This window comes from Tenrec ecaudatus, chromosome 2 (genome assembly GCF_050624435.1).
Source record: "Tenrec ecaudatus isolate mTenEca1 chromosome 2, mTenEca1.hap1, whole genome shotgun sequence".
In the NCBI taxonomy this organism is placed as follows: Eukaryota; Metazoa; Chordata; class Mammalia; order Afrosoricida; family Tenrecidae; genus Tenrec; species Tenrec ecaudatus.
Genome location: NC_134531.1, coordinates 44573610 through 45727042, shown reverse-complemented (window position 1 = coordinate 45727042; position 1153433 = coordinate 44573610). Strand labels below are relative to the sequence as shown.

Sequence of the window (1153433 nt, the reverse complement as noted above, 5' to 3'; positions counted from 1 at the left end):
TGAAACATGTAAAATACAATCATGACCCGTCTTTAAGTGACCTCTGGCTTGCTTCACGATGACATACCCAATTCTACTTTGCTATGTCTATTACTTGAGATACCCAAGTGCAAAACTGTCCCCATGGCACAAGATCACCCAACCATAGTTAATTATTGTTTGTCCCAGTCCTACCACAGAAATAGCATCTAATCACGAACTGGTCTCTGCTAGAAGTGAGTGGTGTCTACCTATAATTATTAAACATTTTGATAAGAAATTCTCCAGAGGACTCCTAACCCACAGGAAATGCAGAACAGAATTTTAAATTCATATGGAATCCAGGCTTCCTGCATCCATAGAGGATGGGTGAGCCCCCAGAATTAAAACCTCCAAATACTATTTAACCTTAATCCAAGAACAGCACCTGATGACACCAAAGTCAATTAGCATAACACAGCTCCAAAGACAGTATGCTATAACCTACACTGGTGATTAGCCACTGGGGCCTTAAAAGTTCATAAACAGCCATCTAAGGTTTCCCCCATCCAATAGACTAATGGATCACACAAACATCAGTTTTGAAAACCCTGAGCCCGGAAGAACTAGATGGTGTCCAACTACCACAAGATCTAAAGAAAGGATTACTTTAGAACTTTCTGGATCTCTGGTGGCATAATAGTTATGCATTGAGTTGTTTATTGTAAGATCAGCAGTTCGAAGCTACCAGCTACTCCTTGAGAGAAAGATGAGACTTTCTACTTCCATAAGGATGGACAGTTTCAGAAAACCACTAGGGCAATTCTAGCATGTTCTGTAGAGTCTTCATGAGTCAGAATTGATTCCATGTCAGCGAGTTTGATTTTTTAAGAAGGTCCTTGATTAAGTGGGAGAAAAATGTGGGGACAAATTCAAAATTCTAAAAGAGACCAGGTTACTTTGAGATAGAGACTGATGGAGCTCCAAGACTATGGCCCTTAGTCACTCTTCAGGCCTGGGACTGAACTCATCCCCATATTAGAATAATCAACCACCTGTTATTTAAAAAGGTATCCTTGACCCAAGGAGAAACTACAGAGGGTTAGGAAAGAAGGGGGAGTGGAAATAGAGAATTGGAGGATGTGGGACAAGAGATAGTACATGGAGGGATTACTGTGGATGAGCTGAAACACAATGCAGATGGGTTATTGAGTGCAAACTTGATGATCTGTTCTGTAAACATTTACCTAAGTCACAATGAAAAGAAAAATAAAATTTAATATCTCCTGAATTCATGTTTAAAATGTACAATACTACTACTACTACTAAAATCTAAAACCCCAATTTTAACAATTAAATACATAATTATTGAAAAAGGAAAGAAAGGAAAAACCCAAACTCATGAAATCAAGTTTATACAGACTCACAGCAACTCTATGGAACAGGGTAAAACTGCTCCTGCGAGTGTCCAAGAGCAGAACCTTTCTCCCAGGGAGCAGCGGGTGGTTTTGACCTTCAGGCCTTGTGGTTAGCAGGCAAATGGATAACCACTGCCACTAGGACTCCTAAAACATACAATGCACTGGCTCAACTTATAGAGAATTTCCTCCGTGAGCATTGTGCTCTTCCAAAACATTGTCTCTTATCCATATGGCATCCAACTGGCAATAGCAAGTTAAAAAGTTAGATTGGAAGCTAGCGGGGTGCAGGCTTGTGTCAATGGGGAGAGAATTTAGGAAAGTAGGGTGCAAGTGGGTGCACAACTGGAAGAGTGTGAACCGAGTCACTGAATTGTGTGTGTTGAATTTGTTGAATTAGTGTATGTTTTGCTGTGTGTATTTGCACAACAGCAAAAGAAATTAAATTTAGAAAAATAAATAACATGTTTTCATTTTCCTTAGAACGTCCTCAAAATACTTTAGTAGAAATTGAAAACCTTACCAAGGGTATTTACCTTTTCCACTTGTAGAGAGAACACCCCCAAGGCTGCAGAAAGGATTCAGTTCTGTCAATAGCGTGCTTTTAGCCCAGCGAAAGTTATATTGGGAATGTAGTCTACAGAACTGTTAGCTGATAAATTTGTCATTTTATGTCACTAAATGTATGGTAATTTGTTATAGCAACAACGGAAAAGTAGGCACAAATCACATTATATCATCTTGAACGATGCTAAATAATAGTGTCAGTTCGAGGGTGGAGAAAGATATAGTTACATGGCTAAAACAAAGAAGACAGCCATCTCTCAGCAACAAGTTAAATCAGAAGTCTCCTCTACTCAATTATCTAGAGTTAAATTAAATTTATAACTTAGATTTATTGATCACATTACCAATAATAAGTCCAATGCTTCATATTTTACTTTTCTGGCTTGCTTCATTTCTGTTCATTTATTATTTTCTTGAAGTAGTGTTTTCAATGCCTCAAACAAAAGCTCTTTACATATATTTTAAAATAACTTTTGTTGACACCTTCAATGTGTTCTTATTTGAAATACATAATCCCACTAAAATATTGTCCCCTTCTGTTAGATTTTCTAGCATGACTCCCATGCATCTTAAGATGTACATCAGCTATGCATACTTGAGGAAAAAGCACGGAGGCCACATCTTACTTCTTTCTGGCTACGCAAGTCAGAAGGAAAGTCACCATCATCATGAGATGGACAAGGCCAATTCCTCTGAGATTGAAGTCAAACTACAGAGTCCAATGAATCTAAGGTCAGCAGATCAGATGGCAGGTACTGATGACTCCCAGGATTGTAATGATATATGGCAGCCCTTCAAGTCCAAAGAACAAGAGATTTTTGACACATGATCCGGATCTAGAAAAAAGCAAAGAAACTTTCTCACAGTGTCCAGAAACGTTGGAAGCGAATCACATCCACACAGCAATAGGCTCAGGAATAAGAATGGTAGTTTGGATGGTGCAGTACTGACAGTGTTTTGTTTTGCTGTGCACAGGGTTATGAAGGCTTTCAACTGACTTCATGGCAATGGCACCTGAAAACAGCATGCAGAATATTTACACAGTGAGAAATTTCATTTGACACTCAACCATTTCTAAAGACAGCATGTGAGCAAGAATCCATGGTACTGAAGGAAGATGTTCAGGCTTCACTGAAATAATTAGCCAAAAATAACGATCCAACTGATGGAATACTACTTAAAATATTTTTTCAAGCTGATGAAGCACAAGAACTCATTTGTTTATGCCAGGTGAATTGGAAGAGAGCTACTTGTCCAAGTGACTGGAAGAGATCCATATTTGGTGCCCTTTCCAAGAAAGGTGACCTAGTTTGAGAAAACTCTAACTATAGACTCATCTCATTATTTCACATGCAAGTAAAATTTTGCTGAAGATTATCCAACAATGCTTGCTGCAGTGCATTGACAGGAAGCTGCCAGAGTTTCAGGCCAGATTTAAAAGAGGACATGGAACAAAGGATATCATTGCTGATGTCAGATGGCTCTTGATGTAAAGCAGAGTAGACCAGTAATATATTTACTTGTGTTTTATTGAATATGAGAAAGTGTTTGACTATGTGGATCATAAGAAACTAGACATAAATATTGCCTTGAGAAGAATAGGAATTTTAAAACACTCCTTTGTGCTCATGTGGAACCTGTACATGGGTCAAGATGCAGTTATGGAAAGAGAATAAGGGGATATTGCACGGTTTAGAATAATGAAAGGTGTATTCCAGGGTTGAAGGGTGCTGTATCCTCTCACCATACTATTCAACCTGAAGGATGGGCAAATAATCAGAAGAGCTGGATCATGTGAAGAAGAAGGAGGTGTCAGGACTACCTGTGATACTCATATGACACATCTGTACTTGCTGAAAGTAAGGAGCATGTGACGCATTTGTTGATGAAGATCAAGGAGTGCAGCCTTCAGTATCGATTGACGCTCAATGTAAAGAAAACCCAAAACCTCTCAACTGGACCAACGGCTGACATCATGACAAGCAGAGAAAAAAGAAGTTTTAAAGAATTTCATCTTGCTTAGATCCACAATCAATGCTCATGGAAGCAGCAGTCAAGAGATCAGCCAGTGTATTTAATTAGGTAACTGCAGCACAAGACTTCCCGAGGTGCTAAAAAGCATACCGTTGCTTTAGGAACAATGTGCACCTGACCCAACTCATTTCAATTGATCCATAGAAATGTGAAAAATGCACTCATAGGCATGTGAAAACTGCACATTGACTCAGGAAGATGGAAGCAGAATGGGTGCATTTGAATTGTGGTGTGGCGAAGAACCTTGAAGGCACCATGGGCTGCCAGAAGAACCAACAAAATCCCACTCACTGCCATGGAGGGGATGCCAACTCTTAGTGACCAGGTTGGACAGAGTAGAATTACCCCTGTATATTTTGAAGACCAAAACTCTTCAGGAGAATACAACACCTCAGCTTTCTTCTGCCGAGTAGCTGTCGGTTTCAAACCCCGGACTTTGTGGTTCTCAGTTCAATGTGGACACACTCTGGCACCAGCGTCTCTGATGGACACCGAAAGAACAAGCGAAAACACGTGCCTTTGAGGAAGTACAGCGAGAGCCCTTCTTAGTAGCAAGGACAGTGAGACTCCTTGAAGAAGGGCATGAGGCTCGGCCAAGCAGAGGGACAGTGAACAAGAAGAAGCACAATGCGTTCAAATAAAAGAGTAATTGTGAGCATGGGCATGGCCGGGCAGTGATTCACGACGAGCCAGAACTGGCGGGAAGGCACCTACCAACAATAGCATTTATAGGTAATTCAGACATTTAGCCAAACCATTATCCCGGTGTTCTTTTCAAATTCCTTAAGAAGTTTCTCAGAGTCCTTAAAATGACCATGGACTGACCAAGGATGTATTATAGAACCTGCCTCATCGAGTATTTGATTTTTAACAATTTTGCTATCTGTTTTTATCTCTCACAGGTTAAAAATAAAATAACAAAAAAGGAAAATATTATAAGTTTGGAAGATTTGAACACCCTCATTGCTATAGGAGTTAGTCAACTTCAACAAGAAGAGACATGGGTTCTAAAATATGATTACATTACTTTTAAAGTTTGATAGTGGAGTTCATTGTGTTAGACTAAGCACTCTAGAAAAGCAAAACCAATGATCTCTCTCTCTCTCCCTAGAGTGAGAAAGCACAAAAGAGAAACTTATATCAAGAGCATGATTTGTACAGTAGTAGATATGTGTTAAACAGTCTGATTTGAAGTCTGTGAGTTAGATATTATATTGAAGGTGTCTCCTGACTTCAGTACTTTCAGTGATTGATGAACCCAGGATCGGCAAGAATATCACATGATATAGAAGCAGATAAATCCAAGGTCAGTTGATAAGTTGATAATTTCTAACTGGACAGGCAAATAAATCATACACCAGTGGTCAGATGGCAGGGCATTTATGGCCCCTAGGATTAGCAGGTAATATGGCAAACCATTAGTTCTAGTCCAAAGAACAGAAACTAGGATGCAAGCTCCAGATACAGGAATCAGACCCATCAGAAATCAAGACAGCTTTCCACGGTGTCCATTTGTATAGGAAGTAGACCACACACTCAGGGAAACTTCTTTTCCAATTGCATCATGGTTGTAACCTAAGTATGGGGATTGCAGTCCACACTAATCGTTTTACAGCTTGGCTGTCCATTCCACCATGGAATGGACTCCTTTATATTAGGCCACGCCATGTCTCAACTGTCAAACTCCTGAGAATCTTGACTCAATGAAATTGATACAAAACCTACCTATAACACTCATCAAAAATCATCTAGACAATATGAATATATAAAGAATTCATTCAATTTAAAGAGGCAGAAATGAGATGGTTTTGGTAATGATTCATTTACTATTACAAAAGCTTCATAAGGGCAAGGGCAATTTCTCTGTTGTAACACATGGTTGGAGCACAGCAGGCTTATTCAGAATTTATATCTATTTAAAAATTAAAATTAAACATTACCTCTTCAAGCTATAAACCTAGTTACCTAAAAACATTATTTATATGTGAAACAAATGTAGGACACTGAATCTTTAATTATATTTCCAAAAAGAGTAATTCATTTTCAAAATGTCAGTACTGTAATTTCTTCATTTTCTCTTTAATTTAATGAGTGCACACAGTCCAAATACACACAACATTAAATTCTGAAGTCTTCCTTCTATAAAGTACCATAACCATCTTATGCTCTTCCTATTAGCAAATATAATTCTTTGCTTCTGCTTCATCTTTGCTAACGACTATTAAATTCAAGCAAAGTTTAATTTTATTCAATTCATTATTGTTTAGTAGATGTTGCCCTAAAAAAAGCAGGTGTTGCTTTTTAAGGTGTTGCTTTTATAAGGTAAACATGTTATAATTAGAATAATTTGCATCTTGCAGATGAAATGCAGCCACACATTCAATGATCCAGAAGTGCTCCGTGAACATTAAAGTAAAAATGTGCAGTGTTCTTAATTACTCCCTCATGAAATTAAACTTGGCAGGAATAGGATCTGAGACTGTGCCAATTTTGTTCCCAGAGTTTACAATCAAAAGAGCAGGCTATATCAGAAATGAAGGAAGCAATATTGTCAACGAACAGGGCCAGTGCCAGGCATTTGCCAGACATTGGCGAGAAGAAAGGGAACTGACATTTAATAATCAATACTGTAACTGCTCTCACAGCTACTTTCTCTAATACAAATCCCAGGTTCCTATCTGCAAAATGTAACAAGTAATAGTAATTTCTTGAGTTGATGTGAAGGTTAAATAAGACCCTTCACTTAACATGTGAGCTCTACGGGCCAATACTGATGCATAGTGACCCTGTGCATTACAAAATGAAACACTGCCTGTTCTTCTACCTTCTTCATAATTGTTGTTATATTTTAGCCCATTGTTGCAGCCACTGTACAAATCCAGCTCCTCGAGGGTCTTCCTGTTTTACACAGACCCTCCACTTCACCAAGCATGATTTTCTTCTCCAGGGACTAGTCTCTGCTGATGACATGTCCAAGTTATGTGAGAAAAGTCTCACCATCCTCTCTTTAAAGGAGCATCTAGCTGTGTGTCTTCCAAGCAGACTTGTTTATTCTTTTGGCAATCCAGGGTACTTTTAATATTGTTTGATAGCACCACAATTTAAATATATTTATTCTTCTCTAGTTTTCCTTATTCAATTTCCAACTTTCACATGTCTATGAGGGGATTGAACATACCATGAGTTGGGTCAGGATCACCTTAGTCCTCAAAGTAACTTTCCTGCTTTAAAACTCTGTAAAGGGGTCTTGTGCAGCAGATTTGCCCAATGCAATATATCCTTTGATTTCTTTCTTTCTTTTATTATTAAAAGACCATTTATTGGGGGCTCTTATGACTCTTACACCAAGCTATATATCAATTGTTTCAAGCATATCTGCACTTCAGTCGCCATCATTCTTTTCTAGACATCTACTTTCTATTGAGCCCTCCCTTGGTATCAGCTCCTCTCCCCTCTCCACCCCCCATGACCCCTTGAAAAATTATAAATTGTTATTTTCATATCTTACACTGATTGCTATCTCCCTTCCCCAATGATTTCTGTGGTTTGTCCCCCTGGAGGAGTGTGTGTGCTTTTGTGTTGATCATTGTGATCTGCACCCCCTTCCTCCCCTCCCTTCCCATCTTCCCCCTGCTCTTCGGATATTGCTACTCCCATTCCTGTTCCTAGATTCTAGATTTTGTGTGTCATGAGCTCTTATCTCTTATATGTACCAGTGTACCTGCTCTGTCCTAGTCTGAAGTGAGAGGCAGCACTGGGGTCATGATAGTGGAAGGTGAGGGAACCTCAGGAACCATAGGAATAGTGTGTGTTTCATCAGGGCTATACTGCAAAGCTTGAGTAACAGTCTGAGTTGGTGGAATAAACTCCAAATGCACTACGGGCTGATATTTTCACCTGCTTGTGAATTTTCCAGGCATCCAGATTGAGGTTTGTCATCACCTGACATTTCACCTTTTTTGAGATGAGAAAACCACTCCTACACTTTAGTTTTTCCCATTGTGCTGCCCTTGTAAGCTGTGTTCAGCATAACAACAGTTTTTGTGGCATTTTTGCTGAGCAGAAAACAAAATTCCACAGCTACATGCTGTTCTCTTAAATTGGCCATCACAAAAAATGAAGTTTGAATGAAACTGCTTTTGTAAAAAATTCACTGTGACCAGGGAGAACCTTCCTAGGTGATGCCACGGGGTTCAGTAACTCAGAGTGAGTTGCTTGATACTGGCTTAGGGGAAAATGTGTACAAGAAAGCTCCACCCTGCCTAGTGCAATTCCAGGGTTTGGGGGTACCCCTTGTATGTACAACATATGTAAGACAAGGACTAATCATCCTTACTTTCAAGGAGCACTCTGACCATACTTCTTCCAAGACTAATTTGTTTTCCTTTTGGCAGTCCATGGTATGTTCAATATTCTTCTCCAGTACAGCATTTCAAATGCATCCATTCTTCTTAAGTCTTCCTTACTAAATATCCAGCATGCATATGAATGTGTATCATTGAAAACACCATGGCTTGGGTCATGCCCAACTTAGTCTTCAAAGTAACCTTTTTTGAAATGAGAAAAACCACTCTAAATACTTGAGGTAGTTAGTTTATTGTGCCAACCTGGCCGATAAACACATGTGGGGTTAATTGAAGGGTGGAGGGATAAATGGCTTGGTGTGCTTTGCCTTTCTAGTTCTCTGGTCTCTTGCTTTCTGATGGTTGGACCAGGGTGCAGTTTCTTTAGCCAGTTCCCTGCTTCAGCTGGCAAGGCTTACTTCCTGCAAGACGTCTATGAGGAGAAGCCACATGGACCTACCCTGATGCAGCCCTGGGTGCTGGAGCACCTGTGTGGAGAACCCTGCCAGCACTGAGATGCTTACACGTTCACTGATTCAGCTTTCCTCCTGCAGTCAGTGTCATTGTGTGTAATTTTTTGAGATGCAGGAGGACTTTGTGAATTGGTGTCAGACATAAGGGTTAGTGTTAGGCTTCTGGGCTTGGGCAACACTGGGTTGGGATGTTTTCTTGATATGCACTTAACCTTTATTTAAACTCTCTCTTATATATGAGTTTCTGTGGATTTGTTTCTCTAAAGTGCCCAGACTAACACAATACTCCAAAAAATTCTTGTGCAGCAGGTTTACCTAATGCAATGTGTTTTTGTTTTTTGTATCTCTTGACTGCTGCTTCTATGAGCATTGATTTTGGAACCAAGCATGGCTTAATATGGATCACTTCAATATTTTCTCCATTGTCATGATGCTACCTATTGGTCTAGTTGTGAGGATTTGGGTCTTCTTTACATTGAGTTAAAATCCCTACTGAAAGTTGAAGTCCTAATCTTCATCAGCTAGTGTCTCACATTCTCTTCACTTTCAGCAAGCAAGATTGGGTCACCTGCATATCACAGGTGGCTAAGAAGCATTCTTCCAATCTTGATGCTGTGTATTTCTTCACATAATCCAGCTTCTCTGATAATGTTTTCAGCACTCAGTTTGAATAAGCATGATGAGAGGATACAACCCTGATCCACACCTTTCCTGCTTTTCAACAATGAAGTATGCCCTTATTCTGTTCATACAGCTGGCACTTGACCCATGTACAAGTTCCACTGGAGTGCCCTGAAGGGTTCGGGAATGCCATTCTGCACAGGATTGTCCATAGTTTGTTGTGATCCAAACAGTCAAGTGCCTGGGCATAATCAATAAAGCCCAAGTAAATGTCTGGTATTCTCGGATTTTAGCCCAGATCCACTTAGCCTCAGAAATGATATCCCTTGTTCTAACAGTGTGCAACAAAAAAGGCCTGCTTTGGGGCAGACGGGAGACTGGTTTTGCCACCACGACAATGCACGTGCTTATGTAGCCATCTCAGTGTGCCTGTTTTGGGCAAAAAAGAGCATGCCTCTCTTGCCTCCTACACCTTACTCACCTGACCTCATTCCGTGAGACTTCTTTGTGTTTCCACAGATGAAGAGGGCCATGAAAGGACAGTGATTTGACGACCTAGAAGAGGTGAAGAAATAAACCAATGCAGTTGCGGTCAGCTCTCTGAGTCCAAACAGATGAGTTTGAAAAATGTGTCCAAGAATGGAATCACAGATTCGACAAACTCATTAAGTATAATGGAGAGTACTTTAAAGGTGGTTTTGAAAAAAAATTTTTTTAATAAAAAAAGGTTTGAAAGAAATTCGCTTCTTGTGTGGGACAGCCCTGTGTATTATCAGGAAGAGGTCACTGGCTGGAGAAGACATCGTGAGAAGCGGCAGTGAAAAAGAGGGAGGCCCTCAATGGGATGGATTGACCCAGGGGCTGCATCAATGCGCTCAGCTAGGACAACAAATGCGAGGGTGGCGCAGGACATGGCAATATTTAGCTCTTCTGTGCATAAGGTCCCTGTGGGGGCGGCGGTGGGGAGGACTTACCATGGATGGAACATCATCAATGGAGACAACATGGATTTTTATGCCTTTTATTTTCTTTTAAAAAACAATTTCCAGCTTTCCTAGATTCAGACCCCAAACATGACAAGGTCTGACATTTAGTTGATGTTTTTAGCTGTTTATGCTCAGTTTGAGTCTTGCCCCATAAGCAAATGAAGGTCATGTAGGCTTCACTCTCACAGACTTCACCGCCATCCACATCATCTTGATCCCTTCTATGTGGAGACAGCTGCTTTTCCCCAGTCCCATTTTGAGTGGCTTCTGACCCAAGGGGCTCACCCTCTGGCACGGTCTCTGACAATGGTTGGCTTCTTGTCAAGAGGTTTTTAATATCCTACAATGCTTGATTATTTCCATAAGGCTTTCAATGGCTAATTCCTCAGAAATGGATAGCCTACTCATTCTTAATTGTCTGTTCTCAGTCTGGAAGTTATGCTGAAACATGTTCACTGCGGTGACCCTGCCAGCATTTGAAATACCGGTGACATAGCTCTCAGCATCACACCACCACATCAGCCACTACAAGAAGACAAGCTGACAGAAAATGATCTTTTTATAGGTGATAATTTTGTAAGGTCTATACAAACTCTTCAGATCATTTCATTTATTAACACATTGGCTTATTTCTAAGTTATTACCAGGTAATGTGTGTGAGAAAAATACTTAATATGTTACTATCCTGGCCAAGTTATGTAAATACCTAGCTGTAATAAAACTTTGGCAAGAAGGAATATCACCCTAAAATTTTGAGTATGTTTAGGTTCCAGCAAATATTAAAAAAAAATCAAGAATACTTTTGAGCAAATTTAGTATATGCAAATTAAGCTGACATTAAAGCTGGTTTCTGCAAATTTATGATATTAAAGCTGGTTTCTACAAAACATATTGTAGAAAAATTACATACAGAAAAATTACAATTGGCCTACATTTCAAATCTACTTGGTTGGTAATAAAATTATGTAAAGACAATTTCATTGCCACATATTTTTCATGGAAAAACATTCACAAGAGCAATTCAGCTACTCCATGTTCTTAGTACCATCAGAAAAACACTTGACACTAAATCCAATTGTATTTGTACCTGTCACCTGTGCTTTATAATAATTTCATGCACCATTTGTAGAATACCTATAAACGAGGCAAAGAATAATAAATACCAGTTTGATTTAGAGTTTGCATTCAAGGGCACAGAATAAAGAATAACTGAATTTGAACAATGGTCAGAAATCTTTAGAATACTAATCCAAAGGCTGGTAATCAAAAACCCAATTTGTGTTGCTTTGGAAGAAAGTTCAGGAGATCTGGCTTCCAGAAGGTCTCCAAAAACAACAACAAAACAAGTTCACTGCCTTCAAGTTGATGTGAACTTGGAGTGAGTCTGTGTGATATGGTAGAACTCCCCCTGTGAGTTTCTCAGACTGTAACTCTGTATAGGACTAGGAAGCCATGTCTGTCTCCTGGAGTGGCTAGAGGTTTCAGAGTGTTGATCTTGTGCCTCACAGACCAATGAGTAAACGCTGTGCCCCAGGGCCCTTTCCAAAGGTCGCAGCCACTGTAAACCCGATAGAATGTGTCTCTACAGTGATGTACCTGGAGGCACAATTAGTTGGAATTGACTTGAGGGAAATACTTTTTTTTGGTGGAATATTAGATGTCATAATTGATCTAATTTGGTCGTATACAGAATAAGATCATTTTTATTTTCTCACACCAAAATTTTATCAAATCCATGGGCTTTTCCTAGCTGTTGATGGTTTTAGAACGATTTCTAGTTTTAAAAACAGATGGCTGCCAGTTTTGTCCTCTTCCCAATGCATTATCTTCAAAACTTAATAATTTGCCACAACCGAAAAACAGCTATTTTCTGAATTATTTGATCATATATCCTTTGTTAGATATTCCCCAGGTACAACATTCTATTTTGCATTCAAATAAACAGTTTCAGAAAGGATATTTACTTAGCATTCGAAATTAAGTGGTGAGGCAATGGTGTAGTCACATGTGAACGCCCCCAGGTTCCATATGGAGGAAGAGACACTAGTTTCCTACCAGGCCAGTGCAGATTGCCACAGGCGGAGGTCAGACCTGTCTCCACCCTCCAACCGGACACAATCATCCCTTCCACAGCTTCTCTGTGGGTTCAATTATCTGTTGCATTTGACCCAGAGAACTCACAGGCAATACTCACAATGATGGAGGTGCTATTAGGGAATTAACAGGTTGGCCCAAATCAGGATAAGAAAACCTTTGGTCCCTGTTCTTTTTTTGCCCCAGCACTTCTCAGTCATGTCGGCAGGCATCTTTCCTTGGTTCTCAATCTCTCGGTGGTGAGGCCCAGACAGATGTTATAAAGCTTTGTTTACGGGGACACCTACCTACTCTTCAAGACTGACTCCAGCGCAGACACTCAGCTTTATCTGTTCTGTGGACCAGGAAGCCCAGCGCTCTGTCTTATGGTCTCAGCTCTGCTCCTCTGCTCTTTCTCGTGGCCTTGGTCTTTGACTTCCACTGCCTCCACCATTTCAGGCAGGAATCTCATGAGCTCTTTCGTTGTGATTCTTACTTCTTCATGGTCGTGAGATTCCTCTTCCTGGTTCTGAAGTGCTTTCTTATTCCCAGCAGAATGGCTGTGATAGCCTGTCCTGGCAGCAATCACTTAGAACTGGATCCTCTCTGTCTTCCTGCACCTGTTCGAATCCAGCTCCATCGGAAACATGCCGTTTGGTGGGAAAGCAACAACTCTGGCTGGAAGAGCACTAGTAACTAATTCATTGACGTGTACCGCCCAAATGTCAGATAACCATCTGGACAGATTGTCTTGTGGAGTTTAATATAGCTTTATCACTTTACTTTTTACTCTTATACGCTCAAAATTTAAAGGAGACCTTTTTTGTAACATGGTTTAGGGAAGTTATTCTTGACTAAGTTATAGATTTGAATGTATTCCCCATATCCTTAATTCCAGTACACATTCTTGCTTTGATAAACAGAGGCAATTCCTTTTACGTAGTGCAATGATGAGCAAGGCATCTTTCTTCCCAATGTGTTACATTTATCTTAATTCACGTTGAGAATGATGGGGAAGAGAGCTTGGCCTGATAGCATCTTTCAGTTTCTCTCACAAGTGTCTGTCTTTTAAAGGAAAGCGAAAGCTCAGCCCAAGTAGTTCGTGTCTCCCCCCGCCCCCAAACACACGCACACACAACTTTCTCCTGCAGTTTTGGTGGCAGGGAGATTCTCTAAGTAGCTCTCAGTGTACGAACGGGTCAGTGTTGTGCTGCCATTCTGCAACACCAGGAAGGGGTGCGGTGGTAGCGACCGCCCAACTGAAAATAAACCGTTCAGTGCTCCTTGGATTTGGTTTATTTATTTTTAATCCCTTTAACTTCTAAGGACTCATTAAAACCACAGAATGAATAAAACAACAATTTTCAACTCAATGCTAAGATGAAGGAGAAAGAACTTGTAATTCTGTATCATTGAGTGTAACACCAAGAGAGTAAGAGAGGGAAATACCATTGTTAAAGTGAAAGGTAAAAAAGGATAACCTATAATAATTTCCTGACAACAATGGAATTTTTATATCACCATGAGAGTGTATGAAATTCCTGTCTGAAATGGCAGAGGCAGAAGAGACCACAGCAGAATGCAGTACAGGCACTGTGAGGTAGCGTGGCTGACAGGCACAATGAGGCAGATGCTAAAGCAGCACATGACCAAGTAACAGAGAGATAAGCATGTCTGAGAAGAGGTGCTATGGACAAGATGACTATATCATTAACATGTAGCAGCCTGATAGCTTCCCAAATAAACCCACAATCAAAAATATTGTCTGTCGAGTTCCGTGTAACCCTTGCAACAAGTCATGGAATCCAGCAGGGAAGGTGAGTGCCATGGAGGACAGTGGTGTCAGAACAGGATCAAAAGTATGGAGGGTGGAGGCAACTAGTTCCAAATTATCCTCACCGACATTTTACTTTCATGTGATTTTAAGAATACTGTTCAGTAATTTTCAAATTCTGTTTGCTAGCCTTTCTTAGAAATGGGCACAAAAACGTATCTCTTCCCAAGGTTTCGCTAGGCAGCTGCTTTCCAAATTTCTTAGCATAGTTGCGTAAGTGCCTCTGGTACTGCAGAGAACATTTCCATTGGCCTTCTACCAATTTCCAGAGCCTGTTTTTCACCAAAGCCTTCAATGCCACCTGCTCCCCTTCCTTTAGGACCTTTGCTTCTTCAACTAATGCTATATTCTGAAATGATTGAATGTTAATCAATTATTTTGGGTACAGTGATTCTGTCCCCCCCAATCCCTTGTGATGCTTCATTTTCATTCAATATTGTGTACACATAATCCTTCACTATTTTAACTCAAGCTTTGACTTTCTCTGTAGTTCTTTTGTGCGGAAGTGAAACTTCTTAATACGGCTCTTCTAACTCTGTCTCTGTAACTTCCCCCAAATTATTGGACTGGTCTAAACAAACTTATTTGCAAGACCAACATCTCATGCATAGGGAATATCTGTTTTCAACAACACACTCCAGACGGAATGCACAGAAATCTAATTGATGAGAATATTAAGGGTACCATGGAGTTACCCATAATTGCGAGTACTGACTATCAGTTCTGTGCGATCATTGCATTAGATTATTGAACCAGGCAGAGAACAGAGTGCTGTGGGAGGAATGGTTAGTGTCAGAAGGGGGTAAAAGAAGTTGGGAGGGTGGGGGCATGCTTGACCTGTGCCTTATGGAGGTCAGCTTTGGCTTTTGGTGGATGGGATTCGCCTTCTCCCCCGTGTACCTAGAGGAGCACAGATATGGCCTTTGGGCTGCTTCCACGTCTTTCAACTTGAGAAATGGTGAATATGTGCTTCCTTTCTGGATTTCTCCCTGGAAGCCTTTCATATTTCAATACTTTATGTTCTTGAGCTGCATTTTGAAAATTGCTGCTCGGCTCTTTTGCTTCATCATTTAATGTATTTGCTTTAGCTTCTCTGTGTTCTAGAGCAAGCTTCAGCTTTTTTCTACATCTATGTTCACCTATTCCTTCTTTTCAAGAACCCTTTGCTTTCTATATGATGTTCTTGATGTTGTCTAATAATTCAATGACCTTGTGTCATTAGTATTCAATGCATAAAATCTATTCTCGAAATGGTCGCTAAATTTAGATGGGATAAACTCAAGTTCAAATTTAGCTTGTGGGAACTTGCTTCCATTTTCTTTAGCATACAGATTGAATAAATATTTGTGATTTAACCCCAACCCACATCTTTTCTAATTTTAATCCGTAAAATATTCCCTTGTTCTGTTCACTCAACTGTCTCTTGATCCATGTACAAGTTCCACAGTAACACAAGGAAGGGCTGTGGAACTCCCATTCTTCTCAAGACTATCCATAGTTTGTTTTTAATCCTCACAGTTGAATGCCTTTACATAGTCTTTCTCATATTCACTGCATTCAGCAAAAATCTATCTGCCGTCAGCAATGATATCCTTTATTCCACGTCCTTTTCTGGATCCAGCCTGAACTGCGGACATCTCCCCATCCATGTACTACTGCAACCTTTGTTGAAAGATCTCTAGTCAAGTTTTACTTGTATGTGATATTAATGATAGTGTTCTATAAGTTGAGCATTCAGTTGGGTTACCTTTCTTTGGAATGGGTACAAATATGGATCAGTCATTCGGTGAAGTAGCTGTATTCCAAATTTCCGTGCATAGATCAATGAGTGCTTCCAGTGCTTCATCAGTTTTTGAGGAAACACTTCCATTGGTATTCTGTCAATTTCTGGAGCTGTGTTACTGGTTAATCCTTTCAGTGAAGCTTTGGCTTCCTTCAGTACCATTGGTTCTTGCTCATACGAAACCTCCTGAAATGATGGAATGTTGACTTTTGGCACAGGGACTCTGGGTTCTTTCCATCTTCTTTTGTTGCTTCCTGCGTCACTCAATATTTTTCCCACAGAATCTTCCAATATTACAACTCGAGGCTGGAACTTTTTCTTTTTTTTAAAATCTTTTTATTGGGGCTCATAAGGCTCTTATCACAATCTGTACATACATCAATTGAGCAAAGCACCCTTATACATTCGTTGCACTCGTCACTCTCATAATTCACCTTCCACTTGGGTTCCTGGAATCAGCTCGGTTTCCCTGGAACTTTTTCTTTAGTTATTTCAGTTTAATGGATTCTGAGTGTGTTAGGCCTTTTTGGTTTTACAATCTAGGTCTTGAGCATAGGAACACATTTCAGTATAGTGTTTTGCTTGGTCTTCACAAGCTGCTCTTTGACAATTTCTGTTCAGCAACTATATTTCATCATTCCTTTTATTTCAGTCTCTTCTGACATCCACTTTGATCCTTTATTTCTCTCTTGTAAATGACGTCCTGCTTTCTTCGTGAATTATGTTCTTGATGTCCATCTACAGCCCATCAGGTCTTTTGTCATGACTGTTCAACGCAACAAATATTTCTTCAGATGTTCTCTAAATTCCAGTGGCATTTACTCCAGGTTGTATTTTGGCTCTTCTGACATTGTTTTAATTTTATTCAACTTCAATCTGAACTTAAATATGAGTAATTGATGATATGATCCAGTCAGCCCCAGACCTTGTTCTAGCTGCTGCTATGTTGTTGGGGAAGGTCATCACACTGGTAGAGTAGAAAAACAGGAGGGTAAAAAAGACAATGCTTGGCAAGATTGACACAGGAACTGCAACCAAGGGCTGAAACATAAGAACAATTGTAAGGATGTCTCAGGACCTGACAGTGTTTCAGTTTGTTTTACAGAGGATAGGGTTGCTATGAGTTGAAGCCAACTTGATGGCACCTAAGAGCAACAATAATTATTTCTTCTAGCAGATGTAGTCAATTTGATTCCTGGAGAAAAATCTCTGGCTGGAGAAGGACCACATATACAGTCACTTTTGGGTTGTTGAAGAAATGCATTTTCTATGAAGAAGTCATAGAACAACCCGATCAAGTAACCTCTAGATATTAGTCCTTCCTTTGTTGACACCAGATGATGTAACTACCACACCCTGCTTATATTTGAGATAATAGTGACCTAGCTTCCAGCATCACAGCAACACAGAAGCCAACCCAGTACGACAAACTGACAGACATGTTCCCTTTGTTCCTATCAAATCCCAATCACCCGTGATTACAAGTGCACCCCATCTGTATGTTTGATTAATTTCAGACTTAATTTGGTCAAGTTCTTCAGTTTTATCATCATAGGAATTAGTGGCTGGTCAGGAATGTGAAGGAAATCCATCATTCTAATGGACCAAAAATGAGCCTATGTATTTTCAAATCATTTATGCAAAGGTCTTAATTTTTAAAAGAACTTAAATAAATATATTCTCCAGTGAAAAAAATTGTGAAACCGTCACAATTTTAAGGTTAATCTGGAGCCTAGTATTTTAAAATAAATAAACCCATTGTTCCAAGTTGATTCCAACTCAGCGACACCATGGGCCAGAGAAAAATTGCACACACAATTTTCAAGGGTGTAAGTCTTTACAGCAGCATATTGTCACATCCTTCTCTCAGGGAGCAGTTGGTGGGTTTGAACTATTGGCCTTTTAGGGAGCATCCATGTACATTGACAACTGTGCTCCCACTTATTAGGATATACCCAAAGTGATTACATTTATGCTACATTGGAAATTGTAACTAGTGTGCGTCAGACTGGGACTTTCCTGTCACCACTCACCTGGAAGTTCATTGAAATGTGGTGGCTTTGGTGTTGCTATTATCCGGGAAGCATGGTCATTAGTATTTCAAACACTGGTGTTCTTTACTCTAGGCCAGCCAGGCATTCCAAGATCCTTATTTTTAATGGTGGAAACTTTGTAGATGCTAGCCCCTGCCCTTCCTATCATGGAACCTACGTCCCCTTTCTTCCTATCCTTGGACCAAGGTATGGACCAAGCCTTATGACAAATGAAGGAAAGATTGCAATTATCAAGTGTTTCTTTTTACATGGGTCCTCAATCAATGTTCGTGAAAGCAGCAGACAGGAAATCAAACAATATATCTTATAGTGCAAATCTGCTACAAAAGACTTTGTTAACATATTTAAAAAGAACAAAGATATTACTTTGAGCACTAAGGTGTTCTGGACCCAAGTCAATGTATTTTCAACTGCCTCATATGCCCCAATTAATGAAGCCATGGAAGCAGCCGTCAAGAGACCAAAAGACGAGGTGCACTGGATAAATCTGCTGCAGAAGACCTCTTTAGAGTGTTGAAAAGCACGAATTGAAAAGAATTAGATGTGCTGAAAAGAACTAGATGTGCCTGATCCAAGCCATGGTATTTTCAGTTGCGTCATAGGCATGTGGAAGTTGGACCTTGAATAAGAAAGACTGAAGACTAATCAATGGGTGGTGCTGGAGAAGAATATTGGAAGTACTGTGGATTAGTGAAAGGGCAAACAAATCTGGTTTTGGAAGAAGTATAGCTAGAATGATCATTGGAGGTGAGGATGGTGAGACTTTGTTTCAATGACTTTGGGCCTGTGTGGGGAAAGACTGGTTCTTGGAAAATACACCAGACTTACTCAAGTGGAGGCTCCGAGCAAAAGCAAAAGCCCCTCAATAAGTTTGACACATTGGCAGCAAAAATAGGGTCAAATGGCAGTGTTTTGTTGTATTGTACACAGGATAGCTATTAGTTGGAACCAATCTGATGGCACCTAAGAACAAAAACAAAACAAAAGCTAGAAAAAAGAGCAAAAACAACCCGAATTGAATTGTGTTTTCTAAAATATGTGCTATTGATCCTGTGGCTATATTCCTATTTGGCTATTAGTTGTTTTATTACGTTAATGAGATAAGATTAATGTTGGGTGTGTGTTGAATCAATCTTTTACAAAATGTAAACTGAGCAGATTAGGGAAGATACAGGGATGGAGTGAAAGAGATAGCAAGCCACTAATTGCCTGGAAGCAGAAAGTCAATAGAAGGTCCTTCTTCCAGAGCCCATAATGTGAGAATACCACCCTCTACAGCCAGCACACTGAATTTGGATTTTCAGCTTCTAAAACTGTAAGAATGTAAATTCCTGTGTGCTGAAGACATTTATTTGTGGTATTTCTGTTATAGCTAGACTAAATAGCTAAGATAGAATTTGCTTATAAGAAATAGGATTGGTGCTTTAATAAATACTTAAAATGTGGACATTATTTTAGAATGCATGCGGGCAGGAAAAGGTTAGGTGTTTCCTAGTGAAAACCTAGAGTGCTTTGAAGAAACTGTTGGTAGAATTATGGATGGCAAAGCGATTCTGGTGCCAGTAACAGAATGTTGTTAGAAATGTAGATATTAAGTATGCTTCTGATGAAACCTAAAAAGATGACTATATGATTGGACAACGAAGAGATGGTGATTCTTTTAATGCACTGGCAAAGAGGTTACCTGCATTACATTCAAATGTTTGGTGGAAGATAGGACTGTCAGTGCCGAACTGGCACATCTGGTTCGAAAGTATTCTGAGCAAGATCTTAAAGCACTGCATGGTTTCTTCTGGGTGCTTCTAACAGAAGAAACCATAGAAACAGGTCGGCTTATAAACGAAGTGCCCCAAATAAAAACATAACTTAAAAGATGTAGAAATTCTGTGTACAAACTATGGACAGGTGCCCTAGAATATTCACCAAGAATATGTCTACACAACATTTTGTTTAAAAGATTAAAACTATGACTAATGGATCTAACCAGCTTCAATAGCAGAACACTCAGCTGCTTAAACTGAGGGGGACTGACAGTCAGGGGATGGAAAGAACACTGTCTTCCACTTAGAATTCTACAGGCAAGAAGCAGGCCAAAATGGTGTCCATGTGTACACGATATACATGTCCTCCGAAAAAGGAAAGGAACATCTGCATAGCAGTTTGGAGACCAGCAGACCATAGGAAAGAACATGGGGCAATGTCTCCTCGGCTTCACAGGGTAGGGTCATGTCTTAGATTTCAAAGAGTAGGATCTTGGCTAACTTCATTCTAGAGCTTGTGACTGCTGTTAAGAGGTGCCAGGAGGATGGATCTACTGAGGGATTGGGACTGCCATGCTCAGGCGGCAGAAGAATGGTACTTGCCAGGACTGAGGAGGTACTGCCATAGTCGTACATAGACTTGAATAATAGGGCCACCCAGCGCTGAAGAAGTAGATTTGCCATCCCAGGAAACTGGAAGGCACAGCTGAAACCCAGGGCTGTGGGGCCTCCAATCAGAACCCAAAGAGTGTGGTAAGCTCCGAATGAGGACGAATCTACTGCCTAGATGGTCTCAGGAAACTGTTAATTTCATGTCTTGAATTCTACTAGACAAATGTCAGCTGGATTTCACACTTACTTGGTGCCAGTTATTCCTTCTTTCCCTCCAATTTCTACCATTTGTCATGGAAATATCTACCTGGTGCATGTTCCGCCATTGTACTTTGGAGAGAGATAAGTTGCAGCGCCTCTATATTTAATTTAGATAATTTGGAAGAGAAATCTTTGGAGTTGATTTAAGATTTTTTTAAGATGATGAGATGGGGTGAATGTGTGTTGCATGTGGCAAGGATATATATCTCCGTATACCAAAGGGCGGAATGTGATACACTAAGTTATGTTTCCCCTAAATACGTGTAAATGCCCAATCACTATGTTTGTGGTGATAATTCCATTTGTAAATGGGTTGGTTTGGTATTTTGGGTATGAGTGATGTAATATGGGTATTTTCATTACAATCTTTATTGCTCTCAACAAATGACTGAGTGGGTCTGTGTAAGTGAATGGATAGCTTGCCTATTGTGGTAGTTGGATGATTATGTTTAGGTAGATACTCCTGGCTGGGGAGGTGTGTGTGTGTGTGTGGGGTCAAATCTATCAATCAAGGGGTAGCTTGATGACACCTCCTAAGGGTGTGGCCTTCATACGAAGGTGCAGGACTCTGGGACCAGCCTCTATCTCTCTGCCATGTTGCTTTCCTCCTAACTGGGACCTCAGTAGGAGTCTGGGTCTGCCTCCAGGGGTAGCTCCATATGGGCCACCCAACCCTGAGTCCTGTTGGTGTCCTGCCATGCTTCCACGAATCTTGAATCCATGAGACTGTGCCATCCAGTCTATGATCTCCCTGTTCCTGCTTAGCCCTTCTGCAGCATGGGCTCCATGAGTCTGAAGAGAGCCCGGCTAGCATTGGATCTATGGATTGGACTAGAGTGCCTTCTTGATATGAAGCTGTTTCTTAATATAAAGTTCCTTTGTGTACATAGATGACTGACTCTGGCTTGTTGCTCTCGACAACCAGGTCTAATACATCTATAATATAAATAAGTTGAATGACAAGGTTTTGGGGGTGAAACTATCTAAAGAAGATGCATGGGCCATAGCGAGAGGACTGGTCAGGTTTGCTACCCAGGCAGGCTTAAAGAGAGCCATCCCAGAGACAGAAAGGAAAACCTCATGACTGTCAAGAAAGTATAGTCAGAGCTAGAGCATGTCTTTGGACTTGAGATTCTTGCAGTGCAAACCTTCTAGATCAGTGGTTCTCAACCTGTGGGTTGTGACCCCTTTGGGGGGTCAAAAGATCCTTTCGCAGGGGTCACCAGATTCATAACAGTAGCACAATTACTGTTATGAGTAGCAATGAAAATAATTTTATCTTTCGGGGGGGAGGGGTCACCACAACATGAGGAACATATTAAAGGGTCGCTGCATTGGGAAGGTTAAGAACCACTAATCTAGACCAGGGAGAAGAACAGCAAGTGAGAGAGAAAGACACTATAAATCACAGATGCAAGAAACAGTGAGATGCAATGACAAAGATATGGCAACAACAGAGGCAGCAGAATTAGGAGACTGGCAGAAGAAGGTGCAGAGGGCTTCCTTACCCACGGGGCAAGAGTGTCTTTGGGCAAGAGTCTTGCTGGTGGAGTACAATGCCTGTAAGTATTTGATGTATCTAAAATTAACACTCAGTGAGTGGACGAGTTTAACACCTAAAACAAGAGGCTTTCTGGAGGAGAAGGGTGCCTCCAGGAACTTACTGGAAAAGTTAAAAAGCTTTGTAACACTTTCTTGATCAGGGAAGAAGTCAAAAGACTGTGGGGCCAAAAGGCCGAGGGCCACAGAGAGGCCTGCCTGTGGGTGTGAACGAGAAGATGTCTTGATTATGTTCTGACTTATTTCAGATCCTGAATTGTAACCTGTTACTCCCTCAGAAACCTCATAATCACATGTATTGTCTATGAGTTTTGTGTGACTGCTGCAATGAATGAACTGATTTAGCAGAGGAATAGAGAGAGTTGAAGGAGGAAGGGGTTTGTCAGAATTGGTAGGAAGGTTAGAGGATGAAGGCATATCTGATTTCCACTTTATAGGAATCAACTTTGGGGTCATGCCAATGTGATTCTCAGCCTCCCTCATGAAGTCAGAAGAAACCAGACATCTCCATCACACCATTTTTATAGGGTATGAGATAGGCTTACCGTCAGGTGGCTTGAGTTGAGTTAATCATCGCTTACATAATATAAAATGAGGGAAGACAGAGTGATGGAGGAAGAGAGATGACAAGCCACGAGAAAATTTCCCAGGAGCAGAAGCTAAGAAAACAACTGACAGGAAAGAAGCCTCTCCCTGGACTCCATACCCTGAATTGAGTTGGCTAGCCTCTGAAAATATTAGAAAATAAATTTCTATTATAGTAGCACTGGGTAACTACCACCTTAAACATTTTCATCGAAAATCATAACAAACCTAATGAATAAATATGTGCCACCAAATGAAGATGCTTCAAATAATATTTTCTCTAGAGATCAAATTAAAATAATCAAGTGAAGGCAAAAAAATCAGTTAATTTAGTGGTAATGTCAATTAACCACACTGTCTTGCTGAAGAAAAGATTAATCAAGGGAAGGTGTAGAAGGCATACTTGTTAAAAGAAATATTTTTCAAAAAAATCATCGTGAATAAGGGGAGTACATGATGGGGACCCAATGCCTTGCAGAGGGGTAGTAGGGAGGAGATGAGTCACTCAGGGTTTAGTGTAGCAATAATGAAACTCAAAACCTTCCTCTAGTTCTTAAACACTTCCTCCCCCCAACTATCAAGATCCCAATTCTACCTTGCAAACCTGGTTAGACCAGAGGATGAACAGTGGTACAGATGGGATCTGGAAACACAGGGAATCTAGGACAGAAAAACCCCTCAGGACCAATAGTGAGAATGGTGATACCGGGAGGAAAAGGGGTATAGAAAAGGGGAGCTGATCACGAGGATCTACATATAACCTCCTCTCTGGGGCATGGGCAACAGAAAAATGGGTGAAGGGAGATGCCGGGCAGTGTAAGATAAGAAAAAATAATAATTTATAAATTATTAAAGGTTCATGAGGGAGGGGGGAGCGGGGAGGGGGGAAGGAGGAGGGAAAAACGGAAAATGAGCTGATTCCAGGAACCCAAGCGGAAGGCAAATTTTGAGAATGATGAGGGCAACGGATGTATAAGTGTGCTTTATACAATTGATGTATATATGGATTGTGATAAGAGTTGTATGAGCCCCAATAAAATTATTTTTAAAAAAGAAATATTTTCCCTCTAGCACATCGGATTTAAAAATATATAACCTAATGTACTATATTGAGTGAGGAGGTGCATGCATCACACTGGCAAGTGTCTCTGTGGCTATGAGTCAGAACCAAGTCCACAGTCGCTGACAACAACCACAACCCCTTGTCTATCACTTTGTCATGCTGTGGTGACTGGTGGGTTGCTGGAAGTGGTGTCACCAGCAATTTTAATGTCAGCAGGCTCACCCCAAGAGAATAGGTGTCAGTAGAGCGCCCAGACTGAAAAAAGACCATGAAAAAGGAATGAGAATGCTTCTGAAAATCTTATAGACAGAATCAATTAAAACTCAATGTATCCAAGGGCTCAAGTAGAAAGAAAATGTTTTGAGAATGATGATTGTAACAAATGTACAAGTGTGCTTGACATGATGGATGTATGTACGTTTGTGATAAGAGTTGTGCAAGGCTTCAGTAAAATGATTAAAAAGACAACAACACTCAGTGTAAAGAAAACCCAAATCCTTACAACGGGGCCAATAAGTAACATCAGGATAAATGGAGAAAGAATTGAGGTTGCTAAGGATCGTCTTGCTTGGATCCACAATCAATGCTCATGGAAATAGCAGTCAGATATCAAAGAATGCGATGCATTGGGTAAATCTACTGCACAAAAGCCCCTAAGATGTTGAAAAGCAAGGCGGTTACTTTGAGGACTAAGGTCAGCTGACATAGTCACAGTATTCTCAATTGCCTCATATGCACATGAGAAGTTGGACATTGAACAAGGAAGACTGAGGAAGAATTGATTCATCTGAATTGCGGTGCTGGGGAAAATCTTGAAAGCACACCGGCTGCCAAAGAACAAACAGATCTCTCTTGAAAGAAGTACATGCAGAAGGCTCTTTAGGGACAAGAATGAGGAGGCTTCATCTCATGTATTTTGCACATGTTGTCAGGAGAGACCAGTCCACGGAGAAGGGCATCATGCTTGGTACAATGGAGGGAAGCACAAAAGAGGTAGACCTTCAATAAGATGGATTGACCCTCTGACTGCAACAATGAGCTGAACCATAAGGACAATTGTGAGAAGGTCACAGCACCTGGCAGTGCTCAGTTATGTTGCCCAGGGGATCAGTGAGTTACAACTGACTCATTGGCACCCAGAACAACAACAATGAATTTGAGTTGAACATACATAAGAATTCTATTTAAGTAAAGCAGTAATGCAACCTTAAAGAAAATAATTATTTGGTTTTATTGTTTCAGTAAACTGATAATTTTTATAACCTTAAATATAGTAACTATTTCTTACCATTGTAAGTCCTAATGCTTATCATATTTGGGCCAACATTCTAAATCTTGAGGAGAATTATTTATTTATTTTAAAAATTATTTTATTGGGGGTTCTTACAACTCTTAAAACATATGCATCAATTGTGTTAAGCATATTTGTACATATGTTGTCGTCATCATTTCCAAGACATTTTCTACTCGAGCCCTCGGTATAAGCTCATCTTTTCCCTCTCTCCTTCCCCTACCCTCCCACCATCATGAATCCTTGCTCAATTATATATTGTTATTATTATTTCATATCTTACATTTCCCATTGTCTCCCTTCACCCACATTTCTGTTATTCATCACTTTCGAGGGAGGGGGGAGTCTACATAGCCAACCTTATGATGGGTTCCCCCTTTCTCCCTTTCCCCTCCTTTACCCTCATGACATCATTATTCCCACTACTGTTCCTGAGAGGTTTATCTTTCCGGAAGTCCATGTGTCAAAAGATCCTATCTGTACCAATGTGTGTTTTCCAATAGCCAGATTTGTAAGGTAGAACTGGATCATGGTAGTAGGTAGGTAGGAAGCATTCAGGAACTAGAGGAATGATGTGTGCTTCATCGGTCCTACACTGCACCTTGATTGAATCATCCCTTCCTTATAACCCTTCTGTGGAGGGATACCCAGGTGTCTACAGATGGGCTTTGGGTCTCCACTCCAGCCCACATCATTTGCATCAATATAATTGGGTCTTTTTGGAGCTTTTGGTACAAGATACTTGATCCTGTTGACACCTCATGATCACACAGACTGGTAGACTTCTTCCATGTGGGCATATTTGCTTCCCTGATAGGTGGCTGCTTGTTTAACTTCAAGACTTTAAGACCCCAGACATGATATCTTTTGATAGCCAGGCACTATCTGCTCTCTTCACCACATTTGCCTATGCACTCATTTTGTTTTGCACTCTTATAGGGAAGGTGAGTATCAACTAGTGTCAGGTTATCAGAACAAGAATATGTTAAGGGAGGCCTTGAGTAGAGGCCAGAAGTCTGTCTGCTATCTTAATACTTAACATATGTACACTGGCCTCTGCCCCTTTCATTATAAATGAATATATTTACATATACACATGCCTATTGCTATACCTCTATAAATAGCTTTTGCCTCTTTTTTCTTTTTGAGAATTATTAAGGTGATTACAATAAAAAGCAGAATTGGTAATTACATATAAAATGAACTATCATCTTTATAATTTACTGTCACTTATGGTAATTTATAATAGATATTAGCATTACTTTTGTTCTTTTGTTCTTTGTAAATAATCAATTTATCTTGAAATGACCAGCGAGCCCCTATCCGACCTCTGGGCCCTGCACAAAAGGGAAGGAGACTCTAACTCCATTATCTGCCCAAAGATGATTCCTGTGGGGGAGAGGTTAAACATGCCTTCACCATCCATCCTTCTTTATCCTATCCTAACATCAGCATTCTTCCCACTGCATTCTACTTCTTTGCTGGTTTCACTAATTCATTGCAATGCCACAGGCAGAACTCACAGACAGTACTCCTGGCTTGGGGGCAGTTAATAGGTTACCATATCAGGATCAGAAAACATTAGGGATACAGTCCTTTTGCCCATAGTGATGCCTCTTCTCATGCATACTGACAAACATGATCTCAATCTTGTAACCATGTGTTCTCTTGACCCAGTTCCTACACAGTCAAGTGTTACAAAGCCTCTTTACCGCTAATAAATGCCAACTGAGTACCTACTCTGCAAGCCAATTTCCTCCCCAGGCTCACTCAGCTTTCCTCGTTCTGTGAGCTGTCAGGCCTCTCCTATCAGTGCCGTGTCCTTTGATGCCTTCTCTACTTCAGGCAGGGATCTTGCACGTGCTCCACTTGTGGCTCTACTTTATTTTAAAATTTTGTTTGTGGAAAATTCCATGATCCTTTAATTCCAAAAATTATCTTTTAATTACCTTCCATATTAGCATAAACATAAAATACCTAAAAATGTATCAAAGTATACCCATTCAGTATGTGTTCATTTTAAGTTTTAATAAAACAGAGTTTGAAATCAGAAGGCAAGAAAAGGAGCGGGCGGTATAGAGAAATAACTAATTAATGAAAGTCATAGATTGTGGTATTTTCCCACCTTCTGTATGTAAGCTGAGGAACCAGTCTAGAGGAGGGATATCTTTCTTTTATTTTTTAATGATCATCTTATTGGGGGTTCTTACAGATATTATAACAATCCATAAATCAGTTACATCAAGTGAACTGTACAGATGCTGTCATAATTTTCAAAACATTTTCTTTCTATTTGAGGCCCTTGATATCAGCTCCTCTTTAATCCTTCCCTCCCCTACCACCTTGTGAACCCTTAATAATTGTATAATAATTTCTTTTCATAGCTTACACTGGCGGATGTATCCCTTCACCCATAGTTCTGTTACTCCTCCCACTTGAGGGGGTTTATACATCTATCATGGATATTAGCTCCCCCATCCCCTTTCTCCCTTCCCATCCCCTCATGGAATCATTACTCCCATTACTTCTTCTGAGGAGTTTACCTATCCTGGATTCAGTGTGTCAAAAGCTCTTACCTGTACCAATGTCCATACACTGGTCTATCAGGATTTGTGAGGTCAAACTGGGGTCATTATAGTGAGGAAGCATTGAAGACCGAGAGGCATGCTGTGTGTTTCATTAGTGCTACACCGCACTATGACAATGGCTATGAGAACCACACCAAGCAATTCCATGTCCCTACAACCGTTAACTCGAATAAAACTATGAAAAGTTCTGGGAAATGCTATGTAATAAGCATTTGAACAAAACTTGCTGTAGTAGGGTTGATTCCAATCACATGGCCACAATTATATTTCAAAATTGGCTTTATGCAATTACTTTTCTTTTGTCTTACATAGATATCTCAATTTTCTAAACTACACAGATTACATCTTGGCAAAGCACAGGATACTGAGATGAAAGTGTTTTAAGAGAAATTCATTTGGATAGATTCCTAAAATATTCTAAATGATTCACGGGCGACAGTGTAACGGTGGTTAGATTATGGTAACTTTTTTTTCACTTTCTGAAAATGACTGTAATATTTAACTCATATAAAATGAAACCATAAATTAGAATCTAGAAGGCAGTGAAAGAAAGCAAATCTGTCAAAATACATTAAAATGTGTTAAAGATATAAGGCGATGTGTCTGGTTCAACTCAATTTAGATCTTTAAAATCTTCCTTTATTTTACAAAGAAAAAGGACCTTGAATTTAAAAAACTAAACAGAATGATAAAAGAGAACAAATAAGTTGTCCTTAATTTAGCCAGACTCTGTGCTTTCAGTTATTCTTATCATCCATCCATGTCCTGTATCCAAATGATATAACATTTTAATATGAAGAAATTTACTGTGAGAGGAAACTAAATTGAAGAGACCTAATAAATAAATGCTTTATTAGAGTATGATAATTAGCAACGATAAGAGCAATACATAACACAAATTATGAGACTAAAGTATTTTTTCCCTATAGATTGTTAAAAAAAATGTTTTTAAGGGCATATCAGTACCATTCCCTTCTTAATGTAAGCTTGGGCATCAGCCCAGGTGCTGTTGCTAATGCAGTAAGCGCTTCACCAGGCTTGCTACAGAAAGAAATACGTCAGTCAAGGAGCTCAAGGGGGGTGATGCATTCCTAGCGAAAGCACTAAGAAGCCATTAGAGGCTTTTATAGAAATCTTTGGGGCCACTTCCACAGGGGAGCAATGACGTCACCGAATTTCTCTGGAAAACTAGTTCCAAATGAAAGGTATGCATTTGCAATTTAAGAAATTTAACGAACATGCCAATTAACCACATTTCCTGATTTCCTGTTTAAGAAAAGATTACTAGATTTCAAGGTGAAGGTGGAAGAAATATCGGTTCAAGTACTTCCTTCTGCATACATTCTTTCTGATTCGTGTGTGTGAATATATGTGTGTGTGTGTGTGTGAATATGTGTGTGTGTGTGTGAATATGTGTGTGTGAATATATGTGTGTGTGAATATGTGTGTGTATGAATATATGTGTGTGTGTGAATATATGTGTGTGTGTGTGTGAATATATGTATGTGTGTGTGTGAATATGTGTGTGTGTGCCAGTACTTTATACATCACAGATGCGTCTTTTCCTACTATCCACTCCCACTCGTGGTGATCCTATAGGACAGGGTAGAATGTCCCCTGGGAGTTTTCAGGAATATAACTCTTTTACTGAAGCAGAAAGGCCGTCTTTCCCCTGAGGAGTGGCTGGTGGTTTTTAATTGCGGACTGTTGAGTTAGCAGCGTAATGTACAATGCATAACCCACTGCACCACCAGGGCTCTATTCACACACAAACACACGTGTATGTGCACATATGCATATATGTGCAATCAAGAGAGCAGATAGCACATTGCATTGAGTAAATCTGCTACCCAGAACCCCTTTAAAGTATTGAGAAAGAAGGATATTACATTGAGGACTAAGCTACAAATGATTCAAGCCATGGCATTTTCAATTGTCCCATATGTGTATAAAAGTTGAACATTGAAGAGACTGAGAAGAATCAGCGCATTTCGATTACAGCGCTGGAGAAGAATCTTGAAAGTACATGGATTGTCAAAAGAACGAACCAATCTATCTTGGAAGAAGCATAGCCAGCATGCTCCTTAGAGGCAAGGATGGTGAGACTTCTGACATCTTCTGGACATGTCGTCAGTAGAGACCAGTTGCTGGAAAAGACATGCTTGGTAAAGTAGAGGGGCAGCAACAAAAGGAAGACAGATTGACACCGTGGCTGCAAAATGAGCTCAAACAAGAACAAGGGCTAGGACGGTGCAGGATCGAGCGGTGCTTCATTCTGTTGTACACGGTGTCTCTGTGCGTCTGCGCTGGCTTGGTGGCACCTAACAGTAACAACAACAACAACAACAACAAATGGACTTGGGTGCTACAAATGATTTATCTTTGGTTATATACAGAACTTTTGGTGGCAAAAATCTCCCCAGTGGCACTTCAAAAGAAAGACTGGGTGATCAACTTCCCCAAGATACTGTCTATGAAAACTACATTTGAAAAACAATTCTGGTTCCTCCCCTCCAACATCATGATCCCAACTCTGCCTTGCAAACCTGGTTAGACCAGAGGATGCACAGTGGTGCAGTTGGGATCTGGAAACACAGGAAATCTAGGACAGATGAACCCCTCAGGACCAACGGTGAGAGTGGCAGTATCTGGAGGGAAGGGGGCATAGAAAGGGGGAACTGATATCAGGGAGCTACATATAACTTCCTCTCTGGTGGATGGGCAACAGCAAAGTGGGTGAAGGGAGATGCCGGGCAGTGTTAGATAAGATAAAATAATAATTTATAAATTATTAAGGGTTCATGAGGGAAGGGGAACAGGGAGGGAGGGGGAGGGAAAAATGGAAAATGAGGAGCTGATTCCAGGAACCCAAGCGGAAGGCGAATTTTGAGAATGATGAGAGCAATGAATGTATAAGTGTGCATTACACAGTTGATGTATATATGTACGGATTGTAATAAGATTGGTATGAGCCCCAATAAAATGATTTAAAAATCATTTAAAAAATAAAAACAATTCTACTTCAGTAGCAAAGAGTTGTCAACCCAATAAGAGCTAACAACAAAAACATCACCAACATGTGTTTCACATTATTGTAAGTAGCAGCTGTTGAACCGTTCCTATTCAACGTTGACCTGGTGTACAACAAGGAAGCCCTGCCCAGCCAGACCTTTGCTGTCCTCATCACTGCCTGAGGCTACTGTTGCAGCGACTGTGCCAACCCATGCAGTTGGGGGTATGTCTCTATATTAAGATAATTTATCAAGCGATACATATATTGTATCTTCAAGATCAAAAACCTAAAACAGTTAGATGTCTGCTGCCTGAAACAGGAGGAACAAAAGCAGTGAAGCCATCAGAATGGTGATTGTTGCTTAGAATAGTGGTTCTCAACATGTGGGTCACGACCCCTTTGAGGGGTTGAACAGTCCTTTCACAGGGGTCACCCAATTAATAACAGTAGCAAAATTACAGCTAGAAAGTAGCAATGAAAATAATTTGATGGCTGGTGGGTCACCACAACAGGAGGAACTGTATTAAGGGTCGCAGCCTTCGGAAGGTTGAGACCCACTCGCCTAGAAAATCCATGCGTAGCTGAGGCTTCAGGACCTACACAGAGAGAAAAGCCAGGTTTCCACGGTTCACAGCCAGTGAGAAATCATTATTTGGAAGTATCACTGAAACCAGGCGATAGAACGTATTACAAATGCCAAAAGGAAATAGTTCATTAGCAATCAACAAGAACGCAACAATTAAAATGTGTGTGTGTGCTGAACTAGGACTTTGCAATGTATAAAGTTAAACATGGACAGAATTACAGGGGAAAGTCACAAACCTACAATTTTCCTGCAATAGCTTACCAATCAAGGGAATGATAGATTAAACAGGAAAAGGTAGGGTTTTTTGAAATAGCCAGAGCTGATTTATATTTTAGCCATTGATAGTTGAGAAAACTATTCACTCAGCAGGAGCCCTGGTGGCAAAGTAGCTAAAGCTCCTTGCTGTTAACCAAAAGGTGTGCAGTACAAACCCACCACCTGCTCCGTGGAGAAGCACGGGGTCGTCTGCCTCTGTAAAGATTGACAGCCTTGGCAATCATGTGCAGAAGCAGTGGGTTTTAAAAAAATATTTTTCACCCAATAAATAGAAAATATATAAAGTAAGTCTATATAGTGGACCTTTATAAAAAGATCATAAGTTTGAATAAAGTTTTGAAAAAAATTCACAAGAATATCACGCAGTTCATAGCTTTCAAATAGTTTCCCAAATAAAAGACAATAAAAGTACACTCTGACAAGGATAGTAGAACAAAACAAAACAAACAAGACAAATAATTTTGGAGACTGCTATAGGTAAAATCTATAAAGATAAAAAGCAAAGAGACATTTCATATTCTTACCTGTTAGGATGTTATTAAATCAATATTTGATGAAAATGTATAGTCTTATATCCACTAATTAAAAAACAGAATGAATGGAGAATCCATAGCTTAAATGTTCATCTCAAGGAACTAGAACTTCGTTGAATGAAAAGACAGTTAACTAGAACCGACTCAACGGTCCCCAGCATCAACAGCGCGGTGAATGGACACTGGACCAGAGACCCCTTTACATGCAAGGAAGCTGAAGACTAGTTCAGAGATGAAACACTAGTTGGGACAGTGGGAACATGCCAACAGCAGCCCTTGGGAACCTGGGACATTGAAACGGGTGCATAAATTAGGTTGGATTAGAAGAATCTTGAAGGGAACTAGGCATTTGTAATTGTCACTAGAAATGGTAAAGTCCTTTGTTACTGCTGAAGGTCGATGATTCAAATCGATCCAGAGGTATCTTAAAAGACAGGCCTGGTCATCTGCTTCTGGAGCTCAGGACCTTGCCCCTCTCTGGAGCAGTTCTACTTTGCACACGTGCGTTGTCACTATCACATTTATGGACACTGACAACAACAATATTGCACCGATCCTAAAATAATCCACAAGAATTGTTCTCATAAAATCACAAATTAAATTTCTGTTGATGGCGTCACTCTGATTTCCACCATTAGGTGTATATCGACTATTTTTTACTCTGAAAAATTGTGTATCACACAATACCTCTTGCTATTATTTTGCATCATTGTGTCTATTCTGACAGATGGTTACTCACAGTGACTCACATAGGACAAAGTAGAGCTGTACCATATGATTTCTTAGGTCATCAGGTTTTTTCTCTGAGTGGTTGGCATCAAACTATTCTATGAGCCAACAGCAGAACACTACAGCCTGGCATCGGCAGGGCTTCTAGAATATCCACCCACAAGGATCAATACTCAGGCGGTGGTTTGGTCACATTTGTGACTAAACCCTCAACGGAAAAGGATTATTTTTAATCACCACCAAACAATTTTTATATGTTGTTTGTTAGGTGCAGTTGAGTCAGTCCTGACTCCTAGTGACCCGATGAAGGACAGAATACAATGCCACCCTGTCCAGTGCCATCCTCATCACTGTATCTTTGAGACGCTGTTGGTGCCAAGTTTAATACAGCTTTATTCTTAAGACATTGAATTTTCCACACATGCTATAGGACTGATAAAGTGCAGGGTGGACTTGATGGATTTTCCCTAGGCAGATTCTATACTGAACTACTGAGAATGCCCAGAAATGTAGTATCGCATTACAACTACTGGCCAGTGCACTGCATATTTGGGCTCTTCAAATTGTTATGGTGCAACAATGCGGTTTCTAGTCTCGTCATTTGGATCAACCAACCTCTCTAATGGTAAGTCCAGAGGAGGTAGCACCCGATGGAGGAGCTCCCCCACCCAGGATCCTCCAGACATCCCTCCCAGGAGGCCTCCAGCATGCTGGCCAAGCCTCATTAGGAGGGATTGTCAGACTTTCTCCAGCTCTTTCTGCTGATGCTCAAACTTCTCTTCTTCCGCAGTCTGATTCTTATCAAGCCAGTTGATTATTTCATTATTCTTATAAAAAAACTTCTTTTCTGTTATCATTGGTTTTGCCTTGCAGCTTTTCGTCTTCAATTGTTGTTTTGGGTGAAATGTGTAAGATCCAAGTGAATTCTTAAAGGACACCTTATCTCGTCTCTTCGCATCCTCAGCTTTGTATTTCTCAGCTTCCCGGACCATCTGTTGAATATCTTCTTTACACAAATGGCCCTTGTTCTGTTTTTCAGGACTCCTATCCACAGCAGAAACATTGAGAGTGTCTTTAGCATCAAAAGGAAAAGTGACTTCAACCTGAGGGAGACTACAAGGTGCCGGAGGTATGCCAGTGAGCTGCCACTTTCCAAGTGGGTTATAACCCTAGCTTACCATCCTAGGCCATGGCATGTTTGCCTTCAGAAACCTGAATGTTGTCACCAGGCTGGATGTCACAGAGGATTGTGAAGGCCTGTATGTCAGCTTGGTAGAAACGACATCAATGTGCTTGATAAGAACAGTTGTGACCCCACCAGCAGCAAGTAGAGTGACATCCAAAAGCAGCAAGTCTTGCACATTTTCAGATTTGTCTACAGGAAGATGGCTGCCTGGACACTTGTATCACAAGAAACAACCTCACTAGGGTTGATGCTCTTGTTCCATTCCTCTCCATTGAATGAATCCTGAAGATGTGTTGGAATCTTGGGAATCCTAGTTGGATGATCCAGAGTTCTATGGTTAAACATCCAACCCCTAAACCCATCACTAATTTATTTCAACATATAGACACTTTCTTTTTTGAGGAACTGGGAATCTTTACAGGACCAGGCAGTCTCATCTTAATTTTTCTCAGAGTGATGGGTGGGTTCAAACCACTAACCTTGCTATTAATAGTCCAACACAGACACTCTGCTTGTCTTCCTGCTGACAAATCAAATGGAGCTTCTCTGACGGATCTGAGGGAGCCCCATGGAGACCCACACCAGCACTGAGGCCACGTGGAGACCCACACCAGCACTGAGGCCACATGGTGACCCACACCAGCACTGAGGCCACATGGAGACCCACACCAGCACTGAGACCACATGGAGACCCACACCAGCACTGAGATGCTTCCACTGCCGCTGCATCCACAAGACTTTGCACCCACTGGCCTGTGATCTTCCTGCATTTGGTGACATTGCAGGTGTTGTATAAGTCTGAAGAGGAAATTATAGACTGGTATTGGGCATATGGGCTACTATTAGACTGATGGACTTGATCTGGACTGGGCTGGGATGTTTTCTCAATATTCAATTGCTCTTATATAGAAAGCTTTCTTATACACACACACACAAAAAAATAGTCCAACGCTTACCTGACAACATCACCTGTTCTTCTTATGAGTAAACATGTTATTGTTAGCTGCCGCTAACAGAACAACAGAACAAAACACTTTCCACTCTGATACCATCTTCACAATTGTTCCTGGGCTTGAGCCCATTGTGGGAACCACTGTGTTCATCCATCTTGTTGAGGACCTTCCTCTATTTGGCTGCTCCTCCATGTTACCAAGCATTAGGTCTTTCTCCAGGGACTGATCTCTCCTGACACCATGTCCAAAGTATGTCACACCGTTCTTGCCTCTAAGAAGCACTCTGGCTGTACTTCTTCTTCCAGGATTGGTTTGTTTATTCTGGCAGTCCATTGTACTCCCAAGATTCTTCCCCAGCGCTACCATGCAAGTGCATTGATTCTTCTTAGGTCTTCTTTATTCGGTGCCCACTTTCACTGCATTTGAGGAAATTGAAAATACCATGGCTTGAATCAATCACACCATAATCCTCAAAGTAACACTCATGCTTTTTAATGCTTTTAAGCAGTAGTTCTCAATTTTCCTAATGCCGTGGCTCTTTAATACAGTTCCTCACGTTGTGGTGACCCCCAACCATAAAATTATTTTAGTTGCTACTTCATAACTGTAATTTTGCTACTGAAATCAATAGAGTAAATCTAATGATGTGAAAGGGTCATGTGATCCCCAAAGGGGTCACAACCCACAGGTTGAGAACTGCTGCTTTAAAGCAATCTTGGGTAGCTGACTTACCCAGTGCAATGTGTCTTTTGTTCTCTTGACTGCTCCTTCGATGAACACTGATTGTGGATACAAGCAAGACATAATCCTTGACACCTTCGATATTTTCTGCATTTACCATGATTCTATTTATTGACTGAATTGTGAAGTTTTTGGTCTTGTTTACATTGAGTTGTAATCCATACTGAAACCTACAAATTTTTATTTCATCAGCAGTGCTTCAAGTCCTCCTCAGTTTCAGTAAGCAAGCTATGTCATCGGCATATCTCAGTTTGTTAAGAAGCCTTCCTCCAATCATGATGTCAAATTCTTCTCCATGTAGTCCAGCTTCTCTAATTGTTTCCTCTGTATACAAACTGAATAAGTATAGTGAGAGGGTATAATGCTAACACATACCTTTCCTGATTTTAAACCAAGCAGTATGTCCTTGCCCTACTCACACACGTGGCTCTGGATCCAGGTACAGCTTTCACATAAGCACAATGAAGCACTCTGGAATTCCTATTGCTCTCCAGGTTATGCCTAGCTTGTTATGAACCACAAAGGCGAGTGCCTTGGCATATTCAATAAAGCACATCTTTCTGGCATTATCTGCTTCCATCCAAGATCCATCTGACATCAATGATATCCCTTAGTCCACATCCTCTTCTAAATCTGACCTGCACTTCTGGCAGCTCCCTGTCAATGTACTGCTACAACATTTGTTGGATGATCTTCAGCAAAATTGACTTGTATGTGATAACAATAACACTTCTATATTTTGAACATTCTGTTGGGTCATATTTCTTGGGGATGGGTACAGATATGGATCTTTCCAGCGACTTGGCCAAGGCACTGTCTTCCAAACTTCCAGACATAGAGGAGTGAGTGACTCCAGTGCTCCATCAGCTTGTTGAAGCACTTCAGTTTGTATTTCTGTCAACTCCTGGAGTCTTGTTTTGGCTAAGTTTTCCAGTGTAGCTTGAACTTCTTTCTTCAGTACCATTGGTTCTTGCTCATATGCTACCTTCAGGAATTCTGGGATGTCCACTAGCCCTTTTTGGTATAGTCACTCCATATATTCTTTGCATTTCTGATGCTTCTTGAATCATTCAATATTTTGCCCCTAGAATCCTTCAGTATTGTAACTCAAGGCTTGAATATTTTCTGTAGTTCTTTCAGTTTATGATATGCTAAGTGTGGGTAAAGATAGCTGTGTTATTCATCTTCTATTAACATTCCATTGCATGGATCTATCACAGTTAACCTATGTTCTGGAAATTCCCAGCTTCCAAAATGAAAATACGCATAAATTCCTAATTGGTCATTAATAAATTATTGTTCAGTTGGAAAATGCATGAATGATTCTGACTTAGCCTTACTTTAGTAGAAGAAAAAGCTGAGAAGCCTTTTCAATGAATTAAAAGTGAAGGTGGTTATGGTCAAGAATTTGTTATGAGTAGAAGATTTTCTAATTGCTTCAAAGTGAGAGCAGATTTACAAAGCAGTAAAGCAAGGCATCAAAGATAGAAATGCCCCACTGAAAGACGGTGACACTGAACTAAAAGATGACAGTCAACCATATAGTTTTGTATGTGTGCAGCCTACCACAATCCTGCCAATAATCCCACCTTATACATCACGCTACTGAACAGGCTCACCGGTCTCTTCTGATTCTCCCTTTTCAGGAACTCTATTGGGAAAATTTTCCTTTCTAATTACCCTGACAAATCTCCTAAATAGTAAAATTCCCTGTCCTAGTTTTGCTTTGTTGGTCATGATAGAACTGATTTGAAACTCTATAAAGGCCCGACTGTGTTGTATGGTGACTTGTGTGCTGCTGTGATGTTGGAAACGATGTCATTAGTATTTCAAGTGCCAGCAGGCTCACCCAAAGTGAAGTTTCAGCAAAGCTTCCAGACAACAAAGAAGGTGTCAGAGGAAGAAACTACTGCAAACCTTATGCATAGGTGTGGAACATTGTCAGATACTTAAAGTCTAATGAATAGAAGCATTGGAGGGCATTGGAATATGACTGAGGAGGAGCTGTTCTCGCCGAGTAGAGTTGACCACGGTGACATGAATGGAGGAAAGCCTGTGGGAGTGGAGACTTCAGGATCTTCATTTGTTGCTGGGACATACAACTGCAAATATCTGCTAAGAACTGGAACTTGGAATGTGTGAAATATGAATCTAAGATACTTGGAAGTCATTAAATATGAAATAGAATAATATTCTTGATATTAATGAGTAGAAAGGGACTGGAATTGGATATTTTTAGTAAGAACATAATATGATTTACTATGCTGGAAATTTCAAAATCAAGAGGAATGGTATGGCATTCATTGTCAAAAAAGGATATTGCAAAATCAATCTTGCTGTACAATGCCTATAATAGGCTTATATCTCTCCATCTTCATGAAAATTTAAACAATACAACTATTATTCAAATTTATGCACCAACCACAAAAGCACGAGATAAAGAAACTGAACAATTCTACCAAAGTCTTTAGTCTGATATTGATTAAACATGCAATCAAGATGCATTGATAATTATTGGTAATTGAAATGCAAATGTTGGGAACAAAAAGAAGGAGCTGTAGTTGGAAAATAGCGTCTTGGTGTCAGAAATGAAAATGGAGATCACAAGAGAGGATTTTGCAAGACCAAAGACGTGTTCATAGCTAATACCTGTTTTCAACAACACAAACAACAATTATACACACGTACTTCACATACGGAGCACACAGAAACCAAATTGAATACATCTGTGGGAAGAGATGAAGGAGAAGCTCAATAGCAGTAGCTGAAACTAAACTGGAACTAACTGTGGAACAGACCATAAATTGCTCCTATGTAAGTTCAGGTTTAAAATGAAGAAAATTAAAACAAATCCATGAAAGCCAATATACAACCTTGAGTCTATCTCACCTGATGAAAAAAATCATTTTATTTGGAGCTCTCCCAACAGTTCATAGTTCAATCATATCAAGCAGGATTGTACAACTGCTATCACATCAGTTTCAAAACATTTTCTTTCTTCTTGAACTCTTTGATATCAGCTCCCCTTTATCCCTTCCCTTCCCTTCCACACCTTACCCCCCAGGAACTCTTATTTATTATTTTTTCCCTATAGTAGTTTCCCCCCCATATATTTCACAATCCAATATATTCATTCATATCACATATCACCCCGAGTGGGGTGATACAATGATAAATGCTAACATTTCCCTGAATTTTGAGAACATATTAAGAACAGTTCTGATGCACTGAGCATGAATGATAGAAGACTTTATGAGCTGTGGGAAGACATAAAGAACATTATTTACGAAAAGAGCAAAATGGCATTATAAAGACAATAAAGAAAGAAAAAAGATCAAAGCAGATATCAGAAGAGACTCTGAAATTTGCTATTTATCATAGAGCAACTAAAGTAAATGGAAGAAATGACGAAGGGCTGAATAGAAAATTTCTAAGGGCAGTTTAAGAAAACAAAGTCAAATATAATGAAATATACAAATACTTACAGTTAGACAGGGAATCCAGGATGGATAACCCCTTCAGGACCAGCACTGAGAGTAGCAATACTGGGAGAGTGGAGGGAGGGTAGGGTGCAAAGGGGGAACCAATTACAAGGATCTACATATAACCTCCTTCCTGGGGGATGGACAACAGAAAAGTGGGTAAGGGAGACGTTGGACAGTGTAAGATATGACATAATAATTTATAAATTACCAAGGGTTCATGAGGAAGGGGGGAGCGGCGAGGCAGGGGGGAAAATGGGCTGATGCCAGGGGCTTAAGTGGAAAGCAAATGTTTTGAGAATGATGAGAGCAACAAATATACAAATGTGCTTTACACAATTGATGTATGTATGGATTGTGATAAGAGTTGTATGAGCCCCCAATATAATGATTGAAAATAAATAAATAAAATAAAAGCACCAGCTGCTTCGAGAGAAAAACAAACAAAAACATCTAGAGTTAGAATACCAGAAAGGAAGAACATGCACTTACTCGTCTCTCCCAAGAAATTCGGAGGACAGCTACCTGGCTAAATGACTGGAAAGATCCATATTTATCCCCATTCCAAAGAAAGGCAACCCAACCAAATTCTAAAATTATAGAGCAATACCAGTGGTGTCACACTGAAGTAAATATTGCTCCATATCATCCAACAAGGTGTCAGCAGCAGCGCATCGACAGGGCTGCTATAGTTCAGAACCAACTAGATGGCATATAACAACCACATCGAGGGCCCAAAGGGGCTGTAACCAGGAACTTTCTTGCATCTTCTAGGTTGACCCGTCCCATGGGTCATTAACAGCGTGGGTACCTGAAAGAGGGACTGGGAATGAAGACGGGCAAGAGACGTGGAGAATGGAGACAAGAGAGGAATCTGATCAAGTCTCATTTATTGAGCTGCGAGCAGAGGCTTAAATAGCCAGCAAAGGGCGGGCACCATTACGTCATATGGAAATAAGGTATAGCTGGGGTAGCCAATAGTCACGCACCTGCTAAATGGTGGGTGATTGTGCTCAAACAGGTCCGCATGATAATGAGGCATACCGGGCGCCTGGCGGAAGTGCCGCCAGGTGTGTGTTGTCCAATGAGTGTAGCGGCTGCTAGCAAGTGAGCACCAATCCTAACAAAGGCCAAGTAACTAATGACCGCAGGGGAAACAAGGGCAGGAAGACCATTTGGCACAATTTATATGACAGAAAACCGACAGTAAATAGATGAAGGTTGTATAGGGCTTTTGATCCAGGGCTGAGGGACATGAAGTTCCCTACACTAAGTGGGGGTCATATCCTGATTTCTTTTGTTACAAAACGTGGTGTAATTCTCTATCAATTATCAAGAAAGCGATGTTGATTTTGTGACTTGCTAAAATTGGGGCAGCTAATGAATAGAAAAATTTTAAAAACCTAGTTGTGCATGTTTTACATGTGTTTAGTATTTATTGATAATTAAGACTATATTTGTAGCATTTTATTATTTTTACCTCCTAAATTAGATTTTTAAAATTGGGAGTTTATATATACATATATATATATATATATATATAATTCCAGAGTTCAATCACATCAAGCAGAATTTGCTACCACATTTGTTTCCCAAAATTATTTTCCTTCCTGAACTCCTTCACATCTCTCCATTTTACGCCCCTCCCCCACCTCTGCGTTGTATGCCGCACCCCGCCACCCTCCAAGCCATCATTCTACTTGCGGTCCCTATAGGTTCATCAGTCCGTGATTTCATATAGTGAAAAACAGAAAAACATATAACACAAATTCAAGAGGGTGACCCCCAGTGACATAACACATCTGAGATAGACCCAAATATAAACAAACAAAAAATAAAACAAAAGTACAGAAAATGTTGAAAACCACTTTAGGTCCAGCATGCATCAGAGGGAGTGTCAACAGCCAAGGTTTTAACCGTGCAAGTCAGTGTATCCCTTTGATCTTCTGTACGCATCTCTTCAATGCACAGTTTGCAACAGCTCGCCTTCAATCGCCCTGTTTCGGAGAGAGGAGGAGCTCTGGAGGCTTCTTTCCTTTGTCGTTCCCGCTGACCGTGTCTTGGGCTCCCACTGTCCTCCATCGCCTTCTGCAAACCAGAGTCTCAGAACGTAGCTCTGATCCTATTCCCTCCGTCAACTTTGGATGATATGATTTCCAACCGTTTGGTGACTGATGATGTGTGCTTCTTCCATGTGGACTTAATTGATATCTCACTTAGATGGCTGCTTATTTGTAGAATACTGTATTTTAAAACCAAATCAGAGAAGACATTTGTGGGAGGTGGAACAGTATCAGAGTAAAAATGGTTTGCTTAGTTATAATTAGTTATTCCTTACAGTGTTTTCTTTGTTACCTGGAATTGTAGCTAATATATAAAAGGACTTTATAAGTTTTTATAGAATTTGTGAACACTTTGGCAAGACAAATTTAGAAATATTAATAATTTATATTGTGGGAATTCAATTTAAAGTAACTGCTAATTTATAGTTTCACAATGTTGTATTAACATGTATAAAATATGTGTAAAGTTTGTACTACCATTTTTGCTGCAACCTTATTACTAGCAACCAAGAAGACCATTTATTATTCATAGACAGGTATAATAAGTTATAAAATGTAATCAATCCAGGTTGGATCTATAATACCCCTCCCAAGGGGGACGAATAACAGAAATGTCGGTGATGGAAGACAAAGGACAGTGTAAGATATGAAATAAGAATGATAATATATAATTGATCAAGGGTTCACAAAGGTGGGGAAAGAAGAGGTAAAAAGAGGAGCTGATACCAAGGGCTCAAGTAGAAAGAAAATATTTTGGAAATGTTGATGGCAACGTATGTACAAGTGTGCTTAATACAACTGAATGATGGATTATTATAAGATCCCCCTAATACAAGTATTTTAAAAATGTTACCAATGAATTATCCACATGTGAGAAAACATCTGAAATGAGGTGTTCATGCCTTTCTGAAGGCAGATAGAGAACGGTGTTTGCTAAATAGGTAGATAATAGTTTGAGAGAGTCAATTGCTAATGTTTCAAGCATGTCGCACATTTGTGGTTATAGTGCTTCAAGCTTGAAATCAGCCATGGTATAGGGTTTACGCCATGGAAATCATTAAAGAGTATACACCAGTTCGTTTTCCCTCCTACATGGGCTATGGTTACTGAATGTCTATCATTACATGATTGCTTCTACCTTCCTACCTTCCTGTTTATATTCCCATCAGCAATCTAAGTGCTCATCATTGTTATTGTGGTGGGGAATGGTGGTTCAGTGGTAGAGCGCTTGCCTTCAATGAGGAAAACCTGGGTTCAATTCTTGGCAAATGTATCTCATGAGCAACAATCACGCGGATGTCAGTGGAGCTTGTTATGTGCTGAGAAGTTTTCAGGGCAGCTTCTGCACTAAGATGGGCTCGGAAGAAAAAATCTGGTGATCTACTCTCCAATTTTAGCAACTGATTATGGGGATAGCACAGGACTGGCAACTTCCTTCCGTTGTGTATTGATTGGCTCTCTATAAATAGGGGCTGACTAAATAGCAGTTAACAACAGCATCCCTGCAATTGCTGCTCATTTATCTTTTTAAGGCAGCCAGGATATTTTGATACCCTTCAGCTTTCCCTATAATTTTTTGTGTGCAGTGGGACAGTGTAGATCCCAAGAACCGAGTCAAGAAGAAAAGGAGCAAGAGGACTTGCCGTGGAGCAGAAAGTCCCAACACGAAAGTGGTATTCATTGAATGAAGGCAGTGTTCTGCCAAGGGAAGCGATGAACCAATTAGGCCCACCTCTAAATTGAATTCTATTGCCAAATCATAAAACTACAGACCAGAGAAGTTATAATACGGTGCGAAATCTACCTCAATGCTTACTCCAGTCTGGTTCATACCAGTGAAATGGATTCATCCAATCTAGCCCATTTATTTTCATGATTCTGTAATAAGGTTATTTTTATTCTTTTTCTTCAAACTATTTCCTCTAGATGAGCCATACACTATTTTACCTAATTTCTTTCCCCTTTGCCTAGAGTACCTGATCTCTTTTTCCCCATAGACGCTGAGTTCTGTCTTTGCAGCTACGTGTGTACTTCTCTACAATGAAAGATAACCCTACATTGATATTAGTTTGTTGTACTGTGGAAGCCTGTGTGTTGCTCTTATTCTGAAAGCTATGTCACTGGTATTTCAACTGCCAACAGGGTCACCCCAAGAGAACAAGTTTCAGTGAACCTTTCAGATTAAAAACAAACTATGAAGAAGAAATTGGATATTCACTGTGGGGGAAGTAGCACCTGAAAATCTAATATTGAAGGCCAAATGAATGGAAGCAGCTCATTGCTGGAGATAGTGTCTCAGTTTGCAAGGCACTCAAAAAGTTCCAGAGGGGAAGCTTCTTTTTCCAAGTAGAGTTGACATAAAAGGAGAAAACATGTGGGAGTAGAAACTTCAGGATCTCAGGCTCAACTCAAGGTGAAAAGAAACAACTGAAAATGTCTACTATATTTGGAACTTGGAATGTATGAAGTATCAATCTAGGAAAATAGGAAGCACTCAAAAATGAAAGGAAATACAAAGATCAATATCTTAGGGATTAGTGAGCTGAAATGAACAGGAATAGCCTTTTTGAGTTGGAAAAGCATATGGTTTACTAGGTCAGGAAGGACACAATCAAGAGAAATGGCAACTTGTGAATACATTTGGGTTATGCCAGATGGGAGACAAAGAAATCAAATTGGCTACACCTGTGGGAAGTGGTCATGCAGAAGCTCAATATCAGCAGCTAAAACCTGGTCAGGAGCTGACTGGAAATCAGACCCAACACTGATGTCAGCTTGCTGTACTGTGGTAGCTCATATGTAAGTTAAGGTTGAAGCTGAAGAAATTAAACCGAGTCCATGAGAGCCAAATACGACATTGAGTATATCCCATATGACTGTTGAGACCTCTCAAGAACAGATTTGCTGCAATGAATACTAATGACAGAACATCACGCATGAAGCGAGCACAAGGTCATTATAAAGACGGGAAAGAAAAAAAGATCAAAGTGAATGTCAGAAGAGATTCTGAAACTTGCCTTTAATCGTAGAATAGCTAAACCACATTGAAGAAATAATCAAGGCTAACAGCTGGATAGAAAATTTTATAGGGCAGTTTGGGAAGACAAAAGTAAAAATGAAATGTGTATGAATATTGTGATGAGTTGTACGAGTCCTCAATAAAATGATTTTTAAAAAGAGAAATGCGTAAAGACCTAGAGTTAGAAAGCCAAAAAGGAAGAACTCACTAAGTCATCTTCTTTTTTGTTTTTGTCTTTTTGTTTTTCCAAACCACCTGCTCCCTTGGAAGAAAGACAAGGTTTTCGATTCTGTAAAGAGTTGCAGTCTTGCAAACCCACCAGAGGCAGTTCTGACCTGCCCTGCAGGGTCTCTATGAGTCAGTTGATTTGGTAGGAATGAGTTTGGTTTTATTTTGGATTTTTTTTTACTGTACACTTTATTTTTTAATCATTTTATTAGGGGCTTATACAACTCTTATCACAATCCGTACATACATCAATTGTGCAAAGCACATTTGTACATTCATTGCCCTCATCATTCTCAAAACATTTGCTCTCCACTTAAGCCCCTGGAATCAGCTCCTCATATTTTCTCCTGCCTTCCTGCTCCCCCTTCCCTCATGAACCCTTGGTAATTTATAAATTATTATTTTGTCATATCTTGCCCTGTCCGACGTTTCCCTTCACCCACTTTTCTGTTGTCATCCTCCTGGGAGGAGGTCACATGTTGATCCTTGTAATTGGTTCCCCCTTTCCAACCCTCCCTCCACCCTTCCAGTATCGCCCCTCACACCACTGGTCCTGAAGGGATCATCTGCCCTGGATTCCCTGTGTTTCCAGTTCCTATTTGTACCAGTGTACATCCTCTTGTCTAGCCAGATTTGTAAGGTAGAATTGGATCATGATAGCGGGGGAGGAGGAAGCATTTAGGAACTAGAGGAAAGTTGTATGTTTCATTGTTGTTACATTGCACCCTGACTGGCTCATCTCCTTCCCGAGACCCTTCTGTAAGGGGATGTTCAGTGGCCTAAAAAATGGGCTTTGGATCTCCACTCCACACTCCCCACATCATTCACTATGATAAGATTTTTTGTTCTGATGATGCCTGATACCTGATCCCTTTGACACCTCGTGATCACACAGGCTGGTGTGCTTCTTCCATGTGGGCTTTGTTGCTTCTGAGCTAGATGGTTACTTGTTTACCTTCAAGCCTTTAAGACCCCAGGCACTATATCTTTTGATAGCCGATCACCATCAGCTTTCTTCATCACATTTGCTTGTTCCACACTAAGTCTTATCTTTAACTAAAAGAACTGCAGAAAAAAATTAAAGACTCCAGTTGCAATATTTTAAATAATTCTATGGTCAAAATATTGAATTTTGCAGAAACCATCAAAAGAAGATACAAAGAATGTACAGAGTCACTATGTCAGAAATAGCTAGTTAGCATCCCACCATATCAGGAAATTGCATATATGTGAGAGCCAATGGTACTGAAAGAAGTTCAAATTGCACTGGAAGAATTAGCCAAACAAAGGTTCCAGGAATTGATGGAACACTCATTGAAATGTTTCAACAAGCTGGTCAAGTACTGCAAACACTCACTCCTCTACGCCAAGAAATTTGGAAAACGGATCTTTGGGCAACAGACTGGAAGGATCCAGTCTTATTGTACTTATTACCAAAAAAATGACCCTACAGAATGCTCAAATTATAGAACAGTATCATTGATATCATATGCAAATAAAATTTTACTCAAGATTATCCAACAAGGTTTCAGCAGTACATTGACAAGAAGCTGCCAGAGGTTCAGGCCAAATGCAGAAGAAGACATGGCTCTTAGTTAAAAGCAGAGAATACCAGAAAGATATTTACTTGTGTTTTAACAACTCTGAAAAGGCATTTGAGGTTGTGGATCATTTCTAACGATGGAGAGCCTCTATAAGAATGGGAATTCCAGAGTGCTTCATTGTGCTCATGGTGAACCTGTACATGGATCAAGAGACAGTCGTGCAAACAGAACAGGACATACCGCATTGCTTAAAATCAAGAAAGGTGTGCATGGGGTTGCATCTTCTTACTGTGCGTATTCAATCTGTATCCTGAGCAAATAATCAGAGACGCTAGCTTACATGAAGAAGAAGGAGGCATCAAGAGTGACCATGTTGTTAGGAGACGGATTCCTGGAGCAGGACATCAAGCTTGGTCAGGCGGGCGGGGGGTGGGGAACGGCGAAAGTGAGGAAGCCCTTCAAAGCTTCCTCACATATGGGCACAGTGGCTGCAACAATGGCCTCAAACAGACCATAATTGTGAGCATGGCTCAGGACCAGATGGCATTTCCTTCTGTCGTATGTCAGAGCCAACCTGATCGCACCTAACAACAACATCGAGGGGCATTATTTTTATATTCTCTTTACTACTTTTGTCTCTAATCTTCCTATTGTGTCTGCTCCATCTTATTCACGGTAGTTTCTTTCAGCTAATATACATGGGCTTTGGTTCTTGGCTATATTATAAAATGTTACATAGACTCCGGTTAACATTTTACAGGCCGGCAGATTATAAGCTTTGGGAAAATCCCCTTAAGGAGGAAATCTCGGGCTATCTGGAAAGCAGAAGAACAGCTTCAAATCCAAGTAGATCAAGTGTTCTCCAAACTAGAGTGTGTGAACAGATGGAACAGAGGGAAGAGGGAATGGAGTCAAACGCAGAGTCTGGCAACTCCTGCTGACTGCTACTAGCAGCCTCGGTGGCTCTCCCACCAGGAGCAGATGCCAATTCTGGCTCTGCCTGTCACCACTGATCAGTGGCAAGCCCCTTCAGAACCTTCCCACCCCTGCGTGCATGCATTGTAGGTACCCGGTGTCCTAAAAGAACCACCTTCTGTACTCAAGCTCAACCCCCCCTCCCAGGTTAGTTCCTACCCTCAATCCTTTGGTGGTCCTGCATGGAGAATGGACCACAGTAGCTGCTTGGCTTAGGGAAGCCTACTTCCTGTTCAGTGCATAGATACTGCTCCCCTCCTCTACATGCTGCCTCCAGTCCTGTACGGCCAATGCCTGCAGGGCTGCCAGCACATGCTTCTCTCAGGCAGCACTTCAACCAAAACCCAACCCAGCCTGTGACTCCTAGCCGTGAAAAGCCTTGTCCTCAGATGGAATGCACAGGAAAGTGGATTGATGCAGATGTAGTTACATTTACATTTTACATCTTATCATTTGTTTCCCTTTTTGACCAGTCTTAATTTTCTGGTCTATGATATTTTCTGCTTTCTGAGGGAGTTGAAGTTTTTCTGTTTGTTGCAATTCGAAGGCTTTTTCTTTGTATACGTTTCTTTGCATGAACTCAAGGATGGGTAAATCAGTAGAGACAGTAGCTAGAGTCTCTCAGGGCTCCAGCAGGGGAGGTTGGGAGTGGGCTGCCAGGGTGGGGGTGGGGATAGGAAGCTAATAACAATGAGTACAAGAATGAAAAAGCGATTCTAATGTTGTTTGAGGTGATGGTAGCAGAACTCTTTAACATATTTAAATAATTACACTGCATGAAATGTGTATTATATGCTAATAAAACTGTTAAAATAGATCAGATGAAGATGCATAACCCAGGCAAAAAGCTGCAAAGGGAATAAAAAAGCAATCAGTCACGATAAGGAAGAAAGCAGTATCTAGATCTAGATGATGAGGAGAAGGCTGTCACTACAGAGACGCACACAGGGAACCTGGAGTTCACTTGAGTTGTGCATTTACCTTCATCCAAATATTCCGTACATCACCTTTCAAGCCTACCACACACCCCCTGACCACCACTTATGTCGTTGTCATCACGATCATTGATTTTCCTTTTAGAGTCAGCTATGTCCAGTCAGCAAAGCATCTGGTCATGGCTTGGAGGCGAGTGATAGCTGTCTTTGAGTAGACGCTGACTCACTGCAACAGCATACGAAGCCAGGACGCAGTCCGGGGTCATGCCTACAATTGTCCTTTGAGCTCATTGCTGAAGCCACTCTTGCTAAGTCCTCTTCTTTTTCACTGATTCTCCACTTAATCAAGCATGATGTCCTTCTCCAGGGACTGATCGTTCCTGATAATGTGTCCAAAGTACATGAGATGACTGAGTCTCATCATCTTTCACAAGAGCATTCTGACTGTCCTTCCTCTGAGATCGATCTGTTTGTTCTTCTTGGAGTCCATTGTACTGTGAATACTTTTCATTAGCACCATCATTTGCTGAAGGTAGTTGTATAAATTAATGCCAGACCGCAACAATGGTGATACATCACATTTCTATTTCATTTCACAAGCATTTGTGTTCCATTTACTATGCAACAGACCGCGGGGTACCAAGACTCCATGATTGCTCCCAAGTGTGTCACTGTCATGTGCAGTGTGAGTGCACTGGAAGCACTCGCTTGTCTATGCCACGACTGTTAGGTGACAGGCACTTGGCCAACCGACTGGAAGAGATCTGTCTTTGTACCGATTCCCAAGAACGGTGACCCAATAGAATGTTCAATTATAGAACAATGTTATTGATACTACATGTATGTAACATTTTACTGAAGATCATCCAACCATGGTTGCAGGTGTCCAGGGAGCTGCCAGAGGTCCAGGCCACATTCAGAAGAGGATGGGAGATCGTTGCTGATGTCAAAGAGGCCTTGACAGACAGCAGGTGACACAGAAAGGTGTTCACTTTGGCAGAGCCTTGCTCTGTAGTCCACAGGATCCTAACAACAACAACAACAAACAACAAGAATGTGAGAAAGGCATATGTAGACATCAAAACAGAGAGTCACAGATCAGGACATAGATCATGTACAAGGAACAGAAGTAATACACAGAAAGAAGACCTCACTGAAGAGATTGCACCCCAGCAAGGTTTTGAAAGATAAATATGGTCTTGGCATATGAACTAGGAAGGAAAAAAACTATCTCAGGCACAGTGAAGAAATCTATTGTGTTGATGGACAACGTAATGTAAATGATGGAACGCTATACTTTAGAGAAGAAGATTATGCAAATATTGGTTCACATATCCAGATCCACTAGACATTGGTGTGTCTGACTTGTCATACACTGGTTCTATTCAATTGCTCATAAAGAAGAACTATATTTAAAAACTGAAAGAGAACTTGAATATATGAGATGCAGAGCAAATTAGATAGCAGAATATAAACATAAATATAGAGTTTGATAGTGTATGTCATTTAAAGTCAAGTGAGAAATAAGTTAACCTGGATGGCTGCTTATTTTTTTACCAATACAAACACATGCTGCATGCCACGGGCCCCACTCTTTTATACACATTTTATATGTGATGTGTAGTTTTGAGAATGAGCTCTGGTCTTAACACCTGTCTTGGTTTCTGAGCATCATTGTAGCAAACATTCAATAAATGGGTGGCTTCAAAAAGAAGAAACATTTTTCTTACAGCTTGGTGGTTTGAAACTGCTGACCTTGCAGTTAGTAGCCCAGTGAGTAAGCACTATGCAACTGGTACACCCTAAGGAAGGAATAAACATGCTCCCCAAGGAAGGACTCGACATGCTCCCTAAGGAAGGAATAGACATGACTGCAAGGTCAGCAGTTTCAAACCACCAACTGCTCCATGGGAGAAAGAGAGGGCATTCTACTGCTCCTATAAGGATTTTCAGTCACAGATAACCCCCTCAGGACCAATAATGAGAGTAGTGATGCCAGGAGGGTAAAGGAAAGGTGGGAGGAGAAAGGGTGAACCGATCACAATGATCTACATATAACCCCACCCTGGAGGACGGATAACAGAAAAGTGGGTGAAAGGAGACATCAGTCAGTGTAAGACATGAAGTAATAATAATGATTTATAAATTATCAAGGCTTCATGAAAGAGGGAGGTGTGGGGAGGGAGGGGAAAATGAGGAGCTGATACCAAGGGCTCAAGGAGAATTAAAATGTTTTGAAAATGCTGATGCCAACAAATGTACAAACGTATTTGACACAATGGAGGGATGTATGGATTATGATAAAAGTTGTACAAACCCCCAATATAATGATTAAAAAAAGATTTTTTTAGTGGCAGAAACTCACAGGAACAGCCCTCCTCTGTCCTATACGTTCTCTATGAGTTCGAATAGACTCAGTGGCAGTGAGAGATTCTTTCCGTAGAGGTAATTTTGGCATTCCTCAATTCCTTGCCTTAAGAGGGATTTTATATACTGTTTGTCTTTCGACTTTCTGCTTATAGTATTAGTTCACTACTGATTGATATATAATCTTTATCTTACCAAATATATTTAATAAATATTTTCGCTTTTACAGATCAATCACAAGTATCATCAGCACTTTTTCCCCAGCACTGCAGTTAACATTTATTCATTAACGCAATTATTCATTCTTCAGGTACATTGCTTGCAATCATTTCATTTTATATTTACAATAAGAAAATGCATCAAAGAAAACAAAAGTTTGGTGTAACCACACTTAAAGCATTTCAACAGGATATCAGTATTTTGGGGGAAATTACCAGGCTTGCAAAAAGTGAAAAAAAAGATGATTATCATATGCATAACAAATAGGCAACGTGCTGATGACAGCACCACCTGGGCAATTTTAAATTTAGCTTGTAATGAATGGGAAGTGAAGTTCTTTTTCACGTATGTATATTCTTCTTTAAGAAATATAAAACATAAATATAGTAAATCAAATATGAAGCCCAAATAGAGTATTATTCCTGAGATATGTTAAGGAAAGAGAAACATAAAATTTGTGCATGGTTCTGTAGGTAGAATAGGTGATTGATAGATGACTAATTTGTGCATAAAAAATTAAAAATAAAAGAGAAACCAGGTTAAGTTTTAACATAGACTTATGCATATGATAATGCCACATTAGTGGTGGGAAACTTATAAAGATGAGATAAAAAAGACTGAAGCTGTCAAGGATTTCATCTTGCTTGGAGCCACAATCAATGCAGCAGTGAAGAGCTCGAAGGACTCGTTCATGTGGTAAATCTGCTGCACAAGGAGCTGTTCAAAGTGTTGCAAAACAAAGTTGCTACTTTGAGGACTGAGATGCTCCTGACCCAAGGCCTGGTATTTTCAAATACCCCACATGCATGTAAAAGTTGGATATTGAATAAGGAAAGCTGAAGAAGAATCCATGTATTTTAATTGTGGTGCTGATAATGAATATTGAAAGTACCATTGACTGCCAAAAGAACAAACCTGCCTGGGAAGAAGCAATGCCATAATGCTCCTTAAAGGCAAAGATGGCAAGATTTCATTTTGTTCTTCGGATGTGTTGCAGGAAAGACTATTCCCGATGAAGGCTATCACGCTGGGAAAAGCTGAGGGACAAAAAGGAAGACCTGAATATTTTTTCATTGAGGGTAACCATCTTGCATTTTTGTTACACTGTGTTCATCTGGGTAGACTAGAGAAACAAATCCATGGACACTCACATGTGTATAGATGAGAGTTTTATATAAAAAGTAAGTGTACATTAAGAAAGCATCCCAGTCCAGTCCAAGCCCATAAGTCCGATATTAGCCATATGTCTGATACCAATCTATAAAGTTCTCTTCAGACTCATGAAACACATGCAATGATGCCAAATGCAGGACTATCACAGGCCAGTGGGTAGAAAGTCTTTGGATCCAGTGGTGTTGTAAGCATCTCAGCACTGGCAGGAGTCTTTATGTGGCTTTTCCAGGTTCAGAGGTCTGGTTGCATCAGGGTAGGTTCATGTGGCTTCTCCAGCTCAGGGCACTGGTGTAGTTCCATGTGTCTTGTCAGCCACGATGTATTCCAAGGAGTGAGCAGGGAGAGTGAGGTGTCTCCCACCTCCAAGGAGGAAATACCAGATTTCCCAGAATTCTCAGAAGAAGGGCATGCCCACATAGAGGCCTCATTGACTATGACCCCATTGCCAGACTAGACTCCAGCCCTTCACTCTTAATCCTCTCAAGTCCCGAATTGACAGCAGATTATGTAACTACCACAGACACATTTCTCAGTTTTCATTATATGAATCCCAGGACTGGTGCACCTATTGAGACAGCAAGTAGAATAAGGATTTCTGAGGGGTACACTGGGGGTGGGGGAGTGGGGTGGATGGAAGGGTGTAAAGGGAAACTATATCAAGGAGTTCAAGAAGGAAGAAAGAGTTTTGAAACTGGTTGTAGTAGCAAGTTTATAATACTGCCTGATGAGATTGAACTATAGAATGATGTACTATTTCAATTAGCTCTCAATAAAATGGTTTTGGAAAAAACAAACAAGTTGGACTGACACAATGGCTGCATCTATGGCCTCAGACATAGGGACAATTGTGAGGACGGACAGGGCCAGGCAGTGTTTCATTAGGTTCTACAGAGGATCACTATGAGTCAGAACCACTGATGGTGTCTAACAAGAACATGTTACATGTTGTTTGTAGTTGCATTGTTTATAATTCTTTGGACAGTAAACAAGACAGATACTTCAAGGCTGAACTAAATTTTATTATAAACTGCTTGATTTAATCTCGAAAATTGGCAAAAAATAAAAATCATATTTCTTTTCCTCTTCACTCTCTCTCAGAAGTTGAAATAACATACTTTCAGAAAAAAATTCTTCATTTCTTTATTCTGCGGGAAAATGTAATGATTAACATTTGAAACAGTTTTATTTTGAAGTATCTTGATTTTATTTTAAAGTTCCTGTAATATATTTTCACATGCTTTTATCCTCCATAGAAAATTGAGAACATTTGTAATCATAGAAGGGTTCTTACCTCCATGCTTCTTCATTGTATCGTTCTTCCTTACATCCAACTATCTGTTTTGCCCTTAACTGTTGTCCTTTCAGATCTATTTCTTCCCTAAGACAGTTGTAAATTAAAGTTCATCAAGCACATTCCCTCATAAATCCACCTGACATTGGCTGCTGATACTCTCCATTATTTTAGATGTTGTATTATTAATTTAGATAAACTCTTAGTTTGTATTCAGATGGGTGTATCTACGGTGTTTGTTCCTCAGTATTCAGTGTGCTTGAATAAACAACTACCAAATTCTCCTTACTTTCACTTAAAAAATACATGTCAAACTCTTGAAAAGTAGAAATTATACCTCCTATTTACTTTGTGTTTTCTTTCTCAATCCTTGAATATTCATCTAAGAAACAAAGGAAGAATATTTTATTTGGCTCTAAGTTTTTATAGACCTGGAGGAAGTTAGCAACAAAGCAATCAGACAAACACAAGCAATAAAACCCTAACCAGAGAACTGGTCAGTAGAAACCGTGTAAAAATGGATTTTCTTCTGTGACTCTTGTTTAAGAGTCCCTTGTTTCTGTGGATTTGCTCTAGCTGTCTGCAAGGGCAAAGTTCATGCTATTTGCTGAGGCCGTTTCTTTTCCTAGGAGAACATGCTCTGATTGTGTTCCAAACCAGAAAGGAAATAGAGGAGAACAAATGAGTTTAATTAAAATTTTGTTTCCAGTTTATACCTTAAAAATTAGCAGAAGCTTGATGATGAATTTTTACTTTGATCCCCCTGCCTCCTTCCTGCCTCAGAATAGCTTTCTATTTAAGTCCTTTCTAGCTGAGGACTTATTTTCCAATTTCATCTGCATTTACTAAAAGGAAAAAGAAGTTCTCTATATAAACATTGTCTGCAGGGGTTTGTGAGATGCACTTAGCAGTGTTTTATCATGAGAAAAGAAAGACGTGAAAGAAAAGAGAGGTGATTGGAACATAGTAAGAGATAGTCTTTTGTATTTTGCAATTGTTTGAATTTATTATTTTCCCAAAAGATGACAGTAATTTGTCAGTAGGGACTACTTGTGAAAGCTGCTTTCCTTTGAAATGCGGGGGCATCACAGGATTAGTTTGGATGATAATGAAACCGAACATTTTATTTACCTTTTAACCCAAACCAAGCTCACACCATTTAGTTGTGACCCACTCATAGAGACCCAGTAGGAGAAGGTAGAACTGCCCTGTGAGTTTGTGAGACTGTAACTCTCTTTTTTAAAAAAAAAAATCATTTTATTGGCGACTCTTACAGCTCTTATCACAATCCACACATACATCAGTTGGGTAAAGCACATTTGTACATTCATTGCCCTCATCATTCTCAAAACATTTGCTCTCCACTTAAGCCCCTGGCATCAGCTCCTCATTTTCCCCCTCCTTCTCAGCTCCCCCCCTCCCTCATGAACCCTTGATAATTTATAAATTATTTTTTTCATATCTTACACTGCCCGATGTCTCCCTTCACCCACTTTTCTGTTGTCCATTCCCCAGGGCGGAGATCACATGTAGATCTCTGTAATTGGTTCCCCCTTGCTACGCCACCTTCCCTCCACCCTCCAGGTATCGCCACTCTCACCACTGGTCCTGAAGGGATCATCCCTCTTAGATTCCTTGTGTTTCCAGTTCCTATCTGTACCAGTGCTCATCCTCTGGTCTAGCCAGATTTGTAAGATAGAATTGGGATCATGACAGTGGGGCTGGGATGGAGGGAGGAAGCATTTAGGAACTAGAGGAAAGTTGGATCTTTTATTGTTGCTACACTGCACCCTGACTGACTCATCTCCTCCCCGAGACCCTCTGTGAGTAGATGTCCAGTTGCCTACAGATGGGCTTTGGGACCCCACTCCGCAGTCCCCCTCATTCAAAATGATATGATGTTTTGTTCTTTGATGCTTGATACCTCATCCCTTTGATACCTCGTAATCACACAAGCTGGTGTGCTTCTTCCATATGGGCTTTGTTTCTTCTGAGCTAGATGGCCGCTTGTTTACCTTCAAGCCTTTAAGACTCCAGACGCTATATCTTTTGATAGCCGGCACCATCAGCTTTCTTCGCCACATTTGGTTATGCACCTATTTGAGACAGTAACTCTTTACAGGAGTAGAAAGCCCTGTCTTTCTCCTGTGGTTTCCAACTGCTGACCTAAGGTCTAGCAACCCAACATGTAACAACTCTGCCATGTTAAACACATAACAACTCAGCTTTAAACTAAAGCTTAATTTAAATAAAAAATGTATAGAAGGCAGTTTTCAAACTTTTAAGGCAGACTCCTCTTATCTCCATGCCTATATGTTGCTTACGACATATATTTGAATATATTCCAGATCTTAAAATTCCCATCTTTTTAAAGAGTAATATGAGAACTTACAGACTGGGAATCACTGTTTAGCAATGTAATATCTGATACAGGTCTAATTTCTCAAATTTATAGAGAACTTTGACAATTCAAAGAAAAGGAAAAAAATAAGTAGCAAAAGATATGAATAGACACTCACTAAATAAGACATTTATGTTTTTAACAAACACATGAAATGATACTTGAGACAATTAGCCATTAAACATGCCAGCAGAAGCTACAACTTCATCCCTTGCAGTAACTACAATGACAATAAATAAATAGAAAACATCAAATATTGGCAAGAATGTCGGAGTTGGCACTCTTATACACTGTTAGTAGTGTTGTTGCTTGGTGGCATCAAGTCAGTTCCAACTCTGAGGGACCCTGTGTACACCAGAACTAAACTCTGCCATGTCCTGCACCATCCTCACAATTGTAGTTATTTTTGAGGCCATTGCTGCAGTCATGGTGTCAGTCTATCTTGGTGAAGGCCTTCCTCTTCTTCATTGCCTCTGTACTTTACCACCCGTTGTCTGTCAGTCTGTCATAATATGGTGGCTTCGGTGTTGCTGTGATGCTAGAAGTTATGTCACTGGTATTTCACATGTCAACAGGGTCACCCAAAGTGAACAGGTTTCAGCACAGTTTCCAGTCTAAGATTAGACAATAAAGAGCAGATTTGAATTGTGGGGCTGGGGAAGAATACTGAAAGCACGATGGACAAACTGATCTGTCTTGGAAGAAGCTTGACCCGAGTGCTCCTCCCAGGCAAGCTTAACAAGATTTTGTCTCACATACTTTGGATATCTTATCAGGAGAGACCAGTCCCTGGAGAAAGACATAATGGTAAAAAAAATTGGGGTGGGAGGGGCAGTGAAAAAGAGGAAGACCCTCAAGGAAATGGATTGACTTCATGGCTGCAATGATGGACTCAACCATGGAAATAATTGTGAGGAAGGAGCTGGACCAGTGTGTCCTTGTGTTGTGCGTAAGGTCTCTATGGGTCAGAAGAAGTCTGTGGCATCTAACAACAACAAAAACAACAACAATGACTTCTATCTGAAACTGAGCAAACTCACAAATACATTGACAATTTTGAGTGATTTGAATGTAAAAGTTGAAATGAAGAAGAAGGAACTCTGGTAGTCACCTAATCTGGTGTCAATTTAAGGATTAAGAGTCTGGGGGTAGAGTCTAGGCTGTCAGTCTGGAGATAGCTAATGAGATTTCTATGGGCATGACCTTCTCCTGAGAATTCTGGGAAATCTGGTATTTCCTCCTTGGAGGCTGAAGAAACCTCTCACTCTCTACTACTCCCTGGGAGGCATTGCAGAAGACAAGCAACATGGACACAACCAGTCCTTGAAAGCCAGAGAAGCCATAGAGAGACCCCTGCCAGCGCTGAGATGTTTCCAGTGACACTGGATCCAAAGACTTTCTACCCACTGGCCTGTGATCCTTTGCATTCAGCATCTTTGCATGTGTGTCATGAGTCTGAAGGGACTTTATAGATTGATATATGAAATATGGGCTAATATTGGATGTATGGACTTGTTCTGAACTGGGCTGGGATGTTTTATCAATGTTTAATTGCTCTTGTACTTAAACTCTTATACACATATGTGTGTCCATGGATTTGTTTCTCTAGTCTACCCAGGGTAACACAGAACTGTATTTGGAAAATTTGGACTTGGTATTAGAAATAAAGCTAGAGTTAGCATGATAGAATTTTGGAAGACCAACAACTCGTTCATAGCAAAAGCCTCTTTTCAACACCACATGGACTTCTCCACATGGAATACACAGAAATCAAATGTACCCCATCTGGGAGAAGAGACAATGGATAAGCTCAATCTCAGCAGCTTGAACAGACTGTCAATTGCTCATATGTAAGTTCATGTTAAAGCTTAAGAAAAGTCAAACAAGTCCACAAAAAGCCAAAGGACAACCCTGAGTCTTTCTTATTTGAATTTTGAGACCATCACAAGAACATATTTGATGCACTGAACACTAATGGCAGAAGACCTGATGAGCTGTGGTTGAACATCAAGAACGTCATTCATGAAGAAAGTAAAAGGTCATTAAAAAGTCAGAAAGGAACAGATATAAGGGAATGTCATAAGAGACTCTTAATTGTAGAGTAGCTAAATAAAATGGAAGAAATGAGATAAAAGAATTGAATAGAAAATTTCAAAGGGCAGCTGAGAAGACAAAGTAAAACATCATAATGAAATCTGCTAAGATCTAGAGTTTGAAAAGCAAAAAGGAAGAACCTCCTCAGCATATCTTAAACTAAAAGAACTCAATGAAAAAAATCAAGCCTTGAATTGCAATATTGAAAGAAAACAATTGGATGATGCAGGAAGTATCAAAAGAGATTGAAAGACTATACAGAGCCACTGTACCAATAAGAACCAGTCAATATTCCACCATTTCAGAAAATAGCATTTGAGCCAGAACAATGGTACCAAAGGAAGAAGTTAAACATGCAATGAAAGCATTAGCCAAAAATAAGACTCCAGGTTTTTGCACTTATTAATATCTCTGAATGTCTATCTAGATAGGATAGGAGGGATAAACAATTCAGAGACAATAAGAATGGGGCCGATGGTTCTGGGGGCCCTTGGGAGAAGGGAAGGTGGGAGAAAGGAAGTGTGGGGGGAAATTAACCCAGGGACAAGGGAACAACAAGTGAACTAAAATCAATGGAGAGACGCGTGTAGGATGCCTAATGGGGCTTAATCAAGGGCAATGTAGCAGCGAGGAATTATTAAATCTGAATGAAGGCCAAACATGATGGTGGGACAGAGAAAAGGAAAAGGAAATAGAGGAAATAAGCAGGAGCAAAGGACATTTATAGAGGTCTAAATACAAACATGTACACATGTAAATATATATATAATGAGAGGGTAATAGATCTATGTACTTATATGTATATGTTAAGAATTAAAGTTGCAGATGGACATTGGACCTTGACTCAAGTACTCCCTCAATTCAAGAACACTTTGTTCTAATAATCCAGTATTCTGTGATGCTCACCTTCCTTACACGATTGCTGAAGACAAAATGGGTACATAAGCAAATGTGGTAAAGGCAGCAGATGGTACCCAGCTATCAAAATATATAGGATCTGGGATCTTAAAGGCTTGAGGATAAACAAGTGGCCATCTAGCTGAGAAACAACAGACCCACATGGAAGAAGCACAGCAACCTGTGTGATCCTGAGGTGTCAATGGCATCAGGTATCAAGCATCAAAGACCCAGCAAAATATCATATCAATGTGAGTGAAGGAGAGCGCCGAGTGGAGACCCAAAACCCATCTGCAGATAATTGGACATCCCTTCACAGACGGGTCACAAGGAAGAGACAAACCAATCAGGGTGCAGTATAGCACTAATGAAACACACACTTTCCCCTAGTTTGTTATTGCTTTCTTCCTCCTACTATCATGATCTCAATTCTACCTTACAAATTGGATTAGATCAGAACATGCACACTGCTACAGATAAGAGCCCTCACACAGGAAATCCAGCATAGATAAACCCTCCAGGGCCAACCATGAGAATAGAGATACCAGGAGGATAAGGGTAGGTGGGGGATTAAAAGGGGATCAATCACAAGGCTCAACATATAACCCCTTCCCAGGGGGATGAACAACAGAAAATTGGGTGAAGGACAACAGAGGACTATATAACATATGAAAATGATAATCTAGAACTTTGAAAAAACAAACAAAAAGACGCCAGGAATTTATGTTATACCAAATGAAAAGTTTCAACAAGCTGATAAAGCACTAGAAGCACTTACTCATTTCTACCAGGAAATCCAGAAGAGAGCTACGTGGCCAACTGACAGGAAGAAATTCATATTTGTACCCATTCTAAAGAAAGGTGACTCAACAGAATGCTCATATTGTAAAACAATATCATTAATATTATATGCAAGTAAAATTTTGCCGAAGATCATCCAACAATGGTTGTTGCAGTACATTGACAGGGAGATTCTAGAGAGACAGGCCAGATTCAGAAGAGGACGTGGGATAAGGGATATCATTGCTGATGTCAGGTGGATCTCAATTAAAAGCAGAGAACACCCAGAAGATGTTTACTTATATTGTATTGATTATGCCAATAGGCACTTGACTGTGTGGATCATAACAAACTATTGATAGCATTGAGATGAATGGGAATTCCATAAAATTTTTTGTTCTTATGAAGCACTTGTACACGGATCAAAAGGCAATAGTGTAAATGGAACAAGGACTACTGAATGTTTTAAAATCAGGAAAAGTATGCAACAAGGTTATATCCTTTCGTCATACTTATTCCATCTGTATGCTGAGTAAATAATCAAAGAACCAGGGTTTTGTGAAGAAAAATGTGGCATCAGGATTAGAAGAAGACTTCTTAACAACATGTGATATGCTGGTAATTCAACCTTCCTTACTTAAAATGAGGAGTCATTGAAACACTTGCTGATGAAGATAAAGGATTGTAGCCTTCAATATTGACTACCACTCAATGAAAAGAAGATCAAACTCTTCATGACTGGACCAGCAGGTAACATCCTGATAAATGGAGAAGAGTTTGAAGTTGTCAAGGATTTTGTTTTTCTTAGATCCACAATCAATGCTGCTGGAAGAGATATGGCCAGAGTGCTTCTTAGAAGAAAGGATGGTGAGACTTCTTACATACTTTGGACAGGTTATCAAGTGAGACCAGTCCCTGGAGAAGGAAATCATGTTTGGTAAAGTCGAGGGGCAGTGAAGGAGAGGAAAGCCCTCGAGGTGAGGGGTTGACATTATGAGATTAACGGGCTATATATAGCAGAGGGACAACCGTGAGGCTGGTGCAGGGCTAGGCAGTGTTTTGCTCTGTTGTGCCTAAGGTTGTTTGGGTAGGAACCGACTCGATGGCACCTACCAATAATCTAACAATTGAGCTCCTCCATTGCCTCTCCCCACAGTTGTAGTCAATTAGATTTCTGTGTATCTCATCTAAAGAATTCGACATGGATAGTCATGTTTGTTTTGTTTCCAAAAAAGGCATTTGCAACAAGTCATAGGCTTTTCAAAACTCTACCATGTGCTCTCCAGCTTTGCTTCTATCACTAAGGCCATATTTTACAACTACTATTCCTTCCAATTATTTTTTTGCATCCAACTTTTGCATTCTAGATTCCAATAATTATCAATGCATCTTGATTATGGGTGTGATCAATTTCAGATGGAGGATATTGGTACAGTTCTTCAATTTGTGCATCACTAGTTTTTTCTATTGATGTCATTAGGGTCAATTCTATTTTGAGTGCTCTTCCTCAGTCATATTGTGAGTGCCTTCAGATCTGAGGCGCTCATCTTCTGGCACACCATTCTGACAATATTCTGATGCTATCCACTAGGTTAGCTAATTCTTCAGAAGTGCAAAGCCCGATTCTTCTTTTGCAGTTTGTTTTTAATCTAAAAGTTATGCTGATCCCTCTCCAGTTTGGGTGACTCTACTGGTATTTGAAATATCAATGACATAACTCCCACAGCAACATGCTAGTCCTCACAGTATGACAATGACAGGCAAGCAGTGGAGCACTGATGGCCTGCCTTAAAAGCTGTAAATAGAAATCTCATACAATGCAGTCATACAACTTTTATGTACATATATTACAGAAATAAAGGCAGTGAGACAAATAGGCAAATGAACCACCCTTGTTCACTGCAGTAATATTCACAGTAGCAAAAAGATGGATTAGTGTCCACCAATAAATTAATGGGTAGGCAATACTGTGGTATTGAACCTTAAAATACACGAACCTTAAAATCTACAGGCCGATGCATGCCTGGCAGCATCACCAGGGTTTCTATGTCTCTAGCTTTGTCGATTTCCTTGAATCTTTACAAAGCCTAAGTTAATAGAAAACACCATTGGTGCCTACATGGCTTCCCAGGTTTCATTCATCTAATGCATACCATAAACCACTTCCAGATCTTCGAAAATACTGCTTTGCAGTTGAACTCCTTACTCAATAATTCATGAGATTTACCACTGTCACTTCAGTGACTAATGTGGTATAATAATGAAAGACACTGCACTCAGTCAGACGGTAGCTCCAACACAATATCATACATTTTCCTTTATAAAAATCAATAATGTCTACTTCACAGTTTTATTAAAAGATATAAAATAGATAATATGTGCTGAATTTTTTATACATTTTGAAAAATCATACAAATGCTGCTCTTGCTGTTAGGTGCCATCAATTCACTTCTGACCCATAGCATCCCTATGCACTGCAGAAGGACACACTGCTCAGTCCTGCCCCATCCTCTCAATTGTTCCTATGCCTGAGCCCGTTGTTGCAGCAGCTGTGTCAGTCCATCTTGTTGAGAACCCTGCAAAATAAGTTTCAAGGCCTATAAATCGATGATCACACACCTGTTGTGGTAGTTAGTTTATTGTGCCAACCTGGCTGATAAACACATGCAGGGTTAATTGAAGAGCAGGGGGATAAATGGCTCGGTGAGCCTCGCCTTTCGAGTTCTCGGGTCTCTTGCTTTGTGATGGTCGGACCACGGTGCAGCTGCCTTAGCCAGTTCCCTGCTTCAGCTGCAAGGCTTACTTCCTGCAAGACATCCCCAAGAAGAAGCTGCATGGACCTACCCTACTGCAGCCCTGGGTTCTGAAGAAGCTGTTGTGGAGTCCCCTGCTCAGCGCTGAGATGCTTACATGTTCACTGATTGGGCTTTCCTCCTGCAGTCAGCGTCATTGCGTGTATTTGGTGAGATGAAGGAGGACTTTGTGGATTTGGGCAGCACTGGGTTGGGATGTTTTCTTGATGTGCACTTAACCTTTATATAAAACTCTCTCTTATACATGAATTTCTGTGGATTTGTTTCTCAAATGCACCCAGGCGAATACACCCATCTGAACATATTTTCTAGTATTCTCATGGACATACTCTGTTTCAATGAAACTAAGCTTTCTATCCTAATATGTTATGCTCATTCCATACTTTCATTACTTCAGTTCATCCTGTGTTTTTTCACTTCACCCTTTTCAATCTTATCCAAATGCCAAGCTATAATCTCTCTCTCTCTCTCTCTCTCTCTCTCTCTCTCTCTCTCTCACACACACACACACACACACACACACACACACACACACACACACACACAATACCTGACTGACAGTGTCAAGTCATACATCATGGATGTGATCATACACTTATGCGTAAGGATAGGGGTGGAACCCAACCTATTAATCAAGTCTCCATGGGTGTGGCCTTTCATAAAAGAAAGAGAGGCTGAACAGGGTCAAATTCTCTTTGGCCCCTTTGCTTTCTTCTGGAGCTGAATCTTGCGTCAGGTTTCTTGATCTCCTGTTCTGTTGCCTGCCTGCCAATCACAGGAGCCATCAGGGAATTACTTAACAGTGAATTCTTTCAGCCAAATTTTGATTCATATTACCTCTGCATGGGTAATACCCTCTTGTTCGCACCCTCATTCCCCTACCTCAGCATCAGCTGTCTTCTTTGTCATCTGCTTCCTATTCATTTCCTTCCAAGAGTTAAGAGAAACCTGATTTGAGCTTGACTGGACTTACCTAATTCTACAACTGTGTAAGCCATTTCTTTATATAAATATGTTTCTATATACGATACAGAGAGGCATCACTGATTTTGCTTCTCTAGAAAACCCAATCTAGCACAATGGATTATATTTATACTCAAGTTACCAAACCATTAAAGGTATGAGGTCCCTTGTTCTTGTTGTTAGGTCCTGTCAATTCAGTTCCAACCCACAGCAACCCTAGGCCCAATAGAATGAGACACTGTCAAGTCATGTGCCATCTTCACAATTATTGTTACACTTGACCCATTGTTTCAGCCCCTGTGTCAGTCTGTCTCATAGAGAGTCTTCCCATTTCGTGTTGGCCTTCTACTTTACCAAGCTTGATGTCTCCCGACAACATGTTCAAAGTACATGAGACGAAGTCTTGCTGTCCTTGCCTGTAAGGAGCATTCTGGCTGGAATTCTTCCCAAACAGATTTGCTTGTTCTTTTGGCAGTCCATTTTACTTTTAATATTCTTCACCGGCACCATAATTCAAATGCATTGATTCTTGTTCTATCTTCCTTATTCAATGTTTAAGTTTCACATGAATGTGAGACAATTGAAAGCATCATGGCTTGGGTCAAATGCACCTTTGTCCTCAAAGTAATACCCTTGCTTTTCAATACTTTGAAGAGGTCTTGTGCGGAAAATCTGCCCAATACATTACATTATTTGATCTGCTGACTCCTGCTTCCATGAGCATAGACCCAAGCAAAGCAAAATCCTTGACAACGTAAATATTTTCTCTGCTTATCATGTTGTGACACTTTGGTCCGTTGGCAAGGGTTTTGGTTTTCTTTACACTGAGTCATAATTCATGTGAAGGCTGCAAAGTCTGACCTTTATCAGCAAGTGGTTCAAATCCTTTTCACTTTCAGTAAGCAAGGTGTGTCATCTGCATATATCAGGTTGCTAATAGGCCTTCTTCCAGTCCTGATGCCACATTCTTCTTCATGTAATCCAGTTTCTTTGATGATTTACTCAGCATATCGATTGCATAAGTAACATGAGAAGATACAACTGTCACGTACACCTTTCCTGATTTTAAACCATGTAGTATTCCCTTTTTCTATTTGCACAATTGCCTCTTGATTCAAGTACAGGATCCAAACGAGCACAATGTAGTGTTCTGGGATTCCCATTATATCCTCAGTTTGTTTCAGTCTATACAGTCAAATGCTTTAGTACAGTCAAAACATCTTTCTGGTAATCTCTGCTTTCAGCCAGGATCCATCTAACATCAACAATGGTATCCCTTGTCCACAATCTCTTGTAAATTCAATCTGAAGCTCTGGCAGCTCACTTAGATGGCTACTTGTTTGGCAACAACATTTAAGACCCAAGGTGCTAGTCTATGTGATAGCCAAGCACCATCTAATTTCTTCACCACACTTTGCTATAGCACCCATATCTTCTGTGTTTCCTTCATGATGGTGGATATTGAGCCATGTTGTAAGAACTAATTGTTCTTAGATTGGGGCAAAGATTAAATGCAAGATAAAAATACATTCCAGATTCTATGCTATTTTTAATCTGCCTCTGTCTCATCTTAGAGACACCCTTCTTAATTTGTGGCAGAGAACCTTATCAATAATCTCCTGGGAGCATAAGGACCTACTGTTTATGGTACAATTGATTAGCCCAGGGTATTAATTTTTAAAAACACTATAGAGGGAGATTGAACCAAGTGTAAGCCAACTACAAATCACAATACATGAATTATTCACTTGTACAGACTAAATCCTTATGTGACTGGACACTGTTTTTACAAACAATGGGAGTTGGTGGTCAGGCAAAAGTTAAAATAATATTTATTGACAATATCAGGCACAGTCTACCTGAATAATACACATTTTAATACTGTGGGGGAAGACATTGAAATAACAAGTAAATATTAGCTCACCTTCCAACAAAAAAAGAATCAACTTCTTGCCTTATTTTTCCATATTCTTATTTTTTCCATTGTTTTTTTCTGTTTTCCAGTTAATTTATTTCTGCTATAATCTTTATGTATTATTTTCTCCTGTTGTTAGAAGATTAATCTTGTTGTTCTTTCTCTAATTATGGAAGATATTATATTAAGATATTAATTTAGGATTTCTCCTTGCTTTTTCTTGTGAGCATGTATTGCTATAAATGGCTTTTGCCATAGATTTTCTTATATTCTGTTTTCGCTCTCAGTGTCCCCTAGCTTTTGTTGTATTCTGTTTCAATGAATTTTATAATGACATCCCTTATTTGATCTACTGCCCATTTATTTGCTAGAGGTCTGTGGTTCAGCTTCCATGCATTTGATTTTTTTGGTCCTAGTTCTTTTTTTTTTAACATTTTATTAGGGGCTCATACAACTCTTATCACAATCCATACATATACATACATCAATTGTATACAGCACATCTGTTTTATTGATTTCTAGTTTTATAACATTGTGGTCTGTGAAAATGAACATAGGATATCAATGTTTTCGAATTTCTGTAGACTTGTTTTGTGGCCAGACATGTGGTCTATTCTAGAGAATGTGCCCTCTGAATTGGAGAAGAATATATACTGTGTTGGGTGGAATGCTCTGTATATGTCTAGGAGGTTGAGCTGGTTGGTCATGTCTATTTTTTTTTAACACAACTGACTTCTTTATTTTGCTGCTACTGTTCAGATTTAATGTCAGAATAATTAAATCTGACTTTACAATTTTATCATGTAAACCTAATATCTCCTAACTTTCCTTTAAAGGAAAATTATTTTTGTGCTGATGAAGAATATTTTCCAATGTATTAAATTTGTAGCATTGTTCAGTTCTGTCCACATTTCTTTCATGTTGCAAGTGCTCAACCAAATGATCATCAGCTTTGTGTATCTCGATGGAAACCATGTTGTGCGAGTTCTCCAACATCACACCCTGACATAGCATCTTCTGAGCAGGGTTCAGGAGCAGCCATTCCTCCCAGGTGAACTTTACAGCCACGTCGCTGAGTGTCAGTGATTCCCGAGTGTTGGTCATTTTCTTTGGTCCTTTGGGTTCTCTCAGCTTCTTGAATAGTTATTTTCGCCACCTTTATGATTCTGGGGGAAAATCTCTTCCAAGATCTCTTGTACTGTTTTCTCTGTAGATTTGGGGGGCTTCTTTTTTGTTCTGGGATCCCGATGAGACAAAGATTGGTCCTCGTGATGGTGTCCCACACCATTCCTAGGTTGTCTTCATATTTCTTTGCTTTTTGCTACTTATTGCTCTCTTTGGTTGTGATTGGGATCATTGGCTTTAGGCCAACTAATTTGGTTATCCTTTTTTCCCTTCTATTATTCAGGTATTTTATTATGCTGTATAAATATATTAGCTTATTGTGTCTCCTCTAGAGATTTACTTGGTGTATGGTTTCTTGTTTTTATTCTTTCCTTCATTTATTGAAGGTACCCAAACAGCATTTTCTCTATCCTATTTCTGATAATTTAAGCCCCCCCCCCCCTTTTTTTTCCCTCAGAGTAATCCATTGGGCTCCATTAGTTTCTGGTTGCTTGTGTGTGAGTTTTTCTTTTCCATGTTTAGTGCGACATATGGCTGCTCCTGCTGCATTATAGTACAACTATTCGTCTTCTGGGTTGTGTGGGAGTATTTGGATCTTCATCGTGGGACTAGAGTGTGACACTTGATGAGAAGATAGAGACAAGGGAACAGGGTATCGGCCATGCCAAACTGGGATCCTCAGCCTGGAGACACACCTGGCCACAGGATGCTAGGATCTTTCTAGGTGGTGGGAGCCCTGGTAAGTGCGTTCTGTCCCTTTGATCATGGACAAAGTTCCTCTTCATTTTATTTTTGATGACTTCTAATTTTTCTATATTTATATATAATACATTTTAAGTTCCAAATTTTAATGGACATTTTCAGTTGTCTCATCTCATTTTGAGTTGTGCATCATCAGCAAATTAAAGTCTCCAGAGCTTCTTCCATTCATGTCATTATGGCTAACTTGAATTGAAGAAGACAGCTCTTCCTAAGTCCTATGTTAAATGCCTTCCAGTTATAGGAGGATCATCTCCAAACACTCAATTGGATAATGTTCTGTTGCTCTATATGAGGTTCTCAGTATCTGACAATGCTCAACTGGTTTCATGAGGTTTTCAGGGGTTAATTTCATCTGAAGTGGGCAGCTAATTTCTTCTTTGTAGTATGTTCTTAGCCTGGAACATTTGCTGAAATCTATTCGCCTTGTGTGATCCTTTCAACATTATAGAAACATGCAAGTCACCATAGCACAATAGACTGACAGAGACGTGGTGAAGCCCTCCATTAGGAATTTCCAAAATACTTTCCACAACAATGAGCACGCAGTAAATAGATATGAATGAGTTCTTCCCCTTTCCTCTGATTGATCATAATTTTATTAGTTAAATTGAAAAGAAATCCAAAAATAAAAATTAAAACAAATCTAAGCTTATTGCCATCAAGTCAATTCTGACTTACAGTGACCCACATAGTTTTTAGCAGACTGTGAATCTTTACAGAAGCAGCCAGCTTCATCTTTATTTCAATAAGTGACCATTGATGGGTGTGAACCACCGGTTGTTCAGGTAATAGCCCAATGCTTAAATCATAGTGTCACTATTGTTTTAAATTTACACCTGCTGTAGTGGGGTCTTTAGAATGTTGCTTATCAAAGTCATTTGCTCATGCCTGTACAAAATCAGTCACCTTTCAAAGTTAGAGGTTTGTGTCTACTCATATGAACCTTGGAGGAAAGGCCTGGTGATCTACTTAAAAAATATCAGGCGGTGCAAACCCCATGGAACATTGTTCTAATCAGAAGCACACGGGGTAATCCTGAGTCAGAACTCCCTAAATGGCAACTAATTTACTAGGATATTTCATAGCACAGAATCTCCTTAAAAATAGACAACACCTATTAGGTTTACACATAAAGCTTTTTATGCACACATAAATAAACCAATATTGTCAACTATTAAAATACTGAATGTTTATTACAAAACCAACTCTGTAGCTAAAAAAAATGGTTTTGAAATGGAAAACTTTAGAAGTTCCTCCTTGCTTGTCTTTTGTATCAATGTGCATGTTTTGTACTGTGAATATTTACCTATAAAGAAAAAGTAAAGATTTTTCCTACTTCGGTAAAACATATTAAAAATGTAAATGAGAGAAAAATGCTGTTAAAGTACATAGAGAAGAGTATAGTATGTTTCAAAAATTAAAATAATCATTTGCAAAAGATCAGGAAGTAAAATATAAATCTGGTGGTTGGTTTCTTGAGGTCTACTATTTTCTGTTGGCTGGTTTATATATATATATATATTTTAGAATGTAGATTAATTTTTAAAATTCTGCTAATTTTCACATCTTAACTATCTATATACTTCACCTTCCTGATCGCTCTACTTTTAGACATCTTTGTCTATTTTCCAACTGCATGGAATTAGTGTATTTGGGCTTATGTTTAGGAGCCCTGGTGTCATAGTGGGTTGGAGGTTCAGTTCTACCACAAGGTTTGAGGTTCAGGTCTGCTATCCACTCCACAAGAGAAAGATGAGGCCCTCCGTATCTGTGTTTTGTGATTTGGAAATGTAGATGGAAAATGATATTCTGTATGAGTACTGGCATTTGTATTTTAATACAAATTAATTGACCTGAGGGGGATTAGACTAGCTATCCCGCATCAAGCTGGGTTCGAACTGAGGCGTGCGGATGATAGGAAAAGAAAGAGCTATGTACAAAGCATGGGGTCCGGAGGACTCCAATCTGATGGACTGGAGTCTTGAGTGTATTTGAAGCTTGGTTTATATACTTTTCTTACACAAGGGAATTGGTTACAAAACAAACATCAAAGAACTTAAACATTCCTAAACTCTTATCTATGCAAATGTTACTTAACTAGTCACAGTTTCTTAACTTTAGAATAACAAAAGCACTAGGTTCAAGGACAATCACATGGATATGCAAGATTCAAGAGAGCCTCAAAGAGATCTTAAATAGCTCAGTTATCCCTCAATGCTTTTAGCAGCAAAGTCACAAACAACAGTCATTTTGCAATGTGTTTGTCTGCAGAGACACAGAGGCGCAGGGGACTAAATAGTCACCCATTAATAAACATCTTGATCAGCTGGATGCTTCCTACATTGACCAAAGCCTTGCATCTAGGAAGATCATAGTGTGATACAGTTTTATTCATTTAGAACAGAAATATTGGTTCCCTTTAGGATAGGGTGGAGTGGATCTTTCCTTAAGCATCTGCTTCTTTTCCAGGAGACCAACTGTTCTGGGGGTTTCCTATATCAGGAGTCCTGGTGAAGTTACACATTGAACAGCTAGCTGAAAGGTCAGCAGTTAGAAACCAGCAGTTGCTCTGATGGAGAAAGATTGGGTTTTCTGCTCCAATAAAGAGTTACAGTCTTCTGTTGGACAGTGTAAGAGATGACAAAATAAAATACTTTATAAATTATCAAGGATACACGAGGGAGGGGGAATGGGAGGGAGGGGAAAAATGAGGAGCTGATACCAAGGACTCAAGTAGAACACAAATGTTTTGAGAATGATGATGGCCACAAATGTACAAATGCGCTTGACACACAATGGATATATGTATGGATTGTATGGATAAGAGTTGTACGCACCCAAAATAAAATGATTTTTAAAAAAGAGTTACAGTCTTGGAAGTCTACAGCAGCTGTCCTATGTGATAGGGTTGCTATGGGTTGCTATGGGTTGCTATGGGTTGGTGACAGCACATTGCCTTAGGGGCAGGACAGAACCATACACTGAACTGCCCATGCTCCACAAGAGAAATTCCTTTTACACCTCTCTTCCTTCTCTTCTACTAACACACCCAAACCAGACACATTGCCATCCAGTCAATGCAGACTCAAAGAATATCTATAGGGCAGGGGAGCACTGTACCCCGAGTGTTTCTAGACTATGACTCTTTTAAAAAATCTTTTTATTGTGGGCTCATCCAACTCTTATCACAGCCCATACAAACATCCATTGTATCAAGCACATTTGTACATTTGTTGCCACCATCATTCTCAAAACATTTGCTTTCTACTTGAGCCCTTGGTATCAGCTCCTAATTTTTCTCTCCCTTTCTTAACAAACCCTTGATAATTTATAAATTATTATTTTGTCATTTCTTATACTGTCTGACATCTCCCTTCACCCACTGTTCTTTTGTCTGTCCCTTATGTAGATATGTAGATCCTTGGAATTGATTCCCCCTTTCCACCTGGACCTCTCCCAACTCCCAGTATTGCCACTGTCAGCACTGGTGCTGAAGGGATCACCTGCCCTGGATTCCCTGTGTTTGCAGTTCCTATCTGTACCAGTGTACATCCTCTGGTCCAGCCAGATTTGTAAGGTAGAATTGGGATAATGATAGTGGATGGGGAGGAAGCATTTAGGAACTAGAGGAAAGTTGTGTGTTTCATCGTTGCTACACTGCACCTGACCGGCTAACCTCCTCCCCGCAACCCTTCTGTAAGGGGATGTCTAGTTGCCTACAGATGGGTCTGGGGTCCCCAATTTGCACCCCCCCTCATTCACAATGATTTAATTTTTTTGATCTTTGATGCCTAATACCTGATCACACGATACCTCATGGTCACACAGGCTGGTGTGTTTCATCCATGTGAGATTTGTTGCTTCTGAGCTCGATGGCCACTTGTTTACATTCAAGCCTTTTGATAGCTGGCCTCCATCATTTTTCTTCACTACATTTGCTTATGCACCTGCTTTGTCTTCAGAGATTGTGTTGGGAAGGTGAGCATCATGGAATGCCAGTTTAATTGAACAAAGTATTTTTGCATTGAGGGAGTACTTGAGTGGAAGCCAATGTCTATCTGCTCCCTTAATACTAAACCTACAAATATATGCACATAAATCTATTTCCCTATCATTATATATAAATATATTTATATATGTACATGTCTTTATTTAGACGTGTATAAATGCCCTTTGCCTCCTAGTTCTTTTTTCTATTTCTTTTTACTTTCCTCTTGCCCCACCATCATGCTCAGTCTTCACTTGGGTTTCAGTAATTCTTCTTGGAATTACATTACCCTTGGCCAGGCCTCCTATACAATCCTCACCACCGATTTGTTGTTCTCTTGTTCCTGGGTTTGTTAACATCACTTCCCCTCCCCCCCCACTTTCTCCTCTCCCATGTCTCCCCAGGACCATTGGTCCAGTTGTTTTCTCCTCCAGATTGTTCATCCAGCCTACCTGCAGAGATAATAACATGTACAAAAACAAGACAGAGCAAAATAAAGCAACAAAGGAAATGAAACAGCAACAACAACAAAAAACCAACAGGGTAGGGGGAGTTAGTTCAAGGACTGTTTGTAGGCCTTTAGGAGTGTTTTCCAGTCATGTTTGATGGGGTGACATTCCCTGGTCCCAAAGTCTATTTTTGGTATTCCCTGGGAATCATTGCTCTGATCCCCTTGCTGTTCTGTTGCTCTCCCTTAGTGTTTTGCCTCTGTGTGGTGGGTGCAATTCCCACACTGTGTCTCCAGTGTTGTCCCCTGTAGGGCTGTGGGTCAGTGAGGGACGTCATGTCTCATAGTGGGGATGGCCATATGGTCTTCTCTGTGGATTGGCTGTTCAGAGCAGGGATATCATCCTGAAGCCTTCATGGCCAGAATGTAGTCCACTCTCTCTTCCTCCCCCTTCATTTGCTCCAATGTGCTATGATCAGACATGTCCCTCTCCCTGAGCTTCAGCTTCAGTGCCATCCTCTGAAATAAATTCTTTTTTGGGGGGAGGGGCAGGTTAGAGTATGACTCTTTATGGAAGTAGAAAGCACTGTCTTTCTCCCTTGTACCACACACCTGTGCAATTTCCAGTTCTATTTTGCCTCCTAATTATTTTGAATAAAGTTAGTTTCTATGTCATATCCTGCCTGCTAAGCCAATTTCTCGAACAAAGCCATGTTTACATTAAAATGTTAACATTACCTTAAAGTTCCTGTATATTTCGCTATCCTTTATAGATAAAAGGAGCCCTGGTGGTGTAGTGGTTACACGTTGCACTGTTACTCCTAAGGTTGGAAGTTCAAACCACCAGCAGCTTCACGGGAGAAAGCCTGGGCTTTCTCCTCCTATAAAGAATTGCAGTCTTGGAAACCTTCACTGTCACTGCGACCCTGACCCATAGGGCCCCTATGAGATGGCATTGACTCGATGGCTGTGAGTTTATTTGGTTTTTTGTTCACCGTTGTATCTTGTTTTATTAAAGCAGGATCTTTTTTCATTATTTTATCTCTAGTATTTACACAGCACTTTCCTTATAAGCCCAAACCCACTGCCATTTTGTAGATTACAATTTATAAAGATCCTGTCAGACACAGTAACATTTTTCCTCTGAGTTTCTTTGGCCACAGAGTGGCTGGTGGTTTTGAGCTGTAACCAGGACTTCTTGCTTTCCTTACAATAAGCACTTAACAGACAGTTTGTGTAAATTAATTCATATACTTCCTTTAACTTTATTATTTTAATTAGATCTGCCCATTTGTACTCTCCCTGCTTACATAATCTTACTGTTTGTTTGTTGTCCTTCTTTGCTTAACTCCTCCACTTAATGGAATTAAAGTAAATTAAGTGTATCAAATAAGCTTTACTGTGTAATAGAAACTTAACACAGTTATATTAGCTTACATTGATTATGCAAATTGGACTTGTAATTTAAAGAAAGTTGTTATAAATTGGTACCAAAACAGATGGAAGGTTGAACTTCCAATAAGAGCAGATTAAATATCAGATTTGTGCACATTTCTGGATGGTTCCTGTTATCCAGCATCTCTCCTCTCAAGTAAGTATGCAGCCTCTCTGTTCTAATCTTTGCCAGGAGACGGTGATAGCGGTGTGAGTTGGTTTGGACTTACAGCGACCCTCTGCACAACAGAACAAAACACTTGAAGATCATGACTACAGTTTCTACAAAATGTTGCTGTCAAATTTTCTGGCACCAGAAGGACATGCCTTAGTTATTTCACTAGCCCAGGAAGGAAAGGTAATAAAATTGTCTTTATGGAAAGCATTTTTCCCCTCCAAGCTCGAAGAAGAAATACTTAATGGATGTTTTAAGAAGCATAAAATAAATGTTATCAGTCAAACAGTATAGACTTGTTAAAACAAGAGCTATTTCCATCTCATATATTTATTGCCTTAACTTGATCAAGTAATATATGGATAAATTAAGTGGTTTAATATCATATTTTAAATACTTGATCTACTCGCTAAATCTTACAATTTATTACAAAGTAGAGTTCATCTTCAATTCTTCTTTAAAACTCCATTTCATGGTTTATAAATGTAAGATGCAAAGTCTTACAGATAACTCAATTAATTTCATACACTTTAATATAGCCCTCTGTATGATCTATACACCCACTTTACTGTCAGTTTGGTATATGTGGTGGCTTGCACGCTGCCGTGATGCTGGAAAGTGTGTCGCTGGTATTTCAAATGCCAGCAGGGTCACCCACGGTGAACAAGTTTGAGTTTCTAGACTAAGAACACACCTGGCTGCCCACTTCAGAGGAAGCAGAGGCTGAAAACCTTAAGCACAGCTTCAAAACACTGTCAGATACTCAGGACCTCATGAATGGAAGCAGAGCATTGTTGGAGACAATGCAGGAGGAAGGGCTCCTCAGATCAGAAGGCACTCACAATGGAGCTGCTTTATTGGAGTGGGGTCAACCATGGTGGCGTAAGTGGAATAAAGTCTATAGGACTGGAATATTCAGGATCTTCATGAGTTGACAAGATATAACTCAAGCTAAGAAGAACTATCTGCAAAAACCTGTTAATGATTGGAACTTGGAATGTATGAAATCTGAGTCTAGAAAACTGGAAGTCCTCCTAAATGAAATGGAATGCATAAAGATCAACGCCCTAAGTTTTACTGGCTGTGCCGAAATAGTTGACTGTGTGGGTCATAAACTATGGATAACCTGGTGTTGAATGACAATTTCAGAACGCTTCATTGTGCTCTGTGGAACTTCTGCACGGATCAAGAAGCCATTGTGTGAACAGAGGGCATAATTATTCAATCTGTGTGATGAGCAAATCACCCGAGAAGCTGTTTTATAAGAACAAAAACACAGCATCAGGTTTGGAGGAAGCCTTATTTAACAACCTGTAATATTCACATGACACAACCTTGCTTGCTGAAGTGAGCAGGACTTGAAGGACTTGCTGATGAAGGTCAAGGATGGCAACATTCACTATAGAGTACAACTGAATGTGAAGAAGACCCACATCCTTGCAACTAGACCAATTGGTCACATCATGATAAGTGGAGAAAAGGTTGAAGCTGTCAAAGACTTCATCTTACTTGGGTCTACAATCAATCTTCATGAAAGCAGCTGTCCAGAGATCAAAAGACACATTGCGTTAGGTAAATCCGCTGCACATGACTTCTTTAAAGTTTTGAAAAGCAAGAATGTCACTTTGAGGACGAAGGTGTGCCTGACTCAAGGCATGACACTTTAATCGCCCAATATGCACGAGCCTGTTTGCCATTAAATAAGAAGACCAAAGCAGATGATGAGACTCAGTCTTGCATACTTTGGACATGTTATCAAGAGAGATTAGTTGCTGGGGAAGGCCATTATACCAGGTAAAGTAGTAGTCCTTGTTAGGTGTCTCCGAGGCGATTGTGGACAGCAGAATGAAACACTTCAGAGTCCAGCACCATCCTCAAAATTCTTCCTGTGATCGAGCCCATTGTTGCAGCCACAGTGTCCGTCTACCCCGATGAGGGCCTCCTCCCTCTCACGGACCCTCCACTTTACCACGCATGATGTTCCGCAGGGCTTGCTCTCTCATAGCAACATGTCCTGAGTATGTAATAGGCAGTCTTCCCATTTTGTCTCTAAGGAGATCTTTGGCTGTATTTCTTCCTTGACAGATTTGTTTATTCTCTTAGTAGTCGTGTTCTATTCAATGTTGTTTTCCTGCATGACCGTTCACGTGCATTGGCCAAGTAGAGAGGGAGTGAAAAAGACACAGTGGCCGCAACAGTGGGCGGACGCATGGGAGCGTTTGTGAGGATGGAGCAGGACCAGGCAGTGTTTTGTCCAGTTGGGCATTGGGCCACAATGGATCAGAACCAACTTGACGGCACCTAACAACAGAAACAACATCTAATATAAAATATCTATTTGTTGTAGCTATATGGCACAAGAGAGTATGATCAGTTCTTTTTAAAAATATGTAAACAAGTACTAATATACACATTTTTTACCTTTTTAAAATTGTTAAATTAATCTTTTATCGGGGGCTCTTACAAATCTTACAACAATCCATCATTCAATAGTATTAAGCACACTTATGTACATGTTGCCATCAACATTTCCAAAACATTTTCTTTCTACTTGAACATTTTTTAAGATGTCAGCAAGCCAACTTTATTTTACAGACAATGAGGACACCATTTAAGTTTTTAAATATCTTGTTTTCTTCTTCAAGCTTTTCTGTGCATTATAGAAAGCCGACAATCAAAGAGAAAACAGCAAAGAGCACAAAAGGCATCCAGAGTCATTTTCCCGATTTGATAGCTACAGCTCGATACGCCTTTCTACATCCTGCATAAGCAACCAAGCACCCAATTTTACGTGGTGGAGGTCACACAGTATGTATGCATGCAATTTTTCGCTCATCATGAGTATTTGCCAATTCAAAATCCCCAAGCCGTGGGTTTGTCGACAAGCAAAAATACAGCATGCTGACTCAGGCAGGAAAAGAAACAAACAAATCCTCTCACGTAGGGGCAGGGAGAGGCAGGGAAATAATTCAGAAAAGAGTGAAATGGAGACAGACCTCTAGATAAGGATATTGGGAGAGTTACAATTAAAATACTGCATTCCTTTCATGCTTAATTTACATGGCTACATGAAGTATAGTGGTTCTAAGACAATGATCAGATTTATAACCATTAAAATGGGACTGAGGTATTTCCACTGAATTTGGTGGATTCCTATAGTTCAGTCAAGAGATGCACCCATCCAACAATGGTTCTCACCAAAATGCAAATATGGGCACACCGACAGCCACCCCTGCCCTTGCTCTTCCGGCTACCCTTCCAGTCGCGATGCTTACAGCTCAGAGGCGGTTTAATAGCTCCACATCCAAGACCCTTTTCTAAATGATAACAGAAACATAATTGCAAATTGATTAACTCACTAGCACTGCTTTATTAAACATTGTCACTTCCAGACATCTAAAATGCTTACATGCCCTAAAGAGTAGACACTGTCCAGAATAAACACATGCATCTTATTAAAATGCACATACAGAGTGTTAGTAAATATTTTGCTCTGGTGTGCATAACTGACTAGTATACATGTTTACAGGAAATATCGTAAGAATGATGTGGCTTTTCTTGAGTCACTCTAAATTGTAAAAAATTAAAAACAAAAACAAAGCAAAAAACCCAACACAATTAGAAACACCTTGGACATCAATCTGTCTAAAGCTTATTTATTCTCACACAATCTTTATTTTTATTTATTCCTCGAGTTATTTTGTCTTCATTCTATCTCCTACGACTCTCAAGCCTCACTAGAAGTTACTGGCCTACTCATGAATGGTTATGAACGGGTGGTGAAAATTTTGGATTCAATTGTCTAGATTTAAAAGTCTGGTTAGGCAGACATAGAGCAAATTTTTAAAATGTAGTTTTAGCAACATTTTCTCAGAAGCAGTATCTTTCATCCATGATTTATTTGCTAAGATTTTTTTTTAATCTTGAGTTCTATGCTTTGTTTTTAACTAATACCTCCGATTTATTTATACACGTGCTCACATGTCCCAGGTGGTGTGAAGGGCTTGTGCTCGCCGTCTCACATCCAGGTTGGTGGTTGAAACCCACTGCAGTCCTATGCAAGTCAAACCCCAGATGCACTCCTAGGAGAGCAGCAAAGAAACCCTATGAGGAAATTCTGCTCGGGAACACTTGAGGGCGCCACGAACCAGAATCCACTCAATGGCCACAGGAAGAATTCTGTTCTGAAGGCAACCAAAATCTACTCTAAGAATCCCAGTTAGTTTATGGTAGAGAGTCTTAGGGATCTCTCCCTGGTGCGTAAAGATCTTCCGTTAATCATGTCTTTGATTAGCCACTGGTACTAATTTTTTAAAGCACTATTGAGAGAGGGATATTGGGCCAAGGTAGGCTAACTCCATCTCCCAATGCCTGAATGATTCCCTTGTACAGAGTCAGCCTTTTCGTGGATGGGTGCTATGGACACATACAGTGGGAGTGGATTGTCAGGGAACTATAGAAGGTTGGAATGATAAACCTGCCTCGGACGGTTAAAACCTTGTCAGTTGACCCCCCCCCCCTCCCGCGAAGCATGTTAAGCCTGATCTGGTTTTCAACATTTTCTATATTTTTTGTTTGTTCATATTGGGGCTTATCTCAGATGTGTTTTGTCATTGAGGCTGACCCTCTTAATCTGTGTTATCTGTTTGTTTTTCAGTGTGTGAAACCCAGGATTGATGACCATATAGGAAAAGCAAGTAGAATAAAGGTTTCTGAGAGGTACTGAGGTGGTGGTGGGGGGGTGTGGGGGGCGTGTTGTAAAAGTCAGTTTGCTGTCAAGGAGCTCAAGAAGGAAAAGAAAGTTTTGAAATTGATTGTGGCAGCAATTATACAATACTGTTTGGCTGAATTATGGAATGATGTGCTCTCTGTATTGACTCCAAATAAAATAGTTTTGAAAAATAATCGCAGTTAGGTCATTGCTCTTATTTAGATTTCTGATATTAGCAAAAAGGGGCATATGAAGGGGGATGTTTGATTGTTGTTTACATGAATTGACGATTTCTCTTTTCACCGTAAAGCAGTCAAAATCATGTTTAACTTCAGAGTGAGTATAAGTATTTTGGGAAAGGGGATGTGCTAAGAGGAAGGAAAAAGGGCAGTGGTTTATCATAGCAACAAGTTGATTCCAGTAATTGCATCATTTCTTATTCTTTAATTAAACTTCTAGTACATTATGGATACAATCTATCATTCTATCTTAGGAACATTGTTCTTTTTTGGGGGGGGTGCTTGCATTTCAGAAGGCAAAGAAGCTCAAATGTAGAAGTGGCTTGTAATGTTCACAAGACAAGGGTAAGGTCAGGTCAAGGTAAAGAAGGGTTCTTGTTTTGATAGAAGAAAGGACAATAGTAGAACTTCTCTTAATAAAATTTGTGGAGCTGAAGAAAAAATAGTTTTTGCAAAACCATCCTCAAATGGTTCCTTAATACATTTATGAAGAACTATCGCAAATTGTTTGGGATCATACATATTGAACTTAAAAGCAGAAACTATTTGGCTTACTAGTACCAGGTCAACAAAGTGGCTGGAATTTCACGCACACAAAAATCAATGCAATCCTATTTGAAATTACCACTAGAGGGCAGAAAAGGGAGAGGAAAGAAATAAATATGTAATAATAGCCAGTGGGATTCTAGAATCAGAATTTGCTTTAGGTGCTGGAATCTCTGAAAACACCATAATAGTAACAGTAGTCAATGTTTATAAAGTACCTTCTAGGTGTTAGTTAGTTATAATTTTATACATATAAACTCATGAATTTCACAAATACATGAGAGCCAAAGTACAACTTACCTGCGTGTCACCTGGTGGGAAAAATACTGAAGGATATAGGAAGCTTACAAAGAAGATGGAAGGAATACTCAGAGTCATTGTACCAAAAATAATTGGCTAATGTTCAGCAAGATCAGGAGATCTAATACAATCAAGATACAACAGTACTAAAGGAAAAAGACCGAGCTACATTAAAGGGTCCAGGAATTTGCATCACACCAATTGCGATGTTTCAGCAAACTGATGCAACCCTGGGAGAGCTCACTGGTTTACATAAAAACCAAAACAAATATAAAAACAAACAAACAAACACAAAACAACTGGGAACAGAGTTAAGTGATAAGTGATCTGGTAGATGCGCATACTTGTGACTCTCTCCCCCCAAAAAAAGATGATCCAAAAATGCAACAATATTATTAATATCACAGGCAAGAACATTTTTGCTGATAATAATTCAAAATCAATTGTAGCAGTAGAAGGAGCTTCCAGGAATTTCAGCTAAATTGAGAAAAGGATGTGGTAGAAGGATTTATCATTTTTGATGTCAGATGGTTCTTGGCTGAAAGCAGAGACTATCAGGATGTTTGCCTGTGTTTCATGGACTTTGCAATGACATTTGACTCGGTAGATCATAACAAATTGTGGATTACATCGCAAAGAATGGGAATTCCCAAATACTTAATTGTGCTCAGGCAGAACCAGGACATAGACCAAGAGGCAGTTGTTCAAATAGACCAAGAGGACACAGTGTAGTTTAAAATCAGTGAAGGGGTTTTTCAGGGTTATATCCTTTCACTGGGCTTATTCTGTTTTCCATATTTATTACTGTACACTCAGCAAAAATTCTGAAAGCTGGTCTATATGAATAAGTTGACGTCAGGATTGTAGGAAGATTTATTAATAGCCTGTGATATGCAGATGCCAAAGCCTTGTTCACTGACAGGGAAGGACTTGAAGAATTTACTGATGACGATCAAAGATTTCAGTACGGATGGCATCTCAACATAAATAAAGCAAAGCCCCTCACATGTGGACCAACATCATGATAAATAAAGAAAATACAAAAGTGTCAGTCCATGCAGGCGCCTCTGTCGTAGCTGCCGCCATCTCCATCGCCAACGCTTCAGGAGAAAAAGCGAAAGTTGCAGGGAAACCCCAGAGTGAAATCCACTATCCTGCAGGCTGGTCTGCTCACCCCCTCTTTGCTTCTTCCCCAACCTCTGCTTTGCTGGCCCCGCCCATCTCCCCAGGTGCAGCACCAGATGGCAGGAGCTGGAGGAGCGGATGGTAGTCAGTGATTTCCCCCTCAGGTGGAAGGAGCGGAAGATGAGGATGTAGCAGAAGCCGATAAAATCCCAGGACCCAAGTGGAAGGCGAATTTTGAGAATGATGAGGGCAATGAATGTATAAGGGTGCTTTACTCAATTGATATATATATATGGATTGTGGTAAGAGTTGTATGAGCCCCAATGAAATGATTTATAAAAAATTTACTGTAGAATTTATTCATTCTGGAGAATTACTAGCAACAGGAGATAAAGGTGGTAGAGCCGTCATCTTTGAACAAAAACAGAACACAATCTCTTCTCACGGCAGAGGAGAATATAATGCTTACAGCACCTCCCAAAGCCATGATACCGGGTGATGTCCCTCTATCCATCACTGAGGGATAGGGAAAGTGGTCACTACGCAGAGTGCAGGGGAGAGATGAGGACAGACGATCAAAGGGATACGGCTGACTTGAACAGTTAAAACCTTGTCAGTGGATCCCCCCTCTGATGCACGCTGGACCGGATCTAGTTTTCAACTTATTCTGTACTCTTGTTTGTTCACATGAGGGTTTATTTCAGAGATGTTATATCATTGGGGTCCCCTCTTGAAGCTGTGTTATATGGTTGTCTGTTTTTGCTATATGAAACCCAGGATAGATGAACATATAGAAACTGCAAGTAGAATAAGGTTCCTGGGAGGTACTGTGTTTGGGGGTGGGGAGTGGGGGTGGTAAAAGGCAGCTCCTGTCAGTGAGCTCAAGAAGGAAAAGAATGCTTTGAAACTGATTGTGGGAGCAATTGTACAATAACAGCTGAACTTCACTATGGAATGATATGATATATGTATTAATTTCCAATTAAAAATATTTTTAACCAAAGAAAAAAAGGTTAGAAATAGAAGAAAAATCAACAAAATTTGGTGGTCGCCCTTAAAAAATGCTGCTCAGATTTTTGCTTAAATTTTTAAATTAAAATATCATTTTATTGGAGGCTCTTCCAGCCCTTATAACAATCCATACATCAATTATATCAAGCATATTTGTATAGATGTTGCCATCATTATTTTCTAAACATTTGCTTTCTATTTGAGCCCTTGGTATCAGCGCCTCTTATTTCCTTCTCCCTCCTTCTCACCCTCATGACCCTTGATAAATTATGAATTATTACTTTCATATCTTACACTGACCGCTGTCCGTTCTCCCATGGTTTCTGTTGCTCATTACCCTGGGGGTGGTGAGAGGTGGTTAGGTGTCAATCACTGTGATGGGTTGCCCCTTCCTCCTCTCCTCTCCCCATCTTCCCCCAACCCTCCTGGTAGCCACACTCTCATTCCCATTCCTGGGTTCCATGCGTTGTGAGCTCTTATCTCTTATCTGTACCTGTGTACATGCTCCAGTTTAGCCTGCAGTGAAAGGCAGGGCTGGGGTCATGATAGTGGGGGGTGGGGGAACAGGGGTGTGTGAGGAAGCCTCAAGGAACCAGATGGATATTGTGTGTTTTATCAGTGCCATACTGTGCCTTGGTTGGCTTTTCTCTTCCTTGTGATCCTTCTGTGAGGGATGTTCCATTGTCTGCAGGTGGGTTTTGGGTCTCTGCTTTGTTCACAACAATATGGTCTTTGCTTGTTTGTCTGTTTTTTGCTGCTCAGTTTTTATTGTCTACCAATGATGAAACAATAAAATTATGGAAAATCAATGAATGGGACAAAAGAGCTGAAGTGTATAACTGGAAAGAGGGAAATGATAGCTACAGAAACCCTGCTGCCATCACTACACTAGGAGTACGGGTCTTTAGACTCGTGGATCTAATGGTTAAGGCCAGTACACAAAGAATAACTGCCAATGCTCATATATATCACATCAACTCTAGTTCTATTAATAGTGGTTATGATACATATTTATCTGCAGATGATTTTCAGGTTAATCTTTGGCACCTGGAAATTAAAAATAGGAATTCGAATATTGTGGACACTAAGCCTGCCAATATGGAAGAGCTCACCAAGGTGGTAACAGCAGCTGGCAGCTGAGTTCCATCCACATGACTGTGACACACTTGTACACAGCAGCAGAAAGGGAACTATTCGGTGTGTGACACAAGGGCAGCAGCCTCTGTGACAGGCATTCTACACTATTTGAAAACTGAAGATCCCAGTGGCAGGTCATTTTTTCTGAAATCATCTCTTCAATTTCTGATGTAAACTCCAGCCACCATGGGTGATGTATGATGACTAGAGACTATTTGCCAGTCAAAATCTGGGACTTACACATGGAAAACAGGCCCATGGAACCATGTCAGGTGCATGATGACCTCAGAAGTAAACTTTATTCACTGCGTGAAAACCGCTGCATTCATGATCAATGTGGATGTTATTGGAATGGACCTGACAGTGTCTTCATGACTGGATTGTACGAACTTCAGAATGTTTGATGGCAATGCAAAGAGAAGCATAATCGTAGAAGCATTATGGGAAAACAATGAACCTCACAGATCTCTGAAGACCCACAAAGTCTGTGCAAGCAGCAAGCAGAAGAAAGACGAAATATGTGTTGACCGCCTAAACTTCAACAAGAAAATACTTCATACAGCCTGGCGCCCCAAGGAAAATATTGTTGCTGCCGCCACAACAACCTGCATATATTTCAAGGCAACGTGGATTAGGGTTAGGCTTCCTAACTAAGCTGACTTCCTGCTTCAGTGGGATGGTTAATCTAGCATTTGCATCTATAGAAGAGAGAAGTCCATTGGTGACACCCTTCCAGTGTTTAACAAGGTGCTATTTGACAACCCATTGTATAGGTGCATGGAGAATGCTCTGGTGATCCCTCCCTCTGTCATCATCCATGTCTTGTAGCCATTTCAGTAAGGTGTGCATAATTCAAGCCATGGATTTTTCAATAACCCATATGCATTTGAAAACTGAGCAATGAATAGGGAAGCCTAGTGGGAGTAGCTGCATTAGTATGATGTTGTTGAAGACTATCGAATGTACCAGGGGCTGCCAGGAGAGCAAACCAATCAAAGAAGACAACATCCTAGAAACCCTATAGGCCAGAAAAAAATTGCTCCATGGGGTTTTCAAGGCTATAAATCTTTACAGAAGCAAACAATTTTATCTCTTGCCTGTGGAGTAACTGGTGGATTTGAACCACTGATCTTCCGATTAGCAGCCCAAAGCTTAATCCACTGCACCATGAGGGATCGTTTAATCTTAGCAAGAGTGGTGACACTTTGTCTCATGTACTTTGGATGTATTCTCAATAAGAGACGACCAGTCATTGGAGAAGACGTTATATTTGGTAAGTACTGCATCAGTTAATAAAATAGGAAGATCCTTCGGGAGATGGATTGATACAGTGGCTTTAATAATATGCTAAAAGGATGGAGCAGGACCGGGAACTGTGCTGTTCAGTTGTACATGGGATCGTGATGAGTCAGAAACAAATTGATGGCACTGAGAACTGGTTCAGAACAACTGCCTGAGGTAGGTACCAACTGTTGATGAAAAAAACAAGACTCATCGATCAACACAAGGCTCTTTAGCAAGGGCGGTGCCGTGAATCACTAGCTGTAGCTCTTCTAGTCTTCGTAGCTACCATCAAGTGACTAGGGGAGACCATGTGAATAAGGTGTTTGGGAACCTAATGAGCAAGCTGGTCAGCTGTGCCATCCTACTATGTTTAAAATGAGGCATAGAGGAAGCAACCGTGGGGGTAATCTCACTACAAGAAAGAAGAGCCAGGAGAGGAAAATATCTTTGGGGTGAATAACACTTGTTTGCTGAATCTCATCAATGCAGGAGTCAGAGACAGCAGGTGGTGGAGAGAAGGGGAGCAGAGTCAGCAGGACCAGGAGTTGAGTTCCTTCAGACAGGAGGCTTGCTAGCGAAGTGGGAAGCGTCCACTTTGGAGGAGTCAGGTGTGATAGCCTGCGGAGTTAGAGCACAGGACTTTGACTGAGGCTGGTGGTTTGGTGGAGTGTATTGATTCAGTTATTTGGACCTTTCCAGCGCTGGCAGGATGTTGAGAACATTTCCCCAACAGGACATGTGGCTGAGAGAGCAAGGATGACAGAGACCCTTGTGCAGGACTGAGAAGAAGTGCTCCTGACCAGAAGAACTGTGCTGTGAGCATTTCTGAGCCTGGATGGCCAGCTGCTGACGTCCCTAAGAAACCCCATGATTGTGAGTGTTGTCCGTGATTTCTGTGTGGCCACTGCAATGGATTAGCAAACTCAGCCGAGAGGCAGCAAGTGCCATGGGGGCAACCGTTAGCATGAGACTTGGTAAAATAGGTTGGGGGCTAGGGGCACACGTGAACTTCATTCTCTGCTGTTGAGCTTAACTCTGAACTTCTTTGGGGCCGACTCCACACTGTCCATACAGAGAGCAATGGTAGGATGGGTCTCAAACCCAGGTGACTTCAATCCCAGGCTGTGCTCTTTCTTTCCCCAGGACAATCTTTTGGGTATAAATTGTGTGTACTTTATTTCGAAGAACACTGTGTTCAATTGTTCCCTGAATTGGAAACAAGAAATTTCTTCTAGCATGATTTATTGATAAATATTCTAATCTAATTCTACTACATTACCTGAGAAGCTAGGGATTTTCTGGTTGGTTTCACATACATCTTGTGGTAAGCAAATCTGAAAACTTGTTGTTGCTGTTTGACCTTGCAAACTATTGTGTTTTCTAGAAAATCTGAACTAAATAAGCAGGACCTGCACTGGTACCATTCCTGACAGTGTAAGAGGAAGGCCGAACCAAGAGCAGGAGAGTAAATGTGTTAGCTAAGCAAAGAGTTAAGCAAAACGTCAGGGCACTTTTTGGAATACTTCTGTCAAGACCGCATGATACAAGGTGCAGGAAGATAGGGCCCACAGCTTGTTCTCCAGCCATTTGGAGATGGAGGACCAGCACAGTTAAAACAAGAAGGGTTGCAGTAGCTGGTGCCCTGGGTGACTGCACAGGCAAATACTTGGGAGATGACAAAAAGTGCCAGGGATTTAAAAGAAAGGCAACAAGCCAACTAGTCAACAGGATTACTGGACCAGACAGAACAAGGATTTGAAATCTCCATGGTTCATATTTTGAAGGAGCTGCCATCTTATTCCCAGTCAAAACCGAAGCAGGAACTTAACAATTGTATCTAGAATGTTGTAGTTACATAATAGCATGTCAACTGAGAGATACATAAAGGCATAGGGGTGGGTGGAGTTTAGCCTGTGGGTGTGACCTTCTCATATGGAGGATCCTGGGAATCTCCCCTCTCTCTCCCTTCACTTTCCTGCTGGCTGACCCTGGTTGCTGCCAGATCACTGGAGATGTGTCTACCGCCATTGTATCCAAAAGACTTTGCACCCACCAGCCTGTGATATTCCTGCATTCTGCATCGTTGCAGGTGACTGTGAGCGTCTGAAGAAGGATTTATGGACTAGTGTCAGACGTGTGGACTTGAATTGATCTGGACTGGGATGTTTTCTCAATATAACTACTTCTTGATATAAAGCTCTTTCTTACATATATATGAGTGTCACTGGATTTGTTTTGTTAGTCAACCCAGCCTAACACAAATGTATATGGAAAAAAATCAAATCCATTAGTACTTTAGTGATTCTATTTTAAAAAGAGCAAGAAAGTGAAAGACACATTCTAAAAGACGTAAGACACAGTGCAAAGTCATACTAATAATGAATTCATCACAAACAGAAAGACAGACTGAAAAACCTAGTGGCAATTTCAGGAATGCCCACATAGACATGTGCATTTGATATAGGATAAACTTGAACTATAGGTGAGTGGGGAAAAGCTGGTTTACTTAGTGAATAGCATTAGGAAACTGATCTAAAAAATAAGTTGGAGTCAGACCTCACATCCTGGATAGAGTTAAACTGGCTGCATAAAACATCAACGAAAAGTCAAATTACAAACACAAAAACAAGCTCAGGAGAAGCATTTGCTGCCTTGAGGTAATGAAATGTTATATTTAATAAGCCTATAGGAGGACAGCCCATACAGTAGAGTGGGGGTTGTGTATAAAGGAATCATTTAATTACATTAAAATTGATTATTTCTTTTCATTAAAATATCAGAGATAAAATTCCAAAATGATTGAGAAAATTACAATCTATAAGACAAACTAGAGCGTGCCAGTTAGAACATGCAAGAAAAGAGCCAAGAATAACAGGCAGCTTCCACACAGGGAAACCTGAATGGCAAATATAACTCTAGAAAGTTGTTTAGTTCCATTAATAAGTTAATAGTGGATTATGACATTACCCATTTATTGATCGAAATGTAGGAAATTGGGTCTTGGTAACACCAAAAACCAAACTCACTGCCAATGAGCCGCAGTCCATTCATGGAGCCCAGGGTAGAACTGCCCTCGTGCGTTTCTGAGACTGCAGCCCTTCACAGGAGCCAAAGTCTCCTTTTCCTCCCAAATATTTTAAAGCAGCAGAAATCAAATCTAAATCATGTAGCCATATGGGACAGCAAACCAACCACATATCACAGAATTCAAACTACGTACATTCTATACTGCAGTGATTGCGCTTCTGGGACTTCCCAGAGACCCTCCTGAACAAATCCCCAGGGGACATGAATGAAGATGTATGTGGATTATTACATTGTTTTGAAAGCAGGAAATGTTACAAGATTTCTTTTCTTAAACAAGGAGAATGAATAATTTTTTTAAAAAGATGATGATAGTGTACTATGTATACTGGCTGATATATATAACATTAAGTTGCACGTATTTGAAGAGCATTGATAGATTTTAAAATATTATCGAGGAAAAGGGAAGAAATAGTGAGAATATAGGATGCAATCGTTTGTTAAATCCAGAACAGTGGTATCCCCCAAATAAAATGACATTTGCAGGGAAATAGATATATTTAAGAACACCAGATACCCAGAAAGTGTTTACATAATGAGATGTGAAAGGTCATGAGGGTAAAAAATCAGTGATAAAAATCAAAAGTAAGTATAAAAGAGCTTCCAAAAGTGCATAGAAAATTAAACTATAAGATAACGGAATTTTTCACAAAATTCTGTAGCTCCCTTGTAAAAGCAGAAGGAGAATTTTTACACTGACAATACTTCTCAATTAGTTGAGAAATATTAACTAACTCTGTATCTAAGTTAAAAAGAAAAAAAGGAAAAGATAAATGTTTGAAAAGAAAAATAATAGAGATTTCTAAGAGAGTTTATTTTTATATCAAATGCTTAATTAACATTGCTATGCTTATAAAGTTGAACAAGAAAACTAGTAAAAACCATCTTATTTTTATTTTAAGAGTTTTCTTATCTGGTTTTAACCATAAAAACAAACTGGCCCAAACTGCAAAAATCTGCCAGAAACTGCTCTATGTCCATGTAAATGTGTTTTATCCTGCTAAAAAAGAATAGTTGTGAAATCATTAGCTCCCATTTGATATCTCAAAAACTTCAAAGCTGCATGCAGGTGGGTGGAAGGCCAAATTATTAAGAGCCAGGCCCGAAGTAAACTGTTATCAGTTGATCTCAGCACAGGCGGAAAATAGGGTTCAATCAATCTTGTTAAAATCAGCCAATGGTGGGTCTTGTATGTAGTCTCCTCCCCTTTCCTTTTCAAGCCCCATTCTTGGAGCCATTTGCTTTTTCTGAAATCAAAACGACTATATAGAATAACTGCTCAGAATAAGCCTTCCGTTCAAATCCCAGTGATTTTCCACTATTTTTAACAAGAATACGGGAATCCGAGTGGTGCAGTGGGAGACAGACAAGCTTCCTCCTTCTGTGAAGAGTTACCGTCCTGGACACCGACAGGGGCGGTTCTACCGTGTCCTCTAGGTCGCTGTGAGTTACAATCTACTTGAGGGCAAGGAGTTTTGCGAGGGGCTCAGTGACTGAGCTCAGTGGCTGCAGGGAAAGGTTGGCGGCAGGATTCACCAACGCCTCTGCGGGAGAGAAGAACTGTCTTCTGCCGCTGCCAAGACTGCTGGATGGATCAGCTCCTCTGGATGCTGAAGGATCTCCGGAGTCACAATAGACTCGGCGACATGAAGCCAAATTAAAATGCAAAGCGTAGTGCAAAGTTATTCTGAAAACCAGTCACAGTTAAGGAAATATTTTGAATATGAGATGGCCTCATATTTTTATAATAAGAAATAGTAACTTGCATTTGGTATTGGGCATGTTAGCCCGATAAGGGTTCCTGCCCTGGTACAGGGCAGCAAACGCACCAACTCCAAGTTAGAAAAAGAGCCTGCCAGCACGTGCTTCCCCTGCGGCCAGAACACAAGCGTTCAGGTACTTTCCCACTGGATCTTACATTTTCAAGGCATCACGTACTATTGTAGATACTTTCCATTATTCAAGTTGCAAGATATAAACGTCGACCCCTAGCATCCGATGAAATGATAAGACTACCATTTCTGATGCCTAAGCAATCTTCTTTCATGTCTCAATGATCCTGTAGGCAGAGTTCTCCAGACGGCAGAATCATCCAGATGGTCGCACACTATCTGTCTCTGAGCTATACGAAACTTATAAAAATTCCACAGAGGGTGGGGTGAGTGAGAAATAGGTGCAGCGCAGTGTATGTTAGTCTAACAACAAACACAGAACACGTTAAGTTGAGGCTGCATGACAGCACTGAGAGATGACAGGAGGACAGTGCAGCCAGGGCGATGATAAGAAGTCAAAGAGTTTGGAAGATATCATGGAACTAGCCTTTTCTGTGCCTATACTTAAGGAACTGGTGGCGCTACTGGGTCATGTGTTGGGTCGCTAACTGCAAGGTCTGTAGTTTGAAACCACTAGCTGTTTCATGAGAGAAAAAGAAAGCTTTCTTTTACTCACTAAGGATTCACAGCCTGAGAAACCCCAAGGGGTTACTTCTAACCTTGTCCTATGAGTCACCATTGACTCGATGGCAGTGAGCTTGTTTTGGTTTGATTTGGTGCCTGTATTTATATCTGACTGGCAGAACCTGGGAAGAGGAAATCGAGGGTTAAACAGGAAAGCAACTAATGCAGAAAATAAATAGTGGGGAAGCATTTCAGAATCTTAGAACTCTAGAGTGTTGTATGACATTTTCACTATACCTGTGAATAACTGCTAGACACAGGCTACCTGTGATACAAACACGGGAGATATATATTACATCTACAAAAGATCATGATTTAAAAAATCCATTATCTAGTCATTTACTTTTTTCCATAAGAATTTTGAAGTCCCCTTGTATGTGAAACGAATGCCTGATACCTGCAGGCTAACCCACAGGCATTCCTAAGTGATCTTTACTTTGAATTTTTGGTCCTGTTATCTATGAAATAGAATTCACTGCATTCAAATGAATGGTGACTACTAAGCCACTGAAAGTAGACCGGAAACGAAATCACATTTTGGTTTGTTATCTCACGAGCACGAAGAGACATCACCACCAAAGGAAATGGAAACTTATTTACCTTACATCTAGTTCTTAGAATTCAATGAACATTGTCAAGCTGCCACAGAAGCATGAACTATTTTTAGCCATTGTGATCTTTTCATGACTTTATTAAATGGTAAATTTTTCAACTTTTAGAGATTTTCTGAATATTTTAAAGAGACAAATTATATTTGAAAACTTCCCCATTAACTTTTGATTTTTGCTTTCTTCATACTGAAATAGCTTATGTTTATGAAGAGATGGCATATATTCTGTGATTAAAAAAAATGATAGCTACTTACCTGGTCCATTTGGTAGGTAAGTAGTTCACTGTATTTTTAAGTATGCTAGCAGTTTTGCTGTTTAAAGCATTCATTTAATGATGTCAAACTAAATACGTATTTAGCACATGTGGAGAAACTATAAGAAAATATTAATAGTTACTTCCCCTGGGTTATGTGTAACTATTGTTTCTTAATTATTCTTTCCAAATGTATCCAATATTGCTAAAATAAATATGGATTTGAACTAGAAAGTAATATCATTCATTTTTGAGTAGTTTTTTTTATTAGAAAATTGCTCCAGTTGACTTGTTGTCCAACTACCTGATAGTATCAGGGTAGCCAGCCCCTAACAAATCATCACAGGTCCAGTGGGCACAATTGTACAGCAATAATAAGTAAAGATTATAATAAAGCCATAGAGAATAAGATAGAAGAAAGAGATTGAAATAATGGAGTCAGACACATTTCAGGTAGCATGCTCACCTCAGCCCTGCTTGGTGGTCCACATGGAGATGGAAGACAAGAGGGCAGGAGAGAGCACAGGAGAGAGAGTGCTTTGTTGTTAACCAAGGTTTATATATCTTTGAGGGTGTGCATGCCTCCTAATATAGGTAAAGACATATGTCACAGGAAGGGGTTGTACAATAAGCAATACAAGCAATAAGAGGGGGATATTCAGTAGGCATAAGTATAACAGGAAGGGGATGAGCTAGGGGTGTGCACATGATTGGAAGGGGTGCAACTAGAGGTATACATGTGACAAGAAGGGCGGACCCTAGATTGATGATGGTGTCCTAACCTGGGTCACCCTTGAGTGGGCTTGACCTCCCTGGGCTCTCCTACAGGGAAAACATTTACTACTATCCTGATCAGAAGGGAGTGGGTCCTACTTGTTGTTGGATAAACAGTAGTATCTGCTTGCTCTGGATGGCTGATAACCCTTAGGGAGAATAAACCCTGACCTACTTCTGTTGACCTCCCCTCCAAGTGTATGGTTATTTACCACATGCAGCAAACAGCTAGGTTTGGCATATATTTGGGGGAGACAACCTGGGAGAAATCTGTCTGTTTCCCACATGATAGATCATTTTTGGATCACTGTACGCACACTTTGATATATATACGGAATATTGGGAAATTTTAAAACTTACATTATACACCACACACACAATGGTTGATATTTCTGTAAAACTGAAAGCTAGAGGGGCTTTAATTGAAACAAAAATCTATGACATTTTAACTGCAAGCCTCAGTAGTAAGCCAAAAAATACCTATTGCCTCTTCCACATGAGAACATAACATCAAGATTGTTATCACACTTTCCTTTTTAGCCTTCTGTATTTTTAGGCTAAAAGTTTGACCAGAACTCCTTGAAGGGTCATCGTGTATACTTTCAGACCACATTTTATTTGCTTCAATGCTCTCTTCAAATGCAACACTCAGAGCTGAATATCAATACTGTTTACTAAAGATAGTACAATTATTAAGCATGAGAAAACAGTTGGCATCTTTTAAAAAAATAGCCTGGTATGCCTGCAGGATGTTATTACTATTTGGCTTTATGTCAACTTGGCTTAGCAGATCTACGTTTTCCACATTTCCCTTTGCTGTATGGTAGAGTGTACCACAAGGGAGCTTCTTGAGAGATTTGGAGGATGGAAAGGAAGCAACAATTCTTTTGTAGTTTGAACATTTTGTTCATCTGCAGACTCACCTTCATGGGGTGAAGTAGCAGCTGGGTTTCCAATTGTTCTATCTTGCCTTGGCTCTGCGTTCAGATGCTTTTACTCCTTGGCCAGGTATGTGTGTGTACATTAGTAGATAATGAATGTATGAATATCATTAGTGAATTAATTATCCACATATATAGATGAAAAACTTACTGCCGCCAAGTTGGTTCTGACTCATAGTAATCCTATAGATAAAAAAGGAATGTGCATTTGGGTTTCGAAGACTCTACGTCATTCTGAGAGTATAAAGCTTCATCTTTCTCCTGCAGAGTGGCTGGTGAGTTAAAACCTGAGAGCTTGTGATCAGCAGCTGTGTTAGGCTGGGCTGAGTAGAGAAACAAATCTAGGGACACTCATATGCGTATAAGAGAGAGCTTTATATAAAGAGAAACTAAATATTGAGAAAACATCCCATCCCAGGCCAGATCAAGTCCATAAGTCTGATATTAGCCCACATGTCAGATACTAGTCCATAAGTCCCTCTTCACACTCATGTAACACATGCAATGGTGCTTATTACAGGAGAATCACAAGCCAGGGGGTGGAAAGCTTGGTGGAGCCAATGCTGGTGGAAGCATCTCAGCGCTGGCTCCTTCAGCTCTCTGACTGTCTCCTCCACAGGAAGATGAAGCAGAGAGAGAGTGTGGCCCACCTCTCAGGGAGAGAAAGAGAGAGAGACAGAGAGAGAGAGAGAGAAATTTCCCAGGATCCTCATGAGAAGGCCATGCCCACAAGGAGGCATCATGTGGCTGTGACCGGATTGAGAGGCTAGCCTCCACCCCAGACATACTTATCAAGTTGACCTTTAATGATGTAGCCACCACAGCAGCTAGGGGTGTAGCCAACTACCCTATGAGGCTTGCTGTCATGTAGACCTTGGCTAACAGCAGAGGATGCCAAAAGATGTTTGCTTATGTTTTAGGCATTAGGAAAAGGCATTCAACTGTGTGGATCACAATAAACTTTTGATACCATTGAAAGGAATGTGAATTACAAAACCCTTAACTAGGCTCATGTGGGAGCTGTACATAGATCAAGAGGCAACCATTCAAACTGGACTAGGGACTACTTCGTGGTTTAACATCATGGTTTAAATGCATTAGGTATGCATCTGTGTTAGTCCAGGTAGACTAGAGAGACAAATTTATAGAGACTCATATGTCTCTAAGAAAGAGGCTTATATACAAGAGCAATTGAATATTGAGAAAACATCCCAGCTCAGATCAAGTCCATAGGTCTGTAATTAGCCCCTATGTCCGATATCAATCCATAAAGTCCTCTTCAGACTCACGAAACACATGCAATGGTGCTGAACGCAGGAAGATCACAGGCCAGTGGGTTGGAAGTATTGTGGATTCAGTAGTGTTGTAAGCATCTCAGCACTGGCAGGGGTCTCCACATGGTTCCTTCAGCTCTGAAACTCTGACTGACTCTGGGTAGCTTCCTGTGGCTTTTCCAGCCTTATCAGTACAGTGTCTCCAAGGGAGTGAGCAGAGAAGAGAGTGTCTCCTGCCTCCAAGGAGGAAATATAGGAGTTCCCAGAATCCTCAGGAGAAGACCATGCCCACACAGAGGCCTTATTGGCTATATCCTGATTGAAAGGCTTCACCCCTTTATTCTTTTTTAAATGATATTTTATATATCTCTTTATTTTTAGATAAATACTTTTATTGGCGTCTCTTACAGCTCTTAAGCCAATCCATACATTCATCCATTGTGTCAAGCACATCTGTGCATATGTTGCCATCATAATTTTTAAAGCATTTTCTTTCTACTTGAGTCCTTGATATCAGCTCCTCATTTCTCCCCTCCCTCTTCCACCTTTCCTCCCTCATAAACCCTTGATAAATTATAAATTATTATTTTTATATCTTACATCATCCACGGTTTCCCTTCACCCACTTTTCTGTTGTTCGTCCCCCTGGATGGGGGTTATATATCTATTCTTGTAATTGAACCCCTCTTTCTCCCTCTACCTTCCCCTTATCCTCCTGGTATCTCTATTCTCATTATTGGTCCTGAGGGGTTTATCTATCCTGCATTACCTGTGTTGCAGGCTCTTATCTGTAGCAGTGTACATGTTCTGATCTAGTCATATGTAAAAGGTAGAATTGAGGTCATGATAGTGGAGGGGAGGAAGCATTAAAGAACAAGAGGAAAGTTGTACATTTCACCGGTGTTGTACTGCACCTTGACTGGCTCATCTCTTCCCCGTGACCCTACTGTAAGAGGACATTCAATTGTCTACAGATGGGCTTTGGGTCTCTACTCCATATCCCTCACCCTACCGCCCCCATTCATATAATGGTATAATTTTGTTCTGGATCCTAGTTGCCTGGTACCCGATCCCATCGGCACCTCATGATCACACAGGCTGGTGTGCTTCTTCCATTTGTGCTTCTTACTTCTCAGTTAGATGACTGCTTGTTTATCTCCAAGAATTTCAGACCCCAGATGCTATATCTTTTGATAGCCAGGCACCATCAGCTCCTTCACTCTTAATCTTCAATTTGACACCAGATAATGTAACTACCACAGCATCACCAAACTTATTCAAATTATATGCTGAACAAATAACCAGAAAAGCTGGACTATATGAAGAAGAACAAACCACCAAGACTGGAGAAAGGCTTATTAAGAACCTTTGATGTGCAGGTGACACGACCTTGCTTGCTGAACATGCAACGGCCTGAAGATCAAAGATTGAAGTCTTTAGGATGGATTGCAATTCAATGTAAAGAAATCCATACTCCTAACAACTGGACCAGAAGGTAAAGAAATAAAGAACATAGAAATGACTGAAGTTGTCAAGGATTTCATCTTTCTTGGATCCATAATCAATGCTAATGGGAGCAGCCATCACGAGATCAGAGGATACATTACATTGAATAAATTTGCAGCATACAACACCTTTAAAGTGCTGAAGAACAGTGTCATTTTGAGGACTACAGAGCTCCTGACCCAAATCATAGTGTTTTCAATTGCATCATATACACGTGAAAGCTGGATATTTAATAAGAGAGGCCAAAGAGGAATTAATTCATTTGTATTACCATGCTGGTGAAGGATATTGAAAGGCAATAGAGCGACAAACAAATGAACAAATCTGTCTTGGAAGAGGAACACCGAGAGACAAGAATTTTGAAACTTCATCTAATATACTTTTAACGTGTTATCAATAGAGACCTATTTCTGGAAAAAGACATCATGTCTGGTAAAGAAGAAGGGTAGTGAAAAATGAAAGATGCTCAGTGAGATGGATTGGCACAGGGGCTGCAACAATGGGCTGCGACACAGCAACAATTGCAAGACTAGGCAGTGTTTTGTTCTGCTGTACATGGGTTCATTATGAATCAGAACGGACTCTATGGCACCTAACAGCACCATATGTGGAAGATTTTATATATAATCATTATATCTCACTTTACACATACGTAAGTTTTGAGAATTCCTTAATCTCTTTTAACTCATATATATTCAAGAAAATGATTAAAAATTATTAAGGTGCTTTGACACCTAAAATTCTCCATCCTTCTTTATATATGAGTGATGGCATGCTCACTTCTAAGATGTCAGATGCTGTAATAAGTGAGAGAAGATAAGGATGGAGTCCATAAAAATGGCTTAATAAGAGTTGATGTATTTTTTGCATCAGTACCTGCCCCAATCTTTCCCCTCTGTTGTTAGATGTTAACAAGCTAGTTCCAACTCATAGTAACCTTATGTACAATTGAATGGAACACTGTCCAATCCTGTGTGAGTATCACAAATGTTATGTTTGAATTCACTGTTGCAGTCAGTCCATCTTTTCAAGGGTGTCCTATTTTTTCCTGACCCTCTACCTAGCCAAGCATGATGTCCTTTTCCAGTGACTGATCTCTTCTGATAACATGTCCAAAACACAAGTAATGAATTCTTGCTATGCTTGCTTACAATGAGCATTATTGTTGTATTTTTTCCAAAATAGCTATTGAGAAAAATCTATAAATTATACATATCTATAATCTAGTTTATTCTTCTGGGGGTATCTTCAACAATCTTAGCCAGTACCATAATTCACTGACAAATTTTTCCTCTACCTATCCAATTTTTTAAAAAGCAATTTATTTTAATAGTTTTATTGGAACACACATCTTATAATTATACATCATAAATACAATATACATAAATATACAATATAATTTCACTATCATATTAAGATCTGTGCAATCATCACCACAATCAGCTGAAGAGCATTGTCTTCTTGTCCTCCTTGTTGTTAGCTCCCCATTTCTCCCAGGCCTCCCCTTTCCGCCCTTAGACAATTATCAATCCAGTTACTGTCTTTAAAGATCTACTTTAAATCCTGGACTTCATATACAGAAAATCATACAAAGAAGAGGAAGCAAACAAGGAAGTGAACAAACAATGACATCAACAAAACAACTCATAACAATGACGAGATCAAACAGAAAGGCCTCAATCAAAAAAAAAAAAAAAGCAGAGAATAATAAACACAGACAAGTTTAAAAAGGGTCAGAAGAGACATCAAACGGTATGGTATTACATTGTAAGCCATGTCGATCTGCCTTAAGCAACTTCACAATGCTCTCTGTCTGACAGCAATGCCATCCTTAGCCCTTGGTTTTGGTAAGAGAGGATTCATCCGAGGCTCCATCCCTGTGGGGACCATGAAAATGAATTTTGGTGCTCCTCTGTCACCATCCTTAGATCACTCAGGCTGACTTGCTTTTTCCACTTGGACTTAGTTGACACATCACTTATATGGCTGCTTGTTTTAAAACAAGCCTTTATGATCCCATACACTATCCTTTCTGATAGCTGTCCAGTTTTTTTGCATGAACATGCTGACAGAATATCTAGCAATTATACTTCACCTTGAGGTAACCCCAAGCATGTAAATCATGTGCTAGGTTGATGGTATAAAAAGAGATTTCTCTCATTCTCTCTGTCAACAGACAGGCAAAATTCCTACCTAGTATTAGATTGAACATATTCTAGGAGCTCACAAATATCATCTATGAGAAAGTGATGTTTCCATCTACTTGCCCTGCTGACTATAGATCAGGTTTCGCCTTATATTGTTATTGCTGTTACGTGCCGTCAAGTCGGTGCCAATCATAGTGATCCTATGTACAACAGAAGAAAACACCACCTTGCCCTGTGCTATTCTTATGATGGTTGTTAGGTCTGAGCCTATAGTTGCAGCCATTGTGTCAATCCATTTTGTCAAATGTCTTCCTCTCTTGCCATGCCCCACTTTACCTAGTTTTTTACAGTCCTTTGCCAGGTCTCTCTAGATAATATGTCCAAAGTATGTGAGATGAAGTTCCTCTGTTTGATCTGAGGAGCATTCTCACTGTACTTCTTCCAAGGCAGATTTGTTTGTTCTTTGGCTAGTCTAACGTACGTTCAATATTATTCAACTGCACAATAATTCAAATGTATCTATTCTTCTTCAGTTTTCCTTATTCAAGGTCCAAGTATCATAAGCATATGAGGCAAGAGGAAATAGCATGGCTTTGATCAAGCACATCTTAGTCCTCAAATTAGCATCCTTACTTTTCAACACTTTTAAGTAGTCTTGTACAGCAGTTTTGCCCAATGTGACACATCATTTGATGGCTTCACTGCCGCTTCCATGAAGATGGATCACCACCACAAGGGAGATGAAGTCTTTGCCAATTTCAGTCCCTTCTCTGTTTATCATAAGCCCTTTCCACTTTCAACCAGCAAAGTTGTGTCATCTGCGTACTGCAGAGTGTTAATCGGCCTTCCTCCAAACCTGATACCACATTCTCCTTCATATAATCCAGTCTCTCTGATTATTTGCTCAGCATAGAGATTGAATAGGAAAGGATATCACTCTAGAGCACACCATTCCTGATTTAAACATGCAGTATTCCTTTGTTCTTTTTGCACAACTGCCTCTTGATTCATGTACAAGTTTAGAAGAGCACAATGAAGTAGTCTAGAATTCCATTATTCTCAAAGGTACCCATAGTTTGTTATGACCCACACAGTCTTTGCACAATCTCTAAAACACAAGTAAATGTCTTGTATTCTCTGCCTTCAGCCAAGAGATAGCTGGCATCAGCAATGACATTCCTTCTTCCACATCCTTTTATGAATTTGCCCTGAGCTGCTGGCAGCTTCCTCTCAATGTACTTCTGCGACCATTGTTCAATGATCCTCAGCAAAATGTTATTTGCATATGATATTAACAATAGCATAAAACAAAACAAAATACCTCAACCCTAACTGTCATCAAGTCAATGTTGACTCATAACGACCCTGTAGGACAGGGCGGGACTGCTCCTGTGAGTTTCTTAGAGTGTAACTCTATGGGAGTAGAAAGCCTAGTCTTTTTCCCATGGAGCAGCTTTTGGTTTCAAACTGCTGACCTTGCAGTTAGCAGCCCAATGCATAACCACTACAACACCTGGGCTCCATGACATTAATGGCACTGCTCTATAATTTGTGCATTCTATTGGGTTACCTGGTTTGCAATGGACACAGATATGAATCTCTTCCAATCAGTTAGCCAACTGTGAAAGACGGCTATCTTTCACATTCCTGATTTAGAGGAATGAGTGCTCTTAGTGCTACATTAGCTGTTGGAAATATTTTAATTGGCATACCATCAATTATTGGAGCCGTGTGTGGGGCTAATACATTCAGTGCATCTTGGATCGTCCTTCAGTAGCATTGGACCTTTTGATTCTCCATTTCATTCTTGTACTCATTATTATTGGCTTTCTACATCCCCCCAACCTCTTCCTGCCATTACTCTAAAAAAGGTAGTAATCCTGTTTCTGTCTGTGTGGACTGGCCTAACCTGAATTTCATATTAAGAAAAAAACAAATCTTATAAAAAAGACCTCAAGAACAACAACAAAATAAAACAGAGAAAAATATAATTGAAAATAAGCAGAAAACAAAAACTCAAACAAATTTCAAAGAGGTCAAAAGGGGAAACAAATGATAAGTTGTTAAATTGTAACTTAACTACATCTGTATTAATCCACTTTGTGATACATTCTGTTTGATAGCAAGGCTGTTCATATCCTGGTCAATAAATACCATTAGTTTTTAATCATCTGCTACATATTGAAATGGTTTAATATCGACTAATTCTTTTTGGGTATAGTGACTGGGTATATTCTTTTCTTCTTTGGATGCTTCTGATTTCATCTGTGGGAAGAGATAACAGAGACACTCAATATCAGGAGTGAAAGCCAGGCTAGGGGCTGATTGTTCATATGTAAATTTGGGGTGAAGGTGAAGAAAATTAATACATGTCCCCCCAAGAGCCATAATATGACCTTGAGTCTATCCCACCTGAATTTGGAGACCATCGCAAGAACAGAGTTAAATTCATTGAACACTAACGACAAACGGCCTAATGGCATCAAGAACATCCTCTATAAAGAAAGCTAAATGTCATTAAAAATCCAGGAAATAACGACAAGATCAAAGTGGATGTCAGAAGAGAGACTCTGAAACTTGCTCTTAAACAAATAGTAGCTAAGGCAAATGGAGGAAATGATGAAGTACAAGGATTGAAGAGAATATTTGAAAGGGCACTTGAGAAGACGAAGCGTTACAGTGAAATATGCAAAGACCTAGAGTTAGGAAACCAAACACTGAAAGAATTGAAGAAAAAAAAATCCCGGCTTGAGGTGCCACATTGAGAGGGCAACTTTGTGGGCACCATGCTGAATGGTGAAAGAAGCATATAAAGGTTATGCCTGACAGGCAATTTAACCAGCTTGCACAGTGTGTTCCTTCTAATTTCTAAAGTTCCCTATCACTCATTGTTCTCCTTCTTTCTTTGAACGCAAGCGAAGTCCAGGGCTACCCGCTGCATTTTTATCACATGGCAAACAGATTGCTTTGTTTTTATAAAACAAATTAAAAATATATTGCCAGCAAGCTGATTCTGACTCCTGGTGAGCCGACATGCTGCAGGGTAGAACTGAACTCTAGCGTTTTCTGGGTTGTAATCTTTAGGGAAGCAGATTGCCAGGCCTTTCTTCCTTGGCGCTCCTGGGTGGCTTAACTGCAACCTTCTGATGAACAGCAATCGTTTATGCCACCCAGGGTTCTGTGTGACAGCACCCTTCTTTTTAGCATTCCTCTACCTTAAATCTTCATTCCCTAATCACCGAGTTTTACAGTATTTCTCCTTTGGGAATCATAAGACTTACTGGTTGGGTGTTAAAAAATATACCTTTCATTTATTTATTTAACATTTTTATTGGCACTTCATCCACATATTATACAACTCAAAAGTTTAATAATATCAAGAAGAGTTGTCCAGTCTTCACTGCAATCAATTCTAGAACATTTTTTATTAATGTGTGCACTTTGTTTCAGACATCAGGCATGCTTTGACATCTAAGAAATGAATAATTCTCATAGTGAGGGGCTATTTTAAAATGGTGTTACTGTCAAAACCACTTCCTGGCCTTTAAAAAAAATTTTTTTTCCATCAGTTTTATTGGCATTTCATTCACATATCAACCAATTCAGCAGTTCAGTCACACCAAGAAGAGTTGTACAATCATCCCCACAGTCAGTTTGTGGTCATCTTCTGGCCTTTTCCTTTAAAGGCAGACGTCTTTCTGTCACGTATTTGCAGAATTGTGCAGAGGAATTTAGTCTTCCAGTTGCTGATTTAACGGTTTTGAAGGGGCTCTTCAGCAGGTGGTGTGTCAGTTGTAGTTAACATTACTGCACTTTCAAGTAATCTGCAACTGGTTTCCTGCGTCTGATGGAAGCCTTTTAACTGAGAGACCAGGGCCTCTCCCCACCCTTCCTGCAGACCATGGGGAAGCGTTCCACCCTTTATCTCACACACAGCACATGCTTCCTCACCTGTTTTGTATCAAAGGGCTTTCATGAAACCCAAGATAATTATTTAGACTGGAGAATGCTGTTTTCCAAAGTGTGCCTGGAAGTTTACAAGCTGCGTAAATAAAAACGTCAGACTAGAGGGTGATGATAAACAAGAAAACAAATAAATACCTAACCACTGCTTAAAAGTTTCAACAAAAAGTATCTCATTGGATCCCATAACAATCTTGTCATGGGTGAGTTTCAAGGTTCTTCACCCCACCCTAACCCTTTCTTTACACGATAGGCTGATCGCATGGAGATGGTGAAACCATTACATCATTGATCAATTGTGTCATGACGGTGGCATTTAAGGTTTGTTGTCAACTTGGCTGGGCCTGACTTGCAGTAGTTTGGGATCTGAATTATCTTTCAGGATTAGATCTTCTTGGGGGTATGACTTGCTTCCAAAGGAAGTACACATGGCAGATTGGTCCAAAGGCGACATCTGGCTCATATCTAGCATCCAGTTCTTCGGACAGAAGCCAGTGCCCTGCTGTATTGCCTTGGAGTTGACAGCAATTCACCATCCTACGTGGCAGCTGTGGACTCATTCACATCTGCAGCCACAAGCCTGCCTCTAACCTCCTGATCTTGGGTTCATCAGCCCGTGTAGCAACGTGTGTGAAGAGAGGCCTGTAGCTTGACATCTGCCATGAGCTTGGAATGTGCCCTACTCAAACTATATGAGCTTTTTCTTTGATATAAACCTATCCATCAAATATTATCTATCTAGATAGATCCATACCCATATCTATATCTAAATCTTTAGAGTACTTCTAAAGCTATGTGAGCTGTTTATTAGGTATAAACCTCTCTTCCTTTATAGATATTTATATCTATAGCCTTATGTTTCTATAATTTATATTTCTATGAAGATATATTTATATCTACATCTATATGTTAGGAGGTTTATATAAAAGAAACAGCTTACATAGTTTCAGAGGAGGATAAGTTAAATAGATAGAGAGAGACTTACATATAAGCTTTATTTGTTTGGATTCTCTAGAGACCTAGTCTAAGATACCACATGACTTTATACAGAAGTGTTAAGAGCTCATGCTCAGGGAACAACCTTCTAGGTTCAAATCCTATCTCTACTACTTACGACTTATGAGATTTACATTAAGCTATAACTTACAGTATGCTTAGCTTTTATAAGCCATATTTTCTCTACTTGTAGACTAAGAATAATGTAAGCTGTGAAGGTTAAATGTGTTCATTAAGTTATATTTTATATGCAGATGAAATGAAATTTTATATAGCTATGTGTAATTGCCATTCTCTTCCTTCCATCCTTTCAGGGCCTTTCGTGAGTCCACTGCACTGTCCTCTGCACCTTGAGTGGTGGCTGGCACGTGGCTGATGCTCTATGATCACTTGCTGAATAAATGAGTAAACCACTCCTCAAACTCTGGACCACCCTCAGCCCAAACATATGACCCCTAATTAAGGTCCTCCCCTTAATTTACACACTTACTGTAAAGATTCTGATATCATCACTCATTTTTAAAATCATCTTATTAGGGGATCATACAATTCTTATCACAATCTAAACACAATTGTGTAAAGCACATTTGTACACTCATTGCCCTCATCATTCTCAAAACATTTGCTCTCCACCGAATGCCCTGGCATCAGCTCCTCATTTTTCCTCTCCCTCCCTGCTCCCCCTCCCTCATGAACCCCTGATAATTTATAAATTATTAGTCTGTCATATCCTGCATTGTGCGACGTCTCCCTTCACCCACTTTTCTGTTGTCTGTCCCCCAGGGAGGAGGTAATATGTAGATCCTTGTAATTGGTTCCCCCTTTCCAACCTACCCTCCCTCAACCCTCCCAGCATCACCATCCACACTGATCACCACTCATTTTATGGTTAAAAAAACAACAACCCCAAAACACCATGTTTGTTTCTGCCCTATCCTTATTAACTCTAGTCCGTGGAAAAGAAGCATGCCTTCTCATGGGCAGGTCTTCTGGTCAGAGGGTTCTCCTATTGTAGTAGTTGTCCTCCCACATGAGTATAATTTTCTTTTTACCTCTTCCTCCTTTTACTTCTTATCAAGTCTGATTATTTTTTTATTTTACATGAATTAGAATAATGCTAAAAAAGCAAATACAAATATCACAAGTTAAAAGATACACCACGGCTGGAACAAAGGAAAAATAACTATTTTTAGTACATTTCCCCCAAACATTTTTATTGGCATACAATGTACATATCATACAGTTGACTATTTCAATTGTTCAATCATATCTAGGGGAATTGTACAGTCAGTACCACATCTATCTTCGAGCATACCCCCACCCCCATGGTTAAATCACCTTTAAAATGAGTTGTGTAATCACCACCACTTCTAGTGCTCACCCACCCCCCCACCCCTTCATTATTTACTCCTGAAATTCCCTTTCCCTCACTCAGCCATCTCCAACCACTGCAAGTCCTATAATACCTTGTACCAGTTATTATCCTTATACCTCCACTCCTCTTGTGCTTCACATCTGGGAAAACCCAAGAGAAGACAAAGAAAAATTGCACTAAGGCGGTAAGGAAAAGATCATAATAGAACAAACACAAAAATACAAATAATGCATGAGAGGGAGAAGACCCCCCTCAACATTCAAGAAGCCAGGAAAGAAATTTCTGTCCTGCAACATCTAAGTAATGCTTGCACCCGGAACACATCCCGTACTTTTAAGGATATTTTTTTTTTCAGTTTCTGAACAAATAAGGAGCCCTGGTGTCATAGAGGGTTAAATATTGGTCTACTAGCTGTAAGATCAGAAGTTCAAACCCACCAGTCACTCCATGGGAGAAAGGTCAGGCTATTTGAGCCCACAAAGATGTAGTTTCCAGAGCTCAATGGGGAAACTCTACTGAGTCTTATAGGGTCTCTGTGACTCAGTTGGTTGTTTTGTGTTATTTTTGTCTGAATAAAGTGTCCCACATTTTCAATTTGCATTGCACCCTGCACACTTTGAGACAGCTTGCTCAGTATTATTGAGGCATACAGGTCAATGACACTGCCTAGTCCTGTAGTAGGTACTATTCTTTGACTATGTTTTTCCTGATTCCTCCACATAGCAAACCTGGACAGTCTTCTCTATCACCTTGTTGAGGCCAGCTTCATCCATACTCACAACATGGTCTTCATCTTCCCCACACCCATGCTGTTTACTTATTTTTCTGACAGAGGGCACAGCATTTTCAAAATGTCCTAAAGTATTGCCAAGAACATAGCTCTGTTTCCCAGGCAAAGGCATCTTTCCAAGCCACAAACAGATTGTGAGAATGGAATTCATCTTCTCAGAAAACTAGATGCTGAAGTCCTGTAGCACTTTTTCCTGGAACCCATGATCGGAATGAACTTGCTGGTTACTTTTCTAACTGTCTTTGTGCCTATCAATGACTTTGCTGATGGTGATCTCTATTTATTCTGACTGATTGAGGAGCTCGTTATGGAAACCATTACCTGAGACCTATGGAGACTGGGGGGATTAGACCAGCTATCCCACATCAAGCTGGGTCCGAAATGAGGCGTGCGGATGAAAGGAAAAGAAAGACACACAAAGAATGGGATTGGGAGGACTTCCATCTGATGGACTGAAGTACTGAGTATATTCAAAGCTTTGTTTTTATACTCTTATTACATAAGGGAATGGTTACAGAATAAACATCAAATAATTTGCTTTAAAAACATTCTGAACCTCTTATCTATGCAGGTGTTACTTAACTAGGCACACTTTCTAAACACTTGAATAATAACAGCACTATATTCTAAGATAAACACAAGGACATGCAAGGTTCAAAAGAATCTTAAAGAGGTCTTAAAGAACTGAGTTACTTTGTATTGCTTTTAGCTGCTAGGTAAACAGAGGCACAGGGGACTAATTAGTCACCCACCAAGAAACACCTTTACCAGCAGACCTCCTACAGGAGACTAGCTGAGAAAGCCTAGAAACTGCAATGGACTTCATTTTAGGCCTTGATTTTGTAAGAATAGGAAAATTAAAACAAATCTATGAGAGCCAAATATGACTTTGAGTATCTCCCAGCTGAATTTTGAGACCATTTCAAGAACAGATTTGAAGCATTGCACACTAATGATAGAAGACCTAATGACATCAAGGACATCCTACATCAGATAAACCCCTCAGGCACAGTAGTAGGAGTAGCAATATCCTGAAGTTAGGGGGAGAGTCAGGGATGGGTAAGGGAGAGAAAGTGGGACCCCGTCACTAGATTAGATATAGAGCCCTGCCCCCCAAAGGGGACAAATAAAATAAAATGGGTGAAGGGAGGCAACAGAGTGTCAAATATGAAATAATAACAATATATAATGGATCAAGGATTCACAAGAATGGGGGGGGGGAAAGTGAGGCGCTTATACCAGGACTCAAGTAGAAAATGTTTTTGAAATGATGATGGCAACATATGTATAAATATGCTTGATACAATTGATGTATGGAATGTTGTAAGAGCCCATAATAAAATGATTTTTAAAAGGGAGAACATCCTACATGAAGAAAGCAAAACATTATAAAAAATGCAGGAAAGAAAAAAATGATCAAGCTGATGGTGCCCGGCTATCAAAAGATACAGTGTTTGGGGTCTTAAAGGCTTGAAGATAAACAAGAGGCCATTACAATGTTCTACCTATAAACCCTTCCAAGAAGGAAGTGAGTGAAGGGAGACATTGGTCGGTGTAAGAATGAAAAAAAAATTAATAAACTATCAGGGGTTCATGTGGGAGGGAGGGTGTGGAAGAGAGGGGATAAATGAGGATCTGCCACTCAAGTACTCCCTCAATGCAAGAACACTTGTTCTATTAAACTGGCATTCCATGATGCTCATCTTCCCAACATGAACGCTGAAGATAAAGTGGGTGCATAAGCAAATGTGGTAAAGAAAGCTGATGGTGCCCAGCTATCAAAAGATAGAGTGTCTGGGGTCTTAAAGTCTTAAAGATAAACAAGTGGCCATCTAGCTGAGAAGCAACAAATCCCACCAGGAAGAAGCACACCAGCGTTTGTGATCATGAAATTCGATGGGATAAGGTATCAGGCATCAAAGAACAAAATAATCACATCATTATGAATGAGGGGGGAGTGCAGAGTGGGGACCCAAATCCCATCTGTAGGCAACTGGACATCCCCTTACAGAGGGTTGTGGGGAGGAGACAAGCCAGTCAGGGTGCAGTGTAGCAACGATGAAACATTCAACTATCCTCTAGTTCTTTAATGCTTCCGCCACCTCCCATTATCATGATCCCAATTCTACCTTACAAATCTGAATAGACCAGAGGATGTATAATGATCCAGATAGGAACTGGAAACAGGGAATCCAGGACAGATGAACCCCTCAGGACCAGTGGTGGGAGTGGTGATACTGGGAGGGTGGGGGGGAAAGTGAGGTAGAAAGGGGAAGCGATTATAAGGATCTACATATAACCTCCTCCTTGGGGGATGGACAACAGAACAGTGGGTGAAGGGAGACATTGGACAGTGTAAGACATGACCAAATAATAATATTTTATAAATTATCAAGGGTTCGTAGGGGGCAGGGAGAAAAAATGAGGAGCTAGGGCTCAAGCAGAAAGCAAATGTTTTGAGAATGATGATGGCAACAAATGTACAAATGTGTTTGACACCATGTATGTATGGATGGATTGTGATAAGAGTTTTACGAGCCCCCAATAAAATGATTTTTTTAAATTGAGGAGCTGATACCAAGGGTTCAGGTAGAGGGGAAGTGCTTTGAACGTGATGATGGCAACGAATGTACAAATGTGGTTGGCACAATGGATAGATGTATGGTTAATGATGAGAGTTGTACAAGCCCCCAATAAAATGTTCTTTTTAAAAGTATAATCAAAAGCAACAATATTAAAGAATAATGAGATTAAAAACAAAAGAAAATGATGATGGCACTCTGTACAAATGCGCTTGGTATAATTAATGTACTAATTGTTATAAGAGGTGTAAGAACACCCAATAAAATGAATTATTAAAAAATTTTTAAATTATCAAAAGAGATTTCAGAAGAGACGCTGAAACTTCTCTTAATCATAGAGCAGTGAAAGCAAATGGAAGACATGATAAAGTCAAAGAGCTGAATAGAAATTTTCAAAGGGCAGCTTGAGAAGACAAAACCAAATATAATGAAAGGTGCAAAGACCTAGAATTAGAAAACCGAAAGGGGAAAACATGTTCAGCTTATCTGAAATGGAAGTAACTCAAGAAAAACCCAGGCCTTGTGCTGAAATGCTGAACGATCTCCCAGCAACTTAGTCGGTGACGCAGGAAACATCAAAGGAAGATGGAAAGAAGACACAGAGTCTCTGTAGCAGAAAGAACTCATCGCCATGCCACCCTTTCAGGAAGTAGCATGAGAGAAAGAACCGACGATGCTGAAGGAAGAAGTTCAAATGGACTGAAATCATTAGGCAACCAGTCTCCAGGAACTGGGGGTATCAACTGAAATGTTTCAACAAGCTGATGAAGCCTTGGAATGCCCTGTTTGGGAAAGTAGAGGGACAGGGAGAAAGAGGAAGGTCGTCAAGGAGATCGCTTGACACCGTGGCTTCCACAATGAGCTCAAGCATCGGCCAGCTGTGAGGATGGTGCCGAGCCCGTGCTTCTCTCGAAGGTGCATAAGGTCGCTCTGGGTCAGAAGCGACTCCGCGGCAAATCCAAGCGGCATGGAGGGGCGGTGCGAAAGAGGAGTACGCACAAGGAGAGCCACCGACACCGTTAAGAACAACTGCTGCGCAGGCGGGCCCGGGAGGCGGCTCCTGCTGCTGTGAGCTGGAACGGACTCGATGGCATCAACAACAACAACAACAACAACAACAACAACAACAACCCGAATCCCAGTAGCCCTGGAGGTGCAATGATTCCGTGCTCGTCTCAGGACAGACCTGGGGGGTTGAAATCAGCAGCAGCTCTAAATTCATCAAGTGCACTCAAACGTCACACTTGTTCACATGGTTTCTTGATCTTTCCTACAGATTTATTGGTACCTGTCTTGGGAATCTCGTGCTGCCAAAATAAAAGACCACAAATGGATAGCTGGATGGCTTTAATCTACAGAAATGTTATTTTCTCACAGTTTATGAGGCTCAGACACACTGCCACCCAATTTGCCTCCTGGTGCCACGAGGGGCCAGGGCCGACCAGCTTGTGTGGATTTCGGCGGCCGGCACTCCGAGGTCAGACTCCAGGGAAAGGCTTCCAACCATCAGTTCTCGTGGAAGGTCTTCGCGACTCCAGTTTCTGCCTTTCCTTCCTTCCAGGCCGCCGGGTGTCTCGGCAGTGGTTTTACCACCTGCCTCTGCCTTTCTTCTTCCTTGTTTAGCCTCCTCCCCCCGTTATTATTTTATTTTATTTATTTTTAAGGGTAGAATTATTTTATTGTCATTTATAATCAGATGTTAGCTGGGTATATAGTCTTCATACTTGATTCTTCTTTCTTGTAAATACAAAAAGGTTTACACAGCTGATGGCTGCTTACATTTTCAGGAAGCATAATTAACTTAATTCGTTAATGGTAGCTTCAAGTTTTTCCTTATTAGCACCAGAAAATTCACCCACCTTTTGTCCCTTTTTATAAAACTGAAATGTTGGCATGCGTTTGACTTCACACTCTGAAGCAACATCCTGGCAGTCATCCACATCAACTTCAAGGAAGACCACATTGCCATACTTTTCACTGAGGGAATGATAGAAAGGCTTGATCATTTTGCAAGGCCCGCACCACGTGGCGGAGAAGTCCACCACTACAAGCTTCTCTCCAGCACTCTTCAGAGCGCTCTGAAAATCTTCCTTGCTATCGATCTGCTTCACCATTTTGACCGTTGGGCTTGGACGAGCAACCGGGGCAACAAGAAGAACGGAACACGACAGTGAACCAAGCTTGGACCGCCCCCCCCCCCCCGTTATTATTTTAAATGAGGCCATTTATTAACCCGGAATGATTAGTTCTAATGTTTTGATTCGGGTTCTGGAGGAGACCCCAGAGCCGCCCAGAAGCGCAGCATCATGCTGTGGAAGTGCTTTCGGACGCCTTTCCTATTGTCAGGGTCTCACGCCTACCGTTTGGAGTAGGTCTGTCCTGAGTAAATCCCTGGTGCCGTGCTGGCTTTTATGAGGGCTGCCAGCAGTGACTTCTTCGTTAGTCCCCACGCAGGTGTCTGCTGCTCTCGCACGTGCCTCTCCAGATGGCAAACAACTGCTCTTCAGAAATGCTGCCGGTCTGCCGTCCCGGCCAGCTTGTGTGGAGAACTAATTCTCCCCGCAGAGGGCAGGGCTGGTCAGCTTGACAATGTCTACGCATTCAGAGACTTGCAGGCTCCCAGGGGTTTGAGGAAAGCTGCCAGAGCTGAGAGGGCTGCTTGCGGCTTCGTGCCTTGTGCTGTGACTCCAGGCATGTCACCACATAGCAACCAGCTGAAACGCTGAAACTCTTTTCCATATTTTAAAAGAGATTAACTCAAATTAAACCGCCCCACAAATTCTGTCGCATTAGCAATAGCAAAGGCAACACCTTTCCAAATGGGTTTATAATCACAGGCATAGAGGCCAGGATTTATAGCATTTTGGGAGGAGCGGGGGACAAAGACTGTACAAATGGCTAGGAGGCCACGTCTGACCTCCAGGGCTTTGGTAGGAGAACCCATCTCCACACCAGCCCAAGGCCAATCGTTACAAAGACAGACGCATCTCTACTGTCCATCCCTTTTCACCCTATTTTGACACCCACTGTTTCTCTCACGATACCATACTTTTTCTGCTGAGTTTGATCATTCTTTGCCATGGCTACACAGAGCTCACAGACAGCAATCACAATTATGGGGTTTCCTAGGGGAGTTTACTGTTTACTGCAAGCAAGTATCAGTAAACAGTAAGGGTCTGATCATTACTTAGTCTGTCCGTCTGCAGCAGCACCTCTCGTTAGCCAGCAGCCAAGTGGCTCTCTCTGGTCCTCTGCCTCTCAGCCATGCGGCCTCTGCCCTTGGCCGCTGCCTCCGTGGGGCAAGACGTCTGCCGGCTGCTCTGCCTGGTCATCTCATAGTCTCCATGCTGTTGTGCTATGATGCTATCATGGGTCTCCATTTCACTGGTCTTGAAAAACCTTAGGTTTTTATCTTCACATAGTTGAATATAATATTTAGGACATATTCATATTTTTATCATGTAAGAACTTTTGCCTTTGTTAAATGTATACGAAATAACATTGCAATCTATTTCTGTGAATTAAACCAAAAAAGTACTAACTCCTGTGAATTACCTTATAACTGGCTATTTTACTTAATTATATCACTCATTCATATGCTTTTTCTATTGATTGTTCAGAATCTTATATGTGGGAAATATTATACATTTGAAAATAGTGCTGATTTTGTTTTTCCCTGTGTGTCACTCAAACAGCATTCTCACTCTTTAATAGAGGCTCTAATATTCTTTACAATGGCGACATAGAACTCACACTGTTCATGATTCAAGGCTTTATGAAGGAAGTTCGCGGGTAGGAATACAAGTGAGACCTGCTTGGACATTCATATGCGGCCACGACAGTGTTATGGACCCACAGTCACACAGGTGCCTACCTAGGACATGGAAACAAATGGAACTATTGAAAAATCAAGACTGATAGCTGATCAATTCATCCCAGTTGCAGGTGGAACTACAGAAGCAGGGACGGGACTATTGCAGATTAGGTAAATTGACTAGTTTGGTCTAGGGCCTTCCAACCACGCTGGCTGGGGTATGATGGTAATCATGGGGCCCTAGTGCTCCAACTTCCATCCAGGGCACGCCAAGGCAAATTCCCGAGGGTACAACTTTCCACATTGGTGATCGATGGTCACAAAGAATTCAATGGAGGCTCAACAGTGTGGAGATTCAGAATGGATTTAAGGGTTCCATTGTAAATCATAGCCTTCCAGAAGCCTAGTTGTCAGAATTTAAGCTCTTACATAAGAGTAAGCAAAGTTGGCCATGGTGGATTTCCTGACATTTCTGTATTCTTCAATTAGTGGAACATTTCCAAATTACAATAATGGTATTTAGATGTTGGAGAGAAAAACAAAATTACAAAAATGATCTCATGCACACAATAACATCTTGAATACTTTGAGAGTATGGGGTTGTTTTCTTTTACTTTAATTTAAATTCTAACAGTATTCTAGCATTAAATATAATTCTTGTTTTTGATAGTGAGACCTGTAATTATTCCAAAGATTTTTTTCCCTCTACTATTAGCTTACTAAGAGGTTTTCCTTTTGTTATTTTTAATAAAATGTGAATTTAAAATTTTCTCAAAGAATTAATATTTATTTTCCCTTTAGTATAAAATAGTGAATTTTATGAATAAATTTCCAAATGGTGAATTATTCTTTTATTTCAAAGTGTATCCAATTCAACTTGTGGTTTGTTATACCAAGAATATGTTTGCTTTACCTTCTCTCTCTTTATTCTTCTCTTATTGTTGTTGTTTTTAAATCTATTGCTATTTCCTTTCCCTCCTACCCCTTATCTTTCAGTAGGCTCCAAATATACTTTAAAAAAATCTTTTAAGTCATTGCTTAATATAAAACTTTTAAAATTATAAATAAATCATTTTATTGGGGGCTCTTAGATCTCATAGCAATCTATACATCAATTGTATCCAGCACAGTTGTACCTATATTGCCATTGTTATTTTAAAAATATTTTCTTTCTGTTTGAGCACTTGGTATCAGCTCCTCTTTTTTCCCCTCCCTCCCAAATCCTCCCACCCTCATGGACCCCTGATAAATTATAAATTATTATTTTCATATCTTACACCATCCACTTTCTCCCTTCACCCATGCTATGGTTGTTCATTCCCCAGGGGGGTGTGTGGCAAACACAATTTTTAACATCTGGTAAAGTTGGCAATTTCAATTATTTCCTTGGAAATGCCCCCTGCCTTTACCTCATTTTCTTCTATCTGAACAGGTTTACTCTATACTTGAAGCACAAATATCACTCTAAAATTTTATTTTTCGGTCATCGTATTCCTTCTGCCCTCTCCCAGCTTGGACTCATTGTTCACGGGCCTCCGTCTTCTTGCTCCATTCATTGTCTTGTCATGCTGGAGTCATCCACCAGGTTCAGCTCAAGGGACAGCGCCTTTAATGGCATGCCACGACAATCCTCAGCAATTCCAGTGCTCTTCTCAGCCTCAGACTCATTTGCTGGGAGCTTGCTTCAAAGTCACCCTGAAGATTCCTATCCCTCTTAATTTATGCACTCTCCTGGTAGAGGGAGGACTCTCTCCAGTACTGAGAAAAAATACGTATGGGAGATAAAATTGTTGAGACAATTCATATGTCAGTGTGTTTTCACTCTATGCTCCTATTTCATTGATGTTTTTACTGAGCCTAGCATTCTAAATGAGAAACTTTCCTCTCAGAATTCTGGAGGCTGAAGCCATTCTTGTTACTGAATGGCTCCACATTCCTCCCGTCTTCTATGGAATCAAAGAATTTATAGTTGTTAACAGTGTTCTGAAATTTCACAGTAATTTTCCTCCACTTGGCTGGGAATTTTAGTTGGCAATTTTTCCCTTTGGCTTCCATACATTTTAAAATTATTTCATTGATGATAACCACCTTCCATTTATCTCTCCGCCCTTCAATTAACCCCATATGTGTTTATCGGCCAGGTTGGCACAATAAACTACCTCACTCAGCAACCCTATTGGGCATGGTGAACTGCCTCTGTGGCCTTCTAAGACTGTTGCTCTTTAGAAAGCTTAATTTTTTCTTCTGCAGAGCAGCTGGTGGTTTCTGAAATGCTGACCTTGTGGCTAGCAGTCCAAAGAATAAGTAATTAACGATAATCCCAGTCCCTTTAGGCAGGGGGTGTTCAATAATCTTTACTTGTTTTTTCATTTAAGCATGTAGGAATTCAAAGCTGATTTTGATCACTATCGTGAAAGTGGAACATGGAAGAAGGAGAACAGTGGAGGAAGAGATGCATTTGAATTGTGTTGCGCGAGAGGAATATTAAAAGCACATGGACGGTGAAAGGACAAACAGCTTTGTATTGGAAGCAGTAATGCTAGCGTATTCCTTAGGAGCCAGGTCTTGCCATCCTTGAATGCTGCTCCGTGAAGGAATACTCCAGCTTTACTCTAGACCAGTGGTCCTCGACCTTCCTCATGCCGCAAACCTTAATACAGTTCCTCATGCTGCGGTGATCCTCTAACCATAAAATTATTCTCGTTGCTATTCATAACTGTAATTTTGCTACTGTTATGAATTGGGCAACCCCTGCGAAAGGGTCATTAGACTCCCAATGGTGTCGTGGCCCACAGGTTGAGAACCACTGCTATAGACCTATTATAAGGAGAGACCATTGCCTGGAGAAGGACATCATGTTTAGTAAAGTAGAAGGTCAATGGATTGATACTGTGACTGCAACAATGGGCTCAGGCATAGGAACAATTGAGAGGGTGGAGCAGTGTTTTATTCTGTTGTGCTTTATTCTGTCGCTATGGGCTGGAGTCAACACGATGGCACCTAATGACAACAGCATTTCTATGGGACTTTTGGAGTTTGCATTTCACATGAAGGTTATCTTAAGTGATTTGCCTTTTGAGGCCCGTAGACTAGTCATACTCCTGAATATATTCTTCCAGTCTTCTTTAGTAAAGATTTCTCAACATTCAACATTCAGTATAAATATGGACACCTGATATCCCTATATTCAGATAAGTAGGCATGGACTCATCTTCATGAGTTTGGAACCAACCCAATCAGGCACAGAGCCCTGCACTTGGGTCCCTGCTTGGTTTATCTGCTGTTGCCATCTTGAAAATAATTTTTGAATAAGGGATCCTCACTTTCATTTTGCATTGGACTCCACAATTATAGTCAATCCTGGGTTCCCATACCCTTTACTCTAGATTTAAATGGGTAGTGATGCAGGCTGTACTCTCTCCAGGAGTCCTGGTGGCTCAATGGCTTAAGTGTTGGGCTGCTTGCCTTGAGGTTTGCAGCTGCTCTGTAGGGGGCAGATGAGGCTTTCTACTCAAGTAAATAGTTACAGTCTCAGAAACCCAGAGGACAGCTCTACCCTGTCCCACAGTGTCACCATGAGTCAGAATTGACTCGATGGCTGTGATTTTGTGTTTTTGGAGTTTTCTGATCATCAGCATGTAATTCCTAATTGATCTTCAAACAATTCTCCCTAACTGAACATTGCTTTCTGTCCTCCTTTCTTCTTTCTGGAAAGATGCTGTATCATAAACTAGCTTCCCATAGACTCCAAGGAACCGGTCTGCTGGTATAGTGGCTCATGCATCGGGCTGCTTTGCCACAGAGTCAGCATTTCAAACCCACCAGCTACTCGAGAGAGAAAAGATATCGTTTTCTCCTCTGGAAAGACTTAAAGCCTCAAACTCCTGGGGTAGTTGGCTTATGCTCCATACGGTCATTGTGAGTCAACATTAACTCAGTGGCCGTGCGTTGTTAGTGATGAGCACCAAGCTCCCAATATGCTGCCAGCTGCCTCTTCTCTCATTCTGTACAGAGCTGGCACTAACCGTCTATCTGCAGGCTGGAAAGGCATCACCTCTTCCTGCCACCATGAAGATTGCTCTCAAACTTCCGTGGGTAGAGTTTTTCTCCGTGATGGTGCTTTGAAATGAATTATGTCACCCTCCCCCAAAATGGGTTGAGGAGAGGCACTGCTGTGGACAAATAACTATTGTCCTTAATATTTTCTGATCCTGGCTTGTGGCAAACTGTTAATTTCTTTAATAAATCCCCATAACTGTGAACGTTGTCTGTGAGTTCTGTGTGGCTATCACAAAGAATTCTCAAACTCAGGAGAGAGGGAGAGCACCATGGGAGGGATGGTGCCTGTCAGAACAGGGTCAAGGAGAATTGGGTAGAAACCTGTCTGACCTTTACCTGATGGCAGTTGGCCTTGGGCTGATAAATAATTCGATTCTCCTTCTCCTTGATGTAGCCAGAACTTGTCAGATAGGACTAACACCCCATTTTCTCCGTATGAACCCTATGTTGGAATACAGTTTACTGGATTGTGTTTAACAGGCCATGTCAGTGCATGCTTGGTGTGTTTTCCACCTACTCATTTACGAAACTGATCTGTCTTGGAAAAAGTATAGCCAGAGTGCTCCTTAGAGGCAAGGAAGGCACGACTTTCTCTTGTATCCATTGGGCATGTTGTCAGGAGAGACCAGTCCTTGGAGAAGGACATCATGCTTGGTAGAGGGCAGCACAAAAGGGGCAGGCCCTCAAGAATAGGGACTGACACAGTGGCTGCAACAATGGCGCAAGCAGGGGAACCACAGTGAGGGTGAACCAGGACCAGGCAGCATTTCGTTCTGTTGTGCAAAAGGTTGCTATGGGTTGGAATTGATCCATGGCATGAATGTAACAACAACAACAGTTGAGATTAAAAAGAGCAGATTGGGGACAGAGAAGAAGCACTAAAGGAGAATGATTACCCCCAAGTTACCAGGAGTGTCAAAAAAAGATGAGACAAGGATTTTCCTCCAGAGTGAACCCAGGCAGGCTTCCCTTACGCTTGGCACCCTGGTTTCCAGCATCCTGAACTAAAAGAGCCATGGGCCATAAAGGTTGTACCGTTTCTGTATTTCTGTTAGAGTAACACTAAGAATCTGAGAGAGATGGTAAACATACATGTGCACCCCTGGTCCTGACATGTTACAGCAGCCTGGCCCTGGCTCTGGCGTCGTCTCTCTGCGTGATACGGGCCATCTGACCCTTTCTTCCTGGTGATCATCTACTGCATATGTTTACCATTCAGCAAGACCTAAATGCATGCATTTAGCATGGAACTATCTTAAGCAGGGGATTGTGGAGAGGAAGGGCGGAAAAATTTTAAGGTATATAATTTCTAGTAATTAAAATTTATAACACATTCATATAGATGGTTTTATTGGTTGAAATACTGACATTTCACTTTGATGTCTTCAGCACTGCCAGCTATGTATCCTTTCCCTATTGCATAGGAAAGGAAGTTGGATCTGAAGTGGTGAAGTGATTGTTCCAGAGTTCACACACAGAGTGCTGAGCCTCAAATCTGTGGTCCCAAATATCTTTGTTTCCAGTGTAAATTTGCAAGTCTGTTTCATTCACAGGCAGACAAAGCTTTCTGTATTTCGTTTTACGTCTCTACTTTAGCTCAATTTCTTCCTCAAGGGAAGCTAATCCTTCCTCCAGGGCCGCTCACAGCAAGACTTCAGTGTCTTCACTACATTACCTTCGCAAGCACTCATTGTCCAGGGGAAGACAAGGCTGCTTTGTAACAGGCCCCAGCCTAGAGTTCAAGTTTTTATTTATTTAATACCACTCCTTTAAAAAATGTATAAACCACCTCACAGAGTCTTAAAACTGAAATAGGAACTATCTTCTCTGTAATAATGGAACACACAAAAAATAGAGGGTATCATTAAAAATGACCAATTTGCTGGACAGGAATTAAAAAGATTTTACTTTTAGACTTATTTTTGTTAAAATTGAGCACCTGGGGTCTTTGTTTTTTAGTTTAGTTCTCCCCAACCCTCTAAGCCTTTCCTAATCTTTGTAAATAGTTCTTATTAAACTTTTGTTAGCTATTCCATTTTACAGCCTCGATATGCAAATACAGTTCTGTCTATAATTCTGATTGCTCAAATGGTTGTATTAAATGACTCTAAAGAGGCAGCATGTTTGAAAGAAGACAAATGTTCTTAGTGTAAAAGCTAGCTTGAGCAGCATTATTTATCTAGGTTAGAAAGTAACTTTATTTATTGGAAATGATCAATTGATTTGCTTGGGTAGAATGCAAAATATGCTAAATGAAAACTAGAAGAAGCAAACAGGTTTAGAATCCACAATGTAAAATTCGTGCACAATTCAATCTCCGAGAACTCGAATGAATGACTTTTTAGTTTAGTGTATTGCTAGGACTATACGGGCTTAGCTATTAATTCTATGCTTCCATGAGCCTCTTGAAGCCCCCTTATAACAACAGCTGGCTCTAACTCATACAATAAATCACTCATGTAAAATAAAGAAACTTGCATCTCTCTGGTAGAAAATGCTGGTTATTAAACAATATAAAATAAGTTTGTAAATGCATCAAAGATTCAAATATAAAAAGTAAAGGCAAAATAAAATACTAAAAGAAATGGGATACTTTTTTTCCCTTGAAATAATGAGGGCTTTTCTGGTTATTACAAAAACAGAGGCCATTTTTATGAATGATTAATATCATGATAGAACAAATAATTTTGATGATAAATTAGACCACAAGACAAAAATGCAGAGTGGAAAATTAATATAAAAAATTAAACAGGAAATTGAAAAATGATCTAAATAGTTACCGGTAGTTCATCAATTAGGAAATATGTACATGCCAGTACATTTGTCATGTGCTTGGTTCAAGAACAGCACAGAGACCAGACCTGACCTCCTCTGGCTATACAAGGGAGAATCCAGCGCCATACCAGCCCAAAGCAGAGGTCAGACTCTCTTGACCCCCAGCCTTCGCTAACCTTTATCATCACTGGCAGTTCTTCTCACAACACTCTACTTTTCTGCTGGGTCCCCTAACGCATTGAAAGGTCCATAAAGAATTCAGAATTACGGGGGCTGTTTAGGGAAGTTAACAGATGACCACGAAGCAGGATAAGACAGTAGTAAGGATGCCGGCATTGCTCCACAGCAGCACATCTCCCCAGGCAGCACCCAGGTTGCTCTCTCTGTTCTTCAGCCTCTTAGTCATGTGGTCTTTCTGCCTCTGCCTCTGTGAACCAGGAAGCCCACCTGCCTGTCCACCTCACTGCCTCACAATCTTAGGTCTCAGAGGTGTGCCCCTTGGTTCTGCCTCAGTATGGCTCCTTTGTTCTGTCCATCCCTTGGCTTCCAGTGCCTTGGGTCTCAAACTCCCTTCCTTTAAACAGGTATTTCGAATGTACTTCAATCGTAGTGCTTCTTCCTTGATGGTCCCTGGATTCACTGATCCTGCATCTGACACACTCTCTTATACACAGAGAAGTGGCATGCAAAAGTGACCAGTCCCTCTATTAATGTGTCAACACCCTATTTGCAGGCCACCATCCAATCATTTGGTGGGAATTACAGAGACATGGGAAAAAAATCATATTAAGAAATTTCACTTCCTTCAGGAACTAGAGGAACAATGCGAGGTGTTGTGTGTGTGTGTGTGTGTGTGTGTGTGTGTGTGTGTGATATATGGCACCCTGGTTGAATTACCCCTTCCTCATAACCCTTCTGTGAGGAGATGTTCAAGCCCATCTACAGATGGGCTTTGGGTCTCCACTCCAATTCCCTTCTTTCACATCGATAAAATATTTTGTTTTGGTTCTTTTGATATCTGATACCTCCTCCTGTCAATAACTCATGATCACACAGGCTGGTGTATGTACTTCTTCCATGTGGGTTTATTTGCTTCCCTGTTAGATGGATGCGTGTTTAACTTCAAGTCTTTAAGACCCCAGATGCCACATCTTTTGATAGCCAGGTACCATCAGTTTTCTTCACCCCATTTGCATATGCACTCATTTTGTCTTTAGCTATCGTTTTGGCAAGGTGAGTATCAATGAGTCCCAGGTTAACAGAACAAAGTGTTCTTGTGTTAAGGGAGGCTTTGAGTAGAGGCCCAAAGTCCATGAATATATGTACATTGGCCTCTATCCCTTTCAATATAAATTAAGATATTTACATCTATACATACATACAGCTGTGTCTCTATATGTAGCTTTAGTCGCCTACTTCTTTCCTCTATTTCCTTTTATTTTCCTCCTGTCCAGCTATCATGTTCACCCTCCATTTGGCTTTCAGCAATTCCTCTTGGATACATTACAGTTGATCAAACCCCACTAGGTATTATACCCCTCATGAGGGTAGGCAGATGGTGGGGGCAGGGGATAACGTTAGGCAGTTTGCTAGTCTGGGTTGACTAGCAAAACAAATTCATAGACACGCATATGTTTGTAAGAACTTTATATACAAGAGCAGTTGAATACGGAGAAAACATCCTAGCCCAGTCCAGATCAAGTCCATAGGTCTAATATTAGTCCATACGTCTGATACTAATCTACAAAGTCCTATTCAGACACATCAAACACATGCAATGACGCTGAATGCAAGAAGATCACAGGCCAGTGGCTGGGAAGTCTTGTGGATCCAGTGGCGATGTAAGCATCTCAGCACTGGCAGGGATCCTCACGTGGCTACTCCGGCTCCAGAGTTCTAGCATAGCTCTGTGTGTCTTGCCAACGGAGATGTCTCACAGAGAGTGAGTATGTATCTCGCCTCCAGTGAGCTATTTATCTCCTTAGTGCCTCCAAATGAGGTCATCAAGCTGTGGCCTGATTGACAGGCTAAACCCCACCCCTTTACTCTTTATTCTCAAATTGACAAAAGATTATGTAACCGCCACAGGCAGTTTGTTTAATCTATTTAAGTTTCAGTTTCCTCACATGTAAAAATCAGATTGTAATAGTTCTGAATAACATAAGATGATTTGGCGATTAAACGAGGTAATGTCAAAGTATTTAGCATAGTACTTGTAACATATTAAGAACTTAATAAAGAACTAAACTAGCAAAGCATGAAACTAGCATTCAAAACCCAATGCAAACACATTCCTCAATATCATTTGAAACAGGAACACATGCAATTCAAAAAGTAGAATATAGTCACAACTAATTAATAAAAACCAATATAGATTTTATTTGAGTATATATAATTTAAGATTTTCCCCAAATTATATTTCTATCACTCAATAAATGTTTATTCAGATGTTGCAAGCACATCAACCTATCCTTTAGATAATTCAGGTACATGTTATTGTTGTGTTGTTAGGCGTCTTAGCATCAACTCTGACCCATAGTGACCCTATACACAATACAAGGAAACCCTGCACAGTCCAGGGCCATCCTCACAATTGTTCCTATGCCTGAGCCCATTGATGCAGCCACTGTGTCCATCCATCTCACCAAAGGTCTTCCTCTTCTTCATGGCCCCTCAACTTTACCAAATATCATGTCCTTCTCCAGGGACTGGTCTCTCCTGACAATATGCCCAAAGTATGTAAGGCACAGTCTTGCCATCCTTGCCTCTAAGGAGCACTCTGACCTTCTTCTTCCAGTATGGATCTATCTGTCCTTTCTGCAGTCCATGGTACTTTCAATATTCTTCTCCAGCACCATAATTCAAATGCATCTATTATCTACAGTCTTCCTTATTCAATGTCCAACTTTTACATGCATATGATGCAATGGAGAATACCAAGATTTTGGTCAGGTGCACCTTAATTATCAAAGTAACATCCTTGCTCATCAATGCTCTAGAGGTCTTGAGTAGCAGAAGATTTACCTAATGCAATGTCTTTTGATCTCTTGACTACTGCTTCCATGAGCATTGATGGTGAATCCAAAAAAGACAATATCTTTGATCATTTCATTCTCCCTCCCCATTGGTCATGATGTTACCTATTGGTCCATGTGTGAGAATTTTTGTTTTCTTTACATTGAGTTATAATCCACACTGAAGGCTACAATCCTTGATCTTCATCAGCAAATGCTTCATATCCTTATCGATTGGTTGTTAAGAAGCTGTCCTCCGATCCTGATGCTGTACTCTTCATATAATCCATGAAGCTCGCTGATGATTTGCTCGGCATATAGACTGAGCATGTATGGTGAAAGGATCCCACCCTGACACACACCTTTCCTGATTTTTAGACCAGGCAGTATTCCCTTGTTTTGTTCGTACAGCTGTCTCTTGATCCATGTACAAATTCCCAATGAGTATAATAAAGTGTTCCAAAAGTCCCATGCTTCTCAAAGGTATCTACAGCTTATTAGTGCCCACACAGGCAAATGCCATTGCACAGTCAATGAAGCACTCACAAGCATCTTTCTGGTATTCTGTTTTCAGCCAAGATCCATCTGACATCAACAATAACATCCCTTGTTCCACATCCTCTTCTGAATCTGATCTGAACTTTGGGCAGTTCCCTGCCAGTGTGCTGCTCTAACCGTTGTTGATGATCTTAAGTAAAAATTTACTTGTGTGCAATATCAATGATATTGTTCTAGAGTTTGAGCATTCTGTTAATTCACAGGTACAATACTTGAACTTATTGCACCTGTAGATGAACAATCATATGGAAAGGAAGATTCTGATTCTTTGCAGAGTTTTGTTCAATTAAACAAGATTTATTTTCCTGACAAAAATATCATGAATCTTCATGTACTAAATCATTTTGTGTAAATCTACTTAAGTGTCACTTTGAAAAGATGTAGACCATCTTCACAAGAAGAATGGGCTTTTTGAGGGTGTGATCAGTTTAATTGAAATTAACATTTTTCTCATACACAAAAAAATAAAGAATAAAATGTTTAAAAATCTGTTTCTTTAGAATAAAATTCTGAATTTGATTTTAAGATATTGTAAATAATTATATAATTGTAGAGACGGAAATAAATTAGGAGGTTAGAAGCATCAGCACAAAGATCATTACAAACTTTTCACAATTATTTCTATTTAAACCAATGTGTTTTTTTTATTAAAACAAACCAATAAAAATAAGGTTTGTATTTTTACTGATCATGAAAATTGAAGACAATTAGGAATTTAGATAAATTGAAAAGGACATTTAGGCAATCTGCTCACTAGACTTCATCAATACTGTAATAAAGTAAAAGCTAACTATACCTTTTGCTATATTATTATGTGCTTTTTTGATAATCGAAATAAATGCTAAATTTCCCAACACTTAATTTTTATGTTCATTTTTTTCAATTTGTCACAATAAGGTTATTCTTTTAAAAATATGTACAAATGTGAGATACCTGTGGTTGTTCCTTCATCATTCATTCAATCTACATCTGTTTCCTGATGTCCTAATATGCTACTCACTGGGGTGGGGAGAGGCAGAGACATAGACGCAGAATGCAGGAAAAGACTAATAGATTTATGCAGATTATACAAAACCAAGAAATATGATGTAACAGAGCGATAAGAGGGTGCACACCCATGGGATATGGAGGATCCTTCGGGATAGCACATTTGAGTAGTCTTGAATGCCAGATTTTGTGAGAAGGGGAGGGAATCTGGAAAGGAGTTTAGCCTGGGGTAAACTGAAGACACTGGAGAGAGATTAGTGCCCGGGAGGAATGCAATATTCAGAAAATGCAAATGTGAGTCTGAAGAGGTCTGATGTGGAAAGGATCAACTAAATAAGCAAAAAAAAAAACCCCCAAAAACCCAACAACCCCACATTGTCATTGAGTCCATTCTGACTCATAGTGACCCTGCAGGGCAGCCTATAACCGCCCTTGTGGGTTTTCAAGGCTGTAACTCTTTCACATCAAGGTCTCTGCTACCAAGTGGATTCTGGCTCATGGCAACCCTGTAGGACAGGGCAGACCTTTCCCTATGGCTTCCCAAGACTGGAATTTTGCCAGAGTAGGAAACCTGACCTTTGTTCCAGAGAGAAGTTGGTGGTTTTGACCTGCTTGGACTTGTGGTTTGAAATGGAATGCGTAACCACATACCACACTGAGATCTGTGTTGTTGGAGGGAGATGGCTTAGCAGGGTGGAAAACGGGTGGATAGCAGAGGCTGTTGTAGGAAAATCAAGAACCACATGAGGATCTAGTCACTAGACCTGTGGGTGACTACCCCTTTGGGGGTCGAACGACCCTTTTATAGGGGTCACCCGATCCACACAGTACCAAAATGACAGTTATGAAGTGTCAATGAAACTAATTTTATGGTTGCGGGGTCACGGCATTAGGAAGGTTGAGAACCACTGGAACCGCATGAATTAATGAGCAGGGATTCATGACCAACTAACTCACTGTCCTTGAGTCAATTTTAACTCACAGTGACCTTCCAGGACAGAGCCGAGCTGTCCTTATGGGTTTCGGAGACGATAACTCTTTACTGGAGTAGAAAGCCTGATCGTTCTTCTCCGGAATGGATGGTGTTTTCAAACAGCCAACTTTACAGTTAGCAGCCCAGAGGGTAACCCACTACCCATGAACCATTCCGTTCTTGTCCAATAAAAAGCGCTCTTCCATGGGATTGATGCCCACTTATAACCCGGGTAGAACTGCTCATCTGAATTTACAAGACTAACTCTTTCCGGAGTAGAAAGCACTGCCATTCGCCTGCAGAACAGCTGGTAACTTCAAACTGCCGACTTAATGCCCAGCGGCACACCTTGTAACCACTACGCCACCAGGGCTCCTTCTTGGCCAACAGGGACTGGTTGGTTGATAAAGGAGAGGAAAGCTTACCATGAATTTCCAGTTTTGATGTGTGTACCAGGACAGTGTTTGGTTGTTGTGTAGAGGGTAACTATGAGTCGGAGCTGACTCGAGGCACCAAACAACACCACCCACGTGATGGAGCAAACCCAGAGGGAGGATTTACAGTTAAGGACAAACTGAATGTGAACGTGTCTGGGGATTTTATGATATCACTAAATCTACTTATTATGCTGAAAGATTCTGTTAGCCCAAAAGATTAATCGAGGTCCCCAAGGTGTTTCATATGTAAACTTGAAGTGGGTTTCCCACTTAAGCTTTTCTGCTTGTGTAGTATTTGCAGGCAATTTACAATTGGCCACTGAGAGTTAATCCATTTATCAAATCCATGAGCGTCAGTAATGGAAATATCCAATTTAAAATGAACAGTAATAAAGTGATTTTCCAAAAGTCTCCCGCTGAGACTCTGAAAACCCAAATTCAACTTTCGCTTTCTAGACATGTTGCTGCTTAAACGTATTGAAGTACACTGTCTTTGCTAATAACGTAAGTAGCAAGCGATGTGTTTTACAGATTCAACTTACTAGGAAAATATTTCAGTTTCTTTTACCTAGGGGCAGCAATATTTCTTACTTGAAAACAATTGTAACCTAAAGAGTTAGTGGTGCCCAAGCAGTAGGATGCACACTTCCAATGAGTGCAACTTGTTGTTGGTTTGGTACACTGATACGTGCACCTTTTGAGAAGGAACTTAGTAAGATTGCTGATCTCAAACATTTTTTCACAGAATTCAAATAGTTGAGAGAAATAAAGCTAACTGATGGGTTGTCTGCCATCATAGAGATGCTGCCCCAGGATAATTTTTATTAAATTAATGATGAGGAGGAATTAGGCCAAAATAACATATGCCATATGGATTTGAGGCCAAAAATAGCATGGAATATGCTATCATGTAAAGGATGTATTCAACAAATAGTACATGTTCAACAAAACAGGCCTCTTTAGGTAACATTCTTTCCAGCCAAATACTGCTGTGATAAAATATTGAGCGGCTTGTCCCTGACTACCTTATGCTTGTTGGGGACTGAATCTTTCTCTTTTTAAGATTTGTGAACATTAGTTAAGATGTCCTATAATTCTCCCAACCAGAATTTAATTTTAATTCTTACATGCCATATATTACATAACTCTTTTTAAAGCCAATCCTTTTCAAGTCATTGAACTTCTATTTGCTAATTTTTAATCCTCTGACCATGAAAAATCACTGGCTCGCTGCCATCAACCCATGTTTCACCTTCCTTTCCTCTGACCGTGTTCTGAACCCAGAGGGACTGTAAGCAGTGGGGCCTTGGCTCCACTGCATCCTCTTCCTCCCCGAAATCTAACATCCTGTGATGACTTCCATATTTTATCCTAGCCATCGAACATTTTTTATGTCGGTTCAGATTTCATTTAAGTTATTTAATAAAGTAGTGGCAATGATGAATCATACCATTTTCCTCTAGTTCTTGAATGCTTCCTACCCCCCAACTATCATGATCCCAATTCTACCTTACAAATCCGGCTGGACCTGAGGATGTACACTGGCACAGATAGGAACTGGAAATACAGGGAATCCAGGACAGATGAATCCCTCAGTACCAGTGGTGAGAGTGCTGATACCAGAAGGATGGAGGGAAAATGAGGGAGAAAGGGGGAACATATTATAAAGTCTACATATAACCTCCTCCCTGGGGGATGGGCAGCAGATAAGTGGGTGAAGGGAGATGTCAGATGGTGTGAGATATGACAAAATAATAATAATTCATAAATTATCACGGGTTCACGGGGAAGGGGGGAGCAGGGAGGGAGGGAAAAAATGAGGAGCTGATACCAAGGGCTCAGGTAGAAAGCAAATGTTTTGAGAATGATGATGGCAACATATGCACAAATGTGCTTGACACACTTAATGTATGGATTGTGATAAGAGTTGTATGAGCCCCTAATAACATGATAAAATACTTTATAAATATGATAAGTAAAACATAAATAAATAATATAGATAGAATACCTTATGAATATAAAATACTTTATAAAATATTACATACGTAATGCAACCTATCAGATTTTTAAGATGGAATCTTAAGCATTCATACACACACACACACCATTTAGAGCTACTTTTGTGTTAAAGAATCAGCATATAAACAATTGAATGAAGCATCTGGAAGCGCCCTGGTGGCTAGTGGTTATGCATTGGGCTGCTGACCACAGCTCCATGGGAGAACGATGAGCCCTTCTACCTCTATACAGAAAGAAATAGTCTTAGCAACCTACATGGGCCACTCTCCCCTGAGCGATAAAGTCACTGAGTCAGAAGCAACCCGAAGGCTGGGAGAATAATGCCCATTTAGATATTATGAGGCCATCGAATTGGTTTTCACAAACAGACAAAAATATACCTGAAAATATGCGGGGTAAGTGAAGTCAGCAAGGAAAAACGTGACCTTGAACACTGAATTCATGGTATCATCAATTGGGACCCACAGGGGCAGCACTGCACCAGTATTGTCTTTTGATTATTTGGCCTGCACTCTAAAACAGCAACACCAGGCATACCCTAAGCAGAAAGTCCTGGTGTTGTGCATTAAGTTTGGCTTCTAATGAAAACAAATAGTTCAAGTTCACCATCTCTTCTGTGTAAGCAAGACGTGGCAACCTGCTGCTGTAAAGATGGAAAACCTTGGGAATTCTATGGAGCGTTTCTACTTTGTCTTTAAAAAAATCATTTTATTGGGGCTCACACAACTCTCATCACAATCCACACACACATCAATTGTGTAAAGCACACTTACACATTCGTTGCCCCCCATCATTCTCAAAACTCTTGCTTTCCGCTTGGGCTCCTGGAATCAACTCCTCATTTTCCTCTTCCCCCCTCCCTCCCCGCTTCACCCTCCCTCATGAACACTTGATAATTTATAAATTATTATTTTTATCATATCTTACACTGCCAGTCATCTCCCTTCACCCACTTTTCTGTTGCCCACCCCCCAGGAAGGAGGTTATAGGTAGATCCTTGTAATCAGTTTCCCCTTTCTACCCCATCTTCCCTTCCGGATTAAAAAAATAGTTTTATTGTCATATCATTCAGGTAGCATAGAATTCAATAGTTTAGTCACACCAAGGAGGGTTGTACAATTATCATCCCAATCAATTTTAAAATATTTTCTTCAGTCTTATACTCACTGTTATTAGCTCCTCATTTCCACCCAACCTCCCTGCCATACCCCCCCCCCCAAAAAAAACCATTAATCCAGTTATCATCTCTATCGATTTACCTTTCTTGGATTTCATAGATAGAAAAATTATCACAAAACAACAACAACAATAACAAGTAAAGCAGATAAGAAACACAATGGAAAAGAAACAGAAAATATTCAAAACTAGAACAAATTTAAAATAATGCATAAGGCAGATCAAATGATCAAGTACTGCATTTTAGCCTAACTGCATCTGCGACAGTCCACTTTCCGATGCATCTGCAGGACCACAGACTACTCCCATCCCTGGTCCATGCACAGGGGGATTCACCAGAGGTTTAATCCATGGATATTTCTCCACTTTCTTCTTCTTCTTTTTAAAAATAAAACAGAAACAATTTCTCAGTGGATCAAAAGGGAGGTTTGTTTTACAGGGTCACTATGCATCAGAAATGACTCAATGGCAATGGATTCAGATTTAGTTTATATGCTAAGAAGTCTGTAATATGTGGTTTTAAAAAGACAAACCGCTCTGCAGTGTGAATACCTCAGAAACGCCTTAGACTAGTACAGCAAGCATCAGAGAAATAGCCATGAGTGGACCAAAGATAAGACACTTTGCTTTTGCGTTAATGGTGTTTTCAGCCAACTATTTTAATTCTTTGCCTTAATCTAATGCTTATGGATGAAGAGCTTGATTTCCTTTCCCTTCAGAGGGTGGGGGTGGGGTTTTACTGTAACCGTCATTAGCAAAGTCAGAAAGCATTCATTTCCTAGTTGAGACTACTTTTCAATATCACAGACGCATGAACTTTACATAGAAATTATTACAAATACTTAGATATAGTAAGCATAATTACAGGGGAAAAATATCAAAAGGCAAATGGCAAAGGCTTTCTCTTGAATGAAGTCTTTGGTTAAAACTCAGTCTTGAAGGACATTTGCTCCGTGGACTATGAACAGATTTTGCTGGCGTCTGTTTTGTGTGTCCCCTGAAGACCAGAATGACATGATCTATGATTGCAGAATGAAAATCTTGTCTTTGGTTTTGACATAGATATATTATTGAGAGGCTATTGCTGAGCATATTAAACTTTTCATCCTTTCAAAATAAAAAGCTGGATGTATCTTAGATAGTGTGTAAACACATCTGAAATACAAGCTATATAAATCCCCATGACACTTTTGTTGGCAGGAGCAGAATGTATTTCATATAATTTAGAAGACCAACAAGGAACATCTTTTCTTTCCTGCTTTGGGTTTTTAAATTTAAACAGCTTTATTGATATAGCATTAACATATCATCTTATTCAATGGTTTAAATATTGAGTTTTAAAATCATCACCACATCAATTAAAGAACATTTGATTCATTCTTGTGTGCATTATAATTAACTCCTAATTTTCCTCTAATCTCTCCTGTCATAACCCCGAAAACTATTAATCCAGTTATTATCTTTATAGATTCACTGATCTTGGATTTCATGTAAAGAAAAACATACCCAAAATTTCCCCCCAAATAATAATAAAACAAAACTCAGAAAATATCAAAAACTAGAACAAATTTGGAATGAGTCCAAAGGGGAAAAAAGGATAAGGTGTTAGACTTTAGCCTAACTCCGTCTGCATTGATCCACTTTCCAGTGCAGTCTTAGGCAGGGCTACGAGCATCCCTGTCCAATGGTCAGAGGGATCCACTGAAGGCCTAAACTATGTGGTGACCTACAAATGGGGTTTTGGCTTTTACTCTCATCCAGGTTTACTCTCAAACCAGGTGCTCAGAATTTAAGCTCTAATACAGTTCCTTCTTCTGGTCTTGGATTTGATTATTTATAATCTTTGGATCACGCAGCCTGATGTGCTTCTTCTGTGTGGTCTTAGCTGACACCTAGATGGCTGATTGTTTTAAGCTAAGCATATAAGACCCTAGAAGTTATTGTTTTCTGATAGCTGGACACCATCAGATTTCTTCCTGATACTTTGCTACAGCACCCGTATCTTCAGAGATTACTTCATGAGGACAAGTATGGAGTGGGACCACATCAATAGAACTACTTGTTTTTAGATTAGAGCTTCAATTAAGTGTGCACTCAAAATCCATTTATATGTCTATGCTTTATTTATGTCCTTGATTTACTTTAAAGATATTATCATTTTATTGGAGAATATTAAACATCACACCCTTGGGGCATAAGGTAATTCTATAGATACTATCATCAATTTAGCCAATGCTTTGGAATTTAAAATACTGCCAAGAAAAGGAAAGTACATATGGATAGGACAGCATTTAGCCTGAAATACATGAACTGTTGTCTTGTAAGGAATAAACAAGGAGGGCTGGAGATAGGACAAAGCATTTAATAATGCTCATTAAACTAAAGTAGAATTATGGATTAAGACATGTCATAAAAACAGAGTATGAAAATAGAAAATATACACTAGCCTTTTTTTATGCTAGTCTTAAGGGAGACTTAAGACTGCTGCAGGATCCCCTTCTCATTTGCAATAAGGTGCTGAGTGTTGCCTGATAACTCCTTCTGTTTGGGGGTGAGAGTTGGGCGTGGGTGGGCCAAGGTCAGGGAAGTGTGGGAGAGAAGAGCTTTCTTGGATGTCAGAGGGGTGGCTGCAGCTGCCAAAGGTTGGAAATAAAACTTTTAGAAGATTATAAAATATTGAGAAAGAAAACTGTCTTAAGAGCTGTAAAAGAAACTAGTTCACAGTGAGATTATATATATATTTATAAATCGTATATATGAGATTATATAGATATACATACATATAACAATACATTTATAAAAACAGTAAATTTTAGTTATAAAATTAACAAAAGAATTGGATTAAAGTATAGATACCTTCATCACACTTTTCTGTAGCACCCATATCTTTAGTCATCACTGCAGGAAGGTAAACATCAAGCAGGATCATGCTAATTGTTCTTAGATTGGGGCCAGAATTAAGTGAAATCCCCAAATCCATTTACATCTCAAAGATGAATTTAATTATCAGGTTAACTGTATAGACATCATTATTATTTTATTATAGAGCACATTATCAATCATCCTCTCCTAGGAGATAAGGTAATTCTATTGATAGTGTCATTAATTTAGCTCATGACACAGAATTTAATATACTATTGAGAAGAGGAAATCATATGGCCAGTTATGAACTACAATGCATGAATTGTTAACTTGTACAGAAGAAAAAAATTAAGTGATTGGACACAATTTACACAAACAATGGGGTTGGTGATAGGGCAACACTTTTAATAATAGAACAGCAAAACCATACCAACCAGATTAATACATGTCATAATGAGACATGGAGGGCATTCAATCCATAAGTATATGGTACTTTGGGGCCCCAGGTATCAGAAGGAATAGCATCAGGGGTCTTAAAGGCTTGTCTCCAAATAAGCAGCCATCTGTGTGATCCAAGGGTTGTAAATAATCAAATCTAAATCCAAAGGATAGAATAGTATCCGAGCTTAAATTGTGAGAACCTGGTTTTCAGAAGGCTATGCATGAGAGTGGAAATTCAAAAGCCACTTAGGGAATCACAGAGGGATTAAGCCTCCGGTGAACTCCCTGTGACCATAGTTGAAGGCTGTGAACAGCCTTGTTGTCTGATAGAGAGTTGTAAAATCAGTGTAACAGGCATAGCTAGGTCAAAATGTAGTATCTTGCCATTTCATCTCCCTTTTGACTACCTTAAAGTTTTTTCAGATTTTATATATATATATAAATTGATGGAGAAATGCACGTGGGTTTGGTGTATTTCTGGTGAGACCCTGCGACAGTAGCCCGGGCATGTGAATAGTTGGGCTATCATGCAGTAGAGTGGATTGTCGTGGGTACAGTAAGGTTAAAATTTACCATCTTATCATTTGATCTCCCTATGATCCTTTCTAAATTTGTTCCAGTTTTGATTATTGTCAGCTTTCTTTTTTCAGCAGGAGGCAGCAGAGCAGGTGGATTTAGCAGTAAAGTCAGGAGACACTGGGAACAGCCCCTGCCCTGCACAAGCTGGCCTACACTACAGAAAGGGCAAAAGCAGTGCAAACCTTGCTTTCTTTTCTATTGAGGTTTTCATCTGTTTTGCTTTGTCATTGTTATGTTTGGGGGCTGTTCTTGTTTGAGCGCTTCTCTGACTATGAAATCCAGGTTAAGTCAATCTATAGAAGCAGTGACTGGATTAATGTTTCCATGAAGGCGTAGCAGGGGAAGTTGAGGGGAAACGGGGAGTACAAGAATGCAGAAAATGTTCAAAAATTAATTGTGGTAATGATTGCACAACTCTTCCTGATGTGATTGAACTATTAAATTGTAGGCTATGTGAGTTATATGCCAATAAAACCGTTAGAAATACAAGTAACATATATTTTCAATTTTACCTTCTGTATAATTTGGAAATAATTGAATTGTTTCTGTGCCTGGGCATTGTTTTTTACAGCACTACTACTCTTATCTGATTTCATGTACAGACAAAAATGTCACAAACATTTAAAAGAAAAAAAGAATTAGATAATCCTATTGCCCAAAATAAATTCCATATATTAGTTTATGTCACTTATCATATTTAAATGTAAAAAGGCAATGGATGCAGGATTAGCTTTTCCTTAAAATCTTCCTTTAAGGTCTGTCATGAAGTTCAATGTTGTCTGTAGAAGGATAATATCTATAGGTGTTGAAGGAAGTACAGTTAATACAACTATTATTCAATGTATGCAGCAATTGCTAAACAGACTGATGAGGAAATTGCAGAATTCTATCAACTTCTTCCATCTGAAATTGATCACTCTTGTCATCAATATACATCAATAATTATTGACAAGTGGGATGCAAAAGATAGGAACAAAAGAAATCATCGTTGGAAAATAAGACCTTGGCAATAGAAACAGATTGGAGATGGCAAGATACTTTGCAAGACTAATGACACCTTCACGGTGAATTCCTTTTTCCAATAACATAAACGGCAACTATGCACTTGGCCCTTAAGTGATGGACTACACAGGAAGCAAGTTGACTCCATCTGTGGGAGTCTTGTAGCACAGTGGGCTGTAGATTGGGTTGCTAACTGTAAGCTCTGTGCTTGAAATCCTCGAGCTACAATGTGTGGGAGAAAGAGTAGGGCCTTCCGTTTCTGTAATAAACCTCAGACACCCACAAGGGCAATTCTACCCTCTCCCTAAGGGTCCCTGTGAGTGAGGATGAACTCACTGACCTCTGTGAACTGAAGAGCAGATGAGTTAGACAGTGGCACCAAGAACATCACACTCAAAGAAAGGAAAGGTCATCAAAAAGATAGGAAAGAAATAAAAGACTAAAGATGATGTTAGAGGAGACACCGACTCTTGCTCTTGAACACAGAGCAGCTGAAGTTGACGAGAGAAATGATGAGGTAAAATAGCTGAATGGAAGATTTCAACGTGCAGCTCTAGAAGACCCGTAAAGTATTAGATGGGAATGTGCAAAGACCCGGAGTTAGAAAGCCAGGAAGAAAGAACACAGTCAGCATTTTTCAAGCTAAATGAACTGAAGAAAAAATTGAAAACTTGAATTGAAATATTGATGGGTTTTATAGGCAAAATAGAATGATGCAGGAAACATCAAACATGATGGAAAGGAATGCATATTTATGGTATCAAGATTTGGTCAATGTTCAACCATCTCAAGAGCTAGCTTAGCATATGATCAGGAGCCTATGATATTGAAAGAAGAAATCCATCTATAATTATGGCATCAGATGAAAAAGTAAGGTTCCAGGAATTGAAGTAATATCAGTTGCAATTTTTTTGGTCAAATTAATAGTGTTGGGAACACTCACTGGCTTATGCCACAACATTTTAAAAACTACTACCTGATGAAATGAGTGGAAGAGTTCCATATGTGTCCATTTCAGCGAATTTATTGGACACCCTTATTAATATCACATGCAAGAAAGTTACTTCTGGAGAAAATTCAAAACTAGTTGTATCCGTTCATCAACAGATTGCTGCAACAAACTCAAGCTGGATTTAAAAAGGGATATGGAATGAAGGCAACCATTGCTGACATTGGATGGATCTTGGCAAAAGTAGGAATATTCTAGGAAGATTTTTATTTATGTTTTACTGGCTATGCAAAGGCATTCGACCATGTGAATCCTAACAAACTGTGGCTGTAACATTTAGAAGATTGGGCATTCCAGAGCATTTCACTGAGCTCATGTACATAGACCACGAGGGTTGTTTAAAGAGAAGTAGAGGACATCGCATGGTGTAAAGTCAGGAAAAATGTGCTTCGGAGTTGTATCCTTTCACCACACTCATTCATTCTGCATGCGGAGGAAATAAGCTGAGACAATGCACTATGCAAACAAGAACTGGGCATCAGGATTGGCAGATGCAACTGACACAAGTTTGCTTGCTGGAAGTGGGGAGATCTCGAGGCACTTGAAGATAGAAGACTGCAGTCTTCTCCATGGATCACAGCTCAGTGTAAAGAGAGGGAAAAGAAAAACCCAACTAGGTAAATATATAAACAGCATGATAAATGCATAAAAGACTTATGTTTGCAATTTTATCTAACATGGCCCTATAATCAATGCTCAAGAAAACAACTGTTAAGAAATACAATGAGTTATTGCATCCATTGGAAAACCTTCTTTAAAGTATTAAAGAGCAAACATTTCACTTTGAGGAGTAAGGTATGCCTGACTCAAGTCATGGGCAATGGGGACTACTTGTATGGTCTTTTTTCTTTCTTCATTTTTGGGTTGGTGTTTACCTATACAAGATAGGCAGGATAGGTAATCCTACAAAGACAGCGACAGGACCTATGGTTCATCAGGGGAATGGGGAAGAGCTGGTGGGGGAAGGTGAGTGGTAAGCTAATAAGCATGGGGACAGGGGAATAGTAAGGGTTCAAAAATTGAAAACAAGGAGGGTGCAGCTCTTTAGGTTGTTTGATAAATTGAATTGTATCTGAGAGGTATTACTGAGAGGTGAATGATGGATAAACATGGTAGTAGGGTAGAAGGAATGGAAAAAGAAAAAGGAAATAAGAAATTAAAAAATATATCGATGGATATATATATATATATTTAAACATACATATATATATATATAGTCATATGAAGGGGTACAAAAAAATGGAACAAACTTTGGTCTTCATAGTACCCATTTTTCCCTCTAGGTGAACACTGAGCAACTTGCTTGGAGTTAGTGCACCCAGTGCTGTCGCTTGAGAAAGTTCTCTCAGGTCACAGTGAATTTTTTCATAAAAGCAGTTTCAGTCAAACCTCAGTTTTGGTGATGGCCCATTTAAGACTACAGCATACATCTGTGAAATTTTGTTTCCTGCCTGGGAAAAATGCTGCAGAAACCGTTGTAATGTTGAATGCAACTTACAAGGACAGCACTATGGGAAAAACTCAAGTGTATGAGTGGTTTTCTCATTTCAAAAAAGGTGAAATGTCAATTGATGACAAACTTCGTTCTGGACATCCGTCAACTTCCTGAATGGACGAAAATGTCCACTCGTGCATTTGGAGCCCACCTGGTCAAACTTCCTATTTAGAGGTTCTGAAAAGACAGCATAACAGCATGTGACAAAAATGGCCTGATTCGTGGCATATGGGGATTGGTTTTCCCACCAGGACAATGCACCTGTGCATACAGCCATCTCAGGGTACCAATTTTTGGCAAATTCCAGCATGCCTCTCTTGACCCACACACCTTCCTCACCTAACTGTGACTTCTTTTTACAGCCATGAAAGGACAGTGATTTTATAAAGTAGAAAAGGTGAAGAAAAAAAATGAGGGAGGTATTGTTTGAAAAGTGTTTTCGAGAATGGAATCACAGATTTGACAAATATATTAAGTATAATGGAGAGTACTTTGAAGGTGATAAGGTTGTTTTGTAAAATAATTTAAATTGAAAAAATCAATTTTGGGGGGGGTACCCCAATACATATGCAATTATATAAACATAGGTATGTTTGTTTATATATGTATATATATGTAAATACAACAAGAAAGCAGATGGATTTTGGACTTCTACTTAAATCTTACCTATGTACAAGAGCAGTTTGTTCTAAAAAGGTGGCATTGTATGGTACTCACCTTCCCGATACTATTGCTGAAGACAAAAATGGCTGCATAAGCAAATGTGGTGAGAAAAGTTGATGGTGCCTGGCTATTAAATGATATAGTATCTGGGGTATACAAGGGCTATAGTTAAACAAGTGGCCATCTAGCAGGGAAGCAACAAGCCCTCTTGGACTAAGCACACCAAACTGTGTGATCATGAGTTGTTGATGGGAATAGATATCAGACATTCAAAATCAAGCAACAAAATTGATGTGAAGGAGCCTGGATGTAGTGGAGACCCCAAACCCACCTGTAAGATAATTGGAATGCCCCTCTCAGAAGGGTCACAGGAAGGGATAAATCCAGGGTACAGTATGGAACTGATGAAACACACACTATCCTCTAGTTCTTTAATATTTCCTCCCCTTACTATTATAGTTTTTATCTGTTTGACCTCATTAATCATGTTAGACTTGTGTATGCTCGTTTGTATAATTAAGATTGTTCAACACATGACAGCCGAGATCGATAACCATTCAGAAACAGTAAGAGGAGTAATGATTCCCTGAGGGTGCAGGAAGAGGGGCTAGGGGAGAAGGAGGAGCTGCTAGCACTTACGACTGAATAACGCCACTGGAGGAAAATGAACAGCAGAATTGTATGTGAATAGACATATTGGATGATGTAAGCTATAGCCAAATCAATCACAAGGGTTCCAGGGGGAGAGGGAGGAGAAAAAGGGGATCTGATGTCAAGGAGTTCAAGAAGAAAGAAAATTTTTGAAACTGATAGTGGAAACAATTGTATAATACTGCTTGATGTGATTGAACTATGAAATGTTGTAGCTATAAGATCTCCCAATAAAATGTTTTGTTTTTAAAAGTTGGACAAGGAATAAGGAAGACCACAGAAGAAACAGAACATTTGAATTATGGTGCTGGTGAAGAACACTGAAAGTCCCATTGCCTGCTACAGGAGACTGATGGTGGGATGGCTGAGGAAGTGGAAGGCCCAAGGTTGGCAGTTCAAACATACCATCTGCTCCGCACAGGAGAATGATGATGAGGCTATTGCTCCGATAACGATTCATAGTTTCAGAAACTCTAAGGAACAGTTCTATGTTCTAGGGTCTAATTGGAATTCACTCAATGATAGGTTGTTGTTTTTTAATGTACTGCCAGAAGAACAATAACATCAGTTTTTTTTAAAAAGTACAGTTGGACTTCTTAGAAATGAATATGGCTAAACTTCATCTGAAGTACTCCGGAAATGTCTGTGTTAGTTACCCAATTTCATGTCAACTTGAAGATATATAATAGTGTAAGGGTGGAGTGTAGTCTGTCAATCAGTTTACACCCTGATGATGTCTCCTTGTGGGTCTGGCTTTCTCATACAGAGGACCCTGGGGACCTCCCCACCCCCATCCCCCAAACACACCCGTCAGCCTTCACCTTCCTGCTGGTGTGCCACTCTGAGACCTGCCAAAGCCCTATGCTGCTTCCACTGCCACTGGGCCCACCAGACTTGGCACCCACCGGCCTGTCATCTCTCTGCATTCTGCATCATTGCATGTGACTGTGTGATTGTGGAGAGGGACTTATAGACTAGTAGTGTACTTAGGAATTTGAGTTGGATTGATCTGGTATGCTTATAATTACTTCTTGATAAAAAGCTCTTTCTTACCCATATATGTGTGTCGCTGGACTTTTTTCTCTAGTCAACCCGGCCTAACCCACTGTTTAATATCTAGAGGGACCAGTTATGGGAACAAGACATGCTGACTGGTGAAATCGAGGGTCAGTGAGAAGAGGAAACTCCTCGGTGCGATACATTGTGGTTTTCACAATGGGATCAAACATGGTGATAGCGGTGAGGATGCACCATATTTTATTCTGTTCTACACAGAGCTGCTAGAAGTTGGAATTGACTTGCTGGCATTTAGAAACAATAACCAACGTGTTTTACTTGTAGTGTTGATGTTATTATTATTTAATTATATTGGAAAATGTTCCACATTGATGTTGACAAAGACACTGATTACTACAGGCAGAGAAGAATTTTATCTCCCTTGGTATCGAGAGGAAAAAATGCCTGACAGCCATCTCTTATAAAGATTACAGCCTGTAAAACCCAGTTCTAAAAGTCACATGAGGTCACTATGTTTCAAAATCGCTTAGATGGCACCAAATAATATAACCTTATATCTTTACAGCAGTAAACAGCCTCATTTTTCTCCTCTGCTGGGCATGAATCGTTGAACGTTTGGTCAGCTCAGTGCATAACCCACCGTACCACACAAACTCCTCAACTTCCCCATAATTGTCCTCCATGTCTGTGAGTTCTTTCTGTGCAGCCATTGCGACAAATTACCTAAGAAGTAGAGTGTTACGGGGAGGAATGATTGGTATCAAATGGTGTAAAAAGGAATGGAGAATGGAGACGTGTCTGACATCTGTCTGTGGCAGTCTGCCTGGGGTTGCTGTGGAGATGGATTCTCCTCCCTTGTGTAGCCAGAGGACGTCAGGTGTGGTCTCTGCCATGTTCTCACCTGCTTTATATGAAATGCACAAAAATATCAATTTCAATAACATTTACAAGTATCATGATGACAACTGTTTACCTGATTCCTGCTCTTAACACTCACATCTCCGCTCCCTGATAGGAATAACAAGGAATTCCAGCTCTCATTTGTGTTGGTGCCGTTGTTGAGGTGTCTTGTTTCCCAGGTTTCTTTTGTCTGCTTTAATCTTGTGTTATTTTCTAATTCCCAACCCTTGGCTCTATTACTCAGACTTCACTGCCAATCCTGGGCTCCATGCTCAGTTTTCGGCCTTGGAAGAATACAGAACTTCAAGCTTAAGCCAAACCCAATGACCTCTGTGTTAATTCGATTCTCAGCCCTCCTCAGGCTCAACTTCAAACAAAACTTGCTGTAAGAGAACTAGTGTTACAAGTTGTGTTCCATCCCCACCTCCAGCATCCCCTCAACAGAGAAAAAGGGGAGGAGGACTGAAAAACTCTAGGCGATAAGGCTAGCTAGTGATTTTCATCATGACTGAAAACTAACGTCTCCTCTAGATATTTTAATGAATACGGATGTCCAGATCTTATCACCAAAGGTTCTTATCCAATTGATTCAGTAAAGTCTGAAAGCTGTACTTTTAAGAAGCTTCCGAAGTGATCAAAAACATAGCCAGGGTTAACAATTGTTACTTGGAACAAACCAATATGTTCTTTTGGTAACTGAACACCTTCTGTGTATAAAGGTCTGAAGTAAGCATTTTTACATAAATAATAGCAAGTAATACAATATCCTTACGCTGTGAGTACTGTTACTAAAACCAATTTTTTTTCAGAGAAGAAAACTGAAGCACATGGAGGTAAAAGTAATAAAAGGTGGAGATTGATTCTTTTTTATTTTTATTTTTTATAAATCGTTTTTATTGAGGGCTCTTACAACTCTTAAAACAATCCATATATCAATTGTATTAAGCATATTCGTGCATATGTTGCTCTCATTTTCAAAACATTTTGTTTCTACTTGAGCCCTTGCTATCATCTCCTCTTGGGGTGGTGTTTATACATTGATCATTGCTATTGGTTTCCTCTTTCTTCCCCTTCTCTCCCCACCTTCAGCCCCCCCCCGCAACCCCCCACCCCGGTTTCACTATGCCCACTACTATTTCTGAGATTCTGTGTTGAGATCTCTTATCTGTCCTGGATTCCTTGTATTGAGAGCTCTTCTCTGTACCGGTGTGCATGCTCTGGTCTAGCCAGATTTTCAGGTAGAACTGGGATCATGCTAGCCGGGGCAGAAAGCATTTAGGACGAGAGCAGTGTTGTGCGTTTTGATGGTGCTGCAATGCACCCTGGCTGGCTTGTCCCCTCCTAGTGACCCGGCTGTGAGGGGATGTTCTATGGTCTACAGAAGGGCTTTGGGTCTCCATTCGCAGCCCCCCCTCATTCACATTGACATGACTTTTTGTTCTGGGTCTTTGATGCCTGATACCTGATCCTATCGACAGCTCGTGATCGCACAGGCTGGTGTGCTTCTTCCATGTGGACTTTATTGCTTCTCAGCTAGATGGCCGCTTGTTCACCTTCAGGACTTTAAGATCCCAGATGCCATGTCTTTTGATAGCTGGGCACCATCAGCTTTCTTCACCACATTTGCTTATGTACCCATTTTGTCTTCAGTGATCTATTGGGAAGGTGAGCAACACAGGATGCCAGGTTATTAAAGTGTCCTTGCATTGAGGGAGTGCTGAGTAAAGGCCCAACGCCCGTCTGTGACCTGGATACTTAACATATAAATATACATACATAGACCTATATCCCTATTGTTATATATTAATATATTTACATATCTACCTGCCTATAGTTATACCCCTATAAATGTCTTTTGCCTCCTAGTTCTTCACTCTATCTTCTTTAACTTCCCTCCTGTCCCACTGTCATGTTTGACCTTCATTCGGCTATTAGTAATTCCTCTAGGCCACATTACACATCAAACCTCACTGAGCCTGTAAATCTTTATGAGAGTAGATAGATTTATCTTTCTCCCACAGAATGGAGAATGTTTATTGGACCAACACCTTGTGGTTAGCGGTCCAACACTTACTCATAGAAACAATGTGGCTAAGTGTTCAGCAAGACAAGTTCACTGAGATTTTCACTCCCACTAGGCGGAAGACTGGATTGGTCTTCCTCTGAAAGTTACATTACATTGAGCTTTGTTTCATTACCGTATGCTCCATTGGCCACAGACAATTTACTATTCATTTGAATGTTGGCAATGAATTGTTTTCTTTCAATAATAAATCTCTCTGGTCAACTAAAAATGAATTGTGCCTTCCTTTCAAACAATTTAAATAAATTGCTAAATTTAATAAACAAAGGAAGAGTGGAACAGCTTATAAAACATTGGAGCAATTTGGGATGTGTAATATAAGACATGAAAATATGAGGTGACAATTCCCATTTATTATTTTATCAATATATACTAAAGAATAAAATAATAGAAATATAAATTGTCCTAGGAATTTTGTATGTGCAATAAAAATGTCTAGTTTAGTATTTTTACCTGTATATTTTGATTACTACTATACCATGTCCAATTTAAAGGAAAGCAACCTTGACATTTATATGTGAAGACAACAATAGAATCCCACACATAACTACTCACTGATTATTTGTGTGGTTATTTTCCTCATGAAATCCAGGGATTAGGTGATAATTGTTAGGGAAAGATTTTGTAGATGGGGGTGACAATTATGTACCCTTGGATGTTCCTCTAACCTCACCCTTCATCACAGTAATCGCATTCTCTCAGCTTCTTTTCGTTAGAGATATCAACATGCTTCTGCTATTTCAGATGATCCTGTTACTAACAGTAAACCTAGTTCTGAAATGGCCTCTTAGTATCTGTATGTCTGAGTTACAGAGGAGCTCCACCATGGAATATTCTTTCTTGCTTTATCACATGGCCAATGTACATATCTTCCAGTGGAACTGTCTATATCTTCCAGTGGTGAATTTTCTGGTTTAGTATATACAAATCTCTCATTTCTTCTACCATAAGCCATTAAAAGTTAATGCATTTTTCCATATTTCCTTTTTAAAATTTTATTAATTTTAAATCATTTTTGGGTGCTCGTGCAGCTCTTATCACAATCCGTCCATCCATCCATTGTGTTAAACACATTTCTACATTTGTTTGCCATCATTGTTCTCAAAACATTTTCTTTCTACTTGAGCCCTTGGTATCAGCTCAGCTCTTCATTTTTTCCTCTCCCTCCCCTACCTTTCCTCCAAAACCCTTCATAATTATTAACTTTTTTCCTCATGTCTTACACTGTCTGATGTCTCCCTTCACCCACTTTTCTGTTGTCTGTCCCACAAGGAAGGGGTTATATGTAGATCATTGGGATCGGTTCCCCTTTCTCCCCTACTTTCTCCTTATCTTCCTGGTATCTTTATCTCATTATTGGTCCTGAGGGATTTATCTGTCCTCGATTCCCTGTGCTTCTAACTCTGATCTGTACAAGTGTACATCCTCGGGTCTAGCCTAATTTGTAAGATAGAATTGGGATCATGATACTGCGGGGGTGGGGCAGGGGTTAGGTGAGTGGGGAAGGAAGCATTAAAGAACTAGAGGAAAGTTGTATATTTCATCTTTGCTACACTGCACCGACTGGATCATCTCCTCCTTGCGACCCTTCTGTAAGGGGATGTCCAGTTGCCTACAGATGGGCTTTGGGTCTCCACTTCACACGCCCCTTCATTCATAATGATATAATTGTTTTGTTCTTTGATGCCTCATACCTGATCCTGTCGACACCTTGTGATCGCACAGGCTGGTGTGCTTCTTCCATGTGGGCTTTGTTGCTTCTCAGCCTGATGGCCGCTTGTTTATCTTCAAGCCTTTGAGACCCCAGACTATATCTTTTCATAGGTGGGCACCATCAGCTTTCTTCACCACATTTGCTTATGCACCTATTTGTCTTCAGTGATCATGTCAGGAAGGTGAGTATCATGGAATGCCAGGTTAATAGAACAAAGTGTTCTTGCATTGAGGGGAGTACTTGAGTGTGAGGCTCAATGTCCAACTGCTGCCTTAATACTAAACCTATAGATATATACACACAGATCTATTTCTAGATAGACCTTCAGAGATAATAATGTGCACAAAAACAAGACAGGACAAAATGAAACAATGAAAGGAAGCAAAACTAATGACAAAAAAAGAGAGAAAAACCTGTAAATATTTCAATATCTGTTTATCTACTTTTAGGAGTCTTTTCTGGTTGAGTGTGATGGTGTGCCTGCCACTCCCTGGCCCCAAAGTCTATTTTTGGTGTTCCCTGGAGACTTGGTAGCTCTGTTCCCTTCTTTTCTGTTGCACACCCTTAGTGTTTCACCTCAGTGTGCTGGGGTCAGATCAGGTGCAATTCCCGCACTGTGTCTCCAGTGTTGTCCCCTGTAGTGCTATGGGTCAGTGTGGGATGTGATGTCTTGTTGAGGGGACAGCCCTGTGGTCCTTTCTGTGCTCTGGATGCTCTGAGTTGGAATATTGTCCTCAGGGTTTGGTGGACCAGGATGTGCTCCACTCTCTCTTCCTCTCCCTTCATTTGCTTCTGTGTGCGCTGATCAGGCATGTCCCTCTCCCTGAGCTGTAACTTCAGTGCTGTCCTCTGAAGTGAATTCTTCTGTAGGGTAGAGGGGGGTTAGGGGGAGGGCTGTCCATGTAGTTGGGATTGGGGCTGGCCCCTCAGACCTCTCTATTAGTCCCCTGCACCATGCCACTAGGATTTTTTCCCCATATTTCTAAGAACTGTCTAGCCAGGTTGGCAAGGAGTGGATGGAGGAAGTTAGTTTATTGTGTCAACCTAGCCGATAAACACATGTGGGGTTAACTGAAGAGCAGAGGGATAAATGGCTTGGCAAACTTCTTTCTAGTTCTCGGGTCTCTTGCTTTCTGATGGTCAGACCAGGGTGCAGCTGCCTTAGCCAGTTGCCTGCTTTAGCTGGCAAGGCTCACTTCCTGCAAGACATTCCCAAGGAGAAGCCACATGGACCTACCCCGATGCAGCCCTGGTTTCTGGAGCAGCCATGTGGAGACCCCTGCTAGCGCTGAGATGTTACACATTCACTGGTTTGACTTTCCTCCTACAGTCGGCATCATTGCGTTTGTTTTGTGAGATGGAGGACTCTTTGTGGATTGGTGTTGTAGAGATGGGTTAATGGGTTAATATTGGACTTGTGGGCTTGGGCAGCACTGGGTTGGGATGTTTTCTTGATGTACACTTAACCTTGATGGAAAACTCTTTCTTATACATGAGTTTCTGTGGATTTGTTTCTCTAAAGTACTTAGACTAATACACATGTATTTGTGTGTGTGTGTGTGTGTGTGTGTGTGTGTGTGTGTGTGTGTGTGTAGGGGGGGCACTTCAGAATTTTGTATTGATGTTTTAACAGAACTCCAGAGGTATATTTAAATTCTCTGTCTCAAATCTGTATCTTCACTCAACTTCTATGGCTCCTTACAAAGTTAGAAAATGACCTAGAAATGATAGAAATTACCTAGCACGCAAACACACACCACCTCAAAAATCCTCTTGTAAACACTTGGTAACAAATAATAAACTACAGAAAACAATGAAACAACCACCCCATTCTCAGTCCACTTGTTTTTGCTCTTGTCTATTTTAACAATCTCCGGGCATTTGGAATACTGGGTCATCTTTCTCCTATAGAGATTTCAAGGAGAAAAAGATCAGCATTTTAGACTTTTGTGGTGTTAACCTTGTAATTTTTCCCCAGCAGTGTCTGTGAAAGGAACCAGATTTATCTTGGCACAGAACTAAAAGCATCAAGTTAATGAATGTTACATTAGGAAAATTCATAGAGCACTAGCTATCGTTGGTAATTTATGCTGTTTTAAATATATATATTAGGATTTTAACCAGAATATAACTTGTAACTTTTATTTTCTTTTGTGGCAAATAGAATATTCCAGTGTGCAAGTAGAGATGAAAAAAAATCTAAAACAGAAAACCACTTTAGACAAGTCAGAAGATATCGAACCAATCCACTCCCACTCCCACCCACGTGGTTCATTTTAGAGTACATGTTTTACTTCAAAAGGTTCGTTGCCAGGTTATTTGCAAGTCATATCGGTGTCTTAAACTATTTACATATAATACACTTAGAGATTTCTGAGTTATTACATCTCCCAGACTTTGAGCCGATGTTTTGGTTTCCATGACAATGGCTCCTGGGCTTGGGTTTTTTGTCGTTAGGTGTCATCTTGGCGACCTCTGTACAACAGGAGGAAACACCATCCAGTCCTGTGCCCCCCTCACAATCCTTCCTGTGTGTGAGCCCCTTGCTACAGGCCTGGGCCAGTCCATCTCTCTCAAAGCCTTTCTGTGTTACCAACCGTGAGCTCCTTCTTCTTCTGGGATCATGCTGTGAATATATGAGAAAATCTGTTTGTTCTTTTAGCACGCTATGGTTTATTCAATACTCTTCCACAATATCAGAACTCAAATGCTAGTATTGTATTGCAGTTTTGCTTATTCATTGTCAGCTTTCTCATGGATATGAGTTGATGGAAGACACTATAGCTTGGGTCAGGGGCACTTAGTTCTCAGAGAGACATCTTGCTTTTTAACAATTTAAGGAGCTCTTTTACAACAGATTTGCCCAATGGTCTGCCTTGTTTAATTTCTTGAATGCTGTTTCCAAGATTACTGATTGGGAGCCCAAGTAAAACAAAATCCTTAGCAACTTGAAACTTTTCTACTTTAATTTTCTAAACAAATGTAATTGTCATGGTTGGAATATTTCAAGAAGTGAATTTTGTTTGTAGTGTTAGGTATCTTAGCATAGGGACTGGGGCATCCATTACACATGCTCAGATATTCAAACTTCTGGCCAGGACGGGGTGGCACATCTAGGTGGGCATGACACCTGGATTGGCTCATCTAAGCCAGGTGAATTTGATTCAGTCAATGGGGTCGACCAGTATTGTCGACCACACCTCCCAACGGGGTCCCTGCAAAGGCCAGAAGTTTTGCTTTGGTGCTCTGTTTCTCAGCAGCTGCTGCACAATGTAGCACAGCCGGCCTGCGGTCCAGCCAGGCTGCCGTCCCACAATTGTGCCTCAGACTCAGTCTGGCTTGTGTTGCATTTACTGTAGAACCTGAACCTGCTCCTATTCTCTATAAACCCACTTGGATCACAACCCAGGCTTTCGTGTGAATTCTTTCTCACTCAAAGCCAAGGAGCGAGGTATCATCTGAGATCTCACAGTAGAAGTTAGGGTGGTGGGTATGGAATGTAGAAATAGAAGAAATTCTATTATTGTTTTTAAGGTGTCATCCAATTGGCTCCAACCCATAACGACCTTATACACGAGTCAAAGCACCATCCAATCCTGAGTCATGCTCACAAGTGGAAGCCGCTGTGTCAGTCCATTTCATTGAGGGCTTTCCTCTCTTTGGCTGTTCCTCTGCTTTATCAAACACATTCTCCTCCAGGACCTGGTCTCTCCTGACAACACGTGTATAGTCTCAAAGATGAAGTCTAGCCATCCTTACCTCTAAAGAGCACCTTGGCCTACTTCTATTATCAATCCTCTAATATTAACTTTGTAAAGAAGTATCTTGAAGTATTATTTATGAAATAAACATCTTTTATTTTTGTTTCTTTTAAATGCTATGTATAAGGGCACAAATGCTTAGAGTTATCTGATTCGGGATAAAAAAAAGAGACTGGGTTTTACAAGCCTATTCTTTGCTTCTCACCTCCCAGGAGACCGCGAAGTGATGGCTGCCTACTGGTTGCATGCTGGACTGCCGACTTCAAGGACGGATGTTTGGAACCACCAGTTGCTCCGCTGGATCAAGTGGAGGCTTTCTAACTAAAGTACAGAGTTAACGAAACAGAACCCCAAAGAGGCAGGTCTGCCCTGCTCCACAGGGCTGCTGTGAGTGGAAATCAACTCAATAGCAGTGAGTATGTGTACCACGTTAATTTATGGCAATTATTCTTCCCAAGTTCTATCCTTCGATGGCATTTATGAAAAGTGACATAATTTTAAAGAAATAAAATTATTAGAGCCAATTCATAAAAACATAAGCAAGGAAGTAGAGAAAGGGAGATTATGAGAAAGGAACAAAGATATATTATGGTAAAGAGAAAAGGGAAAAATGTGAGGTTAAAAGCCACTTTCATATTGATTTTGTTGATCTCCTGATATTCATGTTCATACATTTCTTAATCAAGATATACAAATAAGTATCTATAATCCCTTAGGGTGTTGTTCTAGCTTCAAATTAGCATAAGATAGGTGACAGAACAAAGTTTAAATCTGTGGTCCTCACACTTTTTTGTAAATAAGGAAATGTGTGTGGATGAAATGGAATGCTTCATAATCAGATGGCAAATGAGAATTTACAATCACAGCACTAATGAGCAATGAAAATTTAATAAGAAACCATTAAGATGGCCCTGATGAAGAAGGCAAGAGAGATGAGTACATGGATGTCGCTTGACCCCGTTAGGAGATTCTCATGAATAACCCCTAATTGTAGGCACTCTAGTCAGCAGGACATAGGGAGCTGACCTCCCCTTCTTAGCAATCCTTTGAGATGTATCTTTGAGTGTATATTCCTACACTCCACACTCCCTTTGGCACCATTAGGCTGAGAGGCAGTAAAGATCTTGTGATTAATATGTGTCCATATTGATGACCTTGCTTGAGACTCACCCTCATGAAGAGAACATTGAAGATACAGGTGTTAGAGCAAAGTATGCTGAATAAACTAAATGGTACCTGGATATCAGAAAGATTAGTGTCTGAGGTCTGAAAGGCTTGTCTTAAAATAAGCAGTCATCTAAGCGAGGCATCAATCAACTAAGTCCACATGGAAGAAGCACACCAGCCTGTGTGATCCAAGGACTGTAAATAAACCCAAATCCAAAACACTCAGTTTGCACAAGACTACGAATGACAGTGGAATCCCAAAATCCATTTGCAGGGTCACACATAGAGTAAGCCTTTGGTGAATCCCCTAGGACCATGTTTGAGTATCTGAATGGCCTTGTTATTGGATAAAGAGCATTGTAAAAATTGTGGTAGTTAGGTTAAAATGTATTATCTTATCATTTGAGCTCCATTTTGACCCATTTAAAAGTTGTTTCAGTTTAAACTCACAGGGGCATTTCTACCGTCTTACAAAGTTGTTACGAGTCAGCATTGACTTGATGGCAGTGAGTTCAGCTTACCAAAAAAAAAAAGAAAATGGAGTGGGAGGAAGGGAAATCCATGAAGACTGGGTCTCTAGTGAATCCCTTGTGACCACGAAGCACGGATGTGAAGAGCCTTGCTATGATGCAGAGTGCACTGGAAAGTGGATTATGGCAGGTGTTAAGTTGAAATTTAACACCATATCATTTGCTCTCCCTTTTGACTGATCTTAAAGTTGTTCCAGTTTTTAATATTTTCTGTTTTTTTTCATTGAGATTTGTCTTGATTTTATTTTGTTATTTATTTTAATGTTTTTCAGTATGTGACGTCCAGGATAGATAAATCTATAGAAACAGCAATTGGATTAATGGTTTCTTAGGGAATGTTGGGGGGGAGAAGGGTTAATAATGATTATAAAACAGAAGAAAATGTCCCCAAATTGATTCTGGTAATGATTGCCATAACTCTTATTGCTATGATTGCACTGTTGAATCATACATTTTGTTGATTATGTGCCCATAAAATTGCTAAAAATCTTATGAGTCCTTGTTGAAAGTGTTTGGAGCTAGTACAAAGTGGCAATGAAATTGGATTTGGATCCAGGAAATATCTGCTTTAGAATTACAGCTTGGGCCTCTCTACCTTTGAGGACTTGGGTAGGTCTTATTCATCCCACTGTGTTCAGAACACAATGTGTGAGAAGCCTGGGATGTAGTACTACAGCACCACATTCAGACTTGTGCTCAGACAAGGGACCCTTCTCTTCATTAAGCTTTCTTCAGATCTACAATGTCATGGTCTCTTCACATAGCTGTTGTCAGCAAATCAATAGGTTGGATTTTCTTTGTGTGAAGTAATGATTTCTACATGAAGCAGAGAACCAGTATGACCTAAAAAAAAAATAAAGGACATTCTAAGTTCATGAACACAATGTAGGATCATGTGGCTATGTATAAATACCAGAGAAAGAGGTAGCACCTCTAAATTGAGTCCCTTACGATTCCCCAGTCCATCTGAAAAAGGAGGTAAAATAACTAGAAATGATGAATAATGCGAGATAAATTCACAGAAGACGATGTTCAGGAGAAAAATACTAAAGCAGCAGATTTCATATAGCCGGATGCAATGCATAAATAGGAGTAAAATTCTTCTATTATAATTTTTTAATCATATGTATATATGAAGCAACACCTCAGTGAAACTGCAAAACCAAGTCTGCTGCCTTAATTAGGTATTCAACTTCTTGGGGGGGTATATCAAATGAGATTATGTTTGTATAAACATGACAATTTAATTGTAAATTAGAACAGTTTGCCTCAGGGTGCCAAATTACCCATAAGAAAGCTTGAAATAGGTTAAAAAGGAAAGTCTTATTTACAGTCTGTGCTAGGTTGGGTTCTATAGAGAAGCAAAATCAGAAATGTATGTATGTGTTTTTATGTAAAAAGAAATAGGTATGTCCATTCTGATTCAAGTCAGGCTTCTCTTGATGGTGACAGCTGACAAACAGAAAGCAGGATGACAAATCAGAAGTGGTACTGGGCACAGGCTGGCAGATGCACACGTAAATGAATCCTAAGTTGACCAATGAAGCAATCCTTGGTAGTCCACTGACAGCTTCTGGGATCAGCAGGTGACACCACAGGAGAGTGAGGAACCAGGGAATAGGATTCACTCTGCTAGATTGCTTTCTTATACAAAAGGACAACCCCCCCAAGAAGTGTCATTAAGCTGTAACTCCAATGCTAGGTTGTGTGTGCTACACCCTTATGCAGGAGTGTCTACTTGACATAATCTCCAGTTATCACCTATATAGTATATGGAGGAGAAATAATACATGAAGTAATAACTTTATATATTGAGAAAACCTTAAGATAAAAAAATGATGCATTCCTTATATAATAGTTTTACCATAAAAGGCATAATTAAAGCAAGTAATACATCAAAATAATCATGATCTCACATTTCAAATAAGAGGGTAATTTCTCACCACATAAGATAATCTTGCTTCCAAATAAAAAAACGCAGTTTCCCTCATGTAAGTGTTCTACCCTATGAGGTCACACTACTTTGTATCATTTGATTCTGTTTTCTCAGATGCAGTCTGCGTTTGGAGACCCAAATAGCACGCCGAGGGTATAAAATAACAAAATAAGCAAATCGGAACTGACTTTAGCCTTCAAGAGACTAGACTGGACATGTGTCCTATCATGCACGACAGTTAAGTATATTTTAAGGTCTTGAGAAATAAGAACAAACATTTAAAAGACACTGTTAATGTGCTAAATTAGGTCGAATCACAGAGCGCTCAATGCTGTATCTGTTTTCTTATATAAAACTACATTTCTTCGTGGGGGTTGTGGTGCTAGAGGACCGAGCAGTAAGAGGTGGAACCATAAGATCCTTTTCGTCTTAGGCCAGGCTAGAACGTGTCTACTGACTGACCAGATAGCCTTTGAATCGCTAACAGTCAAGCAAATAAGAGAAGCCTGGCAAGAGTTCTTTGTCTCTTCCAGGTGGGATCTACATCCGACTTGTTTGCCTATGAGCTTTGTGGTGTGTTATAAAAATTCCATAAGGATTGTAGCAAGTAACATGGGCTACAAGTTGCACACTGACTAGCAAGACTCCATTTTCAGGTCAACCATCAACTACCAGCTAAATCTCTCTTTCCAATGACAGCTTGTTCCGATATACACAACACCTGGTGCGGTTTTAATAATCAGCTGATTGACGTGGACACACAAGCATTTAAGAAGTAATGGCTGTGCTTTAGGAGAAACCTCCAGTGAGATTCAGCTTGGCTGAAATTGAGATTCTTCTCTGAAGACACAAAGTTCCCGTTAGACCTCACAAGAAATCAGAGCCACACCCCCAAGTTCCCTGTGAAGAGGTTGCTACCTGGGCATCTGCATCATTGCTTCCAATTTGTTCTGCTCTGCTGCAAGAACTTCTGGGCCCTGAGTAGGCTCACCTTAAAATAGTTACTACTTGTAAGTGCAGACTGAAGTTGAAACTGGTAGTGTTGGACACTCACTGCTGTTGTTGCTGACTCATAGTGACCCTATAGGACAGGGTACAACTGCCTCTGTAGGTTTCTGAGACTGTCTTTCTTCATGGGAGCAGAAAGCCTCATCTTTCTCCTGCAGAGCAGCTGGTGGTTTTAAACTGCTGGCCTCTAGATTAGCAGTCCAATCTGTAACCATTATACACCCAGGGCTCTTTACAAGCCAGGAATACTTTGTGCATTCTCAGACTGTCCCCAGATTACTCATTGCTCTATCATCCCATGTGTCTTTATGGAAATTAGATCATGCTTTAGCAGGAACATGTGTTGGAATATAATCAAAAATGGAAATTTACCCATATGCTAAGAAAATCAAAAGTGGAAGAAAAGCATTATTTTTTGGGAAACACAGCAACATTTTCACTGTTTTTCAATAACTGCCTAAGATACACTGGCTTGTAAGGCACACTGACAACTGAGACAAGTTTTTCAAGAAACCTTGACTTGCCCATGAGGTTTCAATGTGGAACACATGGCTGCACTGTTAAACCAGATCAATGAAATGTTGACATCACACTGTGGAATGCAGATGACATTGACTAAAAATTGCCATGCAGAAGCTGAAACCAAAGTTCCGTGTTCTTTCCATTTCTGCTGTTTACTTGAAGCCTGCTATAAAGAGCATCAATCACTGCTCCTTTATACTTTATGGCTGATAATAGTAATGTGGGTCTAAATTATAAACTACACTATTCTCTGGGAACAATAATTTATTGATGGTGGTCAATGTTGATTTGGGGCAACTGCTTGTGTTTTGTTGTGAAACAAAAGGACAGTGATACAGTCTTCTCATGTGATCTACTGATCATTCAAAACTATGCATAAAACTAAGACATATGTCCTACTATCATGATCCATCCCCACCTGGGTTTCAGCAATTCCTTTTGGTTACATTGCCCTTGATCATGCCCTACCAGGCCTCCCACACCCACCTCACCACCAATTTGGATCACTTGTTGTTCCCTTGTCCCTGGGTTTGTTAACACCACTTCCTTTTCCACCACCTCCTCCTGTCCATGTCCCCCTGGAACAGTCGGTCCTGTTTTTGTCCTACAGATTGTTCATCCAGCTTATCTTATTTAGACAGACCTGTGGAGATAATAACATGCACAAAAACAAGACAGAACAAAATAAAGCAACAACATACAACAAAACAACAACCACAAACCACTGACAAAGAACAAAACAAGAAAGAAAAGCTTGTAACTAGTTCAAGGATCATTTGTCAAGGGAAATAGAGAAAAGAGCTGGGAGGCAAAGGGCATTTATTGAGGTCTAGATAAAGATATGTACATATGCAAATATATGAGGATGGGGAAATAGATCTATGTGCCTATATTTATAGATTTAGTATAAAGGTAGCAGAAGGACATCGGGCCTCGACTCAAGTACTCACTCAATGCAAGAATACTTTTTTATATCAAATTGGCATTCTATGATGCTCACCTTCCCGACACAACCACTGAAGACAAAGTGGGTGAATAAGCAAATGTGGTGAAGAAAGCTGATGGTGCCTGGCTATCAAAAGATATAGCGTCTGAGGGCTTAAAAGCTTGAGGGTAAACAAGCGGCTATCTAGCTCAGAAGCAACAAAGCCCACATGGAAGAACACACTAGCCTGTGTGATCACAAGGTGCTGAAGGGATCAGTTATCAGGCATCAAAGAACAAAAAAATCATATCATTGTGTGCTCACCTCCATGATATGATTGCTGAAGACAAATGGGTGCATAAGCAAATGTGGTGAAGAAAGCTGATGGTGCCTGGCTATCAAAAGATATAGCATCTGGGGTCTTAAAGGTTTGAAGGTAAAGAAGCACCTATCTAGATCAGAAGCAACAAAGCTCACATGGAAGAAGCACACCAGCCTGTGCGATCATGAGGTACCGAAGGGATCAGGTATCAGGCCTCATCAGAACAAAAAAATCTTACCAGAGTGAATGAGTGGGGGAGTGCAGTGTGGAGACCCAAAGCCCATGTATCGGCCACTGGAGATCCCCTTGCAGAGGGGTCTAGGTGAGGAGATGAGCCAGTCAAGGTGTGATGTAGCATAGATGAAAATTACAAGTTTCCTCTGGTTCCTAAATGCTTCCTCCTCCTCTCCCTCCCCCTCCACCATCATGATCCGAATTCTATCTTGCAAGTCTGGTTAGACCAGAGGGTGTACACTGGCGCAGATAGGAACTGGAAACACAGGGAATCCAGGGTAGATGATCCCTTCAGGACCAGTTGTGTGAGTGGCGATACTGGGAGGGTAGAGGGAGAGTGGGTTGGAAAGAGGGAACAGATTACAAGGATCTATATGTGACCACCTCCCTGGAGGATGGACAACAAAAAGTGGGTGAAGGGAGACGTCAGACAGGGCAAGATATGACAAAATAATAATTTATAAATTATTAAGGCCTCATGAGGGAGTGGGGAGTGAGGAGGGAAGGAGAAAAATGAGGAGCTGATGCCAGGGGCTTAAGTGAGAGCAAATGTTTTGAGAATGATGAGGACAATGAATGTACTGATGTGCTTTACATGATTGATACATGTATGGATTTTGATAAGAGTTGTATGAGCCCGTAATAAAATGATTAAAAAAACCCCTAAGATATATGAATGTCTCAAGATTGGAAAAAGCCAGGTTTGAAGATGATAGGAGTGCTGATTGAAGCTAGCATCTCCCCAGAATCCAAGATTGCCCCAGTGAAAGTGAAAGCTCTCTGGTTTTGGTGGAGATTTGTATCTGAGAATTTCAAGGACTAGGTTATGTAAGTCTATAAATGTATTTGCTGCTGCTATTGTTGTTCCAAGTTATTTAGGTGTTTTCAAACCAGGAAAAAGATTATTCCATATGATTAAAAACCGCTAAATGGACTTCAAAATTGGAATTGGAGGCAAAAATCCCAGTTGATTCAATTCTTCTATTTTTCCACAGGCCTTCAATATTTCCCAAGGATAATGGATGATTGTGCTAACACAGGTTTTAGAATTTTTGCTAAATATACAGATATCACTGTGATTTCCATAAAGTTCAAGTCAAACTATTTGTCCTTTCTTAACTGAATTTTGATATATTTTCTCCTAGGGGATATTATTAGCATCCTAATAGCCTTATTAAAATATATTACATATTCCAGTATATCCATTCACATACAATTCTGTTGTTCAATCCCGTTCAGTGGAGTTATACAATCATCTGTGCTATCAGCTCCTCTTTCTCATCCTTCATCCCAAGGAGCGTTTGTTTAATTGAGGGATAAAATAAAAGCGGCATCAGGCAATTTAAAGCATGCAGTTGCTCACCTCCAGGACGGCCATGATCTCTGCAGCCACGTCCTCACAGAGAACCAGTTTATATATATTTAGGTGACGTGCAAGGCAACACCCCCCCCCCAATTACAAGTAACCACATACATAACAGGAAGGGGCTGTACAATAGGCATACATGTGACAGGAAGGGGATGAGCTAGGTAGGGGTGTACATACATGCAATAGGAAGGGGAGGTACTAGGTGTACACATGTGACAAGATAGGCAGACCCTAGATTCAAGATGGCAGCCTAACCTTGATCCTATTGAGTTGCCTTGACCTTGTCTTTGGGTTGTCCTTCAGGGGGACAATGCACTATCCTTATCAGCAGGAGGTGGACCCCCCTCGGGTAAGATAGACTAGAGGGTCTGACTGCTCTAGATGGCTGATAACCCTCAGGGAGATAACCTCTAAGCAGTTGACTTCCAAGTGTGCAAACACTTACCCTGCGTGGCAAGCAGCATTTTAGGTTGGGCATATATTTGGGGGGACAACCTGGGGAAAAATCTTTCTGTATCCCACACTCACAGGCTTCTATAATCTCGGGCATGCAAGCCACGCCATACACATATGTAACAAGAATGGGTTGTGCTAGAGGCATGCAAGTGATAGGAAGGTACATACATAACAAGATGGGCAGGTTCCAGAGTTAAGATGGCAGGTTAAAGTTGGTTGTCACTGAGCAGGCTCAACTTTAGGTCTCCCTGAGCGCTTCTCCAGGGTAGCAATCTATGATCCTTCTCAGACCCTTCCTTAGGCCTTCTTAGGCCTTTCTTAGGATGGGGCATTCTGGTAGCTTTTACTGGCAGACACCTGCAGCAGCAGCTAATGCTCAAGGAACTAACCTTCAAGCATGCAGTAGCTATGATGTGCTTGCAAACAGCATCTGAGAATTGGCATTATATGGGGGACATTGTGGGAATAATTTTTTGTTAGAATTGACTGGGAATCATCTTTAACTCATGAATGTAAAGGCCTCCCTCCACCAGAGTCTTGGCCTCCCAGACTCCTTAAACAGGAGTGTAGAGAATTTGTCCCCATATACTCTCTGCCTGGTTCTCAGTTTCCCACACAGACCTTCTAACAATTTGGGAAAGGCTCCTACTAGGAGTCCTGCCTCCCCTTGTCATGGTCAGAACTCAAAGAAATCAGCCTCTCACAGATCTAGCACTGAGGCACGTGACTCAGGCAACAATCGAGAGGAATGCTGCCGCTTTGCTGGTCTAGGTAACAGGCAGAATTACATGAGAAAGTTCCTGATGCAGAAGTAACATCCGTTTTGAAAGCAACAATGGGTGTGGGGACATTGAGTACCTGGCATTTCTTGTCTGATGGTCGGTAGTCTCCCTCTCAAGCCGGTTTCCCAAATCATTTTTGGACTTGTCCTGGAAGTGTATCGGCAAATCCATTTCCTCAACAAACCCAAGGAGTATGGACAAACCTCTAAGACAGCGGTTCTCAACCTGTGGGTCGCAACCCCTTCTGGGGTGAAACAACCCTTTCACAGGGTACAGTTATGAAGTAGGAATCAAAATAATTTCATGGTTGGGGTGGTCACCCAACCATATTAAAGGAACTCTATTAAAGGTTCCCGGCACTAAGAAGGTTGAGAACCACTGCAAGAGATTAACTTTCTTGTGAACTAGCCAGACTGGATTTTGTTGTTTGCAACAAGATCTGCACATCACGTTTTAACATATTAAGAAAGCTTACGCTGACTCATAAGAAATACAAATTAAATTGTAATTGCCTTCAGCTTTCACGTATCAGATTAGAAGAGGTTAGCAAACTTGATCTGTTGGCAATGATATGGGGAAACAGGCTTTCATTGTTTGTGAGAATGCTGAAAGTGGGTATTGAGACCACACCCCTCAAAATCAGAAACACAGCTCTCTTTTATTTAGTATCATTTTTACCATTACATGAATATTCTCTTCTACGTACCACTAAAGCACGGTAGAGTGGCAGGAATTTTCGAATTGTTTGTAAATGGAAAATAGCAGCCTTGGAAGAGAACTCTGGCAATTCCTTCTGAGAGGTCACAACCTTGAACTTTCCAAGGAGTGCAGGTCTACTTGGCAACACATGGGGTCACCTTGAGTTGGAATTGACTCCAAGGCAACTGCTTCTGTGAAGGAAAAATCTCCCTGTGGAACAACTAGACCTCTGTTAAAGCTCAGCATGGGGCATTGAGCACAGCATGTCCTCTCCTATGTGGCAAGGGATAAGTATTTAGAAAGGCTAGCATCCATTTGAAGTGTCCTTGGATAAAGGGAGCAGCTCTCCAACTGCCCTAGGCCCTGCAGAAAGTGCTTGAGGCCCTATAAAAAATGCACTTTCTCTCTCTCTCTCTCTCTCTCTATATATAGATATATAATATATATAGATATATATCTATATATATCTGCTTGAAGCATTGCATTTTATATTATTTATCTGTTAACTGCTATGTATAAAAAAAGTCCTTCAGATTGTAAGACAGTACAAAATAATCATTTACAAATTATCAAGGGTTTGTGAGGGAGGGCATCGACTGATACCAAGGGCTCAAGTCGAATGAAAATGTTTTGAGAATGATGATGGCAACAAATGTACAAATGTGCTTGACACAATGGATGGATGCATGGATTGTGATAAGAGTTGTATGGGTCCACAATAAAATGATTAAAAAATAAAAAATAGAAAGGCTTAGCAAATCTAAAAAATCAGTACACTTCAAGGAACTCTTGTGGTGCAAATTTTAGACAAAGAAAAAAAGAAGGAAATGAGTTCCCCACACTGATTTTCTAATAAGGAAGAAACAGAACACACCAAAGAGCACAATTTTTTAAGGTGCTGCAAGAAACACAAAGGTTTGTAGAACTATTCCCAGGAATGGAAAATAGTTGTACTTACACTGGGAAAGAAGATACAATTGCAAGAACAATAATGCACTTAAATGGCAATTCGGGCTAACATTGGCGGTCAAGTTACCACGTTGTAAATTAAGAATCAGCAAATGAATACTCCAGGCAGGATGATTTCAGAGGAGAGGGTTCAGGTTGTTTATTATGGTAATATAAGCTTCCTCCCAAACTTGTTATTAGGTGCCTTTGAGTTCCCACCCATAGTTAAGTTATGCACAACACAAGGAAACTGGTCCCTATCCTGCACCAACCTCAAGATTGTTCTATGGCTGAGCCTATTGTTGCCGACTTGAAACTATGTGAGCTTAAGTCAACATTTTATTTTTGAGCAGAGTGTCCTCTCCTGTGTGGCAGGGGATACATGTTTAGAAATGCTCGCGTCAATTTGAAATGTCCCTGGATGATGGGACATTTTATATCTGTTTGAAGCATTCCATTTTATCTGATTTATCTGTTGATTAACTGCTTATATATAAAAAAAGGGTGGGTGGGTCAGGAATTTAGGCAAGGCTCAGCTGGGAAATTCTTCTCTTCGGAAGACATCCACTGGGATCACTGGGTGGGAGTCAGCTGGGGGCTGGCATCCCACTGCTCGTTGACCTCCCTCTTAGAGCATCACATCTCATCAGTCACAGTCTCTCCGGGTGGGATCGGGCTTCCCTAATGCTGATGGTCCCCAGCTAATGCAGTAGGATTTCTTACTTAGCAGCTGTCTTCTCCAGGTGAGAGCTCAACAGAAAAGAAGGTGGAAGCTCTTTCCATCTGGACCTGAAAACTCCCCAGGTAGCATAACCTTTGCAACATTCAATGAAGCCAAGTCGTCAGAGATCAGCCAGATTTGAAGACAGGTCACACAAGGAGCGTGTCAAAACATGCGTGGCCACATTGAATTCAACATGCAGGAAAATGTCCATTTGGAATAGGAAGCTCAGGAGAACATATGGACAGGAGAGCAAGTGTGTAAGCTGATGGCGAAGGATGCGGAACCTTTGAAAGAATGGAGCAGTTCTAAGAGCACGTCGCATCAACGATCTGGAAAGAGAACAGTTAAGTGGAAAGAAACATGGACAAACGTTGACCCAAACAGGAATCCCCTGTCGCTCTCAAGTTGTGTGCTTAAGCAAATGACAGGGACAGTGGGAATGAATCCAAACTTGAGCAAGTCCATTTTTTCCTGTTCATAAAACAGGGAGATTCAATAGAAAAGAATGTTTCTTCTTCTGCTTTTTCAAAGAATGTTTCTTTTTAAAAAGGCCAGCTCATTTAAGTTTTGTATTTGAAGATATAGGGCTGATTGGGAAAGGTTAGACAGAGGTCCGATTTTTCTGTAAAAGGCTTGTGTTAAAAGTTTTCACAAGGAAGATGTGTTAATCTGGGTACTTTAAAGAAGCAAACCCACAGAAACTCATGTATAAGAGAGAGTTTTATATAAAGGTTAAGTGTGCATCAAGAAAACATCCCAACCCAGTGCTGCCCAAGTCTGCAAGTCCAGCATTAACCCATTAACTCACATGTCCAACACCAATCCACAAAGTTCTCCTCCATCTCACAAAACAGATGCAATGATGCCGACTGCAGGAGGAAAGCCGAGTCAGTGAATGTTTAAGCATCTTAGCGCTGGCAGGGGTCTCCACTCGGCTGCTCCAGCACCCAGGTCTGCATCGGGGTAGGTCCATGTGGCTTCTCCTCAGGGATGTCTTGCAGGAAGTGAGCCTTACCAGCTAAGGCAGGGAACTGGCTAAGGCAGCTGCACCCTGGTGCGACCATCGCAAAGCAAGAGACCCAAGAACTAGAAAGGTGAGGCTTTTGGAGCCATTTATCTCTTTGTCCTTCAATTAATCCCACATGTGTTTATCAGCCAGGTTGGCACAATAAACTAACTACCTCAAAAGGGAAAGTTTGCAATCAGTGTTGGACTAAGATGCAAGGCACAGCTGAGAGGATTTGGGTTTATTGAGCGACAAGGGCTATGGTGCCAAGAGGTCATAGAATAAAATGTTTAGTATAACTGTATCTTAATTGTATCATTATTATCATCATAATTTTTCTGACTGAGTTTTTTTTAGATTTGTAGTTCAAAGATAGAGAACTCTCCAGGTTAATTTATGCATAATACCATGGGGTATGTGAGGCCTATCTTGGGGTACCAAGAACAAGCCTCATTCCAATTCGTAGGACTGTACACAGTGCTTGGCAATTAGTAGGTATATAAGATTGCCTAGAGAAGCCCTGGTGCTGTGTGTGGTAGTTACCCACTGGGCTGCTAACTTCAAGGTCAGCATTTCAAAACTAGAAGCCTCGCTCTGTGTCTACACGCCTATAGATACAGACTCAGAAATGTAGCATCCACTCCATGGTAGTGACTGGTTTTGGCTCAGCAATATTGCTTAATGAACCCTGGTGGCGTAGTAGGCTGCACACTATGCTGCTAAGCATGAGGTTAGTAGTTCGAACTCAGAGAAGGCTGTCTACTTCCATGAAGATTTAACAACAGAAACCTCATGGTGACCTATAGGGCTGGGTAGAGCTGCCCTGTGAGTTTCTGAAAGCTGTACCTTTTTATGCCAGTTGTAAGCCTTGACTTGTTCCAGTAGAGCCGCTGGTGGTTTCTGAACTCTGGACCTTGCTGTTAGCAGCCCAACACATAACCCCTATGCCACAAAAGCTTCTCCCATTAAGATTTAAAGTCTGGGAAATTCCAAGGGGTAGTTTTACTCTATCCCATACGGTCTCTGTGAGCCAAAAGTGACTCGATGGCAGTAAGGCTTTAAATTTTGATCATTATTATTTAGTTAAGCGTTTGGCGAAGTTGATGGTTCACATCCATCAATAGCTGCACTCAGAGAAAAGAGCCTGTATCTAGTCTTGGAACCCCCAAAGAGCAGTCCTACTGTGTTCTATAGGGTTGCGATGAGTCCGAATCCACATGATGGCAGGAAGAGGGATTTGGTAATATTCCTCAGTGAACTGCAGTCACTCCTATGCTCTGAATGTCAATTTTAAAGGTTGACATATTTTTCTGAAGTATGTTTCATAACATTAAATTGAACAAAGGGTAAGATCTTGATAATACATACCAGTGAAACAGAAAGCACTCCTGGGTGAAGTCAGAGTTCCTGTTTAGTCAGTATTTAGATTTTCAAAACCTACTCCTATAATTTTCTTTCCCCTTGCTTTTAATGACACTGAAATATTTTCAAAGTATGAGCAACAAACCCAAATTTCTGATCTAAAGATGGTGTGTGTGGGATGGGGTGGGGTGGGGGGAGGGGCGCAGGGGGGAAAACTCACAAAACACATTAAAATTTTTGTAATTAGTTTTCTTGAGCTATAATTAACATATCAAACAATTCTAAAGTTCGCTCATATTAAGAGAGGTTGTGCAAAGAACATTTTCTTTCTCCTGGTACTCATTGGTGTTGACTCCCCATTCCCCCACGCCCCCTTCCCTGCCCCAGGTAATGATTATTTCAGTTACTGGCTCCATAAATACACCCAACCTGGCTTCCCTTTACAGAAAAAAACAAACACCCAAACAAACAATGATCATATAAAACAAAGATCACAATCGAAGAAAAAGTAAGATATTAAAATTTTAGAATTGGTTGAAAGTGGATTCAAAGGGAGGTTCGATGACAAGTTATTACATTCCAGTATTAGTACAACCGCTAAGAATTGCTTTACAGTGCTATTTGTCCGATATTGCATTGGGCTGCTAACGCCGAGGTTAGCAGTTTAAAACCACCGGGCCCTCTGCAAGAGACATATGAGGATTTCTATTCTAGTGAAAAGTTGCGGTCTCAGAAACCCAGAGAAGCTGTTTTACTTTGTCCTAAGCCTAAAGGATCACCACGAGTCAGAATTGACTCGATGGCAGTGAGGGGTTTGTTGTCGTTGTGTGATATTTGGACGACTCACATTCCGCGCGTACGGACAGTGGAAACTCACAAGCGACTCAATCCATTTAGGGACCCAGCAAAACAGATGTCTAGAATTTAGACACTGGTACTGTTCCCTCCTCCGGGTTTGGATCTTACTGTTTAAAAACTGGTTTAGTGAGTTATAGCATCCTGAAGAATCATCCAATCTTACTATTGCTTTACGTTAAAATGTGGATTCCTTGTCCCTTCCCAGATAAAGCGCTAGTTTCCAGTTGCTTTCTTTGGCCGGTGCACTGAGCACTTCAAGTCTCCTTCTTGCTAGCTCAGGAGAGCGATCTTATTTATGTACAGGGCTGAGTTTGGCGAGGGGTTACAGCAACTCCTGTCAGTGGGTCTCCTTTCTTGAGTCATACGTAGGTGATTCCTTAAAAACGCATGTCACGGCAAGTCAACCAAGGACAAGGAAAATAAAATTACACACCCTCGGGGCCTTGGGATTCTGAACCTTTATTCCGGAGCGAACCGGTTAAGTCTTCAGAGACTGGAGGGGAGCCTGCATTAGATGGCTATACACAACCAAGAAGAGATATCCAAGTGGCAGGGCAGGTGGGCAGCGCCTTACCACCGTGCAAAAATAAACCTGCTTCATACAGTTGCCCAAGGAGGTGGGGAGAGAGCAGGAAAGTGTCATCAAAGTACCAGAGCTGGCCCTGCGCAGGTCCCTGCAGAGCGGAGAGCGCCCCAAAGATAAACACGGGATGGTAGCAGTGTCTCTCCATGCCCCAAGGGGCGGGCTAGCCACCACCTCCTGTATCTGCAGAGCCGCTTCCAGCTGGGCCTGGCCGGGAGGGCTGAGACCCCGTTCCTGGGGGTCTCGGGCGGGGCCCTGCAGACGCGGCCGCAGCGATTGGCCGGCGCGTCGCGGGCTCCAGGGAGGAGCGCTGGTCTCCGGAGGCGGCCGGGCCCCGCCTCTGGGGTCCTGCCCCCCCCCGCACCTACGCCGGCTGCAGTTGGCGGGCCACGAGCCAGTGTGCGCGGGACTCGGTTCTGACGGCCACCAGCCCAGGCTCCCGCTTTCTCGGAGGACCCCCAAGGACCCGCCGGCACCATGTGCGCCCTCCCCAGTCCCCCGGGGCTCCGGGTACCGCCGCCCCGGCTTGTTTTCGTCCTATGCCTCCTGGCAGCGGCGCGGCGGAGCTGGGCAGACAGCACCTCGTCCTCGCCAGGTGTGATGGGTACAAGGGCCGCCGGGGGTGGGGGTGGGAAGTGGAGGGATGGGGCTCAGGGGCGCAGGGCGTCGCTCTCACTGGGAGGCGCGTGGGGAGGGGTGCCGGCCTGTGGGTGAAGGCAGGTGCGGAGCAGCGGCCCTGGCCTCCTCCTATTGGATAAACCTGAGTTACCTAAGCCGAAGGATGGGGCCAGCTGGGCGCCACTGCAGGTGGGCAAATCTGGAGGAAAGGACGACCTGCAAGAGGGCAATGATGGGAGTGGGGACAGTACTGGGGGTTCTTTCGATTAAGGATTGGTAAGTAGGTGAGTGGGTGGGACTGTGAGCAAGGCGGGGACTGCCGATCTACTGATGTGGCATGATTTCTGAAAGCCACTCGCCTGGAGGCCAGTTCACTTCCCTTGAATTATTAATAAAGCTCAGATGGCAGCTTCTTTTTCCTTCCTGGCAGGTGGCTTGGTTTTGAAGATGTAGTTTTTTTTTTAAAGAGCCGAGTTGAAACAAGATCATAGCAACAACAACAACAACAAAATAACCAAATAAGCAAAACCTACAGGACTCAGGATAATGTGTGTGTGTGCTTTCTTACATTATGAAACACACTGTTTGTAGAGGTTGTTTAAGACACTTTAACAGATCAAATGGCACCAAATTTTGTCGTTTTGCCTTGACCTGCTTCTTAGGCGATGGTATGGTGTGTATGTGTTGGACAAGGCCACAGGCGGAAACCACGAGCTGCTTCATGGGAGAAAGACTGAGTTTTCCCCTCCTAAAGCCACTTTCAGCCTCAGAAGCCCCCAGGGGCAGTTCCATCCTGTTCTGTAGGGTTGCGGCAGCATCGACTTGATGGCAGTGGGTTTGGTTTCTTTGGTTTGTTTTATTAAGCAGGTCAGAGAATTTTCATGTTGCAAGTATTCCTTTCTTGTGAAAGATTTTCCGTCACACATTTCAGGCTTAACAGCCGATTAACATCATCGAGGAGCACACTTATCAAGCCGACGAATATTGGCCACCAGTCACTAAAATGAGGACATCGTTGAGTACAACCTGTTCAAAGTTCATAGGACCGTATTCTCGTAACCCAATAGCACGTGGGTTCTTATTCCTGTGAAGAATGATCTTGGAAGCCCTCAGGCGCAGTTCTGCCCTGTCGTAGAATTGCCTCGATGGCAGTGAGTGAGTGATCGTACGGAAGGGATGCATGTCCAAACATAAGAATATTATGGTTTTTAAATCAAGCCCTTTAAAAGGCCTAGTTCATCATTCAGACAAAACATTTTGGGTTGCTTCCATTTTTACCAGGCTCCCCATTCCTCGCATCAGATCTCCCCTCTCTTCCTGCTGCTTAGAGAGAATTGCCATGGGCATTTGCCCTGCTCTGGTTCTCCCTGGCTGCTCTGCGTTCATCCACCATGTTGTTGGTGTGGGCCATGAAGTGGATTCTGACCCAGTGACTGCACGGGACAGGAGAGACTCTCCCCTATGGGTTTTTTTTTTTTTGTGGCTATAATCTTTTTAGGACCCTTCTCCAGGTCTTATCTCCCAGAGAGCCAAGCGCTGGGTTCCTCTGCTAGCAGCCAAGCCCTTAAACTATGGCTCCACCAGGGCACCCTTGACCCCTCCAAAAAAGCTTGAATAATTGCCCAAGTATACATAATTAAGCAGTCGAGCAGGACATTTAACATTGGCCAATCCGACTTCAGAGCTTTCATGCAATACCCAGCTCTGTCTCTGAGTATACATATCTTTGGAAGTTTTAGAAACGTGGGCAGAGAGCACAGCGTGACGCTGAGTATTTGATTTGAGCTGAAAGGAATGGAGTCTTGGAATCAAGATCAGCTCAGAAACTCTTCTCGAACCTTTCAGGCTGTTTTGGTTAAATGAAAACTGCAAAATACCTTTGTCATGGAGAAGTGTGGCATACATGGCAATCATTAAACACCCCTTTATCGCCATGGCCTGAAGCAGATTGGAAGAATAATCGGTCAGCCTTATCTTTTGGGTGATGCTTGCACTGAGTCACTTGAAGTGAATGTTTTACTTTCTGGTTGACAGGGCTTAGAGGAAGGGGTTTCAGAAAGTGTCTGGAAAAAATTCCATTACATTTTAATTACATTTTCCCACACTGTTTTGGAAGTCCCCTCATGTGCTTCCGTGATCAACTCCCTCCGCCAGGGAACCCCTACCCCAGACAGCTCAGTAGTAGATACTTGTTGAAACACATTGACAAACATCGATGTAAGCCTGGTATTGCATTAGTGTAGGCCTAAGAAGAAAACACCAGCAGTTTGCCTGTTGTAAAAAAATCCACAAATAGACATTTAAATTGCTTAAAGGAATAGATTAAGCACACTTTTCGTAGGGTTAGAGCTGAGGCATCCAAGTTTTACCCGAATGTGATCATCATTTCATGATATAAAGTTTGGTTAAAAATTCATTCAGCCGACTCTTCAATGTCTCCTTGCCTTCTTTGCTGAATCATTTAATCCTGTAAGTGGGAGACAGGAGGTGGGGAGTGGGGTGGGACTTTTCACTTGATAGTCTTGACCTGAAACGTGGTGAAATGGGTACTCCTGCAGACCAGCACCTTATGCAGGGTCTCGGCTGAGCACTAGGACAGGTCTTCTCTGAAGTGGACGCCTGGCGCCATGCTGGATGGCAGTCAGCCTGGGGAGGGCAAACCAGCACAGGCAGTAGGAGCCTGGCAGGGGCAAGGATCCATCTCTGGGAGGGCAGGCTTGGTAGTGACAATGGGAGGTTAGTCACTTACAGGAGCACCCACGAAACAAATCATCCTGTAAGAATAAAAGGAGCCCATGGGTCACTGTCATGAAAGATTAGACTGCTAACTGAAATGTTGGTGCTTTAAGCCCACCAACCACTCCACAGGACAAAGAGGAGGCTGTCTTCCCCTGTCAAGATCGACAGCCTAGGAAACCCAGGGCAGGGTTGCTATAGGTCGGAATTGATCCTGTGGCAGTAAGTTGGGTGGGAAGTAAGGATCCTAGCACCCAGGGGTTTTGCTGTGAAAGCAATGAAGAGGAGGGTTCTCATTGCAAACCTTGTGATGTTGGATTATAATTGGTTGTATCATGACTGTAGATAAATACTCTAGAATCTGAGTTATCTAGATTCCAGCTAAACGAAGTGTGAATGTGTCTATATAGTTACATGTAGTATGAGGCTACGTTAAAAAGCATTGCGATTGGGGTTGCAGTTCATGTGTGTTTTTCTAAGCAAACATGTTTAACCATATCTCTCTGAACCATGGATACCTTCAAAAGAAAAAGAAAGAAAGGATACTTACTGCACCACAGAGGGAAAAAAAAAAACCAACCAAACAACTTTGAGGTAAGAGCTAATATAATATTACTACGAAACTCAAGTAGACATTTTCACAAAGCATTGAAGCTTTGCAACAAGTTTACACTGATGTTGCCCTATATAAAACAACTGTTTTGTAGATGGATGTAGCAGGGAATCAGGGCATCAAAGTCAGCTCAGAAGGCTGTAGCAACTCTCTGTTTCTGATTCCAAATGGTTCATCTGGACAGATTTTTTCCATTATGGGGGGTTATTCTTAGGAAATTTAAAGAAAATTGAAAACGGCCCCAAACTAAACCCACAGCCATTGAATCGATTTTGACTCACAGTGACCCAACCTATGGTTTCTGAGGCTGTACATCTTTCCCAGAGAGGAGAGCCTTCAGCTGGCTCCTGCAGGGCAGCTGATGGCCTTGAACTGCTGACCTTAACTCACTGCCATCCAGCTGATTTGTCCTATAGGACAGCATAGAACTGCCCTGGTGGGGTTATGATATGGTAACTTTTTTATGGGAGTTATGGGAGCTGCCAACTGCTCTTTACAGGAGTAGAAAAATTTTGTGTTTCTCCGGTAAAGCGGTTAATGGTTTTGAACTGCTGACCTGTTTTTAGCAGCCCAAGGCCTAACTTCTACACGAACAGGCCTCCACTATGCCACTAAGGCTCCTGGAAAATTATACAGGAGAGGAAAGAACCAAAAAATGTGGCACGGACTTTTTGTCCATCATAACAAAACATGTATTTTGAGAATTGCTATGGCTGTCTTATGAGAATTTCCTTGGGAGACCTAACCCCATCTATCCTACAGCCCTGATTTTATCTTGTCCCTTTAAATGTCTTTTTGATCTTCAAACTCAAAGAACATTTATTAATATTATTTTATAAATCATTTTATTGGGGGCTTTTATAACAATTCATACATCAATAATATCAAGCACATTTGTACATATATTGCCATCATCATTTTCAAAACATTTTCTACTTGAGCCCTTGGTATGAGCCCCTCATTGTTCCCACCCCCTTGATCCCTTGATAAATTATAAATTATTATTATTTTCATATCTTACACTATCCTCTGCCAAAGAACGTTTTAAAGGAATGTTTAAAGGATGCTTCAAAGATGCCAAAGCTGCCTCTCTGAGGTGGTGTGAATTAAAGGTGCAGGATTCTTTGGGAAGGGTTAGAAAGGTGGGAAGAACACATTCAGAAACTTCCAGTGTCTCCCAAAGTGGGCAACACCAGCTCCCCCGAGTGGCACTGTAAAAGCAGATACCTATACTTCATCTTGGATTATGGGCTATAAACCAAATGTTTTTAATGGGGGGTGGGCACTGAGTGATTTTTCCTTTTCTTTCTTTCTTTCTTTCCTATAAAAGGGTCAGTAGACCAAATAAGTTTGTGCCTCTATGATCCTAGAGGGAGAATTGGTGAAGAAACAGTAGCTTTACATTATGATATTGTTTAAGAAAAGTTTCTATGATTTTGTGATCATATCTCTTGGGTTACCCTCATCCATATGTAGCTTATTATACCCATTTACATTCAGACACAGTTCTCCCCTGCCCTATGGAGTTGTTGTGAGTCAGAATAGACTCATTGGTGTTGATTTTGAGTTTGATATATATATCCATGTTTCACATTTGGATGCCTGTGCGGGTATGTTTTTAGGTGTACCCCTGGGAAGGAGCAGTGGCTTCCCATGCCATGAGAATAACTTAGTGCCTAGCTCTTAAATTCTGAACACCTGTCTTTGCTTAAAGGAACCGAGACTTCTTGGTGAAATGGCTGACTTCCAGGCTGGCCTGGGACATGGAAAGTACAAAATGAGGCAGATGCAGTTTGGGCCAGAAACAGTGAAAGCCCCCAAAGAGATAGGTCACATCAGCAGGATACAGCCAGCCCCTTGAAGGTCCCACTGAACAAATTTGAGAAAAGCTGAGTATAAAAAGAAATAGTGACACTCTCAGATTATAGTCCTATGAATAAAGAAGGAATTTGTGCTAAAACAAATTCATGAAAAGAAACGATGCAAAAGATTCAGTACTAAATATTATATAGTTTCAAAGTCATGTCCCACAAAACTCTGACTTGTGCCAAGGGACCAAAGAACAGCCTTCCAGTGAAGAAACCTGGCAGACAGACCACTTAAACCCTCCAAGCGATCACCACCCATAGAGAGAAGGCGATTGTGCGCCCTTTGATAGGATACAAGGAGGGCACAGCATCATCTGTGAGATACTCCTGCCAAAGATATGTGCTCCATCTAATGTTAGCGTATCCCCACGGCCAGCCTGCGATCCGCAGCCTCAGCGGAGACGGCAGCTGTGGGGAGAGGGAGAGGATCAAGTGTGGCCGCTCACAGCAATATGCTGTTTTGTGATGGATCCTTTTGATGAAAAGCATATCCCAGGGACTTTTGTTCATATTTATGGGCATGAGATGGCAAGGCATAAATGCTAACTTCTGAGTTTTAAAGGCAATATTGGGATTGTGTGGGAGTGTGGCCTTGGTTGTAGGAGAGGTGCAGGAATATCTTAGAGAATAATGGGTTCTCTGGCCAGCAATCAATTCTCAAATGGTTGTGAGGGGGAGAGAGTCCTTTGGTCTGGCGTACTTGAAACTTTTCTGTTAGTTTGAGATTGTTTGAAAAGGAAACAAAAAGAATTAGGTCAACTCTTTGAGGAAGCTTGAGTTGGCATAGACATGAAAACCCCTCTGAGGGTGGAAGACTGCTCATCCAATCATGTACTTAGGTACTGTTTCCAAAGACGTTCTTGCTCTGAGCCAGAAACAAATGATGTAGTGAGGCCGTTTGTCCTCATCCTAATTCATAGTTTTTTGAAGCTAACTTTATTATCGTTGGATGCCAATATTTCACAATAAAATGCAAGCCTTCCAAATGAACAACTGAGGACCCACGCTGACAAAGAAAGGAACACATCACACAAGGTTAGATAAAGATAAGCCCTTTTTGCTCCCAATGAAACATTTCCCCGGCCCCTGCCTAACATTGATGTGAAGCAGTGCATTGTTAACAAGAGAAATAATAAACAGAAAAACAATGCACGTGCTCTTGGGTCGTTCTGACAGAGGCCCACCCCAGTGCTCATCCGCGTGCAAGTGTGCTGCTCTGTTTCTGGGGATTGTGTTTCTGGGAGTTGGTCACTAGGTGTTTCTTTCAAGGTGCCTGTGGGTGGTCTGGAGCCAGCAAGAAAGGATTAACAGATTGCACCATCTGGGACTCCATAGGAATGGGAAACACCTTTAAAGATGTTTTTATTCTTTTCAGGAAACAACAGCACTTGTTATTTATTGCAAATAATTAGTTATAGTTCCCCATGCGGCACCTAAAGAGCCATCAGGTCTGCCTTGGAAGAAATGTGGCCCGAGGGCTCCCTGGAGGCCAGGGCGGTGAGACTGGACCTCACGTACTGTGGACATCTTGTCAGGAGAGACCCGTCCTTGGAAAAGGACATCAGGATGGGTGAAGTAGCGGGCAGTGAAATGGAGAAGCCTCTAGGTGGATTGACATGGTGGCAGCAAGAGTGGGTTCCGCCCCAAGAGCAAAGTCGAGGACAGCACAGGGCTTGGCGCTGTTTCGCTGTGTCGTACACAGGCTCCCTGTGAGTCAGAACCGACTCACTGACACAACAGCAACACTTCGTATGGTACAGGACCTTAGACCACCATTTGAATATGATTCAAAATCATTGCTTTAAAGAATCAAAATAGAAATAAATCCACCCCAAGGCCTAAAAATCTACTTGGGACCAATGACAATCACTGGGGACTCTGTACTGTCGCACACTTCTACTCTGACACCCGCGATGTCGCCACGAGTTGTATGGATCATATGGTGACTGGACTGATTTTTGGAGCTATAAGGATCAGAGTTGAGTGTGTATCTGTCGGGCTAAATCAGGACGTCTCAACCTTGGCATTGTTGACATTTGGGACGAGAGAACACTTGGTTGGGGTCGGAGGGACTGTGCTTTCTAAGGCGTATCTCAGTGTCTCTGGCCTATATTTACTAGCTAGTGGCCAGAACCACCTCACCTCCCCAAACATGTCCTCAGACATTGTCGTGTTCCTGAAGGAGGAAGTCACCCTCAGTTGAGAACCACTGACCAAAATCTAAGGACTTTCCCAGAATAGCCTGGTGGTCCAACAATTTTAAAAAGTAAGCAAAACACACTGCGTTTTATAAAGAGCAGAAATCCTGTTCAGACAGATTTCATTGTATAAGAACACCTCAAGAAACTCCTGTAAATCCAAAATTTATGAATACATTTATAACCCAAGTGTTTTCACATTGCCTTCAAGATCCATTATATTGCGAACAGTCTATTTTAAAGGAAAGAGAAATCTTTTTGTAGTCCTATATAAGTTTTCAAGATATTTTTACAAGACTATTTAAAAGTTCCTGTTACTTTTGTCACTGTGTGTGTTTTAAGTAGTTTATAAGTGACTTTCTTGATCAATATTTACCACATCATTGAAAGATTATAAAGATTCCCTCTCTGGGTTATTCTCTGTACCTCCTTTACAAGGTCTGATTTATACATAGGCCCCATCTGGAGTTTATTTTCTTGACAAACTACTTTTCTTTTCTGCCACTTATGCCTTCCAAAAATCTACCTCAGTTGTTGACACATTATTACACTGCCATGCTGCCTTTTAGGACTCTCAGGTACCATGAATTCAGCTGTTAAAAAGCTCTTTCTCTCTGGCATGTAGCTTTGAAGAATCAAGGTAATTTTAACCTCTCTTTTGTCCTTGCTACTATATTTAGCCAAAAGGTTTGCCAAAACCAAACTCAACTTACTGCCATCCATCGAGTTGATACTCACAGTGACCCGATTGGCTAGGGTAGAAGTGGCCCTGTGCATTTTTGAGACTAACTTTACCAGAGTAGAGCGTGCCCTCTTTCTCTCAGGGAGTGTCTGATGGATTTGAACTGCTGACCTTTCGGCTATCCGTCGGCTACATAATCAAGGTGGCCCGAGGGCTCTGGCCACAGGCTTAGGATTGGAGTATTGTATTCCTACAGTCCAGAAATAGAACTCCAAGTGTATTGTCCATAAGCAAATGACACTTAGTGATTTGTTTGATGCTACATTTCACCCATATCACGCTTTATTAAATAGCTTTTATAATTTGTCATGGGACTGCATTGTTATGGATAAATGTTCCATTATGGAAACATTTAGTTTGAGTTTTAAAACTTTTTATTGGTGATTGAATTTCTTCAACAGAGATGCATATTTATAATGCTGAATAACAATGATAAAATGAGACTTGGTTGAACTGATTTAAGCTATCCGTTTGGATATTTATATTCCATGTATGTCAGTAGAAAATGTGTGCGAGAGAATGTTTATTTTAATAAGCCCTTTGTCTTATACTTTTCTTTAAAACAAAGCCAAACTCCAAAACTTTTAAGTTCAAGAGAACACTTTGAAGATTAGAAAGAATGTTTATTATGATTAATCAGAAATCTATTTGTATTCAATTCTGATTTAAGTAAAAGCCAATCTTCAAACTCAAGGCACGTATGTCCCATTCTTTGTACTTTCCTTACTGTGACTAAATGGCGTCTGGATATTATTGTCGTTGCTAGGAGCTATCAAGTTTGTTCCAACGCACAGGGACCCTCGATGCACAGCTGAGGACACGCTGCCGGGCCGCCCGGGCCGCCAGGTGTGCCTGTGCTTGAGCCTGTGGGGCAGCTGTGATGTCTGTCCCCCACCGAAGGGCCTTCCCTGTTTCCTGCCCCTCTCCTGTCCCAAACCGGGTGCCCTCCCCCAGGAAAGTGCTCTCTCCCGACCACAGCCAAAGTGCAGGAGGCGGAGGCTTGCCGTCCTTTTCTCTAAAGAGGATTTTGGTTGCGCTTCTTCCAAGACAGATTTGTTTGTTCTTTGGTGGTCCGTGTTACAAATGTTGCTTTCATTTTAAGTGGAAATTAGAGTGCATTTTTGTTCATTTGCAAATGCCAATAGCCTAAATTAAAAATCACTTCCAAAAATGTATTTTAAAAGGTAATGTATGAAAAATACCCACCTAAAGGTTATAGATGAGAATCCTCGTCTTTTTTTAAATCCTAGTCCTTTTGATGTAATGTCTTCATGCCTGGTCTTTTCTGAAGAGGGAGGGGAGAAAACCTTCAAATCCATAGAACAACCATTCAAGGTTGCTAGTCTTTTGGGTTGGCATTTTTGGCATGACCTGTAAAAGAATGCCAGGTGGAAATGTTCCAGCATCGATTAAGAAAGGGGGCCTATCATAGCCCCAGGAATGTGAGTTATGATCCCGGCACCATCGTTCATTATTTACGCAACTTCCCTGAGCCTTCCTTATGAAATGAAGTCTCAGGCGGTGAAATCATTGTCAAAGAGCTGGATGGATTGCCGTTGGAATCCCCCAGAAGCAACGGAGAGCACAGCATTTTTGTCACTCCTTTTTGTGACTCAGCCTAATCCTTTCAGGGAAGTTTTCAAAGTACATCTGCCTACATCTCCTGCCAATTTCCTTTGATACCAATGTTAGCTGAATCAGCCTCTTGCCAGCTGTCCTTTTACTGAGTACAATAAGGTTTGGACTCTCATTTATTTAATTTTTGCTGTTGTTAAAAATGATCGTGGCTAAACAAAGGGGCACCTGACTTTTGCGGTTCTGTCACCTTCTGGCGGCCGATTGCCCTGCTTCATTCAAGGCATTTTTGTGTATTGCCTTTCACACGGGCCTGTCCCAAGACAGAGATTATGAAGTTATACCTGTCCTTGCACCATTGAAAATGCCAGCGGACAGAGTTCAGGGAAAGGAGAACCCTATTGATCCACAATTTAAAGGGGGTATGGAGTTGGGCACAGCCAGTATCTGGTTAACAGACGTCCGCTTTTATCCTGAACCTAGCAACTGCCTATTGGAAATGGTCATCACAACTGCCATATTCTGGAATTATTTTCTCAAACTACCTTGTTCTGGAAACTGTCTTCCTTATTTCCTACAGGAGCCCTGGTGGTGTAGTGGTTACAAATTGGGCTGCGATCTGCCTGGTTGGCAGTTCGAACCAACAGCAGTTCCAAGGGAGAAAGACTGGACTGTACTACTGTAAACAAGGAGCAGTCTCTCACTGTAAACAAGGAGCAGTCTCTCACTGTAAACAAGGAGCAGTCTCTCACTGTAAACAGGGAGCAATCGCTCACTGTAGGGTTTCCTTTTTCAGCGGACAGAAGCGCCCTCTGGGGGTCACTGCAATGATCTCATTCATTGAGAACCTTCTGCCCCTATGGCTTTTCAAACTGCCAACCTTGTGGTTAGCAGCCCAATGTGTAACCACTGTCACCAAGCCTCTTCATTACATCAGCAAAGACAGGACGAATCCCCAATACAACGGGCCTTTCCTGCCGCCACGTCCCCTCCTGGCTTCTAATCCAGAAGTGAATATCATCCGTTTTGATCTGTTATGTTTTCTCTTTCAAATAGCCTCTAGATGCACTATACTCAAAATGAAAAAGAAAAAAATGGGATTTTATCATGTACATGAGCCCGTTGGGTATAGGTGCAGTGTGCTAGAGGGAGAAAGAGTGTGAACCAGTGAATTTAGGAATGAATGAATATGAATGAATGAATATTGGACATGGGTAGAAGGAAGGTTTTGTGTTTCTGGTAGCCCAAAGGGAAATACAGGGTATGTCTTACTGGAGAGTCACTGTCGGAGAGTAATATGGTGCTTTAGGCATGTTTTCAGTTATGGATTTCTTTTATGAGAATGGCACATTCCAACTTCCAATGCAGGATTTGGACTGACTAAATCTTTGGAACCCAGACTACCAGACAGTTGGATTCTGGCTAGGTAGACCTCCTCCTCCTCCTCCTCCTCCTCCTTCTTCCTCTTCTTCTTCCTCTTCCTCTTCCTTCTTCTAATTAGGCAATATTTGTAAAAGCTGTGTGAATTGTGGAGTAAGAAAATGGATTCCTGACTTTAATAACATTTTTTGTACTTCTAAGAACACAACCAAACCCCAAAATCAAACTCACTGTCAACAAGTGAAATCTGACTCATAATGACCCTGTAGGACAATATAGAACTGCACCTTTTGGTTTCCAAGACATCAGCCTCATCTTTCTCCCACGGAACACTTGGTGGTTTCAAACCACGTACCTTGTGGTTAGCAGCTCAGTGGACAGCCCACTACACCACCAGGGCTCCTCCTTAATAAAAGAAGGGAATAGAAATCTCTCTGTGCAACCTTGTGCTGCGAATACCTGGCCAAGTGTAACAGCTGAGAAAAACTCACTTGATGTTAAATCTATAGGGATCTTTAATTCCAAAAAGCATACACAAAACTTGAAAATTTGATTCTAATAAAAGTTGTTATGATTAGGTGCCATCAGGTTGCTTCCAATGCATAGTGACTCTATGCACAGTGTAACTGCGTCAAGCCAGCTTGCTGAGGGGACTCCTCTTTTTCACTGACCCTCTAATCTACCTTGCATGATGTTCTTTTATAGGGACTGGTCATTCCTGATATATTCTGAAATCTTGGAGTATATGACTGCTAGTGGAAGCTTTGGAAAATATTTTATTTTATTAACAGTATCCTAACGCTTTTTAATTGTTTCAAACTGGCTTTTGATAGCCCTTAAGTCTTGGTCAAACAAACAAACTTAACTCATTGCCATCAAGCCAATTCTAACTCATAGTGACCGTATCAGCACAAGGTAGAACGTCTATTGTGGGTTTCTGAGGATGTAACTCTTCCAGGAGGAGAAAGCCCCGTCTTTCTCCTGCAGAGATGCTCATGGTTTCTAACTGAGACATTGCGTTTCGCAGCCCAAAGCACAACCCACTCTGACACCAAAGCCCCTTACATCTTGGTATGGATATGTAATTCCATGTTCTCCCTCTTTGCAGATTCGCCTTTGACAAGTCTACCTGCCAGAGAAGAAATGATGGCAAAATATTCTAACCTTTCCTTGGAAGCTTACAACATATCACTGACAGGTGAATGCATCATGTTTAAAATAATACAATGCCAAAATACACTGCTTTCTTTTTTTCTATTCTCTTTTTAAATTGCGCTACTACTGTCCTACTCCTAGTTTGGCAGGAGGAATGCCAGTTCCTTATACAATTACACTATTACGTGATGGGAATCCAGTGATCCTGGTGCTTGAAGAAAGCAGCTTTTCTGATCAGCGGGAGCTATGAAAGGCTCTGGAGGGGAGGGGGCACCTGAGAAGGGGAGAATTGTGGTAGTGTGCAGAAGCTGTACTGTTTTCATCAATTAGTGCTTGTGCATCCATTGCGATCTCTGCATTGGGAGGGGACTTCTCCTCCCATTTATTTCTTGGAAGAGCCAGAGAAATATTAATGACATTGAGTTAAAGACAGAGCCATAGGAAAACAAGCAAAGTACTCCAGCAGAAAACTTAGCTCTGGATGAAAATACTATTTCATCCTTCAAGGTTTGGGATTTCAGTGTTGCAAAAACAATCACAGTTGACACATTTTAATAACAATTACAGTAGAGTAGAAAAATTTTAAGTAAGTTATTAATTAATTTCCTGGTTTTTTGAATCATTTTATTAGGGGCTCTTACAGCTCTTATTACATTCCACACATCAATAGAGGAGCTTATACCAAGGACTCAAGTAGAAAATGTTTTGGAAATGATGATGGCAACATATGTAGAAATATACTTAAATCATTTCTTTTTTAAAAAAACCATTTTATTGGGGCTCCTACAACTATTATCACAATTCCATCCATCCATCCATCCATTTTGTCAAGCACATTTGTACATATGTTGCCATCATCATTCTCAAAACATTTTTTTTCTACTTGATCCCTTGGTATTAGCTCCTCATTTTCCTCCTCTCTCCCCCTTCCTCCCCTCATGAACTCTTGATAATTTATAAATTATTATTATTTTTTCATGTTTTACACTGGCTGATGTCTTCATTCACCCACTTTTCTCTTGTCCATTCCCTTGAGAAGGGGAGGGGGTGGGTTATAGGTAGATCATGTGATCAGTTCCTCCTATCTCCTCCAACCTTCCCCTTACCCTCCTGCTATGGCTATTCTCAATATTGGTGAGGGGTTTATCTCTACTAGATTCCCTGTATTTCTAGTTCTTATTTGTACCCATGTACGTGCTCTGGTTTAGCCAGATTTGTAAGGTAGAATTGAGATCATGGTAGTGGGTGGGAAGAAGCATTAAAGAACTAGATGAAAGTTGTGTGTTTCATTGGTGCTATACTGCACCCTGACTGGCTCTTCTCTTCTTTGTAACCCTTCTGTAAGGGGGTATCCAGTTGTCTACAGATAGGCTTTGGGTCTCCACTGAGCACTCTCCCTCATTCACAAAGATATAAATTTTTGTTCTGGGTCTTAGATGCCTGATACTTGATCCTATTGACACCTCATGATCACACAGGCTGATGTGCTTCTTCCATGTGGGCTTTGTTGCTTCTCAGCTAGATGGCTGCTTGTTTATCTTCAAGCCTTGAAGACCCCAGATACTGTATCTTTTGATCCGGACACCATCTGATTTATATACCACATTTGCTTATGCATCCACTTCAAGTAATTATGTACTGATACATCCCAGCCCTGTCCAGATCAAGTCAATGAGTCTAATATTAGCCCATAAGTCCGATATTAGCTCATGAATTTCTCTTCAGATTCACACAGCACATGAATGCAGGAAGATCACAGGCCGATAGGTGGAAAGTCCTGTGGGTCCAATGGCAGTGGACACATCTCTAGGGCTCTGGTGGCCACAAGTGTGGGTCCAGGTAGCTTGTCAACAGGAAGGTGAAGCAGAAGGATAGTGTGTCTCACCTCCAGGGAGGAAGAGAGGAAGTACCAGAATCCTCAGGAGAAGGCCACGCCTTCAAGGGATCGCTAGACTGATGTGAGTGACAGGCTAGGCTCCATCCCTTCATTCTTATTTATCAAGTTGAGAGGAAATTGTGTAATTAATTACCATAGTAATGTCCACTTGCATGTGCATCTCTAAAGCCTATTATATAAAAATTTGAATAAATAGGTACAACTTTGTGATGTACATCAAAACATTATTATTTTTGGTTTATTACTATGTTAATGATGTTTTAATACATCCAGAAATGTTTCTTTGGAGAAACATTTTACTGGCCAAGGTTAAAATATGATCTGTACCTAACTGTTCCAACTTACATATAGATATTTAATATTGACAGACTGAGGAATGGAACTACCCAGGTTACACATGAGATCTGCTCCTGTGTCTGTCAGACTTTGTGGGGATTTCAAACCTGTTCTGCCTGGTTCAGACTAACAATCTAAAAGTTATGGTGACCCAGAAGATAGCTGGAACAGGAAAAGTTATGGGTTGAATTTCGCCTTGCTAAAATCTTAATCTCTCTCAGAGGAGAAGCAGAGTCCATACTGGATAGTAACCAATTCTTTTACCTCCTGATTCTGAGTGTGTTTCAAAGCACTGATGCCCTACCCAAGTTTATGGTACCCAGGCCAAAGATGGTGGCTGACCACACTGCTCTGAATGTGTGTAACTCTCCAACAGTCCTGCCAAGCATCCAGTCTCATGCAGCAGGCTTCTGAAAGGCTAACTGTGCTTTTATGTCTCCCACTTCTGGGCTTTGACTAGAAAATTTCCACATTCCTGTCCTGTACTGAATCTGCCAAATGCTAAAACTTTGTGTCTATTTCTTTTTGGCTTTAAAGGGCAAGTAGGAATCGTCTGTAAGTTAGACATGCCCACCAATGTTAAAGTGTTTGCACTCTGCCCAAACTCTCACAGAATTCTATTTCATAGACTGTATGAAGGAAGGTCAGTGGCACATGGCTGTCTTCGGGTCTACTTCTCTATTTCCATCGACTAGCAAAAGAATATTCTTGCTCCTTCCAATCTGATTCCAAGGGAATGTTTGCTCTGAATTTTTTGTAGCATATTTTACGACATTGTGCAAATCCTGTTTCTTCCCTGAAGTCCCAATCCCTTGCCAGTACTTCATGTTTACTCTTTCTTTAAAAAGGGAATTACAACATTTCTGTGTTGCTATAGTTTGTTTTATGGTTTTAATGGCCCAGTTATTCTTTTCTTCAGGTAGGATGAAATGTTTATTTAAGAGAGATTCATATGAAAACAAGGTTTTCAAGTTCTTTGATCCGGCCTCTTGGCTGCAGCTTACTCCCTCCTTTCCCAGCTAGATCTTGGGAAACAAATGGTCAGCTTACTAAGGAGTGAGCAAAGAGTGGGCGTTTTCATTGATGCCAAGATGGGTATACATTTACTTAACCTGCTTGGAGGGCTCAACTTCAAGCCAGTCTTACTCTAATTGTGTTCTTAAAACCAGTGTTCCTCCTGGAAAGGAGTGGTTCAACATTCATGTGGTAACATTGCATCTCTCTGTTGAGAATCAGATATTGAATTTGTCCCAAGATTGATACTGTCTGGTTGTATCTTTGCACCATAAGGTTTGCTTTCAAAAATTACCTTTACAAAATGTGGAATTCGCATTTGAAGATGATTAGGAATTTTAATGGCGGCCTTCCTGATGTCATCAGTAACTCTCTGCTTGCCAGTGTTGATGGCGCTGGCTGTTCGTGATGATCACTAAAACTTACATTACTTGCCTTTCTCCTTTCCTTTAGGACACTTCATGATCCTGTTAGGATCAAGTATTTCTTTTACAGAGATTCAAATTTCTACATAGTTGGTAAATTTCTGGAGCATCCTGACAACCTTGGCCAGCCTCTTCATACATTTACTTAAATCGAACTGGGGAAATTGGGGGAAAACTGACCATTTGTCTTCAAAGAATACAAACCATGGCGTCTAGTTCATGAATGTCCAGTTGTTTCGTAATTTTATGTGTTTAACACATTGCTATTTACTTGAAAATCCCCAGGTATTTATATCATGTACATATTTATATTTCCTTCTCTTAACAAACCCAAATAGATTTAGTTTGAGATAGTAGTTGTGTTTTGAACTTGAGCACTTTGATGTCAGAGCATGCTGTTAACCATTATGAATTCAGCTTTTCCTAATGACCAACTTTTCATACCATTTAATAGCATTATGAAAACAATTATATCTATTTTAAAGACACTGCCATTACTTTTGAAACAATTCATTCAAAAATTATGACAACAAAGCCATTGTAATTGCTTGATTCCTTGAAAGGTGAGTCATAGAAATTTCATTTGTTGATATTATACATGTATTTTTGAAAGTATAGTTGACTTACTCTGAATAATATACTTTTCTTATTGATATCACTGTTTTACAAAGTGACATTTAACATATAATAAGGCTGCATACAATAGGGGGTAATTAGCACAACAAAAAACAAAAACTGATATTTTGATAATAGAATATTTTTACACTATGACACCAAATTTTCTAGTGTCTATGTTTGGAATTCCCTGTGTTACTGCAATTAGAATATTATGGTACTCTTTTTATTCTTCTTTCCTTCCACACATTTTAGAGTTTGGCATCTCAATCAGTGTTTTCTAGTTTAATTAAAGAGATTAAAATCAAAACATCAGCCTGCAATATTCTTAACCAGCCTGGTAACATTGGAAAAACTCTTCTTTATATTGACCCATTGGCACAATTCCTTGACCAATTTCAGACACAAGCTTGGGAAATTACTGGTCAAAAAATTAGAAGTCAGCGTATTTTGGAGGTGCAGGTGTTCCGGTAAGTGGAACGTGCACTGTGCAAGGTTTGGGATGGCTACTCAAGTTAATGGACAACCAGGGTGCCTTGCCTTAGCCAGGCCAAATTGTTGGTCAAGGACGGAATCCTGTGCACAATCAGTGCAGTTGACAACAGAAACCCCGCAAGCTGAATGGGGGCCAGCAGATTATAAGCAAGGGATCTTGGAGGCTCCTCAACTTGCGGCTGGTGTTATGAGGGGGTACCCGGAACCCTGAATTTGCAGCCCGTCCACGGGGAGTGTTGTGGGGACCCCTGATCTTTTGGCTGGCTTCTTAAAGTTTGGGCAAATTTGGCAATCTGGAAGACTGCACTTTAGTTTGTGAGATGTGCCCTCAATGTGGGTGATTAAGATGAGAGGACTGTTGCATGAACAGCCGGTGTCTGAACAGAGGGACACACATTTCCAGTGGATTCACATTCATCACTCACAGTCCGGCATCAGGGAAGTAGGGTTTAGGCTTTTTTTTTTCTCCGTGCACCTGATTATCTGCATTTTGGCACCCCAGGAATTGATACTGAAAGATATAAACCACTGATGGGCATTTAAATGTCAAGGGCCGACATCAAGGTGTAACCATCTGAAAGTCAGAAACTCATCACCAAACTAGTGGATCATGCTTTCCACCAGGGCATTGGGTACACGGTGTCCTCATGTTCATTTCATGAGTACTGAAGCCCTCATCTTATTCTTCTGTACTGGAATACAAGTATTTTGAAATGCAAGCCATGATTCTCTGGGAAGCACCTTAAGGAACCATATGCGAGTGGAGCATTTGCAGAGAATCACAGGAAATAGTCAAATGGCAATTAGAATCTGAGGATGACCTGCTTCAAATCATGGCTACTTTGCGGTTTTAATGCTATTAAAAAGTATTTTCTTGTGAAGGTGAAGATTTAAAAAGTACCGATCCCTCTGTTCCATCTACCCTCACTCTGCTGTAGTGCCCTCTGCAATTTTGTACTGCCTCACTGCCTTTTATTTAGTGCGTTGGTGCAGTTGTTTGAAAGTGATGAAGAATTCCTTGTCTTTGAGAGTTCATATGTCTTGCTGTTTACGGGGATCTGGACTCAACTACATCAGAATTTGAGAATCAGTCCTCCCATTCTCTTGGTGTGTGATATTGGGCAAACAGCTGTAGCTTCTTCATGTTTAACGCAGGGATAACGACAGTCGTACTTAACCTACTGGGTTGTTGTGAATATTAAATGACAAGCAACATATAACTCTAGCGTGCTACATGACAGCTATTCTTACATGATGGAGCTTCAAGAAATTTATGGAGAAACAGAATTAAAAGATAATGGAATTTTTCAATGAACCTCCCCCACGGTCTTCCCTTCCCCTATGTTACCTCAATAAGGTAAGTGGTGAGAGATTGTGACGAGACCTTTGTTTGCGAAGCTATGTTATGGGAGAAAGACAGGGCTTTCTATTCTCACAGAGTGACAAGCTTGGAAACCCAAAGGCGCCTCTCTGCTCTGTCCTGGAGTGTCTCTGTGAGTTGGCATCAACTCAATGGCAGTGAGTTTGGTTTGGCGTTATATTACTATTATTTTTTTAACAAATGTCTCATTTAATCCTCTGTACAGTCTCATAAAATATATAATGTCCCGTTTTTTACACATGAAATGGAAGCATTTGATGTCAAGAGATTTTGTTTTGCTGATGAGAAGTACTCAGTCAGGAGAGTTCAATGATCTAAGTTTTGCTTTAGAAACATAACTCCAGTGACCAAGGAAGGTCGGGGGTCTGCAGGGTAGTGAATTGTTTATACCTCTTCTAGCCATAGTTAGGTTTTGTTATCCCGCCAAATGAATGCTTTTTCCCATGTGGTCTGGGTAAGAAGATGGGGGAAGATACCGATGATTATATGATTCAGCTGTGAGTGATTGCGATTCTGCTGTGGGTTTAAGTTGCAGTATCTCAAAAGCAGGGAGTGAGGTCTCACTACTAGCAAGAGAGGAGGGCCAGGAGTGGAGGGTGACCTTCAGATCCTGCTGCTGGTTTCTCTGGCAGATTTCAGATTTAAGGGACTTGAGTTGAGGCCAGTCCCCTGACCTGACTTTACCAGTGTCCACAGCCTTGGGGACACGGGGGGTCCTCCAGACAGACACTTGAATTTTGGATTTGTGATTTTCCAGCACCTACATAGGCATTATCAGCACAACCATGGCCCATTTTCCTTCACGTTGTGAATCACATACCCCCGGGATGTAAGGAAATATGCTGAGGGGAGGAGTGGTTGTTGGTGGCAGAAATGATGGAGTGGTAAACGGTTTGGGAAAATGGGTCATTTGGGATATATTTAACCTCTGCTTTCTTGGGAGTAGTCTTGTATTAATCTTTCTAAAAGAAATGATTTCTGCAAGGCCATTTGTCTGCTTCTGGTGAAAGACATGAAAGCCTTTTCAATCGGCTCATATGTATGCAAACACTGGACAGTGGAACGGACCACAGGAAAAGAACTGGTGCATGTGAACTCTGGCGGTGGTAAGAACACTGACTGAACGGCGGATTGCCAGGAGAACACACGCACCAGGCTTAGAAGAAACCCAAGCAGAGTGTTCCTTAGAGCAGAAGAAGATGAGAGTCACCTTTGACACGCCATCAAGAAGGAAGAATTACTAGATAATAACATCAGATTGGGCGGGAATGGGTTGACACAACAGCAACCACAGTGGGTTCAAACCCACCCAGGGTCATGAAGATGGCACCTGCAGACCTTCACACCTGCCCTTACAGAGTCTCCCATAGACTTGGGAAGATAAGTTTGAATGGAACTGAGAGTTTTGACTTTTAGCGAAAAATTCACTGGTCTATTATATTATCTTCAGTGTCATTTCTATCACCAAAGTCTTGTTTTAAAAATATTGATTCTTTTTTGTTTCCAATGTTCACATCCCACTTACTAATAATTATCAATGCATTGCATTGAATGTTTGATCAGTTTCAGGCTTAAAAAATTGGTAAAAATTCTTCAATTTTTCACCTCCGGCATTAGTAGTCAGGGCATAACTTTGAATACAGTCACATTACCTTTTCTTTCTATAGGCATATAGATGCTATCACTGACAGTGTTATGCTTTAGGGTAGATCTTGAAATGTTCTTTTTTGGTGATGAATGTCATGCTGCTGTTATTGAGATTTTCATTTTGGGTATTGTAGACCACTTGATGATCTAATTCAAAATTGCATGTTACTAGTTTACTAATGCCTAGGGTATCTATCTTTAGTGCGCTACCTAATTTTTGATGCTTCGCCATGATCCTTGATTCATACTGTGCATCTCCCACATTCCAATTCTAGTGAATGTCTCTGAGCTTTGTTTTCTTTCTCATTTTGAGTCCTACCACATCAGCACATGAAGATGCTCAAAGCTTCATTCCATCCACACCATTAAGGTAAACTGACTTTGAGTGGAAACTCATTTTTTTATCAACAATATCAACAACAACTCTACATTTGGACCACATTAAATAGAATATACGTTTAAGAAATTGACTATATCTGTAGAAAGAAACAATACAGAAGTTGAATATCATTAGCACAGAGAATGAATTTGTAACAGATCATCAATTACTAGCATGAATGTTCAAGGTGAAGCTGAAGAAAATGAAAGCAAGTTCATGAGAACAACAGTAGAGCCCTGAGGATATGCCACAAGAATTGAGACCATCTCAGGAGTGGATTTGGTGCATGGAACAGTAATGAGCCTAAACCAGATGAGTTGCAGGCGGACATCAAGGACTTCAAAAAGTTCATGGAAAAATTGAATAAAAAGATATTGAAAACATTCCATGAACTTTCTGAAGCCCCTCATACATTAAGAAAGACCCTCAACAATATGAAGTGATACAGTGGTTTCAACAAGGGGAACAAGCACAGCAAAGGTTCGGAGGATCGTGAAGGACCACAGAAGCCTTTCTCTCCGTTATATGTGGGGTCAAGATGAATCAGAACCTACTTAACGTCACCGACTAATGATACCTCTAAGAGATTTGAGATTATTTTGTTTTATTGACGCTCCTTTTACGCATAGGTCTCAAAATCCCTTCTGAATCCATTTTGGTCTTGTCATCTTTCCTGAATTTCAGATGATGTTTTGCTTTCGTCATGTAGAATGTTCTTGATGTCCTCCACTGGAGCATCAGGTCTAGTCATTCGTGTTCAGTGCAGCACATCTGTTCCCGAGATGTTCTTCAAATTCAGGTGCCTTAGACTCAAGATCATAATTCGGTTTCCTTGGACTTTTCAGATTTTTCTTTAGCTTCTACCTGAACTTACATGTGAACAATTGATGGTCTGTTTCAGAGTTGACCTCTTGCTTGGTTCTAGCTGCTGACAGTTGAGCTTGTACATTGTCTCTTCCCTCAAATGTATCCAATTTGATTTCTGTGTTTTCCATCTGAATAAGTCCTGCATATAGTAGTCATTTGTGTTGTGGAAAAAGTGTTCTTTGCTGTGAACAAGTCATTAGTTTTTCAACATTCGGTCATCAACTCTCTAGTTTCATTCCTGCAATCAAGTCCCTATTTTCCAACTCCATTCTTTCCTCTTTGTTCCCAACTTTTGCATTCCAATCGCCCGTAGTTATCAATGCATCTGGATTGCATGTTTATCAATTTTGGACTGCCATTGTTGGTAAAATCCTTCAATTTCTTTATTACTAGCTTTAGTGGTGGGGCATAGATTTGAACAATAGTATTGACTGGGTTTCCTTTACTATGGATAGAGTCTTTTCACAGACAGCATTGTATTGGGAAATGGATCTTGAAATGTCCTTTTTGATGAGTAGCGCAATGCCAATCCTCTGGTTGTGTCATTTCCACCATGTAAACCATATGATTTTCTAATTCAAAGTGGCCAATGCCGGTCCATTTCAGCTCACTAATGCCTGGGATTTGGTCTTTATACAACCTAATTTATTTGTGTTGACCTCTACTTTTCCTAGATTCACACTTCATACCTTCCAAATTCTGGTTATTAATTGATAGTTGCAGCTCGCTCTTCTCAATGTGAGTGGTGCCCCATCAGCAAGTGAAGACCCTGAAGGCGTTACTTCCCCAGGCTTTCCCCACCAACATCAGGAAAGCTGACTGCTTTGAGAAGGCTGCTTTTCCACAGCCAGACGTTTTGGTTTTTGTCCTTTCGGTGCCTTCTGCGGTCCTAAGGAGCTCATCCTCCGGCACAGTAGCTGACAGCGCCCTGCTTCTGTTCATCAAGTCTTCAGTGTCTGACAGTGTTTCGCTGCTACTCATAAGGGGTTCGGTGGTTGGTTCCTCAGAAGTGGACAGCCTATTCCTTCTTCGCAGTCTGTTCTTATTAAAAATTATGCTTTCTCACTTTGGGGGACCCTTGAGCCTTCTTGAATTTTAAACTACCGGTGACATAGCTTCCGGAATATCACAGCAGTGCACATAGAGATATGCTTTAAAGGAGTACAATGCTCTAGATCATGAACACCCAAAGTACTGCCCCTTTTCAGAACAAAATTGCCCAGCACCCCCATGGCAAATACAGTGTTTGGACTCTAGCCCATAATGCAAGACACAGTGGAGGCATTTGGTTTTGCAGACCCCCTGGATCATTTTAGTACTCCACTCTGCCCTGCCAGGGGTAATAACACTGCTTGAGAAACATTGAGGTAGACAGACATTCTATACTAGTTTTAAGCTAACCTCGTGTGAGGAGTGAGGCCAAATATTTTAACCTAAAAGAAAGCAGTTTCTGTAATATGATTATTCAGACATTGAAATAGCTTCGTTGAAGCATGAATGCTGGTGAAGGCATGAAATGTGTGAAAATCATTCTTTTAGGATATTTGCTAATGAGTTAAAAGACAGTACAGTTCCTGACAGGTAGGATCAAGTCAGTCTCAAGGGTACCACAGATTTAAAGATGAAGTGGAGAAAATGGACAGAATAATCCAATTCTCACTGCCATCCAGCCAATTCTGATTCTCAGTGACACTATAGGACCGAGTAGAATGGCCCCCTTTGGGTGCCTGAGGCTGTAAACCTTTATGGGAGCAGAAAGCCTCATCTTTCTCCCAAGAGTGGCCAGTGGGCTCATGTTCCTGGCCTTGGACAGTCCACTACACCACCGGGGCCGCGCTCCAAAGACCCCAGGTTTGAAACATACTCTCTTGTTTCTGGTACCTAGTCGGATGCCTGGTACGCCGTAGGTGTTTAGTAAATATGCTGACATGTGTAAATTCTTTCACATTTCCTTACTCAAGTTTTTGCCCTATATAACTGAGTCTTAGAGAGGTCTTTTACAGCTTGTTTTGTTTTTCATCCCTTTTGAACATAACATTCAGTTCAGCGATTTTTGAGTCACACAGGCACTTATTTCAGGCGTGTGCACACAAAGTACTCCACACTAGCTGTGCTTCACTGTTTGCACACTTCGCCCCTGGCCACCACTTACACAAGCGTCTCTGTAACGTTTTAAATGTAACTAAAAGTAATGTTGTACATTGTATTTAAGCTAATTGTACGTGTGTATTTTAGCTGTGCATTCCAGTTTTAACTGCCCTGCGCCATCAGGCTACCAGCGGGCGTCAGTAGTTTTCCCATCAGTATTTGGAGTCTTGTTTTGACTGGCACCTTCAGTGCAGCGTGAACTTCTTTCAACACTATTGGTTCTTGCTCATGGGCTTCATCTTGAAATAGTTGAACGTGGACTAGTTTTTGGTACAGTGAGTCTGTGCGTTCTTCCAATTTTCTTTTCGTGATTGTTGCATTGTTCAATAGGTTGTCCTTAGAATTTTCAATATTGCACTTGGAGGCTAGCAGTTTTTCGTCAGTCCTTTCCATTGTAGATTGCTGAGCAATTTTTTTGTTTGCATTTTTTAATTCTAGCGCTTTGCATATTTCACTACAATACATCTCAAGCTGCCCTTTGAAATGTTCGGTTTAGCTCTTTTACTTCATTATGTTTTCCATTTGCTTTAGGCGCTCTACAATTCAGAGCAAGTTTCAGAGTCTCTCCTGACATCCACTTAGATCTTCTCTTTCCTTCCCCTCTCCCCTTCCTTCTTTCCTTTCCTCCTTTGGTTTTCCTTTCTGTTACTGAGCCAGTAAATCTTTATGAGAGCACAAGCCCCATCTTTCTCCTGAGAGTGGCTGGTGGGTTCCAAGTGCTGGCCTTGCATTGTCCACGACACCACAAGGGCCCAGGACCAAAGATCCCAGGGCTTGACACTGTTTCTCTTTCTTTCCTGAAACATTTTTCTTTCTCTCCGTCTTAATTACTTCTTGCTTACGTCATGACTGCTGTTCTTGACATCTTTCCACAGCTCATCAGGTTTTCTGTCAGCAGTGCTTAAGCAGTCAAATCTATTCTTGAGACATTCTCAAAGTTAAGATGGGATAAACTCAAGGGTGTATTTTGACTCCTATGGGCTTGTTTTCATTTTCTTCAGCTTCAACTTGAACTTAGCGCATGAACGATTCATAATCATTTCCACAGTCAGCCGCTCACCGGTCTGGTTTGCGTTGCTGATACTGAATTTTTCCATTGTCTCTTCCCATAGATGTAGTCCACTTGATTTCTGTATATTCCATTGAGAGAAGTTCACGTGTACACTTGTTCTTGTGTTGTTGCAGAAAGGCAGAAGTCATTGGTCTTGCAATGTCATGCTACCTGCCTCTTTGCTCCTATCATGAGGCCATAGTTTCCAACTACTGGTTTCCCCCTTTGTCTCTAACTTTTGCATTCCAATCACCAGTAATTATTTATTAAAGTCTTTCAACAAGTTGATAAGGCACTGGAAGCACTCACTCATCCATGTCAGGAAATGTGAAAGAGAACTGCCTGACAAAAAGACCGCAAGAGATCCATATTTGCATCAATTCCAAAGAAATGTAACCCAACAGAACGTACAAATTATAGAACAATGTCACCGATATACCGTCCAAGCAAAATTTGGTGGAAATCATCCAACAATGATTGCAGCAGAACATTGACATGGAGCTGCCATTAATTCAGGACAGATTAGAAGATGTGGAACAAGGGACATCATTGCCGATGTCACATGGATCTCGACTGAAAGCAGGGAAGACCAGAAATATACTGGCTTGCGTTTTATTGACTCTGCAAAGGCATTGGACTGTGGAGAACAAAACAAACTATGGACGGTCTGAGAACAGGCTTCATTGTTGCTTACGCAGAACCTGCACCTGGATTAAGAGGCGGTGTGGACAGAACTAAGGAATACTACATGCTTTAAAATCTAGAAAGACACTCAAGTTGAAAGCAAATGCTTTGAGGACAATGATGGCAACAAATGTACAAATGTGCTTGGCACAATGGATGGAAATATAGATTGTGATAAGGGTTGTATGAGCCCCCAATAAAATGATTTTTTAAAAAGCAAGGAAGATATTATATCCTCCCACTCTACGTATTCAATCCAACTATATGCTGCGCAAGATATACCTAAGGTCTTTTAACAACACCTTCCTCTGAAGTATGCAACCGGTGGATTGTTTCCTCATTGTGAAGAAGACCAAAATCCTCACAACTGCACCCATAGGTAACATATAGATTGAAGTTTTTGTCTTGCTTGGATCCACTGTCACTGCTCATAAAGGAGCAGTCGGGAGATCAAATGACATGTTTCATTGGTAAATCTGTGCACAAGACCTCTTTACTGTGTTGAAGAGCAAGGATGCCATTTTGATGATCAAGGTGCACCTGACCCAGGCCATAAGATTGTTTCTGTTCATTTGTTTTAAATAAATCATTGTATTGGGGGCTCTTACTGCTCTTATAGAAATCCGTACATCAGTTGTGTCAAGCATATTTGTACATATACTGCCATCATAATTTCCAAAACATTTTCTTTCCACTTGAGCCCTTGATATCAGCGCCTCTTTCTTTCACTCCCTCCCACCCTCATGAATCCTTGATAATTTATAAATTAAAAAAATCATTTTGTTGGGGGGTCGTACAACTCTTATCACAATCCATACATCCATCCATTATGTCAAGCACATTTGTACATTTGTTGCCATCATCATTCTCAAAGCATTTTTTCTACTTGAGCCCTTGGTTTCAGCTCCTCATTACCCCCCTCCCTCTCCACTCTCCTCCCTCACAAACCCTTGATAATTTATAAATTATTATTATGTTTTCATATCTTACACTGTCTGACATCTCCCTTCACCCACTTTGCTGTTGTCAGTCCCCCAGGGAGGGGGTTATATGTAGATCCTTGTCATCAGTTCCCCTTTCTTTCTACCCCACTTTCCTTCCACCATCCTAGTCAAAGCTGTACTATTTTTCATTGCCCCATATTGATGTGAAAGTTGGATATTGAATAAGGAAGACTGAAGAAGAATTTGTGCATTTGAAATATGGTACTAGCAAAGAATATTGAAGGACATGGGCTGCTACAAGAGCAAAAAGGCCTCTCTTGGAGGAAGGCCAGCCAAGGGTACCTAGGCCATGTTCTCAGCAGAGTCCAGACACTAGCAAGGCCACCATGCTTCCTGCACTCGTAGGGCAGTGGGAAACAGGGAGACCTGGGCGGTGCACTCAAGCATAGGAAACATTGTGAAGATGGCACACGCCCAGAACGTGTTTTATTTTTATTGTACATGGGGTTGCAGTGAATCAGAACCAACTTGATCACATGTCTCAGATACCTACCTGGGCATTTCTTCCCTACCCCAAAGGATCATTAAGATTTGCAGTACATTCTGTGACAATGAGTTTTTTTTAAATCCCATTATTAAAGAACCCTGTGGCCCATGGTCAAGTGCTCCCTACTAGCCAAAAGGTCAACAGTTCAAACACATCAGCTGCTCCAAGTGAGAAAGCGTGACAGTTTATTTCCATGAAGATAGATAGCCCACTGAACGATATACAGGCAGTTCTACTGTTTTATATAGAAAAAAACCTTGTTTTATAGTTTTTTGAGTCAAAAATAACTTGTTGATAATGAGTTTAGTTTACTACTGGACCCCTTTTTGTCAAGTGGTTAAAGTCCCCAGCTTCTAGCTAAATGGTTGACAGTTCAAACCAACCAGCAATTTTAAGAGAGAAAGATGTGACAGTCTTTCTGTAAGAAAAGGGCAATTCTCCAAGATGAGAATGCAACGTACCGACATGGAGTAGGGAGCCAGTAGAAAAGTCTGAGGGGCCAGCCCCAGTCCTAACTACATGGACTGCACCACCTCCCCTCAGAAGACTTCACTTCAGAGGACAGCACTGAAGCAGCAGCTCAGGGAGAGGGACATGTCTGATAGAGGACACAGGAGCAAATGAAGGGGGAGGAAGAAAGAGTGGAACACTTCCTGGCCCACCAAGCCTTGAGGATGTTATTCCTGCTCAGAGCAGTCAATCCACATGGAGGATCATATGGCTGGCCCCACTATGAGACACGGCATCCCTCACTGACCCATAGCCCCACAGGGGACAACACTGGATACACAGTGTGGGAATTACACCTGATCTCATCCCACCACACCCAGGCAAAACACTAAGGGCCTGGAACAGAACAGCAAGGGGAACAGAGCAATGAAATCCGCAGGGAATATAAAAAATAATCTTCCAGGCCAGTGCGTCACACCCCATCAGCTTCGACTGGAAAACACTCCTAAAGGTCAACAAACAGACCTTTTCTACAGGCTTTTCTCCCCCGCCCCCCCCCAATTGGTTTTTGTTGTTTTCTTTTGTTGGCTTCATTTTGCTCTGCCTTGTTTTTGTGCATATTATTATTCCTGCAGGTCTCTCTAGATAAGATAGGCAGGATAAACAATCTGGAGGAGAAAACAACGGGACCATTGGTTCTGGGGGCACATGGGAGAGGGGTGGGGTGGGTGGAGGAAGTGGTGTTAACAAACCCAGGGACAAGGGAACAACAAGTGATCCAAAATGGTTGTGAGGAGGGTGTACGAGGCCTGGTAGGGCTTGCTCAAGGGTAATGTAACCGAGAGGAATTAGTGAAACCAAAATGAAGGCTGAGTATGATAGTGGGACAAGAGGAAAATAAAAGGAAATAGAGGAAAGAACTAGGAGGCAAAGGACATTTATAGAGGTCTAAATGCAGGCATGTGCATATGTAAATATATTTATATATGATGGCGGGGAAATAGGTATATGTGCATACATTTATAGATTTAGTATTACGATAGCAGATGTACATTGGGCCTCCACTCAAGTATGCCCTTAATGCAAGAACACTTTGTTCTATTAATCTGGCATTATATGATGCTCACCTTCCCGACACAATTGCTGAAGACAAAGTGGGTGAATAAGCAAATGTGGTGAAGAAAGCTGATGGTGCCCTGTTTCAAAAGATGTAGTATCTGGGGTCTTAAAGGCTTGAAGATAAACAGCCATCTAGCTGAGAAGCAACAAAGCCCACCTGGAAGAAGCACACCAGCCTGTGTGATCATGAGGTGTCGATAGGATCAGGTATCAGGCATCAAGGAACAAAAAACATCATATCATTGTGAATGAGGGGGAATGAGGAGTGGGGACCCAAAGCCCATCTGTAGGCAAGTAACTGTACATCCTTTTACAGAAGGGTTGCAAGGAGGAGACGATCCAGTCAGGGTGTAGTGTAGCAACAATGAAACATACAACTTTCCTCTAGTTCTTAAATGCTTCCTACCCCACCCCCCATCATGATCCCAATTCTACCTTACAAATCCGGCTAGATCAGCGGTTGTACACTGGTATAGATAGGAACTGGAAACAGGGAATCCAAGACAGATGATCCCTTTGGGACCAGTGGCGATACCAGGAGGGTGGAGGGAGGGTGTGGTAGAAAGGGAGAACCAATGACAAGGATCTACATATAACCCCCTCCCTGGGGGATGGACAAAAGTGGGTGAAGGGAGACACTGGGCAGTGTAAGACATGACAAAAATACTAATAATTTATAAATTATCAAGGATTCATGGGAGAGAGAGGGGAGGGAGGGGAAAATATGAGCTGATACCAAGGGCTTAAGTAGAAAGAAAATGTTTTGAGAATGATGATGACAAGTGTACAAATGTGCCCGACACAATGGATGTTACGTATGGAGTGTGATGACTTGTACGTGCCCCCAATACAATGATTAAAAAAAAATAGAATGGAGCAGTTCTATACTGTTTAATAGGATCTTTATGTGTTGGAATTGGCAGCAAGGTGTTTTAGTTTTTATGAAGTGACTTAGTTCTGTAAGATTTTTAGAAATTTGATTATATTATATATCTGCCTTTTTCTTGTTTATCTTCCAATTTGTTGAGAAAACTGGCTCTTTTTACATTTTCTCCACAATCTAGATGATGCAGATACATTTAGGGATTGTAATCATCACATTCCTCTCTACTGGGTAATTTTTATAAAGTGGGAATTGCATTGAGAGACGTAACCAATTTCAGTTCTCACTGTGTCCTTTTACTTTTGACAAGATTATTTCGTAGGTGGTGGGCACTCTTTCTTTCAGGAGGTACATCATTCTCTCTGAGATTTTTATGAGAGTCATGTAAAATGCAGAAGTCTATTGATTCATTAGCGGTTGCAACAGTGTATTCTGTTTTATGATTTCATCTTCATTCATTTGCTAGGGTTCTTCCATTAAGATAATTTCTTCTCCTCTACTCATTGGTTAGGCAGTGGTATATATAGTATAAGAGAAGTAGTATAAAAGAAGGATTGTGTGTATTTTAAATTATTTGCCACTGTTCAAAAAAGTTTTTCACCAAATAGAGTCCATGAGTTGGTGATTTTATATGTGTTTTATCTTCAGAAGTTCATGGCACATGCTTATTATGAAAAAAAATCGCATGTATTTAAACCTTTTTGGACCCAAAATAAACTAGCACTAACTTGTCATAACATGTCTGAACACAGTCTGGTTTGGAGTACTAAGAAGAAGACATCCGTTTGAAAAGAGCCCCAATGAGAACCGCATGAATTCTGCTAAAACCAAAGCAAGAACAGACATTAAATTAGTGGCGAAGCATTGGTAGAAGAGTATGGTGTGATCATTGATGTTTTCTGAAAAGTTTACAGGGACAATGCACCCAAAGAAACCAGCAGCTTTCAAAGGCATAGCTTACACAGTATAAGCTGATACTGAAGGTGAGGCCCATAGTGGTAGCCCATCCACGTTAATTTGCAAGAAAAAAAATTGTCTTGGTTAGCCCATACTGACTAAAAAAAGCAATTAACAGTATAGACAATAGCCAACAACAAAGACATAGCAATTGGAAAAGTTTATACAATTGTGGCTGAAAATTTAAGTTGAGCAAGCTTTCTGTTCCATGGGAACCAAAACAATTGCACACAAATCAGCTGCAGACAAGAGGAGGGCTTTCAATGGACAGTTTAAACAAGAGGAATCCTGGCTGTACCAGGTCCATCCTGAAGGCAAAACACAATAAAGACCACAGGGACCAAGACGTGGAAGTGACTCATTCAAAGAAAAGGCAGACTGCTTAAGAGCAAAGGTCATGGAAGCATTTATTAAGGCTGCTTTGGGTATTTTGCTTGTAGACTTTCTGGAAGGCCATTACGAGACTATTTTCAGAAAGTTAGCCAACGCTTTAGCAGAAAAATACCCTTAAAAAGTGTCGGCCAATGGAGATCCCCTCATAGAGGGGCTTAGGAGAGGAGATGGGTTAATTAGGGTGTGAGGTAGTATCGATGAAGAACACAGCTTTCCCCCAGATCCTGGATGCTTCCTCCCCCCAACTACCATGATCCGAATTCTACCTTGCAGGGCTGGATAGGACAGAGGCTGTACACTGGTACATATGAGGGTTGGAGGTACAGGGAATCCAGGGTGGATGATACCTTCAGGACCAAGGGTGTGAGGGACGATGCTGGGAGAGTGGAGGGTGAGTGGGTTGGAAAGGGGGAACTGATTACAAGGATCCACATGTGACCTCTTCCCTGGGAGAGGGACAGCAGAGAAGGGGGGAAGGGAGACCCCGAATAGGGCAAGATATGACAAAATAACGATGTATAAATTACCAAGGGCAGATGAGGGAGGGGGGAATGTGGAGGGAGGGGGGGAAAAAAAAGAGGACCTGATGCAAGGGGCTTAAGTGGAGAGCAAATGCCTTGAGAATGATTGGGGCAGGGAATGTATGGATGTGCTTTATACAATTGATGTATGTATATGTATGGATTGTGGTAAGAGTTGTTTGAGTCCCTAATAAAATGTAAAAGAAGAAAAGAGAAAAAAATGATTAGGGCAAAAACTGTACAGATGTGCTTTATACAATTGATGTATGTCTATGTATGAACTGTGAAAAGAATTGTATCAGCCCCAATAAATTGTTAAAAAAAAAAAAAAGAATCCAATCCATAGGTTTTGGATTACACTTAAAAAAAAAAAGCTTCACAAGAGAGTCCTTCTCCACTGTGACAATGCTTTTGCTCATTCGTTTCAACAAACGAGGGCAGTTTTGTTAGTTATTAAGGAAAATCATTAGATACCTATCAAGATCATGCCGTCCTCTTTTGGCTCCTTCTGACTTTTAAATTTTTCCCAATCTTAAAAAATCTGGACAGGGCACTGTTTTCTTTCTTTCTTTTCTTTTCTTTTTTTTCAGTGAAAATGTGAAAGAGACTCCGGTTACATGGTTAAATCCCCGGGAATCTTGGTTCTTTACTGATGAACTAAATGGCTGATATCACTTACAGAAGTGTCCTTGACCTCGATGGAGCTTTTGTTTAGAAATAAAGTTATAGTTTAAATTTTCATTTTTTAATTCTCAATGAACTTTTTCAAGTCCCTTTGCATTTGTGTGTGTGTGTGTGTGTGAGTGAAATATTTCAGGATTTCATACCGATTGATAAATTCAGTTAAAGAACACTACCACAAAATGTTTAATTTATGTCTTAAGACTGTATCTTCACCCAATTCGTATAGGTCCTTAATGAATAAGAAAACTAGGAACAATAAAAATTATATAGCACACATTACCCACAAAATAGTATTGTAAATATTTGGTAACCAAGGATACGGTTACATAAAATAAACAGCTGCTCCATCCCTCCCTGCTGTTTGTTGTTTCAGTTGGACCGTCTTAGGGAGCCCTTGGCACCCTCTCGACTCTGTCCTGTGTTCTTCTCAGCTGTAGGCGTTTTAAAGCGATAAGGATACAGTGTTAGGCCTTTGATAAAGTCACAGTGGCAGTAAGTTGTCTCCAGCCGATGAAAGGAACCGCACATCTATGTTTGCCTAGCACTTTAAGGCTTCCAGTCAGTGAGTGTTAAATTAAGCAACTGTTGATCGAACATTGGTGTAGGTCATTTACGTTGTGCTGTATGGATTGGACAGATCCTCAGTATGTAATGGGGACCTTTTTTTTTCTTTCATGGCTCCTAGAACATTCTAACGTACCAGTCGAAAGAACTATCACTTTAAAAAGTCCTTCGCATATAGAACTCACCTGCCAACTTACAACATCTGAAGATTTGAAGTCAGTTAATGTGACGTGGAAAAGACATAATGAACTGCTTGAAAATGGCTCCCTCACCAGTGCAGCGGGAAGCATGCTGTCTGCCCGGTACACGTGAGTGCAACGCTTGTCACCTGCTTGGCTCGCAAAACACTGTTTCCTCCTGAACATTTTTGGTGACTTGCCATCTCTTTTGCATTTACTTGAATGTCACCGTCTTGTTGCAGTTTACAAATAGACAGAATTATTTCTTTGTGTTTAAAACGTGTTGATCAATGGATAGGTCTTTTCATTAGGCATCTTTTTGAGAAGTAAGCCTAAATGAATGATTTGGATTATTTTTAGGTTCACGGTCACGAGTCGTAACCAAATGGGAAGTTATTCTTGCTTCTTTGGAGAGACGAAGGGACCCAGGGGCACCTTTAACTTCACAGGTGAGTGCTGACAGACTTTGGGACCACGACCTCAGTCCTCTGTTGTGAGGATTCCAAATTTCTCAGATCCGATAATCCATGTCATAAACATAAGTAAAATACAGCTCAAAAAATTGAATCACAAGGGTGGATGTCTACTTGAAAATGGACCTTTGGCATTAGTGTTCTGCCCGTTGGCAGAGCTGGCCTCTCCCAGTCGACTCCTGGATCCGCTGCCATGCCCCATGTACAGGACAGGTTTTTCTTGGATAGGTCTGGCTCACAGGTTATTGGTACGTCATTTCTGTGTCTTGAACTAATTGGAATATATGTCCAGGTTTCTGAAATGACTGCATCTCCTAGATGTTGAGAATGTGGTGTGGCATTCTATGACAGTGACTCCTGAGCTTGAGATGGGAGAGACCAAGCACATTTAACAATAATATGGAGGTGCACAAAAATGGCATACCTTTTATTTTCTGAAAAAATGACTTTAAACAATACCCATCCACCCCTGAATATGACCCATGGCTGTCCTGTGAGGGGAGACAAACAAAAACATTCTGCTATTGTCATCTCTAAACCAGAACATTAGAACACATCGATCTTGCAATCAAGCCAAATTGAGGTGGAGAATTAAGTTCATTAAAATGTAATCAGTTTTTGGGAGATTAGTGACTCACTGTTCATGGTGGTCTGTCCTCGGAGTCACTGATCTGGGCTTTGCATCATGTTAAACCTCCCTCATCACATCTCCCTTCAACTCCTCCTCCAGACCTTCTGCCTCCACTGCCTCCTTCCTTCCTTTCTTCCCGAGGAAGAGCTCGGAGAGTGTTAAACACACGCATTCACATTCACATCCCCAAAGCTCAGCAGCATTTCATTGAGATGCCTTTATATAAAGAAGCTCCCTTATGTCCTGAGGAAATGCTCACCAAATATTGAGATTAAAATGCTTCCAGGTGATTCCATTTAAATATTTATTTTCTTACAGTCAACATCAGTTATCTGGAAATATGTATGACCCACGCCTCTGTAAAGTATAAATATCGAACATGTTCTATTTTGTCTTGTTGTTAGGTGTTGAAACATTGCCTCCCCCTCTTTTTCCTGCCCCTTCACTTACTCAGCATGATATCTTTCCCCAGGGATTATTCTTTGCTGATAACGTGTTCAAACTAAATGAGACCAAGTCTTGCCATCCTTTCCTCTAAGGAGCATTCTGGCTGTCCTTCTTCCAAGACAGCTATTTGTTCTTTTAGTAGACCATGGTATTTAAGCATTCTTTGGCATCACTATAGTTAAAACGCATCAATGGTTCTTCCACCTTCCTTATTCAGTGTCCAACTTTCATATGCTTATTAGGCGATTGAAAAGATCATGGCTTGGTTCAACTATACCTTAATTCTCAAAGTGATATCCTTGCTTTTCAACACTTTAAAGAGATCTTGTGCAGGGGATTTCCAGTTTGTCCTTAATCCTTTTAACTGCTTCCTCCATGAGCATGGTGGTATAGTGGGTTACATGTTGGGCAGCTAATGGCAAGGTCAGCACTTCAAAACCACTGGCCACTCCATAGGAGAAAAATGAGGCTTTCTACGTCCAAGAAGATTTACTGTCTCAGAAAGCTTCTAGACCAGTTGTTCTACTCTATTTTATCTTAGTAGCTCTTTAATATAATAATTAATTTGAAACATAATTTGGAAGTGATCATTCTTGTCTTTAATTCAAAGGTTAAAAGACACATTTTACTCCTCAACATATCAGGAGGTAACATTTCAAATATTCTTCGTGAAGGCTTCTTGAATTCTTACAGATCTGTAATAAATAGACGCATGATCTTGGGAGAAGTACAGCTAGACTCTTCTTAGAAGTGAGGATGGTGACATTTAATCCGATGCACTTTGAACAGGAGAGATCAGTCTCTGAAGAAGGACACTGTGCTTTGTAAAGTAGAAGGTCAGATAAAACCGCCAGACCCTCAGTGAGATAGACTGACAGACACAGTGGCTGCACGATTGAGTTCTAATGTGGCAGGCAGGGATTGTAGACAGCACAGGACTGCATGATGATTCATTCTGCTGAACATAAGTAGCTTCATTAAGAGTCTGAAGGAGCTTGACAGCAATTAATAGTGATAGGTGCTGCTGGCCCATATCAGGAACAATAAATGCATGCCTCCATGTGAAATTAGTGTTTGAGACTAAAAACAGTCATTGAATAATACTATTTTGGGGGGGCGAGGGTTTTCTAGTTTGCTTGCTGTAACTCAGATCCATAAATTTGTTTTTCATGTCCACTTAACATAAATGTAATTAAAAATCATTTTATTGGGGCTCATACAACTCTTATCACAATCCATACATACCATCCATTGTGTCCAGCATATTTGTACATCTGTTGCCATCATCATTCTCAAAACATTTGCTTTCTACTTGAGCCCTTGGTATCAGCTCTTCATTTCCTCCCAACCTCTCCTCCCTCATGAACCCCTGATAATTTATAAATTATTATTTTTTGTCATGTCTTACGTCATGTCTGAGGTCTCCCCTCACCCATTTTTCTGTTGTCTATCCCCCAGGGAGGTGATTATATGTAGATTCTTGTGATTGGTTTCCCCCTTCTATCCCACTCTCCCTTTATCCTCCTGGTATCACCGCTCTCATTATTGATCCTGACGGGTTTATCTGTCCTGGATTCCCTGTGCTTCCACCTCTTATATGTATCAGTGTACATCCTCTGACCTAGCCAGATTTACAAGATAGAATTGGGATCATGACAGTGAGGGAGAGGAAGCATTAAAAAACTAGAGCAAAGTTGTATGTTTCATCCCTGTTATACTGCACCCTGACTCACTCATCTCCTCCCCCATTAGTGTAATATTTGTAAATTTACTAAGTTGGATTCTTCCTAGATCTTCTTTGGTATATAATTCTTCTTTGCAAACCATCTAAATTGATTTTTTTCAGAAATAATTTGTGTCCAATTTAAAGACAATCCAGGACAATTCCTAGAATGGTTACTTTTTAACCAGGTCTGTAAAGTACCTAGGAGAGTGTGTATTTTTATAACTGTTCTCCATTTATACTTGACACACGGGATGTGTCAAGTGTATGCTTAGAAAAGGGAATGATCTTTTGCTTAGTGGAACTAGAATTGAGTGTGGAAGAAAAGTCTCCTTTACTCTCTTTTAAAATTGAATGAAAAAGAATTTCTGCTGTTAAATACATGAGTCATATAGTGTATGAGTCTGAGTCATCTGGTCTATTCATTGGTAAAATTCGTGCTTCTGCTTTTATGGGAGCTGGTTGATTTGTTACTTTGTAAATGTAGAAGAGCCTCAGCATCATTGGTCAGCACAAGACACACACACACACACACACACACACACACACACACACACACAAAACCCCCCAACTTGCTGACTTTGTGTGTTTGGCAGTTGATTCCAGTCCATGATGGATATAAACACACACACACACACACACAACCCCCAAACTTGCTGACTTTGTGTGTTTGGCAGTTGATTCCAGTCCATGACGGATCTAAAAGTGCACACTATAAGCGTTCATCAGCTCATATGTCTGTGAATATTTCCATTCAAGAAAGATGGTTAAGGGGCTACAGTTTTTCTCCGTGGTAAATCAAATACAAAGCAGTTGCTGAACACTTTCACACTATTCATCATGGCGTTTTCTTAGTCGAAGTTTAATTGGTAAAGGACACAAACCTTTCAGAAGTCGTGGTGAAATTTACATAGTAGCAAGTTTTCTAAGCCCTAGGTTAGCATCTCCATCTCTCTTCCTTAGGAACGATCCCAGAACTACTGGGGGAAAATAGCAAAATTTAATCAGTTGGGACTTCTGCCTGCAATCCCAGGATTAATGTCCATTTAGTTGTTTGTGGCCTTGTGGAAGAATTTTTCCCAAAATTTGGTATTAAACCAAATTTCCTTGAAACATGTAGATTTAGGCTTGCTAGGTCCAGTCCATGAACCTTGTTAGGTTCTCTTGAGTTGCCTCTGAGTCTTTGTGACTTAGTGTGCGAGAGAAGGACACGGTGTCCAGTTGTGCACCAGCCTCACAACAGCCTTGCTAAGCGTGAGTCTTTTGCCACAGCCACCGTTGTTACTCCATCTCCTTTAGGACCTGCCTCTTATTTTGCTGGCCCGCTCTTTTGACTCCCTTTATCTAGTGACGGGTCTCTTCTAATGACACGTCCAAAATATGAGACTGGGTATCACCATGCTTACTTTGAAGGAGCATTTGCTTATACTTCTAAGATTTGTTTGATCTTCTGGCAGTTTACGACACATCTTCCATATCCTTCACCAATACTGTGATTCAAAGGCGATAGTTCTTCTCAAATGTAAACCTCCAATCTTTACCTCCCCACAGGGCTTTCAAGTTCACTGCTTATGCTGACTTTGTCTGGACACCCACCTGAGTCAGTACTTTCTCCATTTTAAAATCTGGTATTTTCCAATCTCAAGACACTGTCCAACTATAGTCAGAGTTTCCAAAGATTAACAAGGAATATGAGAAGATTGTATTACTGTCTTGGTTAATAAGTCTTTCCAAACATAAGCCATGGTCTCAAACCGAAATTAACCCCTAGAGTAGTTCAAATAAATTGTTCCCCAAACACAATCCATTTTATCATTTAGATCCATGTTGCTTCTGTTCGCTGCATAGAACACAGTGATGAAATCGGGGGAAGAGCCCAATCTAGACCACAGAGGAGAGGGGACAAACGCAGAACTTTGGTTCCGGCTTCTCCACGACATTCCTTCATCAGTGCCGGTTTTCTGTGGTCTGCCGTGTGATGTCAACATTTCATCGGCCTGGTTTAAGAATGCAGCATGTGTTCCTCACAGAACCTTATGGATGAGCCAAGATTTTCTTGAAAAACCTGTTTCGGCTGCCAGTGTGCTTGGAGGCATGTGCATCTTAGAGGGTTACTGAAATATACAACACACAAAAACGACGACTCTCTGTTTTCTTCCTAAATGTGACCTTTCTTCCACTTCCAGATTTCCGGCAGAAGGGGGTGGGGAGGACGAGGAGGCTTTTTGGTCTCATAAAAATGTATCGTTTTGGAAACCCAAAAGGGCAGTTTTACTCTGCCTGCAGGGTTGCGATGGCTTGATGGCAAGGTGTTTATTTTTCGGCAAACTTCAATATTTTTCCAATGTCGAGCAGATATATTCCTGTTAAAGCATGATCTAATTTCCACAAGGACACACGTGAAGATAGCGAAACGAGGGAGCGGGGGGATCAACAATCTGAGAAGGGAAAAACAAGATTCCCGACTAGTGCTTAACACAGCCAGTTTCAAATTCACCGTCTTCACTTACAAGTTGTGACTATTTTAAGGTGCGCCTACCCAGGCCCAGAAGTTCTTGCAGCAGAACGAATGGGAAGCAGTAGTGAAGATGCCCAGGTAGCAACTTCTTCCCCGAGAACTCGGGGGTGTGTGGCTCCGATTCCATCTGAGGTCTAGCGAAACCTTGTGGCTTCAGAGAAGAATCTCTGCTTTAGTCACGCTGACTCCCACTGGAGGCTTCTCCGAAAGTACTGACGTTACTTCTCAAATGCTTGCGTGTCCACGTCCTTCAGCAGATTACTAAAGCCACACAAGGTGTTGGGTATATTGGGTGGAATAAACTGTGATTGGAAAGGAGTGTTGAGCTGATGGTTGAATATGTTTCACCTGAAAATTCAGTCTTTCTAGTTCAGTCTCCGCCTCACAATGAGAAATCTCAGATATGGAAGCATGCACACTAGAAAGGAAACCCATGCGGGGGCCTTGAGCACAAAGTGTTCTGCAGAAATCGTCTGATGAGGCACCTCGGACCACGTGGCGGGCTTTGCCTCCCGCAGGTGGAGCTGACCAGTCTTAGTCCTTCCAGCTTCAAAGTCAGTTTGGTTCATTTGGCTCTAGAGGAAAAGGCGGGCATAGCCTCCTCACGCAGAAAAAGAACACTGCTCTTGAAAATAATTGATTTCTCCCAACTTCCAGACTTGCAGACATGGTTCAGTCAATGCGCTCAAATAGAAAATGCAGGGTCGAATAAAGGAATAGAATTTACATAGTGATCACAGGGCCTTCAACCCACAGCTCTCTCATTTAGCTCTTTCATATTTAATCATTTAAATATCCCCCCAAGAACCTAAAATATACGTAAGGTGCATGAACTTCAGAATGTAAGTCCAACCCAGTAGCTTGAATGCTAGGTTTGTAGTGTTCATTTTTGGTTCTTCGTCGATCCGCGTCCTCGAAGGCTCTCTAACCTCGCATAGCTGCAGAATGGAAAACTGAACCAAACTGAGGATCGTCGTTTGATTTCATAGGGTACAACACTGACACGAGACACACCTGTATTTGTAAACAAGGCTGTATTATTTGGTCAGAAATTGGTCTTTTTAAGAATTAGCTCCTGGTTGTTTCAACGTATTTGTTTTGTATTCTGCCTTTTGTGGTAAAACCATTGTTATGAATGAGTACTTCCCTTTCCCCCCTGTTTTTCCTCATAGTAATAAGTAATTATTCTTTCTTCATATTGGTGAAGAGCAGTAATTTGTTACTCTGATGTAAGTTGTTCTAATTTACAGATAATTGTCATGTTTATCCAAACACAGCCTTGGCAGCTGTCCTTGCCAAACACCTGAATGCCTAGATCAAGGCAGTATAATTGGTGTCGGTTTTCTGAAGAGTGAACTTAATACATTAAGTGTTATTGTGTGCTGTCTTAATTCGTGTTCTTTATTTTACATCTTTGGGTCTAATATCTGGTGCAATAGCTACACAAAACTCAGACAAAAATCCATGAATTTTGCTTTATTAAGGAAGTTACCACGTTGCAGTGCCAATGAGAAATGAGACTCAAGGTTGAGTTGTTTATGAGGACATGCGGAGAGTTCTGCAAAGTTGGCGGATACATCTCCAAGGAGCACACCCCTCTGCTATCAGCCTCCACTCAAAAGCTTAAGCTCGTGGGTCAGCCAGCTCCGGTTCCTCAATTAAGTTCCCAGAGGCATCCCACTTCACAAGACAGCTTTCTGTGCAGAAGCACTCACTCAGCTTTACTTGTTGCTTGAGCCCATCACCCTGTTCCATGCCCTGGTTCCTGGTCCTGTGGCTGCTCTGATGGTCTAGCTGTCACCTGGATCCAGGTGGTTCATTGCAAGGATCCTGGGTCCAGATGAGGTGCTCCACTCCTGGCTCTGGCTGGTAATGAGATCCCTCCCCCCGCTTCACAAAGGGCTCTCCTTGTACACAGCACAATGGCGCTCCAGGGAATCCTGTTTGCAGTTACTCACAGGTGAATCCTATCAGTAGCTTCTCCTACCTTCTTACCAGATCCATTTAGGGAAAGGGCCTTTGGTGGGAGTTAGAGACTTTGGCTAGAAGAGCCACATTACATAATTCATTGCTCCTTCAACGAAATGGTGTGGTCAATTTCATTTATTAATTAAAAAATTTTTTAAAAATTGAGCCAACTGGAAGTTGCTGTTTAGGTGAGTTTTCGCCCAGTCTTTGTCTCTTGTGAATGTACCTCCTGCTCTTTATCATGTCTGATTTAACCTTCTGTCGCAGATGGGTAAGGGGCTCAGTAAGTGGCTCAATTTGGAGCCATTAACTCTTTCTTGGGTATATGCACCTATCTGTGGTTCTGAAATGTGTTCACATTAGCTCCCACATCTCTGTTTTCTTCTAATTTCTTCTCGGTTCTAAATGCACTTTCCGATGGTTCTGAAACGTGTTCAGATTAGCTTCCAATTTTCTTTTTTCTCTTGGGTCTCATTTCTTCTCGGTTCTAAATGGCCAGGTGGCCTAGAAAACATCCCTCCACATGAACACAATCCTTCCTGTGGGGGTGAGGCTAAGGTATGCAGTGTAGAAAGACTACTACATTACAAATTGGCCACAGCTTAAGGATACAAATAACTTTAATTTCGGACAGAGATTATTGTAAACTTGATTATGGCGGATGGAGCTAATGATTAATGTGCTTGGTCAGTTGACATCCTTCTTGTCCCAACCTGAATTTGCTCTAGGTTTAAATATTTCTCACTTGTTCTAAGACGTAACATTTTTCTGCTAGTTTTTATTATTGCAGGTGGTCTTTTCTTTCTCTCCTACATTTTTCCTGTTCTGATTTATTTTTTATTGTTTATGTTTCCCAGTTTATGACACACAAAAAAGAGACAATGACTGATGTAATAACTTCTCAGGAATTGGGGGTGGGGATGAGGGGAGGGGAGGCAGGAGGAAGTTGAGGGGAATTGAAGAACAAACAGTGAATATGGGAGAGAGGAGGGAGCGCTAGAATTGATGGTGATGATGTATATACAACTGTTTTGAAAAGCAAACTTAACCTTGGAAGCATATGATATGTGATTTTTGAATCAATAGAACTACTGAAAAAAAAACCCCGACATAATTTCAACCATCGTTTCTTTCATGGCAAACTAAAATAAATAAAGGTAAAACACAAAAATATGCTAAAAGTAGGAAAACAAAAATGAACAGATACAAAAGTGATCTTTGTTAAGTGTACCGTCCTGGCTGACTGTGAAGGAGAGAGTGAGATAAATATTTACAATCTGTTGTTTGTGGGCTGACTTTTTATCACATTGTCGATATGCTCATGGTTTCATTTTCTTTACCAACTTATTTGTACCCCTAAAATGGACTTCCCCCTAAAGTCAATGTCCATATTTATTATTTACTGATAATTTCTGCTTGAACTCTTCTTGATTAAGAGTTTGACGACAACATCAATGGTGTACATGTGTTTTCATCACGAAGTAAGTTTTAATCTCAGTTCTATTTTAACCCTTATTCTCTGTCTCATAACATCTGTTCTTCTTTCCGGTTGCAACTTTCTCTCTTTTCTGACTTTCCACAAGTCTACGAACTAGTGACGCTACATCCTGAAAATTTGTCCCTTCACTCAAATGTAATCTGATTTTAGAAATTTGAAAAGAATAGCTCTCAAGTGATTTGGTAGGTGGAAAGCATTGGTTTACAAATAGGTTACTATATTCCTTATCCACCGCCTAGTAACTTGAAGCATGTATGTTCACATAGGTGACAATACTAAAGAAACTGAAATAAAGCTTTTCCCATACTTTTTACTGTTATTATACTTCATTACAAAAGTATTTCTTCTATTTCTACGTTTATTATCTAGTGTATCAACTATTATAAATACGTTTCATTTTATATAGAATTTAAGTGAAATAAAATCACGTTAGTGAGAAAATGAAAGTAGAAATTAACTGTAGTTGGGGCCCTGTCTTCAAACTCCTCTACTAACCTATATTTCTCTTAATTTCCCATAGTCCCTGAAATTCAAGGTAAAACCAAACCAGCGATCACATATGTGGGAGATACTACTGTCTTGACATGTAGATGTCCAAACTGTGTTCCTGTAAGTTGGATCTGGTACAATAGTAATGGGAGTGTGCAGGTAGGAGCAAATGTCCTTGATTTTTAACTAAATGAGTTCTCTGCATAAAGAATGTTATATAACTGAACTATATAGCTAGAACTATTTATACTTCTAGGACCTTGCTCTTTAATATGTATTTATTAAGTGATAGCAATAAGTGGGGTTCTCATCTAATATTTTCAGTATATATCTGATGTTACCCTAAATTTCATAAACTGTTTCCCCATTTAAAAAAAAACAATTTAGTGAAATTTCTTGGAAGTTACAATCCACAAGCGTTTTCTTATTATATGAGAGTACTTAGAAGAAAAAAGACCACCGTTTCCTGTTTCTGGCTTCTCAGACATCTGTGGTGAATGTAGCATAAGTACACCATTTGGGAAAGGAGTATCAATTTGAAAACAAACGTGAAAATTTTAAACTTTGAAAATTTGACAACTTAAGCCTGTATCATAGTTAATTAATAAATGAAATTGACCTTTTGTGGCCTTTGGAGGCCTCATGGGAGCCAACTCATGTTAATACCTACTTGTTTAAGAGAAATGATCTTAAAAGCACGTTAGTATTAAAGACATCATTTCTAGCTTTCGTCTTTCCTCCTAATGGCTAGAGTTCAGGACATCACCTCACAGGGAACACCCTTCTTTTTCCCTGGTGCTGATAAGTGTTCCAACCAAAGTCTTGTTCAAAGCAAGCTGTAATTCTAAAAGGAACAGGAAGAGATGGTGCCGATGTGACAGTGAGGTGGTAAATTACTTTAGTCAAAATTGATGGCATGCGAGGCTGTTGAAGGATGGCCGAGGGAGGACTTGGACAGAATGTTGCCTGATTCTATAATAACAGTGGGTTATGATTTTAGAGAAGACTTTCCACATCACTTGGGGGCAGATTTTGATCATTATCATTTCTCTCTTGCGGGCAACTAGAAATGGCCGCAGTTTAGTTAGTGTGTTGGTAAACATTTTAAAAAGATGTAAATAGGTAAGAACAAATAGATTTTACATATGTATAGGAAAAAACTTTATATTTCTCTATATATAGACGTATAGTTTATATATATATATATAGAAACACGTTATGTATATATCACAGTAAAATTAGACCTTTCCAATTTATCTTAAAGGAGCCCTGTTGGCGTAGTGGTTACTCATTGCAAGGTTAGCAGTTCAAAACCAATGATGGACTTTCTACTCCCATAAAGAATTACAACCTGATAAATGCAAGAGCAGGGAAGGAAACTAGAACTGATCGTAATTTCACAATTCATTTTAAAGGCAATTTAACCCATGGGGAAAAAAAGAAGAAAGAAAATGTTCTCAAATTGATTGTGGTAATGATTGTATAATTCGTCTTGATATAATCGAACTGTTGAATTGTACGATACGTGGATTACACCATTAAAACTGAGTTGCTCCCAGGGCGAGGGGAGGGTGGGAGAATTACAGCCTCAGACGCTCCCAGGAGCAGTTCTGCCCAGTCCTGTAGGATTGCTATGCGCCTCATTGACTCGATGACACTGAGGTGGTGGGTTTGTTTGTTTTTGATGTGTCCTAAAGTTTTGGAATAGTCTCACAGTATCTGGACTCACTGCGTCAACAACCACAAACTAAACAACACTCCTCTGCAGCGGAGTTGCTTCTGACTCACAGGGAGCCTACAGGACAGAGTCAGGCTCCTCCACAGGTTCACGGACTCAGTTTACAGGCTCAGGAGCGGACTGCCTCCTCTGGCCCTGGAGAGGGCTGCTGGGTGGGAACCACTGACCTAGCTGCTTGCTAGTCGCCCAGTGGTTAAAGGAGATGGCACCAGGGCTCCTTTGCTTCTCTCCCAGCTGTGCTAATCCTGGCTTAATTTGACCCTGTGCATAGGGACCACATTAGGTAGGGATAAAAAGCCAGGGAATAAGTAGGCACAGAAACCCTGAGTCGAGGATTTTTCACAATAGAGTGCGGGTCTGTGGCAGAATTACCCTCCGGGGGCCACCTGGGCAATTGCAGAGCTTTCCATTCACTAGCTGTGCCTGGAGGGCACTCAGAGCAGGACGCCCGGCCACTTTGCTAAGATCGTTCAGCAAATTATCCTCAGACGGCTCTTCATTAGACAATCTCCAGGAATGTATGTATGCAGAGGAGTATTTATTGAACTGTGCAGTGGAGTGAGAGCAATGAAGGCAGCAAATGGCTTGAAAATAAAATGTAATGCAAATAGATTAAATTAAAAAGCCCTATGAAATATGTTGGTCTGGCTCTTGAGAGTTTGAAGAGAATTCAGAGCATCACAGGCGCCTGTTTGCAGAAGCGTCTCCGAGAAGAAAAGGCAGAATGATGCCCTCTGACGGTCGCCCTCTAGTGGGCTCCGAAGGAGCACTTTCTCCCCAGGGTCCCCAGGTGGTGGAACTGCATGCATGTTTGGTAAAGTAGAGGAGCAGCGAAAGAGGCAGGCCAGCAAGGAGGTGGGTTGACACAGTGGCTGGAACAATGGGCTCAAGCACAGGAACCATCGTGAGGATGGCCACAACCAGGCAGTGTTTCGTTCTGTTGTGCACCGGGTCACTTTGGATCAGGGTTGACTTGATGACACAACACCACCACCACCACCAACAACAACTACCAACATTTGTGCAAACAGAACAGCTGGGGTCTTGGAACCACAGAGCTATTTTTTGCAAATCATTTGATCAGGGGCTTGTACAACTCTGGTGACAAGCCATCCATTGTGTCAACCGCAGACCTTTTGGTGGATGGCTAAGGGCTCGCTCACTGCAGCGCCGAGGCTACTTCTGAACATAGATGGACACTATGCTGGGCCAAGGGCAGTTTTCACCATTCGTTCCTTTCCATCAGTTCTACAACCTTGAAGATTTCACCTTGTTAGGAGCGAGTGCTCTTTCTCGGTGACAGCGACCAGAGGTTGTAGTGTCACGGGACTTGTTGTTTGGGTGTTTGCCTGAGATGGATGGAGGAGGAAGCACTTTGACTAAAGAGCTAGTTGCAAGACTAGAACATGAAGCCCAGATGGCTGGAATTTTCCCTTTATCCCTCATGAAATATTGTCCATGATAATCTCTGCACTGTAGTTTGAAACCTTTCCAAGTAACACTGTGGAGTAAAGTATACTTTAAATTGTTTGCTACCTCCAGGAGGTCAAACTTAAAGCTCTTGATATATAACTTCTCACAAATTTTAATATGCTATCCTGTGCCTTTTGCAGTAAGCAATTTTCCCAGCATCCTCATATAGCTGTAACTGGAAACTAGGTCGTTTAGGACATGCATCCTTTATACAATATGATACTTATGCATTTTAATATCTCTTTCTATCAGGTCCCTGTCAACATTCAACTGAATGATAAATTCCATGTGATCAATGGAACACATGGTAATGAAACAAAGCTCAAGATAATGCACCTTGCAGAGGAGGACCAGGGCGCTTACTGGTGCCGGGCAGTCTTCCAGTTAGGGGAGAGAGAACTTCTCACGGAATTGGTTGTGCTGAGCTATTTGGTGCCCCTGAAACCGTTCTTTGCAGTAGTCGCTGAGGTTATCCTTTTAGTGACTGCTATTCTGCTTTGTGAAATGTATACACAAAGGAAAAGGAGTCAACCAGGTAGGACTTTTTCTTTTCTTCCCAAACTTGTTTTTTTAAGTGAAATGAATATTTTTGGGAGAAATCCAGTTATTTTATTTTCGTTTTAATTTGAACTGTTTTATGTTCAAATAGTATCAGAATTATGAGCTTGCAGCCATGTACGTCCTTAAACTCAGAGCGTTAAAATTATTTGGTATTGTCTTTCTTCTGGTTTTCCTGTGCCTGAACACCAATTAGGTCATGTTTGTTTTTGCCCCAGAAATTAGAAAATGCTGGCATGGTCTAACAGAAGACGTGACAAAAACAAACAACGTTTTTATTTTTTAATGAAATACCTTTATTGGAGATTCTTACATCTCTTCTCACAATCCATACATTCATCCAGTGTGTTAAGCACATTTGCACACGTGCTTCCATCATCGTTTTCAAAGCATTCTCTTCCCACTTGAGCCCCTGATATCAGCTCCCCGTGTCTTCCCCTCCCTTCCTCGCCCACTCCCTCGCAAACCCGTAATAAGTTATCGATTATTATTTTCATATCTTACATCATTCACCGTCTCTTAGATAATTCATTCTTTGCAATCAGTTTTATCAAACCTTCTGGAGTTTCCTAGCAGGAGACATTTTTTTTTTCTGTCAGCTTCCTTTATTTGATGCTACGCTTGACAGATTATGAGTTGAGAAATCCAAGGTCTGCTAAGAAAATCAGTTTTACATTCTGTAATGTTTAAGCCCAAGTCTAATCATTGGAAATCATTTATATATTGTTTCTAAGTCCCAGGGCACTCACTTATGTTTGGTTGACTTGTGGGGAAGGCCTGGGGAGTGCCGATGTCTACCGTGGGGCTTCTCTCCTTCGAGCCAAAGGGAGAGAACAGCACAGTGCTCCTTTCCTCGGGGAAAGTGAAATGAACGTAGCTGCTACACAGAAAGAGTGAATGGACCTTAACACTTACATTCTTCTGTTTACGCAGATGGAGGAAAAGAATTTGAACAAATCGAGCAGCTGTAAGTATTGCTGAGTTGACTAAAATACAACATTGGGGACAATGGAACAGAGAGTACGTTGAGTAAAGGGCCCAAGGTTTTCTCTCTCCGTACCCCCTCTCCCCCCCCACCCACACGCACGGCAGGTATCTCTATCCCTCTGTATTCTCGGTGCTGCGATGAGAGTGGCACCCGGAGCTCGCCTGCCTGCGATCCCCTCGCCCCTGTCCTGCCACCACTGCCTGTGCGTCAGTGTACTTCTCTGAACATGATTTTAGTAACCACACTTACCATGTTACATTACATGGGATTCTTTATATAAAAATGCTTACTTCAGGCTTTGGTGCACGAAAGGTGTTCATTAATCAAAAGGAAGCATTAATTTGCTTCAAGGAGCCATTCTCCGCTCTGACGATATTTTGGCTCACTTAGGAAGCTCTGTAGTGGACTAATCAACCACAGAAGCTTAGCGATGCGGAGGAATGGAAGCAGGAAACTGGGAGAGAGAACAAATGGTACATTGAAGAAATGGCAATGGATGAGTTGAAACAAAATTTGCATACATTGTTTAGTGTGAGACTAATGATCTACTTTATAAACCTTCACGTAATTCCCAATTAGGAAGTTAAATATATATAGAGAGAGTTGCTTAAGCCTTATTGAAGCAACTGGATCCGAACCTTTGGGGATGAGAACTCTCATGCTTATTAAAATCTCTACCAATGATTCTTTTTTAATGATTATTTTCAGTTTTACTGGCACATAGTTCACATCATACAATACAGTTGTTCAATCATGTCAAGATTTGTACCAGGGATTCTAATTCTCATGTTGAAAACCACTGGCCTAAATTCCTATTAGAGTTTTTTGAGGTTTGTTTTTTTTTTTGAGGATCAGAGAAGAGAATGGAAATGTTTGTGCACGTTCACGTACAGTCTCTTGAGTAGAGGTTGAGCATTAGGAAGGCTGGGATTGAAGTAAAAAGAGTAGTAATTAGATTTGGCAAAAACTAGAAGTTCTCTGATCTTTCAGGTCAGAGAACTGAGACTGGAGGCCAGTCTTAGAGGTCCTGAAGATGGGTATTAATGCCCGAGTAAGAATGTGACTGGCTGGGAATCAGGAAAACGATACCAGATTAGAGCGGACAAAAGAAGCCTGGGAAACCAGAGGCCCAAAGTACTGTACCAACAACACAGAGGCTACGTGGAATCCTTGTTACTGCCTACACGACTCTGAGATGTGAGTGCTGAAGCCATAGTTCAAGAGCAGGAAGTGCTAAGATATTCATAGATATTATTCAAATAGATTTTCCTTACTGCAGACAGGACAGGTAAATTCACCAAATATGAGCATCTTGGTGTGTTAGTCTGGGTGGATTAGAGAAACAAATCCAAGCGCTCATATCTGTAAAAGCTTTAGATCAAAGATTAATTCTTTATTGAGAAAACATCCCAGTCCAGTTCAGATCAAGGCCATACGTCCGACATTAGCCCATATGTCCGATGCCAGTTTATAAATTCCTCTTCAGACTCATGCAGCGCAAGCAATGGTGCTGAAATCTGGAAGATCACAGGCCAGCGGGTAGAGAGTCTTGTGGATCCATTGGCAGTGGAAGCACCTCTGCACTGCTGTGGGTCTCCATGTGTCTTGTCGGCAGGAAGATGAAGCAGAGAGAGTGGGTCTGGCCTCCAGTCAGCTGTTTATCTCCTTTGTGCTTCCAAATGAGGGCATTGAGCTGCAACCTGGATGACGGGCTAGGTTCCACCCCTTCACAAGTTGACAGGAGATTATGTAACTGCCACACTTCGTTACGGACACATAATGCTATCACCATGGAGCCCTGAGGATGTAGTGGTTACATGTTGGGCTGTAATCTGCATGGTAAGCCATTCAAAACCACCAGCAGCTCTGTAGGAGAAAGAGTGGCTTTCTGCTCCTGTGAACAGTTGCAGTCTCAGAAACCCACAAGGGGTTGCTATGAGTCAGCGTTGACCCGATGGCATGAACATTCTATCACAGCCTCCACAGAGAGGGGAGACGGGGTGCTGTCTTAGTGTCGTAGACGCTCACAGTTGAAAGGAATTGAATCTCACGGCAGCCCTTCTTCCTAGAAAACACGAACATCTGACTAATAAGAGATTTGATGAAATCTCTTTGATTCTTTTTAATGGTCTACTTTCTTACACTTAATAGACATATAACATGAATGGCAGTCATTGAGGTATTTGAAGACAGTTAGAACCTTACACATATTCTATTCTCCCAGCTTAGCATCTCCAGTGTCTCAGCCATTCCTTTTGAGTTTGCCTTTGGAGGTTGCTCTGGTTTTAGTAGAAAACCCTGGTGGAGTAGTTGAACTGCTAGTCCCAAGATAATCAATTCGAAACCACAGCTACTCAACAAGAGAAAGAGAAGGCTATCTACTTCCGTAAAGAATTAATCGTTACAGAAACTCCCACGAGCAGTGCTACTCTGTCCTATCGGGTTGCTATGAGTTGAAATCAACCCAAAGGGAAGGGGAGGCTGTTTTTTCTTCTTTTGTTTTTTCCTGGTCTCAGTGTATTCTGATGGCTTGAACCTCTCTGATATTGTGGTGCCAGAGCACCGCAGAGTAGACTGTTGCTTCCAAAGAATTCACTGTTTGCTCTGCCGCCTACTTTAATCTTTCCTGGGTTATTTTTACAAGAATGGTTGGTTAGATCCAATCTGCAGTATAAGCAGTGTCTTCTCTTTGTCACTGAGTCATTGAGCCACCTTTCTCCTGTGCTGTTCCTCAGAGATTGCTGACGGTGCTTCAGCTTCGTGCCTGGGTTACTTTAAAAGCTTTAGATTAATTTAAGTGCCAAGGGCATTTGAGTTTACTTAGCACAAGTCTTTGCCAATTCTTTTCTTAAGGTATAGAGTTAGATGATAATTTTTTCTTGACAGAAAATAAATGTTATTGTATCTTAGACATATCTAGGTGATTAGCAGGTAAGCTTAGGCTGCGAACAACAAGGTCTAAACCCACTGGCCGTTCTGCTGGAGAAAGACGAGACGATCTGCTCCTGTAAAGATTGATTTTTAATAAATCATTTTATTGGGGCTCTTACAGTTCTTAGAACAATCCATGCATCAGTCGTATCAAGCGCATTTTTACATATGTTGCCATCCTCATTTTCAAAACATTTTCTTTCTACTTGAGCCCTTGGCATTAGCTCCTTGTTTTCCCCACACTCATGAACCCTTGATAAATTATAAATTATTATTATTTTCATATTGTATACCAGCCACTGTCTCCCTTCACCCACATTTCTGTTGTTCATCCTCCAGGGGGTAGGGAGGGGATTAATACGTCTATCATTGTGATCGGTTCCCCTTCCCTCGTGGTATCATTACTCCCATTATTGTTCCTGAGGGATTTTTCTGCCCTGGATTCAGTTTGCTGGGAGCTCTTATTTGTACTAGTGTGCATGCTCTGGTCTAGCCAGATTTTTAAGATAGAACTAGGATCATGATAGCTTGGGGAGGAAGCATTAAAGGACTAGAGGAGTATTGTGTGTTTTGCTGGTGCTGTACTGCATCATGACCAGCTCATCCTTTCCTTCTGACCCTTCGTGAGGGGATGTTCAATTGTCTACAGATGGGTTTTGGCTCTTCACTCCAACTCCCACCATTTGCATCGATATAATTGCTTGTTTGGGGTCTCTGAGGCCTGATACCTGATCCTGTCAACACCTCATGATCACACAAGCTGGTGTGCTTCTACCATGTGGACATTGTTGCTTTCCTACTAGATGGCCACTTGTTTAACTTTAAGCCTTTAAGACCGCAGACAGTATATCTTCTAATAGCCAGGCACCATCAGCTTTCTTCACCACATTAGCTTATGTACCCATTTTGATTTCAGTGATCGTGTCAGGAAGATGAGCCTCACAGAATGCCGGGTTATTAAGATAACGTGTCTTGCATTGAGGGAGGACTTGAATAGAGGCCCGATGTTCATCTGCTACCTTGATACTAATCATATTAATATATGTACACAAATCTATATCCCTGTCATTATATATTAATATATTTACATATGTATGTGCGTGTATTTAGACCTCTCCAGATGTCGTTTGCCTCCTAGTTCTTTCCTTTATTTCCTTTTACTTTCCTCCTGTCCCACTATCATGCTCAGCCTTCATTCAGCTGTCAGTAATTCCTCTTGGCTACATTGCACTTGATCACACCCCACCAGACGTTCTTTATCCTCCTCACCAACGGTTTTCAATCTCTTGTTTTTCCCTCGTCCCTGAGTTTATTGGCTTCTTGTAAAGAAGCCTCAGAAACCCTATTTTTGGTTACTGTGAATTAGAATCAACTTAATGGCACTGGATTTTGATTTTGGTACATGTTTAGATGGCAGTGATTCAAAAGTTTCTTAGTGAAAATGACTGAAACATAATAATAAGGATACAGCATGAAAATGAGATAATTCCATAAGGAACTTTTTTGTCTGATCCTCTCAGATATGTAATCCACACAGTGCCCTTCCCTCCAACTTTTACTTGAGTGATTTAATTATTTTTTTCCCTACTTGTGGTAATGACTTAATTGATTCAAGTACCTAGGAAGGCATTCCTTATGGACCCTTGGCTTGGCCATTTTTCTCTTGGGGATCTGAAGTCCACATTTGTAGTGTGTTCTGGTGCTCTTGAATAGGTTAAAGACCCGTGGTTTCTCCTCCAATTCAGGAAAATGAGCATGTTGGTGCATATCACCTGTGTCACTATGTCCACACCCCTATATTCCAACTACATTCATGCTGTTTGTTGCTATGGTTGATAGGTGCCTTCTACTCAGTTGCAACCCATTGAGACCCCCATGTGCCAATCTCGAGCTGTTCCCTAGGGTCTTGTCAGCTGTAATATTTATGAGAACTGATTGCTGGGGCCTTTTTCCCATAGAAAAATCAAGAGAGAAGAAAGTTTCCTTCTACATGTAACAAACCTTGTCTGTGGGAGCATTTATCTCTAATGTAAATATGAGCATTAAGAGTAAAAATCTTTTTAAGGAATGTGAATTCTGCTTGCATTAACTTGCTCTTTTTTTCTTAAACAGTTTTATTGGCACATAATCCATATATCATACCAGTCAATAGTTCAATCATAAGTTGTACAGTCAAAAAGAAAAAAAGTTGTACAATCATTTCAACACTCGATTTTAGAACACTTCTTTCTTGAACTCGGCACTAGGTCCATGTTCCCTTCCCCTCCAACCTTCCCTGCCAGACCCTCAAGAACCCATTAATCCAGTAAGTTTCTGTCTGTATAGATTTTCCTATCCTGGATTTCATATACAGAGAAACATCCAATTGAAACAACAACAATAGCAAGGTAAAGCAGAGAAAACTGCAGTGGAAAATAAAATTTAAAATATCAAAAAACTAGAATCATTTAAAGATGAATGGGTCTTCATGGGGATCAAATGATAAGCTACTGAATGCCAACCTAAGGACATCTGTAAGGATCCATTGTGCAATGCATTCTGCATGAGAGCAAGGCTGTTCACCCCCCGATTGTGCTCAGAAGGGATGCACCAGACGCTTGCTTAATCTAGGCGGGGACCCTGCAGATGGATTTTGGGCTTCTACTGTCACCCATAGTTTTCTACAAACCAGGTGTTCACAATTTAAGCTCTGATACCATTCCATTCTTCTAGTTTGGATTATATTAATTATAATTCTTGGATCACATAGGTTGGTGTGCTTCTTCCAAGTGGACTTGGTTGACACCTCACTTAGATGATTGCTTCTTTGAAGATAAATCGTCCAGAACCTAGATGCTATTCTTTCTGGTTATTGGACATGATCTGGTTTCTTCAGCACACTTTGATCTAGCACCCAAATCTTCAGCGATCCCTTCCTAAGAGTGAGCACCAAGTAGGGGTCATGTCATTAGAACGAATCGTTCCTAGATTGGGGAAGAATTATATCTGAGCCCAAAATCCATTTGTAAATCTATGTTTTATATATGTCTTTCTTTCACCTTAGAGACATTTTATGTTATGTTAGAGAACATTATTAATTATCTCTATGGTTCATAAAGTAGTTCTTTTGGTAGTGTCATTAGTTTAGCTAATGATATATAATATCTTACACAGTTGAGAAAGGAAAATTATACAAATATAGACCAGATATAAACTGTAATACATTGCATTGACTTTTTATATTCAAGTACAATAGACAGGCTACAGTAATTGGTATACTGAGTTATTCAATGCAGTAGTATACCTAATGGGTTTGCTTTTGTTTTCTATACAGGAAATCAGATGATAGTAGTAACGGTATAGAAAATAATGCCCCTCGGCACAGAAAAAATTCAGTTACTTCCAAATGATACTCCAAATAAAAGGTAAAATTGATTAAACATTCACTATTAAGACAGTTAATTTTTAGGTTCATGTCTAAATATAACAGAACTAGTCTTTTGTTATGTGCTGGGCATCTTTATGTATAATTAGAACTCAATTGAAAAGTATATCTAATTTCAAAGCCTTATGTCATCTTTTCTTTTCCTTAGCATGAGCTGCTTTCTTTTTTTTTAAACCTTCATATTTATTTATTTATTTTTGTCAGTGTAATTCTTTTTTTAATAATCGTTTTATTGGGGGCTCATCCAACTCATCGTAATCCACACATACATCAATTGTGTAAAGCCCATTTGTACATTTGTTTTCCTCATCATTCTCAAAACATTTGCTCTCCATTTAAGCCCCTGGCATCAGCTCCTCATTTCCCCCCTCGCTCCCCCTCCCCTGCACCCTCCCTCATGAATCCTTGATAATTTACAAATTATTATTTTGTCATATCTTACATTGTCCAATGTCTTCCTTCACCCACTTTTTTATTGTCCGTCCCCCAGGGAGGATGTTATATGTAGATCCTTGTAATCTGTTCCCCCTTTCTACCCCACCTTCTATCCTCCCTCCAGGTATCTCCGCTCTCATCACTGGTCCTGAAGGGAACATCTGTCCTGGATTCCCTGTATTTCCAGTTCCTATCTGTACGAGTGTACATCCTCTAGTCTAGCCAGATTTGTAAGGTAGAATTGGGATTATGATAGTGGGGGGTGGGGGGGAGGAAGCATTTAGGAACTAGAGGAAAGTTGTATGTTTCATCATTGCTGCACTGCACCCTGACTGGCTCATCTCCCCATGACCCTCCCGTAAGGGGATGTCCAATTGCCTACAGATGGGTTTTGGGTCTCCACTCCGCACTCCCCCTCATTCACAATGATGTGATTTTTTGTTCTGACACCTTCGACACCTCGTGATCGCACAGGCTGGTGTGCTTCTTCCGTGTTGGCTTTGTTACTTCTGAGCTAGATGGCTGCTTGTTTACCTTCAAGCCTTTAAGACCCCAGATGCTATATCTTTTGATAGCTGGGCACCATCAGCTATCTTCACCACATTTGCTTATGCACCCATTTGTCTTCAGTGATCGTATCGGGGAGGTGAGCCCACAATGATATGATTTTTTTGTTCTTTGATGCCTGATAACTGATCCCTTCGGCTCCTCATGATCATGCAGGCTTGTGTGCTTCATCTATGTGGGCTTTGTTGCTTCTCAGCTAGATGGACATTCATTTACCCTCAAGTCTTTAAGACCCTAGATTCTATCTATATCTTTTGATAGCCGGCCTCCATCAGCTGTCTTCACATTTGCTTATGCACCTGTTTTGTCTTCAGCAATTGTGTCAGGAAGGTGAACATCATGGAATGCCAGTTTAATAGAACAAAATATTCTTGCATTGAGGGAATACTTGAGTGGAGACCCAATGTCCATCTGCTACCTTAATACGAAACCTATAAATATATGCACATAGATCTATTTCCCCATCCTCATATACTAATTTGTTTACATGTGTATATGCTTGTATTTAGATCTCTGTAAATTCCCTTTGCCTCCTAACTCTTTCCTCTATTCTATTTTACTTTCCTCTTGTCCCACTATCATGCTGAGCCTTCCTTTGGGTTTCAGTAATTCCTCTTGGTTACATTACCCTTGATCACGCCCTACCAGGCCTCCTACATTCTCCTCACCACCGTGAGCTGGTTTCTTTTGCAATTTTTTATACAGACTTTTTTTCCCCGCTCAACTTTTGTTAATCATTTAAAAAATTTACTCTTATATATCCCAAGCTGTAAACTAGAATATAACAATAATAATTTCCTTTTTGCTTTGATTCAAAGTATTAATATTTTGTCAAATTTTTGAGTGTTTAATGTAAGAGATCTTTGTTTCAGCCATAGTTTAGATTACGTATCATCACCTTTTGCTTTGATAAAGTGATAAAAAGTTGATGTAGAAGAACCAAGACCTGCTAACTGTGTTTCATTATGCTTTATTCAACTCAGGCGTCTGTGAGACAAGGAATGAGAGACGTTCATCTTGTCAAGCGTCATGGGAATTTATTTCAAGAGTTTGTGTCTCAGCTTTGTTTATGCTTTCTCTTAGGGTCATCTGACTTTACGTTTTGAAAAACGGAAAAGCTCCACAAGCTCAGCTGCAACTTCATAAGTTATACATGCTGTCTCCGAGCGAAAGATATAGCTTGATTCTGTAATCATTGTACATTAATGCCGGGTAAATTGTATGAACTATATTTTGTGAGCTGTATAATGCAGGAGAGATCACTTAATGCTCGTCCTCAAAGCACGTGCTGAACAGATGCCTGCAACGCCTGTTAATAGTTCTTGGAGCAAATGTTATTCAAGGCCGAGTCATAACCAAAGACTTCATTCAAGAGAAAGCCTTTGCCAGTTCTCTTACCAAGCTTCCCCCATAATTATTCCCACTATATATCCAAGAATGCATAGCATTTCTATGTAGTTCCTCCTTCTGGGTTACTGGAAAAACATATCTAAACTGGGGAATGAATTACTTTCTGTCTTTGCTAATGATGGTTAACGCTCAGCCTCCAGAAGAAAGACATACTTTTCATCCATCAATATTATATTAAAGCAGGAAATGAAAAGCATTTGCCCCCTAGCTCTGTTACACAAAAGCAGGTTTCCATTCATCTTTCCAGCATGCACATCCCATGCTAACATGCTTCCTGGTCTTCCCCTCTGGAGAGCAGTTCTCTCTCTTAAAGCGACGTGATTTAGACTTCTTGGAATATGCCTGATGTGTGAATGCTTCAGGGTGCAGGGCCATGTAACCAGAACGCAATACTTCCATAGAGATATCTTGGATTCATTGCTCAAGGGCAAATATTTCCGTGCTGCCTTCATGTTATACACATATATTCAGGCAGAATCTTGGTCAGTGTGTGGAAACTAATTCCATGGCCAAACAATGTCTAAAAAGTGCTTATCAATGCTAACTTTGATTCAAATCCAGAATGAACCTGAACCCTGATGTAGTGTGTAAATGATTCTGTGAATGCTTAAGATTTAACCTTTAAAATAAGAAAGTTCTTTTCTATTGCATATGTAACTTAAATCTTTTGTAAAAGAACTAAAATGAAATCTGGACACATGAATTGTGAATGCTGTGGAATAAGGTATAAAATTAGCTTTACGGTGCTCCCTTAGGGGGAAGATGGGGATGCTTGATGCAGGTGGATTCAATTTCCCCTTCCTCTTAGTAGCTCATGAGTCAGAATAAGAGCAGAACCAAAAAGGAAGAGTGTGGGTTGGTAGTGAGGTAACCATGATTCTTGTTGGCTAGGGGAAAGGGTAGTTGAACACTTTGAAAAAAAAACTATTTCATGGAAATTTACATGATGTATGGAATGTGAAAATGATAAAATTCTGGTTGTGAAATTCTTATGACATCTTAACCAATAGTTTCCAGTCTTGCAAGTGTGAATAATCACTCAACTCAGCTGAAGTAGTAAATGGCAAGCTGTTCTTTTTTTATTGCAGCAGTATTTTCTTGTAAAGGATGTTGCCTGTGCATGGTTGTTTTGTGGAACACATACTATTTTGTCTAATACAGCCCTTAAGTAGTAATGGACTTCATTTCACTATTGGCCTCAGCGTCAGAGGACATGCATTTGTTTCGTTTGAATTCATGGTCTCTGTTAGATTTTTAAAGTCTCGGAGTGGTATCTACCTGATGACAGCCACTACTCTACAAACATGAACTCTGTGAGAAGTTGGTGGAATCTGCTGTTTCGAAGCTGAGGGCCTTGGCTTGTGTGGACTCCACAGCTACACCGCTTTTAGCTCTTTGAAGTAAAGCTCCTTTTGTTTAGCTCTTTAGGCGCCAATCATTTTTAAGCAAGAAAATTGCTGCCCCAAGGGAAAAGAAATTGAAATATTTTCATAGTAAATTGAAGTTTTTAATGACAATGCTTGTTGTTTTTTTCCCCCTAATAAAGCCAATTCACACCAGTAAGATTCAGCAGAAAAAATATCCGGAAAGGAAAACTGAACTTTGTTTTCTCAGAGACTCTCTGAGAGACTTTTGGAAAATGGCTTCACTGAGTTTCATTTGAAAATGGAATGTTTTCATTATTTATCCTCCTGAAACAATAAATGGAAGCTAGTAATGACCTGTTGTAAATCGACTGCAAAGACTAAGCAAGCAGAAAGTAGAAGTGGGGAAGCCACTCTAAGTTTATGTATTGGACAGCTCGGGAACCGTAATTCATCTTTCCACCAGTGGGGTTTTTCAGCCTAATAAGTAGATGTAATGATATCATAAAATTCCCAGATACTTCCATGCTCAGCTCAGTTCATACTCAAATGTAAATCTCCCTTTGTCCTCTGTTCGCCCCCCGCCCCGCCAGCTTCTAGTTACTCAGGCCAAAACCTAGAACTCACTGTAATTTTTCCTCTCCTTTTTTAACTCGCCCCAATTGGTCATGAATTCTAATTCTTCTGACCTTCTTAGTAATTCATTAACCCACCTCATTGTTTCCCCTGCCTGACTCTCACATGCTTCAAGAGCAGGGGTGTTCATTTTCTGGCCCGAACGTCATCTTCTATCTACTTGTGTTTCACTCTGCTCTCCAGGTCATCTGTGTCAGAAACAGTTCTCATTATGAAACTCACTGTGGCAGATTCTACACCAAACCTCCCCAGGTTCGCCCTTGTCGTTTCTTAATATCGTTTTCTTCCACATCGCTAATTGCTCTCCAAGATTGCCAGTCCAACCTCAAGCGTCTTTCCAGATCAGATTCTTTCCCCTTTCATGCCCTCTGCCCTGACCTAACTCAAGATTAGCCACCAAGAGCACTCAAACATAGCCTCCAGCAGGATCCCCCATGCCCAGTGAGGTGCGCACCCTCCTCGGTAACACATCACCCCATGTGTCTGTGTGTATCAGCATTACGCTTCGATCGCCTCTTCCTGGATTCTGCTTTATTCCTGTGCTCTCTGCCTACCACAGTGAGTGGCATGCTAGGGACATCAAGAAATGGAATGAATGAATGAATATATGAAGAAACCACTCAGATTCTATACATTTGCACTTATTTTTTTATAGGAGCAAGTTGTTGGTTTGTGACAAATCAGAATTGAAAAATAAATGATGGAGAAAGGGTTTTGTGATGTTCGCACTTGTTTCCAGTGTAGCATGGAATAATAGGATAAAAGGCCCTGCCAGCTTCTCTTCAGTACTGTTTACATCTCTAGTGAGTAGAGGGCGTCTAATACCTAAACTAGTGTAAAGACGCTTTCCCTTCCAATATACGAACTTCCTAATTTTTTAGAGAACAGTAAAAATGCAGACCTTCTTTTGAATTCTTTTAAGAAGCAAACTCATTAGTTTTCAATAAACAAGAATTTAAAAGTGATATTTCTTCTGGCATGCACTAATATTTGTGCCTATTGTCCTTACCTCTTTTTCCCTTCCTTTCTCTGGTACCTTATCTACTTTAGACGATCTTAGAACCCAGTTGAGAATTTCATTGTAAAGAAAGAGGTATCTTAAAATCATTACTATTTAATTTTTATCTGCCAATTTTTGTTTTTCATCATATTTTATATCACATGCACACAAGGTCCAAACCTGCATCTTCATCTTAGTGGCACATCCATCGATTTGCACAAAATTATTTCTCAGTGAAGATTTACTGTATTTTCTTGTCAGAAAGTGACTCTTGGGTAGTTGGACAAAACTATGCAAAGAATCAGTCTTCTCCATTATTAATGTCCATCTTTTCGTGGGAATAAGTTCATGTGTCTGTAATACTTAAAAGGCACAGCGATCTCTTTTGTAGAATGCACTGAATAAATATTTTTGAATGAATAAATACAGACTTAATGGTCAGAGAATCTTAAATTTTATGTATTTATATAATGTCTGCTTTTTTTTCTTTTTTTTAGAATTTCATTATGTTCTTTAAACTCCTTATATCTCCATATTTTATTTTAAATTTGGGGTAAAAGAAAGGATAATTATAACTACTCTGGAAAACAATTTGGCAGCATAGACCAGGAGCCTTCAAGAGTACCAACTCTTTGATTCTGAATTTAACTTTTTCTTGGCTCTCCATGTGGACTATCTATAATTGTATACCAAATTCCTTCAGAGGGTTGAGTCACCCTTAGGATAGAAATCACACTTAGATAGAAATAACGCTTCCAAATAGGACCCGTGATTGGCTCAAGATGTGTAGTGAATGCCCAGGACTCAGCCTGTTTTTGACATCGCGAATATTTTTAATCAGGTTAAACAATGTGACCACTATTTGGGCATCCCTCATTAATGAGGTTTAGGCATTCTGAAACTAATCTTGTTTACTTACTCTGTAAATAGTTGTCCATTCATCATCTTCTGCCAGGGTAGTTCAGAAAGGCACCAGTTTTTCATTTCGTTCTTCAGGCTCAGCCTGGGGAGCTACTGAGCTCAGAGGCCTCTTCAGTATTCTTTCATTGTCCGCTCTCCCGCCAGACAATGCTCCTCTGTGTTCTTGAGATTATTGGGCTGAGCTAATTTATTATGGACACATGCCTTTACTTCTGGAGTATGTCTTTGCTGGTCAACAGCGTTTTCCCCTTCTCTCGGTGTGATATTGGACGAGGAGGCAGGCCTCCCTTCCGTGTCAGATGCTGTGCTTCTTGATCCTTGCTCATGTCTTTTGATGCCCTCTAAAGAATAGGATGTCACACTTGATAGGCCAATTTTTAATGAAGTATTTTCTATGGGCTCCTTCTGGATCTTAACGTTCGCAGAGGTTCTACTGATGCCTTGCTTCACCTTAGGCTGGGAGTGATCGCGGTGGCTTCTAATAGTCTCTGGGCATTGATCCCTCTGTGAACTGTCAGTGCACATTTCTGTACGGTGGCTAGAAGGCTGGTGAAGTGCTTTGCGATTGAGTTTTTTTATTGAGTGTTTAGCGCATGACAGAGGACGCCTGGTGGTGCTGTTGACCACGCCTTGGCCTGCTAATGCAAGGGGGCAGCTTACATCTGTGAGGGAGACAGGAGACTCTCCTCTCTTAAGCCTTGACAGCCTCAGAAACCCCGTCTAGGGCTGCTATGAATCAAGCTTTACTCGATGGCAGTAGGTGGGTTTGTTTTTTTAAACATGTGGTTGATACTGTGCTAAATGCTGTGACATGTATTATCTCATTTAATCCATCCATCACCCTATGTCATGGAAAATGATCCCTTTTCACTTTTTTAGATGAGGAAATTGAAGTTTAAGAAAGATGATATAAACTGCTTAAAATTATCTTAATGCATAATGCATAGGATTGCTATCAAAATCCAAGAACTCTGTCTCCGAAATAATCAGTGCTGGCTCGCTACTTGCATGCTTCCTAGGAATGAGGCTCTGATGTAGTTATCATTTAACTTTCGAGATTTCAATGGTTAGGTGCTAGTTAAGGCATCAGTCTGCGATCAGCATTTTCCTGTTTATAGAACGCGAGTTTGGGCAAACTTGTCTCTGCAGTGGAGAATCAATGTGTGTTTGTTGTGGGAGTGCTTCCCCCTCATTTTATTTGTCAGTAGCCATTGTGGCCATACATGTCATCCAAACCCCAAGGAAAAAAGGAAGTGCTAGTTGCTATTTTCAGAAGAACCGCAGCAGAAAGCAGAGCCTCAGTTCACTCTCTGCCTGCAAGAAGGAAGGGCGTACGTACGTGTGGATGCTCCTTGACACACATGGCAGTAACATCTGCAGCAAGTGCCTGATGAATCTAAGTTCACTTTCGGGGAAATTGCTGTTTATCATATGACAGATGATACTCACTGCAGAGAAGGTGATAAGAGTAAGCCTGAAGATTTATCACTTTACCAAAGCGTCTGCTTTGATGGCTATGTATTAGTACAAAAGGATGATGCCTCTGCAGTAAGAGAAACTGGAGACAGAGTCATGGTTTGGATGGCCGGTGAAATTACCTACACGATTCTGTTGATTTGCTTATATTCATTACTGTGTGGTAATGACAACAGGTGTGGAATTCTCAATCAACCAGGAGGCATTAATTTTTCTTATGCTTTTACATTATGAAATTAGTGAAGCTCACTCGTGGATACCATTGTCAAAATTACTTTTTAACCATATGATTAACATGTCCCATCTATATCTTTAGTCCCTCATTTCTGTAATGGTAGGAAAAGCTTTTAAGGGTATTGCTTCAAATCTGTGTATTACTTTGATGTGTTACCTAATATGCTCAATAACTTATATTTGTAGAAAGCTAATTTTGCTATTTAACTGGTAATTTTCTTTACAAAATTGGCACAAATCCTTATTTTTCTAAAGTTTATTTGATGAATATATTAGATTTTTACATATGGAAGTAACTATAATGATAGTTAATGCCATAAAAAGAATGTTTAGAATGTGATTCTTTTAATTGCTTTTATAAATTTTTGAAACAAGAAAGATGACTGTGTAAATTTTACCTTTTAAAGAATGAATAACCATGGATTTATTGTGACATACTTACTAGTAATATTTTTTGCTATCTAGCATATTTGTCTAAATTTTCATCAATGCCCATATTGTATAATTAGAATTGAATAGATATGTATGAAAATATTTTTCTGATGCATAAAATGCAAAGGTCTACATATATTCTATGCAACTTAGCTCAATAAAGTCTATTCTGTGACTTAAAATTTTGTGTGACACTTGGGTAAGATTTTCTCAAATGTTTAATAAGAAGGTGGGGGAGAAAGGAGGAACCAATCACAATGATCTATCTATAACCCCCTCCCAGGGGATGGACAACAGAAAAGTGGGTAAAGGGAGACATTGGGTTAAGTGTAAGACATGAAAATATAATGATTTATAAATTATCAAAGATTTGTGAAGGAGAGAGCATGGAGGTGGGAGGGGAAAAATGAGCTGATACCAAGGGTTCAAGTAGAAAGAAAATGGGTTGAAAATGATGATGGCAACAAATGTACAAATGTGCTTGATTCAATGGATGGATGGATGGATTTTGATAAGAGTTGTATAAGCCCCCAATACAATGATTTTTAAAAATTAATTTAAAAAATTAAAAGTGAATTGATAAAAGCAGTAGATAACAGACAACCAGACTATTTTTTCTTGGCATATATTTTAGACAAAAGAGTTATGTTTTAAGGCATTTCATCTTTCTCAAGCTCACTGAGATAGTTTATTGTGCCATCCTGGCTGATAAACACAGGTGGGATTAATTGAAGGGCGGAGAGACAGCTTGGCAAGCCTCGCATTTCTTGTCTTTCGCTCTTAGATCATTGGACCAGTGTGTGGCTGCCTTGCTTGTTCTGTGCCTCAGTTTGCAAACTACACTACCTGTGGGACACCTAACCTGTGGACTGTGTCGCTGTAATTTGAGCTCCCTTTAAGACTTGCCTTGCCAGAGAATTGGAATGTCCATCTCTGGAGCTGGGGACTGACGGTTGGTGACCTGGCTGACTGTTGGTGACCTGCCTTGCTGTTTGCTGCCTGTGCTGGGATAGCCTAGCTCTCTCTTCAGAGGACTACCTGGTGGCCCTCAAGACTTGAAGGACTGCCAGTGTCTCGCAACTCTCTCACGGGAGTGAGTTGCACTGAGCCATTTGTACTGCTTTATAATTTAACTATTCATTTCTTGTATTATATATCTATCTGTATATAATTGAACAGTTCATTCATTGTGTTGTATATCTATCTGTGTATATATATATATATATATATATATATATATATATATATATATAATAGCAATCTGACTTTATCTCTCTAGAACCATGTCTAACACATTTTGGTACCAGGAGTGCTTCTAGAGAAATAAAATCATAAATATGAGCTTCTTAAATTGGCTCTCCAGCCTGATTAGTCTTAGCAACACTAATAATGTTACTTCAGTGCCCCAAAGCATGGATAAACCAGCTACACTTCCTAATCCATGGTGTGAAATAGCAAAGATAATAACTAAAGTAGGACCACCAGTAGATGAGTTTCTGGTTAAAAGAGAGGCTCTGAGTGATCATATGTTTGATATTTTCCAGGAGTTTTGTAAGGATGACAAGTATAGGGAAGCTGGTTGGCTGGTCCTTCTTACAATGGAAAGTGTGATTAAAGAGAGGGATGGTCTCAGAGCCTCAAAAGCACGCCTCAGGGGTAGACTAACAGATTTGAAAACTTCCATCTGTGCTATAAAGGAGAGCCTTCTCTCCTCTAGGAAAAGAGCTGACATTGCTGAGAACCAGGTCCAGAGTCTCATTATATGAGTGACTGAATTACAACGACAGCTGAATTGCAGATCTAGAGCAGTGTCTGAAACCAAAATAAGGGCATTGATTGGGAAAAGTTGGGACCCTGAAACGGGATGGGAACATATGGGCTGTTGATACAAAAGAGGAGGATATTGAGCTCTTAGAAACAATTATATCTATAATTAGAAAATATATATAAAATTATCAGAAATCTGGTTTTATCTCTCTAGAGAACCCTGTCTAACACACTCACCTGAAAAGTGCACCTAGCACTGAGATCTGTACTTGGACACATCATCTAGGAAGTCTTGAAGAAACTTAAAACACACTAGGTATATTTACAACTATGGCCTTGATTTCAGTGGGCATTTAAAATTAAAGCATTGTAGTAAATTCCTTAAATTCTGCGTAGACCAGTTTAGTTTTGCTCTAAGCAAATTATTTTTCATCTAAACAATGCTATTTTTATTGATTCTACAAAAATGGTTGTAAATTCTTTTAAATTTTAATTCTGTAGAAATATCTACTACAAAATAAAATGCTTTGAATAGGACACGTAAATGATGCTCACAAAGGGAAAAGAAAAATTGGGGAAGATTCTAGAATATTTAATATGTACTATGTTTTACTCTTTTTTTATCTAGGTTTTACTGTTAATAAAACATGCATTAAAATTATCAAGGGCTAACATTTATGTTCTAATATACATGAGGGCAATTTAAAGGCAGTATGTAATTATTTGGGGGTCAATGACTAGATTAAGAAACAATGGTTAGAAATGTATACCCCTAAAAATATGGAGTAGAAATATTTTCCCATATTCCTCCAGTTCTATACTGTTAAAAATCCTAGGTCTTATGAGACAAAAAGAGACTGAAAGCTGTAGAGAAAAGAGGTAACCTAGAAACCTCAGGTTCTGTATACAATCCATGAGGGAGACCCCAAGTTAGGTGTTTTTTCTCTCTCATATATCTCAAGACTAAATCTTAGCAATACCAAACTCAAACTAACTGCCATGTAGTCGATCCATCTCAAAATGGCCCAGTAGCCAGCAGCCTGGGTACACCAGTGGATGCAGAGAAAAAAAACCATCCCCACCCCCACCTGCCAACACACACAAGCCTTTTCTGTAGCTAAAGGAACAATAAAATCTTGAGGCAACTGTGCTCTAATCAGACACCATCACTGTGGTCCCATTTCTGTATCCAGAACAGAGACTGGAAGGAGAGTGTAAAGTTCACCCTCATCAAAGAGTACTTACTCCCATCTCCGACAGGTTGGTGTCAAGAAAGGCACAGGGGAGAGCAGAGACTTCCCTCGAGGAGACCCAGTGAGACACCTGAACGCCCAATCCCCCTCTGGGTGACGAGAGGCTCTCCCTCCCGTGCAGTGTCAGCGGAGGTTGTGTGGGGAACCTGTGCTCTAACGCCAACTGGCGATGGTAATTTAGTTTTTTAAAATAATTTAGCAGTAATGAAATGCCATGCTCCTTTACCAATGTTATCAGAGGAAGTCAGTTAAAAGTAAAAATTTATGTAAAAATGATGGTGTCCTAAATGTCCTAGCTTAAATAAAAAGTATGTATCATGTTATGAATATGGAAATTCTCAAACAAAGGGAAAAAATGCCAACACTACACCACAGCAGCTAGTACAATTATCTAGGTTATTTTAAAACCGTCATCACCAAAATGATTAATCGAACAATTATAAACAAATGGAGGAAAAAAACAACAGAAAGACTCAGTGAAGAAATATTAAAAACCAGAAAATGATATTAGGTGCCTTTGAGTCAGTTCCAAGTAGAGTCAGAGAGCTCCTTAGAGGCAAAACTTGGTCTTACATACTTTAGACATATTGTCAAGAGACCAGTCCCTGGAGAAGGACACGATATTTGGTCAAGTGCAAGGACTGCAAACAAAGAGGAAGGTCCTAGAGCAGTGGTTCTCAACCTTTCTCATGCGTGACGCTTTCATACAGTTCCTCATGTTGTGGTGACCCCAACCATAAAATTATTTTCATTGCTACTTAATAACTAAATTTGTGAATCAGGCGATCCCTGTGAAAGGGTTGTGTGATCCCCCAAAGGGGTCACAACCCACAGGTTGAGAACCACAGTCCTAGAGGAAAGAATGAGGAGGCAAAGGGCATTTATAGAGGTCTAAATACAGGCACGTACATACATAAATATATATATATATAATGAAAAGGAAATGGATCTATGTGTATATATTTATATGTTAAGTATTAAGGTAGCAGACAGGTAGCCTCTACTCAAGTACTCCCTCAATGCAAGAACTCTTTGTTCTAATAACCTGGCATTCCATGATGCTCACCTTCCTGATGATTGATGAAGACAAAATGGGTGCATAACAAGTGTGGTGAAGAAAGCTGATGGTGCCTGGCAATGAAAAGATGCAGCATCTGGGGTTTTGAAGACAAACAAGCGGCCATCTAGCTGAGAAGCAACAAAGTCCACATGGAAGAAGCACACAGCTTGTGTGATCATGAGATGCTGATGGGATCAGGTAACGGGCATCAAAGACCCAGAACAAAAAATCATATCAATGTGAAAGAGGGGGTGTGCAGAGTGGAGAACCAAAGCCCATCTGTAGACAATTGGACATCCCCGTACAGGAGGGTCACTCAGAAAAGATGAGCCAGTCAGGGTGCAGTATAGCACCAGTAAAACATGCAACTTTCCTCTAGTTCTTTAATGTTTCCTTGTCCCTGCTATCATGATCCCAATTCTGCCTTAGAAATCTGGCTAGAACAGAGCATGCACACTGGTACAGACAAGAGCTGGAAACACAGGGAATGCAGAACAGACAAACCCCTCAGTACGAATAATGAGAGTAGTAGTACTAGGAGGGTAAGGGAAGAAAGAGGAAACCAATCACAGTGACCTACCTGTAACCCCCTCCCTGGGGGTCATACAAAAGAAAAGGGGGTGAAGGGAGAGAATAGTCAGTGTAAGACATGAAAAAATAATTTGTAAATTATCAAAGGTTCAGGAGAGGGAGAGGGGAGATGAGGAGATGATACCAAGGGCTCAAGTAGAAAAAAAAAAGGTTTTGAAATGATGATGACAACATATGTTCAAATGTGCTTGACACAATAGATGGATGGATGGAATTGTGATGAGTTGTGCCAGCCCCCAATGAAATGATTTAAAAGAAAAAGAGGAAGGCCCTTCACAAGATGGATTGACACCGTGGCTGCATCAATGGGTTCCAGCACAGCATTGTTGAGACGCTACACAGAACTGAGCAGTGTTTCACTGTATCGTGTGTAGGGTCGCTATGGGTCAGAGCCAACTCGATGGTACCTAACAACAATGACAAAGGCAGGTGTGGCCGGAGCATGTACACAGGTAGAGAGATACAAGACAGAGCCCACAACACAGGGAATCCAGGAGCAGGAATGAGCGTCCAGGAGCAGGAACGGGAGTAGTGATACCAGAAGTGTAAGGAGACGAGGTGAGGTGGTGGGGAGGAAGGGGAACCACCCACACCCCCTCCAGGGGGAAGAACAACAGAAACCATGGGGGAAGGGAGACATGCCAGTGTGAGATATGAAAATAATATTAACTTATAATCTATCAAGGGGTCACACGGTGGGAGAGAGGGAGCGGGACAGAAGAGTAGCTGATATTAAGGGTTCAATAGAAAGTAATTGTCGAGAAAAGAATGATGACAACATACGTACAAATATGCCTGATACAATTGATGTATTGATTGTAATAAGAGTTGTAAGAGCCCCTAATAAAATGATCTTTTAATAAAAAATATTAGTTCCAATATAAAATCAGCATTATCAGTAAAATTATCATACTCTGCTACATTAAAATCCATTGACATGGTGGTGATTATACAACTGCCTACATTTGTTTAAAAGCATCAAATTATACACCTACAGAAGGTGAGCTTTACTGTATGTAAATTATAAACTGATTTTAAACAACCACAAAAAAACAAATAAGAATCAGAAATAATAGCAATGGAAATTGTGAAGTTTTCTATTGAGTTTCTAGTCATTGACAACATTGACAACAATCAGTTGCTACTTCAAAGCGTTTTCTTGTTAGGGGTTTTCGAGTTGATTTCCATTCATAGCACCCCGATATGCAATGGAAAGAAGCACTGCTTTAGACTGGCGCCATCCTCACACACATTGCTGTATTAGAGGCCACGGTTGCAGCCACGGTATCCATCCAGCTCACTGTAATCTTCCTCTGTTTTGCGGCCACGCTGCCAAGAACGATGACCTCTAGGGAGCGATTGCTCTTGATAACATGAACAAAACATGGGAGACAAAGTCTCACTGTCTTCACTGCCAAGGAACATTCTGGCTGTACTTCTTCCAATGTAGATTTTTCATTCTTCTGTCTATCTGTGTATGGTCAATAAACGTTGCCAACATGGTAATTCCAAGGTTTGTCACTCATTATCCGGCATTTTCTTCTATGTGAGACAGGTGAAAGTAACTTGGGCCCATGTAAACAAACGATCAAACTCACTGCTTTCTAGTTGATTCCAACTCATGGTTTGGACCAGGTGCACCTTAATCTTCCAAAGCAAATCACCTTTGCTTCTTAAAAAAAAACAAATTCAACAGGTCTTTTGCAGCATATGTTAGCCCAATGCGATTTGTCGCTTGTTTCCCAAATGCTGCTTCTAGGCGCATTGATTGTGAATCCACATCAAAAGGAATTCTTGACAACTTCAATAGACCTTCTGTTTATCCTGAAGCTGATCGGTTCAATTTTGAGGATTATTTAAAAAAAACTATGACGAAGTCTAATAATAGCTACTGAAGGCTGTAGTCTTTGGTTTTCATCAGTAAATTCTTCAAATCCTCTTCCCGTTCAGTAAGCAAGATTGTATCAGGTGCGTATTACAGGTTGTTAAAGAGTTTTCCTTCCGTTCGAATGCAGTGTTCTCCGTATAGTCCAGCTTCACAGGTTATGCGTTTAGCCTACAGATTGAATAAGTATGGTGGAAAGATTAAAAGCCTGCCCAAAACTTTATAAGTTAAGCAACACAGTATCATTTTATTCTATTTGAACTTCTGCTGCTGTGTATTAAGTCCTGGTTGGGATCTCCTATTTCCTTTTCCTTTCCACATAATGTTTCATGTGGAAATTGCTTTTATATAAAAATATAATTAATTTTGTATGTTAATATTATATCTTAAGATATTGTTTAATTTACTCATCACTTCTGATTTGCTTGGGGGAGTTTCCTTGGGGAAATGTATATATATATATATATATATATATATATATATATATATATATATATATATATATATATATATGTATATACACACACATATATAAAATCATGACATGAGCAGAAAAGGTATCTTTAAATATGAAATAGAAATTTGAAATTTCACAATAGAACCACATTAGAAATCAATAATGGAAACATAACAGTATATTTTGTCAAATGTCTATATTTATAGATGCATCGACTCTTCTTTGATCCCCTTATTCAATGTCCAACTTTCCCTTGTATATGAGGCTATTGAAAATACCATGGCTTAGGGCAGGTGCACCTTAGTCTTCAAAGTATCATCCTTGCTTTTAGGTTTTAAAGATGTCTTACGCAACAAATTTACTCAGTGTAATTCATCCTTTGATTTCTTGATCACAACTTCCAATGAACATTGGTTCCGGATTCAATTAAGATGACATTCTTGACAATTTCAATCTTTGCTCCCTTTATCACGATATTACCTACTGGTGCAGTTTTTGAAGAGTTTGGTTTTCTTTAAGTTTGATCCATACTGAAGATTGCAATCATTAATCTTCTGCAAGTCCTTCAAATCCTCCTCGCTTTCAGGAAGCAAGGTTGTGTCCTCTGCATATCGCAAGTTGTAAACAAGCCTTCCTCCAAACCTGATGCCACATTCTTCTTCCTATAATCCAGCTTCCCTGATGAGTTGCTCAGCAGACAGGTTGAGTAAGTACCGTGAGGACATACAACCCTGTCACACACCTCTCCTGACTTTAAACCACAAAGTCATCTCTTGTTCTGTTTGTACAACTGCCTCTTGTTCCAAGTACAGGTTCGGCATGAGCACAATGTAGGGTTCTGAGAGTCTTCTCTCAAGTCTATACTTTGGATACGTTGTCAGGAGAGACCAGTCCCTGGAGAAGGACATCATGCTTGGTACAGTAGAGCACCAAAAAGCAGAAGGCCGTCGACAAGATGGATTGATAAGTGGCTGCTCCGTTGGCCTCAACCACAAGGGAATGGCAATCAAACTGAGTAGTCCCCTTTATTAGTGTTTCACACATGTTATGTACATAGAATCACCCACACATTTGGTGGGAAATACAGAGACATGTACCACCAAGTCAGCTCTGATTCCCCATCCACAACAAAATGGAGTCCTACCCAGTGCCACACCATGGACAAAAGAGGCATATTAATAAGTTCACTTGACCGTACAGGCATCCCTCGGAGACATTGCAGGTTCAGTTTCAGAATGCCCCCATAAAGCGAAGAGCACCATAAAGTGAGTTGCATGCAATGTGGGGTTTCTCACGGGATATCGAGGTTATCATTACACTATACTGTACTCCAGTAAGACGACAGCAGCATTGTGAAAAAGTTTAAGACATTACAAGAGTTATAAAAATGCGATATAGATACATAAACTGACACCTGCATTTAGAGAAATGGCGCCAACAGACTTCTCAGTATGAGGTTGCCGCAGCAATCTGTGAAAGATGCAATGTATACAAAGTGCAGTAAAGCTGCCAGCCAGTCCCAGTGATTTGATTTTGACTTCTAGTGAACCTATAACACAAAGTAGAACTGCTCCACTGGGTTTCTGGGATTGTAAATCTTTATGGGAGCAGATAGCCTGTCTTCCTCCCTTCTAGTGGGCTGTGGGTTTGAACCATCCACCTGAAAGTTAGAAGGTCAATAATGAGGAGTTCACTAAAATGAAGAACAATAAAAGGAGGTATGCCTGTATAGTACTTTGGAGAAAAGTTTAGCAATTTCTTACAATAGTAAGCATATACCTACTATATGAGCCAGTAATTCCTAGTGAAATAAAGGCTTATGCTGACACATAAACGTGTATGTGATTGTTCATAGCAACTTTCATAAATATGGACAAAAACTGGAAAGGCTAAAATATCCCCAAATATGTGAAGGTCTAAACAAACTGTACATATCCGTACATGGAACACTATTAAGCAATAAAAAAAGATCAACCAGTGAGTTCAAGTAGTCAACCTTGTTGTCAGCAGCCCAATGCTCACCCATTTTGCATAAATTTTAAGGGTATCATGTTAAGTGAAAAAAGCCCATCTATGTTTGGTTGACCATTTAGATAATGCTCTCCAAATAAGAAAACAACAGAGATGGAGAACATATAAGTAGTGGCCGTTTGGAATTAGAAATGGTTGAGAGTATGACTATAAAGAGATAGGGTGAGAGGAGATTTTGGTGATGATGAATTGGTTCTGTGTCTTGGTTGAAGTGAATACACAGTCCATATATGTGATAAAAGAAGGTGTATAATGCAAGTTATACCTGTGCCAAGTTCCTTGTTTTGATATTATACTATTATGTATGTTGTGCCAATCAGTACATACTAGATATAGGACTTCTGTATATTATCTTTGAAACTGCCTATGAATCTAATATTTTTTTCAAAATGAAATGTAAAGGAACTAGTATGTGATTTGAATAATCTAGATGAATGAGTAGAATTAGAAAAGAAAATAGAGATTTTAATATGCTATTGATATGATATGACAGATATAACACAATTCTATATATATGTAGATATGTGTGTGTGTGTGTGTGTGTAGTTTATGTAGAAAAGGAACCTGAAAGGTCATATAAAACCATCTGTAAAAACCAATGTTGTATTCTTGCACCTCTCCAAAAATATGAGCCTATTTCCTATTTAAATAACAATAGACATGTAGAAATCACTTTGGCACTCAATCTTTGGTGCTGTTTTCTGTACACATTTTATGAAAGCACTGGTATCCAAACAGGAGAAACCAGGACCTGGAAAAGGACGTCGAGCATGGTAAGGTCAGCACACGTCGGGGAGACTGCGCAGGGACGGCTCGATTGGCACACAGCAACATTGTGAGGAGGGCACAGTGTTTTGTTCTGTGCACTTAGGGTCGCTATGAGTCAGAATGGAATCAATAGCACCCAACAACAGCGTGTATAAACTTGAGAAGCACTATCAGAAATAAAAATATTTCTTTTGTTAATAAGAAAATATATGTGTTGCCAGCATGGAGTAGGCAACCAGTGGAGAGGTCTGGTGGGCAGGCCCCAATCCCAACTACTAAGTGGACACCTGCCCCTCCCCACAGAAGAATTTATTTCAAAAGACGGCATTGAATCTGCAGCACTGAATCTGCAGGAGAGGGGCATATCTGATCGGAGTACACGGGTGCTGATGAAGGGGGAGGAGGAGAGAGTGGAGCACAGCCTGGCCCACCAGGCCTTGAGGACGATGACCACAATTACAGCAGCCAGTCCACAGAGAGGACCACATGGCCAGCCCCACTATGAGACATGACGCCCCTCACTGACCCATAGCTCTACGGAGGACAACAGCGGAGACACAGTGTGGGAATTGCATCCGATCTGATCCCGCCACACCAAGGCAAAACACAAAGGGGGTGCAACAGAACAGCAAGAGAATGGAGTGGCGAGGTTCCCAGGGAATGCTGAAGGTGGACTTTGGGGCCAGGGTGTGGTGCCCCAACAGACTGGAAAGGAAAACACTCTTAAAGGCCAACAAATGATCCTTGAACTAACCACAAGCTTTTCTTTCTTGTTGTGTTTCGTTTTGTTCTTTTGTCATTGATTTGTGGTTGTTGTTGTTTGTATATTGTGGCTTGGTTTTGCTCTGTCTTGTTTCTGTGCATGTTATTATCTCCGCAGGTCTGTCTAAATAAGATAGGCTGGATGAACAATCTGGAGGAGAAAACAACGGGACCGACAGTTCTCAGGGGACATGGGAGAGGAGGAGGTGGGGGGAAAGGTAGTGGTGTTAACAAACCCAGGGGCAAGGGAACAGCAAGTGATCTAAATTGGTGGTAAGGAGGATGTAGGAGGCCTGGTAGGGCATGCTCAAGAGTAATGTAACCAAGAGGAATTGCTGAAACTCTGGTGGGGATGGAGCATGATAGTGGGACAGGAGGAAAGTCAAGGGAAATAGAGGAAAGAGCTGGGAGGCAAAGGGCATTTATAGAGGTCTAGATAAAGACATGTATATATGCAAATATATTTATATATGAGGATGGGGAATAGATCTATGTGCATATATTTATAGGTTTAGTATTAAGGTAGCAGAAGGACATTGGGTCTCCACTCAAGAACTCTCTCAATGCAAAAATATTTTTTTCTATTAAATTGGCATTCTATGATGCTCACCCTCCCAACACAACCACTGAAGACAAAGCGGGTGAATAAGCAAATGTAGTGAAGAAAGCTGATGGTACCCGGCTATCAAAAGATATAGTGTCTGGGGTCTTAAAGGCTTGAAGGTAAACAAGCAGCCATCTAGCTCAGAAGCAACAAAGCTCACATGGAAGAAGCACACCAGCCTGTGCGATCACGAGGTGTCAAAGGGATCAAGTATCAGGCATCATCAGAACAAATATCCTTACCATAGGAAATGAGGGGGGGAGTGCGGAGTGGAGACCCAAAGCCCACTTTTAGGCCACTGGAGATCCCCTTGCAGAGGGGTCTTGGAGAGGAGATGAGCCAGAAAGGGTGCAATATAGCAAGGATGAAAAATACAACTTTCATCTAGCTCCTAAATGCTTCCTCCCCCGCTCCCCCATATCATGATCCTAATTCTACCTTTCAAGTCTGGCTAGACCAGAGGGTGTACACTGGTACAGATAGGAACCAGAAACACAGGGATTACAGGGAGGATGATCCCTTCAGGACCAGTGGCGTGAGTGGCGATACTGGGAATGTAGATGGAAGGTGGGTTGGAAAGGGGGAACTGAATCCAAGGATCTGCATGTGACCTCCTCTCTGGAGGATGAACAACAGAAAAGTGGGTGAAGGGAGATATCAGAAAGGACAAGATATGACAAAATAATAATTTATAAATTATCAAGGGTTCATGAGGGAAGTTGGGAGCAGGGAAGGAGGGGAACAAATGAGGAGCTGATGCCAGGGGCTTAAGTGCAGAGCAAATGTTTTAAGAATGATGAGGGCATTGAATGTACAAATGTGCTTTATACAATTGATGTATGTATGGACTGTGATAAGAGCTGTATGAGCCCCTAATAAAATGACTTAAAAAATTTAAAGGAAAAAGATGTATATGTTTTGTCAGCACAGAAAAAAATCTTTGCTGCTCTCTATGTTTAGAACTTGGCAAGTTTCTATTAAATAAAATCTCTTGTTGTAATAATCTATAGCTAGTACATCTGCTATACTGTATTCTGGTCAAAAACATTACTTTATTTGGAAATAAAAATATTATTGAGGTTGAATCAAAGTTATGCACAATTGCAAATAGTTATCTGGGCATATAAAGCACCAAAGTAAATATTCTGATCCATATCATCTCCCTGGTATTATAATGTTTACTCAAATATTTATTTTTTGAATAGGTATTCTTGGGGCCATTGTAGCTACAATATGGAGCAAGTGTTAAAAGTGATCAACCAGGGTTTACAATGATTTGTAACACCAGGCGAGAGTGGACAATGTAGCATTCAACAGGACATGTGTACAAGAGAACTAGAATGGCCTCTTTATGACAGCTCTTCTAAGAGCTAGGTATTTCACAGAGGCTAATCTGTGCTTTAGAAACTACTCTGAATACTACAAAAAGTTTATCGTACGATATTAAAATTATGCTTTTAATTATGCTGTGAATGTTATCTTCATCAGAAGGAAAAAAAATCTTTATCTTAAATGCAAAAAAGAATAAGTTAAAACACTGCTGACAAAATAACAATCTGTGGATTATCATGGGCTCATGAGGGAGGGGGGAGCGGGGAGGGAGGGGAAAAAAAAAGAGGACCTGATGCAGAGGGCGTAAGTGGAGAGCAAATGCTTTGAGAGTGATTAGGGCAAAGGATGTGCGGATGTGCTTTATTCAATTGATGTATGTATATGTGTGGACTGTGATAAGTGTTGTATGAGCCCCTAATAAAATGTAAAAAAAAGAAAAGAAAAAAAAGAAAATGATGAGGGCAAAGAATGTACAGATGTGCTTTATACAATTGATGTATGTATATGCATGGATTGTGATAAGAGTTGTATGAGCCCCTAATAAAATGTTTAAAAAAGGAAAAAAAATAATAACATACTAAGCCCATAGTAGGCACTCAAATATTTACATATGTGATAGATTTTAGTTTGATGAACAGTTTTTATATAAATTAAAATTGACTCATGGGAACACAAAAAAAACACTGCTAAGATTTAACTATATTTTTAAGTGAAGGAAAACCAAAAATCATTTTCTGTATTTTATGAAAGCGTGGAACAACATGACAGGAACCCAACACTATCTATGGAAGAGAAACTATGGTCATAAAAACAGCTGAGCTATGAAAATGAAAGTTCTATTCACACACCTACTGCCCAGTGCCTTGCTAATTCTGATGGTATTATTTGGAACTTATAGATTCCCTGTGGAAGAGCAATTTGAGTTGATGATACAGGTGAAAGCTTGTCCCCTAACGTCAGTGTAGAAAGAAATGATCAAGCGCTTTTTGAAAAAGAGAGCAGACCTCATCTTGTTTTGGTCTCTTAAGCTGACTTTAAGCCAGAAGAGCTTCAACGGTTTTTCTTGCTTTACTATTTTAATCATAGACATTTCCCAAAGTACTAATTCCTTTGTATCTCTTGTCCCTGCCATTGTGCTCACAGAATAAATGGACTCCAATTAAGATAATAACATGTTCTCAAAGTCAATCAGACTCAGTAGGATCAAGCTTAGGCTGGAAACTTTTCAGCCTAAATGATAGCTATTAGAGGTGAAGTCTTGCATTGGGCTGACTTACGAAAAAATGATGCCAAAAGTGGGAACCGTGACACCGCTGACTGGTTTCACAGTGTTGGGAACTGTGGCAACACATTTCCCTTCCTTGATCTTGGAATCACTCAGATCATATCTAAGAGAACATATTTATTTTACATCAACGTTCCTGTTGCGCCACACATAACAGGACGTGGCAGAGTTTCCTCGTTCATATCTTGCAAATTCGTTGCTAGCCAGAATTGGCGGTGGGCAAAGTTGGGTATCACTCACTCATTTCCTTTATATAGTTTCAAAATTTCCAGTCACTTACAGCTGGGGAAGGAAACTAAAGTATGTAGAGAGATCATCATTTAAAACTCACAGGGTTTTTTTTGGAATTAGAACATGGTTAATTCTTGTAAAGAGAAAATAATGCGCCCTGCCCCACCCAGCCCCCGCCCATTGGTTGTTGGTTGCCATCAAGTCAGCGCCAGCACATAGCAACCTGAACACAACAGCAAGAAACATGGCCAGCTCCCGCACCGTCCTCACAAGTGTCTGAGGCCTCAGTCCCTTGTTGCGGCCACTCAGTCAATCCTTGGAGAGGCCCTTCCTCTTTCATCACCCCTCTACTTCACCAAGCATGCTGTCCTTCTCAGGGCTGGTTGCTCCTGACAACATGTTCACAGTTCATTGGACAAAAGGCTTGCATGCTTGTCATCAAGGAGCATTTGGGTTTGTCCATCTTCCAAGACATGTTTGTCCTTTTGGCAGTGCATGGCACTTTCAGGATTCTTCCCCAGCACCACTGTTAAATGCAAATGCATCAGTTCTTCTGCAGGCATCCTTATTCCATGTCCAGCTTCCATTTACATTGGAGGCAACTGATAACACCATGGTTTGGCTCAGGCACACCTCAGTCCTCAAAGCAACACCCTTGATTCTCCACACTGTAAAGAGGTCCTTGTAGTAGATTTATCCAATGCAATGCATCTTTTGATCTCTTGACTGGTGCTTTCATGAGCATTAATTGTGAATCCAACCAAGACGAAACCCTTGACAACTTCAATTTTAATTTTTTTCTCCATGTATCATGTATTTTCCCAGTTCTGAGGATTTTGGTCTTCTTTACTTTGAGTTGGAATTTGTACTGAAGGCTGCAGTCTTTGATCTTCATCAGCAAGTGCATCAATTCCTCCTCTCTTTCAGGAAGCAAGCTTGCATCATCTGCATATCATAGGTTGTTAATAAGCCTTCCTCAATGAGGCTTATTAAACCTTATTGTTAATAAGCCTTTTGAGGGCTTTTGAAAGAAGAATTTCAAAGCGTCCATTAAAAAATAAAGTGCAATTAAGGTCATTTCAGATCAAAGTACTAGGAGTCTAATTCTAATAAACTGTTCAAAGAGTGAGTCATTCAGAATAAAATGGAAAAAAATCACCCCTACACTAGGAAGTAACCTACAGCAGTATAAAGAGATACAAATACTCCAGTAAAGGTAATTTCATGCATAAGTATAAGGACAAGTTTTACTCTATTGCAGTGTTGTGACTCCAGTTTTACTAACACCTAAAATATGAATCTAGATTATTGGGCAGACAATATACAGAGATATGATTTGTGGTGATAACAACAACGTAAGGAGGGAGGCTGGGACTGTATAGGAAAATAACTTTTATATCATATAGAAGCTACATTGGCATCAATTCAAATTAGATTCATGTAAATTTAGTGTAATAACTGTGATCTCCCTGGTAGCTGAAATGAAGACATGTTAAAGATTTACACAGAAGAAAAGATTTAATCAGAATGGTTCACTATAACAACTCAGCTAAGCACACTTTAAAGCCAGGTAGGAAGAAATGAAAGACAGCAGATTTATAAATGTACAAGATTTGTAGAGGACAGTAATTACACAAAAGAAAATATTATTGAGCCATAAAGTGAAATGGAGTTCTGATATATGCTGTGACGTGAAGGAATCTTCTTATATACATCGTGCTAAGTAAGGATGCAGAGAAAAATCACTCATACATTGCAGGTAGAAATGTAAAATTAAGGTATGGTTTCTCTGGATAAGATTATGTTAACTTTATGCAAAACTACATGTACAATGGCTGTACAATCAGCTGTTGATTTCTTGAGCATGAAATACACACAGAATAAAACTTAAGGCCACAGAAAGATGAATTGTTGTTGCTAATATGCTGTCCTGTTAGTTCTGACTCATACTGACCCTATGTACTATAACAACAACAACACCAACACCAACAACACTACGGTGTCTTTAGTCGTAGCCCCAATCATTGCTATGTTTGAGTTCATTGTGGTAGGCACTTTGTCCAGCGATCGAATTGAGGTTATCTCTTTTGTTCACTGACTACTTTACTATAAGGCTTTCTGCTCTCATAAAGATTCAGAGTCTGGGAAATCCACCGGACATTTCTACTCTCCCCTTAGGGTGACGATGAGCCAGTGGGTCGTCACTGTACCCAGCAGTATGGGGGACCGGACCTTCCTAATAGCTCATGCAAACTATGCAAGCAAAGTCTCTCCTGATGCCTCTTTCAAAGGGTCATTCCAGCGGCTATTTTTCTGAGACAGATGTTCTTGTCCTTGTGACATGATATGGTACAATCAGTGATCTTCACCAGCTCCATAGTTCAAATGTGCCAAGAGGTGATTAAAAACACCAACGCTTAGATCAGGCACACTTTTACATAACTCTGCTTTTTAACCCTTCAAATAGCTCATTACAGATTTGCCCAATGCAATAATTTGCGTTCTTGACTGCTGCTTCTGCAGACATAGCCAACTTCAATCTTTTCTGTTTGTGATGATATAGTGTATTATCCAGTTGTTAGGATTTCTGTTTCCTTTATGTTGAGATGAAATCCATACTTGTGTTAGACAGGGTTCTCTAGAGAGACAAAATGAAATTTCTGATAATTAGATAGATAGATAGATAGATGACATAGATATACATAGAAATGAGCTGTTATATAATACAAGAAATGAACAGTTAAATTATAAAGCAATACAATGGCTCAGTGCAACTCACTCCCATGAGAGAGTTGTGAGACACTGGCAGTCCTTCAAGTCTCAAGTGCTGCCATGTAGTCCTCTGTAGAGAGAGCTAGGCTATCCCAGCACAAGCAGCAAACAGCAAGGCAGGTCACCAACAGTCAGCCAGGTCACTAACCATCAGTCCCCAGTTCCAGAGATGTACATTCCAATTCTCTGGAGACACAAGTCTTAAAGGGACCTCATATTACAGCAGCACAGTCCACAGGTTAGGTGTCCCACAGGTAGTGTAGCTTGCAAATTGAGGCACCGAACAAGCAAGGCAGCGGCACACTGGTCTGATGATCAAAGAGCGAGGGACAAGAAAGGCGAGGCTCCCTGAGCCATTTATCTCTCCGCCCTCCAATAAATCCCACATGTGTTTATCAGCCAGGTTGGAACAATAAACTCTCTCAATATTGAAGGCTATATACTTTGATCTTCAAGCTTTCTTCACTTTCAGCAAAGTTTTGTGTTACTGCTAATGAGTTGTCTTCCCAATGCTGGCTCCGTGTTTTATGCGTATAGTCCATCTCAGATTATTGACTCAGCATATCGACTGCATGAGTATGACAATATATACAGATCCTGACACATTCTCTTACTGATTCTAAAAGACGTGCCGTATTTCCTAGTTCTGTTCCCACAACTGCCTCTTGGTCCATGTACAGGTTCTGCCTGAGCACAGTGCGGCGTTCTGGCATTCCTATTCTCCATATGTTGTCCACGATGTTCTATGAAACACAGTCTAATGCATTGCATAATCAATAAAATGCAGGCCCCTTTCTGATATTTCCTCCTGCCATCCAAAATCCATCTGACATCAGCCGTGCTATCTTTCATCCCATGCCCTCTTCTGAACCAGCTTGAACATCTGGCAACTTTCTGGTCTCGTGTAGCTTCCATGTCTCCCTTCAGTATAATTGGTTGGTTTGTAATCATTGACTACCTGCTGTGTGGTTAAACAGTGATTAGTTGTGTTTATTATCTGAATACTTAAAGAATATTTTGTCTCTTTAATATAAAAATCATTTTATTGGGGGCTCATACAACTCTGATCACAATCCATACATACATCAATTGTGAAAAGCACATCTGTACATTCATTGCCCTCATCATTCTCAAACATTTGCTGTCCACTTAAGCCCCTGGTACCAGCTCTTCATTTTCCCCCTCCCTCACCATTCCCCCTTCCCTCATGAACCCTTGATAATTTATAAATTGTTCTTTTGTTATATCTTACACTGTCCGACGTCTCCCTTCACCCACTTTTCTGTTGTCCATCTCCCAGAGAAGAGGTCACATGTAGATCCCTGTAATCTGCTTCCCGTGTCCACTCCACCCTCCCAGGGTCGCCACTCTCCCCACTGGTCCTGAGGGTCATCTGTCCTGGCCTCCCTGTGTTTCCAGTTACAATGAATAGTTTTTATGGTGCACTGGCAACTTAAGACTTGAACGTTTTTATTCGTTTCTTTCGGCTGCAGGAATGATGTGTGAATTCTTCCCTTTGGGTTTTCTAGCTCTGAGTCTTTGCACATTTTATTATGATGCTTGTCTTCTCGAGATGCCATTTGGAATCTTCAGTTCAGAGTTTTAATTCATCATTTTTTTCTTATCACATTAGCTACTCTGTGTTCAAGAGAAAGCATCAGAGTAATCTTGGCCTCCTTTATTGACTTTTATAATGACTTTTTCTTCATGTAGGATGTTCTCGATGCCATTGCACATTTTTCTGTCACTAGTGTTTAAAGCATCAAATATATTCTTGAGATGTTCTTTAAATTCAGGCTGGCTACACTCAAGTTCATATTTTAGCTTCAAGGACCTTGTTTTAATTTTCTATTCAGCTTCAACTTGAATTTTTATATGAGCAATCATTGATGAATGATCATAAGCAGCTTTACTCATGAGAGTCAAATGCTGGAAAAAATCTAAATGTCCCTCAGTAGACAACTTGTAGTGCATCCAAGCCATAGAATACTCCTCAGAATGTAAAAGAATGAGCTATTGATATGTACAACTTGGATACAACTGAAATTATTTTTCTAAGTAGAAAAAGTCAATTAAAATATTACATGCTTTATAATTCCATTTATATATAGTAGAAGAGCTCAAAATATATGTTTATGCTTAAATAAAATTTTTCTACAAGTATTTTATAGAATTTCTGGGTATAATCAAAGAAAAAAAACCCCACCATGAGATTTCTAAATAAAAATTTAAATATAATTTATTTGATTTTCATAAAAGTTGTAGAACATACTCAGCAGTGAATAGGGATTCTTATCCCATATTCACAAAACAATGGCAATCTTTTGCTCAAGAAATACTTTTAAATATCTTATACATGAACAGTTACCATTTTTTATTAAATGTATCATTAAAAAACTCCCATGTGTTCTATTTTTTAAAAGTAGAGTGGATAAAATGTCAGAGAAATGTATTGAAAGTGCCATATAGGTGTGATTTTTGTTATGTTTATAAGTGCATTTATTTGTTTGCTAGAGTCAAATGGCTAAGGATTTGAAACATATCCATCCATCTGTTTTCCTGTTTGTTAGGCGGTAATTCTGTTGAGTATTTTAGATTAACTCAGGGGTATCATGTTTACATTAGCCACAGGTTAACAAAGAGAGGTTTAATTTTTTTCAGTAATTAGAAGAATCAAGTGCATAGCGAGGACTATTGTGATTTCACAACAAGCTTCTCTCTAGCAGCTCTTCTGGTGGCTTTAGGTCAGAAAGAGAATTAGTCTCTTCTAGAATTAAGGCTTTCTGGAGTCTACAACTAGCTAAAAGGAATTTAAATGTATATGTTGCTTAATGTGATGAGAATCAGAATCTACTTATAAATGAGATTGTGAAATCTTATAGATATTGAAAAGTTAGCTTCTTAGTTGTTTTGAAAATTCTCTTAGAAGTCTCTCAGAAAAATCAGATAACCTCTGACTGCTTTTCCCTGTTCTGAGGTTGCATGATTTTGTGATATGATTGGCTTAACTGAATACTTTCTATGTTCTAAAATTAATTCTTCCTGATATTTAATAGGCTCAGAATAAAGAATTGTTTGGAAACGAATGGAAAACTCCCTTTTTGCAATTGTCAAAAAACAGCAAAAGGCATTTATTTAATCTCATTGGAAAGGGTATTAGGAGGGTTAGGTTGTTTTTCTTTATATTTAAGGAAGACACCATGTTTATTTCCAAGTTTGCTATGACCCTTGCTCTCTCTCCCCAACTGGAATCCCTTCCTTTCTCTCGCTCATTCATTTTAGGGCCACCATACTCCCAAATACAGCTCAATTCTCCGTTAGACTTCCTTGCCAAACTCTCCTTTGAGTTTATTGGTGTATTTTACACTTTGAAGACAATTTATTTAATTTATGTCCATAATCTGAGATGCATATACATCAAGCAGAAATTCGTTTATCTTATGGATGAAAATAATTAGACTCATAGTTTAAAGAGCTTGTGTAAAATTGTTCAGCCAGTAACACGGTGTTTTAATTCTCCTGAGTCCAGAGAGCTGGCTTTCCTGGTATTTGGGGCATCCACATGATCACTGCCCATGTGCTTCCATTTCAGTCTTGAACCTGCATGAAATTGGTGTGTCAGAGTCCCATTTAAGTCAAACACGCTCCAGGTAAATTAATGTGACTGTTTTGTTTTTGGACAATGTGTTCTTTTCAAGAAATTTGTTTTGAAGAAATATATTTTAAATGTCAGAATGGGAGTTATGTTTAGGGTAAATTCATAATTATTTGAATCGTTCTTCAAGACAATATTGTAATAAGAAATCTCTTCCTGACCCCATGTTTATCAGTTCTGTGTCACACTTTTCCAGTGACAGTTCTTGTAATATTTGAAGAAGAATTTTGGAATTTTTTCTCATCTTGGAGCATTTCTGGCCTTTGAGTCAAAATGTTACCCTGATTTGAAAATTGAATATTTAATAAACTTCAATCCTTTTCTAGTAATTTGAAATTTTTTTACCAGTAGCAAAAAAAAAAAAAGTCTAAATGTAACTACAGTTCTCTCTCTCTCTCTGGTCTCAACACAACATATTACCTTCTAAATTATAATAGGATTTATTCTATCACGGAGAGAAGAATATGCACTTTTAATATTTAAAATATTTGGCATTGAAAGAGTATAAGAATATGTCAGGTCCTTTGCTTCTCATATGCTTATAATCTAGGTTAGTATGAATAAACACATGTAAAACAATTCAGGGCTAATGTTACATAAGGGAATATTGAGAGGAAAAAGACATTGTGATTCCAAAAGGTCAAAGTTCTTTCAAATATGAGATGAGACTCAAAAGATGAGCAGGGTATGGACTATTAGTGCAGAGGACAATTCAAGAACATTTAATGGAGAGGTGCTTTTTAGACAATACCATACCTGACGTTGTAGTCTGCATTGGAATTGATATACAGTTGTCTGTTAGAAATAGACCACTGAAACTTGAATGCTATGGTCATTTGTTCAATTTCTCTGTACAAAAAGAATGCTTCTTAGAGGCAAGATGTAATCTCAAGTAAGATCAAGACTTTAAGGAAGACTTAATTTCTTTATTGCTCTGGGGCAAGGGGTACTCAGGAGCTCTATCTATAAGATAAGCAAGATAAACAATCCCGAGAGAAAACAATGGGACCAACAGTTCCAGGGCAACATGGGAGAAGGGGAGGTGGGGGAAAGGAAGTGGGGAGCCAGTAAATCCAGGGACAAGGGAACAGCAAGTAATCTAAACTCAATGGCAAGGAGAGCATAGGATGCTTGTTGGGGCTTGATGAAGTACAATGTAACTGAGAGGAATTTCTGACAGCCAAATGAAGGTCTAACATGATAGAGGGACAAGAGGAACGCAAAAGGAAATAGGGGAAAGAACTAGGAGGCAAAAGACATTTTGAGAGGTATAAATATAGGCACATACATATGTAAATATAATTATATATAACGATAGGGACATAGATCTATGTACATATGTTATATGTTAAATATTAAGGTAGCCGATCGATATTGGGTCCCTACTGAAGTACTCCCTCAACACAAACACACTTTGTTCTAATAACATGGCATTCTGTGATGCTCTCCTTTCTGACACCATTTCTGAAGACAAAATGCATACATAAGCAAATGTGGTGAAGAAAGCTAATGGTGTCCAGCCATCAAAAATATTGTGTCTGGGGTCTTAAAGGCTTGAAGATAAACAAGTGGCTATCTAGCTGAGCAACAAAGTACGCATGGAAGAAGTACACTAGCCTGTGTGATCATGAAGTGTGATTGGATCAGATATCAGGCATTAAAGACCCAGAACACAAAGTCATATCAATGTAAATGAGATGAAGTGTGGAGTGGAGTCCCAAAGCCGACCTGTAGACAATTGGACATTCCCTTACAGAAGGTTCATTAGGAAGAGACAAGCCAGTCAGTGTGCAATATAGCACCAATGAAACATACAACTTCCCTCTAGTTCTTTAATGCTTCCTCCCCACCTCCCACCCCAACCCCCATTGTTTGTGTAAACTGTGTCCATTCCCAGAAGGATTTATCCTGTACAAGTGACTAATTCAACTACTGCTACTGCTCTATGTAGTTAGATTACACTCGTTCAATCTCTCTCTCAATAGTGTTTTAAAACTTAATACTGTGGATTCATCAATGACATTATAAACAGAAGGCCAATAGAAAGAGGGAGATGATCAATAAGATTCTCTACCATAAATTAACAAGGATGTCTCTAAGATGAACCAGAGGAGGATAAAGAAAACAGATTCTGGAATGGTGTATGGGCTCGGACTTAATCATAGCTACAGTCTAAGTCAATTAATTTTTATGACATGGCCCTGCTCGATAAGGGTGCTATAGCAGAGTGTAGTGAAAAAAATTACATGGTGCCAGCTACCAGATAGAATTGTGTCTGGGGTCTTAAAGGCGTGTTTCCAAACAAGCAGCCCTTTAAGTGAGATGTCAACTAAACCCACATGGAGGAAGCATAAAACATCCATGACACAGGACTGGAAATTATCCAATCCAAATCTGAAGGGGAGAATAGCATGAAAGCTTAAATTGTGAGATTCTGATGTACAGAAGGCTATGGTGGAAGCCCAAAATACATCTGCAGGATCTGCACAGGGAATAAGTCTCTGGTGGGTGATTACCCTCTAAATTCCTTAATTAAGGAATGGGAATAACCTGTTTATCAGACAGAGGGTATTAGAAAGACGACTATAGTAGATTGAAATGATAAATATGACTTGAATGGTTGAAACCTCATCATTTGAACTCCTCTCTAATACACTTTGGTCTTGAGCTACTTAATTGTTTTCTCTGTGTGTGTGTGTGTTTTTTCATGCTGGGGTTTAATCTCTGTTGTATTTTGTCATTGTTGGTAGCCTTGTTGAATCTTTGTAACGTGTTTTTCTATATTTTTTGGTTTATGAAACCCAGGATCTGTGAATCTACAGAGACAACAACTAGCATAAGGGTGCCTTGGGTGGTATGATGGGGGAGGTGGGGCACACGTGGGAGCTGTTATCAAGGAATTCAAGAAGGAAGAAAATGTTTTGAAATTGAGTGTAGTAGTAATTGTATAATACTGCTTGAGGTGACTGAACTATGGAATGTTATGATGATATCTGGATTTGTTCCTAATAAAGTGATTTGGGGAGAGAAAAGTAAAGAGTTACTCTTATTTTACTTGTGTGATGATTGCATATTTAAAATAAAAATCTCAAGCAAAAATAAAATACAGTTATATCTTGAAATAAATAAAAAAAACTAATAAAATCTTAAATGAATGCAAGTAAAGGAACAATGACTTCACTGAGCACACACAACTAGAAAAACACCTTTCCAAAAATATTTAGGGTGTGATAGGTAGCTTTATTGTGTCAACCTGGCCAATGGGAACATGGGGTGGGGGGGTTAATGAGGTCACAGTTTGATTGGCAGGCAAAGAGGTAAATGGCTCAGCAAGGCATTAGTGACTGCACCACTATGCAGCTGCTTTAGCTAGTTCTCGGCCTCAACTTGTGAGCTACACTACCTGTGGGACAGTCAACTTGTGGACCATGTAAACCAGAGCTTGAGGTTTCTTCGAGACCTGCTCCACCATACTGCTGGTGTGAACATTGCTTGACCTTGAGACTGGTGGATCCTGTTGTCTTGCATTGCTCGAGTTCGATATCCCATCTGGGCCTACTTTGCTAAGCTCCAGAGCTGCTGACTGTTGGTCACCTGCCCTGCTCTTTGCTGCCTGGGGCAGACTTCCTGAATTGGGGGGGTAGTTTCAGCTGTCTGCTTCCTTGACCTTGGACCCAGCAGCCCTCGTGGGTAGAAGGACTTCCAGTATATTCACTGTTCCACTGAAGTGAATTGAACTGAGCCCTCTGTACTGCTCTGTGGACTAAATAACTGTCTGAATACATATAAAAATTCATGTGTTTTGTTTTTGTTTCTCTACAGCAGCAGTTCTCAACCTGAGGATCGTGACCTCTTTCGGGGAGGTCCAACAACCCTCTCATAGTGGTCACTCAATTCAAGAAAGTAGCAAAATTACAGTAACGAAATAGCAATGAAAATGATTTTATGGTTGGGAGTCACCACAACATGAGGAACTGTATTAAAGTGTTGTGGCATTAGGCAGGTTGAGAACCACTGCTCTAGAGAACTCTGTGTAACACATAGAGGAAGTCACTAAACGAATGCAGATTGTAATCTTAGGCAAACAATACATATCAAAAACAACAACAAAACGCTGAAGAAGAGGCACAGTCTAATTGCAAGAGTTACCACATTGTAATATCCCAATGCGCAATTTTCTGCAATAACAAAAAAGCAAGACCACACACAAGACAGGAAAGGAGATTCACCGGGGAAAGAAGTGTAGCGCAATGGGAACTTTCTCTGGAAAGTCCCCAAATGGGCTTCCTTTTTTTATTAATAAATCTTTTTATTGGGGCTCATACAATGCTTATCACAATCCATACATACATCAATTGAGTAAAGCACCCTAATACATTCGTTGCCCTCGTCATTCTCAAAATTCGCCTTCCACTTGGGTTCCTGGAATCAGCTCAGTTTCCTTTTTTTCCCTTCCCCTCCATCCCCACTCTCCCCTTCCCCTGCACCCTTAATAGTTTATAAATAATTATTTTATCTTATCTTACAAATGGGAAGGTGGGTGAGGGGAGACTCCGGACTTCCTTTTTTTAAAAGATCATTTTATTGGGGGCTCATAAAACTCTTATCACAATCCATCCATACATCCATTGTGTCAAGCACATTTGTACATTTGTTGCCCTCATCCTTCTCAAAACATTTGCTTTCTACTTGAGCCCTTGTTATTAGCTCCTCATTTTCCCCCTTCCCTCCCAGCCCACACCTCCCTCATGAACCCTTGATAATTTATAAATTACTATTATTTTTGCCATATCTTACACTGCCTGATGTGTCCCTTCACCCACTTTTCTATTGTCCGTCCCCCAGGGAGGAGGTTATATGTATGTCAATCCTTGTGATTGGTTCCCCCTTCTTACCCCACCTTCCTACCACCCTCCCGGTATTGCCACTCTCACGTGAAGGGATCATCTGTCCTGGATTCCCTGGGTTTCCAGTTCCTATCTGTACCAGTGTGCATGATCTGGTCTAGCCAGATTTGTTAGATAGACTTGGGATAATGACAGTGGAGGGAGGAAGCATTTAAGAACTAAAGGAAAGTTGTATGTTTCATCATTGCTACACTGCACCCTGACTGGCTCATCTCCTCCCTGTAAACTTTCTGTAAAGAGATGAATGGACTTCCTTTTTAAAAAACAGTTTAAACATACAAATGATACATACAAGAACTGGAAATACAGGGAATTCAGGATAGGCAAACCTCTCAGGACCAATAATGAGAGTAGCGATACCAGGAGGGGAAGGGGAAGGTAGGGTAGAAAGAGGGAAACGATCACAAGGATGTACATATAACCCCTCCTTGGGGGATGGATAAGAGAAAAGTGGGGGAATGATGGACAGTGTAAGACAAAACAAAATAATAATAATGATTTATAACTTATCAAGGGTCCATGAGTGAGGGGGTGGGGAGAGACAGAAAAAAATGAGGAGCTGATACCAAGGATTCAAGTAGAAAGAAAATGTTTTGAGAATGATGATGGCAACAAATGTACAAATGTGCTTGACACATGGTTCGATGTATGGATTTTGATAAGAGTTGAAGGAGCCCACAATAAAATAATTTTAAAAAGGAAAAAAAAGTTAATACCACTATACTAATTGTGCTAAAGTGGTTAAGGAAAGTAAAGTAGAAATTATAGGACTAAAGAAAACAATGGATGGGCAAAATAAGAAAATCAATAATTTGACCAAACCAAACTCACTGCCAGCAAGTTGATAACCACACATAGGGACCCTATGGACAGAGCAGAACTGTCCCTGTGTGGTTTTGAAACTGTAAGTATTTATGGGATCAGAAGCCTCATCTTTCTCCCAAGGAGTGTCTGGTACCTTTGAACTGTTGATCTCGGGGTTAGCAGTCCAGTGCACAGCGCACTGTGTGACCAGGGCTCATTATCAATAATGATACAGAAATTATTAATAAAAGGGGCGAAATGAGACGGCAGTCTGTGTAAGACATGGTAAAAAGAGAATAATTTATAAATTAACGAGGGGGCATGTGGAAGAGAGGGTGGAGGAGGAATGGGAAAATTGAGGAGCTGATGCCAGGGGCTCAAGTAGAAAGAAAATGTTTTGCAAAAGATGATGACAAAATATGTACAGATGTGTTTGATAAAATGGATATATGTATGGCTTGTGATAATAGCTGTAAGAACCCCCAATAAAATGATTTTTAAAGGCACAAAACAGAAATACTGGAGCTAAAAAGTATAGGAACTGAAAAAATATATTATGGGGTGTGGTCGTTAGATTTTATGTCAACTCAAAGATGAATGAGGGTGTAGGGGTGGAGTGCAGCCTCTCAATCAGGACCCAGCCCAATGGTGCCTCTGGGAGCGTGGCCGTCTTAAAAGGTGTAAAATTGGGAATCTCCCACTCTCTCTGCCCCTTACCTGCTGCCTGGTGGGATCCTGCCTCTGGGAATGGTCCATGTGGGCTACCCAAACCTGAGCGCTGTTGGCTGCCTGTCATGCCCCCATAGTCCTTGGATCCACAAGACTCTGTACCCACTGGCTGCAATCCTTCTGTTTCCTGCTTCACTTTTCTGAAGAACCCTGAGTCTGAAGAGGGCCTCATGGACCAGCATCAGAGTTATGGACCTGAGTTAGTCTGAGCTGGGATGCCTTCTTGATGTATGATTATTTCTTGCTATAACGCTCTTTCTTCTATGAATATGAATGTCACTGGATTTGTTTTCCTAGACAAATCAGCATGACACAGAGGTATGCAGCATTATATATGAGGAAGAATCAGTAGATTAAGATTAAATTTTGATCATTTGAATGTATAGCCTGAGGAATAAAACTAAAGAAAAAAATGAATATAGCCTAATACACCTCTGGGATATCACCAAGGAAACCCACATTATAGAAACAGTGACCTCCCTAAATTTGATAAAGAGATGTACCTGTTCAAGAAACCAAGCAATTCAAAACCAGGATGAACCCCAAGAGATCTACACGGAGACACCATACAACCAAACTCAGGATAACCAAAGACAAAGGGAGGACTTTGAGGGCAACAGAGAGAAGGAAATTCTCTATCTAAAGTGGAGGGAAGGGAGGACAGTGGTCACGAGGCAGAGTGCTTGGGAGAGAGGAGCTTAGACGATCACAGGCATAAATCTGACCTGAACAGTTAAAAACATTGTCAGTAGATTCCCCCCTCTGATGCAGGCTGGACCTGATCAGGTTTCCAAACAATTTTGTATTTTTGGTTTGTATTGTTTTGTTGGGTGTTTTGTTTGTTCATATTAGACTGTATCTCAGAGGTGTCAATGGAGGTGTATTATATGCTCTTTTTCTTTTGGTATATGAAGCCCAGGATTGATGACCCTTTAGGGACAGCAAGTAGAATAATGAGTTTGTGGGGAGGGGTACAACGGCGGTAATGGGGTAAAAATAAGCCATGTAGAAAAAATGCTTAGAAACTGATTGTAGTAGTAAATACACAATTCTACTTGATGTGACTGAAATATGGAATGATATGATGATATATGTATGAAATCCCAACTAATAGATACATAGACACATATCAAATATGTATTAAAAAAGAAATTCATTATAAAATTCATATTTGATTGCTTCTAGAAACCATGGAAACTAGAAGGCAGTGGACTAATGTATTTTATGTGCTGAAAAGAAAAATCAAAATTATAAAAATACAAAAAGCTGTCATGACTCACAAAATTTTGTTAACTAGTGAGCATAATTAAGACATTCTTAGATAAAGAAAATTTCCTGGAATTTGTTGCTAATGCATTTGACAACCAGAAATATTAAGGGAGTCCTTCAAATTAAATAAATAAAAATCTAACAGAAAAAATTGCAGAATTAAGTTCTTGCTTAGTAGTAATTAAATACAAATTAATTAAATTCTCCAATGAAAAGACAGGGATTGAAAAGAATGAATTTTTAAAGTATGATCAAAGACTGACATTATATTCAAAGCCACTAATTGATTGCAAGTAAAAGAAAGGGCAATTTTGTTGTTTGTAGAACAGCAGCACCTGCTAAATGAGAGCATGTTGAAGGGAATCAACAGATTACTAAACATTCAGTGAGTCAAAGAATGACAAAAGGGTTAATAAAATCTTTAAAATGGATGAAAATTAATGAACAATACATTAAATCTGACAGAATGCTCTGAAAGTAGTGCTCACAAGAAAGCATAAAGCTGCAAGTTCTTGCATTAAAACAAACAAGAAGGATGATCTTACACTTTCAACAAACTTGTGCATATACTTAAGAGCAAACTAGCCAGCCTCCGCCCCTCAAAAAGCAAACTAAAGCCTAAGTCTAGTAGAAAGAAGGAAATAATAAAGGTGAGAGTAGAGGGAGAAGTGAGTATAGGCAAACAATAGGAAGAATCAGTGAATCCAAACTCGGTTCTTTAAACTGATCAGTGTAATTGACAACCCCAAAAGGACACTCACAAAGAAAAAAGGAGAAAGAGAAATAACTAAGACACAAAAATATAAAACAAAAGGATAACAAAATAATGTTTTGAACAATCAAAAATGGAAAATCTACATGCAATAAACAAATTTGTATAAGTATGCATATAATTACATGAGCTCTAAAACATTAAAAAATAAAAACTTTAATCAGAATAAGAATTTCACAACAAAAAATAGAGGTCAGGCTTTGATGGATTCACTGGTGAATTCTACCAATTAGCACCAATTCTTCTCAAACTCTTAAAAAATATATAGGGAGAGAAAGGATCAGTTTCTAACCTATTCAAGGTGGACAGAATTTCTCTGATACTAAAGCTAGTTAGAAAAGAAAATTATAAATTAATATTCCTTATGAATATTGACACTGCATTTCTTAACAAAATACTAATGAACAGAATCCAGAAACATATTTAAAAGGTGATGTAGCATGATTAAATGGCATTTATCCCAGAAATTGAATAGTGGAACAACATGAAATTAATAAATGTAATATACCACTTTAACAGAAAAAAAATATTAAAGCAAAACAAACAATCATCTGAATCAATGTGGAAAAGCCATTTGACAAAATACAAAGCGTTTCATGATAAACATATGCAGCTAACTAGAAAGAAAAGAGACAATTCCCAACACAAGAAAGGACAACTACCTGATAACATTTTCTGAAAAAGTAAAAGTATGTTGCTTTTACCATTGCTATTCAAAGTTTTGTTCCTGATTTAGGCAAGGAAAAAGTGCAAAGCCATCAAATAGGAAAGGGAGAAGTAAAATTCCCTTTATGTAAAAATAACATAATAGAGAAAATCTTTTGAATCCACATGAAAGCTACTAGAGTTAATAAGTGAATTAGGCAAAACCAAATTAAACTAAACATAAAGATCATCCCAAAACAATCATTGTGTTTTTATACATCAACAATGAACCAATTGAAAAGCCAATTAAGAAAGCAATTCAATTTGTAATAGCATCTAAAAGAATAAAATACTTAGGAATAAATTTAATCAAGGAGATCAAAGACATCCATGCTGAAAGTACAAATCATAGGTGAAAGAAATTAAAGTTGACTAAGTAAGTGGAATGCATCCCGTACTCTTCAGCTGAAAGACTTAATTAGTAAGCTGTCATACTACACAAAGAAGTGCATAGTTTGTTTTACATCAAATCATAGGCACCAAAACAGCTTTTAGCTTTCCTCTCATTTGCTTTGTTAAGAAACTTTTAATTTTGGAATAATTTTTAATTTGCAAAAAAAAGTTTGTTAACATAGAGAGTTATCACACACTGCTTGCTAATTTCCCCCAATGGTAACTTCTAACTAATCTTTCCCTATTGCTAACTTCTTGTAGTGCTGCCTTGGCCCATTAATACTAACGAAGCCCTAGGCTTTATTCAGGTTTTACTCATTTTTCTTCCGATCACATGGTACTTAATCTCATTTTCTGGATTCCTAAGCAATGTTTGACTTTGTATATTTGCTGTTTTAACAGAAATACCATAAACGGGAGGCTTTAAAGAATACCTCTTTGCCATCAATCTGTTCTGACTGATAGTGAACCTGTAGGACAGGGTAGAACTCTTCCTGTGGATTTCTGACTCTTTACAGCATCAACTTCCTTCGAAGGAGTAGCTGGTGGTTTTGAACTACCAAGCCCATGTAAGAAGAACAAAGGGAAGCCTGCTGCTCCAAGGGAGAAAGACCAGGCTTCCTACTCCTATAAAAAGTATGGTCTGGGAAACTCAAAGAGGCAGTTCTATCCTGTCTTATAGGATCACCATGAGTTTGAAATCAACTCAACAGCAGTTTTCAGTGTTTAAAGAATATAAATCAATCATTTCACAGTTCTAGAAGGTAAAGGTCCAAATTGAGATCTTGGCCATGCTGATTTTGTTCTTGTAGGTTGTGCTGGACTTTCCTTAGATCTTCACATGATATCTGTTTTACCGTGTGTCCATGTCTAATATTTTCCTGTAATAACTCAGAAGTGGTTATATGAAGAACCACTCAGCTGGAGTATGATTGGATTGACATAAAAACACGACTTTCGGGCAGGATGGCACCTGCAGGTACAGCGGACACATTGAATCTATAACAATGTCTTTCCTGTCCATCCAAAGTATGGGGGCAAAGATGGAAAGAATGCTGCCATCCTTCCTCTAAGGAGTACTCTGGCCATCCTTCTTCCAAGACATACTGTTTTTTCCTTTTAGCAACCCATGATACTTTCCATTTTCTCCAGCATTGCAATTCCAACTCATTGAATATTCTCCTGTCTTCCATTTTCATTGTCCAACGTTCATATGCATTCGATGCGATGGAGAAGACTGTGGCTTGGGTCACGTGTGCCTTAGGTCTCAAAGTGCCCACCTTGTTCTTCACTACTCTTAAGAGGTCGTGTGCAGCACATATGCACAGTGCAACGCATCTTTCGATCTCTTGGCGCTGCTTCCATGAGCATTGATTGTGGAACCGCGTAAGACAAACCCTTGACAACTCCACTCGTTTCCCCTTTATCATGATGTTACCTATCGGTCCATTTGTGACAATTGGGGTCTTCCTTACACCGACTTGTAATCCATACCGAGGGTTACATTCCTTGATCTTCATCAGCAAGTGCTTCTTGGACTAAACAACAATATCTTGTGACAAAGCTGAACACTGAGTTTTGGTTTTAAAGTGACCCTGCAGTGTTTATAGGAAAGTCAATGAGCTGTTCTGTTGCCAGCCAACAAGAATTCCTTATGGTAAAGGGTATCATTAAATAGCTGACCAAGTATACAAACCAACATCTATAACCTTTATTTCAAAGAACACATGTTGAAAATTTAGTACGAGTAATTTTTTGTATTTCTAACAAATAACATTAAAGAGCTCTAGCATGAAAAATTTTTTGATCTACCTCAGAAAACTAACATTTTAATATTTAAAAACGAGTGGATAAACAGGAAGCATGATTTCCTCACATTAGAACGGTGAGCAAGAATGGACAGATCGGGTAAAATGGTTTTTTTGTTGTTGTTATTGTTGTTTTCATTCAAAGGCTCCATCTTTATTTGAAAATAAAATGCAAACCCTAGACCAACAAATTTCCCTTAGTGTTTTATTATTCAGATGTCCAATCGCAGTTGACAATGTAGTTGAAAAGAGAATTATCTGGCAAAGGAGAATAGCTCCTCATTATCGACTAACTTCAAAAAACGAGTCCTCCCTTAATGCTGATATATATCCTGAGAATAGTAAGACCTTGGAGTGTTAATTGGATAGCCGTTGATTCCATTATCAGAAAAGGAAAAGGCAATGATGTGTCCTTCAATGTACTGTTTTTAAACCCACATTCTGGTGTCACCATCTTTATCCCTCTTGTCATCTTTCATCTTGCACTATTTTCATTTAAAGAATAGACAGGTGGCCACCTAGCTCAGAAGCAACAAAGCCAACATAGAAAAGCACACCATCCTGTGTGATCAAGAGCTGAAAAAGAGATCAGGTATCAGGCATCAAAGAACAAAAAAATCATATCATTGTGTGCTCACCTCCATGATATGATCGCTGAAGACAAATAGGTGCATAAGCAAATGTGGGGAAGAAAGCTGATGGTGCCCAGCTATCAAAAAGATATAGCATCTGGGGTCTTAAAGGCTTGAAGGTAAACAAACGGCGATGTAGCTCAGATGCAACAAAGCCCACAAGGAAGAAGCACACCAGCCTGTGCGAGCACAAGGTCTCAAAGGGATCAGGTATCAGGCATCATCAGAACAAAATATCCTACCATAGTGAATGAGGTGGGGAGTGCGGAGTGGAGACCCAAAGCCTGTTTGTAGACCACTGGAGATCCCCTTTCAGAGGGGTCTTGGGAGGAGATGAGCCAGACAAGGTTCAATGGAGCAATGATGACACATACAACTTTCCTCTAGTTCCTAAATGTTTCCTCTGCCCGCCACTTTCATGATCCTAATTCTACCTTACAAGTCTGGCTAGACCAGAGGATATACACTGATACAGATAGGAACTGGAAACACAGGGAATCCCGGTGCAGAGGATCCCTTCAGGGCCAATTGTATGAGTGGCAATACTGGGAGGGTAGAGGGAGGATGGGTTGGAAAGGAGGAATCGATTAAGAGGATCTACATGTGACCTCCTCCCTGGGGGATGGACAACAGAAAAGTGGGTGAAGGGAGATGTTGGACAGGGCAAGATATGACAAAATAATAATTTGTAAATTATCCAGGGTTCGTGAGGGTGGGGTGAGTGGGGAGGGAGGGGAAAAAAAGAAAACCTGATGCCATCGGCTTAAGTGGAGAGCAAATGTTTTGAGAATGATGAGGGCCATGAATTCACAAATGTGCTTTACACAACTGATGTATGTATGGACTGTGATAAGAGTTGTATGAGCCCCTAATAAAACGATTTAAAAAAAAGAATAGACAGAGGGTGAAAATATGAGAAAATTCAGTGGAGAAAAGGAAATGAAGGAAACAGCAGCTGACCACACAGGTCATCTCTTTACTCAACCAGCCCGATTGCGTCTGATCGTATGGCAGCAAGTGAAATAGAGACAGCCTTCTGTAAGGAAACCCTTGCAGAACAATATCTCCATTTTCTCCCAGACACATTCTCTCCCCATGCTCACCATTCTTACATGATCACTTTGATTTTGTCATTGCGATGACTTACTTCCTCCAAGTGCAATAAAGCCAAGTGTCACCCACACATGACAGGCTTGTAATGAGTCAAACATCCCTGGCCGGTGTGTTAGCATCCCCAGTGACTGTCACAGAGTGCAAGATCCAGACACTTCCGTGTATTCTGTGACTCAACTAGCACTTAGTTATTTCCTGAAAAAATTGAAGATAAGAAAATCAAAGTGTGAGCTGGTCATACAATTACATTTATTAAATACACAGAATTATCTTTGCATCTGTTGTTATATCCTCATTACATTTTGTTATGTTTCATTTCAGAAAGGTGATTTGTTTTTGCTGTAATATTTTTATGTGCAGAACAAAAAGTTGAGAACCATGAGTCTATGTTTATGTTTGGCCACGTGCGTCTGTGTGTGTGTGTAGTGAAATTGGGGGTTGTTGCAGGTTTTCAGGGTGTGGGCAGTTCTGTCCCCTTTCTGGTACATGTGTGGAGAGCTATTTTTTGTAGATTCAAGGTCCTTGGTAACATAAGGACCTTTTTATAGGAAGAGTGAAAATCAGAGAGTAAACATTTGGAGACAATGAAAGAGCAAAGCCCAGCAGAGAAAAGAGTCTTCTGATGTGAAAGGAAGTAGACACTACAGATGGCAAGATAATCTCCCAAATATTATATTTTATAGACCAGGTGGTAGTTGTAAGATCTGAGGACAATTCAAGTTCTTAAAATACTTTGTTAGGACTATACGTTGTGTAGTGGCCCGTGAGGCTATGGGTTACAACAATTCTCAAGAAAGCAAACAGAAGAAAATAGCGGTGACCAGCACTATTTTGCTCTATTAGAATTGTCTCCTGCAGTCTTTCTAAAACACCCAGTGGTCCAGAGAAAGAGAGTAGATAGAACTAGGTGAAGTTAATTACTGCTTATCTTTGCATTTCAAGCAAGGAACCTTAAAGATCCTCATAAAATAATCATCTTGAAATCATCATCTTATTCTTATTAGGTAGTCCATGATGATCAAGAATATCTGTCAGTTTGGAGGTTCGACTACAGAGTAGCTAATGTATACATAGTAGCTATTGGGTGCTGTTGAGTCCGTTGTGAGACTCAAGGCACCCGTATGTATGACATTAAACCAAGCACTTCTTGGAACTGCACCATTCTCCCAATCACGGTCATGTTTAAGCCAATTGTCGTAGCAACTGTGTTAATTCATCTCCTTGAATTCTTCCTTTCCCCGCGAACTTTTACATTATGTTCTTCTTCAAAGACTGCTCCCTCTCAATAGCATCTACATAGTCCAGCAGACAAAGTCCTACTATGCTAGATCCTAAGGAATAAACACATTTGTCTTGGTATATTCAAGATTCTTCGACAATACAGGGTTGAGACACAACGTTTCAAAGGCGTTTAGTTCCTCTTGAGTCGCCTGTTTTCATTGACTACTTTCACATTCAGATGATACCATGGTTTGGTTTACGCTGTGGTTTAGGCCTTGGGTAGCAAACTCAGAATTCTTGGTTCAAATGTATCAGCTGCATGAGGGGAAAAGGTGAGACTGTCTACAAACCCTACACAGAATAGAATTGGGGGTCCGGGGTGGGGCGGTCAAGTGCAACTTAGTCCTCAAAGTGACATCTTTCTTTCCAACACCGTAACGAAGTCAGGAACAGCTAATTTTCCCAGCATGTAGGTTGTTTGATTTCCTGACTGCTGCTTCCAGGACATTGATCGTGGAACCTGCTGAAAGGAAATCCATGAAAACTTCATTTTTCCTTCTATTTATCATGATATTTCTTATTGATTCTATTGTGAATATTTCTGTTTTCTTTATGCTGAGATGTAATCCATACTGGAGGTTGCATCATTGAGTTTCATTAGAAATTGTTTCAAGTTCTCCTCCCTTTCCAAAATTAACATAGTGTCATGTGCATATAGCATGATTCATCCACTCCTGATGCTACATTCTCCTTCATATAATTCATTTGCTCAGCACATAGAATGATAGAGCACACAAAACAATATAGCACATAGATATGGTCAGCGCACAAAATAAATACGTCTGATGAAAGGACTACTGCTTGTCTGTCAGTGTGTCATACTGTGACGGCTTGTGTGTTGCTCAGTGTGTCATACTGTGGTGGCTTGTGTGTTGCTGTGGTGCTGGAAGTGATGTCGCTATTTCAAATGCCAGCTGGGTCGCCTAAAGGGAACAGGTTTCAGGGGAGCTTCCTGACTGCCCACCTCAGAAGGAAGTGTCCCTGTAAACTGTATTCATAGCTTTCAAACATTGTCAGACATTGAAGGCCTAGCACGTGGAAGCAGAACAGGAACAGAGATCGTGCCAGAGGACGGGGCTCTGATGGGCACTTTCATTGTGGTTGTGACTGAGGCGGCACTGCTTTCTCAGAATGGAGTTGACCGTGAGGACATGAGTTGGGTAGAGTCTGTGGGAGTGGAGCTTTCTGGATCTTCATTAGCTGATAGAGCACAACTCAAGGTTAGGAAAAATGGCTGCAAAAATATGTTAATGATCATAACTTGGAATGGTGAAGTGTGAATCTACAAAAATTGGATGTTGGCAAATCTGAAGTGGAATGCCTAAAGATTGATATCCTAGGAATTAGTGAGCTGAAAATGATGGTATTGGCCATTTTGAACCAGAAATTCATAAGATTTACTATATTGGGAATAACACAGTCAAGAGGAATGGCATACATTCATTTTCTGAAAGAAACTATAAGAAAAAGTCCTGAAATACAATGCTGTCTGTGATAGGATTATATCTATCTGCTATCAAGGAAACCCAACCATTATTCCAATTTATGCAGTAATCACAAAAGCTGTTGTCTTCTTTAGGTGCCATTGAGTCAGTTCTACCACACAGCAACCAAACACAACAGAACAAGCACTGCCAGGCCTGGGGTCACTGCCACAGTTGTTCCTCTGCCTGAACCCAGTGTTACAGCCACTGTGCACAACTTTCTATCTGAGGCCTTCCTCTCTTTGGCTGTCAGTCCACTTTTTAAAGCCAATGTGCTTGTCTAGGGACTTGTCTCTCCTGACCACATGACCAAAGTATGTCACACAAAGTCTTGCTATCTTTACCTGTAAGGAGCGCATTAGCCATACGTCTTCTAAGAATTATTGATTTGCCCTTTAGCAGCCCATAGTACTTTCAGTATTCTTCTTCTGCAACACAATTCAAATGAATCGATTCATTTTCAGTCTTCTTTCTTCATTGTCCATTTTTCACATGCATATGAAGCAATGGAAAATACTATGGCTTGGGTCAGGCACACCTTAGTCCTCAGAGTAAAATCCTTACTTTTCAATACTTGAAAGAGGTCGTTTGCAGCAGATTTATCTAATGTAAGGTATCTTTTGATCTCTTGACTGCTGTTACCATGAACATTGATTATAGATCCAAGCAAGACACAAATCCTTAATAACGTCAACCTTTTCTCCATTTGTCATGATGCTACCTTTTGGTCCAGTTGTGAGGATTTTGTTCTTTACCATGAGTCATATCCTGATCTTGTTCAGTAAGTGCTTAAAGTTCACCTCACTTCCAGCAAGCAAGCTTGCATCATCTACATGTCTCAGGCTTTCCTCCAATACATCAGCAATGATGTCCCTTGTTCCACATCCTCTTCTGAATCCAGACTGAACTTCTGGCCGTTCCCTGCCAATGTACTGCTCCAACTATTGTTGGATGATCTTCAGCAAAATTTTACTTGCATGTGATATTAATGATATTGTGTTATAATTTGGTCATTCTGATGAGTCATCTTTCTTTGCAATAGTTACTAATATAGCATTGAAGAATGCTTGTTTCCTCTTCTTCATTAGCTTGTTGAAAGATTTCAATTGGTATTTCATAAATTTTTTGGAGCCTTGTGTTTGGCTAATTCTTGCAGTGAACCTTGAACTTCTTCCTTTAGCACTATTCTTGTACAAATGCTACCTCTTAAAATGATGTAATGGCTACTAGTTATTTTTTGGTACAGTGACTATGTGTATTCTTTCCATCTTCTTTTGATGCCTCCTGCATCATTCAATATTTTTCCATAGAATCTGTCAAGATTGCAACTCAAGGTTATATTTTTTCCTTGAGTTCTTTCAGTTTAAGATGTGCTGAAGATATTCTTCCTTTATGTTTTTCTAACTCCAGGTCTTTGCACTTTTCCTTATATTCAGCTTTGTCTTCTAGACCTGCCTTTTGGAGTTTTCTATGCTAGGAAATTTGGAAGACAGCTGCCTTGCCAACTGATTGGAAGAGATCAATATTTGTACCCATTCCAAAGACAGGTGACCCAACCTTAATAAGAATGAGAATTCTGGAACACTTCATTGTTCCTATTAATACATGGATCAAGAGGCAGTTGTGTGAACCGAACAAGGCAATATTGCCTAGTTGAAAATCAGGAAAGGTATGTATCAGGGTATATCCTCCCACCATACTCATTAAATCTGTATGCAGATCTAATAAACAGAGAAGCTGGGTTATATGAAGAGGAATGTGGTATCAGGATTGGAGGAATGCTTATTAATAACCTGAGATAGGCAGATGATACAATATTTCTTATTGAAAATTAGAAGGACTTGAAGCCCTTGCTGATGAAGATCAAGGATTCAAGCCCCCAGTATGGATTATGACTCGGTGTAAAGAAGAACATGATCCTCACACTGGACTAATTGGCAGCATCACAATAAGTTGAGAGAATATTGAAATGATCAAAGATATATGTGTAGCTTGAATCCACAATCAATGCTCATGGAAGCAGCAGCCAAGAGATCAAAGGATGTGTTGCATTAGATAAATTTGCTGCACATGACCTCCTTCAAGTATTGAAAAGCAAGGATGGTATTTTGAAGACTAAGATACACCTGACCCAAGCCACGGTGTTTTCCATCGCATCATATGCATGTGAAAGTTACACATTGAATATAAAAGGCAAGAAAATATTAGATGCATTTGGAATGTGGTACTAAAGAAGAATATTGAAAGTACCATGGACTGCTAAAAGAACCAATTGAACTGTCTTGGAAGAATTATGGTCATCGTGCCTCTTCGAGGCAAGGATGGTGAGATTTAGTCTTATACACGTGGGGATATTGTCTAAAGACGGACGCTGTATTTGGTGGAGTAGAGTGAAAGAAACCATTTGACACGGTGGATGCAACCATGGGTTCAAGCACAGGAACAATTGTGAGAACGTCACAGGACTGGGCCATGTTTCGTTCTGCTGTGCATAGGTTTGCTACGGAGTGGAACAGACTCAAGGACACCCAACAACAACAACACCAGCAGCATTCCATGATTGTGCTGTAACGAATACCTCTTGGTTTACATACAGACTCTGTATAAGCACAGTGAAGTGTTCTGAGATTCCGATTTTCATAATTCCATCACAGTTTGTTGTGATATAAGTAATCTAATACCTTTGCATAATTAAAACAAGAATAAGCATAATTCTGGTACACTCAGACCCTTCCAATATTGGCAGTGGTGTCCCTTGTTTCATGTTGTCTTCAAAATATGGCTTGAATTTTTGGCAGTTTCCTCGCAATGTATGACTGCAATTGTTCTATAATTATTTTCAGCAAGATTTAACTTTGCGATCAACCTGTAACCTCCTCCCAGGGAGAGGGACAACAGAAAATTGGGTGAAAGACATCAGTCAGTGTAAGACACAAAAAAATAATAATAATTTATAAATTATCAAGGGTTCATGAGGGAGGGAGAGCAGTGGAGAGGGGAGAAAATAAGAAGCTGATACCAAGGGCTCAAGTAGAAAGAAAATATTTTGAAAATGATGATGGCAACAAATGTACAAATGTGCTTGACACAATGGATGGATGTATTGATTGTGGTAAGAGTTTTATGAGTCCCCAATAAAATGATTAAAAATAACAATGAATTGGTCCTAAAAAAGATTTGATTTTGTGTGATATTAATGATATTGTTTGTTAACTTTTGCACTCTATTTGATCGTTTTTATTTGAAATAAGAACAAATATGTATCTCTGCTAGATGGCATAAATTTCTTGGCAATAGTGGATAAAAAAGAAATGTTAAATAGTCTGACATAAACAAAGGGGAGCAGAAAATCTGGGCAACAAAAGTGATTTTACAGTTCAAACTTACCAATTATGCACCAAGTAAACATGAATAAAAAGCTCTCAGTGGCACAAATAGTCTAGGCTTAACGAATAACCTAAAGGTTGGCTATTCTAGACCATGTGTCAGATCCCCTGAAGGAGACTCTGGCGACCAGCTTTAAGACATCCCCCAAGCTTACTCAAGGGTATCCATAGTTGGAAACCCTTTATAGGGTTTCCATGAGTTGGAAGAGATTCCAAGGAACCTATGAACTACAACACGAGTCAGCATGGACTGAATGTCAGTGATTACTGTACAGTACTGTGCTATGTTGGCTCAAGAACCCTGGTGGCACAGCGGTTAAGCACTCCTTGGTAAACCAAAAGGTCAGTGATTTCAATCCACCACTCACTCAGTTGGAGAAAGATGTGGAAGTTGGCTTCTGTCAAGATTACAGTGAAAACTGTTTGGGCAGTTCTGTTCCGTTCGACGGGGTTGCCATAAGTGGCAATGGGTTTACTAGCTCACTGATAAACAAGGGACACCCATGAGTAGAGTCGAAGAGTCCACTCCCTAGAGAAGAGAGGAGGGCAGCAATCCCCATTCTTGAGCACCATTTCCTCCCCCTGTGGAGTTGCGCTGACCATTGGCGTGTTCCAAGACCACAGGAAACTCAGCATGAATAGAATGGTGGGACAAGATTCCTCCAGATTTCATGTGTCAGTGTAACCATTTAAAAATCATTATTAAATATTCCTTTATGGTTACCAGGTGCGGAAGGGCATGAACGGACACTTTTGGGGCTAGGGCATAGTTACGTGTTAACTTGCGTGAAAGGACAGGTAATATGTTAAGAAGAAGAAGGTTAGCAAAAATCAATGAGGGCAAGGGAAGATCCCAAGAGAAGTGCACGACTCAAAGGCATCAACGGTGAATCCTGTTGTAAACACAATCCTACCACAGTGGTGACGCACCAGAAGGTGCACGTGGTAGACAGAGTAGACAAACACAGGTTGGACTGATATGGGAGGGAGAAGCAAGGAAATATTAAAAATATACAGCCTTGCTTTTCCCTTACAGATTCCAGCTTCTCCACTTCACGCAGTCGCAGCCCCTGGCCTCCTCAAGATAATGGCGGCCTCTGAGGTGGTGGTCCTTGGTCCAAAGCTCTATGTCGGGAAAACAAAAGTCTATGAGCTGGTCCATCACCCAGGGAAAGTCCTCCTGCAGTCCAAGGACCAGATTACAGCAGGGAATGCAGCTAGAAAGAGCCACCTAGAAGGCAAAGTTGCGATTTCCAATAAAATCACCAGTTGTATTTTCAGTTGTTACAGGATGCAGGTATCAAAACTGCTTTCACCAAGACATGGGGGGAAATGGCTTTCATTGCTCCGCGGTGTGAAATGATTCCCATTGAGTGAGTATGTAGAAGAATAGCAACTGGTTCTTTTCTCAAAAGGAACCCTGGCGTCAAGGAAGGCTACAAGTTTTACCCACCCAAAGTGGAGATGTTTTTCAAGGATGATGCCAATAATGACCCACAGTGGTCTGAGGAGCAGCTAATTGCTGCCAAATTTTGCTTTGCTGGAATTGAGATAGGTCAGACCGAAGTGGGTATCATGAGTCATGCCACACAGGCCATTTTTGAAATACTGGAAAAGGCTTGGCTGCCCCAGAACTGTACATTGGTTGACATGAAGATTGAATTTGGTGTTGATGTAACCACCAAAGAAATTATTCTTGCTGATGTTATTGACAATGATTCCTGGAGACTCTGGCCATCCGGAGATCGAAGTCAACAGAAGGACAAACAGTCCTATTGTGACCTCAAAGAAGTAACTCCTGATGGGCTGAAGATGGTCAAGAAAAATTTTGAGTGGGTTGCAGAAAGAGTAGAGCTGCTTCTGAAATCAGAGTCAGTGAAGGGTTGTAGTATTGATGGGCTCGACCTCTGACCGCCATCACTGCGAAAAAATCAGGAATGCTTGTGGAAATTTTGGCATCCCATGTGAACTTCGAGTAACGTCTGCCTATAAGGGCCCAGATGACACTCTGAGGATTAAAGCTGAGTATGAAGGGGATGGCATTCCTACTGTCTTTGTGGCGGTAGCCGGCAGGAGCAATGGCTTGGGACCAGTGCTGTCTGGTAACACTGCATATCAGCTGTCCTCCCCTCACACCAGACTGGGGAGCTCAGGATGTGTGGTCTTCTCTTCGGCTACCCAGTGGTCTCGGCTGTTCGACTATACTTTCTCCAGAAGGATCAGCTCATTTTGCTGCTCAGATCTTTGGCTTGAACAATCATTTGGTGTGGGCCAAACTGCGAGGAAGCATCTTAAATACGTGGATTTCCTTGAAGCAGGCTGACAAGAAAATCAGAGAATGCAGTTTATGAGAACACTGTAGTGTTTATTATGAGAAAACTGCAAATTCCTAATTTAGCTCCAGGGAAGAATCATGTAAGATAGAAAAATTTTAAGAGAAAAATGAAATGTATTGAATAAATAGTTCTCCGGAAAAAAAATATAGCCCTTTGTTAAAGTTGTTAAATTACTTTACAAGAAACATAAAAAGGGCATTTATAGTTACACTTAATTGAAAATAATGCCCTATGATAACTTAAATAAAATTTAAGTAAATCCTCTGCTTTAGAGTTCATTCAACTTCACACAGACTCCATAGGACTTAAGCAGACTTGTGCTGGGTCCTTAGAATTTCTAAGATTTGAAATTTGGATGGGAGCAGACAACCCCATCTTTTCCCAATGGAGTGGGTGGTGGCTTTGGATCCCTGACCTGTGGCTTCCATCCCCCAAATTTACTCAGAATGCTACCAGGTCTCCTAAATTTAAATTATGAGGTATAATCTGTTTATTGAAAAAAAAACCAAAAGCAAAAAGCCCTACTAGAAATCATGACCCATAATTTTGAAAGTAAAAAAAGTAAGACAAAAATGATTAACATAAAAATTATTCTTTTAAGGAAAGTAAATATAGGTTGAAAGCTCGAAAAAGAGATGAAGATAAGTCTGATCTCACAAAGAAGTTTGGAAGCTCCTCTTACCTTGTTTTATAATAGCAGTGGAACAATTCCTCTGTGCAATTTCATGGGTAGCCAGCAGGTGGCAGTCTCATATAACCTTTTACAATATTATACTTTAATTTCGAAGTAGTAGCTATTTTTGTGATTTTGTTATTGTTGAGATATTCATTAAATTTAGAATAATGGGGAAATTAACCCAAATAAACAGTTATGTTCCAGTTAGAAATGAGGATAAGAACATTAAAATCACTCTTTAGAAGAAACTATCCTCTAATTATCAAATGGGAAGGCTTGATAAGCAATTTTGCATTATTTGTCCAAACTGAGATAAAAAGAATGTAATTTTTGATGGTCGAGTTATACTGATAAATATTCGTTTAAATCGACTGAAAATAAAATCTTAAGCAGAAAATACGAAAACATTATCTTTACTGGTAATTGGAAAAGAATGGTATACAATTATATATACATCTTAGAATAGTGATCTACTACTTACCTCATTACCACAATTTTGTAAAGTGTGTATATGGAGAGCTATCAAACTCTTAACAGTGGTTGTTTGTGCATGTTGTTGTTTAATTGTTTTTCTCTCTGAACCTTTTTATTTTCTAAAATTTCTATAATCACTATACAATGCATATTATAGTGATTATAATCACTGCATAAATGCAGATAATAATAAGACACATTTCTCTAAACTATTCCTGTAAAATGTGAACTTCTGGTTCATTGTGAGCATATAATCTGATAAAATTATAGTGACAGTGAACAAGAGCTTTTAAGGATCAGTGCTTTGTGGAATACCACGGTGGAATGTCAGACACACTCTGCTCGCTCCTCTCGTGATGTTAGTGTAACATTTGCTCCAGCCTTGAGCTTAAGTAGTTCAGATGTCTATGTGTCTGTATGATGGACTTATTGTATCAAGTACATAGATTGTGCAGCTATTGACTTATTTAAACCATATAGTAACTTTAGGAGGTAAGTGCTATATTAATTATATTTGGGAATTAAGGTAGTAGAAATAGGATTTGAAGTCAGACTTCATGTTCTTAGCTCCTCTGCTAACCCCCTAACACCATATGGCTGGAGGGTGCCATTGTAAATGGACGATTTATTATTGTGAAAATATCAGTATGCAAATCTTAGTTCACAAAAAGGTAAATGTAAAGGAAATAGAACTGAAATTTGGCTTGACCTTTTACACTACTTCAGTTCAGGTCTTATGTGCCTCACTGTTTGATTCCTGGGTCTAGGCACCGCTAGGCGGACACACCAGGGCTGTGGCCTGTCTCTGAAGATGTGGTCTACAGCCTTGTCTGTTCATGCACAGGGTATATCTGTTCTTTGGCTTAAGCCTTGCTGCTTCTCCAAAGTCTCACTTCAGAATCAGAATAAAGGTCCTTTCTGTCCTCAGAGCCACAAACCTATCCATGGTGTTGACTCTGCCACAGTGTGGGCATTGGAACACTTGTTTTCTGTCTCCCCAGTCCCTGTATTTCTTTTTGCAAATTCTTTCCTCGCTGAAGGACATAAACACACTACAGTTGAGTAGCTTCAACAAAGGGGGACATGGAAGGAAATATCGGGTAAGAATGAATAGTTCCAACCTGCCATGGAATATCAAAAAGAGAACATTGAATCTAAAGCATTATTTGTGTATATATTACATAATGCAACTAAAATATGCCTAATATTGAATTACTAACTCATAAGGAGATTGCCCATGCATTCTGAGGTGAGTAGGGGTGCTTTAAGTTGCATCGGGGTTAATGATAGCCAATTGAAATGTATCACTTTCAAATTTTTCTATTTTTGTTTGAGAAATAGAGAGAGAGAGAGAGAGAGAGAGAGAGAGAGAGAGTCATAATTCCTCTATGACAAATTCATTATTTTATAAATTAATATTTTTCCAACTGCTGCAATTCCTCAGTTCTCCACTGATTGGCGCCATTGCTATATACTTCTTTATACGAATTACTGAGCTTTGTTTTAAGTTCTGTATGCTTAAATTTTTTTGTATTTTCTTAGTAATTTTTCAGGTGCAATGACCAGCTCTCATTAGTGTGTCTCTTTTCATTGCAACTACCTTTGGGCTTTTAGGAACCACGCTGAGAAGGATGAAATCACCTTGTGAGAGAGCTCTGCTTCACTGGTCTTAAGTAAGACTAGACGTCGCTATTGAAGCTCTCCAAGAGGTTGGTAATACCGACAGATGTTCAGCAGTCTGAGCTGGAGTATCAGTTCTCAATTAACTATTGAATCATGATATTACATTTCACTTGATAAATAACATATAAATATAATCACATTTTATTCGTTTTTTCTATATCTTTAAGTCAGCCATGAAACATGGTCAATGCACTCTGAAACAAGCTGTATGTTGTGTGTTAGTGTAGATATGTGGGACAGTCAGGCTCACTAATTTCTTGCTGGAGTAGACCTTCACGTCTGCTGAGATGAACCTATGTGCTTATGCACGGGATAGCATTCTTCAGAAAAGAGCATATCATCTGTACTATGGTTCTGAAGTGTGCCGATTGTGGAATTAGCAAGACTGATTATTTGTTGTAAGATAAACTGGGGGTGAAGGTGTTGTCTCTCTCCTTAACTGCAAAAATTTTTTTGTCCAAAAGAGGTAATTATATATCCCCTAATAAAAAATGCAACTCATTACTATTGCTGTATCAATGGCTCAAAGGCCTTTAGAATACTTTTACCTGATAAGCAAAGCTGAGAAGAGCTAGCAATTTAAAGTAATATAATTTAAAAGTGCATGGATAGTGAAATCCTTTAGAAAGACGCCTAACTTATTATCTTCAGCTCTAACCACAAAAAGCTAACAACTATTCAAGCATTCATCAGCTGTCGAGACATACAATTTTTAGTCTCTAGGGAATGCCTGTAACCTATACATCCTTGACATAAAAAACTCAATTGCTATTGGGAGTCCGTGGTAAAGTATTTGCCATCTTTTCATCAAAACTTACTTCTTTTCTTTGTAAGCTATGAGGGAGCACACACACACACACACACACACACACACACACACACACACCTCTGCTGCGAGGAGCTTTCATAGTATGCTTTTTTCCCACTAGGCAAGCTTCATCGAACTCGCTCTGATTTAGTGCACACAGTGACATTACCTGGATAGGTTCTCTCTGGTCACAGTGAATTTTTTGTCAAAGCATTTTCACTCAAACCTTGCTTTTTTGTGTGATGGATGATTTAAGAGAATGGTGTTCAGTTGTGAAATTTTGTTTCCTGCTCAGGAAAAATGCTTCAGAAACTGTTGTGATGTTGAACACAGCTTACAAGGACAGCGCTATGGGAAAAACTCAAGTGTATGAGTGGTTTCCTCATTTCAATAAAGGTGAAATGTTGATTGACAACAAACATCAATCTGGACATTTGTCAGCTTCCTGAACAGACAAAAATATCAACAACATTTTTGCACTTGTGCTCGAAGACTGATGACATTGAAGAGATGGGTGAAATTATCTGGACAATCTTGGGGCTCAATTCAATAAATTTTAATGGAAGATGTGGGAATGAGAAGAGTCACTGCAAAATGTGTATCTCGGGTCCTGACTGACCAGGAAAAAGAGCATCAAGTGGAACCAGCCTTGCTTTGAAAGAAGAGCACTGATATGACCCAGATTTTTCCCAAGGTCATTACTCGTGACAAGACATGGTGCTATTCTAATGACCCCAAAAGAAAACATCAATCAAGCCAGTGGAAGAAGCCATAGTCACCAAGCCCACAAAAAGCTTGTCAAGTGCAATCAAAGATCAAGACAATGCTCTTTTTAATTTTTAAAAATTTTTTTATGTCAGGTGATAGTGCCTGTGGAGTTCATCCCACCAGGTCAGATTGTTAATCAAGGTTTCTATTTAGAGGCTCTGAAAAGATGGCAGTAACAGTGTGGAACAAAAAGGATCTGATTTGTGGGAGAAGGGGGACTTGTTTTGCCACCACGACAATGCACTTGCTCCCACAGCTATCTCAGTGCACCAGTTTTTGGCAAAAAAAAAAAAAAAAAAAGCATGCCTCTCTTGCCCCGCACACCTGATTCAGCTGAATTCACTTTGTGTGACTTTTTTTGTGTCTAAGACTGAAGAGGGACATGAAAGGACTGCTATTTGAAGACATAGAATTAGGTGATGAACAAAACGAGGGAGGTGCTGTCAGCCATCCAAACAGATGAGTTTGAAAAATGTTTCCAAGAATGGAATAGCAGATTTGACAAATTTATTAAGTGTAATGGAGAGTACTTTAAAAATGATAAGGTTGTTTTGTAAGAAAAAAGTTAAATACATAGCTTTGGGAAAAAATTCCATTGGGGGGTGGCCCCTCATATTTATTTTATTTCTTGAGAGATTAAGAGGATTTGTTTTGAATTTTAATTTTAGAATTTAATTATTTTTCAGGAAATGCTAAAAATATTATGGACCAATAAATATTCTGATAAATGGAGAAACTAATGAAGCCAGGAAGATTTTATTTTATTTGGATCCACAATCAATGGTAGAGAAAAAACTAGTCAGGAAATCAAATGTGCTGCAAATTACTTCTTTAAAATGTGAAAGAGCAAATCTATCTCTTCCAGGAAGGACTAAGGCATACCTGACTCTAGCCCTGAGTTTTCAGTGACCTCGTATGCATTTGGAAGCTGTCCAATCAATAGAGAAGACGGGAGAATATTGATGTCTTTGGATTATGGTACTGGTGAAGAATAGAAAAATCTGTTGGAAGAAGCACAACTAGAAGATGGTGACACTTTGTCTCACATACTTTGGGCATGTTATTAAGAGAGCTCAGTCTCTGGAAAAGAAAGATCATCAAATGTGGAGACCAGTGGCTGCAGAATGTGCACGAACCCAGCGACAGTTGTGGGAATGGCACACCACCAGGCACTTTCTTCCTGCGGTGCAGAAGGTTGCTAAAGCACCAACTTGACGACACAACTTGATGATAACAGCACCAACTAGAATATTCTATCTAACTTAATAATTATTTCTAGCGTTTAACATTTACCTGCCATTAGAGGACTATCACCTGATGTATATTATCCCAGGATAACTTGCCCACAGGTGCCTAATGACAAACGGTTCTGACATGAAATCAAATGAACCCTGACATGAAAGAAAAGTCATTCTAAAATGAGAAGAGAGTCTTGGCCAAGGTCAGTTATTAACAAGCAAATGTAGGTACTTGAGAGGAGCCAGCCAGTCGGGAAGGCAAGAAAAACATAGGAGAAAGAAGGGAAGAGAAATACTCATTTTACTTTATTCTTTTTAAAATCATTTTATTGGGGCTCGCACAACTCTTACCACAATCCATCCATCCATTGTGTCAAGCACATTTTTATATTTGTTGACCTCATCATTCTTAAAACATTTTCTTTCTACCTGAGCCCTTGGTATCAGCTCCTCATTTTTTCCCTCCCTCTCCCCGCTCCCCACTGCTCATGAACCCTTGATAATTAATAAATTATTATTATTATTTCATGTCTTACACTGTCTGATGTCTCCCTTCACCCACTTTTCTGTTGTCCATCTCCAGGGAGGGGCCGATATGTAGATCCTTGTGATCACTTCTCCCTTCCTACCCCACCCAACCCTTACCATCCTGGTATTGCTACTCTCGTTATTGGTCCTGAGGGCTTAATCCGTCTTGGATTCCCTGTGTTTTTAGTTCTTATCTGTACAAGTGTACATGCTCTGGTCTAGCTGGATTTATAAGATAGAATTGTGATCATGAAAGTGTGTGGGAAGTGGAGGAAGCATTAAAGAACTAGAGGAGAGTTGAATGTTTCATTGGTGCTCTATTGCACCCTGACTGGTTTGTATCCTCCCCGCAACCCTTCTGTAAGGCGATGTCCATTTGCCTAAAGATGGGCTTAGGTCATCACTTCACACTCCCCCTCATACACAATGATATAATGTTTTTGTTCTTTGACACCTGATACCTGATCTCATCGACACCTTGTGATCACACAGACTAGTGTGCTTCTTCCATGTGAGCTTTGTTGCTTCTCAGCTAGATAGTCACTTGTTTATCTTTAAGCCTTTAAGACCCCAGATGATATATCTTTTGATAGCTGGGCACCGTCAGATTTCTTCACCACATTAGCTTAAGTACCTGCTTTGTCTTCAGCGATCGTGTTAGGAAGGTGAGCATCAAGGAATACCAGGTTAATAAAACAAGGTAGCAATGTCCATTTGCTACCTTAATACTAAACCTATAAATATATGAAAATAAATATATTTCCCCATCATCATATATAAGTCTATTTACATATACACATGCCTGTATTTAGACTTCTATAAATGCCCTTGGCCTCCTAGTTCTTTCCCCTATTTCCTTTTACTTTCCTCTTGTCCCACTATCATGCTGAGTGTTCATTTGGGTTTCAGTAATTCCTCTTGGTTACTATGCCCTTGATCAATCCCTATCAGGCCTCCTATACCCTCCTCACTATCAATTTGGATAATTTTTCCCCTGGGTTTGTCAACACCCACTTCCTTTCCCTGTCTCCCCCTCTCCTATGTTCCTCCACCACACCACCCCAGAACCATCCCATTGTTTTTTCCTCCAGATTGTCCTGCCTATCTTATCTAAATAGACCTGCAGAGACAATAATGTGCACAAAAAAAAAACAAGACAAAGCAACAAAAAGCAACAAAAGAAACTAAGCAGCAACAAAAAAGTAATGCCCAAAAGAAAAGCCTGTAAATAGTTCACAGGTCTGTTTGTTGACCTTTAGGAGTGTTTTCTGGTCCAGTCTGATGGAGTGCCAACCCTGGTCGTAAAGTCTATTTTTGATATTCCCTTGGGACTTCCTTGCTCTGCTCCCCTTGATGTTCTGTTGCATGCCTGTAGTGGTTTGTCTCGGTGTGGTGAGGTCAGATCGGGTGCAATTCCCAAACTGTGTCTCCAGTGTTGTCCCCGTGAAGGATGTTGTGTCTCGGAGTGGGGCGGGCCATATGGTCCTCTCTGTGCATTGGCTGCTCTGAGCAGGGATATCATCCTCAAAACGTGATGGGCCAGGTGTGCTCCACTCTCTCTTCCTCCCCCTTCATTTACTCCTGTGTGCTCTGTTCAAACATGTCCCTCTTCCTGAGCTTGAGTTTCAGTGCTGTCTTCTGAAGTAAATTCTCCTGGGGGGAGGAGGTGTACTGTCCACATAGCTGGCATTGGCTGGCCCTACTCATTTTATTAAGATTGATCAATCTTGGCAAGTCAGTGTCTGATTTGCATGGGCTTGTATGGAGCAAATGGTCCCCTGAGTATGTATTGCCCACACTGAAAGCAACTCAAATATAGCATCATCTGGAGGAAAATACAAGTGTGTATGCGACAACAGAACCCTCTTCCTTTTTTCTCATAACTTACAGCCAGGTAATACGACATGTAGATTCATTAGCACTGTGCAGGTATACTTTCTCACTTTGGGGCAGGTGGAAGCTTGTGGTATGGCATTGGAAGAAAAATATATTCGTACTATTTTGTAGAGTAAGAACTTTCCAAGCAACCAATGGTTTTAAATCCCTCAGAAACACTTGCTCTTTCTCCAGAATTTACCCCCATCTTATTGATTTCTTTTAAAAAAATAATTTTATTAGGGGCTCATACAACTCTTATCACAATCCATACATACATCAATTGTGTAAAGCACATTTTTACATTCATTGCCCTTATCATTCTCAAAATATTTGCTCTCCACCTAAGCCCCTGGCATCAGCTCTTCATTTTCCCCTCCCTCCCTACTCCCCCCTCCCTCATGAACCCTTGATAACTTATAAATTATTATTTTGTTATATCTTGCCCTGTCTGACATCTCCCTTCACCCACTTTTCTGTTGTCTGTCCCCAGGAAGGAGGTCACATGTAGATTCTTGTAATCCATTCCCCCTTCCAACCCACCCTCCCTGCACCCTCCCATTATCACCAGTTACACCACTGGTCCTGAAGGGATCATCTGCCCTGGATTCCCTGCGTTTCCAGTTCCTATCTGTACCAGTGTACATCCTCTGATCTAGCCAGATTTGTAAGGTAGATTGGGATCATCATAGTGAGGGAGGAGAAAGCATTTAGAAATTAGAGGAAAGTTGTATGTTTCATCATTGCTACATCGCATGCTGACTGGCTCGTCTCCTCCCCAGGACCATTCTGTAAGGGGATGTCCAGTGGCCTACAAATGGGCTTTGAGTCTCCACTCCGCACTCTACCCCCCACCCCCTTATTCACTATGATAAGATTTTTTGTCCTCATGATGCCTTATACTGATCCCTTTGACATCTCGTGATCACACAGGTTGGTGTGCTTCTTCCTTGTGGGCTTTGTGGCTGCTTGTTTACCCATCTTATTGATTTCATGTGAGGCTGACTTACAAGGTTTTCTTCACTTTCTGTGTGAACATAAAATATTTTGAGTATATATCAAATATTTATCACCAGAGGTTATATAAATGCTTTTGAATTCCATAAAATAAAATAAACACTAGACTTTTCCTCTCTAAATAGGCCTAATTGTATATCAGAATCGAATCTACTGTAACAGGAAAAAAATTATACTGCATGTAATATATTTAATATTTTTAAAGTCTTAACTGAAACAGTAAATTACACCAGGCAATTAATAGAATTATTTTTTTTCTATGATATCTAGAAGCAGCGTTTAACTAGGCTGCTGATTATTCAGTTTTAAGACTGAAATTAATGGCTTGACATTGCTGTGGGAATTTAAAAGTCTGTTCTTCATTAGTATATATCCACTGCTGTCTGTTGTCTGTCTCCTTGTTATATTACAATTTTACTCAAAAGCCTATTTCTAATGTTAAGGAAACCTCTCTAACTCATGAACAAATTGTCTTAACTATCTATGCTATGCTGGACTGCTTAGAGAAACGAACCAGTTTTTGAGATGCTTGTGCGTGTTGTGCATGGAAAGATATTTATACCAAATTGTCAGAAGAGACAAGTCCAGTCAAGTTCAAGTCAGTCTTCTCCTGATACTTGCAAGCTGAAGAACAGGAAGCAAGAGGACCAAGCAGAGATAGCTGGGGTGGGGGTTGGGGGTTGGGGGGAAGAGGCACAGGCTGGTGGATGAAGAGATATGAAGTCAGCCAAAGGAATCCACCCCGGCCGCCCCCTGGTAGCTTCTAGGATTGGCAAGTGATGCAACAAGAGGTCAAGCAACCAAACGCAAGATGAAGCTTTGGAAGAAGGCAAAGGGCCCCCTCACGCTGCTTGGGCTCTCTCTCTGTCTCTCTCTCTCTCTCTTGACAATACCAATAAGACAGGCAGTGTGAGCTCACTCCCACCCATACCCAGGGGTCTCTGTTGTTTCTGGGTGCCACCGAGTTGGCTCTCACCCAAGGGGACCCTGTGCCCAACTAAACAAAGCACAGTCCCATGACGTCCTCTCAATTGTTCCAGTGCCTGAGCCCATTGATGTGGCCGCTGTGTCAGTCCGCCTCTTTGAGGGTCTTCCTCTTTTCACCACCCCTCCACTTTACCCAGCAGGGTGTCCTCCTCCAGGGACTGGTCTCCCTGATAATATGTCCAAAGTCGGTAAGAGGGAGTCTTGCTATCCTTGCCTCTAGGGAACACTCTGGCTTTACTTTTTCCAAGACAGATCAGGTTGTCCTTTAAGCGGTCCATGGTACTTTTAATGTTCTTCTCGAGCATCACAAGGCAAGTGTATCTAATCTTCTCCAGTCTTCCTTCTTCAGTGTTCAACTTTCACATGGGTATAACACAATGAGTCAGGTGCACCTTAAACCTCAGAGTAACAGCCCTGCTCTTCAATACTCAAAAGGGAGCTTGTGCAGCAGATTGGCCTCATGCAATCTGTCTTTTGATGTCTTGTATGTTGCTTCCATGAGCAATGATTGTGGATCCAAGTAAGAGAAAATCTTTGCCAACTTCAACCTTTTCTGCATTTATCATGATGTTACCTATTGGTCCAGTGTGAGGATTTTAATCTTCATTACATTGAATTGTAACCACACTGAAGGCCACAACCCTTGATCTTCATCAGCTAGTGCTTCAATTCCTCCACACTCTCAGCAAGTTAAGATTGTGTCATTTGCAGACCACGGTGGTTAAGCAGCCTTCCTCCAAACCGGATGTTGCACTCTTCTTTATATAACCAGCTTCTCAGATGATTTGTTCAGCAGATAGATTGAACAAACTGGGTGAGAGGCTACAACTCTGATGCACCTTTCCTGATTTTAAACCATGCGATATTCCCTCATTCTGTTCACACAACTGCATCATGATCCATGTACACGTTCCCAATGAGCACAATAAAGTATTCCCAAATTCCCATTCTTCTCAAGGTTATCCACAGTTTATTATGGTCCACACGGTAGAATGCCTTGGCATAGTCAAAGAAAGATCTCTCTGGTATTCTCTACTTTCAGCCAAGATCCTTCTGACATCAGCAAGAATATCCCCCGTTCCACCTCCTCTTCTGAATTCAGCCTGAACTTCTGGAAGTTCCCTGTCAATGTACTGTTGCAAATATTGTTAGTTGATCTTAAGCATTTTATTTGTGCATGATTATCAGTGATATCATTCTAGAGTCTGAGCAATCTGTTGGGTCACCTTTCTTTGGAATGGGCATGAACCTTGATCTTTTTTCAGTCAGTTGGCCTAGGAGTTGTCTTCCAAATTTCCTGGCATAAAGCAGTGAGTGCTTCCAGTGTTCTTCATTCAGCGTGTGAAACATTTCCGTTGGTATTCCAGCAGTCCCTGGGCCCTTACTTTGGCTAATGCATTCCGTGTAGTTCGAACTTCTTCCTTCAGGACCATTGGTTCTTGCTCACGTTACTTCCTGGAATGGTGGATGGTCAACTAGTTCTTTTTGGTTCAGTGATTCTGCATATTCTTTTCATCTGTGTTTGTGCTTCCTGCATCATTCAATATTTCACCTATTGAATCTTTCAAAATTGCAAGCAGAGGCTTGAATTGTTTTTCTTGGATTTGTTCAGTTTCAGATACGCTGAACATGTTCTTCCCGTTTGGTTTTCTAATTCTAGGTCTTTGCACATTTCATTACAATATTTGACTTTGTGTTCTCGAACTGCCCTTTGAAGTTTTCTATTCAGCGCCTTGACTTCATCCTGTCTTCCATTTGCTTTAGTTACTCCATGATTAATAGTAGTTTCAGAGTCTCTTCTGACATCCACTTTGATCTTTTCTTTCTTTCCTTTCTTTTTAATGACTTTTTGTTTGCTTTGTGAATGGTCATCAGGTATTTTGTTATTACTCTTCAGTGAATGAAATCTGTTCTTAGGATGGTCTCAAAATTCTCATGGGATAGACAGAAGGTCGTATTTTGTGTCTTTTGTAATTGTTTTAATTTTCTCCATCTCTATCCTGAACTTACAAATGAACAATGAATGGTCTGTTCCACAGCCAGCCTCTGGTCTGGTTTAGCTGCTCATATTGAGTCTCTACGTAGATACTCCACACATGTTATCAATTTGATTTCTATGGATTCCATCTGGGCAAGTCCACACGTATAGTCACCTTTTGTGTTCTTGAAAATAGGTATTTGCTATGAACAAATTGTTTCAAGTTTTGCAACGTTCTATCATGCAAACTCTGGCATCGTTTCTTACACCAAATCCATGTTTTCCGATTATTGTTCCTTCCTCTTTGTTTCCAACATTTGCATACCAATCACCAATAACTATTAATGCATCTTGATTGTATGTTTGATCAATTTCCAACTGAAGCCATTGGTAGAATTCTTGTTTCTTCATCACTAGCTTTCATGGCTGTTGGATAAAGTTGAAGTGTAGTTGCAATGATCGGAATTCCATGAAATGGATAGATATAATTGATTACATTAACATTGTACTTCATGATAGATTTAGCAAGATCCTTTCTGATAATGACAGCTATGCCATTCCTCTTGGTTATGTGATTCCAGGCACAGTAAAGCCTATGTTTTTCTGATTCAAATGGCTAGTATCAGTCTCTTTCAACACACTAACGCTGAGCATGTCAGTATTCATTTGTTCCTTGTCAGTTTTGACCACTTCCAACTTTCCTAAAATCATACTTCACACATTCCAAGTCCCAGTCATTAGAAGGTTTTGCAACTATTTTTCTTTGGCTTGAGTCATGCTCCATCAGCAAATGATTCCAAAGGCTTTACTCCCACCGACTTTTCCCAACTGATATCACCGGTGGCGACCCTCCAGGAAATTCTCTCTTCTTTGGTTACATTGAGCACCCTTGCTCCTGAGGGGCCCACCTGCGGGCAATATCTTTGACTATATTCTGCTTCCTTTGTTTAGGCTTTCAGGATTTAAACGTACTTCAAAGCTATGCATGAGGTTTACAGTGGCTTCTTGCTCTGAAGCAGGGAGCTAAGTTCTTCTTGGTTGTTTTGTAGTTCCACTGAAACCTGTTCCCTTAAAGTGACTCTGCTGGCATTGGAACACCAATGACATAGCTTCCAGAATCACAGCAGCACACAAGTGACTACAGTGTGACAACCGGACAGACAAGTGATGGAATATGGTGTGTGTAGTTGACATAATCCACAACCATCCATTTCGCCAATATCTGTACATCTTGATCTCTGTTTTAGCTTTTAGTCTTCCTTGTGTTTCTAACATCCTTTAAGCTAACCACTCTGTTACAGTTATTGTAGTTTAGATATCAATTTATAGAGACAACATCTGTTGAAATGAGGAGTACATTTTTAGTCATATAACAATATTATTCTTCCATAGGTCAGGTTCCAGTAATGATAATATCATTTTTATTCCTCTCTTTATACTTCTACTCCTTTGACTCATCACATTTGAAGATCAGTTGGTAGAGTCAGAGGTACAGTCAACCGACGTTGCTTTTTTTTTTTTTTTCTTCTTTTACATTTTATTAGGGACTCCAACAACTCTTACCACAATCCATACATATACATACATCAATTGTACAAAGCACACCCATACACTCCCTGTCCCAATCACTCTCAAGGCATTTGCTCTTCACCTAAGCCCCTTGCATCAGGTCCTCCTTTTTTTCCCCCCTCCCTCCCTTATCCCCCCTCCCTCATATGCCCTTGGTAATTTATACCTCGTTATTTTGTCATATCTTGCCCTATTCGGGGTCTCCCTTCCCCCCTTCTCTGCTGTCCCTCTCCCAGGGAAGAGGTCACATGTGGCTCCTTGTAATCAGTTCCCCCTTTCCAACCCACTCACCCTCCACTCTCCCAGCATCGTCCCTCACGCCCTTGGTCCTGGAGGTATCATCCACCCTGGATTCCCTGTATCTCCAACCCTCCTATGTACCAGTGTACAGCCTCTGTCCTATCCAACCCTGCAAGGTAGAATTCGGATCATGGTAGTTGGGGGGAGGAAGCATCCAGGATCTGGGGGAAAGCTGTGTTCTTCATCGATACTACCTCACACCCTAATTAACCCATCTCCTCTCCTAAGCCCCTCTGTGAGGGGATCTCCATTGGCCGACACTTGGGCCTTGGGTCTCCACTCTGCACTTCCCCCTTCATTTAATATAATATATATACACATACATATATACATATACACATAAATACACATAAATACACACACTTATATCTTTTTTTTTTTTTTGCATGATGCCTTATATCTGGTCCCTTGGGCACCTCGTGATCGCACTGGCCGGTGTGCTTCTTCCATGTGGGCTTATTTGTTTCTGAGCGAGATGGCCGCTTGTTCACCTTCAAGCCTTTAAGACCCCAGACACTATCTCTTTTGATAGCCGGGCACCATCAGCTTTCTTCACCACATTTGCTTATGCACCCATTTGTCTTCAGCGATCCTATCATGGAGGTGTGCAGTCAATGATATGATTTTTTGTTCTTTGATGCCTGGTAACTGATCCCTTTGGGACCACTCGATCACACAGGCTGGTGTGTTCTTCCATGTGGACTTTGTTGCTTCTGAGCTAGATGGCCGCTTGTTTATCTTCAAGCCTTTAAGACCCCAGTCACTATCTCTTTTGATAGCCGGGCACCATCAGCTTTCTTCACCACATTTACTTGTTCACACACTTTGGCTCCAGCTGTTGTGTCGGGAGAGTGAGCATCATAGAGTTCCAATTTAATAAAAAAAGGTATTCATGCATAGAGGGAGTGTTTGAGTAGAGGCCCAAGGTCCTTCCGCCACCTTAATACTTGACCTATAAATATAGACACAAAGATCTATTTCCCCAACCTCCTATATATATTTGCATGTACATGTCTTTGTCTAGACCTCCATGAATGCCCTTTGACTCCTAGCTCTTTCCTCCATCTCCCTTGACCTTCCTCCTGCCCTACTACCATGCTTCATTGCCACCTGGGCTAGAGTATACCTCTTCTCTAAGCAACCTTACCCTTGATCATTTCCCACCAGGCCTGCCACTCCCCCTTCTCTACCCTTTGGGGTCCCATGTTTTTCCCTTGTCCCTGGGTTTGTTAACACCACTTCCTTACCCCCCCCTACCCCCACCCCAAGTCCCCCCGGAACTGTCGGTCCCGTTGTTTTTCCTCCAGATAGTTCATCCAGCCTGTCCTATTCAGACAGACCTGTGGAGTCACTAACATGCACGAAAACTAGACAGAGGAACACAAAGCAACAGTATATAACCAGACAACAAAACAACCAAAACAAACCACTGAAAAAGAACAGAACAAAACAGTTCGCAAGAGAAAAGCTTGTAGTTAGTTCAGGGATCTTTGCTGGCCCTTAGGAGCGTTTTCCAGTCCAGTCTGTTGGGGCACCACGCCCTGGCCCCAAAGTCCACTTTCAGCATTCCCTGGGGACCTTGCCACTCCATTCCCTTGCTGTTCCGCTGCACTCCCCCAGTGCATTGCCTCGGTGTGGTGGGATCAGGTCAGGTGCAATTCCCACACTGTGTCTCCGGTGCTGTCCCCTGTATCGCCCTTAGTCACTGAGGGGCATCATGTCTCATAGTAGGGCCAGCCACCGACGTTGCTTTTTAAGGGCAAAGACTGATCCTAACTGTGCACTGATTTCTCCTTAGAGTGTGGCCCTGGGCTTGGCTAGCACTACGCATTTAATAAATGTTTAGAGGAATGGCTGTATGCAATTATTGGATGCGGACCAAAGAAGCTAATTGATCCTCCAGGGAATTCAACTTGAAATCTCAGCTTCATTAGTCTAAGGCTCTATATGCAAATATAATTATCCAGATTCAGTATATTTCATGAAAACTTCTTAGCAGGAGCCATGTGAGCATTGAATATCTTAAATATCACTTTTGAAAACCTTTGGTTAACCCAAATGTAGAAACATTTAAAAATAAAAACTGAGCTCAGACAAGAAGAACCAACCATGCCTGTCGGGCTGCTGAATCAAGTCTGTGCATGAAGTGAGATAGCGCCAGCCCTCTCTTGGGCCCTGAAGTTGTTGAAGGGCAAAATTGCAGCTTGAGCAAACATCCTTCCAGGGAGAAATTCAACCACAGATAGTATCGCGCTATGCAGGGACATCCCTTGTCACTGACGGGAGACCTCAGAGTGAGCTCGGTTGCTGAAAACCTCTATTTATGTGCTTCTAATTTTAAGCCACAAGGCATTTGAGTTTATGTGTCTGTACTGGCTTCTCTTTCTGTCAGTCAAAGTCCCACCTTCCATAACAGCAAAAATAGTGCATAAGTACCCAGCTTGAGACCTAGGTTACCAGCACCTGCATTTTATCATGTAATGTAGAGAAATATCCGGAACTTGCTGTTTCTCCTTTTGCTGCAGTAAATCTCCAGCTGTTCAGGAGCTCCCTGCAGGCTTGGGAAAGCAATACTGCTAGCTAAGCTAATGTGACATTGGAGTAACAGACTCCTAGTCATTACCTACTTCCCAAAGAAGGAATAAACTGCCACATAAATCAGAAAATAATAACCTTTTAACAATTAGACCCTCAGACGCTTTTCTTTAATCCTTGAAATGATGGTAGCCAGTAAGGTCTACTGTATTTTCTATATGCCTCACTCTGATGACTACGCGACTTGCTTCATTTTGTTCCCCTCTCAGAAATGACTCTGAGGAAGGCTGGGTTACAGTGCGTGCTCTCGAGAAACAGCAATTCGTACGGACACATGGAAGGACACTTATACAGGGAAAATGGTTCACACGTTGGAGAAACAAGTTAGTCCAGACTGGTTTCAAGTCCATGGGTCGATGGTAAACTGGTGACTTCTTCCGACTCACATATCTCTGGTGTAGGATGAACCAAAGAGTGACAGGAACTTCACAGGCTTTATAGAAAAATACATCTACATTTGCAAGATTTGTGACTGTAGATGCAAATGGATTCACGTTTGGCTGGTCAAATGATAGATGGCTCCTGGAATTGATAGGCAATATGGCATGCCCTTGGCTCAAGTTCAGAGACCCAGATGTTGAAGAGTCATATGGGGTCCGGACCCAGCAAAAGCAATCAAGTTTTCCACAGCAATTACTGACATAGCAACAGGCTGCATCTCCAGGGATACCTTCATTCAATTGCATCTCAGTTGTGACAAGATCTTCTTACATGTGTTGGGCTGCTCACAGTAAATGTTGTCATGGAGTTGATGGCATTACGCTAGGTAACATAAGAAGGGATTATAGGTTCATCTGCCAAACCACTGAGAATCCTGTCCCAGGCAAATTGACACAAAATTCAAGTATCAAAAAGGCCTTGCTATTAAACTTCACCTATAGGTTTTTAGAAAAGTGAGTTCAAATGAGGTGAATCCTTCCCCAATTCTCAGAGAATAAGAAATACAACTGAGCTTTTCACTCAGATCCACCCCACACCTCAAACTGTATCTGCTCATTAACAATTGAAAGAGGTCTCAGGCAACAGATTCTCCAATGCAATATGTACTTTTATTTCTTGGCTGCTGCTTATATGGATTTAAAAAAAATTGTAAAGTAGGTGGTATTTCGGGGTTACATTTCAGATCATTAATTTAATATACTACAGTTTCACTCAGTCATCCAACCATCAAATAGTTGACATCTCCCTCCCTCCCTGATTTATCTTCACCCTATTATGGACTATTATTTCACCAAGTTAACAACCATCAACAGTTTAGACCACTGCTTCCACTTTTCTGTTATTTGTCCCCCTGGGAGGGGGTTCTAAATTGATCCTTGTGATTGATTCCCCCTTTCTTCTCCCCACCCTCCCCTAATCCTCCTGGTATATCTACTCTCTTTGTCGGCCCGGAGGGGTTTATCTATCCTGATTTCCTGTGTTGGGGGCTCATGTCTATAGCAGTGTGCATGCTCTGGTCTAATCTGATTTGTAAGGTAGAATTCTGGTCATGATAGTGGGGGGAAGGAAGCACTAAAGAACTAGAGGAAAGTTGTGGCTTCATTGGTGCTGTACTGTTCGTCCTAGTGGCTCTACAATTCTGAAATCCTACTAGCAATATAGAAGTGTTCCAAAGTGTCAACATTCTCTCCTGCATAGTTTTCTGGTTTTTGAATTTTGCTATAAGTGTCATTGTGAAGTGATATCTAATCATTGTCTTAATTGGTATGTCTCTTGTAGCTAATAAACGTGAACACTTCATATGAGCATTAATGTATTCGTTAGTAAATTGTCTATGTCTGTGTGCATTTTTTAATTGGGTAATTTGTGTTTTTCTTATTAAGGTGTAGTTTTATATAGAGTTTTGAAACTAGCCCTTTATCTGATATATATTTACCAAATATTTTCCCCCAATCTGTGTATTTTTTTTACTCTTTTTATAGTCTTTTTCTGTTTTCTTTCAAACCATCTTATTAGGACCCACTGCAGACATCTTACCTTTCTATAGTTCAATAATATCAAGAAATGCTGCGAATCACTACCACACTCCCTTTCAAAACATAATCTTCCTTCTTGCACAATTTTATATAAGGCCCCCATTACCACAACCCCCTGCCACTGCACCCCCTAGGGACACTCATTCTAGTTATTATCTATATAGATTCATCCATCATGGGTTTCATACTTCAAAAACATCAAAAATGCATAACAAAGAATTAAGAAGGCTACCAACAATGACAAAATGCAACAGTGATAACCCCCAAAATGGAAAAACAAAACAAAAACCCAAACTAGGAAATACTAAAAACCAGGTTAAGCACCCAGTCTATGAAAAGGGAGATCAGATGACAAGGCTGTAACTAGTCCAGTCAGATTCTCATTTCAATCCACTCTAGTCATCCCCACCATACTCCCGGTCTGATCCCCAGGCGATTCCCACACCTCAATTATGGCTAGAGTGAAATCACCGAGGCTTATTCCCTGTGTGGATCCTGCAAATGATTTGGACTTCCACTGGCATCCATAGCCTTCTGCACCTCAGAACCTCACCATTAAAATTCTGATACTATTCTCTCCTTGGGATTTGGATTGTATAATTTGCAATCATTGCATCACAGATTTGGTGTGCTTCTTCCATGTGGGCTTAGTTGATGTCTCACTTAGATGTTTGCTTGTTTAAAGACAAGCCCTTAAGACCTCAAATGCTATTCTTTCTGATAGTTGGGCACCATATCATTTTCATACCACACCTTACTATAGCACCTATATCTTTATGAAGGCAAGGATCAAGCAGGGCCATGTCACAAGGACTAACTGTTCTTAGATTAGAGCTAGGATTAGGGTAAACTCAAGATCCATTCCTGAATCTAAGTTGTTGCTGTTGTTGTTTTTTAAACAGGTCTGGTTCACCTTAGAGACATTCTTGTTATTTGATTATAGGGAATATTATTGATCATCTCCCTGGGGCATAAGGACCTTTTATTTATAGAGCCACTGATTTAGCCCCTGGTAATAATTTTAAAATACTATTGAGAGAGGGAGATTGAATAAGTGTAGGCTAACAACAAATCTCAATACATGGATTATTGATTTATGATGAATAAATCCTTATATAACTGGATGCTACTTGTGCAAACAATGGGAGTTGGTGGATAGGCAAAACTTCCATTAGCATTCACTGACAATTTTAGACACAGGTCTTCCAGAATAATACATATCTTCATACAGCACATAGTCATTGTTATAATGAGTGGATGTTAGTCCGCCAACTGGTAATTCAATACCCTTTTTTATAGCTATCATCTGCTCCTCTACACATCATGGAATGTTGGTCTTAAGTCCTTGGGGTAAGCTTGTGTTTGAGGTAGAGTCTAGTTCACCTACTGGAGTTTCCATATCGCATCCCTTTGATAGGATATTTTGGAGCACGTTTTGAACCTTGAAGATCAGGGTTCAATGTCCCACTCTACTCCCTCAGTACTCGACATAATCAGATTTTGACACGAAATGTGTCAAAATTTAAACAAAACATCGGAGTCCTAACCAACGCATGTGATTTTTGTAAACAGAATCAGTTCATGTTCCGGTCACTCAGTGTTAGTTAACACTGTTAGTACGCATTGTTTAAGCCTTCTGTAGCTGTGTTCCAAGCGTTTTTGCTATACTTTTATATTTTGTAGCTTTTTGTACTTTTTTAGATAACAAACAAAAACATGGGTCCTAAAAAGAGTTTTTTGAAAAGAATCATCATGATAAGGAACTGGTTAACCATGTCATCAATATTGTTGATAATTTAGTAAACCCTTTTAGAAAACAGTTAAGGAAATGCCACAGCAGACCACACTAGACAGATTTTTCATTTTTATTTTTAGAGAAAGCCAGCCAGGTCCTAGGGACAAAGACAAAGAAGGGGCAAAACTCCTGAAAAAATAGCTACCAGTTCTTTTATGGAAGGGGATTGCCCTTCCAAACACTGACTCTCTCCATCCCTCCTCTCCACACCCGTGTCCACAGATCCAGATTCTCATCATTCTCGAGGTATGGGCCACACTGCAGTTGTTAAAAATGTTTTAAATGGTGTGTTTCTCATTTAAATTATATTATTTAACTCTGAACCTATTGACTTAGAAACTTTTGTGTAATGTTTCATATAAAAAAGGCAAGATTAGGGTAAAAATTTGGTGGTCAAGAATGAATTAAATCTGTTTTCAGTTATTTCTTATGAGAAAGATTGATTCAGAACTCAACTGTATCACATTTCCACACTCCTTCTAGAATGGATTAGTATCAATGTCCAGGTTTTACTGTATTCTATGGCGCATAGCCTGGGGTGTCTGATTTCCCAGGGCTCAGGTCCCTACCTGCTAGATTCTGACTGAGACTGGTCTAGTTCAATCTGAATTTCTATCTGGTGGCCATGTTTCTACCCAAACTCTGATCAAGACTTTTGATGTACACAGATGTTATATTTTTAGATGATCTAAGTCTCCTAACTTGTCTTCTGTAGTATGGATACTTTCCATTGTTTTTGGTAGCATTTTTATGCCTCCTGTTAGAGCCTGTAGGTTTGTTCCTATTTTTCAAATGTGTATGAGAAGGGCCTCATAGAGTAGTACTGGACTTAGAGATTTGGGTTGGACTGGGCTGGGATGCTTTCTTGGTATATGATTAGTTCCTTACTTAAAGCTCTTCCTTACATATATATGAGTGTCACTGGCCTTGTTTCCCTAGGCAACCCAGCCTAACACACCCACTAAATGTGTTATAGTCCTTTATGAAGAATAATCACATGTCTGTAGGTGTTTGGTTATATTTCTGGACTCTGTGTTCTAACACAATTGTCTACCTACCTCTTTTCAATATCAAGCTATTTTATTAGCATGGCTATATAATAGTTTTTGAAATTAGGAAGTGAAATGCTTTCTACTTTGTTTTTTAATAGTGTTTTTTTAATTTGGTTTATTTCCTTTTCATATAAATTTGGTTATTAGTTTTTTTATTTCGTTGAAGTATTGTGCTGAGCCTTGGATCAGAATTGTATTGAATATACTTTCAGTAATATTGATATTTTCACTTCATTAAGTCTTCCTAATTATGAGCATAGGACATTCTTGCCTTTGTTTAAGTCTCTTTTGGTTTCTTATAGAATGTTATCTTTGTATCAGTTTTCTTTGTATCTGTCATCTTTGTATCTGTCTTCTATTTCTTTGGTTGGATTTTTCCTCAGTATTTCATCGTTGGGTAGTTATTGTAAATGGCATGATTCTTTTAGTATTCTTTTCAGAATCCTCTTCTTTAATGTACCAGAATCCAATAGATTTTTTGTATGTTGATCTTACAGTCTGCTGCATTACCAAATTTTTCAATTAATTCCAATAATTATTTGTTCTTATGAAATAAATCTGTTCTTTTGGAAGAAAAACTTAACTTAAAATATTGTTAATTGAGGACCTGATGCAAAGGGCTTAAGTGGAGAGCAAGTGCTTTGAAAATGATTAGGGCAGGGAATGTATGGATGTGCTTTATACAAATGATGTATGTATATGTATGGATTGTGATAAGAGTTGTATGAGCCCCTAATAAAATGTAAAAAAAAATATTGTTAATTGAGTGATTTACAGTGTATATGTTTTTACTCCACAATTTATATACATTTTGTTTCACATCATTAACTATAGTATAATATAATATAATAATTATAAGCAACATAATCAACATAAGGTATTAATTATAGTATATAATAATGTATAGAAATCCCTGTAATGTAATATTACTTATCTTAAGTTTTCTCTATGTTTCCTATTTTCATTTCTTCTTTCCTAACCCTTCTAAACTATGTCCTTGGCTAAAGGTTGCCCTTTTGATGTCAAGTGGTTGGTTATTCTAAGGAAAGTTTATTTCAATAGTGTTACTGTTCCCTTTACTGTTTCCTTGGCTGAAAATTGAGGCAAGTTCAAGTCTAATCTGAAGAGTGGCTAAGGGCCATACTCTCAGGATTTTCATCAGTCTCTATCAGACAAGTATGCCTGATCTTTTGCGATTTTAAGTTTTATTTCACATTTTTATCTTACTCAACTCAGGAATTCATACATATATATATACACACACACATATATATATACATATATATTTCAGAAAAATTGATAGTGATAGCCTCTCATCTTGACAAGACCATGGAGGCTTATGGTCACTTCAGTTTTCTTCACTCTTCTTTCCTCTATATAGGGACAGACTTATTGCTCCATCTTACATTGTTACTAATGAGCCTTTTACACCCAGTCAATTCTCAACAAAGGAAGATGTCTTCGTGGACTCATGGACTATGTTATGCTAATTACCTTGGTTTTCCCCAGTTGAAATGACTCATTCCCTCAAAGTGTTTCACTATGAATAAGACATTATAACGTTACCCCTGCATGCTTCACCATATGCATGGATACATGGGTAGAATGGTAAAATGCACATGTAGAAATATTCTCTGTCACATCTATTGCACTTCTCCCAAGCCCCATCACTTTTTGCTGACTACGTACCTATTATAAATTGTCTTTCCCTTCACCCACATCAATATGCGTCTACCCTCTAGCTATCAAGAGGGACCAGTCCCTGGAAAGGGACATCATGCTTGGAAAAATGGGACAAGAGGAAAGCCATCAAAGAGCATGACTGGCACAGAGGCTGCAACCATAGGCTCAAGCACAACAATTGTGAACCCGGTACAGGACTGGGCACTGCTTTGTTCCGTTGCACATGGGATTGTTGTGGGTCAGAAATGATTTGCAAATAACTTCTGGTCAGTTATTTATTCTCCCTCTCACTCCTGGCAATTTTTCAAGAATGTTTCTTTTAGTGTGCAAGTTTTTACATTACTTTTTACAGTAGTATTCTTATACAATATTTGTCCTTTTGTGATTCACTTATTTCACTGAATGTAATCCACCAGATTCCTCCATATTATGAGATGTTTCATAAATATATTGTTATTATTTAATGTTACATAGTATTCCATTGTGTGTGTACAATAATTTGTTTATATATGTTTACATTGATGGGCATTTAAATTGTTGCAATCATTTTGCTACCACAAATAATGATATGATGAACATGAGTGTACATATGAAATTATGTACATATATTTATTCATGTTATGGCTCTTATTTATGTAGAATACATACCAAGTAGTTTAATGGATGGACCATATGTTATTTCTATTTTCAAATTTTTATGCATGTACCGTACCATCTTCCAATCACACCATTCACAGTTCTACCATGATTTCTCTCTCTCCCTATCTAAAAATACCTATTGCTTTCTGTTTGTTTGTCTTCTAAGTATGTTAATACTGGGGTTAGATGATATTTTATTGCTGTTATTTTGATATGCATCTCTCTAATCACTAATTGTGTTAATTTGTTCATGTGTTTGTTGTCTGACAGGATGCTTTCTTTGGTTAAGTGTCTGTTCTTATTATCTGTTAATTTTTAAATTCAGTTATATGTGTGTTTTTTTGGTAAAGATACTGGGGTTTCCCATCAGTCTTAGAGATTAGTTCCTTGTTCAATATGTTGCCAAAATTATTTCCCCAGTCTGTGAGTTCTGTTACTACTCTTTTGGTAAAATATTTTGATACATATTAAGTGTTTAATTTTAAGGGATCCCAGCCATTAGGTTTGTTTTTGCTGGTTTCAATATGGCAGAGAGTACTTATGCCAGGTGTCATTCCTAAATTGCCCTTAGTTTTTGAGTGATAATCTTTAGGGTTTTGTTCTTGTTATTTGTCACCAGATTGGTTCTGACTCACAGTGACTCTGTGTACAAAAGGACAAAACAGTGGCTGGTCCTGCACCATCTACCCAATGGTTATGGTTGAGACAATTATTACAACCGTGGTGTCAACCCATCTTGTCCAGGGCTCTCCTCCATTTCACTATCCTTCTACTTTCCTAGCGAAACGTCCTTTTCCAGGGAGTAGTCTTCCCTGACAACATGCCCAAAGTGCTTGAACTGAAGTCTCATCTAAGGATCACACTGGCTACGCCTTCCAAGATAGATTTGTTATATTCTTCTGGCAGTCTATGGTACCTTCAATATTCTTCCACAGAACCATAATGCAAATGCTACAACTCTTCTTCAGTCTCTCTTATTCAGCATCAATATTCACGTGGATACAAGGGGATTGAAAATACCATGGCTTGGGTCAGGTGCACCTTTGTCCTCAAAGGGACCTCTCTGGTTTCAACACTTCACAGTGGTCTGATGCAGCAGGGTTGCTCAATGCAAGACGTCCTTTGGTCTCTTGACTGCTGTTTCCATAAGCATTGATTGTGGATCCAAGCAAGAAAAATCCTTGACAATTGCAATCTCTTCTCCATTTATTATGATGTCACCCCTTAGTCCGGTTGTGAGGATTTTTGCTTTCTTTACACTGAGTTGGAATCCATCCTGGAGGTTACAATCCTTGATCTTCATCAGCAAGTATTTCAAGTCTTCATTTTCAGCAAGCAAGGTTTTGTCATGTGTATATTGCAGGTTTTTTTTTTTTTTTAAAAAACAAACCTTCCTTCAATCTTGATGCCACAATCTTCTCTGTATAATATAGCTTTTCTAATTATTTGCTCAGCATATAGATTGAATAATTAAGGGGAGAGCACAGAACCTGATGCACACTTTCCCTGATTTTAAAATGTGCAGTATGCTCTTGACCTGATCCTGAGGGCTTTCTGACAAAAAGCTGTCCTCCATCCATGTCATTATGGTTGACTCTCCTTTGAGAAGGCATCTCTTCCTCGGTCATATTTTGAGTGCCTTCTGACCTGAGGGGCTCATCTTCTGACAGTATCTCTGACAATGTTCTGATGACACTCATGAGAGTTTCAGTATCTGTGTTTTGATGCTATTCATAAGCATTTCAGTGATTGCTTTTTCAGAAGTGGACAGTCCATTCCTTCTCCACAATCTGGTCTTAGCTCTGCTGGAACCTGTTCTCTTTGGATGACCTTGCTGGTATGTGACACGCTTCCAGCATCACAGCGCCACAGTCACCACCGCAGCATGACAAAGTGGCAAGCAAGTGATATGACAGTATCTAAAGATTTAGGTTTTAGCTTTAGGTCTTTGATCCAGCTTAAGTTAAATTTTATACACGGTGTGAGATAAGCATTGTGTTTCAGTTTCCTATAGTCATGTTTTGACCTGAGAGAGAAAACAAATATTTGAGATAGAATATTTTAAGAACTTCTGGTATTTTTATTGTACATTCAATAAATTGCTTAAGAGACCTCACTCCTTTCCTTGAATAAGATTAATGGATTCAGTTTCAAAGTCTTTCTCATAAAGCTTTCATTCTATGATTTCCTGAATTCTTATGATAGACATGATGAATATAGTCCTAGAACACTTTAACTTATTTTTCACTACATGAAAATTGCTTGCATTTTATTTAAAATATGTCATATTTTTAGTCTGATTTGTTTAATGAACACATGGTGAATTTGTACTAAGTTCAGATTCATCTAATAGTCCAGCATACACAGAGTGCTTTTATAAAACAGAAAAAAATAATAATTTAATCCATTCATAGCCCTTTAAGCCAGGACTGTCATAATTTAACCCATTCAAAGGTTCTGTACACATGAAAACTTGGTTTATTAATTATCATTAACTTCCACCTTATTGGTTAGGGTTAGCTAGGACCTGTCAATGGTGAAATTTACATTCTAGGTATAGTGATAAGAGAGGCATACCCTCCTTTTCCTGTGATACTCAATATTTTCTTCAGAGTGTAGTGAAAGATATTCCACTGTTTCTGAACAAGTTGTTTGAGAAAAGGATAACTTTAAATAACCATTTTAACTCTTACCACAATTTTGAGGACAGTATTTTAATGACCAACCCTGTTTAGGAAACATGATGAGTTATCTCAAATAACACTATCCACTTTTGCCATTTAGGTTCTAGTGTTTATTGCAATGGCTACAGAGAACTCAGACAAGATTCACAATTAAAGTGTTCATTAAGGAAATGAATAGGTTATTACAAGTGAGAAGTGCTCGGGATGCAGTTGTTCATCAGGACATGTTACAAAGTTCTTTCAGGGCTGCTAACAAATTCCCAGAGAGCAAGCTTTAACCTGAAGTCATTCAGCTTAACAACATCCTTGTATCTACAAACCCAGTGCTCCAGAGTAAGTGCCCAAAGCCACACCACTATAGTAACCCTCAGCCGGAAGGCACACGGTGGCCTCTCAATGAGTCAAAAAGTTCATCTCCCCCAATTAAGTGTCCAGAGGCACCCTACTCCACAAGTCAGCCCCATGCCTAAAAATACTCAGCTTTATTTGCTCCCTGTGCTGGGAAGTCTAACATTCTATCAGGCTCTCACTGCTGTTTCTGCTGCTCCTCTGATGTCTCAACTGTCTTCTGGTACCAAGAGGTTCTCTGCATACAGTTCTTGGAGTCCAGAGGACAATCCACCCTTGGCTATGGTGGTACTAAGATTCCTTGTTCCTACTTTTCAGAGGGCCCATTTTATACTCAGCAGGTTGGCATTCCATGAATTCTGAATTACTCACAAGTGAATCCTATCAGATTTTTCCCTCACCTCATTACGCAAACCCATGCCGGAAAAGGTTATTTGATTGGAGTTAAAGACTTTGGCTAGAAGTGTCTTATTTAAAAATCCATTGTCCCTGAACATGGCATTTTAAAATATATAGAAATAGTGCCAAATAATTTGAGAACATAGCTCTATATGGAGTCTGTGCATCTACAAGGTATGAAAATTCATGTGTAGACAAATATATAAGATATATATCACCAGGAATTGAGTTGAAGAAAATATAACTGACAGTGGTAATGCATTTGATTTCCACATATTTAGGGATCAAAGGATATTTCTTTAGCAGAGTGTACTTGGTTTTCTTCGGCACTGTGAAGGTTATTTAAAATAGCTATAAGATGAAATTAACTCTCAGAATTCTTAGCAGAATATTTCAGAAGCAGAAATTGTGCACATTCTTGACACATGAAATAAACAGAGACTCTTCAAAGTTGAAATGTTGACGGAAAAGCCAACTCTACCTTACAAATCCGGCTGGACAGGAAGATGTACACTGGTACAGAAAGGAACTGGAAACACAGGGAATCCAGGTCAGACAAAGCCCTCAGGATCAGTGGTGAGAGTGGCAATACTGGGGGGCGGGGGGGTGGAGGAAAGGTGAGAGATAAAGGGGGAACAAATTACAGGGATCTACATATAACCTCCTCCCTGGGGCAAGGACAGTGGAGAAGTGGGTGAAGGGTGATGTCAGATGATGTAAGATACAACTAAATAAAAATAACATATAAATTATCAAGGGTTCAGGAGAAGGGAGGGGAGCAGAGAGGGAGGGGAAAATGAGGACCTGATACTAAGGCCTCAAGTAGAAAGCAAATGTTTCAAGAATTATGAGGGAAATAAATGTACAAAAGTGCTTGACACAATGGATGTAGGTATGGATTGTGATGAGTTATATAAGCCCCCAATAAAAATATTTAATTATTTTAAAAAGGTGTCTTCTTAAAATGTCTTAATAAAAAGTAACAAATAAATGTAATTTAATAGTATTTATACACCAGTGTATTGCTGAAATCTGAAACTTTCAATCCACTACACATCAGGACTTTAAGGACAAGCACAACTTTCTCTTTCAGAACATGACAACTGGCGTGTATGTAGTTTTCAAGTCATATGGATAGCCACTCTGAACACACTTTACTTACTTAGTAAGCTCTGATCTCAAGACTCTAAACTTGAACAATCCACAGAATAAAGAGATTTTCTGGTTTCTGCCACAAGATCCATACATAGCTCAGTGTATGGACAGGGGATAGAGTAAAAAGAGAGAGGATTCTTTCCAAATGTATTTGTATAGACTGTAGGTAGAACACAGAAAGCCCGGGTGACATAGTGATTAAAAGTGACTGTGCTGGAGAGAGTTGTGCCAGGCTGCTTCTATATAAAGATCGACAGCCTTGAAAACTCCATATAGTACCTCTCTTTCTCAGAGAGTCACGGTGAGTCAGAATCCACTCCATGGTGGTGGACTTGGTTTGGTAAGATAGAACACACTCTTTTCATGACTAATGGATTAAATTGTCCATGGAAAGTGATTGGTTGCATTAGGCTATGTTATGGAATAGCCAATGGATTACTGCTTGGCCAAACCATTGGGAATCATAGCCAAGCTGATGCACACAATTTACCATCACAAACTGCTGGGAGGCCATAGTAAGAAGAAGGATTTCCTGGCAAGAAGCAGGCCTGAATTTGAGTCATAGTTAACTGTGTAACTTTAGGTAGATTTTACAGCTCATTTTAACCTTCCTTTCTGGAAACATGAAGATTAAAATACTTTAAGGGATGCATGCAAGAACTTCATAAGTAATGCACGTACACATACACACATATTTTCATTCTCATGCTTTCTAGTCTAGAAGTTGGCTGTCATTTATTTACTCCGTTAACATACCTTTTTAAGCACCTATTTTTTTGACAAGCATTATTAAAAATTACATAGAGCCAACATTTACATTATTTCTGTTAGAGGAAAAGAAATAATAATCAGCAATAAAAACTAACATTTTGAAGTGTCTTATTATTTGTCCATTATTATTTTTTTAATACTTTTATTGGGGACTCTTACATCTCATCACAATCCATACATTCTTCCAGTGGGTCAAGCACATTTGCACATATGCCGCCGTCATCATTTTCAAAGCATTCTTTACCCATTTGAGCCCCTGATATCAGCTCCCTATTTCTTCACCCTTTCTCCCTTGCCTGCCTTCTCTCATGAACCCAGTTAGGTTATAAATTATTATTTCCATATCTTACATCATCCTCCGTAGCCCCCCACCAACGTTTCTGTTATTCGTTCCCATGGGAGGGGGTTATAGATTGATCCTTGTGATCAATTCTGCCTTTCTCCCCCACCCTCCCTTAATCCTCCTCTTATCTCTCCTCTAAGGTGACCAGATTTTAATATTCGTAAAGTGGGACACCATTGATCCGGGGGGAGGGTGCAGTTCTTGATTAAAATTTTGTTCTATATGGAGCAACAAAAATTTTCATAGAACACAAAAATAGTATTATAATATACTTTTTAAATGTCAACATAAGTACAATTTACAAATATAATACATTGAAATATTATGTATAGTATTATTTTATTCTTTGGTATATTTCTCATTAGAGTGATTTTTTAGTAGATTGCTATCATTTAAAAGTTCATGAACATTTTCATAAGAATTTGTTAAATTATATTTCACACATAAAATGGTTATCAAAGTCTCAACACTTAATTGTGATTTTTCTGATGCCCACACTTTATTTACCGTAGAAAAAACGCGGTCAGTTGCAGCATTAGTTCCTGGTTTCATACAATGAAATAATGAAATATTTCTAACCATTTGTTCTCTATTGTGATTTTTGCTGATATCCAAGATTTAACCTTTTCCTTATCAATATATATTTTTAATAATGATACCTCATCAAAAAGATCATTTTCGTAAATATTGCTATATGGGAAATTTTGAGTAATATGATCGAATGATTTTTGCACATCATTCCAATTATGTTCTTGTTTTAATGTAACCCAATGAAAATGTTCAATATCATTGTAATGTACTGTCTACTCTTCTAAATAATCTATGCGGTTGCTATAGAACTTTTTAACATGATTCATGATATCTACACTGGGGGTGATTACACCAGTTATCCCGAATCAGGCTGCATCTGAACTGAGGCATGCAGATGAAAGGAAAAGAAAGAGACATGTACAAAGCATGGGATTGGGAGGACGACAATCTGATGGACTGAAGTCCTGAGTATATTCAAGGCTTGGTTTTTATACTCTTCTTACAAGGGAGTGGTTACAAAACAAACATCAAAGAACTTGCTTTAAAAAACATTCTGAACCTCTTATCTATGCAGATGTTACTTAACTAGTCACACTTTCTAAACACTTGAATAATAACATCACTATATTCTAAGATAAGCACAAGGATATGCAAGGTTCAAAAGAATCTTAAAGAGGTCTTAAAGAACTGAGTTATCTCACACTGCTTTCAGCTGCAAGGTCATAAAGACCTGAGTTATCTCATCATGCTTTCAGCTGCAAGGTAAATAGAGGCACAGGGGACTAATTAGTCACACACCAAGAAACACCTGGACCAGCCTATGGCCTCCTACACTGCACGATTTATTGCACCTTGTTCTTCTAGCTGGCTTATACTATTATGGATAGTTAACTGAAGAAAATTATTTCTAACCACTCTTGACACTGAAATTTTAAATTATTAACTTCATTTGCTACTTTGATTACCGATATGTTGTCACCTTCAATAAGTTTTATAGAATTTTGAAAAAGAACTGTTTGATTGTGTACAAACTCTAGCCAAATTTTTGAAGATTCTTTTTCAAACGTATCTTCTAAAATTCTAGGATTTTTATCCTGGATAGGATATAAAGTAGGATTTCAAAGAATCATACATTTTCAAAATTCTTTTGACAGCTGGCAAAAGAGCTAACCAGCACGTTTTATTGTATCCAAGTATTTTCGGATGTTCGACTTCCGTAGTTTCACAAAATTCTTTAAGCATTTCAATGAGCACAGTGTATATACAGAAATAATAATATATTTTAATAACAATATTTTCCACATCTATGGGCATCAAATCAGCAGCTGTTTGAATGGTGTTATGTATTATGTGCGCTGCACAACCAACACCAAAAATGTTTTGATTAAGTTTTTTTTTAATTTATAAAAAACATTATTTGTACTCTTCTTGCTTTTCCTCCAAAATTTGTGTTTACGCTTCTGCACAGTATGCAGTCATTTTATGTTTTAAATTGTTTTTCTTTCCAAAATATTAATAATGGAACTGAAAAATTTTCAGAAGTTTCACCGGGCACAGAAACGAAATCTAAAATTCTAATTTTTATTCCAGTTCCCAAATCAAAAAATCTAATAATGGTTGGAAATAACTTTATATCCTTATGACTAGCTGTGCCAGAATATATGGATATAAAATTAATTTTTTCTAGATTTTTGTTTAATTCTGAAAATGCATATGGGGAAAGCACATTACACACAACTGCCTTGGATTTTGTTCTAGCACAGGCAAATTTTTTGTTGATCAACTTTTTGACAACTTATAATGTACAGTCCATAGATCTGAAGGAATTATTGTGATCAATAGCATGAAAAGACATAAGTCCTTCTGCTAATGCTAATTTCTTTTCTTTGTCTCCATAAGTTGTTTTCTGAAAAAAATTCCTGTATTTTGGAGGAAGATGCAGCAGTAGTTAAATCTCTTTTATGTTTCTGTGGCTCCAAGTGCTTTGAAATATCATTCTTCCCGCCGTGCGAAATAGAAAATTCACCATTACATTTCTCACATTTTACCGTGTAATCGCTTTTGGTTTTTTTAAATAAAAGGAAATTCACTTCTTAGATCATTGTTGAATTTGCGTCCTCTTTTCTTACTCATTATGTTAAAAATATCCAAAAAAATAATTTAAAATTGTATTATAAATTATTATATACATATTGCGTAAAAACACAGCAAGTAGGTACATAAGTACATGAACATATTTTATTGATAGTTTATAAATTAATTTGATTGTTAAAGTAACTATATTTTTAAAATTATTTTTATTTTAATCCTATATTTCTTTCTAAATAATAATACTAACTTGTATTATTTTTTTCTCTGAATTTGCCATAACTTAAGTTGTGTCACTTTCAAGGCCCATACTAGACTTTTTGCCGCCACTTTAAAATATAAATAATAAGAGTACTGTCTGCTAAATTCAAGAAAATTTATGAATTTGTGAAATAAATAAATAAATAAATTACCTAAATTATCTGAAGAGCCGATTTGTTGATATCACTTGTTTAACTAGCACGCAGTACGTTGTCTCTCGTCTGAGAGACAGATACAAAATGTTTTCGTCGTTGCCAATGCCAAAATATGCCTTTGCTCATTAAGTCCAAACAATGGTGGTCGAATTCTAACAACTGATCAACAATGCGAACTTTGATAAGCAGTTCTCGATAATCAGTTCTCAAGAATTATTTTTTATTATTAAAGTTTAACTTTATAAAATTAACAAAAATAATATAAAACTCATTTCCTGGTGAAACAGCCACATGGCAGCCCAAAACCGTATATTCCCTTGCCTTTCTCCCGCTGTTCCTTAGCTGTTACTGCATTCTTTCCAAAAATGGGGACTTTTTTAAAACGTTGCGGAACACGGGACAAATTGTTAAAAATCCGCACTATTCGGCCAAAAACAGGACGTCTGGTCACCTTACTTACTCTCATTGTTGGCCGTGAGGGGTTTATCTATCCTGGATTCCCTCTATTGCACGCTCTTATCTGTAGCAGGTTGCATGCGTGGGTCTAATGACCCGATTTGTAGGGTAGAATTGAGGTCCTGATAGCGGGGTGAAGGAAGCACCAAAGAACTAGAGGAAAGTTGTGTGTTTCATCGGTGCTACACTGCACCCTGGCTGGCTCATCTCTTCCCTGTGCCCCCTCTGTGAGGGATGTCCAATTGTCTAAGCAGCCACCACTTGTCTGTCAGTTTGTCATACTGTGATTGCTTGTATGTTGCTCTGATGCTGGAAGTTATGTCGCTGGTGTTTCAGATGCCAGCAGGTCACACATTGTGAACAGGTTTCAACAGAGCTAAGAACAGACTACAGAGAAGGAGTAGACTGTCCACTTGTGAGAAATTATCCACTGGAAACTGTATCGACATCAATGAAACATTGTCAGCTATGGAAAGCCTCTGAATGAAAAACAGAATATTGTAAGAGTTTGTGCCACAAGATGGGCCTCTGGTTAGAAGGCACTGAAACACGATTTTGGGAAAGCTGCCTTTTCAAAGTATAGTAGACAGGAATGATGTGAAGGGAGAGAGCCCGTGGGAATAAAGCTTGAAGGACCTTCATGTGTTGATGGTGCACAACTCAAAATGAGAAGATACCGCTGCGAACATCAATTAATTATCAGACTTGGAAAATTAGAAATTTTCAAAAGTGAACTGAAATGCACAAAAAGCAACATTCTAAGTATTAGTGAGATTAAATGGACTGGTATTGGCCATTTTGAATTAGAAAATCACACGGTTTAATATGCTGGGAATGAAACAAGAAGAGTGGCTGCATTCATAATCTAAAAACAAATTTCTTCTTTCTTTAATCATTTTATTGGGGGCTCATAAAACTTATCACAGTCCATCCATCCATTATGTCAGCACATTTGTACATTTGTTGCCATCATCCTTTTCAAAATATTTTCTTTTTACTTGAGCCCTTGATATCATTTACCCCTCCCTCTCCTTCCTCCCTCATGAACCCTTGATAATTAATAAATTAATATTATTATTTCATGTCTTACACTGACCAATGTCTTCTGTCACCCTTGTTTCTGTTGTCCACCCCCCAGGGTGGGGATTATAGGTAGATCATTGCCATCAGTTCCCCCATGTCCCCCCACTTTCACCTTCTCCTCTTAGTATAGTTACTCTCAATATTGGTCTTGAGGTATTCATCTGTCCTGGATTCCCTATGCTACCATTTCCTATCTGTACCCATGTACATGCTCTGGTCTAGCCAGATTTGTAGGGTAGAATTGAAGTCATGATAGTAGGGGGAGGAAGCATTAAAGAACTAGAGGAAAGTTGTATGTTTCATCATTGCTATACTGCATCCTGACTGGCTAATCTCCTCCCCGTGACTCTTCTGTAAGGGGACATCCAGTTGCCTACAGATAGTTTTGGGTCTCCACCCCATACTTCCCTCATTAATAATGATATGATTTTTTGGTCTGGGTCTTTGATACCTGATTCTATTGACACCTCATGCTTACACAGGCTGGTAGGCTTCTTCATTGTGGACTTTGTTGCTTCTCAGCCATATAGCCACTTATTTATCTTCAAGCCTTTAAGACCCCAGACACTATCTTTTGATAGCTGAGCACCATCAGCTTTCTTCATCACATTTGCTTATGCACCCACTTTTACTTCAACGATTGTGTCGGGAAGCAGAACTTCATGGAATGTCAGGTTAATAGAACAAAGTGTTCTTGTCTTGAAGGACTACTTGAGTACAGGGCCAATGTCCATCTGCTTCCTTAATACTAAACCTATAAATATATGTAGATAGTTCTATTTCCCCATCATCATATATAAATATATTTACATATGTACATGCCTGCATTTAGAGATCTATAAATGCCCTTTGCCTTCTAGTAATCCTCTCTATTTCTGTTTACTTTCCTTTTGTCCCACTATCATGCTCAGCCTTCATTTGGGTTTCAGTACATTGCTCTTGATCACGCCCTTCCAGGCCTTCCACACCCTCCTTGCCATCAATTTTAGATCACTTGTTGTTCCCTTGTCCCTGGGTTTGTTAACACCCACTTTCTTTCCCCGCCTCCCCTTCTCCCACATCCCCCCAGAACCATCGGTCCTGTTGTTTTCTCCTCCGGGCTGTTTATTCCACCTATCTAAAAGCAAATTTCAAGATCTATCTTTTCTGTCAGTGATGGCTTATGTGTTGCTCTGATGTTGGCAGCTTTGCCACTGTTACTTCAAATACCATCAGGGTCAACCAAAGTGAACAGCTTTCATAGAAACTTACACACGAAGGACAGGCTATGGACACAGAAGTGCCTGCCCATTTTGGAGGAAGTGGCCAATGCAAAATGTATGTGTAGCATGAAAATATTGTTACATACCCAACGAATGCCAACAGATCGAGTTGAAAATGACTCATGAGGAAGGCCCCTCCAAGTTGGAAGTTGCTCAAAATGTGACTACGGAGAAGTGGCCCTTTCAAAATAGAGCCCTCAATAGTGACATAAGTGCAGTAAAGCCTGTGAGGATCTTGATTTGCTGATGATGCACAATTCCAAATGAAAAGAAACAGTTGAAAAAATGAATACTTGGAATTTGGAATGTATGATGTATGAATCTAGAAAAATAGGAAATGCTAAAAATGAAGCAAAACATATAAAGATTGATATCCTAGGTATTAGAGTGCTGAAATGGATTGGTATTGGTCATTTTGAATGAGAAAATCATGTGGTGTATTATGCCAGGTATGACACAATGGAGAGAAATGCTTTCGTGTTCATGGTCAAAAGGACATTTCAAGATCTACTGTGAACTCTAATGCTGTCTCTGATAGGATTGTGTATTGATCCATCTTTAAGGAAATCCAATAAATGCAACTATTAGACACATTTATTCACCGACCACAAAAGCTTGTAATGAAAATGTTGAAGAATTCTACCAACATCTTTAGCCTGAAAGTGATAAAATATGAAATGAAGATTCAATGACACTTATTGATGATTGAAATGCAAAAGTTAGAAGCAAAGAGTTCAGTAAAAAAAAGAGAATAGTAGGTGGAAAACATGGTCTTGGTTAAAGAAATGAAGCTGCTGATCACAGGATAGAATTTTGCAAGACCAGTGACTCCTTCATCGAAAATAATATTTTTCAATAACACAAAGGGTGACTAACACATAGACTTCTCCAGATGGAATACACTGAGATTAAATAGATGACATCTGTGAGGAGAGACAATGGAGAAGCTCAATATCAGCCTCTAAAACAAACCTAATTGTGCAACAGACCATCAATTGCGCATATATAAGTTCAAGTTGAAGCTAAAGAAAGTTGAAAAAAGTCCAGTAATGTCAATAAAAGATTTTGAATTTGTTCAACTTGAATTTGAAGAACATCTCAGCTTTGCTGTATTGAACACTGATGATGCAAGACCTGATAAGCTCTGGGAGAACATAATGAGCAATATTCAGGAAGAAAGCCAAGGTCACTATAAAGAAGAAAGAAAGAAATTATCAAAGATGATGTCAGAAGACACTCTGAAACTTGTTCTTAATCATAGCATGGCTAAGGCAAACAGAATAAATGATAAAGCAAAAAGCTTACTAGAAAATCTCAAAGAGCAGCTCATGAAGACCAACTAAAGCATTATAATGAGACTGACAACACCTAGAGTTATGAAAACAAAAAGGAAGATCAAGCTCAGAAAATCTTAAATGATAAGAACTGAAGAAAAAAATTTAGATCTGACGATGCAATATTTAAAGATTCTGTGTGTAAAATATTGAACGATGCAGAAAGAATCGAAAGAAGATGGAAATTCACTCTACCAAAAAAACCATTTAGTGACATTTCACCATTTCTGGAGGTACACTTTAAATAAGACCCAGTAGGACCAAAGGAAGAAGTTAAAGCTTAATTGAAAGCATTTGTCAAAATTGAGGTTCCAGGAATTTTGATGGAACTGAAGTATTTCAACCAGTTGGTGAGGCATTGGAAGCACTCACTTGTCTATGTGAGGAAATTTTGAAGACAGCTATGTGGCCAAATGACAGGAAGAGATTCCCATTTGTACCCATTTCATAGAAAGATGACCCAACAGAATGCTCAAATTATATAAAAATGTGATTAATATCAGATGCAAATAAAATTTACAGACAATCATCTAATAATGATTATAGTATTACAAAACTGAGTCTAAAGAGTAGGTGGAACACAGTATATTACTACTTCTATCATGTGGATCTTAGATGAAAGCAGAAAATACCAGAAAAATAGTTGTGTTTTATTGACGATGTCAAGGCATTAAACCGCGTGGATCGTAACAAATTCTGGGTAGCTTGAAGAGGAAAGGGTACTCCAGAGTACTTCAAGATATCTGGACAATATCTGGATCAAGAGTCAGTTGTGTGAACAGACAAGGGACCACTGCTTGGATTAACAACAAGAAAGGTGTATTTCATGGTTGTATCCTTTCAACATACTTAGCAAACTCTACAGGGAACAAATAATCTGAGAGCTGGACTGAATGAAGAAAATGCAGTATCAGGATTGGAAGGTGTATTAACAAACTCTGATATACAGATGACAAGACATTACTGGCTGAAGGTGAGGAGGACTTTAAGCACTTGCTGATGAAGAGCAAGGAATGCAACCTTCGGTATGAATTGCTGCTTTCAGTACAGATTACAACTCAATACAAAGAAAATAGAAATCTTCACAATAGGACCAATGACATCATGATAAATGGAGAAAAGACTGAAGTTGTCAAGGATTTTATCTTGCTTGAATCTGCAATCAGTGCTCACGGACACAGCAGTCAAGAGATCAAATGACATGTGTCCTTGAGTTGCACAAGACCTCTTTAACGTTTTGGAAAGCAAGGGTGTTATTTTGAGGATGTCTCAAAATATGCCTGAGATATGCCTGACCCAAGCGATGCCTCATAAACAAGTGAAACGTAGACATTGAATAAGGGATACTTAAGAAGAATTGATACAGTTTTTAACACAAGGTTCAATCTAAGAGCAATTCATTCTTATGGCGTGTTACTGATCACTGCTTGCCTTTAAGAAAAGAGCAGTGGAGATGTGGATGCTATAGAAAAGTGTGGCGAAAGACCAGATGGTTCTTGGCTTTCAGAAAACATAACATCTGGGGTCTTAAATGCTTGTTTTCAAACAAGCATCCATCTAAGTGAGGTATCCACTAAGTTCACTTGGAAGAGCACATCAGTCACTGTGATCAAAGGACTGCAAATAATACAATCCAAATATGAAGGAAGCAATGGTGTCAGAGTTTAAATCTGAATACTGGATTTTCAGAAGGCTGTGGATGATAGTTGAAGCCCAAATTTCACTTGCAGGGGTTCCTACATGGATAAAGCCTCTGGCGAATCACCTCTGATCATAGCTGAGTGATGTGAATAGTCTTGCTATCATACAGAGAACACTATAAAATAATATGGCTGGTGTACTTAGATTAGAATGTGACACCTTACCCTTTGAACTGCCCTTTGACCCATTTTAAAGTTATTTTAGCTTTTAATATCTTCTTCTGTTTTATTGGGGGATGTTTCTAGCCTTTTTTCCTAGCCACTGTTGTATTTTTTGCTTATTTGCTTCCTGTTTGTGTTTTATATGAGTTACTTTATATGAAATCCAGGATAGTTACAGCCCTAGAGAGAATAACTGGATTGTATTTTCCAAGAGGTATGGCAGGGGAAGATCTGGGGAAATGGGGAGTTAACAACAATGATTATGAAAAGAAAATGCACTGAATTTGATTGTGGTGATGATTGCACCCATCTTAATATAGTTGAAATAAATTTTATGATATGTGAATCCTATGTAATAATACAGGATTTGTTCTAGTTTAGATATCTATATTTTGAAAATTAAAAAATGAGATTTGAAATTTGAAAATAAAATAAGAATTGATGCATTTGAATTATGGTGCTTGTAAAGAATATTGAAAGTACCAAGGACTGGCAAAAGAACAAACAAATCTGTCTTGTAAGAAGTACAGCCAGCATGCTCCTTAGAGACAAGGATGGTAAGACTCAAGTACTTTCGACACATGGGTAGGATATGCTTTCCAAAGGAGGAGAAAGTTATCATGAATTATCAAGACTGGTAGGGTTCCTATTTTTCTTCTGTTTATCCTATAGGTTCTTGACCTAGTTTATTTTCCCTCACCACTTTACATTATATTATTGATATATAAAATAAAAATTTAAAAACCCCAACACTAATCCTTAGTAGCATGCAAGTGGAAATGATATATACTCTGTCCTCCTAAATGTTTTGCACTATGCTTCACATTGTTTTTCTTACATGGTAATTTTCCAAGCTAGAAAGAGCCAGGTTCTCCAAGTGGAGAGAACAGCATAAGACAGTGACGTGGTATGTGGCCTATTCTTGAGAATGTTCCATGTATGTTGGAGAAGAGCATATACTGTCATTTTGTTGGATGACTCATTCAGCAATGTCTACAAGATCATTTTATTGATTGTGTTATTGTGTGCTTTTTTGTGTAGTTGAGTTTTTTCCCACAACCTACTGTTTTTCCTTGAAAGTGGTGTATTAAAGTGTCCTGTTATTAAAAAAAAAAAAAGACAGTGACATGAGTGAGTCAGGCATGCGAATGCAATAGCAGGTTGTATTATTCACAAAAAAAATCATACAAAGAGAGTGAAGTCCTTTCTCTTAGACTGCAACAAAAAATGTTTACCGTTCATTCCAGCAGTTTTGCAGTAAGGAAATAAAAAATTCAATATGCTAATGCCAATCCAATATTATTTCTTGAAAAGGCCACATATTAGTAGTGAAGGATTCTTGAAGATATCAGCCACTGGATAGAATAGCAGCAAGGGCTAAATATCATAAGGAGGATTCTTTGTTTAGAAAGAAAGAAACCTCTTACCCCTTTTGAGGCCGAGATCTTAAGGGTAAGGCTTAGGCGTAGTCCAAACAGATGCATGTGAGAAAAAAGGATAATTGATTTGCAGGAATTTACACCTGATGGATGCTATTTTCTTGGTGAAGCAGTATTTAAATGACTCTTCTGACAGTGATGTAAGAAGGATCCAGGGTGTTTTATAATTTATCCTATGATTTAATATATTCCATTTTCAGGCAAGCTCTGGATTTTTATATCAAAGAACCAGACTAAAAGTTTTGAAAATTTACAAAAAATTTCTCTTTGGAAACTACAAAATCTATTTTAAAAATATTAGACAATGATATGGATCGATGGCTTTATTCATTGAGCTTGTTGGTCAGTACAAATGCACTTCGTTAAACTTATGCTTGCAGAAAATCATATTCATCCTCTTACTGGCTCATCCAAATGCCTGAAGTTGGACTAGGGGTATAGAGGATAGGTTTTAATTTTTTTTCTTTAAATGGGGAGGAATATTTCCTGACCAGCTCTAACTTACCTTTATAGTTGTTAAACTTAAAGAAACTGAAAGGACTGGTGAGTCAACAGAAATGAGTCACAGCACCCGCTCGCTCTTATTCCCTAAGGGAAAGTAAGTAACAATGAGTCAGACATGTACCTGTCTTTGACAGTCTGTATAGCACACCGGTTAGCAGTTTATGTTCCATCTAAATGCGCACTGCTCAGTAGAGCTTAGCATTAAAAAATGTTAACATTCGGGTAACAAATCACTTTTAAAAGTCGACTGAAAGAAAGTGTCTGAATTCTGTTAGGATTTCCACTCAAGCTTTTTAAGTGCTGAGCCACTGGCAGATCCTACATGAGCACTTGATAATGTGTCTTGACACCATCTTGGACTAAAATAAACCCTTCGTTCAGTTTTGCAGACTCCATGGGAAACTATACAATGTAAGGAGGTGCCAGACGCTAAGATCAGCAAGGCTATAAAAGGACAAACTGAGCCCCGTGTACCACAATGCTTCATCTTCGCTTGGAAATTTTGCACAGGCGGAGAAATGAAAAAGAGATCAGGAATTAACAAGAGCTGCATAGGGGGAAAATACTGCATTTGAAAATCAGGGGGAATGTGAATTTTCTCACTTACTGTCACATTTTTTCTTGCTCTTTCCCTAGACCCCTTCATGGCACCAGCACTTTGCTAAGACTCGGGGCTTAAGCAAATGATGTTGGGAATCAGCCATTTTGGGAGAAAATGCTTTGAAGGTGGTTTGAGAATGTTTTGAAAGAGAAATTTTAAAAGTGTTTTAACCTCCTTGGATACAATCATTTTGCTTGTTCACACTTCTGACATGGTTATCAGTTTATGTTCTCCAAGTAGTTCCTTTGCATGCCCTTCCCCTTGTGTACATATTGTAAAAGTCCTTTAGCTGGGTGTGTCTTTCTGTCGATCTATCTATCTATCTATCTATCTATCTATCTATCTATCTATCTATCTATCTTCCTTTCTATCTATCTATTGCCCTTGATGCGAAGTAAATGTGTATTTGTCCAAGATGCAAATTCTATGATACAAGATACATAGAGCAGATCTACTTATGATGAAGTCTTGGAAGACATTTATTTATATTGAGAGAAAATGGGTATCCAGGGACAGCAGATTGTCTCTGTACAAAGTTCTATATATCACGTGGCAGTACCAAGTGAGGAAATATTTAGCTATCTTACTAGCTAGCAGAAGCAAACGATTTCTTGTGCAGTCTGCTTGAGTTTCAGGAAGATGCTCCACCAGTCCCTGGGGATTAACCATGATTGGTTGCATCACTAACCGTAATCCTTTAGTCCTGCTCTCGCAATTGGTTTAGTGATTCTGTTCTGGCCAATGAAATACAGAGAAGCCTGTTGTAGGTAAAGGTTCTTCTAAAAAAGCTTTGCTTTCCTCAGAGTCAGGGCAGATATGAGCCAGATTCATCTTACCTTAAGCCAGGTCTTAACATCGGAAGCTACATTGACCATGTTTTGACCTGGAGACAGCAAGTAGGAGTTTAAAAAAAGGGAAAAGGATAAACTGAGGATAATGAAATGAAAATAGAAAGTTCCTGTGGTCTTGGCAGCATTATTCAGCAGTAAACATACAGGTAACTACTTATTTTGAAACTTCCTATATGTGAAAAATAAGCCTTCATTTGATGATGTCAGCATTTGTTGAACATCCTGTATTCTGAAAGGTTTTATAGGCACACGCTTTATGTATCATACACTTCGGTAGTTTGATCACATTGAGAAGAATTGGACAGTCATCACTGCAATGGTTTTCTTCTCTCTTGTACTCCTGTCAGCTTCCCAAAGCCACACAAGCTCCTCTGATGAGCCCCTGGGTAATTTTTACCCAGGTCCTGTCTCTATAGATTTACCTCCTCTGGATTTCATATACAGGAAAGCTTACAAAACAAAAACAGGAAGCAAACAAAAATGACAACAATGATAAAACAGAGCAGACAAAAACCTCAATGAAACAGAAAGCAGAAAATATTAAGAACTACAACTTTAAAGTAGGTCACAAGGGAAATTAAATGACAAGGTATTACACTGTAACCTAACTGCCTCAACCGGAATCAATTTTACAATGTTCTCTGTCTGATAGCAAGGCTGCTCACATCCTTGGCCTATAGTCATCATGGGGACTCTGCAAATGGATTTTGAGTGTCAACTGTCCTCCATAACTTTCCACAAACTGGAAATTCAGAATTTAAGTTCAAAATTTGAACATTCTATGTACTAGGCAACATACTATAGAAACCAATGAGTAATACCAAATTAGTGTTTAGTAGCTTGCGATATGATAAACTTACCTTGTCTTTAAAATTAATAAGATGAATTATTAGAGTTTAAGTAAACATTAAACAAACCTTTCAAAAGTCTTTAATGAAGTTAAAGAAATCATCAAGGTGACAAAAGAATATATGTTGCAGATTCTTAATATTAAAGATACACCCCCATTAACTCAGCATCACACTCTAAGAAAATACTATTATTATGTATTTTAATAATATTATTATATATTTGTTATTTTGAAGTGCTATCAAGTCTGTGATAGCAACTAAATGCACAGCAGACAATAGCTCTGACAGACCCTGTGCCGCCCCCCCGATAGTTACTGTACGTGAGCGCATTGAAGGATCCACTGCATTAGTCCCATCCTCTTATCTGCCAATAGCTAAGGACCTTCATATATTTTAATATTGTGACTCTTGTACAAATGAATTTTCATTCCTAAAGGCAGCTCTAGTCTTTAAACCATGAATCTTAGGTTCCCTGCCACCTCCTTTTCAGAAAACAAACAATGTCATTTAGCACTTCCTGGCAATGAAAACCTAGTATACTATAGCCGGTAATCCAGTAAAAAGTGCATGTATCAGCTTTTCCAGCCCCCCTTGGACCTTTCCACCACCTCCTGGGGAGTGATATCGCTCAATTTTGGAAAGACAGTATCTAAGATTCCTGATGTTAGTTATATGGTTCAGCAATATTTTACATCTTTCCTACTTCTCTTATATTCCCAATGTGCAGGTATGATTTCTATGTTGGCTTCAAATTCATGATATCTCTCTGGATTATTTTAATTATCTCAGACTGAGATTAATGAAGTATGTGGTGTTCTCATGCAGTGACCTTGCAAAGTAATTTGTCCTATAACACCAAACAACAGTCATTTGTTTTTGGAGTGAGCCATTAATTTAATCTGACAGATCTGAAGACAGTATGTGAATTAAGATGCAGTCCAAAGACCACCTGTCTCAGCTCAAATAACAATGACATCATTCTACTCTCTACTGTCCAATCACGTTTGTCTTGCCTCAGACAGCTTATGCAGCCCCAGGAGATTCTTTTCTAAATGACAAGAATCATGATTGATAACATTTCTGTCTTAAGTTCCCATTTGTCTGATATGATAAATAGAAGCTAAAACTGATTAATATTTTACAATCTGTGTTCACAATTACTAGTGGAAAATAAGCGAGTAGTCACGACTCATGGAATAGAATCTGGAGTTTCTTATGTACTTTAGATTCTACCTTAAATTTTGCATCTTTGTGTTTCGGAAGAGGCTGACAAAAAAAAAGATTTAATTTATCCATATGTATTTGCAATTTACTGAAATTAAGTCAGTTGAAATATTTCCTTTTTCAAGCCAATATTGTTAGTTTTTCAATAATTTGTACTAACATTAAGATAATCACATTAATGAAAGTCACTTCAGTAGTTAATTCAGCCGAGGGTGCATGCTAATTATCTTAAATCACTGATTGATTTTTCCAGATAAATATAAAAGAAACTGGGAAAGGAAAGTTAGAACTGGTGGCTGTCTATAAGATGAAGTATGATAGAAAAAAATTAAAGGTTTATACAAGCATGCATAACCTCTCCACAAATAGAAGTAAACTATCAATGGTAAAATACTGAGAGGCAGAAATATGACCCAAGCGCTATTATTATTATTAATACTATTAATGACTAACCCATGATGTCTGATAAAAATGACATTTACTTAAGTTTACAATGAATCAGTATTTAGTAAATCCCCACTATGTTTGAAGTAGTAGAAATGTAGAAGACATATGAGGGTAAAAAAAAAGTATTGTAACTAGGGTTCCAGTTTATACTTGCATGGATTTATTCCAAATAAAATGTGCTTTAATAAAATTTTGCTACCAGCAAATGGCTGTAGACAAGTTCTCTCCAATAACATACTTGTCTTAGTACCATTAGGGTGCTTAAAAATAAGGGCCAATCCAAGGTTTGCAAGGGGATCTACTAGGCTACTAAATTTCCAGGTCAGCTCAGAAGGTTATAAAAACTTTGTGGGGGATTCCAAAATAGTAATCTAATATATTTGTCAAAGGACACAGAATGATCATGGGGCTTAGTATAAAGTTTAAAGTAAATTGAAAACTAGGTTACACTGAAAAAATTTTTTCCTGCATCATAGCAAATACGTACTTGTTCTTTAAGGGAAAGAAGGGCTATCCTATGAGAAATTCATTGAGAAACCTTGTCCCATCTGTCTTACAATTCTTATCTTTTTTTAGCATTTATTTTTATTTTTTTAAACGTTTTATTAGGGGCTCATACAACTCTTATTACAATCCATACATATACATACATCAATTGTATAAAGCATATCCATACATTCCCTGCCCCAATCATTCTCACTTACAGTTCTTATCTTGTCCCTTCATACTTCTTTTTGCTCCTCAAATTCAAAGAATATTTAAAAGAAACACAATTTGAGTCCCTCGAGTATGTCCAAGCTGTCCTTTTCCTGTGGTATAAATAAAATAATTCAGAATTCTTTGGGGAAGGATTAGAAAGATAGACACATCACCTTCAGAAGTGTATAGGCCTAGGTGGGGGATATATTGAGAAAAAAATAGCTTCATATTGTGGATGTTTTTGTTAACTTAAGAGCTGTATGATTTTGTAGCAATACTTTTTAATTTACCCTGTCCTCGTATGAAACTGTATTCCTAAGATGAAGTTGAAACTACAAATGCTTATCAATGTTGGAAAAACATGGGAACTTATATAAATAAAATGTTACATAAGAAAATCTTTCTGAGAGAACAGCAGCTGAACTGAGCTCTTCAGTGTGAATTGGAGTTTAATGGATCAGTTTTATCTGCTCAGCATTCCTCCCTGTTGTCTGCTACCAGCGCCTTTCCCCACTCAGGAGACTAATCTCCACTCCATTATAAGACTCTGGGTTAGATTTGTCCTGTGTATCTTGCTATTGTAGAGTCTCAAATCCCAGTTTTTTGTTGGTGTGCTCATGACATTAAATCATGCTCCCTTTGCTGTTGTTACAGAGATGAGATTGAATTTGACCGGGAGATTTCTTGTATTTTCCTTAAATTTCTTCAGTTTAAATGAAGAGGATATGATTGCTCTTTTTCTTCACTGAACTCAAGGCATGAACCAGTGCTTCTTATTTCTCTCAGTAGTGAAGAAATTCTGAAATGTCAACAACATTCACTAATCTAAGGAGCAAGTGGTTACCAGTCTCTGGGGTCTGTGAAAACTCAACATTGTCCCCAATGGGGTATGCTTCACAAAGAAACTTTTACCTTGTGTCTAGGTTATATTTACCATTTTGAGTCATGTGTCAGGAGATGTTTAGAGGTAGCCTTAGGTATTTAAAGCCAGAAACAAGCTTAATCTATCTTTGAGAGCACTCATTTCATTCAAAGATTCAGTGAAAGATATGTCATTTAACTTAGAGATAGCTTTAATATTTTCCACATTAAAAAGAAGCATTGCTATATTAAGGAACAGAATGAAACATGTTCAAGCATTTTTAAAGGTTATACTGGCACTTTAAATATTTAAAATTAGGATGACACCTTTGAAGTCTGTCCCCAGGCTCCCTAAGGGATGTGTTATATTTGCGGTACCATCTACTCAATGGAAAAGTTTAGAAGGCTTGCCCCAAGTGCTGCATAAAACATGTATATTTTCATCTTCCACTCCAAAGCCTGGTTTCAGCTAGTTAAAGACCCCCTTGTTTCCGCTCTGGCAATACTGAAATTTTCTTGGTTTCCGCTCTAGAGGTGTGACCTAAGATTGAAAGTCTGAACAGTTAATATGGGCTATAGGCACCATTTAAAACATTTTTTCCAATTCTAATTGGCAGCCTGGGAATTCGAGTTGGAAAAAGTCTAGCAGATGTTCTAGTTCCTCTGGAGGATCTAGTATAAAAGTGCTTACTAAGGACTTTAATGTTATTACGTATTCACCAAAAAGTGTTCTAACTTCCCAGTAACCCCTATTTCTATAGACCTAATTCTGTTCAGGAATAGGACTTTCTGTGCTAATGAGGTCAGCCTAGTGGAGGGTGTGTCCTAAGGACCTTAACCACTTCTGAGCTGTACAATGAATTGATTAGACACAGAAGCGGAACCAAGACAGATGTGATGTGAGAATCTTCAAGGAACCCAAAGCATCTAGGCTACCAGTGAGGAAGGAAGGAATTCAGACCAGATTCTGAATTCGGTATTTAGTCTCCAGAGCTATAACAAAATATTTCTTTAAAGCCATCTAGTTATGACATTACAGTATCACTAGTGAACGTAAACACACTTCTTTCTGATTCCTTGTTGTGAGCTCTGCCCATGCAGGACACAGTAGAACAGCCTCACAATATTTCTAGGACTGGAATCTTTAGAGAAGCTGACGGGCACATTTTTTCTCACTGATGAGTTCAGATTGATGATCTTGTGGTTAGCTTTCCTCACTGTAACACCAGGGATGCTTATATTTAATCCCATTATTTAAGTATAAGTCAGGAATTATATTTTTGTAATCTCAGTGCCTCTGTCCTTAGCACATGTTGTTATTCGGAGTTGCTGGATCAGAACCAAACCCTGGCTAGTCTGCTTCATCATGCAATTGTTCTTAGGTTAGAGCCCATTGTGTCCCAGCTGCTGTGTCCACCCGTCTCATCCAAAGTCTCCCTCGTTTTTGCCGACTCTCTAGTTCACCAAGGAAGGTGTGCTTCTCTAGGGGCTTGTCTCTCCTGATAACATGCCTCAAGTGCTGAGACTAAATCCCATCCATTTTGCCTCTAAGGAGTATTCTGGTTGTACTTTTTCCAAGACACACTTAGTTGTTCTATTGGAGGCCCATGATACTGTCAATAATCTTCTCCAGCACCATAACTCAAATGTACCGATTGTTCTTCAATCTTCCTTATTCAATGTCCAACTTTCACAATCACATGAGACAATACCTTGGCTTGAGTCAGTCACATCTCAGGCCTCAAAGTAACACCCTTGCTTTTCACTCCTCTGAAGAGGTCTTGTGCAGCGAATGTACCCAATGCAGGGCTTTGCTGCGCTCTTGACTGATGCTTCCATGAACATTGATTGTGGATCCAAGCAAGAAAACAATCCTTGCCAGCTTCAAGCTTTTCTCCATTTATTAAAAGGTTAACTATTGATGAATTTGTGAGGATTTTGCTCTTCTTTACATTGCGTTGTGCTCCATTCTGAGGACTACAATCCCTGATCTTCATCAGCAGTGCTTCAAGTCCTCCTCTCTTTCAGCAAGCAAGCTTGCATCATCTGCATCTCTAAGGTTGTTAAAAAGATTTCCTTTGACCCCCACACCACATTCTTCTCAGGATAATCCAGCTTCTTTGATGGTTTTCTCAGCATAGCCCTTGACCAAGCATGGTGAGAAGCCACCACCCTGACACACACCTTCCCTGGTTTTCACCATGCAGTGGTCTCTTGATCTCTTTTCTCAATGAAGGCTCTGGAATTTCCAATCTCCTCCAGGGTATCCATGGTTTATCGGTTCATAGTCAAGTGCTTTTGCACAGTCCGTAAGGCACAGTAAACATCGTTCTAGTATTCTCTGCTTTCAATCAAGATCCAACTGGTACCAGCAATGATATTCTTTGTTCTACATCCTGTTCTTAACCTAGTCGGAACTGGAAGTTCCCGGTCAGTGTAACAATCATTGTCGAATGATCTGTAGCCACATTTTCCTTGCATGTGTTGGCATATATTATTCTACATATATTCTATATTGTGCATTCTGTTGAGTCACATTTCTTTGGAATGGGTAAAGATGTGGATCTCTTGCTGTCACTTAACCAGGTATCTGTCTTCCAAATCTCCTGGCATAGATGTGAGTGCTTCCAGTGCATCATCAGCTTGCTCAATTGGCATTCAATCAGTTCTTGGAGCCTTGTCTTTGGCTAATGCTTTCAGCACAGGTTGGGTTTCTATTTTCAGTGGGATCTTTACCACATGTTACTTCCTGAAATGATGCGATGTCGATAGCATGACTCTGTATTCTTTCAATCTTCTTTCGCTGCCTTCTGTATTCTTTAATATTTGCACATTCAATCTTTCACTATTGCAGTTTGAGTCCTTTTTCGTACATAGTATAGGATCAATGTTTCCTCAATACTTTATTATGAACTGTACCAACATGTAGAAAAGATGCAAAAACTGATGATAATAATGAACATATGCACATATAATGTTCCTTCAGTAATCTTGTATGTATATTTGCTTTATTTGCATTGATATATCTGTCATCTCTTTCCATATATTTTAATTGGAGAATTACAAAGTAAGCTGTTGATATTACAACATTTTACCTATAAATTCATCAATAGGTATTTCCTAAAATAGTCTTTTCTCTGTGAACAATATTATTATTAGATCAAACTAAATAAACATAAGTTTTAAATATCTGACACCCAGTCTGTGGTTAAAATTTACCACAATTGACTTAGTTATTGCTTATTTTTACACCATAATCACTAAATTTTTTTTATCAAATTAATGAATTTGGAAATCCAACATTGGCACCATTTGAATGTTTTTTAAAGCAAAGAGATGTAGAATGCATATTTTATCATTGAGATCCTGTTTGCTGAAATGTCAGATTAAAGCTGATACTGATGGAATTGGCATGAAACATGTAGGATTTAGATCATAATTGAAATGTATTAATTAAAGCAAAGCAGTGTCACCGCTCTGGCTCTTAGAGTATCGCAGCAAAAGAAAAGCTTTTCAGAGCAGCCTCGTTAGGAGGGACTGGCACGCATCAGTCCTCGCAGTTACAAAGGCCTGGCTGCTATTGCGAAGACACGAGGGCAGTCGAAGGTCACAGCTGATACACAGACCCTGTCTAAGCCATTCTCATGTCATGCTGCATACCCTAAAATGTCGAGGGCGTATTTAAATGGTAGCAAACATGTAAACTCTCGGGTACTTTTCTACCACTGACTCTCATAAAAATAGCTTAATGTCATTCTGCATTCTAGATCCTTGTCACTTATGATGACTGAAGAAAAATTGTTAAGGAATCCATGCCTAAAATGCTGTGTAGCTTTTAAGGGAAATTTCAGATTTATTCCCAGAATTTTCCATTCCAGCCCCTCTATGCTCTTTGCTATCCTCAGCAGATGCTCTTTGTGATTCCCCCTTTGTTATTTTTCCCACTGCTCTGACTCAAGGTGGAAATTGCCATCACATGATAATTCTGCTAGAGGAAAGCACTTCATTAGCAATATTTTCCTGAGGCACCAGGATGGTATAAAAGGAATTCAAAACAATATACTTCCAAGTTCTAAAGTGAACGCGTGTGATATAAGGGATGTAAAAGCTGAGACTGTAGAAGCATTAACCTTGGAACAATGACTTTGAGCAAAGCACTTCACTTTCTACGCCTCAGGTTCTTCATCTATAAAATGGAGAGAGAGCTTTTGTATTGTCCAGAATAATGAGGTCTACCTTTTGAGTTTTCTGTGAATTACAAATAGATTTCTCCATATATCAGCATGTGGGAAAATATGTAATCACTTTATTTATTATCAAATACATATATATTTGCCAATATATAAATTTTCCAATTTATTTATGGGGATTTACAAATTTCTTTTGAATTTTGAGCAATTGTGGTTCTGAGACATGAAAGGGAAAGTCTAACTTGTTCCCTTTAAAAATATTTGTGTGAAGCAAGCTGAACAGCATCAGCAATTTTATTTTGGAAGCTCTTTGGAGGAGGTAAGCAGGTGATAACATTTCTCCATATCTTTTCCTGAATCATGAACCTCAGGTATTCTAAGTCATCAGAAATGAACTGTGTGTTTTACTTTTTTAGCTGTCAGAAGTATTTTGCTCAAAGCCACATCCATCTATTTCAAATCTAAGCACATACTTGAAAGTGTTGGGCCAGACAACAACTGCAGCGTTGGTTTTATTTTTAGTGTTTTTGCTTGGATCTCTCTTTAGAAGATACTTTTGCACCAAAGAGATCATTTTCTTGGAAACCTTTCTAGAAGGGTGTTTTTGCCACGATGGTTGTTTACTCACTGCTGTAATGGACCTGTTGCTCATTGTTCTCAGCTAAGAACAGATTGGGTTCTAGAAGAGAAACTATCACGGAATATTATTAACTTAAAACTTGAATAAACATAACTCATTGATTCAACATCACAATGAATAGTTTTCTATATGGGGATTATTGCTTAGGAACTTTAGGACTATTCTAACATAAAGAAAACAAAGGTTCTGTACTCAAGTAGTTTGCAGTCAGAGGAGGCATACCATATATATTTTTGTTAACACAAAGAACACACGTGTTATACAATTGTACCCTTCCCTAAAGAATGTTTATAAGCGCACTATGCTAATTTCCCACAGCAACACATTTTTTTAAAAAGCAAAACTATCTAGGAGGAAAGAAGCAGTTGGTAAAAATTCAAAATGCCTACATTTTTTGCCCAAGATTGTGGTATACATGTATATATAAATCTAAAATCAAACCGGTGCCCTTCAAGTCAATTCTGACTCATTGTTCCTATAGATCAGAGAAGAACTGTCTCAAATAGCTTCTGAGGCTGTATCTTCACAAAACCGACACATCTTTTATTAGTGGACAGAGGGGTTGGAATTACCCATCTTTTGGTTGCAGTAGAAAGCTAACCGCTGTATTGTATGGTACTTTATATACATAAACTTGTATAAAATATACAAAGCAAATCATAAAGTATTATGAAAAGTTACATAAAGAGCAATTAATTTAATCCAGTCAATGAAAAGTTCTCACAATTTCAACTTACCGTGATGAAAGCCCTCTTTGGTTAGCCATGATCCCCTCTCTAAACTGAAACCTAAATCAAGCTGGTTGATTCATACTCATGGGAATTACAAGTGTCTTAGAGTAGATCTGCGCTCCCAAGGGGTTTCAAGCCCATGAACTTGCTGCCCTTTGTATGCAGAGGAGATTGTACTCCACAGGGTATGCAGAGGTGGATCGCTGGACCCTTCCCCTAGGAGCCTCTGTGAATTGAAAGCACCAACCTTCAGTCAATGCTGAACCATTTGTGCTTGCCGGGAATTCTGATTCTTTCTTTACTACATTTCTAATGGCAAATCTGTTGTAATACTACATAGTGAATTATAGAGTGGAAACCTGTTTGCTTCCTCTTCCCTGGGCCCTCACGTCATTATGCTAAATTTAATGTAAGACTGAAAGTAGAGGCAATAATAATAATAGAAAGTAGAAGCATAAAGAATATTGAACTTGGAATAATTGATATTAGCTTGCAAGAAATGTTTAAAGGAGCATAAAACAAACTTCCTGCCTTAGAGTGGATGCCAACTCATAGTAACCCAATAGGACAGGGCAGAAGTATCCCTGTGAGTTTCCAAATCTCTTAATTCTTGACTGTGGTGAAGCCTCTCCTTTCTGTGGTGAAGTACCTGGTAATTTGGAACTGCTAGCCTTATGGCTAGCACCAGAAGCATTGCCGGCAGGGTTCTCTGTACTCAGTAGTCCATACTGAAAAAAGAGGAAGACCCTTGACACTGTGGCTGCAACAGTGGGCCCAAAATAACACCGACGAGGATGGCACAGGACGGAGTAGCATTTCCTTTTGCTGCACATAGGGTCGCAATGTGCCTGAACTGGTTAAAGGGCAAACAGCAAGAGCAAGTCAAGTCTGGAGGCACAGTGGATTTCTGGCCGACCACTGATTGACTCGTATGGTATGAAACCAGCCACTGCTCCACTGTAGAAACAGCCTGGTGATCTGCTTCCGTAAAGATGAGGGACTACGAAACTCTATGGGTCAGTTCTATTCTGCTTTACAGCGTCTCTGAATCTGACTCAACTTGATGGCATACGGCATCGCGCACTTGGAGTGTCTATTTTTAAAATGTATATTATTTGGAATTTTGGATTTGAGAAAACAGTTAATTTATAAAGACAAGGGTACCTGTCCCCATGCCTCTCAGCTAAAATTTGCACAGATTAGTTTTAAACCTAGCTCCCTTGAACTCTAGCATTTGTACTCTATCATTAGCCAGCCACAGAATGGGAAACCTGAGTGTTATAGTAGGAAGAGCCAAGCATAAGGCCTCTCAATTAGTGCAGGAAATTAGGAAATCCAGAGCCAACTTAAAAAAACAAAACGAAAAAGGCAAACAAGCAAAATCAGTGATCACAGAAATTAAAACCATGTATTGGATATTTTTAGTTGCCTAATTATTGTAGTAAGTGGAGTAGAAATGTCAAAGTTTGTGTACAATTTATAATTTATAACAATAATTCAAGTGCCAATATATTAAAAAAATTTTGTATCTAATGGGGAACTTTGTTAGTTCAAAGTTATGGTAAATTCCATCCTGGAAATCCTTGACCCAGCCTTCCATAGGCCTCTGAATGATATCTTGCACTTGAATCTTAGAGCGACCCTCGTCAATCGCCTTATGAAGAGCATTTCCCTCCTTCTCCGTGGAATGAGCTTATTATGCCAGTCCAGTGGGTTTCAAGTTCATATAGAAGAAAATCCAAAATCATTGTTGTATTTTGAAATTTTTGTTTTAGTATTTTATTTGAACGATGACTTGAGATATAAAATATCGTTCAGCTAAGGAGGTGGGAAATGGTTTTAGAAATGTGCTTTAGATCATTAGAAGTCCCGAGTGACCAGGCCCATTAAGTACTATCTGAAAAATAGGTGTGTGCACCCCACCCAGATGCACCTCGAAGGAAAGACCTCGGAGTCTGTGGCTGGGCATCTGGAAGACCAGAGCCCTAAGCAAACGTTAGAAGACACTCTGAACATGTTCATAGAGTAGCTGACTCAAATGGAAGAAATGATGAAGCCAAAGAGCTAAACAGAAAATATAAAAGGGCAGCTCGAGAAGAAAAACTATTATAATGAAATGTGCAAATTACTAGAGTTAGGAAACCAAAGAGGAAGAACCCATGGACCATATCTTAATCTGAAAGAAAGAAAAAATACAAACCTAGTGAGGCAATATTGAGAGATTCTATGGGGAAAATATTGACTGTCATGGGAAGTATCAAAAGAAGTCACCGTATCCCCCAAGGAGCTCTGGTGGCAAAGTACATTAAGCATTGGGCTGTTAGTCTCACGGTGGTGGTTCAAACCCTGTGGTTACTTCTTTGGAGAACAATAAAATAAGTCACTGTACCAAAAAGAACTGGTCAACATTCCACCATTTCAGGAGGAAGCAAATGAGCAAGAACCAATGGTCCTGAAGGAAGAAGTCCATGATGCACTGAAAATATTAGCCAAAAACAAGACTCCAGGAATTTATGGAATACCAATTGAAATGTTTCAACAAGCAGATGAAACACTGGAAGCACTTACTGGTCTATGATAGAAAATTTGGAAGACAACTACTTGGTCAACTGATCAGAAGAGATGCATATTTGTACCCATTCCTAAGGAAAGTGATCAAGTAGAATGGTCAGTTTATAGAACAATATCATTGATATCACGTGAAAGTCAAATTTTGCCGAAGGTCATTCACCAGTAGTTGCAGTAATACATTGACAGGGAGCTACAAGAGGTTCAGGCTGGATTCAGAAGAGGACATGGAACAAAGGAGATCATGGCTGACATCAGATGGATTTTGGCTGAAAGCAGAGAATAGCAGAGAGATGGTTACTAGCATTTCATTGATTATGCCAATGCATTTGACTGTGTGGATCATAATAAACTATGGATAGCCGTGAGAGTGATAGAAATTCCAGAACACTTCATGGTGCTCATGTGGAACCTTTACATGGATCAAGAGGCAGTTGTGAGAGCAGATCAAGAGAATGCTGCATGGCTTATAACCAGGAAAGGTGTGTTTCAGGGTGGTATCCTCTCACCATAGCTATTCCATCTGTATGATGAGCAAATAATCCAAGTAACTGTATCATATAAAGATAAATGATGTACCGGGATTAGAAGAAGTCTTATTAACACTCTTCAATATGCAGACACAATTTTCTTGCTAAAAGTGTGGAGGTTTTCAAGTACTCAGTGATGAAGATCAAGGTTTGAAATCTTCAGTATGGACTGACATTTTATGTAAATGACCCATGTCCACACAGCTGGACCAGTGGGTAGCATCATGATAAATGGAGACAGTATGGAAGTTGTCAAGGATTTTGTCTTTCTTGCACCCAAAACCAATGCTCATTGAAGCAGCAGTTGAGAGATCAAACAAAGCTTTTCTGTTGGTAGATTTGCTGTACAAAACCTTTCTAAGTGTAGAAAAGAAAGAATGCTACTTTGAGGACTAAGGTGCTCTGGACCCAAGCCATGCCTGGCCCACGCAATTGCCCCATATGCATGTAAACCTGGACATTGAATAAGGAGGCCAGAAGGAAAATCCGTGCATTTAAACTGTGCTTTTGGCGCAGGATATTGAAAGCATCATGAATTGTCAGAACAACCAAATCTGTCTTGGAAGAAGTACAGTCAGAATGCTCCCTAGAGGCAAGCATGGAAATACTTAAACTCATGTACTTATATATTGTCAGGAGAGACCAGTCCCTAGAGAAGGACATCGTTCTTGGCAAAGTGGAAGGATGGTGAAAAAGACGCAAGTCTTAGAAGAGATGGATGGCCACCCTGGCTTCCACAATAGGCTCAAGTATAGGAACAACTGTGAGGACCCCACTGCATTTTGTCCTGTTGTGCGTGGGGAGCAATGGGTCAGAACAGAGTCTAGAGCGCTTAACAGCAACAATGGTAACACGGGTTGCCAGGACCTGTAATTGATTGAAGAGCAATTGTTCACAACGTTTTGGTTTCATTAGATAAATAAATTGACAATATTACTGTCAGTTCCAAAATTACCTCATTGCTTATGCAAAGCATCAGTTATTCCTCTTTTGGACCACATTTTTTCTCTTTGAAACTCGGGTCATGTCTTGTGGCGTCAGCCTGCCCTGCTTTCCCTTCTCCCTCCGCTGAGCTTCCGCCTCCTTTCTTAGCTTCCTGCCCTTGACCTTGGAGCTTCCTGATCTCACAGTCCTTGGCTCTCATCTCTTCTCTGCCACACTGCTCAAAGAAGCTTAGATTCACAATGTGCCCTCTTCCCTACTTTCCTCTCATCTTAAGCCTTAGGTCACAAACCTCCAGCTTCTCCTCCCAGGTGTTTCAATGTCACCACAAGGCTAACATTTTCATTCTTTATATAAAATGTGTTGTTTTTCCTTTGAAGTATCAATTAAAAAATTATTTGGAGGCTTCTTTGTCCTTTCCTTAGAAGGGTCACTCCGGTGGCGTTTTTATTTCTGCTGACCTAAGGTAAACAGACATCTGGGGGCAGATTTTCAGTGACCCCTTTGTCTCTGTGCATTTGGGTACAGGAAGGGTTACTACAATGCGTCTCAAAGTGTGGGCCTGAACAAGCAGTGTCAGCATCACTTGCGCACTTCTTTGTCATGCAGATTCTCACCCTCCACCTGGGACTTATGACATCAGAAACTCAGGAGGTGGGGCAGGCAATCTATCTTTACCAAACCCTGGCTGGGTTCATACGTTGTACATAGACCTAGTTGCTGTCCCCATTTGAATAAGAAGCACCGTAGAAGCTGTTAAGTGTTATTGATGTGGTTTTGACTCATACCAATCACATAAACAGCAGAGAGGACCTCCTGAGGATCTGTACAGTCTTCAGAATTATCTGCTGTTTGAGCCCATTGTTGCAGCCACTGGGCTCCAGGGCTTCAGAGGAGGATTTGCTTTCTGACTGTACTTCTTCCAGCACAGATTCATTCATTCTGTAATATTCCTCACCAACACCATAATTCAAATACACCAACCATTCCCAGGTCTGTTTTCAGTGTCCAGCTTTCATATGCATGGGGTGATTGGAATACAATGGTTTAGGTCAGATGAGTCCCAGTCCTCAAAGTGAAATCTTTGCTCTTTAACATTTTCAATAGAGCCGTGCAGCAGGTTTGCCCAGTACAATAGGTTGCTTGATTTTTTGACTGTTGCTTCCATGGGTGTTGCGTATGGAGCCACGTAAGATGAAATCCACGACAGCGTCAGCCTTTTCACCCTTTTCATGGTGTCCATTGCTTCAGTTGTGAGGGGTTTTATTTTCTTTCCATTGAGGTGAGTGTATGGGAAAGGCATGGTGAGATTCTTCACTTCTACTTTCTGAGATTAAAATCATAGGATGGCCAGTAAACAGAGATTCCATAAGGTTCTCAGACTAAACTGACCAGGCAAAATATTCGAGCTGGTGAATTATGTTCACTACAAGTTTTATGTGTGTCTGTAACTTTGTTATTTTAAGTGATAGCTTTTTTGAGATATAATTTCCATAGTGTGATAGTGTACTTTTTACAAGTGTACAATAACACTTTTGAAGAACAGTCACAGCATGGTGCAACCCTTACCGTTATCCAAAAGGGTTTATCGAACGTGATGATGACGTATGTGGTAGAGTAGCTGACTGATGTCGGGTGTTCGTTGAAGTCCGACTCTCAACCAGTTAGGATTGTTTAGAAAGCAGTAGCTCCACCTTGCATGTAAATTGGGGTTACTCTGAAGACAGAATGCTTTCGGGGCCACCACCCAGACACATTTAGTCTGTTCCGGAAAACTGTCAGGATTAGTATTCCACAGAAGTCCCAAGTGCCAGCCAGAAGAAGCGTGCTAATGAGTTGAATAGACCTGTTGTAAAGAGACATTTAATTTATACTTGTCACCTTCACCAAACGCCAGACCCATTGACCCCGGCTTCATTCCAGCTCCAGATGATGCCACGTGTTATAGATTAGACTCCTCCCTAACATTTCTTGGCTGCAATCTTTGCAGAAGTAGATTTGCCCAATTGCACGGGAGAAAAGACCTTGGTGTTCTGTAAAAGTTCCCAACCCAAACCAAAGCCCCTCTCCTCAGGTCATTTCGGACTCACTGCAGCCCTTTCTAGTATTTCAAAGACTGACTATTTGTAGGGGCAGCAATGTTATCTTTCTCCAGCAGAGGGGCCGGTCATTTGGAGCTACTGACCTTGTGGGTGGCAACCCCATGCCTAACCCATAGTGACAGGTTACCAGGGCTCCGCCTCACATGGGGCAGTTCTCTGCTGTCTCACAGAATCTCCATGAGTTGGAATTGACTCAATAGCACACAACACCACCAATGGATATTCTCTATGTCAGAGGTTCTCAACCTGTGGGTCATGACCCCTTTGGGGATTGAACGACCCTTTCACAGGGTCCGCCCGATTCAGAACAGTAGCAAAATGACAATTTTGAAGTAGCAATGAAAATAATTTTATGGTGGTGGATCACCACAACATGAGGAACTATATTAAAGGGTTGCGGAATTAGGAAGTTTGAGAACCACTGCTCTATATGAAGCATTCCTTCAACTTCACTAGTCCTTATTTTGATTTCTCTAGATTCCACTGGATAATAAAATGTATAGAACTCCCAATAAAAAGTGCATTTGCTGATTTTAAAAGAGTTTCATTAAATAAAATTAATTGTTGCTGTTGTTGTTAGGGGCCATCTAATCAGTTCTTACCCATAGCGACCTGTGAACATTATAACAAAGCACTGCCTGGTCCCGGCCTACCCTCATAATTGCTCCTGTGCCAGAACCAATTGTGGCAAAAATAAATAAATAGATAGATAAATAAAAAGTAATAGTATTATCATGAAGTTGAGATGCTTTCAGATTTGCCTAACAAATAGAAGGGCTAGATAGTCTAAGGAATCTCTTTGCTAAGGCTTTTTGATTCTGTTAAATTTAATTTCCTTAAACATTCTTCCTAAGGCTACTTTTCCAGTGAATAACTGGCGATTTAAAAATTGACTAATATGTTGTTTAATAGTAATATTAGTTAATATATTTCTATTTCTATTTATTTGGGGATATTCTGCCACTTATATTGACAATTAATATTAATTTTAGATGCTTTTACATACCATATTTTATAAAAACCATTCTATTGGGGGCTTGTACAACTCCTATCACAATCCATACATACATCCATTATGTCAAGCACATCTGTACATTTATTGCCCTCATCTTTCTCAAAATATTTGCTTTCCACTTGAGCCCTTGGTATCAGCTCCTTGTTTTTCTCCCTCCCCAGCCCCTTTCCTCATGAACCTTTGACAATTCATAATTTATTATTATTTTCTCATGTCTAACACCATCCAACGTCTCCCTTCACCCACTTTTCTGATGTCCATCCCGAAGGGTGGGGGTTACATGTAGATACTTGTAATCGGTTTCCCCTTGGTACCGCACCTTCCCTCCACCCTCCCAGTATCACCACTCTCACCATTGGTCCTGAGGGGGTTATCTGTTCTGGATTCCCTGTGTTTCCAGTTCCTATTTGTACCAGTGTACATCCTCTGATCTAGCCAGATTTGTAAGGTAGAATTGGGATCATGATAGTGGCAGGAAGGAAGCCTCTAAGAACTAGAGGAAAGTTGTATGTTTCATCATAGCTACACTGCACCCTGACTGGCTCGTTTCTTCCCTGCTACCTTCCTGCAAGGGGATTTCCAGTTGTCTAGAGATGGGCTTTGGGTCCCCACTCCACACTGCCCATCATTTACAATGATATGATTTTTTGTTGTTTGATGCCTGACACCTTATCCCTTCAACACCCTGCGATCACACAGCCTGGTGTGCTTCTTCCATGTGGACTTTGTTGCTTCTGAGTTAGATGACCGCTTGTTTACCTTCAAGCCCTTAAGACCCCAGATGCTGTATCTTTTGATAGCTGGGCACCATCAGCTTTCTTCACCATACTTGCTTATGCACCCATTTGTCTTCAGTGATACTGTCAGGAAGGTGAGCATCATGGAATGCCAATGTAATAGAACAAAGTGTTCTTACATCAAAGGAGTACTTGAGCAGAGGTTCAATGTCCATCTGCTACCTTTATACTAAATCTACAAATATATGCACATAGAGCTATTTATCCATCCTCATATATAAATATATTTACATATGTACATATCTGTATTTAGACCTGTGGAAATTACCTTTTCTCCTGGTTCTTTCCTCTATTTCCTTTTACTTTCTTCTTCTCCCACTATCATGCTCAGCCTTCATTTGGGTTTCAGTAATTCCTCTCGGTAACATTGTCCTTGATCAAGCCCTAACAGACCTCTTACACCCTCCAGCCACTGATTTTGGATCACTTGTTGTTCCCTTGTCCCTTGTCCCTGAGTTTAACACCGCTTCCTTCCCCCATCTCCCCCTCTCCCATGTCTCCTCCACCCCAACTCCTGGAACCTTTGATCCCATTGTTTTCCCCTGAAGATTGTTTATCCACCCTGTCTTATCTAGATAGACCTGCAGAGATAATAATATGCAAAAAATCAAGACAGAGCAAAACAAAGCAACAAAACAAAACAACAACAAAAAACCAATGACACAAAATAAAAAGCCTGTAAATAGTGCAAAGTCTGTTGACATAAAGGAATGTTTTCTGGTGGAGTCTGATGGGTTACCACGCCCTGGCCCCAAAGTCTGCTTTTGCATACCATGTTTTTCAAAGAGATTTATGTTTTGAAGCTCAGTATAACTCTGTGATTAGTGAGAAATACTTATTCCTATGAACTTTAAGAGGGAACTTAGTCATACACTTGTGATTGATTTATGGGTATGCATAGCTAATTAGTAGCAACAACGACTGTAACAGGGGCACCTACTCCTTATTTGAATTATATACTATGTCAGGGAAATGTTCACTTGTTGTCATGAGCAATTAATAGAAATAGTGGTTAAATGAATAGATATTTTATACAAGAGGAAGTTTAATGACCTTTTTAAAAACTGAATAGGGTTGGAAATTATTTTAGTTTAAAACCCATTGGGGATTAATGCTTAGCAAAGCTTTTTCTCAAGAGATACATTTCAGAGCAAATTCAAAGTCCCAGCATACTAAAAATGTGCTTATTTTCCAGTCTCCTTTTTAATGAGCTGTATGGTTTTAATTACTTCTCGGCAAAGAATTTTGCTTCTTACTATTAGAATCTCAGTACACTTAGCTTGATAAAATAAAGTCAGAAAGACAAATTTCTTAAGTTGTACACCAGCAGCAATTCTATTATTTAATCTAATTGAATCTCATTTGTACTTAGGTCAATGGATTTTATTACTGTGGGGACATCCCTTTCTAAAATTTCAAAATGTTCTTTGTTGACTGCAGTGAGTACAGTGAGAAAGAAGGTCTAATTTTGTTTGTTTGTTTGTTTGTTTTGGCTTGCCTTTTCCAGTCCTCCTCTGTACTTCATTCGTGTATGAACTCTCAAACTCCCTCCTGCCTCCTGCTCCCTTGTATAATACTCTCTCCCCATCACAGAAAATACTTTCCAGCAGGTGTCCACATAGATTTATCAGTGTACAACAAATGGAAAACAGGTGTTTTATTAGGGTGTTTATTGCTTTATTTCTCTGCTTTATGAAAAGATGCAACCCTGAAATACACATTTCCCTATTTTAAACCACATAGAACTCTGTTCTGTAAAAAGGACTATCGCTCACTTTGCATGCATGTGGATGTTGGGTATTGAATAAGTAAGACATGAGAAGAATCCATGCATTTGATGTATGGTGTTGGCAATGAATATCGAAGTAATGTGGACTTCCTGAAGAACAAGCAAATCTCTCTTGGACAAAGTACATCCAGAATGTTCCTCAGAAGTGAGAATGACGAGACCGTGTCTCACATGCTTTGGGCATGTTACCCTGTTTCCCCGAAAATAAGACAGTGTCTTATATTACTTTTTGCTCCCAAAGATGTGCTAGGTCTTATTTTTAGGGGATATCTCATTTTTCCATGAAGAAGAATACGGCACACATTTATTGTTTATTGTCTTATTAACAGAGACCTCGCACTTCCTGTCTGCTCCGGCTGTGCTGAGGCCATCAGTGAACTGCGAGGCAGCGCCCACTGCTATGGTCCAGAGTCCACAGTTACGGTAGCTTTGGGAGGCCTTATTTTTGGGGAAGTCTTAGTTTGGGGGGATCTCTTATATTTCAGCAAGAGGCAAAACTCTAAGTAGGTCTTATTTTCAGGGATGTCTTACTTTCGGGGAAATAGTATTAAGGGAGAACCGGCTATAGACAAGAACATCATGCTTGAAACTAAAAAAGTTTCAATTGTACTCATTTCTTTATTGAACTATTACTCTTCACCATTTGTCTGCCTGTTTGTTGTGCTGTGGCGACCTGTATGTTGCTGTGATGCTGGAAACTATGTCAATGGTACTTCCAAGGCCAGCAGGTTCACCTCAAAGTCAACGGCTTCCAGTGGAGCTTCTAGACTGAGCAGGCAGGACTGTGGAGGAAGGAGCAGCTGAAATCCTTACATCCATAGCTTCCAAACATCGTCAGGCCTTACCAATAGAAGCAGAACAATATTAGAGGTCATCTGGAGGACAGGTCCTTTGCATAGGAGCACACTTGAAATGTGACTGAGGAGGAACTGCTTTCTCGAAGTAGAGTTGACCTGGTGATGCGAATGGAATAGAGCCTGAGGGTCTTTCTTCGCTGATGGGCACAGCTTAAGGCGAGAAGGACCAACTGCAGAAATCTAATCATCTGACCTTGGAATGTAAAAGAAGCAGAGAAAAAGAGGAATGCCCTTAACGGATGGGTTGACACAGGGTGGCTGCAACCTGGACTCAAGCTCAGGAACAATTGTGAAGACTGTGCAGAGCTAGGCAGTGTCATGATGTTGGCCTAGGGTGGCTATGGGTCAGAACCGACAAGAATAGGACCGGTATAACTAATATATCATACAATTAAATAGTTCAGTCATATCAAGAAGCGCTGTGCAATCATGACCACACTTAGAGATCATTCCCCCCTTCTTTTACACATACTCATTAACTTGTCATTTCTCCCACCACAACCTCTCTCCAGGTCTAAAGCCCTTTTGCAGTAGATAGCCAAGTTCTCAGTATATCTTAGACATCTCATGTGTGAATCTATTGATATATCTATTTATATAATTATCATAATAGTAATATTTAAGAGATTGTAAGTAATTACAGCACTGCTGATTGATTGAATAAATGGGAATAGTTTCTCTGCTTTTTACTACAATTCCATTTGCCCAATATTTTCTTCAGCTGGTATATGAATATATTTTTATTGTATAATATTTATTTAAGATACGAAGAGGCTTAAAAATTCCAGTATCTTTTAATTCCACTTCCATGCATCTTCTGAAACCCCTTCCATAACTGCATAGAGTAAAACTTGAGAATGAATTCTTTGTTACAACAAAGTTACAACAAAGTTCCCAGTTCTCTCAGGGAAATGCTTGCTTTGCATGGTTTCTCTGATTTTCTATGATAACATAATATAATCATAATTGTGTTTTTCACATTTTCCTATGTTGTTTCCAATCATTATTTTAGTTCATAGTTATTAGAAACATTTTCAGATCACAAAATATATTTTTCTGTTAATTTGGCAGAATATTTCAGTGTGTAGATTAGATAAACTCTTGCTAATGGGCATTCAGATAGTCTCTGACTTTCTTTTCTGTTTTTTTTCTGTGTGGCTCTAACTCACACTTCAGGCGACTCTGCTGCCTTCAGTGCTGGCGTCTCTAGCCAACGCCTGCTGACCCTTTTATTTATTTCAGGATCTTCCACCCCTGACAGTCCTGTTTGCCACTGTCAGTATAGGAGTATGGGTTGTTTGACAAAGCACTCCTCCAAGTACCATAACCCCTGGCCATCGCTCAGCGTCCTCGCACAGATTTGCTAGGTTGGGATCCAGCTGCCCGTATCTGCTTTATACCTAGCGTGCTCTCACGGAAACCGACTTGCAGTCCTGATACCACCATCCCACTGTCAGGGAGTCGCGCTCCTCGCCTGCTCTGGTGTCGGCACTCTCGAGGCCACCCTAAACACTACAAGGAACCCTGGGCACCCCCACTCTCCCCTGGGACCAGCCCTCCAGGGCCTCTCTGAAGTCCAAACCCCACCTTCTCCGGGGCTTGGTCACATCCAGCCTTGAATAACGAGAAACTGGCACCACAGCGGCGGTGGGGAGGACACAGGCAGGTAGCCCAGCTGGAGGCTCCTGTACAGTAGGCGTCATCCCCTCCGCCACCAGTGGGTCCCAGCCACCGGGCAAGAGCGGAGCAGATTGTCTCCAACCTTAACCCATACTAAACATTTTTATATCCTTTTGAGAAGATTACTGATAGGGATATTTGTTTTGATAGATACTACCTAATAATTCTCCAGAAATATGAATATCACATTGTTGACCTCTCTGGTATTTCCTTGATTTTCTCAACCCTATTTTCATACACTTTTGGCTATTCATACAATTTCTTTTTGAAACACATAATTTTACTGAGGGCTCTTACAGCTCTTATCACAATCCATATATCCATCCATTATGTCAAGCACATTTGTACCCATGTTGCCACCATCATTTCCAAAACATTTTCTTTCTACTTGAGCATCTTGGCATCAGCCCATTTATTTATATTATTTCTGAAACTTACAAATGATAACACATTTTCTCTGTGTTAGTCTGTCTTTATTTATTGCTACTTTAAAACCTTTATATATTTTGATGGTAATTGTTGCTACCTATGTGGAATATATGTAAGTACATGTATAAATCTATATATGTACATACATACATACACACATATGTACAAGTGTGCTTGATACAATTTAATTGTGGATTGATATACGATCAGTAAGAGCCCCCAATAAAATGATTAATAGTAAAATAAAAAATAAGAGTGTATATTTGAATATGTTTGTAGTTATTGGACTTCTAATTTTAATCAATGTTTAAGTTGATTTATTCTAACAAGCAACTTTGTGAGATAAATTAGAACATTATTGTCATCCATATTTTATAATTGAAGAATCTGAGGGTCTTCAGTATAAAAGAAGACTAGTATCTAGATTCCTTTTAATTGTTCAGGATAATTTGTATATTATCAATATGAGACAAGTTTTTCTTTATTATTTCTTTGGACAAGAGACTTTAGTCTCCTAGCATGTCTTGATTCAACGATTGTACTGTAGTCTAGGCATAGAAACAATCATAAACCCAGTAGAGAAAGCCTGTGGTGGCCTCTGGCTATGGTAAATGCTGGAGCTCTGTAGTGGATCCAGGGTGCGAGGTTTGTTCATATTGAATTCAAGTAATTGAAGGAAACTTGCCAGGGCAAACTCACATGGATTTCCTCACTGATACATGCCTATATGCATATTTGCAATTTTTAAAAGTTAACTTTAATGAATTTCCAGTCCAATTTTTTCCTATAGGAAATGGGAACTGTCTTTTTAAAAGAAAAATTTAAAGTAGGTAGGCAAAATTTTGCAATTATTCTCATCTTTTTATGTCCCTAAAAGTGGGTGAAGGAGTGGCTTTTCCTGCGGACTCAAGTGTAGGCGGGATTTTCCATTTTCTAAGGGTCTGTGTGATGAAAGAATAGTTTTGATATTAGCATTTGAATATGTACTTAAAATGCTTTACTGTGTGATTCCCTCTTTGGAGCATGTTCTGACTCATTTTGCCAGGTTACTGATTCCAAACTCAAAGACGAAATGAGGTATTATAATGCATTCAAAAGCAGTTAGCTAAAAAATGTATTGCACATGCAAAAAGGGCAGTATAATTTATTGTTGGCCTAATTGTTGAATGTTTAGCTTTTAAAATATAACTTTGAATATAAAGTTTGGTGCACAGATAAAGTGCTAAACGCGATAGATTCTTTAACATGTCATTTCTTTTGCATCTGATTTAGGACAGTTGGTGTTCTCAACAAAATTCACCATCTTTAACTAAAACTTTAGAATATTGTGATGTCAATTGGTGCCCTATGATATTTATATGCAAAAGAATTTTCAAGTAGGGCGCTTTTGGAAATATACAGGAAATTCTCCTTGCTTCTTTAAAGAGGGCCTTGCTATTGCAATGTTGCCACCACTGCCTTTGTGGTAGAACTTAAGAAAGAAAGCAAAGCTCTAATAAAAAGACAAAATATGGCTTGAAAGCAATACAAATGTATCTTTCCTGACGGACTATTTGCCTCTAGAACATTAAAATAATGTTTTCTTTAATCTATTAAATCCAAGTGTAGACACCTGGGGGCAGTACACCTTCACTAGTTGTAATTGGAATAGAGAATTAATTCTTTCTATAAAAAATTGTGCTATGATCACAAGAGAAAGATAATAGAAACACCTTACCATTGTTTTTCACTTAGAGAGGAGGGCATCGATTCAGACACTTTATATAATAGCTGCAGTCGGCCAAGCTGTCTTCCTTTTGATACTTGGTTCTTGTTCAATTAAAGATATGGTTGACTATTTCCCCTTTATTAGACATCTCTTCTTTCTATCTAATGGCTGTGTCATCAAAGTTATACATTAATGCGATATTTATGACTTTTAGTGTGTGCAATGAGCGCAAAGTTATTGTACACATTTAATTAAATATTTATGACTTTTAGTGAACTTAAATCTTGATAAAATAATATGTCACAGCCTTGAAATAGTTTATGCTTCTATTAGAACTAGGCATGTGTGTGTATTTAATAAATAATGTAATATTTGCTATCAGTTTTACTAATACTGATAGTGTTTTAATAATGCTGATACTGCCATCAGTTTTCTTTGTTTTTAATATAATACAATGCCCAAATAATTCTTATATTGACTTATATAATTAAAATGACTGAGACCAGATTACTAAATACACAAAGATACCAGGAATATGTACAGTACCTTTTTGTCATTTGGCCTGATTCAACCTCATTCTCATGAACAAAAGAAATTCAGCTTTAATGTGGACTATTCTTAGGATCAAATAAAATGTCATGATAATAGAAAATATACATTTAAAAGATTAATTCCAACATTTAAATATTATATTTTACATCTCATATATAATGTTTTCTTCTTGTTTGGAGGCGGGTGATTAATAAAAGGTAGTATCAGCATGATTTTTCATATATTTTTTACTATTTAACCCTTTTCCAAGCTAGTATTTCAGTGAAGACACTGGTAAACCAATGAGACATTATTGTCTTGGAGATGTACAGAAACTGTAGTACTGCATTCTGTTGTCTGACAGGTATCTATACCATGGGGATGCTGAAAACATAAAGCATCTTTACTTTTTAGTTTTGTATTGTGAACTGGGAAGGTTTACAGATTGTATCATCGGTTTTATGTCCAACAATCCGTGCACAGTTTGCAATCACCTCAAGGTAATATCACATCCCATTTCCTCCCTGTTTCTTAGGTCTCTATTTCTCTCTCATTCTTAATCCTGAATTTTGTTCTTGGGTAAACATGGCCCTTTTGATTTCAAATGGTAGATATCTCTGGGTGTGTATACCTCAATGGTGTTTGTGTTTCCATTGTAGATTTTTCTATCCTTGGACGGCAAATTGAGCCAGGAGGTGAGTTCGTTCCAAACAAAAAGTGTATCATCTCTCAGTATTGAAACACTGGTCTACAAAGTCTTGATTTTTATTTTTCATTTATAAAATAAATATCTACACTACTTGGTTGCTTTCTGGACGACCACATCAGGTAACAGCACCATCCCAGTGTTGACACTGATGGATTTCAGAGGGACAGCAAACAGCTTTGAACCTGTCCCCAGCTCTCAAAGAGCATGCTTCACCCCCACGTGCAGGGAGCACAAGGAAAGGCAGATTGTTCTTAGAGCAGATATATAAACTTAGATCAGATCATGTCTCTGATCAGAACAATATGAAGCTGTCTTCTGCATTAACTGATGCTTAATTTCTATGTTCTAATAGGAATGCTGCATCTTCAGCACTCTAGGAGCATGAGAAATTTTAATGTTTAAGACCATTCAATATGGATCCCTCTGTATGTGTTTACATGTTTAGAGTGAAGTATCTTTACATATATTCTAAGTAGTTTAATGGAGATTTCCCCCAAACTTTGTCGTGGATAGTTGAAGAATCTCCACATTGACCCAGATTGCAAAGAACAAATGGCCACTTTTCAACGTCTTTTTGTGTTTTTAGAGCATTCTTTCTAGTTACCGAAGAGAGAGCACACTTTTGCCAATCTAGGAAGACAAGATGGATAGCTGAGGTAATTATCTGATAAATTGAACAATGACCACCCTGACCCCCTTATAGTTGCAGACATGCAAGTTTGGTGACCTGATCTGATGGAGGTTTAAGTATCTAAACTGATCAGATCTCATGCTAACTGCTGAGGTTTGTGCTTCCATCTGCAATTTCAGACTGACCAAGTGAGAGGACCAAAATAGAATGGAGGAAGGCTATTCCCTTAGGATTTGTCTACCTACACTCTAAGGGATCTTATTCATCTTTCTGAGCACTTTAAAAAAAATCACCTGATTTTAAAATATGTTCTTTCCTTCTAATTTACAAAGACAATTTAAAGGGCCAAAATGTGGCCCCTTGGCAAGTAGTACCTTTGGGACAGGTGGGTAGTCCCTATAGATTGGATTTTCACCTTTGTGAGTCCAGAAACTCAATTCTATCATTACACAGAATCGATCTGACTCAGGGGAACTGACTCATGCTAATGAAACTCATAAGAGCTTCATGATAAGCCAGAAAGCTAGTTCATTAATTCATAATTAGAAATAAGATCTGCCAAGAGAAAGGAAATACAGCTAGTCAGCACATTCTTTCCCCAGAAGAAAATGTACATGTAAATGCGAAAAGGCAGCTTGCTAGTTACATAGCTAGTGAAAAGAGCAATGGATGGTATCAGTGGGCAGTTTTACCCAGTTGCATGAACTTCATATTCATTTTTCCATATATAGCTCCACCTAGAAAGGGCTGTGGTTTTCCTTGCACTGGCCAGAGCACACTGATTAACTTGCTTTCTAAATCGCTTATGTCAGGTAGGTTACAATATAATTTACACGATTTATGTTATTTTACATTGACCTATAAACATAACATCCTGTGAATAAAACCCGATCTTCTTGATGGAGATAAAAATAAACTTAATTTAAACCAGCAACAGTGTATTTACAAGTTATCTTTAAGCATCCGTCACTTTCTCACTTGTGGGTCAGAACCAACTGTCTGGCACCTACTAGCAATAACAGTAGAAGGACCTGCCTCGACTTCCCTTTCCTCAAAGTCAAGTCCTCAGGTAAAGAACAATGCAGCATTTACTTTGCTGTTGTTCAGATCGAACTTATTTTGTTTAGCTAATGCATCGGAGGTATTTTCATTTAAAAGAAATCAACCATAACAACGATAAATAAACATTATATAACTCTATCACTGCTTCCAGTCTCTATGGGATATGAACTCCAAATTGAGTTCTCATATCACCATATGCATTTTTACCTTTACAGGTAAGAGAGGCAATGACTCTTAAGAAGCAATGTTTAGCCAGGATCCTTAGTTCCTGACTATACAATTCTAACCAGATTCCAAGAATCAGTCATTGGTGATGTTAATTTTATAATGATCATATGCACGCAAAGAGTGAGAGTCACAATTGAGGCTTATAATTAGCTTAAGTAAACATAATTTTAAAAATTCATGTGCAGCCCAGCTGCTTATTTCCAGGTGAAAGAACCCTGTAGTCCTCTTGAGTCTTCCCTGGAGAAGTGAGCGTGGGCTCCGCAGGAGAGATGCCTGCTGTTCTGCGGCTGGACAGCTGACCTCAAGACAGACAGCCCAGTCGGGAAAGATCAGGCTAGCTGCTTCCATAGGATTTATCAGAAACCTTATCAACGGTCTCTAGGAGTCAGAATTAACTTGATGGCAGTGCGTTTGGTAGTTTGGTTGGATAAAAGGACACTCTATTTTTTCAGTGTTACAATTGCAGTTTTTGAGCAATTGCAGTTTTCCTTGGCCTCATATTTTACATGGTTTCAATTTTTGCAGAAACAACGGAGAACTTTATTAATGAAAACGAACCTCATACTACTTTTTATCAAACAAAAGATAATGTTCTGGGTGCTAAATGGATTGTGTCTAGAAAATAAATTGTTACGGTAATGATGTTTCAGTTATGGCAGAGAGAGGAAAAGGATCAAGGGAAAACAAAATAGAAGGAAAACTTCTTAGATATGAATGCTGCCTGCTGGACGGGAGCTTCAACGCTCTCAGGAGCTTGCACGAGGCAGCTGGGAGGGTGACCTGCAACCTAAGAGCTTACTGCATCTTTCTCTTTATGCACTGATGTTAAACAAACTGCCCTCCAATGAATAACATAAAACATCTGGCAAGTTCTTCCTCGACATTTAACATGCCAAAAGACAAAAAAACCAGCGTACCTCTTTTGTCCCACACACCTGACTCACCTTCCCTCGCTCCATGCAACTTCTTTTTGTTTCCGCAAATGGAGAGGAACATAGACAGCAATTTGACGACATAGAAGCGGTGAAGGAAAAAAATGAGGGAGAGGCTGTGAGCCATCCAAAGAGTTTGAAAAGTGTTTCCAAGAACAGAATCACAGATTTGACAAATATATGAAGTGTAATAGACAGTACTTTGATGGTGATAGGTTGTTTTGTAAATAAATTTAACTACATAGCTTTGAAAAAAATAATTCTGCTTTTTTTTTGGGGGGGAACCACTCATATATATACATATGTGTGTATATATGTATATAAAGCAAATGCCTCACACAATTTTAGAAGTGGGCAAGTTCAAGTTAGGCCCTATTCCAAATTTATAGGTCAGATGTCAATTTCTTTGCTTCTATTTTTTGTGGGCCAATGACTTCAGTTGGAGACAGAGTTGGGAATAGAACTTGCCTCTTCAATACAGCTTTCTCTGACTTGATGTGGTGCCATCTCCTGTCTTCAGGAGCTGGTCATCTCCATAGCCTTGGCGCAAATTCATGAAAACCAACAACAAAAAAAAAAACACCTCACTCCCATCAAGTTTATTATGACACATGGCAACCCTAGAAATCAGGGTAGGAAAGCTCCTTTTGAGTTTCTGAGACTGTAGAGTCTTAGAAGTCCTCATTTTTCGGCCACAGAGTGGCTGGTGCTTTTGAACTGCTGACCTTTTGCTTATAGTCTAACGCATAACCATTATGCCATCAGGGCTCTCAATTAATGAAAATAGCAAGGGGGGGATTTTTTTTTACTCTCTTTGTAAATTAAACTAAATATAGTTTAGTACTACACTATTTGAGTGACACTTTGGTGGTAGAACTTAGAACTATGTGTTTAAATTAAAAAAGAAATTCATTGCAATGTGGTTGATTCTACTATAATGACCCTATAGGGCAGAGTAGAGCTAACTGACCTTGTGGGAAACTCCAGGGATGTTAAATCTTTACAGGCGCAGAAATTCTTATCTTTTTCCTGTGGAGCATGGCTGATGGATTTGAACTGTGGACCTTGTAATTACAGTCCTATGCATAATCCACTAAGCCACCAGAACTCCTGTGTCTCTATAAAATATTTTCAATATATTTGAGTCAGTGGATCTACTGAATAATATAATTACTTATATATTGATTTATTGTTGATTTTGACTAATCTTTGTTATTTTAGCAACAAATGTTATTTGCTTTCAATTCATATTGCCTTTATGATTGTTACCTTAAAATATTTCTCCTCTTTTTTAATCAACACACTGAAATTCAAAATGAGCATATGCCTTGGTAAGTAAACATAAATCCAATTCTCCAAAAATGTCTGAGTTAAAGCTAAATATAATCTTTCTTTTCCACCATCAGATGTTTGACATCTGCACTGTTTTTTACACTAACAAACTGCATATTTCTTGGAAACTTCCCACCTAAGAAAGTGCTACATTTGAAGTGACTTAAAATGTCTAGTGTTGGGGGGTGGGCTACTTTATATATAAAATTTTTCTATTTTTGACTGCTCATTCTGCTCTCTTCTGCTTTTAACTTACTTTCAAATCCATTTTGATGATTAGCTTGAGCTCTAATCTAACTTTCACGATATGTAGTACTATTTTCAATGATCAGTTTTAGAAATCCAAGAAATTATGTAATTTCTTGTAGTCCAAATTTTCCAGTCAAGATTACAAAGAAAAAGTAAGGAAATAACTATATTTTCCTTGTTTCAAATATGTGATTTCTATTTTCCATCCGAAGTTATTCTGTCTCCGATTGAACTCATTGGCCCACAAAAATAGAAGCAGATAAAGAAGTTGACATCTGACCCATAAATTTGGAACAGGGCCTAACTTGAACTTGCCCACTTCTAAAACTGTGTGAGTCATTTGCTTGATAGACGTTTTTGTACATACACATACACACAGGTATACATATGAGTGGTTCCCCACCCCCCAAAAAAAAGCAGAATTATTTTTTCAAAGCTATGTAGTTAAATTTATTTACAAAACAACCTATCACCATCAAAGTACTCTCCATTACACTTAATATATTTGTCCAATCTGTGATTCTATTCTTGGAAACATTTTTCAAACTCTTTAGATGGCTGACAGCATCTCCCTCATTTTTTTCCTTCACCGCTTCTATGTGGAAAAAGCAATAACTTTATTCAAAAAAGTTCCTTTAATGACCCCTGAGAAAAATATAAGTATTTATGCACATTTCAAAGGAAAAAAAAGTTTTACTTTGGTGTCCTTTCTTACCTTTTCAGTTCAACTAGAAAAGTATGCCTTCTGTAATAGCTTGCAATTCACATCTTACTTTCTCCTTTTAGTTTATTTTGGAAACTTTCAGTATTTTTGTTATTGATAAGGGCTTTCCAGGAAAATTCTATTCATAATAGCCCCCACCCTACCCCATCCCACACCATGTGATCCACTTGAACAATCTAGAGTTTTCCAGATTGTAAATTTAAGCTACAACTTTCCAATTGCCAACCTTTTCAGATCATACCATGCCTTTAAATGAACCTTTTCTCCAACATTCTAGTCCAAAGTTAAGGCATCGAGTCAATTCTTACTCATAGTGACTCCATAGGACAGAGTGGACCTGACCTTGTGGGCTTCGAGAGTGTCAATCTTACTGCATTCACCCATGCAGCGACTGGTGGTTCCGAACTGTTGACCTCTATGGTTAGCAACCTAAAGGATAATATACCACACTACCAGGGAGTGAGTGTATTTGTTAAATATAGTACGTATATCATTTTGACACTTAAATCGTTCTAAAACTCGCTGCCATTGACTCTATGGAACAAAGAGCAACTGCCCTTTGCATTTTCCTGGTTGTAAATTTTTACCAGAGCAGAGAGCCCAATTTTTCTTCTGCAGAAAGGCCAGTAGGTTCGAACTTCAGCTCAATTTATAACCCACTATGTCACCAGGGCGCCTAACAATATGAACTACAATTGATTTTCATATGTAGTTTTATAGATGCCCTTGTTATTCCAAAATTGGATACACTACAGTTCATTTAATTAGCATCGCTTGAGAAGATTGTTTTTTGTTTTTCCTTTGGGAACGTGTTCGGGTGATACTTTATCTGCCTGTCTAGCCCCACACCACTGCCATTTTTACTTGGCTCTCTAATCTGGCCAAAATAAAGTCAAGCACTTAATTTAAATCAAATCCATTAGGCCCTGGCCCCAAATTTCTTTTTCAAATAGGCACTGGACAAGGAAGGCAGAGTGCTTGAGGAGCTTACCAAGGTTTGATTGATGAATTTTTACTTCATTTGGCAAGACACCACACCATCCTTCTGATTAATTACCTGTTTTAAAAAGAGGAATTGGTAAAGCCTTCAACTTTGGGACCTGTTAGTGAATATATTATGTGTTTTATTATCCATATTCTTGTTTAACTGAGAAAATATGTCTTTCCTCATTTTAAGCATAGCCTGTGAGAATTCTTTTTCTAGGGGAGAAGAATTGACTTTTCAGTTGGTATTCGAAAACACCGCTCTATTGCAAAGCTGTTTGTTAAAAATATTTGGACATTATTTATAACTATTTCATGTATGTTAATCTTATCTCCTCAACTAAATTATAAAGTTCCTTACAGGAATTATGTTTTAAAAAATCAGGATCTCCAATATTATTTAAGAAATTGCTCCTCAGTTAAAGGTGTTTGCTCAAAGCAGGGAAACCCAGAAAGAAGTTTACTTGAGTTTTATTGACTATACCAAGGCATTCAATTATGTGGCTTATAGCAAACTCTGGATAGCCTTGAAAAAAAGGGGGGTGGGGTGGGGGAGTCGAGAACACTTCATTGTGCTCATAGGAACTTAGAAAGATCTTGTGCAGCTGATTGACCAGATAAAACGAGTCATCTGATTTCCTGACTGCTGCTTCCATGAGCATCAATTGCAGATCCAAACAAAATTAAATCCTTGACAACTTCAATCTTCCCCCCACTTATCATGATGTTACCTAATGGTCTAGTTGTGAGGATTTTGGTCTTTTTCATATCGAGTCCCAATTCAGACTGAAGGCTGCAGTCTTCGATCTTCATCAGAAAGTGCTTCCAAGCTTCCTCCTGTTCAACAAGCAAGCTTGTGTCATTTGCCTTCCTCCAACCCTGGTGCGACTTTCTTCTTCCTAGAATCCAGCTTCTGTGATTATGTGCTGCGCATTCACAGGGAATGAGGATGGTGGGAAAATAAAGCCCTGCTGCACACCTTTCCGTGCAGTATCTCCTTGTTCTGCTCGAACGACCTCTTGAGCCTTGTGCAAGTTTTGTATGAGCACAGTGGATGGTTCTGCAATTTCAGTCCTTCTTGAGACTACCCATAGTTTGCTTTGGGTTACCATTTTTTAGAATGGGCGCAAATATGGACCTCTCCCAGCCAGTTGGCCAAGTGCCTGTTTCCCAAATTTCCTGGCATAGACAAGTGAGTGCTTCCAGTGTTTCATAATCTTGTTGGAACATTTCGGTTGGTATTCCGTCACTTCCTGGAAGCTTATTTTTGGCTGATGCTTTCAGTGCAACTTGAAAATCTTCCTTATTACGATTGAAAGAAGGTTCTTGCTCATATGCCACCCTTTGAAATGGTGGAATATCAACTAGTTCTTGTTGGTACACTGATTCTGTATGTTCTTTCCATCTTCTTTTGATTCCTCCTGCCTCATTCAACATTTTGCCCATAGAATCTGTCAAAATTGCACCTGAAAGCAACCATTATTTTGAGTTCTTTCACTTTAAGATATGCAGAACATGTTCCTTTTTGGTTTTCTAATCTTGGTCTTTGTACATTTCTTTATAATACTTGACTCTGTGGTCTCTAGCAGCCTTTGAGATTTTTTATACAGCGATTTCACTTCTTCATTTGTTCCATTTGCTTTAGCTAGTCTATGTTTAACAGCAAGTTTCAGAATCTACTGTGATCTTACCTTTCCTTCCTGTCTTCTTAAATTCTTGAAATTCAGATGAGATAGACCTCAGGCTGTATTTTAGCTATTGTGGACATATTTTAATTTTCTTCAGCTTTAGACTGAGCTTATGATAAGCAGTTGACGGTTTGTTCCACAGGCTTTGTCTTAGTTGCTGATATTGAGCTCCTCCATCATGTCTTCTCATAGATATTTGGGGAAGTCCATGTGAATAGTAGTTTTCGTATGATGACAAGAAGTGTTTGCTATGAACAAGTCATTAGTATTGCTAAAATATATCATGAGTTCTATATTTTTCTATCACCAGACTATATTTTCTAACTATTGTTCCTTTTACTTGGTTTCTAATTTTTACATTCCAATCACCAATAATTATTAATATAGCTTGATTGCATGTTTGATCAATTTCAGACTGAAGATGTTGATAAAATTCTTTAATTTCTTCATCACTAGGTTTGGTGTTTGGTGCAGAAATTTGAACAATCGTTGTATTGATTGGATTTCATTGAAGGAGGATCATCTTTTCACATAGAGAAGTGTGCGTTAAGATAGATCTCGAAATATTCCTTTGACAATAAATGCAATGCCATTCTCTTGCTTATGCCATTCCAGGTATAATAAACCATATGATTTTCTAATTTAAAATGGTCAATTCCAGCCTATTTCTGCTCACTAGGATATTGATCTTTCTTTATGCCTTCTCTTAAAATTTCGATGACGTCCAGTTTTCCTTGATCCCTGCTTCTCACACGCCAAGTTCGGATCATTCGCAGATTTTTACAGCTATTTCTCCTTATCTTGAATCATGTCCCATCCATCAGTGAAGATCCTGAATGTTCCATTCCCACAGTCTTTACCTAATTTACGTCATCCTGGTCAAGTCCACGCTGAGAAACCAGCTGCTACTCAGTTATAGCTGTGGTCTCTCCAACGTGAGGGGTTGTCCTCAGCCACGGTCTCCAACAATGTTCTGCTTTCATTCTTGGGATGTTACTATCTGACAGCGTTTCAGAGCTACATATAATGCTTTCAGTGGCTGCTTCCTTTGAGGTGGGGCTCCAGCTCCTTATTCACAGCCTGGTCTTCGTCTGAAAGCGCCTGTGGGCCCTATTAACTTTGCGTGACCCGGCTGCCATTGGAAATAGCAGTGATCGAGGCTGCAGCACCTCAGCAACACACAAGCCACCACCGGAAGACAACCTGGTAGACAAATTGTGGTGATCCCATGGAGAGTTGTCATTTAGAGCAAAGAAATTATTTCCATTTTTCTCCTTCATCCTAAACTGATAGAAGTAGTTTTGAGATATATAGAATCATAATTAATGGGATTTTCAAACATGTTCTTAAAGCTTCTTCGGTGTCATAGAGGGAGAATTGTGAATAGAGACAAAGCCAGGGAAATTACTACCCGGAAATTTGATCTCAATTCCTTGTGTTAAAGTTTTTCTGTTTTCATTCGATGTCTCAATCCTACCAGAAATACAGACTCAGGGATTTAAAGTTCTTACCCCTGTCCTCATGCCATAAAAGTCCCACACTTGAGGTGAACAATAGAAAGAGATAAAAAATGAAGCAAAATAATCATCTACCAGAAATCTCTTGGAATACAAACAGATAATGCATGGAAATGTTGGAAGTTTGAGTTAAACCAGAAGTACTTCACGAAGCAAACAAACAAATGCCTAGTAATATACTTCTTTAACCTTATTGGAAATCTTTTTGGAACATAGCTTTTTGAAATAAAATTGCTTAGAAACACAAAGTCATGAATATTCACATTACTGCCCTACCTTTTAGAAAATACTTCAAGGTGAATTTACCTTGAGTTCACTCACACTCACCCAACGTGTGTGGGCATGAACACACACACACACACAATGCTATTTTATGGGGCATTTCTTAATGGAATCATCTTACTTGCCCATGTTGGGATGACTAAATTCTCAGTGTCTTCCTTGGAGGAAATTTTATGTGTAGACTTAATACCAGCTTGCAGTATTCTTTGATATCATGGTTGTTTTTTTAACAGCAGGATGCACGTTTCATCTTTGAGCTTCTTTGTCAATTTGAATGAATGCCACATGAGCTCAGTGATATTTTTATACTCAGTTACTATGTCATGGATTTAAACATGCTCCAAAGCCACATTAGTGTTATTACTATTATTTAGTGAGGATTACTTATTTTTCTCTCTACGTTTTATATAACACTTTCAGTGGGGAGCAGCTATTTTTGTTGGAAACTTATAAGCAAGATTCTTATTCTGCTTGAAATCACAGCTCTCTTTTAGCAGATCGCTAATCAGTGCAATTCAGTGAGAATGATGACTTGAAATTCTGTCCCCATCGATCATTTTAATTAAGGTTAGTTTTTATTCAGGGAAAGCATAATAATGTATTTCTCCTACTAAAATCTTATTAAATGACTAGTACATACTGAATGGACACACAGATACTATTAAAATTTTAAAACATATTCCTAATAATGTCCTTATTTAATCCAGAAGAAATGTTGCATTCTTTTCTAAAATACAGCATGCTTTTAGGATGACCGTGGCCATAGGACGCTTAATGATGAACATGAAAATTGAATTACTGTATTTAAAGTGTCTTTTATCATGTTTGAAATTTTGAGTTAAATTTTGTTTATTATAGGTTAATTTATATGTAATCTTATAAGATACCATGCATAGGCCAGCTACTCACCTAGATTTTGCTTTTCCTGGAAGTGTCTCCCTTCTCTCTCTCAGTTTTACGTAGATCAGTGCTCTATGTTGTCAATACCAAGTCTATTTAAATAAGTGTTGTGTAAATTGAATCTTTTACTTCTCAGCTTAATGATCATCCTACTCTTGTCCTAAGGCGCTCCAGTGGCAATGTGGGTGAAATGTTGGGCTGCTAACCTCAAGGTTATTTTAATGGAGAAGAATAGGCCATCTGTTCACAAGCAGGTTTACAGTATCAGAAACCCTACAGAGAATTCCAATCTGTCTTAGTGGGTCTTTCCCTCACCTTGGTCTGTATCTCAGCATATACTTATTCACCCTGTATGCCCAGCAAATAAAAAGCTGCATGCAGCACCAGGATTCCAAGAAAACTCGTTAACCACCTGTGATGAGCAGATGACCCAGCCTTGCTTGCTGAGGTAAAGACGACATTGAGTACACTATACTACACTATACACTAGCTCTACACTATACACTTATTTTAAAATATGTTGTATTTTTAAAGATGATGAATTTATATTTTAAACACAGGGAACACATCAACATAAGGAAACTAAAAATTATCACGACATACAAATAAGCAATATTATGGCAAATGGAGAAAATATTGCACTCATCAAAGATTTAATTTTACTTGGCTCCCTAATCCATGTCCTTTGTATAGCCAGGCAGATATAAAACCACCTCTTGAAAGTTTCGATATAAAAAATGTCACTGTGAGGACTAGCCCATGCAAAGCCAAATACAGTGTTTTCAATCACCTTGTTTGCATCTGAAAGTTGGGTAGTGCATGTGGAAGACCCTAAAATAACTGATATATTTGAATTATGATGTTAGTGAAAGATGTTGAATCTACCAGAGACAGCCAGAAGAGCAAACACATCAGGAAGAAGCTGGAAGAAGGGAAGCTAAGATGATCCTCAGAAGGGAGTTGAAAGTCAAGCTTTTTATCCAGTTCTTTGGACATGTTATCAGGCTGAAACAGTTCCTTGGTAGGTCATAACCATTGGTAAAGTAGAGGGTCACTGAAAAGAGGAAGGCCATTAATGAGCCAGGTTGACATAGGGACTACAACAAGATTATAAGAATGTTTCAGGTCCTGGTGATGTTTTGTTCTGTTGTACACAGGACTTCTATGAGTCAGAACAAGCATGTTCTATATTAATACACTTGAAAATCATTTCCAGAAGGAGTATATTTGTTTCAAAATGACTCGACAGTAGATGATGAAATCATTTCCTAAACATATAACTATTGTTCTGAGTCCCTGTTACAAGCCCAGAGCAGTGTGCCCTCTTCTGCATTTCCTTCTCTGTTATACAGGCTTCATTGCCTTCAACAATAGTCAATCCTGACAAAAATGGATGTGTGACAGCAAGTGAAAGCATACATTAGAATGCTCAGAGACTATGCTTTTTTAAAAGGAGATTTGGGGTAGTAGTAGAACAATTGCTATTGAGTGCAGTCAGTAAGGACACTGCAGTGCACACCTCTGAAGAGGAGGCATTCTTCCTATGAATCTTGACAGCTTTCCTCAAGCAGCTGCAAGTGAGAATCTCTATGAGTCTCCCAGTAATCTCCCCTCCTTTCTTGCACCGTGCTAATCTCAAAATAAGTTCGATATGAAATTCTGGGGGCGTGACATATTTTCCATCCTGGGTTACATCATGACCAACATTTTCACTTAATAAAAATGTAATATTTAGAAGTTATTGTACCTTTTGTTGTTGGGGATATAATAGGAAAATACACACCAATTCCACGATTACTCCAAATTCAATCCTGATTACAGAATCACATTCCTTTCTCAAAGTGCCCTTCTCCATTCACATAGACTTTCTGCCCTGTGTCCTCTCTGATCGTTCCAGTTACTGGTGTCCATTTGATCCCTTGTAGATCTTAAAATAGTTCAATGCCAAGGCAGGTCTTCTTTGCTAATTGAGCTATTGTTTGGTTTAAAGATGATTTGATAGGTTCTTTTTGGGTTAAAGTTGAAATAGTGTCTAATTTGAGTGGTTCCTTCAACCTCCATGGTTCCAGAAAGTCTGGAGCTCATGAAGATGTGAAATTCTGTTCTTTATTTCTCCGCTTTGGAATGGGATCCTTCTGTAGGTTAAGTCATACATGTCTTAGTGTAGCAGCCAGAGTTCTGCAGTTTTTAATATGTTTTTAAAAATACATATTGTTGAAAGTTTTGCCCTATCTCCAACCCCCATTATTTTCATACTAACATCTGGCCATTTGAGTTTTTGATTTGTACAGGTCAAAACTCCATGCATTTTTGTCTAAAATATGTATCCTATGCATGTATACTTTTCTAAACAGTATTTGAAATTCTATAACATTGGTTAAATTAATAGAATTAACATATACTCCATGAGACACATAATTAATAGATTGGAAGCAGGGGGACAGAGAGTTAATATTAACAGAAATGAGCAATCTGGGAAAGGGGTGTGATCATGCTGAATATGTAGTAATTGTGGAGTTGGTAAGTATCTCTAAGAAGGCTGAGAACTTATATAAACCAAAGATAGATGAATGGATTTTGAGCATACACTTAATCCTAGTCCTACTATAAGAACAAGTAGTTTTTTTATGACGTGACCCTACACAAGACTTGTCCTCATGAAGATAGGAGTGCTAAAGCAAAGTGTGGTGAAACAATCAGATGGCGCCCCGTTACGTTGTCTGGGCTCAGAAAGGCTTGTCCTAAAAGCAAACTCATTATTATCAAGTCAATACTGACTCATAGTGACCCCTGTGGGTTTCTGAGACTAACTGCTCAAGGGAGAGGATTTCAGTCATTTTGCTTCAGAGCTGCTGGTTTCGATCTGCCGACCAGGTGGATCTCAGCCCAGTGTGGAACCAGTACTTCAGGAGCCATCTAAATAAGTTATCACTAAGTCCACATGGAAGAAGCACACCAGTCAGCGTAATCCGAAGATTGTAAATAATGACAGCTCCAGAGGAGGGACCTTATTACAGCACTTGGTTTGCTGAGGGCTTTGGATGATAGTGAAAGCCCGGAATACACTTGCATTGTCCACTCATTGAGTGGTCTTGCTGAGAGTACTTTCTGCAGGGCAGGGACGGACATGCAGATAGGTTAATATGAACACTTTATGATTTTTTCGCACTCTTAACCTATTTTAAATTTGTTTTAGTTTTCATTATTTTGTTATTTTTCCAATTGAGCTTTTATTTCGGTTTTTTTGTTGTTGTTTTCCCTTTTTATGAAATCCAGAGTTGGTAAATCTACAGACACAGCAACTGGATTAATAGTTTCTTGGGGTTTTGGCAGGAGATGTTGGAGGAAAATGGGGAGCTAATAATGAGCACAGCAAAGAAGACAATCTTCTAAAGTTTGGGGGATGATTGCACAACTCTTTAATATTTTTGAACTATTGAGTTGTACAACATGTAAATTATCAGTCAGTAAAATTTAAAATTAAAAAGGAAAGTAGACAGTCTAATATTATTTCTAAATGAATAGAACACATTAAAATATTGTGTCACAAATCACTAAAAAAATACGTTAGTCATAGTATCTGGGAGTCATCCAGTTCTGCTCTTGGCACAAAGGAGAGAGTTGTTGATGGAGCTATTTAGCCACATAATTACAGGCAAAGGTAATTTTCATCAATCTTGGGAAGGATACTTTTTATAAACAGAAACACATTTCTACAGAAACAGTCTTGAAAAGGTAAAGGTGATCACGTTTTAAGCTGATACCTTGTATCGTGGTTGAAGCAACCGGTATCAGCAACGTGGCTGAAGTCAGTGGTTTGCACACAATCAACCATTAGTTGATGGATAACATACTCCTAAAGTTCAATTTTGATACAATAGTAATGCTTTGTTTTATTAATTTATCCTGGAACCATATGACTATACTGGCTTTTGAGCTTCAGAATTGTATGCCTTGTGTTAATTGAAACAGTTCATTTTTATGCATTTTCTAATTAGCTTTGAGCATAAAAGTGAGAGAAGACACTCACATTCATAAATATGTCTGCTTTGCCTAATTTGCCTGTCTCCAAATATTTAAAATCTTTGATGACAACTATTCAAGATACTTGTGTGCATTAGACAGAATCCTAAAATGAAGAATCCTAAAATGACCGCAGACAGCATCATTGTCCCTGATGCTACATTGCATGGAAGAAGAATTTTACAGATGCATTTAAGGTAACCTACCGCAAACTCTATCCAAACCCATTGCTATCAAGTTAGGAAGAATAAAATGTTCCCTCAGGGTTTCTGAAACTGCAGATCTCCGTGGGAGTAGATAGTGCCACCTTTTTATCAAGAGGGGTTGTGTGTTCAAACTGCTGACTCTCTGCTTAGAGACCCAATGCCTCAATCATAAGACAAACCTAAATCACATGAGTGCTATTAGAGGACTAACTTTGGACGACTAAACAATGTATTATTTCTTGTTTTGTTTGTTTGTTTTACATGGTAGTTACTGATTTCCTACTATAGGAAAGAGGGGAAAATTTAATCTCCTTATATTTTCCTAATTTTCATGAACCTGAAAAACCCATGTCAATCAGTTTTAGTAGATTTTGTTGAATAATGTTTGTTCAGTAAAAACAATATTCTCTGAGGAGATCTTTAGTATCTGGATGCTGAAGTTCCTCAACTGTCTATTTTTTTCTAGAAATTTCAAACTCTTAGAAATTTATTCATTAAAATAGCATTGAATTCTCATCCAAATGTTCAATTCAGAACTCTTTTAAAACATCATTTTATTGGGGCTTTTACAGCTCTTCTCTCAATCCACACATCCATCTACTGTGTCAAGCACATTTATACATTTATTGCCATCATCATTCTCAAAACACTTTCTTTCTACCTGAGCCCTTGGTATCCATTCATACCCCCTCCTCTTCCCTACCCTCCCTCATGAAACCTGGATAATTTATCATTTTTTCCATGTCTTACACTGATGGATGTCTCCTTCACCCACTTTTCTGTTGTCCATCCCCCAGAGAGGGGATTATATATAAATCATTGTGATTGGTTCCCTCTTTCTCCCCTCCACCTTCTCCTTCCCCTTCCCCTCCTGGTATCACTACTCTCGTTATTGATCCTGAGGAGTTTATCTGTCCTGGATTACCTGTGTTTTCTGCTATTATCTGTATCAGTGCACATGCTCTGGTCTAGATGGATTGGTAAAGTAGAATAGGAGTCATGATAGTGGGTGGGGGGCAGTTGAAGAACTAGAGGAACGTTGTATGTTTCAGTGGTGCCATACTACACCCTGACTGGCCCGTCTCTTCCTTGTGACTTCTGTAAAGGGATGTCCAGTTGCCTCTAGATGAGCTATGGGTCTCCACTCTAAACTCTTCCTCATTCAAATTGATATGAAATTTTCTGTGTCTTTGATGCCTGATATCCAATCTCATTGACATCTAATCAAATTTAATATGATAATTCTGATATCTAACATCTATTTCTGTTTTCTGTATATTAATTTTATATTTTTTGTTTCAAGGACACAGTGTCAATAAGTCAGATGCACTTCTGAGTATGATGTGAAAAACATGGACAAGTGGCCTCAGTGACAGCAAAAGAGTGAATTTTCAAAATGTTTAAGGAAGTCAAGAAAAAAATTATTTCATTAAATTGATAGTAGAGACATAACTATTTTAAAATTCATCAATTACCATGCTGAGGATCAATATATGTGTAAATATGACAAATGTTTATATAGATGTTTATTCATTTAACCCACACCATCAACATTTATACATTAAGCTGATAGTAATGTTCTTCTTGAAAAATGGCATTCATTATTTGTGACTGCCTTAAATCTGACATAATGTGGAAATGAATTCTTATTTTTTCTTAAAAAGCCATGCAGTACACACTTATTTTTATCTGACTGGATAGCTGGCTGGGTTGGACTACTCTGATTAATAGTTTGGCTAGAAAATGGATTCTCTTTCCCTCCCCCTAACTTGATTTTCTCTGTCATTCCCAGAACCCTATGTCTGATCCCTGCCAAACTCTCCTCCCAACTGTTAGATCATCGCTGTGAGATGATTAGCAAGTGTCAGGATATTCTCGAGTGGGTGGGGTCTCTCTCCAAGGAAGCTGCTCCAGTCTTTCCTTTGGCCAAGTCCCTTGGCATATTATCTTGTTTTAAGCCTCTTTTAAAATACTTCACCACTCCTCTTCCCTTCTCTCTTTAAAGGTCTTTTGCCACTGTTCCCATTTCTGTATTATATAATGAATTCCATTCTGTGACCTTTGGATAAGAAACCCAGGGGACCTAAAGATATCGGTGTGTGTGTGTGTGTGTGTGTGTGTGTGTGTGTGTGTGTGTGCGCGCGCGTGCGCGCGCATCTTAGGAGTTATATCTGGTGAAGGGATTTGGCTTCTTTCCTTGATTTCTGGGTCTACTGATAGCAAGAAGAGGTATTCTTTAAAGCAAATCTGAATTTATAAACATTTCAACATTAGACTCATTCAAGTGTTTGCCATTTTATTTAATCAACTATTGAGTTAGGAGTTGTTCCTACTTATAGTGGCTTTAATAGAATATTTGATATTTTGTTCATTTTTTGTCTTACTCTCTTTGACACTTTTTCTAATCCATTTCCAGGGCAAGTTCCGACCCTGTCCTCCTGGTGCATTACACACTTCCAAGTACAGAGGTTGATTTCTACTCTTTCTTTGTTTATTTATAAAAAGCCAAAATGAATTTTCAAAATATTCCAAGAACTAAATAAAAGGTCATGCTTTGAGAAAGTTAATGCCATCGATTTTAGATCATTCACTTCAGGGAAGAAACAGTGAGTCCTAGACAATGTTGAGTTCATTTACATCTCCTTTGAGCTCTGGACAATAGTCATAGATACTGAAGCTTGCAGCAGAAGCAGCAGTCATACTTTAAAATAACAATCATGTCTATTATTATGAAATGATATAGCTATTGAATACATTCTCTGCTGTTTTTCTCAGGCTCTCTGAGGAAAGGAATATTCCATACATGAAAACACTAGAATGTAAAGGAAGTACACTGGCAGACCAAGGCCACCCTCCTAGTAAGGAGTGAAACTGTGGTTGAATTCAGGCCTATGTGATGTCAAAGCCTGCCTTTCTCAAGTAAGGAAAGCATTTCTATTGTGAAGATTGGTATCAGCATAAGTTAGAACACTGTTCACCTTCTCTCTTAGAGGTCTCTGTTTTGTTAAGTCCCCATATTTTGTGACATTTTCATCACTGGTTATCAACTTACTTCAACGTCGAAAATGTACTATTAGCACTCTGTTTTAGGTTGCTGTGTTGTTATGAACTGCACCAAGAAAAGTTAAGGTGTTGCTAGTAGAGTTGCTGTTCATATATTCATGGACTTACTATTTAAGAAACAAAAAATGTTTAAACATATTTCTCCCCAAAGTAGATGGCTGCAGAACATTCCTCCCCTTGTCTTCATGCCATTAGGGCAGCTTCTAAAGAAGGTCCAATGGACAGAGTGGCTTCTGCGGGGCTTTGATAGGCAAGTTAAAGTCAAGGCGGAGGGTCCGCGCAGAAGGTTATGGGGACTGTTTGGGGGATTCCATAAGGATCACCTCTTGAAAGACTTTCTTGAATGACATATGATGATTAGGAGTGCATTTTATGAAGAGCTTTTAAGATAATGGAAACCTGAATTGACTCTTTAAAACTGTGCTGGGGAATTTTTAATCCCCCCCCCCACTCCAATTAAGACAGTGCTCCTGCTTCTTTAAAAGTAGCAAAGGCTGTCCTGTGATAATTTAGTTTGGAAACCTGAGCCCACTCACTCGACTGCCTTGATCTTTTAAACTTCTGTTACACCCCAAAATTCTAAGAACTTTGAAAGGAAGCACTCTCTGAGCCCTTCAGGATGCCAAAAATCGTGGTTTTGAACTGGTATAAATTGAAGAACTCAATTATTTGGGAGAAAAGCTAGAGAGAGATGGAAGCATGACCTTCAGACGTGCGTGGACCTAGAGGGAGGATGTCTGGAGAAATTACAGCTTCACATTTTGATACTTTTGTTTGTTAATAAAGACTTCTATGATTTTGTAGCAATGCCTTTTATTTGCCCTTATATAATAATGACCATTCTCACATATGAAACTAACTTAATGATGTTAGGAAAATTAAAATATGCACAGAATTATACAAACAATATTTCCCCCTGAATCTCATCTATCTATCTATCTATCTATCTATCTATCTATCTATCTATCTATCTATCTATCTGATTTAATTTAATTACTTGCACAAGATATTGATATAAAATAGTTTTGGGAGGATGGAAAAGGACTTAAAAATCAGGATGCAGGACATTGCCTGTTTGCTTTCAGAGATATTCATTGCCCATCTCCTCCAGTCTGTGTCCCATCTTCATGTCAACACTTATCTGACCCACTCGGCCAATAGGCAATACCAGTGAAAGTCTGAACACTGTGAGTGTGGAGATGTGAAAGTATATATCTCCATACACACATACCAGACTTCCTTTGCTGTATGTCCTCCATGATTTGAGCTTCTTGATGGATAAGGTATTCTTCCAAGATCTAAGCTTCAGCTGGATTTTCTCCACATCATGGCATCATCCTGTTCCATACTTCCACCCCCCACCCCTCTCCCAGCTTTTCGTGTTGTGTGGCATTGCTCCCTATCCCCCTAACTGGCTTCCTTCAGAAATTTCCACTCAATGATAACTCCTGTGTTGACTCACCATGTCCTGTTTTAATTCTAAATTCACAGTCACCCAAGTATAGATTATGAGCTGTATTCATGAACTCTTTGAAAATGTGTGATTTTTGACTTGCCTACAAAAGACACAATTACAAAGCCAACAATTTTTTCCCTTATTTTCCCCCCTCTCCTTTGCTTTAAATTTCAAAAGTCCTGGTGGTGTAGTGATTATGTGTTGGGTTATTCACTACAAGGTGACTAGTTCAAAACCACAGGTTTTGGCTTTCTATTCCAGTAAAGAGTTACAGTTTTGGAAACTCACAGGGCAGGTCTACACTGTCCAATAGAATCAGTATGAGTCTGCATTCTGTTGATGGCAGTGAATTTGAATTTTGGTTTTTGCTTTGAATTTAATTTGTAAGCAATTCTGCATAACTACACAGTATTTTTTTTCAAAGCTAGTGTATACATCATGGAGTGATTTAGATTTTCAGAAAAGTTGCATCAATAATGCTGAGATTCATCACTGGACACCCAGCGGCATCTTCTTCTAATGTTACTTTTAAAATGGAGAGATCAACACTAGACAGTATGATTAACTAAACTCCAGATTTCTTTTTTCTTCAAATTGTAAACGTTTTTGTGATATTTTGTTTTTAAGTGATATTTTGTTTCAGAATTCAATCTAGGATGTACTACCTTGACCTTAGTCATATTTCCTTGGGGTCTTCTGGTCTGTGACAGCTTTATGCAATGATTTTAATTTTATTTACAACACAAGTAATTTAGATTGTGATCTACTGAGTTAGAGTGAAATATGGGGTATTTTAAAGTTTTACTTCTTTTCAATATAATATATTAACAATCAAGAAATTATTGTTATTACAAATCTTTACTGTGAAATTCAGTTGCTGGATCTCTTTATTTATATCTGAAGGTATTAAATAAAATGAGTTAGGATACCATGAAAGTGATATAAGTGCCTACTTATTTTCTTCTCTTAAAGAACAGATTATACCATTAAAGCATCAGATTGGAAATTTTGCTAAGGAGATGTGAAACAAGCTTGCCAGACTATTTTGAATACTGTCATCCCAAGCTTGTTGCATATGGTCAAGCCTTCAGTTTTTCTTCTACATCTTGCTTCTAGCTTTCCAACCTTTGTAAAGCGAATTCTCGTGTTGTTGGGATAATGAATGCGCTTGCCTTTCTCTCTTTAGAGTGTCTGAAAAGAAAAGATTCAGTGAAAACAGTGGTTTTCATGTGATTTATGTGCTTAGTTCTGTTCAAGGCAAACGTTAGCTTAGGAGGTGATGGAATGGGTCTCAGGGTAATCAAATGGAATTTTTTGTAGGACACAGGATGATCATGGGACTTATTACAGAAAAGTTAGATGAGCATTAAAAATTGCATCGCTGAGAAAAAGGCCAGAAGTTTTCTGCATCAGGGATTTTTGTTTTCAAGCATGACAATGCACTTGCTCATTCTCCAAGGGCAAGCATGTCTATTCTGTGAGCTTTTTGTTGGGAAGCCTTCCCCACCTGCCTACAGCTCTGATCTTGCCCAGCCGGCATCTCTTGGTTCCTAAATCACAAAAGGAAGATGGAAAAGGAACACACTATGAGCAGGTCCAAGCGACCATGTAGACAGAGTATAAATCGAAGATTGGAGAATTCACCAGGAAGGATTAGAGGTATAGAAACACTACCTTTGAAAGTATATACACTGAGATGCAAAACGATTTATAAAGGTTCTGAATCTGGGAATGGGACAAAATCAGGTGAACAGTGTCACTGTTACCTAAGAAAAGTAGGCAATATCAATAAATAAAGACATTGCTATTTATGTTATACATTCATTTTGTACATCTAAATTTGTTACTGATGTTGTCTGCTCTATAGACTGATGTTGTCTGCAATATAAAGATCTTCTCACACCAGAAAGAAAGGAATTTGTTTCACATATGTAGGTGCATGTTTATTCGGTTAACAATATAATATCAATCAAATCAGGTACATACCGTGCTTCATTTTATTGCAATTTACAGATACTCTGTTTTGTTTTTAAATTCAAGGTTTGTGGCCACCCTGTGTTGAGCAGTAGACTCTGTGTCATTTTACCAATAGTATGCGCTCACTTTGTGTTTTTTATTCACAGTTTGATCATTCTTGCAATGTTTCAAACTTTTTCATAACGCTACTTAACACTTGGTAAACTATAATACTGTGTAAGCATTACTCTTGTATACACCAAACAACCAACCAACAAAAGTCTTTGTTACTTGCTTTCTAGCAACATATACTTTATTGCAATGGTCTAAAACCAAACCTACACTACATCAAGACCCGGAGCGTTACTTCATTGATGTGACCCGCGTGAAAAGCCAAAGGGTCAAGCAAGCTGTACTGAGCAGAATAGGAAAGGACAGTTACGGGTCTAAACTTTTGTATCTCTACCAATCAGGGACCACTGCTTGTGTCCCAGCCAATCAGGGACAACCGCCCTTTAAAAAGAAAACAAGAAAACGCCTGCCCTGAGGTCAACAGGCCCTGCCATACACATAAAAGTGGCCTGCCAGCTCTGGGCGATCTGCTTTCGCCCTTCCGGTCCTGCAGATCCACTCGGGTCTGCCCCCGGCGTATCCTGACTTTATTGGTTAACAAACCTGCTGGTTAAGTCTGTGCACTGCTGCCGAGTCACCGCTCTTTGGAGAAGCCAGCTGCGCCAGGATCTGCCGGCAATAGGGGTCAAGATCTCTACGCGAACAGTACTCTCATTAATAGACTTATTGGAACGACCAATATTGAAAATCAGTATTTTTCATTTATAAAATTAGGTCTAACTCTACATGAGGAGCAGGTTGAACAAAGCTTGCCATTTTCAGAGGCTCATCAGAGAACACAGAAAATAGAACTCGCACCGACGAGTGACTCAGAAGCATCTCAGGAGCATCTCCATGGGCCACATACGCATTTTTAAGAAAGAAGATCTAATAGAATGAACCTACATATTTTTCCTGTTGGTTTAGCGCACTTGCCACTTCATGCCTTCTCTAGCTTCCCAGGACTTGTAATATATACTAGTCTCTCAAATGTCACGATTTTCTGAAATAATAGTCCTACTTAAAAATTTAAAAGCACCTTTAGGTCATGTAAAATGCATTGTATTTTTAAAAAAAATAACCAGCTATCACCATATTACAAAAGATCTGTGGTAACATAGTTCTTATGCATTTGGCTGTTAATTCAACTCACCAGTCACTCCGTGGCAGAAAGATGCAGCGGTCTGGTTTGATGATGACAATCTTGGGACCCCTGTGGTCCAATTCTACTGTGTCCTATGGGGTCACTCTGAGTTAGAATTCACTTGTTCATTTTATTTTAGTTTATTTTCAGAGTTTAGTTGTCATTAATTTTACATTAAATTGGCATGCTCGCATGCAAGCACACACAATGACCTATTTAAAACGGACCTCTTCCGGGGATGACAGACACGCAGTGCATATCTATGAGGGAAGGAGCCCCTTGTAGCTTAAGGGTTGGTCTATGCTTTCCATTCAGGTCATTTGCCTTGACAATGCCCAGCATGTGCCATGCACACGTACCTCACGGTGTAAATCCTATACGCTTCCTTTTGAAAGCCCATCACAAAATGTCTTGCTTTAGTAGACATTACTCTTAAAATAAATGGCACGATAATTTCTGATTTTCTGGAGACTTAAGCCTCTTTTCTCCATATTGTACTCTCATAGTAAAAATTAACTTCTTTTATTAGTTCAATATCTCTCCAGCTTACTTATTAAAAATAAAACTCTAGTAACTATGCTGCTCTAGGGTTTGCCTTTGGTAAGTAAGAATCATACTAGATAACTGTAGAAGTGGCAAGGTTTATCCCACGAATACAACCTGTGTGTTTTCACAATTTAGTTCTATGGGAAATTATTTGCTTGATCAGAAATATTTTATAATAATTAGATTGGTAATGCTGCTCAGAGAATTCAGCAGAATTAGGAAAGCAATCAATGTTTTGAACACTAGATTGTTCTTACATTTAAAAAAGATGCGTTTGAGGAAGCAATCTTGATGATCCTAGAATTTGGCTATTTTCAGATCTTGGTTTTTTCCGCTGTGGGCCATGTTGTTACCTTTCCCCACTCCCATCATAAACGTTTGGCAATGGGCGGAAACATCGTAGTTGCCATATTAAAATGGCAATCAATATAATGCTTGCACCTACTTAGGAGTGATCAGGAAAGCTGTTACCAAAAGAAAAACAACAGTAATAAAAGCAAACCCCATGACCTCCAGGTTAATTCCGACTCATAGTGATTCCATGGGGCAGGCTAGAAGGGTTTCTGAGGCCTGGTGGCATACTGATTTCATTCTGGGCTACCAACAGCAGTTCAAAACCACCAGCCACTCCTTGGGAGAAAGATGAGGCTCGCTACTCCCATAAAACGAGCAGTTCTTCATTGTCCTAAATGCTGCCAAACAGCCTCCAGTGCGGAGGGAAGACCCACTTTACCAAATAGCAAATCATTACTTATCCCAAAATGTTAATAGTGCGAAGATTTTTTTAAAAATTGACTCTAACATTTTAGGGGGGAGTAATATGATCAATAAGTTTTAATATTTATAATATACTCTCCAGGTTTGGAGTAGTCTTCCCTCCATTTATGACAATTAACTTCAGAAAAATATTACCAGAGATACCACTTTTAAAATTAATTTTGTGATGGTAAAAATGTATAGCAAAAAATATCTGTGAGTTTAAGTGTAGAATTCAGTTAAATAAATTTCATTCAACATATTATTCAATCATCACCGGTATCCATTTCCAAAACCTTTTTAGCATCTCACCAGATTCGGCCTCTGCTCTATGGAAATGATCAGCAAGGTGACTGATATGAACACGGCTGCAGTCCTTCAGACAGCCCATTGACAGGTGTAATGGACACAAGTGGTCACTGCCAAGTCTAATCTCCTGTGTCAGAGTCCGAGGCCCAGCTCACTTTCAGAGGTACCCACTGCTATTTTCAGGTGGCCACTTTGATATGGCAGTGTCCTTACCATTTTGATAACACTTTTTTCCTACTTCAAGTTCCCTTTGGAAACTGTCTGATTTGAAGAGTTCTGATCAAATTCATTCTCTAGTATTTTGGGTTGTGTGTGTATATGCCAAAATTTATACCCACCTTGCTCAGGTTTCTCCACACATGCAACATAGATGATATTTTTCTTACAAATGTGTATTCATTAATTACAAGAAAGAAAGAAAACTCAGAGGGTGATAAGGAGGCATAAACTACAAGGTTTGAAACCAGGCTTCCCTTCCTATTTAAGAAACTAGAGATTTAATTACTTTTCTGCATCACAGACTTGGTGGCAGGACTGGGTTCTCTACTCTGTTGCTCTTCAAAGTAAACTGAAAAAAATTTATCCATAATTTAAAATATAAATTAATTTAGCAAGGATGACCCAAAGAAACAGGTAGTGGGCTGAGTAACTGGTAAAGGTAGAATTGGTTTCAGAACAAATTACCACCTTCATGTGCATACGTTCATTTATATCAAATACGTCCTGTGACTAAGTGCTCAGTGCAGAAATATTCAGTGAATATTTATTTCCCCCAAAGAGCTGAACCTGGAATCCAAGCTATCGCAAAAGTTAACATACTGCTTCTTTTTTAGAAAAAAACCAATCAAACAGAATTATGAAAGCTTGTGGAGAGACTCATCCTTTGATATCAACTAATGAAAGGTTTGATTATCTGCTGTGTGAAAATATTCTCCGGAGAGTCTCCTTTTTCATGCCTTGTCGCTCAGTAGCACCTGTGCTCAGGAGAGAGGAGCAAGGGGAGAAGAGGAAGAGCCAGGCAGTCACTGGTTTTACTCGCTGGTAATCATCAGAAACACAGAGTGGGAAAATAGACGTAAGGTTCTAGCATGCTCCGTGAATTTTGATGTGACTTACTATAACATACAAGGAAAATGGAGAACAGTGCTTCACATGTAACTTTTCCCAAAATAATATCCCATTGTTAAGTATAATATCCCATTATTGTAGCTCATTGATCTTAAGTTAGCATACATTTTCATGTTTTAAAAGTGATAGTTAACTTTAATTTTTTTCATTTATTTTGTTGTAATACCTGTGGCAGATAGGCAGGGGCACGTTCAGTTATCATTTTGTACAGATATAAACAAAAAAAAAAAAGCAAGTCGATTTTACCTCACAGGTGTACATACAGATAGTGTAGGACTGCTCCCTATGGGTTTCTGTAATTTCTTCCAGGAGTGAAAGCCTCGTCTTTCTGCCATAGAGTAATTGGTGGTTTTCAACTTGTATCCCTGCTGTTAGCAGCTCAATGTGTAACCCACTAGGCCACCAGGACTCCTTACCCATAAAACCATCAAGCTGAGAATGAGACCATGGTTGTCATATACCTCACTTAGACCAGGCATCTCTTCCTATGGTAATCAACACATTCATTTAATATAGCATATTAAGTGGGGATTTATTTATTTTATGTTATGGTCCATTTATTAAAAGAATTATATTCATAATTTTAATAAAGATACCCTTGTGTACTAAAGTTCTACGTCCTTAGAGGCAGAGGGGTAAAAGGAGAGATTTAAGGAATAGATGGAACCTTGTATGTTGACTTGCTAGTTTTTGTATGTTTATTGTTATATTTTAAAGTTTCTATGGTAATGATTGTTTTATGGGACTCTCCATAGATATTCTGATCAGGTCACATCAAGCAACTTCCTCTGAATTATAAGATTTTGGATAACTGGGTATCTATGCCATGTTGTATCCTCTGGAGTATTTAGCACAATTGCATTACAAAGTAGACTAATGTGTACAGGAAGTGAGTAAATTAAAGAACAAATGGATGGATTGCATGTGCATCTTGATAAAGAAAAATTACTCATGTAACTTCAAAGGACACAAGTGATTGCATGGTGAAACATTTCTCTCTGAGTTATTTCAAACATAACCTCACTATCATCAAGTTGATGGCAACTCATAGGGACCGTACGGGGCAGGGTACAACTACTTCTATGATTTCTGGGAATAGAAAATTCCATCTTTCTCCAGTCTCAGTTATTAGGAGTAGGCTTCTTATCCTCCTGGGAGTGAGTGTAAATGAAAAATCCCTGCCAAATGAAGGGAGTCTATGACTCTAGATGACAGTCAGCTATCCATCTTCAGAGCAGTCTCAAAGACAAAAGAGAATGGATGCTTAGATAAGCAGATCACTTTAGAGGTATTCCCAGTAGCCAAGCTATTGGAGGAAGCATAGAAACAAATGATATGTAGACCTAGACATCATGAACATAGGCATAGACAAATATATATATTTAGAATTCTCACTGGTTTGATAGTTAAGGCCTAGTAATTCCTCCTGATGTGACACCACACCATGTAATCCACCCCATAATTGGATCTGCTATTGAAGCCAATTGTGTTCGATTAGGATGGAACACAGTGTTTGTACACAGCTCACAGCGCAGATGAAGTCTCCTTGGATCATGGCATCTTTGGAGGATCCATATTGTGTTCTTATTAACTGTTATTTTTGAGTTTGTGACGCAATAGGAAATTTGAAAAGCAAGATCAGGGTTGTAAGGCGGATAGGGCAATACCTCCAACAGAATTTTTGTAGGAAGACCTAAGCCACCCTCAGGGAATGAACATTGTAGTGATGGAAAAACATTCCTCTGCGCAACTTTTCTGATAAATGAGGCTGTCGATTTTCTTAGACCTACTTCTAATGCGCTTCTTCGGAAATCTACCAAGATTCTCTCTTGGGAATCCCCAGATTTAGTCACTCTCATCTGAATGAGCCTCTCGGCCTTGAATGGAAGTCCCAGCAGATCACCCTGGAGTTCCCTGTTTTGACTGGGTCTTGCTCTCGATTGTTTTGGTAAATCCAAGACTTATGCCTTATGATTTATTCTATAAATTATTTTGATTAGCTTTGATCTTGCTTAGTAGATTGATGGAATTAAGCCACCTGATATTTGTGAAATGCTGCACATATGTACATATGTAAAGATATATATCTCTATCTCTATCGATATTGACCGCACCCTTAAGAAACTAAGACAGATGTATTTCTGAGATAAATTGTCTGCAGGTATCTACTAATCATAGTGACATGTTTAAACGTGTTTTGTTGGAATAAACTCATGCATGTAAATATAAACCGGAACTCTACTAGCAGTGCTTTGGACCAACCCTCATCTGAAAGCAAGTGAATGGGCAAGCTCAGTTCACAGCACCTCCCTTTTTCCTGAACCGCCTCTTCCAGCAAAATCTGAGATAAATACAGATGGGTAAATCGTAGCCCAAACAAAACAAAGCAAAACAAGCATTTGAAAACCAAAAACTGGGCTTAATTCATGATTCATGGCAACTAAAAACATTATTAAAGTCACTTTGAGGTGAAGACGAATTTCAGTTGATTCTAGGTCAACCAAGAGACTTTAACTAACTTCCAATAATCAGTCTTTGATGATGGATGTCACGGTTGGTATTTCAGAGAATACAGTTGGAAACAGCGATTGACCTCAGATTTTAGGGCAAACCAAAATAAAATCTAGACTTAGGAAAACAAAACTGGTGATGGAGAGCCAGCAGCTGACTCTCTTCTGTGGAGTATCCATCAGCAAGTGAAAATGGGTTTGTTTTTCATAAAAGCATATGAAAGCAAGCATTTACCGTCTATAATAATTTTTCACAAAGAATAATAGCTCTAAATAAGGCAGCAAACCCTACTGATGCAAATCTAATTCTTCCCCACTGAACTGCTAAGAATGTACTCAATAGTCAACAGACTGAAAGATTTGATTTTTGTCATAATTTCATTTCTGAATTCTCATTTTTTATTAAATAGCTAAACTAGCCTCTTTCTCTTTGGTCTAATGGCCTTCATTTAACTCCCTTTTTTTTCCCAATTGGATGTACTCATTCACTTTTGTAATCTACCTGGACATTTCATACACTTTCTCAGGGAAGAAACCAGGTGCTGTTCGTGTACATTTTTTCACCTCGCTCCATAAAACCTTGAGCAGCGGGTGTCTCCGATAGGAGGTTGCCCAGTAAATAAGTGAGTGAAAAGGCCAGAGTACAGAGAGTAGGGCTATGAAATGAGTAAGAAATACCCAAGACTGTACTTGAAAAAGTTATTTTTGTACTGGCTGAATTGAATAATAGAAAATTTTAGCTCAAAGGGATTCTAAACATCATTTGATTAAACCTTATTATTGTTATAAAAACATACACTATATTTTGCTTAAATCATGTATCAAATCAGAGAAACAAACCAAAATAAAGCCTATTGGCATGCAGTGGATTCCAACTGATAGTGGCCCCGCAGGTGAGAGAGGAGAACTAAGCTGTTCTCCTGAGGACATGACCGTCCAGGTGTGTTAAGACTGTACATCATTATGTTCGCAGTACCAGGTGTTCGTACAGCCTCATCAGTGAACTCTAAAAGACTCCTGGTGGGAAAAACATATCCCGTGGCTGGCTTCTTTTCCAATGGTGGATTGCTCTTTTCATTTAATCAAAATCTCATGGGTAGTTTGACATTATATAGAGTACTTAATCAAAAGGTTATGGCGGCTGTTTTGGAATTTCCAAGGGGTGTCTTGATGGTGGGAAAATATGGCCCTGGTGAGAAATATGAATATGGAGTTCGCATGACAGAGTTTGGCAAGAACAATAACTTCTTCATAGAAATGCTTAGTTTTCAAGAACCCCAACCATGACTCTGTACATGGAATCCTCCATTTATATTATATGACAGATAAAGTTAACTGCATCTATGAAAAGAGATGATGCAGAATCTTAATATCAGCAGCTAGAAGTTGGCCAAGTGCCGACAGTGGAAAAGACCATCTGTAGCTCATATATAAATTTAAGCTAAAGCTGAAGAAAAAATTTTAAAGTTCATGAGAGCCAAAATACAACCTTGAGTAGATCTCCTCTCAATATCTAGAATATCACGGCACATTGACCACTAGTGTCAGAAGGCCCAGTGACCTGTGAGATGACAGCCAGGACCTGGTACATGAACAAAAGTCATTCAAAAAATGGGAAAGAAAGAAAATATCAAAGTGGTTGGAAGAAGAGACTATGAAGCTTGCTCTGAACAGTAAAGTAGCTAAGGCAATTGGAAGAAATTATCCAAAGAGCTGACCCGGAAATTCCAAAGAGCATTTCAAGAAGACAAAATAAATATTATAATGAAATGTGAAAAACCTAGAGTTAGAAAACCAGAAGGGAAGAACACTCAGCATATCTTAAGCTGAAATATTGAAGAAAATTTCAGGGGGGAAGAGGGGAGGGATGTAAAAAAGAGAAAAAATTTTCAAACCTTGAGTTGTGGTAATGAAAGATTCTAGGAGCAAAATATTAAATGATGCAGCAACCATCAAAGGAAGATAGAAAGAATATAGTCACTATACCAATAAGAATGAGTGACATTCAATCATTTCAAGAGGTAGCATATGATCAAAAACCCAAGGTAGTTAAGGAAGAAGGCAAAGCTGCACTGAAGGCACTAGACAAAACCAAGTCTCCAGGAACTGACAGAACATCAGGTGAAATGTTTTAACAAGCTCATGAAGTACTAGAAGAATGCACTCTTCTATTCCAAGAAATTTGGACGTGAGCTCCTTGGCCCCATGCCTGAAAAACCCATATTTGTACCCATTCCAAAGAAAGTACCATGGATTGCCAGCAGAACATGCAAATTATCGAACAATATCATTTATATAACATACAAGTAACATTTTGATGAAGATTATCTAAAAATGTTTGCAGCAGTACATTGTCTGAGAGCTGCCTGAAATAGATTATGGAACAAGGCTATCATGAATGACTTCAGAAAGAGCTTGGCTAAAAGCAGAAAAGACCAGAAAGATGTCTACTTGTGTTTTATTGACTATGCAAAGACATTTGATTATTTGGACCATAGAAAACTGTGGATAGAATTAAGAAGAATGGGAATTTCAGAATACTTCGCACAGAATACAACTGCCTCACATAATTGTCAATATTTGATATTAAATAATTGATATTAAGTCCATTTTTGAGTTCACTATAGGCTGTCCACTTGTGAGGAATTAACCAATGAAACCTTATGAGCAGCAGCAGAACTTTGTCAGATACTGCAAACTTCATACAGAGCAGGTGGACGCTGTCAGATACAGGGCCAGAAAATGACCCCTTACGTGGAAGTCACTGAAAATGTGACAGGTCAAGAGCTGCCTTCTCAAGGTCAAGTCTAGCCTAGTGACGCAGACGGAGACCAGCTTTCAGGAGCTCCATTTGTTGTTTGAACGCAACTCAACATGTCAAGAAACAGCCATAATGATCTGTTAATGAAACTTCGAATACACAAACACGGACTAGGAAAATTGGAAGTCAGCAAAATGAAAAGAAATACGTAAAGATAAACATCCTAGGCATTCAGGAGGTAAAATGGGCTGGTACTGGCCATTTTGAATAAGATAAGCATACATGGCTCACTATGCTGTTAATGACCAACTCAAGAGGGGTGGCTGCACACTAATCATCAACATGGGCGTTTCAAGATCTTGAAGTGTAATGCTGATAGGGCAATATCTCTCCTCATACAAGGACATCCCGTCAAAATAACTATTAGTCACATTTATGTATTTCCCACGAAAGATGTTGCTGTTGTGAGGTGCCATTGAGATTTTTCCAACTCATAGTGACCCTCAGCACAACAGCAGGAGGCGCTGCCCCATCCTCACCAGAACCATGCCGATTCCTATGCCAGAGCCCATTGGTGCAGCCACCGTGTTAATTCATCTCCTTGCGGGGCTTCCTCTTTTTCACAGCCCTTCCATCTTACAAAACACGATGTCCTTCTCTAGGAACTGGTGTCTCCTGGCAACATGTGTAAAGTGTGTAAGACAAAGTCTGGCCATCCATGCGTCTAACAAGCACTCGGGTCATACTTCTTCCAAGATAACAGAGGTTTGTCTATTTAGCGGTAAATGGTACTTTCAATATTACTTTCCAGCACCACAATTCAAATACAACAGTTCTTCTTTATTCAATATCCAACTTTCATATGCATATAATGCAGTGGAGAAGAGCATGGCTTGGGAGAGGTACGTCTTACTACTCACAGGAACATCCCTGCTTTTCAGAATTCCAAAGAGGTTTTGTGCAGAAGGTTTTACCCAATGCAGTGCATCTTTTGATCTATTGACTGCTGCTTCTGTGAGCATTTATTGTGGATCAGAAGGACAAAATCCTGAGAAATTCAGACTTTTCTCCATTTATTTTGATATCACCTATTTGTCTACATGTGAGACTTTTAATCTTCTTTACACTGAATCATAATCCATGTTGAAGGCTACAATCCTTGATCTTTATCAGCAAGTGCTTCAAGTCCTCCTCACTTTCAACAAGCTAGATTGTTAACAAGTCTTCGTCTACTCCTGATGTCACATTCTTCTTCATATACTCCAGTTTCTCTGAGATTTTTGCAGCATAGAGATTGAACAAATATGGTGAGAAGAAAAACACTGACATACACGTTTCCTGATTTTAAACCATTTTTAAACTAGGTTTTAAACATTTTATTCTGTTCACACATCTTCCTTTGATTCATGTAAATGTTCTGTAAGAGCACAATGAAGTAAGTGTTATGGAATTCCCATTTTGCTCAAGGTTACCCATAGTTTATTAGGATCTGCAATAAAACACAAGTAAACATCTTTCTGATATTCTCTGCTTTCAGCCAAGATCCATCTGACATCAATAATGACATCCTTTGTTCCACATCCTCTTCTGAATCTGTCCTGAACATCTGGCAGCTGCATGTGAATGTACTGCTGCAACCACTTTTGGATGATATTTAACAAAATTTTACTTTCATGTAACATTAATGATATTGTCCTATAATTTGAGCATTCTTTTGGGTCATGTTACTTTAGAATGGGTACCAATATGGATTTTTCCAGTCGGTTGGCCAACTAGCTGTTTTCCAAATTTCCTGGCATAGACAAGTAAGTGTTCCTAATGCTTAACCAGCTTGTTGAATAATTTGAGTTGGTATTTCATCAATTTCTAGAAACTTGTTTATGGCTAATGCTTTCAGTGTAGCACACCAATTGGTAAAATTGAAAAGATTGAAATTATCCAGGATTTCATCTTGCTTAGAGTCACAATCAATGCTTATGAAAGCGACAGTCAATAAATCAAATGATGCATTGTATTAGATATATTTTCTGTACATGAGCGTTCTTGAGTGTTGAAGATATCACTTTGAGGCCCAAGGTCTGCCACAATAAATTCAAACATACCAACAATTGTGAGGACGTCACAGGACAGGGTTGCCTTTTGTTTGGTTGTGCAGGGTGACTGTGAGGCAGAACTCATTAGATGGACCCTAATAACAACAACATACCTAGAGAGCAATTACTTCTGAACTTGCTCTTGTTCTTGAGAACCATTAGGTGGTTCTCAACCTTCCTAATGCTGTAGCCCTTTCATACAGTTCCTCATGTTGTAGTGATCCCACCAACAATAAAATTATTTTCGCTGCTACTTCATAACTGTAATTTTTCTATTGTTATGAATTGGGCGACCCCTGTGAAAGGGTCATTCGACCCCCAAAGGGGTCATGATCCACAGGTTGAGAACTGCTGTTCTAGTGCATCTTGATTATACTTGGGTCTTGGGTCTTTTACATATAATAAATAATTGTTAACCTCATCAAATATAATTTTTGATTATCTTGAAACTGTTTTGAATTTAAAACTATTTTAAAGGAGAAACAGCATGGCTAAGTACTTAAATTGTCATACAGTAAAGACATTTTATCTGTCTTTTCTGTATAATATTCTCTCTCTTCATCACATTAGATTTCCAGAAATAATATCATAGAATCTGAATGCAAGTTAAGACACTTCCTCACCACCTCAGACCAAGAATTCTTTTTATTCCTCTGGCACAAATGAGTAAGCAATATATCGTTGTTGATGCTTTGTTGTTCTCAGGTGAATTATGACCCATAGTGAACCTGTGCACAACACAGTGACACACTGCACGGTCCTGTGCCACCCTCACAACTGTTCCTGTGCCTGAGCCCATTGATGCAGCCAAGGTGTCAATCCATCTTGTTGAGGGCCTTCCTCTTTTTCTCTGCCCCTCCACTTTAGCAAACATTATATCCTTCTCCAGGGACCCCTCTTTCCTGACAATATGCCCAAAGCCTGTAAGACCAAGTCTTACCACTAAGTTTTTGCCTCTATGGAACACTCTGGCCTTACATCTTCAAATAACATATGTGTGTAACAGATATAGATGATAGATACAGATACAGATATAGATAATAGATATATATTAGCAGTCCACGGTCCTTTAAATATTCTTCTCCAGCACCACAATTCAAATGCATCTATTCTTCTATGGTCTTCTTTATCCAATTTCCAACTTTCACATGCATATAATGCAATGGAGAATACCATGGCTTGGAACAGGCCCACCCTAGTCCTCAAAGTACCATCCTTGCTCTTCAGTACTCTAAAGAGGCCGTGTGCAGCAGTTTTATCCAATGCAATATGTCTTTTGATGTGGTGACTGCTGCTTTCATAAGCATCGATTGTGGAGGCAGGTAAGAAAAAATCCTCGACAATGTCAATCTTTATTCCATTTATGTATAATGAACAGAAACATAATTATCAGCTAGCATCTGGATGGGTACCAGTGTCCTACTTTTCCTGAAACATAAACTAGCATGTCTTTGTAATTAAATCACTAGCCACATCAATAATGGCAGGAGACTTCCAGCTAGGAAAAAAAAAAAGTACACAGCTGAGACCTCAGAAGGCATCATGGTGATTTGCCTGTTCCTAAACATACCAGAGAAATCCGATTATGAGCAAAACCCTCTGAAGCAATAACAAAATCTAATTTAACAGTGGAACAGCATAGTTAAGAGCAGGAAGAATTCTGCTTGCTCAAATTAGAGTAGAACAATTGTTATTTTCATTATGAGACATGCAAATTTAGAGAAAGAAGTTTTATGCAGTTTATTAGATTGCATCAACATCACACTTTAAGATCCAAATATATGCCGGATAAGATGTTTCTCCTAAAACAACAGAGCAAGGACCTTCCACACGAGCCAGTGGATAGTATGCTGGTGACTTCCAATGTGGTTTCTCCTTGCCTTTCAGCTTCACCATGCTGGTTTGTCCTCAGCTACTTTAGACATTTTACATAACTACAAAATTTAATTAACTTAAAAAAACACAAAAGGAAATATATAACATATTCACTAAATTATTACAATACTTTCTTTTCAATTTTAAATGGCCCAAAGCAAATTAATTTCTATTAATGTCTTCATCACATTTCAAACAAAGATTATTGAATGTTCTCTCAGTGAGTCAAATTCAGAAATTTTAATTGTTTCTTCTTTACCTTTCATGAACTGTATATCCTACTATTTCCCTTTCTAGACTGTTGCTTTCTCTTTGCTGAAAACGTGACAGCAGAAACTAATATGGCACTAAGCCATCATTTTCTAAAAACATTTTCATTGGCACTTATAAAATTCAGTAGTTAATTCAATAATTAATTCATTCAATAGTCAATTCATATCACTGGCACGTCACATATTAGAAAATTCAATAGTTAATTCAATAGTTAATAGATGGCACAATGATTGCTACAAGCAATTTTAAAACACTTTCAATTTCCTTGTGTTTATTCATGTAATTATTTTATTACTGTTATTCATGTAATTATTTTATTAATTGTGGCCAAAAGACACATCACAAAACATTCTCCAATTCAACAACTTCTACATGTGTCATTCGGTGTCATTTCTTATACCTTTCATGTTGTACAACCATACTGATTTCCCTTTCCAAATTATTCCATAATTAACATAAACTCAATGTTCAATAAGCAAAAGCTCTCCCCCCCTTCACCCATACTAACCATTGGTCAACTTGGGTTTCTTTCATTTATTTTTTCTTCAGTTTTCCTGATATAAAATTCACGTATCATACACATCCATAGTTAAGCCGCTTTTATAAAGAGTTGTGTATACATCATCTCAATGAGTTCTAGTGACCCCCTCACATTCATTGTTTGCTCCCCACTTCCTTCACCCTCCCCACCCCCATTCCTGATAAACCCTTGCACCAGTTATTTAGACCTTCATTTTTGATTAGTTAGACTACCTGTTTCTTACTGATGTGTTCAGCATCATTATTTTAGGCCCTTATTTTTATTTTATGACTTGACATTTGGTATGACAATTGGTTTACAGTCAGGCATATCTTCCTCTTTGTTTCTTTCTTTGGAAGCTCCGAGAAGGATGGACAGAGTCTATTGCCTTTCATTTGACACAGGAGCTCCAGCAGCTCAAAGAAAATAGTAGATTTGGGCTTTAGGGAAATGCAATAAAAGGCAGCAACGTTAAAAATTAAATACGTGGCATGCCTACATCATAATTCCAAGTTTGTCTCTTGTGAGCAATGACCAGTATTCATCACAGCAAACATTCGTTGTTTCTCGCCTTTCACCCATGAAAAACTTTACATCACAAGACACACTTCTCTGTAACTACGAGTAAACAGGTGAAATGTGAAGCTGGGGGTCGGGGGCAGGGCCACCCAGGAAACCCAAGTGGAGGCCGTCCTTTTGTAAAAAGTATAATGATAATCCTTACGTTTGGAGCTAACGCAGCATCGATACCTTGCTTGCTATGAGCCGCGCGGGCTCAAGTGGTGACGATGACTTTGGATTCAGTTCACAGGTGGACAACACTGCAGCCACTTTGACATGTTTCACATGCACCAGTCACGTCGGCCTGCTGTGCAACCGTCGCCATTCTGCAGCTGAAAGTGCCGTCACTCTCAACAGACGTTCACTGTTCCGCAACGATGCCTCCCCCTTGGCTTTCCCTCCCGCCCCCGAGTAGAAAATTATCAAACTGTCTATGAACTTTTCTAGCAGAAGCATTGCATATTAGTGCAATCAGACAAAACTTGTCCTTTTGCTATTAACTTACAATTCTTAATAGGTTTTATAGAGAACTATTTTCAAACAGCAAAGGAATTAAGATATACCATTCAAGTACAAAAGGAAAAATTGAGGAAGGGTTAACTTTTCGATCTTCATTGTAGTCTTTTAATGAAATAAGAGGCAAAGTAGTCTAAAGAGAACATGGTGAAATGAATGTCTTTAAGTGTTGTATATTTGTTCAGAAATATATATATCGTAGTATTAAAAGGAATGAAGCCACCCACTCACTGCCATCAAGTTAATTCCAACTCATAGCTATGCCTATCAGGCTTTTGAGGCTCTAAATTCTTCCCTCATCTTTCTCCTGTGAGCGGCTATTGGGTTTGAATTGCCAACTTTGCAGTCAGCAGCTCAAGGAATTTCCAGCAACGCTCCGGGCGCTCCTTAAGAAGAAGGAACGTAGCTTAGAATGATGCCAGAGTGGTATATAAATATGGTCTCAATTACAGACAATTAAAGAGGAGGAAAAGGCATTTTAAAAGGAAGAAGGACAGGAGAGAAGTGTGTTGAAAGAAAAGTAGAAAATCATTATGTAAACGAGAAAGGCAGGGGAAAGAATAAATGCAAAGCAAGGTTACGAAATCATGACAGTGTCCCGAGAAATCTGGAAACATCAGGTAAGTGGAAGCACAGGGTCATCATAGAGGAATGGAAGGGACAGTGGGAAGATGTTAGAGGGAAGAATACAGAGGGAACCCCGTTCTTTATGCTTATAAAATTAGAGGGTAATTATATCTGCCGAAGGAAAAGGAGTGATATATGTTTATTTTTTTTCTATCGATAGTTTGAGTCATAATGAATCAGTTAATATAGTCCTTCTAACCATAAATCCTTCTGTGATATATTATAATTCTGTACTGTATACACCTGTGGCTGTAGTCCCTTTTTGTAAGGTGTTCTCTACTAGACTAATACACAGGATTAGGTAGGATTAAGCCCCACTCTTGTAAAGGGTGTAAGAAAGCTGCACCTTTTGTTCCCTTGAGGGATCTTCCTACTACAGAGCGTGACAGCATCTTTCCTTTTCCTCTGGCCAACTAAATACAAAGAACATCAACATCGTAGAGATTGCTCAGCACATGAGAGTCATCTGAGACACAGAGAGAAATTGCAAGAATATTTGGAAAAGATTATCTAAGAGCTGTGAAGTGGCAGAGGCTGCTAAGACCAGATGCACATCATTGTGTCGTGGAGACTCCAGCCCTGGGACCATGGGATCTTGCCCTAGAATATGGAACTCTGAGACAGAGCAATAGGAAGTTTAGCTTCTTGGTCTATGGAGGCAATGGCTCAGGAACCTAATGGCTGGGCTGCCAAGGAACTTGGAGAGACTTGGTTGCAGGCCAAGAGGTGGGAGAGGTGTTGTTGTTTACCAGTCCTGACTTGTGGCAACCTACTAAAATTCACTAGCACTGTTGTTGCTGAGTGCCATGGAGTAGGTTCCAACCAACTGCTACCCTGTCCACAACAGAACAACACATCGTCCTCTCCCGGGCCATCCTCGTTCCTGTTTGAGCGCACTGTTGCAGCCCCTGTGTCACTTTCTATGTCGAAGGCCTCCTCCTATTTGCTGCTGCTTTACAAAACACGATTATGTCTTCAAGGATGAGTCTCTCCTGATATGTCAAAAATACATGAGGACAAGTCGATTGAACTTGGCCTCTTAAGAGCTTTCAGGTTGAATTTCTTCCAAGATATATTTGTTCTTCGGCAGTCCGTGGTCTTTTCACAGTCTTCCCAGCAAAGTAATTCAAACCCATTGACTCTTCTTTGGTCTTCCGAATTCAATGTCCAAGATCTCCATGCATATGAGGCACCTTCTTCCTCAAAGTAACTTCCCTGTTTCAACACTCTAAAGAGGTTTTGTGTATTAAATTAGCCCAATACAATGAGTCCTTTGATTTCTTAACTGCTGCTTCCACAGGTACTGATTGTGGGTCCAAGCAAGGCAAAATCCTCACAACTTTAATCTCTTCTGCATTTATCATGATGCTCCCTGTGGATGCAGTTGCGCAGGGCGTTGTCCCCTTTACACCGAGTTGTAATCCGTACTGAAGGCTGCAATCCTTGATGTTCACCAGGAAGCTCTTTAAGTCCTCCTCACTTTCAGCAAGGAAGCGGTGTCAGCTTCATACTGCGGGCTGTTAATAGTCCTAATAGTGCATTCTTCCCAGAGTCCAGCTTCTCTGATGGTTTACTCAGCATGGCGATAGAATAAGCATGGGGAGAGCATACAACTTCACACACGCACCTTTCAAGATTTTAAAACACGCAGGATTCCTTTGTTCTCTTTCCGCAGCTGCCTCTGTATCTAGCTCCAGGTTGTGCATGAGCACCCTGCAGTGTTCTCAAATTCTCATTGTTCTCAAGGCTATCCATTGTGTGTTATGAGCCACACAGGTGAATACCTTGGCATAGTTGATAAAATGCAAGCAAATACCTTTCTGGTATTCTCCACTTTCAGACAATATCCATCTGACACCAGCAATGATACGTCTTGTTTCACGTTCTCATCTGAATCCAGCAGAACCTCTGGCAGCTTCCTGTCAACTGTTGTTGGATGATTTTCGGCAAAAAAAAAATACATATATACTTACATGTAATATTAATCATATTGTTGTCAAATATGAGCATTCTGTTTGGTCACCTTTCTTAGCCACGAGAACAAATCTGGATCTCTTCCCGTGAGTGGGCAGGTAGCTGTCTTCGAAATTTTCTGGCATGGACTGGTGATGCTTCAGTGCTTCATCAGTGTGGTGAATGTTCTCACGGGTTCCTTCTGAGTGTGTTCCTCCTTTTGTTCTTCATCAGAATATTTTATTTAGTCTCCTCACGCTCTTTGAGTTCATTATGTTTTCCATTTTTATGTAGCTACCCTATGGTTAAGTACAAGATTCCAAATATCTTCTAACATCCACTTGGATATTTTTGTCTTTTTAATTAACCTTTTCTTTCTTCATGAGTGATGTTCTTGATGTCTTCCTAGATCAAGTCTTCTGTCATCAGTGTTTATGATCGTTAGGTTTATTGTGCCAACTAGGCCAATAGGAACATGTGGGTGGAGTTTAATCGGGTTGCAGTTTGATTGAATAACTAAAGACAGCCGGCAATCCCATCTCCTTTCTGCTCCCTGGTGATCAGACCAGCGTCCTGCTGCTTTAGCTAGTTCTCTGCATCAATCTGTGTGCTCTACTACCTGTGGGCCAAGCCAACCCATGGATCGTGTTGCCAGAGCTTGAGGCTCCTTCAAGACATGCTTGACCATGCTGTTGGTGTGTACATTGCTTCAGCTTGAAGCTGGTGAATCCTGTCACTGTGTTTGTGTCTCAGATCCCATCAGGGCCTGCTTCCCTAAGCTCCTGAGCTAGTGACTATTGCTGACCCACCTTGATTCTGCTGGCAGCAGGAAGTCTCTGCCTGCCTTGCCTGAGGGAAGACTCCACCATCTGCTTTGTTGACCTCAGACCTGGCATCCCACATGAGTTGAAGGACTTCCACCATATTAACTATTCCATGAAAGTGAGTTGAACTGAGCCCTCTGAACTGCTGTGTGGACTAATAATCTGTTATATTCCTTCTTGCTGTATAAATCTATCTATCTATTATCTATCTATCTATCTATCTATCTATCTATCTATCTCTCTATCTATAAAATCATAAGTGTCCTGGTTTTGTTTCTCTAGAGAACCACACCTAACAGTGTTCGTAAATTTAAAAAAAATCATTTTATTGGGGAATCGTACAACTCTCACCACAATCTATACATTCGTCCATTGTGTCAAGCACATTTGTATATTTGTTGCCATCATCATTTTCAAAACATTTTCTTCCTACTTGAACCCTTGGTATCAGCTCTTAATCCCTCCCCCCTCCCATCCTACTAACTTATTGGAAGATACCCATACTTGTGCCTATTCCAATGAAATGCTCAATTACGAGCAATATCATTAGTACCACATGTAAGTAAGATTTTGTTGAAGATTATTCAATAATGTTTGCGGCAAAACATCGACAGGGAGCTCTAAAGGAGGCCTGTCACAAATTCAGGACAGTTCCAGAAGAAGAGATATCATTGCTGAAGTCAGATGGCTCTAAGATAAAAGTGGAGAATACTGGACAGATATTTACTTGTCTTTTATTGAATATGCCAAGTTATTTGATTGTGTGGATCATAACAAACTGTGGGTTAGCCTTGAGAAAAATGGAAATTCCAGAAAACTTCATTGTGCTTATGCACTACTTGTACATGTTTAAAGAGGCAGCTTTTGAAAGAGAATAAGGGAATAAATACTACGTGGTTTTAAATCAGGAAAGGCCTGTCGTGTATTGCAGCCTCTCACCATATTTATTCTATCAAATCATCAGAAAACCTGGATTCTGTGAAGAGGAATGTGGCATCAGGATTGGAGGAAGGCGTATTAACAACCTGCAATGTGCAGATGACACAAGCTTGCTTGCTGAAAGTGAGGACTTGAAGCACTTACTGATGAAAATCAAGGATTGCAGCCTTCAGTATGGACGACAACTCAATGTAAAGGAGACCCAAATATGCACATTGCCGAATAGGTAGCCCTGTGATGACTACAGAGAAGATTAAAGTTGTGAACAATTTTGTCTTGCTTGGATCCATAATCAATGCTCATGGTAGCAGCAGTCAAGAGATCAAAATATGGGGTGCATTGAGTAAATCTGCTGCACGAGATTGCTTTAGAGAACTGAAAATCAAGGATGTTACTTTGAGGAATACGGTAAGCCGAACCAAAGCTAGGGTATTTTCAATTGTCTCCTATGCATGTGGAACTTGGTTATTGAATAAGGAAGACTGAAAAAGAACCTCTATTTAGATTGTGGTGGTGGTGATGATAATTGAAGTACTATGCGTTGCCAAAAAGACAAACAAATCTGTCTTGGAAGAAATATAGCCATAGGGCTCCTTAAGTGCAAGGATAGGAAGACTTGGTCTTACATACTTTGGACATATTGTGGAGAGACTGGTCCCTGAAGAAGTGCATCTTGTTTAGTAAAGTTGTTGGACAGAGAAAGAGAAAAACTTCAACAATATAGATTAACTCAATGGTTGCGACAATGGAGCCAATTCCAGGAAGCATTGTGAAGATCGTGCAGGACAGCGCAACGTTTCCTTCTGTGATGCATAGGGTTGCTGTGATGGAACCAGCTAGAACAAACAACAGTGTGTACTGGGTTACTCATTGTTCTGATAACTGCAAGGTCAGCTGTTCAAAACCACTAGCTATTCCATGGGAGAAGAATGAGGCTTTCTACTCCCATGAGGCTTAGTCTAAAGAGGTTTCGTGGGCAATTCTACTCTGTCCTATAGCATTGCTGAGTCAGAATCAACTTGATGGCAGTGAGTTTAATGTGGTTTTATAGCAACATGAGAACACTGCAAGAGGTCATTTTAATCACACAAAAAGAATGATTAAAGGCCTAAGGAATGGACATACACTAACAGGGAAGACAGGTGGAATTAGTAGAAAATTACTCAGAGAAAATATAGAAAAGAAAGTTAATGCATCAGCAGATAGACAGAGGTAGTATGGAGGGTTAAGGCAAGCTAAGTGGATGGAGGGGAGGTTTCTTTCCTGTTCTGGTTATTGGAAAATCACAGATTCTGGAATTACCTTTTTCTTATTGAATTCTGCTTTCTCTTGAGGGAAATTCTGATGTTCATAATTCATTGATTCACCTTCTGAACTTTCCCAAATTTTGTTGCCACTTCAACTCACTGCCATCAAATTGATTCTGAATCATAATAATCCTATAGGCCAGGGCAGAACTTCTCCTTTGGTTTCTGAGACTGTAAGTCTCTACAGGAGTACAAAGCCTCGTCTTTCTGTAGCAGAATTTCTGATGATTTGGAACTGTTGAACTTGGGATTAGCCATCCAATATGTAACCAGTCTTTACCCATTGCATGAAGCTCAATTTGATTCTTTGGCTCTTTATCTAAATCCTTCAATTGAATATTTCTTAAAATAAAGGCCACACATTTGATTATCAGGTAGTTTTTAGGCTAGAATTTTATTATCAAGTTGTTTAATCTTTATATATTTACTTATTGTATTTGATTTTGGATCAGGAACTGATCAAAAACTATTCATCAGTTGAACACTTGACATTCATACTCATTTTGCTTCATCTTATTCATTGTAATACCCCCAGTGTAACACCACTAATTATACCTCCTCACTGTGTTTCAATCTTCCATTCTTACCGCTCTCCTAGTCCTTCTGAACTTTGCTCTTGGGTAAAAGCTGTCCCCTCGCCTTGGTTTCAAACGGTTGATGATTCTAAGGTGTGTTTAGCTCACATCCCCTGATATCATGGTCCTTCATCACTCTTTAGATCTGAAATTAAACTTATTCCAGTGGCCCAAATTTCAGCCAAAAAATGGGCAAGAGTATAAGAGGAATAGTAATAATAGGGCTGTAGTGCTTTTTGTTTTCTTTAAATAGTTTAAAGAAATATGACATACAAATTTCACCAGCTGATTTTAAAATGAAGTGCATCAAAATATGATGTCTAACTAAATGTTTATATTAAAAAATAATTTTTGTATGTTGTGTTAGTCCAGGTAGACTAGAGAAACAAATTCATGGACACTCATGTGTATAGGAAAGAGTTTTATATACAAGAGCAGTTGAATATTGAGAAAACATCCCAGCTAAGTCAGTCCAGATCAAATCCATAAGTCTGGTATTAGCTCATATATCTGATACCAGTTTACAAAGACCTCTTTCTACTCATGAAACACATGCAATGACACTGAATGCACAAAGATCACAGGCCATTGGGTGAAAAGTCTTGTGGATCCAATGGCAGTGGAAGCATCTCAGCACTGGCAGGGGTCTCCACGTGCCTCCTCCAGCTCCCAGGGCACAGAGTCCATCGGCCTAGTGCCAGGTTTCTTGTCAGTAGAGCATATCTCAGGAAGTGAGCAGAGAGAGAGTGTGTCTCCCGCCTCCAAGGAGGAAATACAGGAATTCCCAGAATCCTCAAGGGAAAGCCATGCCCACACAGACACCTCATTGAGTATGACCCAACTGACAGGTTAGACTCCACCCCTTCATTCATCATCCTCTCAAGTCCCAAATTGACACCAGATTTGTAACTACCATATATATGTGTCTTATTTCATTTTTAACATTTAAGAGGAATCATAGACACATGAATTCTAAGTGGAAACGTAGATTCGTATAAGTAGCATAATTTTTAGCAGTGGAAGATCTCAAACTGTGAAACTCGATTACCTTTTTCACAACCATGAGTACTGAGTTGATTCTGTCTTATAATTAGGCTGTAGACAACACCATAGAACTGTCTTGTGAAATTTACAAAGCTGTGTTCTTTACAAAGTGGGTGGCCATGTCTTTCTCCCCAAGAAAGGCTTCTGAGTTTAAATTGCCAACCTTTGAGTGGGTTGCTGAGCTTTCCCAGAATCAACTGGCTTTGGTGAAAATCCTGGTTCTACTGTTTGCTATTTTTGCTATTTATGTAAACTTCAGGAGTAGTTCAATGTCTATCATTCTCACATTCATTGTTATGAAAAGGCTTTTTTCTTCAAAAAGTTGGATACTAGACCAGAGGTGAAACTGAGCCTGTTCCCTCTCAGCCCTTCCCCAGGCCTTTTCATGGCTCTTTCTGTCGTTCAGATCTTTCCAACCAAGTCTTAGATCTAAAACAGTATCCGTCCGCGCAGTACTCCTCTCTTCCTTTATCCTGTTCATTTTTCCTTACAACCTGAATTATAATAACATATGTGACTGACATTTCCATGGTAATATAAGAAATTTACCTTTTTTTATTACTATAACCAAGCTCCCTAAGGGTTCAAGTACTTGTCAAACCACCAGCAAAGGAAAACGATGGTTATCTTTTACTTTTAAGGTTAAATTCTACTTTAATAAATACAACTGCTTCTACTATACTTTTTCTCTGAAAAGAATTTATTACGTCTGTATTTTGATTCTGAGATCATAAAATTGTAGTCATCAATATCATTCCAAAATATTTCATAGTTTATTGGTATTTGGGAACAATAAGAAAGATGAATTGACTGACTTTCCTGAGATTTTATAATTCTAAAATATAAATTTTTATTAAAATACTGAACCACTAAAATACTGTTTTTCATTTGTGAAAGATATGTGATGAAATTATATGTAAAATAAATTTTCATTTGTAAGCTTTGTTTAAAAAACATGAATCAGAAAGACTGAATGGTTTTGAATAGTTAAATTTAAAATAAAACTTTTCCTAACTTTACCAGGAAGAAGGCCAGACCTTATTACCTATCATAACTTAAAACAAATTGAATTTCATTGAGATTTTTAAAAATTCATGAAGTAATACATTTTTTGTGGAATCCATTCATCTTAAGTGGAAATTTTTTGACGCCCAGAACTTATATTTACTCTGTCAACATCTAAATATACACATGCAAATACAGAATTGACTTATCTCCCCCTCTTGCTAAAAGTATACCTAGCAAATTAGGCTCAGTTATCCCTGCTCTTGGTTAAGCATGGACATCAGTGTTTGTGTTGAGAGACTGGCACAGAATTCAGGTGCAAACACATGGGATTTGAGCGAGAGAGGAGTGCATCGTGCTAGAAAAGTCTTAGAAGAGATCACAGGTAGAAGTGACTGAACATGTCGTTAGGTGATGGGATACTGATTCATATCCCCAGCAACCCGATCGACAGCAGAAAGAAGTGGCGCCGGCTCTGTGCTATTCCCAGAGCTGTTCCTGTGTCGGAGCCCATTGCTGCAGCCTCTGCGTCAGTCCACTTCATGGAGGACTTGCTCTTTTTGGTAGTCTCTTTATTTACCAAGCATGACGTCCTTCTCTGACGATTTGCCCCTCATGACAACATGTCCGAAGCCTGTGAGTCTTAATAGCCTCCCTTCTAAAGAGAATCTGACTGCATTTCTTCCGTGAATATAGGAAGTAAGATTGGTGGAGAGTAGTAGTAAACAGGAGTTAGATGAACCTTCAGGTTGCAAAATTATGGATCCCGACAAACATAAAAATAATTCAAATATAATCATCACAATAGAAATAGCAGGATCTTCCCAACGGCCCAGATGATAGCGAATAAGATAGAGATTTCTACACAGAGATAAATGAACTAAAATCAAAATCTTATCATGACTAGGAAAGGGCAGAGGCATCAAAAAATAAATTAAGGTGTCAAAATTTATGAAATTATTATAATGAACAATGTACAATTCCAAGTGCTTTAATGTATTATCTCATGCAATCCTTGCAATAAATATAGTAGGTGTGTACTATTAGCATAAAGATTTTTAAGATGAGAAAATTCATACACATACACACAATCCACAAACAAGTCTAGAACCAGACAGCTTCACCAGAGAATTCTACCCGACCTCTACCAGGTGTCAGAGAAGAGTTGATATCAATTCTCAAAACATTCCAATAGAAAAAACAAAACAAACTAACTGCCATCAAGTCAATACTGACTCCTAATGACCTCCCGAGGGGTTTTTCAGACTGTTACTGTTTACAGGAGTAGAAAGCCCAGTATTTCTCTGGTGGAGCTGCTGGTGGTTTTGAACTGCAGACCATGCAGATCGCAGCCCAATGCATAACTGGGGACAGCAAACTCCAGACTCATTTTATGAAACAAGCATACCCCTAAAACCAAAGTTAAGCAATTAAATTATCAGAAAATTACAGACCAACATCCACACAATAGAGAAAATTACACATATACCTTTATAAAATCTAATAAAATTTTGTCCTGAGTTTTCAGATTCAGGCTCATCATGACTGTTTTGTAAAAACAAAAGTGGCTTATATTGAGAGATTCTAAAATGCCAGGATACTCCTTGCAGATGAGGGCCTCCAGACTACTTCCCATACTGCAGACATGTTCACAGGAGAAACCAGTGTCTAGACAAAGACAGCATGCGTGGTCAGGGGAACGGTAGTGGAAGGAGGAAAACCATCCCTCACTGAGATGGCCTGACAGCTGTTACAGCAAAGGCTCAAACTTGGAAACAATTGTGACAACGCATAGGTCCAGGCAGTGTCACCTTCTGCTGCACATGGGGACGCTTTGAGTGCGACCCAACTTGATGGTGCCTAACAACAACAGCACTCATGACAATAACCCACTGAGAGATCATTCCTTAAAGCAATAACTCACAAAATCTTAGTAACTACCCAGGAGTGAGTGTGGATTTCGCACGACCTCAGCGATTTGGCTTTAGAAACATGGACTTTATGAGTTTCCCTTAATCACACAATTTGACAATCATGGGGTGAAAACAACTGCTATAACATTTGGCTCCAAAGTCTCATGCAATTTCCTTGTAAAGATTTTATGTTCTCACAAAATTCCCATTCTAATACGAACATGCTCCTTGGTCATCAAATCCTTGTAGTTGGGGTATTTTCCTCCTCGAGTTTCTATGGTTGTTGCTTTCCTTGTTTTGGTCCTCCTGTCGAACATGTGCTTCAAGGTTCTGTTTCACATTGTTTTCGGTCCTGCTGGCTGTGCCCATACGGGAACTAAATTTTCAAATTCACCTTCCTGTGACCACATTGTTTGCATTCAATATTTATTCTCTGATTGCTAAATTATTATAACTCTTTTTGTAGGTCTAAAGACGAACCCTCTCAATTTTCTAGATCTCTTTGAAAGGAACTTGGACGAAGATTAATAGGATAGCAGAAGGATATCACCAAATGTCCTTAGTCCCTTCTGAGGATGACCTATCGGTAAGTCTGTAAATGGACCCGTGTGTGTATTTCCTGCAGGGAAAAAAGTTTAAGTACCTTCTTGGATGATAACTAAATGGTGGTTAGAGTCTATCCAGAGGGACCTTGAATCTGCTTCCCCAAAATTTAACTGTTGAGAGCCCTAGGAGCAGAGTTATGTTCTGACATCCACACACACATGGGACGATCATTGATTAACCAGCGTGGTGAGTCAAGTCAATAAAAGTAACTAGTGAAAGACACAGCATGGTAGCAGGGAAAACCCATGGGTGTTGCGTGAAAGAGTGATGAGTTTGAATCTCTTGAATCTCCTTTTGTGAAACATTGTCTTTGTAAGTTGGAAGTGACATATCTTTTTCAAATGATAACTCACAATTAAATAATAACAAGTGATTCATGGAAACACACACACACACACACACACACACACACACACAAAAGCCCTGGTAGCACAGTGGTGAAAGCACTTGGCTGCTTCAGCCTTGGAAACCTAGGTGGCAGTTCTACTCTGTCCTCTGCAGACTGGCTGTGAGTCTAAACAAAACAGACTTTAGAGTTAGCAGATGAAAAAATAGGTCACAGAGCAGTAACTTATTCAAACCTACAAAGATAATGTTGTAATCAAACGGAGATTCAAGGGATTCAAACCAACCACTCTTTCATCCAAGGCCCATGGTTTTGCCCTGCTGCCATGCTGTGTCCTGCACCAGTTATTTTTATTGACTTGACTAACCAACCTAGTTTATGCAGTTAAGTTTTATTTCTCTAGTGACAGGTTTCCCAGTTATCCCAGTGCCAGGGCTTAGTGAGAATTCAGTACATGTTATCTGCTAATTAACATCTATTTTAAAAAATGGAATCGAAGTTATTATGGGCACATTTTTCTAACATTGGGAAGGGGGTGGGGAATCCCTTTTAATATGAAGATCAAGGCTCTGGTGAGTAATACCAGCAAACATTATGAAAACACTCCTTTGAAAGTTGTGGCTTTTTCCAAAGACTGTCATAAAAAGAATCCGTCTTTTTAAACTTCATGTGGTGATGTCTCATCGCCATGACTCAGTAGGTGTTCTTACGACTCCCTCAGCATAAGACAGTTTTAAAATGATTCCATCAGATCTTCAAAATTAGTAGTCTTCTAAGGAAAATTGTTTTAGAGTGATTTATGTATGTTATTAAATAGACCTCAGAGGTCAACTTTGACCTGAAATAAAATCACAGAGCAGGTGACATTTGTCTTTGTTTTGCCAACTTCATTACATCTTTTCCTTCTGTGTTACCTCTTCTCCAGGGGTGTCATGTTCACCGATTACTCTGGGTTTCTGTTAAAGGGGAAAAGGAGGGATGGGTCACCTCATAGCAAGATGTGCATAACTATCAAATAGTACACTCGAGAACAAATTTGACTTTAAACTTGGATAATGAATCTACTCTGGTGAAATTCTCAGCAGGGAGAACTTGTGTAGCTGACAGAATGCTTCCTTGCTCTTCCTCCCTGTCCCCATCAGCGTAAATGTCCCCATCACTGTTCTGCAGCCGTCGGCATGCCGTGGAGAGATTTACCCAGCGATGCAGAACACTGCCTTTTCAGTCAATGCTACTGGGCTGGATGGCAAGTTCGTCGCATGAATCACTCATCAAAACAAAAGCTATGATTATCCTATAGGTATTACTTTATAATTGCCATGCAGATGGTGCACACTCAGCTCCCTCGTGTGGAAAAGAACACTTCCCAAACGTACACTACCCTTACAGTGATTTCTGTGTTTGAGCTCCTTGTGAAAGCCACTGGGTCAGTCAATTTCATTGAGAATTTCCCTCTTTTTTACTGCCTTTCTACTTTAGCAAGCATAATGCCCTTCTCCAGGAACTAGTCCCTTTTGCTACCATATCCAAATAAATGGGATAAACCTTCCCCATCCTCCCATCTAAGGAGAACACTGACTCTGCTAACTCCATCACTGATATTTTTGCCCTTCTGGCCATCTGTGGCACACTCAAGATTTTTTGGCAAAATTAAAATTCAAAAGTATCAGTTCTTCTTCAGTCTTCCTTATTCACTGCACAGCATTTTCATGCATCTGAGGTTAGTTGAACACATCACAACTTGATTCAGGTGTACTTTAGTCCTTCAGTTAATAGCTTGACTTTTTAACCCGTTAAATAGGTCCTTTGCAGAGTTGACCAACGCAATAGGCTGTTTGAACTCTTGACTGCTGATTCTATGTGTATGGAATGTCGATTCAATAAGACTAAATTCTTGACAACTTCAAGGTTGAGGTGTAATGCACATTGAAGCCTATAGTCTTTTATCTTTATTAGTAGGCACTCTAAGTCTTCTTCACATTCAGCAAGCCAATTATTGCCATCTGCATAGAGCAGGTTCATAATAAATCTTCCTCCAATCCTCATGTGCTGTTCTTCATAGAGTTCAGCTTCTCGGATGACTTGCTCATCACACAGATTGAACAAGGATAGTGTAAAGACACAAGCTTGATGAAGACGTTTTCTGATTTTAAACAGGGGAGCGTGCCTGTTCATTTCATTTCCCTCTCCTATGAAATAGCCTTCTATCTTAATGCTTAACGTCCACAAGCTGACTAGCACATGCTTACCTCTCAGACTCCCCACTCTTTTTACATGTTCATTGCTTCCAACGATTTTAAATAGAAGCGTGTATTGATTTTTATTATATATCAATATATGCTTATTATAGATTTTATGTCATTACATGAAAGACTAATCTAGGGTTGATAATATTATATATATAGTGCATATAAAGAGTATAAACACACACACACACACACACACCAGCTCAGTGCTGTTAGGTGCTGTTGAGTTGGTTCCCACTTGAGCATGCTGTGCACCGCAGAACCACACACTGCCTGGTCCCGTGTGACCCTCACTATTGTTACATTGGAGCCCATTGTTGCAGCCAGTCTATCCCCTCCAGAGAGTTTCTCCGGATGGCTGCCCTACAGCTTCGCCAAGCAGCATGTCCTTTTCCGGCGACTATTGCCTTCTGATAGCATGTCTAAAGAACATGAGAACAAGTCTGGCCCTCCTCTTTCCAAGACAGGGTTGTTGGTATGTTTTGGAGTCCGTGGAACTTTTCATTATTCCTCACCTACATCACAGTGCAAATGCACTAATTCCTCGGTGATCTTTATTCATTGTCCAGCTGTAAGGCAAATAAAACATCACCGCTTGGGTCAGGTGCACCTGACGTCATTGCTCTTCACAGGGCAGGGTCGTATACCACAGGTGGGTCCCCTGCACTACACGGTTTGATCTCTTGACTGCCCTAACTTGAACGTTGATTGCGGACACCAACCAAATGAAATCCTTGACAACTTCAATTTTATCTCCACTCATCGTGATGTTTTCCATCTGTCAAACTTTGGAGATTTTGGTTTCTCTATATGGAGCTGCACTCCTGAAGGTTGTGATACTGGAGACGGCAGTCATTCATTTTCAGCTATCTAGAGGGCAAACGACAACCATGGGATTTTATTATTTAATGTGATTTACAAGATATGTATCAATTCTATTAATTTTAATCCTGTGACTTCTCCATTAATAAAAGCAATGTCAATGAAATGCCTAGTTTATAAATAATTTTAATTTTTATTTTGGGCATCATCTTCATTCTATAAATTCTTACTAAAAAACCCTCACTGGGTTTCAATTTTATATTCTTAGGTCACGCAGGAAATCAATGGCATTGCAGTGAGGAAGAATGGACTTTAAAGAGAAGATCCTTTCTTTGGAATGTTTTTAAAAATAGGACACATCACACTAAGCTCAAAATGTTCAGTCACACATAACTATGTTATTTCTCATTTCCTGTCTCATAACATCTAAGAAACATTACATTCTCTAATCATAGTGAAAAATGTGAATTATAGTGACAAGAGCCACCGAAAAAGCTGGGTATGGGTTTTTCTGTACTTTTTAGGTCTTACAGATATTTTCCTTGGCCTTTAAACTGCTTTTCTGAGACTTTGTTTATCATTGTGTTCAAGTCATCACTTCAGCTCCTTAAATGACGATGTCTCTAGCTGATTCCTTTTGCATAATTTTTCTTTTTTCTTCATTCCTAATAATTTTTGAGTTCATTATTTAGGAAAAGTCCTTCGTTTCCTTTACAAACTGGTAGATGGTAGGAAGACCACATTTTCAGTGATATTTTATTATGTTTCAGGTGAAAAGTTACACAGCAAATGTGATTCCCATTTGAAAATTCAGTGATACTAATATTCAGGTATTTTATCCAGCCATCTCTGTTTTCACCAATGTGTCAGTATTCTTATTCCCTGTAGTTGTGCAGTAGATTGCTTGATATAATCCTTGTAGTAACAGTCTTTGAAATGCTCACGGAATGACAGGATAAGACTATATAACTATAAGATGCTTAGTACTTACCAAGATGATCGGAGAGCTTGCTCATATTGTAAATAAGGCACATGGAATTCTGGTGGGCTGGGACTAAAAAAAATAAGGTGTCAATTCTGACTCATAATTATCCTATAAGACATGGTTGAATGGCCCCTTCTGAATTTCTGAGATTAAAAAACTCTATAGGAGTAGGGAATCTGTCTCTTTTTTCTCCCATGGTGTGGCTGGTGGTTTTGAATTGTTAACCTTGGGGTTAATAATTACAATCTATAACCCACTTTACCATCAAGGCCAGGGGAGGAAAAACAGGTGCTCACCAACAGCCAGAAAGAAGAGCCAGGAGAAGAGGGTGTCACCTGATGCCTGTGTGCTGCATCTCCTCAGTTCACGAAACAGAGAACTGTGGCATCAGAGATCGTAACTGGCAATGAGCATCTGAGGCAGAGAGGTGGCAGCAAAATGGATATTCTAGAGAGCTGTGCACTTCGGAGCCCACAATGCAAGAAACCAAGTGTCTTTGGGCAAGAGGTTTGCTGGTGTAATGGGGTGTCTCTGGGACACTTAGTCAGGGAGCAAAGTTTGTCAACCCACAGACCTGACATTTGATGTCTTTTTGCTGAGGTGTACAGGCAGGGTGTGGTGCTTTGGGCCATGTATTGACTGAGCTAAATGAACTATATAATAGTTGCACAAGAGGGCAGAAACCAAGGGAATTCTAGGCCTCGGCATGCCTGCAGACATGCTGGGGGGAGGCTGTCCAGATTGAATAACTATCCTCTGAGGGTGTCTGATCCTGAATTGTAACCTATTTCTTCTGAAAGAAACCCCTTCACTGTGAGCACTGTCGGTATGTTCTGTGGCCATTGCAACGAATAACAGAATCTAGCGAAACATAGAGTGCCGTAGGAGGGTGGTTAGCTGGGAGACTAGTAGAAAGGCTGGAGGTTGGAGGCTTCTGTGACCTCTGCCTTGTAGTAACTGGTCTTGGGCTTTTGGTTTTGACCCTCCTTCCCCCTTTGTAGAAGCCAGTGGAGGTCAGATGCAGTCCTGTGCCATTTTCACGATTTCATTCTGTTTGGACTGTTGTTTTTCTGGTTTCCCTGTGTCCTTCCTTTCTTCATTTGATCTCCTAGAGATGGTTTATCAAAGAGGCATTTCACTATCCATGGATCACTGATTCTTTAGAAACACATCTTTTACTTAGCTAAAAAGTGATCTTACGGAATAATTTCAATTTAAGGCATACCTCATAATATAGCGAATGCTAGGACCCATGCAGTAAGTTCCAACTTTTTAAGAACTTGAATTGGTATTGATCAGAATGGCCAATTGTGGAGGCCAAACACCATACTGTTCTGGTCACAGGGTCAATAAGCTTGTGGTTCATTGAATATTAGTACCATGGTCTCCTTTCTCTTAGTCTTTCCTTGTCATATCCCTCTTTTCTCTGGACAACTAGAGACCAAGAGGCCCAGCTTAGATCACAGATTACAAGCTTTTAGGATCCCAGACAGTACTCACCACATTGGAATATAGAACCTAAACTTTATGGATAATATCATGCTAACAATTAACTGAGTTGTCTCATGAGACTTTGTAGCATGTTTTATGTGGTCAAACTTAGAAGAACAGTCTCACAATGTGTTTTTTGGTTATGTCTAGCAAGTATCTGTGCTTGTGTCCCTTATGTGATTTATCATATAAGTGAAACACACACATACTTGTATGGTACAAATTAGACACGCTATCTTTAAGATTCTTGTCACCAAACTATTCTTGCTGAATTCCACTTCAATTGAATCACACTAATTATTGAAATAATAATTTCAAATTAAGAAATATTGTATAACTCGGCTGTTTTTACAGAGATCATTCAGAAATTTAAACTTACTCCTGTTGTTCTTGTTGTTTATAGGAGCCATTGAGTCATCTTTGACCAATCATGACCATACTATACACAACAGAACAAAACACTGCATGATCCTGTGAAATCCTCATAATTCTTTCTATGCCTGAGTTCATTGATGCAGCCAAGGTGTCAATCTATCTCTTTTAGGACCTTCATCTTTTTAATCACCCCTCTACCAAGCATGCTGTCCTCCTCCAGGGACTGGTCTATCCTGACAACATGTCCAAAGTATGTAAAAAGAAGGCTTGCCATTCTTGCCTCTACAGAGCACTCTGACCATACTTCTTCCAACACAAATGGATTTGTCCTATTAACAGTCCATGGTACTTTCAATAGTCGCCAGCACCACAATTTAAATATGTTAATTCTTCTTCTGACTTCCTCATTCAGTGTCCAACTTTCACATTCAAACTTACACTTACAATTGTAGAATTACCAAATTATCTAAGCCCTTTTAGAGCCTTGGTGGTGTAGTGGTTACACACTAAGCTGCAATCTGCAAGGTCAGCAGTTTGAAACTACTAGGCCTCTGCTGTAGAAAGACTGGGCTTTATACTCCTGTACAGAATTACAGCATCAGAAACTCATGGGGGCAGTTCTACCCTGTCCTATAAGGGTCACTATGAGTCCGCATTGACTCAATGGCTCAATGACAGTGAGTTAGTTTGTTTTTTGTTTGATCCTCTTATCATAGAAATTTAATCTGTATGCTGTGAAAATAATAAGAGAAGCTGGATTATATGAAGAAGAACATGATTTCAAGATTGAAGGTAGGATTATTAACAATGTGCGATCGATATGCAGATAGCAGAACCTTGTTGAAAGTGAGGAGGACTTGAAGCACTTGCTGATGAAGATTAAGGATCAAAGCTTCTGTATGGATTACAATGCAATGTAAAGAATACTAAAATTCTCACAACTGGGCCAGTAGGTAACATCATGATAAATTCAGAAAAAAATGGAAATTTTCAAGGATTTTGTCTTATTTGGATGCATCATTAATGCTCATAAAAGTAGAAGTCCAGGGATTAAGGTATGCATTGTATTCAGTAAATCTCTTACATAAGACCTCTATAAAGTTTTGAAAAGTAAGGATGTTACTTTGAGAACTAAGGCATGCCTGACCCAACCCGTGGTATTTTCAATGATCTCTGTCTCCTATGCATGTGAATTGGGGGTATTGAATAAGAAAGACTGAAGAAGGGTTGATGTATTTGATTTTTTGATGCTGGAGAAAATAATGCAAATACCATGGGCTGCCAAAGGAATCAACAATTTTGTCTCAGAATAAATTTGGCCAGAGCGCAAATTTATTAGAGGCAAAGATGGCGAGGCTTTGTCTTACATATTTTGGAGAGGCTTTGTCTTACATATTTTGGAAAGGTTGTCAGGAAAGACCAGTCCCTGGAGAAGGACTTCATGTTTGGTGAGGTGGAGGGGCTGCGAAAGAGAGGCAGTCCTCAATGTATGAGATGTATTGACAGAGTGGCTTCACAAGTGGGTTGAGACAGGAATAATTTTAAGCATGGTGCAGAACTGAGCAGTGCTTCGTTCTGTTGTGCACAAGGTAGCAAAGGGTCAGAACTGATTAGATGGTCTTTGAAAACAACAACAGCAACAACAGCATGGGTTAAGGCGATGCTGTTCCTGCTATTGTTTGGTTCCTTTGAATTGGTCCAGACTCAGAGTGACTCTGTGTGCAGCAGAATGAGACCTTGTCCAGTCCTGTGCCGTCCTTACAATCATTATTATGGCCGCTGTCATTGCTGCAGCCACAGGATCAGTTCATCTTAGTGAGAGTCTTAGTCTTTTTCATGTACCATCTACTTACCCAAATCAAGTAGTGATATAAAAATTTAAAATGTTATCATGTTAAAAAATTACCTGATTATTAAAATTACAGAAAAGTCCTATTTACTTCAGAAAACATAAATGAAAAAAATTCCTAGGAATTCTCAAATTGATGGATTCAGAAAGAACCATAAAATTGAAATATCCTAAAATAAGGAAAGAAATTGAATTAATAAGTAGGAATTATCCTGCTAAAAAATATTCTAAGACCAGATAATTTTGTGGGTTAAATCTATCAAATATTGAATAAAACACACAGTGCAATGAAATTTATCAAATAGTTTAAAAACAAAACAAGAAAAATATCTATATCTATATCGATATAGATGATATAGATATATAATTCTGGTAACATCAGGCCCAGACAGGTCTGTGGGCCTGGGTAACCAGCTGTATGAGTGAGCCACCAACCATCATACCCACCTCAAAGGTAGAGTGGTGCTGACCCTCCATTAGTGCCTGGGGCTCAGAAGCCTAGTCTGCTGTGATGGAGGCCCAGGCCCAAATTCTCAATCCCAGGCCCCCTCAGTTACCAAAAGCTGCACTTTTCTGTGTGTAGTCCTGTAGGATATAAATGGCAAATTATGAACCCTTGGTATCGTGGACCTGGCTTGGGCTTTTTCTGCCACGTTGACCACTCAGCGTCCTCCCTCATCCGGTTCTCACGGACAAACTGGCCTTTCTTGCATTTCACTGGCAGAGCAGGTCAAGAAAGCCAGAGGGACCCTGCTGAGCACATCTTCAAAGATGACCTGCCTGGACTGCTGCTCTGCTGGGCAGCCCTGAGACCATTGTGCCCGGGTGGCTGTCCCTCTGGACAAAGTTGTTCACGCAATAGTCAACTCACATGATGCCCTACGTCACTTCTCGCTGTGAACACTAAGGGGTAACTGTAGTCTAGTGCCACTCTCATTTAGGCAGAATGTGGTACGTGGAGTAGTGTGTTAAAGCATTCATCATTGCGGGGTTCTTTTTTGGTGCGTTATTTGAGTAAAATATTGTAACCATGCTGCTGAAGAAAGTTAGCAAAACTGGAAGTAAAGCTAAGAGGAAAACTCTGAGAATCACGATAAAGTTAAAGACAGAAATCATTGTGAAATGTGATGATGCTGCCACTTGTCAGATTCAGTGGCTGAATACAATGAGACTAAGTTGACCTTATCAATCAACATTTTTTGGGGGGAAATGTGATTAGATTGACTGACATGGTGAAAGGTGTGAAATCATTAACCATGAAACACAGATCATGGTCAAGGTTGAATGTTAGTTAATTTGGATAAATGAGAACCAACTCGGTGGCCATGGCATATCTGAGTCAGTGATAAGCGAGAAGCCCAGAGTCTCTATAGTGATTTCACCAAAAACATTGCAGGAGTGAGTGCTGAGCAGCCCCAAGAGTTCCAAGGCAACCAAGCTGATTTGAAAAATCCAACAAGAGAGCGAGCGTATACAATGTAGTAGGCATGGGGAACGGGCCAGTGCAAATAAAGATGGAGCCAATAAATTTGGGGCTGAATTTGCTGAATATGTGGAGGCTGAGGTTCCGTTGCCTGGAAAGTGTTGAACTGAGAGGAAACTAATTAAAAAAATTGCCCAATGGGACCTTCATTACTAAAGAGGAAAAGGCATTGCCAGACCACAAGCCTATGATAGACAGGCTCACTCTGCTGTGTGGGAGTGCTGGCGGGGACTTTAAAGGGAAGCCCATGGTAGTACACCATTCTGAAAACCCACGGGTGTTGAAACAACAAAAAATAATGAAGAAAATGGGTTAATTTTATTTACTGTATTGTGTTTTGATATTTATTATATTGTATTTATTGTGTTTGGATGTTTTAGGGGGATGTTTCTGCAACTGAGAGCTACTAACCTTTGTGTTAAAGTTCTGGAGAAATAAATTTATTAGTGCAATTTTGGGACTCAGAAGCAATTATTTGGTTTTTCATTATTTCTTATGAGAAAGGTATGTTCAGTTCTCTAGCCTTTCAGTGTTCAAACACAAATTTGGAAGTAATTGAGTTGGACAGCTCAATTACCTCCATCCCTTTTCAGCCAGCCCAGGAAAGGACAGTCTCTCCTGGGCTTGCCTGAGTGTGTCCATGCTGGAGGTCACAGGACTGGGGATCACATAGTCCTTAATTGTGTCTAGCAGTCTTGCCTTAGCTGTCTTGGTTGGAAGACCTGAACTAATCTTATAAGCCATTCATTCTAACATACGTATGCGTTTCACTCATGACCCTGTTTCTGCTCCTGCAGTCCCACTTGTAACTATTATACTGAGCTTCCACCAATCACGAAATTGTGAGCCTTAGTTTGTTCCATGCTTATTTAACTAGATTCCCAACTGTGAATCATTGGATGCCATTTCGACCTCGTTTGTCTTTGTCTCTTTAATGAATGTTTTCCTTAAATTGTATTTGGGATTGGGAGGCTTTTGGTACCCTAAAACACTACTCTATTGTCAAGAGCAAACTTTAGTCTCTTCTGACATCCACTTAGGTCATTTGTTTCTTTCCTATTTTTTTAATGACCTTCTGCTTTCTTCATGTATGCTGCTCTTGATGTCATTACATACCTTGTCAAGTCTTTGGTTATTATTTTTCAGGGAATAAAGTCTGTGTTTGAATGTTTTCTCAATTCACATAAGATATACTCAAGGCTATATTTTGGCTGTCGTCGACTTGTTTTAATTTCCATCAATCTCAACCCAAATTCATCTATAAACAATCGATGGTTTCTTGCACATTACACCTTGGACTTGTTTTGGTTGATGATATGGAACTACTCCATGGTCTCCTTACACAGCTGTAGTCAATTTGATTTTTGTGGGTCCCATCTGGCTACATTCACAAGTACAGTCACTGGTTATGCTGTTGACAGTGAGGATTTGCAATGAAGAGCGAATTGGTCTTACAGAAGCCCAGCATACGAACCCCAGCTTTGTTTCTGGCCCTGAGGCCATGCTCTTCGACTATGTATCTTTTCTTTTCTTCCACCTTTCAAATCTCAATTTCTAATATTATCCATGTATCTCGACTGCATGCGTGATTGATTTCAGACTGAAGAAGTTGGTAAAATCCTCCCATTTCTTCACCACTAGCTTTAGTGATGGTGCATACTTTTGAATAGTAGTATATTCACTGGCCTTCAAAACAGGTCTATAGATGCTATCCCATCATAGGTAGCTTTGCATTACAAGAGAGATCTTGAGATTATTTTATTTTTCTGTGAATGTGATAGTATTCGTCTTGAATTGGTTATCGTTGGCATAGCAAATCATATGATTATTTGACTCATAATGGCCAATACCAGTCCATTGTAGCTCCCTAATACACTGGACAATGATCTTTATGCATTTTTATTTCTTGTCTGATGACGTCCAATTTTCCTTGATTAATACACATTCCAGCTTTTAATCAGTGTTTCCAGCTATTTCTTCTTCTCTTTGAGTGTCTCACAGAAAAGGAAGGTTCTCAAAGTTTTTCTCCTCGAGCTCGTTCAGATCAGCTCTATTTGATGAAGCATCACTTTCACAGTCAGCTGTTGATTGTCTTCCAACGTGAGATGTTCATCTTGCTGTTCTACATCTGACAATGTTTCACTGCTATTGTTATTTTGTTCCTATGACTAATTTTCAGAAGTGGGTTGGCTACTTCTTCCTAGCCAGTTCTTAGTATGAAATCTCTGTTGAACTGCTCATTTTGGGTGGTTTGCTGGTAGATGAATAAACCAATGGCATAACTTTTAGAATTAGAACAAAACTAGAGCTACCGATTATGATAAATTGGTAGATGAATGATGACTAGGTGGATTCACTCACTGCCATTGAGCCAGTTTTGACTTTCTGTGAGCCTACAGGACAGGGTGGAACTGCTCTTGTGGGTGTTCTGATAATTTGACTCTTCAGGGAGTAGACAGCCTCATCTGTCTACTGTAGAGTTTTTCATGGCTTTGAATGGCTGACGTGTGTAATGTTCCATGCTATCAGGAATCCTAATTAGGTGTCTTAGCTGTGGTAAATAAATTATATATATATATATATATATATATTGAACTTAGGGAAAACATTAACATTTTTCTAAGTAGGAGAGCAATTCTAACTCATTATTAAATACAAATACTTTAGAAATTAGTTTTGCTTTACATTTGACAATGTCATAAGAAATTCAACCTAAAATTATAAAGCAAACTGTGTTTATATGTGTAATTTATATTATAACAAGTTCTTTCAATAACTACTATTTTTGCATAGCAAGTAATGCCACTGCTTATACAGAGTCTCCCATATATAAACTTTCTGTTTTTCTTTATTATTTTAAACCTCCTCTTCTTCTGAGTGATTTCCCTAATTCCTTAACTGGATCTTGGCTGACAGCAGAGATTGCCAGAAGGACGTCTACTTGTGTTTTATTGACGATCCCAAGACATTCAACTGCGAGGAACATTACAAATGATAGGTACCCCTGAGAAGAATGGGAAATCCAGAGTACCACATTGTGTTCATGCAGAACCTTTACATGGATCAAGAGGCATTTGGGGGAACAGAACTAAGGTATATTGCATTGTTTAAAATCAGGAAAGTTGTGTGTCAGAGGTGTAGTTTGCACCATACTTATTCAATCTGTATTTTGAGCAAATAACCAGAGAAGGTGGATTATATGAAAAAGAATTCTGTATCAGGCTTGGCCGAATGCTTATGAACAGCTGCAACATGCAGAGAATACTTCCTTGCCTGCTGAAAGTAAAGAGGACTTGAAGCACTTACCGATGAAGATCAAGGACTGTAGTCTCCAGTGTGGATTATAACTCAGCAGGAAGGAAGCCAAAATCTTATCAACTGTACCAATAGATAAAATTCTGACAAATGGAGAAATCATTAATTTGTGAAGGCTTTCATCTTGCTTGGATCAGAATCGGTGCACATGGAAGGAGCAGTGAGGAGATTAAAACTCATTGAATTAGGTAAATCTGCTGCACAAGGTCTCTTTAAAGTGTTGAAAATGGAAGAGTTTACTTTGAGGATTGAGGTACCTCTGACCGAAGCCAAAATATTTACAATTGCCTCATATGTGTGTGAAAATTGGATATTCAATAAGGGGGACTGCGGGAGATGGGTGATTCATTTTAAGTACATTATTAATGAAGAATATTGAAAATAACAGCTATGTCTTGGAAGAATTACAGCCAAAATGCTCTTTAGAGGCAATGTGGTGAAACTTCATTTCGTGTTCTTTGGACAATTATCAGGAAAGATGAGTCCCTAGAGAAGGGTATTGTGTTTATTAAAGTAGATGGGCACAAAAGAAGAGGAAAACTCTCTTTGAGCTGGATTTTCACAGTGGCTGAAAGAGTGGGCTCAAAATGAGAACAAATGCTGCATGCTGGGTGGTGCTTTGTTCTGTTTGACATGGGGTTGCTGTCAGTCTGAATCATCTAGAAGGCACCTAATAACAAACAGCAACAACAAAACATAAAATCTTGAACAGAAAGACCCAAATTTCATATCGTACATTTCCTCTATGACTTCAGAGAAGGTAATGCACAATTCAATTTCTAAAATATCTTGATGAGCATTATAGGTTAGCCATGTTCTTCAAAGAGATATGCAAATTTTCTGATGCTCAAGTTGACCGAAGGGGTGGAGGCTAGTTTGTCACATTAGGTCATAGCCAATGAGGCCTCTTTGAGGGCATGACCTTCTCAGGAGGATGCTGGGACTTCTCTTCCTCCCTGCAGGCAGGACACACTCTCTCTCTCTGTACAAATTCCTGATGAAAAGCCAGATGGAGCTATGCTGATAGAGCCTGAGCCGTGGAGCTGGGGAGCCATGTGTTAATCAAGACTCTGTCTCCTTATAAATGTGCCTAATTGATCTTATTTTCTGTCTTCATAATCCATTTCTCAAAGTCAGTGGGAGCTCTGTGAAGTTTTGTGGGGCATTTTCTTGACATAAATTAATTTCTTAATATAAATTTATATCTTAGACCTATATGATTGCCACTGAGTTTGTTTATGTAGAAAGCCCAACCTAACAAGGGAGTACAGGACCTCATATGGAAATGTTTTATATACGATAGTAAGAAATATTAGCTTTAGTCATCTGGCAAGATAACACCCTTAGAAGTCATTGAACATCAGTAAAAACAATCAGATTTCTGTAATGAAACTTGTAATTCTGGGGAAAGAGACAGAGAAGGGATGGTAACCTTGATGGATAGAGCAGGAGTCTATCAGAAAGTATTGCAATAAGAACTATGGGGCCCACACTCAAGCTACAATCAATTGGGTGGAGAACAAGAAATAGATTCTGATTCTGGGAAAGAGGAAGAGCTGAGGACACAGTGCTAAAAGGAAACATAAATGATGCAAAGTACATTTTAGTTTTTAGAGCTGGGAGGGACTACCAAGAACATTTGGCTGATAGAGTTCTATAGAGTTCTCTGTGTTTTGGGTACATTTTAAAAACATGCAGTTGCTTTTCAAATTTAGGTTGTAAGTTTTATGGGCAAAAGGCCAGATGTAATTTCAATTGTACTTACATCCCTACTTCCATTAACACTGGCTGTATCCAGGGAAACAGTATTGGGTCATAGTGACATACAGATAAACTATTCAAGCTATAGGGGGGAAACGCAAGTCATCTCAAGGCTTCTGGGTCAGCACGACCTATAAACTGCCTACATGCATTCATGAGTGTAGCTTTCTCTGCTAACGAGATCTCTTGACCACCCAGGAGGGGAGCTTATACTTAAGCTTATGCCTCACATAGCCTTCTGTTCTCCCTTTGTCCTTCTCAACCTATGATTGGCACCAAAGAGGGCTCCCTTTGCACTATTACTCCTCCAAGAGAGAAGGAGACAGATGAATTTTCATATCGATATTTGCATTAATTAAATTTATAGAATCATTCACTGGAGTTACTAAGCTAGAAGTATTGAAGATATGGTGAGACGACACAACTCTGACTCAGACTTTCCTGGTCTGAAAGTGGGCAGTGTCTGCTTGCTCTGTTTGCACAGCTGGCTCTTGCTCCGTGTGCAGATTCTGCAGGACACAGTGGAGTGCTCTGGAATTCCCATGTTCGCAAGGCCATCCTTTCAAGGCTCTGCCTTTAGCACAGTCTATGAAACACTAAGAGCCAGCTTGTATTCTCTGCTTTCAGTCAAGACATCAGCACTGATAGCCCTTGTTCCACATCCTTTTCTGAATCTGGCCTGAACCTCTGGAAGCCATGGCATATTAAATGTCTCTTGCCAATACCACAATTCAAATGCATTAATATTTCTTTGGATTTCTTACTTATCCTTTTTTGTATGCTTAAGTGGAGGATTCACAATTATTCTTATGTTTTAACTCATCGTTGCAGTCACTGTGTCAATCCATCTCCTCAAGAGCCTTCCCCTTTTGTCCTGTCCCTCCACTTGACCAAGCAGCATGCCTTCGCCAGGGGCTCATCTCTCCTGAAAACATGTGCAAAATACTTTCTTTTGGAGTTATACAAAAATGTCTGTAGCCCAGATTTTATATAAATAAAAAAGATAAATATTTAAATAATTAAATGTTGACTGAAGTCTCCCTAAGGATTGAATTATGTCTCCTAAAATATGCGTTGTAGCCCTGGACCCCTTTATCTATGGTTGTAATCTTATTTGGGAAGGGTTTTCTTTGTTCTGCTAATGTGGTAATAGTAATGAAGAATGCGTCTTAAATCAACCTCTTGCATGGGTCCTCAAATTATTTGAACTACCGCCCCATTTTCTGAAAATTAAAAATGTTTATACTCTAGCCTGTAATCCAAGATAAAGTAAGGGTATCTGCTTTAGCAGCACCCGCTTTGGGAAACACTTAGAGCACATTAAGCAAACAAGCAGAGAAGGAGGAAGAGAGACGGCAAATCACGTGGACAGAATGTGTAAAGAGGCAGGACCCTTCGTACAAAGGCAGCAGGAAAACAAAGTTTTCTCTGAAAGTTCGTGGGTTGAATTCAAACGTGGAGCCTCCTAAACTGTGAGAAAGAAATTTCTGTTCTTGGAAGACACCTTCTTGTGTCGCTCTGATATGGCCACACTAGATAACTACAGCCCCTGTTGACTTACTGCTCAGTGAACTTCTAAGTTCATAAAGGGCTAGACTCCAGCTATGAGAAGATCTTGTATGTAATGCCTGTCATACCACACTGTGTCAGTCTGGGTAAACTAGGGAAACAAATCCACAGAAAATTAAATGTATAAGAGAGAGTTTTATATAAAGGGTAAGTATACATTAAGAAGACATCCCAACCTAGTGCTGTCGAAGCCCACAAGTCCAACATTAGCGCATATGTCCAACAACGATCCACAAAGTCCTCCTCCTTCTTACAAAACAGACGCAATGATGCCGACTGCAGTGAACGTGCAAACATCTCAGTGCTGGCAGGGGTCTCCACATGGTTGCTCCAGCACCCAGGGGTAGATCTATGTAGCTACTCCTCAGAGATTCCTTGCAGGAAGTGAGCCTTGCCAGCTGAAGCAGAGAACTGGCTAAGACAGCTGCACCCTGGGCCCACCATCAGAAAGCAAGAGACCCAAAATCTAGAAAGGCGAGGCTTACCAAGCCGTTTATCTCTCTGCCCTTCAATTAACCCCACGTGTGTATCGGCCAGGTTGGCACAATAAACCTTAGCTATCTTACACACTAAGAGAAGTATTCACAGATGCTTTCTACAATAAAAATGCTCAAGACAACAAAAACTTTCTTCTACGTTAAATGTTATAACATTTAATAAATGAAATTATTTTGATCATTAAAAATTATTGAGCTTAAAGAGTGAGTGGAGTAGAAGTAACTTAGTTTTATATTTTTTAACCATCAGTAAACACTTATTGCTTCATTTCTATTTTTTTAAATCATTTTATTGGGGACTCGTACAACTTTTATCACAATCCATACATCCATCCAGTGTGTCAAACACATTTGTTGCCATCATAATTCTCAAAACATGTTCTTTCTAATTGCATTGCTTCATTTCTAATTATACTTTTCAAAGTATAACACTGCTAGACATTTTCTGCCCTAGAGATTGTCCTTGTTTCACCTTCATAAACTTAAAAATGTATCATCTTCTCTGGAATGACAGACAACAGAGCATTCTTTCAAATCTTAATAAAACATTTTGCCATTCCACATTAAGATATGTATGCTCCTTTGCAAAAATAAAGATGTTTTTAAGAAAGTTTTTCTTTCACAAGGTCTATAAACTTCTATTTGACTTCCATTTGCCCTGTGAACTGATACTTAAAAGAGTCTTTCTACTTCACAGTCATGCGTTTCTTGGATTTCTCACTCTGAGTTACCAGTGCCAAGACTTCTAGAATAACTAAACTAATCCTTATGTAAATAGAGACACGCCCCAAGGTGCTCTGCAGCTGCTATCAAGATGAAAATACCGATCTTTTCACCTCACTCTGCCAACACCCAGCTAAGCAGCATCTGTAGCCTAACCTCTTTTGCCTCCAAACAAAGAATCTTAACGATTTAGTCAATTTTCACAAGGCTTTATTTTTTTCTTTCTATCTTTCTTTTTTTCTCTCTCTTCTCTTAATTCTGTCTCTTTCACATTTCCAGATATATGTAAGTATTAGCAAGGGTAGACTTTTTTTTTTTAATCAGTGCATGCAGTGCTAAAGCAACCCTTTAAAATTCGGAAACATTCGCTACTAGGCAGCATGATATCACGTGGCCGTTACTGGTGGTTTTAATGTCAGTGCACATATTCTTAATCCAACTCCAGGAGGACACTGGGAGTGCCATTCACCTGGGATGGATTTGGGATGCTTTATTGAGTGAGTCTGAAAGGCAAAATTCTAGGCCCTTACTGGGGCCATGTGGTCAGGAGAGAGGCCTCTGGAGAAGGACATGAGGCTTGGTGACGTCGAGGGGCAGAGAAAAAGAGGACTGCCCTCAGATGGGTGGCTGCCACAGGGGGCTCCCATGTAACAATAAGCAGGGCAGGGCGCAGGACCAGGCAGGGTCTCGCTCTGTTGCCCGTAGGTTCCCCAGGTGTCAGAATCATCTCCATGGCACCAAAGAGCCACATGGCCCTGGAATGAGGACTCTTTCCCCAATTGGGACCTGCGCTTTGGGAACAGCCATGAAGAACATGAAAATGCAGCGTTGCTTCAGCATCCAGCCGGTAAACATGTCCAGAAAGAGAACACATCTTGTTGGAGCTGAGGATTCAAATTGAAGTCAAATCCAGTGAGGCTAGTTACGTAAAGTGTCCCAGTCTGGAGGGAGTGTACTGTTTGGGGTAGAATTTTTTATTTTATTTTTTCCATTTAAAACTATAGACATGACTTCACTTGAAGTACCTGAATGTCAACTCAAATAAATTATTTCACAGTTAAGATGATAAGTATAAAAATGAATATGACTCAGAGTTGGGAGTGGGAAGTGTGAGAGCAATAGTTTGAACAGACAAAATGTGAGTCTGTTAAAGCATCTTATATAATATTCATAATAAAAAAGAGTGATGCAAATATTAGCTTTTAAAATATTGATGTGCATATACAAGAAGAATGTGTATTGTTTTAGAATAAACAAAGTACATATATTTTTTCTCAATAAATGCCATTCTGGACTATACATGTTCAAGTGTACAGACCTCTCTCTCTTTGCCAGAAGTGTTGTGTTTCCCTATCACTATATAAACTAATAGGAGAGAGTCACAGAAGTCAGGTTAGGGAGAAAGTAGTCAAAAATGAAGTATCAAATGTAGCAGTTAAAGGTTTGGACCTTGTATTGAATTTTGAATTCTTCATAATTATTTTTAAACTCATTTGCACCTATCTGTTCATGAAATTAAAAACTTTGATGTAGAATTATTTCACAAAATTACAGTTTGTTTCTGCTAAAATGTACTTTGAAAGGTGATAAAATGTGACCCAATTCAGAAACAGGTTTTTTTAAAAAAATATATTAAACAGAATTTCAACTGAAAATTGCTGATAATTTCCAAACTGTTATCATTTTTCCTGATTTAGGTAGGCATAATTCCAGAATGGTTCTCAGATTTTCCATCCCTATTGTCTATGCCCCTGATGAGGCCCAGCTCCATGGATCTGTTAGAGCTGACCCCCAGGATTACACTTGGGAAACCTACAGAGGCAGCCAGACCCTTTTCTATAGGGTCACTGTGAGTTGGAATTGATCCAGTGGTAAGGAGTTTGGTGTTTTATGGCATAATTAACCTCCAGATCTGGGATTATCCAGTTAGGACTGACCTAGTCACAAGAGGCCTTTCCGAGTAGAGAACTCTTCTCTGGCTGGTTCGAAATGGAAGCCAGAGAGACTCCAAGGATGAGAGCGGCCTTGGGTGTCCTGTGCTGGGATGGATGAGGCCATCTTGGCAGAAACCTGGCAGTGGCCTCTAGCAACGACAGCCAAGGAGACAAAAGAAACCTCCATCTTACAAGAAGCTGGATTCTGCCAAAGCCCTCCCCAAATGAGCTTGGGGGTGCTTCCTGAGCTTCCATATAGAAATGTACCTGCTTTCAGCTGGTGAGACCTCGAGCAGACAACTCAGTCACACTGGTTCAACTCCCAACTAAGGCTGCCAGCTAATAAACAGGTGTTATATAAGGATTACATTTGCCATCATGCATTACACGGCAACAGAAAGCAAATACAGCGGGACTTTGTCACCATGATTGTTTCGTGTCCAGACAGTGTGAGAATCTCTAAACTAAGCCAGAGCCAAAGACAGGTCAGAGGGGACGTGCACTATTCTCACTGTACATTTTGTAAGTTTGCTGAAAGAGAATGAAATCAGTATTATCTTGCAAAACGCTACAGATCACTCTCTTAGTAAGCTGGGGATCCCATCAGTCAGTTTGATTTTGAAATGAGTGTGCCTACACACTTCATACTCTGCAGTGTGAGAGGGAGATAGAGAGCCTGAGTGGAAGGAGTGAGGAGAGAGAAGGAGGCAAGAAGACAGGGATTTACAACAATCTCATGAATCCATATAGTTCTTTATAATAACATTTAATTAAATGCATGTATTAATATACATTGATAACTATGAAAGTAAAGAATAAGAACAAAAACATTTTCCTGAAATTGAAAATTCAGGCGTTACAGGGTTTAAGATAGCCAGAGAGCAGGCATCTTCCATCTATTAGTCGGGATCCCTCATGCAGTATTTTCTTCCCTTTAATTCTGTCAATACTCACTGAAAGCATTGTCCTCCTGTCGGTTCTGGGTCATCTCATGCTCCTCAAGCTGGTTCTGACTCATGAGGACCCTCTCTTGGGCTTCAGAGGCTGTAAATCTTTCTCCTTTGGGCTCGCAGGGGCTTTGAACTCCCCACCTTGTATTTAGTAGTCCGATACTTACCAGACAACCCCCAATGTCACAAAATGAGGTACCTTGCTATTTTTCTGTCAGTCTTTATAATTATAATACAAGAAAAGTTAGATTGCTGGAGAGGAGAAATTTGTTTATTAAGGAATTATTGTTGGTGAGATATTGTCAGTGCCATAACAATGACTATATATTATACTTTATTAATACTGTACTTTCTTACACTTTTAATAGTAATTCTTAATGTGTATGAAAATTCAGTAGCTATGATGATCTTAACTCATCATTAGCATTAATTTTCATCCTCACTGAGTAGATTCTGACTCTTAGTGACCCTATCAATCAGTGGCTCTCAATGTTCCTAATGCCATGACCCTTTAATACAGTTCCTCCTTTTGTGGTGACCCCCAACCATAAACTGATTTTCGTTGCTACTTCATAACTGTAATTTTACTACTATTATGAATCATAGTGTAAATAGCTGATATGCAGGATGCATTTTCATTGTTACGAGTTGAACAAAATTAAAGAATAGTGATTAATCACAAAAACAATATGTAATTGTGTATTGTGAAATATGTATTTCAAATGACAAATCAATGCGATTTTGTCTTGAAGCATGGGGTAGCATGGGTAGCAGTCTTCACGCTGGGTATTCTCATGTGAGGGGTGTATCTGCAAGTGGGTGTATCTGCACGTGGGTGTATCTGCATGTGGGTGTATCTGCAAGTGGGTGTATCTGCACGTGGGTGTATCTGCACGTGGGTGTATCTGCATGTGGGTGTATCTGCATGTGGGCGGAGCCACCTGCATAGAGGAATGGTGTCTCAGTTCCTAAGACCATGTGTTTTCTGATGGTCTTAGGTGACCCCTGCGAAAGGGTCATTCAACCGCCAAAGGGGTCGCAGCCCACAGGTTGAGAACCGCTGCTGTAGACAGAGTAGGACTATTCCTGTGAGTCTCTGAGACTGTGACTAGGAGAAGCGAAGCTCCATCCTTCTCCCAGGATGCAGCGAGTGGTTTCAAACTGCTGACCTTAAGGCAAGCAGTCGCATGTGTCACCTGCTATGACCCAGGGCTCCTCAGTCAGAATATGAAGATTTCTGGGAAATTCACGAGCTGCTGATTTTAAGTACAAAGCTCTTAATGACTTTAAGGACATTAACAAATCAGAATATTTATAACCTGTCTATAAAATGTGATGCTTTTAATGCTAAATCACCTTACTTTTAACTGTGTACACCAAACAGGCACCTGTCTCAAAGTGAAAACAAAACAACCCACTACACGTTATTGTTTAATCAGTTCTGACACTCTAGGACAGACTAGAACTATCTTGAAGGGTTTCCAATGCTAAAAGATGTACAGAAGGACAATGCTGGTGGGTTTGAACTGTCGACCTTTCAGTTAGCAACAGATTGCTTAAACCATGGCTCCATCAGAACATATCTCTCACATAATAAAATTGCCAAGCAATTTATATCCTCTGAGATATGTTTGATGCCCAAATAGCTTGTTCTAAACTGAAATTCACATTATATCTAGTTACTATTTTAGACTGTATTTAAATCAACAGACATTTTTTGTTTTCATTCATTCATTCAAAATGTATGAAATGAATACGTGCTGGGAGCCAGACTCTCTGCTGGATTCTGCATAAAGAATTGGATAGCTACAGTCCCTGTGCTCATACGATTCACATCCAAGTGAAAAAGACAGACACTAAATGCTGAAATTTCAGCCATGTGCCTAACACTCTCCAACATGCTGAAAATATAAAGATGAATAAAACATAATCCCTTCTGGTGATAGCGTCGGTCTTCCAAATGAATTTAGTTGTACAAGGCCTTTAGAGTGGGAGATGCCTGTGAACCATGAGCTAGGCAGAGCTCAAGAAAGTGGAGCGTGCCTACAAGGTAGGGCACCAGCATGATCCTTCGGAGGAAGAGGAGCTCTGTGCAGAGGGGGGCTGCGAGGTGAACTTTCGTGGCTACCCAATCTACTTCTTGAATCCCTGCGCTGGGGACAGTAAGTGTCAGAGACAGTCTTACTATGATCACCAGGCAAAGTCAGGCTGTGTACTTTGTTTTTCATTCTTCTTTCATTGGGGGTTGTTTCTAGTCGGCCTTGAGATGCACCATCACATTCTACATGTATGCCTTCTCTGGTGGTCTTTTTTGTCCCTCACTCTTTCATTCTAGTCTTCTAACCAGACAACCCAATTCTTGGCAATAACCAAGGAATATATTTGGGCATTCTAACCCCAGGCCTTTCTAATTTCATGCCAAATGGATGACCACTTGAATTACTAAAAGCATGTCCCCAAAGGAAATTAAAAATCTCCCTCTCCACCCAATTTGGAGAAGGCTGTGGAGGACAGTGGGAGCCAAAAACTCATCCTCAGAACATCTGGTCAGATTGAGCCGCTGGCAGATCAGCACAGGCCACAGACAAGGGTCTCCAACAGCCTGTCAGGCAGAAACTATTGTCATCTTGATCATGCTGAACCGAACTTGATACTTGGCCAGTTGACCCCCATAGACCCCACCCGAATTGGTTCTGGGTGCAAGTATCTCTTACTTGTTCCATGACAGAACTTTCTTCCTTTGCTTTTTGAATGTTAATAAAGGGGGTGGTCGGGGGAGTCTATTCTTTCTTACTCATTATTTTTATTTTTGTCTTTATATTATTATTACTTTATCTTTACCACCTTATTTCAGTTTGGGTTTTTATTGTTTCTGTTGGGTTTCCCAGTTTGTGAAGCACAGGAGGAGTGGATGCACAGTGATAATAACGGATCAAGGGTTGACAGGGGGTGTAAGGGGGGTGGGTGGTAGGGAGGGAAGGGGATTTCAGAAATAAATAATGACAGCAGGAGGGGAGAGAGCGCACTAGAACTGATTGTGATTGCTCAACTCATTTTAAAGGCAATTCAATCGTATGGGGTGGGGGATGTTCTAAAAATGATGTGCTAATGACTGTACAATTCTCCTTGTTATGATTGAATGATTGAACTATTGAATGTATGGTATGTAAATTATGTGCCAATAAAACTTATGGGGAAAATAATGTAGTTAGCATCACTATACTGCACAGGTTAAATATTCTTGAATTGGAAAAAAATTCCTTCTCCAATTACTTTTATGGCCTGACCCCCTTGTCTCCATCTGGGAAAACTAGAAGGGCTATCCAAATCCAGAATTCTATCATGGATGACCTGAAAACTTTGTTGTGCCTACATCAGAATTAAATTCCTCTCAGGGTCCGGCTCTTCCTTAAGATACTGTGGGACTCCTTTGCAAGTAGCTGTAATAAGGTTGTTCTTAGTGGTCATCAATTCTGTTAGTGCTTGTGATGACGCACGCTCTCCAGGTACACTGAACTGAAATGCTGTGGAGGCTATCACCAGCCTTACCTTACTGGTGCAGTTTTGAGTCTATTGTTGCGGCGACTGGGTCAGTCCATCTTTTTCACCCATCCTCTGCTTCCCCAGACCTGATGTTGTCCGCCAGGGACCGGCGCCATCGGAAACAAGTTACAAGTACATGAGATGAAGTCTCCACGGCCTTGCTTCAAAGCAATATTTGGGTTGCTATTCTTCCAATGTCCATATTTACAGTAGTCCATGGTGCCCAGAGCACTGACAGGTAAATCGGGGTGCAGTGATAATGCTCCATGGAGGTAGCAGTGAATAATCAAAAGAAATATTGAATTGGACAATTCTATTGCAAATACCATAAGGTTTACAGTGTTTGGGTATGGTATTTTGCAGTAGATTAGTGCAAAAGAAAAAGAGAGATGCCCCCAATGAGAGGAATTTACCAGTGAATGCAGTAACGGGCTCCCACAGAAGAACAGACAATTGTGGGAACAGCACAGGACCAGGAAGTGTGTCCTGCTGTGCAGAGTCGATATAGGTTGAAACAGACTTGCTGGCACCTAAAAACAGCATTGCAGAATACCTGCCATGACAGGTTCTAGGAGACCACCCCCAAAAAAACTCACACAGACATATTCTGAGAATGAATGGGAAACATTTTATTCACACATGTAAGAGAATGTAGTATCCCCTTCCCTAGTGGACACCAGCCTCCCCTGATTATCCCATATATGGTTGATATAGGACAGATATTCTCCAATTGCCTCTCCTGCTCTGTAATATGATGAATAATCCTGTTCCCTCCTCACAGGGAACAGATATAGAAATAGGATGTCCATGTGCCATGTGATACCTGAGCATGTGTGAAAGACAGAGAAAATTAATGTGTGTCCCAAACAGGGAAAAGTTCTCTAACAAGGAGAAGGGAAGGGGAGAGTGAGAAATCGACTTCCCAGCCTACCTATCAGAGACGTTCTGGGCCATGATCTTTATTTGATCAAGCTGGATAGGAGGCAGACAAGCTAACAGGATCACTTTAAATCCTTGGACTGAAAATATGCCACTTTGCTGTCTAATGGCTGCCTGACCTAAGGCTGATGCTTTCAAACATACCGTAGGCACACAAAAGCTGGACAATGGAGAAGAAAGACCGAAACAGAACCAGCACATTCAGGTTATGGTGGTGAAGACTTTAGTAGACCAGGGGCTTTCAGGAGAACTCACAACCATGGCTTTAAAGCATTCCAGTCGGGAGATGCTCCTTAGAAGGAAAGGTAGGGTAACATCACTTGATTATTTTGGACACATCATTAAGAAAGACCAATCTCTAGAAAAATACATCAAGTTTGGTAAAGCAAACGTTGAGAGGAGACGAGTAAAACAGTCTATTTCATGAATCGGCACAGTAGCTGCAACAATGGATCCAAACATACCCGTGATTGTGAGATTGGCCCAGAAGAAGGTCCTATTTTGTCTGTTTGCCTCAGTCACTATGAATCAGAGCTGATTCAGCAGCAACTAATAGCAGCAAAAGCAAATCTCAGAGTCAGCGAGTTTAATTCTGATTAAATGATCCCTTATATTATAATAGAATTTGTAGTTTGTCTAATTTTTTTTCTTTTAATTTGAGAACACTCTGAGAATAACTATCTCAAGTTACCTGGACCTCCAGCATCTATAATATCAAGCAACAGAATTACTCTATGTTCCATGAACGAATGTGTTGGAACTGCTTAGCAAACTGTACTCTACAAAGTGAATGCATGTTTCTTAATGGCCTTTGTAACTTGAGACCTGAACTATAAAATCACTTTTTGTTATATCTTTCCATACCTTTTCCTATGCTTAATTTCCCTCTCCATCTATGCTAAGTATGACAATAAGTGTATATCTGTAGTGGCAGGAGAATTTGCGAAGCAATTGTCGCGATGGCATTGAAAATGTTGCTGATGTGCTGTGCCAGGGGAGAGCTCTCCTCTCAGTCGGGGGCTCTCCCATGTAAACCGGGAACCCTTCCTGTTTATCCGCCCTTGTACAAGACCCCGCAGGCAGGCCAGTGGGTATGAGGAGGGCTGCCATCCGCAAGGTCAGCAGTTTGGAAACCACTCCACGGGGGAAAGACAGAACTTTCTACACCCGGAAACCCTTCCAGGCTTAGAAACTCACACGGACTGCTCTCCCTTGCCCTCTAGGGTCACTGTGCGTTGGCATCGACTCGATGTCAGTGAGATAGTCATGTTATGAAGAATTCTCTAGTTTATTAACATATACTTTGTGAAATCGCTGTGGCCATTCTAACAATTTGGGAAGTCCATGTGCATCTTCACTGACTGCCCAATGACGCTTGCACCTCAGTTCCTTCACTTTTAAGCTTGAGTTTGGAACATAGCCATTTCTTTCTCATTGGGAGCGCTTTGCTTATGGATCAAAGGGCACACCCCAGAAAGACTGTTTCATTGTTGTTGTTTTTCCATCCCCCATCCTTTCTTTGTCATCTATTGTGTAAATGCCTCAGTTCTTTGGTGTAAAGTAATTTCTCTTCGTTGTTGTTGAGGGTGGCCATGGCGTCAATTGGCACTCCTGAGGCCATGTGTGCGCAGTAGAAATGATCCACACAGTTTCCAAGGCTGTCACCTTTTGGAAGCAAATGGCTCAGCTTGTTTTCTGGGCTCCTCTCTGTGGGATTGAGTTGCCAGCCTTTCATCAAATACTTCAGACCTTAACCATTTGAATGACTAGGGATTCAAATTCCCTCTGTAGTCTCCTAGCCCTATAATGCCTGAATTTTTAATTTCAGGGAAAAAATGTTTTTATTCTTTACTTTCGTAGTTATCAATATATATATATATTAATATATACATTTAAGTAAATTTTATGAAAACATCACACTCGACATTATAGGGCTAGTAATACTAAGGATGATTTCCTGTTTCTTTTTTTATTTCTTTGAACATTACAATGGGATTTTTTAAAAACATTTTATTAGGGGCTCATACAACTCTTCTCACAATCCATACATATACATACATCAATTGTATAAAGCACATCTGTACATTCTTTGCCCTAATCATTTTCTTTTTTTTTTCCTTTTCTTTTTTTACATTTTATTAGGGACCCATACAACTCTTATCACAATCCATACATATACATACATCAATTGTATAAAGCACATCCGTACATTCCCTGCCCCAATCATTCTCAAAGCATTTGCTCTCCACTTAAGCCCTTTGCATCAGGTCCTCTTTTTTCCCCCCTCCCTCCCCTTTCCCCCCTCCCTCATGTGCCCTTGGTAATTTATACCTCGTTATTTTGTCATATCTTGCCCTATCCGGAGTCTCCCTTCCCCCCCTTCTCTGCCATCCATCTCCCAGGGAGGAGGTCACATGTGGATCCTTGTAATCAGCTCACCATTTCCAACCCACTCACCCTCCACTCTCCCAGCATCGTCCCTCACGCCCTTGGTCCTGAAGGTATCATCCACCCTGGATTCCCTGTGCCTCCAGCTCCCATATGCACCAGTGTACAGCCTCTGCCCCAGCCAGTCGTGAAGGTAGAATTCGGATCACGGTAGTTGGGGGGAGGAAGCACAATGGGATTTTTTAAGGCAGAAGTAAACACAGAGGCTAATTTATTTTCTCAGATCAAAAGTTACAGATTTAGAATACATTTTATGCCAATCTCGTAATATGATCATTCAATGATATTGGAGTTATTTTGACTATTTACTCATTAATACAGTAAATTGGTACCCATTAGATACTTAAAATGTATTATGAAAATATGGTACAACTCTCAAAGCATTTATATTTTCTATCATGTTTCTCAAAAATATTTTTATGGTCCAGTTATGTTTTATAGGCTCTTTCCTTTGCCAAAGATATAGTCTTACCTTAAAATAATTGTATCTACCTAAATATCTATGTATGTATCTATGAATATGCAATTAGTAGTAAGCCAGCTATACAAATGGCTAGTTTTTAAAATCTGCTTTATGTTAATATTGGAAAACCATCGTGACAAGGAGAGGCTCAGTGTTATTTTTAGCTGTTAGATTCACTGGATATTGACATAATTGGAACATACAGAGACTTACAATCTTTGACAGGGTTTAATCAGTTAAATCCTCATCTTCTGCATCCCAGGGTGCTTCTCCATGAGCAAAATATAACAAGATTCACAGAGAAAGTATGAGATAAATTTGACTATGGGTTATACATGCAATATCCATGAACTAACTAGAAGTTGTTACTTTTCATTCAAATTCCTAAAAATAATGAAATGTCATTAATACATTGTTCACTAAATTATTGTGATCATAATTTGTATGGACTATTTGGGAAAGTTATTAGGAGAAATCAATCCATGGAGAATGACATCATGCTTGGTAAAATAGAGGGGCAGTAAAAAAGAAAAACGCCTTTGAAGAGATGAACTGACACAGCAAACTCAACTAAGAACAACTGTGTGGATGGGGCAGGACCAGGTGGTGTTTCGTTCTGATGTCCATAAGGAAGCTATGAGGTGGAACTGATTTGATGACAGCAAACAACAACAAATTAATTTTTATATACGTTGTTTTTTATTTCTTTGAAAAAAATGGGTGCAATTATTTTGAATGATTTTTAATTATAATTATCTGATATAACTTCAATTGTAATTTAATAGGACTACTCTTTACATTATTAGATTGTTATATTCATGTGTAATTAAATCCTACATAAAGTATACTATTGTATGAGCAGAAAAACTGTCTATCCATGACCATGTAAGAGTTGTGATTGTGTAGATCATCAATAACACTAAAGTGAAAGCAGTCAAGTACATTTCCTGTGAGAGTTTTTAGTCCCATGGGATCCCTAGGAGTCCTGGGAGTCCTGATGGAGTAGTAGCTATGAGTTGGACTGTGATCTGAAAGTAGGCAGCTCGAAATCAGCAGCAGCTCTGCTGGAGAAAGACAATGATAGTCTCAGAAACCCTTCTTAGTCAGCATGGACTCCCGATGGCAGTGAGTTTGTGTTTTGTCTTTTCAAATGTATCCCTAAGAAGGCCTAGTGGTGCTGTGGTCTCCACATCGGACTGCGAGCCATCAGTTCAGCCTTCATGCCCACCAGCTGCTCTCAGGGGACAGATGAGGCCATCATTGCTGTAAAGACTGAAATGTAGGGTCAGTATGACTTGGATTCAGCTCAATTGCAGTGGGATGTACCTTGAGGAAGCAGTTCCTCTCCAGTCCTTTTTTCATTCTTTCCAACCAGAAGGGTGATACTAGATCTGACAGCTTGGGGGTGCTATTCTTAAGGTTGTCACAGGCCATTTTTAAAGAAACAGATCACCAGTTTTTTGTAGGTTATAAACTCCATTGAAAGCTGTCCAACATGGTTGGTCCTGCTGGTATTCAAAATACTGATGGCATAAATTCTGTCATCACAGCAACATGCAACCCACCGAACTGACAAAGGAGTGGTAGATGCACTATATGTCTATCTGCGTCCGTATAGCTTTTTATATAAATGAGTGTGTGTGTGTGTGTGTGTGTGTGTGTGTACAGAGAATGGGAGAGAAGAGAGATTAAAAAGAGACAAATTTTGATAAAAATATCCTCATTTTAAAAGTAAGATTTTTTTACTTTTCCAAAGGTGGTGCTACTTTTATATTTTAATATCAATAATAGTTTTATCTTTGAAAGAGTTGTTTTTCTTTAATTTCCCTACCTTAACATGGATATTTTTAAATGGCCTATTTTACTTCATCTTTTGAAATTTTTGCTGTGAAATTTTCATAATCATTTTCCTGATCACAACTCATGATCTTCAGGGAGCTGTGTTTTTTTTTTACCTTTCATCTTTATTTTCATATAACATGTATTTAAAATTCCAATTTTATTATTTTTATTGTTTGCAAGTTCAATTTACTTTTAAATGCTAGTAGAATTCTTCTTTACAATTTTTTTAATTTTTCAACTTGTTTTATACCAATGTTTTAATAGTTTTCCTACATTAAAATATATTATAGTCATTTAACAATATTAAAGTGTAAAATGATTTGTTGGCCATGCTTAGTATTTGAAGCATAAGAAATAAGGAATGCAACTAGACTCAGGTTCCTTATTCTTACGCCCTAGGATAGTTCGTCTAGACCACATTGATTTCTGTGACACTGTGATTTGACCTACTTAGTTGTCTTGTAGAATCCAAAGCTTCGGTTAAATAAGGACATGCAGCTAATCTTGCATTATCTAGGCTATTTAAAGAAAACAGGGTAATACATAATCCAGCCAGGTTGAAGCACGCTCCCAAAACCATTTCTCCTCTCTAATCTACAATTTTGTTGTTGTTAATGTCACACGTCTCAAAAACACGCTCCTGAGCTCCAGTATGTGCAAATAGTGGAGAACAAATATTGTTCAGTTTGAGAAACCAAAACAACCTGGATAGGACGTCCCTGAGCTAAGCGAACCGGGAAGGCCTGGAGTGACACCGGGTAACTTGGTTGCGAAAGCACTGTGGGCTCTCAGGGGCACAGAAGCAAAAGTCAGCCCTGTAGACGCTGTTTCTCACCTGCCGGGTTGAAAAATAAGATTTCCAATGATATAAAATGTGATTGAAACTATGGAAAAATGAGAGATCTCCTAATCTACTGCTCACATTACACGTTAGTATAACAATACCAAAGAATAGTCGGGTAAAGCTGATCATATAACACACGTATCCGACACCTCATAATTTTCACTGGTGGACATTTGCACTTAGAATAACAGGTTGCCAAAGGTTCTTAGTCTAGAACCTCTTTATACCATAAAACATACTGAGCAACTCAAATGGGTTTTATTTTTATGTAAGACTCACATTTATTGTCTATATTTATAGCAATGTGATAAATAAATTGCACCTGAGAAGTTAAAATATTTATTTTTACTCATGTATTTAAATGTAAATTAATAAACTCATTATACCTTTAAATAATATATTTCATGAAAAATAACTGTTTCCAAAAAAAATTAATGAGGAGTCTGTCATTGTTTGCATTCATATATCTGATTTAATAGAAGAAAATTAGAGTCTCATTTCTACTTTTACCTTCAGCCTGATTCCATATGCAGTTTTGATTTAATTATATGAAAAAATATGGCCTCATAAACTACATAAAGCTCGGTGTTCAATTTTAAATGTTTGCATATAATAAAGAATCTGCATACATGCAAATAAACACTTTTGAACTCTGGAATACTAGTCCATCTTACATTTTTTTAATGATTCTTACAAACATGGCTGCTTTTGTAACATCTTACATGGAATATTTGGAAAATATTTATTCACTGAATTTGCCAATTTTCTAAGCATATACCACAGAGAATGAAGATGAAAAAGGGAAACTTTAAATTATTATGAAAATGGTATTGACCAGGGTATATATATCATGAAAATATCTTGGGTACCCTTAGAATTCCCCACCCTGAAATTTGAGAGCTATTGATTTACAGTAATTTTGAAGATATGCACAAAGAGATATAAATGAGCAGTTGGTAAAAGTCTGAAATATGTTAAATACAATTTTAAAAATCCTGACTGTGCAATAGGGTATAGAAAAAAGCAAACATGGTATAATCACACAGCTAAAGTGCATGAACCAGGGATGGAGGAGTGCCCTTCCTGACTCAGCATGCCCCGTTCTCGTTCATCTTTGCTCTATTTTAACTCACCATTCTTATTTTCATCAGACACTATTTGTTCGAAATATGTCTCTTCTCCCCAAAATGTCCATCCCAGGAATGCTGAGCCGTTTGTTCCTGTGTTTGGGGACAGTATCCCCAGAGCCTCAGGACGACTGCTCTTAGGAACCACTCCAGCCATTTACTACATGAAAGAAGACATTATTACCAACATCATTGACTAGCGTCTATCTTAGTCGTTTGAAACAGAATGCAAGCACACCATAGAAGGAGATGTAAAGAAATATGCATTTGCAGAGGAGATCAAAACTCATCCTTGAGACCCCCAAATCCCACTGTAAATAAGCAAGCAAACGATGTTTCCTTCCAGCTCTTTGCACCATTGCAATTTTCAACATGGAGCGCATTCTTCATTGGTAGAGCTTTTATTGGAAAAAGACGACATAGTGTTTCTTACCAAGCTAGTACATAAAGAATCCCTCGGGTCGGCATCCATTCGATGCGAGGTGAGTTTGGTTTCCTGGGAGTCTTGCAGTGATCAGAATGTCTAGCTCCTAATCAAACTGTTGGCGTTCCACCCATCTACCATTCCACAGGAGAAAGGCGTGACACGGTCAGACACATACAGAAATACCTGTCTGTAACGGCGATTTGTCTTTGTAAAATGACACTGGTGAGTAAAAAGAATTGTTTTGAAATATTGAAATATTTTATTCTTCTTCCCATTTTCTAACTTTCTCACCATCTCAGTTGGGATTTCTGCTTTATTTCTTCTGATATTTTTAAAATTTCAAATGTGCATTCTTATGCATTTCAGTTATTTATATTAGGTTTATTTAATAGGAGAACAAATTATCTTTATTGCTTTTTGAAAAGTGCATTAAAATAAATCATAACTTAGCTTAAGTCAGGAGAAGCAACTGGCAAAGGTAAATAGTAAATAAACTGAATTACAAAGTACATCTATCAATGTCAGTGGGCATGTTCATCAATAAATGAGTATATCTATTATAAACACCTGAGCACTATAAGGCAGGCATCATAATTCCACACAGATGGATTTCTCAAGATTCAAGATGGATTCAATAAGTTGGGTACGTATAAAATAAAGATGACCCAAATTTTATTAATCTGTAGTTTTGTAATGCATTGCTGATCTTGGCACGTATCCATTGGTCCCACTGAGGTTCATTTTAAAGCAACACAGAATTTATCTCCGAATTCTCCCTTCAAGGGATAAGAAAGCTAGTATATTTAACCATAATTGGGATCCATTTTTATTCAATCATCCCTTCTTTATTGACTTTCTAACCCTTCCAGGAGGTATTTCTTGCAACTGAATAAACTTCCGAAGGAGCAAACCAAGTCCTCACGCAGAGAAACAAAGCATTGTGGACACGCCGATGGGGATCTGCCAGCACACCTCTCCGTCACGGAAACAGACGAGCAAGGCATAGTGGGCAGTGTTATATGAGTGGGCTTAAAAAGTTGTTGAAAAATTACATTCATTTTTATTCTATTTTTCCATGGACTTTTTGAAACCTCCTCATATTTGAGTCACGATATCAATATTATATATTCAATCCACTCTTTTATTGTTCAAATCTGTTTCCTTTTCAACTTGCTGCTGTTCTGTTATTAATGATTCACAATATTGACCAGTCACAGTTTTTAAAAAGAAGTAACCCTTGCTTTCATCATGTGACAACCAATATCTGCAGGGAGTAAGAGCCAATACAGCCATGTCTGTCTGTGTCTGCCAAGCTGAAGCACGAGGAATCTAATATGACAGCCTCCAAGTTTCCAGACTTTAGGTTCCAAATGGAAACCTGGTGTCTCCTTGTGGAAGCATCTGTCACTTTCCCCCTTCAGATACTTTCTCGTTTAAATTAATTTCTCACTTAAAATAAGGATTTTAATTCATCATAATGTAAAATGGAAGAGATGAGAAACAGAACATGACTGAAAGTCATATGCGATTGTTAAGTGCTTTCGAGTTGGTTTCAATTCATAGTGACCCTATGGAAACCAAATACAAACACGGCCCAGTTGTGCATCGTACTCACAATAGTCATTGTACTTGGGCCCTTTGTTGCAGCCCCTGTGACAATCCATCCCTTTGAGGGGCTTCCTTTGGAATGCTGCCCTTCCACTTGACAAAGCATGATGTCCTTTTGTAGGGACTGGTTTATCTGACAAGCTGTTCAAAGTACATGAGACAAAACCTTACTCTCCTTTTCTAAGGAGCATTCTGACTGTATTTCTTCTAAGAGATTTTTTTTTTAATCCCCCAGTGATCTGTAAGACCCATGGTTACCTAGTGTTTGCAGCCTAGACTGTGACCTGCAAGGTCCCCAGTTAGAGACCACTAAGGAGAAAGTTGGAACTTTCTACTCCCATAAATAGTTACAGCCTTGGAAACCCACAGGGGTAATTCTGCCCTGTCCTATAAGGTCACAATGAGTTTGCATCGACTCGATGGCAGTGAGTTTCTCTTTCTGGCAGTCTATGGTACTTTGACTCTTCTTCAACAGCATCTTCAGATGCATCCATTTTTCTTCAATCTCCCTTATTCATTGACTCAGTTTTACATGCAGATGAGGTGATTGAAAATACCATAGCATGGGTCCAGCATGCCTTGGTTGTCCAGATGACATCCTTGCTCTTTAGCCCTTTAAATAGGTCTTGGGCAGCTATTTTCCTGGTGGATTATGTCCTTTGTTTTCTTGACTGCTGTTTCCATGAGCCTTGATTGTGGATTCAAGCCAGATGAAATCCTTGAAAATTTCAAGTCATATAAGAGAGCTCAATCTTATTTCTACCACTTGGTTCGTATATTTTAGCCCTAAGAGATTCTGAATCAATTGATGAGCATTGCTTTAAAATATATATCACAACTGGACAATGACGCACTAAAGCAATCAGAGTATTTTACTCAAATAGGCCTGGTGTCTAATACTCCTGCAAAGGAACAAAATGTCTATAAAGCTTTAAGCATGAAACTATACTTTGCTTATGTAGCTGTAAGTGAACTCAGAGGTAGGTTGCTAGTTAATGAGGAAGAAGATAAGGAATAAAGAAACAAAACAAACCCACTGCCATCAATTCCTATTCATAGCAGCTGTGCAGGATAGAGCAGAACTTCCCCCATATGATTTTCAAGGCTGTAAATTTTATTAGTAGACAGCCTTATCTTTCCCCACAGAATCGCTGGTGGGTGAGTTTGATTAGCAATCTCAATGCTTAAGCAACAGCATAACCAAAACTCACTAAAGTTTATTATAGTGCCAGAGGGCGGGATAGAGCTGCATCTGTGAATTTCTGAGATTATGACTCTTGATGGGGATAGAACATTGCTTCTTTCTCCGCAGAGTGCATGTGACTTTGAACTGCTGACCTTGTGATTAGCCCAATGTGTAACCACTGCACCACCAGGTCTTCAGAACTACCTGTTAAACAAAGTGATACATTTTTATTAAGTGACTGGTACTTACATGGATTTTTCTGGTCACCGAATCAACCTTTAAAAAAATTTTTTTCAAAGTACTTGATTTTAATAGTGACAATATTCTATTAAGATCTGGTTCTCTGAGCAGGATCACAGCACCTTCCAACAGGTAGCAGAAAAGGAGCTAACAAGAAAGTGCTTGATGCGTTTTCTAAGAGAGATTGGTATGGTGTGAAAGCAGCAGTTATATCCAATACCAGACATACTGGAAAACACTAGTCACCAGGATCCAAGGAACCAAAATTGCATCTGATGGCCTCAAGGGTTGTGTTTTTGAAGTGAGCCATGCTGATCTGCAGAATGATGAAGTTGCATTTAGAAAAGTCAAGCTAATTATTGAGATATTCAGGGCAAATACTGCCTGACTGACTTCTATGTCATGAATCTTCCGCATGACAAGATTGCGCTCCATGGTCAAGAAATAGCAGCCCCTGATGGAAGTTCATGCTGATGTCAAGACTACTGGCAACTGTCTTCCTCCTTTCCTCTGTGTAGGTCTTACTAAAAAAGCACAATAATCAGATTAAGAAGACTTATGCTCAGCACCAGCAGAAAGTGATGGAAATCATGACCTGAGAGCTACAGACAAATAACTTGAAAGAAGTGGTGAACAAATTGGTTCCAGACAGCATTGGGAAAGACACAGAAAAGCTTGCTAATCTATTTATCCTCTCCATAATGTATTTGTCAGAAAACGAAAATGTTAAAGAAGTCCTTAAGTTTGAATTGGGAAAACCTATGGAGCTTTGTGCTGAAGATGATTATTCTGGAAAAAAACACTGGAGATGAGACAGATGCTAAAGTGGAACATGCTATTTAAAATTCAGATTTTTAAAAATCATTTTATTGGGGACTCATACAACTCTTTTCACATTCCATACATATATCCATTGTGTCAAGCTCATTTGTACATTTGTTGCCATCAAGATTTTCAAAAATATGTTCTTTCTACTTGAGCCCTGGGTATCAGCTTCTCAATTTCCCCTGCCTTCCCACCCCCTCCCTTATGAACCCTTGATAATTAATTAATTATTGTTATTATTTAATGTCTTACAGTGACTGATGTCTCACTTCACCCACTTTTCTGTTTTCCATCCCCCTGGGAGGGGGTTATAGGTAAATCATTGTGATTAGTTTCCTCTTTCTCCCGCCACATTTCCCTTCCCCTCCTGATATTGCTACTCTCATTATTGGTCCTGAGGGGTGTGTCTGTCCTGGATTCCCTGTGTTGAGAGCTCTTATCTGTACCAGTGTACATGCTCTGATTTAGCTGAATTTATAAGACAGAATTGGGGTCGTGATAGTGTTGGGGGTTGGGGAGCATTAAGGAACTAGAGGAAAGTTCTATGTTTCATTGGTGCTATCCTGCACCCTGACTGGCTCGTCTCCTACCCAGGACCCTTCTGTAAGAGTCCAATTGCCTACATATGGTTCTTTGAGTCACCACTCCACACTCCCTCATTCATAAAAATATGATTTTTGTTCTGGGTCTTTAATGTCTGATACCTGATCCCAACGACATCTCATGATCACACAGGCTGACATGCTTCTCCCATGTGGGCATTGTTGTGTCTCAGATAGATGGCCACTTGTTTATCTTCAAGACTTTAAGACTCCAGAGGCTATATCTTTTGATAGCTGGGCACCATCAGCTTTCTTCACCACATTTGCATATACACCCGCTTTGTCTTCAGCAAGAGAGTTGGAAATATGAGCATCATGGAATGCCAGGTTAATAGAATAAAGTGTTCTTGCTTTGGGAGAGTACTTGGATAGAGGTCCAATGTCCATCTGCAGCCCTAATACTAAATCTGTAAATATATACACATAGATATATTTCCCCATCATCATATATAAATATATTTACATATGTACATGCCTGTATGTAGACCTCTATAAATACGCTTTGTCTCCTAGTTCTTTCCTCTATTTCCTTTTACTTTGCTCTTGTCCCACTATCATGTTCAGCCTTCATTCAGGTTTCAGTACTTCCTCTCAGTTATATTGCTCTTGATCAAGCCCTACCAGGACTCATACACCTTACTCACCTTCAATTTTAGATCACTTGTTGTTTCCTTGTCTCTGGGTTTGTTAACACCCACTTCCTTTCCCCTGCCTCCCCCTCTCCCATGCCCCCCCTGGAACCGTCGGTGCCTATCTAGATAGACCTGCAGAGACAATAATATGCACAAAAACAAGACAGAGCAAAACAAAGCAACAAAACAACAATAACAACAACAAAACAATGACAAAAAGAGGAAAAGCCTATAAGTAATTCCAGGTATGTTTATTGACCTTTAGAAGTGTTGTCTGGTCGAGTCTGATGGGGTGACATGCTCTGGCCCCACAGTTTATTTTTTGTATTCCGCAGGGACTTCATTGCTCCCCTTGCTGTTCTGTTGCAAGCACTTAGTGTTTCAACACAGTGTGGTGGGGTCAGATCAGGCACAATTCCTGCACTGTGTCTCCAGTGTTGTCCCCCAAAGCACTAAGCGTCAGTGAGGGACATCGTGTCTTGCTCATGGTGGGCCCGACCCTACAGCCCTCTCTGTTCAGGAAGTCTGCAAAATTAAGACTTTTAATGATGACAAATAAAAGATGTTAATTGTAAAAATAAAGATTTGTCAACATGAAAGCATTTATTTCTTCTGATTTCAGAATAATTTATTACTAACAGCCAATTAGTTGTAACAGCATTCTTAAAGAGATACATACTAGTCTTTCTCATTTATATGGTCAAAGAAGGGAAAATATAAAGGGTGATTCTCATTCAAAGCCAAGAAAAAAGAGGATAAAACAATCATCTTCAGGTTGATATTTTTAAGTAGTACTTAAATGAGCCACAATGCCCATCTATGAGTGTAAGAAAACACGTTATGGGAACACTGAACAACTTTCATATTTGGATTATATAATTATATAAATGCACATCTTTATAACATGATATATCACACATAATTAAGAGCTTCAGGTGGTCTGGTCAAATACAGCCACATTATTTGTCCATAATCCACCATCCATCTGGGATTGGTCTGTGTGGTTTATATCAGCACAGCCAAATAGTATTTCCACAGCCAAATATTTGATTCACACCTTAGACTAAATACAGAGCTATTCGATTTATCTCCTCGAAATTTAGTCACCTACAGGACCCAATTAGATGCTTTTGTCATTTCTTCTCATCTGGTCCCAACTGTAGAGATTTCTTTTGCATTTCTACCTCTGCCATTCTATAAAAACAGCTCTTATACACACAAATTAGTACAGAACCAAACATCTGCTGCTGGTGAGGCAATTTCCACCCGTAGCAAGCCCCTGTGCCATGAGTGAACTTCACTCCGTGGGGTTTCATTTCTGTGATCCCACACAGAAGACAGCCAGGCCTTTCTTCCATAGTACCATGGGGTGGATTTTAGCTGCCAATTTGGGGTTTATTCAAAACCAAACCACTGTCCTGGAGTCAATTCTGAGTCATTGCAACCCTATTTGGGTTTTCCAAAACTATAAATTTTTATAGAGGCAGACAATGTCATCTTTCTCCCATGGTGGAGTTAGTGGATTTGAACTGTCAGCCTTGTGGCTAGAAGCCCAACACAGTTGCGAGCAAGTCATTCCGACTACTGAGGGTCATTCATAAATTTAGAGTGCAATAAATATGTTGACAGGCATATCTAATTGATCTTCTAAAATCTCAAAACTGTTTTTTCTCTCCTATTAATTATAAATTCCTATCATTCCTCTGATCTCAGAGTGTGTACTTCAGGTCTTACTTGCTAAAGTGTTATTCAATTTGACCTCATTTCCTTGGCTAGCCTTCTACTCCTTCTTATTTCTCAATTCAGTTCATTACCTTACTCTTTGATTTAGTTGTTACCCCCTAAGTCTAGGCTAACTTGCTATCTGCCTTCTTTATAATCTCCACAGGGAACAGAATCGGGTAATTCCCATTTTATATTATATCCATCATATTGAGAAAAAATGGCCAAGAAATGAGAAAAACATGGCTTAACCTCCTTCAGAATAAGCATTCTCATTTCATCTTGATGACTACATTAATGCAGTGCTAATTATCAAATCACTTTCTTCTAAATAATCAAACTTTGCAGCTGGCCTGGTTGTCATCTCAAAGAACACGGTAAAGCAATGAATTTGCATTTCACTCACTGCCAGAAAGTTATTTGCATTTATAGGTATTTAAATTTAACTCATAGTATTTATGATAAATTTACATATTTCTTCCATGTCCTGGAGGAGCTCATAATACAATTTGTTTTTAAGTATTTTAAATAATACAAAAACATGATTGGGAATAAGCTCCAACACATTGAATGGTTAATAACATTCACTTAACATTTATTAAATTATGCTGAAACTGGATTAAATAATCAGAGAAATCTGACTGTCCCCAAATTTATACACTATTTCAATTTCTTCTCTAATAAAATCTTAACTATCTATGGGCAGATCTAAAGCAGAGATATGCTTTCTCATCTCTTCCATTTTACATTATGATGAATTAAAATCCTTATTTTAAGTGAGAAATTAATTTAAATGAGAAAGTATCTGAAGGGGAAAGTGACAGATGCTTCCACAAGGAGACACCAGGTTTCCATTTGGAACCTAAAGTCTGGAAACTTGGAGGCTGTCATATTAGATTCCTTGTGCTTACAGCTCGGCAGACACAGACAGACATGGCTGTATTGGCTCTTACTCCCTGCAGATATTGGTTGTCACATGATGAAAGCAAGGGATACTTCTTTTTGGAAACTGTGACTGGTCAATATTGTGAATCATTAGTAACAGAATAGCAGCAAGTTGAAAAAGAAACAGATTTGAACAATAAAAAAGTGGACCCACATGTGACCTCCTCCCTGGGAGATGGACGGCAGAGAAGGCAGGGAAGGGAGACTCCGGATAGAGCAAGATATGACAAAATAACAATGTATAAATTACCAAGGGCACATGAGGGAGGAGGGAGTGGGGAGAGAGGGGGAAAAAAAGAGGACCTGATGCAAAGGGCTTAAGTGGAAAGCAAATGCTTTGAGAATGATTGGGGCAGGGAATGTGCGGATGTGCTTTATACAATTGATGTATGTATAGGTATGGATGGTGGTAAGAGTTGTATGAGCCCCTAATAAAATGTAAAAAAAGAAAAGAAGGGGAAAAAAAGAAAATGATTAAGGCAAAGAATGTACAGATGTGCTTTATACAATTGATGTATGTATATGTATGGATTGTGATAAGAGTTGTATGAGCCCTTAATAAAATGTTCAAAAAGAAAGAGTGACTGTGTAAGTACAGAGGTGACTCAACAGGAAAATTAAGAAGGGAAAAAAAATAAATAAACCTGGAGGTGCCAGGAAAAAAATGAACACTGCACGGTGCATCGGGGTCGTATCCTTTCAACATGCTTATTCAATCTGTACTGCGCAAATAATCCACGAAGCCAGGTTACATGAAGAAGAATGAGTTATCAAGATCGGAGGCATACTAATCAATAGCCTATGATATGAAGATGACACACCTGGCTTGCAGAAAGTATGACATGTTTTAGGAACATGCTGATTATTATCAAACTTTTTCTAGAAAGAAATACAGCAAGGATATTTCTTAAAATATGGATGACAAAGGCTTGTCTCACATACTTTGGTCACGTTATCAAAAGGGAGCACTCCCTGAGAAAGGACATCTCGATTGGTAGAGTAGTTGTGGCTGTCAGATGCTGTCAAGTTGGTGATGACTCATCATAACTCTGTGCACAGCAGAGAAAACACTGCCTCATCCTCCCCAGCCTCACAATTGTTGCTACGTGTCAGCTCATTATTCCAACCACTTTGGCAATGTATCTCCTCAAGGGCCTTTCTCTAGTAAAATAGGGGGTCAGTGTAAAAGAAGTTCCTTAGTGAGATGTATTGTCTCAGTGTCTGCAACAATGGGCTCCAACCTACAAGGCACAGGCCTGGGCATTGTTTTGTTCAATTGTATCTAGGGTCATTATGAGTCGAAAATCAACTTGAAGTCACCTACCACCACCAACAAGCCATCTAAGTTATTTTGTCAGGATTAAATTAATATGCATTCTAAAGCTATTTAAATCAGAGTGGGGGGAAAGGACTTTCATGCAGTTGTTTTTTGCATCCCACCAAAGCCAATAGCATATGAGTAATTCTGAGTCATTCTTAACCAATAGGGAACAATAGAACCCTTCCCATCGACTTTGCAAGGCTGTGAGTGTTCTTGGATGTAGGCTGCCACACTTTCCTCCTGCGGAGATGCTGGCAGTTTTGAACTGCCAACTTTTCTGCTAGCAGACATGGCTTTTCACCCCTGCACCACCCCACTGCAACTTCAAATTTCTGTGTGGGGAGAGTTAAATATGTTTTATATACTTAAGGGGGGGGCATTTATATTCGAATAAAAGATTGTATTCAAGGTTTTCATTCACCACTGTGACTATATTAGTCATTCCTCATTCTGCTTTTCATTGCCAGTATTTTCTAAAGATGAAATTTGGCTCTCTATTCTTAAGACCTAAATACACACGGAAAAATGGATACAAGAGGACAAGAGTATGAAAGGAATGTAGATTAGTATCAAAGAAAGAAATCTTCTTTTGGGTTTAATAATTCCTTGCTGATACATTGCCCATGATTAAGCCCCAATAGGCATCCTACACCCTTCTATCCATTGGTTTTAGTTCACTTGTTGTTCCCTTGTCTCTGGGTTGGCTTGCCCCCACCCTTCCTTTCTCACACCTCCCCTTTTCCTGTATCCCCCCAGGACCATTGGTCCCGTTCTTTTCATCTCTGCATTATTTGTCCCATCCATCTTATCTAGATAGACATACAGATACAATAATAAGCGCAAAAACCAGGTAAAGCCAGATAAAACAAAAAAGGAAATCAATACCAATAAAACAATAACAACCAAAATGGAAAAACCTATAAATAGCTCAAGGTCTGTTTCTTGGCCTTCATGAGTGTTTTCCAGGCCAGTCTGATGGGATGCCACACTCTGTCCCCCAAATCTATTTTTGATATTACCGGGGATTTCATCACTTTGCTCCTTGGGCTGCTCTGTTGCATGCCCTTAGTGTTTTGCCCCAGTGTGATGGGGTCAGGTTATGCACAGTTCCCACAGTGTCTCCAATGTTGTCCCCACAGTGCTATGTGTCTGACCCAAACTTGAATCTCCCCCACCTATGGGAAGCTGACCAGAGCTGGCTGAAACAACTAACAGCGAATGACCTGGAATCTCACACACACACCTGCGGAGCTGACCAGAGCTGGATAATGCAAAGCAGCTTTGCAAGTTTTTTTTCTTTCTTTTACTCGTGGCCCGTTTTGTTCATGGCCCGTTTGACTCAGTGCCTGCTTTGTTCTCGGCCCGCCCCTCTTCACCCGGCATCAGCACAGCCTGTTTGGCTCAGTGCCCACTTTACCCTCCACGCTGCACCCAGCATGGCCTATTTGGCTCAGTGCCCACTTTGTTCTCACCAGCTACTCTGCATTGGGCACGAATACACCCAGAACCAAGGAGACACCTTACGTTCCAGAAACCCGGACTTACCTGTATCTCCCAGTCCTTGACTACTTTACCTTATATGGACTCAAGACAGCCCAATCGCAGTTTCCCTGACAATATAAACACCATTCTGATAGCCTGAAGTGTGACTCCCTCGGCCTGGACCTTGTGGACTGTGGGGCTTTGCCCAGACTGGGTTTTTCTCCCTAATAAAACCTGTTTGTTCAAATTCGACTGATTTGATCTCTGGCACCTCTCGACTACTTACACTATGGTTTAGTGAGGGACGTTGTGTCTTGTGGTCGGGCCAGCTCTATGGTCCTCTCTGTGCGTTGTCTGCTTTGAGCAGGAGTATCATCCTTGCGGCTTGGTGGGTTAGGATGTCCTCCCCTATCCAACCCTTTTTGTTTCTCCCTTGTGGTCCAAACAGGTGAGCCCCTCTCCCAAGCTGTAGCCCCAGTGCTGTCCTCTAAAGTGCATTCTTCTGGGGAGTTGAGGGGGTACATAGGTGGGATTGGGACCAGCCTCACAGACCTCTCTATTGGTTCTGTGGTACATGCCAGTATGTTGTATTCACACCTTGGCACATTGGGTTGAAGCTTGGTCTATCTGTCCCTCTCCTGTGGAGATATAAACAATACTCTCCCCTTGGGTGGGTTAGTGCCCTGCTCCCCTCCCATGTCTTTTCTCTTTCTTTCCCCCTCTTATTTAGTTGTCCGCCATACATATCCCTGGATTGGTTTTGGCCCTGACATAGTGGATTCAAATAGTCAACCTTGCTATTGTTCATGTCCAGGGAGTTGCCTCTGAATCATGGAGATGGTAGATAGTGATTTTAGAAAATCCTAAGACTTCCACGGATCTTAGCAATTTAAATTGGGAATTGAGAATGTAATAAAGTTTATACTGGTTAGTCACTAATCATAATGCATCAAGGTTGAAAGTAAGATTCTGAACTTATTTATTATGGAATATCACAACAAACTAAGTAATAGTTTTGCTTTTGTATAACTTCACTTGATGACAAAAGAAAATATATCCGAATTAACATTAATGTGCTTGGAATTCAGGAAGAGAATTCTGGGGAAATGCCCAGTGGACTTTTATTTCTTCCAATACCATTCCCCATTTTTAAATACAGGGTGCAGTGAAAGTGTTAGTAATTTTCATGCTTATCAAATTGAGACCAATTGCCATAAAGTCAATTATGAACTCACTGAAGCCCTATAGGACATACTAGAACTGCCTCACATGGTTCTCATGACTATACATCTCTACAGAAGCAAATTGCCATTATTGTTCTCATGAAGTAGCTGGCAGATTTGAACTTCCAACCTTTCCACTAGCATGCGCTTAACCATTGTTCCATCAGTTGGGCTACTAACCACCAGGCTGGTAGATGAAGTGGAAGCTGTTTAAATACACGAACATTTAGCCTAAGAACCCCTTCAGGAATTGTTATAATCATTCATGAAGAGTTGCTATGAGTTAGACTCTCCTTTATGGAAGTGGGTTTATTTTGGTTTTTTAATCTTTAATGTTTCTCATAGAATCTTTCACTATGCCATTCAAAGCGTACATATTTTCTTTAGCTCTTTAAGCTTTAGAGATAGTGTTTGTGGTCTTACATTATCATTATTTTATTTTTTTTTCTGTTGCAAAATTGTAGCTTTCTAAGATCTTTAGAGGTTATGCCCTTGTCTATAGATCATCATCAAAATAATTTTTCAGACCTGGGGGTTCTCTTTTTACTCTTTTGATGAAGTCTTTTGATGCACATAGGTATCTTATTTTTAAGGGATAGAAATTGATAAAGAACTAATAATACTGAAAGAAGATGTCCAAGCAGCCGTTGAAGGCATTAGCAAAACACCCAGTTCCAGGAATTGATGGAAAAACGATGGAAACATTTCAGCACACTATTGAAGGACTAGAAGCACGCACTAGTCTATGCCAAGAAATTTGGAAGACAAGTTCACCAATTAGAAAAGATCCATATCTGTACCTGCATGTGACAGTTGGATGTTGATTAAAGAGGATGGAAAAGAATCGATGTATTTGAATTTTGGTGCTGGAGAAAAAGCTTAAAAGCGCTATGAACCACTAAGAGGAAAATTCTGATGTGTTTCACATGAAGTGCAACCAGAGTGCTACATATTTTAGACACGTTGTCAAGAGAGAACAGTTCCTGCAGAAAGAAATCATGTTTCACACAGTAAAGGGGCAGCAAAAAAGGGGAAAGCCCTCAAAGAGATGGATTGACACAGTGACTACAAAGCTGGGCTGGAACACAGGGAGCGCTGTGATACTGGAACAGGACCAGGCAGCTTCATTCATTGTGCATACGGTCGTTATGGGTAGGAACCAACTGAATGGCATCTAGCAACACAGCAGCAACAACAGCATATTTGTTCCACTTCCAAAGGAAGTTGACTGACCAGAATGAAGAAAGTACGGAACAATATCATAAATATTTGACATAAGCAAAACTGCTGAGGATCACTCAGTCGTGGTTCCAAGAGTGCATAGACAGGAAGCCACCAGAGATTGAAAGCAGACTCAATAGGATAAGGTCTAAGGATTATAATTGCTGATGGATCGTGGAGCTTGCTTGAAAGCAGAGAATACAGGGAAAATGTTACTTGAATTTTCTTGATTATTCAAAGGAATTGGACTGTCTGGATCATAACACACTGTGTAGAGCACTGAGGTAAAGGGGAATTACAGATCACTTACTAGTGCTCATGCAGAACCTGTACAGGGATTAAGAGGCAGTTAGAATAGAACAGGTAAAGCTACATGGTTTAAAATCAGTAAGGGTGTGTGTCAGAGTCATATGCTTTTACCACACTAACTCAACCTGTCTAGTGAACAAATAATTTTAGTAGCTGGACTATACAGAGATGATGGCTAGAAGGAGGGCTTATTAACAACCCTGATTGTGTAGATGTCACAGCCTTGCTTGCTGAAAATGAGGATTCTAAGCATTTGCGGGTGAAGATCAAGGGTTTCAGCCTTCAATTTGGATAAGAACTCAGTGTAAAGAAGACCAAAATCCTCACACGGGATCAATAAATAATGTATTGGGAAGCAGACAAAAGATCAATTTTGTCAAAGATTGACCTTGATTGGTTCCATAATTGATGCTCCTGGAAGCCACAGACACATTGCAATGGGTATATCTACTGCACAAGAACACTTTAAAACATGAAAGAGCAAAGATGTTACTTTGAGAAACAAAGTGCACCTGACCCAAGCCATGGTATTTTCGGTTACTTCATATGCATATGAAAGTTAGACATGGAATAAGGAAGATCAAAAAAGGATCGATGCACTTGAACTGTGATGCCGGAGGATACTGTTGTAATTACCATGGACTGTCAAAAGAACAAACAAATTGGTTCTGGAAAAAGAATAGCTGTAATCCTCCTTAACTGTGAGGACAGAGATACCACTCACTGGAAAGAGCATTGTTCTTGATAAAATAGACGGGCAGGGACAAAAGGATAACCTTTGACGAGATTAATCGCCACAGTGGCTGCCCCAAAGGCCTCAAAGGAAACAACTGAGGGAGCATCATGCATGGTGGTGTGTCTTTCTGCTCTGTTTCTCTCTGTGAGGGGGAACTACCTGGACAGCAACTAAGGACAACAAAAATTTTGTATATTATTTAGTAATGTCATGATTATCACTTTAATGATCACAGTAAGGCAAAGGTGCCTTCAACCTAACTCAATTTATACATGCTTCTGTAAGTTGTGGAAAAATCAATTATCTATTAATTCTACTATCCTGTAGATGTTTTAAGCTTTCAAATATATATGTGATATATATATATGTGTGTGTATATATATTCATACTGGAATATAGGAATATCCTAGTGTCGATGAAAGTAAAAACCATCTTTTGCCACTGAAACATCTCATTTCCTTCTCTTCTCACTCATTATCCTAATGAGTAATAGCATAAACTTTGTACGGAGATGTTCAGATTGCAGGATTTAAATTACACCTCTGCTACCACTTCCTAGCAGACCTTGGGGAAGTGTAACTGTTTGCTGATCTATAAAACAGCAATAATAATTAAAATCCTTCCTGCAAATTAAGTTAGCACAGAAAAATTGTTTAGTGAAATGCCTTGTATAGAATAAAGACAACACTGTTTTCTGTCATTGTTATTAAAAACAAAAAAACAGAGGGAAGAGCAAGCAAATCACCTTTTTTTTAGGGATACAAGGTCAACTGTCACAAGGCAGAGGTAAGCCCTGCTTCCACCCTCCATCCTTTTTTACGCTATTCTGACGCCAACTGTCCCAAATATGGCACTCTATTTCTTTGGCTAGGCTAAATAGTTCATTGTGAAGATGACACAGAACACACAGATAAGACTCAAGATTATGGGGGTTGTTAGGTAAATTACCAGGTCACAAATGAGATGTGCTCAAGAGAGAGTTTTTCTGTCAGAACAGTTTCTTCTCTGCTGTGATTTCTGGGCCCCTCACTGGACTTCAGCCACTTTGTCTGGCTTCTTCCATGCTAGGCAATATTATGGAGACTTTTAGGCATGCCAATAAATGGCCAAATGGGCATGCCACTCTCTCATAAACTCAGCTTGAAGACACCCAGCTCCCCCAAATAAGTGCCTGGAAGTACCATGCTTCAAAGGACAGCCTCCTGCACAAAGGCACTCAACCTTCCTCTCCGTGTTGACTCAGAAGTCCACCGCTCTGTCCCATGATTGGCTCCCACTTCTGCTACTACTCTTCTACCATTCCTTTCGTGTCAAAATTTTCTTCTGAGTAAAGTTCAATACACAGATATCTCTGGGTCTAAAGGATGCACTCCATTCTTGACTTCTCTTTTGTTGGTAGTGCGACACTCCCCTTTTGCTTCTGAGATGGTTCATTTTATACCAGCACAGAAATCACCTGTTGACAATCATTTAGAGTCAAAAAATGTACCCCACCTTCTTACCCAGACCCATCAATTTAGTAGGAGTGACAGAGACTATGGGTAGAAGAGCCATCTTAAATAATTCACTGCATTGCAAAACAGAAAGAGAGAGAGAGAGAGAGAGAATTGCACAAGAAGCAAATGAGGTGGTGTAGTGAGGGATCTTGTAGGTGGCTTGGATTCTGCCTTCAAAATTTACTTTTATTATCAAGAGCTCTTGGTATTTTTTAATTTCCAGCAGCATTGAACTCATCACACCTTCAGATTTCCTATTGCTTTTCTCAGCAGCATGACAACAAGGTAATCTACTTTCTCTTCTCATGAAGAAGGCAAAGAAACATCAGGAAGGTGAGAGAAAAAACACATCACCTAAAACAAGTGGGAGTCCAAGTTATAATTGGCTGGATTTGTTTAATAAAAAAATAAGTGCCTGATGGTAGATATTTCCAATAGTTTTTAGTGCTGAAAAAATATGGTGTGCCATCAAATGCAGTTAAGTAAAAGAATTGGCTCCTGGCCCATTCAGATGTCAACATCTGAAATCAGAATCAATTCCCTGAGTCAGATAAAATTTTAATTCTTTAGAAAAATGCAATCTGCAAATATATTTTATTATCCATTATCATGATCCATATTAAAGCTTAATGTGACACTTGCTATCAGAGAAACTTCATCAATTGATCATTACTTAAAATTTGTTTATCCTTGGAAACAAATGGCAGAGTTCATTTTATAAAATATTGGGCAAATTAGATTACATAATAGGCTTAAGAGCAGATGAAGTCAAAAGTTGGAATAGAGCTGAGACGTCCTGAGGCATAGCCATTCTCTAATCGCAAATGACACTTTGTATCATATCTTAAATTACATAAAGGTGGTTTGTGGACTTGTTTAAAATGTAGTTCAACAATGGATTACCTGATGAATCGATAGAGAAAAGTATAAAGAGAGTTGTTTTCATTTTGATTAGCTGCCATTGAATCAGTGCCAATCAGAGCAAGTCTACGCCCAACAGAACGAAACCCTGCTCCATTCTTCGCCATGCTCGGGTCTCTTGTTCTCTTTCAGACTGTTGTTGCAGACAGTGACCTTCCCTCTCCTCAAGGATCCTCCTCTTTTTTTCTACTTCTCCCCTTTCCCATGCATGATGTCTTTCTCCAGGGAACAGTCTCTCCTGACGACATGTGCAAAGTATGTGAGACCAAGGCTCCCTGTCCTTGCTTCTGAAGAGCTGTCTGGATACAGTGCTTCTTCTAACCTAATTGTGTTCTCCTAGCAGTCCACGGTACTTTCAATATTCTTCTGCAGCAACATAATTCAAATACATTGATTCATCTTGGGTCCTCCTTATTCAGTGTCTAACTTTCATATGCACATGAGGTGACTGAAACTACGCTGGCTTGGGTCAGCTCACCTTAAGTCCTCCCTGTGGCATCTTTGCTTTTCAACACTTTAAAGAAGTCTTGTGCAGCAGATTTGCCCCATGTTATGAGCCGTTTGATTTCTTTGCTGCTTACTTCAAATACTAAAAGTAATTTGATGCTCAATATTTTCCTGGATTTATCATAGGCCGAATAGTTTTTAACAATAATGAAAGGCATTAGTCTCTAGGTGGTGCAAATGGTGTGTGCTTTACGGTTCTCCTAAAGGTTGGTGGTTTGAATCCACCCAGCAAGTACTATAGAAAAAAAGGCCTGGTGGTCCACTTCCATTAAAATAATAAATGAGAAAATCCTATAGTGTCAATGTCATCATTATCGGGGTATGTGGAGTATGACCTGTACAAGATGATATTGTAAGAGGGGATAAATCAAGAATCACTTGACTACAGAATTTTATGTAGTGTATAGGCTGAAATTTATTAATTATTCATTAAAATCTTTCATAAACCCTTTTTAGATCTATCAATGCTCCTACAATAGTAAAACATGAGGCTTGCTGCCCTGGGAAAGATTTACATTCTCAGAAATCCAGAGACACAATTCTACTCTATCCTATAGGGTCTCAAACTGACTCTATGATAGTGCTTTTTAATGTGCTGTGATCAGAGAGGTCATAATTACTCAATTACAATAACACAAAACAAGCGGCATGGCGGGGGGGGGGGGGTCAGATCTAATCTCCTCTTGCTTCCCTTTTGCCATGAGTCAGAGGTTAGGCATGCCTCCAACCCCCATCTTTCTTTACCTATTCTGACACCAGCCATTCTTCTCAGGACACTCTATTTTTAAAAAATAGTTTCATTGGCATGTAATTCATATCTCATATAATTAAATACTTACATCATATTAAGAAAACTGTGAAATCATCGCCATAATCAATTTGAGAACATTTTCTTCTTTCTTGAATTAATTGTTCTTGACTCACCATGCCCCCCCACCCCCCGACCTCTCCTCCAGACCATGCCCCTGGAAATGACACTCCACTTTCTACTGAGTTTGATAGTTTGTTGCAATGGCCACACAAATAAAACTCACAATTATGGGGTTTTTAGAGAAGTTAGCAAGTCAGGACCAGTAAACATTAAGGATATAATCATTGGCTTATAGAAATTCTTCCTCTTAGCCAGCAATCAGTTCAATCTTCAGTCCTGTGCATCAGGAAGCCCCCTGGCACTCTGCCGCAGAGTCTCACCATGTCTGAGCTGCTCCTCTGTTCTGTCTTAGGGTCTCCTTGCCTCAGCCTCTGGTCTTGGCCTGGTTCACGTGCTTTGTTTCATGGTCTCCCTGGCACAGCCTCTCTGATCTCAACGTGAGATCTCCAACAGGCTCCACTGGTAGCTCCTCTTCCAATGTCCTTAGGCTTTGGGTGTGTTTCACAGATGTCTGTGATACTCAGAGGAACGGCTTTTATTCAGGGGTGGTTGTCTTTCAGCAGACCATGCCTTCAAAGATAACAGACGGTGCTAACTTTAGTTCTATCTCTAGTAAGGTGGACACTAAATATATGTCCTACTTAAACCTGTCACAGAGAGGGGAAAAACTCTTAACTACAATAGAGTGGTTTCAGACACATGGTGACCCTATAGGACAGGGTAGAACTGCCTTTGTGGATGTCTGAGACTGCAACTCATTACAGGAGCAAAAAGCCTCATCTTTCCCCCATGGAGCGGCTGGTGGCTTCCAACCATGGCCTTTTGAGTCACAGAACAGTGCATAACTACTACATCCCCAGAACAAACCCTCAAATGGGATTATAATAGGCTTAGAAGCCAGAATGTGCAACGGCATTATGGAAAAAAAGAATAAAGGCTAACAGGAGCCATATTAAACAATCGACTACATCTCACGCATCAAATCATATGTTTTTGTTTTTTCCTACAGTTATATTGGCACATAATTTACATATCATACAATTCAATAGTCCATTCAATCATATCAAGAAGACCTGTACAATCATTACCACATCAATTTTAGAGCATCCACTCCCCACCTCCATAGTTGAATCTTCTTTAAGAAGAGCTGAACAATCACCATCCATTCTAGAATCACATGGCTTTGTCTGGACATGCTTTGTCTACAAAGCACACACTGTTGTTATCTTTGCTGCTGCTGTTTTTATTCTTGCTGATTTTGTTAAATTTCCTAAGACAATGTTGTGCTGAGTGTTGTTTGTGAATCTTTATCAGTCAATTTATTGAGAATGAGATAGTTATGGGAAAAATAGTAGAAAAACAAGTTTCTATTAATTATTCTACCACTTGTCACACAGTGGCAGCTTGTGTGTTGCTGTGGGCCTGGAAGCTGTCACTGGTATTTCAAATGCCAGCAGGGTCACCCAAGAAAATCGGTTATGGCAGAGTTTCCTCCGGACTAAGAAGAGACCGTGAAGAAGGACTTACACACTCCTTCTGTGGAGTACCAAACCACAAGGAAGTTACCTTGAGGACTACGATGTGCCTGGCACAGCCGGGGCATTTTCCATCGTCTCTTAAGCATGGTAAAGTTGGACATTGAATATGGAAGATGGCAGAAGAAGCAAGGCATTTCAATTATGGTCCTGGAGAAGACTATTGAAAGGACCATGGACTGCTGAATGCACAAACTGATTGTCTTGGAAGAAGTAAGACCAGAGTGCTCCCTAAAGGCAACGTTGAGGAGACTTTTCTTACCTACTTCAGAGATACTGCCAGAGAGACTAGTTGCTGAGCAAGGCCATCATGTTTGGCAAAGTGGAGGGTCTTATAAAAGAGGAAGGCCCGTGATGAGATGGATTGACTCAGTGGCGGCAATGAGCACAGGCATAGGAAAAAACGTTAGGATGGCGCAGGTCAAGGTAGCATTTTTTCTGTTTTATATAAGCTCATTTGGGATTGGAACCAACTCAATGGCACCTAACAACAACAGCAACTTGTTTACTAAAACTATTACTAATGATGTAATTTAATATAGAAAGTATATAAGACATTTCATTGTCAGGATGTACATAAGCTAAGAAATCTTACATTTAGGTGATTTACAATATTTCTCGTATTGTGTCAGTCCCAGTGGACTAGAAAAACAAATTCATAGACACTTATATGTATGTAAGAAAGAGCTTTATATACAAGAGCAAATGTATATTGAGAAAACATCTCAGCACAATTCAGATCAAGTCCATAGTCTGGTATAAGTCAATATGTCTGATACCAATATGTAAACTCCTCTTCTGACTCATGAAATACATGCACTGTTACTGAAGGTAGGGTGATCACAGAGCACTGGGTAGAAAGTCTTGTGGAGTCAGTGGCCGTTGTAAAAATCTCACCTCTGGCAGGGGGTCTTCACCTGGCTTCTCCAGATCCAAGGCTCTACTTGCCATCATCCTGTCTACATGTGGTTTGTCAACAAGAATGTCTAGCAGGGACTGGACTGGGATGTTTTCTCAACATTTAATTGCTCTTGTATATAAAGCTTTCTTTCTTTTTTTATCAAATCATTTTATTGAGGCTCATACAAATCTTATCACAATCCATACATACATCTATTGTGTCAAGCACATTTGATGCCCTCATCATTCACAAAACATTTACTTTCTACTTGAGCCCTTAGTATCAGCTCCTCATTTTTCTCCTTCCTCCCCACCTCTTCTCCCTCATGAACTCTTGATAATTTATAAATTATTTTGTCATGTCTTAAACTGTCCAAAGTCTCCCTTCACCCACTTTTCTGTTGTCAGTCTCTCAGGGAAGGAAGGGGTTATATGTAGATCCTTATAATCAGTTCCCCCTTTCCACCCCACCCTCCCTCCACTCTCTAGGTATCGCTACTCTCACCACTGGTCCTGAAGGGATCATCTGTCCTGGATTCCCCATGTTTCCAGTTCCTATCTGTACCAATGTACATCCTTTGGTCTAGCCAGATTTGTAAGGTAGAATTGGGATCATGATCATGGGGTGGGGTTGGGGGTGAGAATGAAGCATTTCGGAACTAGAGGAAAGTTGCATGTTTTATTGTTGCTACACTACACCCTGACTTGTTCATCTCCTACCCACGACCCTTCTGTAAGGGGGTGTCCAGTTGCCTCAGATGGACTTTGGGTTCCCACTCTGCACTTCCCCTCATTCACAATGATATGACTTTTTGTTCTTTGATGCCTGATACCTGATCCCTTCAATACCTCGTGATCACACAGGTTACTGTGCTTCTTCCATGTGGGCTTGGTTGCATAAAGCTCTTTCTTAAACTCATATGATTCTCCCTGGATTTGTTCCTCTAGTCTACTCAGACTAATACACATATATGACAATATAATTAAAGGAGCCCTCTTTGCATTGGTGTGTAAACATTGGACTGCTAACTCCAAGATCAGCAGTTCAAATCCACCAACAGCTCTGAGGGAGAAAGATAAGGCTATTTGATCCTGTAAAGATTGCAGCCTCAAGGTTGATATACATCTGAATCAACCAGATCACAATGAGTTTACCTATGTATTCTATAATTAAAGTCTACAATAAACATTACTAAGGACCCTGTTTGATCTAGCATGAGAGGAACGGTGGGGAAATAGAAGCATGAATTACAGCACTGGGTCATGCCAATGTTAGGAATTGCACTGTATAAAGTAGTGTCCTGTATGATTTAGTAATACATTGGGTCATGACAGGTTGAAATTGACTAAGCAGCAACTACAAAGAACAATGTCATAAAATGGATGGTATTTAACTTCTTTTGAACAAATTGCTGTTTTTTGTATCTGTTACTGGAAAATGCTTATATTTTTATAAATCTATATTTGATATTGGGAAAGTGGGTCAATGAAAATAAGATGATATCAAGAGAGACAAGTGACTGGAGGAGGACTTCATTTTTGGTAAAGTAGACGGCCAGTGGGGGTAAAAAAAGAAGGGAAGACTCTCAATGAGATGGACTGACCTAGGGGCTACAACAATGGGATAAAACACCTGTAAGGGTAGTGCATAACGTGGTCACTGTTCATTCTTTCGTACTGACGGTTGCGATGAGTCAGAACTGACTTGCGGATACCTAATGATAACAACACAACTCAATGATGCAGTTTCCTCAAGGGTTATTTGTTGGACATATAAAAGCACATTTGGAAGCTGCTTATTTTCATTGCTAAAAAATTTAAGACAAGATGTGTTTCAGGGCAAGTTTCCACTAAGTAATTCAGAAATGAAGTTCATGAGTTAATGATGTCTTTCAGATGTGTTCTCAGGTGAATTTACGAAGGAAGTGGGGGCAGCAGGAGGAAAAACTTGACCAGGGCTGGGGGGACTGGGGAGAGAAAAGAATGAATGCGATGTAGGGAAGGCTCGGTGGAGGAGAGCGCTGGCCACAGAAGAATCTGGGGAGGACTTTATGCCTGGGATATTTCTCCTTATGTAAGGACACTGGGTTTTTCATTTAAGCTGCAGTTGAGTATTGAGTAGCAGTCTCTATAAGGTTGTTTTAATGTCTCTGGACCCCAAGGGCCTTACTTAGGAAAAACCCCACTGTTCCAAGGGCACTTCTCTAAAGCTGGTAATAGGTGAAAACTCAATATAAGCAAACATCACAGAATTATATACTCTTTTTATGAGCTAAACATTTTTCTTCCAAATTAAGTGAGGGAAATTTCACTAAAAGAGGTCTTCCAAATTGTTGAAAAAAGTCACACCATAATACAGGTCAGAGGTTAATTTGAATAATTTTTCAGTTTTTACAGTCATGCTAGTGTGTATGTTGCACAATAATAAACTGATTTCAAGGCAATAAAGCAGCTGTGATTTTCAAGTACCTCAAAAATGTGTAGGATGTAAATGAGAAATATATATATGATTTAATGCATATTATTTCTGGCAAATGTAAATTGTCAGAGAACTTAAATCTAATTTTGAAATAGTTATAGGTAAAATGTAATTAAGCAACTACATTTAACTGGGCAAAAATTGTCCTGAGAAGAATTACAGAGGACTTTTTACTTTTGTAATTTATTTAATTTAGCAATAATATTGTGCTCTGATTTGAAAAAAAATTGTTAGTATGTACCAAATGATGTCTGGATATTTCATTGGGGTTAACTTTCCTGTCTTAAAGATTGAGTCCTTTTTGAGATAAAAATAGTCCTGGGAGAGCTACTAAAGTTTTCAAGTTTAAGAGAAGTTTTCATATCTCATTTAAATTTTAATATGTTATTGAATACCCATGATAACCTCCTCTATACATTTTTAATATTCTAAGTTTATAAATGAGGAAATTTAGGGTCAAAGGTTAAAAAAATTATCTCAAGTAATTTAACTAATTAGATTTAGGATCTGAACCTGGGTATCTCAACTCAAGAACCACAACTATAGCAGAATCTATTGTATGTAGACTAAGAAAATGATCATGCTACAAACATATGAGTATCACTAGATATTTCTTGAACCTTGACTAGAGATTATTACAGACTCATTAAAAAATGATGAAACTGCACGTATTTCTTCTTCCAAAATATTCAAAAAATTTATGAGTAAATGTATAGGTAAAATGTAACTAAGCAACTACATTTAACTGTGAAAAACATGTCCTGATAAGAATTACAGAGGACTTTTTAGTTTTATAATTTTATTAATTTAGAAAAAATATTGTGATCTGTTTGAAAAAAAAGTTAATATGTACCAACCAATGTACAAATTATGCATGTAAATTCAATTGATAATTTCAGTGAGTCCTTAAACAAATAGTCTTTTTTTTTAATTGAAGATTCTTCAATTCAGGCTATGAACCTCTTAGAGTAGAATGACATAGAAAGAAAATACCTAGTGGAAGGGATGTTGGTTACAAGGTTCACAGATTTGAGAATCAGAGCGTGTTGCAGGTTCAATAAATGACAGCCACTACAATGCCTAGATCATTCAGAAGAGTCTTGACTCGGTTATAACCGGACTGCTAGCATCTAAAAGCGATTCTTTGGTTGCAGTTCCAAGTCCACATTTCAGTCCATCTTTTAAAGCTGAAAAACTCATTTATCCTTTGTCTAAGACTTAAGCAAGTGTGAACAGAAGCAGAAAGCAAAATTAATGTTGTTATTCTTTATGGTTAGGGAGCCTTACAGGGTACAGCATTGATTATAACATTCTGGGAGCTTCAAGAAGAACAAGCATGCATGTGTTAGTCTGGGTAGACTAGAGAAACAAATCCATGGACACACATATGTGTATAAGAAAGAGATTTATATGCAAGAGCAATTGAACATTGAGAAAACATCCCAACTCAGTCCATTCCATAGTCAAAAGTCCGATATTAACCCATATGTCTGACACCAATCCATAAAGTCCTCTTCAGACTCACGAAACACATGCAATGATGCCAAATACAGAACAATCACAGGCCAGTGGTTGCAAAGTCAGTGGTGGTAGAAGCATCTCAGCACTGGCAGGGGTATCTATGTGGCCATTCCAGTTCCTAGGGCTGCATCAGGGTAGGTCCATGTGGCATTTCCTCAGGGATGTCTCACACGGAGTCAGCCTTGTCAGTAGAGAGGCTCCAAGGGAGTGAACTGAGAGACATAATGTCTCTCATCTCCGTGAAGAAATTACCAGATTTCCCAGAATGCTCAGGAGAAGGCTATGCCCACACAGAAGTCTCATTGGCTATCTCCAGATTGACAGCTTAGACTCCACCCCTACACTCTTAATTCTTAAATTGACACCAGATTAGGTGACTACCACAATGCATTACAAGGTACATTCCTTATCATCAATGAAACAATACCAAAATTGACTGTAACATCCTGGTTACCCTAAGAAGATTAACTGCATCATTCAGATTACAACATCCAAGGGAACAATATCAAATCGGAACCAACAATATATGGAAGAATAGTCAAAACTAATTGTAACGTCCAGAACATGAGAACATGGGACTACATTCTAAAATTAATCCCCAGCAGAGACTTTCCCATAAGTGGAGGGAGAACAGGCAGGTCAACTAGCAGTCAACTTTCTGAGATGGGAGGGAGCAATGGGCAAGTTGCTTAGTAGCTTACAAAAATGGAGTTTCTTTGCTAGTCTGCCTCAAGCATTCTGAAAGAAGACAAAATCAAACCTGTTGACATCACCTTATAGAACAGAGTAGAATTGTCCTAAAGGGTTTTCAAGGGCTAGTGGGGCTGTCAGAGCTAGACTGCTTACCTCACCTACTGCTGGTTGGTTTGAATCACCAGACTCTTGGTTAGTGTTCAAGACCTAATTCAAAGTTCTACCACCACTTTCTTTGGAGAAAGAGAAGGAAGGACAAAAAAAATTGCAAAATGTTACAAGCCCAGGTTCTCATTTGTCAGTTTTCCTCAAAGATAGTCCCAGATATTCTGTCATTTCGTTTTTGCAATGAATTTGCAATGGTCTTCTGTTTTCCCAGGAGCGTGATGTATTCTAATTCCCCCAGTAGATAAGATCTCTGCTCTCTGACCACCTAGAATGTATAGCAATACCCTGATGGGGCAGTGGTTAAAATGCTGCACTGTTAGGTGAAAGATTTGTGGTTTGAATTCACCAATCTCTCAAACGACGGAGAAGGCTGGGGCAGCTTGTTTCCATAATGGTTTACACCATTGGAAATCCCCTAAGGCAGTTCTACTCTGGTTCAAAAGGTTGTTAGTAGCCTGAATCAACTCAAATGTAATGGGTTTGGTACCATGTAGTCACACTTCCTTGGATCTTCCCTACTAGATCACATGTATCAGTCAGCATTCTAAAAAAAATTAATGGCAGGCATTACAGTTATGTCTTATTTATAAAAATGTTGACAGATTACACAGAATGTGTAAAGAATAGCGCAGCACTCTCGTGTGGGAAACTGAGAGACTGTATGCGGACAAATTCTCTACACTTCTATATAAGGGGTCTGGGATGCATATTCTAGTGGAGGAAGGCCTTCACACTCGTGAGTTGGACGTGATTCCCAGTTGCATTCTCCCAACTAAAAGTTACTCCCACAGTATGCCCCATAATAATACCAATCTTAAAATGCTTCTTACAAGCTCCTGGCTGCTTACTGTACACTTGAAAGTTATCTGGCTGAAGGTTTTCTGTCACCTCGAGCAACCTGACCCTATTGTCCACCCACCACACCATAAGTACAACCCTTTCCCTTTTGAAAAAGACCATAGACTGTTACCCTGGAGAAGAGCTCAGGACACCTAAGGTCAAGGCAACTCAGGCACAACCAAGGTTAAGCTGCTATCTTAACTCTAGGACCAGCCCACCCCATTACCTATGTGCCTGCCTGTCACATGTATACCTCTAGGACAACAGCTCTCAACCAGTGGGTTGTGATCACTTGGGGGGTCAAATGATCCTTTCACAGGGGTCGCCTGATTCATAACAGTAGCACAATTATAGTGATGAAGTAGCAACAAAAAGAATTTTATGGTTTGGGGTCACCACAACACGAGGAACTGTATTAAAGGGTCATGGCATTAGGAAGGCTGAGGGCTACTGCTCTAGGACATTCTCTTCCTTTTATGCATTTGCTTACTGGGGTGTGCTAGCCCAAGACTATATAAACCTGTTGGAGAATACATTACCCCCTCTGGTTCCAGACTCCTTGTAAGAGGTGAGCCTTGCATGTATTGCCTGTAGTCTCTTTAATTGTCCCTTTCAATTACAGCTCCTTAAGACCCAATCAGTGGTGGAGACTGGTCCCCCACACTCTAGGGTAATTAACAGTAGATATTAACATTAAGTTTGGTGAAGTACGGCGTAAAGTAGTCACTAAAAATTGGAAGGAAAGTTATGTGGAAAGAATATCTTAAATGTAATGATGGCCTTGGTTTAAGAATATTGTTAATCTGAAGAGATCATTTAACATGTGACCCAAGGGGGTAAAGACGCTCGTTTGGCACTTCTGCTCCCTCTCATCATCTGCATGGTGTCCCCACTGGACAAGTGCAACCAACCTAAAGGGGTAGGGAAGCCTTTTCTGTGCTCCACTCAGTGCTTTGTCTCAAAGAAGAAATCAAATTGTAGATGGCTAACACCTTGGCTAAAAAAAACCAGAATATTTCTATCAAAGAAAATATGAGGAAAAAAACAAAACAAAAAAAAGAAAATATGGAAGGATATGTACATACCAGAAAAAGAATATGGCACCTGGATGAGAAAAAGGCTTATGAACAACCTGCAATATGCAGATGACACAACCTTGCTTGCTGAAAGGGAGGAGGAATTGAAGAACTTGCTGATGAAGATCAAGAGTTGTACTCTTAAGTATAGGTTAAAATTCAATGTGAAGATCGAAATCCTGGACCAATAGGCATCATGATAAATGGGTGAGGTTGTCAAGGGGTTTGCCTAACTTAGATTCACAATCAATGTTCGTGAAACCAGCAGTCACTAGATCAAAATACATATTGCATTAGGTAAATATGCTGCACAAAGCTTCCCTAGAGTATTGAAGAGCAAGGATGTTACTTTGAGAACTAAGATATGCCTGACCCAAGCCACAGTATTCTCCATTTCGTCCTAGGCAGGTGAAAGATGGACATGGAATAAAGAAGATTTAAACAGAATTGGTGCAACTGAATTGTGGTGCTGGAGAAAAATATTGAAATTACCCTCGACTGCTAAAAGGACAAACTGCTAAAAGGACAAACTGATCCCTGTGTTGGAAGAATTAAGGCTAGAGTGCTCCTAGAGCAAGGATGGAAATACTTTGTCTTACATACTTTGGACATATTGTCAGGAGAAGCCAGTCCCCGGAGAAGGACATCGTGTTTGGTAAAGGAGAAGGGCAGTGGAAAAGAAGAAGGCCTCAATGAGATAGATTGACACAGGGGCTGCATCAAAGGGCTCAGACACAGGAACAATTGTGAAGAACGCACAGGACCATGCAGCGTTTCATTCTGTTGTGCATAGGTTTGCTATGGGTTGGAGACAACCTGAATGCACCTAATAACAATATATGCATATGCCACACATGTCCAAATACACAGACAAATGTGTGTGCTTGCGCACATGCCATTTGCCTCAGTCAAGTTCCTTTTTCAAGACATCTTGACTGATGCTCTCCTTGTGTTAAATAGAAAGTGAACATTTTACTGATGGGAGAAAAATGAGGCTCTCTGCTCCGATAAAGATTTACAGTCTCAGAAATGCGAGGAAGCAGTTCTACTAGGTCTTATAAGGTCACTCTGAGTCAGAATCAGCTGGATGGCACTGGGTTTTTATTTAATGGAAATGACACGCTATTTTGAGTAGAAGCTATGTCCTGGCATTTGATCTTATCTTCCACCTAACTAAAATAATGACTTGTCTTCAATCTTATGTTTTCTATCAGTTGAGAAGGTTCTTAAATGGAGGGGGGATGTCTTATACAGCTTTGGCTTTGCCCCAGAACTTCAATATATGTTTAAGCAATAGACTAAGGGCTCTGAGAATTTCATTTTCTCTAGCTTAAAATGAGGTATAATTTTCAGTAATATTCTTTTTAAAATATAGATCTCTCTCTTTTTTTTCTTTTAAGCTTGCCAGATTGAAAAAAAACATCATTTTATCTGGGTTGCTTGGATACTAATGTTTTCTTCTGTGCCTCATGAAAAGAGTTGGTAATGCTTTTCAAACAATTTGTTCAGCCTTTTAATTTCTAGAATGGAAGAAATAGTTAGATGAGTTCTAATTTTGAGGCGGTTCTTATACCCAAATAAGATCAGCTCAGTATTTTACCATGCATTGATTTATTTATTCCCCTGCTTAATACATACTTTAAAATGAAGTATACATAAATAATGATAAGCAAAGACAAAAACCATTAGGTGATTCTAACGGTTATGTCATACTCCTGGAGATCAGAAAGGGAAAGACAACTTTCCATAAGGGAATGAAGAAAGGCCCGTGGGTCGTTGTGCTGAGAGAGTAATTGGTAGAGGCTCTATGACATCAGTAGAGGTGGACTGGGTTATCTAACATACTGTGCCTTTTGTTATACCAGCTTTTTATTCCAATTCTTTTCTAAGTATATTCTTAATTACCTTTTCAATCCACAGATTTATATATTGCTGGTCTTTAAAGGGACCCGTTTAATGTATGTGTGTTGAAAGTGCTGTCCACAGACTGAATTGCCCTGCGAACAATTAACTCAAGTCTAGTTGGCTTTAGAGACCAGATTATTCTCCTCCCAGATCAACAAAACTTTCTATGCTGGAGTACCTAGAGCACCCCTAGAAAGCTGAGTCAAAGGCACTCACTCTACTGATGTTGCTGAAGAATATAGGTGGTAAATATTTTAGAGAGCGAACATGAAGAAATCTGCTAATATGTCTGTTTCTCAGCACCAAAGCATGGTCTGGGTAATTTCCAAAAGCAGTTTAGAAGTTCTTGATAGATAGAAGTTCAACTCAGGATAAGAGTTTGCTATTGTCCTCCCTGAGAGGAGACATGTGCTCCACCTGCTCATAGATGAAAAGCCTGGAATTTATAGAAACGGTAAGTGAAGAACAGAGCTTAGGGCTGAGTGGACAATGCAAATATCTGAAGTGAGAATAATTCACGTGGTATGGAAATGGAGATAGAGAAACATCAAATATGTGAGTTGGTGCTGTTTTGAAAGGTAAAGTGGATACTTCACATTTGGTAGAGGCTTGGCAATTATTGAAATATCGTATTACTTCTTGAACTAGTTGCTCTGAGACTTAAGTGAAGCCACAGGCTGGCATTTATAATGCCGTTGAAGAATCCTGAAAGCAGATGGAGTGCTGAAAGGACAAACAGACCTGCTTTGGAAGGAGTACGACCAGAGCGTTCGAGTGGCCCGGAGAGATGGGCTTCCTCGCACGAGCTGCGGACATGTTGTCAGGAGGTACCTGTCCCTGGAGAAGGGCATTATGCTTGGTAAAGCCGAAAGGTAGGGGGAAATAAGCAGGCCCTCAACTAGATGTATTGTCACGTGGCTGCAACTAAGGAATCACCAATGTGAGAGAGGTGCGAGCCGGCAGAGTTTCTCTCTGTTGTGCATACGGTCACTATGTAAACTGCTTAAAATGCCAGGAACTTAAAGTCAAGGCACAGAGTTAGTGAGGCAGATGGAATATAAACATAAAATATAAGCAACTTTGTTCTTGATATCAGATCTTCACACTTCCATCTATGTTTATCCGCCTTATTCCAGTTAAGAATACTTGGAATGAGCATGTTGACGCAGACTCAATGGCCCCGAACAACAATATTTATAAAAGTGGAAGAGAGAGCTGTATATTTTATATAGATAAATATTTAATAACAGTGTTCTTCGTTTGTACCTAAAAACAGAAATTATTCAATTTTTGTTAAATCATTAAAATAGTTATTATGAGAATTTGAAATGAAATTTAACAACACTCTAGTCAGTTATAATATAGACATGTAAGGTGATATATCTTGCTTTATTCAGGGATTTCTTGATTTCTCTTTTTAAAGAGCAATAGTACATATTTCATTTGTATTTTATTACTTTTTACCTAATATTCTTACTGAGTTCGAGAATTCCATATAACTGTCTTTGTCATCGGGATCCTCTTCCTGCCTTCATTTTTGCATAGCATGATATCTTTCTCTATTGCTTTAACTACTTCTGAGTGCTCTTCACTGGAATAAGGGACAAACACAGATAAAAGTGTGACGGTCAGAATGACTAGAAGAAAGACGCTTCCATTTCATGTTTACATTAAATTTGTCTCACTAATTCTGTGCCTTGATTTAACTTCCTGGCATTTTTAATATGAACTAAATTTGCAAATTAATTTTGTTTTCCAAATGTGTTACCATCTTGGAATTTTTTTTTTAATCTCACGTAAAGAGTCTGTATGTGTGATCCAGGAAGTCCCAAATGAGAATATTTCTCTCTGTCTTGGAAATGTGTATTCACTCCTTTTATTGGATCTGCCAAGAACATAGTAGCCTCTGGGCACATTTAAAACTATCACGGGAAAAGACTCAGTTTTTTTCTAGCTTCGATTAAAGACAGAATTAATGCAGGGCCTCTTAATGATACTAGATATGCTAGAGGAACGGCAAAACTCAGCGGGGATATTTTAATGGAATCATTTGCTTTGGGGAAATCTAGGACTAATGAAGGATTACTTAGAATACACACACGACGCATGTACACATTCAATGAGTACAGTGTACGAACTGTTTCCTAAGACTCTGGGGAATAAGATATTGCAATGATGAATTATATATTATATCTTCCTGTCATTAAATTTATTATGTAGTGGTCGCTATAGGGTCACTGTGAGCTTGAGTTTTAGTATAGTGGGTGGACGTCACACATGTGTGCACAAATAATGAACAAATCAGTGTTGTGAACAGGAATGGCGTGTGTGAGCTGACTATGGATGTGGTAACTGCCAATGTTCTTAATGAGAGGTTCTGAACAGGGAGACTGCTTATAAATTTTTCTCCAGCCCCTCACTGAATCAAAGAAGCAATGCAGGATAAATAATGAGAAGGTAACCTACAAGTAAGGGATGTGGCTGTGGAAAATAAGTCCTACTTCTTTCATAATAAATATACCAACAGCCTACAGAAATGATCATTATTAGAATACTAATGATATGAAAAATGGTAATTGTTTGACTAACTAAAGGGACATTGCTATATTTCATGGCATGTAATATTCCTCATATTAATAGTTGACTTGTAGCTAGCAAATGGTTAGTATCTGACACAATTAGTTCTGGCTTCCATGCCTCTGCACTGATTTAATATTTATATTTATCTGCTATATGAATTGATAACGAAAAGGCAGAGATTAAGTAGTAAGCTGTAATAGTAAGTCTCTTTGTAGTGTTATTGAAATGTCACATCTTAATATCTTTGAATCTTAATAACTCTTGCAAACAATGTAAATAGGAGACCTTCAAGTATGACTGGACTCTATTGGAAATACCATGTGCCAGAGCCCGGGTCACAGTAAAGTCAGTAAATGTATAACATCTCTCAGAAAAGGTGTTCAGTCAACAGAGAAAGCATGTCCACGCATTCTTGTGTTTTCTTTAGAGCTCCTTGGATCGGTACAAACACACTACCACTCCCTTAGGGGAAGATGAAAATGGAGTGGGGGCAGGGGAGAGTTGGAGCATTTTTGTATATATAATCATCCCAAAGTATCTGCAAGATCTTGGTTCTGCGACTCCCTTGGATACCAAAACATGAGAATATCCAATTCTTTATATAAAATGGCAGCGTATATGTGTACAATGAAAATGCTATATAAATAGCACTTTATGTTCCCTCTTAGGCTTTGAGGGATTATTCTGACCAATGAATTGGTTTGCTTTCTCTGAATCACTTTTGCTCCCAAACAAAATGTGCACACAGTGCGAGGAGGAGTGGGAGACAGGAGGTGAGTCGTGCTTAGAAAAAGAGCGTTAGGAAAGGACAGGTAAGTCTGAAGAAGTGGTAGACGCAGCTGTGGGCTATGTCGGCACGTCCGTCACTCTCATGGCTCCAGTCTGCTACTGGGAACACAGAAGATTCAAGTTTGAATGTTTTCCCTTAAGGTTTCTAGTTCTCTGATGGTTGAATCCATGAGTTCCATACCTCAGAATGCTGAGCGTCAAAGGGAATCTTGATCAATGATCCCAATGTAGATGTGGGGGTGGTGGAGGAGAGTGGCTCTACCATTATTTAAAATAATTTTCTTTTTTATTAAATTTGAATTTCTGATTCCACAGTGGGTTTTTATTTCTAGGTAAGAAAAGAAAAAACAAAATCAACAATAATAGTGAAGTTCTCAGAACCCATAAATTCTATATAGTAAGTATGAGGCAGTCAAAATGATCAAATATGAATATAAGGAGACTGTATACCAATAGAAAACATTAAAATAAAAGGAGAAAAGGTTGAGGGTGTCACAGATTTCATTTTACTTGGATCTGTCATCAATACTTAATGCTGTAGCAGTTAAGAAGTCAAATGACATATTCCAGAGGACAATTCTGCTGAAAAACTCTCTTTAAAATGTTTACATGATGACAGATACTCAGGTCAATGGAAAAGAATGGAAAATCCAGAAATAAAATAATCAGCATAAAGGATGATAAGGACCCCCAAAGTATCTAATGGGCCGCAGATGCCCTCTTAAACAAGTGCTGCTGGAAATAAATGGATATTTACCTGCAGAAAAATGAAGCAAGACCCTTATCTCACTCCATGCACAAGAATAAACTCAAGGTGGATCGCAGACCGTGACGTTAAACCCCAAACTATTACGGCCATCAATGAGGGAATTGGGATCAACTTGAGAACTTTGGCTCAGGGAATACATAGGGTATCAAAAATAGGGAAGGACAGAATCACAGAGGAGGCACAAATTGGCAATGGGATATACTGAAGATAAAACACCTGTGTACATCGAAATAATTCACCAAGAGAGTAATAAAACAATCCACAAACTGGGAAACATCTTTAGCAATGACAATCAGACAAAGGCCTTCTAACAAAAATCTACAAGACTCTGGTAGCTTCCAAAAAGAAAAAAAAAAAGAAATGAATTGCCTACTGAGGAGGTGGGCAAAGAACCTGAACAGAAATTTCACAGGGGCAGAAATCTGAATGGCCAACAAACATATGAGAAAATGTTCCCAATCTTTAGCAATGCAAATCAAAACAACTATGAGATACCACCTAACACCTTTCTCAAAGGTAGCCCAATTCAAAAAATCAGAAAGCAACAAGTGTTGGATAGGCTGTGGGGAGACAGGAACTCTCATCCACTGCTGGTGGACCTGTAAGTGTGTACAGCCACTATGGAAATCAATCTGGCAATATCTAAAACAGATGGAAATAGAGTTACCATATGACCCAGCAATCCCCCTTCTGGACATGAACCCAGAAGAGGCAAGAAGCAAATCAAGGCCAGACATCTGTGCTCCAGTGTTCATTGCGGCACAGTTCATAATCGCAAGGAGTTGGAAACAACCTAAATTTCCATCAACTGATGATTGGATTAAAAAGCTGTGGTACATACATATAATGGAGTACTGTGCATTCTAAAAAGCAGTGATGAATGTATGAAGCATATTGCCGCATGGGAAGAACTGGAGGAAACCATGCTAAGCGAAGTAAGCCAAGCACAAAAGGACAAGTACAGCATGAGTCCGCTGAGGTAAGTTTTAAAAAAAAGTCAAGGGGCATGTAGGAAAAAGTTAATGTATACAAACATTCCTGGGGTGAAGACCAGGCAATATGGCAGGGATCAGACCAAATACAGGGATACATATGGTAGCTAACTCAAAAGGAGGTGGGGAAAGGGGAAAAACAATAAAAAAGAAATGGGTAGCGGGAGCACAGGGCACTGACCCACCCAAGAGGAGGTTATTGTTTGTATCTCCACAGGGAAAGAGGGACCAGACTTCAACCCAGTGCTCCAAGATGTGAATGCAACATGCGGGCATGGAGTAGGGAACCAGTGGAGAGGTCTGAGGGGGCGGTCTCAATCCCAACTACTACGTGGACATCTGTCCCTCCCCCCAGAAGAATTTATTTCAGAGGACAGCACTGAATCTGCAGGTCTGGGAGAGGAACATATTTGATCAGAGCTCATCGGAGCAGGTGACGGGGGAGGAGAGAGTGGAGCACATCCTGGCCCAACAGGCCTTGAGGACGATGTTCCCACTCAGAGTAACCAGTCCACAGAGAGGACGATATGGCCAGCCCCACTATGAGACATGACGCCCCTCACTGACCCATAGCCCTACAGGGGACAACACTGGAGACACAGTGTGGGAATTGCGCCAGATCTGATCCCGCCACACCGAGGTAAAACACTAGGAGGGTGCAACAGAACAGCAAGGGAATGGAGCAGCGAGGTCCCCAGGGAATGCCAAAGGTGGACTTTGGAGCCAGGGCAAGGTGCCCCAACAGACTGGACTGAAAAACACTCATAAAGGCCAACAGTCTTTGAACTAACTACAAGCTTTTATCTTTCTTTCTTTTTTTTTTGTTTTTACATTGGTTTGTTGTTGTTTTGTTGTATACTGTTGCTTGGTTTTGCTCTGTCTTGTTTTTGTGCATGTTATTATCTTCACAGGTCTATCTAAAGAAAATAGACTGGATGAATAATCGGAAGGGAAAACAACGGGACCAACAGTTCCTGGGGGGGGACATTGGAGAGGGGGAGGTGGGAGGAAAGGTAATGGTATTAGCAAACCCAGGGACAAGGGAACAACAAGTGATCTAAATCGGTAGTGAGGAGGGTGTAGAAGGCCTGGTGTAGGAGGGCATGATCGAGGGTAATGTAACCAAGAGGAATTACTGAAACCCAAATGAAGAATGAGCATGATATTGGGACAAGAGGAAAGTAAAAGGAAATAGAGGAAAGAGCTAGGAGGCAAAGGGCATTTATAGAGGTCTAAATAAAGGCATGTACATATGTAAAAATATTTATATATGAGGATGGGGAAATAGATCTATGTGCATATATTTATAGGTTTAGCATTAAGGTAGCAGATGGACATTGGGCCTCCACTCAAGTACTCCCTCATTGCAAGAACACTTTGTTTTATTAAATCGGTATTATATGATGCTCACCTTCCCGACCCAATTGCTAAAGACAAAGCAGGTGCATAAGCAAAAGTGGTGAAGAAAGCTGATGCTGCCAGACTAACAAAAGATAGAGTATCTGGGGTCTTAAAGGCTTGAAGGTGAACAAGTGGCCATTTAGCTCAGAAGCAACAAAGCCCACATGGAAGAAGCACAACAGCCTGTGCGATCACGAGGCATCGAAGGGCTCAGATATCAGGCATCATCAGAAAATAAAATCGTATCACTGTGAATGAAGGGGGAGTGCGGAGTGGAAATGCAAAGGCCATTTGTAGGCCACTGGACATCCCCCTAAAGAAGGGTCTCCACCAGGAGATGAGCCAGTCCGGGTGTGATGTAGCAATGATGAAACATACAACTTTCTTCTAGTTCCTAAATGCTTCCTCCCCACCCTCTATCATGATCCCAATTCCACCTTACAAATCTGGCTAGACCAGAGGATTTACACTGATACAGATAGGAACTGGAAACACAGGGAATCCAGGGCGGATGATCCCTTCAGAACCAGTGGTGTGAGTGGTGATACTGGGGGAGTGGGGGGATAGTGGGGTGGAAATGGGGAACCAATTACAAGGATCTACATATCACCTCCTCCCTGGGGGACGGACAACAGAAAAGTGGGTGAAGGGAGACATCAGACAGGGCAGGATATGACAAAATAATCATTTGTAAATGATCAAGTGTTCATGAGGGAGGAGGGAGTGGGTAGGGAGGGGGAAAACTGAGGAGCTGATGCCAGGGGCTTTGGTGGAGAGTGTATGTTTTGGGAATGATGAGGGTAATGAATGTACAAATGTGCTTTTCACAATTGGTGTATGTATGGCTTGTGATAAGAGTTGTGTGAGTCCCTAATAAAATGGTTTAAAAAAATTGTTTAAATGCATGAATTCTATGAACCCCCAATAAAATGATAAAAAAAGTTAAAATGCAAAAGTGTCACTTTGAAGACAAAGGTGTGCCTGATTGATGCCATAGTATTTTCAATCACCTCAGATGCATGTGAAAATTATACATTAACTACTAAATACATAAGAAGAATGGATACATTTGAATTTTGGTGCTGGCAAAGAGTATTTAAAGTACAATGGACTATCAAACGAAGAAACAATTTGAAAAAAATCATCTTATTTGGGGCTCTTATAACAATCCATACATCCATGTGTCAAACCCATTTGTACCTATGTTGCCTTCATTCTTTCAAAACATTTTCTTTCTACTTGAACCCTTGGTATCACCTACTCATTTTTGTTCCTCCTTCCCCTTCCCTCCATCATGAACCCTTGATAATTTATAAATTACTATTATTTTCATGTCTTACACTGACCCCTATTTCCCTTAGCCCACTTTTCTGTTGTTTATCCCCCTGGGGGAGGTTATACATCAGTCATTGTGGTTGGTTCCCCTTTCTTCCCCCATCTTCCACCTACACTCATGGCATCACTACTCTGATTATGGGGCCTGAGGGATTTATCTGTCCTGGATTCCATGTATTGACAGCTCTTATCTGTACAAGTGAACATGCTCTGGTCTAGCCAGATTTGTAAGGTAGAATTTGGGTCATGATCATGGGAGATGGGGAGGAGGAGGAGGAAGCATTAAAGAACTAGAGGAATGTTGGATGTTTTGTTAGTGCTATACTGCACCCCGCTGGCTCATCCCTTCCTTGTGACCCTTCTGTGAGGGGATGTCCAATTGTCTACTGAGGGGTGTTGGGTCTCCACTCTTCTCACCCCCTCATTCCCAATGATATAACTGTTTGTTCTGGGTCTTCTGATACCTGATCCTATCAACACCTCATGATCACACAAGATGGTGTGCTTCTTCCATGTGGGCTTTGTTGCTTCTCAGCAAGGTTGCCACTTGTTTATTTTAAAGCCTTTAAGACCCCAGACCCTATATCTTTTGATAGCCAGGCACCATCAGCTTTCTTCACCATATTGACTTATGCATAAGCTTTCTTCATCATATTGGTTTCAGCAATCATGTTGGGAAGGTGAGCGGCACAGAATACCAGGTGTGGTAGTTATATCATCTGGTGTCAATTTGAGTGAGGATTAAGAGTTTAGGGGAGGAGTCTAGGCTGTCACTCAAGATATAGCCAATGAGACTTCTGTGTGGGCATGGCATTTCCCTGAGTATTTCGAGAAATCTGGTTTTTCCTCCTTGGAGGTGGGAGACACTTCTCTCTCTCTGCCACTCCCTGCGGGACATTGCAGCTGACAAGACACATGGAATTATGCTAGTGCCCTGAGCTGGAGAAGCCACATGGACCTACCCTGATACAACCAGACCCGTGAAGCCAGAGAAGCTACGCAGAAACCCCTGCCAGCGCTGAGATACAAATCCACTGAATACAGAAGACTTCCAACCCACTGTCCTGAGATCATCCTGCATTCGGTGTCATTGCATGTGTTTTGTGAGCTTGAAGAGGACTTTATAGATTGGTATCAGACACATGGGCTAATATAAGGCTTATGCGCTTGGACTGGATTGGGACACTTTCTTAAAGTACAATTACTCTTTATATAAAACTCTCTTAAACACATATGAGTTTCTATGGATTTGTTTCTCTAGTTCTACCTGGACTAACCCATCAGGTTATTAGAACAAAGTGTTCTTGCATTGAGGGAGTAATTGAGTAGAGGCCCAATGACCATCTGCTACCTTAATATTTAACATATGTACACAGATCTATGTCTCTATCATTATATACAAATCCATTTATATATGTACATGCCAATGTTTATAACTATGAATGCCCTTTGCCTCCTTATTCTTTCCTCTATTTGCTTTTACTTTTCTCCTGTCCCACTATCATGTTTGACCTGCTTTCAACTCTCTGTTCCTCCTCTTTACTACATTGCATTTGATTGAACCCCACCAGGCCTACTACACCCTTCTTGCCATTGATTTTAGATCACTTGTTGTTCCCTTGTCCCTGGGTTTATTGACTCCTCTGTTCCTTTCTTCCACCCCTACCCCCATATCCCCCTGGAACTGGCAGTCCCATTGTTTTCTCCTGGGGATTGCTTATCCAGATAGACATGAAAAATCAAAAAACCCACACCAACAACAAAAACGTTTATAAATAGTTCCAGGTCTGTCTGTTGATCTTTATGAGTGTTTTCTGGTTGAGTCTGATGAGGTTCCATGCCCTGCCCCCAAAGTCTATTTTGGGGATTCCTCTGGGATTTCATTGCTTTGCTCCCCTTGCTGTTCTGTTGCATCCCCTTTGAGCTTTACCCTGCTGTGATCGGGTCAGATCAGGCCCAATTCCTGCACTATGTCTCTAGTGGTGTTATCCCGTAGCCCTATAGGTGAGTGAGGCGATGCCATGTCTCATGGTGGTGCCAGCCCTATGGTTCTCTCTGTGCATTGGCTGTTCCAAGCCGGAATATTGTCCTTGGGGCTTGGTGGGCCAGGATGTGTTCCACTCTTTCTCTCTCCTACCCTCTAAATATGTTTCCATTTGGAGAAGAAACAACTATGTGTGGAAGAAACTACAATCAGAATGCTCCTTAGAAACAAGGGTCCTGAAACTTTTTTTTTGTACTTTGGACAGGAAATCAGGAGAGATCAATGAAGCATATAATGTTTGGTATAGCAGAGGGCTAGTTAACACAAGGGTGAACTTCAATAAGCTAGATGGACATGGTGGCTGAAATAATAAGCTCAAACATAATGATAATTGTGAGGATGGAAAAGGAAGCATCCCCTTGTTTGCACATATAAATTGGAGCTACCGTGAGAGCACTTAACTTGTATTACATTAAGAAAAACATTGAACTTTGTATAAAGTGGAATGCATTGAAATAAAGTTTACCATTTCATAGAATGATGTAATACATTCTTTCTATAGAGTTTCCTATAAAGCACACTGATATCTTTTAAATTTATGATTTTTTTCTTGTCTTTTTTTTAATTCAAAGATCATTTTATTGGGAACCCTTGCAACTCTTGTTACAGTTCATACATTGATTGCATCAGGCGTGTTTGTACATATGTTGCCTTCATTCAATTCTAGACATTTACTTTCTATTGAGCACTTTGTATCTGTTCCTCATTTTCCTCCTCCCCTCCCCACCCTCATACCTCCTTGGTAGATTAGAAATGATCATTATTTTCATATCTCACACCAGTCACTGTCTTCCTTCCCCCATGTTGCTGCCTTTCCTCTCCCTGGACAGGTGCATGGTTATGTGTCATTCATTGCTATTGGTTCCCCTGCCTATGGTGCTGCCTGCTCCCCACACCCTTCCCCCACCTCCCTTACACCCCAAATTCCCTGGCCATTGGTCCTGCTTCATTCTCCTTGGGCTTTCTTCCCATGCCTATCTTACACAAGTAGGCAAATCAACTATGACATAGACCAAACAAAAAGAAAACAGATTTACAGAAGAAAATGAGAGAAAAGAGAAAAATATAAAGAAAGAGAAGATTTTTTTAAAGTAGGAAATATATACCTAATTCCAGGTCTGCTCGCTGACCTTCAAGGCTGTCTTCCCACTGGTAATGGGGAGGAACCTTGGCGGTATAGTGGTATAGTGGGTTATGTGCGGAACTGCTAAGCAGATCAGCAGTTCAAAACCACCAGATGCTCTGCAGGAGAAAAGTGAGTTTTGCTGCTTCCATTAAGATTTGTAGTCTTGGAAAACCACAGGCACATTTCTACTTTGTCCTATAGGTTCACTGTGAATTGGAATAGACTCAGTAGAAGTGGGATTTGCTTTCTGCCTTTTATATGCATACAATGGTATTAACGATGCTGTCGGTCATGGAACTAAATAACAGCAGTAGATGTCACTGACCCAAGGGAGAAAAAAAATATATGAAAACTAGGAAAGGAAACCTGAATGAGGCAACTGTGAAAATCAAAAAGGAAAAGGACTAACAATACTTGTGGAGAAGAGCGTTAACGAGCTTGACAGCATCATTGTGGATACCTGTACCATTCCACAGAACCAATGGCCAAAGACACAAATAACTACTTCTTTGAGAGTTTAGAATTAGCGTCTTACAAGTCATGAATGCACATTAACACTCCATAGACTTAACTAAGGGAAATATCTGTAACAAACCCTTCCACTTAAAGCACACTCTAGAATGATCTAATAGAAAATAGAACATCAATAATCCAGAAGATAAAATGAGAAAATCATATGATTAAGCACTTATAACATTGATCATGTATTACTTAATTTGTCACTGTTCACAAAAGTGTATTTGGATAGCAAAACCTTGCCCGGCATGTTGTTGGACACCGTGGCTGTGGAGGTGACTAGGGGGTGTTTCTTTTTCTCAAGGAACACTTAGTCACTTTCTGAGAGACAGAAGTGGAAGTATCCCATTTATTTTATAATGATATTATCCAAAATAATAATAATTTATAAATTATTAAGTGTTTGTGAAGTAGGTGGGGACAGGATGGAGGGGAAAAAATGAGGAGCTGACACTAAGGGCTCAAGTAGAAAGAAAATGTTTTGAGAATGATGATGGCAACTAATGTACAAATGTACTTGACACAATGGATGGATGGATGGATTGTGATCATAGTTGTACAAGTCCCCGATAAAATTACTTTTTTAAAAAAGATATGGTCGAGCCATTGAGAAAATGCAGGAAGAGGTCTCAGGAGGAAGGATATTTTTTAGGTTATTAAGTAGTCAATAACCAAAACTATATTTCAGGAAAAGAGAGCAACCTAATCAAAACAGGTTTGTCTTAATGAATGTGGGAGTCTACTGACTCAACTCTAAGAAGGAGCTGCTTTAGACTGTTGATGCACTGCTTGCTTTTCTGCCTCTGTGGATATTTATTGTTGAAATTGGAATTCTAGCCATGATGACACAGCATAACCTAAATCTTCATTTCCATTTATAACTAAATGATATAATGTAAATATAAGAAGGGTAGACATTTAAGACAGTTCAGAAATAATAATGGAAGACATTTTTATCAAAATCAAACCATAAACTCGAAAACAGCAAAACTATTTTATTATAAAATACATAGTAAAACTGTACCAGGTAATTATGGCCACACTCTCACCCCCACCTCCTGCCAAAATGCTGAATCCTGCATAGTTTTAGAAAAGAATATAATTTCAGATAATTATATTAAGAATTTTTACCATGACTTATGATTTTCAATAGTTTCTAAAGATGTAGTGTGCCAAATAACATAGTATTTACTGAAAACATGGGTATCCTTTCCTATAAAGTACTTTTATGGGTTCTAACATAGCTATAGAAGCTATGTGGGTAATTTCATAAATAATAATTCAATATACATACTAAATCTATGTCTTAAAAATGAAACATAATTCCTCTCTGGATACCTTGCCTGCTCATCTATCTTCATGGTTTTGTGAAGCTATGATTAATTTCTTCTGCCCCCTCCTTACCTTTCAAATATAATCATCTTAAACAGCACTTATTCTGGTTGTTGTACACTGTGTTGGAGGATAATGGAAATTGAAGTAGGCTGAAATTTCTGCATGAGGCTTTAGGAAACAAAGGAAACTTCTTAAATGTGATTCTTTTATAGTTGAGGTCAAAACTTTTGTTTCCTTAAGCCAGAGGTGTACCTCTTCAATTGAGTAATGAAAGCAATTAAAATTAAAACTAAAATGTTCCAGGAGCTATTTCACTTGCACATCTTTATTCTTTCTCTATAATGTGACAAAGATACCCTCTTTTCCATGGCAATACAGGATTATATACTGCATTCCTATGACCATTATCTTCGCCTGTATTATGGGAATTTTTTCACAACCATTTTATTAAGAAGTTATGTGAAAAAAACATCCTTATCCCTTTAATAATTACTCACTGCCTACTCAATTAAACAATCTTGCCCTTTATTATTAATAATATTAAATGATGGAGATGTATTATTATTTTCATTGTCTGCATATCCTGATGATAGATGCCAGGAGCTAATTTCCCAAAGACCTTACAGTTCTTTCTAAGATGAACCTGTTTTCTGAAGATTGACAGAGCCCTGGGTTATTGAGCCCAAACACATTCCATTCTGTAAGAGATTTGAGAGAAATCAGAGCTCATGAAATAATAGCAAACCTTCTGTGTGACTCTAGAAAATCCCATTGACCATTGAGTTTTAGACTATCATTTGAGCCATTACATGTATTGCTTCAAACCAAAGGTCCTTATTGGATACTCTTAATTTAATGTGATATTGTTTAAAATCTAAATTGTTTTAGGTTTATCCATTTGAATTAGTCTGCGTAGACTAGATAAACAAATCCATAGAAACCCATATGTGTGTAAGAGAGTTTTATACAAAAGATAATTAAACATTAAGAAAGTATCCCAACCTAATCCAGTCCAAGCAAGCCCCTAAGTCCGCTATTAGCCCATATGTCTGCTACCAATTTATAAAGTCCTCTTCAAAGTCACAAAGCACATGCAATGACACAGAATGCAGGAAGATCACAAGCCAGTGGATAGAAAGTCTTTGGATCCAGTGACGGTGTAAGCATCTCAACACTGACAGGGGTCTCCACATGGCTTCTCCAGCACCCAGGGCTGCATCAAGGTAGGTTCATGTGGTTTCTCCTCAGGGATGTCTCACAGGGAGTCAGCTTTGTCAGTAGAGTCTCCAAGGAAGTTCACCAAGAGAGAGAGAGACAGAGAGAGAGAGAAGGAATATAGTGGAGTTCCCAGAATTCTCAGAAGGCCATGCCCACACAGAGGCCTCATTGGCTATGACCCGATTGACAGACTAGACTCCACCCCTTCACTCTTAATCCTCAAATTGACAGCAGATTATGTAACTACCACACCATTTTTAGAGACTTTGTCTTAGATCATTCACTAATAATCACATTTAATGATGTGCTTTGAATTTGAAGACAATAATATAAGAATGATCCTGCTATGAATTCTTAGTTATAACTTGCACATGTTGCACATCCACTGACTCAGAATTACCCTGTTGGCCAGAGTAGAACTGTCCTGAGAGTTCGCAGGAGCTGTCAATCTAGCAGGCAGCCTCATTGACTTCGGCGGGGTAGAGGGTGAGTTAACTGCTGACCTCGCAGTTAACGTCTCAGCACTCACCTTACTGTGCCTCTAGGTCCCCTGTGCTAGTCTGCGTACTTTAGAGAAACAAATCCACAGAAACTCATGCATGAGAGAGAGTTTTATATAAAGGTTAAGTGCACATCAAGGAAACATCCCAACCCAGTGTTGCCCAAGCCCACTAGTCCAACATTAGCCTATATGTCTGACATCAATCTACAAAGTCCCCCTCCATCTCACAAAACACACACTGTGACACTGACTGCAGGAGGAAAGTCAAATCAATGAACGTGTAAGGATCTCAGCACTGGCAGGGATCTCCACACGGCTGCTCCAGCACCCAGGGCTGCATCGGGGCAGATCCATGTGGCTTCTCCTCAGGGATGTCTTGTAGGAAGTGAGCCTTGCCAGCTGAAGCAGGGAACTGGCTAAGGCAGCTGCACCCTGGTCCGACCATCAGAAAGCAAGAGACCCGAGAACTAGAAAGGCAAGGCTCACTGAGCCATTTATCCCTCTGGCCTTCAATTAACCCCACATATGTTTATCAGCCAGGTTGGCACAATAAACTACCTGAGTGCCTGTGCATACTTCAGGGCATTGAGTTTGAAATTTACCACAGGATTTATGCCTATGAAAACTGCACTAGAACCTCCCTGAGGTTGTATTAGATAGAGTAATTGTATTAGAGTAAATGACCTATTCTGAAAACACACACACACACACACACACACACTTTATTTTCACCTGATCTGTACAATTCAGAGGTCCACTAATTTAGTATGCATTTTTGCCATTTATAGATTGCTAGATACGTGTGATGATATCCCCCCATCCATTCTAATAAGGAAATAAGGTAGGATATTTGTTAAACTAATACAGAAAGGGTTTCTTTCCTCTCAAACCTCACAGGAGGAGCTGTCTCTAGCATATTTGACAGTGGAGTTAGTTGCTTTACCTTCAAAAAACAATTTATTGCCAACGAGTTGATGCCAACTCATAGCAACCCTATAGGACAGGGTAGAACCGCCCCTGTGGCTTCCAAGAGTGTAACTCCTTAGGAGAACAGAAATCCTCATCTTTCTCTTGCAGAGGGGCTGGTGGTCTCAAACTGCTGAGTTGGAGGTAACCAGCCCAACTTGTAACCATTATGCCATCAGGGATTCTGGCTTTACATTCAGGGATTAAATGTGCTTTAACTCCCATAACACTCCTGAACCACACCAAGTTCTCTCCCAAGTTCCTTTCATTTATTGTTGCTTTATTTCATCTCTTTTAAATCTAGTATTGTTAAACCACTATGTATGAGCAAGCACAGAATTTCTTGCTTCCATATTTCAGAGCTGCCCCCAATTATCGAGTTTCCTATAAAATTCAACATGCAAGTCACTCAAGATAGACAGGACACTTTAGTTGATACAATGAATGACTACAATGTATCAATCGCTCATGATCCACAATTTATCAAATGTAACTTACGTCTTTGTAAATAGGTATTTTGTGTGAAGCATATTTAGTTCTCTTATATATAATTGAGCAAGTTTAAATTTCAAAGGGGAAATATTTTTGAATGAAGACAGTTCCAAGGAGGAAAACCAAAATTTTTACTTTAGGATATTGATCCTGAATAATTGCTTCTGTTATTTACAAGTTACTTTCTAGGTGGCCAATTAAATACATATTTGCTCAGTCTTTTTACTTTCAAATCTTCCTAGTGGGATAGAAGCATTAATTTTCTTTGTGGATATTAAAATTTTCTAAAATAGCTTTCCTGAGCCAGCAGTTCTGAGGGAGTTTATTGTAATATATAGGCAAAGAAAGAACCTGGCACAATGGAAATTAAATTAGAATTAGGACACCTACATGTATTATTCAACTTCACTATCATCTTTCCACATGAAATAGGGAAAAACATTTTACTTCCTCACAATTTCAATTTCTTTTCTGTAAAAATGGGAAGGGTATTAATGCTTTCTAATAATCCTTCTTCTACATTAGTTTTATGATCACATGGTGAAACAAGAATAGGATAAATCCACTGTATTTGGGTATATTATTTTAATGCTATTTTATGCCCATATTATACGAGGTTTTTGTGAAAACTGATTTCAGGATAACATAAACATGCATTTTGATTGACTAAGAGTCACATATGGTAGAAATTTATGGGGTAATGCTAAAATTTTGGTCAAGGTCTACCAGGTGCCTCATATGTACTGTCCTTTGGTAAAACATTTCATGTGATTCCCACATGACATGGTTTGATATGTTCTGATCTCTCATCAAACTCAATAAAAAAGTAAAATAAAACAGTGAACTCTGGGTTTCCCCTCAAGGATCAAAGATCTGTAACCCAATTCCAAAATGTCAGCATTGGTGTTGGATGAAAGGTTCTTCCACAGTAGAAATGGATGTTCTCGGGTTATTTTCTTATGCTTTATCAGAAGTTTACACAGGAAAAAGGATCATGTGTACACCACAAGGCCACACCCTTTCTATTGATCTCACTTTCTGTGTTAAATTTTAGAGTGCAAATATACTAATACTTATTTCTGACCAGTGTAGATAAAGTTTATTTATACAGCCATTTAATGGGTCCTTGGCGATTTAATGGTTCTGTGTTGCACCGCTAACAGCTAGGTCAGCAATTCCAAACCACCAGCTTGTTCTTCCAGAGGAAGAGTTATGGGGCAGGGAGGTGAAAAATGAGGAGCTGATACCAAGAGCTCAAGTAGAAAGAAACTGTTCTGAAAATGATGATGACAACATATGTACAAATGTGCTTGAGACAATGGATGTATAGATTGTTGGAAGAGATATAAGAGCAAACAACAAAATAATTGAATTTTTAAAAATCTATTAAAAAATAAAAGAATTACAGTCTCAGAAACCCAAAGGGGAAGTTCTATCCTTTCCTATAGAGTCCTGATGAGTCAAAATCAACTCAATGGCAGTAAGAAAAAGTACCATTTTAGAATCTGTTTCATTTTTCTACAGAGATATGGCTACCATTTATCAATATTTTATGAAGTGCTATTTCAAAATAGAGACACAAAAGGTTTTATGTACTTTGTTCTACTTATCCATCACAATCATACTCTTTGGAGCTTAGGAGTAATAAGGTTAAGTCACCTTAAGCAACTTGTTGAACATTTTCACAGTTAGTATGTGGTGGGCACTTAATTTAACCTGATATTTTTTGGTTGTTGTTAAAACACAACCTATACCAGTGCTTCCTGGGTAGAAGATGTAGCGATCTGCTACCATTTCCTAGGGTTGCCTTAGAAACCATAGATTTACAGATTGTTTTGGGTTGGAATAATCTTGATGTGTTGATTTTGTTTAATTATATAAGTTGCTTAGTTCTCTATAACCCTTTCCAATGACACCTGCCTGTAACTTTAGAGACAGAAAATATGGTCATTTCAGTGGTGTGATAGTTAGGGTTTCTGTAACATTGGCTAACAATGGTGGGCCTGGATTCTCCCACAGCGTGGTCAACTCCACAGTGCAATCTACTGTGAAGCAGTGAGCCAGTTAATCTAGTCACGGCTTTGATACAGTTGACAGGGGTTGCTTTCAGAATATAGCTCACGCTTAGTATAGATTAGCACCATACAGAAGCTAGCTCCACTTCTATGGTGGAGTTGATAATTCCTGCAATGGCTATAGAGAATGAACAAACAATAGTCATATTTATGGGGGTTTAATCAGGAAATTTACTGACGATGAAAAGACATTTGACACTGTGAATCTGAACAAACGACGACTAGACTAGAAAAGGAAGGGAAATTCAGAACCATTCATTGGACTCAAGCACAATTTGTACATGGATCAAGAGGCAGTTGTGTGAACAGATCAAAGGAATACTGCATGAACTAAAATCAGGTGGGTGTCGGGTTTCATGCTCTCACCATGTGTTGCGTGCTGACCAAGTCATCAGAGAAGCTGGATTATATGAAGAAGAGTGCGGCATCGGGATAGGAGGAAGGCTGCTTAACTACCCGAGATATGCATCTGGCACAACTTTGCTGGCTGACAGTGACAAGGACGTGAAGCTCTTCCTCATGAAGATCAAGGATTGCAGTCTTCACTATGGATAATGACTCAATGCAAAGAAAACCTAAATCTTCATAAATGGACAAAGAGCTAACATTACGCCAAATAGAAAAAAAAAGGGTGAAGTTAAGGATTTTTTCTTGTTCTGATCCACAACCAATTCTCATGGAAGTAGCAGCCAAGATTTCAAACAACATGTTGCGTTGGATAAATCTGCTGCACAAGACCTCTTTAGAGTGTTGAAGAGCAGGGAGGTTACTTTGAGGACTAAGACGCAACCGACCCAAACCATGGTATTTCAATCGCCTCCTATGCAGGTCAATGTTTGAAATTGAATAAGGACGATCAAAGAAGAATTGATACATCTGAATTATGGTGCTGGCTTCAATATATCCTTGATATGTTCTCAAAATTTGGGTGGGATAGACTCAAGGTCACATTTTAGCTCTTGTGCACTTGCTTTAATTTTCGAAGCTTCAACCTGAATTTAGATCTGAGAATGTGATGATCTGTCTCATAGCCAACCTTCTCCATTGTCTCTTCCCACAGATGGAGTCAGTCTGGTTTCTGTGCATCACATCTGGAGAAGTCCATGTGCACAGTCATAGATTTGTTGTTGAAAAAAGGAATTTGTCACAAAAAAAGCTGTTGGTCTTGCAAAATTCTTTCATGTGACCTCCAGCTTCATTTCTATAACTATGACCATAATTTCTAGCTACTGTTCCTTCATCTTTGTTTCCAATTTTTGCATTCTATTTCACAATTATTATTAGTGCACCTTGATTGCATATTTGATCAATTTCTGACTGAAGACATTGATAGAATTCTTCTATGTCTTCATCATTAGTTTTAGAATTTGGTGCTTAAATTTGAATAATAGTTGTTTTATTTGGATTCCCCTGAATGTAGATCGTTGTAATTCTACCATAGACAGCATTGTATTTCAAGAAAGACATTGACATGTCCTTTTAAATGATGAATGCAACCCTACATACTTCTGGATTGTGTAATTCCTGGCATAAACCATATGATTTGCTCATTCATTCAACATGGCAATTCCTGTGCACTTCAGCTCACTAACACCTACGATTAAGCCACCACTTTTATGTTAGTTTGTCCTGCTGTGGTGGCTTGTGTGTCGCTGTGATGTTGGAAATTATGTCATTGGTATTGCAAAAGCCAACAGGGTCACTCAAGGTGAACATGTTTCAGTGGAGGTTCCGGACTAAGGACACACTGGTTGTTGTTTTCAGATAGCATTGAGTCTGTTCTGAACCAGCAAGATCAAAATCTGCACAACAAAAGAAAACTGTACTGTCCTGTGCTGTCTGTGCAATTGTTCCTATAGCTGACTCAATTGTTGCAGCCAAAGTATCAATTCACTGAGGGCCTTTCTGCCCCTCCTCTTCACCAAGCATGATGCTCTTCTCCAGGACTGGTCTTTTATGACAATATGTCCAAAGTATGTAAAACAAAGTCTTGCCAACCTTGCCTCTAAGGAGTACTCTGGCTGTACTTCTTCCAAGACAAACGTTTGTCCTTTAAGCAGTCCACAATATTTTCAATATTCTTCTTCAGCACTATAATTCAAATGCACCAATTCTTATTCAATCGTCCTGATTCAGTGTCCAATTCCCACATGCATATGAGGCAATGGAAAATACTATGGATTTGGTCAGGCACATATTACTTCTCAAAGTAACATCCTTGCTCTCCAATACTCTAACGAGGTCTTGTGCAGCAGATTTACCTTATGCAATGCCTCTTTTGAGCTCTTGACTGCTGTTTCCATGAGCATTGATTGTGAATCCAAGCAAGCAAACTACAGTGACAACTTTCATCCTTTCTACATTTACATGATGTTAACTATTGGTCCAGTTGTGAGGATTTTGCTCTTCTTTACATTGATTTGTAATCCAAACTGAAGACTGCAATCCTTGATCTTCATCAGCAAGAGTTTCAAGTCCCCCTCCCTTTCAGCAAGCAAGGTTTTGACATCTGCATATCTTAGGTTGTTAATACGCCTGCCTTCAATCCTGGTGCTGCATTCTTCTTCATATAACCCATCTTCTCTGATGATTTGTTCAGCATACAGATTAAGTATGAAGACAGTATACAGCCCCGACACATCTTTCCTGATTTAAAACCATGCAGTATTTCCCTGTTCTGTTCTCACAACTGTCTCTTGATTCGTGTACAAGTTCCACATGAGCACAATGAAGTGTTCTGCTATTCCCATTCTTCTCAAGGTTATCCATAGTTTATTATGGTTCACACAGTCAAATGCTTTTACTTAGTAAAACACAGGAATTCACTGCTTTCCGCCAAGATCCATCTGACATCAGCCATGATATCCTTTTTTCCGTATCCTCTTCCAGTCTAGCCTGGACTTCTGGCAGTTGTGTCTCTGTTGATGTGCTGCTGCGATGGTTGTTGGATGATCCTAAGAGTAAGAAGAAAGAATGGCTGTCTACTTCAGAGGAAGTAGCTGTTAAGTAGCTAGCTAGATTCAGGGTCAAGGAGTTGTCCCTCCCATGACTGCAAAGGCCCTCTAGAGGAGGTTGGAAGAAAATCAGGGGCGATCATTCGATGCCTATGAAGACCCCTAAACTGAGCATGTTCAAATCCAAGCTCCAGAGCTAGGTGGGAGGTACACCTGGGTGGTCCAAACATCACCCAGGTGGGCTTAAAGCAGCCAATGGGGTCAAACAATACCATTAACCACACCTCCCCAGCCAAAGGCTTGCGATATCCAGGAGGTCACTCTTTTTTACCCTGCTCCTGGTCAGAGACAGGTGGAGGGTAGGGGCTCCTCTCCCTTGCAGTGCGCCTGCACCTGCCCCAGGCCTACTTGGGGCCATAGCCTCTGAGCACACATGCTTCCAGCCTCCCGGGATTCCCCCCAGCTCCAGACACATGAGGGCTTTCTTCCACTTGGTTGTTCGTGTCCAGTTGTGAACCCCACTGTGGCTTCCACACGCTGCCACATTTCCCTGAAATACCATGTACTCCTTTGAGACTGTAAAACCTGAAAGTTGTCCTGTCCTTTATAAAAACCCACTTCGCTTCGAAAACGGGCTTCAAAGTGAATTTTTTCATCCTGCAAAGCCAAGAACTGAGGTGTTATCCACTCAACAAACCTCCAGTGTGGTGCCGCAAGACTAGGTTGGAACCTCTGGACACACCTTTAAGACTGGACTGCGGGTTTTACGGGATTCACACCTGCCTTTGGAAGCGGTTGCCATCTGAGAGCCAACTCAATGGCAGCCACCCCGGGGCCACACGAGCTCCCCTTCCCCTGGGGCCATGGGTAACGTTTGGTTGTGGGAGCCCCTTCCCCCACCCCCTGCTTGTCTGCCTCGCTGCTCCCTGGTGCAGTTATTGCCCTGTGTTGCCCGCAGCCTCGCTTCCTCAGAAGAATGCAGCCTGCAGTTTGGGGACTCCGGTCCCAGAAGCCCTTGCTTTTCAGTGTTTCGCTGCCTTCTTGGAAAGCCCCACCAGTGGCCTTGTGTTCTTGTAGGGTGTCAGAGAGGGGGTGAGATTCGGACTAGGGGGGGTGATTAGGGTCTGGTATGGCTGTGAGAGATGTATGCGTGTGATTGAGCTTTTGAAGACACTCTTAGAATTAAGAAGAAATCTGATAACTGGTATATGCTCATAGATTTAAGAGCCATTGATTTGATTATAAAGCCCATGGAGCCTTCCAACCAGGCCTCCCCTCACTTAGTGTGATCACAAATGGTGGTCTTTAGTAGCCATAGATTTGAAAATTTGTTTTTACCCTATCCACTTAGATTCATGTAGTCCAGTTCAGGGGGGCTGGGAGACGGAATTTTTTACAGATTTCAGATAGCATTAGCTGAACTCTGTGGGAAGTTAGCTTGCCATTACCCTTTAGGAAAGCTCTGAGAGTTCCCAAAATGAACCCCATGGACCATTAACAAAGTCTCCTCCCACAAGGTGACCAAGGGATCCCCCCCCCCCCCACTTACTTTACAGACTGCTTCAGTACGGCATAGCAGCCTTTTGGAGTCCCGCTTCTCCATCCTTTCAAATTTGTTACCCCTTCATTCAAAAAAACCAGAAATAATTGCTCTTATTCTACTATTCAGAGATGTAAGAGTGCCTATCAATATAATCAGTGACTCAGCATATACAGTACAAGTGTGTTCTTTCATTGAAACAGCGAAACTGAAGTCAGATCCACACTCTGACATTGCTAAGTTACTCAGCACCCTACAAACTCACACAAGGGCATACACCCGTTTGCCAGGGCCATTTTCTATGGGTAATGCTAAAGCTGACAAGTTAACTCAAAAGGCATTCACTATTCTTACACTCCTCAAAGCTGAGCATCAAAGTCTGCAAACCACGCTGCTAACTTAAGACAAAGGTATCACATATATTGGGTCCACACCAGAGAGATCATCAGAGACTGCACTCACGGTCAGCAAACCTCACTTAGGGAAGGACCTGATGGAGTGAATCCTCATGGAGATAAGTCAGATGCACGCTGGCAAGTGGCAGTCCTCACATGCCCTCATTTTGATGCCTGGGAGTTTACACATTCCCAGAGACACTTTCTCAGAGTCTTTATGGTGAACCCACAAAGCATGTCATCAGCCATTTACTGCCCTGTTTCACTGTGATAGGCACTCCAACACACCTGAAAACGGACAATATTCCCGCTTACACCGGCAAATGATGTCACAGTTTTGTTAAGATTGGAGTATCCATCATGTAATTGGCATTCCTTACAACCCTCCTGGCCAGGCATTTGTTGAGTGGGCACCCGGCACTCTACAATCTCAATTATTAAAACAAAACGGGGAGACAAAGGGGGATTCTGTATGAGACAAACTTTGTTTCGTTTTATTAACTCTAAATTTTCTCTCCCTTACAAAAGCTTCTAACATTAAGGTGGATCAACACACTTTGACCCCAACAGAGAAGGCTGGTCTGGAGAAGACCTGGTGGAAAGACAAATGGAGTCTGGGATGCGGGTTTGCTAATCACTCTTGGGCTGGTGTGTTAGTCCATGTCGACTATTGAAATAAATCCAGGGAGACTCATATATGTATAGGAAAGAGCTTTATATCAAAGAGTAATTATATAACAAGCAAACATCTCAGCCCAGTCCATAATTTCAGCATTCGCCCATAAGTCAGGTATTAGTCCATGAATTCCTTTCCAGATTCACTCATGCAATGATGCCGAATGCAGGAAGGTCATAGGCTGGTAGGTGGGAAGGTCTGTGGGTCCAATGGCAGTTAGTGTATCCCCAGGGCTCTGGCTGTGAGCAGCTTGGCCCCATGTGGTTTATCGTCAGGATGTGAAGCAGAGAAAATGTGTGTCCCACCTCCAGGGAGGAAGACGGAAGTTCCTAGACTCCCCAGGAAAAGGCCACACCCCCACAGAGGCATCGTTGACTATGACCTGATTGAGAAGCTAGACTTTACCCCTTCACTCAAGCTGACAGGAGGTTATGTAACTGGCTCAGAGGGGCTCTTTGCTTTGTGTCTATTCAGGCGCAGGAGTGAGCAAATGGATTCCCCATTGGCAGCAAATTCAGCTTGAGTCCAGGAAACAGGGGATAACTGGCCAGGTGACATGCAGGATGAGAAGACAACACAAAGTCCTCATTTCCTGTTGCCGACGTTACCCAAAACATCAAGGAGCGATCGCAGGTTTGTGGGAAGGGCAATTGCTTTCCTGATACATTTCTACCATTGCCGATATTGCCAGAGAGACATTCTCAGACTACATCATAACTGAAGATTTTCATGCAAAACTTATTGGACTACTACCACAAGACGGTGGTACTAGGTCAAATTATGGGTTTTTAATATCATTTGATGCTAAGATGTATTAGAATGCTGCAGATTTTATGTAACCTCTTATGCATATAACTTAACAAGAGTTAGAAACCATTGGCAGAGATTTAAGAGAAACATCTCATTAGGTGTCAATCAGCTAACCAGGACATTTTCAATGTCTTTCACGTAGCTTAGGTTAGGGAAGCATTTTTTAGCTATCAAACAAGTAAGGAAGAAGATTTCAATACATTTCGATTTTCAAACCCCCCTAGTGTTGGCAGGGTTAAACAATTGGTGGATGGGCGGGGCGGGAGGCTTTATCTCCAAGCCTGGATTCCAAATATTTTGCCTTGGCAATCAGAGCGCTTTCATTGTATGGAAAGTGACCATGTGCCTCTGTAGCCCTTTTGAACTTATTACATAAAACAAAAGGGTGAAATGTGGGAAGCAGAACCATGAAGAGAGTATATGCAGACAAACTCTCAACATCCATATGCTAATGAGGCTGGGAGGCCAGGGCTGCCATGGAAGGAAGCTTCTTGTTCCAGGGTTAGAGATAAGTCTGACTCATGTTCTCCTAAAAGTTATTCCCTTCAATGCCACCCCCCCCCCAATAACGTCAAATTTAAGGTTCTGTTTGCAAAAACATGGTCACTTACTATACTTTTGAGGATCAACTGCTTGAAGGCTATGTCTCTACAGGTTATTTACCATCAAAAGCAATCAAACCCTATTGTCTGTTCCACCGCAAGTAGGGCCCACTCGCTTCTGATAAGGATTATCGATTGTTCCCCTAGAGAAGACCTCAAGGACACCTAAGGTCAAGCCAGCTCAGGGATGACCAAGGTTAGGCTGTCATCTTGACTCTAGAGCCCACCCATTTTCCTGTAACATGTATGCCCCTAGTAAAACCCCTTCCTTCTGCGTGTATTCCCCAATCCGTGCCCCTCATGTTCCCTCTCCTGTTACAAGTATGCCTCTAATAAAAGCCCTTCCTGTTACATATGCGCTTACAGTGGCCTGTTTGTCCGAGAATACATAAGTCTGTGCGTGAGTGCAGTAGTCTCATTCTGGTTCTAGTCATCATGAAACATGTGAGCCCTTGCATGCTTTATCTTGTCTGATGTCTCTTTAACGTACCCACCAATTACACAACCGCCCTTTGGACCCATTTGGCTGTGGGAAGGCTCGTACCTCACAAAGATGAATCAAAGACCTAAATATAAATCACACAATTATTAAGATAATCAATGAAAAAAATAAGGGCAAATGTGAGGAATAAAGACACTACTGTACATAATGAAAAAATATCCACACTATAGAGAAAATAACTTGGACCTACTAAAAATAAGACATTTGTGCACAACATAAGACTTCATGAAAAAATCAGCATAGAACCTACATATTAGGAAAACGTGTTCAGTAATAAGACATCAAACAAGGGGATAATTTCTAAAATCAGAAACTACACCATTTTAACAAGAAAACCATAAATAATCCAATAAAAAATGGGCATAGGATATGAATAGAGAGTTTACCAGAGGACATACAGGTGGCTAACAACCATATGAAGAAATGTTTGTGATCACTAGCAATAAGAAAAATACAAATTAAAACAACAATACGATATCATCTCACTCCAATGATGTGCAAGTCCTATGGTTATGAATTGTTATTGTCCATTAAAATGTAGAAAGATTTAATATATTTTTAAAAACCAGTTGAATCAATATTCTACTAAGATATCATTGAAAAGGCTATAGCTTCTGACATGAAATTATTTAAAATTGAAACAAAAGATGTACAGTAAAATAGTTTGCTTTAGTTATGACACAATAGAAATTCAGGACATCCATTTTTACTCTTCTCGGTTTCATAAATTCAATAACCCATGGCAGACACAACATGTTGAAGATGAATCAATATATTCTTCTTGTAATAGTTAAGTACATAGGAAAAATCCACTCTTCTAAAATCTATACCAACAAGATAGCCTTAAAAATGTGAGTAAGAGTAAATGGTAAAATAAATGCAGAAGAATGTCATGGTGACAAAATGTTGGTCGGTCCTAGTCAAAGTCACTGTAGTAGATAGAGTCTAGAAGTTAGAAGGCCTGGAAATGTCTAGTTTACATGTTCGGCTGCTAATCAAAAGTCTGTAGTCAATACAAAGCCAGTTACTCTATGGGAGAAAGACCTGGAAATCAGCTCCCATAAAGACTGAAGTTTAGAAAACTTTATGAGGTAGATTTACTCTGTCACACGGGGTTCTACATGTTGAAAGTCAGCTTGCTGGTGCCTTACAATAACAGCAGGAGCCCTGGTTTCAGAGTGAGTTAAGCACTGAATTGCTAATATGAAGATTGTAAAATCAAATAATAGCAATAAATAATTTCATCAGAATAAAAAATGTTATCTTAACTACCAAGGTTATGAAATACTACAGAAGCACATTGTCCCCACCCAAACCTTAAAAATAAAACAAATCTAGATATCTTCCATCCCATAACTTTCTGAGCCCATTAGAGAGCTCACCCAGAGGAACTAGAATGAAATCAGAGATGGTACCTGGAAGAGCCAAATGACACATCAGACTATTGTACTTCTGCAGAGCAAAAGAGAAAGAAGAGGTTAACATACAAATGGATAAAACAAAGATAACTGGCATTTTAACATATTGGTAAAGGACAGAACCTTGACACACACCATTTCTGAATTTCAAGCACACAGCATCCCTTGTTTTCTTCAACATTTGCCTATGGTTCTGTGTACAGGTTGTGCGTGAGCACAATGAGATATTCTGATATTCCCATTAAAATATATTATTCATAGTTTGTTGTGATTTACACAATCAAATATTTTGGCATAGTCAATAAAATAGAAATAATCATTTCCCCAATATGCTCTGATTTTTGCCTAATCCATCCGACATTGCAATGATAACCCTCCTTCCAGATCCTCTTCTGATTCTGGTTTGGCTTTGTGACAGTTAATTCTGGATGTACTGTTTCGATTTTTATGTGCATTTTCTTCAGCAAAATTTTATTTGCCTGGGATATCAATGGTATTGTTTGACAATTTCCACAATCTGTTGAGTCACATTTTATTGGAATGGGTGCAAATATAGATCTCTTCCAGTTCATTGGGAAGGTAGGTATCTTTCAAATATCTAAGTATATATGATATCTGAGCTGGGTTCTCTAGTGAAATAAATCTACTGCAACTTTTATAGATATGCATTTATAGAGAAATGTATATAAATAAAATGGTTCACACTGTTGTAGAAGCTGGCAAAACCAAGTTTAAGAAAGTACTAAGTCCATGGGGCAGGTATTAGGCTGGAGGATTCTCCTGAGTTGCAGAGATGTGAAGGCTAATGAAGTCAAGATTGACAGAAGTATGACAAGCTGATGGCTTCAGAGGTGAATGAATCCAAATTTGGCAGGTCAGATGGCAGCAGGCAATGACAGGCTATTTGCTCAAGTTCAAGCAACCAGAAGTCAATGAGCCAGATGCAAGACCCAGACCCAACATAAAGCAAGCAAACTTTTCCACAGCATCCATTCATATTGGAAGCAGGCCAGACCTCCAATGAACCTTTCTTTCAATTGATTGCTTCAGGACTGTGACTTGCATAAGAGTGGTGAACCTGTTCTTCTTAAAATTGACTGTTTGCTCTCTGTGGATCTCATTATGGAAGTGATTACAATGTGCTACATCACATAGTTCTCAGCTCCAAGCCACTGAAAATCAAATGACTTGTATCCACAGATTATGTGAATAAGGTTTAAACTCAATAATAAGAGAAACAGCCCAACAAAAAAGTGCAAAGGAAAGAAAACTTTGCCAAGTAAGATATATGTGTGGAAAAAATAACATAGCAATAATTCAAGATCACTAGTCATTAGAAAGTTGAAAAATTAAACCACAATGAGACACTACTACATACCCACTGGAATGGTAGAATTAAGTAGTATGGTAATACCACTGAAGTGCTCACGAAGGTTCATGTGTGATGTGGAAGAAGAATATTGAAAGTACCCTAGACTACTAAAAGGAAAAACTGATCTTCATTGGAAGAAATAAAGCCAGAGTGCTCCATAGAGGCAAGGCTGGCAAGGCTTCGTTCTATATACTCTGGACATATGGTCAGCAGAGACTAGTTCCAGGAGAAGGACTGCATGCTTGGTTAAATGGAGGGGCGGCGAAGGAGGGGAAGGACCTCAATGAGACAGAGTGACACAATGGCTGCATCAATGGACCAATGGTGAGGATGGCACAGATCTGTGCAGTGTTTCGTTCTGCTGTGCATAGAGTCACTATCGGTCAGAGCTGACCCAATGGCGCCCAACAGTAACAACAGCAAAGGTGCAGAGGAACTTGAATCTTCATATGCTGCTGATGTACTAGACATGGACTCTGAAATGCCTGTCACTGAGCATGTCAAGAATGCAAACACATTTTACCTGGTCATACTTATAGGGAGCAACCTTGAAATATGAGCTAGCATCTCCCTTTGGATCAAGGTTAGGTGTGTTTACTGGTTGCTGCAACACAGGTGGATTTCCCAAGCACAATGTTCCTCTACTTTAACTCAATCTGCTACATATTCAGGTATGCATCTGAGTCCTACACCTGTCTCCCACAGCACTTGAGAGTTCAGGAAAATTGACACAAACAGTTACTACTCAGCCACTTGATGTTCTATGAATAAAAATCCGTTGTGACAGATCTAGGTGTCTTTTTTATTCTATCAACATACCTGAACTAGTAACAGGGTTGACTCATTAAATTGTAAGTAGGGAAAATTTAGTTTCCATTCAATTAACAGTTTTTAATGTTAATGCAATTATCATATTATATAGCATCCCCGCTTTTAGACATTTATCCAAAAGGAATTTGTACTTATGTCTTTGCCAAGATCTTACACAATTAACTTTGAATGAATAAAGAAATTGATATATCTAAGATTGGAATATGAGTCAGAAATAAGGAAGAATAAAATATTAACCTATACAACAATCGCGATGTGGCTCAAAAGCTTTATGCTAGATGAAAAAGCCATTATAAAAAAGAATCTTTATAGAATGATTCTTATTGTATTAGATTCTGAAAAATGATATCCAATTTCTAGGGGATATAAAAAGGGGTTGTTTACAAATGGGCCTAAAAGAACAGCATAGGATGATGCAATGTTCTACACCTTGTTTCTTGTGGTAAACACAGAGCTTAAAACAATGAGGAGCCAATAACAAGGGTTCAAGTAGAAAGAAAATGTGTTGAACATGATGGTGGCTCAGACTCAACCAGAAAACATTCATAAAGATCAAAAAACAGACCTTGAGCTATTTACAGGCTTTTCCCCCCTCATTTATTTGTTCTTGCTTTTTGGTTTGTTCCTTTGTTTTGCTCTGTCTTGTTTTTGTGCATATTATTATCTCTGAAGGTCTATCTAGATAAGATAGACTGGATAAACAATCTGAAGGAGAACACAACAGGACCCATGGTTCCAGGGGGAAACGGGGCAGGGGGAAGTGGGGGAAAGGAAGAGATGTTACCAAACCCAGGGACAAGGGAACAATGAGTGCTCCAAAATCAGTGGTGAGGAGGGTGTAAGAGGCCTGGTAGAGCTTATCAAGGGCAATGTCACCGAGAGGAATTACTGAACTCCAAATGAAGGCTGAACATGATAGTGGGACAAGAGGAAGGTAAAAGGAAATAGGAGGCAAAGGGCATTTATAGAGGTCTAAATACAGACATGTACATATGTAAATATATTTATATATGATAATGGAGAAATATATCTATGAGCATATATTTATAGATTTGGTTTTAAGGTCACCGATGGACATTGGGCTTCCACTCAAGTACTCTGTCAATGCAAGAACACTTTGTTCTATTAAACTGGCATTCCATGATGCTCACCTTCCTGAAGACAAAGGGGTGCATAAGCAAATGTGGTGAAGAAAGCTGATGGTGCCTATCAAAATGTAAAGCATCTGAGGTCTTAAAGGCTTGAAGGTAAACAAGCAGTCATCTAGCTCAGAAGCAACAAAGTCCACATGGAAGAAGCACGCCAGCCTGTGTGATCATGAAGTGTTGATGAGATCAGTTAACAGGCATCAAAGAACAAAATATCATATTATTGTGAATGAGAGGGAGTGTGAAGTGAGAACCCAAAGCTCCTCTGAAGGCAACTGGACATCCCCTTACAGAAGGGTCGCATGGAGGAGACAAGCCAGTAAGGGTGCAGTGTAGCAACAATGAAACATACAACTTTCCTCTAGTTCTTAAATACTTCCTTCCCACCTTTATAATGATCCCAATTCTATTTTACAAATCTGGCTAGACCAGAGGATGTACACTGGTACAGATAGGAACTGGATACACAGGGAATACAGGACAGATTAACCCTTCAGGATTAGTGATTAGAATGGTGATACCAGGAGGGTTGAGGGAAGGTGGGGTAGAAAGGGAGAACGGATTACAAGGATCTACATATAACCCATCCCTGGGTGAAGGGTGATGTGGGTGAAGAGAGATGTAGGACAGTGTAAGATATGACAAAATAATAGTAATTTATAAATTATCAGGGGTTCATGAGGGAGGAAGGGTGGGGAAGCAAGGGAAAAAATGAAGAGCTGATACCAAGGCTCAAGTAGAAAGCAAATGTTTTGAGAATGATGATGGCAACAAATGTACAAATGTGCTTGACACAATGAATGTATGTATGGATTGTGATAAGAGTTGTATCACATAAAATGATTTAAAGAAGATCATTACACTTCACATCTTAAAAGGGTGAATTTTACTGTTATTTATAATTATAATTCTATTTTTACTTTTAAAAAATAACATTATACTTCCAAGAAAGAGAACATTAATGGGAAGTTCATTTATATATTTATTTTTTTAATTTACATCCACATAATTAATAGAACCTTCAATATTGGATATAGAACTAGAAATTAAAAACATAGCTTTCTCATGAAGCAAGTGAAAATTTCCTGTAGGAAAAAGTAAACTTAAAAATACCCATGTTAATACTATGCAGCCCTAACAAACAGTGATGAAGCCCTGAAACAGCTCATGACATTCAGGGGTCCGGAAACCATTATGCTGAGTGAAATTAGTCCTTCACAGAAGGGCAGATACTGTATGAATGCACTGCTGTGTGAAAGAACAGTAGGAAGGGAGCAGGCGCCGGCTTTCAGGCCATCCAGTCTGCTGTCGAGGTTGATGGATGCCAATGTCTCGCTGTGTGGGTACCTTGAAGGTCACTTTGTTGGCAGAGTCCTCAAATCAGCTGGGGTCATATTTTCAAGAGAGGGGGAGGGGGGATGACATTCTAGTAGCTCCCATGCAAATATATGGTGAGGTGTCCTTGGACTGGCAGAACTTCTTAACAGAGTGATGAAGGCTGCTGATGGGAAAGTCAAGTCAGGAGTGGGGAAAGGGAGCAGACTCTTCTGGGAGAAGACAAGTACTTGTCTGTTAGTAGAAAAAGAGGGAGAAACAACTTCCTAGTGGGGGAAGAAAAATTACTAATAATGCTTTTAAGAACTCTAAGGGGGTAGGGGCCTGGTAATATGCACCTAATAACCACCTTGGTCAGAGTTTCTGTACACTCCCTAGGGAGCCAGGCCATGTGCCACAGGACATTAGGACATTGAATTCTGGATCTTCAAAGAGCACAACATGCTTCAAAGGCCATGCCAGAGGAATCCGATGTGGAAAGCCCTAGGTGAACTAGACTCTACAGCAAACACTCCTGTAACCTGAGGATTTAAGAACCAAAGCATATGGTGTGTGAGGAAGCAGTAAGCCAGAGTGCTCCTTAGAGGAAAAGAGAGCAAGACTTGGTCTTACATAGTTTAGACGTATAGTCAGGGGAGACTAGTCCGTGGAGAAGGAAATCAGGTTTGGCAACGTGAAGGGGTGGCTAAAAAGAAGCCCTTGACAAGGTGGGTTGACACAGTGGCTACATCGATGGGCTCAGTTAGAGGAACACTGGAGAGGATAGAGCAGGACCACGAAGTGGTTCCTTATGTTGTGCAAAGGGTCACTGTGGGTGGGATCCAACTCGAAGGCACCTAACAGCAGCAGTGATCAATGCACACCAATACACAGAATCAGAGAAGGGGATTATATGAAGAAGAGTGTGGCATCAGGGAGGCTTATTAACAACCTGCGATATGCAGGTGATACAACCTTGCTTGCTGAAAGTGAGGCGGACTGGAAGCAAGATTGCCGTCTTCAGTATAAATTAGGACTAAATGGAGAGTCCACAATCTTCACAAGTGGACCAATAGATAGCATCATGCCAACTGGAGGCATGGCTGATTGTCAAGGATGTTCCCCTCCTTGTATTTACAATCGATGCTCATGGAAGCAGCAGTCAAGAGCTTGAAAGATACTTTGTATTAGGTAAATCTGTGCAAGAGAGTTTTAGAGTATTGAAAAACACAGGTTATTTTGAGGACTAAGTGCACCTGAGCCAATCCATGCTATTTCCCATTGCCTCATTTGCGAGTGCAATTTGGACATTGAATAAGGAAAGCCAAAGAAGATTCCATGCATTGGAATTGTGGTGCTGGTGAGGAATGCTGAGTGCTCCTTGGAGGTAAGGATGGCAAGACTTTGGCTTTCATACTTTGGACCCATTGTCAGGAGAGGTCCGTTCCTGGGTAGGGACTGGTAGAGCGGAGGAGGGGCATTGGAAAAGAAAGAGGAAGGCCCTGGAGGAGATGGATTTGTTCATTGGTTACAACAACGGCCTCAAGCATAGGAACAATTGTGAAGGTGGCAAAGGAGAGGGCAATGTTTCCTTCTCCTGTGCCTAAGATCACTGTGGGCTGGAACCAAGTCGATGGCACCTAACAACAACAAGCCTGTACACGAGTTACCAATAACTCTAAAGTAATGGAGCCTTCTTCCTCGTGAGGTCCAACTAGCAGAATGTCCTCATGGCCAGTGTGCCAGTTTGTAGAAGGGAAAGGCAATCAAATTCCTGCGGACTTCATTCTGGCATGGTCCTGGACGGTTGACATACCTCTGGGGGATATTTGGGAAACTGTATTTTTATCTTTACAAGCTGGAAGCAAGCCACTTCTGGGGGTCCTTTGAAACTGGAATTGAGAACAAGGCATTGTCCAGATTTATTGCTGTTTACCAGGTGCCAGGAGAAGTATTAAATTACTCAAGCACGGAAACCATAAGGGGAACAGCAACTGCACTTGGAGTCACCACCTGGTTGAGTTTAGGATAATCCACTGTCATTTGCCAAGTTTAACCTGATGTTTGTACATGCCGAATAGACAAGTTAAATGGGAATGTGGGGGAATAGCTGCCCCTGCATAAAGTTCTTTATCATGAAATCCCTTCAGGTAGCTGCTATTGCTTTTGCTTTATTTTCCTAGTGACAGGCAGCTCTACTGGCTTTCACTTGGCTTATTTCCCATTGCAGCGATCTAATATGGGGGTTCTGCCAGTTGGTGAGTATATGTAGCCCAAGAACACATTCCAAAACTGAGGAAATTACTAGAGGATGGGTTCAGGGATCTATTGAACCCACTGTGAAACAATATTGAGTTAAGAATTCATTAAAAGCAACTTCCATATACTTCCACTCTGACTGGTGGGTTCTTTAAGTATTTTGTGTCTCCTGAGATTATTGCGAATTCAGAGCCAATGTTCAGGAACCCCCAAAAGGCTGGTTATTTCCTTTTGCTCAGTTAACAGTCTTGCTGGTGAAAGACAGCACTTCCTTTTGGGGAGACTAGGAGACAGGTTAGGCTCCCCCCTTCCTTCACCCAGGAATTTCTAGGTAACATAAACTCGAAGCATCCCAGTATGTTAGAGGTTATGAGGCTGAAAATCTAAGGGCTACAGAGAGGCCTACCTGTGGGCTTATCTGGAAAGAGGCTGTCATGATCAAGGAATTGTTCCTGGGATACTCCTGATCCTAAGTTATTACCTGTTGACTTTGCTAGTAAATTCCATATCATGAGTATAGTCTGTGAGCTCTGTGTGGCCATTGCACTGAATTATCAAACTCATCCAGAAGTCGTGTTGCGGGAGGAACAATTGGTGTCAGAATTGGTAAGGAAGATTGGAGGGTGGAGGCACATCTCAGACTCAGAGGAATTGCCCATGAACTGATGTGGACTCTTCCTCCCCTTGGGAAGCCAGAGGAGGTAAGGCACCTCCTTCCACACATCTTTATTATACTTACCAATAATTTTATGTTAAAATTCTCTACTATCTCAGATATGGCAAACTAATCATATCATTTAGATTTTTGTAGGCTAGTTAAAAGACTTATGCAATTTTAAAAATGTTTGGCTAATTTAAGGTATTATAAAAAATTTCAATTTTTAAAATTTTAATCATTTTGAGGGGGCTCATACAACTCTTATCATAATCCATACATACATCAATTGTGTCAAGCACATGTGTACATTCTTTGGCCTCATTATTCTCAAAACATTGCTCTTCACCTAAGCCCTTGGCATCAGCTCCTCATTTCCCCTCTCCCTCCCTGCTCCCCACTCCCTAATGAACCCTTGATAATTTATAAATTATTATTGGTATTATGGTCAACAGCTAAGGACTTAAAGTTACTCCAGACTTTACCAAAGGATGTCCTGATATTCTTTTTTTCTTGATTAGAGCTGTGAAGTTTGGCTCCATGCCTGAACATAATTCATTCACTCTTACCAGGGAACCTGAGCACTTCTCCAAAAGGTGGTGGAACATGAGTCCAATGAATGGTCCTGCTTTCTTTTTTCTTTGTAAAATGATCCTCTTCATCAGGCTTCGCAGTGCCCTAGGACAGCAGCTGCCCAGAAGAGTTCAAGGGACCTAGACAATATTTCAGATGAAATGAAATTAAGCTGCTTAATATAAAGAAAAAAGAAAGATTTACTCTCTAGGTTCTTTGTTAGTGAAGAGGCGTTTACTGAAATTCTGATATATTTTCATAACAACTTTCCAACCGTATTATTTTTTATTACATGTAAACTTGGGTCTTCCTAAGTGTTATTAAAATAATAATATTTGGGGCTTATTGTGAAGAGATTTGTTTTTAATGAAGACTGCATGGATGAGGAAAATGTCAAGAAGGTTGTATCGATTACTTTCCCAACATCACAATGCAACTGCTCATCCTTCAAGAGGAGCAAGGGCTGTCCCATGGGAATTTCATTGGGAAATCTGACCCTAACCACCCAACACCCTGACCTTGCCCCTTCCGACTTCTTCTCGTTCCCTAAAATTCAACGAACATTGGAAAGGAACACAATTTGAGTTCTTCATGGATGCCCAAACTCTGCATTATACACACACACACACACACACACACACACACACACACACACCACATTGAAGTGATTTGGATATGGGTCAAAGAGATAGATAAGTGCCTTAAGAAGTGTTTAGAATTAGATGAAACACATCAAGAAATAATACCTTCACATGTTGATATTTTTATTTAATAACGGTTTTCATGGTTTGTAGCAATATTTCTTTATATACCCAAGTATTAGAACCCTGTCATCAGGAAGTCTAAGTATTAATGAAGAAGTAACTGGGAATCCCTATGAGCAAGGACTTTGTGAAATTGAAGCAAATTATGCTTCAACCAAACTGCAACTCTACTTCTCAATATATTCACTTTAAAGGGATTTCTGTTCATAACAGCAGTTTCAACATCTCCTTTGACCTTCATGCTCAGCTACCTGTAAAGTTCTATGCATAGCTGCCCCCCTTCAATGATGCGCGTGCGCGTTGGCTTTTGCATTTCTGCTGGCATAATGGTAACACGAATATTTGAAGGCCTTCATTGTAACCATTATTGTAGAGACAGAACAATATTGATATAGGAGTCTTTGTAAAGGGAACCCTCAAATAGTATTAAGTAGGTCAGGATGTAGAAGTCTGTACATTTCATAAAAGAAGCCTGTCATATGATTATTGAAAATACCACGTAAGAGGAAAATCAAGGTTGTAGGAAGCAACCAGATTTTTTTTCATATCTGAAATGCATTTTCCTGAGGCAATAAGAACTGCAAGGTAAAAGTCATGATTGTTTATGCTAGAAAGACTGTGTGATGGTAAGCCAGAATTTTGGCAGTAGCTGAACTGGGAAAGCTGACATGAGCCAAGATCTAGAATTCATCTATGCAAAGGGAAAATAGCAACTATTGTAGATTAAGTAGGCCATTTCAGTGAAGTCAATTAAGCCTAAAATTAATAAGACAACATAAGTCCTAGCAGGCAATTGATCAAGCTTAGGCTGCTAGGTTAAATGGTAGAGGAAAAAAGTTTCTGGACCCAAGCTAAACATAAAAATGATAGCACTAATTCAGAAAAGTTAGTGTGAATAAGTCAATACTATTTAATAGTCTATTTGAACAAAAATGTTATTCATAGGTATTCTTCTTCATGAGAACCGAGCCACTCTTCTCAATATATGGAAGTTTTGAACCTGCTTTTTCTCAATTCAGCAGGCTAAGTGTTCTTTTGGGTAAAGAAGTTGAGAAACGCTGTTTAAACAGGGATCTAAGTGTGATAAAATGATTAAAAGCAAGAAGTTGCTTTCATAGTTAGTGGAAGGCAGACCTGAAACATTTTAGCCAAACACTTAAAGGGGGTTTGAAAAATGATTTTCCAGTGGATAGGTGATTAGTGTAAAGATATCTCTAATCGGAGACCGATTTAAAGTCAAATGCAAATGGGATGGCATAACGAAATCTGGTCCAAGCAATAGAAAGAATTGTAGACTGAGGAAGTGTAATTTCTTGAAAGGACAACCCAGCATGGAAATTTGGTTCTCAGGCTTGTCCTAGGAGTGGTGTGCATGTCTGCAATTTGGAAAGTAGGTTAATAAAGGACTCTCACTCTTTTGTGACATGTTTGCACCTATAGAACTAAGGAATTCAAGTATCCTTAAGAGCATGTGGGATTCTCTTATAAGAGAAGACCCAGTATGAAGTCTTGGCTGATCCTTTCTGAGAATAGCTATATTGTGGAGGAGGACTACTCACTTGGCCATGAATCTGGTCCTTTGCTTCATAGTCTGGTTCCTTGTTGGCTTGTGCCAAGCATGCATTTCTAGCCACTTGCTTCCATGTGTAAGGGCGTCCTAGTCACGTTGCGTTTCAGAGCTTGGTTGCTAATCAAAAAGGTTACTTACTTGAACCACAGGTCGCTCCAAAGGAGGACTATATGGCATTCTGGATCCATAAACTTGAATAGCACCGTGAACACTTTGGGGCAGGTCTGCTCTGTCCTGTAAGATTCTCCTGAATTGGAATCGACTTCATGGCTGTGATTTGCTGTTGTTACTGTTTGGTTTTTCCCCGTCTAGGGTCCTGCCTTTTCTGGGTAAGAGTTCTTGGCAATGGTAGTACTAGTCAGATGTTTAACCTGGTAGTTGGCATGTTCATGATGCTAATGCTGAATGCTTCCCCCGCCCCTAACAATCGGTTTTATATACAGACAGATATGAGCGTTAAAGAAAGGAGAATACCTTAAAAAGTGTGTTTTTAACAAAAAAATCAGGGACATTTTAGAATATGTTTCTTTTTTCACCATTTACAATATATCACTTGAGTTTTTTCCTTTTTTGTCCTATCTTCTGGCTTCCTGATATAATCTATTTGTTGAAGCATTTGTGTGTATTTTACACTACAAGCAAGTATTTAATCATTAATCATTATTCTAATTCTGTTAAAGTTTAAAGCATTTTATCACATTAAGGAAATTAGTCTATTATATGGGAATATAAATCAGTTTACTTCAATAATTATTTCTATTGCCACTTCATCATACTAAAATAATTAATTTTATCTACAACATCTCGCCAATGGATTTTCTAAAACGTTTACTTTAGAATAACTATTTTCTAGAGTATTAAAAAAAAGCACACACACAACTTTACCAACTTCAGCTTCTATTTTTGAAAATACTAGAGCAGTTCCTATCATTGACCACTGGGAGGTAGCACATGTATTATCTTCATTATTTTATGTGAGAAGTTATGAAGAGTTATATCTTATAAGAAGTGAAGGCTATCTTACCTGAAGTTAATGGTAGTATTTATCTGGTTGGCTTTAAACTTGTAGTCACAGAGATAAGTGGTGACTATAGTCAAATTGGTGAAAATAAAAAGCTAAATAACTTTAGAAAATAGGTGCAATTTAATCTAGGTCTGCATATGTGTCTATTCAGGGAAAAACTATAAATGTGTGTGTGTACATACACAAAATGCAGAAAATCTTAGTTTGCTCTGAAAAATAATTAGCATGAAGTGTTAAGTTTAATTATGTTCAATTAAAAATGTTTTGGGAACAAAAATAGCTATTGTTACATGACTGAATTTGAAAATAGCATTCAGTACAAGAAGCTAATTTACAGGTCGTTATACATACTATTCCCATGGAAACAGTGACATGTCTGCTTTGAATGGATTTTCTTTTAATGCACAGTCAGTTATTACCGCTCCTAAAGTGTGTTCCTGGAAACTGGGACAGCGTAGGTCTCTTCGCCCATAGTAAGTATATTTCCTGTTTATAAAATATGACTTCAAGTTGTATTTGTAGAAATTAACCTTTAATCATATTTTCTGTACAAGTTAGTGTTTTTAAAAGCGTACAATAATTTGGAGAATTGATCTTTAAGCTATATAAAGCAAACATTTTATATTTTCAAAGTCTTCAGAGTTAAGCTTTGACTAATAATAAATACAATTAATTTATTTCTAATTATTAGACTTAAATTTGAAGAGAGTGTATATAATAGAAATGATTTTAATTGGAAAATTTTAATTTTATTAAAATAATTCATAAAGTTGACTAGCGAAATGACAGAACATTAATCAAATATAAGTAATTCATTATTAGCTAATTCACTACATGAGATCTTTAATTGAAGTAACGTCTTAATTTAAATAAACCCTTTTGAATTTACTTATTAAAATTCTTTTGTACTTTAACAAGAACAAGTCATTTTTTAGGAGTTGGACAAAGAGTGAAAGAAAAGAAATTAGACAAAAATAATCTACTTGGTTGTTTAATTATATATCTATATATATCATGACTAGGAAATGCCAGTGTGCCTCAAAAAGATATTTAAAGACTCTTTTTTCCTTGCAACTGACTTGGCATCCTAGGAAATCTGAAAGAAATATTTATTAAATGAAAGTTTATAATGTTAAATGCCATAGCTACTATATTTCTACTTTGAGATTATATCTTACATTTCTTTATCCACGTATACAGAATCTTCTATACATTAGAATACAACTATCTTCTCAAAGAGAGAACTCCAGGATGTTGATTCTGGTGTATGAGTCTTAGTTATTTCAGAATCTACAAGATAAAGAAAATACCATTATTTTGTATTTTAATTTGATGACTTTTCCTCATTTGACAAACCTGGTTTTAAAAGTACTGGAGTATCTTCTTCTAGCTCTCCAGAGCAGTCTCAGAACTGAATTCAAATAATTTAGACTCAAATATATGATAACCGGAAATATACCGTAATACTAACTCTCTTAATCAATCAGCACATAGCTTATTCACTAGTTCATTTAGCCTCAGCTTTATTCTAAAAATAAACAGATTTCTCCTAAAAATAAAAAATGTTCTCCAAAAATTATGAATATATGGACAATTCATATGTGCAATGAATATTCTGCACAGTGCTCAGTCACCACAGAGTATTCACCTACCAATAAGCCTTCTAAATGTATCTTGTTCATTTGTTTCTGCGAGCACTGTGTCTTCTAATAGAGCCGCTACTAGTGTGCTTAAATAGAAGATGCAGCAGTTCCCAGGACTTCCAGAAAGGCCAGAGTAAGCTTTGAGGCAGGACTGCCTCCAATATCTGGCCCAAGGGAGCAATGGTGTATACAAGGGACTCTGGCCATGACCTCTATCTGCTCCCCATAGGTGACTCCTTCTATCCACAGAGGGGCTTCTGAAATACATATGTAAACACCCATAACACACATCAAGCAACTTGTGACTTAGTGATACATACAATTTTGATTCAATCTGCCTCTGGGAGAACTGACTTAGAAAAAAAGAAAAAGGAAAGAAAAAAACCCTTCAATCAACTTGACAAAAATGTACAGGAAATGTTGGAGCTTTGTGCAGCCAAAAGATAGCCTAGAAGCTAAGTACATGATTTCAATGTGCACTTTAGTTATAGGAATGTCACATTTTAGGGAGAGAGGCATGTTCAAAACACTGCGCTAGAATTTAGGGTGAAGGTGGCATTCAGAGTCAATATTAATAACTGCTAGCCCAATATCCTTGTCCTGCTTCTTCTCTGCTAGACATCTTTACAACCACTTCCATTGGAAAACTGATTTTTGTTGGCACCACTTCTCAACAGAGAGAGTTTAAGCCAGTTAACCCTTTCCAAATTTACTTACATCTTAACTGTCAGGGAAGTTGGCTACAGAAAGGGATTGCATTAGGAAAATCTACTGCAACTGACATCTTTAAAGCTTATAAAAGCAAATATATCACTTTGACAACTAAGGCATGTCTGACCCAGACAAGACATATTCAATTGTCTCATGCATGTATAAGTTGGACAATCAAAAAATAAGGTGGAAGAAGAATTCATGCATTTTAATTACAGTGTTGGTGAAGAATACTAAATATACTGCGTACTGCCAGAAAGACAAACAATTTGTATGGGAAGAGGTGCAGGTTTAAAAAGTATGCTCCTGAAAGCAAGGACGTCAAGACTTTGTCTACTCTGCTTTGGACTTGCTATCAAGAGACTCCAGATCCATGCTTGGTGAAGTAGAGGGTTAGTGAAAAGAAGATGGCCCTCTATAAAGTGGGTTAGCACAGTGAGTACAGCAATGAGCTAACTGTAAGGATTACCCAGGACTGGGCAATGCTTCCTCTGCCATATGTGTGGTCACTGTGAGTTGGGGCTGAATGTTAGGGGAGTATAATTCGTTAATGTGGAAATTCCCCACCTAGGAAGAAAGCTTTATATTGCCACAAGGCCCCAAAGACATTAAACATTTACTGTCTTGGAATTCATTGTGGTTTCCCAAAGGTTTTTTAAATAGTTTTCTTTTTTATTTTGTATGTTCCTTTCTTAAAAAAATATACTTTTAATGGGGGCTCTTACATTTCTATCACAATCCATACATTCATCCAGTGTGTCAAACACATTTGCACATATGCTGCCATCATCATTTTCAAAGCATTCTCTTCCCACTTGTGCCCCTAATATCAGCTCCCCATTTCTTCCCCCTTCCTCCCCAGCCCACCTTCCCTCATGAACACTTGATACATTATAGATTATTGTTTCCCTATCTTACATCATCCTCCATCACCCCTCCACTCACGTTTCTTTTATTTGTCCCCCTGGAAGGTTGTTCTAGTTTGATCCTTGTGGCCTTTTTAAAAAAAAATCACTTTATTGGGGGCTCATGAAGCTCTTTTCAAAATACATGCATGCATACATTTATTTTGTCAAGCACATTTGTACATTCGTTGCCATCATCGTTTTCAAACCCCAAAGTATTTATGTTATTTGGCTTATTTTTCAATTAGAGAATTGCAAGAGATAATACATATCTCAATGAAGATTAAAGGCACAAAAAGAAAACTGTGTCTTTAAAGCCTTTGTTGAGTATTTGGAAAAATATGATAAAGGTGAGTTACTTTTTAAATGTTATTGAATTCGTTGTGGGGGATTAGGTGGGAGAAATAATTGTACTCAAATAGAGTGTAGTTGTTTCTCAGATAATCTTATGCCCCCAGTCTACTTCTAAGAAAGCAAACAAAGTTCAGTTGGGATTGGCTCATTATGAGTGTGGATAAAGAATGATAAGCAGCTATCAGCAGATTCATGTGTAAACCAAAGGTGTTCACACTCTATAAAGCTGGTATTTGGTACCATTAAGTTGGTTCTGCCACATAGTGACTATATGTACAATAGAATCTAATAGCCTCTATTTTAGGGGAGGGTAATTCATTATTACAGGAAATTCCCCAAACCTACCTATTAATCTGAACTCCCGTTCTGTGCCATCCACACCATTCATTATGCTTGTGCCCATTGTTGCAGCCACTGTGTCAATGTATCTCCTTAACCGTCTTTTTCTTTCTTACTGACTCACTACCAAGTGCAATGTCTTTTTCCTGGGACCTGCCTCTTCTGATAACATGTCCAAAGTATTGGAATGAAATCTTTCCATCCTGACCCCTAAGGAACATTTTGGATGTGTTTCTTCAAGGCAGATTGTTAGTTCTCCTGTACGTCCATGGTACTTTCAATAATTTTGTGCCCGAACCATAATCCAATGCATTGGTTCTTTTTCGATCTTCCTGATTCAATGTCCAACTTTCAGATGCATATGAGATGATTGAAAATAACGTCACTTGAGCCAAGTGTACCTTAGTCTTCAACATGACATCCTTGCTTTTCAACACTTAAAAGAGGCCTTGAATAGCAGGTATTATTTTGTGCACTTGATTGAATATTCTTCAGTTTACATGAGAATTTGCATAGGAGCAATTGATGAGTTCTACTACCACTGATGGCCCCTGACCTTGTTTTCTCTGATGATATAGAGCTTTTCTGTATACTTTTCCCACAGATGTCAACTTGACCACTGTGTACTCCATCATCAAGATATACAGTCAGTATTGGTGTTGCTGAAAAATAAGAGCGTTTGTGATGACGACCCGCTTAGTCTTCAAAATTCTGCCATTGGGCCCCAATAAATTGTTAAAATTATAAAAAAAAAATTCTGCCATTGGAACTCCAATTTAGTAGTTTCTATCACCAAGGGCATACCTTCAATCACCGAAATGATTGCCAGCACAGAATTTTATCCTCTAATATAAAAAATTAGGAGAGGAAAAATGTCATGTTGGGTCAAAGATGAAAACTCCTTGCTTAGTGATCTGTTGCTTAAAATCACACAAAGGCTGTGTAGTCATGTGTTGATTGAGAAGAATTTTACTTTACTTTTGTTTTGAAGCATTTTATTGGGGCCCATACAACTCTTATCACTATCCATACATACATCAGTTGTGTAAAGCACATTTGCACATTCGTTGCCCTCATCATTCTAAAAACATTTGCTCTCCACTTAAGTCCTTGGCATCAGCTCCTCATTTCCCCCCTCCCTCTCTACTCCCCCACTCCCCATGAACCCTTGATAATTTATAAATTATTATTTTGTCATATCTTACACTGTCTGACTTCTCCCTTCACCCACTTGTGTGTTGTCCATCCCCTGGGGAGGAGATTATATTGAGTTCCCTGTAATCAGTTCCCCTTCTCTACCCACCCTCCTGGTATCGCCACTCTCACCACTGGTCCTGAAGGGATCATCTGTCCTGGATTCCCTGTGTTTCCAGTTCCTATCTGTACCAGTGTACATCCTCTGGTCTAGCCAGATTTACAAGGTAGAATTGGGATCATGATAGTAGGTGGGGAGGAATCATTTAAGAACTAGAGGAAAGTTGTATAGTTCATTGTTGCTACACTGTACCCTGACTGGCTCATCTCCTCCCCGTGACCGTTCCTTAAGGGGATGTCCAGTTGCCTACAGATGGACTTTGGATCCCCACCCAGCACTCCCTCATTCATAATGATATGATTTTTCTGTTCTTTGATGCCTGATCCCTTCGGCATCTCGTGATTACACAGGCTGGTGTGCTTCTTCAATGGAAGGACATTTATTTGGGTGCGCATTGTACTGAAAACTTCTAAGTTACAGGCAAACTCACCATCCACTCACAAGGAGAACGATGAGACTGTCTCTAGAAAGATTACATCCTTGGGAACCCTATAGAGGTTCGCAATAAGTAGGAATAGATTTGGGGAATGTCGGTATGGTCGTGGATTGATATTGAATTTTGTCTAGTGTCCTTGATTGGACTGACTTTTTGATTAACCAACTGATTAGTCTTGATCTCATTTGGTAAGGTAGTTTTTTAAAGGTATTGTGTTAGATTGTTTTATATTTGACCCACTTGAAGTTCTTGTTGAATCAGTTGTACATATTTTAGAAAATCAATGGGATAATAGCCTTTAATTAATTTTTCAAGGTTTGTACTAATAAAGTAAATTAAAATGGAAACCATTACATTGAATTATCAATTCAAACTGCTACAAAGAAGAGGGGCATTCAATTTAAAAAATACTTATATTAGCATATATGCCACATATTATAAATGTAATCATTAAATGATATTGAGATTAGCTGTGATATCATCACCCCAATTAATTTTAAAATATTTTTCTCCTACTCATTGTTGCTAGTTCCCCATTTATCTCTATTCTTCTCTGCCATGCCCCTAAACCAAAAGAAACAAAGTGAGTGTCATCAAACCAAGACTAACTGATAGTGCTTCTACGAGGCAGGGGAGAATTTCCCCTGGGAGTTTCTGAGACTATAATTCTTTATGAGAGCAGGAATCCTCTCTCTCCCACAGAGTGGCGGGTGGTTTTGAACTGCTGAGTTTGCGGATCACAGCCCAGTGCATAACCACTACCCAAACAGGGTTCCTTTAAGGTTCTCCTTTAGAACCAAATGTGAACCAAACCACTCTTTTTGTTTCCTGAGGGAGTTAGTTCATTGTGCCAACCTGGCTAATAAACACATGTGGGGTTAATTGAAGAGCAGAGGGATAAAGGCTTGGTGAGCCTTACCTTTCTAGTTCTCTTATCTCTTGCTTTCTGATGGTCGGACCAGGGTGTAGCTACTTTAGCCAGTTCCCTGCTTCAGTTTGCAAGGCTCACTTCCTGCCAAATATCCCTGAGGAAAAGCCACATGGACCTACCCTGATGCAGCCCTGGGTGCTGGAGCAGCCGTGTGGAGACCCCTGCCAGCACTGAGGTGCTTACACGTTCACTGGTTTGGCTTCCCTCCTGCAGTCGGCATCATTGCGTCTGTTTAGTGAGATGGAGGAGGACTTTGTGGATTGGTGTTGGACATATGGGTTAATGGGTTAATGTTGGCCTTGTGGGCTTGGGCAGCACTGAGTTGGGATGTTTTCTTGATGCACACGGAACCTTTATATAAAGCTCTCTCTTATACATGAGTTTCTGTGGATTTATTTCTCTAAAGTACCCAGACTAACACAATATCTAATATTTCACTTCAGAACTTGTGGGAACCAGGCCACACTCGTTATTTTCCTCGGATATAAAATGGTGCCACCACACAATGCCATAACTCATTTATCACCTCACCTAAAAAAACCAGACCTCCATTTCCTGAAGCAACTTTAAAACTGTTCAAAAGAGACTGAGCCTTGCTGAGAGCAAGAGGTCCTGGTGTGACTTTTGGACATTTTTGTGTCTAGCTCTGAACCTGCATTTGCCTGACTCCTGCCAGACCTTCCCATTTAGGATGAATGAACTGCACCCACCACCGGGTGAGACAGTCCCTCAAAGTTTTATGTATTTCTGTGGAACATTGCAGTGATTTGCCGAACCCAGGAATATGAAGGACGATACCCAAGGGAGAAATGGAGGAAATAGAATGTGTTGGGAGCAGAGAATGGGACGAGAGGTTATACAGATGAATCCTTTAGTCTCAGACATTAAGAGCCTGGCAGGCTGGATTTCTGGGGTAGAGGGAGGCCTTCACCCTTGTGACTTGGAGGTGAGTCCTAATCATATTCTCATAGTTAATATTGTTCCCCACTCTATCCTGTCATAATAACGCTATCTTAAAGTTACCTCTGACAAGCACAGGCTGATTGCTGTGTATGGCAGCTTGATCTCTAGGAGCAGGGCTCTCTAGGCTCCGAAGGCGGCCCCTCCCCCTTTACCTGCCCCTGGCACTAGGGTTAGGTTACTACTCCAAGACACTCAGGGTCCTTTAGGCTCAGGAGCACAGCCCACTTTGTTGCCAATGCGATTACCTGTAATTAGATGAGGCTTGCTAGTATATATAAGCCTTGGTTGGAAATAGATTTGTCGTGAGCGGCGTGATCAGTAATTACTTAATGCTCTTTGACGTTTTCGAATACTCGCTTTATTCACTGCAAACACACACCAAACAATCTAGTGTTCTTAAAATTAACTTAAACTACTAAGTATAAGTCTATCAAGGCAAGTATAAGAGTATTAGGGCGGCCACTATACCTATCATTATTCCAGCATCATTGCCTTCATCAGTGTGCTCTCCCCGGGCAGAGTTGGAGAGAGCAGGTGTTGATGTCTCCTTGGTTCCTAGCTCTCTGAAAAGTCAATGTCGCTCCCTGGGTTTAAACAGGCAGTTCAGCTGGCTCTGTGACGTCCTTCTGGCCTTATCAGGGTCCTCCAGACTTTCTGGGGTGGCTCTTCAGTCCCTCTGTTGATTCTTGGCAGTTTCAAGCCCTTCCTTTTCAGCTGAGTCTCAATATCACACTTTCTATCTTCTCTGAAATGGAGTTTCTTATGCTTGCTTCTTGTAAGGTAGTTCAACACCTTGCAAGGTAGTTCAATGTCTTGCAAGGAAGTTCTATAATTTTCTTACCAATATTCGCTCTCTCTGCGTGGATCTGGGTGCTGAAGTCATGATGGTCCCTGAGGCGAGCAATCACATGCTTTATTTTGTCTGATGTCTCTTTAATTTTAATCCCTCAATTACACCATCTCCCCTTGGAACCACTTGGTTGAGGGGGCTGGTACCCCACAAGAGCTGAATAGCATAATGGAGGAGTTGGACATTTTGGACTTCAGTACTCTTGAATTCTTTGGGGCTAGTCCAGTATTAAGTTTTTTAAGAGATTCTTACCACACGGTACAATGACTTCTGGTCTTAATTGTCACTTACAGCCCCTAGTATTCACCTGCTTTTAGCCTTATGATTTTCCTTGCTTTCTAGGGCTTTTCCTAGTCTCTCGTTCTGTTAATGTCATTAGTCTGGTTAATTTATCTGTGTTAAGAATTAGTGTACTCTTAAGGTCAGCTTTTAAATGCAAAACAGCAGTTCTTTCTTGATGATTGCATTCTGAGTTCTAGCCAAGCACAATTTCTGGCCAGGGACCCTATGACATGCCCATGCCCTGTTGGATTGTAATTTTTTCGGTTCTGAGACCTTGCTTTCCATTAGATATCTGCTGGGCTGAATGCCTATTTTTCAAAAGAGTTCACTACTCAACAGACACTCAACTAAATCTAACTTAAATAGTTACTTATTATTTATTTTCCTTCACTGCCAAATTTATAGCATTTAAATGTTTAGCATTCAGTGTATCAGCTGAATACTATCAACAGAGACCCGTATTCATATCTCCTAAGCCCTGTGAACATGTGTGGTAGTTACATCATCTGTAGTTACATAATTAGTGGTAGTTACCAATCTGTCAGTTTGATACTTAAGATTGAAGGTGTGGGGTTTAGCCTGTCAATTGGGTCGCAGCTTGATGACCTCATTTGGAGGCGCTAAGGAGATAAATAGCTCACTGGATGCAGGGCACTCGCTTACTACCTGTGAGACATTCCTTCTGACAAGACACAAGGAGCTGCACTAGTGTCCGGGAGCAGGAGGAGTCACGTGGAGACCTCTGCCAATGCTGAGATGCTTCTATCACCACTGGTTCCATGAGACTTTCTACCCACTGGCAGCGATCTTCCTTCATTCAGCATTATTGCATGGCTGCATGAGTCTAAAGAGGAATGTATGGACTAAGATTGGATCTATGGACTAATATTGGACTTACAGGCTTGATCTGGACTGGGCTGGGATGTTTTCTCAATATGCAATTGCTCTCGTATATAAAGTTCTTTCTTATACACATATGAGTGGCTATGAATGCGTTTCTCTAGTCAATCCAGACCAACAGAGCATTTTTAGCTTGTTACTTTTGTGTCCTTGGCAGTGTGATGACCACACTGGTTTTCAACAAATTTCAGCCTCCCCTTCCAGTCATAAAATGCACTCACTAGTTTCTAGGCGTTTTAAACAAGTATGGATGTGCAATATGCTGCACATACCTAAATCATTCAATTTGATAAATGTTCATCTATGCATATAAAAACTATCACCACCATCAAAATAATTAGCATGTCTATTACCTCACACAGCCCTGTATGATACCTTGGTATTCTCTGCTTTCTGCCCTCTCCCAAGTCAAAGTAACTGGTGTGCCTTATGTCACACAAAAATTAGTTTTTATTTTTAATAATTGTATAGAAATGTAATATAAAATAATCACTTTTATCTAACTTAAATCACTCAAAAAGTATTTGAGATTTATTCATGAACTGGTATGAACATTAACAAATGTCTTTTTATTGCTAAACAACATTCTATTATATGAATATACTAAAAAGACTTTATCTATTCACCTGATGGTGAACATTTGGAATGTTTTCCATTGTTGCTTATTACAACCGAAGCTGCTATGAACATTTGTATGGAATTGTGATTTTATTTCTCTTTAAATGATTGGGTCTACATATAAGAGATATATGCTTGATATTTTATAAAAATTTCCATTTGTTGTTTAAAGGGGTTATACCATATTAAATTTCTACTAGTAACAGATTAAAAATTCAGTTAATGTATAATCTTAGCATGGTACTTGTTTTAATTTTACTTGTTTTAGCAAGTTTATAGTAGTATATCAATGTAGTCTTAGTTTATATTTGCTAAATGACTAATGATCTTGCTAATCTTTTCATGTGCTTTTTAGTCATTTTTTTATCTTCTTTTGTAAAGTATCTACTTATATCTTTTGTTGATGTTTTAATTGTGTATTTCTGTATTTTCATTGCATTATCTTGTGAAAAGTTCTTTAAAATTCTGGAAATAAACTGTGTTTGGCTGAGTTGACTAGAGAATCAAATTCAGGGACATTCATATATGTATATATATGTATATGGGCGATGGCTTTGGGGGTACATGGGAAAGGAGGAGGTGGGCAAAAGGGAGGGGGAACCAACAAACACAGGAACAATGGAACAACAAGAGATCTAAAATTGATGGCATGGAGGGTTTAGAATGCCTGATGGGTTTGATCAAGTCCAATGTAGCCGAGAGTAAGTACTGAGAGCTGAATGAAGGTCGAAGATGATAGTGGGACAGGAGCAAAGTGTGTTAGTCTGGGTACTTTAGAGAACCAATCCACAGAAACTCATGTCTAAGAGAGAGTTTTATGTAAAAGTTACATGCACATCAAGAAAACATCCCAACCCAGTGCTGCCCAAGCCCACAAGTCAAACATTAACCTAAATGTCCGACACCAATCCACAAAGTCCTTATCCATCTCACAAAACACATGCAATGACACTGACTGCAGTAGGAAAGCCAAATCAGTGAACACGTAAGCATCTCAGCACTGGCAGGGGTCTCCATGCAGCTGCTCCAGCACCCAAGGCTGAATTGGGGTAGGTCCATGCTGCTTCTCCTCAGGGATGTCTTATAGGAAGTAAGCCTTGCCAGCTGAAGCATGGAACTGGCTAAAGCAGCTGTATCCTTGTCGGACCATCAGAAAGCAAGGGACCCAAGAACTAGAAAGGCGAGGCTCACTGAGCCATTTATCTCTGCCCTTCAATTAACCCCACATGTTTTTATCAGCCAGGTTGGCACAATAAACTAACTACCTCAGAAAGTAAAAATAAATTGAGGAAAGAACTAGCAGGCAAAAGTTATTTACAGAGGTATAAATATAGGTATGCTCATATGTAAGTATATAATACATAATGATAGAGATGTGTTTGTACATATATTTAAATGTTAAGTATTAAGGTACAGACTTCCTCAATGCAAGAACACTTTGTTCTAATAACCTGGCCTTTTGTGATGTTCATCTTATCAACATGATCACTGAAGTCAAAATAGGTGCATAAGCAAATGTGGTGAAGAAGGTTGATGGTGACTGGCTATGAAAAGATATAGAAAGCTTGATATTAAACAAGCAGCCTTTTAGCAAGGAAGAAACAAAGTCCACGTGGAAGAAGCACTCCAGCCTGCGTGATCACAAAGTGTTAATGGGATGAGGTATCAGGCATCAGAAGACCCAAAACAAACCAATTTCCTGATGCAAATTATGGGGTTGATGTGGAAATCCAAAGCTCAACTGTAGACAATTGGGCTTTCCCTCAGAAAAGGGTCACAAGGAGAGAATAAGACAGCCAGGGTACAGACAGCACTGACAGAACACACAACGTTCCTCTGGTTCTTTAATGCTTCCTCCAACTCACTGTCATGATCCCAGTTCTACCATACAACTGGTACAGATCAGAGCCCTTAAAACACAGAATCCAGGACAGATAAACCCCTCAGGAACAGTAATGGGAGTACTGATGCCATGAGAGTAAGGGGAGGGTGGAGGGAGAAGCAGGAGAAATTAGGAACGGACTATAATGATTGATATATTAAACACATACACACACACATGCACACACACTGGGGATGAACAACAGAAACATGGGCAAAGGGAGACAGTGGATAGTGGAAGATATGAAAATAATTTACAAAGTATGGGAGGGTGGGCAAGGGAAGAAAAAAGGAGGAACTGATACCAAGGGCTCAAGCAGAAAGAAAATGTTTTAAAAACAACGATGGCAACATATGTACAAATATGTTTGCTAAAATTGATGTATTTATTAATCAAATTGATTTATTATTATTAATTACTTTTTTAATTAAAAAGAATGTGTTCCACTGCCCACACAGAACTTACAGACAATACTCACAATTATGGGAGTTTATTAGGGAAGTCAACACATGTCAAAAACAGAAAAGATAGAGTCAATGGTTTCCATTAGTCAGAAGCCAAATCTCCTCAGCCTATCAGCCATGTGGTCCCTGACATGTGCCTCTGTGGGCCAGGAAGCCAAGTCTCCTGTGGCTCTCTCTCTCAGCCCCATAGCCTGGCCACTGCCTCTCTTGTTCTATTCAGTAGTCTCCATGCTGTGGACTCTGGTGCTTCTTGCCTTGGCTTTTGTCATTTCTACAATTATCTGGAACATGCTCTTCCTATAGGCCTGGGCTTGCTCTCTCAGTCAGAGATGACTCTTACATATAGAGAAAAGGCTCTGATGAAGATGTGACTTCGTCTTCTAGCAGAGTTTTCCTGGGAAACAAAAGCTGATGACTTAAGTCACACCCTCTTGTACTGTAAAACAGTATATCCCACCTTTCTTCAGTACCGAAGAAGGCCCTCCAAAATGTGGTCATAGGCACAGACTTAGAGTCTAGAATTATAATACATCACATAAAGAATTATGGCTAGAAGGGTCATATTAATTGACTACAGCTTGACTGTTAATTCTATATCACTGGAATATATCAAATAATTTCATTTGCATGTAATATGTGTTTGTATGCAGGTGTAGAAAGGAATTTGGGAGCCTTGGTGGTTTATATGTTGGGTTGCTAACTCCAAGGTTAGTAGGTCAAACTGCCAGTCTCTCTGCATTGGAAAGGTGAGACTGTGTATTCCTATAAAGATTTACAGTCTGTCCTGCGGTTTCTCTCAGTGTCAGAATCAAGTCCATGGCAAGGAAGTATTCTTGTTTTTCAGGTGTGAATATTTGTGTTCATATGTACATGTTAATACATATTTTTTTAATTGAATGTTAAATAAGAGACATTTATTTATTTAAGATGTTTTACTTCCTCTCTTCCTTTAATTTTTTATTTTCCCTAAACTAGAACCATAAGATAACCATTCACCTATGGATGAATTAAAGGTTCAGCCCATGTTTCAAATAATCACCACAATTTCATATAAGGGACAGTTTAAACTCAAAAAGGTCATTAGTTCTGGTGTCAACTCCGTTCACTGGCTATCCGCTGCTCTACTAGGCCACCTTTGACTTAAACTCCCAGATTTTTCAAAATATTGCTTTAAACTCTAGAAAGAAAATGTCTTGAGCATAATATCTAGATAAATGCAGCAATGGGAAATTGTTAACGCAGCTATAAAATTGACTCATCTGAGTAAAATGCAATTTTTGAGCTCATTCTGTATTTCCAAAATAGATAGAGCATGAATATGCACATTAGAGAACAATAAACCATACTTAATTTAAACATAAATGGTTTTATTAATCTGTTCTTTTTTTCAAAACCATCTTTTACTGTAAGGAAATGTAGGCATCAGTGCACGGCACTCAGCTACAGTCATGTGGTTGCACACCCTCCGTGTAGATTCTGGGGTGGAATTTGTACAAAGTAGCAGAGCTTGAGGCTATACCATTCATAAGCACTTGATGAATATTTTGATAGATATTATCCCAGGAACAAATTTGAGAACTCTTTTCTCCCTTTCAGTTCAGGCAATTCAAATGTTCTATTTTCCAGTGTGTGTAATTTTAGAAATTATTAGAACTAATTAAGTCATATTTTCAAAGAATAGAAATAGTCACTGCAAAGAACTATCTTTAGATATATGGAAATACATTTTATTATTATAGGTTCAAAAATCTTCATCCATTTATTTTATGGTTCAAGGTTTTAAGAACCTTTACTAAGTAGTTGGAGTTACCTTTTCTCTATCCGTAAGTCAGCTTGTCATGTCTCTTTCACTTTACTGGAGCAGCAATAAAGAAGCCTATTTCCTTTGTGAAATGCAACATATATGTTCATCAAGCTAATGAACTGATATAGCTTGCCTATAACCATTACAGGCCATCATGACTTTTATTTAAACTTAGAAAACTAGACTCTTTGTGAAACATACCATCTTTATCTTCATAAGAATTACACTAATACCTGCTTTTGCATTTCTAATTCCTAATAGTAAAACTCAGTGTGACCAATCAATACAAGATAAAACTAAGTGATTTTTTATTTTCTCCCTTTTCCATGGCTAACAGATATCATGTTTCTGACACTGTATGCCAAAGCTTTCTCTTATTTTCTTTAATCATTTTATTGGGGGCTCGTACAACTCTTATCACAATCCATACATCCATCAATTATATGCCAAGCACATTTGTACATTTGTTGCCATCATCATTCACATAACAGTTGCTTTCTATTTGAGCCCTTGGTATCAGCTTCTCATGTTTCCCCTTCCTGCCCACACCCCCTCCCTCATGTACCCTTGATAATTTATAAATTTTTATTTTGACATAACTGACACTGTCCAGGCCTTCTTACAGACAATTAAAGATCCAGAATGTTGAGAAGCCAGTTTGATATCACTTGTAAAGCCTTACTTTCACTAATTATGAAATGTACTCAGAACTTTTTTTTAAAGCATATATGCTAGACTTCCTTGTTTATGCTCAGAATCTCTTTTAGGATCAGTATTTAGGGAAGGTTTATTAACAACCTTCTAAATCTTCAAAATGCAGATGATGCGACCTTGCTTTCTGAAAGAGGACGTGAAGCACTTGTCGAAGACCCAGGATTGCAACCTTCAAGATGGATTACAACTCAATGTAAAGAAACTAATCTGAACTAGGCCAATAGGTAACATGGTAAATGGTAAAAAATTAAAAAAAATAGAACCTCGAAAATTTCAAGGATTTAATCTTGCTTGGATCCACAATTACTGTTTATAGAAGCAACAGTTAAAAGATCAAATGAAAGATTGCATTAAGTAAATCTGCTGAGTAAGATCTTTTGAAAGCATTCATAAGCAAGGATATCATTTGAGAACTAAGGTGTACCTGACTCAAGCCATGGTATTATCAATGGCACAATACGCATTTGAAAGCTAGACAATAAATAAGGAAGAAGAAGAAACAACACATTGAATCATGATGCTGTTGAAGAATATGTAAAGAACCATGAACTGCAAAACGAACAAAGATATTTGACATTGAATGAACACAGTGAAAATGTTCCTTAGAAGCAAGATGGGAGACTGCATCTCATGTTCTTTGAACATGCTACCAGGATAACTCAGTCCCTGGAGAAGGACTTTATGCTTGGAAGAGTAGAAAGACAGTGAAAAAGGAAGAGCCTCGTTGAGATGGACTGACGTAGTGGATGCAAACATAAGTACAATTGTGAAAATGATATAGAATATGGTGAATTTTTTTCTGTTGTACGTAAGGTTGCTATGAGTTGAAATCAACATGTTGGCACCTAAGAACAACAACATACACATAATCTCTTTTATAAAAACTCACTGGAAATGAAAATATTGGTCTAAACAGTTATCACCAATACTTATATAATCTCAAAAGAGAACACAAATCAACCAATTACACAGATATTCCATCATGAATAGAAAAGTATAACTTGTGCACTAGTGTTGTGCAAGCAAAGGATATGAAGCTATATTTCCTGTTTTATAATTAATTACTTTCATGTGTTAGGGAGAACCAAACCATCCTGTCTTGTTAAAAATTTATTAATTCATTATTTATCTCCCTTTATCCATTTAAATTCATTTACAATCATAATTGATGCCCATATGAAATATCATGTTCCAGACCACTATTTCTTTTTTTTTTCAGACCACTATTTCTTGAGGGCAGTGTAAAGGTATGACATGGAGATTTCACTGCTTGGTACCATTGGGAGATGGCCTTTTTCATTTAACATCAAAGGAAATAGGGATTCTTCCCATGATCAACACTTAGCATCCATAGAGCTCAAAATCCTTTGGTTAAAAATTCAGACTTTAACATTTCACATATGATTAAGCAGAAAAAAGTCTTGAAATTATGTTATAATATAATATGTTTTTCTTTATTACTTGAAAAAATTATTGGGGGCTTGTACACAATCCATGCATACATCCATTGTGTCAAGCACACTTGTATATTTGTTGCCATCATCATTCTCAAAACATTTGCTTTCTACTTGAGCCTTTGGTATTAGTTCCTCATTTTCCACTCTCCCTCTCGCACCCTCAATCCCTCATGAACCCTTGATAATGTATATGTTATTATTATTTGTTCATGTCTTACACTGTCCAATGTCTCCCTGTGGTCGGTTCCCCCTTTCTACCCCACCTTCTCTTCCCCTCCTGGTACAGCTACTCTCATTACTGGTCCTCAGGGGTTTATCTGTCCTGGATTCCTTGTGTTTCCAGCTCTTATCTGCACCAGTGCACATCTTCTGATTTAGCTGAATTTTTAAGGTAGAATTGGGATCATGATAGTGGGGAGGAGGAAGCATTTAGGAACTAGAGGAAAGTTGTATGTTTCATCATTGCTATACTGCACCCTGACTGGCTCATCTCTTCCCTGCAACCCTTTTGTAAGGGGATTTCCAGTTGCCTACAGATGGGCTTTGGGTTCCCAGTCTGGACTCCACCTCATTCACAATGATATGATTTTTTGTTCTTTGATGCCTGTCAACACCTCATGATCACATAGGCTGGTGTGCTTCTTCCATGTGGGCTTGTTGCTTCTGAGCTAGATGGCCACTTGTTCATCTTCAAGCCTTTAAGACCCCAGATGTTATATCTTGTGATAGCCGGGTACCATCAGCTTTCTTCCACATTTGTTTGTGCACCCATTTTGTCTTCAGCAATCGTGCTGGGAAGATGAGCATCACAGAATGCTGGATTATTAGAACAAAATTTTCTTGTGTTGAGGGAGTACTTGAATCGAGGCCCAATGTCCATCTGCAACCTTAATTCTTAAGATATAGATATGAAGACATAGTTCTATCCCCCTCTCAGTATAAATATATTTACACATGTACATGCCTGCATTTAGGCCTCTGTAAATGTCCTTTGCCTCCTTGTTCTTTCTTCTATTTCCTTTTACTTTCCTTTTGTCCCACTATCACGTTCAGCCTTCATTTGAGTTTCAGTAATTCCTCTCAGTTACATTGCCCTTGATCATGCCCCACCAGGCCTCCTATACCCTCCTTGCCATCAATTTTAGATCCCTTGTTGTTCCCTTGTCCCTGGGTTTGTTAACACCTTTCCTCGTGCCCCCCCCGCCTCCTCACCCCATATCCCCCTGAAGCCATCAGTCCTTTTGTTTTATCCTCTATATTGTTTATCCCACATGTCTTATCTAGATAGACCTGCAGAGATAATAATATACACACAAAAAAACAAGACAGAACAAGAGAAATCAACAAAAGAAAACATAAAAACAACAACAAAAAGACCCCCCAAAAAAGAAATCTTTGAGAAAAAAAAAAGTAATCTTTGTTGACCTTTAGGAGTATTTTCTGGTCGAGTCTGATGAGGTGCTACACCTTGACCCCAAAGTCTATTTTGGGAATTCCCTGAGGGCTTTGTTGCTCTGTTCCCCTTGCTGTTCTGTTGCACACCCTTAGTGTTTCACCTCAGTCAGGTGGGGTCAGACTGGTTGCAATCCCTGCACTAAGTCTCCAGTGTTGTCCCCTGTAGTGCTATAGGTCAGTGATTACTTTCTTTCCCTACAAATATTTAAGCCATTTGCAGTTCTCTTGTCTACCATCACATTTTCAGTTGTTAGAACAAGGCCTGGCACAGAAAAGATGCCCAATAAATGTTTGTTGAATGAATAAATCAATAAGTGGCCTGAAATAAGAAATGAGTGTTTTGGCACAAATCAATTCTGATGAGAAGAGAGCACTCCAGGCCACTACGAAGAGGCAAGGGAAATTTCAAGTCAAACCAGAGATAATTCTCTAAGATCCGTACGGAGGATTGAAACTCGATATTAGGACCCATGCTATATTTTTAATAGTTTGTTGTAGATGGATATCTCTTATAAATTATAAATTGCATATATGTAATAGAAACCTTAATGCTGAGTCTTAGAGATTTGTCCAACATTGCTTTAAAAAAGAAGAAATCCGTTTCATGGCTTCCTTCCTGCCCCTCCCCACCTCTCTCCACACAGTTCTTAAACACAGCCAACACAATGAAATTCACCCATAAGAAAATTAAGGGTAATGTAGTTATCACTGAGGGATGGGATATAAATTAAAGGAGAGACTATTTGTTTTTCTTCTTTCCTAACTCTGGTAGACTATTTCTAGTTGAGAGTGAGAGATTTTAGATGCAAGAATGTAGAACTAATTAATAGCATATGATTTTTTAAAAACTGCTCAAGACTACAAGATCTTCAGAACAAGGTAAGAGAGCTTTTACTATTGAACAAGAAAGCAGAAGGATATGACAGATGTAAGATTTTACCATTTTATACAAAGTGGATAGTGGAGTATCAGATAAAGAAATAATGGACAGGGAACCAGTAGAGAGGTCTGAGGTTCCGGTCCCCATCCCCAATACTTGGACAGCCATCTCTCCCCCCAGAAGAATTTACTTCAGAGGACAGCACTGAAGCTGCAGCTCAGGGAGAGGGAATTGTCTGATCAGAGCACACGGGAACAAATGAAGGGGGAGGAAGAGAGAGTGGAGCACTTCCTGGCCCACCAAGCCTTGAGGATGATATCCCTGTTTAGAGCAGTCAGTTCACAGAGGAGACCCTATTGCTGGCCCCACTGTGAGACACGGCGTCCCTTACTGACCTATAGCCCTACGGGGGACAACACTGGAGACACAGTGGGGATTGCGCCTGATCTGACCCCACCACACCGAGGCTAAACAATAAGGGCATGCAGCAGAACAGCAAGGGGAGCTGAGCAAGGAAGTCCCCAGGGAGTACCAAAAATAGACTTTGGGGCCACGGCTTGGTACTCCATTAGACTTGACTGGAAAACACTCCTAAAGCTCAACAAACAGACCTTGAATTATTTACAAGTTTGTCACTTTTTTGTCATTGGTTTTTTGTTGTTATTGTTTTGTTTTGTTTCCTTTTGGTGGTTTTTTTTTGCTCCGTCTTGTTTTTGTGCATATTATTATCTCTGCAGATCTATCAAGATAAGATAGGTGGGATAAGCAATCTGAAGGAGAAAACAACAGGACCAACGGTTCCAGTGGGATGTGGGAGAGGGGGAGCTGGGGGGAGTGGGGTTAACAAACCCAGGGACAAGGGAACAACAAGTGATACAAAATCAGTGGCAAATAGGGTGTAAGAGGCCTGGTAGGGCTTGATCAAGGGTTATGTAACCGAGAGGAATTACTGAAACCCAATTGAAGGCTGAGCATGATAGTGGAACAAGAGGAAAGTAAAAGGAAATAGAGGAAAGAAGTAGGAGGCAAAGGGCAATTATAGAAGCCTAAATACAGGCATGTACATAAGCAAATATATTTATATATGAGGATAGGGAAATAGATCTATGTACATATATTTATAGGTTTATTATTAAGGTGGCAGATAGGCATTTGGCATCGACTCAAATACTACCTCAATGCAAGAATACTTTGTCCTATTAAACTGGTATTCCATGATGCTCACTTCCTGTCACAACCACTAAAGACAAATGGGTGCATAAGCCAATGTGGTGAAGAAAGCTGATGGTGCCAGCTATCAAAAGATATAGCGCCTGGGGTCTTGAAGGCTTGAAGGTAAACAAGCGGTCAGCTAGCTCAGAAGCAACAAAGCCAACATGGAAGAAGCACACCAGCCTGTATAACCACAAGGTGTCAAAGGGATCAGATAGCAGGCATCAAAGAACAAAAAAATCATAACAGTGTGAATGAGAGGAAGTGCTGAATTGGGACCCAAAGACCCTCTGTAAGCAACTGGACTTCTCCTTATAGAAGGGTGGAGGGGAGGAGATGAGCCAGTCAGGGTATAGTGTAGCAACGATGAAACATACAACATTCCTTTAATTCTTAGATGTTTCCTCCCCCAAACTATCATGATCCCAATTCTACCTTACAAATCTGGCTAGACCAGAGGATGTACACTGGTACAGACAGGAACTGGAAACACAGGGAATCCAAGACAGAGGAACCCTTCAGGACCAATGCTAAGAGTGCCATACCTGAAGGGCAGAGAGAAGGTCGGGTAGAAAGGGGGAATCAATTACAAGGATCTACATATAACCCCCTCCCTCGAGTACGGACAGCAGAAAAGTGGGTAAAGGGAGACGACGGACAGTGTAAGATATGACAAAATAATAACTGATAAATTATCAAGGGTTCATGAGGGAGGGAGACAGGGAGGGAGGGAGAAAAATGAGGAGCTGATACCAAAGGCTAAAGTAGAAAGCAAATGTTTTGAGAATGATGATAGCAACAAATGTACAAAAATGCTTGACATATGGATGGATGTATGGATTGTGATAAGAGTTGTATGAGGCCCTAATAAAACGTTAAAAAGAAGAGTTGTACAAGCCCCCAATAAAATGCCGTAAAACAGCAACAAAAGAAGTAACGGAAACACTGCATGGAAGACATCCGAGGCTTCTGTGCATCATTGAGTGTTGAGCTGGTGGGTGATGATACAATGCTGGAAATAATGCACTCGTGCATTTCCTCGGGGTTCTTTATATCTATGAAATGGGCATGGAGAAAATAAACTAAGCCTGAACCAAAGTTTATCTGTGGAATATTATTTTACTGATAAAATATTCCTCGGGGTGGCTGTGCAGAAGCACTGTTCAAATCTTAATGATCCCTAACTTTTCTCTAGCAATTGATACGTGTAGTCATTTCTTTGAAGAGAATGAATGCAGCCATGGAACACTAACTGCTTGCCATCTGCTGTTTGCTGTCTTCTCTCATAGAATCCTGGATTTGGCTGATTGGACTTAAGAGAAGGTAGTTTGTTTACAATAATCCAAATAGAGTGGAAGGGCAATGCACATTATTTGCTTTCATGGATATTATCTAATTATATAATAAAAAGGAATGCAGTAAAAAGAATTGATGCCTGAAACGTATTGGTGAAGTATACTGAATGTTCCACAAACTGCCAGATGAATGAATAAATCAGTTTCAGAAGGAATACAACTGGAATTTTCCATAGAAACATGCATGGTGAGATTTCCCCTAGCTTACACTGTGTACATCATTAGGAAAGATCAATTCTCTGAAAATGATAGGGTCATAGAATAGTAGGGATCCCCCAATGAAATGGATGAATACCAGAGCTGAAACACGAGATTCAAATACACCAAGGCCAAAGAAGATGGTGCATGACTGGACTTGCCAATGTCTTGCTCCGTTTTACATAATAGTGCCATGAGGTCAACCTGCTACACAATGCCTTTACCTTTAATTGCCTGGAAACAAGTATGTCTCTGGCATCTTCTTAAGAATAAACTTAATTGTCTAGATCCTAAAATGAGTTTTTTGTCATCAATTACTCTTAAGCAACAGTTCTATTTTGACATATGAATATATTTGATGTTAATAGCAAAGTGACCACCATATAATAAAGTACTGTGAGCATTCTCTCTTGATAGAAGTAAAGCAAAATAGAGTGACTTTGGCTGATAAAAGTACAAGATTACTATTGTTTGGTAAAAAGTAATCAGTACAATTGTGTTCTTTAATTGGTGATGCTGAAGACAGCGTACACTTAAGTGCCCAAAGGAGCTAATCTTTGTTCACCTTTTTCTGGTTGTACTGAGATCAATCTTTCCAAACTTATTTGTTTCTGGGTACTCTGTGGTGATTGCGGAGGTTCCTTTATGATTGCCCCACTGGAATGAAACAGAAAATCAAAAGCATTAACTATCTAGACACAGCTCATATTGGGAGCTGAGAGCCCTGGAAAGTGTTGAATGTTCCACTTTTGGCTGCTAACCATTAGGGAAGTACTTTGAAATCATCAGCCTCTCTGAAGGAAACAGACAGGGCTTCCTACAGAAGAGTTACAGTCTTGGAAATACAGAGGCATTTCTACCCTGTCTTAAAGGGTGACAATGTGTCAGAATTTACTCAAGAGCAGTGAAGGTTTTGTGTTTATTTTAACCCTCTATTTGAATGTTATTTTGGGGGGTTCTTTTATGAATTCAAAATAAATTTTAAAATTATGAAATTGCACTGCTAAATTTGAAAGTATGGATTGAAGGGAATAAGCAGATTAAAGTAGGGATTGAAGGGAATAAGCAGATTATCTTTTGTTGCCAACTGGCCAAATTATTCATCATTCTCTATTATATGTGCTTGCTGATGATAGCACTGCATGGTATCCCCATCAGAGGGATCCAAAGAAATAGCCTATGTCAAAGTGCATAATAATGCACACAGACACACACGGATCTGATGATTTTATATCATTAACTATTCTTATCCAAATGACTCAACTGTTAAGCTCCAAAATTGAATAAAAAGAAAAGTCAACAAAAACGTATCACCTATTTTGATAGCTAATACATCTCTGGAAAACCAAGAGTCTCCCTTGGATTGTTTTTTTAGAGGATAAAAATAAACTCCAGCTTGCCATAGAGGATACTAGCTTTTATGATTAAAGAACCTGATTCTGCATAACTTCTGTTTCTGCTCTCCCCTTCCTCATTTTTAACTCAATGAAAGAACTAACATTTCAACTCCCAGAATGAGTTGGCACATTAGTCTAGCCTTGAATCCACGGCTGAAGTCTTTGGGGAGAACGTGTCTCCTTTTATGCATAAAACTGCACATTCCAATGCTGTTTTGTGTAAGTAGTCTTCCAAAATTCATTTATTAAACAACTGCTAGGCATAGTATGGCCCTGGAATAAAACATATTTTTATTGTAGAGATATAACTCTTATCTCAATGTTACATAATCTATTAATGATTTTTAAATGTTTTAAAGATACGGGGTGTTAATGAAAGTTGTTAATAAGCCTTCCTCCAGTCTTGGTGTCGGACTCTTCTTGGTGAAAGAGAATAGGGCTTAAAACACATACTAGCCCACATGGAAGAAGCATGCACACCATCCTGTGCGATCATGAGACATAGAAGGGATCAGGTATCAGGCATCATCAGAACAAAAAATCACATCGTTGTGAATGAGCGGGTGTGTGTGGAGTGGAGACCCAAAGCCCATTTGTAGGTCACTGGATATCTCCTTACAGAAGGGTCTCCGGGAGGAGACGAGCCAGTCAGGTTGCGATGTAGCAACGATGAAACATAAAACTTTCCTCTAGTTCCTAAATGCTTCATCTACCCCTGCCCCGACTATCATGATCCCAATTCTACCTTATAAGTCTGGCTAGACCAGAGGATGTACATGGTACAGATAGGAACTGGAAATGCAGGGAATCCAGGGTGGGTGATCCCTTCAGGACCAGGGTTGTGAGTGGCGATCCTGGGAGGGTAAAGGGAGAGTGGGTTGGAAAGGGGGAACTGATTACAAGGATCTACATGTGACCTCCTCCCTGGGGCATGGACAACAGAAAAATGGGTGAAGGGAGACTTCGGACAGGGAAAGATATGACAAAATAATAATTTGTAAATTATCAAGATTTCATGTGGGCGGAGGCAGTGGGAAGGGAGGTGAAAAAATGAGGAGCTGATGCCAGGGCCTTAGGTGGAGAGCAAATGTTTTCAGAATGATGAGGGCAATGAATGTACAAATGTGCTTTACACAATTGATGTATGTATGGGTTGTGATAAGAGTTTTAAGAGCCCCTTATAAAATGATTAAAAAGCACACATACTGAAGAATAGCACACATACTGAAGAAGTGCAGCCTTCAATATGGATTACAAATTTTTTATTACAATTTAATATAAAGAAAAAATCAGCCCAGCTGGATTTATTATGATAGTCACATCATGAACAATGGAGAAAAAAATTGAAGTTGTCAAGAATTTTTCTTGTTTGAATTCACAATCAATATCCGTGGAGCAGGAGTTAAGAGATGAAACAATTTATTAAATTGGGTGAGTATGCTGCACAAAATCTCTTTAAAGTATTGAAAACAAGGATGCTACTTTCAGCACTAAAGTGTGCCTGACCCAAATCATGGGATTTTCAGTTGCCTCATATGCATAAGAAAATTTGGTATTGAATAAAGAAGATCAAAGAAGAATCGATGCATTCAAATTATTATTCTGACAAAGAATACTGAATGCCCATGGTCTGCTAGAGTACCAACAGGTCTGTCTTGGAGGAGGTAGTAGACTCTAGAAGCAAGACTGAGCAGATTTTGCCTCATATACTTGGGGCATGTTGCCAAGAGAGGCCAGTCCCTGGAAAGGGACATTATTTTTGGAAAGCAGAGGGGCAGGGAGGGAAGAAGACCCTCCATCAGATGGATGAACAGTGACTACAACAATAGGCTAGAAGAGAGCAATAGTTGTGTAGACAGAAAAGGACCAGGCAACATTTCACTCTGCACATGAGTCACTACGAACTGGAACTGACAAGTGCTAGTGAAGTTCTGAGAAAGTAAAGAAAAATTTATGTGGAAGATTCTGAAAGGGTCTTACAGAAGAGGTCATTGACAACTGATCTTTAGTCTTCAGTAGAAAAATATATATATATATATATATATACATTGTATAGCAGGGGTCCTCAAACGTTTTAAACAGGGGGCCCAGTTCACTGTCCCTCAGACCCTTGGGAGGCTGGACTATAGTTTAAAAAAACCATGAAAAAATTCCTATGCACACTGCACATAGCTTAATTTGAAGAAAAAAAAAACGGGGTATAAACGCCCAGCCAGATAAATGTCCACAGTGAGCCGCATGTGGCCTGCGGGCCGTAGTTTGAGGACCTTGGTTGTATAGATTCTAGAAAAAATGTGGGATTCTAATTGAAATCGTTTTTCAAATACCTGTAATGTTCCCTGGCCCTTTTACACCCTTCAAGTCTGGAATTGAACTCACACCCAGGGACCAACTTTCAGCCAAACAAGTATTCACTAAAAAGTGAATACTAATATCAGACATAATAGATACCATATGTACTTGAGTATAAGCTGACTGAATAACAGCGGAGGCACCTAATTTTACCACAAAAACTGCATCAAAAATGTGCTGAAAAACTCGGCTTATCCATGAGCATACGCAGTTGCTATTGCAGAGTGACTTGTTTTACTAGTGTTCTTTCAGATGCTGTTGAATTGGTTCCGACTCAGAGTGCCTTTGTGCATGGCAGCGTGCGTGTGGCCCAATCTTGGGCTGTAATTGCTGCACACAAAGTCACTGCGCTTGAGCCTCTTACTGCTGTCACTTTATTGATTCACCTCACCGAAGTCTGCAGCTTGTCCACTGCCCCTTTCCTTTGCCGACCCATGACGTGCTTCTCAAGGGACTGGTTGCTTCTGACAGCTTGTCCTAAGTATGTGACATAAATTCTCACCATCCTCTCTTCTAAGAAGCATTCTGACGGTACTTCTTCCAAACGTAGTTATTTGTTCAAGTCCAGGGTACTTTGAACAGTCTTCTGCAGCACTGTTAGGCCAGTGAATCAATTCTCACTACTGTCAAGATGAAAAACCAGGCCTGCGGCACTCCCTTTGGACCCCAATATGCCTGGGCATTGAGTCTTCTATGTCCGGGTACAGACAGCTCTCACACCAGAGGCAGCAAAGGAGTGGCAGAGGGGGGGGGATGGGGCTGGGGGGGGCTCAGAAGAGAACCAGGAGTTAGAACCCAAGACTACGTGGTGGGGTTTCCTGGCCCACAGAGTGAGTAAAGCCGAATGTCTCTGTTAAGAAAGCTTGCTTGTGAAGCGGAGTACAGGGTTTGTTGATGGATGGCGTATCATGCCTTTGGCCATTTATCACCTGCACTGAAAGGACTCTGGAACATTGCCCAAGCCGGCGAGCAGAGGAGTAAGGCAGAGAGAGGCCAGGAACCTTGTTTGTCTTCTGTGTTTCCTGTCGTTAGATACCACAGAGTCCATTCTGACTCATGGTGGGGCTATGTACAACATGGTGAAGCTAGGACTGTCCTGTCAGCCTCACAATTGCTGTTAGGCGTAAGCCCAATCCTGCAGCTGCTGCCAATCCATCCCATTGAGGATCTTCCCTGTCTAACCACACTCTGCTTTATCAAGCAGGACATCCTTTTCCAGGGACTGGTCTCTCCTGAGAGCATCTTCAAAGTACACGAGATGTAGTCTCGCCATCCCCTCTTCTAGGGAGCAGTTTGCATGGTTTTTCTTTCCGTAGACGTGTGCAAGGTTCTGATCCAGCTGATCTTCCTGGGTGAGTCTCTGGCATTCTCTAATGCAGTTGCTTTATACTTCAGTTCCAGGAATTCTTTCTCTCTCTTTTTCTTATATGTCATTTCTTAAATTGGATTTCTCAATTTATCTTCTGGTCTGAGGTTGTTTCCGGTGTTCCTTTTATTTAAAACAACCAGCACCATTGTCCATCGGTGTTCTTTTAAAAAACAGTCTGGTCTCCATAACAGAAATTTCTTCTTAATATTTTCCTTTGCTTGTTCTTTCTTCTCTTACATTATGTTTTACAATTATTGTTCAACTTGAGACACCTTGATATCAAACCATATGTTAAATTCTAAATGTTATGATTTTCCAGATGCTTTTATTAATTATATTTAATTCTGCCATCTTGTTTTGTAAGGAGTTCTGGTGTTGTAGATTACATGTTGGGCTATTAACTGCAAAGTCATTAGTTCAAAGCTAAAAGGTCCTCCATGGAAAAATAAATGAGGCTTTGTGCTTCCATAAAGGTTTAGAGCCTTGGAAACAAAAACTTGAGCAGCTCTGCTCTGTCCCTATAGGGTCACTATCAGTCACACAACTGGCTTGATGGGGTATGTGACGTCTCGTTATGCCCAGATCCTAGAACAGGGCCTTTTGCTTTAAATGTCAGCAGAAATCAGCAGCACTACTGAACATCACCTTGATTTCTTTTCATTCTCTTCCGGGTGCACAGTCCACAAACTCCCTCCACCAATCTGTGCTGCTTGAAAAGTTGAAGTTTCTCCATCATTTCTTTCCACTGATATAGTCTATTTGAGTCATAGAGGCAGTCTATTTGAGGCATAGATGTACGGATTAAATAGATCTACTCTTTTTGACTCCATTCAGTGATGTCCACATGTATAGTCAAAGAAAGGTTATTTGCAATGAATAATTTGTTTGTCTGGTACAATTCTATTGTGATATCTCTAATATTGTTTCTATCATCATGACCATAGTTTACAACTACTGATTTTTCTTTATGATTTTCTAAGTACAATCATCAATAATTATCCATGTATGCTTGATCAATTTCAAACTGCCAAAATTAGGTAAAATCTTCAATGTATTCATCTTTGCATTAAGTGGTTGATGTGTAAGTTTGAACAATAGTTGTGTTAACTGATATTTTGGGCCATTTGGCCATTTGGATAGTTTTGCCTGTCAGTTGGTGTTGCTGTGGTGCTGGAAACTGTGCCACCAGTTTAACAAACAAGCAGGTCACCCATCGTGGACAGGTTTCAGTGGGGCTTCCAGTCTAAGGCAGAGTAGGAAGAAGGACTTAGTGATCTACCTCCTAAATAAATAGTTAATTAAAGAACAACCAAAAACAGGCATAGAAAGTCTTGTGGAGAGAAATGGGACCTTGTCTGATACAGTGCTTAAAGATAAGCCCCTCAAGTCGGAAGGCATGCAAGAGATAACTGGGAGAGTCATCCTTTATGATGTGGATGAAGTAAAGCTTGAAGGGTCCTTACTAATGTGGCTCCATTAAAAATGAAAGGAAACATTGCAAACAAATGTTAAGAATTGAAGCGTGATCTGTATAAAGTATGAATCAAGGAGAATTGGAAGTTGTAAAAATTAAAATAGAATAGTTAAGATCAATCTCCTAGGTATTGCTGAACTAGAAGTCCGTATTGACATTTTGATTCATACAGTCATAAAATCTACCAGGTTGGGAATGATAAATTGAAGATGAATGGTATAACATTAATAACCATAAAGAACATTTCAAAATCTATCCTGAAGTACAATGCTGTCAGTGATAGAAAACCACCAAGACAAGAGAGACGAGAATAAAACACCCACAAGGAGGGGTACTACCCAGGATACATACAATCTACTCATTTTATATATGACTCCAGTGCAGGGCTGGATCATTTACTCGATTTCACATGTTGAAAGAGTGATGGGTGAAGAGATCCCTGTTAGTAGTGTGTAAGAGGTAAGGGTTTTCAATTTGCCTTTGGTGAGTAAACATACGTTTCCACTTATGAAAGTGCCTGTGTAAGACTGGTAGGCATGGCTACCTTGGCATGTTCCTCAGTCAAAGACAGAAAATTAAGAACATATAAGCTGTCAGAAAATTTTCATTTCTCCAAATAGGCTCCTGCATGCTAGAGAGGCTAATCACCAAATCCTTTCTCTGCCTTGAGGGTTAAATCAGGTAGATATTTTGTCACCACAGGTGTAAACTGAAAAAATAATAGCTCTTTAAAAAATAAAAACATGCTGAGAGAGTCGATTCTCAAACTATAAGAAAAAGAAGAAACAAAAAGAAGAGAAGAAAAATATAACTACAGAAATAGACATGCTGTTTGTGTTGCTAGGTTCTATCGATTCAATTCTGTCTTTTTTTAAAGCATTTTATTGGGGGCTCATACAACTCTTATCACAATCCCTACATACATCAATTGTGTAAAGCACATTTGTACATTTGTTGCCCTCATCATTCTTAAAACATTTGCTTTCCATCTATGCCCTTTGCATCAGCTCCTCATTTCCCTCTCCGTCCCTCCCCACTCCCCCTGATTCAATTCTGTCTCATATCAAACTTATTGTTGTTGCTAAGTGCTGTCCAATCAGTTCCTACTCAGAGTGACGGTGCACAACAACAACAAAAAACACCTCCAATCCTGCACCATCCCCAATTGTTCTTATGTTTGGGTCCATTGCTGCAGCCACCATGTCCATCCATCTTGCCCAAAGTCTTTCTTCACCGCCCTCCACTGCACAAGGATGATGTCCTTCTCCAGGACTGGTCTTTCCTGGAAACATGTCCAAAGTATGTGAGATAACGTCTTGTTACTCTTGCCTTTAAGGAGCATTCTAACCACACTTCTTCTAAGACCAAGTTGTTTGTTCATTTGTCAGTCCATGTTTTTTTTTCGATATTCTTCACCAGCACTATAATTCAAATGCATTAATTTTTACTCAGTTTTCCTATTCTCCTTTTCACGAGGTTTTCTTGTCTGACAAGTTTCCACTGCTATCTCTAAGTTTTTCGGGGGCGAATTCCTCGGGAGTGGACATCTTATTCCTTCTAGTCTGTTCTGAGCCTGGAAGTTCTGCTGAAACCTGTTCACGTTCAGTGACCCTGTTGGTATGTGAAATCCCGGTGACATACTTACCTGGCAGGGGAGATACCATGATCGCGAAGGTGGTTTTCCCAGGGCGAGGATCACCCATTGCACTCCGGGTGTGCTGACCCCTGTGATTTCCCCAAATGTTGGAAACTAGAATGTATAATTTGTGGTAGCAGGGGACTGCATTTGTACTATCCCTTGGTTAACAAAAGAAAGAAAGAAATACCAGTGACATAGCTTCCAACAGGACTGCAACATTCAAGCCTCCACAGTGTGACAAACAGACAGACAAGAGGGCATACCACCCATGTTGTTGATGTTACTCGGTCCTATCAAGTGGGTTCTGGCTTATCATGACCTTCCTATGTACAAGAGAATGAGCCGCTGCCAGGCTATGCTGCCTGGCCCAGTGCCCTCCTCACCACTGCTGCGGTTTGAGCAGCGTGGCCGCCACGCTAGCATCCCATCTTCGTAGTGTCTTCCTCTCCTTCACGGGCTGCCTACTGATCCAGCAGGATGACTTGCTCTAGGGACTGGTGCCCACCTCCTGATAATACAGCCAACGTGTAGGAGATAAAACCTTGGCATCCTCATTTCTAAGATACATTCAGACTGTACTTCTCCCAAGACAGATGTGTTCGTTTTTCTGGCAGTTGATTATATATTTACTCTTATTCACCGACACTATAATTCAAAGGTGTAAATTCTTCTTGTGTCTTCTTTATCAACTGAACATCTTTTATGTGAGATTATTGAAATACCCATGGTTTTGCCACATCATCCCAAACGACTGGGTCACGTGCATCATGTTTACAAGTTAAGAAATGTCTCCAAAAGCATGTTTATGATGATTATGAGCTAAGGCTCTCTCTTCTTAAGCAGTAGAATGCCTGGAAATTTTTTGAAAATAGTTAGAAATCCTAATGAAGAGATTCCCTTTTTCTTTTGAGAGTTGAGGGTGGAGGATGGTGGGGCCTGGGGGGAGAGCGCAGTGACCTCAAGTTCCATTCCAAATCAAAGATGTTCAAGCTCCCGTAGAATAGGGAGACTTAGATTCTGCACCACACTGAGCAGGCTTCTTCAGCTTTCTCATCAGTGTCATCTACAGAGTACTCTTTGCCTACAAGAATTTGGCAGAATTCCCCACCCTAGGATAGTGGAATAGAGCCAATCTCCTTACTTGGAATTTAGCTTGCAGGAAGCCCATGTGGCTGTTGGATTAGCGCTGACTGAAGTGGGGGGATTCTAAGCAGTTTGGATCATAAAACTTCCTATCAGTATCAGTAAGTAATTATTTGGGATGCTTGAAGCAATTCTTTCATTGTTGAGAGATAAAACTATCATTACAAATAATCTGATTGTGCTAGTTTATTATATTTTATTTTGAATTATTTTTATATGTAACCCTTCGAAATAAGAGAAGTTTCATCAGCAAAAGTGTTTGGCATACCATTCATTTAATGTCCCCCAAAACTCAGAATCTGAGGACAGGAGTACTTTCTTCACACATTAGAGCAGTCCCATCTTGATCCACCAGCCAGTTTGTTGGGCGGTATTTTGGAATTTAACTAAAGATCATCTGTTCACAGAGCTTGATGGTCCTCTGGTAGCACTCCCAATTCAACATTAGGCTTGCAACGTAAGTGGCAGCCGTGATACAGCTTGGCTCAGTACAGAGAAGGGCAGCCCCAAATGAGGAAGACCCCTGAGTGCATGGATTCCACAGTGGTTGAAACAATAAGTTCAACAGTTACTACAATTATGAGGATCAGGCAGGGCCAGGTGGGGTTTAGTTCTGTTACACGTAAGGTCCTTATGAAGTGGGACCAACTTGATGGCACCTAACAGTAACAACCAAGAGAGCTATTTCTGAAGAAACTTTGGAATGTTCTTCAAAAAAACACACTCTGTATGAATCACTGATACTAGGGTAACGTAAAATAAGTTAGCCAATGGAATAGCTTGCTCGTATGTACACAGAGAGTCAATATAGTCATGCAAGTAAAAGATATGTTAGGAAAATGTAATCAAAATTGCAGAATTCTTACACATTAGCTAACATATTAGTGAGCCACATCCTCCTGTCACCAGACAACAGCATAGGAGACAATGCTTAGGGAAACAAACAGAACAACTAATACTAAAGGAAAACAGCCATTACCTTGACTTTGAAAGTAAACAAAACATTAAAATCTCTATACTGAGATTAGTTTGTATAAAGGATTTAAATAGTAAGCACAATCGTCTACTTTCAAAAGAAATATGAGGAAAAAAAGAATCATTTAAAAAAGTATGTTCCATAATATGAGTAGGTCTCATCTTTCAGTTGTAAGATTTTTTACAAGGCAAAAAAAAAAAAAAATTAAAAAGGGTGATATCCTTAGGGAGAAGCTCCTATCTCAAAATGGTAAAGAGACATCTGGCAGGATTCACATCCTGACACTTGACCTACTCATTTCAGAGACAAGACTTTTAAATTTTCCAATCTGTTTTCTGACCAACAAGACTTTGATTTGCCAGACCCCACAGCAAAGTGAGCCAATTCTTTAGTACACACACTGTCTCTCCCTTCCTCTCTCTCTGCCTCTGTGGTGAAAGAGTAATTGAAGTATAGTAGTGATACAAAAAAAAATAGTTATAATCTACTTACTACATCTACAGTTAATTTTGGAAAATAAAACAGTTTTGTCTGATAAAAATAATGTGGTAGTACAATAAGTTGGTTCCTCAATAACATCACCAGTGTATTATTGCTGTGGCAGCAGACAAAATGATTTTCTTACAGTTCTGCAGGTCAGAAATCCTGGGCACTTCCACTTTTTAAAGAGAAGAGAGACAAAAATCTGATTAGGGTCCTCCAATGTTTGGCTACTAACCATAGAATAAGCAGTCCAAAGCCAATAGCTGTTCCATTGGACAAAGGTTAGATTCTCGGCTCCCTTAAAGGTTTACTATCTTGGGAAACGACAAGAGCCATCTGTCTCTACCCTATAGGGTCACTATGAGATAGAATCATGTGTCATGGCAGTGATTTGAGTTTACTATTCTTATAGTTGTGTTTTCTATGTTGTTACCATCAGAAGTAAGATAGAATTTTAGTAGATAGCTTGCTATATAAGTGATGATCTTTTAGCAGATTAGTAGGTGATCTATTATAATCAGGCTCTAATTTATCAACCCATTCACTCATAAGCTCCCTTTATTGAGTTTAACCTTGCCAAGTTATTTTTATATTATCTTAAACTTGTTTATGACAGTTTTAATAATAAATCATTTAAATGTTGAGTAAACCAATGACATTTGAAGAAGCGGGTAGATAGTTTCTTAGAAAATCAAATGCATTTCTTTGTAAATACCTGGTTAAAGTTGATTGATTAAAGGAAAGTTTGCTGAAAGCTATGTATGAATAAGACAATTGATAAAGACTTAAATACACTTATCAAAATCTAAATGTATTGTGCATCAAGACTGTTTTTTGTAATTTCACTTATTTTCCCCATAGATTAAGCGAGAAATGGCAGATAATTTATAATGAATGACTCATGCAGGTAATACAGCATTAAAACCTCAACTTGTAGGTCATTTTGAAAAAAGAACATTAGACTGCTATTAAAAGTCAATGAAAATTTATAAATCAATAATCCATAAGTTAAAATAAAATATTTACATTGTCACCAGAAATCTGTAAATATTTTTATTTCTCTATATCTAGGTCAACACTTTTTATTTTCCAATGTTTTTAAATTATAGTCATAGTAGTCAACCTATTGTTTTTTTTTAGTCCTATGTGTAGTGGTTTGTGTGGAAAGTATGCCACCAATATTTCAGATGATATCAGGGTCACCTATTATAAGCAAGTTCACTGAAGCTCCTGGGGTCTAGAAGACTCGGAAGAAAGTGCTGGCAATCTGGTTCCAAAAATTAACCAGTGGAAATCTTATGGGTCACAGTGGAACATTTATTTGACTCACTTATTTGAATATACCATTAAGAGTAATCAATCTCTGGAGAAGGACACCATTTTTGGTAAAGGACCAATGAGGGAGAAGGAGACACTCCATAATATGCATTGGAACTGTAGCTAGAACGATGGAATTGATCACGTGTGTATTTATGAGACTGAGCTAGAGCCAAATAGGGTTTTGGTCTGGATCATGAGTTGACAGTAGTGGCATCGGAGCTGTCAATCTGACTGTCTCTAGGTAGGAGGTACAAAATGGCGTCTTGTGCTCCTCCTTCCTCATAACACAATCCGTGTCATTTCTTCAGTGTCAGTATGCCATTTCAGTGCATCTCACTAAGAATAAGACCTACGGCCCTATGTGAATGGTTCCCTCTCTGGTCCCATTCTTTAATGCTGCTTTCCTCTTGCTGTTTGTCTCAACGCTAAACACATCCCTCTGTCCCTCCGGGATCCACATTTCCTGTTTCTTCTATGGAGATTATCCCCACCCTTCATAAATACCACCATGTTTCCAAATGGCCAGTACAATGGAAATAATACCCGCAATGTTATTTTGTATCTGCTTATTCTGCTTTAACAACGTCTTCTTCTAAAATTCGTCCTTGGGTGTATTGGGCTGGCTCCAACTCACACCAGTGCTGTGGACAACAGAACGGAACACTGCTGGTAGTACATCCTCCAGGATCACAGCAATATGCAAGCGGAGAGAGGAGTGGTGCTCCTATAGGAGCGTTAAAGCCATTTCTATGATACTTTGATTCCCATCTAAGTTTATAATGAAAGGACATTTGTCAGATTAGTTTGGCATAATGACATGAGTTTTAGCTAACTAAGCAATTACAGTTTTTAAAACTTCAAATTTGTAAATTAGAAAATTTAGAGCAATATACATGTTAACTCTTTTTGAGTTAAGCATGCCATTTGAAACAATGTATGCTTCATACGGAAGAGAGGGATGTATGAGCTGATAAATCCTTTCCCATTTAGAGATCTCAAGGTGACCTGCCCACAAACATGCTTTTAAGAACGCAAATTTTATAAATGGAGCCGTTCACATAGCCCAAACAAGTTGCCCTCAATTTGTGTAACCCAACACCGCCCCTGCCCCCTCCCGCCCCTCCCCCCACCCCCCACCCCACCTCCCGCTAGGTTGTTCCTTTCAGATGGAACCTGTGATCTGCTCTCTGTCGAGAAGGCCAAGCGAGGGTAAAGACCCAAAGTGTGACAGAAACAGCACCCGGGTGGGCTAGGACTCAGCTGAGCTTGAGACAAAGACTGATCAAGTCAACTCAAGATCAGAAAGATCAGGCTGCTTCCCCCACACATCAGTCTGACTCACAATTTCCAGGCAGTTCTCCACCCACTTCATAGATTTTGGACAGCCAAACTTGAACAAAAGCAGTCACTCTGTTCTCTCCAGACAAAGACTATAATTTTCTCATCCCACTGCCATACAGCAGGAGGCACATGCATGCGTGTACACACACACACACACACACAGTAGCACATACATCTTTTGGTCTAGTAGGCCCACTTCCCCTAAAGTGTTTTGCTCTTGTGATTTTTATAAACTGAATTGTAGCCAAAATTTCCAAAACTTTTCTTGGCAGGGTGACAACAAAACCAATGATCTTTGTGCATCAATACGTGTAATACTGTATGACTCTATGGTTAAGTAAGTGACGTTTAAAACTTGGCACTAAGTTCATAACACTGCACCTGTACCTTCAGGGACCTAGCAGATGTAACCAACACAATGGAGGAATGATGAATGCATCAGTTCTTTTTTTTTAATCATTTTACTCGGGGCCCATACAATTCTTCTCACAATCCATACATGTATCCATTGTGTCAAGCACATTTGTACATTTGTTGCCAACATTATTCTCAAAACATTTGCCTTTTACTTGAGCCCTTAATATCGGCTCCTCATTTCCCCCCTCCCCACTTCCCCCTCCCTCATGAACCCTTCATCATTCATAAATTATTATTATTTTGTCATATATTTCACTGTCTGATGCCTCCCCCCGCCCTCTTCTCTGCTGTCCATCCCCCAGGGAGGAGGCTATACGTAGATTCTTGTAATCGGTTCCCCCTTTCCACCCCACATTCCCTCCACCCTCCAGGCATTGCCACTCTCACCACTGGTCCTGAAGGAGTCATCTGTCCTGGATTCCCTGTGTTTCCACTTCCTATCTGTACCGATGTACATCCTCTGGTCTAGCCAGATCTGTAAGGTAGAATTGGGATTATGATAGTGGGGTTGGGGGAGGAAGCATTTAGGAACTAGAGGAAAGTTATGTGTTTCATTGCTGCTACCCTGCACCCTGACTGGTTCATCTCCTCCCCACAACCCTTCTGTAAGGGGGTGACCAGTTGCCTACCGATGGGCTTTGCATTTCCACTCTGCACTAGCCCTCATTTGCAGTGATACTGTTTTTGTTCTTTGATGCTTGATACCTGATTTCTTCGACAGCTCGTGGTCACACAGGCAAGCTACGTGAACAACTGCCCCTCTCCCCAGAATTTACTTGAGAGGACGGCACTGAAGCTGCAGCTAGGGGAGAGGGACATGTCTGATCAGAGCAAATGGGAGTAAATGAAGGGGGAGGAAGAGAGAGTGGAGCACATCTGGTCCACCAGACCTGGAGGACAATATCCCCGCTCTGAACAGCCAATGCACAGAGTGGACCAGATGGCTGGTCACATTACAAGACACACTGTCCCTTGCTGGACCAGGGCCCTAAGGGGGACAACACTGGAGACTCAGTGTCGGGACTGGCCTGGACTGACCCCGTGACACCGAGGCAAGCCACTAAAGGCGAGCAGCAGAGCAACCATGGGAGCAGAGCAGGGAGCCCCCGAGGGAGTAAAAAGGACAGACTCTGGGGCCAGAGTTTGGCACCCCATCAGATCTGACTGAAGGACACTCCTAGAGATCAAAAATCATACCTTGATCTATTTATAGGCTTTCCTTTCTTTAAAATTTTTTTCTTTTAATTAATTTACTCTTTTATGGGTCATTGGTTTCCTTTTTTTGTTGTCATCGCTGTGTTCTCACCCATCACCTATCTTGCTATGCCTTGATTTGTGGTGCATATTATTATCTCTATAGATCTATATAGATAAGATAGGCTAGATGGAGTCTGGAGGAGAAAACAATGGGACCAATGTTTCTGGAGGCGGGAGGGGGGGGCGGGTATGGGAGAAGTAGAGGTGGGGATGAGGCAGTGGTGCTGAGCAACCCAGGGACAGGGGAGCAACAAGTGATCCAAAATCAGTGGCAAGGAGGGTGTGAGAGGCCTGGTAGGGATTCAGCAAGGGCAATGTAACTGAAAGAAATTACTGAAACCCAAATGAAGATTGAGCATGATAGTGGAACAAGAGGAAAGTAAAGGGAAATAAGGGAAAGAACTAGGTAACAAAGGGTATTTATAGAGGTCTAAATACTGGCATGTACATATGTAAATATATTTATGTAGGACGGTGGGGAATAGATGTATGTGCATATATTTATAGGTTAGTATTAAGGCAGCAGAAGGACATTGGGTCTCCACTCAAGTACTTACTCAATGCAAGAACACATTGTTCTGTTAAATTGGCATTCCACGATGCACATCTTCCTGACACGATTGCTGAAGAAAAAATGTGTGCATAAGCAAATGTGGTGAGGAAAGCTGATGGTGCCTGCCTATCAAAAGATATAGTGTCTGGCGTCTGAAAGGCTTGAAGATAAACAAGTGGCCATCTAGCTGAGAAGCATCAAAGTCCACATGGAAGAAGTACATCAGCTTGTCTGACCACGAGGTGTAGAAGGGACTAGGTATCAGATATCATCAAAGAACAAAAAAATCTTTTCAGTGGGTTCCCACCTTCCTGATATGATCAGTGAAGACAAAGTTGTGCATAGGCAAATGTGGTGAAGAAAGCTGATGGTGCCCGCCTATCAAAAGATATAGCATCTGGGGTCTTAAAGGCTTGAAGCATCAATTCTTTTATAAGATGTACATATAAGCGGCTTAATAAGTATATTGAAAGTACCATGGACTATCAAAGGAACAAATAAATCTGTCTCGAAAAAAAGTACAACCCTAATGCTCCCTAGAAGCAAAGATAATGAGACTTCATCTCACATTCCTTGACCATCTCATCAGGAGAGACCAGGCATGCTTGATAAAGTAGAGTTGACAAAGAAGACGACTCTTGGTAAGATGGTCTGCGACAATGGCTCCAACATTAAAATTGTGCAGGACCAGGCAATGTCTTGTTCTGTTCTGCATAGTGTCACGGTGATTGGATAACTGCTTTCTAGCACCTCAAAGCAATAACATCACTTCGACAATAATGCCAATCACATGACTAGGATAAATAAACAATTAATAATATTAAGATGGTCATACGCAAGAAGTTCAAATGAAAACTTCATGAAATTATATACTAAGTTTAAAAATTGAATGAGCATAGTTCCATTGTATATTTAAAATGTTATCACACAAATCAAGAATCTACTGTGATTAGAAAAAAGTAACTATCCTTATAAGATCTCATTTTACAGAATCTACAAAGATTTGGAAAAGATTAAATAAGCAATTAAGTTTTTGTTCCAATGAATCAGCCTCAGAATTGAGAAGCAAAACATTTGCGACTGACAGTGGTGGTCTTTAGAAGATATAATTTTATTTGCGTGTTTTGAAACCATCGAACTCTTCCTGTGACACGTGGGAGTTTTACTTCTTGCAATTATTTTCTTGTTGCTAAGAGAATATAATACATCAGAATGTAAGGGCTTGTATCCGTAATTCCTTATGCCTTATAGACAGGACAGGTGACTACAAATTGAAGGTTGTTTTTCATAATCACATGTATACCGACTTCATTCTGCATCTGTGCAACATAAACACTTACGCACAGTTCACACTGGAGCGCTAGGAGTCATTGTGTTCCACTCCAACAGAATGAGTCACGTGGGAACTACTTGACTCTGCCTTATGAATGGTGAACTGGGGGCCCTCGGTGGCGTAGTGATCACTTGGTGTTCAGCAGTTTGAAACCACCAGCTGCTGCATGGGACAACGACTGGATTTTCTCCGCCTGTACACCCTTATTGGCTCAGAAAACCACAGGGGTCACTGTGAGTCAGCACTGACTCCATGGCAGGGTTGTTTTGGGTTGTTTTTTGTGTGTGTTATATAACGATGATTTCAATAAATGGATGATTTAGTTGACTAATGTTAAAACAACATAACTTGTTTCTTTATTGGAAAATATTTATTACACTACTTTTACAGTAAGGTTTTGTCACTCTAGAACAAATATCAAAAATCTTTTCAGGTCTATATGGAGTTGTTTATAGGGAGGACATTTATTGGCTAATTCTCCCTCTTCTCCTCCTTTCTCTTTTTAGGCTCTCCTTTGTCTATATGGAAAATCTTCACTATTTATTGATTTGTTCAGTAAATGAAACCTAAAAGAAAATAATTGTTTGCCATGTGAGCATGGACGCTACAATGGTATTTAAGTCGGCAAGTCACGCTGTCCTTCATCTATGAGGGTCACTGACTGTTGTCTGTCTTGGGACTGGAGCTACACAGTGTCCTCGGTCACTGCAGTCAGAAACCTCCACGTGCCAACTATCTGGCATCCTGTTCCTGATCCAGATTCCGACCTAGCTCAGTGGAGTCTTCCATGAACTTCACTAAAGTGGTGGATCGGGACACTCTGGAAGAGAAGAGAAATTCTTTGGAGAAGAGCTCGAAGTAGCCGTGCGTGCATATGTTATATTCAGGTGGATCCAATTTCTCAATATTCATTGCAATGGCCCCAGTATGACAAGAAAAATGAAGAACAAAAATAGTAGCAAGGCAAAAGAATTCATAAGTGAACTAATGACTTATAAAATCATCCATATGCAAATGTTGTTTTGACTCCTCCCTATTGTTTATGCCAACATTTTCAAAAGGTTGAGTGCTTACAATGGTGCTACGCAGTGCCGCGTGAATTGATTACACCGTGAAATTGTCAATGTTCGGGTTTCTTGAAAGGAATCAAATTTCAGCTGTACAATTGCTGGAATTTCATGCCAAACTAGTACCCAGTCATGGTTCAATGGAGCAGGAACAAGATCCCTCGTGCCTTCCACCGCAAAAATATTAACTCGTGCAGCAAACAAACAAAATGGATAAAATGGATTTGTTTGTGTCTGAATAAAGAAAATGAAACAAAATTGTATGAGAACACAGAGACAGACTCATGAAAGAATTTGAATATCTCTCACAAAACACTCGTGAACCGTGATTGTCAAAAAAAATAACAAACACATTTTTTGCTCTTTTACAACCAATTCTTTATTTGAGATGTAGTTTATTGATGCAAGTCAAATGTGTTGGGAAAACGATAAATTTGTGAAATAAAATTTTGACAAAAGGTAATTCCTCAATAACAAAAAACATTCACTTATCCCTAATAATAAACTCGTGTTTATAACAACAGTCTCTTTTCAAAGTAAAAATTGCACAATTTAGCTTTCTTTTAAATTAAAAATTACAAATCAGGTCATTCCTAAGTGATTTGCTCGAGTACGCAATTTATATGGTCGGTTTTCAGTCTTAATGATCCTCTAACCAGTTTTATATTTCTAAACATGATGCCGAAGGGATCTAAAAACATAGGTAACTATGAATTACACATTTTAAACTCCTGTTCATCCTTGAGAAGTATAGTCTCTACTGCAAACACATAGACTTCAACATCAGCACAACCACAAAGTGTGAGGAAGCAATATAAAAACCATAGCTGTTATTGGATATATGACTAATTAGTTGGACAGCTACTTACCCAGCACGCATCTATTAGTCAACCTGCACATGTGCTTCTCAATATGTTGTCAAACAACAATAATCACCAGAATACATGAATAAAATTCTTTGAGAGTGATGATGCAGAACTTTCCTTATTTTACTTAGTCTCCTATACATACCCACTCCTATGCATATTTTGAGGACTCACCTTGTTTATAACAGCCCTGGTGGTATAACGGTTATACGTTGGGCTACTAACCACAAAATCAGGGGTTCAAAGCCACTAGCTGCTCAATGGGACAAAGATGAAGTTTTCTCCTCTGGTAAAAGGTCGCGGGGAGGAGACGAGCCGGTCAAGGTGCAGTGTAGCAATGATGAAACATACAATTTTCCTCTAGTTCTTAAGTGCTTCTTCTCCCCCCCCCCCCACCCAACTATGATGATCCCAAGTCTACCTTCTGAATCCGGCTGGACCAAAGGATGTACAGTGATACAGATAGGAACTGGAAACACACAGAATCCAGGACAGATGACCCCTTCAGGACCAGTGGTGAGAGTGGCGATACTGGGAGGGTGGGGCGAAGGTGGGGTAGAAATGGGGAACCGATTACAAGGATCTACATATAACCTCCTCTCTGGGGGGCATGGACAACAGAAAAGTGGGTGAAGGGAGACATCAGACAGTGTAAGATATGACAAAATAATAATAATTTTTAAATTGTCAAGGGTTCATGAAGGAGGGGAGAGCGGGGAGGGAAGGGGAAAATGAGTAGCTAATATAAAGGGCTCAAGTAGAAAGCAAATGTTTTGAGAATGATGATGGCAACAAATGTACAAATGTGCTTGACACAATGGATGTATGTGTAGATTGTGATAAACGTTGTCCAAGCCCCCAGTAAAATGTTTTTTTTAAAAAAAGTTACATTTGTAGAAACCCACAAGGCCAGTTCTACCATGTCCTGTAGGGTCACTATGAGTTGGAATCGACCTGATATCAGTGAGAGTTTTCCTACGTATTTATAATTATTTCCCATATTCTTCTTATTGTAAATAATTTTATGAAAATTAATTCTTTTGCCCCAAATATTTATTCTTTGGAGATTAACAAGATGTTTTAATATTCTTCTTTTCCTCCAACATCTTTCATCTGTTTTGGACATGTCAATCATGAGCAGACACTTGGAACCTGAGTTAACTTTTCCCCGATAAAATCAAAGACGGTTCCAACCTTGCCACGTGTTTTCATATTTAGTGTGATCATTGTTTTTATGGTATCATTGGCATTTCATGACACCTGACAAAATATAAATTTAGCACTTTTCTTATCACTTAAGGAAGACTAATAGACTCTATTTGATTGTGTGCCATCTGTTCATTTTGTTTTGTTGGTGGTGTGATACTCATTTGTGTTTCTATGGTGTCTTTAAAAGACAAAATTCATAATGTTTCCCAGTAAGGATTGTCCAATATTCAATATATCATACATAATTCACATTTAAGGATAAATAGTGTCATATCTCTCACTATCCACTCTAAAATAAAAAGTCTTTTGTCTGTATATAATTATTTTCCTATACAAAAACAACCCTTTACTGTCATGGCATTGACTTCAATTCAGAATGACCTGAGGGACAGGGTAGAATTGTCCCCAGCAGATTTCTGACACTAATTCTCTATGGGAGTAGAAAACCAAAACTTCCTGTTGCTGAGCAGCTTGTGTTTTCGAACTGCTGGCCTTGTGGTTAGCTACCCAATATGTAACCGCTATGCTACCAGGGCTCTTATAGTTAGAGAAAAATTCCCTTATAACTACATCCCTCTTGCTTTAAAAACCAAATGAACAAATATATGTTTACCTGATGAGATTGTCCACATTTTTAAAGAACTTTACTTTGTATCTAAAACACTTAAAATCAACAACTTCTTTATTATGTTATTAAATTAATTTTGGTTTAGATAATTTAGACAAGTTATCAAAGGCAATTTATGTGTCTATATGTTATATATATGTTTGCATGTATAATGTGAAAACACATGTGATAACTATTTTAAATAATTAAGATAACAATATATAAAAAAATAAATTAAAGTTGCAAAATAAAATTATATGACAAACACCCATACATGTTTTGTGCTGATTTTACTACTTGACCTCTTCTGGCTTCCCTCTTGTCTCAGTACAGTTCAGCTCTGTCCTGTAGGGTTGCTATGAGACTGCACCCACTTGATGGCAGGGAGGTGGGAGGCTGCTTTTCAGCTTCCCTATTGCCATGAGAAAGGCGTCAGAAAACTCTACATGGTTCACCCTTCTTTACCTATTCTGACACCAACCCTCCCACCACCACTCAACATCTATATTGGGTTCAATAACTCTTTCAAATACCACACAGAACTCATGGATAATATTCACAATTAAGGGAGGTTATTAAAGGAAGTTAATAGGTTATCAGGATCATTAAACATTAAGGATACCATTGCTGGTCTCCTCAGTCAGCAGCCATACATCTCTCGGGTTCTAAGTCATTCAGCTATGTGGCAGCCAAGTCTCTTGGATTCTTAATCTCTTAGCCTCCTTGGCCTTTGCTTTGATGGGTCAGGAAGAGACCCTGCCTGTGACTTTGTCCCACAGTTTCAAAGCCTCCAGGAAGATTAAGAGAAGCTACCCAAAATCTCAGCACTGCTGCTTTGAGTCTCAGTGGCATGGTCAGTCGTGCATTTGGTCTTGGCAGTCTCTGCATATCAGACAGAGATCTTGAACGTGCTCAATATCCCCGGATTTCTCTCCTCTCTACTGCTGCTTCAGAGATGGCTCATCCTTTTGGCTGGGGATTGGTAATGGAAATTGGCCAATGCCCTCTGTTAGTGTCACCCATGCTCTGTTTGCATAGTCTCAGCCAATCTTTTGGTGAGTTGCAGAGACTTGGGTAGAAGATTCATAGTAGGAAATTTCACTCCACCACACAAAGATCTTTAAACATGAAAACTTCAGCATGTGTTTACTAAGGAACAGATCATCTTTGGCAATAATAAATTTCAGTAAATTTAAATGATAGAAAGCTTTTGATTTAATCCATCATAAAATTTTCAACTTTGTCCATTGATCCTATCATTAATATTGATAATAGCACTGTAAGCGTTGCCCTGTCTGTGCCATCCTTACAACTGTTGGATGCGCATCCTTACAACTGCGCCCATGGTGGCAGCCACCTTGTCAATACATCAACCTGCAGTTCTCTTTTGCTGACCCTTATTTTAACAAGCATATGTCCTTTTCTAGGAACTGGTCTCTCCTGACAACACACACTCTAAGAGGATAAGTCTCAATATTAACCAGCTTTGTTTCTAAGGAACATTCTAGTTACACTTTCCCAAAACCACAACTCAAATGCAACAATCCTACTGAGGTCTTCTGTATTCACTGACCAGGTGTTCCATGTCCATGAAGTGATTAAGAGCATCATGACTTGGACCAGCATAGGAGATTACACTTTGGGCTGCTGACAAGAGAAGTCAATAATTCAATTCCACCATTAGTTGCACAGAATGATCAAGCTGTAAGCTCCCGTACAAACTCAAAACCCAGAGTCAGTTCTACTCTGCCCTATAGGGCTACTATGAGCTTGATGGTTGTGAATTTTCTCTATTTTGACGTGTGGGTCAGGAACATACTACTCTTTGCTCTTTAATACTTCACATGAATTTTGTCCAACAAACTTGCTTCTTGCAATGCATCCTTTGATCTCTTGATGGCAACTCTCATGAGTGTTGTTAGTGAATCCAAGTGCAATGAAAGTGAGAGCTTATATGTGTTAGTCTTCCTTAGTCTGGCACATTTCTACAGCCTGTCCTTTATGACATGGGATTATACAATTCTACCTAGAAAGACACGTAAGGAACCTCATGTCCCGCGGAAGGTATCAATTCTAGAGGCACAGAGTGCCTATTTGTCCATTATTGCTGGTCAGTTTGATGACCAGATTAAAACAATCTCTCCACTCTATGATTACAACCTTTCCCTTGAAACTACAGTAAAACCTAGAAAGCTAGGGTCGGCGTAAAGTACAAACCTGTCATAGAAAGAAAATGAAAATAGTTTTCACTAAAATGAGCCATAAAAAAAGTGGTAAGTGTGTTGGTTGAAAAAAAAAAAAAAAAAAAAAAAGTGGTAAGTCTGGGAGGATTTCAAAGAAGAGCCAAGAGGGGGAGACCATCCCCCTGGAACAGTGAAGAAAATGTGGCTGGAGTCTCTATATTGAGGGAAGAAGATCATAAAATTGCCAGTGTTGTGCTAGCTACTAAAGTTGAGATTTCACAGGGGTTGCCATTTTCAATTGGAGGCAAACATCTTGGACTCCACAAGCTTTGGACTCCATGAGTGCCCAAATGTTGTTGGATAAAGACCAGCCACCTAAAAACGCTTTAGTTTCCCACCAGTCTTTCTGTCAACTTCAAAGCAAATGAAGACAATGTTAGAGAATGTTAGTAACTAGGAGGAAGTGTTGGATTTTCCAGTATGATCCAGGAAGAATGCTGGAACTACTGTAGATGCAGAGGGAAAGCTGTTGGGTCCCTTCCATTCAAAACAGGGGGTTAGTTCAGAAGATTATGGCGATCCTTTGGAATTCCCCAGGGATACTTATGATTATCCTGCAGAGCACAATACAATCAAAGGGATTTGTTATAATGAAGTTTTAAGAAAACTGGAAACTAAAGTAGTGATGAAAAGTAAAATTTCGATTAGGGATTTTTGTCTATCACAACCAAGCATTTTCAATCACTACCCTTTCTTTGAGGATGACAAGGTCTTGCCTATTAGGACAGTGGCGATCTTGTCTTTGCAGATATCTGTTAGTTCTTTAAATTCAAGAAAAAACGAAAAGAGAGAGAATTTTATTTGAGTCTGTCAAGAGCGCCCAAAGTGCAGTTTTGCTATGGTACAAATGGAAGAGTGCAGATTCTTCAGAGAACATTTAGAGATGGAAACAACCTCTTCAGAAGTGTTTAGACTGTGATACAGGCTATGTTGAGAAATGATAGCTTCACGGTTTTAGTATGTTGGTATAAAAAATGTTTCTATGATTTTGTAAAAATACACTTAGACTAACCCTAAGTTAAACCTTTCTCGGGTTATTTGCTCAGTGCACATATTGAATAAGTATGATGAAAAAAATACAAGCCGGACACATACCTTTCTTGATTTCATACCACTTGATTTTCCTTGTCCTATTTGAGCAAGTTTATATTCAAATTTATGTACGGGTTCTCCAGGAGCACAATTGTCTTCTGGAATCTCCATTTTCACAATGTTATTATTAATTAGTGAAACATTTTTAAAAGAAGTCGAAATTTTGAGAATATAGCATTTCTTCCACAAATAACTGTGCTGGATTGATGGAAAGAAATCTTAAAAATAATTGGCTCACTGTTGCTGTTATTTTCACTATTGTTGTTAGTAGGTGGCATCGAGTCTATCCCAAAACAAAACAGCCCTATGCACGAAAGAGGAAAGCTCCACCCAGGGCTGGGCCATTCTCACAATTACCATTTCAGTCCAACGTTACAGCCACCACGTCAGTCCATCTTCTTTCTTTATTGACTTTCTACTTTGCCAGGAATCCAAACTAGACACCAAACCTGGCATTGTGAAATTCGTTTTTTTCCGTTTACACCATTTTCCTAGATCATCACTTACTCCACAGTTCCTCAAGCATTTGTGCTTATCTTTCTAGTCAGCTGTGAAGAAGCAGAGCAAACGCTATGACTAACAGTAAGGAAACCAAGCTCTGAAAACCGAATCACCTTACTGGATGCCTGCCTTCTCTTAGAAACCAGGCATACTTACCTGGTTGAAAGGCTTGTTTTCTGAATTTAATGAATACATTATATAACCACACCTAGCTTTTTTTCCTGGAACATTAAGATTATTTAATGGTCCTTAGTTCTATGATTGTTCTGTGAGGCAAACATGAGTCTATCCACTTAAGTTCTGAGTGCCTCACTCTAAACTATGGTATTTTAATTCTCCAGTTTAACTATATTGCAGAATTGAAGCACATTTAGTAAATTGATCTTTCAGGCATAAAACCTTTCATGAAAAAGCAAGGGAGTTATTTTTTTCACTTCCTCTACTATTAATTATACAATAACTCCATAATTTGCATTTGCTCAGTTATGATATTGCCTACTTCCTACCTAGCTTGTAGAGTCATCATTCTGAAAGTATATCCAATAAAAAATTGATCTTTAAAATATGACAACTTCAAAGCCTAAAATAAGAAAGGCACTTGAAAGCTTAGGTGAGTGGAAAACAGTCCATAAAATGCTGACCTTTCATCAAGTGCTGATTTTCCTGCTTTCCTGTGGGAACATTAAGGAGAGAGTGATCACATAGATTTCCACTAGTGCCATGACCTATAACTTCAGCCCCACATCCCTGCCAATTATGGAGACTTCCCTACCATCTTGCTGATATGCTTACCCATTTTTTGTGTGTGTGCTAGGCTGACAGCTTGTTCACTTCTCGTAGCCTTGACCTTGGCTCTGACATCCACAGGAGGTAGGCAGGCTGTCAATACTAACATCAGAATAGTGCAAAGACCGTCTGGCAGCGAGAATCTGGGACAACTTTGGCAGCTCCTGTAGATTTGTCTTTTCCATGTGATTATTCAGTTTGTTCCCCCCATTTTAAAATGTTAGAAGGCATCCCAATGCTAGAGGGCTAAAACATGTAATTAAAAAGGCGTGGTTTTTGCTATTCCCATCCCATCTGCAACAGCTTGAGTACCACTGCATTACTCATTAGGAGTCATAAGCCTTGACCTACTGGATACCCAAAGGGCTCAAAGGCTAGGGGTGGACAGCTTGGAAGGGAGCCAGCATTGCTTCTGACCTTAGTTGGTCAAATGAGCCCAAACAAGATTCATATTTTTTAGCTTACATTTTTAAAAACATTCTAAAAGATTCAATTTTTATGTTTTTCTATGAGACCCATTATTTTAAACTATATTTATTATTTTATTTTCCATATGTTTTAAATTCAGAGAGTGGTATAAGTGTAGTGACATCGTCTGGAAAATTAACAGTTTCCAAAAAAGACTCAAAAAGTCAAAAAATATGAAAACACATGTTGAAAAAAATAACCTTTAGTCATCGTGTCCACACTAATAATAGAATACATTAATGCTTATTGTTAATCATTAGGAATAAAACAAGCTAAAGAGATTCAGAAAAATTGGATTTGCAGTACTTTTATTGCTTCTGGCCAAATGTTTGGAACTAGCTCCCACCCAATTGAGTTTATATTTAGGGCAATTTAGAATTCGAAACAAATCAGGTGCATATATTCCAGCAGGTTTGGAAGATCCTTATATTTGCATTTCTTGTTGTTGTTGTTAACATGTGCTATGCAATCAATTTTGCCCCGGTGCAGAGTAGAGCTGCCCTATAGGGCAGGCTTCGTAATATGTATTATTTGTGGAAGCAGATTGCCAGGTCGTTTCTCCTACTGAGCAGTGGGTGGGTTCAAATGGCTGACGTTTCAGTTAGCTGAACACTAACCTTTGCTCCCTAAGGACTCCTGAAATTCTATCTGCTACAAAAAATGCCCCCAAAATTAGTATCATTCTTCACTGTGTTATTCATAAGTGGTTAAAAATAAAGAATAAAATTGTGAGAATATAGCACGTCTTCACAATTAACTGTCATTTTATGCTTGAAATTTCACTTAAGCTTCCTAACTGGTTCGGTATTCAACATCTCAGTAGAATATCTAGAGCATTCTACTATAAACAAGCTTTCATAGCAGTTTTTAAATCTTTCTTTCTATAATTGTATATTTCTCAATCTATCTATCATCTATCTACCTCATTAGCTTGTAATTATCACTTATATATTCTATATAATGGCTTTCCATTTCAATGTCAAAGCCAACAACTTTACTATGGGTTATAAGGTTTTACTGATTTCAAGTCTCTATCTCCTGCCTGGTGGGGTTTGATCAAAGGCATTACAGGAACCTGAATGAAGGCTGAACATGATAATGGAACAAGAGGAAAGTAAAAGGAAATTGAGGAAAGAACTACAAGGCAATGGACATTTATAGAGGTCTAAATACAGGCATGCACATATGTAATATATTTATATATAACAGTAGGGAAATAGATCTATGTACATATGTTTATATGTTAAGTTTTAAGGTAGCAGGTGGACATTGGGCCTCGATTCAAGTACTCCCTCATTGCAAGAACACTTTTTTCTAATAACCTGGCATTCCATGATGCTCACCTTCCTGATTGCTGAGGACAAAATGGGTGCATAAGCAAACATAGTGAAGAAAGCTGATGGTGCCCGGCTATCAAATGATATAGCATCTGGGATCTTAAAGGCTTGAAGGTAAACAAGTGGCCATCTAGATGAGAAGCAACAAAGCCCACATAGAAGCACAGCAGCCTGTTTGACCATGAAGTGTCAAAGGGATCAGGTATCAGGTGTCAAAGACCCAGTACAAAACATCATATCCATGTCAGTGAGGAGGTGTACAGAGTGGAGATCCAAAGCCTATCTGTAGAAAATTGGACATCCCATTACAAAAGGGTCACAAGGAAACGATGAGTCAGTCAGGTCTCACTCGTAACCGAACAACGAATAAGACCAGAGAAGAATTAATGCATTTGAGTTATGGTGTTGAAGAATGTAGATGATGCCATGGGCTGACAGAAGAGCAACCAAACGCATTTTGGACGAAGTGTAGCCAGAATACCACTAGAAGTAAGGATAATTAAACGTCGCCTCACATAGAGTAGATATCAATCCCCCAAGAAGAATATCATGGTTGGTAAAGGAAGGAGTCAACATAAACATGGATGACCCTGAACAAGATGGATTGAGACAATGGTTGTTAACCACAGGCTTAAGCATAGCTAGATTGTGAGGATGGCACAGAACCAACCTGTGTTCATTCTGTTGTACCCATCTTGTTGGTTATTCCAATGTAATGTTAAGGCACAAACTTCAATACTTAGTGTGTTTTTTATAGTTCTTCTTTATACAAAAATACTTTTTCTACTCATGCATGGTCCACTTTTTCTTCAAGCTCCAACTCAACATCACCTAAAAATAATACCAAGCTATCCTTATTGTATAATAATTTAAAAATAAATTCAAATGATTCAGCTCATGTTCATTATACATGTTTTAAATATTTGTTAGATGATTTTAATTTCTGTGTCCCCTTTTTGTTGACAACCATTGTCTTTTAAAATTCTGTTTGAGATCTTTCTAGTTTTTAGGCGAATGTGATTCTTCTTGGAAACCTAATATTTTCAGATAATGTTATAAAATTCAAGATCTTATGTGAGTAAGCTCCAGCTTTCTACTTGACCTTCCCTGACACGACCGACCTGAAAAGGGTATTAGGACCCTTACTATTTGGCAGTCTAGTTTCCACACTCAGCCTTTGTGGAATGGGTGGGATGAAGTCACAGTTTTTTTGTACATAGTTTATGGATATGTGGATTGGGCTAGAATCATTGTCAAGTCAATTCTGACTCATAGCGACCATATGACTGAACTGACCCCTTGGGTTTCCAAGGCTGTAAATATTTACAGAAGCACAGAGGCCACTTGTTTTGGATTAACTTATCTTTTGATTAGCGCTGTGCCCCCCCGTGCTCTTTAATTGGGTTATAGCTTTCGTAAATCATGAATTTTAAATAAAAATACTAAAGCCATGATATTTTGGATAATGATAGACTTATAAGCTCTCAACACACTAATTATATAAAGAGTATTTCCTTATTCTAAGTTCTACATGTCATGATTCTCCAATTTTTAAAACATTAGGCTTTTCTACCATGGACTCCACAAATTCTGCTAAACCATTCTTCCCATGCCCCAAGGAAAACTTAACAAGTGCCACTTTTTATTAAGAAAACCACAGTCTATCCTCAAAAAAGCTATTTAAGTGTAAGGATGAAATTCACCAAGGTTTCCAGAATAACATTGCTCCAGTAATGTTATGTGGGACAAGCATTTGGTGCTAAAAGCCTGTTAAGCTTTATTTTAAACACTCACAGTGACCGGTGGGAAATTTTGACATTTGAGTATACACTTAGATAAGAACAACATTACTAGGGCAGATTTTAATAATACAGTTTGCTTATGAGTGTACTTGGAAATTTCTTTAAAACTACTATAATATAATTTCCAGCTTATATTCTCATATAAACAAACTGTCATACATTGGTTTTTATACCCTAATACTGCCTAATAATTGTCTAAAATTCAGTTTGTAAAAGAATGAAAAACAATGAAGAACTATGGCTTAATTATATTAGAAAAGTTATGGCCTAATTGTATTAGAAAAGTTATGGCTTAATTGTATTAGAAAAGAGACATTGTGAGATTCAGTCTTAAGTTAAAACTTGGAATTCTTTGTTTAGAAACCTTCCATTGATCTGTCATTTAAGAGGGATGGAAGTGACACAGAGTGGAAACAGAAGAGCATTGGGCTTTGGTTGAAGCAGTTTCCTTACTACAGAAGCTGTTAATGTCTGCTACAGGAGGTGTAAGGCAAAGTCCTAAGTGTTATTTTGCATTCAGTCAAGAGACTGCGCATGTTCTGATTTTCATCCCCCAAAAGTTAATTTTGTAGTCAGTGTATGGCACAGATCTTTATTAAATGTTACCAATTTCTTTGCATTTTATATACTATCATCATTTGGTTCATAAGCAATTTCTTAATATATAGCTTTAGAACTGCATTAATAATTTGACATTCTGATGATAGAAGATTTTTGGAAAAGTTGAAAAAGAGGTACTAAAATTATTAAGGAGCATTGGTGGTGTTTTGGGTTACTAATTGGGCTGTTAAGTATCAGGTCAACAATACGAAACTACCAGCCACTCCAAGGGAGAAAGATGAGTCTTTTTGCTCTAAGTTCTTAGTCATGAAAATATAGCTCTACTCTGTCATTTATGGTCACTATGTGTTGGAAATGACTTGATGGCATTAAGTTTTGAGTGAGTTTAATGTGAGTTTATTATTCTCACAGTCACTAATTGATTATGTCTTCTTAAAAATTCCTCAAGAAAGGAAGAAACCTATTATTCATTTTCAAGTTCGAGGAGATGATATCAGATATATAGGTAAATATGGTCATATAGCTAATTGGGCTTGCAGTCAGGAAATCTAGGGTGCGACCCTGGCTGTCAGTAAACCAAATGTATCTTCCTTTAATAAAGTCACTTTAAATTTTCATAGCCAAGTTTCTTCACATACAAAATGCAAGCATTGTTTCATAAAGTAATACTCCAATCAAGCTCTGGGGAGGCCTACATTTCATGGAAGGTTGTGGCAAGGAGCCAGAACTTTGGCGTCTCCCTTCTTTAACCAAAGTGACCACCATGCTACCTGATTACAAATCATAATTCTGATTTTCACTTTAGTAAAATATATTCTGTTATCTCTAAACAAAGTTAGTATGTTAGTCTGGGTTAACTAGAGAAACAAATCCAGAGTCACTCTTATGTGTATAAGAAAGAGCTTATTATAAAAGAGCAATTGTATATTGAGAAGACATCCCAGCCCAGGCCAGATCAGGCCCATAAATCCAATATTAGCCTGTATGCCCAATACTAGTTCATAAATTCCTCTTTAGACTCATGCAGCACATGCAATGATGCTCAATGCAGGAAGATCACAGGCCAGTGGGTAGAGGGTCTTGTGGATCCAGTGGCAGTGGAAGCATCTCAATGCTTTCAGGGGTTTCCATGTGTTTTCTCCAGCTCTCTAAATGTCTCAGGAAGGGGAAGGCAGAGAGAGACTGGGACTGGCCTCCAGTGAGCTATTTATCTCTGTAGCATCTCCAAATGAGGTCATCAAGCTGTGACCTGATTGACAGGCTAGGCTCCACCTCTTCACTCAAGTTAGCAGGAGATTACGTAACTGCCACAGCTAGAAAAACATCTGTAAGATGTTTTCTGATCTCTTCCAGTTTGTACTGATCTGATTTTCCCAAGATCATAAAAGGAGTCAGTGTTGGGTTAAAAACGGTATATATAATTAAAGTCAATAAAAACCTTTAATTGGAACAAAGAAATAGAATTTATGTAATTTGTATTCATCATTTAGAACTTCAAATCTGAGGTTTCTTGTTTTGTTTTTTAAGTGACAGGAACACTTGAGTGACCAATATTCTAAACGAGTAGTCTCAGGGTCACACACTTATTTTGTTCTTACTACATTTTTTAGCCAGAGCTAAGTGTGCTTCAAAGGCTCACACACAAAGCCTGCTTCTCTTAAAATAAGCATCCATTTAAAATTCAAACACACTAGAATTCAGTGAGAGTTTAATCAAAGGTAAACAAAGATTTACTGAAGACATATAAAGTATATCTCTTCAGAAGTATCACACCCAATCCTGTGACCAAGGCCCCTAAATATAATTTTCTCTTAAAGGTCCCAGGATTTCTGAGACAAGTGGCTGATCATATGAATGGGACAGAAGATGCTCAAGATATTCCTTAAATATCCTGTCATGGAGAGCAAATGCCTTGAGAATGATTGGGGCAGGGAATGTATGGATGTGCTTTATACAATTGATGTATGTATATGTATGGATTGTGGTAAGAGTTGTATGAGTCCCTAATAAAATGTAAAAGAAGAAAAGAGAAAAAAATGATTAGGGCAAAGACTGTACAGATGTGCTTTATACAATTGATGTATGTATATGTATGAACTGTGAAAAGAATTGTATGAGCCCCAATAAATTGTTAAAATAAAAAATATATATATCCTGTCATATTAAGCGAGTAAGTTCTCAGAGGCTAGTGAAGGAAGATCAATAAGATTTGGGAATCATTCTGAGAAGACATCTATTAGCCATTGATGGAACCAGTTGAATAACCAAAACAACAGCAATGCAATAATAATAAACACATCTATGAATCAAGACATATAAAGTATATTTAAAACTATAAGCTCATAAGTATATGTGTTAGTCTGGGTAAACCAGGGAAGCAAATACACAGAAACTCATATATGTATAAGAGAGAGTTATATATAATGCATAAGGGTACATTCAGAAAGCATCCAAATCTCGTCCAGCCCAAGCCATGAGTCCAATTTATCCCATATGTCCGACATTGATTTACAAAGTTCTCCTTATACTCACAACACACACACACACACACACACACACACATGCCAAATGCAGGAGGATCACAGGCCAGTGGGTAGAAAGTCTTTGAATCGGGTGGCGGTGTAAGCATCTCAGTGCTGGGGCCTCCATGCGGCTTCTCAAGCACCCAAGGCTGCATTAGGATAAGTCTATGTGCCTTCTCCTCAGGGATATCTCACAGGAAGTAAGCCAAACACTAGTCCGACCTTCAGAGAGGAAAAGACAAGAGAACTCCAAAGGTGAGGCTCACAGAGCCATTTATCTCTCCGCCCTTCAATGAATCCCACATGTGTTTATCAGCCAGGTTGTCACAATAAACCTTAACTATCACAGTACATCTCCTTAATGAATCTCTTGTTCATTTGGGGGTTTGCTATTGAACCAACTTTTTTATTTTGATGACTAGAAAATCAGAAGAAAAATATTTTTTAAACATTTTCTCATTTTGATACTTAAAAAATATTTTACACTAGTAGAAATCTTTTATGATTTCTAAGAAAGAGGTAAATTCAATAAAACTAAGCAACAACATAAAATGCCTAAGCAATATAATTAATAAGATAGATCTTATGAATACAATATTAAATTTTGTACCCCAGTCATTAGAGAATGCACTTCTTTTTCTAGTGCACATGGGACATTCCTTAAAGCTGACTATATATGAATGACAGCAAAGTAAAACTCAATTGCCGAAAGCTAAACATTCAAAGCAGCATATTTTAATCAAAGGTATGATTAAAACTTTCAAAAATGAGAGTTAATGGCAATAACATTGTTTTCAATATAGTTCTCCCCACCAACCCCAACCCAGGCTTTCCTGCTTTAATCTTTCTTTCTCTCTCTCTTAAAAATCATTTTATCCAGGGCTCTTACAGCTCTATAACATTCCATACATCAGTTGTATCAAGCATATTTGCACATGTGTTGCCATCATCATTTCCAAAACATTTTATTTCTACTTGAGCCCTAGGTAGAAGCTTGTCTTTTTCCCCTCCCTTCCCCACCTCCCTTAGGAATCCTTGATCAATTGTATATCGTTATTATTATTTCATATCTATCTGACACTGTCAGTTGTCTCCCTTCACCCATGTTTCTGTTATTTGTCCCATGGGGGTGGGGGCATATACCCCTGTGGTATATATACAACCTTGTGATGGGTTCCCCTTTTCCCTTTTCCCTCTGTCTGACCATTCCCCTACCATCATAATGTCACTACTCCCACTGCTGTGCCTGAGGTGTTTATCTGTCCTGAGTTCCATGTGTCTATCCCATCTGTAGACACCTGGGTATCCCCCCACAGAAGGGTTATAAGGAAGGGATGAGTCAACCAAGGTGCAGTATCCCCAATACCATGACCCAGTTCTATCTTATAAAACTGGCTAGACCAAAGAACACACATTAGTATAGAAGAAGTAATTTTTAAAAATTGGCTGTTGAAGGACAATTTATATGTTATATTAAATAATCCATCCATTCAAAAAAGGAGTCAATTGTAGAAATTTGATGTGGTAGTTATCTAATCTGGGGTCAATTGGGGGCTTGAGAGGATTAAGAATGAAGGGGTGGAGTCTAGTCTATCAATCAGATCCTAGCTAATGAGGCCTCTGTGTGGGCATGACTTTCTCCTGAGAATTCTGGGATTTTTCTCTGCTGACTCCCTCTGAGACATCCCTGAAGAGAAGCCACATGGACCTACCCTGTGGAAGCACTGGAAGCTGTAGAAGCCACGTGGAGACCCCTGCCAGAACTGAGATGCTTAAAATGACACTGGATCCAAAGACTTTCTATTTACTGGCCTGTGATTGTCCTGCATTCAGTGTCATGGCATGTGTTTCATGAGTCTGAAGAGGACTTTATAGATTGGTATCAGACATATGGGCTAATATCAGACTTACAGGCTTGGACTGGACTGAGTTGAGATGCTTTCTTAATGCACAATTACCCTTTATATAAAAGTCTCTCTGTACACGTATGCTTGCTCATGGATTTGTTCCTCTAGTCTACCTGGTTTAACACATTTGAATACCATCATTTTTCTATTTCTAATGAAATGATGAATCAAGACATTTATTGTATATTACTGCCCATCACATAATACCCAAAATATTAAAAAAGAAACAACCAGAAACATACATACACAGTGTATAAATTATCCTTATCAGAACATTGACCATGAATTTTTCAAGCTTTAAAAATCAAACAAAATGTTTCAAGGAATGTAGCAGACAGGAATATGCAAAAGGACAGGTGGCTATGTACGCAGCATTATTGAATCTGTGATTTAAGTAGTTTTGCTGGAATAAGACTTAAGTGATTAGCTGAAACTTATTTTAAACTTAACGAAAGATTATAAGCTAATTTAAGAAAATTGAATGTTGAAGGAACAGTTTATAAAATTAAGAAGTTAGTATTAAATTTTAGATGAGCCCATAATTATGTTTATAAAAATAATATTTTTCCTTTAAAGATACATAAGGACACATATAATAATAGTATTTGTTGTCTTGGTTTTTATTCAAATAAAGTTGATGTGAGTGAATAAAAAAGAGATGATGAGAGTGAATATGCATATGACTGGAACAGGAATGCCCATGAATTGCTGACTGTTGAAGCTGGATGATGCCAGGGGTACATTTTACCATTCTTTCAAGATTTGTAATTATATGGCATTTCTGCAATAAAATTTTAAGATGCAATATTATGAATCAAAATAAAGATTTATACTTAACTAGTATGTTAGTCTTGGTACTTTAGAGAAACAAATCCACAGAAACTCATGTAAATAAGATAGAGTTTTATATAAAGAGTAAGAGCACATCAAGAAAACATCCCAACCCAGTGCTGCCCAAGTCCACAAGTCCAACATTAGTCCATATGTCTGACACCAATCCACAAAGTCCTCCTCCATCTCACAAAACACACGCAATGACGCTGACTGCAGGAGGAAAGCCGAGTCAGTGAACATGTAAGCATCTCAGAACTGGCAGGGGTCTCCACATGCCTACTCCACCACCCAGAGCTGCATCAGGGTAGGTCCATGTGGCTTCTCCTCAGGGATGTCTTGCAGGAACTAAGCCTTGCTAGCTGAAGGAAGGAACTGGCTAAGGCAGCTGCACCCTGGTCTGACCATCAGAAAACAAGAGACCTGAGAACTAGAAAGGGGAGGCTCACTGAGCTATTTATCTCTCTACCCTTCAATTAACCCCACATGTTTTTATTGGCCTGGTTGGCAAAATAAACTTTAACTATCTCAACTAGCAATCTTATGTTGATTCATGCCCAATCTTATATTGACTCATGCCGTCTATATTCAGGCTCTACAAGCAGGTGATTTTTCTTTCTTTCTTTCTTTTTTATTAAATACTTATCTTCCTGGAATCTCTAGTCTCATTCTTGGCCCTGAGGAGTTTATCTGGATTCTGTGTATTGTGGACTCTTATCTGTAGCCGTGCAAATGTTCTGGTCTAATCTGATTTGTAAGGTAGACTTGAAGTCATGCTAGTGGGGGAAAGGAAGCATTAAAGAACTAGAGGAAAGTTGTGTGTTTTATCAGTGCTACACTGCACCCTGGCTGGCTCTTCTCTTCCTTGTGACCCTTCGGTGAGGGGATGACCAATTGTCTACAGATGGGATTTGGGTATCTACCCTACTCCTCCCCCCACCTTTACCCCATTGAAATTGGGTATGATTATGTTCTGGGTCTTAGATGCCTAATACCTGATCCCACGACACCTTGTAGTCACACAGGCTGGTGTTCTTCTTCCATGTGGGCTTTGTTGCTTCTGAGCTAGATAGCCGCTTACTTATCTTCAACCTTTTAAGACCCCAGACATTATATCTTTTGATAGCTGGACACCATAAGCTTTCTTCACCACATTTTCTTATGCATCTGTTCTGTCTTCAGAGATCTTGTAGGGAAGGTGAGCATCACAGAATGCCGATTAGAACAAAGTGTTCTTATGTTGCTGAGTACTTGGGTTGAGGCCCTCAATTCTTAACATATAGATATAAGTACAGAGATCTAGTTCCCTACTGTTATTTATAAATATATGTACATATGTGCACGCCTGTATTTAGACCTCTATAAATGTCATTTGCCTCTGGTTCTTTCCTCTATTTCCTTTACTTTCCTCTTGTCCCACCATCATGTTCAGCCTTCATTTTGGTTTAGTAATGCCTTGCTGCTACATTGCCCTTGATTAAGCCCCACTAGGCATCCTACGCCCTTCTCTCCAGAGATTTTAGTTCACTTGTAGTCCCCTCGTCCCTCGGTTGGTTACCCTCCCCTTCCTTTTGCCCACCTCTCCTTCTCCGCTTTACCCCCGAAAACATTGGTCCTCTTCTTTTCATCTCCGAATTGTTTATTCTGCCTATTTTATCTAGATAGACATGCAGAAATATTAGTAAGAGCAAACACCAGGCAGGGCCAAACAAAACAACAAAGAGTCAAAACCAACAACAAAAAGAAAGCCACTGACGAAAATAGAAAAACCTATAATAATTCAAGGTCTGTTTGTTGGCTCTATATGAGGGGTTTCCAGTTGAGTCTGATGGGGTGCCACACTCTCTACAAAGTTTATATTTTTGGTATTCCCGGGGATTTTTTCACTTTGCTTCATTTGCTGCTCTGTTGCAAACCCTTAGTGCTTCACCCAGTGTGTTGGGGTCAGATTGGGCACTCTGCACTGTGTCTCCAGAGTTGTCCCCCGTAGTGCTATGGTTCAGTGAAGGATGGCGTGTTTTGTGATGGGACCTGTCCTACAGTCCTCTCTGTGCATTGTCTGCTCTGAGCATGAAAATCGTCCTCGGTGCTTGGTGGGCCAGGATCTGTTCCCCTCCCTCTCCATCTGTCTTCTTTTCCCCTTTGTGCTCTAATCAGACATACCTCTCTCTCAAAGCTGTAGCTGCAGTCCTATCCTCTGAAGTGCTTTCTTCTAAGGAGGGTTGGAGGGGCAGGGAATGGGGAGAAAGGGGGAGGGTCACATAGTTGGGATTGGGGCTGGCCCTGCAGACCTCTCTATTGGTTCTCTGGTATGTGTCAGTAGGTTGTTTTCATGTCTTGGCACATCTGGTTGAAGCCTGGTCTCTTTCCCACTCCTGTGAAAATATAAACAATACCCTCTCCTTGGGTGAGTTAGTGCCTTGCTTCCCTCCTACCCATGTCTTTTTTTTTAACCTCTCTTTCTTTCCCCCTCCTATTTAGTTTGCTGCTGTATATATCCCTTGATTGGGTTTGGCCACTGCCATGGTAGCTGGACCTCACCCCAGGAATGTATGTGTATAGTAGCTTGTCCCCTATACCGCATTCTTAAAACTAACCTCAGTGGACTCATGTTGTACTTGTCTTTTTGTGTTTGGCTTTCTTTGATTAGCATTATTTCCTACAGTTCTTCCCATGCGGCAATGTGCTTTATCCGCTCATTACTCCCTTAGAATTAATGTTGAGAACACATTATTTTAAAGATGAAAAGGTTTGAGCAAAACTTAGGATGGGGAATTTGCTATTGGAAGAGTGAAAGAAAAAGCTGGTAGGACAGAAGGAGAGTGCCTTTGGGCAATAACCGTGAGCAGCAGCGTTGTGTAGAAGTAGAAGGCAGGTACTATTGGAGAAAAGGCTGAAAAAGGTAGTATGTGTGTGCTGATGAGTTTTACCCAAGAAGACCTTTGAGAAGGAGAGTAACAAAGCCTATTTTTTTATAGATAAATATCTTTGAATGAAAAAATGAACTCTAGAGCACAATAGGTGTCGTGTGACAAGCTTGTGGGGACCAAACTCAGAACACCACTAAAGACAAACATGAAATCCCCTTCTCTGACCACCAGCATCTAAAAGGCACGGGCGAATAATGGCACTCAGACCTTCTCTGACATCTGCCGAAAAACCCTCACATTTCTCTCCACTCACGGCATTTCCAGTCAACTCACAATCTTTCTGTTGACACTGGCAATAAAAATTCCATTATGCTCTTTATTCCTATTTACAGCAGTCACCACAAGATGCCCCGGACTCTGAAGCCATTCTTCACCTCTCCATCACAACCCCCTTCTGGGTGGCTGCGCACCGAGGCTTTCTCCTTCCTTCTGACAGTCTCCAGGCCCGTTTTCATTTTATTTTTCATCAGAACACTTATCTGACCAACCACGTGTCTGTCTGTCTGTCATATTGTGCTGCCTTGCATGTTGCTGTGATGCTGAAAGCTATATCACAGGTATTTCAGTACCAGCAGTGATCAGGTTTCCGTAGAGCTTCCAGAATAAAAGCGAACTATGAAGAAGGACTAGACTGTTCACTTCAGAGGAATTAGCCACTGGAAACTTTATAGTTAGCATCAAAACATTGTCAAGTACTGAAATCCTACTAAACAGAAACATAGCATTGTCAAGGAGGGTGCCAGAAGATGAGAACCTTCCATCAGAAGACCCACAAATTATATGGAGGATTAGCTGACTTCTACAAGGCCAGTTGACCACAATGATGAAAATAGAGTAACAGACCTTGAACTGTTTACAGGCTTTTCTTATCATTGATTTTTTGTTGTTGTTTTCTTTTCTTTTCTTTCTTTTGTTGCTTTGTTTTGCTCTGTCTTGTTTTTTGTACATATTATTATCTCTGCAGGTTTATCTAGATAAGATAGGTAGGATAAACAATCTGGAGGATAAAACAATGGGACTTATGGTTCCAGGGGGACATGGAAGAGGGGAAGGTGGGAGAAAGGACGTGGTGTTAGCAAAGCCAGGGACAAGGGAACAACAAGTGATCCAAAATTGATGGCAAGGAGGGTGTAGGAGGCCAGGTAGGACTTGATCAAGGGCAATGTAACCAATAGGAATTACTGAACCCCAAATGAAGGTTGAGCATGATAGTGGGACATGAGGAAAGTAAAAGGAAATAGAGGAAAGAACTAGGAGGCAAAGTACATTTATAGAGGTCTCAATACAGGCATGCACACATGTAAATATATTTATATATGACAGTGGGGGAATAGATCTTTGTACATATATTTATAGATTTAGTATTAAGGTAGCAGATGGAGATTGGGCCTCTACTCAAGTACTCCCTTAATGCAAGAACATTTTGTTCTGTTAAACTGGCATTCCATGATGCTCATCTTTTCAACACAATCGCTGACGACAAATCAGGTACATAAGGAAATGTGGTGAAGAAAGCTGATGGTTCCTGACTATCAAAACATATAGCCTCTGAGGTCTCAAAGGCTTGAAGACAAACAAGCAGCCATCTAGCTCAGAAACAACAAAGTCCACATGGAAGAAGCACACCAGCCTGTGTGATCACAAGGGGTATATAGAATCAGGTATCAGGTATCAAAGAACCAAAAAAATCATATCCTTAAGAATAAAGGGGTGTGGGGAGTGGGGACCCAAAGCTCATCTGCAGGCAACTAGATACCCCCTTCCAAAAGGGTTGCGGGAAGGAGATGAGCCAGTCAGGGTGCAATATACCACCAATAAAACATACAACTTTCCTCTAGTTCTTGAATGTTTCCTCCCCCGACTATCATGATCCAAATTCTACCTTACAAATCCAGCTAGACCAGAGGATGTACACTGGTTCAGATCAGAGCTGGAAACACAGGGAATCCAACACAGATAAACTCCTAAGGACCAATAAAGAAAGTAGCGATATCAGGCAGGGAAGTGGAAGGTAAAAGCGGTGTCCAATCACAATGATCTACATATACCCCCCTCCCTGGGGGACAGACAACAAAAAAGTGGGAGAAGGGAGACATCAGACAGTGTAAGACATTAAATAATAATAATTTATACATTATCAAGGGTTCATGAGGGGTGAAGGGTGAGGGAGGGAGGGGAAAAATGAGCTAATACCAAAGGCTCAAGCAGAAAGAAAATGTCTTGAGAATGATGATCGCAACAAATGTACAAATATGCTTGACACAATGGACGTATGTATAGATTGTGATAAGAGTTGTATGAGCCCCAAATAAAATGATCAAAAAACAAAAATAAAACTTGCTGATAAAGATCAGTGGAGATCAAAACTCAGTGTAAAGAAGACCAAAATCCTCACAAGTGGACCAATAAGTAACATTATGAGTGAGTAAAAGATGCAGAAGTCACATTGACATCTTTTGCCTTTAACAAAGGAGAACCCTTCTCCACTCTGGCCCAAAGCTCAATGACACAGATAGAGGTCAGGCATGTCTCCACGCTCCATCTTTCCCTACTTAATTCTGACACCAACTATTCCTCCCATGACACTCTACTTTTCTCTTGGGTTTGGTAATTTGTTACATTGCCCACACAGAACTCACAATTATGGAGGTTTATTAGAGAACTGAATAGGTTATCATAAGTCAAGATCAGTGAACAGTAGCGATATGGTCTTTGGTCCACAGGAACACCTCTCCTCAGCGAGCAGCCACAGCTCTGTCTTCTGGCTCTTGGTGTCTCTGCAGTGTAACTCCCCTGGTTTCTGCCTCTGAGCCAGTAAGCCCATCAGCTACAGTTCCACAGTCTCAGTGCTTCTTTCCAGTCTACTTCACTGTCTCCTTGCTGAGGCCGCAGGTTTCCCTGTGCCTCGGTCACTTCAGGCAGGGAGGGATCTCAAATGTGCTGAGCTAGCGGCTCTTCTTGCTGGAGCGCTGAGCATGCTCTCTGCTGCTGAGGTAGCCAGCTCACACACAGAAGAATGGCTTTGATGTTCAGGACCATCAAGTCAATTCTGACTCATGTCAACTCTACAGGGGAGAAGAGAACAGTGCCTGTCACTTTCTGAAACTGTGACTCCTGCGAAGGCTCCTTTTTGTCTCTTGGAGAAGTGGGTAGTTGGGCTGCAGTTTATGATTAGCAGCCTTCTCCTCCACAGGGATCTTCAAGGCTTTGATGGAGGGGTAGTTTTTGTCTTTCAGCAGTCCATTCCCCCAGGAAACCAAGGGAGCTCATTTGGTTCAGAATACATCCCATCCCACCCCAATCCCGTCTATTAGCATAACAAAAACTCCTGGCAAACTGGGATTATAACCATAGGCTTTGACGCTGCTGGAGCCATTGAGTCTGTTTGGTGCCATTGAGTCTGTTCCCACTGACATTGAGTCTGTTCCCAGTTTACATCAGAACAAAACACAGTCCCATCCTGTATCTTCCTCATATTTCTTCTTATGTTTGAGCACATCTATTTAGCCACTGTGCCAATCCACCCTGCCTAAAGTCTCCGTTTGGATTAGTGCCCTGCTACTTTACCAAGTATGATGCTCTTCTCCAGGGAGACTGATCTCTCCTGATAACATGTCCAAAGTACGCGAGAAGTCTCACCATCCTTGATTCTGGCTGTACCTCTTCCCAGAGATCTGTTTGTTCTCTTGACAGTTCATGTGGTACTTCACATTTTCTTCCCCAGCATCATAATTTGAATGCATTGATTCCTCTCTGGTCTTCTTTAGTCAGCATTCAACTTTCACATGTATATGAGATGATTGAAAATCCCATGACATAGGTCAGGCACACCTTAGTCCTCAAAGTAACCTCCATGGTTTTCAATATTTTAAAGAGGTCTTGGGCAGCAGCTTTACCCAATGCAAAGTGTTCTTTTATTTCTTAGCTGCTGCTTCCACGAACATTGATTGTGGAGCCAACAGGTGTTTTTTTGCAATGCTTTGTAATCCATACTGAAGGCATAGAGATGGGAATTCACAATGCCTCAGAACAGGGATTATGTATGGCAGAGACATGCTGAGAAATTTCACTGCACCACAACTGGAGACAGCTCAAGAATGAATAAATAGGTCTCAGAGCCCTGGTGGAGTCCTGGTTAAAGTTGGGCCAGTAGTTGGAAACACACAGCTGCTCCAGGAGAAAGGCAGGGCTTTTTCTGTAAAAAGTTACATTCTCAGAAATTCCCAGGGTCATTCCATTGTGTCCTATAGGGTTCCTAAGAGTTGGCATTTCTCAGTGGTGGTAAATTTGTGTCTTTGGCTTTTGAGATGGTTAGTATAGCCAAAATGTTCTTTGGACGTCAGGATGGAGAGCCTTTATCTTACATACATCAAGCAAGTTTCATGTAAATTTGGCTTTTTACTGACATGGTTTAATAGAATTCTGATAGAACTTTGAAAACATTCTGAGTTTTATTTAATTTATCTTTGGGGAAGGCATTGCAGAGATTTAAACATTACTATTTTCAGCACAATACATTATAGCAGAAATGATTTAGTAATCCCATTTGCTTCTTAGCAGTGTGGAAAATCATTAATTGAATGTTAAATATTAGGTAACTTCAGGCTATAAACATAAATTTCTTCAAGTGCTGCATTGGAAGAGTGACCACACACACACACACACAATTTGAAAGAAAGGAGAAAATAGAGGTGGAGCAGAATGAGAATGTTTGGAGTTGAGAGGAGGAAGGTGAAGAGCCTTTTTTGTTGCTGTTTTTGACAATTCTGAAAACATTCAAAATGTCAGTAGATAGATAGGAAAACCCAGGGAAAATGAGAGTAAAGATTGATAGATGGAATCAAACTCTAACTAACCCCAACACCTTCAGGCCCGTATGCATGTTGCTTTTGCCAATATGCACATGATTTCAAAATGTATACAGCAAGTCTACACTAAAGATTTTGCATTTAGGTTTCTGACTTTAGTTATAAAGAGTCATTATAAGTAATTAAATATAAATTGGAGGATGTAGAAGGATTTTATATAGATACACAGTCAATCAAGAAAGGAAGTTTAGTAGAATGGGATAGTGGAAAATCAAGCTCTCATTTACTGAGTCCCTTTTTTGTGTCAAATGCAATACTTATATGCTTTAACCATTTTCCTTTAATTACCATCATCCTGGAAAAAACATGTTATCTTTCCATTAAAACAGATAAGAATCCAGGCCATTAGCTGGAAACCCAGGGTATGGAAATCTAATCCATGTTGTCAGACACTAAGTTGTTCTTTATCATACATATCATATCACACAGTATCTTTGAGGAAAAAAATTGTGGCTATGAGGTTTTTATAGCCTAGTTGTGCAAAGTGAGGAACAAGGTCATCATGTTCTGATTGCTAGCACTCCCATGCTTTGTGGGCATTTATGACATTCTCCTAAATTTGGCTTAGGAGCAATGCATAGACTACAAGGAAACCGTTGTTTTGTGAGTGTTTGGGAAGGAGAAGAGACAGCAAGAATGCATGTGGGAGTGCAGACAAAGAACAGTGTTCTTAATGTGCAGAAATGAGCAGGGAATATTTCCAGGAAATTGTAGGAAAAATAAAGCAATAATTAATATTAATGTCCATCAAAATCAAAGGCTGGGAATACACACCCAATTTATCATGATCCAATGTAGAAAGAACATTCATATAAATGTATCTATCTCATTCACTAACATCAATCTATATCTTCACTATCTAAAACTAAGAAAGCAAAACACACACAACTTTTTCCACTAAAGAGAAAGGGCAGATAAATAATTCACTAGAATGGAATGCTGCCATTGAGATGTCCAGTAAAAACACAGCTAATGCTTTCAAAAATTATATGACAAATTTAATAACTGTCCTAGCTGGTATTTATCTGGGGCATGGAGTGCACATACTTATTTTCTTCTAAATTACAAACTAATGACTTGAAAAAATAACTTCTGGAACATTAGGGTATAAGAACGTAAGCTTGCTTTTTGTTATAAACTATTTTTTTTACCACAAAAATATGTACAGCATCTTGGCCAATACAACATTTTAAAATTCAGTGAACTTTTATATCAATCATGTGGTGCAATGATAACTAACATTCATATGATCAGCTTTTCTTGGAATCAATAAACACCCATACACAGCAGGGGATCCAGTTATGACATTGAACAAGATGTTGGAACAGAAGGCTACTTCAAGGGATTTCGAATTACTAGAGTCTGAACCTGATCTCTAACATAGAATGGCTGAGAAAATTAGATAAGATAACCTGTAGCACGCCTCTCTTGGTTTCCGAGACGTGGCAGGCATTCTTTAGTGAGTATCCTTCATTATCCTGAGCTATTCACGTGGAAGTGAGGGGCTTGATGAAGAAAAGCAAACTAATAAGAGGAAGCACAAGTGCAGTATTAGGAGAAAGGACAGGTACTCAAAGTGTTACTATCACATTTCAGAAAATATATCAATTCCTTTCATTGAAAACACTCATACAATTCAAATAACTAAATGAATGACATTTTATTTTCCACGGGAATTTTTATTTAATTTTTATTATGAGAATGGCACAAGATTGGGCAATGTTTTATTCTGTGTGATAGGATCACAATTAGTTGGGTCGGACTTGATAGCACCTAACAATATACACAACATTATGTAATAAGGAATTTTATATAAGGGAATTGGAGTGCATGTTAAACATGTCACTTCACAATATTTTTATCACTATTAGTAGTCTGTATTTAAGTGACTCCAATACACTATACTTACTTAATTGATAACAAGGTGATTTTCTTTGAGTCTCACTGAGTAGAAAACTTCCAGTGTATTTTTATTTTGTTGTGTTTTGCTATTCTTACTGTTTAATTGAAGTATTTCCACTTTAAAATTTTTTCCTTTAAAAATGATTGGTTCTTCCCCACCCCACCTGTTTACCTTGAAATAACATTATTTGACTAGCTTCATTAATATCAGAGTCCCTGGGTGGTACAAATAAGCACTCAGCTACTAACCAGAAGGTTGATGGTTTGAAACCACGCATGAATCCCAGGCACTGGAAACCTTATGGAACATAGCTTCACTCTGACCCAGATGGATCACCATGGTTGGAACGGGAATTTTTATTTTTAAAGATACAACATGTTAACTAATTGTCATTAATTTTCACAGGGAATCTACAACATGTCATAGTAGATCAAATTCCTCAGATGTAAGTAACTAAAAACTTGTTATTTTGTGGGGAAAAAGAAGCATGTTATTATCAGTGTTACTATACTCTAATAAAAAACTACTGTTAATTTGTAAAGAGAAAACCTGAAATTAAGAAACTTGACAAGATTTTCCCCCTTTTTTACTGTATTCTGCAGTTGTTCAAATTAATACAGTCTTATGTTTTTCAAAAGATTTTTTTCTGAAACTATTCAACTATCTGAATATCTGTAAGTAACAAGGAAATATATGCCTTAATCTAGGGATAAATATTTTCAGATATGACCAAATAAAATTAGTTTTTAAAAATTATTTTTGAAATAATAAAATTATGCATTAAGCACCTAACTTTTAGAATAAACCAATCCCTTTCTCTCTGTTTGTTTTCTTTGTGTAATTTGATTTTTATTGTGAATTGGTGAAGATGTGAAATATTTCTTTCAATAATTCATGCATATTTGTTTCCTGTCATTGATTGAGAAGATAACGTTTGAAATATAAAAGAGATTAAATAAAGGGTTAGGTTTCACAATATATATATACATAATTCTCCTTTCTTTTAAAAATCATTTTATTGGGGGCTCATACAACTCTTATCACAATCCATACATACATCCATTGTGTCAACCACATTTGTACATTTGTTGCCATCATCATTCTCAAAACATCTGCTTTCTATTTCACCCCTTGGCATCAGTCCTCATTTCTTCCCTCTCTCCCGCTCCCCTCTCCCTCATGAACCCTTGATAAATTATAAATTATTATTACTTTGTCATATGTCACACTGTCCGAAGTCTCCCTTCACCCATTTTTCTGTTGTCCACCCCCCAGGGAGGAGGTTTCATGTAGAGCCTTGTAATCAGTTCCCCATTTCAACCCCACCCTCCCTTCACCCACCCTCAAAATTGGTCCTGAAGGGATCATCCGCCCTGGATTCCCTGTGTTTCCAGTTTCTATTTGTACCAGTGTATATCCTCTGGTCACACAACACATGTTTTTGAAGTACCAAATTTAATCCATACCATTCCTCAAAAGCCATGACCTTGCTAGATGCAAAATACATTCATAGTATCACACCATCGAAAGTGTCTTAAATCAGCTCCAAGCACAAAATCTCATCTTCTGAAATATCTAAATTAAATATGGCTGAGAGTTTCAGCATATTCCATCCTGGGTCAAATTCCATCTCTGAGCCTGTGAAATATGAAATGCAAGCCATTGACTCCCAAAGTATGATGGTGGAACAGGCACAATGTCTAGTAGACATTTTCATACAAGTGGAAGAAACTGGAGAGAAAGAAGGAATATGAGTCACTAAACAAGTCCAAAACCCAGCAGGTACAAAGCTTGCCTTCACTCTTAGGGTTTGAAAATAATTCTGTTCTCTACCATCATATGGACAATGGCCCCAGGTTCCAGAGTCTGGGTGTTCACCTGTCTTCTGGATTCTGGATAGAAGCCCCTCTGCCCTAGAGTTCAGCTCTGCCTTCCAGGCTCACTGAGACAGTAACTTTCCTCCCTAGGTTTTGGGTGGCTTCCTTTTTCAAGTCCATCTGAGTGGCTACCCCACCTTGGCCCTAACAGTGCTGACTTGTCTGTCTCTTGAACATGACAGCCCTGCCCCGTAAGATCTGGGGGTAATAATCTCATGCCCCTAAAACACCTTAAAGGCAGCCCGACATTCTGGAGCCAAGTTGGCAATGATACATATCTTTGAAACCCAGAAAGTTGTGGGTTTGAAATCCAAGAGACCATGGCTGCCTTCTTGGACACCTCACATACCACAGCCAGCATCTTTTTAGACCTAGAGAGCTCTGCGACTCCACATCGCGTTCTTTTGTTTCCTTGAACCGCAGCAGCTGTAGGTCCTTTGGCCTATACCTTAGTTATCTAGTGGCACTAAAAGAGAACAGCCAGGGGGCAGTATAGCACCAAAGAAACACAACATTCCTCTAATTCTTTAATACTTCCTCTCCCTTCAACCCCCCCATCATGAGCCCAGGTCGACCTTACAAATCCAGCTAGACCAAACATGTACACTGGTACAGATAAGGGCTCTGGAATCCAGGACAGATAAACCCCTCAGGAACAGTAATGGGAGTAGTAATATCATGAAGGTAGGGAAAAGCTGTGGGGAGAAAGGGAGTATTGATCGCAATGATCAGTGTATACCTGCCCCCCCCCCACTCTGAAACTCATGGGGCAGTTCTACCGTGTTTTATAGAGTCCCTGTGAGTTGGCATCCAATGGATGGCAATGAGTTTGGTTGGGTTGGTTTGGTTAGAACAGCACCCTATTCTTGCCACACCAAATTATCTTTGTTACCTAGTACAGCTATAACAGAACTACCACAAGTGGATAGCTTTAACAAACAAATTTATTTTCACATAAACAAATTCACTGCCATCAATTTCAACTCATAGGGAACTCTGTAGGTGAGGGTGGAACTGCCCCGGTGGTTCCTGACTCTGTAACTCTTTAAGGGAGAGAAAGCTTCACCTGCCTATTACTCACTGCTTAGGAGACTCAAGAAACCATACCAAACCCAAACAGAAACAAACCCAAGCTCACTCACAGAGTCAATTCTGACTCAAGTAACCCTATAAGACAGGGTAGCCTTTCCATGAGGCTGTACATCATCATGGGAGCAGAAAGTTTCATCTTTCTCCCTCTGGGCAGCTGGTGGTTTTGAACAGCTGAACTTGAAGCTCGCAGTCTAGGGAGGCAAGCTTTCTCTCCATATTAGCCTTGAAGGAAAGCCCTTCTTTATTCGGCTTCTGCTCTCTGGTTCCTTGGCGAGGTCCAGGTGTGTTGACATCTATTGGATCCCATCTTTGCTCAGCTTGATTTTTTAAATCTTCTCTTGGGACCTATTTTTGAATTGATTACAAATAGTTGATACCTTCTGCTTTCTCTAGATTGAGGTATTTTTCTTTTTAATTGTTGCTGGACCCCTTTTTGTTTGTCCTTGTTTTGTATGTTTTTTCTGCATGGGTGGATTTATGAAAACAGTAACTAGATTAATGATTACCTGGGGACATAGAGGAAATGGAAAGTCAATACCAATGGGTACAAGAAAGAATAAAAGGTTTCATAGTTGATTGTGTTGATAATGGAACACCCCTTCTTGATAAGATTGAACTATTGAATTGTATGATAAATTAGTTATCCCCAAAACCAAAATCACTGCCATCAAGTTGATGCTGACTCAACTTTCCACACGTGTACAGTCTCAAAATGACAGTCTTAAAACTAACAAGGGTTCTTCTGCCTAGTACCACAGGTCACTCTGAGTTGTAACCCATCCAATGAAACCATTTTTTAATAAGTCTGGATTCAAGCTACACCTTTACTAATCCTGCCTCATAAACATAACAAAGACAAAGCATTTCCAAATGGGATTGGAACCAGAGACATGGAGTTTAGGCTTTATAACATATTTTTGGGAGACATAGTTTAATCCACAATCAATAACCTATTGAATATACTAATTTTCTTTAATTGTTCAGGTTTGTGTGCTTAATGTCTTCAATTATCTTATTATTATTGTTGCTATTTTTTATATTCTGTAAAGGTTTTTCATTTTTCTGGGAGAAGAAGCCTGGACTGTTGCCTTTACTATGTATCACCAGTTGAAACACCTAGTTACTCTGAGCCTGAAACATGTTACATAAAGAGAATGAGTATATGTCCAAGGCTTTGGTAAAACAGTCCTTTAAAGAATGCTACGAACAACAGACATACAACAGAAGTCCACAGTAGAAGAAATTCCAGAGACAAGTTTAAAAATATAATTTGAAGCAAACTCTTTCCTTTAGGTTGTTAAAAGATTCTTGACATGTCAAAGACTTTTCTTTTTAAATGGTAGAGAACTGGAGAAGGCTAGTTTCCTGCCATATAAAAGCCAGAGTACTGTGGGGAAAAAGAGGTCTTAACCATCAACTAGTTTGATTTTTAAATTAACAACTAAACAGAACTTTGCTACAAGTTGCAAGAGTGTTCAAATATGTTTTCTGAAATTTTTCATATTCATCTCTGTCTAGTTTCTCAATGGATTAATACCAAACTAATTGGGGGGAGGTGGGTCAAAAGTGGGGGTCAAGGAGGCAGTTTCATTCTGGGTCCAGTACTCCATCTCTAAGAGCGAAGGCAGATAGCTCTTATACACGCGTAGTTTGAAATCAAAGCCCAGCGGGTAGTCTTCGGAGAGTGATTTTAAAAAAATAATAAAATCAAGTATTTAAGGTCTCATTTGGATTCAGTGAAGCATAGTGCCATGATCCATTGATAATGTCTGAAAGATATTTTGCTAAATATCTGTCACCCCTGACCTAGAACTGTGCTGGTATTTAATGAATGTTGAAAATTTTATGAGACAATCAGTATTTGTTATTAATAGCATTCAACTTTTCTAAATACAGGATATGGAAAAATCCAAATTTTATGGTTCCTTGTTATATTCCCAACCACTTTATGTCATCTAAAGATATGACTTTGATGATATAATAGAATGATGAAATAATACAAAACAAAACAGTATCTCCATGGAGAGAGAAAATCTGTCCTAACTTTCCTCCTGAATTTCTCTCCTTCTGCTCTTTGATGCCTGCTCTCTCAATCCCTCTCCTCTTTTCAAAACAGTATTATTTTAAAATGTTCTTATCTGGAAGCAGCTAAATTTGAATTGATATATGCAGTGTATCGGTTCCAAGTTTCCCACTTTATCAGCAAATCCTCAGCAGGGGACTGCCCCTCAGAAGTGCACTTCGGGTGACTGGCAGCCACCATGTTTTGGAAGTCTGCCTTCCTTCGTTTTTTTTTTTTTTTTTTTTCCTCCCTTGGTTAAAAGATGCCACTTGAAAAGATGAATGCCACTATAATTTCTGTTGAGTTGGGACCCCAGTCTTCAGCCAGCACACTATGATTTCATAAAAGCCTAAATCAGACCCAAAAGATAATATCTGAGTCAGCTGCTTCTACTTTTGTGTTGAGTCTAATTAAAAGCATGAAACAAATGCTTTTTATACATTCTGTCTCATTGAAAATAAATAAATACCAAGGTAATTAGAAGATAAGGTAATTGGAATGACAAATAGCTAGTTTTCTCTAGAGGAGCCTCAATCAGCTATCTGACATCCAAGAAACTGTTTTACCTGAAAGGAGCATAAAATGTTAAACCTATTCAATATTGAAGGCTTCACATTGGCCCAAAGATATATCTAATTCGATATGTATGTTTCCACAGAATCTCTTTGATTAATGTTTGGTGGTTGTTGTTCATGGTGCATAGTGTTTGAGATGGTTCTGTGTAACAAAGACTCTGCTGGAACGCAGAGGATTTTGAGATTAATAGTAAACACCAATGATATCTGCTGTGTTGTGGCTATGAAAGCTAACAGGTCGTATTAGAGAAGCCTTGTTCTTCAGGGCAGTCCAAACAACCAGCCCCCCAGGAGTCCAAGAAGCCATCAAGTCCCCTCTAACCTTCTTTAGGGGTGCCCTTTGTGTCCCTCTGTCTTACCTTATTTTAACCTTTACTAAAGCCTTTATTTCATTAACTGAAAACAATAGTCGTTGGGTTTGGCTTTGTAGTAGCATGGCAGCAGCTAGCCCTATCCAACTTTCCCACGGCCAACATGATACAACGGCCTGAAAATGTACCCAGATTAGTAATTGATCTTAGATGACCACCTTTTAAAGACTGTCTCTTAAGCCCCTTCTAGTGCCAATCAGCGAGTGATTCGAGATATAGATCGGAAAGGAAGAACATGCTTAAAACACGGAAATCGATGCTTACTTACATAGTAGCTGGGAGGACTGTGGAAGGGACATGCTACTCAATGACAGCACTACTATCTTCTGGGAAAGTCTATTAATAGCCATTCACAATCTCAACTGCCTATAACCTGGAATTGGGTGATGTTCAGGAGATGGCAAGAAGCCAGGAAGATAGCCTTGTTATCACTAATTTTCCAGTATCTGGTCTTCCCAGATTGTGGTCTCTCTCCCTGAGCCTGAACTTGATTATGACTCAAGTCATCTCCCTCTCCAGGGAAAGGGAATAATGCAATGCTCCAAGTGAGGCTTTACACATGGGAGATAATTCACTTCATTGCATTGCTATCTTCATTTTAGAAATAAAATAAGTAGAAGTGCAATTGCTTTCTGCAATAATTCTATTTTGAATGATATTCCCAATTTGGTGTATTGATTTCTTTCTCCAAATATTTTCAAAGGCATTATACATTCACCCACATTCAGAATACTTTAAATTAATGTGTTGCAAGTTTAAACCCTTCCGTGTTAATCTCTAATTATGATTTATGCTTTATCATTTATCATCTGTGACTTTCTGATCATTTTGCCAAAATTTGGATGCTAAAATATCATGAGGCCTTTCCATTTTCTTTCATCTGTCGTCAATATGAGTTTCACAAAATATTTTCATGTGGTTGCTCCCATTTACCAAGAGCAGCCCAGTAGTTTTCTGGCTGCTGTGTGTTCAGGCATGGCCCATAGATAGCACTCAGCCCGCATACCGAGTGGCTGCTAACGGCTGTGTCATTGCTTGTAGTTCCCATTCCTAAAGGAGGCTTGAACAAATAAGGTGTCCCTGCCTCTCATATCCAAGCACATCCCCCCCCCCCCCCCCGGTTTTTTTAAGCAGTGAATGCCTTCATGCTGCCCTTGATAACTAGAAGTTAGATTCATCTTCTCTGGAAAATGTTGGTAAGAGAGATACTGGTTATTTTTGGCCAATTAGCAGACTTAACCATGTATTGCATGTGTAGCAGACTTAACCATGTATTGCATGTGTGATTCACATTATACGAAGTAAGGCTATGGAGGATCTGTTAGATCTCTCTGGAGATAGAGTTATACCTCGGTATTTGGCTCTGCGTGAGAAAGAATTCACACCGAAGCCTGGTTTGTGATCCAAGTGAATTTTATGAGAGTTAGAAGACATTTCAGGTTTACTTGGTACCCATAGGACTCCTTCCGACCATGAAGCCTGGCGGAGGCTGCTCAGCGTCACGCAAAGCTCTCTCTCTCTCTCTCTCTCTCTCTCTCTCTCTCTCTCTCTCTCTCTCTCTCTCTCTCTCTCTCTCTCTCTCGGCTACACTCCTGCCTTTTCAAGGATTCCAGGGGGAGGTGTGGTGGACGCCTCCTGATCGACTCCATGGCTGAATTGAATTCACCTGGCCTAGGTGGGCCAATCCAGGTTTAGCGCCCACCCATGTCTACCAGCAGGAAACCTGAGCCTCTGAGCATGTGCAGTGCACTGCTCCTCATTCCCATGCTTGGCTCTCTGGGCATGCTTTAATGGACATCTTTTAGCCCTGTGCTAGTCTGCCTAACAGATCTTTCAAACCATTCCTGAATTGTTTGAATGCAAATTTTAATCATATATTTTATAATTTATTTGATTTTTAAAAATTCAGATTATAGTCTGTCTCTAAAAGTATGCTGGGACAATAAATATGAACCACCATCTTGGGCTAAAAGGGGCTTTGGGCAACAGATAAGACAGGGAAAGCAGTCATGTTCATGGCTTGACTGAGCCTAGTGGTACTTGGAGTGTTGTGCAATTGTGCTTTTCACTTCCTCAAAGGCGGATTCTGGTGTTTAGGACCTCTAGCTTATGCAATTTAAGGATTCCTCTTTAAGAAGAAGAAAAGAAAACTATCTTATTTTCAAAGTTTACAAACACAGTGGCACCCTACTAGGCTGCTTCCAAAGTTGGGCAGCAATAGGCCCTGATGGTTGAGCCTCATCATGTATATGGTAAATATATTTGTGATTACCTTGAACCATCAGTTCCATGCTGAGCTCTTGACAGGTTGGTTTTCTGAATCCCCAGGAGTTGGATTGTTTGGGCGTGGTTCTCAGAGAAGTAAAGGAATCAGTGAAAGACAAAATAGAGTTATCAGAAGTCAACTAGTATACGGTTGAAGGCCAAAGCAAAATAATTTACATAGAGGGTCAAAGACTGAACTATTTAATAAGAGCTAGCATTTAGCCCTTCATAAACTGTTCACCTACTCACTTGGTGGAGTAAAGAGTTAAATACACCCAAAGATTGGGAGTTTGTGTCCACTTAGAGGTCTGGTAATCTACTACAGAAAACCAGTCACTGAGAATCCTGTGTCGCTCTTCTCTTAGCAGATGGGGTTACATGAATTAGAATTGACTAGATGATAATGTGGGGCTAGCCCCTCACACTATTATGGGTTCAGCAAGTGTAATTGTGAAGTTATGATATATAAAGATTATAATAAAGTCATAGAGACTAGTAGATAGAAGATAGAGTAAAATGAAGGAGTCAGACACATTTCATGGTAGGATGCTCACCGCCTGAACGGCCATGGTCTCACCAGCCAGGTCTGCACACAATGTGGGCAGAGAGGGCAGGCGGAGTCTCCTTATTCCTGGCCAAGGCCCACATATGCTTAGGGGCATGAGTACAGTAACCACACACATGACAGGAAGGCACTGTACAATAGGCATAAGCATGACAGGAAGGGAGAGGGCCCTACTCAGGGTAGAACAGATTATACAATCTGATTGCTCCAGATGACTGATAACTCCTCTTGAACTCCAAGTGTATAGCTGTTTGCAATGTGTAGCAAGCAGCTAAGTTGGGCATCAATTTGGGGGAGACAAGTTGGGAGAAATCTTTCTGTATCCCACACAGTAACTGCTTGTTTGTTTGCTTGACTTAAATATTTTCAGACTCCCTTGCATTCAAGAAGCTTGTAATCTGTAAATCACAAATAGGATAATATATATATACACACACACGTTTGTGATCCAAGTGGGGTTTTTCGGAGGGATCATGCAACTTTGATGATGGCAACAAATGTACAGATGTGCTTGACACAATGGATGGATGAATGGATTGTGATAAGAGTTGTATGAGCCCCCATTAAATAATTTCAAAAAAAGAAAAGAAAGAAAAGAAAAACGCATTTCTTATCACTGTGTCAACTTTCAGCTCATTCTACTACCCATTAGAATAGCCAAATAGTGCTCTGTTAATGCCATCCGGTTGGTTCTGACCCACAGCCACCCAATGCACAGCAGAACTAGATGGCACTGAGCAACAAAAGCACCTGAGAGCAGTGATCTGGAATTTCTGTTCTTCTCAATTTTATCCATTGTTAATATGGTCCATGAGATCGAATGTCTTTGTGTGCTCATTAAAACACAAGTAAATATTTTTTCTGGTATTTTCTGTTTAGAACCAAGACCCATCGGACATCAGTAGTCATATCCCTCACTCGACTTCCTCTTCTGAATCTGGTTTGAATTTCGGGCAGCTCCGTGTTAATGTCCTGCGCAACGGTTACTTTCTTCTGGTGTTGTTTCGTGCATCGTACCACAGCTATTTCTTTCATCTCTGCTGCATGCCAGGAACTGTAGAGAGTTCCGAGTAGCTAACTCTCTGCCCTTGTTTATATTCTAATAGGAAAGAGCATGTGGTAGTCACCTAGTCTGGCGTCAGTTTAAGGATTAAGAGTGGAGGGGTGAACTCTAGGCTGTGGATCTGGAGATAGCCAATGAGACTTCTGTGTGGGCATAGCCTGCTGAGAATCCTGGGAAATTTGGTACTTCCTTATTGGAGACAGAAGACACCTCTCTCTGCTACTCCCTGGGAGACATTGTAGAAGATAAGTCACATGGATGCAATCAGACCTCTGAAGCCAGAGAAGCCGCAGAGAGACCCCTGCCAGCGCTGAGATGCTTACAATGCCACTGGCCCCAAAGTCTTTCTACCCACTGGCCTGTGATCACCCTGCATTTGGCTTCATTGCATGTGTTTTGTGACTCTGAAGAGCACTTTATAGATTGATATAGGATGTATGGGCTAATATCAGACTTAGGAACTTGATCTGGACTGGGCTGGGATGTTTTCTCCATGTTCAATTGCTCTTGTATATAAATTTCTTTTTTATACACATGTGTGTCCACAGATTTGTTTCTCTAGTCTACCCAGACTAACACAGAGCATTAATAGCCATTTTAAGAAATTTAAAAAGCATTTGAGACAATGACAAATTCCTATGAGGACACCCAAAGACCAGTTCCTTGTGCTGTTTATACTGTTTCACGGCAATAGTTGCCTAGTTCTCTGGAGTCTTTCTCTCAGTGGGCAATGGGTTCTAAGTGACCACAGGCAAGCACTTAATTAGCTGTTTTGCCACTTCATTTGGTACTGTGAGCTTCTAGGTCCCATTAATGAATATGAATGTAAATTCCACTGCTTTATCTTTCTCTCAGCAATATAACATAATGAAATTTAAATACCTCATAATTCCCTAATGATCTATATTTGCACTCAGTTTATGGTGCCAATTACAGTATCAGAATATTTGGTTGCAACCATAAAAATTTAGACACACACACAAATCTACAGAACTGCAGCAATAAGGGGGGTGGGGTGGGGTTGGCAACAAAAATACGGAGCTTGGATAGTATAGAAACCAAGTACTTTAGATTGTATTATAAAGCCTAATTTTGACCCTGTTAGTTTCTGAGACTGTAACACTTTATTGACGTAGAAAGCCTCGTTATTCTCCCATGGAGCCACTGGTGAACTTGAACTTTCTACCTTGCACTTGGTAGCCCAACACATTGATACATACTGTTGGGCTGCTAAATACAAGGTCAGCAGTTGGAAACAATCAGTGTCTCCTCTGGAGAAAGATGAGGTTTTCTACTCTGGTGTGGGGGAAGCCATCCCCCCCCCAACTAATCACGAGTTTGATAGTCTCAATTGTACGGTTAAGTATATAGAGAGATTATAGTAAAGTCATAAAGTAATAGGAGAGATTGGAGACAGTAAAATAAGAAAGTCAGACACATTTCATGGTAGCATGCTCACCTCCAGGATGGCCATGATTTCAACAGGCAGGCCTGCTCACATCTTGGGTGATAGCGCAGGAGAGAGTGTCATTTATTGCTAACTATGGCTTATATATCTCTTGGGGCGTGCATGCCCCCTATTACAGGTAAAGACATACGTCACAGGAAGGGCTTGTACAATCGGCAATACAGGAAGTAGGAGGGGGATATTCAAAGGGTATAAGCATAACAGGAAGGAGATGAGCTAGGGGCATATACATAATAGGAAGGGGGGGGACTAGGGGTATACATGTGACAAGAAGGGCAGACCGTAGATTCATGATGGCCTAACCGTGGCCACCCTTGAGTGGGCATGATCTCCCTGGGCTCTCCTACAGGGAAACAATCTACCACCATCATTATCAGAAGGGAGTGGGCCCTACTTAGGGTGGGACAGACAATACAGTCTGAGTGCTCTAGATGGCTGATAGTCCTTAGGGAGAATAACCTCTGACCTACTTTCATTGACCTCCAAGTATATAGTCATTTACCATGTGTAGTAGCAAGCAGCTAAATTTGGCATATATTTGGGGAGACTCTTTGGGAGAAATCTTTCTGTTTCCCACACTCCACTGATAAGTTCATCTCAGAGTCCCTCGGTGGTAGCTCTAGGATACCCCACATCACCATTATAAGGGAAGCAACTTGATGGCAGTCTCCATATGGTACTTTAATCAAGAGTCATGACCTTGAAGAAATAGAAGGCTCAGATTGGGTGTTCACTTGTAGGGCTCGCTTAGAGTATGTGGGGGTCCTGATGGTGGAGTTACACAGGGGGAAGCTATGCGTGTGGTTGCCAGTTTGAAACAACCAGCAGCGGGAGAATGAACAAAATGGACTACTCCTGTGAACATTTACAGATTTGAAACATGACAGGAAATCACTATGAGTCAGTAATGACCTGCGGGTGGTGAGTTTTGTTATTGTTGTTTAGATTGAGGCAGAAGAATGATCTTTTTAGAGGAGAATAAAGTTTAACGTAGTCTGATACTAAAGTAGCTGTTATCAGAGATGTCTCTCTCCAAAACTAAATAGAAAAGTGATAAGGGTGGTAAGTGACCATAAGAAGTCAAAAATCACTGAGCTCAAACTCATAAAACTATTGTTTCTTAAAAGTCCAAGTAAATTAGAATGGACTGGGTATTACTTGTTAGATTTTAAATTGCTATACACACATTATCCAGAGATACTATTGTCTTACTAATAAATGAAAATACTGAAGGGCAGAATTGCAAAACCATTCTGTGGTCTCAGACTTTTTAGTGAAAATGAGCCCTTTGTGCCAAGGAGCCTAGTGTCCTGGGTTATGTCCTGGGCAGCTAACCTCAGAGTTAGCTGGGTGAACCCACCAGCCACTCTGTGGGAAAAAGGTGAGACACTCTATCCAGTGAGCAGTCACAGACTTGGAAACCCACAGGGAGCGGTGCTTTCTGTCCTATAGCGTCACTGTGAATCGTAGTCAGCTTGATGGTTGTTGCTTTGGCACTCACACGTATGCACTTATGTACACATATAATATGTAAAGATACATATATTCAATGATGTGAGTGCAAACATGGCTGAGCTTTACATATTGTTGGTTTCTTTCCCCTTTTTTGTTTTTATTTTATTTTTATTAGGGGCTCCTACTACTCTTATCACCGTCCATACATACATCAATTGTGTAAAGCACATTTGTACATTCATTGCCCTCATCATTCTCAAAACATATGCTCTCCACTTAAGCCCCTGGCATCAGACCCTCATTTTTTCCCTCCCTCCCCTCTCCCCCTCCATCACGAACCCTTCATAATTTAGAAATTAATATTTTGTCATATCTTGCATTTTCTGACGTCTCCCTTCACCCACTTTTCTGTTGTCCATTGCCTAGGGTGGAGATGCAGATCCTTGTAATTGGTTCCCCCTTTCCAACCCAGCCTCCCTCTGCCCTCCCGATATCGCCACTCACACCACCGGTCCTGAAGGGATCATCCACCCTGTATTCCCTGTGTATGCAGTTCATATCTATACCAGTGTACATCCTCTGTTCTAGCCAGACTTGCAAGGTAGAATTTGGTTCATGATAGTTGGGGGAGTGGGGGGAGGAGGAAGCATTTAGGAACTAGAGGAAAGTTGTATTTTTCATCATTGCCACATCGGATCCTTACTAGCTCATCTCCTCCTTGAGACCCTTCTGTAAGGTGTGGGGGGTTCCAGTGGCCTACAAATGGGCTTTGGGTCTCCACTCTGCAGTCCCCCCACTCATTCACTATGGTAAGATTTTTTGTTCTGATGATGCCTGATACCTGATCCCTTCTTCATCTCATGATCACATAGGCTGGTGTGATTCCACCATGTGGGCTTTGTTGCTTCTGAGCTAGATAGCCACTTGTTTACCTTCAAGCCTTTTAGACCCCAGATGCTTTATCTTTCGAAAGCCGGGCACCATTAGTTTTCTTTGCCACATTTGCTTATGCACCCATTTGTCTTCAGTGATCATATCATGGGGGTGAGCAAATATTGTTGTTTTTAGTTGCCTTCAAGTCCATTATGACCTTTGGTAAGCCATGTGCACAGAGCAGAATTGTTCCAAAGGATTTTCAAAGCTGGAACCTTTGGGAAATAGACAGCCATTGTTTCCCACAATATCTCTAGGTGGATTCAAACTGCCAAGCTTCTCGCAAGTCAATCAAGTGTTGAACCCAGAAACTTGCCTTGTACATTCACATAGGAATCGTTTTCTAATGCAAGCTTGTTTAGCCCACAATTCTTCAGCAGCTTCTGAGGAAATCTGTGGTCATTCTTTTTTGGTGTAAGAAAGAGCTTTATATAAAAGAGCAAAAGTATATCGAGGAACATCCCAACCCAGTCCAGACAAAGTCCTTCAATCCAATATTAGCCCAAGTCATTCTTTAAAATAACTTGAATGATTTTTACTTTGTATCATACCCCTATTCCCTCCCGATCCTACTTTCCCTGGAACCAACCAGGGGATCGAGGTGCTCTGTTGCTTATGAAGAAGTTCAATGAGCACAGAGAACTTTGCAGTGAGTTAGCTCAGCATGATTGACATCTATCCTCTGGTTAGACGCTACAACCCCTACTTCCTCCCGGTGAGCAAAGCAGTAAAGCCACCACGCAGTCCATGCTGCCTCTTGCTGTGTGTGTGGCAAGTTTGTGTGGATCTGTCTAGACAGGGTGACTCTGCCCTCCTTAGACTTGCATTTTGTCATAAAAATCCCAGAGAATTTATTTCCCGTATCCTTTTCCCTGAAGACTCAGAAGCATGTGGGGTTAGCAGGTGAAGTCAAGTAACAGTCAATCATATTAATCACCTATGTATCACCTCAAAGCAAAGGCTTTGAACGAAGCAATTGAGTCATACAGATAGCTGAAGGAAAACACTTTTAAGATCCAAAGAACAGGGCGTTCCAAGGACTTCAGGTGGACGTGTGCTTGGTTGTTTTGAAGAAGAGCAAGAATATCTATGTTGTGGGAGCAGAGTTCGGGGCAGATGAATTTTGAGGCCAGGATAAGAAGTAGTGAAAAGCATTTGGTTGGGGGCCACGATCAGGAGTGTGGCTTTTACTGAGTTGTCCCATGAAAGGATAAAAAAAATCACCTTGTCTGATTCCTCGTGTGACAGACTCCTTCTGCCTACCATATTGTAGTTTTGATTTCAAAGGAACAAAGTAACAAGAAAGGCTGACAGGATGTGGAGGAGAGAGAGATTCCTGACAGGTTGAAAGTACAGCAGAAGTACAAATGAAAAGTCCAAGATAAACAGCCCCCCACCTCACACACACTTTTTTTTTCCTTTTTATAGTTTTTTACCGGATTAAGTAGGATGTATCTGTGGGGTCTTCAGCAAGTATTTTATAAAATGAAATTAGCAGATAACAGAACTTTTCCATAAACATTTGAAATCTCATACAATTTCAAAAAGTTGATGTTAAAATGGAATTGAAAGGAAATAAAAATTGTTTTTGAATTCTTCAGTATTGATTGCATCTCAGAGAAAAGGAAGTAAAAATCCCGTACGACTTGGCCAATAGACACCACTGAGGTAACACAAAAAATATTGAAGTTGTTAAGAATTTCATTTTACTTGGACCTACAAGATCAGGCTATGTTTTGTTCTTTATACATAGAGCTACTTTGAATCAATACCATGGAAGCAGCAGTCAAGAAATCAAAGGGCATATTGCATAAGCAAATGAGCCACATAAGACATCTTTAAAATGTTAAAAAGCCAAGATATCACTTTGAATAATATGGTTCACTTAGCCTAAGTCCTGGCGTTTTCAATGACTTCATGTGCATGTAAAGGTTTGAGAATGAACAGGGAAACTGGAGAAGAATGGATGCGTTTGAATTATAGTGTTGGTGAAGAATTCTGAAAGCACTGTGGATTGACGGAAGAACAGATAAATCTGTCTTGGAAGAAGTATAGTCAGAATGCACCTTAGAATCATGGGTGGCAAAGCTGTTTCTCTAGTATTTTAGACATGTTATCAGGGGAGACCCGGCTCTGGTAAAGCAGAAGATCAGCATAAAGGGGGAGGAGCTTCAACAAGGGGAATTGAAACTGTGGCTATGACAATGGGCACACTCAGCAATGGTTCTGAGGATGCTCCAGGACTGGGCTGTGTTCAATTCTATAGTACATAGGGTCACTGTGAATTGGAATTTAATTACACTTGACAATAACATTCACACACACATATGAGATATATGATATGAGCCCTAGTTACGTGTTGGCCTGTAAACTGCAGTTAAGTTGTTGAAAACCACCGGCCACTCAGAAGAAAGACAGGCCTCTCTATTCTCATACAGTTACAATCTTGGAACCTCAGTTTGACTCTGTCCTATAGGGTCTCCACGAGTGAGCATCAAATTGATGGCAGTGAGTTTGGACATGTCCACATACATAATGAACTATAACTAAACATACAGGTAATTTAGTTGGATAGCTAGGTGGATGGTAGGTAGATGAGTCACTTTGTTGGTCCTTTTTTGTGGGAAACAGGTATTAATTCTGACAAAGTAATTTATTAGAAATAAATTGTGTCAGTCTGGGTAGACTAGAGAAACAAATTCACAAACAGGCATATGTGTATAAGAAAGAGCTTTATATACAAGAGCAATTGAATATTGAGACAACATACAAGCCCAATCCAGGTCAAGTCCATAAATCTGATATTAGCCCACATGTCTGTTACCAGTCTATAAATTCTTCTTCAGACTCACACAAAACATGCAGCGACTTTCCACAGGCTAGTGGGCCCAGTGGTGGTGGAAGCATCTCAGCGCTGGCATGGATCTCCATGTGACTCTTCAGCTCCAGGGCTTTGGCTCCATCAGCCTCTCTCCATGTGGCTTGTCAACAGCAATGTCTTACAGGGAGTGAGAGTGTGTCCCGCCTCCATTGAGCTACTTATCTCCCTAGCACCTACAAATGAGGTCATCAAGCTGTGACCTGATTGACAGGTTAAACTCTACCCCTTCACTCTTAAATTGCAAATTAACGTCAGATTATTAACTACCACACGTATTAAGAAGCTTTACCGGTCAAGGTCCTACCAAGATAAAATGGTACCCCCCAGCGAGTTTAAGTGAAGCTAGTCTAATGAAGGGACTATTTACAGAGCTAATGAGCAAAGTTAAAGAATCTCACAAGGATGTGAGGCACCCAGGAATGAGCAGGTACCCTTGTCACTTATAGGCCTGACGTGGCAAAGGAGAAGTTATTACTGAACTTGGTAAAAGTTGAAGGCAGTGTAATAAAGCAGTAGGAGTTGTTGACATAGGCAAACAGTTAAAAATAGAACATGATAAGGAAGTGAGCACATGGGAGGAGAGGAGATATCTATTTTTTATTTTTCTTTCTATCTTTTTATTTTACTTGAATGTCTCTTATTGGACTAGGGAAATCTGTAATACAGTCAGAACTCCTTATGCTTGGGAGTCAGCCTCGGGGTCACAGAAAGGGAAGAACAGAACACGGAGAGAATCTGAAGGGATAGAGGAAATAATATATAGAATAGTATTTTAAATAAGTAAGGAATGTTTTAAACATCAAAGCACATTTGTCTCAGGCAGGTCTCTAGAACCGCAGTAGAGAATAAATAGGGCTGTATTTCTATGACTTTATCATGGCAGACTAATTTCCACTTTTTGTCTTTCCTCACATAGTCATAACATTGTGGGCTCACCTCCCTGATACCATCGCTGAAGACAAAGACGTGCATAAGCAAATGTGGTGAAGAAAGCTGATGGTGCCCAGCTATCAAAAGATATAGTGTCTGGGGTCTCAAACGCTTGAAGGTAAACAAGCAGCCATTTAGCTCAGAAGCAACAAAGCCCACGTGGGAGAAGCTCACCAGCCCGTGCGATCATGAGTTGTTGAAGGGATCAGGTATCAGACATCATCAGAACAAAAAAAATCATATCATTGTGAATGAGTGGGGGAGTGTGGAGTGGAGACCCAATGAGGAGACGAGCCAGTCAGGGTACAGTGTAGCAACAATGAAGCATACAACTTTCCTCTATTTCTTAAATGCTTCCTCCCCCCAACTTTCATGATTCCAATTCTACCTTACAAATCTGGTTAGACCAGAGGATGTACACTGGTACAGATAGCAACTGGAAACAAAGGGAATCCAAGGCGGATGATCCCTTCAGGACCAATGGTGTGAGTGACAACATTGAGAACATAGAGGGAGGGTGGGTTGGAAAGGGGGAACCAATTGCAAGGATCTGCATGTGACCTCCTCCCTGGGGATGGACAACAGAAAAGTGGGTGAAGGAAGATGTTAGAAAGTGCAAGATATGACAAAATAATAATTTCTAAATTATCAAGGGCTCATGAGGGAGGGGAGAGAAGGGAGGGAGGGGAAAAATGAGGACCTGATGCCAGGGGCTTAAGTGGAGAGCAAATGTTTTGAGAACGATGAGGGCAATGAATGTACAAATGTGCTTAACATAATTGATGTATGTATGGATTTTGATAAGAGTTGTATGAGCCCCTAATAAAATGACTTTTTAAAAAAACTGTGTCATGGAGTGACAGAGGAATAAATAAATCTTTTTTGGAGGAAGTATAACCAGAATGTTCCTTAGAAACCAAATTAGATTTTTCATTGTACATACGTTGAGGATGTTATCAGGAGAGACTATTCCCTGGAGAAACCCACAATGCTTGGAAAAGCAGGATAGTCACTGAAAAAGGGGGAGAACATCAATTACATGAATTGACAGGATGACTACAATAATGCATACAAACATAATTATAGTGATGACTTCACATGACTAACAATTGCGATGATTTTTTTCTATCGTACATAGGATCACTTTGAGTTTGAATTGATTTGAATTCACCTAAGCTACAGATATTCTTGAAAGTTTGCATAGAACATGCATGTTCATTTAACAGTATCTCTGATATTTGATTTTTTATAATTATTGAGCCATTTCAAGTTTCTCTTCTTAAGTTTACTTTAGTAATTTATACTATCATTATAAAAGTATTATATTTATCTATGCTTTAAAGGTGTGATATGATTTTTTATGCAGTATTCTATTTTTTGTTGTGTTTTGTTTTTAATCATTTCATTGGGGGGCCCATACAACTCTTATCATAATCCATACATACGTCAATTGTATAAACCACATTTGTACATTCGTTAACCTCATCATTGTCAAAACATTTGCTCTCCATGTAAGCCCCTGGCATCAGCTCCTCATTTTCCCCCTCTGTCTCTGCTTCCCCCTCCCTTATGAACCCTTGATAATTTACAAATTATTATTTTGTCATATCTTACACTGTCCGACATTGCCCTTCACCTACCTCTCCACTGTCTACAGCATTCTCTTAACAACAACAAAATCTTTCTCTGTGTTCATAGTTTTTTTTTTCTTTTATCTAATTCCTTACTTTTTTTTCTTGGTCTTAATGAGAAAGCAGTGGGCTCACCTGATTTGTTTGCTTTTTAAAAAGATAATTTTATTGGGGTTCTTACAGCTCTTATCACAATCCATACATATATCCATTGTGTTAAGAACATTTGTGCATATGTTGCCATCATCATTTTCAAAACATTTTCTTTCTCCTTCAGTCATTGGTATCAGTTCATATTTCCCCCTTCCCCACTCTCCCACCCTCATGCACCCGTGATTATTTTTTCATGTCTTACACCAACAGCTGTCCCCCTTCACCAACTTTTCTGTTCTCTGTCCCTCTGGGAGGGGATTATATGTAGAACATTGTGATCAATATCTTCTTTCTCCCCACATCTTCCCCCTTACCCTCCTGTTATCATTACTCTCATTATTGGTCCTGAGGGGCTTGTCTGTCCTAGATTTCCTGTGTTGAGAGCTCTATCTGTATCAGTGTATATGCTCTGATCTAGCCAGAAATGTAAGGTAGAACCGGGGTCATGATAGTGGGGGGAAGGATGAATTAAAGAACTAGAGGAGAGTTGTATGTTTCGTGGGTGTGGTAGTTACATAATCTGGAGTCAGTTTGAGACTATTAAGATTGAAGGGGTGGAGTTTAGTTTGTCAATCAGGTTGCAGCTTGGTGACCTCATTTGGAGGTTCTATGGAGATTAACCGCTTGCTGGTGGCTGGAAATAGATACACTCCCTGTGAGACATCCCTGTTGACAAGCCACATGGATACAACCTGATGGAGCCAGAGCCCTGGCGCTGGAGGAGCTACATGGAGACTCAGGCCAGCCCTGAGATTCTTCCACAAGACCCACTGGCCTGTGGCCTTCCTGCTTTCAGCATTACTGCAAGGCTTTGTGAGTCCAAATAGGAATTTATGGACTAGTATTGGACTTATGGGCGAATATTGGACTTATGGACTTGATCTGGACTGACCTGGGATGTTTCTTAATATACAATTGCTCTTTTATATAAAGCTCATTCTTATACACATATGAGTGTCCACCATGAATTTCTCTAGTCGAACCTGGACTATCACAATCGATTCTATACTGCACCCTGTTTGGCTTGTCTCTTCTTTGTGACCCTTTCTGTGAGGGGATGTCCAGTTGTCTACTGATGGGCATTAGGTCTGCACTCCACCCTCCTCCTCATTCACATCCATATCATTTTTTGTTTGGGTTTTTGATGCCTGATACCTGATTCCATTGACACCTTGTGATCACACAGGCTGGTATGCTTCTTCCATGTGGCCTTTGTTGCTTCTGAGCTAGGTGACTACTTGTTTACCTTCAAGCCTTTAAGACCCCAGACAGTATATCTTTTGATAGTCAGGCATCATCAGCTTTCTTTACTACATTTGCTTATTCATTCGTTTTGCATGACTCAGTTTTAATGAATTTTATATGAATTAATTCTTCTCTAGTCTCCCTTATTCATTATCCAACTTTCATATGCAGTGATTAGAAATACCTGGGCTGAAGACCAGTATACTTTAAGACTATAAGTGATATCCTTAGCCCTTTATAGAAGTTTTGTGCAACAGCTTTGCACAATATAATATGTCCTTTGGTTTCTTTTTAAAAGTTTTTCTATTAATCATTTTATTGAGAGCTCTTCCAGATATTATAACAATCTATAATATAAGTAGATCAAGCATAATTGTATAACTGCTGCCACTATTAGTTTCAAAACATTTTCTTTCTTCTTGAACTCCATTATTAGCTCCCCTTTATCTCCTCCCTCCCTGACCCTATCTCCTTATATTATATTTATTATTATTATTTGCTATGTTTTACATCATACAATGTACCCATCCACCCACATTTCTGTTATTCGTTCCCCTGGGATGGGATTATAATTGCTATCAGCTCCTCCTTCCCATGTCCTTTGATTTCTTGACTGCTACTTCCATGAGTGAGTTATGGATCCAAGTAAAATTAAATCCTTGACAACTCTTTTCTCCATCTATCATGATATTATCTAGTGATCTGTTTGTGAGAATTTGTTTCCTTAATATTGAGTCACTACCCACACTAAAGGTTTTAATGTCTGATCTCCATCGGTAAGTACTTTGATCTTTATTGGTAAAGCTTCTTCACTTTCAGCCAGCAAGCTGGCGTAATCAGCAACCTTGGTTCATGAGCCTTCCTCCAGTCCTGACGCTCATTTTTCTTCATACAGCCCAGCTTCTCAGATTACTCTCTTCTCATAGAGATTGAGTCAGGATGGTGAAAGGATACAATCCTGACTCACACCTTTCCTCGTGTTGTGTTGTTCTGTTTGCACGATGCCTCTTGAGTTCTGCAAGCACGTAAAATAAGTCTTCTGGAATCTCCATTCTTCTCAGTTAGCTGGAGTTCATTTTGATATAATCCACACCATCATATACTTTTTCATAGTCAATAAAATGCAAGTAAACATCTCTCTGGTGTTGTCTGATTTCGGATAGTAGAGGTCTGACATCATCGAGGACATCCCTGGTGGCACAACTTCTCCCGAATCTCATTTGAGTTTCTGGCATCTCCTTGTCTGTTAACTGTGGCAACCATTTTTCAATTGCCCTTGATAAAACTTTACCTGCTAGTGATATTAATGGTGTTTGTAATTTTCACTTTCCGTTGGTTTACCTTTCTGTGGAAAAAACACAAATATAGATCTACTACTGATAAGATAAAGTTGACTGGCTGTCATCCAAATGTCTTGGCAAAGACGGTTGAAGTAGGTATTTCCAGTGTTACCTCAATTTATTGAAACAGTTCACATGATTCTATGTCAATTTTGGGAGCTTTGCCTCCCGGGTATCTTGGACTTCTTCCTCCAGTATACTCAGTTCTTGATGATATGTAAACTCCTGAAATAGTTGGATATCTACCAATTAATTTTGGTAGACAGCATCAGTGTATTTCTTCCAGCTTCTTTTGATACATTCTGGATCTTTCGATACTTTCCCCAAAGAACCTTTCAGTATTTTAACTCAAGGCTTGAATATTGTTCTTAAGTTTTTTTCACCTTGAAATATGCTAAAGATGTTTCCCTCTTTTCATCTTCTAATTTCAGGTTGATTCACATTTTCATTATAATGACTTATTTTGTCTTCGTGAAGGGTCTTTTGAATTTTTTGTTCAGCTCTTTTACTTTACCCTGTCCCCTCCAATCCAGATACTGTGTTCTTTTTTCAGCAGTTTTATTGGCATATAATTAATAGATCATGCAATTCAATAGTTCAGACACATCAAAAGGAGTGTTACAATCACTACCACAATCAGTTTTAGAATGTTTTCTTCTTTCTTGTACTTGTTATTAGCTCCCTATCTCCCCACCACCTCCTCTGCTATACCCCTAAGGGGACATTAATTCAGTTATGCTCTCGATAGATTTACCTATGCCAGAACTCATATATGGAAAAACATTAAAAAAGATACAATCAAACAAAAAGCTAAGGAGAATAACAAAGTAAACCAGAGAAAATTCTCAATTAAAAAAGCAGACAATATTAAAGCCTAAAACAAATTTAAATGTATCATAAGGGATATCAAATGACAAGGTGCTAAGTTATAACTCAACTGCTTCTTCAATGATTCACTTTCCAAAACATTCTTCAAATTAGCAGGCTATTCATTTCCCTGGTCCATCACCATAAGGGATTCACCAGGACCTTAATTCATTTCCCCTTTGCTTTTTATTTTTTTAATTGAAAAAGTTTTAAAATGGGTCAAAGAGGGGATCAAACATTACATTTTGACCTAACTACATCATCCATAATCAACTTACAATGCTCTTTACCTAGTAACATGGCTATTTACATCTCTCCACTACGATAAGAGGGAATTCACCAGAGGCTTAGTCCATGGGGGGAACCCTGCAAATGGACTTTGGCCTTCCACTGTCATCCATAGCTTTCTGCAAACCAGCTCTGATGCCACTCCTTCCTTTAGATTTGGAGTCAATATTTGCAATCCTTGGACCACACAAGTTGTGCTTCTTCCACGTAGCTTAATTGATGCCTCACTTAGATTGCTGCTTGTTTGAAAACAAACCTTTAAAACCCCAGACACTATTCTTTCTGATATCTGGGCACTACCAAATTTCTTAATCACACTTTGTGAGAGCACCCAAATCTTCAGTGATCTCTTCATGAGGTCAGGCTTCAAGCTGAACCATATCGTAAGAATGTAGTGTTCTTATATTGGGGCTAGAATTAAGTGCAAGCCCCACATTCATTCATGCATTGACTGTTTATATAAATGTCTCTGGCTTACATTACAGACACCATTTTCATTTTATGTTATAGAACATCATCAATGCTTCCCTTGGGATATCACATCCACTGCCTTCTATTCTATGCTGACCCATAGTGATCCTATAGGGTGCAATAGAACTGCCCTGTCAGTCTCCAACCCTGCAAACGTCACAGGCATAGGAAGCTTTCTCCTTCCCCTGCAGAGTGGCTGGTGGTTTCAAATGGCTGACCTTGAAGTTAGCAGCCCAAGGCATCGAGAGCGTCATTAGTTTAGCCAGTGGTATAGACTTTAAAACACTGTTGATAAAGTGAAATTAAATGAGCATAAACCATCTATGAACTGCAATACATGAGTTGTTGACTTATACAGATTAATCTGAAGTGATTGGATATTACTTACACAAACAACAGTCGTTGATGATTGGGTAGATCTTCCAATAATATTCATTCACTGCAACACAGTTGTGCCTTTCAGATTATATATGTCCCGACGAAGAAAGGAGGGCATTAAAATGGTTAGCATATGGCAATTCTGGGCCACTATTCTTTGGGTATCTCAAGCAAGATACTCAAGCCCAAGTCCAATGTCAGCGAGTTCTAGCTCATTGGACTAGTAGACATCTGCTTCTTTTTACACTAGGGAGTTTCAGCCCTAAGACCAATGGTTACAGGTGAGTTTGAGGTGAAATCCAATTCACTTAGTTGGGTTTCCAACTGGCATGGCTGACGGCTGTTGGACAAATCGAAAGAAGAGTCTAATTCTCAGCAGTTTATAGTGCACAAACCGGGTCACCATGGACTACATAACAGCTAGGTCAAACGTACCAGATACATTCTCCCTTTGGGATCCATATAAGTGTTGTTAAGCATTTATTCCCGTTAGGAGGTTGTTCTTCCCTATTTTCCTACCAACCAAGATGTACTTGCCTTCCCTGAGACATACCTGCCTCCCTCCCTCACCTTGACTTGACTTTTGGGTAAGTTTTGCTTATCCCTCTGGTGGGAGGGTCAGTTGGATTCATTCATGAACAAGTTTCAGAGTCTCCTCTGACATCAACTTTGGACTGTTCTTTCTTTCAAATGACCTTTTGCTTTCTTTATGTGTGATGTGCCTGATAGCATCTCACAGCTCAGTGAGTCCTTAGTTATTAGTTTTCATTGGGTCAAATATGTCTAGACATGTCTTCTCAATTCATGTAGAATATACCTTTTTGTGGCTTTCATGGATTTATTTTCATTTTCTTTGACTGGAACCTTAATTTGCATATGATCAATTGCTGGTCTGTTCCACAGTTGGTCCCTGGAATTGTTTTGGCTCATAATACTGTATTACTCGTCACAGGAATTTGACTCCTATTTATTCCTGCTGATGAGGTCCACTTGTATATTCACTGTTTATGTTGTTGAAAAAAGGTATTTGCAATGAAGAAGTCACTGGTCTTTCAAATGTTTTTCATGTGATCTCTAGTTATTTTTCTAACACCACGGCCTAGTGTCCAGTTACTGATGCTTTCTTTTTGTTTCCAACTGTCACATTTTAATCATCACACTCACTCTCTGCTATTGAGTCAATTCTGATTCCTAGTCTACTCATAGCAATCCTATGGAAGTATTACTGCTTCTGTGGGTTTCAGAAACTGGACCTCTTTATTGGTATGGAAAACCTCATCTTTCTCCCTTCTAGACACCAGTTATTATCAATGCATATTGATTATGTATTTGACCAATTTCAGACTGCAATAATTGATTTCTTCAATTTCATCATCTTTGGCTTTAGTGGTTGGTGTGTCATTCAAAATACTAGTTTTGATTGGGTGTCTTTCTTGTAGGCATATACATATTATCATATTATCCTATCACAGAAACATGGTACTTTAAGGTAGATCTTGAAAGGTTCATTTTGAAAATGAATGCTATGCCATTCCTCTTCAGTTGATCATTCACAGCATAGTAAACCAGAGGATTGTCAGATTCAAAAATGGCCAATTGCAGTCCACTTCAGCTCACCAATTGCCTAGGATATTGATCTTTATGTATTCCATTTAATTTTTGACGACTTCCAATTTTCCTAGATTCATATTTGGTACATTCCATGTTCTAGTTATTAATGGATGGTTGCTTCTTCTGCTCTTGATTTGAGCCATCTGCAATGAAGGTTCTACAAGCTTTGCTCCACCCATGCCATTAAAGATGACTCTATTCTTAGGAGGGAGCTCTGTGTCAGTCTAATTTTGAGTGCCTTCTAAACGGAGAGACTATCTCAGGCAATGTTCCATTTCTATTCATTAGGGTTTCAGTGGCTAAATTTTGGCAAATAGGCCCCTCTTCCCTTTTCCTTGTCTAGCCTTAATCTGGAAGTTCCACTGCAACCTGTTTACCAGGGGTGGCTTTGCTGATATTTAAGATACTGGTAGCATAGCTTCCAGGATCACGGAAAGAGTCAAGGCAACCGAATATGACAAGCTGAGAGAAGCATAAGGACATCACTTAATTAGAACAGAAGTTGCTACACAGCAAAGGTATATTAAAAAATGCTTCTACACACCAAGTCCACAAAAGGGACAAGTTTGGCCCCAAATAGCAAATAATAATTATTATCATCATCATCAACTACATTAAATGAATACTGTAATGTCATTAAATAAACTTACTTCCATAAAGAAGGACTGCTAAGCACATCTGGTGATATAATTTATTGATTGCATTAGGAAATAAAATAAATAAAAATAGAGACTTGTTCTTGATATATGGTAAAAATACTGAAACTTATCCTTTACAAATTCTTAGTAAGCAAGGAGATAATTGCATCAATAAGATAAGGGTTATCTGTTGGATACTTGTAGCAATATTAATTTTATTTAATTATTACTATTCAATGTTAACCTGGCAACAGTATCTTCTACAACTACAACTGCTTCTATTCAATATTTAATTGGCAGTGCTTGATAAAGAAAAAAGAGTGTCAATAAAAAAGTGTTAGACAAATTGGGGAGAATGAGACATATATGTTATTGGTAGGTCATCTGATTATTTATCTAGATTATCAAAGGGAATAAAGTAAAAGGAAAGAAGCTATAAGATTTAATTAAATATTTTAATGAAGGCACATGCAAGACCAATAACAACAAACAATAATGTTTCTAGAAGCAAAAGTAGCAGATTATAATGCATAAAGAGTAAAAGATTCTATTTAAAGAATTAGACATTTATGAAATATCTGCAAACAGACCTTTTGGCCAACTTACAATGGAAATGTTTTATTATTTTAATTTTAATTAGTCTGATTTTATGTTATTAAATATTTTCATATATTTAATTAGAATGTGAATTTCTTCTCTGTGAAATCACTTATTCTTTTTGTTGTTTTGTTTTTTTCCCCTTTTATGAAAATAATTGCCCTTAAATGGTTGCTAGAGAATCGATTATTAGGGAGTAACCTTATAGGAGAGAGTAAAGCTGCCCCACAGAGTTTAGATCACCTTGACCAAAGCCGGCTGCCATCTTTCTCCCACAGAAGGCCAGGGCATTCAGAACCACCACTCTTTCAATTCACTCAAGAAGCCTTCCCCACGGTCTCACCAGCACTGCTTACTTGCCTTGTACTTACACTTAACTCTTTAAATAAAAGAAGACTATCAAATGGTTCTTGTGATAAATATTTTCCATATTTCCTAATTTGCTCTTTATTTTTAAAAGTTATTCTATTTTGAATCAGAGGTTTAATTTGTATGCGATCAGATCAATCAATGTCCTTCTTTATGATTTCTTTGCGGTCATAATTTGACATCTTCTCAAGATTTGGTTTTGGGATTTTGTAGGTGGAGCTGCTAACTGCATCACCCCTGTCAGGGATGCAGGAGGAGGCTGTGTGCTCCCGTAGAGATTTGCAGTCTGGGAAAACCTGTATGGGGTCTCACTAGGTGTTGGACTTGACTCTATGACAGTTAATTTGTATTTGCATTTATACTAATGGTACATTTAATTTTTATAAGATTGAATCACTTGAAATTCATTTTAGTCAATTACATGAGATTATATTCTGAGGCTTTCTATTCCCGCAAAGAGTTACCATTCAGAAACCCACAGGGGCCAGTTCTACCCGGCCCTATATGTGGGTCCCTATGAGTGGACTTCAACTCCATGGAAGTGGACATATTTTACCTTTGTTTAACCTCATTAATCATCCTGGCACCATTTGTTATACAACGCACCTTTTGCTCATTGATTAAAAATGACAGCTTTGTGGAATAATCAATACTGAAGTTTAGTTCTGTTTTTTATTGTGTAATGCCTTATCTGTCTCTTTCTGCACTTAGTACTACATAAAACAGCTTGAATATATTTTCAAGCCCTCACATATTGGTTATTTTGGAAAAAAATTAATCCAAATGAACTGTAAACATATAGTATCACATCTTCTACCAAGAACAAAAAAAAGGAAAAGAAAAAGGGAAATCATCATTCAAGAAGTAGTAACATAAGATTTAAAAAAACCATACAACTTTGATTTGAAAAATTCCATTTGGGAACTAATATCATGTTAACAGTATTACATCTTAAAACATCTATAGTAGAACTGCTTCTAATCTATTTTCTTCTTATAAAATAGGAGTTTGTTTGAACTATAAATCTCAGACCTTAGTTGTTCATCTTAGAAATAGATGGTTTGGGGTTCAGATGCAATGAAAACAAACAAACATATTATTCTCTATTTGCCTTAATGATTAGTGCTGATAGTTAAACTTTTTCACTTTCCAGTTTTCCAAATTCTTTTATTAGGATGGCCATCTTGTTGATTCTTTTGGGTCTTCAAAGAGCCAATATTATCAACTGGAAATACCACCAGTTGCAGAAATGTTTGATATGAGTGTTTTCCTCCTCACACTAACTTGGGTGGTGCTGCACAGTGAGCATGACAGTGCTTTTCTCGCAGATACTAAAATGGGCTCGTGCAAAAGACTCGGAGAGATTATGGGACTACCTTTGAAGGACTCTTCCCCCCAGTGTTACTGACGTGCATTCGCCCACCGAGAAAGTTTTTACTTAATTGCCTTAAATTAAACTAGAAGTGTTTGACATATTCTATCCCACTCAGGGGACCAAAATTCTTTTATCACCTAACCCTTTAAGTTTCAGTGAGGACTTTCCAATAAGACATCAAATTCAAGTCCCTCATTTATCTTTTTTTCTTCATTTCACATGTGCTTGCTTCTGCTGCATGGAGATTTTATTTTAGATTCATATTAATCTTCTGCCGCTGTCTGCAATTTGAGTATAAGCTGAGTGTTAAAGGAGACAGGGAACATTTTAACAGATACACGGTCCTTACATATGCTGAGGGGTCCATGACTGCTGCTGATGGGACAGTCTCATGAAATGAAGTGTTCATTGATATTCTCTGAGGAGTCCACAGAAATGGAATTCTTCCAAATTACAAGAAAGCTCGATATCATGGACGTCTAATGACCTGGCTTGAAACACGATAGTAATCCAATTTCTTCTATGACTTTGAAGACAACACTAATTCTAATTTAGCCTCTTAGATTTCAGCCGGAGATAGTTTATCAATGGACAGAAAGGGAAACATGCTAAGAAGAGATTATCCTCAAGGTTTAGGTCTTTTGGGGGACATAGGCCACATGTATGTGGTGAGGCTGGGGGAAGGGTGTAGGAAACTACACAGAAGTCAATGTGACGAAGACCATATTCCCTAACTTATAACAGGGAATCTGGAAAGCTGGTATTCCATGGTAGGAAAGCCTAAACTTTGGTAAGTTAGAGGTAATTATCCCACTTTAAATATCATTCCCACAGATTCTCCCCGTAACAGCTATGCTGCCTTACTGTGAGCACATGGTTGATCATATCTCCTTGTGGAAGCAAACGTCCGTCTGCTCTCTTTCCACCTTGTCACCCAACACCCCTCATACCTTCCCCCAATGCAGGTAGTAGGTTTCCTCACCGGTGAGCTCAGGGACCTTAATGTAGACATCACCCACCTTGTGACACATGTAACTACCGAATATGCATGTTTTAAGGCTACCTATAAATGTCCCCAATTAGTAAAGTCTCTCTTTAATTTCTCCCCGTTCCACGTAGCGCAGCAAGAGGAACTGAGGTGAGCATGCTACCATAAAATGTATCTGACTCCTTTATTTTAGTCTCTCTCCTATCCTCTATTACTTTACTATAATCTTCTTATATTATCACGGTACATTTGTGCCTTCTGACCCTTTAGTTGGAGGCTGGTTTCCTTTGACACATTTGGAGATATGGTGCATATCTATGTGGAGAGCCTGGGGGAAGAACAGTAATAGGAATTTAAGATGATTTATATCAAATGACAATAAGAAAGCAAAATGGAGGTGTATGACTGGATAGTGGGCAGATAAAATAGGGGGAACCCCCTAGTTTTAATTGCCTCAATCCCACTCTAAGCAGATATTAAATTTTTGGATTCTTTCTGATATCCCTAGGTGTGCAAAGGGTTAATGAATTGGACTACTGACCAAACAATTGGAAGTTGAAGTTTACTCAGGGTTGTGTCTGGGGAACGGCATGGCTGTCTACTTTCCCCAAACAAGAAATCTTATTGCGCACGTTGCTGCTCTGACAGCCGTGGGTTCAGCAGGAGTCTGAGTTGATTCCACAGTAACTGGTGGTGGTAGATTTATTTTTCCATGAAGGGTGTGGGGGTGGGGTGGGGTGGGGAGAAGATCTGTCTTACTCATGCAATGACTTCAGAAATGATACAGAATGATTTAAACAAAGAAGAAAATACTTCCTGTCCTTGACACAGAAACGGATTTCATGATTTGATCACATTTGTAAAGTCACTTTCTGACTTACTCGCTTATTGTTTACACGATTTCTTTCTCTTTCATTTATGGGCTTTTCTCTCTCTGCCCTCACTCATTGAATTCATCCTCTCATTGTGTTGATGCTCCCCTACTTACTGTGAATTCTCCCTTCTTCTTAAGAGTATTTTTAAACTCCAGAGTCTAAATGACTCCATGTGAGCAATCTGAAGGAACGAGAAGGAAACCCAACATTTTATAATGTTGACACCTTTTTATACTGTCAACAACCGTAGGATGAGAGGAAGACTTATTTGCAACCTGTGACATGCAGATGACACAACTCTGCTTGCTGAAAGTGAGGAGGATTAGAAACATTTGCTGATGAAGGTAAACAATTGCAGGCTGGGATTACAACTCAATGTTGAGAAGACCCGAATCCTCACCACTGGACCAATAGGCAATGTTATAAATGGAGACAAGGTTGAGGTTGTCAAGGATGTCATCTTGCTTGGATTCACAAGCAACCCTCATGGAAGCAGCAGTCAAGGGATCAAAGGACAAGTTACTGTAGGTCAATCTGCTGCACGAGACCTCTTTAGAGTATTGAAAAGCAGGGATGTTACTTTGAGGACTAAGGTGCAACTGACCCAAGCCATGGTATATTCAATCACCTCACATGCATGTGAAAGTTGGATATTGATAAGGGAGAACAAAGAAGAATTGATACATTTGAATTATGCTGAAGAAGAATATGAGAAGTACTGTGGACTACCAAAAGAACAAACAATTGTTGGAGGAAGTACAACCAGAATACTCCTCTGAGGAAAAAAAGGCGGGGCTGTGTCTAGTACTATGGGCACGTTATCCCGAGAGACCAGTCTCTGGAGAAGGACATCATGTTTGGCAAACTAGAGGGGGAGAAAAAAAAGAAGGCCGTTGATAAGATGGATCGGCACAGTGGCTACAACAATGTGCCCAAACAGAAGAACGATTTTGACCATGGGGCAGGACCAGGCGGTGTTTCAGTCTGCTGTACATCCGGTGGCTGTAAGTCAAAGCCAAGTCAAGGGCAACTCGCAACAATAACAACAACAACAGCTTTTAGTGACTGCAATGATATCATGTGCACAGTAAAAATTAAAAACATGTTTAGTCATTCATTCTGGCACTGTTGAGGATTCACATCGTAGCATGTACACCCACAGCGTGGGCATGGACCATTCAGTGGTTTCCGTTTCTCAAGGTGTGCAACCATTTCCACACTCTTTCCCAGTTGTTTCTTCACCGATTGTAAACATCCCTCCCTCATTTTTTGTTCTTTTTGAGAATTAGAATAAATACAATGTGGTCTAAAAACTGTCCCTGGAGTATCAATGGTTTTTGATCTTATCTAGGCATTTATTACAATTTGGCACCTTATTTTCAGTAATAATTTCATTTTAGTTTTGTAAAGGCATTCGAACTCAGAAACAAACAAATATGCAAACAAACATTTTTTACTAAAGTAACTTCTGGTCACAAGAATTTGCAGTGGAACAAATGGAGGACTTGGTTAGAAAATAGGAGAACCGGGCTTCATGTACTTTTAATGTCCTCAGTCTGAGGTTTTAGTTTTCCTTTATTATAATACTTCACATTCATGCTCCACTGAACCCCATCCCATGGGTGACTGAAAATAGGGTGATCAGGGAAGTATACGCAGTGGAAGGGAAGCAGGGAAACAGCTGGCGTCTAATAAAGAGAAGCTGCCAGAGTCGTTGAGCCTCGCCTAGGAACTGTGCTTGCATGCTTTTATCCATCACCTTGGCTTCTTTTCTGTCCTGGCACCTGGTAGCCAGGCCACTCGGGTTTCCAGAGCCCCACATTGATAAATCAGAGATCTCTGAGCTGCGTAGCTTCCCTCTCTCTGCATCAGAAAGTTGGCCAGCTACACTTATTTCTGCGGGTTCCGGTTTTTGATTAGTTGAAACCAGATGGTGTCTGAGTCAGAATGTAGCTCCCCGGGAAAGGAGATTTAGCAAAAGGCTATGGACGGTGGGTAGAATGGCGAGGTAAAGTCTAGAGAACTGACAGTCAGTTGGCTCCAGTGGCTTCTGGTTGATGAGCCGGCTGGCCGCGTGGGTGCGGAGTGGACTGCTAACAGCACACCCAGCAGTTCAAAGAGGAAGCTTCTGCTTCCCATGAAAACGCACAGCCCCAGAACCCTAAGGCGGAATCCACCGAACCGCAGGGAGTTCAGGCTTCCTGGTTCTAGTTTAGGCTCATTTCTCTGACGTCGACCTCTTGCCCATTTTCTTCGTCGTCTTTATTTCTGAGTCTTGTGGTTGTTAATAAACTCCATCCCTAGTTCCTTTCTCAGAATAGCACGTTGGTTGTCCCCACGCATCTTTTTATGCTAGGCTGCTGGTTGCCAGCCTCACATGGGTTCCCTCCCTCCGGTGCCTGCTCTTTTGCCCCAAAAAACGTGTAGCTGGGAGTGGGCACTCCTCCGGGTAAGGAAGGCGGTGCGTGCTTTGGGAACAGATGTTTCTGGACAATCAGGAGCCTTGCAGTTCTTCCGACTCCAGAGCTGCCCTGCTGAGTGACTGGTGAGTTTGGCAGCACATCGCGCTTCTTTCAGCTGCTCCGGTGGGTTTGGGAGGCTCTGAGGGAATACAGGAATCTGAGGATTCTTTCCTTAGCATCAGCAGCTCGGTGTAAGTCTCGCTTGAGGCTCCTTTCCCTCTCACTGAAACGGTTATTGCATTTTGCCCAGATACCAGCTCCACCCACTTCCTTGCCTGGTGTAGGTGAACACTGACCAGAACGCCGTCCACTTAGTGTTTAATTGCTCACAGAATTTATCTGAAAAGATAGGTCAGCTTCGGCGAGGTCTCCATAACACATTTGTCAACGTGGGTGCCTGGATGACCTGCGCACATGTGTCCTGATGTAAGCGGCCTTGATAAGAAAGGAATTCCATCCCCTGAGCAAGGAGCTACCAGAAAACAAAGACAAGTGTAAGGAGGTCATTTGTCCGCCCCTAGGCGCAGACCCTTCACTTGAAAAGTCCCAAGCGATTTCACTGCGTTCTCTCTTTCCATTCTCTTTCTTACACCCGCCCACCTATCCGCCCACCCACCCAACTTCTTTTCCACTCATGAGATTTCTTTTCTGTGGCCCAGCTTCCCTTCCTTATCTACATCTAGCTTTAGAATGCCAGTCATTCCGGGCCAGCCTTTCTCCTCTCCCCATTCCAACGGGCATCCAGACAATACCCCAGTGAATGCCAGGCTTTCTCCCGCACCCACACCCCTCCCAGCCCCCATCGTTTTGGACAAGCCCCACACCTGCTAGCTCCCCTTCCCCCTCCCCTCGTCTCTGTCTCGGCGTGCACAGCGAGCCTCGGACGACACGTGCTCCCAAACGTCCGTCTGCCCAGGGCTCCTGAGTTCAATGTCACGCTGCGCACAAGTGGAGCAGGCGAGCAGGGCTGGCGGCGAGCGGCGGGGAGAGACCTTGGGCGGCCAGCAGAGGGCAGGCGCGAGGAGGCGCTGGCGCGCGAGGGCTGAGCCTCGCCTCGCGTCGCCTCGCCTCGCCTCGCCTCGCGTCGCCTCGCTCGGGCAGCGCCAGCCTCAGAGCGCCAGCCGCGCCGGAGCCCGGAGCGCAGCCACTGAGGGCAGCGGCGGCGGCGGGAGCGAGGCGCGCAGCGAGCCGCGGCGCGGGCGGGAAGCAGCAGCCGCCGCCGCCGCCGCCGCCGCCGCGACGGGCACAGCGGCTCGCCGGCAGCCGGCTCGGCCCCTGGGCTCCTCCGCCTCGTGTTCCCGGCGCCGGGCGGCCGGCGAGTCTGGAGCTCGCGCCGTCGCCGGCGGCGTCCCCCGGGTATGGAAGGAGGCGGCAAGCCCAACTCCTCGTCCAACAGCCGGGACGATGGCAACAGCGTCTTCCCCGCCAAGGCGCCCGCGACGGGCGCGGGGCCGGCGGCGGCCGAGAAGCGCCTGGGCACCCCGCCGGGGGGCGGCGGGGTGGGCGCCAAGGAGCACGGCAACTCCGTGTGCTTCAAGGTGGACGGCGGCGGCGGCGGCGGCAGCGAGGAGCCCGCGGGGGGCTTGGAGGACGCCGAGGGGCCCCGGCGGCAGTACGGCTTCATGCAGCGGCAGTTCACCTCCATGCTGCAGCCCGGGGTCAACAAATTCTCCCTCCGCATGTTCGGGAGCCAGAAGGCGGTGGAGAAGGAGCAGGAAAGGGTTAAAACTGCAGGCTTCTGGATTATCCACCCTTACAGTGATTTCAGGTGAGGGCCCCGTCTCCCCGCCGCCCCCCCCCCCCGACGCGGCACGCTGGGTTCCCGATCGGCAGCGGGGGCTCCCCGGGACCCGTGGGGAGGGGGTGCTGGGCACCGCGGGTGGCGCTGCCCGCGGCTTCCCCGGGGCTCCCTCTTCTCCCACTAGTTTCCACTAAGCTGGAGACTGGAGGGCGAGTTCCTGTTGCCTGGGAAGCTCCTTTGCCTCCTGGACTTCGGGGACAGATCGGGGAGGAAAGGCCACAGGGACCCCCCACCCCCACCCCGGACAGGAGGATGCTAAGTTGTACCAGGAAAACTTTTCCTTGGCCCGTGGGAGAGTAACGAGCGAGCGGGAAGTCGCTGGGGTGGGGTTGGGGGTGGTGGTGACACCTTGGCCCTGCTCCCTCCTTGCCTCTCAACTGGGGCAAAGACGCGCCTGGGGTTTTGGAGAGGATGGGGCAACTGGGGACAGTGAGTCACTGGTCTTAGCTGTTCCAGCCTGTCGCGCCCCTGGGGAGTGTTAATCTGTTTTTCATCTGCTTATAGGCACTGGGTATCCTCCATGCGTGCCTCCACTATAGTGCCTGGCAGGGGGAAGAGGGGCAGTGTGCGCTGGAACAGTCCCCAATTGGCATGTCAGTGGAGCTGGGGTGGCCAGGCTGAGCAGAGCCTCCCAGGAAGCCCTGAGTTTCTGAAACTCACGCTGGGCTGGGGGACCAGGCGCGTTCCCAGAGCCCCCTTCCTGAAGCCCAACACCACCCTTTCTTGACCTTGACTCTAAGTCTATTTCAGAAATCTCTTGCCAGTTTCCCAGCTCTCGGGAACAAGGGCAGGAGCGCTGCCGGCAAGGGAACTCTGCTTGGGGAATTCAAAGGAAGGCGTTTCCAGTTCCTATTTGTCACCCAGTATTCCTTCGGTGCATAAGCACCTTTCGAGATTGACACATGAAGGTCGTGCAGTAGATCCTCTTATTAGCGTGCGCGCACCCCGTAGCCACTTGATATTAGCTCCTGAACCGGCTAGCCTTTCCGTTTATAACTGGAAACTAGTAACTCCGGGTGGCCTTTATTTATTTATATAATGTCTCTAAACTCGCCTGTAAACGGAAAACGAACAAAAGCAAGGGAGAAGGTATGCATGCTAAGCAGTTATAATAGAATCCTACCAAACAACAAACTAATACAGCAGTAAAAACAGGCAAACAGAAAACCGCGATACTTTAAAACTGCTTTAGAAACTACCGGGAAGGAATTCTCTTTAAAAGCCACATCGTGCCTTGGGAGCTGTCCGCGGTTCTGAATAGCAGTAGCTGTGGAGACTCCACACTCCTGTTACACAGAGCCTGGGAGTGAGTCCTCTGAGATAGGTATCTTCTCAGAAAGTAGTAGCCTGTTTTTAAGCTCATAGTATGGAGGCTCTTCATTTCCAAAGGATATAGTAGGATCTAGATGAGACATTTATAAAGCTTATCAGCATTGCCTTGGAAGCAAAATGGGTCATTTCTGACGGTGGTGTTGGGCTTTGGTTTGAGCAACATTTGTGGAGGATGCTGGTGGGGCTGTGGTTTAAATGCTGGGCTGCCAATGGAAAGGTCTGCTTCTGGGAAGATTGCAGACTTGGAGGAATCATTTTAGAAGGTCCTTGAAAGAAGAGGAGGGGAATGTGGGAATAAAGGCAAAGATTTTAAGAAAGACCAAACTTTCCTATCTGATAGAGACTGGTGGAATTCTCCCCACTCCCCAGGTTATGGCCCTGAGTCACCTTCCAGAGCAGGCTATGAACTTCCCCTCATGGCTGAATCTTGAACCAAACCATACCTCTAAACGGGAAAGAGTCTCCCTGGTGATGTACACAAATCTTAGAAGAATCAACAATTTGAAGCAGAAGGGCAGCGTTTTCCAAAGGCCAGAGTTCAATAGGGCTGGAAGAGAAGGGGAAATGGAGACAGGAAACAAGAGGAGAAGGTGGGATAAGTGATAGAACACTGTAGGGACTGCAATGAATGACACGAATCACAATATGTATGAGTTATTGAATGTAAGACTGATCATTTGCTTTACCAACCTTCACTCAATTCTCAACAAAAAGTCACAGCCTTAGAAACCCTGTGGGGGCAATTCAGTTCTGTACTGTAGAGTTGTTCGGGGTCGGAATTGACTTGTCAGCAAAGGGCAATGGGTTTATCATTCATAGATAATTAAGAGCCAGGGTTAAAAGGGCCTGGTAAATAAGCGTGCTTCCTTTATTAGGGAATCCCTATGGAGACAAGCTTATGAATGACCTTGGTAAAGATGTCATGTTCTTTAGAATGCTGAAGGTTGAAATCATGTGGGAGACAGACTCTCAATCTTCATGGGTAGAAACCTTGGTCTATATCAGTCAGGACAGTGAGTGTGGTCTTTAGAAACATTTGTGGTTCAGAGTTTTCATGGGAATGATGTGCTATATTTTGTTGATGTAATTTCACTTCCTATTCTGTTATTACATGTGATAGGCATTTCTCTTCAACAATATGAGAGAATCACACTTTTTGAAATGGTGACGCAGATCAAGTAATTAAACAGTTGCCTCGACTTCACTGGGTTTAAAAAAAAGGTCCCTTAATTGGAGTTTATGAAATGAAGGAGTATTCACATTTTCCTCAGAAAGGCCTTATGAAGCAAAATTTCTCTTTAAAAACAAGTACCCACAAAGTGAAAAAGTGTGTAATGGTTCTATTTTAAAATGCACTTCAAAGAAATGAGAGGTGATTGGGAAATGAGCTAGTACTGGAAGTCATTTCTAGCATGGAGTAATTTGAATTTTATGCATAAATGAAAAGGTAAGCATAGATGAAAAATAATTATTTAAATTTGTAACTGGGCCATACCTGAATAAAGTAGATTTTAAAACTGATAATTGCAATAGATACTCTTTTCTACAAATAGAAAACCTGACTAAATTTATCATGTAAATATTAATTGTATAAGAGTAATTCACATCTTCTGATCATTATATTTATGAATTTATATCCTCTCAATACCACCACAAAAATTTGCAAAACCCCTTAAAAGTAAAAATAACATATTAAGATAAAGTGACAATAAGAGAAAAAAAATTGCCTTTAAAAACATTTCCCACCATAAGGAAAAGCAATGTGTGAATAATCTGAAACAGCTACTAAAAATGTTTGTGGTCCACAAAGATGTGACGAGAAGCTTCCCTGAGAATTTTGATACCTTTGCATGATAGGGGAAATCACCCCCACCCTGCTGAGTGTGTCCTAAGCCTTTGGCTCCAGAGCAGGTCTTTCCGTTAGCAAGATGGCTGATGACGTAGCATCCTCTTTCAGGATGATTTCTAAGGCTGTTTCCTTCCCACTCCCCTCAAGGGACAGGGCTGTGCTCCACTGAGACTCCAGGATCTCTGCCTAGGTGCCTCTTTCACCCGCCAGAGTGAGCCCCAGAGTGCTATCGCTGTGTCTGGCAGGTACTTTTCTCTTACCTCTGTGTGTAAGTAGGGCATAAGCTCTGTGTTTCCCTTCTTTTTCCAGAGGGGATGATGTTAGAGACCTTTATACACTAAAGAGGAGTCAGACTGTGTCAAAACTGTTAGAAAAAACTGGAGGGAAGCTCAATGATTCAGTCACACCGTCTCATGCTGTTTGATCTACCATGGTAACAGGATGGCTGTCCGGAGAGTTGTCTTAAAATTATATTGATCTTTGTATAGTAAGGATATGGGCTTAGCCTTTGTGACTGGTACACATATGAACAGTACATATAAATATAAATGCATATGAATATTTTGAAAGCACTAACAGTGATATGATAACTTATCAGTTAAGAGTTCATTTTCATGTACTGCTTCAAAAGGCAATAATGACCAAACATTGTGCTTTCCAAGCCAATGGGCTGTTAGGATCTCATCTCATTCAGGTAGACAATATTCCTAGTCAGTGGATAATGATCTCTAATGGTGCTGTGGATTGAGTGATAGCTGCGAACTGCAAGTTCCAACCTACCAGCAGCTCTACAAGAGAAAGATGAGGCTCTTCTAAGAATTTAGTCTCGGAAACCTGTATATGAGTCCGAATTGACTTGAATGCAGTGGATGTGGTGTGGTTTGCGTCCAGTGTCTATTGCCAGCCTATATCTTGTATTCTGATAGGAGTGGAGGTTTTGTTTCCAAACTTCTTTTTTTTTTTTTGCACTGATTTTCATCAAGATGTGTGAATGACAGTTTTCAGATTATTACATTGTAATACAAGGGACTCCGGGCATGGGAGTTTCTTCTTGAAGCAATTACCACTTCTGGAAGTTCATGTCTGCCTTCTATGCACCCACAGCTGTACTGATGCCAGAGGCCATGGATGTGTTCGTTAGAGAGGGGAGGTTTCACCTGTCTCACACCACCGTAGCGAGGCCGCTTGTTTCCAGGAGCTCTGCACAAGAAAACAATCTGACCTTCTGGGGTTTAGGACTAATTAGCCTCCTGTTATGCAGTCTTTGTGCTGAATGCACTCTGTCTTCTCTCTGCAATTCCTCTTCTATTTCCTCTCCATGTACACACAGCCAAAATTAACTACAAGAATTTGTTATAATTATTTTTTTATTTTTAATGAGTAAGGTGAAGTGAGGCCTTTTTGTACCTTAAAATTTATGTACATTTGTCTTGGAAGTCTATGTCAATCCTAAACAGAACTAAGACTAGAGTAAGATTATGTGTGAGATTAAAGTGAGATTATTTGAAAGATTTGGTCGTATGGATTTATTACTTTTTCATGGTTCACATGGAAGTTATAAAACTTTTACATTTTAGAAACTGTTATAAGCATTTTGAAGATACTACAATGATCTTGCACTATTAAAATACTACAGCATTATTTTCCCATCAACAACTTTCTCTGTAAGTCTAACTTGGGCACTATTTGATATGTATTGATAATCATTGGGCAGATGCATTTTTATAGATTAATATTTAACTATGTGAAATTGAAGATAGTTATGCTTGGCGTAAGTGAGCTGAAATATACTGGTATTGACCACTTCAAATTGTACAGTCACATGGTCTACTACACTAGGATGGGCAAGTTGAAGAGGAATGACATTGTATGCATTGTCACAGAGAAGATTTCCACATTTCTCCTGAAGTACAACATAGTCAGTGATAAGGTAATAGTCATACATGGAAAAGGAGGCTAGGTAATAGCCCTATTGTTCAAATGTACACGCTAGTCACTAATGCCCAAAAGGAAGAAATGAAAGATTTGTACCAACTTCTAACCATGAAATTGGAAACACATAAAATCAAGATGCCTCAATAATTACACTGATGAGTGAAATGTGTAGACAAGGAAGAAGGATTAGTAATTGGAATAAAAATTGGCGTGGTGAGAGGCATAACATCAGAAATTGCATAATAAAATTTGTTAAGACTATTTATTGCAAATACTGATTTTTAACAATATAAGCTGTGTCTATACATGTCAGCCTTGCCAGGTGAAATACACAGGAATCAAATCAGCTTTATCTGTGGAAAGGGAGTCTCAACGTAGTCAGTCCGAAAAAGGCCAAGGGCCAGTGGTGGGACAGATCACCAAGTTCAAGTTGAAGCTGAAGAAAATAGAAACAAATCTGTAAGAGTCAAAGTACAATGTTGATTATATCTCACCTGAATTTGGAGACCATCTCTGAAGTCTTGGCATGAAGGTCACATCTGACATCCTCTAACCTGAGAAGAAAGACGGGGAAATCAACTCTACAACTTCCCAAGGCTGATTGCTAAAGGGCAGAGGTCGGGCATGCCTCATCCTCCATCATCCTGTGTTCTGACACCTAGCATAGCTGTCAGGACCCGGTACTTCTTAGCTGTGCTTCAATAATCTGTTGCAATGGCTTCATAGAACTCACAGATAATATTCACAGTTATGCAGGTTTATTAGGGAAGTTAATAGGGTTCCACAACCAGGATCAGCTAACTTTTAGTATACAGAAAAATGTTCACAACAGAGCCTTTTCTCAGCTAGCAACTGTGTCTCTCCTGGTCCTCAGCCTCTCAGCCACTTGGTTCCTTTGCCTCTGCCTTATTCACTGTTTGAGGAAGACCACCACTCTTCCTTGTGACCTCAGAATTGCTCCTCTATATCCTGAAATCAGTGTGACTCTTTTGGTGCCTCTCCTGTCTCTGCCCTCTGCCACATCTGATAGGGATCTTCCACATCTTTTGCTGGTGGCTCTTTCTTGATTATCATTGGGGTTCTTTATTTCCTAATACTGCGATGGCTTTTATAGTTAGAGGATTAGCTAAAGTGACTAATCGCCAAGGTAGAGTACTCGATATGTTATTTAATGGAAAACAAGGTGAAGAATAAGAGTTGAACAGAAATTTCAAATGGCAGCTTATAAGCCAAAGTATTCTAAGGAAATGTGCAAAGACCTCGAGTTGTAAAGCTTGACATGAAGCACATGCCCAGCATATCACTAGCTGAAAGAATTGAAGGAAATACTCCAGCCTCGAGCTGCTGTATTGGAGGATTCTATGGGCCTCATAGTCGGTGATGTAAAAAGCATCAAAAGAGAATGGGAGGAGTACCCAGACTGACTGTCAAGAAGAACTGGTTGACATTCAACTATTTCAAAAGGTAGTATATAATCAAGAACTTATGATATTGACAGTAGAAATTCAAGTCATCTGGCAGGCACTAGGAAAATAATGCACCAAGAATTGAGACAGAATAGCCATTGAAATGTTTAAGCAGACCATAGAATCATGGGAAGCCCTCATTCGTTTAAGGCAAGAAATTTGGAAGACCGCTTTTTGCTCAACTGACTGGGTGAGATACATAGACCACACCAAACTATGGATCACATTGAGAAGAATGAGAATTCCAGGACACTTCGTTGTACTGACAGAACCTGTACATAGATCAAGAAGCAGTTGTGTGAATAGAACAAAGGAATACTTTATCGCTTAATAATACACTCTATGGCTTAATAATACATCATCAGGGTTGTATTCTTGTGCCACATTTACTCAAGGTGTATGCTGAGAGAATAGTCAGAGAAAACAAATCCATATATAAAAACAAACACTTGGAATAGAGATTATAGAAAGGAAGGCTTATTAATAACATTTGATATGCTGATGACATATTTCTGCTTGCTGAAAGGGAGGAGGACTTGTGACCCAGGCTACTGAACACCAGGGATTAGTTTTCAGTATGGATTACAACTCAGTGTAAGCACAATCCAAACCCTCACAACTGGACCAGTGGGTAACATCATGATAAACAGACTAAAGATTTAAGTTGTGAAAGATTTCACTTTTCTTAAATCCAGAATCAATGCTCATGGAAGCAGCAGGTAAAAAGTCAAATGATGTCTTGCGTTGGGCTAATCAGCTGCATAAGACCTTTTTCAAGGGTTGAAGGGCAAGGGTGTTACTTTGAAGACTAAGATGCAACTGACCCAAGGCATTGCATTTTCACTTATTCCATATGCATGTAAAAGTTAAGCAATGAATAAGAAAGGATGAAAATTAATGTATTTGTATTATGGTGCTGGTAGAGTCTTGAAAGTACAAAGAGTATTGAAACAAATCTGTCTTGAAAAATGTACAGCCAGAATGCTCTTTAGAAGTGAGGAGAGTGAGAGAGATTGTACCTCACATCCTTTAGACATAGTATAAGGAGAGGCCATTCCCTGGAGAAGAACATCGTGTTTTATGACATAGAGATTACACATTCACCCAGTGGCCACAATGCACATAGCAATTATTGTGAGGATGGTGTGGACCTGAGCAGTGTCTTGTTCTGTTGTGACGGAGGGTGGGAAGGAACTCAAGTGCATCTAACAACATATTTATGAAGTTACATACAACAAAATAAAAATACAATGGGGAATATTTTATCATACCCTCATGATAAATTACACTTCAATAATACCTTCTTGACCAAAACCCACAAACCAGAATGTTACTACCAAATTGCAATATAAGTATTGTGATTTGTGTGCCTCATTCCTCTCAATCATGTGACAAGGAAAACGTGAGCATGAGCGTTTTCAACGAGTCCCTAGGAAATAGAATGCAAATAGTGTGAGATCGTTAGCACTGCGTGAAGGTACTGGATAATTTCCAGGGCCTATCAGAAAATTCATTTTATCATTTTTTGTAAAGACATAGCAAACTATGAATTAGGCTGGCACTGTATATTTGAAAAGCAGAGGTAGTGATAATACAGGAAAAATCTGCATACGCAATGAAAAAAAGTATTTTTACTTATACTAAGTACTTCTAAAATAATGCTCTTTGTGATGTCATCTTGATGCACCACTTGCCATTAGTTTTTCAGGAAATAAGCAGGAGAAAATGTGGATTCTCCCTGGTACCTCCTGGAATTATCTTGTGTTATTGCAAAATAAATCTTCACAGTTCCATTAAGTTGTGCATGCATGCGTGCACATGCATAAATGTGTGAAAGAAACCATTCAAGGGACAGCTGCACTCAGTGATGTGCACATAAAGAATTGCAAAACACAATGAGCTAGCCACACGTACACATTGGAGATACTCAGGGGTGTTTCTATTTTTCCCGTAGTACCACTGGTGCTGCAGCAGACATCTGTGTGCATTTCTATTCACTGCGTCCTGGGCAAATTAGTATCTGGATTTGAAAGATTGGACCATAGGTTATAAACATTTTTGGGATTCATGCGTACTGATTTTTACTAACTTATTTTGCCTCTAGCTGAGACACTTTAAAATGCAAGATCTTATTAATATTCCTATTTAGATATTCACAGACAGTTTTAAGAAAGCAAGTCTAACTTCTCCATTCCGTTCATTGAATGGTGGTAAGAGTGATCGTAAGAGGTAAAGGTAATGATTTAGCACACTGCGTACAATCTTTTTGTGACTTTCCAGTACTCTTAGGATGTTTTGGGCACACCTTCCATGAGCTATAAGACTACCTGAAGTCAACGTACCTCTCCCTCCAATTTCACTTTTTCACTGTGTTCCAGCCACACGAGTGTAATTTCTCCGCACTGACTCGATGTCAATGGGTTTTTCTTATTTGCGTTTTGGTTTGAGAACAAGCCAAACTTTCTCCTTTCACAGAGCTGCCATGAGACATGTAGCTCCAGTATTTGAAATATTTTTCCCTCACTTGATATAACCAGTTATATCTAAACTCATCATATAGATATTGATTTAATTATTGTGGTCACATTGACACTCATCTTCCTTTTTATTATCTATCTCTGCCTAGTGATTCATCAGAATTGTAATCATTTTTATGTATATTCCTTCAATAGACTATAAATTCTGTGACCTTTTCAATCTTACTATTATACTCCTAGTGCTCCAAAAATGCACACTGGAGACTTTGTCAGCCAGCCTTTAATAGATGTTTTTTGTAAACAGCTTTTTAAAAATATAATTCATCTGTCACACAACTTATCCATTTTAGATTACCTAATTCTTCATTTTACAGTATGTTTGCAGAGTTGTCCAACCATCACTGCACTTGATTTTGAACATGTATTTCTCTGTGAAACTCCATGCACACTAACAATCATTCCCATCTCCCTAAATATAGGTACAGTAATGATTGCTTGTGTTGAGGTGGCTTCAATTCATAGTGACCTCCTGTAATTCAGTGTCCTGTATGCAGGACAAAGACATGTGTCTTTGTCCTGTACCACATTCCAACATTGGCATGTTTGAGTCTGTGTGTCAATCCACCTCCTCAACGTTTTCTTGTTTTTTCTGATCTGCTCCTTTACTAATCATGATACCCCTTTCTAGTGCAGGATCTTCCAGACCACAAGTCTGAAGTAGCTATTACATTAGCCTTCCTTCAAACTCAAAGCTCACTGCCATCGAGTCAAAGCAGACTCATTTCGACCTTGTTTGTTAGAAAGAGGTCATATAAATGGGATTGCATCAGGTGAGTATATGGGATTGTGGTGCTGGCTTCTTTTACTTAGCGTTTTCAAGGCTCACCCATATTTGTAGCATGTAGTAACCCCTTATTCATTTTTTATTGCTGAATAATTTCCCATTTCTGTTTTTTCTGCATTTTATCTTACTATTGACCAGGTGAGGAATATCAAATTTGGGCTACTGTGAATACTTCCCTTATGAAACACTTTTCTTATGTAAATTCTTTATATGTGGAGATATATTTTCATTTCTCTTAAAATTGAAAGTGTTTGGTCACCATAACAGACTTTTAATAAATATTTACTGAATATTTAATCCTACAGTTAATGAATCCAGATGAAATCAGTGAAAGCTCTTTTTCTCCTTGTTAGCAAAACCTGGGATCCTATCTTCTCTGTCACCTAATAATACCAACCTCAACAATTAAACTTTTCTGTGTAGCATACAAGCACGTCTAAAACTATGGACAGGTTACATGGTATTAGCACAGTGACCTAGACAGATGGTGAGGACTGGGGCAGCATCGGTTGGTTTGATTCTTAATTCTGTCATTTACTCTTAACCCTCCTACCTAGTAAGAAATGAGTGTGTTGATATCAACAATTCTCTCAACCTGCAAGGAAAGAGGACACACTCATTGCAATGTTTTCACTCTTTTCCTTCCTGAAACCACTCCAGAATAATGTGAAAAAACGCTTGGGCAAATGGGGCAAAGGAGGGAGAGGAGGCAGTAGAGAACCAGAACTCCTTCGTGGGGGGTGCGGGAGATGCAACTGAGACATTGTTTTGCTTTCAACACCTTTCACTCATTGAACACGACCAAAATCCGGTGCTAGTTTTGAAATAGTGTCTAGGAAAACCAGGCTTAAAGCAGGAGGATTAAAAAAGGTCTCGTTATAGCATCGCTGTGAATTAGAGTTGATTGACTCAATTGTATTCAGTTAATTTTTGTTCGTTTTTTAGTGAATTTGAAGTAGTCCTGGTGACACAATGGTTTAAGTGCTCAGTTGCCACTCAAACCTACCATCCACTCAGCAGGAGGAAGATGCTGCAGTCTTCTTTAGATTTCCCGCCTTGAAAGCCTTGTGGGGGAGTTCTCTCAAGTCTTAAGTTCATTTGTTCAGTCCAAATTGACTTGAAGACATTGGGTTGGTTTTTAAAATATAGAACCCTACCCTCAGCTCTGACACTCAATTGATTGCTTGCAGCCAAATCAGTTCTCCCAGGCAGAAACTGGGTATTAACACCTCCAGCATTTCAGGATTTTACAACAAAATGTCTTCTTAATTTCATCACTGGTCTAGAAAGAGCATAGATTATGTACATTGTTGTGTAATATTAACTGCAAGCTAAAGATCCCCAAACTTCTCAGAAAAGAAACTGTTGTGAAAGACATTTAATGGAATCAAACAGTAAAACAATCCAGAGGGCAGAGAGACCTTTGGGATAAAGGAAGTGATAAAATTATAAAAAAGAAAAAACTATTATATAAATAGGATCTTTAGAGATTTTCGCCTATAAAATAAGAACAGTATGCTGCAAAGAGCATAAAAGAGCCAGGGGTAGAAAGAATTGGCGGACAAATTCTAATACATCTCTAAGATTTAGGGCAAAAAGACATAAAAGTATAAAAATATAAATAAATTAAAGCATACACTTATAAGACCAAAATCTGAACTCAAGGTATTTTAGAAGGGAAAAAAATAAGAATGAAGTAAAGACGTAGGATTAATAGAGACATTTTAAATAGAATTTCCAGGTAGGAAGGATTCAAGCATGTATTCTGAGAAGCTCACAGAGTGTCCAGCATTATAAATGAAAAGGTTTCCAATAAGAATCATCATGTAGAATCTTCAGAATGCCAGGGAAGCAGAAAAAAGCTAAACCTTTCCAAAAAGAAAATTACACACTAAGAAATGAGAAAAATATAGGGAATCAAATGAAAATAAAATAGTCTAAAATGATTTCAAAAGAATTCCGTATCTGTCATAACATGAGGAAGTCCTGTGGCATTACCTTTAAGAGCTCAGCTACTCACTGAAAGGTTGATGCTTTGAACCCAGCCAGTGGCCCCAAGGAGAAAGACTATAGAGATCCTGTGAGGCAGATCTGTATCATCTGGGGTCGCTATGAGTTGAAATGTTCTAGAGGGCACCCAACTACTACAACAACCAACAGTACTATCCTGACCAATTGTTTTTGGTACAGTGATTCTGTGGGCTTCTTCCATATTTTTTTGAGGCTTCTTGCTTCCTTTGATATTTTACCCAAAACCCATCGATCCAAATTTAGAGCAATATATAACAATGAGGTTTCCAAGGCTGTAAATCTTTAGGGGAACAGAAAGTCTCATTTTACTGTCATGGAGAGAAAACCATACACCTAGTGGCCCAGTGCTTACCCAAGAGTGGCACCTTCAATGAATTTAGGAGCTGCGACACTAGGCTCAAACACAGCCAGGGTTGTGCAGATGAAGCAGAAGGGCAGAGTTGAGTTGGGTTGTACATGGGGTGACTATGAGTCAGGATTGACTAGATGCCACCTAACAACCACAACAATGCCATGCAAGTACTCGCTATTATCATACTAGCTATTATTAAAATGTCATGAAGGCAAAATACTTTCTAAGTATGTACGCTGGCAATCTTTGATCTTCCATAAGCAAACATGGTGGTGAACATAGGGCCACGTGAACTGTGTGCTGTTCTAATTTCTCTTCACCTTCCAAAAGCTGGGCAGCAGAAGTCCTAGGTGCAATAGCACGTGTTGTGTGCGCTATGTAAAGTAAGTTCACTGGCGAGGCAGTCAGCACTAGAAAAGTTCTAATGCACTCTTTTTGTGAAAAAATTCCCCAAATAATAGTATTATCTTCTAGGTTGGTTTAGAATGCCATAATATCAGATGTTTGGAAATCACTTTTAGGAAAAATTATCTCATAAAATTGAGTTGCATATAGCACTTCCTATTAATATTCATGCTATGTGTGTCAGAAAATGAAATTGCTAAACCACTTGGGATGCCACTTCAAATCAGTTAAATGTTACATGTGAGCCAAATAAGATGATTCATAGCTTTAAAGAGTCTTCCATTTTCTTTGTTATTGTCAAACTTAATATTTTTAAAGTGATTGTTTAGAAATGTAATTTAAGAGTTCAAGAAATCTGCTAAGTTGACAGAATGGTTTTAATTTTTCTTACAAAATTTTTGGAGCAGATGTCAACTGATGGTCATTGTGGAATGTTTTAGCCTTGTGAGAATCTATCTTAATAATTATGTAACTTAAATTATTTGAGAGGAATAAGAAAAATGCATAAAATTAATACACAAACGAGTCATTCATCATTTTAATCTTAGTTAAGAAAAACATCTTTCTCTTGAGCAATACATTTGTTATTTGTCTTGAACAACCATGTCAGTGAGTTATAATAAAAATTTGAAACAAACATATTTATATAAGATTTAAGTATAATATTTTTATACATAAAATTCAAAAATTATATGCTAGAAGCACTTCCAAAATAACAACAACAAACAAGCATCTCCCTGCCATGTAATCAATTCCTGCTCACCGCAACCCTGCAGAGTAGATTATAGCTGAGCCTGTCGGTTTCCAATCCTGTAGTTCTTTATGGGAGCTGAGGACCTCCTCTTGCTCCCACAGAGCTGCTGTGGGTTCAAAATTCTGATCCTGTGGTTAGCAACCCAGCACACATCCGGTATGACATCAGTATTCCTCAGAAGCATTCTGACCAACATAAATCTCAAAATCCTATTGGCTATGGTTATACTTATTCAAGATGTCCATGAGTCTTAGGCTTCTGGAATTATAGAAATTCTTCAAGAAAAAAAGTTATAAATACAATTTCTAACACCACATTGTTTTTTCCCCACTGTCCACTAAAACAAAATATTTTAATATAGTGTGGACAGCTAAATCTTCTTTTCGCTCTTCATGAAGATATGTATTTGGAAATCATTTGAAATATTTTAAAGTAATATACATAAACTAATTTATTATCTAAATGCATTGTGATTATTGTTTTTATGCACTTAAAAAGATAGTATATATGTATGTGTGTGTGTGTGTGTGTGAGTCAGAATTGACTTGGCAATAATGGTTGTGCAAAAGTACATGGAAAAATGAAATTAAGCACAAAGACAATATTCTACATCCTGCTTTGGTGAGTAGTTACTTGGTTTAAAAGCTCCTCAAAAGCATGTGAAGTGTTATTATTGGTTTCTGTCTGGAGGAAAGACCAATAATTTAAATAGATAACACATGGAATTAATGAGTCCAGTGGACTAATGGATCATGAGAACATCAGTGTCCATGATACTGGAACCTAAATAACTATATGAGGTTCTGCTACCACTATTGATTGCTCAGAAAAGGGTCATATTAGAAGGCCCTGAGTAGAGTGGGAGGGAAGAGGTAGAACATAACCCAAAGTCACAGAAAGCTGGCTAGAGACTGGTGGAACCCCAGAGCCATGGCCCACAGTCACCGTGCAGGTCTGGACATGGACTCCCACTCATACACAATTTGTAGCCAAATATTAGGCAGATCCATAAGAAGAACACTAACATTTATAGACACCTTAGGATAGTCAACAATTTGATATCAAAGGGCAACATTTAATTTATCCAAGGACAACGTTCAGAAGGCTTTTAGGAAAGAAAGAGGAAAGCAAACAACACACGTGGAAGAAGTGGGACAAGTGATGTTACACTGGATTCCAGTGAATGAGAGGAAGCGATGTGTATGAATGATTGACTGTAAAACTGATGGTCTGTTCTGAAGGTCTTCGTCCAGTTCACAATAAAAGGTAATCAATTAAAATGACGAATAATGAAATAATGGTGCAGGGCTTAGAAGAAAAAATAAGAGAATTGAATCTTCCCATGACCCTTTGAAGCTTGCCACGTGTGTTTACCTTTATACATATATATACATACACACACTGATGGCATAGTGGTTGAATACCTAGCTGCCAATAGAGTGATCAGCAGTTGAAAGCAATCAGCTGCTCCATGGGAAAAAGACGTAGTATTGCTGCTGCAAAGATTACATACATTTTTGAACACGTTATAAGACGGTTCACTCTGCCCTATGTAATGGCTATGAGTAGGACTGGATTTAATACCAATTGGTTACTTAAACCAGTTATGGAAAAATTCTACTTTTCCACACACTTTTTGAAACTCCCTCACATATATAAGTTTGCATATATTAAATGTGAATGTATATCATGTATATGTACGTACATATGTACATATACATGTCACATAAGATGTTATATCCTATCATGTGTAATTTTGTAATCATAATGTAATATATCATAATGTATGTACACACACGTGTGAATGTTGTGGTGTGTGCTGCTGATGTTAGGTTCGTTCAAGTCAGTTCTGATACAGAGTGACCCTACGTACAATAAAATCAAACATTGCTTTGTCCTATACCATCCTCATCGCCATTGTTATGCTTGCGCTAATGGTTGCCGATAAGCCGATAGTGTGTCAGTTAATCTTATTGAAGGTCTTCCTCTTTTTTCTGAACCTCTAAACTTCTACTTAACCAAGGGTGATGTCGTTCTGTATAGCTTAGTTCCTTCTGATTATATACCCAAAGTATGTGAAATGAAGTTGTACCATTCTAAGAAGCATTCTATTTGTACATCTTACAAGACAGATTTGTTTGTCTGGTATTCTATTTATTATTTTCTGTTTTACCTCTCTGGGTTCTAATGTCCATTGCAATGGCAATACAGAACTCACAGATAAAATTCATTATTAATGGATTTATTAATGAAGTTAACAGGTGATAACACCAGTGAAGAATGCTCAGGGTTGAGTTGTTTACAGGATGTGTTACAAAGTGTTTTCAGGTCTTCTAATAAATGCTCAGAGGGAATACCATCCCACTGTTAGCCTTAACTGGCAGGCATTCAGTTTAAGGTTTGTGGGTCAGCAAGCCCAGCCCCCGAAATTAAGTGCTCCGAGGCACCCGACTCCTGCAGCAAGCCTCCTGTACAGAAACACTCAGCTTTACTTGGGCGTTGGGTTGGGAAGCCCATCACTCTGTTCTACATTCTTGCTCCTACTTCTGCTGCTGCTCCTCTGATGTTTTAAGTGTCTCCTGGATCGTGCACAGGGATTTTGGGTCCAGAGGATGTGCTCCACTCTTGACTCTTGCTGGTAATGAGATCCCTCCTGCTTCTTGGAGCTCATTTTATACATAGCAGGATGGCATTGCAGTACATTGACAGACTTGCGAGATGCTCAGGTTGGATTTTGAACAGAATGTGGAACCAAGAATATCATTACTGCCTTCAGATGAAATTTGACTGAAAACAGAATTCCAGAAAGATGCTTACTTTTGTTTGATTGACAATGCTAAGGCCTTTGATTGTGTGGATGATAAAAAACAAACTACAGATGTCCTTGAGAAGAACAAGAATTCCATGACAATACATTGTGCTCATGCAGAATATGTACATGGGTTTAGAGCAGTAGTTCTCAACCTTCCTAATGCTTCAACCCTTTCATACAGTTTCTTATGTTGTGGTGAGACATCCCCAACCATAAAATTATTCTTTTTGCTACTCCATAACTGTAATTTTGCTATTGTTATGAAATGTCATGTAAATATCTGATATGCAGGATGTATTTTCATTGTTACAAATTGAACATAATTAAAACAAAGCAATCAAAAAACAAGATGTAACTATATATTTTGAAATATTTATTTCTAATTACAAATAAATGAAATTTTGACTTGAAGCATGGTGTAGCATGGGTAGCTGTCTTCACGCTGGGTACTTGTGTGTGGGCATATCTGCATTTGGGCAGATATGTGTTTTCCAATGGTCTTAGGCAACCCCTGTGAAAGGGTCCTTTGACCCCCCAAAGGGGTTGTGCCCGCAGGTTAGAGGAAGTTGTGGGAATAGAAGAAAGGAATACTGCATGGTTTAAAATCAGGAGAGGTGTGTCAGTGTTCCATCGCATCACCGACTTATTCAATCTTTAAATCATCAGAGAAGCTGGATTATGTGAAGAAGAATGTGGCATCAGGATATGCAGATGACATCACCTTGCTAGCTAAAAATGAGGACTTGAAGCATTTGATGCTGAAGGCCTAGGATTTTACAACAGTGAAAAGAAAATCAAAGTCCTCATAATTGGGCCAGTAAGTAACATCATGATAAATGGAGAAATATTGAAGTTGTCAAGGATTTCATCTTGGTTGGATTCACAATCAATGCTCATGGAAGCAGCAGTCAAGAGATCAAAAGATGTGTTGCATTAGGCAAATCTGGTGCATAAGACCTCTTTTAAAGTGTTGAAAAGCAAGGGTATAACTTTGAAGACTAAGGTGAGCCTGACCAAGGCATGGTGTTTTCAATCGCCTCATATGCATGTGAAAGTTAGACATAAAATAAGGAAGACTGAAGAAGAATCAATGCATTTGGATTATGGTGTTGACACAGAATATTCAATATGCCATGAGCTGCCAAAAGAACAAACAAATCTGTCTTGGAAAAAGTGAGATGAGTGCTCCTTAGTAAGACTTGGTCTCTCATACTTTGGACATAGTGTTTAGCCTGTTATCACAGTCTCTTGAAAGTGACATTATGCTTGGTTAAGTAAAGGGGCAGCAGACAGAGGAAGACTCTTGACAAGATGGATTGACACAATAGTTACAACAATGGGCTCAAGGGTAAGAAATGTTGTGAGGATGGCCCAGGACTAGGAGGTGTTTCAATCTGTTGTACATAGAGTCACTATACATTGGAACCGGTTTGGTAGCCCTTAAGAACAGCACCAATAAGTGATTCAAGTCTTCTTCAGTTGTATCAAGTGGAGTTGTGTCATCCACATATTGCTGGTTGTTAATGAGTTTTCCTCAAATCCTAATGCTTCTTTACATAGCCCACCTTCTCAAAGTTTCCTCAGCATACATGTTGCATGAGTATGTTAAAAGGATACAAGTTTGATTTTAAACCAAACAAACATCTCCTTGCTTTCTTCCAAAGACTGCTTCTTATAGCTCAATGTAGTCTGTAATTCTCATTTTGGGCTGTTTCCCACACTTTGGGATAAACTACACAATAAGCAAAACACAGGTAATTAATTATCTTTCTGGTATTCTCTGATTCTAGTCAATATCTATCTGACAGCATCAATGGTTTAGCTTGTTCCACATTTTCTTCTGAGTCTGATGCATTTCTGAGAGTTTGCTATTAATGTACTGCTGCAACCATTCACAAATTATCTTCAGCAACATGTTATTTGTGTGGGATATCAATGGTATTGTTCTATAATTTCCATATTATGCGGATCCCCTTTTTTGGAAGGGGCACAAGATGGATCTTTTCCACTCCAGTGGCTATTTTGTCAGTCTCTGGGGCCTTTGGATTTTGCAAGTACCTCCAGGGCACCTTGAGTTTCTTCCTTCAATATCTCAGCTCTTGATTATGTGCCACTTGTTGTAATGGGTGAACATCAATCAATTGATTTAGAAAGAACTTTGTTTATTCCTCCTGTCATCTATTTATCCTTCCTGAGCTTAATATTTTGTCTGTAGAATCCTTCCCTATTATATCTCGAGATTTTACTTGTGTGGGATATCAATGGTATTGTTTGATATCAATGATGCACTTCCCCCCCACCCCCCACCCCGACCCCGACTTCTTGCAGCTTGAGAATCACCATGTGTGGTAATTATTTTTGTTTTTCTAACTCTAGGCTTGTACATATTGCATTGTAATGCTTGCCTTTGTTTTTCTCGAGCTGCCTTTTGAAATGTTCTGTTTAGCTTCTTTATGTTATCATTTCTTTCATTGGTGTAGCTAGTCCTCCTTAAGAGCAAGTTTTAGGGTCTTTTCCACATCCATTTAGTCTTTTCTTTCTTGCCTGTCTTTTAAATGACATTTTGCCTTTTCATTGTAGGTATCCTTGTTATCATCCCACAGCTGGTCTGGTCTTTGATTATTAGTATCCTAGGTATAAAATCTGTTCTTTAGATAGTCTTTGAATTCAGATCTGATATATTCAAGATCATACTTTAGCTTTCATGGACTTTTTCATTTTCTTCAACTTTACCTTGAACTTGTATATGAGCAACTGACATTGTCGATGGCTGGGCCCTGGTGGTGTTCTGACTGATGATATTGAAGTTCTCTACCATTTGTTTCCACAAATACAATAGATTATATATATGTATATATATAATGGAATATATATATATTCCAAATGGTTTGGTTCACATGTATAGTTGCAGTTTTGTTGTTGGAAAAGATATTTGGAATGAATAAATCATTGCACTTGCAAAGTTCTATAATGAGATCTCTAGCATTGTTTCTGTACCAAGTTCATATTTTCCAACTATTCAGTCTTCTCCTTTTTTAACACTTTGCAAATTCTAAACACTAATGATAATTAATGCATCTTGATTGTATGTTTGATAAATTTCAAACTTAAGAAATTGGCAGAAATCCTCAATTTCTGCATCTTTCTTGATATTTTTTTGCTGCTTAAATGTAACTCATAGTCATATTAACTTTTTTTCCTTGTAGATATGTGGATGGTATCCTCTCACTGAAAGTGTTATGCTTCAAGGTAGTTCCTTAAATGTTCTTCTTGAGAATGAATATGATGTTATTATTTTTCAATTAATCTGTATTGGCATACCAGACCATAAGTTTACTTGATTCAGTATGGCTGATTAATGCCTAGAATGTCAACCTTTAGCATTCTTTCTCATATTTAATTACTTCTAATATTCCTAGATTTGTACTTTGTATGTTGCATGTTATAAGCATTAATGGAGATTGACAGATTTTTCATTTTGAACCATATGAAATCAGCAAATGAAAGTACTCTTTTGCACCCATGTCATTAAAGTCCACTGTCCTTTGAGGAAACAACTCTTCCCCAGTTATAATTTGAGTGTTTTCAACTGGAGGGACTTGACGTTCCACATCCTGTATCACACAGTGCTCATTGGGTTTCACTGGAAGTGAAAGCAGATGAACAGATCTTCCCTCCTGATTTGTCCTTGTCCAAAAACTGCTGACACCTGTCCACCATGAATAATTGTTCTGGTATTTCAAATGTCGGGACAGTTTCCACCGTCAGAGCAACACACCAACCACCAGGACTGACAAACTGACAGTCAAGTGATGTGTCTTACATATAGCCACCATTTAATAAATACTAAATTGTTTTTTCTCCTTCGTTTGGAAACTGCATTAATGAATGATATACAAATACAAGTAAAGGAATAACTTGATTTATCAAGAAGACATGGAATCATACCCATGAGTTAATATATTTAATAACCTTTACTCAATGTATTTTATCAGGGACTTTATTAGGTGCTTTTTATACAAATAGTATGAATAATAAACATGTCTTTTCTTGGATCTTTTGGACTAGTAAAGGAAACAGGTACACACCCCTCTAACAAAGTCAAAGAAATTCTATTTGTGAATTGTACAACATTATGTCCAACATGGGAAAACCTTGATGTGTTAATTCTATAAAGTTTATAATGTTTGTGTTTTTTTCCCAGATATTTGTTGCTTAGATGGTTTGTTTTGGTGAACCATCACAAGAAATCATTTTTTTTCACAATTAAAAAAAAGTAAATATGGAAAGTGAAATTTTATTATTAAAACATTATTTAGAAGTTTGACATTTAAATGTGTATTATTCTATGGATACATTATTGTGATTTCAGAAAGCATAAGGTATCATCTCTTTGGGTTTGTTTTAAAAGTTAACCAGAAGGAGAAATGGAATAGTATTTCAGATTTGTGTGCTAAAAGTAAGAAGAACCCTCTGGGATGCAGTGGAGGAATTTACTCAGAGTCTGAAATCTGGACTGCTTCTCTATCTCTTGTGTAAAATATAACGGAGTCATATTTCTTCTGTATCAGCAAATCAAATTAGAAAGGGAGAGAAAGCTCTTAACCTACTTTCCTATCTTCAATTTTTAACTTTATCACGCTTGTTAATTGCCTGAGTGTCCTTTAACCATCTATTTCCAAGATTCTTTCCCAGAGGCTTGGTTTAATTTTAAAAGTGCAGTGTATTCAGCCCTAATTATGTGAGAGCTCACTGCAGACAAATAGCGAGAGATAGTAATGACCACAACGTGTTCTTACATCGGTGGCACGGATACCACAAGCTGGTTGCTGTAAACATTTCACGCATTACCATATAAGGGAATACTTAGAAATTAGGGACATCTGAAAATAGGATTCTGTCCTAGAAACATTATTTTACTATACACGATTTAAGAACTACATCTCATTAAATTGTTAAGAAAGCCAAACATAGCCACATTAACTTAAATAATTTTAATAATCAATAACTAAACATGATTTTTCTATATTGCACAGTGAGCCCTGGTGCCATACACATTGGGCTACTGTGTTAGTCTGGGTAGACTAGAGAAACAAATCTAGGGAGATTCATAAGCGTATACGGTAGAGATCTGTATTCAAGAGCAATTGAATATTGAGAAAACAGCCCAGATAAAATCTATAAGTCTGATATTAATCCACATGTCTGATACCAGTCTCTAAAGTCACTTCAGACTCGTGAAACACATGCAATGACACTGAATGCAGGAAGATCACAAGCTAGTGGGTGGGAAGTCTTGTGGATACAGTGGCGTTGTAAGCATCTTAGCGTTTGCAGGGATCACCATGTGGTTCTTCCATTTCAGGGCACTAATGTAGTTCCATGTATCTTGTCAGCTGCAATGTCCCCCAAGGAGGGAGCTGGGAGAGAGAGTGTGTCTCCAACCTCCAACGAGGACATACAGAGTTCTCAGAAACCTTAGAAGGCTATGCCCACACAAGAGTCTTCATTGGCTATATCCTGATTGACAGGCTAGATTCCACTCCTACGCTCTTAATCCTCAAGTTGACAGCAGATTATGTAACTACCACAGCTACTAACTGCAAAGTCGGAAGTTCAAAATCATTAGACCTTCCTCAGGAAAGACGTGGCTTTCTATTCTCAAAAGGGATTTCAAGAAAAAAGAAAATGTTTTGAAACTGATTGTGGTAGCAATTAGACAGTAGTGTTGATGTGATTGAACTATGGAATGTTATGAAATATGTAAGAGCTCCCAATAAAAGAATCAAGAAAAAAAAGGAAAACAACAAAAAAATGAATTTCATAGTCTCTGAAAACCACGGGTAGTTCTATTCTGATCTATAGGGTGCTATAAAGTTGGAATCAGCTCAATGGCCGTGAGTTTTTTGCTTGCTTGTTTCTTACACTAGCATGCACGTCACAAAGTACACTCCCTGTATGCCAGGAAATACAATGACTTTCACTGAAAAACGGTTGAAAATTGTGAACACCAGAAAGATGTTTACCTGTCTTTTCTTGACTATGAAAAGAATTCGCTCTATGTATCATAACAAATCAGGGATAAGACGCTAAGAATGAGAGATCCAGAACATTGAACTATGCTCCTGTGAAATTTGTCCACTGACCAAGAAGCAGTTGTTTGGACAAAAAAGGAGATACCGTGTAGCTTAAAATCAGGACAGTTTTGTGTCAGAACTGTGTGCTTCTAGTACACTATTAAATTTGTATACTGAGAAAAAAAATCTGAAAAACCAGAGGAAATGAAAAAGAGTGTCCCATTAGGACTGGACAAGTGTGATGAGTGTTAGCTGCAAAGAGCAGCAGCTTGCCCGCTGCAAGTGAAAGGGACTCGAACTACTCACTGCTGGAGATCTAGTACTCGGTTTTCAAAAAGTATCCGAGAAAAAAGCCTTGCAACTGGGAAGTAAGCAAGAACAGTAAATGTAGAAAAGATTGAGGTTTTCAGATATTTCATTTTACTAGGATCTATCATCAATACGTATAGATACAGCACTAAGGAAATCAAATCACAGATTGCTTTGGGCAAATATTCTGCAAAAAGTGTTCTTTTAAGAGTTAGAAATTAAAGATGGCACTTTGAAAACAACGGTGCACCTGACCCAAGCCAAAGCATTTCCAACTGCGCATATGTATGGGAAGGCTAGGTAATGAATGAGGAAGGCCGAAGAATTGATGCTTTTCACTTAAGGTGTTGGTGAGATTATTAAATGTATCCTTGACTGCCAGAAGAATGAACACATCTGTCTTGGGACAAGTACAGCCAGAATGCTCCTTAGAATTGAGGAAGACAAATACTTCCTCTCTGTACTTAAAATATATTATCAGGAAGGACCAGCCCCTGACTAAAGACATCAGACACTAGCAAAGTAGAAGTTCATCTAAAGCAGAGGAAGACTCTTAACAAGATGGACTGAAACAGGGTCTCAAACAATGATCCCAAGCATGGGATTGACTGTGAGGAGGAGTGTGCTGTACCAGAAAGTGTTTTGCTGCATTGTGTACAGGGTCACTATCACTTGACAGCACCTAAAATAGCCATAAAACAAGTTCATTAAACTTTTAATACTACAGAAAGTTGAAGACTCCATTTAAGCAATTCTGCCCCCTAAAAATAGACACCCTCCCATCTTTCTGTGTTTCTGTTTGCTTAAGAGATAGTGGTGGTTTGTTGGTAAAATTCTCATTTTTCATATGGGAGACCTGGATTTGATTTTCAACTAATGCATTTATGTACAGCTATCATTCATGCTATGATGCTGACATGTTTCAGTGAAGCTCACACTAGAAAGAAAGCCCTGACAACCCCTATGGATCACACTAATCTAATGTACCTCTGATCATGAGGTGGCACAACATGGACAATCTCATTGTGCATTGTGTCCCCATAAGTTGAGAGCCAGGTCCATGATAAGTATCATGCTTGATTAAATGTTCAAGATAAATAACAAACATTTGTAGGTCCTGTAATTTAGTGTGTGGGGGCAAATTTGCTGGTGAAAGTCAGTGCAATTAGTGGGAGTTTCTATAAAAGGTGGTCAAAATACAGCATTACCTGCTAACAATTACTGACATTTAATTATGTGCCAGATACTATTCCAAGTATCCTTATTCAACTGGATGGGAGTGAGGTTGGTATGTGATTGGTCTTAAATTCAGTAATATTTCTGACTAAATCTATGGCTAAACTTTTGCAGCTCTTTTCTATTTCAACACATCTCCCAAAGGGTGCATTATATGAGTACAGCCTTTAATTGCTGTTTTCATTTTAATTGTTGGCTTATTTTAATATACAAGTATTACTGTTGGAAAAAATGCAAAAAATCCCCAAATCATAATGGAAGAAGATTAAATTTATTTTTAAGAGATTAGGATTGTTCAAATCAATTCTTAAATTTTCTGGAGTATTAAAATTTTGAGGCTGGCTTTCTAGTTTATTTCCACACTACTTGGTGGCCTTGGAAAAATAATTTAAGTTTCAAGAATACCCATAACCATTTAGCTTTATTGAACATTTTGGAATTGAAAAAAGATAGTTTGAAATAATTACATTTTGAGCAAAGGATCCAGTGTAACACAATGAACTAGAGATTGAGCAAATATTTGCTTAATAGAGCACCATTTTGCATTTGAGACTCAGAGTAAAATAACCAGTATTCTTACAGCCAGGACAAGAATATGTAACTTCTAGAAGTACATTATTTGTGTGTGTGTGTGGTATATTTACTTATTTTAAAATCATTTTATTGGGGGCTCATACAACTCTTATCATAATCCATCCATCCATCCATTGTGTCAAGCACATTTGTACATTTGTTGACTTGTCATTCTCAAAACATTTTCTTCTACTTGAGCCCTTGGTATCAGCTCCTCATTTTATCCCGTTTCCCTCTCCCCCCCGCCCCCATGAACTCTTGATAGTTTATAAATTATTATTTTGTCATGTCTTACACTGTCCAACATCTAGTCAGATAAAAAGACTAAATTACTGCATCAGACCTTTATGACAAAACACAGTGTTTAAAACTGAGTTCAGAGCCAGGTTTTTGAGTTCAAACCCCAGCTTCTCCAATTAAAAGTTATTTATTTATTTAATTATCTGATTATTTAATTATTTATTTATTTTAAAAAAGATAAATGTCTGCTATTGGGTTACAACCGATCACCGTGTAAACTTATGTATCACCTAGCTTATACATTGGAATGCAGGAGAATACTAATCGATTAAAATTGCTTGGGAAATTTTCAGAGCATGATTAGACTTGGGGCTCACTGTGAATAAAGGCAGTTACGAAAGGTAAGGGACAGCATGGGAGCTTCTGCAACACAGAAGGCAAGACGCTTCTCTGTAACCTCCAAGACTCTTCACGGTGGTTCCTGATGTTCAATAGCAAAGGATTCTGTAACTGGAATCACTGCATCCAAAACAATGTCTGCCATAGCTAAACCTTTTCTGTCAGAGCGGTGGAGACAGAGAAAGCCCCAAGAAACTTGAATTTCAAATACACGGAGAGGGAAAACATCAGCTTGAGAAAGAATGATAGAAAATCCTTGCTGGGGGATTCCAAGTATCCTTGCAGTCTGTTAGCAGCCTTATTTATTCTAACCCTGTTTCTCCTAAGTCTGTACCTTTTTCTTCATCACTACCACTGTGGATCTACCTCTGTTACTGATACTATTAGACTCACTTCACTGGCTTCCACTGTCTTTCAAAGCACCACCAGATGGTTCCTACATTTTTTGGCTATTTCTCTATATACATCCTGTAGTCTTAACATGCGTCTCTGCTTTTGCGCATGTTTGAAATAATTACTGTGTCTCTTAAGTAAAACCAATAAATATATAAATAATATAGAATAACTACCTATATATCACCACGGGCTAGGTATGGGGCTGCTAAATGCAAGGTGGTCAGTTTAAACCCACCAGCTGCCCTGCAGGAGAAGGGTGAAAGTGGCTGGCTGCTCCCATAAAGATTTAGTCTCTGCAATCCTGGACCAGCTTTCTCTGAGTCAGAATCAACTCAATAGCACTGGCTTCAGACCTCACAATATCCTTAGAAGGTAGGCTGAAAAATAGTACTGGATTTCTTAATTAAACTATATTTACTGTATACTGTACAGTGGAATTCAAACAATTTGAAATGGAATTCAGACAGTTTACAGTAGAATTCAGGAGGCAGGGTTCTAAAAAATTTTCCCAAGTACCAGAGCTTAGAAATTCAATTCAATCCAGATTTATCAATCAGCTAGCTGTGCCAGCCACCAAGCTCTATGAATAAGGACGCAATGGTGTAGAAGATGGTCATCGCTCCTGCTTTTCTGAGTTTGCAATCTTGTGTGAAACTCATGCACCACGGAAGTACTGGGAAATGTTCATTATGAACAAAGGAAAACTATAGCAAGGGATAGAGCTCGCCAGGGTCTTCACCTGTGGGTGCCTGTATGTGGGGTGAAGTAAGAATGCTGGCTTTCAAAATTTGGAACTCTAAGAGGCTTCTGAATGTGGAATGACCAGAAATTAATTCAAAATCAAAAGCAGAACGAATCCAAGGTGTTTCTCGTTATTGTACCCATATTGTAACCTCCTCAGTGGTCTTGAGCAGAAAGAGTTTAAGACAGCCACTTTAATCCATTCTAGTAGGGAAGGAAAAGCCTCTGTGGAAATGTGACATTTGAACTTAAAATTCAAAGACAAAAACAGGTATAGATAGGTCTAAGACTAAACATCTGACGACTGACCTGTAACAGGCTAGCTGCTGAAAACATATTGAGTGATTTTCACTAGTGTAATTTATATAGATGGATTGTTGATGATTATGATGATGAAGATAGATAGATAGATAGATAGATAGATGGCAGACAGCCATAGATATTAGGTAGGGTTAATATCAGATATCATACTGCATTTGTACATATATTTCTTTTTCAATACAACAGTCTTTGACCATATCCCCTCTGCCATTTAGCTCACAAATCTTTCAACACTTATTCTTTTACCTCGAATTATCTTGCAACACATTTGTAATTTATATTCCATTATCTTGAGCCCACATATGTTCTCTAGTCACGAGAGTCTGGTTATTTTAGCCATTCTACTTTTCCTCTTTTTTCACAGGTCTCTCAGATTACTTATGTCTTTATCCTCCATTTGCATTTATTTCCTCCCAGTGCCAAAAATCTGTGAAACCTAGTGTCTTGTTTCAGAGTACTCTAAAAATGTTATTCTTTCTTTTTTTCCCCTTCTGATTTCATTGTAGATAAATACAAATCCAAAAACATGCAATAGTGTAATTTTAGGCTTATTTTATATTCCTTAATCTGACCTCTACTCTATCAGAATCATCACTACAACTCTATAAGTATATGCAGACATGCATGTACGTGTGTGTGTACCTGGACGCACATGCATTTTTTTAGGTGCCGTACCTATATTGCTAGTTTTTCTAAGTCATAGCTACATTGCTCATATGTAATGATAATAATTATATTGAAAATCTGTTGGTTTTTCTTTTAAGATATGATAGATAGTGTGGCTAATGCTCTTGATGACAAGGCAGGTCATATTGGGAAAGCTGAGGGAAAATTTTAAATGAAGTGGGACCAAATGCTCATCGGGCCATATTGAGGTTGTCACATCTTCATAACTTCAGACACACATACTGGAATACAATGTATGAAGCAGAGACACATGTACAAAGTGGTAGCTGAGAGCTTCCACTTTAACATGCCCAAGTGAATGACCTGTAAGGGGTGAGGCTAGGCAATTCTGAAATGTGAATAATACGCTGTCTGTTTTTCAGACTTCTGCAGCATTGTCTCTCTTGGCTTTTGAGATTCTCCCTTTTAAAACAAAGAATTTATGCTTTTAAAACTAAAACTAAAGCATAGGGAGCCCTCGTGGTGCAGTGGGTTATGTGTTGGGCTGCTAATTGCAAGGTCAGCAGTTCTAACGCACAAATACCTCCCTTGGAAAATGGCATAATGGCATAGTGGGTGCATCCAAAAGGTCAGCAGTTCGAAACCACCATCTGCCCTGAGGGACCTAGTCAGAGTTTCCCACTCCCAGAAAGAGTACAGTCTCCGAAACCCTGCGGGGCAATTCTACTCACTCATAGGGTCGCCTGGAGTTGAATTTGACTCTATGGCTTGAGTTTTGTTCTGTTTGGCTTTGTTGAAATCTGCAACTTTGGAAACCCATTAGGCCATTTCTACTCTGCCCAATAGGGTCACTATTGACACACTGAAAATGATGGTAGTGAGTTATGAGTTTTATTTGGAGTTTGAAGCAATAAACCAAACTTACTACCATCAAGTCAATTTCATCGCATGGGGAGCTTATTAGACAGGGATGAACTGCCTTCTAGTTTCTGAAACTGTAACTCTGCGACAGCGGTCCTCAACTTGTGGGTCACGATCCCACTGGGGGTCGAACGACCCTTTCACAAGGGTCACCTAAGACCACCGGAAATGAGTATTTCCGACGGTGTTAGGAACAGACTCCGCTCCTCTATCCGTTCCAGGCGGGCCCGCCCACATGCAGATACACCCACCTGCGAGTACCTGGTGTGAAACCTGTTGCCCAAGCTACACCATGCTTCAAGGGAAAATATTATTTGTCATGAAAAATAAATATTTCACAACATATTGTTTTTGCAATTAATCACTATGCTTGAATTATGTTCAATTTGCAACAATGAAAATACATCCCGCATATCAGATATCTACATTATGATTCATAACAGTAGCAAAATGACAGTTATGAAGAAGCAACGAAGATAATTTGAAGGTGGGGTCACCACACCATGGGGAATTGTAGTAGAGGGTGGCGGCATTAGGAAGGTTGGGAACTGCTGTTCTGGAGGGCTTCTGTGGCTCTAGTCATGGAAGCAGAAAGCACCATCTTTCCCTGCAAATCGTGTAACCGTGCAATCAGCAGGCCAATGTTTGGAAATATATATATAATTATTTTTCAAGAGCTCTAGTGGTACAGGGGGTTAAGCGTTGGGCTGCTAGCTCAAAGGCCAATGGTTTGAACCCACCAGCTGTGAAGCTGGAGGAAGATGAGTCAGCCTGCTTTCATAAAGATTTATGTTCTCAGGAACCGAATGGAGGGGTATACCTTGCCCATGGGGTTACTAAGACTTGGAATTGATTCAACATCAGTGGTTTTTGTTTTAAAGGATTGTCATTTATTATTTAAATGCCTCATTACATGATTTTGCCAAGGAGGAAAATTTTTTTCTTAAAATACATGAATAAGAAATGAGAAAATTGAGGGGAAATATATATGATCAGAGTTTCATCATGCAATCACAAGTACTGAAATAAAAGTGAGTTCAAGAATGATTCCACTCTGTTTCTTGTAGAGAGCACAAGGTGAAGTTTAGAATGGTTGCTCGAGGGTCTGTTTTAGAATGTATTATCAGTTGATTGTTGCTGTAGAAAACTTTATTTGAAGACAAATGCATCTCTCTATCACCTCTAACCCCTACTTGTGTTGCTGATATGATTAAAGAATTGTACTACTTGGAAAGGCCGTTGATGACTAAGAGTGCTTACATTGAAGCTGAAAAGGTAATCGGAAGCATTCCAAGTGGGCAAAACTGTAATAAATTGAGCAAGAAAATACAAAAAAAGAGGACATATTGAGCTATGCTCCAAAGTATAAAATAAATATTCGGAGGTTATGTTGTTTGAAAGAATAACTGAATTAATCAACCATTAAGGAGATCAATCTCCCATGTAGAACCCCCCACGAAATGTTGATGGATGTGCTGTACTGACGAGGACATGGAGCACACGTCGCCAGCCCTGCCTGGTAGGCTGCACTGAGTGACTTCTTGTCAAAGAACCAAGTGTAGTCTATGCGCGCTATCAAGTGGATTCTAACTCATAGCAACTCTGTAGGACAGGCCAGGACTCCTCAAGCCTCTGTCTGTATGTCAATCTGTGTCAGCCCATAACCTCAGTGCTAGTGGGCTTTAACAGTTGACCTTGGGGATAGCAGTCTGATGCTTAATCTTCCGCACCACGGGGTCTCCCTTAAAGAGGAGCCTAAAGAGACATGAAGATGATTATGACGAAATCCTGAAACAACAAATCTGCATCCTATATGAAACAATCTGATTAAGTATGGACTTTAAGAACCATGCATCAACATTTGTTCATTTATTTTGAAAACTGTTTGCATTAATGTAAGATGTAATAGCAAGGCAGACTAGGTAAGGGTCTATGGGATCATTGTTTGACATTTAAGATTATCCTACAATAAAAAACAACAACTATGGGTTTCAAAAAAAAAAAAGGAAAGTTGAAACTCAAATTGATTAGTAACCAGACTCAAAGCAGAATCTTGAAACAAGAGCACAAAAATGTATAACTAATACTCAAAAGGGTTTCCAAAACTGGGCTTTTATCCCCCTTCATTGCAGTGTTCGTGCTTCTGAAAACCTGCTGTTCCAAATACTTAAACCAAAAAGTAGGTTTTTACAGGAAAATAAATATAAGTACTTTATTAGTATTTTTGGTTTAAGTCATCAACTCATTTTTAATTGATAGAATTCTGTGCTTTTTATTTTGTACTGCGTTCATAAATATTTATCTCTATCTTGGAAATGAATACTGGCAAGACATATGGGAATGCTGAGTGTTATGCTCTGAAAATGTCCTTAAGATTGGTCGGGCTTACTGAGGCCTAAAGAAGTTTCAGGAGCCCTGGCAGCGTAGTGGTTACACTTTGGGCTCAAGGTTAACGGTTTGAAGCTACCAGTGGAAGAAAGATGGGGCTTTCTCGGAAATCCAGGGGCAGTTCTACCTTGCCCTATAGTGTTGACATAACTCAGAATTAACTTGATGTCAGTGCCTGTAAGAGTCTTTTGAAGGAGGCCTTTGCTATCATTCTCGCTTTTGAAGTTCATTGTCATGATGATGTTAAGCATACAGTGAAAACTGTGAAAGCAGGACTTCCACAGGATGGCCTTGCATTTCCTTGTCTCACAAGCTCCCTGTCTTTGGCTCAGTGCAGTCTTACCACTTTTCTATCACTCCTTTAAGTGGAAAAACATTTGAATTTTCCTTCTTTGACATGTTTCTGCTTTTCAAAATGTTCAATGTTCATAGGTTTTGCTGTATTAGCATTATTGAAATATGAAACAAAATTCCCTACGATATGTACAATATAAACAAACTTAACAACTTTTGCATAAATACACTGATTTTTGAGATAGCTCTTGTAGGTACATGGCTAGGATGCCCTACCTTCCTGGCCCAGTGGGCTCATGGCTAGGATGAACCCACTTGGTTTATGGTCCAACCGTAGTAACGTCCCCTTTCCATGCTGTTTAAGGACTCCTCCAGTACACTGGACTCATCAAACCAGTTTGTACTTGTAGGCGCAGCCCTGATTAATGCCCCATCCACAGCTGTCTCACCCCTCTCACATTCCCCCATGATATTTTTGAAATTCAAGAGGAAAAAAAATTTAAATAATAGATTTTAACATGGATCGGACAGTTACTTGGCATTCATATCTTTTTTACAGGTACTCTTCAACCAACAACCTAAAAAACAAAACAAGTGCTACTTTAAGACAGACATAGTGACTTTGCTAAATGTAAATCATTGAAAACCACTGCAGGGTTTTTCATTAAAAACTGCCGTGAGTTTTTAATGAGGCCCTTCTATCCAAAGTCTCTGTAATTCCCACCAAATGCCCTTTTCCTCCATTGGTCTGGGTCAGAGGGTGTGGGAAAGACACTGAAGGGATTCACCGGTGGGTAATTGTTAACGGAACCTTCTGAGAATACGGCGGTGAGTGAGAGTGGGCTAATTTCACTATTACTTAAAAGCCAGCAATGGAGCACCTCCTCGGGATTCTGAGATCCGTGAACAGTGAACGTCCTTGGTTCAGAAGACAGCAGTGCCACCAGAGGACTGACAGAGGAGCAGCAGCAGTGGAACCAGGAGTCAGACCATGAGGTCTGGACTGCCCAGCCCACGGAGCATGTAAAGCTGAGTAGTTTGGGGCAGGAGGCTGGCTTGCACAGTGGGGTGTCTCTAGACCAGAGGTTCTCAACCTGTAGGTGGCGACCACTTTGGGGTTTGAACAACCCTTTCATGGGGTCACCCCATTCATAACAATTGCAAAATGACAGTTATGAAGTAGGAACAAAAATAATTTTATGGTGGGGGGGTGTGTTCACCACAACATGAGGAACTGTATTAAAGGGTGGCGGCATTAGGAAGGTTGAGGACCACTTCTCTAGACACTTAATTGGAGGAGCCAGGTTTCTTGATCTATAGAGCTGGCATTGAAGTGCCGTCAGGTTGAGACTTGCAGTTGTGGGTGCCTTTGGGCACTCAATTCAGGGATCTGAGTTAACTGGTTCATGGAGCCGGAGTGCCTTTGGGGTGAGGCCTGTGTCACCGGAGTAGCATGCCCTTTGGGCATCAATTTTGCTGAAAGAACTTTATGACATGTACTGACTGAATAACTCTACCTTGAGCATTTTCACCTGTATTGTAACTTGTTAACTTCCTTAACAAATACTTTAATCATGAACATTGTCTGTGAGTTATGTGTGGCTATTGCAGTGAATTATCAACCTCAGTAGATGACAGAACAGTAAAAATAGTAGGCTCTCTGTCACCCTGACTTATTTGTATTAATGGTGCTCAGAACAGGATCCAGAGCAGTCTCTTAAAGGACACAATGTTGAGCTGTATTTGATAGTGGATTTTTAAAAATTTTAATAAATCTTTTTGTTGGGGCTCATACAACTCTTATCACAATCCATACGTACATCAATTGAACAAAGCACCAGTATACATTCACTGCACTTGTCATTCTCAAAATTCGCTTTCCACTTGGGTTCCTGGAATCAGCTCAATTTCCTTTTTCTTCCCCTTCCCCCTCCCTCCCCGCTCCCCTCTTCCCCCTGCTCCCTTAATAGTTTATAAATAATTATTTTATCTTATCTTACACTGCCCGGCGTCTCCCCTCACCCACCTTCCCATTGTCCATCTCTCAAAGAGGAGGTTACACACATAGATCTCCAAGATCGGTTCTATAGTGGATTTTTAAATAAACTTTTACCATTGAAGGTTCATATGTTGAAATATAAATGACAACCATTTTAGACCAATGGTGGAAAGAGAGTTATTTCCAAATTTTTACTTCATAATTTTTTCTATATGATCAATAGCCATCAAAAAAGCCATACTTACCCAAATTATCTCAGCATCTATTCAGGCCTCACTATCTAGAACTATATACAAGGTACTACAAAGGTTTGAAAGATGAACGTGACACGAGTTTGGCACTTAAGGACCTTAGGCTCTAGATGGAGATGAAGAAGGTGAAACAATTGAGTAAGTATAATAATAAAACTGTTACAATTGCATATTATTATAGATAATGTCATATCATTTCATGCACTTTAAAATGACTTGCAGGCAATGAACATTAAGGCTAAAAGAGCAGAGTGACTGTTTCATGATGGAAGGTTCCAGAGGGTTATTAAAGTGGGGATCGTCTGTGGACTGGAGTTTAATGAGAGGTGGAATTTGGGTGGGGCAGGTGGAGAGCATGAAGCGTGTACTGACAGATGGTGAAGGCAGAACAGTAGGAAAGAGTGCTGGGGGTCATTAAGAAAAGTGTATGCCAAATAAGGAGTCTCAGGGTAAGGCAAATGGGTAACATGTTTGCGACTAAAGGAAAAATGACTTTTAGAAGAAGAGGAAAAAACTAGGAGGCAAAGGATATTTATAGAGTATAAATGCAGGCACGTGCATATATAAATATATTTATATATAACTATAGGGATATATGCCTTTGCACATATGTTTATATGTTATGTATTAAAGTAGTTGACGGACATTGGGCCTCTACTCAAATCCTCCCTCAACACCAGAACACTTTATTCTAATAACCTGGCATTCCATGATACTCAGCTTCCCAACATGATCACTGAAGACAAAAATGGGTACATAAACAAATGTGGTGAAGAAAGCTGATGGTGCCCAGCTATTAAAACATATAACACCTGGAGTCCTAAAGGTTTGAAGATAAACAACAAAGCCCACATGGAAGATGTACACTAGCCTGTGTGATCACCAGGTGTCCATGGTATCAGGTATCAGGCATAAGAAGAGCCCAAACAATCATACATATGCAAATGAGGGGGCCCAGAGTGGAAACCCAAAGCCCATCTGTAGACAACTGGACACCTCACAGAAGGGTAACAAAGAAGATAGGGTGGCAGCCTGGGTGCAGTATAGCACCCATGATATATACATCGTTCTTCTAGTTTAAAAAAATCTTTTTATTGGGGCTCATAAGGCTCATATCACAGTCTGTACATACGTCAATTGAGCAAAGCACACTTTTACATTCGTTGCACTCGTCACTCTCATAATTCACCTTCCACTTGGGTTCCTGGAATCAGCTCGGTTTCCCTTTTTATTCCCCCATCCCCCTCCCTCCCCGATCCCACCCCTGGTCCCTTGATAGTTTATAAATAATTATTATATCTTATCTTACACTCCCCGGTGTCTCCTCTCACCCGCCTCCCCAATGCCCATCTCCCAGAGAGGAGGTGACACATAGATCTCCGAGATCAGTTCTCCCTTTCTACACACCCTTCCCTCCTGGTGTCGCCACTCCCACCGCTGGTGTTGAGGGGTTCGTCTGTCCTAGATTCCCTGTGCCTCCAGATCCCCACTGAACCGCTGTACATCCTCTGGTATAACCAGGTCCGCAAGGCAAGGTAGAATTGGGGTCATGATGATTGGGAGGGGAGGAAGCGTTCAGGAACTAGAGGAAGGTTTTGAGTTACATTCTAGTTTTCTAATGCTTTCTCCCCCTGCTATCATGACCCCAGTTCTACCTTACAAATCCGGCTAGACCAAAGCATGAACCCTAGTACAAATAAGAATTCTTGACACACGGAATCCAGGGCAGATGGCCCCCTCATGAACAATAAGGGGAGTAGGGATACCATTCGGGCTGGGGGAAAGTGGGTGGAGAAAGAGGGAATCGATTATTATAATTATAATGATTGACTTATCCCCACCTTCCCCCCACCAAGGGTGACGAACCACAGCAACATGGGTGAAAAGAGACAACAGATGGTGTACGATATGAAAATGATAATAATTTATAAATTTATCAAGGGAAAATAATGAGGAGCTGATACCGAGGGCTCAAGTAGAAATAAAATGTTTGGAAAAGAATGATAGCAACATATTTGCAAATGTGTTTTACACAATGGATGTATGGATTGTTATAAGAGCTGTAAGAGACCCCAATAAAATTATTTATTAAAGTTAAAAAAAGAAAGACTGGCTTTTAGAAAGAAAGCTTTGACCATCTATTTCCTAAAAATCAACCATTGAAAATCCTTGAAGCCCAGGTCTACCCCGACACCCATGGAGTTGCACAGGGTGGGTTTGAGCCGCACGCCGCTGGTCTTGTGTTTTAATGGCAAGCTTTGTTTTCTCCTAAAACAAAATAAAACAGACCCAACAAATAAAATCCCCCTGAGGTTCCAGTTTTTGATGGAAAATGCATTCAGGTTTTATTTAAGAACATGTACTGCTGCTTTTCAATTAATTAAAATACTTGATAAAGTATTAAAAAATACGTTGATTGTGTTGTTTGAAATACAATTTAGAATTATTGGATTTCTTATATCATGCATACAGATGTCAGTTATTCCTGTATAGTAACTGAGATTTAGGAACACTGACTTGAATCTATTTTGTCATGTATGCTTTGAGGAAAATTCTCTTATGACACACAAATTGTACTTTATTGCATTGTAGGACTATGTCAGTGCATGTGTTACTCAAAGCCTTTGGAAAACATGCATTGAAAGAGGGTTTTAATCATTTCTTGACAAAAATAAGAGATTTTTATCAGTAGATAAATCTTAAGGCAATACGGCTTATATTTCATATAAAACATTAGACTAATTTATATTTTCAAGTCATAACAGAATAACCGGAGGCTTCCTTGAATTGACATAGTATATGGGATTGAAAATATAAGAAATCATTTTTTTAATTAAAGTACAGGGTTCTGAATATATCATATCGACTAATTGAAGATGATTTCCTGTTAACAGCCTCTAGCCTGAAGACAAAAGCCTACATTCCTGTAGGAAGACACTGCTATATTTATAAGCTCTGTTGGGAGCAATATTTCAAAGAAGCCCAATTTGGAATTGAAGTTTCCCTCCAGATTCTTTTAAAAATATATGGAATGTGTTGGATTTAGAATGTGACAATTAACTTTTTTCCTTATTGAAGGGGAGGGGGGTCCAATAGGCACCATCTGGAAATTCAGAATTTTTCTCCTGTGTTCCTAAATTTGCTTTTTATTTTTCCCCTTCAACTGTGAGGCAGATATATCATCTATGAGCAACAGCAAATTTCTCTACTTTGATTTCTGCTTCATTTCCCTCCTCATTTATGACTACATTTCCGTCTTTTTATTCTTCAAATCTATTTTTAGAGATACACTATAAGTCACTGTCATCGGGTTGATGCTAACTTACAACAACCCCATAGGGCAGGCTAGAACAACCCCCAGGGGTTTCTGAGATGCCATCTCTTACACAAGTTGAAAACCTGGTTTTCCTTCCAAGGAGCAGCTCCTGGTTTTGGACTGCTGAATTTGCAATTAGTCCAAATGCACAACCACTTTCACATCCTTCTCAAGTCACAGGGGAGGTGAGGAAATGACGTGGAAGCCATATCTGATCTCCCTTTGTCTACAGAAGGATGTATCTCAGAGCTCACCTTGTACAATAAACCAAGGCTGGTTTCTAAGAGGCTGAAATTAGATTTGTTTCCAACTTCCCACCTTTATCCTAATCTGATACCACTTAATCCTCTCACGACATGTTACTTCTCTGCTGTGTACATTGCAACGGACCCACAACTCTCATACACTGTTCACAATTACAGGAATTTAATTAGAGAAGTTAATACAAAACATTAGGAGCACAATTACTCTGAGTCAATTTCAATTCAAGGTGAATTTATGTACAATAGAAGAGCACACTTCCCGTTTTGAGAATGATGAGGGCAAAGAATGTACAGATGGGCTTTACACAATTGATGGATTGTGATAAGAGTTGTATGAGCCCCTAATAAAATGACTTTAAAAAAAAGAACACATTTCCCAGCATTACCTCATCCTCACAATGGTTATGTCTGATCACATTGTTTAAGCCATTGTGTCAATCCTTATTTTTGAGGGTCCTGATCTAATTTTACCAAGCATGTTGTCCTTTTCCAGTTCTTTGTCCAAAGTACATGAGATTTCATCTCAACCTCCTAGCTTCTAGCGATTATTCTCTCCTTCCAAGTCAGATTTGGTTTTTGTTCTGGCAGTCTCTGGCACTTTCAGTATTTTTTACCAACACTGTAACCAAATACATCAACTCCTCTTTGTTCTTCCTTCTTCCTAGTCTGCCTTTCACACGTGTATATCAGGTGATTGCAAATACCATGGCTCGAGTCAGGTGCACCTTATTTCTCAAAGTGACATAATTTCTCTTCAACACTTGAAAGAGGTCTCAGGCAGCAGATCAGTTGGTTTCTGGACAATCTCTTTCATGAGCATTGATGGTGTATCCATGCTTCCTTGACAGCTTCAAGTTCAGGTGCTGTAGAGAATGCCCAAAGAGCACACCACTCAACAAACTGCCCTTCTGCCTGAAGAGCTTAGCTGCACTCTTCAGCGGGCCCAAATGACTGCTGCTCTGCCAGCGTAGCTCATAGTCATGGGCTGCTCCCTGCCTTCCTGTCTGTGCTGGCATCCCAGGCACTTCCTTCTCGGCTTTTCCTTAGTGACCGTGGGATTTGTCCTTTTCTGCTTCTCAAATGGCTCACTTTCTACTCAATGGAATGGAAAAACTGACCAATTTTCTGCACATCCCATTTGCGTCATTCCACCCAACTATTTTATGGGAGTTTCAAAGATTTTGGTAATAAAAGTCATACCAAGTAATTTTAGATCATCCTTGGTGTATAACCGTATAGTTATTGAATAAAAAAATAAACAGTTTAAATTCAGTATAAAGTCATTTCTAAAGTCTATTTCCCACCGCTTTCACTTGTTAACCACAGCATTAGAATATATTACACAATAGTATTTGTCTCTGAGAAAACGTGCACAGTTTGGCTGTTTTGTTCTTCAAACTATCACACTACCATGTTTTGGGTCATGTTAATCTACCTTCATTGGGTGAGCCTAAATTGCATTCTGTATGTTTCCATTTCTCAAAAGCTGAGCATGATTTTTTCATATCTACTCCTTGGTTTTACTTGTGCTTTCCTAAACCTTTTGCTTCACTCTTGAAGCTCTATTTTTAACCCCTTATACCAACATCGTCTAAGTTGGAATCAACTTGATGGCTGTGAGGTTGTTTTATTTTTTAAGTTTACACTTACTGTCCTCGTCACTATGTTTTCATGATTTCTAAAACGGCACCTCTGGCCCTGAACCGAATCATGAAGAATTAACGGCCTTGAATTATGGTGCTGTCGAGGAACATTGAAAGTACAATGGATTTCCCAAGGAAGAAACAAATATGTCTTGGAATGCTCTGTAGAAGCAAGGGTGATGAGATTTTGTCTCATATGCTTTGGACATGATATCAGAAGAGATCAATCCCTGGAAAGGACAGCAAGCTCAGTCACGCGGAGGGGCAACAGACAGAGGAAGACCTAGGCGAGAGGGACTGACACAGTGGTTGCCGAGACGGGCTCACGCATAAGGACAACTGAGAGGATGGTGCAGGCCTGGCCAGTGTGTGCTGCGGTGGTGTAGAGGGTCGCGGAGAGTTGGAAAGGACTTGAGGGCACCTGTGACAACAACCAGCCCTAAACCACTGCAGCTTGCCAGGCTTCAAGCTCATTTTCTCAACTGCGACAGAAATAGTTACCTGAGTGTTCTTCTCACAACACTTAATTCCCTGCCCTTGAGTCAGTGGAGACTTGTAGTGACCATATAGGACAGGGTAGATCTGCTCTGTAGGTTTCCTGGACTGTCCACTTTACCAGAGTAGAAAGCTCCATCTTTCTCCTAAGAATGTTCTAGCCTACTCAAAACATGTCTGAAAATTGATCTCATCTTACCATAAAATCAAATCTTCTGAATTTCCTAAATTTCATATTCATAGGTTGGAAATCTTAGAAACTTCTTCCCTGACTTTCCATCCTCTTCTGTGCCATGTGCTGATGCAGTGTAAAACTTGCCTTTTTTCTTCATTTCATTTTTTTATTAATGTGTAGTCCAGTTAGATCCTTACCATTTTCATTAGAAAATATTACCCTCAACTACATATAAATGGTTTCAGTAGCTATTGAAATTTATCACATTGCTTTCAGAGAAAAAAATTTTAAGGTCATATTTCTAAACCTTTCTAATGTATTACATATTGACAAAAATCCTTTTGTCTGATTTTGAATTTATAATAAAACTCCTCTGTACCTGTTCCACATTTCCAACTTCTCTCTAGAAATGACTCTTTTTTACATTTTATTAGGGGCTCATACAACTCTTATCAAAATCCATGTATATATATATATATATATATATATATATATACACACACACATCAATTGTATACATCACATCTGTACATTCTTTGTCCTAATCATTTTCAAAGCATTTGCTCTCCACTTAAGCCCTTTGCATCAGGTCCTCTTTTTTTCCCTCCCTCTCCGCTCCCCCCTTCCTCATGAGCCCTTGATAATTTATAGATTGGTATTTTGTCATATCTTGCCCTATCCGGAGTCTCCCTTCCCCCACTTCTCTGTTGTCCGTCCCCCAGGGAGCAGGTCACATGTGGATCCTTGTAATCGGTTCCCCCTTTCCAACCCACTCACCCTCTACTTTCGCAGTATCGCCCCTCACATTCCTGGCCATGAAGGAATCATCCACCCTGGATTCCCTGTGCCTCCAGCTCCTATATGCACCATTGTACAACCTCTGCCCTATCCAGTCCTGCAATGTAGAATTCGGATCATGGTAGTTTTGGGGAGGAAGCATCCAGGATCTGGGGGAAAGCTGTGTTCTTCATCAGTACTACATCGCACCCTGACCGACCCATCTCCTCTCCTAAACCCCTCTGTGAGGGGATCTCCAGTGGCCAACAAATGGGCTTTGGGTCTCCACTCTGCACTCCCCCCTTCATTCACTATGGTATATATATATATTTTTTTGCATGATGCCTTATACCTGGTCCTTTTAGCACCTCGTGATCACACAGGCTGGTGTGCTTCTTCCATGTGGGCTTTGTTGCTTCTGAGCTAGATGGCCGCTTGTTCATCTTCAAGCCTTTAAGACCCCAGACACTATGTCTTTTGATAGCCGGGCACCATCAGCTTTCTTCACCACATTTACTTGTTCACCCACTTTGGCTTCAGCAGTTGTGTCGGGAGGGTGAGCATCACAGAGTGCCAATTTAATAGAAGAAAGTATTCATGTACTGAGGGAGTGCTTGAGTAGAGGCACAAGGTCCTTCCGCCACCTTAATACTAAACCTATAAATATAGACACATAGATCTATTTCCCCATCCATATATATATATATATTTGCACGTGCATGTCTTTGTCTAGACCTCTATGAATGCCCTTTGCCTCCTAGCTCTTTCCTCTATTTTCCTTGACTTTCCTCCTGCCCCACTATCATGCTCTGTCTCCACCCAGGTTACAGCTATACCTCTTCTTTATGTAACCTTACCCTTGATCATTCCCTACCAGGCCTGCCACTTTCCCCTCACTACCAATTTGGGTCCCATGTTGTTCCCTTGTCCCTGTGTTTGTTAACACCACTTCCTTACCCGCCCCCCCCACCTCCCCTATACCAAGTCCCCCCGGAACTGTCAGTCCCGTTGTTTTTCCTCCAGATACTTCATCAAGCCTGTCCTATTTAGACAGACCTGTGGAGACAATAACATGCACGAAAACACGACAGAGGAAAGCAAAGCAACAGTATACAACCAGAGAACAAAACAACAACATCAAACCACTGACAAAGAACAAAACAAAACTTATCAAGAAAGAAAAGTTTGTAGTTAGTTCAAGGATCATTTGTTGACCCTTAGGAGTGTTTTCCAGTCCAGTCTGTTGGGGCACCATGCCCTGCCCCCAAAGTCCACTTTCAGCATTCCCTAGGAACCTTGCCACTCCATTTCCTTGCTGTTTTGCTGCACTCCCCCAGACTTTTGCTTCGGTGTGGTGGGATCAGGTCAGGTGCAAGTCCCACACTGTGTCAAAAGGACTGTTTTTTAAACAATGATTTATTTTGTTCTAACTCTCAAATATTCCATACTTCTCATATATTATCCTTTTTGCTCCTGCCATTTTTTTTAGTTGAAACTTTGACTGTCAGGTCTCTTCATCTATTTATTTTTATTCCTTTACATACAGATGTTTTGGACATTTCTTTTTCAACCTTCATTTTAAGAAACTGATAACAAATGGTAGTAATTATTGACTGTATCTGGAAAAATTATCCATTTGTTAAAAAAATCTTATTATTTGTACTCATCTTCATCACTTATTTCTTTTCTATGATTGTGATTTCTAAACCATCATTCCTGCCCTTACTCCTTTTGATAGATGCAGAACTAAGTCCTATACCTAATGATAAATGCAGTCACTAGACACATTAAAAAAAGTGTCTGAAAAAATATTTGGACCAAATTTTGAAAGGCTGTGTGCATATGTCCATAATTACAATGGTATAATAAATTAAAGTATAGTATCCTATGTGAGGAATTATATTTTAAGGACAGATATTCTTTTCCACAGGTTTTAATAATTCAATTCACTTTTAAATCCTGATTCATTCCATTTTATCATAACTGAGTAAAGGCAGTGATTCTAGATAGAAAATAATAGCATCATGAATAATCAGAACTGCTTGTATGCACTTGATGTCATCTACATTCTAAAGGAATCTTGTGATTTTTCCAAGGAGTTTATGTTAATGTGTGTAGCCATTGATGAATAAAACAACGTATTTGCAGCAACCTCTATTGGCAAAGGACTAAGTCAGGTGAAAAAGATAGAAGGTTCAGTCCTGAAGCCTACATCCTCTGAATCTTTCCTAACATTTCCTTCATCGGAAATGACCTTTCCAGGTCTGCTGTCATCTTTATCATCTATCACGTGCCCAAACTCTCCTGGATCAATGAAATACCACTGATTCACAGCTTTCTACAGTCTGAAATACCCAAAGTAACATATTCCACGAATTTCTGTAGTATTTATTGTTTTATTTTTATCCATGTTGATAATGTACCTTTCCCCAAGCATCTTATATGCATTATGCCTTCCAAAGTGCTAAAGATCAGGTATTTTATTGACCTAAAATAAAGGTTTGTTGAATTGAAGTGCAACATGTAACACTAACAAGAGTAATTTTTAATAAAATTGCTATAAAATCATAGAAACAATTATTAAGCAAAAATAAAATGTGAAGCTAGTGTCTCTAGACCTGTCCACCATCTGGATCTATACACTTCTAAAGGTGAGATTTCAATCTCTTTATCTCTTCACCAAATACTTCTCACACTTTCCACCTTTTAGCACTTCAACAGGGCCGTTTTAGCATCCTCAAGTGATGCTAATTGTGTACTTAGAAATATTTCTTAAGTTTAGGAACAAAAAGAAATCGGAGGAGTTAAAATTAGGGTTTTAGGATTAAAGTATTAATGTTTCTTAAATAATCTTTTATTGACATATAATTCACATACCATAAAATACTAATAAGCTACCCATTTGGCCCCAACCACTCCGGTCATAACCCTAAGGGACTAACAATCTAGTTACTATCTCTATGGATTACCTATCCTGGGTTTCCTATAAATAATATCATACAAAATTCCCAACAACGACAACAAAATGAAACATAGGAAAACCTAAATTCAAAAGAAAACAAGATAAAAGAAAGAAAAAATTAAAAATGGGTCAAATTTTGTTAAAATATTTATCTAACGATATCTGTAGTGATCCACTTTCCAATGCACTGTGTCTGAGAGCGAGACTTTTCGCCTCCCTAGTTGATAGTCTGAGGGAATTCAATGTAAACTTAATCTGGTGGGGACTCTACAGATGTGGAATATGGTTTCTTAATGGAATTTTATAGGACAGCCTTTGTTACTTTGGAAGCACGTGACTTGTCAGGTAATTTGTTGAGATTGGAAAGCAAAACCCCAGCATCTCAAAGCTACTGATTTGGCCTTTTCTCATGAATGCAGTTTTCAATGTTCTGAAAATACATTTCTAATGAGCCCCATGATCATTCTGTGTCTGTTGAGAAGCTTTCTCAAGATTACCTCTGTGGAATCCCAAGAAACATTTGCCCTAAATCTCTGAGAAGACCTCACTGCCTTAATTTCAACTGACCCACCAGATCCTGCAAAAGTATCAGATTGATTGGACCTGGCTTTCTTGATCATATTGGTAAGCCTAAGATTTGTCCTGGTTATGATTCCATAAATATATTTTATAAATAATGATTATTGACTTTGATCTTGCTCAAAATACTCATAGAAATCAGTATATTTAGCTAATTGATCTTTATCAAAGCTTTGGCCCCCATCCAGCTAATGATTTGCTGTGAACTATATGTCCATCCATCCTGTCTAAGATCTTCCTCTTTTTCATTGATCCTCTTCATTGCCAAACATAATGTCCTTCTCCAGGGACTGGTTTTCTCTGAATACAAGTCCAAAGTGCATTAGATGAAGTCTTGCCTTTTTTGCTTCTTCCAGGACAGTTTGTTGTTTTGGCAGCCCATGGCACTTTCAATAATTTTGACCAACACCATAGTTAAAAATGCATCTAGTCTTCTTTGATCTTCCTTATTCAATGTCCAAGCTTTCACATGCGTCTGAGACAACTGAAAATATTACTTTAGTCTTCAAAGTAATATGCTTACTTTCAACATTTTAAAGCGATCCCGTGCAGCAGGGTTGCCTATTACAATATATTATTCTCTGGAAGCATTGATGGTTGATCCAAACATGACAAAATCTTGACAACCTCCATCTTTTCTCAGTTTATGATGATGTTACGTATTGGTCCAGTTGTGAGAATTTTGGTCTTTACATTGAGTTGTAATCCATTCTGATGGCTGCTATCCTTAATCTCCATCCGCTAGTGCTTCAACTCCTCATTTTCAACAAGAAAGGGTGTGTCATTTAAATATTGCAGGTTATTAATAAATCTTCCTCCAAGCCTGATACCATATTCCTCTTCATACAATCCATATTTTGGGATTATTAGCTCAGCATACAGATTGAATAAAGATACAGGACATGACCCTGAAGCACACACTTTTTATTTTACTTCAAGTACATTTTAGTTTTGTTGAAATTCTGATATTATTTACTGCAAAATTTTTTTACCCAAAGGCACAAAAAATACCCAGTTTTTCTTTAAGGCACCCTAAAGAAATGATGACAAATGTATTATTGGAAGAATTTGTCTGGAACTGTCATGATCACACTGACATGTCTACGCACATTTTTATTCAGAATAAACCCATGTATGAGCTGGAAAGAGACTGCCATATCTTTCTCCTGCAGAGTAACCCAATGACATTGGGTGAGCAGCCCAGCAATTTACCCTCTGCACCACCCAGTCTACTGTGGAGCTGTTCTGCTCTGTCCTATAGCACCACTATAAGTCAATATCCTCTCAAGGGCAGCAGGCATGTGTGACTGGAACCCTAGAAACAAGTTTTAAAAATTTCACCCTCATACTGAACTACTCAAGTGTCTCTTGTGGCTTAATGGGTTAAATGTGGTAGTTACATAATCTGGTGTCAATTTCAGACTATTAAGGGTAAAGGAGTAGAGGTTAGCCTATCAATCAGGTCACGGCTTGATGACCTCATTTTGGGGTGCTACAGAGATAAATAGCTCACTGGAGGCAAGACACACACTCTGCTTCACATTCCTGTTGACAAGCCACATGGAGCTACACAAATGGAGTCAAAGCCCTAGAGCGCTAAGAGCCACATGGAGACCCACGCCAGTGCTGGAGATGCTTCCTCTACCAGTGGATCCACAAGACTTTCCACCCACTGGCCTGAGATCTTCCTTCATTTTGCATCATTACATGTGTTGCATGAGTCTGAAGAGGAATTTACAGAGTGGTATCAGATATATGGGTTAATATTAGACTTACAGATTTGATCTGGACTGAGCTGGGATGTTTTCTAATATCTTTCTTATACACATATGGGTGTCTCTGGATTTGTTTCTCTAGTCAACCCAGACTAACACAGGCTGCTAACTCAAAGGTCTGCATTACAAGTCCACCAGCTGCTCTGCAGAAAAAGATGAGGCAGTCTGCTTCCATAAAGCTGTTCAACCTTAGAAAATCTATCATAGTTTCACTATTAATGTGATTGTACTCAATTGGGATGGACTATTTATTTAATTATATTTGTTATTCATACTTATATATAATATCAATCCAAGTTTGTCATTTTCTGGTGGACTGCACAATGTTATGATGTTGGAAGTTATGTCACTGGTATTTCATATAATCAACAGGGACACATGATAGTTAATTTCAGTGGAGATTGTAAACTAAGATAAACCAGTAAGAAAAGTGTCCTAGAAATCATCTTCCGAAAATTACCTAAAACATATTAACCAGTGAAAAGCTTATGCATCACCTCAAAGCATTGTTTGACTCATTTGCTTGGAATTCATGTTGTGAGGAACGAGCAGGTGGGGGTGTGAGGGTGTCATTTGTGTTTCTCTGGAAGGCTAGTAAGCCCAAAGAGATTTTCATTAAGATGGATAGTAGAATAGCAGTAGCAATGGGTTCAAATACATCAGTAATCATTAGGATGATGCTGGACCAGGCAACACAATTCATTCTATTACACAAGCCATGAGTTAGAGTTGATTAACACAAAAGCAGCCATCTATATATTAAAATCAGGTATATCACACTGACTGATGATTTAATCACTTGACGTGCAGTACTTAGCTTAGGTTATTGAAATCTAATGACAGACTTATGAAATGATATTTTTGCCTAAAAGTGAATCCTAATGAAATATGTAAGGTTCATTTTGTCAAACTTCCCTATTAGAATAACAAAAACAATAATCCCCCAAATCCCCTGCCATTGAGTTGATTCCACCTCATATCGACCTTTTATTTGGTTTCTGAGGATACAAATCTTTATGGTAGCAGATAGCCCTGTCTTTCCCTCAAAGAGGGACCGGTGGGTTATTCTGCTGACTATGTTAGCAGTCAGCGATTGCCCGATAGCACCAGCAGGGCTCCCAAACCAACGGTGCAAGGAGATAGGAATTGGATTCACACTCACTCACTCACTCTTGGATGAAGAGGTTTCATCTCTCCTTCATTTTCTGGATCATCTTCTTTCTGTCTTAAGAGTGGGCTTAGTTTATGACTACTGCTTTGTCCCTTTCTCTTTTTCCCCCTGGAATTTCTCCATTGAAGGGCTTGTATTCTTTTGTGGTTTCAGTTATCAAAACTATACAAAAACTAAAGCTGATTTCCTGGCCCTTCTGAGTTCTAGAGTGTTACAGTTCCAGTTGCCTTATGCCATTTGGATGAGAAAGATATTCAATTCTTTAACCTCAAAAATGCACTTATAATCTTTCCCACATCTTCTCTGAAAACTTTTGCATGATCATTTTTAAGCTTCTCTGGCATACGGCACACGAGCTACATTTGATTTTTCCAGTTTCCTTTTGCTCAACCCCAGTCTATCCCATAGTCTCAATATTTTCTCTCATGGGGCTTCTTGAAGTCATCTCTCTTTCTTTGCATTTTCCAAGTTAGATTTCATGTGAAGTTTCTTTTAAAGTTTGAAACTTTAATTCTTTGCATTTCCGGCTCTAAATTCTATCAAACTCCAACATAATAAAACTCGGATGTTGGAGAAGATTGTTGAAATCTTTTTAGGTACTTTTTCTGTAATGAAGGAGATGGAGAAAGAGGAAGGGAATGCCTCAAGACCTAGTTAATATTAAATTCATCACTTCATTCAATCATTTCTCTATGCTACGCTATTGATTCTTAGGTAGCCCCTCACCTCCCTTTGCCTCTGTAGACCAGTAGGGGTTGTTGTTGTTGTTTTGTTGTTGACAATAAACACAAATACAAATGACAAGAAATTCATGAACAGGAGAAGTTTTAAAAGAAGATAGCTTTTTTAAGGGAAAGAGAAATTAAGTCAGAAAATATCAAATTAAAGCACCCACATTATGCTTATTGCATGATTCAGTGCAATTCTTTGCTGTTGTTGGGGGCCTTTGCCTCATGGAGGCCTTATCTCCGACAGAGGGAAACACTGCCCGTACTGCACTACCTTCACAATTGTTCGTCTGTGTCATGGAATACAACTTCTCCACAGGCGCTGTTTGTCTTTTTAACTTTGTTGTACTCCTTACGGACGGCTATTGCTAGGCCTTTGGTCCACAGTCCTCTGTAGATCAATGCCCCTACATACCACGTACACAGTCCAGCACATACTGTTTACTCCACCCATCGCTCCTGTACAATTAATAATGCAAAATTGTGTGTGTGTGTGTGTGTGTGTGTGTGTGTATGGGGAAAAAGATGAGGTGCTTAGAGAGCGTCTTACTGTACTGCCCAACCCACGTCTAGAAGTCATTTCTTCACTCCGGTATTGAATGATTATCTAGGGTTTATCATTTCCTAAACACGTGTAGCAGCTGCTGGTTATCTTTAAAGAGGCTGTCAGAGAATAAGATGTGGCCATTGCTGTCATAAAACACCAAGGGCGGGCTTGCTGAGCGCTCCTGCCTACCAAGTCACTACAAATTTTAAAATAAATTCATTCACATGACTAATGAAGCTTTTATTTTTTGTAATCTTATATGAGGTGTGAATAAATATCTTTAGGACATGTTGCTATTTTTACTGATCACTAATTATAACTCTAAACACAATCAGCTTACTGGCCAAGGGAACAATTTTACTATAAATTATTGAGGAACATCCTAAACCCCTTTCTCACATACCTAGTTTGCTAACTCTAAATCCCACCCTAAAAAGATATTCTGGAGGTTCCACTACTTGCCTTGGATTAGGCTTAAAATATTCTAAGGACAGTGTTCTACCCAGGTTCAGAGACAAAGAGATGCTGTGTGTGACTCAGAGCAGGGATGGCACTGGATAAGATGAACAGCCCCTGAGGACATCTCTGGTGGAGAAGAGGATAGAGGAAAGAGATGGAGAATATTTGTAGGGAGTAATTATGCAGATGAATTTAAGAAAAGAAGGTGTAAGATAAGTAATTTGAGCAGCTTGTCTAAAGCGTGGCACTGCTTAGGTGGAGGATGAGTGAGTGAAAAGGTCTCCGTGTTTGAATAGGAACATAATTTAAGACATGTACATCATTTTTTAAATTGTCATAATTTTAGGTTTCATTGAATTAAAGCTAGTGTCTTAAACTTATTCTAGAGGTTGATATCTCTCTTCAAGTAGAACTATTCCAATTATAATAGGATAAATGCTTTTCTTTCAAATTGCCTGTTCTTATTTAGCACCATATGAGTTTTGAATTAGTAAATTCAAAATATAACAAAATATTACTTCAGTCATTGCTATTTTTTGACACATACATATAATCGGTTGAGTACTTACTTTTTTTTCAGTCATATTTGTGATACCAAGAAAAGTCTGTCATTTTAGTTTCTTTGTAGTTTCAAAATTTTTCTTGTGTTCTTTACTGTTCTATGAATCAAACAAAGCTTTTCATTTTATTATGTGAAAGTGGTGACCAAATAATTTATAAATGAACCGAAATATGCAAGTCACAAAAAGCTCTAGCAGAGTTTAGTTAATTCTAATTAGCTCTAAATATGAAGGAATGGAAAGAGAAAGAAAAACAGATATAAGATGTAATGACACAATATGATATGCCTAATTTATTCTACATTTTATTATTTAAAAATTGCTCTATACACCTCTACAGAATATCTATAAGCTCATTGTCGGGACTGAAGTTAACTGGAGTTCATAGTCATTTGATTCATTTGTGGGTTATCCAAAATTTCCTATTACCCTGATAGTTTGGCTTAACACGCACACTGGTGTTATATAAATTGGTCAGATAGTCAAAGTAGGTGTTCAGTTCTTACCTACTGTGCAGCTCATGTTAATCTGCCGACCTTTGTTGTAGGTACTTGTTACATACATGGAAACATTTGCTTCTAGTTTGGAAGCTTTTTCTTCCTTGATACGTTATGCATTCTGCTTCTCAGATAATGCTTGTTAAAGTATGAAACCATGTCTTTTACTATTTTGGGAGGAAAAACATTAAATAAATGGGAACAGAATTTCTGTTAATCCTTGTAATCTGTGAAATTGATGCTCTTCAACTACAAAAATCTGCTGTTTAATAAATAAGTAGATATCAATTATTTAAATAAAACTGTTTTCTAGAAGAAAAATATGCTATAAAATATGATTATAAGCAGAACTTGTCACGTTTTCTCAGATTTTGTTTGATCAAATTCTTGGCTGTTTTAATTATTGCCTTACGTTTTAATTTGGAAAAAGTATATGTAGATGAGGACTTCATAGTCTATGAATAGAAAACATTTGGTATAGCTTTTGATATGATTCACGTCATTATAGCTAAAGCATTAATTGGAAAAAAAAATACACCACCAGAATACATAACTTTTCATGACACTTAATGTCATTATTTCTATCTTGTATCAAATGCTCTTAGTATTCTGAATGGCAAACACAGAGGATACTTGTGTTGCAGTTCCCCATAAATGAATGTGTAGTTCAGAATGTAAAGAATCACCACCTCTGTGAAATTTGCCTAGTGCCCCTACCATTCTCTCAGGAAGATTTGACCTCTCTCTTTCTTAAGCCTTTGGGATGTGCTTTACTTACTTCTATTGTGAAGCTGAAAGTATGTTATTAGACATTATTGAATTGTCTCTCCTAGACCTTACCTTCTTGTGGATTGGATATGTGTCGAATTCTCTTTATATTCACTGTGTCAAACGGAACATATTTATTGATAAATATTTGTGCTTTGAATAAGATATTCAAACTCAGGAACTCAGTCGACAAATATTGTATTTGAATTTCTTTAGTAACAGCGCTTTCCTTAAACTGATAATGACCAATTGCTTCTCTCCTATGGAAACCCTAAGTGTCCTTTGTATACTGCAGTAATTTATAAACATATTTTAAATTCTCTTTAAGTCTATGTCCAAGTCTTCATGCTTCCATTACCCCTGAGCGTCCTTGAGGAAAGAATGTGGATATAATTCATGTTCGCCTTCTTCACTGTGCTTAAAATATCACTTGCTTTGTCGGCAATCTAAGAAAATAAAGCAAAACAAAACCCAGCTGCTATTGGACCAATTTCAACTCATAATGATCTCATTCATTTCAGAATCGAATTGTGCCCTGTAGAGTCTTCACTGGCCATGATAGTTTCAGAAGTAGGTACCGGGCATTGATTTTGAGTGGGCACCTTGGGTGCATTTGAACTCCAAACACAGCTTTATGCCTTGACCATTTGAGCTGCCCAGAGGACAGTCAATGAATATTTATTGGACTAATAATAATGTAATTATTAGTAGGTAATATTTAAAAAAATTTTATTTGGGGCTCATACAACTCTTATCTCAATCCATACATATACATACATCAATTGTGTAAAGCACATCTGTACATTCTTTGCCCTAATCATTTTCAAAGCATTTGCTCTCCACTTAAGCCCTTTGCATCAGATCCTCTTTTTTTTCCTCCCTGCTCCCCCCTCCCTTATGAGCCCTTGATAATTTTATTATTTTGTCATATCTTGTCCTATCCGGTGTCTCCCTTCAACCCCTTCTCTGTTGTCCATCCCCCAGGGAGGAGGTCACATGTAGATCCTTGTAATCGATTCCCCCTTTCCAAACCACTCACCCTCTACTCTCCCAGTATCGCCCCTCACACTCCTGGCCATGAAGGAATCATCCACCCTGGATTCCCTGTGCCTCCAGCTCCTATATGCACCAGTGTACAACCTCTGCCCTATCGAGTTCTGCAAGGTACAATTTGGATCATGGTGGTTGGAGGGGAGGAAGCATCCAGGATCTGGGGGAAAGCTGTATTCTTCATCAGTGCTACATCGCACCCTGACTGACTCATCTCCTCCCCTAGACCCCTTTGTGAGGGGATCTCCAGTGGCCGACAAATGGGCTTTGGGTCTCCATTCTGCACTTCCCCCTTCATTCACTAGGGTATTTTTTTTTTTGGATGATGCCTTATACCTGATCCCTTTGGCACCTCGTGATCGCACAGGCTGGTGTGCTTCTTCCATGTGGGCTTTGTTGCTTCTGAGCTAGATGGCTGCTTGTTCACCTTCAAGCCTTTAAGACCCCAGACACTATCTCTTTTGATAGCCGGGCACCATCAGCTTTCTTCGCCACATTTGCTTATGCACCCTTTCGTCCTCCGCGATTGTAACATGGAGGTGGGCAGACAATGATATGATTTTTTGTTCTTTGATGCCTGATAACTGATCCCTTCGGGACCACTTGATCACACAGGCTGGTGTGTTCTTCCATGTGGGCTATGTTGCTTCTGAGCTAGACGGCTGCTTGTTTATCTTCAAGCCTTTAAGACCCCAGACACTATCTCTTTTGATAGCCGGGCACCGGCAGCTTTCTTCACCACATTTACTTGTTCTCCCGCTTTGGCTTCAGCAGTTGTGTCGGGAGGGTGAGCATCACAGAGTGCCAATTTAATAGAAGAAAGTATTCATGCATTGAGGGAGTGCTTGAGTAGAGGCACAAGGTCCTTCCACCACCTTAATACTAAACCTATAAATATAGACACATAGATCTATTTCCCCATCCATATATATATATATATATATTTGCACGTGCATGTCTTTGTCTAGTCCTCTATAAATGCCCTTTGCCTCCTAGCTCTTTCCTCTATTTTCCTTGACTTTCCTCCTGCCCCACTATCATGCTCCGTCTCCACCCAGGTTACAGCTATACCTCTTCTTTATGTAACCTTACCTTTGATCATTCCCTACTAGGCCTGCCACTCCCCCCTCACCACCAATTTGGGTCCCATGTTGTTCCCTTGTCCCTGTGTTTGTTAACACCACTTCCTTACCACCACCACCACTCACCTCCCCTATACTAAGTCCCCTTGGAACTGTTGGTCCCTTTGTTTTTCCTCCAGATAGTTCATCCAGCCTGTCTTATTTAGACAGACCTGTGGAGATAATAACATGCACGAAAACATGACAGAGGAAAACAAAGCAATGGTATAAAACCAGACAACAAAACAACAAGAAGAAGCCACTGACAAAGAACAAAACAAATCAAGAAAGAAAAAGTTGTAGTTAGTTCAAAGATCATTTGTTGGCCCTTAGGAGTGTTTTCCAGTCCAGTCTGTTGGGGAACCACGCCCTGGCCCCAAAGTCCACTTTCAGCATTCCCTGGGGACCTTGCCACTCCATTTCCTTGCTGTTCTGCTGCACTCCCCCAGTGCTTTGCCTAGGTGTGGTGGGATCAGTTCAGGTGCAATTCACACATTGTGTCTCAGGTGCTGTCCCCTGTATCGCCCTTAGTCACTGAGGGGCATCATGTCTCATAGTGGGGCCAGCCATGTCCTCTCTGTGGACTGGCTTCTCTAATCAGGCACATCATGCTCACGGCCTGGTAGGCCAGGCTGTGCTCTACTCTCCTCCTCCCCCTTCATCTGCTCCCGTGTGCTCTGATCAGAGATGTCCCTCTCCCGGAGCTGCAGAGTCAATGTTGTCCTTTGAAACAAATTCTTCTCTGGGGAGGGGCAGGAATCCACTTAATTTTTGGTGCTGGGGCCAGCCTCCCAGGCTTCTCCACTGGTTCTCTACTCCACACCGGAATGTTGCATTCACACCTTGCGGCACTGGGTTGAAGTCTGGTCCCACTTTCCCTGTGGAGATATAAACAGTACCCTCCCCTTGGGTGGGTTAGTGCCCCATTCCCCCACTCCCCTTTTCTTCCTTATATTCATCCTTTTATTTTCCTTTCCCCTCCTCCTCCCCCATTGTCAATCATGTGCATCCCTGGTTTTGATCTGGTCTCTGCCATACTACACAGTCTTCACACCAAAAATGTTTGTATACAGTAGCTTTTTCCCTATGCCCCTTTTGTGTTTTTTTTTTTTTTTTAATACTTACCTCAGCGGGCTCATGTTGTACTTGTCCTTTTGTGCCTGACTTATTTCGCTTAGCATGATTTCCTCCAGTTCTTCCCATGCCGCTATGGGCCTCATATGTTCATCACTGCTTTTTAGTGATGCGTTGTACTCCATTGTTTGTATATACCACAGTTTTTAAATCCAATTGTCAGTTGATGGAAATTTGGGTTGCTTCCAGCTCTTTGCAATTGTGAACTGTGCTGCAATGAACTTTGAAGCACAGATGTCTTGCCTTGGTTTGTTTCCTGCCTCTTCTGGGTATATGCCCAGTAGGGGAATTGCTGGGTCATATGGTAACTCTATTTTCATCTGTTTTAGGTATCTCCAGATTGATTTCCATAGTGGCTGTACGTACTTACAGTCCCACCAGCAGGGGATGGGAGTTCCTGTCTCCCCACAGCCCCTCCAACACTTGTTGATTTCTGATTTTTTGAATTGGGCTACCTTTGAGGGTGTCAGGTGGTACCTCATTGTTGTTTTAATTTGCATTTCTCTCATGGCTAAAGATCGGGAACATTTTCTCATATGTTTGTTGGCTATTCAGATTTCTGCCCCTGTGAAACTTCTGTCCCTGTGAAACCTCTCAAGTGTGCTATTGGTTTTTTTCTTTTTGGAAGCTAACAGAGTATTGTAGATTTTAGTAATAAGACCTTTGTCTGATGTGTCATTGCTAAAGATGTTTTCCCAGTCTGTGGACTCTCTTATTACTCTCTTGGTGAATTCTTTCGAGGTACACAAGTGTTTTATCTTCAATATATCCCATTTGTCAATTTGTGCCTCCTCTGTGTGTGTGTCCTTCTCTATTTCTGATAGCCTGTGTATTCCCTATGCCAAAGTTCTCAAGTTGGTCCCAATTCCCTCATTGATTGCCCTAATAGTTTGGGGTTTAACTTCAAGGTCTGTGATCCACTTTGAGTTTAATCTTGTGGATGGAGTGAGATAAGGTCTTGCTTCATTTTTCTGCATGTTAATATCCATTTTTTCCAGCACCACTAAGTAAAGAGGGCATCTTCTTCCCATTTGATATTTTTTGGGCCCTAATCAAAGGTCAGCTGTCTGTATGCTGATGCCTTTATTTCTGGGTTTTCAGTTCTTTTCCATTGGTCTGAGTATCTGTCATTGTACCAATACCATGCAGTTTGAGAACTGTGGCTGTATAGTATGTGCCAAAGTCAGGTGAAGCAAGCCCTCCCACGGTGTCCTTCTTCTTGAGGAGTTCTCTGGTAATTCTGGGCTTCTTCCCTCTCCATATGAAGTTGGTAATCAGTTTTTCCATTTCTTTTAAGAAAGATGATGGTAATTTTTTCGGGATGGCATTAAACTTATATAGTGCTTTTGGCAGAACTGAGATATTAACTATGTTAAGTCTTCCAATCCAAGAGCATGGGATATTCTTCCATTTGTTGAGGTCACTCTTGGTTTCTTATAATAGTGTTCTATAGTGTTCCCTATATAGATCTTTTGTTTTTTCAGTAAGGTATTTGAATTTGTATTTGGCTATTGTGAAGGGTACCACCTTTTTGATTTCTTCTTCTGTGGTCTTATCTGATGTGTATAACAGTCCGATGGACTTCTGTTTGTTGATCTTGTATCCTGCCACTCTGCCAAACTCCTCTATTGCTTCCAATACTCCCCTTGTGGAACTTTTGGTATTTTCCATATATAAAATCATATCATCTGCAAATAACAATAATTTCACCTCTTCCTTCCCCAGACAAATACCTTTGATATCTCTTCTTTGCCTTATGCTGTTAGCTAAAACTTCCAGCACGATATTAAATAGAAGTGGGACAAGGGGCATCCTTGTCTGGTCCCCTTTTTCATTGGGACTTTGTTAGTCTTTTCTCCATTGACTACCACGTTGACTGTTGGTTTTTCATATATAGTTTATATTGTCTTGAGGAACTTTCCTTCCATTCCTATCTTCTCAAGTGTCTTAAACAAGAATTGGTATTGGATGTTGTCGAATTCTTTTTCTGCGTCTATTGATATTATCATGTGGTTCTTATAGTTTTTCATGTCAATGTGATGAATAATACTAATGTCTTTCCGGATTCTTGTGGGATCCTTGCCCGGTTTGAGTATCAGAGTTATACTAGCTTCATAGAAGGAGTTCAGGAGTTTGCCATCTTTTTCTATGTTCTGGAAAAGTTTGTGTAGAATTTGTGTTAGTTCTTCCCTGAATACTTGGTAGAATTCTCCAGTGCAGCCATCTGGTCCAGGGGATTTTTTTGTTGGTAATCCTTGAGTACTATCTTTTGTTATTGATTGAGAAGGGGCTCTCCAAAGATTTGGGAATATCTTTACTGTGTGAACATACCTTTAATTGGAAGTAAGATATCTGAAAAAGAAGGTATTTAGTAATGTAATGTGAATTTTTAATAGTAGTAGGTTGTTTCTTGATCTAATCTGAACAGTACCCTGTAAGAGAGGAGAGATACCTAGACAGAGAGAAGGGAAGCTGGCCATTTGACCATGGAGTTAGGAAATACAAGGTAAGGAATAACTCAGGCTACAAGACACTGGGAAGTAAAAGGATCTTGTTCTAGAACCTTTGGAGAGAAAGAAGCATACATTCCGATCTAAACTCAGCATCCAGAACTATGGGACAATATAGTTCTGTTTTTTTTTTACGACAGAACCCTATTTGTAGTGCTTTGAATCTAAAACACATCGCAAGTGTTTTTTGGCTTTATCATGTATGAACTGACTTTGACCTGTGCGTTAGGAAGATATAATTGCTGCCAAGGCCAGGGCAATTCAGATAACCTCCCTTGAAGCAGGCAACCCTGTACTCCATTTATATAGATGTGTGCTACTTTTTAGGGTAGGGACTGATCAAATGTATTGATTCTCTGCTAATGTTAGTAAACTCTCAATGGCTGGTACAACAGCTTATAAGTATAGTGAAGAGAACAGAGACCAAAGGCTAACGCTCCCTCACAGCACAGTGGTCTCCTCTCCTTCAGGCTTTAGGTCTTGCCTTCTCCAAATGATTATGTTAGACATTTTCGTAGATTGGTGACTGATAAGGAGAGGTAAGTGTGACAATGCTATCCTATTAAGTTTAAGAACATATTTTTTTGTTTTAATTATACAGTTCAATCACTGAATTATGTATGCAGGCACTAAATATGGTGCAAAGAGTATAAGATCGGACATCTGATGATGGGTTCCAAATCGAGGTCCATCATCGCCTGCCCATGAGAATGTTAGAAAGCCCGCTTTTATACAGTGCTATTTTCTCATTGTTACTTTTAGACAATGCTGCTAGCTTTTTTGTTAAGGATCAAGCGAGGCAATGTCTACATGGTGTCTATTTATATTACTTATACTTCACTGCAGTAATATCCAATATCCAGTGAGGTAAATTACTGTATATAGAAATCAGGGTCATGAACACATTCCAAAACTCCCATAAATCTTAGATATTTTGCAGACCTAAGAACACATTATTGATTCCGTACCTTTCACCACTCCTCAAACTGGAACAAAGATGCAAGAGATCTATATGCCATTGGCAGCTTCAGCATGAACACAGAGGCCCTGAGTTTTCTTAGATCTGCAGAGTGGGAAGAAACACAAGCGACGTGACCCAAATCACCACCAAGAAGAAAACAGACTGGACAATATGAAGATCCTGCAATGTGGTAGGAGGATTATAACCACAGTAAAGGAAGAATTCTTCTCCAATAAAACCCCCCAAACTTAAATAAAACTTAATTTAGTCACATAATTAGACATATTTTTCACAGTAGTTGGATGAAAATAAATCACCAACCATAAAGTCCTATATACTGGCTAGTAATTCAATAGTGCTTCAAAATAAACATATTTCTAATATCGGTGTTCTGGGATCATTTTCTCAGCAAGATTAATAAGCAAAGGATCATTGACTTGGAAAAGACCCCAACTCATGGCTATAGAGTAAAACTGACCCAAAGGTTGTTTTCAGTCACCTCAGATGAATATGCAAGCTGGGTAATGAATGAGAAAAAACAAAGGTAAATTGATGCATTTGAATTACGGTGTTGTCAAAGAATATTGAAAGTCCTGTGTAGTACCAGAAGAACAACTAATAAGTCTGGAGGAAATATGGGCAGAGTGCTCCTAAGAATGTAGGATGGGGAGGCTTTTTACGTACTTTGGCCTTGTTACCAGGAAGGGGACATTGTGCTTTGGAGAGGGTACCTGCAGGTGTGCAAGCACCTCAGTGAGATGGATTGACACAGTGACTGCAGAAAGGGCTCACACATAACCACAAGTGTGAGAGATTTTACTCTGCTATACGTAGGCTTGCTGACTTGGCAGCACCTAATAGCAATACCAACCATCGTTATGAAGCAGATCACCTAGCCTGTTTTTCTGCAGTACCATTGGGTGTGTTTTAACAGCCAGCCCTTTTGGTTGGTGGTTGAGCTCAAACTATTTGTGCCACCTAGGAACCTTATCCACAAATTTCCCTAATGGAATGCAACTTTTTGAATTTTACATTAGAGCCAATGGTGCTAGAACACATTTTCGTTACACATGACATGACCATAGAGTATTTTTAAAGGATAAAGTACCAAGATTCACAAAGAATAAAGAAAGAAATCATCTCGTGGTCAATAAACTGAAAATGCTGAGAATCTAAGGAATAGTTTTAGATTGAACTTTAAAACAGCAAAACCAAAGAGCTAAATGTAAATATTTCATATAATATTTTCATACATTTTATTGACTCTATATATTTTATGGAAAATTTATATACTATCATAATTATAGAAATTTCAGCATTGATATATTTATTTTTTGAGAAGTTCTATACTCTTTAATTAAAACTGTAGACTTATAGAAATATATTTCATATCTGATGATTAGATGCTTGCATTTTATAGAATAAATACATTAAGGCCTTCATCTGAAGTAAACTTGAATGACATAATAAAAGAACTTTTGAATGGCATCTTTGTTCCTGTTATGTAAACAAGAAACTTCGAACATTAATATACATGTATGTGTGTGTGTGTGTTGTGTGTCATAATCCTACCACTTGAGAAATGACAAAAAGTATATACCTTAGTAATTCCTAAGTAACCACAAATAACAAAGCATCATAGGTATTTAAAATTCATAAGGATATATTAAATATTTAGTACACAGATATGAATTTGGCTGTACACATCCTATTTTCTAGGCAATTTAAAACTAAGATAACTTAGTTTGGCTAAGAATAAAAGCTTAAATGCTATTTTTAGATGTTTATTAAGCAGAATTTTGGTGAATTATTATTTACACTAGATTTGCTGTGGGTCATAATATGACAATGGCAGTGACTTTTTAGTGTATTATGGGAAGGAATGAACTTAATCAAATAATCAGAGAAGCTGGCTTATATGAAGAAGAATGCAGCCTCAGGATTTGAGGAAACTTATTAGTAACCTTAGATTGGCAGATGGCACAACCTTGCTTGCCCAAAGGAAGACCTGATGCACTTGCTGATGAAGAGCTCAGAGTGCAGCCTTCAGTGAGTAGTATAACTCAATGTCAAGAAGCCCAAATCCTCACAACTGGCCCAATACATAGCATCATAATAGATGGAACAAAGATTCAACTTGTCCAGGACTTTGTCTTCCGGGATCCACAATCAATGCTCATGGAAGCCTCAGTCGAGAGATTTCCAAACATGAGTTGCATTAAGTACATCTGCTGCACAAGACCTCTTTAGAGTATTGAAAAGCAAGGTTACTTTGTGAACTAAAATGCACGTGAGCCAAGTTATAATATTTTCAGTTGCCTCGTATGCATGTGAAAATTGAACTTTGAATAAAGACTGAAAAGAAAGCTATGCATTTGAATTGTGTTGCAAGTGAAAACATTGAAAGGACCATGGACTGCTAAAAGGACAAACGATTCTGTCTTAGAAGCATATGGCCAGAGTGCTTCTTAGAGGCAGATGGCAAGACTTCATCATACACATTTGGGACATGTTTTGGGGAGGATCCAGCTCTCCCAGCAGAAGGACTCTACAAAAGAGGAAGAAGGCCTTTAGCCGGACGGATTGACACTGTGGCTGCAGCAATAGGTTTGAGCACTGGAACCATTGTGAGGAACCATTGCGTGGGATCAGGCAGTGTTTCATTCTGTTGTGCGTAGGATCACTGTGTGTTGGAACTGACTTGAAGGTACCTAACACTTTTCACTAGTAAGTTCTCTGAAATTCCTGGCATCACAGAGAAATTGAGATCACCATTTGAGCCAGAGGAGATAAACTCCAACTGGACTTAGGTGCGCCAAGAGGAGGTGCCATGAGAAAGTTGGCATTTCATTTGTAAAATAATAAGAGGCTAGGTTAAAATTGGGTTTGAGTTTTTGGAAAGGAAATCACAGACGTTTTTGTTAGAGAATGGCAAAGACAAGAAATCTTCAAATAGTTAAGTCTTTTAAAATTTAACTGGGACTATGTTTGTTTAAAAAATAATAATAAGCTTCAAAACATAGACATGAAATACATGTTGGAAGAGTTTTAATGGTTATAATTCATTTCAAAAGCAATGGAAGATATACCAACCAACTTCTTTATTGCTGTCAAGTTGTTTCCAACATAAAGGACAACACCCCCCTCCCAAATTAAAGAACCCCAACCCTCTCCATAGGATTTCTGAGGCTGTACGTCATTACTCCACAGAAGCTGATTAGCACATATTTGTTCCGTGGTGCTTGTCCTGGGTTCAAACCACTGCCCAGTCCCTTAGCAGCCACTACATCATGAGATCTTTTATCCACTTCACAAACAATGCTCCTTCCTGGAAAAATCTTGGACTTGTTGCTAGAACTTCATCCGGAATAACTGCAAATGAGAAAAATGAAAAAAGTGAAAATGAAAAATATTACATTAGAAGTAACGGAGCTGGACAAATAAACAAATACAAGAGTAGGGCAGAAGGATGAAAGTTAGGATAATTTTGACTTTTTCAATTGAATGGCTAGATGAAAGGAAAAATATCTAGAGAATAATTTTGAAATCATAAGGTTACTTCATTTGAATTTCAACCTGTTGAATAGCATGTAATTAGAAATTTTGTAATGTGGCCTCAGAGTTGAGACTGTTTTAGATTTGAGAGCCATTTACTTTAAAGTAGTAGTTAACCTGTGGGGACTGAAGAGACAAAAGAAGGTTTGATGGAAGTCTTTTTGGGAGCCCAGGTGGTGCTTTAGTTTAAGCCTTGGGCCCTTAATTGAAGGGAAAATTCTGTGTTCTGCTCCCTTGAATATTACAGCCCATAAAATTGTATAAAACTGTTCTACTTTATTCTTTACAGTCAGAATAGACTTGGTGGCACCAAACAACAAAAATAGTTGAAGAAACATAGCAGAAGAATAGGACAGAGTGAAATCGCACAATTACAGTGGAGAGAGGAAGTCCACAAAGCATGCTTACTTTTGCCTGGAGTAGCGCCAGTCTTAATACTCTCAGAGACTGCACATTTACTTTCATTAACTCATTTTAATCAGATGCTTAGGAGATGAACTGAAACAGTGGATTGCCCACCATTTCATCTCATTGGGAAAATTGTCTTGTTTTCTGGAAAGTGCCTTCTAGGATGGTCTCATTTTTTTTCCCATAAATTAGGTTAAAATTTCCTCCAACAAGGGTGGCTCATTAAGCGTGATTTTACTGTTCTTAAGAGGCTATTACATTTAAATTGGAATTATCTGTGTTTGGGTTGTCCATACTGTCTTCTGTCTTCCCGCCATACCTTATGAGCAATATTTTTATTCCTGAGACGTGTCAAAGTACTAAACCAGACAAGGACCCCACCAAGAAAACCTTGTCACAAATCATAAAAAAAGCATATACAAGTGTAAGGCTGAAAGCGTTTTCAATTCATACATGTATGGTTCATTTTAAACAAAGCATGTTTGAACACGCCTTTGTGATCAGTAGGTGGCTACGAGTAAGTGCTTTCAGTAAGGTGTTCATCTCTTTAGAGTGCCTTGTTCAAAGGGCCACTAGCTTCCCTGGGGATGCTTGGCCAATTAACATCAAGGGAGAAGGAGGAACACCTAGAAGGTTTTAGTGAAGGCTGACAGAGCAAATCAATTCTCCATTCAACAATGCGTACCTATTTTGTTTGGAGAAATGTCTTGCAACCTCTTTAATGTAATATCGTTTACACAGATTTCCAACTATGTTTTCCATTTCCATTAGCCCTTTACTAGCCTTCTTACTTCTGGCCTTTTACCTGGTATAAATTCTACCATTTTGACCTCAAATGGTAGCTTATGCTAAGGAGAGCATAACTCTGTAGTGTTTGTATTCATCGTATTCGCCTCGTCTATTGTTTTGGCTGAAAATTGAGCCATGAGGTTGAGCTCAGTTCCAGATCTTAAGGGTGACCAAGGGCAATAGTCCTAGGGCTTCCACTGATCTTTTTCCATCCAGGATGTTGCACATCTTTCTTCTAATCTATTCAGGACCTTTTAATATGATTGTTTTAAAACTGGTCTCTAGTGGTAGCTTGGCGTCACTGAATAAATGGTGTGGTGGCCATATCACACCACCTAGTGACTTTGTTCTTACAATGAGACAGGTCTGATATGGCCCCACTTTCATCCCTTCATTACCTATTCTGATTTAAAAAAGGTCACTCCCATCCCTCTCCTATGCTGGCTTCATAATTTGCTGCAATGGTAACATAGAGCATACGGCTAACACTCACGGTTAGCGTGGGTTTATAAGGGAAGTATACAGGCTACCACAAAGGATACAGTCATTGCCCATGGCACCACCTCTCCTTGGCCAGCAGTCAAGTTTCTCTGTAATCCTCAGCCAATCAGTCACATGGGCCCTTAGTCTCTGCCTTGGTGGATAAGGAAGGCTGCCTGTCACTCTGCTGCAGAGTTGCATTGTCTTGGTCCTGCTCCTCGATTCGGTCCCATGGTTTTCTTTCCCTAAGCCCCAATCTTGGCTCTGCTCTTTTACTCTGCCTCATAGTGTCCTTGCTACCACATCTGGAGCCCTGGTCTCAGCCTTAGCCACTGCAGACAGAAACCTGCTCATCTTCTGAAGGTCTTGGTTTTCCCCCCCTTCTGCTCCTGCTTCAAAGGTAACTCAGAACCAGGGGAGCGCAACTAAATCTGACCGTCTCCTCTGTGAGTCTTACACACACTCTATTTGCAGCCTTGGTGACATAGTGGTTATACATTGGACTGTAACCCTCAAGGTCAACAGTTTAAAACCGCCAGCCTGCCTGTGGAAGGAAGATGAGGCTGTCTACTGCTGAAAGGGTTAATCTCAGAAACCAGTAAGAGCAGGGCTACCCCGTCCTGTAGAGTCACCCGGAAGTCAGAAATGACTTGACAGCAGTGTGCTCGGTTTTGGTTTTTGGTTGATTTCACTAGCAACGTTAAATGGTGCCAACATCCTATCCCATCACATAACCCTTAAGAACAACTACTAAAAGATACAGATAAACACGATCTCCCAAATATATGACAATAAATTCTTTCTTTGAAATGCAGAACCTTCTTTATAGAGGATACACATTCATATGTGGCATTCTGTAAACTATCACTGGTTTCAAGCTTAATGGTATTTTGGGATATTTATAAGGCTAACTAGATGTAATATAAGTGTTTGGGACCCCCTCATTTCATTAAAAGTGTCTCGTGGCTTGGATTAAATGATATTTTTTAGGTATCAGACATCTATTGAGCAGATTTTTGTACCACATTATTTGGCAACTGTGATCAATCAATAAAAATTATCCAGTTGAATTTACTCTTTATAATAACACATCATCCCCACAGGCATGTACAGATCTGATTACAATTTTAAAAGTCCAATTAATAAGATGGTTTTTGAGCACATACCTCTCGTAACATAAAATAAGGTGCTTTCCCTTTAAATTCTGTATCTTCCACCTAGTACTGTCACTGGCGGCTCATCCGTCCAAGTCGCACATGAACTTTGATCTGATGGACTCTCAGATGGTATTTGTCACCTTACAAACTTACCTAGCTACATAGTAAATCCTTTCACTGAAATTTATGTTTTGTAATATATGTCACGACTTTATCCTTAGTCGTGCTGTGAGACATGAATGTGAGCCAGGCACAGGAATTTATTTAATGGGCTTCTGATTATGAAGATCTGGAGGCTTAGAAGACAAGAATGAAGTGGTGATAAACCGTTTGGAGTCATCAGTTATGGCTTAATACATGAGGACCCGCTGTGTGTATAAGATTGCTCAAATAACAAGTGTGGGATAGAAGATAAAAAGGTTATTTGTGACACTGTGGGGAACAGGAGACTTCAAGAGAGGAGTTGACAGAGGAGACTGATAAGAGTGTCCAGAAAAGTGAAAATTCTCACAGGCTATAGGCTCTACTTTTAGAATTCATTGATGTCACTTCTGCGTGAAGCAGTAGATTTACAAGATGATGTTTCTTTTGCATCTCTCCTTTGTCCCGAGTGTTTTGGAAGGTGTAATTTGCATTTCTATTAGGAAAGGGAAAGCAGAAAGGCTTCATTTAAATTGTCAGGGCATGATATATGATTGATATAGGTGTTTTTTACCTTGTCCAGAAATGTACAACATAGTTTTGATAGAAAGACTAATGGAATCTTTAAAGCACCAAACAGTGATCTTTTTCATAGTGCGGTGGGAGTTGGGGAGGAGGGTAGAGAGAGGGACCGTTATAGCTCTTCATTGTACAGTTACAATACCAAGAGTAAGTCATAATTAGATATCATAATTGCTTTCCGGGTGATGCAAATACATCCATTGAAAAACTTGTTGCTTTCCAATGTATTCTGACTCATAGAATCCTGGAGTACAAAGTCGAACTGGATTATAGGGTTTCTAAGATGGTCATCTCAGTGGAAGCTGACTGCCATGTATTTCTTCAATGCAGCAATTAATGAGTCCTAACTCTTAATCTTCTGACTCGTAAGCAAGCACACTGATGGCATCTTTAGTATTTCTTTATGCAAATATATGCTTAAATTTTACACAAGTCTCTATCATTTTTGTAACAGAATGTCCGGAAGTGGAACTTTCAGCTAGGCTGATGTAATTGATGTTTCAGGAGAATATTTCATGGTTTTAGAGTTGGACACATATTGGTTGATTAGCTTTAATTTTCTGAGAATTTACTATAGCTCCTATACATCGCCTTTTAACTTACTGGTTAACTACTCTGACAGTGAAAGTACTTTCTTGAAATCATTATGCTCCTGATGAATTTAGCTAAGTAGTATAAGCCTCAAATTGAGTTATTGTTTTCTCCAAATTTTATCAAAGGTTGATAAAAGATATTATCTCAAAAGGCAGGTAGTAAACATGGGTGTTTTTGAAATTAAATCTATTATTTTAAAGAAAGTATTTAAAAATATAGTGACTGTATTTTTAAAGCGCCTGCTTAATATTCCTGAATCAGTGACATTTCATGGGATTCTTCTTTCAAATATTAACTAGGGTCTGCTCAGTTATTTTCAACCACAAACCAAAGTGATTGGTTTTCTTCTATCAAATTAAAAAGGAATATGGCATAAAGAAATTGAGCACTGAAACTATCATTTATTATAGGATCCATGGTTGACCTATACAGGGAGAGAGAAATTTGCAGTTAAAATTTTATTAGAGTTTCATTTTTAACTACTGTTCATTCTAACCCAGGATTGGTTCTTTGGACATATGAAGTATTTCAAAGCACCTCCACAGAGTCTCTCTAAGGTGGGCTTTAAAAGGTAGATCTTCAGATCTTGTACTCTTGCCTTGTGCCCATCTAGAGTCCCTGTGTTAATTATATGGTGTGTTGCCTTTGGTATTTTCACTAGCTGGATGAAAGAACGGATGATTTTGAATGGATTTTCTTTTCTTCTTTTTTTTTTTTTTTCCAATTGAGAAAACCACATGGGGACTAGTCGGGAGAAGGAGAATCCAGCTCCACACCAGCCTAAGGCCGGCTGACACAAGGGAGAGATCATATCCCATTTGCCTTGTGCCTCCACCAGTCTTTACCCTGTGCTGACTAGCCATTCCTCCTATGGGACTCTACTTTGCAGCTGCATTCACAACCACCCTGCAATGGCTACCCAGAGATCACAGAATTGTCACAATTATTGGGTGTGGGGTGTGTTATTAGGGAAGTTAACAGGGCATCACAAGCCAGAATCAGAAAAAAAACATTAAGAATACAGTCTTTAGTCCAATGCAGTACCTCTTCTAAGTAAGCAGTCAAGTCTCTCTCTACTGCCAGCATCTCAGAATTTCTTGTCCTTTGTCTCCATTGGCCAGCAAGCTCACAGCTCTGTCCCACCAGAGACTGAGGGCACCTCTGCTCTCGCTCTGCATGGCTCCACCACTGCCTCTACCACTTCTGGTGGGGATCTGAAACACATAAGAGGTGATTGAAAATATGATGGATTTTTGTCTCTTTTATAGATAAAATCCACTGCCCTTGTGCTAGGCCTGACTCCTGGTGACCCCATATTGGGTTGTTAAAGCTGTAACCCTTTGGGAAAGCAGATAATCTCACCTTTCTCTTGATAAGCAGCTGGTGATTTTGAACGGCCAAACTTGGAGTTAGTAGGCCAACGCTCCAACACTTATTAGACAGTATAATCTGTGTGTGTGTCATACGTATTAAACCAAAATGTCAAAATATGAAGCTATTCTTTTTTCTTGGCGTATCCTCCATTGAAGGAATTTCCATCGCATAAACCCTTCTGTGCTCATCAGTTTCCACACTGTCATGTTGTGATTGGCCCTTTCCTTTGAAGATACCCTCATAATAATCAGTGTGCTCCTCAGAGAGCTTGTAGAAGCAGCCACTTCACTGATTGCAGAGCCATGTTTAAGCATCTTCTGTTAAGATGTAAGCATAAACCTGTGCAGGTATGAGCTGTACGCCCTAGTAGCAGTACTTTTGTCCTTTTACAAATATATTGGGGTAAGGGAATGGGCTGGTGAATGTCTATGTTTAAAACATGAATTTTATCTTGTTTTAGGTTTTACTGGGATTTAATCATGCTAATAATGATGGTTGGAAATCTGGTCATCATACCAGTGGGAATCACATTCTTCACAGAGCAAACGACAACGCCGTGGATTATTTTCAATGTGGCATCAGATACTGTTTTCCTGTTGGACCTGATCATGAATTTTAGGACTGGGACTGTCAATGAAGATAGTTCTGAAATCATCCTGGACCCTAAAGTGATCAAGATGAATTATTTAAAGAGCTGGTTTGTGGTTGACTTCATCTCATCAATCCCAGTGGATTATATCTTTCTCATAGTAGAAAAAGGAATGGATTCAGAAGTTTACAAGACAGCCAGGGCCCTTCGCATTGTGAGGTTTACAAAAATTCTGAGTCTCTTGCGTTTATTACGGCTTTCAAGATTAATTAGATACATACATCAGTGGGAAGAGGTAAGACCCATCTTTTCCTTTTTTATACACTCTGCATGCAATGAGACTTTGAAGTTGACTGTTTCGGGAAAAAAACAGTTGTGTTCTATGTAATGAGTTTCATGCTATTCCACAACATTTTCTTTTATTAATATATTTGGTAAATAAGTGATATATTAGAATCTTCAAGTGATTCAAATACTAGAGTTGGATCAGCAGAAAAAAATGAGCTGTTGTAAGAGAGTTGATTATTCAATTCAATTTATATCAATCAACAAATTTTCATCTTCCTGTACACTCCCCTCGTACCAAATTGGGAATCCATTTTTCTATAATACGAATGCATCAAGTACAAACAATAATAGCAATGTGTAGGGTCTGATTGCTAATCTGGTTTGTATTATAGCTCTGTGAGATAATGTATGATACACTTTTTCTAATATTGAAATTTCAGAAAATTTAGGTTTGAATAATAGAAGCTATGTATTTTTTGGTATGTGTGTTTGTGTGAATGAGAAGGGCAGTTGCTGTTTAAAATTCTAAATGTAAAATTTTTGATTTGCATACAGTATTGTGCTCATCGCTATACTTTGCCAATAATTATTTATTTCTCCCAATTATTGAATTTTAAAATGCAGGAAAACACAATATACAAAAAGGAAATTAATACACAGGAAGCCTAAATAGTAGAGGGAATAGAGATCCTGAATATTGTCAGAGTGTCATATTTTGCTTATTATGTCATCAATTCTTCTTAGGAAATGGGTGGGGCCTAAGAGGTCTCAGCCAACTGGAATTTCCGAAGATTTGATTTAAAAATACTGTCCGTTAATGTACCAAGTTCAGGAGCTCTTGTCCACCATACCAGTCTATATATTAACCTTTGTGATTTTCTTTTCCTTCTATGTTTACAATTCCCTATTTTTTATAGCCTGGATTTTATTGTCTGCATAGAAATGAAGGTTAGAAAAGTTTCCAGAGTGCCTACTTAGCAAAAGCCATATACAGACTATGGAATGGTTGTAGCATTACTTACTAGAGAAAAGCTTCTCTCGTGGTAACATTTTAGGGGAACCGTGCTTTGGGATTTAGGTTTAAACAAGTCATCAAATGGAACGACTGTGAACACTAGCCCTCTGCTTTCTGTGAGACGCTGGCAGTGCTTTGTGTGTTCTTGCCAATGACATTTGGGTTCACAGGATTTGAGGAAATGACATGCAAAAATGAAACACTGCATAATACACTGCTGAGAAGGCATAAAAATGGATCATTCTTAAAATATGGATATAGAATGTGTTTAAAATCAAATGCAATGCATTTGAGGAGCTGGAGTCATCTTGTAATAGTTCTCTATAGAGTACATTCTATCTAAAATTGAACAATGCTCTCATTTCAAAATTTGGTTTTAGCAATTTTTACCAAGCTAAGAATGATTTTGGGCAATAAAAGCTAAAGTTTATTGGGGGCTTATTGCATGTCAAGTACTTAATTTAATATTCTGCATTTATTAATTCCTTGTGTAACAACCCAACAATATAGACTCAATTATTGTCTGTCATTTTACAGAGGAGGACAAAGGGGCTGGAACCAATGCTGTTAATCATGAAAATATAACCTTTCACTGCAATATTTAAAATGATAAATACTTTAGTTTCCCACCATTCTGTAGATCAAAGTTGAAATGGTATAAACATTGGTCCACGTCACATAGCATTATCACTATGTACTCTTAAAACATGATCACACAAAAAATGGAAACAAGAAGAACCTAGAATAAAAACAATGTGACAAATTCCAGGTCCACTAAAAATACAGGAGACAGCGTGTCTATTTTCTATGTCTTGTATTTTTAACCCACTTACCTTAGAGAATGGCAGCAGGATGAACAGATGGCATCCTATCAGAAAAAATGACAGGCCAGGCAGTCATCGAAGAGGACATTGCTTTAAACCAATGCCCTCTGCCTCCTGGCAGCGGTCAGACGCATCGAAATCTGTGTAATGTGATGGTGTTTTCAAGACGCTATGATATAATTCAGGATATCTTTCACCACCATCGTTACTACAAAATGCAGTTTCAGATGTACCAGCAGACATTTGTCAACCAAACACATTGAGGCCAGAGTTGTGAGTTGGCACGATTTGTCTGACCAGTAAAGGACATGGATTGTAAAGGAATCACAAACCATAAGCTCATTTCGGCAAAGAAGATTTCCTGGATTATGCACTGGCATATATAAAAGAATGAGCGTAATCGCTGCTTCACGATTCAATACAAATTCAATATTTTGAAGCTTCAAATTCAGCATTTTAAAGCTACATGATTCAAACCATAGTTGCAAAGAACATGAATAGTTCAGAACTGGCAAACATATACCCGATTTTTAGAAATGCCACCAGCATGTGTTTCCATGTAGAAGGACAACAAATAAATCAGCAGTAGCCCCGTGAGTGTACGAAATAAGACTGCATGGGAGACGTGAATTCACCCACATGTCTTTAAGATCTGAGTGTTTTAGTACCAAGCTGGCTAATGCTAAATTCAGCCCATTTGGGGAAGTGACGTGTGAAGGCTGGAAGCTGCACTGTTTTAGATGAATCACCCCCGGAAAGCGCTGTTTTCTATAGAAAATTGGGCTTTCATCTTCAAGGATACTTTTTTGGGGGGAGGGATGGGGCCTGAATTAGTTCAACTGTAAAACAAGAAGCCCCCAAACCTGGAAAATTATTAGAAATGTTCTAAGTGAAACCTTATGCTATTATCATTACTACAGTTGAATGCAATGGTGAATACAGGAGGAAGCAGCAGAGGTGGGCGACTCATTTATTAAATTCATAACCCCAGTGGTACTTTTCAGTAAGTGTTAGCTCACTTCAAGGTGGTCGGTTCAAACACATCAGCTGTTTTGTAGGAGGAAGATAAGACTGCCTGCTCCCCCAAAGATGTCCAGTTTTGGAAACCCTGCACAGGCTGGATTTGGAGTCGAAATTGACTTGAGGGCAGTGTGCTTGGTATGAGCATGGTGTTCATAAGTGAGGAGTGAAGTTGTTCTCATGAGGCAATTATAAAATCAGTACTTGGAGGATGCAAAACAGTGCCCTCTGATACCACACTGAAACGTCATATATGTATTTTGCACATATGTATATGGTTCTAAGGGAATTGACAATTTGAGGCAATTATTTAGATAATTCAGGCCAGAAAAGTGATCTTTTCTGTTATTTCTGTTATAACGGTGACAACTCTTTCCTACTCTTGTCTTTGGGTTTAAAAACAACAGGAAACAAAGCCCTCTTGATTCAGCCTTGTCTTGGTTTTTCAGATAAAGATAGCCATCTAAGTCAGATTGCTATTCTGTGACCTCTCACAAGGGGAACCAGTTCTGTGTGATCCTCCCAGAAGAGACATATGGTGAGGAAATCCCCGGAAATTAAATGGAGTATTATTAGCAATGGAAGACAATCATAGGCAACTGAAAAGATAAAGAGTAGATTAAGAGCTTAATTGATGGAGATTATTTGGTTTTCAAAGGTAGAATTCTAGGAAACCTTAACAGTACAGCTGCTGGCACCAATTAGAGTGTTACAGGAAGATGACTTTTGCTGAGTTTTTGGAGATTAAGCACACTAATTAAAAAAGAGAAATACTCCTCTGTACAGGGATCTGTAGAGATCGAAGTCACAGATAACAGAAGATCCTTAGAACCAACTTAACTTGAAAAATATCTCAAGGTGCAGATACTGCACATGAGAAGACATGATCAGATCATGAGTGTGCCTTTTAGAAGACACGATCATATTTTCCCCTCCATTTGCTGTTCACTCACCCTTCCTTGTGTAGAGCTTGGACAAATCACAATTAACTCAATATATTATGAGTCAGAAAAGAGGATGTGTGGTTTTGTTATTCTTATAAGCCTGCAGCTATTTCAGATGAATGCTATGCTGGGAACATCTCAACATTCTCCTAGTTATTAATGTTTCGTTTTTATTTCAGCTTAAAGATTTACATTCAAATTATGTTACCCTACAGAGAGCTAACACAGACAGAAATTCCTCCCTGTGGTTAATTTTAGCAGCACAGCGGGTTTAAATCAACTAATTTCTCACTGTCGATTGTGTGTCTTTGACATATAATACACAACCTAACAACTTTCCATGTTTTAGAAGACACATGGATGCCTAAGACTTGTCACAAGCAAACATCAGTGTTTCCCTAAATTTGCTTCAGACTAGAATTTAGAGCAGCTTCCTGCTCCTTATCACATCGCATCTATGTTTCTTTGCTAGGCCTTCAAGGCTCTCCGGCAAACTCTTCCCCCATGTCACCACTGTCACTTCAGATCTGCCCAGCTCCTCTTTCTGTTTGCTTCTTAGGCTTACAGTATTTCTGTCAGAGATAATTTCTGCCCGCTTCTCTAATTTCGCATGTGCCCAAACCTCAGAATATGAAAACCTCTCCTTCGTTATCACTTCCTTCAAAAATCAAATGCAATACAGATCTCCAGAAAGCAGTCTGTACTGCCAGCCTCTGCTGCGGTACTCAGTACTTTTACATTTTAAAATTCCGCCAGCTCTACATGTGTTTGTTCATATCAGTGGTCACATGCTTCACTACATGTGTGTTTGGGTTGAACATAAAAGGGGGCTTGAAAACACATTGGAGTTTTCATTGTCTTTTAATACCATGCTTCCATGAACTTTTCCAAGCCCCTTAGTACATGTGTACGGGAAGGATCGGTGAGGGTTTGCCCTTGACTCCCTTGGCACGCTGGGCCCTAGCTCTATATAACCAGGGCCTGCCTATTCACCAAGTGCATGGCAGTCCTCCATGCTCTAAATCCATTACAGAATTACAACTGAGGCACTTCTATGTGCAGGTGCTGCACATGAGGATACCAAGCACACACGTCAGCAGTTAATTCACAGATGGTGAGATGAGGGTTGGCGTGAAGCAGGGAGGGGACATGAGCAGGCCGGATCGGTGTGTGGAAGCTAGCGTCCGGTTTACTAAGTTGAACGAAATGAACCACATAGAACGGGGATTCTAGTAAGTCATGGAAGTACCAAACAGCCTAACAGAGTATTTCTGCATCTCTGGGGCATAGATGTGAAGAGAGTAACTTTGGCGGTAGAGATATGACTTTGTGCTTACGGTAGACCATTGAGTAGAGCGCTACTGAAGCATTTTAGGGAGGGGCTTGACTCAAACATGACACCGTTCGTGAGGATGGTGCAGGACTGGGCTTTAATTTCTCCTGTTGTGCACGGGCTCCCCAGGAGTCAGAGCCAACTCTACTCCACCAACAACTGATAGGATTCTTCCAACAAATTTCCTAAAGGAGGTTGACCTAAGTACGCTCGCCTTTTAGTGCTGTGTATGTTGCATATTGCAGCCCCAGTGTGTAATCACTATACCACCAGGGCTCCCTGGGAATCGTTAGCTGTGATGTTCATTCTTGTAATCTAGGAAGAACCATTTAAAGTGGCTTAGTTATACCTACATTCTTCATAGGATAGTGTGAAGCACACATGAGAAAAGAGGCGTTTGCGACTTGTTTGAAATAGGTCATTTTCTGGATGCCTCCAACAGTCATAAATAGATTCATGCTGACTTTCTTCACTGATGGATATTCTTGTTGAATTCCACAGTACCAGACATTCGAGCCGAATCCGTTCTGCAGTCAAATATTAATTCTGCTAATGACCACTAGGTGTCCCCTACTGGTTACATTACATTACATTCTGTATTCCAAAATGCCATTGCTGCATTTTATTCATTTACACTCTCCTAGATTCCCTAATTGGTTGGCTATCGATTTTTAAATAAAGATGAAGATCTCTTTATATATATTTGTTATCTCTGTATTCTGATGCTTTGTTTCCAGGTTAAACTTTGAGTTTGTTGAATTCTATCTCTTGTTCTGTGACTATTGTTCAAGTACCTCACGAGGTATTTGTAAAGGTGACGTTATAGTGTGTATCCTGAAGATTCAATGTGACTCCTATTTGGTCATGAGATCTTGTAAATTTGACCAACTAAAGAATGAACCATGTGTGCATACATATCTTTGAGTGTATATTAGTGATAAGCATTATAATTTCATGAATGTCATATAGTTCATTCCAAGAGATTAGTGTCAACCTGGAGCTTTTAGTAAAGCAACACAAGACAAGAACCAATCAGAAATATCTTGACACCATGTTAGACGTTCTTCCTTCCCTGCCTTTTCCAATTCATGTTCTTGGCTTCCATGCTTTATATGCTTTTTCAAGCAAACATGAATTCATGCACACTTTGACTGCTAGCTGTGGATAACAGACTCAAACTTAGGGTCCTCATGCCACAATTTAACCATGGTTGTGTGACTTGTCTACAGAAACATTTAATGTGCGACCTAAGCTCAGTTTGTTCATTTTTCCTGTCAGTATCCTCCTTCTCTTGTGTTTCCGGTTGTTCCAATAAGAACTCTGAGTTAATGTATCCTTTTCTTTCAATCCCCACCACTAACATTAAGCTCCTTAGATCCTACTGCTTTAGTGCGGTTGGAAATCGATCACGCCTTCACTTATCTCTCTCTAACCCTATGTCCGTCATTTTTTATATGGTGAAAAGTCAAACTCCTAACTTTATTTTTAAGATAAAAATGTGCCTCCCTATCAAAAGTGATATTTCTGCCTGCTTAACATATTTGTTTGATTTTTCATTGCTTATTGGAATAAATTTAAGTCCGTTCGAAATCTGCTCAGAGCCAACCTCTGTACCCAGGAAGTTCTGGTCATAATTCTTTCTGCCCATAAAACTGCATTCTGAGCTTCCGTCTGTTTCTCAGATACCTCTAGAGGCCTTTACATTGGTCGCACATTTTTCATTAGAACTCTTGCTTTTCACTAATCTCAATTTATCGATCACATTTTAATTTAAGCATCTCATCCTCTGGGTAGAATGCACTCATCTCTCAAGATTAATTTCGTCTGCGGTACGTGGGCACAGCCTCCTGTGCTTTTGCGTTGTGATGCCCATTGTCTCCGGGTGGCTGACTATTCAGAAGCAGATCTCCAGGTTTTTCTTCCACGGTGTCTCTGGAAGGACTCCAGTCTCCAACTTTTCAGTTCACATCTGAGCATGTTAGGCACTTAGCCATTTGGACCAGCCAGGACGCCTCAGTAATGAAAGCAAACATGCACTCAAACAGAAAACCATGGTAGTGATGTGTGCTGAATTCCAGATTAGACGCATTTAAATCTACAAAGGTGGATATACATAACTTGTATTGTCACTTTGTGAAAGAAGATGTATGAGATTTTGGGGAGAAGGCATCTTAATGTGGCAACTTAATTGAACTTGAATCTGTATGTCTTTCCAAATGGATAATAATACCTTTGGACATATTCCAAAGGAATTTAGGAATCATGAAGGAAATTAAAAAATCAACTTCTATTTTCTGCATATCTGATTGAATTATGTAGGGCTTCAAAGGAAGTGTTACTGGGGATGTATTTCATACATTCTGTAAAGTATGAAAGTATAAATGTTAAAAAGTAGAAGTATAAATTAGCATTATTATGAAACTTTCTATCAGTTTAAAATGTGAATATCTGAAAAGAAAGTTTAACTGTTGGCCCTTTACTCTGTTCTTGGTCCGCTTAAATATTGCTTTTAAGCATTTCTTGTGACACAAACAAGTGGAGAATTAAAGCAGCAAATGAATCAGGCTAATTTAGAACACAATGTTTTCAGATTTACATTTATCAGAAGTTTCGAGGTAAATGCTTTCATTTTTAATTTTATTATGCATTCTCTTACAGTCTATATTGTGCCTGCCAGGATTTAGAGTCATATGTGTGTTATTACAGTGCAATTGGTTCATGAATGCCTTTGGTCCATGAAAATGCCATTGGTTCATGAATATTTCAAATATAACTTATTATTTGATTCTGGTTTACACAGAAGTACAGTTCGACTTGCTGTGTTTCATAATAGACACCTGCTACTTGAATTATCCAAGTGATTATCTCCATCCAACAGGTCACTTTGTCTGGTCTGTACGCCATACACCTGTCTACAAGTAGGAAGGATGTGCTGATAAATGGCCTAGTTAAAAATGTGATACCTTGTTCTCCCAAAATTTTGTTGCTATAAGGAATGTAATAATGTTTAAAACCACCATATCTATTTGGCTATCATCAATTATCTATTATCATCGATCAACTATCTACCCACAATGGGATGTTACTAATCTCATCTCCAAAGTAAATATTGAAATACTTATCTAATAAGGAAGGAAAAATATGCTAGTAAATGGAAATTTTGCTTTAATCCTATATAATGTCATAATTGTTTTGCTATTTTGGAATATTTTAGGAAACAATTACATATGAATTTTATCAAAAGTAACATTTCTTTCCAATTTAATCAGGCAAAATAGAGCGGTTGAAATATATTAAAACCATCACAGAAAGTCCCTTTTGTAATCCATTGTAGCTGTGTTATGAAAGCAGAAGAACACATGGAATTAGAATGTGTCTGTTGCACTGGGTGAAGGGCAAGAAAGACCGACTTAGGCTCCCCTCTCACCTTGCTGATGTGTGCACTTTAGATTTTGTATTGGAGAAGTTGTGTCCTTGTGTGCAAAGGATATGCATTTGGTTGGTTATATAATTCTAGTGGCTATTTTGAGTTGTCTGCCATTTAGGCCATTATTTTTTGAGAGCTGAGAACTTTTCTTATTACATCTTAAAGTGAAAGTAGACAATGAGTAAGGATCCTGGATGCTTCTCCTAGGACTCCAAATGACTTAACGCAGCTGTGAAGGCAGAGCAGGGTCCCTATTATGAGATACTTGCACATAAATTAGGAGTGATGGAATCAGAAGGTATTTTCACTTGAGATTATTCATGGGTGGAAATATTTTGGTTAGGTAATTTTACACCCATAAACAATGTCAACTTTTGGTCCTTTTGTTGTTTGTTTTTCTAGGGATGAGAATCAGGTGAAAATAGAAAATACAGAGAATTCAGGGTACCAAATTGAAGTCAGGCATACCTTGAGCAAGTAATTTATAGATACTTTTTTTTCCTCATTTTTAAGCTGTGGCTTATGGGTTCTATTTGGCTTATACAGTTATCTTAATAAACGTAAGAAAATACATTTGAAACTACTCTCTGAACTCTAAAGAATATAGCAATACATTTTTAATTTTTATAATTTTCATAATTTCAATGTATATTTTGAAATGTATAGTCAGTCCTATTATCTCATTGATTCTTTCACAAAACTGTGAAATAATGAAATTCCTCTTTTCTTGTATTTATGTAATTAGATGATGATTATTTTTTAGCTAAGCTACTGCCCTCTAGCCTATTCTGATTCATAGTGACCCCAAAGGACAATGTAAATACCCCTCTGAGTTTCAGAGATTCGTTCCCCTTTAGAGCCAGGGGCGAGTTCCAACCATTGACTGTACAGTTTCCAGAAGCATTTTCTGACGTCCACTTTGATACTTTCTTCTTTTCTGTCTTTTTTATGACATTGTTCTTTCCTCGTGCATAAGGTTCTAATGTCATCCCACAGCTCATCAGGTCGTTTGTCGTTAGTGTTTAATGCACCAAATCTGTTCAAGTGTTTTCAAAATTTGGGTGGGTTGGATGCAAGGTCTTATTTTGCCTTTTGTGGAGATGCTCTCATTTTCTTCAACTTCAGCCTGAACTTATAGATGACCAATTGACGGTCTTTTCTACCGTCAGCCTCATGCCTGGTTTTATCTGCTAATATTGGGCTTTTCTGTTGTTTCTTTCTACAGATTTAATCAATTTCATTTCTGTATATTCCATCTGAAGAAGTTCATGTTTTATCTAAAAAATGTATTTTTAGTTAAGAAGTCCTCAGTCTTGCAAAATTCTATCCTGCAATCTCTGCCTTATTTCTATTCCCAAGACCATATTTTCCAATTATTGTTCCTTCTGCCTTTTCTCCTAATTTGTTTGCATTCTAATAGCCAATACTAATCACAGCATTGGATAGTCCTTAATTTATGGACTCCCTGATTCATGGAAATTTGTTTCCGACACACATATAACAAATGCTTTATGTAAAAGCAAAACAATTTTGTATTGAAAATCATTTTGAAAAGTAAATTTGTGTTTAGGCTCAGATAAAAATGATCTTAGAATAATTTTGGAGCATGTATGATCTACACAACTAGTCACACTCCACTTGCAAGGTTAGATGAGAGGCAATGCATGCTAGATGTTTTGACTGACTCATATTCTGCTCTGTCATTTCCTGTAGGTTCTGTATTCATGACTGAGATTTACCCACTGGGTGACAATTCATGTACAGTCAAGTTCTTCTTTATCTTTAAGAGAATTCTATTCAACTTCAAACATTACTTACTCCTTACTACTTAATCCATTACTCCTTTACTTAATCCATTACTCCTTACTACTTACATCTTACTAGGGCTTCCTGGTATCTAAGAGCCAATGTCTTTAGTTTCAAGGCCTTAGTAAGTGAGAGAGTAAGCATCGGGGGGCAAGCATGTGGGATGTTGCTTTGGATTTGGAAAATAGACCAGGAAACACCAGCCCACAATAGAAAATTTTATTTTACAGTTTTGTTAAGTTTTCCCCCGCTGCCCAATCACCAGTATTTGCCAAAGATGGATGCTTCAGTGTTTCTGTTATTGCTGGGAATTTTACCAACGAAATCATTCATCCCCCTCATTTAGTTGAATCATTCCCTCAGATGTTGCAGAAATCTCCAGTGCCTTGAAATTTTAAGATGACTCTCTGGCTTCAGTTGAAAAACTTTCCATTTCCACATATTTTTGCAAAATGCCACTATTAAAATAATCTGTTTAATAGCACACTTCAAAATGTATGATTTTATGCATCTAGCTAGACATTATTTGTTAGATATGGTAAATGAAAAATAAGAGATTGGGTATGCAAATGCTTTCATGATCCCTCAGGAGATAATTATTTTTCTTTATATTATAAAAAAAATAGCATGATTAAGAGACTGACTCAATGGCAGGTGAACAGCAACAACAACAATTAATCAATTATTTAATACATATTAATTGGATGTCTAATGTGCTCTGCTATGGTTATAAAAAATGAATAATTAGCAGCCTCTGCTTAAATAGATGCTAGTAAAGGAGATATATGAGTATGGCTTCCTATCTCTTGGATGTTGCTGACTAGAAATTCTTCAGTCTACCTCAGTGCCATTTTAATGAATGTCACCATCATATGTAATGACCACTGATGGAGCATAGGCAGCCCGGCAGCATTGTGGTTATGCTTTTGGCTGTGATCCATAATGTAAGCAGTTTGAAACCACCAGCAGCTTCCCGGAGAAAGGGCTTTCCACTCCTGTACATAATTACATTCTCAGAAACCCACAGGGGGCAATTTCATCCTGTCCCACAGGGTCCCTGCAAGTTGGCATGCGAGTTACTGAGGAGCATGAATGGGGAGTAGTGGCACCTCCGCCAGATAACTGCCAACCCTCCACTAGGCAGTTCAGACAAGACTTGTTTTTCACTAGTTATCTTGATTAAGATTTGGGTTGCGTTGATTTTCACAAACAGAACAATGATTATATATCCCTGCTGATACTGAGTGGAATATTTCTTCATAGTAGCACAGGAACATTTTCATTTTCAGAAAAATAACACAAATTTATGGACAATCCAGAATAGTTTGGAAGTGTGATCTGTTTTCATTTTTTAAGGTCTGTGCTCTTTTTTTCAAATCATTTTATTAGGGGCTCATACAACTCATCACAATCCATACATACACCAACTGTGTAAAGCACATTTGTACATTCCTTGCCCTCATCATTCTCAAAACATTTGCTCTCCACTTAAGCCCCTGGCATCAGATCCTCAGTTTTCCTCCCTCCCTCTCTGCCCTCCCCACAAACCCTTGATAATTTATAAATTATTATTTTGTCATATCTTGACCTGTCCGACATCTCCCTGCACCCACTTTTCTGTTGTCTGTCCCCCAGGGAGGAGGTCACATGTAGCTCCTTGTAATCCATTCCCCCTTTCAAACCTACCCTCCCTCCACCCTCCCAGTATTGCCACTCTCAGCACTGGTCCTGAGGGGATTCATCTGTTCTGGATTCCCTGTGTTTCCAGCTCCTATCTTTTAAAGTCCATTTTTCTATTAACTTATTGAGCTTCCTCAAACAATTTGAATGGAAAAACAAAAACAAACCAATTGATGAGTTGGTAAAATTCAAGAGAGAACACTTCCAAATTGGCAGAATATCTCATTCAACTTGAAAGACCTAACTTATCAGATGAATTATCTTTTGCTATATCTAATAACTATCTCTGGATAATAATTTATTTTATTCGGCCATTTTATAGGACAGGGATAGTATATGTTTCAAGTAAAAATGCAATTTAAAATGTGATAATTTTATTATAGTTTTATAAACATTTCCCTAAATCATGCTATTAAAAATCTCTTAGCGAAAATAACTACTCTAATTTTGTGTTTTCTAAATAAGACAATTGCAATAGTTTCCTCATAGCTCTGTCACTCAAAACTGTTAACCATATAACACCGTGGCTGCAAAAGCCACAGTCATAAAACTTGGGAGAGGATTTTGGGCTCTCTTATTCTGGTCATTAGAAATCCTGTACTTCATTTCTCATTCTGTGATCTATGCATTGTTAATGGTTTACAGGTGAGAGTTTCTCTTTTGGTTTTCTATTTTTCCATGTTGAGATTTATATTTCACTGAGATATTTTAGTGGTGTCTAAGTAAAGGACTGTGCATTTCCCATTCTATGTAGCCTCCTAAGTGGTCTGGCAGCCGTGGTCCTTGCTTCCTTGAAAACAGACCGAGGCTGACTATAGAGCTTTCATCTTGAATAGTGCCAGTCACTTTGGCAGAGAGACAGAGAGCTCTGCAGGGTCCTCAATAGCAATTAAGCCATCTGGCCTAGAAATGATTTGTGTCACCTCTTGCAACTCGTTGGCCAACATTTGCCACACTGCTTTACCCAGCCACAAGCAGGTCAAGAAGTGGAATCCTATTCTGTCTGGATAACAGAACAACCTGGAGATAATTGCTTTACAGTGTACTTCAGCAGTTGGGAGATGACATGGAATAGTTGAGAGATGACATGGGACTGAGTTGAGAATGAATCACTAAGTCAATCTAGATCAACTTCCATTCATATTAGATCCACTCAAAAGGAAATTACAACGTGCTTTATCTGCTTCTTTGTCTACCATGTTTCTAAATCCAGGACACTTCTTAGCAAGACAATGAGGTCCTGGTGGCAGAAATATGCTCTTCTTCCCTATTAGTTAATCAGTGGCCCAAATGTCATCCATTCAGTTGATATATTTTATTTTTAATAAATATATACTTGATGCAAACTATATATTATATGTATATACCTTAAGAAAAATAATTGACATGTTTTCGGTAACTTATCATACAGTCAAATGAGGAAAACAACTGTCAAAATACAGTTTCTTCCATTGGGCCTCCACTCAGTACTCCCTCAATGCAAGAATACTTTCTTCTATTAAATTGGCATTCTATGATGCTCACCTTCCCAACACAACCTCTGAAGACAAAGTGGGTGAATAAGCAAATGTGGTGAAGGAAGCTGATGATGTCCGGCTATCAAAAGATATAGTGTCTGGGGTCTTAAAAGCTTGAAGGTAAACAAGTGGCCATCTAGCTCAGAATCAACAAAGCCCACATGGGAGAAGCACACTAGCCTATGTGATCACAAGGTGCCGAAGGGATCGGTTATCAGAGATCAAAGAACAAAAAATCATATCATTGTGTGCTCACTTCCATGATATGATCGCTGAAGAGATTTGGGTACATAGGCAAATGTGGCAAAGAAAGCTGATGGTGCCTGGCTATCAAAAGATATGGCATCTGGGGACTTATAAGCTTGAAAGGTAAACAAGCGGCCATCTAGCTCAGAAGCAACAAAGCCCACATGGAAGATGCACACCAACCTGTGTGATCACGAGGTGTTGAAGGGATCAGGTATCAAGCATCATCAGAACAAAAATTCTTACCATAGTGAATGAGGGGGAGTGTGTGGAGTGGAGACCTAACGCCCATTTGTAGGCCACTGGAGATCCCCTTGCAGAGGGGTCTTGGGGAGGAGATGAGCCAGACAGGGTGCGATGTAGCAATGATGAAAAATACAACTTTCCTCTAGTTCCTAAATGCTTCTCCCTCCTCCCCCTACAACTATCATGATCCGAATTCTACCTTGCAAGTCTGGCTAGACCAGAGGATGTACACTGGTACAGATAGGAACCAGAAACACAGGGAATCCAGGGCGGATGATCCCTTCAGGACCAATGGCGTGAGTGGCGATACTGGGAACGTAGAGATGAGGGTGGGTTGGAAAGGAACCAATTACAAATATTTATATGTGACCTCCTCCCTGGGGGACGGACAATAGAAAAGTGGGTGAAGTGAGACATCGGACAGGGCAAGATATGACAAAATAATAATTTATAAATTATCAAGGGTTCATGAGGGAGGGGTAAGTGGGGAGGGAGGGGAAAAATGAGGACCTGATGCCAGGGGCTTAGGTGGAGAGCAAATGTTTTAAGAATGAGGACAAGGAATGTACAAATGTGCTTTACACAATTGATGCATGCTTGGATTGTGATAAGTGTTATATGAGCCTCTAATAAAACAATTTTAAAATTCCGTGTCCTCTGGTAGTGGAGGGGGTGGGGCTGGGGGTCAGGGAAGGGCTGGGGGTAGGCAGAATTCTCAGTGAGGACACACCATCCTGTTGAAGAATACAAAAGCTCCTTTCTAGGATGTAATATCTGAACTGAGTTTCAAACGATAATGAGACTCAGAGAGAAAAAAAAAGCAAAAGAAAACATAGTTAGGGGAGTCTTTTTCATGTAAAATCATTGAAGAGTTTTCAGGAAAGAAAAGTTCATGTGTCTTGGGTATATAGAAATGAGGTTAGAGAGGTAAAGTTGCGTCTTGACGGTGGATTGAAGTGTATAGGGTTTACTCTAAGTTCAATAGGAAGGCTTTGAAAGGTTTCGGGGAGCAAAGTAATATATTTATTGAACAGACACACAGCGCATGCTCTGGGGCCCAATGCTGTTTGAGCACTTAACATATTAATCCAGTAAATTTACAAGAAAACCCCACAAGGCAGATAATATCGCTGTTTCCATAGATGGAAAAAGTGAAGCATAGAGAAATTAATAACTTGGCCAAGATGCACAGCTAGCAAATGATAGTGGTAGGATTCATTTTACACAAAGTTCATGCTTCATAATATTATATTGTACTTCCATACTGTGCTGTGCTGTGAAAATGTACCCACATCTCTGAAAAAAGTATACAAATTGATTAGAAATCAGAATTTGAGGCATGATTCCCATTAAGTGGCAAAAACTATCGTAGGACTAAGAGACACTAGATCTCAATAGTGGCAATGCCCTTTGTCGTCCGGTCTAAGCTTGCGCTGAACTTGGCAGCTTCTAGACTGTCTTTCAGGCATCAGGGGGTCCTGGCACTTACCCTGTGTGACTCTCTCAGAGCTGCCTCCTGGCTACATCAATTATAAAGCAATCTTTATTGTTCTTAGATATTATAAGCAAACTACACCTTGGTTGGAATTTAAATCACTCCATTAGCAGAAATACCAATTTCCAAGCTTCAAAACATCAGACTTTGTGTGAGTTTAATAATTTGTTAAATGTGGGTGATAATTTGCATAGTTTAGCTTCTGAACCTCTACACACACACACACACACACACACACACACAAAATTACAATGCTTAACTTTGAGATATTTTCCTGCTCAAGTAGAGAAAAATAGTGTTAGAAATGTATGATAACAGTGAATAATTCCTTTTAAATTTTTCAAGAAAAATTTATGACATTTGAAATCTCGAGAATACTTGATTTGTAAACATTTCAAAATAGATCTCAAGTACAGCTCCTCTATGTCATTAGAGGTGTTTGGGCATTATTTCTCAAAGAATTTATAAATGATATGTACTTTAAAATGCTTGTCTGTAAACTCTTAGTGAACATTGATCCATCATATCTCTACAAATCTTTAAACCTTGTACCTTCATATTTTAGACTAGTTTTATGACCTCAGGTTTATTCCATATGGGTTAATACATGTTTTCAAAAAGAATGTGGTTTCTGTTATTGGGTAGCATAGTCTATACCTGAAAATAAGAACAAAGTAAGTAAATTGGTAGAGTTGTTCAAACCTATTATATCCTATCATTCAAGAATTCAAGAATTCTGCCAATTCTTGAGAAAGATATCGTATTCAACTGTAATTTTGGATATTTCATTCATACTTAAAAGTTTGCTGTTTGCTGTGAAGTTTCTGAAAACCACTGTTTCATAAACTTCCTGAGGTTTCTAGTTGTTTAAGGCAAGAAAGTAAGCTGCCCACTGTTACCCTGTTATAACTAGAACGTCATGCCCTGGTTCAAAATTCAGATTCATATTTTTTAGCAAGATTTTTCAAGTCTACTTTGCAAAATAATGTCATGATTTTATGCTTCTTTGGGATAACTTACAGTAAGTCATGAATGCAACAACATTAATGATATAATACATATTTTTATGCACGCATTCCTTTATAGAAGCATCAGGCACACACAATAATCTATGCATTACAGAAAGCTCTGCCATTTAAGAAATATTCTTAAGGTGACTTTGCATGCTTGCTATTGTGCTTAATTATCCATGATTAAGGCTTACATTATAGTCACTGATAATTAAAAGCTGTAGTTGATCACACACTAGCTTCTTCCAGAATTGTCAGTGCTTTATGTAAGTTAAGTTCATCCCGTCAGTGTTTTTGACATGGGAAAGTCTTATCCCCAACAGGTTATGTTCTTTCTGTGGATAAAGAATTTCCCAAATAATTCTTGGCCACAATACAAAGAAATTCTCAGGCTCAATGTGTCATCTTAGACTTTCTTGGCTAGGCATGTGAGTAGTGAAAAGGATATCCAGCCAGAGTAGAAGTCATAACTTCATGTAGAAAAGGGGCATCTTTCCAGAAGTCAAATATATTTTTTTTAAAAGAAGGAAATAAAAATGAATTCTCGTTTGCATTTTAGTTACTTTCTAACTAGAGAAGGTTTTTCTATTTCCATAAAGAATTACAGTCTTGGGAAAACACAGGGACAAGGGCACTCTTTCCTATAGAGTCCCCATGGTTGCAATCAACTCAGTGGCAGTGAGAGTGAGTGGTACTTAACATCTTTCTTAATTCATGGAATCACATTTATCCATTTTAAATCTCAAACTAATTCATTCTAAAGGAAGCTGTAGAACTTAGTTCTCTTCCCTCCAAATGTTTCACCATTCTAGAGATGCTCGTTTTAAACCCTTAATAATGTACACCTCCTACAAGATCTAGAACAATTTCTTTGAAACACAATAATTTCATGTCATAACAATAATAAAATTTGTCAAGAGATAGAGATATGATTGCAAGCATTACGTGGACTTGAGAAATTAAAAAGCATTTGCCAATGACTCATTTTTTTAAAACAGCTATTGTTATGTAACTCACATATCCTACAATTCAATAGCTCAATCATATAAAAATACAATAATTGCCACATCAGTTTTAGCTCATTTCTCCCCAAATTCCCTTGCCATACACCAAATGAACCATTAATCCAGCAAGTTATGTCTCTATTGATTGACCTCATCTGGACTTTATATAGAGAAAAACATTTTAAAAAACAAACACCAACAACAATAATAAAGTAAAATATTTAATAAACCTCAATTGAAGAGAAAGTAAAAATTAGAATAAATTTAAATGAATTATAAGGGTGATCAAATGATAGAGTGTCAAACAGGTAACCTAATTTCTTTTTTGATGATACCTATTTATACTACCATATTTTCTGGGAGTCCTGATAGCCTTGTGGGTTAGTGGTTGCACTATTGACTGAAATGTAAACTGTTGAAACCCACTAGCCAATCTATGGGAGAACGGCGAGGCTACTTCCTAGCAAAAACATTTAAAAATTTTTATATAGGGTAAATAAAAGTCAGAATTAACTCCACAACAATTATGGTATTACTTTGTGGTTTAAATTCATAAATTATTCATTTTACCTAGGAACTGATAGATTCTATAAAGTATGTATTTTCAATAAGGATATTTAAAATGCACAACTAACTGAGAAGACTATGGATTCTTCAGTTACAAAGCATTTTTGAAACCATGAAATTATTTTCTTAAGGGACACTGTATTTGGTATTATGCTATGCCATTATTCTTACCTATAAACCCAGGAATAAAGAAGTCTATATACTTAAAAAGCATTCCTGTCACTCACATAGTTTATATTTATTTTATTTTATGTCCCTTTTTTTTTTTTTTTTTTTTTTTAAACATTTTATTAGGGGCTCATACAACACTTATCACAATCCATACATAGACATACATCAATTGTATAAAGCACATCTGTACATATTCTGCCCTAATCATTTTCTTTTTTTTTTTTTTTTTTTTCTTTTACATTTTATTAGGGACTCCAACAACTCTTACCACAATCCATACATATACATACATCAATTGTACAAAGCACACCCATACACTCCCTGTCCCAATCACTCTCAAGGCATTTGCTCTTCACCTAAGCCCCTTGCATCAGGTCCTCCTTTTTTTCCCCCCCTCCCTCCCTTTTCCCCCCTCCCACATATGCCCTTGGTAATTTATACCTCGTTATTTTGTCATATCTTGCCCTATTCGGGGTCTCCCTTCCCCCCTTCTCTGCTGTCCCTCTCCCAGGGAAGAGGTCACATGTGGCTCCTTGTAATCAGTTTCCCCTTTCCAACCCACTCACCCTCCACTCTCCCAGCATCGTCCCTCACTCCCTTGGTCCTGGAGGTATCATCCACCCTGGATTCCCTGTATCTCCAACCCTCCTATGTACCAGTGTACAGCCTCTGTCCTATCCAGCCCTGCAAGGTAGAATTCGGATCATGGTAGTTGGGGGGAGGAAGCATCCAGGATCTGGGGGAAAGCTGTGTTCTTCATCGATACTACCTCACACCCTAATTAACCCATCTCCTCTCCTAAGCCCCTCTATGAGGGGATCTCCATTGGCTGACACTTGGGCCTTGGGTCTCCACTCTGCACTTCCCCCTTCATTTAATATAATATATATATACACATACATATATACATATACACATAAATACACAAACATACACACACATATTTTTTTTTTTTTGCATGATGCCTTATATCTGGTCCCTTGGGCACCTCGTGATCGCACTGGCCGGTGTGCTTCTTCCATGTGGGCTTATTTGTTTCTGAGCGAGATGGCCGCTTGTTCACCTTCAAGCCTTTAAGACCCCAGACACTATCTCTTTTGATAGCCGGGCACCATCAGCTTTCTTCACCACATTTGCTTATGCACCCATTTGTCTTCAGCGATCCTATCATGGAGGTGTGCAGTCAATGATATGATTTTTTGTTCTTTGATGCCTGGTAACTGATCCCTTTGGGACCACTCGATCACACAGGCTGTTGTGTTCTTCCATGTGGACTTTGTTGCTTCTGAGCTAGATGGCCGCTTGTTTATCTTCAAGCCTTTAAGACCCCAGTCACTATCTCTTTTGATAGCCGGGCACCATCAGCTTTCTTCACCACATTTACTTGTTCACCCATGTAGGCTCCAGCTGTTGTGTCGGGAGAGTGAGCATCATAGAGTTCCAATTTAATAAAAGAAGGTATTCATGCATAGAGGGAGTGTTTGAGTAGAGGCCCAAGGTCCTTCCGCCACCTTAATACTTGATCTATAAATATAGACACAAAGATCTATTTCCCCAACCTCCTATATATATTTGCATGTACATGTCTTTGTCTAGACCTCCATGAATGCCCTTTGACTCCTAGCTCTTTCCTCCATCTCCCTTGACCTTCCTCCTGCCCTACTACCATGCTTCATTGCCACCTGGGCTAGAGTATACCTCTTCTCTAATCAACCTTACCCTTGATCATTTCCCACCAGGCCTGCCACTCCCCCTTCTCTACCCTTTGGGGTCCCATGTTTTTCCCTTGTCCCTGGGTTTGTTAACACCACTTCCTTACCCCCCCTACCCCCCACCCCAAGTCCCCCCGGAACTGTCGGTCCCGTTGTTTTTCCTCCCGATAGTTCATCCAGCCTGTCCTATTCAGACAGACCTGTGGAGTCACTAACATGCACGAAAACTAGACAGAGGAACACAAAGCAACAGTATATAACCGGACAACAAAACAACCAAGACAAACCACTGAAAAAGAACAGAACAAAACAGTTCACAAGAGAAAAGCTTGTAGTTAGTTCAGGGATCTTTGCTGGCCCTTAGGAGCGTTTTCCAGTCCAGTCTGTTGGGGCACCACGCCCTGGCCCCAAAGTCCACTTTCAGCATTCCCTGGGGACCTTGCCACTCCATTCCCTTGCTGTTCCGCTGCACTCCCCCAGTGCATTGCCTCGGTGTGGTGGGATCAGGTCAGGTGCAATTCCCACACTGTGTCTCCGGTGCTGTCCCCTGTATCGCCCTTAGTCACTGAGGGGCATCATGTCTCATAGTAGGGCCAGCCATGTTGTTCTCTCTGTGGACTGGCTGCTCTACTCAGGAACATCATCATCACGGCCTGGTGGGCCAGGCTGTGCTCCACTCTCTCCTCCTGCCCCTTCATCTGCTCCCGTGTGCTCTGGTCAAATATGACCATCTCCCATAGCTGCAGGGTCAATGTCGTCCTTTGGAACAAGTTCTTTTCGGGGGAGGGGCAGGAATCCACTTAATTTATGGTGCTGGGGCCTGCCTCCCAGACCTCTCCACCGGTTCCGTCCTCCACGCCGGGATAATGCATTCACACCTTGCGACACTGGGTTGAAGTCTGGTCCCACTTTCCCTGTGGAGATATAAACAATACCCTCCCCTTGGGTTGATTAATGCCCCATTTCTGTCATGCTGATTGTACTTACCTCAGGGGACTCATGTTGTACCTGTCCCTTTGGGACTGGCTTACCTCGCTTAGCATAATTCCTTCCAGCTCTTCCCATGAAATAACGTGTTTCATGTGCTCATCGGTGCTTTTCAATGCTGCATAATACTCCATTGTGTGTATGTGCCAAAGTTTGCTAATCCACTCGTCTATCGATGGAAACTTAGGCTGTTTCCAAGTCTTTGCTATTGTGAATTGTGCCGCAATAAACATTGGAGCGCATATGACTGGTCGTGTTTTATTTGCTGCTTCAACCGGGTATATGCCCAGTAGAGGGATGGCTGGGTCGTAAGGTAGATCGATTTCCATTTTCTTTAGGTATCGCCAGATTGCTTTCCACAGTGTCTGTACAAATCTGCACGACCACCAGCAGTGGAGGAGGGTTCCTATTTCACCACAGCCCCTCCAACACTTGTTGCTCTCTGATTTACTGATCTGGGCTAGCCTCAGGGGTGTTAGGTGGTATCTCATGGTTGTTTTGATTTGCATTTCTCTTATGGCAAGGGACTTCGAGCACTTTCTCATATATTTATTGGCCATATTGATCTCCTCTCTAGTGAAAGTTCTTCTCATTTCTTTTGCCCACTTCCTTAGGGGGTTAACTGTTTTCCTCTTTTTGCAGGTCATGATGGTGTTGTAGATTTTAGTAATGAGCCCTTTGTCTGACGTGTCATTACTAAAAATCTTCTCCCAGTCTGTGGGTTGCCTTGTCACCCTCTTGGCAAAGTCTTTCGAGGTGCACAGGTGTTTTATTCTTATTAGATCCCATTTGTCGATTTCCAGATCACCTGTGTGTGTCCCCTTCCCTGTTGCAGTGAGCCTATGTGCTCCCTGGGCCAGTGCTCTGAGATTAGTCCCAATTCCTTCCTTAATGGTCCTGATGGTTTGGGGTTTGACTTCTAGATCTGTGATCCACCTTGAGTGTATTCTTGTGCATGGGGTGAGGTAGACGTCTTGTTTCAACTTTCTACATGTGGATATCCATTGTTTCCAGCACCACTTATTAAAGAGGGCATCTGCTTCCCACTTGACGTTTTTGGGGCCCTTGTCGAAGATCAGTTGTCTATATGCTGATGATTTTACTCCTGGGCTTTCTATTCTTTTCCACTGGTCTGAGTGTCTATCATTGTGCCAGTACCATGCTGTTTTGACCACTGTAGCTGTGTAGTAGGCATTAAAATCAGGTAGGGCGAGTCCTCCAATTGTGTCCTTCTTCTTGAGGAGTTCTCTGCTAATTCTGGGTTTCTTCCCTCTCCATATGAAGTTGGTGGTCAGTTTTTCCAATTCTTTGAAGAAGGTTGATGGTAATTGGATTGGTATAGCATTGAACTTGTAGAGTGCTTTAGGAAGAACTGTCATCTTTACTATGTTCAGCCTACCTAACCATGAGCAGGGGAGCTTCATCCATTTGTGAAGGTCACTTTTGGTTTCCTGTAATAGGGTTTTATAATTATGCTTATATAGGTCTTTAGTATTTTTTGTTAAGTATATTCCTAGGTATTTCAGTTTGTTCTTGGCTACTGTGAAGGGTACTTCCCTCTTAATCGCCTCTTCCATGGCCCTGTCCGATGTGTATAGAAACCCTACCGACTTCTGTTTATTGATCTTGTATCCTGCTACTCTTCCGTATTCCTCTATTGCTGTAAGTATTCCAACTGTGGAGTTTTGGGGGTCTTCAATGTATAGGATCATGTCATCTGCAAATAACGATAGTTTCACCTCCTCTTCTCCCAACTGGATCCCTTTGATGTCCTTCCGCTGTCTTATGTTGTTAGCCAGAACCTCCAAAACGATATTGAATAGAAGAGGGGACAGGGGGCATCCTTGTCTTGTACCCTTTTTCAGTGGTATTGTTCTTGTCTTTTCTCCATTGACTATGATGTTGGCTGTTGGTCTTTCATAGATAGCTTGTATGAGCTTGAGGAACTTACCTTCCAATCCTATCTTCATGAGTGTTTTGATTAGGAATGGGTGCTGGATGTTGTCAAATGCTTTTTCTGCATCTATGGATATTATCATATGGTTTTTATCCTTTTTCTTCTCGATGTGGTGAATGATATTGATGGATTTTCGGATGTTAAACCATCCCTGCATCGCTGGGATGAATCCTACTTGGTCGTGGTGAATGATATGCTTGATGTTCCTTTGTATTCTATTGGCCAATATTTTGTTAAGGATTTTTGCATCTATGTTCATTAGAGATATTGGTCTATAATTCTCTACGCTTGTGGGGTCTTTTCCCTGTTTGGGTATCAAAGTAATGCTGGCTTCGTAAAATGAGTTTGGGAGCTTGCCGTTCTTTTCTATGTTATGGAATACTTTGTGGAGGATCGGTGTCAGCTCTTCCCTGAATGTTTGGTAAAATTCTGCTGTGTAGCCATCTGGCCCTGGGGCCTTTTTCCTTGGTAGGTTTTTGATGACACTCTCTATTTCTTCCTTCGCTATGGGTTTGTTGAGGTTCTTGATCTCTGTCTCAGATAATCTAGGGATAGATTGTTTTTCTAAATATTTATCCATGTCTTCCAGGTTTCTGAATTCATTAGAATACAAACCTTCATAGTACTTTGTGATTATCCTTTTTATCTCATTGGGGTCTGTTGTTATTGCCCCCGATTCATCCCTCATCCTGGCTATTGATGATTGTTCCTTTCTATCTTTGGTAAGCTTTGCCAGGGGAGTGTCAATTTTATTAATTCGTTCATAAAACCAGCTTCTAGTTGCGTTAATCCTTTGCATTGTTCTTTTGTCTTCCCACTGGTTTAACTCCGCCCTGATTTTTATTATTTCTTTTCTCTTGCTATTGGAGGGGTAGTTCTGTTGACTCTGTTCTAGTTGTTGGAGGTTTTGTGTTAACATATCTGTCATACGCCTTTCTTCTTTTTTCATGTATGCATTCAGTGATATCAAGCTACCTCTGATAACTGCCTTTGCAGTGTCCCATAAGTTTTGATATGTTGTATGCTCGTTCTCATTAGTTTCTAGAAATTTCCTGATATCCTCTCTGATCTGGACCTTAACCCATTCATGTCGCAGGAGATCGTTGTTTATTCTCCAATTGGTGGCCCTTGCTTTTCTGGGTGCCCTTCTATTAATCTCCAGCTTTATGGCATGGTGGTCTGAGAAAGACGTCTGGATAATATCTATGTGTTTGAATTTACTCAGGCTGGCCTTGTGCCCCAGCATGTGATCTATTCTTGAGAAAGATCCGTGTGGATTGGAGAAGAATGTGAAACCTTTTGCTTTTGGATGAAAGGCTCTATAGATGTCTATCAGGCCCTGTTGCCTAATTACATTGTTTAGCTCTCTGGCCTCTTTGCTGAGCTTCTTTCCCTGTGACCTGTCTTTCTCTGATAGTGGAGTGTTGAAGTCCCCCACTATTATTGTTGTTTCCGTGATTTCTTCTGTCATTTTTTTAATAGTTTGTTTGACGAAATTTGCCGCACCATTATTAGGTGCGTAAATATTCAGTATGCTTATTGCTTCCTGGTTTACTGAGCCTTTGAGCATTATGTAATGTCCCTCTTTGTCTCTTTTTATGTTTTGGATCTTGAGATCCATTTTGTCGGAGATTAAGATAGCCACTCCTGCCTTCTTGGAGTTACCATTTGCTTGGTAAACTTTCTGCCAGCCCTTTATTCTCAGCATATGCTTGTCTGCTTGCTTAAGGTGTGTCTCTTGCAGGCAGCAGATTGATGGGTTATGTTTTCTAATCCAATCCTCCAGCCTCTTTCTTTTAACATATGAATTGAGCCCATTTGTATTCAAAGTGATTATTACAATCTCTGGCTTCATGGTTGCCATATTCTGTTTTGTGTTTTGGGTCTTTGCCTATCTTCCTTCATATCAGTGTACTGCGTTTGAGTGGAGGGTTTCTATCCTGTCCTCTTTTCCATCTGAGACCGTGTTGTCCTGGTACGTGTTGCTGGCATGTTGGCTTCTAGATGGAGATGGGATATATGGTGGTCTCCTGGAGGTTCTAGTTGGAGCTTGATCTTCTGGCCATAGTGAGTCAGCCAGTATGTTCTGCAGGGTCGGGTGACTTGCAGTATATTTTTTGAGTTCTTCCTTGTCCTGGAAGACCCTTATCTTACCCTCTATCTTAATGGATAACTTGGCAGGGTATAGGATTCTGGGGGAGGCATTTTTATCTTTCAGAATTTGGAAGATGCTGCTCCATTCTCTCCTCCTCTTCATGGTTTCAGCTGATAAGTCTGAGCATACCCTTACCTGCGCTCCTTTGTATGTGACTGTCTTCCTTTCTCTTGATGCTCGTAGAATTTTCTCTTTTTCCTCTAAGTTGGATAATTTTACAATTATATGCCTTGGCGTGTTCTTCTTGGTGTTTAGCTTAGCCGGCGTCCTCTCTGCTTCCTGTATGAGAGTCGGATTCTCCTTTGTTAGGTTGGGGAAATTTTCTTCCAGGAATTCCTTTGCTATCTTGGCGGTCGATTTGTGTGTTATGTTGTGTTCCGGTAGACCAATTATTCGAATATTTTTCCTCTTCATAGCATCTGTCATTGATCTCAGGCTGTCTTCTGTTTCTTTAATTTTCCTATCTGATTGTTTTTCTCGCTTGCTTCGTTTGTTTTGAGCGTCCTCGAGTTCACTGATACGGTTCTCAGCCTCCTCAAGCCTAGATATAGCTTCTGTGACCTTTTGTGTGGCCTCTGCTACCTCCTCTGTTAGTTTCTGCAGTTCCTTTTGGTGGATAGTATTCATCCCCTCTATTGTGGACTTCATCCCCTCTATTGTGCATTTCATCCCTTCTATCGTTGCATCCTTATTTTGGTTTTCTTCTCTTAGCTCCTGTATTACTGCAAGCAGAGTTCTGAAGATTTCCTTTTGTGGCTGATCTATATCTGTTTCTTCTATGAGTGACGTTAGGTCTGTTAAAGTGCCTCGTTTTTCTGATTTTTTTGTTGGGAGTGATGTGGTCTGTTGAGTTTTCCTTGATCCTTTAATAGGCCCCATGCTTCTGGGAGACAGGAGTAACCTTATTGTGTGGAGGCTCAGGCCACTGTGCCGTCTCCTGGGGTGGCTGGGGCGGGCTGCGGCAGGCTTAGGGCTGGCACTGGGGACCCAACAGGGCCCCAGGTGGTGAGAGCTGGCTGGAGCTCACTGACGGCTCCTCAGGGACTGCAAAGCCTAGACTGCAGGTGGAGTGTTTGATCTGCCCGGGCTGGACACTGCAGGGAACAATGGTGTTCGCTCTCCGCCCTTTTGGCGCGAAACCGCAGGGGGTAATGGCGCCGGCAAAGGAGGCTTGGCGCGAAACCGCAGGGGGCAATGGCGCCCTTCCTCTGCTCAGGCTCAGAGTCGCGGCCGCCGGGGTCCCCGCAGCACCCTGGGGAGGGCACCTACTCTTGTGCCTTGCGCAGGGGGGGGCCCTTGGTGGGCAGACTCAGCAGCGCGGGGCGCGGCGCTCCGCGGAAGCTCAGGGTCCGGGACAGGCGCGGGTTGGGCTATGGCTCCTGTTGGCGGGAAGTGCTCAGCGCAGGGTCCCGGCCAGGAGTGGAGCTGGCGCTAGGCTGCCAGGGGCTGGCGGGGGCGGGCGGGGGTGGGAGGCCAGTGCACGGAGGGCAGGTGGAGAGGTCCGCGGCAGCGGTGCGGGTGGATGGTCCCCCGTGGGGGTCGCCAGACAACCCGCGGGTCCGCTCCCCTGAGCTTGGATGAATGGAGGGAGGGACGTGGGCCCGAGGGCAGATTGCTGCCCTGCGGGGAGAGGGGAACTGCGGGAGAGGAAAGCTTCTCTCCCAGTGGAGATCCGCGTATGGGGAGTGGGGAGTGGGCCGCTGGAGTAGGCAGGGCAGGCAAGTGGCTCTGGGCTGGCGTCCGTTTGGGGATGGAGCCTAAGCCGGTCGCCAGTGAGCTCACGGCAGCTTAGTGGCCAGAGATGTCCCACTAGTCCGGTCCTCATTGACCTAGACCCCTGCTCCGGACAAATACGTGGGGTAGGACTGGGGTGCTGTCCCAGGGGGATATTTCACTCACCAGACTCTTACTATTCAGCTACCTGGTCGCCAATCCCGCTTTGTTTGGAGGAGCTCTCAGAGTATGCGGGTGTCCCTGTCGGCCATCTTCCCCGAATCCTTTATGTCCCTTTTTAAGCTAAAACTAAATGTTACATCCTCCATTAAAAAGTTTCACATAATAGTCTATTTAGTATTTGTCTTTACTCTGTTGTACAATACACTGATAATTAGTTTTCAGATTTTATTTTAAGGATTAAAATTTTATTTCTAAAAAGAAACCCAACAAAGAACTTTATTTCTTCTTAAAGCATTTGTATGATGCAAAATGGATACATTAGCTTTTAGTTTTACCAATAAGGAATTAAAAAATACTCTGTCATCTACCTTAACTAGTATTTTACTTTGCACTAGAAATATATACTACATCCAATAGTCAATGAAAAACTATCAATTCCTTGTACAGTGGGGAAAAAATATTCTGGGTGAGCATGGCCCCCAGGTAAACATTTGGGGCTGGTGGCGCCATCTAAAGTAGAACATTAAAAGGGTGAGGCAGAGCATAGTGCATCCTTTCCCCACAATGCAAAGTGATTATGCAAAATCATATTCACAGTATTCTTGGGAAATCATGTGACTTAGTATGAAGTGGCATTCCTGATAGATATAAAGTCTTCTTGTGACGTGGAACGATACATGGCTGGTTTTACAGCATCTACATTTCCATGTCAGTTACCAAAAAGAAACTTGTTATCTAAAGACAAAGAACAAGATGAAATCAGAATAACCAAAATTATAGAATTGCATTCTGTTCCCTAGAGGCATAAAGGCATCATCTTATTCAGTATCAGTTTTTGTGTGCGTGTGTGTATGGACACGTGTGCTTGTCTTTGAGAAATATATTTGGAGTAACAGGAAGGGAAAATGAATGGACCCTATTGGATAGACACTGGGGTTGGTGATAGATCAGCTATGCCATCCTTGTTTGAGCTTTTACCGTTCCCTAAATTGTATTGTATTGTTTCTTTGCTTAAAACCTTTTAGTAACAGAATAAAGTCTAAACTCCTTTCGAAGGTCATCAAGACCACCCTGCATGATCTGTTACCTATTCAACTCTCTAAACAGTTGTCATCATTTTCTCCCCATCCTTGACTCCTGTGGACTTGAGTGTCAAGGAGCTTGAGCCTTGTCTTGGGACTTTGCATTTGTTGCTTTCAGTTTAGCCTTCTTAGAGATATTTCCGGAACACCTTTGTGATTCCTCTCGCTCCATTGCACCATGAGTCTTTGCTTCCTGACACTTAGCCCATTTTAGTCGTGTCTAGTGCTTTACTCTCCTCTGTCCCCTAACTAGTTAGCTAATTGGGAGTAAACATATTTTACTCTCTCTGTTAGTAGTGGATTCTCAGTACTCACAGTGTCTGGCACATGTAGGGGATCTAGTAGTCACTGTTGAAGGGTGTTTTCTGGGGGCACCCACTGTTGATTGTGACGTTTCAATTCCTTCTCCATCAGTGTTCACCACTGCTGGTCTAGATTGTTACATAGTTATTTTCAGCAATGAAATATCAATATGTTTATTTGCAACTGAAATGAATAATCTAACAAATTATAATAATATTGATAAGTAACAATATTTTGTGGTGGCTATGTACATGCACGCATCCAAATTTAATTGTGACCATGAACACTGTCACCTTGCCAAGCCTCTGTTCCTGTCTGTGTAGGAGGGATGATAATAACGCCGGAATATTGCAAAGAATGAATGGGTTAGTGCATCCCCCATGGGGACCAACACAGTACCTGAAACACAGAAATAATTTAATGAATTATAGCAATTATATATATGACCATATTTTGTATCATAGTGACTTTTCTTTTAAAAACATGGCTTTTATGTAAATAAGAACAAAGAGATGCTAGTGTATTGAATCAAAAAACTTAAAACTGTTCATTGTTAGAGGGGTAAAAGGAAAATTAATTATATCAAATAAATACATTTTAATGAATCTTTCCAAAACAAAGTGACTTAATACTCAGTTTTTTTAGTTATTTATCTTGTTTAAAACTTTCAAAAGTGTGATATGTTCTTAATAAATGTTTTTTTGTTTTGTTCCCAACTTAGAATATTTTCCATTCAATGATTCTAGAGATAATCATTTTAAACAGAACTCTTAAAATTTTTTTCTTACCTGAATAAGACTAGTATCTTCATTAATTAAGTAGGTACTCCCTTAAAATACATGTAGGTTTCAGAGGGTACTTATGTGAGGCATTAGGAAGATATGGGCACTCAACACCACTTCCATGGGTCAGCAAGTCTAACTTTCCTAATCAAGTGTCCAGAGGTATCCTAGGTGAAAGCCAGCCTCCTGTACAAAAATACTCAGCTTTACTTGTTCTGGACTGAAAACTGCATTATCCTACTCCCTACTCTGGCTTCTGGCTCTGCTGCTGCTTCTCTGATGATATAGCTGTCTTTTGGATCCAGGGGGTTCACTGCAGAGATCTGGGTCCAGAGGGCTCACTCCATCCCTGGCGTTTTACTGGGAATGAGATCCCACCTCCTGCGTCTCAGAGGCCTCTTTTGATACTCATGCCATTCCAGGGAATTCTATTCACAATTACTCACAGACGAATCCTATCAGTATCTTCACCAAACTTCTTACCAGACCCAGGCAAGAAAAGGTTATTAGGGGGTATTTAGAGACATTGGCTAAAATGCCCACATTAAATGATTCACTGTCCCTGCAGTAATCAGGATATTTCTCATAATTCTCCATCCTGGATTCATTTGATCAGCAATGGCTATTTACTCAGTGTATGCTCTAGATATAGAGTACTGTATATACTCATGTATAAGCTGAATTTTTCAGCACAAAAAATGTGCTGAAAAACTGGGATTCGGCTTATACACGGGTCAGTGGTACCCCAGCGAGGTGTAACATCTTGCTGCACTCCCCCTTGCCCCGAAGTAATAGCACGAGCGTCCGTTATCTCATAAGTGACTGTTGTTTCTCCGCTGTTCGTTCAAAGCCCAGCTGACACTGCAGGGCTTTGAATGTTTGTTTACTCACATCGAACCAATCAGAGGCATACTATGACGTGTATCTTTGAATAAACCTTTTAAAGACCATGTGCGAAGGATGTGGTATGAATGGATGTCATCGGGTCAAGCCTGACTAACAAAAGGAGGAAATCTCATGAAGTCTGACATATAGTTAAGAGCAAAGTGGGTTTGAGATGCATGGGAACACATTCCGACTTGCCTCCCAGAAAAGTAGTATTTAGTAATGCTATGGATGGCAGTGAAGACTGCGCTTTGTATGAAAATGACAGCAGGGATGGTGATGACAGCAATCTCAGTGAGGACTGCGTCTATGATGACCTCACACCAGCTGAAGCTTTGCATTGGGATATAGATGATGATGAGGAATCCAGTTTTGAAGGATTTTAACTTCATTTTAGCTTGGTTGCTGATTGGGAATAGTACTCTTAAGGTATCATTGTTGATACCTTATTGTTTTTGTTGAACCTATTTTCCACTTACTGTGCTGGTTTACTAATGTTAAATGATTTGTCCTTTTATTTAAAATAAATATTTAAATACATTACCCCACTGATGTCTCAATTTCTAGTAATTTTATTTTCATTTGTTTTGATTATTGAAACTCACCAATAGCGTCTGAATTATCCACCCCAGGCTTATACTCGAGTCAATCAGTTTTTCTGGTTTCCCAGGCACCTCGGCTTATACTCTGGTCGGCTTATATGCGAGTATATATGGTAGTTAAAGAGCTAGACATGGGATTTCTCTTACTGGATCGTATTTCTTAGAATATAAGATACATGTCACACATATTTAAATCAAACACATTTTTGCTCTACATACTCTGAGAAGGGACATATGATGGAGATGGGCAGAATCTGTGTGAAGGACAGAGTACAACCCTAGGTAAATGTGATGAAGAAGCCGGCAGAGTTTTCAGGTAGGAGAAGTTAGAGAAGACATGCATTCCTGAGGCAGGGAAGTAGGGGCACTGCCATTCTTCCATTGAAGGGAGGCCTCAGACTCTGCTTTGGTATCAATTATTGTTATAATTTCATAGCACTTTATGCAATTTGATTACAAAGAAAGCATACTTTTGCCTGCCTTGTTAATTTGTGCCATGAATTTGCCACTGGCTACAAAGTTCAACCTCAGTCTCCTTGCTCAAGAAAGATTCATTTTCACTTCTTCAGGGTTTCTTTTAAAGCGTCCCCTCCCTGCCAATCTGCTTCTTTGTAACTCATTCTTTGCAGGCTGCTCGCTTCCTATTTTTATTGTGAGTCATCCAATCAGGCGTAATTGTCTCACTCTCTCCAGCTGTCTCTGTTCTTTGGGAGACCAATTCTGCTACAGGTGCATTTTTTTAAATTAGGAAAATACGAGTGACTACATAAGGCCACAGCGAGATTTTACTGTTGAACTCCGAACATTTGAAAGATGATTAGCACCTTTCGCTTTTCATCATGGTGACCACATTCACAGACTAACTCATAGGATCCACTGGACAATCTTTTTCCCTTATCTTCAGCAATCTTTTCACATGGTTTTCTTCTGTTGCTTAGTTATTTCCTTTATTTCTCTCATTGGAAACATCAAATGTATTCACAATTGACTCACATAGCTTCCTCGTAAAGGAAATGTTATTTGAGATAAAAACTGCAAAGTAAAATATTGGAAGGTTTTGAAATAAATGCTTCCTCATTTGAATCTCTTCTCTATTATTCATAAAAGTCTATTTATGTTTAAAAGTTTACAAGAGGATGCTTAACCTAGCTAAGAATATGAATTATGACCAGACCCAAACAAAGCTGCTTCCATCAAGTCTAGTTGACGAAATGTCAACGGAGCAGACAGCTTCATCTTCCTCCCTCCGAGGCACGGGTGCGTTTGAATGGCAGACCTTGCAGTTCTCAGCTCAATGCATAACACATTCTGTTATCAGGACAGAGTGCTACATGGGAGTTTCTGAAAAATGTTAAGGAAAACTAGTATCAACCATCACAGTTATTTTTACTTTTTATTGTAAATAGAGTGCAGATTTACAGAGCAAATCACTCTTCCATTTCATACATTATTTGTTTCATGTTATTGATTTCAATTCAGATAATAACATCATTTATCCCACTTCTTGTTTTTTTTGTTTCAATTTCTCCATCTTTACTAACCTCTTCTGTCTACTGAGGTTTGTCTCTGAGCAAATATTGCCTCCTTATCTCAGACAGTTGATTATTCTAATACCACTTGTAGGAAAAATGGAAGTCCGTTTCAAAACGGATGGGGTTAAGGATGGGGGTCTTCCTCTGGAAGATGACTAGCCGAATCCAAGGAGGAATACTGGTAGCCTCCTGGTTAATGTGCAGCTGCTAATTGCAAGGTCAGCGGTCAGAAACCTGCCGCCACTATGTGGGAGAAAAAGGAGGCTTTCTAACACTGTCGATTCACACTCTCAGGACTCCCCAGGGATGGTTCTCCCCAGGTCCGTAGGTCACTCTGAGGCAGAATCGACTGGCTGGCAGTGAGTTTAAGGAAGAATACTGTACAGGCACAGGAGGCGGGCCCAGTATGCAACCACTTAGGTAAACATGTTGCACACTTGCAGTGTGTTGACCAGCACCTCCTTTGGGTACCTGTGCTATATGTACAAGCCAGTTTGGGAAGCCCCTAGAGCAGTGGTTCTCAACCTTCCTGATGCCGCGACCCGCTCATACAGTTCCTCATGTTGTGGTGCCCCCATATGTGGGCGTATCTGCATGTGAGTGGACCCCCCTGGAGATGGATAGAGGAACAGTGTCTTGGTTCCTAAGACAGGGTCCTTCGACCTCCAAAGGGGTTGTGACCCCTGGTTAAGAACCACTGGCCTAGAGAGACAATGTCCTGAATAAATTATGCCACTTGCCATCCGTTGCCCATGTGCTCTTTCAGTGACGGGCTCCTCGCATTCTTCTTGCCCTTACCCCTGAATTACGGTATAACAGCGAGCTAGTGTTAATCTTTACCATATACCACTGTATTGTTTGGCTGAATATGGACCCATTGTGAATGTGGAGTACGTTAGTTCAGTTCCAGCTCTGAAGGATTATCAAGGGCCATAGTCATATGGTTTGCACCCATCTCTATCCAAACAACCAGCAGTGTTTTAGAGTTTTGTTTCACATGTTTCTCCCACTCTACCCCGGGCTTTCTAATATGATCCCATTCAGAATAGTTGGTGATAACCTGGTACCAAATTGATTTTTCTGGCAGTGTCAGGGAGGCCGACATTCGAGTGGTTTACTAGACTAATACTTCACCGTGTCTTCAAGTTCTTTCACCTTCTTTGCTCTGCACTCCAAAAGATGAATAGTTGCAAATGTTTTTTAAGATTTAAGGTAAAGATTAAAAGTATTTAAAGGTTCTAGAATACATTGTGTTTCATACCATTGTAGGTAAGTGCTTTCTGCAAACAACACTCTCCACCCTGTCTTCTCTGTCTCCCACACTACTCTCCTTTTTTCTGGGTTCTATAATTCATGGCGATGGCCACACAGAATGCACAGGCAATGATCTCAATTATGGGGTTGAATATGGAACTTATTTAATATGGAAGTTACAGTCGATTTGTCAAGGCATGTTACAAATCGCCTTTGGAGATGCAAATAAATGCCAAAAGGCATGCCTGTCCATTGTACACCTCACCCAAAGGCCCTCAGCTCCAGCTTCATGGGTCAGCAAACCCAGCTCCACAAGTTAAGTGTACAGAGACACTTCACTTCCCAAGCCAACCTCAACTGTAGTTGTTCTCAAAGCACTCAACTTGACTTGCTCTGTGGACCCGGAAGTCCACCACGCTGTTTCCTGTTGTTGTTCTCTGGAGTGTTGCTGCTGCTCCTCTGCCACTCCTTTACTGTCACAGTTGTCTTTTGGATCAAGGAGAGTAACTGTACATGGACACCGGGGTCCAGAAGATGCCTTTCACTCCTACCTCCAACAGTAAAATCCCCACTCCCACTTCTGAGATGGCTCATTTATATGCATCAGGATGACAAAACCCTGAATTTTGTTAACAGGCACTCACAAAGGAATCCTATCAATATCATCCCCCAACTTTGTACTCTGACCTATCAGGACAACATTCCCTTGGTAGGAGTTAACAGAGACTACGGCTTGAAGACCCACATTAAATAATTCACTGCCCCACAGTCAGAAACATAATTAATTTGAATGTACTCTTGGTGTCTACAATTCATACAATTAATAAGTTTCACCAAATGTCAAGGACTGTTTCCACTCGTGTTATTCACATATTTAAATACATATATTAGGGTAATGTTTTCATATCACTTATATTACCCTCTGTAACATATTTTAATTCTTATAATCCCAAACAAAGAAAAGTGATGCATCATGTTTTGTGGGTCTAGGATATGTGCTACTTTCAGTAATATTTTTAAAGTTTCCAGAAAATTTTAATTGATCATATTTTCTCTGTATTTTCATACACTTAGCTCCACAAATAATTCTCAGTTATCTCATCCTCAATCTGATTCATAAGGCTAAACATGGATCAGGAAGTAAATAGAAGGACAACTGAGTTAATTCTGTATGAATATTGTGTTAGCACTTCATATGCATTGTATGTCAAATGATCTACAGTGTAATCTTAAACCCAAACTCATTGCTGTAGAGTTGATTCTTACCCATAGTGACCTTATGTAGGGCCCCTAAAATTTTAAGTATTTACAGGCACACATAGCCTTATCTTTCTGCGGAGCCTCTGCTGGTGGGTTTGAAGTTCTAACCCTCAGGTGCTTATTTAACCTCAAGCACCAGGACTTCTTAGTAACAACAGAGACAAAAAAAAATTAGGGAGAGGTATTATTTATCCTCTTACAGATGCAGATACTCAGGCTCAATGAACCTGATAAACTAGTCTATCCTAGACATTAGTGGTCTCTATTATAAGTGATACGTATATAATAATGCTCATTGGTCTCTCCATCTCCATGTTTTACAATGATTCGGGACACATTCCCTGATAGTGAGTACTACAAGAAAATAGAATTTAATTCAGTGTGATAACATGAGGTGAAATAAGGCGAGCATGAGGAATCAGAAGACTTCTATTTTTGGCTTTGTCACTATCTCATTAAATAAGCTCAGGGAAGCATTTAACCTTTCGAAGCCTGAATTTCCACTTCTGGTGGAGAAAAAAAAAAAGGAAAAAGAAGTAGAACAATTATGAGATTTATCTAACAAGGGGTTTGTGAAGATTAAACAGTGTGAGTTTCAAGTTCCTGGAATAAAGGTTGCAAGAATAAAGAGCTTTTTGAATAAATCATTATTATGAGCTCAGCTCATTCTTTGAGATTGGAGGACCATTGCCTTAGTCACAAAGGAAGCAAACATGTTTTACACCTTCTGTGTCTCTCCTCAGCCCAGCTTCATTGTTTAAATGAAGAAGAAATTTGTTGATTTATTTGAGTCTATTACTGGCTTACTGTGTGATCTCTGATAATATAACCACACTGTGAAAGTTCAGTTTACTCATTTTAGTAAGCAGGGACTGTGTTATCTTAAATGATCTTCATGTACACCCACATCCTAGAACAATACCTTGCCCAGATAGGTGCTCAATAAAAAGACAAAACAAAACAGAAAACTCACCATCATGGAGTCAATTCTGACTCACAATAGTCCTATAGTGCAGGGTAAAACTGCCCCCTGTGGATTTCTGAGACTGTTAATTTCTATGAGAGCAGAAAACCTCATTCTTGCCCTGCAGAGCAGTTGGTGACTTTGAAACACTAGCCCTGTAGTTAGTAGCCCAATGTGTAACCCACTATGCCACCTGGCTTCCTCAATAACTAATAGGTTGAATAAATCAGTAGACCTTTCCAGGGTCTCCCTTGGCGTCACTCATTAAATGTAGCGCTGTAGACATCTCAGGCAGAGAAACGACAAGGATACTAAAGGCAAAGCTGTACTGTAGGGAGAATGTTTGGATGAATTAATTCTTTCACTATACTACTCTGAATGTTGGGTCCTGGAAGTTTTCTGCAATTGGGTAGGTTTTAAAATTTATATATATATATATACACATATATTCATGTGGCTGCCACTCTTTCAATCCAGACCCTTTTTGCTGTATTCTGGCACAATTTCCATAATATACATTCACCATTTTAATATTGTGTACTATTATTTATATTTAGCATATACTTTTCTTTCTGTTTAATATAAAATTATATGTAATATATAATTAAAAATATATTTAGTATTCTATCATATTTATTATTACGTAATTCCACAGCAGTTTCATCACTTTAAAAAGAAGCCTTGCATACGTTGACTAGTCAGCCCTTGCTACCCTCTCTTTCTAGCCCTAATCTGTTTTGTTGTCTATGGATTAGTCTATTCTGGATATTTTATAGATGTTGGACTATGTAATTAATATATGACATTTTGCTTAGTTTGTTTTTAAAGTTAGTCAGTGCATTGAAGTTTCATTCCTCTTTTATGCCGGAGGGGTGTCCCATTATATGGATATACCATTTTAACTTATCCATTCATCAGTTGATGGGCATGTGAGATGCTGCTGACCGCAAGATGGCTGTATATCTAGGAAAGACCTAGCCATGGCATAATCCTATGGCAGGTGTGTTTCTTTGATTTTCTTGCATAATAGCTAACCCTTGAAACAAACGAAACAACAGCAACAAAAACAAAGAACACACCAAGTTGCTCTTAATTCTAATGTGACTCATAGTGACCATGTGTATTAGTAGAAAATTGTGTTCCATAAGATATTTAATGACTATTTGATTTTTCATATGTTGAACACCAAGCTTTTCTTCTGAGGTGCCTCTGGACAGGTTCAGATTTACAGCCTTCCCGTCAACCCCTGAGGGTGTTACATATGTCTGTCATCCAGAGACTCCTTAAAGCTCCCCAGTTTGTTTTATGATACCAGTGGGGGGGGTGTTTAAATAAACTTTAGTTTAGAATAAACTTCGATGTACAGAAATATTTTAGTTTCTTGGGTTCCTGAATTCCCTTTAGCATCTTCCTTTGATATCAGCATCTTACATAACTATGATACTATTTATTAAAATTAAGGTTAACTTAGGTCCTCTGTACATTGGCACAACACTGCCAGCTCAATGACAAATCTTATTTAGATTTTACTTGCTTTTCCACTTATGTTCTCTTTCTGTTCCAGGATTCAGTCCAGAATATCACCACACAATTAGGGATCATGTGTCCTTAATCCCCTCCATACGTGAAGTTCCTTAGGCTGTCTTTGTTCAACATGCCCTTAAGACTTTTCAACGGTAATTGTCAGGCATTTTATTTTGTAGAATTTGGTTTTGTCCTTTGTTTTTTCATAATTAGAGTTTGGTCAAACATTTTTTTTCTCATTTTCCTGATGAAATACAATCACATCTTAACTGAGGACATTATTATGATATGAAACTTGATCATATGCTTAAGGTGGTGTTTACCATATTTCTCCATGGTAATCTTATGAGTTTTTCCTTTTCATATAGTATTTATTAGAAAAAGTTATTCAGTGCAGAATTTAGTCAAAGGGAGAGCCATTAATCTTTACATTCTGGAAGGAAAAATATAAAATAATTTGTGAATATGTAGAAAATATCATTTCCTGTGGTTGTAAATGATAATTTTTCTAATCCACAAGTTCCTTTTATGTTTATTATTTCAAATTAACCCCTTCTCATTTGTTCAGTCATTTATTCACTGGTATGTCTAGATTAGTATGGGCTCATGAGCTACTTTCATTTTTAGATTTCAATCCAGTAAATTGTTATTGACTTTGTTCCTTAAATTATCCTAGCTTTAAACAATTCTTTTTAGGTTGCTTTCTGTGTCCCTTCAACATGTGTCTATCTTTAATTTAAAAAATACAATTCTTTATTACTAGCCGATTTTCCAGAATTACCTTATATTTTTTCATCCTCACTCCTTGATTCTTCCATTTCTTCTAGGGATTGTGGCCAGTTTTACTAGACATTAAGATTTGGGAACCAAACTGTTCTCCTTGGCAGTGGTATGTCACTGCTTCTAGAAGTAATTTTCATGTGGGTTATTGTCTCTGTATGTAAACATAGAAACTTAGTTTTCCCCTCTTTTCATTACTTCAGTCATGGGGGACTTGGAATCCTCATATTATGAATACTTCACTTTTCTTGTTACTTTGTCTACCAGTTAGTGTTGTTTTTAAAGCAAATATCATGAGAAAATAAAGCTTGATTTCTACCTGTATTATTTTGGCTCTAAGAATTATAATTCCAATCCAGATCACTTTTCTGAGCTTCACACTTTTACAGCCAAATCCCTCACGAGTCTCTTTACTTAAAGTGCATCTGTCATGTAATATATTAGAGCAATTCATATTCCTTCTGTACTCTTTCCTTGTTGTGTTCATCTGGGTAGACTAGAGAAACAAATCCATAGAAACTCATGTGTATAAGAGAGATTTTATATAAGGGTAATTGAACATTAAGAAAGCATCCCAATGCAGTCCAATCTAAGCCCATATGTCCGATATCAATCTGTAAAGTCCGCTTCAGACTCATGAAACACATGCAATGACGTCAATGCAGGGATAACACAGGCTAGTGGGTTAGAATTCTCTGGATCCAGTGGCATGGTGAGCAACTCAGCACTGGCAGGGGTCTGCATGTGGCTCCTCTAGTTCCCAAGGCTGCAACAGGATAGGTCCATGTGGCTTCTCCTCAGGGAATGTCTTGCAGGGAGTCAGCCTTGCCAGTAGAGAGCCTCTAAGGAAGTGAGCAGAGAGAGAGAAGTATCTCCTGCCTCCAAGGAGGAAAATACAGCAGTTCCCAGAATTCTCTGGAGAAGGCCATGTCCACACAGAGGCCTCATTAGCTATGACTCAATTGAGAGACTAGACTCCACCCCTTCACTCTTAATCACTCAAGTCCCACATTGGTGCCAGGTTATGTTTCTAACGCTCTTGTCTTTATATCTTAATCAACAGTTACAACATCAATCCAATTTTCTCACAGACTCTTAGTTCATCTAAGCTTAGCGCATTTAAGTTCAGCTCATCTACCCAATTAATTACTAAAGCTTGCTTTTGTCTCCTAATTAGCATGTGTATTCCTTCTCCTTTCCTTCTAATTTTGTTCAAGTTCAAATCCTATTATTGTCTCAGACCAGGCGACCTGCACCTGTTCTCCAACTAGTCTTTCTTTACAAAGCATTATTTCTTTCATATTTATCCTCCACACTGCTCCAGCACAAGTCATGCTGAGTTTCATTTCTGCTTGAATCCTTTCCAAAAGCTCCCAATGGTTCCCTGTTATTTACAGAAATTAATCCACCTCCTTAACATATCAAAAATGCGTTGTTTCCAAAGCCTCTTATGTTCCAACAGGTATTGCCTACTTGAATGACTGCAGTTCATATCTAGTCTACATCCATTTTGCCTTTCCTTTTGCACTTTTGCTTACTACATTTCAATTCCTTATAGCAGGATGACTGGCTCCCTCTCTGTAACTCTCTCTTGCCACAACACACACCTCCTCTTTTCTGATATTATCTAATTGACTGGTGGAGTAGCTTCCCACTGCAACCAGGGATTTCAGAACGTAAGTCACTCTTACTGATCGCTTAAAAACATGCCAAGAATTGTGCTGTTTTTTATCTGCTTTATACTTCACATCTTCCTTAAATGACTTCGTGATTTCTTGTCTTTGTTAAGACTATGCTAAGCTGACTGAGTTTCTGATGATTGTAAAGCACCTTATTTCTTGTTTCACAGTGGTGAATAGTTTCTGGTGGACAGTAGATACATAATGTGTTATGTAATGTGAATGTCGTTTTCTGTTAGGTGCCATCAAATTGACTCCAACCCATAGGACCCTATGCCCTATGGGAATGAAACATTCCACAGCCCTGCACCAGTGTCACAGATGTTCCTGAGCCCGGTCCCATTGTTGCAGTCACTGAGTCAATCCATGGCTGAGGGCCTTCCTCTTTTTGGCTGTACCTGTACTTTACCAAGCATGGTGCCTTGTTAGGGACGGGTGTCTCCTGACAACATGGCCCAATTATGTGTGACAAAGTCTTTGCATCCTAGCCTCTAAGGAGCACTCTGGTCTAACTTCTTCCAGTTTGTCCTTTTAGCCACCCATGGTATTTTAAATATTCAATATGTGCTACGAATGCATGAGTTAATTCTGTAACAAATTGGAGTAGACGGAGAACAACTATAGTCTTCTTATAATGTTTCCATTGATGTTTAAATACTGTCCCTAAAGATTCATCCCTCTTGCTATTAAATGAAAGTTGTCATGGACTGCTACAACAGTTGTCACTGGTTTCTGTTTCTAGAAGGTGGCCCTGTAGTGCGGACTGCCTTGTAGAGGAAGATATGGCAGCCTACTTCTAGCAAGTTTATAGCCTTGGGAACCATATTTGGGCCCTTATACTGTTTATGGAATGATTTTACAACGTGAAAATATCTTTGCTAAGTTTGTGTTATGTATGGAATTCGGTCTTTCTCCCCCTCCAACTGCCCCCCCCCTCCCACCTTAAATAAGTGCTTTTAATCTTGACCTCTACAGCTGTGGCTGTCTTTGTTAGGAGTCATGTTAGTTACATGGCGGGCTGCTAACCACAAAATCCATTTTGAAAGCACCAGCTGGTCCCTGGGAGAAATGCTCCTGGGTTTTCTCATCCGGGAAGGCATTGCACTCTCAGAAATGCACGGCAGCACTTTCCCCTGTCCTATGGTTTTCAGCTATATTCTCCTCTCCATCAAATAGCAAATTCCAACACTTTTGAAATTGACTATTACACACTTACACAGCTCATGGTAGTAGTGTTATTATTGGTGCTTATGTTCAAAGAGCAGTTAACAAAACTCCACATCATCTGTAACATGTGAAATAAAAAAGACCATAACTACTGTGTATTTTTTCTCTATTTAAGGAGTTATGCATTTATGAAAGGTCATTATGTCCTTCTGTGCTCTGGGACTTTACTGTTCCATGTGCTAATCTTAGTGGCCTCCGTGCTAGGACCTCTACTGTCTTAAAGCTAATCCGATAATGATAATGAATTATTGTTCAGCTAAACTAATTAAAGGAGGGAAAATATACACACGAATATATACATGTACATATATGTTCATGTACATAGGTGCATAAGCATGTATACTGTTTATTAGTGTTATATAGCTATAAAACCAAACCTGCTGCCGTCAAGTTAATTCCAAGTCCTAGCTTATCACAGTAAAACTCTTCTGTCGGTTTGCTGAAACTGTAAATACTTATAGGAATAGAAGGCCTCATCCTTCTCTACCAAATTTCTCCTATGAAATTACTGGTAGGTTTGAACTGTTGACCTTGAGGTTAGCTGGCCTATGTTAACCTACTATACCACTGTGACTCCTTCATACATCCATGGATATATCCATTGAGAATATCTAGTTGGGATTTTGCTATTTCTTGTCTATATAACATTATAAAAATTATTGTAACCTATCCTTAATACCATGAAGTCATGAGATTTTTACAAGGGCCAAGGTGAGATAATTCTTATGAAAATTCTTTGTAAGTGAAACTTCCCTGTAATGTTACTTGTATTGAAGTTTATGTTTGCCTGAAAATAATATGAAAGTCCCACATGTTGAAACTCTTCTAGCTCCCAAGATTTATTTTTCATCTGTAAACTTCCATTTTAGGAGATATCCTGGCTTGTTTTAAAACAGCATTAATAAATCGTACTTGAAACATAGTAAATATTTTTATCTAATTGTTTGTGGATTAAAATATTAAAAGAGAGAATGCAAGTGCATTTATATTAAGGAACATTTGCTGATTAAGTGACAAAAAGATTAGTGGGGACTGGAAGTCAGGCTGATGGGAATTCAGAATAATAGGAAACAGGTAATCTAAAAATGGGTTAATATAGATCATTTAAAATAAAAAAAAACATTTGGGCAGAAATTACATTCCTTCCCAGTACTGTTTAAGTGGAGCAGATATCATACTTTAGTTTGTTTCTTAAATCCAATTTATTTAGTATAACATTTAGAAAGAAAATATTAGCATCAATATGCTGAACAAGATGGTCAAAGGGGAAAACTCAAAGGAGAAAGAGGAGAAGCCGAACAGGTTCAAAGACTGGCTAATCAGTCCCTAAATAATTAAGAGATGACCAGATGTGGAAGGTATTCAACACCAAGCTATTTAAAACATTGCCCCTTGTAAATGAGGTGGAGTGCTCTATCTCGAGTCTCCCCTTCTCGTGTGCATGTGCCCGGGGCCGCCCTATGAATGGAGAGAGTGGCGTGTCCCTAGGGTTGTGCATTTAGAGACCCTGGTTTGTCGTAAAGCATGCATAAGCCAAATAGCTGCCTAATGATTTTAGGAAAGTGTATCACTGATTTCTTAAATCGACAGATTGAGATGTCCCTAGGAAACCGGAGATAGATGGATTGACAGATAGCTATATATAACAAGAATTAAGAAAGGAAGGACATTCATCACCTAGGATAATAAAAATATAAAGTTTATTCTGTCTGAAAAGGAAGGAATCAATGCAAGGACATTTGAAAGATGGCTATAGGTTACTCAGAAGATTTCTGGTGAACAATGATAAATTTCTCATGAACAAAAGATATTGATGGCAACCACTTCAGCCAGGGGTTGTCAGGAGTTAGCACTGACTTAATGGCAGTGGCAAGGAATGAGATCTGAGGTACATCCTTTATACACCATTAGCATAGTGTTTTGCCTATTTGCTATACATAACAAGGTGAGGTAGTTTATTGTGCTAACCTGGCCAAGAAACACGTGGGGTTAATTGAAGGGCAAAGGGATAGAGGGCTCAGTGAATCTCGCCCTGGTGCAGCTGTCATAGCTCACTTCCTGCAAGACATCCTTAAGGAGAAGCCACATGGACCTACCCTGATGCAGCCCTGGGTGCTGGAGCACCCGTGTGGAGACCCCTTCCAGTGCTGAGATGCTTGCACATTCACTAACTCGGCTTTCCTCCTGCACTCGGCACCATTGCGTCTGTTTTGTGAGATGGAGGAGGACTTTGTGGATTGGTGTTGGACATATGGGTTAATGTTGGACTTGTGGGCTTGGGCAGCACAGGGTTGGGATGTTTTCTTGATGTGCACTTAACCTTTATATAAAACTCTCTCTTATACATGAGTTTCTGTGGATTTGTTTCTCTAAAGTACCCAGACAAATACACAAGGGATAAGCATATATGCAAACAGCTAAATATTTGTAAAGTGCATTGCTGAGGTTATTATTTTATCACAGTAATCGTTTTCTATACTCTAATTGACTTACGACTGAAGATTATCTACAAGATTCAGGATTATTACTGAGAACATTTCTACCACAAAATGCAAGCTCAGAAAGTATATTACTTTGGAAGTAGCAACTGAGATGGTAAATGTTTCCTTACGCCCCCCCCCCCCAATGAATTTTAAATTAAAATGGAATCATCTTATACAGTGTATTGGTCCTTTTAAAAATATGTGAAGAATTGACAATTTGACAAGAATTATTAGAGAAAACCTGCCAGTGGAGATAGATTAAAAGAGGTTTAAAGCATCTTGCTGTCATTTATTATTTACTTCCATATAATATATGCAATTCATAAAGCTGCGTTCCTCTGTATTTTCAAGGTCATTTTCAGTTGCCTTTTGAAAACTGAGTTGGGCAAAGGTGATATGATCAATTCCAAACCAAACTCACTGCCATTCAGTCAATTAAGAGTGATCCTGTATCCAACAGGTCAGAACTACCTTTGCGGGTTTTGAGACTGGGACTCTTTCTGGGAGTAGAAAGCATCATCTTTCTCTCGCAGAGTGGTGGCTGGATTCTAACTGCAGTATCCCACTGTGCCAACAGGACTAGGTCAATGATAATAACAAGTGCTTTGAGAACCTCAGGGTCTATTAATGCACCTGGAAAAAGTTGAGCAAGTAAGACCAAAACAAAAGAAGCAGAAGGAAACACACCATACACAATCCCATCAAAATCCCATAAAGTGAAAATTATACATGCTTAGTTCTCAGGAAGCAAATACACAAAAAATTGTCTGGGATTTCTTCATACTATTCTTTATTTATATATATAAATTTATTTATTTAAGAGAAAAGAAAACGCATAAATACTGTTCAATTGCTATCAGCAATATGTAGGTGCTGGCGATAGATGGATTGTTAGAATGGACATAGGTTGCCTTCGAGAGGCATAAAGACCTTTGAGTCTTAGTTGAACCAGTACCCTCATTTCCAAAAGGCTAAAAGCTATCAGAATGGGCTTGCTACCTGTTGCCATTAAAATTTGGAGGAAGCTCTCAATCAGATGTATTCCTGGAGGCATGAGCACAAGATCCAGTATTTGAAAATAGCAATTCTTAAATAAAATGAAAGAAACTCAGAAAAATAGAAACACACTAGAAATAATACAGTGATATTTAATTCTAAGTAGTTCACTTTTTACCCGTGTGAGCATGATAGAGTTTGTTACAGTAGTTTGTCAAAAATTTTAAGGCTGGAAATAAGATTCAAGTATTCCATAAACCTTGAAAATTTATATGCAAACATTCACCTATATGGCTTTACCTAGATGCTTATTGGAAATGTTTCAAAGTCCACACCTTTTCCTGGTTTCACAAAGAAGTATAACTCTTCCATAAGATTGAAAACCTCTGTTCTATATTTAGGGTTTTATCCCATAGACAAAATTCTTTTCATGACCTTCATAATCATTCATCTTGCTATCTTTGACTGTCTAAGTTACATGCATGTTTTATGATAAAATAAAATATTTTTTGACAAAAATGACTTCTGTAGTCTGCAAACTATTAACCACATTTTTGAAAGACAGTCATTCTGTGACATGTAACTAAATAAATGAATGTAACCATTGTGCATGGTTTTTATTACTACAAATAAGTGAAGTTGATACTCATACCTAATGAATATTTTATATTTTTAATAATTTAATAGATACAATTTAAATTTCAATGACAAAAACAGACAATACTCATTTGATTTTGAATCATCCTTTACAAGTTATTTTTCTTATTAAACAAAACCAAAGTAAAGCTTTTTTAAAATTACAAACATACTTCTCTTTTGATTGCTGTGCAGGAAAGTAATCTTAGGTAATACTTCATTTATTCTTAACTGCATAATAATTGCTTTGTGGATTCAAATATTTTATCTGATCAGAGTAGTTTGTTACAAAATGGAGCACCTAAGCCACATACATAATATTTTAACTTGTTCCCTATTCATCTAATATCTTGTTCATTCACCAGCTGTTAAGATAATTATGGGGATGCAAAGTACAAGTTAATTTCTTAATTAATGAAAATTATATCATTAAATCTAATAATATGAATGCCTTAAAGAAAGTGTTTCAACATAAGAAGTTTGGAGTTAGAGCACACTCAACCTTTTAACATATGTCTTAAAAATTTGTTCTTAAAATAGAATGAGACAAAAATTTAAAATGAGCTTGCCTCATTCATTTTAGGTTCTAAAAGTTAATATGCACAGGGGTATCCCCCTCAAAACAAAAAAAAACAAACAAAAAACAGATTTTAATCAAAGCTATGTATTATTATGTTTTTTACAAAATAACCATATCACCTTCTCAGTACTTTCCATTACATTTGATACATTTGTCAAATCTGTGATTCCATTCTTGGAAATATTTTTCAAACTCATCTGCTTGTATGTCTGACAGCACCTCCCGTATTTCTTTTCTTCACCTCTTCGATGTCAACAAATCATTGTCCTTTCATGTACGTCTGCATTTGGGGAAACAAAAAGAAGAGTAAGGTGTGTGGGGCAAGAGAGGCATGCTGGGTGTCTGTGTTTTGTTTTCTTTTTCCCAAACTGGCGCACTGAGATGGCTGTGTGAGCAGGTGCACTGTCATGGTGGCAAACCCAGTCCCCTATCTGCCATAGATCAGGCCTTTTTTGTTGCACACTGTTGCACAATCTTTTCAGAACCTCTAAAGAGAAAGTTTGATTAACAGTCTGACCTGGTTGAACGAACTCCCAATGCACTATGAGTTGACATTTTTCTTCATTTGGGTAGTTGATGGACACCAAGAGGTTTGTCATCAATCAACATTTTACCTTCTTTGAAATGAGAAAACCTCTCCCACACTTGAATTTTTCCCATAGTGCTGTCCTTTGTAATCTGTGTTCAACATCACAACAGATTCTGCAGCATTTTTCCAGAACAGGAAACAAAACTTCAAAGTCGTGAGCTGTTGTTCTCTTTAATTGACCATCACTAAAACCAAGGTTCGAGTGAAACTGTTTTTACAAAAAAGAAATCACTGTGACCAGAGAGAACGGTCCCAGGTGATGCCACTGGGTTATTGGGTGCTTGCTTAGTGGGAAAAATGCAGAAGCTCAGCTCTACCCAGAGCTTTCATTCTTTTTTTTTGGTGGGGTATCCCTCTTATATTTGAATTCAAACCTTATTTTTAATCCTTGACAGCATATATTCTGCACCCACGGTGGCTAGATTTTTATGTAGATACATTATTCTATATTTTCTGTTAGTTTCATAGAACAATTATTAATTCAATTACCCTCAGCCTAGTCTTTCTACTTCTTAGGGCTATTTGCTGCCAAAATATACAACCCATGAGGGAAAAAAAGAGTTCAAGTTAAAGGACTAAGCAATAGAGAAGGCATTTATATCTAAGGGTCACAGGTATTTGATCATATTTTATGTGGTACTGTGGTTGTTATATGGAACCCTAGTGGTGTAGTAGATCCGAGTTAGGCTTTGATCTTCACAGTTGGCAGTTCAAAACCAGCAGCATCTCTGTGGGGAAAAGACTGAGCTTTTAACTCCTGTAAACAGTTACAGTCTCAGATCCACCAGGGTTATTTATGAGTCAGCTTTGATTCAATGGCAGCGAGTGAGAGTGGTTAGTATGCTTGGCTGCTCACCAATGCGTTGGAGATTCAAGTTTACACAGAGGCACTTTAGAAGAAAATTCTGGCAACATACTTCTCCCCCAGGCAATGGGTACCTTGTGGAGTCCAGTTCTTATCTGACATGGGGCCACCAAAATAAAAATGGATTCAACAGCAACTAGTGTATGCTTTTGTTGCTGATAGATGCCTTCAAGTTGATTCAAAGTCATAGTGGCCCTACTTACAGCAGAACTAAGCACTTCCTGGTCCTGAGATAGCCTCATGATTGTTCCTCTGTTTGAGCTCATGGATTAGCCTCCGTGCCAGTCCATTTTGTCACAGATTTTACTTTGCCCAATACATTACCTAGCATGATGACCTTCTCCAGGGACTAGTCTCTCCTGACAACATGCCCCAAATTTGTGAGACAAAGTCTCACTATGCTTGTCTCAAAGGAGTTTCTGGTTGTACTTCTAAGACTGATTTGTTTGCTCTTTAGGCAGTCCATGGCACTTTCAGCATTCTTCTCCAGCACCACAATTCAAATGCACCTATTCTCCTTTGGTCTTCTTTATTCAATGCCAACTTTCAGATGCATATGAAGTAATTGAAAATACTTGGGCTTAGGTGAGGCACACCTTGTTCCTCAAAGTAACATCCATGATTTTCAACACTTGAAAGAAGTCATGCACGGTAGATTTACCCAGTGAATGCATTCATTGATTATTTAACTATTGCTTCTGTGAGCATGAACATTGATTGTGGACCCAGGTAAGATGAAAACCTTGACAGCTTCAATATTTCATCCATTTACCATGATGTTACCTACTGTTTCAGTTATGTGAATTTTAATTTTCCCTCCCCTAATCCTCCTGGTATTTCTATTCTTGTTTGCCCTGAGGGGTTTATCTATCCTGGATTCCCTGTGTTTTGGGCTCTTAGCTGTAGCAGTGTGCATGCCCTGGTCTAATCCATTTTGTAAGGTACATTGAGGTCATGATAGTTGGGTGAAGGAAGCACCAAAGAGCTAGAGGAAACCCGACACGATCAGTTGATCACTGAGGATAAGATAAGTGCATGAGAAAATATGGTGAATAAAACTGATGGTGCCCGGCTATCAAAAGATATAGCATCAAAAAAAAAAACCCCCCAAAAAAAAGATATAGCATCTGGGGTCTTAAAGGCTTGAAGATAGACAAGCGGCCATCTAGCTCAGAAACAACAAAGCCTGCATGGAAGAAACACACCAACCTGTGTGATCATGAGGTGTTGATGGGATCAGGTATCAGGCATCTAAGACCCAGAATAAAACCATAACCAACATGAATGAGGGGGGGCATGGACTGGAGACCCAATGCCCATCTGTAGACAATTGGACATGCCCTCACAGAGGGACCACAGGGAAGAGATAAGCCAGTCACGGTGCAGTATAGCTCTGATGAAACACACAACTTACCACTGTGAATTTTACAACAGTTTTCTCTTTCTTCTGCTCATTGTTATTAGTGTAATTGTTATTTTTATATGTGTGACATACACATACATAACAAAATGTTCTCCAACTCAACAGCATCTACATGTATAATTTATTGTCATTGATTACACTCTTCATGTACAACAATTGTTGATATCCTTTTCCAAATTATTTTAAACCACCATTAAAATAAACTCAATGCCCCCTAAGCAAAAACTTTCCCTCCTTCACCCATGGTAACCATTGTTCAACTTTGATTTCTTTTTTTTTAAAGTAGGTTCCTTGTTATAATAGTGACATATTATATATTTATTTAATTAAGTTGCTTTTAAAGAGTTGTATGTACATAAATCACAGTCAGTTCTAGTGCTCCCTCCCCCTTTCACTTTCATTGTTTGTTCCCCAATTCCCCTCAGCCTCCTTATCCCTGTCCCTGATAAACCATTGCATCAGTGTTATCTGTATTCCTCCACTCTTTATGTGCTTCATGAACTGGGAAACCTAACAGCAACAATACAAAACAAAAACAAAGCAGAAGGAAGAAAAATAATAATATAAAAATAAAGAGTAATGAAAAGACCACTAATAATATCTAATAAACCAAAAAATATATTTTGTGGAACAAGCAAGGATTCTTTAAGCCTAGAGCAAATTCATGTTAGGTCAAAAGAGAGGTCAGCCAAACAGATTTCATATTATTCCATGGTTCAATCTACCATAATCAAGTTTACAATAATCTTTGTTTAGTAGTGAAGCTGTTTGAGTCTTTTGCCTGTGGCTAGAGGAGACCTGCCATAGGCTTAATCAGGCTAGGTACTCTGCAGATGGATTTTGGGTTCCAACTATCCTCCATAACCTTCTACATATTGGGTGTTCAAAAGTTAAGCTCCTGATACTTTCTCCCTTATCATATTTGGATTTTGTTGACATAGTCTTTGGATCCTAGGGGCTGGTGTGCTTCTTCCATATAGACTGAGTTGATGCCTCACTTCGATGACTGCTTATTTGAATACAAGCCTACAAGACCCCAGACACTATTCTTTCTGACAGCTGGCCATCTAGTATCTTTACTTAACTTTGCTTTAGCACTCGTCTTTTCAGTGATCTTTTAATAGAGGAGTATGGAGTAGAGCTATGTTATAAGAACTAAGTGTTCTTGGATTGGAGCTAGATTTAAGTTGGAGCCCAAATTTCATCTGCTTGTCCATGGGTTATGTCTGCTTTACTTTGGATGTCATATTATGACACAAACAAAATAAAGTCATCAAAAACAACAAGAAAATTTAAAAGCAAACAAAAGATATCCCCATAAAACAAAAGACAAAGAAAAGCATTGTTGATCATCACCCTGGGCTATAAGGCACTTGCATTGATAACATCAATAATTAAACCAATGGCATCAAATTTAAGTTCCTGTTGATATGAGAAATTTATGTGAGCATAGTGCAACCGTGACCTGCAACACATGAGTGTTTCTTTGAGCAGATTAAGTTCTCATTTGACCGAGCTGTTTTCCTTCCATTTTCTCATGTCAACTGTCTTCAGGATGAAAATTTTGAAGCTTTAGCATAATATATACAAGACATTTGTGGATTTGACCTCAATTTTATTCTTGCAGAAACATCTTTTGCCACTTCTTTTCAAATGTCCAAATTCACACAGTTACTCTCCATTTCTCGAAGGAACCATGCCATTTAATCGGATCGTAGTATCTCTGTGTACAGCTGAGGGGAACACTGCCTGGTTCTGCATGATCCTCATCATTGTGACCATGCTTGACCCCATTAGTAGAGACTTGGTGTCAAGCCACCACATTAAGGGTCTACAGTTTGCTTACCCCTCTACTCTTCAAGCACAATGCCCTTCTCCAGGGATTAGTCTCTCCTGGTAACATATCCAAAAGGTGAGAGGAAGTCTCAGCATCTGCACTGCTGAAGACCAGTCTGGCTTTTCCCAAGACAGGTACAGCGACTTACCTTATCCCATTGCTTGTATTCACTGGGTAACCATTCATAATTGGCTTCTTGTATATTTCCATCAGTTTTGCTTGTACATCTATTGATAACACATATGGGTAGAATCTTTCAAAATGGGCACTGTTTTAAAAATATTGATCATGATATATACCTACAGTAATTTAAATATTTGTATTAGTTAATTATGACTATCTTTCCATGTTACAAATACAATATCTTTATTCTTTTAAGTGGTGGCACAGAATTATATTATGAGTTTAAACACAGCATAATGATTTTTTAATTGAAAGGCACTTATTCAATTCTAATTTGATTATATTAAAAAGGATACTACAAAGTTTATTCTTGTACATGGCGTGTTTTTCAGTTTTACAATTGTATCTATAGAATAATCTCTAGAAGGAAATAACCAAGTTACAGGTGTGGATATTTTCAATTTTGTAAAGATACCATTAAAATGAAATATAAAGGTTGTTAAATATTGGGTTATAGTCATAATAAATAGAGAAGGCGATTACTTTCAAGAGTCAACACACCTCAAAGCCTCTTTCAAATCCATGCTAAGTGCTAGACAAATGTTTGCTTTGCTTGTATGGCCTGTTTGGTTTTGATGATATACTTAACCACAAGAGCGCATGCTCATTTCATTTCCAATAGCTTTTATTAAATGAATATAAAAATGGCTATGCTAATTTTGCTTTCTATTTCCTGGGAAAATATCTATTTCAGAAAATATAGCAAAGTAAAATAAATCAAGATTTGATGGAGCAGAGGTAAATTCTTCACTTGCTTATCCACCCCTGCCCTCTTCCACCATGGAAGCAGTGCTACTTAATCAATTCAGATTAAAATAAATGACTGCTTCAGATGCAGACTGAGGGGAATTTGCTAATTGCAGAGCCATGTTCCTGTTTAACCTGTATTTGTGAATTAGGTATGAAAGGATTGTCTGTTATGTCAAAATTATGTCTGTACTATTTTTGCTGTTGCTCTTTTTGGAGTTTTGCATATGTCTCATCAGAGAAAGATGTGAATTCCACTTGGCTGCTAATCATTAGTTTATTAGTTCAAGTGTGTAATTTTTAAAAGTTTCATACACTCAGCTTCTGCGAACATATGACATGAAATTTCTCACCTTTTGTAATGAATACATTTTGACAAATCAGCAGAACATAGGACAGTAGAAATTGGGGGGAAATTTTGTTATTTATGCATCATGTTTCTTTTTTACTTATAATACCACTATTTACATGTAGTAATTTTTAAGTGCACCCAAAGCACAGGTTTTCTTTAGTCTTCTTACTAAAGGTATAATTTGAATAAAGACATTACTTGACAATTGCCTAAGAAGGTGTCATCTCTAGCCAGATTGCCTGTATTAGGAGTTTGATTTCGCCACTTATTAGCTCTGCCACTTTCAACATCAGCAACTTGTTTATCCTCTCTGGGGAATCACATCCATAATGCGAAGAAGGGTACTATCTACTTGATATGGTTGTTATGAAAGATTAAGTCAGCAAGGTGGGTTGGTTAAAATGCCTAGAAGAATTCTGGAAGTTGGTTTGGGATTTATAATATTGCATTGCTAGTTCTCTTGTTTCTATACATAATCACATTGCAAAGTGACTTCCATTTGCAGTTTGAATTCATTATGGAAGTTTTACAAGATGGATGAACTATTTTGGGACTCATTACTTGGGAAATTTTGAGTAGCTAATTCATTGCTATTGAAAATTAAAGTTCTGCTTTGTATTATCTGCTTTTGAATGAGGATTGTTAATTTAGTAAATCAATTTTAAAATGTCTTAACTATTATACATACTTGCTCTGCTCTTCTCCTACAATTAACGTATTGGATATTTATTTTTATATATTCTAAAAGGCAAAGGTGGACTTTAAGTTGTAATGATTCTAAACATATGATTAGCTGAAACAACCACAAAGAAACAAAATGCTAACGTAATCACAATTCAAAATATTATATTTATATAATAAAGGAAACTGAACTGCTTTTATAGAAGCAATCTTCCTAGCATTCAATGACTCCGTCTTTGTATCATGGCTATGCTTTATCCGTGTGTGTCTGTAAACGTTGTCTCTGATGCAAATATTTTTTAGTCTATTTAAGTAGATACTGCTAGGTTTCCAAATATAAGATCATTTTCACACTTGTTACAGTAGAAAATTTAAGCTCAGGAAAACAGTCCAGAGGCAGGAAATAGCTCCAAACTATTCACTTTGTGACTCTATAAAATGAAATTTTTCTAAAAACTGAACAACTACAACAACAAACTCAATGTACTTTAAACATGAGTGTGGACGAGGAATATGTATTTATATTATTAATATTTAGTATTGACATGTTGCTTGCCATATTATAACAATACGATTGGGTTGATTCTCACTCATAGTACCCCTACAGGCCAGAGGAGAATTGCTTTTTCATTTCTGAGATTGTAATACTTCATAGAAGTAGATAGCCTCACCCTTTTCTCATGTAGTAGGTAATGGATTTGAACCACCAGCCTTCTGATTAGTAGCTCAATGGTTAATCCACTATACCACCTGTGTGCTTCTGGAACATAATAAGCATCTAATAACACTGAGATATATTGAGGGAAACAATCCCAGGGTATGTTGGAGGTGGAGGTAGAAGGCAGATGAGGACATAATCATTGACTGTTGAATACCTATAATTAACATGAAATATTAATATTAAAGACCAAGATGATGTAAAACAAAATAAACATGCCCCTACAATACTCAAAATTTAAACAAAGAACGGGTGTTACAATACAAAAAATACTTGGCAAAAAGACAGACTGTTCTCCTTTAAGAAAAATGTGTTCTATCACATCTTCCTCAATCATTATTTTTAAACTATTGATGGATGAAATGCTAATGTTTTACCACATTTACTTTGTGCTCAGACTGAGAATCTGTTTCACTGGAAAGTCCAGGAAGAGAGGCAGAGATGGCATTGTCTTTAAGGCCTTTCTAAAGGCTTTTTCGTGATGTTATCAAAAATGGCTCAATTAAGAGTGCTTTATTTTCCTTACCAGAAAGGCAAGCTTAATGATCAATTGGCCTTTGAATGTGCAGAAACAGTGTGAAACTGAGTTTTGAAAATTAAGAAAATTATTCAATAGCTAGCATAATATTTGTATTGCAATGGTCAAGGAGATAACCAAAAGTCTTATATTTTCCTTCAAAATGCCTGTGTGGCTAAAAGCAATATATAATGTGGAACTTTTGTCAAACCAGTAGTGATATTTTAAAATTTGAATTGGCGGGTATTTTCAGTAACTGGAAGAGCTTCCTTTTGCTTTATGCTATTCCTGTGGGCATGCTTTTGAGAAATGATTATTACTTTAATGGTTTTTCTGGCAGGAAAGATTTTGTCGGCAAGCTTTTCAGTTATAAATTGTATTCCTGAAGTTATGTATCTATTTACTCCCTATAACAAATCAAATGATTTTATGTTATTTTTAGAAGGCAGATTACTTATTAAAAATTCTGTAGCTATACTATGTTAGATAAAATTTTTCATGTCAACTTGAAGATATATGAAAGGGTAGGGGTGGATTTAGCCTGTCAATCAGGTCACCGTCTTATGGTGCCTCCTTGTGGGAGTGACCTTCTTATAAGTGGGGTCATGGGAACCTCCCCTTCACTCCACCTTCACCTTCTTGCTGGCTTACCCTGGTTGCTGCGAGCCCCCTGTGATGCAGCTACTGCCTTGCACCCACCCGACCTGTGATCTTCCTGCATTCTGCATCACTGCATGTGGCTGTGTGAGTCTGAAAGGGACTTATGAGCTAGTATTGTATTTATGGACTTTCTCTGGAGTGGTCTGGTATATTTTCTTGACCTTAAGCTTGGTCCTACACATATGACTGTCACTGGATGTGTTTCACTAGTGAAACCGGCCTAACATAGATACCATGTAAAAAATATTACATAATAGCAACGGAAAACTACCCTTAAGGTGCTCATTTGCACAGCTTATTCCTGTAGCTATCTATAAAATTTAGAATCTAATTGATATAATTTACTGTCTCAAGCCAAATTTACTATATTTTATTTATCATTGTATGCAACTGTGTGAATCAGAACATATTGTGGCTAAATTGCAAATAATGAGAAATTCAGAACACTAATTGTGCTCACGTGGAACCCAAACTTAGTACCAAGGGTTGTCGTTCAAACAGAGAGGGGAGATCCTGCTGGGTTTAAAAAATGAGAAAGGTGTGCATTTGGTTTGTTTTCTTTCACACTTATTCAGTCCCATGCTGAGCAGGGGATCCAAAAGAGCTGGATTACATGAAGAAGAGCAAGGAATGAGGATTGGAGAAAGAATTAACCTCCTTTGATAGGGAAATCCCATTCCTTGCTTGCTGGAAGCCTGCAGGAGCAGAGGCAAGTCCTGATGCAGCTCAAAGATTGCAGCCTTCGGTATGGACTGCCTCTCAACATAAAGTAACCAAAAAGCCGCAACCTGGACCAATAATCAGCACCAGCACAAATGGAGAAAGCATTGATGTTTTCAATAGTTTAATTTTATATGAATCCACAATCAACTTTCATGAGTTTCCATATAGAAGTAAAAAAATATATGGTCATGGACCAAGATGCTGCAAAAGATTTCTTTAAAATAGTTGAAAATCAAACATGTTAACTTGAGAACTAAGGTGTACCTAGTCTCAGCCATGCTATTTTCCTTTGCCTCTGGTGTAGTGGTTATGCCTTGGGCTGCGCACGATCTGCATGATCTGCAGTTCAAAACCACCAGGAGCTCCACAGGAGAAAGACTGGGCATTCTACTCCTGTAAAGAATCACAGCTCGTCATTCATCCGTCCATGTGGCCACGCTGTCCTCATGTTTTGGTCCATCATGGTAGCGTCTGCATGTTCACTTCTGATTCAGAGTGAAAAGAGAGAGCTACAGGGCTGGCCCTAACCAGAGCTCAAATGACCCCCTTCCTGGAAGTGGGTGTGGCAGAGAGCAGAACTGAACCTTCAGGTTGGGGAGAGGGGCCAGCATGCCACACCCACAAAGAGACAGGCCGGAAGGGAGGAAGAGATAAAAAGCGGGGACTGGACCCCAAGCTGGCACACCAGGTTAGGTGGATGAAGTCCCTGCAGGAGCTAATGAGACACAGAGGGGACCGGGCAACCGACAACAGCACGTGTCATGCTGTCCCCTTACTGGAGCAGACTGCGACTGGACATTTCTGGGTCACATGGTGGGGAGGCAGCTCGGTATGAATCCCCAGAATGGAAGGAATTAAGAAGGGAGCACACCAGACCAACAGTTGGAGCAAGGCAGAGCTACAAGGCCCCTAAGGAGCCTCCAAGGGGTGTTCCAGGCTGGGAGGGGCAGCTCATGGACAGTCTTGAAGGCCAGCGAATAGACCCGGGATTTTGTACATTTTGTATATTTCTTCTCTCTTTTTATTTTTAATATTCTCTTTTTATTTTTTCTTATTCATTTACTATTTTCATTTTTTAAATCAGTTTGGGCTATGTCATAGTCAGTGTACCTACCTATGTGGGATAGGCATGGGAGGCATGTCCAGGCAGAGCATCAGGACCAATGGTTCAGGGGAGACCTGGGAGGATGAAGGTGGTGGGGGAAGGGGGCGGTGAGCAGGCTGCGCTATGGACAAGGGAACAACTGGGGTGTTGGAGTCAATAACAAGGAGGAGATAGGGATCTGAGGACAGGGGGCAGGGGATGTAGAAGCAATGGAAAACTAGCTAAGAGGAGGTCTCAAGAGGCAGAAATAAGAGGAAAGTGGCAGTGGAGCAGGAGGAAGGTAAAAAGAAACAGGAAGGACCAAGGAAGCAAAGCAATGGATAGAGGTATAAACATAGTGGTGTACATATGCAAAAACAGTAATCCACAGAAATAGAGGTATTGGCCCATGTACATATATTTATATGGCAATACACTGAGGTAGGGTGTGGACATTGGGCCTCTGTTCATACCCTCCCTCAATACAAGAACACTTTGCTTGAATCAGTCGGCAGTCTGAGATGTTCACCCTCTTGACACAATCGCTGAAGACAAAACAGTTGCATAAGAAAATGTGGTGAAGAGGGTGGATGGTGCCCAGCTCTGAAAAGATAAAGGCTTGAAGTTACACAAGCCACCATTCAGCAGTGAGCAAAAAGTCCACATGGAAGAAGCACACCACCAGTGTGATCATGAGTCATAGGGACTGGGCAATAGGCATCAGCAGACACATAACAAACAAAAACACATTGTTGAGAACGAGGGGGGCTGGAGCAGAGCTCTGAAGACCATCTGTAGATAGTGGAACAATCTCCCTACAGAGGGCCCATAGTGAGAGATGAGTCCCCAGGGTGCAATAAAGCATCACTGAAACACACTATTTTCCTCTGGTTCCTTGAGGCTTCCTCACCCTCCAAAATCATGACCCCAGTGCTGCTTTCCAGTTCAGACTAGACCAGAACATGTACACAGGTATATAAAGGGATGGGAGCTCACGATACACAGAATCTAGGAGTGGGAATGGTGATGCCGAAGGGTAGGGGGAAGAGGGGCAGAGGGCAGGAGGAAGGGTAGGGGGAAGAGGGGAAGAGGGCGGGAGAAAGGGGGAACCGATCGCAATGATCGACAAGTAACCATACATCCCTCTACAGGGGGAAGAACAACAGAACACATGGGGGAAGGGAGAGAGCGGTCGGTGCGAGAGATGAAAATAATAACAATGTGCAATCTATCCAGGGGTTCTGAGGGTACTGGGGCAAGGGGAGCGGGGAGGGAAAAAAGCTGGTACCAAGAGCTCAGTAGAAAATAAATGTCTAGAAGAGAACGAGGGCAACATATGCACACACATGCCCGATTCAATTGATGTGTGGATTCTGATAGGAGTTGTACGAGCCCCCAATATAATGATTGAAAAGAGTGACCACTTGGAAACTCTGTTGGGTAGTTCTACCCTTCTTACAGGGTCACTAGTTAGTTAGCTAGCTAGCTAGTTAGTTAGCTAGCTAGTTAGTTAGCATCCACTCCATGTTAGTGGGTTGGGTTTGGTTATTAGAGATTATTAGTGACAATGTTTTTCTGCTTTGCAATCCTCTAAATGGAACAATGGTAAGGAACTTAATCAATTCTTATTTACTGGAGACAAATGTTTAGTTGAAAAATGTCCAACCACATTATGAAAAAGCATATACTTCTTCATCCTACCGTGACTGGTTAGATTTACCAATTGATTGTGTCAATGATATCTATGCAAAAATTTCCTCCTAATGGGAGAAAAATAAATCTTAAAGACCCACCTACTTTCATTAACTGCAGACAAAAATGGGATTGACAATCAATCAAGCATTTTGTGCCTTGATGCTAGAGTAGTGTATATGTGTTATTATTTACTGGTGATTTAATGAATGCTTGGAGGGGCTGCCTCATTGGCGCTAAAATCTGTGGAGTGGATTGCAGTGTGTTTAGTACACATTCTGTCGTGCTTACAGGAGGAACAAGAGAAACTCTGAAACTTCTTTCCAAATAAGCAAGCACAAATGTATTCAATCAGAAGTCATTTTCACAACTCTCTCAGGTAATTAGAAAGTGAGGCGGGCACACTTTGTATTCTTCCTCAATTAACAGGTGGAAAATATAGATGCCTTCTCAGAACAGGTCAATAATTTATTTAGGCATTTTAATCAGAGAAAACTATTGGGTAGTCGTTATCCCTTAGATATTATAAGAAATTACATCTAACTGGAACTTACTGCTATTTTAAAGAGAATTTTGAAAAGCAGGCAAACCGGATGCCATGAAATTGATATTCAAATGATCATGTGCTTTACTCACAGAATTCTATTTTAGATCTGATTTATTTAACTCTTTGTAGATCTACAACCAAAGCATTGCTTTAAAGGGATTAATCTTAGAAGATACTTGTTTCACATGTCATCTTCCTGTTTCTGGTTTTACTGGTGGGAAACAGACCCAAGCAGCCATTGACAAAATGTGCAACACAACCTGCTTTTTCTGGGTCAATATTCAGATCTCTCATCTTAGCGTCTTGTCAGATTGAGGTTTATATCTGAGTCACCATACAATCTATATTTTATTGGGACTTTTTTCTAAAATTGTCAATCCATCTTTCACTACCATCAAGTCAATGCTGATCCATAGTACTCCAGTGGGTTTATAAGACTGTGGAGCTGCTGGTCCTTTTGAACTGTTGACTATGCAGAAAGCAGTCAGCGGGTAGCCACTATCCCACCAAAGCTCCTCCTTATGGTGGGGCAAAATCTACCTTAGATAACTTACTCCAAGCTATATCTGTTCTTTTAGATAAACCAAATATCATAGGTCTAGGAAACTTCAAAGGGCAGTGTGTTAGTCTGCGTAGATGAAAGAAGCAAATCCATAGAAGCACCCATATGTATACAAGAAAGAGGTTTATATACAAGAGCAGTTGGATATTGAGAAACATCCCATCCCAGTCCAGATCAAGTCCTTCATTCTGATATTAGTCCCTTTGTCCTCTATAAAGCCCTCTTCAGACTCACGAAACACATGCAAAGATGCCGAATGCAGGAAGATCATAGGCCAGTGTGTGGAAAGTCTTTGGATCCAGTGATGTTGTAAACATCTCAGCGCTGGCAGGGTCTCTATGGGTTTTTCCGGCTTCAGAGGTCTGCTTGCATCAGGGTAGGTCCATGTGGTTTCTCCAGCTCAGGGCACTAGTGTAGTTCCATGTGTCTTTTCAGCTGCAATGCTTCCCAGGGAGTCAGCCGAGAGAGAGAAAATGTCTCCCACCTCCAAGAAGGAAAATCAGGAATTCCCAGAATTCTCAGGAGAAGACTATACCCACACAGAGGCCTCATTGACTATGATCTGATTGACTGACTAGACTCCACCCCTTCACTCTTAATCCTCTCAAGTCCCAAATTAACACCAGATTATGTATCTACTACAGGCAGTTCGGGAAGTAAACAACAAAATATTATAACAAAATGAACGAGGAGCTAGAAGTGGAAAAGCAAAAGTGAAGAACATCATTAGCATGCCTAAAACTGAAAGAACTCAAGAGAAAACCCATGCCGTGAACCCCAATTTCGAAAGATTCCAAAGGCAAAATATTGAATGACACCAAAGACATGCAAAGATGATGGAAAGAATACGGAGTCATGTACCTCTAAGAGCTGGTCTACCATTTGAGGAGGTAGCATATGAGCAAGAACCAATGACGCTGAAGGATGAAGCTCAAGCCGCACTGGATGCACTAACCAAATTGAATAAGGAGGAATGGATGCATTTGACTTATGGTGCTGGAGAAGCATATTGAAAGTACCTGGACTTTTAAAAGGACAAACCAATCCTTCTCTGAAGAAGTAAGGCCAGAGCACTCCTTGGATGCAAGTATAGCAAGACTTTGTCTTACATATTCTGGATGAAATGTCAGGATAGAGCGATCCCTGGAGAAGGCCACCACGTTGGGTAAGGTGGAGGGACTGTGACAAAGAGGAAGGCCCTTGAGGAGATGAATCGACACAGTGGCCACAACAATGGCTCAGGCATAGGAGCCATTGTGAGGATGGTACGCACCGTGCGCCTTTTTGTTATATTGTGCATAGGGTTACTGTGGGTTGGAACTGACTTGATGATGCATAAGAACAACAGCAACAACATAGGTACATAACAAAGACTCCAAGTGAATGACCCAGTGACCAATGTGAATCTCCCTTACTCTGTCTGTTTCAGAAGCAGTTTTCATTCTTATCTAGAGTCCAGAAAGCACACACACACACACACACACACACACACACACACACACACATTCTGTCCAACTCTATGCCAGGCTTCATGAAAACGAACAAGCAACAGCAACATCATTGTCATCAAGTCATGTCGGAGTGCTGGTGGTCCCATGGTTATCGGAGGACCACTGTGCTCCATGAGGTTCGCAATAGCTGCCTTATGGGAAGTGGGTCCCTATGCCTGTCTAGGGAGGCAAGTATGGTGGACTCTAACCTGCAACCTGTCAGTTAGCATCCAGCTACATAAAATACGCGCAGCATCCACGGAGTTCAGTGGCACTTTAGGTAACCATTGAGAAGTGCACCACTATAGCTTCCATTTTTTAGATGCCCCCACTCTTTTTATAGTTACAGTGTCTGGTATTTACAATTTCACTTTCCTTCCAAAGCATGTTTGAGTACTGTTTCCCAGCTTGCGTTCCCGAACTCCTCAGAGTTTTCTAAATGGATTCATTTGGCACTCAGCTAGTACACACCTTTTCCCCTAACTAGACTCCAAACCTTCTGACAGAGAGCAGGGCGTTAGTTCAGAAGCTTTGCAATTTGCTGGCTTCTGGGTCAAGAACTTCCAAAGAAGTGCATGCATTACTGGCTGCTTGAACCTATTTTCAGTCTGATAACCACAAATCGAGATGCTGTGAAGACTTCCTCCTCCAGGTATGCTGGCCTGAGAATTTCTGGAGGGCTCTCTTAATAGACAAGGTCATCTTCATCATAGGGAAAAACTCACATTCACAATTTCTGAAGTTCTTGTAGCTAACAAAACATTGTATCCCACATGAGATTTCCATGACTCCTCTTAGCTCTTAAATACTGGAAACGTACCAGGATTTAAGGGTGTCAGCAATTTGACTTAGCTTGATCCTGGATACACAGCCTTTCTGAAAAAGGAGGTGATGAAAGAGTAGGGAGAAATACTTTTAGTTTTATTTCAATTTCTCAAAATTATTTATTAAAGGACTTGCCAGTATCTGATTGCTATTCTGAGAAGGTTATTGAGACACAGAGATAGTCAATAAGCACATTGGGAAATTATCTTTTAATTTAAGATGATTTTTACCGGACAAATCAAGATATTTGTTTAATCTGTGTTCTTTATAAAATGATGTGGGCACATATCTAAGCATATTGCATTAATTTTCCTTGCTAGTTGAAGGGAGTGTTCAGTCTTAAACTTCAATTGATGCCGAAGTATGAGCAAGCCTGGCAAATAGTGATGATTTAATTACCATTTCTTCTTAGCACATGGTCTTTGTATGCACATGGAAAAGAGATAGAGGGAGAAGTACAGGTTAACTTCTGTAGTGAATCCAAGTTCAAAAATGTATCAAACAGCACAGAATATAAAGAATTGAGGTGAGAAGGACAAACAAACAAATAAAACAGAAAATACCGTGGAAGTGATCTTTAGAGACTTCGGAACCCATGACACAAGCCACTTATCCCTTGGTGACCACCACCAGAACCCCAAACCTCCAAAAAGTGTTTTGGTATTTTTTTTCCTCAAGAGTAGTACATAGAAACTCACCACCAGTGATTTTTCTGGTCAAGAATTAAACATAACTGTTCTAAACCCCAAACATATCATGACCTCTGAGTGCGTATGTGTGTTTGTGTGTGTGTGTGTGTATAGCATCCTTAGTTTTTATCTGAACTCATTAACCGGGACTTTCCCTTTGTAGTTAAATAAACAAACAAGAGCAGATGCATTGATTGCTTCTCAACCACAAACACAAAAACAAAAAACAAACCCACTGCCATCACTTCAATGCCAACTCAATGAGGCTGTATGGGATCCTATGGGACAGGATAGAACTGCCCCTCTGGTTCCCCGAGACTATAGGAGCATGATTTCAAACTGCTGACCTTGCAGTTAGCAGCCCAATGCCTAATCACGGAGCCCTTAGGGCTCCTACAATTACATTGGGGTGAACAAACACCTATCCTTTCTCTAGCTCTTCCTCATGTCACTTTTAGATGCTCTTAGTTTTAGATCAGATGATTGCCAGAGTTCTGGGACTACTCTGATTTATCCAGTCAGCAAGTTTCCCTTCACTATGTAATTCTGATGCAAATTATAGGTGTTTGGGCACAAACCCGTGCTTCGTCTATGATAGAGTCTTCCACAGAATTTCAGAAGCTGCACAGGCAGTCTCAAGTGTGCCCAGGGTTCTCATATGACAGTTTGACATGGAGAAATCACAGCTTCGCCCTAGCCGGCCTGTGTTCTAATTCGGTCTTCAGAAGGCAGCATTTGGACGTTACTGTTTGCCACTTTCCTGTTTCATGCCTGTCTCCTTGCATGATGACTAGCCATGCAGAAGTGTGTACATAAACTATTTATTCCTTGACGCTGCAGTTTGGAGCTGAATTGCTCTTGAAATGGGAGTCAGATGAAATCAATTATTTACAGTTTGCAGTCTTTGTGCAAGGTCTTGTCACTAAGTAATGTTATGATATGTCCATTTCAAATAGCTGGTATTTCTGAACACCTGCTATTTTAAGATCCTGCTCATATACCACTACATTCAATTATTTCATAACCCCAATGAGGCAATAGCATTATTATTCACACACACTGAAACACACCAAATGACATTTGGTTGTTGAGCTATTTTTAAATGGCTTCATATATAGTCAGAGAAGATCTGTGAAAATATAAAGTTAATTAAGCACTGAAGCCAGAATCAGATGATGGATGAGAGGATTCTAAAGTACTATGTTCATTTCACTAAGTTATACCTTAAACGTATCTTGAAAATTATATGATTTTTAATGTATAAATATGGAATGAAGAAGAGGTGAAATGTATCTTATCAAAACTATAAAATGTAATGGAAGTCTTGTAGGACATTTGAGCATCTAGTTCTTAATTCATATTGCAATTTGATTGTCTTTAGGGGTTCCACCTTAGTATGAACTCAGACAGAAGCAAGTAAACCTGGCAAAGCAAAGGTTGAATTGCTCCGTATGTGTGCCTCGTCCTGACAGCTGAGATGTTAGAAGGATGCTGATCTTTTGAGCTTTTAGAAGTTTGGATGTATCTGCATTCCAATGGTTATTATTCTCCAGTACTTAAAAAACAAAAGAAAACAAAATGCCAAATTACTTTTTTTATCTGTTACCTATGTATTATATATTTTTTTCTGGGTATGTGATTATACCTCCATAGCTCACTCTGAAGATTTCCACACATATACATATGCATACTTATACACATGCACAGAACACACACACACGCACCACAGAAGACACACACACACCACAGCATCAGGAGAGACCACTCACCGTAGAAGGACACGATGCTTGGTAAGGTGGAGATGCAGAGAAAGAGGAAGGCTGTCAAGCTGAGGGATTAGCCCAGTAACTGCAATAATGGGCTCATACATAAGAACAATTGGGAGGATGGTGCAGGCCCGGCAGGGTTTTGTTCTGTTGTTCATAGTTGCAACAAGAAGGAACCAAATCAGCAACACTTACCAAGAAGATGAGATAGTATGGAGTTGTCTCAACTCTGATATGGGGAAGGGGTGATGGCCTTGAGGTTGTATGGTTCTATAGACAAAAGGATTCTATGTGTGGAACATGTGTTTGTTATTAGTTTATTTATTTCTACCTAGAAGATTAATTCTAGCACTGCTGTTGAAGGCATAAAGTCTTAAAACTATGAGTTCTTATTATAACTTAAGAATCAAGTAAATCTCTCGTTAGAATTTACCTTAGAAAGTACGAATTTATCTTAATGATTTAATTTTTGAATTGAGAAAACCAGCACCCAGGAAGGTTAGGTGATCTGTCCAGTGTGTTGAGCTGGGACTACTCGAGGACTCCTCGTGTTGAGGAGATAAGTGAGGGAAGACTCAGGGATCCGGTTTCATTCAAATTCCCACTTGAGTGACTGGTTGAGTTGACTGGATCACCATCTCACCCCATAAGAAGACCTGAAGTAGCATTTTCTATGAATTTAACATAGCAACACCACTATGTCATGATGCATCAAAGCATTACAGCTACCTAAGAATAGAGACGATGTTGGGTAACGAGTAGCACTACCATCAGCCACAAGAGCGAGCAGACGTTTCTTCTACAACATGGGGCTCTCAGGCACTTTGAAGAAGCATGATAGCATTTTCATTCCATTAAGGGAAACCATGAAGGAAATTACCAATGAAATACTCTTAAGGGTTTGCTGAGACGTTTGCAAGTATTAGTGTACCAACATATTCAGCCAAAGCTCAGGCAAGAATAACAATTCCCTAACTTAGGGAAACACTAGAGAGATATTAATAACAAAAGTAGCTAACATGCTGAATCCATTTAGAAAGCCCAGAACACATTTCTCTCCCTCTTCTTTCTTTCTTGTGTTGGCACTAGCAAGGTTAAATGAGGTTGCTGGTCTTCTGTGAAATACATGGGTATTCCTGTTGGAACTCTGCCCAGGTGTTAGAGAGATTTACCAGTTTTACTGCCTTGCTAAATGTGGCTCGCCATCAGGGATAAGTGAACTTGAAAGGAGAAATTGAACGTGTAGACCCCTAGCATGAACACAGCACACTGGGTGTATCTTGTGTGTTCCGAGCATATGTGTATCTCTGACTACCTCGTGTGTGTGTGTGTGTGTGTGTGTGTTTAAGAACTAATTGTCATTATTTTCTGAAGGAAAGCAACGTATAGAATATATGAAAAACATTTCTGTCTGGCGAACCAAGAGGTTTGAGGGACTATAATTTTGTGAATTTGTTATTAGCTAATCTAGATGAAAATGAAGCAATTGATTGATGTATGTATGGATTGTGAAAAGAGTTGTAAGAGCCCCTAATAAAATGATTAAAACAAGAATAACATAAAAAAAGAAAATGAAACAATTAGTTTCTTTGCCGACCTTTGTCCCCTGCTGGTGTATGACTTAGTATATCTGGCCACTGGAGGTGATTCTCCACCTTTACCTTTAGAGCACTACTTGCTTGACTGAATCTTCATCTTTGGTTCTCAGCCTACATGTTTGTTCTGGAGTGATGCTTTTATTTCTCCTTCTTTAGAGATGATTTTGGTAAAGATGCTCTTTCTAATATTGTCTCTTCTCTCATTTACTGAGAAAAAGTGTTTTTTTTAATCATTTTATTGGGGACTTGTACAATGCTTATCACAATCCATACATACATCCATTGTGTGAAGTACATTTGCACATTTGTTGCCATCATCATTCTCAAAACACTTTCAAAAACATCATTCTCAAAAGACAGCTTTTCACTTGAGTCCCTGGCAGCAGCTCCTTATTTTGCCCCCTCGCTCTCTGTTTCCCCCTCTATCACGAACCCTTGATAATTTACAAGGCATCATTATTTGGTCATATCTTACACTGTCCAACATCTCCCTTCCCCCACTTTTCTGTTGACTGACCTCCAGAGAGGAGGTTATATGTAGATCCTTGTAGTCAGTTTCCCCTTTCCACCCACCTTCCCTGCACCCTCCCGGTATCACCACTCTCACCACTGTATTCCTTGTGTTTCCAGTTCCCATCTGTGCCAGTGTACATCCTCTGGTCCATCTGGATTTGTAAGGTAGAATTGGGATCATGATAGTGGGGGGAGGAAGAATTTAAGAAACAGAGGAAAGTTGTATGTTTCATCATTGCTACATCACACCCTGACTGACTTGTATCCTTATCAAGACCCTTCTGTAAGGGGATGTCCAGCTGCCCACAAATGGGCTTTGGGTCCCCACTCTGCACTCCCCCTCATTCACAATGTTGTGATTTTTTGTTCCTTGATGCCTGATGCCTGATCACTTCGACACCTCATGATCATACAGGCTGGTGTGCTTCTTCCGTGTGGGCTTCGATGCTCCTGTGCCAAATGGCTGCTTGGTTACTCTCAAGCCTTTAAGACCCCAAACACTGTATCTTTTGATAGCCGGGCAACATCAGTTTTCTTCACTACATTTGCTTATGCCACCAATTGTCCTCAGCAATCTTATAGGGAAGGCAAGCACACAATGATATGATTTTTCCTTCTTTAATGCCTGAAACCTGATCCCTTTGATACCTTTTTATCATACAAGCAGGTGTGCTTCTTCCGTGTGGGCTTGGTTGCTTCTGAGCAAGATGGTTGCCTGTTTATCTTCAAGTCTTTAAGACCCCAGGTGCTATATCTTTTAATAGCTGGCACCCTCAGCTTTCTTCACAACATTTTCTTATGCACCCATTTGTCTTCATAGATCATGTGGGGAAGGTGAGCATCATGGAATGCGAGTTTAATAGAACAAAGCATTCTTTCATTGAGCTAATACTTGAGTGGAGGCCCAATGTCCACCTGGTACCATAGTACTAAACCTATAAATATGTGAACATAGATTTGGTTCCTCATCATCATAAATAAATATATTTACAAATGCACACGTCTATATTTAGACCTCTATAAATGCCCTTTACTTCCTAGTTCTTTCCTCTATTTTCTTTTGCTTTCCTCTTCTCCCACTATCATGCTCAGCCTTCATTTGGGTTTTGGCATTTCCTCTCGGTTACGTTACCCTTGCTCAAGCCTTTACCAGGCGTCCTACTCCCTCCTTGATGCCAATTTTGGACCACTTGTAATTCTCTTGTCCCTGAGTTTGTTAACACCACTTCCTTTCCCCACCAACCCAAACTCTCCCTCTCCCTTGTCCCCCCAATCAGTCAGCACAGTTGTTTTCTCTTCTAGATTATTTATCCAGGTATGCTCCCTTCCTGATTCGCTCTGTTTTGGGGGTTCAGACCACACTGCTTTCCTACCATGTGACCCCAGAAATGTCCTCTGTCACAGTCTGCTCCAATAAGGGGACAGTGTGATACGTGCTATTGTCATTTTCCCAGTCCCCTCTGTGACCCATTAGCTCCCAGGAGAGACGTCATCTTCTGAGCGTTGTGTGCCAGTGTGGGGCCTAGTCTGACTCTCTTTCTCTTCCTCCCTCTGGGCCTGCCTCCGTGCTCCATGTGGGTGTGGCATGCTGGACCCTCTCCCCAACCTGCTCTCTGCCAACCCCACTTCCAGGGAGGGGGTCAGTTTGACTCTGGTCGGGCCAGCCCTGTAGCTCTCTCTTTTCATACATTCATCCCTGTGACCACACTGTCCTTTTGGTGTGGTGCTTCATGGTAGGGTCTGCATGTCCCTTCCAGGTTCTGTGGAGACAAGACCAGTACTCTCCCCCTGGTGGATTAGTGCCCTGCTTCCTCTGTTATCATTTCAGTTTAACTCCCCCTTTTTCTCCCTACCCACTCCGTTCTTCCCCATTGCTGTGTTGGACCAACATGTACCTCCTTGGGTTTGGTCCAACCTCCTCCACTTCCTTGTATCTCAACCCAATTTTTATGATATAGGTGGCTTTTCTTCTATACCTACCATGCTAATTACACTTACCTCAGGGGACTCATGCTGTACTTCTCCTTGTGTGGCTGGCTGGCTTCACTTAGCATCATTTCCTCCAACTCTTCCCATGGAAAGACGTGCTCCGTGTGCTCATCAGTGCTTTTTAGTGATGCACAGTCCTCCACTGTGTGTATGTGTCAGAGTTTACTGATGCACTCATCTATCGATGGAAATTTAGATTGTTTCCAACTCTTTGCAATTGTGCATTGCACTGCAATAAACATTGGAGTGCATAAAATTGGTCGTGGTTTATATATTTCTTTTTTTTTTTAACAATTTTTGGGGCTCATACAATTCTTATCACAGTTCATACATATACATACATCAATTGTATAAAGCACATCTGTACAGTCTTTGCCCTAATCATTTTTTTCTCCTCTTTTCTTTTTTTACATTTTATTAGGGGCTCATACAACTCTTATCACCATCCATACATATACATACATCAATTGTATAAAGCACATCCATACATTCCCTGCCCCAATCATTCTCATAGCATTTGCTCTCCACTTAAGCCCCTTGCATCAGGTCCTCTTTTTTTTCCCCCCTCCCTCTCCTTTCCCCCCTCCCTCATGTGCCCTTGGTAATTTATACATCGTTATTTTGTCATATCTTGCCCTATCTGGAGTCTCCCTTCCCCCCTTCTCTGCTGTCCCTCTCCCAGGGAAGAGGTCACATGTGGATCCCTGTAATCAGTTCCCCCTTTCCCACCCACTCACCCTCCACTCTCCCAGCATCGTCCCTCACACCCTTGGTCCTGAAGGTATCATCCACCCTGGATTCCCTGTACCTCCAGCCCTCATATGTACCAGTGTACAGCCTCTGTCCTATCCAGCCCTGCAAGGTAGAATTCGGATCATGGTAGTTGGGGGGAGGAAGCATCAGGATCTGGGGGAAAACTGTGTTCTTCATCGATACTACCTCACACCCTAATTAACCCATCTCCTCGCCTAAACCCCTCTATGAGGGGATCTCCATTGGCTGACACTTGGGTCTTGGGTCTCCATTCTGCACTTCCCCCTTCATTTAATATGGTATATATATACATATACATATATACATATACACATATATACACATACATACACACACTTATATCTTTTTTTTGCATGATGTCTTATACCTGGTCCCTTGGCACCTCGTGATCGCACTGGCTGGTGTGCTTCTTCCATGTGGACTTTTTTGCTTCTGAGCTAGATGGCCGCTTGTTCACCTTCAAGCCTTTAAGACCCCAGACACTATCTCTTTTGATAGCCAGGCACCATCATCTTTCTTCACCACATTTGCTTATGCACCCATTTGTCTTCAGCGATCCTATCATGGAGGTGTGCAGTCAATGATATGATTTTTTGTTCTTTGATGCCTGGTAACTGATCCCTTTGGGACCCCTCGATCACACAGGCTGGTGTGTTCTTTCATGTGGACTTTGTTGCTTCTGAGCTAGATGGCCGCTTGTTTATCTTCAAGCCTTTAAGACCACAGTCACTATCTCTTTTGATAGCCGGACACCATCAGCTTTCTTCACCACATTTACTTGTTCACCCACTTTGGCTCCAGCCATTGTGTTGGGAGAGTGAGCATCATAGAGTTCCAATTTAATAAAAGAAGGTATTCATGCATTGAGGGAGTGTTTGAGTAGAGGCCCAAGGTCCTTCCGCCACCTTAATACTTGACCTATAAATATAGACACATAGATCTATTTCCCCATCCTTCTATATATATTTGAATGTACATGTATTTATCTAGACCTCCAAGAATGCCCTTTGACTCCTAGCTCTTTCCTCCATCTCCCTTGACTTTCCTCCTGCCCTACTACCATGCTTCTTCGCCACCTGGGCTAGAGTATACCTCTTCTCTAAGCAACCTTACCCTTGATCGTTTCCCACCAGGCCTGCCACTCCCCCTTCTCTACCATTTGGGGTCCCATGTTTTTCCCTTGTCCCTGGGTTTGTTAACACCACTTCCTTACCCCCTCTACCCCCTCCACCCCAAGTCCCCCGGAACTGTCGGTCCCGTTGTTTTTCCTCCAGATAGTTCATCCAGCCTGTCCTATTCAGACAGACCTGTGGAGACACTAACATGCATGAAAACAAGACAGAGGAAAACAAAGCAACAATATACAACCAGGCAACAAAACAACAAAAAGAAACCACTGACAAAGAACAGAACAAAACAGTTCACAAGAGAAAAGCTTGTAGTTAGTTCAGGGATCGTTTGCTGGCCCTTAGGAGCATTTTCCAGTCCAGTCTTTTGGGGCACCATGCCCTGGCCCCAAAGTCCACTTCAAGCATTCCCTGGGGACCTTGCCACTCCTTTCCCTTGCTGTTCCGCTGCACTCCCCCAGTGATTTGCCTCGGTGGTCGTGGTTTATTTCTTACCTCTTCTGGATATATACCCAGTAGAGGTTAGCTGGGTCATAAGGTAGCTCAATTTCCATCTTCTTTAAGTATCGCCAGACTGCTTTCCATAGCGGCTGTACATATCTACAGGATCACCAGCAATGTAGGAGAGTTCCCATCTCGCTGCATCCCCTTCAACATTTGCTGTGCTCAGAAAAATTTTGAAATTAATTTTTTTCTAAATGCACCAAGCCTCTATATTACGTTCAGCTGGCTATTGTAATGAATTGCCAAACATTAAGTCATTCAAACAATACAAAATTAGTATCTTACACTTCTGTCAGACAGAGTCTGATAAGACTCTCATCGGGTAAAGCTTGAGGTGTTGTTAAGACTGTCTTTCTTTGCGGAGGCTCCAGGTCAAACATTTTCAGGTAGAGGTTGCCCACAATCCTTGGCTCATGGAGCACTAGCATTTTCAAAGACAGCAATGACTAGTCAAGTCCTTCTCATACTCAGTCACTCAGATATGATTGCCTAATCATTGCAAGCTCTGCACTGCCTCTGCCCAATTTTTTTTCTATTTTAAGGACTGTAAGATTACATTGGTCTCATACAGATAATGAAGGACAATTTTAAAGTCATTTGATTAGCAATCTCAATTTCAACTCTATAATCTCCACTCCTCTTTTATTTATAACCCAACATATTCATGGGTCCAGGGAAACTATTTGATGCAATTATTGCTCCTTCCCCATCTTGTTATACGGATTAATTCCCTGTAGGCATCCTCGGTGTTAATGGAAAGTAATACTCTCTTCTTTTCAAGCGATATTCAGTGGAATGTGGTAGAAAGAGAATATAGCACATTTGTGTTGATTTTCTAATGCTTCAGTAAAAGGCACATCTGAATGGAATGAATTAAAGTTATAGAAATGTATTGTATTACAGTTCTGGAGGCTAGATTTTGCCTTGGCTGCATTCACAATCAGTGTTCATGGAAGCAGCAGTCAAGAGATCAAAAGACAGGTTGCATTGGGTAAATCTGCTGCACAGCACCTCTTTAGAGTGTTGAAGAACAAGGATGGTACTTTGAGGACAAAGGCGCACCTGGTGCAAGCCCAGTATTGCATTATATGCATGTGAAAGTTGGACATTGAATAAGGAAGCCCACAGAAGTATAGGTGCATTGAATTGAATTGAATTGAAATATTAAAAGAACCACAGACTGCTAAAAGGACAAGCCGATCTCTCTGGCAAGAAGTAAGGCCAGGGTGCTTCTTAGAGGCAAGGAGGGCAAGACTTCGTCTTACATACTTTGGACATATTGTCAGGCGAGACCAGTCCCTGGAAAAGGACATCATGTTTGGTAGGGGAGAAGGGCAGTGAGAAAAGAGGAAGCCCCTCAACGAGATGGATTGACACAGTGACTGCACCAATGAGTTCAGGCATAGGAACAGTTGTGAGGATGGCACAGGACCATGCAGGGTTTCTCTCTGTTGTGTACAGGGTGCTTATTGGTTGGAGCTGACTTGATGACACCTGACAACAACAAGCGCCATGTGTCCTGGGAGAGGGTAGCGGGGAGGGATATTGTAAATAGAGCCCAAGATCAGAAGTGTCTGCAACCTTTAACTTGATTGTAACTTTAGAAATAAGGCGTGCTTTATATCTTGATATATAGAGAAAAAGGAGTCCTAGGTGTGGTAGTTATGCATTGGACTGTGAATTGCAACGTCAGAAGTTCACAACCACCAGCTATCCTGAAAGACTACTGGGCTTTCTACTCCAGTAAAGTTACAGTCTCAGAAATTCACAGAGGCAGTTCTAGACTGTTTTACAGGGTTGCTATGAGTTGGTATCAAGTTAATGGCAGTGAGTGAGTTATAAAAAGAAAAAATACTTACCTAAATCAGGTACTATGAGTTTATTTGATCACCTAAAAGTAATGTTATTTTTCTGGTTTTTCATCTGTTAACTTCCAAGATTGGACTGATTTTTTAAAAGATTTCTTTAATTAAAAATATGTAACTTCTTATTTCTCCTATATTCATTCAATCTCTTCCCACTGCTATTGTGCCAATTCTGACTGTTAACATCATATAAAACAGAGAGGACTTGCCTGCCAAACATTTGAAGTCATTAAACTTAGAGGAGTAGACCACCACATCTTACTTCTGGGCATGGCCTGGTGGACTTGCACCTTGACTTTGCAGTTAGCAGCCTCATGCTTACCACATAGCGCCACTATGTCTTCATATTTGTTCAATAGTTGCATGTCTCTTTGCTAGCCTCGTCTTTTTTAAAAAAACTGTGTGTGTGTGTGTGTGTGTATACATACAATAAAGTATTTGGCTGTAAAATTTCTCTAGGTCTGATCGATTCTCTTTTTGAAATTTGAAAATAATAAATGGTTGCTTAAATAATGTACAGGCTGATTGACCTTGACCAGGTGAATGTATGCCAACAGAGATCTAACTCAGCTATTGGTTTTAATTTACTCTCTTATTTTGTGTATCTTTTCCCACTCCCAATCCAAAATATGAAAACGGTTTTTTTAATTTTTCTGTAGCAAAGCCATATTGTTGTTTATGAGTTGTGTGATTTTGTTCAAGTTTCTTAGTTTCTCGGTGCCTTCACTTTCTCCTCTGTACAATGGAGATGGGAAAGGAACCTTCTTTTTAAGATGTTGTGAGGCTTAACTGGTTAGTGTCTGCAAAGAACTTTAAAAAAGGCTTAGGGAAAGCAAATGCTAAGGAAGGATGAGCTATTATGATTGCGGAATAAGGCTGTCTCCAAAATTGTACCGAATAGAGAGATCCTGTAGGATGTTTGAGTCACCACCTCCCACTCCTATCTACTGCTTCCTGGAAACCCTGGGAAGTTGTGAGCACACTGTGGAGAAATTCACTGGGTGCCTCCCCCCAGTCCCTGGAACAGCATGTGCTGCATGTTAGGTCAAAAGGCCTCAGACATTTTACTGTCTAGCTTGAATTTAATGTCAGTATTTCCTCACTGCCGAGAAGAGCCCGACCACCTAATCACAGCGTGGAATGTGCTCTGAGACTGGTGCTGACACCCTTCCCGCACTCATCTGAGACCCACAGGGCAGGGCATTCAGCTTACTCATTTGGGCGTCCATTAGATCCTGTTTATCCCATTTTGGTTTCTCAGGACACAATCATGCGTTTTCCAGAAAGAGAAGCAGATGACAGATGGTGGTGAGGGTATGAGGGAAACACAGTAACGATGGTAACAACCAACCGAGCCTTTTCTTATCACACCTGTGAGAGAAGCGTCCTTCCCATTAGGAAGATTATGACCAATACAAGACTATGACTCATCATAGTGGAAAATGCTTGTAACTCTTGTCATTTCTGTGAATTCAGCTATATTATATTCAAGCAGACTAATCTTTAGGTAATTTGACTGAAAAATCCTAATATTTAATCTGATTCCTTATATCAGTGTTATTTCTTCATTTTCATTTTTAGTTTTCCATGTTCAGTGTGGAAACCAGATCTATTTTCCAAGGATGTTTAAGGAAAACATATCTCAGGCAAAGGAAAACAACAAATTTAAAACCAATTTCATGAAACGAAGCTTGTTCTTACGCAGCTCATTTCATAATTATATTAGTTTTCAATACTGATGTTAAAATAACTAAAGGGTTTTTAAATTAAATTCATTTTTGGTATATAAGTATTTGTTACTTAAGTGATAAAATCAAAATACCTTTAAAATAGGGAATTATTTGTGGGAACTAATCACTAGAAATATACATATATGAGTATATTAGGCTTATGATGTTAAATTTTCCAGACATAAATGAATAGTCAATAAATAATATAAAAAGGTAATTATCAATTATAAAGTACATTGGAAATTAACTACATGATAATGTGTGATGTTAAATTATATGTACATTTACATACATAAATTTCACTCTGTACATTTGCATACATTTATTTATATTAATATGATATGACAACATGGCCATTTCCCATCTTGATATATCAAAATGAAACCCAATCAACAAGGCCAACACTGCTGTTACCTCAGTTAATATGCTATGTGAATTTTTCCAGCCAGGGAAATTTTCCTCATCTTCCTATCTCTAGCAATTCTTTTTTTTTTTTAACATTTTATTAGAGGCTCATACAACTCTTATGACAATCCATACATATACATACATCCATTGTATAAAACACATCTGTACATTCTTTGCCCTAATCATTTTCTTTTTTTTTCTCTTTTCTTTTTTTACATTTTATTAGGGGCTCATACAACTCCTATCACAATCCATACCTATACATACATCAATTGTATAAAGCACATCCGCACATTCCCTGCCCCAATCATTCTCATAGCATTTGCTCTCCACTTAAGCCCTTTGCATCAGGTCCTCTTTTTTTCCCCTCCCTCCCCACTCCCCCCTCCCTCATGTGCCCTTGGTAATTTATACATTGTTATTTTGTCATATCTTGCCCTATCCGGAGTCTCCCTTCCCCCGCTTCTCTGCTGTCCATCTCCCAGGGAGGAGGTCACATGTGGATCCTTGTAATCAGTTCCCCCTTTCCAACCCACTCACCCTCCACTCTCCCAGCATCGTCCCTCACACCCCTGGTCCTGAAGGTATCATCCACCCTGGATTCCCTGTGCCTCCAGCCCCCATATGCACCAGTGTACAACCTCTGCCCTATCCAGCCCTGCAAGGTAGAATTCAGATCATGGTAGTTGGTGGGAGGAAGCATCCAAGATCTGGGGGAAAGCTGTGTTCTTCATCGGTACTACGTCGCACCCTAATTAACCCATCTCCTCTCCTAAACGCCTCTATGAGGGGATCTCCATTGGCCAACACTTGGGCCTTGCGTCTCCACTCTGCACTTCCCCCTTCATTCAATATGGTGTGTATATACACATATATACATACACACATATATACATCTATTTTTTGTCTCTAGCAATTCTTACAGATGGTATCTAGCTGCTCTTTATTTTTATGGGTGTTTTTTCTACCTGTTAGATTATAATAAGCATTAAAGAATAAATAGTTGTATTCTCTTATTTGGAAGTTAATGCAACTTTCCTATGAACTTTTGTTAGTACTCGTTGTCTATTAACGATCTAAGTAGTGTCGGTGGCAGTGAAGCAGTTCGTTGGTTAAAAGACGTGTGGATTTAAGGAGAGAATAGTCTAGAGGCAGTGGACATCAGAAATTTAATTGACTTAAAGTCATGCAAGCCCATGATTCTGAACACTGACAATATTTGAAGCTTGAATGTTTGAAACAGCCCATGTTCTTGTTGTGTCAGAGGGGAGGGTAAAGCCAAGGATGCTTTAAGAATGCAGTAGGTGGGTGAACTGGAGAGTTGAGAAGAGCGTATATTCATTGTCCCAGTAACTATGTATCTGCATCATACCATAAAAAATAGTAATTTTGTGGGGAGATGGAATTTCCATAATAGAATATTCCATTTAGTGATCAACTCTAAGCCATTTTCCGGGTGCATGTATTGTTATACATCAATATATCTTACATTTAAGTAATATTTTTAGAATATAAATATTTGATAATAGATTCTTAAAAGTGTTGTGGTATAAATACTTTGTGGCCATCTAAACCTTATTTAATGTTCGTGAAGACATAGATCCTGAGAACCTGTCTCTTAATATTTATTTCACATAACCTCACTTTGTTTTTAAAAACTACTAATCAGAAGGTAATTTTCTAGGGGTAAAAGTTAGCAGCCAGGATTAATAGGAAGACCTATCTTAAGCATTTTAAATCCATCTAGTTTATTTTTTCTTGTTTTCTGAAAGGAAATATAGTGGATGGGTTGGCACTCTGGGGCAATTTGCCAGTTTTTTTTTTTCTGGAAGGCGGGAATCCTGTCAACAGCGCGTAATCCCAGCACAGTCGTCTCCTTTTACTGCTTTACTTCTCTGACAAAATGACCGTCTTTTAGAAAGTAAATATGTGAACCATAAATACGTAAATAAACTGATTTGTATTTGCACTAGCATACTATTAGCAAAGGGAATACAAAATGCAACTTTGTTGATGAGGGAGTATGCAGTGACATGGATTTAGAAAGCTGTCTCAATGATATCCAAATTTCTGGACTGCGATTGGAAGTAGAGAGCAGAAAAGTGTGATAGATTTAAAGTTAAGCTTTAGGAAGCTTAAAAGAAACAAGGCACACAAAGAGATTATCATGAACATAGAATTTTCTTAGAGGTTATAACCCTCTCATCAATATTCCAAGCATGTATTTCTGTCCACCAAAAATAATTTGTGTAGCAGGGCACATCAATTGCCTGTTCAGGTGACTATTCACATGTTGAATGTGAAATGTCAAATGTTTTCTAAGGCTGAGTTTTCTAAATTAAATCCATGGGTCTTTCTGCTAGGGCAGTGGTTCTCAACCTTCCTAATGCCACAACCCTTTAATACAGTTCCTCATGTTGTGGTGACCCTCCAACTATAAAATTATTTCATTGATACTTCATCACTGTAATTTTGCTACTGTTATGAATCGGGCGACCCCTGGGAAGGGTCATTCGACTCCCACACAGGGCTTGCGACCCACAGGTTGAGAACCACTGTTCTAGCGTGTCTCTGAGTGAACTTCAATTGCCACATTTCCTGGGGTCTCCTGAGTCAATTATTAGTCCCTGAAAGGCAGTATCAGCAATGCGCTTTCTATCATGATGCTCTTTGACACGTGTTGTTATCTTCCATTGAGACGGCTGTCCACACCAGGTGACTGCATGGACAAATAGCTGCGGCCCCGTACGCCTCATCCCCATAGTCCCGTGAGGATTGGACTGTCATGAGCCTTGCATTTGCCTGATACCAGACCTTTCTTCCCAGTCTATTTCACCATTAAAAGAGAATAAACGCATCTTTCTTCACTTACAGAATAACAGAAAATATATAATATGATCGTGCCACCCTGTCTTGGTGGTATGCTGACTGAAATGCAAATCTATATATCACCTATAGAAAAATGAAGATACAGTCATTATTTCCTAGGAGAAACACTGAGGATTCATTTCAAATAAATTACTCTGCATATTAATATTATCAGTCCTGAGTTGTCTTCAGGGCATTTTAACAGAATCAAGATTTAGAACCAACCAATGTAGACACCATGGGGGGGGGGGGATTAAAGGATAGTGGGAATCTTCCAGCAAGTCTTTGGTGCTTTTTGTAATTGTTTGATTCAGTGCATTTCTTCGGCTTAAGGTCTAATTTCAAGTCTTGTATGAAAATGGAAGTGCCACTAGATGGGAATGTGTTTGTGACTTATCCTTAAATTAGTTGTCTAAGTAATCTCTATGGGTCAGTGCTGACTCCATGGTACCTAACAACAACAAACAGTGTCTATGCTGGGAACTATTTGAACTAGGCATCATATCTACAAGTAAGGGAGAGGAGAGTGGAGGATGAGTCATTGCTCAGGAACCAATAAGCTTCTCTGTTGTGTTTGGGTGAACTCTGTAAGACTTAGAAAGGACACTGCAGGCAATTAAACATACTTAGGAATACAACGTAAATGCTCCTAACTCATATTGACTTTCAAGAAGAACCTTTAGTATGATTCTTAATAGGAGTCCTGAGGTTCAGCAGTTAGGAGGAGGTTAATTATATTGATGACTTAACATTTTCATCAACAATACAGGTTCGTTCCACTGTCTTTCAGACGCTCATCCTCATGGTGTCTGCCATCCAGACTTTACAGCTAAACTGCAATATGGCTGAGGCAATTCTGGGTCTTGACAGCTGATGATATAATATCTGGGAGCCTTGGTGGGGTGGTGGGTTATACATTGGACTGTTAAATGAGAGGTTGGTGCTTCCAACCCATGGGGACCCACTGGGCAGCAGTTCTACTCTGTCCTCTAGGGTCACTATGAGTCAGAACAGACCTGGGTTTATAATAACTAATGGTCACAGGTGATTTTCACAGGTGATTTTTTTTCTCCTGGCAGTTTTTAACACATTTCGTGCAACTTGTACATTTGAGCTAGAGTCATCAAAATACTTCTAGAGTACAGTCATACAAAGTTCATTAGTTATATGCTGGTGTATTTATCAAGTTTTATTCTTTTGGAAAGTCAAACAGCAAAACCAGCCCTTTTTTTTGGCTTTTTGTGTCTCTGGCCATTAACTATATGATCTAAGTTATACTTTATGTATCTAATATTAAAAGATAGTTGGCCCATGAAAATCTGTATCCTCAGTGTAAACCATGGTAGTAAACACAATAGCTTGCTTTATCTCTGTTTCAATTCTTTGATTCACTAACGTTTCCTGCCACCCTAGAATAAACTGATAAAAAGCTAAAATGGTAATCATAATAATGATTATCAACCAATCTTTGAAACTTATTGTTGTTAGGTACTATCTCATTGATTCAGATCAATAGTGACCCTACACATAACACAATGAAACACTGCCTGGTCCCGAGCCATCCTCAAAATTGTTCTTATGCTTGATCCCATTACTTTATTCCTATACTTAATCCCTTTGAAACCTAGGAATGATAATACCCACCAGGTGTGTGCCAAGGGATTCCATGCTCCAGATTCTGTGGCCTCTGGACAATGTTTGAAGAAACACAGCAGAGATTTCAGTCAGACTTTCATGATGAAACATTATATGACTGTGTGTGAGGGAGTGAGTGAGTGCATGAGTGAGTGAGTGAGGGAGTGAGTGAGTGAGTGAGTGAGTGAGTGAAAGAGAGAAAGAACATGATTCTGATTGAAGTGAATGAGTGAATGTGGATACATGACACTTAGAGTCAAATAATGACAAATGAAATAGTGATAAGACTTCAGTTTGTTCTCATACACGATGATGTAATTTAGATAACTCATTTGGCAAGTCCCTGCAAGTCTGCTTAAATCACTAGACCGTGTATAGTCACAGCTCAGGAACATGTAGTGTTTTGAGTCTGACTTTTGCACGACGTTACATAAGTGAGTCCCCCTCTACAGGTTAAAGTAGACCAGCTGCAGAACTCCATGTATTAAAAGAACTCTGACTCACAGGGACTCTATGGGCGCGCCGCAAGCTTTCCACGAAAGCACCACCCCGGCCTTCCTCCGGCGTTTCCTCTGGGTGGATTTGAACATCCAAGCTATCAGTTACCAGCCTGGCATGTTAATTGTGTGCACCCTCTAGAAACTACACTGATGTCAGAAGATAATGTTCAATTGCTTTCCCTAAAGTAGACTTTTATTTTTAAGATGCCCTTAATTCATTCGTGAAGAGATATAGAACATTTCAGCGTGCAGTAAAGTGGATTGCTCGAGCCCTAACTGCATTTACAGACCTTTGTGGGCACTTTCAGTAATTGAAATTTTAACTATAAATTATGCTGTGCTCATCTACTTCCATTCTTATTAATCGGGCTTAAATATCTAAAATTATGCTTGTTAATACTCAGCTTATATTAGCAATATTAAGACAAGAAATATCAAGTTATAACTTGGTTGTTAAGAAAATCAATATTTTGTAAGAATTGATTAAGAACTATGAACATTAGATAGGTTGGAGATTACTAAAACCAAATTCGCTGCAGACTCATCGTGACCCTCCAAGACTACACCTTTTCAATCGTAGGAAGTCTGCCTTTCCTGCAGAGCAGCTGGTGGTTTCGAACGGCTGACCATGTAGATCAGAACCCACTGTGTAACCACTACACTACCAGGGCTCTTCAGATTGCTAAAGAATTTCATTATTGGCAATTTTATTTTTATTGATCAAAAAAATTGGAAGTTTAATAAAATGAAGAAATTAAAAGTAATGCTAAGCCTGGTAGAATATAATGCCCCATGCTTCCAAAGAGGGAACTTGCATAAGTTTTGTGGTTTTACATATCACACAGACGTTCAGCCATATGTAACACTGTTATCAGCATCCCTGAATTTCCAAATGAATTTCCAAAACATAAATCTTTCCTTCCTGCATGGGAAAAAACTTTATAGAGTTACATAATTAAAAATAAAGTTATTTTTACATATTGGACTTGATGTTTTGAATAAAAAATATTTTGTTGTCTTGGATGCTTCTAAGATTTTAGACCCTATTTTAAATGATAATGAACATTCTTTTACAACCAATTTTTTAGGTAGAAGAACTTATTATAACTGGTTAAAAAGCTAGTCCATAATAAAGAATATCGAACTTTTCTCTGTACCTACAAATTTTCTAAGGTCTCCATGTTTTGTCATATAAGTACCACAATATCTGAGAGTTGTTGTTGTTAGGTGATGTTAGGTCTGCTCTAAGTCATAGTGATCCTATGACTACAAAATTGTTGTGGCTGAGCCCATTGTTACAGCCACAGTGTCATTCTGTCTCCTTAAAGATTTTGCCATCTTTCAATGACCCTGTACTTTACAAGCATCATGTCCCTTTCCAGGGACTGGTCTCTACCAGTACCAGCTCTAAAATATGGGAGATAAAGTCTTGCCATCATTGCCTCTAAGGAACGTTCTGCCCGTACTTTTACCAAGACAGATTAGTGTGTTCTTTTGGCAGCCTGTGTTACTTTCCATATTTTTGCCATCACCATAGTGCACATGCATAAATTATTCTTCAGTCTTCCTTAGTCAGTGTCCAACTTTCACATGCACATGCGGCGAAAAGACCACGGCTTGGGTCAGGCACATCCTACTCTTCAAAGTGACGTCCTTGTTCTTCAAATTTGAATTTGAATTTGTCTTTGCAACAGGCTTACCCAATGCAAAATTTTGCTTGATTTAATTTCATTTTACATTTCAAACCATGAGCAATGACTGCAGACCCAAACAAAATGAAATCTTTGACAGCTTTAATGGTTCTAAGAGTTAGATACTATTAATTTATCTGTGTTAGTCCGGGTAGACTAGAGAAACAAATCCAGGGAGACACGTATGTGTAAAAGAAAGAGCTTTATATGCAAGAGCAGTTGAATATTGAGAAAACATTGCAGCCCAGTCCAGATCAAGTCCATAAGTGTGATATTAGTCCATATGTCCCATACCCATCTGTAAAGTGCTCTTCAGACGCAAGAAACACATGCAATGACACTAAATGCAGGGAGATCACAAGCTTGTGGGTGGGAAGTCTTGTGGATTCAGTGGTGTTTTGAGCATCTCAGCACTGGCAGAGGTCTCCACATGGCTCCTCCAGTACTAGTGTAGTTCCATGTGTCTTGTCAGTTGCAATGTCTCCCAGGGAGTGAGCAGAGAGAAAGATTGTCTCCTGCCTCCAAGGAGGAATGCCGAAGCTCCCAGAATCATCCGGAGAAGGCTATTCCCACACAGAGGCCTCAGGGGCTATGACCTGATTGACAGGCTGGACTCCATCCCTTCATTCTTCTTTTTTTTTTAAATCATTTTATTGGGGGCTCTTAAAATTCTTATCACAATCCACACATACATCCATTGTGCCAAGCGCATATGTACATTTGTTGCCATCATCGTTCTCAAAACATTTGCCATCTACCTAATCCCTTAATAACAGCTGCTCACTGCCCCCCTCTCTCCCCACTCCCCCCACCTCATGAACCCTTCATCATTCATAAATTATTATTATTTATTATTTTGTCATATGTTATACTGTCCGAAGTCTCCCCCCGCCCTCTTCTCCACTGTCCATCCCCAGGGAGGAGGCTATACGTAGATTTTTGTAATCAGTTCCCCCTTTCTACTCCACATTCCCTCCACCCTCCAGGCATCGCCACCACTCTCACCACTGGTTCTGAAGGAGTCATCTGTCCTGGATTCCCTGTGTTTCCAGTTGCTATCTGTACTTATGTACATCCTCTGGTCTAGCCATATTTTTAAGGTAGGATTGGGATCGTGATAGTGGGGGAAGGAAGCATTTAAGAACTAGAGGACAGTTATGTTTCATCGTTGCTACCCTGCACCCTGACTGGCTCATCTCCCCACAACCCTTCAGTAAGGGGGTGTCTGGTAGGCTACAGATAGGCTTTGAGTGTCCACTCTGCACTCACCCACATTTACAATGATATGATTTTTTTGTTCCTTGATGGTTGATATCTGATCCCTTTGACAGCTCATCCCTTCATTCTTAATCCTCTCAAATTGACAAACGGTTATATAACTACCACAAAGTCTATTTAACAGATGGAGGTACGGAATGCCATTTGGGGATCAATGAAACTTCACTTTAACCTGCCTCTTCAATTTTAGTTATTCATGACCCAAATATAATAGTGCAATCATAAAATTAAGCACTAGGCATTATAAGTTTTCTCTCATTAAAGGATTTTAGATTGCATTTGTGATGTAATGCTTGCTTATTAAGGTAGGGAGCCAAATTACTTAAGTATTAGTATTATTTTTTTAATTGGATTTGGGTATCCACTACACAGAGGAGCCAGCCCCAATCCCAACTACAACGTGGACATCTGCCCCTCCCCCTAGTAGATTTTATTTCAAATGATGGCATTGAATCTGCAGCTCCGGAAGAGGGATCCACCTGATTGGAGCACACAGGAGCAGATGATGGGGGAGGAGGAGAGAGTGGAGCACATTCTGGCCCACCAGGCCTTGAGGACTATGTTCCTGATTAGAACGGCCAGTCTACAGAGAGGACTACATGGCCGGCCCCACTATGAGACATGACATCCCTCACTGACCCATCGCCTTAAAGGGGACATTACTGAGACACAGTGTGGGAATTGCACCCAATCTGATCCTGCTACACGGAGGCCAAACACTAAGGGGGTGCAACAGAACAGCAAGGGAACAGAGCAGCAAAATTCCCCAGGGAACACTGAAGGTGGACTTTGGGGCCAGGGCATGGTGCCCCAACTGACTAGACTGGAAAATAGTCTTAAAGGCCAACAACAGTCCTTGAACATGCTTTTCTTTCTTGTGTTTTTTTTTGTCATTGGTTTGTTGTTGTTGTTTCATTGTATATTGTTGCTTGGTTTTGCTCTGTCTTGTTTTGTGCATGCATGTTATTATCTACGCAGGTCTGTCTAAATAAGATAGGCTAGATGAACAATCTGGCGGGGAAAACAACAGGACTGACAGTTCTGGGGGGACTGGGAGAGAGGGAATTGGGGGGGAAAGGTAGTGGTGTTAACAAACTCAGGCACGAGGGAACAAGTGATCCAAATCGGTGGTGAGGAGGGTGTAGAAGGTCTGGTAGGGCGTGATCAAGGGTAATGTAACCAAGAGGAATTACTGAAACTCAAATAAAGATTTAGCATGATAGTGGGACAAGAGGAAAGTCAAAGGAAATAGAGGAAAGAACTAGGAGGCAAAGGGCATTTATAGAGATCTAAATAAAGGCATGTACATATGCAAATATATTTATATATGAGGATGGGAAAATAGGTATATGTGCATATATTTATAGGTTTAGTATTAAGGTAACAGAAGGACATCCAGAAGGACTCAAATACTCCCTCAATACAAGAATACTTTCTTCTATTAAATTGCCATTCTATGATGCTCTCCTTCTGGACATAACCGCTGAAGACAAAGCGGGTGAATAAGCAAAGGTGGTAAAGAAAGCTGATGGTGCCTGGTTATCAAAAGATACAGTGTTTTGGGGTCTTAAAGGCTTGAAGGTAAACAAGTGGCCATCTAGCTCAGAAGCAACAAAGTCCACATGGGAGAAGTACACCAGCCTGTGTGATCATGAGGTGCCGAAGGGATCATTTATCAGGCATCAAAGAACAGAAAATCATATCATTGTGTGCTCACCTCCATGATACGATTGCTGAGGACAAATGGGTGCCTAGGCAAATGTGGCGAAGAAAGCTGATGGTGCTCGGCTATCAAAAGGTGTAGCGTCTGGGTTCTTAAAGGCTTGAAAGTAAGAACAGCACCAAATAAGAACAAAAAAGGGATGATAAAAGAATGATCTATCATATATGAAATCAATATTGGTAGTAAGTTATATTGGCAGTATGATTTTGTGCAAATCTCTGAGTGAAAAGTCTGAGTAAGCTACTCATTATTTTTGTGCAATGAAAATAGGATAAAAATGGTATCATTATTCACAAAGTTATGTTGAAGGACAAGCAGGTAATAGACCTTTAAGAACTGATTCAAGGAGGCGAATTCAGAATCCAGGTTTATGTAAAAAACATGACAACGTCAATGAAAATGGCTGTTTATGTGGGTGTCCAAATTAGAATTCAAAAGTTACTTCTTGTGTTTGATAGATATTCTACTAAGGACTCAGGGTGATATTTTTTGAAAGGAATTTTTTTTTAACAATCCCATAATTTTGAAATCTATGTTTGTGCCAAGATGTTTTTCATCATGTTGAATTCTTGCTTAAAGTACTGTTTTCTCCTCTACTCTCTATGTGTAGATACAATAAGTTATTGTCTGCAAGTCTTCTTCAATGCATCATGAAACTGCCTGTGTCAGAGAAGAACTGTGAATTTTTCAGTGGGTGAATTTTCCAAAGCAGATTTTCAGGTATTTCTCTGATACCTCCTCTAGGGGGATCTGGCCCACAAACAAAGAGGCTTTGTGATTGTGGAAAATAGGACCAACAGTGGGGATCCTTGTCTCCATGTGAGGATTCAGAGAGTGAATTTATGTTTCAATGGGTGTATATAATCATAGGGCTTACGAATCTTTTAAAAGTCGTGCATGTAATAGAGTGAACATGTAATAGACTGAATGTGTAATAAGATAGGTGAAAGAATGGTAAGATAGGTAAAAAGAATGGTAATAAGATAGGTAAAAGAATGAGTCAACAACCTAACCTTATATGCCCTTGAACCCTCTTGGGGGTGGGGTGGGGGGAGTCTATGATCTCTATCAAAAGGAGATGTTAGATGGGAGTCAGCTACTATTTAGGATGGGAGAGGCAATCCAATCTCATTGTTCTAATTTCTCCGCCTAGATAATATGTGTGGATTCTTTTGATTTAGCCCTGGATGTTAATGCAGATCTCTGAAGAATGCTGAGAGCTATCCATTCTTTCCAGTGAAGGATAAGCTCTGTCTTTAGTCTCATAGTGCCTCTTTTTCTATGCATATTCATCATAGCACTTTATTTGGCAAGGTAATTGATTGTTTTATTTTCTAGCTACTCCAATCACTTATATAGAAAAAGGAAAATTATTTATTTGTACCGCCTGAACCAAGCATTGTTTCTGGCCCATAGTAAGTGCTGAATCACTTGTGTAGAAGGAAGGCGTTGAAAGAGTAAATCAGAAATCAGCATGAAAAGGGCAGGGAGGGACAGAAATGCTCTTAGACAAGTAATCAAGGAGTTTCTGGATCGGCTGATTGGTGGTGGTGGTAGTAGGTCCTTTAGGGTCTGTTCTGACTCATAGTGTTCTTATGTCCAATGGATTTAAATACTGACTGGTCCTGTGCCATCCTCACAATTGTTCTTATTTTTGAGCCCATTGTTGCCGTCACTGTGTCAGTCTTGGTGAGGGGCTATCTCTAATTCAGTGTCCCTTGTCTTTATTAAACATGATATCCTTCTCTGTGGATTGGCCTCAACTGATAACGTGTCCAAATTATGTGAGAAGTCTCACCGTCTCGCCTCTAAGGAGCACTCTGTCTGCACTTCTTCCTGGACAGATCTGTTTGTTCTTTTGACAGTCCGTGGTACTTTCCATGTTCTTCACCACAATTCAAATGCATCAATATTTCCTTACATTGCTTAGCACTGTAATCCATACTGAAGGCTACCTCCCTTGATCTTTGTCAGCTGGTGCTCCAGGTCGTCCTCATTTAAGCAAGCCGACTTGAGTCATCTGCATAAATGGAGGTGGTTAGTAAGCCTTCCCGCCAGCCTGATGCCACATCCTTCTTTCTATAATCCAATATCTCTGTTTGTTTGCTTAGCATACAGCTTGCACAATTATAGTGAGAGGATACAACCCCTAGCCACCCTGTTTCCATGTTTAGGCCATGCAGTGTTCCCTTGTTTTATTTGTACAACTGTTTCTTGAACCATCCACAGGTTTTACATGAGCACAATGAAGTGTTCTGGGATTCACATTCTTCTCAAGGCTATCCATAGTTTGGTATGTTCCAAACAATTGATTGCCCTTGCATACTCAACAACACAAACAAAGATTTCTGATATTCCTCGCTTATAGCCAAGATCAATCTCATATCAGTAATGATATCCCTTGTTCCACATCCTCTTCTGAATCTGGCCTGAACCTCTGGAAACTCAATATACTATTATTGTATACAATGATTATTGGATGACCTTCAGCAAATTTTTACTTGCATGTGATATTAATAATATTATTCTGTAATTTGAGCATTTTGTTTGTTCACTTTTCATCAGAATGTGTGCAAATATGGACCTCTTCCAATATTTTGGCCAGAAATCTGTTGATATCTCTAAAAATTCAATTTTGAAGCAGTTGACTCATCAGAATTATTCTAGAGAAATAATGGGAGGAAGTGATTCTTACTTTTACTGATGTATATGGCTCACTCCAGTACTGGTGTAGCCTGGGTCCATTTTATTTTGTTGTTTTAGTAAAAGCTACATAGCAGCAATTTGGGAGAGGGAACAATTTCTGTGAGTTTCAAAATTAGTAGCTCTTTAGAGGAGTAGAAAGCCTCATCTTTCTCCTGTGGAGTGGCTATTGGTCTTGAGACACAAACCTTATGGTTTGCAGCCCCAAACATCTGCTTATTGTGGCCCAGATGTATTTGAAATGAAAATTACCTCTCTCAAACATCTAAGTCGAGAAAATTTTAAAACAACACAATATTTTCTAGGTTTTCTGTGGGTTACAAAAGTTCATGACCCTAAAGCTCTACCCCCAAATTAATAATTATTTCTGATAAATACCAAAACAGAATGCTAATTTTCAGAAATTCTGAGTCATACAGAACCTAGACATTCAAAATCCAAATCCTGAAATGAACTATAAACAAAGCAGTCAAAGCTACAATAGTCGAAGGAAACAACTGAGAGAAAAAGGAACAAACTTTAAACAACAGCGGAGAAAATATACATCAAGACAATAAGAATGAATATGGTTCCTGAAAGTCCCGACACATGGATTCATCATGCCCAGACGACTCACCTTTGTGGAGTCTGAGGGTCCATGGAAATGTGGCCTAAATCACCCCTTTCTTTAAAGCCATTTTCTTTAAAAAAAATCATTTTATTGGGGGCTTAAAGCCATTTTCTTAACCCTCCAGCAATCCCATCAAGAAGTTTTAGGTGCAAAAGACACTCCTAATCTGAAACAGCATTTAAGGAAAACATTTACTCTTAAAATGATAAAGACAATAGTAAAACAAGGACTCATTATCCAGATGAGGGGCTCATAAGAGCATGAGGTCTTAATGCTTTGGCATTGTGCTCATAGGAAGTATCGTATCCCATTCCAGAGTGCAGGTCTACACTCTAGAGAACTCAATTATGATGAGCAATTCCAGTAGTGCACCAGGACCTGTAATGATGAGTCCTTTAGTTTGCCTCAGTATTACTGTTTGCACACTGAGTATAATAAAATGTATAAAAATGAAAACAGACCTATTTTCCAAATATGACATTAACCCATTCCCACCTTCCCACTTTAGTATACTGACAGCAGTCACCGCTGTGATGCCTCCTCTCTCTGACCTTATCCACCAGGGTTATCTCTTCACAAATGAAGACTGTCCTTCTCACTCACGCTCGAATTAGCGTGAAGTCCATTCCAGCTCACAGTGATCCTCTAGGACAGGGAAGAGCTGCCCCTCCAGGGTTCCAAGACTGGAACTTTTTACATGAGTAGAAAGCCTCATCTCTCTCCCAGGAGCTGCTCGGGGTTTGGATCTCCAGCTCCTGTCTTTCTAGCCCATGACAGAAAGAGAGTTGTCAGCTCTCTGCTGGCTCTTATTGCCCATGGTGAGTTCAATAATTCCCTAGAGTGATTCATAAAACGTACAGAGGCTAGCTATATTTATATTTTCCACTCCGCCCCCCTTCCCTTTAAATATTCAGAAAGGATGCTAGCAATGGTCTACGTATTAAGTAAGATCTGGGATAGGTCCCCGCATGAGATTTCCACTGTCCTCACTTTCCCCCTCAATCCAAGGAAACTCATCTGTAAGGTTCATGCTTAAGACTTTTATTGGCTCATTTCTAGTCGCTTGTTGGAGATTTGCTGCATGGCCTTTATTCATTATGTGAATAAATGGGTGCCCCTCCTCATTTGCACAGGCTCAATTGTATGCCTCCAAGGCAACAGCAAGTGTTGTCTCACTCATTCTTCTAGAAACAAAAGAGCCCTTGGTTGTTGGGAAAACACATCTATTTTAGAAACCAGCGATAGGAGGTCAAATTAAGTTCTTGGCCCACACCTCATTCTATCTAATTTTATTACTTTCCTCTTTTCATTTCCCTCTTGGGACAAGGTGAGGAATATCAATCTTGACTTTTGTGGCTACTCATTTCTACTATGCCAAAAAGTAAATGCATTTGATGTTCTTTATTTTGATTTACAAGACTGTAGTTATCATTGGCATTAGGTAATTAAACAGTTAATGCAAAATGAAACTTCTAAAGGTTTATCTGTATAAAGAGAGAAAGACAGAATAGTTTAATGGGGACTGCATGTATTTTAAATAGGAAATATTGTATCACTAACATTGAATTACTGAGTAGTAGAACTGTTGAGTAATGGGAAGTGAGTGTTTTACAGTAACTCATACACATCACAGGTGCATGAGAATAATGTTGAGTAAGAGAGTGTTAAGGAAAATGAAATGGCTTTCCTCAAGTGAAGCTTTAGGAGCCCATGGCACTTTAGAAAGGTCACAACTAGTTATACAGGTAAAAAAACCAATACAGTCGAACATGTTCTAGGTAGTCATAGTTTATTGAATGTCAGATTGGAAGGGATGAGAGAAATTTTAGTGATTCCATTGCTAGGATGTTAGAGTAAAGAATGCTGACTTGTTATGAAAGAGCGATTCAATTAGTAGAACCACCATGAATAAAAAGGATCCAGTTCTGCTGCTGAGCCACATATCAAGTTATGCTGAGAATGCAATTCAGTTTTATTTTATTGGCCAAATGAGGATATAGTCAAAGTAATTTTTCTTCAGGCTTTAAATCATGTCCAATTAAAATAATCCCTAAGCCAAGACAGTGATTTTAACACATAGAATGTTTACTCATTATTATTACACTTTAACAACTTTGCAATGAATTGTTTTCTATGCATGGAGGATAATAATACTGCCCGAAACAATCTAAATTAAAATATTGTGCAGTGATGGTTGTACAGGCCTCATTATATACATAAATATATTTGGTGGAGATAATGACTTATTCTGCATGTCTTTCTTTCTTCTTCCTTTCTTTCTTTCCTTCTTTCTTTCTTTCTCTCCCACTCAAGACTAAGTGGAGACTACAAGTCGATCCTGCTATGTGTGGATATATACACAGAGAAAGAGCTGTCTCAGCTTTAAGATGACACTTCCTCTATCCACTTGCTTACTGTGGTTTCCACTGATAAGAAAACCTGTAAAGAATTTGAAATTGTTCCCTTGGTAGGACGTCAGAGAATGCACAGAGTGTTAGAAAGATCAAAGGAGAAAGTGTCTACTCTTGGTATCATAAATCACAGCTTTATTGGTCAGTTTCATTGGAAAGGCCCTTCTACTTCGCAGTTACACTTTAATTTCTCTTTTAATTGCTTTTTTTGGTCTTATATCTTCTTCCTGTGACAGAATTGAGTAAAACTTCATTTCAGTCCAATACACAGAAGATTTTTCTGAGAAAATAGTTGCCATGGGATATTTTAGAAAGATATTTTTAGTTTACCGGACAGAGAAAACAGCATGCTCTCTATTACAATTGTATAGATTCAGTATGGCCCCAAAATCCCTTTATGGTTTTTTCCTCCTATCTTTTTGTCTTTCCTTCCCTTCTGATACAACTTCATAACAGATGTAATTCCTGCTGCCACCTGCCCCTTGTTTATTTGAGATAATTCCTTTTTATCATCTCATGTTCCTTACTACTGATAATTATGGAAAGCTTATTTTAAAGCCAGATTGCCTATGAAATATGATCCTTCACAAAGAACTAAGCTAATATTGAACACATTTACTCAAATAAGATGGGACTTGCACAAAGAAATATATAGTGGGGATATAAACAATTAGTATTTTAATAATCCACCCTGAGAACAACCAAGGGATCATTCAGTGACTTTTCTTTGTGGCCTCGGCATTAGGATAGGAATTCGGACCAGGAGGTAGGGTGTCCTGCGATTTCTACCACTTAATATTCCTGGTCAAATGGCCTACACTGAGTGAGAGATACATTTAAAAGGTGATGGAATGTGATTAGATAGTTAAATAGTATTGGTGGAACAGACTGAAATTAAATAACTTCATGTTTGAGCTTTGATTTATCTACCCAAAACCTTGTCACATATGATTTTTTAGAGAGAGATATATACATATATTTCAAAAATATGTATACATTTATGTGTGTACATCTCTATACCTTTATATATCTATATATATCACTGACAAGTCAATTCTGACTTGCAGAACTACCCTTTTCAAATTTCAAGGCTATAAATGATTTTTTAGAGTAGAAAGCCTCATCTTTCTTCCTCAGAGTGGCTGGTGGGTTTGAATTGCTGACCTTGTAGTTAGCCATTCAACCTGCTATGATCTTGTGCTTAGGAGCCCAATCCACTATGCCACTAGAACTCCATGTACATAAAAATGAACATGTATCATTACAAGTAAAGTAATATTACAGTACAATATTCTGCATTAAATATTATAGTCCATATACTCTTCCTTTCTTCATGTTTGAGTTTATACATACCCCATATGGCTTATTTAAATCCAATCAATGTATTTTTTATTATTGATGCATGTAGAAAATAAATTGTTAAGATTTGTGTTACAAAAGCATTAAATATACATAAAGTGTGATCTCTACAAGAAGGCATTTTGCTGTTTTTATTCTGAGGTGATCTGTAGAGAAGAAATGAGGTAGCTTTCCCTTTAGTCTTTTATCCCTTCTCTTTTAAAGTATTCCAACTCAAGGGGTACCTCTTAAGATGTTACTTTTATGGCTCTCACTTTTACCTAAATAGTCATTTATAATTTTTGTTAATTTGTGTGTGTGTGTGTGTAAGGTCATCTGAATTTTAAGTCCTCAGACTTTGTGTAGGGTACACTTTCAGATAGCTCTGTGTTGAACAACCAGAGAAAAGGGCTGGGGAAGCATAGACTGTTGGCAGCTTAGGAGGAAATGACATTTATAACTACACTGAGAGGAAGAAAACCCTAAAATTTGTGTGACAAATTCAATAACAACTACAAACTTAAATATTTCTTCCTGACAGTACACTCTTTCTCTTTTATGCTTCCCACTAGATGTCTGATTCCCAAAATATTTTAGCCTTTGAAGAATGATGATAGAAATCCTCCTCAGTGAACTGTAATGATAGTGAGCTTATGGTAGTATAAGTCCTTTAAATCTGACTTGTGTTTTGTACAAAATTTATTAGAAATCTTAATCAAATTATTCAATAAACGATATACTGAATTATATTTCGAGCAAAAATTACAGGAATACCTTATAATTTCCAATAAAATCAAGGATCAAACAAGACAAATTGAAATGTGATATCTTAAACTTTTGGATTAGCTTCATGTTTATAAATACATTTGGAGGTCCCTCCTTTGTTTAATGAGAACCCTCTTCTGCCCCAGTGGAATGGAACAGAACACTTTTGAAGCACATATGGTTGATGAAAAACAATACAATAATAGAAACCTAACTTGACAAGTTTTCTCATTAAAAATGTGTATTCAATAAAGAAAGTTTGGGTAAAAGACAAAATATTGTGATTAAAGGCTTTACATTTTTTATTTGAATTTCTGAGAAGATAGTAAAGTTATTGGAATTTGATCTGACGCTATCAGATATATTAGTATCTATAAAAAGAGGCCTCCACCCCTCAGTTGAAACAGTTGTCTTCAGTAAGTGGAAGGTCAGCAAAAAGGATGGCATCAGGGAAGGGCCCTGGGGGAAGTGCAAAGGTTGGGAGTTGGGAGATATTCAGGAAAGTGCAGGACACTGAGAGATGTGGGAAGCAAAGGAGGTAAATATTATTATATACACAGTCCTTCAATCACGGTGATATATGGGTAGAAGTGAGGATAAACATAGGCTGAACTTGACTGGGAGGGGAAGTGGTTGTCTATGTGCAAATAGTATTGCACATAGGTGTGTGCAATACTATTTAAAAGGTGACTCACACCTATGTGCAATACTATTTAACTGTCTAATTTCATTTATAGCTTTGAAATTTGAAAAGGGTAAGTTTGACAGAGGATATTTCTACATGTATATATAACTTTGCTGTACATGTATTCAGGAATGTGATGGGGCATACAGGGGGCAAAATTATGTGAACTTGTTAGAAAAGAAAAGAACTACCTTATACCAGTTGTGTCTCTCTAAGTTATGGTGACTTTTCCTAGGGTTTCTGAGAGTGAAAAATCTTTATGGGAGCAGATGATCTTGTAGTTCTCCCATGGAGGAGATGGTGGTTTTGAACTAAATCTTGTGGTTAGCAATGCCGTGCTTACCTGACAGCACCTCAGGGAGTGGTGGTTATATAATCATTCATCAACTTAAGAGGTTTAAGAGTGACTGGGGTGGAGTCTGTCAATCAGATCATAGCCAATGAGGCCTCTGTGTCAGCATATAATACGAATAAGTATGGTGAGAGGCTACTCCCCTGACACACACCTTTCCTGATTTAAACCACACAGCATTTCCTTGTTCTGTTCACACAACTGCTTCTTTATATGATAATACATGCCCAACATTCCTTGTTCTGGAATTCCCATTTTTCTCCAGACTATCCAAAGCTAGTTATGATCCATACAGTTTAATGTCTCTCCATGGTCAATAAAATGCAAGGGAGCATCTTTCTGGTATTCTCTGCTTTGAGACAAGATCCATCTGACATCACCAGTGATAACCCTTGTTCCAAGTCTCCTTAAGGATGTGGTCTGAACCTCTGGCAGCTCTCAAGTAGTGGTAACATGTCTTCGACATTAGCCAAACACCTGTAGGTAGTGGGCTCCTGGGCTTAGTGTTCAAGACGACTACCTTGGGGGACACTTTGGTCAACTGACGTAACATTATCCACAACCGCTATGTTCTACCTCCTACTTTGAGAGTGACTGAGGTATAAAGGCTCATGAGTAGTTTTTTAAGGGGAAAATATTGGTCTCTCACTATCTGTAGTAAAAAAGAGTGAAGAAAATTGACACATAGGGAAACAATTATTCCAGTAGACTAATGGATCATGTGAAAATCAACCTCTACTACTTTGACTTCAGAAGAACTAGATGGTGTTTGCCTACACTATCAGCCCCTCCAAAAGATTGCACATTAGGAGAACTTGGATAGAGCTGGAGAAAAATGTAGAACAGAACACAAAATCATAACATGATCATTACCAACAAGAAAAGATCCCGCATAATAATAATGATGATTAAAAGCATAAACATTGAGTAATATTTTTAAAATACTTATTGTCATCAGTTGATTTTTGACTAATGGCCCTGTAGTACGGGGTAGAACTGCCCATGTGGTTTTCTGAGACTGTAGTACTTTACAGGAAATAGAAAGCCCAATCTTTCTCCCACAGAGCTGATGCTAGTTTTGAACTGTGGACCTTGTGGTAACCCACTGTGGTCACACAAATGATATTCCCACTGTGCCACCAGGGCTCCATTCAGTGTATTTAAAAGCTAATCTAATATATTTTAAGTGAGTAAAATAATAACTTTTGATGCATATCCACCTACTTAATTAGTGTTTATATCCTAGTCTAGTTTGTGTATCTATACAATCACATCACTTTGATCTACCAAATTTAAAAAAGTTTTACTTGAGCTTTCATATCATTGATACAGCAGAGTTTTAGAAATGGACCCTTGATAGATACTTGATACAAATTTACCACTACAATTATGGCATATTCTGCTCACTTTTTTTTGGGGGGGGTAGAAAAGCTCAATTAGGCATCTTTAGACAAACTCTTTACACTAAGAATGTATCAAGAACTTTCCTTGGGAAAAATGAAGTTCATTTGAAAGAAAGTCTACCAATAGACATGGTCTGACTAAAATGCCTTGGGAACTTTTGAAATGGTCCGTAGTGATCAGTATAAGGCCCATCTCCTAAGCCTCTACACAAAGATGTGTCATGCTCACTTCTAGATAATTCTTCTCAAGAATTATCCTAAATTTGAATTTGTATACAATGGACATATCTCATGCTTAAGGTATTTTGAGATACGTGGAGCTACACGAACTGGAATAAGAACATGGAACATTTACTAAGTGCTTTATGTATATCGACTCAGTTAACCTCATAACAATGAAATAAGTTAGTCATTAACTATTGTCATCAGTTTACTAAAAAGGAACCAGGGGACACAACAGATAAATTATTTGGTCAGCATCACATAAACAGTAATGATGGCTTTGGAATTTGAACCCAAGATCATTTGACTCAAGGCAATCCTCCTAATGCTTTGCACAATAGAGGAAAAAACAAAACACAATGAATCCAAGCAGTGTAGCTAGATGCTAAAGAGCTAATTTCATTTATTTTACCCAATACTATCATATGTGTTCGTTTTCCTAAGTGATATTAAAGTGGAGGTTTTCGTTCTGCTTTGTTACTTGTAAGTGGCAATGTGTGGGGCTGCCAATTGCAGTCAGCAGTTCAAAACCACCAGCCGCTCGGAGGAAGCATTCCACTCTGTCACACTAACAGTCTCAGGAACCCACAGGGACAGGTCTAACCAGTCCTATAGAATCTCTGAGTCCGCAGCGACTCCATGGAAGTGAGGTGAGGAATACTATACAACGATAAGAAGAATCACACATAAAAAATTCAATGTATTATGAGGGACAAGCATACTAGTTAAAAACAACGATAGATAGAAATCCTTTATTCCAGTTTCAATAATGATGATAGAGGATTTCAAGCGATTTGAGAGAAATGTCTTCTTAGTCGAGCTAGCTGAAGGAAATGAAGAATGAGATGAACACACGGAGAGCAGTGTAGGTAATTTGAAAGCAGTCCCAGAAAATGAAGGTTGTCGAAAAAGCTTTTCAAAAAAGAAAATTGAAATGAGGGGCAGATATAAAAGTACTGATACTTTAGATAGATTTATATCTTTAGGTACATAAAAATGCCATGTTACCTATGATATATGTATCCTCAGCTGTGCATATTTGTAATGTAGGGAATTGTCAGAAAAATCACTTAAGTCCAAATTAATCCATATATATACACATACATATATATTACAGCTTTATATAGGTTCTATATCTGATAATGATATAATCTCTGAAACTTGGTTGCATATAGATGATTCAGCTATTTCATAAGAATATAAAAAATTTAAAAAGACGGACCTACTTCTTCCCTCAAGACAAGGATGAAGTTACTTTTCTCGAGGCTTAGTCTTTTCCATTTCTCTTGCACTGACACCACTTCCACTGTACCTAGGAATCCTGTTGGTGCAACAGTTAAGCACTGAACTGCCGTCAAAAGATTAGTGGTTCAAATCCATATACTGTTCTGCTACATGGGAGAAAAATAACAGGTAAATGTTTTTATATGGTCTGTAAGTTAACTCTAAGTAAAAATCAACTCAAAGGCACACCAACAGCTATATTATAGCTGTCTACGTATACTCCAGAATTATGCTCCTGGATGGCAAACTCATTCCTATCTGTAAATTCTTAATTTTTAGGACAGGACTCACAATAGCAATTAGGGTTTATCTGTTTCAAAAAAATTGTGGATGCAATGTATAAAATAGTTATTGGTTCTTTAGTATTAAAAATAAAACATGAAAGTCTGAACTAGTAATGCATTAGGAATTATGAGGAAGAAAACCCAGATAGGAGATAGTACGAATAGTCTACATATCACATAGACCTCACAGGTTTAATGGCAATGAAAAAATAGATATGAGAGACAAGTGAAATCTGAGACATGTGATGTTTGAGGAAGAGTTGGGTTTTTCAAAGCGAACTCTATCTGTCCTTTGGTAACACAAGAAAGAGGTTGGGATGGGGATAAATAATTGTTGACTATCATCACAGAATTATTTGAAAACCAACAGCAATAGATGAGGAAACAAATACAAAGGGGCGGGGGATCTGAAGAAAATAGTGAACTGTGGGGAAAGTGGATTGAAGAGATTAAGTAGAAAAGGCACAGCCAGGAGACAATCAAAATATCTGTATTTGGGATACAAAATCCAGGACATTCATTTTGCAGAGTGGAGTAAGTGGAGGAATGTGATGAGGGGAGCAAGGAGTGAGTGTTACAGCAGTACAGTGACACTCATGTCACTGTGGCCTAGCGAAAGTAAAGTCTTCTCTCAATTGCATGTAGTCGTCGTAGTGAGATATGACCAATCTAATGGGGCTAGAAAAGGACATTGAGTCGTGTATAGAGAACAATGTCAATGCCATGCCATTTTAGTGTGAGAAAAAATGGGAAATACTAGAGGTTCTCATTTTGTATCTTGGCATTCAGAGAACAGGAGTTCCTTTAAAGTGTCTTAAAAATGAAATTTTTGAGTTAGTATTTTAGTAGAAGAGCAGAAGGTTGTTTTTTTTTCTTTTTCAATGTATTAGCACTGGCTCACAAAATTGAAATTCTGGATGTAGGAACAGGAGGTAGGTGATTCAAAACTCTGAGTCAAAGAATGAAATGTCACATATAGATTTTGAAATGCTTTTGAAATTTCCCACTATCTTTAAGAAACAAAATAAGAATTTCAGTATTTCTTTAAGTGACATGGGTGAACATTTTGCAAGATTTTGAAGGAAAGTAATTGCGAACATCTTTATTACAAAGCAGAGTATTTGATGGGGGTGTTTTTCCCTTAGGGGAATTTTGAAGATACCTCATCAGCACAGCTATAAAAATGTTAAAAAAAAAGGGTGTCTTTAAAAAATTATTCCTTGTGTTGTTTAAACAGAAATAGCATTTCCATTTCATGACTTTTCTACATCCCCACTCATTGGGCTGAGGTGCTCATGAATATATTGCTAAGAAATTATACCGGGAGCAAGGGAGGAAGAGGGAGATTCAGAAATAAGACAAGAAAATGAAGTATGTGATTAATGTTCTCCATGACAATTGCCTCCTTTGCCTTGAAACCTAGGAGTCAGAATGGACTCCCTGATGGTTACTTTGGGTTTGGCTAGGAGTCCTGAAAGGCTACATGGTTTTCAGCTACCACTACTGGGTATTTTGGTAGAAGATTTTGTAGGAAAATTCTGATCAAAAGGAAGACCATATTAAAAAAAATTCAAATTCTAATGGGAGCTAGATGAACTTTTGTAACAATTGCCCCAGAATACCATATATATATCTTGGAGTCTTCTTAAAATCGAAGCGTTTAGCTTAGCAGAGTAGGACATACCTACTTTGAGTCCTATGCTCTGTTAAGATCTCATAGCCCATTTTTTGGCCACTAGAGTTCCCCTCACAGAGGGGTCTAGGGGAGGAGATGAGTCAGTCACGGTGCGATGTAGTACCAATGAATAATACAGCATTCCCCCAGATCCTGGATGCTTCCTCCCCACCAACTACCATGATCCGAATTCTACCTTGCAAGTCTGGATAGAGCAGAGGTTGTACACTGGTGCAGATAGGAGCTGGAGGCACAGGGAATCCAGGGTGGATGATACCTTCAGGACCAGGGGTGTGAGACGTGATACTGGGAGAGTAGAGGGTGAGTGGGTTGGAAAAGGGGAACCGATTACAAGGATCTACATGAGAAGGGGGTGAAGGGAGACACTGGATAGGGCGAGGTATGACAAAATAATGATGTATAATTTATCAAGGGCTCATGAGAGAGGGGGCAGCAGGGAGGGAGGGGAAAATAAACGGGGACCTGATGCAAAGGGCTTAAGTGGAGAGCAAATGCTTTGAAAATGATTAGGGCAAAGAATGTACAGATGTGCTTTGTACAATTGATGTATGTATATGTATAGATTGTGATAAGAGTTTTATGAGCCCTAATAAAATTTTAAATAAATAAATAAATAAAATTTTAAAAAAAGATCTAACTATATGGACAAAAGTTATAAAGGATAAAAACTGAAAGTTGAGATTGGATCCTTAAGAGGAGTTGCGGTTGTTAGGTGCTGTCAAGTTGGCTTTGACTCAAAGTGACCTTCTCTACAACAGAATGAAACACTTCCTCTTTCATCCTTCCCTTTGTTCTTAGGTTTGAGGCTATTGTTACAGCCATGTTTCAATCCATCTCATTGAAGGCTGTACTCTTCTCCACTGCCACTGCTCTAGCAAGCATGATGCCTTCCTCCAAGGGTTGTTTTCAGTTGATAACATGTCCACAGTACATGAGCCAAAGTCTCTAAGGAGCATTCTGGCTTTTTTCAAGCCAGATATGCTTGCTCTTTTCAATATTCTTTGACAACATCATAATGCAAGTGCATAGATAATTCTTTGGTCTTCTTATTCATTTTTCAACTTCCAAATCTATGAGCCTTTTGAAAATACTATGACTTAGCTAAGGCACACCTTACTCCTCAAAGTAACATCCTTGTTTTTCAACTCTTTAAAGAGGTCTTATGTAGCACATTTATCCAATGCAATTCATTGCTTAATGTCTTGATTGTTGCTTTCATGAGCTTTGATGGTGAAGCCAAGCAAGATGGAATCCCCCAAAATGTCTGTCTTTTCTCTTTATATCATGATGTTACCTATTGGTCTAGTTGTGAGGATTTGGGTCTTCTTGACATTAAATTGTACTCCATATTAAAGGATCAAGCTCTTAATCTTCACCAGCAAGTTCTTCAAGTCCTCCTTATTTTTAGCAAGCAAGATTGTATCATCTGCATATCATGGGTTGTTAATAAGCCCTCTTCCTTATACTGACTTCTTCTTCATATAATAGACCTTCTTTGGTTTTTTGCTCAGCATACAGATTGGGTAAATATGGTGAGAGGATGCCACCCTGGCACACACTTTTCCTCATTTTTAGAACATGGTGTATTTCCTTACACAACTACTTCTTAATTCATGTACAGGTCTCACATGAACACAATGAAGTTTTCTGAATTTTCATTATACTCAAGACTATCCAAAGTTTGTTCTGATCCACGCAGTTGATGCCTTGGCATGGTCAGTTCAATATAAGTAAACAACTTTCTGCTGTTCTCTGCTTTTAGCCAAGATCCCACAGAGGTCAACAATGATATCCCTTTTCCAAGTCCTCTTTTGAATGCAGTCCTAACCTCTGGCAGTTCCCTATCAATGTTTTACATAAACCATTGTTGGATGCTCTTCAGCATAATTTTACTTGCATGTGATATCAATTAAATTGTTCTATAGTTTGAATATTCTGTTCTTTTTTCTTGAAAATGGTTACAAATATGGATTTCTTCCAACCAGTTGGACAACTTGGACAATTGGTCTTTTCAATTTCTTGACATAGACAAGTGAGTTCTTCCATTGCTTCCTTGGCTTGTTGAAACATTTCAAATGGTATTTCATCAATTCCCAGACACTACTTTTTGGCTAATGCTTTCAGTTCAGCTTGAACTTCTTCCTTCTATATCATTGGGGTTTCCTCACATTCTACCTCTTGAAACTGTTGGATGTAGTCTAGTTCTTTTGGGACATTGACTTTGAGTTTCATCCCCTCTCCATTTGATGTTTCCTACATCATTCAGTATTTTGGCTATAGAATCTTCCAATTGCAACTTGAAGCGTAACATTTTTTTGGATTTCTTTCATTTTAAAATATGATGAATATGTTGTTCCTTTGTGGTTTTTGAATTCTAGTTCTTAATACATTATATTAGGTTATAATACTTAGCCATCTTGAGTTGGCCTTTGAAATTTTCTGCTCTTTGACTTAATGATTTCTTCCATTGGCCTTAAGTACTCTGCAAGTAAGAACACGTTTCAGAGTCTTTTCTGACATTCACTTGGATTTTTTCCTTCTTTCTTGTCTTTCTGCGTCTTTGTTTTCTTCATGTATGCTGATCTTTATGTCATCCCGTAGCTTATCAAATTTTTATTATTAGTTTTCAATGCTTTGAATCTGTCTTGATATGCCCTTAAAATTCTCATGTGATATACTCAAAGTTATATTTTAGTTTTCATAGACTTCTTTTCATTTCAATCTCAACCTGAAACTTACATGTACATGTTTCATGCTCAATCTGTCCTGTTTTTAGCTGCTGATACTTATTCTTCATATTTGCTTCTTACAGATGTAGTTGTTTTGATTTCTGTGCATTTCATCTTGAGAAGTTCACTTATATAGCTGCCTTCTGTGTTGTTGAAAAGAAATTTTGAAATGAAAAATTCTTCAGTCTTTTAAACTTCTATAATGAGATCTATATTTTCATTTTAGTTATTGGGGTAGTTAATTTATTTTGCCAATCTGGCCGATAAACACTTGTGGGGTTAATTGAAGGGCAGAAGGATAAATGGACTGGTAAGCCACGCCTTGCTAGTTCTCAGGTCTCTTGCTTTATGATGGTGGGAACAGGGTGCAGCTGCCATAGCCAGTTCCCTGCTTTAGCTGGCAAGGCTTACTTCCTGCAAGACATCCCCAAGGAGAAGCCACATGGAACTACCCCAATGCAGCCCTGGGTGCTGGAGCAACCTTGTGAAGACCTCTGCCAGTGTTAAGATGCTTACACGTTCACTGATTCAGCTTTCCTCCTGCTGTGGGCATCATGATGTGTGTTTTGTGAGATGGAGGAGGACTTTGTGGAATGGTGTCAGATATATGGGTTAATTTTGGACTTATTGATTTGAGCAGCACTGGGTTGGGATGTTTTCTTGATGTGCACTTAACTTTCATATAAAACTCTCTCTTATACATTAGTTTCTGTGGATTTGTTTCTCTAATGTACCCAGACTAACACAGTCATCAAAAACATATGTTTCAACTACTGTTTCTTTCTCTTTGCTTCTAACTTTTGCATTCCAATTGTAAATAATTATCAATGCATCTTGATTGCATGATTGATCAATTTTTGACTAAAGATATTGGTCGAATTTGTCAATTTCTGCAGCACTAGTTTTACTGGTTGGTGCATAAATTTGAATTAATTGTATATCCTTGAGAAGCATTGTTAACAAACCCAGGGACAAGGGAACAACAAGTGACCAAATTGGTGATGAGGGAGGGTGTGGGAGGTCTTGTAGGGCATGATCAAGTGTAATGCAACAAAGAGCAATTGCTGAAACCCTGGTGGGGACTAAGCATGATAGTGGGACAGGAGGAAGGTCAAGGGAAATAGAGGAAAGAGCTGGGAGGCAAAGGGAATTTATAGGGGTCTAGATAAAGACAAGTACATATGAAAATATATTTATGTATGAGGATGGGGAAATAGATCTATGTGCATATATTTATAGGTCTAGTATTAAGATATTAAGGTAGCAGAAGGACTTTGGGCCTCCACTCAAGTATTCCCTCAGTGAAAGAATACCTTTGTCTATTAAATTGGCATTCAATGATGCTCACCTTCCTGACACAAACACTTAAGACAAAGCAGGTGAATAAGCAAATGTGGTGAAGAAAGCTGATGGTTCCTGGTTATCAAAAGATACAGCATCTGAGGTCTTAAAAGCTTGAAGGTAAACAAGCAGCCATCTAGCTGAGAAACAACAAAGCCCACATGGAAGAAGCACACCAGCCTGTGTGATCATGAAGTGCCGAAGGGATCAGTTATCAGTCATCAAAGAAAGAAAAGTCATATCATTGGGTGCTCACCTTCATAATACAATTGCTGAAGACAAATGGTGCATAAGCAAATGTGGAGAAGAAAGCAGATGGTGCCTGGCTATCAAAAGATATAGTGTCTGAGGTCTTAAGGGATGGAATGTAAACAAACAGCCATCTAACTCAGAAGCAACAAAATCCACATGGAAGAAGCACACCAGCCTGTGTAATCACAAAGTGTCAAAGGGGTAAGGTGTCAGGCATCATCAGAACAAAAAATTTTACCATAGTAAATGAGGGTGGGTGGGTGTGGAATGGAGACCCAAAGCCCATTTGTCGGCCACTGGAGATCCCCTCACAGAGGGGTCTCTGGGAGGAGATGAGTCAGTCAGGGTGCAATGTAGCAACGATGAAAAATACAACTTTTCTCTAGTTCCTAAATGCTCTCCTCTGTCCCCCCCCCCCCAATATCATGATCCGAATTCTCCCTTGCAAATCTGGCTAGATCAGAGGATGTTCACTGGTGCACATAGGTACTCGAAACACAGGGAATCCAGGGCAGATAATCCTTTCAGGACTAGTGGTGTGAGTTGCGATACTGGGAGCGTAGAGGAGGGAGGGTGGGTTGGAAGGGGGGAACCGATTACAAGGATCTACATGTGACCTCCTCCCTGGGGGACAGACAGTGGAAAAGTGGGTGAAGGGAGACATCGGACAGGGCAGGATATGACAAAATAATAATTTATAAATTATGAAGGGTGAGGGAGGGAGGGAGGAGCGGGGAGAGAGGGGCAAAATGAGGACCTGATTCCAGGGGCTTAAGTGGAGGGCACACGTTTTGAGAATGATGAGTGCAATGAATGTACAAATGTACTTTACACAATGGATGTATGTACGGATTGTGATAAGTGTTGTATGGGCCCCTTATAAAATGATTTAAAAAAAGAAAAAAATTGTATTTCCTTGAATTGGGATATAGTCCTATCACAGATAGCATTGTACTTCAAGATAGATTCTGAACTGTTCTATTTCACAATGCATGCAAGAACATGCCTCTTGATTATGTAATTCCAAGCAAAGTAGATTACACAATTTTCTTACTCAAAGCAGCCAATACCATTTCAGCTTACCAATGCCTAAAATATCAATCCTTATGCATTCCATTTCTCATAATTACTAATTTTCCCAGTTTCTTACTTTTACATCCCAAGTTCCAGTTATTAATTGATCTTTGCAGTTCTTTCTCCTCATTCTGCGACATTCCGCATCAGCAAATAATGAATGGTCTGAAGGCTTTACTCTCACAACCTTTAGTCCATCCATATTCTTATGACTGATTGTACTTTGAGAAGGCAGTTCTTTCTCAGTCATATGGCAAGCACCTTCCAATCTGAAGGGCTCCTTCCAATATTTTGGTATAAACTCTGACGATGTTCTGCTTCAACTCATTAGGTTTTCTGTAGCTAAAAATGTCTCAATGCTATCTATAGAGTTTTAAGTGACCCAATCTTCTGAAATGGACAACCTATTTTTTTCTTCAGAGTTTGTTTTTATTCTGAAACCTATTCACTTTGGGTGATCCTACTAGTATTTAGAATTCCAGCATCATGGGAACATATAAGACACCTCAGTATGACAAACTGACAGAAAAGTGGTGGCTTGTGTCTTGCTGTAATGTAATTAGTGAATATTACTTGTGGAGAATCAACCCAGTAAAGAGGGTAAAAATGAGTGGACGACCCAAAGAGGGTAATCATTGCCTGCCACTAAATAGATATAGATACAGAGATAGAAATAGATATATATACATATATATATGATTTTGTGTATATGTTTTCTGTGTTTGTTAATAAAATAAAAATAAGTGTGTTTAACTAAAAAGCAATACAGATGAATATGAAATAGTTTGTGAGATGAGAACATCACATTTTAAGATAAAATTGATCTTTAACAAATGTCATCACATATGCTGATTGTACATGAGCAATTAAATAGCTTCTTGCCCAATATTGTTGGCCTTTATTGTTCCCTGCTGGTTGCCTGAAGAATTACTCAGAATCTCCACAGGGTAAATGATTTTATATTGTACCTGGCTAAGTAGTGTGGAAAAGCATTTGAATTTTGTGTAAATTAGGTTTTAAATACACTTGAAGCTGTCTCTAAAGGAAAGAGAACAATTTGGTAATCTTAAATCTGGACCTCAACTCTCTGACCAAGCATGAATCTAAATGAATTTATAAGAGGGATTCCATTAAGTTTAAAGATTGTGATCAAGACAGTAATATATTTGGTTAATAAAGCCTTGTTTAAAATGATAAAAATCCATGAAAAATAGAATATTAGAGTTACAAAGAGATTTTAATATTCTTTGCCCTCAAATTACTTGCGTTGTACAGTAATGACCAGTGATTCACAATTCTTGAGGATCTGTAGTCTATATTTTCCTGAGCCTATTATGATGACAATAATTAGAAATCATGGATTATTAAGTCCTTCAAAATTGTATGTGTGTGTGTGTGTGTATGTTTTATTACATGTTGTCAAGCCAGTTATGGTACAGAGCAACCTTACATACACCAGTCATCCTCACAACTGGTCTTATGTTTGAGTCCATTGCCCAAGGATATAGCCACTCTCTCAGTCCTTATTAAAGGTCTCCCTCTTTTTCATTGCCTCGCTATTTTACTAAGCAGGATTCCCTCAAGGATTGATCTCTCCTAACAAGTCCAAAAGTATGTTAGTCTCACAAATATTGCTTCTAAGGATCACTCTCTGTTATCAAGCCAATTCTGACTCATAGGAACGCTATCTGGCCTGGTAGAAATCCCCTCTTGGATCTCTGAGGCTATAAACCTTTGCAGAAGCAGACAGCCTCCTCTTTCTCTTAGGGAGTGCCTGGTGGGTTTAAACTGCTGACCTTGAGGCTAACAGCTCAAAGCTCTGTGATGGATTGTGTGGATGTGTTATGAATCTTGGCTGGAAGAAGAGAATACCAGAAAATGGTTTCTTCTGTTTTATTGGCTATGCCAAACTCTTCAATTTTGTGGATCATAACAAACAATAGATAACTTTGAGAGAAATGGAAATTTCAGAACACTTCCTTGTGCCTATGCATCAAGAAGCAGTTGTGAAAATAGAACAAGGGAGTACTACATGGAAATCAGGAAAGGTGTGTACCAGGATGGTGTCCTCTGATCATACTTATTCAATCTGTATGCTGAGAAAATAATCAGAGAAGCTGGATTATATGAGGAAGAATATTACATCAAGATTAGAGGAAGGCTTATTAACAACCTGAGATATGTATGTGTCACAATCTTGTTTGCTGAACGTGAAGAGGAATTGAAGCACTTCCTGATGATCAAAGATTAGAGACACCATTAAGGATTCCAACTCAATTTTTAAAAAGCCCCAATCCACAAAACTGGACCAATAGATCCAAACCAATAGGTTCATCAATATCATGATAACTAGAGAAAAGGCTGAAGTTGTCAAGGATTCCATCTTGTTTGAATCCACCATCAATACTCATACAACCAGTAGTCAAGAAAGCAAGCATCTTATTACATTAGATAAAAGTGCTACACAAGACCTCTGTAATGTGTTGAAAAGCAAGGATGTCACCTTGATGCTAAGGTGTGCCTGATCCAAGTCATGATATTTTCATTTGCTTCATATGAATGTGAAAAAGGACACTGATTAAAGAAGACCAAAGGAATATAGATTCATTTGAGTTATGGTACTGCTGAAAAAGTACCACGGACTGACAAGAGAACAAACAAATCTGTATTGGAATTAGTACAGCCATAATGCTCCTTAGAGGCAAGGGTAGTGAGACGCTGTCTCATGTATTTGAACATATTATCAGATGAGACCTATCCCTGGAGAAGTGCATCATGCTTAGTAGTGTATAAGGAAAGCAAAGACATGAAAGGCCCTTGAAAAGATGGATGGACACTGTAGTTGCAACAATGGGCTCAAGCCAAAGAATACTTGTGAGGCTGGGCAGAAGGGGGTACTGTTTCATTCTGTTGTATATGGTGTAGCTATGGGTCCTAACACTCTTGTCCTTAACGACAACAAGTAGGTCTCCATCTGCTTCAAAGGAGCCATGTATCCCTAATGACATCTGTTTTTCACATTATCTTATGTAATGTCGGGTATGTATAGCTCTCTTTGAACCAAAATTCATTCACCTCTTTTTAACGTCTACTCCTTAGCACTAATTCTAAATACCGGTAACTACTACAATAAGTCAGAGTCACCAATCTGATATTTCACTTTGATCAAATGAATGTCATTTTTTGAAGAATATATAACATGCATATAGACTTCAAATCCTGCGTAGTTCCTGACAATTTCTTAACTTTAATTCTCTCTTTAAAGGAAAGGGCTGATAAGTAAAAACAGTTTCAGATGTGACATTTCCAATATAAAATAAAATGAAATGATGGAATTTTGTCACAGAAATCTCTTTACTTTTCTATGGAACAGCTTTCAAGGCTTCTATGTGAATATACTTATGTACAGAAATAATATAAAAATAACGCATAGTATTTTATTTTATTATTTTTAAATCATTTTATTGGGGCTTATACAACTCATCACAATCCACACATACATCAATTGTGTAAAGCACACTTATACATTCGTTGCCTTCATCAGTCTCAAAATTTGTTTTCCACTTGGGTTCCTGGAATCAGCTCCTCATTTTCTTTTTTTTCCTCCCCCTCCCTCCCTGCACACCCCCTCCATCATGAACCCTTAATCATTTATAAATTATTATTTTATCTTATCTTACACTGCCTGACGTCTCCCTTCACCCACTTTATTTTATTTAGTTAGTTAGTTTTATGGCTGCAAGGCATTGCTACATTCAAAAGAACATTTCCGTTTCTGACCTGACCTCAATTAAATGCCTTTATCTCTGTTGACTAAAAGATTATTTGAGTTCATTGCTGCCCTTTTTTTTTTAAGCTAAAATATGTCAATAACAAGTGCATTATACATTCTCGGTGTGAGGGATGGAGAGTACTGCTCAGACATTAAAGAGGGAATGAGCTGCTGCTGCAGTTAATGATGAAGTCAGATTTCATGAAGTCTTTGCAGTCATTTGGAGAGAAATGTTATAGATTTCACTAACGTTTTTATTTATAGATCAGCCCTCCCTTTAGCAGAAGCTCAGATGTAAAATTTGGTGATGAATCTGTTTCTTTTAACAACTATCTGATTCATGGATTTCTCATGAAGGATATAGGATAATCTTCGGGTATAATTAAAGTTCTGGCAATAATGTGCAAGAGAAGGAAAATCAGCTTTGTGTGCATTTTGCATATTTGCTGTGGGATCTGCATATTCTCTGCTATATAACTCATGGCTCTGTACATCTTTATCTGTTTAACTCTTGGATACTTAAAAATAATAAATAAAATTATTTCAAAAATATATTTAGTTAGTTTTTCAATCTCATATATAATTGAGAAATAATCATTAGTTGCAAAAGTTTTCCCAGTAAGTTCAAGATTATTTTTATTTTAATTTAATAAAATAATTTTAGAATCATATCCCATAGTTATATCAATTGTATAGGTAAAATAAACAAAAAACTTGAAAAAGGTAATCGACAGACATGTGTATTACTGCTGAGAATAATATAATATGAACATGAATGTTCTTTAGCAATGAGATTTTATATCTTGCTGCTGTCTATAGGCAATCTCAATGATATTCTTCTGCAGCCACTTTTCCATTTGTTTTAAGACATTTTTGCTAATTAGACTGAAAGCTTGTAATAAACAAGCTTTAAGTCAACATATTTTTTTAGAAAAAGTATTTATACTATCCAATAGAATAATATTTTTGTTTCCTTAGGTTATAACTCATTTTGTCTATTGCAAGGCATAATTGATGCAAGGTGTTGAGATTATAATTCTGGATAACAGCTAAACTTTAATTTCTATAATGTTTAATTTTCACTTTAATATGCTTTAAGATTTGTGTTTTGGGTAAAAGTTTGCGTAATAAATGTATTTGTAGTTCCACAGGGTGCACCAATTTGCGTGGTATTTGTTGCTCCCCAATGGAACAGCATTTCTCCTACTTCCTCCTTGGGCCCCTTGTCTGAAATTGTTCTTTCTTTGGTCTTTCTGTGTTCTAAACTCTTTGGGGAAAATGCTGCCTTTTCTTAGTCCATAATCAACCTTAGCATTACACTCATGATATGCTAAAAATAAATAAATCCCATGCTCTTGGGGTGGATGGGAGCAGGAATGGAGGGTTTCCTTTGAATAGCTGTCATGGGAGAAATCAGAAAATTCAAAATTCAATTATTTTTCAAATAGTTTCATTGTCATATAACTCATATATTATATCAATTAATAGTTCAATACTATTAAGAAGAGTTGTAAAATCATCACCACAATTAATTTAAGAACACTTTGTTCTTTTTTTATATACCAATTTCCCCCTAATCTCCTCTGCTAGCCCCTCAAAAAAAAAAACAAACAAAAACCCAGGAAAAAGAACCCTAATTGCCATCCAGTCAATTCCAACTCATAGTGACCCCATGGCATAGGGAGGAACTGGCCTCTAGTCTTCTGCGTCTGTACCGCTTCGTGGTTATAGCAAGTCTCATCTTGTTCCCTTGGTTTAGCATCTCAGCTTGTAATGCAGGGCTCTCTCAGGGCCCTTCATGACTGACCCGATTTTAACATTGGTAAAGCAGGACACCAGCGGGACACCATTGATAAAACTCATATGCTGATGAAATAGCCACAGGGCAGCTGAAAACCATATACCATAGCTTGTCGTGCATTCTTTCCAAAAATCAGGACTTTTTAAAAATGCTGCGGAACACGGGAAAAATGGTTAGAAATCGGGACTGTCCTGCCAAAAGCGGATGTCACCTAGCTAGTTACTCTCCCTATAGGTTTCCCTTCCTGGATTTCATATACGGAAAATGATATAAAACAAAGATAAGAAACACACACACATACCCAACAATAGACAAGAAACACACACCCAAACACAACAATGACAAAACACAACAAGCATTTTAGTTGCAAAGAAAGAAGATGATTTCTTGTGGGGATAGCAGGGGAAGATGTGGTGATGGGGGACTGGGAGCTAATAACAATGAACACAAGAAAGAAGAAAATGTTCTAAAATTGATTATGGTGATGATTGTACAACGCTTTTTGATATGATTAACGATTTAATTGTATGATATGTGGATTTATGTGCCTTTTAAAAAGTGAAAACATAGTAAAATATTAAAAATGGAAATGAATTAAAATGGGACATAAGGGAGATAAAATGATAAGTAGTTTCATTATGCCATACCTACATCTGCCATCATCGCCCTTACAATGCTCTGCCTGATAGCATGACTATACCCTCCCCGGGGCTCTGGTCAGAGGGGCTTCCCCAGAGAGGTCATCTTTGTAGGGAGCCTCAAAATTGATTTTGGGATTTGTCTAGCATCAACGGGCTTCTAAAAATGATTGTTCAGAATTTAAGCTTCCTCATTCAGATTTGAATTTTACTATTTACAGTCCTTGCAGCATGCAGTCTCGTGTTGTTCTCTCCCATGGGCTCAGTTAACACTCATTTAGATCGCTGTCTGTTTGAAAGCATGTGTATTAGACTCCAGACTCTAATAGCCAGGCACCAACTAGTTTCTTCATCACCAACTAATTCCTTCAATGTTCTCTTTATGAGGGTGAGTATCAAATAGGGTCATGTTCTATGAACTAATTAATCTTAGGCTAAAACTCTGATTAAATATGGCCCTCTAATCTATTCATATAGCTATGGTTCATACATGCCTCTAGTTTACTTTGGAGACATAATTATTTTATGATAGATATCATTATAAATCATCCTCATGAGACATAAGGTGACTCTATTGATAGTATCATTAATTTAGCCAGTAGTCTAGAATTAAAACACTGCTGACAAAAGAAAATTATTCATTATAGGCCACGTTCTCTGAGATAAACATGTTCTCTGAGATAAACATGTTCCCCCACTCCTATGTCCTTAGTTGATCTCCCAGTAATGTTCTCTAATAATTTTTATAGAAGAGTCTGTTCATTTAGATGACCTAAAATTGTGTTATATGACGATAGCTGATTAGTCTTCTCCCACTCTTGCCAAAAGTTCAATTCTTTAAAAATCTGGTTGTTTTTTGAATGGGTGATATACTAGAAAGCTAAATAGTGGACTAAAATAAAATTAAAGGAAAAACAAGCCCAACAACATAGAGTTACTATGCAGGCTGCTTATGGACAACCAACCACGTTATGGAATTTAGTTCTTGAGTTTGGATTTTAAGGTCATCTCTATTCATTGGCCTACTATCATGCTTAATGGTTGTATTTTTGCTCCTAGTTCATTGTTAATCTCTAGAGTCTTAAAAGCTTGCAAAGGACTATCCAAGCACAACAATTGATCTATATTGGCTTGGACCAACAGAGGAAGAAGGCAAGTCACAAGAAGGAAATGCATGACTGATTGCCTTCATGGACTTCTGACTTTGCTGTAAGACCAGAAGACCTAGATGCTGCCTGACCGCCATTAATGAACATTTCGATTAAAGAGTCTGTGAAAGTATCTTGATCTTAAGAGGATTAACATAGAGAAGCATTTCAAACTTTCATACAATCTCGTTTTTTCTTGAGTCATGGAGACTCGATGAGCCCCCAACACAATTGTCTTATTACCTAAAACTTAAGCTAAAAATCCATCCTTTAAGCCATTCAGTAGTTTAGCAGAGAACAAATGTCTGCCCTAAGCATTATATGAGGTCAAATTGACAGCACCCACTAAAAAATTAGATAAAAATTGTAGAGGTCAATGAGCTAATGTTAATAGGATAGGAACAACCTGGAAAACATGGGATTGGTTGCTTCAGTGTCTAACACTAAAGAGTTACATATGCAGAAATTATTGAATTAGTATATATATTCGCAACAATAATAACAAATACTTTATATTAAAAGATTGACTGTAATATGAATATATGAAGTAGAGATTTATGTTGAGTAGCTGTGATTTTATTTAGGGGGGAAAAATCCTACTATGTTATTTACTTGTCACTTTCTCTAGATGTTTCACCTAGACCCATTCCATCAACAGTTCACATTTATTGTAGTCAAACTTAATATATTAGATTTCCTATCCATCAATTATACTCGAATTTCCAAAGTAAAACCCTATGGTTTAAGAAACATCGTGCTAAGCATTTGTCATATTAATTACTATGTTTTCCCAACTCTTTATTCCTGCCATCGGTCATCAGATTTTTTCCCCACAAAAATTGATTTAATTTTTTTTGTATTGCTTTGGTTTCTCCTAATTATTATTTTTTTTCAATTTTGAATATGTAATCTGATACATTAGTAACCATCATCCTACTTTATGTAGTTTAAAAGTTGATATACTGTCACCTAGTTGATTGAATCATTAAATTAGAAGAAAATTGAATACAACATATTAGAGATAAATGTTGAGGTTCACATTGTTTTATCTGGTTGGCACATATATTTATCCCAAGTATACATCTATTGTGTTACTACCCAGAATGCTTTCTCCATTGAAAACACAAAAATAGGAAGGTGATATTGGCAAAGGATTTGTTGGCATGATGATCATGTATCAGATCATCCCTTTCTTTTGGTAGCCCTTTGCAAAATGGGAATCAATGGAGTGTGGGATAGCTTGCTACTTCTTGTTTTTTTTTTAATACTTTTATTGGGGGCTCTTGCATCTCTTATAGCAATCCATACATTCCTTCAATGTGTCAAGTACATTTACACATATGCCATCATCACCATTTTCAAAGCATTTTCTTCTCACTTGAGTCCCTGATACCAGTTTCCCAATTGTTTCCTTGCCCTTCTCTGCCAGCCCTCCTTCACGAACCCTTGATAAATTATAGATTATTATTTCCATATCTTACATCATCCTCCATCGCCTCCACTGACTTTTCCATTATTCATCCCCCTGAGAGGGGCTTCTATTTACCCTTGTGATCAATTCCTCCTTTCTCCCCCTACCCTCTCTTATTCCTACTGGTATCTCTACTCTCCTTGCTGGCCCTGAGTAGTTTAACTATCCTGGATTCCCTGTGTTGTGGGCTCTTATTGGTGGCAGTGTGCATGCTCTGGTCTAATCTGATTTGTAAGATAGAATTGAGGTCATGATAGTAGGGGGAAGCAAGCACCAAAGAACTAGAGGAAAGTTGGGTGTTTCATCAGTGCTATACTATACCCTGACTGGCTCATCTCTTCCCTGTTACCCGTCTGTGAGGGGATGTCCACTTGTCTACAGATGGGCATTGGGTCTTTGCTCCATGCCTTCCCATCCTCATCCTTCACCTTGGGTATGGTTTTGTTCTAGGTCTTAGATGCCTGATACCTGATCCCATTGACACCTCATGATCACACAGGCTTGTGTGCTTCTTCCTTGTGGGCTTTGTTGCTTTGCAGCTAGATGGCTGCTTGTGTATCTGCAAGCCTTTAAGACCCCAGATGCTATATCTTTTGATAGCCAGTCACCATCATCTTTTTTCACCACATTTTCTTATGCACCTGTTTTGTCTTCAGCGATCGTGTCTGGAAGGTGAGCATCACAGAATGCTGGATTGTTAGAATAAGATGTTCTTATGTTAAGGGATTACTGGAGTTAGGCCCATTGTCCATCTGCAACCTTAATTCTTAACATATAAATATGAGTACAGAGTTTTATTCCCCTCTCAATATATCTATGTCTATGCCTATATTTAGGCCTCTATAAATGTCCTTTGCCTCCTGGTTCTTTCCTCTGTTTACTTTTTACTTCCCTATTGTCCCACTATGTTCAGCCTTCATTCAGGTTTAATATTCCTTGCTGTTATATTGCCCTTGACTGAGCCTTACTAGGCATCCTACAACCTTCCTTCCATTGATTTTAGTTGTTGACTTGAAAACACTAATAAAGGCCAACAAACAGGCCTCAAACTATTTCTAGGCTTTTTCATTTTTGTCAGTGACTTTAATTCTGTTATTATTATTTTGTTCTTGTGTTTTGCTGTTGTTGTTATTGTCTTGTTGATTTTTACTTCCTTTGTTGTTTTATTTAGCGTTGCCTGATTTCTGCACTTATTAATGGAGCTGCATGACTTTCTAGATAAGATAGGCGGGATAAATAATCCAGAGATGAAAAGAACAGGACCACCCAATGGTTCCGGCAGGGTATGGGAGAAGGGGGGTGGTAGGCGAAAAGAAATGGGGGGGGGAGGGCATGTGGGACAACCCCGAGGCAAGGGAACAAGAAGTGAACTAAAAGCAAGCTTGCTTCTTGATGGAGAGATGAACACTGGGTCGTTTCCTATGCTTTCAAATGAACAGTTTAAATGCCCATCCAGCTGATTAAAAAAAAAAGAATAATTTACCTATCTTAAATATTCTTGAAGGATCCTGGTAACTCAGTAGTTCTGCATAGGACTGCCAATCTAAAGGTCAGCAGTTTGAAACCACCAGCCATGGTGTGAGAGAAAGATGAGGCTTTCTACTCCCATGGAGAGAATTGACTTGATGGCAATGAGCTTGATATTTCAACTTTATCTTTTCTATTTTAGCATTTTTAATTTTCCTTGATTTTCAAAGCATATGATTTCTATGATTATTTCTTGCAATGCTATTAAAATGAATATTGGGATACCATTCGTTCTTCTCTAGCGACACTACTAGTATTGAGTCAATTCTGAATCATAGACACCCCATATAGTTTCTGAAACGGTACATTTAAAGGGAGCAGACAGCTCTACCTTTCTCCTGCAGAGCAGCAAATGTATTTGCATACCCTCTTTGGTCTTTGGTTAGCATGTGCATTATTGTTTATTTCAATGCAATATCCAACTAGGAAACTTGGTAGAATATTCTGGCAATCAGATGTGCGTATTGCAGAATATAAAGTGACTTTCCAAAATGTAGGTCAGTGAAGTAGAAATATATTATAGAATGGTGGTGTTTATCAGAGATTTATTTAAGAATGGGGATAATGAGTTGTCATTCTGTGAATTATTAAGTTCTGTATACTTAAAATGATGTAATTTAGTTTATTTTGCATTGGTTTCAAATATAGTAGGATTCCTTTTCTCTTTTCCTAACTAATGAAAAATCCATAGAAATGGAAATTAACTGCAGCTGTGATTTTATGAATGGTTTCCTAGAAACCACATTGAAGGAAAATTCAATCCACAAATGAGTTATATACCGTTCTTCTATGCACGCGCAGATGGGACATTGTGAGTTTTCATTGTCTTAAAATATTAGTTATGCTTTATCCAATGAAATGTTCATGTTTTCATTTAAATATGCAACTTATTTACATTTTTACCTATTTTTAAAATATATGTCACATACTTACTGATTTTTGCTTGTTAGCACAGTCTTAGAGCTCCTGTATTATCTTTTATCATACAATGAGCGTCATTCTTTCTTTTGTTGATTCTAAGCATAGGAAATGGATCCCTGGTGGTGTAGTGGTTACACATTATGCGGTGAACTGCATGCTCCACAGTTCAAAACCATCAACAGCCTCTTATGAGATACTGGATTTTTTAACCCCCATAACAGGTTCAGTCTCAGAAACCCACAGGGGGTTACAATGAGTCAGTATTGACTCGATGGCAGTGAGAGGCATATGAAATATATTTATATAGAGTTTATTACTTGAATTTTTATTATATTCAGGCATTTATAGTTTGTAGTTTTAGTACTATTATTGAACAAAATAAAAGTCTAGAAAATGTGTCTTTTTAAAGTTTACAAACTTTTGGAGGCGATTAAAAATGTGTAGCAGTAGACTGATGATAGAACTTATACAAATCTGAAATGAAATTTAAATATAAGATTTCTAACTAGGGAATCCAGGAAAGGTAATTCCTTCAGGACCAGTGGTTAGAGTGGTGATACCAGGAGGGTAGAAAGAAGGTGGGGCTGAAAGGGGGAACTGAGTACAGGTATCTACATATAACCTCCTCCCTGGGGGACAGACAAGGGAAAAGTGGGTGAAAGGAGATGTCAGATAGTGTAAGATATGACACAATAATAATTTATAAATTATCAAGGATTCATCGGGAGGGGAATGAGCAGCTGATGCTAGGGGCTTGGGTTGAGTGCAAATGTTTTGAGAATGATGAGGGTAACGAATGTACAAATGTGCTTCATACAATTGATGTATGTATGGATTGTGGTAAGAGTTGTATGAGCCCCCAATAAAATGATTAAAATAATAATAAACAAACAAAGAGTTCTAACTATCTGATAGAAAGGAGTGATAATAGATGTTTGTGTTACTATATTACTTGAGTCGATCATATTCAAATCATCCTGCAATTTCTTTGATAGAATTTCTATTCTGATTGAGTGAAGAAATAAGAAGGTGTATCATTCCATTTACCAAGCTTCTTATGACTAGACTGAGATATTGGCATATGGTGTTTATGGTTTCTTTTTCCAGTAAATATTGTAGTGACTTGACAATGAAATTTTTGGCTTACAGGATTTATATAAACCCAAAGAAACTTTTTGATGGGAGGACTCTTTGTTCTGACCTATCCCTAATTTATAGATTAAGATATTGAATCTTTATAAAATTTGTGGAGAAAAGTATTTTTTCAAAGATTACAAAAAGGTCTTGTAACATAGAATCAAGATCTAAAAATATTGCAACACAAAAGATCAACCCAACAAATCAAGTGAGTTGGATATTAATAAAGATTTATGTGTGTTAACAGCCTAGGTTCCAAAAACCAAACCTACAGTTACAGTATAGATCCACAACAACTCCTATGAAGGAGACTCAGTACAGTAAGTTCTAAATGCATTATCAGTCTCCCAGGAGCAGGACAGTTGCTAATTTTATCTCAGAAAGCTACTGTAGCGGAAGCATAGCATTTCTCCTACTTTATTCTCTGTATTTAATAGTCATCATCCATCTAACTGTAAAACTTACCAATGTCATCATTAAGATTTTGGATAATAGCCTATGGAAAGATATTGTAGATATCAAAATTTATGGAAAAACATACACTATTTAAATGGATGTATTAAAGTGAACATTGCCTAAGCTTAATGTCTTGAAGCATAAATGAATAAAACATGTGACACACTAAGATGAATTTGTGAGTAAGGTACTGAAAGAAGTTACTGTTTTATTGTATGCCATCACAGGCCCAATTGAGGCATGATGATAATTTGGAAAAAAAATAAGAGACCATAAAGAAGGAAGAACATTGGAGTAGGATGTGAAAAACTACAATGCATTGGCTTGTATATATCATTGAGTTTTTTGATGAAAATTACATATTGAGAAGATAATGTCTAACATCTGATTGGAATGTAACATTTGAGCTCACTAGAGAAGTTAGAGCTAGAAGGATAGATTTACAAGTCATTTATAATGCTGACTATTCCTGTTATTGTTTTTGTGGACTATCATTGAGCTAGTCCACACTCATAGTAACCTTTTGTACACAATAACGTTGCACTGTCTGATCCTGTGCCAGTCCTACCCTGATTGCTATATTTGACCTCATTGTCATAGCCACTGTGCCCATACCTGGTTGAGAGTCTTCCTCATTTTTGAGAATCTTCTACTTAGCAATGCATGGTGACCTTCTGCTGTCACTTATCCCTCCGGATAAAATTTTCATAGTATGTGAAACTACGGTTTACAGTTATTGATTCTAAGCAGCATTCTGGCTGTAATTCTCGTATGACAGATTTGCTCATTCTGCTGTCAGGATGTGGTATATTCAGTATTCTGCCCCAAAACCATAATTTGAGGGCATCCAGTGATGGTTTAATAGGTAAAAGGAATCACTGAGTGAGAGGGCATGCAGTGTGCTTAATGAAGACAGGGGATGTTAATGAAATATGTACACTTGTATTGGAATAATGAGTGTGAGTCTAGAATATTTTAGAACTATCGGGGGAATGTCATTCATGTTAGAACAAGAAGTCAAATAATACTTCATTTTTGGAAGGACAGGTGATAGTCAAACATTATGGAGCGTTTAGAATGAGGATTCAGAGGACGCTGAATTCTGATGTTTGCCTTCTCAAGACAGGTCATTGGCAATTGTTTAAATAGGAAAATTTTTTACATAGAGAAAAGTATTGATTTATCAAAATTCTAGAAATATTTATTCTAATTTTCTATGTTTTAAGAATAGTAAACCCAACCAAACCAATGGACATAGAGTGTCCATTAGGAGTCACAGCAATGTTATACAGCATTTCTGAAGCTTTAAATCTTTATGCAAACTGATAGCCTCACTTTTCTCCCTGAGGAGTAGCTGTTATGTTTGAACCACTGACCTTGCAATTAGCAGCCCAATACTTGTCATTCTGTGCTATATTTGGGATTAACTCACTATGAAATTTATGCTACTTTCTATTTGTAGAAACTTATAAATACATGTATTTTTAGAATGGCACAATTTGTCACTCTATAATGACATGTGCATATGTATAAACCTATGTACAGCAAATTTTACATCTCAAAGTGTTAAGTGTTGCTGATAGAGGCAGATACATATTCAAAGTCATTTCTGTAAACTATGTCAAATTTATTGAATGAAGGATATTGGATTTTTAAAACTCATAAAATATAATGACTTTGTGACCCTTCCTTCACATTACTCTCCTCCAACAACTTCATATATTACTCATATGGAATTGAATGACAATTGAATGAAACTGATGTTCAGAAGATACTCAGCCAAGGGTGTGAACATGCGTCATGCTACATCAGAAAATGAAGCTCCCTCTGTGTTCTGAAGGTTAACCCTATTGTAAGTGCCTTTCAATCGAGGAGCTCATCTTCTAGTGCAATCTCAGACAATGCTCCCTAACCCGCCATATTGTTTTTGCTTCTGATCCCTCAGAAATGGACTACTTATTTCTTTTTCCTACTCTGTATTAGTCTGGAAACTCAGCTAAAATTTTTCCAGCATGGGTGATCTTGGTTGTACTCAAAGTATTTTTGCCCCAGCTCCTAGCACCACTGAGACACATAAGTTACCAGATGACGTGATGCACTGACAGACATTTGGTGGTCAATAAATACAGGGATGTTTAATGAACACAATGTAATACTTCATTGGTTAATAAAACTCAGGCAGTCTTTGTTTTTTATCAATGAAGGTGATTAAAACTTAGGCAGTCAATTAAGACTATTGATTTGAATATCAGTGAAATTTTATAATGTAGAATTTGTTGGTATAGGACGCATGAAGAAGTTTGATGCAAAGTGATGCAAACTTAGTGAGATGATGTTTTTGCCAATGTTCTCTGCCTCTTTAAGTTGAATTAGACAAATGTATATATTAATAAACAAAGCTTGATTATTGATAATCAGGGCTTAACATAGTGTGCTGTGTATTTTGTATTTATTCTTCTTGAAAAAGTGTATAAAGCATGAGCTTGAACCCAATGATAAAAATTACATTGTACTTTCCATTAAAAAATACTGGGTCTAGATGACAATGGACTCATTTCTTGATAGTTTCAAAAGGGAAGAAGATTATCAATAAAAAAATCAAAGCGACATCTATCAATCAAGATTTCCATACCACCAGAACTTGCCTATCACAAATGTCTGTGAATAAAATCATTATGTGATATAAGATAGTTGTGAGACTTTGTCTTTAGGAGAACTGCACTACAAGGCCTCTACCAACTGGAATTTATTTTGTGTGAATGGAAATTTATTTTGTGCGAATGTGGATTGGGAACACTCAGTTCCACAGGAGAAATGAAATGACCACACACTCACAGGACTCCTGGTGGTACAGGAGTTAAGCACTCTGCTGCTAACCAAAGCTTTGTGATTAAAACTCACTCATCACTCTGCAAGATAAAGACTGAAATCCGCAGCCTTAAAGACTCTAACCTAGGAAACTCAGTGGGGCGGGTTGGATGTGATGTGTAGAGTCACTATGATGACACACAACAACAGCACACAAGAAATATAACATCCAGCGTCTCTGGCGGCAGAATGGTTAAGAGCAGCGGTTCTCAACCTGTGGGTTGCTACCCTTTGGGGGTCGAACGACCCTTTCACAGGGGTTGCCTGATTCATAACAGTAACAAAATTACAGTTATGAAGTAGCAATGAAAATACTTTTATGGCTTGAGAGTCACCCCAACATGAGGAACTGTATTAAAGTGTCATGGCATCAGGAAGGTTGAGAGCCACTGCTTTAGAGCTGGGTTGTTGATTGTAAGTTTGGTGGTGAAAACCCACGAGTGGTTCTGTGGACCACTGACCATCTTTTCCTAAAAAGACTGAAGCCTGCAGGCCCCACATAGCAGTCTAATCTGACAGAGAGGGTCCCAGTGGATGGGAATTGCTTCCAAGGCACCTACCAGAACCAACAGTATGGGAACATGGGTGTGTGTCCATATTACAGTCTGAATTTTTACAACAGTAATACTGAGCATTCAAAAATGGAACATGCAACAGATTGAGGCTTATGGGGTTATACAGAAATGTTTCTAAACATGAATCTTGATTCTCTATTATTGGTCTCATTAGTTAGAGCAGCATTAAGGGGTATTTGAAGATATTCTGATCAATTTGCATACATGAAAGCCAAAGACATGTCACACATATGCATTATAGTCTCTAAATTTTTATTTCTGTAAGAAATACTAAATCTTAATAAAATTCATCTTGTCATTTTATTTAAAGATCATCTCACTTAATCACATTGTTCTATGATTTGAATTCTTTCAGAATAAGGGCATAATGCTATTTTTTCCAATTTTATAGTGCATGATTTAATTTCACAGCATGTCAACTATAACACTGAGTAAAATGCTGACATTTTATTTGAAAAGATAGTGTTGTTAGGTCTTATTATTTCAATAACCTTCAATTCAGGCATAAAATTAATATATGTTAATGTGAAAAATGTATTGCTATGCTTCAATTTAAAAAATTGTTAGCTATTTCTTATTTGGGGCTATGGGGGACAACACTGGAGACACAGTGTGGGAATTGCATCTGATCTGACCTTACCGCACCAAGATGAAACACTAAGGATGTGCAACAGAACAGCAGGGACAGCAGAGCCATGAAGTCCCCAGGAAATACCAAAAATAGACTTTGGGACCAAGGCGTGACACCCCATCAGACTCAACTGGAAAACACTCCTACAGGTCCACAAACAGACCTTGAATTGTTTCTAGGCTTTTCTCTTTTTTTTTCTCCTTAGTTTTTTTATTGTTTTATTTTCTTTTGTTGCTTTGTTTTGCGCTGTCTTGTTTTTATGTGCATATCATTATCTCTGCATGTCTATCTAGATAAGATAGGTAGGATATACAATTTGGAGGAGAAAACAAAGGAACTGGGTTGTGGAGGGACATGGAGACAGGGAGGCAGGGGAAATGAAGTGTTGCTAGCAAACCCAGGGACAAGGGAACAGCAAGTGATCCATAGCAAGGAGGGTGCAGCAGAGGGAGACCTGGTAGGGCTTGATCAAGGACAATGTAGCTGAGTGGAATTACTGAAACTCAAATGAAGGCTGAACATGATAGTGCGACAAGAGGAAAGTACAAGGAAATAGAGTAAGGAACTAGGAGCCAGAGGGCATTTATTGAGGTCTAAATACAGGCATGCACATATTGTTCTATTAATCTGGCATTCCATGATGCTCATCTTTCTGACATGATCACTGAGGACAAAGAGGGTGCATAAGCAAATGTGAAGAAAGCTGATGGTGCCCAACTATTAAAAGTTATAGCATCTGGAGTCTTAAAGGTTTGAAGATAAACAAGCGGCCATCTAGCTGAGAAACAACAAAGCCCACATGAATGGATCACACCAGCTTGTGTATTCACAACATGTCGATAGGATCGGGTATCAGGCATCAAAGAACAAAAAATCCTATTGTTAATGAAGGGGAGTGTGAATGTAGACCCAAAGCCCATTTTTAGGCAACTGGACATCGCCTTACAGAAGGGTGATGGGCAGGAGGCAGCCAGTTAAGGTGCAGTATATCACCAATGAAGCACACAACTTTCCTCTAGTTCTTAAATGCTTCCTCCCCCCCCACTATCATGAGCCCAATTCTCCCTTGCAAATCTGTCTAGATGAGAGGATGTACACTGGTACAGATAAGAGCTGGAAACACAGGGAACCCAGGATAGATAAACCCTTCAGGACCAATGAGAGTAGTGATGCCAGGAGGGGAAGGGGAAGGTGGGGTAGAAAAGAGGAACTGATCACAAGGATCCAAATATAACCCCTCCCTGTGGTCGGACAACAGAAAAGTAAGTGAAGAGAGATATCGATCAATGTAAGACATGAAAAAATAATAATTTTAAAAATTATCAAGGGTTCCTGAGGGAGGGAATGAGTTGGGGACTGGAGGGGGTGGGAAATGAGCTGATACCAAGGACTCAAGTAGAAGAAAATGTTTTGAGGATGAGGGCAAAAAATGTACAAATGTGCTTGACACATTGGTTGGATGGATGGATTGTGCTAAGATTGTACAAGTCCCCAATAAAATTATTTTTAAAAATTCTCTTACTTGGATCATTGAAATTTCGTTTTCTTTCTATGAGAAAAATTGTGACTTTAAGTAATTAAAATGGATGACTCAGTTGGGACATTCAAAATACAAAGATTTTGCTCTTTTACTTCCAAAATCATTCCCCCTAATTTTCTTGAACCAATTTAATGCATGTTGAGTTTTATATTTACATTTTTTAAGATAATTTTTTAAAGGGGGCTCTTACAGTCCTTAAAACAAATCATATATCACTTGTATCAAGCATATTTGTACATATTTTGCCATCATTATTTTCTAAACATTTACTTTATATTTGGGCCCTTGGTAACAGCTCCTTATTTTTCCCTTCCTCCCCACCTCCCATCCTTGTGACCCCTTAATAAATTATAAATTAGCATTGTTTACATATCTTATATGGACCCACTTTCTCCCTTCCCCCATGGTTTCTGTTGTTCCTCTCCCTAGCGTGGTGTGTGGTTATGTGTCAATCATTGTGATTGGTTCTCCCTTCTTCTCCTCCCCTCCCCACCTTCCCCCTACCCTCCTGGTATTTCTACTCCCATTTCTGTTCCTGAGGGGTTTATCTCCCTGGATTTCATGTATATTTACCTTTTTAACTATTTTTTAATAAATCATTTTATTGGGGCTGATACAATTCTTATCACAATCCATACATACGTCAATTGAGTAATGCACCCTTATACATTTGTTGCCCTCGCCATTCTCAAAATTCACCTTCCACTTGAGTTCCTGGAATCAGCTCATTTTCCTTTCCCCCCCCCGCCCACTATTTTTTTTAATTTAAGAATGTGCTTACCAATAGCATGGGTGGCATAGTGGTTATAAGTTGGGCTGCTAACTGCAAGATATGTAGTTCGAAGCCACCAGGTATTTATTGGGAGAAAGAGAGTAAAAATTAGTCTTGAAAACCTACAAAGACAGTGCTACCCTGCCCTCCAGAGTCCCTAACAATTGAAATCCACCCGATGATAGTGAGTTTGGAGATTTGCTTATAATCTGTATTCAAAGAGCCTTGAGGATTTAACCTCTAAACACTTAAGTGCTAGCCAAAAAGGTTGGCCATTTGAACCCCAGAAGAAAGACGTGGACGTCTGCTTCTATAAAGCACGCAGCCTTAAAATCCCTAAGGGCGATTCTACTTTGCCACCCATGATCATTGTGAGTCGGAAATGACTGGAAGTGCCCAACAATAACATGCTAAATTAGGCAGACATCACTGCCCCCTCCAGAGCCTGTCAGCCCACTACTTAGAAAATGGTCTCGTATGTTGTACGTGTTAAGTACATCATTTACCCATGCTTAAGCACTCTAGGACTGATCTACAATTTCTGAAAGGCAGAAGTGGCCTGACAACTCTCGCCTGGAAACCAAACTAATTTCTATTCGTGACCACTGCTTTTGTACTTTCCTTATTTAAACCAGCATCTTGTTGTAGAACTATGGCCATGAAGTAGCAATCAGCTGGTGTCTGAGAAAAGAAGTCTGTGCCCAGTGGAAGTGACTTTTCTTATAAATCCAAAATACTTTTAGCTAATGCGTTTTTAAGCTGCGTGCCAGCATTATGCCCTTCCTTGTAATCTCTTCTCCACCCCACTTAGCAGATGGCTTAGAGCCCACAGAGCTGAGCCCTGCCACAGTCTGCTAATGGCCCTATTGTCAGCACTCTTCATCTGCAGGAGCAAAGCCACCACTTACGGTTCTGGAGCGTGTGCAACCCGAATTCCAGCTCGACTCTGCTTCCCAAGTGTTTGTACTTGGCACGCAAGCTAGAAGAGACGTTTTAGCTCATCTGCTTGCCCACCAAGAGGTGGAAATTTTCTCTAATGTTTGGTATGTCCTTGTGGAATTTAGTTAGTTTTCTCTCAGAGCTATACATGGAGTTTGGGTGCAATAAAAGAGATTCTGATTCCTTATAATACATGGGAATACAGCAATGAGAATAGGACCCACAGGGCTATCATCTCCTGTGGAAAGATAAAGTAAACCAATTGCCATCAAGTCCATTCCTACTCATGCTCATGCCATGAATGTTACTGGAGTCGAACGGCGCTCCATAGCATTGTCAGAGCTGACAATTTTTGGAAACAGATCACTGAGTTTTACTTCCTGTTCTCCTGGGGTAGACTTGGAACACTAACTTTACAGCTAATTGTCCAGTGCTTAATTGCTAATGACTTCTGGCGGCATAGTGGTTATGAACCGGGGTGCAGTCAAGGTCAGCAGTTTGAAATCACTAGTTGCTCAGTAGGAGAAAGACCAGACTTTCTTTCTCACAAGATTGCTGTGAGTAGGCATGGAGACTAGACGGCAGGAGCTTTTGAGAGGTTAATTGCTTGTTATCCCAAGGGCCCTATGGAAAATATATGAAACAATCTCTGCGTATGCCAAAGTAATGAAGACCTGAACTTTAACTATCTCATCATTCCATTTATAAACTTGATGTGACATTTTAATAAGCAGCTACCTGGAAAAATCTGTTTCTATAATGGAGGAAAAATATGAATATGGATATTCAGATTTCAGTGACATCATTTTACTGTATTTGTGTCTTGGTGGTTAAGAGATTGGCTGCTAGCCAACAGCGCAGTAGTCCAAACTCGCCAGCCACTCCACGAGAGAAAGACTGGATGGGCTACTTCCCCAACGCTTCTAGCTTTGGAAACCCTCTGGGCCAGTTTGACTCTGTCCTACAATATTGCTGAGTTGATTTCAGCTTGATGACAAAGCATTTTGAAGTGTATTTGTTTATTGATTGTGCTATAGTAAAGGGAAAATAAAGATATAAAAAGTATTTTTAATTTAATTTTATTTTTACTGTGAATCAGGTAAAGGTTTCCAAAGCAAGTCGATTTTTAACTCAACGATTTTTATACGTTTTGTATAATCGCATAGATTGCAATCCCCAGGATGTAACATCTCCTCGCGCATCCTTCCTGTTTCCTGTTTCCTGTTTCCGGTCTGCCTATTTTCCTAACCCTTTTGAACTATGGCCTTGGGCAAATGCTGCCATTTTAAGGTCAAGTGGGTGATTATCCTAAAGTTTGCATACTAGCATTAGTGTCCGTCTTAAAGAGTGGTGTATTCTTTGGCTGAAATTTGAGCTATGGGGTAAATTCATTTCAAGACTTGAAGGATGAAAAAAGGCCATAGTCCTGGGGGTTCCACACATTCCCATTTGACCAGTAAGTAAGAGTTTTAAAAATAGTTTTGAGTTTTGTTCTATATTTTTTTTCTCCCCCTCTATCCTCTTTATCAGTTGGTAGCAATAGATAGGTACCCTATTTCTTTTGGTCGTAGGGTTATGGAGACTGATTTTCTCTTAGTCCAGTGGCTTGTTTCCAAGTGTCATTGATATAGCTTACTGTCCTTTCCTCCAGGCAGAGAGCGGTCAGATGTTGCCCCGTAGATGTTGATTACAAGTGTTTTCCACTCTAATTGCTACTTATCAAAGTAGAATGTGTATCCACGTATCTCCACACAATTGTTAGAGAAATGTGTATGTAACAGCTTTTGCCTAGTTTCCCTGCCTCCTTTTTTTGGTCAAACTTATTATATAGTTTCTTATAAGTTAGCAAATGTTCAATGCTTGCTAAAAGAAACGGACTTAAAATTAGTGATGAACAAACAAAAAACCCACAATCCAATTGCATAGATTCGCTAAAGCTTATTTGGGACCTGACATAGTTTAGAATTGCACCCCCAATGCAGTAGCTCCTTCTTTAGGGCTCCATTTCTTCACTGTCAAACTTCCCCTAAACTCATTAAGACTCATTTGTCTCTGTCAGTGACACGCTCTCAAAAGTCAGTTCATGTCCTGCTGCTTTGTCTCAGGGCCACTTTGAATAAGGTCAGTTTATGAGAAAAAGGAGAGCCTAAGTTAGTGAATGTATTATAGCTCAGGGAATTACATTTTTCTTTACAAAGTTCTATTTGAAAGAAAACGTGCAGGCTAAGCAATGTGTGAATAAATTAAATATGTATAATAAAAGTTTGCCTTCTATTGAGGAAAAAAAACACAACTCAGAACACTCTCCACTGGTCCAAAGATAGCAGAGAGGCTCTGACCTCCTTGTCTGAAGGATATAAAGTTCTGTAGGATAATCTCTTAATACTCTAGAGGTGCTTTAAATGTGTGATAAAAATAAAATATATAGTACACTGATGATTTCTCTTAACCCAAGGGAATTTTTAGCAATTTTAATGGTATATAATTCACATATCATACAAAGAGTTATTTAAATATATTATAAAGAGGTATGAAATCATCACCAGAATCAATTTAGTGACATTTTCATCATCCTTGTACCCATTATTATTAGCTCCCCATTCCTCACAATCTTCCCTGCCATAATTCTCATTCTAAGAGTAGAGAATGGATGGCTTGAATATGCTTAGGGTAATACTTCATAGATTCAGTCTAATTTTAAATCATAATTCAATGAAAGTAATTCTAAAGTTATTACCAAGTAGTTATATTTTGAAATACCAAATTCTAATAGCCAGCCTAATATAAAATCTAGGAAATTATCTTCCTATATATATAAAGGATAACCTAATTTTTAAAAGTGAGCCTGATAAAAGGTTGGTGGAAAGGTCCATATTACTCTAAAAAAAAGGTATTTTCAATCTTCTTTAACATAATTGCAAGTAAATCCTTGAAGTTTGAAATTTCTATGCAATAAAATATGGTCGTAAATGTTTTAGCTGCAATTGTTTTCTTAGGTAAATAGAGACTTTCCAGTCTGACATTGAGTGACACAGATTCTATAAGGTAGTATTTAGCAAATAACTAAAGTAAGATGAAGCTGAAGTCCATATGAAAAAAGTATTTTAGAAACAGTGTGGTGGGAGAGACTTAATGAGTCTTGGAAAACACTCTTAGAGATCTATTAGAGCAGAAAGTTATTTATTCCTCCAAAAAAAATCACAAAGGAAAGAAAGAGAGTGAGGTGGTTCAGGTAAATTCAAGTGTAGTTGGGATATACACTTAGGAGCAAGTCAGGGAATGTAAATAGGCATTTGAAATGCAGTGACTAATTTAATATGGCTCCCACCAGTTGACCTTCATTTTCCAAATAAGCCTGCATAAGAAGGAGGGAGAAGATCTGGACAGGATTATCTGATTCAGATTGTGAGTAGCAGTTATAGGATTTATTGTGCTTGCATTCTCCTGGGTATAAAATCAGCCACCTCAGGTTCAGAAAGGAGGGGTACCTCCCTACCAGCCAGAGAGAAGAGCCAGGAATGGACTCATATCCTTGTGCATTAAACAGTTTCGATTCCGGAGAGAGCTTTGACCCCTATGGAGTGGCAAAAGAGTGGCAGCAGCAGAACCAGGAGCCAGCCCGTGCCACAGAGCAGTGGACTTGCCATTCTACAGAGCATGTGAAGCTGAGTGCTTTGGGACAGGAGGCTGGCTTATGGAATGGGGTCTCTTTGGGCAATTAGTTGGGGAAGTGGTTCTACAGATCCACGGAGCTGGAGCTGGAGCTGAATGTCTTTGGGTTGAGACTGACAGAGAAGTGGCGTGCCCTTTGGGCATTTTGGCAGCCCTGAAAGAGTTTTAGAACCTTGCCTGGGCACAGCAGAGGCTGAGGGCAGAGAGAGGCCTGCCTGTGAGCACAGAAGGGAAGAAACTGTCCTGATGAAACAGCTGTATCATGAGCATTTCTAACTTGAATTCCAACCTGCCAACTTTGCTAATAAACCACATAATTGTGAACGCTGTGAGTGAGTGCTATGTAGCCATTGCAATGAATGCTAGAGCAACAGAACACTGCAGAAAAGTAGGGATTTGTGTGGGAGACTGAGCAAGACCAGTAGAGAGGTGGTAGAGAACAGAGCAGAGTCTGCCTGTCACAGCGCTGTGCTGATGGGGTTCTCCCCTCCCATCATTTGGTTCACAGTCAAGCACTTAACCATTTGCACCACCAGGGTTTCTGCAGCTTGAACCGGAGAGATGGAAGCCTATGCTGCAAACAAAAGAAGGGTCTTTGAAGTAATGGGATCAGCAGAGTGTGATCCCCTTTAGAGTCATATTTATGGCTAAAAAAACAACCTGCAAGGCATTGTGGAGATTGAACAATGGCAAAAAGAGTGTTTGCAACAGGGAGTATTTCAGTGACGTGTACCTTGCTAAGCCCCAGACAAGTTAGTCGTGGTAGAGGAGAGAACACAGCAGATTTAAGACGTACAATTTACAGTAGTAGTGTCAATCTGGCAGCTGCAGTAGTACTGTTAGTTACGTATGTGAGTAAGTGACAGATTGCTAATTGAAACTTTGGCAGTTCAAACCCACCAGCAGCTCCAAGGGAGACAGATGAGGTTCTCTGTGCACCCAAATATTATAGTCTGTGGAACACAGGAGGGTGTTCCTCTGAGTCAGTGGACATTCTTAGGACACTGGGTTTCCTGTTGGTTTGTTGGTGTCAACAAAAGGAACAATGTATTAGCGAATCTTCAGTTTTTCGTCCCTACAGAACGTTTATAAGAAACAGCTGCATCAGAGTGTAGAACATTCCTTCAATTTTAGATGCATGAACTACGGTCAATGTTTTGAGTACAATATTGCAAATCCAACATTCTAGTTTTTATTTTATTTTTAACTTGCCAACCACCACCACTACCACCACCACTCGTCTTTATGTAATCCTGTTCATCACCTGTTTGGATTCAAGCTACCTGGGTGAATCCTGTGTCCACATTTTATTAGCTTTGTAGCACTGGGAATGTCACATAAATCTCTGTGTACTATTAGTTATATTACCTATAGAATGGAGATAATGGAACCTAATTATTGATGTCAAAGCAAAGTTTAAAGAAGTTGATGTACATAAATATTTAATTTCATATGTTGGAAACCAGGAAAGATATATTCCATTATTTTGGCAATTCCTCGTGAGTGGGATGAGAAGATTTCTTCAGATCACAGGTATCGTGAAATCCCCAAACGTAAGGAGCCCATTGACTATAATTTATTTACACCATTTAATGTTTGTAGATTTCTCATTGTGATTCATTGTCTCTACAACTTTGGAGACAGCAAAACATACAAATAATAACCAAACCACTTACCATTTAGTTGAATCTGACCCAGGGTAAACCCATGAGTAGGAATACATTCATGGAGTTTTCAAAGCTGTCAAAATTTGCAAGGAGATCACTAAGATTCATCTACGGCAGCCTTAGGTGGATTTGAACCATCAAGCTTTGGCTTTGCAGTTGAGCATTTAATAGCTTGTGTGCCTCTCAGGGAGTTCCTACAACAGAGAGAACTGACCAACTAAATGACTACCAATAATATTTTGTCACTTCAAAAACTATCATTTAATGTATGATTGAGCTATTGAATTGTATGACATGTGGATTATGTGCCAATACAATGTTTTAAAGGTCATAACTTAAAAATTGAGTTAGTGTTCTGGAATTAATTGAGCAAAAATTGGGTAAAATTTGCTTATTAATCCCTTCAGATACAGAAACATTCTTTTGCATCACAGACATATTTATTGATCTTTCAAATAGACATACATCTTGTTTTTCTTTTTGAGTGGTTTTAAAATGCTCCAGAGCAATTAGAAGATTAAAATTCAAAAAATACAGAAACATACTTTTTGAAAGGCACTAAATGCCATATCTAAAAATGCAGCTTTACATTCTAAGTTTGTCTCTAGCCAATTTTTAAGAACATAATATGATGTGAAAGAAACCTCATTATTTTTCTTTAAGTGTGTTTAGTGCTGTATGATTCAAAAAGTATATTCATCATGAACCAAGCCTGTGCTTCAGAATCAAGACTCTATTAACCTTGCTGACCACGTTCGGAACAGGGACCCAATAGCCTTCACCTAAGCTTCATGTTCAGTGGAGTTAAATCTCAACTCATTCTAACTCCAGGTCAGTATTGCTCCATCTTCAGTTGGCCTATCTTAATGCATCTCTATTATTATTTATATTTAATTAATGGATACAGAATACAGATAAAGTATAAATATATAAAGAGATAAGAAGATTCAGAAATTGATTGGCATTCTGTGCATCTGCTCTCTGATTAATCTGGAGTAGCCAAAACTTCTGTTAAAGCAGTCCCATCTACAAATTTTCAACTTGCCTTTGAAAAATTGGAAAATTCCTAGAACATACTTCTGGTAGCTTAAAAATGACACAGTTTGTAGTTTTTTGAATCTGACAGTCATGTGGTTTACTATGCCTGAAACAATAGAGTAGCTGCAACATGGAGCCCACACATAGCAATGGTTGTGAGGGTGGTACAAGATCTGGCGGTATTGTGTTGTGGTGAATGCAGGGTCAGCAGGGCTCGGAACGGACTCAATGGCACCTGACAATTATAACAACGCAATTTAGACCTTTGCCCACATCGAGGTCTGGTCTTTGTGCCTTTCTGCTGTAAACTGTCCTGGAAGCCCTGGGATTTCCTGAAGCACAGCAGTCTCTCTGTCATTGCAGGGTGCCTCGGGGACCACGCCTCACAGTTTATGCCAATGAGTTGACTCATGGTGGGACAGTCAGACCATGTGCAAATCAATCTATTAATCATGGCTATATCTTTGTGGCTATTGCTACGCTTCAATAACAAAGTAACAGAGAAAACTCCACTACAAAACAGTGCAGAAAATATTAAAAAACATGGCCTCAAGAAGGAGGTGAAATGACAAGGTGTCCCGTGTTTAGCTAACCACAACTTCAGTAATCTGCCCTACCACGTATTCTGATAACAAGGTCTTTCCATCCCGGTCCATTGTCAGAGATCACTCACCAGAAGCTTAATCCACGTTAAGGGGGATCCTGAAGAATGGGTGTGGGGCTTCCCCTGTCATCCATAGCCGTGTCTGTAAACCAGGTGGTCAGAATTTACACTCTAATGCTATTCGCTCCTCCTGGAGGAGGTTTTGTTTTTAGTGAACAATTCTTGGATCATCACATAAGGCAGTGTGCTTCATCCATGTGAATTTAACGGAACCCCTGACTTAGATGGCTACTTCATTTCAGACAACCCTGATGTTGTAATCTTCACATATTAATCATCCAGCCTATTTGACAATCAGATAGATTGAATCTGTATGCTGCAGCAATGAGCTCAAAACTAAGAACAATTGTGAAATGGTGCAGGATCAGAGAGTGTTCGCTCTGTTGTGCAGAGTAGCTATGTCTTGGAACTGACTCAGCAGCATGTTACAACAACACATTATCCTCCTGTTCTGTTCAAATGATTGTCTGTCTTATGGTCTTTGTACAGGCTACAGATTTGCAGTGGTATGTGTAATAATCCACACAGAAAAATGCCTTTGTATAGTCAACAAAACAGGACAGTATCTTTCTAGTCTTCTCTGCTTTTTAACCAAGATTTATCTGACATCAGCAATGATATCTCTTATTCCATATCCTACTTTGGATCTGGGTTGACTTTCTGTTACTTCCCCACCAGTGTTCTTCTGTCACATTCTTTGAATTACTTTCAATAAAGTTTTACTTTTGTGTGATATCAATGCTATCATTCTTAATTTCTGCAAGAAAGGACACAGATGTGGCTCTCATTCTTATACTTGTCTAGATAAAGGTTTTCCAAATTTTGATACGTCTGAGTATTACCAGTATTGCATACATGTTAGAAAACATCTCTATTGGTTATCTCTCAATTCCTGTTGACTATTTTTTACACTAATGCCTTCTATATAATATGAATATCTCTTTCTGGACCACTGAAATTTTACCACATCACACCTCCATAAATAGTTGAACATGGACCACTGTTTTTGGTTACTTTTTCCTATTTCTTCCACCTTCTTTTGATGTCTCCTGAATTCTTCAATATGCTGTGCATAGAACTCTTTGGCATCAAAAATCAAGGCTTACTTTTTTTCCTTCCATTTTTTTAACCTCGAGAAATGCCAATCATTCTTCTTCCCTTTTGATTTCTAACTTCAGAAATTCTGATATCTAACTTAGAACATTCAACTATAAAACTTTGTCTACTTAAGCCATCTTATGAAATCTTCTGTTTAGCTCTTTCATTTCATCATTTTCTCTAGTTACTGTAGATACTCTGCTATGGAGAATATTTCAGTGTCTGTGATAACATACAATTTTTTCCCTCTCATTTTAATAACATTTTTCTTCATGTATTATGTCTATCCTTAAATATCACCTCATGATTTGTTAGGGCTTTAGTTATTACTGTTCAATACATGAAATCTATTCTTAAGATGGTCTTACATTCAAATAGCATACACATAGATTCACACTTTGTTTCATGTGGACTAATTTTCATTTTCTTCAACTTCAACTTGAGCTTGTATTATGAGCAATTGGTGGTATATTCTACATTTGAACCTGAACTTGTTCTGAGTTTTATGGGGTTTCATTATTATCTCCAGAGATATAACACCAAAGTATCCCAGAGTCACTGAGAATGTTGGTACTGGTTCTTTGGTAGGAACATAATGCTTCATAGTGCTTATCATGTGAGAATGACATGGAGCACTGCACTAACAGTGATATTTAATTAAAGTTCATGAACCAAGTATTACTTTTAAAGACAGTATATATTCCTCCAAAAGTAATTTTAACGGCTATTTTTGTGAGTGAAGGGAGACAACAACTTTAAGATTTTGAAATAGTAGTAACAATATATAGTTGATCAAGGATTCATGAGGATGGGGTGGAGGGGAGGAGAAGAGGAGCTGATACCAAGGGCTCAAGTAGGAAGAAACTCTTTTGGAAATGATGGCAGCATATGTACAAATATGCTTGACAAAATTAATGTATAGAATGTTATACGAACTGGAAGTGCCCCAATAAAAAGGATTAAAAATAATAAAGGCCATTTCTGTTACTTGTTGAAGTTGTCATGGGCATGCAATTATTTACTAAGTAGAGTTAAATACTTGTCCCCCAAATACACTGAGGATAATAAAAGCAAAATGAAAATGATTGTTGTAATATTTAGCAGGGGGACATTTGAAAGACTGTTAGGAACATGAGTTTCTGTATTATAAAATTGAACATAAAACTGTTAACATTATGACTAATAGTCCATCCTAACAACACCCTCACACGCACTGCCATCAATTAGCACTGACCCATAGCAACCCCAGAGGACAGCGGAGTGCTGCCCAGGGAGTAGCCAAGACTAACTGCTTAGGAGAAGAGAAAGCCCCATTGTCTTCTCATGGAGCAGATGGTGGTTTCAAACTATTGAACTTGTGGATTGCAGCCCAACATATAACCCCTATACTGTCAGGGCTTCTAAAGAAATTAAAAATTAATTTAGTTCGTATTTTTTTACAACTTTGGAGCAATATGAAATGTGTAAGTCAATCTCACCCACAGTTATTTTGACTGTTTTAGAGTCTGAAAAAACATGTGAATTTTAATTAAGTTGAAAATCTCTCTACATTAATATTAACCCAAATCTTGCTAAAAGCAATACTCCTGGATAAATCATAATTTAAAAATGTATGGGATAAAAACCTCCCAGTCCATACATGTTTTCATCTGACAGAAAATGCTGAACATATACCAGAGATAAACTCATACAACAGCACATAGAAATGACTTCACATATTTTATTTCAAAATATTACCAACCAATGCTTAAAAATTCCAATAAGTAGTATAACTATTCTATTTTAGTTGTTGAACCTGTCTATTAACAAAACAGGCAAGTATTTGTTGAGGTACTGTGTGCTTATGAATGTGGGTTTGTATGCACCAAATGTTCAAATTAACATAAAATATCATATTTGTTAAAGGAACAAATTAAAAACTTTTCCAGGACATCTATATCCGTATCTCTCAATCTCACTTTTCCTCAGAGTTCTTGTGGAATTTCTCATTGTGCTGGTGGCCAATGGACTTCTCTTAATATGGTCCTGATGACAAAAAAACAAGGCAAAAGCAGGCAATACAGACTTTGATTTTCAGTCACCCAACCTCGCGCGCTAGGCTGCTGTTCATGCTTTGTCCACAGGCAAGCCTGAAGTTCTTAGTAATAAAATGGATGATGCTTCCTGAAATTAACATAAAGTATGGACCAGTTTGATTTTGGTGGCTTTCTTCTTGTTCTGTTCCTTTGCCACTAGGATGGTACTAGTTCCTTCTCTGTAAAACTATTTATCTATATCTAAATAATCCCCTCCCAATCATTCATATGTAATTAAATATATACACGTGTGCATATATTCATATACACGCATGTATGTGTGTATATGTATACATTTATGTGCACACATGTATATGTATGTATAATTACATATGAATGATTATGAGGAGGTTTCATGGAGAAACTCAACTTTTTCATGAACTTTAAAAAATCATGTGATTAATTGGGAGTTAATACGTATACCATATCCTTCCATATACAATTACATCAAGCAGGGTTGTACAGTTGCTACCACAATCACTTTCCAATCATTCGTTTTCTTTCCTCACTCCTTGACATTTGAAGCCCACTGTGGATGTGGCTGTTTAACTTTTGCCTCAAAAACTGAACCCACTTCTGAGCCACTCAGCCATTCGAATGAAGTTATTTTCTCAGATTTTCTTAGCTGAAATTCAGATGTTGATTTCATTTCTTGTGATGGGCTCTGATATATATATATATATATATATATATATATATATATATATAAAACAAAAATTCTTCCAGACTCCTTTAAAAAAAAGACAAGAATTTCAGGTATTTTTTCAACTTTACTTTTACTCCTCATCCACCTGAAATCCCTTCTCTCTTCTTCAATGATGTCTTGTCTTCCAGTACCATGCCATAGTACCTGTTGCCTTTTCTTCCTTTCTGCGGAAGAAAACCAATAAGCAAGCGAGCAAAAAAGGAATCAAGGTACTTTGGATTCTGTTGTAACTTAGGAATGACCCCATGGGTATCAGGATATAACTGTTCTCTTTAGACTTTTCAGTGACTGATTTTTCATCAGCATATCTTCAAGTCTGTCTTCCGCAAGAACTTCTAGGGAGATGGGTCCACAAACCTTTTGGGTAGCAGCACTGCTACTGTTTGTGCCATTCAGGGCGACCCTGTCTGCTGAATAATGATCTCCAAATTGAATCTTCTTCTTCTTCAATGTTCTCTTACGTGATGAACTTCGTGTTGACCTCCTGAAGGGATAGTCATGAGAATTGTCTCTTCCGTACCTTTTCTCAGGTCAGCAGGGCGACAGTAGTTATGCCCTTGTGCTTTTTCTTCCATCTGTGCGCATCTTCACTTCCTCCACTTTCAACAGGACTACCACCTCTTCTTGAGTCATTCCCACCTTGGTAGGCCTGTGGCACAGAAGATGTTCCCAGTGGCCAGAATGGTCTTGCTAATCATGGCATGCCTCTGCTGCAAAGTTTGAAAAGAAGTCTTCAACACTTGACATACGTGGATCAAGGCTTACGTACAAACTGAGTTAACCTTCTACGCCAGCAACCTTTTACAGTGTCCTTTGAAGCAGGTCAGAAGAAATAATGGAGGCGCCCAAAGTTCTCCACTATAGGCTCTGGTCTCTATTTTAAACTTGAAAAGAAATAAAACAAGTGGCATTGCCACATGTACAGGTTAGCCAAAAGAAGGTTAATCCCCTAGAAAATAAGGAAATGTACTTTCTTGGTGAACATCCTCTAAGATAGATATACTTGTTTTAAATGCCATCCGTTATAATTGTCATGTGGTACTTTTTGCTATAACCGTATTCAGCACAAAGTGTCACGAGTCAAACCAGACTCATTGGGTTTAGGGCAGCTTGTAAATGAAGACATAAATTTCTGGAAGAGTTACTATTAAATTTCTGTTACTGTAAGCTTATTTATTAAATACAAACTATGATTTACTCCAAATGGAGGGAGTTGTACTCGTGAATACTGTCCACCTTTTTCTTGAGTCCTAATTACTATTGAAAACAAAAAACGAAATAAGTTGAGTTGTATCCCTTTAAAGGTGAAGAGACACAGAATGGTGAACCAGGTGGAGATGGATCTGTAAACTAAGGCCTGAGGCTCCTAGAAACTCCTAGAAGTTGCTCAGGTCCATAGAGAATATCACTGTGTTAGTCTGGGTAGGCTAGAGAAACAAACTCATTGACACTCTTATGTGTATAAGAAAGAGGTTTACATATAAGAGCTATTGAATATTGAGAAAACGTCTCAGTGAAGGCCAGATTGAGTCCATAAGTCCAATATTAAGCCATATGTCTGATACTAATCTATAAAGCCCTCTTCAGACTCACAAAATACATGCAATGATGCTGAATGCAGAAGGATCACAGGTCAGCGGGTTGGATTCTTGTGCATCCAGTGACATTGTAAGCATCTCAGCACCAGCAGGATTTCTACGTGGCTTCTTTAGCTCCAGAGGTTTGGTTGCATCAGGGTAGGTGGCTTCTCCAGCTCCTAGTACATACCACCATGTATCTTGTCATTAGAGTGTCTCCAAGGGAGTGAGCCCAGAGAATGTCTGTCTCCCACTTCCAAGGAGGAAATCTAGGAATTCCCAGAATCCTTAGGGGAAGGCCATATCCACACAGAGGCCTCATTGGCTAAATCCTGATTGACAGCCTAGACTCCACCCCTACACTCTTAATCCTCAAATTGACACCAGAATACCACACTCTCCTTGATCTTTGTTGGTCTGAATTCATCAACTAGCTTCTAGAACTATGAGACAATACAATCTTCATCCTTTTATGCTATCCATATCGTGATCTCTGTAATGGCAACCCTCAGAATCAAATGAATGGATCTTTAGGAGACTGGTAGACCTCATTCATATATAGGACTCCTATATGTATGCTACACTAATTATGTATAATATAATTAGTATAATACATAATTATGTATAATGTTATACCTAATTATGGTACTTGTTGACTTTCTGGTATGTGATAACAGACTTGAAGATTAGTAGGTTTTCCTTCAAGTTAAGACAGCATTTGTGTGGAATAGGAATTGGTTACATATTTTCCCCTTGAATTTCGCTGAAAGGCATTGTTACATTATGTTGTTCAGAATCTTGAAGAAATCAACATACATTCAACAGATATTTGATGAATATAAACATTATGGACCACAACATTTTAAATATGAACTTTATAGCTGGTTAGGGGAATATACGTTTAATTATTGAAATTCTTTACTTTGGCACCAGCTAAGTGAATCCACTAGTGATAATTAAAACTTCTTCAATGTATGTTCATTTATATAATTAAGATTGTTTGATGCATGAAAGCCAAGATAGATAACCCTTCAGAAACAGTAATAATTCCCAGAGGGTATGGGAAGAGAGTGCGAGAAGTGGAATGGGGGGGGGGGGGAGTTGATATCAAGAATAAATATATAAGCTCACTCAAGGGGAGAGAATAACAAAGTTGTAGGGAATAGATATATTGGATGAGGTAAGATATGGCAAAAATATAAAGAAGAAAAAAAATTATACATATACCGTATATACTCGAGTATAAGCTGACCCAAATATCTGCTGAGGCACCTAATTTTACCACAAAACTGCATAAAATTTGTGCTGAAAAACCTCGGCTTATACTCGAGTATATAGGCAATAGAAATAATAAGGATTAGGGGGGCTTGGGGGGGAGGGAAGTGATAGAGGGGAGCTGATATCAAAGAGTTCAAGAAGGAAGAAAATGTTTTAAAGCTTATTGTTTTAGCAACTGTATAACTATGCATGATCAAATTGATTTATGGAATGTTGTGATATGTGGAAGAGCTCATAATAAAATGATTAATTAAAAATATATAAATAAATAAACTATCAAAAGGAGTAGAAAAAACGAATTAGGGCAACTACCTTAGATCTTTATGATGGAACTCTCAAATGGAATGATGGACTTTTCACAATGTAGAGAAGCAACAGTTGTCATGTGTTTGGGTATCAACTATGGGTTTCCTTCGTTCATGCATATGCTAAAATGAAAACTGTGCACATATGGTCTAGATCGTAATAAGGTACTGTGGGCATATATCAAGTTGAATACTATATCTTAAAATAGTCAACTGGTAAAATGAAAATAAATAGCAAACCATACTACTAAGTTTCTATTTTTGGACTATCTAGTAGGTTCAAATTCCAATCTGGATCATTTTTATTCTTTTGAAATAAATGCCTTTAATTTAGGAGTTATTGTTTTTTTTCTGCAATTCACTCATGTAGCAAAGTAGGCTATGAAATATCATTGCTTTTTCTTCTTTTTCTTCCTTTCATTAAATTACTTGATATATTCTTTCTATGAGTTCGCATTCCAGACATCCTGCAGTTTTATGACATTATAATTCACTTTTTATTTCCTAAGGTGTGCTGTTTTCTAAAGTAGAAGAACCAGATGATATAATGTGTACTTGATTCCTTTTATAAATGAGAAACTTCAGTTGCTTTCTTGATGAGGTTATGCTCTCTGGTAATGCCATGTATTATTAATATTTTGGTTGTGTATATCAAATGTAATCCCTATTACATGGTAGCAGAATATGTGTTTTTGTGTCTATTTCATCAAGCAGTATATTTTGGAAAGACGAATATGTGTCTCCTTCACATCTTTTAGGTCAGTGTGTGGCATATTAGATTTTGAGGCATTCATGAATGAGGAAATGGTTTTAATATAAGTATTTCCTGACTCTATCTAAATCTCACGCTTGCCTTAGAACGCAATCAAACACTCTGGTGAAACTGATGAAACTTTGTAAAATTGTGTCGTTTTCTCTGTTTCTGTCTCTATGTTCCCCTGTGAGACCTAGAGTGTGTTTAATTTGGAAACTATTTCTTTTTAATGTGGTAATGACTACTATGGTATTCAGTGATACACATTAGGGTACCCTCCCAAAAAACCAGAATTGCACTGGACCTAGCGGAGCTTTTGTAGTGTACGCAATTGTCCTGCTAGGCAAGCATCCAGCAAGTTACTCTGAGTTAGTGCACCCAGAAGCATGGCCCGGAAAGGTTCTCTCTGGTTACAGTGAATTTTCTCATAAAAGCAGTTTTGCTTGAACCTCGTTTTTTTTGTGATGGCTGATTTAAGAGAACAATGTGTGGCTGTGAAATTTTGTTTCCTGCTCAGTAAAAATGCCCCCAAAACTTGTAATGTTGAACACAGCTTACAAGGACAGCGCTATAGGAAAAACTGAAGTGTATGAGCGTTATTCTTATTTCAAAAAAGGTGAAATGCCAATTGATGACAAACCTCGTTCTGGATGTCTGTCAACTTTCCAAACAGATGAAAACATCAATTCTAGTGGATTTGGATTTCATTCCAACATGTCAGACTGTTAATCAATCTTTCTTTTTACAGTTTCTGAAAAGATTACAGAGTAGTGTGCAGTAAAAAAGGCCTCATTTGTGACAGATGTTGGGACTGGTTTTGCCACCATTACAATGCACGTGCTCACGCGGCCATCTCAGTGTACCGGATTTTGGCAAAAAGCAGCTGCACTCTTGTCCCGTGCACCTTACTTACCTGACCTTGCTCCATGCAACTTCTTTTTGTTTCAATGAATTAAGAGGGGCATGAAAAGACAGCAATTATTTTGATACAGAAGAGGTGACGAAAAAAAACGAGGGAAGTCCTGTTAGCCACCTAGTCAGATGAGTTTGAAAAATGTTACCAACAATGAAATCGGAGATTTGACAACTGTATTAAGTGTCATGGAGCATACTTTGAAGGTGATACGTTTGTTTGGTAAAAAATTTAAATACATAGCTTGGGGGGAAAATTCCTCACAAGAGCAACACGCTGGAAATAATATGTCATAGCTCTAAGACAGTTAATATTTCCTCTAATATTGTAATATATCACTTTATTTTATGTGAACATAATTTGAAATAAAAGGCTTGTATTTGAGGGCTGTTTAAATGAAGCCACTGCATCTTCACACACTAGAGTAAGACTTGGCCCCATGAGAAGCCCATAGAAACTGAGAAATGGAAAAATGGCCATTTGTGAATAACTTTTATGCTCACACGGCAACATTTTGTTTTGGACTATCGCAGCAACTGAAATTTTATGGAATATTGAAGTCCTCCTTCCCTCTCTTCTTTCCTTTGCATGCCTTCTCTTTTCTTCCTTCCGTCCTTTGTCCTTCCTTAATATTTCCTCTTCAATCTGAGGGCATTGGCTTTTTAATGTGATCATAATTTTATGCCTCAGAGTGGATTTTGACTTTAGGGATCCTGTAGGACAGTGTGACTGGGCCATCGGATTTCCTAGGATGTATGGGGGCAGAACACTGGCCCCTTTTCTCTCTAGTCATGGCTGGGGGCTTCTAATTCACCTGTTGGCAGCTGAGCACTGAACAGTGTTACCAGGACTTCATCAAGTTTAATGGCTAAATAATATTCTCTATCTTGCCTGTGGGAGTTACAAAATTTGGTGTCAATATGAGGATTGAGTGTAGGGGTGGAGTCCAGCCTGTCAACCAGGATATGGCCAATGAGACCTCTGTGTGGGCATGACCTTCTCCTGAGGATTCTGGGAAATCCAGTACTTCCTTCTTTGCGTCTGGAGACTCTCTCTCTCTGTGAGACATCCTAACTGACTAAACACATGGAACTATGCCAGAGCCCTGCGAGCTGAAGAAGCCAGGTAGAGACCCCTGTCAACACTGAGAAGCTTACCACGCCACTGGTTCCACACGATTTCCCACCCACTGGCCTGTGATCTTCCTGCATTCAGAGTTTTGCATGTGTCATATGAGTGTGAAGAGGACTGTACAGATTGGTATTGAACATATGGGCTAATATCAGACTTAAAGACTTGATCTGGGCTGAGATGTTTTCTCAATATTCAATTGCTCTTATATAAAAACCTCTTTCCTATACACCTATGAGTGTCTGTGACTTTGTTTCTGTAGTCAATCCAGACTAACACATTGCCCGTCTGCATCTTTATGTAACCCAAATTGCCATGTACACTCATATACATGTATCTCATCCCCCAAATGATCAAATATATCATCTATTTTCGCCTCTGAGATACCACATTCATTGTTTGGAAACCTCACCCTTCTTGTTGGAGTGGAAGGATCTTTATAGTTACAAATGTGCAATCTCATTTTAGAAGACAGTCATGCTATGTTGGCATGCCAGATATAACAGTGATTGTGATCAATTTTAAGGCCCAAAGAGGATAGAATATTGTGATTTAGTCATGTTGAAGACCTTGGGTATAAAAAGGCAAGGCTCTTTTTTTATGCTTATTTCTGTTTCTGTGCCTTGGACAATGTAGGTCATTAAAAATATGTTGCATATTGACTAAAGTATTTTTGACATGTTGTTTAGAGTAAATGAAATTATAGCAGATGGGAATGATGACAAAAATTTATTTACAACAATTGGAGATTTGTGCCTTCAGATGGCTAGAATCTTGAAGCCAGATCCATGGATGTGTGGACAAGCTGTGTTGTTTTGCCCATGGATTCTCAAATGTAGAACAGCCCATTCTCATCTCCCCAATGCACACGCTCTATTAAAACAGTGTACAATACTGATTAATATTAATCATCTATGGTCTGGATTGGGAAATTGGACCTTGAATGAGAAATACTTAAAATGTCAGTTGTTTGCCCCATAACATGACATTCATTGATTATATGACTGCAAACAGAACCTATGCTTTTTTCCCTGAAAATGTCCAAGATAAGATAATGTACAAGGTTTTATTACAGAAACAGAAATATGTAATGCTGAACACTTAGGAGAAAGTTAGTCAGCTATTCTCTGTCATATAAATTACATAATAAAAGGAAGCTAAGAACCTGGAGAACAGTCTGGACCAGGAGACCGTGGTGGAATCTGTATCCCTACAGCTTTCAGAAGGAGGACCTAACAGCCAATGTCCGAGATTTCACTGCAGTCCTGCTTGGAGGGAGAAGGACGAGAAGACCTTTTAAGAAACAGTCCCCATTCACTTCCCATCATAGAAACCACAGCAGTTAAAAATAGCCCTACTTACCAACCGCTTTCACAGTAGGCTCGGGTCAGGCAATGATTCGAGTGCATTGATTTCAATCGACTAGTCTAAGTGTATTAAAGAAAAGCACATAAACCAAATCTCAAAACCACACTACACAGCATAATCTCTGCTATAAATTAATTTCTATGGCGTAATCCTCTGTACTTTTTTTAATTCTAGGATGCTTTGCTGCCACAGGACTTTTTGTTGGTACACCACTGGTTACACACAGAACTTAATTTTTTTTATTAAAATGAACTTTAGATAGGATATATTATTTTGACATAAGGTAGTTACAATGTAAGCTTATGTCCTTTTAAAAGTAAGGGAGTGAAAACTGACAATAATATTTTGTTTTGTTCTTAACATGGGATTTTAATTCAGTAGCTTGCACGTACTTACCTCTACGTTCCTTCAGTCACCGATGTCTCTGTTAGGGGAGGCAGTGCATGATTTTCAGTTTACAGGAATGTCAAAATAATTGATAAAACATGTTTGCAATCGGATGTTATACTACCCTCCCCTGAAAAGAGCTAAAAAACGCTTTTGCCTCGCTTCATCCCTGCCTCCCTTTATCTCCTGTGCCTTCTATAGATCACGTTTTGACCAAGCAAGGGTATTTCTTAAATCTCAATTCTAGGGATGAAGTATTTCACTAATACCATGTTGTGTTTTCTTTCGGTGAAGGTGTTTATCTTGGATGGCTTTGGTGGAATTGATTTTTGCCATTCAATTTTCAGTGGGATGTTGCAGCTATTTCAGAATCTCGGTGATAAGCATGGCACGTGCTTTCCTTCTTCTTCCATCCTCTTGTATCCCTCTAACTGCTGCTATAGCAACAGACTGGCAACAGTTGTAGAAGAAACTATGCTCAGACTAAGGCCAGATGGAGGCAGTTTGTGCCAGTTGCGGCTTCGCTGAGAAACTGTGTGTAGCAGTGATGAATTGAAACTTGGCTGTGCGCCTTCCAATCCACAGAAACGACAGGCAGGGAAGAAAAGGGGCAGAGACGATGGAGAAAGAAGCTATGCAATTGTTCAGTTCAGTGTGATCCATGTAAAAATGGAAGCTAGATTTCCTACTTAGTCCCCCCACCCCCAAATAATGTAAGAAATGCCAATGTTGATGTTCTGTTAAAATAAAACACACAATGCCTTTACCTCTGTAATAATTTGTATCTCTGTACAAATTAAGTTTTTACCCTATATTCTTAGCCTCACAACTACTGAAATCCTGAATTTTCAATCATCAATGAACTTTTATTAAATAGCAATTGATATGAATATCAAATGAAAAATGATTTAAATGTAAAGTACACATTTCCATAAATATCAGTACTTTTAATTAAATGTATTATGATCATGAGTTACTTTTAAATTTTTTAAAGTCATTTTATTGGCGGCTCGTACAACTCTTATCACAATTCACATGTACATCAATTGTGTAAAGCACATCTGTACATTCATTGCCCTCATCATTCTCTAAACATTTCCTCTCCACTTAAGCCCCTGGTGTCAGAGCTCCTCACTTTCCCCTCCCTCCCTACTCGCCCCTTCCTCATGAACCCTGGATAATTTATAAATTATTATTTTGTCATATCTCATTGTCCGACATCTCCCTTCCCCCACTTTTCTGTTGTCCATCCCCCACGGAGGAGGTTATATGTAGATCCTTATAAATGGTTCACCCTTTCTACCCACCTTCCCTCCACCTTCCCAGTATCACCACTCTCACCACTGGTTCTGAAGGGATCATCTGGCCTGGATTCCCTGTTTTTCCAGTTCCTATCTGTACCTATGTACATCCTAGGGTCTAACGAGATTTGCAAGGTAGAGTGGGGATCATGATGGGGTCGGGGGGTGGGGGAGAAGAAGCATTTAAGAACTAGAAGAAAGTTGTATGTGTCATCGTTGCTACCCTGCACCCTGACTGGCTTGTATCCTCTCTGTGGTCCTTCTTGTAAAGGGATGTCCAGTTGCTTTGGGTCTCTACTCTGCACTCACCCTCATTTACAATGATATGATTTTTTGTTCTTTGATGCCTGATATCTGATCCCTTCAATACCTCATGGTCACACAGGCTGGTGTGCTTTTTCCATGTGGGCTTTGTTGATTCTCAGCTAGATAGCTGCTTGTTTAACTTTCAAGCCTTTAAGACCCCAGACACTATATCTTTTGATAGCCGGGCACCATCAGCTTTCTTCACCACATTTGCTTAAGAACACATTTGGCTTTATTGATCATATCAGGAAGGAATGCATCATGGAATGCCAATTTGATAGAACAAAGTGTTCTTGCCTTGAGTGAGTATTTGAGTAGAGGTCCAATGTCCATCTGCTGCCTTAATAAGTATGCACCCCTAAAATATGCATGCATATCTATTTCCCCACTATACTATATAAATATAATCACATATGTACATGCCTGTATTTAGACCTCTATAAATGCCCTTTGCCCCTACTTCTTTCCTCTATTTCCTTTTAGTTTCTTCTTGTCCTACTATCATCCTCAGCCTTCATTTGGGTTTCAGTAATTTATATCAGTTTCGTTACTCTTGCTGAATCCCAACCAGGCCTCTCACACCCACCTTGCCACTAATTTTGGATCACTGTTACTTTCTTGTCCCTGGGTTGGTCAACACCAACTCCTTTCCCCTGCCTTCCTGCCTCACTCTCTCCCGTGTCTGCCACCTCCCCCACCCCGAACCATAAGTCCCATTGTTTTCTCCTCCAAACTGTTCAACCAGCCCATCTTATCTAAATAGATCTACAGAGATAATAATATGCACCAACAAACAAGGCATTGTAAGACAATGCGACAGAAGAGAACACAAAGATGACAACAAAAAAGAAAACCACTGATTTGGGATCACTTATTGTTCCCTTGTCCCTGAGTTTGTTAACACCCACTACCTTTCCCTTGCCTCCCCTTTTCTCGTGTCCCCCAGAATTGTCATCCCATTGTTCTTCCTTCTGGTTTGTTTAGCCCGCCTATCCCTTCCAGGTAGACATACTATGTACCACCCCAAGACTGAGTACAACAGAGTAACAATAGAAAGTAAAGCAATAGCTACAACAATAACAACAACAACAAAACTTATAAATAATTCAGGGTCTATTTGTTGTCCTTCACATGAGTACTTTCCAGTCGAGTCTGATGGGGTGCCGTGCCCTGGTCCCACATCTATCCCTGGGGATTTCCTTGCTCTGCTCCCCCCACTGCTCTGCTTCATGCCCCCAGAGTCTGGCTTCGATGTAGTGAGCTCAGGTGGGCACCATTCCAGATGAGCCTGTCAAGCTGCAGTGTAGCAACGATGAAACATACAATTTTCCTCTAGTTCTTGAATGCTTCCTCCCCCCACTATCATGATCTCAATTCTACCTTACGAATCCAGCTGGTCCGGAGTATGTACACTGGCACAGATAGGAACTGGAAACACAGGGAATCCAGCACAGGTGAACCCCTCAGGACCAGTGGTGAGAGTGGCGATAGCGAGAGGGTGGATGGAAGATGGGGGAGAAAGGGAGAACAGATTATAAGGAACTATATATAATCTTCTCCTTGGGTGACGGACAATGCAGAAGTGCGTGAAGGGGTACATCAGATGGTGTAAGATATGAAAACAGAATAATAATTTATAAATTATCAAGGGTTCATGGGGGAAGGGGGACGGGGAGGAGGGAGGGAAATGAGGAGTTGATACCAAGGGCTCAAGTAGAAAGCAAATGTTTTGAGAATAATGATGGCAACAAATGTACAAATGTGCTTGAGACAATAGATGGATGTATGGATTGTGATAAGAGTTGGACAAGCCCCCAGTAAAATGATTTTTAACAAAAGAAGGAAAACTGATGACCCAGAGAAGAATAAATTAATTAAAAAGGAAACAGAAAAGGAAAAATAATTAAAAGGAAAGAAAAACCTGTAAATAGATCAAGGTCTGATTTTTGACCTCTAGGTGTGTCCGCCAATGAAGTCCGATGGGGTGCCACGCTCTGGCCCTGAAGTCTATCCTTTGTACTCCCTGGGAGCTCCCTGCTCTGTGTCCCCTTCCCACCCACCCCCACCCCGTTGCTCTGCCACATGTCTTTAGTGTTTTGACTCGGTGTCTCCGGGTCAGACCGGGCCAATACTGACACTGAGTCTCCAGGCCAGGTCCTTTTATACATTATTCTTGAGAAATTACTTTATTTACTATCAACAGCAATGCTTTCAAGTAGATAATATTTTCTGAGTTTACAAACGGGAAAATGATGGCAGAGATGATTAATTCGCTTATGATTTGAACCATGGTAGTCTTAACTTTTAAACAGGTAGTTTAAAGATTAAAGGTAGTCTTAATGTTTGAATTCTAATGTTCTCATTTTTAAGAATGAGCTTTTTTTGTTTTAAAGAGAAGTTACAATAGAACCATTTAGATACATATGGGCTTTACTTGTGAGTCTCTAAAATTTTATTCAAACAATGTCCTGAAATTTCTTGATAAGCCCTGTGTGGTACTGGATCATTTGACCACATGTCTTGAATTTGATACCAAATTTAATATAATGCAAACAACTGTGAAATTTTAGCTCTTATTGTATCCAATTTTGTATTCAATTTTAGAAGCCCTGATGGTGGGGTGATTAAGTGATGGCCTGCTGAGAAAGGCAGGTTTTATGTCCTCACTAGCAGTTACAGTCTCAGGAACTCACAGGGTCAGTTCTACCCTGTCCTATAAGAGTTCTATGATTTGGCATCACTTGATGGCAGTGAATTTGATTTAGATAACCAGTTTTAAGCTCTTGTTGCATTTCCTACTGTGTCAATAAATATGAGAAATAGAATATTCTAATAAAATATTAATTTTTCTCTGAAACTGATCATCTGGAGGTGGAGGCAATTTTAACACAAGTCAGCCTATTTGGGCATCATCCCAAGCAGTATAAAATCAGTCAGGCACCATAAGTCCGTGCCTTACAAAAGGGTGGCATCAATGAACAATCCTTGAACTAATTACAAGCTTTTCTTTCTTGTTGTCTTTTGTTTTATTGTCATTGGCTTGTTGTTGTTTTGTTGTATATTATTGCCTGGTTTTGCTCTGTTTTGTTTTTGTGCATGTTATTATCTCCGCAGGTCTGTCTAAATAAGAGAGGCCTGATGAACAATCTGGAGGAGAAAACAACGGGACCTACAGTCCCAGGGGATGTGGGAGATGGGAAGGTGGGGGGAAAAGAAGTGGTGTTAACAAACCCAGGAACAAGGGAACAACAAGTGATCCCAATTGGTGGTGAGGAAGGTGTGGGAGGCCTGGCAGGGCATGATCAAGAGGAATGTAACAAAGAGGAATGCTGAAACCCTGGTGGGGACTGAGCATGATAATGGGACAGAGGAAAGTCAAGGGAAATAGAGGAAAGAGCTGGGAGGCAAAGGGCATTTATAGAGGTCTAAATAAAGACGTACAAATGCAAATATATTTATGTATGCGGATGGGGAAATAGATCTATGTGCATACATTTATAGGTTTAATATTAAGCTAGCAGAAGGACATTAGGCCTCCACTCAAGTACTCCCTCAATGCAAGAATACTTTCTTCTATTAAATTGGCATTTTATGATGATCACCTTCCCCACACAACTGCTGAAAACAAAGTGGGTGCATAAGCAAGTGTGAGGAAGAAAGTTGATGGTTCCCGGCTATCAAAAGAGATAGCATCTGGGGTCTTAAAGGCTTCAAGGTAAACAAGCGGCCATCTAGTTCAGAAGCAACAAATCCCACATGGAAGAAGCACACCAGCCTGTGTGATCACGAGGTGTTGAAGGGATCAGGGGTCAGGCATCATCAGAACAACAAAAAAAAATTACTATAGTGAATGAGATGGGGAGTGCGGAGTGGAGATCCAAAGCCCCTTTGTAGGCCACTGGAGATCCCCTTGCAGAGGGATCTTGGGGAGGAGATGAGTCAGACAGGGTGCGATGTAGCAACGATGAAAAATAAAACTTTCTTCTAGTTCCTAAGTGCTTCCTCTCCCCCCCTCACTATCATGATCCCAATTCTACCTTTCAAGTCTGGCTAAACCATAGGATGTACACTGGTACAGATAGGAACCAGAGACAGGGAATCCAGGGCCGATGATCCCTTCAGGACCAGTAGTATGAGTGAAGATACTGGGAACATAGAGGGAGGGTGGGTTGGAAAGGGGGAACTGATTCCAAGGATCTCCATGTGACCTCCTCTCAGGGGGAGGGACAACAGAAAAGTGGGTGAGGGGAGATGTTGGACAGGGCAAGATAAGACAAAATAATAATTTATAAATACCAAGGGTTCATAAGGGAGGGGGTAGTGGAGTGGGAAGGGAGGGGAAAATGAGGACCTGATGACAGTGGCTTAAGTGGAGAGCAAATGCTTTGAGAATGATAAGGGCAATGAATGTACAAATGTGCTTTACACAATTGATATATGTATGAATTGTGATAAGAGTTGTATGAACCCCTAATAAAAATTTTTAAAAAAAGAAAAACAAATTTTAAAATACAGATCAATCTCATAATATAATGCTGTCCTTATTCTTACAAGGAAGTCCAGTTAATACTACTATGATTCAAATTTAGACAGCAACTACTAAAGCAAGCAATCAAAGAATTGAAGAATTCCACCATGTTACTTCATTAGAAAGTCATCAAGTGTGAAATTAAAATGCATTGACAATTTTGGAAGATTGAAGTGGTAAAGTTAGAAAGAAAGAAGAAAATGTAGTTGAAATTGTGGTCTGGTGATAAAAACAAAACTAGAGATCACAGGAAAGAATTTTGCAAAATCAAGGGCTCAAGGAGAGAGAAAATGTCTTGAGAATGATGATGGCAACCAATGTTCAAAAGTGCTTGACACAATGGATGGGTGTATGGATTGTGTTAAGAGTTATACGAGCCCCTAATAACATGATTTAAAAGAAAAATCTACATGGAAAAATTGTTATAGCTGTGTAAAAACAATAAAAGTGTGGCATGGAAGTTTCAGACATGCTTTTGCATATTTTCCTCTCTTCTCATGAAATAAACACAATGGACATTGAACAGCTAATTACAGACTAAGTATTTAAAATTAAGCTAGTTCAGCTTTTAAATATTTGATTTTTCCCAAGCACTAGATATTTGAAAAACTAACTAACTGGTGTCAATCAGTCAATGCCAATTCAAAGTCGTAAATACGGTGTGATTTTTTTCTCTCAAGTCGTTCGCTGACGAGTAAAGTCAACTAACAGGACAGCTGCTGGGTTTTGTAAACAGGCACACTCACATAAAATTCTGTAAACTCAAATCTGTGACTAATGAGTAAGGCGTAAAAATTGGAACTGTAAAAGTAAGTGATATAGGTGCCCCATAGGACCTGCTCCAGCTACTGAAGGGGAAAAAAATATTATCATCATCATGCCAAGTCAGTGCCCATGAGTCTGAAGTCAGTCATGTCTCCACCCTCCACCATCCTCCAAAGGCACTTTCTGTTTCTCAGCTGCGTCCAATAACTCATTAAAATGGCCACACAGAACTTACAGACAATACTCATGATTACAGGCTCTTAAAGGAAGTTAAGAGGGCGCACATCCTCATGACACAGTTATTCACACAAAACCATCTTTTCTCAGCGGTGTACACAAGGAGGTCTCTCTCTGGACTTCAGGCTCTCAGTTTGTGCAAAGTTACAAGACTCTTTTAGGGCTGTCAATACATGAATAGAGACAAACAATTCTGCCATAACCCTCAACCTGAAGGTGTTCAAATCTATCTGATTGGATTAGCAAATCTAGTGCCACAATTAATTTCCCAGAAGTATCCTACTACATAAGCCACCTCCTGCTCAAAGACCCTCAGCTTTTAACTCTGTGGAGTAAGGAACCCTCATGGCATAGTGGTTATGTGTTGGACTGCTAACCACAATGTTGGCAGTTCAAAACTACTATCTGTTATGATGGAAAAAGGTGAGGCTTCCTACTCTCACAAAGAGTTACAGCCTTAGAAACCTCCAAGACCAGTTCTACCCTGTCCTAAAAAACCTGCTATGGGTCAGCATCCACTCTGTGGCAGTGAATTTGTTTTTTCAGTTTGATGGGCTGGGAAGTACACAGCATTGTCTCATGCCGTAGCTCTTGCTTAAGCTTCCACCTCTCTTTGGCACTTGGTACAAAGGAACACTCTATGCCTGGCATTTCTCTCTTGATGGTAGTGATACACACCTTTCTACTTATTTGATGGCTCATTTTATAGCCAGAAGGACGTCAATAACAATGAACTCTGTCACCATTTACTAACGACTGAATCCTATCAGTGGCTTTACCCAACTGCTCTTACCCAGACCAATCAGCAAAAGATAATTTGTTAGAGTGACCATAACCAGGGCTAAAAGAACCATATTAAAGGATTCACTGCATTACAAGATCATACATTGATTTTAATGTTTTACTTTCTTCTTTGACTGCATTTATATTTTCATGATGCATTTTATGACTATTTCTTGTGAGGTGCCATCGAGTTGGTCTCCCTCCTAGGTATGCTGTGGAGGAAAGAATGACACGTGGCCTGGTTTCGTGCCGCCCTCACTATTGCTGTTGTGTTTGGACCACTGCTGCAGCCACTGTGTCCGTCAGTCACTTTGAGGTCTTTCCATTTCTTTTTTTTTTTTTTTTTTGCTGTCTCCACTTTCCCAAGCACGATGTCCTTTACCAGCAACTAGTCTCTCCTGACAACTTGTCTGACACATGAAAGACAAAGTATGTCAGCCTTGCCTCTAAAGAGCCTCTGGCTAGACTTCTTCTAATATAGTGGGATTTTCCATAGTACTTTCAATAGTCTTCACAGCACTGTAATGCAAATGCATCCATTCTTCTTCAGTCTCATTTATCCAAAGTCTAATTTTCACATGCATATGAAGCAAATGTAAATATCATGGCTGGTGTCAGTTGCGCCTTAGGTCTCAAAGTAACATTTTTGGTTTTCAACACTTGGAAGAAGACTGTGCGGCAGAAGGACTCAATGCACAATTTGATCTCTTGATGACTGCTTCCATGAGCTGAGCATGGAGCCCAACTCGACAGCTTCAATCTTGGCTCCTTTTAGCATGATGCTACCCATTGGTCCAGTTGTGAGGATTTTGGCCTTTATCTTCATCAAGTGTTCTTCACTCTGAGTAAGCAAAATTGTGTTATCTGCCTATCTCAGGCTGTCAATAAATCTTCTTCCATTCCTGATATCAAGGTCTTCTTGATATCATCCAGCTTCTCTGGTGATTTGCTCACCATGCAGATTAGTCTGGTGAGAGCACAGAACCCCGATGCACACCTTTCCTTATGTTAAATTATGCCCTACTCCCTTTTTCTGCTTATACAACTGCCTCTGGATCCATGCACAAGTTCTGCATGTGAACAATGGAGTCTTTCGAAATTCCCATTCTTCTCAAAGCTATCCATAGTTTGTTGTGATCTACACAGTCGAATGCCTTGGCATAGTCAATAAAACACAATAAACATTCTCTGATGTCAGCCAAGATCCACCTGACATCAGCAATGATATCCCTTGTTCCACAACCTCTCCGGAATTTTGCCTCAACCTCTGGCCATTTCCTGTCAGTGCACTGCTGTAGCAGTTATTGGGTGATCTCCAGCAAAATCTTACTGGCATGAAAAATTCTGATATGGGTCCATGACTTGAGCATTCCATTGGGCCATCTTTCTTCGGAATGGGCAGAAATATGGATCTCTTCCAGTCAGACGACCCAGTAGATGTCTTCCAAATTTCCTGGCAGAGACAGTGTGTCTTTTCAGTGCTTTCTCTTCTTGAAACATTTCAAATACTATTCTATCAATTCCTGAAGCCTTGTATTGGCTCATGCTTTCAGTGAAGTTTGAACTTCTTCATTTAGTCTGATTGGTTCTTTCTCAGATACTCCTTGAAATATTTGAATATCAACCGCTGTTTTTGATAGTTACTGTGTGCATTCTTTCCCTCTTCTTTGGAGGATTCCTTCAATATTTTGTCCATGGAATCTTTCAATATTGCAGCTCACGTCTTGAATTTTATCTTCTTTTATTTTAAGATAAGCTGAACGTGTTCTTTAATTTTGGCTTTCTAACTAGGTCTTTGCCCATTTCATTAAGATATTTTACTTTGTCTTCTTGAGCTACCCTTTCACATTTTCTGTTCCGCTCTTTGACTTCATCATTTCTTCCATTTACCTTAGCTACTGTACAATTAAGAACACTTCTATTACTTCAATTATATATGTATCGACAAAGCAATGTTAAACAGATTAATACATTGAAATCCTTTTAAAGTGCTTAATGTTTTTAAAGACATTCCACATGTGTTAATATATCTTACTAGGTGTAATATTGTGGTAAACCATAGGAATTATAGTGCTGGTGGAGAATCTTGAAATTCCCATGGATTGCAAAATGAACAAACAAGTCTGTCTTGGGAGAAATACAGCCAGAACATTCCTTCCAGCAAGGGTACTGAGACTTCATCTCGTGGACTTCGGACATGTTGTCAGTAAAACCAGTCTCTGGAGAAGGACATCATGCTTGGGAAAGTAGATGGGCACCAAAAAAGAAGACGACCTTGGACAAGATGGACTTACACAGTGATGGCATGGATGGACTCAAATATGGGCACAGGTGTGAGGAATTCCCAGGACCAGGCATTGCTTTGTTCTCCTGTATGAGTCAGGACTATCTCAATGTCCCCTAGCCACCACAACAATAGAAGGGTATGCGTTCTTGGTTTTGTTTATACTTTTTAATTGAAGATATGTGTGCGTGAATGTGTATATGAATGAATATGTTTCCATTGAAATATTCTAGACACAAAAGGAATAATTTCCAGAAGTAATTTCCAGGTAGTAGACTTGGTGTTATCTCTTCAACTGATATATTAACTTTTATATTCTTTACACCTTTAAATATGCCATCATTTATTTATATGATAAAATAGATATAAAGTTACTCTTTCCTGCACAAATTATTTTAAAAATTGTTTGTGAACATATATATGTACATGTGTGTATGTATGATATATATATATATATATATATATATATATATATATAGAGAGAGAGAGAGAGAGAGAGAGAGAGAGAGAGACATATTCAGGGTATCACTGTGGAATAAGTACTGAGTTAGTAACCTTAAGGAAGCAATTCAAAGCCAGTGGCCACTCTGCAGGAGGAAGATGCACTGTCTGTTCCAGTGCAGATGTATGATTTCAGAAACCTTGGAGAGCAGTTTTACTCTGTCCTCGAGGGGATCTAGAGGTTGAAATGGACTCGACAGCAATGCGTTGCGCACGGGAGCAGACATGTTGGGGAGTCGCAGGGGCACTGTCACGTTAGCTTGGCTGCTGTCTGAACGCACCATGGTACCCCGAGGGGAAAGGTGATGCTGGCTGCCCCAGCAGCGCTTCGCAGCCTGTGAGATGCTGCCCAGGGGTCCCTAAGAACCCCAATCTTCTCAGTGGCGTTGTGACACTTGCTTTTTAAAGTGTACTTCAAATGTCCAAGGATCATTACTAATGGATTCTTGCTGTTGTTATAATAGCAATATTATCAATGGGTGACGTTATGAACAGAAAATTGTTTCTCTAGAAAGTCAGAAGTGCTCTCTCTGGGCTTTAGCGACATCTTGTTAGAAACCTCCTAGCCCTGAGAGCCAAGTGGAGGAAGAAGAGAATGCGCAGACTGAAGCGCAAGAGAAGAAAGATGAGGCAGAAGTCCAAGTAAAGCAACCGGGTGCCCCCTCTGAAGCCACAACTGCAGGACTATGGAGTGTCTGAGGCCGGGACACTGCTGCTAGCTGTTGGCTGTGCGCTGCCCACCTTCTCCGCATCTGCAACTTCGCAGCCATTCCATTGTCTAGAGACCCGGCACTTTGCTCACACTACCCAGTCCGGCTTTGATCCTCAGCCCGGACCTAAGACATTCTAGACTCGTTCTGCCCTCAGTTGTGGCTCAATGTAATGTGCACAATAAATCATCTCTTCTGCTGTCTTGGCTGAAGAATCAGAAAAAAAAAAAAGAAGAAGAAAAGAAAGAAAGTCAGAAGTCAGAACAGGATGCCACTCCTTTCTACACTGGGGGGAAATCATCTAAGCCCTTCTTTGAGATGCAGGTGGCATCTGTCCCCTTGCTCTTCATGCTGGTTGATTTTGTCCCTAATCCTTGCCTTTTACATCTCTGAGGTTATTGGATGAGAACACACTTTGACTGAAAACCTTATCGACCTAGCAAAGACAACTTGACTCTCAGGTGGAATCATATTTGCATGTATAAGAGGTAGAATTTACAGTACATCTTTTTAGGAATAACACATTCAATTTATAATGGAATATACATACTTTTCAATGGAAATATATATAAACCTTTTTAATGCCCTTGTAGTTTCCCACCTACCAATTTAATCCCTGGACATCTCATTAATTCATATTCATATAATTGTTAATACTCTGGAAGTGTAGACATTTTGTTAAGTATTTGGTGATAATACTAAGAAAACAAATGAATGATTGTTTTTCTTTTAAAAGCCAAATCAGTGCCAGTATTTCAAAGTGTGTGAATAAGTTTAATAATTTTGTTACTAAGAAGATTATATATTTTTAAAATAATAATATAAACCTAAAAAAGCTTCCAAGGGCCCCTAGATGGCACTAAATGCTTCAGTGTTTAAAAGAAAATCATAAAAACACTCAAAATTAAAACTTACTATAGTCCTTAGTATTTCAACTCTTTTGGAAATATCTTTCCCCATGTCTGTTGTTTTATTCCAAATGTATTCCAAATTATTTTTGCTATTCTTTCTTAGTATTTTTTCATAATTTGGCTGAACAGCTGAGATAAATTGAATGTTTTTCCTCAGAAATAAATTTAATTACATTAATAAATATGTGGTTTTATATTATATTTATTTTTATTATACACGTATCAATTTCTTTTCAAAAAACATTTTTGTGATACATTTGTATTTTGGAGTCCTCATTCATGTCCAGTCAACAGTCACTTAAGAGGGTTATCACATCAGAAACAGCAGAGGCAGTTGTGAGGACATGAATGCTGAGCTTAAAGGGACAGTTTCTACTTGCCCTTTAAGGTCTCTTCCTTGACCTACACTTTGGAAAGACGGAAACCATAGCCTATTGCAACAAATTCTTTTATTTTTTCTTTTGGCAACAAATTATCAAACTCACCTTCATTCACTGCAATGCTGCTTTCAATTCTATAAAAACATTTTTTCTTCTTTTCTTGCAGCAAAATAAGGCTAATTAAGAAAAGTATGTACCTGTTCTGATTAGCCTAAAGTTCTACTTAAAGACATAAAGACAGAACTAGATCTAATCATGAAACCAGAGACTACTTTTATTATAAAACTGCTGTATATGTTATTATTAGTTAGGACTTAATACATCTATCATTATATATTCCAATTGTGTCAAGTATAATGTACACTTACTACCACAATCAGTTTCCAAACATTCTTTTTCTACATGGACTCTTTGACACCGTCTTCCATTTACCTTCCCTACCACCACTGCCTAACCCCCCCCCCATTAAATATATTAATGACACAATGAAAAAACCCTGATTATCAATGAAAGCTAATCATATGTCGGATGTCTGTGTTTAGATTTGTACAAATAAAGCTTTGCTTTGTATAAAGTCTCACCAAACCATTATACAAAAGAACTTTATTTTGTTAAAATTATAATTTATTAATCAAGGGGAACAATTTAAGCTTTTATATTGTGCAAAATGTTGACATGTATACTTTTAGTAACCATATTAAAATTTAACTCTCCTTTACATGTCATTTTTCTTATTAATTTATCATTAAGGCTTTTCTGTAACAGATAGTGGCTTCTTTTAATAAACTCACTTTGTTTAAAGTTTTGAATAAGTTAAAAAATAAAAAGGCAAGTATATATATTTGAAAAATTCACACTTTTAATTTAATTTTTCACAATATCAAAAACCACTTCTGTTAGTCTGGGTACTCCAGAGAGAAGCAAACTCACAGACACTCATGTGCACAGGAAAGTGCTTTATATACAGGAGTGATTGAATATTGAGAAGCATCCCAGCCCAGTAAAGATCGAGTCCATAAGTCCGATAGTAACCCATATGCCTGATACCAATCTATAAATTTGTCTTCAGACTCATGAAACACATGCAATGACCCTGAATGCAGGAAGATCACAGGCCAATGAGTGAGAAGTCTTTTGAATCCAGTGGCATAAGCATCTAGCCCCTAGGGCTGCATCCGGGTCCATGTGGCTTCCCCTCAGGGATGTCTCGCAGGGAGTCAGCAGAGAGAAAGTGTCTCCTACCTCCAATGAGTTAATAGTGGAGTTCCCAGGATCCTCAAGAGAAGGCCAGGCCCACACAGAGAGCTCATTGACTAGATCCTGATTGAGAGGCTACATTCCACCCTACACTATCAATCCTCAAATTGACACCGGGTTATGTAACTACCACAGACACCAGATTATGTAACTACCACATCACTTTCCTCTACTATAAATTATTTTAGAAAGTTTAAGCAATAGATATTTGCAATATATTTAGTATTTGGTGGACAAATCCTTAAGTAGCATTTATCATGGGCTATGCATATAAAACAAAATTCTACTTCTATTTGTAAAATAGATAAAATACATGGTATGATTAATAATCGAGAGTGTTGAGCCAGTCCTGAATTCCATATCCGTGACACTGTCTTTCATATTCTTATAGAAATTGGCATCTGTTTGAGCTAGCCTGAGTAGGTCTCTGCTCTTTACAACCAAGGAACCCAGATGAGCATACCACCCAGCTGACCTCTAGGCTCGGGCTGGAAAAGGCAGCTTATCATGAGGGTTGGAGGGCAGAAGAGTGGAATCCAAAAAAAAAAGAGAGAAGAGTTTCAGGTAGAAGTAAGTGCTAGGAATAAAATGAAACTTGGTAATGTCAACAGAGGAGAGAGAGGAAGGGCCAAGAGAAAGATTTTTGCTGGATCTGAATGAATCTTTTGTTCTGTTGCAATAAAATATCTAAGGGCAAAAGTATTTATTTTGTTGATGATCAAAATTCTTTAGATTTTAATTTAATTAGACTTGAACATATTCCTATATTTCAATGCACGATTAAGTGAAAAGCATGTGGTTTTTAAAAGTTTACTTTGGTAGGCAGCATTTTTTTTGGGGTGTTAGCTGCCGTCAGGATTGCTGGGTTCACGGGAAAGATTACAGAGACAATTCTGTTCATTGAAATAAACTAGATGTAAGTATTTTGAATTTGGGCTTTATATTTTTGCCAGCTTCATTTTGTTGGCAGGTCTACGCTTGAGTATATTGTTTCCTGATATTGTGTTAGTCCCTCTCCCTTAAGGGTTCCCTTATTTTCACTGATGATATCAGGATGCCCTTTTCTTATGATTGACCTTTCCTAAGAATATGCCCAAGTGAGCAAGATGAAGTTTCATCATCCTAGTTCTAAGAACCTTTCTGATTGTATTTCTCCTAACCCTGCTTAGTCCCTTGTTCTGATCCCCTGCTACCACGGACTTGATTGTGACTTCATAATGAATCTTTATAGCAGTGGTTCTCAACCTTCCTAATGCTGGGAGCCTTCAATACAGTTCCTCATGTTGTGGTGGCCCCAAACCATTAAAATATTTTTGTTGCTACTTCATCACTGTCATTTTTCTATTGTTATGAATCGGGTGACCCCTGTGAAAGGTTCGTTGGACCCTCAAAAGGATCATGACCCACAGGTTGAGAACCCCTGGTCTAGAGCCTCCAGATGAATTGGGTATGGACCTGGTGAACAAGAGAAAAAAAGAATAAGAATTTGGTATTTTTGTCTGAGTAAATTTATATCTAGGAAAAGTTTAGATGTTATTTCTGGATTTATCATTTCCAAATTGAGAATCATGCATTTCAAAGCATTTGCTGGATAATTCAGTGGGGACAGAAAAACAACAAAAAAAGATCATTTAAATATTAATGTGGTAGTTACATAATTTCGTGTCAACTTGATAAATATGTGCAGGGGTGGAGTCCAGTCTGTCATCAGGTCACAGCCTGATGATGCCTCCTTGTGGGAATGACCTTCTCATGAGGATTCTGGCACTTTGCTCTCTCTGCCTCATCGTCCTACTGACAAGCCATGCAGAGATTTGCTGAGCCCTGGGAGAGCCTCTCTCTCTGTGTTGCACCTACTCTGCTGTTGAGTCACTTGGAGAGCTGTTGGAGACCTGGAGATGCTTCTACCACTACTGGATCCACAAGATTTGGCACCCACTGGTCTGTGATCTTCCTGCATTTTGAATCATTGCATGTGCTGTGTGAGTCTGAAGAGGGATTTATGGACTAAGATGGGACTTATGTGCTAATTTTGGGCTTATGGATGTGATCTGAACTGGACTAGGATGTTTTATTAATATACAATTACTCTTTGCTATAAAGCTCTTTCTTATACATATATGAGTTTCCCTGGATTTGTTTTTCTAGTCAACCCAGACAGACACAATAGGAAATGTTAGAATTTCTCAGTTGGACATCATGGCCTGTCTTCATTCTTAGAGTGTAGATAGCAGAGGCTAATCTTTCCTCTAGAGAGAAATGCAATCGATGTATTTCTAACATTTGTCATCACACCCAACTCTTAAATTACCCATTCTTTCCAGGGAGAGGAGCTAATACAAGAGTGTAACTATCTATAAAAATGGAACTAATAATTCTGTCAGAGATTATATTTTTGGAAAACATGAGAGAAAAAGATGGTAGAGGATGTAATTAAATTGCTATTCTTCCGTTACCAACACATGCACACACACAAACAACTAAGAGAACAGTGCATCTGTGGGGGCGTGAAATTGCTTACTATCACTCTTCATAACCGTGTAACTCCCATCCAGTGTATTTCATGCAAATAAGGTGTAGCTCTCTGCCCTGGAGTCAATTCTGTCTTGCAGCAACCCTATAGGACAGGGCAGCACTGCCACTGTAGATGTCATCGACAGGAACGCCTTACAGGAGCAGGAAGGGCACAGCCTTCTCCCACAGAGGGGTTGGTGCTTTCAAACTGCTGACCTTATTGTTGGCAGCCCGGTGCAAAACCACTAGGCCACCAGTGCTCCTAATAAGGTGTAGAGCATACCAACTGCAGATTAGTCTGTTTTATCATTTTACTGGATATCAGAGTGAGCAATTCAGAAGCAGGAAGATAGCCCGTGGCGATTGAAAAAGAAATGCATGTGTGAGATCCTTGTAAGACTTGGCGGAAGCAACTGAACCATTAAGAGGCCATAGCGCCAGACTATGAGATGGAGCAGAGGAGTAGGAACAAGACAGTGAGACAGAGCACAGGTCTTTCAGTCCCACAGGCGAAGGGTTCATATGGCTGAGAGAGCTAGGACCAGAGAGAGACATGGCTGCCAGCATGGCTGACCAAAAGCATTGATGACAAATGACTCTCTGATTACCATTTGTATTCCACTGGCTTCCCTAATAAAACCTCATCATTGTGAGTATATTCTGTGAGTTCTGTGTGGCCATTGAAAATATTTCGTTTTCCAGGCAGAGAACTAAAGTGCTCTGGGAGGAAATGTTGTTATCAGAAGGGGGCAAAGAATGGAGAAGGAGGCATGTCAGACTTCTGCCCTGTGACAATATGCTTGGGTTGGTGTGGAGGTCGATCCTTCTTTATGGAGCCAAAGGAGGGCAGATGCAATGCTGTACCATTTTTTCGGCATCTTTACTTTTAGATTATGAAAGCAATTCATTATTTACAAGTATACTATAATAGAATAAAGATCGTTTAGCATCTTTTCTCTCTGAAAGAGGATATGACCCTCGGAAAGACCAGAATTAACAATAATTGTCCTTCTGCATTGCACTCACCCATCATTGTGAAATGCCATTCCAAATGTGAGCCTGCTTATCAGATGGTGTGTACTGTTACTCGCCATTAAGCCATGGGATGTTATCTTTGTGCACAGCAGCTGTTAGGATAAAGAGTGAGAGAAGTAGAAGAGGAGGGTTAAATATTTTGATGAGCATTTCACTAATTCCTGGAAAATGTCACTAGGAATTTTAATAAAGTGAGAAGAAAATCATACCACTTATTTCTGAGAATTATTATTTAAAATATGAGTTGGTCACAGAGATTTCATAGCAGGATTTTTTTATTACTGAAGTGCTCTAATATAGTTTATAAAGGATAATAACATCAAATAATTAATTTTGGGTTTTACTTGTAGTGGTGTATACCTTGTAACCAAAGTCACCACAGTGAATATAGTTGTATGGTTATGATTTGAGGTGACATAAGTTATTGCACAAATGAAACCCAAATTTAATCTGGAATTATGAGCTGTTATACCCATATTACACATTAGCAAAGAATTATTTATTCTACCTGATTTGCTATTCATTCAGTTATTTCTAAAGCCCTGACCTATATAAATGCATATTCTATCTCACCTATTACTTTCAGATAAAATATTTATCAGTTTGGAAAATTACATGAAGTGAAATATTCAATATACTTTAAAAAATATGATCTTATCTGAAATGTTGGTATGATTCTTTACACTGTCAAAAATCATGCAGACTATCACATAAGCTTCCTTTTGTCTGAAATTTTGTACTTTGACTTGGGCTGGATTTAGACAAGTCATGTTAACTAAAATATTAATTTTTAAGTAAGAAAAATTAATATTCTTCAAAATTCCCTGAACCCCTCATATTTAACCAGAAAAAAAGAGGAGGGTCCTCAATGAGATGGATTGACACAGTGGCTGCAACAATGGGCTCAAACAAGGGAACAATTGTGAGGCTGGTGCAGGACCAGGAGATGCTTTGTTCCATTGTACACAGGGTCGCTATGAGTCAGAGCCAACTTGATGGCATCTAACAACAACGATATGCCAAAAAAAATTGAATGTACGCTAAGGAACACCTGAGTGTGGTGCCCGGGTATTAGCGAACAGTCAGGAGAGGGCAGGATGAAGGAACCAGCCAGCCAAAGGGGGCAAAATAAAAACAAACACCTACCATAGAATTGAAGCCAACTCACGGCGACCTTGTGAGACAGGGCAGAATCGCCTTTTTGAGTTTCAGAGACTGTAAGTCTTTACAGGAGTGAAAAACTCTCCGTCTTTTGATCTCAGAGCAGCTGGTGGTTTCCAAATGGTGACCTTGCCGAAAGCTGCCTGATGCATCACCGCCACCGGACCAGGCCTTCCCCAGGCTGAGGGAAGAAAGCTGTCATTTGAGTAAAGGCTTGAACAAAGAAAATAAGAGTGGTCGGTTAGCAATCCCATACGTATTCATGCACAATTAGATGATGAGTACTTTCTATTTGAGATGGCGATATCCATACATTAGGCTGGCTTCTCTGATGTGTAGAATTCAGTTATTTTTTAATCATGTAAAAGCAATCAGTATTTCTGGATCAAGACTCTTATGTTCCACCCCCTCTATTTTTCATTCAACACATATGATTCAGTTATGTGTGTCTTTATTCCAGGATTCTACAATTTATTTACTTGTCAGGTGTTGTGTCATTCTTGCATTTCCCAAGAACCTGGCCTAACTAAGCTCTTTTGATTGAATTTATTCTTCTAGATCTGTTCCCTCATGTGGGAGAAGTAATTAGATTAGATTTTGCTGTTCTTTTCCTTAACCTGTGATGTGTATAATTTACTACTTTTATTACTAATCATCTTGCATTATACAAACTAATTATATATTCAAGTCCTTGAAATTGTAACAAGAAGTCTTATTATTTTCTGTATTTTCTCAGGAGGAATAAAAAATTATCTAAATGTTCCTATAGAGGCACATTTGTGTTTCAAAAGTGGCAATAGGTTTTCTTGTCTGTGGTGTGCATGGTAGGGTAAAACTCTGATAGATTATGGCTTTTAACTTTGAAATGACCCAGATATATCAAAAGTAGTGATTGGACCAACATGCACTGCTACAACCAAAAGAATACTTAGAGCTGATTTTGCACAAGCCCCGTCATCTTACTGACCTTTTAAATTTACAGTGCTATTCTCAAAAGTATATTTGATATTGAACAGAATTTATTTTTAGGAAAGCTTGAGTCTGAGTCACCATGGACCACTGTGAGTCTTTTTGTATGAACTTACCAAATGTACAAATACCATGAAAAACACTTGCTAACAATTTTCAAAGTTTTAAATATCTGTCTGATATTATGAACTACATTGTTAGTCTAACTTTACTAAACAGACTAGTTTTCCAAAACCAAAATGATTATTGATTATGTTATGGGGAAATAGTCCTGATGTTATTAATGCTGCGAAAGATATCTGCTTTTCCTTATTGGATGATTAGAGAAGAGTTCAAAGTTTTAAGTACAGCTTAAGAAGATAAGACATGCTAATTTTAATGGGATGAAAAATATCTGGGTAATTACAAACACTAATGGTAACATAGAAGAGTTACTGAGTAAACATATACAATGGAGGTGGGATTTTAGGCAAACTGCGTAATTGCAAATATCTGTTTCAACAATGAAAAAGAAGGTTTAGTTAATTGCTATCATTTGGTTCTAACTTGAAATCTGTTTATGTTTTCTCCTAATTTTTAAAGCTCATAAAGCATTTACTTATAAAAGAATAATATTTCTTTACACTATTTTAAAATTTATTTCATTTACATTATACATTAAATATTTCCATGAGAATTTTGGCAATATAATTGTTATTTGGTTTATTGAATAGTTCAAAAGCTTATTTTTTTAACATTTTAAAGGTACTATAGTATTAATAATAATAGTATTATTATTAGTTATATAGTATGGAAGCGCCTCACAAATGCACGGATAAAGTTCTTTCTTCCACAAAGTGTACACAGAGTAAGTGATTTGGTTGTATGTGGTAGTCTATATCAAATGAAGAAATTTGAAAATAGGTTAATTTAGAGCCACACATTCCCTTTGAGTAATTTACGTTTTCACCGTTGGTCTTGGTGGATGTGGCATATCTTGACATCCCCCAGGGTGCTGAACGCTAGGCAGTCATCTTCAGAAGCACAGAGGAGGCCTTGGTCAACTACTTTGCACATAGGACTCGGAGAAATCAAGTAGCTCACTGATGATCTCTGACAGAGAACACGTCAGACTTGGAATCAAGGTCAGTTCAGTCCTGATACATGTAATTCACTTTGAATAGCTGTCTAACAGGGATCATCATTCAGGGTGTAGTAGCATTGTGGGAATGGTTAAGTTTAAAAAGAGTTGATTTTAAGGATCACTGGTTTGTTTATTTTATTTTACTAGAGAACAAGTGCAGAAGAAAAACAATGCAAAACCCTCTTGTCCCCTGCCAGACACTGGGGTCGGGGGTGAATTTATGGCAGAAATCCATCCCCTTGGGAAGGTCACACGATACTTCACACATACCGGTTGGCATTACTCATTACATTTTCGTAGAGACTTCCTGTTTAGTCCCTCATTTAAACTCACTGGCGTTTTTTAAATAGAGAGAAAGGATGACGTTATGGCTATTACAACAACATATGATGGTATTTCATTCTTGACACACAAGAGTTTTTTTTTATAATTTAGTAACATATGACCTATAGTCTTTTATATGTATTCTAGCAGAAGAATGACTCTTTTTCCTTGTTGTAATTTGAAATCTGACCCCACTTCTAGCTTGGTACAATGTGTTGAGTTACTTAATTACAATCACACTTTCTTTGATCATCTGTGTAATAGACGTATTTCAATAATATATCTCTTGATGCTGTTGTGATACCAAAATATGCAAGCATACGTTCCAGGTAGTCAACATATAATAGCTGAAACCCTTATTACAGTTTACAAAATATTGTATTAATGTCCAGCCATTCAGAATAATTTTAACAATTTCTTCCAAGCCTCAGTATAACTGTGGGCTGGCAGAAGATTTTGTATTCTACGTGCATAAAATAGTTTGTGATATTTTAGATCATGATATATTAAGTTAGATTGGCCATGTTGGAACCTTTTGTACACCACTTACTCTTTGAACAATTTAATATATTAAAGTTCCATTTTATTCATCGAAAATTTATATAATAGTAATATATAAGTCAAATTATTATTGAATGTATTAAATGTCACAGTGCACCAAGACCAGAGACTCTACATAAAATAGTTGCTATTCTTATTGCTATTACTTAAATTACCATAGATAACAGGTACTCTTGTGTGTTGGACTGCTAACCATAAGGTCTGCTGATGAAAACCACCAGATGCTCCCCAGAAGAAAAAGGAGGCTTTCATGCACTATAAAGATCCATAACCTTGGAAATTCTAAAGGGCAGTTTTCTCCATGAGTGGAATTGAATTGATGGCAATGAGTTTGTCTTTACATGGATTCTTTGCAACATAGATTTCCATCCAGAAACCTATTTTATGAATTAAGATTGCTAACAACAGCTTCATTCTAGAGAAAAAATAAAAATAACTATCTAGAAATGGACAAAGAGATCTAGATGTAGATATAGGTATAGATGTGTATTTAGAGATGCTAATAAAAATGTCATGTCTGTATTTTGAGAATAAGAGGAAATCCCTCACACGAAACAAAAACCAAGTCACTTCAGTGGAGTTGGTGCTGATTCATAGTCACCCTCTAGGACAGAGACAAACCGGTGGCCTTGAACCTCTGACCCTGAGGTTTTCGATCCAAGGCCTAACTCACTATCTGACCTGAGCTGCTTTTTATAAAAAAGGTGCTAATTAACCTGTAAGCCAGAAAATTTCTGAATAAACAGGTTAGATGAAATCTGTCTATCTCACTAATACACTAGTTGTTGGAATTTACAAAACACTCATTATTTATAACACTTAATATGAAAAGATTTTAATTTAGTGATTTTTAGTAAGATTAAAATTTAGCAATCTTATATATTGTATTTTTCCATATGTGTGGTGATATTCTCTAAATTTAAATTATTAGCGGAAAATAAGAAAGCAGGAGACAAGTGAGAGAATCTGGGGGAATGAGAAATAGCAGAATATGATTTTTATTGAAGACTTTAAAAGGTTTATGGCCTTCTTCCTGAATAGAACTGACTGAAATAAAGTGTACCTGTGAGGTATTTACATGACATTAATACATCACTTATTTAAACTATACTGAGCCACCTTTGGAGATGCACATCAGATCATTAGTTTCTATCCTAGACGAGTTTTGTATTCTTCTCCATTAGCAAATGGTATGAAAGATAGCATGAGGAAATGAAACAGAAAACTATCACATCTAATTGTAATCTATTAGGAAATTAGGGCATACTAATGGTAATGAGTTGACCTCATTTAAGTTTTGGCCACAACACCAAAGGCCAAAGTACCACCTGTGCCCTACATACCACAGATGCTCAGACCTTGAGAGCCACTTTTCTTCCTCTTTCTGTGCCAGTAATATGCCCACACCTCCAACGTGAGCATACACTTCTAGATGGATGCCGAGATTCATCTTCCCCTTGGGAGCTCTCGTCTCACAGTCTTTCTTTCTCCAGCTCATATTTTCTCTAGCTCATATTGGAAAGATTAGGTGCAAGTGCTATTATAGAGCCTACACATCAGGGGTTACATGATAGCTCCCCAGGTGCCTGGACTGATGTTTTTTTTCTTTTTTTGCCAAGCACCCCTCACCCCAACCCTGGCCTGCCCCATATTTAACCCACAGCACTGTAATAATTTCATGATTGCTGGGACTGTCCTGGTTCACGTCTTTAATTTAAAGAAAGACAGCTGAGGGACAAAAAGAATCCCCTCTGAGTCACAACTCTTCCTTCCTAATGAAAAGCTTTTCTTTCAGACCCCAGGAAGTACTTCGGCTTATATCGAATTGCTTCCTTTGAGCTGTATGCACTTTTCATAAGTTATTAGGAGAGACCAGCCCCTGGGAAAGACATCAGGCACGGAAGGCCAGTAAAAAAGGGCAGTGTTGCAGCAGGAGGGATTGACAAAGTGGCTTCCATTATGGTCTCCAGCATAGCCATTGTGAAGATGGCTCAGCACTGGGCTGTGAACTACTTGCAGAAGAACACAGCAGCAGGATTGGAGGAACAGTTATTTACAATATTTGGTAAACACATGGCAGAGCCTTGTTTGCTGAAATTGAAGAGGATTGAAGAACTTACTCATGACTATCAAAGTCTAATCTTCAGTAGAGATTATATCTCAACATAAGGAAAAAAATTTCACAACTGTACATATAACACCATGGCAAATGAAAAATTATGAACTTGTGAAGGACTTAATTTTACTTGGATCCACAGTCAACACCCATGGCAGGAGGCTGTACTGCACCGGCAGATCTTCCCCACAGGACCTCTTTAAAGGCCTCAAATGCACACAATGCTATTTTACAACGACGATGTGCCTGACCTAAGTCTTTTCAGTTCCTTCATATGTCTTCATGGTTCGGCACTGGGCTGCTGACCCACAAGATCAGCATTGTGAAGCCACCGACGCTGCCTGTGGAGAGAGATGAGGCTTTCCACTGCTGCAAAGAGTTAACGGTCTCTGAAAACCCATAGCAGTACTTCTACCCAAACCTATAGGATCATGATGAGTTGGAGTTGACTCTGAAGTGGAAGTTTTTGGGCGTGTATGTTTGTGTGTGTGTGTGCGTGTGAGTGTGCGAGTGTGTGTGTATGTGTGTGTGAGTGTGAGTGTGTGTATGTGTGAGTGTGTGTATATGTGTGTGAGTGTGTGTGTGTGAGTGTGTGTGTGTGGGGGGGCAGGTGCAAAAGGAAAACAGAACAAGTGTCACAGATACTTTTCTTCAAGTGGGGTTTTCTCAATCTAGTCATTTTGTGTCCTCTTTAAACTTCACACACGAGTTCTTACTTGCATCTGCTGTGCTTGAGTTCATGTACTGTCTCATCCATCATTTCTTCTGGTACTTCTCCCACCACCATGTTCGCCCACAGCTAAAATGAGCCCTCATTCCTCTTCGAAGTCTATCAACCTCTCACCACCTCTTCCAGGCTTGGCTTTATTATGCACATTTGTTCTGCTTCTACTGTAGCAGTTCTCAACCTGTGGGTCTCAACCCCTTTTGGGGGGGGGGTCGAAGGACCCTTTCACAGGGGTCACTGATTCATAACAGTAAAGAAATGACAGTGATGAAGTAGCAACGAAAATAATTTTATGGTTGAGGGGGGGTCACCACACATGAGGAACTGTATCAAAAGGTTGTGGCATTAGGGTATTAGGAAAGTTGAGAACACTGATCCAGGGTCCTTAGTTTCTGCCTGACTTAATCACAGGAACATTCAAATAATCAATATCACTTACTGTGAATATCTAGCTTCTAAGCTCTCTTACAAGAATCGCTGCTCTCCTAGTTCTTTAAGTCCCTCGGTTAGCTGATAGGAAAAAGTGGTGGAATGTCCATGTACCCTTTTGGGTGATTCTGGTATGTGTCAGCAGCCATTTCTTTCCTGCCACCATATGCCCTGTTTTCACTAGTCTCCTCATGAGTTGGGTCAACACCTGCATGTATTTTGCAGCTCTGCGGACAGTAGTCTCTCATCGTCTCTCTTTAACCTCAGCTCTCACGGGTCTGGCTGCAAAGCTTGAGAATTTGCCTTTAGTGAAGCATTAGAACATGGTGATTCAACTCTGCATTTAACTGACTGCTTAAAGTTGTGCAGATTGAAAGTCTAAGTCTTTTTTTCTTAACATTTTATTAGGGGTTCATACCTCTCTTATCACAATTCATACATACATCAATTGTGTAAAGCGCATCTGTACATTCTTTGCCCTCTTCATTTTCAAAGCATTTGCTCTCCACTTAAGCCCTTTGCATCAGGTCCTCTTTTTCCCCTCCCTCCCGCTCCCCCCTCGCTCATGAGCCCTTGATAATTTATAAATTATTATTTTGTCATATCTTGCCCTGTCTGACGTCTCCCTTCACCCCCTTTTCTGTTGTCCGTCCCCCAGGGAGGAGGTCACATGTAGATCCTTATAATTAGTTCCCTCTTTCCAACCCCCTGTCCCTCTACCCTCCCAGTATCGCCCCTCACACCGCTGGTCCTGAAGGGATCATCCGCCCTGGATTCCCTGTGCTTCCAGCTCCCATATGCACCAGTGTCTTGTCCCTAAGCACTTGCATCTTAAAACTACCAGTTTGTGGTTTGCTAAAGATTTGCTAAGTTAATTCTCAGGACCCATGTGGCACGGTGTCCAACCAAGTGAACATGGAAACAAAACGTTGAGTTGTATTGGAAGAGATGAGTCCTGGTGCCTTAGCTGTGATGCACTAGACGGCTCTTCCCAGGGTCATCAGTTAGAATCACCTGCAGCTCAGAGGGAGAAGAATAGTTTTCTACTCCTGTAAAGAGATCAGAAACCCACAGGCACACTGTCCTTATAGGGCTTCCATGAGTCGGAATCTTCTCAATGGCAGTGAGTTTTGTTTCATTTGGTTTCAATAATAAGAGAACTAAGCTCACACCAACTTGGTAATATAATTAAACCTGATGCAGCCAAGTCGGTTCCTACTCATAGCATCCCTATAGAAAGGAGCACAATTACCCTGTCAGGTCTCCAAGGTGATCCATCTTTACCCAAGCAGCGTCATGTGTCTCTAAGTTTTAGCTGCCAACAAAAAGGTCAGAGGTTTTAAAACACCACTCACCTTGTGGGAGAAAGATGGGAAAGCTGGTGTGTCTGACATTTCAGCACATGGAACAGGTCTATAAATCATAATCCACTCGAATGCACCAGGTAATGTGATTGGGATGCTGTTAGATGTGGCACCTCTAACCGGTGCTCTTCATAGTGCAGATTTCTCTGGTCTATTTTTTAAGGTTGTTTTTTCCCCCTTCAAATTTTTTATCTCTTAAAATGCACTCATACACAAGCCAATAACAAAACCCTATCAGGGACAAGTCCCCTCAGGTTTGAGGGATGTGAATCTCAATTATGTCTGAAAAGGAGGTGCACTCCTTCCCACGACTTTCACTCTGAACCTTCCCAGAGAGATGTCCACCCATTGCAGATGTTCTCCAGACATTAAGAGGTGACGTGTGTCTTACTTGAGAGGCTCAGCCACGGAACGAAGTATCAGTTCCTACACGCTCACTTTGAGAGACTGACAGGTTTGTTTTTTTGTTTTGTTTTTCTGAGACTGACAGGTTTGATGTGCATTGTGTTCCTGCCATCGGGCTCTGCAAGCTCAAACTTCTCAGAGTTCTGTGTATGTTTTCAGCTCTGTCCACTCGCTGCAATTTATAATTTAACAAGTATGTTTTAAAACCTCACAGTATACCAAGTGATTAAATGCAATCAAAGTTATGAATTCATATCACCACAGAAGCCAATATGTGGCTACAGAGAGATAAATCTTGTCAGTCTATCACTCCCAACAGTCCCTGATTTACCAGTTAGATCTTTCTAATTGTGTCTTTATGAATTTGCAGTTTAAGTTGGAACAAATGCATATGGTTATTTTGCTTTATTTTATTTACTAAAAAATGGCATAGCATACTTTAATGATTTAAAACTTTCACTTGAAGCAAATTAATTCCATTGTGATGAAGTTTGCTTCCAGTTGGTTCAATTGTTTGAAAGTTGGGGTCACTTTACATAATAAGGCTGCCTAACATTCTGCCCTGCTCAAAGATCACTACCTTCTGTCAGAGAGCAGGCCTGGCAGCACTGCTCTCAATGTATGCGGCTTTCCATTGTCCTAGCAGTAATTTAATCAGGACGCATTATCCCTCTTCCGAGTCTACCATTCTCCAACATTAACCCATTATCTTTTCAGCTCCAGTTACCAGGGTGAATCTTCCCAAATGTGAAAATTCTTCTATTTCATGTTCTAAGACTTCTGCCCCAAGGAGTCTCTTAGAAACTTTGAATGAACAGGTCTTTAGGAATTTTCCTAAAATTGGATGTTAATAACTTTGGAAAAAAAACATAGGACGGAATAGAAGTTTGGGGAGTCAAAAGAGAGGAAAATGATGACTTTGTGCATGAGAATTGGCTCCTTGGAAAGGTTATTAGGCAGACAGGAATGCTCAGGCTGTAATACTAGAGATTTAGTGAAATGAGCTTCCACGTGGGAGTCAAGAAAATTATGAAATGGTGTAAATATGTTAAAATGTATTCACGTTATGTGGAGTTACAAATAACTCAATTAGTCCTGAGTTACGAATATGTTTCCATTTCATTAAGGTACTATGGCCTAAAACATGAGAATCTCTGTGGCATGAGTTAATCTGTGATAGAGTGATTAATCTTTGGGTGTTTTTACTTTTGGCATGGTTTCACCAGAGATATATTTTGGGGAGTTAAATCTGTCACCTATTTCCAGAAGATCTTGGGTGAGAGGAAACTATGTTTGTTTTTAAAATCAGGAAACGTGTGCTCAGTGCTGTAGCCTTTCACCATACTTATTGAATCTGTATGTTTACTATGAAATCCAAGAAATTGGAATAAATATAGATGTATCGGAAACAAGTTTAACAACCAGTGGTATGCAGATGCCATAACTTTGTTGGCTGATAATATAGAGGACACAAAGCACTTGCTTGTGAGTTTAAAGGACTATGGCTTTTAGCTCTATGTAAAGGAAACCAAAATCCTCACAACGGAGTCAACATCATGATAAATGGAGAAAGATTGACACTAGCAAGACTTTCATTTTATTTGGGTCTATAATCAATACTTATAAAGCAGCAGTTAAAAATCAAATTGTTTTGCATTGGGAAAATTTGCTGCATAAGAGCTTTATAAAGGGCTGAAGAGAAAGGATGCCAATTTATGAGCTTAAGTTAGCCTGTTTTCCATTGCCTACATGCCTCTGAAAGTTGGATAATGAATAAGGAAGATTAAGGAAGGGTCGATGCATTTGAGTTATGGCGTTAGAAAGTATTATTGACAGTACCATGGGCTTCCAGAACAAACAAATCTGTGCTGGCAGTAGTACAGCCCGAATGCTCCTCAGGGAGAAGATTGTGAGACTGTGTCTCACGTGCTTTGGGCATGTTAGCAGGAGAGAAAACTTCCAGGGAATGTACACCAGGCCTTGTAGAGTGTCAAGGAAAAATAGGAAGACCCTCAAAAGGACGGAGGGAGGCACTGGCTTCAGTGATGCGCTCGGTAATGAGGATGAGGCAGGACCAGGAGGTGCTTCGTTCCCTTGTTCACCGGGCTGCTATGAGTCCGAAAGGCTTGTGCTGTTTAGTTATGTTATAACATTAATTTAATCATTTTTATACTATTCTAATTTTCTTTGCCTAAGTTATTAAAAAGGTCGACCTATATATGGCTCTTTTACATAGCTGCATGCCTCATGGAATTTTGAAACTTAAACCCATCCTTTATCTTAACTTTTGGACTCTTATTTCCACTTCTAAAAATCTCCTTAAATACATATACTTAAAAACATGTCTTATTATGTGAAGTACTTTAGAGATTACTTGTGAATATATACATATATATGTGTGTGTGTGTGTGTGCGCGCGCGCTTGGGTATGTGTATTTGTATATGTTTATGTAGAGAGTGACAGAGAGACAGAGATGTTGTCGAGCTTTAGTTTCAAGATAGCAGCTTATTAGAAATTCAATTTCCAGGATATATATTCTGATAGATTTCCTGGAACAGACACACAATCCTCACTTTAATAAGAACCTCAATGATTCTAATAGAAGTGGTCTGCCAGTCATATGTTTTAAAATTCTAATTGAAGGTGCTTGCTTCCAACAAACATATGGTCCACTTTAATTTTGCCAGCCCACAAATCAGGAACACGTTTCATGTTTAGCAAAATTTTCACACATTCTATTGCATGCCAATGTTAAAATCTGACTTGGATTTGTCTGTTGTTTAACACCAATTCAGCACTGAAATATTACTCTAGTTACATTAGAGTCTAAGATTGGGACAATAAATTGATTAAGAAATGGGAGCTGTTCTGTCAAATGTTCTCACAGGCTGAAATTGTGCACATCTATAACTATTACAATAGTTGTAACTTAGGCAAGGGAAATTTGTATATAACATATCCAAGAGACTTCTGTGGCTACTCTCTTTTCAACTTCAATCAGATAAGACTTTGTGTATTCTGAATGATGTAAAGAAATGTCATGGAGCAACATGGACAAAAAGAGAACAAGAGGGATGGTGCCGTCAAGTTGGTTCCAACCCAGGGGAATTATGTTAGGCTGGGTTGACCCACAGACCCTCATAGATGTGTAAGAAAGAGCTTTATATCAAGAATTAGTTATATATCAGGAAATCATCTCATCCCAGGCCAACTCACAAGTCCGATACTAATCCCTAAGTCCTCTTTGGAAGGAAGGCATATGCAAGGATGCGAAGTGCCAGAAGACCACAGGCCAGGGGTGCAAAGTCATGTGGATCCAATGGCCATGGCTTCTGGCAGCTCTCAGAATGAGAAAGCAGAAAGAAAGGGAGCTTCCCAGGGCCCGCCTTATGAGGAGGCCACAGCCACCAGGAGGCACCATCAGACTGTTTATCTAATTGGCAGGTTGAGCACCACCCTACACTTAGGTATATCTTCAAGTTGTCATGACATTATGCAAGTACAAGAGGGACCATGTGCACCACAGAAGGAAACTCTGCCCTGCCTGGCACCGCTATCCCATTACAGTCCATCATAGCCCATGCACTGCTCCATTTTGTCCAGATTAAGAGCTCCTTTTTGCTGCCCCTACTTCAGCAGCTTGGGGTTCTTTTCCAGGGACTTGTCTTTCCTGACATGTCCAAAGTGAGATGGAGTAGGGCTATCCTTGCCTCTAAGGAGCCTTCTGACTGTACTTCTTCCAAAACAGATTTATTGGTTTGTTTGGTAATCTATCGTGCTTTCAATATGCTTCACCAGCACCATGATTCAAATGCATTTATTCTTTTTAAGTCTTCTTTATTCTCTGTCCCACTTTCAAATGTATATTAAACAACTGAAAATATCATAGCTTGATTCAGGTGCACACTAGTCCTCAAAGTAACATCAGTGCTTGTCAGCACTTTAAAGATGTCTGGTGCAGCCGATTTGTCAATATGTGGCCTTTGGTCTCTTGACTGCTGCTAGAATACCAATGAGTTTTAGGATAAGTACCAAATATTTGCGTGTTGCACTACCAGTTATAGCACCTCTACATTTATTACATGGCATGTGATAGCATTCTCTAATATTTGTTTATAAACAAGGAGCTTTAAAAATCCCAGATTTTCTAGAAAAGCTACCCCAAATATGTTATTGATTGTGGAAAATTGAGTGATTCATGTCAAATTTACCAATAAAATAATTTTGATGAGCATTTATGATTCATAGATTGCTTTTATAAGTCCCTTTGCTTTGATTTATTTAAGATATGCCACACACATAGAGAGAGTTGTTAGGTGTCATTGAGCTGGTTATGACTCATGCAACCCTATGGTCGGCAGAAAAAAAGATGACTACCTCCTCCTTTTCCAGCTTCAGAATTGTTTGTATGTTTGAGCTCTGTTGCAGCCAGTCAATGATAGTTTGGTTTTATTTCATTTTTCACTAACCCTCTACACAATGTCCTATCCCCGGACTAATCCCTGTGGAACTCACGTCTAAAGCACACAAGACAAAATCTCATCCTCATTTCTAAGGAGCATGTGGGCTGTACTTGCTCCAACAGAAATTTCTTTCTTCTCTGGAAGTCCCAGGCATAGTCAACATTCTTTAACAACATTCTTTAGCGTTATTCATATGTCCCGATCCTCCTTTGAGCTCCTTGACTCATCGCCCAGATTTCATACACATATGGGGTGAGTAAAACGTCACCTAGACACTCCTTAGCCCTCCAAGTGACATCTTCTCACCTGAACACTTTAAAGAGACGTTGTGTTCTTGCTGCTGTTTTCTCAGTAGAGCTCAGCATCTCGAATTGTTTGTTGAGCATATTGACTGAGTGGGTGTGGTGAAGGGGTACCACCCGGACACACACCCTCCTGATTTAAAAACCCGCAGGAGCCACTTGCTTTGTTTAAAGATCTCCCTCATGGTGTATGTACATTTATTCAGTGAGCAAATATTATTTATTTATATTTTGTTGAAGAAAATTTAAATCAGTATGCAATCTAATGATCAGATCTCTCAAACTGTCTTTATAAATTTTTTTGCCCATAAGCCAAGGAATAAAGTGCATTAGAAATAAAAAACATGTAAGTGTACAAATTAAAATTCAGTAGAATAATTATCAAATCACTTATTATCAAATCATGCATTAAAATGTATAAATGTAAAAAAGAGAATTGAAGCTAATCTAAAAGGGCTTATCTGCTTTGCAATTCAAATGAATAACATATTTTCAATGGGAAACTAATGTTCTACATGTCACTATGAAATATTAAAAAATTTACAAAGACAATAATACATGTCTTCCAGTGAGGCATACTTTGCTTCAAGATATGATTTTATTTCATTCTAAGAGTGTTCAATATAATTTCCTGCCATTTATTAATTATTTTCAACAAATTTCATTAAAAATGTACTAAGTTAACCTATTACCTTAAACTATAATGAGTACAACAAAAGAAGTAGTGGTGAGCATCCTTTTCATTCTATCTTGGAGAACATACATGAGCATACATAAAATAGAAGGCAAACATAAATTAGAATGCACATAAACCTTAATTATGTATTCATCTGAACATTTTGTCTTGATTCAACACAAAAATGCTAAACATTATGTAATGTATAGAAGCTGGAAAGATAAATTCAGCAGCTTTTAAATACATTTAATATCATAGAGTTTTATTCTTTCTAATAGACTTCTCTTTAACAATGTGAAAAGAGGGGCAAAACTGTAATATTAAAAAATATAATTTTCATTTGACATATCTATACATCCAGACTAAGCTCAAAATAAAAACAATAAATAGTAACCATAATGAGTCATTTTAACAACATTTAATTTTATCTTTAAGATCCTCTTAAATATCTCATCTACTTTACTATTTTAAAGAAGCTGTGGAGTTATTAAAGTTGCCATGGTTGTCATTGGATTGCTTGACCTTTCTAAACACGTGCACATACACACACAAACTTTCTCTATAATTTTATCCAATTCCTTCATAAATTTAAGTTTCATCCTGGTATTTACCTCCTCTAAAACATATCTCATATATCATTGGGATTGAGGGCATTAAAAATAGCCACATTTCTTATCTATCCTTAGAGTACCCTTATGCTTTATTTTAGTATTTATGCTTAAGTATAATGCATGAATATTTGCCTGTCCTTTTCAAAGACCACTTGTTCCTTGTATATTTGGTATTCCTCCTATAATGTTTTACACAGTATTTGATCCTTTGCATAAGGCTCATAAACTATGTGTTGGAGAAATAAAATAATTCAAAGCTTTTAAAATACTATAGATATACTCCATTTGGCTGCATACTCTCCCGAAGATAATCTTGGTTTTAATTATGTTTAATATCCTAACCATACTCAAGTGGGCTATATTAAATATATCTAGGCATGTAGTCCAATTTCAAAAACCTACATTAGTTTAAATCAATGAACTGGTATTTTCTTGATTGCCTTCTCAACATCCAGTCGGAGCTCCCCTAGCACAGTGGTTAAAACAATCACGTGCTACCAAAAGTTGGGCCCTTGGAATCCGCAAGATGCTCTGGAGGAGAAAGATGTGGCTTTATACAGATTAAAAACAACCCCCCCCCCTCAAGCAAGTTGATTCCAATTCACAGTAAATCTGTAGAACGTCTTCATATACTCTCCTTGACTCTAAATCTATATAGAACCATATTGCTGTAGAGCAGGTGGTAGATTTGAACCACTGATTTTATGACCAGCAGTTGTGTTTTTAACCACTGTACTACTGAGGCTCCTTCCAGTGAAAAATTAGCTTTAGAAGCCCTATAGGGAAATTCTGCTCTTTCCTGGAGGGTTGTTGTGCGTTAGAATATAATTGAGCAAACAATTTGGTTTCAGGGGGCACTGTGCGAGATGCCAAGTTTTTAGTGGGAGAAAGATGAGATTATCTGCTACTGCAAAGGGTTATACTCATGAAAGCCCTGCACAGGGCCCTGTGTGTTAGAATTAACTTGATGGGAGTTGGTTTGGATTTTAGTGTTACTGGGTATATGCCATTTGGTATAACATGATTACTTATTAAAAATAATGAAAGCATTCTTTCCAGAAACAAACCCAAAGAATGCATGTTTTCTCATCTGATTGCGAAGATGTTGGAAAGGTGAAAAGTCAGGATGATATTTATCATGCTACCAGCATTGGTCTAGTTTATGGGATTGGGCACATCACAAAGTGAGCACTGATGAACATAATGAAATTGCTCAGAATAGTGACCTATGGTTAATTCATAGAGGACACGTGACAAAGGAACTGCCTAAAATGTTCTCTGAAAAATAATAGGTGAAAGCTAAATCAAAATAACTAAAGGTACAAGACATGTTTTCTACAAAAGGACAAAGGTGAGTAAAGGTCAAAGAGGGAACCAAGTTAGCCCTCAGTACTGTTAGTGAGGAGGTCTACAGTCTTGACAAAGCATAGCAAATGACAAGTTACTAGTAAATAGCAATAAAATTTGCTAAAGTTATTTTAAAGCAATATGTAATGAAATCAATGTGCAAAAATGTGCTACAGATGACCAGGGACAACACTAAGATCCTAACTGAAAATGTTTTCAAAGGTTGCAAACATGTTTTACAAAAGAGGAAGTAAAATTAACAAAAATAATGTTCATATTTGGGTAGCAAATTAAAATGAGCTGTAATTTATTAATAATTTTGATGAATTTTTAATATGTTATTCTGGTGAGAACACAGAGAGAATGGCACTTTGTTCACTATTAGTTGAAATATAAATTGGCAAAACTTTCACAAAAAGTAGGTAAAATGCAATAAACATTTAAAAATATTCTATATACTGTGGAAATCAAAATTAATTTGTAAAAAATTCAATCTGTCAAAATGATCATAGTTGTGATCAAATATGTATATATGCCTCTTGGAGTACATCAATTAAAACAAAAACATGTTTTAATCTCATGAAGTTCACATTCTCATGGGAGGGCACAGATAAAATATGATAAATAAAATATACAAATTATGAACTATGCAGGGTGATTTACAATCATGAATGTGCATGCATGACCCCCCCCCCACACACACACAGATAAAAAGTAAGTAAAGCAATGGACGATTGGATCACTTATACATTTGGATCATAAGAGAAGAGGTAGAACTCTTGAACAAAGGCTTGAGTGAGGTGACAGAGTTAGCTTTAATAATATCCAGTAGGAAGAAACCAAAGGCACATAAAACAGACAATGCAAAGTTTCCAAATTAGAAAGACAACTGGTCATGCCCCAAAGTGGTAGATACTCAGACACTCTGTGTGATGGAAATGAATTAAGTAGAAGAAAACTAATAGAAAATGATGGCAACAATGTAGCGTGTGTGTGGTTAGATCTTGTAAGATAAAACAAGAAACTTTTGGATGAGCAAGGGTTAACTAATCAAAATGGACATGAGGTAAAAGAGTGCTGATGAATTAATTATGCAGGAATAAAAGCATTTATGGTTTATGGAAGCGCTGGAAATTTGAAGTCCTGGTGTGTTAAGCCAAAAAGAAAAACAGACAATTTCACTGCCACCAAGTCTAATTTCACTTACAGTGACCGTATAGAACAGAGCAGATCTCCCACATTGGGTTTCCAGATCTTAACGGGAGTGGAAGGTCTGATCTTTTGCCCCAGGAATACCTGGTAGATTCAAACAGCTGACCTTGAGGTTAACAGCCCACCTGGCAACCCAGCAAGCCACCTGGGCATCTTCCTTGTGTGTTAAGGACTCCTGAAAACATCAGTCAAGTGTCAGAAAGTGGAGTAACAGAAAGGAGTGGACACAGAAGTAGAGTGGATCGGCTGTGATGAAGAGATTGGAAATTTAAAATATCATTGTCTTTGAAGAATTACCTTGAAAAAGTAATTTTCTCCCTGGAGTTTTATGCAGAGAAATGAACTGAAAAGATTTCAATTTAGAAATATCTTACTCATAATAATATTGAGGAATGTGTTGTTGGATCAATTCTGATTTGAGATTTGGGTGATCTGGACCAGTGACAAAAGGGACTGAAATAGTTTACAAAGCACAACAATCAATACTTGATGTTGAAGATGATGAACTGGAGGCAGAAGATAAAGAAAGAAAGAGAAAGAGGTGACTCCGGGGTGTGCAATTTTGACCACATGATGTTAAGTTGCCTACACTTTCTTCCATTGATAATATCTAACGATTAGTCACTTGGACATTTGAATATGACAACCCAATCAAAAGAGAATTACAAGGTAAAATTTATAGCAGAATATTTATAGTCAGGGCATTCGGGAAAAGCAACAACATATCTGGGCAGATATGGCCACTTATGAGAACTCAACTTGACAGCTATAAGACTTAGAAGCCAATGAATTAATTATGCATAGAAAGAAGGAATCCCTTCATTTTGGCAGAGAGTCTTGCACCCCCCCCACCCCAAGACCTTAAAGCTGGCCATGTCAACAGCTGCCCAACCCCCAATCCATTCCACTTCCATAGTCACTTCCAAAGGATGAGAATGTATGAGATGTCCAAATAGTGTACAAAATGGGAAAAGGTGAACTAAGACAGGACTTTCAACACCAAGAAAATGTGTAAGAAGGAAATAAATTATTAGAAAATGACAGGAAATATATAGGAAAATATTAAAAAGACCGTGATGAATAACTACAATCAAGTGAATATTGATATTTATATTATTCATTATAATTTCGTGCATGTTCTAAGTTATTTTTAATATCTTACTTTTTATAATAAAATAAAAATAACCATTTGTTTATTTTAATTTCTTCCACTGTACTTTCAGAAAAAAAGTTCATAATTGATTAATGAGATATACATAGTTTTATACACTAAAATTCCTTGGCTTATTATGTTATTCAGGTAGAAGAGTTTGAGATCACACATTCAAAATGAGAACAGAACAAATATAATTTACATTTATTCCTTAAGTGAGAAACAAGTGTAGTTATAGTTATATGTTCCTTTTAATTATGAATCTGTTTTATACAACATTTTTAATTGTGTAACATAAACTAAAAAATATATGATATGACTCTTGGAGAACAAAACACAAAACTCAGTTGCAGAAACAGAGTTATAATTAACTGTAGCTTTTTCAGTTTCTACTTGCAGAACAGGAAAGATAAAACATCTTAATTTTTATTTTTTTCAGGTTGTATTAAAATATCATCCAAAATACAAATTTAAGAAATATAATTTACAGAATGTAATTTAAATTATCAAGTCGAATAAGAATAAAACTGGAAGGCATACTAACATCTTCCTACGACTTCACAGAAAAATGAAAGCGTTAACATGGTAAATGGCATGCATTGGACTGTTTGTACCATTAGTTTTGTACATTGGCTTTGATAGTATTCTTATAAGTTTACAGTATCAAAGTTTATTTCCACAGCTAGAAATGCGTTGACTTTGTGGAGGAACACTTGCTTACGGGAATTCCGGCTAAGTGGTACTGCCAAAGAAAATTCCCTGCTAGCTTGTGAAAATCCATTATCAAAGGGAGATTAGCCTACCATCCATGAAGACGTTTAGCTTTAGAATGTTTTCCAAAGATCCAGAGGCTCGCTGGGGCTTTTAGCAAGTGATTTTTAAAATAAATAAACTAAGTATTAATAATATTACATCAATGGTTTTTGGGATATAAGATGCAATAGCATTAAATGGGAAAAATTTTTTTTCTCCACTGTATTGCAGAAAAGTTTCCTTTATTGGTTTCTCAATGCATCATTCATGATTTTATGTGAACAGGCTTGAACTAAAAAAGCCCTTGTGGTGCAGTGGTGAATGCTGCATTTCAATCTCTTCTCTGCAGGGGAACGATGGGGTGGTCTGCTCTGTCATGTTTATAGTATTGATAAGCATGGAGCAGTTCCTCCTGGCCCTATGGGGCGACCATTACTCTGAACCATTGGTGGCAGTAAGGAGTTTACAATGATTTAGAAGTTTAGTTTGATGTCTTAGGTAGTACATCGCATGGCCAATGTAAAACACATATTTTGTAAAGGTTTTGAAATAATGCTTTGGGTCTAGAAAATGCCACTTTTGAAAGGATGGGTAATATATTGTTCAACTTCTCTAAGCTTCAGCCAACACTTCTACAAAATGAGAGTAAAGCTCTCATTTAATAAAATTATTGTAATTAATACATACAAAATATATTTGCATACACCATGCATTAAATAAATAATAGTAGTTCTTATTGTTGTATGATTATATAGTTTAAATTTGCTAAAAGGAGTTTTGGCAAACAATGTATTATACACATTAAATTAGCATTCACTGTTGTTTTTATTTTTAATTCTAAAATTATTCTAATCAGGCTGGTTTCCAGAAAACTATAAAATAATCTTGTGCTCATTTCATATTTCTATACACTAAGTACAGTTTAATGAACCATTGTTTTCATTCTTAAAGGGATATACAAGGGGGACCCCAAAACATGGAATTTTTCCCAAAATTATGTGTTTATATATTTTATACAAAACAACCTTATCACCTTCAAAGTACTCTCCAATACACTTACGACATTTGTCAAATCTGCGATTCTGTTCTTGGAAACGGTTTTCAAATTCCAATGTTTGGATGGCTGAAGCCACCTCTTTGTTTTTCCCTTCACCTCTTGTACATCATCAAATCATTGACCTTTCATGTCCCTCTTCATTCACGGGAACAAAAAGAAGTCGCACAGAGGATAGTCAGGTGAGTAAAACGCTTGGAGCAGGAGAGGCGTGCTGCTTTTTGCCAAAAACTGGCTCACTGGTATGGCTGTGTGAGCAGGTGCATCGTCATGGTGGTAAAACCAGTCCCCTGTCTGCCATAAATCCAGCCTTTTTGTCTTGCACTATTACACACTCTTTTCAGGACTTCTAAATAGAAAGCTTAATTGACAGTCTGACTGGTGGAAGGAGCTCCCGATGGACTAGGAGTTGACATTTTCATCTGTTCGGGAAGTTGAAGGGCATCTTAAAGGAAGTCTGTCATCGGTTGACATTTCACCTTTTTTGAAACAAGAAAACTGCTTGTACACTTGAGGTTTTCCCACAGCGCTTCCTTGTAAGGTGTGTTCAACATCACAATAGTTGCTGAAGCATTGTTTCCAAGCAGGAAACAAAATTTCATAGACACACACTGTTCTCTTAAATTGACCATGACAAAAAATGAGGTTCGAGCAAAACCGCTCTCACAAAAACAATTCACTCTGACCAGAGAGAACCTTCCTAGGCGACACCACTGGGTGCACTAACTCAGAGTGAGTTGCTGGATGCTCGCCTGGTGGGAAAAATGCATACTGTGAGAGCTCTGGTCATTCCTGCGCAATTCCATTTTCTGCAGGAACCTCCTTGTATCTTTGGTATAGCACGTACCAGCATCTAAATGCAAAATTTAATATCTAACTCTTTAATTTATAACTGCTTTTTAAATTTTATTTATTTATTTTATAACTGCTTTTTAAAAAGAAATTATTTTTAGCTGGCTTCAGCATGTCTGTGTGCATATGCGTGTATGTTTATTCCACTGAAATTATTTGATCTATATTTTGAGTAAATAATTTGAGAACATCAAGTTTATGAAGAAAGACACAGCAACAGTTTGGAAAGAACTCATTAAGTACCTATAAGGTGCAGATGACACAATGTTGCTTGCTAAACGTGAAGAGGAATTTGAAGTACTTATCAATGAAGGTCAAAGAATGAAACCTTCAGTATAGATAACTCCTTCCTATGAAGAAGCCGACAATCCCTCACAGCTGGAGCAATAAGCAAAATCTTCATACATGGAGAAGATATTGAAGTTTCAGGGATTTGATCTACAATATACTGGACACATCTGCTATAAAAGTTCTCTTTCATGGTTCTTAAAAGAAAATATGTCACTTTAAGCTCACTTGCTCATGACTCAGGCCATGGTGTTTTCAATCACTTCACATAAACATGAAAACTGGAAAATAAATAAGGAAGATCGGAGAAGTGTCACGTTTGAATAATTGTGCTGGCCAAGGGTACTGAAATTACCATGTTTGCCAGAAGAACAAACAAATATATCTTGAAAGTATAGTCGGGACATATATAGTTAATTTGATTTCTGTGTATTTAATTTGGAGAGGTCCATGTGTATCGTCGACATTTGTGTTGTTGAAAACAGGCATTTCTGTGAAAAAAAATCATTGATCTTGCAGAATCCTACCATGAGCTCTCCAGCTTCATATCCATCAACAACATAATACTTTCCAACTACTGTTACTTTCTCTTTATTTCCAAATTTTGGATTCCAATCACCAATAATTATCAATGCACCTGATTTCATGTTTGATCAATTTCAGACTGAAGAAGTTAGTAATTTTTTTTCCAATTTCTTCATCACTAACTTGAGTGGTTGGTAAATAAATAATAATGATAGAATAATGAATTCCCTTGAATGCAAATAGATGTAATCATATCAGAGACAGCAGTGTACTTCAAGATAAATCTTGAAATGTCCTTTTTGACAAAGAGTGCAACACTATTCACCTTGAATTTGTCACTGCCAGCATAGTAAACCATATAATTTTCTGATTCAAAATAGCATATAAAAAAAGAAAGAAAGTACAGTCAGGATACTTATGAGCAGTGAGAATGGCGAGAATTGGTCTACACAGACTTTGGATGGGTTTTCATGAGTGGCCATGCCCTGGCGAAGGGCACTGTGCTTGCTAAAGTTGCAGGCCCTCAGGAATGAAGAGGCTTCTCAATGACATGAACTAATGCTATGGCTACAATGGACTCAAAGGTAACAATTGGGAGAGTGGCACAGGACTTGACACTGTTTCATTCTGTTGTACCTTAGTTTGCCAGGAGTTGGTACTAGCTCTATAGCACCTAACAACAATCACACCAATGAAAAGTGTGAGTAGTGGTATGAAAGTTAAAAATACGTTTATTGCAGACGTGAAAAGAAAATACACATCCACACACTCCATATCCGAACATTGTGAAGGCAAAAGCCGACTCCGGAGTCAGAGAACTTCAGCAAGCTGAGCAGGAAAGGCACTTAGGCCAGTGAAGAGGATTAGTCCGTTAGCTGTATGGCTGTGGTCCTGGTTCTCGTGTTAGGGTGAGTTCTCCAGAGAATCAAAACCAGTGACACTCATATGTGTTTGCATGTAGAAAAATATTTATATGGAGAAATGGCTTTCAGAGTTTTAAACGGAGGTAAATCCAGTCTGGTTCAAGTCTGGCTTCTTCTGATTTATGCGGCTGTGCCCACTGGATGAACAAGAAGCAGGATGATGGACCAAAGTTGGTCATGGGCAGTAGACCAGGGGTAACCTACTCCCCATGAAAAAAAATAAAGAAAGAAAAAAGTTCTGCTGGGCAGAGCTGTCATAATGCACATTTTTTCCCCACTAAGCAAGCCTCTAGGAAGTCACTCTAATTAGTGCACCCAGTGGCATTGCCTCAGAAGGTTTTCCCTGGTCACACTGAATTTTTCATAGAACAAGTTTCGCTCGAACTTTCTTTTTGTGATGGCCTATTTAAGAGAACAGCATACAGCTGTGATATTTTGTTTTCTGCTTGAGAAAAATGCCAGAGAAACTGTTGTGATGTTGAACACAGCTTACAAGGACAGCTATATGGGAAAAACTCAGGTATACTGGTGGTTTTCTGATTTCCAACGAGGTCAAATGTCAAATGATGAGTAACCTCATTCTGGTGTCTGTCAACTTCTCGAACAGATGAAAATGTCGACTTGTAGTAAATATGGAGTTTGTTCTACCAGGTCAGACTGTTAATCAAGATTTCCATTTAGAAGTTCTGAAAAGATAGCATAATGGTGTGTGATGTGAAAGGCTTGATTTGTCCAGACAGGGGACTGGTTTTGCCACCATGACAATGCACCTGCTCACGCAGCCATCTCAGGGCTTCAGTGTTTGGCAAAAAAGAGCATGCCTCTCTTGCCCCATACATCTTACTCACCTGAGCTCACTCCATGTGACTTCTTTTTGTTTCCATGAATGAAGAGGGACATGAAAGGACAGCAATTTGATAATGTAGAAGTGGTGAAGAAAAAAATAAAAACAAAGGAGGTACTGTCAGTCATCCAAACAGATGCGTTTGAAAAATGTTTTCAATAATGGAATGGAAGATTTGGCAAATGAATGAAGTGTAATAGAGGTGTAATTTGAAGTGTAATTTGAAGGTGATAAGGCTGTTTTGTTGTTGTTTTGTTTTCAATTTAAATACATACCTATGAAAAAATTTCCATTTTTGGGGGGAATTCCCCTTGTATGTAGGAGTAAACGAATCCAACAATGGCCAAATGACTGATTTCAGAGTCATCAGACAGCTTCCGGATTGAGAGCTAATGCAACAGGATATTAAGAAACCAGACCCAGGATCCAGTGCCAAAAGATTGCAAAATCCCAACGAGGTCTCCACTCTGCTATGGAGCTCTTTCTTATACAAAGGCCATACCCCCAAGGAGCTGCCATCTGTCTTCAACCTGATTGAAAGGTTGGACTCTATCCCAACCCAAAAATCAACATTAAAAAAAATGACTAAGCTGAACAGCACAGTTTTATGAGTTGCAGTTGTGAAATTGTCTGCCTTTTAAAACCACTTGTTTAGTCAGCATTTTGTCTCGAGCGGTGCTGACTCTGAAGGACGTGAGCTTTGTCTCTGTGAGCACCCACTGTGTTCTGTCTAACACTAACCCGACGATCCTGTGGAACTAAGATGATGTGTCAGGTCTGGCGTTCAGCCCTGTGAGAGGTCAGCATCAATAGAGCTACCTGGATTGCAGACATTCTTAATTGTATCAGAATCATGTATTGCCATTTCTTGGGGTTTAATCTTGCAGAAAGTGCATATGATTTTTGAGGCTGGATAACTCATGCAGACTTAGAAGAAAATAGACATGCCTCACCACAAACAATTTTGTTCTATAAATTATGTGATGTAACTAAAAGAGAAAAAGTGCAAAATCATTGGTTACACATTTAACACCTTCAATGTGAATATGCTTGAAAATTGCAGAATGTCATTAATTATTCTACTTTTAGCCTGGTATGCTGAAGTTGTACATATAGACCAGTTTCCTATGTAATCTACTGAGGGTAATATTTAATATTTTACTTCTATACACACCCCTCCTCTAGGTCTTTCTGCTTTATGTTGGTTCTCTGGCCTGTTGTGCACCCAGTTTGCAACTGCGTCTAGAGATGGTGAATCACCTCCCTGGACAGTACTCATGCTCCATACCTGCCCAGACATCCTTCGTTTTCCCTTTATTTTGTTTAGTCGGAGAATGCCACTTCAATAGTAAAATATAGAAAATTTAAGTGCTGTCCATATGCCTAGATCTAAAGCTTAAGCAAATAACTACAAATAGTACCATTATTTTATGGAAAGACATTCAACACATCGTACTGAATGAAGTACTCCATGCACATATGTGAATATTGACAGATCCTCTGAAAATATGCTCCTGTCTGAACATAGACAAAACTACATTTTATTAAAGGTATTGTAATAGAGAAAAATAGATAGTAAAGCAGTGACGCAGAATTAAGTACAATTGCTCTTTGCTTTTTCTGTTGTTCTTCTGTTGTATATATTTTTTAAATTTTCATTAGGGAATATATTCCATAAGTAATTATAAATGGGCATTCTGGCAACAGTATTGAAGACTGAAGGATGTTAAGAAATGATGTCTTTGTGAATCCATTAAAATATCCAACTTAAAAATGATCAAAAAATAAATTAATAGCAATCAATAAAATTATGTGAAAGAAGCACAAATATTAATATTGTAAAAGTAATAGGAATTATAGAGACAAAGAGATTTATTAAAGGTGAATGATCTCAAAATTCCTGGCTATTAGTTTAGATGGTGTTGCCACACTTAAAAAGACTAGAAGAAGAATGTTATTTAAGTAAAAATAAAAATTTCATTTGTCAGTGTATTGAGGGCAGATAGCAAAAATAAATTAAATCCATTTAAAAAATAAAGGAGATTATGCCTTAGAGAAAGAGTCTTTTCAGGAGTGGATGTGTTAGTTAGAGATGGGACCCTTTGGAGAGTGAATTTTCAGGCAAAGCCATCAGCAAAACAAGTGTATTAATGTGACTTTTGGCAAAAAGCTCCATGGCCATTGCCATCAAATAGATGCTGACTCACAGCAACCCTGAGGGCAGCGTAGGACTGCCCCTGGGGGCAGTTTACTGTGGCTCTTTATGGAGCAGAAAGTCCCAGCTATCAATCCGGGTGTAGCCGGTGGTTTAGATTTCTTGACTTTGCAGTTAGCCGTCCAACTCATCACCAGAAGTACCTCAAAACCAACCCTCATACAGTTACTGCTCAGGCTTACAGTGACCCTTTACGGTGACCGCCCTAGTATTTCAAAGGAAACAAATTTCATAGTGTTTCCTAGAGAAGCAAACAGCTTCATCTTTCTCCTGTGGAGCTGTTGGCTAGCAAGTTCAAATGGCTGACCTCATGGTCCTCAACCCGGCATGTAACCTACTATACTACCAGGACAGCTTAAAGAAGAAGTCATGGGTACAGAAAGTAGATTAGTGGCTAAGAGAGTGAAAGGAAAATTAGGAACTATAGAGAGCTCACATGAGTGCTTCTGTTCATAGATTTGTCTTAAGAGAAGCAGGAGAATGGTATAGAGATGGGGTCTTAAGCGAGGAAAGTTTTAGCCAAATTTGGATTTTATTGATTTAGTTGGGGGGAATTTTTATTCTTAAAAGGATATTTGAATTATTAATATATTTTTAGCTTCAATACAAAGTTGGGGGGAGGGTAGGACACTATCTAGGAATTTTGCATGCTTAGACTTGATTTTTTTTCCTTTTATCTTTTCTCCTAAATAGTGCCTTGTTTGGGCAGCATAACACTTGAATTATTGGTACATTCAATCTAACTAAAGATGAGTTAAATCAGTGATGTGAGATAGATGAATTGTTAATAATACTAGTACTAAAAGCGTTTGGTGTTGAAGCTTCCCATGTGCATCAAAAAGAGTTCATTGGAGAAAAAGCTAGGCCAAGTGAGAGAAGTTTTAGAAGGCAGTTATTCCAATTCATTCAATAATTAATTTCGATGCTAAAGAAGAAGGGCTGGAAAGGGATATAATTTTCAAAACACAACAACAGACACATAGAAAACCGGTTGTTGACCAACCAAGTTACAATGAATCCTTTAGAATCTCTAAGCTTTAACCAAACAATGCACACCTTGAACCAAAGCAACGAATCCGCCTGAGTCTAGAAAGGCGGTACTTAGTCCCTCTGAAGCGGGAGTCTGTCCCTTGGATGCAAATCTTTGTTGCAATGTCCCCTTCTCTGTAACTTTTAGTGTTGATTCTACTTGCAAACTCTTCTCACCATTAAGTCAATTTTGACACCTGGAGACCTCCTGTCATCATAGGAAATCTGTGATCCTGTCTTAGGCTTTTCATTCAAGGTTATGGCCTTTCAAATGCAAATTTCCAGTTCTTTTTGTGTGTGTGTGTGTGGTGCATCTGGATAAGTTCAGTCAACTTCCAGACATTTTCACATACAGTGATTTCGAAGTCATCTACTACTAATGTATTATATCTTCAGTTCCTCTGTAACTATTGGTCTTGCAATGATTAATTTACCTTATTTTGATTTCTGATTTTGTCCTTCCAATTGTGCTGGTCATCGACGATCATAATCCAGATATAGGGCTAGAATTTACTCATTCTGTACTGCATATGACCATTCTATAGTACAATTCTAATATTTTCTTATATACTTTAAAATACAACCAGGCCACATATGCACAGAACTCAAGCAATAATGATATCACTGTGAATTCTCATTGACACCATGATAGTTGTACATTGAAAGCAATGTTATTTCAGCAGTAAATTAGCTAAATTGTTCATTTTAAATTGCCTACTAAATATTTCTCTTCTGTTTTTCATTTTAGCAGTAAAATTTGTCAATTTTTAAAACACAGTTTTCATAAAATTTCCTTGACAGATAATGTAATTTCTGTAAGCTTTCAGATTACTTTATGGAGTTTACTACATCTATCAGAATTTTTAGGATGATTTTTATGTCATTTTGAGGGGAAAATGTTGTACAATAAGAATTCTCAACTGCTGCTATTCAAAAATCCACATAAACATTTTATTTAAACGTGTACTCTGAACATATTAATTCTATGTATTTACCCCAGAATGTGGACCTTTGAAGATACTTAGTTTTTAAATGATTTTCCTTTTAAATCCTGATAATTTTAAATATTGATAAAAAGTTTACAAAGATTTACAGATAACTTTCGAAAGAAGGGTGACTTAAAAATGATAGTTTGAAGTATAACACAAATATATCTACATTTGTGGTACTAAAATATAAATGGAAGTTTTCTTCTTACAGAAAACAAAAAACTACCAACCATAATACAATAAAATATTCTTACAAATTAACTCATGTATTACATAATTATTCCAAAGCAAAGAAATAATGTGGAGGCCTGAATTTATGCTGAATTTACCAAGAGATTGTTACAGTGATTTGTGATCTTAAATGTTGGCTGATATCCCAGATTGTAATGATAGTAACCTTTTGAATTCCTCCATTTAGAACTCATCACAAATGCAGAGTTCTGTTGAGTTTAACGCATGCTAATTCAACAGACTAATCTAAATTTTCAGTTATTTGGACAGGATTTTGGCTCCACCTAGGTGGTTGTTACAAGCTTCGTCCATTTGCTTACATTGATGATGGATCTGAAACTCCTTAAAACACAACAGATTATTGTGTCAGATTCACTATCAGTGGAGACTGATATTATTTAGCTAATTCAAAATACACCACCACCTACTTTTCCTGCTTCAAAAATAAAATAAATCATTCTTATAGTCATGAATGGGGCTGGTGTGGGGGTTGTTGTCTAGGTAGTAAAGGAAAGGGAACAATCCCTTCTTTTAGGGTTACGCGCACACTATATTTACAGAGTCCTACTCAGAATTTGGCTGAAGGGATTGTTCTTATCTGAACACCTACACCATAATCTTATAAACATACTCCCCCCCACCCCCAATGAAGTTTGTAAGCCAACCACTTCTTGCCTTTATCTGCCCCATTTTGAGTATCTAATTGCTATACTGCCCATTTATATAAACCCCGTGCTCTGAGGAGACAATCATATTCTTTGATGACTTCATTCCAGTTGGAACCTTGTGAAGTCCGCATCCAGAAGCAAAGTCAAATCAGGACAGGCCCTCCATAAAGTCAGCAGTAATATGCACCAGTTCACAGCCTCAAAAATATCTTCATCTAGTCAGGTTCTGGTCAACTCAATGGGGCTGCCTCACTTAACCTCACCCAGGTGCCCATTGACTGCTTGCCTTTCAACCATGGGTCCTACAACAAATTCTCAACAACACTAGACCTCTTGGGCAAGGTCATGAACGTCAGACCAGTCAACTCGCTCTCATATTCTCTAGTCCCTGTGAACCCAGTCCACAGGTATCTGCGGCCAAACTCAACCCATCTCTTTATTGCTGTGTTTCTCTCACTTCCACTCGACTAGTGGACCCAGGTGGTCACCTAGCTGGTCACATGCTTCCCACATTACATTACCGGCTGCCCACATGCTTCCTTTAATAGTTAATTCCTAGAGTTCCTTTCATGTTCCAAATTTTTCCACCTTCAGGCACAAACCAGGAGTTCAAAATTCGAAAAGTCAAAGAGTTCAATCTGTCAGCACCCCCTAGGCAAGTCTCTTCACCTTTGAAAGTCCTGAGCATTCAAGACATTGGGTGCGGCTTTATCGTTTTTTTTTTTTTAGAGCCTTCTTTGCAGGCGTGTCCTAAATCATTTAAATTCCAATTTAATGGCTGAAGGCAAGTAGTCTTACAAATTCTCCATTTTTACTTCCCAATAATCATTTCTATCATTATATCAATAAACAGAATAAATCAGTATAAATATAGTAGAATCAGATATTAAACTTAATCTTAAAACAGTGACGTTCAATCTTATTTATCTTATCTCAATCCTTATGTAAACTGTTCCATTGATACAAATTTGACCTTAGGCCTCTGTCTGAATCAAGCTTCTATCAGCCATTTTGACTTTCTGACAGTTGTTTTCACTACTCAGTATGCTCTCTGAAAAAGTCAAGGGTTAATTTCACACCCTGAGCTTAAAATATGCATTAATACCATTAACTTTTACCATTTCAAATAGGAATAATCAAAGACAACAATCAAACAAAATAATAAAAACTTTAACTTCCCATATTCTTTCCAGAAAACAAGCTAGTTAATGGCATGGCCATATCTGACCTCTTGCTAGACAAAGAAAAAGAACTACCATGAGACAGAGGTCAAACAAATACTTACTCTCCATCTTCACAATTTCTTTCTCTAGTATCCCACTCTCAAAGTACCATAATATGTTAGTCTGGGTAGACTAAAGAAAAAATTCAAAGAGCTTCATATATGTGTAGGAAAGAGCTTTATATCAAGGAGCAATTGTATGTTAAGAAAACCTCCCAGTCCACTCTGGATCAAGTCCTTAAGTTCAATATTACCCCATTTGTTGATAGTAGCGCATACATTCCTCTTTATACTCACAACCCTGTATTGATGCTGAGTGCAAGAAGTTCACAGGCCAATACTGAAAAGTTTTGTGGATCCAGTGGAAGTAGAAACATCTCAGCACTGGCATGTGTCTCCATGTGGCTCCTCCAAATCCAGGTGTCTGGTTCTATCAGCGTAGCTCCAAGTGGCTTGTCATCAAGAATATGAAGCAGAGAGTGTGGGTCTGGCCTCCAATGAGCTATTTATCTCCTTAGTGCCTCCAAATGAGGTCATCAAGCTGTGACCTGATTGACAAGCTAAACTCCACCCCTTCGATCTTAATAGAATAAGAATATTAATTCACTTTTTGTCTGGTACCACAGTAAGGACTCTCTTTAAATAGAAAATCACACTGTTATATCAAGGGCATTTGAAATAAACACTCTCAAAATTCTTCCATTAAAAAAATGGACCATGCATTTCAGACTTCCTTCTATTGAATTTGCTTCCTTTCTTCTCTCCCGTCTTCATTTTTCTTCTGCTATCCTCCCTTCCTTAATTTGCTGTTCTTTCTATGCTCCCTCCCTCCCTCCCTCCCCTCTTTTCTCCCTCCCTCGATCCTACCCTCTTCTCATCTTCCTCCTTCTTTTTCTTTCTTCGTTTCTTCATTCTCCCTCCTACTTTCCTTTGCTTTCCACTGCTCTCTACTTTGTAAATGTGTTAAATATATGCTTTGGGGGATACAGTCTTTGACTCTCAAAATTAAAAACCTATTGAGGATATTGAGACACGAACACATATTTATAACAATAAGTTTAACATTTTAAGGATCCCTGGTGGTACAGTACCTAGCACTCAGCTGCTCACCCAAAGTTCTGAAGATTGACAGTCTAGCCTGTCAATCAGGTCACAGCCTGATGATACTTCCTTGTGAGGATTCTGGAAACTTCCTCTCTTGTGGTGGGCCACACTCTCTTTACTATACCTTGCTGTTGAAGAGCCACCCTTGGAGAGCTGGAGAACCATATGGTGACCGGCACCAGCACTGTAATTCTTCCACTGGCAGTGGAGCCACAGACTTTTCACCCGTCAGTCTGTGGTCTTCTTGCATTCATCATCATTGCATATGCTGTGTGAGTCTGAAGAGGAATTTATGGACCAGTATCGGGCATATGGGCTAATATCAGACTTCTGGACTTGATCCAGAGTAGGTGGAGATGTTATCTCAATATACAATTCATCTTTGATATAAAGCTCTTTCTTATATACATATGAGTGTCTCTGGATTTGTTTCTCTAGTCAACCTGGACTAACATACTGTGGTACTTTGGGAGTGGGTACAAGAGAAAGCAATCATAAATATGGAGAGTGGATAGATGTTTGAACTCTGCCTCATGATAGTTTTCCTTTGGCTAACAGCAGGTCAGATAAAGCTACACTGCTTACTCGATTATTTTCTGGAAAGGACATGGAAAGTGAAGGTTTTGATTCCTAGAAGTTGTCTGTGGTTAATTCTGTTTGAAATGGCAAAAAATGAATATAATAAATGTAAAATTTGAGCATGGGAAAAAATCACCCCTTTAACTTCTTGGAGATCATACTGCTTAGGCAAAATGGCTAAGAGAAGGTCAAAATGGCTGACAGAAAGCTCCACCTGGTTTGATACAGTCAGAGGCCTAAGGCTATGTTGCATATGAATGGAATAGCTTCAATATGATACGATTCAATTTTACTTTTTGAAGACTTGAGTTTAGGTTCTGACCACACTAGACTTATTCTGATTTCTTCTAACTTGTTATTGATTGAAATGATGATTGGGAAGTGGAGATAGAAAGTTTGTAAGCCCCTTCTCTTCATCATGAAACTGGATCTTTACATGGATGTAGGATATGCCTGGAAAGAAGGTTCTGAAAGGATAAGCCCCACCAGTGTCTGGACATGCTCAGATATGCGAATTTGAAGGGACTTGCGAAGGGACTGTTGACAGACTGAAGGAAAACAGGAACCCTTTGATGTCTTCATTTTTGAATTAGTGGTTTGGGGGCCCGAGACTGGAAAAATCTGGAGCCATGGGATTGAGTATAAAGGAAGTCAGTGGGCAACCTGGAAAGCCTACTCGGTGACGACCTGGATCCATTTGTTGAGTGGAAGTGGGAGAAGTGCAGCATTAAAAGACGGTTTGGCCACTGACACGTTGGATCTTTCTCACAGGGACTAGAGGAGAAGGTGAGAGCAGTTTGGCTGGTCTGATGTTTATGGCTTGTTCCAAGGAGGCTGGGCTTGTTGAGAATGTGTGAAGGGACCCATAATCAAAAGGTGAGACACACAATTGGCACCTTGGTGAGTTTAAGTGAGGCGGCACAATAAGTTGACCAGATCTGACCGGATGAGAATAAGATTTTTGAGTTTGTGAATTAGTAAATATTGCTGCTGAATTTATGGGTGGCCTATCCTGATGTGACTTGCTTATCGATGTGGACTCACAAAGCAATTGGAATGAAGATTCTTCTCATCAAAGGACATGCCTGTCTCCTCAGAGCACTGGGTTTATGTAAGTGGCAGTACAGAAATTGAATACCAAAATTGGAAGGATAAAGGCATAAAATAACTGGCTTACAGATTTCATAGGTGGGGGTAGGATATAGTTATAGTATTGTAGGATTATGGTGGGGGGCTTCTTATAACTGTAATTGTTAAGTATAGGATATTTTTGTTTTGTTCACTTAAAGAATATTGTGTTTATTCTGATGATGGCTGATACCTGATCCCTTTGACACCTCGTGATATCATTGGCTGTTGTGCTTCTTCCATGTGGACTTTGTTGCTTCTGAGCTATATGGCTCCTTATTTACCTTCAAGTCTTTAAGACCCCTGGCGCTATATCTTTTGATAGCCCATCACCATCCACTTTCTTTGCCACATTTGCTTATGCACCCATTTGTCTTCAGCAATTGTATCATGGAGGTGAGCACGCAATGATATGATTTTTCTTTCTTTGATGCCTGATAACTGATCCCTTCGGAACCTCGTGATCACACAGGTTGGTGTGCTTCTTCCATGTGGGCTTTGTTGCTTCTGAGCTGGATGGCCCCTTGTTTACATTCAAGCTTTTAAACCCCAGATGCTATCTTTTTTGATACCTAGGCACCGTGCTTTGTCTTCATCACTTGTGTCTGGAAGGTGAGCATCATAGAATGCCAATTTAATATATGAAAGTATTCTTGCATTGAGGGAGTACTTGAGTGGAGACCCAGTATTCTTCTGCTACCTTAATACTAAATTTATAAATATCTGCACATAGATCTATTTCCCCATCCTCATACATAAATATATTTGCATATATACATGTCTTTATCTAGAAAATTTTACCATAGTGAATGAAGGGGGGGGGGAGTGAGTGGAATGGAAATCCAAAGCCCGTTTGTAGGCCACTGAAGATCCCCTGTCAGAGGGGTCTTGGGGAGGAGATGAGCCAGTCAGGATGCAATGTAGCAATGATGAAAAATACAACTTTTCTCTAGTTACTAAATGCTTCTTCCCCCCACCACTATCATCATCCCAATTCTCCCTTGTAAGTTTGGCTAGACCAGAGCATGTACACTGGTACAGAGAGGAAAAAGAAACACAGGGAATCCTGGGTGTATGATCCCTTCAGGACCAGTGGTGTGAGTGGCAATACTGGGAGTGTAGAGGGAGAGTGGGTTGGAAAGAGGGAACTGATTACAAGCATCTACATGTGACCTACTCCCTGGGGGACAGACAACAGAAAAGTGGGTGAAGGGAGATGTAAGACAGGGCAAGATATGACAAAATAATAATTTATAAATTATCAAGGGTTCATGACGGAGAGGGAAGCAGGGAGGGAGGGGAAAAACGAGGACCTGATGCCAGGGGCTTAAGTGGAGAGCAAATGTTTTGAGAATGATGAGGGCAATGAATGTACAAGTGTGCTTTGCACAATAGATGTATGCATGGAATGTGATAAGAGTTGTATGAGCCCCTAATAAAATGATTTAAAAAAAAAAGAAAAAGAAAATCTATGTGGCTAGGCTGGCTATGAACTGCAAGAAAAAAAAAAGTCTGTCACTTTTAGTCAAGAAGTCACTGTTAATCCATAAAAAAAAGAATATTGTGTTTAAATGAGGCTGAAACCTTTTGAGTTTTATGCATTTTAACTTTATCCTGTTGGATAGAGATATGATTTTACTATTGTTTTGTTTAAAAATTATGTATGGCTAAATAGTTGTCAAGTTGACATGTGGTGGTAAAGATGTCAAGTTGACATGTGGTGGTTTGTAAGAGTTACATATTGTCATGTCATCTTGTTCAATAAATGTAGGGGTCGAGTCTAGCCTGTCAGTCAGGCACAGCTGGAGGATAGCTCCCTGTGGGTATCGCCTTCTCCTGAGGATTCTGGAAACTTCCTCTCTTTCTCTCTGGAGGTAGGCCAATCTCTGCTTCACCTTCCTGCTGAAGACCCACACTTGGAGAGCTAACGGAGCCACATGGAGACCCGCACAAGTGCTAAGATGCTTCCACCAGCATTGGATCCACAGGACTTTTCACCCACCAGCCTGACATCTTCCTGCATTTGGCATCATTATATGTACTCCATGAGTCTGAAGAAGAATTTAGGGACTAATATCAGACATATGGGCTAATGTTGGATTTATGGGCTTGATCCAGACTGGGCTGGGATGTTTTCTCAATATACCATTGCTCTTTGAATAAAGTTGTTTCTTATATATCTGAACTTTTCTGGATTTGTTTCTCTACAAAACCTGGATGAACACACTCTTAAATCAAATCCAACCCTTGTTATTGAGTTGATGCTGACCTGGCTCTTTGTGTACCAAGTGTTTAAATATTTATAGGAGCAGAAAATCTCATCTTTCTCTCGAGAATTGGCTAATGGGTTTGCACCGTTGGCCTTGTGCTTAGTAGCCCAACGCATAGCCCTTGGAGGCACTTGGGCTTCTTTTAGGTCAGTCCTACTCTGTCCTGTAGGTTTCTTATGAGCCATTGTCAACTCAGTAGCAACGGTTTGGTCTTTTTGTAGTTGTTGTTAACAGTTATTGGCAAAGCTCTGTGGGAGGAAGTCCTAATTCTCTAGAGAGAACAAACAAGTCTTTCCTGAGGAAGTGATATTTGTGCCAAGTCATGAAGAATGAGTAAGAACCTCATTAGTAAAAAATAAGTAAAATGACTAAAAGGACCGTGTTAAACTAGCAGAAAATAGCACGAAGGAATACAAGGAACTGTTAGGAGTTTAGTTTGCCCTAGGCTGAGAGAGGAGGATGGAAAAATAAGTATTAAAGCAGGTTGAAAAGGGCACTTTATGTCAATCCTAAGAGTTTGATTTAGATGAATATTTTTTGTTTCAATCAAAAGTTCAAGCAAGACGTGGTTGATGTTGTTAGGTGCCTTTGTGTTGGTTCAGGCTCTTTTCAACCTCGTGTACAGTAGACTGGAACACCACTCCATCCTGCACCATCCTCACAATGGGTCTTATGTTGAAGCCCATTGTTGTAGTCTGTGTCAATCCTCCTTTTCTAGGTTCCTCCTCTTGTTTGCTACCCCTCTACTTTACCAATCATGATGTCCTTTTCTAGTGACTGATCCCTCTGATAACATCTCCAAAGTACGTGAGGCACAGTCTAATCATCCTGGCTTCTCAGGAGAATTCTGGCTGTACATCTTCCAAGGCAGATTTGTATGTGTAAATAGGATGAAAGTGTCAGAAATAATGGCAGAAACAAATTAATTTGTTAATGAGCTAACGAAGCAGATTTATTGGCAATTATGTTGATGAAGCAGGATACAATCTACAAGATTAGGTTGTATTTTGAGTCAATATCTTTTGAGATATTAGGAGTTTAAATAAGCAAATTCAGATCAGGGAAACCACTGTAGTCAAGAAAGAAGCACAGAAGGAAAATCCCATCCTTTAGAACCAAAGGTCTTTGTAAATTCCTCCAGAGCCAGCGGAAGATTGATACCAAAATACAAGATTTCCAAAGGATGCCAAACATACTGATGTTTACAACAGACAAGGATATTCCCCAGCACATAAACATAAACTTTGTGTTAGATCAGGTTGAGTTGAGAAACAAATCCAAGGACTCTCATGTATGAGTAAAAGAGAGGTTTATATCAAGAAGTAATTATATATCAAGCACACATCCCATCCCAATCCAGATCAAGTCCAGAAGTCTGATACTATTCCATAAATCTGATGTTGGTCCATAAATACATCTTCAAACTCACACAGCCACATGCAATAATGGCAGAATTCAGGAAGATCACAGGTCAGTGGGTGAAGTATTTTGTAGCTGTAATGGCAATGGACTCATCTCCAGGGATCGGGCTGCCATCAGCTTGGCTCAAAGTGGCTTGTCAACAGGAAGGTGAGGCAGAGCAAGTGTCCTCCCCCTCCAGGAAGAAAGAGGAAGAAGCCGACTTCAAAGAGCCATTTATCTAGGTTGCCCTCCAATCAAGCTGTCTTCTGATTTACAGCCTAAAGTCCACCCATATATTCCTAGGAGAGCCATGTTGGCAAAACAACCTATCAGAGCCCACCCCGTCACTCTTGCACCTTCAAGCTGACATGAGAGTATGTAAGGACCACAACTTTGCCTAGTTTTAATTTACCTCCATGCCAGATTCTTCTCCCTTTTACTATAGAAATAAATCCATATTTAGTAAATGATGCTAAAGAAAAATGACATGCATTCCTTAATGTTCTCTGAGAAAATGAGTTTCAATCTGGAATTCAATGTTGATATAAGCAATAATTTTAAAAGTAAGATGACATTATATTCTGAAACATACATCTAGAGCCATTTCCGTGTTGTTGGGTGCTCTTGAGTCCATTCTGATTCATAGTGACACCATGTAAACAGAAGTCAACTTACCCAACCCTGGACCATTCTCAGAAATGTCGGTATGGAGAGCCCATTGTTACAGCCCCCTGTATCAATAATTTTATTGGGGATCGACTTCTCTTAGGCTGGTGCTCTATTTCATCAACATGATGTCCTTCTCCTGGGTCTGGTCCCTCACTTTTAAGGACCTGTTATGTCACAACTGAAAGCAGTCTGGTGTGGTTAGGTGCTATCGAGTTCGCTCAGACTTATGCAGTGATCCTTGGTACTACAGAATAAATGTTCATTGTCAATGCCATAGTTAAAGGAGTTCAATTGTCCTTTGGTCTTCTTTATTCACCGTCCTTTTTTTCATCCATATAAACTGATTGGAAATTCATGACTTGGTGTCTGGTGCACGTAAATTCTCAAAGTGATGTCTTTGCTTTTGTCACACTTTTAAGAGTTTTTTTGTTTTTGTAGCATATTTGCCTAATTTGATATTTTATATAGCTAAGTGCTGTTTCCATGGACACTGATTTGTGGATTCTTTTGTGTTTTATATTGGAGTCTTGTTAACCGCATGTCACAAGTTTATAATGCATTTTTGCCCAATCCTGATTGTTCTTCACATTGTTGAGCTTCTCAAGATTTCTTGCTTAGTATACAGTTTGAATATATGTGGTGAAAGGTACAACTTTGATGAACCTTTTCTAATTTTAAATGATGCAACAGCTTCAGCTGATGTACAGATTCCTCATGATGAGCACACTTTAGTGTTTAGGAATTCTCATTCTTCACAATGTTATCCATATTTTTGTGATAAACATAACTGAAAGCCTTTGCAAAATCAATAAAGCACATATAAGCATCTTGCTAGTATTCTTTGTTTTCCACTGAGATACTGTTGACATCAACAATGATATAAACAAATGAAAAGAGTGGTGTCTATGGCTATAAAATGTATTATTTGAATAACAAATGTATTAGCTCCGTAACATATCTAGATAGGAATGTGCTCTGATGAAAATAGGTGGGAATTCTCTGGGGAGGAGAGAGTGTGACCTACTCCCTGAGTTTCATAGCAACTACTTGATAGATTTTTTTTAGGGGGTGATAACAATATTGTTGTCGTTCAGTGCCTTAGAGTAGGTTCCTATGCATAGTTATCCTCTGTACAACAGAAAGGAACATTGCCCCGGAGTGCATCAGCCTCGTATTTGTTTTATTTGAGCCCAGTGTTGTGAGAACCACTTCATTACGTGTTTGCACATTTTTGTTGATAAAATTATCAACCTCATATTAACAGGGCTTTGTTTTTAGGGTCCTTCAATGTATATTCAGTTGTTTACTTAAAATAATTCTGACCGCTAAGTATTTTCAACGCATCAGGTGGTCTGGCAAATATCTAGATGTATTATTATCCGAACTGATGAAACATCATAATGAATTCTTAATTCTGGATAGTGTCCAAAAAGTAAGTCGAAAACCATGCTATTTTCCAATAGATCAAATTTTAAATTCAGAGACTTCTTGAGGTGCTGCTAACTTTGCTAATTCGTGTTATTTACTTTACTTTGAGTTTCTTTTCATGAGTTGCAATAATAATTTTTCTTCACTGTGTTTCAGTAAATTGTAGACGGTGTGCGTTTGTTCGCTAATATTTGTAGTTCTATTTTTCTTAATTTCTACCCAAATTCATGGTGGACTCTTTGGCAAGACATATGCCAAGACAATGAACCAATCCTACTTTCTCTCCCAAAACATCTCTGACACAAATCCACTCAAATGAAGTGTTCTGAACTCCACTGGGCGATCTGGCCAGTGTCGCGGGAGTGGTGCCAATGCCTCCTTTAACTCTGGAGGCCATTACAGGAGACACCAGGAAGTAGCATTGCATTCTTTTCATTGTTTACAGAATACGGCTTTCCTTTATTCATATTTTCCCAGAAAAATAATACAATGTATTGGTTTATAGAAGGTGGATGGGATATTTGAAAGATACTGCAAAGTTTTTAACTTCTTTAGTCTTGAAAGTACTGAATAAGAATTTCGCTAATAAAATTTAAGGAGAAATTACTTATGTTGTGCCTGATGTATGAATTATCCTCATTTTGTTCTTTATTTCTTAACTAGTGGGAATAATTTTAATTTCTTAAAGTCATTCTTTTTTATTTGTAAAATAAAGCGTATCATATAATTTTATATGCAGAATGTACTTCAGAGGTAATGTCCTTGGTATGCTTAAACAAATCAAATCAGAACAAAAACCTCAGATATAAAAATCGGGTTCACTGAGTGTATTCTTATCTCTTGGTGTCAAGTCATGAAGAATTTTCCCAATGACTAAATTTGTTTAATCCTCTATTTGACTGCCACTTATATTTACTGTCTGCCTTTTTATTTCATGCTAACGTTGTTATATTAATATTTACAAAATGGTGATATTAATGAATATCTTAAAATGTTTGATGAGAAATATGACATACATTGCAACTTAATGTTTTGTGTCAAGCTGATTAAGTTTTGCTTAAATGAAAACTGTAGAATTTTGAAAATAAAATGTTGATTCTCTTAATAACCATAGTTAGAAGGAGCACTGGTGGCATAGTGGGTTGCACACTGAGCTGCTAACTACAGGTCACCAGTTCGAACCCCCTGGTGACTCTCAGGGTTTCGATGAAGCCGTCTGCTCCAATACAAATTTAAAGACTTGGAAACTAAGGGAAGTTCTGCTCTGTCCCTTAGCATTGTCCCTATGACTTGGAATTGATGCATTGGCAATGAGTTTAGTTTGGGGTATATTTAGTAATGATAAATGCATTCTTAATGGTGTATTACTTATAGTACTATTTCCCATATTCATTCAATCCAAATAAATTGATTGCAATGCCAAACATTGTTGATTACTTGAGAATTTAAGAAAGTTTTTATATGTGAGACCAAAAATATTGGTGTGTACTCTTTCTTTTAAAATGTATAGAGAATAGAAAATACAGTATTGTGTGATTTTGTTTTGCAATATTATTTTAGGAATATATTTTAAAACCAAGTACCATTATGATACTGATTTATATTGTGCATTTTATATGAGTCTGAGAACAAAATAGAGGGAATCCAGTGCTCTTGATTCCATCCACGTCCAGTGTCTTAATAGGACCAAATAGAACTTTTCCGTAGAGTTTCTGGAGCTGTCCTCCTTTCTAGAGTCTGTAAAGCTCCCTTTGGCTGGCAGTGCAATACCTAACCCACTGTGCTACTCCAGCTCTTTGATTTACGCCGTGTTTAATAAATGTGCTTACCTGAGGATTAGTTATATCTCTTTCTAGATGCTATTGTAATAAAATAGAAAATTTGTCAGGTTCATTCTCAGTGATTTCAAACCAGTATCATAGCTATTTAATGGCCATCTATTTATTGTCAAGGTGTTCTCTCACTTAACACAATCAAGACCCTGTCTATTTGCGTCGATAGTTCATGCTCCACACATTACACACTTAAACACTTCTCTGTTTTAAGAATGCTTATTATATAGATGAATTTTAAAACCCAATGACCCAAGAAAGCCATAAAAGCAAATATCTGTTTTTAGCAATGATAAGTATATTTGTACATTTCATCATATGGTGTGTATTTGCCTTTCAAGAATCATAAATCCATGTAATTGGTTTCATATGCTGAGAAAATGCAAACAGAAATTGCAATAGATTTGCTATTTAGGGCTCAAAATGCAGAGATAACGAAATCCACACTCAGTGGAGCATGTAACGTGCTACAAATCCAATAAGAAAAGCTATTACTCCAAAGAGAGACATAGAAAGAAAGACAGGGATGAGGACAGAAAAATAAAATTGTGATTGTTCTTAACATCATACTGTTTCTAAAATGCATTACTCCTTCATATTTTCTTAAAAAACTCAAAGTTATGAAAATATCATCTGAAATTAATTTAGAAGAGCTATGAATAATTCACAGAACTTTTTTCAAAACATTTTAATGTGGTGGTTTGTTTGATATTTCAACATCTCTTGACACACAATGCACACACACAAACTCAGAATAGCACTCAATTGACCCTAATACAATCAGTTTCTTATGATGTTATTTTATTGTGTAAGTACATAGGAGAGAATTATTAAAGAGAATAAATATATCTTCTTAAGTTTCTAAATGTCTCCCGAATATGAAGGGGAAATAACACATTTTTCAGGAAAGAGATCATATTTTGTTAAGTCAGCATACAATTGCTAACATCAAATTGAAATTAAGTGTGTATGTGGTAATTTGTGGTAATTTATTATCATAGAGGCTTCAGATAACCATTTAAAAAATAAGCTTCAAAGCTTACCATGAAATACATATATGGTTAGTTTGTTCATTTAAGTAGTTCAGTGGTTGCAAAATCTGGATACATGTTCAAATTTACAGCCACGTGAAGTTCACAGTAGGCTGATAGAAAATGATCTGGGATGATTTCATTTTAATTAATTATATCTTTCTAGAGTACTATCATAACTGGGTTGTTTCCATGTGTAAACTCCTTCCTAAGGTAGTTTAGGCACATGGGACTTATGGCGGCTCGTTCTGTTTTCTAGGTCACGGTCATTAAGTGATGACTTTGCGGTAGCCCCCACGAAGGGCAAAATTATATGCTGCTTATTCTTCTTTGTGTGCAACCCTTTTTAATTTTTATTTTCTTGCTTATTCTTAAAGTACTTAAAACATGAAGAATTGGGTAAATTCAGTTAACAAAACACAATTTTCTCTTGACTTATTTCAAGTTACCAGATCATATTGGCTTGCAATTCGAAGAGAAATGAGTAAGCTTAGTAGAAATGCTTTCGCTCAGTGTGGTACTCATTAGTACTGACCCATTTATACAAATGCATTATCAGTCAAGTATCCTCGGTGGGATAAGAAGCATTTGTTGAGCATCCACACAGTACCACCACACTGTGCTTGACAGTTTCATGGACCGTATTTTGACAGTATGTACTTTATCTATCCCATCGTTTTCTACTAAAAATATTGATATTATCCATAATCCCATGTTTTGTCACATTTATCATATTTCTCTTATTAAATCATTATTTTTTAGTTTAGTACATTAAATACAGAGCAATTTCACATGGAGGCTTTTTATTTTTCTAGCTTTTAGGTAATTGAAAATAAAATACTGAATTTAAAATGTATGATTAGATGTAGTTGATATGTTATATGGCACAGTAATTGCATAAATTTATATTCTTAAGAATTATTAGGATTCCTAAATATAGTTGAGAAAAATGCAGAACCAGTTACCAGTAAAATGTCTATAATTTCATTTTTTAATATTATAGATACATATATGTATATTTAAGTGATTTAAATAATATGCAGACATGATCAAAATGACAGAAATTTTAAAGAAACAAATGAAATACAAATGAAATGTTATTTTTTTTTAATTTTCTTACCCTTTTTAATCTTTTTTTTTTTAACAATTTATTGGGGCTGATACAATTCTTTTCACAGTTCATACATATACATACATCAATTGTATAAAGCACATCTGTACAGTCTTTGCCCTAATCATTTTTTTCTCTTTTCTTCTTTTACATTTTATTAGGGACTCAAACAACTCTTACCACAATCCATACATATACATACATCAATTGTATAAAGCACATCCATACATTCCCTGCCCCAATCATTCTCAAGGCATTTGCTCTCCACTTAAGCCCCTTGCATCAGGTCCTCTTTTTTCCCCCCCTCCCTCCCCATTTCCCCCTCCCTCATATGCCCTTGGTAATTTATACATTGTTGTTTTGTCATATCTTGCCCTATCTGGAGTCTCCCTTCCCCCCTTCTCTGCTGTCCCTCTCCCAGGGAAGAGGTCACATGTGGATCCTTGTAATCATTTCCCCCTTTCCAACCCACTCACCCTCCACTCTCCCAGCATCGTCCCTCACACCCTTGGTCCTGAAGGTATCATCCACCCTGGATTCCCTGTACCTCCAACCCTCATATGTACCAGTGTACAGCCTCTGTCCTATCCAGCCCTGCAAGGTAGAATTCGGATCATGGTAGTTGGGGGGAGGAAGCATCCAGGATCTGGGGGAAAGCTGTGTTCTTCATCGGTACTACCTCACACCCTAATTAACCCATCTCCTCTCCTAAACCCCTCTATGAGGGGAACTCTATTGGCCGACACTTGGGCCTTGGGTCTCCACTCTGCACTTCTCCCTTCATTTAATATGATATATATATACATATATACACATACATATATAAATATACACATATATACACATACATACACACACTTATATCTTTTTTTTTTTTTGCATGATGCCTTATACCTGGTCCCTTGGGCACCTCGTGATCGCACTGGCCGGTGTGCTTCTTCCATGTGGGCTTATTTGCTTCTGAGCTAGATGGCCGCTTGTTCACCTTCAAGCCTTTAAGACCCCAGACACTATCTCTTTTGATAGCCGGGCACCATCAGCTTTCTTCACCACATTTGCTTATGCACCCATTTGTCTTCAGGGATCCTATCACGGAGGTGTGCAGTCAATGATATGATTTTTTGTTCTTTGATGCCTGGTAACTGATCCCTTTGGGACCACTCGATCACACAGGCTGGTGTGTTCTTCCATGTGGACTTTGTTGCTTCTGAGCTAGATGGCCGCTTGTTTATCTTCAAGCCTTTAAGACCCCAGTCACCAAATGAAATGTTATTAAGTCAATTCTGACTCATAGCATCTCTATGTAGGGTTGTCAAGACTGTAAGTATTTAAGACATCAGGTAACCCCATCTTTGTCTCACTGAGAAATTGGTGCATTTGAGCCACTAATCATATTGTTAGAGACCTGACAGTATACCATACTCCTACACATGAGTTAGCTATACTTAAATGTCTCAATTAATAACTAGTATATTATTTTCTATCACTAGTCTTCTCTGAGCATTTAGTAATTATAACAATAGGAATATTGTTACTGCATAGTCACGTGATAGCTCAGTCCTGGTCTCTGCTTCCAATGGTATGATACTGAACCACTGCCATCGAGTCAATTCCAATGCATAGGTACCTCACAGAACAAAATCAAACTGCTCCTAGGGTTCTGAGGCTTTGCTTCTGTATATGAGCAGACGGTCTCATTCGTTCGTCTACACCAAACAGGCTGGTGGATGCCCACTCCTAGCCTTGTGACGAGCCACTAAGCCACCGGAGTTCCTGGTTATGCTATCAGCGTATTTTGAAAACAAAGCTCAAATGAATATAGAATTTTTCTTTTTTTTTTTTTTGCTCATCACCAATACTCAAAAAATGGAATTAAGTGGAAATATCTGCACATCCTTTCTGTGTGAAGGCAGGAAGAGGGACAGGCTACATGACACATACTTCGAAGGGACACTTTCATTCTGTTGAAACCTGTACTTATAATTGTGAAAATAAAAACCTCTTCATCTACAAAGACCAGCCATCTATCCCACTGTGTTACAGTTCCAGTGAGGAGAATAACATTTCAGAAGATAAGTAATGAAAAAATAATGAGAAAAGTTATATCAAAAGTGAAGACTCAAATAATAGAAAGTGAAGACTCCTTTTTTCAATTAAAAAGCCCATAAAGAACAAGCTGGTATTATTTACATATTAAGTGTATTTTTTACATTTAATTTTATAATAATTCATTTGCTCTATATTTTTAATAGTATCTGTCCACAATTGATATGGAGAAAATTGGTTTTCACCGTATATAGATTACAGATGTCTGCACTAGTTGACTATAAACTTGCAGAAGGGAAAAAAAGATCAAGATTCAGATGTTGGCAGATTAAAAAACAAAATTAAAAACAATTTTTTTTGAGGCTAGTAAAGAACAAGATAGAAAAGTTTAAGGTACACATTTATTTGAAAACTTGAGGGTCAGATGTTGGGAAAATTGAAACTCCACAGTGCCATTTGGCTCTGAGGTAAAACTAAATCTTATATAGGTCATGGTAGTCAAGAAAATTTTAGAAAGTGAAGAGAGCGGTAAAAAGACAGAATGGATGTGGTGAGAAAGGGGGATGTATAAACTTCAGATGTGAGAAATTGTCAACCTTTAAAGAAGGATTCGATGCTGCGATCTAACTTCCTCTCTAGTTAGTCTCAGTAGCCAGGTAGAAACAGTGGCTCTTTTCTTTAACCAGGCATCGATAGTTTTCAAAGCAAATGTAATGAGCAGTGAATGACTCATTAATAAGTGGGAAGATTAAGTGCATGTTAAGGAAAAGTCATGCTGATAGAACCAAATAAAGTGGATAAAACAGAGAAGGAATTTGGTTTGTACAATTGATTCAAAATAGTCTGAAAATAACAAAGGGGGTCTAGGGAAATAAAACATTTCCAGGAGAACACAAGGCTTCTAAAGTATGAAGAAATTGAGGTAATCTGGTTGGGAAAACTATGAGGAAACAGAAATTTTAGGAAGAGCACTTGAGAGAAAAAGATGAGAATGATAGAATGATAGAAAGTAGGTCATTGACAATTCATTGAGTTTTAGAGGAGATCGTGGAATGAAGGAAAACCCAAGGGCAAGGGCATGGGAAACATCCTGGGCGGTTAAGAAAGTAGATAACTGCACTTTGACTCTTGGTGAAGGTTGATGGGGATGAGAGACCTAGATGGCTGCCTTCCCTGGAGATTAGGAGACATCCATTCCAGGTGAGCTACTAGATAGAATTAGACAGATCCAATTAGTCCCATAGCTGCAATCATTGGACAGAATTTTTTTTAAAAAAAGGTTGTAAAACTATGCTCTCTGAAATCCTAGGGGGACTTACTGAACTTAAAGGATGATACTTCCAGGTAAGAGTTATGTAAAATATAACTCCTAAAACATAGATGATCTCATTTAGTAACTATACAATAGTCTGTGAGTAATCATTTGCATGTATTTCGTGTAAAATATGTGTCATGTTGTGCAAATAAATATCTATAAAGAGAAAGAAATGAAATTTAAAAGTGAACTCAACTTTGTTTTGTATTTTACTAAATATGTTTTCTTTGTCTAGAGAGCCATTTCCAATGTACGTAATTCTCTTACTTTTACTTTGATAATACTTTTGAAAATATATTAGAAGCCTTGAGTCAATATTGAGATGATAAAATAAACTTAGTCTGTAAGTGGTTCTTATCTCTGTAGGCAAAGACTAAGGACAAATCAATAAAGTCAATGGAAGTCTTAAGTTGATCTTGGCTTTTGTCTTTGTGAGATTGTGACTGGGAGTAATTGAATGTGATGTAGAGTGAACAGCCAAGGAAAGTAAACCCATTCCCATATGGTAAATTCTAACACAATAAGGCTACAGGACCGATTAGAAGTACCCATAGATATTTTTGAAGGCTATGAATATTTATGTAGTGACTAGTGAGTTTGAATCTCCAATCTTTTAGTTAGCATCTTAATGTTTAACCACTTCAGCTAGGCTCTTCCATAATTTCATATGTGTGCTATTAGATTGAAAGACTTATAGATCCAACTCATCAAGAAAGAAGATGGAATTAATTAATCTTCGATTCGGGCTAAGATTAAATGAAATATCAAAGTACATTCCTATATCTATGGTTATATATAACCCTGGGCAAAGATTGAGACACCATTATCATTTTACTGGGGAATATTGTAAACCATCCTCATGAGGCACATGGTAATTCCACTGATAGTATCATGAATTTAGCCAATGCTGTAGAATTTAAAGTACTGTTGGGAGTGTATATGGCTTATCCATGTACATGTATGGGATAGCCTTTTAGACTACAATACATGGATTTTTAACTTGTCCAGATTACAAACTTAAATGACAGGCTACTATTTATGCAAATAACGATGCTTAGAGATAGGGCACAAGTTTCAACAACATTCATTCAGTAAATTGGAACTATGCCTGCTGGATTACACATGCCTTAAAAAATGATATGAAAATAGCAAATATACGGTGGTCAAAAGTTGCCATTTATTGAGCATTTTCAAAGCAAGAGATTTGAACCAAAGTTCAATGACTTCCAATTCCAGAACCATGGATCGGAAGTCATCAGTTCCTTCTTGCACTGGGGTGTTTCAGTTTTAATTCCAAGGCAGTATTTTGGTTCCTTCAGTCTATTATAGGTGTGTTTTAGATAAAGTCTGGTTTTCTTAGTGGGGCTTTCAAGGTTAACCCATCTGGTATGGCCTATGAAGGATATTGTGCACCTCCAAATAAAAAGTCCAAAGTCCTGGTTGTCTACAGCAATGGTCTGAGTCACTGTGTTAGTCTGGGTAGACTAGAGAAACAAATTCATAGACACTTCATATATATAGGAAAGAGATCTATATACAAGAGCAATTAAATATTGAGAAAACATCCCAGCCCAGTCCAGATTAAGTCCACAAGTCCAATATTGGCCCTTATGTCTAATACCAATCTATTTATTTTTTCTAATACCAATCTATAAAGTCCTCTTCAGACTCACAAAAAGCATGCAATGATGCTGAATGCAGGAAGATCATAGGCCAGAGGGAGCAAAGTCTTATGGATCCAGTGATGGTAAAAGCATCTCAGTACTGTCAGGGGTCTCCACAAGGCTCCTCCAGTTCCCAGGGCATAGGGTCTATCAGCATAGTGTCATGTGTCTTATCCATCAAGTATTTGTCAGAGAGAGACTCTAGAGAGCCAGTGTCTTCCATCTCCAAGGAGGAAAAATAGGATTTCCCAGAATTCTCACTAGAAGGCCACACACAGAGGCCTCATTGGCTATGACCAGATTGACAGACTATACTCCACCCCTCACTCTTTATCCTCTCAAATCCCAAATTGACATCAGATTATTTAACCACCACAGCCTCCAAGGGCTGGGTAGAACTTCAATCAAAAGTTACTGATTAGGAACATAACACATTGTGTGAGGGTTTATCGAAATGATGTTAAGTGTTTTAATTTCCTAATGGCAGGTTTCCCCTCTTGGTTTACCCTCCAACATAAGTGAAACCACTTTCTCTGAGACAGGGATATGCTCACCTACCCCTGGACTTAAATTTCCATTAAGGTTCATTGTGCACCCTTGTGGTAGGAGTGTCTGTTGATTGGGTGACCAACCCTGGAACAGTGCTCGATGGCAGGAAGCGGTATCTCTTCTCCCTCTACCAACAACCAAGAAGCTGACTGCAGTGGAGGCCTCCGTAAACTAAGTGATTTTTAAGATGTACAGAAGGAGGTGGTGAAATAGGCATCATGAGTATTAGGCAGGAACACAAGCTCATGGCTTTGGAGACTGGATTAGAAAACAACATGGCATGAGACAGAGACTTTGTTTTTGTGTTAATCCTTATAATGCTGGTCTCATAGAGTAGCTTTCCTTTAGTGATTGACTAACTTTGATGATCAGAATAAAAGTTTCCAGGTCTGCTCGTGCCATGAAGTGCTTCATGGTTTCATCACTATTTTAAAAGCATGCATTGTAGTTCATTGTGTTTTCTTATCCTCTATTCTATTGCTAGGCATTTATACTGGTTCCAGCTTTCTGGTTTTGTGAACTATGCTGTGATGAACATGGAAAAGCATAAGTCTGTTCATATTTTCTCTCTTACTCCTTGAGAGCATATACCCAGCTGAGATATTGCTGAGTTATAAGGGATTTCTAGTGCTAACTTCAGTTCATTTTTGCACATAGAGGAAGATATGGGTTCTGTCTCATTCTCTGCTGGTGGAGATCCGAGTTTGCCAGTGCCATTTGTTGAAGAGGCCTTGTATTTCCCATTTAACGTGGTAGAGTCCTTTGTCGAAGATTAGTTGACTGCAATTCTTACGAACGGGCCCTAGTGGATATTTGCCGTCAGGAAGAGATCACTAAAGACATGGGTGCTATAGCAAAGCATGATGAAGAAGTGTGACAATATTCTGCTTCCATTTTTTAGACCTTCAGTACCTTTTCACTTTTCATTATAATACTTGACTGCCCTTTGAAATTTTCCATCCAGCTATTTGATTTCATCATTTGCTTCTGCAGATTACTACCATTAATACTTATAGAATCTCTTCTCTTCTGACATCCACTTTAATCTTTTTCTGTTCTTTATTTTTATATTGACCCTTTGTTTTCTTCATGAATGATTTTTTGATGTCTTCTCCCACCCCATCAAGTATTCTGTCATTAGTGTTCAATGTGTCAAATATCTTCTTGAGCTACTCTCAAAATTCATGAGGAACAGACACAAGTTCATATTTTGGTTCAGTTGGACTTGTTTTCATTTTCCTCAGCTTTAACCTGAACTTACATTGGAGCAATTGATGGTTTGTTCCACAGTCTGCTGTTGGCTGGTAGACTGGTGTTAGCCGCTAATGTTGAGCTTCTCCATGGTATCTTCCCAAAGATGTAGTCAATTTGATTTTCTGGGTATGCCACCTGGAGAAATCCTTGTGTACAGAAAGCATTTTCTATGAAGAAGTATTTGGTCTTGCAAAATTCTGTCACGTGATCTCCAATTTCATATCTCACACCGAGTCCATATTTCCCAACTACTGTTCCTTCCTCTTTGTTTCCAACTTTTGCATTCCAATCACCAGTAATTGTCAATGCATTTGATTCATTTGAGATTGAAGTTATTGGTAGAATTCTTCAATTTTTTCATCACTCGCTTTTTTGGTTGGTGCATAAATTTGAATCATAGTTGTATGGATTAGATTCCTTTAAGGAAATAGATAAAATCCTATTACAGACAGTACTGTAATTCAAGTGTGATTTTACACTGTCTCCTTTTTGGCAACAAATACCATGCCATTCCTCTTGCTTGTGTTATTCCCAGCATAGGAAATCATATGAGTTTCTGATTCAAAATGGTCAATACCAGATCATTTCAGCACATTAATACCGAGGATATCGATCTTTATACATTCCATTTCATTTTAGACTACTTCCAATTTTCCAACTTTGTACATTCAAAGTTCCAATCATAAGCAGATTTTGCACTTATTTCTTCTTGCCTTGTGTTGTTCCCCATCCACAATGAAGACCCTGAAGGCTTTAGTACGACAAGCTTTACTCCATTCGAGTAATAGCCGTCAACTTCACCCCTAAAATACAGCTGCTCCTCAGTCACATTTCTCAAGTGCCCTTCAACCGCAGGTGTGCATCCTCTGGCACTGGCTCAGGCAATATTCGGCTTCCATTTATGAGGCCTTCAAAGCTATGCATAGATTGTCAGTGGTCGCTTAGTGTGAAGTGAGGAGCCAAGTACTTCTTCATGGTCTTAGTCTAGAAGCTCTGCTGAAACCTCTTCTCTCTGGGTGACCGTGCTGGCATTGAAACACCAGTGACAGCTCCCAGCATCAGAGCAATGCGGGAGCCATGACAGTGTGGCAAACTGATACACATGTACTGAGAGTGGAGTTAGCTTAGCATTCAATACCTTATCATTTGTTCTCCCATTTGACCAATTTTAAATTTGTCCTAGTTTTTATTAGTTTCTGCTTTCTTCTCAATTAAAGATTATTTTTGTACGTTTCTTATTCTTTTTCTTTTTTTGGTTGTTGTTGTTGTTATTTTGTTTTATATGAGAAATCCAGGATAGGTAAATATATTTCAATAAAACTGCTAATTTTTTTTTCACAAAAGAAAAGCTTGTAGTTAGTTCAGGGATCGTTTGCTGGCCCTTAGGAGCGTTTTCCAGTCCAGTCAGTTGGGGCACCATGCCCTGGCCCCAAAGTCCACTTTCAGCATTCCCTGGGGACCTTGCCACTCCATTCTCTTGCTGTTCCGCTGCACTCCCCCAGTGCTTTGCCTCGGTGTGGTGGGATCAGGTCAGATGCAATTCCCACACTGTGTCTCCGGTGCTGTCCCCTGTATCGCCCTTAGTCACTGAGTGGCATCATTTCTCATAGTGGGGCCAGCCATGTTGTTCTCTCTGTGGACTGGAAAACTGCTAATTTTTTATCACATCAAAATGTTTTGATATATTTTTCAACTTATTTATAGATATAGGCTATACAGCAGAATTAGAAATTTGGCCTATTAAAATAAGATGTGATTTTCATTGCTCCTCTGATACATATTTTAAAATATTATATATGGCATATAATTCTGCAAATATTAGGGCAGTCTTTGTGATTCAGAAAAAAAATACCCTACTCAGAGCATTTTTCAGATTTGGAAAATTAATTATCTGAGAAGACATCTGGCCTCCTCTGTGTGCCCAAGGGAGAAGAAGAATCTAACGCCTCATCAGCCCAAGGCTCAATGTCATAAGGGAGAGTTCCCACCTGCCTCCAGGCTGCACCATCTACTGAATCCTAACACCAAGTGTGCTTCTCACAACACTACACTTCTGCTAAGTTCGCTATTTCCTTGCAGTAGCGACAAAAAGAAGCAGAGAAAGCAACAACTCACAGCTATGGGAGTCTCCTAGGAAAGTTTGACTCAGTAGCTGGAACAATGGGCTCAGGCATGGGAACTATTGTTAGGGTGGTGCCTGACTGGTCACTGTTCTGTCTGACTTGGTGGCACCTAAAGGCAACAACTACAAAAGTTAGTAAATTACTACAAATCAGAACCAGTGAACAGCAAAGATACAGTCATTGGCCCACAGTTGGCACATCACCTCAGCCAGCAAAGTCTTTCTAGCTGATCTTCAGGCTCTCGGTCCCTTGGCTTCTGGCTCCGTGAGCCAGAAAGCCTGCATACCATTCTGCTTCACTGTCTCAGTCTCAAGGGAGCAGCCCTTCTGCTCTTTCTAGACATATTTCCTTTGCTGTGTCCCAGCTTCTGGCGCCTCTGGTTTCAGGCTCTGGCACTTCAAGCAGAGATGTTTAATGAGTTCCGGTGATGACTCTTTCTTGATGGACTTGCATGCCATGAGAGTACCAAAATTGATCAATCCCCTTCCATTAGCATTACATGCACCCTATTTTCATGGTCCCTACCAATCACTTGGCAGGAGTTACAAGATAAATGGATAGAAGAAATATTAAGAAGTTTCACTTTACCAAATTGCCCTGTCAGGAATCATGGGATTAAAATGGGCAGAATCCTAGAAATCAAATACTAGAAAAGGGATTTATTCTACTAACCAATGAGAATATGTGATTGGATGTTCTCTCACATGGAGATTATCTCATGCAATGCAGTGTCCTACTGTACATGAATGGATGGAACCTTATATGAGCATCATTTGCACTCTAGATTTGTAGAAAATAATATTAAAGAAAATCTTTTAAAAACTAATTTTTAAAAAGACTATCATCTATCATCATCTCTCTAGCTATCCTCCTGAAAGTACCACTTAAAATAAAATACTAGCCAGTGAGAACAGCATATCTTTTTAATTACTAGTGAGCACTAGTAATTACCCTGAGCACTAGTGAGGTTTCAAGTCAAATAAAATTAAGCATAAAATAAACCATTTTATTGCGTTTCCTTATTTCACATATGGCGACAAACTGTTCATGCTATAAAGGTTACTAAGGTTATAATTGATGATCCCCTTGAATACTTTCATTCGTTTATCACCAGAAATTTACAGGTTTTGAATTATGGTACAATTTGAATGTAATATCAGATGGACTTAAATGAGTATTAAGATTTAAAGGAGATTTTATCACTTAAGGTTGTTCACCTCATTCAAAAAGAAAAACAAACTCACTGCCATCAAGTGCATTATGACTCATCGCAGCCCTATAGGACAGGGTAGAGCTGCTTCTGTGAGTTCCTAAGACTATAGCTCTTTAGATGGAGAAAAATAAAAATAATTAATTGATGAATGATCAATATCTTCTGACCAATGAGGTACTTAAAACTGTCTTTTGTACATAAATTAGATTCGATATTTTCTTCTATGTTTAATGTGATTCTCTTCGAATGTATGTGCTCTATATTAATTTAGTTTCCTCATCCAAGGTGTCTATGGTTGACTTTTAACAGGTCCACTAACATCCAGGCCCCATGAAATGATTATGCCTGCTCAGAGACGATCATATCAGATCCTGAAACTTTATATATGGATGGGCTATTGTTAGGTGCCGTGAGTCAGTTGTGATCCTTAGCCACCGGGTGCCCAGCGGAATGAAATGAAATATTGTTTGAGATGCCATCATAACCATTGTTCGACTGGAACACGGATGGTCAGTCACCGTGTCAGCTCATCTCTTGAAGGCCTTTTTTCTTTTGTGATGACCTTGTACTCTACCAAGCTTAATGTCTTTTTCTAGTGACCAGTCTTTCCTGATAACTTGTACAACGTACGTGAAACAAAGTCTCACCATCTTTGCTTCTCAGGTATGTTCTAGTGGGACTTCTTCCATGATATATTTGTTTATTCTTCTGGAAGTTCATGGTGTTTTCAATATTCTTTCCCAATTCTTACTGGGAAATTAAAAGACACAAATTCTTTCCTGGTCTTCCTTGTTCATTTTCTAGTGTTCACACGCATTTGAGGCAATTGGAAATATTATGATATGGGTGAGACATATTTTAGTCCTCAGAGTGAAGTGCTTGCTCCTTACACTTTAGAGAGGTTTTGTGCAAATATCTGACCCAATGCAATATGTATACTTAGCTGCTGCTTCCGTGAGCATTGATTATGGAATCAAGTAAAATAAAATCTTTGACAACTTTAATTTATCAGTATGTTGTCTAGGATTGTCATTTTTGAGGATTTTGGTTTTCTTTCCATTGAGTTGTGATTGCTATTCAGGCTTTCACATTTTATTTTATTAGCAAGTTCTTCCAGTCCTCTTTCAGCGAGCAAGATTGTGCCATATGCATGTTTCTGGTTGTTAATGACCCTTCCTTGAGTCCTCATTTTGCCTCCTGCACACAGTTTAGCTTCTCTGATATTGGTTCCATGCACAGGTTGGCTAAATATGGTGACAAGATACAACCCGGACACATACCAAATCTGATTTTAAGCCATGCAGTAGTCCTTGATTCTGATAGCATGACTATGACCTGGTCCATGTACAGGATCAGCATGAGCACACTTAGGGATTTTGTGATTCTTAGTCTCATGGTATGGAGCCCTGGTGGTGACGTGGTTAATCATGGGGCTGCATTTCTCATGGTTGACAGTTGGAAACCATCAGCAGCTCCAAAGAAGAAAGGCTCAGCTTTCTGTGCTCGTAAACAGTCTCAGTCTTAGAAAGCCACAGGGGTTCACTTTGTATCAGCATGGACTCAGTGACCATAAGTGAATATTCTCATGTCATCCACAGTTTTTTGTTTTTGTTTTAGTGATCCACACAATCAAAACACAGCTAAGGTGTTTCTTCCTTTGCTCTAGGATATATCTGACGTCAGGAACGTGATCCCACGTTCTACCTGCTCCGTGAGGGTAGCTTGAATTTCTGGTTCCCCACGCTAGTGTGCCACTGCAATTACTGTTGAGTGGTCCTCAGCAAAATTTAGTCACTTGTGGTAATGATGTTACTGTTTGCATAACTTCTAGATGATGGTGGGTTATCCTTTTATTGGGAGGATCACAATATGGATGTTTTCGTCATTTGACCTGGTAGCTGCCATAATAGCATCTTGGCAAAGACTGGCCAGGGCCTCGGGTACTGTCTCCGTGCTATGAAGCATTTCACTTGGAAGTTCCTCAACTGCTAGTGCCTTATGTTTCAGTCATTTTTCAGTGAGGATTATACTTCTTCCTTGAGTCCCTTGTGTCTTGATCATATGTTACCTTTGAAAATATTTGGAAGTTATTCAGTTCTTCATGTGATACAGTGATGCTATGAAGAAGCCCTTCTGTCTTCATTTGATGCTTCATGCATCATTCAATGATTTCCTTATTTAGGCTTTCAATATTTCAACTCATAGTAGCTTGCATTTTTCTTCTTTTTTTTCAATGTGAGAAATGCTGATACATTTCTTATTCTTTGACATTCTAACTCCAGGTCTTTGTATACATGCACACACACACACACACACACAACACACACACTGCCATCGAGCAGAGGCCAACACACAGCTTGCCTATAAGACAAGGTAGAACTTCCCCGTGAGTTTCTGAGACTGTGACTTGGTTGCTGTTGGTAGGTGGCATCCAGTTGGTTCCAGGCCACAGGGAGTCTAAGCTCAACAGACTGGACCGCTGCTCAATGCAGCAACACCTGCACAATGGCTCCTATGCCCGAGCCCTTTGCTGCAGCTCTGTGTCAGTCTATCCCACCGAGGGCCTTGCTTACTGCCCCTCCACTTTACCCAGCGCGATGCCTGTGTGAAAGGACTGGTCTCTCCTGATAACGTGTTCAAATTATGTAAGACAAAACCTTGTTATCCTTGCCTCTAGGGAACTCTCTGGCCGTACTTCTTCCAAGACAGATCGGGTTGCCTTTTAGCAACTCATGGTATTTTTGATATCCTTCTCCAACACCACCATTCACATTTGTTGATTCTTCTTTGGACTTCCATATACAATGTAAACATTCATATGTGTATGATCCAATTGAAATCTCATAAATTGTGTAAGGGGCACTTTAGTCCCAACCCTAGTCATCAAAGTAACATCTCTGCTTTCCAATACTCTAAAGAGGTCTTGTGAAGCAAATAGTAATAATGAAATTTCTCTTTTGATCTCCTGACTGCTACTTCCATGAGCATTGACTGTAGAGCCAAGCAGGACAGACTCCTTCACAACTTCAACTTTTTTCTCTGTTGATCATGATTGATCCACTTGTGAAGATTTTAGTCTTCTCTACATTAAGTTGTAATCCATACTAAAGGTGAAACTCCTTGATCTTCATCAGCAGAGCAGTGCTTCAAGCTCTCCCTTGTAGCCACAAGATTGTACAATCTGCATATCACAGGTGGTTAATAAGCCTTCTCCCAATCCTGATAAAGAGTTTTGCAAATAATCCAACTTCTCTGTTGATTTACTCAGCATAAAAATTCAGTACAGTGAGAGGCCAAAACTTAGATGCAAACATTTCTTAATGCCAACCAATGCACTATTCATCATCCTGCTCACACAACTGCTTCTAGATCCTTATTAAAATTTTGCATGAGCACAATGAAATGTGTGCAATTCCCATTATTTTAATGGTGAACCATAGTTTGCAATTCTCACAATGGAGTGCACTGTTATAATTAATAAAACACAAGTAATGTCTTTCTGGTATTCTCTGCTTTCAGCCAAGTCTATCTGACATCAGCAATGATATTGCTTATACCATGTCCTCTTCTGAATCCAGACGGACCCTCTAGTCACTCTCTGTCAATGTACTTCTGCAATTATTGGATGATCTTTAGAAAAATTTTACTTCCATGTGACATTATTGGTTTTGTTATTTAGTTTGAACCGTTCTGTGGGGTCTACTTTCTCTTCAATGGGAAAAATATAGAACTCCTGCAGTCACTTGATCAAGTGGCTTCCTTCCAAATTTCATGGCATAGATGAGTAAGTGCCTCTAGTGCATCATCAGTTTGGTGAAACATTTCACCTGGTATGCCATTAATTCCTGGAGCTTTGTTTTTGGCTAATGTCTTCAGTATACCTGAACTTCTTCCTTATTGAAGAAGGATTTTCACTTGAGTTCTTTCCGTTTTAGATATGCAGAGCATATTCTTACTTTTTGGTTTTCTATCTCTAGACCTTTATGGGAGTTGAAAGCAAGGTCTTTTTCCTGAGGAGCAGCTGGTGATCTTGAACTTCCAACCTTTCAGATCGCGGCACCATGCATAAACAGTATGCACTTAGGCTCAGGTCTTTGCACCTTTCATTAAAATCCTTTAATTTCTTAGTGAACTGACCTTGTAAATTTTTGCTTCAGCTCTTTTACTCCATTATTTCTTCCATGTTCTCTAGCTCCTATACATTCAACAGAAAATATCAGAATATTCTCTGAAAACTACTCTAATCTCTTCTCCATTGTCTTTGTAATGACTTTTGGCTTTTCAAATACGATATTCTCAACGTCATTCCACAATTCATTAAGTCTTCTGTCATTAGTGTTTAGTGAATCAATCTGTGCTTTATATCTTCTCTAAATTCATATGAGGTATAGGCAAGGTCGTATTTTTATTTTTATGGGCTTGTTTTAATTTTCTTCAGATTCAACTTAAAATTACATAGGAGCAATTTATTGTTCCAAAGTCAAACACCGACGTTGGTTTTGCTGATGATATTGAGCTTCTCCATTTTTAATTCCCATAGATATAATCCATTTTACCATGTGTAATCCATTTAGAAAGTTTCATGGGTATAGTAACTGTCCATGTTGTTGCTAAAAGAAATCATTTTGCCACATTTGTTTTTGCAACAAAGAAGTCATTGTATACAAATGATTCTAGTATATAATCTCAAACTTCTGCCCTATCACAAAAGCAGTATTTTTCCTGCTACTCTTTCTTCCTCCTAGTTTCCAGGTTTCCCATTCTACTCATCGATGACTTTTAATGCATCTTGAAGTGAATTTTGATCAATTTTAGCTGCAAGAATTTGGTAGAATCCTTCAGTTTCCTCTTCACTAGCTTTTGTGGTGCATGAATTTGAATAAGAGTTATAGTATTAACTAGACTTCCTTGTAGGTATATGAATTTCATCCTGTTACCATCAGCATTGTATTTCATTGCACATCTTAAAATATCCCTTTTTTGCCATATTGTTTGAATTTGCACTTCTAGTACAGTAAACCATCTGGTTTTCTTACTCCAAAATGACCAATCCTAGTCAATTTTAGGTCATTATTGCCCAGGGTTTAGATGTTTTTGTGTTCCATTTCATTTGTGACAACTTCAAATTCTCCTGGATTCATATTTCTCACACACCATGTTCTGAATATTGACTCTTGTTTGCAGCTCCTTTTCCTCATTTGAAATTGTGCCCCATCAATAAATGAAGGTCCTGGAAATTTTACTTCATTTGTGCCACGCATGTCAACTCTACTTTTAGGAGACTGCTCTTCCCAGTAACATTTTGAGTGCCTTCCACCCTGAGGGGACCCTCTCCTGGCATGCTATCAGACAATGTTTCACTGTTCTGCATAGAGTTTCCAGTGGCTAACCCCTAAGTGGTGTACCACGGATTTCTTCTTCCTAATCTGTTCTCTTGAAATTGTTCCTAACGGGCGACTGCTAGTATTTCAAATGCCAGTCACATAGCTCTCAACCTCACAGCCACACACAAGCTACCATGATATGGCAACCTGACAGACAAGACGTGAACAGAGAGATGAGAATAAATACTAGATACATTTTGACACATATGATTTGTTTATTAGTTAGGTAAATCAAAATAAAGATGATTACATTCTCAATATATGGGTTTGCTCACTGTGGATTGATCAGCTTCCGTGTGTTTAACCAGTTATATTAAGTAACCAGCTTACTTGTGCTTCTTCCAAAGTTAGATGTTAATATGATGAATTAGAACGTGTCTTGTAATTAAAAGGTTTCTATAAAGTGCTATTTCTTTTGGTTTCATAATGCTCAAGGATATAAAGGAGTTTCTATGAAATTAATAGTGTGAGATATTAATATATTAGACTATATTCATCCAGATCTACTCTTCTAAACCAATGTGATGGTGTGGAGAACAAGAGTGGAGTAGAGGATGAGATTTAATTTTAGGAATTACACTGTTACAATATGAATTTTATATTTCTGTGTTAACGAAAACAACAAAAAATGTTCTTAGTATCTTATGAATAGCTTTATATCACCATTAACTTTCTTTTAAAAAGTAGTGTTTATGTTTCTTCTCTGGAGTATATTTCCGAGATCATAATGTTTTCTTAATGGAATTTGTAAATACCTGATAGCCTAGTTTATCTTAAATCAGCCAGCAATCCTTTAATATTCTGGGGGAAAATGTAGTTCCTTAATATCAAATTAGAGAATCTGCACAAGTCCACTTTGCTGCTAAATTCTGACACAGAGTGACACTGTGGTAAGCAAGCTATCACTGGCTGGAATCTTTACAGGAGCATATTTCCAGTCATTTTCTCCCAGGCGCGGCTGAGCAGTTAACAACAGCGAATCTTTTGATGAGTATTGAGTACATTGCTCACTGCGCTGCAGGGGCTCCAAGTGGATACTAATCCCCCATCATGCACTCCGTTCTAATGCCTGGTATTTGAATGATGTTTCCTGACCTGATGTTTATGTTTCATAGACTTTACTTTGGCCGAGAGTTTCCGATATGAGATATGATGTTTACTTCAAATGATTTGGTTGGAGAGTAATTGATATCTTATTTGATTTACACCCCAAAGATGTCTTGAAACATTTTTCAGGAGATGCTTAGATGAATATGGAATTCCATCACAAGAAAAATACCTCTAGGTCTATGTAGATTTTCTCTTACTGCTTTAATTGTAGTATAATTTTATGGCGTTTTCCTCATTGATTTTAATGAGAATAGAAATTTGATGAGAATAAACTATTGATATAAATTTGCCACAGATTTTATTTACAATATCATTTACCAAGATAAACCAGATAAACTCATTTAAAAATCCTAATGTGTTTGCCATATGCAGCACAAATTGATAAGATTGCTTAAAATACAATACAATTCCTAGTGTTGTAAAATACATTTTTGTTTGCATCAAATTCATTGCCATCAAGTTGATTCTGCCTCACAGTGACACACACAGATGACATAATATCAAAATATGTGGGCTGTGGCTTTTGAACGCCAAGATCTCAATCTTAATTAAAAAAACCAAACAAACAGAATATTGCATACATACTCCAAATAAAAGAAAATAAAAATATTTTGGTCACTATTATATGGGAACCCTGGTGACATCATGGGCTGCACGTTGAGCCACTTACCAAAATGTCAGAGGTTCAAACCCACCAGCTCCTCTGCAAGAGAAAGATGAGATTGTCTATCCTCATAGAGATTTAAAGGGACAGAGCTCACCAGGGCATTATTGTCTCTCCTTTAGAGATGCTATGATTTGCAGTTGACTAGATGACAGTGAGTGTATTACCATTATGTCAAGAACAAACTTTATTTATCAAATAATTAATGACTAATAAATATATCAAAGTGAAAAACATTTAATTAAGGACAGGTATGATGATTTCATAAAATCCCAATCCAGATGGTGTTTTATCTTTATATTCTTTAATATATCTCTCAAAAAGATTAAAAGACATACTGTTTTCAAATTAAAATATGGATTGTGCTTTTGGTTTGTTTCTCAGATAAAATCTCTCTGTGTTTTTCACCTTTTACTTTAAAAACTATGACTCCTAAGTTTAAATATATAAAATGTAGTTGTAATTAGCAAGATGTAATAATTGCGTGTTTGTTCATATTTATAATTCTATTTATTAATGTTTTAGTTCTTCAACAATTAAAATAATTTGAGAATGTATTTCTGTTTCTAAGTGTATTTGTTCTTCTGAACTAGGTGAAATATAACAGAACCACATTAAAATAGGGAAACGAATATATGTATGAGTTGGTAAAGGAGAACATTAAGTTCAAATATGTTTGGGATAATAAGCATTTAAAGATATAAAGCAGAATATATGTTTCTACTTCTAAAATGCTGATAAAGGAATTTTGTGTTTCTTAAGTAACCTCATTTGTCAAATTGGATTTCATGAAAATAAATTGAGTAATAAAACTGCAGAGAAGTTTGTGCCATAAAAATAATAGAAATGGAGATATCAAGATAATTATTTCAGTGCCACACAGATTTTTAAAACTCCAGAGAACGTATATCTAAAAGGCCACTGTTTATATTTAATATGTATTTATAATTAAAGAAGTACCTCCACTCGTGCAACTTACCACTACAATTTGTTTTCAATCTTACTTTATACATTGACTGAAATTAAGCTTTTGCTACTAAAATTTTTGAGGCTTTATTTCCTTGTTATGTTGACAAATCTATTGCTTTTATAAGGGAGGCGACGGAGAGGAGTTTGACCAAGTTCCCACCTTGTTTTAAAGCCCTCCTCCTACAGAGGAAAGGACAAGGAATGGAAACCACTGTCGAATTAAACCAAACCCAAACTAAGCTCCCTCTCATGGAGGTGATTTAGATTCATAGGGACCCTCTATACCATAAGATGGAGTAGAACTGTCCTTCTGGGTTTCCAAGGCTGTAGTCTTTTCAAGAGCAGAAAACTTCAGCTCTCTGTCTCAGAATCGTTGGTGGTCTCAACCTTAAGACCTGTGGTTAGCACCCCAAAATATAAGCCATTGCGCTAGGTCTTTAAACTCTGACTTAAACACCGGCAGCATTCATGCTGCCTCTGCTCCCTGTGGAGATGCGCCCTTGACTGTAATCCTCATGAAGCAGAATGTCCAGTTTCAGTGACCTGAGAGGAATCCAAATTCTGTTTCCATATGTAAGTCCCTGCATTTTAAGTAAATGTGTACGTACACTGTCGTGATGCCTTTGGACCTTGATGGTATGATTGATCTTTTTTCAATATTCATCCTAAAAAATTGATTTTGCTTTGGTCAACAGATTTTCCACATGACATATGATCTTGCCAGTGCAGTGGTGAGAATTTTTAACCTCATCGGCATGATGCTTCTCCTTTGCCACTGGGATGGCTGTCTTCAGTTTTTGGTACCACTACTGCAGGATTTCCCGCCGGATTGCTGGGTGTCTCTCAATAAGATGGTCGTAAGTAATTTCTGCATTTCCAATGTTCTGCCAGAAAGCTTCCCAGTATTGAAAAGAATGATCTGATTTATCCTGCATTAATGTTTAGAAAAAGACTCATTTTTACTTTTATGGTTACAAAATCAGATGTTACACTTATGTTTAATAGCTATATTTCCTCTAAATAAAATCTGTCTGAGGAAGTATATGCTATAGCATCTGATTTTGGATGCCTCATTCTTTTCATACTGAGATTTTTTATTGAAAAGAAACATAAACAAATACATATAAAAACTATTATGATCTTGCATATTTAATGATACGTACTGCATTTAAAAATCATTTTGGGGGAGGGTCTTAGAGATCATTCCATAGTTCAATCACATCAAGCAGGGTTGTGCAATTGCTACCACAAACAATTTCAAAATATTTTCTTTCTTCTTGAACTCCTTGATATATGCTCTCCTTTATCCCTTCCCCTCACCATACCCCACGGAAATCTTATTATTTTGCAATATCTTACAAAAGGCAATATATTAATTCACATACAATTCTGTTGTTTGGTCCCATACAATGGCATTATATGACGCTCACTTCCTGACATACTTGTTGAAGACAAAATGGGTTCATAAGCAAATGTGGTGAAGAAAACTGATGGTGCCCGGCTATTCAAAGATCCAGTGTCTGGGTTCTTAAAGGCTTGTAGTTAACAAGTGGCCATCTAGTAGGGAAGCAACAAACCCCACATGGAAGAAGTACACCAGCCTGTGTGATCATGAAATATTGACAAGAAGAGGTATCCAAAGTTCAAAAATTAGCGATCAAATCGATGTAGTGGAAACCCGAAACCAATCTGTAAGATAATTAGACAGTTCCTCTTAGGAGGGCCACACCGAGAGAATGATGAATCCAGGATGTGGGATGGCACTGATGAACCACATAACTATCCTCCAATTCTTTACTACTTGCTTCCATTACTATTATGGTTTTATTTCCTTTACCTCATTAATCATTGTTCAATTTGAGTATATTCATTTGTGTATGTAATATCATTAGTTACATGAAAGTCAAGAGAGGTAACCCATCAGTAATGTACCCAACAGCAGCAGGAGTAATGGGTCCCTGAGGGTACAGGAAGAAGGCAAGGGGCTTGGGACGCTGATAGCATCGATGACCGCATCCTGCTTGGAATCACTCTTTCTTTCAACTTTTTGTTGCGAGCATTTGCTGTATTCACACAATTGTGGGCATTGGTAGGTATACCAAGGTAGCTATATTGGTAAGGATAAACATGAAATATGTATAAAGTGATATTCCAACCAACATTTCTTGGGGAATTATCTTATTCAATGTTGTTGTAACAGAAACAGTGCAAATGGGTGACTTTTACAAAGATCTTTTTTCTCTCACACATTTTTTCAGACTGCAAGTCCGAATTCAGGGTGTCAGCTCACATTTTGAATCTCTCCAGTCCACACCTGTGGGTGTGGCTCCCTTTGTGGCTCTCCAGGTGTCTCGTCAGCACTCTTGCCTTGGTCGCGGTGTAGACACACTTTCAAGGACATGCTGCACTCTTGGCTGCTCTTTCTTTGTGGCATCAGGTCCTTCGCCTTCCTTTGTCTCCTGTAAAAAGAAACTGTCTCCCCCGAGGACACTGCCCTTACAGAGGGTCAGGGCTGGGGCTGGAGTCAGACTGTTGCTTCCCTCATCACCTTACATCAGATCAGGGAGGATCTTGTCACCTAGGGAACGGTTACCTTATAATACCAATGCCCAGCCAAGAGCATCAAACCTCAGAGAGGTTTATGCATTTAGGGAAGACACTATTCAATCCATGACAGGAAGCAAGACCAAAAAAAAACAAAAAATGAAGTTATAGGCAATGAAACCTTTAAACTTAACCCTAAATGATATTTTTCCACTTAACCCTGAATGATATTTGAAAAGGACCTGTTCAAATATAAATTTAATTTGCATACTGAAGAATGTTTACATTTAAGTTGAAAAGTATAAGCTTTGCTATACAGATTACATCACTAACAAAGAAATGTAAATGTTGACTATTTTAGTGTAATTCCTATGCATTGGTGAATTAACCCTTATTTTCCATGAATGCAGGTTTTGATCTTTACTACTTGTATCATATTTTAATAAGATACTGATTTTTAAAGATAACCATAAATTTAGATAGGCTTCTGTAGAAAACAGCATGAAGGCATCGACTGACCTCTTCTTATTTCATAAGGGGGAAGAGAATCAAATTCCTCAACTCAAGGCCCAGGAGGCTAGAGTCAGACATGCCTCCAACTTCCAAACTTTTTACCACCCGCCTGACATAGATGCCCATCTAAAGACTCTCTATAAACCCTGCTGAGTTTGAGAACTCATTACAATGTCACGCAGAACTCACAGATCATGCTCAGTATCACGGGATTGTGAGGGAACTTAGCAGTTACAATTCAGAATCAGAAATGCGCAAGAGACAGGGTTTTGTTCAGGAGTCGAAAGCTTCTCCGCTGTATGTTTATGCAATACCTCGAAAACACAGGCACTCAGCACACACATCTGTCCATTATTTATATTTATGTTACTTATTTGAATCGATTATAAGGCCCATTATGTCAAACTGCTTGCCCGTTTGTTCTGTGCTTTCTTCTAGAGCCTTGGGCAGTGGCTAGCATTAGTTATTCATTGTTATCTAACCACTCGTTCATGGCTGGGAATTAATTGAAAAATCTTCTAAATGGGTTGTATGTAACAAATAGTCAGAAACAACATAGCTTGGTCCTCTCACTTTTCAAAAGGACCTGTCATTTGGACTCATCTTTAGAGGGACAGGCATGTGATATTCGGGGTGAGGGGTAAGCAGCTACTCTATAATTTGACTCCTAGCTGAGTACAGGAGCTAAAAACAAAGCAGTGCTGCTAAAAGAATACTTGATGAACCGTAATTAACACCAAACCATCTTAAACGTTCATGCAATTATCATTTCAAGTCTCATCTTGGATAGCTTTCAAAAAAGTAACAATTGATTTCATTGAAAAAGTAAACAACTATGCTTTGGTATCCATAAATCAAAAATAAAAGAAAACCCTCAATGCTATCAATTTGATTCTGATACATAATAATTCTAGTGGACAGAGTGGGACTGCCCCTCAGGATTTACACTACAGGAGCTCCTTCTGAGGGCAGACATCCTTAGCTTTTTTCTCCGAGGGCATGGTAAATTTGAACCACTAATATTGCAGTGGATCACCCCATGCTTACTGCACAGTGACCGTGGTTTCTGTAAAGTTGACGTGGTGGTTATTGGAAGGGGCCATCGAGTCGGTACTGACCCATAATACCCTTATGCGTGATAGGAAGAAACACTGCCCAATGGTGCACCATCCTTAAAACTGGATCTGTGCTTGAACCCATTGTTGTAGCCAGTGAGTCATTTCATCTCCTGAGGACCTTCTTCTTTTCTGCTGCCCTTCCACCGTACCAAGCATGATGTCCTTCTCCAGGGATTGGTCGCTCCTGACAACATGTCCAAAATATGTAAGGCAGCGTCTCACCATCCTTTCCTCTAAGGAATATTCTGGCCGTACTTCTTCTAAGACAGATCCGTTTGTCCTTTCAGCAGTCCACAGCACTTTCAATATTCTTCTCCAACAGCTCAGTTCAAATGCATCGATTTTTCCTTCGGGCTTCTTTATTCGATGTATAATTCTCATACGCATATGAGGCTATTGAAAATGCACTGCCTTGGGCCCGGGGCACCTTAGTCCTCAAGGTAACATTCTTATTTTTCAATATTCTAAAGAGGTATTATGCAGCAGATTGAGCAAATGCCACATGTCTTTCCTGTTTTGACTGCTGCTTCCATGATTGTAGACGTAAGCAATACAAAAATCCTAATGCAATTATAATATAGGACAATATGTATTACATATAATGGTTAGCATATTTAATAGAGAAAAATAATGACTTGATATTTTTACCACTTTTTTAGTTGGAATTTAGTATATAATATCATTCGATAGTTCAATCACATCTAGTAGAATATATAATTGCTACCACAATCAGTTTCCAAACAATCTTTTTCTACATGGACTCCTTGACCTTGTCTCCCGTTTACCCCAAACAGCACTGTGACCCTCTCCCCCTGAACCCCTATTCTACCTGCTAATTTACATGTTAATCAATCCTGGGTTTCATATATATTTTTTCTTTAAGTATATCTGCACATGTTCAATTAGGAGTCTATCCTACCCTAATTTTACCTTTATTGTGTTTTGCCCCTGAAAATTTACTTATGAAATTTCCTTTTATTTTATTTCTCATTTATTTAAAATTATTTTCATATGAAATTTCAGTGATGTGCATTAAACTGACATGGAGGGAAAGACCTTATCTGACCTCTGGCATCCTTACTGACAGGAGAATGTGGTCAGACATGCATCCACCCTCCATCTTTCTTTATCTTATCCTGTTCCCTTCCTACATCTGTGCTGTGTTCAATAATTCATTGCAATGGCCATGTGGAGCACATATGATACAATTATGAGAGTTCCTTAGAAAGTTAATAGATTACCACAAATCAGGCTCAGTAAACAGTAAGGACACAGTCCTTGGTCCACAGCAATACCTAACCACAGCCAACAGACAAATCTTTGTCTGGTCCTCAGTCTCTCAGCTTTGTGGTCCCTTGGCCTCTTCCTCCATGGACCAGGAAGTCCATCTGCTGCTGTGCCTCAGAGTCCCATAATCATCATGCAGTCCCTCTACTCTGTTTCATGGCTTCCTTGTTGGGGCCTCTGGTTTCAGCCTGGCTTCTTTGCTCTATCCCAGAGTCTCCTTGCCACAATCCAATGCTTTGGGTCTTGGCCTCTGCTATTTCAGACAGAGATCTCTAAAGCTCTCTTTATTTCTGAGGATTCAGAACTTCCTTTCTGCATTTGAGATGGAAGAGTGACTTTGATGGAAGTGTAGCTTTTGCCTCTCAGTAGACTGTCACCCCAAGGTAAAAGGGGTGTGATGTAGTTCACACATCTACTAAGGTCAGGACTTATCACACCTTAACCTTGTCCATTGGTGTAGCAGAGCATTCCCTTCAACATGTGATATAGACACAGACAGAGTCCAAATTTATAATACACTGGGATTATGGATAAAAGGGCCATATTAATGGACTACATTTTAAGAGGGCAGAAGCAGTTAAGCATATTTTCAGCTGTAAGCAAAATAGATTATTTTTTATTGTGGGATTAGGAATATGACTAAGTAATAACCATAAAACAAGATGATTTATATCAATAGATAATCTCTATAATATCATTTGACTTTTAAGTTTTTTTCATTCTAAAGCTGTGGAATTCTATAAAACAAAATACAACAAAACAAAGCAAAGTGATTCCACAAAGAGAGTTATAAAATAGAAGTTAAATCTTATATATGAAAAAAAAACACTATACCTTTTTTACCAGTATTACACCCTCTTCTAAATAATTGGCATAGTTAATTCCAAAACCATGTCACTATGAAAACCTCAGCATTATTCAAAAATAGAGGATGATCACATCAGATAACAAATTGAAGGATAAATACACCATTATCTAACTGATAAATGGCATGATTATAAAATTGCTAAACAACTGAGAATTTTCCCCCTGCCAAGTTGACACATAACCTTAACCATCATGGATAAATGAGTCTCCCTCTACACTGCTGCATGTGTTACTCTCAATCATTTGTCATTAATGTACAAAAGGGTTATATGGTAGATTTTTGTTATTGTAATAAAAGCAGAATGATGGATGATGAGATAATTAAAAATTGGGGTGAGGTTATAATACAAGCTTATGTTCCTTTAATTATGCTACCTTATTTGTTTCTTATAACAACAGAATGAGGTGAGCACTATTATAAGTTTACATTCTGAGAAATGGAAATATTTTTAGGATAAATTAGCCTTCTAATGTCAGACAGGTGATTAGAGTCAAGATTGGAGTGCCTGCCTATCTGATGGCTTCGTTTATGCTTGGAACCACTGCACAGCAGTGATTTCTTTTACATAGATGCTAGGCAACAATTTCTTTTTAATACTAAAACACATACAAACAAATTGGAGTTAAGGTACTCCAAATGCAATAGAAAGCTACTCTAGAATCAACGTACAAGGTGAAGAATGATAGGAAGAAGTGGTATTTCTGCTGTGAAATTACGCTACCAGAAGGGTGGAAGGAAGGTGAGGGAGAAACGGGGGGCAGATGACAAGGATCTACATATACCCTCTTTCCTGGTGTCAAACAGCAGAGAAGTGGGTGAAGGGAGGCATCAGAAAGTGTAAGATATGACAAAATAATAATAATTTATAAATTATCTAGGGTTCATGGGGGAGGGGAGAGGCCAAGGAAAATGAGGAGCTGATACCAAGAGCTCAAGTAGAAAGCAAATGTTTTGAGAATGATGAGCGAAACAAAGGTCAAAAGTGCTGGACACAATGGATGCATGTATAGATTGTGATAAGAATTGTACAAGCCCCCTATAAAACGAGTTTAAATAAATAAATAAATAGAAAACACAAGTAAAAAAACTAAATTTTTTTTAAAAAGAAAGCAAAAATTGGGAAGCAAGACCAATATTGATTCAGAACACAAACAATACGGTCATTCTTGAATGTGGGCATCACAATTATACCATGACATTTTCAATGTCTACGAGATAGTGTATGATAGAGAGTGGTGTACTTGGTGCGCTCCTCCTTGTGCTTTCCTTTTTCGTGTCTTGCATCCTTCGATATCATTTGTTGTTGCTGTTGTTTGCCATTAAGTTGGCCCCAACACAGGAGCCCTGAAAGAAATGCTGGTCAGCCCTGCAGCCTCTCCTTGATCGTTGGTGTAATCAAGCCCATCGTGGAGGCGAGTGTGTCAGGCTTTCTCAATAGCTGTTTTCCTTACTTTTGCTTTACAGGTCTCTCTGTCAAACAAGGTATCTTTCTCTCATGACTAGTCTTTCTTGATGACCAAAGTTGGCATGACAAAATTGTGGTGACAAAATGCGGAGCTGATACCAAGGGCTCAAGCAGAAAGCAAATGTTTGAGAATGATGATGGCAACAAATGTACAAAATTGCTTGACACAATGGATGTATGCATGGATTGTGATAAAAGTTGTATGAGCCCCCAACAAACTGATTAAAAGAAAACAGAACAATAACAAAAACAAACAAAAATCATCCAATAAAGAGTTCCAAGGTTTTTGGTGTTTTTAAAATTCCATTTTAGGGGCCTAATTGGTTAGTTAGAGTGAGAAAGATCAAAATATAACTTGTACAGGAAATAATGTTGTTCTATATTTATATAATTTGCCTCTGTTTCATTCACAGACTATCACCTGAATAAAACAAGTTGGACTAAAATAAAATCCTAGATTGGAGAACTAATGGATAATAAATTGTTTTTACACATCTTACCTTTCCAAGAACATTTTACTGTCTTTCAATGCATCAAATTAAAATTGAATTAATTCATTAACACAATTTTAGGTGTTAAGGTATTTGGATTAAATAATGAAAACTATTGAATATTCATTTAAAGACGATAATTGAGGAAATAAAACTATGATGCTTTCACACTTGCATAACTGAATCTAACTATATCCGGCATGACTTGGGACTGACCTTTCCATGTAAATTTGAGCATCAGTCCTGTTCCAAGGGGTCTGGTACATATGACAGTCATAGATTTTTTTTCCAAACAAAAGATACTTATTCATATCTGTGACCAGCAAATGGTTTCAAATTTTTCTCAATTTTTTTCTCAATAAAAGTCTTATCTCCTTCTCATTAACATAACTTCCAATAAAGAACACAATCAAAATGGAGACTTAGGGGATTTGCAGGGCCAGTTAAAATCAAGACTAAAAGGGAGCTCAGAAGTGTATAGGGCCTGTTTTGCTTTTTCATTTAAATACAAAGAGGTCATACTGATAGAGTTCCTCAAAAGAAACAGGACTATCAGGGTGTAGGGGGGGCTTTTAGGAAGAATTTTTAAGGGAATTAAAAATTGCATTGGTGAGAAAAAAGTCAGGGGCATTGCACATTAAATGTGTGTGTGTGTGTGTGTGTGTGTGTGTGTGTGATCATGAAAACATACCTTCCCATTTTCAGGGAGTATCAAGAGCTAGGAGAAGATCCACTTTATAACCCTTCAGAATTTTTTCCCCACCCCAAACTCAAAGAACATTGTTAGGAACATGATTTGAGTTTATGTAGAATGCTGGTGTGGTTTAAATCAAAGAGCAATATTGATTGAGAATGCAGTACAAGTAATTCTTGGATCTGGATATAACAATTATACCATAACAAGTTAAAAATGATGAGGCTTAGTAGAGACGTTCACAGACTAATAGTGAGTCATGACAGAAAACCTTAAGGAAACACTCCTTTCTCCCAGCAGTGCCTCCTCGTCACCACTGTGGCGGCCATTTGCTCTCTGACCTGATCCCTCTCAGCCACCTGCTTCTTTGGCCTTTGCCTTTCCTCATACGCTGGGATGTTGCTCTTGCTCAGATTCTAGGAGCTTCTCTGCAGCTCTGCCCGAGGGTCTCAACACCACACAACAATCTGGTGTTGGAAGTGGCAAAGCTGGGGTAATAGATGAGTCCTAATAGTAAAAGAAAATAACGCTTGGCTATAATTTAATTTAGAGACCTGCCTCCTACAATGATATTTTCTTATAGGTAGGTTCTTCAACTCTTCGTTGTTGTTCGGTACCATTGAGGAAATTCAGACTCATAGCAGCCTGATAACCACAGAACAAAGTACCACCTGGCCTGCTGGAGCCCATCATCCCAGCAACTGTGTATCTTGTTAAAGGCTTTCCTCTCTTTTATGGCCCCGGCATTTTACCAAACTTGATGTCCTTCTCCAGGGACTGGGTTCTCCTGATAACACATCCAAAGTAGGCGAGACAGAGTCATCCTTGCCTATAAGGATGATTCTGACGGAACTTTTTCCAGCCAGATGTGCTTGTTGGCTTGGCAGCCCCTGGTACTTTCCGTGTTCTCCCACAGCACCATAATGCAATGACTCGTCCTTATTCATCAACTTGTATACGCATATCACATGACTGAAAATACCATGGCTTGGAGCCAGCATACCTTAGTTCTCAAAGTGACATCCTTGTTTTTCAACACTTTAAAGATGTCTTGCCCTGCAGATTTACCCAATGCAATGTGTCATTTGATATTATGAGTGCTGCTTCCATGAGCATTGAGGTTGTAGCCTATTAAGATGAAATACTGCACAACTATAATCTTTACTCTGTTTATCATGATGTTACCTACTAGAAGCACGTAAGAACGAAAGCACACTTGTCAGGATTGGGTTTTCTTTACACTGAGTTGTAGATCTACATCAGCAAGTGTCTAAAGTCCTCATTTTCATCCGTATGTTGCTGCTTGCTGATAAGCCTCCCCATAATACTAATGCCACGTTCTTCTTCGTAGAATGCAGTTTCTCTGACTGTTTGCTCTGCATACAGATTGAATAGGTATGGTAAGATGACTCAACCCTGTTGCACACCTTTTCTGATATAAGCCAGGCAATATCCCCTGTTCTGGTTACAAAACAGCCTCTTAATCCATGTACAGGTTCCTAATGAGTATAGTTAATTCATTAGACAATTAATTAGGTATATTTTATTCAGTTAATATTATTTATTACATTTGTTTGTAAAGTATTTCTCTAGCATGGCATATGGCAGAGGAGGCGAGTAAATGCTGGGCCATTTTTGCACTTACATTCTAGCAAGCGTTTATTCAGATCACTCTTTTCTTGGGAAGCTCTAATGCAAAACAATTTGTAATCTAATGGAAATCTAATGGAAAATACAATTATGCACAAAAACCACTTATATAGATTTGAATGGAAATGCATGCATTTCACATAAACTTCTGAAAAATGGAGACTTTTGCTCATGAAATAATATTTTCTTCTTGCCAACCATCATATTCTTGACAATGCAGTTTTATTTTTGTGTCCTATGCTGTGACATTGATTTCAATTTATGGTGACCTTGTATGTTTTAGAGTAGAACTGCCCTCTACAGAATTTCCTAGTGTGTATCCAGAAGTAGAGCAACAGCGTTTCTTCCAAGTTATATTTGGGTGAACCCAAACTGCCTACCCTTGGGTTAAGAGACAAGCACATGAACAATCTGCCTCATCAAGGGACTTCAGCTATACATAAAATAACATAAAATTTAATTCCCACAAAGGCATGCTATTGATGGCTTGGCTTGCACTAACATAATATATTAACTATGTATTTTAAAGACACAAAAAATAGCCTAAGTTGATTTAGGATAAGGAATTTTCAAACCAGATGAAGATTTGAAACCCTCAGACACTTCTCAGTCAAAGATGGTGCAGTGACAATAATATTTGTGAGTGTCAGAATTGAAAGAATTTTTCATTGACATTTCATATTGTAAGGAAACAATTTGAAATACTAAATACATATTCACATACAATGGTTATATATAACTAAAACATTGAAACCTGAAAGATTTCCATGTTATTTCAGTATTATTATTATCTAATATGCTAGAGAATGCATAAGGCAGAATTAAAATCAGTTCATGTTTTGTTTCATAAGGCCCAATTGACTACTTAGCTCATGACTGATTGGAATAATAAAACTAAAGTGATATCTCTTAAGAAATAAGACTAAAGATTTATTAATTAATCATCTTTTTTTATCTCCTGAGTTCTAACAACAGTTTGAAGTATAATTTCTATAAATGGAAATTTCCTTATTATAATGGTGTTGATTTTATTTTTTCTAATTAGAATACCTTGTGTTAAGTTGACTTTTATTTAGTTCCAACAAAAAACTGGACAATTAATGTACTAACAAGGCACAGTGTAGATTCACTGGGCAAAAATGCTTCCAAAGCCCTTTTTATGAGTTATAGTAACCAAGTAGGTCAGCAGCCTGCTGAGTTCCCTGATTCTCCTTTGCCATCGTGCTTCTGCTGACTAAGACAGCTTGCCTGGTGACTGCTCTCCTCAATAGGAACACAATGTTAACACAAATGAAACCATTCCCATAGCAAGTTCTCCCTTTTCACAAAAGATGTGTGTGTGTGTGTGTGTGTGTGTGTGTGTGTGTGTGTGAGAAACAGAGAGAGAGAGAGAGAGAGAGAGAGAGAGAGAGAGAGAGAGAGAGAGAGAGAGAGACAGAGAGACAGAGACAGAGAGAACAAGATCAAATGAAACCCATTGCTATTGAAAAACATATGGAAATGACTCCAATCTGATATTTTGGTTGTCAGTGGAGTATGCACATGAATTATAGTTCAAACTTGAAAGGCACAGAGGATATTGCATAAATTATACATTAACTATGACTGCATTGGGTAATAATAGGTACTAACAATCCTTAAGTATCAAAGCCTGCTTTGATTTTTCTGATATAGATTAGTTCTTAAATTCTAAGTGACAAAGGTGTACAGAAAGCACTACTTATGAAATTATCTCATCTAAAGATTGGAACCCAGTAAAATTAGAGAAAAGTAACATAAATACTTTGCAGTTTGTTCTTTTCTTTGAAAGAAATGAACCAATTGTATAGTTTCACCTCTCCATGGATATATATGGATATACACATACATACATACACACACATATATGTATGCACACATACATATACATATAGATAGATCACATATATAGATATACAGATAGATCACAAATATATAGATCTATACACACACATATATCTGTCTATATGGATTGCTTTATCTTTGTCTATCTATCTATGTTTTTGTCTTTTTGAGACTCATAAATAGAACATAAGGGTCCATGTGGCCCATCATCTGAGGTGGCTAATTAAAAGAGGTTAAAGCGTGTTTATCCCCATTTTATAGATGAATAGTTTAGCTCAAAGACATACTATACCATCTGCATAAAGCCAGAAGCACAGCATGCAGTAACAATTTTAAACCTATGTTCCTCTTGAGTTCATGCTGAACCCACAGTATCATGTGTACCAAAGGGCTTCAGAATCATATGCCATTGTCAACTGTGTTTACAGAAAGACAACATCAGGGTGAGTTGAATGTTGCATGAATTGTTTGTGGAAAAGACAGTTTTGTATGTTTTTGTTTGTTACTGCTTTTAACACTACCTTAAATGCAAAGGAATCTGGCAAAGAAAAGCAACACTAATTGCATATGTTTTCTAAACTTCTCCTATGCTTAGATGCTACAGCAGAAATATTGTTTTGATTTGATTCATACTGGAATAAATTGGATCCCTGCTCTTCAACTTAGGACTCAGTGGAATAGCAGATTGACTTTGCTAGCTTATTAGACATATGGATTTGTTCCCTTTCAAAATGAATCCAAGGTTAAGTCTTTCTATTTTAAGAAAAAGAGAGACAAATATATAGACATGAATTATGCAGACAAAGTGGCTTATTCTCAGATAATTTTGCATTCTATAGTCACTTCATACAATGGAAGGTATGCTACACTTTTCTCTTTTTCTCTTCCTTCTCCCGTTTCTCTGTCTCCTTTTCCACTATCTCTGACATGCATTTCTCACATTAGAACTATATGGCCAGGTGAGTGACCACATGAGGAAGCCACACAATGAGTAAGCAATATGAAAAAGAAAGGGCAAAGCTTCTGAATTTTCATATGAAAAACATTTTCCTTGTTTCATTATATACATTATGATCCTTTGACAATTACTTTGTTATTTTTAGAGGTGAAACATCCTGAAAATGAGTAATTCCTATGCAAAAAAATGGGCTTGGCCCATGTCTCTTTTATTTACTTTGGTTATTTTCCATATATTGACTGCAGGCAAATAATCAAATAGGATTTTATTACTATATTCTAGACCAGTGTTTTCAACCTTCCTAATGCCATGACCCTTTAATACAGTTCCTCATATTGTGGTGACCCCAAACCATATAAGTATTTTCATTGCTACTTTATAACTGTAATTTTGCTCCTGTTATGAATCTGGCAACCCCTGTGAAAGAGTTGTTTGAGATCCAAAGGGACCGTGACCCACAAGTTGAGAACCACTGTTCTAGACTAACTGGTCAGTCACCACTGTCAATGTTTCGAGGTTATAACTGGATCCAGTGTGACTATGAGCGGTCAAATATTTACCAGCAGGTGGCTCAGAAAAGTGCTTCACCTAAAGCAGGTATATTTAATACCTGCTCTGTTGTACATCCAGCTAGCATGTACTCTGTACAGAGACTTAAAAGTATGAGCATAGTCATTTTAATGCATTGAACTTCATAGTGTTAAAAGGTTATATAATAGAGATTGGAATCCTTGACCACATTCTTGTAATTTATCAAAGATTACAATGAACCACAGCATCTTCCAAATTCCAGTAACATTATGCTTGACTTATCGCAAAGCTAACAAACTATTTAAAATATATTTTAGAATATAAATAAATATTAAGATAATTTATATTTATGATTTGCGTAAACATTCATGGATATTTGCAGAGCACTTTGCGCTCTTCTTGGACATTGTGATCAATGAGGTAACCTAAGATTCTGATTCATGTGCATGAGGGAAAGGCCGGGACAGTGATGTCACGTTCCATCATATTAAAGGGAGGGGATATTTTAACTTGACTGCCTCATTTGGGCAGAAAATATATTCTCCAACCATCAAGCCATCTTTGCTTGTGGCTTTATTGCTGTTGCTCTGTTTTTCTCTAAGATAAGCTACTGTTTCATTAAAAGTAAGAACGAAACTAAAGTTTTCTTTTTGAAAGTATAACATAGCATTAAACACGTGCCATTTCAAGCGTACCTGTTGCTCTTGCTTCTCTGACGCTAAACTGGAACTAACGCACTAATGCTCTGCTTCCTGATGATGGCGCTCGACCTAGGACTTTCTTGCCTCTTCCCTCAGCAGCTTATAAATTCTTAAAGGGGATAAGGCGTTTCCTCAAAAGTGTGTATTTAGTAAATCGGAAAATTGAATTAAAATGTTCTTTAACGGGCATTTATAGAAGTCATTCTTTTGAGGGAAACATTCCATTTCATTTATCAATATTATAATTTGTTTAGAATATCCGTATTACTGTTGTGCCTGGATATGAGATTTATTCTTGATAGGTCTCTTGAGAAGTCCTGCCTGGAGATCAGCGGAGTGCGGACGTATACAGTGTAGCATGCAAACCTCATGCTCAGGAGGTCGGGATACAGTCTATATATGAATATTTTATGAGACGGACATCTAAAGGCCTGTTATTTAACCATCCTCTAATGACTGTGTTGTGCAAATCAGAGACTGTTCGTGGTGGTTTGGTGTTTGTTCTAGAGCAAGTGGTTCCATATGCAGAATCAGAAACAAAAAAGAGACCAGGCATTTTATTTTACAGAAGAATGAATGCAGGCATAGAAATGTGAGTTAAAAGCCAAAAGCTACTAATACAAAGGCAGATTGCTTTTCTCCTCCCGGCTATCTTTCTGCCACTGAGACTATTCACCATGATCACTAGGCATCTTTGAGGACAGCCCCGTTTCTTCGAAAGAAAATAATAGATCCCCTGTATCAGAATTTCTTAGGGCAGCTCCGCAGTACAGTTCTGCTGGCTGCATTCTGCTTTAGGATCCTCTTCCTTCTTCTCAGTGAAGTGAATTATAGAGGTTTACAGGTGTATTTCTACCAGCTTTTTTGGAGTAGCCTATTACCCTAATTCGTGTAGCAGTTTTAACCTCTACCAGGTATCTAACTTTGGGGCTATGTAATTGAATATTTGTTATTATTTGTGTCTTGAATGCATATGGTAATGACATACACACACAATCATGCTAAGCAAACTTCTCTATGATAAGTGAAAAGTAAAGACCTCATTCATTTTAGAATTGTGTCTAATATAAATTCTGTACTTTTGCATATTGTGGTATGTAATAGCAAACATTGTGTATCTAGTATGAACTAGCGAGGAGAAATTTAAAATATCTGTGAAAAGTCTAGCAGAGCGTTAGTGACAGAACTAAATCTAGAACAGGGGTCTCTGGAATTGTATTCACTTTATCTCATTAATGCAGGCATGAATTCACCATATGCTGATACATTAAGGGCTTGGTGATTAGGTAAAATAGAAATACCCTTTGATTTCATGGTTTTTAATACTTCAATGGAGGTTACCTTGTCTCATCTGTAAATTAGCTACTGAGAGAAACAGCTATTAATAGCACATTGTTGTCGGCTTCTTGGAATTGGTTCTGTGTGTTACAGCAGACACCTCCATGGTGCTTTCTTGGTTTGAGGGAATCTTTCTGTGAACAGTTTACCAGGATTGTCTTTTGCAGAGCTGCAGAATAGGTTTAAGTTACCAACCTGTTTACTAGCAGTCAATTCAAATGGCTGGTACTACCCAGAATACCAAGACATAATATGCCCACCCACAGGCTTCACATTGGCTTCTGTTCATGGCAGCCTTGTAGGACAAAGCAGAATTGCTCAGGAATGATTCCAAGACTAAAATTTTACAGGAAGGAATGGACTTCCTCATTTTTCTTCCATGAGGAAGCTTGTCAGTTAGCAGCCCAGTGCTTAAACTACGGCACCATCAGGACTCCTTAGAAACTATGTAGAGCTTCTTCATATGCTTTTTTAATAAATACTTTGCAGGAGATCCAGAAATAAAACGCACCGCCTTGGTGTTCATAGATAAGCATAGATATCAGAGCAATGATCCCAAATCTACGGTGAGTCATAAAGCTTGATAGTTTAGGGTTGATGCTTGAAGTACGCATTTGAAAAGAACACCGGACTGTTTGGAAGACAGCAATGTCAAGGAGGTGAACATCTGTGTGGGAATCCCGCATGCTGCGTAAGCCAGAAGTAACGTGATCTGAAAAGAACATTAACGACTAATTATTATTAATAACTTACTACAGGGACTTAAACTAGCCATTCAACTGTAAGGCATTTCATAAACCTGGACAGGGTAGCAGTGATAGGAATCGCACATGTAATCTCTTCATATATTTCAGTTTCTAGGGTAATTTTTTAGCATGCTGATTGAATACGTATGTGACCAAAGTTCAAAAGATCACTATCTTCACATCTAAGGCGCGTTCTGACTGCACTTTTTATAAGACCGATTTGTGATTTTTTTTTTCTGGAAGCTCCTGATATATTCTTCAACACCGTCATCCCAAGGAACCAATCCTTCCCGGCCTTCCCTAAGCAGATGAGACCATTGAAAACAGGGCACCAATCCTTCCCGGCCTTCCCCAAGCAGATGAGACCATTGAAAACAGGGCACGATCCTTCCTGGCCTTCCCTAAGCAGATGAGACCATTGAAAAGACCACCACTGCCCTGTCAGGGCTCTTTGCCCAATAGGACAGCTACTTTGGAAAAACTTTAAGGCGTTCTTTGGAGCAGATTTGTTTAACGTAAAGCACTGTGTGATTCCTTTATTGTTACTCCCATGGGCATCGCTTGAGAATCCAAATAAAATTAAATTCGTTACAACTTCAATATAGTCTCTTTATCACGATGTTCCTATTGCTCCAGTTGTGAGGATTTTTTGGTTTCTTTATATTGCGGTATAATTCATACTTGTGACTAAAATCTTGGCTCATCATCATTTAAGTGCTTTAAGTCCTCTTTATGATCAGCAAGCAAGGAGTGCTATCTGCATAACATTGGTTATTAATGAGTCTTCCTCCAATCCTGATGCTGCTGTCTCTTTATATAATTCAGTTGCTAGGGTGATTTTTTAGCATCCTGTTTGAATAACTACGATGAAAGGATAATATTCTGACATACACCTTTCATGACTTTAAACCATGCAGTATCTCCTTTTCTTTTTTGCATTTTTGGTCAATACAGAACTGGTTCTATCTACGAAAAATAAGAGTTCTAGAATTCCTATTTCTTTGCAATGTTATTCAGAACTTGATAAGGGCTGCACAGTCGAATATACTCTATTTGAGTGTACTCTGAATCTACGTATAGAAAAAAATGGGCAGAAAGAAAAGATATAGCCTTCTAAAGAAGTCAAAAAGCTTTGGATTAAAACATGTGCTTTTTATTTCACCAGTGCATACAAATAACAGAGAAAAATTGTGTGGATACACATGAGTTGTTGCAAGGCACCTTGAAAATATAAGAAACATGAATGATATTTAGTACTAGTTGGATCCACAACTAGGAAGTGGGTATATTCTTATTAAGATCCAGGGTATGATAAGAAAAATGGAATCTAAGTAAATAGTTTCAATCTTGCAATGGCTTTTGCCAAATTGAAAGACTTGAACTTTAATACACTAGAATAAATGCTAATCAAAATGAATGGGAATCTAAGTCAAATGAATATTCAAGTTTTCCAAATGATTCTTTTTCCTGATAATGTGAATTATACTTTAGAGTTGGTGATGCCTCGGAGAAGAAATGATGACTATGTGGTACGATATCTTAGATGCATGTATAATGGCCCGAGGTACAAGAATAAAACACCGTCTGGTCCTGTTCCATCCTCATCATTGTTGTGATATTTGAGTTCATTGCTGCAACTACTGTGTCAGTCCATCTCACCGAGAGTCTTCTTCATTTTCACTGGCCATCTGTCCAAAATACAAGGTACAAAATTTCTTCATCAGACTTCCAACGAGTAATCTGCCTGTACTTCTTCCAAAAAAAGATTAGTTTGTTTTCCTGCTGTCCATGGCAAACTTTATATGATTTATCATAATTCAAATGCATCGGTTCTTAGGTCTTTCACTAACCATAAATGGGAGAACTGGATGATCATGAGATGTGAAAATGATGTGTAAATTTACAGAGGCATTAAAAATTTTTCAACTTATCACCTGCTATATTTGATGTCAATTCCAAGCAAGACTGAGTACAAACTACAAAAAAAAATAATGATCGCGATGTAGTAAAAGTGATAAAGGCACTCCGCTGTTAACCTTGGTGTATCTCAATCACTCTAAGCAACAGGATTTTTTCTAAGAAAAGTTTAGTTTTGCACCACCATTTAAAGATGGCGAGGTAGTGGTTTCCCAAAGATGTAGTACTTAATTATCCCTCTGAAATAAGTACTCAACAGGGAATGCTTCTATTTTTTGAAATTATTATTTTCTAAGTAATGCAGGTTTATTGCTTTTGAGATAATTTCAAGCCTTATGACACATCAATAGTTTGTTTTTCAATTGCTGTTGTTCTCAAAGAACTGACATGATTGTTTACAGAGCTAAAGTATGATCAGAAACACTGAAGCACACATTCATGTGGTCAAGATCCACTGCGAGCCTATCAGGGAGAATGGGAGTCATGCCAAACTAAACGAAAGGAAAATGCATTACTTTTACACGTAATCTTCTCAATTACGTAAACAGAAGACACAGGCTCCTGCTATTGCAGTGCCATGCAGCACACGCCTCACTGAGTAGCTGCCTTCCACCTATGAGTTTATGTCACTCACAATGACAGATCACTGTGACAATTCTTTGAGAAACTTACTAGTATGCGTGTCTCCTTCCAACAAGCCATTTAACACCTTGTCTTGTAAATATTTATTGGTTGTTGTTTTATTGGTACCAAGAAGAAACCTGTTACATTTTCCATGAAAACACCCTGGAATGTATACCGAACTATTTGCCAGTTTCCATTGAGAATACAGAGAAAGACGACTGTATTGTTTGAATTGTGGAGTGACACCCAGAAGTCCCAGATATGACAACGGACATCATCAAAAATAAAGCTCTCTCTGATGTAATTATATTTCATTTTCTGATTTGGTTTACTGTAACGGCTGGGTGTCCTTGCAAGGAGCCCAGTTGACGTAGATGGGACCACTTTGGCTGCTAACAACAAGATGGGCAGTTTGAATCACCCACTGCCCTGAGGGAGACACACAGGCTTCCCGCTCCTGGAAAGATCCAGTCTTGGAAACTCAAAAAAAAAAAAAAAATTCTGTCCTGCCCTATGGGGTCATCATGCGTCAGAATCGACTCCATGGAAATGAGTGAGCATGTGATTTTCCCTGCAGTATAGTTATTGAAAATTGAAACTGCAGATGTCTAAAAGTGCTTACCTTACAATACAGGAAGAAAAATAATAGGTCATAAGTCAGCCCATTCCCTTCTATATGAACTTTTATTTGTGAAACTACCTTTCTTTACTTGGCCCAGAATAAACCTTAGAAACAAACCTAGATTTATATGAAATTGAAAAAAACAAGCAACAACTTATAACTCACTTCACTAATGAGAATAAAACACAACTAATCAAATACTTCTTATTAATTTTCTTTTCATTTGATTCCCTATGATTTATTTCAGAAAAGTGTCTAGAATTTATTCTAAAAATAATGGTTGACTATAAAATTGATCCAACCTGATCTCCAATGACCTACATGATGCTTTTGGTGTTACATAACAGTTAACTATGTAATGGTGATATAATTATATATTCGCAACTTCATGCTGTTTCTAGCATTCCACCTATTGTGACAAGGAAGAGGGTCTTTGCCAGCATATTTCGTCCCAGTTTTCATTAATGTTTCAAGGTTCAAGTCCACAAAAATAGTCAGAAAATTTTATCCCCTAAAATATTATTCGACACATGCATAAAATATCCTGTAATCATAGCATGCTAAACGTGGGCTAAGATAAACAGCTCTTTTAAATGAAATAGAGAAAAAGCACCTAATCCAGTCAAAGTTATAACTCAGAAGTTGTCTGGTCTCTTTAACCTCTGACATTATAGTGGATAGCAAACTTATGTCTCTAAGGAAGCCATTGAAGGGATGAATATAATTAGATAAAACGTGTGGCCAAAATCGAACTCCTGGCTGTCATGAATCAGGTAAAGCCTGTCTTATCAAAAGGAATCAGCTTCCATTTGAAAATTTATGTCCTGTGATTTTTAGAGTAAACGTCACGACCTTTAAATTATGGTGACTAATGTATACATATGTGAACTCACACATATTTAAATTTTATATATTTCCCTATTTTATTATATTTTCTTGTATCTTATTTATATTTTTTAATGTGGTTCAAAAAAAATCAGCAGCTCACTGGATCTGGAGGCAACAGGTACCAGTTTTCAACTTCTAAAATTAATCAAATATAGTTTATAAGATTGAAACCAGGAATATAGTTTGTTACCAAACTGATTGGTCTGTTTCTTCACATTCAGGTCTTATCATAGTTGCTTCTTTCTCTGTCATTTAAAAATGAATAAGAATATCAATGATGTTTAAATAGCATCTGAGGAAAAAAAACAGTAGAAGAGTACCATGTCTACAATCACAGCTTCAGTTAGAATTGGTCAGACTGTGTTCATTTAAATTTACTTTAACTAGAATTTAATCAGTTTGTTAGTTTGTTGTCAATAACCATATTTTAATTGGGTGAATACTGATGCTTCAAATGATAAATAAGCAAAAATTTGTAAAGGACAAACAGGGAAATTCAACTTAGATGAGCACACTTATTCAATCTTTCTAAGAAAATTCTTTATTGTTACAAAGGAAAACCAGTGCATTTTAAATGCAGTTGTGATAGTCTGAAAATAGCAAACATTTCACTTACAGAATCATTGAAGCAAAAAGACTCTTCCCAAAGTTAGTACTTACTACTCTCTTCATTCCTTATGCTACAGACTGCTGAGACCTTCTTGAGAAATATATTAAGAGTCTCTTACATCCAAAGCCATACTACTTATGTATTTCAGAGACACTGGAATTCCAACTTTGAATTTGAATATTCATAATAAAACAACCCCCTATGAATCATGCGCATGTATGATTTATGTGTGGCATCATCCATGTACCAGCAAGACAGACAGCAGTACCATGGCTCTGACTAGAACCAGTAAAGAAGTCCACATCTTCATCTGAGAGGAGAGAAGGAAAGCACAGAGCTCTACAAGAGTGGGGTTGGGCACATTTGAATGCACATGTGATAGATTTCCTAGAGTTCGGGGGTAGAAGAGAGGCAGAATTGCTTTGGTCTTGCAGATGAGAGCTACTAAGAATCTAATATATACATCAACCTTATTAGACCTCATATTATTCCAAGGAGAGATCCTGGAGGTAAATTCATTCTTTCACTGTGCCATTCAACAAGGACTTATTGACTGCTCTGTGAAAGTACTCTGGCCCTACTCTGGGAGTTCTACATTGCACTTGATCTAAACACATTGTGGGGAAGAACTGAAAGTAGGCATGCTTTCCTTAAGTGCAAAATTCAGAGAAGAGGAATCTAAGCACATGTTCAACCTCTGGTGGTCACGGGCAGTTAGTGATGCTTGAGCTCTTTAATATATATTTCTGTCTTCATTATCTGAAATACTTTCAGCATTTGTTTTGAATTGAGCGGATTCATTGTCAATGTGCAAACTGGCATAAAAATAGTGTTTACTTTTTTCCCTCTTACCTCCATTTTACATCGCTTTATACCAAAATTTGCACAGCTGAATTTAAACTTCCAGAATTTCCTCATTTATAAGAATAATTAAAAATCTTAGACAATCAGTCTCAAGCTGTTTATTTTGTACCTCTAATATGTGTATTTATATCCCTACAAATGAAACCAATAAGAACCCATTACAAACGCTGCCACAATTGTAAAAAAGAAGAGATTCTCTTGATTAAATATGCATCCTCTTTTCACCCCGGAGAGAGTCTTGCCTATATCTAAGCATCATTGCTATACCTAACTTATATAAGGATAAACGCACCATTAATAACTCCCTGAAATATAATAGAGCTCTGTTTAAATACAGAGGAAATTGGAATTTGATTATATATTTATACAAATGGTAAGATTAATTTATAATATTTCTCATTTTAGCTTATTATGCTTTTTGCTACCAGAAAACAATGTTACTGGGAAATATTATATCATTCTACATAAATAATTTCAAAGCTAAAGCTTTCAAAAATGAATACATATCCTGGATAATTATTTTTTCTTGTCTGAAATTTAAGTTTTTCAAGTGTGCTCTGTAGTCATTTTGAGATGTGTGTGAATTGGATTCGAGAGTGACGTTCTTAAGGACCATGATTCTGCTTTTTTCCCCCCTTTCGTTTTTGTTGTCCTCTCCTCCTTTCTTTGCCTGCCATTTCCCTAAGACAGAGCAAACTGCAGTCACACTTATAAGGAAAAGGGATCTTCCAGTGAGATTTTAATGGGCTGCTGGTAATTAAACACATAAAAGAATCAGCTTATTAAATGCCAGCACTGCTTTATTGAAAATGTAATCATAGGAAGAGAATGCACACAAATTGTCCCTTGAAATATCTCCTCCAGTTTTGCATGAGATGTACACATTTCTTTTGCACAAAGGAAAGATGTTTAAGGTGCTTAAGTAGTATTCAGAACATCACAAGATTCTTTTAAATAAGACGTTTGAAAACTGTACAGGATTATTTTCACAAAGATTGCTTTGAAGAGCAACATCATTTAAATGTATAGTCTCCCTGTAGCTAGAGCTAGAAGAAGCATACTAGTCAATATAGAATAAATTTAAAGAAAGTGTTCTATCTTACTTGGTCTTTTAATAATTGTTCTTCATGTATGCTAGGATTCCTCACATGAACACCAATCTCATTTCATCTAACAGATTTTTCAGAAATTTTCCTATGGCAGTAATTTTGATAATAGCAGAAATACAGAAGCAATTAAAACACTCCATCTGTGGAAGATGGATAAATAAACTCTAATACTTAAACACAATGGGATATTATTGTACTCCTACAAAGAGTTACAGTCTCAGAAATCCATGGGGGCCGTTCTGCCCCATCCTCTCGGGTCGCTGAGTCAGAAGTGACTTTGGTTTCATTAAAAGACAATGCTGAGACCAGCAAACACCTCATGGCCTAGGCGTTAAGTGCAGCAAAGTTAGTCAATCTTGTAAAGATAAATATTGTATGACACCATTATTATAAGGGCAGAGGGATGGTGTCACATGAAAGGGAAAAAAAAAACTCTTAAAAGCTCCAAGGGGATCTAGGAGCCGGGAGGGGATGGAGCGGAAGTGTATGTTTTTCTTTGCATGTGTTACCCTCCACAAATAGAACGCACATTTCTTTTTATTTCAAAACAAATAAGGGTCTTCCTACCTCCAGTTTAAAAGACAAGAAAACTGGACCTCTAAATACTTAGTATAAGGCACCATAAAAGGTAGAGCGTACATTTAGTTCAGGTGTGTCTAGCAGCAATTCTTAAAAGTTGCCCTTACATAACCATAAGCCCTCAACATATGGAACATCATTGATTGTCTATCCTATTATACCTCATCTTTCCAATCTAGCTGTCACTGTGCACATTTTTCAGGTTAGCAAAGCCTGAAAGCGTACTACATATCCAAGTGGTGTGCGAGCCAGCCCCCAAGGATTCCTGCCAGCCTGGGGTAATTCCCTCTGCACGATAGCAGTAACACATGGCAAAATATGCTTGCATCATTTGGTCAATGAATTATAACAGCAAAATAAAACTGTAGCGACCACCCTTGCTGAAATGACCTATGAGGGGCCTGAAACCTCCTGCCAACAGCCATGTGAGAGGGCTGGGAATGTTTCTTTCTGTGCATCAGATGGCCACATAGCTGAATCACAGCTTCACCAGCCACGCCATCAAAGGCCCTGAGCCAGAGCCAAGCTAAGCATCTTTTAGACACTTGATCCCCATAAAGTAGGAAATAATTAATATTTTTTGTTTAACACCAATGCCATCGGGCATTATATATATTTTCCTTTCTCTCCATATAGCCAAACTTGTCTTTCATCCACATTTTTTCTTCATTAAGAGCATACATCAAACCTGATGCTGAAGATTGCTCTTCAGTTTGATGCATTCAGAGTTTTAAGTTTTGTTCTTAATTAAAAGAAAAATGTATCAAACTCATTATACAGATGCCAATATGAGTGTAGATGAAGAAAATTTAATTTTGGAAAAATTAAGTATCTTCATTGAAGCACAGAAAATTTAAAATATATGATTATTTGGTAGGAACAGAATAAAAATTACATTTTTAATATATATGAAAAATCACTAAACACGTTACAAATGTATTCAAATTTGAAGAAAAATTCTAAAAATTTTTAGAATTCATAGTGTATACTCATATTGATATGAAACTAAAACTTGTTTGTATTGTTGACTACTACTGATTTTCTTATGTAACTTAACTATATCCCATTTATTTATTTCTAAAATGCTCATGTTATGATTACATGTAATATATAAAAATTACTTAGATTTATATATTGAAGCAAACTTCTTTGGATATAATTCCATTCCATTTACTGGCATAAGTTGCCAACAAAACTACATTAATTTTAAAAATAGTCCAATTAGTCTTGACAAATGTCTGCAGCAATAATGTTAAAATATTAAGACATCAGCATCATGTGTTAGGTTGAGAATAAGAATTGAATTCAAATCTCTATTCTGCTCCTAACATCTATTTAATGTTATGAATATGAGTTATTATATGTGGTGTTCCTTTACTCGTCTGGACACCAAGAGACTGGAACTCAAAATAGCCGTATTAAATTTTAAACAAAAGCTGGAGATCAATAGGCACAGTAAGTAAGTAGATTAATGTGGGGAGTAGACCAGGCAGACAACGTGCAGTATAGAAACATACAACCACCCTCTAGTTCTTTAATGCTTGCTCCCCCCCACTATCATGATCCCAATGCTACCTTATAAATCTGGCTAGACCAGAAGATGTACATTGGTACAGATCAGACCTGGAAACACAGGGAATCAAGAACAGATAAACCCCTCAGAACAAATAACGAGAGGAGAGATACCAAGAAGGGAAAGGGAAGGTGGGCGAGAAAAGGGAAACCAGTCACAATGATCTACATATAACCCCTTCCCGGGGAATGGACAACAGAAAAATGGGTGAAGGGAGACATCCGACAGTGTAAGACATGAAAGAATAATAACTTATAATTATTATATGATTATAAATAATAATATGGTATAAATATTGATTTTTAAATAGAATTTAAATTAAATACATTTAAAATTAAATATATTTGAAATTACAAATGTATTTATATTGCATTTTTATAATATATTTAGAATGCATTCAAAATAAAATTAAATATATTTTAAAACATAAATCATAAAATAATATAGATAATTGTTACATATTTATGATTATAGATAATAATTAATAAGTTACCAAGGGTTTATGAGGGGGATTGTGTGGGGGAGGGAGGGGAAAATGAGGAGCTAATACCAAGGGCTCATGTAGTAAGAAAACATTTTGAGACTTATGATGGTAACAAATGTGCAAATGTGCTTGACACAGTGGATATATGTATGGATTGTGAGAAGAGTTGTATGAGTCCTAAATACAAAGATTTTTTTTGAAGTATTGAACTTCTCTTTCATCTCTACCTAGGGTTGTCATCAAATTTTTATCCCTGTGTATTCTACCTGGAAATATCTACATGAATAGTTTCTGCTGATATTGTTGAAAAATTGTCTTCAAAGAATAAGTCACTTTTGCAAAATCTTACTATACAATCTTGGTGTTACTTTTACTATGGAAATAATTTTCAACTGCTCCTCCTCTTTTATTTACAACTTTTATGTTCCCATGAGTAATAATTATCAACATAACTTCATTGCATATTGTCAGTACCAGACTACAGGAGTGGGTGAATTTCAACTGTACTTTCTTCATCTTTGGCATCAGTGCTTGCTTCATTAAATTGAACGGTCGTCTTGGTAGGCTTATGAACTATTCTTCCTTGTAGGCTTATACGTGTGAGCCTGTCATAGAGAGCGTGGACTTTGAGATAGAGCTTAAAATGCTCTTATTTAAGATGGACATCACTATATTCATCGGCAATTTTTAATTCCTGATCTAGGAAAGCATATATTTGTCCAATTTAATGTGACAAATATCGGTCAATTTCAGCTCATTAAAGCCTAGTTTTAATGGATTTCATTTCATCTTCAACATTTTCCAGTTTTCCTTGAACCACGTTTCAAACATGTGCTGTGCTAAGTATGGACAGATGTTCATGACTTTTGTCTTTCCCATCGTGAGTCGTGCCAAGTCACCGTGTGAAGGTCCCTACGTGTTACTCCATCCTCATCAAATTAGCTCTCCTTTGAGGAGGCGGCTCTTCCCAGTTGAGTATCCTTGAGTGTCCCAGGGCGCTCCTCTGCAGGCACTTTCATGGTTTCACTAGGAGCTCTAAGTCTTCGCTATTCAATTTCTTTCAGAAGTACGTCCCCACATCCTCCCCGGTCAGTCTTACGGTAGCCGTGTCTCTCAAAGCTCTCCGCCATGGGTGACCCTGCTCTTTTGGAGAACTGGTGGCATCGCTTTTAGCATCACAACAACATAGAAGCTGCCACAGTCAAATACACAGGCCTGCAAATGGAAGCCTCTGTTCAGATCCTGTATGAGAGTTCAGTGGGTGTCACCCAGATCAGCTTTACCTCTCTTCTGACATAGTAAAGTCAGTAACACAGATGGGATGAAATGTAAAATGTTTGCTTCTGCTTTACATAGCAGATGCTTGAGGTAAGGAGAACAACTGGAGAATATGCTATAGTTTGTTGCTTTAAATAGTGATTTCATCATTGGCTATTGTATGCAGAGCTTAGCTAACTCTGCTTGGGCAAATCCCAAGTCTCTGAAGAATCTGCCAACAGGAAGTCAAAGCTGTGGGGATGAGCAGATCTGTGCCATAAGGAGCCTTCCCTATTGACATTCACAGGCACCACACAGCATATTGAACCAAGTGCTGTCTGTGCATCCTTATAGCCATTTATTTACATGCATGTTGGTTAAATATTTGTAAACACAGAAAACAACTGAAGCCTTTTAAATTTTTGTATCTATGTATGGAATAATTCATGAAGTCCAGATAAAATGTTCAAGTGATGGAGTCTTCAATGCAACCAAATTTCCTATTGAGCAAGAATTTCAATTTTGGTTATAGAAAATCTGCTTTAGTGCACACTGTCTTGAACACATGTTGCTATTTCATGTTTTTCTTTTTTTGTTTTTTTAGGGGGAGGTCCCAAAGTAAACTGTACAATAAAACTGTAGTTTTGTCATAATTATGGCTTTGTACTATTTGAATATGTTTCTACCTAATTTCAGATTGCTTTTGGTTATTTTTTGTTTTTACTATTTGGGTGAGTTTTGCACTCAACAGCATGGAGAGCAATCGCTGACCACCCCGGGGCCCTCCATTGTCATAGATAAAGGATAGACATGCCTCCATCTTCCATTCGTGTTTGCCTATTGGGACACCAAGTCTTCCTCCCATAGCACTCCGTTTCTGTGCCCCGTTCGATAGTTTGTTGCAATGGCCACACAGAGCTCACAGACAATACGCACAACCAGAGAGATGGATTAGGTAAGTCAGCAAACAGTGAGGAAATAGGCAATGGTCCATAGCAGCACCTCTCCTCAGCCAGCAGCCAGGGCTCCCTCCTTAGGTCCCCTTTTGTATGTGGTCTCTTGGTTTGTTGACCAGGAGGCCTGCCTCTTGCTCTGTCTCTGCTCCACTTAGTCTCAGGCCAGTTGAGAAGGTCCCCTCTCATCTCGGTATTTTCCTCTGAGGCTCTGTGCCACAGGCACTGGTGCATCTGAACTCAGTTGGCTTCCGCAGGTCAGTCAGAGATCGGACATATTTGTTATATCGTCCATGCTCCTTGGGGTTTCTTTCTATGCTGTTGCTTCAAACTATGGCTTATCCTTAGAGCCAGGGAGTGGTAACAAAACTGACCAATCCCTTGTATTAGTTTTGTACACACTCTATTATGTTATACACACCTTATAGGAGCTTAGTAGTTACCTGTTGGTTTACTAACTACAAGGTGAGCAGTTTGGGAGGAAAAAAAGCCAAACCACCGGAGAAAGACTGGCTTTCTCCCTCCTGTAAAGAGTTAACAATCTAAGAAACTCACAGGGCACTTCCAGCCTGTCCTATGGCACCTCCATAGACAATAGAGGACTCATGCCATAAATTTTCTTTTCAATGAGTTCATGGAAATTCCCTGCCCCTTTGCAAACTGCTTCACCCACTTTGTCCTATTGAACAGATAATTGAATTGCCATTTCTTTTTCATCAATGTAATCCTTATCGGTGATCAATCTTGTGGCCTGAGCCTTTTCCAGAGTATAAAATAGGATATTCTCTTATCTAGTTTTCTACCAGTTCTTAAAACTAACTTACCAAACCGCAAAATCATTGCTTTCTAAAATATTTGGGTCCAAAATATTAATAACTAATTTGGACCACTAACTTTTCTGAGGAATCAATCAAGAATTCTAAAAGACTATAAGTGAAATGAATTATCTTTAATAACCCTGTTTAGAGAAAACCTGTAAGAGTAAAAATCAATTCATAATGTTTAATCTCTAGATATCATCTCCTTGTCAATAATATGAGAAATTATTTGATTCCTCTGCACTAATAAAATGTATTTTATTAGTAGATAAATTAGTAATTTCATTATTTGCCTTAAGGATTTAGAATGTAAATTATGCCTCACATTATACAGGTGTTTTTTTACACTTCCAAAAATCTAATTGATGATGTTGCTATATTAATACATTTGATATATTCAATGAGACATAATTTTAAATCACCTTGAATTCCTCTTAATAAAAATATACCAATGTCATCATGAAAGAAATAAAGTAGTATATGATTGCAATATTTTAATGAACATTTCATTGTGATGATAAGGACTGTAGTTCTTTTTAGAACCTAGGTATATTATGCTAATTGGACTTCATTTTGAATTTTCATTATTTTATTTTTCCAATTTTTAAAAGGTTGCCATGCTTACACTGTTGGGTTGCTGTAGGATATGTTTACACTTTCTGTGAGACGTTTAGCAAATCTAGCATAAAGATAGCATTAAAATATTAGCCTTGAATCATATACTCCTCTGTGTGCCATATTTTGGCAAAACTGGTTATTTTCACATCATCCATACTCATCATCTGTGTTTAACTTTTGCTCAAATACTCTCTGAGCCTACAACTTTGCATAATGATGAGTTCAGCTCGTGTTTAATTTAGTCTATAAAAATAAATGGATAACCCCTACAAGATTCCCATCTTCAAGTACATAGTTCTCTTTTCTATTTTTAAGAATTATTCAATTCTGATTCCTATCTGGATTCCTATAGATAAGTTTTGTCAAATGTACAAAGAATAATAGATATTTCTTTTGCTTCAAAAGGCTGTGTAGGGGTGTTCCCTCCAAAATGGTATCTACCCTTTGGGTTCATATACTGCTCAGGAAGCTGTGGGACAGGGAGATGCTAATTTCTCTTCTAGGATATTTGCAATATTAAGAAAGCCATAACCTCGTACAGCTTTAAGAAATGATAAATTGCCAATTTCTCTTTAATCTATCTGGTGCCATGTGTCTCCGATTAACTTCATAAAAACTTTATAAGCAATGCAAAAGCACATTTCTTCTTGTTCCCTCCAGGGAAGTGAAACATCAAACACCTGCTATTACATGAAATCAGCAGCAGGGAGGAATGAATTCACCTTCCTGTCCCTCTGACACGGCGCCACCAGCACGACGGGCTTAACTGTGGCGCCCACACAGATTCTTCCACCCCCTCAGATCACATTAGCTGCGTAGTTAAACTGACAGGTTTTGAAAATTTCCCTGTGATATTTTCTCAATTCAAATCCTTTCCTTCAACAAATGTTCATATGTGAAGCCTTGCCAACATGTTTTTTTTTTTTAATTAGCTTCACTACAGGAGTGGAAAGTTTGTAGTTTGGTGGGGAGTGGGGTGGTGTGGAGTGTGTTTCCTGAGCCTTGTCACCTGCGGAAAGGTACATATATTTTACACGCCTTGCCAAGGTAGCCACAGAGGTGGAGAAAGGAAGGGAAAGAAGTACAAGAGACTCCGCTTTAGATCCTAGAGTCAAAGAAAGATGAAACAAGGCTTATTGCTCGTGGAGAGCAAATCACCTCATGGACCCTGCAGCTAGGTGCTGGCTAAAGCATACTCAGTCTCAGTGTCATTGTTGTGTAACTTTTCTTTCGTTTCTATTCTTGTTTTTTAAGATTTGATTACCTATATAACAGAAAACTTGGTGAATGTTGTTTTCTTCATCAATTCTCATTTTGTTATTTGGGGGGTTATGTGAAAATATATTGGGAAATACTAGCTCTTCTTTTTCTAGTAGTAAAAAATTATATATTCTTTCAACTGAAAATCACTGACTTCTAATGTGTGTTGCTGCTTCTGGACCATTCACGTGCCCTTCATGCTAAAAGCGCCCTCCTTTTATATCACTAAGCTCTGGGCTGGGCAGCTAACTAAGTTCAGCTCCCCAAATGCACCAACCCTCCACTGGGTAGGATAAGGTATGCTGATCTCATCATGATTTCATAGGTGGTTCTGGGTAGGTTTGAACCAAAAATCTTTCAGGTAGCAGTCAAGCACTTCGGTATCTGCACCACTCGGGAACTGTACCAAATATACCTATGCCCTCTTAGAAATCTCAATTTCAGTGATCTCCATCAGTAACTTCTAGCTTTCTAGTTCATTTTGGTTTCCTTAACTCCTGCAATGGTTGCAGTTCACTGGAGACATCAATCAGCCTGGTTTACCTCCGTTCCTGGCTTTCATCAATCTGCTCCCTCATGCTCCCCCAGGAAAATGAACAAGCTCTCCTTTACCTATCCGCTCTAGCTGAGGTTTCTATAGACAGCACCCACATTTGAGTCTTTGTGTCTAAGCCATCTTGGAAGTGAGTCAGCTTGCCCCTGGTAAGCAACCCCATCTGAAATTTCAAAGATCAAAGAAGCTGCTTTTATCAACACAACCTGAGCGTTAGATTCATAAGCAGACAGATTATTTTCATTATTTTAAACCACTATATTTCCAAATGACCTACTATTCAGCAATGGATAACTAAAGATAGGTGGCTATAGGACAAAGTTATGAGGACACAATTTTTCTAATTTCTTTTGATATATGTGGTTTTCTGGATTCTAATTACATTCTCTCATCATCATTTTCACTATTTGTAAACTAAAGATAATTGTTTCGATGCCTACATCTTAAAAGTTATTTTGAAGGTTAAATGCAATAATGCTTTGTAAGTTCTTAGAACAGTTACTTAACCATATTTCTCACAAATTTGTAAATGTTATTATTTTTGCTGTATGTGTATTAAATATTTTTTTTCCTGAGTTCAGTATAATTCTTTTTTCTTTTCGTCTAACCTGTCCTTTTGTTTCTAGTTCAACTTCTTCTCCCTCATATTAATTGGCTGTTTCACTCAGTCGTATCTTTTCTCTATGAAGTATCTTCATAAGTGAAATTTGATTTTCGAAAGTTAGTGAGTAGTAATAATTCATGAATTTAATAATTTATTAAATTGTTACCAATCATACAAAGATGTGAAATTGATTCTACTGTTCGGTAATCAAAATAACTGTGGATATAAATTCGTGATTAATCACTTACTGTAATATTTACTATAAGTCATTTTTATAGTTCATAATAAGTGTGGTAAAGTAGAATGACTTGAATATTTTTGCATTGATTAAAGTCACCATTATAGTTATTGAAAAGCACACACCATATTCAAGGGGGGTGATTAATAATGTTCTCTATCATAAAGTCATAATGAAGTTTCTAGGGTGAATCAGAGCCATATATAAACCATAGATGCATGAATGGATTTTGAGCTTACACTTAATTCTAGCTGAAATCTAAGAAAAAATAATTCTTATGACATAGCCTTGGTTAATGCTCAGCCGCATAGAGAGATATGGAGGCTTTAGCAAAGTGTGGTGAGGAAACTAGTGTCTGGAGTCTGAAAGACTTGTTTTCCAAGAAGCAGCCATCTAAGTCAGGTGTCAACTACATGCACGCGGAAAGAGCACACCAGCCTGTGTGATCCAAATCTTATAAATAATATCATTCAAATCAGGAGGATGGACTAGCATTGGTGCTTAATTGCAAACATCTGGTTTGCAGAAGGTTATGGATGGCAGCGGAAGCCCTAATTATATTTGCAGGGTCCACATATGGATTCAGCCTCTGCTGAATCTCCTCTGATCACGGTTACGGGAAGGGAATCAGCCGGTTACCAGACAGAGAGCATAAAAGAGTCGATTATGACAGACATAGTTGGGTCAAAATGTAATACCGAATCATTTGATCTCCCTCTAGGGTGATTTTAAAAATGTTTCCATTAAAAAAATGAATGGGATATATAGGGGAATGAAGCCACTGGAGAAAGCCCTCTGACCATGGACCGAGGATGTGCTCAGCCTGGCTAAAATGCAGATTCATCGGAGAGCCCATTGTTGCAGATGCAGTTAGGTTCAAACTTAGCATCTTATCATTTGATCTAACTTATGATACTTTCAAATTTGTTCTAGTTTTCAATATTTTCTTTTCTTTTGGTCTGAGATATTTATCAATCAAAGAGTATTCCTTTGTTATTCTTTGTGATTTTTGTTCTTATTACTGTTTGTTCTTTACTGCTTTTCTGTTTATGAAATCTAGGATAGGTATATCTATATGGACAGTAACGAAGAATAGTTTCTTGGAAGCTTGGAAGGAGAGTTTAGGAGGAATGGTGAGTTAATAACAATGAGTACAAGATGGAAGAAAATGTTCTCACATGAATTATACAGCCTTAGCTATTGAATTGTATGCTGTGTGATTTATATGCCAATAAAAAATAAAATAAAAATAGACATCGTGATAGGGAAGAAGGAAAACACGGAAATGAAAAGTTCTTGATATGAATAATCAAAATTAAATTGTGAACTTCAACACTAACAGATGATTTAATTTTGTAGGAGAAAATTTGATATTTGAAATTGAATAAACATCTTGAAACTGAATAACATATCATAAGAAGTTACTCAAGTTTTACATAATGCAAACATGTAGCATAGTTTTCTGAAAACCTACTATGTATATTTCTTCCATGTGCCAGTGACTTTGCATTCAACATCTCATTTTATCCCTGCAATATTTCTACTCATTTGATTCATTTTTCTGTCAAGGAAAATATGGCTGTGAAATGTTAAGTGACCTACCCAATGTGAAAAACAAAACCAAAAACAGACAGTCTGAAGCTAAAAAAGAGTTTTGCTTAAGAACTGTCTCGTTCCAAAGTGTTCCCAGCTTGCACAATAGGACAAGTTTTACAGGCCAGAGACCTAATGTTCTCTTTCTGATAATGTGCAGAAATTTTGAAAATGGAAAGTAATCAAAGAAATACCTCCATTCAATCTTAGTAAAAAGCTCTGTTCCTAGAGGCAAGGATTAGGCGAGCAAGGATATAAAGCCTTCATTGTATTTTATATGAAATAGAAACTATGCCATTAAGAATTGTACCATAATTTCAATCAGATAGCTTCATCTATGTTTATTAATAAAAATAAAGATTAATTATTAAGAGAAGAGTTTTCCACTTTGTATGCCAAACTTTTGATTGCTGTGGGCTCTCATTCAGTTTTGCCCAATTCACGGCCATGTTATGGCCAACATAACATGACTGCCCACACCTACATCAACCTGACAATGACCGTCATGGCATGTTCTTCAAAACGCTTTTTACTTGTTTAATATTATAATGATTTAACAGTACTTGTTATCAATAAGGGCAAGTAAAATGAAAGCAATTTAATGTAATCTTATGAATAATATATGGATTATTGCTTTACAAATGTCACATTTTCGACATTCATTTTGGAGCAGTACATTAATAACTTTTCTTCATCAAAGAACTCATCAAAATATATATATTTGAACAATTTTAGCAAACACCTGATTCTTTTCTAAGCTAATTTTCAGGATGTAGTAGCATGTGTTAGAATGTAAAATTGAACATTTTTGGGAGAGAACACACCCTTCTGGGTCTTTCAAAAACAGACAATAGGATTTCTCACCATGAGTAGTTATAACATTAAATATAGAAATGACAATATAGGTCTTTTTTGGAAGGGTTTTTCTTTTGAACTTTTTATTGTGCTTTAGATGAAAGAGAACATATTGGATTCATTTTCCTTTCAGTAGCTGCAGGACAGATTCTTCTGGAGGACATGCACCATCTTCAGAGTGTCAGCACCCTCCCTCTGTCCTGGGTTCCTGTCTTCATTCATTCAGTTTCCCGGGTCCTCCCTTCCTCCTCATCTATGTTTTTAGACAAATGTTGCCTGATTGATCTTCTATATTTGAGTGTTCTAAAGAGCACATTCCTGCGCATGTTATTCTTTATGTTATTGTTGTTGGGTACCACAGAGTGTGCACAAGGAAAGGTATCATTTCCTGGTCTTGCTCCATCCTCCCAGGAATTCTTACATTGGAAGCCACTGTTGCAGCCCCTGTGTCAATCTCTCCTTGATGGTCTGCATTTTTTTAATCGCTGCCCCCCTGTTATCTCAAGCATGGTGTCCTTTTCCAGGAATTGATCTCTCCTGACAATATGTGTAAACAAATTAAATAAATTAGACTAAGTGTCCCCATCCTTTCCTCTAAGGAGCATTCTGGTTGTACTTCTTCCAAGACACATTTGTTTGTTATCTTGACAGTTCATGGTACTGTTTATATTCCTCACCAACACCATACTTCAAATGCATTGATTTTTCATCAGTCTTCTTCTTCAAGGTCCAACTTGAATAAGCATCTGAGGGGATTGAAAATGCCATGGCTTTGGTCATGCTTGCCTTAGTAGCCAAATTAAAATTCTTTTCAACATTAAAATAGTTTTATTGGCATATATTTCACATATATCATTTAATTGTTCAATAACATTAAGAATAGTTGTATCATCATCATCATCAATTTCAGAATTTCTTCTCATATTATTCATGTTCATGCCCACCCCCTCCTTCACCATCCCCCAATATAATTATTAATCCATCTGCAGTCTCTGTACATTTACTATTCTGAATTTTGAATACTAGTAATCAAGCAAAAAAGAAACAGGAAGCAAACAAAAAAACCCATAATGATTAAATAAAACAAAGAACACCTCTATCAAAAAGAAAGCAGTAAATATTAAAAACATCCATTTTAAATGGGTTAAAAGGGAGATTGATAATAAACTCTCGCATTTCAATCTCTCTCTGTCTTCCATCAATGGCTTTCCAATGCTCTCTGTACCACAGCCAGGCCCTTCGTATCCCGGACTAGATTCAGAGGAGATACTCCAGAGGCTTTGCCCATGTGCGCGCAAGTCTTCCACTGTCATCCACAGCCTTCTGCAAACCAGAAGTTCAAAATGTAAGCTGTGACAAACAGTCATTCCCTCCTTGGGATTTTGATTGTATTACTTGCAATCCATAGATAACAAAGTGAGGCGTGATTTTTCCATGTACAATTAATTGATGCCTCATTTAGATGGCTGTTTGTTGTAAGATAAGCAATAACCTCAGACTCTGTCATTTCTAATAGTTGAACGCTATCTGGTTTCTTCACAGCATGCTGCTACACCATCCATATCTTCAGTAATCTCTATGTGGGTGATTGTCCAGTAGGGCCACGTTTTAAGAACTAATTTTCTTAGATTGGGGTTAGAATTAAGTGTGAATACAAAATCTATTTATAGAGCTAAAGTTTATACATGTCTCTAGTTCACTTAGAAACAAACATCATTATCATTATAAATCATCCTCCTGAAGCATAAGGTAAGTATCTCATTAATGCCATTAATTTAGTTAATGGTACAGAATTTGAAACATGTTAAGAGAAAGAGGTATTATGCAGTAGATTTACCTAATGCAATGCATCCTTTAATTTCTTGGCTGCTGTTTCCATGAGCATTGATAAGCAAGCAAGATGAAACCCTGGACATCTTAAAGCTTTTCTCCATTTTTCATGATTGTTCCAGTTGTAGAGATTTTTTTTTTGGGGGGGGGGCAGGGTTTGCATTCAGTTGTAATCCACACTGATAGCTGCAATCTTTGATGGTCACCAGCAAGTTCCTCAAGTTCTCCTCCCTTTCAGCAAGCAAACTTTAGTCATCTACATATCAAAGGTTAAGAAACCTGCCCCTAAACCCGTTAATATGTTCTTCTTTATATAATCCAGATCCTCGGATCATTGGTATAGCATATTAATGGAATAAGTGTGGTGATTTTTAACCATGAGTATTCCACAGTTCTGTTCACACCACGGCTTCTTGATGTTCAGGTCCTGCATGAGCACAACGAAGTGGTCTGAAATCAAGGCTACCCGTAGCTTGTTGCATGTCTGTACAGCCAAGGAAACCCAAATAAACCTCTTGCTGCTATTCTCTGCTTTCAGCCAAGCTTCATCTGGCATTTGCAATTATGTCTCCTTTTCCATTTTCTCCTCTGAATCTGCGCTGAACCATTGGCAGCCCGCTGTCAATATATTGCTGTGATCATTGGTGTATGATCTGAATTTTCTTGCATGTGAAATCAGTGGTATTGTTCTACAGTTTGAACATTCTGTTGGCTCTGCTTTCTTTGGAGTGAGTACAGATATGGATCGTATCTTCCAAATTTCTTGGCATAGGGGAGTGAGTGGGTCTAGTGCTTCTCCAGCTTGCTGCCGCATTTGATTGGTGGCCCATCAATTCCCGGAGCCATGTTTTTGATTAATGCTTTCAGTGCAGCTTGGATTCTCTCCTCCAGTACCATTGATTCCCGCTTATATTGCTACTTCCTAAAATAGTAGAATGCTGACATTTCTTTCTGGTACAGTAAGTCTCGGTCTTTGCATATAGCTTTCAGCATCACAGCAAAACACATGCCACTATTGTTGACATACTTTCAAACAAGTTATTTTCTTCTAGGATTTCAAGGTTTGTGGAGTTTTTTTTTTTTAATATACTGTTGTGATTCTTTGGCCCCCTTTGTTTTTCTTTTCTAACCTCGCCCATCACACTTCTTATTTGAGTTATTTGCATCAATTTATTCTTTGCCTTTGTCAGTAGTTTGTGAAGCAGTGTGATCCCATTAAGGAATCAGATTTCTGTCTGGTTGATTACTTCTGTCATTTTCTGCTTTATATTTTATGTGTTTTTGTGCTTGTCTTTATTATTTCCTAACTTCTAGAGATTTTCTATTTATTTTGCTGATCTTATTTTATTTTCTCAAGGTGTAATTTTAAGCTACCGCTTTTGGCTTCTACTTCCATTTCAAAACGTGTCTTTGTTGCTATAAAATCTCCTCTGAATAAATTTCTCTTGCATCTTAAAAGTTTTGATCTGTTCTACTGTCATTCTTGTTTGAGTATAGGAATTTAAAATATTCTTTGATAAATTCTTCTATGGCTTAATCACTTTTAAGCCAGCTTTTACTCAGTTTCCGTGCATTTGTTTCTTGTTCTTCCTGTTGTGAATCTTTAGTCTTGTAATCAGAGAAGATGCTTTGTATAATTGCGATGTTTTTAATCTATTGGGGTTTCGGGTAATGGGACTTTCATAGCCAGCCTTCCTCAGCTGTGCTTCCACCCTGTCATCTGAGTTATATTTTGCATCATATTCTCCTGTTGCTTTTTATGGATTGGTAATGCTACTGTGTGTAAGGCATCCAGGTGTAACTTTAATTATGTCCTGCTGGTATATTTGTTTGTTTCATTCTGGCTTTTTGTCTTGTTTCGCTTAGTTTTTGCATATCCAGGTATTTTGGGGCAGGTGTGCTCCCTAGGTTTCTAGTCTTCTAGAAGGGGATCACTGGCTTCCCGTCTCCACGTGGAGAGGGGAACAGCCACAGTGTGCAGTGGGTTACTCCTAGGTTGTCGCGGACTGTTCTTGTGTCACTGTCAGGACAGAACATCTCAGCAGCTACTGTAAAGGGAATACTTCCCAATTGGATGTGATAAACCCTCTCTGCAGGCATGAATTGGCATTTCAGTAGCTAGTGAATGAGCAATCAGCCTAACAAAAGTGTCTGGGTGTGGGCTGTGTGACACTGCACCCAGGCACATGCTGGATGAAGGCAGCAGGCACGGTTGCTTGTGAGCTAGGAGTGTAGGTGGTGCTTATTCCGATGTGCTGGAATTGCTGCTGAGGGGATGTGTCCGGCAGCCTGGTTACCAGGAATGGCTGCAGGGCATACGCAAGGCAGTTGCTAGCCTACGCGCACAGTGGATGTATTGGACCAGTGGCTAGTGGTCACTGAGGGGAAGCCCGTACCATATGTCTGCTTGGGCTGGAGGGAAGGAGGAAGAGGTTGCACCTCTCTGGGTTTGGGCATAGGTATGAAAGCCAGCAAATATGTGGGTAGCAGGATGGAGCGGGAGGTTGGAGAGTAGGGGGCACCCCATTCAGTTGCGAGTTGGTAATATGGCATCATACTTGACAGTGGGAGTACAAGTGGTGGTAGCTGATGACCCCCAAGGTACAAGAGTCTGTGCCAAGGTCAGCATGGAGAGACGGAGGTACTCTGCATGATCTGCAAGAGTGTGTGTTTCTGGCTGCCATGGGGATAGTGCATCATTGGGGGTGAGTGTACACCACCAATCACTGGATGGAAGGCATGGCCTGCAGGGTCTGCACGATCGTGTACCCCAGCTGCTGGAAGCATTAACAGTGCAGACGTGAGGATTTGTCATCAATTGCCTGAGCATTGGGGGTATGAAGGTTTGGTGAGGAGATACTGGTCAGCATGTGGTCAGTATGTGACACTCACAAGATTACACGCTGGTGCCCACTGGGTGGAAAGCAGTGGAGGGTGTGTGTGTCACTGACCATTTGTGTGCAGGCAAAGAAATGCCTACAAAGCACTTTCCACAGGGATATAGATGAGGGGTCACCTCGGGTCACTCGGTGGATGAACAGAGGAGTGAGGAGGATACTCCTTTTTTGGCAAGTGCAGTCAGAAATTAGGGCCTTGCCCCAACTCAAGCTGAGGAAGAGTGACTGGAGTCCAGTGTTTCCAGCAGCATCGCACAGGAAACATTCAGGGACCGCTGCTGGGGAGGGGGAGTTGTTCAGTATGATCTAGCTCCCTCCGGCTCTGTAGTTGCCTGGGTCCCGCATGAGCACTCACCTGTCTCCCTGCATGGTCCTTCATTAAATGTGGCTCGTGATCTGCTCATTTTGCTTCACTCTGGATTTTTCTGTACTGCAAATCTGGCTCCCTTTGAGGACTTCTTGGAGTTGACTCTTTCAGTGGCTCTCCAGGGATCACTTCAAACTTTGTCTGAAAATGACCACTTTGCACCAGACCAGCTGACAGGGTGCCTCAGTGCCCCTTGCTCTCTGTATTCAGTATTTGATCTAATTTTTCATCCTTCTGTTTCTTGCTCAGATTTCCAAGACAGTATATGTATTTGTTTTCTTTTGCTTCACATCTCATATGCCCTCTGGAAGAATTGTTTTGTTTTTGTCTTGTTTTACATTTTTAATCATACTAAAAGACAAATGTTAGACCATTGGTCACTCAAACAATAAAAATATGTATCAATGAGCTACATTCTGGGACAGCTCCTAGGGTTTGTTTTGTTTTGTTTTGTTACTTATACTTATTCCAGTCTTGGTATCTTGGAAGGAGAAAATGATGCAAAGTCCTTGAGAGGAAAATCTCTTAAGGAAAATAGAGCCAACCAGCCCTTAAGCATGCTGTGTAGGAGTAGGCTTGTAGAAAATGCTGGCATTTGAAAGGGATTTAACCATAACTCATATTTAAGACTGCTTGAATATGATCTGCCTTTTGTATCTTAAGCATGAACACTGCCAAGACTTTATCGATTATGAATTCAGACTAGACATTCATTTACCTAATTGAAATTCATTTACTTTTCCTTTAATGTATAAGGTGATTGGAAAAGGAATGAATATATGAAGGGATTTCTAAAAGTTCATGGAAAAATTCATCATTTTTTCCAATTTTCTTACAAACCTAAAAAAACCCTCTTGTATATGTCCATACACAAATAAACGGGGTCAGATTCCGTGCGGTGAACAGAGACGCCGGTTTGTGTCCTCTCCTCTGGGGCAAGGTCTCCTTAAGTCCTTGTGTGCCTCACAGGGCGAGAGCTTTCTATGTCTCACCATTCAATTAACCCCCATTGCCATGATTTACAACATTTCGAATAACTGTTGTTGATTTTTAAAGAGAATGCAGAAGAAAGGGGTATGGTTCACATAGAAGCATTTGCACGTGGGAATCAGAATTGCATTAACTAGCTCTATCACATTTCATCTAAAGAGGTTATGGCTCCTCAAGCAAGGAAGCAGAGTGAACAGCAGGGTGGGATAAAGACTTATTTCAGAGGAGAACAAATCCTCTTCGTCAGCCTGAACTCAGAAAGGTAATATCACTTTCCTCATTCTTACAGACTTACAACAAATAGTAGCATTTATTTTTGCTTCCACACCTTCAAATTGTAAAGCTTGGTTTGTCCTGTGCTCAGTGTGTGTTCCTTCTGCCAATCCAAAATATCTGCCTGGCCCAGGCCTTCATGGTTTCATATTGCAATTGAACACACTGCTGTCCAAAGGGCATTCATAGAGGTCTAAATACAGGCAAGTATTATACACAATGATGGAGAAATAGATCTATGTACATATATTTATAGGTCTAGTATTAAGGTAGCAGATGGACATTGGTCCTCCACTCAAGTACTCCCTCAATGCAAGAACACTTTGTTCTATTAAACTGGCATTCCAGGATGCTCACCTTCCCAACATGATCGCTGAAGACAAAGGGGTGCATAAGCAAATATGGTGAAAAAAGCTGATGGTGCCCGGCTATCAAAAGAGATAGCGTCTGGAGTCCTAAAGGCTTGATGGCAAACAAGCGGTCATCTAGCTGAGAAGCAACAAAACCCACATGGAAGAAGCACACCAGCCTGTGTGATCACGAGGTATCAAAGGAACCAGGTATCAGGCTGCAGTGAACAAAAAAAATCATATCATTGTGAATGAGGGGGAGTGAGGAGTGGACAACCAAACTCATCTGTAGGCAACTGGATATCCCTTACAGAAGGGTCGCGGGGAGGAGATGAGCCAGTCAGGGTATAGTGTAGCAACAATGAAATATACAACTTTCTTCTACTTCTTAAATGCTTCCTCCCCAACCATTATCATCATGATCCCAATTCTACCTTACAAATCCAGCTAGCCCAGAGGATGTACACTGGTACAGATAGGAACTGGAAACACAGGGAATCCAGGACAGATAACCCTTCAGAGCCAGTGGTGAGAGTGGCAATATTAGGAGGGTAGAGGGAAGGTGGGGCAGAAAGGGTCTCATCATCTTATCAGTAAACCCTGTTAATCAATTATCAATATATACATATGATATACATATCATATATACATATGATAATTATTTCCTGGGATATATATGTATATATCCCAGGAAATAATTATCAATAATAATAAATAATCATTAATATAATTTCTCTAGATGAAAATTTTGATGTCACTTTTGTATCTTTTATGTACAAAGATTTAATCAGTGATATTTTTTAGTCTACCAATCATCTAATAATTGCCTCTCTTAGTATTAAGTAAATTGCCACACAAATGGAGTTATATATAATTATATATTTATATATAAAATAGATATAATATGTAAATTATATGTAAGTATCTTTTGTGGGTTGGTACTAAGGAGAAGAGGGTACAAGGGATGGTGCCCCGTACCACACCCATGGCATTTATGTTAAATGACATCATATTACGCCCCTGGAATAAGGGGCAACTTTAAATATTTTGCAACTACATTACAAACCAGAATTCATCAGTTGTTGATTGAGAAATGGAAGTAAAATGTCATCTTTTTACTTTTAAATGTATCACATATTGAGCATTGAAACTAGGGACAGCTAATAAGAATTGTACCAAATAATCCCTGGGTTTGAAAATATCCTTTATCCTCAGTGATCCTTCCTATAAGTGATGTGGGAGCTCATTGTGTGTGGACGGCTGTGCCTGAACAGAACACAGGGGCAGGAAATGCTCTCCTTTTAGACTTTCTCTTTGTTTGTTGAATCTAAATAAATATACTTATTAAGGAAGATGGAAAATGCTGGTACTATGTCTTTGTATTCTGTATACATTTGTTAACATGGCCACCAATAAAGGTGTTAAGTTTTATGAAAGAAAAAACAACACCAATATAGGAATTGGAATACAGGAAATAATTTAATAATATTTATATTTTTAAAATAATTTATTGGGGGCTTATACAACTCTTATCACCATCCATACATACATCCATTGCGTCAAGCACATTTGTACATTTGTTGCCATCATCATTCTTAAAACATTTGCTTTCTACTTGAGCCCTTGGCATCAGCTCATTTCCCCCTCCTCCCCACTCTCCCTCCTTCATTAACCCTTTATAATTTATAAATTATTATTATTTTGTCATAGCTTACACTGTCCAATGTCTCCCTTCACCCACTTTTCTGTTGTTCATAGTTTCGCAGTATAATTCCATGCCAATGAATTAGTGATACTAAAATAATTTCCCAAACTTTGAAACATTTGACACATTTGTTATAAAGAATATTTAATTTTGTTTTTCACTCTTAAATGTTGATTCTGTGCCTAAAATACCTCTCTCTCTCTCTCTCTCTCTCTCTCTCTCTCTCTCTCTCTATATATATATATATATATATATATATATATATATATATATATATATATATATATATATATATATATATATATATATATATAGTATAATTATGCTCTTTGATTAGGAATTAAGTAAATTTTGTCTCACATAAACATCATCATCAACCACAACAACACTAGCAATCTAGAACACTTGGTACATTTATCTATCACAAAACACGCTCTGGTGGCATGGCAGGTTAGGCATTGGACTGCTAACCTTGAGACCAGCGGTTAAAAATCGCCAGCAGCTCCACCTGCGAAAGATGGGAACTGCATCTCCGGTAACACTTTTTGTTGGAAAGCCACAGGAGCAGTTCCACTGGGCCCCCTATTGTCACTCTGAGTCACCACCCCCCAGTGGCAGTGAGTTGAGAGAGAGCTATATAAAACCCAGTGCCTTTGAGCTAACTCCACCTCACAGAGACCCGAGGGGCTTTGAGCTCGCCAGCAGAGTTATCTTTCCAACTCTTACCTAACAGTACCACCGGGGATGTGTGTGTGTGTGTGTGTGTGTGTGTGTGTGAATATTTATAGTTCGAACCCTTAAAGAAGTTTACCAGAAAAGTCAAGAGAAAAACAACAAGATGCCATTTAAAGAGAATCTAGGGAGGGCAATTGATGACATTCTATAGTTCAGACATCCAGGAGCTGTATCCCAGGCCAAACCCTGTCCCCCATCCTGGTGATGCCGTGGTGAAAAAGCCAGACAGGAGCCAGAAATGCCATGCAGACAATTTAGCAAGTGAAGTTTCTACCAATAAAAATTATTATAGCACTTGTGAGGGCAACTTGTGAAGGGTGAGATAAAAAGTGAGGTGAAATAGAAGATAATTATCTTTTAATTCAGTTGTCCACAAACTCTTTGGAAGCCCACTCCTATCATTCTACCCAGACACATGGAGCTGCCATCCAGAGCTCCCTACAGAGACATAAAAGATTGGATCCTTGTTAAATGGTTAAGGAGACGTTACTGAACCTAGACAGTTTCCTGGGACATCTTGGATTATTTTAGTAAAATGAACCTAAACAATAGTTACCAAAACAGCTTCAGCTATTTTACCATGCTATGGGTGTGTGATGTTGAACTCATTCGGACTCACCCTGGCCCTGTAGGACAGAATAGACCTTCCTCCCAGGGTTTCAAAGCTGTAATCTCTATGGAAATGGACTGCACATCTCTCTCCCTTGGAATGGCTCATGGATTGGAGCCATGAACTAGTGCAAAAGACCTCATTAAAATAATTAAAAGCAATGATGTCACCTTTTGGAAACGTACGCAAGCCATAATATTTCCAATTTCCTCATATGTATGTGAAAGTTCAACAATAAATAATGGAGACCAAAGAAGAATTGAAGCCTTTGAATAAAGATGTTGGCAAAGAAAACTGAATATATTGTCAACTACCAGGAGATTGAACAAACCTGGCCTGCAGGAAGTGTAGCCGGACTGTTCCTTAGAAGCAATAATGGTGACACTCAGTCTCAAAACTGTTGGACATGTCATCAGAAGGGACCACTCCCTGGAGGAGAAGATCATGTTTGGTTAAGGAGTGGGTCTGTGAAAGGGATGAAATGAATTGAAGTCTCTCCAACAGTGGACTCACTCAGATATAGGGAGGATCAGAAGGCGGAAGCAGGCTGGGCAGTGCTTCATTACGTCATGCAGAGGCTTTCTCCGAGTGCAAACCTCTTCTGTGCCTAGTACCAACCACAACAGCAACCATCTTTGGTGACCCAGCTTAGGTGTGAAAGATAGATCAGCAGTCCAACCCACTAATTGCTCTGTGGGAGAAAGCTGTGGAGACCTGCTTCTCTGAGTATTATAGCCGTGGGCCCTCGAGGGCGCAGTTCTACTCTGTCCACTATGGTCCATAAGAGTCAGGATCTTCCGGACCTCAATGCTTCTTTGTTCGCTTTTGTTTCTTTTCAAATCTTTATGAGTCCAGTTTAGTGGTATGACCTCTTCCTCCCCACAGATGCGCTCAGCAGTAGTTGAATTTAACCTCAGCATTTAGCAACTCAGCCCTCAGCGGCTGCTCCTTCGGAGCTCCTGATTACACTTAGCATGTTTCAATCTTATTACAGATATGTGGTTGCCATAGACTTGGTTCCTATCATGTGTTATACTGTGGAACAGTTCGATAGTTTTTCTGGAATGTAATCTTTACGAAGGCCAGAACTTTCTTCCACATTGCTTCCTGGTGGGTCAGAGTCATTAAGCTTTAGATTAGCAGCTGAGCATGACTTCTTATTGGGTTAATTATAGCTCATGATGGCCCCATCTGTGTAGAAGATAAATATGTAGGATTTTAAGGCTTTTAACATTTAGAAGCAAACCATACGGTCTTTCTTCCAAGTCACCCTGGACAGTTTTAAACCCTTCAAGTAGCTGGCAGGCACTCGACTATTTGCATTACCCACCTGAGTGACACAAATGGTCAACATGCATGGAATGCTTAGAATGACCACGGAGATGGGAGGTTCTAATCTACTCAAGGTACAGCAGAAGAAAGGCCTGGCAATGGAATTCTGAAAAGTCTACCATTGAAAACCCTATGGCGCAATGCATACACTTCAGTAAGTGTTACTAGAACTGAACTATGTCTATATATGTGTGTGTGTGTGTGTGTGTGTGTAGTTGTACTTATGTAAGCTAGAACATTGAAATTCTACAATAATTGTGTTTTTCAGTTATTTGCTTTTCAAAAAAACACTGTCCAACAGTAAATATTTTTTGAGTACACTATTTAGTTGTATTTTCTCAACATACGGATTGAGGAAAACTACTGAGGGGATACAACTCTGAGGCACACTTTCCCTGATTTTCCACCATGCAGTGTTACTTTGTTCTGTTCCCACAACTGCTTCTTAATCTCTGTATAGGGTCTGTCTGAGCATAGTTTAGTGTTCTGGAAGTCACATTCTTCTCAAGGCTATCCATCCTTTGTTATGATCCTCACAGTTGAATGTCTATGCTCAAAATCTCTTTGAAGTGTTGAAAATCAAGGAGTACAAAAGTATTCTGGGCCCAATAATGACTTCAGACACATGTCAACGTTAGACATCGAATAAGGAATACTGTAAAAATCCAACGCATTTGAACTACGGTATTAGCAAAGTATGTTGACAGTACCGTCGACTGACAAAAGAACAGCTATGTCTTGGAAGATGTATAACCAGACTGCTCCTTAGAGGCAACAATGACAAGACTTCCTCTGACATACTTTGGACATGTTAATCAGATACGCCAGTCCTGGGAGGACATCATGCTTGTCAAAGTGCAGGGACATCGAAAAAGAGGAAGACCCTTGACAAGATGGATTGACACAGTGGCTGCAACAATGACTCAAACGTAAGAACAATTGTGAGGATGGTACAGGAGCTGATGGTACTTTGTTTTTGTGTACATTGGGGTGCTATGAGTCAGGACCAAATTACAGGCACCTGGCAATAACAGAAACATTGTGATGTAATGAGCCGTGTTCGTGCTGAAGGGTAAGTGTAGGACAGTTGACCACCAGCTTTGTGATTCAGACCCACAGGTTACTCTGAGGGTAAAAGGTGGTGTTTCTGCTCCCATAAAAATGGTGTCTCTTGCTCCCAGAAAGGTGTACAGCTTCATAAAGCCAAAAAGGGCCCCTGAGAGGTAGAATAGGGCCCATAACCATGTCTTTCTTCTTTTCAGAACTGTTTTGAGTTGTTTGGTTTCTTGGGTTTGTTTTAGCTTCATGGACAGGTTAACACACTATGCGCTGTCTTCTGTGATTTTCTTTATTTTTAATTTTTATGTTAGACATGGTTCTCTAGAAAAACAAAACCAGGACACTTATGATGTTATATATATTGAGATAGATAGATAGATAGATAGATAGATAGATAGATAGATAGATAGATAGATAGATAGATAGAAATAAACAGTTAATTCATGTATAGAGCAGTACAAATGGTTCAGTACAACTCACTTCCATTAGACAGCTAATACACTAGCAGCCTTTCAAGTCTCGAGGGCCACCGGGTGCAAATTAAGGAAGCAGAGAGCTGAATCCTCTGTAGAGCAATGCAGGCAACCTGGCCACAGGCAGCAAACAGAAGATGGGTCACCAACAGCCAGTAGCATGGTGAAGCAGGTCTTGAGGAACCTCATGACAGCAACACAGTCCAAGGGTTAGGTGTCTCACAGGTAGTGTAACTTGAAAATTGAGGCAGAGAGCAAGTTAAGGCAGTTGCACTGGTCTGATTATCAAAGAGAAAAAGAGAAGGAAGGCAAGGCTCTCCCAGCCATTTATCTCTCTGCCCTTCGACTAATCCCACATGTTTGTTGGTCCGGTGGCACAATAAACCAGCCTGTCACGTTGTTTTGCTGCCTCCATCCTGGTGGCTGCTCTGCTCCCTCGCTTTCAAGGCTTTGTCATTGTCCATTGATTGAGTTATGACTTCGAGTGCTCTGGGGTTAAAAAACAAAAACATAGAGATATGAACATGTGTGGAGGCATTCTTTGGAGTTTCTAACTGTAAGTGGAATTGACAGCTTGTGGAGTGAGTTGCTATTGTTAGGTGCCTCCCAGTAGTTCTGACTGGTAGCAACCTTGTGCACAACAGAAAGGAACACTCCTCAGGCCTGCGTCAGCTTCACAATTACTGTGATATTTGAGTCCATTGAGTAGACACCATGTCTGTCCATCTTGTTGAGGGTTTTTCAACAGCTGATTCTCCACATTAGACAAAATAATTAAACAGGTTAGCATTCCTTATTTTAAACTTAGAGCCATCTTCCATCTGACTTTAAGGAAGGAGCCTTGGAGGCAGAGTGGTCACGTGCTGAACTGATCACCACAGATCAGCAGTGTAAAATCACTAGCTGCTCTGAGGGAGAAAACAAAGTTTACTACTCCCATCAAGATTTAGTCTTGGAAACCCACAGGGATGGTTCTACCTTGTCCTATAGGGTCTCTATGAATTGAATAGGCACAATGGCACTGAGCTTAGTTTTGACTCAGAAATAGCTTTAAGGATTCCCTGGGGCATAGTGGTTTAGGCATTTGGCTTCTAATCACAAAGCCAGTAGTTCAAACCTACCAGATGCTCCATGAGATAAAATGAGTCTTTCTGCTCTCCTAAAATTTATAGGCTTGGAAATCCTCAGGGGGCAATTCTACTCTATCCTATAGGGTTGCTATGAGTTGGAATTGACCTGATGGCAATTAGTTATTTGGTTTTCTGTGAGTGTAGGGATGATATGAAATGAGGAGGGCAATGAATGAACCAAATGTGCTTTACACAATTGATGTATGTATGGATTGTGATAAGAGTTGTATGAGTCCCTAGTAAAATGATTTTAAAAAATGATTACAAGTATCTGCATGTGACCTCTCCGTGGGGGACGGATAGCAGAAAAGTGGGTGAAAGGAGATGTCAGACAGGGCAATATATGACAAAATAATAATATATAAATTATCCAGAGTTCGTGAGGGAGAGTGAGCAGGAAGGGAGGGGGAAAATGAGGACCTGATGCCAGGAGCTTCAGTGGAGAGAAAATATTTTGAGAATGATGAGGGCAATGAATGTACAAATGTGCTTTACACAATTGATGTATGTATGGACTGTGATAAGAGTTGTATGAGCCCCTAATAAATGATTTTTAAAAAAAGAAAAGAAGAGATGAGGCTATAGATGTACAGAGTCCTCACCGACTGAAGCCAATATTTGGTGTTTTGAAAGAGAGGTAGCATGATGTGTATGCATGTTGTGTGTGTGTGTTGTCACATAGAAATGATGTTCTTCCATAAGCTACGGTGTTTGTCAGGTGCCATCAGTTCATCTGTGATGCATGAGGACCTCTTACATAACACAAAGGAACACTGGCCAGTCCTGTACTGTCCCCGTAATTGGATAAGAATATCATCAGTCAGTTATTTTTTCCTCTGTCTTAGTGTAGAAGCTCTACTGAAACTTTCTTGGCATCATAGCAAAAACACACAGGCTCCTCCAACAAAGAGGTGGTGGTTACACATGAAGTACCTTGACTGGGAGCCATATTGTGGTGTTCCTTCGCTATCTCCTGACATGAGTTGGAGAAACACAGAAGAGTAGATGAATCAAACTGTGAGGCAATTAACTGAGAGTAAGCCCTCCAAGTTTGACAGGTCAGTTCTACAATGTCATCCTCAACCTACCTCCATCTGCTTTAGGCTGTGACTGCTACTTTCCCTCCTAGCTTACCCATCGTGTCCACATTTCAGGCAAGGGAGGGGAGAAGGATAGAGCACTGAGAGTAAGGAGTACCAAAAAGCTCCTGACACACCAGCCAACTTCGTACAAGCATTTCCAGAAGCCTCATCCAATGGCTTTGACAAACTCACTCCCTTGAAAGCAATTCCAACTCAAAACAACCCTACAAAGGGTTTCCCATGCTGTAAATCTCGACAAGAACAAGTAGCCTCAAGTTTTTCCCGAAGTGTAGCTGGTGGGTGGCATCCTACCTCAGGGTAGCATCCAAAATCTAATCCATAGCGTCACCAGCTCTTCTGAGCCAGTAGTCAATCATGTGGTGGTCCTCTTATGAGTCTCTGCATAGTCAAATGTTTCAGCACTCTGGTACGACTGAAAATGTTGGTGGATCAAACCCCACAGAGTTACCTTGTGTGATAATTATATTAAAATAATCTTGTGTCAACTTGAAGATATTAAGACTGAAAGGGTGTAGACTAACCTGTCAATCAGGTCACAGCCTAATGTCAGTGGGCATGGCCTTTTCTAGGAACTTCTCTTCCTTCCTGGATGCAGGATGCACACAGTCTCTGATTCACATTCCTGTTGACAAGCCGCATGGAGCAACACTGATGGCACCCAGAGCCCTGAAGCTATTGGAGCCAGCTTTGAGATGCTCCCACTGCATTGGATCCATAAGACTTTTCACCCAGCAGCCTGTGATCTTCCTGAATTTGGTAGCATTGTGAGTGGCTACATGAATCAGAAGAAGAATTTATAGACTAGTATTGGATATATGGGTAAATATTTTATTTGTGGACTTGATCTGGATGGAGCTGGGATGTTTTCTCAGTATACAATTGTGCTTGTATATGACGCTCTCTTACCTCCATTTGAATGTCCCTGGATTTGTTTCTCTAGTCAACCCACACTAACTATTTCTGAAAGGTCACAGGCATTAGAACTCTGTGTCCTGTAATTCTCCTTGTAACCTGTGGTGTCACTGTGAATCAGAGTTGATTTGATGTCAACTGTGTCTGTGTCCTTCTTCTGGGAAGCATAAATACTGTATTTTATTTTTCTAGGCATTTTTGTCACTCCTAAATAATTTGGGGTACTATAATAAACAATGATATAGATATTGATAAAGCAAATGACAACTCATTATGAGATATAAAAAGATATGAAAACCTTACAAGTTTTATAAGTGATACTTGAATTCAGGTTAATGTCTTAACCAAGAACAAGATTTACTCTTGCAAGATGTAGGACATCTCAGGAGAATTTTATTTAGAGACTCCTAGGAGGAAGAAAACCTTTCCAGCTACCAGGGCTGGCTTTAGTAGGGCTGGCTCACTTGCAGGCATACCATATAATATTAAAAACACTTTATTGACATGTTATACAGTCTATTCATTCAATCATATTAAAAAAGATTTTTGGAATCATCACCACAAACTATTTCAGAACATTCTCTTCTCATACTCATATTGTTGCACTCCCCATTTCCCCCACCCTCCCCTGCCATACTCCTAGACAGTTGATTGCCAATTCAGTCACAGCCTCTATAGATCTACCTTTCCTGGCTTTCAGATAGAGAAAAGCATAGGAAATATAAACAGGAATAAACAAGTTAACAAAACCAACAATGCCTAGATAAAACATGGAAAAATCTCAAATGGAAAGCAAGCAGAAAATATTAAACACTTAAACAACTTTAAAATGGGTCAAAAGGAAGAGCTAATGATTACGTATAACCTTTTAACCTAATTATATTTGCTCCTGTTGACTTTACAATGCTCTGATAGCAAGTCCATTCGCATCTGTGGACAGAGCTCAAAGGGTAGTCACAGATGCTAAACCCACATGTGGACTCTGCACATGGATGTTAGGCCTTCATTGTCACCCAGAGCCTTCTGAAAACCGGGTGTTCACAGTTTAAGCTCTGATACCATTTTCTCCTTCAGATTTAGAATTTATTATTTATAATCCTTGGATCACACAGCTTGTTATCCTTCTTCCATGTGGACTTAGTTGATGCCTGCTTGTTGAAGACAAGGCTTTAAGACCCCAGACACTGTTCTTTCTAATGACGGGGAACCATCTGGTGTCTTAATCACAATTTTCTATAAGATCCATGTCTTCAGTGATTTCTTTTCTTTTTTTTTTTAAACATTTTATTAGGGGCTCATACAATTCTTATCACAAGCCACACATACATCAATTGTGTAAAGCACACGTATACCTTCATTGCCCTTATCATTCTCAAAGCACTCATTTTCTGCTTGGGCCCCTGGAATCAGCACTTCATTTTTCTTTCTTTTTTTTTTTCCTTCAGTGATTTCTTAATGTTCCCCATGGTACCAAAGATTATCAGGCACTTCCATGGGGTGGCAGGAGATTCTGGGAAACGTAGTCCCAAGATGTCATTGACTTCACATATGTTCTGTTCAAATCTCGACCTTCAATCCTTTGCCCTCTCTTGCTAAGATCTAACAAATTGATTTTACACTACTAAACAATAGAAATGTAATTTTAAGTCAAAAAAGTAAAGCTCAGATTCCACTACAATTTTTTTTTTGAAAAGATGAAAGGAAGTCTAAGGAGGATAGAGGACTTTCTCAAGTTCATACAGTGATTAGTCTGTGCTAAAATTACTTTGCTCCTAGGCTAGTTTCATTTCAGGGTCACCATATGAAGTTGACCTTTTTACATGGGCCGCATGAATAGTGAGGCACTAGAAAAAAATAAACCTCACTACCAAGTTACAAAATCAAGTCAAGGTTTAAATAGGGACAAAGTGCCATGTACACCACAGTTCACTGACAGGAGTAGAAATCTTTGACAGATAAAGGAATATCAGGAATATATATCGATCATATTCTCCATCCTCCCTCAATCCATTGACTGAGACCAATTTGAAGTCAGAGAACAAAGGATACTTTTACTTCCGGTGGAGGCCAGTTTAACTAGAGAAACAAATCCAAAAACACTCAAATATATCTATAAGAAAGAGCTTTATATCAAAGAGCAATTGCATAGTAAGAAACCATCCCAGCTAGTCCAGATCAAGTCCATAAGTCTGATCTTAACCTATAAATCCTATAGTAGTCTGTAAATTTCTCTTTAGACCCATGTAGCACATCCAATGACAGAAACTCAGGTCAATCACAGTGGGTGCAAAGTCTTGTGGATCCAGTGGCAGTGGAAGCATCTCCAGGGCCCTTGCAGGGCTCAGCATTGCTCCACATGGCTTGTCAACAGGAAGGTGAAACAGAGTATGGCCCACCTCCAGGGAGAAAGAGAAAGTTCCCAGAAATCCTCAGGAGAGGGTCACGCCCATAAGGGACAGCATCAGACCGTGACCTGACTGACGACAGGCTAGCCTCCACCCCTACACTTATTTATCATGTGGAAATGAAATTGTGTAACTACCTCACTCTCTTTTATATGCTTCAGTTTTCTAGTCCAGGGCAGGAAATGGTGTAGATGGAGGGTAAAAGAGAAGGCATTCCTACAATGACTCAGTGACAGTTCTCTCAGTAGAAATAGTCTCCAACCATCTCAATGATTTGAGGTAGTTATTCGCTTTGGTGTACTCTGGGTATCAGCACACCTTTGGGTTTCCGGTGGGAAAGCTACTTTATTTCTTCTCCTATCTAGAAGGTGTTCATATCTGGCCTCTGAAGTACTTCCTATCCGCTACTTCCAATTACTGGGGAAACAGACACTTGGTGAGCTGTTCCACTGACTCCGTGCATCTCTTCCACTCTGATAATATGGCAGCATTCCGAGGATGTGAAGCAGTCGCTCATAACTTTTCAGGCTTATTTCACTAATGAAGCTTGTCTAGTGCCAACACATGCCACACTCACCCAGTGCACAGAACAGTCAATACTTTCATCGACTTAGAAAATATATTTCATTAAAGCAGGTTCAGCAAACCCGGAGAACTGCAATATTATGCACACTCCAAGTTCCCTCAAATATTCTGGAAGATTCCTAGTGTGAGTACTAAATGCTCCATCATTGGTGCTTCCTAACAAAAAGGGGGCATCCATACAATAGGAGCCCAGGCACCCTCCTCTGCATTTCATTTCGTGATAGAGATAGAACACCCCAAGGTAAACAGTCAACAATTCCATAGCACTTCTTGGTGGGGTTATGTCAACAGTATACATAGTTACATATAAATATCCAAGTTAAATTAACATGCTTTTTCCGAGCAGCATTAGAACTTTCCACAAGCAAATTCACCTTCAGCTTAAAAAAGTCAATTCCAGGTGGTTGATGTTCTTAAGCAAAATGTTTGCTTCCATTCCCACAATTGTGTTTGCTTTCTCTTTCCACATCTGTGTTAATCGTTGTACCCAGCTGTTGACAGTTTTATAGGTTTATCAGTATCAAATTCTAACAGGAAGCATACGATTATCTTCCCCGGGGGCTTTCCAGCCTAAACAAATGACCTTTTTCTTCCATGATGCCATTTAGAAGAGATCGGATTGCCTGGTTTTAAAAGCTGCATATAAAGCAATATTAAATAGATTAGAAATCCATTCATGCCATCAGCGTTTTTCTTTTTAGCTCAGATGAGCAATGTGATGAGTGATTATTTGCCCTCATTTATATGTGTTCACACACACAAACATTCAATGATATTAATGTGTCGTAGAGAAGCCTGCAATCTTTATGAGTGTATGCATTATTCAGTTCAATACAGTTTAATGAATATGTATTTTTCTCATTGCTTGCAATTGGACAAATTATAAGCATGCCTATCACTACATATAGAAGTAGTGATAAAAAATATAGAAGACATGATATATATACATATAGAAGACATGATAAAAAATAACTAAAAATGCATTTTCACTTGTTCAGAAATTGATGTACGCACCTCTGTCAACTTTCTTCCTGAGAGTAATTCACATGCTATTTCCATTTTAGTATTTTGCATTCCCCCCTTTTCCAGATTGAAGCTTCTATAGACCATTCTTATAAAGGACAATCCATGCCCACCTCCAACCTTGTCAGCCTTACTTGTATAAATATGTACCTCAGTATACTGAGACTTGTCTCTCTTTCCTAGATTAGTCTATGCCCAGTTGTCTAAAGCAAGTTTTCCAATCTGTCTCACAGTTGTTCTTCCTTTGGTTTCTTTTCTGGAGGTGTTTGGAGGATTGAAGTTTTCCATTATGAAGTCATGTACCTTGACAATGACCTTGATTTTTTTCCCCCTCTTCACTAATGAGACCCTGGATATGTCTCATTTAAGTATGTTGCTTTTGTTTACTTGGCCAAATTTAATGGACCATAGCTGATTAAGAGCAACCGATTGTTTATTTTATTTATATTTTCCAGTATATTCAAAAGTCCTTGGGAAGCTTTATGAGTTTTGCGTTGAGTGTCATGATTAAGTAAATTCCACTGTGTATTCTTTTTAGTCACCTGCTGGAAGCAATGACCTTGTATTTATTTTAGCCGTGAAACTGGATATAACATGATCACATTCTCTGCACTAGCCTGGCATGAAAAAATAGTAGCTTAAAGGTCAAACCCTACAAGACCCAATAAACGCATGCTATAGATTTTGCCCTTAACTCTGACCTTGACCTAACAAAGCACCAAATCCTTGTAAAATAAATGGCCTCATTGAGAATATGCTGTATTTTCCTGATACTAATGCATTGCTAGTGTTACAATAGAATACGCTATATACTGTATATAATATCACATACTCATATATGAGAGAAGTGTTGCATTCCCACAGTAAGCAGAAGGGTAAATCACGAGTGACGCCTCAAAATGAGACAGGTCTATAGTCATTTAACACCCAGGACTCCCATCAAAAGTCATCAATTCATTCATATTGAACGACATGCCTGGCAATGCAATAAGAAAAACAAGAAGCACACATCAGAATAGTTTTGTCGCCCGCAGAGTTTCGAACCCTGTACAAGAAGAGAGCTTCAGGTGCCTGGCAAAGCACACTCACAGCCGGCTGCATTTCAGTATGCGATCTCTTCCATAGATCCACATGCAGAATAACCATGGGCAGCATGTCAGCCTAGGCATCACAGAATAACAGACAGCCAATAATTTTTTTTGAAATTTTGCACTACTTTCAAGTTTTTGTTTTTGTTTACTCTGCTAGGAGTAGCGGAGGGCAGTCAGGAACAGACCAGGTTTCCTGTCCCCATTTTACCAAAGCTCCCAGTGTCACAATGAGTCCAAATGTCGCCATGGTAACTTGCCCCCCCCCCCCCCCCCGAACGTATGGCTTCTTGTGCTGTTTGCCACTCTTGTTCTCTGCCCCATTAGGAGAGTTGGAGCATATGAAGACCTGTCTTGTCTGATGAGCAGAAAACACAAAAGCACACTTTTTATTTCGAGGCACCATTTGTCCTTTCCTTACTAAAGCAGCAGGCCTTTCACCAACCAATGAGCTGGCCGCATTTCCACATTTGAATAGCCGACCTCTCTGTTTACAGCCAATGGAACTGCTGGATTTTTATCCGAATCTAAAAGAACCCAAAGCTACTTCTGCCAAAATATTTGCAGTTTTCACACAATGGCTAGGCCTTTCATCTATATTTCCTGAAATAAAAAAGTAGTAGGGGACAATATTTCCATTATTCTGAAGATATTTTCAAATGTAATCCTTGTCATACCAGGTCCAAAATAAAGCATCCATTAATCACATGGCCTACCTCCTGGATACAAACCAAGTGAAAGAAGTAAGACATGGAAGTTTGTCTGAGTGTTAGCCAGTCATGCTGCCTGATGAGCCATTCATGTGTGTGCATTGCGGCAAGGGGTAGGGGGCGGTACGTGTTGGCGGGGATTGGAGGGAGTGGTGACAAATTCATTTGAAATATTTTGCACTATTTTAATTTTTCATCTCACTATTCAAATATATGTTAAGTTGTTGATGCCATCTGCCATAGGAATATCACTTGGAAAAATAGTTCCTCAGATTGCTAAGGGCATCTGTTTAGTTTCATTAAATTTAAAGTTCACATTTCAATCACAGTGCAAATACCTTGAATCTTAATGAGAGATTATGGTTTCTGGTTTGTGACTCAGGTGAAGGTGTCTGGCTGGGCCCCTTCCAATAAAATTCATCACAGCCTTACAAAGTCCCTGGGTGGTACAAATGTTGAAGCACTTGAGTAGGAGCTGAGAGATTGACAGTTCAAATCCCACCAGAGGTGACCTAGGAAACAGGCCTGGTTATCTGCTTCTGAAATGCTTCAACCTTGAAAAACATAAGAAGCAATCCGACTCAGTGGGAGTCTTTGAATAGGAGCCAGCTCATTGGCAAATAGCAATAGCAATATCATGGCAGCATTATGAAATTGTATTATCTTCATATACTGATATTAATTCAACTAAACAGCCCCATCCTTCTCTTCAACTAGTGCAACCACTCTGCAAGATTTGATTGATATGGAATCGATTAATATATGGTTCCTGCCCTTAAGTAGCTTGGATTGTGGGTGAAGACAAATAAACAGATGATCTGACACATTTGCATGATAAATGGAAGCCCACTGCTCCAGCTATGGGGTGTGCAACAGACTAAAAGGTGGGCCAGACTGGGAGACAAGAACAGAAAATTTCGAGAAAGTAACACAGATAAGCTACCTCTGGAAAGACTTGTAGAAGTAACTAACTAAGAAGAGGAAAGCCACGAGGACGTATAATCCGTCAAAGAAAAACTACCTGGAGAAAGACGTGGAGGAGAAGGAATTGGCTTGTGAATGGCAAGGGGTTTTCAACGGCAGGAGCACATTCTGAGAGTTTGATACATTATTGGAAATGTATAGCAAAGAGCAAAGAAGGGGCCACATCATGGCAGGCCCTTTGTGACCTTAGTACGTCTTATATATTCATAAAGGCTAAGAGTCAACTCTTAATCATGGATGTGTTTGGTTTGCTTGTTGGTTACTACTCTGAAGAATGGACTGGAAGAGCCTGAGGTAGAAAATCGCAGTGTTGTGTGTTGCAATGTCATAGAAATTCATGCAAAGGAAAAAATAAAGTAAGAAAACAAAAGCATTTTTATTGGGATGAAGCAGAAGCATGCTGTTTTTCCATATAAGCATGAAGTGGAAAAGGAAGACCGTATGTAGCTTTAAAATTAAAAGAGCAAAGCTAACATCCAAGGATGGCAAAAGAACAGATGGGTCACTTTGATATCAACTGTTGCTTCCAAGACAACACAGGGTGTTATTTTGTAGTCCTGATTAGTGTTGAAAATGGAAGAGTAATTTAGTTACAAAACCTTGGAAGCGAACAACTGACCTCAGAATTATTAAAGGTCACTTTGAAGAAAGCTGCACATAGAAGACAAGCATGATTATTGAATGTGCCAAGTAACTTTGAGGTTATAGTAGAAGCAACCAAAAGGAAGGGTCTGCTATGACCTCAGTTACAGTGACACTCAACTTCCCTCTGAGCGAAGTGTTAGGAAATAAATGGGAACCTGATGTAATAAAGGGAGAAGAAAAAACAGTAAATTTGTTGTTTGGTTTGTCAGTCTGTAGTAAATATGTTTATACTGGTTTGCTAGTCTAAGATAAATTTGATTACTGAATGGAAGAAGCTACCTTTTTTATGTTGTTCTTCCACCTATAAGATCAGTCAGTATGACAGTTAGATTTTCTGTCAACTTGAACTTGTGGGTACAGGTAGGGGTAGAGTCCCACTTCTAAATCAAGTGACAGCCTAATGATGCATGTTGGGGGTGTGGCCTTTGTATAAGAGAAATGGGGATAACTTCTCCCTGTCTGTGCCTTTAACCTCCTGACTTCCTGGGCGCTGCTGACACCCTTTTATATTGCCCCCCTCACCTTGGATCCAAAATGAAGATATATCTGACTGTTTTTTAAAATACTTTGGCAATCTTTGAGGGTGACTTCCCACTAACACAACATGTTATCTCACCATAATGGAATAACATGTTTAAAAGGAACCCTTGAACTGTTCCCTGTTTAAGCAAGCACCATATCTCATTTCCAGCAACACATAAAAGTAATCCAAGGATGTTTGAAGACAATAGCAATTTCCATGCATCCATTGTATATTCTTGACATACCTGCATCCTCTGGATCCTTTCCACGCAACGCTTTGTCTCTCGCATTCTGACCTGAGACATTCTTCAATCTATCCCCTTTCTATTACCTTGTGCTCACCCAGTTCCAGGGGTCAAACACGAAGCCTCTTGAGGCTGGCCCCTTCATAGCAGCAGGGTATTTGAATGCCGATTGAAAACACACATGTGGCAGATAAGGGAGGCCACTATCACGTATCTCTTTGACACAAACCTAGAGCAAACATGTACATAGGCCTAGTGCACATAGAGGATTCTGCATTTCAATGTGACCCTAAAGAAAAGTGCAGACTGAAGTTGATTACTCTTTGGAGCACAGAAATCATTTTAGAGCTGGCTTCTGAAAATCTGGCACAAGTCATGGAAGTGATGCCCAAGAGCAAGCACTAGGCTTTGAGTGCTTGCTTCTCCTGAATAGTCCCTGTTCACTGAGAAATGAGTGTTGTTAATTATTAAGGCATTCTCTATTCTTGCCAACATGTTATTGTGTTGTTTCCATTCACATAGAAAAAAAAAATCCATGATAGGGCACATTTAACCTGCCTGAACCTGTTCTTGAACATTAATCTGCCATTTGGGGGCAAATTGGAATGTCCTCTAATGACTAAGAGATTCTAAAGCTGTCTTCCACAGGAAACACTGATTATTAATTGTTACAAGCAGAGTAGTCAAAGTGGTGGGGGTACAGGCACTTTGGTAATGTCAGATTGCAAATAAGATATCTGTTCCACAGGGTAAAGATTCTTTATTTTAAGGAGGTTGTTGTTAAGTGCCATTGAATCTGTTCTGACCCATCATGAGCCTATGCACAGCACAACACAACACAACACAACACACTGTACGTCCTGGGCCATCCTCACAATTGCTCCAATTCTTGGGCACACTGATGCAGCCACTGTTTCAATTTATCTCATTGATGGTCTCTGCCTCTTTCTCCGCTACTCCAGTTTATCAAACTGGATGTTATTCTCCAGGGACAGGTCTCTTCTGACAATATGACCATTGTGTACAAGACAAATTCTTGCCCTCTTGCTTCTTGCAGCCCAGATCAGTTTGTTTGTTCAGCAGTCCATGGCACTTTCAATATTTTGCTTCACACCACAATTCAAATAATCGATTCCTCTACTGTTTTCCTTATGCGATGTGCAAGTCCCACATGCACTGAGCCAATGGAGAGTGGCATGGCTTGAGTCAGGCACACCTTAGTTCTCCAAGTATCATACTTCTTAGTCAATACTCTGATGAGGCTCTGTGCAGCAAATGTACCTACTCTTTTGACTGCTGCTGCCATAAGCATTGGGTGTGGATCCAAGCAAGACAAAACCCTTGAAAACTCAACCTTTTCTCTCTATTGATCATGATGTTACCTATTACTCCACTTGTGAGAATGTTGGTCTTCTTTACACTGAGTTGTAATTCATACCGAAGACTGTAATCCTTGATCCTCATCAGCAAGTGCTTCAATTCCTCCTCACTTTCAGCAAGCAACATTGTGTCATCTGCATATTGCCGATTGTTACTGAGCACTCCTCCAATCCTGATGCCACATTCCTCCTCATATAATCCAGTTTCTCTGACGGTTTGCACAACATATAGATTGAACAAGTATGGTGAGAGGATACAACCCTGACACACACCTGTCCTGATTTTAAACCCTTTAATTCCTTTGCTTTGTTCACACAATTGCCTCATGAACCATGTTCAATTTCTGAGTGAGCACACTGACATCAAGGTTATGCACAGGTTTTCATGGTTCACACAGTCCAATGCCTTTGCACAGTCAATGAAACACAGTTAAACATCTTTCTGATATTCTCCTCTTTGAGCCAAGATCCATTTGACTTCAGCTGTGATATCCCTTGTTCCACGTCCCCTTCTGAATCCAGCCTGAACTCTGGCAGTTCCCTGTCAATGTACTGGTTCAACCATTATTGGATGATCCTAAGCAAAATTTTACTTGTGTATGATATCAATGATATTGTTCTATAGTTCGAGGATTCTGTTGCACATAGATGGATCTCTTTCAGTCCGTTGGCCAAGTAGCTGACATCCTAATTTCCCGGCATGGAAGAGTGAGTGCTTCCAAGGCTTCTTAAGCTTCCTGCAACATTTCAATTGGTATTCCATCAATTCCTGAGCTTTGTTTTTGACTAACACATTCATCACTTTTTGAATTTCTTCCTTCACCACCACCGGTTCTTGCTCTTACGCTACCTCCTGAAAAGGTAGACGGGACTATAGACTCATTGTTTTTGCTACTCTATGTTCTTTCCATCTTCTCTTCATGCATCCTGCATCATTCAATATTTTGCCCATAGATTTTTTTGATATGCTGAACGTGTTCTTCCCTTTATGTTTTCCAATTCTAGGTCTTTCCAGATTTCAGTGTCTTCTATATTCATTGATTCATTTAATATGTGACTTCTCCAGCTGCCCTTTGGAATCTTCTGTTAAGCCCCTTGGCTTCAGCAACCTATCTTTCATTTGCTTTAGCTACTCTATGATTAAGAGCAAGTTTCAGAGTCTCTTCTCACATTTGCTTTGATCTTTCCATTGTCTTTTTTTTTAAACATTTTATTAGGGACTCATACAACTCTTATTACAATCCAGACATACATCAATTGTGTAAAGCACATCTGTACATTCATTGCCTGCATCGTTTTCAAAGCATTTGCTCTCCACTTAAGTCCTTTGCATCAAGTCCTCTTTTTCCCCCTCCCTCATGAGCCCTTGATAATTTATAAATTATTATTTTCTCATATCTTTCCCTGTCTGACATCTTATTTCTTTCTGAAGGATTTAGCGAGGTCTTTTCTTACAATGTCGGCCTACGTCATTCCTCTTGATAGTGTTATTCATCTTGATACTGTTATTCCCACCATAGTAAATCATATGATTTTCTGATTCCAAATGGAGAATACCAGTCCATTTGAACACATGCATGCATTCTATTTCACTTTGATGCTTCAAATTTTCCTAACTTCATTCTTCACATATTTCCAATTCCAATCATTATACGATTTTTGCAGTAGTTTCAGCTTATGGTGAGCCATGACCCATCCAGAAATGGAGGTCCTGAAGACTCCATTGCCACAGGCTTTATCTGACTCGGTTCGCCATGGTTGACCCCAAGAAAGCAGCTCCTCTCCAGTCACATTTCAAGGGCTCTTGGATCTGAGGGGCTCATCCTATGGCATCGTCTTCCACAAGATTTGCCTCCTTTGTGCCTTCAGGAGCTGACCATGCTCTGAAAGAATGCCTAAGGTCTTCAGAGGCCTCTTCCTCCGGCGTCCGAAGCCTTCTTTCTTGTCTGATCATAGTCTTGAAGCTGTGTTCAAACCTACTCACTTTGGGTGACCCTGTTGGCATTTGAAACAGCCATGACGTAGCATCCAGCATCCCAGCAACACACTAGTCACCGCAGTATGACAAACTGACAAATGGTAGCTATTTTGAGGTAGATATTATTATCTTTTTTATTTTTCTACATTATTCAAAATTGATATCTCTTATGTAGTTTGTCAGTTCATATTCATTTGCTTTTCTATCACAATATTTTATAATTAAAAATAAAATGAAAGATCTTTAGATTTTTTCCCTCTCATATAATAGAAAATAGCTAGAATATCCTCTTTAGCATATTTTAAAATTGAATTTACTGAACTTTAGTAGGAGCCTACTTCAGATGAATATTTTCTTTGGGTAGCAATATCACCACACAAATAATGGAACTTTGATCTATATATTTTTGTTTTGATTTTACAAAACTGAAAACCCCTCATCATGAGTGAAAATTACCCGTGAATTTTCATTTCCCCAGTCTTGTAAAGCTAGGGGGGGTGGGGGGGGATTTAAATCTGGCACATAAAAAAAAGAGAAAGAATAAAACAGATTGTTTTAAATTCTTTTTCTCTTTTCTATTATAGTTTATTTTCTCCAGATCCTCCAATAAGTCTACATATGAATTCAGAAATATGACTGAGAGACAATAATCTGTTTTGAGTAGATCTCTCTCTCTCTCTCTCTCAATCTCACGCACTCCCACATGCACACATACAAATCCTCCCACTACACACATAAGACAGACTCACATACACCCACACATGTATGCCTTCAACCATGGCATGATTGGAGAATTGATTTATCTGAGACAGATGTGTGTTTAGGGATTTCAGCTTGAACCAAGTGTATTTGGTTTGAGTCTATGGATCTAAGAAATTGTGTTTTGCCTCTTGTTATTTGAATTTTCTGTGAGTTGTTCTTGAAATCTTAGAAGTCCACACATCCTAAAACTTAACATTTGTACAAGGCTTATGTGGATTTAAAAGTCAAAGCAGAACATCTTCTCCAGCTCTCCCTCTGAAACAGAGCCTTGCGTATGAAGAAATGCACTGAATACACATCATACTACAAGAGATTTATGTTGGGGCTTAGGCTTCTAAAAATAATTAAGTATGCTCAGTACGTTTTTAGGCAGCCTTCCGCATCAGAGGATTTCCTGGGCTTATCTTGTTAGATTGCATAGTCAATACAGGTACACGAAAGTTCTGGCATTATTTAGAATCGAAGACTTTAATTTGTGTCATTTAAGGCAATGCTTTTAGAATTAACATGCATAATTACTGATAGGTGTAGTTGTTACTTAGCACCAAATAAGAATATACAATATACAAATCCTTTTCTCTAAGTTATGAATTAAATTTGACTGGTGGCACGCACTCTTTTCACATGGGATTAACATATCTTTAGCCTAAAGAATTTGTTCTCCTTTACAATTCAATTAGCAATTGATCTAATACAATTAGGTTTGCCTGAAGTAGATACTCTAAGGCAAACCTGCGTCGTTCAGATTGTGTTTGGTATTTTCATAATTTTTTGCAAGTATATTACAATTGTGGCTAAGCTTATCCTCTAGTTCCGGAGAAGTGTTGTGATTAGACAGCGTGGTTTTAATTCAGAGTGGCCCTGCGCACCACAGATGGAGCTCCGCTTGGTCCTCGGTGGTCCCTCATGAGCCTTGCTCCATTGGAGCCCATGGTTGCAAGCCCAGGTGTCCATCCTTGCTGTTGATGGCCTTTCTTTCCCCGAGACTCTACTTCAACGAGCTTGCTGTCCTTTCTAAGGGCTAGTCCCTTCTGGTAAAATGTCCCAAACGAGTGTGACATGGTCTCATCGTCCTTGCTTCCAATGAACATTCTGCTGTGCTTCTTCCAAGATGGTTTCTGAATTGTCAGGGTTTAATCAGGCCAAGTTCTACTTTTCCTCTTAAATTCCTGTGAGAAGAGTACGGAGCAGAAATTATTGAGGTGAAACTTCAAATACACTGTACTTGCAATTAGCAGACCAGGGAGCCAGAGGAGAGACAGAATTACTTGCCTTGAGCCCAGAGGCAAGCTGGCAATACTCGGAACTTCTTCCTTGTAAGTGATCTGAAGATCATCAAGCCTGCGTTTGTTACCCGAGGGTTGTTGTGAAAATCAAGAGATTCTGCAAGGTGTTAGTGACAGAGATGTATATACACAATAGCCATTCTTTTTGATGTTAGTATTGTTGTCATATTTAGGATTATACAAATGCACTAGAAATAATACTTGACAAGCTTGTAGACCCATGATCTTTTCAATGCTTACATGAGCTAGATGCTACCTTGACCGATCCTTAATATTTTGCATGTTTATAAGATGTATAATTTTTGTGTGTATTAGATTGAAATGGAGGCGTGGAGACTTAATATATGTGCATGTTGGTAAGTGTAGACAGCAGTGTTCCTTATTGAATCGTGGCTTCCCAAACTCGAATTGCTCATAGAAATGCTCACTGCTCTTGGGTCCAGTCTGACTCACAGCAACCTGAAGGACAGAGCAGAAGTTCCCCGTTGGGTTGCTGGGGCTTCTAAATTTTTCTGGAAGCAAAAAGCCTTATCTTCCTCCCACTGAGCAGCTTCAACGACCAATCTTGCAGTTAGCAGCCTCACTCAGAACCCACAATGACCCCAGGTTCCTCTCAGAAGAAGGATAGATTTAATTTTGTCCTGAGAGTTTTACAAGTTCTGACTTTATATTTATGCATAAGATTCAGTCTACCTTACAATGGTAAAGGTTTAACAAATTGAATATTTTCTTGGCTTTTTCTCCCCCTTTTAAATCCAGGTAGTGGGCGTCCTTACTAGTAGCAAACCCAAAGAGGTCTGCTACTAATAAATAAATAAATAGATAGATAGATAGATAGATAAAAACTGCTAATAAATAAATAAAAGCCACTAATTTTTTTTCTATGAAAACATCAGATTTACTTAAAAAGACTGAATGTTAAGCACCAACTGTACTATTTTTAAGATTGAGTTTCTGGTTCTGTATGAGGAGAAAGTTGACATTTAGGATAATTGTAAAAGTCTTTTTATTCCCCATATAATCAATGACTATCTTGAATGTAGTGGAGTCCCTGGATTGCTCAAACCATTAAAGCACTTGCCTACTAATCCAAAACTCGGAGGCCACACAACAGCAACTGATGTATCTTGAAAGTAACAACAACAACAGAAAAAAAAACACCTCGCCACCTTCTATAAAGTTTATGCTCATAACAATCCTCTTGAACAGGGTAGAAGTGCTCCTGTGGATTTCTGAGACGGTGACTGTTGTCAGGAGTTGACAGCCCTGTCTTTCTCCTGCAGGGTTGTTGCTGGTGGTGCTCTCACTCCTGACCTTGCAGCCCAACCCACAGCCACTACCCCATCAGGACTCCCCACACAATTGTGAATGGCTGTACCTTAGAAGTCAATTCCTTTCAGACATTTCTTTTCTGGATGGTTGCATAATTCTATGTGTTTCAATTTTGCCTGTCTTTGAATGTTAGGTTTATTGAAACCTTGTTAGGACTTGAATATTTTCAAAGAATTTGGAATTATATATGGCTATAAAAGTGGTGTAAGATATTTCCTAAATTTATACATATACACACACATCCCTAACAGTTAGCCCTGTTTTGCTGGAATTAAATAAGGAGCAAAACCAGCATAGATATTATGTATCTACCCATTCATATATGAGTCCCTTTGGATATATCAGCTCTTTTCTTATGCATCCTCTCATAATCTTTCTTAAAGTTTCCGTGTTTTCTACATTATAATTCCATTGTTTGGTCGGGTTGTCTAGAGGGGAAAAAAGACACATGACACCTTTACACGACTCTTTAATCATACATAGCCTTTAAACAAAGACAACGGTGAAATTATGCTCACACCTAACAGGATAAAATTAAAAAACATACAAATTAGAATGTACTGGCCCCACTTAAATCTTATATTCTGTAAGAAGACAAAGCAAAAATACTTTATACATAGCACTTGCAGTTTTCTGATCACCTACACCTTAATTAATAATCCTATCAATAGTTTACCAATGTGAACACTTGTAATCCAGTAACTTCAAGCCTGTAGCTTTCTCCATTTTGAATATCCAATTTCTAAGCTGCCTCTTCTTATTAACCCAGTGCTGAGAAGAGACAAGCATGTCCTATGATGTGAAGAATATCCATTAGTTGGAACTTTGTGTACGCTTACATTAAAAAAAAAACTTACAAAAGAACACTGCCATTGAGTCGATGATAACCCTATAGGGCAGGGTAGAACTATCTGTGTGAAGTTCCCAAACTGTAACTATGTCTTTCTCCCACAGAGTAGCTGGTGGTTTCAAACTATCGAACTTGCAGATCACAGCCCAACTAATAACCAGTGTGTCTCTAAGGCTCCTCCTGTTTCCATAAGCAGCCATATCTAAAGTAGGCCATCCATCGAGTCAATAAGCAATGTGCACCAGCTCACAGGGGAAAACATTTCTCTTTTCATCTGGTTAGGTTCTGATCAACTTTGTCCTAGCCTTCCCAAACTAAGTTAATCGGTGCTGTAGTAATCTAGGAATTAGTTTCCCATCTAATTCCCACTACTTCAGACCATTGGCCCCTTCAGATATTCTGAACAACACTATTCCTGTTGGACTAGTTCCATACAGCACTTTAAGCTTACTACCAGCCAGCCGCTTCTCTCCTAGTCCCTGTGGATCAGGTCCAGTAGTGTTTGTGATCAGACTAAAATTGTCTCTTCATTGTGCAGAGTCCATCACTTCCACTAAACCAGGGAGTCCAGTTGGTCAGCAACAGGAATTCAGGCTGCTTGAATACTCCCTCTAATGATCAGTCCAAGGGGGAAGAGTTTTCTCAGGGGTGCAAGTTTTTCCAGGCCAGGTCATACACAGGAAAGGGGCTTACTTGAGGTTCACAAAGCTAAAGTTGCCTTTTTCATTGTTTTCTTCAGTCTTACAACAGTTCTAGTTACCTGTGTTTCCAAATGCAAATTTATTGGCACGCAAGGAAAGGTGAGGCTTTACTTTTCTAAAACCAAAAAATGGCCAAAAAAAGATATTTACTCTAGGCAAATGTTTAACAGATTCAATTGTAAAAGATTGAAAGTAGGCAGACTATCTCTAACAGTAATTTTCACTCTCCATGTCTATCATATTATGTCAATAACAGTAAGCAGGGTAGATCAATATAATCACAGTACAGCCAGATCCTGAACACAAGTTTTATTACATTCATAGTCAATCTTTCCTTATCTAGACTATCCCACTAATATGCATATGGCCTTCTTCCCCTGGTGGGATCTTATAGGGTCTGGTCTTCTATCAGACGTTTTTCCTGAGCAGCAAGACTTTGGCCTCAAGAAAAATCCCAAAGGTTCTTTTTTTTTTTTTAAATCATTTTATTAGGGGCTCATTCAACTCTTTTCACAATCTGTGCAGCACATTCGTACATATGTTGCCATCATCATTCTCAAAACACCTGCTTTCTCCTTGAGCCCTTGGTATCAGCTCCTCATTCCCCCCCATACTCCTTCCTCCCCCTTAACCTGTGATAATTTATAAATAATTATTTTTTTATCATATATTACATCATCCAATGTCTCCTTCACCCAGTTCTCCACTGTCTGTCCTCCAGGGAGGTTATATGTAGACCTTGTCATCTGTTCCCCCTTTTCTCCCTCACCTTCCCTCCACCCTCCTGATATTGTCAATCTCACCACTGATCCTGAGGGGTTCATCTGTCCTGGATTCATTGTATTTCCAGTTCCCATCTGTGCCAGTGTACATCCTCTGGTCAGCCGGATATGTAAGGTTGAATTAGGATCATGATAGTGGGCAGTGGGGGGGAGAAAGCATTTAAAAACTAGAGGAAAATTGTATGTTGCACCGTTGCTACACTGCACTCTGGCTCGTCACCTCCCCACAGCCCTTCTGCAAGGGGATGTCCAATTTCTGCATATGGACCCTGGGTCCCCACTCTGCACTCCCCGCATTCACAATGCTATGTTTTTGTTTTGTCTTTTGACTTTGATGCCTGATACCTGATCCCTTAGACGCCTTGTCATCTCACAGGCTGGTGTGCATTTTCCGTGTGGGCTTTGTTGTTTCTGAGTTAGATGAACAACCAAAGGTTCTTTTCATCCCTGAGCTTAAATGTAACATCCATTTTGGTCATTACTTTATTTGTTGGTTGGTTGGTTGGTTGGTTTGGGGTCTTCTGATGCGTGTTACCCAGTCAGGTTACACCTCATGATCACACAGGTTGGTGTTCGTCTTCCAGGTGGGCTTGTTGCTTCTCTATTAGGTGGCCAGTTGTTTTACTTCAAGCCTTTTAAGACCCCAGAGGCTATATATTGTTTTTTTATTTAATAAATCATTTCATTGGGGCTCATACAACTTTTATCACAATCCATATATACATCAATTGAGTAAAGCACCCTTATACATTTGTTGCCCTTGTCATTCTCAAAATTTGTCTTCCACTTGGGTTCCTGGAATCAGCTCATTTTCCTTTTTTTTCCCTCTCCCTCCCTCTCCGTTTCCCCCTCCCCCATGAACCCTTAATAGTTTATAAATTATTATTTTATCTTATCATACTCTGCCTGACGTCTCCCCTCACCCACATTCCCATTGCCCATCCCACAGAGAGGAGGTTACACGTAGATCCCCGAGATCTCTTCTCCCTTTCTACACACCCTTCCCTCCTGGTTTCGCCACTCCTACCGCTGGACCTGAGGGGTTCATCCGTCCTAGATTCCCTGTGTTTCCAGATCCCTACTGCACCACTGTGCGTCTTCTGGTCTAACCAGGTCCACAAGGCAGAATTGAAATCATGGCAATTGGGGGAGAGGAAGCAGTCAAGATCTACAGGAAGGTTGTGAGTTTCATTGTTGCTTCACTGAACCCTGAGTGACTCATCTCCTCCCCACTACCTCTCTGCAAGGGATGTCCAGCTGTCTACAGATGGACATTGGGTCCCCATCATGCACTCCCCTCATTCACGGTTATGTGATATTTTTTTGTCCCTGCCGTTGTTGTTTGAAACCTGGTTCCCTCGGCCCTTCATGATCACACACCTTGGTGTGCTGCTTCCATGTGGGCTTGGTTGCTTCTGGGCTAGATGGCCTCTTGTTTACTTTCAAGCCTTTAAGTCCCCGGACTCTAGGATAGCTGGGAACCATCTGCTTTCTTAACCACATTTGCTTATACACCCATTTTGTGTTTAGTGATTGTGCTGGGATGATGAGCATCACAGAATGCCAACTACCTCATTGTATTGCCAAGTAAATCTATGTACGTAGGCCAACACCTCTATTTTTAAGAAGTAATGTAGTTTCATATGTATACACCTAAGGAAGAGGGAACCAATCGTGATGATCAACACATAACCACACACACACACCCCTCCGGGGGAGGTGGGCAACAACAGAACTGTGGGAGAAGGGAGACAGCGGTAAGTGTAAAATATGAAAATACTGGTAATGTATAATTTATCAAGGGTTCATGAGGGTGCAGAGGGTGGAGAGAAGTGGAGCTGATACCAAGGATTCAATAGAAAGTAAATGTCCAGAAAATAATGATAGCAACATATGTACAAATATGATTGACACAATTAATATATGGATTGTTATAAGAGCGGTTAGAGCCCCCAATAAAATTATCTTTTAATTAAAAATAAAACAAAACAGAAATCTAACAAAATAAACATTGGTTGATATAACTCAAAAACAAACAAACAAATGTAACATCCATTGCACTCCTTTGTTCTATATGAGGTAGAAATGACCAAAAACAGCATATAAGAATCAGAAGTTTCACTTCCCATATCTTTTCTAGAAACCAACTCTGTAAAATGTTTGGATATATCTGACTTCTGAAAATCCAAAGGAGAAAGAAAATCACTTAATTCACCTAATTCCCACTTCTAGAGAATCAAAACCACTGAAACTCACATATGTTTAAGAAGGAGCTTTACATCAAGATGTAGTGTGATAAAAAGAAGGTATCTTAGTGTCTAACTTATGTCCATATGTCCCATGCCAGCTGAAGCCCTCTTCAGACTCATGGCACTGAAGGCCGATGGCACAGAAAAGGGAAGCCAGATGCAAGAATATCAAAGGCTAGTGGATGCCGAGTCACAGGATCCAGGATCAGCAGCATCATGGGAGGGCAATGATAATTCTTAGGGTCAGATGTCCCACGTAGGGCCACTTTGGGAGTAGGTACAGAGACCAAGCAAGCAGGAAAGTGATGGGACAGAGAGAGGGGGACAAGGAAGCTTCCCTAGTGTCTCTCTTGTACACCTTTCAGGAGGCAATATCAAGCTATGACCTGATTGACAAGATGAACTCCACCTTTCTACAGTAACAACTTGACTTAATGTCTAACTGCCACACCCCTACCATAAAACTTGAAATATATATGCACGTTAGAAATGAAATTAAATGCCCTACATTGTTTTATGGTAATTCAACTCTTTGTAGAAACAGATCATTTTACATTTAATACATTTTATGAGATATTAATCAACAATAACAACCTAAACGTTATATCCATGCTGGAAAAATGTTTCTAAATATTTTGTTTCACTTAAGTTTCAAATGGTTTACTAAGAGCAGAAGATTGAATCTGGCAAAAAAAAAAGCAGCTTATTTTTCTTTGTTCTACCTTCAGTTTTATTTTAATTTAGTTCGAATAGTTTTTAACACTATCAATTTATTAAAACTCTGATAAGCAGAGTTTAAGAAGTTGAAAATCAGGTGAAATAAAAAAAATCCACTTATTTGAAGATCATTGTGAAGCTACTATGTTAAAACCCATCAAACCAACCTAGACATGTATGTATATTAAATGCAAGCAGTTGGAAAACTTATCATTTTCTATTTTACTTTGTCCTGATGTTGATGGAAATGAGACAACCTCGATGAGTGTTTCAGATGAAACCTGATTCCCTGAATCACCTGCACATTTCAGTCCTTAGAGGGTGAAGACTCAGAGAAAGATTTCTTTGCTGAGGACTCTTACATAAGAGAACGGGTTGAAGGATCCTGGACAGAATAGGTAGGAGAGATGCAGACCCCACTGAGAGATTTTGGACAATAGAAACATGAAAGTGGAGCCTTGATTGATCTAAAAGTTTCAGGGCATTTTACCTCAGGGTTTTTACTGATAGACACCTTAGGAAATGTACCCGCTAATTTTCTTCAGGTTTGGTGGAGGTTAAGCCGTAACTTCTTAAAGAATTTGTCTGCAATGGCTATGTTTTAAAAGTACTTAGGAATCATGCATTATATCCTTAAGGGGTTATACTCACAGGAATTATTGTGAAATCAGTGGTCATGATCTTTGAAATGGACAGAAAATACGCTTTATTTCTGACACACCAGTGATTGAATCCCAGTTTGGGGACATACAAATCTGGCACCAGAGCAAGTTTTTAAGTTTTGTCCAGTTTTGCCTCCTTAATGATGATGGCAGGTTTCAAGACTGACAGTAGGAGCATTAAAATGAGTAACTATATTATCATATGCTAATTCTTACCACTTATCTTTATATTTACCTGGATCACATTGCAAAGAATGGGAATTTGAGAACGCTAGGTTGTGTTCACACAAACCTATACATAGACCAAGGGACAGTACTTCACAGAGAGAAGTGGTATACTGAACGGTTTAAAATAAAAACACGTGTGCTTGAGGGTGGTATTATTTCACCATTTTTGTTCCAGCTTCTTGGTGTGCAAATTTTAAGAGCTTTCACAATAAAAAGAGGAACACACATCAGGATTGGAGGAAGAATCATTGATAACTCTTAATATTCAGTTCACACACTCTTGCTTACTGAAAATAACTTGAAGCTCTTACTGATGTAGATCAAAAAGAGCCTTCGGTGTGGATTGGAGCTTAATGTAGAGGAACCAATAATCTTCCAATTAAACCTGAAAACAACATCACAATGAACAGAGAAAATATGGATTTCGTTTTACTTGGATCAACAATTACGGCTCATGGAAGCAGCAGTCAAGAAACCATATGACTGATTACATCATGCATATCTTCTAGAAAAGTCCTCTTGACAGTGTTAGAAAGCAAAAATGTCACTTTAAGGATTAAGGTGTTATTTATCTAAGCTGTGGTATTTTCAATTACCACAAGTTAATGTGAAATTTTTGCACTGAATAAGACAGGTAAGAAGAATGACTGCTTTTGAACTATAGTGTCATTGTAAAATATTGAATAAGCTATGGATTAATAAAGAGAAGGAAAAAATCTGTTTTAGAAGAAATATAATAAGAGTCCTTCTTGGATAAGAGGGTTTAGAGACTTCATCTCATGTACTCATGATCTTCCTATGTTTTCAGTTATTAGTTCCCTGATAGGGGCATCATTCTGGGTAAAGTTTTGGTTCAGTAATCCATGAGACCTTCAATGAAATTGAAGGATGAAATGGCTGTAACTGTGCTCCAAGCCTGGGAAAATGTGTGAAGCTGGTATAGAACCAGGCACTGTTCTGTTGAACAGAGGGTCACAAGGAATTGGACCTTACCCAGTGTCAACTAACAAGAGGATATGTTGAATCTGCTTCCTTATTATTTATAAATGATGCAAAATAAATCCCCCATGAACACATCAATTTTGGAAAAGCTCATATAATTTTAAAATCACACATGAAATACTGAAATAATATCTACTTTAGTGTGTGTTTTCTGCCAGCATTATTAATTATCCTTATTCTTAAAAAATAAGTTTATAGACAAGTCATTAAAAGTTTGTTTATTTTATTTCAAAATAATAGACTAACAGTACAGAAAATGTTGAGGAAAAACACCTATAGTCAAGAAAATTAATAAATTTTAATTCATCAATCTGCTTATTTTAAAGTTTATACTTCATCATATTTAGATAAGCAGGAAAAATACAATGGAATCCACAGACACTCATATGTGTATAACAAAGAGCTTTATATACAAGAGCAGTTGAATTTTGAGAAAGCATCCCAGCCCAGTTCAGATCAAGTCCATAAGCCTGATATTAGCCCCTATGTCCGATACCAATCTATAAAGACCTCTTTAGACTCATGGAACACATGCAATGACACCAAATGCAGGAAGATCACAGGCCAGTGGGTGCAAAATTTTGTGGCTCCAGTGGCAGTAAAAGCATCTCAGCACTGGCAGGTGTCTCCACGTGGCTCCTCTAGTTACAAGGACATGGCTCTATCAGTGTAGTACCATGTGTCTTGTCAGTAGAGCCTCTCACAGGGAGTGAGCCAAGAGAGAATGTGTCTTCGGCTTCCAAGAAGGAAATACAGGAATTCCCAGAATCTTCAGTGGTAGGCCATGTCCACACAAAGGCCTCATTTGCTATGACTTTATTGCCAGACTAGACCCCATCCCTTCGCTCTTAATCCTCTCAAGCCCCAAATTGACACTGGATTATGTAACGACCACACAACACCCCTTGTGAATTTGATATTTTATACAACTCTTTAGCCATATACATTTTCAAACAAATAATAATAAAATCATAGCTGTACCTAACAGGATAAAACTACAATGCATATAATTCAAAAATGTTCCACACTCATTTAAATATAACTTTCTATCAGTGAACAAAAAAAATATTCTATATATATGAGAATACCTACATTTTAATCCTATAATCCTATGAAACTATTCTCTTATCTGTGAAAGTTCACAAACCAATGACTTCATGCCTTTATCCCCCAATTTTGGTACTCCAATTGGTATACTACCCACTTACACAACCCAATGCTCTGAGGAGACAATCAGATTCTTTGATGGGAAGAATCGTCATTCCAGTTGGAGCCTTGTGTAATCTGCATCCGTAAGCAAAGTCAATCAGGCCAGGTCATCCATAAAATCTGCAGCAATATGCAAACGTTCACAGACTCAAATATCTTCTCTTCATTTGGTCAGGCTCTAGTTAACTCAATGTGGGCTGCCACACTTGGCCTCACCAGAGTATCCAATGGTCACCTTGCCTTTAGACCAGTGGTTTTCAGCCTTCCTAATACTGCAGTGTTGTGGTGATCTCCCAACCATAAAATTATTTTCATTGATACTTCATAACTGTAATTTTGCTATTGTTATGAATTGGGTGACCCCTGGGAGAGGGTCATTCGATCCCCAAAGGGGTTGTTGGCTTATCAAAAATTCTCATCAAACCTAGCCCCCTCGTGCTAGGTCATGACCTTCAGACCTCCTCTAGTTCCTGTGAAATAGGTCCATGAGTGTCAGCGACCAGACTCAACCTGTGTATTTATCCCTGCATTTCGCATACTACCACTCAGTAAGTGGATCCAGGTGGTTACCGTCCAAACATTTCAGTCCTAGAGAGGAGTTTTCTTCATGGCTCCAGGTTTTGTTTTGTTTTTTCCAGTTTCTAATAAAAACCACTAAAGTTCAAACTTAGAGTTCCTTTTTCTTCAATCTGTCAACAGTGTCCAGTCAAGTCACTTGGAAAACAAATGTCCTAAGTACTCCAAAGCTCTGGGTGGGGTTTATCTTTTCAGAGTCTTCGTTGCAGGTGTGTCCTAAACCAATTTAAAGATCCAATTTTAAGGAGACAAATGGACTTACAAACTCTCTATTTTCATACTTCTCAATAAACATTTCTATCAATCATTATATCAATAATAAGTAGAAGAAATCCATATAAATAAACTAGAATCAGATACTAAACTGAATTCTTAAAACAGTCAAGGTCAGTCCTTATTTAGCCTATCTTAATGCTTATCTAAACTGTTATGTTGATACAAAATATGAGACTAGGCCTCTGAGAGCCTCAAACTAGAGCCAGGCTTTCTGTCAGCCATTTTGACTTTCTATCTGCCATTTTCTCTAACCATCATGGTCTCTGGGAAATACAAGGGGTGATTTATACCCCTGAGCTCAAAATACACATTAACAACATTCATTTATTTTTACCATCTCAAGCACAAATAGCCAAAGACAACAACAAAACAAAATAATCAAAACTTTAACTTCCCATATTCTTAATAGAAAACAATCGAATAAACTGCATGGACATATCTGATCTCTGGCTAGCCAAAGAAGACATATTACCATGAGGGAGAGGTCAAACAAACATCCACTCCCCATCTGTATGATTTGTTTCTCTAGTACCCCACTCCCAAGGTAACATAATGTGTTAGTCAACCCAGACCAACACAATTACATAAGTAATAATAAATAATGAGTAATATATATTTCTTATATATATAGCTTATTTAATTATAAGTTGTATATAATATATAATAAAGATGAAAAACAGGAAAATGTCTCCTTCATATATAGTTGAAGTAAAAGTGCTAAATAAAAAAATTTCTAAGGACTGCTTATGGCTTTAAAGTCAAATATTGTAAGAAATATACAAAGAGACCTAGATTTAGAAACAAAAAAGGAAGAACATGCTTGGTATAGCTTACATTGAAATAACTCAAGAAAAAAGTCAAGCCTAGAATTGCAATACTGAATGATTATATCAGCAAAATATTGAATTATGCAGGAGGTATTCAAAGAAGATGGAATGAATAGAGTTGCTGTACAAAAAAGAAGTAGTCAACATTCAGCATTTCCAGAGGTAGCATATAAGCAAAAAGCAGTAGTATTGAAGGAAGAAGTTCAAGCAGCATTGTGAGTATTAGACACAAACAGCCTCCAGGAAATGATGGCATATCAATTTAAATGTTTTCAAAAGCTGATAAAGCATCCTTTAATTATGCCAGAAAATTTGGAAGACAGTTACTTGATCCATATTGCTACCCATTCCAAAGGAAGATGACCTAATAGATTGATCAAATTATGCAAGAATATAACAAGTAGCATATGCAAGTAAAATTTTGCTGAAGATCATCCAGCAACGATTGTACCCGTGCATGGAGAGGGAGCTGCCAGAGGTTCAGACAGGCTTGTACCAAGCGATACCAATGCTCATATCAGATGGATCTTGACTGAATGCAAATAGTACCAGAAAGATATTTACTTGTGTTTTATTGATATGTCAAGGCACTCAACAGTTTGGATCATAATAATGGATAGCATTGAGAAAAGTAGAAATCCCAGAACACTTCATTGTGTTCATAGAAATGGTACACGGATCAGGAGGCAGTTGTGCAAATAGAACAAAGAAATCCTGCATGGTTGAAATCAGGAAAGGTGTGTTATAAGAGTTGTAACCTCTCACCTTACGGATTCTTTCTGAATGCTGAACAAATACTCAGTGAAGCTAGATTCTGTGAAGAAGAATGCAGCATTGGGAATGGAGGAAGGCTTTTTAATAACCTACTATATACAGATGGCACAACTCTGCTTGCTGAAGGTAAGGGTGCTGTACTCATGCAGCCTTCAGTATGGATCACAACTCAGTGTAAAGAAGACTCAAATCCTCACAACTGGATCAATAGGTAACATCATCATAAATGGAGAAAGGATTGAAGTCACGAATTTTGTTTTGCTTAGATCCGCATCAATACTCATGGAAGCAACAGTTGAGAGATCAACGGATAAATTGCGTTGGGTAAATCTGCTGACAAGACCTCTTTAGAGTATTGAAAGCAAGAATGTTACTTGGGGATTACTGAAGCCATGGTATTTTCAATAGTCTCTTCTGCATATGATAGATAGATATGAAACATCCCTTTCTTGAACTAGCTGTCCACTATTATTCTTCTTGTGACTTTAGGCAAATTATGCTCTGGTGTAATCCTTTAATGCAATGAGCTCTTTAATGCGACTGATTGACATCACTGTAACTGATGTAAATGAAATGTGTTCAATGATTGCAGTAGAAAATTTAACATGCTAATTCTAATTTGGTAGCCCAGTTCTGCAAAGCTCACTGTTGCCTGGCTTTATTGTCCAGTCTGCCATCTGATACTTTAATATTTTAACTGTTGTTATTTGCATATTGAAAGAGAGTAAATAGGTATTTTGGGACCTTATATTCTACATTTCCAATTCTGCTAAGATTTATATTCTTTACTGAAGAAACGGCATGCCTGGGCCAAGTTGTCTTCCTCAGTCCAGAGTCCTCCCTCACTGACTCACTACCAGCTAGTCAATTCTGACTCAGCAGCCCTATGGAACAGAGTAGACCACACCTGTAGGTTCCAAGACTAAAATATTCATGGAAGTAGAAAGCCTTCGCTTTCTCTAGCAGAGTAGCTATGCCACCAGGACTCCTACCTCTACACAAATGAGAGAGAGAGAAAAGAAAGAAACATGCTATCGAGTCAATGTTGACTCATAGTGATCCCCTGTGGGTTTCTGAGTAGAAAGGCTACTCTTTCTCTCTCAGAGATGCTCGTGGTTTCGAATTGCCAACCATGCGGGTCACGACCCCACTCTTAACCACAACATCATGAGGGCTCCCAAATGAGAAGGAGCATTAATTCTACAAGAGCTCAAGAGCAATGGCGATAAGGCGTCGGTCACTCATGCCATCATTGTCGCTCCTTCTCTACCTATAATGGCACCAACCATCCCTCCCATTGCTTCCAGCTGCTCCTGGACTTGATATTTTATCACAGTGGCCACACAGAACTTATACTCATGAAAAATACAATTATAGGGATTTCCAGGGAGGCTAGTGGGTCACAGAATGGTCCTTCTTTGGTTTGCAATGCCTCTTCACAGCCTGCTGGCAAGCTCTTCTGTCTCTGCTTGCAGCCTCTCATAAACAGGATCTCTCGGCCTCTGTCCTTTCCCACGGGCAGGGAAGCCTCGTGGTCTCGGGGCACTCCTATGATCTGCTAACGGTCTCAGTGCACCTCCTTGTTCTGTCTATGGTCCCAGAGCTGCAGCCTCTGGTGCACTGCTGCATCTTCCTTTCAGACAGGCATCTCCCTGATGGCTCTTCTTTCTTGATAATCACAGGGTTCTCTCTCTCACTGCTTCCGTTGTGGCTCACTTATCTATCCAGGAGAGTAGCAACTGACCAATCCCTTCTATTCGTGTATCATACACCCTATGTGCATACTCCTACACAGTTTATTTGGTAGGAGTTACAAAGACATGGATAAAAGAGCCATGCATAAACAACTTCATCATCACACTTTAATATTTATATATGCATTTGTTTTCAAAGGATGATAAGAAATTAATTCAGGTGTTCAAAAGTGGATTTTTTTCCCTTTCAGATTATACCAATTTCAAGTTATAGAAAGAAGCTGATACAATGGATTAATTTATTCCTATTTCAGCTGATACAGGGTAAAAAATTGACTCTGAATATCATATATCTATAACTCTAGGTGACTCTAGGATGAAATTCTACTTTTTATTTCTTTATGCTAATAACTCCTCACTCTGAAACTAATTCACTGAGAATATACACAAGCTGTTTAGGCAAGCATTTAACAAAATTTTTAAGTTAAACCTAGTAAAAACTGAAGATATTTTACTTCTATAGAGATCTCATAGGTGAAATTGGCAAGTTTACTTCTATATTTTTCTACTAACTTGACTCAATACATTTCTTATAATATAATTTATTTTTAACGATTCAGTAATGATCACATTAAGTTATAAAAATTTACTCTGTAAACATTTATTTGTAAAGGTAAGCTTAAAATGAAAACAAGACAAGCTGATTAAATCAAACACCTAGGTAACTTAGTTGTTTACTTCCAGTGTGATTTGGATTATATGTCAATTGAAATTATTTGGATCATGTAATACATCCATTTTGAGTATGTAATCTCCAATTTGCCTAATTACTATACATATATGAGTTTTTTTAAACAATGAGAAAAGTTAAGCCATATAATAAAGTACCAGTAAATAAAATATATGGAAATAAGAAATATTCCTAGATTTTCCTAAAAAATTCTTAGATTGTCTGTGCCTCACTGCTGCTCTGCCCCACAGTTCTACAGCCTCAGCTAGATGAGCAGAAGCCACCTATGTCTTGGTGCTGCTCCTCTGAGTCTCCAGTACCTGTGGGCTAGACAGCCCCCCCAGTTTCAGACAGAGAACTTGGACTTGATTTTCCAAATGGCCCTGCGATTTTTTCTCTGTCCTAGAATAGTCCTTATATACCAAGGAAGGCTTTGATGGAGATGTGGCTTGTGTTTCAGCCAAGCACATCCCCAAGGAAAACAAAAGATGATGTCTTAAATCCCACCTTCTACTGAGGTAGTCTTAAAGATGCCCTCAGGGAAGCAAAGAGTTGACTTGGTTGACATTCTCTACTAAGGTCTCAGAGTCCTGGTATCACAGTGATTATTAGTTGGGCTGGGGTACACAAGATCTGCAGTTTGAAACCACCAGCTGCACCATGGGAGAAAAGTGGAATGTTCTGCACCTATAAGCAATTATAGCCTTTTAAACCCTTGAGGAAAAGATCTACCCTACCATATGGGGTTACTGTGAGTAGACATGAACCTCATGGCCGTGAGTCTTTTTCTCCACTAAAGCCAGAACTTTACCCCATCTGAACCTTGTCACGGAGAACTCCTTCCAAACTAGGATCATAGACACAGGCATACAATCCAGGACTATGATGCTGGAACTGACTAGAAGGACCATATTAATTGGCTATATTTCAATAAGTAGATGGAACTAAATATATATAGAAACCAAAGCTGCCTTTTTATGATACCAGAAAAAATACCCACCATTAAGTGGTCCCCTCCACAAAGAAAAATCTTTATAGTATGAATCTTTCTAAATTCCCACCAATCCTTCAGGTAGTCTGACTTCTACCTCTTTCCTATCTTCTCATTCATGTGTAATGTGCTACGTTCTACGGAGCTTTCCTCTTCAAAACCGTCAGTCTTTACTATGTGTGTGTGTGTGCTTGAATCCTTGGCTGCATACTGTTTCATTTACTTCAGCTCTCATCCCATCCCTTTTAAATTTGTAATTGCTTTTAAACTGGCCTATTTTCTAGTGGCGTTAGAGCCATTAAAAAAAAGTATTTTCAGTCTCACTGTTGCTATTATCTTGGCCACAATAATGAAGTGTATTATATTTAGGGTCATCCTGTAAACTGTAGGGAATGTATTAGTACTCCTGATTTACTAAATGCTTTTAACCCTTCTGCTTATGATGGCCAAAAATGTCCCCAGATGTTTTCTATGCCCCCTTGAGGGCAAACCACTCTTGGTTAAGAGCCTCTCTGCGATTCTGCCGTATCAATCTTCCCACAGCCTGGTTTATACTCAAAACAGCCATTGGCTTCCCGTTTAGTCTAAGAATACCATGACTCCTCAGAGACTAGTCAGGACCTACATTTCCTTACATGTTTTTGCTTGTCTCTCTTATTGTATGGCTGTTCTTAATCACTCTCGCTTCCTAAATTGATTTTTCAGCATTCAGCACTATAGATCTGTTTTTCTTTGTTGTTTTTTAACTTATATAATCCATTGTATTTCTCTAATGCCTTCACATACTAGTTTGAATCCTGACGAATGAAAAGAGGGCCTCACCACTCATACATATTCAAATATATTATAAAGCTACTGTAATAAAACAAGCATTTGCATAGAAAGTGGAAAATAAATAATTTAGAACAAAATAACAAGCCTGGAAAACTATAATAGTTATAAAACAAATACAAATTAAAGGATGAATTTTAGGTTAATGGATGCAGTGTATTTTATTGTCATAAACTGGCACAAGAAACAATCCATTTGGAATGAAATGAAAGGTGAGTGTTGCCTTGTTTAATGTATATTGTATATATAAAATATGTACATATTATATATAAAATAGAAATAAATTCTATATATAGTATATAAATAAGTATATAAGATATATATATATATATAACCACATAGGTAAATTGTGTAAAAATAATAAAATTTCACAAGACCATTCTTTAAAATCATTTTATTGGGGCTCATACAACTCCTATCACAATCCACACATACATCAATTGCGTAAAGCACACTTACACATTCGTTGCCCTCATCATTCTCAAAACTCGCTTTCCACTTGGGTTCTGGAATCAGCTCCTCATTTTCCTTTTTTCCTTCCCCATCCCTCCCTGCTTCCCCCACCCTCATGAACCCTTGATAATTTATAAATCGTTGTTTTGGAAAATATCATTTTAAAAATACACTAGACAAATGACAGAGTATAAATAAATATTTATACTACATATCAAAGTTAATATCCAATCTGTAAAGACATTAAAAATTAGTATAAAATACATATTAAATACATATGAAAACCTTCCTGAATTCTCTAATCAAGGAAGTGCAAATAAAGTAACACAGTACAACAGTTTCTCTCTAGAGAAGATGGTGATGGTGATAATGTGGGGAAAATACTTTCCTAAATTGCAATTTGAATGTTAAAGCCTTTGAATCAGTGTGTGTTTTAATCCTTAGTTTTATACTGCTTCACTTACTTCAGGTCTTAATTTGTCTCACTTAAAATTGTAATAGCTTTTGAAATGCCTTGTTTTTCAGCAGAATTACATTTCTTAGTATATATTTCACCCACCTCCAAGGAGGAAATACAGGAGTTCCCAGAATCCTCTGTAGAAGGCCATGCCCACACAGAGGCATCATTGGCTCGATCCTGATTGACAGGCTAGATTGCATCCCTACACTCTTTTTAAAATCATTTTATTGGGAACTCATACAACTCTTATGACAATCCATAGATCCATCCATTTTATCAAGCACTTTTGTACATTTGTTGACATCATCATTTTCAAAACATTTTCTTTCTATTTGAACCCTTGGTATCAGCTTCCCACTTTTCCCCTCCCTTCCCTACCCTCCCTCGCTCATGAGCCCTTGACAATTATAAATTATTGGGTTTGTTTTCCTATCTTGCACTGTCCAATGTCCATCTGCTTCCTTATTACTAAACCTATAAATGCATGTACATACATATATTTCCCCATATCATATATAAATATATTTGCATATGTGCACACCTGTATTTAGATCTCTGTAAATGGCCTTTGCCTCCTAGTTCTTTCCTCTATTTCCTTTTACTTTCCTCTGGTCCCACTATCATGTTCAGCTTTCATTTGGATTTCAGTAATTCCTCTTGGTTACATTGCCCTTGATCAAGCCTTCCCAGACCTCCTACACCCTCCTCACCATCGATTTTAGGTCACTTGTCCCTGAGTTTGTTAATAACCACTTCCTTTCCCCCACCTCCCCTTCTCCCATGTCCCCTGGAACTGTTCATTGTTCTGTCCCCCGACTTGTTTATTCCACCTATCTTATCTAGATAGACATGCACAGATAATAATATGCACAAACACAAGACCAAGCAAAACAAAACAATAATAGAAAATAAAACAATAGCTCCAACAACAACAAAAGGCAATGACAAAAAAAGAGAAAAGCCTATAAATAGTTCAAGGTCTATATAGTATCCTTCATGAGTGCTTTCCGGTGGAGTCTTCTGGGGTGGCATGCCCTGGCCCCACAGTCTAATTTTGGTGTTCCCTGGGGACTTCATTGCTCTGTTCCTCTTGCTGTTCTGTTGCATTCCCCTAGTATTTTGCTTCAGTGTGGTGGGGTCAGATCAGGCACAATTCCCAGGACGTGCCTCCAGTGTTGTCCCTGTAGTGCTATGGGTCAGTGAGGGACAGCATGTCTTGTGATGGGGCTAGCCCTATTGTCCTCTCTGTGAATTGGCTACTCTGAGCAGAAATATCCTCAAAGCTTGGTGGGCCAGGATGTGCTTCACTTCTTTATTCTCCCGACTTTGTTTGCTCCTATGTCCTCTTATCAGACACGCCCCTTTCCTTGAACTGTAGCTTCAGTGCTGTCCTCTGAAATGAATTCTTCTGGGGGGAGAGGAGGCTGTCCACTTAGTTGGTTCTGAGGCCGGCCCCTCAGGCTTCTTTATTGGTTCCCTGCTTCTTTTTTTTTTTTTTAATTTTAACAATTTATTGGGGCTCATACAATTCTTTTCACAGTTCATATATATACATACATCAATTGTATAAAGCACATCTGTACAGTCTTTGCCCTAATCATTTTTTCTCTTTTCTTCTTTTACATTTTATTAGGGACGCATACAACTCTTACCACAATCCATACATATACATACATCAATTGTATAAAGCACATCCATACATTCCCTGCCCCAATCATTCTCAAGGCATTTGCTCTCCACTTAAGCCCCTTGCATCAGGTCCTCTTTTTTTCCCCCTCCTCCCTCCCCATTCCCCCCTCCCTCATATGCCCTTGGTAATTTATACATCGTTGTTTTGTCATATCTTGCCCTATCCGGAGTCTCCCTTCCCCCCTTCTCTGCTGTCCCTCTCCCAGGGAAGAGGTCACATGTGGATCCTTGTAATCAGTTCCCCCTTTCCAACCCACTCACCCTCCACTCTCCCAGCATCGTCCCTCACACCCTTGGTCCTGAAGGTATCATCCACCCTGGATTCCCTGTACCTCCAACCCTCATATGCACCAGTGTACAGCCTCTGTCCTATGGTTATGAAATAGCTTTATGTGAAAAATTAAATATTTTCTGAATAATTGCTCCATGCGGATTATCAGCTGCAGCATTATTAAAACTTCTCTTTCTATTTCCAAACACGTAACCAAAAATATTTCCCAATATTTTCACCACCAAAAGTAAAAAATACTTTTAGCAGTTATATCAGGAGGAAGAGCCTTCTCAAAAAAATTATTTGTGATCTTGCATCTATGTATAATTTGATCAAAGTGTACAAACAATAAACTTAATTGCTTATTTTTATTTGGCTTATAAGAAAGTAGATATGACATCAGACATTTCATTTAATAACTAGATGCAGAAGTCAGCCCTTTTTCCCCAAATTGTTTGTCCAGTTGATACTCTGATTATTTAATTTCATCTTATTATTATTTAAAAGCCAAGATCTCCTCAACATCTGTTATTTGATTCCAACCTCCATGGCTCCAGTTGAGGGATCCTCAAAAGGAGAAACAATCCTTTCTCTTCTCTTTTTCCTTTATTTTCTTGTTTTGCATTTTCTTCTAGTTTTGTTTTCACGTTTATCATGATTTGATAGCACAAACCATTCATGCACATTTTGTATCTTGTCAACATTATTATTAGTTGCCCCCTGTCTGTTCAGAATGCTAGAGACGCTATGTGCAACAGATACTGCTCAGCGAGTCCTGGCCGTCCTCCTCACACTCGTTACATATTAATGCAGCTGCTATGCCACCCCCTATCATTGGAGGTCTTCCTTTGCACGAACCTGCTACTTCTCCAAGGATAGTCTCCTTTTCCAGGGACTGGTTTCTGCACGTCCAAAGTATATAAGACGGGCTACCATCTTCCTTTCCAAGTTAAACTTGCAAGAGAGACGTGTTTGCTCTCCTAGCAGTCCATGGTAATTTCAATATTCATCATCAAACCGCAGTTCAAATACATTAATACTTCTGCTCTCACATGCATATGAGGAAAATTGAAAATACTGTGGTTTATTTATATCAGTTGCATGTTAGACCTCAAATTGCTATCTTTGCTCTAAACCACGTTAGAGAAGTATTTTGCAGCAGATTTGCTAATGCAGTATGCCATCTGCTTTCCTGACTGCTTGCTGCTTAGAAGAGTGTTGGTTCTGGATCTAAGTAAACTGAAATCCTTGACAACATCAATCTTTTATCCATCATGATAGTTTATAATAGTAGAGCTGTGAGGATTTTCTTTTTATATTCTGTTTTATCCATAATAAAAGTTACAGTCTTGAGTCTTCATCAACAAGTGCTCCGTAGCCTCCTTGATTTCAACAAACAACACTTTGTCATCTGCTTGTTGCAGACTTTTAATCTTTGTCTAATCTTAATTTTATGTACAGAATCGGACTTGATCTGAGCCTATAGGTTGTTTAATTATGATGAGAGGATACAACCCTTACACGCACCTTTCCTGATTTTGAACCAGGCAGCGTTCCCTTGAAGACTGCCTCTCAGTCTACGTGTAGGATTGCATGAGCACAAGTAAGCGTTCTGAAATTCCAATTTGTCAATAATGTTATGCATACCTTATTATGATCCACACAGTTGAGTGCATTTGCAGAATCAATAACACAAGTGAACATCTTTCATGTATTTTCTGCTTTCAGTCGAAGTCCATCAGACACACGTAATAGTATCTATCCCTTGTTCCACATGCCCTTTTGAACCCAACTTATATTTCTGACAGCTCCCAGTTGATGTACTGCTTCAACCATTTAAATTTTTTTCTTCAACCACAATATTCTTACATGGGATTTAATGATACTGTTTAATAATTTCTGCACTCTGTTTGTCACCTTTCATTTGAGTGGGCACAGCAATTGACCAAGTGGTTGTCTTCCAAAGTCTGTTGCTTAGATAAGTGAGCATTTCAAGCAATAGCTCCATCTATTAAAACATTTCACTAGGGATTCTGTCAGTTTCGGGAGCGTTAGGTTTTTTGGTTTTTGCTAATGACTGCAGTGTAATTTGGACATCTTCCTCTAATAGCATTGGCTGTTACTACCTCTTAAAATGGTTGGTGGTAGTCCAGTTCTCTGTGGTACAATGGCGACATTCTGTATACTCTTTCCATTTCTTGTATTCTTTTTAAAATATGTTTTCTATATCATTTGATGTTTTGCCATAGAATCTTTCAAATGTTTAACTTGAAGCTTCCTTTATTTTTAAATTTTCAGTTCTTCTAGGTTGAAATCTGCTGAGCATGTTTAGCCTTCTAACTTTAGTCCTCTAACTCCACGTGGTTGCACATTTCATTAAAATGCTTTCTTTTCGGTGATACATCCATCAGTTCTCACAAGGGAACGGCACTCTTCCCAATTACACCCATCGTTTCCCATTTCCACTTGCCCGCCTTTTCTATCTCTTCTTGCCTCTTGAGTTTTAATCCTTAAAAAAAATGCCGCTCTTTTAATGTCATTGGGTTTATTGTTCGAAAGAGTACATGCTTCCATGCTGTTATTGATGATCTTATAAATCTGCCCCGTGCCTGGATAAAGTTGAGTCAGGAGAAGGACTTCCATTTCCGGCTGGAAGGGTGACTAAAGTGCATAGTTTTGAGAGTTGTGTGAGTCTCTAGTAGACTACTAGGTCTACTATTTTTATGATTTTTATTTTTGGTCCATCCTTTCCCCCCTTCTCTATTCAGGACCTTCTGTCATGATCACTTTCAGAATGCCAGACCTGTAGGGTTTTTAAGTGAAGGTCTTTGGTGGGACACATAGTTATGCTATAGTTGTAACCTAAATGTTGGGGATTCTAACCTGATCGCCACTGTGTTGCATGGAAGAAAGACCTGAAATTCAACTCCCTTAAAGATTACAAACTAGAAATATCTAGAGAGCTGACCTAGTCTGTAATACATGAGTGTACCATGAGTCAGCATCAATGCCAGGACAAGGAGTTCAGTTTCAAAACGTGTTTCTTATTTTTTTAGAAAAATAAAATGGAATTACAGACCATGCAAATATATGTGGTTATATTGTTAAATCTAGATTTAGTAGTTGCAACAACAACAACAAAACTCCTATCCTCCAACCCATACATTTCACAGCCATTTGCTGCATTTTTCCGTTTGTGAATATAAAAGTAGAAAATGATCAAATCCTTGAAACTTAAAGATGAACCTGTTGCATCTTCATTTTTTATTATTTTAGGTGCTACTCATGCTTTTTTTCGGAAAGTAATTTATCTTTAATTTCAGAAAATGTAAAACTAGGAAAAATGTGTGGATTAATGATAAATTACTTCTACTCCATCGTAAAATATCCTTCTGGGAAAAACAAACAAGCAAGCATGGAGTTCATTGATTAATAATTTGTTCAAACCCTTTTACAAAGATATTTCTTTATACACACTATTCTATCATGGTTTTGTTCACAGATGGTGACTATTCTTTCTGTTAGCCTAGTGCCTCAATCTCTTTTCTTTTATCCTCTCTTCCAGAATGATTCATGGGGAAAACAATATTCATATGCACTCTTCAAAGCCATGAGTCACATGCTCTGTATTGGGTATGGGGCCCAAGCCCCAGTCAGCATGTCCGACCTCTGGATTACCATGCTGAGCATGATCGTAGGAGCCACCTGCTACGCCATGTTTGTTGGCCATGCCACGGCTTTGATCCAGTCTTTGGATTCTTCGAGGAGGCAATATCAAGAAAAGGTAATTTGTTTTGTGAAAAGAAAAATCAAGTTCAGCCAATAATGTAAACTGGGTTTTAAGTTTATTTGCAACAATTCTGACTACAATGTCAAAGTGTTCCAACCATAAGAAATCCTCTGAAGATCCGTATTCCCCCTTTCTAAGGACATTGCTATGGAAATGGATTCCTATGCCCCTTTCTAAGGACAATGCTACAGACGGACATAGAACCAGAACAGTGTTTTATTCTGAAACAGAGCCTTTAGCCTGACCTTGCAGTTTATGCTTCTAAGAATTAGCTGCTCATTGTTCTCAAAAGAGTACAATGCCTCCAGCAAACATTCCGTTCATATTAAGGTTGGCTATTATTATGTGACTTAAAACTGACTTTTAGAAAACTAGGTTCTTCAAAGCTCAAGTTTCAAAAGATCATTTCAGACCAATGGTTTGGTAAGTCACTCCACCCTTTAAGGAACCAGAAATCTAGATTCATAAGAGGTTATAACTATGTTTGACAGTTTCATCTGTAACATTTCAAACCAAATCTTTTGAAAATTCAATTTATTATGTGTGTGTTAACTAAAGTCATTCTACAACAATTATGAGATAAAACGTTTAGGGAAATTATCTGTTTTTGTTTTCTGAGGTGTCTTCAAGAGACTTCTCATACTTTGTGTTTGCTGACCTTTCTCAAAAGTAATCAGTGAACAAAAAATCAATGTGACTTTGAATCTTCAAAAAAGTTTTATTTCACCATGTGTGTAGCCGTTTCCATGTATCATGACCTATCACAGTTCAACAGTTAAAATGATTTAAACTGTTCTCTATTTGATTAAATAGAAAGAGGCAGTCATTGGCTCAGGTGTCTTGTGCTTCTCCATATGATATTTGTGTGATTTATATTACAATTCATATGCTTAGCTGAACATGTTGCCCTTATACCTACATGAGACACCACACCCTATAGTCTTAAAAAATGCACATTGACAGCTGCTACTATGTATTCTTATGAACAAACTATTATCTAAAGTGATCATTACTCTAAACTTTTCTCAAAAGAAAATATATGCACTGGTTTATTCACTGACTCACCACCACCCCCGGCCCTGTATCTTAAATTGCTACATCAGGCTTAAACCTTAGGTAAAGAGACAGAAATTATATTCTTGACTAAAAACCAATAAGTCTGTGAACAATATATAAGAATATTCCTTAACTTAATTAAAATGTTATAATTCAGGAATTCTTCTGAAAACGACAGAGTACAACATGCATCTTATTGGATTTTTTAAAATAAAAAATAAAGTTGTTCCAGAAAACTTCTGTGGAATGAGAGCAATTCAGACCCCTGATTATTGTCAAAAGAATCAAAGATCATCTTAGTTCTTGCTTTATTTACAGAAGTTTTCCACACTGTAATCACAAAATAGGAAAAAGGAAACCTAAGGATGTTATTTCTCATGAATGTAATTACGCTGTCACCAAGTATTACCGTGAGAAAGTTGGTATGATATTACTGAAGTAACGAAAAGATGAACTATCAGAATTGCTCTGAGGTTCTGTGTAAAACAAAACCTCCACTTAAGTGGGAAAGAACAAAGAACACAGAAAGGGAGAAGAAACTATATATAAGAATGACTTTGACAATATTATACTCTCAAAGATATTTGTGCTAATTTTGTAGGGACTAAAGATCGCAGTAAGGTACAGCTAACGCTTCAATTACATTTATTAACTCCTTGACTTGCCATCTGTAATAATAAAAATAAAATGCCCTGCCCCTCTGTTTTTGTTGTGGTGGTGATTGTTTACCTGCATCATCATTACTTATTTTTTCTTAAAACAAAAAGTAATGGCAATCCTTTAAATTCTGGGATTGCATTGATTAAACACTACATGGAACAATCTGTGAAATCACATTTTTTGCATTTTCTATATAAATCAAGTTAAACTTAAGACGCTAATTGTTTTCAACTTTGTGATTTATATGCCAAATATTATGATGTTTGTGCCATATTCCAAGCGCTTTATTTTAAATGTTAAATAATAGAAAGCATGGACACCAGACAATTCTTTGTTATCCTTTGATATTTGAAATAGCTGATTAAAAGAATATACATCACTATTTGTCTCTAAACTAATATTCATCGAGAAACTTGGTTCTCAACTATTCTCTAGTCAGACAGTTCCACACTTGGAGATATTTCTCAAATGCATTATGGTGCTTTGTTTTCCTTAGGAAAACTGCATGTTCTCTTCTTTTGTTCAATCGTCTAGGATAGATTGCTTTGACAATATTTAAAAAATAATCATCATAGTTAATATTTCTAGTTATGTCTATTGGGACCATCTGGCACAGAGACATGCAAAATTAATGTTGGTACTATTTTATTATCATGTACCTACTAATAGCTTTTTTTTGTTTTCATGTCAAAGAAAAAAGCAAAATCCAACTAATAATATCTAACATCTATAGCAATCACTCAGATGGGCTTTATCTCATCAACAGTAGTGTACTTCTCCCTGAAGTTTCTCCCACCCCACCCTCTCTCATGGCACACTTCGCCTCCAGTGGCCATACTAATCCAGTCTAGTTGGCTACAAAACTGACCTTCTCCGGCTTGCCTACTGTCAGAAGGCTGAGGTTTGACTTGCCTTTGGTTTGTCTTTTAGCCTATCATACCACCAAAGAAAACGATGGTGTCTTCAATCACAAAAACATAGTCTTAAAGATGCCTCCAAAGAATAAAGGATGCGAGATTCTTCACACTCTCTACTAACGTTAGGTTTAAATCCCTTACGAACCCTACCTCTTAGACTACTCTCTAAAATAGGATTATTGCCACAGAGTCCAGAATTATAATACATCAAATAAGAAATTATGGCTAATATGGCCATATTAATTCATTACAACTCACATCCTACCTACTGTTTCATTTTGGAGTCTCAGATTTTTTAAAAAAACATTCACTTCCTAGAGAACAACTCTTCATTCTGGGCTCCCAATCTGGAGGGTTTTTATCATCCCAGGGGCATGTTGTTATTGTTAAGTGCCATCTCATTGGCTCCAGTTCATAGCAACCTTATAGTCAATAGACAGAAATACTGCCCAGTCTTGTGTCATCCCTATAATTGTCTTCATGTTAGAGCTCATTGTTGTAACCACTGTGTCAATACACCATGTTGGTAAACTTTGTATTTGCTGCCCCTCTACTTTACCAAGCTTACTATTCTTCTCCAGGCACTGGTCTCACCTGACAACATGTCCAAAATACATCTTTGCTATAAGGAATGTTCTGTTTCTACTTCTTCCAAGATAGATTTCTTTGTCCTTTGAGTTGTCCATGGTACTTTCAATGCTCTTCACCAGCACCATAATTACATCTTCCTTATTCAATGTCAACTTTCGCAGGCATGTGAGGTGATTGAAAATACCATGGCTTGGACCAGATGAACAATAATCCTCAGAATAACATCCTTGATTTTCAACACTATAAAGGGCACAGAGTTCATAAATATCCGATCCTTTTCTATATAATATGAAATTGTTAATAAGCTGGCAAGCTATAGGATCTATGTCCATGAGATTCTGTCATCATCGTCGTCATCATCATCATCTTATATTTTGACCAAAAAATGCATGATGATCTTGACATTCTTACATTGCAGATTAAACTTTGTGTGCATTCAGAGTTATTGGTTCTGATTTTATGTGTTATCATGTTAACATATCTGAGCACCAGATTTTCCTGTTATCTAGCTTATGTAGGTTTTCTGGTGTGGGAAGGGTGTGATTTAAATGTACCTGCCACTCCCACCCCCAATTTTTGGTCTACACATTAGCAGTATATTGCATAGTTTCTTTAAGTGATATATTGAACAAATACAGTTTGAGATACCAAAAAAAAGTATTTGAGCCCCAGTTGCCATTTTAACTAGATATAGAGAGTTGTATTTTTTCTCCTTTCCCTTCATTTTTTTGTTCCTTTTCCTGATGGATATACTCAGCACAGTAATTAGATTTTTTTATTCTCCTACAAACATGAATTATCTGGATTTGGCTTAATTTTAATACTTCTGTACCCCCACCCAAACCTTTTCTCAAACTTGAAATCAAGAGCAAGGGAGGTAGACTTGATTCCTAAGCTTCCTGCTCTTTTATCTTAAGCTTCCCAGCACTTCTGAAGGTCATCTTCTCATCAGAATACAATAAAGAAGGAAGGTGGGAAAGAAGACAAGCGTAGTTAGGTCCCAATTGACCAGCGAAGTATGATAAACTATTGTTCTTGGGTGGGCCTGGCAGATGAGCACGACTGACATTTTTCTCCCAATTCCTTTAGGATCTCTGGGGAAGCCCTGATGAACCCCTCACTTGCAGGTTCTTAGATGAAAGCCTAAAAATCTGGAAATCTTTCTGCAGCTTTTTGCTACAGGTTTTTGGCTTTACCAAGAGACTAAGGTGACAGGCTTCAAGATGCCAATACTGGTCCACCTGTATGACCCAAATCCAGCCCACTGCGAAGCACTCATTTACCCCTCTCTAGGAGCATCCCGTAGCACTCCCCACCCCTCCCACCAAACCAGGATCACGGATGTTTCCCAACTTTTTCCTTAGGAGGAATCACAATCCCAGGATGGTTATTTAAAATACACCTGATTGGTTTTCTTGAAGCACTTATTCCCAAAGAAGGTGGCCCTCATAACCCCCTCCTTAGTGGCATAGGAAAGGAATTCTCATCAGGACAGTCTTTAAAGAAAACTGGCCACTAATCCCATCAGTTTGAAGTACTGTTGACATAATGGGTTATATCTTGACCTGTTAATCACAAGGTCAACGGTTCAAAAACCACCACTAGCTCCTGGGGAGACTGGTGAGACTTTCCACTCTTATAAAGAGTAACAGTCTTGGAACCCCATGTAGGCAGTTTTACTTTGTGCAATGAGTCCTGGTGGTATAGTGGTTATGTGTTAGGCTGTGAGCCACATGGTCAAGAGTTCAAAACCACCAACAGCTCCATGGGAGAAAGACTAGCCTATTTCCGTAAATAGCCACAGTCTCAGAAACCCACAGAGTCAGCACTGACTCGATTGCAGTGAGTTCGTGAGTCAGTAGGGTTGCTGTGAGTTTGCATGGACTTGATGGTAGTGAGTTTGTTGTTGTTGTTGTTGTTAAGGACACTGGCCAAGTTATTCTCTCTGATCTCTTTGAGAAACTTTGATGAGGCTGAGGTCTCTAGGAGTCTTCATCCTTAGCTGGCCTTTAAAAATATCTAAGTGTGCATATTAGTGGGCCCTCCACAAGCAGCCCTATGATATTTGTCGCAACAGCATCTCTGAACACGAGGTAGGACATGTCATTCCCACTCTAACCTCCTTCTAAACTTTACTTCACCTTTCTTCTCAATGCTTCGTTTACCATGTCAAAACGTGCTTCCCTTAAAGGGAAAAATGGCTCTCTAATAGAATAACTTTGCAATTGTCCATAGAAATAAGGTTATTAAATTTCTTTTGGTATATATGTGGGTTCCCTGGGCAGTTATTCTGTTTACCCGGCCTTCCATGCCAATTGCTCTTGAGTTTTAATGGATTAATATTCAAAGTAATAAACTTTAAGAAATACCTCACACAGGGGCAATTCATTTCAATTGTAACTGGTGTTTGGTGGTTAGTCTCTTTTCTAAATATGCCTGCTGCTCATTAGTCTTCATGAAATCACACAGTTTTTGTTAGCCATGTTTTTTATTCAGTTCTTTCAGTTAGGACATTCGGGCATGGTACCCCGGGCAGTCAGCTATTATTTCAAGTCTTAGAACTGTCTTTCTTGACAACAAATTATAATGACAGCAGCTTTGGTGTGTGCAATTTTTCCCTCAAGAACAAGCATTTTAGCACAATACACATTGCGAACTTAGAATAAGGAACTTTCAGCTCACCTTGATATACTTTGTGCGCAAGAAAGCTAGTTAATGCTAAATTTGAATGTGATGAAAGAATTCCTTTGATTATATGAGGAAATGATCAAATTTAAATACCTTTCTACGGAATAGTTTCCTAAATCCAAAAAGCTGAGTATATAACTCTAAGGCAGGTGCAGGGATGGTTATTTAAATTGATTGTTTCTAGTGTTAGAGAATGAGACACTAAATGAATATCACTCTGGACTTCAAATATTGATAATATTCTATAAATTCTTAAATATCTTTGAGACTTCATTCATTGATGATACAAAATATAAAATGCTAACTCATCCTAAAAGGCAAATTGATGAAATGTTATTCATCTTTGAATGACTGTGTATAACTTCCATTAAAGGCACTTTGATTAAAAAGTTACAATTTCATGTAAATAATATATGAATCAGGAGTTATACATAGTTCTATTTGAGAACATATTGAATCATTTGTAATCATATCACAAATGCAGTGTCCACAATCTAGTAATTTAGGAAAACAATTTTCATTTGTTTCTCACCCACTCCCAATGAGTTGATTCTTACATGTAGTGGCCCTATAGAAAGAGTAGAACTGCCCTTGTGGCTTTCTGAGACTAACTCTTTCATTAGTAGAAAGTCTCACCTTTTTCCTGCAGAGCAACTAGTGGGTTTGAACTACTGTTCGTGCAGTTAGTAGCCCAATTCCTAACTCACTGTTCTACCAGGGGTCCTTCGTTCATTGGTTTGAGAGGCTTAATTATCCAAAGAGCCTTCTACTTTATTTATAAATGAAAAGGCTGTCATTTAGACTGATACATAAATTATTTATTCTATTCCATATAAATATGCTTTTCATATAAGCTTAATCTTTAAACTGTGCATAAACTAATGGTACCCCAGGGATACACAAAAACTAGGCACCAATGCCAACTCTCCGCATAACCTATTTTAATCTCCTACACTATAGAACAGATATCAATTCATTTAAAGACAGATTAGGTTACCATAGGCTTATTCTTGATAGTTTTCCCTTCATGGGACATTGAATGGTGGAAGCGTGGCATCGTCTCTTACTTTTTTTTTTTTTAAGCACATCTGTACATTCTTTGCCCTTATCATTTTTTTTCTCCTCTTTTCTTTTTTTACATTTTATTAGGGACTCATACAACTCTTATCATGATCCATACATATACATACATCAATTGTATAAAGAACATCCATACATTCCCTGCCCCAATCATTCTCAAAGCATTTGCTCTCCACTTAAGCCCTTTGCATCAGGTCCTCTTTTTTTCCCCCCTCCTTCCCCTATCCCCCCTCCATGGTCATGTGCCCTTGGTAATGTATACATCGTTATTTTGTCATATCTTGCCCTATCCGGAGTCTCCCCTCTCCGCCTTCTCTGCTGTCCCTCTCCCAGGCATCGTCTCTTACTTTTATACTGCCACAGATGTCTCAGCCAAATCTCGTTTCCCACTAACTAGCCATTGTTCTCTCCAAATGAAACAAACTGCACTTCTCACCCACCACCCTCCACACCATCCAGTTTTCCTTTCTTTACAGATTTTTACCCCTTTGCTCTTTACCTAGGCTCTGCCTTTCCATTTAGAACACTGGCCAAAGGGCTACAGGGTCGACCCTGGTCATCGAACCTATAATGATCTGCTTACCATGCATTTTCTCTCTGTGTAGGCACAGGATAAGCTCCATGATGGAAAGGCCTGACTCTTCTTTTATGTATGTCAAACCTACATATAGACAACCCTGAAATATGATACTTGGATGAGAAAGTGAGGGTTAAGGATGTTTCTGAGATTCTGACCTTTGACCCATATGCAAACAGCATTAGTGGTGGTGTTACTTGTCATGAGCCCTTTTCCATAGCATGGAGACGCCATGGGTGAAAAAGAACTGCTGTTCAGGAATTCAAGGCAGTGACTGACTCTTCAGTAGCAGATTGCCATTCCTTACCTCTGATGTGACTCTGGGTGGATTTGAACCAACAATTTCTCAGTTAAAGTCCAATGTTTAGTCATTTCCTCAATATAGGAGGCAATCATTAAAATTGAATATTTTGTCTCTTAATTACATTGAAGTTTCTGGGATTCTCTTCCTTTTAATATTCTTCTTTTTCTGTTTATTTACATATATATAAACTTATTCCCTCAAATCAGAAGGAATGAGCAAGTGCTTATGTGTTTGCTTAGATGCTTACTTTGTTTAAACACCAACCATCACTTAAAAAAAACAAAAACTAAATATTCAATATTCGTACCTTCTGATATTTTGATAGTGCTTTCCTTGTACCTCAAAGAAATATCCTATCAAAGTGTCTCTAATAGGGGTTGAAAGCAACTTCTCAATTTCTTTTTTATTTGATTTTTTATTTTTTATTTCCTGTGTTTCCAGTTCCCATCTGTACCACTGTGAATCCTCTGGTACAACCAGGTTTGCAAGGTAGATTTTGGATCATGATAGTTGGGGGGGAGGAAGTGTTTAAGAACTAGAGGAAGGTTGTGAGTTTCATTATTGCTACACTGAACCCAGAGTGACATCTCCTCCCACTACCCCTCTGCAAGGGATGTCCAGCTGTCTACAGATGGACATTGGGTCCCCATCACATGCTCCCCTTGATCACGATGATATGATCCCCCCGCCCATGCCTTTGGCGCTTGAAACCTGGTCCCCTCGGCCCTTCATGATCACACATGTTGGTGTGCTGCTTCCATGTGGGCTTTGTTGCTTCTGGGCTAGATGGCCGCTTGTTTACTTTCAAGCCTTTAAGACCCCAGACACTATATCCCTCGATAGTTGGGCACCATCAGCTTTCTTCACCACACTTATTTATGCACACATCTTCAGTTTTTATGTGGGGAAGGTGATCACACAATCATGGTTTTTGTTCTTTGGTGTCTGCCACCTGATCCCATCAATCCCCGTGATCACACAGGCTGGTGTGCCTTCAAGCCTTTAAGACCCCAGATGCTATATCTTTTGGTAGCCAGGCACCTTCAGCTTTCTTCATCACGTTTTCTTATGCACACATTTGCCTTCAGCGATCATGTCTGGAAGGTGGATATCATGGAATGACCTTTTAGCTGAGCAAGGTGCTCTTGTATTAAGGGAATGCATGTGAGGAGGCCCAATGTCCACCTACTACCATACTGTTAAATCTATAAATATATGCATATAGGTCTATATCCCCCATAATCATAAATATATTTATGTTCATGTCTGTATTTAGCCCTCTATGTATGCCCTTTGCCTCCTACTCCTTTCCTCTATTTCCTTTTGCTTTCCTCCTGTCCCACTACCATGTTCAGCCTTCATTCTGGTTTCAGTAATTCTTCTCAGTTACCTTGTCCTTGGTCACTCCTGCAACTTCTCAATTTCTAAGGTAATCAAATTGGTAAGACTGATGTAGTTCCTGGTTTCAGAGACACGAAAGAGAAAATTTTCCAAAGTTTTCTCTTAATTTTGAATCTTTAACTCAAGAAGAAGAAGAGCGTATGGCCAGAGTATGTCTGAGCTGGAGGAACATGTTGTGATGTCCATGATGGTTTATAAATAATATTATTATTCAGTGAAAACAAACAAAAACAATCATAACTCCTTTTGCAGTCCATCTTCATTATATAGAGAAAAGTATTTGGCTGAGTAGCTAATTTGATTTACTGCATATTGGAAGATTACACGACTATTTTTCTTCAGAAGAGAAAGGACCTTTGAAGTTACAATTTACCTGGACATAGGAAAATTGATTTTGATTCAGAAGTCTTAAATGAAAAATGACTTTAAACCCTAAGTTTAATTGGGATCATGCTTAAAGCCGGAGATAGCACTAGAATCCAGGCACATTTAGCAAAATGTTTCATTTGGCTTTCTCCGATACTCATAAATTGTTTATTTTCTTTCCTTTACAAATGAGATTACCCTAAGCAGGACTACGACATAGATCCTTAATTTGTCAGAAACATTTCCATCAGGCCATATTATATACTTTTGCGTCCTGGGAGGTGAAGTTAATGTCTTTCTTGTACTGCTGAATGTGCCAGGCTGTGGTGATGCTGGGACTCAGAACATCTATGATGTTCGTTCCCGGGAAACAGAGAGCTGTGAAGTAGCCCTTGGGCTAACTTAACGTCACCACTTGCAAAGCTAATATATCAGGTTTCTTGTAGGGTAATGATACTTAACATGCTCAGCTAGGGAAGAGAAATGTCAACAATAAATAATTATTATTGTGGAAGTTGGTATGGAAATTTTAATAATAAATTATTATTAATGTAGAAGTTGGATCTGGGACAAGAGGGAAAAGCTGTTAATGTAACTAAAGAGAAAAATAGAATATTGCTAGGTAGAAATATTTTATAACCTTTCAACTTGTGTATTCTATTATAGCCTACTGAGGAGCATGATATCCACTTCCTTTCATTGATACTCCCTGTACCAATGCTCTATGCTAGACGGTGGCATTCCCCATATGCATAACATAAGGAATCATCATGCTGGTCTATCTGGCAGGCTAAAGCTCATCCTTGGCTTAATTTAGTACTGTACATTTTTTTCTTTTATCATTGGTACCTTGTGATAGGTTATTATCATGAGTCTAAAGTAGAGTTAGTTTGTTCAATATTTACTTTTATTGATTGATTGATGGGTTTAACATTTTATAAAAATGTTCTGATTGCCACTTCCAAGTTCTGCTTAAATGCTGTCGTTTTGTTGGATGTAAGTATCTTCTGTATTATAATATACAAGTATATTATTAGTCATTTTAAAAGGAGGACTGATAAAACAATTGTTAAGCACTTGACTACTAACTAAAAGGCAAGGTTCATAGAACAAGCTACTCCACCGGAGAGAAGACCTGGTGACTGCTCCACACATAGCACCGTCTAGGAAGATCGATGTGGTGGCCACTCCGGGAAACAGAATCACCTTGTCAGCGCACAAGAACAATGACTCCTGTCAAAGTGCAGCCTCCTGTGGCCAGAAAGCCTTTCCACACAAGTACCTTCATCAAACCAGAATCATCCTGCATGTAGTTTACATTCGTTTAGCCTGATCACTGGGATCCAGTTGAAATGGTCCTTTAAGAAATTAGAATTGAGAGGGCAGGGATAGAGTCACCATGAAGAAATGTCTCAGAAAAGAACCTTAATGTGAGAAAACATTATCTAGAGACTTGTGGGGAATATTGAATGGTCTAGCTTAAACGAAACAAACATTACCTTGCAGAGAATATTCTTAAGTAAGGTGGTTTCTGAGTCACTGAAGAACAGAGCGTTAGGTGATCCCCAGCAATACACTGCTTTCTGTCATCAGAGGCTCGTTTGATTCTCTGATGCTGAACAAGATTCAACAGAGCGTTCAGACCAAAGCAGATCAATGAGAAAGTCCTGTACTTTCAAAAGTCAGTCAAGGAAGATCAAAATTGTCCCAGAAATATTTCAACCCATTGTGTGAAAGATCACTTAAATGTCAACAGCTGATCCAAGAGCGGCAAGCAACAAAAGAACATAAATGTTGTCCTGAATATTAGAGTAATATGAGATACCTTATGAAAATGTTTTATGTGATATTTTCTTTTAGCAAAATAAATGACAGCAGTTAATAGAAGATGATAGTATGCTTAGATTGTAAGCTTCAATGTCCAATAAATCATTTCATATTTACTGATAGAATCATCAGCACAAATAAATTATGCAATAACTTCAGCCTTTTCAATAAAGTGAAACTCTGGTGAACAAATTGACTAGATGCTACATTTCTTCAAAAGAACATTATCCAAATATTCTTCAGAGATGAGACATCATGGCAGTTGAACTTTAATTCAGTGGATAATTAGGGTATGCTTATTATGTGTCAATTCCAATACTAGGTATTGGGAATACAAGGTGTGCAAATAGGCAAGATGCCTTCTCTTATTGAGGTGCTTGTCAAAGAGTCAGTAAGATGTAAAAGATGGAGTAGGAGCCATGACAGCTATAACAAGATTCATACAAAGCGTATATTATCATGAAATATTAATTGTGTACTACAAGCAGTGGAAGGAATCCTGGTGGTGTAGTGAGTATGTGTTGAGCTGTGAACCATAAGGTCAATAGATCAAAGCCACCAGCTCTTCTGTTTGAGGAACACGGGGCTTTTGAATCCTGTAGAGAATTACAGTTTCAGAAATCCACAGGTGTGTTTTAGCCTATTTTAAAGGATAGCTGTGAGTCTGCATCAACTACATGACAGTAAGTTTGTTATTGTTTCATTTATTTATAAGCATTGGTTGGCTAACCAAAAGGTCAGTGGTTACAATAAAGCAGATAATCCTTGGGAGAAAGTTGAGGCTAGATGTTCCCATAAATATTTGGATAACGCCAAATATGATCATGAAATATTCAAGGACTTAGAATTAGAAAACAAAAAATGAAGGACATGCTCAATGTATCTGAAACTGAAAGAACTCAAGAAAAAAAATCAAACTTCATCGCAAATTTGAAAGGTTCTTTAGGCAGAATTGTGAATAATGTAGGAAGCATCAAGAGAATGTAGAAAGAATACAGAATTACAATACCAGAACTACCGTATATACTCGAATATAAGCCGACCCGAGTATAAGCCGAGGTACCTAATTATTACCTGGGAAATCAGAAAAACGTATTGACTCAAGTATAAGTCTAGGGTGGGAAATGCAGGGTGTGAATTCACACAGAGACCAGAGGGGAGAGACGGAGCGCAGCCACAGACACATTGTTACCAGTTCAGCTGCCCGCCTAAGTGAATCACTACGGGTGCTTCTGGGAATTGGAGCTGTCCACATCATAGGACAACTCTGATTGGTTAGATTTGAGTAAACAAACATTCAAAGCCCTGCAGTGTCAGCGGGGCTTTGAATGAACAGCAGAGGAACAGCAATCACCTGCGAGATGTTACACCTTGCTGGGGTACCACTGACCTGTGTATAAGGCAAACCCCAGTTTTTCAACACATCTTTTGTGCTGAAAAACTTGGCTTATATACGAGTATATATGGTAGTCAACAGTCCACCATTCCAGGAAATAGCATATGGGCAAAAACCAGCGGTGCTGCAGGAAAATGTTCAAACAGCACTGAATGCATTAACCAAAAAGAAGGCTCCAGAAATTGACAGAATACAGATTGGAGTGTTTCAGAAAGCTGAGGAAGTACTGGAAGCACTTGTGCATCTAAGCCAGGAAATTTGGAAGACGGCTACCTGGCCAGCTGTCTGGAAGAGATCAATATTTGTGTCTATTCCAAAGAAGGGTGACTCAGCAGGATGCTCAAACTATAGAACAATATTGTTGATAATGCACACAAGTAAAATTTTGTTTAATGTCATCCAACAACTATGGCAGCAATATATTGACAGGGAATGCCAGAAGTTCAGGGCAGATTCAGAAAAAAGATGTGAAACAAGGCATATCATTGCTGATGTCAGATGGATCTTGCCTTCAAGCAGAGAACACCAGGAAAAAAAAGTGTTTACAGGTGTTTCACTGACTATGCAAAGGTATTCGACTATGTGGATAACCTTGAGAAGAATGGGAATTCTGGAACAATTCATTATGCTCATTCTTATCTTGTGCATGGATCAAGAGGTAGTTGGGTAAACAGAACAAGAGAATACTACATAATTTAAAATCCAGAAAAATGTGCATCGGGGTTGTATCCTCAATCTGTATGCTGATCAAATTATCAGCAAAGCTGGATTGTATGAAGATGAGTGTGGCCTCAGGATTGGAGGAAGGCTTATTAACACCCGGGGTTATGGTGATGACACAAACTTCTTGCTGAAAGCGAGGAGGACTTGAGCACTTGATCAAGAAGGTCAAGGATTGTAACCTTCAGCATGGATTACAACTCAGCGTAAGGAAGACTGGCATCCTCACAACTAAACCCATTGGTAACGTGATGATAAATAAAAGAAGGTTGATGTTTAGAATTGTCCTTGGATTCACAATCAATATTCTAGGATGTAGCAGTCAAGAAATCAAAAGACATATTGCATTGGGCACATGTGCTTCACTAGGCCTTTGTAGAGTATTGGAGAACAAGTATGATACTTTAAGAACTAAAGTGTCCCTGACTCAGGCATGTTATTTCTCATTGCCTCAGAAGCATGTGAAATTTGAACAATGAATAAGAAAGCGCATAGAAAAATTCACGTTGCTTCAATTGTGGTGCAGGAGAAAAATATTCAAAGTACTGCGAACTGCTAAAAGGATGAACAGCTCTGTGTTGAAGAAGGCCAGTTACTTGTTAGATGCATGGATGGCAGGACTTTGTGTTGTCTTACATACATTGGACATATGGTCAGGAGAAACCAGTCCCTGGAGAAGGACATCATGTTGGGTAAAGTGGAGGGGTGGAGACAAAGAGGAAGGCCCTCAACGCGAAGGATGGACACAGTGGCTGCAACAATGGGCTCAGGCAGAGGAATGATTGTGAGGGTGGTGCAGGGCTGGGCAGTGTTTCTGTTGGGCATAGAGGTGCTATGGGTTGGAGTTGATGTGATGGTGTCTAACAACAGTTTTAACATAAAATGATCACCTGGATGTTTCTTTTGGGTACCGCTGGGTTGGTTTGAGAGCCCTGATTGCAGAGTGCTTACGAGATGGGTGCTAGCTGCAAGGTCAGCAGTTTGAAATTACCCCACAGGAAAAGATGAGACTTTCTATTCCTATAAAGAATTACAGTCCCAGAAATTCACAGGGGTTAGAACTATCCCCAAAAGTAATCCTACAGGGTTGCTATGAGTCAGCACTGAATTGATGACAATGAGTTTGGGGTGTTTTGTTTTGTGTATTTATTTGGGGGGTGAGTTTGAACCATCAACCTTTAGTTTAGCAGTTATACATAAAAGGCTGTACCACCTAGCACAGTTGAGCATAAATGGTTTGTGCTACCTATAAAAACTATACTCTGTAAAACAATTGTATGCTGATGTTTCACTTTTCCAGGCTTTGAAATTGTGATCCTATCTTTCCTTCTCAATTACTAACCCAGATTTTCTCTCCCATCTTAATATGGATTATAAATCGAACGATAACAAATTGTATTGTCAAATTTTTTTCTTGAAAATATATATGAATTAAGAACTCGTGAATTTTAAATTGAATATATTGATAGTGTAAAATTTGGCATGTAAATTAAGAACTTTTGACATACAGATGAAATAAATATAAACCTCTTCAATTGAAAAAACTTTATTTCATATTTCTGAAGAGTACAAACATATTCTCAGGTGATAACATAAGATAGATGAAAATATCCCATGTTTACCATTTTAGCTTTGCCAATTCAAATTATCTTAGATTATATTAACTTTAAGAGACTTCTGACTGCCCTTCTAGTTCACTATTATTAAAATTAATGAGTAAAACAAAATTGAAAGTAATTTTAGTAATTAGGGGAAAATTGTTGAAACACTTTGTATAAGATCATTTGAAGAAAAAAATGACCTTTTATTTTAGTGTTATAGTTTTACAAAATGATACTTACAGAGATGTCTATTAATTGATACAAATAGACTGTTTATATGTTTGTTCTTAATGAGAGTGTGAACTACTGAATTGCATTTAATTTTGTTACCCTTTGAATTGCAAATTATCAGTTGATCATTGGAATGACGAATTACTTCTTACTTATTTAAGGAAAGATCTCCATCATTTGGAGCTGCTCAGATCACTCGTACTAATGAGTCACTGACTACAGTGGGAAAGAAGTAGATGTTAAAGATAGGTGTGTCAAAAAGAATGAGAAAGAAATAAAAGAATATAAAATTAATACAAGAATAGAGAAATGAGAAAAACAACGGTCTGCAAGGAGAGAGTGTTTTGACACAATGCAGTGTAGGACCTCACATCTCACATCCATATGCATGTGTAGCTTTCAGTCACTTGACTGAGATTCTGGGTGGATGGCTCCTGTTCCTTATTTGCACCCCATCAAATCGTGACCCATCTGTAGCATGTATTCCACTACAAGGAGAGGGCCTCCTGTTTCTGTGGCATGTGACCGGCAGATTGTACAGTTGGGAAGGGTCACAGTATCAGATGCTAGACAATATGCACAGAGCTCCCTACCCCTGGCCCCGCCCCCCAGGATAGCAGTGAAGCTTCCCAAACAGTCACAGGGTGATAACAGTATCGTTTTCCAATTTCTCCAAATTTGGTTTTTTATTGTTAATTCCCTCTACTTCATTCTTCCCGACATTTTGTCAACTATCTTAAGTATTTGAAGATTTTTGGAAACCACTGAGGCCTACTTTTAAAAGTGGTAGATACTGCTTAAACATGATGACACTGACATGTTTTTAAACAGGGAAAGAAAGGGTAAACGTCAGGATTGCCTACCACTTTCACTTCTTGGAAGATTTTGTTCCCTGATTGAACGACTCTGACTTCCAGTACGCTGGGCAATAACTCTACAGCTTCCTCGTCATATGAGCCTCAGGATGTCAGATGCTGGAGAGACTGAACATTTTAAGGAATTCAATTTACAAATCTTTTTAATACATGACTCAGATGACTAGTTTCTAAACTTCAAACAGCTAACAAAGTATTCCTTGTGCAGTTTTTGTGGCGATTCATTTTATTATGTAAAATCTAGCATAGGATAGAACTAGATTATTATGTTTAAAAAATATATAAAATATCCCATTCTCAGCCAGCTTTTAGACTTTAGTAACTGGAAGTTGTATACAAAGCTAAGGACACATGGCAAAGATGTTAGACTGTGGTTGTGTATACTGGTGACCAGTACTCTTGTATATCTGCATTTTAAACTGCTGTATTATCATGCAGATAATTGGTGCTTATAGACAACATTAAGACAAGTACAAAACACAAAACTGGTATCCATGGTCCCAGTTCCCAAAAATACTATGACAAATTCAACGTACATACAATCGTTTGTAATAACAAATGGGCACTAATTTATGATTACTACTTTATCATTATTACTTACTATTGTATTTCATGCTAAACATGTTTCGTGTATCTGGAAGTGTATCTTTAGTAATTATCTATGCATAGAAAGGTACATTATATTCTATTTACTAAAACAAACCTTTGACTAACTAATGTTAACTATGAATTGAACGTGTTTCCCATGTTAAATAGAAATTATACTTTGACATGGCACTTGCTCATATTCTAAGACTGCTTATATTTGATATGGTGTTTGTATAAAGTCCAAATCATATGGCATTCTAATTAAAAAAAACTTACTGTGAATGTTTTAACCTGATGGCATTTATGTTCAAACTCTTCAGAACTTGAAAGAATGATGATCTATTATGATTTTACTGCCAATGTTTTTGAGATAAGACATTTGTGTGCACAGAGGTTGAATTTATTCCATGCTCACACATTTCACAAATGCAAAGATACAACCAGAACGGAGTTCAGAGTTTCTGTTTCCTCCCTGCTTTAGAGAAATGCAGAAGGCATTGCTGGTCTTTTTCAGAGACTACAAGACATTTCTGACGCATATAGACCTTGTGTGGCATAATAGAACTGCTCATTGGATTGGGGTGCGGGGGAACAGTCTTTACAAAAGCAGATTTCCAGGTCTTTTTCCCAATAATCTGCTAGCTGAGATCTAACTGCCAAACTTTCAGTTAGCAGCTGAGTGCTTAATTGTTTATCCCACCAGGCCTGCTTGAATAGGTAATTAAAGAGTATAAATTGTTCAGAAATAATTTGCGCGTCAGCCATTGCATTTACCTTCCAACATCTAGAAATATACTTTATCAACCAAAGAGTAACCCATTTGAGCTAGAATTATTACCTCTAAGAGTGTGTCATTGGGATAAACATAGTTTCATTTGAAAAAGGAAATGGTGCTTAGGTTAAACATTTGATGAACACTTAATTGCATCGCTTCCTGGCTTTCGTGAACTGTATTTAGTGAAGTACAATGGAAATGAATATTGTATACAAATATAGAAAAGTTGTTTCCCTTAGAAATTGAATGCATTTATTCAGTCAGTGTGCTTTGAGCTGTATAAACAGTGAATCAACACATTAGAAAGCCACCGTCCATGATTTATATTGACTGGATAAAACAGAACTCAGGAAGAATGTTGTTCTGATGATTTACTGTTGATGTCATTAAAATGAACTTGGGGTTCTGATATCCTATCACATTCATCAGTCGGATGCATGAACAAACCTTTTATGTGTCTGAAAGGACATGTATTTGGTGTTGCAAGCACTCTTAGAAAATAGCTACTCTACATGGGGATCCAGATAGGACCCCTGAGAGCACGAGGTATCCATTAAACTGTTATCATTAGAATTCTGCAATGACCCTGAGAGGAAGTTTTCTTATTTCACAATGGAGAAATAATGATTTAAATAAGTCATACAATTTCTCCCAGGACATGTTGCATCCCACATTTTGGGAATATAAATTATGCAGTCATTCTGATGGGTTTGACTAACAGCTGCTTATGTCTTTCTCAAGTATGTGTGCAAGTTCAATGTTTTACTTTTATTGTTCTCTAGTAGACAAGAATTGGTATATGACCTTGGTTACAAAAAAAAACAAAAGCATCTTCTTTTATTTTACAGTTTATATATTGAAATATTTACTTAAAACTATTCAAGACTTTTCAATACTGTGTGGAAAATATTCAAATTATTTTAAATGAGTGAACGATAACTTTTTTCCTCATTGAAATAAAAAAGTCTAAGATTTGTGCTCATATTTTAAAAGAATACCTGTATTTTAAGAAGAATTCAAACTAAATATTATGTATTTTAAACAAGAAAATGACGTCACTGCCACAGAGTTGATTTCAATTTACAGCAACCTTAAAGGACAAGAATCCAATTAGCCCTTGGGTTTCCAAGAATATAAATCTTTACAGCAGCAGAAAGCCTCATAGTGACCCAGCATACGCCACAGATTACAGTAGAGTTAATTACTTTTATCTGATAAGTCTTCATAAGCCATGTGAAATTCATGCATAATGAGCATCTAAAATAAGTGGCAGTGATATTTTTCTCAGATTTCTCCTCCATAACATTGAAAGGAGTTTCTGCAGTTTCCCATCATGATTATTTTTAAGTGGGTCACTGTAGCATTTGATATGTCTGTCATTGCCCAATATTTCAGAAGGGAATTGACTATTCATCTGCATCTCTTCTTCGTATAATAATAACATGAGGTAATGAATCTGTTTCTTAGCAAAAAATGTAGTTAATATCTTTAAAGGATATTAGATAAGAAAGAACAAAATTTAGAGAGACACAGTTCCTAAGATATACCTCAAAGTTTACTCATTCAAGTAGTTCACTAACTGTATAATTTCAGCAAATAGTATTAAGTACTTATAATATGTCAGATATTAAAATACATTTTAATGATTCAATGAAAAGAATAAAGATACAATTTTCATGCATTGGGGGAGAGGTATCAGCTAGACTCATACAATAAGGGAAGCAACCCAAAAAATAAATTGGTAAATTAATTTAAAAATAGAAAGAGAAAGCAATCAGTCAAATACATTTTCATTTATTATATGTGTGTGTAACACAATTACATATGCTACTATTTGGAAAACTAATGAGAACATTAGAGAATAATGGGGAGTGCCCAATAATTAATTCATATATTATTCTACTCACTAAGCCACTATATTAAATACCTACTATTTTCCAGGTACACTTCTGAGCACTGCAGTACAGCAAACATACAACATTTCTAGATGCATGTATATTAAAATGTAGACAGCTAATAACATATAACTGAATAACATAATATCAGATTATGGTAACTAAAACAAAATAATGACCAGCACACTATTTGGTAAAGACAGGCACGGGGAAAGAAGACTAGAAAAGATTTCTGTGAGAAGCGCACATTCATTTGAAAATTGCATGGCCAACTGCTGCAGAAGTGCCTTTCCTGTCAAAGGAGAGAGAAAAGACATAGATGCTCATATGAGCAGAGTCTCGCTCTTGGCAATGGACCCAAGAAAGTCAGTGCTGGCAAAAAGGCGGCGGGGAAAGTAGTTGTTCAGTAGAATTTAAGTGACAGTAAGAAAGAATCTCCTTGTCTACCATAAAGAATTTATTTCCATGGAGAAGGTATAAGCAGATTAATGATATGGTTTTCTTTGAGTCTTAGAAGAATCACTCTCATGTGATATGGAGATTGTTCTCCGGTGGGGACTAGTATAAAAGCGTAAAACCGAGAGGACATGCTACAGAAAGAAGTGGTGGCGGATTGGTGTGCAAAGTGTCATGAGAGTAAGGAAAAAGAAATAATTGAGATAAGTTTTAGAAGAGGAAATGACAGGCCTTCCTGGAAAGGGGAATGTGAGAGAATGGCAGATACCTTCAGAAGAAGGTTGGGAAACCCTCTCTAGCAAGGTGCAGAACGAGGGGAAGCTGGCCACTTCGGGAGTTGTTACAGGAGGAGTTTTGACCAATGAGACTTTTAAGTAAACTTGAGTCTTTCTTCAAGTTTCTGATGATCAGCTCTTAGTGATATAAAATTCTATATGCAGAAAATTGAGCATAAATGATCATTCAGTTGGTTCTGATGTTTTCACAATGATAGGGGTACATCCTAATGGCTACTTTTTTATTGTAGTTGTTTGATTGAGATGGACCCATTTGTCACTAAAAACTCCAAATCGATTTTAGTTTATGTTTTCTCATTTTTTTTCGACCATTCAGAATACTATTTAGGTTGGAGGGGAAAAGGAATATGGAGGGGTTTTCCATTTGTTTTTAAAGAAAAGCACTGTGGATATTTACACAGCCCATCTCAAGAAATGAAATCAGCAATCCTATTAAACCTACCATGAACATGCTTCTCCTTCTTGCTTCCGCCATCCCTCCTCCCTCCTTCCTCAATATCCTATCCCTCCCCTCTCACAGTATAAGTAGCAAAAGAGCTCCTGTGTGTGTATCGATTTAGCTGACATCCTTTCCCTAGCCCATAGGATGCTGCTGTTAACGCCATGAAGGCAGTTTCCTTTCATCAGAAGCCTTCTACAACTGAAGGAGGCAGTGCTCCAGGCTGCACCTCCCTACGGCCAGTGTTGTGTCTGAGCCGACTGGGTGCCCATTGTGTACATGCATCTCCTTGAGGGTTCCAACAGAACATGTGCTCATTTTGAAGATTTCTCAGGGACTTTTGAAAGATAGTTTCAAAGATGGCAAGGAGCCCTGGTGGGAGAGTGGTCCACACGTGAGCTGCTATCCCCAGTGTCAGCGATGCAAACCCATCAGCTGATCAGTGGGAGAAAGATGCAGCTGTCTGCTCCCGAAGAGTCTAGGAAACCGAACGTGGCAGTTCTACTCTGTTCTACTGGGTTCTCAGGAGTCAAAATTGATTCTACAGCTGTGAGTTTTAAGTTCAAAGGTAGAAGACTTTAGGAGAAATATACTCTATTTACAGGGCATGATCTTGATTTCTGCACCTGCTAATCATGTAATTATTAGGAAAATTCTCACATATATTCATTTTAATAAATTTTGTAAGGTAAGGGGATTAGAAATATCATAACAATTCTCTTGTCGTGAAAAACACTGTGATTCAGTGTAACTGAAGACAGCTGCTGATTACTGTGCTCACAGCACACTTATCTTTCCTGTGCCATTTTCTGTGGAAAAGAAATGACATCTCATAGTTTCTACCTTTATTTAGAGTAAGGAAACTATCCTCACTCTGAACAAGCAAGAGTACGTCTTAATCTCTCAGTTCCAGGAAATGTTCTGTGTTGGGAGTAATAAAAGGATTTCCTTTCAATCCTCTGACAGCAAAATATATTACTGCTTAAGCTGTAGTGTGTACAAAGAAGTGCAGATATTACAAAAGCACAGAAGGTCCAAGTAATAAAGTGGCGTCCTACCAGGTGCCAGAGTCATAAAAACCTGCCACCTTTATTTTCCTTTATGATCTCTACTTTCAAATTGTAGATGCATATTTGCTTTTGCTATCTTGAATATTTTAAAATAAAAAGTGGTATGTGATATTGCTTTTAAATGTGTCTTAAATATATTGTGCATTCTAAGAAAACATTTGCTAGTCTAATACATCTCATAAAGGTTCATAAAAATTTTGATTTTTATTAATATGTTTTCTCTTTAAAAGGTGAATAAAATACAAGAAATTCTAGAACACATTCTTGACAATCAAGAAACATCGCTGTCAGATTAATTAAAAAACACAAAATTTTGCTGTTTTTTTGGTTATAGTACTTCTCAGGAGCTTAAGTAAAAAAAGAGAGATTTTCACAAAGCAATTTTAAATTGCATCGAAGCAATTTCTTTTCATTTCTAGACCCAACATAAAGCTGTTTTGACTACTCCATGTTTGACAATTGCCGTAGGTTGGTTGAAATATACTGTGTGTATGAAATAAAGTTCGTTTTTCTATTTGAGATAGGTGTCTGAGGGCATCTTTGACCACTTCTTATGTAAAAGAAGAGCTCATTTAAGATGTGGGGTAGCAAGAGTGAAGAAATCATTTCAATGAATTTTATATGGTTTCAAATAATCAATGATTTAATATATAAAATGTAACTGTTTAAAACCTAACTGGCGTTCCAACCCTTGCTTATTCTCAGCACATTTGAAGCATTTTACATTTTATATTGACAACTCCTTTGGGTCCAGAAAATATTTTCCTGCTAATATACAGAATACCGAATAAATATAGCACAAGTGCACAGTTAGCCCTTACCATGGCTCTCAAAGAACATCGATAGCAAATTTCAGACATCTGACAGTTTTCAAAGACTAACTGAGCTTCTAAGATTCTTTACTATCTTAACTTCAATCTATATTGATTCATCCCTTTTCAAGTAAAACTCAGAAATTGAAACCAATTATTTTCTATTATTTAAATAAATGTCCTATTTATGTATATAATATACACATGTGCATGCATGTATGGATAAACATGTATAATTCACATACATGTATATACACACATATATAACAGACTTTTACAAACTTTTGCTACTTTTCCTTGCATTTTAATTTACTTGCTTCTTTATAATTGTATCTAAAAAATAATCTGGAAAAAATAACATACTTTTAACTAATAGGATGACTTTATTCTTGAAAAAGGAATCACTGGTTAAATAATTTTATCTAACAATGAAGAGAACTCACATAAAGTAGAATTGTTTGTATGTGATTTCTAACACACTTGTTTTTCTTCAGAATAAATTTCATATGCCGGGTCCATACGATTTAAGAGGTGATATAAAGCGAAAATTTGGAGAAGTATGATATCACAGAAAAGTACACATGAGAGGGAAAAGAGAATTTAGGACCTAACTTTATCATCAATGGATGAATGGAGGAGTGGTTTGCTGAATGGATAGATGGCAGAGTAGATGGATTGGTGAGCTTACGATGTACAGAGCTTTACCTGGGTCTGGGGTGATTAAGCTTTCTATTAGAACTCAAGAATACGGTCTCCCTCATGTTGTTGGTTCCAAGATCATCTTCGGCCTGATGGTGTAATTAATACCTGACCATTTCCAACACAGTGCAGCCTGCCCTCTCCAGATACGTCTTCTTAAATAACTTTGTGTTTGGAGTCATTAAAAAAAGTTATTGCTCATTAATTCTAAAGATGTCTTACTACTGTGATAGGTTAAACATATGGCCGCTAACCATAGTTTGGGGCTCAAACATACTAGCCATTCTGCTCACTGGGAAAATGATCAGGCTACCTGCAACCATCAAGATTTACAGTCTCAAAAACCCAATGGAGCAGTCTGCCCTGTGTGCTAAGATCACTATCTGTCAGAATTGACTGATGGCAGTGGGTTTTGGTTAATTATTATAGTTAACAGGACTATAAGAATTAGTCTTCTCCAAAGAATTGTAAAATAATGAAGTGTGCTAAATAGGGGGTTCGCTGTAGGGATAATGAAAGAGACGCCATATTAGGAATTCAGGGACCTGGTTTTATTTCTGACATCTACTAACTAGATAAGATACTTGTATAAATGCGTTTACCACTCTGGGCCTCCTTTCTTCATCTGTGAAATGGGAAGAATGGAAACAATTATCTCTGTGGTACTCTCCAGCTCTGACTATCTCTTTATATCCTAAATATATGCTAATCTCCCTTGGCCTATCCTAAAGGCACTTTGTGTCTTTTGGGTCAACCTTAACAACATAATTCATTAATACATAGCACTGTTTGGAGATGTAGGATGAAGAAACCTCTTTTCTTAGTTATCTGAATCCTTTAGTCTCTATAAGTTACTTGATGGGGTAACTTATTTCTAAGATTAGATATTATCATTTTAGATAGTCTCTTTGGGAGATTTCCCTCTACTCGAGTTTTAACTACAGCTTTGTATGTTCTGACATTACATATGCCTGACAACCCAGAATTACACAGCAACCTGACTCTCAACACTCTCAAGTAGGTCAGTAACAAAGCCAGAAATCATTAAGTGATATGCCCTTGAATTTCTGGGAAATAGGTATTTGTAAGTCTCAGGCATTGTATTTCTTGCTTTCTCAAATTACGTAAATGTCTTCAGCTGAATTTACCAAAAGTCATTAACTGTTGTTAGAGGCTTGCTAGTGGAAAGTTTTAAAACTAAGACTGTAAAAATTAGGTAGCAGATGGGTGTGTGCAAAACTAACCCCTAAGGGGAAACTTCAAGCAAAATGGAAAATAAAATAGGGCAGGCACATTGAAGAAACATACCAGCAGCAGGACGCTGTTGGAGAAGCTGAAGCCTGCGCCCAACTGCCTCTTGGAGGAAAACTTTACACAGAAGCACTTGGGAAAAGCAACCCAGAAATATGGGGCGATGTGAAGTCATAACTCTTTCTCCATGTATATCTGTTCATAATACTTGTCAATGTAACATTATCAATTCTGTTCATTGTTCTTGCTTTACTTTGGTGCAACATAGATCCCTGAAGCTACAAGAAATATTTAATTACTAGGATAAAAAATTTCCTACTTTGAGGTCCTTGGGGAAATGAATTTTTTTTCATATCCATGTGAATTGAAAATAGTTATATAAACATTTTCATTATCTTCCCTTTCATATTGAATATCCTTGATCATACATGACAAGTTCCCTTGTTTTTGTTATCACAGTAATTAGTTATTAAGATTCACATGCAGTGACCTGTGTCGTACTACACTTGATTCTTAAAGGTGGTGTTGGTAATCTCTGTTAACCCTTTCTGTTGGGTTGCTAGTTGGGCTGAAACCACAAAGTCAGCACTTCCAAACCAGCAGTTCTTCTGAGGGAGAAAGGTCAGGTTCTCTGCTCTCTACAGATTTGCAGCCTCAGAAAACCCAAGGTCAATCTTCTCTGCCCTTTACGGCTACTGTGAGCTTGAAGTGACTCAATGACAATAGATCAGTGTTCTCATGGATGTTGTTTGTTTTTTTGCTTTTTCTTCCAAAGGGCAAATTATTTCCAACATATCATGCTGCCACTCCTAAAAGCTTTACAAAGGAACATGGGTTAAATTCAGTGCAAAGAAATACAGTTTCTTCACCAAATTTACAAGACTAAGTCACTTTAATGCCCCTAAGTCATTTTTTAAAGTTAACATATTTGTTTTACTTGTTGTTTTACTATAACAAGTACATACAGATGCAACTCATCATGAACAGAAGAAAATTATGTTCAAGACAAATGAGAAGGGTTTAGCTACCTGGAACTCAGAAAGCGGACCCTTGTATTTCTTTGAATACTATTTGGGGCCTTTATTCACTATTTCATATTGTTCTTTAATTTTTTTATTATTATTAGCTAAAACTACCCATAGATTATCAGTTTTACATTCATTATTTTAGACACATGTGATTTCAACTGGCTGTCCCATTTCAATCCCCTCCCTATACCATTACTTGTCGTAAGTTATCCATTAGTGTCTTACTGAACAACATGGGGGACCATTTCAGCTAAGCATTGGCTGACTCTGTTCACCTGGCTTATAGCAGTTTCATCTTCACTCACCTTCATCTTGTATTTTATAAACGGGACTTACAGTACATTCTCCTCTTTTCTTTCTTTTTTTCCCAGTACACAGCTGTCCACATGTACTTTAAGATGTGGATTTGTCAAGGTTGTTTTGCTAACTGATTCTAATATTAACAAGCTGTTTTTTAATTTATTATTTTTCTGTGTTTAGTACCATCACTTGGCAGTGACTTAAGGGGACATTATTATAACAGAATAGAGCCCACTTCATGATCATTCATAGTTTTAGTAAATTTTTATGATTAATATATAATCCCTTCTTAGGAGATTCACCTTACTGTACTATGCCAGACTTTTTTTTTTTTTTCTTAGCCATAGAGTTTCCATTGACTCATTTTTAGAAGCAGATTGTCAGGGCTTTGTTTCTAGTTTGTCTAATCTGGAAGCTCCACTAACATCTATCCAGTATGAGTAACCATGTTATTAATATTTAATATATCTATGGCATAACTTCTAGCATCATTGCAATGCTCCAGCTACCATGATAACACATATTGATAGAGATTGGTGGCAATAATTTATCTTAGGCAGGTAGAAAGTTATTTGTTTTATATTAGGACTTGTCAAAATATTTCATAAATTATAATATTGGCTTGGTTTTGAAAAGTCTATGCTAACTTTCGATCATCTAGCTATTTGTTTGATACTGTTCGATTTGAAAATGTCTATCAAATATACAATGGTGTTAAGCATATTTAAAAATTACTTCCCGGTGAGCATCTTAACTAACACTGACGACATAATAGTTAAGCCCTCCCCTAACTGGAATGTTGGTGGTTGGAAATCACCCAGCAACTCTGTGGACAAGAATCTGTAATGAAAGTTAGAGCCTCAAAAATTCAATGGAACAGTTACATCATGGCACGTGGGTTCAATCCAAAGACGCTTCAGTATCACTTCTATTCAGTTTATTCCCACTCATGGTGAGCAGATGGATTTCTGAGACTATAGCTTTTATGGGGATAAAAAGCCTCATGGACTTGATAGATCCTAAGAACAGTAATTCAAAATATTATTGTTCAATTTGAATTACATGTATACGCTTATGTTCAGAACTCTGTATTTCGTATGTTGCTATATAAATATACAAAATACACACACGTGTGTGTAATAGTTTCTTTGGAAACCCCTCACTAGTACGCAGCTTTAGTTAAAAACCAAACAAACATTACTCAAACAAGACCTCTCTGCTTTTTCTCATACTACAGTGCTTTCTTCCTTGTACTACCTTCTAGTAATATCTATTTATACCCCAATTAGAACTTACCCAAGGGTATTGTAGCCATTATATAATGAAACTTTTCTGATAGATTTAAATTGTCCCAAGATAAGACTGACAATTGATATTTGGGTTCTGAAAATTGGATTTTGACTTATTTATATGAGTAGCCTATACATTATTGCTTCATTTTTATAATATTTTATTGTGTTTTAAGAGAAAGTTTACATAGCAATATAGGTTCCCATTTAACTTTTTTATCTGAAAAAATGTTCATGATATCCGTTACAATTTTCACAAAGTTTTAGCATTTTCATTATCTTGTTCCGCTTGTTATTTTCCCTTTGTCTAGTTTCCTCCCAAACTCCACACTGCCCTCTTTGCCTTCTAATCTTTGCTTGTGGGCAAATGCCATTTAGTCTTACATAGCTGAAGTTAACCTTTACACCTGGGCATTCTTATTTGCTCTATAAGCCAACCGAACATTTGACTGAAATGTGACCTCCAGAAATAACTCCAATCTTAATTCAAAGATTTTCTTAGGACAATAGGTTCATGGTTCTTATGGTCTCTATTGACCCATATAATTCATCTCTTATTGGAAATATGACATTTGTCTACATTTTACGCTAAACAAGTCCCTATTGAGTTTTCTATTCTGTCCCAGATCAGAACATCTGTCGTAGGAGCCAAGGACAAGAAATTTCCTCTGGTTTTAAGTTAGAAGAGTCCATGGTTAATATGGACTATTCATATTATAGGCTAGTTTCTTCTTTAAATCTTTGATTATCTTTGCTCTCTTTTGCTCCACACTAGTAAAGATATTCATGTACAAACTTTTAAGACCACTACCACTATTCACCAAGAGGTACAATATTATCTTTGTAAAGTGTTTTGTGCCAATTGACTAAATTGTTCTGTGAGACTACAAAGCACTGGCAGCACTTACATATTTATGCCAGGAAATTTGGAAGACAACTACTTGGCCAAATGACTTGAAGAGATCCATATTTGTATCCATTCCAAGAAAGGTGAACAAATAATGCTCAAATTACAAAGCATTTTATTAATATCACATGTAAGTATAATTTTGCTGAAGATCACCCAACAATAAGCAAAGTAATACATTGACAGGGAGGTGTCAGAGGTTCAGGACAGAGGAGAGAAGGGTGGGAAAAGGGGAGACCATTGCTGATGTCAGATAGATGTTGGCTGAAATCAGAGAACTCCAAAAGGATGTTTACTTGTGTTTTATTTTTATACCAAGGCATTCAATCATAACAAACAATAGATAGCCTTGAGAAAAATGATAATTCCAGAGCACTTCATTGTGTTCATGAGAAACTTTCACATGGATCAAGAGGGAGTTTTGCAACCAGAACCAGAGAATATTGCATGATTTAAAAACTGGAAAGGTGTATGTAAGGATTGTATCCTCTTACCATACCTATTCAATATGCATGCTGAGCAAATAATCCAAGAAGCTGGATTATAGGAAAAAGAATGTGACATCAGGATTGAAAGAAGACTAATTAACATCCTTGGATATGCAGATGACACAACCTTGCTGATGGAGATGAAGGATTGCAACCTTCCTTCTGTATGGATTACAAAACCAAACCAAACTCATTGCCATTGAGGCAATGTTGATTCCTAGCTGCCGCCCCTCCCTCCATCCCTCTATCTCCCACCAAGGGTTCTGAGACTGTAACTGTTCATGGGGGTAGAGAGACCAGTCTTTCTCATGTGGAGCTGCAGGTGGTTTCCAACAGCTGACCTTCCAATTGCCGCCCTACTTGTAACCAGAACACCTTCAGGGGTCCGTATGGAATGTAACTCAGTATCAAGAAGACAAGACCTTCACAACTGGGCAAATAAGTAACATCGTGATAAACTCAGAAAAAAAATTGAAATTCCAAAAGAAATTTGTCTTGCTTGGATTCACTCGCCATGATTGCGGAAGCAGCAATCGAGAGATCAAATGATGCATTGCATTTGGTACATTTGCTACCCAAGACCTTTTTGGAATATTGAAAATCAGGGAAGTAACATTAAGACTAAGGCACACCTGACTCGCGTCATCATATTTTCAGGCGCTTTAGATGCACGTGTAAATTGGACATTGACTAACGAAAACCGAAGGACAATCGATGCATTTCAATGGTGGTGCCTGCAATGAGAATTGGAAGTGCCATGGTCTGCCAAAAGGACAAACAAGTCTGTCTCGGGAGAAGTACAGCTGAAGAGCTCTGTAGAAGCAAGGATGGCAAGACTTCTCTCACATGCTTTGGACTTGTTGTCAGGAGAGCTCAGCCTCTGGAGAACATCCCGGGCGGTGAAGTAGAGAGTCCGTGAAAGGGGGAAGCTCTCGATGAGATGGATGGGCACAGTGGCTGTAACCACGGTCTGAAGCACAGGAACTGTGCGGAAGGTGCTTGCATGGCAATTATTCGTTCCTTTCTGCAGAAGGTTGCTATTGTGTGGAACAGACTTGACGGCACGTGATGTCGCTGCCATATTGTCTTCTTATGCATGAACATAGAATATTCTCACATTTCTGTAGGTCTCTTTTGGGGTCTTGCAATAATGTTCTTTGCTTTTGTTTGCACAGATGTCTTGTTTCTTTGCTGAGGTTTTTTTCATCAATATTATTTCATCTTTTGTGTGGCATCTTTAGATGACAGTGTTCTCTTGATGTCTTTTACAGCGTTGTTGGTGGTATAAGAATCCAATTGATTTCTGCTTCATCATCTTGTAGCCTACCATTTACCAAATACCTCAATTGCTTCTAACAAATGTTTTTTTCTATTGTGTTGTGGTTAGAGCTATATAAGCATATATCATCTACAAATAGTGAGTTTTATGTCTTCTTTGCCCAGTTGTAATCCTTTGATTTTGTTTTTGCCCTCTGGTTCTGTGACGTTCAGTATGATGTTGGTTAATTGTGGTGATAAGGGGCAGGCCTCCTTATCTGGATCCTGTTCTCATGGGAAATGCTTTCCATTTTTTCTCCATTTTTCTATAGGATGATGGCCATTGGGGTTGTTTTGCATGTGGACTTTATTGGCATTTGGATTTTCCCTTCTATTCCTATTTTGTTGCATATTTTTATCAGAAAAATGTGTTGGATATGGTCAAATGCCATTTAACCATCAGTGATAAGATCATGTTGTTCTTATTTTTTGTTCTATTTATGAAGTGGGTTAAATTGATTGTTTTCTAGTAGTAAACCATCTTTGGTATGAATCCCAATTAATCACAATGTTTATGTTTTAGATATAGTTTTGGATTCTATTGACCAGAATTTTGTTGAGAATTTATACATCTCTGCTCATGAGAATAAATTTCTGGTTTGGTGGGGTCTTTGCAGGAACCCTGGTGGTGTTGTAGTTACATATTGGGCTGCAATCCACATGGTCAGCAGTTTGAAACCACAGGCTGCACTCTGGGAGAAAGACTGTGCTTTCTACTCCAGTAAACACTCAGAGTCTCGGAAACCAGAAGGAGGTCACTATGAGTCAATGTTGATTCAATGGCAGTGAGTTTGGTTTTGGTTTGGTGCCTGATTGGGGCATCAGAGTTAGGCACACTTTACAGAATGAGTTTGGCAGTTTGCTGCCCCTTTTTGTACAGAATTGTTGACAGCTCTTCCTTGAATACTTTGTAGAATTCCCATGTGAAGCCAAATGACCCTGTTTTGTTGTTTTTGGAAGTTTCTTGATGACTTTTTCTACTTCTTTTTTTATGGGTCTGTGGAGGTTTTCTCTATCAGTCTGTGTTAGTTGGGTAGGTGATTTATTTTCCAGGTACTTGTCCATTTCTTCTAGATAATCAAACTTGTTGGAGTACCGTTTATTGTAGAACTCTCTTATTGTTATTTTTATATTTGTATCTTGTTTTTTTTCTTTGTTAATTTTTCTAGAGGTTTGTTAAATTTGTTCATACTGTATCAGAACCAACTTCTTGTCATTTTACCATTGTTTTTATGTCTTCCCTTCTTTTATTTATGCTCCAGTCTTTATGATTTATTTTCTTCTGTTGTTGGAGGGTATAATTTGCTTCTATTTTTCTAGTTGTTTTAAGTGTTGTGTTAAAGTGTTGATTTTGGATTTCTCTTTTTACATGGGTACATTAATTGCTATAAACAGCCCTTTGATAACTGCTTTTTCTATGCCCCAAAGTTTTGGTAGGTTGTATCATCCTTCTTGTTTGTGTCAAGGAATTTCTTAAATTCATCCCTTATTTGTTCTATTACCCAGTCATTTATAAGTATTACATTGTGTTTTGGCTTTATATTCTTATTCTTTCCATTGTTGATTTCTGTTTAATTGGCTTCATGTTCTTATTCTCCCTATTGTTGATTTCCAGTTTTATAGCATTGAGTTCTGAGAAAATGAATCACAGTATCTCAGTGTTATGGGATTTGTTAAAACTCACTTTGTGGTCTAACATATGATCTCTCTTAGAGTATATGCCATGTAGAAGAAGAATGGTTAATTGTTTTGTTTACTTTTTCTGTGTCTTCACTGTGTTTCATTTTGACGATCTGGATCCAACTGTTGATGGAAATGGTGCATTGGAATAGCCTATGTATTCTGTTCTAGAAGGAGCTTTGAGATTCAATGCAGTCGAGTTCCCAATCATTTTTTCCCAAAAGAAATAAATGAAAATGGATTAATCCATTCTCAGCCACCAAGATTTTACCCTAACCTTGACTTTTTATAAAAAAACATTACATAGAAATTTCAAAGTAAATAAGTTCAGAGTTAAATAATATAATTTAAATGAGAAACACAACACATTAAAATGGCTTTTAACAACTAGAGTATGGACCATACCTTGTGACTGATGAGGATCTGGATCTGTGGACAGGGATTTGGAGAGGAGGGATACAGAGAGAGTCATTATTTGGAAGGAGAATCCCTTCCCATAAAATCAACTGGTAGCTGCTTTTCAGAAGGGTTCCCCCCACCCCCTTTCTTTGCCTTTTTTATCTAGGACCTGGCTGGCTTAAAAAAAAATCTGTCTAATCTGGTCTGCTTTTGGCATTTCCTTAACTGTTTTCTAAAAGGGTTTACTAAGTTATCATCAATAACATCGATAACACAGTTAACCAGTTCCTTATCATGATGACTCTTCAAAAAATACTTCTTAGAACGCATATTTTTTTTTTCTAAAAACAGTACAAAAAGCCACAAAAACTAAGAAAATTATAGCAAAACACTTGGATCACAATGCATAAGGTTTAAACAGTGCACAACAACAATACCAACTAACGCTGAGTGACCGAAACATGAATTGCTTTTGTTTACAAAATTCACGTGCATTGGGTCAGATGGGTCCAATATTTTGTTGAAGTTCTGATGTAAAATTTTCTTGACATTTCACATCGAAATCCTCTTATGTCGAGTACTGATACAGTCCAGTACTGATGCAGTCCAGTATTGATGCAGTCCAGTACTGATGCAGTCTAGTACTGATGCAGTCCAGTATTGATGCAGTCCAGTACTGATGCAGTCCAGTACTGATGCAGTCCAGTACTGATGCAGTCCAGTACTGATGCAGTCCAGTATTGATGCAGTCCAGTACTGATGCAGTCCAATACTGATGCAGTTGAGTACTGGGGTTCTAATCTAGTGAATTTTTCCTTTCCAGCTCTTTACGAGTTTCATTCCCCTCTTCCTAGGGCTTTTCATTGGCAAAGGTGGGAGGTTGTGTATTATATGTTTATTATGGTTGCATCTGCCTGGCCTATTGAAGTTTGAATTTTCTATATACTTTAAGATTAGGCCCTAATAACACATACTGTGTCCAGAGAGTGTCTCCCCATTTGTAGTGCTCTTTTCATTTATTCTATAACATCTTTCGATTAGTGTAAGGACTTCATTTTCAGGAGGTTCAGTTCTTTTATTGATTATCTGTTGCTTGTGTGTTTTTACTTGTGCTTGTCTGTTTATGTCCAATTAGGTCCCTCTACTTTGTTCCTGTTATCGTCCACGAATTGTGTACTTTTTGTCTTAGCATTTAGGCCTTTGGTTTGGTTCATCATTATATATTTTTAATACTGCGTCATGTCATTTGATAATAGCTATAATAAAAAACATTTGAATGTGTTTTATTCATACACTTAAAGAAAAATAGACTATTTTTAGAGGAAGAATAGTATCTTTTTAAAAGGATTTCCTTTAAAAAGTAAAATCAAAAGCTGGGCATTATGACATCTTTTCTCACAAGATGTGTTTTCTTCTGGGATATTTTGCCATGAGTCATTAATTTATTTTCCTGTTTTAAATACGCTCCACATGGCATTTAGCCCTAGAAATTCCGTAATCTCACATACTCAATTTTTAACATAGTTAGGCTTTGACAATGAAATAAAGAGAATTGTATTAAAAACAAGTAGGATAAATTTGCATAATAAATCAAGCTATAACTGCTACTAAGAAATATTTGACCAAGTATAATGAAGGACAGAATTACTGATACTTTAGCAACTTTCATTGTTACAAACTACTAATATATTTAGTGGGGTATAAGTTGAGCTTCTAACTGCAATGTCAGGAGCTCAAATCCACCAGCAGAAAAAAGATAAAAATTTAGAGTCTCAGAAAACCTAAGGCGCAGTTCTACTATGTTCTGTAAGTTTACTACGACCCAGAATCAAGGTGATGGCAACTGAGTGTTTGGGTTTATATAAGTAATTTACGAATTATTATGAAAAATGGTTAGGGGTCTGGAAAGATTATATTGGATACGAGTATATATAGAGAGAATATGAGTGTATGTGGTTATGTATATCTATATCTGTCTATCTATATCTATATAAATCCTCATTTCATAGAATGATAAAATGTCTGGTCAACACCCCAAAACCAAACTCACTGCCAGTGAGTTGATATTGACTCACAGTGACCCTATAGACCAGGGTAGACTGCTTCTGTAAGTTTCCAAGCCTGTAAGTCTTTGCAGGCATAGAAAGCTCCGTATTTCTCCAGAGGAGTTCTGGTGGTGTTGAACCCTGATTCTGCAGGTCACAGCCCAATTCATAGCCACCACATCACCAGGGTGTCAGTGACTAATCATGTACTTACACACATACATGCACACACAAAGTAAATAATGTGTCGATAGTAAATGCACATAAGTTTTACAAATGTAAATCAATTTAATAAGTCTAAACTCATACTAATCGGTGGTCTAAAATTGTACACATTGTTAACCTGACAGAATTCCCCTGCTGTGGAGCCACAGCTTCTGTATCGATGGCTAATGAGCCTTATGATATATGGAATACTCTGTCTCTGACCATCAATCTAAAAAATGATCATTTAAATGAAAATTTAATGAATTATTCAAGCAGTAGCTGCCCCAAATAAGGTAATATACCCATCTTTGAGAAAATATATACAAATTTGTATTTTTCTAAAATTAATCAGTGTTTGCATTTTCTTCCCAAGGTATCCTTAGAACAGTTGTATTAAAGAAGCCTAAATATTTTCTATATATTTGACCTTATTGAAAAGGAATGTATCTTGTTATACTTCAAACATTTGCCTCTCAATCAAGGTTAAGCAACATAATTTACAAAAATAATAGTTTATAACATAGATCATTAATTCAATAGCTATATAATACCTATTACATATGGGTATATGTACTAGTAGATGATGGAGATTCGAGGCAGATAATAAAGTGTCTGCATTCAAGGAATTTATTGTCTAACAAGGAATACAGATTTTTTATAAGCAATTGTGAAAAGTGGGTGGTACATGAATAGACAAACAAACATCATAGACAATATTCACTATAGGGGAATTGGTGGGTTAAAAATCAAGATCAGAAACGTTCAGGATACAGTTCTGTTAGTCATGAGCATGCCCACAGGCACAACTCTCTCAAGTTCTTCCATTGACCTCTGTCTTGCTGTGCAAATGTTACAATGCTCTTCTAATGCTTTAATAAATAACCAAATACTACTGATACATTCCTAAAAGGTTATACTATTCTATCACAAGCCTCACCTTGAAAGTGCTTAATTCTAATTTTTTTGTTTTGGCAAGCCTAGCTCTCCTTATCCCAGTAAATGCCTGAAGTCATCCCACCTTGAAAGCAAGCATCCTGCCCAAAGTCACTCATCTTTCACTCCACAGACCACTAGTGCACTCCTTCTGTGTCATGCTCCTGGTGCTTCTGCCTCTGCTGCCGCCGCTTTACCGTGTCTCTGGCTCACAGCCTTTTGTCACCTGGAATTGAGGAGGTTCATTTCATAGTGATTGATTTCATGAGTCAAAGAATATGCTTCCCTTTTGGCTCTTCTTCCTTCTTATCAATGAGAGACTCCTTCCTGCTTCTGAGAAGGCTCATTTTAAATGTATCATGGTGGCAAAATTCCTCTCATTAGAGTCCTCTGCACCTTGTTTGCATGTTCCCACTCTGCCACTTTTCTGGAATTACTAAAACTGGAAGAGCTATAACAAATAGTACCTTGCACTGCAGCCGAAGATGATAAAGACAATATGGGTGCTATGGAAGCATTACAGGGCCCTTTTCATATTCCAATTCCTTGCTACACTGGTTCTCTGACCAGAAACATAGACATCACTCACAGCATTGTTATAAATGTAATCTGCATCTCACATACACCAAATGTTAGTCTACATTCTAATAAGATGCTTGTGGTATTGGAATGCACATTAAAATTTAAGTCAAGTCATCTAGCTGAGAAGCAACAAAGCCCACCTGGATGAAACACACCAGCCTGTGTGATCATGAAATGCCGATGGGATCAGGTATCAGGCATCAATGACACAGAACAAAAAATCATATTGATGTGAATGAGGGGAAGGGTGTAGTGAAGACCCAAATCCCATCGGTAGACAATTGGAATCCCCTTACAGAAGGGTCACAAGGGAGAGACCAGTAAGGGTGCACTATAGCGCCAACGAAACATACCACTTTCCTCTAGTTCTTTAATGCTTCCCTGACCCACTATCATGACCCCAATTCTACCTTACAAATCTGTCTATACCATAGCATGCATACTGGTGCTAGAAATACAGGGAATCCAGGACAGATAAACCCCGCAGGACCAATAATGAGAGTAGCATTGCAAAGAGGGTAAGGGAAGGTGGGGGGCTGATTGGAAATGGGGAGCAGATCACAATGATTGACATATAACCCCTCCCAAGGGGGATGGACAACAGAAAAATAGGTGAAGAGAGACAGAAGTTGGTGTAACACATGAAAAAAATGATAAATTATCAATGTTTCATGAGGGAGGGTGGGTTGGTGGGGTGGGAAATTAGTTGATACCAAGGGCTCAAATAGAAAGAAAATGTTTTTGAAATTATGATGGCAACACATGTACAAACATACTTGACACATGGGTGGATATATGGATTGTGATACAAACTCTAAGAGCACTCAATAAAATGATTTTTAAAAATTAATTTTCTAAAAGTTAAAATAAAACAATAAGGTCCTAAAATAAAAAAATGATTGGGAAAAAATTTAAACCAAGTAATCATCTAAGCCATCAGAAAAAAGCTACTCACAATAAGTGCTAATAATAATTAACTTCCAAGGAGCTATGTGGCTATTTTATAGAAAATAATATTCAAGTGTTTAAAACAGAGAAAATATTGTGTTATCACACTGAACTTCAGCTTATATTGTTAGTTGCACACACATTTGAAGGACCTGGGAGATTATTTCAATTTGGGACATAGTATTTTGATATATATAGGATATAAATAAGTAGAAACATTGAAAGAGCAGACAGATCTACAAATCCAACTATCAGGGAATATTTCTCTCCTAAAGTTATTGACTTGGGTGTTATTTGTATATGAATAGGAATTGCCCAGCATATATATCTTAGCTGATATGTAGAGAAGGCTTGGGCAGTTCCTGGAAACATCAGCATACAAAATGAGCTATGAGATAGATAAACAATTAAGTCTGGAAAGGACAAGACAGAAAAAAGGCAAGATTGCAGAGTATCAGATGGAGAAGCCCAGGGATAATATGTCTCTAGGAGGAAGGAATCAGTAGTAACGTTGTATTAGATTGAGTTCACCTCTAAGCAGACACTCATTTATTGCTTTCTCTCAGCTGATTTCAGCCATACAACAATTTATCACATTTCTCCTGTCCACATAGGATCGTTAATTGTTTTTGTTACTATATTTAACATTTAAATATGAGCCCTAGTGGAACTTGTGGTCAGCACACCACTGCGACATAAGGCTGGCAGCTTTCACCACAGAAGAAAGACCTGGTGATTCGCTCTGTTATGTCAAGAACCCTGAAGGAGGTGTGGGTTGTACATTGTGCTGTTAACCACAAGTTCTGCAGTTTGAACCCACCAACCCCTCCACCTGGGAAAGGTGAGGCTTTCTCCTTCTGTAAGGATTCACAGTCTGGGAAACCCCCAAGGGCAAGTCTACCAGGTCCCATAGGCTCATCGTGAGTCAGAATTGACTTGATGGCAGTTGATTTTGTTTTGTTTTATAAACAGATATGTATACAAGGATTTGTTTGAGGATAGTTTATTGGAGAATAAGTCCAAGAAACTGGAGTGGGGAAATAGGAAAAGTAACACTGGGGAAAAGAGACGATGTGTACAAAGCACTTTAGTGATTTGCTTTCCAATAAGGGAGGGTTGAACTAATTAGTCTTACTGGGACCTTTTGGGGAACTTTGTATAATTATCGTTGTAAAGGTGAGGAGCTATGGAATTTATCTGTAGATTGTAATTCGCCATTGTTTAAAAGTTGCCTTCAGGATGTCAGTTATCCACCTGCAACTACCCATTCAACTTTGCACACATTGCGTATCCCTCAGAACACTCTGATACGTAAAGCAAGAGAAACACTGAGGGTGCCAGGAGAGGACTCTACCATGATGCTGCTGCAATTAGAAGCACTGCGTAAAGGGGTTGGGGCATCAATAATAAATGCTACTAGTGTTCAGTGCTGTCCTCATAGAAAATAAACAGGAGAGTACTTTTCTAATATGTAATTAAGTATTGTGAAATAATGAAAACGCAAGACTGTTTAAAGTAGAACAGAATGGTTGCAAGTTATAATTAAATGTTTAAAATTTTAAAGAGAGGTCAGCAGTACAATAGTTTAATAATGTATGTAGACAATTATTTCCAGAAGTTTGGCTGTAAGAGGGAAAGAGAAAATAGGATGAAAACTGGAATAATTATTTGTACACAAAAATACGGTGTAGTGAATGAAAGCATGGATTATAGAACTGTATAAAAATTTAAAACTCTGTGATGTCAAGTCAATTCTGACTCAGGGACCCTGTAGGACAGGGTAGAACTGAGCCTGAGTTTCCTAGAACTTAACCTGTCATGGGAGTAGCACAGCCCACCTTCCTCCTGCAGAGTGGCGGGTAGTTTCAACCCGCTGCCTTGGCACCTGGCAGCCCAGCACTTAACCAGGAGGCTTCCAGGCTTGCACTTGCTGGGTTCAAATCCTGAACTTCTATAATAATTAGCAATGTGACGTTAAACAAGTTACTTAAACTCAATGTGCCTCATCTGTAAACTGAAGATAATGGTAGCAATCTCATAAGCTTTTTGTGAAGATTGAATGAGTAAGATGAATAAAATATCTGCTTAGATAAGTGGCTGGAAAGGTGTGTAATGTCTAACGACTGTTTCATTAGGTAGCGTCAAGTCCTCATTAGCTCATGTGAATGGCAGAACTGCCCCAAAGGATAGTCTTTTTCTGTCGCTGTTGCATGGGTACAACTGCTCACTTATAGCTAGCAGTGAAGCGTATAGTAGTTGTACCACCAAGGCTCATATTTAAATATTAAATATACAAACAAAACAATAATTAATGATGTTAACTATTTTAGCTGGAGAAACATGCTAACATTCTGTATGGCTCGAGTCAGTTGAGAGAAAGCAAAAGATATTCAGTAGAAACAATAAGGGATTGGATAGCTTTTGTAAGGTGGCAGAGAGTCTAAGATTAGCTTTAGATGGGAAGTGGGACACATCTTCCATTGTTATAGGAACAAGCAAAGAAGGAAAAACAGTGGATGTCCTTGTACATGGGTTATGTTTTATGCTAGGTCATCGAGTTCTTGTTTGAAAGCTTGTGTTGCCTTTTTGAAATGATTACTAAGGCCACCAAATGTGATGAGGGTAGAACACAGAGTAGAACTGCCCTTGTGTGTTCCCAAGGACATGTGTCTACCAGAGCAAGTGGTTTCAAATAGCTACTCTTAAGATGGACAACTCAACTTGTAACCCACTATTTCATCAGGATCCATCTCGTTCTCAGGGTAGTGGCTGGTGGTTTAGAACTGCTGACATTGAGATTGAGTCTAGAAAGCAAATTTGTAACCACTATGCCACTAGGTCACCTAGAGGAATTGTAGGGGCAGAAAGTGAGAATGCTAAGTTAGCATGGAGTGTTTTTAAGCAACTGGCTCATTGGGAAATGAAGGACTAATTAGGTAGGGGCAACAAAAAGAAGGTCTTTGACAAGGTGGATTCACACGATGGCTCCATCAATGAGCTCTAACATAAGAAGCATTGGTAGGACAGCCCAGGAGTAGGCAGAGTTTTCTTCTGTTTGATGTAGGGTAGCCATTGGAGCCAACTCAATGGTACCCAATGACGGCTTGTTATGTCAGCCAGGATATTTGTGCTGTTAGAACCAAAATTTTGTCTTTTGCACAGATTCACATTCGAAGATGGAGATAAGGAAAGATCTACTATGACAATGCCAATTAAAGCAGACACATGCTGTTATGATTTTTAAAATGTACTATCACACATTTATTTTAGCTCTATTAGAATAATAATAAAGACTCCGTCTCAAGGAACCATTATCCCTTTGGTTTTTATCCTATCATTACTGACAAATTGTCACTGAATGGCAGAGGAATCCAGCCCCCGACAACCGAAGGGTCAGTAGGAGCAATTGTAAGGCGATAATAGAGAAAGATTATGGTTGTCATAGATGATGGGAAAGAGAAGAGAGAGAACACTATAAAGGAGTCAAACACGTGTGGTAGCATGCTCACCTCAGCCCCACTTGGTGGTCCACGTGGAACTGGGAGAAGAGAGAGTGAACCTTTACTATCTTGGGACATTTATAGGTAGCCATAAGACATGGATATTCAATGTTTACATGAATCACAAGGTGAGTAGTAACTACATTAAGGTCACTGAGCTCATGAGTGAAGAAACCCAATACCTATATTAAAGAAAGGTACGATGGGGGTTGGGTGACACTGTGGGAAGAGAGAAAAGGATGTCTGCTCTTATAGGGAGATATAATCAACCATGTGCTGGTAAGGGGTAACTTTAAGGTAGCACTATTATGGGAGGGTATAATGGAGAACAATATTAATTATTATAATGTGATTGGGACTTGCCTTCAATTCACAAGGATGAAGGCCTCCCTCCACCCAAGAAACCCAGCCTGTCAGGGTCCTTAATATATGAAACTAAAGGATTCATCTGTATATACTCTCTCCCATTCTCTGCTCCCCACAACTGTAGTGTTTTATATGGACAATTTAGTTATTGAGTACTTAAGCAATTTCTAATTGATAAGCACAGTGCTCTCATTTTTTAAAAAAATGAATGATTAAAATTAAAACTGACTTTGTAGCACAATGCCATTTCAAAACAAATAATAATAATAAAGAACAAGGTAGTATAGGTAATTTCTGAATTTTTTTAAACTTTGACTTTATTTTAAATAGTTGAAAGGAAGTATAAGTGGCTGTGAAATATCTGAAGAAAGCAAGTGATTTTGTGGTGGAAGAAATCATCTTGGATAAATCTATAGTGAATTTGCAATATAAAAATATTTTCATCAGGCTGTTAGGTTGTAGTGGTGGCAGTTTCTCAGGTCAACTAGGAGTCACTGCTGTTACCTTAAGCTTTCTCTGTCTGTTGAGATTTTAAATAACTACTCTTTTCTAAGAACCTCAGGATTCTTTACCCAAGTTTGTCAAAATGAGAAAAGGTAAAGATTAAATGGAACTATTTTGGACCACAATACCTCCTTTAAAAAATATGACCTATTGATTATTATATATAATATGTGAAAATTGATCCTATGGATTCATTATTGGTTTCCCTAACTTCTCCTTATTTATATACTGGAAATCAAAATTAAGTAAATTAAAATACATTTATCACTATATGATTTATTCTGGAATGACTATGGTGCTTAATTTTTTTCAACAACAATAGCAAAATAACCATGGAATCCTTTGCTCATTTTTTAAATTATATTCTGGGTACATATTAATATAGGTATTTGCTTTATTGAGAAAATGACTCAGCTCTGCTGCACATATTTTAGAATTTCTTTGAATATTGATTTACATATAATCTAGTTTATATATTATAAATGGATTATGTTGTTTACTTATAAAAGTAGTATCAAAATATAAACTATGGCTTTAGTCATCTTATAAATGAGAGTATTAAAAATATCTGTCCTGCAGGTCACTTTTCAGTCAAATAATAGATTGGTCCATAAAACAAAACGATAACATGCATGAAGAATAATCTCTTTAGAGCAAAGACTTACATGACACCAACCTGTGTCCAAAAGCAAAGCTGAGAAGTCAAGAAGGGCCAAATAAATTCAAAGGATGGAAATGGGGAATCCAAATGTCACCCTGTGCCCTTGAGTAGACTCTGACTGGAAGGAAGTGGGAAGACAGAGTGGAAATGGAGCAAATACTGATGCATTGCAGCTGGGGAGGCAACTAAGGTCATTGAACAATTTACGCACGAATCATTGAATGATTAACCAATTTGTGGTATAAACTTTCACCTACTGCACAATAAAATGTTCAAAAATAATCCCTGATCAAACTAGAGTCATGAACCCTATAATAATTGGCCTACACATAGTACAGTGAAGAAAAAATAATTGATGATTGATATTTGGTCTTTGAAGAGGAAGCAATCTTAAATATTTTAATTTCATTTAATATTATTTTTCCAAATATGTGTGCATATCTAATATTTATACAATATTTTATCCTACAAAATATCATTTCAGATCCTTTTCATAATATTGATTCTTGTTTGCACATTAGATATCTACTTCAATGTAACTGAGCTTTGAAATTATGTGTTATTTAAATATTTTGCAAAAGTTATCATTTATTAAATCTATGTTTTCAAAAACTTTACAGGGGTTGTTTCTAACACAACAGCCCAGAATATTAGATATGTCATTTCAAATATATAAATAGTGATAGTGAATCAGTGGGGAGTATTCCAAATCAAAATCAAGAATGTAGTAAGAGCTACTCCCAGAAATGAGAGATGCTAAAAATGTTGCGTGTCTTATTATGCCAATGGCTCTTAATCGGAGAAGTCTACATCCTGAGATTTGTAGTACATTTAAAATTATGAACAAATTTTGAATGTATTTTATTTGTTCTTGTGTGTAATGAAGTCAATTCCTAGACTTGCTTGTCTAAGTTGTTCATGATCTCCCAAATTATAAAGGATCACTATTCCAGCATTTGGACAGCTCACAAATAGCTACTTCATCTAGTATGGTTGACTTGATCATGGGAAATATACCCACCGCTGACAAGAAGAAAATCCTTCCATTAAAAAGAAAAAAAAAAGAAAATCCTTCCATTAAAAATAAAAGTTATTGATGTTTTACTAGAAAAAGAAGACAAACATTCATTTATATGCATGGAAGGCAAGGTAAATAGCTATTTTTGTGGATAGGATCTTATAAAAATTATATTAAACCTATAAAATTATTAGAACAAAGTTTTAATAATATTAAGTTATTCAATGGTATATACCAAATGCATAATTCAATATACTTTTATTCTTAGCCCTCTAATAATTAAACTCCATTCACAAAGGTCTTTTGTTTTATTTAAAAATACAAAATAAAAACTACTCCAAACAATAATTATGAAAGTGAGTTTTGCAGTCATGTCACATTGAAAAGCAGTTTCAGTAAGTTTTAAAGGGGACCTTATAATAATGATAACATCTAAGCAAGAAATAAAGGTTTAAAAAAGAACTCAAATTATTACAAACTTCAGAGGCAACACAAAAGGTGTTTATCATACATGCCTTTGGTCTGTTTTACATTCTAAAAACTCCATTATAAGACAGGGCTGGTGCATAATCAAATGTGGTAAAGAAAGCTGATGGGGCCCAACTATCAAAAGATATAACATCTAGGGTCTTAAAGGCTTGAAGATAAACAAGCGAACATCTAGCTGAGAAAAAACAAAGTCCATATGGAAGAAGCACAGCATCCTGTGTGATTATAAGGTGTCAAAGGGATCAGGTATCAGGCAGCAAAGAACAAAAAATCATATCATTCTGAATGAGGGGGAGTGCAGAGTGGGGACTCAAAGCCCATCTGTAGACAACTGGACATCCCCTTACAGAAGGGTCATGGGGAAAGATGAGCCAGTCAGAGTATAGTATAGCAATGATGAAACAAACAACTGTCCTCTAGTTCCTATATGCTCCCTCCCCCCCACGATTATGATCCCAATTCTACCTTACAAATCCAGCTAGACCAGACAATGTACACTGGTACGGATAGAAACTAGAAACACAGGGAATCCAGGACAGACAACCACTAGAGACAAGTAGTAAAAATGGCAATGCCAGGAGGGTGGAGGGAAGGTGGGGGAGATAGGAGGAACAGATTACAGGGATCTACATATGACCTCCTCCCTGGGGGACGGATGGCAGAGCAGTGGGTGAAGGGAGACATCAGACAGTGAAAGATATGACAAAATAATAACAATAAATTATAGAGGGTTCATGGGGTATGGGGGAGTGGAGCGGGAGGGAGAAAATGAGGTGTCAAATACCAGGGGATCAAGTAGACAGCAAATGTTTTGAGAATAATGAGGGAAACAAATGTACAAATGTGATTGACACAGTGGATACATGTGTGGATTGTGATAAGAGTGGTATGAACCCCCAATAAAATTTTTTAATAAAAAATCCATTTTTATGACTGCTGATATATATAAAATATTCCCTGTTTTGTTTTGTATAATAAACTATATGTTGGTCTTAATGACATAGTGGGTTATGCATTGTGCTATTAACCCAAAGGTGAACAGTTCAAAGCTACCAGCTACCATGTGGGAGAAAGATGAGGCGTTCTACTCTTGTAAAGGTTCATAGTCCTAGAAACACACAGGGGCAGTTCTACTCTGTCTTACAGGGTAGTTGAGTAGGAAAAGATGATGGCAGTAAGATAGCATTTTTTGTTCTTTGTTTTTAATTAAATAGCCATTATGCAAGAAAAGTTAAAATATTCTATAATTTTATCAAGTATGTTTTGAGAAATACAATTTACTCATTCAGGATATTCGCTGCTGTGGAGTAGATTATGACTCCGTAACAGCCATGTGAGACAGAGTAGCTCTGTCCCTGTAGATTCTGAATCATTATCTCTTTACCAGAGCAGAAAACTCTATCTGGATTTTTCCTGTGATTCTAGATACATGTCATATATTATTGAAGTTATCTTTTTAAAAATTTTAAATTATCTTATACATATAACCAAACATTCACACCTGGGTATATGCATTTATGTAGATCAGAGAAATATCCATAAATTAAAATATGATTTGATATACTGCTTTTTCCCATTCACTGAAGTAAATAAAAGTTTATTACATAAGATTCCACATAAATAACAAGGAACTCATTGTTTATATTGCTAACATTGATAGATTATATTCCTGCCATTTTGTCCTAAAACTGATAAAATTTTAGCTAAATAGGTCTTTTGAATTTGGTGTATTTTAAATTAATGCACAAATGATACATTAATCTTGGAAATAATATATGGGAATTAGTACCTTAGAGAATATGATTCCCATCTCTGAAGACTGTGATAGACTCCGATAAGTAGATCAAAATTTTGTGCTAGTGATCTCACCCTTAGTAATAGTCTGAAATCATTTGGGGCCTTCCTCTATAAAAATGTTTGAGGCTGCTGAAATGCTAGTTATGGTTATAGACTGGGTCACAGCAGAAGACGTTGCAATCCCCTAACATGCCACACAGACCTGGGTCTGTGGGTGGAGGCCACACTGCAAAATGTACTGAGCTATCATAAAACAGATTTATAGAGTGACTCAAGAAAGAGATTTCCGGAATGATACTAACTTCTATGCATTATTTTATAGATTAAAGAACATGAGTTCAAATTTCGTCTGACTTGATGCATAATTCTGAATAACTAATTGAATGCCATGAGCTTAATTTTAAAAATTAAAACCAAGAAGCACAACTTCTGAGCCTATCATCTAGGAACGTTCAGTACATAAAATCATGCATAGAGACCCAAGATGGTCATTGTAAAATTGTACACAAGGCTCTCTTTTGCTGCTGAAGAAAACACCATTCATTTAGTGTGAAATACACATTAGATATGGAGGTGTCTTAGCAAATTACTCTTTTACCTAAACAACTAGGCATGTGTTAATGAATTAGTCATTTAGTTTCCTAAGAAATTGACTATACACCATAATCAAGCTTAAAGCATTTGACACGTTTTCAAAATATTGATAGAAATACTTGATGTAATAAAGCATAATGGATATAATTATTCAAATATTTCATTATTCAATACCAACATAACATGCATTTTGTATATTCTATTAATTACATTCTTTTGGTAAAATTATAGCACCAGAGGTCCTGACCATGCAGCTACCTAGAATTCTGTGATTCAGGTTATCAATCAAATTTGAATAGTTGATAGAGACAACTTAAGACAGAGAGAGATTCTGAATATCTGTACCTGAAACCATAGCTGACTACTGAGCTTGGTTTTAAAAGCAGCCATAGGGCTACATGAAATGCCAGATTAATGTACCAAAAAGGAATGCTGCCAAGAGAACTCTCAGGAAGTGTGTGATGCAAACCTTGAGAGAAGCCAAAATAGGTTTGAGGAGAAGGATTCACGATCGAAGAGAAAGTTTGTTTGTTTTTTAAATCATTTTATTGGGGGCTCTTACAGCTCTTATGAAAATCCATCCATTGTGTCAAGCACATTTGTGCATCTGTTACCATCATCATTTTCAAAACATTTTCTTTCTACTTGAGCCCTTGGTATTATCTCATCCCCCGCATGAACCCTTTAATAAATTATCAATTATTATTTTTTTCATGTCTTACACCAACCACTGTCCCCTTCACCCACTTTTCTGTTGTCCGCCCCCATGGAGGGGGTTATATGTTAATCATTTTGATAGGTTGCCTCTACCACCACCACCCCCATCTCCCCTGTCCCCTCCCGGTTTGGCTACATCAGTCCTGAGGGGTTTATCTGTCCTGGATTCCGTGTATGTGAGCTCTAGTTTGAAGAACATTCAGTAGATACCTATAGACTAGGAATGGTGAAAAACAAAAAAAAGAAAAGTGAAGTAGAAGCAAATTTTACCAGCAACAAAGGTGGTAAACTCTTCTGGGTTACCAAAGGAAAAATCATTGTAGTAATTGTATGGACACTCACAGTCATGTAAAGCATGCATTATGGGACTTTAGCTTTGGGTTCACCTTTAGCCAAGTTTGGAAGACACAGTTACAGTGGGTGGAGACTGAGAATGTGCCTTTGTAAACGTTTGTATGTGATGCCACTGCTGTGATAGACTTCAGAATGCTCAATTTTCTAAGGAAATGTTTACCTAATGAATATGTCTACCGTATACACTTGTGTATAAGCCGAGTTTTTTTAGCACATTTTTAATACAGTGTTTGTGGTAAAAGTAGGTGCCTTGGCTGATATTCTGGTTGGCTTATACTCGAGTATATACGGGAAATACAAATTTAGAGCTCAGTACCCCAGTTAGGGTTCAAGATTCTGTGCACTCTGATTAGTGTTTGGGGCAAGCAGTTGGTTGAAAAACTAAGCAGATGGTATTCATAAGAGCCGGATAGCTACTAGTCCTCAAGGAATTGGATTATTTATTTGACAAGAATTGACATGAGTTCTGTCAGGGCATACCAGCAAGGGTCAACGTGTGCGGTGTTACTGACTAAAGCTCTTGTCTAGTTTTCTCCAGTTCACATATTTCACAGGAATTGCCAGATAGCACAGAGAATACACACCTGGCACTTTTATTTAGAGACAAGAATGCAGTGCAACAAGAGAAAGAATGCAGTCATGCACCAGTGGTCCAAGATATGTTCCAAAGTAGGGGATCCGCATGGGTCCAATACCGGAGCACCTAGACCATGGAACATTTGAATCACCCAAATCTATGCAAAGAATCTTAGCTCTAGTAGAGTTTACTGAAAAATCCCTCACCATGTCTTTAAATAGTCAAGGTAGGTTTGCAACCATGAGACCTGCTGCAAGTCATCAGTGCAGAAGCTAGCCTTAGGGGTATTTGAGGGAGTTTCAGGCCCTAACCAGTACATCATAAATCTTACTGTCCTTATCTTGACCAAGAGTAAAAACCAGACATAGGAGCATCCCTAGAGAGAAAGCTTTTCCAGCCCAGCTCTAAGTCCAACTGTACACAGCAGCCCTGTAGAGAAGACAATAGAAACTTAATTATATGGGCCAGCTGCCTGAGGCATCAGGAAACCCAACCGTAGATCTCTTGGAGTGGGCTGTCAAAACATATTGAGGTTAGGCAGGAATTTAACTTCTGAATTCTTCAGGAAAGTGAAGGAGCCGAATCCTCCAATATGTAGTAGAAGCCCCTTACACACAATAACAGTCATAGCATTGACGCCTACGCTGGAAAATCTTTGTCGTAATCAAATTGATTCAGAGAGCCATATGACCCACAAACGTGAAAGATTTTAGGGCATGGTCTGATGATCCAGTCAAACAAGTCTTATCTCGAAGTGGTATTTCTTTAGTGTCTCCAAAAAGGACAGTCCAAACATTATACATTTTTTATGGGAGGAAAGCATTTCAAATTGGATACAGTATCTGCTGTGGCTCAGTATATGTGGCTGTTACAATTCTACAGTTTCACAATAACTACAATTCTAGAATTTAAGGACAAGGAATCAGGAGACCAAGATCTTCTGATCATACTTCTATTAGCATGGAAATCATTTTGTATTTATGTAATACCAGCCACCCTCCCCATTAAAGAAAAAGGAAAAACAAAACAAAAACACCGTGCTAATCAGGCTCATGAAGCTCCTACAGAACATATCTATCCCTTAGGGTTTACAAGACCCCATGTCTCTTATGGCAGCAGACCGCCACATCGTACTACTGAGGGACAGCTTGTGGGTTCAACCCAGACCCTTTGGGTCATATTCAAGCACTTAGTCAAGGCACCCCAGGTTGCTTCTTTCTATATAAAATAAAATGTAATATAAAATATCATTAATTTTCAAGGATGGATTTAATTCCAGATTTATTGCTAACATTTACAATTTGCACTCAATTTAATTATCTGTACAATAGTTAAATTTAATTTTTTGGACCAAGTGTGATCACTTGCATTAGGAACACCTAGAAAATTTTCTCAAATTTTAATATGCGTACAGTACTTGGGGATTATTAAGATCCAAATATGATTCAATAAGTCTGGGAAGAGGCCTGAGATTTCTAATCGTCCACTCAGATGATTTCATTGCTCCTGTTTGATTATTGTGGATATTACTAGGGGGTTTCAAAAAGGTCATGGAAAAATCCTATTATCTTTTAATTTTACTTTCCCATGAACTTGGCGTTTCCTCATAGTTAATTTAAGTGGGAGAGAGAAATATAACAAGGCAGAAACATCAAAGGAATCAGTCTCCGGGGTTAGGAAAAAAAAATCTGCATTCCCAACAAGCTACCTCCTCCCCTGGTGATTTTATAAACACTCGGTTTAAAAATGAATTGAATTGAATGAAGGTCTATGTCTAAGCTAGCTTTCAACTATAAAATTATGTAATTAGGTGGAAGGCTGATATATTCACTCAATTCTTTGGGAGATTCTGTGTTATCTTTACATCCGCAACCTTCAAACAACTAGCAAGACATCAAACCTTGTTTTATAATACTTAAAATTATTCTTGCCTTAGTATATTTCTGTACCAAAGAAGCATCAATATATTTGAATTATAGTGTTGCAAAAAAAATAGTGAAAGTACCATAAACTACCAAAGGAACAAACAGACTCTGTCTTGGAAGAAGCCCAGCCAGAGTGTTCCTCAGAGGCAAAGATGGAGAGACTTCGTCTCCGGTACTTTGGACTTGTCGGGAGAGAGTGGTCTCTGGAGGACACCAGACTCGGCAAAGTGGGTGTGCAAAGATAAAGAGGAAAACCTTGGACGAGATGGATTTACCCAGTGACTTCAGCAATGGCCTCAAATATATGGACCTGTGTGAAGCTGGCCCAGGGCCCAGTGCTTGCTTAAGTCTGTTGTCGTGGACGGTCGGTCACTGAGTTGGAAGTGACCCGCTGGCACTTCACAAACTCATCTAGGTCTCTTGGGATTCTTCCTCGAAATGAAGAACCAAATGGACTCGACCTGTCTACCTTTTTTGAAGCTCAAAATAAATAAAGATACTATAACATTGTGTTTACTCGCTTGTCCTCTCACTGTCTTTTCTTATCTCTCTGTTTTTCATCACACACACACACACACACACATGCAAAATAGTTGAAAGCTAGCTTAGAAGTAAACATTCATTGAATTAAAGTACTTCATAAATGGGAGTGTTTATAATCTTATGTTCACTTATAAAACTTATTAAATCCTTTTTTCCTATTCTCTATAAAATTCCCATTCTTTACAGTAAATGTTTAAATAAAGTACCTTATACAATACAGTACGTTGCAAAATAATACAGAGTAAAGGTTCTATTGTGTTACTCAGAAACACAGATTTTCTGTTAATTATCACAGTATAAAATGATATGGTGATTTTTCATATAACCATGGTTTCTATTTTCCATTTCCTTTCCTTACAGTATAAACAAGTGGAGCAATACATGTCATTCCATAAATTACCAGCTGATATGCGCCAGAAGATCCATGATTACTATGAACACAGGTACCAAGGCAAAATCTTTGATGAAGAAAATATTCTCAGTGAACTCAACGATCCTCTGAGAGAGGTAAGATTTATTGTCTTCAATCTCCACAATACGCACTCAATTTGCTTTCTATATTCATGACAAATCCTGGAACCCATATGGAGAATTTCTATTTCTTGACACGATTCAAAATAAAAGTTCAAAAAAAGTATGAAGGCATCTCTTTTTCTTCTAATAATCACACATTTATTTATTAACTATTTAAATTCACTCCTCAAGATATGATTCTGAAAAGTATTCTAATTTACCAAACCCTCTCTTTCAAAATGTATTATATATCCTGAATCCTATACCATATGTTCCACTCCCTTTACTTCGGGAGGAGGTTGTTTTCTATTATTTTTGGTTCCTGTTCTCAGCCATCTTCAGTAACCCAGACAACATCCGGGATCATAAACACGAACCGAACGTCACGACCAGCCACTGAACACTCTTCTTACACCCCGCTTTATCTTTTAGTGGGTGATTTCTGATTTGTTTTGCTTTCAATTTCAATCTGACTAATATTATGGAGTAAAGTTATGAGACTCTGTTATTAAGGAACCAACTCCAAGTCTAATCCTTAGAATCCCTTCAAACTATAAGCACTCTCTGTGCCAGCTCTCCGATGAATGACACCCTGAGCTCTGCTTCTATGATAGATGCACAACTATTTTGCTGAGATTAAAGCTACATGAGCTTATTTTTCTTCCCTCCCTACTTTAATACTCTTCTATAGCGTCCCTTACCTTTTTATACTCCAAAAATCCAGAGAGCATTTCCATTCATTTTCATACCTCAGTTAAGCATATTTGCTTCCGATCTTCTTGCAAGCACTCCCTAGCAGCTCCACCTCTCTCTACCCAGTGGATGCTTAAGTCACTTTCTTCTGACACATCATCTTCTTTACCCAGCTCTGAAAGCAGGGATTTTTCTCTACCAAGCATCTCAAAATAGTACTATGAAATCATTGTCTGTCTTTGTGAAGTGGTTTGGCCTCCACTGCTGATTAAAATTCATTTCTCATCAGTTATCAATGATCTTTTAATTATCAAATATAAAACAGATCTTTGATCTGCTGGTGGTATTTTTTAAGTTATCTAAAATTTATTCAAAAATAACATTTTAGAGAAACAATCAATGTAAATGCTTTACAGTCAATAGAAGATAAACAATACAGTTCAGCGAAGAATCCATAAAGTATGTAAACGTCTTGTACAAATTCACAACAGTTACAATTGCAAGAAGGCTTCCAAAAGTTGGTAGAAAAATTCCATTGTGCTACAAATTTCAGAAGACCCCTGGTATTTGGTTGTTGTTCTACAGCAGTTGATGGGCATACAATTAACATCATGCATTCCGTAGTTGAAGCGCATCGAGGAGAGTTGTCTAATCACCAGCCACCAGCTTTAGGATGCGCTCTTCTTTCCCGCACTCTCCATGACACACTCCTGACACCACCCTCGTTGGCTACTTCTTCTCTGGGTGCTTCAATGCTGAACCACGTCTCAGCCATGACCTTTTCGTTCTGCACTTCCTCTTTTCTTCTCGCTATTTCACCTCTGAATTTTATTCTATGAATTTAATTTTTAAGGACCTGCCACTGGTCCCGTTATCTTACAAACTACCTGACACCTCTAGTAATCTCTATCTTACTATGTTTTTATCTATAGAGTTTGACATCTTCTCTGATTTCCAGCGTGGGTATATGTTTCTAGTTGTTTGTGGGAGGACAACCCCAGTCTTTGGTGGCCCAGTTTATCTCGTAAGTTAGTGGTTACCTCTAGGGCAGCTCGTGGTAAAGTTGGCAGCTTGAGAGCATCAGGTCTTTCTACTCCCAGCAAGAGGGACAGTCTTGGAAACTCACAGGGGCAGATCTACCTTGTCCTGTGGATTCACTATGAGTCAGCATTGACTCAATGGCAGTGAGTTTTTGTTTGCTTTTTTTGTTTGTTTTAGTGTTAGGAAGGCACTATCTTCTCTCCCTTATTCAATTATGTTTTGAAATCTATTTTATTTTATTAATTTTTTGTTGATTTCTCATCTGGAATATAAAACTTTAGTAATTTCTCTGCTCTATATTATACCCGATTAGTTATCAAGGGTCACCACTTCAATTGGTAATACTTCTCACACCCATGCTCTGATTTCCATTGCCACTCTCTTTGTCCGAATCACATTTCTCTTACATGGGGTATCTACACAATATCCTTGCTTCATATGCCAGTTTTTGAACATTTTTTTGCCTGCCATTTTAAATGTTTTACCAAATTAATCTTCTCTTATGTACATGAACTGGTCTTTTCTCTCCTCCGAAACTTTTACTCTTTTCATACAAATCAAATAAAATTCAGATTCCATATGGTCATATTCTCCCAACCCTGTGCTGTGATCCCGCCTAAATGTCCCAGTCTCCTTTCCATTCTTGCCTTACTCTGACAATTTCAAATTTTCTTCTGTTTATTGGGATGCTGATTACTGGTCTAGTTGCAACAATTTTTGCTTTCGTTACATTAATTATAATCCCTCATGAAGGCGTAATTTTTTCTTCATAAGTCTGTCCTTCAGATCCTTTCAATAAGCACAGTTTGTCACAAGGTCTTCATGACTCTTCAGCCAATTCTGGTGCCTTGTTGTTCTTCGGATAGTCAGCGTCTCGCACGATTTGCTCTTTGGAATTAGAAGCATCAATTTATGAAATTACAGCTCATTTTTATCCTTAAAATGCCTCACTGAAAGGCCACAACGTGTTGAGCCTCCGCTTCAGAAGTGCGCTCACTCCTTTCTCCCCGCTGGCTCATTTGCACTGGCACAGATTCGTCTGCTCACCTAGCTGTCATATTGGTTTCCATACTACAGAGTTGAGCCTCTCACTCGTTCCTGATCTCATACCCTACGGTGGGAAATAGCCCACGTTCTTTGATGTGGCTTATAAGACCGTGCTCGGCCTGTGTCTATTTAGATGGCTTACACACGGGTGCATTTTTAATAAGACCATGGTGTTGATTTCCTCAGGTTACAAGGTAGAGCGTGTGCCCTAGACTGCCTCTTGGTCTTTCTTACTGCTCTCTCCTCTGCTCAAACCATTCTCTACTGCAGACACTCTTATCAGAGGCCACCTTTCTTCCTACATAGTCGCTGAAGGCTTCATCTGATAGACCGACCTGTTGTTGGTGTATTGTCTGTCTCTTTCCAGTGTGTGAGTTTGTTGAGAATTGGCACAATGTCTTATTCCTTTTCGTTAGTAACCAGTTTATAGTGTGTAAAAAGCCCTGGTAATTGAGAGGGCTGAGCATCAGATGTCTGACTGCAAAACCATTGGCTCAAATCAACCAGTAGCTGTGCTGGAGGAAGATAAAGCTGTGTACTTCGGCAGCGATTCACAGTCCCAGAAGCTGTGTGCTCGACTCTGGCCACAGGGTTGCTAGGAGTTATAATCGCTCAGTGACAGTGGTTTTGTATAATAGGAACTCTGTGAGTGTTTGCGAAGTGAATGGTTTAAAAAGTAAAATTCAGATCCACTTAATAAAGTTAGAGATCCTTGAAGTGGCAAAGTTAAAATGCTTAGATACTTATTTCTTTAAACAGATGAAAATAATGTTTTCCCCTACACTGCTGCTTCCCTGTCGTCAGAATCACAGTACAGTATAAACTTAATGTACTGACATAAGTTACATTAGAACATAAGGATGATGGACAGAATAAGAAAGTAAGGAAAGACATGACCATTATTAATGCAAATGTGAGTCATAAAGTAGCCATGTTTTATGAATAAAAGTCCACGGAGAACCCTGGGAAATCTATCTTGCTGCAGACCAAATTGCCTTCTATGCTTGTGAAAGCTACCCTATGAAGGAGGAAGATAAAAGAATGGATATTTTCAATCAACAGTATTGTTGAAGAATATGAAATATAACAAGGGTTTCCAGAAGAACACACCAACCAGCACTGGAAGAAATTGAAACAGAAGTATGCTCCTTAGAAATAAGGATCACAAGCCATTAGGGACACAGCATCAGGAAAGATCAACAGCTTGAACCAGGCATCATGCTTGGTAAAAAAATAGGTTCATCACAAATGGAGAAAATTCACAATAAAATGGGTTTCCACAATAGCCAATAGACTCACATATGCCAACATAATCAAATTGACTCCAAGTCAGGCCGTGTTTCATTCTCTTGGACATCAGGAGCTGGTTATATCTCCATGGAAACTTAGAGCAACATCAAATGAGAATGTCAGGTACCTGCTACATTCAATTTATACTAGTAGATTCAAAGAAATATTTGGTTTTCAGTAAAAAGATGCATTATCCCCTGATAGATGAGCTATAAACTAATACAAAGTTCTGTTTTGTTCTGTAGTGAACTATAATGTTCTCCGAGAATCTAGGGGGGAAAACTTGTGCATAGAAAATGGTAAATGAAAAAACAAACAAACAAACAAACAAAAAAAAGAAAATGGTAAATGAATGATATTGTAAATACCCAATGACTCTGAGGTCATCAGAAAGGAGAAGTGGAAAGGAAGGAGCTTTGCTATTTGTTTTGTGGTGGGAGGCAAAGATAAAACACATGCCTTGTCCACACACACCCGTACACGACTACCTGGAATGGGAACTGGTGTGGTCCATTTTGAGTCAGCAACCATCGTATGTTAGCATCAGCTTTAACTTAACATACTTCATGTGTCAGATTTCCAAAAGGCTTATGTTATAAAAGCGTTATTTTATTATTTAACACATTCTTATGTAGTTAAAACCAGTGATATCTACTAACACAGGTCCAAAGCAGAGTTCTTAAAATGAAGGGTAAGTAAAACATTCAGACTCACAGCAACTAACATAAAAAGGACCGAATGCGCAACACTAGAAATAGTCAAAGTAAGGGATCTGCAAATTATTCCATATTACTAACCAATTCAACTTCACTATAGTTTATCAATGATCAATGTTATATCCCAACCTTCAGAGTCGAACCCAGGACCTCGACGCTAATCTGTTCTAGAAGGAGCGTCCAGATGTGATGCAGTCGAGTGCTGAACCAATTTTCCTATAAGAAATAACTGAAAACAAGTTATTGTGTTCTCAACCACCAAGTTTTTACCCTAACCTTGCCTTTTTATATAAGACATTACACAGAAATTTCAAAGTAAATAAGCTCGGAGTTAAATATTATGATTTAAATAAGAAATACAACATTGAAAACGTTTTTCAACAACTGCAGTATGGCCCATACCTTGAGATGGATGATGATCTGGATCTGTGGACACGGACGTGGAGAGGAGAGATGGAGAGACAATCATTGCTTGACAGGGGAATCCCCTTCCTTAAAATCAACTGGTAGCTGCTTTTCAGGAGGGTTTTCCCACTTCTTTGCCTATTTTTTTTCCCACTAAGATCTGGCTGGCTTGCTCTAAGAGAAAATCGGTCCAATGTGGTCTGCTTTTTGGCATTTCCTTACTGTTTTCTGCAAGGGTTTACTAAATTATCATCAACAATATCGATAGCATGGTTAACCAGTTCCTTATCATGATGATTCTTTTCAAAACACTTTTTTAGAACCCACATTTTTTATTTAAAAACAGTACAAAAAGCCACAAAACTAAGAAAATCATAGCAAAGCGCTAGGAACACAGCTGCCAAAGGTTTAAACCATGAGCAATAACAACACCAACTAATGCCGAGTGACCGAAAGAGGAACTGCTTTTGTTTACAAAGATCACGTGCCTCGGGTCTGGTTCTGATGTTTTGCTGGGGCTCCGATGGAAAATTTTCTTGACATTTCATGTCAACGTCCCATTATGTCAAGTACTGCTGTGATCGAGTACTGGGGTTCTGTATTTCCTAGGTGCAAGAAAACGTTTAAATAAGTGGAATCCCTAAGATGTAACTATCATTAGAATGTTTCTCTGTGTGTCCTTTGGAAGTTCTTACAACTTATGCCATGAATATGCAGGACAGTTCAGTTCATACTATTTCTAAACAAATGCATGATTAGAATCCTTCACCTATTTTCATTTCTTAGTAGATGCGAGGTGATTTATCTTATTCATATGTAAGCTACAAATTAAGACACCTTGAACAAATGGCTGGTCTATTTCTCTCATTCATCCACGTGAGAGCAGGACTGCTGAAGAGGCCACCCCCAAGGCGCCCATCTAAAGGGGTTCTCTCCCCGCCAGTCTCCAGGAGACTGTTCTCTTATGAGGTGCATGTCTCTTGCTTTTCTTCAATGTTGTTGTTGTGGGTGGTGGTGGTGGTGGTGGTCTTTCTTCTATAATGACTTCAGCACTTGGAAGCAAGGTTTTTTCTTTCTTGAATGTCAACATTACATTTTCCTGTGTTTAGGAGGCACACATTTAGTAATTACTCTTTAGATAAATGAATAAACATATTACATCAGCCTTGGTATTGTTGGCTCCAATTCAAAGCAACACTTTACAGTAGAAGGAAGCTCCACGAGCATCCTGCAGCATCCTCACAATTGTTAGGTTTGAGCCCATGGACCACCCACTGTATCGATCCATCTCCCGGAAGGTTTTCTTACTTTTCAGTGACTCTACATGTCTAAGAGACTAATCTCTGATAACAGGTCCAAAGCATTCTAGCTGTACTTCTTCCAATACAAATTTGTTTATTGCTCTGGCAGTTACTTTCAATAGTCTCTGCCTAATAAATGCATCAATTATGCTACTGTCTTCCTTATTAATTGTTCACCTTTCACATACACATGAGCTGAACTGAAATGCCATGACTTGTGCCAGAAACACCTGAACTCTCCATGTGGTACCCTTGCTCTGCAGCACTCTATCGAGGTCTTGGGCTCCAGATCTGTCCAGTGCGGTGCATTGTCCGATTTCTTAACTGCTATTTTGTTGAGCATTAATTATGAATTCAAGAAAAATGAAACCCTGGGCAACACCAATCTTTTCTCTCTTTATCATGGTGTTGTCTATTGATCCAGTTATGAGGATTTGGGTTTTTTTTATATTGAGTTGCAATGTATACTGAAGGTTTCAGTCTTTGATTTTCATCAGGTCTAGAATGTGGACAATCATTTCAGAGATAAATTGATTATTGAGGTGGATAAAGAGTTTTATTAAATAATTTGTGTTGTTTTATGCATTAGAAGACTGATGCTCAGAAAAGTGAAGTGTTCTGCCTACAGAAAATAATTCATATCATAGAGATCTTACCACTGTTAATGTTATTTCTGATGTGTTACAAAAATGTTATTATCTTTTGGATCCTCATTGATTAGATTTTATGTATGCATTATACGCCAGAAAGTCCTACCCTTCAAATGATTGCTTTAAATCTTCTAAGTTTAGAGATTTTTGTCCAGAATTATCTCAATGTGACTGGTATTTCAATAAAATACACTTATAGAAATATTCCATTCAAACAAAATAAGCTACTGACAGACATGGAATAGATACAAAATAGTTTTCTTACATTGTTATGCTAGGTTGCCTAGAATATTGCGGTGGTTCATAAACAATTATTGATAATACCTTTATGAAAATTGAAGTTGTGAGCCACCTCAAGGCATAGATAATTTGCAGGGACTAAGTCAAACCAAACTCATTGTTGACTGAGCTAGGTGATATGACATGTACACTGGGCTTCATTGAAATTGCCGGCATTCTGGGAAATGATTGCCTAGTTATCTTAAAAGATAGTTATCTATATTTCACTTTGAAATAAAATACTCAGGGCCCCCATTTAAAGTAACAACTCCATTATTCTAAGAGAACAATTTATAAAACTGTACCCAGAATCTCAGCATTTTAAATGATAGCTATTATTTTGCCATGCCTTCACAATCCACAATCTGCCATCTCGAGTAGCTCTCTAGCTATCTCTATCAAAAACATGTCTGTCAAGTTGGATTTTAGTAATTTCTAGTAACTACTCCTCTTGCTGCCTGGCCTAGGTTTCCTCTTATCCTCTTTGAGTTACATAACAAATAGTGAAGGGTTATCCAGAATAATAGGAGACCCTGTGACATAGTGGACTACATGATAGACTACTCTTCACAAGGTCAGCAGTTTGAAATCACCAGCTGCTTGGTGAGAGCAAGATGAGGCTTTCTACTCCTGTAAAGAGTTACAGTTTGGGGAACCCACAGGAGCAGTTCTCCCCTGACCTGTCGAGTAAATAGAACTCGGGATTGACTCAATGTTAGTGATTTTGAATTTTATTCGGAATAATGATTAAGACCATGACCATGTTTCCACCAAGCTTATTCCAATCCACCAGGGCCACGACTTACTACATGGGATATGGATAAATATATGTGTGTGTGTGTGTGTGTGTGTGTCACACTTTCCTCACTGTAATGTGATGCTGACACCAATAACTATCTCATAAAGCTGTTGTTTAAAACATTAATAAACAAAATATGTAAGAAATTAGAAACACGCCTGGCACACGAGAAGTAAATATTAAACTTGAACTGTTTCAGCGAAAAGTAGGCTTGGTAGATAACGTCTCAGTCCTCATGACAGTTATGTAGGGAGAGAGATATTGAATAAGCGATCATAATTACCTGTGTCCAGTGCTGCAAGAGGGAGTTAGGACAATGGACAGGTGGGACACCAAGTCCAGCCCAATCATGTCTCATGTCTTTGACCATTTGTTTGACCAATTTGTATGTCAGCTATTCCTTCATCTTATTTGCCAACTTTTGGGAGACTTTTGATGGCCTGAAGATCAAAACTTACCTATGAAATATTAGAGTCCTGACACTGATGTATCCTTTAATGCAGTCAGTATATTTTTAAAATTTAAAAATCAATTTAGAAAGCAATAAGCTTTATTTCTTTGCTTAACAAAACCTGTTAAACTGAGTACAAATTAAGATATTTAATTTTTTGTACCATGATCAGACTTACAAAATGGCAAACTTAACTGCTGAGAAAGAGGTTAATGCCCTTCTGAGCCTGTCTCCAAAGTTCAGAACTGATCTATTTTTAAACAATGGAGTGTGAAAAGCCATGGGCTGAAAATAGGTACAGATCATGTGTCCCGGCAGAATATAGAACGTCAGTATATTTCATTTTCACAGAACATGGATCTGGCTGTGAATATATTCCTGTCCTCTGACCTTTAATTTGTCGCATAGACTGTTATGCAAGATAGCATAATTTGCATGCATACTTATTTAGTGTAGTTTTGAATAATTTTATTTTTATGAGACTTTTTGGGATTTTCAAAGGCCTTCTATAATTCTTTTTTAGTTATGACTAGCCAAAACAGGCTAGAATTGTCAAGCTACAATGAGTCCTTACAAATTACCTGATTCTCATTTAAGAGTTGTAGTAACAAAACCCTAACAGAATCACTTATTTGACCAGGCTGTGGTTGTACTGTTAGGAAAACAAATTAGATCTCCTTTCTTGTAGCCTATAACTTTTTCATGTATTTCCTACATTCTAAAAGACAACAACAACATTTATCAATTGCTCAGTATATACATGACATTGACTCAGCTGTGATAAAGAAGGCAAAATATAAGATGTAGTACCCAGTCTCAAATACATAGAAAAACAGTCTACAGAAAGCAACATTCCATGCAGGAAATATAGGACGTCCAATATGGGTAATTGCGAGGGATTTGTAGACCATGAATATTGTTGAGAAGAAAATAATGTGTTTGGTAGAGCCTTGTAAAGAACTGTGAAAGCCTCCGAGGGATGGGTTTGCACTCAGCCTTGAAACACATACCCAGATCAACCAAGAAACGGAGAACGTGTGTTACGGACAGAGAAAAAGAAAAAGGAGACCTTTCCAGAGCCTCGTCATTATCCCCAGCTCCTCTTTTGATCCAAGGATGAGTGATATAGATTGAAGGATAAGACATTTTCCTCTCTCAATCAAGTTATAGTTTTAAATATATATAACTACAACTAAAATGTAAACTAATTTTTCTTGTTGAGATAACACCTAGTCTTAGTCTGTCTTTCTACTAAGAAGCAATGTTTTCTTATTCTCCCATAGTATAATAACCTAGAAGATTATGAGCAATTTTGTGGAGGACAACTGAATGGTAGATTTCGAATGGTAATAATTAAGTTAATTGGAGATTAACTCAAACGCAGCCCTGATTGTTGCTCACAAGAGGAGTAGGCAGTGATAGGCATTGCATTAAGCAAGATGGAGAGAACATGCCTTGCTCTCTGAGGCTGATATTCTCTATCCAGGCTGACGTGGCTGTAAATCCAGAACACATGGCCGTCGTTAGGAGGCTTGCAGGTTTGAACCAGAAGTATCAGAGGAAAGTGGATGCAGTGATGTTTGTCTGGCATATACACAACCCAGATTTAGCATCATTTATTTTTCTCAACATTCATTCTTGTAGCTGAAGTTTCATATTGTTCAGTTATACAAAAGTTTAGTATACCTAAGTTATTGGTTTCATTTTGAATTTGACACCCATGAGTTATAAAGTAAAATACTGTGAATCACTTAATAGACTTGATAATGACAGTGACGATGGAGATAGTGATAACAATGATTTTAATGGCAATGAAGGTGGTGTTGATAATAAGGAGGATCGTGGTGATGGCGGTGAGGTTAGTCTGGGGATGGTGGTGATGCTGCTGCTGCTGCTGCTGCAGATGGTGGTAGTGATGGTGAGTGCTAGCGTTGTGTGAACAACATATTAAGAATTGGAGAATGCTGGTTTAGTTATCAATTCAACCACCAGGTAAACAACAGAGGGGCTTTCTGTTCAAGTGTGCTCAGATACTCAATTACATCAACTTGAGAACGCAAAAGTGACAAGAAACTACCACATTAGAAGGACATCTGAGCTCTTGTGTGCAGAGTAGTGGTTAAATATACAAATGATGAGCATTTCACAATCCAATATTAGTAACTTTAAAAATGAGCAATATCATAAAAGCTTCTAAATTCCTCCATGTTATCTTAAACTTAAAAAATAAAAAGAAATATTTCCTCTGTTACTGGCATGTGAAGGTTTTCTGTACCTATTAAATTTATATGTGATTGTAAAATAGTAAAATAATTTGCATTTTACAAATGTGAGTTTTTTGCCCTAAGGATCTAGTTTATACATGCATGGATTTATTCCAAGAAAAAAAGATGTTTAAACATCTACTGCAATCACTAGAGGGCTGGAATTCTCTTTGCTGTACATTTGTCATAGTCCGCTTATGGTGCTTTCAATCCACTGATCCCATTGAAACTATCTTTGGAAGAGAACTGTTTGCCTGTTAAATGGAATGCAGAGAGATCAGCTTACAAGGTTCATTTTTGTTCTGTTTTGCTTTTGGAATTGAAAAGGATTAATCTTAATAGAGTTGATGACTAAAATGATGGGAGGCCATAAAATGAGCAAGTACAATAGAAAAAGGGTATTTGTTATGGGATTAGATCTCCCTGGTTTTCAAGAAAAACAAAACCAGTGGCACTCATATATGTATGTCGAAGGGATCAGGTATCAGGCATCATTGGAACAAAAAATCTTATCATAGTGAGTGAGGGGGGGAGTGCGGAGTGGAGACCCAAAGCCCATTTGTAGGCCACTGGACATCCCCTTACAGAAGGGTCTCGGGGAGGAGACGAGCCAGTCAGGGTGCGATGTAGCAATGATGAAAAATATAACTTTCCTCTAATTCCTAATTGCTTCCACCCCTACTGTCCCCCACAATCATGATCCCAATTCTACCTTACAAATCTGGCTAGACTAGCGATGTACACTGGTACAGATAGGAAATGGAAACGCAGGGAATCCAGGGTGGATGATCCCTTCAGGACCAGTGATGCGAGTGGAAATCCTGGGAGGGTAAAGGGAGGGTGAGTTGGAAAGCGGGGGGGGAACCAATTTCAAGGATCTACATGTGTCCTCCTCCCTGGAGGATGGACAACAGAAAAGTGGGTGAAGGGAGACATCGGACAGAGCAAGATATGACAAAATAATACTTTATAAATTATCAAGGGTTCATGAGGAACGGGGAAGTGGGGAGGAAGGGGAAAAAATGAGGAGCTGCTGCCAGGAGTTTAGGTGGAGAGCAAATGTTTTGAGAATGATGAGGGCAATGAATGTACAAATGTGCTTTACACAATTATGTATGTATGTATGGATTGTAATGAGTTGTATGAGCCCCTAATAAAACGATTAATAAATCCAGGGGAAGGTCTTAGAGCAGTGGTTGTCAAACTGTGGGTTGTGACCCCTTTGGGGGTCAAACAACCCTTTCACATAAGTCGCCTAAGACCAGCAGAAAACACATGGTCATAGGAACCAAGACACCCCTCCTTTATCTGACTCCAGGCGGTCCTCCCACATAGATTGTTACCCATGTTTCACCATGATTCAAGAAAAGGTTTCATTTATTTGTTATTAGAAATAAATATTTCATTATATATATATAACTGGTGACACTCATATGTATGTGTCCAACTCAAATCTATGGGTCCTCTGCGAGCCCACTTTAGACTCACGGGCCTGCGATGCAGAAAGGTGGAGTGGAAAACAGGCAGCTCACAGGTCAGTGGGTGAAGAGTCCATGAAGCCAAGGTACATGGGAGCATGGTGTGTCACAAAAAGCTCCCAGGGCTCCTATGATGCCACCCCTGAGGCAGACCCAAAATCTAAGCAAGGAAGAAGGCAAAGGATAAGAGAGAGAGAGAGAGAGACTCCTATTGTTTCTCATAAAAAGGCCACACTGAAAGGAGGTATCATCAGACTGTGACTTGATTGATATTTTGACCTCGCCTAGATACAAGTGGACATGAAATGTAACCATCATCAGAGAAAGAACTTTTTAATGAAATTTGAAACCACCATAAATGTATAATTATATGTTCTATAACATATATGCAATTCTTTGTGTTTACATGATTGAATTCCATGTAAATTTTGAGTTTTTGGCCCCCCCCCAATGAAATAGAATAAAGTATATTTGTTTTAATATATTTAATATGAAACACCTAGGGAATCTGGGTGACATAATGAATAGGCACCTGAAAATGAGTCTGGCTGTCAGGTCTAGTGCTGGAGAACTGGAAGATATTCATAGGAGCTTTTTAAGAAGAAGCTTAGAGCAAACTGAAGATTGCACTGATGAGAAGAAGACGGGGGACGTTACACTGGAGAATTGTCTTTCCATCACACAAACGCACCTGCTCGTTCCTTGAGGGTAGCAAGGCCATTACGAGGAGCTCACGGAGAAATCTTCCTCCATTCACCCTACAGCCTTGATTTGCCCCCTTCAGATTTCCCTTTTTTTTTTTTTAAACAAAACAACCTTATTACCTTCAAAGCATTCTCCATTACAATGAGTACAGTAGTCAAATCTGCTATTCCATTCTTGGAAACAGTTTTCATACTCATCTGTTTGGCATTTTGAGAGCACCTCCTACATCATCAAAGTGCTGCCCTTTCATGTCCCTCTGCAGTCGCAGGGACAAAAAGAAGTCACGTGGAGCAAGGTCGGATGCGTAAGGTGTGTGGGGCAAGAGAGGCATGCTGTTTTTTGCCAAATATTGGCACACGGTGATGGCTGTGGGATACCTGCATTGTCATGGTGGCAAAACCAGTCTCTCCGCCCGCCCCCCCCCCACTGCCACAAATCAGGACTTTTTTGGTTGCACACTGACTGTTACACAATCTTTCAGAACCTCTAAATAGAGAGCTTGATTAACAGGCTGACTTGGTGGGACACACTCCAAATGCATGGTCTCTCTTCTGTCAGACAAACAAATGAGCATTATCTTGATCATTGATTTCACTTGACAAGTGTTTTGGGGGCAACATGATGATGGTGGCTTCCACTGGCTTGATTTATATTTGCTTTCCAGGTCATCAGAATAGCACCAGTTTTCTTCCCCTGTAATGACCTTGGAATAAAAGTCTGGGTCACTTTGGGGCTGTTCTTTCAAAGCACAACGTGTTTCCACTGGGCGCTCTTTATCCTGCTCAATCCGAACCTGAGGCACACATTTTGCAGCGATCCTTCTCATTCCCAAATCTTTCCTTAAAATACACTGAACCTAGATAGTCCTGATACTTTCCCCATCTCTTCAAGGGTCCATCGGTCTTTGAGCACAAGTACATAAATTTTTTCAACATTTTCATCTGTTTTGGAAGTTGACAATATTCAGAATAAGGTTTGTCATCAATCAACATTTCACCTTTTTAGAAACAAGAAAACTACCCATACACTTGATTTTCCTCCACAGTGCTGACCTTGAAAGCTGTGTTCAGCATCACAACAGATTCTGCCACATTTTTCCCGAGCAAGAAACAAAATTTCACAGCCACACACTGTTCTCTGAGATTGTTTTTATGAAAAAGTTTACTAAGACCAAAGCGAACCATCCCAGGCAAAAGCACTGCATGCACTAACTCAGAGTGAGCTGCTGGTTGCTCCCACCTACTAGAAAATATGGAAGTTCTCCCCAACGGAGCTTTTTGCCCACTTTTTTAGGAAGTACCTCTCTCTCTCTCTCTCTCTCTCTCTCTCTCTCTCTCTCTCTCTCTCTCTCTCTTTCTCTCTCTCTTTCTCTCTCCCTCTCAATATAGCTGCATTCATACATGTATGTATGCGGTTATGCAAGTCACCATAGTTTCCCTTCATAAAAACTGAAATATGGACAGGCAATCTGATCCTCATCTTTCAGGAGGAAGAGGGACAGTCTGGGAGATGCCAGAGAGAAAAACAAACATCCCCCTTTCATGTGTATAAGTATTGCTTTATTATCTGTAACTCTCCCAACTCATTTTGCAGGATCAGGGAAATGCTCCTGGTATCATATGGTTTTGATAAGGATCAAACCACATAATTTGTGTAAAAGAGCTTAATAAACCATATGCCACCATGCACATTATCATTTTCTATTAAGTTCTTGCGGGACAATTAGCATCTCCGAATTCCTTAATGTGAAAAAAACATTTCCATTTCATATCATTTCTCAAAAGCCTTCATACTGTATTGAAGGTTGTTTGTTTAATTTTTTAATTATTTTTAAATTATTTCTGATATATATTTCACATACACCCACACTCTTATAGGGAATGTTATTATTAGTTCAAGTCAGTTCTGACTCGTGGCCAATCTTCTTTTGCCGGACATAGCCCTGCACTATGTGTTCCTGCCCCATCCTCCACATCAGCCCTGTGCTCGAGCCCAGCGTCATGACCACTGCGGTAACCCATCTGTTGGGGAGCATTCCAGCTCGGTAAAGCAGAGGGCCCTCGGTGAGATAAACTGGCCCATGGCTACAACAATGGTCTTCAACGTACGGAGAATTGTGAGGATGGCCGAGAACCAGGTGGTGTTTCATTCTGTTGTACGTCAGGTCGCTAGGAGGCAGAACTGACTTAGTCGCCCTTAACAACATAAAACAATACCTCATTTTGTTTCTAAATACTCAAGATGCTTCACTTTCAATATATTATAGCAAAATATATTCTCTTCAATAAGCAAATATCTGTTTTGAATACAGTTGTGTTCACTGCCAGTCTGCTTTTCCAGGCATAATGTCCTTCTGCAGGGCCTGGGCTCTCCTGACAGGATGGAATAGCACTGCCTCTCGGGGTTTCTGAGATGGCAAATCTTCATTGGAGGAGAAAGCCTCATCTTTCTTCCTTGTGCAGCTGGTTGTTTCGAACTGATGACCTTGTGGTTAGCAGCCCAACACATACCCACTATATCACCAGGGCTGACTCAATGTCAATGAGTAGGTTTTTATGAATGGGTCAGATATCAGGATGGGAGATGGAGAATTAGAAGTTGATTTTTGAAGACAATAACTCAGGGACACAGTGAAAGAAAATGATATTACAAAAACAAAAAAGGAAAATATATTATATTCGAGGTCTCTCATGACAATAACCCAAAATATTTACCCTCCCATACAGTTTTTTCCATTTCAGACAATTAGAAATTTTTCTTAATTGAAAATTAAGAAAAAGCCTGATTTTATGTGCACCTCTTTCTAAATGTTGGTATATTAAAAGTTTGAATACATTCTGGTCATAAAATCAGTTGTAAGGGAATAATTATTTTTTCAATGCCGTATATTATAAGGAGGGACCAGTACCTGCAGAAGGACATCGTGCTTAGGAAAGGGTCAGTGAGAACGAGGAAGATCCTTAAGAGATGTAGGGATACAGTGGCTGCAGCAAGGAGCTCCACCAGGCACGATGGTCTCCCCTTCTGGGAGTCATCTCATCCTGAAACGTTGGTCCTCCGTGTTCCTCCTTCCTGGCCCTATTCTTCTCTGCGTGTGTTTACATGCTATACTAATATGATGCCTGAAATCCAGCATCAGCTTTTGGGGTTTGCTGTCACGAGCAGCCCTTGCTATTGTCGCAGACACTGCCTATGGCTTCTGCCTTCTTCTCTGGATCATACAGGCTAGTCATCAGCAAGTTGTCATTATTTTGTTGGTTTTCTGTCTTTCTTTTTTATATTTTCAGTACGGCAACCTTGTTCAAACAACAGAAAGCCTGCTTTTCAAAGATATGTTATTTTGAGAAAGTGACAGGTACACTAAGCCTTGTGACATTCTTAAAGTAAATCCCTAACCTAAAATGAAACAGACTTGGTAAAATTAGCACATCAAACTGTATACCATGACTTAGTTAAGGCGTGCCATTCTTTTTCTTACACATTTAAGAGTCAGTGGTTATTTGTTTAAGGAAATATTTGAGATTATCCATTGTCTATATTGTACATGAATCAGCTGTCCTGATTTTCCTGGGAGAACCTTACAAAAACTATGAATGAATGAGTGATCTGACCATGCTTCTCCTCATTTGTGAGTGACAACTGAAGCTTGGCAGGAGGAAGAACTGAATCTTTGTGCTCTCCCCTCCCAGCACACTGGAGAACAATCGTTAAAACGAACGTCAGTATGTAATTGCAAGGTTGGCTGCTCTGAGATTCAGTCAGTTTACATTAGCATCTCTTCTATACTCTTCCCCTTTGTCGGGGAGTTCAAAATGTCACACATTCTCATTATTTCAGTTCCTGCTACTTTCCTCATGACTGCTGTGAGAAAGCTCCAGCATCTGGGTGGTAAGAGCACTCTGAAGAAGCTTCTTTTTCATTGGGGTGGGGGCAATGAGTCACCTTGTGAAAACAGTGCAGCAGAGGAAAGGGTTACCATTACTCGTCTTCCCAGGCTGAAGAGCTCAGATGGTCTTAACGTGTGTAGACCTGGTCCACATGTACTGAGTGTTCCTGATTCCCTCTGCCGCTGCCCCGCCCTCAGCGCAGTAGTATGGGGAATTATAGAGCAGCACTGTTCTAGCTTGGCAAGCCTCAGAAACAAGCAACTCCGTTCTTTTGTCAGTATTTTACCAACATGATTTTAACGATCCATAAACAATTAACTACAGTGGTAGTGAAGAAACGGTTTAATTTATTGTACAAGCCCTGCCTGGCTTTGCAAGGTCAGACCTAGTTTATTTGTGCCCTTTGTCACATACATACATACTACTATGCGAAGATCACTTTTTATGGCTTAGTTGTTAATGATGAGATGAACTTCTAGGAGTTCTATGCCCTATAAACATTCTTTTCTTTTTTAACTCATTTATTGGGGGCTCGTACAACTCATCACAATCCATACATCCATCCATAAGGTCAGGCACATTTGTATATTTGTTGCCATCAACATTCTCAAAACATTTGCTTTCTACTTGAGCCTTTGGTATCAGCTCCTCATTTTTTCACGTCCCTCCCTGCTACCCCCTCCCTCATGAACCCTTGGTAATTTATAAATTATTCTTTTTTGTCATATATTACACTGTCTGGCATCTCTCTTTTACCCATTTTTCTGTTGTCCATCCCCCAGGAAGGAGGTTATATGTAGATACTTGTAATCGGTTCCTCCTTTCCACCCCACCCTCCCGGTATTGCCACTCTCAGCACTATAACATTTCAAATAAAGGTCTTAATCAAATTTTCCTAATCTCCGCATGAAGTATTCTAATTCACAACCTGTTTGAATATGTTTAAGTTCTTCATAATTCTAGGCATTTGTTCGATGCAATTATCATATATAAATCTCACTGCCATCTAGTAAATTTCAACTCAGCGTGACCTATCGGACAGAGTAGAACTGTCTTCTCTGGTTTCTGAGACTGAAAATATCTACATGGGAAATAGTATATTTTTCCCATGGAGTGGCCAGTGGATTCAAACTATTGACCATCAATTAGCAGCTCAATGCGTGGCCAACAGTGCCATCAGCATACCTTAATGCCATACGTATGACATTTTAGTCTCTCTGTTTTTATCAAGTAGGATTAGCTCCTGATGTGCAAATTATGTTTACACCTTGCTATAAGCAGACAGAGCTACACTGTGCTGAAGTTTACAGAGATGAAATTATAGTGCTTCATCATACCGGAGTGTGGCTGAGACCCCAAGACCCTAAGGTGTGAACACACACCTTGTTAAGATACAATTCTAAGACTTAGTGTTTTTTTTGTTTGTTTTTGTGACAGTCTTTACTTTTTGTATATTTCCCTTATGACAAAATCTCAATGAAATGGTAACCCGATATCATATCATCTGCTTTCACCTGGCATGCTACTGGCAGGCTAGTGGAATAATATGTTCCTGTGTTCTAGGAAGGCAGAGCAGCAGGATATACAAGACTAAATTAATGTCAACATCATGTGGATTCATCATGTAAAGTTTAAATGTGATTAAATACCTCAAAACCAAATTCGATGCATATGAGAATTGTCACTACAGAAAACATTAAAGTTATTCAATCTGTTCTTTTCAAATTTCAGCTTGTTATGCTGAATACCAATGGCCTTACTCAAGCCACTTAATCATAATTTGATATTCCAATATGAAAACATTATAAGATAATTACCCTCTTAACTCCTAACTTGAAGAAGTTATTTATCTATCAATAAATGATATAGCTGGGTTTCAAAACAAGTAAAGGTAGAGAATATATAAACTCTATTTTTCTCTCTTCCTATTGACTTTTTGTCTTAAAATTTCAATTAACACAAGCTAGAATCATGTAGAGTCAGTACGAAAGTGGTAATGGGAACTATGTTTCACTCTGGAAACACTGTAAGCTCTGAAAGCAAAAAGAAAAGAAAACACATGCTTAAGGTGCCAAGTGATTATCAGAAGGGAGTTATTATTTATACTAGCCAATAACATGTACTCATAATCATCAAAGAGGAGAAACCATAATCTAGTCCAGGTTTATTTTATGCTTTTTATGCACATGTTTCTTCCTCTGATAGTTTAAGGCTGCCAGATACCTGTTTGCATTAGAAATTGTGGTTTCTGAAGTTGACTACTTATGACATAAGAGTATTTTATCGGAAGTAGCAATTTAGGATCATTTCCACTAGAATTCTGATTTCTGTTCTGTAAATTGAAATGAGTGTCGCATCAACAGTGCTTTAGAAAAATGCCACACATAAGGCACCATGTTTGACAGGATTCTCTCTAGAAACATGATTTTTTAGCTAGCTAGCTAGCTAGATACAAATGAACAGGTAATTAAGCTATAGAGCAGTACAAATGGCTCAGTGCAATTCACTTCTGTGAGACAGCTGGCAGTCCTTCAAATCTCAAGGGCCGCCAGGTGCATCTCAAAGAGCAGACAGCTGAGTCCTCTGTAGAGTGATTCAGGCTATCCGGCCACAGGCAGCCAACAGCAGGGCAGGTCACCAACAGTCAGCCTGATGACAAGGTCTGACAGTCCCCAGCTCAAGAGATGTAAATTCCAGCAGGTCTTGAATGAACCTCAAATTACAGTGACATAGTTCATAGCTTGGGTGTCCCACAGGTAGAGTAGCTCATAAATTGAGGCAGAGCACAAGCTAAGGCAGCCGCACACGGGTCCGATCATCAAAGAACAAGAGACAATGAAGGCGAGGCTCACTGAGCCATTTATCTCTCTTCCCTTCAGTTAATCCCACATGTGTTCATTGTCCAGGTTGGCACAGTAAACCTACCTATCACAGGCCTGTTAGGCTGGGTTTTCTATTTACTCATCTATGTATAGTAAATAACTCCATATCAAGAATGCATTCTAGTACAGCTCAATTCCACAAGTCTAATGCACCCTCTTCACATTCAAAGACCTGCAGGCCAATGACACAGAAAGGTGAGGCGGGAAGCCAGGAGATTAAAGGCCTTGGGTGTAGAATCACATGGATTCAAGTTCAGTGGAAGCACAGCAAGGTGCCAAACAGCTTTCAGGGTCAAGAAATCAACCTGAGGTTGACCTGAAGGCAAGCACTATCCCTACAAGCAGGAAGGCAACGTGCCAGAGGAAGGGAGATAAGTTCCTAGTTTCTCCTTATAAGAAGGCCACAAGCAAGGAGGTATCATTAGACTATTTCCTGATCGACAGGTTGAATTGCAGCCCTACACTTTCATGTGTGATCAAGTTGACATAAGCTCATACAACTGTCACATAAGGTTATGGGAGTTATATTTGTTGGAATCATTAGAAAATGTTCATATTGACTGAGATGTTGTTTCAGCAGAATCACTCAGAACTATTTGGTCCGATATGGTTGGAAACCTTACTTATTTTCTTCCATAATACGAAAATTACTTCTTAAGTCTATAGCATGTAAATGAATGTTGAAAAGGTGTTATGATAAGCTCAAATTAGTCATAGGTCAAAGGTGTGCCTTAAAATTTGACTAATTATTGTGAAAGCAACTATATTCTATATTACTATAGAAACGTTGAATGACATATAACAAAACACACATTACATTCTCCTTGAGGATGTGGTTTTAATCACAACTGCACTTTAAAGGATTCTACAGTAGTAAATACAGTGCTGTTCAATAATGTACACTATGAATATGTGAATATGTATTCTGTAAAAGGCTTAGTATTTGAATTTGTTAATTATGTAAGTCATATCAGAAAAAACCTTTAAACAAACAAACAAAAAAAATTAAACTCAAATGAATGAGACTTAAGATGAGAGAAGTTGTGCCCAAAGTGGCTTTTTTTATTCTAAAGCATAAACTTCTAACGAATATCTGTGTGGGCTAGTCCTAGAGGATACTATTTTATGATTTTGATCAAGGTGAAAGGAAGGCAGCGTGGTAGGGCTGAATGAGCAATTATTTTGAAGGATAAATGAAAGGGTTAGTGGCCGTAGACCTATTGTAGCTCTATGATGTCAGGTAATATATTTTCTCTAAATCCAACTCTCTTCTTATGTATATATAAGGAAATAATAACCTTTTCAAGTTTGCTCTTTGAATTGCCCCAGGGATAAATGAGATTATAATATTTGAAGTACCTTTTTCAACACAAGTGTTTAATAAATCTCCTAAATTATTTCTTTCCTCTTTATGTCCTCATCCTTAACTTGTGCTCCAACATTCTTTCTGTTGTAATCATGGGGAGAAGCAGAAACATTGCAAAAGAAACCACAGATCAAAATTAATTATTTTAGAGGAAGAATCAAAAAGCATTGACACTAAAAAGGAGGACATAAGAGTTTGTCCACTCTTTTCTCTACACCTCCAGGCATGATTTCCTATTAGGTAGCAACCCAAATGAAAAACAACAAAGTTACTTTTTTGAAAATATTACACTTTTATTGGAGCATACTTTGTCCAGCATTCAATTCAATCGTTCAATTATAGTAAGAAGGTTTGCGGAATCATCACCACAATCAATTTCCACACATTCTCTCCTGGCGCTCCTCGTCCTTAGTGGCATGCTCCTCCTTCCATCCTCCTCTGCCGTGCCCTAGGGCATGAAAATATGTCTGACACAAAACAATAACACTTAGTTATGTCTGTACTGCTCTTTGACTGCTCCCCTCATTTGAAATATTATACGCATAGATGTGTAGGCATAAGTTCTCCTTTCTTTAAAGGTAGATCGATTAGACAATTGTCATTTTGTTTGATGTATTAGAACCTGGGGATTTATCTTCTCTGAAAATATTATGTTCATCTTGGAAAAACCCCTTTCCTCTTCTGCTGAACATGCAGCACTTGTTCTGAAAATATTTTTAGTTCTTTGAACTTTCAGCGATGGTATCATTCACTCTCAATATCTCGTGGGAATTTGGGGTATACCACAAACTGGTCTTTATCCATTAGTTCTCCAAATTCTCTTTGCTTACGAAAAGCTGTATCATTTTCATATTGTCAGCTGTTAAGGAGTCTTCCTCCATTTCTGACGCACTGTTCTACTTTGCGTAGCCACCTTCTTGTATTATTTGCTGAACCGAACACAGGGAGTAGATGTAAATGGTGGCAAAGTAGAAACCCCATGCCCCATGAAGACGTCAGATTGCTTGTGCTGTTGCTTTTGCGTATGGTTTTAAAGGAAATAAAACAGCCAAGTGAGGAGGCATCAGGTTGGCATCACCAAATCAACAGATGGCCCCTCTGGACACTAAAGCTGTGTCACGTTCAAAGTATCAGATTTATAATTAACATTGGAAACCAGTGTGTGTGGTAATTCTATGGAAAAATGTGACTACACAGGATCATTCTAAACTCGAAATTGATGAGGCAAGCTGCCTGACCACCCATACTTTTACCAATACAACTATATGGTCATGAGAGGTTAGTTCATTTCATTTGTTGCCATAGTAAAATTTATACTTAAGGATTAGAATTCCTGTGATGATAAAACATGTTACCATGGGGAAAAGATTTATATAAGAACCAGGAACTTAGCAAGATCTCAAGGAATGTTAATTCATTTTATGTCCATTCTTAAAGTCATTCCTCCCTCCTAGAAACCCCCAAATACTATTAGTTAACCTGTTTTGATTATAACGAGTCCAAGCTATTTAAAATAATGATAATAATGGGAAAACATCAGCAGTACTCTTGTATATGACATTCCACTTGATGAAGCTCGCTGGACATAGCTTTAGCAATAGGTACTTACTTGGTTTCTATTGGTGATGCAGAACTTCCCCGTCTGTATGCCATCCAGATGTCTGTGAGATAGAAATTCTTAGAAGGAAGCTCGGTATGCCCTACAGAGTCTAAAAAGATGGAATGTGTTGAGTGTAGGAATTTATTAATGTAACAGCAACTATCCTCTTTTAAAATCACTCTGATTCATTTGCATAATGATGGTAATTATATTTATAGCTATATTTTAGAAATATAGTCTCTAGAATATTAATCACGTACAATGGAAGGCTTTTTAATATTTTCCAAATGGAAACCTATGCAATATTTAGGTCATCAACATCAAATTATCATGCTCAAAAATCTCAAAATCTTGTCATTATTCTTTATAATAACCAAATAAGGTACACTTAAGTTTCCTTCTCAGGATCTAGGATATATGTGAACCCTAAGCCCAGGATTAGGATTGACATAAATTCCTTTAAAAACAATTTGAATATATTCCATTTTTCTCAAACGTAAGCAAATACACTAAGAACAAAGATACCAACAAAACAAGAAGAAGTAACTATTAAAGGGGAAAGACAAGGCACACATGGAAAAACGATTATGTGTAGTGCATAGCCTGACTGAGAACCTATTTCTGGACTTTGAGAGAATTCTTACAAATAAAATAACAATAAAAAAGGAGCAAATTCTTGACCAAAAATTTCTCAATACAGACGATCCATTTGGCTAATAAACACATGAAAATGTGCATGATTTACTCCTTATTTAAATTTAAATTAAAACCACAACGACTTAAAAAATTACAGTGAAATATATCTACATACTCACCTGAGGTTAAAAAATAAAGTCTTGATGTCCTATATTTGGGGAAAGACTTGAGACAATGACATTTTAATACATGGTTTATATTTATGAGTGAAAAATTGTACATTTAATTATGAATGTTTCAGCAGTAACTATTAAAGTAAATTATGTGGTTTTTAAAATTTTTCAGCAGTTCCTATATACAGTACAGTTCCTATATACAAGACATTAGTACCTACCACACTTCAGGAATGGTCATGGCTGCTTTATTTTACTAAGATAAAGCTGGAGACAATCTATGATCCATTGAGAGTAGAATGGATAAATTGTTCTTTAGTCATAAAATGAAATAAAGAACAAAATCATACCCAATGTGAATGGGAGAGGGGCATGGAGTGGAGACCCAATGCCCATCTGTAGACAATTGGATATCCCCTTGCAGAGGGGTCACAGGGAAAAGATGAGCCAGTCAGGGTGCAGTAGAGCACTAGTGAAACACACAACTTTCCTCTAGTTCTTTGGTGCTTCCTTCCCCCCACTATTAGGACCTCAATTCTGCTTTATAAAATGGATTAGATCAGAACATACGCACTGCTACAGATAAGAGCTCGCAACACAGGGAATCTAAGATAGATAAAACCCTCAAGGCGAACAATGAGAGTAGAGATACCAGGAGAATTAGAGGAGGGTGGGAGGGAGAAAGGGGCAATCGATCACAAGGATCAACCTAGAACCCCCTCCCAGGGGCCAAATAATGGAAGAGTGGGTGAGAGGCAATGGAGGATGATGTAAGATATGAAAATAATAATCTATAACGTATCAAGGGTTTGTAAGGGAGGGTGGCTGGGGGAGAGAGGGGAAGAAATGGGGAGCTGATATCAGGGGCTCAAGTGGGAAGAGAATGCTTCAAAAATGATGATGGTGGCATATGTACAAATGTGCTTGACACACTGGATGAATGTATGGATTTTGATAAGAGATGAACCCCCAAATAAAAGTATGAAAAAAGAAGGCAAGAACAGGTCAATAAACAACAAAGAATGAACCCCCACATGTAAAGACATGAAAGGATTTCACATAAATAATGATCGGCAAAGAAACAAATTACAAAAGACTCCACAGTGAATGATTTAATTTATATAAATGCCAAAGGAAGAGAGATTACTGTATGGTGATAGAAGTCTCAATAGCTGGATCTTGACATACAGGGAAGAAGAAGAAATAAGCTTTCTGGAAATGTTCTGTATCTGGATGTGAATTTTGATATAGGGAATATATTTGAAACAAAACTAAAAATCCCAAAAGAAACTAGACAACTGGCTGAAAAGAGTGCAAGAATCCTAGAGCTGTGGTCTTTGGTCACAACGGACGTGTGGAAATAGACTCAGCCCCCGACTCGGTTTTCTGGCAAACAAACACAAAGAGGACTTTATGGGGAACAGTAGCAATAATGATAGCTCCCTCATTTCAGATGAAAAGAACAACCTTCCTCCCATGACAGAGTTCACAAGAGTTGAGAGAGAAAGAGGATTGGAAATAAGGCAAGATGTGGCAGAAGAGGGATAACTGATGTTACATTGGTGGGATTGAAATGATTAAAATGAAATGTGTATGAATTCTTAATGTAAAACTGATGATAGCATAAAACTTTACCAATTCATAATAAAAATTAAAACATTCAAATAATACATCACTGAGACCAAAAACAGAACAAAAACTCACAGATTTCTGTACTCTATGGTATCTATGTTATATCTAGCATCTATATCTATATAATCATCTATATCTACATTTATATCTATATACTGAGATCAAAGTATGTGAATAGTCTTCTAATATTTTAGTGAACAATGTGAAACACTTTAAAGAAAAGCAAAGACTTTTATATCTGAAATGAGCTCATATTGCTTTAAAAGAAAAATATTTCATTTGGATTACCATGTAATGTGCAAGTGAGACAGACTTGCTTGATGAAAGTGAAGACATTTGAAGCACTTACTGATAAAAATAAGGTATTGCCGTAAAAACCTCCCAACTGAAACAATAAACATCATTATGATAAAAAGAGAGTATATTAACGTTCTCAAGGATTTCATTTTATTTGTTTCCACATTCAAAGCCCAGGGAAGAAACACTAGAGAAATTAAAAGACATAGTGTACAGGGCAAATCTGCTGGGAAGCCCTCTTGTTTCAAAGCTGTAAGTAACAGCGAGGAGTAAAGTGCACCTGATTCAAATGATGGTCTTTACAATTTCCTGTTGTCCATATGAAAGGTGGTCAATGAATACGCACAACTGAAGAAAGGATCTATACTTCCAAATTAGAGTGTTGGGGGTAATATGGAATATACCATAGACAGCCATAAAGCAAATACAATTTGCCTTTGAAACATTACTAGAATGTGTTTGAGAACGACAGATGGGTAGATTTCACGTGGCATCCTTTAGAATGCCATCAGGAGGAGGTGAGTCCTGGTGAGGGAATGGCCTCATTCTAGGCGAAGCCCAGGATTCACACGCACACACACACATACACACACATGCGCACATGCGTGCACACACATACACACGTGTGCATGCACATGCACACACATACACATGCATGCACGCACACACGCACGCGCACACACACACCTTAAATCAGGTGGATGAACACTAGGACTGCATAGCAACAATTGTAAGGCTGTCACAGGGTTGAGTAATGTTTCCTTTTGTTATACACCTGGATACTATGAGCTCCAGCAGATTCAACCACACCTAACCCACAACAGTTGGTGCCAATTGTTTATGGCTGTCTAGTAACCCTATGGGTTGGTAGTTTTAATTAACCTAATGACACTAAAAAAGAATGTCCTGGAGGTCAGCATCTGTAAAACCTGCAGCCCAAAAACACCAGGCCATCCGTCATCTCTGTACCACAGGAAGTAGCCAGAAGTTGGAATCACCTTGGCACATTTAATTTTCTGCTTCTTGGATTCTTTGTTATTGTTTGTTTGTATTATTACATTGTATTCTATTAGATAAAACTTGACTTGACGTTCTAACACCATTCTTAGATGCAGAGTTGTTTTTTCTAAGTGAACAATATCCTGAAGATGATAGTGAATAAGAATAATTATGTACGCATGACTATTTGGCTGGGTCTCATTTAAAAATTAAACTATGTTTGATTTAATCTAATCATACAAATATTTAGTCTAGCTGAATTGCAGGTCCCAGAAAAAAAATCTAAAATTAACAAATCTAGCTCATTCCCTCTTTCAGGTATTTATTGAAAATACATTTATATTCCAGGTTCTCTCTTATACTTTTTTTCTGGAAGCAATGATTTATTTTACTTTTAAATTTATAAGAGGAGAATGTGACTTGACTTGAGTTTCCAGAATTTTCTTCCCAGCTAGGTATTTGAGAAAACTATTGGTGAACTCCGAAAAAGAATGCCTTCCCAGAATAGGCCTAATGCATTTTTCTATGAGCCATCTTATTCAAGGATATTACAGCAGTTATATTGTGGCAATGATTCAGTCAACATATTTATATAGACTTTTATGTGTAATACATCTTCCATGGATTATGACACCCAAGTCATAATTGTAATTAATGATGCACAAATCCATTTTAGAGAAGGATTTAATTAGAGATGTATCTGTTACATATAATACAAAGTCATCTTATTGTTTTGTAGGCATTTACTTCATGGCAGTTATTTATTATAATTTTATTTTAACAAAAATAAATTTCTTTCTAATTAGACATATAAATGAATTTTTTAACATAAATGTCACAACAAAAGATATCATGGAATTTTAAGTGGCAATATATTAAATTCTTCCCTTTGCTAATTGGCAACTTAAAATATACTAAAATAAAAAGGTGAATTGATTGTACTTACTTTTTGTAATAATATTCTTGTAATGGGAAATTTTTTTAGAGCATCATTTTTTTTCTACCTTCATTTTTGGTGTTTTCTCCATCATGTTAGGCTGGGTTTTCTAGAGAGTCAAAACAAGTGACATTTATATGAATATGGATATAAAAATACATCCAAATGAAGAAATGGCTGAGTTGTCTAAGTAAGTCCATGATTCAAGTCCATGGGTCAGATGGTTAAGGGGGAGAATTCCCCTAACTTGTGTAGCTGCTGGGACTGATGAACCAGGAAGCAGTCAATGAGGCAGAAGTATTCCTGGCTTGTGGATGCAGTTGGATAAATGTAAGGTGGCAGTCAGCTGATGGCTCCCAAGATAGGCAGACAATAGATAGGCAATGTGACAGGAGACCAAAGAACCAAGTATAAGATCCTTATCCATCAAAAGTGAAGTTTTCCCATGGAGAGTGTATTAAAAGGAGCAGGACCCCTCCCCCTCCAGTTATCTTTCTTCTAATTGTAGCAAGGCTGTGCACCAATAAAGAAGACTGCATTCCACCACAGCAGGTAGCTAGCTGTTCACAGTGTTGATTATGTTATGATATATCTCATCACGGGAATTATTGTCAAATTTCTGAGGATCTGGGACTAGCTATGTTGACACAAAACATAATTATCACAATGATAGAGAGAAGTCCTAGTGGTGTAGTGAGTTACATGTTGGACTGCTACCCTCAAAGTTGCTGCTTCAAACCTGCCTGGTGCTCCTTGGGAGAAAGATGAGGATACTCCAGTACAGATAAACGGACTCCAATAAAGGTTTATAATCTTAGAAACCCACCTTGGCAGTTCTGTTCTGTCCATATACTGAAGAGTTGCTTCAAGTGCAGTGAGTTTGGTTTAAATGACATAAGACATTTTAATAATTTGATATAATTATTTCTGCCCTTAATTCAGCCAACAACAGTATTGCCCACAAAATCTGGAATTGGGTGGCAATGCACTGTTTCCATGTGCCACAAACAATACCTTCTCTAGTTTTTGTGACAATGTTTATGCCTTGGTTATTGCTACTGATCTTGTACTCATTGTACATATTTTCCTTCTGCATGAAACTCCACTCTTACAGTCTCCTCTCTGCTCTATTGATCTCAGCAGGTATTGCTGAGAATGAGGCACCTCCTTTTCCATTTACAACCCCCAAGTTTGTGTTTCTGTGTTAGCTGGATCATTTGAACTAACTCTGGATATTTTAAAAGCAATGCTGGAGGACACCTACTTTCTCATTCTTGTAATCTAGGAATTTGCTAAGTATATTTCCCCTAGGCAAAGGATTCAATCTTCAGACTCCATTAATACCTCTAATGTGTTTGCCACTTTCCCACCTCTCGACAGAGGTGACTTCACTTTCGATGTGTCTCAAGCCAGCTCACAGTTTTAGGTTCAACCTTTGCACTGGATCTCACAGGAAAAGACATTTCTGAGGAATGTCACAGTGATTTTGATTTCCATTATATATCTGTATGTGTAATATATATAAATATATATTTGTAAGCCTGACTTGTCAAAAATAAAAAATCAAGCCTTGTATCTCTCTTTGGGTTCAGAGTGAATATTAATATGTTTAATCTGGACCAGAATATGCAGAATGAAGCCAGATACACAGATCTACTAGAACTAGCATACAAGCAGCCTGACCCAATGCAGGAAAAATCAGAAAAGGGAAAATGGAGGCTCTCTTCAGTCTAAGACTACTGGTGGAAATCCACATTGTCTAGAAAATAATTTCTTGATCTTTCCCAGAAACTCAGAACTATATATTAGAGTATCACTTGTGTAACCTTTTCCTAAATACTCCATTGTCCCTTCTATAATGTGAATGAGTTTTACAAAAACACCAAAAAGTTTTTGTCTCACAGCTAGGACCTTGTTTCAGAATTCTTATCAGTGGGGACAAGTTAGAAACCTCTACACCAGTGGTTGTCAACTTTCCTAATGCCGCGATACTTTAATACAGTTCCTCATGTTATGGTGACCCCCAACCATAAAATTGCTTTCGTTGCTACTTCCTAACTGTAATTTTGCTGGTGTTATGAATCGGGCAACCCCAGTGAAAGGGTCGTTCGCAACCCCCAGGGGTCGCGACCCACAGGTTGAGAACCACTCCTTTCCACACTACACCAGAGAACTGTTAATGTTATTGGAATGATGTGGCTTCAGTCTCCATGAAAAAAATTAGTAAATAGAAAAAGAGTGTCTATAATTATTCTACATTGTAGACTTCCTAATTTTTTACCTTGCATAATAAAATAAGGGTAAAGTATGAATTTTAATGATGCCTTTTTATGTGTAACACGTATTTATAGAATGTTGAAAATTTATTCAAGGAGATACTGGAGACCCAATATTAACATATGAGGAGTACCCCCAAAACCCAAATTTTTCAAAGCTTTGTATTTAAATTTTTTTACCCAACAATCTTATCATCTTCAAAGTACTCTCCATTACACTTAATACATTTGTCAAATCTGCGATTCCATTCTTGGAAACATTTTTGAAACTCATCTCTTTGGATGGCTAACAGCACCTTCCTCGTTTTTTTTCTTCACCTCTTCTAATTCATCAAACCACTGTCCTTGCATGTCCAATTCAATTTGTGGAAACATAAAGAAGTCACACAGAACAAGGTCAGGTGAGTAAGGTGCATGAGGCAAGAGAGGCATGCTGTTTTTGCCATGAACTGATGGACCCACATGGCTGTGTGAGCAAGCGCATTGTCGCAGTGGCAAAACCAGTGCCCGATCTACCACAAAATAGCCTTTTTGTCACCCACTGTTATGCAGAGTCTCTAAATAGAAAGCTTGTTAACAGTCTGACCTGGTGGAAAGAATTCCACATGCACTCTGAGTCGACATTTTCGATCATTCAGGAAATTGACAGAGAAAACCACTCAAAAATACCCTTGAATTATTCCCACAGTGCTGTCCTTGTTAGCTGTGTTCAGTATCACAACACTTTCCATGGAGTTTTTCCCGAGCAGGAAATAAAACTTCCCAGCCACACACCGTTCTCTTAAATCAGCCATCACAAAAATTGATGTTCAAGTGAAACTGCTTTTACAAAAAAATTCATTGTGACGAGAGAGAACCTTCCCAGGTGACAGCACTGGGTGCACTAACTCAGAGTCAATTGCTGGAGGCTCGCCTAGCAGGAACAAATGCATACTATTATGAAAATCCCTGCCCAGTGGCACTTTTCCCCATGTTTTTGTGTGAACCCCTTGGTACAACATGATTCCTGATTTTGATAAGATATTCAGATTATTATAGAATATATACATAAATATAGCATTTTTCTGAATTGGCATTATAATGTAATGAACTATCTATGTAAATGCATAGATATATATTTAAGCATGTGCTTCATCTGGGTATTAATAATGTCTGTTTAACATTTGTTTACTTTTTCCTCCTAGGAGATAGTCAACTTCAACTGCCGGAAACTGGTGGCTACAATGCCTCTGTTCGCCAATGCTGATCCGAACTTTGTGACTGCCATGCTGAGCAAGCTGCGGTTTGAAGTGTTCCAGCCCGGAGATTACATCATAAGAGAAGGAGCAGTGGGTAAAAAGATGTATTTCATTCAACATGGCGTTGCTGGCGTCATCACAAAATCCAGTAAAGAAATGAAGCTGACAGACGGCTCCTACTTCGGAGGTTAGTAACATGAAATGCAACTGAAATAAAATCTAAGTTGTATGAGCTATGCTTCCGTATCGGAATTTTGGGAATGCCAGATTGCTAGTGTTAAATATGGATTTGTATATGAGTTGCGATTCAAGAATCTATAATAGTATGCTTTCACTTTTGGGTGCCGTGTGTTCAGGCTTATGAATTTACTAACGTCAATGTTGGGCATTATTTCATTCTTTTTAACTGACACCTAGTAAAAGTAGCTTAACCTTGTTAGGAAATTTATTTTCCTCACACATGAAAGCTTAGGAAGTTCTCCTAAATAAAGTTTTCAGGGACCTAGATTCCTTTTGTTGTATTGATCAACCTTCAAGCAAAGATATATTTATTATTCACCCCCACCAGACACTTTGTAGGATAACTATGAGACTTTTGCTCCTGTAAAGATGTGTAGTCTTGGGAAAACAATGGGCAGTTCAACTCTGTCCTATATAGACAGTTGTTCTGTTTTTGTGGTTTTGCCATCAAACAAGAATTGGTTGTGTTGCCTATGAGAGGGGGTGGTTCCTCTCTACTCAATTTTGGTATGATCCCCTGGACTGGGGATACAGAGGAAACAGAAAACCAGCAGCCTCTCTTTAGATCTGGGCCCCCAAATTACCAACATCATGTCTAGTCATGGATCATTGGCCAGAAATTGTCAAAACGAATAATTTCTCTGATAAGATTTTCTACCTGGATTTGTCAACTGGTTTTTAGGTTGGTTCTTTTAATAAGTCAAAATAGCATCCCTGTTGTATAACTTGTATTTTTATTATTACTACTGAGTTTGAGGCACATCCTTTTATCGATTCATTAATGATTCCCATTTATTTCTATTTTTCTGTTTTGTGCAAGCTTTATCCACTATAGCACATGCTACTTGTCTTTTAAAATCTGCTTCTTTAAAAAAAATCATTTTATTGGGGGGGCGGTCATACAATTCTTATCACAATCCATACATACATCCATTGTGTCAAGCATATTTGTTGCCCTCATCATTCTCAAAATATTTCCTCTCCACTTAAGCCCTTGGTATCAAGTCCTCATTTTCCCCCTTCCTCCCCGCTTACACCTCCCTGATGAACCATTGATAATTTATAAATTATTATTATTCTGTCATGTATTATATTGTGCATCGGACAGTGTAAAAATTCCTTTACATGAACATGTTTTGAGTTATTTTGAATTACATGTATTTTTCCTTTTAGTATTGCTCAGAGTGTCTTTGATCATTATGATCTTTATTTTTGTTGATTCATTTCTGTCTGTTCTTTCAAGTATTGTCCCATTCTCTTTAATGATTTAAGTTTTAAATGCTACAAAATTATAGAACTGATTTTCAGTAGTCTCTATTATGTAGTTTGATTATATTTTATTATTGCTGCTTCATTCTTTTATTATTTACAATAATGTGTTGTTATATAGAAGGAGCCCTGCTAGCACTGTCAGGTAAGCATTGAATTAGCTGCAGATCCACGAGTAGCACAACAGGAATTTTTATACCCATAAAAATTTACATCTTTGGAAACCACGTAAGATCACTGTAAGTTGGAAAAGGGTCCAAAGCAGTGTTTTTTGTATGTTCTGTTATGCATACTTCATTGCATTTTTATCTTTAGTACATGAAAAATATATTCATGAATATAGTGTGAGCTATTATTTGAATTTTTCCATAATTTTTTTCAAAAATCATTAGTGGAAAATTTAAGTAATTTGAACTATTTCTTGAATCACATGCTGAATCTAAGAAATTTTTTTTCACATCTAAGATACATTTAGTAGAAAAGGTACTGAATCTTAATGGCTTTTTAATTTTTGTACTTTATCAAAATATCCATAAACCATTGTTAATTGATTGTGGATAAGTAAAAACATAAAAACTTAAAATAATTAACTTATCTTACTTTCCGCTAGCCCACTAAGGACAACTTTGAACTTTGTAGCATTCTTTTACTTTCCACTCTCCTTCCTTGTCAGAAAGATTATGTCTTGCTTCATCAGCCACTGAGCCTTTTGTGTACATTGGCCTAAGAAGAGAGACGATTGGAAAAAGCGTCGAAGCTAACAGGATCTATTTTAGGAAGGACAGAGAGCTACTACTGGAAGAATGAGAGTAAGGTTGAAATAGAACACTGATGGGATAAGACATAAAAGTATACGTTGATTGGCTAAATTGGAGGAGATTGGTTAAAGTTTGGGCTTCTTACCAAAGTCAGCAGTTTGAACCCACCAGCTGCCCTTGTTTTCCTAAGGATTACAGACGCGGAAACTCTCAAAGGTGCACTGTCTTGGAGCATTTTATGAGTCAGCATCAACTCGGCAGCGATGCATTTGTTTGGGGTTTGTGCGGAGGGAACGAATCTTTGAAGCAATTGTTAGAGTGATGTTAAATATGCAAAAAGTTTTTAAAACTATTTTGAATTATGAATAAGTTTCTGCATTTGGCATATTTTTGTTTGTATTAATTCAGAGGACCTTCAAACTATGTTGTACTTTATACTGAGACTTGGATGTCAATGTCACTGGGTTAAACAACTGGTAAAGGCAATTACATTGACAAATGAACTCTAATGAATCATAAGATTATTTGTAATGGAAAAACAATGAAAGAAATAAATATTTGTCTTAAATTATTTTGTTCAAAAATTATTTTTTTCTATATCTCTGTTCACTTATTGAGATTGGTAAGCATTAGCTCTATTTGAAGGTTTGTTAAGTCTATATATTTTGATTCACCAATGGCATGGTCCCTCTATTCTATGATCATAGGGATACCAGGTTCCTGACTACTCATGGGCAATCAATTGTTTAATGTACTTGGCAGCTTTAAAATCTGATACCTGAGCATCTCTTTCTCATTCTGCCCATGTCCTAATTCTGGAGCTCTATTAGGATGGTAATCAGGTCTGGGAAAATAGAAACATGCTGTAATCTGCCAAGTAATTCTAGTTTTGCAAAGGGTCGTTCTCTACATTCATAGCCTTCACGATGTTGTATATCTCCCTCCACCTCTGAGAGCTAGAAATATAAAGGGTCTGAGATGAGGGAAATGCTCACCTTCAAAACTCTGGGACAAGGTCCTGGTTAAGACACTGCTTGTAGAGAAGCCCGTTAGAAAAGGGAAGGTTCTCTATGGAGTTTACAGAGATTATTCTCCCACCCCTCTTTCTGAGGGGATATTTATCAATCCCATTCTTAGACAATAAGGGGACATTTATCAATTCTTCATGAGATCCTGGTGAAGTTCCTAAAGATCAAGTCCACAAAATGAAGGAAGGCTGTAACCCGCATGAATTTCTCATTTTCTGTTCATCTATTATCAGCCTTTGGGAATTTGTAAAAATTGCCATCTAAGAGTTATAAGACTGTGTAAGGTTATTAAGTGTGCATCATAACAAAATATGGGTAATATTGCAAATAATGGAATTTGGGGAACACTTTGTTATGCCCCCGAGGAAACGGCATATCCTGTACACAGACTCAGGGCAGTCTTTCAAATACAAAAAGAGATTCCTACATGGCTTAAAATTAGAAGAGATGTCCCCAATAAAATGATTTTAAAGAAATAGAAAAAAATATAAGTGTCTGATTTGTATCCTTTGGGCATTTATACAATCTGTACACTGAGGAAATAATCCAAACAAAGATGAACTACATGAGGAAGAAGGGGGCAGCCTGAATGGAGGAAGGCTATTAAAAATCTGTGCAGATGCCACCGTTTTGCTTACTGAAACCAAAGAGGACATGATGCACTTGCTGATGAAGATTAAAGGCAATAGCTTTCAGTATGGATTGCAATTCATTGTAAAGAAAACAAAATCCTCCCCATTGGACCAATAATAAATGTCCTGGTAAATGGAGAAAAGTTTGAAGTTGTCAAGGATTTCCTTTTTTTCTTGAATTCTCACGGAAGCAGCAGTCAAGGAATCAGATTGCATGGGACAGATTGGCCGCACAAATCTTCAAAGGGTTAAGAAGCAAAATCCATCACTCTAAGTACTATGGTACCCTTGACTCCAAAGCCCGTGACCATTGATTGATTATGACTCATCATGATCCTCAATAAGATTTCCGAGGCTATAAATCTTTATGGGAGCAGATTATCTCATCTTCCTCCCACAGAAAGGCTGGTAGATTTAAACAGCTTACCTTTCAGTTAGCAGTCAATGCTTACTCAAAAAAGCCACGAGGACTCCTTACTCACTTGACTCATCTATAGCCCTTTCTATGGATGTGAAAGCTGGACAACGAATAGCGAAAACGGCAGGGGGAAATGGTGCATTTGAATTAATGGTGTTAGTGAAGAATATTAACAGTACTTTGGATGACAGAACAACAAACCTTGTCTTGTACCTGCCAGAATACTCCTAACTGAGGGTGAGATTTTGTCTCCCAGACTTTGGGCCTGTCATCTGAAGAGACCAGTCCCTGGCAAAGGAGCTTATGCGTGGGATAACAGAAGGTCCCACACTGACCCTCGGCCAGGTGACCTGACTGAATGGCTGCAATGACAGGCTCAAGCCCACGGCTGTGAACATGGGGCAGGAATGGGCAGTGCGCCCTCGTTCTGTAGTCGAGAAGGCCACTAGGAAAAATGGCTGACTCGATGACACTAGCGTTCACCTCTTTTTCTCTCTGAATTCACCTCTCTCTCCAACTTTCCATGGAACGGGTGACTCCGTGACCTCAGCTCTTTGACGTGTCCAAGGTAACACAATGTTCTTCATTCTGACCAGCTTCCTTTTTTTGAAAAAACACCATTAGAGCCTTTTAAGAATATTTGAGCTCCCTCTGATTTCTCTCCTCTGGTTTTTTGATTTATGCACATTCTCTTTTCTACTAATGTTCTTCCTTCAACGTTTTTCTTAATGATAGATATGTAGTGCTTAGCATTTTTGTGGTATTTTCAAAGAAAGAATTTATGTTTAATCATCTATTTCATTCGTTTGTAGGTTTTTATTGATTCATTTAATTGTGTGACTAGTGATATAAAAGGAATGCCGGTGAAGCAGGAGTGGATAAGGGCTCAGCCATTAAACATTGCCTGGGTTTAACCGGCCAGCCACGGCTCCTTAAAGATTTACAGCCTTTGCAACGCTGTGGAACAGTTCTCCTCTGAGCGCTGGTGCTGCTGTAAGCCAGAGGGCCTGGAGGCAGTGTGATACAGATGTAACACAGTGGTCCCCACTTCCACCATCTTTGCGCATCCTCTCCTGGGGACATTTTTAGCGCTGCCATCTCTCTGGCTCCCTTTTAAACTTTATGTTAAACTTCTATGAGTTTTCAGGTTTTGCTTTGTTTCACCTTGATTTTATTGCATTTATTTTTCCTTTCTCTTCACTGTTGATGACCATCATTATGGATATAATTCATTTTATATAACATCTTGGTTAAATATCAAAAGGTGTTTTTTGTAGATAATGGTTTTATGATTACTTATTTCAAAACACTTTGAGTCTGGATTTACTCTGTAGTGTATGTTTTATTGTAATTTTAAGGACAATTTAAATGGAAATGTTTGGAGAGGCGATGATAGGGATAGAAGAAGGACATAGGATACTTTAATAGAATCACAAGATCAAATGATAAACAGTAAAGTGGGCTGTAAATCATTAAGAAAGATATCAAAATTGAGAGTAATATTAGGGAAAATTAAATGTTCTATGTAATTACTGAACACAGTTATAAAGTCAAAATGTCATTCTAAATAGAAAACAGTTTTGCTCCATCTGTTCAAATATTTATAACAAATTATCTGTTCTATATGTACCTATAGTTTTATCTATGAGTATATCCAAATTTCAACAATATAACACATATTCTCCTAATAATGGCTTAACCTCTATAAGAACTACAAGGAGCCCTGTTGGTGTAGTGGTTACACTCTGGTCTGTAATCTTCACGGTCACAGTTCAAAACCACCAGCAGCTCACACACACACACACACACACACATATATATATATATATATATATATATATGTTTGGACCTAGAAATTTCAACCTAGTCCATATTTTGCTATGGCTAAGTGAAATGACTGCTATTAAATCCTAGGGTACTAAACAAAAACACAAATCTTAGAGATGCATTTTATGGGGCTGAGGTGGGGTGGAGTCTTGCTTACTTTCAATTATTTTAAAAATGTAATTGCTGGTATGTGTTTGATCTAAACCCTACAAATATCATGTATAGCATTAATCCCATGCCAATGAGTTGACTCAAACATATAGCAAGCCTATAGGACAGAGTAGAACTTCTCCTTAAGGTTTCTGAGACTGGCAACTCTTCTCTGGAGCAGAAGTTCCCCCTGTTTCACATGAGTGTTGACCGGGTTGGTTCATCTGTGGCTGACAGTGCAATCCTTCTTTCCGTGTGCCCCTGGGGCAGCGTATGCAGTACAGCTTAGACTCTAACAGGGAGAGAGAGTGCTCATTTTCTACTGTCAGATTTGCAAATTATACCTCTCTCTTTGCCTAATACAGTTTGGAATTACCAGGCCAGAACTTTGTGTTATGCTGCTTTTATAGTTTTGTAAATTGAGCATGATCAATTCATAGGACTATTATGCAAAAGAGGCACAGGTCAGTTGAGAGTTTATGAACCCAACTACAATACTCTTTCCACTTTTTAAAAATGCTTGAATTAAGAAACATTATCAATGCGCAGAATACCCTAATTCAATGGGGAAACAAGATAGTATGCAGGTATTAATCAAGAAATATAATTAAACACGGAGTTTTGCGCATTGTGTTTAACTTGTTTTGTTTCTACGATAATATTGGAGTATATTTTTATATCTATATAGATCTTTGAAATATGCAGGTTTTTCTTTCTTTGGGAGATGATGGTAGTAATGGTGCTGTATCCACTGATGGGCCACCTCATTCATATTCTACTCACCTTATATCAAGCACTGTCATAAAATAGCGAGGACATGAACTCAATTTCTTAGATGCTGGGCATTTTCATGCATCCTAGGAATAGATGAAAAATAGTAACCAAAATAGGTGAAATCCCCCATACCAGGCAATATTTTAGAGAAGAGAATGTAATAGCAATGCCTAGGAATTGCTAAAAATGTTACAGCATGTTAACAGATGCTGTAAAATTAAAGCTAGGAGGAGGTACAGGGTATGCCCATACAGCCCATGAGGAGTGGAGTCCAGCGATAGGTACAGGGTGACTGTGGAGGACACGGTGAACTCAGATAAGGGACCAAATATCATGTGTCCTCATGATCCAACACCAGACAGATGCTAGATACGGAATGGAGCTCAGACGTGCTAACAAATCGAAATCTTGCTTGTAGTTAAAGGAGCTCCTGGATTCTTTCTTCAGACTTCTTATGCGGGAAGATTATGATAATTCATAGGAATCAATGAGATCCAGGGAAGCTAAATAGCCTGGTCCAGGGGATATACCAGGAGATGAAAAGAAATCAGGTTTCAAGCTAAAGTATGGATTTCAACCTGAAGCCTGTGGTCTTCCCCCCTCTTGACAGAGGACATGGTTAACTTCTAGGATGAAATCTTCCCACTAAGCTAAGCCTTCTATTCAAAGTTATCCACCACCACCCCTTTATTCATGCATTCATTCATTTACTCATATGTTTCAACCGAAATACTCTATTAAAATAATCACATGGTATGCAGTCAGTAAGACACAATGCTTTTTATACACGTATCTTCATATCAGTAGTTCATGAGCTTAAAAATAAACCTGTTTCTAAGAAAATACACTTAGTTATTAATATTTCTATCCACTCCATTCTTAGCTATTGTTTTATTTCCACACTAGCGTGTTCTAATTGATTCATCCTGTTAACTCTCCTTCTTTCAAAAATTCCTATCCCATAAGTTCCTAAGTTCTTATAGGAACAGAATGCAAAGGAGGTTTTTCCCATGACAGGTGCTAGAGTAAATCATCTAGTTTTAAATGTTGCTTAGGATAAATGCCTAATATTTTGCTGAACTTGGAAAAAATGCCAAGCATGTTATGGACAAAATGCATTTAAATTTGGAGACATAGCTTTAAAAAACTATAGGCACCCCTGCCCTGGTGAGTCTTCATTAGTTTTAAGAGAAATTAAGCATGTTCTAGTTCGAAGATTCGTTGTTTACACCATTGTCAGTGTATTGTACATTTTAAAAAGCTGTAGCTGATTCTCTAGAAGGTGTGAGAAAAGCGTTGACTGTTCATTTATAACTTGATGAGTTCAGCGCTCTCATTACCTTCATGAAGAAAAGGTGGCAGCAACAGAGAAGAAATAAAATGCATCCTATTACAATTTGAGTCTCTTCTCATCTGCTTCCTCATGTATTCCATTTAAACCAGGTTACATGAAATAATGGTTTCCACTTGGGGAAGAAACCCTTCGAGACATTTTAACACATCTTGTCCAACCAACCTAGAAAGACAGTTCATCTATAACCACAGGGAGACACATTGCCAAACCATCGAGTTAGAGATGATAATCCCCATTTCTAGACTCACCTTGCAGTTCTAAGATTCTATCATCATACACAAAAGACCCAATACATAATAAGGTTTAAATTGAATTCTCTAAAACATTTGCCAAAAGTAGGATAAACATTAAGAAGAACTTTTCTTTTTTACGTTATAATGTCTTCCTTTAAGTGTTTTGTTGTTTCCAAAGAAAAGGAGGAGGGGAAACTCCTAAACTCCGAGTTGCTCTTCTTTTGCTGTTCCTGTGCTTGTTCCTATGGGCTGTTCACGGCAGGATGGAAAACCTCACTACGACTAGCATGCTTGCTAAGTGCCACGTGTCTTTCTAAGCCGTGCACTCAATGTAAAGACATATGCCTCTTGGTACATAGGGTCCCTTGTGAGTTGCAACCCTCTTGCCAGTACCTAACAACAACAATGTTTTTATGCGAGTTGTTCAGAATTATAAATGCTAAAGCCTGTGTGTACCAGCAGGAATGGGTGATAGGTTGAGGCACTTCGGAAGAAAGGCCCGATGACCAACTTCTGAAAAATCAGCACTTGGCAATCTGTGGATCACTGTGCCTGCTTGTCATGTTTGGTTCCCATGAGTCAGCTCCAAATTGACAGCACCTGGTTTTACCAAGTTGTTAAATTTAAGTATCTGCCAAAGTTAGGGGGAAATGATTTGGGGGAAATGTTGGGGACCCCTGCAAGCCAAAATAAATTTAGCAGGTTATAATTTTCTTTATACAAAATATTTTTCTAATTGTTATTCATGTTTTTCTATCCCTTATTAAAAAGTAAAGTTGCCATAGTTTGATTATCAATACTCTTGTTCATCTCTTGTTTATATTACACAACTGATAACTTATGACACGGTAATAACTTTTGAGTGACAGTAAAGGAATGGGGGTAGCAGAGACCCGTGCACGGTAGTCCACCCATGACCTGAGCCTTTCTTCTTCCCAGAGGGTCTGTCTGAATTGTGTCCCTCAACTCCTTCTGAAGAGCAATATCCAAAGCCCTTGAGGAAATCTCAAAATACTATGAAATGTGGAGCAACCAATTTTATAAACTCAAATTCTGTATTTCCCTCAATCACCTTATTTTAACAGTCTCATTGGCAAATAATGTACATATCCTACAATTCAACAGTTCCCTCAAGACACTCTCGATCAACTCCCCCAAATAGTTGTTTTTCTTTAATAAACAAAAATTGCCTTTGTAAAGGCTTATCCATGGATTAAAACAATTTACTGTCCACCCTTCATTCTGACACATTGCATTTCATATTTCAAAAGCACAGGCAAATATTTATTTCCTCATCTCTCAGAGGCAAATAATAGATTCATTATTTTGCTCTCATAGCACTTTGTTTGCAATTTATTATTGAACTCTCTTTAATCATTCATGTATATGTCAGTTTTCCTCATTATATCATTTATTTTATGAGTTGGTAACCTATGATTTCTTTTGATTTGAACCATGAGAACCAATGAATTCATGATGCCTAAAATATTTTAGGCCCTTACTAAGAAAGTATGCAATAGACGAAGAGATCAACGATTGGACGTTTGCCTGGCTGACTGGCTGGCTGGGTGGATGGATGGATGGATGGATGGAAAGGCATGACTGGATGGATACTATTGGGGAGGGGGTGTTCAAATAAGCAAAAACTAAATAACCACATGAAATAATTTCAAGAATTGGTAAATGATATGTAAAATAAAACAATAATAAATACCAATTGCATAGAGACCTTAAGGGTGAGAAAGAGCATTCGCTTTGTAGATCTGAGGAAAAGGTAGTGTGTTATTCAGTGTCCTTGAGTAGGTTCAGACCCATGGTGAGTCTAGTCCAACAGAACAAAGCACCGTGCAGTCCTGCACCATCGGTCCGGCACCATCCTCACAGATGTTCCGTGTTTGAGCCTTTCGCTGCCACCACTGTGTCAACATGGGCTCAAATACATGGGAAGAGAGCTGGAGGATTTCAAAACCAGCAGGACGTTAGGAAAAATGAGAGGTGATGAGTGATAAGAGATGAGCTCAGTGAGTTATCTAGGAAGTAGAACTGGTAGACAGATGTAGAGCCCAATGTGTTGATAAGGTGGCCACCTTATCGGTCTCCAAGAACATAACAGTTCTAATGGAAATGTGGTGAGAAGTGAAAAAGATATAGAATCAATGAAATATAGGTTCTTATGTGGTTGAAACATTGTTAGAGACTCAGTAATAATGTGAGCAGGAAATATAAAAATAGAGATCTGAATGGTGGTTTGGGAGTTCTTTCACTAATGGGCGACAAAAGAGGCTAAATGATAGTCATGTAAATAGTGGATTGATGGACTACACCAAATGAAACCCACTCTCCTGAATTTATTTGACTCATAACGAGTTTTACAAGACACTACAGGATGTTCCCTTGGGTTTCTGAGCCTGTAAATCTTTAGAAGTGCAGACAGCCTCATCTTTCTCCAGGAGCTGGAGGTTGTAACCTGCTGACCCTACTGTTACTAGCCTAATCTGGAGGTGGCCAGCTGTGTGCCTAGTTTCCTTAGTGAATAAATAGGAATTTTATTTTATAAGAAAGCATACTAAAGCCAATATGGAGGAAGCACCCACAAGGCTGCTAATGGACAAGGTCATAATATGTTTTAAATCTTATAAGATGTGTCTATAAGTTTACTTAAGGCAAAATGAATATATTTTCCTTTATATCTGTTATTCACTCTTCCCTCTTCTCTTTTCATCTATATTTCCTTTGTTGTTTATTTATATTTAAACCAAAGAGGTGAAGAAGCCACAGAGTGTGCAATTCCTACTACACTGGGAACTCATCAAAGATAAGTTCATCCTTATCCTTCCCGTGGTGAATCATATCATTTGCACTAAATGATAATTTTTGTCACTGACTCTAACTTTGAAGTGGCCTTCTATTAAAGAATTTTATATAATTAAATTGTCATACTTTCAGCAAATATCAATAATAAAACCGTTCTTCTAATACATTTTCTATATATATATTTCCTTTCAGAGATAAATATTATGTTGACTCTTTGTAGGAACATTTTCCTACAGATCCTAAAACACAAGCTTTAAGTGTGAGCCAAATCATTTGACCTGCTATTGTGGTCCTTTCTTACTTATTTCCCAGTAGAACGGCAAAACATCTCTTTGGTTACCGATGTTGCCACGCTTTTTATTTTTTCTCGCCAGCCTCATACTTGGCTTCCAGAGTTTGGTTGCAGCAGCGCTGACTTGGACCTTCTTGCTCGACTTTGGCAGATCTGTTCATCCTCCATCATAGTCGGTTGGGATTAATGAGCTAACAGTAGTAGAATACTTGGAGTTTGCATAAAAGTTGTGCAAACTTTTATTTTATCATGACACTGTTTGGAAGGACCATTGCTATACTTCTTTGTGTTATGGAGTTTCGGAGAGAGCACGGTGGTGCTGGATCCTCTATCACAGTGTGCTACGGAGGACAAACTAATTATTAAAGTCTGAGTCAAGAAATGCCACTACCTGTACTATTTATGTGCAAATGGCCAAGCTCTAACAGGTTCATTTGTAAGGCAATGGTGTCCTGTGGTGACTACTTGCATCATTGCTGGGGACAGATGGCTAGTTTCTCACTGTGTCCTCATTTCAACTCTATCTCGAGCTTGCTCTTAGTCCATGTTGCCTTCCACCTGTGTTGATAATTTAGACTTTTACTCTGTACCCAGATTCTACCTACTCTTAAATGTAGATTCTGCTCCTAATCAAAAGACTCAAACTGCTAAATGTATATGATTGAACCAATGGATTCGCTACTGAACTATGTGCATTCCCTGTGATTTAAATTCGCATTCCTGGGGAAATGAGGCAAAGTTATTAGCTTGACTGTTTCCCTCTCATAATATTGCAAATTAAACAATGGAATGCTATCTTTAGGCTCAAAGTTATAAACAGATTAACAGGCAGCATGATGCAGCAGTGCTCTCAGCACCCGCAGAGGCAAGTTCTAGTGCCATCTCTGTCTGCAGTCCCAGCTGCTTGTCCCAGGCAACTTGCTTAACCTCTGAAGACTTGGGAATGTTCATCTGTAAAATGAGATTGCTCACACCATCATTCTCTTCAGCTCTTTCCACCTCTAGGAGTCAGTTAGAATGGGGCTCCTAGGAATGCCTTCTTGTGCCGGCTGGTTTCCTGCTACTAGTTTATTGAGCAGCGAAGATGTCTTCCTGCCTCTTCTAGAATCTGAACTGTTTCTGAGGGAAGGCTGCATTTTTTGTTGTTGGTTTTATTGCTGAGAATGGTTCCTAGGACAATCAAACAGTATTTTTAAAGGAAGTGGAGGCAGGCTTTCATATCGTGTGTGTGTGTGTGTGTGTGTGTGTGTAGGAGAGAATGAGAGAGAAAGAGAGGGGGGATTCATTATTTTGGATCAAAATGAACTGTAACTCTTTCATGGACAGTAAAAGCAATGGACCGTGTGAGGGACTGGGCTGTCACAGTCTCTGGAACGTGGGAGACAGGCCTCTCCTGGGAGGAGTGGAGGTGCTGAGGTCAGACCCTGCGCTCCTATTGCTCTTCTCTAGTCCCTCTTTCCTCCTCTGGAAAAACGGGGCTGTTAATGGATTAAATAACGTAGCATGTCAATTTATGGAGCAGCAGCTCGCGTGTAATCTTTGCTACGATGTTAAGTATCGATACGAGAACATATAGGCACACAGCATTTGTGAAGGCATTATCAATTCATTACTTATGTGGAGTGAATCTACACTAGAAGATTTCTTTGCCCATTTTTATGTTGTCAATTCTGTTTGCACCTTAATTTAATAATGATTAAAATTACCCTAGATGAATATGTGCTTAGCAGGGGGACATTAATGTGGAAAATGCTCTTGAGTATTTTTCAAATAAAACATAACATCAACTCTGAAATTTCTGCCTTCCACAACCCCTGTGTACAATCATGCATACACATGCAAATATAAAATTAATACTGTAGGCTCTCACAGTTGTTACATGCTCAGCTCCTTTCATGCAAAAGATGTGACAGTCTACGTCCTGATGGGATTCACCGCTGGGATCCTTACCGGCCACTTCTACTCTGATCTATGGGGTTACTTGAAGTTGGAACCAACTCAATCTCAGGGGGCTCTGTTTGGATTTTGTTCACTGCTTAGTGTGCCAGCACTGTGCTAAGTAATTTCATGTACCTTTTCATAGTTTCTAACATAACCTATTATTGGATTAAAATAAATGCAAAATGATATGTTACCTGCACCCATTTCTCAGTATGAACTTATCGATGTCTTTTGATCCAAACGGAAGAACAGATATATAGTTTCAAACTATAGAAGCATTTTGCAAAGTGTAGGATTAGGACTGACTTAATGCACTTGGACAAGTCAGGAAACTGGGAGGCTTGTGTCCGTGCGGCTTAGCGGTGACAGGGCGAGAACTACCATGCTCCAGTGCTCCTCTTACTCTGCGGCACTCCGGTGCTGTACTGGTTACTCGGCGGGCTGCATGCCTGGAAGTTCAAAGCCGCCTGCAGCTAGGTGGGAGCAAGACTGGCCTGTATCGTCCTGTAAACAGTGACAGGCTTGGAGACCCAGAGGGCTCCCTGGGAGTCTGCATTGACTCGAAGGCAGTGAGTTTGAGGTTTTCTCCTACATTAACAGAATTTCTCACTGCAAGTTATTACCCGTGGTATTTACTTCATAGCATTTCAGAAAGCAAAGAGTCATTCCTCATAAATTATGAAGCACACTAAACATATCACATACCCACAAATGACATCCTACCTATTGTTAAATAATCTGAATTTACTCATTCTAAGCAGGCTCCAAATAAGTTTGGCCATTTTAACCTGTCTACTAAGCATGGAGACACATCTCCATGGTTGAATTGATTGAGAAAGGAGGAACTAAATCACCGTCCAGAAGAGCGCAGCGAAAAATAATGATGTGGGAAAAAGCAGTCACTCCAAATTGCATTTCATCACCAATTTTTCCTGAGGGTAAAACAGCTATTGAAAATCATCCGAAAATTGTGATAAGAGTTGTATGAGCCCTTAATAAAATGTTTAAAAAAAAAAAAGAAATCATCCGAAATTTAAAATGCCAGAAGGATTTTTACTTATTACATCATACATCTCATATTCCATGAACAAAAGTTATCAACAGAATGTAAATATTTTAACATAGGAGTATTTCCTTTTGTTGATATATGTGTGTGTAATGGCCAACGCATACAGAAGATTCAAAAGACATGTGGTATCAAGTCAGTCAATCATCACACATTGATGGTGTGGACATTAGTGAAAATATAGTTGAATAGATCAAACTTTTTAAAATAAAAGAGCATTTAAAATAACCGTATAATTTTTTTCAAAATGTAGTGCTTCACTTATTCAGTATATATTTAGTAGGTGCCTCCTGTCACCAAATGAGCACTAATATTTTTTCTAAGACTTTAAAAGATATTAGCAACAATAGAACAAACATTTGTGCTCCCTGTGACAATAGGGAGTTTGAAATTTTGATACAATTCTTTACAAATACTTAAATCATTTTTATATGCACAAGTACATAGCACATAGACTTGTGCATGTAATTTTGAAAGTTGAAAATAAACAGGATAGATAAAAATGTCTAGACTAATAATTTTTATTTATTAACTCATTCATTTAAACTTTTTATTATAAAGGGTAGGAATATTAATAGAACAGATCAGCTTTCCCAATAATCATATGCATTTTGTTTCATCTCATTGATTGCAATTCCCACAGTGTTGCCACAATGCAACCTTACATATTCTACTTCCTCCCTGTATTTCCTATTTCCATTTATCCTGCTATCCCAAGACTTCTGAACTTTGTCCTTGGGTAAATGCCTCACTTTTTATCTTAAACAGTTGATAATTCAAAGGTGTGTGTACTTAACTTATGTTATTTTTCTCCTGTCTATAATTTGGCTCAATAAAGAGTTATAGTTCTAAGTCCATTGATAGACATATGGGTAACTAAGGACCATAATCTTGAATTTCCACCAGTATCTATCAGACCATTAAGCCTATTTGTTAAGAGCTTTCAGTTTTGTTCCACATTTTTCTCCGAATCTATTCAGCCTTCTAATGCAATCAATTTCAGAAGAGTTGGTAGTGGTGGCCAGGCACCATCTTGTTTTTTTCTGATTTCATTGTCATGAAGACTGATGTTCATCTAGCCCTTGCGTTCCTTGAATTGACTGCTTCCATGTGTCCTTAGTTTTTATCAATCTTCTTTCCTCCAGACAGGAAAGACCATTAGTTACACCTTAGGTGGAATCTGGAAAGATTTTAAGATCCCAATTGCTACTCAACAAGTACTGTGTAGAACATTATCTTTGTGGTCTATGTTAATGCCAGTTGACCTTGGTATCCCTGAAGCTGTGATGCTGAGCTCCCATGCCCAATTGCTCATTTCTTCAAGGTATTTAGTCATAACAAAGACAAGGAGAAAGACAAGGCTTTCTAGTCATGTAAAGAGTTATAGTCTCGTTAACCCACTGGGGTACTTCTACCCTGTTCTCTTGGGCCAGCAGTGACTCAGGGGCAGTGAGCGAGAAGTTTTCCAACTTTACTCTCTATCTTCTACAATGTTCATGGATATATTTGCAACAAAGGTAAATATCCATGTACAAATATCCTCTGTTAAACATACATATGTGTGTGTATATATATGTGCGTATATATACATATATGCACAAGTGCTTGGCAAGAATGCTTGTGCATATACATTTATTAGTTGGAAAGAAAGAGGATACATATAAGTGCCTGGACTAATCAGTTTTATTTAATTACTTACTTATTTCAACTTTTTATTATGAATTGTGTGAGGGTTTCTAGAACAGATCCGTTTTCCCAGCAATCATCTACATTTTTGTTTGGTCTCATTGGTTGACATCCCACCATGCAGCCACAGTGCAGCATTGCATCGTCTACTTCCTCCCTGCATCTTCCATTTCCATTTCTTCTACTTTCCCAACACTTCTGAACTTAAGATCCCTGTGCTAGTCACCAAAGGAGCATATACATGGCTGTACTCCCTCTCTCCCTTCCATTGATGCGTAGATTGTATATCTCTGCATCTATATGCAGTGCACTATTAATACAGGATTGTGCACTTCATAGTAGTTTACCTCTGGCGCCTTTGATGTTTACTCTCCTCCCAGTATGAATCATAATTTTATGTGTTATATATACATAATATGTTATATATTTAATGAAACATAGTAGGTTAGATATATTTAATGAAATATAAGGAGGGAGACCTGATGACTTAGTGGGTAAATATTGATCTGTGAATCACGAGTTTGAAGGTTCAAACCTACCAGCTGCTCCATGGTTGATATATAATACTGTCTGCCTTCATAAACATTTACAGACTTGGAACTTCTATGGAGCTGATCTATTCAGTCCTATAGGAATACTATGAGTCACGATTAACTTGATGGTAGTGGGTTCAGATAAATAAATATATACACACACATATACATATGTATATATACATATATACAGAAATGTACACACCTATGTAGGTAACTATGTCATTATAATTATTGTCTATTTTTCAATAAGAAGACAAAAAGTTGCTCTCTACTCAATCCTGAGTCATGGAGATTGCATGTGTTTCAGAGTAGACCTGCTCCATAAGCTTCCCTTGTCTATAATCATTGTGGGATTTCCTTGATAAAACTTTTTACCCCAACATTTCTGGGTGGGTTCAAACTACCAAGTTTTATATTAGCAGCAAATCATCAATTGCTTGCACTACTAAGTAAGAAATGACTTAAAATACAGTTCTACATCTTGTCTCCTTTATACATTTTCCTTGTCCTATTTAATTAGGAAGAGGATGATTTCTAGAGTCATTTGAGAATCTTAGAGCTGATGGACCTTGATTTTTTTAATTTGTTTTTGTCTTAGTGGCTTTAGTACCAAAGTATTCTCATTTCAACAGCACTGTTCAGCATAAAGTATTTGAATTAAGCCATTTGATCATGTTACAGTCTGAATTTTCTCTATTCTTAGCTTAAATTAAATGCACAGTTACCAGATCACTTCTCTGCATTGTGTAGATACAGCTTTACTAAGGTATTGTGTTATGCAGAGATATTCATTTTCTTATTGAACTTGATTTCCTTGAGCTAGAAGAGTAGGCGCAGAGTAACAGACAGGTTTCACAGTCAAGAGTTTTAAGTGTCGTTGTTGAGTGCCATCAGTTACTTCTGACCCATAGAGACGTGCTGCTCTGCTCGGCCCTGTGCCATCTGCACAATCGGTCCTCTGCTGAGCCCATGGTTGCAGCCACAGTATCAGTCCATCTCCTTGAGGGCCTGCCTCTCTCACTGCCCTCTTCTTTATGAAACATGAAGTCCTTCTCCAATGATTGGGTTCTCCTGAAAATATCCCTAAAGTGTGTAAATATATCTAAAAGATATCTAAAGTACGTAAGAGGAAGTCTCATTACCCTCGCCTCTAAGGAGCTCTCTGGCTGCCCTTTTGTCAGAAAGATCCGTTTGTCCTTTTAGCGGTCCATGGTACATCCGCTATTCAGTTTTGGCACCCCGTTTCAAATGCAGAATGCACTGTAGGATTTCAGAATGCTTGCGCTCCAGCATATAGCCTTAGTTAGACAACTCCAGGGAAGCTAAATTGAGTGAAATAGCTAAACTTGGGTAGACACTCTGAGAGTATTATTTTGCACCCTGGACATTTAATATGACATGTATTCTCATTTGCAACAGTAAGAAATTATAAAATGTAATCCTAATCTCCCACCAAAAACAGATGAAATTTTATTTCAGCAGCATTAACATTTTTCCAAAAAGTTGGTTGACCTAACTTTTTAGTGGCTTAAAAAACTTGTCTATCTTTTGCATATCTCCCTAAAACAATAAAGTTTAAAAAAAAGATAGAGAAATGTTGCTGTCTCTTATCCTATATGTAAGAGAACCACAGAACATATGTCTAGGTCAATTCTAGACTATGGAGCAATCAGTAATTACTCATTTGTCAGTAGGTACTTGTTTGATTTACGTGGATGCGGACTGCTACCTTGACACTTTGCCGGAGGGTATGAATTGTTGTAGAAAACAAAAGAAAAAGCAACACCCCATCCATTGTGAATTAGAATATCTTTAATAAAAACCCTTTGTCAATTAAACTCAAAAGAAAAGAGAAACTAGTGATAATTGGTCTTGGCTTTTTAGATACCAACCCTGAGTTTTTTTTCCCCTCAGGCACACTAAGAAGACAAAATGCAAATACCTTTAATAACTAAGAACTGAAAAGTGACCAGAAAATATAAATAAAATGTATTATTTTTAGATTTTCATAGTCCATATGGCTTCAAGAAAAGCTAAGAATAAATCTAATTCCCTTCACCTTCTGAGAGAGAGAGAAGTCTATAACGATAGTAGAAGAGTGAAAATGAGAAAAACAAATGGCCCCAGGAGGTGTGAAATTTCATTTACAGCCCAGAGGATAACATTTTAGGAAGAAATATTGGATTTAATGTTCGACTCTTTGCATTAACTCTGTGCATTGGTCCAGATGTGCCAACACCAAAGGTTTGAGGTCTGAAAATATTCAGGGAGAGGAGAAGGAACAGCGCCACAGAAAAGAGAAAATGGCTATTCTGTGAAAGAAATAACTACTCTTGCCAGCAATGCGGGGGGCGGGGTGGGGGGAGGGCTATGAATGAAGCTCCACAAGAGTAGATATGCCTCCAGGGCAGGTCCTGAGCAGTAGTCTGGGCAGTAGAATTCCCATAGCCACAATGAGGAGCGGTGAAAAGGCTGGGGAAATGCTCGTGAGAAATTCCAAATGGAGATCAGGGCTGGTATATGATTTGATCTGATGAGAAGAAAATCCTAGAAGAAAAATGCAAGCATTAGGAAAAAACGATTTTAAAATAGTTCATGTTCAGAGCTGAAATTCTCAAAACATCAGTCTCCTGTCATGATACCATCTTGGATGTGTATTATCACTCTGTCACATTACCTTGCTTTCTTTTTCATGATGCTTATCCTTGTTCAAGTCATCTTAGGGCTTTCATGCCCTCTATAAGACTGCTTTTTACATTGCAACACCTTGAGCGGTTCTTGACGCATCAAATTCTGACATAAATTTTTTGAGAAATGAATGAGATAACTTTGGATCTGGTTGTGAAAACAAGGACCTAACCTCAGGAACTTTTTTTTGTGGATATTTCATTGTGTTTTGGTAAAAGTTGACATAGCAAAGTAGTTTTTGATCAGTAATCCATACACAGACTAGTCTGTGACACTTGTGGCATTAACCAAAATTGTCAATATTCTCCCTACGTTCTCCCTACCAATAAGTCTGGGTTTTTCTTTTTGTTTTGTTAATTTGAGTATTGATCTACAGTATTTTTATTTTGTTTTGAAAACCTTCGGTTGTGGTTCTGGTCAATGTCAAGGGCAGTGTGAGCTGGCTGGTTACTACTGGTCCTTCTGGACCTGTCTTACAGGAAGATGTGGTCATTGTGGGCCATTAGCTTTTTGGACTAATTCCTTCTTGAGGATTCGTTGTCACCATTTTTCTTTGCTCTATGCAGGAAGAGCTCAGTAGTTACATTCCAGATCGTTTTCCACATTCTGTGAAGATTGCAGATTCTACTACTTGCCAGACGAGAATGTAGAATATTATCCATATGAGAACTCTGTTTGCCAGTTGACCTAAATATGGGCTGAGACTGACCCTTAGCCATCAAGTCGAATAGTTCTGTGCGTGTGTCTAATTCAGTTCTGTAACTGTGCTGCACTCTGCTCTCTGTAAGCAGTAGAGTGCGCATTTACAGAGACAGATGTAGAAATAGCCACACTCATGTCTGTAAGTGAAAGTTTCATAGCTTTAGCATGAACCTAGATTGCTGTGACTTTGGGAATCGTAGGAAGAGAGGAAAACTGTGAGAAGAGATCAAGAAATGGTTCCTGGACATTACATTTGGAGTCCTTTCTTCTTCAGTGAAGAGAAACTGCCATGTGGCCTACATTGTAGTCTCCTCATTTACACTGCGATTTAATAAGCCTGCTTCATGATGAAATACCAGCTCCGGCTGGGAAACTCAAGCAGCGCTCGGTGCCTCTCGGCAAGAAGGCTGCAGTTTGATCTACTCTGGAAACTGCGTCTGCATTAGCCAAGGGAAAGTACTGGCAGAGCTAGGAAGCAGTTGGACTTGTTAAAACAAGCGCCTCGGCGCACAGATGCTAAGTCTATGTGGAGCTATGTTTTGGATCATTTTTCTCCTACTTAGATATCAACAAAATATATATTAGCTTTTAGTTCCTTTTTGGCTCTACAATACATATTAACGTCTTTCTCTACCTTTAAGAGATAGGGTTTATAACATGACAATATTACAAAGTGTGTTATTTGTAATATTGTATTTTCTGTATGACTAACATTTTGAACAGCCCAATATATCATCTGCCTAGATGGCATGATGCAATAAAGACGACTTCATGGAGCGTGAGGATCAAATGCTGGATCTATTGCTAGCTAGTTACACAGGTGAATTATTGCAGTCCCAATATACTTATCTATAAAATAAAGAAAAATTTACCTACCTTGTCAAGTAAGAAATACATAAGCATATGTGACATATGTGTGGACATGGATGTGTAATCTATGTGTGTGTGTATGGTTGCCATCCAGTCCATTCGAGTCACGAGTACCCCTACCCCATGTGTTGTAAAGCAGAAGTGCATATCACAGGGTGGTTATAGGTAGAATCTTTCCTAAAGAGATCAGTTTTCTTCTGAGACATCTCTGGATGATTTCAAACCACTAACCTTTCAGGTAGTAGTAAAACACTTAACAATTTCACCAACCAGAAAAATAAACACACACACAATTTGATTACATACGTGTGTGTGTTTGATCATATATATGATCAAATGTAATCTGGTAGAATAAGTGGAGATACATATACCACAAGCTAATATTAACTCAAGGGATGATTTCTTATGCTAGCCCATAGCACATGTTCTAGTAAGCACAGAGTTGAAAGGTAATGGAATTGCTCCATGTACTTTTGGAGTCCCGTAATATCTATGCATCCATTCACTGAGCACTTGCTAAGGTGAGGTGCACTTATACCGACTGAGCGATTGTTCCATTCTTCCCAAGTCTACGTCTTAGATGATGCTGAACAATAACATTTTCTACTGAGATATTTTGGTAAATATTTTATGATCAATGTTTATATCTAATAACACTGAAAATTATACCCGAAAAATGATTTATACTCCTTTTTTTCCACTTGTGTTTTTTTTATTTTACTCTTTAAACCTACTTTCCAGCAAGCTTTTTGACTCTCCAAGGTACACCATTTATACCTACTCTACTACCACAGTATTTTCCATTTCTATTTTTTATTGAATGTACTATAATTAAATTATGTTTTTTTAACAAGTATGATAAATCTTGTTTTTTGTGACTACGACTGCTGCACCCAAGTCTTCATTGACATGTGTTAAAATAAATCCACACACAGACATATACAAACATATATGAAATTTATTTCTAGTTAATTAATTGCTACTTTATCCTATTGCAATGTCTTCCTAATAATCCCATTAAATTATTTTAGTATATTAGATTCTATTTAGGAAAACTTTGAGTTTTTTTGTTTCGTTTTGTTTTAAATCATTTCATTGGGGACTCAAATAACTCTTATCACAATCCATTGTTTTCTCCTCCATATTGTTTATTCCACCTATCTTATCTAGATAGACATGCAGAGACAATGTTAGATTTATTAAAACCGTATTCTATATGCCATTCACAATATCTTGTTATCCTATGTCCCTAAGAAATAAAACATTTAAAAAGTGAAATATATATCCAGATCATTATAATTCAGTGTTCAGAATATAAAATAAAGTCCCTGCTTATGATGAACGAGTCTCAGAAATTATTCCCAAAAGTAGAATTGCAAAGGTCCTGTAGATAATGGATCAGAATAGCAGGCTTTTAAAGTGAGAATGATCAAATTTAGTAAGGAAACAATTATTTTAGTAGAGATAGTCACAGTTCTAAATAAGTCAACAGAAGAGTCCTACAAAAGGTTAAGCAAGTCAGTAGGAGGATTTAAATTACATCGTCAATAAAAGACAAGAAAAATTCCTCACAGAAAATAAGCAATGGGCTTAAAATCCTGCTATTTCTAGCGAATTAGAAAAGAAAGTATTTGCGAATTATACAATATTTTCAGTTGGGTCTCTTGGTTGCTTGTAGTCCTATTTAACACAATAAATAAAGCAAATTCACAATTAGATAAAAGATACTAGACTAAAAGTGCTAGCAATCTGAGAGTTATCTGTAGCATATTGAACAGGTATACCTCTAGCATCTTCTGTCTTTCTAGTTAATGCACGTGGCTGTTCAATACATATTTGTTGAATTGCTAAATGAATGAATGAAATGCCTATGGAAAAGGCAGCTCATAAATGCCAAGGAAGATCAATTGTTTGTGTATAGTATGTAAGATACAAAAATAATCATCTATAACTTATCAAGAATTCATGAGGGAAGGCAGGCGGGGGAGGAAGGGGGAAAATGAGGACCTAATATCAAGGGTTCAAGTAGAAAGAAAATGCTATGGAAATGATGATGGCAGCATATGTTCAAATGTGCTTGACACAATGAATAAATGTATGGATTGTGATGGGAGATGTAAGAGCCTCCAATAGAAGTATTTAACAATAATTTTTAAAAGACAGACCTGGAGGTAATGTGATAAAGATTAAGATGATTTTGGTTTGCAGCAAATTAGGAAAATAATCTCCCTTCTGAAATCTGCCACTATCGTGACAGAATGAAAGATGATCACACAAGGAGCACTCACAAAATGGTAAGAGAGTGTCTCTATCCTTTCTGTATCTGAACTACACTCAAATGGAGCTCCTCCGTTCATCCTTCTGAACTAGTTCCCAGAAGGAATTTAGCCTGGTTGTCCTAACGCATATATTACAAGTATTGAAGTATTCTATGTCCTATGGGTATATATACTACTTATGTAGAATCTTTTTAAGAATTCAGAAAACAGTCACTTCGTGGAGATTCAATATTGTTAGTTGAAATGAGAAAGTCTTGTTGAGAAAGGTGCTTCTCCCCATTATTATAACCAACTACATCCAATGAAAATGTATTTTATTAATTATAACTTAGCTATGGTCAGAGAAAGCACAAGAAACGTTTCATCTTTCCTCCTTACAAGTTTCTGGTATTTTGATACTGACAGCATAACTAATTTATCTGTGACTATTTGACATGTGATGAGATATTTCCATTCTTTAAAAAGCTGAGTCTATACCTGAGCTTCTTCAATATATAGAATATTCGTATCAAATTATGCTGCATAAATCATATATAGTACAAGACATGGAACCAAAAACTCACTGTCGTTGAGTCACTGACAACTCAGAGAGACCGTGTAGGACAGAGTAGAGCTGCATCCGTGAGTGTCTGAGACTAACTCTACAGGAGTAGAAAGCTCTAGCTTTCTCCCACAGGGAGGCTAGTGGTTTTGAACTGCTGACTTTGAGGACTTCAGTCCAATGCATAAACACTACACCACCAGAGCTCCTAGTACAGGACACAAAGGTCCCTATTGTCATGCTCTCTTACATCCTACTTGTCCATTGGGATGCCAAGATATAGACGTGTTATATAATGCTTTATTTGGAGATGAGGAAAATTTACCCAAGATATTAGAAAGATACTCGCTGCTATCAAGTCAATTTTCCCTCTTTACCACCCTATAGGTCAGGGTAGAACCATCTCAAGGTTTCAGAAATGGTAACACATCTTTCTCCTCTGGAACAACTAGTGATTTCAAACTGTCAATCTTGTGGCTAGCAGCTATATCAGATGGGCCTTTCTCCTCCCATACAGAACTACAGTCTTAACAACTCACAGAGGAAAGTCTACCCTGGCTTACAAGAGGGTCGCTATGAATTTGCATCAACTCCATGGTAAATAGTGTGGAATTAGTTATAAGAAAGATCCGCTTCATCATAAAGCCTTTAATATGAGGACAAAGGACTAGATTACCCACTTGGCCTTCTAACCACGTAACATCTTGTTAGATGAGTGGATTCCTACTCATAGGAACCCATGTACAACAGAATGAATCACTGCTCAGCAGGGTCCATCTTCCCAATTAGTGCTGCATTTGGGCTCATTGTTGCAGCAACGATATCTGTTTATCTTATTGAGGGCCTTCCCCTCTCTGGCCCTCTACTTTAGCAAGCATGACGTGCATTTCCGGCACAGGTCTCTCCTGAGAGCATGTCCGACGTATCTAGTACAGAAGTCTCACTGTCCTCACTCCTGAGGAGCATTCTGGCTGTACTTCTTCCAGGACTTCTGGCAGTCAACCGTGTGTTCAATATTTCTACAGCCTTCCTTATTCGTTGTCCAATATTCCTGTCACATGAGGTGAATGAAAATGCCCGCACTTGACTTGTGTGCACCTCATCCTCAAAATTATATCTTTGTTCTTTAACACTCTAAAGAGGTATTATGCATATTTTTACAAAAATATGTCCTTTTATGGTGCTCCAAAAGACTGGACTGGAAAACACTCCTAAAGGCCAACAAACGATCCTTGAACTAACAAAAAATTTCCTTTTATTTATTGACTGTTGCTTCCATGAATGTCCATTCGCATCTTCATCTTTTTATCCATTTAACATGATGTTATCATTGGTCCAGTTGTGAAGGTTTCTATTTTATTTATAATGAGTTTTAATACTGAAATATGCAGTCCCTTTATCTTCACAAAACCATGCTTCAAATCTCCTTTTAGTTCATTAAGCAAGGTTATGTCATCTGCAAATCACAAATGGTTAAGAAGTCTTCCTCCAATACTGATATTGTGTTCTTTTTCATATATTATTTGTTCAGCATGCAGATTGAATAAGTATGATAAAAAGATTACAACCCTGATGCACACCTTTCCTAATTTTAAGCTGTGCAGTAGTCCCTCTTTCTCCCATGCATACGGACTTTATTGCAGAAATTAATAGGTTACAATCTAAATGCTCAAGGTATAGTTCTCTTAGACAGAAGCACCTCTTTTTATTTTTAATTATTTTATTAGGGGTCCTTACAGCTCTTATAACATCCCACACCTCAATTGTATCAAGCATATCTGTACATATGTTTGTATTATCATTTTTAAAATATTTACTTTCGATTTGAGCCCTTGGTATTAGCGCCTTTTTTTCCTCCCTCCCCCACTGCCACCCTCATGATCTCCTGATAAATTATATATTTTTTTCATATCTTCCACTAACTGCTGTCTCCCTTCATCCTCATTTCTGTTGTTCATCCACATTGGGGGTGATGGGAGCAATTCCCTATCTACTCGAATACCTGCCTTTCGGTCAGTTTATAGGTTCCATATGAGCACAATGAGAGTGTATTAGAATAACAATTATTGGCAATGTTGTCCACAGTTTAGTATAAGCCACAAAGTCTAATACCTTTGTATAATTAATAAAACCAAGTAACCATCTTTTGAGGTACATTTGACTTAATAGAATCATATATTCCATGTCCCCTTCTGAATTTTGGTTCTGACAGCTCTTTGCTAATATACAGCTTCAACTTCTTTAGAATTTTCTAAAAATGTTAATTGCCTGTGACATCAAGGTTATTCTTAAATTTTTCCTGTATTCTATGGGACCATATTTCTTTGAGGCGGGCACAGCTATGTGTCTCTAGCAGTCAGTTGGCCAGGTAACTGTCTTCCAAATTTCTTGGCACACATGAGTGAGTGCTTCCATTGGTAATTTGTTTGTTGAAACACTTCAATTGGTGTTCTCTCAATTCCTAGACATCTCTTTTTTTATAATACCTTCAGTGAAACTTGGATTTCCTCCTTCAGTACAATTGGCTCTTGATCACATGCTGCATCTTGAAATCATCGTATGTCATCAAATTTGTTTCTTTTTTGGGTACAATGATTCTGTGTGCTACATTGACTTTTCTCTGGGTGCTTTCTACTTCATTCAATGTTTTGCCTATGAACTCCTTCAGTATTGTAAATGGAGGCTTCATTTTCTTCCTTATTTCTTTCAGATTGAAGTAAGCTAAGCATATTCTTCTTTTGGCCTTTGTATCTCCAGTTTTTTGCACATTTCATTATAATATTTTGGTTTATCTTCTTAAGCTGCCTATTGAGTTTGCCTGCTCAACTCTTTTATTTAATCATCTCTTCCCTTTGCTTTAGCCACCCTACACTTAAGAGCAAGTTCCGGTGTCTCTTCCGACATACAGTTTGATCTTTTCTTTCTAACTTGTCTTTTTAATTACCTTTGCTTTCTTCGCGTGTGTTGTTCTTGATATCCTCCCATGGCTCATCAGGTCTTCAGTCATTAGTATTCACTGTGTCAAATCATATTTTGATTCTTATGAACACATTATGATACAAAATACCTTGTTACAAGCGATCTTGGGTGAAATTACTTTTAAATGTGTGAATGGGGAATGATTCTCCTGCAGAGTTATTTCTTATTGTGTTTTAGAAATGGAAAATTGAGTAGCAGCTTTATTTCCTCCATGGGATCTAAGGGTAACACGTGTGTAGACCATCCATGTCCCATTCTGTCCCAGTGGGCTGCGGCACACGGACCTGGCAGAGCTTCATTCTTCTGCGCACACAGTGCTATGAGTTAGAACTGACCAGAGGCACGTAGCAACAATGAAAATGACTCCAATTTGTTCCTCCTACTTTCTTATCACTATTTAAGGAATCAAATTTCTCTTTCCTAGTCTTCTTTTTTCTATGCTATTTAAAGGCATTGTTCTGTTTATTTTCTAACTTTAATCAAGTGTATGTATTGCATATAGATATGAGTTTTAATTTGCATTTGAAATGGAGTTTTAGTGTCCATACAGATTCTGCTGGTCCGTTGTTTAGAATTCATTACTTTTCACTATGAAACAGAATTTTGCTCTTCCATCTGTGACCACCAAAGCTGTGGGGTAGGTGGTTTAAGTAATCATGGGCGTGAAATCTGAACAGAAGGTTAGATACTTTCCAAATCTCTACACAGCTGTTCTAAACAGAAAAGACTGTATATGAAACCACGTGTAGGGTCATTTATGCCCACCATGGATAGACTACTTTGGAATCACCAGAAGTAAGACTTAGCATTGTTATCTCTAGCCTAGTAGCCTTTTTTTCAGCAGATATTTATCCTACTTTCTACCCCAAAAATGTTGCTCCAATATAGGTTTATCAAGTGTTCCCTTTCCTGACAGATAGCAGTTTGTGTGAGTGTGTGTGTGGAGTGGGGGCTGAGGGTGACATATTCTTTCTACAAACACAAAATCTCCATAAGCTGCTCAGTTAGCTCAAATAGCCAATATCTAAAACTTTGATGCATTTTTGTGGGTTAACACAAGAAAATCAGACACGAAAGAAAACAGTCATCAAAAGACTGGAAAGAAAAGATCAAAGTGTATGTGAGAAGACACTACAACTTGCTCTTTATCTTACAGTAACTAAGGCAAATAAATGCCACGAGGAAGTCAAAAGAGCTGGGCAGAAAATGTCAAAGACCAGCTCTAGAAGACAAAGTGAAATATTCTCATGAAATGTGAAAAGACCTATAGTTAGAACTCCTAAAAGGGAAAACACGCTCAAGATATCTTAGAGGAAAGAACTGAAGAAAAATCAAGTCTCCAATTGAAATACTGATAAATTCCTTTGGTAACAGATGCAACATAGAAGCATCAAAACAGGGTGGAAAGAATACGGAGTCACTCAGCCAAAGAAAATTATATTCATCCATGTCACTAGGTAGCAAATGATCAGGAAAGGAAGCCAAAATGAAGCGAAGGGATTATCATCCAAAAACAAGCTTCAGAAATGTATGCAATGCCCATTTAAATGTTTCCACAAGCAGATGAAGCACTAGAGGAACTTATTCATCTATGCCAGGAAATTTGGAAGACAATAACTTGGCCAACTGACTGGATGAGATCTGTATTTTTACCCAGTCAAAATAAAGGTGACTCAACAAAATGCACAAATTATAGAACAATAGTATTAATATTACACTCAAGTAAATGTATCCTGAAGATCACCCAGCGATAGTTGCAGCAGGACATTGACAGAGAGCTACCAGAAGCTGAGACCAGTTTCAGAAGAGGACATGGAATAAGGGAGGTCATCACCAATGCTACAGGCATCTCACAGAAAGAAAAGAATACTAGAAAGATGCTTACTTTTGTATCCTTGATTTTACAAAGACATGTGATTGTGTAGACCATAACTAATTATGAATTCCTTTGAGAATTCCATACCACTTCACTGTGCTCATGCAGAACCTGTACATAAATCAAGAGGCAGTTGTGTGAACAGAACAAGGGAATACGGCATTGTTTTAAATCAAGAAAGATGGGAGTCAGGGTAGTATCCCTTCATCACACGTTTTAAATCTGTATGCTGAACAAAAATCACAGAAGCTGGATTATATGAGGAAGAATGAAGTATCAGGATTGGAAGAAGGATTATTGAGGACCTGTGATATACAGTGGACACAGTCTTACTTGCCTGAAGTGAGGAGGACTTGTACATGCTAATGAAAATAAAGGATTGTAACCTATAGTATCCACCTCAGTGTAAAGAAAACTCAAACCTCACACTGGATTAATAGATAAGATGATGTTGAACATAGAAAAGATTGAACTTGTCAAGGATTCTGTCTTATTTGAATATGCAATCAATGCTGATGGGATTGGCAGTCAAGAGATCAAAGGATCTCATTGGGTAAATCTGAAATACAATATCGCTTTAAAGTGTCAGAAAGTAATGATGTTGCTTTGAGGTCTAAAGTGTGCCTGATCTAAGCCACGGTGTTTTCTATCACCTTATTTCCATGCATTTGAGTTATGGTGCTTCTTAAAATAGTGGAAAGTGAAAAGGACTGCCCAGAGAACCCAATAGTCAGTATAAAAAGTACAGCCAGAATGCTCCTTACAGCAAGACTGGAGATTCTTTGTCTCGGGTACTTTGGACAGATGACCAGGAGAAACTAGTCCCAGGAAAAAGTTATCATAATTGACAAATTTAGAGGGTCAGCAAGCAAGAGGAGTCCCCTTACCAAATGAATTGACCCAGTGGTTGCAACAGTGAGCTCAAGTATAGAAGCAGCTGTGAGCACGGTGTAGGACTGGGCAGTGCTTCTCTCTGTTTTACATAGGGTCGCTCTGAGCTGGAACCTACTCCGCGGTGCCACCAGCAACATGTGATATGGAAATGAACATGTACAGTATTGTTGAGTTGATAATAAAAGGCAAATAGATGACAGTGGGACAGGCTGTGACAAGTGGAAAAACAAAGTTCTGGAATAACAAAGGATATTAAATTAAAGATATAGTAATCTCCTGTTTAAAACTTTCCAGAACAGTCTACAGAGAAAAGGGGTATACTCTCTAATTCTCAGTCTTATTTTCTTAAATGGATTGAGTGGAAGCCGAATCAAAATTAACCAAGTTTGACCCAGCAAGCAAATTGAATCCATATTATATACCTAGTATTATGTATTTTATATTATTCTTTCATCATTCATGCATATTCCTTTAAGTAACATTTTCAACCTCAGCCCATGGAAATATTCTTCATAAAATCACATCTTTCTGAGAAATATGGGGCTTTTTCGGATACAGTGCAGATATGAAAGACAATACAACTTAACTTTCCATTGCTGGTAGTGAATAGGATTATACTTAAAATTGGCTGCAGGAAAAGTTAGGCATGCGCAAGAAACTTCATTAAATTGAACTCAAATTAATAAATGCATATTATTTATAGAACTTAGAATAGATTTTCCATTCTCTATTAATAAGATATCTCAGATTTCTGTAGTAAAATGATGATTTCAAAATGATTGATTTCTTTGGAAAATGATGCTAAAGTTGTCATTTTTAATTTCTTTACTCATATGTTCATTGTGCTCTTATTCAAACCTTTGCTGATCCCTGTTTTCTAGATATCTAAATTGTAATCAAGTACATTTAATTAACTACTTTGAGAAATATAAAACAATGAATTAGGGCACATTTGGCAATTTAATTGAAATTCAAGGCATGAATTATGATTTAAGGTTAAAAAGCAGGTGGTGCAGGAGTGGAGAGTGAGGATTTATATGACCTGCAGAATTAAGGCAGTGGTTCTCAACCTTCCTAATGCTATGAGGCTTTAATACAGTTCTTCATGTTGTGGTGATTCCCAACCATAAAATTATTTCTATTGCTACTTCTGAAATTTTGTTACTGTTATGAGTTGTAATAAATATCTGATATGCAGGATGTATTTTCATTATTGCAAAGTGAACCTAATAATTAAAGCATAGTGATTAATCACAGAAACAATATGATACTATACATTGTGAAATATTTATTTCTAATTACAAATAAATAAAATTTTGTCATGAAGCATGGTATAGGATGGGTAACAGTCTTAAGATAGCAACAGTAACCTACATTGTGCATAAAAAGCCGATGTCAGTGGGAAGGTTGAGATAGCTTCTTTCTCACGAGATCTGAAATTCTCAGGGCAGTCTTTGCAAGAGCACAACATAAATCATCTTCCACAACAAGTTACTTCTACATTTAGACTTGATAACCAACAAGCTGGAAAACACCATTTCACAAGTATATGTTGTTGGAAATGGAAGAAGAAGGCATAACACAGGCTTAGACAGAACAAGATATGACTGCAAACACTTGATCCAGAATTTTGTAACTGGCATTGTAGAGAAATCAGTTTTCACTGCATTGCTCTTAATAACTTCAATGGACTCTCTAGTACTGTCTCAGGAACATCTTCAATGGGAATGGGCTTCTGGCAAGTGCAAATGGGGTCTCAGCAAATGTTCTTTCACAGAAATTATCATCATAATCATTTTTTTCTGGTTCAATGTCATGTTCCTTAAAGAACGCACATAAGGTAGGCAACATACAAATTTTACTTTCATCCAATTTTTTTTTGGCCAAAGCTGAAGTTTCATTTAGAATGACTGGGTCTTTTCAGTTAAATCAAGGCATATTTCATTTGGTCCTTGCAGTGATAAATTGAAATTATTCAAAATGGCAAAGATGTCAACCAAGTAAGCTATTTTCTGCAGTTCACTTTTATCGCTGAAAGGTGCTTCGAACTGCAGTTCTGCTTTCTGATTAAAAAAACATTTTGAGTTCATCATGAAGCTCAAAAGCACGTTTTAAAAACGTTTCCTCTCGACAACCATCTCACTTCAGTGTGAAATAGCAGAGCGTTATTCAGCACATCAAACTCATCGCACAGTTGGGAAAACAGATGATTGTTTAAAGTGCTTGCCTTTACAAAATTGACAGGACTTATGATGTTTTTCATTACTTCTTGTAACTCTTATGGAAGCATCTTCATTGCTAATATTTGCAAATGAATCATATAGTGAGTTCGGATGACTTTCGGTGACTCATTCAATACCAAACGTTGAAATCCAGATCTACATCCTAGCATAGCTGGAGCACCATCTGTGCAAACACCACAAACCCTTTCTCAAGAGATAGTATGCTCTTTCAGAAATGAACCAACTGTGTCAAATTCATCACATGCAGTAGTTGTCATTTCAAGAGGTTTCCAGAAAAGAAAGTTATCTTTAAAGTCACCATCATTAATCTACCTCATGTAAACCAGTAACTGTGAACACTTTGCAACCCTGTAGATTAATCAAGCTGGATGTTAAATATTGGAAGTGGAGTAGATTTAATTCCCTGGATTACCTGATCAGGAATATCAATAGACATGTCATCTATTCGTCTGCGGACAGTGGCATTAGATAAGGAAATTACACTCAATTTTGTAACAAATTTGACTTCGAGCATAATGCCAACAATGTCTTTGGCTGCTGACAACAGTAAATCCTCAGCAATGGTGTGAGGTTTCATAGCTCTGGGGATTCTGAGTGCCATCAAATATGAAGCTGGTATTTGCTACAAGTGTCAAGTCTGGCTTTCTTGAATCTGTCACCTTTGCTTCTTAAAGAGTTGGTCTCCTTGCCAGCAATGCACGGATGCTTGCTATCAAAATGGTGTTTTAGTTTGTACATAGTTGTTCATTGATCCGCCTGATGGAACTTCACGACAAATAACACATTGCAGTTCCTCAATTCCTGCTGTAATTATTGAGGTAAAACCATACTGTAAAAAAATCCTCATTGCATTTTCTTTTTTTAACGTTCTTCTCTACACAATCCATTGTCATGGATGGTTTGGTAATGAAAATAATATATAATAATTTTTAATAATACAAAAGATGATACATGGCATAGTTCAATCAATACAGTTCATTAAAGTTTCTTATGATTTCCCATTCTCTGTATTGTTTATTTTACATACCTGTTACTATCACAAGGGGGCAGTATTCACATCGACCACAGCTGAATATAAAAAGACCTGTCAGCATCCAGATTAAATTCCCCATGGTACAGATATCCCCATGGTACAGATATATATACGTATCATGGTACATGGTATATATATATATACACATACCATGTACCATGATACGTATCATGTACCATGTACCATGTACCATGATATGTATCATATATATACCATATATATCATATATACATATATATATATACCATGTACCATGATACGTATCATGTACCATGTACCATGATACGTATCATGGTATATGATACATATCGTGTGTGTGTGTGTGTGTGTATATATATATATATATATATATATATATATATAGTTGTTGATTTTACACTACAGTATTTTACATTTACCCAGTGACTATAATTCATGAAGTGTTATTTTACCTCCAATACTGCTGCTTTCAACACATAAGCTGCTTTTAACAGAGTAGCTGCTTTCAATACAGCAGCTGCTTTCTACACAGTAGCTGCTTTCTACACAATAGCTGCTCTCCACACAGTAGCTGTTCTCTACACATGTGTGACTGGTCCTCATAAGTACATTATGGTGCCAACCCTGTCACATACGCCTGTAATTGTATGGACTGTATGTGATGTTGGCGTGATGATGTCATCATGCCAGGTACTTGTGTCTGGGCATATCTACATGTGGGCGAACCTGCCTGGAGATGGATAGAGGAGCGGTGGATTGGTTCCCAAGACCATCGGAGATATATCTTTTCCAATATTCTTAGGCGACTCCTGTGAAAGGGTTGTTCGACCCCCAAAGAGGTCACAAGCACAGGTTGAGAACTGCTGATTTAAGGGATAGTTTTATAGATGAGATTGTCATCACTCAATCTATATGATGAGTGAAAAGTGATAATTAGGTACGTTATTTGGATAAGTAAAATAACTCTGGCAGTGAAGTGGTTTCGTGTTGAGTTTTCATTGGTGTGGTTAGCAGTTCTAACCACTAGGCTCGAGGAAGAAAGACTGGACTTTCTACTCCCGCCAAAATTTAGTCTCCTAAATCCATAGTGGGTGGCTATGCGTCTATATTGACTCCATAGTAGTGTGTTTGGTTTGAATTTGGAGAGGAACTCAGAATGAAATTTAGGAAGGAAGCACAGATACAGACATGTGTTTTGTTTTGTTTTCTTCCCACACCATTTTATTTATTGGGAGGTGATCATATCGTTCCATAGTTCAATCACGTCAAACAGTATTGTACAATTGCTACCAGAGTTTCAACATTTTCTCCCTTTTTAAACTCCTTGACATGATTTCCTAAGAAAGGGATGAACAGGAGCTGTCAGAGTGATGAATGGAAGAATTACTAATGAGATCAGTGGGAACAACTGGCATGTTTAATTGGTCTCTATGTTGCCCCCTGAATAGCATGGTAGGAAGCACATAATTGGCAAAAAGATGCTTGCTAAATTGAAATATAACATTTGATGAGATGCGATGAGAAAGTTTGGATGTGAAATAGAACGGAATTATGAAAGTTCCTAATGGAAGGTTAAGAAATTAATAATATATTCCATTCATAGTTTATGGTCTGGGAAGATTGGCTTTGGTCATAGATACTTGTTCAATAAATGTAGCTATAAATCATTTAAATAATTTGTTCACTCAAACTTTCTCTCCAACACAATTCATTCTCAAAATCTAATTTGGGTTAATTGCTTACATCTTAAAATTATTTGACATATTGTCATTCTACTTAATTCACCTTTTAAGGAAATTGATAACAATGGTAGATCCTTTTCTTTTACATCAAGATTATCAAGGTCACTTTAAAGGCACAATCACTTTGCAAATGAGGTGCAAAGAAAACAGCATTTTCAAGGTAACCACAAAGGACTGTAGCTTTAAATGTTTTCTAAGAGTTCTAATGTGGTTAGGGGTCATTAGTGCCATTTCAGTCAAGACACAAAAGACCCACTGCCCTCCAGTGTTTCCAATGCAGTGTGACCCTATAGGACTGGGTAGAACTTCCCCTATAGGTTTGCAAGACAGTCATTCTTTATAGGAGTAGAAAACCTCACTTTTCCCCCCAGAATAGTGGCTGGAGGGTCTGAATAGCTGACTTAGCAAGTTAGCAGCCCCATGAATAGCCATTGTCACACTCAGGGCTCCTACTTCATTGTACAAACAGTAGTTCTGCCACAGGCTGTTTTATAGATTGCAATAATGTTGACTATTTTGTTTGTTTTGTATTTTAATCCTTATAGGACAAAGGCACACTTCAGGTGAACCCCGCCTTTCCAGTTAGCAGCTGAACAGGGTTCCTTAAGAGTTTTAATAAAGGTCCATGGTATTTATATAAATAGCATTCTATCTGGAAATTATATTGAAGGCTATTTTCCCATGATATATGATAGTACACCATGACACCTACTGAGCAAACTTACTCAGATAGCTCTACAAAAAAAAGTCTCTGCTTTTGTATCGGATAAAATGCTATGCTATTTCACCTCTGTGTTGGACAGGGTTCTCTAGCGAGACAAACCGGATTGCTAGTAATTATATATAAATATATTTATAAAGATAGATATATAATACAAGAAATGAACTGTTAAATTATATACAGATAGATAATACAAGAAATTAACAGTTAAATTATAAAGCAGTGAGACACTAGCAGTCCTTTAAGGCTTGAGAGCCGCCAGTTGCCAGTCCCTTTCTGTGGAGAGAGCTGGGCTATATATACCAGGCAGCAAACAGCAAGGCAGGTTTCCAACTGTCATCAACTGTCAGTCCCCAGCTCCAGAGACGAACATTCCGATCCTGTGGGATTAAAGGGACCTCAACTTACAGCGACACCGTGCACAGGCTAGGCATCCCACAGGTAGTGGACCCCTTTAAACTGAGGCACAGAACAAGCAAGGCGAGGCTCACCGAGCCATTTATCCCTCCGCCCTTCAATTAATCCTACTTGTGTTTATCGGCCAGACTGGCACAATAAACTATCACAACCTCATATCTGAAATCTAAAACATATGGGGCTTTTTAATCATTTCCTAATTATATGGTGTAGCTAATGAAAGAGTAGAGCTTGTCTATGCTTTGTTTGCTTGTTTTTGTTTTATTTTCGGTGGACATTTTTTGGTTGTCTGCACACACTAACAAAGCTCCTCAATTAGATCAATCTTTCTGTCATAAATAGTGTGTAAAAAAATTTTAATGTAGTAACACTAACTTAAATTTAATTTTCCTTTGTCACATTTTTATTCCCTTTGAATTGAAGTACCGTGGACTCTTCAGCACAGACCTTCCTTATTGTGTTGAATTAAACTAGTAGATCAACAGGAGTTAACTTTATACTTGCATGGGAAAGAAAAATGGATGGGAGTTTTTTCCTGTTTTTTTTTTTCCCAAAAGCATATCTAATGTGCTTAAATAGCTTCCTCTCATTAACAAAGTGATTAGCATTCATTTTACAATGTTCCAAGAAGATTATCTGAAAAAGATTGCATGATCCAGGCAAATGTCCCAAAGTATTTAATTATAGATGCTCTCATATCTGAAACAAAATGTTAAGCTTCTGTTGTGAAAATGATGCAAAAGTTGTACAAAGACACAAAGCAATAGCATGCTTGTCACATCAGATCTTTATAGCAGCGTTCAGGGAACTAGGAAGCCAAATATATGTCTTCAGCAGCACAACTACCAGTTTGTGGGTAAGGCGCCTCCGAGACAGCCGTTTGCTACTGGCATCCAGTGGCTGGAGGACAGAGATGCTAACATGCTGAAAGCACCCGGGAGGCCCCACTACAAAGAATGGACAAACAAGAATGCTAGTGCTATCAAAGTTAAGAACAACAGCAAATTAATTTAAAGAGTCTCATTTGATATAGTGAAATATAAGTTCAGATAGCATGAAGAATTATTTCCTTTTAATTTTGCATTTGTTTTATTTTTCTCCAAGGATCTTTTCACCTTTTTTATTCTCAAATGACCACTGAAGTTTCAACGGCCATCCATATCGATATTGTTGTTTAAATATTTCTGTTTATTACTATGCAAAATACTCATTTAAGATTGCCGTTGTTAGTTGCCATCTCGTCGCTTCCAATTAACAGTGCTTCCATGCGTGCAGAGTGGAACTGCTGCCTGGTGTTTTCAAGGTTCTTGTCACTAAGAAGCAGACCACCCCGTCCATCTTGCTGCGCCCCTGGTTGACCAGTCATGGAGTGCTGAACCCAACAAACTCCATGATGTCAACTAGATTCTGAGTCCTAGCAACTCCCTTTAGGGTTTTTAAGACTGTACATCTTTATAGTGGTAAACAGCCTCTTCTTTCCTCCTAGGAAATGGCTGATGAGATTGAACCACTGACCTGGTGGCTAGCAACCCAATGCCTAACCCATAACACCACTGGGCTTCCTATTGTGTCACACAGAGACTTCAAAATGAAGAGAAATGCTTTAGTAGTAGAGAATTCTAGTTATATGGTGTTGGTGTTTATAAAAAGTGTTTCCATTTTGATATTCTTTTAAAGTATGCTAGTGTCTTTCTTTTTAATCACGAATATATTTTCCTTATCCAGCTCCAGTATTATAATGAATTATAAGTCTTTTGTTCTTCTAAACTTACTTTTGATTATCATAAAAGTTATAAGTAGGGAACATTTTGGTTTATGCTCCTCTGCATGTGTCTCCAAACAGCTGCTCTGACAATGTCCAATTGCATACACTTGCTGCCATCATCCCATAAGGTCCATAGAGTTTAGAGACTCCTTTGAAGCATGTGATGTAGGAAATGTAAGCTTTCCACTGGAAACAAGTATCCCATGTCTCCTTTACACAAGGTGACTGCTCTGCCTTACATGTGCATACACAGTACATGAAAACAACAATGCCTTGGTATGATCAGCCGCCACCAGAGCCCCTACCATAGCCGCCGTGTGAGCCTGCACTGTAGGATGAGCCGCCTCTTTGGTCTCCACTGCCACTGCAGTTGAACTTGCTCTCTTAGCTGCAGTGGGCCCGCTGCCCCTGGGGAAACCATAGGAGTTGCAATTGGAGGAGTAGCTGCCGGCGAGGCTGTAGCCTTTCTGCCTGCCCTGTGAAGGACCGTAGCTGCCATACTGGCTCTGGCTGTAGGGCAGTTGTTGGCTTTGGTGGGACTGGTAGCTGGAGCCATAGGAAACTCCAATTCACGACTTGGGTTAAGGACTGAACAGAGAAGCAAATCCTTGTCAACACATTGACAATCACTGCTTAGGTACAAAGGTTGTTTGAGAGGCTGAAAACAAGCAAACAAAAAGCAGGGCCAACTAAATCAGATGCATCCCGGTATCTCAGAACGTATTGTAAATGTTAAATGATACATGACTGTATTAAAGATTATAGTATGAACCAGGTTTTTAATCTTTACTTTAAAAAGGCCAGGCAGTCATATAAATTGTGGAGCAAAGAATTTGTTGTTATTTTTTATGTAGTCTGATTAATGTCTAGTCAATATATTTTCTATTAAAACACTTCTTTCTTCTATACTTATTTTGTTTTTCCATTTTCTGCAAGCAGAAAACAAAACTATCAAAAGGACACTTCAAAAGACCACATTCGAAGTACCTACGAGCCAGAATTATTTGATGAATATTTTAAAAGCTGGCAGCGTTTAAAGGGCATTTATAATTCAAGGTGTTTGATTAAGTTTTAAAGATTTGAATGTTAGTAGATTTAAAATCAAAGGAGAGATTTGAATAGTCTAGTAGATTTGCAAGCCTGGGGAGAAGCAAGAAAACTGTGATCTTATTCTTCTTACCTTTTTTTAAAAATATGATATTTGTTCCAATCACACAATAAATTCCTGTTAATCTCCTATAAACGCATGGGCTAGCAATGTTGTTTTGGACCTACACAACAACTATTCTGAGGATTATAGAGACAGAGTCTAAGGATTCTGTGATATACACTTGAACTTTATTTCACAGATAGAGAACACTGCCCCATATCGACAAAAAGTAAAACCCAGAGAGGAGGAGATTGTGAGCCTGCCTTAAAGTAGAAAAGACAGATCTTTTCTTAGGAAGAAGACAATAAAATAAGCATCCGCACTGAAGCCTCTGAGCAGTTCTTTTGATTATTTTTCTCTCCCATTTATTCATAAAAGGAGCCCTGGTGGCGTACTTGCTTACAAGTTGGGTTACTACCCTCAAGGTCGGTAGTTCAAAACCACCAAGGGCTCCAGTGTTGTGGAGGATAGATGTAGAAGAGAGGTCACCTGATAGCCCAGGTAATTTTGAGAGGCAGTCCCGGGAAACTGGGAGAGGGGGTCCTGCTCTCTTGGAGATAAGCTGGGAGGAGGTGGGGAATGACTTGGATGTTCACAGTCACAGAGCTCCAGATATGAGGGGACTTCAAAATGTTATCCTTTAATTCCATTTTTTCAATACGTTTTGAAAGCTCCCTCATATATGTGGAAATTTAAATAAAGAGTTACAGTTTTAGATAAAAGTAGACAGCAACTTTTCTTTTTAGAATATTTATTATGACATTCATAGTTATTCTTTTTCAATATCTGTATTTGAAGGTTGGTTGGATTCAATATCTTTTTTATTAGCATGTACAAAATGTAAAATATATCCAAATACTTGAAATACTACCAAATACATTTGCATCTTTTTTTATGTGTTCTTACTCTAAATTTCTTCAGATTCCTTCTGATGCCCATAGTCCTGTTCCAGCCAAGAATGATATGCAAATTAATTGAATACAGATGTCATCATCTCCTATAGCAAAGCACGGTGGTGTCTTATTTCTTCACTAGTGTCAATTTATAAATACCTCAAATATGAATATAGAAAGACAATTAAAGTTGTTTTCTTCAGCATACTCTTGTGAGATACTGTATGAGAAAATGAAGTGATTTATAGGAAATCAGTATTTTGATGACTGATAGATAATGATTTCATTTTTGAATACTGAGAACAAAAGAAACAGCTTTTGCTTAGGTTACTATGACCAACTAAGTACATTTCCCCCATGATTCTATCAAGTCAATTTAAGCATATTGCTTTAGAAATTTCTGTCAAAAAATTCTGTTTCAAATCTGTGTTTCTGAAATGACAAGTTCTGTTTTAGAGGTCAGGGAAATATTTCTTATTTTAAAAATGCTTGAAGCAATTTATCCTATCTTATAAAACAACAGCATTATAGGTGACAATAATGTCAGATGAACTGAAATGTTTATAATATGGGGTCAATTAAGTCAGCAAAAATATAACTGGGCAGTTGATATATCTCATTCTAAAGATTATATATGAGGGTAAGTAAAAAATTGCTACAAAATCATACAAACTTTTACTAAACAAAAATATCAAATGTTGAGGCAATGGTTTCTCACCAGACCCTCGCTCTAGGTGTTGTCTGAACACAGAGCCTGAATGAGTATAGTGGAATGGGTGTGAGTGCGCTCGCGCACGTTTTCCCTGGTTCTGAACCATGCAGTATTCTCTTATTCGGCTCAGACTCTTGGTAATGATTCCATCTGAGCACAATGAAGTACAGTGGAATTCCTATTCCTCGTGATGTTATCCTTAGTTTTCAATGATCCACACAGTCGAGTGCTTTTTCATAGTCAGTAAGACACAAATAAGCATCTTTCTGTTAATCTGTTCTTTCCATCATGATCTATCTGACAGCAGCGAAGGTAATCCTGATGTCCAGTCCCTTCTAAATCCAGCTTGAATTCATCAATTTTCTGTAAATATGTGCTCCAACCAGTTTTTAAATTATCTTCAGCTAAATTTTGTTTGTGTGTGATATTAATTGTATTGTTCAACAATGTTTTCTTTTCTTTGGGGTCACCTTTTTTAAATTTCATAAATATGAATCTAGACCACTCATTTGAATAAGCTTCTGTCTTCCAAATTTCTCAACACAGGAAGAGAGTACTTCCAGATTGTATCAAGTTTTTTAAAATATTTTAATTAGCATTCTGTCAGTTCCTGAATCCTTAATGCTCACCAAGGCCTACGGTCCACTGTCTAATTCTTCCTTCAGTGCCGTAGCGTCTCGATCATCTGCTACCTCTTAAAATGATGGGATATTTCTATTTTTATGTTGGTAGAATAACTCCATATTTCTTCCTTATTCTTTTGATGCTTCCTGCACCATCCAATAACTTCTCCACAGAATAACTTCATCGTGCAATCTGAGTATTTGATCCCCTTTTTTCTGCTTCATATATGCTGAGCACGTTCTTCCCTTTTGGCTGACTCCAGGACTGTGCACATTTCATTCATACTTTTTTCTTTATCTTTTCATGTTGCCGTTCTGTTCAGATAATTTCCTTCATCATTTCCTTCATTCACTTCAGCTACTCTTCATTTAAAAGCCATTTTTAATTAACTTCTGCCATCCGATTCAATCTTTTCCTTCTTTCTGAGTTTTCTGCAATGATCCTGTGGAGCATAGTGGTAACACACTGGGCAGCTGACCACCAGCGCATGCAGTTTGCAGTCTTGGAAACTCACCGTGTCACTGGGTTTCCACTGACGGTCCTGTCCTATAGGAGTGCCCTGAGTCCGAATTGACTTCATAGCAGTAATGTTTTGCGATACACTTTTCATGTACAATATTCTTGATGTCATCCCACAAATATTCTCTGTGTCCAATGAATCCAATCTGTTCTTAATATTGGACTTTAATTCTGAAGGGATTTACTGAAAATCATAATTTTGGTTCTCTTGGACTTGTTTTAATTTTCTTTGGTTTCCACCTGACCTTGCATATGGGAAATTGATGGTCTTTCCCAGAGTCTGTCCATGGCTTTGTTTTGGCTAATGCTGTTGCACTGCCCTATTTTTCTCTTCCCACAGAAGTAGTCAATTTGATACGTGTGTGTTCCAACTGATGAGATTCTTGTGTAGAGTCACCATTTATGTTGTCGAAAAATGATCTTTGTCTTGAAGAAATTCTTGTCCTGGCAAAATTCTATCATGAGATGTCCAGCCGTATCCTCACCTTCTTCTATGTTTCCAACTTTCCTATTAGATACAATTATTCAATTTCTTCATCATCTACTTTAGTAATTTGGTGTGTAAATTTGAACCATAGTTGTGTCAACTGGATTCCCTTAGAGACTATGGATTTTATCCTATCACAGACAGCAATCCTACTTCAAGATAGATCTTGAAATTTTCTGTTTCTTTTTAAAGTGCTATTGGTAGTTCATCCATATATCATACAATTCAATGGTTCAATCATATCAAGAAGAGATCTACATTCATTATCATGATCAATTTTACATTTTCTTCTTCCTTGTATTCATCATTATTAGGGCAATTTTTTTAAATTTTGGGATAAATATACACAATAAGACATTCTATACTTAAACATCTCCATTCATAAGTCAGTGATTAAACTCTTTGTATTGTGCAACCATTATTAAAATCCTTTCCCAGATTATTCCACCTCATTAATTTAAACTGAATGTACCCTAAGCAACACTTTTCCCCCTTTACCCAGGGTAAATATTCATCAAATTTTATTTCTGTCTTTTTCTTTTTTTAAGTGGTTTTCTTGATATAATATTCACATATCGTACACTTCCATAGTTAAATCCCTTTTAAAAAGAAACATTATCACAATCAGTTTTAGCATCTCCCCTCCTACATTCATAGTTTGCCTCTCAGTTCCTCTCACCCTACCTACCACGATCCCTGATAAATCATTCTATCAGTTAGTGTCTATATCCATCCAGTACTCCTAAACAGAAAGGAGAAAATAGTAATAATAATATAAAGATAAACTAAAGAGTAAGAAAGAAAAGACCATCAACAATATTTAAAAACCCAAACAAGAAATTTCCATTCTAGAGCAAGCTAGAAATACATGAGACCCTAGAGCAAATTCAGGTTGAGTCAAGATGGAGGTCAACTGACCAAATGTCATATTATACCAAGGTTCCATCCACCATAATCGGTTACAGTAATCTCTGTTTGATAGCAAAGCTGTCAGGTCCCTGGCCTATGGCTAGAGGGGATCTTCAAGAGTTCTAATCTGACTAGATACTCTGCAGATGGATTTTGGGGTCCCAATGTCCTCCATAGCTTTCTACAAATTGAATGTTCATAATTTAAGCTCTGATACATTTTCCTTCTTCATATTTGGATTTTGTTATCATCATCTTTGGATTACACAAGCTTCTTCCATGTGGACTTAGTTGACATCTCACTTAGATTGCTACTTGTTTGAATACAAGCTTTTAAGACCCCAGTCCCTATTCCAATTGACAGCTAGGCACCATCTGCTTTATTCGCCACACTTTGCTGTAGCACCCTTATCTTCAGCAATCTCTTCATGAAGGAGAGTATCAAGTAGGGTCATGTTATACAAGAACCAATTGTTCTTTGATTGGTATTAGAATTATGTGGGAGCCCAGAATTTATCTGCTTGTCCATGGATTATGAATGATGCTGGTTTATTTGGCAGTCATATTAGGACAAAAACCAAAACCAACAAGAACCACAGCAGCAATAATAAAACAAAAACAAACAAACAAAAAAGGAAAACATTCTCAGTCATCAACTTGGGGTAAAAGGCAATTGAATCGATAACATCAATAACTTATGCAATGGCATTGAATGAAAGGTACTGTTGATATGAGAAGTTTATGCTAATATAGCTCAATTTTGTACAGATTTAATTCGTAAATGAATGAGCTCTGTTTATATGGTTGATACTAGGGGAAAATTTCCTGGCAGATCCTTGCCTATCAGATGAATACTTATCATATTAATGCAAGGGAAGCGTTAAAATAATAAATATATGTTGGTTCTGGTCCCCTGTCCTTGGAAACCCACTAGGTTAGGGGTCCCAGCCAAGGTCTAATGATGACCATTTCTATAGTCTTGGGGTCGCCGTACTTTGTTTCCTCTATTTCAGTCTTAGGTCCAAGGCTATAGGTAGTTTTGGTATAGGGTCCAGTTCATTCAACTGGACTTCCATGTTGAGTCCTTCTGGTGTGGCCCTTGGGAGAGGTCATGTTCCCTGTAGCATCTGAGTTCATCATAGTGCTTAGTTCATGTCACAGTTCACCGTGAGTTGGGTAGAAACATATTCAAAGTGTCTACCCAGGGCTATAGTACTGGATTTATTTCCCTCTTAGATGCCCTTCAATTATTATTTAAGGGAATAAATAATATTCAAATATTATATTGGCAATTCCTATAGCCAATGTGAGGTTGCTCCTCCCTGTGCACTTCCCATACCCACCAACAGAAACATCAGTGCCTCCTCTGAAATGCAGAAGCTCCCCTCCCCTGATCTTCGTGAGATTTCCCAGCAGGCTTCTCCCCTCATTTCCGGGGAGGGCTGTTCATTTGTCGCAGCCTGGTCTCGCTGTTGTTTAGCATCAAGTGGATTGTCTTCCCCCTTTTCCCCTTCTTGAAGGAGTGAGTCCAGCCAATGTGAGGTCTCCTCTTTTGCCCAGCGATACTTTAAGAACGTTTGAAGCTAGGTTCATCTTCCTAGCCTATTCTTACTCTAGAATCTTGCCTACCATCTGCTCCCCATGGGTGGCCAGGGTGGTATTTTTAAAAATGATGAATAGTGGTTCTGGAGAACGATACGAGAGCGTTCTTGTGCTCACATCAGCAGCACACATACTAATATGAGGGGGTACTATGTATTTAATTTAAAAAACAACCTTACCACCTTCAAAGTCTTCTCTATTACGCTTAATACATTGATCAAATCTGTGATTCCATTCTTGGAAACATTTTACAAACTCATCTGTTTGGATAGCTTGACAGCACCTTCCTTGTTTTTCCTTGACCTCTTCTACATCATCAAATCACTGTCCTTTCGTGTCACTCTGCATTTGTGGAAACAAAATTAAATTACACAGAGTGGGGTCAGGTGAGTAAGGTACATGGGGCAAGAGAGGTATGTTGTTTTTTACCAAACACTGGCGCATTGATGTGGCTGTGTGAGCAGGTTCATTGTCGTGATGGCAAAAGCAGTCCTCCGACTGCCACAAATCAGGTCTTTTTGCCTGCACACTGGTATGCAATCTTTTCTGAACCTCTAAGTAGAAAGCTTGATTAACACTCCGACCTGGTGGAACGAACTCCAAATGCACTAGGGTTGACATTTTCATCCATTTGGGAAGTTGGCAGACATCCAAAACGAGGTTTGTCATCAATCAGCATTTTACCTTTTTTGAAATGAGAAAACCACTCATACACTTGTGTCTTTCCCATAGTACTGTCCTTGCAAGCTGTGTTCAACCTCACAACAATCATTGTGATATTTTGTCCCTGAGCAGTCAGCAACATTTCATAGCCACATGCAGTTCTCTTACATTGACCATCACAAAAAACGAGGTTTGAGTGTAACTGCTTTTACAAAAAAATTCACTGTGCCCAGAGAGGACCTTCCCAAGGTGACACGACTTGGTCCACTAATTCAGAGAGAGTTGCTTGATGCAGTTCCAGTTTTGGGGGGGTACCTCCTCATAGTGACAGTACCATGGATTGCTAAAAGGACCAATGTATCTTGGAAAAAGTAAGGCCAGAGTTCTCCTTAGAGGCAGAATGGTGACACTGTGTCTTCCATACTTTGAACTTGTTAGGAGAAGGACATCATGTTGGACGAGTGGAGGGGTGGCAAATAAGCAAAAGGAAGGCCCTCAATGAGATGGATTGATGCCAAGGCTGAAACAACAGACAAGCATAGAAACAATTTATGAGGATGGCCCAGGAGCTGGCAGTGTTTCCTTCTGTTGTGCTTGGGGTCACTACAGATCAGAAGTGACTCGATGGCACCTAACAATTACAGACATCGAGTATCATCACAACAACATGCGAGCTGAGAGAGAGCTGGGCTATAGAGAGCAGAAGGTAAAGTGGGGATGAAATTGAGGTGGCTTCTGAAGGTCTATATGTGGAACAATTTACTCCCCATCCCTCTCTCAATTGTGCAGAATGAGCATTCACTCTCAAGAAGGGGAGAGCAGAGGAAAAAGACAGGCATCCTTTTCTGTCGCACTTGAAAGAGGAAAGCTAGGAGAGTGAGGCAGAAACCAGTGCCCATAAAGTAAGACTCTTCCTTACTCTTAGAAACACCAGGACAAATTTGACATATACCCATAGCAAAACAATCACAAAGTCAGAAAGGAAACCATAAAATAAAAATATCTCTTTTTCAATAAGGATATCAAGACTACTGAGCCAAGAAGTCTCTTCAGAGAATCATGCTTGACAGACAAATAGATAGACACATGCAAATATTAACTTCGATCTGTAACTCACACCATATAAAAAATTAACTCATTGTTTCTGTGAAGGTCAATCAATTTGAAGATAGTAGGTTTGACTTTTTATTCAACTTAATTTGAGTTTCATTTGAGTGTTTGTTTTATTTACTCCTTATATAATCGTTTAAACGCTTTGTTTTGATTTAGCTTACAAAACAAAATGTTTTTCCATTCAACAATTCACACTCATTTTGTCACTTGACATTTATTGCAATCCCACAATCCAAAAGCACTTGTCTTAGGCTGAGTTCTCTAGAGAAGCACAATCGATGACAACTAGATATGTATATTTTGAGAAAAAATTTATGTCAAGAAAATAGAAAATGGCTCACACAGTTGTAAAAGCAGAGAAGTTAAAATTAGGCAGATGATAAATCAGTGGGTCAGATGTTAAGCAAGAGGCTTATCCGTGAGCCAGATCTAGGATCTGTACCCAGCAAAAAGCAAAGAATCTTTTCTACTGTGTCTATTCATATAGGAAACAGATTACATCCCCCAGGAAATTTCCTTTCAATTGACTGTATCAGAGTTGTGAACTAAGTAAGAGTGTTGCATTCCACTTAATATGCTTAGTTTTTAGGACCTTGGTTACATATTCTTTTTTCATAACTACTTGTAATACAAAGATTTGAAAGCAACACTTACCAGTAAAACATTTCTCATCGGCTTGGTTATATAATGTGTGATCATAAATTATATAAAATGCCATTAGTAATTTAGTAACACAGGAATTTATTCTTGGCATAGTACTGCAAACGCTTCCTTTTATTATGTTGCTTAGATTGAAGTAGCTTGCAAATTTCATGGTATGATAATTTGCTTGAAATTTGACTTATATAGATTCATCCTCCTACACAAACATCAAATGAACACACACACTTGCACAATCATGAATATTATGCAATATCATTTATTTTGCTAGCAAGATAATATATGAAATGTGAGCAATAACCAAAAATTGCTGAATTTATGTGGCATGTCTCAATACTTCCTATTTTCTCAGATTGCTTTAAATTACCTTATTTAGTAGCCCCCTAATGCCAGCATAACTGTATCATTGTGCTTATCAAATTGCATTTCAATGAAATCTGTTGAAACAAGCTTTTCATTTTATCACCAACAATACAAATGTAGACCTTATGTTTTCTTCATATCCCCAGCCCTCACAGCAAGTACACAATGTCTACAACATCTCATGCTCACAACTTTTAATAAGTTCAAAAGAGTGTAAACTTAAATACCTTTTAAAGAGATTGCTATGCATTCTTTTGCTAGAAGATTACATTTTAGAAATACTTTTGCCAATGTGATTATTTTGAAGTTATTCTTTAAAATTATTAGCAAGCTTTAAAATATGAAACTCCAAACAAGTTCATTGTAATTCATCAGTTTTAGAAAATGATCACTTGCAGATCTAGTTAGCAATACATATATGGAAATCCTAATTTTTCTGGATATATTCATCTACCATATTTAGCATATGTTTGTCTGGCATATTTTATGGAATCTAAGTTTCAATAAGTCATATTCTTTAGAAGTGATTTAAATAGATTTAAATATAATTATTCTTTTCGAATATATAGTTCTTTATACTGATCATATTTGGAATATATGAATAAGACCTTCAACAATATATGAATTGACACAGTGCCTACATCGATGGTCTCAAATAGAAAACAATTGTGAGGATGGCACAGAACTGGGCAGTGTTTCATTCTGTTGTACAGAGTGCCATGATAGGTTGAAACTGACTCAACAGCACCTCACAACAACAACAACATGTATTTAATTTTGCCAATAGTTTATACATCTGAACCTCTAGTCTACTTCTGTTGGATCATAGGAGTTTCTAAGCCAGTATTTACTGTATTTCTGATAAGAATTTCAGAAAAGCTTCAGAGAGAAAGTGAGCATTGCTTTTATTCACTTACTAAATGAGTGTTGTTGAACACTGACTATACCAAGGAAGAGCACTTGGAGGCAATAGGGCTTAAAGCTCTCCCTGCTGTCACTGAGTCAGTTCCCAGTCAGAGAATCTGTGCAGCAGAATAGAACTGCTCCATAGGGTTTCTCAGGGGATCAATCTTTTTGGAGGCAGACCCCTCATCTTTCTGCAGCAGGGTGACTGGAGAGTGAACCACCAACTTTCATTTAGCAGCATATCCCACTGAACCACCATGGCTCCTTAATTTAGCTCCGGCACCAAACAAAATTAAGTCTCTTCTCCCATGGAGTTTACATCATGGCATCTGGGTGGAACAGTATTGTTGAAGTTGTTGTTGGTCATTTCTATGGAGTTGTTTCCCACTCATGGGGCTCCAGGTGTGCAGGGTAGAACGGCTCATCAAGTTTTCAAAGCTGAAAGAGACCGTTCAGGAGCAGTTCACAAGGCTTGTATTCTGAGGTGCCTCTGGGCTGGCTAAAAAGCCAACCAAATAAGCGAGATCTTAACTGTTGTGATACTAAGGCACTCTTGGGATAAGATTTAGAGGAAATAATAACTTAGAAAATGTATATCAAATAAGTGAGGTAGTTGTAAATACTCTGGTGGGCAGGGGGTGGGGGAGAAGTGGTAAAAAGAATGAGAAGTGGCAGAGGCAGCATTGAGATAGGGTGTCAGGGACAGACATTCTGAGAGGATAACATTTGTTCATACACCTGGTAGTAATGAGTTAGAGAGACATGCGATTACCTGGGAAAGAGTCTGGCCAATGGAAAAACTAGCACAAGATTTCTGAGGGAGACCCCTCAAATAGTTGAGAAAAAATCTCCCTTGAAGCACTGTCATTTATAAAATCCAGAATAAATGTTGGCGATAATTGGAAGCCCAACTCTGTTATTTATATCTCTCAATAAAAAAGTTGCACACAAAAAAACCAAATGACATTAACTGTAAACTCTCATACCTCCCACTTCCAGGCAGCTGCTCATCTGTGCTCTGCCTTCCTCTTGTTTACTGTAAACCAAACTGTCGCAAACTTTTTAGTTGCTTTTAGAGGCCCTTGGTGTTCTTGAAAATTATTGGAGAGTCCAAAGATTTTCTGTTAATATATATATATATAATATTCCAAATGAAAATACATTGTAAATATTTTCAAATGACAAACTTACATGTTCACATAGATATAGTTTAATGAAAAGTAGCTACATTTTCCAAAAATATTAATGAGAATGGTGGCATTATTTTACTTTATTCATTTATCTCTGGGTAAATCCCTTTAATGCCTGCCTCAGTAGAACACAGATGAGTTTTCAGAACGTGCTTCTTTATTCCCTCTGTTGGTTAGTTGTTTTGGTGGAAGCAAATGAAGAAACTATCTCCACACATAGACAAGTCTCTGGAAAAGGCATCCCTCCTGCAGCAGCTTGCTCAGAGTGGCAGAGTGGCTTGCCTTAATAGGCTCAAATGTAGCAACAAACGTGAGGATGTCTCAGGACCAGGTCATGTGTGTTTCCTCCTGTTGTGTGTAAGGTCACGCATACTAAACTTAACGAGTGGTATTGTTACCTCCAAAGGGAGGTTCAGAGGTGCTTTTTACAAAAGAAACCAGTGAAGTTTGAGACAGGAGCCAGTTGGCGTGTTGAGATGGCTAGTGTACATCCTCCAAACAGTTGTCTCTTGGAGGAGAGGGGTCAGGGATTACACATGAGCCTTGGGCGAGGCGCTAGCTTCCTTTGGCGCTTCTCTTTAGCTGCATTACTTTATTTACTTTATGGCCTTGATCAACTTTTTCAGTGTGACTCTATCAGACAGTTTTCAATTATTGCTTCACTGATAGTTTGCTATTAAAAAGAATTTGCTGGAATCTTGCAAGTGTTACAAAAGCCAAATGGCTGTTTTTCTTCTTTGTAGTAGTAGAGCTTGGGCATCGTTACAAATGAGGGCCGCTGTTCTCCCCAGTGGCAGCTCTATCATGTGACAACTTTCAGGAACAGTGCGTACTACTTACCTTCAACTCCATTGATCTCACTTTTCCTGCCTTTAAAAAAATGAAATAACTTTTTTTCCATGCAAGGTTGTGTAGCATCGTGCATTTATTGGCCATTGAAAATATGCTGGTTTACAGAGCTGTGCCAGTTTTCTAAATGCTGACACATTCCATTGTAAAATACCGAAAATAAAATTTCAGGACAATGTTCTAAGTATTGAGAAGCTGTCGAGCTTGCTTTGACACAGACAAGTTTTCTGATATTCTAATTTTTTTCTTTGAAGCTTTGATGTGTGTTATTAGTTCATAAATCTTGTCGGTTATTTGCCTTGATGTTTGCCAAGCACCCATGACTGAATCACCATAGATTTCTACCAATGCGTTCAAGTGAAAATGGTGTTTCTTGAAAGAAGGAGCAAAAATCTAGAGTAGTTTTCAACTTGGACTTTTCATTAAGACAAGTATTTTTCTTCCGTATGTTATGAAGATGTCCAATTCATACCCCCAGCTATTGCACAGGATGTTAAAAAGATGTTGCTTTTGTCCTATAACTTGAGAGCAGTAATGGGTACAGTCACTGCTAGTTCATTTCAAATTCACTGCTTTTCACCCAGAGAAACAGTTACTGGCTGAAAAGGTCTGGATTGCCTGCACTGCTCATCCAAAGACAGGGAGAAGGTTGGTAGAGAAATTCTAGGTTTATTTCTGCAAGTGTGTGGCAAAAGGAAACCGCGGGGTTCACTACATACAAACTGCTTTAAAGATTCCATGAAAATCAAGCAGGTGGTTTACCTCAAACTATGTGGGCAAAATCCCGTAATGGTGAACGTGAACTGGTTTGTGACACTGAAAGGAGGACTTCAGCCACGGGACAAAGGCGCACAGGCATGATTCACAAAAACAGAAGGCATCCTGGAGCCTTGCACTCCTGGAGGTCAGAGGCTCCATTGCCTATCACAATGGCCAGAAGATGTTGTTTGCCTAAACCGGCTGAAGGAGAGTATCTGTAACAGATTACAATTTTTACTTTTTTTCAGCTGCTAGTGGGAAGGGGTCATTTCATTTTGAGTTTTAGCAAACGAATTCTTAACGGGCAAGATTCCCGAGCTATGTCTCATTTCCAGTATTTGATTAACAGCAGGCTAGCTTCTTTTACCTTCTCTGTCAAAACCAGCAGGAGGATCCCTGGTGTTGGCAGGGCTCCACTTTGGGAAGCAAACTGCAAACGGCTACGTGGGAGGAAAATGAGCCCTTCTGCTCCCTGAACCAGTTAGCGTCTTTCAAACTCACAGGGCCGTTCTACCCTGCCATATAGGGTCACTATGACTCATCATTGACTTAATGTCAGTGAGTTTGGGGATTTTGTGTTTTGTTTTTCAAAACCTGCCATTTTTACCTCTTTCATTTTTGCACTGTCATTGCAAACATCAACACAGTGAAAAAGGTAAAACATCTGAATATTCTTACAAAAAGAGTTTTAAATTCTATTCTCCTTCTGTGCACAAAAGTCGACATCAATACAATTTACATCGGTATGCTTTACATCTGCAGTAATACCTTGACAGGAAATTGCTAGTTCAGGCCAGATTTGCAGAAGGATGTGAAACAAGACATGTCATTGCTGAATCAGCTCAATCTTAGCTCAAAGCAAAGGACACCAGAAAGGTATTTGCTTCTGTTCCATTGACTATGAAAAGGAATTCAACTCTGTGGACCATAATAAACTGTGGGTGACCTTGAGAAGAATGGGCATTCTGGAGCACTTCATGGTGCTCATTGCAAACGTGTGCATGGATCAAGAGGCAGTTGTGAAAACAGAACAAAGGAATACTGCCTGTTTTAAAATCAGGAAAGATGTGCCTCAGGGTTGTATCCTCTTACCGTACTTATTCAGTCTGTATGCGGAGCAGATCATCAGAGAAACTGGATTATATGAAGAAGCGTGGGGCATCAGGATTGGAAGAAGGCTTATTAACAACGTGCAATATTCAGATGAAACCATCTTGCTTACTGAAAGTGAAGAGGAACTGAAGCATTTGCTGATGAGGACTAAGCAATGTAGCCTTTAGTATAGATTACAACTCAAGGCAAGGAAGACCGAAATCCTCACAACTGGATCAATAAGTAACATCATGATAAGTGGATGTAACTTTGAGGACTCAGGTGTGTCTGACCCAACCCATGGAATTCTCCACAGCATAATATTCCTGTGAAAGTTGCACGGTGTATGAGGAAGACCATAAAAGAATTGATGCATGCTGGAGAAGAAAGTCCTATGGGCTGCTGAAAGGACAAACAGATATTGGATGAAGTAAGCCAGAGTGCTCCTTAGAGGCAAGGATGGCAGGATGTGTTACTCTAGGTAGACTAGAGAAACATCCATGGACACACAGATGTATATAAGGAAGAGGTTTATATATAAGAGCAATAGTACATTAAGAAAACATTCCAGCCCAGTCCAGATCAAGTCCATAAATCCGATATTAGCCCATATTTCTGATGTCAATATATAAAGTCCCCTTCAGACTCCTGAAACACATGCAATGACACCAAATTCAGAAGATCACAGGCCAGTGGGTAGAAAGTCTTTGGATCCAGTGTCATTGGAAACATCTCAGTGCTGGCAGGGGTCTCTCTGTGGCTCCTCTGGCTTCCGAGGTCTGGTTGCCTCCATGTGGCTTGTCTTCTGCAATGTCTCCCAGGGAGTAGCAGAGAGAGAGGTGTCTTCTGCCTCCAAGAAGGAAGTACCAGATTTCCCAGAATTCTCAGGAGAAGGCCATGCCCACAGAAGCCTCATTGGTTGTCTCCAGATTGACAGCCTCAACTCCACCCCTGCACTCTCAATCCTTAAATTGACAGCAGACTAGGTGACTACCACACAAGACTTCATCTTGCATACATGGGCATTTTGTCAAGAGATACTGGTCCCCGGAGAAGATATACTTTTTGGTAAAGGGGAGGAAAAAGTAGGAAGGCCCTTGACGCCACAGATTGACAAAGAACCATTGTGAGCATGGTGCAGGACCGTGCCGTGTTCCATTCTGTTGTGCAGATGGTCACTACAAGTTACAGCTGATTCAATGTCACCTACCAACAGCCACAAAACAACACTCTGATAATGTTGGCAACAATATAAAGTAGTGTATATCATGCCTACTGTACTTTGTTTTGCTTTGTGAAAGCAGATGTGTGTTGTCATTCGGATGCACTATTTTCTTTGAATCCTCCTCTCTTTCCTGAATTCTATGGGGAACAATTTCTTCTTATTGAGTAGAAAACCATTTAGCCTCCCTTTACCCTCATGATCAAAATAAGGGCACTTTCTATTGGGCAATAATGGACCCACTAAGGGCAATAGCTCTGTCCAAAGAATAACATTCAGTTCATTAATAGAGGGCCGCACGGAGCTTCAGGGAGGCAAGCCTCTGAGGGCAAGAGCTCTGCCTGTGAGGGTCAGAGGGAGAAAGTGCGTCTTCTACCGTACTGCAAGGAGCCCTGGTGGTGCCGTGGTTAAGCACTCTGCTACCACCTGAAAAGCTGGAGCCTGAGATCCACCAGCCACTCCAAACAGATGTGGCAGTTTCCTAAATATTACAGTTCGATAAAACTTATGGTCTACACTGCCTTGTAGGTTCCCTATGGGTTGGAATCCACTCCCCAGCATTGAGCTTTAACATGGTCCCCACCACCACCACCCCAGTCCCTAGGGTTGCTAGCTGCGAGCTCTGATCCGGTTTGCCGCAGGGTCACTGCCTCTCCTCTGCGTTTTCTGGATTAGGGCTTACTTTGGTTTCTGTCAATGTACTGCCATGTGCTTTCCAGCCTTCAGGATTCATAAAAGCCTGTATCTCATTAAAGTACTTTCTTGTTTTCAACTCTACTGTGAATGTAGTATGCCCTTTGTTCAACTTTTGATATTTCAGTGTGACTGAGGTAAAGTTTAAGGAGGCCGACTGGCACAATGGGTTAAACTGTGTCATGATGATGGCAGTGTGGGAAGTTCAAATCCAGCAGCCACTGCTTGGGGAAACGATGAGGCGATCTCCCCTGGGAGAAAAGACTGACAGCGTAAGACACAGTAAGGAGCTGCTCTACGCTGGCCTCTGTGGCTTCAGTGAGTCCGAACACACTCAGTTGCAGTTGGTTTGGGTTTGGGTTTCGGCTGAATTTGGTGATACATCTCTTCAGCTTGCCCTTTTGAAAAGCAACCCTGTCTTAAAATCATATTATGTCAAGATGGAGTATTGCTAGGTGAATACCTTTAATCAGTAGGGGAAAAAATCCCAGATAAAATAGAAAGTGGGTTGTTTACCATTTTTATCATACAATTAGCCTTTCTCTTAATTGTTGAAAACTTTAACTTACTAAAAGTGTCTTTTTTCTTGTTCTTTCAGAGATTTGCCTCCTGACCAAAGGACGCCGCACAGCCAGCGTGCGGGCGGATACCTACTGTCGTCTGTACTCGCTGTCAGTGGACAATTTCAACGAGGTCTTGGAGGAGTACCCCATGATGAGGAGGGCTTTTGAGACGGTGGCCATTGACCGACTAGATCGAATAGGTACTCTTCACGTTTTCTATATTCTTCATGCACAAACCAGTTTAATCATATATATCGAGACCAATATATATGTGAGCATACCTTCCCCAAAGCTACTTTCTACCATGTAGAAGTATCAATTACTTTGAGCCCTATTTCTAGAAATACATGAGGTCTTATCTAACTTTATCTTCTAAATATCCTAGGTTTACTTATTCATTTCTATTTTTGTTAGCCCTGCAGTCTCATTTCCCCAGTGATGCCAATACAGTTTGATCGTCAGGTAAAAAACAATGATACAAATTCTAGATAGAATTTTAAAATAAAATAGTATGAGCCTGTGTTACAAATATTGATGACAAGTTTATTCGTTATTAAGGATCAGCTTATGTTTTGTCCTTATATTAAAGAGTTGCAAATATGCTCCGTTTAAAATGATCGTTGTAGAAACTTACTGAAATGTTTGTAATACAGACTCAAACAGAAATAGCCTTGCTAGGAGCGCCCTGTCTAGACACATAGATGCTTTATGATGTACACATGAATACATGGGCAAGAGAGTATATACATAGATATACTTGTTTATTAGTTAACTAGTTTGGCAATTTGAGTAATTGCCATAGTAAAATTAGATAATATTGGTTTTTCACCGGCTTCCCAAACTCCCCTAGAACATTCTGATTATGCTAGAATGTAGAATGCATTCATTCCTCCACATTCAAACCACCTACTGCCACCACCCCTGCTCGCTCTGTGCGCCCTATCTATGGTTAATGCTACTCAACTTTCATATCTCAGTTTAGACTTGATTCCCCAGTAGAAAATGCCTCTGGCCTCCCTCTCGTATCAATCAGCTTGAGGACTCTAGGTATGCTCTCCCAGAAACTTCTGAAGCCTTCTTCCGGGCACTGCTGTGGCTTCTATCATTGCTCTAGAGCCACTAAGGGTTTGGATGCAGACATGGTGCTGGGTAAGTAGTACGCCACATAGAGAGGGGTAAATAAAGATCAAAAAGACTTTATTTCACCTGGAAGCAAAGAGGTGCCTCAAATGCTTCATTCTTATTCATGGTAAGTTAATTTTTTTCCCTACTGTGTTTTTAGGGAGTGTATCTAAAGGTTTGCAGTTAATTTAAATTAAGCTAAAAGAAGTCAACGTGGTTTACACTGAATGGCTACAGATAAATAACTCAGGCATTCTACTTGCTAGCAACCACTAGGTACTTCCCTCGTGTGTAATTACAAGAGGGCATGAAAAGTTTTGTTCTTTTTCCCGTGATCATTATGAAAGGATGACTGTTCACATCATCACACACACATACAGTGGCATCACCCTCCAAAAAAACTGGAATTTTTTTTCAAAGCTATGTATTTAAATTTTTTTTACAATACCACCTTATCACCTTCAAAGTACTATCCATTACAGTGAGTACATCTGTGAAATTCATTTTCAAACTCATCTATTTGGATGGCCAACAGTACCTCCTTGTTTTTTTCTTAGCCTCTTCTGTGTCATAAAATCGCTGTCCTTTTATGTCCCAGTGTATTCACAAAAACACAAAGAAGTCACACAGAGGGAGGTCAAGCGTGTAAGGTATGTGGGGCAAGAGAGATGTGCAGTTTTTGCCAAAAACTGGCAGTGGTATGGCTGTGTGAGCAGATGCATTGTTGCAAAACCAGCCCCCCATCTGGCACAAATCAGGCCTTTTTTTGTTCACGCTGTTATGAAATCTTTTCAGAATCACTAACTAGAAAGCTTGATTACCAGTCTGAGCTGGTGGAATGAATTCCAAATGCAGCAATGAGCATTTTTGTCTGTTCAAGTTGGTGGACGTCCAGAACAAGATTTGTCATCAATCTACATTTCACCATTTTTGAAATGAAAAAAACACTAGTACCCTTGAGTTTTTCCCACAGCACTGTCCTTGTAAGCTGTGTTCAACATCACAACAGTTTCTGCAGCATTTTTCCCAAGCAGCAAACAAAATTAAACCGCTGTATGCTGTTCTTTTAAATCGGCCATCACAAAAAACGAGGTTTGAGTCAAACTGATTTTACAAAAAAATTCACTGTGACCAGAGAGAAATTCCCTAGGTGATGCCACTGGGTGCACTAACTCAGAGCGAGTTATGAGTGCAGGAAAGTTCCACTCCGCCCATTGCAATCCAGCTTTTATGAGATTGTGTACACTCTCGCATACACAAACACATAAAAATAAACCACCATGACTTTTCTCAGATTTACAGTCATTGCTGATACATGACTCTACTACTGTAGTTAGCTAAGGGAATATGCTAAATAAGCATTTGTATTTATAACTTTTGTAGACACTTTGTTCTAAGAGAAATTAGCGCAGCCCTAGCAGACATTTAAAAATGCTTACTTTTCTTTGACTTAAATTACGACATGTTTCCATTTCAACAATAAATTGTTACTTTAGATTTAATACTGTATTTAGTAGTATAGCAAAATTGATTCACTTTGCATTTACCATATTCATTTAGTTATCATTATATCAATTATATCATAGAAAAGGAACCTATTTTCTCATAATCCACCCAGCTACTATTGAATCTCACAGTTATTCTGCCAAGGAATGCCCACTTATTGCAAACCACACCAAAACTGATGGTAGAAAGGAGAGTGAAGCTTCTCCAGGAGCTCAAGTAGACTGAGAACCTGCCATATATTTGAAGAGCATGAGGACATGACTGTCAACTGGGCTGCACATTAGAAAATTCGGAGGGAGGGGGATACTTGTAATGTACCAAAATATGCCCCCCTTCCTGATAATTCTGATTTAATTGATGGAGTATAGGTAGATAACAATATTTTTTAAGCTCCAGAGATGAGAGCAATAGGCAGTTAGGTTTGGGAATCTGCTGCAGGACACTGGTCAGAAGTAAAAGGCCTGACACCAGGCTTCTTAAACATATGTGTAGGAATCACCGGGGAGATGGTAGCAATAGACAGTGTCTGATTCAAAACATGAGATGGTACCCAAAAGGTTATATTTCCACCAAGGGCCCAAGTGATGTAGATGTTGCTAGTTCATGGTCCAGGGCAAGGATGCAATATTTCCCCTTCCCATCCCTTTGACTTACTAATTCGATGTTCTTGGACGCACTTCTTAACTTCCCAATGTTTATCTATCTCTCTATCTATCTAAAAAATGGGATTATAAATAGATGTAGTCCACAGAGTTGAGGATTAAATAAAATGATCGACTGTCTTTCATATAGTGCCCATCACATAGGAAGTGCTCAGAAGTTAGCTCCTAATTATCTCATGGACCTCACTGGACAGAGTAGCTATAAACTCACATCTTGATGCTAGATCCACCCTCATCTAGAATCCCTCATTCTTCAAGGTAGTCCTCTTGTCAACGATCTCCTAGAGGAAAGTAGCATGTTTGCCGAATTTCTGACTTTCCAGGTGTTTTTCTTGATTTTAGTGGAAGGTAAAGATAATCAGAGAGGGGACAAGAATCAAGAAAGTTAGGGACCATGCTTGTCTGGGTACCCTGAAGCCAGTAGTACCCTGAAGCAGGGACCCACTTCTGTTTGGGGGAGCCATTCAGACTCGAAGATTTTATCAGTGATTTGGAGACTTTCCAATTGTCTGTCTTTCTTTTGCTGGCAGGAAAGAAAAACTCAATTCTTCTCCAAAAGTTCCAGAAGGATCTGAACACTGGTGTTTTCAACAATCAGGAGAATGAGATCCTGAAGCAGATTGTGAAACACGATAGGGAGATGGTGCAGGCCATTGCCCCAATCAGTTACCCTCAAATGCCAGCCTTGAATCCCACGTCCTCCACCACAACCCCCACGTCCAGAATGAGGACACAGTCTCCACCAGTGTACACAGCCACCAGTCTATCTCATAGCAACCTGCATTCCCCCAGTCCCAGTACACAGACCCCGCAGCCCTCCGCCATCCTCTCACCCTGCTCCTACACCACGGCGGTCTGCAGCCCTCCTGTACAGAGCCCGTTGGCAACTCGAACTTTCCACTACGTCTCCCCCACGGCTTCTCAGTTGTCACTTATACAGCAGCAGCAGCAGCAGCAGTTACAGCAGCAGCAGCAACAGCAGCCTCCGCAGACACCGCATCAACAGCAGCCCCAACAGCCCCAGACACCCAGCAGCTCCACTCCGAAAAACGAAGCGCACAAGAGCACCCAGGCGCTTCCCAACACCAGCCTGACACGGGAAGTCAGGCCCCTCTCCGCCTCACAGCCCTCCCTGCCCCATGAGGTTGCCACGCTGATTTCCAGACCACATCCCACTGTGGGCGAGTCCCTGGCCTCCATCCCTCAACCCGTGACAGCAGTCCATGGCCCGGGCCTTCAAGCAGCGGCCAGGGGCAGTGTCCCGCAGAGAGTCACCCTGTTCCGACAGATGTCATCTGGAGCCATTCCCCCCAACCGAGGAGTCCTTCCGACACTCCCTCCACCAGCAGCTGCTCTTCAGAGAGAGTCTTCCTCAGTCTTAACCACAGACCCAGATGCAGAAAAGCCACGGTTTGCTTCAAACTTATGATCCCTGCTCATTGTCAAAGCAGAAAGACCCACTGTCATGGACTGAGGACACCCTGAGATCTTATTTTATTCTCTCTCCTGATAGATCCCTGTAGCCTGCTCTGGAGAAATATTTTAGACAACTCTGCCATACATGCAAATTGTAAAGAAAATATATGCATATAAATATACTATTAAATATATATATATATTTAAATTCCCAAGAGAAATTCAAAAGACCTGTTTAGCATCCAGTGTTATATGTCTTCCTTTCTTTAAGTAATTCAAGGGTTTAAAATGCTCTAAGATTATTTATTTTTAACCTACTTTGACTTAATTCCTTTGAGATCTATTTTATGAAGAGTTCTTGGATTCCTTGAAAACAAAACTCCGATGTTAAAAAGGCTACGGCAAAGCACCAACCAACATTTGGGTTATCTTTGTCTCGGCATCCAAATTGTAGATCGTTAATTATTGAGGATTAACTCACAAATCCCAGCTCTTAGCTCTAAATTGTTTGGGTGCTTAGGATCTTGAATTAGGGTAAGGAGCACACTCTGCTTGCTCACGCTAGAAAGAGGAGCATCTCCACGGTTAGCTCGCTCGCCTCAACCATGTTCATCGATCTTTCCCAAAGCGGAGGGGATATCTGTCTTCATGTGTTCCTGGCCTCTTACCAAGACTCAATCGATGTTAGTTGTAAATAATTTTCAACCCAAACAAACAAAGAAAACAACTACTCTGTGTTTTAGGAAGGTAAAAGTCATCGTTTAAGAATTTAGTTTTACTGCTTCACTTCAAAACTTTAGAGTTTTGAAAATTTAAAAACCTAATTGTGACAGTTATTTAGCTGTAAAGCAATGGCTTGCCATCTGCAATATTATTTTAACCTGCTGTGTTTTATGCTAAATTGTATGCTCGGTTCTACAAATTGCTTGTATTACACCAAAAAAACACACAAAAAATTACTTTTCTTCTTTCTTGCCATAATCAAGCTCCTGAAAATAGGCCCTGCATGTTTTTCAGGGAAAACAAAGTAGGGGCGGGGAGGGGTTTCAAAACAGCCATTGTAAGGGAGGCTTACAGTATTTCTCATTTCTAGAAGAGTATAAAAATTCATTAATTACCTATCTTAAAATTTCTATAAGGCTGACTTGGATGTCTGACTTAGACAGGAAGTGAGGTTTTCACTTTCATTTAATAAAATTACAATTATTATTTGAATTATGATTTTGTAAACCACAGCTTGATTTGGAGTTGAAAGTGTATTTTGTGTCTTCACTGTAGTTAATTGGAAATAAACACTCTATAACGTCCTGTCTGTTTGGGAACACACACTGTGCACTCTGTGCATTGTGCTGATGGGATAGTACATCTCAAGGCATGTGGTGACTAACAGCCAATAGACAGGAGGCTGCTACTCCAAATGTGCTAGAAATAGTATGGAGATAGTGAAAGGAAGCAGAGGTGAAGCTGACTGTGAGATTTGTTTGTTTGTTTGTTTGTTTGTTTGTTTGTTTGTTTCCTTAGCTCTTTACATGATCTGTGAGCATCCACTTCACTCAAAGAAGTCCCTTAGCTATCATGTGTGCCCAATGCATCCCACAAATGTGATGGATGACCAAACAATAATTTAGAGCTTCCTTATAACAATGCCTGTAAATAGCCCAAGTTAGCAGACAGGCCTAAAGTCAAGGTCTCAGTCTCTTTGATGCTGATGGAAGCAGAATTTGCGAAGCCCCCACATCGTATATGGTAAGGCATTCAGGTAGACTTGAGACAGAAAGTATGACCTCTGAAGTGTCTCCATGCTACTTGTTCTGCCTTTTACATGTTAATGCAAAAATAGTTGTTATTTCCAATTTCTAACAATTATCAACTTGTGTAGTATGATATTCAATATGATGTGATTATGAACATGCTGGTGACATGATACATTATAGGGTGTCCGGAGTGGTGTAAGAAAGGGATTGTTCAGTCTATGGGGGACCTATGGGAAAGCTGCAAGACCATTTGCATATCACTACAAAACTCCTTTATTGAAGACATTGCGAATTCAATCCAATTTATTAAGATCGTGTAATGACCCTTTAATTAATTAAAGGTTTACATTTGATAGGACTAATGGATATGGTAGTGAAATATTTTTATATATATATTTCTTGTTTCTTTTTTGTTAAATTTGGACACTATGGAGAAACATAGGAAAATTGAATTGCATGGTCTTTCAGTGCAACCATATAATTTGTATTCACTTTGCAATAGAATGGACAAAAACCCCAAGGTTTATATGTTAAAAATGAAATGATACAGGGTAAATTATATACATACATGTATGAATGTATAGAGTTAGATTAAGAAAAAATGGCTCACATTCCTGTAATATAAAGATATGTTGCTAGTTGAAATTGACCTCTTTTCTCTGTACATAGTTAAGCTCATAAATATGGAGTTTTAATCTGTACAGAAAGAAATGTATTATTGAAAAGATTGGTCTTTCTGCTGCTGGGAAGATAGCTGAATAGCTGATTCTTACAACAACTGTGTGATCAGGGACAAGTTAGATGATTTCTTTTGTCTTTGCTCAAAGCCATAAATATATATAAAAGTTATTAATAAATTCAACAGAATATAAACTAAAATCAAGAATACTTTATTTTATCAATAGACTCTAATCAAACACTTCTTTCTATTAATGAGTTCAGAGTTACCACAGTCTTTTGGTCTTTACTTCATAAGATTTCCAGGAGGGTTTGTGCTTGATACTCATTAAAACATTAATTATAGATATTCTCTAACTGTGGAAAGAGAGGGCTTTCAATAGAACATGAATTTTCACCCATCCCTGTGTTTTACCTCTTTCATACAGTAAAAGCTCAAGTTCATTTTATTCTTTGCTCTGGTTAGCACGTGGGTTCCTATCCAATTTTAAAACATAACCATTCTTTGCTATTATTCAAAATGGGAGTGAGAAATAATTGCTCCATAATTATCTAGCCACTGTTTATAATGGCCATAAGCCTTGCAAAGGCACCAGATCATGATAAAACCTGTCTATAGAAATGGATTTTGAATTAGAGGGAAAACTTGAGATAGAGTTGTTTATGGAGAGATTAAATAGAAAAACATTCCTGAAAATAGGAAGGATAGATGACAGGAGTGGCAGGGACTTCTATTCATCAAATTTATAGCATGTCAACAGGTCTCAATGATCCCTCATAATGAATGACCCCCTAATGGATGCTGCTCCACTTAAAAATGGATTAATTTGCAATTTGCAAGCGTCAATGAGCATAATATCTTCAGGAATCTACTGCACACACCGTCAAGTTATTAGAATAATTCCTGGAGGATTCAGATCCCTAAAACCATAAAACGCACATTTAAAATTTTAGATGTATTATTCCCAAAACATGAATTATTTATGCTCCGAATACAAACGATCTCTGTGAACTTGCAGAATTGCTTTTAAAACCTCCATGCTTTCTTTTCCAGTAGAGAGTTTTATATTTGTTAATTTTGCTATGTTACTTTGTGTCTATGGACGTCACTCTCGTCACTTACAAAATTAAACTGTTCGAAGATTTCTCTCCATTCTGCCTCTGTCCTTCCAAACTAGGTCAAACTCCTCATGCTTCATTATTTAACCGCATAAGCTCTTCCATGCACATAAGTTCTACCCAGGGAGGGTTCATTACGTGTGTTGTATATTTTGAAATTTACTTAACGTGTAGCATGCAAAAGAAACATGGTCTCTTTGAAATAACTGAATAGCGAACATCAATAGCTACTCAGATCCTGAAAGAACTGTTCACACATGGCAGGCAAGTGTGTCTGGCTGCATGGCCTGACATGTTAGTTCCGGTGTATGATTTCCTTTGAACGTGTCCTTTTACACGGAGAACAGTATGGGACACAGTGAACTTTTCTGGTGGCTCTGGGGTAACATACATATTTTGGCTTGCGAAAGCAATGACTAACTAAAAAAAGGTCTCCTTCCTTTAAAAAACTAGCTATCGTTTGATGCAATTCAATAGCATCAATTGGAAAGAACCCCTGCTTTTGAAAGAAAGCAAGCAAAGTGCCCATCACCTGGCCTATTTCATGACAGATTCCGAGTAAAGCTTATCAATGGACCCACATTTTCCAGCGCCCATTTGGAGCATTAGATCAAAGACCGTATTTCCCAGGACAATGAAAAAGACCATCAATTGGTGCCAAATTATTTGTCCTCACTTCCTCTATAATTTGGGCCACTGGGAAGCATGTTATGACAATCACATATCTGGTCCCAGAAAAAAGAGCTTCCATTGATTCTAGTGTCTAGACTACACTGCGCCCATGAGTTTGTAGCACTTTGTTTTCCTTGCCAGTTTGGGCGTCTCCCACTGTTGAGCCCTCTGCTGGAGGCAGACATAGAAGTGAAGAAGGTATCAAGCCACTTAGCAACCAAGATAAATAAGACTTCCGTGGCACGTTATTTCACTAGAATACGAAACCATCTTAATCAAATACCACGGTTTTAAGTAAAGATAGGCTCCCTCTCCACTTGCACAGCCTGGCTTCACACACATCTCCCTGACACAACCCCCGCTCCCCCGCCCAGGTGTCTAGCCCACCTGTCAGTGACAGAACTCCTGCCCCGGTTTCCCTCGGCGGCCCCTGTTGGAAGGTGATCTCCTGAGGACCACTAGGTGGTTTTCTGCATTTGTTTTCCAGGGTTTCTGCTCTAGATAGAAAGAGCGATGTATCAAATGGTGTATAAAGCGGGAACATGAACAATGCTTTTGCAAACAGATGTTTAAGAGAACACAGCTCTTGGGGAACATCTGTAGCCCGGCTACTAAAGCTTCTACAGGGTGTTGATCCTTAGGTCGAGGGTGTGTATACTTTATCTTCTCACTGTTATGGAACCCATGTTACCAAATAGGAGGATACAGGTTCTATTTCAGTCTGGCTAATGTGACCAGTCATAGAATACTGTGGGATCGCAGAATGCTGGAGGTAATTTGCTGTTTCACAGAGTGATGGGGATGTTATTGGCCCAAAGGCAGGTCCTGGGTTTGCAAAAGAGGGCTGTGGGAGTTAGAAGCTGGGGCTTGAGCCGCGGTGCACACGGAAAGGAATTAAGAAGCCAATAGCGGATTAAGAAAATAAGGTCCAGACCTTGAAAGAAGGGAAAAGTGTGATGAAATAATTCTGGTAAAAATTAACTTTGCTTTATAAATCTTATTAGAGGATTTTTTACTCCAAAAATCAACATTAAATAGATATCTTTTGGGACTATTTCATGACTCATCAATAGCCAGTTAGTCCCCAATAGAAAATATTTTTATTTTGCTTAATTATTTATCTTTAAATAATAACATGTAAATAGATGATGCTATTTATTTATTTGAAATACACAACAGAGTTAAATATAAAACTTGTTCAAAATATAAAGGTTCTATCTCCATAACGTCAATACCACTGGTTACAAGGAATTCAAAATTATTCAGACATTTTCTTGAAAGGAATGAAAAGTTTTAAAAAACTATAGTGTTATCAAAATTTATTATGGGTTTCCTAAAAGAAAATTCAGATTTGTAGATGTAAAGATTATTTTTCTAAATCCCTTAGTATTTATTAAATTTGTGAGAGAAATTCTGAAGAAATGGGAGCCATTTTAGAAAGAAGGAAGAATAAAGAACTTAATGTAAGAAAAGATGTTTGAAAGATTCAAGGAGTACCTAAATGTATTCTCATTTCTTTCTTGAAATGTATTTTTTCCCCCAAGGCTTTGGTTTCCAAGCACTTGAAAATAAAAATGGTTTGTCTAATTACTCTTGATGTATTATCTACTTAAAATACTATAATTGTATTAAAAATGTGAACTTCGGAATTGAAAATACTTAATATACTCTCATATTGGATTAATTATTTTATGAAATATTAAATATTATTTAGTGTTTTGCTTATAGACAAAATATAGACAATCATTGTTCTTACAGTAATTTTCTAATGCTAAATACATATTCTAATGACACTATCTTTAAAAGCATTACAAATAAACATTAAAAAACTTAAAGTAAAATTAACCTGCCTATTCAGAACAACATTCAGGGTTAGTGGCAAATTGAAATGAACATTCTCAACACTGGTTGTGTTCACTCCATAACAGTAAATCTAAATTTAGAAGTCACCCCAAACTTCTAAAGTTGAAGCCATATATTGTTAAATAAATGCATGAGCTATGTTGTGATGTAGTCGGTTACGCGCTCAGCTGTGAACCACAAAGTCAGCAGTTCAAAACTACCAGCTGCTCTGCAGGAGTTAGATGAAACCGTCTACTCCATAAAGACTTACGATCTCAGGAACTCATGGGAGCAGTTCTGGCCTTCTATCTAGGGTCTCGATGAGTCAGAATCAACTCAATGACAGTGGGTTTTCTGTGTGATGTTGGCCCAATGAGTTGTGGTCACATAGAATCCTATTAGCACGGAAGGAAAGGCTTGTGCTGCTGACCACAGATTGTTCATTCAAAACCACTGGTCCCTCTAAAGATCGAAGACGATGCTCTGTGCACCTACCAAGAAAGATCGTCTCGGAAACCCCGCAGAGGGTCACCAGGGGTGGAAAATGACTGAATGATTAGATGGCAGTAGTGTGTATATGTGTGCGTGTGTGTATGTGTGTTGAGAGGGGTACAATGTGTGGTTTCTTCATGTATCAAAGTGTGATTACACAGCCCAGCAACAAAAAACATTTGGGGGGGGGTTGTTTTTGGCTTGTTCCTGGGGCTTTGGGGGGCACTGATTCAGAAAATGACATTTGGTAGACTATATCAGCTCTAGTTAATTAGATATGGTATTCCGCCATATTATCAGCTATTAAGATATGTGAACTTATTAATTTATCATCCTATTTTTCAATATGAGAAGAATTCAGATCTATACTTTATAGGGTAAGACAAACAGGTAAGAAATATTTGAAAGAGAATTAGATATTAAGTCAGTACTTCCAAGGGAAAGTTGTTTATGGACCCATGATAACTAATTCATTCTTCATTAAGCTGCCAATCAAGTCAATGGTTTGATTCCATCAAGCATTCTGCAGCGTTTAAAAGCTTTAAAGGGTTGGAAACCCAAAAGAGCAATTATCTGTCCTAAAGTCCTATAGGGTTACTCTGCATTAGAATGGATTAGATGGCAGTAGATTTTTCTTTTTGGTCCAGGAGGCTGTGCAATAGAGAGAAACTAAAACGTGGATACCGCAAAGCCAGCGCACAGCACGAGAGGAGCAGAAAACAAAAGGAAATGGAAAAGGCACATAGGTAGGAGGTGGGAGGGCAATTTAGAGTGTTGGAAATGTAAGATTGCATAGAAATTTTTTTTTCTTCATGTCTGTAACAAAATTTATCCCTGAGCCTCAGCAGAGAGGAACAGGGCCCATGAGTTACAGTGTCTCTGTGGCAGCCGTTGGGCCAGTGCCTGGCATAGGTAAGGCAGGCACTGAATTTGACCCAACTGCCATGCATAACAATTTTCATCAGTGTTTTGAATACCTAAATTTTTCTTCAAATTATGGAGTAAGATTTTAGAACATATTTCACTATATAGAAGCCAATAGCTAATTCACATTAAGTGTTTCAGAGATGAGGTGGATACCAAGCTTCTTTATAAGAAATATTCTAACTGTTCTTCTAATAGTTTCTGGGTACAGGTTCAGAAGATGTGCCAAGACTGGAATATTTTAATTGTAATAAAGGAGTTTGGACTCTGACAGAGCCCTATTGGATTTCAGAACATTTGAATATCCTATTTATTGTACCAAACTCACTACTACTCAGTCTATTGCAACTCATAGTGACTCTGTAAGACAGAGTGGAACTTCTGTGGGCTTCTGAGCCTGAAACTCTTTAAGGAAGCAAAAATTCGCATATTTCTCTTGCACAGCAGCTACTAGGCTGGAATAACTGACCTTGTGGTTAACAGTGGACACATAACACCCTAAACCATCAGGATCCTTATTTCTGGCCCCTTTTAAAGACAATAAATATGAACTTCCTGCTGTTCAACTCCAAATAAAGGTAATTTGTGTTGTTCAAATATGTCTTCAGATCAAAAGATATCATGTGAAGCATAACTTGGCCTAACTGTTTAGTACAACACAAGCTGCATTAAATCAAGTCAGTGTCTACTTCCTCTTTCTCGGGTTAGCTAATCTTATATAAATTATCCTGATGTTTTTATGTGTGAGTATAATGAAAAGTGGAATATGGGATACATTCTGTATCTCAAAAACTAGAGCTGATGGGTCAAATACAGCGAGAAGCAAGTCTGACATGTGAGGCATCAAAATGATTATTGGCCAGTGTAATTGCTTGTGCTCTGTAACCTACTTCTGAAAACCTTCAAGAATTCCTAGAAAGCTTCCTAAAACTTTATATGTGGATAGCTTCATAGGTACAACATTTTAAATATATAAATATTTATGACATCTACGTGTAAACATTTAATAACTTTTTAAGTTTTTAGATCTGACTGTAGGTATGCTCGATCACACAGGAGAACAGTGGTCACATTCGTTGATTTGGGTATGTTTGCACACTTATTTTTAGTCAGTGATCATTTGCACGTGGCATTCTACAATTATATGAATGAACGTTGTAGGCGAGGCCACGATGCTCGGACTCAGAAAGGTCTATGAGAAACAGAAGGAAACACGGACGGTCCCGCAGGATCATCACAATAGTTGTGTTTGAGTCCCTGGTTGCAACCACAGTGTCCTTCCATCTCGTGATGGTCTCTTTTTTTTTAAGCATTTTATTGGGGCGCATAAAACTCATCACAATCCATACATACACCAATTGAGTAAGGCATCCTTATACATTCGTTGCCCTCATCATTCTCAAAATTCGCCTTCCGCTTGGGTTCCTAGAATCAGCTCCTTTTCCTTTTTCCGTCCCCCTCCCTCCCCGGTCCCCCTCCCTCATGAACCCTTAATAGTTTGTAAATTATTATTTTATCTTATCTCACACTACCCGGCATCTCCCTTCACCCACTTTCCTATTGCCCACCCCCCAGAGAGGAGGTTACTTGTAGATCCCCGAGATCGGATCCCCCTTTCTAACCCCACTTCCCTCCCGGTGTCGCCACTCTCCCCGCTGGTCCTGAGGGGTCCTTTTGCTTTTTCTGCGGCTCCTCTATGTGACAAGCAGGAATGATGACCTTCCCGGGGGACTAGGGTCTCCTAATCACATGCGCGTGTATGTGAGCGTCTCACTGGCTTCTAAGGAGCCCTCTGCCTATGTTTTTTGTAAGACATTTTGGAATGAACGCTAATGACTTGAAGAACTCCACATAGGAAGGGTTAACTCTCAGTTAATAGATTTTCCTAGCGGCACCGGTAATGGATGTTAAATATTTCTCAAACTAACTTATTATCAGCCTTCACCTGAACCTAACAAATACAAATTAATGATATATTTTTTATTAATTGCTTCTCTCATGTATGATGGTTAGCCAGAATTAAGACTTTAAGTAGCTTGTTAAAACAATTTCTCTGATAATTTGAATCCAAACATGTATCCATTTTGTTATTTCCTATGACCAAGGAGCTTTTAATAATCAATTCAACATTCAAAACAGATATATTTGGTAAGGGCAAAATGACTTGATAATCATTTGTCCCTTTAGTGGAAGATTAAGGAATATTAACCTATTCAAAATTTGAATACTGATTGAGTGCTCAACATCTTAATTTTCTCAAAATCTGTTGTAAATTTTCTCAAGTATTTTGCCAGAAATAAGCAATTCTTCCCAGAAGAACAGCAATGTATGTTTCAGAAAAAGTTCTGGCCCTAAGTTTAGGATATCTTTTTTCCTCATTTTTCAAACTCATAACATATTGTGAAACAAAAAATAATTTGCATAAAATTAGCGTGCATTCCAAAATGTCTCACAGGAAACTCAAATGGTCGGATCTTTGGCCAACAAGGTCAGAGGAGGCGGTGCTGCTTGGGGCGCTGAGGCCCGAGTTAAACCGAGAAGTGAGAAGTGGGAATTTGCTAGGTCCTCCTCGTGGTTGGTGCTCCCCCGCCAGCGCCCCCAATGGCAGCTACAGTGTTGATCCATCTTGAAGGTCATCTCCTCCTTAGCTGTCCCTCTACTTTACCCCTCATGAACCGTTGTCAGGAACGCACAGGACCAGGCAGCATCTCCTTCTGGTGGGCACAGAGCCGCTGTGGGTCGGAGCTGATTTCGTGACACCCAACAACCAACATAGCGATCAGAAAACAAGAATTTTATGTTAGATTTATCTACAAATGTAGTTTTATTTAAAGAATAAAGGAACATAAACATGGAACTTCCCAGGAAGCATTTAGCTGTTCCAAAGGCTTCTGGTACATACAGGTGACGTCAGCTTTAGAAAATCTGAAAAAATCGTTGTTTCAATTTTTTTTAATCTACAAATTGGGAAAATTAAGGGAGTTGACAACCAACTGAGAAAAAAATCCCAAGACCCACAAATCCTAACTTTTTGGATTACCCTAAGTGCACCAGAATCTCAATACAAAACTCCTACATAGGCCACTTTACCAGAAATTGTTTTAGTGTCTACAGTGGCCTATGGCCTCCCAAATAAACAAACTTTAAAATGTCTCTAATATGTATTTTTGTGGTGTGGGGGAAGTGTATCTATAGTCCTTGAAAAGAGGAGACATGACACTACAGAAGATATCTTTTTATGCTGTTGGGTAAGCATTGAATTGCTAACACCAAGGCTGGCAGAAGGAAGATGATGTTGTCTACTCTTACTAAGATTTACAGTCTCAGAAACTCTTTAGGGGTCAATGTATGTCAAAATTGACTCATTTGCCGTGGATTTGGTTTTGAGGCTTTAACAAAATGGAGTCACAGTTCTGAAGAACAAAAAACCGCTGAATAGTTGATGAACATCAACTTTTAGAATCTGCAACATTTTGGCTTATTCTGGAGAGAATGATTTTCCCAGGACTTCTAACCAATTCTTGAACCAGGGGTCTTGTTAAAATGTGGATTCAAATTCAGTCTACCTGGAATAGAAATGCAAATTATAAGCATGGGGTTGAGGCAGAATGAACAAAGATATCAAATGTTCTCATCTATTTGTAACATATCCATCACTCTTTGTTATGTTTTGTAGATTTATTTAACCTTCCAAAAAGTGCTTTATACAAACAAACCAAACAGAACAATACCTTTAAGTGGATCCCAACTCATATTGAGTCAACAGGACAGAGTAGAGTAGAACACCCAGTTCGGGTTTCCAAGGCTGTAAAGCTTCCCTGTATCAGAAAGCATAAGCTTTCTTTCATTGCAAGCCTGTCATGGTTACGAGGGTAGCAGTCTAACTTGTAACCCACTGTACCAGAAGGGCTCCTTGCTTAAGGAGGTTTAAATTAATCTTATCGTTTGCTGCAACAAGTCTCCTTAAATAAGCATGTGTTTTTATTTATAACAGAGCTAGAAATTATGTGTTTAAGCAAAGATATGCATTCCAAAGGAAGTTACAACATCTTTATTAATGTTTTTTTAATGGAGTAGAACTCATTCACATATGATAGCAAGGGAAGATGTTGCTTGTCAGAACTCACAAGTTAAACATTAAAAATAGGAAGGGGGGTTTGTTTTTTGGAACTCATCAAGAGAACGTTTTATGCTTACCTTTTCAGAACTAAGCTTGCTTTTCTTATTGAGCGGTAAGATTGTTAATGATGGTATCACCATAAATCCTGGATGCTTCCTTTAAGGAAGAATCTGGCTATTTTGGAGAGGGGTTGAATTGGCACGAGAATGGTGAGGTGTTCAAAAATATGACCTATTCAGCATAAGAGACAACCAGAAAGCACAGATTTTCAACCTAGACAACTAGCAAATACCGAAGAGGCTCAGCAGGAAGAAACTTTTGGGGTCCTGGTGCTGAGAGGGCTTAGGCTCAGATGAAAGGAGATCCCAAAGAGAAGTAGCTCCAGGCTTTTGGCACGTAAACATGAGAAAATAGCTAACACACACACACCAAGATGCATACTCGCAGAACAACATATATTGTCAGGTTCTTAGAGTAACGTGCTTCTTTTTCCAGGCTGCAGATTACTAAGAAGATAAAGATACGCAAGGATTTCTCTTAAACATAGACATACATATTTAGCAGTATTCTTTATGCAAAGTTCCAATCCGGTAATTACCATGTCATAAGGATTTTGATGGATATTAGATATTTCTGTATTTTTGTTATTTTTTTTCTTCTCATAAAATTTTAGGCTATGATCAATACATTAATTTTTCATAACTTTATTGTAAGTACCTTTAATTTGCTTTCATTCATGTTAAATTTAGGTAATGTCTATTTTTTATCACTGATAGGTGGAGAGTAATGAGACCATTATAAAATATTACTTATAGATAGTTTAGAATGGAGGCATGTGGAATCAGGAAGAGGAAAGGAGCATCAATATCTTTGAGTCACGGTGTTGGTCAAGAACATTGAAAGCACCATGGACTGCCGCAAACCAAACCTCTGTCTTGGAAGAAGCACAGTTAGAAGACTCCATGGGGCCAAGGACGGTGAGACTCCTCGAACATTCTTGGGGCAGGTTGTCAAGAGAGACCAGTCCCTGCAGAAGGACCTCATGCTTGGTAAAGCAGAGGGACAGTTCAAAAGAGGAAGGTCCTCGACACAATGGATGAACGCAGTGGCTGCAGTAGGGCGCTCACACGTAAGAACAGCTGTGAGGATGGCATGGGGCTGGGCAGTGTGTCCTTCTGCTGCGCCTAGGGTCGCTGTGAGTTGGAACCAATTTGTTGGCACCCAGCAATGACAACAACTTACTAAAGGACTCTTTTTTTTCCATCTTGAATTCACTGCTGAACAAAAAGTACTACTTCTAATGTGATAGCGCATTTTATCATTAGGAAGAAGTAATTGAAATTAGTCAGGGTACAAATGAGAAAGACAGGGACCAGAAGGAAAATATTCAAATTAATTTTGAATTTTTTGCATAATTTATTTGGATCCCAGATATTTGATGTATAGAATATAGTTATTAAAAATAACATAAGAGTATGTATCATTTTAAAGAGATCATAGGCCTTGTCTTGCCCAAAATTCATTGATTAAATAAACTTATGGCCCAATACTATAAATGATTTTTCCACTAGCCAGAGGAGGTACCTGGATGGTAACATCTGAAATATATGTACTGGGACTTACATCCATTATATTTTCACCATGATGCTTGGAGGCTGTTTCAATACTCTACTTTGTGTCACCAGTCTGAATTTCTTGATGTACATGTAACTATAGAAGTAAATCAAAATAAGCTTATTAAATGTTAGTTATTTTTCAGATAAATTCATCCAATTAATTGATTGAGCACTTGGGATACGACTGTGAACGGGATAGATATAAATTTCTGCATCCATCAAGCTTGCATCCTTATGGAAATAAACAGACAATAGATAAAATGAACCGAAATATAATAATTCAGATTGTACAAATTGATTTTAAGAAAAACAATGATGAGGAAATGAAAGAAAGTGCCAAGAACAAAGGCTGGGTTGGGCAGGATACGCCATTGTAAGTATTATCGTGATCAAAGAGAGCCTCAACCAAACAATTAACAATTAAACAGATGACCATTAAACAATGGTCCAAAATTACCGTATATACTCGTGTATAAGCTGAGTTTTTCCGCACAAAAAATGTGCTGAAAAACTGAGGTTCGGCTTATCCATGGGTCAGTGATACCCCAGGGAGGTGTAACATCTCGTGGGTGATTGTTGTTCCTCCACTGTTCATTCAAAGCCCCGCTGACACTGCAGGGCATTGAATGTTTGTTTACTCACATCTATCCAATCAGAACCGTCCTATGACGTGGACGGCTCCAATTCGCAGAAGCACCTGTAGTGATTCACTTATGCTAGCAGCTGAACTGGTAACAATGTGTCTGTGGCTGGGCTCTGTCTCTCCCCTCTGGTCTCTGTGCTAATTCACATCCTGCATTTCCCACCCTAGGCGTATACTCGAGTCATTCAGTTTTTCTGGTTTCCCAGGTAATAATTAGGTACCTCGGCTTATACTCGGGTCGGCTTATATTCGAGTGTATACAGTACTATCAGAAAAACTAGGTATCCTTTAACACTTTGCTGAAAGTTTAATGCATGGAACAGAAGCAGGAACACCCGGGACCTTGTAAAAAATAGAGAATCCTGAATTTTACCCTATAGCTATTGATGTGAAACTAATTTTTAAAATTATTTTCAGATGAATAGTTGTGCATACATGTTTGAGGAGCACTGGACTGATAGAGTCATGTTGCTGTTAGCTGTCTATGTGTCACTCTGAACTCATGGCAACATGCAGAATGCTCCATGAATTATGGCTACTGTGACCCACTGAGTTCTTCAAAGTAGTAGATTTCTAGGCCTTTCTTCCTAATCTGTCTGATTCTGGAAACTCCACTGATATTTGCTAAGCATCCTAGCAAACGGAAAACCGACAGAGAGATGGTGGCTGTGTGAAGCTGCACTGGCCAGAATTCTAAACGGGGGCTTCAGCTTAGAAGGAGAGCGCTGAACAGCGAAACCTGACCATTATTGTTGTTTTAGGTGTTCTCGAGTTGATTCTGCCCCAACGCTACCGGGCATGGGCTGAATTAAACACTGCCTGGCTCTGCACCATTCTCACAAACGTTACCATGTTTGAGCCAGTTCAATCCATCTCATCAAGGGTCTTCCTCTGTTCACGGCCCTTCTTCTGTATTGCTGTTACTGTTAGGTGCCACCAAGTGAACCCCAGCCCCTAGAGTCCATGTGCACAACTGACTGAACGACTGCACTCTGGCAGCATTAACCAAAAGTAATGATCCTGGAACTGATGGAATGCCAATCAACACGTCTTAACAGGCTGGAAAAGCACCGGATACCCTCACTAGGCTATATCAGGAAATTTGGGACACAGCTAATTAGTCAAGTGACTAGAACAGAGCCATATTTGAACGCATTCCTGCTTGCTGGCCTACCTCTTTTTTTCCTTCCCTTCCACTTTACCAAGAAACATGTCCTTTTCCAGGGACTAATACATTCTGACAATATGTCCAAAGTATGTGAGATGAAGTCGCACCTTCCTTGCCTCGAAGTCGCATTCTAGCCACACTTCTTCCCAGACAGACCGGTTTGTCTTTGTGGCTGGCCATGGACCTTGCAGTATTCTTCTGCGGCACCACAATTCAAATGCCCCAGTTCTTCTACTGTCTTCACTAAACAATGTTCAACGTTCGCGTGCATAGAAGGCAATTGAAAATGCCTTGTCTTGGGGCAGTCATACTATGGTCCTCAAAGTCCTCGCTTTCCAATACATAAAAGAGGTCCTGTACAGCACATCTACCCGATGTATCCATGCACATGGACTGCGGATCCAAGCAAGATGTCCTTGACTTCTTCCATTTTTTTCTCTATTTATCGTGAGGGCACCTGTTGCTCCAGTCCTAAGACTTTTGCTCTTCTTGGCACTGAGTTGTAGTCCACCCTGAAGACTGCAATCCTTCAGCTACATCAGCATGTGCTTCAAGTCCTCCTCCCAACAAGCAAGGTTACGGCATCTGCACATTTCAAGCTGTTAATAAGCCTTTCTTCAATCCCGATGCCACATTAGGCAGATAACCCATTTTTAATGGTTTTATCAGTATACAAATTGAGTAACTACGGTGAGAGGATACAACACCGACACATGCATTTTGAGATTTTAAACTATGCAGTCTTCCCTTGTTCTGTTCACACAAGTTCTTCCTGCTTCATATACAAGCTCTGAATAAGTCCCCTAGTGTGTTCTGAAATTCTCATTCTTCTTAAGGTTTTTCAAAGTTTGCTATGATCCATACAAGTTGAATGCCTTTGCATAGTCAACACATATCTCTCTGCTTTCAGCCAAGATCCATCTGCCTTCAGCTATACTATCCCTTGTCCCGTGTCCTCTTCGGAATCCAGCCTGAACCTCTGTCAGCCCCTTGCCAATGGAACCATTAGGGCGATCTTCAAAGAAATTTTACATGTGATATCAATGATATTTCTACAGTTTGAGCAATCTATTGGGCCACTGTCCTTTGGAATGGGTACAAATATGTATCTCTTCCAGTCACTTGGCCAAGTATCTGTCTCCCAAATTTCCTGATGTAGCCTAATAAGTGTATCCAATGCTTTAACAGGCTGTTAAAATGTTTCAATTGGTATTCCACCAATTTCTGGATCGTTGCTGTTGGTTAATGCTGTCAGTGCAACTTGAACTTCTTCCATCAGCACCATTGGTTCTCGTTCATGTTATACCTCCTGAAATGGTAGAATGTCAACTAGTTTTTTGGTACAATAACTGTGTATTCATTCCATCTGCTCTTGATGCTTACTGCATCATTCAATGTTTTCCTTAGAGAATCTTTCAATATTACAACTTTAGGCTTGAAATTTTTTCTTGAGTTCTTTCAGTTTAAGATATACTGAGTATGTTCTTCCTTTTTGGTTTTCTAAGTAGTTATTTTTAGATGTCATTATAATATTTGGTTTTGTCTTCTAGAGCTGCCCTTTGAAATTTTCTATTCACCTATTTGTCATCATCATTTCTTCTATTTTTCTTCGCTACCCTATGAGTAAGATCAAATTTCATTCTCTTCCATCATCCAGTTTTATCATTCTTTCTTTGCTATCTTTTTAATGACATTTTGCTTTCTTCTTGAAAGATGGTCTTGATATCCTCCCACAATATTTCAGGTCATCTGTAATTAGTATTCAAAGCATCAACTCCATTCTTGACATATTCTCAAAATTCAGGTAGGATGGGCTCAAGGTTTTATTTTGGTTCTAGTGTATTTAAAATTGTTTTCTTCATCTTTAACCTGAACTTACATGTAAGTAGTTGGTGGTCTGTTTCACAGTAACCCCTGGCCTAGTTTTAGCTGTTGATATTGGGCTTCTCCATTGTTTCCTCCCGTCGATGCAGTCAATTTGATTTCTGTGTATTTCATTAGAAGAAGTCCATGTGTATAGTCGCCTATTGTGTTGTTTAAAATATATATATGTATACATATAGTTTATGAACAAGTCATTGCTCTTTCAACATTCTATCATGTGATATTCAGCTTCATTTTTATTACCAAGACCATTTTTTCAAACTACTGATTCTCTTTGTTTCCAACTTTTGCATTCCAGTCACCAATAATTATCAGTGCATCTTGATTGCATGTTTTATCAATTTTAAACTGAAAACATTGGTAGAATTTTTCTATTTCTTTATAAGTAGTCTTTTCAACTGGCACATATTTGAATAATAGTTATATTGGCTAGATTTCCTTGAATTTATAAAGACATAATACTGTTACAGACAAGGATATATTTTGAAATATCCATTTTGACAATGAATGAAATTCCATTTATCTTGATTATGTCCTTCTCAGCATGGTAACCTTATGATTATCTGATTCAAATTGGCCAATACCAGTCCATTTCAGTGCACTAAAGCCTAAGCTATTGATCTTTAAGCATTTTTGATGACTTCCATTTTCCTTTTATTCTTACTTCATACAATCCAAGTTGTGAATATTAGCAGATCTTTGCTACTCCTTCTTCCCTTGAGTTGTACCCTATCATCAAAAGAAGACCCTGAAGGCTCCAGTCTCAAGCTTTTTGTCCATTCATATCATCACGGTTGACTCGACTCTGAGAAAGCAACTCCTCCTCAAACGCATGTCCAGTGTTTTCTGACCTGAGAGGTCCGTCCTCTCTCACTCTCTCCGACAATGTCCAGCTTAGATTCTTAAGACGGTCAGTATCTTTCAATGTTTAGAAACTATGCATAAAGTTTTCAAAGGTTACTTCCTCCAAAGTGAGCAGCTAATCCTTCTTCATTGTATGTTCTTAGCCCGAAAGCCTGAGCTGAAACCTGCTCATTTGGGTGACCCTAAAAGCATATTAAATATTAGTGGCATGGCCTCCAACATCACAGCCACACACAAACCACCACAGAATGACAAATTGAGAGGCAAATGGTGATCCTTCTTCACCAAGCATGATTTCCTTTTCCAAGTATAGTCTTTCCTGATAAAATGATCAAAGTATGTGAGATGAAATCTTACCATTCTTGCTCCTAAGGAACTTTCTAGCTGTACTCAAAGCAAGATAGATGTTTATTATATTGGAAGGCCATGCTACTTTGAGCTTTCTTCAACAGCACCATAATTAAGTGCATTGATTTGTCGGATCTCTTACTTATTCAATGTCCAGTATTCATATGCATGCAACATGATTTGAAAAGACCAGGCTTGGTCAGGCAAAACTTAGTCCTAAAAGTAAGATCCTTGCTCTTCTGCACTTTAAAAAGATCTTGTGCAGCGGATTTGCAAAATTATTTATTTCTTGATTCTTGTTTCTATTGGCATAGATTGAGGATCCAAGCAAAAAAAAATCTTTGCATTGACAATTTCATTCTTTTTTTTTGTTTTTATCATGATGTCGGAATGGTGGTTGAAGTGCACATCTGCTGACTAACAGGTGAGGTGATATTGGTCCCGCTGTGTGGATTTTGGTTTTCTTTACCTTGAGTTGTAATCTGTAGGGAAACCTATAATCTTTTATCTTCATCAACAAGTACATCAAGTTGTCCTCACTTTCAACAAACAATGTTGTGTTATCTGAAAATTTCAGGTTGTTAATAAACCTTCCTCTAATCTTCATGCCAACACCTGCTTTATATAGTGAAGCTTCTAAGGAGCCACCCCTACCCTTGAGCAAATTCTTAAAAACAAAACAAACAAAAAACTGGATAAATTCAATTCTGACTCATAGAGACACTAAAAGACAGACAAGAACAACTCCATAGAATGCCCTAGGTAGTAATATTTATGGAAGCAAACTATCACATCTCTCTCCCATAGAGCAGCTGTGTATTTGAACTGCCAACTTTTGGGATAGTAATCAAATACATATCAACACATCACCAAAGCTCACATTGAACTAGTTCTGACTCTTAGCAACCCTACAGGACAGAGTATAATTGCCCCTTTGGATTTATGAGACTATAAATTTTCAAAAGAGCAGAAATCCTTGTTTCTCCTAAGGAGTTACTGATATATTTTAACTACTGACCTTGAAGTTAGCAGCCCAACCCTTAATCACTACACCACTAGGAATAATTAGTCAAGACTTATCGACAGTTCTGGAGGGACTTAGGATAGGGGGAGGTAGAGGGTAAGGAAGTGGTGTTAACAAACCCAGGGACAAGGGAACAATAAGGGATCCAAATTGGTGGTGAGGTGGGTGTGGCAGGCCTGGTAGGGAATGATCAAGGGTAAGGTAACAAAGAGGTATAGCTGAAACCAAGGTGGTGACAGAGCATGATAGTGGGACAGGAGGAAAATCAAGAGAAATAGAGGAAAGAGCTAGGAGGCAAAGGGCATTTATAAAGGTCTAGACAAAGGCATGTACATGCAAATATATATATATATGGAAATAGATCTATGTGCTTATATTTTAAGGTTCAGTATTAAGGTGATGGAAGGACCTTGTGCCTCTACTCAAGCATTCCCTCAATGCATGAATATTTTCTTCTATTAAATTGGCATTCTATGATGCTCACCCTCCTGACACAACCGCTGAAGCCAAAGCGGGTGAACAAGCAAATGTGGTGAAGAAAGCTGGTGGTGCCCGGCTATCAAGAGATAGCGTCTGGGGTCTTAAAGGCTTGAAGATAAACAAGCGGCCATCTAGCTCAGAAGCAACAAACCCCACATGGAAGAACACACCAGCCTGAGTTATCACGCGGTTCTGAAGGGATCAGTTAATCATTGGTTGCACATCTCCATGATACAATCGCTGAGGACAAGTGGGTGCATAAGCAAACGTGGTGAAGAAAGCTGATGGTGCCCGGCTATCAAAAGAGATAATGTCTGGGGTCTTAAAGGCTTGAAGGTAAACAAGTGGCCATCTAGCTCAAAAGCAACAAAGCCCACATGGAAGAAGCACACCAGCCTGTGTGATCACAAGGTGTCAAAGGGATGAGGTATAAGGCATCATCAGAAAAAAAAATCTTACCATAGTGAATTAAGGGGGAAGTGCAGAGTGAAGACCCAAAGCCCATTTGTCGACCACTGGAGATCCCCTTACAGAGGGGTCTAGGGGAGGAGATGAGTCAGTCAGGGTGTGATGTAGCACTGATGAAGAATACAGCTTTCCTCCAGTTCCTAAATGCTTCCTCCTCCCACCCCCCCACCCCCAAACTATCATGATCCGAATTCTACCTTGCAAGTCTGACTAGACCAGAGGATGTACACTGGTGCAGATCGGAGCTGGAGGTACAGGGAATCCAGGGCGGATGATAACCTTCAGGACCAGGGGTGTGAGGAGCAATACTGGGAGGGTAGAGGGTGAGTGGAATGGAAAGAGGGAACCGATTACAAGGCTCTACATGTGACCTCCTCCCTGGGGGACGGATAACAGAAAAGGGGATGAAGGGAGACGTCAGACAGGGCAAGATATGACAAAATAATAGTTTATGAATTAGCAAGGGCTCATGGGGGTGGAGTGGGGAGGGAGGGGAAAAAAGAGGACCTGATGCAAAGGGCTTAAGTGGAGAGCAGGTGCTTTGAAAATGATGAGGGCAAAGAATGTACAGATGTGCTTTACACAATTGATGTATGTATGGATTGTGATAAGAGTTGTATGAGTCCCTAATAAAATGTTTTTTAAGAGGCAAAGTTTACAGGGTATGTTACTTATAACAATGAGTTATAAGTTTAAGAACATTTCTGATTTTAAGAACATTTCTAGGATGATAAACCAACCTTGTACATTACAATCGATTTAAGTAGATACAGAGTGGGAGAACCTTAAATAAGCATGTCAGATTTTAAACTGTTAGCAAACTACATATTCAATAATGTTGCCTCAATCATTCCTGGACCTACAAGGTCTTTCCTAGAAGGTTATATACTACTTAATTAGAAATTCAAACTCATTACCATAACGTTCCTTTTGACTCACTGTTGTTAGGTGCAGTTGAGTTGGTTGTGACTCACAGTGACCCTATGTACAACAGCACTAATCCCTACCCAGCCCTGTACTAATTATTATTATTATTATTATTTCTGAGCCCAATGTAGAAGCCACTGTGTCAATTGATCTCACTGAGGATCCTGCTATTTTTCTCTGCTACTTAACTTTGCCAAGCATGGTGTCCTTCCCGCGGGATTAATCTCTTCTGATAACACGGCCAAGCTCTGTGAATGAAGTCAGGCATTCTTTCCTCTAAAGAGCATACTGGCTGTATTTCTTCTAAGACAGATTTTTTTGCTCTTTTATCAGTCCATGGTATTTTATATATTCAGTATTCTTCACCATTATCATGATTCAAATGCATTGGTTTTCCTTCCTTTGACCCATCATGTTATCAGGTGCCTGGAGTTGATTCCGACCCCCAATCACCCTATGTACAGCTGCAGGACCCACTGCCCGTTCCCTGCAAGGGTTCATAGCAGCCCTATAAGACAGAGCAGAACTGTTCTGTAGGGTTTGCAAGACTGTGGGCTGTACAGAAGCAGACTTCCAGAACTGTCCCACACCACTTGTTAGTTAGCAACTGTGCACTTTAAGGACTATTCCATCAGGGCTCTTTTAATTAGAAACTGGAAGAAGTAAATTAATGTGTTTTCAATTCCTCATTTGGGATGAATTTGGATGAGCACACAGCCATGTTTTTCAAAATCATATTAGTATAATATGCTTACTTTCTACTGAAACATTTTTTCAAAGCTAACAACATATTGGCATTATAAAATTAATAAATTTAGTTTACAGTTTTTTATTTTTAAAAAATCATTTTATTGGGGCTTGTACAATTGTTATCACAATCCATATATATATACCCACAGTGTCAATCACATTTGTACATTTGTTGCCATCATCATTCTCAAAACATTTGCTTCCTACTTGAGCCCTTGGTATCAGCTCCTCATTTTTCCCTCTCCCTCCCCGCTACCCCCTCCCTCATGAACCATTGATAAATTATAAATTAGTATTTTGTCATATCTTACACTGTCTGACATCTCCCTTCACCCACATTTCTGTTGTCCCTCCCTCAGGGAGGAGTTTATATATAGATCCTTGTAATCTATTCCCCCTTTCTACGCCACCCTCCCTCCACCCTACCAGTATAGCCACTCTCACTACTGGTCCTGAAGGGATCATCTGTCCAGGATTCCGTGTTTCCAGGTCCTATATGTACCAATGTACATCCTCTGGTCTAGTCAGATTTGTAAGGTAGAATTGGGATCATGATGGGGGAAGGGGTTGCGGAAGCATTTAGGAACTAGAGGAAAGTTGTATGTTTCATCGTTTGTACACTGCACCCTGACTGAGTTGTCTCCTCCCCAGGACCCTTCTGTAAGGGGGTGTCCAGTTGCCTACAAGCCCACATAGAAGAAGCACACCAGCCTATGCGACCATGAGATATAGAAGGGACCAGGTATCAGGCATCAAAGAAAAAAAAATCATATCAGTGGTTGTCACCTTCTCGATATGATCACTGAAGACAAACGGGTGCATAAACAAATGTGGTGAAAAAAGCTGATGGTGCCTGGCTATCAAAAGACACAGAATCTGGGGTCTTAAAGACTTGAAGATAAACAAGCGGTCATCTAGCTCAGAAGCAACAATGTCCACATGGAAGAAGCACACCAGCCTGACCACGAGGTGTTGAAGGGATCTGGTTTACATTTTATAAAAGGATTTCTATATCAATATGCCTAAACGGTTAAAAAACCTAGACACAAAAAACTAGCACTGCCACTTATAACTTGTGTGAGCATGATATTTGTATAATCTTGCTCTATCTCAGTTTCTATAAATAGAAACTAGAAATTGCAATAGTATTTACTGAACAGGGTGATTGTGAGGATTAAATGGGATAAACTTAGATAAGGTTTACCCTAATGGCTGGCCCATAATAAATATTCTGGATAAAATTAGCAGAATTTTCAAAGTCACACTGGGTTTCCAAGAAAATATGTTGATTTCTCACCTCCACCAGTTGCCACAAAGGTTCTCTTTGTGCTGTCTCCACTTCCAAATAATTATCTCCTTTACCAAGATATCACTCCTCGAGGCTCAGCCTTCCCAGTGTTTGCTGGTTCCTGTTTCCAGATGACTTCTACAAAATGATGGAATGGCATATTCCCTTTTCTTGTTACCAGCAAATCTGTTTCCCTTCACTAACGAGGCTGTTTCCTGTCTGTCCTGGAAAAGGGTAAACTCCCAGGGAACAATGTCTGTCTCGGGAAAGTAAGCCTCTGTGAACTAGGAGGACGGGGATGAAGAGCCGGTTCATGATACTACTACCTACCGTTCACAGTCAAAAAATTCCATGAAGTCAGTACAGGAGAGCTCCAGAGGGGATGCCTTGCACGACACCTCTTGATCATAAGCATAATTGAGCCTCTTATACAATGCGGTCTGATAGGCACTATGTTATTTGTACAATGGATGCACATACACATGCTCAAGAAAAATCAAGCATTGTGTTACCACATTTATGAACTTCAGGTAGATAATCCTATACTATTTGATATCTAGAAAAAAAAGTGTGTGTTTGCTTATCGTATGTTACAAGGCTTATTAGAAGTAGGAAGATGCTTGAGAGGATTACACTTCATGTACTTCTCTCCCTTGTTTATAGACCCATCTAAAAGTCCATGCCTATTTTGAAAAGAGAGTCATGCAAAGGAAACCCTGTGGATGGCTAAATGAAGCCAACCTCCTCCAGCATGCAACAAACACTCACCCACTACGAATTTGACCTTCCTGCCCTGCCCTTTAAATTCAGGTTCCTTGATAGACCACAAGATCTTACAGAGGAGATGTAAGCCCACTTTGGAACATATGTTTTAAGCTCTCCTACTAGTTACAAACCCGTAAAAGCATTTCAATGGGAAGGCTCAACGGGGAATCATCTGGACTCAGAGTTTAAGCTTTGGTCCCACCAGTAGGTGAGATTTAGACTTCTCGCTATTTTTTTCTTGATTTATAACAATAAAAAAGTGGGAAATAAAACACCCATCTCAAGTCAGACTACTTTAGTGTTACCGTGCTGAGCATTGTGGTTAGAGCTCTCTGGATGGGTGATAAAACTACAAGACGAAAATATTCAAAGATCTGTGAAATTTTGAAATAGAAGCTTCCAGGAGTTGCAAGTCAACATCATTATTTACACAGATGCTTAACCATAGAGGATCTAGAGCTGTTTGTTTAATGACCTGTTTATTAGAAAAATAAGTAATAAGCACACCTTATTAGTAAAAGCTGGATATCTGTACGTTCAGAAAGTGAAATTTATTTTAAATATATTTTATTTTTAAGGGTAGAATTTAACTCACTTATTGTTCTTGGTGATATAACCAGGAACGAGCACGTGTTAGCTTTCATCGAGTCAGCTATGAATCATGGCAGCCCCATGTTCAACAGAAGGAAATACTGCACCGTCCTGGGTCATCGTCTTAATCATTGCTATGCGTGAATTCAGTGCTGTGTCCACCGGGTAAATCCATCTCATCGAGGGTTTCCTCTTCTCGTGATGATCCTCTGCATTACAGACATGACGTCCTTGTCAAAGAACTGGTGTCTCTGATAACAAGTCCAGGATATTATTCTGACTCTACTTATTCAGAGGTCTGTTTGGGGTTTGTAAGTCCAGGGTGATTTCAATTTTCTTCTCCAACACCATAATTCACATATAGGCATTCTTCTTCTGTTGTCCTTATTTATTGTCCAGCTTTCACATGCAAATGAGGTAATTGAAAATGTCCTGTGGATCCTGAAAGTAATGCTCTTGCTTTAAAGAGGTCTGGGGCAATAGATTTAATCAAAGTAAAGCATCACTTAATGTCTTGATTGCTGTTTCCATGAGCAGGGATTGTGGAGCCAAGCAAGACAAAATCCTTGACAATTTCAAAATTTTCTCTGTTTATGATGCTGTTACCTATTGTTCCAGTTCTGAGAATTTGGGTCTTCTTTACATTGAGTTGTAATCCATAACGAAGGCTGCCATCCTGGATCTTTATCAGCATTTCAAGTCCTTCTCACTTTCAGCAAGCAAGGTTATGAAATCTGCATATCCCAGGTTGTTAATAAGCCGTCCTCCAATCCTGCATACCAGCAAGGTGACTGCTTGTCTTTTTTCGACTATACAAAGGCATTCAACCGTGTGGATCATTCCAAATTATGTCCGGAAACGAATAGAAATACCAGAAAACTTCATTGTGCTCATGGGAACTTGTACATGGATCAAGATGCAGTTGTGAGATCCGAACAAGAGAATGCTGCAGGGTTTAAAGTCAGGATAAGGTGTGTTTCAGAGGTCATTTCCTCTTGCCATACTTATTCAATCTATATGTGTAGCAAGTTATCAGAGAATGTGGCTATATGAAGAAGAGTTTGGCATCACAATTGGAGGAAGGCTTACTAACAACCTGCAATTTGCAGATGACCCACCTTGCTTCCTGAAAATGAGGAGGACTTGAGCTACTTGCAAATGGAACATTTGCCGATGAAGATCAAGGACTGTGGCCTTCCGTGTGGAACTCAAGGTAAAGAAAACCAAAATCCTCACAAGTCAACAATAGGTAATATCATGAACTTGTCAATAATTTCATCTTGGTTGGATCCACAATCAATGCTCATGGAAGCAGCAGGCAAGAGATCAAAATAAGAGCTGCATTGGGTAAATCTGCTACACTAGGCTGTTTTAAAATGTTGAAAGCAAGTATATTATTTTGACGACTACGGTGTACGTGGCCCAAGCCTCATATGAATGTGAAATTGGACATTGAATAAGGAAGACCCTAGAATGTCAGTGCATGTAAATTACGGTTCTGCCAAAGAATATTGAAATGCCATGAAGTATCAAAAGAGCAAACAAATATGTCTTGGAAGGAGTACAGCTAACAGAATACTTAGAGATAAGGATGGAAAAGTCATTGAGTATACCATGAACATGTTTTCAGGCTACCCAAGTCCCTGGAAAAGGATGTCATGTCTGGGAAAGTAGAGAGGCAGCAAAAGGAAGGTGCTTAGCAAGATGGATTGACACAGTGAGTACAGCAATGGGCTCCAGGATAAGAACAATGGTGAGGAGGCCACGGGATTGGGAAGAGTTTCATGTTTCAAATCATATGGTCCCTATGCCTCAGACAGGACCTGATGGCACCTAACAATAGCAATACCTACTTTACAAAGCAGAAGTACTTCTCCAGGGACTGGTCTCTTCTGATAACATGTCCAAAATACGTGAGATGAAAGATTGCCATCCTTACCTCTAAGGAACATTCTAGATGTAGTTCTTCCAAGACAGATCTGTTTGTCTTAAAACATGTTGTTTCGGTCATCTCAATATTCTTCACATGCACCGTAATTCATAATTCTAAGACTCGAGTTAACCACTAATGTCTCAATATTCCCCCCTCCCAGTAAACATTGTATTTCAAACATAAGATCTTGTCATGAATTGGCAAAATCTCAATTTACATTTTACTGTAGATATAAAATGCTCTCTAGTTTCAGGTTGATGTCAACTCATAGGGACCCTATAAGACAGGCTAGAACTGTCCCGGTGGGTTTCTGAGACTGTAACTCTTTACAGAAATAGAAAGCCCTGCCTTCCTCCCATGGAGCGGCTGGCAGTTTCAAACTGCTGACCTCGTAGCTCAACCTGCAACCACTTCACCACCAGGGTTCACCTACAATAAGCAGAAATTAGTCTGGGGACACCTTTGTATATTATACAGTTTCAGTTTTTTACCAGAAAGAGATTAGTCTGATATCACTCCAGTTTGTTTACATTTTCAAAGAAACTTCAACTAGGAAAAGAAAATAATAATAATAAATAATAACTATATTAAAATAGTTGCATAAATTGGCAGTAAGTGTTGGGTAGTGGTTAAATCTTAATTTTAAAAAATTCACTCAGTCATCTGTACGATGATTGCTTCTATCATTAAGATTTTGCACTTTTATCTTGAGAGAAATGGGGACTGAGTGCTTACACAGCAGGATTTTATGTTGTTCACCTGTATCTCCAGCTGTATATCTGCCGAATCTGAAGGATTGGAAAATCAACAAACATTCATTGAGATGCTAGCGACTTGAAATAAGCAGTTGTCCCCCCCCAAAAAAAGAAATAAGTAGTTGTAAAATATATCTCTAATAGTTTCAGAGAGAATAAAAGGGATGCTACAAGATACTAATGGTATTGTTGTTTTTCACGGCCATTCAGTTTGGTTCCAACCCAGAGTCACCCTGTGTACCACAGAATAGAAAACTGCCCAGTCAATGGCATCCTCGTAGTCGTCATGTGCGAGGCCAGTTTTATAGCCACTGTGTCAATCCATCTCCTTGAAGGGGGTCTTCTTTCTCACTGAACTAGTTTATGAAGCATGATGTCCTTCCGGGGACTGGTCTCTCCTGAGGATATGATCAAAGGATGTGAGGTGAAGTCTTGCCATTCTTGCTTCTAAGGAGCATTGAGCTGTACTTCAACACTTTAAAAAGACCTTATGCAGCAGATTTGTCAGATGCAATATGCCATTTGACTTCTCAATTGCTACTTCCATGAGTAACTCTCTATCTAATATGGTTGACCAAACCCCCTAATGGCTATAAAACTTAAGATCCATACTATAGATTTACTTAAGACTTAAACTAAATATTCATGTTCTTTTAGAAAAACAGGATACATTGTTCAAGGATAAACGTATTTACTTCAATAGCTCTCGAACGGTAGCAGAGTCCTCAGGAGGGTTACACTCTCTTGCTGCAGGAGCTAGCGCAACATGGAACAAGTGGTGAACATTCAGAAGTGATCGATGCACAGAAAGTCATTGGGTTGGATTCATTAGATATTTTTGTTCCCTTAGTCGTCTCTTAAGCACACAGTTCTCAGTGCAGAACTATGTGCATTGACTCTCTCACCTACTCACCTTATGTGCTGCAAGCTAGAGCAACAGGTAAGATGCAGAGGGTTTTATTAGCCCTGCGTCTCTGCATTTTGTCCAACTTCTCCTGAGGGAGTGTGGAAGAAGTTCCATTTTTAGCTGGTAAGTTTTGGAAATGCACTTAGCCTCTCCGAGCCTCAAATTCCTCGTCCTTAAAGCGGTGTTACATCCCTCACGAATGACTTAACTTCGAAATCGGGAGGCTTTAGGACGCTGCGTGCTATATCATAAACATTGTTCAAGAGGTTGTTATTAGATTGAAGACTTCCAACCTTCCACTTTCAGATAATTCTTTCTCCTAAACTCCGGATCCATCGATGCATGTGCCTTTTTCATCTGGATATTCCACAGCTGCCTAAACATGTCTGAAACGAAACTCTCTTTACCCTCAACCCCGTTGTGATAGCTCTATTTTAAATTTTAGTGCCACACAGACTCAGTTGGCCGAACCACAAATTTGAACATGAGACTCACACATAACTTTTTGGGCCCTAAGATATGATGCCACAATTCAACTGGTATTGCTTCTTTAACTGCATCCAATTTTATCAGTTCACCTTTATTATGAAAATCCCTATGACAGTAGGCCCTTTCCAAAGAAAAATAGATACAGCCAGCTGCTCATTGGGAGAAAAAGAAGGCTTCCTATTTGCATAAACATTTATATTATCGGAAAGCCGCGGGGGAATCTACTCTGTTCTAGATGGGTTGTAAGGGTTGAAATGCACTACACGACAGTGACCTCGCTTTCATTTTTTCATGATAGATTATCATTAACCCCTGATGGTGAAGAGGAGCGATTGTTAAACCACAATTTCTGACTTTCTTTTGTCTTTTCTCTGTAAAATAGAATATTATATAAAAGTGTACATGGATCCCAGCAAATCTTCATTTTGGCAATTATTAGTCAAAATGAAAGGTGCAATCAAAGGGTATGAAGAAACAACAGATTAAATATTATTGAAAATACTTCATGCAACCCTTCTGAGCTTGGCTGAATATGTTCTTTTTCACTTTTCATCTATGATATTTTAGATCATCAAATCAACTGTTAATATAATTTGAAGCTAGCATGTGAATTCCAAGGCTGTAGCGAGTAAGGCTGTTTTCCCCTGACAGGCAGGAAGGGAAGGGGGCTGCTCCTCCTGCTTCCCATTTTGTTAGCTAGCCCGGGATCATCGGATCCTGCCTGAAGTACCTCGAACACAATTCCTTTTCCATTTGTCCGAAAGAAATAGAGGAAATGCTCTCCTTCTGGTTCCCAAAAAATCTTCAGATAGTATATGTAAATTTACTTTGACCCTGTAGTGATTCCTTCTTTCTTATGTGCATGGGAGGAAAAATAAATAACGTTTAGCTTGGCAATTTTTGAAATAATTTTCTTAGTGTCAATGTGAGAATGACTTAGCAATTCAAGTCAAGGTTTTCTTCATCTATTGCTATTATATGTGTGTAGCTTAAATAGATTTGGAACTTAAATGATTATTAACCAATATCTGAAGGTCGTTGCAATAATAAATTCATAATTATATGAAATAGCTTGATTTTCATACTAGAAATTATTTGTAAGAAGGCCCTGATGACAGAGGGGTTAAGCACTTAGCTGCTCACCAAGTTTCTCAGTTTGAGCCCAATGCACTGGTTCAACATAAATAAACATTAAAATATACTAATAAATATTAATCAAATTTGTAGGCCACTGGACATGCGCTTACAGAAGGGTCTCAGGGAGGCCAGTCAGGGTGCAATTGTAGCAACGATGAAATATACAACTTTCCTCTAGTTCCGAAATGCTTCCTGCCCCCCCGCCCCCCTATCATGATCCCAATTCTACCTTGCATGTCTGGCTAGACCAGAGGATGTACACTGATACAGATAGGAACTGAAAATGCAGGGGAATCTAGGGCAGATGATCCCTTCAGGACCAATGGTGTGAGTGGCGATACTGAGAGGTTGGAGGGAGGGTGAGTGGGAAAGGGAAACCAATTACAAGGATCTACATGTGACCTCCTCCCTGGGGAATGGACAACAGAAACGTGGGTGAAGGGAGACATCGGACATGACAAAATAATAATTTATAAATTATCAAGGTTTCATGAGGGAGGGGGAGCCGGGAAGGAAGGGAAAAATGAGGAGTTGATGCCAGGGGCTTAGCTGATACCAGGGGCAAATGTTTTGAGGATGATGAGGGCAATGAATGTACAAATGTGCTTTACACAATTGATATATGTATGGATTGTGATAAGAGTTGTATGAGCCCCTAGTAAAATGATTTTTTAAAAGAATTAAAAAATTATTAATCAACTAGTCTATACTAGATAGGAGAGGAGGACTGTTATTGAACATTTTAACTAAATAAAATAAGACATTCTCTAAATTAATACCAGAATGACAGAGTCCAGCTCCGGGAGGGTTGAACTGGCTACCTGAAGGAGGTGTGGAGTCAGCGAACACAGACGAGACAGACACGAGAGTACTGTTTGTGTTATACGTCACATGCTATTCTTGATTGAGGTGTTCAGAAAATTTGCTAGACTCATATCCTACTCACTGCCCTATATTTTGCTCACAATGTTTCTATACTGGTTGACTACCTTAACACAATGAAACTACCTCATGTACTACTTCAAAGCTTAATATCTACAAGCAGAGTTAAATGCTTCTCAAATATTTCCTTTTACAAACTCTTCCATAGTAACTGTTCCATTGTCCACCTATGTCTCTTTTATTTTTTTATACTCCTGAGGCACCATGGAGCCAAACCGTCTGATTCTTTGCAAAAGACTTAACGTTTCCCCCTTTACAAGTTTTCTATTAATGTTAACCATTCTCTCTCCTTCTGTGTAAGCCCCTGTCCAAGGTAAAGCAGTGCATAAGGTCCTCTATACTGGGGAGGCCAAAAGAGTCTCCCACTACCTAATATGAGTGGAATCCAGGGTTTTTTGGTGGGTTACACTTTCTCCTATGATTTCAACTTTGGGGGCTCTTCCTCACTCAATTCCCACATATCCTCCTCAGAATTCCCAAAGATGTCTCACTGTCTAAGCCTCTCCAATGCCTCAGTTAAGGAAAGCTCCATCATATTGAAATAAATTTTAGATCTGGTTTCATTCATACTTCTCAAGACTGCCACTCCAGGTACAGTAAACGTGGCAATGCATGAAATTCTCAAGAATGGATTGAACAACAGTAAATATTTGAGGGATGTTGGAGACTCTCCCTGGGAAGCTCTGCTCTGCAGATGCTCCTTCCACCAGGCTGAAGCTTTGCTAGACAGCATGGCTGGGGTGGCTCCCAACACCAGAAAACCAAATGCATTTATCTAAAAGAAAAACATGTAGGCAGATGAACATATCAAGAAATGTTTTAAAATCTGTTGCTGTCCTTACAAATATTTCTAAAAATTAAACATCTATGTATTTTTAGAATATAAAATATATATGATCTTTGAGAAATTTTGTTTTCCTATTTTAAAATTTTTTCTATCCTTCCATAGTTCAATCATATCAAGCAGTATTGTACAATTGCTACCACAATCAGTTTCCAAACATTCTTTTCTTTCCTGGACTCCTTGACATTGTCTCCCTTTTACCACCCCCAGACTTCCCTTACTGCACCCTACCCACTAGAAACCCTTATCCTACATGTTATCCCTATAAGTTTATCATTCCTGGGTTTCATATTCTGAAAAACAAAAAAAAGTGGAACACAGAATCAAGGGGGTGATCCCAAATGACATAACACATCTGAGATAAACCCCAATATTAACAAACAAAAATCAAAATAGTAATCCAGAGAATAATAAAAACTAGATTAAAAAAGATTCTCAAGGGATATAATAAAGTTTAAGGACTTGCAGTCATCAGAGATTCAATGCAAAGAACAATTCTAAGATAATGAAATGCAAGTGTATTCATAGAGCAATAGAGCCGAATAGCAATTCACAATAATGATTCTGCTGATAATGTACATTATGCAGCTTTCTCTAATAACTGACCCTTAGATCTGGGTCATGTATTACTCTGTGTGGTAGACTGAAGAGATGGCTACAGTCCCTCATGTTTCCGTCTCTGTGTGGAATAGCTCTATTAAATTCCTCCCCTTTAATATTCTCTTTTTACTCTGGTCTAATCTGAGCTTTATTTTATGGCTTCCTTCGGCAAGAAATAATAATAAAAATACAGAAGTTATAAAGTGACAGATCCAGCATGTGCCACAATCCATTTTGCGAACATCTACTTTTTCTTTTTTCTTCCGTTCCCTAGTCAGCTACAATATTAAAAGCCCAAGCTAATCTGTCTGAGAGAAATAGAGCATACAGGCCAGTGGCATAGCCTCCGTTTGAGCTTGTCCCAGACAAGCCAACTCACAGCGAACATAGCAGCTGACTCCGTCTGTATGAATGAGCCAAGTTAAGATTAGAACTGCCAGCTGAACTGATGCAAATTGCCAAACTATAGAAGTGTGCACTGATTAAATGCTTATCATTTGGTCCACTGAATTCTGGGAGAGTTTGTTCTACAGCTAAAGAAAATGGAGAAGTTTCCAGTCCTCAGTACCAGTGGCTGCGTCTCGGGTAAACAAGCAAGGGCAATACTTCTTCTTCACACCATTTTGATGTAGAAATTGAAGAAATTACCTTTCCCTTGTGTTGTTGAACTGGAAGTATCAAGATACTTTGAAAAGTTTACAGGAAAATTCCATTATCTTTTAATTATATTTTTCCATAAACCTCTGCAAGCCATTTAATATGTGAACCAATAATTTTTAAAAATCAAGTGACTTGCATATCGAAAACCATTTGTAAGGGGAAAATGAATGAAATTTAATACAAGAACTATTTAGAAGAGTTATGAAACCTACTTGTCATTATTTTGAGTTTTTGCTTAGGTCACCTCCACCCCTGCCTCCTTACTGAAGTATTTCATAAATTATTAAATTCCATGGGTTTGTTTAAGCTTGTTCCACTGTCATTTTGATTTAGGAAAATCCTTACTCAAACTGTTAATCGATCAGAACCAACCAAATTTAAACAAACAGCTACTAAAAGCCAAAATTCACATTGCCATTGAGTCTATTCAATAGCAACACACTATTTCACAAATAAAATAAGACATTCAATCAATAAACATTCATGTAGGGCCTACTCATCCTTAAAGAATTTTTATTCTAGTTGATAGACTTCATGCATAGATTCAAAATGCAGAATGATCAGTTTTACAATCCTCCATTCTCTGCTAGTTGGTTATACTTGGTGACTTTCATGTTGCTGTAATGCTGTAATTATTTCACTGTATTATGAATACATCAAGGTCAACCATGGTGGATATGTTCTAACAAAGCTTATAGACCAAGCCAAAGGAAGAAGACACAGTCCACCTTGTGAGGAATGGCTGCTGAAAACCTTATGAATAGCAACAGACCACTACCCGCTAGAACGCCTGCAGATGCGCCCCTCAGGTTTGACGGCACTCGAAATATGAGCAGAGGAGATGCCTCCTTAGAGTGGACCTTAAGGATGGAGGAAACTATCAGGACTTTCATTTGCTGATGAGGCACAATTCAAAATTAAAAGGACAGCTGTGAGAATCCTTTAATTATCAGAAGTGAAATACAAAAAGTATGATTCTGGAAAATTGCAGAAATTGTCAAAAATGAAATGGAAGATGGAATATCTAGAACTTACTGAGCTGAAATAAAATCAATTGGCATTCGCTTTTTTGAGTCAAACAAATGTTTTACTATTATGTGAATTGCAATGTAAAAAGGAAGGACATCTCATCCACACTTAAATATGAGCATTTCAAGATCGATCTTGAAGTATAATGCCGCTGTCATTGGACACCAGTTAATACAACTATTATTCAAGTTTAACACTAACCACCTATACTAGTTATGAAGAAATTGAAGAATTCTACCTTCTTCCTCAGTCTGAAATCACAAATAAATGTTCCTGCAACACAATTGACAAATAAATGTGCAGAGCTCATGAGATGGAATAAACACAAATTAAATGGACTATATCTAGAAATGGACAATGGAGCAGCTTCCATCGGTCAAAAAGGTCAATAAGTAAACGACACAACCTTTCTTGCTGAAAGTGAGAAGGGCCTGAAGTACTTGCTGATGAAGATCAAGAATTGCTGCTTCAATCTTGATTATAATTCAATTTAAAGAACTCTAAAATCACATGAATGGACTTTCTGGACAAAGAGGTAACAGCATGGTAACTAGGGAAAAAGGATGAATTTGTCAAGGACTTGTATTCCTTGGATCTGCAATCAATGCTCATGGCAGTAGGAGTCAAATCTAACGGCACATCGCTTTAGGTGAATCTGCTGTACACATCGTCTAATGTAGTGAGAGCAAAACTGACACTGTGGGGACTAAGCTATGCCTGAGCCAAGTCTTGAGATTATCAGTTGCCTTATACGCAAGTGAAAGTTGGGCATTGAGTAAGGAAGACCATAGAAGAATCTATGCATTTTCCGATAGTGCTGGTGAAAAATATTGAAAATACCATAGACTACCAAATGAACCCAACAGAGCTGACTTAGAGGAAGCCCAGCCAGAATGCTCCTTGGAAGCAAGGAATGGGATCTTTTCCTCATGTGCTGTGGACATGCAATCAGAAGCGACGAGTTCCTGGGGAAGACGTGCTTGGGAATTAGAAGGGGAGTGAAAAATAGGCACGACCTTTGATTGACGCAGTGGCTGCAACAATGAGCTCAAATAACAAGGCTTGAGAAGGTGGGAGGGCCTGGGCAGTTGCGCACAGGGTCACTGTGACTCGCACCTAACTGGGTGTTGCCTAACAAAAGCAATGACCGTTTTTTACATTAACTTTAGATACTGTACATTCAAGAGGGTAAATCTGAAGTCCTTTTAAAAGCTTTGAGAAGCAAGATGTGACTGTGAGGACGAAGGTGCTTCTGACCCAAGCAATGGAATTTTCAGTAGTCTCTTATGTGCGTGTGAAAGCTGGACATTGGGAGTTCCGGCAAGATGGCACACAGGTAAGCAGCCCGCACTGTAGCTCCGGTGATCAGTGAGCCTGGTGTGTAGGAGGATGAGTGGGAGATTCTGAAAGTGAAAAGACCCCCACGACAACCTGGAGTACTTCCTCCGTCAAGGTGTCCACCTCAGCTCACATCCGGCCTCACTCCAGAGCCCCGGGGATCTGCAACCTGGTCCCAGAGATTCCCTGGCCCATTCAAGCTGTGCTGCTTCCATATGCCACGGTGGTCCGCACCCACTGATTGGCCACCCTCCCCTGGCCTGATGGCCGCACCAGAGGATGGCCAGCTGCCCTGCTCATTCCCCACAGGCACAGCTGGACCTCCACATGGCAACTGTCCGCCCATGACAGTGAGCTGCTTCTTTCTCCAAGGCTGTACACACCCCACTTGGCAGCAGATCCCACCGCCAAGCTTAGGTCCCTCCAGGCAGACATCCAGAGGCCCCAGGGGCTGGCCTGCAGTCTGCCTAAAGTCCGTTTGATCAACTGTGGTGGCGGGGGCTCTCCCCACCATTCCTTGACACCTCCCTACCCATGCAGCTCACATCTTCCATGCCCACGAGGCGCAGCGCCAAGCGAGCTCTTCTGGCCCATGCAGAACAGCACCCCCAGCCTCTCCCGCATCTGCACCCTCCTGGTGCAAACCCACCCCCAAACCCCCTGCATTCGCACAACGCCTCCATCCACGGCTCTAGCAGTTGCCCCCACTGGTGCTCAATGCCTCCACCCTGGGCCAGTGGGGCGATTTTCTACTGTTGCCAGACACCCTTCCCATAGAAAAAGGGTTCTCCTCACATTGTCCAACACCACCACCTGCACTGAAGCTGCAGCTGAGGTAGAGGGACAGGTCTGATCAGAGCACATGGGAACAAATGAATGGGGAGGAAGAGAGAGTTGAGTACATCCTGGTCCACCAGGCCTGGAGGATGATATCCCTGCTCTGAACAGCCAATGCACATAGTGGACCATATGGCTGATCCCACCATGAAACATGATGTTGCTTCCTGACCCCATGGTTCTACGGGGGGCAACACTGGAGACTCGGTGTCTGGATTGGCCAGATCTGACCCTGCAACACCTAGGCAAAACACTAAAGGCGTGTAGCAGAGCAATTGGGCAGAGCAGGGAGCTCACGAGGGAGTGTAAAGGACGACTCTGGGGTCAGAACATGTCACCCCATCGGACATGACTGGAGGACATGCCTAAAGGTCTAAAATCAGACCTTGGTCTATTTATAGGCTTTTCTTTCTTTTTAAAAAATTTTACATTTTAAAAAATTAATTTATTATTTTATGGGTCATTGGTTTTCCTCCTTGTTGTCATCGTTGTGTTCTCCTCTGTTGCTTTGTCTTGCTGTGCCTTGTTTTTGGTGCATATTATTATCTCTGCAGATCTATCTAGATAAGATAGACTGGATGAACAGTCTGGAGGAGAAAACAAAGAGACTGATGGTTTCTGGGGGACATGGGAGAAAGGGAGGCGGGAGTAAGGAGGTGGTGTTGACCAACCCAGGGAAAAGGAGTAACATGATCCAAAATTAGTGGCAAGGAGGGTGTGAGAGGCCTGGTAGGGATTCCACAAGGGCAATGTAACGGAAAGAAATTACTGAAACCCAAATGAAGGCTGATCATGACAGTGGGACAAGAAGAAAGTAGAAGGAAATAGAGGAAAGAACTAGGGGAAAAGGGGTATTTATAGAGGTCTAAATATAGACATGTACATATGTAAATGTATTTATATAGGATGGTGGGGAAATAGATCTATGTGCATATATTTATTGGTTTAGTACTAGGACAGAGCATGGATACTGGACTTCCACTCAGTACTTCCTCAATGCAAAAACACTTTGTTCTATTAAATTGGAATTTCATGATGCACACCTTCCTGACTTGTTCACTGAAGACAAATGCGTACATAAGCAAATGTGGTAAAGAAGATATAGATATCAAAGAATAGTACCTTCAGTATTGATTTCAAACAAGAATTCTCACAGCTGGACCAACAGAAACCATCATGATAAATGGAAAAAAGATGGTATTTGTTAAGGATTACAGTTACTTGAATCCACAATTAATACCCATAGAATCAGCCATCAAGAAATCAAAATATGCTACACAAGACCTCTTTAAAGAATCAAAGGACAAAAATGTCACCCTGAGGGCTAAGAGAGCCTGGACCTAAAATATGGAATTTTCTCTTGCCTAATATGTATGTGACAGCTGGACAATTAATAAGGACAACTGGAGAAGAATGGATGCATTTGAGTTACGATGTTGGCAAAGAATATTGAAATTCCTATAGGCTGACAAGGAGCAAACTAGTCTGTACTGGAGGAAGCACAGCCAGATACTCCTTAGAAGTGAGTATTAAGGTAACAGAAGGACATTGAGCCTCCACTCAAGTACTTCCTCACTGCAAGAATAGTTTCTTCTATTTAATTGGCATTCCATGATGCTCACCTTCCAGACACAATCACTGAAGACAAAGCGCGTGAATAAGCAAATGTGGTAAAGAAAGCTGATGGTGCCTAGTTATTAAAAGATACAGCAGAGAGGGGGAAGATGGCCGACAGGGACACCCGCATACTCTGAGAGCTCCTCCAAACAAAGCGGGATTGGCGACCAGGTAGCTGAATAGTAAGAGTCTGGTGAGTGAAATATCCCCCTGGGACAGCACCCCAGTCCTACCCCACGTATTTGTCCGGAGCAGGGGTCTAGGTGAAAGAGGACCGGACTAGTGGGACATCTCTGGCCACTAAGCTGCCGTGAGCTCACTGGCGACCGGCTTAGGCTCCATCCCCAAACCGGACGCCAGCCCAGAGCCGCTTGCCTGCCCTGCCTACTCCAGCGGCTCACTCCCCACTCCCCACTCGCGGATCCCCACTGGGAGAGAAGCTTTCCTCTGCCGCAGTTCCCCTCTCCCCACAGGGCAGCGATCTGCCCTCGGGCCCACGTCCCTCCCTCCATTCATCCAAGCTCAGGGGAGCGGACCCACGGGTTGTCTGGCGACCCCCACGGGGGACCATCCACCCGCACCGCTGCCGCGGACCTCTCCACCTGCCCTCCGTGCGCTGGCCTCCCACCCCCGCCCGCCCCCGCCAGCCCCTGGCAGCCTAGCGCCAGCTCCACTCCTGGCGGGGACCCTGCGCTGAGCACTTCCCGCCAACAGGAGCCATAGCCCAACCCGCGCCTGTCCCGGACCCTGAGCTTCCGCGGAGCGCCACGCCCCGCGCTGCTGAGTCTGCCCACCAAGGGCCCCCCCCCTGCGCAAGGCACAAGAGTAGGTGCCCTCCCCAGGGTGCTGCGGGGACCCCGGCGGCCGCGACTCTGAGCCTTAGCAGAGGAAGGGCGCCATTGCCCCTTGCGGTTTCGCGCCAAAAGGGCGGAGAGCGAACACCATTGTTCCCTGCAGTGTCCCGCAGCTGCCTGCGCAGCTATCCAAGGGGCCTCCCCGCGCCCGCTTACAGCCCGGGCAGATCAAACACTCCACCTGCAGTGGAGCCTGGGTCTCGGCTTTGCAGTCCCTGAGGAGCCGTCAGTGAGCTCCAGCCAGCTGTCACCACCTGGGGCCCTGTTGGGTCCCCAGTGCCAGCCCTAAGCCTGCCGCAGCCCGCCCCAGCCACCCCAGGAGACGGCACAGTGGCCTGAGCCTCCACACAATAAGGTTACTCCTGTCTCCCAGAAGCATGGGGCCTATTAAAGGATCAAGGAAAAATCAACAGACCACATCACTCCCAACAAAAAAATCAGAAAAACGAGGCACTTTAACAGACCTAACGTCACTCATAGAAGAAACAGATATAGATCAGCCACAAAAGGAAATCTTCAGAACTCTGCTTGCAGTAATACAGGAGCTAAGAGAAGCAAACCAAAATAAGGATGCAACGATAGAAGGGATGAAATGCACAATAGAGGGGATGAAGTCCACAATAGAGGGGATGAATACTATCCACCAAAAGGAACTGCAGAAACTAACAGAGGAGGTAGCAGAGGCCACACAAAAGGTCACAGAAGCTATATCTAGGCTTGAGGAGGCTGAGAACCGTATCAGTGAACTCGAGGACGCTCAAACCAAACGAAGCAAGCGAGAAAAACAATCAGATAGGAAAATTAAAGAAACAGAAGACAGCCTGAGATCAATGACAGATGCTATGAAGAGGAATAATATTCGAATAATCGGTCTACCGGAACACAACATAACACACAAATCGACCGCCAAGATAGCAAAGGAATTCCTGGAAGAAAATTTCCCCAACCTAACAAAGGAGAATCCGACTCTCATACAGGAAGCAGAGAGGACGCCGGCTAAGCTAAACACCAAGAAGAACACGCCAAGGCATATAATTGTAAAATTATCCAACTTAGAGGAAAAAGAGAAAATTCTACGAGCATCAAGAGAAAGGAAGACAGTCACATACAAAGGAGCGCAGGTAAGGTTATGCTCAGACTTATCAACAGAAACCATGAAGAGGAGGAGAGAATGGAGCAACATCTTCCAAAAACTGAAAGATAAAAATGCCTCCCCCAGAATCCTATACCCTGCCAAGTTATCCATTAAGATAGAGGGTAAGATAAGGGTCTTCCAGGACAAGGAAGAACTCAAAAAATATACTGCAAGTCACCCGACCCTGCAGAACATACTGGCTGACTCACTATGGCCAGAAGATCAAGCTCCAACTAGAACCACCAGGAGACCACCATATAGCCCATCTCCATCTAGAAGCCAACATGCCAGCAACACGTACCAGGACAACACGGTCTCAGATGGAAAAGAGGACAGGATAGAAACCCTCCACTCAAACGCAGTACACTGATATGAAGGAAGATAGGCAAAGACCCAAAACACAAAACAGAATATGGCAACCATGAAGCCAGAGATTGTAATAATCACTTTGAATACAAATGGGCTCAATTCATATGTTAAAAGAAAGAGGCTGGAGGATTGGATTAGAAAACATAACCCATCAATCTGCTGCCTGCAAGAGACACACCTTAAGCAAGCAGACAAGCATATGCTGAGAATAAAGGGCTGGCAGAAAGTTTACCAAGCAAATGGTAACTCCAGGAAGGCAGGAGTGGCTATCTTAATCTCCGACAAAATGGATCTCAAGATCCAAAACATAAAAAGAGACAAAGAGGGACATTACATAATGCTCAAAGGCTCAGTAAACCAGGAAGCAATAAGCATACTGAATATTTACGCACCTAATAATGGTGCGGCAAATTTCGTCAAAAAAACTGTTAAAAAAATGACAGAAGAAATCACGGAAACAACAATAATAGTGGGGGACTTCAACACTCCACTATCAGAGAAAGACAGGTCACAGGGAAAGAAGCTCAGCAAAGAGGCCAGAGAGCTAAACAATGTAATTAGGCAACAGGGCCTGATAGACATCTATAGAGCCTTTCATCCAAAAGCAAAAGGTTTCACATTCTTCTCCAATCCACATGGATCTTTCTCAAGAATAGATCACATGCTGGGGCACAAGGCCAGCCTGAGTAAATTCAAACACATAGATATTATCCAGACGTCTTTCTCAGACCACCATGCCATAAAGCTGGAGATTAATAGAAGGGCACCCAGAAAAGCAAGGGCCACCAATTGGAGAATAAACAACGATCTCCTGCGACATGAATGGGTTAAGGTCCAGATCAGAGAGGATATCAGGAAATTTCTAGAAACTAATGAGAACGAGCATACAACATATCAAAACTTATGGGACACTGCAAAGGCAGTTATCAGAGGTAGCTTGATATCACTGAATGCATATATGAAAAAAGAAGAAAGGCGTATGACAGATATGTTAACACAAAACCTCCAACAACTAGAACAGAGTCAACAGAACTACCCCTCCAATAGCAAGAGAAAAGAAATAATAAAAATCAGGGCGGAGTTAAACCAGTGGGAAGACAAAAGAACAAAGCAAAGGATTAACGCAACTAGAAGCTGGTTTTATGAACGAATTAATAAAATTGACACTCCCCTGGCAAAGCTTACCAAAGATAGAAAGGAACAATCATCAATAGCCAGGATGAGGGATGAATCGGGGGCAATAACAACAGACCCCAATGAGATAAAAAGGATAATCACAAAGTACTATGAAGGTTTGTATTCTAATGAATTCAGAAACCTGGAAGACATGGATAAATATTTAGAAAAACAATCTATCCCTAGATTATCTGAGACAGAGATCAAGAACCTCAACAAACCCATAGCAAAGGAAGAAATAGAGAGTGTCATCAAAAACCTACCAAGGAAAAAGGCCCCAGGGCCAGATGGCTACACAGCAGAATTTTACCAAACATTCAGGGAAGAGCTGACACCGATCCTCCACAAAGTATTCCGTAGCATAGAAAAGAACGGCAAGCTCCCAAACTCATTTTACGAAGCCAGCATTACTTTGATACCCAAACAGGGAAAAGACCCCACAAGTGTAGAGAATTATAGACCAATATCTCTAATGAACATAGATGCAAAAATCCTTAACAAAATATTGGCCAATAGAATACAAAGGAACATCAAACATATCATTCACCACGACCAAGTAGGATTCATCCCAGCGATGCAGGGATGGTTTAACATCCGAAAATCCATCAATATCATACACCACATCGAGAAGAAAAAGGATAAAAACCATATGATAATATCCATAGATGCAGAAAAAGCATTTGACAACATCCAGCATCCATTCCTAATCAAAACACTCATGAAGATAGGATTGGAAGGTAAGTTCCTTAAGCTCATACAAGCTATCTATGAAAGACCAACAGCCAACATCATAGTCAATGGAGAAAAGACAAGAACAATACCACTGAAAAAGGGTACAAGACAAGGATGCCCCCTGTCCCCTCTTCTATTCAATATCGTTTTGGAGGTTCTGGCTAACAACATAAGACAGCGGAAGCACATCAAAGGGATCCAGTTGGGAGAGGAGGAGGTGAAACTATCGTTATTTGCAGATGACATGATCCTATACATTGAAGACCCCCAAAACTCCACAGTTGGAATACTTACAGCAATAGAGGAATACGGAAGAGTAGCAGGATACAAGATCAATAAACAGAAGTCGGTAGGGTTTCTATACACATCGGACAGGGCCATGGAAGAGGCGATTAAGAGGGAAGTACCCTTCACAGTAGCCAAGAACAAACTGAAATACCTAGGAATATACTTAACAAAAAATACTAAAGACCTATATAAGCATAATTATAAAACCCTATTACAGGAAACCAAAAGTGACCTCCACAAACGGATGAAGCTCCCCTGCTCATGGTTAGGTAGGCTGAACATAGTAAAGATGACAGTTCTTCCTAAAGCACTCTACAAGTTCAATGCTATACCAATCCAATTACCATCAACCTTCTTCAAAGAATTGGAAAAACTGACCACCAACTTCATATGGAGAGGGAAGAAACCCAGAATTAGCAGAGAACTCCTCAAGAAGAAGGACACAATTGGAGGACTCGCCCTACCTGATTTTAATGCCTACTACACAGCTACAGTGGTCAAAACAGCATGGTACTGGCACAATGATAGACACTCAGACCAGTGGAAAAGAATAGAAAGCCCAGGAGTAAAATCATCAGCATATAGACAACTGATCTTCGACAAGGGTCCCAAAAACGTCAAGTGGGAAGCAGATGCCCTCTTTAATAAGTGGTGCTGGAAACAATGGATATCCACATGTAGAAAGTTGAAACAAGACGTCTACCTCACCCCATGCACAAGAATACACTCAAGGTGGATCACAGATCTAGAAGTCAAACCCCAAACCATCAGGACCATTAAGGAGGGAATCGGGACTAATCTCAGAGCACTGGCCCAGGGAGCACATAGGCTCACTGCAACAGGGAAGGTGACACACACTGGTGATCTGGAAATCGACAAATGGGATCTAATAAGAATAAAACACCTGTGCACCTCGAAAGACTTTGCCAAGAGGGTGACAAGGCAACCCACAGACTGGGAGAAGATTTTTAGTAATGACACGTCAGACAAAGGGCTCATTACTAAAATCTACAACACCATCATGACCTGCAAAAAGAGGAAAACAGTTAACCCCCTAAGGAAGTGGGCAAAAGAAATGAGAACTTTCACTAGAGAGGAGATCAATATGGCCAATAAATATATGAGAAAGTGCTCGAGGTCCCTTGCCATAAGACAAATGCAAATCAAAACAACCATGAGATACCACCTAACACCCCTCAGGCTAGCCCAGATCAGTAAATCAGAGAGCAACAAGTATTGGAGGGGCTGTGGTGAAATAGGAACCCTCCTCCACTGCTGGTGGTCGTGCAGATTTGTACAGACACTGTGGAAAGCAACCTGGCGATACCTAAAGAAAATGGAAATTGATCTACCTTACGACCCAGCCATCCCTCTACTGGGCATATACCCGGTTGAAGCAGCAAATAAAACACGACCAGTCATATGCGCTCCAATGTTTATTGCGGCACAATTCACAATAGCAAAGACTTGGAAACAGCCTAAGTTTCCATTGATAGATGAGTGGATTAGCAAACTTTGGCACATACACACAATGGAGTATTATGCAGCACTAAAAAGCACCGATGAGCACATGAAACACGTTATTTCATGGGAAGAGCTGGAAGGAATTATGTTAAGCGAGGTAAGCCAGACCCAAAGGGACAGGTACAACATGAGTCCCCTGAGGTAAGTACAATCAGCATGACAGAAATGGGGCATTAATCCACCCAAGGGGAGGGTATGGTTTATATCTCCACAGGGAAAGTGGGACCAGACTTCAACCCAGTGTCGCAAGGTGTGAATGCAATATCCCGGCGTGGAGGACGGAACCGGTGGAGAGGTCTGGGAGGCTGGCCCCAGCACCATAAATTAAGTGGATTCCTGCCCCTCCCCCGAAAAGAACTTGTTCCAAAGGACGACATTGACCCTGCAGCTATGGGAGATGGACTTATTTGATCAGAGCACACGGGAGCAGATGAAGGGTCAGGAGGAGAGAGTGGAGCACAGCCTGGCCCACCAGGCCGTGATGATGATGTTCCTGAGTAGAGCAGCCAGTCCACAGAGAGAACAACATGGCTGGCCCTACTATGAGACATGATGCCCCTCAGTGACTAAGGGCGATACAGGGGACAGCACCGGAGACACAGTGTGGGAATTGCACCTGACCTGATCCCACCACACCGAGGCAAATCACTGGGGGAGTGCAGCGGAACAGCAAGGGAATGGAGTGGCAAGGTCCCCAGGGAATGCTGAAAGTGAACTTTGGGGCCAGGGCGTGGTGCCCCAACAGACTGGACTGGAAAACGCTCCTAAGGGCCAGCAAAGATCCCTGAACTAACTACAAGCTTTTCTCTTGTGAACTGTTTTGTTCTGTTCTTTTTCAGTGGTTTGTTTTGGTTGTTTTGTTGTCTGGTTGTATACTGTTGCTTTGTGTTCCTCTGTCTAGTTTTCGTGCATGTTAGTGACTCCATAGGTCTGTCTGAATAGGACAGGCTGGATGAACTATCTGGAGGAAAAACAACGGGACCGACAGTTCCGGGGGGACTTGGGGTGGGGGGTAGGGGGGGTAAGGAAGTGGTGTTAACAAACCCAGGGACAAGGGAAAAACATGGGACCCCAAAGGGTAGAGAAGGGGGAGTGGCAGGCCTGGTGGGAAATGATCAAGGGTAAGGTTGCTTAGAGAAGAGGTATACTCTAGCCCAGGTGGCGATGAAGCATGGTAGTAGGGCAGGAGGAAGGTCAAGGGAGATGGAGGAAAGAGCTAGGAGTCAAAGGGCATTCATGGAGGTCTAGACAAAGACATGTACATGCAAATATATATAGGAGGTTGGGGAAATAGATCTTTGTGTCGATATTTATAGGTCAAGTATTAAGGTGGCGGAAGGACCTTGGGCCTCTACTCAAACACTCCCTCTATGCATGAATACCTTCTTTTATTAAATTGGAACTCTATGATGCTCACTCTCCCGACACAACGGCTGGAGCCAAAGTGGGTGAACAAGTAAATGTGGTGAAGAAAGCTGATGTTGCCCGGCTATCAAAAGAGATAGTGACTGGGGTCTTAAAGGCTTGAAGATAAACAAGCGGCCATCTAGCTCAGAAGCAACAAAGTCCACATGGAAGAACACACCAGCCTGTGTGATCGAGTGGTCCCAAAGGGATCAGTTACCAGGCATCAAAGAACAAAAAATCATATCATTGACTGCACACCTCCATGATAGGATCGCTGAAGACAAAGGGGTGCACAAGCAAATGTGGTGAAGAAAGCTGATGGTGCCCGGCTATCAAAAGAGATAGTGTCTGGGGTCTTAAAGGCTTGAAGGTGAACAAGCGGCCATCTCGCTCAGAAACAAATAAGCCCACATGGAAGAAGCATACCGGCCAGTGCGATCACGAGGTGCCCAAGGGACCAGATATAAGGCATCATGCAAAAAAAAAAAAGATATAAGTGTGTGTATGTATGTGTATATATGTGTATATGTATATATGTATGTGTATATATATATTATATTAAATGAAGGGGGAAGTGCAGAGTGGAGACCCAAGGCCCAAGTGTCGGCCAATGGAGATCCCCTCATAGAGGGGCTTAGGAGAGGAGATGGGTTAATTAGGGTGTGAGTTAGTATCGATGAAGAACACAGCTTTCCCCCAGATCCTGGATGCTTCCTCCCCCCAACTACCATGATCCGAATTCTACCTTGCAGGGCTGGATAGGACAGAGGCTGTACACTGGTACATATTAGAGTTGGAGGTACAGGGAATCCAGGGTGGATGATACCTTCAGGACCAAGGGCGTGAGGGACGATGCTGGGAGAGTGGAGGGTGAGTGGGTTGGAAAGGGGGAACTGATTACAAGGAGCCACATGTGACCTCTTCCCTGGGAGAGGGACAGCAGAGAAGGGGGCAAGGGAGACCCTGAATAGGGCAAGATACGACAAAATAATGAGGTATAAATTACCAAGGGCATATGAGGGAGGGGGGAAAGGGGAGGGAGGGGGGGAAAAAAAGAGGACCTGATGCAAGGGGCTTAAGTGGAGAGCAAATGCCTTGAGAATGATTGGGGCAGGGAATGTATGGATGTGCTTTATACAATTGATGTATGTATATGTATGGATTGTGGTAAGAGTTGTTGGAGTCCCTAATAAAATGTAAAAGAAGAAAAGAGAAAAAAAAATGATTAGGGCAAAGACTGTACAGATGTGCTTTATACAATTGATGTATGTATATGTATGAACTGTGAAAAGAATTGTATCAGCCCCAATAAATTGTTAAAAAAAAAAAAGATACAGCATCTGGGGTCTTAAAAACTTGAAGATAAACAAGTGACCATCTAGCTCAGAAGCAACAAAGCCCACATGGAAGAAGCACACCAGCCTGTGTAATCACAAGGTGTCAAAGGGATCAGGTATCATCAGAACAAAAAATCATATCATTGTCAATGAGTGGGGGAGTGCAGTTTGGAGACCCAAAGCCCATTTGTAGGCCACTGGACATCCCCATACAGAAGGGTCTCGGGGAAGAGATGAGCCAGTCAGGGTGCGATGTAGCAACGATGATACATGCACTTTTCTCAATTTCCTAAATGCTTCCTCTCCCACCCCCCACTATCATGATTCCAATTCTACTTAAAAATTTGGCTAGATCAGAGGATGTACACCAATACAGATAGGAACTGGAAACGCAGGGAATCCAGGGCGGATGATCCCTTCAGGACCAGTGGTGTGAGTGGCGTTACTGGGAGGCCAGTGGAGGAAGGGTGGGGTGGAAAGGGGGACCTGACTACAAGAATCTACATGTGACCTCCTCCCTGGGGGTAGGACAACAGAAAAGTGGGTGAAGGGAGACATCGGACAGTGCAAGACATGACAAAATAATAATTTATAAATTATCAAGGGTTCATGTGGGAAGGGGAAGTGGGGAGGGAGGGGAAAAATGAGGAGATGATGCCAGGGACTTAGGTGGAGAGCAAATGTTTTGAGAATGATGAGGGCAATGATTGTACAGATGTGCTTTACACAATTGATGTATGTATGGATTGTGATAAGAGTTGTATGAGCCCCTAATAAAACGATTAATAAAAAAGAAGTGAGCGTGGTAAACTCCATCTCAGGTACTTTGAATGCATAATCTAGAGAGAACAGTCTCCACAGAAAAACTCCTGACTTTGGAAAGTAGGAAGTCACAGAAAAGGAGTGGTTGAAACAACAGGCTCAACTCTCAAAACCCTGAGGTTGGCTCAGATCAAGTCGGACTTTATTTTGCTGTATTTTGGATTGCCACGAGTCTGAACTGGCTTGATGATATTTACCAAAAGCAAAAGCAAATCTTACAAAGAGAGGGTAGTTATGTAAAGAACTCCTAACCCTATCCTTCAGGGAAATCCCCACATATCCAGCACTATTTCTTCAGTGTCTATTGTTTCTTAGATGCCGCAAAGTCAGCTCCAACGCATACGGTTCTTCGCAGCTGTTTCTTTTCATTTCAAATCGTCCCATCAGCACATGAATGCCCTTAAGACTTTGCTCCTGACAGTATTATTCCATTTACATCACTATGGTCAACTCTACTTTGAGAAGACAGCTCTTCCTCAGTCAAATTTGAAGTTCGTCCAGTCTCACGGGGTCCATCATCTGGCACTCTATCTACAATATTCTGCTGCCATGCTGACGTGTTCAGTATCTGACAACGTTCATAAGGTTCTTAAAGATGAATTACTCAGAAATAAGCAATCTTTTTTTTCTTTTTTATTCTGTTCTTAGTCTGGAAGCTCAGTTGAAATATGTTTTCCTTGGGTGATCCTGATGATAAATACCAATGATAATGCTTCCAGCATGACATAACATGCAAGCCTCCACAGGACACTAAGAAAACAGAGAAGTGTTGGGTATAGAGGTTAGAATATGCAACATATCACCTAAGGAGTTGTGGCTAGAAGAACCCTTGACTCGTGTTCAGTTCTTTTACTTCATCCTTTCTTCCATTCACTTGTATGACCCTATGTTCAATAGTGAACTTTAGAGTCTCTTCAGATACCCATTTTGATCCCGTGCCCACAATGTATTTAAACTAAATAGGTATTTAATAAATAAAAGGGACTGCAAAATGTTTGTGACAAAAAGGGATAAAAAAGTAATAAAGTTTTTTCCCACAGACATTTTGAAGTCCCCAAGAATTTGTTGAACAATGGAAAGAGATATAGGATAAATGAAAGCTCATCCAAACTGGGGTTTGCTCACTTAAAGATCCAGACCAAAATGGTCTAGCACGATTTCTTTCTTTAAATAGCTGAGGTTTACCTCAGCAAACCCACGAGTGCAGGATTAATTAAATAAATTTTCAAATTTCTACAAACTAAATTTTTATTATCCTAGCAGCATTCTGTGCCTCCTTAAATCTTTACATGAAGCTTTTGTACGTGTGTGCCAAGGAGTCCTGATGACACAAGGACTAAGTGTGGCAGGAGCAACAAAAAGATCAACAGCTCACGCCCATCCACTCTCTGAAGTATCAATGACTTAGCACTTGGCTCCTGTGAAGATTATAACCTAGTAAACCCGGTGTGGTTATTCTTTGTACTGTAGGCTTGCTATTATTTGGAATTGGCTCTATGACACACACAGTTGCACCCCATTTTAAGCGCTTGAGCTATAGTCTGTGAAGCATTATCTTGACATAGAACAAATGAGAAAATACAAATAGGTTTCCACACACAAATCCTTGCCTAATTGACTATCCTTGTGTTTGGCAGGGTTCTCTAGAGAAGTGAAACCAGGATACTTATGATTGTATATATAAATAAGAGGATAGGTTTATACAGCGAGAGGTAATATAGCAGCTAATTAGTCCACACAGCAGTACAGAGGGTTCAATTCCACTCACTTCTGTGGAACAGTTAATATACTGGAAGCCTTTCAGCTCCCTTGAGCTGCCAGGTCCAAGGTCAAGGAAACAGCCGAGTTCTCCCTGGAGCAAGGCAAGCAGAATCTGCCCACAGGCAACAAGCAGTAGGGTGGGTCACCAACAGTCAGTAGCTACGGAGCTGAGTGAAACAGGCCCAGATGAGATGTCGAATGCAAGCAATGCATGGTGACAGAATCCACCAGCCTCAAGCTCAAGCTATGGCCGCACCAGCAGCGTGGCAAAGCAGGTCTCAAAGCAGGTCTCGAAGAAATCTCAAATTCTAGCAACAGGACCACAGGTTGGCCTGATCCACAGGTGGTGGAGCTCCCAGGTGGAGGCCGAGAGCTTATCGAGCAGCACCACCTTCATCTGTCTCTTCATTCTCAGCAAGTGTGTTCCCATTCTGTACTTGAACGCCAGTCTCTGTTTGAAACCAGCCACAGTTTCAAACGCTGCAGATTCTTTATTCAGACAGTTAAGCAGAAAACGAAAGAACATACAGAATGTTTATAGCTGCCTCTTGATCCATGTACAAATTCAACATGTGCACAATTAATTGTTCTGGAATTCCCTTTCTTCTCAAAGTTAGCCATAGTTTGTGATAATCCACAGTCGAATGCCTTGGCAGAGCAAAGAAAACACAAAGGAAGTGGCTTTCTGGTATTCTCTGCTGTCAGCCAAGATCCATCTTACCTTAGTAATGATAGCTCTCATTGCGTGTCCTCTTCCGACTCTGACCTGAGCTGCAGTAGTTCCCTGGCAATATAATGCTATAACTGTGTGTGGATGTTCTACAGAACACATTTACTTACAGGTGAGATCACTGATACTGCTCTGTAATTTGAGCATTTGGGATGGATACAAGTATGGATTTCTTCTAGTCAGTTGGTCGAGTAGCTTTCTTCCAAATTTCCCGCGATGGACAAGGAAGTGCTTCCAGGGCTTCACGGGGCTGCTGAAACATTTCAAATGGCATTCCAGAAATCCATAGGGCCTTGTTCTTGCCTAAAGCTTTCCGTGAAGCTTGAATCCCCCTTTCCAGTAGCATTGGCTCTTCCTCATATTCTATCTTTTGAAACGGTTGAATGTCAACAAGTTCTATTTGGTATAGTGACTGGGTATCCTTTCCATCTTTTGGCGTTGCCTGAAAAAGTCAACATTTTGCTCATAGAATCTTTAGATATTTAGAGGCTTAAATATTTTCTTGAGTTCCTTCAGTTTCTATATATGAGATCCAGGAATGGTAAAACTATAGCGACAGTAACTGGATCCATGGCTCTTGGGGACGTGGTAGGACAGGTGGGGAGAGGGGAAAGGAGCACTGATAATGCTGAGCACAAAGTAAAGAGCATATTATACAACTGACAGTCACTGCACAGGTGCTCAAGACAGAACTGCACCACTGAATTGTACGATATGTGAAATATATGCCAACAGAACTGCTACAAAATACTTTAAGACTAAATCAGAGTGACAGCTACACAGCTCTATAAATTTTAGGATAGATAAGTGTTTAGGGTATGTAACTTATTCTTCAATATAAATCATAGTTTGGATGCATCCAGTAAAAACAAAACAAAAAGATATGACCATGTTCTACACTTTTGGGTTTCAAACTCTAATTCGTTAGATATTTTATTATAAAATGAATTTGTTTTCTTGAGCTGCCCTTTGAAGTTTTCTGTTCAGCTGTTTGGCTTCATTATTTCTCCCATTTGCCTTAGCTGCTCTAGGATCAATAGCAAGTTTCAGAGTGCCTTCTGATTTGGATTTTTTCTTTCTTGCCTGCGTTAATGCCTTTTTCCTTTGTTCTTGAATGGTGACCTTTATGTCTTCCCACAGATCATCAAGTCTTCTCTCACTAGTGTTCAATGTATCAGATCTCTTCTTGAAATGTCCTCATTATCTAGGTGGGATGGGCTAAAGGTTATATTTTGGCTTTCTTAGACTTGTTTTCAGTTCCTTTAGCTTTATCCTCAACTTATGTATGAGCACTTGATAGTCTATTCCACAAACTTTGGTCTGGTTTTAGCTGCTGACATATCTCTTCGTATACATGTAGTTAATTTGTGTATTGTATCTGGAGAAATCCATGCAAAATCAATTGTCTTTTTTATTATTGAAAATCAGGGTATTTGCTGTGAGCAAGTCATTCTGCCATGCAATCTTGCAATCTCTAGCTTTGTTTCTATCACCAACAATAATTTCCAACTACTATTCCTTTCTCTTTGCTTCCAATCACCAACAATTATCAATTCATCTTGATTTCATGTTTAATCAATTTCAAACCGAAGGTGTTGGTATAATTCTTTAATGTATCCATCACTAGCTTTGGTGTTTGGTTCACAAATAAGAATGATAGTTGTATCAATTGGAATTCATTGAAGACAAATAGATATCATCCTATCACAGACAGCATTGTCCTTCAAAATAAATCTTGAAATGTCTTTTCTCACAGTGAATGAAACACCATTCCCCTTTATTGTATAATTACCTGCATAGTAACCTTAAGATATTCTCATTCAAAGTGGTTGATACCAATCCACTTCAGTTCACTAATGTCTAGGAGATTGAGCGTTATGATTTCCATTGCATTTTGACAACTTTAAACTTTCCCATACTTACTTAATTATTTAGTACATTCCAAGTTTTGATTATTAGTAGCTTTCTGCAGTTATTTCTTCTTACAATGATTTGTGCCTCATCAGCAAATGGGGATCCCCAAATCTCCACTCCTGAAGGCTTTGCTCCATTCATGTCATACTGGTCGACTTTACTCCGAGGAAGGAGTTCCTCTTCAGTCACATTTCAAGTGTCTTCTGACCCAACCCAAGGGGCTAAACTTCCAGCAGGGCCTCAGTCAATGGTCTATTTTTATTCAGTAGGGCTTCAGTTTCTGACAGTGTTTCAAAGCTGTACATAAGGTTCTCACTGACTACTTCCCTGAAGTGAGCACTAAATTCCTTCTTCTTTGTCTGTTCTTAGTCTGGAAGCGCTACAGAAACCTGTTCACCTGGGGTGACCCTCCTGGTATTCACCAGCGCAATAGCTTCCAGCATCACAGCAACAAACAAGTCATCTGACAGTACAAAAAACTGACAAACAAGACCGTATAATAATTTTGAATTCACTTACTCACTACTGAGTCCTGGGTTTTCTCAATTAATCAAGCTGACAAAAAAATATTGTTAATAGCTTTACCTAAGACATTGACTCTAGAATCTTTGGAACACTTACAATCAGGTAAGCCCACTCTAAAATGGTACCCATCCTTTGTTTCTAAAGTAATCTCCCTGCGTTTAAAAACTTCCAAAAAGAATTTGCTGCAGAACTAATATGATGTGTTATTTGATCTCTTCACTGCTGCTTGATCAGCACTGCTTGTGGATCCAAGTAAGTTGAATTTTTTGACAACTTTAATCTTCTTCTCACTTATTATGACATTACCTATTGGCCCAGTTGTGAAGTTTTTTTTATTACTGTTTTTAGAGGTGATTGAGTTGATTTTAACTCATAGCAACCCGAAGTACAACAGAAAGAAACACAGTCCAATCCTGTGCCCATCCTCACAAGTTTATTTTAAACATTTAAGCCCATTGATACCGCCACCATGTCAATCGATATTTCAAAAGTCTGCATCTGTCTTGCTGCCCCATTCCTGTACCAAGCAGGATGTCCTTCTGCAGGGACCACTCTCCTGACAACATGTCCAAAGTCTATGAGATGACGTCTCATCACCCTTAGCTGAAAGAAGCATTCTGACTGTACTTCTCTCTGTACTTCTTCCAGCGTGTAATAATAAGGAGCTTGGGGGAAAACCTCGTGCACACATTCGATTATTTTTCAATTCAAATTTTCGAAAAAGTTTTTGAAATGTCCTAATAGAAGAGCTCCACTAACCACCATGTAACCAGATACTCCAAATGTTTTCAAAGGATGAGCAGACAGAACTTCTACATACCCCAACTAAGTCATTGAGCTCATTTGTCTAAAACTTCTGTAGTCTTATCCTAATTTTATTAGGGCCTCAGCAACAAGCTTGAAAGTCTCTTTCCTCTACTTCTAAAACCATCCCATGTTACAAGTATCATAGGTCACCTACCAAGGATTTTTTGTTAAAATCTGTCTTTAGAAAAAGCGGACAGAAGAATATAGTGCAACAAATATAAGAGAAATTTTTTATTTTAATATAAAGTGACCTTGAGTGTGTCTCTACTTAGCCTTTTTATATTTGTTTCCTCAAGTATAGGAATGGTAATGACTTCCTTAAATGGGTATCCTCAAATGGATATTGATTAGTTAATGTAAGTTTATAAAGCTATTTAGAGAAACCCATAAGAGCTAAATATGGATATAAGACAAATCATGAGTGGGTGGCAGACAAGCTCAGTATATGAACTGTGAGTATATAATTGTGGTTTATATCCCAGAGACTACTTTTGAAAGTACACTATGTTAATTTAAATTGAAGTGACATGAAAAAGACACAATAAAAGCATGTTACTGCGACATCACTAACCCCTCTTGCTCAATTAGCAACAAATTAAAACATGTATCTCTGCTCTTCCTCTCTCTCGCAATGTGTGTGTGTTTCTGGTATAAGTTTCATATTGCCTTCTATGATTTCCTAATCTGCAGAACTGTCTCTTTTTTATTTTAAGAAGGCACTGTGATATGGTTTTCATCAATTCTTCTTACTTCAACTATTATGCATATTTTTCAGAAATCCAAATATTACAGATTCTATAAAGGAGTGTTATCCGTAATGTTGGTGGTTCCAATACACCAAGAGACAATTAGAACTGGAAAAATGGACATGACATGACATTTTTGGTTGGAATGTGTGTGAGTGTATATATGTGTGTGTGTATGTATATATGTGTGTGTGCATGCGTGTATGTATGTGTGTGTGTATATATATAGTATTACTGCAGAAATGGCAAAGTAGAGTGTCTTAAGCAAATATATTAAAAACTCTGAAGTGTATCTATGAACATTCATGATAAGAGAGAGAAATGGGGACTATCACAACCTCACCACAATTCATTTCATGTCAACTTTTTCTCTTAAATGAAAAACAAGAAAACAAAAATTGAGAATTGTTGAATTTCATAATTACAGATCAGAGACTGTGGACTTGAATTTGCATTTGGCATCTGGGAACTCTGATGTTCAGTGCTTGAGAAAGTGAGGAGTACCCCATAAAAACGTTGAATTCTCTTGAGCATGGAAGAGTTCTCTACTTGTGTTGAGGAGAGTGAGAAGGGATGAACACAGACTGTAGAATTTAAAGTAAGAGAATATGTGGAGTACTTTTTCGAAGTTGCTCCCACTAGGCCAGTGCTTTTGTAGTATTAGGCTTGGCTGATGGCTTTTGAGTAATTAATGCAAAAATGTGGAATGTATACCCATTTTGTGTATTCAAATATATATATTTCCATATTTTGTGTATTCAAATATATATTTCCATATTTTGTGTATTCAAAATATATATATATATATATTTCTAAGCTCATTAAGTAGATTTGGACTTGTTGTGCAGGATAAAATAGAGCTGCCTCTTTGGGGTTCCCGGGGTACAAATAAATACGAACAGGAGTGAAAAGTCTGGTCTTTCTCTTGCTGAGCCACTGTGGCTCAAATAGCTGATCTTGTGGTTCGAGTCCCACATACAACCGAGTGCGTCATTAGGACTCTTTTACAAACCCTAAATAGCTGCCTGAACATTTATCATTGTTAATAGACTAAGCTATTAGTAACTATTTATTTCCTGTAATAATGTATAAGTGGAGGAGTCTAGTATATGTCTGTGTTTGGTAGACAGCCTTTTGTATTTGTGGAAGAGGTTCCTTCAAACATTGTTGAAAAATGGGGTTGGAACATAATGGAATTTTCCCAAAATGCTTTGAAGCCCCCTTGTATAAAGAGTTTTCTTTAAAGAACCAAAGAGAAATTATTTTCAAATTTTGGGGACAAAGGTTCTATGTTGCTGGCCCTACTTGAAACTTGTTCTCATTAATATCATTGAAGATATAGGTGCTATATTAAAGTGTGCTGAAAAAAATCAGATGGTTCCAGACACCAGGAAGAATGGTGTCTGGGTATTAAAGGCTTATCTTAAAAGAAGCAGCCACCCCCAATAAAATGATTTAAAAATAAAAGAACAAGAAGAAGCCGTAATGTAACTGAATATGATGACATGGCATCCAGCTGAAGCTCAAGAAGTTATTTCCTTCCAAAAAAAAACGCAGACAGTGAATAATGCTGAAATTAAAGGCCTAGCTGTGGATTCTCCAGTCATTGAGCACATCCAGGTGAACGAAGCCCCCTACATGTGCCGCCGGACTCACAGAGCTCATGGTCGGACAACCCGTCCCAGAACGCCCCTGCCACACCCTCATGATCCTGACTGAGAAGGAACCAATGTTCCTAAGCCAGAAGAAGAGGGGGCCCAGAAGAAAAAGATCTCCCAGAAGAAACTTAAGAAGCAAAAATTTAATAGTAAATTAAGCTTAAAATAATAGTTAAAAAAGAAAAAAAATTACACCTTTGAAAATCCTATGGGGAAATTGTACTGTGTCCTAAAGAAGTACTAAGACTTGGAATGGACTTGAGAGTGGCAGGTTACGGTTTTTCTATTTTTTTAGAAAACACCACGCTGTTTTCCACAGAAGCTGTAATATTTTTACATTACCATCCACAGGGGATAAGGGCTCCAATTCCCCTACATCCTCACGAACATGTTCTTTCCTGCTTGTTTTTGTTCTTTTTCATCTTAGCCATCCTAGTGGGAGTGAGATTCTCTCTCCGTCTGGCCTTTATGTGAATATCTCTGATGGCCAATGATGCTGAATACCTTTTCATACATTTAGTGGCTACTTGAATATCTTCTTTGGTGAAATATTTATTCTGGTCCTTTGCCCATTTTATGATTATTTATCTTTTCCTCTCAGCTTTATGGGTTACAAAGATATTCTCCCAGTCAATAGCTTGTCTTTCCACTTTTCTGGTAAAGTCTTTTCATGAGTAGACAGTTTTATGAAGTTAAAGAAACAAAACAAAAAGCAGCCACAAAACAAGAAGTCACTTAAGGGAGGTGACGACTGAATCCTTGCTTCTAAGGGCGGTCTGGCTGTAACATCTCCAAGACAGGTTTGCTTGTTCTTTGGCAGAGTCCCAGGGACTCTTCGTAGCACCATCACTAGATTCTGCTTGTCTTCCCTGTTCAATGTCCAACAGTCAGAGGCACATGAGACACAGGAATGAGCATCCCATGGTTTCTGCTAGATTCACGCCTACATGAAGAGGTCACTGAAGATACAGGCAGTAAATTACAGCATGGCAAAGCTACTACAAGCTTTCAGAAAGAATTGTGTCTGAGATCTCAAAGACTTGTCTTCCAAGAAGCAGCCATCTAAGTAAGGCATCGATTATGCACACATGGGAGAAGCACACCAGATCTCAGGACTGCAAATAATAAAATTCAGATCTGAAGGAGGGGAGAGTGTCAGAGCTTATCCCATGAACACTCAGTTTGCAGACGGTTCTAGAACATTGAAAGCCCAGAATCCATTTGCAGGGTCCATACTCAGATGAAGCCTTGTATGAATTACTTTTGACTATAGAACACACGTGTGAGGCTATCATGCCGAGTGCAGTGCGAAGTGGATTATTGCATATGAAATTAACTGAAAACATTCATTGTAGTTTATCCTATGAGTCTGCTTTGACCCATTTTCAATTTGTTCTAGTTGTAATATTTTCTGTTTTCTTTTATATTGACATTTTTTGCTGTTTTACTTTGGTATTACTGGGTTTTGAGGGGAGCATGTTTTGCCATATATGTAATTTAAAATAGATAAAGCTATAAATCTACAAAACATTAATGATTTCTTGGAAGTATGACAGGAGTGGTTGGAGGGAAGTGGAGAGATAATAACAATGAATACAAGAAAGAAGAAAATACTCTAAAATTGATTGTGGTGTTGATTTTACAGCTCTTTTTTAATAGGACTGGACTATGGAATTGGATGATATGTTAATTACATGCCAATAAAGTGGTTACAAATAAATATGTATTTCAAAGAAAAAATAATTCCTTAAAATATGTTTTATTGACACGTAATCTACATATCTTACAATTCAATAGTTCAATAACTCTGGAGGGGATTCGTTGACGGTTCAGACTAAGTGTGGAACCTGCAATGGACTTTGAGCTTTGTCTTCTATACAACATCTCAGGGAACAAAAGTTCCCTCATAGAAAATTTGGTTTCTTTGCGACACTGGTGACTTCCCTGTTCATGTGAATAATTCCACTTGAGTGATCTTGTCCTTTTCATTGCTCAGTCTCTGCAATTACATTCATCCTAAGAGCTGGGAATGGGGGACAGGGAATTTGATTCTTGAATTTGAAAGTCTCCTGCACTGTTATAAAAAAAGGACTATTTTAAAAAGAAAGAGACAAGAGTTGGATTAGAAGGAAAACAAAAGAAGAAAATACCAAACCTTGGGTCAGGTGCACCTTAGTCTTCAAAGTAACATGCTTGCTTTTCAACACTCCAAAGGTTTTATGCAGTTAATTTACCCAAGGAAATACTTTTTGAATCTCTTGACTGTTTCTTCCAAGAACATTGATTGTGGATCAAGCAATCAAAATCCCTGACACTTTCAACCCTTTCTCTATTGACTGTGATGCTACCTACTGGTTCATTTGTGAAGAATTTGGTTGTAATCCACACCAAAGACTCTAATCTCTTGATCTTCACTGGCAGGTGCTTTAAGCTCTCTGCACTCTCAGTAAGCAAGGCTGTGTCATCTGCTGATTATAGGTTGTTATTAAGCCTTCCTCCAAACCTGAAGCCAAATTCTTCTTCATACAATCCAGTCTGATTATTTTCTCAATCTACAGATTGAATAAGTATGGTGGGAAGATACAATCCACATGCACATCTTTATTGATTTTAAACCATGCAGTAGTTCCTTGTTCCGTTGGCACATCTACAAGGTCAATAGATATAAAAGAATCAAAGATGTTTTATTCAGTCTTTCTGTGCTTCCAGTTGTTTCCACTAGAGTTTACTTTAGAAGTCATTTGGAGAGGCATGCTAGTTGCAAAATAAATATATGAAATAAATGCATTGTCTGTACCATATGCTGTGATTAAATATAAAAAATAATTATCACAACTGCATTATTTAAAAAATAGCTGTAAGCAAGTACAGAATTTACCTCCCACCTCTCAGTTCTCCAGGGGAATGAGTTCTCTGGGCATTCATTCCCTACAGAATTAAATTAAACTGGATTGCATTTCCTGATGTGGCTAAGTATCCATTTATGGCTCTGATTACCACCATCATTATGTGTTATTAACCAATGTGGAAATTATCAGGTTACGCAATGATACCAGTCAGTTAACAACACTTGCCTTCACCTTTTTATATTATAGTGTTTTACACCAATATAAAGAGTTTAAGATGGAAATTTGTTGTTTAAGCAAAGTAGATGGAATTTTTGGTGTTTTTTAAACAGCATTAGCTGTTTTCTTCTTCCAAAGCCCCTGCTATGTGAGAATGCCAATCATCAATTTACTCTGGGATTAAGTACAGTTGTCTAGGATGATAATGGTTGTAGAAACCAGACTTGGTTAATCTGGGGGCTAATTAAACAAATTATCTTCTAAGAATTTCACTCTCAGGCTTCCTCACTGAGTAAATTATACAGATGCGACCCAGGAAACTCTAAGGAAATCATGAGGCTTTCATTTCCATATGTCAGATTAGTTTTTTTCCTAGTGTACTTATTAAACCACCAGCTACTTTTTTTGCCTAATTAACAGCAGAGAAGACCCTGAACATTTTAAGCTAAAATACACAGAGAGTGCCAATGGGACTTGACCACCAGAATATCTTGTCATGCTTACCATGAGACAATAGGACCATCTGAAAATATTTGTACAAATAGAAAACAGACACGTACAGAAGAAAATCACTTTCACAAGGGATCTGACATTGCCTTACGGTGACCTGGTACAGTAACTATAACCAACATCCAGACAATTTGATACGTCAAATAAAGATTTGGAAAGTACATTTTTAGTTTGCTTCTTGGTCTTACTCAAACTGCTTATTTAAATTGAATTTCACCAGATCTCTCCAGCAGGATGTCTTCACAAATTGCTATTTTAGAACAAGATTCTAAATTTAGAAGGTCTTATCTTGAAATACTTTCTAACTGGCCTGCACACATTACAGAGCCAGATGGTGCAGCTGATCCCCAATAGGGGCATCTTGTAGATCGGAATAGTCTCAAAGGGTTGTATAATGGTGAGATTAAGGAATCAAATAATTTGGATCTCTTTCAACTTGCAACCACAAAGTTATTTTGTATGCCCTTCCTTTAAAAATAGTGTAGTAGCATATACAGATGGTGAATATTCTTAATCACAGAATCAGCAGTAAGAGTGCCTGAATATCGGTGTCAACACACATTTCAACACACTCATATATGTATATGCCCATCTTGAAAGAAAGACCATCGTGAACAATTCACATTCTATAAAGGACAAATCAAATCAATAGTTCAATTATTTGTTTCAGAGTATGGTTATGATCATTTTAGTATATGAAAATGCTTTTGAAACTAAGAGAATACATAAATGGAACATATTACCTTTCGGGTTCTGTTGCAATTAATTGCCATAGCACCGATCCTGACCCATGGAAAACCCATGTGTGTAGAGTCATGCTGATTCGTATGGGTTTCAAAGCGGTGGATTTTCAGAAACAGACCTGCAAGCTTGTCTTTCTTGGAACCTCTTGGTGTGTTTGAACCATCAACCAGAAGGTGGGTGGGTTTGCACCTTCCAGGGAGGCCTTGCTACATATAGACCTGAAAGAGATATCCATGGTACCAAAAGTGGAATAGAGTTTGATATTG

General features: G+C 39.1%; 2 protein-coding genes, 2 non-coding genes and 3 pseudogenes across 4 annotated transcripts; 5 read left to right on the top strand and 2 right to left on the bottom strand.

Annotated features, from left to right (window-relative positions):
- Positions 1 to 80009: 80009 nt before the first annotated feature.
- Positions 80010 to 82695, top strand: LOC142439967 (serine/threonine-protein phosphatase 2A 55 kDa regulatory subunit B alpha isoform-like; annotated as a pseudogene).
- A 25060-nt stretch (positions 82696 to 107755) lies between these two features.
- LOC142440773 (thioredoxin pseudogene) lies at positions 107756 to 108224 on the bottom strand (annotated as a pseudogene).
- A 51664-nt stretch (positions 108225 to 159888) lies between these two features.
- EMB (embigin) lies at positions 159889 to 219349 on the top strand. The gene is made up of 9 exons (XM_075541017.1): positions 159889 to 160092; positions 172336 to 172425; positions 192505 to 192691; positions 192923 to 193011; positions 202341 to 202468; positions 205773 to 206055; positions 207012 to 207045; positions 213311 to 213401; positions 215507 to 219349. Exons 1-8 carry the CDS (start codon positions 159975 to 159977, stop codon positions 213384 to 213386), a joined length of 1005 nt encoding a protein of 334 aa, XP_075397132.1. The 5' UTR covers positions 159889 to 159974; the 3' UTR covers positions 213387 to 213401; positions 215507 to 219349.
- A 43346-nt stretch (positions 219350 to 262695) lies between these two features.
- LOC142440770 (bifunctional phosphoribosylaminoimidazole carboxylase/phosphoribosylaminoimidazole succinocarboxamide synthetase pseudogene) lies at positions 262696 to 264097 on the top strand (annotated as a pseudogene).
- A 243455-nt stretch (positions 264098 to 507552) lies between these two features.
- On the top strand, positions 507553 to 507716 carry LOC142441730 (U1 spliceosomal RNA). The gene has a single exon (XR_012783081.1). It is a non-coding gene; the product is annotated as a U1 spliceosomal RNA (small nuclear RNA).
- Positions 507717 to 577956: 70240 nt separating this feature from the next.
- Positions 577957 to 1099039, top strand: HCN1 (hyperpolarization activated cyclic nucleotide gated potassium channel 1). Its single transcript, XM_075541016.1, has 8 exons — positions 577957 to 578470; positions 644564 to 644987; positions 866281 to 866442; positions 952619 to 952837; positions 1002943 to 1003089; positions 1034084 to 1034324; positions 1088888 to 1089052; positions 1092673 to 1099039. Exons 1-8 carry the CDS (start codon positions 578061 to 578063, stop codon positions 1093569 to 1093571), a joined length of 2667 nt encoding a protein of 888 aa, XP_075397131.1. The 5' UTR covers positions 577957 to 578060; the 3' UTR covers positions 1093572 to 1099039.
- Positions 1099040 to 1100925: 1886 nt separating this feature from the next.
- On the bottom strand, positions 1100926 to 1101059 carry LOC142442132 (small nucleolar RNA SNORA5). Its single transcript, XR_012783374.1, has one exon. It is a non-coding gene; the product is annotated as a small nucleolar RNA SNORA5 (small nucleolar RNA).
- Positions 1101060 to 1153433: the final 52374 nt, after the last annotated feature.

Bases quoted from the DNA above. Each gene is read 5' to 3' on its own strand.
- HCN1 (XM_075541016.1), top strand. From the start codon at position 578,061: ATGGAAGGAGGCGGCAAGCCCAACTCCTCGTCCAACAGCCGGGACGAT. The intron at 644,988-866,280 runs GTAAGACCCATC...TTTGGTCAACAG, and splicing joins ACATACATCAGTGGGAAGAG to ATTTTCCACATGACATATGA. The intron at 1,034,325-1,088,887 runs GTTAGTAACATG...TTGTTCTTTCAG, and splicing joins AGACGGCTCCTACTTCGGAG to AGATTTGCCTCCTGACCAAA.
- EMB (XM_075541017.1), top strand. From the start codon at position 159,975: ATGTGCGCCCTCCCCAGTCCCCCGGGGCTCCGGGTACCGCCGCCCCGG. The intron at 172,426-192,504 runs GTGAATGCATCA...CATGGCTCCTAG, and splicing joins TTACAACATATCACTGACAG to AACATTCTAACGTACCAGTC. The intron at 193,012-202,340 runs GTGAGTGCTGAC...AATTTCCCATAG, and splicing joins GGGCACCTTTAACTTCACAG to TCCCTGAAATTCAAGGTAAA.